A 1,153,433-nucleotide genomic window follows, 5' to 3' on the forward strand; every position below is an offset into this window, starting at 1 on the left:
TGGCTTGGCGTTAATGTAAATTGTCCCTAATGTGTGTAGGATAAGTGTTAAGTGTTAAGTGTTACTTGCTTTGGCAAGTAAGGTGAAAGTAAATCCAAAGGGTTTCTACAGCTATATTAATAGCAAAAGGATAACGAGCGATAAAATTGTCCATTAGAGAGTCAGAGTGGACAACTATCTGCAGAGCCAAAAGAGATGGGGGAGATATTGAACAATTTATTTTCTTCGGTATTCACCAAGGAGAAGGATATTGAATTATGTGAGGTAAGGGAAACAAGTAGAGTAGCTATGGAAACTATGAGATTCAAAGAAGAGGAAGTACTGACACTTTTGAGAAATATAAAAGTGGATAAGTCTCCAGGTCCGGACAGGATATTCCCTAGGACATTGAGGGAAGTTAGTGTAGAAATAGCAGGGGCTATGACAGAAATATTTCAAATGTCATTAGAAATGGGAATAGTGCCAGAGGATTGGCGTACTGCGCATGTTGTTCCATTGTTTAAAAAGGGGTCCAAGAGTAAACCTAGCAATATAGACCTGTTAGTTTGACGTCAGTGGTGAGCAAATTAATGGAAAGGATACTTAGAGATAATATATATAAGCATCTGGATAAACACGGTCTGATTAGGAACAGTCAATATGGATTTGCGCCGGGAAGGTCATGTTTGACTAATCTTCTTGAATTTTTTGAAGAGGTTATTCGGGAAATTGATGAGGATAAAGCAGTGGATGTTGTATATATGGACTTCAGTAAGGCCGTTGACCAGGTTCCTCATGGAAGGTTGGTTAAGAAGGTTCAATGGTTGGGTATTAATGGTGGAGTAGCAAGATGGATTCAACAGTGGCTGAATGGGAGATGCCAGAGAGTAATGGTGGATGGTTGTTTGTCAGGTTGGAGGCCAGTGACTAGTGGGGTGCCACAGGGATCTGTGTTGGGTCCACTGTTGTTTGTCATGTACATCAATGATCTGGATGATGGTGTGGTAAATTGGATTAGTAAGTATGCAGATGATACTAAGATAGGAGGGGTTGTGGATAATGAAGTAGATTTTCAAAGTCTACAGAGAGATTTATCCCAGTTGGAAGATTGGACTGAAAGATGGCAGATGGAATTTAATGCTGATAAGTGTGAGGTGCTACATCTTGGCAGGACAAATCAAAATAGGACGTAAATGGTAAATGGTAGGGAATTGAAGAATGCAGGTGAACAGATGGATCTGGGAATAACTGTGCACAGCTCCCTGAAAGCGGAATCTCATGTAGATAGGGTTGTAAAGAAAGCTTTGTGTGCTGGCCTTTATAAATCAGAGCATTGAGTATCGAAGTTGGGATGTAATGTTAAAATTGTACAAGGCATTGGTGAGGCCAATTCTGGAGTATGGGGTACAATTTTGGTCGCCTAATGATAGGAAGGATGTCAACAAAATAGAGAGAGTACAGAGGAGATTTACTAGAATGTTGCCTGGGATTCAGCAACTAAGTTACAGAGAAAGGTTGAACAAGTTAGGGCTTTATTCTTTGGAGCGCAGAAGGTTAAGGGGGGACTTGATAGAGGTCTTTAAAATGATGAGAGGGATAGACAGAGTTGACGTGGATAAGCTTTTCCCACTGGGAGGAGGAAAGGTGCAAACAAGGGGACATGACTTGAGAATTAAGGGACAGAAGTTTAGGGGTAACATGAGGGGGAACTTCTTTACTCAGAGAGTGGTGGCTGTGTGGAATGAGCTTCCAGTGAAGGTGGTGGTGGCAGTTTCGTTTTTATCATTTAAAAATACATTGGATAGTTATATGGACGAGAAAGGAATGGAGGGTTATGGTCTGAGCGCAGGTATATGGGACTAGGGGAGAATACATGTTCGGCACGGACTAGAAGGGTCGAGATGGCCTGTTTCCGTGCTGTAATTATTATATGGTTATATTTATATGGTTAATGTGCAAGGATCGCTGGTGGGCGCAGACTCGGTGGGCGCTGTGCGTGACCTGTTTTTGAGCTGTCTCTCTAAACTAAACTATGTGGTAATCTTTAACCCAAGACTCCACAGTCAAGTCAGAATGCCGATCACTTGGAGTACACAAATCTATGATCACCTAATCAGCATTTAGACTTGCTATTATGGAAGAAACAACACAAAGGAAAGGAGTCTGTAAAATATCAAATTAAATTTCGGCAATTATTGCAAAGTAAATAAACTCAAATTTGCACTGTTGGGAAATCCTTGCTGCAGGTATATTCTGAAACAGCTGTGATTCAGTGTTGAGTCTGCCTCTGGCTAGAATTCAGACATTTGAGCACAAAAATCTCAATGGTGCTTTAGTTCAGTGTTAAGTAAGTGACAAGACACTAAATCAAGATCCCATCTGTTTCAAGGTGGATGAAGAATGTTAACATGTATGACATTAAAGAAGGTCCAGGGTGTTGTCCCCATTTTCCTGCCCAAAACAATGTTTCCGACTGTTTCTTGATCTTTTCGTGGTGTATATAATCATGAAAGGAAAGAACGGAGAGATGCACAGTCTCTTGCCCAGAGTAGGTGAATCGAGGACCAGTGGACATAGGTTATAGGTGAAGGGGAAAAGATTTGATAGGACTCGGAGGGGTATTTTTTTAACACAAAGGGTGCTGGTTGTATGGACCAAGCTGCCAGAGGAGGTAGTTGAGGCTCGGACTATCCCAAAGTTTACGAAATAGTTAAACAGGTACATGGATAGGACAGGTATGGAGGGATATGGACCAAGCACAGGCAGGTGGGATGTGTAGTTATAGAGTCATAGAGTCAGAGAGTAATACAGTGTGGAAACAGGCACTTCGGCCCAACTCACCCACACAATGTCCCAGTTACCTTAGTCCCATTTGCCTGTGCTTGGTCCATAACCCTATGAACCTGTCCTATCCATGTACTAGCCCAACTGTTTCTTAAACAATGGGACAGTTTTGGCCACAACTACCTCCTCTGGCAACTTGTTCCATACACCCACCACCCTCTGTGTGAAAACGTTACCCCTCAGATTCCTATTCAATCATTTCCCTTCACCTTGCACCTTCGTCCTCTGGTCCTCGATTCCCCTACTCTGGGTAAAAGACTGTACATCTACCCAATCTATTTCTCTCATGATTTTGTATATGGCTATAAGATCTCCCCTCATCCTCCTGTGCTCCATGGAATAGACACCTAGCCTACTATACCTCTCCCTATAGCTCACACCCTGTAGTCCTGGCAACATCCTCGTAAATCTTTCCTGAACCCTTTCAAGCTTGACAATATATTTCCTATAACATGGTGCCTAGAAGAGAAACTATAAGAGACTGAACACAATATTCTAAATGCGGTCTCACCCACGTCTTATACAACTGCAACATGACCTCCCAACATCTATACTCAATACTCTGACTGATGAAGGCAAAAGTGCCAAAAGCCTTTTTGACCACCTTATGTTGGGGCATGTTGGTCGATGTGGGCAGTTTGGGGCGAAGGGCCTGTTTCCACAGTATTTCACTCTATTACTCTATGACATGACAATATTAAACCAATACCAATACCAATTTATTTTTGTGAAACAAAATATCTGGTGATTACTACATTGCTGTGGTGGGAATTTTCACAAATTCAACAGAGCAACAGAGCCAAGACTCCAAGATTACAAAGTGCTTTGAATTGTTCTGACAGGAACATAGATAGTGCAGTATAAATGCGAGTTTCTCTCTTTGTATGGAACATAAGAGTAGTCATGTTGTTCGACATCGTTCCGTCCTTGAATAGAATTGACCATGATGTGAGAAGCAGACAAGATGGCTAAATGTTATCAATTTAGCGTGGTGAAAATACCTTTTTTCAGCCAAAATGAGGTGAAAGGCATTTAAAGATACATAAAGGTCAAACTAATCTGGCAGCAAAAAAGGATTTAGAAAGAAACAAATTAAAGTGAACCATACAAACCTGGAAGGAAGCACATTGGAGCATGGATGAGAAAAATGAACAAAACGATGAAAGGAACAACTAAACTCAGAAGAGTTTAGTAAGGAAAGAGCATTAAATATGTATACCTGGCTAACAACAGAAGGATCAAGACAGAATGGGAGAGATAGCTGTGGGGCTGAGACACAGGGAGGCCTGAATGTGAACTGCAGAGATCAAAGTAATGGAGAATGTTACACATCAGGAAGAAGCCATTCAGTTCTTTGGTGAACATATCTATTCTTTTCCTCTCCTGTTCTTTCTTCCTAAAATTCAAAGCACTGTAATTGACCTCCCTTCATATAATTACCCAATTCTCATTTTATTACTTTTTTGGCCATTATTATTTCAGGCAGTGCATCGCAAGTGATCACAGTGCATCGCAAGTGATCGTAGTGATCACAATTTCCTGCACAAGAAAATTGTCATGTCATCCCACTATATTATCATCTTGAAACACTGGCTAAATAATCTTCCCATTGATATTTTGTCTGGTCAATAGAAGGAGTAATAGAGGGAGTCAGTTGAGGGAGTAAAGGGGATGTTCCACTTCGGCGACCTAATCCGTAGGTTCTGGCGAGTTTGCCCTCGACTCATACTCGCAGCATGGTTGACACGAGGTCGTAGGAGTTGTAACTCTTTGTAACTCTCCTTCATGCTTGAGAGGGGACTATGCTAGAGCATGAAGGAGAGTTACAACCTGCAGATTAGGTCACCCAAGTGGGACAGCCCCTTTACGACTCCCTCTATTACTCCCTCTATTGACCAGACAAAATATCAATCGAGGCCTCAGCTAGGTTGCGGCGCATTTTTCAACATGTTGAAAAATGCCCACGAGTAAAAAAAGGTCGCCATGGATAAAATCAATACTTTTTTTACTCGTAGGTTTAGTCGTAATAGGTTGTAGTAGGTCAAGTAGGTCGGCAGGTTAGTCGTAGGTAATCGATTGTAGTTGAAAGTAGTCGAAGGAAGTCGAAAGTAGTCATAGATAGTCTTCATCATAGCCGAAGGGAGGTCGAAGGGAGGTCGAAGGGAGGTCGAAGGAGATCGAAGGAGGTCGTCTTCACTCTCCATTATTCGGTGTCCAGTTTTCCCGAAGTTAGTCATAGCTAGTCGAAACTAGTCTGCAACATAAAGGAGGTTGAAGGATGTCTTCTACATAGTCGAAGGAGGTCTTCAACATGACATTTTTTCAAACTTTCCTGAACTCTTCTAAACTCGCCAATTAGGTCGCCCAAGTGGGACAGCCCCTTTATACATCAAATGGAAATACAATATTTGGACTAAACAAACCATTAGTTAACATGGAGAGAGCATTGGGATCCCAGACTATGATATTGTTTGATGTAAAAACGATCATCCAATAATACCTGAAATGGATCCTGAGTTCCTATGTCTAAATCTTTTAAGAGCTTTGTAAATGTAAGGAAACTCCCAAATGGTTCTCAACCATACCATTCCCTGCGGCCCAAAGAAAAGTTTTTAATTTCAATTATTTGGAGAGTAAAATTGGAGACTTGCTAATGAACCAAATGATTATTTTTCAAGGTCCGTCATGTGTGATATATGGAGGATATATATCTAATATATACCTACTAATATATGGAGGATCCATGTGCAATGTCTTCCAGCAATATGCAAAACATGTTTGGGACTCACTTTCATGATTTTCAATACATTTGCACGGTCTGTGGATCATGAAGATCTCACATGCAAAAGCAGGACTTCAGAATTTGTTACTGTTCACGGGATGGTGCTGTTGCTGGAAATGCCAGCACTTAGTGTTTATTGCTGAGTGGGGAGGCAGTTAAGTTTTTACTTTGTTGGTGGGCCAGGAGTACTTATGAACCAGTAATTACAGGGAATATTTGTGTAAAGGCTATGGAATCCAACACTAAATAAAATGTATTTGTTGGCTCTTTTTCAAGCCCTACAGTTTGTGGACAATTTTCCCCAGCCACTAATTTGCCCTCTGCTTGTCTTCTGGCCACTGACTTCACTGAATGATATTCCTCACAGTTTAAGAATAAGGGGTAAGCCATTTAGATCACTTTTTCACACAGAGAGTTGTGAGTCTGTGAAATTCTCTACCTCAGAGAGCGGTGGTTACTTTCAAGAGAGAGCTAGATACAGCTCTTAAAGATGGCGGAGTCAAGGGATATGGGGAGAAGGCACGAATGGGTACTGATTGTGGATGATCAGCCATGATCACATTGAATGGCGGTGCTGGCTCGAAAGGCCGAATGGCCTACTCCTGCACCTATTGTCTATTAATATTGTCTCTCTCCTAGCCAGTGATCCCCCGTCATCAATTCCTGGTTACCAATTCCTTATCAAGCTCTTGCTACTCTTCATCTTCTCTCAACCTTCACCGCCTATCTTCACCACTTACTGTATCTAGCTCTAATCGCTGACTGCTACCATCTCTGCAACCAATTCAATTCAATTCAATTCAAAGCACTTTATTCGTCCCCGAGGGGCAATTTAAAGGGCCAAGATGTTGACTCCTTCATCCTCAGGCTTCCCTCTCCTCAAAACCACAGAGCAACTGAGTTAACATTGCACTTTGAAGGCCCTGAGTTACAACACAATTTGTTGGTAAAAGAGTTTAGAGAAAGAGTTGAATTGAGAGTTGTGTTTAGAAGAAAGATCTTCAACCTGAAACTTTAATAGGAATCTGAGGGGTAACATTTTCACACAAAGGGTGGTGGGTGTATGGAACAAGCTGCCAGAGGAGGTAGTTGAGGCTGGGACTATCCCAACATTTAAGAAACAGTTAGACAAGTACATGGATAGGACAGGTTTGGAGGGATATGGACCAAGCTCAGGCAGCTGGGACTAGTGTAGCTGGGACATGTTGGCCAGTGTGGGCAAGTTGGGGTGAAGGGCCTGTTTCTATACTGTATTATTCTATGACTCTATGACTGAACCATTAACTCTGCTTGTTAATTAACTTTGCCTGCCCTGTTATGTGTTTCTGATTCTTGTTTCTTCACCATTATTGTATCTGTCCGTTATAAAAACTACCTCTTTGTCACCTTAAATAATATTTGTTAAGAGGCTCAGTGTCAGATTTATTCAATAGCTTTTTTGCGAAATGTCATGGGATTTTCTTCTTTGAGTAGTCAATGTGCTTTTCTGGGGAAAGCTGGAAATGATTATAGGAGAGTGATTATGCTGATGGGACAAGATAGTGTAGAGTGGAAGCAACTAGTGAGAGGAATAAAAATTGGAATAGTTCAGTCAGGTTGAATGACTTTTATCATTCCGGTAAATTCTATGCTGTGCAAGTATCATTCACTGCAGCTTAAGCTGTAAAGCTGTAATGCCTTTGTTTTTTTCCAGAGATGTTGCTTTTCTTATTATTATTGCTTGAGTTCTCCTACCAATTAAACCATTGCACAAAATCTCAAAAGCATTAAAAAAAATATCCCCATAGTAATGTATCAGACCACTTGAGGGGGGGGGGGGGGGGGGGAGGTTAATTTAAATATGGAAAGATACAACTGACTATTCTCCAGAAGACCTATTTTCTTTCATTTGTTTTCTGAATCATTCAAAATAAAAATATATATATATTCACACCCACATGCACAGAGACACACACACACACACAACAGTGGCAGGGTCAGGCTCCCCTGCCAGCCTTTGAATGTCGTTCACCATGAAGCTGTGACACTATAATCACTCCTTAGTTCAGCCCTAATAAACAAGGACCCTGTTGAGGCCTACTCAGGAGAGCATGAATAGACCTGACAGTGAAAGAAGTTCCCAGCAAGTACAATTCAACTGTACTAACATTATCATCAGATGGTCATCTGCTGATACTCTTTAGTCTCCTGCAGTTTATCACAGCTTATTAAAAGTACTGCAGCTGACAGGATGCATCTTGGTTGTATAAATTTGAAATTCGGGGTGTGATGATATTGTGATCCAATATGGCTTCCCTTATGAGTCCATTAATAAAGCTGGCAGCTGCTTCATTTATTATTGATATAACAGTATTCATTATATTGTCAGAAAACTTTGCAAGTCTGGAAGAGATAAGCTCAGGATCACAACAGTTTGCATCGTAACCGTTCCAATAATTGTCTTAAAACTTAAAGGACATGTCTTAGAATGCCAACAATTTGGTAATGTTCAGATAGCGATAACTTCAGAGAATTATGCAATTAATCATACTCAAGGAGATATACATTTTACTGCAAAACCTTAAATCAATTTGCAACACAAAGAAAATGTTCTTATCTACAAATATTGTGTCCACTGTTCCTAACAAATTCAGGGTAAATTCACATTCTCTTTTGCAGGGTACGGGAATCAAGAATGATAGGGCATAGGTCTAATTGGAGAGGAGAATGATTTAACAGGGATATAAGGGGCAACTATTCCCCAGAGAGTGTTTGGTATATAGAAGTGGTTGAGGCAGGGACAATAATGATATTAAGGACATTTTGAAAGGGATAGGACAAATATAGTGGAACATGGGTAATTCCCAAGAAATTGGCACTAGATAAATGGACATCTTGGACAATATGGATGATGTCGGTTGAAGGTCTGTTTCCGTAATGTATGACTCTCTCTCTCTCTATATATATATATGACCAGAGGGCTTGAACATTGGGCCGCCCATAGCGGCAACTATGGAGGGTCAAGGCCCTGACCAGGGGTGAACAAGGGAGGAGCAGGAGGAGGACTGTCTGAACTGTATTGCCTTCCACCACAGTGAAGAATGCTGTGGTGGATGTCTGTGTTGCATTATTTTGTGCATTGTGTCCATTTTTAATTGTAACGATGCATGGTAAATTACATTTCACTGCACCTTATGGTGCATGTGACAAATAAATTTGAACTTTGAACTTGAACTATATAAAAATGTTTGTTATTCATGCTGTAACACTGCTGTTACAGCTCACACATCTTTCCCCTTGTTGAGCATTGTTTCCAGGTGAAAACATTATGTTTCCATAGAAGTGTCAATAATATAAAACATGCACCTTTCAACTTAAACATTAATTAATATTAAATACTCAAATTCAACTCATTTATGTTTATTAAACATTTAATCGAATTTTAATGATCATTACTAAATTTAAATCCGTTTTGTATACGTTGGACTTAAGATAAAACATTTGAAATATTAATTAGCAAGATAACTTAATGGCAGGGTGATGATAAGTGTTCCTTTGCAATGCAATTATGGAAGGTGAAGAAATTTTGTGCAGTCGCATTAACAAGAATTTTGCCCTGCAACCAAACTAGTTTAATGCATTTTAATTCATGGACTTTCTGTAAAATATTTTATATGTTTGCATTAAGCAACAAGAAATACATGATTAACATTTAAATGTAGTAATGTTACCATCAAACGTGACATGCGTTTGCATCAAATGTTAGTACTTTTCTCACAGATGAAAATGAGGAGACTATTGACACCAAATGATGAGTACAGCAGCAAATACTTTACCAGTGGTTGAGGAAGATGGAGACCGACTAGGAGAAAGGGGGTCATCTGCTGTTAATTTAGCTAGTTTTTAGCTGCAAAGCCAGAGTTACTTAAGACAGAAGACAACTTGACGAGGTTCTAACCAGAAACATCACCCATCGTTTTCCTCCAGAGATGCTGCCTGACCCGCTGAGTTAATCAAACACCTTTGTCTCTTTTTAGTATAAACAAGCAACTGCAGTTCCACCATTCACATCATTGAATTTATACAGTATCATTTTCTTTGAATATCACAGACCAGCTAACAACCAGTTTGCTTCCCCCTTTGTTCACATTTTGCATCTTCTCCTACCATCTAATCACCACCCTACATGTTTCCACCTATCTCTTATGAGACTTTATTCTACCATCTCCCTCCATTGTTCAAACTGCCATGTTTCCTCTTCCCTCTCAGTCCTAATGCAGGGTCTTGACCAGAAATGTCAGCCCACACCCTTTCCCCCCACAGATGCTGAATGAACCAGTTGATTAAACTTATTTTAACCAGGCAAAGTTTAATTTATGGTTAAATAGTTTAAGTGGAAGGCAATAATATGAAATAAACAGGAGAAAATAGGGAGGTGAATGGAGGCACAACAACCAATGAAGAAACTTAAATGTATCTTGCATTTATGTTTCAATTTGAATACAATTTTTAATCCATTTGAAAATCACAATAAAAAATTAGGGCAAATTAACTTTCAATTATCAACCTCATACCAGAGAATCATATGATATATTGATGAAAGAACTAGAATGTTGACCAGCTTTAAGTTGCACATTCAAGAATTTGAGAGTTGTTGGCTGAAGGGTGTGTAACTATAGCAACACCAGAAGGACCCTAATCTGCATCTACCCATTCAGTAGTTGAACCGATAGTTCTGCTTGGATAATTGGAAAGTTTCTCATTCTCCTTAATGGAATGCAAATTCTTGAATGCAGAATCAGGAAAAATGAGTATATTCTATAGAATCATCAAAGATGATGGCCAATTCTAGGCTATTTTTAAATGTAAGTTCAGCCTTGCATGGGAAGATCCCTCTTCCATGAAAGTCAAAACGCATTTTTCACATGTAATTAAATTCAAATTTTCATAAGCGACTGTAATTATTTTTTAAATTTCTACTATTCTGATGTCAATGAATGTTAATAGCACTGTTGTCCTGTAATTTTCACAGATTTATTATTACACCTAGCAACCATTATTTAAAAATTCAAAATAGATTTTTTTTAATGTCCACACTTCATATTTAATAAATATTCATGGAAATCAACTATTATTCAAAAAACATGAAACAATACATTATGTAATGTTGTGCTGAGGAATAACTTCATACTTCTGTATTCAATCTTTTCAATAAACAGTTTTATAATCAACAAAGTATAAAAAGAACACTGAATAAGTACCGATTGTGTAAATGACATATATTTCAATATTTAGCAACATTTCTGTTGTTTAATTTTGTTTACACATTGTAACACTCCAAAAAAATTGCATAAATGGACACACTCCATTTTAGGACACAAACAGCAAGCAATCACATACTACTTGACTTTAGAGAACATTGAAATCAAGGCAAATATTGTGCTCGCCCGACATATGGATGGGCATACTTTGCAACAACTGGAAAATAAGAACAGATTGGGCTTTAGTTCTCAGCACACTCCCTACTATTTTTCCAAGGTCCAATCCAAGTAAATGACGATTGTATCTCTCAAATAATTGCTTTTGACAAAATGGGTCAATAAAAATTATTAATGATTTGAAGAACTGTACAATTAAGTTAGAGCCATACATCTGACCAAATTGCTACATCTGCATGGCAGTCCCACCTGCTCATTCCTATCATTATTTTGTCCACCTCCATAAAATCACCCCTCAGTCTCCTGCTTTCATTTTTTTAATTCTGCATATTTTCATTACCAGATGATGCAACTTTGGTCAGCTCCAGATGATGATACCTTTGGGGAATGGTGCACTGTGAATTCACATTTGAGAGATAAAAAGGAAAACATGCAGAGGTTTGTGGAGTGCACAGATAGCACCAGATACCATTTGAAAGATAGGTATCTTGAAGAAGGGTCCCGACCCGAAACGTTACCTATCCATGTTGTCCAAGGATGCTGCCTGACCCGCTGAGTTACTGCAGCACTTTGTGTCTCTTTTCCAAAGGATGAAAATTGGTGAAGGCACTGAGTATAATTTATCTTTTTTGAAATAAGTGTTTTGCATAATAGCCTGCCTCCTATGGACAGAATGGAAAGGTCTGTATTCAGTGGCATTTATGACAGGGGGCATCTTTCAATGCAGCCATAACTGTGCAATAAGGAACCATTGAGATGGTGAATTTTAAACATTTTCTCATTGCTCACCATAATTATGACGACTTTGGCATCAGATGAACTTTCATTCCCAATATTAGTTTTCACATTTTAAACTCAGTGCTCTTGGACTTTAAAAGTTTAAATTAAGCCGTGAAGGAATCCACAACACAACTTTATGACTTTATAAACACACGTGGGTGGGAGTAGTGTAGATATTGGTTAAGTTGGGCCAGAGGCTCCGTTTCCACACTGTATGACTCAATGACTCGTATGTACATTTGGCTCATATCATTATCATATCATATATTATGTCAGACCATATCAGATCATATCATACCATGTTATATCACATCACATCACTGAGGATTCTCACTATTAATGGACTGTACAAATCCCGTTCCTTCTCTCCGGAGATGCTGCCTGTCCCACTGAGTTACTCCAGCATTTTGTGTCTATCTTTGACTCAATTACATATCTATGACTGAACTGAAATAATCTACTCCATAGCATTAGCCCCTGTTGATAATCGTGACAAAATGACTTTCTTCATCTATGTCTATCTTTTAACAGTATTCTCATTGAAAGGACTCGAGCAGATACTAATAATCTGTTAACCATGCTCATATTAGCTGAATATTATTTATCTCTCCACATCCTCTATCTCACCAATCCTTCAACCAATATTCCTCTGCCTATCAAAACTGCCTCTGTTGTTGTTAGACACAAAATGCTAGAGTAACTCAGCGGGACAGGCAGCATCTCTGGATAGAAGGAATGGGTGACGTTTTGGGTCGAGACCCTTCTTCAGACCCGAAATGTCACCCATTCCTTCTATCCAGAGATGCTGCCTGGCCCGCTGAGTTACTCCAGCATTTTGTGTCTATCTTCAGTTTAAACTAGCATCTGCAGTTGCTTCCTACACATTGCCTCTATTGGTGTACCTCACATTACTATTTTGCTTTTATTTTTTCCATTCCATTGTTTGATTTCTCAGCCATTTTGGATGCCTTGCAGTGGTTTTCTGTGCATAGAAAGAGAACTAATATCACATAAGGACTGCATTAAGGCATTAGTTTTCATATGTGAACATCCAAGTATAGAGGTGAGAGAGGGAGGAGGGAGGGGAAGGAGGAGTGAGAAGGGGAGAGAGGGGGAAGAGTGGAGGGAGGGGGAGAGTGGTAGGGGATGGGGGAAGAGTGGAATGAGAGGGGTAGGGGAAGAGGGGAAATAGTGGCGAGGGAGAGGGGAGGGTAAGAGTGGTGGAAGAGGCAGAGATGGGTAGTGGGGAGAGAGGTGGGGAGAGGGGGGGGGGTTGGGGTGGGAGGGGAGGAGAGGAGAGGGGGGGGGGGAAGGGGGGAGGAGAGAGGGGTGCGGGAGGGGGTGAGAGAATGTGGAGGGTGGGGGGAAAGAGGGTGGGGGGGAGGGAGGGGAGGATGGAAGGGAGGGCGGAGGGAAAGGGGAAGAGTGGACGGGGAGGGGAGGGGGGGGGAAGAGGGAGGAGGGGGGGGAAGGGAGGAGTGAGAGAGAGGGGGGGGGAGGGAGATGGGTGGGGGGGGGGGGAGAAGGAGATAAGTGGAAGAATGAGGAGGGGGGAGGGGGGGGAGTGGGGAAGTGGGAGAGAGAGGAGGGGTAGAGGGAGTGGTGGAAGAGGGACACAGGGGAAGGTGTGGGGAGAGAGAGGGGAGCGAGTGGGAAGGGGGGGGGGAGAGGGGGAGGGGGAGGGGAGGTGTGGGGGGGGGGAGAGAGAGGCGGGGGAGGGAGGAGTAAGGGTGTGGAGGGGGGGGAGAGGGGGGGGGAGGGAGAGAGAGGGAAATAGTGGGGAGGGAGAATGGAAGGGGGAGGGGTAGGAACAATCCATCTGTTCCCCATTCCCTTTCACCTCCAATCCTCTTTCTCTATTCCCACACACGTGATGACGCGCTTCGACACACGCTGTGGCGGGGGGGGGGGGGGGGGGGCGGCGTCACACTAACCACCTGGGTCCATTAGGTCTGTTCCTCCAAAGCACGGTTGCAGGGTGGGAATCTGGCTGGAGCTGGGGCTGGTGCAAAGGCATATGTAAATGGATCCATTCCGATTGGACATCTGTGAGCATTGGGCATTGTGACATCACACGATGGAACGAATCAAAAGGCAGAAAGTCAGCCGGATGGACGGCAGGCGGCAGCCACAGAGTTTTAAAGATAGACTAGACCAAGGCCAGACCCGTTGGGTCTGCTCCCCCAATCGCAGCTGTTCCTACCCGTAGCCCCATGGGAGACGTGGAGGAACTCAAGCGGCTCGGAATCAGGAGTGGGGAGAGTTTTTGTAAACGCCGTCTTGAGGCGGATGAGGGAGGGCGAGGGGGGAATGGTCTCTGGCCAGCAGGAGGCGACAAAATGAGCGAGTTGTGGGGGGGGGGGAGAAGGATTTTATTAAAAATATGTACGACAAAAGATTAATGAAGAGGAGATGGGGTGGAATGATAAGTGAAATCTCTACCGAAAAGGAAAAAAAATCAGGGGGGAACGGGCATGGGTGAGAAGACAGTTTATTTTGAAAGGGGGGGGAGGGGAGAGGGATTGATTAAAAATGTGTAAATAAACATGACGAAATGGGGGGGGGAGTGGATACTTGAAAGAGGAGTGAAATCTCTACCAAAATGGAAAAATCTCTCGGCGATTCTGAGTCTGGATTCGGGGGAGGAGGGCAAGGGAAGGAAAAAGGCGGGAGCAGCCGTACATGTAAATGGATCCAGTCCGAGGAGACATCTGCGAGCATTGGGGCATTGTGACATCACAGATGGAACAAATCAAAAGAGGGGGAGGGCAGCCGGAAAGAGGAAGCCAGAGGGGGGGGATATAACTAGACCAAGTGCAGACCCGAGGGTCTGTTTCCCCAACAGAGAGGGGGGGGGGGGGTGGGGGGAGGGGGAGCACTCATAGGAACAGGGGAAGGGAAAGGAAGGGAAGGGGGAGGGGGAGGGGGGAAGGAGGAGGGAGGGGGGAGAGAAGAGGGGAGGGGAAGGGGGGGGAGGGAGGAGGGAAGAGGAGAGGGGGAAGGGGAGGGGAGGGAGAGAGGAGGAGGAAGAGGGGGGAGAAAAAGAGGGGGGAGATGGAGGGAGAGGGAGGAGGGGGAGAAAGGAGGAGGAAAGAGAGGGGGGGGGGAGAGAGGAGAGGGGGGAAGGAAAGAGAAAATGAGGAAAAGAGAAAGAGAGGAAGAAGGGAAAGGGGAAGGGAAGGGATAGGAGGCGAAGGGAGAAGGAAAAAAAAGAAGGGAGGGAGAGTGGGGAGAGAAAAGAAAATGAAATAGTGCTAAGGAGAAAGGGAGGGAGTGGAGGGGGGAAAAAAAGGGAAAAAGGGAAAAGAAGAGGGGAAAAAGGGAAGAGAAAAGGGAGGAGAAAGGGAGGGAAGAGAAAAAATCGAAAGAAAGGGGAAAAGGAATAAGAAGGAATAGAGGGAAAGGGGGGAGAAAAGAAAGAAGGTATGCAAGGGGAAAAATAAAAAAGAAAAAATGACAAAGAAGGGGTAGGGGGGGAAAAAAAAGGGGAAAAGAAAAAAGAAAGGAGAGGAAAATAAGGGGAAAAGAAGGGGGGAAACATGGGGAAGGGGGGGAGGGAAAAAGGTTTTCGTAAGGTAAAAAAAAGGGAGAAAAAGAAGGATAGAAGGGGAGGAAAATAAGGGAAGAAGAGAAAGAACAGAAAGAGGAAGAGGGGAGAGAGGAAGGGGGAAAGTGGAAAGGAGAAATGAAGAGGGGGGAGGGAGGAAGGGAAGGGGGAAAGGGGAAAAGAAAAAAAACGGGGGGAGAAAAGATACAAAAGGGGGAAGGGGAAATAAAGGAGGAAAAAAAAGGTGAAAGGGGTGGAGGGGGAAGGTGAGGGTGAAGAGGGGGGAAAAGAAAGGGGGGAAGGAATGGGGAAAAGAGAAAAAGGGAAAGGTGGGGGGAAAAAGAGAGGGGAAGATAATAGAGAAGAAAGAGAGAAGGGGGGGAGGAAAGGAGGGAAAGGAAGAAGGGAAAGTCATATGGAGAGGAAGAAGGAGAAAGGGGAAAAAAGGAGAAAGGAGATAAAAGGAAGAAGGGAGAAGGATAAAGAAAAGAAAAAGAAAGAGAAGAGAAAAAAGGGAAAAGGGGAGGGAAAGAGAAAAAGGGAAAAGGAAATATGAGGGTAGGAAAAAGTTAGAAGAGAGAAGAGGAGAGGGGGGGGAAGAGGGGGATAAGAGAGAAGAAAAAAAAGGAGGAGGGGGGAAGAGGAAAAAAGGAGAGAAAAGAAAGAAAGGAAGAGGTGAGGAAAGGGAGAAAAGAAAGGGGTGGAGAGAGGAAAGGATGAGGTAGGAAAAGAAGGGTTAGGGGGGGGAAGAGGAGAGCTGAAAGGAAAGGGAAAAAAATATGAAGGGAAAGGGAAAAAAGGGTGAAATAGGGAATAAAAAGGAAAGTGGAAGGGAGAGGGGAAAGGGGAAAGGTAAAAAGAGGAAAGAAAGGGCATGCAGAAAAAGAGCGGAAAAGAAAAAGGAAGGAAAGGAAGGAGAGGGGAGGAAGGAAGGAAAGGATAGGAGGGATAAAAAGGGAGAGAAGGGAAGAAGAGGGGAAGGGAAGGAGGTGGAAGAAAAGATGGGTAATAGATGGAAGAAGAGGGAGGGGAAAGGAAGAAGGGTAGGAAATAGGAGGGAAGGGGGGAGAAAAAAAGGAGAAAGGAAAAAGAGGGAAGGGGGGGAAAAAAAAAAGGGAAAGGGATAGAGGAGAGGGTAAAAGGGAGGGAAGAAGGGGGAAAGAGGGAAGAAGGAAAGAGGGGGAGGGAGAAGAAGGGAAAAAGAAAAAGAAAGGAGAAAAAAAAAAAGAAGAAAAAGAAGAAGGGAAGGGAAGAAGAAAAAAGGGAAAGAGGAGAAATGGGAAGGGAAAGGGAGAAAAGAGGGAGGGGGAGAAAAAGAAAAAAAAAAAAGAAAAAAAAGAAGGGAAAAGAAAGGAAAAGGGAAAGGGGATGGGAGAAGGGGAAATGGGAAAGTAAAAAAGAGGAAAAAAGGAAAGGTGGAAAGAAGAGGAAAGAGGAAAAGAGAAGAGGGAAAAGAAAGAAGTAGGAAAAATATAAGGAAAAGAAAGAAAAAGGGGGAGAATGGAGGGGGAAAAGGGGATAGAAAAAGATGGGGAGAGGAGAGGGGAAAGAAACAAAAAAAAGAAGGGAAAAGAGGGAGGGATCAAAAAGAAAAGAAGGAAGATAAAAGAAAAGGAAAAGAAAAAAACTAAGGATGAAATGAAAGGGGGAAGAAGGAAAGAAAAGGTAAAAAAAGGGGGGGATAGAGGGAAGAAGGAGAGAGAGGGAGGAAGGGGAAAGGGAAGAGAAAATGAGAGGAGGGGAAAGAGAAAATGAAGAAGGGTTGATGAAGGGGAGAAAGAAAAGGAAAGGAGAGTGGGAAGGAAAAGAGAGAAAGAAAAGAGGGAAAAAAAAAGAGGAGAAGGGGAAAAAAGGGAAAAGGAAGATAGGAAATGGGAAAAGATAGAGGAGAGGAGAGAAAATAAAGAAGAGTGAAGAAGAGAAAAGAAAAGAGGAAGAGGAGAGAAGAGGGGAGTGAAATAGAGAAGAAAGAAAAGGATGAAAAGAAAAAGAAAAAAGGGAGTAAAAGGGAGAGAAAAAAGAGGAAAGGAAAGAGAAGAGGGAGAAAGGAGGAAAAAGGAAGAAGGAAAGAGAGAATGGAGTAGAGGAAGGGAGACGGGAAGGGAGTGAAAAAGGAAAGGGGAGAGGTGGAAATTAAGAAATTAGGAGGGGGTAAAAGAAGAAAGGAAGGGAAGGGGAAGGAGAGACAATGAGGAGAGAAGGGGAAGAAGAAGAGAAAGAGAAGAGGATAAAAGGAGAGAGAAGGGAAGGAGGAAGGAGGTAAAAAGAGAAGAGGGGTAGAAAGGAAAGATGAAGAAGAAAAAAAGGATAAAGGGGGAAGGGCAGAAGAAAGAGAGTCAAGGTGGGAGAGGAAAGAATAAGGTAGGAAAACTGAAAGGGGAAAGAAAGGAGGGAAGGGAAAAGAAGAGAAAGAAGAGGAGAAAAAGAAGGATGAGATTGAAAGGGAAAGGAGAGGGGAAGAGAAAAGAGAATGAAAAAAAGAAAAATAAAAGAGGAGAGGAAAGTAAAGGAGAGGAAAAAGGAAGGAAAAAAGAAGGAGAGAAAGGAAAGAAAGTGAAGGGCGGAAAAGAAAAAGAGAAGAGGAAATGAAAAGAAAAAAAGAGAAGAAAAAAAGAGAAGGGAGGGGGAAGAAGAAAAAGGAAGGGGGAAAAGGAGAAGGGAAAGGAGAAAGTGAAGGAGGGAGAAGAAGAAAGGAAAGGGAAGAGATGATAGAGGAAAGGGGAGGGAAAAGAGAAAAGATGGAAGAAGAAGAGGAAAAAGAAAATGAGGAGAGAAGAAGTGGAAGGGAGAAAGGGGAGAGAGAAAACAGAGAGGAGCAAAAATAGGGAAGGAGAAGGGGGTTGAAAAAAAAGGACCAGAAGAAAAAGGAGAGGGGTGAAAAGAGGGGGGAAGAGGAAGGGGAGGGGAAAGGAGAACCATGCTAGAAAAGGGGGGGTGCATAAGGGAACTGGAGGAGCGGAGGAAGAGGAAGTGAAAAGATAGGGGGAGAGAAGATGAAGGTCAATGAGTGAGGTGAGAAAGAGGATGAGAGGAGGAAGGAAGGGGAAGGGGGGTGGAGGAGAAAAAGGGAGAAGGAAACCGAGGTGGGGGAGGGAAGTATGGGGAGGGATGCGGGGGGCAGGAATGGGGAGAGAGGATAGAGGGAAGGGGGTGGGGGAGAGTGGGATGGGTGGGAGAGGGAGAGGGAGAGGGGTGAGGATGAGGGAAACATAGAAAAAGTAAGTGCAGGAGTAGGCTATTCGGACCTTCGAGCCTTGCACCACCATTCAATATGATCATGGCTGATCATCCAACTCAGTACCCTGTGCCTGCCTTTCTGGCCATACCCCCTGATCCCTTTAGCCACAAGGGCCACATCTAACTCCCTCTTAAATCTAGCCAATGAACTGGCCTCAACTACCTTCTGTGGCGGAGAATTCCAGAGATTCGCCACTCTCTGTGTGAAACATGTTTTTCTCATCTCTGTCCTAAAGGATTTCCACCTTATCTTTAAACTGTGACCCCTTGTTATGGACTTCCCGAATATCTGGAACAATCTTCCTGCATCTAGCCTGTCCAACCCCTTAAGAATTTTCTACGTTTCTATAAGATCTGCCCTCAATCTTCTAAATTCTAGCGAGTACAAGCCGAGTCTATCTTGTCTTTCTTCATATGAAAGTCCTGACATCCCAGGAATAAGTCTGGTGAACCTTCTCTGTACTTCCTCTATGGCAAGAATGTCTTTGAGCATTGGACATTGTGACATCACACGATTGAACGGTCAGCGGCTGCTGGTGCTCCTGCAAAGGCATATGTAAATGATTCCATTCCGATTGAACATATGTGAACATTGGGCATTGTGACATCACACGATGGAACGTTCACCTGGGGCTGGGGCTGATTCTATGGGTGAGATGCCATTTTTTTTTTTTAATATTGGGAGGTAGGGGGAGAAGGATTTGATTAAAAATGTGTACATAAATACGACAAAATGTAATCTGGAGTTTCTATTAGATCCTCCCTCAATCTTCTAAAATCTAGCGAGTACAAGCCGAGTCTATCCAGTCTTTCTTCATATGAAAGTCCTGACATCCCAGGAATCAGTCTGGTGAACCTTAACCATATAACCATATAACAATTACAGCACGGAAACAGGCCATCTCGATCCTTCTAGTCCGTGCCGAACACGTATTCTCCCCTAGTCCCATCTACCTGCGCTCAGACCATAACCTTCCATTCCTTTCCCGTCCATATAACTATCCAATTTATTTTTAAATTATAAAAACGAACCTGCCTCCACCACCTTCACTGGAAGCTCATTCCACACAGCTACCACTCTCTGAGTAAAGAAGTTCCCCCTCATGTTACCCCTAAACTTCTGTCCCTTAATTCTCAAGTCATGTCCCCTTGTTTGCATCTTCCCTCCTCTCAGTGGGAAAAGCTTATCCACGTCAACTCTGTCTATCCCTCTCATCATTTTAAAGACCTCTATCAAGTCCCCCCTTAACCTTCTGCGCTCCAAAGAATAAAGACCTATCTTGTTCAACCTTTCTCTGTAACTTAGTTGATGAAACCCTGGCAACATTCTAGTAAATCTCCTCTGTACTCTGTCCATTGGTGAACCTTCTCTGTACTCCCTCTATGGCAACAATGCCTTTGAGCATTGGGCATTGTGACATCTGTTTCCCCAACGCCGTTTGCAAATAATGAAGGGGGTGGTGGTAGAGAGGGAAGGGGGTGGGGGAGAGAGAGATGGGTGGCAGAGGGAGAGGGGTGAGGAGAGGGACACATAGAAACATAGAAATTAAGTGCAGGAGTAGGCCATTCGGCCCTTCGAGCCTGCACCGCCATTCAATATAATCATGGCTGATCATCCAGCTCAATATCCTGTACCTGCCTTCTCTCCATACCCCCTGATCCCTTTAGCCACAAGGGCCACATCTAACTCCCTCTTAAATATAGCCAATGAACTGGCCTCAACTACCTTCTGTGGCGGAGAATTCCAGAGACTCACCACTATCTGTGTGAAAATGTTTTCCTCATCTCAGCACTAAAGGATTTCCCCTTTATCCTTAAACTGTGTCCCGCGTGTCCTGGACTTCCCCAACATCTGGAACAATCTTCCTGCATCAGACAAATGCAATTCAGGACTTTTCACTTCACAAGCAAACCAGAATGACAGTTAGTGAAGAATTTGAATAATCGCTGAGCGTTCTCTATGGCAACAATGTATTTGAGCATTGGGCATTATGACATCACACGATGGAACGTTCACCAGGGGCAGGGCTCCTGCAAAGGCATATGTAAATGAATCCAATCCGATTGGCCATCTGTGAGCATTGGGCATTGTGACATCACACGATGGAACATTCACCAGGGGGCTGGGGCTGCGGCTGGGGCTGTTTCTATGGGTTAGAATCCAGTTTCTTTTTGAAATATTGAGGTGGTGGGGGAAGGGGGGGGGGTGGGGGGGGGGGGTGTAGGATTTGATTTTAAAAAAAGTACTTAAACACGACGAAATGGAATGAGGAGCGGATACTTAGAAAGAAAAGCGAAATCTCTACCGAAATGGAAAAGACGTCGGCGATTCTGCGTCCGGTTTCGGAGTTGCGGAGAATCAAAGGAAGAAACGCGGCCGGGAGCCGTACATGCAAATGGATCCATTCCGATTGGACGTCCGCGAGCATCGGGCATTGTGACATCGCACGGCGGGAACGAATCGAAAGGCAGGAAGGGATCCGTACTGCAGGCGGTCGGATGGGGTTTGAGTTTTATATATTAATAGATAGATAGATAGATAGATAGATAGATAGATAGATAGATAGATAGATAGATAGATAGATAGATAGATAGATAGATAGATAGATAGATAGATAGACATTTCAAAGTAAGGCAATAATATATAAATCTTCTTTAATATTGTGAATATAGTTTAATTATAAATATATTTGCAATGATATACACACCATCAGAAAAACAATAATGTTTCTGTGTTTATAATGGTTGTCAGAAAGAGCATCATATCACTGAGGATTCTCAATATTAATGGACTGTACAAATTCAAGTTTCTGCTAAACATGAGCATAATTTTGTCAAGCATCACAATGTTTAAAAAAAATGTCAATCACAAGCAGAACACAGCGCCTTCCTCAACCCAGTAGTTTCTAGGCAACAATATTGCCACAAAATGGTTGATTTGAGACTACTGCAATTTTTTGTTACATCTTGATGGCATGGCAACCTTTTAAAGACTTTTCAAGGCTATTAAGCAGGCCATTGAATTCAGGGATGATTTTGCTTCAATTCTTGTTTTATGGATCTGATTTAGCCGATGCAACCAATGTGAGAACCACATACTCTTCCGTGGATAGGGCAGGGGGTAGCTGATGAGCCAGACAGCTGGGTGGCATGTAAGGTTTAGTTTAGTTTAGAGAAACAGCGAGGAAACAGGCCGACCAGCGATCCCCGCATATTACTACTGTCATACACCCACTAGGGACAATTTATACATACACCAAGCCAATTAAATCTCTCCCTGCACGGGAGACCCGACCTTTTCTCGTCAGGTTTCCGTTATCGTTGGGGCTGCAATGAGGAGCGGCCTCCAACAGGAAGAGACCGGGGACTCTGGTGCCGACGACTCACCATCGCCGTCGCGGGGCTGGCCGAGTCCGGAGCGGGTGGAGCGGTGGAGGAGCGCTGCTGCTGCTGCTGCTGCGGCTCGACCGGAGAGTCGGAGGCTTCAACTGCAGGTCTGTGGATGGCGGCACCGGGAGCCCGCGGGTCCCTGGAGGGAGACCGCTTTTCATGGCTCTCGCAACGGCGACTTCTCCCGCCCGAGTTGCGGGGTCGAAGAGCTCCTGGAGCGGGGCCTGACATCACCGCCCCGCACGTCTTGGAATGGCCGCAGGACTCTGCGAGCGCACGCCGGGGGCTCTAACACCAAGACCCGGTGTGCGACCTCGCACACACCCGGCGTGGCTTTAATGGCCGCGGGACAATCGCCATCGCCAGCCGGGGGCTTTGACTCTGACTCTGACATTGGGGGGGGGGGGGGGGGGAGTGCAGTGGAGAGATAAGTTTATTTGGCCTTCCATCACAGCAATGTGATGGATGTTTATGTAAATTATGTTGTGTCTTGGGTCTATTTGTTTGTAATGTATGGCTGCAGAAACGGCATTTCGTTTGGACCTCAAGGGGTCCAAATGACAATTAAATGTATCTTGTATCTTGTATCTTGTAGTGAGAAGCTTTTCCACTAAACTGTGTCATCTATAAATCAGAGAGCATAGTATCTAGAGCTATGGTCATGCATTGCACACGTGTTGATAGCAGTGTGGTGTAATACAATGCAATCAATACAATCCAATCAGTTTTATTCGTCACATTGCACATAAAGTGCAAGTGAAATGAATTTGCCAGCAGCGGTACAATGATAAAGAACACACAAACATAATAAAAATTTAACACAAACATCCACCACAGCATTAATCACTGTGGTGGAAGGCACAGAAATTGGCCAGTCCTCCTCCATTTTCGCCCATGGTCGGGACCTCAGCCCTCTGCAGCCATCGCTGCGGGCGTCCAGATGGTAAGAGGACAAGGTAAATGTCAAGGTAAGTTCAGGATCGGTTCATCCCCACCGGAGACCGCGGCTTCAGGCTGGTGTAGGCCGCAGGCCGGCGGCCGAAGATTTAAAGTTCGCGCCGCAGCCAGAAGCACCGCAGACTGCAGGGCCGACAGACGAAGCTCCCCTCCAGGGATCCCCGGCGATGGTAAGTCGCAACACGCCCGTGGTAGAAGTTGTCCGCGGGCCAGCTGTGGAAGCTTCTTCTATTCCCCGGGTCCCCAACGTGAGATCTCGGGCTGTAGACGACGCACCATCTGAAGCTGTGCAGACCGCGGCTTCAAGCTGCCGGCTGCCACGGGCCAGCGAAACCGAGCGCTCCCCTCCGACGAGCCCCAGCGAGGGCTCACCTGCTCTATGCCGAGAGTCCACGCTGCGCCCACCGCTGAAGCCCCGGGCGCGTCTCCGGGAAAGGCCGCACCGATCCTTGTTGTTAGGCCTCGGGGAGGCGACCTGGAAAAAGCTGCCTCTCCGTGGAGGAGGCTACCAAAGTGGTTTCCCCCACACCACCCCCCACACAAAACACACAGAGGAACATTAAAAACATACATTAAAACATACTAAAAAACAAAAAAAAGTAGAAAAAAACGGACACGCTGCTGACAGGGCACCGGCTAGCAGTGCCCCCACCGACCTGCTGTAATCTTCTGTGCACTGTACATAAGCAGGATTGTGCTACAATTTCCCAAAGGAAACTCATAATGCCAAGTTACTGAGCACAATGAGTAAAAAGCTCTTACATTTTACAAAACATAATACTTACAATTAACATACTGCACAACAAACTTCTGCTTCTCAATTACTACTGCACGGCTACTTCTGGCAGATCTTTCCATATACCCACCACACACTGTGCAAAAGGGTTGCCCTTCATATTAAATCTTTCTCCTCTCACTTTAAACCAATGCCTTGTTTTTCTTGCTTCCCCTACTTTGGGCAAAAGACACTGTGCATTCACCCCATATATCCCCCTCATAATTTGATGCACCTCCATGCAACCCCTCAGCCTGCGCTCGAAGGAAAAAGGTCTGCTCAATCTTCTCCTACAGTTCGGCTCCTTAAGTCCTGGCAACATCCTTGTAAATCTCTGCATTCTTACCACACAATATTTTAAGTGTGGCCTCGCCAACATCTTGTACAATTGTAACATAACACCCCAACGTCATTCCTCAATTCATTGACAGATGATGGCCAGTGTTTCAAAAGCGTTCTTCACCAACTTATCAATTTATGTCCTGTATATTCAAATCTAAATTGTTAACATGATTAAAATATTTTTTGCTCTAATTGCATGTCAGCTTCTACCTCTGAATCCAGAGCAAAACTCAATTTTGACCCTTGGGTGCATTGCCAAGAAGTGCAGGATTTTTTGATGTCAGCTTTTAGATGTTAAACATTCACAAGTTATTGTAATGGATCCCAGAGCACCACTTCAGAGGTGACTGGTGAAGTAAAATAAAATCCCACTTTTTGACACTGCATGAAATGCATTCATCTATTTCTCCCGAATGGCCGAGCTAAGATTTTAAGATGATGACATCTCATTTTGAGCCACCAGGCTAACTCATTTCTCCCTAATGATAATGTCTTTGTTCAAATCAGCCTTCGATCATACATATTCAATGAAATATAATCCAAGCTCGTGCAATCATCTTTTATGCCCCCATATGAATTTGATGAATCTTGTGCTCTCCAAGACCAGAATCTTGTCTTAGCTGTGACACTTGGAACTAAATTTAGCTCTTAAGCTAGAGTCTTGATATGTAAATTAAACCATCTGTGTTTTACCCTGTTTCCATTCCACTAGTTTTATGTGGTGATTTATATAAAAGCTATTTTTTATTGTTGGGTGGTGTTTAATCTTTATTTTCTTAATGTGACTTTGACATTCCTTGTTGGTTCATTCGACTTGCCATCGTGTCATACATCACTGAAACAGGCCCTTCAGCCCAACCTGCCTGTGCTGACCAAGATGCTGCATCAACACTTGTTCCAGTTAATTATTACCACAATTCCACATGCTCTAAAGGGCCTGTCCCACTTTCACAACCTAATTCACAAGCTTTTATACTCATGGACATTTTTTATCATGCTAGAAAAAGCGCCCCAATCTACTTGATGTCACGAGTACCTACGACTAGCCTCATGGCCTGTTACAACTTACCTATGACCTCCTACGACCTCCTACAGCCTCGTGACGACCATGCTGCGAGTATGAGTCAAGGGCAAACTCGGCAGAGGTTGTGAATTAGGGCGTGAAAGTGGGACAGGCCCTTAAGCATGTCAATCAACCTCCTCTGTGGGACCTTATCAAATGCTTTCTGAAAATTCAAATATACAACAGTCACATCGATTCTAATAATCACATTTTCAAAGAACTCCAGCAGATTTCATCAAATGTGTTTTTACTTTCAGAAATCTATACTGACTGCTTAATTATTTTGTTCTTTTCAAGGTGTTCTAATAATACATCTTTCATTTTAGATTCCAGCATTTTTCCTACCATTGATGTCAGGCTAACAAATCAGTAATTCAATTTAGTCGCTCTCTCTTCTTAAATAGTATGAGTATATTTGCTACCCTTCAATCCACAGAAAGAAGTCTTGATCTGTAGGATTTAGGAAGACAATAACCACAGCATCTATAATCTCTGCAGACACCTCTGTTATAACTCTGGGATGTAGATCATCGTGTTCATGGGATTTATCAGCTTTGAAGCTCACCAACTTCACTAGTATTTTTTTTTGTTACCTATGCTTGGTTCCTAATTTTCACTAGATCTTTGATTCTTTAAAATATCTGGCACAACCAACATAGAACCAAACATTGATTCATTCACTCCACTTCACTGCTAGCATTAGTAATGTTAAAAGCAACATGTGTTACACCTAACTACTTAATTTTCCACAGGGATTTTGATAATCATTGCGAGTGTCTTCAGAGCAAGTAGAGGTTCAGCTCCATCCTTTAATTCTATCTTGTTGGAATAGCTAAAAATCACATCTTATCAATGATGATGTGCATTCCCACCTACTTGCAATTATTTGTGGCTTGTGCTTGGAAGCTTCCAATCTTCTTTTTATCATATCTCCCGAGAATGTTCATTTGATGAATTAACCAAGGAGATCACAAAAGGTCATTCCCAGTTTAAATGCTTAGTTGTTCATTGTGTTCAAATGCAAACAATTTTCTTGGGGAAATCTTGAATAATATTGATGAATTTTTCTGACTCTTTAATTCAGTTTCATGAACTTGTAGAGAGATGTTAGAAAGTCTAGCATGGGCAGGACCTACACGGTGAATGGTAGGGCTCTAGGGAGTGTTGTGCAGCAGAAGGATCTAGGTGTGCAAGTGCATAGGTGGTGCCATGGGTAGATAGGGTGGTCAAAAAGGCTTTTGGAACATTGGCCTTCATCAGTCAGAGCATTTATAGAAATTGGGAGGTCATGTTGCAGACATTGGTGAGGCTGCATTTAGTATTGTGTTCAGTTCTGGGCACCATGATACAGGAAAGATGCTGTCAAGTTGGAAAGGGTCCAGAGAAGGTTTACGAGGATGTTGCCAGGGGAGCTATAGGGAGAGGTTGAGTAGGATGAGACTCTATTCCTTGAACCGTAGTAGCATGAGGGGTGATCTTATTGAGTTGTATAAAATCATGAGAGGAATAGATTGGGCACTTACCCAGACTCGGGGAATCGAGGATGAGAGGACATAGTTTTAATGTGAAGTGGGAAATATTTAATAGGAATCTGAGAGATACATTTTTCACACAAAGTGTGATGGATGTATGGAACGAGCTGCCAGAGGAGGTAGTTGAGGCAGGGACTAGTGAAACATTCAAGAAATAATTAGACAGGTACATGGATAGACAGGTTTAGAGGGATATGTGCCAAATGCAGAACTAGTGTACATGGGACATGTTGGTCACAGTGGGCAAGTTGAGCCAAAGGGTATGTTTCCATGTTGTATGATTCTATGTTTCAAGGATTCCATGATAAAGTGGGCAAGTGGACAGCGACACCTCTGAAACAATCACAAGGGAAATGTTCAATGTGAAGCTTCATTAACTCAGACTGCTCTAGAAACAATCACCCAGCAAAGACAATGGCACTGTTAGTAAAAAGTACAAGGCTAGTAATAGCAATGTTACAAAATTTTGAGATTAAAAAAATCAAGTCTGCAATTTATCCCATCAGATAAAGCATAAAAACAAGATTAATTTGACACCTAATTCACTTTCATTTCTTCAGTATTAAAAACGTTTCCATTGACTTAACTCAAAAGCTGTGATCGAGGATAATCAAAAGCCATAACTTTCTTAAAAATTAAGAGAACTGAATGAAATTTTCAGTTATTGTAGATTGAAGCATTCTGAAACAAATATGAAACAATCTTACTTGGATGACATGCAATTAAAGCATATAATTAGTTAGTTACCTAATTATAATTAGATCCGAGACTCGACTTGGCCCCAGAGCTGTAGCAGCAGCAGCAGCAGCGGCAGCAGCGGCAGCAGTAGCGGAGACCTGACTCATCCCCGGAGCTGTAGCAGCAGCGGCAGTGGCAGCGGAGACCCGACTCGGCCTCGGAGCTGCAGCAGCGGCAGCAGCGGAGACCCGACTCGGCCCCGGAGCTGTAGCAGCAGCAGCAGTGGAGACCCGACTCGACCCGACTCGGCCCCGGAGCTGTGGCTGAGGCAGCAGCAGCAGCGGAGACCCGACATGGCCCCGGAGCTGTGGCAGTGGCAGCGGCAGCGGAGACCCGACTTGGCAGCTGTGGCTGAGGCCCGACTTGGAGACCGGAGTTGGTGGCGGCGGCAGCAGCAGGGCAGCGGCCCGCACGCAGCTGTGCAGGAACCACACCCGACTCGGCCCACGAGCTGTGGCACCCAGTGGGGTAAAAACATCTGCAGCCTGGATCGCAGAACGGAGACCCGACTTTAAGATTTGCCTTCCAGAGCAGTGAGAAGGTGTTTGGTGAACTCACTGTGGTGGATGTTAAATTTGTGTTGATTGTGTGTTTTTGTCATTTTTTATTATATGTATGACTGCAGGGAAACAAAATTTCATTCAGACCGAAAGGTCTGAATGACAATATAGGAACCTAATCTAATCTAATCTAATCTAATTGGAACCATGGTAATTATTAGGTCTGGCATCTATCAAAGAAAAGGTTAGCGGTGTCCAAATAACCCACAAGAATTCACGGATTTTTAAATCTCGGAGCTGTGGCCAAATGGGAGGAATTTAAGCCCGTAAATTAATGGGGATTTACCCTTGCGAGTGAGTTTGAACCGGCCCGTTGCGCATTTTGAACCCCATATCGAGGAAAAACACGGTTGAGCCGGCCAAAATCACATTTTCGTTGATTAAATTTGGATTAAAGTCATCGTAAGACCATCACCGGTGGGGTCACAATCATCCCATTGTGGAGCCATGGATCGCCTCGGCGTAGATTTTTTAATTTCCAAGAACGGAAGTCGGAACAATTTTTCTGCAGCAGGTAGCAGCCCGAGAAAATATATCTCGGACAGGCAGGGGAAAAACGGCATTTTTAATCCTGCCCCCCCCCCCCCCCCCCCCCCCCCCCCCCCAAAAGCACCAAAGTCGTGCACACGGCCAGTGGCAGAGCTGCAGCGCCGCTGAAGGTGAGTTTTGTAACATGCCTACTAGTAATATATTCGCAGTTTCTGGTGTTTAATCATTTTGCTGCTTAAGTTCAAAATATAACAATGCATAACTGCACTTAAAATTTAATTTCATTGGTCTCAAATGGAATTACAGGAAGTAATATGCTAATGCCTCTCTGAAAGCAGCAGATATTTTACTAGGCAAGGCTTCTGGTATAAAACACACATTTGATTAGAATGCAGATCATGATGGCCTGCAATGATCTGACTGTTGGGTTCTTGGCATGCCTGATTCTAATTAAAATTACAATTAATCATTAGGTACTTGAGAGCACTGTGAATCGACATGCTGATCATTGCAAATGATTCTCTAATCCAACTTCCAATGAGCAAAGACGTGGACTAGGAAAATAATCTTACAATATATTCCTCCCAGCGTGGATGCTACTTCTGATTAAGAACCAGACTGAACACAATGTAATAGCCCGTTCCAAAAAGTACGTGCATCGGACTCCATGCTAGTACGCACATAGAATATTTCCACTTGAATATTATAATGTCAGCTCCAGTATAAATGAGCCACAAGCTTTGCTCAAAAAGAAGATTAACTGCTCATCGAATAAATGTAATGAGGCCCCTGTTCCTGAATGATTGTAGCATAGACTTCAAGGTTTATAGAATGTGAAGCTGGACAAGTGTTTGAGGACACAAAGTGATGGAATAACTCAGTGGGCCAGGCAGCATCTCTGGAGAACATGGATAGTTGATGTTTCAGGTTGGGACCCTTCTTCACACTGATTGTAGGGGTTGGAGGGAAGAAAGCAGAAAGTGAGAAGGGGCAGGATAAATCTTGGCAGGTAATAATCGGTTGATGGAGGTGAGGAGAGGTTTTAATAAGCAAATGGTGGACAAAGTCCGAAGGTGAAAAGACAGAGGATATGAGATAAAAAGATTGAACAGTTGCAAATTGTGAAACTGGAGGAAGGAATGTCAGAGGAAGGAGATGGGGAGGGGAGAAACAGGAGCAAATCCAAGAGGTTACAGGGAATAGAGGTGGGGAAAGAAAGGGGAGGAAGGAACAAATTAGTTGCAAGATATCATAGTCAGCCAAGAAACAGTCCATTTGCCTCACTGATCAAGCACTTGGCTACACTAAACTACACTGATCTAAATTATTGGTCCTATTAGATTCTAACTCTCACCTACACACAGTCGACAATCAGCATACCAATCTGCCTGCCATTGAGAAATGGGAAGAAACCAGAGGAACCAGAGGAAACCCACCGAGTCACAGACAGAACCTGCAAACTCTACACAGAAAGCACTGAGATCACAATCAATTCTGGGCCTCTGGAGCTCTACTAGCCATGCAATTCTACCACATGTGTTGAAAATATGACATGAAGTAAGATGGAAGGGGACTGTACTGGAGCGCAAATATGAAAATAAACTAGATGGGCTGAATGCCTTGTTACTGCATCAAACATTTATTATGATCACTGTAGAATACAGATCAAACTGAGCAATCTCGAGTGAGTGGAGTAGGAAATCCATGTCAAGATGATTACATAACAGATAATTTCTATAATTGTACTAGCTCAAGGGTGGCTCGGAAGTTAAATAGTCCAGGGATTTGGATTAACTATCCAAAATCTCCTGTTTCAATACAACTTTGAAGTAAATAAGGACAGACTGTGTACCAAGGCAAAGGATTGTTTACCAGATTATAGGATGATTGGTAAATGAAACAGAGATGATGATAAGAAGAGTTACTTTGTCCGAATCTGGAACATACTGCCTGTAAGAGTAGGGAAGTCGGTGTATTTGTAATGTCCAAAAGAGAAGTGGACAACTGGGTGGAAGGAATTTTCAAAGTAATGGGGAAAAGGCAGATCACTGGGATATAAATCAAAGACTTGTACAGCAATTATCACTGCAGTTCCACAAGACTCTGGCTCTGGATGTTTCTGTGTGGATTTTGCATTTCCCCCAGATAGAAACATAGAAATATAGAAAATAGGTGCAGGAGGAAGCCATTCGGCCCTTCGAGCCAGCACCGCCATTCATTGTGATCATGGCTGATCATCCCCAATCAATAACCCGTGCCTGCCTTCTCCCTATATTGAATTGAATTGAATTGAATTGAATTGAATTTCCTTTAATGTCATTCAGACCTTTCGGTCTGAACAAAATTTTGTGTCTGCAGTCATACATACAATAATACAATAATAAACAACAGTAAACATAAATTAACATCCACCACAGCGAGTCCACCAAGCACCTCCTCACTGTGATGGAGGCAAAAATCTTAGGGCTGCAGTCTCTTCCCTCCTCTTCTCCCTCTGCACTGAGGCGATACCCCACCGGGCGATGGTAAAATCAGTCCCGTGGCTCACCGAGCTCCGCGAATGGGCCGGCTCAAACACCGCGGCCCGGGGTGGTCGGAGCTGCCGCCCTCCAGTCCAGCGGATGCAGCCGCTGACGACATCGTCCACTGGCCCACAGCTGAAGCCCGGACTCAGGTCACCGCTGCCAGAACACCGTCTCAGCCACCGGAGCACCGTTCCAGCCCCGAGCCGGGTCGCCCTCACGTGAGTGCCGTTCCACCCTATGGCTGGGCCCGCCCCGACGGGAGCGTCACAGCCCCTCACGGGAGCGTCACAGCCCCTCACGGGAGCGCCGTTCCAGCCCCGAGCCGGACCGCCCTCACGGGAGCGAGCCCAGGGCGAGTCCTGACAGGCTCTGCCTCCGGAGCCTCGAGGTCGCCAGCTCCGCCATTATGCCTCAGCGAAGACGGAGGCAGAGAAGGGGGGATACGACAAAAAAATCGCATTCCCCCGAAGGGAGAGACAGCAAGCCCCGTTTCAATCCCCCACCCTCCCACCCCCCCTCAGAAACACAACCTAAAAACCAAAAACTTAACTAGACAAAACAAAAAAAACAACACAAAAAAGTAAAAACAAACGGACTGCAGGCGAGCCGCACCAGTTCACCAGCGCCGCCACTTCCACTATCCCTTGATTCCACTAGCCCCTAGAGCTCTATCTAACTCTCTCTTAAATCCATCCAGTGATTTGGCCCCCACTGCCCTCTGTGGCAGGGAATTACACAAATTCACAACTCTTAGGGTGAAAAAGTTTTTTCTCACCTCAGTCTTAAATGGCCTCCCCTTTATTCTAAAGCCCCTGTCTCATGGTGCGAGTCAACCCACAAGTGACCCCGAGTGAAAGAAAAAAATCAGACTCGTGTTTGTGTACGAGATTCCAAGTTTATGTTCAAGAGTTTAAACGAGTTCCCACAGGTGTGACTAAGTTTGCTGTTTACTTTTCATTTCTGCGATGTTCCAAGTTCCTCTCCTGAGTTACCAAGTTCCTCTCCCCCGAGTTACTCTTGAGCCAACAATGACTACCGACATGTGGAAAAATCATCACATGGTAAAAATGATGCCATCCAGTTTTTTTTTCACTATAAAAAGCCTCCCATGTTTAAATTTCTTAGGGTTACGGAATCAAGGGATATGGGGAGAATGCAGAAACTGGGTACTGATTTTGGATGATCAGCCATGATCATATTTAATGGCAATGCTGGCTCGAAGGGCCAAATGTGATCACTTCCATTATGTAGAGTCTCAAAATGTTAATAGGGATTCCATTCCGTTTACATTGTGCTTTGTGCAGGGATCAAATTTTAGCCCAAAGTGTACATTAGATTTCAAAACTTACAAATTATTTAAAACAGTGTTTCATCCGAACAACGAAATAGTCTTGGGAATTTTATTATCGATCCTAAATGCTCTATTTAAATTATAGGACATTTAGTTTGTTGTGAAGTAGCGCCGGATTTAACACCTCAGTCTATTAAAATTGAATTATCTCTCTGAACGAAAACATGCAATATGTTTCCAGGCAAATATCCAGTGGTTGAGAATTAAAGAGCAGTCATTTTAAATGGGTGGTTGTAGTCAATAATATGGTAACCAAATTATATTTATTCATTGCTAAACATAGTGAGGTTAGTGAGCAGCCTCTAACATTAATCGCTCCTCGTATTTAAAAATGTTCTGTATGTGGATAGGAAGGAACTGCAGAATGGGTAACTGGTTTACCTCCAAGACTATAGACAATCAAAACTGCTGGAGTAAGAAGGTCTTTTGAGACGGGTCAGACAGGGAACAAGATCTAATGGAGAGAAAATGGCCAAACGTTTTTATTACTTGGATATGACGTTTCTTCATCTGGGGATCGCGAACTCTACAGACCATCTCTGGAGAAGGAATTGCGTACCTGGACTCTACCTGGATTACCTGATTCCCAGTTGCCAAACACTTCCCATTCCCACACTGACCTTTCTGTCCGATGTCTCCTCCAGTCGGAGTGAGGCTAAATGCAAATTGGAGGAATAGCGTTTCATATTTCGCTTGGGCAGCTTACAGCCCAGTGGTATGAATATTGATTTCTCTCACTTCAAGTAACCCCGGCATTCACTCTCTGTCTATCCCTCCTCCACCAAGTCGCACCAGCTGCTCATTTTCACCCAACGAACAGCGAACAAAGGTCTGTTTCCTTTATCATCATAACTTTTTTGCATTCATTGTTCTTCTTTATCTCTCTACAATACATCATCATCTATATCTTCCGTTATCCTTACCAGTCTGTCGAAGAGTCTCGACCTGAAACATCACCCATTCCTTCTCTCCAGAGATGCTACCTGTCCCGCTGAGTTACTCGAACTTTTTGTGTCTATCGTCGCCCTTCTTCAGACTGTTCCGTTGTATTGACCGAAAATTAACGATGTGACAGTACCGGTGACTTAATGAATGAAATGGAGACACAGGGAATTAAATGTACTTGGAATAACTGGGGCGGTGGGGTTTGATGCTGGCATGTTCAGCGAAACACAAAGTTTTGGAGCAACTCGATGGGCCGAAAGGCCTAATTCTGCTCCTATGACATAAACTCATGAAGTGTAGAAGTAAGCCAGTGGGTCAGGCAGCATCTGTGGAGGGAATGGATAGGCAAGGTTTCGGATCGGGTCCCTTCTTTTCGAGCCGAATCAATGTCTGTCCATTCCCTCCGCTGATGCTGTCTGTCCCGCAGAGTTACTCCAGCGCTGTGTGAGTTCCTCCAACACTTTGTGTGTGTTTTATGATCATGATTCCAGCATCTGCAGTTTCTTGTCACTACATAAATTAGGCCTCAGCAACACTGAGTGTACTGACTGGGAGATTATCTTGCTGCTGCCAAAACAACAGTTGGCAATGTATTCACGGTGAAAGAAGGGTCTAAAGTTTGAACAAGGGTCCCGACCCAAAACGTCACCTATCCAAGCTCCGGAGATAACTAATCTTCAACATTTCACTTATGGCACTCAGGACGAACCCACGGTAGACTCAAGAGTCACTACGGTAAACTCACAGGCCACTACGTTCTTACAACGAGTTTAAATGTTTCAAATTTTAACTTCAAGAGTAAATTTGACTCGTGGAAATCTTTAAACATGCTTAAAGTTTTTCAAGAGTTAACAAGTTTCCAGGTACCTGCCGTTAGAGCCACGCGTCCACGAGTTCCGACGTTTCCACTACGTTAATTGTACGTGATTACCACGAGTTTAATTTGTTTTAAATTCGGGGTCACTCGTGGGTCGACTCGCACCGTGAGACAGGGGTTTAAGACTGTGGCCCCTGGTTCTGGACTCGCCCAACATTGGGAATATTTTTCCTGCATCTAGCTTGTCCAGTCCTTTCATAATTTTAAATGTTTCTATAAGATCCTTCTAAACTCCAGTGAATACAAGCTTAGTCTTTTCAATCTTTCCTCATATGACGGTCCCGCCATCCCAGGGATCAATCTCGTGAACCTACACTGCACTGCCTCAATCACAAGGATGTCCTAGATCATTCCCTTATGCCAAAAATATTTATCTTGTAAGTATAACAAAACACTGTTTAAGGGAGTTTGTGGTGTACAAATTGCCTGACAGATTTTGTACATTTCAGCTCAGCACTTCAAAAATCTTCATGCCGGCAGAGTCGATTAAGACATACTGCAGTCAAGAAAACTGCTCTACAGTCTACTCTCGTCATTGTGGACCTCTTTATAACGGATTATGTTTATAGCTGACAGAGCGGCCCCACAGTAATCAGACATCATGGTCTCCAAAAGAACACAGACTGATAGTCACACTGTGGGAGGTCAATGCTGATACTCTAATAAGCACCCTTTGGGATTTTTAGTTTGCAGCAACAAAAATACATTTTTAGCTGTTAAAAAGCACTTTGTGTTTGAAAACAACTTGTTTCATGGAGTGAATGGTAAATATATGGAATTAATCCCTCGCCCGGTTATGGTGGATAATTAGCAACAACAGACACCATTCCCCCCCCCCCCCCCCCCAACCCCCCCCCCCCCCCCCCCCCCCCCCCCCCCCCCATTGTTTGTAATAATGAGGGATATCTGTATAAATGCAAGCATTTCTCTTTCTTTTAAAATGCAAGAACTCTCAGAGAAACATGTTTAAAAATACAAATGTAGATACAGAAATATTTCAATTATTGTCTGCTTAGAGCTTAAAACCCCAGACAAGGTAGTAATTAGTTTACAATTATTAAATGTGAGACACTTCGAGCAAAATACCAACGGAAATCTCAGGAGATCACTAAGAACTCTGAATATTTATTTTGTGATTCAAGATTATTTTATATATACACACATACATATATATTTATATATATATACACACATATGTATATATGTGTATATATATATGTATATATATATATGTATATATATATATATATACACACACATATATACATATATATATATACACACATACATATATATATATATACACATATATATACATATATGTGTGTGTGTGTATATAATATATATATACACACATACATATATATATATATATATATATATATGTGTGTGTGTGTGTATATATATGTATATATATATATACACACACACACACACACATATATATATATATATATATATATATATAGAGATATATATATATATATATATATATGGTGTGTGTATATATCCACATATACATATAGGACTAGAAGTTAAATTCTAGTTCAGAAGTTAAGAAGGTTAGGGCGGCACAGTGGCGCCATGGTAGAGATGCTGCCTTGGTCAGGCCGGACTGTGTGCCGAAGGGTCAGTTTCTGTGCTGTCTAATTCTGAAATCCATGCATTGGAGCTTCTATTCCAAGTCATGTGTTTGCAGCAGAAATGAATATATACACAATACCAATAATTTTAATTTTGTGACACCTATTTTCTTGGCGCATCTTCAAACATTATGAAGTGTTATGAAATGTTCTTTAAACTCTTTTTCTCTTGCTTGGCTGAGTATTGCACTGTGCTTAAAGAATTTGTTAATAGATGCTGCCACTGTTTCTAAAGAGTAAATGGGCTGTAAATCTCAAACAGCCTCTCCCGTGAAGCTTCTCGCAAGCACAATCCTCCAAAATGTAAGATATTTTTGTGCTCCAATCTGCACATTGTGAACATTTGTCACATTCCTGATGAGGTCAACGCTTTACTAAATCTGTTGTCCTCTGACCAATTTTCCATAATGGATTTTGCTTTTTATGTAAGCTTTTCAAAACATTCTGAGACATAAGCTACCACAATATTTTCTCCTGGCACAAAGCCTTTCTTGATAGATGGGAGGCTGAATTGAAGAATTGGAACGTAAAACTTAGCAATTTGCAACACTTCCGATTTCACAGTCAATTGTGTTAATGTCAATGTAATGGGTTGAACATTTGGTACAGAGTTGCTCAGAATTTAGCACAAAAGTATTTTTAATTAACTTTTTTCCCCTCCTTATTTAGACTGGTGACCTACAATATAGAGCCTCACCAGTTAAGTTTATGTTAATTTTCATGATTTGGAAAGCTTTTCTAGGAAGCTTTTAAAAAGAGGTTACCACCTGTTAAAAATTATACATTAGGCTTTGAAAAAACATTAATATGCTTCATGGTGGATTATACAGTATTTATATTTATGAGTGAAACAACGCATTGAATTAGTCAATCAAGTAATCCTTGACTTTTTGATCCATAAACCACAATCAGTAAGGATAGGCCTCAAAGGTGTCAAAGGTATCAAAGGTCTTTTATTGGTCACATTCACATACACCCAGGTGTAGTGAAGTGAAATGCTTTTTGCCATTTTACAGCACACAAAAAGAGAATACAGACATAACACCAATGAGAGTCTTAAACACATAGAACATCCCCCCACAATGGCTCCCACCATGAGGGAAGGCACAAAGTCCAGTCCCCAAACCCAGTTCACCCATAGTCGGGCCTATTGAGGCCTCCACAGTTGCCTCTACGGAGGCCCGATGTTCCTGGCAGTTCTCGCCGGGTGATGTTGCTCCGGCGTCGGGAGAGTCCTCCCAGCGGCCTGGGAACCCTGGAACGGCCGCTTCCGCAACAAGGCCGCACCAGTTTGAGCTCCACAACTGGCGATCTCATCTAGAGATCCCAGGCTCCTGATGTTAAGTTCAGCGCAGCCGCCCGCAGCTGGTCGCTCCACAGACCCGCAGCTCCGCGATGTTTTACCCGGTGGTCTCAGCTCACCGGAGCTCCAGCGCGGCGATCCGGGCAAGGCATCGCCCGCTCCGCGATAGCGCTCCAGCGCTGTGCCGCCGCCGAAGCCGAGGTTCTGGGCGGTCTCTGACAGGAAACGCCGCTCCAGGCCCGCTGGTAGGCCGCAAGGATGGGTCGAAGCTGCAGCCCAGAGAAAAGCTGCCTCTCCGACCAGGTAGGGACCCTGAAAGGTAGTTTCCCCCTTCCCCCCCCCCTCCCCCCACATAAAAAAAAGTCTAGACCTCCAAACAAAACACTTAACCAACTAAAATAGAAAAATAAAAAGGTGAAGAGACAGACAGCTGCTGGCTGGGCAGCCATGCACAGGACAGCGCCCCCTGCTACAGATATGATAGTGATGCCGCCTCTTAAGCATCACTATCATATCTGCTTCCACCATCACAGCCACCCACACCTAGCAAAATGTTCCAAAATCTGTCACCAATTACAAAACCTCCCTCACAGATCTCTCCTCTTGCCTTAAATATATTCCCTCTGGTATTTGACATTTCCACCCTGGACAAAAAAGACTTTCTCTACCCTGTCTGTGCCTCTCATAATTTTTATAAACTATCAGGTTTCCTGTCAGCCTGATAGAAAACCATCAAAGTTTGTCCAAACTCTCTTTATAGCTAATCACCTCTAATTCAGGCAACTTTCTGAAAACACACTGTGACTCCCCTTCCCATTCCCATACTGACATTTCTGCCCTGGGCCTCCTCCATTGTCAGAGTGAGGCCAAATGCAAATTGGAGGAACAGCACCTCATATTTTGCTTGGGCAGCTTACAACCTTGTGATATGAAAATTGATTTATCTAACTTCAAGTAAACCTTGCATCCCTTCTCTCTCCATCCCTGCCTCATCCTAGTCACACTAGTTTTACTAACGTCCTGGTGAGTTTCATTGTCTGTATAACTAATTTTCTAGTCCACAGCTAACAATGGACTGTTTCCTAGATCATCGCTACCTTTTTGCATATCTTTCATTCATTTTTCTATATCTCTCTTTATCATCGTCTACATCTCTTATCCCTTTCCCTGACCCTCAGTCTGAAGAAGGGTCTCGACCTAAAAAGTCACCTATTCCTTTTCTCCAGCGTTGCTTTCTGACTCGTTGCTGAGTTTCTCCAGCTTTTTTGTGTAACCTTGCTGTCTGACTCGTTCAGTTACTTCAGCTTTTTGAGTCAACATTCCGATAAACCTCTTCTGCGCTTTCTCCAACGTCTCCACATACTTACTGCAGTGTGGTGTACAGAACTGCACACTTGTTTTACCATCAGTATCCTGTGTCTCGAGTGCTTACCATCTGCAAAATATACTGCAGCAAACCGTCCAAGCATTTGCAATAACATCTTTCAACCCACAGGTGAGCAATTGCAGCATATTATGTAAATGGTACAATCTGCAACTGCAGTGTCTGGTAGTGCAGGATAAAATACTTAATGTGTTGGATAGTGTTGTTTTGTTGTGGATTTCTTATGGATGTTTTCCAGTCCACTACATAAACCAGACCATCCGTCCCCAGCTACCACCCTCACCTCCACCCCACCCCCACTCTGTCTTTCGACTTCATGTGCAATTCACGCTGCCTCAAGAAAGCAACCAACATAATCAAGGACAACACACCCCAGTTATTCTCTTTTCTTTTATCTCCTGTTGGGAAGAGGATTTGATAGCTCATACCAGCAGATTCTGGAACAGCTTCTTCCCCACTGTTATCAGATAATGGAACAGACCTCACATAAGCTAAACGTGTAGTCCCAATGTCCTAACCCAACTTTGTACATTTTTTTTATCTGCTCTTTCTCTGTAGTTGTAACATTATAATGATGTAACACTACATTTTGCACACTGGTATTTTTTCTCTTTGCACTACCTGGTGTATTTGAATATGCTTGGGCATACTCACTTATAATGGGATTTGACAGTTTAACACGCAAACAACGTTTGTATCTCGGTACCTGACAATATTCAACTGATACCTAATCATCCTGACTGTTGTTGGAACTGAGGCAAGTGGGAAGTATTCTGTCATGCTCATGACTTGTGTGCTGTGGATGGTGGAAACTTTTTTGTGGTGTAATGAGATGAGCCACTTGCCACAGATTAATCAGACCTCGCATCCTCAAAGCCACAATACTTAGAGAGCTAGCCCAATTGATTTTCTTTTAATTAATGACAGCCCATCCAAGAATGTTTGGGGACTTGGTGATGGTAATGCCATTGAATGTCAAGGATAGGTAGTTAATCTCTCCCTTATGGGAGAGAGTCTTTGCCAACATGTTTGTGGTGCATGTTATTTTCTACTTTACCAACCTATCCCTATCTGGGTCAAGGTCTTGATACATGGGGGTATAGAGTGCTACATTTATAGAAAATTATTGATCTGAGGATTATATTTCTTAATCGAGCCAGCTTAGACTACTTTCTGTGGGAGAAAGTGCCATACTGCCTGAAAAAATGTGTTTTAATATTTTTGCTGTGCAGCCTGGTATTGACTTTAATAGTATGTTGCTCATTCAAGTTTCACTCACCTGGAGGATAGTTTATTTCTATCATTTCCAGTTTCTTTTGGATTCCTATTAATAATTTTCAAACTTTTAATAATATCAATTGTCAACCATTAATCTTATATTTCACAGGGAATGTGTTTCACTTATGCGAAAATGCAGCCCTTGGGAAACTGCATTACATCCATGGCAAATTTATCCTACCCAAAAAGACAATAGACAATAGGCGCAAGAGTTGGCCATTCGGCCCTTCGAGCCAGCAACGCCAGTCAATGTGATCATGACTGATCATCCACAATCAGTACCCCGTTCTTGCCTTCTCCCCATATCCTTTGACTCTGTTATCTTTAAGAGCCCTATCTAACTCTCTCTTGAAAGCATCCAGAGAACCGGCCTAGAGGCAGGAAACATATTCCCAATGTTGAGGGAGTCCAGAATCAGGGGCCACAGTTTAAGAATAAGGGGTTAGCCATTTAGAACGGAGATGAGGAAACACTTTTTCTCACAGAGAGTTGTGAGTCTGTGGGATTCTCTGCCTCAGAGGGCGGTGGAGGACGGTTCGCTGGAAACTTTCAAGAGAGAGCTAGATAGGGCTCTTAAAGATAGTGGAGTCAGGGGATATGGGGAAAAGGCGGGAACGGGGTACTGATTGGGGATGATCAGCCATGATCACATTGAATGGCGGTGCGGGCTCAAAGGGTTGAATGGCCTACCCCTGCACCTATTGTCTATTGTCTATTGTCTATAGCCATCCTTCCAAATTCCAGAGTATACAAGCCCAGCTGCTCCATTCTATCAATATATGACAGTCCCGCCATCCTGGGAATTAACCTTGTGAACCTACGCTGCAGTCACTCAATAGCAAGAATGTCCTTCGTCAAATTTGGAGACCAAAACTGCATGCAATACTCCAAGTGTAGCCTCACTAGGGCCCTGTACAACTGCAGAATTACCTCTTTGCTCCTATACTCAACTCCTCTTGTTCTGAAGGCCAACATGGCACTTTCTTCACTGCCTGCTGTACCTGCATGCTTACTTTCAGTGACTGATGAACAAGGACCCCCAGATCCCGTTGTACTTCACCTTTTCCCAACTTGAAACCATTTAGATAATAATTAGCCTTCCTGTTTTTGCTAGCAAAGTGGATAACCTCACATTTATCCACATTAAACTGCATCTGCCATGCATCCACCCACTCACCCAACCTGTCCAAGTCACCCTGTATCCTCATAGCATCCTCCTCACAGTTCACACAGCCACCCAGCTTTGTGTCATCTGCAAATTTACTAATGTTACTTGTAATCCCTTCATCAAAATCATTAATATATATTGTAAATTGCTGCGGTCCCAGCACCAAGCCTTGCGGTAGCCCACTAGTCACGGCCTGCCGTTCTGAAAGGGACCTGTTAATCCTGACTCTTTGTTTCTTGTCTGCCAACCAATTTTGTATTCATGTCAGGACCCTAGCCCCAATACCACGTGCTCTAATTTTGCCCACTAATCTCCTATGTGGGTCCTTATCAAATGCTTTCCGAAAGTCCAGGTACATTACATCCACTGGCTCTCCCTTGTCCATTTTCCTAGTTACATCCTCAAAAAATTCCAGAAGGTTAGTCAAGCATGATTTCCCCTTGTAAATACAAATATTGAAACAGTAAGCACAGGTCAAGGCCGGAGAGCCCGAAGGTACAATATTGTTATTTATTCATTGTGTACTGATGCTGGCTGGTGTTCATTGTCCTCACTGATTGCACAAGATAAGCTGCAGTGAGCCATTCTTTTGAATTGTAGTAGTAGCTTTAACATAGGGACCACACCAGTTCAACAACAGTATTTTAGGATCGGGACCCCAAAACAAACATAGCAACAGTGAATGAACAGCGATTGATTTTCCCGAGCCTAGATGGTATGCAACTTGGTGAGAAATCTCTTCATGCCTGGTGCTTTCGTCTTTCTTGACGATAGAAATAATGGGTTTGAGACATGCTCTCAGAAAAACAAAGCTATGGAACTCCAGTGCTTTTTGAAGACAGTGAAGTGATGCCTGCAGCTACAATGCACAAGCAAAATGAGGTGTTGGGGGTAAGAGCATATTAGTATAGAAGATAGCATGATGGTTGGCGTGACAGTCAGCTGCTTTGTCATGGATAGCCTGAATCTTTTGAGTGCTGAAAAATCTGCACTCATTCAGACAGCGATGCAGTCAGAAAAGCCTAGCTGTGGAGCCACAGAAGACAGCATTGCCTGCACTTGTTCAGCTGTAGTCCAATCATGAAATTAAATGGGCAGAGAAAATCTTTATATATAGCCCTCTTGTTGGAAACATTAAACCTATTTGCATTGTTTTGTGCTCACTACTGCATTTTAATGGTCAGTGTATATGAACTCTATCGGGTGCATCACAGTTTGGTATGGCAACTGCTCTGCTCAAGACCTGATAAAACCGCAGTGAGTTGCGGACGTAGCTACGTCCATCACGCAGCTACGTGTTGCCTACGCACCCCGCACCCCGCACCCCACCCCTCCTTGTAGACGATGGACTCCATCAATATTTCATGCTGCCTTAGGAAAACAGCCAACATAATTGAGGACCACTCACATCCCAGTCATTATCTCTTCTCCTCTCTCCCATCTGCCAGAAGATACAAATGTTTGAAAGCAAGTACCACCAGCTTCCTCCCTGCTGTTCTCAGATTCTTGAATAGATCTCCCCTGTGCTAAGGATAAATTTGCAATCTCCTAATCTACCTCATTGTGTCCCGAGTACTTTATTTTTTTTTATCAAGCTGGGAAGGGTGCAGAGAAGATTTATGAGGATGTTGTCAGCACTCAAGGGCCTGAGCTATAGGGAGCAATTGAGCTGGATAGGACTCTGCTCCTTGGAGCACAGGGGGATGAGGGGTGATCATATAGAAGTGTACAAAAACATGAGAGGAATAGATCGGATAATCTTTTGCCCAGAGTAGGGGAATCGAGAACTAGATGACATTGGTTTAAGGTGAGAGGGAATAAGATTTAATAGGAATATGGTGGGTAACTTTTTTTTTACAGAAAAGGTGGTAGATATATGGAATGTGCTGCCAGAGGAGGTAGCTGAGGCAGATACTAATGCAAAATTTAAGAGATATTTAGACAGGTACATGGATGGGATAGGTTTACATGGATATGGATCAAATGCAGGCAGGTTGGACCTGTCCGATGAAACATGTTAGTCAGTGTGAGCAAATTGGGCCGATGGGCCTGAATCCACATGTTATGGGGCTCATGTTGTCGACCTCCCCATGGTGAGCCTTGTCAACTGACCTCAGTCAGGCCGTCGACAACAAACAGAGACAGCAGCAGCAACGCAGCTTTGCGCCTTTTTAGGGCTGGCACCTACGGATGTCGAACCGGATAGCATCACCCTGCTGCAGGCTTCTTCTGCCTCAAATGCAACAAGAAGAAGAAGAAGAGGATGAAGATGACTATGACTTTCCTCTACAACAATCTATTCTGAAATAATTGTTTTCTCACTTTTGCACGACTTGATAACCTTGCTGAACAAAGAGTTTCATTGTATCTTGCTAAATGTAACAATAATAAACCAAATCCAACCAAACCAACCACTCTTCTGAATTCCTTTGTTCTTAGCTTTTCACGAACAGTCATAGAGTGATACAGTGTGTTAACAGGCCCTTTGGCTCAACTCACCCACACCGGCCAACAATGTCTCAGCTACACTGGTCCTATTTGCCTGTGCTTGGTCCATATCCCTCCAAACCTGTCCTATCCATCTACCTATCTAATTGTTTCTTAAACAATGGGATAGACCCAGTCTCAACTACCTCCTCTGGTAGCTTGTTCCATAAACCCACCAACCTGTGTGTGCAAAAAATGACCCCTCGGATTCCTATTAAATCTTTTCCCCTTCACTTTGAACCCACTGAGTTTCTCCAGCATTTTTGTCCACCTTCGATTTTCCAGCATCTGCAGTTCCTTCTTAAACAAAATGTTGATAACAGCCTGGTGGGTGGTGTTGAGGATTGTGCCCTTCCCCATGCGCTGAAGCCTTCTCCTCGGAGCCATGTCTCACACTGTCTGATCTACTGAAAGCAAAATTGCACAATGACCGTGCACTGGAATGACAGCGCATCATGTGCTGCTGTTTACATATCTTTTTTTTCTTAATGAGCCAATGAAAATGACCAGTCATCAAAGGCGATTAACTAAGACTACCTACAACTACCTACGACTAACTACGACCCCACTACGACTAAGCCTATGACTACAAAAGTATCGATTTTCTCCTTGGCAATTAATTTTTGGTTGCAGAAAAATGTTCAGCATGTTGAAAATTTTTCGGTGACCATACTGAGACCGCGACTAGTTCCCATAATGCGGGAACACCTCTCGACCAATTTTTACTGTTTCCTTTCAACCGAACAGGAACATAAAGATTCTGTAAAAGTCCTCTTTAAATGTCCTCCATTTCTCTTCTACATCCTTCCCATAAAACAAAATGTCCCAGTTCACTCCTTTTAAAATCATTTCGCATCTCATCAAAGTTAGCCTTTCCCCAATCAAAAATCTCAACCCTAGGTCCAGTTCTGACCCTCTCCATAATTATATTGAAACTAATGGTATTGTGATCACTGGACCCAAAGTGCTCCCCAACGCATACCTCCGCCACCTGTCCCGTCTCATTTCCTAAGAGGAGGTCCAGCACTGCCCCTCCTCTAGTAGGTACCTTTATGTATTGCTGCAAAAAACTATCCTGCACACATTTTACAAACTCCAAACCATCCAGCCCATTTACAGAATGTGTTTCCCAGTCTATGTGTGGAAAGTTGAAATCTCCCACAATCACTACCTTGTGCTTACTACTAATATCTGCTATCTCCTTACATATTTGCTCTTCCAATTCTCGATCCCCATTTGGCGGTCTATAATACACCCCTATAAGTGTTGCTACACCTTTCCCACTTCTCAGTTCCACCCAAATAGCCTCCCTAGATGAGCCCTCCAATCTATCCTGCCAAAGCACTGCTGTAATATCTTCCCTGACAAGCAATGCAACACCTCCACCTCTTGCCCCTCCAATTCTATCACGCCACCAAAAATATAAATCTACGAGTATTGATTACATAAATTTGGTCTTCAAAGCCAATATCAATATTGCTGACCATGAAACTATTGGACTGTTATAACATAATATCTAGCTACAATATTATTTTGTACATACAGCAATTTCGTTGACTTTGAACCACCTGCAGAAATATTCCCAGGATTAATTAAGAGTGGGAAATAAATTATGAGCATCGCCCACATCCGAAAAATTATATATTTTATAAAAATCCATTTCATTTAGCCATGATTCACACATACTAAATTTTCCAAGGACCTTTTCATATGATATGGCAATTTCAGTAGTCAAATATCATCTAGCATCTGTTGTTATTACTTGGCCTTGCTATGTTCCAGCTAATCATATATTTGATAGGCATGTTAGTAATATGGCTCATTTTTGAATTGCTAGCTAACATGCAAATTATAGCCATCTCAGACAGTCAGGAACAGTGGGTTGGGAATTCCCTAATGTCAGAGAGTCATGCAGCAGGAAAACAGGTTTTTCTGTCCACCAAGTCCACATCAACTATCAGACACTCATTTACAGCACTCCCATTTTATTCTCCCAATATTCTCATTAATTCTGCACAGATTCTAACACTCACTTGGAGCAAATCATTGAGACCAAATAACTTACCAACCTGCATGTCTGTGGAATGTAGGAGGAAAACAGAGCACCCGAAGAAAGCCCAAGTGGTCACAGGAAGAACATGCAAACTACACACAAATAGCACTATTATGGTTTGTTTTACTTCAAAAACATTTCTGTTATAGTGCTGTAGCCTTGCTAGTGTAATAGGAGAAAGGTTATGCATCAATTTTATTGCTTCTAAATCTACAGCTGAATCCATTTTGTAACTTTAAATGTTTTAAACTTTCTCAGCACCAGAAGTTGGGATAAAACATTTGGTTACTGGAACTGAGCCATCCTATCACCAACTAGGGAGCAGTCCTGACCTACCATCTACCTTTTTGGAACTCTCAAACTATAATTAGTCAGATTTTACTTGACTTTATCTTGCACTAAACATTAATTCCGTTATCCTGTATCTGTACACTGTTGACTGCTTGATAGCATGCATCAAAAAAGGCTTTTCATTGTACCTAAGTTCATGTGATAATAAACAAAACAAAACTAAACTAAACTAAACTCCATAACTGCGATTCTGTGCTGCCCATAGCTGACCTTTGATGACGCCGCTGAACAATGTTATTCACAGTCCCTCCCTCCAAGTACGGAGGGTTAAGTGAACTGCTGTCTCATGTGAAGGCACCGGCAATTAAACTAGAACATCAAATCCTGTTTTATTTCAATCTTATGGACAGGGATCACACCTGAATTAGCTCTATTGTAGGGAATATGAGAATAAAAACATACTGAGGTTACACAAGGCAAGAGATTATTTTAGGAAATGGCTCAATTGTAATCGTGTTGTGTCTTTCTGCTGACTGGTTAGCACGCAACAAAAGCTTTTCACATGTGACAATAACCTAAATTTGTAAACTGAATTCCATCAAATGATATCACAAAACAGGTGGCACAGTCGGCGCAGCGGTAAAGTTGAAGCCTTACAACACATGATACCCGGGTTCAATCCTGACTACAGATGCTGTCTGAACGGATTTTGTATGTTCTCCCTGTGACCTGCATGGGTTTTCTCCAGGGTCTCTGGTTTCCTCCAACACTAAAGATCTATAGGTTTGTAGGTTAATTGGCTTTGTATAATTGTAAATTGTCCCTAGTGTGAGTAGGATAGTGTTAGTGTGTGGGGGTCGCTGGTCGGCGCGGACTCGGTGGGCCGAAAGGCCTGTTCGGCTTTATGTCTCTAAACTCTAAAAATAGATTTGGGAATTATAGGAGACTATTAGAGCAGGAATAGACCACTTGCCCGTTATGACTGCTCCATATTTAACCAAATCATGGCCGATTTGATTATAACCTCAAATCCATATTCCTGCCTATCTGCAAAATGTCTTCACCTCTTTAATTTAGGTTTAAGTTTATTATTATTGTCATATGTACTGCGATACAGTGAAAAACATCATTTTGCACACTTTCCAAACAGGTCAGTTATACCATACATAGATACAATCTGTTCAAACTTGGAGTGTTTCCCAATCAGAAACCTTGGATGAACTTTGAGATCCGCACTCTCCTGAAGTCCAGACACAGGTCATTGAACTCCAATGATACAGTGGCCTACATGAAGACCAGATACGACCTTGGTAAGGCCATCAAAAAGGCCGGAAGGGACTTCTGCTCCAAACTGGAGGACGAGACAGATGTTTGGCAGCTGTGGCAGGGCCTGAATGCAATCACCTCCTACAAGGCAAAACCAGGAGGCAGCTCGAATGTTGGTGTAACATCACTCCCTGACGAGCTCAATGCATTTTACGCACGCTTTGACAGGGAGAATACTGATGTGCCTTCCCAATCCCCCATTCGCTGTGATGGCATTTCAGTCTCAGTCACAGAGGCCGATGTCAGGAAATCATTCAGAGGGGTGAACCTCCGAAAAAACACCTGGTCCTGATGGTATACCCGGTCGTGTTCTAAAAACCTGTGCAGACCAACTGGCGGGGGTTTTTACGGACATTTTCAACCTCTCACTTCTGATGTCTGAGGTCCCCACCTGCTTTAAAAGGGCATCAAATATACCGGTGCCCAAGAAGAGTAAGGTGACGTGCCTCAATGACCATCGACCAGTGGCACTAATGCCGGTGGTGATGAAGTGCTTTGAGAGGTTGATCATGGAGCAAATCAACTCCTACCTCGACAAAAACCTGGACCCACTGCAGTTCGCGTACCGCCACAACAGATCAACGGTGGATGCAATCTCGCTGGTCCTCCACTCCACACTGGACCACTTGGACAACAAAAACTCATACGTCAGGCTGTTATTCATTGATTACAGCTCGACATTTAACAGAATCATCCCCTCCAAACTGGTTACCAAACTCGCAGAACTGGGTCTCTGCGCATCCCTCTGCAACTGGATCTTTGACTTCCTCATTCATAGACCACAGTCTGTTCGTATTGGTAGAAATGTGTTAGCCTCGATAACAATCAGCACAGGAGCACCTCAAGGCTGTGTGCTCAGCCCCCTGCTGTACTCACTCTATACCCATGACTGCGTAGCGAACCACAGTGCGAACTCCATCATCAAGTTCGCTGACTACACCACTGTTGTGGGACGTATCACTGATGGGGATGAGTCAGAATACAGAAGAGAGATCGAGCAACTGTCCATATGGTGCCAGCGCAATAACCTGGCCCTCAACACCAGCAAAACCAAGGAACTGATTGTGGACTTTGGAAGGAGTAGGAGGGGGACCCACAGCCCCATTTATATCAACGGGTCGATGGTTGAAAGGGTCAAGAACTTCAAATTCCTGGGCGTGCACATCTCTGAAGATCTTTCCTGGTCCGAGAACACTAAGGCAATTATCAAAAAAACTCATCAGCGCCTCTACTTCCTGAGAAGATTACAGAGGGTCGGATTGTCAAGGAAGACTCTCTCTGACTTCTACAGGTGCACAGTCGAGAGCATACTGACCGGTTGCATCATGGCTTGGTTCGGCAATTTGAGCGCTCTGGAGAGGAAAAGACTACATAAAGTAGTAAACACTGCCCAGTCCATCATCGGCTCTGACCTTCCTTCCATCAAGGGGATTTATCGCAGTCGCTGCCTCAAAAAGGCTGGCAGTATCATCAAAGACCCACACCATCCTGGCCACACACTCATCTCCCTACTATCTTCCGGTAGAAGGTACAGGAGCCTGAAGACTTCAACAACCAGGTTCAGGAATAGCTATTTCCCCACAGCCATCAGGCTATTAAGCCTGGCTCGGACAAAACTCTCATTATTATTAACCACTTTCTATTATTTGCACTTTACCAGTTTATTTATTCATGTGTGTATATATTTATATCATGGTATATGGACACATTTATCTGTTTTGTAGTAAATGCCTACTATTTTCTGTGTGCTTAAGCAGAGCAAGAATTTCATTGTCCTATACAGGGACACATGACAATAAACTCACTTGAACTTGAACTTGAACTCAAGTACTATAGATAGAGGTGAATATCGATCTCTGCATTGTAGCACATTGATTCTTTAGTCAAAGTACAATGCCTCAATGAGGTAAAGCTGAATCAAACTGTTCTCTCACTTGTGGAAAGACTGTTCAGAAACCTGATAACAGAGGGGAAGAGGCTATTCCCGAGTCTGGTGGTGGTCGCGTTCAAGCTTCTGTATCTTCTGCTGGACGGGAGTAGGGAGATGAAGGAATGACTGGGATGGGACAAGTCTTTAATTATGTTGCCTGCTTTTCCGAGGCAGCATGAAGTGTGGTGGGAACTTGATGTGTGTGAAAGACTAGGCTACATCTACAACTGTCTGCAATTTCTTGCTGATCCCAAACCAAGCAGTGGTGCCTGTCAAAAATCGATCTACAGACTGTTTCCACTGCTCTTTGAGAAAGAGTTCTAAAGACTTGACAACTTCTGAAAATCAAAACTGTCTCTTCTCTGTCTTAAATGAACAACCCCATACTTGCATAGGAAGGAACTGCAGATGCTGGTTTACACTGAAGATAGACACAAAATACTGGAGTAACTCATCGTGTCAGGCAGCATCTTTGGAAACAAGGAATAGGTGACGTTTCAGGTTGAGCCCCTTCCTCAGACTTCAGTCTGAAGAAGGGTCTCGACCCGAAACGTTACCTGTTCCTTTTCTCCAGAGATGTTGCCTGAACTGCTGAACTCCAGTATTTTGTGTTAATTAGACCCCATATTTGCCACAGCTGCTGAACTGTTTTGTGAATCATGCACTGGAACACCCAGATCCCTCTGCATATCAGAGCTCAGCAACTTCTCACTAATTAGCTAATATGCTGCTTTTACTTTTCCTGCCAAAATGGATAATTTCAAATTTTCTAACTTTATGCCACGTTTGCCAAATTGTTCCCATTGATTCACCCTCTCCATACTTTCATATGCACTTCACAGCCTCGATGAATCAAGCCATTTGTACAAATTATAATTTTTTGACAACAAACACCAAGAAAAACACCCAGAAAGACACAAAGTGCTGGAGTAACTCAGTGGTTCAAGCAGCAATATTATTCAGATGAAAAAGCACCAAGTTTCCTCAGCATTTTGCATCTTTTTTGTAAACTAGATTCTGCAGTTTATTGTTCCTCCAAGTCTTATAAATCTTACAACCTTGTTGACATATTACCTCCTGTATTATGAGCTGTTATTTTCCAAAATAACCTTCAAAACAGCACCTTTCCAAATGCTTTCTTGAAATCAGAATACAGAATATAACCACACAAATTAGAAGCAGGAGTAGGCTATACAACGTCTTGAGTTTGAACCAGGATCATTGAAAGCAATCCTAGCCAATCTGATTATAACCTCCACTGTGCATTCTTGTTTAGCCCAGTAAACATTCAAGGTTTCAAGGTAAGTTTATTGTCACTTGTACCAATTAAGGTACAGTGAAATTCGAATTACCATACAGCCATACTTAAAAAATGCACCAAGACACACAACTACGTAAAAGTTAACATAAACATCCATCACAGCGGATTCCCCATGTTCCTCACTGTGACGGAAGGTAATAAAATCCAAACTTCTTCCTCTTTATTCTCCCACGGTCAGGGCAGTAGAGCCATCTGCAGCCGGGACGATTGAAGTGCCCGCAGCCAGCGATCAAAGTCTCCGTGTCGGGGCAATCAAAGCTCCCGCGTCGGGCCGGTCGAAGCTCCTGTGACTTGGAGTTCCTGAAGTCGGTCTCTGGCCAGAGACCGCGAGCTCCACAATGTTAAAGGCCACAGGCTTCCGCGGTAGAGCTCCGTGATGTTAAGTACGCAGGCACCTGCTGTGGAGCTCTTGAAGTCGGTCTCCAGCCAAGGCCGAACTGCTCGATGTTAGGCTGCAATGCGGACGGAGATACAATACAGAAATAATTGCATCTCCGTCGAGGTAAAAGATTAGAAAAAAATCCCCAACACCCAATCCTCCACATAAGACAAGCCAAAGAACACTGAAAACATACATTTAACACATACAAACAAACGACAAAGGAAGGAAGGGACAGCAGACTGTTGACGCTTACTTATCAAAGGTCCAGCCATCAATGCCTTAACAATATTCTTAGATTCTGGTTTGACAGCCCTTTTAGACTTCTGGGAGAAAGAATATTTACCCCATCTCTGTTAATATAGGCAATCCCCCTTTTTAAAATTGTCTAAGTATTTACTGCACAGGTAATCCAACAAACAACACCAAGGTCAATGCAATGGGGACACAAGATAGAGAGTGAATACATGCTCTCAGTCAATAAAATAACATTTCTTAATTTCATTATTAGTGGTGAGATGGTCTTTTATCTGGAGTGTCAGAGGTCGAAGGTAGACCTGGTAGAAGTTTATAAAATTAGGGGAGGCAATATTAGGGTTAGACAGTCAGAACCTTTTCCCCAGGGGGCAAACATCATATACAAATGGTCACAGCATTAAGGTCAAAAGGAGATAAGTTTAAAGTATGGTGAGTGGGGAGACAAGCTTTTACACAATGAGTGATGGGTGCCGTAATGTGCTGCCAGGGGTGGTGGTGGATTCAATAATGACAGTGGTGTGTAAGAGGCTTTTAGATAGGCACATGGATATACAGAGAATGGAGGGGCTTGGATTACGTGCAGGCAGAGGTGATTAATATAACTTGGAATCATGTTTGACTGAGACATTGTGGGCTAAAAGGTCTGTTCATGTGCTGTACTCTTCCACGTTCTATGTTTATTCGTGCAATTTTGGATTTCCTGAGCTGGCACACTTAGTTATCCTCTCATTATGTTCCCCATTCAAACAGATAGAATTATGAACATAGAAACATAGAAAATAAATGCAGGAATAGGCCATTAGGCCCTTCGAACCTGCACCGCCATTCAATATGATCATGGCTGATCACCCAACTCAGTATCCTGTACCTGCCTTCTCTCTCTATACCCCCTGATCCCTTTAGCCACAAGGGCCACATCTAACTATCTCTTAAATATATCCAATGAACTGGCCTCAACTACATTCAGTGGCAGAGAATTCCAGAGATTCACCACTGTCTGTGTAAAAAATGTTTTTCTCATCTCAGTCCTAAAAGATTTCCCTTTTATCCTAAAACTGTGACCCTTGTTCTGGACTTCCCCAACATTGGGAACAATCTTCCTGCATACAAGCTGAGTCTATCCAGTCTTTGATCCTGACATCCCAGGAATCAGTCTGGTGAACATTCTCTGCACTCCCTCTATGGCAAGAATGTCCTTCCTCAGATTAGGAGACCAAAACTGTACGCAATACTCCAGATGTGGTCTCACCAAGACCCTGTACAACTGCAGTAGAACCTCCCTGCTCCTATACTCAAATCCTTTTGCTATGAATGCTAAGGTACCATCACTGCCTGCTGCACCTGCATGCCTACTTTCAATGATTGGTGTACCATGACACCCAGGTCTCATTGCATCTCCCCCTTTCCTAATCGGCCACCATTCAGATAATAGTCTACTTTCCTGTTTTTGCCACCAAAGTAGATAACCTCACATTTATCCACATTATACTGCATCTGCCATGCACTTACCCACTCACCCAGCCTATCCAAGTCATCTTGCAGCCTCCTAGCATCCTCCTCACAGCTAACACTGCCCCCCAGCTTCGTGTCATCCGCAAACCTGGAGATGTTGCATTCAATTCCCTCGTCCAAATCATTAATATATATTGTTAATAGCTGGGGTCCCAGTACTGAGCCTTGTGGTACCCCACTAGTCACTGCCTGCCTTTCTGAAAAGGACCCGCTAACTCCTAATCTTTGCTTCGTGTCTGCCAGCTAGTTCTCTATCCACATCAATACTGAACCCCCAATACCGTGTGCTTTAAGTTTGTGTACTAATCTCTTATGTGGGACCTTGTCGAAAGCCTTCTGAAAGTCCATATATAACACATCCACTGGTTCTCCCTTATCCACTCTACTAGTTACATCCTCCAAAAATTCTATAAGGTTTGTCAGACATGATTTACCTTTCATAAATCCATGCTGACTTGTCCAATGATTTCACCACTTTCCAAATGTGCTGCTATCCCATTCTAATAACTGACTCTAGCAGTTTCCCCACTACCGATGTTAGACTAACTGGTCTGTAATTCCCCATTTTCTCTCTCCTTCACTTTTTAAAAAGTGGGGTTACATTAGCTACCCTCCAATCCTCAGGAACTACTCCAGAATCTAAAGAGTTTTTAAAAATTATCACTAATGCATCCACTATTTCTGGGGCTACTTCCCTAAGTATTCTGGGATGCAGCCTATCTGGCCCTGGTGATTTATTGGCCTGTAATCCATTCAATTTACCTAACACCACTTCCCGGCTAACCTGGATTTCACTCAGTTCCTCTATCTCATTTGACCCCCAGTTCCCTGATATTTCCGACAGATTATTTAAGTCTTCCTTAGTGAAGACAAAACCAAAGTAGTTATTTAATTGGTCTGCCATGTCCTTGTTCCCCATGATCAATTCAACTGTTTCTGACTGCAAGGGACCTACATTTGTTTTAACTAATCTTTTTCTCTTCACATATCTGTAAAAACTTCTGCAGTCAGTTTTTATGTTCCCTGCCAGTTTTCTTTCATAATCTATTCTCCCTTTCCTAATTAAGCCCTTTGTCCTCCTCTGCTGAATTTCTCCCAGTCCTCTGGTAGGGTGCTTTTTCTGACTAATTTGTATGCTTCATCTTTTGTTTTGATACTATCCCTGATTTCCATTGTTATCCACGGATGCACTACCTTCCCTGATTTATTCTTTTGCCAAACTGGGATGAACAATTGTTGTAGTTCATCCACGCAGTCTCTAAATGCCTTCCATTGCATATCCACCGTCAACCCATTATGAATCAATTGCCAGTCTATCTTGGCCAATTCACATCTCATACCCTCAAAGTTACCTTTCTTTAAGTTCAGAACCCTTGTTTCTGAATTAATTATGTCACTCTCTATCCTAATGAAGAACTCAACCATATTATGGTCACTCTTACCCAAGGAGCCACGCACAACAAGACTGCTAACTAACCCTTCCTCTTTACTCAATACCCAGTCTAGAATAGCCTGCTCTCTCGTTGGTTCCACTACGTGTTGGTTTGGAAAACTATGCCGCGTACATTCCAAGAAATCCTCTTCCTCAGCACCCCTGCCAATTTGATTCACCCAATCTATATGTAGATTGAAGTCATCCATTATAACTGGTTTTACCTTTGTCGCACGCATTTCTAATTTCCTGTTTGATGCCATCCCCAACTCCACTACTACTGTTACGTGGCCTGTACACAACACCCACTAGCGTTTTCTGCCCCTTAGTGTTTCGCAGCTCTACCCATATCGATTCCACATCCTCCAAGCTAATGTCCTTCCTTTCTATTACGTTAATCTCCTCTCTAACCAGCAACGCTACCCCACCTCCTTTTCCTTTCTGTCTATCCCTCCTGAATATTGAATATCCCTGGATGTTCAGCTCCCAGCCTTGGTCACCCTGGAGCCATGTCTCCGTGATCCCAACTATATCATAGTCATTAATAGCTATCTGCACATTCAACTAATCCACCTTACTACGAATGCTCCTTGCATTGAGACACAAAGCCTTCAGGCTTGTTTTTACAACACTCTTACCCCTTATAGAATTATGTTGAACATGCCATCATCCTTTGGCCACTAATTACTATTAGTCAGAGGAAACTAGCCTTAGGCTTCAAAGAACAGCATAACATTTACCTTTGTCATGGGAAGTGATTTGGGTATGAAAGTGCAAGAAAGCTGCTACAAAGGCCCAGTTTCTGCATTCATTCACATTTATTTGCAAAAGATGATGTTTTATTGTTAATTTTCCTATCATGTGAATTAACAAACCAGTCCTAGTTGTAAAGTTATCACCATGAAACTTGCAGTAGAGGTTGCAAATGAGATAGGCACCCAATTCCTTCTCAGACAATATTGATTTATTTATTAAAGTTCAACAAATTATGATGTGGTGCTGTGTTGATAAAATGATTTGTTTGAAATTACTTTTTTGTTTTTCTAAGACCTCAAGGTTTAATAACAGTCTGGGTCTCTTCATTAATTTTAAAATATTGACTTTTCTGCAAATTAAACTAAACATTAATTATTAAATCAACACATATGTACCTATCCCTGAACGTTCCAAGTCTGTTGGTTTGCAATAAACTTTTTGTTTAGCCACTTGACTTTCTGACCAAAAGAACTTTGATAATTTACAAGTCAAACTGCTCACAAGTCCTAATTTTTCAGGACTACTTTTTGATATGTTACATGTGTTCTTTTTGGTCTATACATCTGAATGCTAATATATATTCCTCCATTCAAAATTGTTCCTTCAAACTTTGATCCCTTCAGATTCAAGGGTATGTCTTCCAAATCTCACCCAGCCTGTTTACAAATAGATTGTCAGAAACAATCAGTGATATAGACCAGTGTCCAGGTTGCTACTGGGATTGAAATAACTAGTAAGTGTTAGATTCAATGCACAAGTAGGTCAATATTTGTAAACTAATGCAGTCATTTGTGGGAATTTTCTCATGCATCCTCTCTAGAAGAAGTATTAATGAAAGCCTAAAATGCTGGGGAAAGAACATGGCAGGCAGTATTGATGGAAAGAGAAACAGTTAAAAATTTATGAAAACTGATGAAATGTTAACTATTTCCTTTTCCACAGATGCTGTCTGACCCTTTGAGAATCTTCAGCATTCGAAGAGGTGATGAAGATGATTGATGAGGAAAGGACAGTGGATGTTGTCCACACAGATTTAGTAAAGCATTTTACAAGGCCCCGCATGGTAGAGAGATCCAGAAGATTAAAGCACATGAGATCTGTGGAGACTTGGTAAATTGATTCAAAGTTGGCTTGACTATCGAATACAGAAGGTAGCGGTGGAGGGGTCTTATTCTAACTGATCCTATTTTTGGATACCACTGATGCCTTTTGTGTCTAGAAATATCTCTCCTCCTTAAATGTTTCATTCTCTGCCCCCACAGCTTTCGGCGGCTGTTTCATCACCTATGAGTGGAGACATTTTTCCTCATCTCAGACTTAAATGTCTTACTCCATATACTAAGAGTGGAATCCATAGTTCCACAAGCCCACTATCCCCAGGCAGGAGAAACATCCTCCTTGCATCCAGCTCATGAAGCTCTGTCATAATTTTGTGCCATTTTCTCTTCTGCTGAAGCTCCAACCAGGTGATCACAGGTAACCTGTTACCCACGTGCACCTATCTATCTCCTTCTGATCTACCCAGATTCGCGCAAGCCCATATTTACCCCATCACCCAGTTTCATTCCCCTCCCCCACCTGGTTCCTGCTATACCTGCCCCCAACTGGTTTCATCTGTACATCATCTCTAAAGTCCAACTTATCAACTTCCTCGTTTATCAGATTCCAGTATTCATAGCTTCCATTTATAACCTTCCAGCCTCTGTCTTTACCACTGCCATCTCACTCTCCCCCTGGCTCCATCTGCCCTTTTTCTTCTCTCTCTTCTTCTGTTTCACACCTATTACCCACCAGCCCACTATCCTCATCCTCACCTGCTTCCACCTATCATCTCCCAGACCCAGCTTCAGCCTCCCTCTCACCTCGTTGTACTGGCAATCTATCCCCCACATTCTGAGTCTTGATTCAGGATTTTGACCTAAAGTGCAAATTACCCATTTACATCCACAGATGCTTCTTGATCCACTGAGTTCCTCCAGACATTTGATGTTTCGCTCCAGATTACAGCGTCTGCAGCGTTCAGTGACCCCAGTTGTTTTTACGGTTGAAGAAACTAATAGTCTACTCTAGAACAAGCCTGGCAAAAACAGGCATGCGTGAAATTATGAAATGGACAGAAAAGATTAAATGATCAACAGAGCATCATAGACCACCACAACAGATCCATGGCTGATGCTATCTTCCCGGCCCTACACTTATCCTGGAACACATAGATAAGAAGGAGACCTACGTCGGCCTTCTATTCAGACCTTATATCTCTGCTTTCAAAACCATTATCCCAAATAAAGTCATCTTCAAACGCATGGAACTTGGAAGATAGACACACAATCCTGGAGTAACTCAGCTGGTCAGGCAACATCTCTGAAGAAAAGGAAAAGGTGACGTTTCGGGTCGAGACCATTCTTCAGACTGCTATTCCGTCACCTATTCTGCCTGACCCACTGAGTTACTCCAGCATTGTGAGTCTATCTTCAGTGTATACCAACATCTGCAGTTCCCCCCCACCGCACCCCGCAACTGGATGATCAACCTCTTGACGAACAGACACATTCAGTGAGGATAGGTGACATATCATCCACTATGATAATCTTCAACACTAGTGCTCCACAAGGATGTGCCCACATCCCCTCTATACTCCATATTATCTCATGAATGTGCAGCCAAGTACAATCCAAAGCAATTTACAAGTTCGCAGACAACACTACTATAGTGGGCTAGATATCAAATAATGATGAGACAGAGTACAGAAATGAGATTGAGAACCTTGTAACCAAGACAACAACCTTTCCCTCAATGTCAGCAAGACAAAGGAGAGAGCAATTGACTTCAGGAAACAAAACAGTACACGCACCCCAGTCTGCATTGATGGTACCAAAAAAGAGATGTGATCGAAAGCTTCAAGTTCCTAGGAATCAATATTACCAGCAATTTATTATGGACCAGTCAGTTTGAAGCTATGGGCAAGAAAGCGCACCAACACCTCTACTTCCTTAGAAGGCTTAGTAAGTTTGGTATGTTTCCAACATCCCTCACCAATGTCTACAGATGTGCTGTAGAAAGTATTTTATCAGGATGCATCACAGCATGGTTTGGGAACAGCTCCATCCAAGATCACAAGAAATTGCAAAGAGTTGTGGATGTAGCCCAAACCATCACGCAAAACAACCTTTCTTCCAATGACTCCATCTATACTTCACGCTGCCTCGGCAAGGCCACAGGCATTATCAAGAACCATTATCCCCTCTTGATTCAGCCAAGATTACATAAATTTGAAGACACACAACAGGTTTAGGGACAGATTCTCCCAACTGTAATCAGACAATTGAACGGTCCTCTCTTCAGTGTGGTCCTGATCTCCTGTCTGCCTTGTTGCAGACCTTTCAACTATCTTTAGTAAAACATTATCGGACCTATCCTGCAATAGGTGTTGTAACCTTTATCTGTACACTGTGGATGGCTTGATTGTAACCATGTTTAGTCTTTTCTTTGACTGGATAGCATGCAAACAAAAGCTTTTCATTGTACGTTGGCACACATGACAATAATAAACTAAACTAAGCCAAAACTTATCTTCGGAACAAAATCATGAAAATGCCACCTATGAAAGCATCTGGATAATTTGTAACAATTAAGTTGTTCTTGAGTCAGCAAAGGTTTGCCCAAACATCTATGAAATAATATATGAACACATTTTTAAGGAATTCCATGCCAGAAGATGAAAAAATAAGGTTGACGTATGGTGAAGATGAAGAATATTTTCTTAAAGATCATTGATTCCCGGGGCCATCAAATAAAGAAGCGACAGAAGTTGGAAGCAATGGGCTTGACTCATGGCAATATCACCAGCACCAATATTAACTTCAAACATTAATGCAATCTAATTTTAATAAGTGTGATAATAGAAACATAGAAACATAGAAATTAGGTGCAGGAGTAGGCCATTCGGCCTTTCGAGCCTGCACCGCCATTCAATATGATCATGGCTGATCATCCCACTCAGTATCCCGTACCTGCCTTCTCTCCATACCCTCTGATCCCCTTAGCCACAAGGGCCACATCTAACTCCCTCTTAAATATAGCCAATGAACTGGCATCGACTACCCTCTGTGGCAGAGAGTTCCAGAGATTCACCACTCTCTGTGTGAAAAAAGTTCTTCTCATCTCGTTTTAAAGGATTTCCCCCTTATCCTTAAGCTGTGATCCCTTGTCCTGGACTTCCCCAACATCGGGAGCAATCTTCCTGCATCTAGCCTGTCCAACCCCTTAAGAATTTTGTAAGTTTCTATAAGATCCCCTCTCAATCTCCTAAATTCTAGAGAGTATAAACCAAGTCTATCCAGTCTTTCTTCATAAGACAGTCCTGACATCCCAGGAATCAGTCTGGTGAACCTTCTCTGCACTCCCTCTATGGCAATAATGTCCTTCCTCAGATTTGGAGACCAAAACTGTACGCAATACTCCAGGTGTAGTCTCAAAAAGACCCTGTACAACTGCAGTAGAACCTCCCTGCTCCTATACTCAAATCCTTTTGCTATGAAAGCTAACATACCATTCGCTTTCTTCACTGCCTGCTGCACCTGCATGCCTACTTTCAATGACTGGTGTACAATGACACCCAGGTCTCGCTGCATCTCCCCTTTTCCTAGTTGGCCACCATTTAGATAATAGTCTGCTTTCCTGTTTTTTGCCACCAAAATGGATAACCTCACATTTATCCACATTAACATGATAATGATAACAATAGAACATCAGACAGTAGAAAAAGAGGGGTCTCAACACAAAACCTCACCTATCCACGTTCTTCAGAGATACTGTCTGACCTGCTGTGTTACTCCAGTACTTTGAGTACTTTTGCACTATTGAACATCATCTTGTTATTAAATCAACATTCATTGTCCCATAAGCCATCCTCTGATGGGCCTGTCCCACAGGCAACTTTTTAGGCGATTGCAGGAGACTCTGCACTCGCCACATCTTTGCTGGTGGTCTCTGGTGAGTCTCCTTCATGGTCACGAGTAGTTCCCACATTCTGGGCACTAGTCGCAGCCTCAGTATGGTCAGTATACAGCAGGCAGTGAAGAATGCAAATGGCATGTTGGCCTTTATAACAAGAGGAGTCGAGTATAGGAGCAAAGAGGTCCTTCTGCAGTTGTACAGGGCCCTAGTGAGACCACACCTGGAGTATTGTGTGCAGTTTTGGTCCCCTAATTTGAGGAAGGACATTCTTGCAGCGTAGGTTTACAAGGTTAATTCCCAGGATGGCGGGACTGTCATATGCTGAGAGAATGGAGTGGCTGGGCTTGTACACTCTGGAGTTTAGAAGGATGAGACGGGATCTTATTGAAACATATAAGATTGTTAAGGGTTTGGACATGCCAGAGGCAGGAAACATATTCCCGATGTTGGGGGAGTCCAGAAACAGGGGCCACAGTTTGAGAATAACTGGTTAACCATTTAGAACGGAGACGAGGAAACACTTTTTCTCACAGAGAGTTGTGAGTCTGTGGAATTCTCTGAGGGTGGTGGAGGCAGGTTCTCTGGATGCTTTCAAGAGCTAGATAGGGCTCTTAAAGATAGGGGAGTCAGGGGATATGGGCAAAAGGCAGGAACGGGTACTGATCAGCCATGATCACATTGAATGGCGGTGCTGGCTCGAAGGGCCGAATGGCCTACTCCTGCACCTATTGTCCATTGTCTATTGCCACAAATTTTTCAACATGTTGAAAACTTCTCTGCTGCCAAAAATAGGTCGCCATGGAGATAATCGATAAATTTGTAGTCGAAAGTGCAGTTGTAGTGGGGTCGCAATGTAGTTGTAGATAGTTGAGATAGTTATAGGTAGTTTTAGTTAATCACCTTTACTGATCGGTCATTTTCATTGGCTCATTGGGAAAAAACGCAAGCAGGAGTTTTCAGAAACAAGGATAACCGACTGGTAATGTTAAATGGCCGTCGAACTTCACAGTTGTGTATCTCTGGCTTATTAAAAGTCATCTGGCTTCTTAAATGTTGTCTCCACTCCTTCTACCCCCTTCTGCCACCTTCACCCCCCCCCCTCTCCCCCCCCCCCCCCCCTCTCCCCCACACCCCCCTTTTAAAGGACTTACCGTATACTGTGCTAGCCATCTTAGTTACAGCGCCAACCTTCCTATTCATCGCGGTGTGTGTCTGTATCACTTTGGTTTTGCACCGTGTGAATTTCAGACAGCGCTCCCCCCACTTGCCTTGGTCCCCGCCTTTGCGGTGTGTGTGTGTGTGTGTGTGTGTGTGTGTGTGTGTGTGTGTGTGTGTGTGTGTGTGTGTGTGTGTGTGTGTGTGTGTGTGTGTGTGTGTGTGTGTGTGTGTGCGTGTGATGTGTGTGTGTGTGCGCGTGCGCACGCGTGCGTGTGTGTGTGTGTTTCACTCTGACGGTCGCCGTTCCAGTTCTCGGTTTTTCAGGCGACTGCCGGCAACTTGACTGTCGCCAGCAGTCCGCTGAAAAATCGCCTGTGGGACAGGCCCATTAGCCTCTGTTCTAAGAAACAGTGTGAGGAAAATTGGAAATACACATTAAAATAATGGCAGAACCTTCATTGACCAGCGTTACACTTATTTATGTCTTATGATTCTGGTGTTTTGTTGACCACTTACTCACACAAATATTATATATTACCTATGTGTATTATGTTTACAGACCTGTTTTGTTGATGCATGTAAGAATCTCATTGTTCCATTGTCAGTAAATATAGGAATTAAACACTCTTGACATCATTTCTATTTACATTTGTCAAATAACCAATTCACATCTTCAGGATGCAGAAGGAAATGGGAGCACCCAGGAGAAAGTTACATGTTCTCAGAGAGAACATGCAAACTCTGGGTCGAGCATTTGCAATCAGGATCAAATCCAGTTCCCTGAAGTTGTGTGGCAGCAATACTGAGTGCTGCACTACAGTGTACTATCAGATGGCTGAACACATTAACACCAAATGGCTTAGGAGAATAAAATAATTGCCTCAAGAGTTGTTATACACTGTTAAACAAAGTACAATGGGATGAAAGGTTTGTATATCAGAAGTGGATGCATTCGACAAGTTACCATCAACCCATCATTGGAAAAATAGTATTTGTAATCAGATAATGATGAGCTGACAAAGGAGAGAGTTGGACAGGTACATGGATAGAAAAGGCTTAGAGGCATTTGGACTAAATGTGGGTAGCAGGGGCAATCGTAGGTAGGATATCTTGGTCGACATGGCCAACGTGTCATACATGCTGTATGACTCTATGATCAGCCATGATCGCATTCAATGGCGGTGCTGGCTCAAAGGGCCAAATGGCCTATGCCTGCACCCAGTGTCTATTGTCTATGGCTCTCTATTTACGCTGGTGGTTTTATGGATTTCAGAGAAATATATATATATTTTTTTAAATGGTTATATTATAGTCCAACACAATTCATCTGACTGCTTGAATCTTGACCCGATTCTCATCAATCAGATATAAACATCACCTTGGTGTTGTTCATTCTTAAAGTATGACTCATGGTTAGATCAGATTTTTTGGCTCATTTGGTTTAGCCTTTGCCATGTTTGATTCATGAGTGTGAAGCATGCTGTTGGCAGTCAGAGGATATAAGATATTACATCAAGTCAATAGAAAAAAAAAATCCTCGAACTGAATGCATCATAGAATTTAATTTCACCCTTCTCAAATTCTAATTAGATTAATTAATTTTATGATTGAAAGAAAAAAGAGTTAGGGAATTATTTCTAAAATTATCATAAATAGAACTGAATATTTTTTTGAAAATATCATGTTCAAAAATAAAGAATTTACATGTTCTCCTTTAGACTTGTTTGTGTTTCAGTCCATGGAACTGGGTAATGCAAGTCTGAAGTTAAAGCATCGACCATCATTGGTAAGAGACTGCAATTACAAAGTGACAAATATGAACATCATGTCATGTCACATCAAAACTGACGATGTGAATAAAATGTTGGAAAAACTAAGTCTGTACACAGACTATGCATGATGTTAGAGGCTGAGGGGACAAAGATTTTCTTCTCTAATTGCATATGACTGCAACTGTTCCATTCACACATCTTGCTGACTTGGAAACCAGGCTGACTAATTTTCTATTAAAATAAATCTGTACTTAAAATGCGACTTAAATTTTCAAAATCAACTCCAAAATGTTTGACCACTAGATTCATTCCATTTTCACATAATTAGCAGTCCTAAGAACATTTTCTTTCTTCTGATCGTCCAGACTCATTGGGTTTGTCAGAATTTTTGAGAAATACCAGCAGAATCCTGGTTACCAAAGCCTTGACTGACGTATTTTCGACCTTACGAAGATTTTCTGATGAATTTGGAACACTTTTTTGAAACGTTAAGATTCCCAAATTTAGCACAGCTTCACAGGTGAGTCTGTGAGAGGAATCTGGCATTCATAATTTCTAGGAGAAGAATTAGGCCATTTGGCCTATCAAATTTAATCCACCATTCAATCATGGCTGATCTATCTTTCCCTCTCAACCCCATTCTCTCCATAACCCCTGACACCTGTACTAATCAAGAATCTTATCTATCTCTGCCTTAAAAATATCCATTGACATGGCCTCCACAGCCTTCTGTGGTAATTGATTTCACAGATTCACCACCTTCTGACTAAAGAAATTCATCCTCATATCCTTTTATTCTGAGGCTATGACCTCTGGTCCTAGACTGACACACTAGTGAAAACATCCTCTCCGCATCCATTCTATCCAGGCCATTCACTATTCAGTAAGTTTCAATGAGGTCTCCCCTCATCCTTATAAACTCCAGTGTGTAGGCTCAAGTGCCAGCACATCCTTCCACTGATATAGCCTCCAAAATTACTCACAATACTCCAATTGCAGACTGACCAGTGCCTTATAAAGCCTCACCATTACATCCCTGTTTTTGTATTCTTGTCCTCTCAAAATAAATGCCAGCAGTTAGCCAATGCAGTCATGCAGCTGCCTGCTGCCAAGGTGGTGGTGATATTTATGATCGGAATTAGAGGCTTGAGCCTCTGGGATAGTCTGTAAGGGGAAGGATTTGCCAACTATGGCGGACCTGCAGGCATAAGGTCATAAGACCATAAGGGAGAGGAGCCGTTCGGCCCATTAAGTCTACTCCGCCATTCAATCATGGCTGATCTATCTCTCCCTCCTAACCCATTCTCCTGCCTTCTCCCCATAACCTCTGACACCCGTATTAATCAAGAATCTATCCTTGCCTTAAAAATATCCACTGACTTGGCCTCCACAACCTTTTGTGGCAAGGAATTCCACAGATTCACCACCCTTGTCATCTTCTTCCATGGGAAGAGGGTAATATTTCTTGCCTTCTCTCCATACCCCTGCATCTTGAAGCCACCAGAATTGACAGCTGTGTGGAATAGAATAGAGATGGGAGCACTGAAGTAGATTCACTCGCTCACTCACTGAGGCCGGCAGCCTCTCTTCCCCGTGCCTGTTCACTCTCCCATCACAGCAGTTTCTGTAATCCTGTTCATTTCTGGCTTTAGAATAATTTGTTTACAAACACATCTCAGGAATTCAAAGCTTTCATAACTCTGCGACTGCCTGTAATTCCATTTCCTAACAGTTGTTTGCTAATCTTCAAAATGTACAAGTGAAGGGACATGAATAATAGTCATTAAAAAGCCGAATGAATAGCAGAAGAAATAGCTCTTAAAAATAGCAGAATCAGGGGATATGGGGAGAAGGCAGGAACGGGATACTGATTGGGGATGATCAGGCATGATCACATTGAATGGCGATGCTGGCTCGAAGGGCCAAATGGCCTACTCCTGCACCTATTGTCTATTGTCTATCGAAATATCATGATGAGATCTTCGTCCTTTGCCAACTTTACACCCAACATGCTCTATAGCTCTGTGTTACAGTTTTTTTCCAAAGTTCAGTAACAACACTTCAGTTTGAAAGATGCAGATTGAACTTTAATAATTCTTTAGTTCCCATCACAGAATGTAATTACAATTTATGCTGTGCCTTTCAGTGCTACTTATTATATCCTATAAATATTCATAGATCAGTAACAGAAATGAACAAGCATAGAGCCTAGGGTGCAAATAGATTGAAGGACTAAGTTCCAGGCCTGCAAATAATACTGAGTGGACTGGCTTACTTGAACAACAACAGCTTATTTTCCCATTACATCCTGCCAGGGGCCACAGTTTGTAAATTAATTTCTGAGCTTTGTTGTCATCTCCAACCAATGCAGATTGTCTAAAAACATTCCTGCCACTTTGTATGAAGATTGTTTCTGTTGCCTGCATCACCAAAATGCATCCAGTGTCTTCAGATACGGAGGAAACTCCTGTAGCTTTTCTTCACCCTGCTATCCAGAAAGAAAAGTTTCAATTGCCTCACTAACTATATCTGATCCGCCTTTTATTTAATGTAACCGGTACCTAGATGGGGTGTCGAAGGACGAGAAGCCGAAGCCAAGATACCGAATGGAAACGAGGCAGAACGGGCACTATGTCAAAAAGCCAAATAACCGAACGGACGCGACGCTGAAAAGACAAATAACCAAACGAGCATGATACCTAAAAGCCAAATAACCTGATGGAAGTGTCCATCATATCACTGGCCGGGGGAGACGGGAGGGTGGGGGGGGATTTTTAATTTTCCTTCACCGCTGTTGGACTGCCAAAGATCATAGAACAGATTATTTTTGTAAGCGTTGATCTACCACGGTGTTAGGGGTTAAGAGGCTGGAATCTCTCCCTCTCTCTCTCTCTCCCTCTCTCCCTCTCTCTCTCTCTCTCTCTCCCTCCTCTCTCTCTCTCTCTCTCTCCCTCTCTCTCTCTATCCATCTATCCATCTATCATTCTCTCACTCTCTCTAAGCATTCCCAGAATCATTTGCCGTTTTAAAAAGACAATTGCATCTGCAGTTCCTTCCTATTGAAGAAGAACCCTGGCCCGAAACAACTCCTAATCCATTCCCTCCACAGATGCCGCCTAGCCCGCTGAGTTCCTCCAGCACTCTGTGTTTTTTATTTAACTCTGTAATTGAAGACAGACAAAAAAAGCTTGAGTAACTCATTGGGACAGGCAGCATCTCTAGATAGAAGGAATGGGTGACGTTTCGGGTAGAGACCCTTCTTCAGACAAGCACAAGTACTCTCTACCCAAAACGGGGGGAGAGGGAGATTCCAGCCTCTTAACCCCAAGCACCGTGGCAGATCAACACTTACAAAAATAATCCGTTCTATGAACATTGGCAGTCCAAAAGCGACAAAGGAGGGAGAAATCCCCGCCAGAGTCTCCCCCGGCCAGTGAGGATGGAGAGAGAGGGAGAGGGAGAGGGAGAGAGAGAGAGAGAGGGAGAGAGAGAGGGAGAGAGGGGGAGGGGGGGGGGGAGGGAGAGGGGGGAGGGGGGGGAGAGGGTGAGAGGATTGTTTCGAGGTATGCTACAACAACGCAGGGGATAGGGAGGGGATGCGCGTGCCCAGGCTACGCCTATCCCCGCCAACCATGGCCCTAGCCCTGTAATTCTTTGTTCGAGGTGGGATGGGGGAGGGGGGGAGAGTCCACAAATCCAAATGCTACAACAAGGCAGGCATAGCTTGGGCCCATGCGCGTGCCCATAGCTACGCCTATCCCCGCCAACCATGGCCCTATCCCCGAAATTCTTGTTCGAGGCGTACCATGGCCCAACTCTGCCTCCGCTACATCAACGGCTGCATTGGTGCTACCTCCTGCATCCTTACGGAACTCATTGACTTCATCCATTTCACCACTAACTTCCATCCCGCAGTCAAATACACCTGGAATCACCGTTTCTAGACCTCACTATCTCCATCGCAGGGAACAGACTACTGACCAACATTTACTATAAACCCACTGACTCCCATAGCTATCTGGACTTCTTCCCACCCTACTTCCTGTAAGGACTCCATACCCTACTCACAATTCTTCCATCTACGCCGCATCAGCACCCAGGATGAGGTGTCCCAAACCAGGGCATCGGAGATGTTCTCATTCTTCAGGGAACGGGAGTTTCCCTCTTCTACTATAGATGAAGCTCTCAACAGGGTTTCTTCTATACCCCGTACTCTCACTACCCATCCCCCCACTCATAACAAGGGCGGAGTCCCCCTTGTCCTCACCTTCCACCCTACCAGCCGTCTCATACAACAAATAATCCTCTGACATTTTCGCCACCTCCAACAGGATCCGACCACCGGCCACATCTTCCCATCTCTTCCCCTTTCGGCTTTCCACACAGACTGCTCCCTCCGTAACTCCCTGGTCAATTAGTCCCTCCCCACCCAAACCATCCCCTCCCCTGGTACCTTCCCTTGCAACCGCAGGAAATGCTACATTTGTCCCTTTACCTCCCCCCTTGACTCCATTCAAGCACCCAAGCAGTCTTTCCAGGTGTGGCAGAGGTTCACCTGCACCTTCTCCAACCTAATCTATTGCGTCAGCTGCTCTAGGTGTCAGCTGCTCCACATCGGTGAGACCAAGCGTAGGCTTGGCGATCGCTTTGCCCAACATCTCTGCTCAGTTAGCAATAACCAACCTGATCTCCCGGTGACTCAGCAATTCAACTCCCACTCCCATTACCGAATCTGACCTTTCTGTCCTGGGCCTCCTCCATGGCCAGAGTGAGGCCCACCGTAATTGTAGGAACAGCACCTCATATTTTGCTTGGGTATTTTACACCCCAGTGGTATGAACATTGACCTCCAATTTCAGGTAGTCCCTGCTTTCTGCTTCTTTCCCCTCCCCTTCCCAGCTCTCCCACAGCCGGCTGTCTCCGCATCTTCCTTTCTTCTTCCCGCCCCCCTCCCCCCACATCAGCCTGAAGAAGGGTCTCGACCCGAAACGTCGCCTATTTCCTTCACTTCGTAGATGCTGCCTAAATTACTGGAATAATGTACACAAAAAAACATTTCTTGGTTTCATGATAAATCGAACATCCAGTGAGGAAGAAGGTGGTTTGTAATAAAGACAGATCTACTAAATCTGATGAACTATAAAACTTCTTAATGCCATTTGCATGTTGCTTTTTGTAAATCACCTCCAGAGTACATAGTGTATTGTTAGGCAGTGATAGAAATAAACACCTCATCATTGTTGTTGCTTTTCAGCGCATAGTTGATCCAGTTCGTATATTCGAGGTTTAACTGGGAATATAAGAAAATATACTGTGGAGAAATAAGTAGGGATTGCCGAGATAATATCCACACCACAATAGGAAATGGTCTCATTGAAGGTTACACAGGCTCCAACCAGAGATAACTGTGATAATGCTGCTGAAAATCCAATAACTACTACCAGCTTCTACAGATGCACCATGGAGGAATCATGCATGCTCATCCTGTGACAGTGTGAATTTACCCAAGAGAAAGCGCTCTTGATTTTCTCACATCCCAAGGACAAGTTGGTTGATGTTAAGTGGTGACTGTAAATTGCACCTAGTGTAGAGGCTTGGCACAGGTGGAGATGGGAAGATGATTTAGTCGGAATACAAGAAAGAACATGTGCCAGGGAAATAAGTGGGAATTGCTGGGATTTCACAGAGCAGGCAAGGGCTTAATGCTTTCCATCTATCACAACGGAACATGAGAAACAACATAAATCTGTTGTAAACATTTTGAGCACTATTTAAGTGCTTAATAACATTTAAATCAACTTACTTGTAAGTTTATAATTGCTCTTTCCTCCTTTAAAAAGCATTTTGGACACCAACATATCAGTGAATATGGCCCTAAGCCAGCCTTTGCATGATCATACTCCTTCAAAGCACCTTGAGATAATTTACTGTGACAAGATCAAATTGTTATTGTTGCTATTGTCCTATTATCCTTATTTTATCTTCCTTCAAATTTTTTCAATAACTTCATTTCTCTCCCACCTGAAATCGCCAGCAGCATTTCCGAGATTAATATCCAAAGCTTAAAAAAGGACAATACATTTCTGATTGATGTTACATCATGGATATTGACTGATGAAAAATTGTTCTGATAAACAGCAGAATAAAGGAACCAAATTATGACTAATAGCTCAAATTATGCGCTGAAAGCAAGAAACCATGCCTATTAATCTTCACTTTTAACTGCATTTTTTTAACTCAAGGTCTGAAAATCTTATGTTAATAATTAAGTATACAATTCAGCTTGAGTTTCACAAAGATATCACTCCGAAACCGGCATGCAAATAATTGTGTTTTAATCTGAATGAGACCAATTCCCTCTTTTGATGCTGTTTGATGCAACCACACTATCTTTCTGCTGAAAGAGGGAATGATTACCATCAAATTGAAGCCTGAAATCTCATAAGTGTGCATAATAAAAGGCAGTGACTGGAAGAATATCAATAACCTGTCTTTCTTTATCTGCAATGGTTGCGCAATGCTTATTGGTGATAATGCATGATGTTTTTCAGAGAGTGATGATACGAAGGATGGAAAACTAGAACTACCATCCTCAATGTTAATTAGAAGCCAACTTCTGCCAGGGACTGGGGATGATTGAATTGCAAAACTAAGAAGTCTACTCTGCAACCTAAAAACTTTGATTATAGCAAAATGAAGTAATTAATTTTGACTCTTGACAGAATGACCAATATCTCTCACAAATGCATACACATTTCATTACAGCAATGACTAAACGATAAAATGGATGCATGGTTGTCAAAATGTGGATGTTGCCACAGCTAAAATATATTCCACTAATTTTCATCAGAGAAAGTGACCCCCTGAAGACTCACCATCACAGAATGTACTCACACTATGAGGAAACGACTTCACCATTTATGTTTCCACATAATGATTCATACTCTTCCAGTGAACAACTGAACTCATGGAAACTATATAAAAAGTACATGGTGCTCAGCTCAGCAGGATGTGTATGCTGATTCACAAAGCCATTACTAATAAGGAGATTGCAATAAATCCACTTAACACAATCTGTGGGAAACCTAAAATTAATTTGGAAAATGCTGGAATACTCAAAAGTTCATTCTGGTTTTAATCTCTCTGTAGATGTTACCTGGTCCGCTGAGTATTTCCAGAAGTTTCTGTTTTTATATCCAATATCCATCATCTGGAGTGCTGTGCTTTTTGTGACATCCTGTAATCACAATTTCATCATGGTCCTCTTTTTATTCTTTTTTCTAAGTTTTGGTCAACTCTTTCTACTTAGATAAGCTCCAGACAGATGATTTGTCTTCATCACCTCTCAGCCAGCACTACCTGCACTTGCCTCATTCAAACTCTCTTTGTTGTTTCCAACCGATCAAAGGTAACCCGCCTGAAATATTAACTCTTTTTGTCTCTCTCTCCACAAATGCCACTAGGCTTGCTAAGTATTTCCAACATTCCCAATTTTTAGTGAGGAATAAGATAGCCCAAAGCTAGCTCACTCTGGAGCAACGTCCAACAAGTTGTACTACAACTTTCACAGATCCACTTGCAAAAGAAAGCTGATATGGCTAAACTCCAAATATTTGTTCATGGAACTCTACCCAACATCAAAAAGTATGAATGATTTCTAAAAAACTTTGTAGGTGGATGGGCACAGATACTGGAGTCCATCCTATCCAACAAGGTATGGTGGCCACCATCAAGAACACACTTGCGCACTCAAATTAGTTAAGTATCACATCTTCCGTTGTGTTTCTAGCATTGTGTTTTTAGTCGGCATCTTCTGATGATGAATTAACTTTCTGAGTTCGCCAAAGTTTCAAGGTTTGTTTATTGTCACACATACCAATTAAGGAAGAGTGAAATTCAAATTACCATACAGTCATACCAATAAAGAGCAACAAGACACCTAAATAAATTTTTAACATGAACATCCACCACAGTGACTCCCCCACATTCTTCACTGTGATGGAAGGCAAAAAAAAAGTTCAATCTTCTTACCTTCTATTTTCTCCTGCGGTCGGGGCACTTGAACCTTCCGTTGTCAGGGCGATCTTGACTCCCGCGCAGGTGGAGCCCTTTGCATTGGGGTGATCAAGCTCCCGCATCGGAGGGGATCTCAGCTGCCCGCACCAGGCGATCGGATTCCCGAGTTGGGGCTGATTGAACCTCCTGCAGCTTGGAGCTTCCCAACATCAGTCTCTATCTGAGACTGCGAGCTCTTCCATGTTGAAATCCGCAGGCTGCGGTTGGAGCATCGATCCCAGGTAAGAGATCGCAGGCTCCGATGGAAGGTTCACGGCCCCGCAATGGGGCTCAAAGTTCCATGATGTTAGGCTGCAGAGCGACCGGAGATATGACCCGGAAAATAAATCGCATCACTGGTTAGGTATGAGTTGCCCCCGACACATCGCCACCCTCACCCCCCCCCCCCATAAAAACAAACCAGAGAACATTAACACATCATTTTTAATACACACTGAAAATAAATAAAAAGTTGAAAAGACATACAGACTGTAGCTGAGGCTGCCATTGCTGACGGCTGACGGAAGTATGTCTGCTTCTACTCCATACCGTTGTGCAGTACATACACTAGAGGTGTGAAGAGTTGATGGACTGGCTCCCCAACTTGTTCCTGCCAGGCGTTGGATGAGTCCGCTATGTGCCATGACCTTGTCGCTGAGACCAGCCAGAAGTTGATGAAATGTAAGCGACCTGTGCAGCTTTACGCCAAGGTACGTGGGTATTTTTTGGAATTCTAAGCGCCTATTGTTAACGAAGACAGATAGCTCCTGCTTAGCTTCCTTGGTGTTTAGATGAAATGCTGTTGACACTGTTTTGCCTTCACTCAGCCTTAGATGCCACTGTCGTCAGTGTACTGCCAAAGTCCTCATGTCTTGACTCAGGGAGCTTTCGATTGTCTTCCACTCCTTGTGTCTCATCAAAGTCAAAGTCATAGTCAAAGTATCCTTTATTGTCATTTAGACGTTTCAGTCTGAACGAAATTGTGAACCTTGCAGTCATAACATAGAAGAAAATAATAAAACACGTGATGAACACAGTTTAACAAATCCACCACAGTTAGTCTACCAGGCACCTCCTCACTGCGATGGAAGGCAAAAGTCTTAAAGTCCTTGTCTCTTCGCTCCTTGTTCTCCCTCTGCGTTGAGGCGATCCAGGCTTTCGATTTTGGGACCCCACCGGAGATACTTGAAGTAACCCTTGCTTTCCATCTCTCCATCCCTCCCCATCCTAGTTCTCTGACCAGTCTGACTGTTTTCCTGATTAAATGTTATCTTTGTATGCTTCATTATCACCTTCCCCAGCTAACAATGATCTATTCTCCATTTAATCCTGGGCTTCGCCCCCTTTGATGTCTCATTTTCACACCTTACCCTTCCGTATCTCTGTCACCTGACTCTCAGTGTCTCGACCCGAAACATCGCCCATTCCTTCTATCCAGAGATGCTGTCTGTCCCGCTGAGTTACTCCAGCGTTTTGTGTCTATCTTCAGTGCAAATCAGCATCTGCAGTTCCTTCTCACACAAGCCAATACCAAGTTCCTGGCAATTTCATTAAACCAAGATTTTTTAGATTTGTTCTTGCAGTAAAATTAATTTAATATCTCCACATGAATTAAATATATACAGTCACAGAGATCACACTCTACATGTTTCCTAAAAATAATCGGATTAATATCTAGAAAATATTGCCTGCGAAATTGTGTATATTCCTCAAATATTACGTGCTGACACATCCGAATCTAAAGTGAAATTTCCCTCGACCAACTCATAACTGGGACTGAAGTTAATACACAATTACAAGTAGGAAAGTATCAATGTCAAGATTAATTGTGCAATGATCTGACCAAGCTGTTTATGTTAACTATAAATAAGCACTGTACCCTCAGGCAGGATGTTTAAACTGGACCCATGAAAATGCAGCTCATGGTATGAATATTTCATCTGTTCCTCAACAACTGCATCCTCATACCTGCATTAAACCAAAAGGTGACAAGCTGATTATTGCTTCTGAGGTCTGATGTTTATGATGAACTGCAGTAATTATGTTTTAATGTCTGCAAATAAACAACTGCTTTTCCATGCCAGATACAATTTGCTAAATCAAATGTCTTCTGTAAATCACAACTGGCTTAGGAATACATTTCCTTTGCAGGACTTGCATCTAAAAATAGCATTATTATTTCACTAGACAGTGAATAGCCCAGACGATTATTAGAATTACTGTTCAGTGCAATTGGAAGTATTTTATGCATTAATGGTCATATTATAAAGAACAATTGGGATACTGACAATATTTATTTTAATTTTTGCAAATTTTAAAGAATAGGTTAGAGTCATCAGGAGAAAAAAATAGGGTTGCAAAGAAGAACAATTTATTGGGGAGTAAACAAATGAACAGCATAAACTTGAATGTACAATATGTTATAGAGTCAGTCATAAAGTCATACACCACGGAAAGAAGCCCTTCGGCCCAACTTGCCATGCTGACCTAGATGTCCCATCTACACTTGTCCCACCTCCCCATGTTTGCCAGATATCCTACTAAACCTTTCCTACCCACATGCTTGTACAATGTTTTGTTTTAATAAATGCTGCTATAGTACCTCCTCTGGCAACTCGTTCCATATACGCACCACCCTCTGTGTGAAGAAATTGCCTCTCAGGTTTCGATTAAATTTTTTCTCTCCCATCTTAAACTTATGTCATCTGTTTTTCCATTTCCCCCTACTCTGGGTGAAAGGCTCTGTGCATTCACTCTATCTATTCCCCTCATGATTATATTAACGTGGTTGAGAACAATCAGACTGGTGCTCACTGGCAACAATCAGATGGGTCCTTGCAATCAGGTGGGTCTCAGTTATATCGTGTTAAACACATCGCAATTTTGTTTTCTTGCTCAAGATTGCAACATATTCAGTCTCTTATGCCCTCAGATATTAACATGTATACTGCTAAATATGCAAGTCATGGGTTCACTGACCTTCAGAGGACTGCCATTTAATCCCACATTCAATTTTATTTCGGAGTCACGTGAGGGACTTCGTGAAGAACCCCGTCAGTATGCATGCGTGTCATTATCGTCAAATGTATTGCGCAAGTCAGCACGGGAGAGAACGTCTCCCTTTAGCGGCAAAATCGCAAAAGCCGACTACAGCAGGTAAGTGACTCTGCAATTTTTCCAACTTACCTTGCAGGTAGGGAAATGCAGAGTGACCAGAAGAAGCTGCGGGAAAGCTGGAGGGGGAGAACCGCGGAGTAGCGGGCAGCCAGCAGCAACAGCAGCAGCCGACGGCACGCTAATCTTTGGGAGAGGAAACAGCTGTGCCCGACTTCGCTCCCGCACCGGCAAAATCCACTTCTCGGCCGGGCGGGAAGCGAAGCAAAAGACGTCCCGTATGTCAGACTCAGGCGAGTCTGGCTTGGAGCAGTCGCTAGCGGCCAGTGCTGTGAACACCGGGGCCGATTGAAGCGGCTGGAGGACAGGGAACAACCGCGAGGGACCAGTGCTGTGAGTACCGGGGTTGGTCCGAGGGGTTGGAGCCCTACGAGCAGCCGGGAGCGGCCAGTGCTGAGGGCATTGGAGCCGGGTTGACCGGCTGCGGAACAACCGCGAGGGACCAGTGCGGGAGCACCGGGGTCGGTCCGAGCGGTTCGAACCTAACAAGCAGCCGGGAGCGGCCAGTGCTGAGGGCATTGGAGCCGGTTTGACCAGCTGCAGAACGACCAGGGCCGGATTTAGACTTGATGATGCCCTAAGCGATTTGAGGTAATGGGATCCTTTATATGTCCAAATGTCCTATGTCGGTGACAAATTGTCTCTGTTTTTTGTGTTTAATATACTATATGATTTGGACCTAATAGATATCTGAAGCCATATGCTTGGCCGGCTGCAGAACAACCGCAAGGGACCAGTGCCATGAGCACCGGGGTCGGTCCGAGCGGTTGGAATTTAACGAGCATTGGAGCAGGTTTGACCGGCTGCAGAATAACCGCGAGCGACCAGTGCCCGTGAGCACCGGGGTCGGCGGTTGCTCAAGGAGATCCTCCGTGGCAGACTCCGGGAGATGGAGGCTGCCACAGTGGGCAACTAGTCAGCCCCACAGCGGTACCCCTCGGGGGCTGCACAGTGTATCTTCCTCATCAGAGGAGAACACGGAGGATCAGTTCTGGGCAGACCCTGAACGGGCCGCAGAACTACTCACCTCCAGTGAGCCTGGGGTGTAAGCCTGTTGGATGTTGGAACTCCCTGAGGGACGCTCAGGCCAACGGTGTACGGGCGGCTCAGTGCCCGTGAGCACTGCACCGCGCTGGAATTGCAGTTGCAGCGCCGCAGGGAAGTACCGACGGCACAGGGGCCGTGAACACTGCACCGCGTGGGCACTGCACCTACACCTGGGAGAACATACCGCGTTGGAGGGATGCAGGTCCAAGAAGAAAGCCTCTAGTGGGTAAGTCCTGTGGCAGCACCTTTTTACAGGGCTGTAGCTCACTTCTATTACTACAGGGAAGTGCTTGAGGGAAGGACAGATTCAGGAGATGGAAGCAGCACCTTCTATAGGGCTATATCATGCTTTCTCCCTCCCCAGTAGACTCTTCTGTCAGAAGAATGCTGGGGTCTAATCCTGGACAGGTAATAGATATATTGCTGTAACTATGAGGTGATGCCATTCTTAGTCACCAAATCATAGAGTGCATTATTGGTCTTTTCCTGATAGAAACACAGGAATTATATGTTGTGATTAAGGATTTAGCAGGCCAAACTTGATGGCATATTCCATCCTCATCTGGCAGTCACAAGGGAATGTCTGTTTTATGTTTCAGGGGAAATCAACAGGGATAAGTTAAAGCTAACTGGGAAAGATCTATTAACCAGATTAGAAGCTAGCATAGACTACATGGCTTGCTATGTTCCGGTAGGCGGCGCGACTCTGGGCAGCAGCGGCCTCTGCAGCCTGTCCGCGTTTTTATTATTTTTTGTCTGTGTTTTTATGTAGTTTTTGTTATTTTATGTTGGGGTGTGTGTGTGGGGGGGTTGGGGGGGGGTGGGGGGGAGGGGGGGGGGGAAAACGTTTGAATCTCTCCCAGCACTGGAGACCCGACCTTTTCTCGTCGGGTCTCGGTTGTCGTTGGGGCCGCAACGAGGAGCGGCCTCCAACAGGAAGAAGCCGGGGAGTCTGGTGCCGACTCACCATCAACGTCGCGGGGCTGGCCGAGTCCGGAGCGGGTAGAGCGGTGGAGGAGCGCTGCCGCTGCCGCTGCCGCTGCCGCTGCTGCTGCTGCCGCTGCTACCAGAGAGTCGGAGGCTGCTGCTGCGGGTCTGCGGACGGCGGCAACGGGAGCCCGCGGCTCCCTGGAGGGAGACCGCTTTTCGGGGCTCCTGCAATGGCGACTTCCCCCGCCCGAGTTGCGGGGTTGAAGAGCTCCCTGGAGCGGGGCCTACATCACTGCCCCGCGCGGCTGGAATGGCCGCGGGACTGTGCGAGCGTACACCGGGGTCTTTAACACCAAGACCCGGTGTGTGCGACCTCGCACCACCCGGCGTGGCTTTAATGGCCGCGGGACAATCGCCATCGCCAGCCGGGGGCTTTGACTTTGACTCTGACATCGGGGGGGGGGGGGGAGAGGGCAGTGGAGAGATAAGTTTTTTTGGCCTTCCATCACAGCTATGTGATGGATGTTTATGTAAAATGTAATTATGTTGTGTCTGGGGTCTATTTGTGTGTAATGTATGGCTGCAGAAACGGCATTTCATTTGGACCTCCAGGGGTCCAAATGACAATTAAATAGACTATTGACTATTGACTATCAACTGGTGGGGCAAACATTAGCCATAGCTGTCACTGGCCACCGAGGATTGTAAATCCCTGAATGTACTAACCATTTATTTATGCTTCTGGAACATCCAACCGGGATTGACGCGGGCCTGCGTAAACCCCAAACCTCCAAGCAAATCCCTTTATTTGGAGGTGACCCATCTAGAAGGTCAAGGAGTTGGACGATGAAGCCAAACTGGAGCTCACCTAGGCGTCTAAACATCGTCCTCAAAGGTATCGCCCTATGCTGGAAGATGTATACACCCACAACACACGGCCTCGGGGATCCAGAAGGAAACGGCAACCCACTGGTAACTAAGGAAGTCTGGTTTCTTTACTAAATTAAGGAAGGAAGGAGGTTGGTGCGAGAAAGACATCGGAGAATAATGACTCTCATATCTTAAACAGTAGCCAGGGATACACAATAATGGATGTTGCACTATGGTAATGGTTGATGGTACAACATGATATGGAACACCTGATGTCGATCTATTCGGATTCCAGACTTAATCACCAATTATGTTCATTCGGGAACATAGATCAGGTGTCGGCCTTTTGGCTAAGATCAAGTATAACATCTGTTCTTATCAGTTTAATATCTGACATGTCCCTTATCCAGGGACCATATATAAATATTTTATTCTATATACACATTTTAAGAACGGGACTCTTTGTTATTGTGAAGTTGTTGCTTTTATCGGTACTATATGGCAAGCATTGACTCAAATGATGCTTATTATTCAGTCCATAACAGGTGACCACGGATGCTTATTTGATCTAATTGGATGGCTCAGCTCTAACAGTATAGAACACCATCTAATGTGTTTACATTAGCACCTAGGTTATTTACAAAATATCAAACCAGCCACACAATGGCATAGCTTCTCTTGGATGACATACTAATCGTGGGAAACTTTAGAACTGGCTGAACAAACAGGCAGCCACTAAACAATTATCTGGAAACTAGGATTTATTATCCATCCAATTAAATCAAATAATTAAGCCTTCAACTAAGGGATATTTGGGGTTCACCATTAACTCAGTTCTCATGTCAGGTAATTTGCAAGAAGTTACAGCCTTAAATAGAGGCATACAGCAAATCATTGACATGGAGATAACCATCCATCAGACTGGTAGCTAGAATATTGGCAACGTTACGGCTGTGCCACCAGCCACACTATTCGGACCCTTAAATTATAATTTACACAGGGCCAAAATACCAACTCTTAAAAAATTTATGGTGGTCATTTCGATAGAATGATGAAGTCATACAGAAGCCATATTGGAACCATATGATGGGAAGATAACATTGATCAGTGTTCCAATCCAATCATTGTCAGCAACCAGTCTGTAGTCCTACAAATGGATGCTATACACAAGGATGCTGTGCTACTAATTCCATCGCCAGCTGTGGAGGAAGATGGAATGCACAGGAGGCATCATATTACTAACACTGGGCATAACTACCTGGGAATTGGGGGCTGTTCATGGTCCTTACTCATGTTGCTCTGGGGTATATTAATCAGTATTAGATTATTATTGGCAACACCATTGTGGTAGCACATATCTTTTATATTATATTATAGAGTCTGAAAGCGCCAGTATTACATCTGGGACTGATGACCAGAGCTATGGACATGATCTCAGCGGCCACAGACAATCAACCTAAGACTATACCCAGTATACATACTTATGGGAGATGTGTTGCAACTATTACACATCATCCAGCCTGTTGGAATCTCAGATTAGCCCTCATCATGAGAGTGGCACTTGTATGTGAATTCCCCAACGACCAGGTATTCCCAAATATGGGACATAAGCATCGCCCTACATTGTAAGAAACTGGGCTCCAGCTACAGTGCTGTCATTACAGCCTTTGATATATATATATTTTTTATAAACTGTTATGCTGATGGCTTTGGTCATGGAATAGGACTCAGTCCCTACTATTAAGGCTGGATACTTGACCAGTTCACCTGGGTACTTACATTTTTCTATATTCAGGAATTAAAAGACTAACAGACAGGGGTCAACAGGCCTTATAAGATCTTTTAGAGCCTACCCTACAGATGATTGACTCTGTGTTCTCAGAACTTTAGGCATATTCATGGAATATATTCCTGGACCATCAGTGGCTCAGAAGAGGAACTTCTCATCTGCCACAGACGGGTTCATGAAACAGTAACTGGCCAGACCATCTTTATGGATAAAATAGTATTGACTAAGCTGGTATAAGCACTAACTGGTTTAAGTTTCAATTCCACCAGGTTGCAGGAACGTCGGCAGCATTGATATTGGAGGTTCCTATGGATCAAATCCTCAGGGCAGGATGGCCATCGGGAAGAACATTCAAAAGATTATAACTAACCAGTAATGGAAACTGGAATTTGTTCAGGAACATTGTTAGTTTCTGTACCATAATTTACCCTAAATAACAGGGGCTATCAAGAGTTATTAACTTTGGTTATTTATATAGCATTTTGAAGTTTTATATGTTATCACGATTCTCCACATAACCAAGGCAGTAGTAAGCGTGGACTCGCTCCACGGCATGGAATCACAGGGCTTTAAATCCTTCACAAAGTCCCTCACGTGACTCCGAAATAAAATAGTAAGATTAAACGAGAACTTACCAGTTCGAAGTTTGATCATTATTTTATGAGGAGGAACGTTGAGGGAATACGTGCCCTCCGCTCCCACCCTTGACCATAGTCTGAACAGGTGTCTGTTGTCTAATCTTACTATGTTTAGTCATTATAGTTATCCTGTGATTCCACGCCGCTGCTTTGAAGAATGACACGCATGCGTCCTGATGGGGTTCTTCACGTATTCCCTCAACGTTCCTCCTCATAAAATAACGATCAAACTTCGAACTGGTAAGTTCTCGTTTAATCTTACTATTCATTGGCAGAGTACAATCTTGCAGTGAACCCCTAGCATTAAACAGGACCATTCTGATATCAATGGAAATATTTATAGTCATGTAAAAAGGAAGATGCCTTCTTCAAAACAATATTTGATGTTTGATTAATTTATGTATTTTACTTGACATTTTGAATAATATCTACATCCCTTTGTTATGACAAAATAAAAAAAACTAAAGGCAGTGTTTTTACAATTTACAAAATCCATACCCTGTCTTGCTAATGGTTAAAGATAGTTTTCAGAATAGGATCTCTACACTACCAAGGGCTATTCACCATTCAGTTCATAGAGTTGAATTCTGGGATGGATAGGACCATTCTAGGATTCCCAGCGTCAGGTATTCAAGAATTCGAGACAATAGGTCTAGGGTGAGAGAGGAATGATTTGATACAAACCTAAGGGGCAATGTTTTCACACAGAGGGTGGTATATACATGGAATGAACTGCCAGAGAGAGTAGTTAAGGCAAGACAGTAACAACATCTAGAAAATATTTGAACGGGCATATGGTTTCAAGAGATATCGGCGAACTGTGAGCAAATGGGACGAACTTAGATGGGCATTTTGGTTGGCATGTATGAATTGAGTTGAAGGGCCTGTTTTGTGTGCTGTATGACCTTATGACCAGAGCTCTACAACCAGCCCAGGGAATTATAGGCATTGTCAGAACATGGCCAGTAATTCTAGGCTAGGGACTGGCCTACAGCATAATCCAGCCCATTTAGGATTCAACTACATAATTGTTTGAGATTATGTGCATGGAATGGTACTGCCTGAGCAAAGCCCACATCAAAAAAAAGGAATTTGCATGGAGCACAAAATTAAAATAATGAATATTTGACAAGGTATTGTTTGGGTCCCAGTTTAAATACGAGCACAAAAGGTTTTTTTTTCCATAGAAATAAAGGGGGCCGTTGAACCATTTAGTAATTATATATCAAACAGGGAAATTTCAGTTGCTTCAATTTGATTTAGATAAACTCAGGTGTGGCCTCAATTTTGTTTGACCACAAAACAAAGAATAATCATAACACAAATTGAAACCACATAGATATTATCCAACCTACACAGGATTAGTGGAGACATTGGACATCAGAGCCTGAGTATTTATAATTTCTCTCAGAGTCAATTGCACTTTGTTAAATAAAAAGGCACATGGTGCTGGAGTAACTCAACAGGTCAGGCAGCCTGTCTGGAGAACACAGATAGGTGATGATTTGGCCCGAGATCCTTCTTCAACACATTGGTGCATATTTAGATTCAATTTCGATTTAGGGGTGCACAGTGGCATAGCAGTAGAATTGCTGCCTTGCAGCGCCAGAGCCCCAGTTCGATCCTGACTACGGGTGCTGTTTGTATGGAGTTTGTACGTTCTCCCTGTGACTGCGTGGGTTTTCTCCGGATGATCCGGTTTACTCCCACATTCCAAAAACGTATAGGTTTGTAGGCTATAGGAAGGAACTGCAGATGCTGGTTATGTGGAAGATAGACACAAAAAGCTGGAGTAATTCAGCGGGACAGGCAGCATTTCTGGAGAGATGGAATGTGTGACGTTTCGGTTTAAGACCCTTCTGTTGACTGAAAGTCATGGGAAAGGGATACAACAGGTATAGACAATGATGCAGAGAGATATAGAACAATGAATGAAAGATATGTAGGTTAACTGGCTTGGTATAATTGTAAATTGTCCCTAGTGTGTGTAGAATAATGTTAGTGTGCGGGAATCACTGGTCGGCGCAGACTCGGTGGGCCAAAGGGCCTGTTTCCTCACTATATCTCAAAACTAAACTCCGTAGCTAATGGGGTATTTGAAATCAAGAAACATGCATCTGATTAAAACTATTCCAGTCGCGGCTTGTCAGAGCTCATCTTGCTGAGGAAGAATTTGAAACATTAATCTGTGCAACCAATAAAAGTGGAGATCAAGTGTAAGGACAACCCAAGAGGATAAAATGCTCATTACTCAACCACTAAAATCACTGAACCAGCCAAGCATAAATGAACATTTAAATGTAAATTGGGAAGAATATTTTTCATTGGCATTTGTGTTTTCATACAGATGCTTAATGACACTACAATCAGGACACTTTAAGACCATATTTTCAATTGCATTTTATATTTACTTCATTAACATTCACATTGAGAAAAAGGCAAACTGTCATAAGTAAAGAAAATAGTGATAAAATTCCATCTTGTCTCATTTGAAAATGCATTATCCATTAATTGTGTCCATTAGTGCAAGGAAAGACCTAGGAGTTATGCCAGGTACATGTCCTTAGAAACCGAGATAACCAAGGCCTCTCTGTGTAAAGGCAGAGTATGCATGCTGTTTAGAGCAACCAAGAGGATGTATTTTATAGTTTTAGAGACTGCAAACTGTTGTGTTTTTATTTCTGCTTATTATTTTTCATTCCTCTGTCCCACATTTGCCCAGTGCGATACTAAAAGTTTCAGATGTTTTACTCCTGTTCGACACTAATCAGGATACCATGTGCACAGTTTCATCTCGGACCCTTGCTTCTTTAAGGTTTTAGTTCAAAGTTCGCTCTAGAGTTTGACGCATGAAAATTCAGGCTGACCACAACAGCACAGTACTGAAGAACGTCTGCACATGTATCATATTGAAGATTATGCTGATCTCTGAATAGAGAGCACACATTCACAAGAAGGATACAAGAACTAATAGGGTTAACTTATAAGGACAATTCGCGCTAACTAGGCTTGTGTTCCCATGCCTATAAAAGAATAATGAGTCATGTAATAGAAAACCCAAAGATGTTAAAATATTTGATCGGGTAGATTAAGAAAAACAAATTCCTCTATCGAGGGAGTCTGGAAATAACCATAAAAACAAAACAAGGGCATTTAAGGAAACTCAAACAAACGGTAATGGAAGTCTTAATCTCTCTCTCTCCACTGCTGTGAACTAGGTTAAATGAAATAGCAAAATTGCAATTGATGGAGTTTTATTTCAGGATTGGTGAGTTGAAGTACTTCGCAGCCATGCATTAAACTTCACTAAGGAAGACACAAACAATCTCCCAGATGTACTCGTGGCCAGAAGACCTAGGTTGACTGTGGAACTGAAGGAAATTCACATTAGGCAGGTAATGGTGTTAGGTAGACTGATTGGACTGAAGGCTGATAAATCCCCAGGGCCTAATGGTCTGCTTCACAAGGTACTTAAGGTGAAGGCTCTAGAAATTGTGGACGTATTGGTGATAATTTTCCAATGTTCTATAGATTCAGGATCAGTTCCTGTAGATTGGAGGGTAGCTAATGTTATCCCACATTTTAAGAAAGGAGGGAGAGAAAAAACAGGGAATTATAGACCAGTTGGCCTGACATCAGTGTTGGGAAAGATGCTGGAGTCAGTTATAAAAGATGAAAAAGCAGCTAATTTGAATAGCAGGATCGGTCCGAGCCAGCATGAATTACGAAGGGGAAATCATCCTTGACCAATGTTTGGAATTTATTGAGGATTTTACTCAGAAAATGTACAAGGGAAAGCCAGTGGATGTAGTGTACCTGGACTATCGGAAAGCCTTTGATAAGGTCCCACATAGGAGATTAGTGGGCAAAATTAGAGCACATGGTATTGGGTGTAGGGTACTGACATGGGTAGAAAATTGATTGGCAGACAGGATACAAAGAGTAGGGATTAACGGGTCCCTTTCAGAATGGCAGGCAGTGACAAGTGGGATGCTGCAAGGCTCGGTGCTGGGACCACAGCTATTTACAACATGCATCAATGATTTAGATGAAGGGATTCAAAGTAACATTTGCAAATTTGCAGAGGACACAAAGCTGGGTGGCAATATGAACTATGAGGAGGATGTGATGAGGATGCAGGGCGACTTGAACAGGTTGGGTGAGTCAGCAGATAAATGTGAGGTTATCCACTTTGGTGGCAGGAACAGGAAGGTAGATTATTATCTAAATGGCGTCAAGTTAGGAAAAGGGTTAGTACAACGAGATCTGTGGATCTTTGTACATCAATCACTGAAAGGAAGCATGCAGGTAGAGCAGGCAGTGAAGAAAGCTAATGGCATCTTGGCCTTCGTAATAAAAGGAGTTGAGTATAGGAGCAAAGTGGTCCAAAGTTGTACAGGGCACTGTTGATTCCAGACCTGGAGTATTATGTGCAGTTTTGGTCTCCACATTTGAGGAAGGACATTCTTGCTATTGAGGGAGTGCAGCATAGGTTCACAAGGTTAATTCCCGGGATGGCAGGACTGTCATATGTTGAAAGAATGGAGCGACTGGGCTTGAATACACTGGATTTTAGAAAAATTAGAGGGGATCTTATGGAAATATATGATTGTTATGGGATTGGACAGGCTGGAGGCCGGAAACATGCTCCCGATGTTGGGGGAGTCCAGAAGCAGCAGCCACCAGGGGCGCCGTATAAAGGCAGCCTCTGCCTACAGTCTGTCTGTTTTTTCTACTTTTTGTTATTTTTAATCTGTTTAAAAAGTATGTTTTTGGAGGTTTCTTAGTCTTTTTATGTGGGGGAGGGTTAGGGGAAAACTGTTTCTCTGTCACTTCCTGGCAAGGATGCAATTATTCTCCGAGTCGCATCTTCGCCCCAACTCCCCTCCCCCCCACGGCCTACCATCTGGATTGGCGCGGCCTTTCCTGCCGGAGACCGAACAGAGCTGCAGCAGCGGCGCAGCACTGATTTGCCATCGCGGAGCGGGCTATGCCTTACCGGGGTTTGCTGCTTTATCATGATGGAGCTGTGGTTGCTGAGCTTCTAGCCGCGGGCGACACTGACTTTAACATCACGGTTTCCTGGTATCCCTTTGCCGAGGGCTGCCAGTGTTGAATCTCCGTACAGCTCGGCCTGTGGACTTCAGGAGCCGCGGTCTCTGGTAAGAAGTGGCCGATTCGGAACTCCAAGCCGCTGAGAATATTCCTCTGTTCCGATTTCCCAGCGAGAGGGCCTGTACATCGGGCCGCCATAGTGGCGAATGCAGAGGGCTCGGGAAGCCTCGACCACGGGTGAACAACAAAGTGGAGGATGACTGAACTTTGTTGCCTTCCGGCACAATGGGAAATGTTGATTCCGCTGTGTGGGGTTGTTTATGTCAAATTCTATTGTGTGTTGTGTTCTTTTTTGTTCGTAAGGCTGTCAGGTTACTCAAATGTTACTGTACCTATTCGTGCATGTGACAACAAATGTAAAATTGAACTTGAAACTTGAACTTGAACAGAATAAAGAATAGGGGGTAGGCCATTTAGAACGGAGATAAGGAAAACATTTTCACCAAGAGAGTTGTGAATCTGTGGAATTCTCTGCCTCAGAAGGCAGTGGAGGCCGATTCTCTGGATTGTTTCAAGAGAGAGCTAGTAGAGCTCTTAAATATAGTTGAGTCAAGGGATATGGGGAGAAGGCAGGAACGGGGTACTGATTGTCGATGATCAGCCAGTAAATGGCGGTGCCGACTCGATTTCCTGGAAGAATTTGAGTATAGGAGCAGGGAGGTTCTACTGCAGTTGTACAGGGTCTTGGTGAGACCACACCTGGAGTATTGTGTACAGTTGTGGTCTCCAAATCTGAGGAAATACATTCTTGCCATAGAGGGAGTACAGAGAAGGTTCACCTGACTGATTCCTGGGATGTCAGGACTTTCATACGAAGAAAGACTGGATAGACTCGGCTTGTACTCGCTAGAATTTAGGAGATTGAGGGGGGATCTTATAGAAACTTACAAAATTCTTAAGGGGTTGGACAGGCTAGATGCAGGAAGATTGTTCCCGATGTTGGGGAATTCAAGGACAAGGGGTCACAGTTTGAGGATAGAGGGGAAATGCTTTAGGACCGAGATGAGAAAAACATTTTTCACACAGAGAGTGGTGAATCTCTGGAACTCTCTGCCACAGAAGGTAGTTGAGGCCAGTTATTTGGCTGTATTTAAGAGGGAGTTAGATGTGGCCCTTGTGGCTAAAGGGATCAGGGGGTATGGAGAGAAGGCAGGTACAGGATACTGAGTTGGATGATCAGCCATGATCATATTGAATGGCGGTGCAGACTCAAAGGGCCGAATGGCCTACTGCTGCACCTATTTTCTATATTTCTATGTTTTCTATGAAGGGCCGAATGGCATACTCCTGCACCTATTGTCTATTGTTTGCACTGAAATCTAATGGCAATTGTTGTTTTGATTCTCCAAAACAGACTTCACGATGTTACAACAAGCAATGGAAAATGATGAAGAGAAGCAGGCAATGGATGTGAAAAGAAATGAAGTCAAGTAAAATTTCTGCATGTCTTTTATTATTGACATGCATATCCTGTTGTACTGGCATCGCTTGTTAATTCCCCCTAATTAAAAACATCATGGGTATCAGTTTGACTGAGAAAAGAGGATCTGGGGAAATAATTGACCAAAAAAACCCCCTATAAATTTGAGTGATTGCAAGCAGTTGGATTTGATTTTTATGGCTAAAGATTTGAACTTAAAATTGGATTGAAAATAGTTTAAAAAAAAAACATTTTATACAAAGTAAACATCAAATTATTTTAATAATTGTTTTGAATTATATTTCTGTGGGGCAATGCTTTCTAATATTCTTCCAAGCATTATTCAGGCAAGTCAATAATATTTCTTATTCATCTGTGGCTCAGGATGATCATTGACTAGGTGAATATTTTTGACCATCAGTACCCTTGAGAATATGTTAGTGAGCTGCCATTTTGAATTGCTGCAGAAAGCATAATGATGCTTTCATGGTAATATCGCAACGTTTGAGAAACATTTAGACAAGTACATGTGTAGGATTGTTTTTGAGGGAAATGGGCCAAATGCAGGTAGGTGGTACCTGCAGGTAGGTAGATTGGACATGTTGGTCGGTGTTGGCAAGTTGGACCGAAGGGTCTGTTTCCACACTGTATGGCACTATGCTGAGTTCTGGTATTTTGGCTTAGTGATAATGAAGAAACAACAAAATATTTCAGTGAAATGTCAGGATGGTGTGTAACTTGGCAGGAACATTGCATGTGATGGTGTTCTCATGTTTCTGCTAATATTGAAGATGCTGTCAAAATAAAAGTTTTTGTGAGTTACTAGAAAATGTGGAAGGTTTGGGGGTGGAAAGAAGGTGAATTGAGTGCAATGTTATGAACTTTTTTAATGATGAGCTTTTTGAATGTTGTTGCAGTCAAGTATTCCATCACCTTCCTGTCTTGTGTATTGTAGATGGTGAACACTGTGGGGAGTGAGAAGGTAAGTCACGACTAAATCTAAAAGGTCAGGATTGCTAGCATTTTCTTCGCATCCAGAAAGCCCAGTTGGTTGCAGATTCTTTCCAATATATTCTTCTGAGTTTTACTTCATTCTCTATTTTAGAGCTTTTCTTGTCCAACTCCCTTCTGGACACAACTAATTGAATCTTTTGTCACCATTAGGCATGTTGGTACAGTACAGAATCCAACCACATGCTATGGGACAAAGATAGACATTTAGTGCAATTGCCAATCATCTTTATAATATGTTCCTCAATTTTTGACCCTTTCAAAAATGGGAAAACTTTCCATCTACACTCTAAATGCTGGACGACACCAGTTCCCCTTGAAACCATTTCAATTCCCAGAAGAAAACTTCCTATAACTAAAGTGTGTCATCACTGGAATTTGCTCAGATGTCCAGAAATGAACCAAATACTACAATTGGAGATATATCTATGTTTCATAAAGGTTTGTCAAGATATTTTTGCTTTGTATAAAGCCTGTGATCTTATCTGCTCTTTTGTTTTTGGCTCTTTTCATTCTTCCTTTCACAAGTTCACGTTATAGGAGTAGTATTAGGCCATTTTGCCCATCGAGTCCACACCACCATTCAATCATGGCTCATCTTTGCCTCCTAATCCCATTTTCCTACCTTCTCCCCATAACCCTTGACACCCGTTCTAATCAAGAATTTGACTACCCCTGCCTTAAAAGTATGCACGGCCTCCAAAGCCCTCTGCGGCAATAAGTTCCACAGATCAACTACCCTCTGACTAAAGAGTTCCTCCTCACTTTTTAAAAGAGTGTCCTTTAATTCTGAGGCTATGACCTCTGGTCCTGAACTCTCCCACCAGTGGAAACATCCTTTCCACATCCACTCGATCTATGCCTTTCATTAATCTGTAATTTTCAATGTCCCCCCTCAACCTTCTAAACTCCAGCGAGTAGAGGCCCAATGCAATCAAATGCTCATCATATGCTAACCCATTCATTCCTGGAATCATTCTTGTAAACCTCCTCTAGACCCTCTCCAGAGCCAGCACATCCTTGTGTTCAAGAAGGAACTGCAGATGCTGGAAAATCAAAGGTACACAAAAATGCTGGAGAAAACTCAGCGGGTGCAGCAGCATCTATGGAGCGAAGGAAATAGGTAACGTTTCGGGCTGAGACCCTTCTTCAGACTGATAGGGGGTGGCGGGGAGAAGGAAGGAAAAAGGAAGAGCCCGAGGGCTGGGGGATGGGAGGAGACAGCCCGAGGGCTGAGGAAGGGGAGGAGACAGCAAGGGCTAACAAAATTGGGAGAATTCAATGTTTATGCCCACAGGATGCAGACTCCCCAAGTGAAATATGAGGTGCTGTTCCTCGAATTTCCGGTGTTGCTCACTCTGGCAATGGAGGAGACCCAGGACACAGAGGTCGGATTGAGAATGGGAGGGGGTGTTGAAGTGCTGAGCCACCGGGAGTTCAGGTAGGTTATTGCGGACTGAGCGGAGGTGTTCGGCAAAGCGATCGCCCAACCTCCGCTTGGTCTCACCGATGTAGATCAGCTGACATCTAGAGCAGCGGATGCAGTAGATGCGGTTGGAGGAGATACAGGTGAACCTTTGTCACACCTGGAACGACTGCTTGGGTACTTGAATGGAGTCGACGGAGGAGGTAAAGGGACAGGTGTTGCATTTCTTACGGTTGCAACGGAAAGTGCCCGGGGAGGGGGTGGTACGGGAGGGAAGGGAAGAATTGACAAGAGAGTTGCGGAGGGAGCGGTCTTTGCGGAAGGCAGGCATTGGGAGGAGATGAGAAGATGTGGCGAGTGGTGGGGTCACGTTGGAGGTGGCGAAAATGACGGAGGATTATTTGTTGTATGTGACGGCTGGTGGGGTGAAAGGTGAAGACTAGGGGGACTCTGCCCTTGTTGCGAGTGCGGGGATGGGGGGAGAGAGCAGTGTTGCGGGGTATAGAAGAGACCCTGATGCGAGCCTCATCTATGGTGGAGGAGGGGAACCCCTGTTCCCTGAAGAATGAGGACATTTCAGATGCCCTGGTGTGGAACGTCTCATCCTGGGAGCAGATGTGACGTAGGCGGAGGAATTGGGAGTAGGGGATGGAGTCCTTACAGGAAGCAGGGTGGGAAGAAGTGTAGTCCAGATAGCCATGGGAGTCAGCACATTCTTCCTCAGATTTGCTCACAGTGGATTTCAAAATGGGCCTCTTTCCAATTATCCGCATTACATTTTATTTGCCACCTATTCCATCAGCCTGAATATAACCTCTTATTGCAATCCACAAATACTCACAAGGAGGCCATTGTATCCTTTGTGGTGCAAATGAAACAACCAAAGATCACTTGTTCTATCCTCATTGAAGTTTAAGTGTTTTGCCTCAATAGCAAATCTAATTCACTTTTGAAGCCAACAATTAATTTGCCACCTCTGTCAATGGATCACCTTAATAATGCTCTGCGGCGGTGCATTAAAGTATGTAATGGATTTGAAATGGATATGTAGTGCAAATGCGAGCTACAATTAGTTTCCTCCACATAGGACAAGAATGAAATTATTTTCTTTTCTTGAGGTGGTCTTGATTTGTTTTTAAAGCCATACATTTTTAATAAATAGTTCAGAGTAAAATATTGCATTTTGTTTTTTTTTGGTTTTATAAAACTTGCGGCTAGTATGAATGAATAACTAGAATGTTATTGCAAAAGTAATACCAGGAGCCTCAATTCTATTACATTTCAAACAATAGTGGCTGCATGGTAACAATCTTCAATAAGCTTGTTAAGCAGTTAAAAGCATTTCATTTCATGCAAACCATCAAACAGAGCACATTTACACACACATAAAGCCAGAAGGCATGCACTCTCTAATATGGTTCTTAAGTGTATCTGGAATTTAAAATTATCAAACAAACTTACTGATAATTGAGTGAATTATAGACAGCAATCGCTCATACTTAGCTGTAGGCTGCTGAACTCAAATGTTTTGGCTTATCAGTCTTCTTGGTAAGAATTTATTTATATGGGCATGATTAATACACTGCCAAGAAGTTCAACATCACATTAGATTTGAGTTCTACCTTCCCAAGATCTCAGGATTCTGTATGGACTCCTTATGGGGTTGGACAGGCTAGATGCAGGAAGATTGTTCCCGATGTTAGGGAAGTCCAGGACAAGGGGTCACAGCTTAAGGATAAGGGGGAAATCCTTTAAAAAACCGAGATGAGAAGAACCTTTTTTCACACAGAGAGTGGTGAATCTCTGGAACTCTCTGCCACAGAGGGTAGTTGAGACCAGTTCATTGGCTATATTTAAGAGGGAGTTAGATGTGGCCCTTGTGGCTAAGGGGATTAGGGGGTATGGAGAGAAGGCAGGTATGGGATACTGAGTTGGATGATCAGCCATGATCATATTGAATGGCGGTGCAGGCTCGAAGGGCCGAATGGCCTACTCCTGCACCTAATTTCTATGTTTCTATGTTTCTATGTTTACCATACAGCTGAGTGAGCCAATGGGATTTCAATTCCATGCCACAGTCAAAGGTCACCTGTGGTGCAGCATTCTCTTAAACACTTTAAATCACTTCCCTCTGGAAGGCGACTCCGGATTGTCAAATCTGCCACAGCCCGACGTAAAAACTGTTTTTTTCCACGAGTAGTAGCTCTACTCAATAACCAAAAATCTTCAGCCTCCTTTTGCTCTGGTATTTTATTTAATTCACATGTTTAATCAATAATGTTTTATTATTTTCAGAAGTGGCGGCGCTGCCATGCAGCTGCGGCTCACCTGCAGTCCGTCTGTCTTTTCTTTTTTGTTTTCTTTTCTTTTGTCTTGTCAGACGTATGTTTTAGTTTATTTTTAGTTGTGTATATGTGGGGGGTGGGGGAAACTTGTTTTAGTCTCTTCCTTCGGGGGGGGGAGTGCAACCTTTTCTTTGTCGTATATCTGTCTCCGTCTCCGTCTGCGCTGAGGCCTAATCGCGGAGCTAGCGGCCTCCAACTGGAACCGACCTCGAGGCTTCGGAGGCAGAGCCAGGACTCACCATCGCGAAGCTGGCCAACTTTAGGGCTGTGGTGGCGCTGTGGCGGCGGCCCGTCTTCGGAGCCTCGGAGGCTTCGGCCGCAGGCCCAGTGGACAATAACATCAGGAGCTCGCAGGGAGTTTGCAGGTCCCAGGTTGATGACTGATTCTCCAGAGCTCCCACAACAACTGCTTCGTCCACTGGACTGGAAGGTGGCAGCTTCATCCGCCCTGGGCCGCGGAGCTCAGATTCGGCCGCGGGACTTACCATCACCCGGCGGGGGGGCCACCATCGAAAGCCTGGATCGCCTCAATGCAGAGGGAGAACAAGGAAGGAAGAGATAAGACTTTAAGACTTTGCCTTCCATCACAGTGAGGAGGTGCCAGGGAGACTCACTGTGGTGGATGTTAAACTGTGTTAATTGTATGTTCTGTTATTTTATTTTCTGTCATGACTGCAAGGTACGCAATTTCGTTCAAATGAAAGTTTGAATGACAATAAAGGAAACGTTATACTTAACTTTATACTTTATTAATATTTAATGTTTTATGTATCAATCCCCAACCCAGGGCCCCGCATTGACCAGATTCTGTCAAGAGGAAGGTCAAATCAGTCAGATGAAACTCAGCGGCAGGAAGAAATCCACAGTCCGCAGACCATCAGCACCCTACGGGATGTGGCAGAAGTTTCAGGCAACAGTCCAAGATGCAACCAGGCACATCGTAAAGTGGAGAACATGCAAGGACGTAAGCCGTTGGTGAAATGGCCAAAGTCTAACAGCAAGGAGTGGGAAATCATCAATGCAGATGTGACCTTAATCTTAAGTGGAATCAAGGGATCAGCAGAAAATAAGTTTGAGAAGATGGGTGATCTGGTCTACAGCTATGGAAAGGAGAAATTTGGTGAGAAGGAACAACTCAGCAGGAAAAATAGGCCTCCTCCCCCCAAGTCCCGTCGTCTCCAGGAAATCCAAAGTCTTGTTAAAGAAAAAAGAGGCCAGAGGAAGATGTGGAAAAAAGAAACAGCAGAAGAAAGGGAGGGCATCAATCTCCTTCAAAAGGACCTAAAACAGAGGCTCTCGAAGCTATGCAGAGTGGAGAATTTAAGGAAACCATGCAAAAAGAAGGAAAAAGCAAGAACAGACTTCTACAAAGATCCCTTTAAGTTTGTGAAAGGCATTTTCACAAAATAAAAAAGCGGATCCCTGAAAGCGTCAAAAAGGTTGTTGAAGGACACATCAGAGCCATCCACACTGATGAGTTAAAAGATGAACCAATTTTTGTCCCCGCTGACATCCCACCAATCTCACCCCCACAACATCAATTTGACATCAGCTCTCCCAAGCTGAGTGAGGTAAAAGAAGTAGTGAGGAAGGCAAGAACAGTCTCTGCACCAGGCCCTAATGGTGTTCCGTATTGTGATTAGAAGAATGCCCTAGATATTCTGAAATTCCTCTGGAGGAACATGAGGGTTGAGTGGGGAAAGGAAGTCATCCCCAAAGCCTGTTGAAGAGCGGGAGGAGTGTGATCCCAAAAGAAAAAAATTCTTCCACCATCGAACAGTTTCGGCAAATAAACCTTCTTAACATAGAGGGCAAGATCTTTTTCAGTGTGGCGGCGAAAAGACTTACAAAGTATCTGAAACAAAACCATTTAATTGATACGTCAATCCAAAAGGCTGGCATAGCAGGCTTCTCGGGATGCCTTGAACATACCAGCATCATATGGCATCAAATCCAGACTGCTAAGAAAGAACAAAATAATCTGCATGTCTTGTTCCTCGATCTGGCCAACGCCTATGAATCAGTTCTCATTCACTACTGTGGACTACTTTTGAATTCTTACAGGTGCCTGCAATAATAACAAATCTGGTAAAAAATTACTTCCAGGATCTGCAATTTTGTCTCACAACATCAGACTTTATCACAGCGTGGCAACCACTGGAAGTAGGCAACATGGCAGGGTGCACCATCTCCCCATTGACCTTCACTATGGCAATGGAGCTCATTATCAGTGCATCAAAATGGGTTGTGGGAGGTAAACGGCTACAGTGTGGTCAGTGATTGCCATCAATACGAGCCTATATGGGCGATATAACAACACTAACAACAACAATCCCCTGCACCAAGAGACTTCTGGAAAAACTTCATCAAAACATCACATGGGCAAGAATGAAGATTAAACCCAGCAAGTGCAGAAGCATCTCCATTGTCAAAGGTCAAGATCAAAGATTTCATATTGATGGAATACCTGTTTCAACTGTTTCAGAAATGCCAGTGAAGAGTTTGGGCCGTTGGTATGATGCAAAGCTCAAGGACACCGAGCAGTTTGAACAACTGAAACAGGATACCATCATGTAGCAATGTTACAAAATTTTGAGATTTTAAAAATCAATTCCGTAATTTATCCCATCCGATAAAGCACAAAAATAAGTTTAATTTGACACCTAATTCACTTTCATATCATCAGTATTAAATTAGCTATGGCCATTGTCATACTCGGAAATTAGTATCTTGTTCCCTATTGCTTTTCCATTGACTTAACACAAAAGCTGTGATCGAGGACAGTCAAATTACCAAAACTTTCTTAAAAATTAAGAAAACTGAAATACATTTTCAGTTATTATAGATTGAAGCGTTCTGAAACAAATAAGAAACAATCTTACTTAGATGACTTGAAATTAAAGCATATAATTAGTTAGTTACCTAATTGCAGCTAATTACAAAATTCAATTGCTAGATCTAAACATCTATCAATTTCTTAAGAATAGATTAACTTTTTTAAATAGCCTAAGTGTCCAAATAACATTCACACAAGAATTCACAACATAACATAATTTGTAAATCTCATTGTCATGGATTTATAGGCCAAATGGAAGGAATTTAATGTTTAATACATGTAAATTAATGGCCATTTAAATCATCTTGCGAGTGGGTTTTTCTGGAACGCGATCATTTGGAACGTTGTGGTTTGCGGTGAATTTATACCCATATCGGCAGGAAAAACACTGCCGGTTCGTATGGGTCCTAAATCACAGTTTCGCAACTTAAAATGTGAATTAAAGGCATCTTAAGGAGCACTTTTATACATAAAATAAACGGCTTTCTTTTACCTGTCCCGTACCTTGAATCCATCCCCGTTGTCAGCGTTGACGGCTTTAGAAGCTGATTTTAAAATTACTCCAGCGCTGAACTAGTCAGGGGATTAAAAAATAAAATACACAGAACGCCCGTCGGAACGATTCTTCAGCAAAAGCTTGCACTCCAACCAAATATATTCCAGGACAAGGTAGGAAAAAAACGTGTTTTAACCCCCCCCCTCTCAAAGGCACCAAAATCACGCACATGGCCAGTGGCAGAATTGCAGCACCGCTGAAGGTATGTATTGTAGCATACCTACATCATGCGCATAGCTCGCATCAACAAGACCTTGCTACCAGGAGAACTCAAGCTGTGGTGCTTCCAATTTGGCATACTACCAAGAATCATGTGGCCTTTAACAATGTATGAAATCCTCATCAACAAAGTGGAAAAGCTGGAAAGAATGATCAGCACACATGTGAAACAGTGGCTTGGACTTCCACGATGCTTAAGTGCTGTCGGACTGTACGGGAGTGGCAAATTGGAATTGCCCATTGCAGGACTTGTGGAAGAGTTCAAATGCACTAAAGCAAGGTTGGTCATGACTCTCACTGAATCTGAAGATACTGTTATTCGAACAGCGGCCCCCAGTGTGGCAATGGGGAGGAAGTGGACCCCATCTGAAGCCGTTCAGAGTGCTAAGTCTGCTCTTCATTTCCGGAATGTGGTTGGCCAAGTCCAACACGGGAGGGCGGGTTTCGGGCTCATCCCAAAAGCTCCTCAATGGCACAAGGCAACATCAGTGCAGAAAAGACGGCTCGTGGTGGAGGAGGCAGAGCGACACGCCAAGGCCGTCTCAATGGACTAACTGGGAGAGCCTGGAAAAGAGGAAACTCAGCTGGCGTGACATCTGGCAAATGGAAGGATCTCGGCTAAGTTTTGTCATCAGAGCAACTTATGATGTTCTACCATCACCCCAGAACCTGAAGCAGTGGTTCGGAGAAGACCCCGCTTGCTCCCTTTGCCAAGCACCTGCATCACTAAGGCACATTTTAACAGGATGCACTACGAGCTTCGGCCAAGGGCGTTACACTTGGCGGCATAACCAAGTTCTCAGACAGCTGGCATCAATCCTTGAACAGAGGCGAACGATCACAAATGCTTCCCCACCAACATCGGCAGGAAATGTCCACTTCACAACATTTGTACCAGCAGGCCAACCTCCAGAGCACCAGATAACATCAATGGATGCAAGCATTCTGTAGGCTGCTCGGGATTGGGAAACGGACGTGGACTTAGAAAAAAGGCGTGTGTTTTCCTCAGACATTGTGGCTACAACACTCCGGCCAGACATGGTCGTGTGGTCCACAACAGCCAAGTTGGCATGCATTGTGGAATTGACAGTTCCATGGGAAGATGGTGTTGAAGAAGTCTATGAGAGGAAAAAGACCAAGAACTCTGAACTGGCAACTGAAGCTTCCTAGAATGGCTGTAAGACCAAGATTTGCCCTGTCGAAGTGGGATGCAGGGGATTTGTTGCTACATCTATGACCAGGCTATTAAAGAAAATGGGGGTGAGGGGTTGCTCCCTCCAACAAGCAATCAAGTCATTATCAAATTCTGCAGAAAAAAGCAATTGGATTTGGATCAAAAGGAGAGAAAACAATTGGGCTGCAAGATGAAGACAGGAGGGTATGGAATTGATGGGGTGTAACTGGGACGGCAGGTATCACCGTTGAGCCCTCTGGAGATGTTGTGGGCTTATCAATGAAACGTCAAAGAAGGAGGGTGCCCACATGATGACCCCGATGACGTACCTACCCTACCTTTCACCTCTCCAATCCCACTGCAAATAGCAAGTGCCGACTTATTACAGGGATTGAAACATCAAGTCCTATTAGCTCTACTATCACTGTGTGTCATGTTATCACCTGGGCGAAGCACCAAGGCAAATTCCTTGTATGTGAATACTTGGCCAATAAACTTTTTCATTCATATTGAATATCATCTTAGATTTTTGTGTTCAAGTCTCTGCTCCGAGATGTAATGGAGTCATAGAGTCCCAGAGTCATAGAGTGATGCAGTGTGAAAACAGGCCCTTCGGCCCAACTCGCGCACACCGGCCAACAATATCCCAGTTACATTAGTCCCACTTACTTGCCCTTGATCCATATCGATCCAAACCTGTCCTATCAATGTACTGTGTACCTGTTTCTTAAACTATGGGATAGTCCCAGCCTCAACTACCTCCTCTGGCAGCTTGTTCCATACACCCGCCACCCTTTGTGTGAAAAAGTTACCCCTCAGATTCCTATTAAATCTTTTCACATTGAACCTATGTCCTCTGGCCCTCGATTCCCGTACTCTGGGCAAAAGATTCAATGCATCTACCCGATCTATTCCTCTCATGATTATGGATACATCTATGAGATCCCCCCTCTTACTCCTGCGCTCCATGGAATAGAGACCCAGCCTATTCAACCTCTCCCTATAGCTCACACCCTCTAGTCCTGGCAACATCCTCATAAATCTTTTCTGAACCCTTTCAAGCTTGACAATATCTTTCCTATAACATCGTGCCCAGAACTGAACACAGTATTCTAAATGTGGTCTCACCAATGTCCTATACAACTGCAACATGACCTCCAAACTTCTATACTCAATGCTCTGACTGATGAAAGCCAAAGTGCCAAAAGCTTTTTTGACCACCGTATCTACCTGCGACTCGACCTTCAAGGAACCATGCACCTAGAATCCTGGATCCCACTGCTCTACAATGCTACCCAGATGTCCACTATTTGCTGTGTAGGTCCTTCCCCTTGTTTGACATCCCAGAATGCAACACCTTACACTTCTTTGTGTTAAATTCCATCAACCATTCCTCCGCCCACCTGGCCAATCGATCCAGATCCTGCTGCAATCGTTCACAACCAGCTTCACTCTCGGCTAAACCACTAACTTTTGTATCATCAGCAAACTTGCTAATCATGCCCTGTATGTTTTCATCCAAATCATTGATGTAGATGACAAACAGTAACGGGCCCAACATCAAACCCTGAGGCATACCACCAGTCACAGGCATCCAGTCTGAGAAGCAACCTTCCACCATTACCCTCTGCTTCCTTCCAATTTGCTATCCATTCAGCTATCTCTCCTTGGACCCCATGCAATGTAACCTTTCAGAGCAGCCGACCATGCGGAACTTGTCGAGTGCCTTACTGAAGTCCATGTACACAACATATTCAACTCCGCCTTCATCAACCTATTTGGTCACATCTTCAAAAAAAATCAATCAAATTTGTGAGACATGACCTCCCACGTACAAAACCATGCTGACTATCCCTAATCAGCCATTGCCCAGCCAAATGCCTGTATATCCTATCCCTCAGATTTACTCCAGTAACTTACCAACTACAGATGTTAAGCTCACCGGCCTATAGTTCCCAGCATTTTCCATGCAGCACTTCTTGAAAAGAGGTACAACATTTGCCGCCCTCCAATCATCCGGCACCTCTCCTGTATTCCAGGACAACTTGTAAATTTCAACCAGGGCCTCCGCAACTTCCTCTCTAGTTTCCCACAATGTCCTCGGATATACAGAATCAGATCATGCCCTGGAGATTTGTCTACCTTCAAACACAACAGTACCTTCAGTATTTATTCAATAACATAGTAACCCTGACTGCTCTCAAGACACTTCCCGTGACTGCTCCAATTTCCTCCATCCTACTGTCTTTCTCCTAAGTAAATACAGAGCAGAAATACTAATATAGGACCTTGCCCATCTCCTGTGGCTCCACACAGAAATTCCTGCGATGTCCCACTCTCTCTCTAGTTACCCTTTTCTCCCTTAGCATAGCAAAAGGATTTGAGTATAGGAGCAGGGAGGTTCTACTGCAGTTGTACAGAGTCTTGGTGTGACCACACCTGGAGTATTGTGTACAGTTTTGGTCTCCTAATCTGATGAAAGACATTCTTGCCATAGAGGGAGTACAGAGAAGGTTCACCAGACTGATTCCTGGGATGTCAGGACTTTCATATGAAGAAAGATTGGATAGACTCGGCTTGTACTCGCTAGAATTTAGAAGATTGAAGGGGGATCTTATAGAAACTTACAACATTCTTAAGTGGTTGGACAGGCTAGATGCAGGAAGATTGTTCCCGATGTTGGGGAAGTCCAGAACAAAGGGTCACAGTTTAAGGATAAGGTGAAAATCTTTTAGGACCGAGATGAGGAAAACATTTTTCACACAGAGAGTGGTGAATCTCTGGAATTCTCTGCCACAGAAGGTAGTCGAGGCCAGTTCATTGGCTATATTTAAGAGGGAGTTAGATGTGGCCCTTGTGGCTAAAGGGATCAGGGGGTATGGAGAGAAGGTAGGTACAGGATACTGAGTTGGATGATCAGCCATGATCATATTGAATGGCAGTGCAGGCTCGAAGGGCCGAATGGCCTACTCCTGCACCTATTTTCTATGTATAAAATCTTTTGTGATTATCCTTAATGCTACCCACCATCTTGTGGTTCAGAGCTGATTGTTCAACCCTGCTCCTATATCTCTATCCTTCATCCTCACGGTGGACCAATGGTTGCTTTTTATGGCAGAATATCCTTTGTTCACCTGGGTCCTGACACCAATTCAGGCCCTCAAAGGAAATGTTCTTGCAAAAAGATAAAATAATCAAGCTAAGTCTTGGCATGCCAAACCAATGGTTCCACTGCTTGGACCATTATGGATGTAAAACTACAGTACACTGCAGAGACGGTTTCCTAATATGTGGCAATTGTTGCATTTCCCACAATCTTGCATTTGTCCATGTTCAGCTATTACCAGGAGGAAGAGGACAAATGATGAAGGCAACTCATAAGTCCACTTTCATCAGGCAGTTTAGAAGGAACAGATGTCCTTGATTATAAGTGAGGAGAAAGCTCAAATGAATAAGCATCCAGATAATTCTTCTGGTCAGTATTATAGGTTCGGCCATTGCTGTTGCTTCTTTAGTAATTTCAATATGTTCACCCTATCATAACATCAGAAATGAAGATGTTTACTGATGAATACCATCAGTATGTTGCAGTACTTAGCCAGCTTGCTGCAAGACCGCGACAACATTCAGTTTGAGGTTCAGAAGTGACAAGTAAAACTTGTGCTGCCGCAGGTTTCAGGAAATAAACAAAATGTGGAGGACCTCATTGGATTGAGCAGTATCTGTGGAGGGAAAGGAATTATGAACTTATGCAGGATCCTGATTATGAATGTCAACAAATCCTTGTCCTCCATGGATGCTGGTCAATCTGTTGAGTTCCACTAGCAGTTTGCATTTGGCAACAAATTCCAGCATCTACGTTCCCTTGTGTCTCCAAGTTCCAGGTAATGATTATATACAGCAAAAGACAGCGTAACCTCCTCTGAACATTTAGTAGAAATCATTATTAATCCCTCCAGCAGAAAATACCCTGTGTGCCCTTACTCATGAGAACCAATGAGTTGGAGATAAAAAGAAAGCACATGCTTGATATTCTATATGCATTAAAGATGGACACAAAATGCTGGAGTAGTAACTCAGCAGAACAGGCAGCATCTTTGGATAAAAGATGCCTATATGGTGTGGTTTAAGGCTGATTTGTGGACATGAGTAGGTAGTCAGTGTTAATACCAGTATACAAATGTACGGCAACAAATTCAGTTTCATTTGCTTACAAATGGGATGTTAAGATGAGATCCCAAATGTTAGTCAAGAGGATGCAAAGATTACATGAAATGCACCATGTATTATTTGATGGACAATATTCAGTTGATAATTAACTGCAGCAAAAGTTTATTTTATTTTGTTTATTTTACTGTCACATGTATCGAAGTACAGTCAAAAGCTTTTTTGTTGCATGCTAACTAGTCAGCGAAAGGACAGTAAGACTGGTAGGTCAAGATTACAATTGAACAGTCCATAATGTGCAGATACGGGATAAAGGGAATAACGTATGGTTAAAGTCCAATAAGCTTGGAAATAAAACTGTAAACCATAGAAAGAAAGGTATTATCAGTGGAGAGAGGAACAGAGAGAACATTTCATATCAATAACCTTTCATCAGCACCATCAGAACACGGGCACGTGAAATGTGAGGTCTCTTTCTCTCTCCATTGTGCTATCTGACCAGCTTGACCAAGTGAGTGCGTCCAGTATGTTGTGGTTTATTTCAGTTTAGGAACATCTGCAACATTTTGCTTTCATTTCTGATTTGCTGGACCTGACCAGGATAAGATTAATTACTGTGTGTTCCATGCAATAAGAAAACCAGGAAAAAACTTCACTGGTCAAACTGACTGGTCAAACTTAATTGCATGCAAAATAAATATTAAGTTAACAATATGTAGCCAACTACTGTCTCTCTAGTTCCCCTTTTCCTTTTCTGAAAGCAATGGAAATCAAATCTGCTTTGAGTGTGAAATAAACACTTTGTAATTGTCTGATTTTTCCCCCAACAGACAGTTGATCTGATAATTTATTTACATCTACCCAAGATTTCAAATACAATTACTTTGTTGGGGAAAGCAGATACGATTATGGCATTTAAGAGGCTGTTGGATAGGCACATGGATATGAAGGGATATGGATAATGTGCAGGTAGATAAGAGTTAGTTTTGACATTATGTTTGCCATGGACATTGTGGGCCAAAAAGCCTATTCCTGTGTTGAATTGTTAATTTTTTAAGTGGCACTTCGATAGATGCATGGACAGCATGGACATGGTGGGTTAAAATGCTTGTTTCTGTGCCATATAACGGCATAACTGTCTCCATTCTCCTCACCTGTCCCAACTGAATAATACCTACTAAAGGTGTTTGAGGGCATGTTATGCTGACAAAACATAGCAAGGAAGTGCTGATTTCTTTGTAGACAGGGCATATTCACCTTATGTATAACTACAAATTATATTACAATTCATAGCATTTCACTTACATTGAAAAATAGGCAATGGAAGATCATCCAAGTATTCCACTCAACGTCTGCACGAATTATATTTATGTGTATATTTAATTTAAAAGAGCAGACGTTCCTTATTCAGGAGAGTGATAGTTTGTTTGATTCTGAAGTCAACTGACCAATTGCTGAGCACAGGAAGCTGGGTAGAGGTCAAACCCCAGCTTCCTGTCCAGCGAAAAGATGAAAAATAATATTCCAAGACAAATAGGGAAACTTCGAGAATAGGATATGGGGGAAAGATTTCAACTTTTATCTTCAGGGCTCACAAGTCAGAAAGCATTCTATGAAGAGCCTGCTTTGTTCACTAACATGGGTGGGGTGGTCCAATTTATCATCAGGTGACATAGAGTGTTGCAACATTAAGTTAAATGGTCTTTTGCCTTCTCTTATTGTTTCTAAAATAAGGCAATTTCCTGTCCTTGTCTCTTTATTGTATTCATGCATTCATCATTTTGTAGACTGAAAAAGTATTATGTTCAGGTGCCTCATTTTTACAGTATGTGATTTGATGTTTACAATATTTGGGATGCATAGAAAATATCAGACATATAAATAATTGGATATGCTAGAACTTAATTCCTTGGGGAAATGGTTAAGATAATGAAGGATGTACTAAGGAAGAATGCTTCCAATTACAGGCCGGGTGAGAATAACGGGCAAAAAATGGAACATAATCAACAGCAAATTCAACAGAGAAAACAGGATAAACCTCTACTGGTTTGAATCAAGAACTTGGTACCACAAAAGGCAATTGCACTAAATAGCACAACAACCAAAGGGGAGGTGAGATAAACTTGAGGGATTTAGGAATAAATTGGCGTTCTGGCGGCAGCGGCGACCCGACATCGGAGCTGTGGCATTCCGGCGGCAGCGGTGACCTGACCTCAGAGGATCGGCCACGTGGACGACAGCGTCGGGAGCTCACAGGTTGCCTCGGAGCAGAGGGAGAACAAGGAGGGGAGAGACAAGGACTTTAAGATTTTTGCCTTCCATCACAGTGAGGAGGTGCCTGGTGAACTCACTGTGGTGGATGTTAAATTTGTGTTTATTGTGTGTTTTTGGCATTTTTATTATATATATGACTGCAAGGCAACAAAATTTTGTTCAGACCGAATGGTCTGAATGACAATAAAGGCTACTTTACTTTACTTACTTTACTTTAATAAATTATATGGTGGTGCTCAATGGGGATTGATAAGACAAGGCTGTGTGGAGTGTAAACATCCAGTTTATTTTCTGACAATGCCTTGCAATTGTAAAGTTGCATAATTAGATATGTTATAGTGAAGATTAATCCATAGGGAACAGAACAGGAATTGCACAGAGAATCCAAACTTGGAAAAGGTTACTTGTGCAGTCTGATGAAAGGTTACTGACCTGAGATATTAATTCTGTTTCTCTCTCTTTAGATGCTACCTGAGTTGCTGAGTTTTCCAACAATCTCAGTTTTTGTGATTATACTTAGGTTATGATTGCCTTGGATTCCTCTGTAATATGCAATATGTTGTATTAATCATTGTAATCAAAATTGTACTGGCATGTTTAAGACTCATTTTGAAAATCCTTATGATTAATTAACGTCGGTTCCAAAATGTCTGCTTTACAAATGTTGCACGGCAAGTTACAGGAACACATCCCCTTAAAGATATTCTACACTTTGTCCTTATATAAGGCCAATTATATTGAAGAATTGTGATGAAAGGGAAAAATGGATCAGCCATGATTGAATGACGGAGCAGACTCGAGTGCAAGAGACCTTCTGCTGAGAGGTGACTTCATTAAGGTATATTAAACCATAAGGAGCACAGAGAAGATGAGCGGTCAGTCCTTTACCACTGGGAGTCTAAAACCAGAAGGTGTAGATTTAAAGCAATGGGGGTGGTGGAAACAAGGGCTTTTGCACTCAGCAATTTATAGATATATGGAACGAGCTGCCAAAGGGAGTGGTAAGGGTCATACAGCACAGACACTGGCCTTTTGGCCAAACTAGCCCATGCCAAACAAGCTACCCCATCTCTACTAGTCCCAACTGTCCACATTTGCTCCATTTACCTCTAAGACTTTCCTATCCATTAACCCGTCCAAATGTATTTTAAATGTTGTTATTGTAGCTACCACAACGACCTCCTCTGCCAGCTCATTCCATAAAGATCACCACCCTGTGTGAACAATTACAATGTTTAAAAGACATTTGAACAGGTACATGGACAGGAATAATTTATAAGGATATGGGCCAAATGCAAGCAAATAGGGATAGCAAAGGAAGGCAACTCCGAAGTCGGGTCCGCCGCTGGAATGCCAGAACGCTGCCACAGCTCCGAGTCGGTCCGTCGCCGGAACGCCAGAACGCCGCCACAGTTCCGAGTCGGGTCCGCCGCCGGAACACCAGAATACCGCCACAACTCCGAGTCAGGCCCGAGGCAGCAAGCTCCGCCATTAGGCCTCAGCGCAGACGGAGACGGAGACGGGGGACGCAACAAGAAAAAGTCGCCTCCCCCCGATGGAAGAGATTAAAACCCTGTTTCTCCCACCCCCCCCCCACACATACACAACCTAATAAACTAAATTTCACTAACTTTAACTAAATCAGACAAAAGAAAACAACAACAAAAATAGAAAAAACAGACGGACTGCAGGCGAGCCGCAGCTGCCAGGCAGCGCTGCCACTTCTGGATAGCTCACTGTCGTATCAAAAATTGCTTAGATATACACATACAATGCAACATTTTTTAAGTAGTATTGTTTGAAATGCACAGAATGATCGTATTAACCTGATTCTGCAATGAAAATTAAATACAATTACATTTCTTTGGAGAAGAAAAATACCATGGCAACAACATAAAAACGTCCAATTATTTTTGTCAGTGGAGTCTGAATTCTGCAACGAGCTCTGTGGTGGAGATTGAACAGACTGTAAACATATTGAAGGAAAATTGCAGATATTTGTTGGTCATTGTTTAAAGTGACAAGCTGAGTAGTTTTGTGGAATTGAACTGGGAGGTTTTGCAGTGTTTCTGCAATGAAAGCTGTATCTTAAACCGTCCAGAAGCTATGTCCATGTCGTTGCAGACATCGGCCTTTTTTTCTGGAGCTATTGCACCACTGAGAACTATACCCTTCACTCTGTATATTTTCCTTTGCTCTACCTATTGTACATGAGTTTGGCTTCATTCTATTAATGTATAGTATTATCTGATTTAATTGGACAGCAGGCAAAACAAAGCTTTTTGCTGTGCCACAGAAGATGTGATAATAATAAATCAAAACTTAAACCAAACAGTAATTGTTGCAAAACTGGAAGTGGGAAAATGTATACATTTATCATATGATGGGAAAAGTAAAAGGTGCAAAATAATAAGGAACATTCAATTCAATCCAACTGCAATCCACCTGACCTGTAACCATTTGAGAGCAACACTGGATTCTCAAAGCAGAAGATTGTTGATGCGTGCAAGAAAATCATCAAAACATTGATAAAAGATGAACAAGCTTCTCCAGTTTGTTCACTAATTCCCCAATTACAGAGACAACTGAAAACTGAGCAAAAAGTGTTGGACATTGATCTTCCACCTCTGGGACTGTAGTTTGAATTAAATTTAGAGTAACAGGATCAGTCTCCTGGAGATAAGGGTTATACAAGAAATACATTTCAGTCATCTCAGCTCCAAGCAGAAATGAGCTCGCAGCAAGTAGCAGAAGCAAATACATGCTAATTGGGACTTTACTGAAGAAAGTTAGTATGGGAATAAGCAGTGTATCTTCCCAAGTTTGGGGCTCAGTGCATTTTTGGGACAAGGCAGAATGGTTTTACTGCACAACCTGTCATGATTTTCTAAACTGGGAGCTTTTTTATTGATCTGATGTGGATACGGCAACTTTCCTCAGTGCTAACAAACTATTCGCTGATGAGCATTAAATTGAAGATAAGGATTAACGCAATAATCAACAGAGGAAAAAAAAAGTTATTTCAGTGGAGGGTTTAAATAGAAAATTATAGCCTGCTCTGTTAAAATGAAAATTAAACTATTGTACTGAGTTGGAGATCAGATACTGTTGCTGACAAATCTGAAAAAGCAAACCTAATAATAATTTCACTGCAGTGAGGAAATGCCAAACTCCTTATATTTATACTTATTTTTCTTCCATCAGTGCTTCTTTCATAATAATATGACTGTGTTCACATATTTGTCTCCTCCTCTACTATAGTATATTGTTGTATGATCATAGCATGGCATCCCATCCTACTGTCCTTCCTACTTAACAGAACTTATTGATCAACTAAATGTTGACTGTGGGTCTACATCTCACAAGCATGCATAGAATAGAATAGAATAGAATAGTTTCTTTATTGTCATTGTAACATGAACCATGTACAACTAAATTTAAAAATGTCAGCCAGTCAGTGCACCATTCAAACATTTCTAAAAGCTAACGATACATACAAGGTAAAATATTAAAAGATAAACAACTAAAATAAATATCACGAAAATATCACGCATAAACACCCAACCCTCCATCAGAAGGATTCCACTGTCGATTTCACAGTTACCACAGTCCCTTAGTATGTATCGCCCCTGCGTTCCTTGGCAGCTACATTTAGTGCTTTTATAGCAGTGGGGTAAAAACTGTTTTTTAGTCTGTTCGTCCTTGTCCTTGTAGATCTGTACCGTCTGCCTGACGGCAACAGTTCAAACAGGGAGTGTCCGGGGTGGGAAATGTCCTTTATGATACTCTGGGATTTTTTGGTGCAGCGGGAACTGTGTAAGTCCTCCAAGGTAAGGAGAGGGCAGCCGACAATCCTCTGGGCGTTGTCAATGGCCCTCTGGAGCGCTTTCCTCTGAGCCGCTGTGCAGCTGGTGTACCACACGCATACACAGTATGTTAGTATGCTCTCAATGGAGCACCGATAAAAGGACAGCAGCAGTCTCTGAGTGATGTTGTTCTTCCTGAGCACCCTCAGGAAGTGCAGTCTCTGCTGGACCTTTTTCAGCAGCGCAGTGGTGTTCACGCCCCACGTCAGGTCCTCCTCAATATGGATTCCCAGGAAGCGGAAATCCGCCACCCTCTCTACACAGTCCCCTCTGATAGTCAATGGTACCATGTCCGTTTTATTCTTCCTGAAGTCTATTATTACTTCCTTTGTCTTTAAGGTGTTGAGGAGCAGGTTATTTTCTTCACACCACACTGTCAGCTGCTCCACCTCATCCCGGTAGGCGTATTCATCCCCCCCGGAGATGAGTCCCACCACCGTAGTGTCATCCGCAAATTTGACAATGGTGTTGCTGTGGTGGGCGGGGGTGCAGTTATGTGTGTAGATGGTGTAGAGCAGGGGGCTCAGTACACAGCCCTGTGGAGAGCCGGTACTGAGGCTGAGGGCCGTGGATGTGTGATGGCCCACTCTAACTCTCTGGCTGCGACCCGACAGGAAGCTATTTATCCACGTACAGGTGGAGTGTGGAAGTCCCAAGTCCCCCAGTTTGTCCACCAGTTTGTGGGGAAGGATGGTATTAAAAGCAGAGCTGTAGTCCACAAAGAGCATCCGCACGTAGCTCCCCCGCTGCTCCAGGTGAGACAGTGCAGCATGGAGAGCTGTGGCTACAGCGTCCTCTGTAGATCTATTTGCTCTGTACGCAAACTGGTGGGGGTCAAAGCTTCGGGGCAGGAGTGATGTGATATGACCCCGGACCAGTTTTTCAAAACACTTCATCACCACTGGTGTGAGTGCGACTGGCCGGTAGTCGTTGAGGCTGGAGATGTTGGTTTTTTTGGGCAAGGGGACTATGGTGGAGGACTTCAGACAGGGTGGAACAGTGGACTGTGCCAGAGACTGGTTAAAAATCCTCGTCCAGACTCCAGCCAGCTGGTCTGCGCAGTCCTTCAACACGCGTCCAGAGACGCCGTCAGGACCAGTAGCCTTCCTTGGGTTGATGGCCCGCAGCGTGCGCCTCACCTCATGCCCCTCTATCTTGAGGGTTAGGCTGCTGTGGCCCAATTGCTGTGATGTGGCTGTCTCAGGTGGCTCCACTTCAAAGCGAGCAAAGAAGTGGTTCAGCTCCTCTGCCAGCGAGGCGTCACCTTCAACAGCTCCAAGGTTGGTCTTATAGTTGGTGAGATACTGGATCCCCTGCCACACCTGCCTGCTGTTATTACTGTCCAGGTGGTCCTGAGACACACTCAAAACAGAAAACAGAACATAGAACTGAACTCAAAACATATTCCTATTTTCCCCTCCACGGCTCGTCCACAAATGTATGGCCTTTTCACTATTGCAGATCACATATGCAATTCCAAACCCTTCAAGATGGTGATAGCGGCAGGAGGAAAATAAAGAACGGTGCCGGTGAGAGGGCTGAGGGTTTAACTCCCTTGCCTTTGGCATTGTTCAGAGGCACTCTGGATCATTTTGGGGGAGGCACCCAGGGACAAGTAGACTGGGCGATGACCTTCAGAGTTGAGGGATGGCGCATTCATGTCAAGGTGTCGGAATGGTTGAGTCATAAGGTCTTAATGGATAGGAGTAGAATTAGGCCATTCGGCCCATTGTCTACTCTGCCATTTAATCATGGCTGATCTCATCTTTACCATATTACCATTGAATAGTTTACATGATAAACATTTTTTTTGTCATTCAATAACTTTGTAGTGTAATGTATGAATGAACTGAGATATGATGTGCGTGGACTGAAACAATTTATTGGACCTTTACTCCTCAAGATCCCCAAGACTGAGAGATTTTCAAACATTAGACATGAGCCACCTTTCATTTCCCACACTAACCCAAATTCAAAGATAGACATAAAATGCTGGAGTAACTCAGCAGGACTGCCAGCATCTCTGGAGAGAAGGAATGGGTGACGTTTCGAGTCGAGACCCTTCTTCAGACTAGTTGGGGAAAGGGAAACAAGATATATCACAGTGATGTAGAGAGATATAGAACAAAGGAATGAAAGATATGCACATTCAATTAATATGATTGTCAAGTGCTATAGGTCTTGAAACCAAACCACCTAATTCCTAATGAGTCATCAAGGGGGCCTTCCACCACCATGTTCCATTGACTCCTTCAATAAACAGTGTACATCAGTATAAGTAATGAGGAAACAAAAGACTCAATAGACACAGTAAGATTAATGGCATTGAATGAAATAAATAGGAGAGAAATACGGACAACAACATTATTAGGAATTAATGGCCTGCAGGCTGCATATTGTGTAAAAAATAGTATTGTTTCCCATTACTTTTCTGTTGGGTAATTGTATTTATGCTATTAGATTATTAATAATTTATGATTTTTCATATTGCAAATGCTAAATTTAAATGTACATGCAAAATATTTGAAAGGGTTGTGTTTGTGATATGGATGTTACATAACTCCCAGATTTGTTACATTTTGGCATGTTCAAAATGAAAAATTATTCAAATTTAAAAAATGGAAACAACCCTATATTACTCAGTTCTGAGTTGGTATTATTGCTGGTGCTATTACACAAAGTAATGGAATTCCTTAACTACTCAATTCCTTAATTATAAGTTACAGGCCAAAATTTCTACCACTTAGATTTCATAAATAGGAAACAGTCATTACATAGATGTTACAGCAAAGATCTGGTTAGTATTTATGCTGCTCATGAACTTTAATCCAAGTTTATTTAACTTATCCTGTCAAAATATTTCATTCTCAGTCATGCACTTAATTATGATCCATTACATGTATCTATGTTATTTGCAATATTTTGTGTTATTTGCATATTTACATTCATTCCCACATTTTTCTCTTGATTTCCATTCTTGATGTTTTAGAAGCTTCCTTATACATTTGTACATTTAGAATCATGGAAATTCAAATTCAGAGGTAACAAAATGTGTGGTGAGGGGACAGACTTTAGTAAGTCCCTTGATAAGGTTGCATATAGGAAACTACTCCAAAAGTTTAAAGCACATTAGGTTGAAGTGTAGTTGGTAAATTGGATCTAAAGTTGGTTTGGGAATAGGATGGTGACAGTGGAGGGTTATTTTTAAGTTTGGAAGTCTCTGACCAGTTGTGTTCCACAGTGATCATTGTTGGAATCCTTACTATTGATTATACACATTGATGATTTGGATATGACTATGGGAAGCATGATTCGTAAAAATTAACATTGTTTCTGACAGTTAGGGGGTTTAATCTGCAATTGATCATTTGAGGAGATAAATGTGAGGATGCTTTTTGAAAGGACTAGTAAGGTTAAGGATGTGCTTCATGTATGGTAGGAATGCAGTATCTGCAGAAACAGGGAGTCCTGAGTGTTTTCGAGAACATAAGGATGTTGGTGTATCCATCCAAGGATCCCTAAAGATGGAAGTACAATTAGGTAGGTGGTGAAGAACGTATATGCAAGAGGGAGGTTATGGTACAATATAAAACATTGCATTAGGTCTCAGCTGGAAGACTGTGTCTGGTCACCACACGACAGGAAAGATATAATTCCATTGAAGACAGTGCAGAGTAGTTTACAAAATGTTGCCTGGGATGGAGCATTTCATTAATGTGGGGAGACCTGAGAGGCTGGATTTGTCTCCATTGGAGTGGAGGAAGTTGAGTGGGATTTTAAGAGCTGTATTAAATCATGAGACACACAGGTAGGTTAGACAGTCAAAACATTGTCCCATTAGCTGAGTCTAAAACCAATGCACATAGATTTAAGGTAGGGCTAAAATGTTGTGCCTTTTCAAGAAAGGCTGCAGGGAAAATGCTGGGAATTGTACACTGGTGAACTTAACATCTGTAGTTGGAAAGTTACCTGAGAGTGTTCTGAGGGTTAGGTTATGCAGGTATTTGGATGGGCAAGGGCTGATTAGGGATAGTCAGCACAGTTTTGTACGTGGGAGGTCGTGTCTCACAAATCTGATTTGGGTTTTTTTGAAGACATGACCAAAAAGATCAATGAGGGCAGTGCTGTAGATGTTCTGTACATGGATTTCAGTAAGGCATTCAACAAGGTTCCGCATGGTAGGCTGCTCTGAAAGGTTAGATTACATGGGATCCAAGGAGAGGTAGCTGAATGGATTGCAAATTGGCTCCATGGAAGAAAGCAGAGTGTGATAGACAATAGACAATAGACAATAGGTGTAGGAGTAGGCCATTCAACCCTTCAAGCCAGCACCACAATTCACTGTGATCATGGCTGATCATCCACAGTCAGTACCCTGTTCCTACCTTGTCCCAATATCCCTTGACTCTGCTATTTTTAAGAGCTATCTAACTCTATCTAACTCGCTCTTGCAAGCATCCAGAGAATCGGTCTCCACTGCCTTCTGAGGCAGAGAATTCCACAGATTCACAACTCTCTGGACGAAAACATTTTTCCTCATCTCCGTTCTAAATGGCTTGCCCCTTATTCTTAAACTGTGGTCCAAGGTTCTGGACTCCCCCAACATCGGGAACATGTTTTCTGCTTCCAGTGTGTCCAATCCGTTAATAATCTTATATGTTTCAATATTATCTCTTCTCATCCTTCTAAATTCCAGAGGATACAAGCCCAGTCACTCCATTCTTTCAAAATATGACAGTCCCGCCATCCCTGGATTAACGTTGCACTCCCTCAATAGCAATAATGTCCTTCCTGAAATTTGGAGACCAAAACTGCACACAATACTCCAGGTGTGGTCTCACCAGGGCTGTGTACAACTGCAGAAGGACCTCTTTGCTCCTATACTCAACTCCTCTTGTTATGAAGGCCACCATGTCATTAATTTTGTGGTGGTGGAAGGCTGCTTTTCAGACTGGAGACCTGTGACTAGCTGTGTGCCTCAGGGTTCAGTGCTGGGCCCGTTAATGTTTGTCATCTACATCAATGATTTGCATGGGAACATACAGGGCAAGATTAGCAGGTTTGCTGATGATAGAAAAGTGAGTGGTTTTGCAGGTAGTGAAGATGATTGTGAAAGATTGCAGCAGGATCTGGATCGATTGGCCAAGTGGGTGGAGGAATGGGTGATGGAATTTAATACAGAGAAGCATGAGGTATTCCATTTAGGAACGTCAAACATGAGCAGGACCTACACAGTAAATGGTAGGCCTCTAGGTAGTGTAGAGCAAAGGGATCTAGGAACACAGTTGCATGGTTCCTTGAAGGTCGAGTGGCAGGTAGATAAAGTGGTCAAAAAGGCTTTTGGCACTTTGGCCTTCATCAGTCAGAGTATTTAGTATTTAAGTTGGGAGGTCATGTTGTGGTTGTATAAGACGTTGGTGAGACCGCATTTGGAATATTGTGTTTACTTCTAGGCACCATGTTAGAGAAAAAACACTGTCAAGCTTGAAAGGGTTTAGAGAAGATTTATGAGGATGTTGTCAGGACTAGAGGGTGTGAGCTATAGGGAGAGGTTGATTAGTCTGGGTCTCTACTCCATGGAGCGCAGAAGGATGAGGGGGATTCTTATAGAGGCATAGATCGGATAGATGCACAGAGTCTCTTTGCCCAGATTATGAGAATCGAGGACCAGAGGACATAGTTTCAAGGTGATTTAATAGGGATCCGAGGGGTAACTTTTTCACACAAAGGGTGGCGGTGTATGGAACAAGCTGCCAGAGGAGGTAGTTGAGGCTGGGACTATCCTATGATTTAGGCAACAGTTAGACAGGTACATGGATAGGACAGGTTAGGAGGGATATGGACCAAGCGCAGGCAAGTGGGACCAGTGTGGCCGGGACATTGTTGGCTGGTGTGGGTAATTTGGCTGAAGGGTCTGTTTCCACACTGTATTTCTGTACAACTCTATGACTAAAAGGCTGAGAGTGGATCTTCGGAGGAATTTGGCAAGGACATGGTAGACTGAAAGTGCTGTTTCAATGTTGTATGAATCACTGACTTTATAGTTATCACATACTCAGGGTGACACAGAGGCGCAGCAGTAGAGTTGCTGCATTCCAACTCCAGAGATTGATCTCTGGATCTCTGATTGATCTCCAGAGTTTGATTTTGACCACGTGTGCTGTCTGTTACAGAGCTTCTACATTTTCCCTGTGATCGTGTGGGTTTTCTCTGCGTGCTCCAGTTTCTTCCCACATTCCAAAAACGTACATGTTTGTAGATTAATTGGCTTTTTTCTGTAATTGTAAATTTTCCCTTGTGTGTAGGATAGTGCGAGTTTACAGGTGATTACTGGTCAGCGCAGACTAATTAGTCTGAAGGGCCTATTCTCATGCTCTATCTCTAAAATAAACTAAATTAAAAAGGTAACTAAACTAAAATATCCTTTACGACTAACATGTCAAACACAATTGTAATTTTGAAAAACCTCTTAGATAATTTTATGAAGGAAAGGTTCAGTTCTGTTCAGTCTTCCATGATGATTGCACATTTTAGTTCTAATATCATCTGTTTAGATTTATTTTGCACTGTTCAGTGCTTTTATATTCTCTTTGAGACATAAAGTCCAACGAGTGCGTACAATGTACAAGTGGTCTAATCATAGTAACTTTAAATTAACTTCTCTGCAAATGAATTCTGTCCTATCAGAAGTGAACACCTTTTGTAATTTAGTTCCTTTTATAAACTGTGTTGCTACTTTTAACAATTTATTATGCTGCACACTCAGATTCTTTCAATACATTTATGCTGACAAATTCATCCCTGTAGTTTAAGTTTAATTTAGAGATACAGCCTGGAAACAGGCCCTTCGGCCCACCGAGTCTGTGCAAACCAACATTCACCCCATACACTAGTTCTATCCTACAGTCGAGGAATAATTTAAGAAGCCAATTAACCTCAAGACCTGCACATCCTTTGAATGTGGGAGGAGGGCCCATCTGCCTCTCCGCACTGACCAGTGATTATCCCGCATACTAACACTATCCTATGCACAAGGGAAAATTTACAATTACAGACAGAAGCCAATTAACCTATAAACCTGTACTTTTTTGGAGTGGGGAAGGAAACTGGAGCACCCAGAGAAAACCTACATGGTCACAGGGAGAACATGCAAACTCTATACCGACAGTACCCATAGTTAGGGTCGAACCCGGGTCTCTGGCGCTGTAAGGCAGCAACTCTACCATTGTGCCACTCTGTCGACACCACAGCACTTAAGCAGTACCATTGGTAAAGTCATACATTTATAAAGCATACAAACAGGATCTTCAGCCCAACTCATCCATGCTGCCTTTTTGGTCCCTTTCCCTGTAAATCTTGCTATCCATCTACTTCTCCAAATGTCTTTCTAACATTGTAATTGAACATATGTCCATCAGTTCCTCTGGCATCTTGTTCCATACCCATCACCCTCTGTGTGAAAAAACTTGCCCCTCAAGTCCTTTTAAATTTTCTACCCTCGCCATTCTAGGCAATCAACTAATTTGTCAAAAGGACCTGCCCACCTTCACATGCGTGCACACTCATGCTCAAACAAATGTGAAAATGTACAGGTAATTCTGCCGTAACTTGCATTTTCGTAATGCAAATTGGATGAAATGTAATTGATGCATTAGGGATCTCTATTTATATTATGTGGACTGAATTGGTTATTATACAAACCACTTGAAAGTTATTTTGGAAACTAACAAATAGTAAAAAACTGTCTTTGGGGAGAAAAAAAACTCCATGTAACCTCCCTGCAGTAATCAAATACCATTGTTCCATGAGAATACAGTCTGTCAGTTTTAACATGAAATTGACAAGCAATCTTTTCTATTGACACTTGTGTATTGATACTCCATTAACCAATGTAACATTGATCCTTTTACAAAATTAACTTTTGAAAATCCTGTGGGAAAAAAATAACATTGTTATTGCAAGTCTGAAAGTCTCAAGCCCCTAACCTCCCCTTTGCTCACTGATAACAGTTTTTATAACCCGATTTTCTATAACAAGGTTACTTAGGAACACACCAATAGCAGAAGTACCTGTAATACAGATCCACACACCCATTCATACCCACATACAGATAAACAACCACACGCATGAATGCATATACATACCACTCATCCACACATGGGCACAGTTACATATTTGTTTTGATTAGCTTTTTCTGTGGATTCAGACTTCTGTGGATTCAAAACCCTGTCTCACGGAAGGAGCTGACCCACGAGGTACCCCGAGTGAAAGACTCGCGGTTGTGTATGAGATCCCAAGTGTATGATCAAGAGTTTAACCGAGTTCCCACGGGTATGCCGTTTACTTGTTATTTCTGCGATGTTCCAAGTTCGTCTCCCGAGTTACTCTTGAGCCAATCCTGAATGAAGGTCTGTTTTAATAAGCAACAGGGTTAAGAAGACATCTCCATCCTGCGGCTTTGATTTAAAGTTAGAATTCAGCGCGGCCGCATCTATTGATGTGACCTACAAAGGGAAAATGCGTACCGTCCAGTGCCAGAGCAGTTATACTTTTGATTTGTTTGAAACACACAGGTTTGATATATTTTAATTATATTTACTGCCATGTCTACCTTTGAATGTGGACAGATGTGCACATCAGATTGTTGGGAGATGGAGCTCAGGGTTCGCCTCCTGAGCTGCTTCGGTGCCCAGGCGTGAGTTGAGGTGGAGAGAGGTTCGGGGGAGGGGATGCGCGGGCGTCATTAATCTGTCTGGGGTGACAAGGCTCTTGGGTTAGGCTGGGATCATTCTCTGCGGGATGATCTTAGTGTGGGAGACAAGTGTAGGAGAGGTGTACTGACTGTGTGGGCAGGCACAGTCATTGCCCACCAATCTCAAAAGCCGCTGTGTCTCCCTGTCCCTGGGATAGCAGGGGGCGATCAAACAGCACAATACCCCCCCTCCACGCCAACACGAAGGGCAACGATCCCAAGGCTTTAGCTTCCCGGCCATGTGTGTGACCCCTTCCCTCCCCTCTCCAGCTCCCCACCCATTGCACCGGGCGCGGGGGCTTTGCACTGTCTTCACGTCGGTGAAGCCAGCAGGTCAGTGCCAGTCGCCCCGGGGCAGGTGCTCAGGGGCTCTCTCCCAGAGTTGCCCCGGAATAGGGGGGGGGGTGGGGGGGGAGGTGTGGGAGTCAGCAGGCATGCCAGCTCTGCCACACCGTAATTCAACTTATGCCTTACCTTCACCAAACCACCATCCTGGAAACTTTCCAATCAGGTTTCAGGGCTCACCATAGCACAGAGTCTGCCTTGTTGAAGGTACACAATGACCTACTGCTCACCATTGACTCCGGCGACTGTGCAATCCTGCTCCTTCTTGACCTCAGTGCAGCATTTGACACTGACGACCACACCATCCTAATTGACCGTCTCCGGTACGGGGTTGGTATTGATGGCACTGCCCTGAGATGGTTCATCTCTTACCTCAAAGGTAGGAGTTTCTCGACTAACATAGGCAACTCTTTCTCCTCCCCAGCTAATCTCTGCTGTGGGGTTCCACAAGGTTCCATCCTTGGCCCCATTCTCTTCTCCCTGTATATGCTCCCCTTAGGCCAAGTCATTGAAAGGCACGGCATTTCCTTCCATTGCTATGCAGAAGATACACAACTCTATCTCCCCTGGAAGCCCAAAAAATAATCAAATCTACTTAACCTTACCCGCTGCCTCGAGGATATAAAGTGCTGGATGGCCCAGAACTTCCTCCAACTAAATGAGAGTAAACCTGAGGTCATCCTTCTCGGCCCCTCGGACTCAATCAAAATGATAGCAGGCAGCCTTGGAAGCCTTACCCCACTACTCAAACCTCACGTCAAAAACCTTGGCGTGATATTTGACTCAGCACTGAAATTTGACAAGCAAGTCAATGCCGTGATAAAAGCTAGCTTCTTTCAGCTTCGGACGATAGCTAAAATTAAACAATTCCTCAACTTTCATGACCTGGAAAAGATCATCCACACATTTTTCTCCTCCCGCCTAGATTACTGCAACTCCCTTTACATTGGCATCCGTCAATCTTCCCTGTCCCGCCTGCAACTGGCCCAAAACGCCGCAGCGAGACTCCTGATGGGCACCCGAAAAAGGGACCACATCAGCCCGATCCTGGCCTCTCTCCACTGGCTCCCTGTGCGGTTCCGTATACATTTCAAGTCCGTCCTCTATGTCTACAAAGCCCTCAATGGGTTTTCCCCCTCCTACATTAAAAGTCTTCTCATCCACCACTCCACCTACAGGTCCCTCAGATCGGCCGACTTGGGGCTGCTGAAGATCCTGCGGTCTAGGCATAAGCTTAGGGGCGACCGCGCCTTTGCGCTTGCAGCTCCTAGAGTGTGGAACAGCATCCCCCTTCCCATCAGAACTGCCCCCTCCATCGACTTCTTTAAGTAAAGACTAAAATCTTATCTATACTCCCAAGCCTTTCCTGATGTCCACTGAGCGAGGGTTATATGTATATATGTATGTAGTTTGTTTGTTTATACTATTCTTATAACAAATGTAAAGCACTTTGGCCAACGAGAGTTGTTTTTTAAATGTGCTATATAAATAAATGTGACTTGACTTGACACCATGGGCCGCCACCAACCAAGGCACCCGTCCACATCCCCCCCCAATCTTACCCTCCTAACTCCAGTCCCGTCCAGACCCCCTGGGAAACTGAAGGGAGCGACAATCAACTGGGGGGGGGGGTCAGGTTAAACAGCTGTGCATGGAGCCCGCCACCGGAGTCGTGTATGACTGCCTGGGCAGCCTAAGGGTGGCAGATGCACCCTGCCTGTGGAATGGCCGCGGAGAGACTGCGGGGGGAGTACCTCACTCTGACTGTGAGAGGCACACACACACAGTGTGGAGTTCCTCTGACTGACTGACTGTCTGTGTGTGGGTGTGGGGGGTGCGAGAGAGAGACAGAGGCAGACACACACACACAACGGGCAGTGTGTACCTCTGTCTGTGTGTGTATGTAGGGGAGAGAGAGACACAGAGACAGTGTGGACCTCTGACTGTGTAGGAAGGAGAGAGGGGGAGAGGGACAGAGAGAGAGGCACAGAGGCAGTGTGATGTACTCCTGGTGACTGGGGGAAGAGAAAGAACGCACAGGACCTAGGTCTATCTGTATGTGTGGAAGGGAAGAGAGACTACTAAGCAGAATACATCGGTCTTATTGTGTGTGGGGGGAGAAAGAGAGGGGTAGGGGGGGAGACATATATACACACACACAGCAGAGTTTTACTGTGTATGTGGGAGATACAGATGAACTGAGCACAGTACCTCGGTCTTACTGTGTGTGGGAGAGGGGGAGAAAGAGACGTACACTCACAGAGGCAGAGTCTCTAAGCCTGTGTGAGAGGGAGGGAGGGAGAGAGGGACACACACTCAAGGTGGATGTGAAATCTCACCTGCCTGTTTCAGTGACAGGCACCCCTTGCCAGTAAATGAAGACACACCCATCTGTCTCCCCCTCCTCTCTTTCGACTCCCCCACCTTTCCCTCCCAACACCAGTCCCGTCCTGACCCCCTGGGAAACTGAAAGGAGCGACAATCAACTGCTGCATGCCCGCTGAGTTAAAGCGTTCCCACGGTAGACTCACGATACACTAAGGTAAACGCACGGGCCACTACGTTCTTACAACGAGTTAAAATGTTTCAATTCTTAACCACAAGAGTAAATTTGACTCGTGGAAAACTTTAAACATGTTTGATTTTTTTCTAGAGTTGACAAGTTTCACGGGTACCTGCCGTTAGCGCCACAAGTCTCTAAGTTGCGTTCACAAGTTCCGACGTTACAGCTACTTTAATTGTACGTTATTACCACAGGTTTTAACTCGGAGTACCTCGTGTGTCAACTCGCGCCGTGAGACAGGGGTTTCAGCATCTTTATCTGTGACTGTTTTATTAATTTTCTTCCTAGTATACATTGTCAATATCTTATTTCATTCATTCTCTCCCCTAATGTCATCATGACTTGGTAGTTTCACTGGTAATAGTTGGAAAAAAAGTTCAAAAAATCTGATGTTTCACCGAGAGTTAATGCTGTGTAAACATTGTAGCTCTATACAATTGATATTTATAGTTTGCTTTAAATTGAAGTAGTAAAGGGCCTGTCCCACGAGCATGCGACTGCATGCGGCAAGCGTGACCAAACCGGAAGCGGGGGCCGCGCGGAGGTCGAGTGATTCCGTACGAGTTGACGTGAAGTTCGGGCAAAGTCCGCCGGAAGTTCGCACTAGGCGTACGCCGTCAAGACACTGTAAACCGCGTTGAGACGGTGCGTACGCCCGTCGAGTCCGTGCGTACGGCCTCAAAGCTGCTGCAGGCCGGCAGGCCATTGCCGCGCAGAATTTTTGAACAGTGTCAGTTTTTCGGAGCCCCGCGCGATGTCGGGACCAGCTCCGCACAACTCCATACGGCTCCCGCGATCGAAGTGGGACCATCCCCATGAGGCCGTACGGCTCAAGCAACCAAGTTAGGTCACGCTTGCCGCATGCAATCGCATGCTCGTGGGACAGGCCCTTAAAAATATTTCTGGATCCCCAGTGTGTTTTCAGCTATTCTTAGCTCTTGGTTATCATAAATTTAACGTGTATGCATTAAACAAAGGAAGGGTAGCCATTGATATGACATCAGAACTTTTGGGAGAGAAAGGATACAAAATCAGTTGAGGAAATTCAGAACCCATCAGCAAATTTTAATTTCTTCAGACTTTAAAGTTCAATGTAAACAGAGACCAGAAAAATGAATTTGGTTTCTCTTTCTACAGATGCTGTTTGATCTGCCAAGTGTTTCCAGCATTTTCTATTTCAGATTTCCAACATCTGATTATTTTTTAATTTGAGTCAGTTCACCATCTATAATAGTAAGATTAAACGAGAACTTACCAGTTTGAAGTTTGATCTTTATTTTATGAGGAGTAACGTTGAGGGAATACGTGAAGAACCCGGCCAGGACGCATGCGTGTCATTCTTCAAAGCAGCGGTGTGAAATCACAGATAACTGTAATGACTAAACATAGTAAGATTAGAGAAGATACCAGTTGAGTATATGATCAAGGGTGGGAGCGGAGGGCACGTATTCCCTCAACGTTACTCCTCATAAAATAATGATCAAACTTCAAACTGGTAAGCTCTCGTTTAATCTTACTATTTTACTTCGGAGTCACGTGAGTGACTACGTGAAGATTTTAAAGCTCTGTGATTTCATGCCGTGGAAACCAGTCCATGCATCACATCTGCCTTGATTATGGGGAGAATAGAGTTAACATCATTAGACATCAATACGATATTGAAACCCAACGATAAAAATATTAACACTAATTATTGCCCCTATTTATGGGGTAAATTATATTACAGAACTTAAATTTGTTTCTGCAAATATTCCAGGTTCAATGACTGGATTGTTATAAAGTCGTTGGAAAGTTTCCTCCGTTGACCATCCTGCTGTTTAGAGGATTTGGTCCATAGGAACGTCCAACTAAAGAGCTGCCGATGTAGCTGCAGCCCTGGTGGAGTGAGATTTAAAAATGCTAGTGTCTACTCTAGCCTTTATTAGGACCTGTTTTAGCCATCTAGAGATGGTCTGGACTGTCACTGTTTTGAGTGGCTGTTTGTAGCTGATTAAAGTGACATTTCTTCCCTCTGATGATCTTAGTATACTCCATATATAATAGTAAGTGTTTTACAATACAGAGACAACCATCTGTCGGGTAGGCCCTGAATTCTGTTTTTAGTCCTGCTGACCCCTGTCTGTTCTGTTTGACTATTTCATTAATGTGAAAAGTTAAATTTTCAGATGAAATAATCATGTTGGCCAACCTTTGTTTCTGTAGTGACTGGACCCTTTGTGCCGTGGCCAAGGCCATCAGCATGACTGTTTTCATAGTCAGTTTCTGTAGGGACAGAGCTGTAGCTGGAGACCAGTTTCTTAACATGGTCAGTACAATGCTCACATCCCATATTTGGGAGTACCTGGTTCTTGGGGATTAATATTAAAATGCCCCTCATGAGTTTGGTTATCAGGGTGTGTCCCAACAGAATGCCGCTCTGTTCCTTGCCACAGGTATGTTGACAGAGCACTTCTGGCGCAATTGATGGCACTATGACTGAGCCTCTCATCGTAATGGAGGCTTGCCAGGAATTCCAGAACAGACGGGATGTTCATAGATCTGTGGGTGATGTTTATTGTTATGACAGTACTTCCCATTTCTTCATGACACCGAGTACTGATTTTTTGGTGGACTGTCTGTGGCCCGCAGAAATAATTCCACTGTTCGGTCCGTCAGTCCCAGGTGTAGTAAAGGTGCTTTTAACTCTATAAATTAATAGGTTTATATAATGATGACATGGGTAACTCCCCTTGTTGCGGGAAGAACCAGTAAATTAGGTTATGATGGATGTTGATGCATGGTTCTAAAACCATGTTGATATCACCGGGACCCATGGTTGAGTAGGCCAATCGGGTACTATCAAAATACCAGACGCGGAGTCTACTGTTTATTCCTAAATACCCGACAGATGAGGCAGAAGGAGGGAATGCACAAATAATCCCCTAATGCAGCGAAAATGCATCTGTAGCCATTGCCCCAGGTTCTGGTTCCCAAGAACCTAATTCGATAACTGTGAGCATGGATGTGAATAAGTCGCTAACTGGTGTTCCATACCGTGCTGTAGTTCCAGCAATACTTTCCCCAACATCCATACAGTGTTTTCATAGACTTAGCGTGACCTGTTGTCTGCCACTAAATTCAGTTTACCTGGTAATTTGGTAGCTGATATCCAAATATCTTTCTGGATACATTATTGCCAAATTGTGTTGGCCTGATAGTCACATGATGTCGATATGTTTCCACCCATATAGTTGACATATGCTACCACGGTGGTGTAGTCAATTAGTAGTCTAACATACTGGTGATATAACCCAGAACAATATGACTTAAAGCCATGGAATGCACTCAACTTTCCCAGGTATTTATGCCCAGCGTTTGTAATGATGCCTCCTGTGCATTCCATCTCCCCCACAGCTGGAGATGGAATTGGTAGCATCCCATCCAAGTGCCCATCAGTATCAGTAAACCATTCTGATGGATGGTTTAGTTTACTGCAAGCCTCCATTAAGGCTGTAACCATTTCTTACGGCAAAGTCACTGACATGTGAGCTGAGTTAAGAGTGAAACCGCAGATGATCCATTGTGTGAAATACATCTGTGGTCACCTCTAATGGGTACTGTATAGCAAGCATTTTTTAATACGATGCTTGCCATGTAGTAACCTAGGATCAATACCTTTGCAGTAACAAAGGTTCCCATCTAGTAATGAATATAAAGTACGAAAGTATTCAAATTAGTCAAATCTATGATGATGTGGCAACCACCATCTATTTTATGATAAAGATTTTTGGACACGAATTCCTGTGATTCGTGTTGGATGTCCTCCATTAGTCCTTTTTTATTTGGTTACTGTAGTTCATTATCCGCTTATGATTATTTCTTTGCCTGTAAGCATGAGCATTCAGTTCGGTACATGCTGAACTGGAGGATTATGTTTTGAATAATTCTATGATATAACCCTATACTTCGACCTCCATGGTTACTATAAGTAGGTTTCTGTAGTTGGATCTCTGTTGAGGGGTAGCGCATTCCCCAGGAAGTAGTTTTTAGACGTTGCTTTAATGAGCCCCAGGGTTTCCCTCTATGTCAAGTTCTTTACCTGTTTAGATAAGTTGCCTCCAAATTTTAATATTGGTGGTATGGAGGTTCCAGGTTTGCATAGGCCTGCAAATTAGGGTCTAAAGCCGGTTGGATGGTAATTCTTCCTAATGCTGTTTACTCGTATTGGTAGTTTGCAAAATAAGGCCAGTGCATTCTGGTGATCTAGTGTCATGTCTTTTTTGTTTATTGTGCGGGCGAAACCCGTAACACCCGCTGTTAGGACTTTTGGAACTTTCTTTCAAGTCCCTGCCCTGCCATGTTTTCAAATACACTGGTTGATACTGGGAACATTCAGTGTTTTGCAGTTCCCTGATGATAAGTGTCTTCCAATAGGTTTTCTGCACCCTATGTGCACTAGGGGTATGTTCTGCACCCCTATTCAGGTTCAGCCCAGAATTGACCCCCTATACTCCCCTCTGATGAGGGAGAACACTGTGCAGCCTACAAGAGGTACTGCTGTAGAACTTACTAGCTGCCCCCTGTGACTAGTCTCCATTTACCGGAGCCTGCCACTTACCTGCTCCAACAGCCACTCCAGCTGGGTCCGATGCTCTCGGGCACCCAACCGACTCCAATGCACATGGTCACTGGCCGTCGCGGCTGCTCCTGAAGCCGCTCCTGCTCCAGCTCCTGCAGCCAGCCCAGGATTGACCCCCCTGGTTCCCCTCTGATGAGGGAGAAACACTGTGCAGCCCTACAAGAGGTACTGCTGTGGGGCTTACTACCTGCCCACTGTGGCTAGCCTCCATCTCCTGGAGCCTGTCACTTTGGAGTATTTCCTCCAGCAGCCGCTCCAACCGGCTCCAATGCTCACGGGCACTAGCCGTCGCGGCTGCTTGAAGCTTTGTTCCCCGCTCCCAGCCGCTTCAACCGAGCCCCAATGCGCACGGGCACTGACCGCTCATGGCTATTCAGAGTCGGAGTCAACAGCCCTGTTAGTTTTTGCTTCGCTCTCCCGCCCGGCTTGGCCGGTGTGGGAGCGAAGTCGGGAGCGAAGTCGGGCACAGCTGTTCCCATTACGGGAGATTGGCGTGCCTTTGGCTGCTGCCGCTGGCTGCCCGCAACTCCGCGGCTCTCCCCCGCCAGCTTTTCCGCAGCCTTCGTGGATCTGGTCCATGTCTCCACCTGAAAGGTAAGTGGAAGGAACGCAGAGTCTTCTTACCTGCTGTTCCCAACTTTCAAATTCTGGAACGCAGAGTCTCCTTACCTGCTGTTCCCGGCTTTCAAATTTTGCCACTAAGGGAACGTCGTTCCCCCTGCTGTGACTCGTTGCAATGTGTGTAGCGATATGACACGCATGCGTCCTGGTGGGGTTCTTCACGTAGTCACTCACGTGACTCTGAAGTAAAATTGATTGATTCATTTTGTTTATTTGACAGTGGTTAAGCAAAACACATTGGATGAGTGGCCAAGGAGAATTATTTAAGAGAAATCTCCAGACATGGAATAAATTGAGTGCCAGTAGTCATGAGGCAACATCAGAGGCTTTGCTGATGAATGAGATGATTAGGATAAAGGGAATAGATTCTGAACATGTGTCATTGGCTGCAGCACAGGATCAGTTCCTAGCAGTATACTTGGGGTAGCTCACACGACAATGAAAACTTACTATTTCTTGTAATGCTAAATATTTTAGGACAGGGTAAATATATATTTGCTGGAAACAGTTGATAATAACCAGCCAATTTCCGAGTGATGTCAGTGGTTTCAAATCATTTACTGGTGTACATTCTTTTGCCACTTTAAATTGGGGGGAAGTCAACATTTCAGCCAAAAATCAATCTTTTAAATGCAGAGAAATGTTTTTGAAAATCATATGATGGTATCACAGCACTAACTAGAAGTTATGAAACCAGCAGAAAAGGACAGAATCAGTTAAGAATAGGAGGATTGAGTTAAATCAGTAAACAATGATTTGATATTGCCAATAATGAAAATGATATTTTCATTTACATTGTTTTACCATATTGAGCTTTTTTGAAGTACTTTATTGTGTTTCGAAGTGCTTTGGCGTGCCACCTATGCTGCAGTTAAATTGATTTGGGGTGGATGGAAGGAGGTAATATAAATTGAGTACTGTGTCATATCATGAATTATAGAGCATATATTGAGAGAAGAGATTCAAAGAACCAATGCCCGTGTGCTTGCTGGAGATATTAGTTGAAAGAGATTTTGTAACAGATTATGTTCTACCGGCAGTAACATAATTCAGAACAGAATAAAAATCATTTCACATTGATGAATGGAGCAAGTGAAATCTAATTTAAAATTGTTTCATGTTTGATTATTCTTAAAGAAACTGTTGCTATATTAATATCTGCAAATGCTTTTGATAAGTTATCAGTTATTAGTGTAATGGAATCTCTGGTTAGCAGGCTTACTGATATAGACAATTATACTAAATTACACTTTACTAATAATGAATAACTTAATGTGCATTACACTAACATTATTCAATAAAATAATAATTGCATTAATTCTTTTCCTTCTTTTGCAATTCATTTCACTGCAAAAAAGGAGATTCGATCTTAAACGTTTTAGCAATAGGCAAATGTAATTTTCATTTTAATCATATTTTTTTAACCACTGTGGCATTTTGTCTGGTTCACAAGAGGCAAAAGCTTATGGTGCAAATCTGATGAGACTAGCTAGCTCCATTTAGTCCCATGAGAATCAATAGAATAGGAATGAGACAGGTGAATGATTGTGGAAAGGAGGAATGCAAAATTTGGGAATAGAAAAGGTTCCCTGGCATACGAGGAGATGCAATATTAATACACTAAAGTAAGCCAAAGCTATGAAGAAAATATTAGATCATTACAAGGATTTTGTAGTTGATGTACTGGAATAATGGTGGGTGAATACACACCTGTACCCGACCTTTTATGCCGCAACGAGGCAAAAGCGGGCCTCAACGGGAAGAAGGCCGGCGGAGACTTTGCTTGTGCCGACTTTTTATTTAGGGCCGTGCGGGGAGCGAGGCTGCCTTTGCGGTTGCGTGATGTGCGGCGTCTGCGGGACTTTGACGGCCACCGTATTTGGATCATGAGTAATCATATACTATAACCTAGCACCGAATCAAAACTATTAGAAGTACTGGGTCTTACAGAAGCTTGGTCAAACCTAGTTGAAACACATTCAGTGTTAACAAGGAAATATTACTAGTCAAAGGGTGCAATACAGATTCATGATAACTAAAGTGCATTCAGAAAGTATTCAGACCCCTTCACATTTTGCCACATTTTGTTACATTACAGCCTTATTTTAAAATTAATTATATTCATTTTTTTAATCATCAATTTACACACAATACTGCAGAAAGAGGAAGCAAAAACAGGTTTAGAAATGTTTGTAAACATTTGTTTTTTCCATAATTCCATAAGATTGCTGGCTGATCAATGAGGTAATTAAATTAAGAGGGTTTGTTTGATGCAGAGAAATGATTTCCTCAAATGGAAAAATCTAGAAGAAATCTTTGAAGGGAAGCAGAAACCTGGAATTATCTTCCCAATTATTTGTTTCATTAATTAAAATATTCAAGTTTAATAGATTCTATAGATTCTTGTTAGACAGCAATATCATGAGATGTGGAACGAGGGCAGCAAAATGGAATTATAGTGTCTATCTTCTTCTGGTTCTGAATACCCCACTCCCATTCCTATATACATTTTATATATTCATGAAACCACACAGATACAGATCTCTCTTGTGACACAACATTTGTATAAGCCCTTCAGCAAACTCTTTAGCTTGCTTTGCACCCTGTCCCAAACAGGTATAGCTGCAGCAAACATGACAACATTGATCAGTACATTTGCTATGCATTTATTCAATGAAGAAGAAAGAAAATAGGAAACAATAAGTCAATTAGTCTAACATCTATTCATGGAAAGTGCTGGCAAGCATTACCAAGAAAATTATAAATGATCATTTAGAAAATCCTAATGCTATCAAGCAGACCCAATGCAATTTTATAAAAGAGAAATTGTGTTTGTCTTAGAAACTTTGGAGGTGTAAAGATCAGGATAAATAAAGGTGAACCAGTATGTGTCATGTATTAGGATTTCAGAAGGAATTTAATAAGAAACTTAATATAAAACCTAAGAGCACAAGTTAAAACCTCTTTACATGCAGTAAAGTTTATCATGGACAGATGTTTGGCAAAACAGCGGAAAGTTTTGGACAAAGTGGAATTTTCTGTTTGGCAGGCTGTACCTTGTGGGATGAGTTCTCAAATCTAATTTCATTATAATCTATATTCATGATAAATAAAAATGTTTAAGGGTATTATAATCAAGTTTACAAATGATACAAAGGTCAGGGAAAAAACTGTTGATAAAATTACAAAGATCCTCATGGGTTATGGATAGGCTAAGCAAGTAGGCAAGCATTTGGCAAAATGGAGGGTCATGTTGGAAAAAGTATGATTATCCATTTGGGTAAGAAGAGTGGAAAAGAGGGATATTATTTAAATGGAGAGCAACCACAGAAAACAGCAGCTGAGAAGAATCTGGGTGTCTTCAGGCATGACTTTTATTGCATTGGAAATGGAATATAAAATAGAATAATGTTGTTATGCTCTGTAGTTATGCTGCCTCACAGTGCCAGACACCCAGGTTCGGTCCTGACCTCAGGTTCTATGTGGAGTTTGCATGTTCTCCCTGTGACTGCGTGGGTATCCTCCAGCTGCTCCGGTATCCTCCCATATCCAAAAAACGTGTGGATTGCAGGTTGATTGATTGATTACATTTTTGATAAACACTAATGTGCATGTGAGATAACATAGAATTAGTGTGAATGGGTGATCGATGGTCAGTGTGGAATTCGTAGGCCAAAAGGCCTGTTTCTGAGCTGTACCCCTAAACTAAACATTGGTGAGACTGTGTACAAACTACTCCATGTTATTTTGATCTCCTTATTTAAGGAGTTGTCCCATGAGAAAAGACTGAACAGATTGGACGTATGCTCACTGGAGTATTCGATCTTATAGAAACATATAAAATTCAGAAGGGACAGTTCCCTAGTGTTTTCCCAAACTACAGAGCATTGTGTCAGAGAAACAGATCACGAGGAGGAGTTTCTCTGAACAGTTTGTCATATACCGTAGAAATTCTCTATCGCAGAGATTTGTAGTAATCGAGTAAACATATTCAAGGTTTTTTGGCCTGCATGGCTATTGAAACGAAATAGGGATGAGAGGCCATGGGCCAAAACTATGACATTATTCATTGATGCAGCAAATTCATGGAATATATGATTAATTCTTATTCCTCCAGTGCACATTATACTCTTGAGCATCAGTATTCAAGGCAACCTGTAAACCTTAAGATTTACAATTGTAAGGCTTCCAGATATTGGTTTACCTTTTCATTTAAAAATTGGAAATATGGAGCATTTCCAGCAGAGGGCCCTGGTGCAACAAAGTTGCACTTCCATCAAGAATGCAGACTTGATTCTTCACTAAGATGTTTTCCTACCCTTGGCCGTGAGCAGAAGTCATTTTTCCACAAAGGTGTTTTTCCTACCCTTGGCCGTAGGAAGAAATCAAGTCATTTTACTGTTATGATGATTCATATGCAAGTAATGCAATTATCTATTTCAAAGTAATTAAAAATCATCACCATTTCTTCGATATCATTGGTGGTCACTTAAAAAGAGTATGACCAGGGCCGGCCTTAGGAGTTGCGGGGCCCAATTGGGAAAACATTTCGTAGAAATATATATAAATAATTATAATTGAGTCATGTGTCGTGAGTAACATGACAATTTGGGGGAGAGTTCCTTTCACAGCGTGTGGGGAATCTAGCCAGGGGTAAAGTTGCGAGGAGGGAAGGAGTGTTGAGAAGGAGAGGGTCGGGTTCATGCCAGTAACACTCACTCATCGCTGCCGCGGCGCTCCGGGCGCGGAGCTACCGTGTTGTGGCTGGGGAGGGAAGCAGCTCGCGTGGCTACGAGCGGTCTCCATCACCGGACAGCGGAATCGACTGCCATCTCAGCTCCTTCTGCCGGCCCGCTCACCTCTGGCAGTGCTCTCCATCTGAACAGTGAGGGGACCAGCTCAAGAGTAAAGATCATAGAGCGGAGTGTGTCAGCGGGTGATGGATAATATCTCTGCGGGCGGTGGAGCTCCTGTGTCCCGTGTCAGCGCGAACAAGGGATGTGAACTGAATTGGGGTGATTTAAGAACGCAGCGAATCTCCCCTGATCCCAGAAGCCCACAGAAAGGAGAGTCTTCAACTTCAGGTGGGTCCACTGAACTTCTCATCCAAAACACAAAACACAGAGTGAGAGTCACTTGTGATTGTCTGAATGAGGGTCTCGACCAGAACCAGCAACCCTCTCCCCTGCCCCCCCAGGAACCCACTGCAGCCACCGCAAAACAGAATGGGAGGGAGATGGTCAAGGTAAACACAAATGGGAGAGAAGAAACTCCACCTTCACTTCAGAGCCAAAAAAAAAAACAAACACGTAGAATGACTGGTTAGGAAGTTTCAGCGGGCAAGGTTCAGCACCCGCGGAGGGCAACATTCAAAGTGATCATCATCCAGGAAGCCGCCACGGGCCTGCCAGTTCTCCCCATATCCCTGGTGACTCCCCCCCCCCCCCTGCAAGGTTTTTGGAAATACATATGTGAAAAGAAAGAGATTAGTTAAACGCAGGTCCCTGCAGTCAGAAACAGGTGAGTCACCGGCAAAAAACTTTGGTGGCTTATCTCTGTTTCTAGGAAGACATGAATGAGCTGTAGTTCATGGTGACTAAGTGGAATCCACAGTGGATTCATCGAAGGTAGACAAAAAGTGGTGTTGGGTAAATTGAATGGATAAAAGGCCGATAAATCCCCAGGGCCAGATAGGCTGCATCCCAGGGTACTTAAGGAAGTGGCTCCAGAAATAGTGGATGCATTAGTAAAAATCTTTCAAAACTCTTTAGATTCCGGAGTAGTTCCTGAGGATTGGCGGGTAGCAAACGTAACCCCACTTTTTAAGAAGGGAGGGAGAGAGAAAACGGGGAATTACAGACCAGTTAGTCTAACATCGGTAGTGGGGAAACTGCTAGAGTAAGTTATTAAAGATGGGATAGCAGCACATTTGGAAACTTATAATGGTGAAATCATTGGACAAAGTCAGCATGGATTTAGGAAAGGTTTGTCTGACGAATCAAATAGAATTTTTCGAGGATGTAACTGCCTAGCGTGGATAGGAAAGAGAACCAGTGGATGTGGTGTATCTGGACTTCCAGAAGGCTTTCGACAAGGTCCCACATAAGAGATTAGTATACAAACTTAAAGCACACGGCATTGGGGGTTCAGTATTGATGTGGATAGAGAACTGGCTGGCAAACAGGAAGCAAAGAGTAGGAGTAAAACGGTCCTTTTCACAATGGCAGGCAGTGACTAGTGGGTACCCCAAGGCTCAGTGCTGGGACCCCATCTATTTACAATATATATTAATGATCTGGATGAGGGAATTGAAGGCAATATCTCCAAGTTTGTGGATGACACTAAGCTGGGGGGCAGTGTTAGCTGTGAGGAAGATGCTAGGAGACTGCAAGGTGACTTGGATAGGCTGGGTGAGTGGGCAAATGTTTGGCAGATACAGTATAATGTGGATAAATGTGAGGTTGTCCATTTTGGTGGTAAAAACAGGAAAGCAGACTATTATCTAAATGGTGGCTGATTAGGAAAAGGGGAGATGCAACGAGACGTGGGTGTCATGGTACACCAGTAATTGAAAGTAGGAATGCAGGTGCAGCAGGCAGTGAAGAAAGCGAATGGTATGTTAGCTTTCATAGCAAAAGGATTTGAGTATAGGAGCAGGGAGGTTCTACTGCAGTTGTACAGGGTCTTGGTGAGACCACACCTGGAATATTTGCGTAGGGATCTTATAGAAGCTTACAAAATTCTTAAGGGGTTGGACAGGCTAGGTGCAGGAAGATTGTTCCCAATGTTGGGGAAGTCCAGGACAAGGGGTCCCAGCTTAAGGATAAGGGGGAAATCCTTTAAAGCCGAGATGAGGAAAACATTTTTCACACAGAGAGTGGTGAATCTCTGGAACTCTCTGCCACAGAGGGTAGTTGAGGCCAGTTCATTGGCTATATTTAAGAGAAAGTTAGATGTGGCCCTTGTGGCTGAGGGGATCAGAGGGTACGGAGAGAAGGCAGGTACGGGATACTGAGTTTGGATGATCAGCCATGATCATATTGAATGGCGGTGCAGGCTCGAAGGGCCGAATGGCCTACTCCTGCACCTAATTTCTATGTTTCTATCTAAACTCAGCTCTCTCTTGAAAGCATCCAGAGAACCTGCCACCACCCTCTGAGGCAGAGAATTCCACAGACTCACCACTCTCTATGAGAAAAAGTGTTTCCTCATCTCCGTTCTAAATGGCTTTCCCCTTATTCTTAAACCGTGGCCCCTGGTTCTGGACTCCCCCAACATCTGGAACATGTTTCCTGCCTCTAGCATGTCCAAGCCCTTAACAAATCTTATATGTTTCAATGAGATATCCTCTCATCCTTCTAAACTCCAAAGTGTACAAGCCTAGCTGCTCCATTCTCTCAGCATATGACAGTCCCACCATCCCGGAAATTAACCTTGTAAACCTACGCTGCATTCCCTCAATAGCTAGAATGTCCTTCCTCAAATTAGGGGACAAAACTGCACACAATTCTCCAGGTGTGGTCTCACTAGAAACTCTGTACAACTGCAGAAGGACCTCTTTGCTACTAGCTTTGATTCCTCTTGTTATAAAGGCCAACATGCCAATTTTTAATGCTAACGGCAGGTACTCGGGAACTGCGGTAACTCCTGAAGATTTTTCAACATGTTGAAAAATGCCCCATGTAAAATATACTCAGGATGTAAAAATTTGATATTTTTAAACACATAGTCATACCGTAGTAGCTCGTGACTTTACGGTAGTAGGACCTGGTGTTCTATATCACTATGGTATGATCATGATGGAAATAAGAATACTCTGTATATTCATTACATTTGAATTGTAGTTTTATGTAATCCTCCCATAATTTCTGAGTTCCATTTCACAATATCTATCAGACATACAGAATGTTGCAAGGTAATATCTTGCCCAGTTGTATCTTTCTACCTCAATAAATATCACAAAACATGCCATGTTTCAGCCACATCATGACAACTAAAATAGAATGTAGGTTATTTGTTATCACTCACCCCCATCCCAGAAACATCAGCACTTAAAGAAGAACATTTGTTTTACTAATTAAGAAGCAGTACCACAGAGTCCGGAAATTAACCTTGTAATCCTACGCTATTCCCCAAGCAAAAATATCCTTCCTCAATTTAGAGGACAAAAAAGGTATTATGTCTAATCCCTAGTGCACCACTCTCGCCACCTTCACCCCCTTGTCTCAATTGAATCAGTGCCAAATTGTAATTAAACAAATACTCGGGAATTGTGGTAACTAGCCTGAAATATTTCAAATGTTGAAACCAATTTAAAATATACTCAGGATGTAAAAATTTGATTTTTACAAGTATCCAAGCATACGAACTAGCTCGTGGTTTACGGTATAATCCCTGCATAGGTGCACCACTCTATCGCCAAGTTGTCAATTCATGAGACAATAAGAATAATTCTGTATATTCATTAGATTGTGAAATGTCGTTTTATAGAAGATGAATCCTTTCATTCTGATCAGTCATATTGGCAAGACAAAGACAAGTATCAGACATAAAGAATTCTGCAACTCCCTAATATCCATTGTAATTTGGAGACGCAGGTATTCCCTAGCATGCTACTTATTTATATCCATGAATGGAAATTAGATTATTAATATATTACATTATTAATATGTGTTGTCACAAGGCTCATTTTCAATTGTTCGCCATACTTCTAACTTCTAAATGAGGTGCATAATCTGAATGATCCAAATATATGCGGTAAAATACGGACTTGAACGAATACGCCACAGTCGTTACAGACTTCATAAAGAAATGTGTGGAGTACTGCATCTCTACAAAAACTTCCGACTGTTTCCCAATCAGAAACCTTGGATGAACTTTGACATCTGCATTATCCTGAAGTCCAGACACAGGGCATTCACCTCCAATGATACAGTGGCCTACATGAAGACCAGATACGACCTTGGTAAGGCCATCAAAAAGGCCAAAAGGGACTTCTGCTCCAAACTGGAGGACGAGACAGATGTTCGGCAGCTGTGGCAGGGCTTGAATGCAATCACCTCCTACAAGGCAAAACCAGGAGGCAGCTCGAATGCCGGTAAAACATCACTCCCTGACGAGCTCAATGCGTTTTACGCACACTTTGACAGGGAGAATACTGATGTGCCTTCCCGATCCCCCATTCGCTGTGATGGCATTTCAGTCTCAGTCACAGAGGCCGATGTCAGGAAATCCTTCAGAGGGGTGAACCCCTGAAAAGCACCTGGTCCTGATGGTATACCCGGTCGTGTTCTAAAAACCTGTGCGGACCAACTGGCGGGAGTTTTTACGGACATTTTCAACCTCTCACTTCTGAGGGCTGAGGTCCCCACCTGCTTTAAAAGGGCATCAATTATACCGGTGCCCAAGAAGAGTAAGGTGACGTGCCTCAATGACTATCGACCAGTGGCACTAACGCCGGTGGTGATGAAGTGCTTTGAGAGGTTGATCATGGAGCAAATCAACTCATACCTCGACAAAAACCTGGACCCACTGCAGTTCGCGTACCGCCACAATAGATCAACGGTGGATGCGATCTCGCTGGCCCTCCACTCCGCACTGGACCACTTGGTCAACAAAAACTCATATGTCAGGCTGTTATTCATTGATTACAGCTCGGCATTTAACACAATCATCCCCTCCAAACTGGTTACCAAACTCGCAGAACTGGGTCTCTGCGCATCCCTCTGCAACTGGATCCTCGACTTTCTCATCCACAGACCACAGTCTGTTCGGATTGGTGGAAATGTGTCAGCCTCGATAACAATCAGCACGGGAGCACCTCAAGGCTGCGTGCTCAGCCCCCTGCTGTATTCACTCTATACCCATGACTGCGTAGCCGGTCATAGTGTGAACTCCATAATCAAGTTCGCTGATGACACCACTATTGTGGGGCGTATCACTGATGGGGATGAGTCAGAATACAGAAGAGAGATCGAGCAACTGTCCATATGGTGCCATCGCAATAACCTGGCCCTCAACACCAGCAAAACCAAGGAACTGATTGTGGACTTTGGAAGGAATAGGAGGGGGACCCACAGCCCCATTTATATCAACGGGTCGATGGTTGAAAGGGTCAAGAACTTTAAATTCCTGGGCATGCACATCTCTGAAGATCTTTCCTGGTCCGAGAACACTAACGCAATTATCAAAAAAGCTCATCAGCGCCTCTACTTCCTGAGAAGATTACGGAGGGTCGGATTGTCAAGGAAGACTCTCTCTAACTTCTACAGGTGCACAGTCGAGAGCATACTGACCGGTTGCATCGTGGCTTGGTTCGGCAATTTAAGCGCCCGGGAGAGGAAAAGACTACAAAAAGTAGTAAACACTGCCTAGTCCATCATCGGCTCTGACCTTCCTTCCATCGAGGGGATTTATCGCAGTCGCTGCCTCAAAAAGGCTGGCAGTATCATCAAAGACCCACACCATCCTGGCCACACACTCATCTCTCTGCTACCTTCAGGTAGAAGGTACAGGAGCCTGAAGACTGCAACAACCAGGTTCAGGAATAGCTACTTCCCCACAGCCATCAGGCTATTAAACCTGGCTCGGACAAAACTCTGATTATTAATAACCACTTTCTGTTATTTGCACTTTACCAGTTTATTTATTCATGTGTGTATATATGTATATCATGGTATATGGACACATTTATCTGTTTTGTAGTAAATGCCTACTATTTTTAAGCAAAGCAAGAATTTCATTGTCCTATACAGGGACACATGACAATAAACTCACTTGAACTTGAACTTGAAAAGGCAATTGCTTGAAAATAATTTGTTTAATTTCCATGAAACATCACATAATCAAACGTGCTGTAGATTCTTTCTCATTCCCTTTAAATTATAATCTGTCAGCCCATTAAATTCATTGAGGAACTCCTTCAATATTATCTATGACGTAAATAACAGAAGACAAATTCAATTTTGATGCAGTGAGATTATATTCAGATGCTTCATCATACTGTTAAGGTCATTTGGTTCTTCATTAGAGGTGATTAAACCATTATTTATTATTCAACAGAATCATGTTAATTTTGTTCAATTAGCAAGTATTTCTGCTCCTGGACATGAAAAGGCACTCTGCAGCGTTTTTTCACAATTTTTCACAATTAAATGTTTTGAACTGCTATGGTTGATAATTGTGATGTACTATTTGACTATTTACAAGGATATTGCCAAAAGGTTGAGTTGGCTAGGACATTATACCTTGGAGCGCAGGAGGATGAGGGGTGCATTTATAGAGGCGTATAAGATCATGAAGGGATGGGGGGGAAAGGGGATGGGTAGGGTGTTGGTGCAGTGGGTAGTGGATGATGATGATAGATCCAAAGGCAAGATATAAGGTATTGGAGTTGTTGAATATCTGAAGTGAGAAAGGAAAACATCAGTGATGCTCAGCAGGCCATCAATACCGGCAGAGAAAGAAACAACATTAACATTTCAGGGCACCATCAGAGCAGGGAAAAGTTACAAATTTAAAAAAAGTTTTAAGTTGCAAAGACAGAAGGAGCAGTCATCTGCTTTTATTTAAAGAAACATTGATACATTTTTTGTTCAAATATTGAATGTTGGAGGTCATTGGAAAAGTTATTCTACATGACTGGGGCAATAAACACATCCAGTGCTTCATAACATGAACAAATTTACTTTATATAATTCAAAAAGCAATATTTTGTGGAAGCTGGAAATCTGAATAAAAACAAAAATAAATGTGCTTTTATTCATAAATGAGTAGACATAAAAAACATTTGTTGAGAGGGAGATGGTGTTCATATGAAACCTCTACCATTTCCACCTAAACTCTTGCTTTATTCCAGTGAAGATCAATCTGCATCTGAGGAACAGTTGCTCATCTTTCAATCTGACACATTATCAAGGTTGTAATGTGTCCAGCTGAACTCATTATAGCCTGAATTCAACAATATTGATTCTGTTATTCCCATTTGTATCTCCCCTAGAATTTATTCTACTCTAACATATTATGTCTGGCATCATCCAATAGAGTCACAGCCATAGAGTGATAAAGTGTGAAAACAGGCCCATTGGACCAACTCGCCCACACCGCCAACAATGTCCCAGCTACACTGGTCTCACTTGCCTGCACTTGGTCCATATCCCTCCAAACCGGTCCAATCCATGTAACTGTCTAACTGTTTCTTAAACGATGGGATAGTCACAGCCTCAACCACCTCCTCTGGCAGCTTCTTCCATACACCCACCAGCCTTTGGGTGAAAAAGTTACCCCTCTGATTCCTATTAAATATTTTCCCCTTCACCTTGAACCTATGTCCGCTGGTCTTTAATTCCTCTGCTCTGGGCAAAAGACTCTGTGCATCTACCCAATCTATTCCTCTCATGATTTTGTACACCTCTATAAGATCTCCCCCAATCCACCTCCAGTTTAAATTCCATTTGGAATATTTTGGAGGACCAAGAAACCAAGAACCAAGAATCCTCCTGCGCTCCATGGAATAGAGACCCAGCCTACTCAACCTCTCCCTATAGCTCACACCCTCTAGTCCTGGCAACATCCTTGATATTCTTTTCTGAACCCGTTCAAGCTTGACTATATCTTTCCTATAATCTCTTCTCTCTATCATATACTTTGCAGTGTACCATCTTTTAAAGAATTATGCTATCACTTGTTTTTCCAATTTAGGTGGAAGTTCATTGACCTGAAAAGTTGATCAGGGATTTTCACTTCTATGACATGACATGACTGTGAACTGATTCTGTTTTTTATCAAGTTTTCTTTCCAAAGGATATTCACCAGCAGACATAAATTATCAAAAAGATAGAATGCAGTGTAGACTTGATGGGTCAAATGGCTTATTTCTGCTTCTATCACTTATGAACATGAAAAAGAAATGGAAGAATGATGGTGATAAAGAGAGGAAAATCAATGAAATGTTGGAAATGAGAAATGCTAAATTGCTGGAAATCTGAAATTAAAGAGAACACTGGAAATACTGTAGAGAGGGAAAATGGATTAATATCACAAAGGGATAACTTTACATCAAAAATGGTTAGATCAAACACAGACAGGATAGACTGCTTATCCGTAATTGTTGAGTTTAGTCTTGAGTCGCAAAGGGCTGAAAAGTGCTCAGATACAAGAAGAGATGTTGCTCCTCGATTTTATGTTAGACAACATTATGATCTTATGTATGACTGCATTGGAAAATGAAGGAGGTCAATGGCAGGGAGATCAGAGTGAGAGTGGGATGAAGAATTAAAGTAGCAGGAACAGGAAACTCAGGTTCATTTTTGCAGACTGAATCAAAGTGCTTTCCAAGCAAATAAAACCCAAACTGCTGGTGAAATTCAGCAGCTCTGGCAGCAGCAATGGAGGGAAATGGATAGTCCATGAGACCATAAGACACAGGAGCAGAATTGGGCCATTCAACCCATCAAATCTGTAGCTACAATGCAATATTCTCTTTTGCACTTCCTGGTGTACTTCTGCAGCATGATCTGCCTAGATAATAGGCAAAGCAAAGTTTTTCAATGTATCTTGGTACACATGACAATAATCAGCCAATAACGATATCCTTGACACATTCCCTTACAACCACAGAATGTACAATACTTATATATCCTCAGGGTAGGCAGTCAGTCGGCTTTAAAAAAAAATCTTAAATTGCGCGTATGCGCAGATTGTTCTCCTCTCTGTAAAAATATAGAATAAAAAGAAAGAATGTAACAATTCAAGTTGCCCAAGGCTTCCAAATCTCCTTCATTCTGAATTGATGAATGTGTGGGGGGGGGGGGGGGGGGGGGGGGGGGGGGGGGGGGGGGGGGGGGGGTGGGTGGATGGGTGGGTGGGGAGAGATGGTGAGAAAAACAGGAGCACACCGGGACAAGTTGAACCAGTTGTGATCCTATTGAATGACAATACTTGTTTAGGGACCAATTGGGGGGAGAGTTCCTTTCACAGTGTGTGGTGAGTCTGGCCAAGGGTAAAGTTGCGAGGTGGGCAGGAGCGTTGAGAAGGAGGGGGTTGGGGATCATGCCAGCAACTCACTCACTTACAACTTGTGCGCCATTCCGGGCGCGGAGCCACAGCATTGTGGCCGGGGAGGGAAGCAGCTCGGGTGGCTGCGAGCGGCCGCCGGACCTCAGCGCCTTCTGCCGGCCCGCTCACTTCTGGCAGTGCTCTCCGTCTGAACAGTGAGGTGGCCAGCTCAAGAGCAAAGTTCATAGAGCGAAGCGGGTCAGCAGGCGATGGATAACAGGACAGCAGGCAGTGGAGCTTACTCCTGCAACAGCGCGAACAAAGGACCAATTGAGGTTACTCGCACTGACACATGGAGCAAGCTTCACCGCCCGCTGTCCTGTTATCCATCGCCCGCTGACCCGCTCTTGAGCTGGTTGCTCTGGCATGATCCCCGACCCCCTCCTTCTAAACGCTCCTGTCCTCCCACAACTTTACCGCTGGCCAGACTCCCCACACACTCCCCCCCCCAGTGGCACTGTCCTTTTACAGCTGTTTCCCACTTTACAGCCGCTTGCGCTATGCATGCGCAGTACACAGTCCACGCTGCAAAGGCAGAATTTCAGCTGCCTTCAGCTCTGCTTGAAATTGATGGCTTGAAGCAGCGTCCACGGCACGTGGGCTGCACACACTTTCCCTTATTACATCTACTGAGATGAAAGGCACGGAGAATTATTCCTACCTAAGAGATCGATCTCTTAGGTAGGCATAAATATCCCGTGTCTTTACTATTTATATTTAATAATTATCATTTTATAATATTGGTCAGGGTAGGCAGTGCCTACCTTGCCAACCCTGATGGCACGTGTCTGATATCCTCCCTTTAGCAACCAGGGACTTATGCAATCCTTCTAATGGGCCTGTCCCACTTTCACAAATTCACTTTCAAGAATTCTCCCGAGTTTTCCCCTTGATTCAAACTTGCAGAATGTTCGTAACGAGTCCATTGGAGGTTGTAGGAGTTGGTTGATATATATATTAGCGCCACATTATGCCAGCCATAGATACTCGTGGCATCAGATAAGTTGCGATGTTTTTTCCAGCCCGATATAAAATGTCCACGAGTAAAAAAATGGTCGGGATGAAAGAAATTGCAACTTATTACTCATAACGAAGGCATCAAAATAGTTGTGGGAAACTCCTATGAGTATATCTACGAGTTAGTAGAAGTTCTTGAACATAGTCGTGGAAAGTCGTAGGAGTTTGTAGATTACCACGATCTTGATTTCTTTTTTTAGGTCCTTTAAACTCGGCAGAGGTTTTGAATTAAGTTGTGAAAGTGGGACAGGCCATTAAGTGAAGCAAAGAGTCACAAGCATACTGGGCACACATTTTGCAGGCCACCAATGCTCTGTCGGCTGAGAGTGAAGTGGGGAGATTGCCAGTAAAAAGTGGAGAGAGGGAGTGGTGAGACAGGAGCCAGAGGTGATTGGTGAATAGAAGAGGGATATGGATGAACTGTCCATCCTTTGCCTCCTCCAGTGACAGAGTGAGGACCAATGCAAACTATACTCCTTTCCCACCCCCTGCCTCTGGTTCCCCATCTACCATTTTGGTTCCATCCAGCCATGACACCCATTTCACCTGAAGAGGGAAGAGGGAGGAGGAGGAGGAGGAGGAGGGAAGAGGGAAGAGGGAAGAGGGAAGAGGGAAGAGGGAAGAGGGAAGAGGGAGGAGAGGGAGGGGGAGGGGGGGGAGAGGGAGGGGGAGAGGGGAGAGGGAGAGCAGGAGCAAATAACGTGGAACATACAAAGAGGAATTCCCATGGGAGCAGTAAAATGTTCATTTTGCAAGGTGTTAGGATGAGGCATTCTCCATGATATGGGGCCAGAACAGTTGAATGTCATTTGCTTGAACAAAATGCCTGTCTTGATCACGGATGTACAGAGTTTGGTTGCCAAGCTCCAACCTTGAACAGGGTGACAAATAACACATGCATCTTTTGGGAATTACAGGAAATAGAAAAATAATTAGGTGCAAAAGTGAAATCATGCAATGTGAGACTCCCAGATGTAAAAAGAGGCACCATGCAGAGAGACTATAGAACATGACCAAGACAGCGAAGATCCAAGAATATAGACACAAAAAGCTGATGTACACTCAGCGGGACAGGCAGCATCTCTGGAGAGAAGGAATGGGTGACACGTCGGGTCGGGACACTCCTTCAGGCTCCAAGAATATCAGGTTCTGGAAGAGAGCACGTTCAAACAAAGAGAGTTGCTGCCTGACAGAATAGCAAGTGGAAGACAGTTAATGACAAACAAAACAACACCCATAAAAAGGATGCAAATTGCTGGAATAACCCGGTACCACTGGATAGGTGACGTTTCAGGTCAGGACCCTTCTTCAGACTGGTCTTGACCATATTGAGAGTCAAGTGTCTAAAGTGTTTAATTGTCATATGTCATAAAAACGTAAGCCCGTTAGGAAATAGGCTGCATGGCAGAATTTAAAACATTAATTGTGTTCAGTGAAACTTGATTTTCTGCAGTTTTTATCCCAGTTTAAAAACATCACACCTGAGTTTGGCTTCATTCATACCACTTTGTTCCTGTCCCCTTGTTGCACTGACATCATTCTTGATTGTAATTAAGGATGCGTTGATGTAAAATGCTACTGTCTCACTTGCCTCTAACATGAGAACCAGAAGGATGAGGTTTAAGGGAAGTTATCTTGGGTTTCCTTGTTGATGTTGTTTACTTCCTATGGACTGATGAGATAAAAATTATTATTGACTGCCAAACATCTCCTACTTTTAATGACAAATAGGGGTGGGAGAATGCAACCTTCACGTGGTCCACCCTGTTTCGACTAATGCAATCAACCCGACATGCACAAACAAATAGATGCAGTGTTTTGGTGTCTACAACTTTAGGCTGTGCAACCCATATGAAAGAAGAAGAATGACAAATACATGTCTGATGAACTCGCTCATGTGCAACTGCGGTGTTGTCCAAAATTGAGTCTTGACCCGACCATGACAGAAAAGTTCCAAAATGTGAGAAACTGAAGGAAAACATGCCTAAACTAAAAGTGAGTGAAACCTATTGAGTTGCCACCTGACAGGATATATTTGTTTAGTTTAGTTTAGAGATACAGCATGGAAACAGGCCTTCGGCCCACTGTGTCCACACCGACCAGCGACCTCCACACATTAACAATATCCTACACACACACTAGAGACAATTTTTACATTTACCAAACCAATTAACCTATAAACCTTTACGTCTTTGGAGTGTGAGAGGAAACCGGAGCAGCACTCGTAATTTGGATCGAAACCCGGGTCTCTTGCGCTGTAAGGTAGCAACTCTACAGTTACGCTACGATACCACAGTAACTAACAGTAGTCCTTCAGACTCTGACATTTCCACCCTGTGAAAAAGATTCTGACTGTCTACCCTATCCATGCCTCTCATCATCTATATAATTAAAAGTCTCATCTTGACTACTTCCTGTTTGCGTGGTATATTGATTTTAGAAAAAAACGCTACCCTGTATCGCTGTGATTTTTTTGGCCATCTTACTCACAGTCCTCCTCCGCTGAGCCAGCCCTGAGGATTTTTCCCATCGATGAAAAATAAAAAAAGTTATGAGAGTTTAAAAAAACGATATCACCTGTTGGTCCTTTCGCCTGTCAATCACCGCAATGAAGGTAACGCCCTTTCTGGGAGGGGGAGCAGGACTATAAAACCCTGGATGCCTGGATGTGGGTCAGTCATTCTGCAAGATTGCGAGGAAGAGGCCATGACTGTCATTCTAAGCTGTGAATAAACTGAACTGTGAGTCTGCAATGTACTTGTAATAAATGATTTGTTAGCCCTTAATGACAATGCCATGAGTTGTTTGGCCTGCTGTCCTGCCTGTGCTTGAAAGTGCAATGCTTAATTGGCAATGAAATGAAATGAAATGATAATGCCATGAGTTGTTTGGCCTGCTGCCCTGCCTGTGCTTGAAACTGCAATGCTTTATTAGGTCCGAGTTTATTTGGAAGGAATAAATGCTTTATTAGGTCCGAGTGTGTTTAGAAGGAATAAATGCTTTATTAGGTCTGACTGTGTTTGGAAGGAATAAATGCTTTATTAGGTCCAACAGTGTTTAGTCCAAAAGTCCCGCTCATTTCATGACTTCCGCTTAGTGGACAGGTCATGTTGATTGCGTAATTTCTGTTGAGTTCAGAGGTCGCACTGATTGCGTAATTTCCAGTAAGTGCAGAGGTCACGCTGACTTCGGAAGTGCCGCTAACTGCGGAAGCCCCACAGTGGAGGGGCTGCGCTCAGCCGTGTGAGTAGATTCAAGAAAGTTTACTGTTACATATATGGTGTGTGAGTGTGTATGTGAGTGTATGTGAGTGTTTGAGTGTGTGATGTTTGAGTGTGTGTGTGTGTGTGTGTGTGTGTGTGTGCGTGTGTGTGTGAGTGTGTGTGTGTATGAGTGTGTGTGTGTGTGTGTGTGCGCGTGCGTGTGTGTGCGTGTGTCTGAGAGTGTGAGTGTGTGTGTGTGTGCGAGTGCGAGTGCGTGTTGGAATTGGTGGAGAAGTGAAATATTGCATTGGGGGCCCAGCCCTCTCGTGTCCCACTTAGTCTAGTTTTACATATTTCTATCAGTTCTCCTTCAACCTCTGGAAACAATTCAAGTTTGTCCAAACTCTGCTCATAGCTAATACAGATCCATGTGGCATCCTGATAAACCTCTTTGGCACCCTCTTCAAAGCATCCACACCCTTCCTGTAATGGAGTGAACAGCAATGCGTGTAATGCTCCAAATGCGGTCTAACCAAAGCTTTATAAAGCTGCAACATGAACTCCTGACCTTTATACTCAATGCCCCTATCTATGAAGTCAAGCATACCATTTATCTTCTTATATAATTTTTTTATTCTATATTTTAATAGTCAGGTTATGAGAAGCAAAACAACAATAAAAGTGATTAAGGTCTCGACCGAAACATCGCCTATTCCTTCTCTCCATAGATGCTGCGTTCCGCTGAGTTTCTCTAGTATTTTTGTCTACCGTTGTACTTACCACATACTTTTCACATTTTCAGATTAGGTCCATTTGTCACCATTTGAGCCATCTTACTTTGAAGACGTTGGAATTCCATAAGACAATTAATATTGGATAAGAATGCTTTAAATGCAAGTTATTTTAGATCTAAAATCCAGAACTTAAAGTTTAATCAAAACTTAGCCCCATATCGGAGGAAGTATGTGCTGGCATTGAAGAAGGTCCAGAGGAGATGTGAAAGAATGATCCCAGGGATGATCTGGTTAATGTATGAGTGTTTGATCTCTCTAAGTTTAGAGGAATGAGGGGAGATCTCACTGAAACCTACCGAATAACAGAAGGTCTAGATAGAATGCATGTAGAGAGGATGGTTCCAGTCATACGCGAGTCGAGAATGAGAAGACAGAGCCTCAGAATAAAAGGATGTGTCTTTAGAATGGAGATGGGGAGGAATTTCTTTCGACAGAGGGCTCAGTTCAGTTTAGTTTACTGTCACATGTACCGAGGTGCAGTGAAAAGATTTTGTTGTGTGCTAACTAGTCAGTAGAAAGACAATACATGATTACGATTGATCCATTTACAGTGTTTGGCGGTCTCAAGAACGACAACTGAAGTTTCAAATGGATCTTTAATCAAAAGTTCGGGTTTTCAATATACAGGTTCTCTAGACACGTCTGGCCACATCTGCAGTCAATGCTGAACAAATGCGCGAAAGCAAAACCGCGCAAAAAAAAGCAGCCTCTCCCGAGTCACATGACCGCGGTTTCAAGCGCCGAACGCCGGGTTCGATACTGGCAAAGTCTGACGTGCGCCAGCAAGCGCCGCCACAATGTGTACAGAAGAAAATACATGATAAAGCAACACTAACCTTTTGTTTAGTGCGAATGAAACAAGGAAAAGAGGGAGAATGGCAAAGTCTGATCAATGTGTGGAGGCAATAGAAGGGAGGTTGGTTTGCCATGGAGGGTCATCAAAGAGTTTTGCGGTAGATAGTAGTTCAGCACTTTTGCTCTGAATCTATGGTTGTGGTAGGACAGTGTTTGAAAGATTCATAATTGTTTCCTGCTAACAGTTTCCTGCAGTCAGACAAAAAAAACCCCAAGGGGGCCACAGTTAGATGTGGCCCTTTTTTTCTCACAGTGGCTAAAGGGATCAGGGGGTATGGAGAGAAGGCAGGTACAGGATACTGAGTTGGGGATGATCAGCCATGATCATATTGAATGGCGGTGCTGGCTCAAAGGGCTGAATGGCCTACTCCTGCACCTATTGTCTATTGTCTATCCATCACAGTGAATCTCCAACACTTCCTCACTGTGATGGAAGGCAAAAGTCTTATCTCATTCCTTTGTTCCTCTCCTGCGGTCCAGCAGTTCAACTGCAGCATCGAGGCGACTGGGGCTCACGATGTTAAAGCCCCCGGTGGGCGATAGTAAGTCCCGTGGCCGTTTAAGCTGCGCAGGGCGATGTTAGGCCCTGCTTCAAGTCATTTAAACCCTGCGATTCCAGCGGGAGAAGGTGCCATTGTGGGAGCTCCGAAAAGCGGTCTCCCACCAGGTCCTGCGAGCTCCCGATGTTCCTGTCCACCGGGCCTGTGGCCGGAGCCTCCAAAGCTCCAAAGTCGGGTTGCAGCCGCGCGCCACCACAGCTCTCCCCGCACCGAAGTCTGCCAGCTCCGCGATGGCGAGTCCGCAAGCTCCGCGACTAGAGCCCTCAGGTTGATTCCGGTTGGAGGCCGCCGCCGGCTCCACGATGTTAGGCCCAACGACACCGGAGACCCGACTGGGAAAAAGTCGGGTCCCCATACAGGTAGGAGATTAAACGGTTCCCCACCCCCCACATACACACAGCTAAAAAATAATAAAAATTAGAACCAAAAACATACATCTAACGGGACAAGATTTTTTAAAAAGACAGACGGACTGCAGTCGAGCCGCTGCCGTTAGGCGCCGCCACTTCGCCACCACTTCACATAATTGAAGCCTCTAAATTCCGTCTTTGAAGAGAAGAGTACATTGTCCAAAAAACAAGGAGCACAAACAGGGAGCAGCGCTATTACTTTTGAATTGCTCAAGCAAAAAGCTAGTACAATCAACATTACATTTACACGGGTCTTCTCTATCAATACACAGTGTTACATCTTGACGTTATACAATCCAAGCAGACTTTGGTACATAATTAGCCACCCATAGATGTCAACATGGATGGGTTTCTGGATTATAGGCACTATTTATGAGCAGTCTGTTCAAGTTAGCTCCTCTGTTTCTTAAGGTAATAGATTTGCTGAACCATCTGCTGTAAACATTGACATAAGTCTTGCCCTCTAATGTTGATTATCACTGCACAAAATGCTGGCTGGAATCAATCTGTTAAACTTTGTTGCACTTCCTTAATCACAAGTATCAACAGCTGAGGGAGGGAGACTTCTACACAGTAATACAGGTGCAATCTCATCAGACCCCTGTTATGGATTGTTAAGGATAAAGCAGTTATAATCAGGAGTTATGGGGTGGCAGTTGATAATACAAATGAGAACTCAAATTAGAATTGTAGAGTCATGGATTCATAGAATGATACAGTGTGGAAACAGGCCCTTTGGCACAACTCGCCCATACCGGCCAACAATGTCCCATCTACCCTAGGCCTCCTTGCCTATGCTTGGTCCATATTCCTCCAAACCTGTCCTACTGTTTCTTAAATGATGGGATAGTCCCAGCCTCAACTATCTCCCCTGGCAGCTTGTTCCATACTCCCACCACGCTCTGTGTGAAAAAGTTACCCCTCGGATTCTTATGAAATCTTTTCCCCTTCACCTTGAACCTGTGTCCTCTGGCCCTTGATTTCCCTGCTCTGGGTAAAAGACTGTGCACCTACCCGAGCTATTCCTTTCATGATTTTGTATACCACTATCAGATGTCCCCACAATCTCTCCTATGCTCCATGGAATAGAGACCCAGCCTACTCAACCTCTCCCTATAGCTCACACTCTCTAGTCCTGGCAACATCCTTGTAAATATTTTCTGAACCCTCTCAAGCTTGACAATATCTTTCCTATAACATGGTGCCCAAAACTGAACACGATATTCTAAATGTGGTCACATACAACGTCTTATACATGTACAACATGACCACCCAACTTCTGTACTGAATACTCTGTCTGATGAAGGCCAAAGTGCCAAAAGCCTTTTTGTCCACCTTATCTACCTGCGACTAAACCTTCATGGAACCTTGCACTTGTACTCCTAGATCCCTCTGCTATACAACAACACTACCCATAGGCCTACCATTGATTGTGTAGGTTCTGCCCTTGTTCGACATCCCAAAAAGCAACACCTCACACTTCTCTCTCTATTAAATTCCATCAACCATTCCTCCGCCCACCTGGCCAATCGATCCAGATCCTGCTGCAATCGTTCACATCCATCTTCACTATCTGCAAAATCACTCACTTTTGTATCATCAGCAAATTTACTAATCGTGAACTGTGTGTTCTCATCCAAATCATTGATGTAGATGACTAACAGTAATGGGCCCAGCACCGAACCCTGTGGCACACCAATCATCACAGGCCTCCATTCTGAGAAGCAACCTTTCACCATCACCCTCTGTCTCCTTCTATGGAGGAATTCAAACAATATCAACTGTAACCCATACAAGTAATAATCAGTTTTGAAATTATATGGAGAGCCCAATAACTACAATTGGCTAGGTAGAGAGTGTGATACCAGTTAACAGTAGGAAGCCATTGAAGAGTTTGGAAACTGATCTGTCTTTGAGATATTTTCATATATCTTGGCCAAATGCAAAAGGAAATGTGCGACGTGAATTGGTCCACATCACATTAGGGCAGCACAGCAGTGCAACTGGAAGAGCCGCTGCCTCACAACACTAGAGACCTGGGTTCAATCCTGACCTCGGGTGCTGTCTGTGTGGAGTCTGCACCTTCCACCTTCTAAAATAATCCAAATTCTGTGATGGCATGCATTTCCTCTGGATGCTCTGGTTTCCTCCTACATCCCAAATACCGTGTGCAAATGTGGCGTTGAAGGAAGAGATGCCGAAGCAAAAAAATGGAAGGCAAATATCCAAACGGAAACATTGCCAAAAAGCCAAATAACCAAAAGGGCGGATTGCCGAAAAGCCAACTAACTGAAAGGGCGGATTGCCAAAAAGCCAACTAACCGAATGGAAACGATGACGAAAAGCCAAATCACTAAAAGGACGGATCGCAGAAAAGCCAACTAACCGAATGATGTATAGCTAAAAACCCAAATAACAGACATGACGTCGCCGGGGGGCAGGACTTGTCAGCGATTGGTCCAGACCCCCATGTCCATCACATCACTGGCCGGGGGTGACGGGAGGGTGGGGGTCATTTTTAACTTTCCTTCGCCGCTTTTGGACTTTCCTGAATATAAAATAAAACCCCGTGTGTTTGGAACTTTGAGTTAATTTAACAAAATAATAATCCAAATTGGTTCCATAGATATATACTCCAACTGTAACAATTATATTTTGACTACCACAATACAATCACATACACTACCGTGCATCTTGAGGGCCAGTGGCCCTTTTGGGTGTGAATCGAGAAATCAGTCGGAAAAAAAAAGACTTTTTTTAAAGAATATCTTAGCTCCATGAGTCGGTTCAGTGATATGTGTCAGGGGCCGCGGAACATTTTTGAAAGTAGGGGGTGAGCGATCACTGATCACCGGCCTCGGGGGTACTCGGTGAGGGAGCGGAGCAACCGAACAGGGTGTGGCAGGGTGGCACAATTATTATTTGTTGTTGTTGCTCGACCTCCAAAAAACTGGGGGATAATACAGGCCATCCCTAACTCAAAAAGCGAGGGGATATATCCCCCATCCTCCCTCCCCTCCCCTCCCACGACTATATCAACGACCTCCTATGACCCCCCTCGACCTCAGTCTTCCACACCTAAGACCAACTACAACTAGCTATGAGTGAAAAATGATCACATGATAAAATGATGTCACGTTTACATGGTTATTCTCGGTCCAGTTACCGACCTACGACCTACTACGACCTACCTACGACCTACCTACGAGTAAAAAGTATCAATTTTTTCCATGCCGACCTTTTATTCACTCATGGACATTTTTTTATCAGGCTGGAAAAAACGCCGCAACCTACTTGAGGCCACGAGTACGCGGAGACTACTCACGAGCATGAGGAAGAGTTACAAAGACCTCCTATGACCTCCTACGACCTTGTGGCGACCATGCTGCATGTATGAGTCAAGGGCAAACTCGGCAGAGGTCACCAATTAGGTCATGAAAGTGGGACAGGGGCTTATGTTCTTATGTTTGGCGATGCGCCCTATCGGTAACTTGGCTTTTCGCCGTCGTTTCCGTTCGGTTATTTGGCTTCCACTTCTTCACTTCAGCATCTCGTCCTTCGATGCCACGTCTGGGTTCAACCAAATAAAGTGGGGTTTGTAGTTTAGTTGGCACGTAAATTGCCCCTAGTGTATAGGGAATGGACGTAATGGATAGAAAACGCTCCTTTCTATTATCATATGACAGTCCAGCCATCCCAGGAATAAACAGCTCCCTGTTTGTACATCCAGCGAATCATCCCTTATACTATAAAGGGAGAGTGCTTTAGATGTCCTGATTCACAACAAAGACTTTGGAATATTCAGAGCCAGAATTATCAGTTAAAATGTGCTTTCATAATAAATATATAATTCTCTGGAACCATTAGACTGTTTTCAAAACTATTGATGTAAACTGCAATTATAACTTTGAAACTGTATTCAATCACTGGTTGTTATCTTTATGCTAAGGAGTAAAAAAACTCCATAAACTATGATTTCGAAAAGGATCACCCAGGAGATTCTATCCAGATATTCTCGCAGGAGGTCTGCCAGCTTGCGTCTGTTTGTGCTGAATAAAGGCCTGTTTTATTTCATCCTCATATAGATCATTCAAAGCCACAGTTATTTGCAATGTTATCTTCAATATTTGTACTTCAATCTTCTTGCAATACACACCAACATATTAGTGCCTCCCTGACTGCTTGATATACTTTATATTAACTGACAGTGAAACAAGAATACCAGGTCATGGTAAACACCAATACCTTTCAATCTCTTAGCACTTTACAAAACATCCCCTGCACTTTTACTTAGTCATAGAATCATAGAGTAATACAGTGTGGAAACAGGCCCTTCAGCCCAATTCTTGTACTTCCGGTGGCGCTGGTGCCAGCAGCCTCCACCTACAGCCCGGTATCTTTTTGTTTTTTTGTTTATTTAGTTATGTTAAAAGTGTATTTTTTTGTGTTTTTTGGTGTTTTTATGTGGGGGAAGAGGGCACGGAGCGGGGGATACCGTACTTCAGCCGCTTCCTGGTGAGGACGCGACTATTATTCGAGTCGCGTCCTCCCCCCCCCCTCCCCCCCACAGCGGCCTACCTACCTGGATTGGCGCGGCCTTTCCTGCCGGGATCGACCGGAGCTCCAGCAGCGGCGGGACAGCGCTGGAACATCGCGGGGCTGGCGATGCCTTACCGGGGGTCGCCGTCTGGAGCCCGGAGTGCTGGACCTGCTGCACCAACATCATGGAGCTGCGGTTTGCAGAGCTCCCAACGCGGCCGGCGCTGACTACAACGCGGGGTCCTGCGACTCTGCCCGGCTCGGCCAGCGGACTCAGGAGCTGCAGACTCCGGCAGCGGGAGGCGGCTGATCAGAAGGTCCGGGCCGCTGAGGAGGGGATGCTCACCGTCGGGGTTCGGCGTCAGCGTTCCACCAGCCCGGCGTGAGGGCCTGAACATCAGGCCACCCGGGGCGGCGACTGCAGGTGCTCGGAAGGCCCCGACCACGGATGGACACGGAAGGGAGGCTGGCTGGACTATGGTGCCTTCCTCACCTGGGTGCCATTTATGTTATGTTGTGTTGTGGACTTTCTGTGTTTGTGCTTTTGTTAAATTTTTAATTCAATTTCAATTTTATTTTTAACATTTTATTATTTATTTATTATTTATTTTTATTATTTTTCTTGTGATTTTTTTTTAACGTACTGCCTGTACGGGAAATTCATTTCGTTGTCTCAAAGTGAGGCAATGACAATAAAATTTGAATACAAGAATACAATACAAGAATACAACTTGCCCACATCAGCCAGCATCCCCAGCTACACTAGTCCCACCTGCCGTGTTTGGTCCATATCCCTCCAAACCTGTCCTACCAATGAACCTGTCTAATTGTTTCTTAAATATTGGGATAGTCCCTGCCTCAACTAACTCCTCTTGTAGCTTGTTCCATACACCCACCACCCTTGTGTGAAAAGGTTACCCCTCAGATTCCTATTAAATCTTTTTCCCATCACCTTAACCCAACGTCCTCTAGTCCTCGATTCACCTACTCTGGGCAAGAGACGCTGTGCATCTACCCAATCTATTTCTCTCATGACTCCACACTTTCTCTACCAACATGGATTACTTCATATTTTTTCACATTATCTTCTATTTTTCATGTCCTTTCACATTCACTTGGACTGGCTGTATCCATGTGAAGCCTCTCTGGTTCTTTGTTACAACTGCCACATTTCTTCCTGGCTTTGTATCATCAGCAAATTTGGCTACAACACACATGTTGCATCATCATCATCATCATCGTTGAAAACATCAATGGCCACAGTGCTTTACAATGCTATGTACGACAGTGATCGGAACTTCTACCGAAGTGTGGATGGTTGTTGCCACACTAGGAGCTCATCTGCCCTTTGACAGGTCTTGTTTTTGGTCCTGATGGGGGTCGACGGCCCCCTCCTCATCTGGTAAGCCAGGTGGGGGAGACGGTTTAGTCGTCGATTATCCAACCATGGAGCAGGTAGCACGGGGTTACATGGTACCCGTGGCGGAGGGAAATCTCCCCGATCTGACTTTATGACCTTGCCCTTGTTATTGAAAAAGGTTGTGACTAAAGGGCCTGTCCCACTTGGGCGTCATTTGCATGTCACGCAGGAAAAGGGGAGGTGCAGCGAGACCTGGGTGTCATGGTACACCAGTCATTGAAAGTAGGCATGCAGGTGCAGCAGGCAGTGAAGAAAGCGAATGGTATGTTAGCTTTCATAGCAAAAGGATTTGAGTATAGGAGCAGGGAGGTTCTACTGCAGTTGCACAGGGTCTTGGTGAGACCACGCCTGGAGTATTGCGTACAGTTTTGTCTCCAAATCTGAGGAAGGACATTATTGCCATAGAGGGAGTGCAGAGAAGGTTCACCAGACTGATTCCTGGGATGTCAGGACTGTCTTATGAAGAAAGACTGGATAGACTTGGTTTATACTCTCTAGAATTTAGGAGATTGAGAGGGGATCTTATAGAAACTTACAAAATTCTTAAGGGTTGGACAGGCTAGATGCAGGAAGATTGCTCCCGATGTTGGGGAAGTCCAGGACAAGGAGTCACAGCTTAAGGATAAGGGGGAAATCCTTTAAAACCGAGATGAAAAGAACTTTTTTCACACAGAGAGTGGTGAATCTCTGGAACTCTCTGCCACAGAGGGTAGTTGAGGCCAGTTCATTGGCTATATTTAAGAGGGAGTTAGATGTGGCCCTTGTGGCTAGGGGGGTCAGAGGGTATGGAGAGAAGGCAGTTACGGGATACTGAGTTGGATGATCAGCCATGATCATATTGAATGGCGGTGCAGGCTCGAAGGGCCGAATGGCCTACTCCTGCACCTAATTTCTATGTTTCTATGTTTCTATGGTGCGCAAAGATTTTGTACATCCCAAAATCCTGGGGCACTGCGCGACCGCGCACCACTGCCTGCGTCACCATGCACCATGCACGTGTAATGCGCACCATACGTGTGCGTAATACACACCATGCGCGAGTTATGCGCACTATGCGCGCATCATGTGGAATAGATTACGCGCAAATGACGACCAAGTGGGACAGGCCCTTAACAGTAATCCCTGCACCATACTTTAGTTCCAATTTCCCATCATGCAGATTAGTTGCTTAACCATATTCTCTCTTTTCTAACAAATAATCATGTTCAAGTTCAAGTGAGTTTATTGGCATGTGTCCCTGTATAGGCCAATGAAATTCTTGCTTTGCTTAAGCACACAGAAAATAGTAGGCATTTACTACAAAACAGATAAATGTGTCCATATACCATGATATAAATATATACACACATGAATAAATAAACTGGTAAAATGCAAATAACAGAAAGTGGTTATTAATAATCAGAGTTTTGTCCGAGCCAGGTTTAATAACCTGATGGCTGTGGGGAAGTAGCTATTCCTGAACCTGGTTGTTGCAGTCTTCAGGCTCCTGTACCTTCTACCTGAAGGTAGCAGGGAGATGAGTGTGTGGCTAGGATGGTGTGGGTCTTTGATGATACTGCCAACCTTTTTGAGGCAGCGACTGCGATAAATCCCCTCGATGGAAGGAAGGTCAGAGCCGATGATGGACTGGGCAGTGTTTACTACTTTTTGTAATCTTTTCCTCTCCAGGGCGCTCAAATTGCCGAACCAAGCCACGATGCAACCGGTCAGTATGCTCTCGACTGTGCACCTGTAGAAGTTAGAGAGAGTCTTCCTTGACAATCCGACTCTCCGTAATCTTCTCAGGAAGTAGAGGCGCTGATGAGCTTTTTTGATAATTGCATTAGTGTTCTCGGACCAGGAAAGATCTTCAGAGATGTGCACGCCCAGGAATTTGAAGTTCTTGACCCTTTCAACCATCGACCCGTTGATATAAATGGGGCTGTGGGTCCCCCTCCTACTCCTTCCAAAGTCCACAATATTAATACATTCCCTAATCCCACATGCAAACATCCCCTGCTCTGTTTATACATTAGTTTATTGTGAGGAAGTTTTGGTTTGCTGCACCATTTGTTTCACCTGAAGAGATATGTTATTGGCGACTCTTATTCTGAAGTCAGACCTAGTTTGGTCACAGAGGGAATGTTAAAGGTCTCATTGCAACAAAGTTGGTATTTTATCCCCAAGTAGAGACTTAAATGTAATATTTAACGTGACTTCTGAAGAGAAAGAAAAACTGAAACACCGTATAGCTGTTTATAATCGCCCTGAGGCTGGTAACAAAAAAACAGAACAAAGTAAAGCATTTCTCCAAGGTGCACAGCTGCTAGAGGATGTAATCTATCAGCGTTACACAAATGCAGGTTTGACTGAATTCAGTGACTCGAGTGAGGTCCAGATATTTTGATTATAGCAATTATTTGAATTTGTTAAATACAAGTATTGGGATCCAATGATCGATGATGTAATACAATGATATAAGGATACAATTAGATTTTTTGTTCTTTAGCATTTTGTCTTCTCTTGTCAGTAATTTAACTGCTGTATTTGAACCAGAGGCCAGGCAAAATCAACGTCTTTGGTCATCTTTTTTAACAATTACTCCCAAACAAATGCGGTAGGAGGCTGGTGAATGGAGGAAATGTTTAGGTGTGAGAATTTGCCCTGGAAACCTAGAGGTTTCGGTTCCTCACATTGTGTGCCGTTATGTCATACAGTCATGGAACAATACAGAACGGATACAAGACTTTCAGCCAATGAGAAATTGACCGCTGCGCTTAAAACCAATACTACATTAGTCCCGTCGCATTCTCATCAACAGTCCCATCAAGCTCAGGTTCTACCACTCATCTGTACACAAAGGTCAATTTACAAGGCCAATTAACGTAGCGGTTTACATATCATTGGTATGTGAGAGGAACAAATGTATGTGGTCATAGGGAGGATGTATGAATTCCACAAAAACAACATGGAGGTCCGAATTGAAGATGGTGTTACTGAAGCCGTGAGTCAGGTGTTCTACTATGTTCCCTTGGCAGGTTCCTTAGCTTGAAGCCTGTTTGATTGATAGGCTTGACTTCCATCAGTTTGCTGATCCATGAACTGGCATATTTGGATTGAGATATAGATGGTATGGACGCTGGGAATTGGAGCATGGCTCAGCTGGTTCTAATCTCCTAATCAGTTCAACCACTGACCGTAGCAGATAATTCCCATCAGCCCATTCCCCCACTTATTTCCCTGCAACCTATTCTCTTCCACTTGGATTCTCCTGCCACCTGTTTACACCAGAGGGAACTTACAGTAAATAATCAATCAACATATTAGTATGCCCTGGGATGTGAAAGGAAACTAGAAAACCTGGGTAAGCCCATGCTTCCATGGGAGAACTATGCAGCAGCAGTAGCACTAAATAACTGTGCCTCTGTGCTGCCGAATGTAATCTTGACAGCTATTTGGTAGCCAATAAGTATATCATCAGTAGCATCATGTTTATACACATATTTGATAACAGCATCATCAAGGAGGTTAGGACCTCAGGATCATTTAGGAAAAGGAAAGCGTCATTATAGGAGTGATAGTGAAATGGTCACTTTGAATGTGCAGGTGTTAAGGTGGTATGGTATGGTACGTGGGATAGTAGACAATGAGGTTTAGGTTTATTATTGTCATATGTACCAAAGTAGAATGAAAATCTTTGTCCTGAATGCTATCCAATCATAGAAACATAGAAACATAGAAAATAGTTGCAGGAGTAGGCCATTCGGCCCTTCGAGCCAGCACCACCATTCAATGTGATCATGGCTGTTCATTCAAAAATCTGTAGCCCTTTCCGGCTTTTTCCTCATATCTCTTGATTCCCTTAGCCCTAAGAGCTAAATCTAACTCACTCTTGAAAACTGATCAGGTAATCAGATAACTACATATAAATACAATAACTTTAAACTCAAGTATAATAAATGGAGCAAAATGGAAGATACAGAGTGCAGAATATAGCTATCTGCGTTATGGCACACCAGTTCCATAGTCCAATCTCCAAAATGGAATAGATGTGAGTCAGTCAGTATCCTATCTTATGGTGGACCATTCAAAAGCTTGATAAGAAAGGAAGCTGTTCCTAAGTTTGGTGCTGCACGCTTCCAAGGTTCTGTATCTTCTGCCTGACGAGAGCAGAGAGAAAAAAGGAATGACCAGAGTGGGACAAGTTGGTTGGGATTACGTTGGGAGGATGGATATCTAAGTTCTAGATTAGTTTGAAAAATAAGCCAAGGTATGGTAAGTCGAATTTAATTCTGTTAAGTGTGAAGTGTTGCACTTTTGAATGTCGAACCAGGGCTGGATTTCCACAGTAAACAGTAGAGCACAGGAGAATGTTGTTGAACAAAGAGTGTTGTTGAACAGGGAATGCTCATGCATGGTTCTCTAAAAGTGGCGAGTCAGATGGACAATGTGGTGAACAAGGCCCTTAGCATGCTTGCCTTCATTGGGAAGGATGTTGAGTACATAAATTGGGACATCAAATGCATCTGTACAAATCATTGGTAAGACCACACTTGGAACATTCCATGTAGTTATGGTCATCCAGCTTTGGGTAGAATGTCATTAAGTTGGAAAGGATGCAGAAAAGACTCAGTGGGTGGTCTGTATCTGGAATGAGACAATAGACAATAGTTGCAGGAGTAGGCCATTCGGCCCTTCAGCTAGCACCGCCATTCAATGTGATCATGGTTTATCCTCCACAATCAGTACCCCGTATCTGCCTTCTCCTCATATCCCCTGACTGCTATCCTCAAGAGCCCTATATAGCTCTCTCTCCTGAAAGTATCCCGAGAACCGACCTCCACTGCCCTCTGAGGCAGTGAATTCCACAGACTCACAACTCTCTGTGTGAAAAAGTGTTTACTCATTGCCATTCTAAATGGCTTCCACCTTATTCTTACACTGTGGCCCCTGGTTCTGGACTCCCCCAACATGAGCTGCCAGAGGAGATATAGAACCAGACACAATTATGACTTTTAAAAGACATTTGAACAGATATATGGATAGGGTTTAGAGGTTTATTGGCCAAATGCAACCAAATGGGGCTAACCCAAGATGCAAAAATGATCAGCATGGACAAGGTGGTCTAAAATACCCGTTTCCTTGCTGTAGAGCTCTATGACTATGAGTTAAAAAGAAACAGCATACATGCAATGATAATGTCAAACTTTCATATAGCAGCAGTGCTCATTAATGTTTTTTCCTTCCCTCACATTTCCTGCAATATAGAGTAGACCAGCTCCCCACCATCACCCCCTCAGAAACAAATCCCTCCAAGGGTGCACCAATACGGCCTGTGTTCCAGCTCAATTATAGACACTTTGATGGAACCAGAAAACCAGTTAATGAGATTTCACCTGGTGAGTCACAGAAGAAAAATGAATCAGAAAAGATGGTAGAGAAAAGGGCATCAGGAGGGAGTCTGCCAAGGAGGTGCAAGAACAGTGCTTAGATGGATACGTGATCCAGGTTTCAATGATGAGTATATATCTGTAACAGCAGAAAATAAAATATTACAAACCAGCAGGAATAAAATGCACCATGAACTCTCGCAGCTTCTATCTGTAAGCTCAATTAACCACTTTGGGAAAAGCATGGATTTATCCGATACCAGGAGCTTCAGAAAAATACATGTCAAGATTTCAACTGCAATTTCAGGTATGGAACTGGAAGTTTTATGTTGCCTTCACAAAAAAAAAACAGACTGCTGAATGAACTTCATCAATCTGAGAATCCCTACTCCTAATGTTATCTGTCCATATCTCTCCCCAGATACTGCCTGACCCCATTGAGTTCCTCCAGCAGATGATTTTTGTTCAAGATTCCAACATCTGTAGTCCCTAATATTTTGGAAGGAACTGCAGGAGCTAGTTTACACTGAAGAAATAAAATGCTGGAATGACTCAGCGCTACAGGCAGGATCTCTGGATAGAAGAAATAGGTGACGTTTTGGGTCGAGACCCTTCTTCAGACTGTATCGGGAGAGGGAGACACAGAGATAAGGAAAGGTAAGGAGTGAAAACGAGATGTCAAAGGGGATGTGCTCGAGGAAAATGTTGCATGGATCATTGATAGCTAGGAGAAGGTGTCAATGAAGCATACAGAGATAAAATTTAATCAGTGGGATAGTCAGAATTGTCAGAGAACTAGAAAGGGGGAGGGATGGAGAGAGAAGAAAAGCAAGGGTCACTTGAAGTTAAAGTCGTCAATATTCATACCGCTGGGGTGTAAGCTGCCTAGGAGAAATACCCTGACTCCATGCAAGGACCCACGCAGTCTTTCCAGTTGAGGCAGAGGTTCACCTGCACCTCCTCCAACCTCATCTATTGCATCCGCTGCTCTAGGTGTCAGCTGCTCTACATTGGTGAGACCAAGCATAGGCTTGGCGATCGCTTCACCCAACACCTCCGCTCGGTTCGCAATAACCAACCTGATCTCCCGGTGGCTCAGCACTTCAACTCCCCCTCCCATTCCAATTCCGACCTTTCTGCACTGGGCCTCCTCCATGGCCCGAATGAGACCCACCGTAAATTGGAGGAGCAGCACCTCATATTTTGCTTGGGCAGTTTACACCCCAGCGGTATGAACATTGACTTCTCCAATATCAGGTAGTCCCTGCTTTCTCCTCCCCTTCCCAGCTCTCCCTCAGCCAACTGTCTCCGCCTCTTCTTTTCTTCTTCCCACCCCCGTCCCCCACACCCTCACATCTGAGGAAGAGTCTAAACCCGAAACGTCGCCTATTTCCTTCGCTCCATAGATGCTGCCTCACCCGCTGAGTTTCTCCAGCATTTTTGTCTACCTTAGGTGAAATATGAGGTGCTTTTTCTTCAATTTGCACTGGCCCTCACTCTGACAGTTGAGGAAACTCAGAATAGAAGGCGGAGGCTCCAACGGCAGGTCTGTGGACGGCGGCACCGGGAGCCCGCGGGTCCCTGGAGGGAGACCGCTTTTCAGGGCTCTCGCAACGGCGACTTCCCCTGACCGAGTTGCGGGGTCGAAGAGCTCCTGGAGCGGGGCCTGACATCACCGCCCCGCGCGGCTGGGAATGGCCGCGGGACTCTGCGAGCGCACACCGGGGTCTCTAACATCAAGACCCGGTGTGTGACCTCGCATCACCCGGCGTGGCTTTAATGGCCGCGGGACAATCGCCATCGCCAGCCGGGGGCTTTGACTTTGACTCTGACATGGGGGGGGGGGGGGGGGGAGAGTGCAGTGGAGAAATAAGTTTATTTGGCCTTCCATCACAGCGATGTGATGGATGTTTATGTAAATTATGTTGTGTCTTGGGTCTATTTGTTTGTATGTATGGCTGCAGAAACGGCATTTCGTTTGGACCTCAAGGGGTCCAAATGACAATAAATTTGTATCTTATCTTATCTTATCTTATCTTAGAAAGGTTTGTATGGGAATGGGAGGGGGAGTTAAAGTGTTTAGTAACCGGGAGGTCAGGTAGGTTTAGGCAAACTGAGCGTTCAGCGAAACGATCCTGTGCTTGGTCGCGCCAATATATATGGGAGTTCACAACTGGAACAGCAGATCCAGTAGGTGAGGTTAGAGGAGGTGCAAGTGAACCTCTGCCTCACATGAAATGACTCTTTTATATTTACTTGGTTTCAAGAAATGGATCTGAGGCTCTACTCCCTGCCTGACATTGGTTGATCAGGAACATTTCAGTCGAGCAAAACCACTACACCTTCTCCCCACAATCTTTGGTTGAATTAGCACACAGTTCATGCTGGACATATCCTGTAAATTGTGCCAACATGTACCACTCATAGACAGACTGAAAATGCTGGAGTAACTCAGTGGGACAGGCAGCAACTCTGGAGAGAAGGAGATGCTGCCTGTCCCGCTGAGTTACTCCAGCATTTTGTGTCTATCTTCCATTTAAACCAGCATCTGTAGATCTTTCGAACACATGTACCACCCATAGATACCATCTTATGAGCAGCAAAGGTTCCACTTGTAGTGTTTTTCCCCTGCCCATTAAGTTCTCTAGCCAACAAATGGCAAGTAAAATTAGCCCGTACAGTGTAAGAAGAATAGTCCATGTTCATAAGTGATAGGAGCAGTATCAGGCCATTGGGCCCATCAATCTCCACCATTCAATCATGGTTGATGTATCTTCCACCCTTGACCCCGTTCTCCTGCCTTCTAACCATCTATCTCTGCCTTAAAAATCTCCATTGACATGGCTTCCACAGCCTTCTGTGGCAATGAATTCCACAGATTCACCACCCTCTAAAGAAATACCTCTTCATCTCCTTCTTTTAATCTGAGGCTGTGACCTCTGGTCCTAGACTATCCCAGTAGAAGAAACATCCTCTGCACATCCAGGCCTTTCACTATTCTGTAACTTACCTCGGCGTAAAGCGGGGCAGGTCGCTTACACTTCGTCAACACCTGGATGGTTTCCGCGACGGGTCATGGCATGTAGACAATAGGTGCAGGAGTAGGCCATTTGGCCCTTCAAGCCAGCACCGCCATTCAATGGCTGATCATCTCCAATCAGTACCCCGTTCCTGCCTTCTCCCCATATCCCCTGACTCCACTATTTTTAAGAGCCCTATCTAGCTTTCTCTTGAAAGCATCCAGAGAACCCGCCTCCTCCGCCCTCTGAGGCAGAGAATTCCACAGACTCACCACTCTCTGTGCGAAAAAGTGTTTCCTCGTCTCCGTTCTAAATGGCTTACTCCTTATTCTTAAACTGTGGCCCCTGCTTCTGGACTCCCCCAACATCGGGAACATGTTTCCTGCCTCTACTGTGTCAAAGCCCTTAATAATCTTATATGTTTCAATGAGATCACCTCTCATCCTTCTAAACTCCAGAGTGTACAAGCCCAGCTGCTCCATTCTCTCAGCATATGACAGTCCCGCCATCCCGGGAATCCCGGGAATTAACCTTGTAACCATGTAGCGGCTTCATCCTACACCTGGCAGGAACAATTTGGGGAGCCAGTCCATCAACTCTTTTCACCTCTGCCTTAGCTCCTGTGTATGCCCCAGCTGAGTGCTGCGCACCCAAATGAAGTAGTAGTAGACATACTAGCCTGGTAGACACGAGCCTGAACAGCACCTTGCGAACCATCACTGGGTGCCTTCAACCTACTCCAGTCGAGCAGCTCCCTATACTTGCAGACAGGCAAGGCAAGCAGCAACTCTGGCACTATCTCATCTTGCCATAGATGCAGATCACCTCCTCCATCAGGCTATCAGCAGAGAGCAGTGGCCACCCCGACTGAAATCCCATCACCCCTTTGCTCCACATGGAAAACAACTCCTAGCACCCATCCAGCCAACTGAGACAAAAGAACACTGGATAGCCACCAAGTGGTCACAGGAGTGGAAGGCAACCTCATCTCCATTACACAGCTACATCTCTTCACCAGCCTCTTGTCCAGGGTCTGACCTCCCCAGAGGAGCATGGATGAAGCTCAACAGACTTTGTACTGGAGTTGGGCGTTTCAATGCCATCATGTGGAGATGGGGACTCCACCAGAGCCCAGTCTGTGAATGCGGAGCAGAACAACAGACAGCCAACCATGTCATCTCTGGGTGCCCGCTCTACCACCCACCAAATGGAGCTCAGGGCCTGGCAGACATTGACGCAGAGACAACAACCTGGCTGCTCAACACCCGGCTTGAGATCTAACTATTCCTTTGGTTTATGTTTCATTCGCAAGAAGAAGAACTATTCTGTAACTTTCAATGAGACATCCCCCTCATAATTCTGAACTCCAGCGAGTAGAAGCCCAATGCCATCAAATGTTCATTATAAGTTAATAGGGATCTTTTAAATTAAAAACACAAAATCCTGGCAAAAATCGACAGGTCAGACAGCATCTATGCAAAGAGAAATAGTTAATGGCAAAGATATTCAATGGAACATTATTCTTTTGTTGAGGCCATTTCTGTCTTTCCTCTGCAGTCAAGTGTAATACAGGTGCACAACCTTTTATCCGAAAGCCTTGGGACCAGACACTTGTCGGATTTCGGACATTTTCGGATTTCAGAATGGAAGATTTTTAGCGTAGATTAGGTAGGTAGCGCGGGCGGCTTGAAAAGTCTGGAGCAGCTGCCTCCTCCCTGGAGACCGGGAGAATCATTGCATAAATGTTAGTCAGTTAGTTTGGAGGGATTTTATGTGGTGGTGGTGGTGTAGGGTTGAAGGGGGAAACTTTAATTCTTAGTCCCCTACCTACCTGGTCAGCGACTCCCAACCTCGCGGAGCTGGGGGCTCCGTCCGGCCGCGGGCGGCGCCGGTTGTAGCTCTGACCCCGGCAACTCTACCCCTGGCTGCGAGGCGCTCCAAATCCAGCGCGGCCCGCGGCCGGACGTCCCAGCTCCGAGAATGTCGGGAGTCGGCGGCGTCGCAGCGCTGGGATACCAGCGGGGAGCGAGCAATGCCTTACCGGGTCGCCGTGCAGCAAGCTCCGGAGCGCTGTGGCCGCCGACTCCCAACATTCGCGGAGCGTCGCTGGATTTGGAGCCGCGGAGCTGGGGGCGCCGTCCGGCCGCGGGCGGCGCTGGTTGGAGCTCCGACCCCGGCAACTCTACCCCTGGCTGCGCGGCTCCAAATCCAGCGACGCTCCGCGATGTTGTGTGTCGGCGGCCACAGCGCTCCGGAGCTTGCCGCACGGCGACCCGGTAAGGCATTGCCCGCACCCCGCTGGTATCCCAGCGCTGCGATGCCACCGACTCCCGACATTCGTGGAGCTGGGGCGTCCGGCCGCGGGCCGCGCTGGATTTGGAGCGCCTCGCAGCCAGGGGTAGAGTTGCCGGGGTCGGAGCTACAACTGGCGCCGCCCGCGGCCCCACCGGCCACAGCGCTGCGGAGCTTACTGCACAGCGACCCGGTAAGGCATTGACCGCTCCCCGCCTCTCCGACCAGGTAGGGGACTAAGAATTAAAGTTTACCCCTTCACCCCCCTTCACATAAAAGCCCTCCAAACTAACTGACTAACATTTAAGCAATGATTTACAGATGTTTAAGCGTCTCCCGGTCTCCAGGGAGGAGGCAGCCGCTACAGTAGTACAGACCTGGGTTGACCGTGGGTCGTTTTGGGTCAGGTTTGGCGCCAAACGCGAGCTTTGGTGCGCAGACGACATCTGGAAAAAATTGCCGGTTTTCGGAGCTTTTCGGTTTCTGGAACACCGGATAAAAGGTTGTGCACCTGTATAAATAAAATGAAAATACAGCACTTGAAATTAAACTGTTCAAATGGTAGCATTGAAATATACAATGTATCGATATCAATTAAAACATTGCAGGAAAGATGTGCACAAATGTGTTCAGCTTTCATAAACCTGTCACTATCCATAATCACTCAGGGCAAATACTCAATTCCAACATACCAAAGAATTGCAATAAATGATTACATGTCAGCTCTTATAAAAGTTATTTATTTGCTAAGACTGTTTTCTGCTTTGCTGCAGTTTGACATAGACTTCCTTTCAAGCGTTCTTGCACATTCACATCTAGGGATGCCTGAAACTCCAGTTCATTTTTGTTTAACTGTGGGCTAAATTTCCCATCGTTCAACATCTTGCGATGTCATTAGTTATGCAGTCTATGACGGCTTCCTTATTTACTAAGCAGCTGAATGAATGCCCAAGATTGTTCAGCACATCAGCTAGATTGGAAAGAGTTGTTGAGGCCAATCAACTTATCAAGATGTCTTTAAGGCAAAACTTTGTTGTTGTTGTGAGTGAGACCTAATTTACAATCTGAATCACAACTGACGGCCACTTACTCGGGCACAGAGTTCAGAGCTTCCAAAAAAGCTTCTTGATCCTGTCATTCCTATTGTATTCTGAGGCTGGATTCTCCATGGAGACCAGCAGCAGAGGGCCACCTTTTTGCACTTTCCCAGCAGTAGCGCTGGGAAATCTGCTCACTAAACCTGTGCCAGGTTAAACAACATAATGAGAATGAACTGAATAAGAGAAATGCGATTAGGAATGTGATTCTGTGCTTTTATATCAAAAGCCTTAAAACGTAGGGCACAAGAAATGCTGTGATTGCTAAGAATCTCCAGTTTGATAATACTGAGAAAGAATGAGTGAGGGTGGAAGGATGTGCAATGATTTGTGATTTGAGTTTGTCATATTTCATCGATGATTTTAAGGGAAATCAACCTATCACTGCTATCTGATCTAGAACTGTGTGACTGTTCCAACATCAATAAACAGCTCAGTTTAATCACCAGTTCAAGGATAATAAGGTTTAGGTGATGAATGCCAATCATGACACAAATTGCCCATTTATGAGGCTATAGGATTTTCCTGTTGGTATCTGTAGCAAATAGCAAGGTAGCAAATTATCTCTTATTATTTCTAACTATATAATAAATGAATTTTGCAATTTTCATGATGCATTTATTCAATCTACATATAGAGCCAAAAACCTATAGTCGTACAGCAAAGAAACTTGCCCTTCAGTCCATTATGTCTATCAATCTTTTTATGCATTTACATTAATCCCATTTTCTGTAGATACATATTCTGTAGATCCTTCTGTATAGATCCATATTTTTTCCATGTATTGCCTATTAAAATAAGCTTAAATGTCTCATAGATGTAGAAAATGTATCTGACCACCACTTCCTCTGATAGAAATTTTCAGATTTCAACCACTCTCTGTGTAAAAAAACTCTCCCCCTCAAATCGCTTTTAAAACCTTCTCCACACCTTCTCCACACCTTTAACCTACTCATTCTGCCATGGGAGAGAAATTCTGAATATCTATCATTTCTATGCCTGTGTTTAGAAACTTCTATCAGATTACCATTCAGCCTCTTTACTCCAGGAAAATAAACTCAGTCTGCCCAATCTCTCCCCAAAACTAAAGTCCTCCAGTTCAGGTAGCATTCTGGTAAATCTCCTCTGCACTCTCTCCAGCACAACACATCCTTCATATACTCTAGACAGCAAAATGCTGGAGTAACTCAGCAGGACAGGCAGCATTTCTGGAGAAAAAATGATGGGCGATGTCTCGGGTCGCAATACTTTTCCAGACTGAAAGTTGAGGGGAGGGAACTATTATGGCCTTTTCTTACTTCAAATTCTCTCCCTTCTACTTTCAGTCTGAAGAAGGGTTCCTTTCTGAAACATCGCCCATCCTTTCTCTCCTGAGATGCTGCCTGATCCTCTAACTCCAGTACTTTGTGTCCATCTTCGGCATATACCAACATCTGCAGCTCCTTGCAACATATCCTTCCTATAGTTTGGCAACCTGAACTGCACACAGTACTCCAACTGCAGTCTAACCAGGGTTTTGCAGTCACAATGTAACATCCCAAGTTTTATATTCAACTAGACCAAGTGCAGACCCGTGGGTCTGTTCCCCCCAAAGTGCAGTTGTGGGGGGGGGGGGGGAGATGGGGGAGTGGAGGGGGGGGGAGGTTGGTGGGGGAGTGGAGGAGAGGGGGGGGGGAGAGGAGAGGGAGGAGAGGAGAGGGGGGGGGAGGGGGGGGGGGAGGGGGGGGAGAGGGGGGAGGGGGGGGGGGAGAGGGAGGAGAGGGGGGGGGGGAGAGGGGGGGAGAGGAGGGGGGGGGAGAGGGGGGGGAGAGAGGAGGAGAGAGGGGAGATGGGGGGGGAGAGGGGGGGGGAGAAGAGGAGGGGGGGAGAGAGATGAGAGGGGAGAGGGGGAGAGGGGGAGGAGAGGGGGGAGAGGAGGAGGAGGGGGAGGAGGGGAGGAGGAGGAGAGGAGGGAGGAGGGAGGGGGGGGAAGAGGGGGGAGGGGGGGGGAGGGGGGGAGGGGGGGGGAGGGGGGGGAGGGAGGGGGGAGGGGGGGGAGGGGGAGGGGGGAGGGGGGGGGGGAGGGAGGGGGGGAGGGGGGGAGGGGGGGGGGAGGGGGGGGGGGGGGGGAGGGAGGGAGGGGGCGGGGGGAGGGAGGAGAAAAGTGCCTTTTTACTTCAACCAAACCCCAAACAACCATTTGCAGGCAGTGCTTTTTTACCTCTAACCATATTTTCATTTTCAAACCAAATTAAGGGTACTCACAGTGCTGTAGACATTTGTCAGTGTCATTCAAAGCTCTGCTTGAGGCACACACCACTTGCAGAGACTGATTGAGGCACACCACTTCCTGGTTTTATAGTCCCTCCCCCCTGCTGCCAGAAGGGGCAGCAGAGAGAATGGAGAATTTTGTAAAATCATTAATATCTCTGTCATATTTCATCGACGGGAAAAATCCTCGGCAGACATACGGCGAAGGTGGGCTCTAAGCGAGGTGGCCAAAAATGATGGCCGTAGGTGGCGGTGTTCTCTCGGAAATAGCAGCACAGATCGCCAAAACCGGTAGGCGGCGCGGCTCTGGCCCGCAGCGGCCTCTGCAGCCTGTCCGCGTTTTTATTATTTTTTGTCTGTGTTTCTGTGTAGTTTTTGTTATTTTATGTTGGGGTGTGTGTGTGGGGGGATGGGGGTAGGGTGGGAGGGGGGGGGGAACGTTTTGAATCTCTCCCTGCACTGGAGACCCGACCTTTTCTCGTCGGGTCTCAGGTGTCGTTGAGGCCGCAACGAGGAGCGGCCTCCAACGGGAAGAGGCCGGGGACTCTGGTGCCGACTTACCGTTGCCGTCACGGAGCTGGCCAAGACCGGAGCGGGTGGAGCGGTGGAGGAGCGCTGCCGCTGCCGCTGCTGCTGCTGCCGATGCCGCTGCTGCTGCTGAATCGGAGGCTGCTACTGCGGGTCTGCGGACGGCTCGGACGACCCCGCGCGGCTCCCTGGAGGGAGACCGCTTTTCGGGGCTCCTGCAGCGGCGAATTCTCCCGCCCGTGTTGCGGGGTCAAAGAGCTCCTGGAGCGGGGCCTAACACCATTGCCCCGCGCGGCTGGAACGGCCGCGGGACTTTGCGAGCACACACCGGGGGCTCCAACACCAAGACCCGGTGTGCGACCTCGCACCACCCGGAGTGGCTTCAATGGCCGCGGGACAATCGCCATCGCCAGCCGGGGGCTTTGACTTTGACTCTGACATCGGGGGGGGGGGAGAGTGTAGTGGAGAGATAAGTTTTTTTGGCCTTCCATCACAGTTATGTGACGGATGTTTATGTTAAATGTAATTATGTTGTGTCCGGGGTCTATTTGTGTGTAATGTATGGCTGCAGAAACGGCATTTCGTTTGGACCTCCAGGGGTCCAAATGACAATTAAATTGACTCTTGACTCTTGACTCTTGAAAACCAGTCAAGAACAGAGTTTTAGTAATATAGATGCCACAACCTATGGAGGCATGCATACCATATATATGTTTTCACCACCCGGTCTTCCTGTGTTGTCAGTCTCACAAAACCACAAGGTCCCTCTATTCTTCTGTACAAAAGGGACGGATTGCACCTTAAGAGGTGGGGGACCGACATTCTGGCAGGCAGGTTTGCCACTGCCTCACAGGTGGTTTTAAACTAAATAAGGGGGTGGGGTGTTTCAAATGGGATAGTCAAGGACAGAGTTAAAGGGAAAGGGAGTAAAGGGATAGTTAATGACCCCAGAATTAATGGGAAAAAAGCTCACAAAGGGATAGGAGAGTATGGCCAAGTGTAATAGGGATCGATGTGAATGGTGAGATGCATAAGGAATTAAAAGTATTGTATATCAATGCGCGAAGTATAAGAAGTAAAGTAGATGAGCTTGAGGCTCAGTTAGAGGTTGGTAGATATGACATTGTGGGGATTACTGAGATGTGGCTGCAGGAGGATCGGGCCTGGGAACTTAATATTCAGGGTTATACATCTTAGAGAAAGTACAGGCAGGTGGGACGAGGAGGGGGGTAGCTCTGGCGGTGAGGGATGGCATTCAGCCCCTTGCGAGGGCAGACATAGGGACTGACGAGGTAGAGTCACTGTGGATTGAGTTGAGGAATTGCAAAGGCAAGAAGACACTAATTGGTGTTATCTACAGACCCCCAAATGGTAGCCCAGATGTAGGGTGTAAGTTGCAGCAGCAGTTAAAACTGGCATTAACAAAGTTAATGCCACTGTGGTGATGGGGAATTTCAAGATGCAGGTAGACTGGGAAAATCAGGTTGGTTCAGGACCCCAAGAAAGAGAGTTTCTAGAGTGCCTCCGAGATGGATTCTTAGAGCAACTTATAATGGAGCCGATCAGAGAAAAGGCAATTCTGGATTTAGTGTTGTCCAATGAACCAGATTTGATAAAGGGAACTAGAGGTAAAGGATCCGCTTGTAGTGATCATAATATGATTAGTTTTAATCTGCAATTTGAGAAGGAGAAAGTTAAATCGGAAGTGTCAGTGATGAAGTTGAACAAAGGGGACTATGAAGGAATGAGGGAGGAGCTGGCCAAGGTAGACTGGAAAGGAATCCAAGCAGGAATGATGGTGGAAAAACAATGGCAGGAATTTCTGGGCATAATCCGGAAGACGCAGAATCATTTAATTCCAAAAAGGAAGAAAGATTCTAATAATAATAATAATAATAATAATAATAATTTTATTTATAGAGCACTTTAAAAACAATCATAGTTGCAACAAAGTGCTGTACATCACTAATCATTGACAAAAAAGTTAATACACACCAAAAATAACAATCAAAAGAAATAGTAGGAAAAGATATGTAAAATAAAGGAACATTAAAAACACCAAAAACAGAAGCAAAGTCTCAGGCATGGTCAAAAGCCAGGGAGTACAAATGTACTTCTAAGGAGAGTAGGAGGCAAACGTGGCTGACAAGAGAAGTTAGGGATAGAATAAAACTAGAAGAAAATTTGTAAAACACAGCAAAGGATAGCCGGAAGCCAGAGGATTGGGAAACTTTCATAGGACAACAGAAGGAAACAAAACGGGCAATACGGGCTGAAAATATGAAGTACGATGGGTAGCTGGCCAGGAATATAAAGGACAGTAAAAGCTTCTTTAGATATGATAAGGGGAAAAGATTAGCAAAGTCAAATGTGGGTCCCTTGAAGGCAGACACGAGTGAAACTATTATGGGGAACAAGGAAATTGCAGAAGAGTTGAACAGGTACTTCAGATCTGTCTTCACTAAGGAAGACACAAACTATCTCCCAGAAGTACTGGAGGACAGAGGATCTAAGGGGGTAGAGGAACTGAAATAAATTTTCATTAGGTGAGAAATAGTATTGGGTAGGCTAATGGGACTGAAGGATGATGTCCCCTGGACCAGATGCTCTGCATCCCATGGTCCTCAGGGAGGTGGCTCTAGAAATCATGGGCGCATTGGTGATCATTTTCCAATGTTCAATAGATTCAGGATCAGTTCCTGTGGATTGGAGTGTTTAAGTAGGAACTGCAGATGCTGGAAAATCGAAGGTACACAAAAAAGCTGGAGAAACTCAACGGGTGCAGCAGCATCTATGGAGCGAAGGAAATAGGCAAAATGTTTTGGGAAAAATCCTGTCTAAAGAAGAAATCACAAGTTTGCAGATGACACAAAGCTGGGTGGCAGTGTGCGGATGTTAGGAGGTTGCAGGGTGGCCTGGACAGGTTGAGTGAGTGGGTAGATGCGTGGCAGATGCAGTATAATATAGATAAATTTGAGGTAATCCACTTTGGCGGCAAAAACAAGGGGACAGATTATTATGTCAATGTGGTTAGGTTAGGTAAGGGGGAGGTACAGCGAGACCTGGGTGTTCTTGTACACCAGTCACTGAAAGTTGGCGTGAAGGTACAACAGGCAGTGAAGAAAGCTAATGGAATGTTGGCCTTCATAACAAGAGGATTTCAGTATAGGAGTAAAGAGGTTTTTCTGCAGTTGTATAGGGCTCTGGTGAGACCACATCTGGAGTATTGTGTACAGTTTTGGTCTCCTAATTTGAGGAAGGACATCCTTGTGATTCAGGCAGTTCAGTGCAGCGTAGGTTCACGAGTTTGATCCCTGGGATGGCGGGACTGTCATATGAGGAAAGATTGAAAAGACTAGGCTTGTATTCACTGGAGTTTAAAAGGATGAGGGGGGAATTTTATAGAAACATATCAAATTATAAAAGGACTGGACAAGCTAGATGAAGTAAAAATGTTCCCAATGTTGGGCGAGTCCAGAACCAGGGACCATAGTCTTAGAATAAAGGGGAGGCCATTTAAGACTGAAGTGAGAAAAAAACATTTTCACCCAGATGGTTGTGAATTTGTGGAATTTTCTGCCACAGAGGGCATTGGAGGCCAAATCACTGGATGGATTTAAGAGAGAGTTAGACAGAGCTCTAGGGACTAGTGGAATCAAGGGATATGGTGAGAAGGCAGGCACGGGTTATTGATTGGGGACGATCAGCCATGATCACAACGAATGGCAGTGCTGGCTCGAAGGGCCAAATGGCCTCCTCCTGCACCTATTTTCTATGTTTCTATGTTTCTATGTTTCATCATTCTGAGTTACCTATCATCTACGGTTTATGTGCTAACCCTATTTAACTTCACATTTTAGTGAGAAGATCGAAAGCATAGCAATGAAAAAATGAAAAGTGTTATCTCATTTTATTAAATTACAAATCTTTTAAATAATGTTGGTTCAATAAGCATTTAGGCGTGGCTCAGTGGTGCAGCAGTAGAGTTGCTGCCTCACAGCAACAGAGGCCCAGGTTCGATCCTGACTCCAGATGTTGTCTGTGCAGAATTTGTACGTTCTCTCTATGACCATGTTGGGTTTTTTCCAGGTGTTCCAGTTACCTCCCACACTTAGATGCAGGTTTGTAGGTTAATTAGCTTCTGTAAATTGTCTTGTGTACAGGATAGAACTAGTTATGGGTGATCATTGGTCAGCGGGGCACAGTGGGCTGAAGGGCCTGTTTCCATGTCATATCGCTAAACTAAACCAAACAGCTGGGGTGATGTGTAAATTTCCAAATGAAACCATTATAACAGGGATCCTCACCACCATTATCTGGAGTAGACAAAGAAACAAGAATAATAAATCAATGAGAAAGATATTATTGACAAATAATAAAAATTATGGCCATCATTGTGGTGATGGAAATTACATTCTTGGTGATTGATCAGCTGTCAATGTGGATTTCAGCTCCAAGTCAGACAGGTTTCTAAGTTTTCAAATTAGGGTTAAGCTTCCATTATCTGCACATCTGTTAACTGTCACATTCATGATCTCCAGAATATTTCTGGACAAAAGCTCATGCAAACTATAGCTGCCTTTTGAAGCTGATGCTGCAATTAAATATTAGTCTCTCCCATAGTAAATAAGCCTATAGGATGTTTCTTCTGTACTGATTTTCTGTACTGATCTTCTTTCCCAAGTACTGCAAGATGATGTGAGCAAAATCTGGGGAACATCTCAATTATCTCCTGGTTTGAGTTATCTGAAACGAGAATTTGTCCCATGGTACAAGAAAGTGGCGATTCACATGTTCACACCAAACTCTTCCTAATTCAGCACTAATTGGCAATCTCAGTCAAAAAGATCACAGGACGACTTGCTGCAGAGATGAAATATATCATTCTGGTACAATAATGATAGCTGTTCTGATGTTGTTTCTGAGGTACACCGCAGAGACAGAGTAAACAGAACATTAGTTTGGGTATAAATATACTATGCCAGCCTTGGAAATGTGTTACCATGTGACTGAACTAGAAGCATTCTATCCCCCAGTTCTTAAATCACTCATCTCTTGATGATAAAAAAAAAACAAAGGAACTATATTGAAGAAAGGAGAACTGTGCTTACATGTCATGACACAATGATGAATGGAATGCATAAACACAAAATAGAGATGAATAAGAATAACAAGCTCCAGAACACAATATGTGCTGAATTAAATTTGATCAAAACCAAGCAATGTAACTCAAACTTTCAATTCAAAACTCTTTTATAGATCTGATACACTCATCAGTCAGTTCTCAACAAAGTTTTAACTGTTTCCTTCATTGCTCAGAAGGAATGTAATAAGTTTGCCTCTTTTTGGACAACTGTCACCGTGGTAATGGTCCCTTGGTGAATGAGAACGTTAATTTTGCATGTAATAGAAACATAGAAATATAGAAAATAGGTGTAGGAGTAGGCCATTCGGCCCTTCGAGCCTGCACCGCCATTCAATATGATCATGGCTGATCATCCAACTCAGTATCCTGTACCTGCCTTATCTCCATACCCCCTGATCCCTTTAGCCGCAAGGGCCACATCTAACTCCATCTTAAATATAGCCAATGAAGTGGCCTCAACTACCTTCTGTGGCAGAGAATTCCACAGATTCACCACTCTCTGTGTGAAAAATTTTTTTCTCATCTCGGTCCTAAAAGACTTCCCCCTTATCCTTAAACTGTGACCTCTTGTTCTGGACATCCCCAACATCGGGAACAATCTTCCTGCATCTAGCTTGTCCAACTCCTTAAGAATTTTGTAAGTTTCTATAAGGTCCCCCCTCAATCTTCTAAATTCTAGCGTGTACAAGCCGAGTCTATCCAGTCTTTCTTTATATGAAAGTCCTGCCATCCCAGCAATCAGTCTAGTGAACCTTCTCTGTACTCCCTCTATGGCAAGAATGTCTTTCCTCGGGTTAGGAGACCAAAACTGTACGCAATACTTCAGGTGTGGTCTCAACAAGCCCCTGTACAACTGCAGTAGAACCTCCCTGCTCCTATACTCAAATCTTTTTGCTATGAATGCCAACATACCATTTGCTTTCTTCACTGCCTCCTGCACCTGCATGCCCACTTTCAATGACTGGTGTACAATGACACTCAGGTCTCGTTGCATCTCCCCTTTTCCTAATCGGCCACCATTCAGATAATAGTCTACTTTCCTGTTGTTGCCACCAAAGTGGATAACCTCACATTTATCCACATTATACTGCATCTGCCATGCATTTGCCCATTCACCCAACCTATCCAAGTCACCTTGCCGCCTCCTAGCATCCTCCTCACAGCTAACACTGCCCCCCAGCTTCGTGTCATCTGCAAACTTGGAGATGTTGCATTCAATTCCCTCATCCAAATCATTAATATATATTGTAAATAGATGGGGTCCCAGCACTGAGCCTTGCAGTACCCCACTAGTCACTGCCTGCCATTCTGAAAAGGACCCGTTTACTCCTACACTTTTCCTCCTGTCTGCCAACCATTCTCTATCCACATCAATACTGAACCCACAATACCATGTGCTCTATGTTTGCATACTAATCTCTTATGTGGGACCTTGTCGAAAGCCTTCTGAAAGTCCAGATATAACACATACACTGGTTCTCCCTTATCCACTCTACTAGTTACATCCTCGAAAAATTATATAAGATTCGCCAGACATGATTTACCTTTCATAAATCCATGCTAACTTTGTCCAATGATTTCACCACTTTCCAAATGTGCTGCTATCCCATCTTTAATAACTGACAAGCATTTTCCCCACTACCGACGTTAGACTAACTGGTCTGTAATTCCCCGTTTTCTCTCTTCCTCCCTTTTTTAAAAGTGGGGTTACATTAGCTACCCCCCAATCCTCAGGAACTACACCAGAATCTAAAGAGTTTTGAAAAATTATCACTAATGCATCCATTATTTCTGGGACTACTTCCTTAAGCACTCTGGGATACAGGCTATCTGGCCCTGGGGATTTATCGGCCTATAATCCATTCAATTTGCCTAACAACACTTCCTGACTAAAGTGGATTTCACTCAGTTCCTCCATCTCATTTGACCCCCGGTCCCCTGCTATTTCCGGCAGATTATTTATGTCTTCCTTAGCGAAGACAGAACCAAAGTAGTTTTTCAATTGGTCTGCCATGTCCTTGTTCCCCATGATCAATTCACCTGTTTCTGACCGCAAGGGACCTACATTTGTTTAAACTAATCTTTTTCTCTTCACATATCTATAAAAGCTTTTGCAGTCAGTTTTTATGTTCCCTGCCACTTTTCTTTCATAATCAATTTTCCTTTTCCTAATTAAGCCCTTTGTCCTATGCTGGACTCTGAATATCTCCCAGTCCTCTGGTAGGCTGCTTTTTCTGGCTAATTTGTATGCTTCATATTTTGTTTTGATACTATCCCTGATTTCCCTTGTTATCCACGGATGAACTACCTTCCCTGATTTATTATTTTCCCAAACTGGGATGAAAAATTGTTGTAGTTGATCCATGCAGTCTTTAAATGCCTTCCATTGCATAACCACCGTCAACCCTTTAAGAATCAATTGCCAATCTATCTTGGTCAATTCACATCTCCTACCCTCGAAGTTACCTTTCTTTAAGTTCAGAACCCTTGTTTCTGAATTAACTATGTCACTCTCCATCCTAATAAAGAACTCAACCATATTATGGTCACTCTTGCCCAAGGGGCCACGCACAACAAGACTGCTAACTAACCCTTCCTCATTACTCAATACTCACTAGAATAGCCTGCTCTCTAATTGGTTCCTCTACATGTTGGTTTAGAAAACTATCCCGCATACATTCCAAGAAACCCCCTTCCTCAGCACCCCTGCCAATTTGATTCACCCAATCTATATGTAGATTGAAGTCATCCATTATAACTGTTTTACCGTTGTTGCCTGCATTTCTAATGCCCTGTTTGATACCATCCCCAACTCCACTACTACTGTTAGATGGCCTATACACAACTCCCACTAGCGTTTTCTGCCCCTTCGTGTTTCGCAGCTCTACCCATATCAATTCCACATCCTTCAAGCAAATGTCCTTCCTTTCTATTGTTTTAATCTCCTCTCTAACCAGCAGCGCTACCCCACCACCTTTTCCTTTCTGTCTATCCCTCGAGAATATTGAATATCCCTGGATGTTCAGCTTCCAGCCTTGGTCACCCTGGAGCCATGTCTCCGTGATCCCAACTATATCATATTCATTAATATCTATCTGCACATTCAACTCATCCACCTTATTTAGGTATGTTGCAAAACCTACCTTAAGCATCGCTGCAGATCTGTCCCAGCCCATGTTTGTGATTATGGCGCCATTTAGAGGGGGGCGGGTTTAAAACGCGATTTTCCCTAGGCTGTTTAAATCGAGCTTGTTCAGCCTACCTCAATTGCTGACGAAAAATCGCTTGAAGTTTCGCTCGCTGGAGCTATTTTTACATTTTACGAGTTTATTTAATTATTATAGTAAGTTAAAAATTAACCTCTAAACCCGCGACCGCCGAAAACGGGCCGGATCTCATACAGGGGACAACGGAAGGTAGGTTGTTTATTTTTACATTAAAAAGCGCTTCTTAAGATCCCTTTATACAAAACTTACTGTTGCAAGTAGCTAATTTGGGACCCCATTAAATCCTGCAGTATTTTTCTGGGCATTTGGGGCACAAATCTACCACAATGGGAACATTCTAAACCAGCGCGTTCCACAGGATCCCACTCGAAAGCTGATTTAAATGACCATTAATTTACCGCAATTGAACACTAAAATCCTTCCATTTGGCCTATAAATTAATGTAAATGAGATTTTAAAATCATGTTTTATCGTGAATTATTTGTGAATATTATTTGGACTCTTAGGCTATTAAAACATGTTAATCATTTCTTAAGAAATGGATAGATGTTTAGATCTAGTAATTGAAGTTTGGAATTAGCTACAATTGGGTAACTAACTAATTATATGCTTTAATTTCAGGTCATCCAAGTAAGATTGTTTTATCTTTGTTTCAGAATGCTTCAATCTATGATAACTGAAAATGTCATTCAGTTCTCTTAATTTTTAAGAAAGTTATGGGCTTTTGACTGTCCTTGATGGACAGTCAAATGGACAATGACAATAAATGTATCTTATCTTATCTTATCTTATCTTATCTTATCTTATCTTGATCACAGCTTTTGTGTCCATAGAAAATCAATAGGGAACAAGATGCTAATTTCCGAGTATGAAAATGGCCATAACGTTTTTAATACTTGAGATATGAAAGTGAATTAAGTGTCAATTTAACTTCTTTTTATGCTTTATCTGATGGGATAAATTGCAGACTTGATTTTTTAAATCTCAAAATGTTGTAACATTGCTACCTTATTACGAATGCTCCTTACATTGAGACACAAAAACTTCAGGCTTGTTTTTACAACACTCTTACCCCTTATACAATTATGTTGAAAAGTGGCCCTTTTTGATTTTTGCCCTGGATTTGTCTGCCTGCCACTTTTACTTTTCACCTTGCTACCTATTGCTTCTACCCTCATTTTACACCCCTCCGTCTATCCGCTCACACATTTAAGAAACCCTTTCCCTTTAACTCCATCCTCGACTATCCCATTTGACCCCCCATAGTTTAGGGATCAACAACAGTGTAGTAGGTTTGGCATCATACGTGGGCTAGGGAAGGTAAGAATTACTCTAATGGACTAATAATCCAGCGGTCTGGACTAACTATAATGAGACCTGAGTTCAAGTTGCGTGAGAAAGTTGCACTAAGGCATCTACAAAATATAAATGCATTGAATAACATTGAATTTCATTAGTGACCTGAAAACTTTGCCATGAAATCTCATTCGGTTCACTAATGCCCTTCAGAGTAGAAATACTTACCTTCCCTCGCCCACGGATGATGCCAAACCTACTACGCTGTTGTTGATCCCTAAACTTCTTCTGAAATGGTCAAACATTCTGTTGTCCTAACATGATGAATATTCTACCAATATAACTGATGGACTTGTCAGTGGTCTTAAAATTAAATCAAAGGAAGTTACCTAGCAGTAATCTTTAATCTTGGAGACTAAATGGAAATACATCTCTTGACGTTTGTATTCCATGAGTGTAAAAGATTGGTGATCAGCAATTGATTTCTGCTGAAAACCTGCAAACATTTCAGTTTATACACGGAAGGTTCAGGCCAACATATCAAAAGCACATCATGGACAGGATTTGTCAATCTGCAGCCTGCGCTTTTCTGTATCTGACTTGAATTGAGTATTGATTCAGAGGACTGATAATGCTGCAATGCAAGTAAGTTCAGAGGGGGTATATTTTAAGTCCTCGGGGATTCATTCAGTTCACATTTTTGCTGCACAGTAGGACTCATATTTTGGACAGGAATTTTTGGATCAATTTTATTTGCACAAAAGTAGGGCACCTGGTATTGAAAGGCTGCCTCAAAATGATGTCAAAATTATCAAAGACCTACATCAACCTGGCCAGGCTTTCATTTCTCTCTTACCATCATGAAGAAGCTAAAGGAGCATGAAAACTGTGACACTAGGTTCAAGAAAAGAGAAAAAAATGAACTGCAGATTCTGGAATCTAGAGCAATGCACAAATGCTGGAGTAACTCAGCAGATCTGGTGTCTGTGTCTGAAAAAGGGTCCATGCCTAAAGAAGAGTCCCAACCAAAATGTTGCCTATCCATGCCCTCCAGGGATGTTGTCTGATCTGCTGCCATTGAAAAGCCTTTGACATCGAAAAGCCTGCTGCCTTTGAAAAGCTTCTTCCCAACAACTATTAGGCTCTTGAATGCCGCACAACACTAACCTCCGCCACTATGAACTTATATGGACTGTCTTTGGTTGCGCTAATTTGGTTTGGGTGTTTTTTTGCACTAGCATTGCAGTTATTAAATTATTGAATATTTAAAATATTATGTATTGTCTATGTGTATTTTGTTTACGGGCTTATTAAGCTGGTGTAAGTAATAATTTCATTGATCCATTGTCGGTACAGATGATAATTAAACATCCTTGATTCTTGACTCTGATGTGGTGGTACAGATCCAATTACAATTTAAGAAGTGCAGTGGTTAAATACTACCGACTTTGGCAAACGTGTACATGTATGTGTATATGTGTAGGAAAGAGCTGCAGATGCTGGTTTAAATCGAAGCTAAACTCAAAATGCTGGAGTAACTCGGTGGGACAGTCTGGAGAGAAGGAATGGGTGAAGTTTCGGGTCGAGACCCTTCTTATATATCTGTATATGTCTGAAGGAGAGTCTCGACCAGAAATGACACCCATTCGTCAGTCCTACTGAGCTACTCCAGCATTTTGTGTCTGCCATATGTATATGTATGTATATATATGTATATGTATGTACAGTATATAGCTTTTAAGTTTTCTCCCCCATTACAATCAGTCTGAAAAAGGGTGCCAACCTGAAACATCATCTATTCATGTTTTCCAGAGATGCTGCCTGATCGGCTGAGTTTATCCAGCACTTTGAGTCTTTTTTTTGTCAACCAGTATCTGCAGTTCCTTGTATCTCCATTTACTAAAATGGTTGTCTGTTAACTGCAGATCAGTACCAGTTGGGAACGAACAACAAATGCTGACATTATCAGCAACATCCACATCCTGTGGCAAAAGACAAACCAATAGTACTACGGGATATTCCATTGCATTTTTGCAAGGATGAAACACATGACCAATTTTCCAATTTTTTAAATCTCATCAATGAAAATTAATTTCAAACACGTCACATTACATATTTAAAAAACATTTGGACAGGTACATGGAAAGGAATGGTTTAGAGAGATATGGGCCTAACATGGGTAGGTGGGACCAGTGTAGATGGGGCCTCTTGGTCGGCATGAGCAAGTTGGGCAGAAGGGCCTGTTTCCCTATGAATCGATGATCACATGGAACACCAGGAAGAGAAACATATTTCAATACACTTGCCACAAAAGGAAAATTCTAATCAACACGAAATATCTGTCAGATTGTGAAGCAAAATTACAGGTTTCTCTTGTGGTGTCAATTTAATTTCATCCTCTTCTCTGAAGGGAAAATATGGTTTCATGCATGGGAGGGGTTAATTGGCAGGGCACTCATTCTAGTTTGCTTTTCTGTTCTCCCATTGCATAAACGGCAGTACTGATAGTTGATGCCTACTCTCTTAGACTGGAACGAATGTGTGTAACCGACAGAATCTGTAAAGGTGAATAACTTCTGTATAATTAAGAAATAAATGAGAGAAATAAATAGAAGTCTAGTGCGAAAGACAATTACACATAAAATATTTGTATTCTTGCATGGCACGATTGAGATTAATTTAAGGAATATTTAAATCCACCATTTTCAATTTGTAAATTTTGAGTAGTGAAATCAGTCGAAAATTGTCAGATTTCTTATGACTATTTTCCAACTCTTCGGAGATACCAGGGATGTTATTTTAGGACTTTGGACTTGGTGGCTTGCAGGATTATAGATGCCATCACCAATATCAATGATTGCTCATTCACGTTTTGGTGGAATAGCATTCAATGTCAATCCCATAGTTATCCTTCTTCATTGGAAAGTATTCACATTTTCCAGAGTGGAGACTAAATATTTATCAAAATGCAATCAAATTATAAAATTATTAGGTGGTGCGTCAGTCAGGTAGCATTGGTTTGAAATTAATTCAAACAATTAAAAATAAATATCACAGATGCTTTTTACTCCCAGATATTAAATATTTTTACTAATCTGCCAAGTAAGGAAATTAATGAATCAGCCATGATCATATTGAATGGCGGTGCAGGCTCGAAGGGCCGAATGGCCTACTCCTGCACCTAATTTCTATGTTTCTATGTTTCTATGTTTCTATGAATCAAAATTCATGTTTCTTCAAAATAGTATTAAATACATACTGTAATAAAACTCATCAGATGATGAATTTCAAAGAGACAAATGCCTTTCTCCAGATCTAGCACTTTTTATGAACTCTGAAAACCTCCAAGAGTAAGTTGTGGGTTTAAATCCAGTTGAACAGATGTGAATATAAAAATATTGGTGGATTCTCTGTAGCAACACTGCACTCTGCAAGGTGCAATGTTTTAAATGAAACATCAAATCAAAATCCATTTACTTCCACACACAGACATAAAAGATCTTGGTGTTATCTCAGGTGCCTTAATCAATATTTATTCCTCATTCCCCACAGTAAAATAATTATCAGATTACCATTAGAGGGAGCTTTCTCAATGGAAATTGCTATTGCCTTCCACACACTTCAAAATGGCTTTAACATCTGTACTGTGTTCTTTAATATATTAAGATGGGAAATTACAGTTTTGGTGGGAGAGGGGGGGAGTGGGGGGGGGGGGGGGGGGGGGGGGTTATTACAGTATGGCTCTTAACAAGAAGCAAATAAAACATAACTGACAATCATTAAATCTTTTGGTTGTCATAATGATGTTATTTGACAGACTAGAATATCAATATTGCCAAATGATATTGGCTTAAGAAAATGCAATATTCCATGCAATTTTTCCAGTTTGCTCTTTAATTCAATATGATCATGGGTGTCCTTGTCCCGTACCCACTTTTCACCAGTCTCCATTTCATTTGATTCCAGCTTACACATAACAATACAATAGAAGGCCATTCAGCCCATCATGTCTCACTTCGCATCTCCTTATTGGCCTATGTCCCTGCAACCTACTCTCTCTCATGTACTCCTTCAATTCCTATTTGTATCAATTGCCAATTAACCTACAGGTACTATTTCGGGATCTGGAAGGAAACCAGCAGATCCAGATTTAAGTGCTTACATAGAAAGTGTGTAAACTCCACATGACCATCTCCAAGGTGAGGATCAAAGGCTGCTTCCTGGAGCTTTGAGACATGAACACCACTTTGTCACCTAGTTGAGGCAGGAACTATCCAAACATTTAAGAAAAAGTTAGACAGGTACATGGATAGGACAGGTTTGGAGGGATATGGACCAAATGTGTAGTAGTGCAGCTGGGACATGTTGGCTGGTGTGGGCAAGTTGGGCCAAAGGACCTGTTTCTACACTGTATCACCACACGACTCTATGAAATCTAGTCCAACAGTCCATTCAGCATCTGCAAACACCAATGATAATTAATTCCACAGAATAACAACACTCTGAAAGCAGAAATTTATTTTCAATCCAAAGATGGTGACCCCTTATTCTGAGATGAGACTCCTGGAGGGATAGCATTGAACTAGCGCAAACGGGTGATCAATAGTCAGCATGGACATGGTGATACAAAGGACCTTTTACCATGCTGTTTCTAAACAAAACCAAAAAAGAACCATCTGACTCATGGTTTATGCAGTTTAATAGTAAGATTAAACGAGAACATACCAGTTTGAAGTTTGATAGTAAGATTAAACGAGAACTTACCAGTTTGAAGTTTGATCTGTATTTTATGAGGAGTTACGATGAGGGATTACGTGAAGAAGCCCGCTAGGACGCATGCGTGAAATTCTTCAAAGCAGCGGTGTGAGATCACAGATAACTGTAATGGCTAAACATGGTAAGATTAGAGAAGAGGTACCAGTTAAGTATATGATCTGGGTGGGAGCGGAGGGCACGTAATCCCTCATTGTAACGCTTCATAAAAGACAGATCAAACTTCAAACTGGTAAGTTCTCATTTAATCTTACTATTTCACTTCGGAGTCACATGAGTGACTACGTGAAGATTTCAAAGCTCTGTGATTTCATGCCGTGGAAACATCCATGCACACGTCTGCCTTGACTGTGGGAGGAATAGTGTTAATATAATTGTACATGATTCGTTATTGAAATCAGAAAATTTATTAACACAAATATAACCCTATTTATGGGTTTTAATTAATTTACAGAATTTAAAATTCTTTCTGCAAATGTTCCAGTCTCCCTCACTGGTTTGTTATAAAATAACTGGAAAGTTCTTTCCCCTGACTATCCTGCTGCTTCGAGGACTTGGTCCATGGGCACATCCAGTCGTACTGCTGCTGATGTAGCTGCGGCCCTGGTGGAATGAGATTTGAACACATTAGTATCCACCCCAACCTGCGTCAGTACCTGTTTCAGCCATCTTGAGATTGTCTGGACCATCACTTTTTTGTAAGGTTTCTTATGGCTGATCAGCAGTCCCTTCTCATTGCCTCTCAGGTTTTTAATTTTCTCTATGTATAGTAATAGATGTTTTACTATACAGAGCCGGTCATCTGCAGGGTATGACCTGAATTGGATGTTGAGGCCTGCCGATCCCTGTCTGTTTTGTTTCACCAGCTCGAAAATATGAAACGTGATATCGACTGGCGAGGAGGTCATGTTGTCCAGTCTAAGTTTTTACAGTGACAGGACCCTCTGTGCCGTGACCAATGCCATCAACATGACTGTTTTTAACGTAAGTCTATGTAAGGACAGAGTAGCTGCTGATGACCAGTTCCTGAGTGCTTTCAGGACAATCGTTACATCCCATATATGGGAGTACCTGGTTTTAGGGGGGTTAGTGTTAAAAATTCCCCTCATGAGCTTGGTAACGAGGGCATGAGTCCCTACCGTGTAACACTCTGTCCCTTGCCATAAGTATGTCGACAGGGCACTTCTGGTGCTGTTGATGGCACTGTAGCTGAGCCCTTCATCATAGTGTAGGCCTGCCAGATATTCCAGAACAGATGGGATGTTCATATTCCTGTTGGTGATTTTGTTCTTTTGGCAGTATGTTTCCCACTTCCTTATGTAGACCAGATATTGTTTCTTTGTCGATTCTCTTTGGGCCGCCGAGATGATGTTTACTGTTCGGTCCGTGAGTCCCCGTTGTAGAAGTGGTATCTTTAAACTCTACAAATGAACAGGTTCAAGCTTTTATGTCTTGGATGGCTACCCCCTGTCACGGGATATAGAAGTAGATCTGGTCTGTGTGGGATTGTAATACATGGTTCTAATACCATGTTTAGCACCACTGGGAACCATGGTTGTGTAGGCCAATCGGGTACTATCAAAATACCAGTCTTGTCGTATTTTCCTTAATACCTGACTGATGAGGCAGAAGGGAGGGACTGCGTAGATAAACAATTTCCCCCAATGCAGTGAAAATGCATCTGTTGCCACTGCCCCAGGGTCTGGTTCCCATGAAACATAGTTAGATATCTGGTTGTTTAGCCTGGATGCGAAAAGATCGATATCCGGTTTTCCGTATTTTGCTGTGATTTCAGCAAACACTGTTTTGTTTAACATCCATTCAGTGTTTTCATTAAATTTGCGTGACCTGGTGTCTGCCACTAAATTTAGTCTCCCTGGTAGGTAAGTGGCTGATATCCAAATATTTCTCTGGATGCACCATTGCCAAATTGAATTAGCGAGATTGTCACATGATATCGATTTGTTGCCGCCCATGTGGTTGATGTATGCTACCACAGTGGTATTGTCTATTTGTAATCTAACATACTGGTGGTGTGTTTCTGTACAATATGACTTAAGTCCATGAAATGCTCCCAACATTTCCAAGTAATTTATACCCAGTGTCAGTAAGAAGGATGCCTCCTGCACTGTCCATCTACCTCCACAGCTGGTGATGGTATTGGTGGCTCCCCACCCTAGTGCACTGGCATCCGTTTGTAGTACCATCAAAGGGTTACTGACAATGATAGGGTTGGAACAAAGCCAGATGTTATCGATCCACCATTTTAGCTCCGTTTTGGCTTGGATTGGTAGTCTCATAGGTCTGTCAAAATGACCTGCATTGATTTTTAGAGCTTGAATTTTAGCTCTCTGTAAGTTTTGGTAATGTAAAGGTCCAAATTGTGTGGCTGGGAAAGCAGCCACCATTTTACCAATTACTTTGGCTACCAATCTGATGGATGGATTTGTGATGTCAATGAGGTTGCTACAAACCTCTATTATTTCTCTGGCCTTTCCCTTAGGTAGTGTCACCATCATGTGAACTGAATCAATGGTGAATCCCAAGTAGTCCATAGTAGTGGACGGTGTTAGTTTAGATTTAATTGGATAGATAATAAATCCCAGTTTTTCAAACAACTGTTTTGTGGCTGTTACAGTTAGTATGGCCAGTTCCAAAGTTATGCCCACAATGAGTATGTCATCCAAATATGCCATAACCATATGTTTGCGTTTGCGTAGAAATGCTAGGGCTGGTTTTAAAATTTTTGTGAACAGCCTGGGGATTGATGTTTAGCCCATTTGGCAGTGCTTCATATTGCCAAATTGTCCCATCCAGTTAAATGTTAAGTTACGTTTGTGGTCACCTCGTATGGGTACTGAATAGTATGCATCTTTTAAATCAATGCTAGCCATGAAGTACCCTTTGGAAATTAGTTGTTTAGCAGTAACAAAGTTTTCCATTTTGAAGTGAATATATTGTACAAATGTATTCAATTTTGTCAGATCTATGATGATGCGATAACCACCATCTTTTTTGGTTTTAGTAAATATATTGGACACGAATTCTAATGGTTCGTGTTGTGTTGTCTGAATTACGTAATTTTATGTAAAGTCGCTCCAGTTCAACTTGTGCTTCTGTTTTTTCCCTATCAGAGAGCACAAATTCTCGGTTTGGTTTGTGTTGAACTGGAGGGCTGTTTTGGTGTACAAACTCTATGGCATATCCCTGGATACAGCTTAAGACGTAAGTATCGGATGTTAGCATGCTCCATGCATTTAAAAACCAATACAGTCTTCCCCCAACCTCCATGCTTCCCATATTATTTGGGGAACCAGACCCACCTACTTCCATTGTTACCAGTGGCAGGACTACTTCTTCCTGAAGTTCTTTCATTGCTGTGCTGGTGGTTGGCTCTTTGGGTTGGTTCCTGGTGTTATTGGGGTTTCCCGCATCTTCCAGGAGGGTCGGCCTGGTCCATGGCCTAAAAAAGACTCATGTTTAGAGTGCCGAGCCCTCGAACTTTCACCAGTTCTGCCAGTGGGTGCGTAGGGGTGATGTCGTAGGCTATGGTGGGTTTTAGCAGGGTGGGGTGATCCTTTAATTAACCCCAAAGGTTTGGCTTATTCGTCCAGCTCCTTTACCTGCTTTGACAAGTTGCCTCCGAACAGGAGAATGGACGGTTTTGTGGCTCCAGACTTACACAGCCCCGCGAATTTTGGATTTAGCGTTGGCTGTATGGCACTTTTTCTAATGTTATTTAATTCGTGCTGTGTGTTGCATAGAAGTGCCAGCACATCCTGTTGGTCTTGGGACATGGCCGTGGTGTCCACCGTACGGGCAAATGCGGTTATTCCTGAAGTTAGTAACTTCAGGACTTTTTGAAGCTTCACATCTATGCTTCTGACCCCTGGCCCAATGTGCTTCCAGATGCAGCTGTTTGCAATTGGCACATTCAGGGAAATGCAGTTTCCTGGTGCTAAATGTCTCCCAGTTGTATCCAGCACAGCCTGTTCCTGTAGCTGGTTCAGTGACACGTAGTCAATGCTTGCTGCAAGCTTAGGCTCCAGGTTTGCCCCTGTTTGGTCTGGCTGCATGAAGCTTGCCACCATATCCAGCACATTTTCTTTCCCCTGCACCCCATGCACACTGGTGTTTTCTTCCGTGGTCCCCTCTTACAAGTCAGCCCAGAAATGACTCGAGGTGCTCCCCTCTGGTAAGGTGGAGATATTGTGCAGCCCTTAAAAAGGTGCTGCTGTGGGTTTGATATAGGGCCCACAGGGGTCTGACTCCAAATTGCGGAGCCGGTCTGGTTGGAGTAGATGCTCCAGACACCGTTCCATACAGGTCCAGCGCTCTTCATTGCTGGTCTCCCGCGGTGTATCACAGTCGGACTCCTCCGAGTCCACGACTCTGTTTGTCTTGTGTTTTGCCTTTCCACCCGGCCGCGTTGATTTGGCCGGTGCGGCTGCTACACAGGGCACAAGTGATCCCACTACGGGTGATCTAGGTGCCGACGGCTGCTTTGGCTGGCTGTCCGCTGCTCTGCGGTCCTCCCCAGCCAGCTTCGTTGCAGCCCTCTTTGATTTTCCCCCTTTCTCCATTCTCTGTCGAGGGAAAAAAGTTTGCAGAGTAAATTCTTACCTGCGATAGTGGCTTTTAAATTGCCTCCTTCCTTCGTCCTTCCACCGCGTCTGACGTTTGCAAATGCGTGTAGCGCAATGACACGCATGCGTCCTAGCGGGCTTCTTCACGTAGTCACTCACGTGACTCCAAAGTAAAATCTTCATTTTATGAGGAGTAACTTTGAGGGATTACGTAAAGAACCCGCCAGGTCGCAGGCGTGTCAATCTTCAAAGCAGCGGTGTGAAATCACAGATAACAGTAAATGAACTGAACATAGTAAGATTAGAGAAATAGGATACCAGTTGAACTTTATGATCGAGGGTGGGCGTGGAGGGCACGTAATCCCTCAACGTTACTCCTCATAAAATAAAGATCAAGCTTCAAACTGGTAAGTTCTCATTTAATCTTACTATTTTACTTCGGAGTCACGTGAGTGACTACATGAAGATTTTAAAGCTCTGTGATTTCATGCCGTGGAAACGAGTCCAGGCGTCATACACAGCATCAGTGGGCCAATGATGAATGAACATTAATATAGCATTCAGACATGACATAGATATAGACATGTTGATGCCATTAATAGTGAATCGTAACCTCCCTCAACGTGGAGGAAGTATGAACCATACCTAACATAGAGTTGGCAAATACCCCCGATCTGGCAATAGGTTTATTCTGAATATTTGTACAGATTAATAGTTTGACCATCCTGCAGTCGCTAGGATGTGGTCCATAAGCCTGCTGCTGAGGTATAGCGGTCCTGGTAGAGTGGGACTCAATTCAGGCACAGTAAATGGAATTTTAACTTGATGTTATAATCCCATAAAAATGAATTTCAATGTGTCAGTCATCCGTGCCGAGTTAAACGTGAAGAAGAATAAACAATACTTCCCATCTCCTATTCGGTTTGGTGCTATTTGGTGCTATTCCTGCAATCTGCAGTGAGCACTCCTAATGCTTATGGTTAGACAACCCGAGCCACAGGAAACGGCCTCTCAGAGTCTGTATGTCTATGAATTGATTATATCATGCAGAGGATGGTTTCAACAACTGAACCAACATATTTTTTATCCGGAAATAACCATGTGAGATGTTATGCTCATTCCCCACATCAGCGGGAATCATGGGTCTGTGGCAGGGACTATGAAACCTGGAAGCGGGAATTTTGCTGAATTTTGCAAGACCCGTCTATTGAAGCCAAATGGAGGAAGACATAAAGAACATTCCTCCCTTGTGTAATGAGAATGCACCCTTTTCCACTAATATGCCTTGTATCTTTTGCAACTGTTGATTGAACCTGGATGCAAGTATCTCAATCGTTAGTGTTCCATCGATCCACAATGTTATTAAACGCTTTGTGATCACACATTAATTCTGTGTTGTCATTGATTTTGCATGATAATACACCAGCGCTAAATGCGGTTAGGTAAAACTATCACCGGATACTTTGATTTGATTGTACCTTTGTGATTAACGTATACCACCACCAAAGTGTATCACCTTGGACGTGCATGCAGGTTATGCATATCCACATGCCCTTTAATACATAGAATGCACCTGGTGTCCATTGGCAGTTGATACCATAACTGAACACCTGATGACTCATGCTAATCCCATCTGCCTCCGTAACTAGAGATGGTATTAGTAAATTTCCCATCTTTGGGCAATAGCATCAGTTTGGAAATGACTGAAGATTTACATATGAGAGGTTTTTAGTGGAGCAACGCTGAATACTGTTCGTCTGTCCATCATTGTGACTTTGTTAGTTTCAGCTGAGAATAGCAGAGGTCTAATCTTTTGTCTCAGAGCTGATCCCAGACAAATAAATGGTTTGATTGTATCCCAATAATCAATAGTTTCAGTTGGTATCAACTTAATTTGAATTTAACTGGACGGGTGAGAACCTCAATTTCTCAAATATAGCTATGTGGCTGATAAGGCTAATTTAGTAAAATACAGTATGTTCAATATCATCCAGATTGGCCATGCCACTTATTTGTTAGCTCTGTGCAGTCGAAGCACTGATTGTAGTGATTTGGTAATAATCTGGAAACTGAAGTTGGCCCATTTTGTAACGCTACTGAGTGTATCGTTGCCTCATCCAGTTAAATTTCAAATATCTTCTGTGAAAGGAAATTATCACATGGAAGTTATTCAGAAATGTCTATACTGCACATGCGGGTTGAGGCTGTTGACATTGATCAGTCCACATCCCAGATTGTGAGCCTGCCTTGAAAGGCAAACCCCACCATACCTATTGTGCAGTATAAACTAATCTTATGTTATCCAAACCAGTGTAAATATTCAAACCAGTTTAAATATTACCAACTTGTATCCGTGACAGGAGACATAATCGATGTGCCTCCATACCTTTATCCGAATGGGAGGACTTATGCAACCCGACCCAGGAGCTGCCTCAACCATGTATGCATGATTTTGCACTTCTGCTCCTGAGAGGTAGAGGAGCTCGAGTATGGGATTGGCACATCTTCCAGGAAGGCCGTTCTGGGCTATGGCCTAAAAAATACCTTTTTTGTGGTTGTACGGCCTTCAAGCTTTCACCAGCCTCAGTGCATCATGGTTTGCTGGTGGGTGCGTAGGGGTGCTGCCGCCAGAGATGTGAGGTCTTGTGTGATGATGCGGCCTTCTTGAGCCCGATGGCCCTCATCGAGCTCCTGCTGCTGGTTCTGTTGTTCCTGCATCCCCTGCACACTTGTGGTATCTTCAGCCAAAAACCCCTGTCTTCAGAGTCAGCCCAGAAGTGACTCCTACTTCTCCCCTCTGTCGAGGGAGATGCATTATGCAGCCCTCAATAAGGTGCTGCCTTGGGCGTCCTAGGGCCATGGTGACTAGACTCCATATAACGGAGCATGTCACATTGGAGCATCTGTTCCATCAACCGCTCCATGCAGGATATGCGATCACAGTGCTCCTGCCGGCGGTGAGTCTTCACAGCCCGACTTGTCCAAGTCATCGGGCTTGTCCGACTTTGCTTGGCCTTCCCGTCGGTCTGAGGTGTCGATTCCGACTGTGCAGGTGCCAGGTCGGAAACTGATGATCGATTAGCGGTCCAAGTGTAGCCAACCGCTGCTGACTGCCCGCACTCCCGTGCTCCTCCGCAGTCAGTCTCCATTTGGACTTAGTCCATGGTTCCTTTCCTGTAACACATCCTCCTAGAAATAGAACTAAACAACCTGAGAGTAGAGAATTTACCTGCAGGTCCTGTTTTAAACCTTCTGCTGCGGGGGCAACGCTCCACCCCCCTTCGAGCTTGTTCTCGAGGTCATTGTATGCAGCCGGGGTTCCCTAGTAGTCGGGCCTTCCCCCCAGCCGTGCTGGGTATCCCCGCGGTTCCTACAGCAGGGATATCCCCGCAGTCCCTGTGAAAGGGATAGCCACGATATACATTGTCGGGTGGTATCCCCGCTATATAGGTGCCACTGGCACCAATATGCAGCCGCTGGCTCCAACGCCAATGACCCGAGAGGCAAATTCACCGCCGCCCGCTCCCGCATTCTTTAATGCGGCTATATGTCGGGTATGCCCGAGGTCGTGACCGGTATTCCCTTGACTGGGTCCTCCGGACTTCGCCCCGGGCTTTAACAGGACCTCTAAGTAGAGGTTCCTGTAGGAAGATAAAACCTGGAAAAAGTTTTAAAAACTTACCTTCAGGTCTGACTGTTGGCAGGAGAATCACGTTCAGCCTGCCAGTTGTAGGCAATGCTTTTAACGATATGGCACGCATGCGGCCTGGCAGGTTCTTCACGTAGTCACTCACGTGACTCCGAAGTAACATAAACCAACACATGTCATTCTCACCCTGGCACTCTTTATTCCATTTTAAACAAGTTAGTGATGTTTTGTCATCACCCTTCTGCGGGAGGTGACAACATATCATGCAATGCTGGACATTAGTCTCTTAGTTTTTGCATAACTGATGCAAAAGCAAGACAAAAACCTGACCATACTGCTTCTGTTCCTGAGGTGATGAACACTTTAGCAAGACTTATGACCTGAAGTCCTGACAGCAAAGTTCAAATTCCCCCGTGAGGATCCTCAAATGACGATCTCACCTATGTGTTTTACAAGCCGATGCCAGAGCTGTCCATGGCAACTTCCCCTCTTAAGTTTGAGTTACATTTGGCTCAAGGCCCCGGGTCAATAAAGAAATTGAAGCTTTTGCTGCAAACCAAAGGGTCATTGGATACTTGATCATCACTTAAATTGCATGCTCCTTTCTAAGAAATATGTAATGCTACTGAGAGGTTGTGGTTGTGGTTCTAGACTGGTGCTTCGATGATCTGTTTCTCCAGGGAACAGTCAAGTAGTCTTGGGTTGGCTCCAATCCAGCATTAATGTGATCTGTATCCACTCACTGTATATCACTATGCTCTCACAAGGAGAGTGATAAGAACAAAAATCTACTAGACTCCATTGCTTATTCAGATGTCTATGGGATATTTAGGTGGTTCATACTTGAACCACTACTTTCTCTTTCCTGCAAACAGAGGGATAGGGAATAAACGTGATGTTGCAAATATTAAGCAAACATTTATCAACATTTATAGATGGACATTTAAGAAAGACATTGCAAACAGCGGAAGACTTACTGGGGCATTCTATCAAAGCTTCCTCTGAGAATTCTCTCTGAACTACAAGCACCAAGGAATAACTCTAACTGAATTGCTGAGAAGATTCACAGGGAGTGAGAGATTAAAATCGCGCTTAAAGCAGAGGTGGAGATTGACATGAAGGTAAATAGGGCGGCAGTTGTTTCATCAAAAGAACAGGACTTGGGAGTGAGGAATGTTCATAGAGTATTGGTGGCAGATGGTCCAGTCCAGGTGAGCAAGTTGTGGAAGAGATATGGAACTCTACAAGCCTCCTCCATCATCTCCATCTGGATATACAGCAGCAGCAGCACCTCTAGGGGCCTATGAACCATTTAGCAAGGTATGTGATGCATCATGAGACCTACACCTTAATATCAGCCACTAAACACCTTCGGTAGCATTGTGGGTGTGGCATCTCCATGCACTGCTCTACCTTTATTAGAGCTGACAGCTGAATAGCAGTTCCATAAAGATATGCCAGCCAGCTGCAATATGCATGTCACCTTGATGCAGACTTCTGCACTTAAATACCATATCATAGAAGTCATGAACACTGTTAAGATATTTTAGGCGTGATCGTTCATCTTCTATCTACAGCTCTGTATCCATCTGTCAAAGACATTAGAAAAGAGTGGAAAAGTTGCAATAGAGCCCAATTTATGCCTGTGTCACATTTCATTTCACACTGTGATTGTGGTAGTGAATCCTAGCATTGATTTGGTTTAGTTTATGTTTAGATATGGAAACAGGCTCTTCAGCCCATCGACGCCACGCCAACCATTGGCTTTTCAAGTACTGGATTTTAATCTGGGGCAGCACGGTGGTGCAGCAGTAAAATTGCTGCCTTACAGCGCCAGAAACCCGGGTTCGGTTTTGACTATGGACACTGTCTGTAAGGAGGTTGTACGTTCTCCCGTGACACTGTGGGTTTTCCCCAGGTGCTCCGGTTTCCTCCCACTCTCCTCAGCCATAGGTTTGTTGGTTATTTGGCTTTGGTAAAGATTGTAAATCATCCCTAGTGTGAAGAATAGTGCTAGTGTTGGGAGATCGCTGGTCGGCGCGGACTCGGTGGGCTGAAGGGCTTGTTTCCATGCTGTATATCTAAACAAAACTAAAGAAGACTAAATCAACTCCTTCTACATCCTGTTTATGTGAGGAACAAAGGTAATGTGCACGTACAAATATTCTTCCAAAGAGGAGGAAAACAGGATTCAAAGCACAATTGTGGGGACTGAAAAAAACAATAAATTGCAATAGGAGTGAGAAGAGTTGATTACTCGTGGAATTTCAGGCAGAGAGATACCACAGTTTGATCAATAGTCAATAGTCTATTTAATTGTCATTTGGACCCCTGGAGGTCCAAATGAAATGCCGTTTCTGCAGCCATACATTACACACAAATAGACCCCAGTCACAACATAATTTACATTTTACATAAACATCCATCACATAGTTGTGATGGAAGGCCAAAAAAAACTTATCTCTCCACTGCACTCTCCCCACCCCGATGTCAAAGTCAAAGCCCCTGGCTGGCGATGGCGATTGTCCCGCGGCCATTAAAGCCACGCCAGGTGGTGCGAGGTCGCAGACCGGGTCTTGGTGTTGGAGCCCCCGGCGTGCGCTCGCAGAGTCCCGCGGCCATTCCGAGCCGCGCGGGGCAGTGATGTAGGCCCCGCTCCAGGAGCTCTTCGACCCCGCAACTCGGGCGGGAGAAGTCGCCGTTGCAGGAGCCCTGAAAAGCGATCTCCCTCCAGGGATCCGCGGGCTCCCGGTGCCGCCGTCCGCAGACCCGCAGTAGCAGCCTCCGCATCAGCAGCAGCAGCGGCAGCAGCAGCAGCGGCAGCGGCAGCGCTCCTCCACCGCTCCACCCGCTCCGGTCTCGGCCAGCTCCGCGACGGTGAGGTGAGTCGGCACCAGAGTCCCCGGCTTCTTCTGTTGGAGGCTGCTCCTCATTGCAGCCTCAACGACAACTGAGACCCGACGAAAAAAGGTCGGGTCTCCAGTGCAGGGAGAGATTTAAAAGTTTCCCCCTCCCTCCCACCCCACCCCCCCCACACACACACCCCAACATAAAATAACAAAAACTACATATAAACATAGACAAAAAATAATAAAAACGCGGACAGGCTGCAGAGGCCGCTGCTGACCAGAGTCGCGCCGCCTACCGGATATTGACCTCGATAATGGTCTGTGGAAAAGATCAGACCCAACCAATATTTACCATCAAACAGCATCATTAAAATAAAAGCATTATCTGTTCATTTGTTCCAGGTGCAGAGATCACCACATTCCACTTGGCTGTAAAATGCTTTGATACATTATTTGCTTGTTAAGAGAAAATCTTAAAACACAAGGTAGCCAACCTTTCTTTCCTTCAGTTTTATGAGGAAGCCAAATCTGAGGAAAAGAATTCTGTGTTAACCAAGGGCACAAGTAGAAGACGAGGCCAGAAGCAAGGTCTCCTGCCAAGGATGTTGAGGCATTTTAATATCCAGGCTATCATTTCCATTAAAGGGCACAAATTGCTGGAGTGTGAGTAGGAAGGAACTGCAGATGCAGGTCTCCCAGTTGCTAAATACTTTAACTCTCCCTTCCATTCCCACGCTGACCTTTCTGTCCTGGGCCTCCTCCACTGTCAGAATGAGGATTAGCACAAATTGGAGGAACAGCACCAATTGGGGGGTAGCTTACACCCCAGTGGTATGAATATTGACTTCACTAACTTCAATTAACCCTTGGTTTCCCTCTCTCTCCATCTCTCCCCCTTCTTAATTCTCCAACCAGTTTGACTGTACCCCTGATTAAATGTTATCGCTATATGCTTATTTGTCACCACCTAGCAAATAATTATCTATTCTACATTTTCCTTGATCTCATCACTTTTGATGTCTTGTATAACACCTTACCCTTCCTTATCTCTGTGTTTCCCCCTCCCTTTACGCTCAGTCTGACGAAGGGTCTTGGCTCGAAACGTCCCCCTTTCCTTCTATCCACTGATGCTGCCTGTCCCGCCGAGTTACTCCAGCATTTTGTGTCTAAATTGATGAAGTAAATCAGCGGATCAGGCAGCATCTTTGCAGAACATGAATAGGCAATGTTTCGGGTTGGAAGAATTCTTCAAACCCATCTTTCACTTCCATTTCTTACCTCCTGAACTGGGCAGGAAACAACAACAGCAATGACAGGTGGGAAAAAATGCTTTCTGAGATTTGATTAAAATGCTGGAGACCAGTGTGCATTTTTAAGGAGGACCAAAGATAGACGTAAAACGCTGGAGCAACTCAGACAGCATCTCTGGAGAGAATAATTGGTGACGTTTTGGGTTGAGACGCTGCCTATCCCACTGTTACGCCAGCATTTTGTGTCTATCTTTGGTGTAAACCTGCAGATCCTTCCTACAAATTAAATACAAGATACAAGATACATTTATTTGTCACATGTGCCAGTGAAATGTGATCACCATACAGCCATACACTAAAAATAAAGAACACAACACATGATAGATTTAAACATAAAACATCCCCACACAGCAGAATCAAAGGTTTCCCACTGTGAGGGAAGGCACCAAAGTCAGTTTCTTCCTCGATGTTCACCCGTGGTTGGGGCCTCCGGAGCCCTCAGCAATCGCCGCTACGGGCAGCCCGCCGCTCAGGCCCGCTCGCCGGGATGTTGGCTCTCCGAGGCCAGCGTCAGTGGCTTGGACCTCCCAAACAGCCGCTTCCCACCGGAGTCCGCAGCTCCTGACGTCCCCAGGCTGCGCCGGTCGGTGACTCCCGCTGGAGGCCCTCGACAAAGGGCCCCAGGGACTCCGCGATGTCGGTCAATGCCGTCCTCGCTGGCAGCTCCATGAACCACAGCCCTGTGATGTTGGAGCAGCGGGCCCAAAGCTCCGGAGCTCCAAACGGCGATCCAAGCAGTTATCGCCCGCTCCGCGGTGAAACCAGCCGCCGCCTTTGCTGAAGCTCTGGTCCGGTCCCCGTTCCCTGGTCGCCGGTAGGAAAGACCACTCCGATCCAGTGGTGGTTGGCCGCGAGGTGGGGGCGAGGACGCGACTCGGAGAAATAGTCGCATCCTCGCCAGGAAGCGACTGGGAAGCAGTTTCCCCCTTATACCTCCCCCCTCCCCCACATAGAAAAACTAAAGAATCCCCAAAACAAAACTGTTAGACAAACTAAAATTTAAAAAAAGATAAGAAAAAACGGACAGGTAGAGGCGCCTTCAATGTGGCGCCCCTAGTGGCATTAGTAGGACAGCACAAGTTTGGGACTCCTGTCCTTGCTTCTGTTATTCAACATTGCAGTCTGCCAGTTCGGTCTGCTCCATATGAGCTCCATGGGCATTGACACAGCTGATAGAGCCTCTGCCTCACAATGCAAGAGACCCAGGATCAATCCTGACCTCGAGTGCTTGATCTGTTTTGAGCTTGCTCATTCTGCCTGTGACCCTGTAGCGTGCTCCATATTTTTTTCCACATCCCAAAGATATGCAGGTTTGTAGGTTATTTGGCTTCTGTAAATTGCCCCAAATGTGTGGGGAGGGGATGAGAAAGAGGAATAAGTTAGAGCTAGTATGAACAGGTGATCGGTTGTCGGCATGGACTCAGTGGGCAGCATGGCCTATTTCAATGCTGTATCTTTAAAAAAAAAACCCAGAGCTTGTAATGTTGATGTCTTACTCACTATTTCAGCCCACTTCATCACAGAGGATTGCTGTAGTGGTGAAACCTTGAAGAAACTGTGAGACACAAGAGTAATGCACTTGGTGGAAAATAAAGAAAAGGGTATTAGTTTCACATGGATAGGTAGGATTGCAGAGTTAAGATTGCAGTCAGGTCAATCATGATCTTATTAAATGGAGGAGAAGGTTTGAGAGATTGAGTGGCCGACTCCTGTTCCTAATGCGGCATTTTTGTGTGTTCTACTGCCTAGTTTCCTCATGCAAGGAGAGTTAGAAGTGGGACCAATAACCCGTTAAATGTCTTCAATTTCCACAGCATGACTGTAAGAAATAAAAATATCTCATAAAAGCAGAGAGTTGCTCTGTTATTTTCACATCTTATTTAGTCGAGAGAGAGAGAGAGAGAGAGAGAGAGAGAGAGAGAGAGAGAGAGAGAGAGAGAGAGAGAGAGAGAGAGAGAGAGAGAGAGAGAGAGAGAGAGAGAGAGAGAGGAGAGAGGGAGAGAGGAGAGCGAGAGAGAGAGAGAGAGAGAGAGAGGGAGAAATGCCACAGAGAGGATATCGAGACAGACAGATAGGACACAGGAGGAGAGGATACGGAGAAGAGGAGAGAGAGAGAGAGGGGGGAGAGAGGAGAGGCGTGAGGAGAGCAAGGAGCAAGAGGAAAGAGGAGAGAGAGGAGAGAGGAGAGAGAGGGGGGGGGAGAGAGAGAGAGATCAGAGTGAGTGAGTGAGTGAGTGAGTGAGTGAGTGAGTGAGTGAGTGAGTGAGTGAGTGAGTGAGTGAGTGAGTGAGTTACTATGCAGAAATGGTACAAGACTAACACGGAGAAACCTCTGACTGTGAATATGGGATTTCTGCTTGTTAAGGTAATAAAGATCATCTTTGACAGAACTTAAGCATTCAGATTGATCTACAACACCTCAAGTGGCTGACTCGTTGCATATTTCATGACATATTATACAATACATGGAGGTGATGATGATATTGAAACTATTAACTTCTAACAATGGGGATTCTGTCTGTACTATAGTTAAAAGAACAGCAGTTGAATAGAGTGAATAAGAAATGTCAGATAGGATGATGTGAAGTGGAGAATAAAATTCATTTTAATAACCCACCTACAGATTGAACTTGTTGATGTGCTGGAGGAGTAAAATTCACAATGCTCTTCAGTTTCACCTCTGTGAGCTATTTAATCTGGTAAATGCATATGCATCAATGATGAACAAAGATGATTTAAAATATGCATTCATAAATACACCAGCTGTGTCAGGTTTTCTTTAATCATTTCAGAAGGTGTTCAGAACAGGTTTGTGTGCTTTTTTCACAGAGTAGTCGGAAGATCAATTGGCAAGTCACCTTGGGCTATCTTTCATAGACATCTTAATATTGAGATGCATTGCTGCTGCCTCACAGCCTCAGCGACCTGGGTTTGACTCTGATCCTCTGCTGTCCATGTGGAGTTTGAACATTCCGGTCCTCTTCTTTTTGTTTTCTCTACGTCCCAAAGACATTTAGGTTAGCAGATTAATTAGCTCCAGTAAATTATCCCTCGTTTAGATGTGAGAATCAGTCAGGATCTGACTGGCAGCTGAGCAAGAATGAGTTTCAGGGAAATAAGTGAGGAACGAAAATTGTTCTGACAGCCAGCATTGGCTCGATGGGTCAAATGGCCACTATGTTCTGAAAATATGATATGAATATAATGGAGAATGTAGTAAAAGATATACATCTAAAAAGGTGGTTCTCAGAAAAATCTCACTAAACCTTTTCTACTCATCTACAGTATGTTGAAGTGGGACATGAGTGTCAAGCAAAGAATTATTTAATCGTAATGCACTATACAGCTCCCAAAACCACAATGATAGGCACTGGCGTTCCCAACCTATATATATCTCCAGGGAAGCCCCGTGACCCACGCCCACTGCCAAACCAAGGCACGTGTCCCAGCCCCTAGAGCCAAGGTTTTGCACCACGCGTGGCTAACCATCAGGGACTGCCACAGGACCCTTCCCCCCCCCCTCCCCCGAACCGAACCGGAAGCGAACGGGAAGACGAACGAGGCGGTCGGATCTCGTGCATAAGTTCCCACGCTCAGGTGACATGCCCGGTAAGGACAAATTCGGGAGCAATCGGGATGGCAGACACCCCTGACGACGGGGCTGGGCTGGGCCACCTGTACTGGCTCGCTAAGGTCCAAATTGGCCGGCTTCAAACGAGCCACGGACACAGTCTTCCGTCGACCACCCATGTCCATGACAAAGGTAGTGCGCCAATGCCCTCATATGGGCGCTGCAAAGGTGACCTGTGGGCATCGCGGTGCAGAAAATCATACAAACAGTCCATGAGAGCCGGCGACACATGGGCTGGAGCCACACCATGGCGAGACGTCAGGACAGAAGACAGGGTGCTGAACTTCTCCCACAAACAGACCAACACAGATGACGGCGGCTCCCGGGATGCACCTGCGGCTGGAATAAATTCTCCGGGAACAGTGAGCGGGTCGCCATAGACTAATTCGGCTAAGGACAATGCCAAATCTTCCTTCAGGGCGGTCCGAATACCCAACAAATCCACGGCAACTCATCCATCTATTTAGGGCCCGTGTGGTGTGCCTTCAAAGCAACCTTGAGATGGCGGTGGAACCGCTCCACCAACCATTAGACTGGGGATGATACGCCATCGTGTGGTGAAGCTGTTTCGCCAACAAGCAAGCCATTGTGGATCACAGCTCAGATGTGAATAGGGCACCCTGATCCGAGGAAATGTCCAATGGCCAAAATGGGCAAACCAGTGGGCCACGAGGGCGTGACCACACAACATTGCAGAAGTGTCCACGAGCAGAATGTCCTCCGGCCACTGCATAAAACGGTCCACCACCATCAGAAGATGCGAGACACCCTGGGATGGAGGCAGCGGGCCCAAGATATCCACGTGGTCAACGCGTCAGCGAGACCCTGAGAACTCCTGCACTGGCGCTCGGACGTGTTGCTGCACCTTTGATGTTTGGCAGGGAATGCATGCCCGTGCCCAATTACCACAACTCATGCCACATGAAACACGCAGCCACCATCGTGAACATCGCACGGATAGACGGGTAGACGGGTGGGCCAACCCATGAATGACATCGAATATCTCGCGGTGTCAGGCAACCGAGCCAATGGGCCACGGCTGCCCCGTGGAAATGTCGCACAGGACAGTAACACCGGAGGAACCCAATGGCACGTTGTCCAGCACCAAACCAGAAATTGCAGTTCGCTATGCTGGTATCTCCTCGTCTGCTCCCTGCACCGGAGCCAAGGCTGAATAGTTTATGCCCGGGGCCACGTCGAGGGTGGCCTCAATAGCTGGGCGGGACAGGGCATCAGCGTCCAGGTTACATTTGCCTGCAATGTAGCGGATGTCGGTCGTGAATTCGGAGATCGACGTGAGGTGGCGCTGCTGCCGAGCGGACCAGGGATCCTAAACCGCAGCGAATGCAAAGGTGAGGGGCTTATGGTCAATGAAGGCAGTAGTCCCAGCCCTCCAGAAACTTTCTGCTGGGTTAAGCTGGTGACTGAAAAAGGCAAGAGGCCGCCAGTGACCGTCGAGCGACTGCTCCAGCACATTGCTGACAGCGGAGTCAGAGGCATCCACCGTTAGGGATGTAGGGGTGTCATCGCCCAAGCCAATGCTTCCTTCGCCCCATCAAAAGCAGCCACAAAATCGTTGTGCCACTTACTATACGTCCTGCCGCTTACTAGTTAGCAACTGAAAGAGCGGCCGCATTATCCTTGCCGCCGGCGGCACGAATCGGTGATAAAACATGACCATTCCTATGAACTCCTGAAGACCCCGCAATGTGAAAGGCCGCAGGATCTGCCAAATGGCCTCGACCTTGTCCGGGAGCAGAACAACACCGTGTTGCATCACTCTGTGGCCCTCGTTGTATGGGGTTGATGGCAAGAACCATGCTCGCTGAGGTGCTGGCACAACAAACGGAGGTAGGCACAATGTTCTTGCCAAGATCAACTAGCCATGAGGATATCGTCCATGTAAATGAATGGGAAATCGAGTCCCCCGACCCATGGTGTCCATCATACGTTGAAAGGCCTGTGCAGCATTATTGAGGCCGAAGGGCATACACAGGAAATCAAGCAACCTGAAGGGGGTGATTATACCTGTTTTTGACACATCCTCCGGCCGCACGGGAATCTGGTGGTAGCCCCACACTACGCACTAAGTCGACCTTCGAAGGAACTTAGCCCCAGCCAGATGGGCGGAGAAGTCCTGAATGTGTGGAATGGGGTAGAGATCCGCGATGGTGGCATCGTTCAGGCAGCGGTAGTCGCCACAAAGCCTCCAGCCCCTGAAGGCCTCCGGTACTATGTGCAGCATGGAAGCCCATGGACTATTTGTGCGCCGGACATTTCCCATAGTCTCCATTTTGTGAAACTCCAATTTGGCTATATGGAGCTTGTCGAGAGGCTGCCTGCGGGCGCGAGCATGGAGTGGTGGTCCCAAAGTAAGAATGTGGTGCACCACACCATGTTTCTGGCTGGCTGAGTGGAATTGCAGTCAAAATTTCAGGAAAGTCTGCCAAAATTTGGGAATAAATATTGTCCACTGCAGACACCGGGTTGCGGATTGGCATGGCGGATGCAGTAGTGCGCAATGAGATAGTTTCCAGCATGGACGAGGCGTTGCACCCCCACACGTCTATTAAAAGTAATTGCGCCCGCAGGAAATCGGCACCCAGCAACGGCTGGGACACGTCTGCAACGGTGAAAGGCCAGGTGAGATGGCAAGAGCCAAAGATAAGCAGAATGGTGCGGACGCCATAGGTTCGCGGCAGTTAATGGGGGGCCCCACTTCCCAGAACGTGTCCACCCCCGATGCGGGAGAGAGGGTGTGTGGGCGGGAAGCGTGTGGGCGAGCAGTGTGTGGGGGCAAGCGGAGTGTGTGGTGGAGGGTGTGTGCGGGAGGAGGGTGCATGTGGGGGGTCACTGGTCGTCACTGCTGGTCACTGCTGGTCACTGGTCGCTGGTCACTGGTTGCTGGACCACTGGACCGCTGGTTGCTGGTCGCTGGTCTGCTTGGTCACTGGACCACTGGACCACTGGACCGCTGGTTGCTGGTTGCTGGTTGCTGGTCACTGGTTGCTGGTCACTGGACGCTGGTCAATGGTCGCAGGTCAATCTCCTCTGCCAAGATCAGATTCTCCACTTTCCGTTTGGCAAAATTTCCCCGGTTGGGCCAGGCCGTTTCCAGTCCCTCAGAAAATTGTGTCCTGTTTGAGACCTCCGCCGGCCATCCGCCTCTCCAGTAAAGATGCAATGATGCAGGAAGGGGGCGACCGTCCCTCGGAGTGGCAGGAGAAAAGACCAATCCATGCCATGCTGAGCGGCAGGACTGGAGATCAATCTGTGCATGTGCGGTTTTTACGATTTTTAAACCTCGTTAAACTTTACATTAGACCACCGATTGGACCGAAACTTGATGCAATTGCAACACAGGAGAACGGTGAGTAAGCTGGCAAAAAATCGTAGCGCTATCGCATAACGTTTTTGCGTAGATAGAATGACCGTGCAACTGGAAGATAACAAGATCAGAGCTTTAGTTATGTATAGATAGTCTGTTTAACCCTTACATTACCATACCTCTTTAAGTTCACCCTACAGCCTCCTATGGTCCAGGGAGAGGTCCCAGTCTGTCTAGGTCCTCCTTTTAACTCAGGCCCTACTGTCCCAGCAACAACCATGTGAATCTTTTCTTCCTAAAACTGGTTGACCGGAAATGTGCGCAATATTCTTAAGTGTGGTCTCATCAATGGCTTGTTCAGTTGCAATCCGATACTCCCACTCATGTACTCTATGCTCTCACTGATGAAGGCAAGCATACCAACGACTTCTTCACCACCCTATCTATCTGTGTTGCCACTTTTAGGGAACTATGTACCTTTACCCTCTGCTCTTCCGGTTTTACAACACTCTCCAGGGCCCTACCATTTACTAATTGGGTCCTATGTAAGGCAACTAATGTGGGAAGGTAACAATTCACACTTCACCAATTTGTTACTTCATATACTTCTGGGAATTCGGACATGCACTCAGTCCAGCATCGATTGTCCTTGGTTTTGACCTTTGTTTAGGAGGAGAAATACGGATAACTAATGAGCCTGTCAAGTTGAAAAACCGGCAATTGGAATGGCGACTGTCAGAGTGGAACACACATGCACATCGCTTCCTTTACCAGCCCGTTATGCAGGAGGGGGACAGGGCAAGTGGGGTGAGCGCTGACTGAGTGAAATTCACACGGTGCAAAGCCAAGGTGATACAGACATACACTGTGATGAGCAGGAAGGTTGGCACTGTAATTAAGACAGCTAAAGCACAGTGTACGGTAAGTCCTTTAAAAGGGGGGGGGGGGGAGAGAGAGACGAGGGGCAGAGGGGGGAGAGGGGCAAGAGGGGGGGAGAGGGGCGAGAAGGAGGGAGAAGGAGTGGAGACAACTTTTAAGAAGCCAGAGATGCACGGCTGTGAAGCTCAGCGGCCATTTAACAATGCCTGTTGATTATCCTTAGTTCTGAAAACTACTGCTAATGTTTTTTTTTCACAATGAGCCAATTAAATTTACCAGTCAGCACCAGCTACAACCTACGAGAACCTATGAAAGCCTTCAACCTCCTGGCAACCTACTAGGAACTCCTGGAGACCCACCTATAGCACGAGAATTCTCGCTACTCGCCATGGCGGCGTCTTTCTGGTTGCCGCTAGTTTTTCAACTTGTTAAAAATTTTGTGGTGACTATAATATGGCCGCAACTAGTTCCCAGAATGTGGGAACTCCTCACGACCATGAAGGCGACTCCCCGGCAACCACCCACGAACATGTGGTGACCATGTGGCGACTGCATAGTCTCCTGCAATTGCCTAAAAAGTCACCTAAGTGGGACAGGCCCATTCGGAGATTATAGGCCAGTGAGCCTCACAAAAGTGGTAGGGAAGCTATTGAAGAGAATTCTTGAGGACAGGATGCACTCACATTTGGCAGAGAATAGGCTGATTAGGGACAGTCAACATGGCTTTGTGTGAGGCAGGTCATGTCTTAAAAACTTGATTTGTAGGCTGATCCTGTAGTTTAAGTTGCATTTCATCCACATTTGATAGTTTGGATTCGGAACTGGCATTTTGATCAGTTACAGATATGGGTAGAGAAATGGCAGATGGAGTTTAATCCAAGTAATTTTACGGCATTGCATTTTGGGAAGTCAACTGTAAGGAAAAAGTATTTAGGACCACTAACAGCATTAATGAACAGAGGGATCATGAGGTCCAAGTTCAATAGCAACAGAAATAGATAGAGTGGTAAAGAACTTATATGAAAAGAATATTGGGATGCTTCTGAGATTAGACGTTATTAGTTATAAGCACAGGTTGGAGAACCTTGGATGGTTCTTTCTGGAGCATCAGAGGTTGAGGGAATACCTGATAGAAGCTCATAAAATTATGTGAGGCATAAAAAGGGTTGACAGTCTGAACCTTTGTCCAAATTAGCAAATTACAAATACTACAGGCCATAGCTTTAAGAAGAGAGGGGGGAAATGTAATGGGGAGAATGTAGGGCGAGTTTGTTTACATAAAGAAAGGTAGGTGCATGGAACACATTGTCTCGATATGGATCGATATGGATCGCAGAAGCGATTCATTTAATTTGGCATTATGTTAGGCACTTTGTTCTATGTTCTTACCTATATTGTATGATTATGCCGGTAAATGTTGGTTTTGTCCTGATAGCTGCAGGGGAAATAATCATCTCAATGTTACATATACATTGTTGTGCCTGCATGAAACAATCTTTCACAATGGGGACATACTATTCCTATGAAGATACTGAGGAACAGTTGCCTTTCCTCTGTGCAAGTTCATGAGAGCCCTGTTCCTTGAGCCCCATCATTTATATTTCCTCTGTATCTCTTCATAATATTCAAAAAAATGTATCAATCCTATTCTTCAGAAAATAGAACATAGAACAGTACAGGAAAATCCCCTTCAGCCCACAATGTTTGTGCCAAACATGATGCCAAGACTGTAAATGACCCAGTCATTCTCACAAACATGGTACAACAGAATTTATTAAATGACACTTACAGTACACTATAGCATGTTGCTTCAGCTGTGTAGCGGCAATGAAACTGCACAAGCTGGGTTATGATAATATGAACAGTGTAGTAGGCAGAGCTTTTAATAATAAAGCACTACATTGGTTAGTGTGGAGCAACTAATCTACATCTTTCCTTGTAGAAATAAAAGTGAAGCACATCTAAATGCAGGTGGCCTATAGAAATAAATACTATTATGAAATGGTTGTGTAGTACAGTACCCGAAACGCTACTAGCACATACAGGGATATACAGATGGTTTAAACAAAATCCCCATACCCACAAACCCGTCCCAAGCACTTGCGGTATAGATCCGCGTCTCCTCCCTTCACCGCAGAAGTAACTGGGGACTCATGTGGGGATAGCACCGGAGACTCGGGGGGTGAACACGGCGAAGCCAGCAAGGTGAGCGCTGAAAGTTGGGGTGAGGGCGTGGGGGGCATGGCCAGTGGCTGATCTGCTGCAGCAGAGCATGAGGGAAGAGACAGTCCATCAGAAGAAGGGTATATCAGACGCGTGGCTTCTGGATACGAGACTGTAGGATGTGGTTCCTTCACTGGAAGGAGATGTTGACGGTTGCGTCTGTAAAGGCCTCCGTCGGCACTCACCAGGTATGAGCGCAGCTCCTTGGTAGAGCTGTTGATGTGATCCAAATGGCCATAGCCCATGTCAGTCTGAAGGCGAACAACTTGCCAACTAGGGAGAGGTGTAAGTGGTTTGCTGGACTTATCGAAAGATCGCTTCTGTGCATCGCGTTTCAGTTGGTGTTGTTTCTGGACTACAGAAGTTGAATGGACCTGTGGCTGCAGCAGCTGCTGGGGCACAGGCAGGGCAGCAAGGGTTTGTCGAGACATCAGGCATTGGCCTGGAGACCCCAGTATTTGGTCACGGGTGATGTTCCTTACGAAAAGCAGGTCCAAGAAAACTTCAGATTTAGCAAGGTGTGAGCGCTCCATTAATTGTTTGGTGCTACAGACCGCCCGTTCTGCAAGTCCGTTTTGACTGTGGAAATTCAGGACTGCTGGTGACATGGCGAAAATCCCACCATTGAGCAAAGTTTTCCAAACACTGACTGGTGAACTGATTGTCGTTATCAGACATGAGACATGCAGGGACGCCATACACGGAGGCGAGACAGCTTTTGGATGACTGTGGCTGATGTGATGTTTTGGAGTAGGTCAATTTCAAACCAGCCGGAATATGAATCAACGAGAACCAGATAGTGTTTTCCACGCCACTCAAATATGTCGGTAGCGGCCGTGGACCATGGCAGAAGAAGAACAGTGTTTTAGATCAAGGGTTGTTTGTGCTGTTGCGGCATTAGGCTTTTTCAGACAACGCAGGATTCAACTTTTTTGCTTATATACTCGGTCATACCGGGTTATTAAAAAATGCTCTTTGTTCGTTGTAAGGTCGCTTCCACGGCCCCTGTGGATGGTATCAGAGTACTTGTCCTGAAGAACTGCAGGGATGACTGCTTTGTGACCCTTGATTATGACCCCGTCCTGTAGCACCAGTGTCGCAAACCAGGTAGTTTGGGCGAATCGCAAGTGGGGTATTATGTTGTTTATCCTGCCAGCCACGCTGGATGATTGAGGACATTAGTTGTAGAGTATTATCTTTATTTGTTGCTGAGTGCTCTGCCAGGCTGCTTAGGCATTCACTAGGTACGTACCATCATTACTGTGAGTTGGTCTTGTTTTGAGGGCTGTTGTTTGCAGGTTTTGCATGGGGCTCTTGATAGCGTGTCAGCTAGATGCATGTCCTTGACCTTTTTGTAGACTATAGTGAAATCAAAACTCTGTAGCTGCATCATCATATGTTGCAGGCGAGCCGGAGCGGCGTGAACGGGTTTGTTCAAAATGGTGACCAGCGGCTGGTGGTCTGTTTTCACAATCACGGACTTGCCAAAAATTAAGTCTTTGAATTTCGTGCAGGCAAATACCACAGCAAGCAATTCCTTTTCAATCTGGGCATTACATTGTTCAGTCTCAGACAGGGTGTGGGAAGCGTAACCGTCTGCAGTCACCATTGGTGGAAGTCTGTAGGCTAGCAGCGCCAATTCCATATTGGGATGCATCACATGTGAACGTCACCGGCAACTCCAAAGCAAAGTAGGCGAGTGTTGGTGTTGTGGCTACCAGGTGTTGTGGCTCCCTGGTGTTGTGGCTACCAGGAACAGGCAGTGTCCTTGTGGGTCTGTTCCCGCAGGAAAGCAGACATATCACTGAGGTTGGGAAATAATTTCCCCAACCATTATCAGGAATCTCTATAAACACATAACATCAGTGGGAGCTGGCATCCCGTTGATGGCAGTGGTCTTGGAGTGATCTGATTTGAGGCCATCACTGGTGAATACGTATCTGACGTAGTTGACCTCTGTGACATGAAATCTGCATTTTTGAGGGTTGAGCTTGAGATGGATGTCTTTAGCATGGTCTAGTACTTTTTTCAAATTGGCATGATGTTCAGTCGTGTTGCGTCTGGCAACAAGAATATCATCGACAATGATGGCGCACGGGTACCCCGCAAATAATTGTTCCATTGTGCATTGGAAGACCTCACTAGCAGAGTTGATGCCAAAGGGTATCCGCAGAAACGTATAGCCACCAAAGGGGGTGCCGAACGTGGTGTGATTGGATGAGGTAGGATCCAGTGGGATCTGCCAAAATGAACATTTGGCATCCAGAACAGGGAACATAGATGCACTGCCTATCTGAGTAGCAACTTCCTCTACTGTACGCATCGGGTAGTGAAGGTGTCTGATCGCTGTGTTCAGATCTCTGGGGTTGATGCAGATTCGGATTTCTTCCTTGTTCTTCTTTGTTGCAACCACCATGGTAGAAACCCAGTCAGATGGGTTGGTGACCCTGGAAATGACACCAAGGGACACCATCCACTGCAGCTCATTGTACGCTCTGTTGCACATAGCATGCGGAATATGTTGTGGTGCTCGGACCACAGGTAGGACATTATTGGATCAGTGGTGATGTTGTACTTGATGGGCAGTTTTCCAAGCTTGTCATCAAATAGTTATTTGTATTGTGAAAGTACCTGCTGAGTGGAGCCCTCAGTGGGAAAAATTTGATGGACAGTAGGACCAAAGGTAGTCCTAGATCCTGGCTTGCGTTAATGCCTAGCAGAGATGCAGAATTTCCACGGACACTGAAAAGCTTCAGTTTGTGAGCTTGGGACTCCAGGCGGCAATTCAGTTCAGTTTCTCCAAGTGGGAGCAGTTCCCCACCCCTGTACGCTTGCAAAGTGACTGAAGTGTTTGCAATATGTTTGGCATTACAGATTTGTTTAAATTCAGATAAAGACATGACATTGCACTAGACACCAGTGTCAATCCTTGCAATGGTGATGTTGCTGCTAACGAGCAGAGAGACTTCAGGGTCAAGTTGCTTGTTATTGGAAGCAATCAGCGAGTTGATGTTAGGACTGTTATCTTCATGCTCTGGGAGCTGAACAGGAGTTGGCGCTTCCAGCTCCTGATATTCATCATCAGTAGGTTCATGTTTTAACAGATGCACAGACTGCCTTAGGAACAAACGAGCTATGTGTGAACGAAAACATTTTATGGTGATTTATCTTCTAACAGTAGTGGTGTGGCGGTCCCTGGGGGGTAGGCCACTCCTTGGATCATCCCCCTCGCCAATTGAGGGACAGGGGCGTTGGTCTGTCAGGGGTGCCATGGGGTTTCCCGACAACGCTGTCAGGGGTTCTCTCGAGGGTATTGTGGTGTGTACTCTGACAGTTGGAATAAAAAGCTTCTCTTGAATCCGCCTGGCGTCTGGCCTTTTCCTGACCTTGACCAGGCCACTACACTGGTGACCCCGTGTCGTTCATCACGCATCGTGATGGATAATAACGCTGTTGCGCTGAAGCTCCCAACTCTGTGGCCCGAAGAACCCGAAACCTGGTTCCAGCAGGCAGAGGCACAGTTTGCTGTGAGAGGTATCACGCAGGATGAGACTAAGTACTATTATGTGGTTGGCTCGCTTGACCAACTAACTGCGAGGCGATTTAAGCCTTTCCTCAGGGCCCCCCAGTAACAAATAAATATACTGGCCTTAAAGAATTTCTCATCAGGAGGTTTGGCCTGGGTGACGCCGAGCGGGCACCTCACATTTTCAGAATGGACGTCCTGCGCGACCGCCGGCCGTCTACCCTCCTGGAAGACATGCTCACCCTAATGGGGGACCATGAGCCGTGCTTTCTGTTTAAATATGCCTACCTGCAGCAGCAGCCTCCCGACATTCGCATGCAGCTCGCCAGGGATCCGTTTACTGACATGCAGGCGCTGGGTGAACATGCCGATGAGCTGTGGAATTCTCACCATCACAACCTGGAAGCAGTGGACGTCCTTCCTGAGGCGTTTGGAGACTCAGAGCAGGTCGGGACCGCTATCCACCGCGTCTCCGATGCTCCCGGTCGGCCCCCGCAGCAAAATCCGGTGGCCATTGTGCATTCCACAGCAGGCACATCCTTCCAGCATGGCCAGCCTGCAGTTCGAACCAATGCCAGCAGAGGTCGCTGATGCTCAAACCAGCCTAATTCGCCTGCAGTTCATACAGACGCCAGCAAAGCTGGTTGGTGTTATTACCATCGCCGCTGGGGAGCTGCAGCCAGGCTTTGTCACCCACCCTGTTCGTTCTCGGGAAACTAAAGGGCCGGTCGTCAGTGATTCCTTTGGCGGCCGACACAATTCATCGCGTTTTCGCTTGGGATCGCCGCAGTGGGGGACGTTTCCTCGTTGACGCTGGTGCAGAAGTGAGTGTTCTGCCTCCCTCCATCGCCGACATCCGTGCGGGCAAGCAAGGCCCCCTCCTCACCGCGGCGAACGGGAGTGCTATTCGCACCTACGGGTTTCACACCATCCCCCTCAACTTTGGCCGCAACTCGTTTTCGTGGAGGTTCGTCATTGCAGACGTTTCCCAGCCGCTGCTGGGCGCTGACTTCCTTCGAGCCCATTCACTGCTCATGGATGTCAAGCAGCGGTGCCTGATGCACTCTGTCACGCTAGAGCAGGTCCTCAGTACTGGTGATCCTGTAGCACGCCCTGATGGCCCCCTGTCATATGTGGATGCGACTTTCGCGCGCATCCTTTTCCCGGCATTCTCGAACCCCACTTCCGCTCCTCCACCCCCAAGCACAGGGTGGAACACCATATCCCCACTACTGGCCCGCCTGTGCACGCCCGGGCACGTCGTCTCGCCCCAGACAAGCTCCGTCTAGCTCGGGAGGAGTTCCGCCAGATGGAGACGATGGGCATCGTGCGTCCCTCCGATAGCCCATGGGCCTCACCGCTCTACATGGTCCCTAAGAAGAACGGGGGCTGGCGCCCGTGTGGGGATTACCGTCGCCTGATGGATGCGACCGTCGCCGACAGGTATCCGATCCCACACATTCAGGAATTCAATGCCCATCTGGCCGGAGCATCCGTATTCTCCAAGGTGGACCTCGTGCGAGGGTACAATTAAATTCCGGTCCGCCCCGACGATATCCCAAAGACGGCCATTATTACACCATTTGGTCTATTCGAATTTGTGCGGATGCCGTTTGGGTTGAAGAACGCCGCGCAGGCCTTTCAGCGGCTTATGGTCTGCGTGTGCCGCGGATTGGACTTAGTCTTTGTGTACCTGGACGACATTCTGGTGGCCAGTCGCTCACGACAGGAACACTGCATCCACCTCCGTCAACTGTGTCAGAGCCTCAGCAATTTTGGTTTGGCTATCAACGCGTCCAAGTGCCGTTTCGGGGTGACGGCTATCGACTTCCTCGGACACCGCGTGACGGCACAAGGGGTGGTGCCTCTGCCGACCAGGATGGATGGTATCCGCAGGTTCCCCCGTCCGACCACAGTTAGGGGCCTGCAGGAATTTGTGGGGATGGTCACCTTCTATCACCGCTTCCTGCCGTCAGCGGCTGCAATCATGCGTCCGCTTTTCCACATGATTGCTGGTCATCGCAGGGAGGTTGATTGGTCTGTGGAAGCAACAGCGGCATTCGAGAGGGCTAAGCAGGCACTGGCTGAGGCCACAATGCTCGTCCACCCACGAGAGGACGCCACGACCGCCTCAACCGTGGATGCTTCTGAGGTTGCGGTTGGGGGAGTTTTAGAGCAGCTCGTTGAGGGTTGCTGGCGGCCACTTGCCTTCTTCAGCAGGCATCTCAGTGGTCCTCAACGTCGTTACAGCGCCTTCGACCATGAGCTCCTTGCCCTGTATCTCGCCGTACGTCATTTCCGCTATTTTCTGGAGGGGAGACCATTTACTGCATTCACGGACCACAAACATAGAAATATAGAAATTAGGTGCAGGAGTAGGCCATTCGACCCTTCGAGCCTGCACCGCCATTCAATATGATCATGGCTGATCATCCAACTCAGTATCCCGTACCTGCCTTCTCTCCATACCCTCTGATCCCCTTAGCCACAAGGGCCACATCTAACTCCCTCTTAAATATAGCCAATGAACTGGCCTCAACTACCCTCTGTGGCAGAGAGTTCCAGAGATTCACCACTCTCTGTGTGAAAAAAGTTTTTCTCATTTAAAGGATTTCCCCCTTACCCTTAAGCTGTGACCCCTTGTCCTGGACTAGCTGCTAACCTTCGCGTTCGCCAAGGTATCAGACCCGTGGTCTGCCCGGCAGCAGAGGCAGTTGGCGTTATCGTGTGCCGTTTTTGGGCCTGCAGTTGAGACGTTTGTCTGTGGTCCCTGGGGTACCACTCTGCTGTGCGTGTCTCCTCTTGGAGTTACGCTCCCCTGGTCCCATGCCTGGCGGCGCAGGTTGTTTGAGGTGCTCCATGGACTTGCCTCCGTCAGGGCGACACGGCCCTGGTAGCCTCCCGCTTTATGAAGGCTCGGAAGGATGTTGGACACCTTCCATCCCATGCCAGACCGCCCAGCTGGCAACGACAACGTGCACACGCTCTTCGCAGGACGTTCCCCATTCCTCAGTGTCCTAGTACACCACCTCCATCCGGTTCGTTGAGGGCAAATTCAACAGGGTGGCCGATGCCTTATCGAGACCTGCATTCCACACGGTTCTCCAAGTCAGTGAGGGGATCAATTATTCCGCCCTGGCAGCCGCTCAGCTTGTCGACGAGGAGATGGCCGCCTATCGTACGGCGGTTTTGGGCCTGCAGTTGGAGGACGTTGTCTGTGGTCCTGGGGGTACCACGCTGCTGTGCGATGTCTCCTCTGGAGTTCCGCGACCCATCGTCCCCATCGCCTGGCGGCGCAGGGTGTTTGAGGTGCTCCATGGACTTGCGCATCCCTCCGTCAGGGCGACAACGGCCCTGGTAGCCTCCCGCTTTATGTGGCACGGGCTGCGGAAGGAGGTTGGACATTGGGCGCACACTTGCATCCCGTGCCAGACCGCCAAGGTGCAATGACACGTGCACGCGCCATTGCAGGAGTTCCCCATTCCTCATAAACGTTTCGACCACATTCACGTGGACATCGTGGGGCCACTGCCGTCATCCCAGGGCATGACGTATATATTTACCGTTGTGGACCGCTTCATGCGGTGGCCTGAAGCCATTCCGCTACAGAATTCTGCAGCAAACACCTGTGCTCGAGCATTGTTGGCACACTGGATCGCCCGGTTCGGTGTTCCACTGGACATAACTTCCGACCGGGGGCCTCAGTTCACGTCAGAGCTGTGGTCAGCCATGGCACGCCTCCTGGGTGTCTCCTCCCGCCTCCTGCACCACACGACTGCGTACCACCTGCAGTTGAACGGCCTAGTGGAGCGGTTTCACCGACAGCTTAAGGGTGTCCTGAGGGCGCTGCTCACTGACCCAGACTGGGTAGATGCTCTACCGTGGGTTTTGCTGGGGATACGCACCGCACCTAAGGAGGACTTGGCCTCCTCCTCTGCCGAGTTGGTGTATGGGTCTCCGTTAACGGTGCCTGGGGAGTTCATCCCGCTGGCACGTGGCCAGGTGGAGCAAACTTTGGACGCTCTTCAACGTCTTCGGCAGACGGTGGGCAAGCTGGCGCCGGTGCCCACGTCTCGTTATTGGTCCTTCCGTCTGCACGTTCCCTCTGCTCTGGAGGACTGCCAGTTTGTTTTTCTGCGCAGGGATGCACATCGAACACCTCTACAGCGGCCGTACGAAGGTCCCTTCCGGGACTTGAAACATGGCTTGTCGACTTTCATCCTGGACATGGGGGGTCGGTGTGAGACTGTTTCAGTTGCGCGGTTGTGGCCAGCACATATTGATATTGATCGGCCGGCGCTGGTAGCGCGGCCCCATAAGCGAGGGCGGCCTCTGTCTAGGGTACCTCCTCCTCTGGCTACTTCGTCCCCCGCACTTGTTGATCAGGCGCCTATTCCGGGGCCGAGCATTGTGTGTGCCTGGGCTGGCCGCCGTGTATGCCCTCCTGTCCGTTTCGTACCTCAGGTACTTGGGGGGGGGGGGTCCTGTGGCGGTCCCTGGGATGTACGCCGCTCCTTGGATCATCCCCCTCGCCGATTGAGGGACGGGGCGTTGGTCTGCCACGGGGTTTCCCGACGACGCTGTCAGGGGTGCTCTCTTCTGCTACGGGGTTTCCTGACGATGCCGTCAGGCGTTCTCTCGAGGGTGTTGTGGTGTGTACTCTGACAGTTGGAATAAAAAGCTTCTCTTGAATCCGCCTGGCGTCTGGCCTTTTCCTGACCTTGACCAGGCCACTACGGTGGCAAATGATTCTGAAAGCAATGCAGAATTTACGACGTGGAACGTGGGAGCCGTCACAGTTAGAGCACCGTTCGATAAATCTCTGAGGCTGTCAAGGTGGTTTGTGGGGTTGTGAACAATGGTTACGATAGGAGGTGTCAGTAGCATTGACGAGGAATGTACGAGGAATGTGGCCCAGAGCCCAAAGACTTTGTGTGAGAAACAGTTAGTTCAGAAATCCCGCAAGCATGATCAGCTCAGGCCAAGATCAGTTCAGTATCATGGAGCAGTTCGTCTCGTACCTTATCACTAAACAGACCTCCTACCAGTTTGTCGTGGATGAGATCCTCACACAGAACCCCAATACGGCAGCGTGCAGCCATGTGTTTCAGGCCACTAATGAGAATTTCAACATGTTCTCCTTGCTGTTGGTAGCGAGCAAAAAACGTTCAAGTATGGAGTTGGCACAAAGGTCACACAACTGGCTGAACTTAGTGAGTAGGACTGCAGGGTCATCAATAGTTTCAGCAGGTACCAAAATCTTGTTGTTTGATCCAGAACTGCAGGCGTGTAGTCGAAACGCTCAGCGCACTTCATTGCTTCAGGGTCAGCGACATTGAGTAGGATAGAGGCACGGACATCTGGTGCAGCATTGCGATGAGCAGCACGAATGTAATGGTTGAAGTCGCGCTCAAAAATGTCCCAACGTTCAGCGATGTCCGAGTCAAAGATCAGAGGGTCTGGATGGTGAAGTGAGCTGGCCATGGCAGCGATAGTGAAAAGACAAAACAAAATACAGAGGACAAAATAAAAACCGATATACGTAAACGAGTGGGTTACCAACCACTTCTTGGCACCATGTAAATGACCCAGTCATTCTCACAAACATGGTACAACATAATTTATTAAAATACACTTACAGTACACTACAGCATGTTGCTTCAGCTGTGTAGCGGCAATTAGACTGCACAAGCTGGTTATGATAATATGAACAGTGTGGTAGGTGGAGCTTCTAATAATAAAGCACTAATAATAAAGTGTGGAGTAACCAATCCACAAAGACCATCTCTTATCTGCCTGCATACAATCCATATCCCTCCATTCCCTGCACACCCATGTGCCTATTGAAAAGTCTCTTAAACGCCACTATCATATCTGCCTCAACCCCCATTCCCCCACAGCGCATTCCAGCCACTCACTTTCCTCTGTGTAAAAAGGCTTACCCACATATTTCCTTTAAACTTTGCCTCCCTCTAGTTATTGATTTTTCTATCCGAGGTAGATTTTACTTTGGAGTCACGTAAGTGACTACGTGAAGACCCCGCCAGCACGCTTGCATGACATAGCGTCTCACGCAGTGCACAGCGACCGGTGGGAGAATGAGCTCTCCCGCAGCAAGTTTAAAAATGTAACCTCCAGGTAAGTAAACTACTCTGATGGCGTATTTTGGAAATCCTTGTTCTGCTTCTCGTTACAGTGCAATGAACAAGGGAAGACAACCAAAAAAGGTCGTACCCCGTCCGACTGCGATGGACCAGGAGGGTCCCAGCAGTGGGGGGCGACTGGCAGCACCTGGACTGCACACGCTGCGGTCCTCAGTCACCGACAAAATTTATATACAGCCAAGCCCAGCGCCGCTAGCACCACAGCTCGAACAACCGCAGCGGGCTGGAGGCAAGGCTAAACGGAAGTCGGACCGGCCGGTTTACTGCGGAAGGCTCACCGCCCGAGAGCGGCAGAGGTGACCGTTTGGGCCGCATGGAGAGGCTCATGGAGCAAATACTCCAGCGAGACTTGCTCCGGGATATGGGGCAAGCTCGCCAAGGGAGCACAAGCACTCCTGCTCCAGTGCATTACCAAGCACTGGCCACCGCATCACCCTCAGCAGAGGGGAGCGCTGGCGACCAGGACTGGGCTGGTCAAGAACAGGGGTCACTGGCTGAAGAACACGGCAGTGTGCTGGGGTTACAGGATCAGGAAGAGCTGCTGGGAGTGGTGAACAGCTACGCGGCAACACCGCGAGTGGGAAGGCCGTTACAGCCCAAACTGGCAGCCAGTATTGACTACCTGTCCTTTAATCCACTCCAAGAACAGGTAGTCAATGAGGTGATGGATCTATACACGCCTCCCGAAAATTGCATATTGCTCAATGTACCAGCCGTTAACAGACAAATCTGGGGGTACATTGGGCAGGGTATCCGAACCCAAGAACTCAAATTACAAAAAATACTGAAGCTCCTGACATCGGCTATAACTTCATATGCTCATTCCCTGGATGGGGTTGACATGACAAACAATCAACAGGACACCCTGGCTCTGCTGTGCAACACACAGTATAATTCAATTCAATTCAAAGCACTTTACTCGTCCCCGAGGGGCAATTTAAAAAGGCGCATTACAGTAGCTTTTTAAAAAGGGACACAATCAACAAACATAAGCAGCACGCATACTGCACAATCAACTAGCACACGCATTTCACAGCACACACTGCCCAATCACACAACACACTGCACATCAACATTCAACACATAGCAATAGTTTTAAAGTGCTTCCTAAGTGCTTCAATTAAAAAGTGCATATAGAAGGTTATTTAATTTCATATGTTCATGAGTCAGTGATCAGCATTAAAAAGCTGGACAGCCCTGGGGATGAAGGTTGCCTTCCTCCTCTGTGTCCGGCAACCCGGACAGCGGAGTCTGCGTCCTGAGGGGAGCCACTCAAACTCAGGAAACAGGATGTGCGAGGGGTCCTGAAGAATCCTGCGTGTTAACTTTACAGACTGTTGGTCGCATAGGGCAGTGAGAGTTTGGACGGGCTGCTCAATGATTTTTGAGCAGACCTTGACCACATTCAACAGGCGGTTTCTGTTTTGCAAGGTGATGGAGTGGAACCAGCTAGTGAAAGAGAAAGTTATTACATTTTCAATGAATGCGTAGTAGAATGTAGTGAGAATGTCTTTGTTAATCCCAAATGACTTCAGCTTCCTGAGTAGGTACTGTCTCTGATGGCACTTTTTAAGGATTTCCTCTATGTTAGAGGAAAACCTTAGCAGGTTGTCGAAGGCTGTTCCCAGGTATTTGTATACCTCCACTATCTCCACTGGCTCCTGCTGGATGATAGTGGTGGCTGCCTCAGCCATCTGTCTCTGTTGGGGGGAAAAAGTCACAATCATGTCCTTGGTTTTGCTTATATTTAGCTCAAGACAAGACTTTTCACACAATACTATAAAGTTCTGCAGGGCTGAGCTGTGATGTCGTGTGTGGCTGGGAAGAAGAGACAGGAGAACTTTGTCATCAGCAAATTTTACAAAGTGGCAGTTTGGCTGGGTGGATCTGCAGTCATCAGTGTAGAGAATGAAGAGAAGTGGGGAGAGGACACAGCCTTGTGGAGAGCCAGTGAAGGTGAAGAGGGTGTCGGACAAGGTGTGGTTCACCAACACCCTCTGTGATCTGTTGGTGAGGAAGTCTATAATCCACAGAGTGAGTTGGTGGTTGAGGTATAAGATCAACAACTTCCGGAAGGAGGCCATAAGACCTGCCATCAACCCAAAATTCGCAGGACTGTGTAAAACGCCGACCTCAAAGCCACAGATCCTGCTATTTGGCAAAGACCTACCAAAGCAAGTGAAAGATCTGGATGAAGAGTCCAAGGCATTTGGACTCATGAGGCCCCGGAATGAGAAAAACACAGACGGAAGTACCCCTACGCATCCACCAGTAGGCGTCTACTTCATGGTACTGGTGAAAGAATGGGGCCCACATATCATCCCCGGAGGTGTTTTTTAGGACAGGGCCCAAAACGGACCCCATGGACGATGCGCCACCCTCACACAGCACCACCCCAACAGACAAAGAACCAGAAGCCCAAGAAGTGAACATTCTACCAATAACAATGGAGGTAGGTGGGTCTGCTTCCTACCAGTACATAAAAATTGGGGGCCTTTGCTAACAGGGGTAGGCTACACCTGTTTTTGGAAGCATGGAGGACTATCACACTTGACAATTATATACTAAAAAGAATTCAAGGATATAAAATTGAATTCATTTAAGAAAGTATGCCACCAGTTCAGCATGCACCCCAAACGGGATTTACCCTCTCACTAAAAGAAAAACACGAGGGACAAGCAGAACTGGTGAGGTTAAATACAAAGGGAATCATAGAGAAATCTAAACATGAACCTTTGGAATTCGTATCAAATATATTTACTAAAACCCAAAAAGATGGTGGATGTCACATCATCATTGACTTAACCATGTTAAATACTTTTGTTAGGTATATACACTTTAAAATGGAAACATTTGTAACTGCCAAACAATTGATTTCCAAAGGATACTTTATGGCAAGCATCGACTTAAAAGATGCATACTATTCAGTACCCATTCATAAGGATCATCGTAGATACCTAAAATTTAACTGGATGGGGCAACTATGGCAGTACAAATCGTTGCCTAATGGCCTAACATCAGCCCCAAGACTGTTTACCAAGATATTAAAACCGGCCCTGGCAATACTAAGAAAACAAAAACATATTGTCATGACATATCTTGATGATATTTTGATAATAGGTAAAACCATGGAATTAGCTAATTCAGCAGTATTAGCTACTAAACATTTATTTGAAACCTTGGGGTTTGTCATACATCCAGATAAATCTAAGTTGATGCCATCCACAACTATGGACTATCTGGGATTCACAATTAACTCAGTCCACATGTCTGTAAAGTTGCTAAAAGAAAAAGCAGCAGAATTGGCACAAGCCTGTAACAAATTAATGGTTAACAATCAACCAACCATTCGACAAGTGGCAAGAGTCATTGGGAAATTAGTAGCAGCATTTCCAGCTACCCAGTTTGGACCTTTGCATTATCAAAACTTACAAAGAGCAAAGGTGCAAGCGTTAAAACAACATGCAGGTCACTTTGACCGAACCATGAAATTACCAATCAAAGCAATATCAGAGTTACAATGGTGGAAAGAGAACATTTGGCATAGTTCCAGTCCCATCATTATCAATAATCCAACATTAACAATACAAACAGATGCTAGTGCTCAAGGCTGGGGAGCAACTAATACTATATCTAGTACAGGTGGTAGATGGAATAATCTAGAATCATCACTACTGCAGACACTGGGTATAAACTATTTGGAAATGTTGGGTGCGTTCTATGGGTTAAATGCTTATTGTTCAACTATGCACCATTTGCATTTCCGCTTACAGATTGATAATACCACAGTGGTGGCCTATATTAACCATATGGGCAGGATAAAATCGATATCATGTGATAATCTGGTAAATACAATCTGGCAATGGTGTGTCGACAAACATATTTGGCTATCAGCAACTTATCTACCAGGTAAGCTAAATACAGTGGCAGAAACCAGGTCACGCAAATTCAATGATAACACCGAATGGATGTTAAACCCCAAAGCATTTGCTGAAATTACAGAGCAATATGGAAAACCAGATATCGATCTCTTTGCATCCCGACTGAATCACCAGGTACAAACGACTTGTTTGAGAATCAGACCCTGAGGCAGCAGTGATGGATGCATTCTCGCTGAACTGGGGGAACTACTTTTTCTATGCCTTTCCCCCCTTCTGCCTCATCAGTTGGGTACTACGGAAAATACAGATGGACTCTGCTTCAGGTATTTTGGTAGTACCCGACTGGCCTACACAGCCATGGTTCCCAGTGGTCCTTGACAGGGTCATTGAACCACCCATGACCATTCCCAGTGGACCAGATCTACTGATCCACCCTGTCTCAGGCGAAAGTCACCCATGCCATGACAGAATAAACCTGTTGGGTTGCAGACTCTAAAAAGACCTTTACTGGACCTGGGATTGTCAAATAGGACAATCATGTCAAATGGACATGATGACAGCATCTCACCGACTTTCCACCAAGAAACAATATCTCTCCAGTATGAGAAAATGGGAAACATACTGCTCAAGAACAGGGACAACATACAGAACAACAACCATAACTAATGTACTGGAGTTCCTGTCCAGCCTTCACCACGATGAAGGTCTGAGCTATAGCACTATCAATTGTGCTAGAAGTGCACTGTCAGCCTATCTGGGGCAGGCACCAGTACAACAGGCCATAGGGTCTCATCCGCTGGTGGCCAAATTAATGAGAGGGATCTTTAATACAAACCCCCTTAGACCTAGGTACACCAAGATCTGGGATGTCAGTGTTTTCCTGACATACTTAAGGGGATGGCCACCAGCCAGATCCCTCACTCTGGAACAGCTAACCGTGAAAACGGCTATGCTGATGGCGTTAGTCTCAGCACAAAGGGTCCAGTCCCTTTACCTACTCAGACTGGACAATATGGTCATTACATCTGACCAAATAACGTTCACTATTCAGGAGCTGGTAAAACAGAGCAGACCAGGAACTTCAGGACTCATTATGGAATTCCGGGCATACCCACCTGACCCCCGTTTATGTGTCATGACACACCTACTACACTATGGGTCAGCTACAAACAGACACATGGTCGGGTGTCGTGTCAAACCATCTCTAGATGGCTCAAACAGGTATTGGGAGCTGCTGGAGTGGATACTGATATTTACACATCTCACTCCACCAGGGCAGCATCTACATCAGTGGCAATGGACGTGCCTTTAGACCACATCCTGGCAACAGTGGGGTGGTCTATGAAAATAACTTTCCAAACATTCTACAATAAGCCAATAGTAAAACCTGTTTCATTTGCAGAGAGAATTTCAGACTCTGCAAATATATAATTTAAGCCCAGGGGAACATTATTTTCTTTGTTATTGTTTCAAATAAATATCATTATTGTTTTATAAACAGATTAATGTTTGATTACGATAACATACTTCCTCCCTTGGATGACTTAGGCAGTGAGTGAAGCATGGATTGTTACACGGTTTGAAATCACAGAGCTTTATAATCTTCACGTAGTCACTCACGTGACTCCGAAGTAAAATAGTAAGATTAAACGAGAACTCACCAGTTTGAAGTTTGATCTTTATTTTATGAGGAGTTACGATGAGGGATTGCAAATTTCTGCTGCTTGTTTGTGGTACTACAGCATCCACGTGTTCACATTTTTGTATCCGTGGCAGTCAACCAGCATCTGCGTTTGGAGTTTGTGTAAAGGACATTATTTGGGGGGGGGGGGGGGGGGGGGGGGGGGGTAGTGATTACCCATGAGGTTCACTGTCGAGGACTTCTTAATGCAGAGAGCATTATAAACAGTGGAGCGATTAATCCTGGAAAGGGGGGAGACTTCTCTCTGAGTCGGACCAAGGAAACTGAAGCAGGAATTTTCTTGAGGTTATTAATGACAGATAAATGGATGGGAAGGGTTTAGAGGGCTATGGGCCACATGCAGGCAAATAGGACTACCCCAAGATGCCAACTTGGACGGCGTGGCCAAGCTGGGCCAAAGGACCTGTTTCCGTGTGTACAGCACCATGACTAAGGCCTATCCAGTGGGATTGACATATTTTGTATTTTTCTTTTCTACAAATGCAGTGTATTTTGGGGACTATTGCACACTGCCCAGAGAGAAGGGATGGGCGGGTTAGGTGAGCAGGAGAGTGGGGTTGTTTGCAGTTGCAGAGGGAGGGGGCAAGGGCGGTACAGTCCCCAGTCTCAGCTCCTGTTCTACCGAGCGTGTGGACATGGACGGGTGGCTTGGTTGGCGGCGGACCATGGTGTGGCAGAGTCGGCGTGCCTGCTGACTCCCACCCCCGGTCCAGGGCCACTCTGGGAGAGACCCCCCGAGCACCTGCCCCGGGGCGACTGGCACTGACCTGCTGGCGTCGCCGACGTGAAGACGGTGCGAAGCCCCTGCGCCCGGTGAAATGGGCGGGGAGCTGGGGAGGGGAGGAAAGGGGTCACATGCATGGCCAGGAAGCAGAGGGGTGGAGGTGGTGACAGGGCCAACAATGAGATGGAGAAAGACAGAAACACAGACGTGCAAAGGAGCCCTACAATAGTGCATTATCTCTCTCGCGTTATGGCAGATGATTGTCACCTGCCCGCTGCTTCTGATGCAAAAATGCTTGGGATTATTGCCCTTCATGTTGGCGTGGAGGGGGAGGGGGGTATTGTGCTGTTTGATCACCCCCTGCTATCCCTGGGACAGGGAGACACAGTGGCTTTTGAGACTGGTGGGCAAACACTACCAAAGTGTCTGCCCACACAGTCAGTACACCTCTCCTACACTTGACTCCTGTACTAAGTCACCCCAACCCCCCCCCCCCCCCCCCCACCTCCCCCCCACCACACCCACCCCCCCCCCCCCCCCCCACCTTTCCCTCCCAACTCCAGTCCCGTCCCGATCCCCTGGGAAACTGAAGGGAGCGACAATCAACTGCCACGGATACAAATAATGTAATACACAAGAAAGGGCAGATGCCGGTTGACAAAAAGTGAACACACAGTGCTGGAGTAACACAAAGACGCAGCAGAATTTTGGAAACATCCCGTCACATTCCTTCTCTCCAGAGATGCTGCCTGTCCCGCTGAGTGACCATACTGAGGGAATTCCCACGTATATGAAGCAGAGAGAAACGCTCTGGCACTGGACGGTGCACGTTTTCCCTTTGTAGGTCATATCAATAGATGCGGCCGCGCTGAATTCTATCTTTAACTCAAAGCCGCAGGATGGAGCTGTCTTCTTTAACAGTGTTGCTTCGCCGCCACCGCCTCCTTGCTGCACAATGGCAGCGAGAGCGGGGCCGAGATCCTGCCTAGTTTTTTTAAGTTCTGAAATTGAATAACTTTCAATACTGAATCAGAATAGACTTACTGTATGAGATGCTGTCCAGCTCCTCTATTTGATACTTAAAACAGGCCTTCATTCACGGTTGGCTCAAGAGTCTCGGGAGAGGAACTTGGTAACTCGGGAGAAGAACTTGGTACATCACAGAAATGAGAAGTAAACGGCAAACTTAGACATACACGTGGGAACTCGTTTAAACTCGTGAACATAAACTTGGAATCTCGTAGACAACCACGAGTGTGATTTTTTCTTTCACTTGGGATCACTAGTGGGTGGACTCGCACCGTGAGACAGGGACATTATGCATCAAATAACATGTATTACAAGATTGCATACTATGTACCAATGGCTGCACATCATTCTCCACTTTTTCATTTTATGTTTTGTAGAAGTCAAAAGGGCCGTGTAAAAACAAATATTTATTTGTTATTACTGTGCATCTCCAATACACAATACAATTGCACTGCATTAATTTGATATTGTGGCAATGTACTACTCAAGAAGCCAATTCCACGTATAATAGATGACTGTCCTTTATTCACGGTTAGATCTTTGAAAGGTTTTACACGTTGTTCAACTCTAAACTGAAGGGTAAATTGGTTAGATTGAAGAACATGGTATGTGACTTGATCCAGTATTTCCCCCCCAAAGTAATAGATTTGAAAGTGACAACATAGCGGCTCGGCACTTTAGTGTAATAGTGGTTCACTGAGTGGCAATCTGTCTGCACCTGCTCTTGTGAATTGAGTCACTTTTGCAGTATTACCTGGGGCTGTCAACAAACAACTGCTTTCAGAACTTATTGCCCTTGAGGCAGTGATGAAGTAGTCCCTGTAACAATTGCAGGCACAATCGAGCTTTAGATAATCTTGATCACAATCACAACACTGGCTGTGGCAGTGCATTTCATTAGCTGTGACTTAGGATCCTGAAATTCCAGTAACCACCAACAGGCCGTGGGTCTCAGTCAAAATATAAAAACTGTCGACTTGACCAACTGGAATAAGACAGTCATTATGTCAGGATACTGATGCCTGCCAGAACAATTCAACATCATAAAGGGCCTGTCCCATTTGACGATTTTCTCGGCGACTGTCGGCATCATTGACTGATGTATCAGGTCTCCTATAAAGTCGCGCCGTGATGCGGCGGTGACACAGCTGTCTGTCTGTCCATCTGTCTGTCTGTCTGTCCGTCTGTCCATCTGTCCGTCCGTCTTTCTATCTCTAAAACTCTGATCTTGTTATCTTCTGGTTTGCGGGGTCATTCTATTTGCACAAAAACGGTACGCGGAAGCGCAGCGACTTTTCACCAGCTTATTCAACGTTCTCTTCTGCTGCGATTGCACAAAGTATCATTCCGATTGGTGGTCTAATGTAATAGTTAGCGAGGTTTAAAAATTGCGCATGTGGAGATCCATCTACTCTCCTGCCAGTCGGCACGACGTGGATATGTGTTTCTCCTGTCACTCCGTGGGACTGTTCGCCCCTTCCTGCGCCATTGTGTCTTTACAGGATCTGAGGGAGGCTCACCATGGCTGTCGGAAGTCACGAATCTCACACAATTTTCAGAGGGACGGGAAGCGGCCTAACCCGGCACGGCGCGGAGGCGGAGATGGAGATGTCGCCAAACGGAAAATGGAGACTTATCCCAGCGGATAACATCCAGCGATCAGGGACCAGCGACTAGCACCTGCTATGAGTCCACATCGCCCGCTGTGAGTCCACCCAACACGCTGTGAGTCCTCAAGCCCCTTCCCCTCTGGTTCCCCTCGCTGGCTACTAACCCCCTCCCCGTGATACTGCCCCCCATAACCCCCATCTTTTTTTCTGAGCTCTCCCCGCCTCCACACCCCCCTCCACCCCACCTCTACAACCCCCCCCCCCCCATCTCCACACCCCCCTCTCCCCCCCCACACACACACCCCCTCTCTGGCTCCACAACGCTCGCTGCCCCCCCCCCCCCCCCTGCTCCATCCCCACTCCCCCACACCCTTCACCCCACACCCCTCCCCCACAATTCCCCTTGTCCCCAACTCCATCCCCTCCCCTTTCCCACACACCCCTCCCCCCCCCCCCACACACCCTTCTGCCGACCACACATCCCTCCCCGTGCCCATACATACCTCCCCCATGCACACACCCCCCCCCTCCTGCCACACAGCACTTTGCCCACAACCCCCTCCGCTCACACACGCCGCCCCACACCACTCCCCTCCCACAACCCTCCCTTGCCCCCATAACACCCCCACCCACTCAACTCTCCCCCCACAACCCCTCCAGCCCACACACCTACTCCTCCACACACACACACACACCCTCCCCCACACACCCCCCCCCTCCCTCACACACACCCCCCCTCCCCCACATTTTCCCCCCTCTCCCCCAACCCCCCAGCCCCCACACATCCCATCCCCCCCTCCCCCACACACCCCTCCCTCCCCCGACCACACAACCCCCCCCCTCAACCCCCCCCCCCCTCCCTGCCGGCTCCACAATACTTGCTGTCCCCCCACAAATGCCCCACCCACCCAACCCTCCCCTCCGCCCCCCCCACATCCCCTCCCTTCCACTACCCCCGCTTGTGTCCCATGTAACTCCTCATAAAATACAGATCAAACTTCATACTGGTAAATTCTCGTTTAATGTTACTATTTTACTTCGGAGTCACGTGAGTGACTACGTGAAGATTTTAAAGCTCTGTGATTTCATGCCGTGGAAACGAGTCCATGCATCACATCTGCCTTGATGACTGTTGGAGGAATTGTATTAACATAATTTGGACATGCATTCGACATTGAAATCATAAAATTTATTAACACAAATTTATAACCCCTTTTTATGGGTTTAAATTAATTTACAGAACTTAAATTTGTTTCTGCAAACGTTCCAGGTTTCATTACTGGTTTATTGTAAAATAATTGGAATGTTTTTTCCCCCAGACCATCCTGCTGCCTTGAGGATTTGTTCCATTGGTACATCCAATGGTATCGCTGCCGATGTAGCTGCAGCCCTGGTGGAAAGAGATTTAAAAATATTAGTATCCATCCCAGCCTGTGTTAGCACCTGTTTCAGCCATCTCGAGATGGTCTGGACCATCACTCTTTTGTGTGGTTGTTAGTGGCTGACCAAAAAGTGCCTTCTCATTGCCTCTTAGGATTTTCGTTTTCTCCATGTATAACGACAGATGTCTTATTATACAGAGACGGTCATCTGTTTGGGTATGACCTAAATTGTATATTGAGGCCTGCTGATCCCTGTCTGTTCTGCTTACTAACTCATAGATATGAAACGTAATATTTTCTGTTGAGGCAGTCATGTTTTCCAGTCTTAGTTTATGCAGTGACTGTACCCTCTGTGCCGTGCATGACTGTTTTTAATGTCAGTCTGTGTAGGGACAGAGCTGTTGCTGGAGACCAATTCCTGAGCATCTTCAGGATAATACTTACATCCCATATTTGGGAGTACCTGGTTCTTGGGGGATTAGTATTAAAAATTCCCCTCATAAGTTTTGTTACCAGTGGGTGAGTCCCAACAGAGTAACGCTCTGTCCCCTGCCATAGGTAAGTCGATAGGGCACTTCTGGCACAGTTGATGGCACTGTAACTGAGCCCCTCATCATAGTGGAGGCCTGCCAGATATTCCAGAACAGACGGGATGTTCATGTCTCTGTAGGTGATGTTGTTTTAATTTAAATCTTTTTATTTGAATTTTGAATTTAACAGCAATTTGCATACATACAATGATAACAGACAGTGATAGTCAGGACATAATTGTACAACAGTATGTAAACGACCCTCAAAACCCTTACCCTTACCCACCCTCGCCACCCGGGGACAAACAACACTCACATACGTACACATCCACACAAATACGATAAGATAAACAAAATGGGGAGGGAGGGGGGGAAGGGGTTGAGGGGATAGCAGCTGCAATAAGACAGAGCAGTGATAGAGGGCACTCAGTCCTCTTCCGAGTCCGGAAACAAGTTAAGAGAGTTAACAAGTTCCAGGAAAGGGTTCCATGTATCTAGGAATGTCTTGGTAGAGCCTTTGAGAGAGAACCTAAGTTTGTCAAGCTTTAAGTTGTAGAGCACCTCCTTGATCCAGCAGGCATGTGTCGGGGGACAGGTAAGCCTCCAGTAAAGCAAAATCAGTCTCCGGGCTAACAAGGTTGTAAAAGCCTGGACCCGCATCAACGCAATAGAGAGGTTGGTGTTGGGAGGAATACCAAAAATAGCTGACAGTGGGTATGGAGGAATAGTCTGGCCATAGGCTCTGCTTAACACGTCGAAAGCACTCCTCCAAAAGGTTGCTAGCTTAGGGCAAGACCTTGGAGCTAAGATGCTTGCGCAGAAGTTTAGTTTTTAGTGTAGTTTGGAGCGAGAAGGGAGAAGGTTAATCCTTCAACCATGTGAGCCATGCGAGGTCTAAAGGAGATCATGCGAGATGTACAGGAGATCATGCCAGTGTTATGGAGACACGAGGAGTTTTCTAATGTTTAAAGTAATAAAGTTCAATGAAGATTGCAGTAACGTCGGAAGAAATTTGGATGTATCTTACTGTTTTCTATCAACAATAAAGCATATATTCATCAAAATACTGTGTTTTTAAGCCATATCTGTGAAGAAGCTCTGAAGGTCTCTGTGAGCCAGCTCGCATGCATATCGAAGATATTCCCCTTAACCCTGCTCATCCATTTAGCGGATAGAGTTAATTTCTCGAAATATATGAAAATCTGCCGCTATACAAGCTGTTGGTGATATTTACTCCTCAGAACTTGAAGCTTTCAACCATCTCTACTTCAATGTATGTGTACCATTTCGCCTCCTGAAAGTCTGCTTGAAGGTATGCCTGAAGGTTTATTAAGGGTGTATGAATAGGTTATTTCATACTGCAACAGGAATCAACACCGTTATTGATCAAGTAGTAATATCCTAGTCTCTGACACATAGATCTACTATATGAAAAAGTTAATAATAATTACCCTGGATGGAACTTTCACAATGGACAGAGTGTAATAAATTATAAGCAAGCATCCACCCCACAGCGAATAATATACTTCGGCACCAAAGTGTACATTATGCAGCTAAATTTCACCACAGATCTTTGTAGTGTGAAGTGATATGATAATGTTATGATAGCTATCTGTATGAATTTTAGAGATATATGTTATCCAAAATGTACGCTCTTCAAATGTATTGTTGGAACAAGCTTCTTCTCCTCTGTTATATTAGCATTCAATTGATTGTGATTTATTTTGGTTGTAAAAGGTGCAACATAAATGTGTGTTTTTCTTTCTTTAATATTAACAAATGGCGGAACCACATGGCTCCAGTCAGAATTTGAAGAGTTCTCCCTTCACCAGGGAGAAGGATGTGGAGGATGAATAATTAAGGCCTGAGCACACTGATATTCTTGAGCATGAGTTGAGTGTGATCAAGGATGGCACAGTAGCGCAGTGGTTGTGTTGCTGCCTTACAGCGCCAAACACCCGGGTGCGATCCTGACTGTGGGTACTGCCTGTACGGAGTTTGTACATTTTCCTTGTGACCGCATGGGTTTTCTCCCACACTTCAAAGACTTGCATGTTTGTAGGTTAATTGACTGGCAACATTGTAAATTGTCCCTAGTGTGTAGGATAGTGTTAGTGTATGAGGTGATTGCTGGTCTGTGGGGACTCGGCGGGCTGTAGGGCCTATTACTGTGCTGTATCTCTAAAGTGTAAGATCTAGAAGACTGTAGGAGGATGGAGAAAGTGTTAGAAATATTGATGCACATCAGACTGGATAAAACTCCAGGACCTGATGGGATCTATCCCTGAATGCAAGTGGAAGCAAGGGAGGAGATTGTTGGGACTCAAAATTAGATTTTTTAAATCTTTATTAGGCATGGGCAAGAAATCAGAAAACTGAGAATAATTGGATTAATAGACATTCATCATTATTGGCGTTGACCAGGTGAGCTGAAAAGGCACTCTGCTGTACAATTCTATCATTCTATGATTTTAACTCCAAGCAATCCCGGGGTCAACGGGATAGATGAAACTTAAAAACTCCAAATGCTGGAAGTCTGAAATAAATACAGGATACATTGGAAGCACTAAGCGGGGTGGACGACATGTGTGGAAAGAGAAACAGAGCTGATGTTTCAATTCCAAGGCTCATTCATCTAACAGATCTGAGAAAGGTCCCTGCCCTGAAACATTGCAACTGTTCCTCTTTCCACACATGCTGTCTGAATTGCTGAACCTTTTTATTTATCCTCTTTATTTTTTCTCTTTATTTCAACAGTATAAGTGGCAGGTTGCCAGAGTATTGTGACTCCTGGGCTTAATTGCAATAAACCACTATGAAGCATCCATCTGATCTCAGCATGAATTAGGCAGCTTATAGGCCTCCTGTATTATTTCTATATATTTTTGTTAAATGTTGCTTAAATGAGGGAATGATCATTAAACTATATTGGTTTCTGGTTTATACTCTGCACTTCAATTTCATAGGGTCTGGAGTAAGGAGAGATGAATGAGAAGCAGGGCTGCCACACTGACCCAGTAGCGGCTAGGGCAGTAAGGGCAGCCTGTCTCTAGGTTTTAGCCAGTGGACCTCAAACTTTCATCACGTTTTATCAGTCACTAAGCCTGCACTTCATGTGATTATCAGAAATAGAAAACTTACATCAAGAAAAGCAGACGCAAGGAACTGCAGATGCTGATTTAGCATCCCTCTGCAATTGGATCCTTGACTTCTTCATCCATAGACCACAGTCTGTTTGAATTGGCAGAAATACTTCATCCTCATTAGCAATCAGTGCGGGAGCACCTCAAGGCTGTGTGCTCAGCCCCCTGCTCTATTCATTCTATACTCATGACTGTGTAGCCGGACAAAGTGCAAACTACATCTTCAAGTTCATTGACGACACCACCGTTGTTGGACGAATTACAGATGGTGATGAGTCAGAGTATAGAAGTGAGATCAACCGATTGACCAAATGGTGCCAGCACAACAACCTGGCTCAGTATCAGTAAAACCAAGGAACTGATTATGGACTTTGGCAAAGGAAGGATGAGGACCCACAATCATGTTTATATCAACGGGAAAATGGTGGAGAGTGAACACCCCTCCCCCGCACCCCCCCCCCCCCCATCCACTACACCCCACTCCCCACCACCCTCCCCCATACACCCCGCCCCCCACACAAACCCCCTCCCCTACACACACCCTCCCCCCTCCCCCACAAAACCCCTCCCCATACTCCCACCCCCCATACCTCCCTTCACCCACCCCCCCCAAAACCCCCCTCCCCCACACCCCCTTTCCCCACACCCACCCTTTCTCACATTCCCCTGCCCCACACTCTCCCTCCCACACAGCACCCCCCCCCCCACAACAATAAATAAACTATTGATCAAAAGAATGTGTTATGAAGATTTATCGTTCGAGAAGCTTTGAGCCTGAAGGTCGTGGAGAGCTCACATGCATTAAAAAATGACATTCTCCTAATATCATGTTTTCTCCAGAGTAGCTAGAGAGATAACAAAGCGATCTCTTGAACGATATAATAATCTGCCACTACAATATCTATATATATATATATATATATGTGTGTGTGTACTTGTGAGTATGTGTATATATATATATATACACACTAAACCTTTTTTCTTGCTTGTTTATCATATTGTTTACAGTGTACTATGTTTACATATTCTGTTGAACTATGTACACATAATTATGTTGTGCTGCAGCAAGTAAGAATTTCATTGATCTATCTGGGACATATGACAATAAAACCCTCTTAACTCTTGACAATGACAAAAAGACACAAAGTTCTGGAGTAACCCAGTAGGCCGGGCAGCATCAGTGGAGGACTTGAATAGGCGACGTTTTGGGTCGGATCCCTACGTGTTTTGATACTTAGATGACAATTAAAAAGATGGGAACGTAAAAAAATTGCAAAAGTTGGAAATAATTCTGAAAATTACCAAATTATTCAACATATCAGGCCGTCTCTATGGAGAGAAAAATAAAGCTTGTTGACCAAGTTGAAGGGTTTTCATGAAAACAAGTGTCTCTTTCTCACGGAATCTGATGACATATCATTAGCTTGAAAAATGAATACAGTTTCTCGCCCCACAAAATGCTGCTGAGTGTTTCTGGCAATTGCTGTTTCTCTTCTATGAAACGATCTCTTCAGAGATGAGATGTCTGTCTTTGAATATTTCAAACATGGATCCCACTTGCAGAAGCAATTCTGTTAAATTAATTCCCAATACTTGCACCTTGAATTCTTAATGAATTCTTGTTCTAGCCCAGAACATTCTGCAGTCATTGTTTGGTCAATGGAATTATTACATATAAGAATCAGAACAACTCTCACACAGCAGATGCCCTTAAGGTGTCGTAGCTTCCACAGAAACGAGATTGAGATAATTGAGGCAGCTTTGAAAAACTGTATCTCCAGTGTATTCTTCTAAAAAGAATCAGTAGGCAGGGCATTAATATCACTTTATTGAAAGCCACAACACAGAGGGAAGACACAACCACAATTCGAGATAAAACCAGTATTGAAAGTACAAGATAATTTCTTATTGAAGCAGCAAAAGTTTCATCTCACCCATTAAAATGGAGGATGGTAACAGCTCAGTTATAATTCATTCCTTAATTTGGTTTGGGAGCTGGCTGACCTATGAGCAACAGGTCAAATTCCTTGAGGAAGATCCAAAGATTTATTTCCGCATGAAGATCACCTCTGTTTGGGATGTTTAAATTATTACAAAATACATGTGTCATGGAAAGTAAAAATCTTCATTTAAATGTATAAACAGTGAAAAAACTATTGCCTTTCCCATTCTCTATCAAAACAAAATACTATAATTCACAATTATAAGATCCCCCTCCCCCTCTCTTATTCTAATGTCACTAATATTACATTAAAATCTACTTGTCTGGTTTACAGCTAAAGCCAGGAAGCATTAAACGGCTTTCTCTTGGGTCATTCTAAGCCTTGGTGTATTCTGCTGCTGGTGAGATGCCAACCTTGCTGAAAACCCAATTAAATTGTATGGGGGGTTCAAATTAGTCACCAGGCCTCAATGTTGCATTTTAATCAGGTCTTCACCAGCCTGGGACAAAGGGTTAGTCATGCTGACTCAAAACATGTAGTGAACAGTGTCGTCAGTGTAGATTAAAAAATCCACATTCTGGTGATTCTAGCCCACTGTGTATTCTTTTCTCACAAAGGACTATGGGGTGAATATGGTCCATTAGTGACAAGCTAACTTAGACGATAGTTATACTCACCATTAGCCATTTAATTTTAAACTGAAACCATTCTCTTAATTTTATGTCCTCATTTCTGAGTAGAGGAGCCACATTAAATCTGTTGAAACAGCTTAAGCCACGCACATTTGACTGTGAGAGATGCAATTTAGATGACCTTAGGGCAAATATTCATGTCCTCATATTTCTTAAATACTGCATCAATAATCATGGATATCTTTCCATTCATTTCATATTGTTTTAATAAAGTACTATCTTTAAAACCTTTTTTCTAATCACATAAGTATTAAGCCTTATTCGCCTACTACTTCCCTTTAAGGAATTGCTGCAATATCGACTTTCTCTCCCTAAATGTGTGACCTTACAGCAATTAGCAAATTTCATGGAAGGAGCTTGTACTCAATGTCTGATCAGGATTACTGTGGGAGATTTAAGGCTGGCTGTGTGTTAATGAGCAGTGCAAGTTAGCACAAAAATGTTCTCGTTTATATCTATGCACATTACAGAAACCCTACCCCAGAGTAGCCAAAAATACAGGGCCACAAACATCACCATATGTTGAAGCACATTATATTTGTTGCATTGTTTAGACATGGGATTCTTTTCACTTCATATAGTAAACATCAGCTGCCTTTATTTCTTGCAAACAAATCAATACCACAGCAACGAAAGACAAAGCAAATTTAAGCCAACAGAATGATAATCATTCAAAGAATGTATGCCCATTCCCTTCCATGACAATGACTACCCCATGCCATGCAGGCTGAGAAAATTAACGGCAAGAGTAAATATCCCTGTTTGTACACAATGAGACTTTATAAAATGAAGGCATATGGCTCCGTCAGCCAAAAGCAAATTCTACTTGATCATCATTGCTAGTTGAAGGCCTGCACAATTCAAAAGGTCATGACATGTCAAGGAGGAGGCTAATCCTCATCTGATGGATGTAATTTATTTAACTTATTGTTTTGAAAAAAGAGAGTGCAAATGCCATGTCTGATCTGGCATCGCAGGGCTATTTATAGCCAGCTTATTTATATCATCAAACAGAGACATTCAGTAGTTATTTTGCATGATGCACATTTCCCAATATTGAGAAGAGCAATGGCTTTTGAATTAACTGAATGAACATGCCTGCAGCACAGGAAGCATTTGTGATTCTGCAAACAGGGAAGATGATGGAAACAATACACTGAAAACCATTTGAAAACGCACATAGTACTTAGTAGTTTTTGAAGCCAGTAGATAATAAATGTTTTATGCCCCAATTTAGCAAACAAGTGATTTATTCAACTATGTTCTAAACACACTGCACAGTTTGAAGACGGGTCTCAACTCCAAATGCCACCTGTTCCTTTTCTCCAGAGATGCTGCCTGACCTGCTGAGTTACTCCAGTTTTTGGTGTCAATCCTGCACAATATTCCTTAAAGACTGACGGTTATCGTCAAATGCTGTAGAACTGTAATGATATGTTGCAGGGGCACCTCACTGTGCTGCTGATCAATTTAAGTTTACTATAGTCCAGAGATCACTTGAAACTGTCTGTGGTCCTGCATCAAACTGCAGCTACTGTATTTACCCTCATGCTGCTTCTTAAGGGGCTGCAAGCGTGGGACTCCCACACTAAAATGTAAGTCCCAAATATGCTGACTGTGATCTAAGCTGCATACCACCATTGTATACCACATGGAGTCTAGTAGCAGAGCATGACATTGTTGAATTATCTGGCTCTTTTCCTCTGGAAACAATCTGTTAAACTTGAACCTGGTCAGATCACTGATCTGGCAATATCTTGTGTCCGAAATAACTGCAGATGCTGGTTTAAATCAAAGGTAGACACAATATGCTGGAGTAACTTAGCAGGACAGGCAGCATCTCTGGAGAGAAGGAATGGGTAACATTTTGGGTTGAGACCCTTCTTCAGCCAATAATATCTTTCTGCCTAAGCAGTAACTTTGTCCACCACTGTGGATGCTCCATGTATTGTCATCTAAATGCACTGCAGTTACTCACCGAGGCTTCTTCATAGTCCTAGTGGAGTTGGAGGCCTCCTTGGACTGACTTTGAGCCCCACTGTGGGGCGTGGACTTAATATTGGAGCCGATCCCTTGCCTGGGCTCATTACAACCGCGGCCTGCGGACTTTACATCGAGAGCTCGCAGTCTCGGAGAGGTTGAGTGAGGAATGTGAGGAGTCACTGTGGTGGATGTTTATGTTAAGATGTATTTTGTGTGTTCCGTTGCTTTTTATTTGTATGACTGACTGGGTAAATGAAATTCCTCGTATGTAGCAAAACATACTTGGCTAATAAAGTATTATTGTATTGTATTGTACAATCACACAGCAGGAAAACAGATCCTTTATCTAGGTATGTTACAATACTTACCTTCAGTGACGCTGCAATTCTGCCACTGGCCGTGTGCGCGATTTTGGCGCCTTTGAGGGGGGGCGGGGTTAAAACGCGTTTTTATCCTACCTTGTCCTGGAATATATTTGGTTGGAGTGCAAGCTTTTGCTGAAGAATCGTTCCGACGGGCGTTCTGTGTATTTTTTTTTTATAATCGCCCGACATATTCAACGCTGGAGTAATTTTAAAATCAGCTTCTAAAGCTGTCAACGCCGACAACGGGGACGGATTTCAGGTACAGGACAGGTAAAAGAAAGCTGTTTATTTTATGTATAAAAGTGCTCCTTAAGATGCCTTTAATTCACATTTTAAGTTGCGAAAGAGTGATTTAGTCCCCATATTTTTCCTGCCAATATGGGGTATAAAATCACCGCAAACTGCAACGTTCCAAATGATCGCGTTCCAGAAAAACCCACTCGCAAGATGATTTAAATGGCCATTAATTTACAGGTATTAAACATTAAATTCCTTCCATTTGGCCTATAAATCCATGACAATGAGATTTAAAAATTATGTTATTTTGTGAATTCTTGTGTGAATGTTATTTGGACACTTAGGCTATTTAAAAATGTTAATCTATTCTTAAGAAATTGATAGATGTTTAGATCTAGTAATTGAATTTTGGAATTAGCTACAATTAGGTAACTAACTAATTATATGCTTTAATTTCAAGTAATCTAAGTAAGATTGTTTTATATTTGTTTCAGAATGCTTCAATCTATAATAACTGAAAATTTCTTTCAGTTCTCTTAATTTTTAAGAAAGTTATGGGCTTTTGACTGTCCTCGATCACAGCTTTTGTGTTAAGTCAATGGAAAAGCAATAGGGAACAAGATGCTAATTTCCGAGTATGAAAACAGCCATAACTTTTTTAATACTGAAGATATGAAAGTGAATTAGGTGTCAAATTAAAATTATTTTTATGCTTTATCTGATGGGATAAATTACAGACTGGATTTTTAAAATATCAAAATTTGTAACATTGCTACTTTATCCCTGCTGGCCAGGTTTTAATAACTGAAGAATGTAGAAACCATGAACTGCAGATGCTGATTTACAAAAAAAGACACAAAGCTCTGGTGTAATTCAGTGGGTCTGGCAGCATTCCTTTATGACTGAGCTAATCCCATTTACATGCATTTAACCTTCTAAATCATCCATGTACCTATCCAATTGAATTTTAAATGTCACCATGTATGAAGAAAATGTCACTATGTATGAAGAAATTGCTCTCTGTTCTTTTTTAAATCCTTCTGCTCTCACCTTAATTCTATGCCCTCATATGCTGGACTCATTTACCCTCAATAAAGACCATGCTCATCCACCTTCTTTATGCCTTTCATGATTTTGTATACCTCTAAATGGCCACTGCTCAGCCCCCAACACTCCAAGGAAAAATGGCCCAGCCTATCCAGCCACTATTTATAACCTTAAGCCCTCGAGTGTTGGTAACATTCTAGTAAATCTTTTCTGCACCATTTCCAGCTGAATGATATCTTTCCAAAAGCAAGGCGTCCAGAAATGCACACAGTTCTCAAAATGTGGTCTCTCCAATGTCTTATGCAACTGTAACATAATGTCTCAACTCCTGCACTTAGTACCCTTAACAATAAAGGCAAGGATGCCAAATGCTTGCTTCACCACCCTGTCAACCTGTTTCGAACACATTAACTATTGTACAGCACTCTCAATGATTACTGTGGAGGCCCTCTCCAGGTTTGATTTATCAAAATGCATCACTTTAAACTTGTCCATGTTAAATTCCATCTGCCATTTCTTGGCTGCAGTTGATCCAGATTAATTTGTAAATTTAAGAGTCTTCCACAATGTATTTTATACCACTGAATACTGTACCAAGAATGTTGGTGTCATTTCTAATTTTATTGACAACTGGACCAAGTGCAGCCCCGTTGGGTCTGCTCCCCCAATGCAGCCGTTCCCTACCCGTAGCCCCCACGGGAGACATGGTCCTCCAACTCAAGCGGCTCAGGAATAAGCAGTGTGGCTGTTTATAAATGGCGTCTTTGAGGCGAGATGCGGGCGCCAGCAGCCGTTATGGTCGCTGGCCAGCAGAAGGCGACAAAATGAGTGAGTGGAGGGGGGGAAGAAGGATTTTATTAAAAATGTGTACATAAACATGACAACATTTAATGAGGAGTGGATACTTGGAATGAAAAGTGAAATCTCTACCGAAATGGAAAAAAACTCGGCGTTTCTGGGTCTGACGTTGCCGTAGCAATGAATCAAAGGCTGGCAGTCACAAGTCAGAAACACACACAGCCAGCAATCCAGCCAGACACAGATTTTTTAATATTATATAGATAGATATAGATAGATAGACAGATATAGATAGATAGATGTTAACTATATTGTCATCCAAGTTGTTAATATAGAAGAAAAACAACACAAACAAATCCTGAGACACTATTGATCACATTTTTCCATCAGAAAAAAACTATTATTCAGGCCACTTTATAAGTTCATAAATTCATAATTTATGTTATAGGAGCAGAGTTAAGCCATTCGGCCCATCAAGTCCATTCCATCATTCAATCCAACCAGCAAGACAATTTTGAATCTAGTTGCCTAATTCACCTTGGTTCCTGTATGATCTAACCGTCCAAACTAGCCTGCCACGTGGGACCATATCAAAGGCCTTGCTCAAGTCAATATAGGTATTGCCCACAACTCTGTCCTCATCAATCCTCTTTGTTACCTTTTCAAAAATCTCAACTGAATTTCAAAGACATGATTTCCCAAGTATAAAACTTTGCTGATTATACCTAATGTCCTCCTGATTAAATATTACTGATTGTATGCCTCGTTGTCACCTTCCCTTCAGCTAACAATGTACCATTCTACATTTCCTGGATCATCGTCCCCTTTGATCTGTGCTTTCGCACTTTACCCTTCCATATCTCTATGTCTCCCTCTCCCCTGACTCTCAGTCTGAAGAAATGTCTCGACCCGAATCACCACCCATTCCTTCTCTCCAGAGATGCCGCTTATCCTGTTCGGTTACTCCAGCAGTTTATGTCTATATTTGGTGTAAACCAACATCTGCAGTTCTTTCCTACACATCCCTAATCAGTCCTTGGCTGTACAAATGATGGTAGTTCCTGTCCCCGGCCTGTACACCCTGGCCTGTCCTTGCAGCCCTTCTAAATTAATGGCACGGCAGTAGCCACCTGCCAGTCTTCCAGTACTTCTCCCATGGCTAAAGATAAAGCAATTTCTTCCCTAGCTTCCCATAATATCTGAGAATACAATTGGTAAGGCCATTTGGGAATTTTCCACCTTAATGTATTTCTTAAGACTGCCAGCATCTTGTACTTTGCGATTTGGATCTGGTCCAAGACATCATTACTCATTCTCCTCAATTCCTTTGCTTCAGCAGCACCTTTCAACCCATGATCTCAACCATTAAGGGGAAGACCAGCTGACCCATGGGAAATACCACAATCTGCAGGGATCCCTTATAAAGGTATCACTGTTTCTTCATCACCACTGGGTATAAATAGTGCAATTAACTACACAATGTAACAATAAGATCAGACGAGTGCAGTGATTCATGAAAGCTGCTTGCTGGTGCTACCAACCTAAGGGTGATAGGGTATGGGCATTAAATGCTGGGCTTATCAGTGATACCCTTAGCAGAAAAAATGATTAAAATATCTCAGCAAGCTTTACTATTCATAATTACTATTCTTTTTAAATGTGTTTATTTTATTGAAGGAAAGATACCGTACAGCTGACGTAATGCATTACATTTCCCTCCATTTAGTTTTTTATATATAGCAACAAAGTTACCCTCACCCACCCTCCCTGAACACCCCTTGGCAGCTGATGTGTTCACAATACAACATATCACAAATACAGATGCATATTTTGACAGCAATACCTTTTCCCTTTGAGAATAGGGAAGATTCAAACAAGAGGACATGACTTCAGAATTAAGGGACAGAAGTTTAGGGGTAATATGAGGGGGAACTTCTTTACGCAGAGAGTGGTGGCGGTGTGGAATGAGCTCCCAGTGGAAGTGGTGGAGGCAGGTTCATTGGTATCATTTAAAAATAAATTGGATAGGCATATGGATGAGAAGGGAATGGAGGGTTATGGTATGAGTGCAGGCAGGTGGGACTAAGGGGAAAAAAAAAATTGTTCGGCATGGACTTGTAGGGCCGAGATGGCCTGTTTCTGTGCTGTAATTGTTATATGGTTGTTATATTATATGTTATATGGTTACATTCTTCCAATGTGCAGGCCCATACATACCCACAACATGTCAGATGGTTCAGAATATACTCATTCATTATGCATCAACCGTCCTGTGAGGTAATCGACATTTGTGTAAACTAAAATAAGTAAATAAATAAAAGTAAAACATAAATAAAGGCAGATCCCCAACTACAATCAAGTGCCGTCAGTCAGTGGGTAGTTATTTTAATTATTAATAATTACTATTCTAGAAGTTCTCTAGGAAAGAACATGTGTGGACATTAGGCATGACGATCGGGTTTACCTTTTTTAGAAGGTAGGAGGTTGAGTCAATTATTAAAACTAATTATAGACAAGATTAGGAACAACTGAAGATGAGATAGTGACTAGAGCATTTATAGTCACACAGCATGGAAACCGGCCCCTTCGGCCCAACTTGCCCATGGTGAACAAGCTGCCCCGTCTGCACGTCCCACCTGCCCGTGTTTGGCCCACGTCTCTCAAGACCTTTCCTGTCTATGCACCTGTCCAAATGTATTTAAAATGTTGTTATAGTATATGCCTCAACTACATCCTCTGGCAGCTCTGTACATTTTTTCAAAGAAAGTCCTGGATAGAGTGGATGTGGAGAGGATGTTTCCACTAGTGGGAGAGTTTAGGACCAGAGGCCATATCTCAGAATAAAAGGACGTACCTTTCAAAAAGAGCTAAGGAATTTCTTTACTCCGAGGTTGGGAATCTGTGGAATTCATTGCATCAGAAAGCTGTGGAGGCCAAGTCAATGGATATATTTAAGGCAGACAGCTATATTTTTGATTAGTATGGGTGTCATGGGTTATGGGGAGAAGGCAGGAGATTGGATTTGAGAGGGAAAGATAGATTAGCCATGATTGAATGGTGGAGTAGACTTGATGGGCCGAGTGGCTTAATTCTGCTCCTATCACTTATGAACTCATTAAGAATCAAATGTAATTTTGAGAGCAATTACAATGACGATAGCACCAACGGCAATGCACCCTTAATAATTACTTCATAGAGAACACTGTCGACTTTTAGTACAAAACGGCAGACCCTAACCATCTATCTCATTTCATGATTCTCTGATTCTTTTTCCAAAAGGATTTGTAGGAAAACTGTTATATTTGAAGCTGGAAGCACTCATCCAGCACATCTCTGGAGTGGGCAAGCCACGTGGTGTCATTGGTATAGACTGTTGTTCATATCTGCTTTGAAGAACCGCCTTCCGGTTAATCACTGTCTTATTCTTTCAATCCGCTTTACCTCCAGCAGTTCAAATTTTACTTTTGGATTTCTGGCATCTGCTGCTTCTTTAATGAATTTTTTTTGTGTACATTTGGGCAATATATTAAATCCATACCGCAGGGATATTATTTTGTACTAGACCAAGTTGGGTCTGTTTCCCCCAACGCACCCATTCCCTACCGGTAGCTCCCATGGAAGGCGTGGTCCTCCAACTCAAGCCATTCCCGAAACCAACATTCCAGCACTCCCCTTGCCTCCCTCAGCAGTGCTCTTAAAAAAATCCAATTGCACTTGTACTGCATGTTGCAATAGCAAATTACATTTCCCCTTCTAGTCGAGCCATTGTGACATCATCAGTTGAAACTGGTCGGTTTGAAATTCAAGGTATTTTGATTTATTTTAAACTTTAATCAGTAATAAGTCAAGAAATCAAGCATAATATGTTCAGTGAAAGCGATCTCTGCCTAGAGGGGAAAATATTTAATCAGAATATGTAAAAATCTTGTGAAATTAGCATTTTAAAATCTTTAATCGCAAATAACGTGTCAAATATAGGATGAAATCGGCACTAAGGCTGATCACTGCTCGCAGAGCCATTGTGATGTCATCAATTGTAGCTGGTGGTTTTAATTTCAAAGTCTTTTGACTTTTTTAGACTTTTAATCAGTATTCAGATAAGATGATCCCGGCCTTAACGGGAAATATGTCAACCGGAATATGTAAAAATGTTATCGTTATCGCATAGTGTTTTTGCAAAGATATAAAGACAACCACATATACACACTTTTCTTGACAAATGTGCAGATGATACGGCTTCATTTTACAGATAATCAGGATACAAACCATTTTACAGGAATTCAACCTCCGTGACCCCATAATATGGGGGTAACCTGTACTCTTTTAAAGACTGTGACTGAATTTATATCCATTATCTTGTCAAAGACATTCCAAATCCCAATCATCAACTGAGTAAAAAAATTACCCCCATGTTCTAATAACAATTAAATTTGTTCTCATGGAAGCATCAACTGCAAATTTTTCTTTACTTACCTTAAGGGGCTAAAATCATAGGAAAGGATTGGCAGACCATAGGAGTAATGAAAAGACTGTGGGTTGATGATCAGACCCTTCTTCATCCTAATTCTAAGCTGGGTCAATCAACTGGCTATCAAGACACTATCTCCCCTGTGTGTGATTACTTCAGATCCAAAACATTGACGGAAATTATTCAGCTGAATTTACAGAATGGTTAAATTTTACGAAAATTGATTTTCAGACTCGTAGAACTGAAGAAATGCAGTAAACATTTGAATGTTTGGGGCAGACATTCCAGTTTTTTCAGAGAAACATGAAGGAACAACTCACGTGTGTGATTACCGACAGTCTTTGTGGGCAGGGCAGGGCATCATAGATAAATCTCTGCTTACATTCACATCATTAATCAGGGCATAATGATACTTGACTATTTCATTTGTTTCCTTCTTGTAAGAAACCATTAAAGGACCTTTATGCTTGGGAGACCTATGGAACTGATTTTTAAAAAAAAAAAATCATGTAAAGACCTCCTACTTCCTCGACTGGGGTCAATGAATGTTGAATTGACCCTATATGAAATGTGCTCCGATATAAATAAAAGACTGGCTTCGATTATATATTATTATTCAAGGGGTCTAAAAATCATAGGAATGAGGGTTGGCACCTCAGAGGAGTAATGAACAAGACCAGTGGAGTGTCTATGACTCAGACCCTTCTTGATAACCCTAATAACCATATAACAATTACAGCACGGAAAAGGCAATCTGGCTATCAAGAACACTTTTTTTCCCCTTAGTGTGTGCACTCAACCCTCCACCCTTCATCCATATGCCTATCCAATTTTATTTTAAATGATACCAATGAACCAATTCCACTGTTCCACACCGCTACCACTCTCTGAAAAGAAGTTCACGTTACCCCAAACTGAAAGTTTATTCAGAAAAGCTGGTTAAATATGTCTATTTCACATTTTAAAATCTATCAAGTTTAACAGACGATCCGTAGAACTGACCTTATCATTTTAGTCCCCCCCTTAACCTTCTGCGCTCCAGAGAATAAAAGACCTAAAACCTGCTGTAGTAAACTAGTAAATCTCCTCTGAACTCTATGGGGCAGACATGCTCCAGTTTTGGGTGACCAAAATTGTACACCATACTCCAGAGGTCTCAACTCACCTTGTACAATGTGACATACTGACAGACTCTGATGGGCAGGGCAAAAGGACCATCATAGATAAGATCTCTGCTTACATTGCACGGTCATTAGATCAGGGTTCAACTGTAATCTTCAATTCCTTGACTATTTACGTCCATTTTGTTTCCTTCTTGTAAGAAATCAGCATTAAAGGACCTGTCCCCCATTTTCAGACCTCCATCGCAACCTCTGGCAACCTTAAGCGACTAAAAAAAAATCAAGGTTGCGGTGACCTACGACCTCCTACGACCTTCCTCGACTGTGTGTACGACCTCCTACGACTATGTTGAAGACCTTCCTCGACTATGAAGAAGATCTCCGACCTCCTTCCACTATGTTGAAGACTGGCTTCGACCATATACGTTTTACTTGAGGATGGTCTCTGGCAAATTGGTCCATGAATGAGCACGACCCCCTTCCACCTCAGAGGACCACACTGAAAACCAACAATGACCAGTGATGAGTTTCTACAGCTCAAATTATCACCTGATAAAATGATGTCATGTCTGCATTTTTTTCTCACTAAAAAATACCTCCCAGGTTTTTATAAAAATCATTCTAAACCATGCAAGGAACTAGTTTGGAGGATGTCAGTAAAAATACAACTACTGCTGTTTGCACTAGCTCTTTTGCTTCAGCAGACTTTTAAGAAAGGCAGAAGGTGAAGAGCAAGGGTGAAGAGGAAGCACAAGAAGAGGTCTCAATGGGTGAATGGAGATGATGTGCTGGACTGTCCCAGTACACCAGATGACTGAGAGTGGCGCTGGGCTTTGACAAAAGATGGAACTTTAAGCACACATGTGGGGCAGTAGATGGCAAGCATGCCATGCTTGTCCCTATCCTTGTACCCCTCATTTTCCTTTTTGTACAGGATGGCATTCTGCTGGAACCATTCCTCAAGGTCCCCCTCCTGCTGCCTGGTGAAAGTGTGGGGCATAACCTTCCTCCAGCCCTCCCTCACCACCAAAGGGGCATCTGCCTCTGATGCTGCGTCCGACACAGGAGAAAGGTCTGCCTTGCTGGCTTCAATTTAGGCAGTGAAGGATGGGGTGGTGGTGGGGACATATACTACCACCCTGACCTCCTCTTCCAGGGGTCTCTCATGCAGGGCTACCTCCTCCTGCACTATCACCTCCTGTGGCATCACCTCCTGCCACTCCTCCTCCTGGGTGGGCAACACCTGCATGGCAGGTTTTTTTTAGGGTTGTGCCCACCCCCTGCGCTGCTGCCTTTTCGGTGCCATCTCTAAAACACAAGTCTCTTCTCCAGCTATGAATGAACATGCCTTGGAGTGAAAGAGGTGTAATTCTGCTGTTTAATTCTGCTATTTTTCTACTGACCTTTTTTTCACCCCGGAACGATTATCTTCGACTACCTTCAACCACCTTCGACTACCTAGACTAGCATCACGACCTACTATGCCGGCTTCGACTAGACCTATGACTAAAAAAATATCGATTTTCCCACGGCGACATTTTTTTAGTCGCAGTCAATTTTTAACAGCTTGAAAAATATGCCACAACCTAGCTGAAGCCTCGACTACGTGGAGACCACTCTCGACCATGAAGTAGAGTGATGAAGACCTCCTACCACCTCGTGGCGACCTTGCCGTGACTATGGGTCGCGGGCAAACTCGCCAGAGGTCGCGGTGGAGGGAGCCCAAGTGGGACAGGGGCTTCAGATTGCATATCAGTTTCTGTTGAAAATTGTTCAGTCAGCATCATAAAGTAATTGAAGCTGAAATATATCACTTCAGACAAAGGAGGGAGACCTTTTGGCCAATCATGTCTATGTAACTGATGGAACAATCCTATTCCTACCTAATTTCTCCTGTAATCTTTTTTCCCTTCAGTCCACCAATGCCCCTCGGAATCTACCATTCACCTGATAGTAAATGGCAATTTACTATGAGGGCAATTTACAATTAACAATTATTCCACCTGCCTGCACATATTTGGGATGTGGAAGGAAACTGCAGTACAAGCAGAAACAGTGTGCAAACTCCATGAACTCAACAAAATAGGTCAGGTTTGACCTTGAGTTGCTAGAATTGTGATGCAGCCAGTGTTAAACCACTGTTCCACTATGCTGCCCTCTGCCTCAAATCTTCATGTACAATTCCTGACATTCCAGTAAAAATTATGGCAAGAGCTTTTGACAATATATATGAAAGTAGCATTATTGGAAACACTCATTGCTTTCAGATATCAATTAATAACAAGGAAACAGGACTAGGTGAATCATTCTTTCAGAGAAGTTATAAAATGATGAGAGGCACAGATACGGTAGATGGTCAGAACCCTTTTCCCAGTGTGGAAATGGAGGGCATGGCTACATGGTGTGAGGGGGAAAGCTTAATGGAGTTGTGTGGGGCAGGTTGATTGCAGACAGAAATAGGGGCCTGAAATGCATTTACCAGGGGTGGTGTTGGAGGCAGATACAATAGTGGTGTTTAAGAAGCTTTTAGGTCGGCACATGGAAATGTAGGGTATAGAGGGAGATGGATCATGTACAGGCAGATGCAAACAGTTTAACTTGGTATTATGTTTGGCATAAATATTATGGACCAAAGGGCCCATTCCTTTGCTGTATGGTTCTATGTTTTATGTAACTGGCAAAAGTTTAATGGCCTGTGTTGTGAGATAATGTGGTAATCCAAATTCTTTTGGCAAATAATGATTCTTTAATCAATCATTTCTGAAAGCAATCACAACGTAAGTTTATCCTCTTACAGTTCTCATTTTCAGATTAGCTCATTTTTTTCCTGGCTCTTTGTAATGAGGTTTAATAAGTACACTGTTTATAGTTTACATTTTTATTAGAAAGGACACATTTATTTTGTGCTCTGAAAACTGTACAGAAAACTGACAAACATGGATATAGGAAACCAGAACCAGTTTAACCAACCATAAAAGTGGAATCTTGTATATCAACGATTATTAAACACATGGCATAACATTAGCTTTACTCTGTCATTGTACATAATACTGTTAAAGTTTGTCAGGAAAATTAAACACAGTAGAAAGATATTTAAGCTAAAAGTCGATAGGTGTAATAATTACATATTGTACAGCAGGGCAGACAAAGCCTTGTGCTTTCAATTTATATATCTAAAATCTTGACAGGTACATCACAGTTTTTAAGTATGTTCATTGTATTTACTGTTCGAAATTTCATTTTTTTTTATATAGTACACAATATGACAAGAAAATGCCATTAAATTCTGATGCAAAAAATGCTTGCATATCAAGCAATCAACACTAAACTGGTTACTTGTTTTTTAAATATATATATAGATATATATATATTTATATATATATCTATATATATAAATATATATATAAATATATATATATATATTTGCCCATTACTGTCTTTGATAAGAGTTTTTGGACTACGAGTGCAGTGTTTGCTTGTGTGTTTTCTCACTGCAGTGAGATGACACAACGCTGACTGCATCACAAGGTTTAAAACAATATCTCTCTGAGAACAAGATATCTGTACTGTATAAGGTTTCAAAAGAAACCAATCTGTTTTAAAATTTAAAAAAAGGTCGCTCCTCAGGTCAGACTTCAGTCTGAAGGTCAATGATGTCCTGTCCACCAAGTGGTATCGTGGCTCCTGTTTTCTCCCATTCCACTGTTCTCATTTCTAAGGGAGAATGTTGAGTGGGATCCAGTTCCTTTTTTATCCATGTGGGTGGAGACTGTATTTTTCGGATCCCTTCCCAAGGCCGCTTGATTGGAGTCTGCTTCTCTGGCTGCTATTGTAAGGAGAAGCTTATTAATTACAGTCAAGACCAGGGAACCTGAGTCCAGAATTGGAAATAATGGTCTGCCTATTGATTCTAATCCCATAAACGAAATGCACCCAAGGACTGAGATCAATACACAAAGCTTTGGAAGCATGCAGTATGTTAATCAACATCTGAAGCGGAAAGATTATACTTTCAGCTGGGAAGCTTCATCAGAACTCAATGCTATCTTTCTTTCTCAAGACGCTTTCACATTGCGTGAGAATGTGCTCATGGTGTCAATTCCTGCAACGGGTAAACAGAGATAATCAAATGCTCCTCAGAGCATAATGGCTGATGTGTGGCCATGACTAAGTAATTACCTTCCCAGCTGAGAGATGGAAGTGAGGTCAGTGCAACACAATCACTTGGACAGAAAGTTTATTGGACGACCATAACGAAAAAAAAGCGAGGAGAATTTGGTGCATTGTGGTTGTGACCTTACTTACAGACAAAATTCTGCCATTGTTCAAGTCATCTAATTGCTTTGCGCACAGTATATGTTAACATCTGACAGCAAGTGTAAAAAAAACCTTAAGGCTACCATTGCTGAAATTGCTCTTGGAGGGGAGGGGGAGTAGGGGGCCTTGATAGGCCCATAAAGAATAATTTCTCATGTAGTTTGTTCACCTTACAATCTTAGCGTAGCTCAATTTCTGACAACAGACATGATGTGACATAGAAATTGCGTTGAGAGTGTTGGCCTACCAGGAAGGTTCACAGACTTGGAGGGGAAGACATGGAGGACCCGGAATGGGGGGACTGCCATGAGGGAGGTGAGGAGAGAACAATTGACAATAGAAGGGGGTGTAGAACAAAGGACAATGGAAGACCTGGCGTGGAGGAACTGTTGGGGGAGAGGGTGGGGGGACAAAAGGGGGAACCGGCGTGCTTTGTAACTTTGTCAGTGGCGTAGGTGGCTGCTATTTGTATACATTGTGTATGCAAGCAAAGAATTTCACTGTGCCTAATCACATGTGACAATAAAGTATTCCTTCCTTCCTTCCTTCCTGTATTCTTCGGTATTTCATAAAAAGAAGGGAGATCTTACAGAGAAATAAGACCCTAAAAGAATATATCAAGGTGAACATTGGGAATTTCCACTTGAGGGAGAGTCTTTAATAATGTGAAGGGGATGGGAGAAACACAGTTACAAGATCAAGCCATAGTCATTTAAAACTGAACAGTGCACACATTTCTTCTTCCAGGATCACTGGAATTCCCCACCCTGAAGAGTGGAGAAGCTAGATCATTTTAGAAATGTAAACAGCCAAAATTAGTTTTTGAAAGATTGGGAACTTCATGTTTATGAGAGGCAACATAAAAGAGTAGTTGAGGAGTTTAGACCTAGGGCAGATCAGTTAAGGTTATATTGATCGGAAGGACAGGTTTGAGGGGCAGGTCTAACACCTACTTTATTGTCTTAAGTTTGAAACCAATATCAATAAATCTTCGGTGCAACTTTGCAAGCCATACCTGACTCTTATGAAAAATTTCATCGGAAGGACTTAATCTAACACCTACTTTATTAAGTTTGAAACAAAGCTTCCCAGGAGCCATTGACTCTTATGAAAAATGGCTTAATTAATTAAACAAAGCTTCCCAGGAGTTTAATAATGCCTGATGCAAACTACAATTCTTGATGTTCCTGCGTTTCATCAGTGGAAAGCAGTGTGAAGTAACATAATCTGTCCATTTGCACATTCTAACAGGATTTCACTTAATTACCTCTGCAGGTCATTGCTTAATGAAATTTCTCTCAGCAAGACAAAGTAATGTTTTTGAACAATTCACAAAGCATGCAGAAAAGAGACACAGACACTAAACTTGAGTAGTTACAAACAAGAGCGGAACTCGCTATCAAAACATGGAGGGGACGGGGGACACAATTTTTTGATTACAAAAACCCAGTGTCAATCACAAAGAGTGTCTCATGATAATTTTATGTTAAGCTTAACTTTCTATCATCATGTCTGTCAGACATCTTTTCACACAAGCTATTATATCTGCATTTATTTTATAAGCATACAAAATATATTGTAAAATTTTGGGTTTCAGGGTTTCCATTAAGAACTCTTATTTACCAGCCCATCCAGCTGAGCACAGGGTTAGGGGCAACCGAACAACATAGAACTGTAAAGATTTTAGTTAAAAAGGCACCATACTTACATTGACACTAGCTTTATCACTTCCTGCTGATGAAACACTCCATCGTTTCACTGCCTATTGAAAACAATTCAAAAATTAAAAGTGACGCACAACATTAGCAAGGACAATTAGCACCTGTATACAATATTCCGTAACAGCAGTAAAGGGTTGCAAAGTGGTTCAGTTGCTGGAGCTACTGCCAGAGGTTTTAATCCTGACCTCGGGTGCTATCTGTGTGGAGTTTGCACATACTTGCTGTGACCTCATAGGTTTCCTCAGATGCTCCAGTTCCCTCCCACATCCCAAAGACATGCAGGTAATTGGCATGGGTAAATTGCCCCTAAAGAGTTTTCCTTGGAGAACGTAGAATAGCTGAATTTCAGAGGTGGGGTGAGAGTCAGCAGCAACCGACATGGAGCCATGACTAGTTGTGCATCAACAAAATTGAGCTTCAGCAAAATTGAAGTCAATGAGGAATTGGCAAATAAACGTAACTGAATAGAGCCACGTTGAAGATAGAGACAGAAGCTAATGCCTGAGGATGCTAATCATCCCATCTACAGATTATCACCAAAGGGTGGGCCCAAGGCCAAAGATAGACACAAAAAGCTGGACTAACAGCTCCTGCAACCTGAAGAAGGGTCTCAACTTGAAACGTCATCTATTCCATTTCTCCAGAGATGCGCTCTGACCTGTTGAGTTATACCAGCTTTTTGTGTCTATCTTCAATTTAAACCTGCAGTTCCTTCCTACACGCTAATCATAGCCAGCTGCTTTATCAAAGACTATCCCTCCATCATGAGGTCAGAAGTCCAGGATGCTCATAAATGTTGAAAAATGCCATATAGTAAGGACTTTTCTTGGGATTGACAGCCACTATTTCTAAATCTAAGGGGCACACAAAACTTGGCAGTATCTCAAATTGCAAAAAGGATAGTGATAAATTAGAGCAGGATATAAACAGGCTGATGAAAAGGAAAAGTGGCAGGCACAATTTAATGCAGAGACGTGTGAGGTGATGCATTTTGGTAGGATAAATGGGGTTATTGTGGCATAATTGTTAAGGGTTTGGACACACTAGAGGCAGGAAACATGTTCCCGATGTTGGGGTAGTCCAGAACCATGGGCCACAGTTTACGAATAAGGGGTAAGCGATTTAGAATGGAGATGAGGAAACACTTTTTCTCACAGGGAGTTGTGAGTCTGTGGAATTCTCTGCCTGAGGAGGAGGTGGAGGCTGGTTCTCTGGATACTTTCAAGAGAGAGCTAGATAGGGCTCTTAAAGATAGAGGAGTCAGGGGATATGGGGAGCAGGCAGGAACGGGGTACCGATTGGGGATGATCAGCCATGATCGCATTGAATGGCGGTGCTGCCTCGAAGGGCCGAATGGCCTACTCCTGCACCTATTGCCTATTGTCTATTGCAACATAGTGGAATCTGGTCTAAAAAACTGTCGATGAACAAGGACACAATTCATTGATTGTAGCAGAGTAAGTTGCAAAGAACTGATGGGCTGAAAGGCCTTCTTCAATCCGAGAAGCATTCTCTCATTCTTGGTTCAAGTAAATTTGCAAATCATCAGAAAATGAGTGAGCTGCACACCAATCAGGCATGTGCTGAGACATGACAATTAACAGCTGGAGGTTCACTGATTCAAAACTTAACTGGACTAGCCATAAAAATGTGGTGGCTGTAAAAGACATGTCACACGGTAATTTGCGATGAATGGCCCACCTCCTGATTCCCCAGAGCCCTTCTACCATTTAGTAGGCATGTTAGGAAGGCATGAATAGTGAAAGGCTTGGATAGAGTGGATGTGGAGAGGATGTTTCCACTAGTGGGAGAGTCTAGGACTAAAGGCCATAGCCACAGAATTAAAGGAATTCTTTGCCACAGAAGGCAGTGGAGGCAAAGTCAGTGGATATTTTTAAGGCAGAGATAGATTCTTGATTAATACAAGTGTCAGAGGTAATGGGGAGAAGGCAGGAGAATGGGGTTAGGAGATAGATCAGCCATGATTGAATGGCGGAGTAGACTTGATTGGCCAAATGGCCTAATTCTACTCCTATTCCTTATGACCTTATGAATACCCTTCATGTTTCCGCACAAATGTGACTGCAACAACATTCAGGAAGCTCGTTACCAATAGAGACAGATCTGGTGGTTGAATCATATGCCATCCATTAGGCCGTCTCTCTCTGGATCAAGAGCGATGTGTTTCCACTCCAGTTCTATGAGTGATCTCTTCCCATGTGTGGTGGCTGTTGCACATCAACTATCCATCAGCCTTGGTCGGTAGGGGCGCTGCGAGATGGCTGCCCTGCCAGCAGCATGTTCGTAATTTCTACTTTTTTTGCCTTTTTTAATGTGTCCAAATGTGTGTTTTAATGTTTCTCGGTATGTCTTGTGTGGGGGGTAAGGGGGGGAACCGCTTTTGGTCGCCTCCTTCACGGAGAGGCGACTTTTTCCATGTTGCCCCCCTCGCGGCCTAGCACCATGGATTAGAGCGGCCTTTCCTGGAGTTGGGCCCGGAGTTTCAGCAGCGGGCACAGCGTGGGCTTTTCATTCCGGAGCGGGCGAGCCCTTGCTGGTCGACAGAGGGGAGTGCTCCGATTGCGGGCCCGCGGACTGTTACAGCCTGAAGCTGCAGGCTGTGGAGCTTCTTGCAGCGGGCGTGGCGTCCGGAGCCTGGGACCTATCGCTAGGGATCGCTGGAAAGGAGCTCCGACCAGCGGCCCGCGCCCGATAACACCCTGAAACTGCGGTCTGCGGAACGTCTAGCCGCAGGCTCGCCGTGGATTTACCATCTGGAGTGGGATCCCTCGCCAGGGACCCCCGGAGGAGCTCCGACCACCGGCCTGCAGCCTATAACATCTTGAAGTCGCAGTCTCCGGTCAAGAGGACCTGTACATCTGGCCACCCGCAGTGGCAACAGCGGAGGTTCATTTCACTGCACGTTATTGTGTATGTGATGAATAAATCTGATTGATTGATTGATTGATTGATTAACAGAGGATAGTATTGGCCCAATGGCAAGGCAGTTCAAAACAAATGGGCCCCAGCAGTTCTGTCCCCATCATTCCCTTCTATCTTTCTTCCTATCCATCTCGATTTCCACAACCTACCTACTATCTTTAATCAGACTTTACTGGACTTTATCTTGCATGAAACATTATGCACATTATCATGCATCTGTACACTGTGGAATGGCTTGAGTGTAATCATGCAGTCTTTGCACTGACTAGTTCGCCCACAACAAAATCTTTTCATTGTACCTTGGTACACATGACAATAAACTAAATTAGATCACGAATGATGGCCATAAAACCACCGCACTGTAAAAAACCATCAGTTTCACGAATATCCTTCAAGAAACAAAACCTCCTATCAGTACCTGGTCTGGTGTATATGGGACTCCAGCTCCACTAATGTGCTGAACTTTGCCTGTTCACTTGGGTCACAGTAGTTATGAATGGACAATAAATACTGGCCTTGCCAACAATTGCCTTATCCCTTGAATCAATCACTCCTACCAGCGCCTTCTTAAGACAAATTATGATTGAACATTAGATATGATCATTGCCAGAAATGCAGAGACTGCATAATTTAATGTTCAAGTGGTAGGACAGTCTCAGCGGGGATCAGGTGATTCACACAGCAGACGGCAATTTTGGGACAGAAAATTGGCAGAAACGATTCCTGTCTAAAGTGGAACCAGTCAACCTCTGTTAATGTTCTGATAATTCATTCATCATAATTGAAAACGTTAGCAACGCAGTGGTGCTAGTTTCCAATGAGAACGGTGATGGACGCACCACACATCTCTGTCCTTCAGTTTCTGCAGACTTCCGCCACTGGAAGTATAGGATTTTGGTGTGTGGGCTTTATCATCAATTCCTTACAATGCTATGTATGACAGTGATCGCAACTTTTACTTAAGTGTGGATGGCCCTTGGCTCACTAGAAGGTTATCCGCCCTTTGACAGGTCTTGTTTTTGGTCCTGCTGGGGGTCCACAGCCCCCTCCTCACCTGGCAAACCAGGTGGGGGAGATAGTTTAGTCGCTGACTATCCGACCATGGAGAAGATAGCACGGGGTTACATGGTACCCGTGGTGGGGGGGAACTCCCCCCGACCTGAACTGATTCCGATAATAAATAGGCCCAACCTGATATTATTGTTAATCCCAGATCAGGAGCAGTTTCCAAAGCCCGTACAAACATGCAGAAATGTTGATATGCTGAAGACAAAACACAGAAATGGGACATTACATTTGTAATCTAGCCTGTAAACCTGAGGCAATTTGACAAATTCAATCATATCCCTTGACTGCTTGTCGAAACACGACAGATTCGGGTTGGGAGGATATAAACAAAGATCTGAGTACAATGTGTATTTCTGCTCATTACACTGATGGGAAGGATATGATTACACAGAAGAAACTGCAGAGGATATTCACCAGGAGCGCTTCAGTTTGTTTTTAAAGTAGGCTGAGGGGAGAAGTAGCAATGTTACAAAATTTTGAGATTTAAAAAATCAAGTCTGCAATTTATCCCATCAGATAAAGCATAAAAATAAGTTTATCTCATTTCAAATCTCAAGTATTTAAAAAGTTATGGCCATTTTCATACTCGGAAATAAGCATCTTGTTCCCTATTGATTTTCTATGGACATAACAAAAAAGCTGTGAACGTGTGCAGTCAAAAGCCCATAACCTTCTTAAAAATTAAGAGACCTGAATGAAAATTTCAGTTATCGTAGATTGAACCATTCTGAAACAAATATAAAATAATCTTACTTGGATGACCTGAAATTAAAGCATATAATTAGTTAGTTACCCAAGTGTAGCTAATTTCAAACTTCAATTACTAGATCTAAACATCTATCCATTTCTTAATAAATGATTAACATTTTTAAATAGCCTGTGTCCAAATAATATTCATAAATAATTCACAATAAAACATGATTTTTAAATCTCATTTACATTAATTTATAGACGAAATGGAAGGAATTTAGTGTTCAATTGCTGTAAATTAAAGTCCATTTTAAATCAGCTTTCTAGTGGGATCCTGTGAACGCGCTGGTTTAGAACGTTCACATTGTGGTAGATTTGTGCCCCCAAATGCCCAGAAAAATACTGCGGGATATAATGGGCCCAAAATGAGCTACTCGCAATATTAAACTTTGTATAAAGGGATCTTAAGAAGCCCTTTTTAATGTAAAAATAAACAGCCTACCTTCTGTTGTCTGCTCTATGCGACCCTGACGGCTGCCGGTGGTCGCGGGTTTAGAGATTGATTTTTAAACTACTATAACTATTATACAAGGCCTTTAAAACTAATAATAGCTTTTGCGACGGGGTCTTCCAGCGATTTTTCATTAATAATTAACTAGGCTGAACATCTTCGATTGGAACAGCCTAGAGAAAATCGCGTTTTAAACCCGCCCCCCTCTAAACGGCGCCAAAATCGCGCACACGGGCTGGGACAGATTTTCAGCGACGCTTCAGGTAGGCTTTGCAAGGAGAAGGACATACCTAGGAGAAGGACATAGATGGGGTAGATATAGAGAACCCTTTCCCACAGTAAAGAGGTCAAATATTAGAGGCTACATGTTTAAGGTGAGGGGGTGGTGTGGTTTAGAGAGGATCCGAGGAAGAGTGTTTTTAACCAAAGGGATAATTGGAATATGGAATGCAATGCTTGAAAGGATGGTAGAGGCAGAGACACTCGCAACATTTAAGAAGTATCTCGATGAGCACTTGAATTACCAAGGTTTCTAAGGTTGTAGCATGTCTAGGTAAATAGGATTAGTATAGTTGTATACTTAATGGTTAGCATGGACATTGTGGGCTGATGGCCCTCTTTTAGTGCTGACTGGCAAAGAAGTTCTTTGATAGGGTGGTTATGGCACATATCAACTCCGACCTGAGCAAGAACATGGACCCACAATAATTTGCCTTCGGCCACAATAGATTTACAGGGGATAAGATCTTGCTGGCATTCCGCTCTGTTATGGACCATGTGCACAAAAGCATACATCAGATGTTGTTCGTTGACTACAGCTCACCATTCATCATCCATTCCTTCCAAAGTAATTATCAAGCTTAGGGAACTGGGTTTCTGTGCATCCCAATGCAACTGGATCCATGACTTCCTTAACAAACCACAATCAATACGAATTGGCAACAACACTTCCTCCTCATTAGCTCAAGGCTCTGTGTTAAGCCATTTGCTCTACTCACTCCACACCCACGACTGTGTAGCCAGTCACAGTTCACTTTAAATTTGCCGACAACACCGATGTTGGATGAATTATTGGTGCTGACGCGTCAGAGTATAGGAGGGAGATCAATCGTCTGAACATAAAACCATACACTCAATGTCAGCAAGACCAAGGAGCTGGTTGATGACATTAGAAGAGGGAGGTTGAAGATCCACAAACCTGCGTTCATCGAAGGAGTGGTGGTGGAACGAGTCAACAATTTCAAAATCCTAGGCATGCATATCTCTGAAGATCTGGCCCTAGCTCAACAATGCAATTATAAGGAAAGCAAATTAATGCCTTTACATCTTTAGAAGGTTGAGGAGATTCAGTATATTGACACACACCCTCTTAAACCTCTACAGGTCTTGGAACGAGTCAACAATTTCAAAATCCTAGGCATGCATATCTCTGAAGATCTGGCCCTAGCTCAACAATGCAATTATAAGGAAAGCAAATTAATGCCTTTACATCTTTAGAAGGTTGAGGAGATTCAGTATATTGACACACACTCTCTTAAACCTCTACAGGTCTACGGCAGACAGCGTATTGACTGGTTACATCACAGCCTGGCTCGGCAACTAGATCACACAAAAATGAAGGAGATTACAAAAAGTGTTGAACACTATCTGTTCCATCACAGGTATTGACCTTCTCACTATTAAAAGGATCTCTAGGAGGTGCTGCCTCAAAAAAGCAGCCAGCATCATCAATGACCCGTACCACCATGGCCACGCTCCCATTTCATTGATGCCTTCGGGGAGGTGTTATCAGACTCTGAAAACGATGACCTCCTGGTTCAAGAACAGCTTCTTCCTCACAGCCAATAGGCTCATGAATACTACAAATACTAATTAACTTGTATCACTCTATCTCCTCTCAGATTTTACCTGCTTGCAATTCCATGAATGCATTGCTCAATTTTATGCTGTTAAGTAAGTATCACTCGTCTCAAGTCAGCAACTTATGAGTTAATTTCCTACTCTTGGCCTCAGTCTAATTCATTCTGCATTATTGAGTGCTGTGCTAATAGGAGGAGTTGACTTTCAGATTAAATATTAAATGGAAGTCATGTAATTAATCCTAGGACTTGATAAGTAATCTAGGGAGATTTCCTCCTGTTCATCCCAATCTTTATCCTTCAGCCAATGGATCAAAATTATTAACATCATCTAATTTATTGTCCATAAGATAGTGCCTGTTCCAAACTGTTTGTAGGACCATCAATTGTCGCACTTCAAAAGTAATTAGTGACTAAAAGGTTGTTTGGGACATGTTATATGAATGCAAGTGATTTTTAAATTATTATCTATCATCGCTAAAACTGAGTTCAGGTGCATGTGTGGAATTTAGTGTTATTTTTTGAATTCTTTTTTTGTATCATGAAATTATTTTTGTATCATGAAATTTGGAGATGGCCTATGGATGAAAACTGCTTTTTGACGAATAAATGCCCAATTGAGACAATGGGAGGTCAAAGTCGGTCAAGAATCCTAAATTGGATAGGCTGGATTGTCCTTTGTCTCCCTACATTCGTTATAAACAAAGAGGTAAAAATTCCCCCCCAGTTAAAAGTCACATTTTTACACATATCTGAGATAGCAGACAGATTAATACATCACCAGAGCACTCCCCCAGCACAAGGCTGAAATGTAAATTTAGGTTATGTATGGAAGTCTCCGCAGTGAGCCTTAAACACATGACCTTTTAATTCAGAAGTGTGCATGCTGCTGTGACGTCAAGGCTGCCATCTCGAATTTCACACTCAGAAAATCCTCAGCAGGCAATTAATTAGTTGCTGTCAACATGACCGTATTATATTAAACATATTCTGATGGAAATGCACCACTAACAAGTGCATTAATTAAGTATACAGAAGACAACAGTGTTGGCAAGTTTGACTTCTCCCTTGGCTAAAGGGAGCTGACAATTTCCACAGTTACTCTTTTTCACAAGCAATCCATTTAACACCATCTCTGTGAGGCTGCTTCCACCCATAAAAATTTATGATTTGGAGGAGGGGACCGGATATAGTGTTTCTAAATTTGCTGATGGCACAAAACTGGGTGGGATTGTGAATTGTGAGGAGGATGAAAAGTGGTTCAAATCAATTTGGACAAGTTGACTGAATGGTCATAGAAATGTCTACAATAGCCATTGTATTTGACCATTGAATGGGGTTGTAATGGACATGTATTAGATACACATATGTCCAATGTAGCCAATATATTGGGTATACCTCTCTGGCGTACTGCTATATGAACACATAGAAACATAGAAATTAGGTGCAGGAGTAAGCCATTCGGCCCATCGAGCCTGCACCGCCATTCAATATGATCATGGCTGATCATCCAACTCATTATCCTGTACCTGCCTTCTCTCCATACCCCCTGATCCCTTTAGCCACAGGGGCCACATCTAACTCCCTCTTAAATATAGCCAATGGACTGGCCTCAACTACCTCTGTGGCAGACAATTTCAGAGATTCACCACTCTCTGTGTGAAAAATGTTTTTCTCATCTCGGTCCTAAAAGATTTCCCCCTTATCCTTAAATTGTGACCCCTTGTTCTGGACTTCCCCAACGTCGGGAACAATCTTCCTGCATCTAACCTGTCCAATCTCTTAAGAATTATGTAAGTTTCTATAAGATTCCCCCTCAATCTTCTAAATTCTAGCGAGTACAAGCCGAGACTATCCAGTCTTTCTTCATATGAAAGTCCTGACATCCCAGGAGTCAGTCTGGTGAACCTTCTCTGTACTCCCTCTATGGCAAGAATGTCTTTCCTCAGATTAGAAGACCAAAACTGTACGCAATACTCCAGGTGTGGTCTCACCAAGACCCTGTACAACTGCAGTAGAACCTCCCTGCTCCTATACTCAAATCCTTTTGCTATGAATGCCAACATACCATTCGCTTTCTGCACTGCCTGCTGCAACTGCATGCCTACTTACAATGACTAGTGTACCATGACACCCGGGTCTCGTTGCATCTCCCCTTTTTCTAATCGGCCACCTTTCAGATTAAAGTCTACTTTCCTGTTATTGCCACCAAAGTGGATAACCTCCATTTATCCACATTATACTGCATCTGCCATGCATTTACCCACTCACCCAGCCTATCCAAGTCACCTTGCAGCCTCCTAGCATCCTCCTCACAGCTAACACTGCCCCTCAGCTTTGTGTCATCCGCAAACTTGGAGATGTTGCATTCAATTCCCTCGGCCAAATCATTAATATATATTGTAAATAGCTGCGGTCCCAGCACTGAGCCTTGCGGTACCCCACTAGTCACTGCCTGCCATTCTGAAAAGGAACCGTTTACTCCTACTCTTTGCTTCCTGTCTGCCAGCCAGTTCTCTATCCACATCAATACTGAACCCCCAATACCGTGTGCCTTAAGTTTGTATACTAATCTCTTATTTGGGACCTTGTCGAAAGCCTTCTGAAAGTCCAGATACAACACATCCACTGGTTCTCCCTTATGTAGTCTACTAGTTACATCCTCGAAAAATTCTAAAGATTCGTCAGACATGATTTACCTTTCATAAATCCATGCTGACTTTGTCTAATGATTTCACCACTTTCCAAATGTGCTGCTATCCCATCTTTAATAACCTACTCTAGCAGTTTCCCCACTACTGATGTTAGACTAACAGGTCTGTAATTCCCCATTTTCTCTCTCCCTCCCTTTTTAAAAAGTGGGGTTACATTAGCTGCCCTCCAATCCTCAGGAACTACTCCAGAATCTAAAGAGTTTTGAAAAATTATCACTAATGCATCCGCTATTTCTGCGGCTACTTCCTTAAGCACTCTGGGATGCAGCCTATCTGGCCCTGAGGATTTATCGGTCTTTAATCCATTCAATTTACCTAACACCACTTCCCAGCTAACCTGGATTTCTCCATGCCTAACATTTATCCATGCATCGCATGGGAAACCTTTATCTAGTTCATAAGGAAAAAAACAGAAAGGCAGAATGTTATTTAAATACAAGAGATTGGGAAACCTGGATGTTCAAAGAAATCTGGGTGTTCTTGTACACCAGTCACTAAAAACAAACCTGCTGTTAAAGAATGCAAATGGTATATTGGCCCATTAAGCAAGAGGTTAGAGGCAGCAGCAGAATGTCTTGCCAGAATTGCACAGGTTCTTGAGCACACATCAGAAGAATTAAATACAGTTTTGAACTCCTTTCCCCAAGAAAGGATGTACCTGCTGGAGGTGAAGTTCAGTGCAGACTCACCAGATCAATTGTGCAAGGAGAGATTGGAATGAATTTGCCTATATAACCATATAACAATTACAGCACGGAAACAGGCCATCGTGGCCCTACAAGTCCATGCCAAACACTTATTTTCCCCTAGTCCCATCTACCTGCACTCAGACCATAACCCTCCATTCCTTCCCCATCCATATACCTATCCAATTTATTTTTAAATGATAAAATCGAACCTGCCTCCACCACTTCCACTGGAAGCTCATTCCACACAGCTACCACTCTCGGAGTAAAGAAGTTCCCCCTCATGTTACCCCTAAATTTCTGTCCCTTCATTCTGAAGTCATGTCCTCTTGTTTGAATCTTCCCTACTCTCAATGGGAAAAGCTTATCCACGTCAACTCTGTCTATCTCTCTCATCATTTAAATACCTCTATCAAGTCCCCCCTTAACCTTCTGCGCTCAAAAGAATAAAGACCTAACTTATTCAACCTTTCTCTGTAACTTAGTAGCTGAAACCCAGGCAACATTCTAATAAATCTCCTCTGTACTCTCTCTATTTTTTTGACATCCTTCCTATAATTGGGCGACCAAAATTGTACACCATACTCCAGAATTGGTCTCACCAATGCCTTGTACAATTTTAACATTACATATGATAAAAATCAGATGAGATTTCATTAAAATTAACAAGATTTTGATAGGGTTTGAAAGGCAGGATGTAGGAAATATGTTTTCCCTATTTTGTGGTCTAAAATCATGACAGTATGGTCCAAGGATAAAGCATGTGACGTTTGAACAGAGATGAGAAGAAATTTGGAAACATAAGAAACTGCAGATACTGGAATCTTGAACAAAATGAATTGCTGAAATAACTCAGTGGGTCACACAACATCCCTCCACAAATCTGAAGAAGGGTTTTGGCTCGAAACGTCGCCTATTTTCTTCGCTCCATAGATGCTGCTGCACCCGCTGAGTTTCTCCAGCTATTTTATGTACCTTCATCCCTCCACAAATGCTGCCTGACCCGTTAAGTTAATGCAGCACTTGGAGTGAAAACGCCTTCAGTCAAACATTGATGAACCAATGGAATTTTCTACCACATATGATGGTGGTGGCTTGGTAGCTGAATATGATAAATAAGTTAATGTGACAGACAAGATGTGAAGGGGTGTGAGAAGATGGGGTTCAGATAAAGGATCGGACACAATCATATTAAATAGTAGAACAGTCTCAAAGGGCCAAATGGGGCAAAAGGCCTATTTCTACTTTCGAGTTGTATCACTGGGGAATGAGACTGTGATCCTCAATCCATCCCTTGTTATTCAACATCATAAATCATCATTATGACTATTGCGTGCAGTTTGATTTGGATTTTAATGTTCAGTCTTGGTCACCCTGCTATACAGTAGGAAGGATGTTGTTAAGCTGGAAAGAGTGCAGAGAAGAATGATGATTCCAGGACTCAAGGGTCTGAGCTACAGGGAGAGGTTAGGATAAGGGGGAAATCCTTTAAAACCGAGATGAGAAGAACTTTTTTTCACACAGAGAGTGGTGAATCTCTGGAACTCTCTGCCACAGAGGGTAGTTGAGGCCAGTTCATTGGCTATATTTAAGAGGGAGTTAGATGTGGCCCTTGTGGCTAAGGGGATCAGGGGGTATGGAGAGAAGGCAGGTACGGGATACTGAGTTGGATGATCAGCCATGATCATATTGAATGGCGGTGATGGCTCGAAGGGCCGAATGGCCTACTCCTGCACCTAATTTCTATGTTTCTATGTTTCTAAGCTAGGACTTTATTAGGCACTAGCACATGTGGGGCATCTTGGTCGAGATGGGCAAGCTGGACCAAATGGCCTGTTTCCGTGCTAACTGAAAGCATGTCATTGGCTTGGAGGAAGCTGCAACAAAAAGGTAAGTCTATTGAACTACACCAATACGGTAGAAAGGGTTTTCGATTTATTTCATTTCGGCCATATTCTACATGACTGAGCCCTCTTGGATCCAAATACTTTTTCTTACTTTATTGTCTATGGTGGGAGATTCTCTGTCTTTCTCCGCATGTTGAAGTTTCCTGTTTAGATCCTGAAACATGTCTTGATGTCGTTTTCTTGTGTGCATTATTTTCTAGAGATAGACAGCAAAACATTTGTGTTAACGTAGCTGAGGGCATCTGGTACAGAAACAGAAACATAGAAATTAGGTGCAGGAGTAAGCCATTCGGCCCTTCGAGCCTGCACTGCCATTCAATATGATCATGGCTGATCATCCAACTCAGTATCCCGTACCTGCCTTCTCTCCATACCCTCTGATCCCCTTAGCCATAAGGGCCACATCTAACTCCCTCTTAAATATAGCCAATGAACTGGCCTCAACTACCCTCTGTGGCAGAGAGTTCCAGAGATTCACCACTCTCTGTGTGAAAAAAGTTCTTCTCGTCTCGGTTTTAAAGGATTTCCCCCTTATCCTTAAGCTGTGACCCCTTGTCCTGGACTTCCCCAACATCGGGAACAATCTTCCTGCATCTAGCCTGTCCAACCCCTCAAGAATTGTGTAAGTTTCTATAAGATCCCCTCTCAATCTCCTAAATTCTAGAGAGTATAAACCAAGTCTATCCAGTCTTTCTTCATAAGACAGTCCTGACATCCCAGGAATCAGTCTGGTGAACCTTCTCTGCACTCCCACTATGGCAATAATGTCCTTCCTCAGATTTGGAGACCCAAACTGTACGCAATACTCCAGGTGTGGTCTCACCAAGTCCCTGTACAACTGCAGTAGAACCTCCCTGCTCCTATACTCAAATCCTTTTGCTATGAAATCTAACATACCATTCGCTTTCTTCACTGTCTGCTGCACCTGCATGCCTACTTTCAATGACTGGTGTACCATGACACCCAGGTCTCGCTGCATCTCCCCTTTTCCTACTCGGCCACCATTGAGATAATAGTCTGCTTTCCTGTTTTTGCCACAAAAATGGATAACCTCACATTTATCCACATTATACTGCATCTGCCAAACATTTGCCCACTCACCCAGCCTATCCAAGTCACCTTGCAGTCTCCTAGCATCCTCCTCACAGCTAACACTGCCCCCCCAGCTTAGTGTCATCCACAAACTTGGAGATATTGCCTTCAATTCCCTCATCCAAATCATTAATATATATTGTAAATAGCTGGGGTCCCAGTACTGAGCCTTGCGGTACCCCACTAGTCACTGCCTGCCATTGTGAAAAGGACCCGTTTACTCCTACTCTTTGCTTCCTGTTTGCCAGCCAGTTTTCTATCCACATCAATACTGAACCCCCCAATGCCGTGTGCTTTAAGTTTGTATACTAATCTCTTGTGTGGGACCTTGTTGAAAGCCTTCTGGAAGTCCAGATACACCACATCCACTGGTTCTCCCCTATCCAGGCTACTAGTTACATCCTCGAAAAATTCTATAAGATTCGTCAGACATGATTTACCTTTCGTAAATCCATGCTGACTTTGTCCAATGATTTCACCACTTTCCAAATGTGCTGCTATCCCATCTTTAATAACTGACTCTAGCAGTTTCCCCACTACCGATGTTAGACTAACTGGTCTGTAATTCCCCGTTTTCTCTCTCCCTCCCTTCTTAAAAAGTGGGTTTACGTTTGCTTCGCGGCCAATCCTCAGGAACCACTCCAGAATCTAAAGAGTTTTGAAAGATTATTACTAATGCATCCACTATTTCTGGATCTACTTCCTTAAGTACTCTGGGATGCAGCCTATCTGGCCCTGGGGATTTATCGGCCTTTAATCCATTCAATTTACCCAACACCACTTCCCGGCTAACCTGGATTTCACTCAATTCCTCCAACTCCTTTGACCCCGCGATCCCCTTGTCTTTCCGGCAGATTAGTTATGTGAAGACGGAACCAAAGTAGTTATTCAATTGGTCCGCCATATCCTTGTTCCCCATGATCAACTCACCTGTTTCTGACTGCAAGGGGCCTACATTTGTTTTAACTAATCTCTTTCTTTTCACATATCTATAAATACTTTTGCAGTCAGTTTTTATGTTCCCTGCCAGTTTTCTTTCATAATCTATTTTTCCTTTCCTAATTAAGCCCTTTGTCCTCCTCTGCTGGTCTCTGAATTTCTCCCAGTCCTCCGGTATGCTGCTTTTTCTGGCTAATTTGTACGCTTCATCCTTCGCTTTGATACTATCCCTGATTTCCCTTGTTATCCACGGATGTACTACCTTCCCTGATTTATTCTTTTGCCAAACTGGGATGAACAATTTTTGTAGTTCATCCATGCAGTCTTTAAATGTCTTCCATTGCATATCCACCGTCAACCCTTTTAGAATTAATTGCCAGTCAATCTTGGCCAATTCACGTCTCATACCCTCAAACGTTACCTTTCTTTAAGTTCAGAACCATTGTTTCTGAATTAACAATGTCACTCTCCATCCTAATGAAGAACTCCACCATATTATGGTCACTCTTGCCCAAGGGGGCACGTACAACAAGACTGCTAACTAACCCTTCCTCATTACTCAATACCCAGTCTAAAATAGCCTGCTCTCTCTTTGGTTCCTCTACATGTTGATTTAGATAACTATCCCGCATACATTCCAAGAAATCCTCTTCCTCAGCACCCCTGCCAATTTGATTCACCCAATCTATATGTAGATTGAAGTCACCCATTATAACTGTTTTGCCTTTGTCGCACGCATTTCTAATTTCCTGTTTGATACCATCTCCAACTTCACTACTACTGTTAGGTGGCCTGTACACAACACCCACCAGCGTTTTTTGCCCCTTAGTGTTTCGCAGCTCTACCCATACCGATTCCACATCCTCCAAACTAATGTCCTTCCTTTCCATTGTGTTAATCTCCTCTCTAATCAGCAACGCTACCCCACCTCCTTTTCCTTTCTCTCTATCCCTCCTGAATATTGAATATCCCTGGATGTTCAGCTCCCAGCCTCGGTCACCCTGGAGCCATGTCTCCGTGATCCCAACTATTTCATAGTCATTAATAGCTATCTGCACATTCAACTCATCCACCTTATTACGAATGCTCCTTGCATTGAGACACAAAGCCTTCAGATGTTAATACACACTTAAACCCATGAATCCGTCAGAGAGGTCTCACCTCAAAGTCTAATTCGGCATATCTAGATTTTCTTCTCTGGAAAACAAATTAAACAATTAGTAGCGTCCATCCAGATAAAAGTACCGAATTATGACTGGATGGGGCAGCTAATATTTCACTCAATTAAATTATAGCAAACAAAACTTTACTTAATTGTTTACAATTTTATGTTTTTGAGTCTTCATCATTGGGTTTTACCATGTTGTGATGATCCAGGGAAGTTCTGGACTAAGTCATGGGAAAGATAATATTTTCTAAACCTGCAATCCCAAAAACATCTAGGCTGATTGATAAAAAAAAGACTTTTCAACTGGCTAATTGGTATGGCACTATGCTAAATCACTTTAGACAGTCTTAACTCAATTCCCTGAGTTGATGTGCGCAACAGTGCACACTAATTTGGCAGTCACTTTTAGACCTGCCACAGGAAAGGCGATGTGGGAAATTAAATAATATTACACTGCTGCAGTATGAGACGTTCTTATGAGGTTAAGCAGAGATGTTCTGTGGATAGAGAACTTCACTTTGCATCTAATGGCGTTATACCAGTCATGAGAATGCTTCCTGCTGACACTTTGAAATAGAAGGCACTGAATTTACTTTTTTGATAAACACAGCAAAAGAAAAACACGGATATGTTTTTTGAAGAAGCTTTTCTTAAAATGAGAAAACATACATTTCATTTGTTCAGTCACATGACACAAAGACATAAATCATTCTGAAATGCTGGTCGCATCAATTGAAGCAGATGTCACTTTCACTATAATCGGTACTCCATACGAAAAAAAATTATCAAGCACTTATTCAGGGAGATGGTAATTTGCAGTCATTTTAGGTCAAAGCACAATGATAGATGTGACGGGATTATATTATATAGAGCAGATCAGGGTTTGGATGGGGACGAATGAGCACTGTAAAGTAGCAGCTTCAAAATGATATTGAGATTGATGTATTGGAAGCCTCCATCGCTGCTCATTTCTACTTTACTGTGCATGAAATGACAAGTATATTTAACAATGTCTACAATTGTACAATGTTTCTTACTGGACAATAGACAATAGGTGCAGGAGTAGGCCATTTGGCCCTTCGAGCCAGCACCACCATTCAATGTGATCACGGCTGATCATTCCCAATCAGTACCCCGTTCCTGCTTTCTCCCCATATTCCCTGACTCCGCAATCTTTAAGAGCCTATCAAGCTCTCTCTTGAAAGTATCCAGAGAACCGGCCTCTGAGGCAGAGAATTCCAGACTCACAACTCTCAGTGAGAAAAAGTGTTTCCTCGTCTCCGTTCTAAATGGCTTACCCCTTATTCTTAAACTGTGGCCCCTGATTCTGGACACCCCCAACTGTTTCCTGCCTTGAGCGTGTCCAAACCCTTAACAATCTTATATGTTTCAATAAGATTCCCTCTCATCCTTCTAAACTCCAGAGTGTACAAGCTCAGCCGCTCCCTTCCCTCAGCATATGACAGTCCCGCCATCCCGGGAATTAACCTTGTAAACCTACGCTGCACTCCCTCAATAGCAAGAATATCCTTCCTCAAATTAGGGGACCAAAACTGCACACAATACTCCAGGTGTGGTCTCACTAGGGCTCTGTACAACTGCAGAAGGACCTCTTTGCTCCTATACTCAACTCCTCGTGTTATAAAGGCCAACATGCCATTCGCTTTCTTCACTGCCTGCTGTACCTGCATGCTTACTTTCATAGACAGATGAACAAGACCCCCATGATTGTATTTTCCCTTTTCCCAACTTTTTTAGAGGCCTTCCTGTTTTTTGATACCATGTGGATAGCCTATCCCTTCATATGCGCAAAAGTCCACCCTGATGCAACAAACTGCCACCAAATTTTGTGTCTTTGCGGAATGTTATTTTTTCATCCAAATTTCCCCAGGTAGGTCTGCATTCAACTTAAGGAAGTGAGTTGCATTGGAAATCCAATCTATAGACTCAGGATCAGTTCGGATTGGAGAGTAGCTAATGTTATCCCACTTTTAAGAAAGGCAGATTTTGACCATAAACATCGGTGGTGGGGAAGATCACAAACTAACAAAAAAACATTAACCACCCCCCTTGAAATATCAATTATTGCTGCTTTTATATCCCCGAGTATCCAAAGTGCCACCTCACAGATGGGGGCAATCACCATGGGACAGGGGAGGGAGATCTCGCCCCCTCCCTTTCACAATGCATTTTGCACCTGGCCCAACTGGCCCCGCCTGGCCCTGCCCCCCCCCCCCCCCCCCCCCAAGAGAAGGGCATGAGGGGGCAGCCGCCTGGGGAGTGTTGGTTCCCCCTCCTCGGCCCAGTCAGGGCCCGAGGAGTGACATTCGCAGCGTGAGCAAGAACACAGCGGGGTTTTTTAACGTCTGCGCTGGTCCAACGTGACTGGCCAGCTTGAACACCCCCCATCCCCCCCCAGCGGTTTTCAATTTCTGCCATTTTGTAGATTCCATTTTGGACTTTTCATTGAATTGTTTTTCGGAGCATTGATTATGCATGCACACACTATTTTTCACTTAACATCACTAATTCCTAACATTAACTTTTAATTTCAAAGTCAGTTATTTTGCAAAAAAAGATGCAAAAAACGCGGAGATTTTTTACTGTATTAATTGACCAGCTTAGATCGGACCAAAACATCAAAAAAAATGTGTGTGTGTGTGTGTGTGTAGTGGGAGAGGGGAGGTGGGGAGGAGAGGGGAAATTGAGAGGAGAGGGGCTTAGAGGGGGGGGGGTGGTGTAGTGTAGGGAGGGGGGGGTTTAGAGGGGTGGTTGTTAGTGTGTGTGTGACGTGGCAGGCTGCTCCCCTGAATTCCATAGAGCTGCCCACAGTTTTCGTGCATGAGACGCACACGCTTCATTTCCAGAGCATTCTGAACGCGTGACGCACGGTTTGCATTTCGCTCTCTGTCTCTCCCCCTCTCTCTCTCTCTCTCTCCCATCTCTCTCTCTCTCTCTCTCTCCCACTCTCTCTCTCCCCCCCTCTCTCTTTCTCCCCCCCTCTCTCTTTCTCCCCCTCTCTCTCTCCATCTTTTTTGACTCTCCCCCCATCCCCCCACAGCCCTCCCCCACCCTCCCTCCCCTAAACCCCCTTCCCCCTCCATCCCCTCTCCCCCCCCTCCCTCCCCCTCCCTGCCCCCCCCCCTCTTCCCCCCCCCTCCCCTTCCCTCCCCTCAGCCCCCCCTCTCTCCCTCCTCCACTCTCTCTGTCCTCCCATCTCTCTCACCCCCCTCCTCCCCCACCCTCCCCCCCCCCCCTCAGCCCCCCCCCCCCCCTCAGTCTCTTGCCCTTCTGTCGCTGCCCCTTTCTCTCTCTGTCTCTCCCAATTCTCTCTCTGCCCTCACTCTCTACCCCCCCCCCTTCCCTCTCTAGACGAACCTGCGAGTTGGGGGCTATGCATCAGTGGATAGGGCGGTTATGAGATAAAAGGAGCAAATTAATAATATTAATATAATATCAAGGGGGGTAGTTAGCTTATGTGCGGGGGGGGGTAGTTAGTGTTGTGTGATGCCGCATGCCCCCCCCCCCCCCCCGCAACCACACTTTGGGGGAACAGACCCAACGGGACTGCACTTGGTCTAGTATATTACTAAAACTCTCAACTTGACCACTTCCGGTCTGGATTGCAGTTAAAGGATAGTTAATCTATCCCCCATAGCGTTACGATTTTTCGCCACCTTACTCACCATTCTCCTCTGCTGCAAGTCAAAAAAGTTTTTTTCCGATCAGTGAAACAGTACAAAAGTTATGAAGGTTTTGAAGGTTCCCCCTCCCCCACACTGAAGAAGGGTCTCGACCCGAAACGTCACCTATTCCTTCTCTCCATAGATGCTGCCTCACCCGTTGAGTTTCTCCAGCATTTTTTGTCTACTTTGTCTACCTTCGTCTGTTCCAGCATCTGCAGAACTTTCTTAGATCATGGAGAGAGCTGTCTCCATAACTTGGCCACAAAAAGGATGTGCTTTACATTAGAATCATGGGGGGAGAATATACTTTCATGCAGTGATGACATTAGTTGTCATTCTCAGCTTCTCTTTCGGAATATGTTTCTGGTTTCACCAGAACTGCTCCCACATGAATATGTTCCCATGTCTGGTTGAATCTAACAGAAATGCAAATCTCCCACCAACACTTGGAATACAGCATTTAGGTGTTCCACCAATTATGCTTTTTCTTCAGGATTCTGGGCATTGGAGTGACAAAAACCTCTGTCGCAAGGAGTTAGATGTGGACTCATTCATAATTCATGTTTTTTCAAAAGCAGATTCTTCGATTCGTCACTGTTCATGTGGGGTGCCACAGTATAATGGTCATGTTATTGACCTAATGATAAAAAATATCCTGCTCTAATAAACCAGGGATATGTTCAAATCTCACCATATAATTTGAGGAACTTACATTCAATCAATCAAGACATTTGAGGCACAATATTAAAAAACAATATTTCTTTGACCATGTTAAATATTGCCATGAGATATCACCTGGTCACGAGGGAAGATATTCTACTGCCATTATATGCAACTCCAAATCCAAAGCAGCATGTTTTATAACTGACCTTATGAAATAGCCTCGCAGTCACCCATTCACTCCAAGGGCAGAGAGGACAGGGGCATGAATGATGGCCTTGCAATTGATGCCCATTTATTGCGAAGAAGAGTGACTGAGAAGTGATATTAAAGATGAATGTAAGACACTAAGTGGAATAGAAAATGTTACTATTTAAAATTAAACTCCAAGGGAAGCCTCGGTACCAAGCAGAGAAATGCACATTTAGAACTGATGACAGGAAACACTTCTCCAAAATACGTTAAAGTCTGAAACAGCCTTCGGAAAGAGGAACACAGGAAAAATCTTTGGAATCACTCAAAAGCCAGATAGATTCTTTGGCAGAAGTAAATGTTTAATGGAAAGTCAGCAACATGTGAGCTTAATGGATCAACAGCAGAAATTAGCTTATGTGTACCTACTCGAACATGTCTGTCACTTTGTCATCGTTGGAAGTAGCAAGAATGATTTTTGTTTTAAAAATCTACGAGAAGCCATAGGATATATTTTGTGCAACATATGCTTGTGTTAAAAACATTCAGGGCAAATGTTAGGCAAATATCAAGAAACAATGAACCATTAAATAAATGATTTGCCTTCAAATATGAAATTCACTATAAATTTTAGATTTGGACATTTTGATCTTTGAGTTCATATATATGTTGAAATCGATTTTCGGGATGAAAAAATAAATGGAATTTGGTTTCAGAATTCGGAATGCAATGAATGATATGAACACTTTGTGATCGCATCATATCTTTCCCTATTATTACAGCAAAGTATTAACCCACAAAAAGAACCTAGCATTTAGTTAAATTATTCGTAAATACAGCATTTTTGCCTCCAGCAAAACAGCAAAGTATGAGCAGCGTAACCACTGTTTGGGGTACTGATTTTGGATGATCAGCCATGATCATATTGAATGGCAATGCTGGCTCGAAGGGCCAAATGGCCTACTCCTGCACCAATTTTCTATGTTCTAACCTACCCGTCTTAAAATCTACAAAGTCTCCAGATCTAATGAGTTGGATCCTCAAAGCAATCACAGATTCATTTGAGGGAGCACTGGAAGTTTTGAAGATTCTTGCAAAGACTGGAGGGTGACAAAAGGGAAGATGGGAAAACCTTGGCCAGTTAGTATCATATGTGCCCTGGGTTTCCTCCCATGGTTCAAAAACGGGACTAAATTAGCACAGAATTACAATCACAATTGGGCTTCATGGAAGAACTTAATTGTTGAATTTTTAAATGAGATTCCAAATTATTATGATATTTAGAACTTGATTATGAGCAGCACTTTCAAAAGAAAACACTTTTCTATCAAAACTTCAGGCATGTGATATTAGTGCATTAGCATAAGAAAGATAGACACAGGGCAGAAGGATTAGAGGATGCCAATATGGTGTGCCTGTTTTTTATTTAAGTAAAGGATCAGGTGAAAAGTATAAGAGGAATTATACTGGTCTTAATTTTACATGCGTTTGCAATCTTCCTGCCAACACTGTTGTGTAGGGAAAGTTAGACTAAGTTGTCCCCATTGTGGACATTACTGAGGGCTTCACAATGGACCACAAGGTGTCCTTGGGCAAGGTGCGAGGCAGAAGGGCTGTTTACAAATCAACGCCTAGTGGTGCTCAGATGTGGTGGTCTTGGTGACATACAGCTCTCAGGATGTGGAATATCTAAACGTGAAGTGCCTTAAGTACTTACCAGGGCTCGAAATTAACGGTTGCCCGGTTGCCAATGACCATCTAAAGTCCCGCCGTGCAACCTAAAAGCCATGTCATTTTGCCCAGCTTGGCCCCCCTCTCTATCTCTCTCTCTTTCTGTCACTCTCCGTATCTGTCTGCCATCTGTGTCCAGGCTGCCGAGTCTCCGCTCTCCAGCCGCTCCTCATGACCGGCACGGCTGGCTGCCTTGCACATGCGCATCGCCACGGCCAGCACATCCTCGGCTGCCCTGCACATGCGCACTGCCACGGCCTGCACATCCTCCACCTGCACATGCGCACAACCACGGCCAGCACATCATCGGCCGCCCTGCACATGCGCACTGCCACGGCCGCTGGTCGGCACTGGGCACTTTCTCCCTCCCTTGCATTGTGGGAGATCTGGCCACCATTGCTGTCTGGTCACCGCCTCGCTGCGACCGCTGAAACCCAGAGCAGAATCACACCCTGGAGCTGGAGTAACTCCCTGGAGTAACTCTTGCTTCTTGGTTTCCTGGTCCTCCAAAAATATTCCAAATGGAATTTAAACTGGAGGTGGTGGAGGGTGGACTTAAGCAAAATAGGTTTCTTGGGAAATAAGAGCTACCTTAAATTTCCACCACTGGCTTCCAAACCAGGGCATCGGGGATGTCCTGATTCTTTAAGGAACAGGGGTTCCCCTCTTCCAACTATAGATGAGACTCTCACCAGGGTCTCTTCTATACCCTGTAACTCTGCTCTCACTCCCCATCCCCCCACTCGTAACAAGGGCAGAGTCCCCTTGTCTTCACCTTCCACCCTACCAGCCGTCACATACAACAGATAATCCTCCGACATTTTCGCCACCTCCAACAGGATCCCACCACTGGCCACATCTTCCCATCTCCTCCCCTTTCGGCTTTCTGCTGAGACCACTCCCTCCGTAACTCCCTGGTCAATTTGTCCCTTCCCACCAAAACCACCCCCTCTTCTGGCACTTTCCCTTGCAACTGCTACACTTGTCGCTTGACCTCCCCCCTTGACTCCCTCCAAGGACCCAAGCAGTCTTTCCAGGTGTGGCAGAGGTTCACCTGCATCTCCTCCAACCTCATCTATTGCATCCGCTGCTCTAGGTGTCAGTTGCTCTACATCGGTGAAACCAAGCATAGACTTGGCGACCGCATCGCACAACACCTCCGCTCAGTTCGCAATAACCAACCTGATCTCCCAGTGGCTCAGCACTTCAACTCCCCCTCCCATTCCGAATCCGACCTTTCTGTCCTGGGCCTCCTCCGTGGCCAGAGTGCGAACCACCGTAAATTGGAGGAGCAGCACCTCATATTTTGCTTGGGTAGTTTACCAGTATGAAAATTGACCTCCAATGTCAGGTAGTCCCTGCTTTCTCCTTCTTTCCCCTCCCTTTCCCAGCTCTCCCACAAGCCCACTGTCTCCGCCTCTTCCTTTCTTCTTCCCACCCCACCACCCCCACATCAGTTTGAAGAAGGGTCTCAACCTGAAATGTCGCCAATTTCCTTTGCTCCATAGATGCTGTCTCACCCGCTGTGTTTCACCAGCATTTTTGTCCCCCTTAAATTTAGTTGCGTCTGGTTGGGTAACAATGGTAGGGTGAAGACTATTCCATTCTTTAATTGTGCGGGGGAACTCCATGAAGCAGCCAGCATCTCTGGATAGAAGAAATTTGGTGATGTTTCGGGTAGAGACCATTCTTTAGACTCCATCTGGTTTTAGTGTTTTCAGTTTAATTTAATGATACAGCGCGGAAACGGACACTTCGGCCCACCGAGTCCACGCTGACCAACGATCACTAATGACCACCGATCACTAGATCACTAGTTCTACACTTAGTGACGCGAGTCATGTGCGTTTTATTCTCTCACGTTCCAGTTAGAACAATGAAATCCTTACTTGCAGCAGCACAACAGAATATGTAAACATAGTACTCTGTAAACAATGTTATAAACACGAAAACAAAAGTGTATATTTATATATGAATATATAACTGTATATTTATATGCGTGTGTGTGTGTGTATAATATATATATATATATACACACACACAATTTCCATCCGGGGATTAATAAAGTTCTATCGTATAATATTGTGTGTGCAGGAAGGAACTGCAGATGCTGGTTTAAACCGAAGATAAACATAAAAAGCTGGAGTAACTCAACAGATCAGACAGAATCTCTGGACAAAAGGAAAATCTTATGTTTTGGGTTGGGTCTGAAAAGGTTTCCTGCATACCTTTGGAATTTGGAAGGAAACAAGAGCACCCAGAGAAAACCCATGCGATCAAAGGGAAAAGGAGCAAACTCCATATAGACAGCATGCATATTCAGGATCAATTCCGGGTCTCTGGCACTTTTAGGTGGCAACTTTATGGCCAATGTACTGCCCCGTAGTCTTGAACTGAATTAAAACATACTGTAGCTGTAAAGGGGGACATAGCGTGACTTAGAAATTTAAGACTGAAAATGGATAGTTTTTTTTAGTAACCAAAGTTATCAAAGTATAATTTTTTGTGTGTTGGAAAACAAAATATAGTGGCACAGCTGGTAGACCTGCTGCCTCACACACCAGAGATCTGTGTTTGATCCTGTCCTCGGACACTGTCTGTGTTGAATTTGCACATTCTGCCTGCAAGTGTGTTGGTTTCGTCCAACATCCCAAAGACACATTAACTTTGTAGGTTAACTTGTCTCTGTAAAATTGCCCCTAATGTGTAGGGTGTGGGTGAGGAAAGTGGGACAACAGAACTTGTGTAAATGGGTGGTGTACAAAAAAGCTGGAGAAAATCAGCGGGAGAGACAGCATCTATGGAGCGAAGGAATAGGTGATGTTTCGGGTCAAGACCCTTCTTCAGACTGATATTGGGGGGGGGGGGAAGAAAAGAAGAGGTGGAGACAGTGGGCTGTGGAATAACTGGGAATGGGAGGGGATGGAGGGAGAAAGCAAGGACTAACTGAAATTAGAGAAGCCAATGTACAGACCGCTGGGGTGTAAACTACCCAAGCAAAACATGAGGTGCTGTTCCTCCAATTTGCGGTGGGCCTCACTCTGGCCATGGTGGAGGCCCAGGACAGAATGGTCGGATTCAGAATGGTAGGGGGAAGTTGAAGTGCTGAGCCACCCGGAGATCAGATTGGTTATTGCAAAGTGAGTGGAGATGTTGTGCGAAATGATCGCCAAGCTTGCGCTTGGTCTCACCGAGGATGATCATATGCTGAATAATCCAACCACATTTTGTTTTGGAAGTGGAAAGAAATAATAGAAATTGCATTCATTGCAACAGGTAAAAAGAGTTGAGATACTGTATTGTAATGTTGCTGCATGTCATTGTGGTATATATCATGTATTGATTGGTGAATATGTTTAGTTTATGACTTTATTTGAAGCAGAAATAATACGTGAATGCTTCATTGAGCATATTTCCGACTGGTAACTACACACTTCGTCCGAGCACATTATCGCATGCGTCATGCAAGCCTCCTTAAATGACCACCTAAACTGTAATTTGGCAACCTAAAAAGCTGCCTAGGTTTCCCGGCTGGCATCAGCGAAAAAAGTTGTGAGAGCCCTGCTTATCTGTTGCAGAATGCACTTCAGGTATCCTGACTGGATTACTGTACACAGCTACCAGTAGCCTTGCAACAGAGTAGCCTGAAGTTTTGTTCCTCAGAGCCAGGAGCTTTATCAGGCCAACCTAAATATCAAAATACAAACTACATGTCTTCTATCCTATCAGAAGCCCAAACACCATTTGGAATTCTGAAGGAAATTCTTCAGTCTGAGGGTGGTGAATCTATGGAATTCATGGCCACAAACAGCAGTGGATGCCAAGTCAATGCATAATTTTAAGGCACAGATTTTGACAAGTACATATGTCAAGGATGATGGGCGAAGGCAGGAGAATGTGGTTGAAAGGGATGGTAGATCAGCCATGATACAAAGCGGAAACAGATTCAGGAGAGAATTATAAGAGGAACCAAATCTGGTCCCCTTCATGCCGAGCAGTGATCCTTGGAACACTAACAGTATCCTACACACACTAGGGACAATTTTACCAAGCCCATTAACCGACAAACTTGTACGTCTTTGGAGTGTGGGGGGGGGGACCAGAGGGCCCGGAGAAAACCCACTCAAGTAATGGGGAGAATGTACAAACTCCGAACAGGCAGCACCCGTAGTCAGGATCAAACCCAGGTCTCTGGCACTGTAAGGCAGCAAATCAACCCCTGCGCTATCATGCCACCCATATCTGGTACAAAAAGCCATACTGTGCTAGTCAGATGCGATTAGTGGACTGATCCAGAAAAGTCACTGAAGAAGGGTCCTGCGCTGAAACGTCATCTATCTATTTTCTCCAGAGATGCTGCCAGACCTGTTGTGTTACTCCAGCAATTTGTGTCTATCATTGGTCCATGTCCAAGGGTTTAGCAGCCAACTGAAATGAGTATACCACTGCTGTCACAGAGTTCATCAGCAAAAAATGTACAGGACATTGTGCCAAATAAGTCAATCTGGCATTTCTCCAATCGCTAACCATGGATGAACCAAAAAATACATTCCCTAGTGCAGATTAAGTCTGAAATTCTCAACTTTCCAAAGTGGGGTCAGGAAAAGGCACAGTAGACATATTTATGATTGTGTCACAGTGGTCAAGGGTGCCTGGGCTTCTGATGGGACTGGACACACGCAGTTGGTATTTTGGAAGCAAATTCTTGAGGTTGACCTGTTGAAGTCCCCAGCTACGAGGAACATAGTCTAGACCTGTACAGGAAATGCATATACAACGTTTGCAAAGCTATCAGTTGCTCCAAGAAAGAGTTGCAGACCTAGTTGGAGTCCCAGTCTAACCACAAAGACACTCGTCAATTGTCACACAGCTTGTATGCTATAACAGGCCACAAAGCGAATTTGGGCAGAATTGCTCCTTGCTGATGAGCTCAATATTTGGTTGAATAGAAGATCAACAGTATGATGTCACCCACCCCGACTGCCTCTGATGTACTTGTACCCAGCTGTCATCATCATAGACATTGGATCAGATTTCTTGAGAGTGAACCTACAGAAAATAACTGGCCCAGATGGAGTGCCCAGACATGTTCTCAGGACCCGTGGGGACCATTTACGCTCTCAGGTCTCCAAACTGAGATCCCCACCTGCTTTGGAAAACCACCAAAGAAAAACACAGTAGCATGCCTTAGTGACTGCTCTGACATTCACCATCATGAAATGCTTCATAAGGCTAGTCACGGCACACTTCAATTTCAGACAGCCTTGATCAACTGAAATTCCCCTTCTGCTGCAAAAGATCCACAGCAGGCACCATGTCCCTGGCCTGCACTCATACCTGAATAACAAAAATGCCTTCATTGGATGCCCATTTATTGACTATAGCTACATCTTCAACTCTATAATTTCATCAAATTCATCTCCAAAATCCTGGACCTATGACTCAGTACTCCCGTCTGCAACTGGATCTTCTGATTTTCTGTCCCATAGACTGAAATTGATAATGAACGATAGGGTACAGGAAGGAGATAGAGAACTTAGTAGCATGGTGTCAAGACAACAACCTCTCCATCAATGTCAGAAAAAATAAGGGGCTAGTCATTTACTTCAGGAAGCAGGATAGAGGTATGCCCCAGATTTAATCAATGGTTACTGTGATGATGATCAAAACCTTCAGGCTCCCAGATTCAGATTCAGATTCACATTTATTGTCACATGTACCAATTAAGGTACAGTGATATATGAGTTATTATGCAGCCATAGAATTAAAATAACACAACACAATTAAAAAGAACGATAGAACTTTACGCAAACATCACAGTGATCACTGTGATAGAAGGCAATAAAGTTCAATCAGTCTTCCTCCAAAAGGATTGTAACATCAACAATAATTTGTCCAAACCCATCTATATAACTAAAAGCCTCATCTTGACCACTTCCTGTCTGCGCTGTATATTGATTTTAGAAAGTATCGCTACCATATATTGCTATGATTTGGCCATCTTACTCACAGTCCTCCTCCGCTGAGGCAGCCCTGAGGATTTTTCCAATCGATGAACAATAAAAAAGTTATGAATGTTTTAAAACTCTTGAGATCAGCTGATTGGTCCTCTCGCCCATCAATCACCATGATGAAGGTAACGCCCCTTCCGGGGTGGGGGGGGGGGGGGGCAGGCCTATAAAACCCAGGATGCCTGGACATGAGTTAGTCACTCCGAAAGATTGCGAGGGAGAGGTCACAACTGTGATTCTGCTGTGAGTCTACTGAACTGTGAGTCTATCCTTTATGTGCTGTATGTGATTATGTGCTTTAAGTGGTTAACCCTTTATGTGCATGCAATAAATGATTTGTTAGCCAGCAATGTGCTTGCAATGAATGATGATTTGTTAACCCTTAATGTGCTTTCAATAAATGATTTGTTAGCCAGCAATTTTATGAAATAAGTTGTTCGGCCTGCCCAGTGCTTGAAATTGAAATGGAATGGAAATGAAATGAGTTGTTTGGCCTGCCCTGTGCTTTTGTTTTTGCTTTGCCTTTGCTTTGCTTGAGCTCACCTGAAATGAAAGCAAATGGATTGTATTGTTAGCTGGCCCTGCCTGCCCTGTGCTTTTGCTTTGCTTGACCTCACCTGAAATGAAAGCAAATGGATTGTATTGTTGGCTGGACTTGAAATGGATTGACTTGACATGAAATGGATTGTTGGCCCTGCACTCACTGTGCTTGACTTGACCCACAACACCCATGCTAGTACTCCAGAACCCCCCCCCCCCGGCCATGCATATTGAAATTGGTGGAGGTGGAATATTGCATTGGGGGACCAGCCCTCCTGTGTGAACCTGGGACCCAACGGGTCCCACTTAGTCTAGTTAACACTATGGCTAAGAAAGCATTTGTACACTTGTACTTCCTAGAAGACAAATAAATTCAGCACATCTCCAAAGAGAAAATTTCGTCCATCTCAACATTGCAAAGACCATTAAATGATATGGAACAGTTGGTGAGGTTTTGAAGTCAAGAAGTAATGCTTCAAAAATCTACAAATATTGCTTGCAGAGTTATTAACAAATAAAACTTGAGTACAGTTTGGTTGAAGTAAATAATTTGCCTTATAAGAAGTTGATTGATAAAGTCCAATACCTGAAGAGTCTTTAAAGAATTAACCAACTTTACAAAACATAGGCTTGGAACTAGAGGGTAAAATGTATTAAAGGTCATAAACCCTGGCTAGCAGGCAATAACTTGTATAGTTTCAAGAGAAGTGTTCTTTGTCTCTTAACATTCTCAATATTCATAGATGAGTTGCAAGAAAAACTACGGGAATATAACATTTACAAAGCTACAGTATATAGATCATTATCAGAATGATTTGTAGCCTTCAAGACATTTGAATTAATTAAGTGAATGAATAAGGGATGAAACATAATTTTTAATTCAGTAACGGAATATGAAATTATACACACGTATGGGTCAACACACACAGAGTGGGGGGTACTGTTGTCACAGGACTTGCAAAACTCACGATTAAACACCACATTTAAGGGTAATTTTCTTAATTCTGCTCCCAGTATGAAATTTTGCCTGCTGGGAATGTGCGTCAACCACTGACATACTCCACAGTATTCTGCCCATCATATCAATTTTAGTGGGTGGAAATTCATAACTTCACAATGTGATCTTTCAGCAAAATCAAACCAGGAGCACAAGGTCATAAAATCAGCCCTTTAGACTTCCATGTACATTTTCCATTATCCTACCTTCAATGGTACACTGACACATTGGAGAGAGTTCAGGGAGGAGCGACTAGGATTATTCTGGGATTTAGGGCTCTATAGATTAAAAAAAAGACACCAAGATCTGAACTTACTTTTGCTGAATAACAGTCGATTAAGGGACATACAGACAGAAACAGATTATTCAAGTTAGATTTCAATTATGAAACTGGGGGACACAAATACAAAATTAGCCAGCTCGACCACAGTTGTGGGGATTCAAAGGTTTTCTCTGAGGCACATTTATTGTATATTTATTTGTTGTGTTATTATGTTGATGTGCCTGAGAAGTTACAGCAAGTAAACATTCCATTGTTCTGTTCCTGGTGCATATGGCTATTAAAGACTCTGGGCTTTCTCTCTCTTAGTTGAGTAAGACACAATCAACAGTAAAATAAAATCTGCAGGTTCTAGAGAGGAAATACACAAATTTGGCTTTCTGGATTCTCTGCTGTTAGAAATTAAGACTCCAAAATAACAATTTAAATTCTTATGTTGAACATTAGAAACCCTATAAAAAAGACTCAAAGTGCTGGATTAATTTAGCGGGACAGGCAGGATCTCTGGAGAACGACCCAAAATGTCCCCTACCTGTGTTCTCCAGAGATGCTGCCTGTTGCGCTATGTTACTCCAGCATTATGTGTCATATTTTGTAAACCAGCTTCTGCAGTTCCTTGTACTCACAACAGAAAGGCTAACATTGATTTCTATTTTTAAATAGATGCATAGGAAAATGGAGACTTAACAAAATAGTTCTCTTGCACGTTGCAGTTTCCAACAGTGAAAAGTCTCGTGCAAAGCAAAAGTTATCCAAATTCACTTCTTATAGTTGTACTGCCTATGTAATTTCCTGGAAAAAGCACTGCCAATATTGCTCTAACTATATATTCCAATTGTGACAAAGCCCAAGCCTGCAGCAAGACCTTCAAAAATGTTATATAAAAATGGTGCTTTTTACTTCTTACTTATTTTAAAGATAAGATGGCTTTAAAAACAATGCATTTCATCTGCTAAAAAAATTACACCTTGGGCTGCACATCATATAAGTTTGCAAAATTTGTATTTGTGTCCTTTATCTCAATTACATAAAACATATTTCTCAATAATTATTTTGGTTAACTTCTTATTCATACTAATCCTTGTGTGAAAATACAGAAAATAAGTTTCCAGGAAATTTAATTGCACCGGCAATGTAACCAATTGTTCCACTGCTTGTTCGACAAGCACATTTTTCATCAAGGGAAAGAATGAAAACCGTGCACCCTTGGTTCTTAGTTTCTCGATAGACTCTGAGCACTGGAGTCATTTGAAGTATTCCAAGTTCTACCATGATAAAATATCACTATTCCAGCTACTACAATGTCTGCAAAGGCCAGAGTAAATACTGCACTTTTGGTAATAATAATCAAAGCTTCACCCACAATTTTTAAAAGCAGCATCCTTGATGTGTTTTTTTCTGGATTTTTCTATTAATCTTCCAGCAAGGTTAAGGTGAGAGATTAGATAACTGTCATGAAAACCCAGCCCTGGGCTATTTTGTTCAGTGTGATTGAACACTTCTGGTGATTGCAGTCTTTACTAAAATTGGGAGGTTCTGCTGGTTCCTGTTAACATTGAACTCCTGTGGAAATTTAGCACCTGTAAATATAAGATAAACTAACTACTCTCTTTAGACACCATTAACAAGCAATGTATTCTCTCTCCCATGTTTCTTTCAAAGTAATGAAACCACCTCCATGTCAAATATATGGAAACATTTGTCCTTCAAGTGATTTAGATATTTTACTATTTCTAACAATGACAGTTTACTCAGTACTGTAACTACACATTAATATGGAAAAGGAAACAATATTGAATATCAAATATTTTTAATTGTTATAAAAATTCAATCACCTATATACTTATCTGTGATGCTCAAATATTCCATCTTAATTTATTTAATATTCAAAAACTGGATCCCAGAGACAAACAAGGGAGAACAATGTTACATCGATTTTACATAGGCATCAGTATACACATGGATTAAGTGTGTCCAGTATCCAGTGGTCAGCATTCACCAGTTTGGCTGTATGACCTGTTTCCATGCTGTATGATTCTATAACTCCAATCCTCCATTATTTTATTTGATATTCTGAAGCACTACTCTGCCCCTTTTACTCGCAAAAAAATATATTTCTGAGTTAAAATGGAAAATACTGGAAACAATTAGCAGATCAGGCATTAATGGAGAAACATTTACTTTGATGACCTTTCATCACAACCTAAACAAAATGTCATCAAATTGAATCTTTTATGTTTCTTTCCAGACTGAAGCTGAAGAGTATTTCCAGCATGCATGGTCTTATTTCAAATGTTCAGCATCTCAGTACTTTTAGATTTTCTGTACCATTTTAGTTCAATTTATAATGCGAACAGCAACTTGGCGTAGGCTTTATCTTAATTGTGGCCACAACTTGTGTTCTTAACCATTATGTTCTAGACTGACTCAGTACCTCAGCATTGCCCAGAAATACAATGTATGGATGCAACATTAGAAAAAGTAGTTTCTCATGCTGATCAGAGTTTCAGAGTAAGTGAAGGCATAGCGACACATCTGGAGACTGCAAGCTGTGCCTTGTACAGTTACAAATTTAGGGCCATAAAAATATCAATGAGGAAGTTTGAAAATGGAAAAATACATTAATGTGAAACATTTAAAAATGGAGGTCAAGCACCTAGGATGGGACCAATATTAAAAAATATATTGTTAAAATTGAAAACTTCCTCTTGATGTCTCAGATCACTATTCTATCTTTAAACTGGGACAAAGTTAGAACAGAGGATACCAAGATTCCAATAACGTGCTGTCAGTGAATTACAACACAAACGAGAAGAGACTACTGGAGGAATTCAGCAGGTTGAGCAGCATCTGTGGAGGGGAAGTTACTGTCAACGTTTTGGGCGAAGAGGGGAAAGGGGAGATCTTCTCTTAGCAATCAGCCAGATGAAGGTTTGTTACAGATATGAGCATCAACAAGTGTTTATAGGATCTTTTTTTGATGCAACCTTTTGCCAGTTTCCAGAGGACATGTTTGTTTCCCATTCATGGGTCTGCTGTAAAACTATATCAAGCAGGCTTTCGATGTTGGTGAGGAATCTGAAATGATTGCAACCACCCATTATAATTTTCAGCTATTTGTTGCTGATTTTACTGGCAAGAAATAGGCAGCCTACTGCTGAAAATCATCCTCTACAGAACCTTGCATTACATCTTCTGAAAACATGATCTTGAAAATATGCCATGGATAGTAATTTATACTTGGTTAACCTGTTTTACTAAAAATTCTTCTCTCAGCAGGTCTTAAATTTAAGAGCACCAACATTTCAGGACATTTCCCTTCACTGCATTTTAGAGGAAGTATTAAACGCCTTAAAATTAATAGGTTAACCCCTGTTAATATATGAGGGACATATGAGGAGGAGGTTGTTCATTCACACTGCTGAAGGTATGGATGGTGGAGAAATCACAGAATTGATGTACATCCTGCCACGGCCAATTACAGTGAGTGAGAGGAAAATTGTGTGTTCAGTATAATCACATTTGCTCTCAGAAATCAAGATGCATTTTGAAGAGGCTACAAGAGGGAGGAGGATTATGAATATTTCAACAGCTTGAAGCTGATGTTGCACATTCTATTTTAGTATAATTCTCCCAGCATAATCTGTACACTGAGGGAAAGAAAAATGAGTGGATTATTTTGCTGTTGTGGATAATTGATAGTCGAAAATGGCTAACAGTGAAATATGATACTTTTTCTTTACTCTTCAGAGAAACAGTGTAGAAACAGGCCCTTCAGCCCACCGAGTCCTAACCGACTAGTAATCACACCGTACGCTAGCAATGACCTACACATTAGGGCCAATTTACAATCACAGAAGCCTACACGTTTTTGGGATGTGGGAGGGAACCGGAGGCCCTAGAGAAAAACCACGAGGTCACAGTGAGAATGTACAAACTCCGTAGAGACAGCACCTATTGTCAGGATCAAACCTGGTTCTCTGACGTTGTAAGGTGGCACTTCTTGAGATGATTGGCAAAATAAGGAGGAGAAACATTAGAGTGAGGAAAAGACTGATACCACAGCAGATTTATGGTAGATCTGGGTTATACAAACAAATTTCTGTTCTTGATGGCTATTTTGCTTCACTCAAATTATTGCTTTTTCTTCCTAGCAGGCAACACCCAGCACCTCCCTCACATCACTCACCCACACCCACCCACCATAACCATCTGTTGCAATCCCCTTAACGTTGGTGAGCCAAGTGAACAGATTGTCAATGCTGAATGTTTTTATTTGGCACTTCTCGAGAACACGCCAGGAGAGTGAAAGCTTAGTCTGGGGTGACTCGCATTCTTCCTTCCTGCAAAGAATCAGAGTTTTTCTCTCACAAATATAAGACAGAAAGGAGAATGTTGGGAAGTTATGAAGGCAAACGTGTCCTTTTGCATTTATTCAAAGTGATGGGTGACACTTGCTTGGATTTTATATATGTCATGTAGGTATGTTACAAAACCTACCTGAATCGTGTCTGAGAATCTGCCCCACCCCGTGTGCGCGATTTTGGCGCTGTTTAGAGGGGGCGGGTTTAAAACGCGATTTTTACTAGGCTGTTGCAATCGAAAATGTTCAGCCTAGTAAATCATTAACAAAAAATCGCTGAAAGACCCCGTCGCAAAAGGTATTATTAGTTTTTATGGCCTTGTATAATAGTTATAGTAGTTTAAAAATCACTCTCTAAACCCGCGACCTCTCGCAGCCCCAGGGTTTTATAAAGCAAACAATTAAAGGTATGTACCTTATTTTTACATTAAAAGGGGCTTGTTAAGAACCTTGCATATAAAGTTTTCTATAGGGAGTAGCTAATTTTGGGCTCTTTATATCCCGCAGTATTTTTCTGGGCATTTGAGGGCACAAATCCAGCGCAATGTGAACGTTCTAAACCAGCGCGTTCACAGGAACTCACTAGAAAGACGATTTAAAATTGACTTTAATTTACAGCAATTGAACACTAAATTCCTTCCATTTGGCCTATAAATTAATGTAAATGAGATTCAAATCATGTTTTATTGTGAATTATTTATGAATATTATTTGGACACGGGCTATTTAAAAACGTTAATCATTTATTAAGAAATGGATAGATGTTTAGATCTAGTAATTGAAGTTTGAAATTTGCTACACTTGGGTAACTAACTAATTATATGTTTTAATTTCAGGTCATCCAAGTTAGATTATTTTATGTTTGTTTCAGAATGGTTCAATCTACGATAACTGAAAATTTCATTCAGTTCTCTTAATTTTTAAGAAGGTTATGGCCTTTTGACTGTCCATGATCACAGCTTTTTTGTTATGTCCATAGAAAATCAATAGGGAACAAGATGCTAATTTCCGAGTATGAAAATGGCCATAACTTTTTAAATACTTGAGATATGAAAGTGAATTAGGTGTCAAATTAAACTTATTTTTATGCTTTATCTGATGGGATAAATTGCAGACTTGATTTTTTAAATCTCAAAATTTTGTAACATTGCTATGTCATGCAGTATTTTCAGCAAATGGCAGTACATTTTGATAATGTATGAATTGGGTGGAAACTTTTAACTGGATGGCTTTGCCAGATATCTTTTACAGTTGCCCTTTTTGACATCCTCGTTGAAGAAGCCTTTCTGTGTTTGAGTAATAGAATTAATGGACAGTGGGCATTGCAGCCATGGTGTAAAGGTGAAGTGGGAAGGACATGTCCAGGATAGTTGGCAAGGTACACAATGTTGGTCTGGTTTGAAGAGTGTTGATCTGGTGATGATTTTTGGAAACTTGTAGCGAGTAGTGCTCCATTATGGTTCTAACTAGCGACCTATGCATAGTGGAAGACATTTGTGAAGACAGAAAACACCATCTATCCTTTTCCTTCACAGATGCTGCCTGACTCGCTGAGTTACTCCAACACTTTGTATCTATCTTTGGTATAAACCAGCACCTGCAGTTCTTTGTTTTTGCAACCACAGAATACCCAATGTCTGATCTACTCTTGTAGTCAAAGTGTCTATGTGGCTGGTCCAGATAAGTTTATTTATCTCTTGCGTATTTATTGTAGAGCATATGGTTACTTGAATGAATGAAAAACAGTGGTAGTTAAATTCTTGGCTTTTAGAGATGCTCAAAGGATGTATAGTGGTGCGATGAGCAGTGCCGTTGCTTTACAATCATTGTACTTCAGTGTTGTTGTGTGGAGTCTGCACGTTCTCTCGGTGACCGTGTGGGCTTTCCGAGATGCTCTAATTTCCTCCCATATCTCAAGGACGTGCTGGTTGGTAGACATATTGACTAAATCATGCTGATGATAGAATTAGGATATACCTGATGGGCATGTGAAAGGGAATAAGTCGCAAGGAGACAGCTAAGGGAATGGGATCAATAGCATTCCTCTGGTAGGCAGCGTACACTCATTGGAACAAATAAACTCCTTGCGTATCACAAGTAAAAAATGAGAAATGTCGTGGCAGATCTACTCGTTATGAACATTAATTGTGGCTCTGATGCGCCAATTATTGTAAGTTAGTGTCACTGAGTTTAGTTTAGTTTTGTTTAGAGACAGCGCGGAAACAGGCCCTACGGCCAGCGAATCCACGCCAATCAACAATCACTCATATACTACACTAGTTCTATCCCATACTCTTGAGACAATTTACAGAAGCCAATTAAGCTACAAACATACATGTCTTTGGAATGTGTGAGGAAACAGGAGCATCCAGAGAAAACACACGTAGTCACAGGGAGAACGTGCAAACTCATTATAGACAGCACCTGTAGTCAAAATCAAACCCAGATCTCGTGTGCTTTAAGGCAGTAACTCTACCGCTATGCCACCCATAAGTACTCCATAGTCTATACATCCGTATGTAGAAAGTGCCAGACACTATGTTAAGAACACGAATGAACTATACACATGTATGCTCAATATCCTTAATGGAACAGCATCAGAAAATATTTAATGGAAAACATATTGGTAATCTGAAATAATAAAATGGTGCTGCATTTGCATCACACTTTTTACCCAGATACCTTCTACATATTAAACTTTGTGCTCTCTCTGACAAAAACCTGATGCCAAATGTTCCCATTTGTATGTATATCTGCCCACTCTGCAATAGAGCTCAGGAGGAAGCAAGAACACAATGAGCAAACACAGTTTATAGTCATAGTCTGGTCCAACCCCGAGTGCTGTGCACATCTTGCTATTCAAGGTCACAGACTTTTTAACATCTCGACAGCTGTAAACAGAACTTGAACATTAATACTACATCTTAACACTGCCATGCATGAAACGCGGAAGCTACTGTAATATTTAACATGGACAAAATCACCAAATTTCAATAAAATTCAAGACAGAGGTCTGACATAGGTACTTCAATTGTCATTATTCCTTTGGGTGCTTCTGCCAATTATACACACAAAAGTTAAAACAATGTCTAAAAGTGGCTAAGTGAAAGACATTCTATTTTATTTCCTTACCTCCAATGAACTTGTTGATAGTGTAGAAACTGTCTCACTTTTGGACACCATCCCAGAGTTCCCTGAATCACCTGCATCGCACAGGTTATTGGGAGATTGGGCTTCATGTGCAGCACTCTGTGTCTGATGGCCAGGAGAAGCCCTTTCATTGCAAGAAATATTGATGCGATCCATTGGGGAGTTTTTTGCACAAAACCCACTGTCTGCATTGAGATGAATAAGTCTAGTCTGGGGCAACTGACTAATGCTAATATTATATTTGCTATCGTCTTTTGGTTTAGCCCTCAAAGTTGAGGTATTGGTGGGCAGAATAACATAGTTAGCATCTATCACTGGTTCCTGTGCTCGTGCTAGTTCTGAGTCTAATTGCTTGAAAATTTCTCCGTCACATATATATATTGATTTTGGCTGTTCACTTTTATTGATTTTCAAGGTGCGATCGCTAAACTCATTCATGTTTAATGATCCTGGATAGTTCATTGATCCCTGGAGATGCATTTTCGATACGTTTGCTGGAAGACTTGAGAAGCCAGATAACTTCTGATGGTTGAACTTCATTTTCATTTCCTCATCATGGACCATCGAGCGTTTCAACGTTCCTGTGAGTGTTCCTGTTCTGACCGCATTGATGTCCTTATTTAAAACTGTAACATTGAAAATAACAAGTGGTTTATATTTCTTCAATGGAATTGGCAAATGCTGCAAATCATTCAACACATCTTTCTGGCTGGGTCTGTTTCTGCTTAATGGCTAGCAACATGTGGCAAAGTGCTACATGAACAGGAAACCACCAACAGGACCACCAGATGTTCACAGCTGTTTTACTGAACCTCGTAAAGGGCTCTATTTACATAAATATGATTGCATTCTATGGTTTTACTGGATGAGTGGATTTGTTAATTTGTGCATAAAGCAATAATATTATAGCAATGAAGATATTCACACCAAGGAATAATTCCATTGCTATAAATTAACAAAAAGATCATCAAACTATATATTTAAGGATAATTATTTTATATACAACATAAAGTCGATTTGGCCTTGTTCTGTTTAATGATTTGTCATGACTCTCTCATTCTCAATTGTTTTAAGTGAATCTAGTAATTTACATACATCTTAAATTGAAAGAAACAATATGTGCAAATTAGTCTATTAGTACATGAATGGTGTATCTTTCTACAGCAGCTATTTTTAATCCTGCAATCACAAAATGGCATGGATTTTGCATCATACTTTTCACCCAGAATATCCTCCGTGTTGATAAAAATTGTACTATATCCCTTCCAATTAGCATTTAGTGCTTTTGAGATTATCTGCTTTTTTTTAAAAAGTTTTCTTTTCTTCTACAATTCAAGAGAAAACATTCTCTGAATTCTGATTTTTGTTTTGTTTAATTAAGTTTAATATGTAAATGTTCTCAACTCAATTTTTGTGACGATCCTACTATACAAGTCAACACTTAAATGGCAATTTCTCACAGAGGGTGGGTGTTATTAACACATTTTATGTTAGTATTGTTAGGGATGGTCTACTGTGACTGGGATTCAAGGCAATCTGTTGGTGCAGAGGGAGCTTTATTCAGAATCTAGCCCATGCTATTCCTAACCTGGGAGTGCTTGATCCTGACACTGTTTTCTCAAAGTAGAAAAGTGATCCACTCCCCAGCGCTGACATCCTTCACCTTGATAAACTAAAAAGAATATGAATTTAAAGAAAGAATAACTAAAACTGTGTCTCAAGTAGTGTTGCAATACAATCCATCAGCAGCCACACTCAGCTCACCTCGAGGAACGAGAAAAACAACTCAAGTGCGCAGTTTATAAAAACATTCCACAAGAACAGCCAGCTGTATGCTTAATTACAGCTGTTTCAGAGACAACTTATCAGATAATTGATAATCACTCTTCAGAGGATCTTGGAAATTAATTATTTACCATAGCAAACAAAAATACATCACACAATGTTACTTTCAATGATTTATTAGCTATATGTGCAAGCTTGATCAGCACTCCAAGTGGAGTGTCAACATGGACCATGAGCTTTTAACAAGTCCTCCAGATCAACATCTGATTGTAATATAGCAACAAAGATGAAGTGGGTGAGTTTTCTCTGAGTATTTCATGCTAATCATTGAAATATCACTGGAAACTCTTTAAAATGGGTAAACATTTTCAATTCTGCTGAATCAAGGAAATCTCAAAGAAAACTTAACCCCAAATCATCAGATTAACAATAATAGTTATTAAAATAGGGGAAAAAGATCACAACAAATATGCATCCCATTCAACATCAGCAGTAACACTTAAAGAACACTTGAGTTGAGCCATTGATTACCAAAGAAGGGAAAGGAAGGAAACATCAATTGCATCTCCTGATAGCATCCACAAACCACATACTTATAGTGTGCAAGGGCATCACTGGGGAATATGGTGGGGTTCAGGGGACCAATGCCACCAATGGCCACACAGCTTGGGGATAATCATTATTGTGTGCCCCTCGCATAAACGTGGGTTACTGTGTCAAAGCAGTAGATGGTTCCTGCAGAATAATTCCACAGTAAGAATTGGAAACGAAAATAAGAATTATTATATCACTTACCTGATCTACATGCCATATCTACATCCTTTTCAAAGTCAGTCTATAAAAGTTAGGAAAAATACTTTAGAAGGGATAACAAATATTGTTCCTGAATGTCTTTTCCTGACATTTCATGTCCTTTCTTGTTATAGCAATAAACGTGACATTGACTGCAATCTGCACCAATTTGGGTGGAAGTATGCTGAATTACTCTTCAGTCTCACCAGAGTATTGGAATCGATGCTCCTCAATACCTAAAATATGATTTGCTGAGTGCACACACCACTGGGAAGATTCAGCTGTGAGATACATTGGAGCAGATCACACAGAATACTTTGCAAGACAAGTCACTATTTGAAAACCTCATTGAAAAGGAACTTGACAACGAGACATGGTTTTAGTCACTGGACAATTGGAAACAGCGTCATTTGAGTATACTGACCTTTGTGCCCAATTCTCCGATCCTCCCTGTAGCCACACAGGGCATTGTTCTTTCCTGTTGTATCGGATTTAGTGGATCCCACAAAATATGACTCGTATTTCACTTGATCCCACAAAATATGACTCGTACATCTCTGGAGCCCACAAATATATGACTCGTACATCTCTGGAGCCCACAAATATATGACTCGTACATCTCTGGAGCCCACAAATATATGACTCGTACATCTCTGGAGCCCACAAATATATGACTCATATCTGCTGGGTCTATTCAGTTCCATCATTCGCTGAACATTCACCAGAGTGCAACCTGATGTTTTCCACCGATTCTAATTTAAAATATCTGTCAGGGGCTTATACGTGTTTAATAACTCGCATTTCCATGTTTAAAAAGTGTTTTAAACAGATGGGCAATTTTCACTGGTTCCAAAAGCAGTTAACCTGTTAATAAAATAACAGAACAGTATAGCACAGGAACAGGCCCTTCGACTCACAATGTCCATGCTGAACATGGTTAATATTATCTCCTCCACATGCCTGTGACCCATATTCCAAAACTCTCCCAACATCCATGTTCTTATCTAAAAGTGTTGTTAATGCCCCTATCATATCCGCCACCAACATCTGGCAGTGAGCTCCAGGCATCCACCATTTTCAGTGTAAAAAAACACACACTGCACGTTTCCTTTAAACTCATCTTAAAGCTGTGCTCTCTAGTCTTTGCCAATTCCACCCTAAACAAAGGTTCTAGCTGTCTACGCCTCTCATAATTTTATATACTTCTATTTGCTCCCAGCCGCCAACACTCCAAAGAAAACAATCCAAGTTTTCCCAACCTTTTCTTATAGTTAATACTCAATAATTTTGGTAACATTCTGATAAACATCTTCTGCGTCTTCTCCAAATCCTCCCTATAATTGGAAATGTAATTGCACTGCACGCAATACTTCAAAGGCGACACTATGATGATTTCAGATGTACATGTTTCCAATTCAATAGACTAGTTCCAGGAGCGGCAGATTTGGCATAAGAAGAAAGCTTAGGTTGAGAATTTCTATTCTTTCAGGATGAGGAGAAATTTGATTCAAAGTTAAGCACAGCAAGGAAACCAGAGGATGCTTCCCCCTGGCTGAGGGTTCCAGAACAAGGGATCAGAATCTCAAAGAAAGTGAGGAGTCTTTAGAATTGTCGCTTGGGGGCACTGCGAGTCAGCTGCCCCGCCAGCAGCGTGTTCGTTATTTCGACTTTTCTTGTTTTTTTTAGTATGTCCAAATGTTTGTTTGAGTGTCTCTCGGTGTGTGTTATGTGGGGATGGTGGGGGGGAAATGGGGGAAACCGTTTTTCAGTCACTTCCTCGACGGAGAGGCAACTTTTTCCACGTCGCTTCTTCGCCTCCCTTGCGGCCTAACAGCTTGGATTGGAGCGGCCTTTCCCAGAGTCGGGCTCAGAGCTTCAGCAGCGTGAACATTTCCATCGTGGAGCAGGGTGCTCCCTTACTGGGGGTCGCCAGAAAGGAGTGCTCCGATCGCTGGCCTGGTGACGTTGGCATCATGGTGTTGTGGTCTGCGGATCTTCTAGCCACGGGCGTGGCATAGACTTACCATCCGGAGCCTGGGATCCCTTGAAGAGCTCCAACCGCCGGCTTGCGGCCTGTACCATCCTGAAGCCGCGGTCTCTGGTAAGAAAGTTGCCGATTCGGGCACCAAGCCGCAGAGTGTGTTCGACCGTCCCGACGTCGGAGTTTCGATCATCCTGACGAGAGGGTCTGTACATCCGCCGTCTGTGGTGGCGACTACGGAGGGCTCAAGTCCCCGGCCACGGGTGAACAAAGGAGAAGGACTAACTGAACTTTATTGCCTTCCACCACAGTGAAGAATGCTGTGGTGGTAGTTTATGTTAAATTCTATTGTGTATTGTGTGTTCTCTTTTCAAATTCATTTCACTGTACCTTAGTTGGTTCATGTGCCAAATAAATTTGAACCTTGAACCTTGAATTCCTTACCCTGAAGTACTGCGGAAGCACAGTCATTGATATAATTAAAAACTATGATCAATAGATTTTGGTACAATGGAATAGGGAGATATAACAGGAAAATGGTATTTATGTAGAAAATCAGCCATGATCTAGTTGAATTGTGAAAGAGACTCGAGGGGATGAATGGTCTACACTCATTCAAATATCTTACGGTATTATGTCTGAAATTGGAGTAGTGACTGCATTTCTAAACTAGCTTATTGGTTGTTACTTATGCATGAGTGTGTGCTTTGAACTACCTAACACCTGGTCCATAGAAACATAGAAAATAGGTGCAGGAGTAGGCCATTCGGCCCTTTGAGCCTGCACCGCCATTCAATATGATCATGGCTGATCATCCAACTCAGTAACTTGTACCTGCTTTCTCTCCACATGATCTTTCTTTCAAGATTCTTAAAGGGATGGATCATGAGACGTTGGCTCAGATTGGTTCCCTTCGGATCAAGTGCAAAAGGAACTGAAGGGTGCTGGTATTGTTCTTATCCTAAATCTGGCAATCCTACTATGTTAAACAAAGTAAGCCGAGGTTGTAAAATTCCCTATTTAATTATGAGCTTTTCTGCCTCTCAGTTTCAGCGTGGCGGCATGCACCACATATTGTTCAGCTGCACATCTCTATTCATTTTTGACTCACTGCATGAGATCATTATGTTCAAGTCACCAGTTTGCACCCCACTCCACCCTCTCTTCCCTGTGCCCCACCTGGACTCACACCCACCCCACCACTCCCCATCCCCTTTTATCTACATACTTTCCTCTGGCTTCACAATTCGCAACTCTTCTATCCTTATCTCACACCATTTGTCTTTTTGTCTCTCGCCTTTGTCCAACCATCCAACACCTGTATCGCTCTATCACTTACCAGGATTTGTCTTGCCCCTTCTCACTTCCAGCTTTCTCCTCTCCCCTCTCCCCCCCCCCCCCCCCCCCCCCCATTCAGTTTAAAGAGAGATTCCAACCTGAAATGTCAACTATCCATGTTCTCCAGAGATTATGCCTGACCCGCTGAGTTACTCCAGCACTCTGTCTTTTTTTGTAAACTTGCATCTGTAATTCCTTGTTTCTCCACAAGATTAGCAGTCCAGCTATCTGGAGACATGAGTTCAAACTCCCATGAAATCTGAATTTCAGTCAATTAAATAAAATTTTCAAAAAAATTAACAACAAAGGTGGAATTAAGATACAGGATCCCTGCATAAACCTCTTGCATTCACAAGTAAATGGATAAGTGACTCTAAACCGACAACTGAGAGATTGAGTCGTTACCCTTCGAGTTGATAAACCACTTAGTTGGCAGGTCAAAGATTCTACCTTTACCAGTGACATCAATAGCCCATGAGATAATTTAAACATAACCAAGGAATAAGTTCACTGGAGCAATGAAATCTTGCCGACTGTTCTCCTCCTTTGCCTTATAGAACATTTTAGTTATGGACACGTGTTATGAAAATGAGAAAAGAGTTGAACATAAACCATCCAACACTCATCCTGCACAGGGGACATGAAGACAGAGGCATTATTTCTTTGGAGGAAATTACCTGACACACAGGACTGTCCCACTATCTTATGTGATTCCTCAATTTACACATGCTCAATTTACAAATGTTCATAGCATAAATCATCAGCTCTTTAGCGTTCTTGCCTTACAAAGACACTTTTTGGCACAGTGAATTGCCTGCAACTCTCCAGGTAACAGGAATGTATTGTTCTGAAAGTCTAATAATGCATTTCACCCAGACTTCTTGATTTCCAAAATTTCCCTTCATGAAATATTTTTCAGAAACTTTCTTAAACATAGAACAAGGAAAGACTGATTTTGTATGTAATTGTAAATCTCTAAAGGGCCCGTCCCACGAGCATGCGACTCCATGCGGCAAGCGCGACCTAACGTGATCGCTTGAGCCGTACAGCCTCGCGGGGCCGGTCCCACTTCGATCGCTGGAGCCGTATGGAGTTGTGCAGAGCTGGTCCCGACATCGCACAGGGCTCTGAAAAACTGACCTTGTTCAAAAATTCCGCGCGACAACGGCCTGCCAGCCCGCAGCCGCCTGGACGCCGTATGCACCGCCTCGACGGGCGTACGCAGCGACTTGACGCCGTACGTCACACGTGAACTGCCCGCGGACTTCGCTCGAACTTCACGTCACTCACGACCTCCGCGCGGCCCCTGTTTCCGGTTTGGTCGCGCTCGCCACATGTAGGCGCATGCTGGTGGGACCGGCCCTGTATGGGGATCACTCGACCTCCGCGCGGCCCCCACTTCTGGTTTGGTCGCGCTTGCCACATGCAGGTCGCATGCTCGTGGGACAGGCCCTTTACGCTGCAGCATTTCCTGGATCATATCATGCCCAACTGGCAACATTTTACATAAGTGTAATTACAACGTTAGTCAAATGCTTATTAACAATCCTTGGTAAGTTCAGTGTCATGATACAGTTAATACAGTCAGTTAAACTATTCTAATGGTATATTTGTATTGGGAATTACAGTACAGAGGACGCCAATGCCTCTTTAGTTGAAGCATAGAAATATTGAGGATATATTGCAGTTGACAGAAATCGACAATCAATGTGTGGATATCACAATATCTTCCCTGTCATCTCTTATTTTAAATGTCAAATATGGTTGACACCACAAAAAATTTTAAGCAGAGTAATATATTGTTTGGCACAACTGGTCAATGCTAGGTTTATTGTTCTGCTATTCTGCTACTCCCCACTTGAGCTTGATCCCGCCAAGCAGGTTACCAATGTCAAATCGGGATTGAATTCCAAACTTCAGGTAATAGCTGAAAGTTGATCAAGTACTAGGCTGACAAAATCAATACAAAATCAGTCCAATTTTCATTTCTCCTAGTTTTTCTCCTTTAGTTATGATCAGCCCATCGATATTTTAGGATTTCTCAAATTTTCATGAACCTTGAAAGAATCTAATTGTTTTTGTAGCAATTATTCACTTCCAATTTTACCTGCCACCCTCCCTTCAGCCCCCAAATCCAGGGCAAAACTGAAGCTGGAAACTTGGCCTTCATAATGAAGCACACGCCTTGAGGCACTGAAATCAACTAAAGAAATCAACTAGATTCAAACAACTATAATTTTGTTATTTTACACTTATTATACAAGTTCATCACATTGTTTGATTCTGAGCCATGTTGAAAATTCCCAGTTTCATTCTGTACTATTAACTGTGCATGCCAACCATATTTCTCACTACATTGAGAAATGGATTCACATAGGAATACACTGTACCAATGTAACCATAACACACATTACGAAGCCTTTCCAACTTAAATAATCTTGTTTAATTTTGTTTCCCAGAAATAGATCCCTTTCACAAATTATTACTGGCAATTTCTGCATGTGAATATAGACAAACAACTAGCAGAAAAAAACTGTCAGGTTGCATCAGTCCATTGCATACATGGCACTCAAGCAGCATAATCACAGACAGCCTGCACTAAATATCAATTACATTATCCACAAGCATAATAAAGACAAGTTTTAAAATTTCACAGCAGGCAGGCCAAAATGTTTTTATCTTCTTACCAGCACTCATTCAAAGAAAGCAGGAAATCATTCAAGGTATGGTATTTTTAATAAAGAAGTCCATACCATTAATTGCGCATGTCCATTTTGAAATGATCCCCCAGAGTCTCCATTCCCCTCTTCTTGACGATCTACAACTCTACACTTCACTGCATCCTGAACCTGTGAAGGGAAATGAGAACTGGTTACATTAACGTTAATATAAGCTTATAGGAAAAGAAGATCAAATAGGACAAGTTTGAAGTTTATTCACTTTTTTCTAATGAAAGATTCTTGGTGGGGAAAGAAAAAAAGTTGTTCCTCGACACAGCTAAGGTGAAGTACTTGGAATATAAACCACATCATCAGTATCCATCAATCTTAATGTCTAATTATATCCATATTTCCTGAACATTTTCATTAAGATTGCATGTTTCCCATGTCATGCTGGCCATCTAACAAAAGGGACATTTATGTTTACAAATTTTCATCCGTACTTTTATCTAAGTAGCAAGTGCTATTAATCATTGCCTGAAGATGTTACTGAGACAAACAATTACATTATTTTCAATAGTCAGTTTTTAATTCAGTGTGGTTCAGTCACTTTGACATTTGAACTCAAAGTAAGAAAATATTAAACTTTGCAAAGAATAGCGTAAATATAACATGCAACTGAAATTAAGAGAATACAGCAATGTTCTTAAGTAGAGAATGAAGTCTACATCAAAGTTGAGCTTGGAACATGATCTAACTGAACAGTGAAGTAGTGTTCAAGAGCTAAATAGCCAATCATGTTCCTGTGGTTCAGGCCTGAACTCCTCATTCAAATGGCCAACTTAGCAATTCAAACCCTTTCCAATATTTTCACTCAATTCCAGCTGAAGTCAGGTTAGAAGTGAAAATTGGCAGAATGCCATTACATCTTCTCAAAGTGCCAATTTTGACAATTTTAGATTCAGGGAGATTAAAGCTGAGATAAAATATCAACATGATAGGCATTGTAATATTATAAATCTGTACTCAGTTGCTGGTATGAATCACTGTTAAAGTAGTTTGTTTCTGCAGCACCATTCTGTTGACTTCTATGAATTTGAATTTCAGAAGTGTGTACAGCATGTAAAAGCTTCTCATCAGTGGTCCTTTCCGCCTTCCATTTTCTGCTATGTTCCTAAAATTTGAGTTTAAAGAGCATGACATTCATTTTAAATGAGAAGCAATGAAAAAAAATCTTAAAAACTGGTTTTGTAATACTGTAGGAAAAGTTAGTTTAAAGGGAATGCATGTCTCAGTGCAGTGATTGTTTTGCAAAAGAAAAAAAAAATTCTACAATTCCACCTATCAATGTGCCCAGTAGTTTCTTACACAAGATTTTTCAATGAAGGTTAACCAGCAGGGAAGCACAGCACAGCAAGGTGGCTGTGTGTGGTAACAGTACTCAAGACTTGTGTTGACAGTTGTTTATTGTCACAAGTACCAAGGTATAGAGAAAAGTATTGTTTTGCATGCTTGATAGGCAATTCATACAATACACTAGTAGATCAGGCAATATAATAGAGAAAATAAACAAGATGCAAAATATCATGTCAAAGCTGCAGAGAAAGTGCAAGGGTCGCAAGGAGGCAGATTGGCAAATCGTAATTTCATCCTTTGCATGTCTGTTCAAGAATCTGATAACAGCGGGGAAGAAACGTTTTTTGTATCTGGTGTTATATGCTTTCGGGTGGTATGTGTATTTTCTGCCCGACAAGAGAGCGGAGAAGAGGAAATGAGCATTGTTTCAGTGGTCCCTGATAATGTTGGACAGAAACAGAGTGAGGCTATTCAACCCATCAAGATGCTGTGCCATTCAATAATGTTGCAATTTCAAAAAGAACTCCACTGGTGCTGTTTCTCACAACCCTTAATTACCCTATTCTCCAAGAATCTATCTTTCTGCTGAAATGTAGTTGATGACTCAGCATGTATAGGCACCCTCCAAATATACAAATATTCACCTCAACTCTTTCCTTAGGTAGCTGAATCTTGAAATTCTCACTACTTCTCTAAACATAGAACTCAGCCCCAAGTTCTAAACATAGGTCCAGTTAATGAAATGAGATGTTGATAATGTTTGTTGAATACAGAAAGTTGCCCAAGATATTGAGGGAACACACAACCAATGTGAAAAAAATTGTCTTGCCAAATGTGCTGGACCACCTAGATAGCTGGATAGGGACATCCAGCGAGTCCAGTATACCAAATATAAAAGTATGAATGTCTCTCAAAGAACTTGACTCTTAAATCTCGATCCAATTGCCCCTTAAATATTTCTACATTATTAGGTTCAATCTCTCCCTGGTCAGTCTATTGCTCACAGACTCCTTTGTCTATATGTGGAGGAAAATTAGTCAATATTTCATCAAAGGAAAATGGGTTGGAGCATCACTAAAAGAACAAGGATCCCTTAAATTCAGTGAAGAGCAAAGGATTGTGTATATGACCAAAAAGGTAAAGAATTCAGAGTACAATATAGAGAAAATCTTGCAGACGAAAGGAAGACCCAGCGGAACACAGCCTGCAGATAGAAGTCGTCAAGTCAGCCCTGCACGTCCTCCAAAGACCGGAGTCCACAAAGATGGAGCCGGTGATGACGACGGGCAAGGGTGAGGTAGGAGAGGGAACCAGGGTCTGGACTAGTACACCCATAAGGTTAGCTGCAGGAGGCACCCCTGGGGCACAAAGGAGGCAAGGAGGTGAGATGTCGCAGGTAAGCATGCAGGTACAGCAGACAGTGAAGAAAGCGAATGGCATGTTGGCCTTTATAACAAGAGGAATTGAATATAGTTTTGGTCCCCTAATTTGAGGACAGACATTCTTGCTATTGAGGGAGTGCAGCGTAGGTTTACAAGGTTAATTCCCGGGATGGCAGGACTGTCATATGCTGAGAGAATGGAGCAGCTGGGCTTGTACACTCTGGAGCTTAGAAGGATGAGGGGGATCAGATTGAAACATATAAGATTGTTAAGGGCTTGGACATGCTAGAGGCAGGAAACATGTTCCCGATGTTGGGGGAGACCAGAACCAGGGGCCACAGTTTAAGAATAAGGAGTAAGCCATTTAGAACAGAGACGAGGAAACACTTTTTCTCACAGAGAGTGGTGAGTGTGGAATTCTCTGCATCAGAGGGCAGTGGAGGCAGGTTCTCTGGATGCTTTCAAGAGAGAGCTAGATAGGGCTCTTAAAAATAGCGGAATCAGGGGATATGGGGAGAAGGCAGGAACGGGGCACTGTTTGTGGATGATCAGCCATGATCACATTGAATGGCGGTGCTGGCTCGAAGGGCCAAATGGCCTACTCCTGCACCTATTGTCTATTGTCTATTATTGTCGCGTCCAAGGAAGGTGATGACTGGTGACCGCAGCAGCCTGGGACATGCCTGGATTGGGCACTGCTCATAAGAACTAAAGCGAGGACTGGACTTTGAAAATGGTGCCAAAACATTTTGTACACTAGCCAATCGAGGATGTGCTTGGGTATGGGAATTCTGTACCGGACTGTATGTAAGAATAAAAATGTAATTGTACATTTGCACAAGTGACAATAAAAGCACAATTGAACCATTGAAATTACAGATTTGGTTACTGGTGGCTGAGGTTGAATAGGCTACTTAGGAGGACAACAGACTGGCTCGGCCTAAGAAGGATACAGAATTTGTAATGGGAGCTGAATCTACTGGGTTCAGACATCCTGAACTCCAGAAAATATGCAAACACATGATTTGTTTTTCCTTCAAGAGAATTGAATAACTCTCTGAATATCAAAGACAACTCCCTGAATATCAAAGATTGCATTCAAAATAAAACAAAGCTTGCTATTAGATTTCAAGTAATTCATTTATTCATAGAAGATAGCCATACTATTCTTATTATTATTATGTAATATTCAGAATAGAAAAGGTACAGAACATCATTTCTATAATGCAATATGATGGAAAGAATCACGCATCAAAATCCATAGACTCTTAATATCCAGAAAATATTTCTATTTCAAATCTTTATGAAGTCCCTTACTTATATTCGCAACATTCTGCCGTACTGCCATTTTGATCAGAATGTTTGGTACTAGGAGTTGAATTACCAGTATTTAGATTGTAATTCAAATGTCACAAGTTCAATATGTAGTTAAACATCAAAATAACTAGGTTATAGTTTTGTGCTTTTTAATTTCAAACAAATGAGGAACAGAAGGAATGACACAAAATGTTGGAGTAATTCAGTGGGCAGGCAGCATCCCTGTCTGAAGTAGGGTTCTGATCCTATCCATATCCTCCAGGGATGCTGCCTGACCCGCTGAGTTACTCTTGCATTTTGAGACTTTTCTTCGTGAACCAGCATCCTCAGTTCCTTGTTTCCAAAAATGAGGAACATAATTTATGCAGATTTGCACACCCCTGCAATGATTCGATGCTCTGGGAATACAACATCGTAACTTTGTGAACATTGATACAAAACCGAGATTATCATCTAACAAGGAAGATCAATATATCGCTCACTCATTGGTCCCAGAATTACTTACTCCTAGCAATTACTCCGACGCCGGAGTTCCATCTTCACGGCAAGAGGGCCCTGAAAATTATCGGACTGGCTGCAAGGCCACAAATGGGCCCCGACCTTGGATGTTTCACAGAGGAAGAGGACTTAACTTTCTGGTGCCTTTCCCAACAGTGGACATTTTTGATTCTGCTGTGGGGGACGTTTGTGTTGAACTCTATAATGTGTTGTGTCCATTTTCTTTATTTTTTTAACCTTTTTCTATGGTTTGTATGGAAACTTATTATTTATTTTATGTAAAGCACTTTGGTGTCAATGCGAGTTGACTTAAAACGTGCTATATAAATAAAACTTACTCACTTAAAAAAAAAAATGATTTTCAACTTACTCCTAGCAATTATATTCAGTGTGAAATCTACCTCGGGTTTATACCAAGAGACGCTGCAATATGAGAGGAAGAGCAACTACTTAAAAAGTCTCATGACAAAACAGTCTTTCACAAATGGACATGACACCAGATTGCCTTCCCAGTTACAATAGCACTTTCACAAAATCTACAGCTAACACATCACATTTATTGATGCATTGTAGCAATATGTTGCACATAGTATATGTGGCATGGAGAATGGCCCGCATTTATGCTCCGCACAAACTTTCCTACTTATTTCATACTGCATTATCAGTATAGCCCCTCCTTACTTTACCCTCTCACAAACATATTTAGTTTCTCCTTAAAATGTGACAATACTATTCAGCCCAGCCACTCTATGTGGAAGGCAGTTCCAGGTTCTCATCTACAAAAACCAAACCAAGTTGTTCTTAAATTGCTTATTGTATTTTATATTGATATTCTTCTAACGTTGGCCAAAATTATGATATAGTATTGTTCTGGAGAATTCAGAGGTGGTATTAGTCAACGGACTGCCAACACTCCAAAAACATGTATTATTTAAGAATGTTTTCAATTTAGATACACATTCATGTATAAATAACATACACACACTCACCGACATACAATATATTATAAACTGTCTTTGACAAGTATAATTAACTTATTTTCATATCAAATTAATACAACTAAAATATATAAAATAATCTTATGCTTAGAAAACAATTCACATCTCATAATTTGACCCATTTAATATTTTGACTTTAACATAACTTTGTTGAATATTTCAATTAACTTCCTCCTTTCTAGCCCCAAGGAATGTTGTTTAATTTGTCTTTGGTGGCATCATTTAGTCAGGAAGTGGGATCAATTTATAAAACCCCACAAGAAATTCATTCTCAGATGCAAGCACTAAACAAGCTTCATAATCGTGATAGAACAACATGTGTGACACATGTGCATACACAATGGCGCTTTTATTGTCACATGTGCATACACATTGCTATAAATTTTGGAGGCAGAATACTATTCACTGATGCTACTATATAACACATTTAAGCTCTAGCCGATGAGAATTAATTTCTAGAAACTGCCTCAGAATAGTTCAGGCTATGAAAGTCATGCAGTAGATTTGTAGCAGCACTTAAGCAGCACTTAAGAGTTATTCAACTGAGAGTTCCCACAAGAACACTGTTATCAATACCCCACACACAATGGAATGAAATAACCTTTTCTGTGCTGAATAGATGTTTATTTTAATTCAAGTAACCCGTTTCCCTCAACTATTGAGTTTAAATGTTGTAAACCTCCTTAGTATTAAAAGCATAACATCAAAAGCTATGATTACCATTATAATTACTGGCAGGAATCTTTGATCTGTTTCGATATTTCTGAAGCACATAAAACAGATAACACAACCAGATTTAAGAGGAAATACATGCAAACTGAACACAGTTTTGCCATTAATCATTTTGCACCATTTTTATTCCCTTTCCCAGCCATTTTGTTTTAATGTGAATACAGATGTCTTCAGTTTCCCTCCTGTAAACTTCAATCCTCTAACCCAACAAATCATTTAATCCCTACCCCTTAATTTCACATGTATTTCCATGTGACATACCTCTCTTCTCAAAATGCAGTGGACCATTACAATGACAAAGCCTTCCAAAGAGTCAAAGACAGCAAAGAGGATTTGAAAGAGGGCTGATCTTCGATCTGTGATGGCCAAGACAGCAGACATCCAAGTCAGAGCTAAAAGTGGCAGAACAACACAAGAGCTCCAAAGAGATGCCCTGGTAAGAGAGAGAGAGAGAGAAATTGTGAGGGAGAAAATGTGAACTGTTCTCTGAATATCAGCTCAACATTATTCACTGAGGACTTAGTTTTACATGAAATCCAAATACAACAAAGAACTGCTAAACAATCCTTATTTACAATCAAAGTAAAATCCCCAATTTAGTGAGCTATTAACAAGGATCATGCAAGTATGTAAAATAGTGAAAAGGCCACTCTTGACTTTGAAGGTTTACATTTATCCCAATGACATTAACAATAAATAGTTTTCCTTGCACAAGGTTTGTACACAAATATTAATGATAATGGCCATTTCTCATTTGCAATATTACACAATTAAAATACATATTAATGGTTTGATTAAGCTAATTGGTCAAATGCCATCCACAGCTTCATAAAGCTGCATTCTCATTTTGCACGCAATTTTGAGAAGAAAATAATAATGTCATTACCAGCAATGAGATGTAATGCATATAATGAAAGGACATGGGAGGAGATGTGATCCATCAAATCTACCCCTTCCGCATGCAACATGCTCAGCTCCAAGCTTAATTTACCTGCTGAAAAATGGTCCTTACACCTACTGTACCTTATTAACCGTAAAAATATATGGTTTCTGTTCGACTGGAAAAAATGTTGAAATCTGCTCTATTAACTGCAAGTTCACAATAAAAGACAACTAACAAATTTCAGGTGCAACTTAATAAAACTGTGAATGTTGTATTAAGGAGCCACATATCCCAATTGGCATAAGCAAACATACAAATAGTTAGAATTTAGGTGATTGGTAACAAAGTAGCAGATTTGTAGTGCTCAACTTTTTGAATTCAAGCGGATTGTATGATCATAAAGCTAATTTGTCATTGATTAAGCTGCCATCTAACCATAGGTAACACTAAATTTTTGTTTCAATATTTTTAGAACATAGAATAGGCCCTTTGGTCCACCATGTCTGTGCCGAATATACCAGGTTAAACTAATCTCCTTTGCCTCCATGTGCTTCATAAGTTCAGAATTATAGGAGCAGAGTTAGGCCATTTGGCCCATCAAGTCTACTCTGTATTCAATTATGGCTGATCCATCTTCCCTCTCAATCCCATTCTTCTGCATTATCCCAATAACTCTTGGCACCCATACTAATCAAGAATATGTCAACCTCCGCCTTAAAAATATCTATTGACGGCCTCCACGGCCTTCTGTGGCAATGAATTCCACAGATTCACTACCCTCTGACTAAATAAACTCCTCCTCATCTCCTTTCTAAAGGTACGTTCTTTTATTCTGAGGCTATGGCCTCTGGTCCTAGTCTCTCACACCAGTGGAAACATCCTCTCCACATCCACTCTATCTAGGCATTTCACTGTTCGGAAACATTCAATGAGGTCCCCCTCATCTTTCTAAACTCATATTCATGTGCCTTTCTAAAAAAACTCATAAATGCCACTACCATATCTGCCTTCGTTGCTGCCTCTGGCAGCTCCATGTGATTCATAATGCATTCGCCATAGCGCACCTACCACTCTTTGTGTAAAAATAAAACTTGTCCCACACATCTCCTTTAAATGTTGTCCGTCTCACCTTAAAGCTATGTTCTCCAGTCTTTGACATTTCCAACCTGGGGAAAAGGTTTTGAATGTCTCCCATATCTATACCTTTCATAAATGTATATACTTCTATCGGGTCTCCCCGCTGTCTCTGCACTCCAGAAAAAAACAATTTAAGTTTGTCCATCTTCTTATTCTAGCTCAGATCCACTAGCACATTGGTAAACCTCTTCTACTCTCTCACCTTTATGTATTTTCCGTAATGCAGTGATCAGAGCTGCACACATACTACAAAGTCTGTAGATCAGCCATGATTGAATGGCGGAGTAGACTTGTTGGGCCAAATGGCCCAATTCTACTCCTATCACTTATGGCCTTATAACTTGAAGTCCTTTATAGCTGCAACATGACTTCTTGACTCTTATACTCAATGTATTCATATTTAAAGACACACATAGAATAGACAATAGACAATTGGTGCAGGAGTAGGCCATTCAGTTCAGTTCACTTTTATTTGTCATATGTAGGTTAGAAACATAGAAACATAGAAAATAGTGCAGGAGTAGGCCATTCGGCCCTTTGAGCCTGCACTGCCATTCAATGTGATCATGGCTGATCATCCAACTCAGTATCCTGTACCTGCCTTCTCTCCATACCCCCTGATCCCTTTAGCCACAAGGGCCACATCTAACTCCCTCTTAAATATAGCCAATGATCTAGCCTCAACTACCTTCTGTGGCAGAGAATTCCAGAGATTCACCACTCTCTGTGTGAAAAATGTTTTCCTCATCTTGGTCCTAAAAGATTTCCCCCTGATCCTTAAACTGTGACCCCTTGTTCTGGACTTCCACAACATCGGGAACAATCTTCCTGCATCTAGCCTGTCCAACACCTTAGGAATTTTGTAAGTTTCTATAAGATCCCCCCTCAATCTTCTAAATTTTAGCGAGTACAAACCGAGCCTATCCAGTCTTTCTTCATATGAAAGTCCTGACATCCCAGGAATCAGTCTGGTGAACCTTCTCTGTACTCCCTCTATGGCAAGAATGTCCTTCCTCAGATTGGGAGACTAAAACTGTATGCAATACTCCAGGTGTGGTCTCACCAAGGCCCTGTACAACTGGTTCTTGTTAACACAGGTCAGGTTAACACAGGTTCAACGGTACAATGAAATGTGTTTGACAAGACAACAGGTCATCTCAGCAATTACAAGGATAAAATTAAGGTAAAAAAAAGATAAGATAACAGTGACATTGGTAGGTAAAGGACAATAATAAATAAAATAATCAACATATATGATGTGTTTATGAGTTCAGAAGCCTGATGGCATGATGAAAAAAACTGTTCTCAAGTCTGGTGCTACGTGCAGCCATGCTCCTATATCGTCTGCCTGTCAGTAACAAGGAGAACAGTCTGTGGAAAATGTCCTGAATGGCTGGGAGACAGTTGTCAGTGATGTGCTGTGCCACGTTCACCACTCTCTGTAGTGATTTGCAGCTGTGGGCAGAACAGTTCCCGTACCAGACTGTGATGCAGCCCGTCAGCAGACTCTCGATGGTGCATCTGTAGAAGTTTGTGAGGATGCTGGCGTTCATTCCAAACTTCCTCAGTCTACTCAGGAAAAAGAGCCGCTGACGGGCTTTCTTAGTTATTGTGTCTGTGTGCAGTGTCCAAGAGAGGTCCTCAGTGATGTACACACCGAGGAACTTGAAGCTGCTGACACTTTCAAACTCAGCATCACCGATGTGGATGGGGAGGTGTCCACTCCCCTGCTGTCTCCTGTAGTCCATGAACATCTCTTTATTTTTGCTGACATTGAGAGGTTATTTTCCTGGCACCAGCTGTTTAGTGTCTTTATGTCCTCTCGATAGGCCATCTCATTATTGTCTGTGATGAGGCCCAGGATGGTCGTGTCATCAGCAAACTTTAGGATGATGTTGGAGCTGTGCTTAGCAGTACAGTCATGCATGAACAGGGAGTACAGGAGAGGACTGAGCACACAGCCCTGTGGTGCGCCTGTGTTGAGGATCAGTGACGAAGAGGTGAGGAAGAGGTGTGGCTGCCAATTCTCACCACCTGGGGCCTGCCCATCAGGAAGTCGAATATCGAGCCGCAGATGGAGGTCTCCAGTCCAAGATCAAGGAGCTTTGGGATGAGTTTTGAGGGAATGATAGTGTTGAATGCCGAGCTGTAGTCAATGAAGAGCATTCTCACATTTGTATTCCCTTTGTCCAGGTGGATGAGCACAGTGTGAGTTGCCATGGCGATGGCATCGTCTGTGGTCCTGTTTGGTCTATACGCAAACTGAAGAGGGTCCAAGGTGTCAGGGAGAGAGGAGCAGATGTGAGTTTTGACTAGTCGCTTGAAGCACTTCATGATGACTGATGTCAGTGTGACAGGACGGTAGTCATTTAAACAGGAAATTAATGGTTTCTTTGGAACAGGAACAATGATGGATGCTTTGAAGGGGGTGGGAACCACAGACTGATTCAGGAAGAGGTTGAAGATGTTGGTGAACACCTCTGCCCGCCCTGGAATACCATCCGGCCCTGGAGCTTTGCGGTCATTGACCTTTTTGAAGGACCGCCTCATGTCTGCCGTTTGAAAGGTCAGTGAGGAAGTCACCCTGCACACCTGTGGATTCATGGTGGGCGCTGTGTTGTCTGCATCGAACCGGGCATAGAAGGTGTTAAGCTCGTCCGGGAGCGAAGCGGTATGCTGGACAGTGCTCCCATTGTAATCCGTGATGCAACAAAATCTACTCCACATGCGTCTAGGGTCAGAGCTGTAAGCCCCTTTCCATTTACGTGTCCTTGGCATGCTAATTACGGTCCCTCGAAGGTCGCAAGCATCATCATGTGCCCGCTGGAGACGGGTGACGTTTCGGGTCGAGACCCTTCTTCAGTCTGAAAGAAGGGTCTTGACCCGAAACGTCATCCATTCCTTCTCCCCAGAGATGCTGCTGGTCCAGCTGAGTTACTCCAGCATTTTGTCTTTATCTTCAATGTTCTCGGCCCCGCTCTGGGAGTAGAAGTGGGGGCGGACCCGGATCCTCAACGGCCTTGAGTCCCAGGCCGAGTTCGACGATTGTTTGCCTGCTTCTGCTGCTGTTGGAGGTGAGACGCGCAAGGGTCTTGGGCCTGTCCCACTTTGGCCGTCAGTTACGCGACAGTCCGGTGGTGCGCGGAGATTTCATCGGTACAAAATCCAGGAGCGCCACGCGATACCGCGCACAACTCCATATCCCTCCGCGCTTCTCAGTGGGACCGGCCTCGCGCGGCCACACGATGGCCTTGTGCCTCAACGCGACGACGAGGTCACGTAATTTGCGTGCCAAGGACACGTAAGTGGGACAGGGCCTGTAGTAATTAGATTCCACTTTGTCCCTGTAGACTCTCTTGGCTTTCCTGATGGACTTCCGGAGGTCATTTCTAGCTGCTTTGTAGGCTTTGGCGTCCCCTGAGTTGAAGGCAGTGGTCCGTGCTTTGAGTTTGGCACGAATTCCCCCTCTGACCTAGGGTTTCTGATTTGGGTAAGTGCAGATGGTTGCTATTAGAACAACATCATCAATGCCAGTCAGTTTTGTCAAAGCAGTCCTGCAAGACCTCATCAGCCTTATTGTTCCATTTGTAAATGTCCCTGGAAACCGTTTTTTCCTGTTTTAGTTTCTGCCTGTTTGGAGGCAGCAGTAGAATGGAACCTTCCCTAAAGCAGGGAGGGGGATGAGCTTGTAGCAGTCTCTGAATGTGGTGGAACAATTGTCCAGGGTCTGCTCTCCCCTGGTGGGAAAAGAGATATGTTGGTAATATTTTGGGAGAACCTTCTGCATGTTGGCTCTGTTGAAGTCTCCCAGAACAATGACTGCAGACTCCGGGTGGGAGTTCTCCAGCTCATTTACAGTTTGTCCAGGGCTAGGGATTTATCAGCCTGTGGGGGGATGTAAACGGCTGTAAGGAGGACTGAGCTAAACTCTCTCGGGAGGTATCCAGAGAATCGGCCTCCACCACCTCTGAGGCAGAGAATTCCACAGACTTACAACTCTCTGCGTGAACAAGTGTTTCCTCATTCCGTTCTAAATGGTTCTTATTCTTAAACTGTGGCCCCTGGTTCTGGACTCCTCCAACATCGGGAACATGTTTCCTGCCTCCAGCATGTCCAAACCCTTAATAATCTTAATGTTTCAATAAGATCCCTCTCATCCTTCGAAATTCCAGTGTGTACAAGCCCAGCTGCTCCATTCTCTCAACATATGACAGTCCCGCCACCCCGGGAATTAACCTTGTGATACTATGCTGCACTCCATCAATAGCAAGAATGTCTTTCCTCAAACTTGGAGACCGAAACTGCACACAATACTCCAGGTGTAGTCTCACTAGGGCCCTGTACAACTGCAGAAAGACCTCTTTGCTCCTATACTCAACTACTCTTGTTATGAAGGCCAACATGTCATTTGCTTTCTTCACTGCCTGCCGTACCTACATGCTTATGGGCCTGCCCCACTTAAGCGATTTTTCAGCGGACTGCCGGCGACTATCTAAAAAATTAACACGGTGCAAAGCCAAGGTGAATCAGGCACACACTGCGCTGAACAGGAAGTTGGGGCTGCAAAAAGACGGCTAAAGCACAGTGTATGGGGTCCTTTAAAAGAGGGGGGAGAGAGGGACGAGAAGGAGGGAGGAGTGGAGACAACTTTTAAGAAGCCAGAGATACACGGCTGAGAAGCTCGGCGGGCATTTAACATTACCCGTCGGCTATCCTTGGTGCTGAAAACTACTGCTCACCTTTTTTTCCCCCAATGAGTCCGCGACTAGTTCCCAGAATGCGGGAACTCCTCACGACCATGAAGGCGACTCCCTGGCAACCACCCGCGAACATGTGGCGACCATGTGGTGACCGCATAGTCTCCTGCAGTCGCCTAAAAAGTCGCCTAAGTGGGACAGGCTCATTACTTTCATTGACTGATGAACAAGGACCCCCCAGATCCTGTTGTACTTCCCCTCTTCCCAACTTGACACCATTTAGATAATAATCTGCCTTCCTGTTTTTGCTAGCTAAGTGGGTAACCTCACATTTATCCACATTAAACTGCATCCGCCATGCATCTGCCCACTCACCCAACCTGTCCAAGTCACCCTGCATTCTCATAGCATCCTCCTCACAGTTCACACTGCCACCCAGCTTTGTGTCATCTGCAAATTTGCTAATGTCACTTTGAATCCATTCATCTAAATCATTGATGTATATTGTAAATAGCTGCGGACCCAGCACCGAGTCTTACGGTACCCCACTAGTAACCTTGCGGTACCCCACTGTTTCCTGTCAGCCAACCAATTTTCTATCCATGTCAGCACTCTACCCCCAATACCATGTGCCCTAATTTTGCCCACTAATCTCCTATGTGGAACCTTACCAAATGCTTTCTGAAAATCCAGGTACACTACATCCACTTAACACATTTCCAGATAACCATTTTGAAATATTACTTAAATGTGAAATTGAAAACATACAGCCACAATGTGTGTAGCAAACTTTCACAAGGAGAATGTGCTAACAAGCAGGTAACCTGCTTTTGTTAAGCACGTTACAGAACCTCAGAACCAAATTGAAAGCCCATACATTTCTTTAAAGAGTTGCATCTTTTACTTCCAGGCAAATGGATAAATATTTTTTCAGTTTAATAACACATATGAAGGACAGTGTCTCTGGCAGTGCAACACTCCTGTAAATACTATACTAAACTAACAACCTAAATACTTCTCCAGATGTGACTTCAATCCACAATCTTTAATCACAGAATGTAGGATCCATCAATTGATCCACGGTTATACATGTTTTTATAAGCTTTCTGACTTAACTCTAAGAGTCTATTAAAATGTTGAGTTAAAAGTTTGCAAATTCAAAACTTCATTCTCGACAGTTAGACAGGTACATGGATAGGACAGGTTTGGAGGGATATAAACCAAGCGCAGGCAAGTGGGACTAGTGTGGCTGGAACATTGTTGGCTGGTGTGGGTGAGTTGGGCCAAAGGGCCTGTTTCCACACTGTATCACTCTATGACTCTAGAACCTTCACCAGATAAAGCAGGCCAGTAAATTGTTTTACAACAAAAATATTGGACGTCTTTTCACTTGAATATCGTTTTAATTTAGGATCCTATTACCTCCCTCAGGTAGATGTGTAAAAAGGCACCACTTGAAGGTGGTTAGTATTTAATACTCTGTCAATATAACTAAACAAACCATCACCTCATCTACTGCATCCAGTGTTCCCGATGTGATCTTCTGTATATCGGCGAGTCCAAGCGTAGACTCGGCGACCATTTTGTCAAAATCTTGCACTTGGACCAGCGGAACTTATTTCTCTCCTCCCCTTCCTTTGGTGTTCCTTTCTGTGGCTTTACAATTTGACTCTTCAATTTGTCTGTTTCACACCTTCTGCATTAATCTTCGACCTTTGTTCCAACCATCTCAACAATCCCCTCCCTCACCTGTGTCCACCTATTTATTACCTGCCAGGCATCGTCCTACCTCTCCTCTCTTCCAGCTTCCTTCCCTCCCAACCCTCCCACACAATCAGTCTGAAGAAAGGTCCCGACCTGAAACATCACCTATCCATGTTCTCCAGCGATGTTGCCTGAGCCACTGAGTTGCTTCCAGCAATTAGTGACCTTTTGTTTAAACCAGTTCCTTGTTTCTACAGTTCTTGACATAATGTTTGTGACAGTTTGTGCGATTGTCCTTTCTCACACCTCCCTTTTAGAGTGAATACATATTGAGGAATATTTCTCCACCTGAGGAATTGTTAGAAGAAACCCTGCAAATACAGATTTATCTTCTTCTGAATTGGATGCAAATACTGAAGAAAGGTCTCAACTCGAAACATCACCTATTCCTTTCCTCCAGAGATGGTCTGATCCGCTATGTTACTCCAGCTTTTTGTGTCTATCCTGGGCAAATACTAACCAATCATGAACAGTACCCTCACATAATTTTTCTCTGACAAGAAGGTAACCCAAATAACCAGAAATCTATTACTTAAAAATTGCCAGGTCAAAACTTGGGAAAGCCAATAATCTCCACAGTATATTCACAGTATCAATTAAACATACTTTGTCCTTGCATGTAATCAACAAATTATCCAATATGATGGTTGAGAATTTATCTATTCAATATCCTGAGTTGATTACTAATCTCACACGACAGAATGTCCCTGATATCACTCATGTGAGGCATTTGTGTTGTCATTTAAGTTTGTTCTTGCACCTCCTGGTTTAATAATTATTAACTCACATATGTATTGGAAATGCAAACTTAAAATGTCAGAGCTTCTGAGGTTTAGAAGATCAAAGAAATCAAATGATTGAGAAACAGGCTATGAAATTGAGTTAAATACAATTAGTGGAGGGCTTGAGCTAGAGCAAGAGGTTGGGCAGGCGTGACTGAGGGTGTGGCCTTATAGAGGTGCATAGAATCATGAAGGGCATTGATAGGGTGCAGGCACATAGACTTTTTATCCAGGGTAAGGGATTTGAGAACTGGAGGGTATAGGTTTAAGCTGAGAGGATAAAGACTTAATAGGAATCTAAGGGGCCATGTTTTCAAACAGAGGGTGGTGAGTATGTGGAATGGGCTACCAGAGGAAGAAGTTAAGGCAGGAAAAATAACAACATTTAAAAGTCATTTCAACAGATACATAGATAGGAAAGATTTAGTAGGATAGGGGCCAAAGCAGCCAAATTTGACTAATTTAGATGGGGCATCTTGGTCTGAACAAGTGGGGTTCAGGGGCCATTTTTGTGTTGTACAACTCTGTCAACCATACCAAATCAGACACAGAAAGAGAGATAGAAAGAAAGACTACACTTAAAGAGAAGATGTCATAATGGGGAAACATTATTTATTTAAAATTTGAAAAATAAAACATGCAAGCGAATCACTTGTACATTTAATTGACTACCTGTATGAGAAAGGTTCATTGGTGGTCATTAATTATTATTACATGGATAAAAGCATGATTGTGGAGTTAATTACTAAACTTAACTTTAGTGGAACAGACAATTAATTCAAGTGTTATGAATATCCGGCAGGGTGACATGCCATTTCCAAATAATTAGTGAGCAACATGAAAATTCACAGTTCCTGAGACAGATTTCCCTTCCCACAAGTTAATGACCAATTTGTACATTTGTGACACTGTGTGACTTTTTGCCAGTCTCAAATACAAGTTTGTGATGATTGTCAAAGGGAAGCAAAAAAATTAAATGCCTGGATTAGCCAGAAGCCTGTCAGACTTCACTGATCCAACATTTTACTTATTAAGCTCATAAACTTTTTGAGGATCAAAAAACAAGCCATTTAATTTTAACACCAGGATGAGATCTTTATACAAGCCGAAGATTCCCGGAGGTTTTGGTCAGTCTCCCTACCTGCTTCCACTAGCTGCAACCTCCGGCAACCACCTGCAACCTCTGGGAACCGCACGGAAACCTTGGGTGGGGTGCAAAGTCTCCAGAGGTTTCTGTTCAGGTTTCCTAAGTGGGACAGGGGCATTACTTAGCGCATTTCAATAAGCTCAATTTTACTCAAGAGCGGTTCATTACAGAGGTCCAGGTAAAGCTTAGAAATCCCCAAATCCCTTAGAGATCCACAAGTGGCCTTCTTCTCCATCTTGCAGAGCAGTGTGCCCTTTGCTTATTTTCCCAGTAACACTACACTCGAATGGGAACATCACCCAATTCAGCCATGTCTCGATAAAAAAAAAACGTGGATTCAAGACAAAATCTTTCAGCCAAGTACACAATGCCCTCAACAGATGTTAAGCAGATCACAGTCAACAAACAGTTATCTCTAAAATAGTCCTCAAAAATAAAGAATTCCAAAATTGACATATGTATGAAACAAAAGCCTCTTCCTCTGTGTTCTGCTGCAGGTAACTCAAAGAAATATCAACACTATCATTTCCTTTCTGGATGATGGATTAACTTTACCAGCAGTGAATAGTAAGATTAAACCAGCTTACCAGTTTCAAGTTTGATCTTTATTTTATGAGGAGTAAAGTTGAGGGATTACTTGAAGACCCCGTCCAGTACGCATGCGTGGCAATCTTCAAAGCAGCGGTGTGAAATCACGGATAACAGTTATTGAACTGAACATAGTAAAATAAGAGAACCATCATACTAGTTGAACTTTATGATAGAGGGCTGGGAGCGGAGGGCACGTAATCCCTCAACGTTACTCCTCATAAAATAAAGATCAAACTTCAAACTGGTAAATTCTCGTTTAATCTTACTATTTTACTTCGGAGTCACGTGAGTGACTACGTGAAGATTTTAAAGCTCTGTGATTTCATGCCGTGGAACCGAGTCCAGGCATCATACACTGCATCAGTAGGCCAATAATGAGTGAACATTAAGAATGCATTCAGACATGACATAGATATAGACATGTTGATGCTATTAATGAATAATAGTGCAATAGTAACCTCCCTCAACCTGGAGGAAGTATGAACCATACCTAACATAGAGTTGGCAAATACCCCTGATCTGGCAATAGGTTTATTCTGAATATTTGGACAGATCAATAGTTTGACCATCCTGCAACCGCTAGGATATGGTCCATCCCTGCTGCTGAGGTATAGCTGTCCTTGTGGAGTGAGACTCAATGTCAATGTACACTCCTGTATATGCCAGACCCATATAACCATCTGGAGAAGGTTCGTAGTGATTCCTTTTAACAAGATTTTATGTAACTAATAATATTGCTGTCAGTCTATAAGGCTCTTAGGAACCTTGACATACTGGTGTAAATGCGTGATCACACGCAACCCAAGGTCCATGGGATATGCAACATCTAGTTTGGTGTTGTGTCCCTGTCTAATCTGCTTGATTAATCATAAACAAAACATGTTATTATAGCCCGCAGATATGATCATCCTATCCAGTGTTGCAATGACTGGACCCATAGCGCTGTACTCAGTGCCATGGCGTAATCACTAGTACGTGAGTATGACCATGGACAGGGATGTTGCTGGTGCCCATCAGTGAAGTGACGTAGTACAATGTTAACAACCCATATCTCTGCGTCCCTATGCCTGGGAGGTTTTAAGCTGACGATACCTTCATATTCTGGATATCAGAGGGTGAGACCGGACAGAGTGGTTTATGTACTCATCAGCCAAATGATGAGGTACTTCAGGCGCAGTAATGGAATATTAACTTAATGTTATAATCCCATAAAACTGAATTTCAATGTGTCAGACATCTGTGCCGAGTTAAACGTAAAGAAGCATAAACAATGCTTCTCATCTCCTATGCAGATTGCTGCTATTTGGTGCTATCCCTGCAATCTGTAGTGAGCACTCTTAACGCCTATGGTTTGACAACCCGAGCCGCAGAAATTATCTCTCAGAGTCTGTAAGTCTATGAATTGATTTTATCATGCAGAGGATGGTTTCAACATCACAACTGAACCAGCATCTTTTTATCCGGAATTAACCATGTAAGGTTTTATGTTCATTCTTCGCCTCAGCAGGAGCCATATGTACTGTATATAACCCAGGCAGGCACTATGAAACCCGGAAGCGGGAATCTTGCTGAATTTTGCAAGACCCGTCTATTGAGGCCAAATGGAGGAAGACATAAAAGAACATTCCTTCCTAGTGTAGCGAGAATGCACCCTTCGCCACTGTATGCCTCGTTCACTGTTGATTGAAACTGGATGCAAGCAACTCAATAGTTAGTGTTCTATCAATCCACATTGTCATTAAATACTTTGTGATCACACATTAATTCTGTGTTGTCATTGATTTGCATAATAATACACCAGTGTTAAATGCAGTTTGGTAAAACTATCACCGGATACTTTGATTGATTGTACCTTTGTGATTAACATATACCACCACCAAAGTGTATCACCTTGGACGTGCATGCAGTTTATGCATATCCACACACCCTTTAATGCACAGAATGCACCTGGTGTCCATTGGCAGTTGATACCATGACTGAACACTTGATAACTCATGCTAATCCCATCTGTCTCCGTAACTAGAGATGGTATTAGTAAATTACCCATCTTTGGGCAATAGCATCAGTTTGGAAATGACTGAAGATTTACGGATAAGAGGTTTTAGTGGAGCAAAGCTGTCCATCATTGTGACTTTGATTGTTTCAGCTAAAAATAGCAGAGGTCTAATTTTTGTCTCAAAGCTGATCCCAGACCAATAAATGGATGATTGTATCCCAATAATCAATAGCTTCAGTTGGTATCAACCTAATTTAAATTTAACTGAATGGGTGAGAACCAATTCCTCAAATATAGCTATGTGGCTGATAAGGCTAATTTAGTAAAATACAGTATGTTCAATATCATCCAGATTGGCCATGCTACTTATTTGTTAACTCAACTGGAAACTGGAGTTAGCCCATTTTGTAACGCCTCTGAGTGTATCGTTGCCTCATCCAGTTAAATTTCAAATATCTTCAACCCTGTGAGCGGAAATGATCACATGGAAGTTATTCAGAAAAGTCTATACTGCACATGCGGGTTGAGGCTGTTGACAATGATCAGTCCACATCCCATCTTGTGAGCCTTGTCTTGAAAGGCAACTCCAACCATACCTGTGTGCAGTATAAACTAATCTAGTGTTATCCCAAATCAGTGTAAATATTCAAACCAGTTTAATATTTCCAACTTGTATCCGTGACAGGAGACATCATCGGTGAGGTTCCATACCTTTATCCGAATGGGAGGACTTATGCAACCCGACCCAGGAGCTGCATCAAACATGTGTGCATGATTTTACATCTGCTCCTGGGAGGTAGAGGAGCTCGAGTACGGGGTTGGCGCATCTTCCAGGAAGGCCGTTCTGGGCTGTGGCCCAAAAAATACATTTGTCCTGGTTGTACAGCCTTCAAGCATTCACCAGCTTCAGTTCATCGTGGTTTGCTGGTGGATGCGTAGGGGTGCTGCTGTTGAAGATGTGAGGTCTTGCGTGATGTTGTGTCCTTCCTGAACCCGACGGCCACTCGTCGAGCTTCTGCTGCTGGTAATGTTGTTCCTGCACCCTCTGCACACTTGTGGTTTCTTCAGCCAAACCCCTGTCTTCAGAGTCAGCCCAGAAGTGACTCCTAATGCTCCCCTCTGTCGAGGGAGATGCACTATGCAGCCCTCAATAAGGTGCTGCCATGGGCGTCCCAGTACCCCCTGGTGACTAGACTCCATATACCGGAGCATGTCACATTGGAGCTTGTGATCTATCAACCGCTCCATGCGGGATATGCGATCACAGTTGCTTCCATCGGCGGTGAGTCTTCACAGCCTGACTCGTCCGAGTATTTCTCCCCCGAGCTTTTTCCCCGCGGTCCCTTATAACAGGGCTTCTCCACGGCGTTCTCCAGTCGGGGCTTTCTTCCCCCCCCCCCCGAGAGCTGGGTATCCCCGCAGTAACTGCAGCCGGGATATCACCGCCATCCCTATAAAAGGGATAGCCGTGATTTACTCCGGTGCGGGGGGGGGGGGGGGGGGGGGGGGGGGGTGTATATGAAGCCGTGGTTTAAATGCCAGCGGCACAGTATGTGACTTACTGCCTCCCGTTCCTCGCATCCCGCAGTCTACGAAGCGGGTTCTCAGATCGCTCCCCATATTTCACGGTCTCCAGAATGGCTGTCCAGGTGCCCCCAGCACCAATAATAAGCCGCTGGCACCACCACCTGCGGCTCGAAGGTGAATACACCGCAGTCCACTCCCCGCGGTCTCAGGTGCGGCTGTCCAGGTGCCCCCGGCACCAATATGAAGCCACTGGCACCACCACCAGTGGCTCGAAGGCGAATCCACCGCTGTCCGCTCCCCGCTTCCTGAGGTCTCCCGAGTGGGTTGTCCACCAATATGAAGCTGCTGATTTTACTGCCAGCGGCTCAAAGGTGAATCCACCGTCGCTCGCTACCCACATTCCGCGGTTCCGAGTGTCTAGGTCCGTGGACGGGATTCTCTGTGACCGGGGTTCCCTGAAGTTCGAGACTGGGGTTTCCCCTCCGACCTCTAAGTAGAGGTTCCTGCAAGAAGATCTAACCTGAAAGTTTTTTTAAAAAATTACCTCGGGTCTGTTGCTGAAAGGAGAATCATGTTCACCCTGCCAGTCATCACGCAATGCGATAGACGATATGCCATGCTTGCGTACTGGACGGGGTCTTCACGTAGTCATTCACGTGACTCCGACGTAAAATAGATATGATGGGATCACTTGCACACTCAGAAACATTAACACCAGAAGACAACAAATGAAGCTGTTTCCATTGGATTTAAGCAGCTGGAGGAGTCGACAATCTTTAAAGAAGAAATATTTAAGCATCTTATTACTAAGACTCCAGCTCTTTATTTTCCAGCTTCCAACTACTCAGCTTCAAAATGTGCTCAGAGGTCATACAGCTGCAACGCTAATAAGTTCCTGTATACAGATACTTACATTCACAGGGAAGGGCAGCTCTGACAGAATCTATTCAAGCAACTAACTTGGTTGTCAAATAACTCTGAAAATGACACCAGTTAAGCTGAACAATTCATGTAAGGTGTCGTGAAGCCCAATTTAATAAATTGTATAAATGAGCCAAGTGCAGGAAATGATTACATTTTATGTAATGCGAATAATTAGATCTCTTCCTCCACAATTTTAAAGGAAAGTTTCATTGGAACCTGTAAAAAGTGGAAATTTTAGACAAACTTGAATTGTTTTCTCTGGAGCATCAGACGTGAGACCTGATAGAAGTTTATAAAATTATGGGAGGGCAACCAGCATGATCAAGGACAATCCCGCCCCATATCTACCCCTCTTCTCTCCTCTCCCATCAGGCAAGAGGTCGGAAGTATGAAAACACACACCTCCAGATTAAGGGACAGTTTCGTCCCAGCTGTTATCAAGTTACTGAACCACCCTATCAGCAACTAGCTAGTGCTCTTAACCTACCATCTATCTCATTGGAGACCATCGGACTATTTTTAATCGTACTTTATCTTGCACTGAACGTTATTCCCTTCATCCTGTATCTGTAAATCGTGGACAGCTTGATTCTAATCATATATAGTCTTTCTGTTGACTGGATAGCATGCAACATAAAAGCTATTCACTTTACCACAAAACTAAAAAAAAGTGGACAGTCAGAATCTTTATCACAGGGAGGATATGTGGTCAAATTGAAATTCTTGCTCATTCTCCTGCATAGGGTGTTGTAAAACTTGCTGCCAATTCACCATCAAGTTTTAGGTTTAAGTTTAGTATTGTCATGTGTACCCAGGTACAGTGATAAATGTAAGCTATTTTTAAGTGTAAAAAAATTGTTGTCTTTCACTTAAAAATGTTAAAAGTACAGTCCAGCTGGTGCAATTCTCATTGAAACGGCTTATCTAATTAATCATGTCCAATCATGGAAAATTAGTTGTTGAGTTTCAACCGGTAGCCATTTTACTCCTCACTTCCTCTTGCACAGTCCTGTTCATAAGTTCGAGGAGCAGAATTAGTCCTTTAGGCCCATCAAGTCTAATCTGCCATTTAATCACGGCTGTTCTATCTCCCTCACAACTTATTATCTTGCTTTCTCCCCATATCCTCTGACACCCTTATCAATCAAGAATCTCAATCTTTACCTGCACAGCCATCTGTGGCAATAAATTCCAGATTCACCACCCTCTGACTAAGGAAATTCACCCTTGTCTCCTTTCTAAAGGAAGCTCATTTTATTCTGAGGCTATGTTCAACCTGTCAGATGGCACTGCTAGAGAACCATGGTATATAGACACACTGATCTGTTCTGTATTTGTGCCTACCATGTTCTGGTGTGCTAAAGCAAAGCAAGAATTTCATTGTCCTATCAGGGACACATGACAATAAACTCTCTTGAACAGGAAACTACTGACACCAACACATGTCACTTAACAGTCAAAACCTCAACAAAATGATCAGACTTCAGCTTAAAGTCTTTTTGATTGTGAGACCTCCCCTCTCTGTGAGAGAGGTCAAAGTCAGGTGATTATGTCAAAGCAACATACAGGAATAGGACCCAAGGACAGGGGTATTTTGTGAACAGATTGGACAAAATGCCCATCGTTCTTCTTAAAGATGGTTTGGGAGCCCAACACATGTGACTGTAATAGCAAGCCATTGTTCTATGTCCATTTGCATTAGTTATCCAGTCCTTCGCATTTTCAAAACATAATTACATAATAAAACATAGCTTCTCTACACAATCTTTAGCTTTGGACTCATTCATAAATTATAGGAGCAGAATTATGCCACTCAGCCTATCAAGTCTACTCTGCCATTCAATCATGGCTGATCAATCTTTCCCTCTCCAGCCCATTCCCCTGCCTCAATGTAACCTTTGGCACCCTTACTAATCAGAACCTGTCAACCTCCACTTTCAAAATATCTAAAGACTGGCCTTCACTGCTGTCTGTAGCAATGAATTCCACAGATATACTACCCTCTGGCTGAAGCCATTCCTCCGCAAACCTTCTAAAGGTTCATCCTTTTACTCTGAGGCTGTGCCCTTTGTCCCCTCCCATCCTTTCCACATCCACTCTATCCAGGCCTTTCATGATTCATTGTTACACAAGTCATAGACAGGTTTTGAATTATCCATGCTTTGTCTATCCTTAAAGTCACCTCCTTAGACCATACATCAATACAGCCTCCTCCTTCCTTTACCCTTTCTGAACCAAGTCTGGGAAGAGTAAAATAAGACATGTCCTTGAACTGGAGGGATATATGAATTTACCGTTCTCTGTTCACAGAGCCGGCCCAATGGAAAGGCTTATTAGCTGCCCTTTAAAAAGAACATGAACCTAGGTGTATGCTCAAGGCCTTTTGTTACCAGTATATATTTAGAATTTCCATGCACTTTGAGGTTTGGCCCTAAGGAGGTGATTCACGGTGAAATGTTACAGTCCTTTTTAATCATCTCCATAAAACTACTTGGGAAAGGGAAAGTGATAGATTTCTAGAGGCCACGAGTGATTATGGTGGATTAGTCCATATACGAGGAATTAATGGTTTCTTGCCATTTTTAACATAAAATTGAAAATTGACATTTTTGATTTAAAATTTAAAAGGTGCATGTAAAATATCTGCATTTATTCTTGTAAACATGGTGATAGTACAACACATCCACTGGCTGGTTATATCAAAGCAGAAATTATCCCGCACATTCCTTTATTCCCAGATTTGTTCAGTCATTATACTATCACCAATATTCGCTGTTCATCAACATTTTGTGAGATACATCACTTTCTATTTCTTCCTGCTCAAAGGATCAACATTCTTTCATCCAAAATGGGTCAAGATTATCAAAATTATCAAAGATACTTTTTTGTTATATTTTCCATTCCAAACTTTCTGCTGAGATATTGTTTTCTATTACGTAAAAAGTGAAAAGATTTTTTTTCAGGGATTAAGATTGCGGTGGAATAAGTAATTGTTTTGTTTTGAAGAATTGGGAATGCAGAAAATTATAGGATTATATATGGAGAAAAGTACAGGAATTATTGACTTGCGGCAATGGTGCTGCAGTATTGTAAAATCTAGAACATCGTTAAGTCACAATTATCTCAATTATCCCTGAAGGAGAGGAGGAAGAAAATAAAATTTAACAGAATGCACTTTCATATTTACAAATATTCCCAATTGAGAGTTACTCTTTTGACTTCAACCATTCTAAGATCTTCACAATATGTTCACAATATTAATGATCGTGCTGTAATAAAGAAATCACAATCTTTGGACAAGCCCACTGCTTGACACCACCAGCTGAAGCAATCGCAAGTTCAACAATACTTAATTTTGGTAATGATTTTGCTTCCGCATCACTCTTCTCAATGCCTCTACTCTACCTGTATTGTCAGATTGTTTAAACATTCTCAAGGCTAAACCCATTCTCTTAGGACTACCCCAAATTCTGTTCACACGCCACTGTTACTGTCATGGTCTGAGTTTGCACCAGTTTGTTTGCATTCTCCCCATCTTACAGGAACCTGAGCCCAGCTTGCACGATGGTACTTTTTAACAGAAGCCAATGATTTCTATCTCTGTATTATCACTAAACTATGTCCAAACCTTTGACCACCGGGTGGCACCTGCAATGCCCGCCGCACCAACAATCTGTCTCGTCCCTTCCTTCTTTGTTATTTTTTAGTATGTGTTAGCTGTATTTTTTAGTGTTCTTTAGCTTGTTGGGTGGGGGGGGGGGGGGGGGAAACTTTTTTTAATCTCTTACCTCGACAGAGATGCGATTTTTTTCCCTATCGTATCTCCGTCCGCACTGCGGCCTAACATCGATGAGCTGGCGGCCTCTGCTGGAGACCGACTTCAGGAGCTCCAACCGCGGGAGCCTGAAGACTTAACATCGTGGAGCTGGCGATCCCTGACGAGGATTGACCTTGGAGCCCCAACTGCCGAAGCCTGCGGATTTTAGCATCATGGAGCTCGCAGTCCCTGGTTAGAGATTGACTTCGAGAGCTCCAAGCAGCAGAGGCTTCGACAACCTCGACACGGGAGCTTCAATCGCCCCGCGTGGGAGCTTCGATCGCCCCTGACGTGGGAACTTCAAACACCTCGAAGTCGGGGTTACGATCACCAGCTGCGGGAGCTTCAATCACCCTGACTGCAGACGGTTCGACTGCCCTGACCGAAAAGGAAGAGGAGTAGACTGTATTGCCTTCCGTCACAATGAGGGTGTGGGAAATCCACTGTGATGGATGTTTATGTTAACTTTTATGTAGTTGTGTGTCTTGTTGCTTTTTTTTAGTGTGGCTATATGGTAATTCAAGTTAATTGGTACACGTGACAATAAACTGACCTTTGAACTTTTGAACCTTGCTAACTCATATTTTCCATGGTTTTATTGTCTTCAAACCTGATAATCTTTCCTGATGGAATTCTGATCTCCCATCCTCCATAAAGCTGATTTTGATTGTATTCTTCTGCACACATCCCAACTCTCCTCACAGGAAGTAGAAGTACAGTGCTGGAACAGGCTCTTCAGCCCACAATGTCTGTGCTAACCATAATGCAAAACTCAATGAATCACAACTGCCTTCACATGATCCATACCCCTCCATTCCCTGCCCCTGTCTAAATGTCTCTAAACTGCTTTATTATGCCTGTTTCAACTACTCAGCATGTTCCAGGCATCTACCACTTTCTGTGGTAAAAATAAATGTTCCTGCACAATTCCTTTAAACCTACCCCCTCTCACCATAAAGCTTAGCCCTCTACTATTCAACAGTTCCACCCAGAGAAAAATGGTCTATCTAATTTAAAAATAATTCTTAATATTCATATTGTTGCTGTTGAATGTCGTCAAGTTACACCCATGTACAGCACTATGATATCCTGCTACATTACAGGCGCAACATGAAATGAGAGCTGTGCATACCCAATTCATGCATTCAATGGTGGAAGCAAACATAATCAAAAACCAAAGGTATACAGACACCCTAGCCAAATCTGGAGGATTTAGGTTAAGAATGCAAGTAAGATGGGTTTAAGATGGAGATTCATTGATACAGAAATCTAACATAATGCAATGCTGTAACATGGAAATCCACAATGCGATGAAGCTGTTTGGATTAAAATAAGTTGATAGCACTGCGATGCTTGGGTTTGTCTTGAGAATTATTCTCTTTTTTGAAAAATTTGTATTGTGTGCGTATACATATGAGCAAAGTTAACATTTCACCACTGCATCATAGTTAGCTCATCAGATTTAGCCTCAATTCGTAGATTAGTGCCTGCCCCCACATTGGGAAGGGAAACGGATAGCAAGCTAGAGTGATGATATGTATGGCAGGCTGAAAACTGTTATGCTTTGATACACTTAAAGCAATCATGTGTGATGTCAGCAAATCCGAGGTCACACAACTGTTAAAATAAAATATAATTTCATTTTCTGCATAAGGTTAATTTTTTTTTTTTAATTTAAGACACAAACAACCCATGCATGCAATGTGCTCAGTAAACTGACAATTAACTGCTGGTATGTCCTTCAGTAGACAGAATTAAAATCAAGTATTGAAATTACAGGAACTAACATGGCATTACTGGTGACTGTAGCCGATACTTCAGCTGAAGATATAACTCCACACTTGGAACATTTGAGCGCCATACCGTAAAGGGGAACTGTCATCTGACTGGAATTAAAATTAAAAGACTGAAACAAAAATGGAACTTTAACACAAAAATCAGAGACAAATAATACGCATCCAGAAAATAAAGCTTCATAAGATTCTTCATTTTGTCAGTAACTTAAAAAAAATATACACACGCAAATACACAGAAATTTAAAATAACAAGCAATATTCCATATTTCCTTGATAGGAAGTGAAGCTTCATTGGCAGGCAATGAAGTTCTGAATTTGAACAATTCCCAAAAAATAGATTTTGGATACATTTCTCTTACAATTAATATGTTTTTTCCCCTCAAATTTTTAATTTAGCATGGTTTTTCATAAATAAATTCAACTTGTAATTGTATGAATATTCCTTTTAAGTTTGACTTTGAAAAACTTGTGTAAGCCAACATCCTTTTTATTTGCCACACTTTAAATCCAATTGTACTTTTAAACTATAGATTTGTTGGTTTAGGTTATTTTCCCTCAACAAGATAACATATGCACCAACGTGCATTGACTTTGTGCTTAGCCCTGAGTGACATTTAACTCAACATTGTTTCACCTGAAGGGTTCATACATCATTGCAGCAAATGTTAATGCTTCATTAAAAAGCTTTCATTATCCTTCTAGCTTTACCATGATGATGGTCTGACTGATGCTCAATATGTTACTGTATTTCCCATTCTTTGTTATATGGGACAAAACTCAAAAGGAAGAGTTGGTGCTGTTCTGTTGGACGTTACCTTAGAAGTATAAATTACCACTAGGTCAAGATCTGGTTTTCCATGATCCAGGCAAAATTGATCATTTTGATCCAGATCATAATCAAAATGATCAGCCATCTGGGTAAGCATCAACTAATTAAGGGTAAATTTGTTAAAGGGAAATCTAGAAAGCATGTGTAGAACAAAATAAGTATTTTTTAAGTCTACATAGTTATAATATAGAAAATACAACAAGAATGTATGTGGAATGCTTCAACAAACAGCAAGGTTTTGATGATTAAGTTATGGGTTTAAAAAATGCTGATTGACAAATAAATATTGGACAAACAATGGAATAACTTCCAATCATTGCCGCAGTGCTATAGGATCTTTTGCATCTACTCAAGAGAGTTGATAAGGTTATAGTTTAATATCTCATTGGCTCATGACACTTAGTTCAAAGGTTGCAAGTAACAAACACAATGTTTGGAAGTGGAGCGAATGTTGAGCAAGGCAGCAATAGACCAAGAGGGCACAAACAACCTGGCAAATTAACTTCAACACAAAGAGGAAGGCAGTATGATTTGATAGAAATAATTAAACTGGGGAAAACAAGTTACTAGTTTGAAGATGGTGACAAAATAGAGAAAGACAGGCAGCTATGCACGAATTTCATGGAAATAGTAGGACAGATTACCACTGTAAACAGAGAAAAAAAATCTGGGGCTTTAAAAGAGCTCAATGGTTTGTCTGACAAATATAGAACAAAGGATATAACATTTTTTTTGAAATGCACAAATTAGATTTGTGAGTGGAAGGAATTTCTTTTATGGAGTGACCACAGAAGTCGGGATTGTTCTCTTTACAGAAAGTTAGAAGGGAATTTGATAGAGAAGTTTAAATTTATGAAGGATTTCCAATAAATGCAGGGAAACTATTTACCTGGGTTGAAAGCTGGGTAGATGAAGGGCATTTATTGTAAATTCCTTCATAATTTTAAACTCCTCTTATCAAAAGAATCAGAAGCAAAATTTGGATAATTTTTTTGGAATTAGAATATCATGCCTGAAACGGAATTAGATGCAGAATTAATATCAATGTCCAAAGGGAATGCATTTCATAGTTGAATGATATAGGGGAATGGAAGGAGAGCAGAACTAACTAAAGTGCTCTTCGGAAAAGTTGGCCGAGACTCAATGAATGAAATGACCTTCCTTCTGCACAGCACTATTTTATAATTTAGTTCTTAACGTACCATTTTCTTTTGGGCTAATTTTACCTCTGTCATCCAGAGATTGGTGGGGAAGGGATTAAAAGGACGCATTTTTAATTTTAATGGTTGACAGTGTCTATAAAGATGTTTTTCACTTAACTGATTTCCTAAATTAATGGAAGTTGTCTTTTTTTTTTAAACTGCTAAAATATAGAAAAGATGAGGATGTAATGAATCAAGCTTAACATGGGTTTAAAAAAAAACAATCAGCTATAATACAGTGAGATTAGGAAGAATTAATTTCATTTTAAGATTAAAACATAAAATTACAGAGAAATTATGAAAACCTTTCCAAATTGGCAGCACGGTGGAGCAGCGGTAAAGTTGCTGCCTTGCAGCGCTAGACACCCGGATTTGATCCCGACTTGGTGCTGCCCAGTACAAAGTTTGCAAATACTCCCCGTGATCGCCTGGGTTTTTCATGGATCCTCCGGTTTACTTCCACACTCCAAAAACGTACAGGTCTGTAGGTTAATTGGCTTCGGAAAAAATTGTAAATTTTCCCTAGCGTGTAGTGTGTGATAGTGTAATGGGGATGTAGTGATGGCGCAGATTCGGTAGGATGAAGGGCCTGTTTCCATGCTGTATCTCTAAACTAAACCAATAGCTTCATAAACCTCCGTGGATCAACTGTGTAATCTGTGGTTTAGAAGAGGCAGGATAGAATTCTCTGACAGCTGCTACAGTCTTCAGTGAAACTGCAAGATTAGTTCCGGTGAGTGCCAAACTCTGTACTGCAAGATGCCATCCACGAGGGCTGCCCAAATTGATTGGCATTGGGAGAAAAGGAAACTGTATCCCCTTGTGTGATTTCTGCTAAATATTAGTCTCAATAATGCAGCCAGTTCACAAATTAAGTTTGTAAAATCCGTATTCATCCACGAACACGATACAAAATTTGAAACAAATAATATTTAATTATCTTTTTCTCAATAATTAATCAAGCCAAACAGTGGCGCAGCACTAGAGTTGCTGCATTACAGCGCCAGAGACCCGGGTTCAGTCCAGACTACGCGCACTGTCTGTACGGAGTTTTACGTTCTCTCCTTAACTATGTGGGTTTCCTCCCACACTCCAAAGACGTACAGGTTTGTAGCTTAATTGGCTTCTGTAAAATTGTAAATGCTTGCTAGTGTGTGTAGGATAGTGCGAGTGTAAGGGATGATCGCTGGTCGGCGTGGATGAGAGGACCAAAGGGCCTGTTTTCATGCTATTTCTCTATAGTAAAGTAATAATTTAGCATTATAACCAGGAGAAACAAGGAACTACAGATGCTGGTTTACACAGAAGAATGAACAGTGCTGGAACAACTCAGAGATCACATGGTCTCCCAGTAAGGGACTTTCATTGTTGTCTGATCTGCTGAGTTATTCCAGCACTTTGTGTCCATTATAAGTAGTCGAATGAAATATTGCAATTTCAGATAGTATTTTTAAGTTTTGAATTCTCTATAGCGTTTGATTAAGCTGGAATAAGAAATTGTTTATTTATCCTTGATAACCTGGAATGGCAGTCTGGTGCAGAGATCCACTAGAGTGCTCTCAAGTGATAATGCACTACCTCAAAAGAGCATAGATTTAAACACCAGTCCAGCAAGATGCAAGATATGCTGGGTTGTGAAGGTCAAAAATAGGGAGTGAAACAAACAAAAAACGCTGAAAGATGAGCAAAACCCAGTGCCAATTTGAAGTGTTCATGATCAGGTCATCTCCCAGTCAGGAACTTTCATTGTAGTCTGCTCACCGGAAAATAGTTTAGGCAGGATGCAGTTGAGGAGGAGAGGTGGGGTCCACCACAATACCAATACATTCCTGCCATTTGATCCTTTAACTTATTGGAAGAGTATCAAATGTAATAGGATTTCATCAAAGGCCATGGTCCCATACTTCACTCACACCACAAACAAGAACTAAAGAATACGGCGAAGATCAATGTCAAAAGCAGTAAATGATGGCAGGTCAGGAAGCATCTATGGGGAGGTTTTTTTTTTCGTTTTTAGGTGCCATCTAACCTTCTGAGGATCTCCAGTTTATTCTGTACTTATTTCAGATATCCAGCACAAGGCTTTGTTTTGCTAAAGTTTTAGTTTGAGATACAGCCTGGAAATAAGCCCTTTGTCCCACTGAGTCTGTGATAACCGACGATCACCCATGTACTACCAGTTCTATGTTCTATGTTTTAGTTTTGCATCCTATACATTAGGGGCAATTTACAGAAGCCGATTAATCTACTAACCTGCATGTCTTTGGAGTGTGAGAGGAAACTGGAGAACTCGGAGCAAACCCATGCAGTCAAAGTGAGAACATACAAACTCTGTAACACAGCATGCGTAGTCAGGGTCAAACCTGGGTCTCTGCCGTTGTAAGGCAGCAGCTCTACCGCTGATAATTTATTTTCCTAAATCCTTGTCTCCAAAAAGGAAGGAGCTCTGGGTTATCCAATTTACTTTGCTAACAAGAGTTTTCAACCAGTTGAGGTTCCAACCTAAGCCCTGAATCCGCCCAATGCACAGAGCATTTGATGCAATAGCCTGAACACAATTTTTCAGAGCAGTCTATCTGTTTTAAAAACCATAGTTACTGAAATATCCTACGTGAATACGCATTCAAAATGCCTATTTTTATTTCACAGTACTAGCTGCTTTAAAATGATGCCAAGACTGCCCATAATTTTAAGAGAGCCAAGAGTCACAGCTGACAATGAAGACAAAGTATACAGAGCTGAGGGGCAATGAGCTCAGTTTAATCAAAAATCCATTCTTTAATATTACATATTTTCATTAATTGTTAACTATCCTACTTTAGAATGTCCAAGAACTTTTGCTGCTAAAGCATTTGTCCATCTTACAATCCTATTCTAAAGGGTAACAAAAAATGTTACCGATAAATTGTTTCTGTACTCCGAGTTGGTCTCTATTCTGCTCCTACCCACTGTGAGAAAATGGGTTGCTAAGCTACTATTGTTGTTCTTTTACTATGAAGACCTTGAATTAAAATGCAAGGTTTAGTGCTTTCAAGGCCACAACTCTCATCACAAATGGTGCTCACACATTATGTAACAACTAATTTCAGCTTCTGCAGCATGAAAGAATGAATGTCAATCTGATACAGCTACTTAACAGTGTTCTGCTATCACTGTGGAAATCAAGTATTAAAGGCCAGTCACATGTTGTAGCCTGGCTTAGTTTAGTTTATACAGCATGAAAACAGGCCATTCGGTCGACTGAGTCCACGCCAACCATCAATCACCCGTATACTAATTCTATTCTACACTCTAGAGCCAATTTACAGAATCCAATTAACCTACAAACTGGAACGTCTTGAGGGTGTGGGATCGAAATCTGAGCACCAGGAGGAAACCCTCACAGTCCCAGAGAGAACGTGATAAATCCATACAGAGAGCACCCATAATCAGATTGAAACCCAGGTCTCTGGCGCTGTAAGGCAGCAACTCTACAGCTGCGCCTACGTGTACAGTCTTTCAGCAATTATAAATGAAATGATGCAGACTTTGAATAAGAATTTGTCTATAATTTCATCCATTTGCCAAATGGAACTGAACTTGAGATGCAATCAGTGTGAAAGACCAGGATTGACTTTCTATACTAAAGCAAATATGTGTGCATGTAAAATATTCATAATACTATTTGGTAGAAATACTGAAATATTGATGGCTTTCAGTTAAAAAAAAGATAAAATGCAATTTAAAATATGTCTGTATTTAGTTTCATTTAGTTTACAGATACAGCGCGGAAACAGGCACGTTGGCCCACCACGCCAACCAGTGATCCCCGCATATTAACTCCGCCCTTCACACACTAGGGACAATTTTTACATTTTATAAAAAGCCAATTAACTGCCAAACCTGTACGTCTTTGGAGTGTGGGAGGAAACATGGAAAATAGGTGCAGGAGTAGGCCATTCAGCCCTTTGAGCGAACACCGCCATTCAATATGATCAATATGCCTTCAATATGATCAATATGCCTTCTCCCAATATCCCTTGATTCTGCTAGCCCTCAGCACTCTACCTAACTCTCCTTTGAATGCATCCAGTGAATCGGCCTCCACTGCCTTCTGAGGCAGAGAATTCCACAAATTCACAACTGTCTGGGTGAAAAGGTTTTTCCTCACCTCAGTTCTAAATGGCCTACCCCTTATTCTTAAACTGTGGCCCCTAGTTCTGGATTCCCCCAACATCAGGAAGATGTTACCTGCATCTAACGAGTCCAATCCCTTAACAATTTTACATGTTTCTATAAGATACCCTCATTCCATTCTTTCATCATAAGACAGTCCCGCTATCTCGAGAATTAACCTCGTGAACCTACGCTGCGCTCCCTCAATTTCAAGAATGTCCTCAAATTAGAAGACCAAAATTGTACACAACATGCCATTAGCTTTCTTCACTGTCTGATGCACCTGCATGCTTACTTTCAGTGACAGAAGTATAGGACACTTAGGTCACTTTGCACTTCCCCTGTCCTTAACCTGACATCATTCAGATAATAATCTGCCTACCTGTTCTTGCCACCAGGGTGGATAACCTCACATTTATCCACATTATACTGCCTCTGCCATGCATCTGCCCACTCACCCAACCACCAAGAACCGAAGATCTCAGGGAAAACCCACGCGGTCATGGAGAGAATGTACAAACTTCGTACAGACAGGACCTGTAGTCGGGATCAATACCCTTTACACTGTTCGCATATTTGTATCCCTCTCATTAGCACATCTTCCTCAGCCAACAGTGGTCCGTTATGGACTCCACCCATCCTGAGGTCATCTGTTGCCGGCCCTAATTCGTTTTGGCCTTTTTTTGCCTTCAGTTTCAGACCTCTATCTTTCAGTCTGAAGAAGGGTTCTGACATAACGCCACCTAGTCTTCATGTCTTTCTCCACAGTAAAAACGAAGGAGAAATACTCATTGAGATAACTTCTGAAGTTGTAATGAGTTCCTATGGGTGGAATTTTGTAAGAAATCATCTTGCTGGGGTTATATCAAAGGACATCCCATAGCTAGCAGGAATTAGAGGAAGACATCTGTTCACAAATCATAAAAGGGTGCAAGAGCAATGGTGTTACAACTGTAGGGGATTTAAACGTTCCTAATATAGACTGGGATTGCCTTAGTGCAAGGGGCTAACATGGGGCAGTAAGAATGTTTTTTGAGACAATATATTGTGATTCCAACGAGAGACCGGGCATTACTCAACTTTATTTCAGGAAATGGAACTGGACATGAGAATGAACTGTCCATGTGGGTACACTTTGGTAAGGGTGCCCATAATTCTGCAAGTTTCAAGATGGTATGGAAAGGGATGTGGTTGATCCTCGTTAAGAAATCGATTTGGGAGAAGGATGAATTACCTTACCTTACCTTAAGAGAGGACATGGTGAGAGTAGATCGGGAGCAGATGCTGGTAGGTAAAATGACAGCTGACAAGTGGGAGTCCTTTAAAAGACAGAAAGAGTTCAGGGCCAGCATGTTCAAGTAAGGGTGAAAGACGTGGGTGGCAAGATTAAGGAATCGTGGAAGAACAAAGATTATTGGAAGTTTGATCATGAAAAAATGAAAACATTTGCCAGGTATTTGTAAATAGGATCGTGCGGAATATAGAGTATGCATATAGTGTGGTATATGGCAGATTATAGTGTGTGTTGGAGAAGTAGGAAATTATGTGGGAATAAATAGGCCATTCTATATCATTGACAAGTAAGATTAAGGAGAATCCCAAGTCATTTTATAATAGCATCATAAACTAGAGGGTAGTCAGGGAAAGTGTCTGTCCCCTTAGGGACTGACAAGGCTAATCTCTGTGTGGAACCAGATAAAACAAGACAAATCCAGAATTAATACCACACAATTTTCACCAATGAGAAGGACGTATAAGATAAAGGACATGCAGAGGATATTCTGTAGCAGGTCAGTATTAAGAAAGAGAAGTTGTTAGATGTCATGGGACGTATAGGAGTTGTCACATCTCCAGGGCTGTATTGGGTCTATCGCAGGTCCCTCCAGGAAGTGAGGAGACAACCATTGATGGAGTATTTATATCTTTGTGATCCACATGCGAGAAGACTGGAGGAAAGCTAATATTCTTTTGGTTAAGGGCAGCAGGGATAAATCAAGGAACAACAGCCTCATGAGCTTTGCACACACTTGGAAAGGAAGGGGCTAGTTAGAATTAATCAACATCACTTTTTGCATGGGAAAAAACTTCCTCGCTATCTTGAGTGAAAGGAAGGTGGTAGATGTCAATTTTGACTTCAGTGAGGCATTTTGCAAGGGACTGATTGGTACGGTGGTTTGGAAGATTAAGATTAATGGCATCCAAGGATCTTAAATTGGCTTGGTGATAGGAGGTCAAGAATGGTGGTAAAAGGATGCATAAGGCTTAGGACTTTATGCTGCAACTTTACCAAACACTGGTTAAATTATGAATATATGAATAGAGCCTTTGGGAATTAATGCAGCACAATTTTTCAATTAATTTAAATGTTGCTCGGCATTATTTTTTTTAATGTTTCAATTGTCGAAGTATGCGCTGTGAAGATTGATGTTCATGCCCTTATTAAAAAGTTGCAATTATGAATTTGATGTTCAAATACGTGAAGGTATGATTTTTCATTTAAAGCCAGCATTCTAGTATAGTCTTTCCAGAGCATTCACGGACTGGCAAGTCTGTAACTTATTGGCTAAGCAGATTATTAAAACTATTTATTGACCAACAAAAAGGATGCTGTTTCATTGAATTCAAGTACACTCTCAAGCATAACAAAACCATGACCCATTCAAAAGTAAATTTCAACACAAGCCAAGGATATGGAATTGTTATCAAATTAGAGTATACCAATGGCTTGCTAAATATGGTAAAATCATTATTTAACATTTTATGGTTACTCTTTGCAGGCAGCTTGTGGGTTAGTAAGCACTGGAGGAATAATCGACAATATTAATTATTTTTAAATCAAGGAAATATGGTGAGCATCTTTCAAAATATAATAAAATGCTAGATGATGTATTTATAATCATACCCTGCCCGTTCCTTCAGTTTCTTATCTGTTATTCCATCTTTCGATACAAGTTTGTTAAATACCAAAATGCCAATAACCATGTTCACCTGTTGAAATAAAAATGTACAAACATAAAATATATTTTTAAAGGCAACAATCAAAGCTCCAAAATATAACTTTCTCTCATTATTTTACGACCAAGATCAATGGTAAATGAAATGAGACTCAAAATGTGATACCAAAACAACAACGGCTGCAGGTCCAACAAAGGCATAGAGGAGACCACCTTCCAAGGAAAGCCAGCAACTGCAATATAAGAAAACAACACAAAGGCACAGGGTTAGATGTAGGACATGCTACCAATTTAAAAATACAGGATGCTTTATGGCTCATCTACCAAATGTTTGGACGGTCCTAAATGAATGGGACCGCCCAAACATTTCGACAACATTAAGCTGATATTAAAGATCAGTTTATTTAAAGAGCATTATTTATTTTATCATCCCCTTTTACTATAACGATTCATAATGTAAAGGTGGTCAATATCAGGGTCTCCAATTAACTTCAAAATAAATCATTACATCTCGATCCAATTTCCCACCCTCATTCTATTTTCAACTTAATCAAATTTTGAATTTGGCATATGTCGGCAAATCTTTAAAGAGAGCAAAATGTAGGCATCTTCTGAAGATGCACGTCCAAAGGTCAAAAGCATCATCCACACACCGACAGTTTCAAAAAAGGTTAACTTAGTTACCAAAACATGAGAAATCAAAGACAAAACAAACTTTAAGATCAAAACACCCAGCTATATGCATATCAATACTAATCCATTTTCTAAGTTACAATTTGATGGGGGGGGTTAAACTCAATATAAAGGAGAGATGAAATAACATGGGGTTTTCAGCAACTACTGTCACACCTCTAAAACTACTTGAATTATCACTCAACCTCCTCCAATCTATTTCGTCTCATGTTATCATTTGTCTTGTCTTTTAATACTACTGCATGCTGCCTGCAAATTCAACGATGACACCACTGTGGTTGGCCGAATGCCAGCATACAGGTGAGAGACAGAACACCTGGTTGAGCGGTGCCACAACAACAACTTCTCCCTCAACGTCAACAAGACCAAGGAACTCATCGCTGATTTCAGAAAAGGAAGTCCGGAGACCAGGTACCAATTTTCATCAGTGAGTTGTTGGTGGGGAGTTATCATCTTCAATTTTGTTGGGCTTTAACATCTTGGGTGACCTGGCCTTGGCCAAGCACATTGATGAAATCATGAAGTAGGTGAACATGTGCCTCTACTTTACAACTCTATTGTAATCACATATCGTCTCTCTGCTGACTGGATGGCAAAGAACATAAAGGTTTTTAGTGTACCTCGGTAGAGGTGGCTATAAACTAAACTAATTAACTAAACTAACTATTTTTGGTATGTCTTCAAACACCAAAACAAACTATTACAGATATACTGCAGCAAGTATCCTGACTGGTTGTATTGGGGCGTGGTATGGCAATTCCAATGTCCAGGAATGCAAACTCTGCAGAAGTGGTGGACTCAGCCAGTGCATCATGAGCATACCCTCCCCCCTTCAATCAAAATAATCTATGCGATGCAGCTCATCATCAAGGTTCACCATCATCCAGGCCATATCGTCTTCTCACTGCTACCATTGGGCAGGACGTACAGGAGCCTGAAACCCTACAGCACCATGAACAGCTACTTTCATACAACTATCAGATTCTTGAAACAACATGCACAACCCTAATCTTACGTAGACAATGGGACTCTACAGTCCACCTATTGCACTATTATGGTCTTAATTTTCTTTCTGATTATGTTTTTTTGCATGATGTCATGTTATTTTTTTGTGCAGTCTTCTTGGAAATTCTACATGCAATTTATGTTGTTGTGTGCCTGAGTCTATGTGCCTGTGATGCTGCTGCGAGCAAGATTTTCAGTGTACCTGTACGTTACCGTGCACATGACAATAAATTTATTCAACATGACTAATACTCAATTAGTCAGGCACATCTTCCGCTTTCCTTTCAATTCAACCTTTGACATGGAATTGTCCTTCCCCATTAACTACGTTACTCAACTCCGTTCCATGCCACCATTGGTCTTCCTGTGCTGTTCCTTTTCTGTTCTCGTCACCAATGTTCTTCTTTAATGCTGGAACTGCCCTGTTCCACCTTCATAGTGATTGTTTTTATGTCACGCACTCTTACCACTAGTAAATCAATAGGCTTTATTGTGCTTTCCTTTCAATGAATGCACCATTCTTTCTTGTGCTTGCGAAGCACTAGTTCTCATTTAATCGCAAGCATCCTATTTTTTTCCCTTTCCCTCTCTATGAACCTGATCGTTCTGTGCTGGCTTTGCTCCCTCCACCTTTTTTATCTTCACCCCTCTCTCATTCCCCCAGTCAATTATTTCCTAACCCTAAGACCAAGCCTACCCAAGCTGTATCTTCACGGAATGCTTTACTTGTAGAATCAAAAGGAGATAATACCTTAAACTAGAAGGGAAGTGAGTAGGAGAGAACATGTCATCCCATTCAATGAACACAAAATTATGGAACGATGCACAATTACAATGTGACCAAAATTTTCTTTCAAGCCTAAAGTAGGCAAATGTCGGCAGCACAAATGTCGGTAGCACCACCCTACTACCCCTTTTAAATGGAATTACTGGCTACTTGATTAACACTGCTACAAAACGTGACCAGAAGCTAAAAACCAAACTTCATTTTTTAAAGTCATATTTTCAGAGCGTTCCCGTAGGCAAGAAAACTGGCTGTTTGCCAGAATCCCTGGAAATAAATCCAAGGTCGGAAAGAAACAAGTGAAATTTGGAGGCAAAAATGTTAAATGTATCGCTTTATAATCTGAAGCAGCACAATGTTTAATGTACCAATTCTAATAAATTTAACATGACATTGTTTAAATGCATTACACTACATAAAGTTATGTCAAACTATGTTCTCCCTTGCACTGGTAACTGAATACACTTACCATTTCAAACAGTAGAACTATGATATTTTTAACAAAGATTAATGGAGAGCACCTTCCATGAATAATGTTTGTTTATTAATTAGGTATAGGCTGTAAAGCAACCGATGCCAAGTATGATCAAGAAACTCATTACTCAACTTCACGAGCAGTGAGCTGCGAGAAAAATGATGCATTATTCCCTCTTTGTCAATAAAGCTCAGAGATTTCAACCAGCCTTTAAAAAACCCTTGAATAATAAATATATTGCATGAGATTGAGAACAACGACCAGTTTCTGGTAAAAATATAAAGAATTAGTAAGTTAGCTGTATGGAAATCTATGACAATCTGTTAATATCTATGCTTGAAAAAAAATCTCAGTAGGGTCTCTTTACCCAACAAGCATCTGGGAGATGGAAGTAGTAAATTATATCTAACCTGTGTGTGTGGAAACTAATATATTTAAGCCATAATATATTTAAGCCATACAAAATGAATCACATTGGACACTTCATTTGTAATTGCAAAATTTAACATTATTTATGCAGATGACAAGTGGACTTAAAATCTCTTATCACGATGTTGAAATGATTCCCTTTCTCTCTTGTTTTCTGAACCATACATTACAGAGTTGTTGTGCAAAGCTGCACAGAAACATGCCCTTTGGCCTAACTTCTTCATGCCACCAAGGTGCCCAATTAAGCATCCCAATTGTTCATGTTTGCCCCTTATCTCACTAAAACACTCCTTTCCAGATATCCTTTAATTGTTGTTACTGCATTTCCCTCAACCATCTCATTTGGCAGCTTGTTCCATATATTTACCGCCCTCTATATGAAAAAGTTGCCTCTCATGGGCCTGTCCCACTTAAGTGATTTATCAGCGGGTTGCCAGCAGTCGCCTGAAAAACCGGGAACTGGAACGGCGACTGTCAGAGTGGAACACACACACCAACACAGTGCAAAGGCGGGGGCCAGGGCCAGGGCAAGCGGGGGAGCACTGTCTGAAATTCACATGGTACAAAGCCAAGGTGATACAGACACACACGATGAAAAGGAAGGTTGGCACTGTAATTAAGATGGCTTTAAGGTACGGTAAGTCCTTTAAAAGAGGTGAGAAGGGGGGGAGGGGGGGAGAAAGGGGAAAAAGGAGTGGAGACAACTTTTAAGAAGCCAGACAAATTTTAATAAGCCAGAGATACACAGCTGTGAAGTTCGGCGGACATTTAACATTACTGGTCAGTTATCCTTGGTTCTGAGAACTCCTGCTTATGTTTTTTTCCCCCAATGAGCCAATGAAAATGACCGGTCAGCAAAGGCGACCCCACTACAACTGCACCTGTGACTACAGGATTATTGATTTTCTCCATGGCGACCAATTTTTGGTCGCAGAAAACTTTTCAACATATTGAAATTTTGAAGCGACCATATTGAGGCCGTGACTAATTCCCAGAATGCGGGAACTCCTCGCGACCATGAAGGAGACTCACCAGAGACCATCAGCGAACATATGAAGTCGCCTAAGTAGGACAGGCCCATCAGGTTCCTATTAAATCTTTCCCCTTTCATCTTAAAACTAAGCCCTGTAGTTCTTGATTCCTCATGTCTGGGAAAAACAAGGTGCAAATTCACTCCATCTAAACCCCTTGTGATATTATACATCTGTATAAGATCACCTCTTCATCTCTTACGGTCCAAGGAATAAAATCCAATCCTTTCAATTAATCCCTATAACTCAATCACTTCAGCCCTGGCAATATAGTTGTAAATCATTTCTGCACTTTTACAGCTAAAAAGCATCTTCCAGTAGCAGGGTGACCAAAACTGAACACAATACTCCAGATGAGGCCTCACCAACGTCTTGTACAACTGTAACATCCCAACTTCTTTACTCAATGCCTTTATAAAGGCCAATGTGCCAAAAGCCTCCCCCCACCCCCCACCCCGTCCAACAAATGCCACTTTCAAGGAACTATGTAGTTGTTCAATTGAGCCCTTTTGTGCAACAACACTCCCCAGAGCTCAATCATTCCCAAATTGCAAAATACAGAATTTGCCATTCCTTGACCCATTTTTCTCAAGATCCCACTGTAATTCTTGATAACGTTCTTCATTTCTATGATACCATTTATTTTAGGGACATCTGCCAACTGTAAACCATGTCTTGTACATTTTAACCCAAATTGTTGATTCAGATGATAAAACAACAATGGGCTCACCACTGATCCCTATCGCACACCACGTCACAGGCCTCAAAGCAATCTTTCACCACAACTCTCTATTACCTACCATCAAGCAAATTATGGATACAATTAGCTAGCTCTCCCTGGATCCCATGTAATCGAACCTTCCAGAATAACCTACAATGCTGTACCTTAGTAAAGACTGCTGAAGTCCAGCTCGATTGTGTCTACTGCCCTCGTCTCAATTACTTCTTCAAATGATTCTCGTAATACTTATGCTACTCTGAGGCAAACATGTAGGTGAGTAATTTGGGAATTGGGCTGGAGCAGATAAATTGGCAAACATGCTGGGACTGACGATTAAAAAAATACTAGCCTCACAATCACGGGTTGTGGCTTTAAGCCTCACTCCAAGCAAAGGTTTAGCCTGTCATGAGGGATATGGTTCTGAGTTGTTACGTTAATGAACAAGAGTTCGAGCAAACAAGATAAATCAAAATTCCAGATCACTGGTTCAGAGACAAAAGTTGGGAGCTCAAGAAATTAATTTCAAATGATTATCTCTTAAATTAAAAGTTAAACTAGTCTCAGTAATGGTATCCAAGAAACTAAACAATTGGTGTAAAAGTTCTGTCTGGTCTAATAATTTCCTTCCAAATAAATCAGTGCACTTACCCTAGTCTGTTCTAGCAAAGATGGGACTCCAGACTCAAAAAATGTAATTGACTTAAAAGTGTAATTTACATTAAATGCTTCCTCAGTTTGGTGCAATAAACGTTGGCCAATAAATGCAAGCATTGCTAGCCATATTCACAAGCTGAATAAATAAAGCAATACTCCAGTGCAGAACTAAAGAAGTGCTGTATTTGGAGAATGATACCAAGTGATGTCTGTTCTCTCAGGGGGATACAAGATTTCATTACAGCACTGAATCAACTTCAGATGGTTTTCATTTGGGAACTGCTCTGGGATAAAACACAGTACATATGTGTACGTCTTTTGCTTTTTTAAATTCTTTATAATACCCCCTCATATTATTATACAGCCTTCCAGCAAGCAGTGTCTACAATTATTCATTGTGGATAATTTTGGTATGTGTCATGCAAATCCAGTTCCCATGGAAACAAGTCACCACTTTCCACAGATATGAGAATAGAAATCTTGACTATAAGATGATGATGCAAAAATCCAATAATTTTGTTCCTCCCAAAAACAAACAGAAGCAGAAAAGCTATTCCAATCTAATAAAATTGCACTGAATTAAAATACTGGTTCTTAAACTTCAAGATGCAACACTGAAGCTAGCAATGACAACAAAGTTCCATAGTTCTAAAAGAGGTGGAAATAATCAAGCACAAAGCCTGACACCACTGAGTCTGTCAGAATAAAAAGTACAAGAGACTGCAGATGCTGGAATCCAGAGCACAGAAACTCGACGGGTCAGGCAGCATCTGTAGAGGAAAATGTTCAAACAACATTTCTGAAGGAGAGTCCCAACGTTAAGCAATGTCTGTCCATTTCTCTCCATAGACGCTTCCTGACCTGCTGAAATTCCCAGCAGTTTGTTTTTTGATCATATGGAAAGTGTTGGTTTGGGACCAGGGAGCAAATGGGAATTAAGGTGTTTAAATTGATACAAGAGGGGTGAAAAAGATGATGAAAGGCAAAACATTGCTGGAGGATTAAACGCTATACATACCCTCCTTTATTTCCCTGCTCAGTACATTAAGATAAATTGCAAACCTTCTCTCATTGCTTCTATATGAAATATATGTTTATTCTGCAACTTCTCGGACACATCGATGAATAAATAATTACACTGCCAATGTACTAACATAATTTAATAGACACAAAATGCTGGAGTAACTTAGCGGGACAGGCAGCATCTCTGGAGAGAATTTCTGGGTGACGTTTTGGGTCGAGACCCTCCTTCAGACCCGATGACTCGACCCAAACTGTCACCCATTCCTTCTCTCCAGAGATGTTGCCTGTCCCGCTGAGTTACTCCAGCATTTTGTGTCCATCTTTGAATTAAACCAGCATCTGCTGTTTTTTTCCTACACAACATATATTTTTATCATGTTCATGATCTGATCTCAACATGGCTTTTTATTGGCTAGTCTGATATTGGGAGAAAAGATCAGGTACGAATGTGAGTGAGCCAAGAATATAAAGGAGGATAGTAAAAGGTTATTTAGGTATGTGAAGAGGAAAAGGTTAAGACCAAAGTTGGACTCTTGAAGACTGAAAAAGGTGAATTTATTATGGGGAACAAGGAAATGGCAGATCAGTTGAACAGGTACTTTGAATCCGTCTTCACTAAAAAGGAGGCAAACAATCTTCCTGATGTACAAGTGACCAGAGGATCTGGGGTGACGGACAAACTGAAGGAAGTCTACATTATGCAGGGAATGGTGTTTGGTAGACTGATGGGTAGACTGATTGGTAGGCTGATAAATCCCCAGGGCCTGATGGTCTGCATCCCAGGGTACTTAAGGAAGTGGCTCTAGAAATCATGGATGCATTGGTGATAATTTTCCAATGTTCTATATACACAGGATCAGTTCCTGTGGATTGGAGGGTAGCTAATGTTATCCCACTTTTTAAGAAAGGCGGGAGATAGAAAACAGGGAACTATAGACCAGTTAGCCTGAAATCAGTGGTGGGGAAGATGCTGGAGTCAATTATAAAAGATGAAAGAGGGAGTTAGATTGGCCCTTGTGGCTAAAGGGATCAGGGGGTATGGAGAGAAGGCAGGTACGGGATACTGAGTTGGATGATCAGCCATGATCATATTGAATGGCGGTGCATGCTTGACTAATCTTCTGGAATTTCTTGAGGATGTAACTAGAAAAATGGGCAAGGGAGAGACAGTGGATGTAGTGTACCTGGACTTTCAGAAAGCATTTGATAAGGTCCCACATAGGAGATTAGTGGGAAAAATTAGGGCACATGGTATTGGTGGTAGAGTGCTGACATGGATAGAAAATTGGTTGGCAGACAGGAAACAAAGAGTAGGAATTAACGGGTCCATTTCAGAATGGCAGGCAGTGACCAGTGGGGTACCGCAAGGCTCAGTGCTGGGACCGCAGCTATTTACAATATACATCAATGATTTAGATGAAGGGATTCAAAGTAACATTAGCAAATTTGCAGACGACACAAAGCTGGGTGGCAGTGTGAACTGTGAGGAGGATGCTATGAGAATGCAGGGTGACTAGGACAGGTTGGGTGATTGGGCAGATGCATGGCAGATGCAGTTTAATGTGAATTAATGTGAGGTAATCCACTTTGGTAGCAAAAACAGGAGGGCAGATTACTATCTAAATGGTATCGTTGGGAAAAGGGGAAGTACAACGGGATCTGGGGTTCCTTGTTCATCAGTCAATGAAAGGTACAGCAGGCAGTGAGAAAGCGAATGGCCTGTTGGCCTTTTTACAAGAGGAGTGAGTATAGGAGCAAAGAGGTCCTTCTGCAGTTCTATAAGGCCCTAGTGAGACCACACCAGGAGTATTGTGTGCAGTTTTGGTCCCCTAATTTAAGGAAGGACATTCTTGATTTTGAGGAGTGCAGTGAAGGTTTACAAGGTTAATTCCCGGGATGGCAGGATATCTTATTCTGAGAGAATGGAGCGGCAGGGCTTGTATACACTGGAGTTTAGAGGATGAGAGGATATCTTATTGAAACATATAAGATTATTAAGGGTTTGGACATGCTAGAGTCAGGAAACATGTTCCCAATGTTGGGGGAGTCCAGAACCAGGGGCCACAGTTTAAGAATAAGAGGTAAGCTATTTAGAACAGAGACGAGGAAACACTTTTTCAAACTGAGAGTTGTGATTCTGTGGAATTCTCTGCCTCAGAGGGTAGTGGAGGCCGGTTCTCTGGATACTTTCAAGAGAGAGTTGGATAGGGCTCTTAAAGATAGCGGAGTCAGGGTATATGGGGAGAAGGCAGGAACGGGGTACTGATTGGGGATGATCAGCCATGATCACATTGAATGGCGGTGCTGGCTCGAAGGGCCAAATGGCCTACTCCTGCACCCATTGTCTATTGGCTTTTATCTTTTGCTAACATGGTGAGATTGCATGTTGACAACAAAGCATATGGATGTGTACCAAATGTGATTCTACTGCAAAAATGCAGCTTACAAGAGCTCCAACTATGTTCTGTACAGTTATTCATGGCCAATTATTTCAATGGTTAATTCAAGGGTTAATTTAATGAGAAATGTACGCATAACAAAGTGAAAGGGGCATAGTTGATGAACACATTGGGAATGTTCCTTTGCAGGAGGCAAATAAAAGATTTTAAATTAATTTCTTAATGCAGCAACGATAAGATTTATCAAAGAATTCTGGAAGGTGACGGGAAGGTACAGTAGTTGCCGGTTAGGTTCTTTCAGATGATACCTTATATCAGTTTTATATCAGAGCTTTACACCACAGCCTCACATCAAAGCTGTTGTGACGTTGATAATTGATGACGCATGTATAACTGAATGTGCATAGTAGATAGCTGTTCTCCTCCAGTAGATAGAAGATGTCATAGTGCTTTTCCTCCAAGCCAGCAGAGGTCACTTCGTGCTTTTTCTGGGGGCTTATCTATGTGTCAATTCGGGCTTTTCTGGAAGGGCTAAATTCCTAAAAGTGTGTGCAAACTAGCAGGCTGCTTTAAATGCCAAGAAAAAAAATAAAACTGGTAGAGTTTCACTATCCTTAGAATTTTCAAGATCACCAAACAATGGTAAGACATTTCAAATTATCTCCAGGCAGACCCCAAAACATAGACATATGCTGCATATTTCCAGGCAGACCCAACATGTTTACTCCCTGGAGACTTGCGCATAAGAATATTAGACACGATGTGCTGGAGTAACCCAATGATCAGACAACAGCACTAGAGAACAAGGATATATGCAAATCTCCAAGGAGTAGGCTGCAGGGAAGACCGAGAGTAGTTCAACTATCTACTATTGAAACATCTAAGAAACTACCACTTGCAAAGAAGCTGGTCAGGCCGGCACATTCCTGATACAAGGAACAAGAAAGACATTTGTATTTTTATGACATTTTGTTCTATTCTCAGGAAGTCTGAAATAAACATTATCACTAATTATTTCTGAAATATGGCTGAATGGTGCATGTGCACTATATCACAGAAGGGAAAAAAAGGGGAAAAACGGTTAAGTGCAAACACATCTACATAGACAACCCAGCTCTTTTTAATCCTAAATTATTCCAGCAAGGACCTGACAAGAATAACGAAAAGCAATGAAAAAAGTGCAGAAGTGGTTTACCAGAATGCTCAAAAGAGAATACAATCCAGAAGTAACTCAACAGGACAAGCAGCATCTCTGGAGAATATAAATAGGTGACGTTTCAAGTCGAGACAATTTTTCAAACCCTTCTGAAAAAGGGTCTTGACACGAAACATCTCCTATCCATGTTTTTCCAGAGATGTTGCCTGACCTTCTGAGTTACTCAGCACGTGGTATCCTTTTGTGTATTAACCAGCAACTGCTGCCGTTTCATTTCACTGGAATGCTGCCTGGATAGCAGGGTATCAGCTATAAAGTGACATTGGACAGACTTGTACTGTTTTCACTGGAGCATCAGAGACTGAGGGAAGAACTGTTAAAGCTGAGTCTCACGTTGCGAGTTGACACAAGAGGTACCCCGAGTGAAAGACTCGTGGTTATCTACGAGATTGCAAGTGTATGATCAAGAGTTTAACCGAGTTCCCACGGGTATGACAAGTTTGCCGTTTACTTGTCATTTCTGCGATGTTCCAAGTTCGTCTCCCGAGTTACTCTTGAGCCAATCCTGATTGAAGGTTTGTTTTAATAAGCAACAGTGTTATGTTTTAATAAGCAACAGTGTTAAAGAAGACCTCTCCATCCTGTGGCTTTGTTTTAAAGATAGAATTCAGAGCGGCCGCATCTATTGATGTGACCTACAAAGGGAAAATACGCACCATCCAGTGCCAGAGCAGTTATACTTATGATTTGTTTGAAACACACAGGTTTGATATGTTTTAATTGAATTTACTGCCATGTCTACACACTGCGGGGAGACGGGAGATTAAATCTTTGAATGTGGACGGATGTGCACATCAGATTGTTGTGAGACGGAGCTCAGGGTTCGCCTCCTGAGCTGCTTTGGTGCCCAGGCGTGAGTTGAGGTGGAGAGAGGTTGGGGGGGGGGGGGGTCATTAATCTGTCTGGGGTGACATGGCTCTTGGGTTAGGCTGGGATCATTCTCTGCGGGATGATCTTAGTGCGGGAGACAAGTGTAGGAGAGGTGTACTGACTGTGTGGGCAGACACTTTGGAAGTGATTGCCCACCAGTCTCAACAGCTGCTGTGTCTCCCTGTCCCTGGGATAGCAGGGGGCGACCAAACAGCACAATACCCCCATCCCCCTCCACGCCAACACAAAGGGCAATGATCCCAAGGTTTTAGCGTCAGGAACAGCGGGCAGGTGACAATTACCTGCCATAACGCGAGAGAGATCATGCACTGTTGTAGGTCTCCTTTGCACATTGGTGTTTCTGTCTTTCTCCACTCATTGTTGGCCCTATCTGTCGCCACCCCCACCTACACCCCTCTGCTTCCTGGCCATGTGTGTGACCCATTCCCTCCCCTCTCCAGCTCCCTGCCCATTGCACCGGGCACAGGGGCTTTGCACTGTCTTCACGTCGGCGATGCCAGCAGGTCAATGGCAGTTGCTCCCTTCATCTTGGGCTGTGGGAAAACTGCCACTTGTCGCCGTAGCGAGTTCCTCTGGAGTTGGAGCGGGGCTGGGCTGGAGTTGCTGTTGGCTGTGAGTCTCTGGGTTCTCCGTGCTTGCAGTGGGCCTGGGGGTCGGTGTCCCGTTGGTCCTGACGTCTCCGGCCACCCCCCTGGACAGGAGCTGAGACTGGGAACTGTACCGCCCTTTCCCCCTCCCTCTGCAACTGCAAACAACCCCACTCTCCTGCTCAGCTAACCCCCCCCCCACCTTTTCCTCCCAACTCCAGTCCCGTCCCGACCCCCTGGGAAACTTAAGGGAGCAGAGGGGTGTAGGTGACAGATAGGGCCAACAATGAGTGGAGAAAGACAGAAACACCGACGTGCAAAGGAGACCTACAACAGTGCATGATCTCTCTCGCGTTATGGCAGGTGATTGTCGCTGGGAAACTGAAGGGAGCGACAATCTGCTGCTGCCTGCCCGCTGAGTTAAAGAGTTCCCACGGTAGACTCACGATACACTAAGGTAAACGCACGGGCCACTACGTTTTTACAACGAGTTAAAATGTTTCAATTCTTAACCACAAGAGTAAAATTGACGTGGAAAATTTTAAACATGTTTGATTTTTTGCAAGAGTTGGCAAGTTTCACGAGTACCTGCCGTTAGCGCCATGAGTCTCTAAGTTGCGTCCACGAGTTCCGTACGTTAATCGTACGTTATTACCTCGAGTTTTAACTCGGAGCACCTCTTGTGTCAACTCGCAACGTGAGACTCAGCTATTAGAGGTATGTAAAATTATGAGAGGCATAGATAGGTACAGTCAGAACCTTTTCCCCAGGATGGAAATGTCAAAGACTACAGGGCATAGTTTTAAGATGTGAGGGGAAAAGTTTAAAAGAGATGAGGTGGACAAGTTTTTTTTGTACACACAGAGTGGTCAGTGCCTGGAATATGCAACCACGGATGGTGGTGGAAGCAGGTACGATAGGGGCATTTAAGAGGCTTATAGATAGATATGCAGCGATATCAGGGATGAGGATCACGTGCAGGCAGAGAAGTTTAGTTTAACTTGTCATCATGTTCAACACAATCATTGTAGGCTGAATGGCCTGATCTGTGCAAGATATTTCTATGTTCTAAAACTCATGTCACTCCTTAAGGGCCTGTCCCACTATACGAGTTTACCCAAGAGCTCTCCCGAGTTAAAAAAAAATCAAACTCATGGTAAGTACGTAGTTCCAGTATGCGGCGCGTCTCGTCAGCAGCGGCCTCTGCAGCCCGTCCGCGTTTTTATTATTTTCTGTCTATGTTTTTATGTAGTTTTTGTTATTTTTTGTTGGGTGTGTGTGTGTGGGAGGGGTGGGGGTGGGGGTGGGAGGGAGGGGGAAACTTTTGAATCTCTCCCTGCACGGGAGACCCGACCTTTCTTGTCGGGTCTCCGTTATCGTTGGGGCTGCAACGAGGAGCGGCCTCCAACAGGAAGAGACCGGGGACTCTGGTGCTGACGACTCACCGTCACCATCACGGGGCTGGCCGAGTCCAGAGCGGGTGGAGCGGTGGAGGAGCGCTGCTGCTGCTGCTGCTGCGGCCCGACCTCTGGAGAGTCGGAGGCTTCAACTGCAGGTTTGGTGGACGGCGGCACTGGGAGCCCGCGGGTCCCTGGAGGGAGACCGCTTTTCAGGGCTCTCGCAACGGCGACTTCTCCCGCCTGAGTTGCGGGGTTGAAGAGCTCCTGGAGCGGGGCCTAACATCAACGCCCCGCACGGCTTGGAATGGCCGCGGGACTCTGCGAGCGCACGCCGGGGGCTCCAACACCAAGACCCGGTGTGCGACCTTGCATCACCCGGCGTGGATTTAATGGCCGCGGGACAATTGCCATCGCCAGCCGGGGGCTTTGACTTTGACTCTGACATCGGGGGGGGGGGGGGGAGAGTGCAGTGGAGAGATAAGTTTTTTTGGCCTTCCATCACAGCAATGTGATGGATGTTTATGTAAATTATGTTGTGTCTTGGGTCTATTTGTTTGTAATGTATGGCTGCAGAAACGGCATTTCGTTTGGACCTCAAGGGGTTCAAATGACAATTAAATTGTATCTTGTATCTATCTTGAATGTATGTCGCGGGTACGTCGGAGCTCGGGACATCTCTTAGCAGCGTGTAACGCTAACGGCAGGTACTCGGGAAACGCGGTAAGCTCGTGAAGTTTTTTCAACATTGAAAAATGTCCACGAGAGCCCCGAGTACCTACGAGAGGCTATTACCGTAATTCTCCGAGCTCGAATCAGGGGAAACTCGGGAGAACTTGAATTACCTCGTACAGTGGGACAGGCCCTTAACCCTGCAATTCTAATGCTCCAGGACACTCATTTTCATGGGGGAAACTCCTTCGACTGAAGACGGAGGACTTTTCTCAGTCCAGCAATTCCAAGTCTAACACTGTCGTCGCTGACAGCAGATGAGGGGAATGGCTCGCTGCCAAAATCCCTCTCAGTGGTAAATAGATGGCTGACACCTTGCCCTAGGCTGTCAACAGCAACAATTATCCAAGGCAAGAGTCAAACACTACCTGGGGTGGGACAGCTGCTTGGTAATTGTGCAAAGTATTTTGGACTTGCCAACTATCCAATGATTTGGCTTTTCTGTACGATTATGTAATGCCAATTTTTATGTATAAATAACAGACAGGCTGGAGGCAGGGCAGGAAACCTTATGCCTACTGTAAACACTTTAAAAGCAGTCCTTTAAATCTAGAAGCCCTAGGTCATATAGTGCTGAAGTTTGCTTTTATACAGCAAATTATGGCAACAGAACAGCGATAGCAAGACTCAGGTTTCTTCATTACCATTGTTATTTTCATCAAAGTCTATCCATAAGATAGGACCGGAATTAGGCCATTCAGCCCATCGAGTCTACTCTGCGATGCAATCATGACCATTATCTTGTTCCATCTCTACCCCATTCTCCTGCCTTCTTCCTTTAACCATTGATGACCTTCCTAATCTCGAACCTATCAATGACTGCCTTTAAAATACTCTATATCTTGGCATCCACAGCCGTCTGTGGCAATGAATTCCACAGCTTAAGGTGTCTACTTGACAGCAAACCTCTGCTCTTATTCTCCCAGCTCTGATACTCATCCTTATGTTTCACCATGGCTTGGTTTGTTCTCAGTCTCCCTCAGAAATCAGGGTCCAGCTGCCTCGAGTGGTGGAGCTTCTTTAACCAGGAGGTCTTGGAAAGGACTGCAGATTGGAAGGGCTGAAGATCTGGAGAGATTGGGGATGGATGGGAGATCAGGAGAGTGGCAGTAGGACTGGAAATTCAGAGGTAGATAGATCAGGAGAGAAACAGGCTCAGGAGAACTGAAATGACTAGCGATTAAGAGAGCAGAGAAGAGATTGGGTGGCTGGGCAGAGAAAGGAGAAAGTGAAAGCTGGTGAGAGCATCACGAGGGCCAGAAAATCTATTATTTCATGGAAATAGCAATACAATCAGGCAAACCATAACTGCAACAAGCAGTGGCCATAATCAGTTATTTCATCTTAGAATATAATGTTGGCAACCCTAATAGGAAGGTTGAGAGTTTGATATTTGACTTCCCACTCTTTACTAATCTGCATGAGGGAATTGGACAGGCAGTCCTCATGTCAGTGAAGACCTGACCAGTGAAAATAATAGATCTGCCAGCCACAGAAAAAATACATTTGGTTCCATATTTCACTCCTTAGATGCTGTCTGACCTGTTGAGTATTACCAACATTGTCTGCATTAATAATTACCTTTGGTTGAGTTTGCCCTATTTTATAAATCTCCTCGTAACCATTCGACTGTCATCCAACTGGTTTTCAGATCTTAGTTGAGAAATTCAATATAATGGCTGGATAATAAATATCAAACAGACAGGAAAATGTAACAAAAACAGATGAACATAAGGCCACAGAACATCATGCAACTTAGGAGAGTATGAAATAAAAATCATGGATCGAGGAAGGGAGAAAATAAGTATCCATTACTAGGGACTAGGGACATCAACTTCAGACACCAGAGATAGTCGTGATAAGAGAAAAGCTGATACAATTTGCCACTTCCAAGTGGTCTCATTGAGCAGACAGCAGAAAGCCCATTAACTTTGCAATTCGTTTCTGCTCTGTACTGACAGTTCTCATCCAAAAGGCTGATGGACACAAAAATGTCAGTGAAACAATCCAAAGAAAATCTAAAGACACACTGGCTTTAACTTCACTGTTTCAATCAGTACTTCTTTGAATCTACTGATGTAAAATGCACTGTAGCTCATTTGCAGATCATTATCAGAACAAGGGCTCCGAGCGGCACCAATATTTTATCAGCATGTTTTGGAACTTATCCTAACCTGTGCATTTGAAAACAGTAGTACTGACTCCTGCCCTATAAACTTTAGTCCTTGGAGATAACTGTTAAACAACCATTCTTCAGGCAGATTGCACCACTCTGTCGATAACACAGTCCAAAGCCTAAAGTAAATGAACAAATCTGGCTTCCAACTTTCAGCAACAAAACTTTGTTTTTGCATAATCTAAACAAACTAAATATTTGAGACACAAGGATAGTGTGAATCTTGAGCCATGCACACAGAGCTGGTGTAACTCAGTGACTCACAGAAGCCAGCATCTGTAGAGGCAAGACCATGTTTCAGACCAGAACCACAAGGTGCAGTTGCAGTCTGGCAGACTGACCTCTACTGTGCTGAGACCAAATGTTTTCCACATTATTATGGCTACAGAACAGTGACAGCAAGACTTACGTTTTGTAATTACCACTGTTATTTCCATTAAAGCTCATCAATGAGACCATAAGACATAGGAGCAGAATTAGGCCATTTCTATGTACCATTTCTATCACCTGCTCAAAGTCTATCAGGACTGTCCTGGCAGGCCTACTGGCTCTACCTGCTCCTGTCCCATTGAACTTTAATAGCTGCAGAAGGGTCCCAGCACAAAACACTGTCTGTCAATTCCTTCCATAGATGCTACCTGACCGACCTGCTGAGTTATTCCAACAAACTCAACTAAATCATTGGGTAAGCAAGGGCATGAATGGAACTTTGTAATATGAGAAAATAATATCCCAAATATGATTGGGACTTAGGCAGAGTTAATCAGCTTCAAATTTGTTCCTATGAAAGCTTTACTGCCAAGGGGCTGAAACCTAATTTTTTCATCCATAATTCTTGGATCTCAGAAAAAAGCTTGAGGGACCAATACACATTTATCTGAAAACACAAATACAGAGGGATGAAGTAATACAAAAATAAGGCCAACAGCTATTTGTGGAATTACAAAAGAGCACTCATGGCTTAAGAGTTAAAAATAATTATTTTATCAAAAGCCCATTCAGGTCATTTGAGTGAGCAGTTTTAGATACTTTATTATATAAACTTTATAGACCCAATGGTAAAAATAAAACATTGGTATAACTGGCTGGAGTCATACCTAGCACGATGGAAGATGACTGTGAATACTGTAAGCCAAAACATCTCAATTCCAGGACAGAGGAGCAGGGGTTCTTCAAGGCAGTATTCTAGACTGTCACCTTCATCAATAAACTTCTCTATAAAATGTGGGGATGTTTGCTAATAATTAGACATTGCTCATGTACTACTTAATGTAGCAGTACATAGCCACAAAACTTGGATGAAAATTAGGGAGACACAGTGGCGTAGCTGATAGACCTGCTGCCTCATCATATCAGAGACCCGGGTTTGATCCTGACCTTGGGTGTTGTCTATGTGCAGTTTGCACATTCTCCCTGTGACTGTGTCAGTTTCCTCCGGGTGCTTCAGCTTCCTCCCACATCCCACAGACATGCAGGTTTGCAGGTTAATTGGCCCTCGGTAAATTGCTCCAGTGGACGGAGTGGATGACGAAATGGGAAAATATAATTAATGTAAATGGGTGATGGATGGTCGGCATTGATTGGTGGACCAAAAAGCCTGTTTTAATGCTGTATCGTGAAATTAATCTAAGCATCTAGGCTTTGACCAATATATAGTAAATATATCACAAAGTAACAGATACTGTTTATCTCCAAAGAAAGAAAGTCTAACCAATGCTCCTTATTATTCAATAATGCTACAAGCATGTATCGCTCAACGTCAGTGTGACAGACATAATGTCTCCCTTCTGCACTATTACCTTCCATCAATCTATGCCTCACTCCACTGTTAATGATAAGAGACTTTCCTTTTAAAGAGTGCCAGTCATGTTATTGTAAAATCCTGCAGGCAGTTTGAAGTTAAAAGATCTCTCTACACATTTAAAATTTTGAGATCAATCAGTATTGAATTTCTCTTGCTAAATAAGTTTGGTGTTTGAAAGTTTATGTTTCTTTTGCATAAGTATTTGAAATAAATGAAAGCATAATAAAATTACACCCAGAAATTGAGTCATCATGTAATAAATATTTAATACATTTATATCCATAAACACATTAAATGCTTAATCCACCATTAATAACAGAACCCTGATACCAGAACAATCAGTTTGCTCCATCCCATCTGTTAGTCCATTTAACTATTTAAAGAAGTGCATATGCTTCAGATATGATCTCCATTCTAAGTTGAAACTAACAATTAAAGAGAGGTGTGGTCCACTGCATGGAAGAGAAAGGTAGCTTCCCAGCAATGTTGGAATGGGGATGACTATCTCTAAACCCAAGCAATATGATCTAATGTTATATGATCTGACACCAAGGACAAATGTTTCCATATTTGTTATCAGCAGTCATCCTCCTATATGATTATGAATAAATCCTCTGTAATTTATGCATAAATCTCATAATACCTGCAGTCAGCTCTATCTCAGATCTCTATAATTTTTCCCTAAAGATCATCAGTGTCGATTACAACTGCTTCTCGATCAGAAGTCTTAACTAAAAGGTTACGGGTAGCTGGTGCCAAACTCTACTTCCTCCCACATATATCACTTCAAGAAACATCAGGGTCCTTTCTTTAATTTTTGAAACTCAAACAGCAAATCCAGGGATTGGTCAGCATTCAATAAAAATGGGGGTAGTTAACACCCTATCTTTAAGCCATATGTAAAAATTATGTGCTGAGATATAATTCAACCTAGTTCTCTTCGTTGCATGCACACCTGCCAGATATCAGCAAGTTACTTTTGAAATACAAATCCCCACTCTTTATTAAAGTAAACAAAATAATAAATAACAGGCAATGATTTCAAAGATATCCTACCCAAATCTGAAATCTTAAACTACCATTCTCATTACTTAAGTTATCACCAAAACACTTATGTGAAGACGTGCATGTGGTTTCATCCACATTATCAATCTCCCCTGAATAATGTCAGGCAGGCAGAATTTTTTCCCCCAAAAAGATTGTTCTGATAGACTAAATTAGGGGTAAATATACTCCATTAAATTGACTGTCAGACCCCTCTCACCTGGAGCAAACCCACGCAGTCACAGGGAGAAGGGATACACTCCATACAAACAGCACCGGTAGTCAGGATCGAACCTGGATCTCTGGCGCTGTAAGGCAACAACTCTACCACTGCCGCCTCTAAACATATAGAAACATAGAATAGGTGCTGGAGTTGGCCATTCGGCTCTTCGAGCCAGCACCGCCATTCAATATGATCATGGCTGATCATCTAAAATCAGTACCCCATTCCCACTTTTTCCCCATATCCCTTGATGCCTTTAGCCTTAAGAGCTAAATTTAATTCTTGAAAACATCCAGTAAAGTGGCCTCCACTGTCTTCAATGACAGAGAATTCCACAGATTCACAACTCTCTGGGTGAAATTTTTTTTTCCTCATCTCAGTCCTAAATGGCCTACCCCTTATTCTTAAACTGTGACCCCTGGTTCTGGACTTCCCCCAACATTGGGAACATTTTCCCTGCATCTAGCCTGTCCAATCCCTTTTGAATGTTATATGTTTCTATAAGATCCTCTCTCATCCTACCATCCCGCGAATTAACCTGGTGAACCTACGCAGCATCAATACAGATGAGCCTTCATAATAAATATTGAAGAGTAACCAAAATGCAGCACAGACTGATGCCAGCTATTGAATAACTACCCAAAGACAAAGGCTCGCTGACTGCAAAAGGTAGGGAGAGGTAGCAGCAAGAGGTAAGAATCATGGTGAATTTAAAACACGAGAATGAATGACTATGTCTTCACTGAGAGGGACTAAGAGAAAGCAAAGCAAGGATGAACAGCCCTTCAGCCCAAAAGGACCACGTCAACCATCCAGCACACATCATGCACTTATCTAATTGTATTCTCCTCACATTCCCATCACCCTTCTATGTTCTACCACTCACCAACACATTGGGGACAATTTATAGTTGTCAATTAATCTGGCAACTCACACATCTTTAGGATGTAGAAAGAAGTCAGAGATATATAGATAGGCACTTAAGTAAGCAAAGCATAGAAGAATAATGGCATAATGCAGGCAAGTGGGAAACACACAGATGGGCAAACAGGTTGGCATTGGAATAGTGTGCTGTGACTTCTGTGCTGTACAACTCTATGGTCTATTGTACCTATCGGAAATTTATATAGTCTTTGGAAGAACGTTAAATTCCACACAAGTAACATCGGAGGTCAGGGTCAAACCAGGGTCACTGGGACTGTAAGGCAGTAACTTTACTTGCTGTGCCACAGCATCTTCCTTAAACATTGTTGAAAGATAGTCACACACCTATTAACAAAGTATTTATGGTGCCATTGCCAACTTACTAATTTACTGTGCCGTATCCCTTCGATTTGGTGAATCCAACAGATGTTGCTACAACAAGGGCTGGAAGTCCTAAAATGAAATAAAGGCAATATAAGTATGACGAGAATCATGGTGCTTTCAAAATGAGCCACTTACGTGACCACAATAACTCTCATAATTTCACTGGAATATATACCAAATATCAAAACGCATAATATTGTGAAGAATATCGAATGCTTCATAATTGCCAAGGACACGTAAGTGGGACTGAGGCTTTAAAGTGTTTTATCACAGTCTGTTGAATTTCAGGTGCGTTTCATCTAATGTATTATTTGGCTAGATTGTATTCATGTATATCTGATATGTTTGGATAGCATCTATATATTACAGAAACTCTGTTTCTTTATATGCATGATATTCCAAAACCCCGCCAAAACGGTACACGATAGTGCTCCAACTTTACTCACCATTGTCCTGTGATATAAAATAAACAAGTTTTGTTCAGATTGATGTTATATTTTACATGTTATTGACATTTTAAACTTTACAAAAAATATTTTTCAAACCACTTTGCCGCCAGCCGTGTTCGACGTCACAATGGGATCCCGAATCTCATTTACATTAAAAAATCAAAATAACTCCGTTTTAATCAAATTCATACATTTTTATTAACAGGTAACATTGTGTTTAGGGTATTTTAACAAAAAAATGCGAATTTCATTCAGAATTTCATTAAAAAAAACACAATTTTCACGGTGGGGGGGTGGGGTGTGATAGGCGGGAGGTTTCATTTTTAAAAAACGCGACTTTTATTGAGGGGGTTGAGATGGGGGGAGGTGAGGAGTGGGGGAGCAGTTTTCGAGGGAGAGGAGGGGGGTAGGGAGGGGAGAGGGAGGGGAAAGTGGGGGAGGTGAGGCGGGTGAATGGGGGAGGTAGGGAGTGGGGGATAGAGGGAGAAGAGGGCAGTGTGGGAGGTGAGGAGCGAGAGTGGTGGAGTGGGATAGGTAGGAAGATGAGGTGGGGAGCAGGGAGATAGAGGAAGAGGAGGGGGGTGGGGAGTTGAGAGGGGTTATGTAGGGAGAGAGGGAGTGACTGAGGGCAGGGGGAAGGAAAGGGAGGGAGACGTGAGGGTGGGAGGGGAGGAGGAGAGGGGAAAGGAAAGTGAAGAGGAGGAGGAGGGAGTACTGGGGGATGAGCGGGAATGGAGGAGGATAAGGGTAGGAAGAGAGATGGTGAGGCACAGTTGGGGAAGGGTTGGGTGACTCGGTTCACAACCTTGATCTCTGGCATCACAATGGGATCCCCTCAGCCGTGCATGCGCAGTTGTGGGCTATGGGTGAGTGGTGGAATATTGCTTTGGGGACATGGCCCAATGTGGCTGCACCTAGTCTAGTTTGAACTAAAGCTTTTGTGAACATGACAATAATAAATCTAAATTAAAATTCTCAGTGTCTAAATTAATTGATGCCAATGTCAGTGTTGGTACATCTATGAACAAGATAGTACAAGCTTCCATTAATCACAGCATAACTTACAAAGCTAAACAGCCAGCAAGCCCAGGTGCCCTGCGCCATTAACTCATTCGAAGTGCTTGGAGGCATTAAATTCAGCAGCAAATAAGCTGCGACTGTTTGTTAATTATCAACTCCCATATTACAACTTTGTGATCTATCGATTCACCTGATACACAAAGTTCTGGCTTTTGCGCTAACCCTCAATGTAGTCCAACTCCCACTCAGAGGTACTGACAAGTTGATGTCTCTCTTAATTCTCTCCAGGTCTCGTTGGAAAATTGGCCCCAGTACATTTTAAGAAGGATGCCGAAACCAGTTAGAAAATAGAGACAAGATTTAAAGCTACTGATTAGGGATAAGGCATTTCAGTTATATAGTTTGACTGAAGAAACCGTGATTCCTCTTCTTCAACCACAGATAATGAGGAGTTTGGTCAAGATATTTAAAAATCAATTTGGCGTTAAACCAAAGAGAGACACAAAAGACATGTTTTGTAAGTTTTGTTTCATTGCTCACCAGATTTCGATGGCACTGGCAAAGCTGACATTTACTGCCCATACCCACCCTGCAGTTCCGTCCGCCCTTGCTCCCCCTCCCTCTGGTCACAACAGAGACAGAGTCCCTGTAGTCCTTACCTTTCACTCCATCAGTCGTCGCATACAACACATAATCCTCCGACATTTTCGCCACCTCCAACGGGATCCCGTCTCTAGTCACATCTTCCCATCTCCACCCCTTTCCTCCTTCCGCAGAGACCATTCCTTCCGCAACTCCCTTCCCACACAAACCACCCCCTCCCCAGGTGCCTTCCCGTGCAACCACAGGAGATGCAACACCTGTCCCCATACCTTCTCCCTCAACTCTATCGGGGGGGACCCCGACAGTCCTTTCAGGTTAGGCAGAGGTTCACTTTCACCTCATCTACTGTATCAGTTGTTCAAGATGTGGACTCTTATACATCGGAGATATCAAACATAGACTGGGTGGCCGATTCCCTGAACACCTTCGCTCAGCCCGCCTGGACGTACTTGATCTCCCAGTTGTTAAACACTTTAATTCTCCTTCCCATTCTCACACTGACCTCTCTGTCCTAGGCCTCCTACATGACACAGTGAGGCTACACGCAAACTGGAACTACAGCATCTCATGTTTCGCTTGAGCAGCTGACAACCCAGTGGTAGGAGTATGGATTTCTCTAACTTCAAGTAGCCCCTGCATTCCCTCTCTCTCCATCCCTCCACAACCCAGTCGCATCAGCTTCTGGTTCTTACCCAACAAACAGCTAACAATGGCCTGTTTCCTTTATCATCATTTACTGTTTTGCATATCTTTCATTCATTGTTCTATATCTCTCCACATCATCATCTATATCTCTCAATTCCCTTTCCCATGATTTTCAGTCTGCAGAAGTGTCTCGATCCGAAACTTCATCCGTTGCTTCTATCTACAGATGCTGCCTGTCCCGCTTAGTTACTCCAGCTTTTTGTGTCTATCTAGTGATTTTTTATGACAGTCGAATAGCTTCCTACTTCCTGTTTTTTTTTAAATAAAAGAAATCCAGATTTAATGTTCATATTTCAATTCCCTACTTGGCGTGGTAGAATTATAACCGCTGCCCTAAATCAATGACCCAGGACTTGCTGCCAATCCAGCAACTAAACCACTACACAATGGTACCCCCTAGATTGTTATTCAATGGTTGAGGTGTCGAAACCAGGGAGCTCAAATGTAAGTAAATTGCAAAAGGTGGCAGGAGGATTTTTTTTCCTTCAATGGGTGGATTAGAGTGTATTTCCTACAAATGGATACAGGCACACATTCAAGAGTCATTCTTGGGGCAGCAAGGTGGCACAGCACTAGAGTTGTTGCCGTACAGAGCCAGGGACCCGGGTTTGATCCTGACTATGGGTCATGTCTGTCTGTAGTCTGCCTGTTCTCCCTGTGACCCGAGTGGGTTTTCTCCAGGAGCTCCGGTTTCCCCTGACACTCAAAGACGTACAGGTTTGTAGGCTAATTGGCTTAGTAAATTTGTAAATCGGCCCTAGTGTTTGTAGGATAGCGTTAGTTTGCAGTGATCGCTGTTCAGCGCAGTCGGTGACGGTGGGCTGAAGGGCCTGTTTCCGTGCTGTATCTCTAAACTAAATTAAACTAAGTGGGCTTCAAAGGAACTAGAATAAATACGGAGGTAAAATAATCACTGGGATATGAATATGCATGGAAGGCTGGTTCACTGGTTATATCTGCCAAAGGGCTGGCATAGACTCTGAATATACCCACTGGTTTCCTCCTGGTGTGAAATATTTCAAGATTTTATTATTTTCAAAGGTTATGCTATTTCAGCATTTGCCTTTTCCTTCAAATCAAATACTTTCAACTTTCTACTGGTCTCAAGGCTTTTTATTTTCCCTGTGTGCAAGAGAGATTATAAAATCACCACACAATCCCCATACACTCCACAGAGAGCATTAATCTAAGATTTTAGTGCTTGGTTAATTCTTGGTTAATCCTTAGGATGCAAATCAATTAGCAAGACAAATACATAGCAGGTTTGGTTTGTAACAGTATTTTATTTTAACCTGTGAACATGAGATCTGCTGTTAGAGAGGAGGGACGCTGAGAAAGTAGACACAAAATGCTGGAGTAACTTAGCAGGACAGGCAGCATCTCTGGAGAGAAGGAATGGGTGACGTTTCCGATTGAAACCCTTCTTCTCGACCCAAAACATCGCCCCTTCCTTCTCTCCCAAGATGCTGCCTGACTGCTGAGTTACTCCAGCATTTTGTGTCTATTTTTGGTGTAAACCATCATCTGCAGTACCTACCGGCACTAAGAAGCTATCATTGGTCCTGCAAGGGTTGGGACAAAGACTGGGAAGAGGCAGCAAAGTGAAAAGCAATGGGGTTTACCCAGTGTAACGATGGAACAAACTCAACTACATCATCGCTCTTTTAATGCACCATGTCGTCTATGCCTGTGTCCATTTCCTGAAAATACGTGATCAGTGATTTCTAATCCAAATTGCAATCTTTCGTCACATTTGGATCTATAAAACAGATAGCACTGGGCAGCAGGTAGTGCTGATGCCTCACAGCTCCAGCAACTTGCCTACAGTGCTGACTGTGGAGTGTGCACGCTCTCTGTGCAACTGCCTGCGTTTCCACCAAGCGTTGTAGTTTCCACCCACATCGCAAAGACATGTCAGCCAGAACATTAATTGGCTCAGGTCAATCACCCTTGGTCAGGTGGGTGGCAGGAGAACTAGGATGGAGTTGATGGGCATGTGAGGGGAATAGGATTGATGGGAATCTGCTGCGAGCTGTAAATGGCTTCCTTATGTGTTGTAAGAAAGCAGTAGATAATGTGAGGCATGACAGAAAGAAAGATCAACTTATTTCCTGCACTTCACACAATCTCTATTGGGTTATAGTCGCATAAGTATATAAATGAATAAAAAGAACATGTTTTCTGCAGAGAAGGATGGAGCCAAGCCTAGAATTTTAAAGAGACAAAGTCACACGACATAAGGTTGCATCTAAACAGAGCTGCCTAAAGTGAACATACACATTCACATTAGGGAAAAAGGAAGTGCTGGAGTGAATCAGCGGGTCAGGCAGCATCTCTGGAGGACATGGTTAAATGATGTTTTGGATCGGGACCCTTTTTCAGACTAATTGGTGTAGAGGGGGATAGTTGGAAAAGATGTGGAGGCGGGACAAAGTTTGTCAAGTCCATCCTGCTGTTCAATACAAGTCAAGTCAATCCAGCTATTTAAGGGGATTATCCAGAATAAGCAGAGCAGATCCAGTTCAATGAGAAAGACAAATCGTTTGTGGTTACTGACAGAGTTATAAATTGAGTCACAATAAAGAAAAAAATGTATAATTGTGCTGAGACTGGTGGCAAGCAACAGAATTGGATGGAATAACAGCAAAGAGTACCTAAGAAATCAATAAGGAACTAAAAAAACTGGTGAAGGACAGGACACGGCTGACTAGAAATGTAAAAAGACTTTATTACGAGGAAATTTAGACATCTCGGAAAAACAAGATGTGAAGAGATATGTATACAAAGGGAGATAAATCATTAGGCATACAAAAATCTGGCAAATGGAGAAACTGCACACATTGACAGGAAAAATTAAATGGTGAGCAAATGAAGAGCTCTGATCTGGGTGGCCAAATGCATGATACTCAAAAGGCTATCTTGCGGGTGAAGCAAGTAATTAGGAAATTTAAAAGAATGTGGTTGTCTATTGTAAGGGAATAGGATACAACAGTAGATAGGTTATGCATCAATTATATAGGGTACTGATGAAATAACAAAGTAAGTAATGTGTACAACAATGGTCGCTTATTTAAGGAAATAAATAAATACGTAGAAGGCAGCTGAGAGAAAGGTTACGAGACTCTCACATGGAACAAGTTGATTGTCTCACACAGAATAACTGGACACACGAGGTTAGAATGTGAGAGAATGAGAAATGAGAGAATGGATATCGACAGGTTAGACATGAAGAGAATGTTTTTCATGGGACCATCTACAACTAACAAATAATATTGCTCTTTTAAGATGGGAGTGTGGTGAGTACTGAGTCCTTAGAGAGTAATGATACCTTGGAACTCTCTTCCTCAAAACGTATTGAATCGTTGTCTTTGTATATTATTTTATGGCAGAGGCAGACAGTTTCCAGTGGAAAAAAGTGAAAGGTGAGCAGCTGTGGGAGGGATTGCTGAGGAGAGGATATTATTAATGAAGCCAGTTAAAGGGGCCGCATGGCCAACTCCACAAAATGCATATGTTCATATTTGTATGCCTTGCTTAACTTAAATTTGTTCAAAGGATAACACTGAAACCATGAACGCAGGTTTGTGTCAGCTACTTAATGCTTCCAAAAGCACAGCCTGAAATGAAAAAACCCTCCCAAAGAATAATAATAAAGTCTGGATGAGATACGTAATGTTTCAGCTGGTCGCAACAGGCAGTCCACTTACTTTGTTATTCTTGTCTCAAACAGTGCCTTAATCATACAAGCAAAAACATTAACAGGAGCTGACAGCACCACATGAACTTATAAATATTAAACAATAAAAGGATGCATCCAATTAGTTTAGTTTTGTTAGTTTACTTCAGAGATACAGAGTGGAAACCCTCACCGAGTCCATGCTGACCAGCAATTACCCATACACTAGTTCTATCCTACACACTAGGGATAATTTAAGAAGTCAATTAACCTGCAGTCCTGCACATCTTTGGAATTTGGGGGGAAACCGGAGCACCTGAAGAAAACCTCGTGGTTATAGGGAGAACATACAAACAGCAAACATGGTCAGGATCGAACCTGGGTCCCTGGTGCTGTTAGGCAGCAACTCTACCGTTGTGTCAGCCTTATCCTTTCAAGGTTCAGAAGAATATAAAATGTTCCTGTTGCTCTCCTCAAGATTCAGCTGAGATATGAAGTGAAACTTTGTTGTGTAGTGATTATCTTTGATCTGGATCGGACTGATCAAGACTGGTGTATATAGATTTAACTGCGGCTTTCAAAAAGCAGTGGGATAAGATCTTGAAAGAAAACTCAGGGCTACAGTAAAAGAGATTGACAATGGGGCTATTTGAATTATCCTTACGAAAGCCAGAAAGAATCAATGTCAAATGATCTTCTGAGGTGTGAATATTCAAGATTTATCTTAAGATAATCCCTGCTATCATAATTCGTCCACATCTGATAGATGTCCACGGCCAGAAAAACTAAAATTCATGCTCACACATAGGGAAGCACAGCGGTAGAGTTGCTGCCTTACAGCACTAGAGACCCGAGTTTGACCCTGACTACGAGTGCTGTATGTACAGAGTTTGCATGTTCTCAGTGTGGGCATGTGGGTTTTCTCTGGGTGCTCTGGTTTCCTGCGACATCTAAAGTCGTGCAGGTTTGTAGATTAATTGGCTTCTATAAATTGTCCCTGGCATGTAGGATATAACAAGTGAATGGGTCAGTCAGTGTGAAGGCAGTTGGTCAGTGTGAAGGCAGTGGACCGAAGGGCCTGTTTCCACACTGTATCGCAAACTAAAATGAACTAAACATACTTGCGCAATTTGAATGACTGCTTCCTGATGGAGCCAGAAGTCTTTGAATCACTTTGAAATTACTCAGGAACCCAGCTTCTTTCCCAAAAGATTAACTAAAATAGGGCACCATTCACAGTCTTCTTGGAAGTAACATCAGCTGTGAGAGGCAAGAGGCTCCTGGTCAATTAAACTGCAATCTGTGAACATTGAACATTAAAGCACCCTTTAGCAACAAGTAAATCTACTCAATGTTCGTTCCTCAGCCTCTCAGGACACTGAATGAGAGAGGGCCACCATGTAAAATGGCAATAGAAGACGAAAAAGGGTAGGACAAAGACTTGATCATATTTCCCACTTATACCAGGTAAAGGTGTGCTACTAACCCCATCCAAGACAAAGAAAGCGCTTCCGAATGATTCGGTTTCGTAATCTTCCTGTGACGGCCATGTACGACTGCCAGGCCTCTGTCAACACCCAGCAGAAAGATGACAGGAAGAAGAAATGCAGAAATGCGGCCACAAGGGTACAGACCACCTGTCAAGAAAAGCGAAGAAACAACGACTAGTAAACACACTAATCCAAACCCACAAAATCACTCTTCCATTGACAGAAACCCTTATTTTGCATTCTGGACATCATGTAATCAGCTGGGCAATTCTGACCTTCCTGGATATTCCTTAAGTTGAAGTGATGCGAACTAATCACCGCGCCCTTCCCAATAAAGCCATAAATATCAAAACAGAAAATGTCAGGAAGAGTAGACAGTTCAGGCACCATCTACAGGGAAAGAAACAGTTGATACCTCAGCAGTTCATATGAAAGGCTGACTCTGTTTCACTTTCCACAGATGCTGATCTGCAGAATGTTTCCAGCATTTATTTTTGTGCAAAATATTTTGGTGCATTGTTCAGTCTTTACTAAAAATCCCAGAACCCAGTTTCAATCTTCACTGAAATCCATTTGGGAAAATAATTACCAGTGGTTGAAATCCCATTAAGCTCTCCATTCAGGAATTTGCTGTGATTGTGCACTTCCTATGGAAATTCTCACGTGGAAAGGCATGCTCTTGGCCAAGGCAATATTTGTGACTGCTTGCAGAAAGATCAGTTGATTCATTCTCAACACATAGGTATCATTATGGAGCCCCTGCTCTCGTCGTAAAGTTAATGAGATCTATACGTTCTTGATTCCTTGTTAAATCTTCCAGGAAGATAGATCTGCCGCAGTGTCATCCCTACCAAAACGTTGACACAGGATAATTTTAATTCACTGTTCCTACCTAACCCAGGCATTTGAAGTGCCTATCCTTTGCAGAGTTCTGTTTGTTATTTTCCATAAAATTCAACTTAATTTCCATTAAATTCAACTTATTTTCCATAATATCCCAAGGTACACAAGCAGCATCGCCAAATCATCATGAACACTCCTGAGACATGGAAAGTACCATTCACATTCAATTCGCACCAAGGTGCCATGGGCAATTTTCATTTTGGCATATATCAACAAATATGGCAAGGACTAAAACTAAATTAATCAAAGAGATATTCTGAAATGGTATTGTCTTTGAACCCCTGAAACGTTCAGGGACAATTTACATGTCAATTAACTCACAAACCTACAGGTCTTTGGAATGTCGGAGGGAACCGGAGCACCCGGAGAAAAAAACACACGTGGTCTCAGGGAGAATGTGTATACTCCAAACAGTCAAGATAGAACCCCGGTGTATGGTGCTGTGAAGCAGCAATTCTACCTCTGCACCACTGTGCTACCCAATATGTATTTTGAAGGAAGTAATAGTTTGCCAGTGGGCCAATTTGACTTTTTCAATATAAATTGACAATAACTTTCAACATTTCACAACAATTGACCAGCTGACACAATAGACTGATGGAGCATGACAGCACAAATCTCTAGATGCTTTTGTTGGAACACCAGAGCCTTGGTCAGTAAGACAACTGAAACAGTGAAATAACAGCTTAAATACAGAGTGGAAGTGCCAAATCTGTCAGTGCACAATGCATTCAGGTCAATGTCATTTTGAAGCTATTCGATTGTAAGAGTTATTTTGAAAGAAACACATTGCACAGCAATCTCTGCTATTAGCAGGTGTCGAGTCTTAGGGCACGGAAGCAGAGAACAAGTCAAGAAACTGTCTGAAATTATTCAACTGAACAGGTTCAATCCTACAGGGTAAATTAGATTACGGGGGTTTTACTACATAAACGCTATTCAATAAGATCCTTGATTATAAAACATTTGTGAAGCAAAAGCGATACACTCCCAATTTGACGGTTGTGATTTTCTTAAAATTATTAAATTTGGTTCAACAGAAATCATTTTTTTAAGTACTACAGTCTGTGAGTCACTTTAAAAATATGATCATAACAATCTGCCTATTGTTCCAAGGAAGTGATAGATTTCATTCTTGAGTCAGTATTAACTTAAATAACAAGGAAAGTCAATGATGGCTTTGGATGGATAAGCTCCCTTCAGAGTAAAAAAGGTGGTGACTTGAGACTAGAAATAGAGCACATAAATGAAATCAAAGCTCCACAACTAGTCTGAGGGTGTGCCATTATTGTAAAATGCACTGTCCTCCGAAAATGAAGTCCTTAAGTTAGATTCTGTGGGATAAGGCAAATGTAAAACACTGAATTGTGTTTGTACAGAACCTTTTGTGAATTTAGGATTGTCCTACAGTTCTTTAATTGCAGTGTGTTTATTTGTTTAAGAGTTATATTGTAATTTTAAGGAAGTTCAGCAACATATTTGCTTAAAAATAATGAAGAAAATCATCTCTTCTTGATGTTGCCTGAGAGATACTTGTTTGAAGCAGGAGATTGCTCTGCTTTTCTTCATTGGACTACTTGCATTTATCCAAGAGACATGATCTCTATTTAACATCTCATTGGAAAGACAACATTTCCAAGAGTGCAATATTCCCTCAGGATTGCACTGTCCCTTCATTTCTAAAGGGGAGTTGAACCCATAATTTCACAAAGTAAACGATAGACACAAAATGCTGGATTAACTCAGCGGGACAGGCAGCAACTCTTGAGGGAAGGAATGGGTGGCGTTTTGGGTCGAGACCTTTCTTCAGACTGAAGGGTCTCAACCCGAGATCAGTTTGAAGAAAGGTCTCGACCCGAAACATCACCCATTCCTTCTCTCCAGAGATGCTGCCTGTCCCGTTGAGTTACTCCAGCATTTTGTGTCTATCTTTGATTTAAACCAGAATCTGCAATTCTTTCCTACACTTCTCCCAAAATAAGGCTGACACCTTCAAATATTAATGAACTACAACTATCTGTTTAGATTCCTGTTTCTGAACTTTTCCACTTCATCTTGAGTATCTGAAATGATCAAGATGGAACTTATATTTTTAAACATCAAAGATTTCCACTTATCAACACACACCATGGTTTTCTGTTAAAAATACAACACTTACTTTATTTCTTGTCTGAGTTTGTCCTATCAGGATGAGAGCATTTGATGAAATGATTGATAGGCAGAAGTTTATTAAAATTACTGACCGCTCTGACCGGATATACCTGCAATGTACATTAAAAACACAAGTTACAAGATAAGGCATTGTGAATGAAGGAAAGATAACTGGCCAGGCAGCCAACAGTTAGTTTTACGTCTCAACAAATTTTGCCAACAGACACTCTCTCTTCAGAATAAAGTCGAATAAAAATGAGTTCGAAACATAGAAAAATAGGGGCAGGTGTAGGCCATTCAGCCTTTCAAGCCAGCACCGCCATTCAATATGATCATGACTGACCATTCAAAATATGTACCCTGTTCCTGCTTTTTCCCCATATCGCTTGATTCCTTTAGCCTCCTTTAGCCTCAAGAGCTAAATCTAATTTTCTCTTGAAAACATCCAGTGAATTGGCCTTCTGTGGCAGAGAATTCCACAGATGCACAACTCTCTGGGTGAAAACGCTTTTTCTCATCTCAGTCCTAAATGGCCAACCCCTTATTCTTAAACTGTGATCCCTGGTTCTGGACTCCCCAGAATTCAGTAAAAGTGAAAGATCTTATATATTGGCTTCCTACTAAAATTATAAATTCTGAGCCAGGAAAAAATAAATAAACCAAAAGGTTTGGCTGAAAAGGCCTTTGTGAACAAGAAAAAAACTTGTCACTTTCCCAGGATAATCTAACTCTGTAATGGCTTCAATGGTGATAGATTTAACTTTAAATCAAATGAATGGATTGGTTATGATACAGAATAATCTCTGATCAATAATCTTGAAAGTAAAATACTCATCAACCAAAGAGTTTTCATCCAGGTGTAGATTGCCCTCTGTTATCCATAAGCATAAAGTCAGACAACCCTAAAACAGGACATTTGGCAATCGGTTGTTTGCACCAACCTTCACAAACACCCACTTGGACTAATCCTATTCTATTCTCTCAAAATTCCCATCAACTTTTCCTTGTCCCATCCAATCTGATTCTACACTCACCTGGACACTACGATCAATTTACAGCAGCCATTTATAGTTACCAATCCACTAATTTTTGATGATGTAGAAGGAAACCAAAGTCACAGGAAGAACAAGCAAACTCCAGCAAACTCCGCATTGGAAGTCAGCATCTCCAGTGACAGCTCCATTGTTGTGCCACATCTAACGTATAGACAAGATATTCTAATCAATGGACAGTTTGTGATACAATTAGTTTTTACACCCTGTCAGCAAGATGAAGGAGCAAGGTATTGACTTCAGGAAATGAGGTGATGTACACGACCCAATCAGCATCATTAGTGCCAAAGTGGAGATGGCTGAGATCTTCATGATCCAAGGCATAAATATCACCAACAATGTATCTGGACCAAACACACTGAAGCCAAGGTCATGACAACACATCAATTGCTCCACTTCCTCAGAAGATTAAGGAAGTTTGCCATGATTCCAATAACTCTCACCAATTTACTACTGAACAACGCAGAAAACACCCTATCGGGATGCACCGTGGCTTGGCTTGTTAACAACTCTGCCCAAGAGTACAATAAATTGCAGAGAGTTGTAGTCCAGTCCATCCTTCCCCCCCATCCCCCCCCCATTTCATCTACACTTCAAGTTACCTTGGAAAAATAGCCAACATAATCAGCACTATTTACCCTGATCATGCCCTCTTCTCCCCTCTCACGTTGGGCAGAAGATACAAAAGCTTGGAAGCACAGACCACTTGAGTCAGGTTACTGAACAGTCCTCTCATGTAAGGGTGTAGACCCAATCTCCTAATCTATCTCATTGCGGACCTTGCACTTTTTTATCTGAACAAGTTTTTCTATAATTGTAATGCTGTGACACTATATTCCGCAGCCTGGTGCTTTTCCCTTTGCACGACCTGGTGTACTTCTGCATGGATTGATCGTACTTGTGCATGGTACAATTTGACTGGAAAGCATGCAAACAAAGTATTTCACTGTATCTCGGTACATGTGCCTACAATAAACCAATGCCATTACCAATGAAGCATTACAGATATAAAAACAGCTAAACATTTCATTTGAATGAATTACTTAAAATATATTAAGAATATTTTGTTAGAGGTAGACCATAATGCAATGGATAAACAGCATTTGTTCACAAGATCATTTGAAAGTAGGAAAGCCAAATATATATTGATTGAATAATCCAGTCACTTAGAGACACCACCTTCACTAAATCAATGTTTACACCCCTGAAATAAATGGGTGGTTATGCGTGTTAGATGAGAAGTGAAAGCAGACAGAGTAAGACAGTGATGCCTCTTCCAATTTCTATTCTACCTGACCATTCTCACCATCAGATCGCAAAGTCTAGGGTCACACATGAAAAAGAGCCACTCTGGTATAGATTAAATTAGATACATTAGAACCAATCTAGAAATAAAAAGCACGGAGTGCGACAATAAAAATTAATTACCAAAGACTTAAAAATTAGATTAAAATGTTGCCTTAACAAAAATATTTTTAATGCATAATTTATTCATATTTGTATATTTATCTCAATGTCAATATTAAGGGGCTTAATTGTGCTTTGTTTCCTAGAAGAGTAATGGGGATCATAATTATGAAAGGTGCACGATTGATTATTCTAACTCAATATTTGAATAAATAGTCACAGCCAAGGAGCAATGGTGCTACAGTATAATTCCACAATACGTATCCATGGCGAACACAATACGTATTTATTTCTAATGTATTTATTGTAAGTAGGGATAATTTATTAATAGTCATGAGACCCAAACAATAGCCTTACATGAAATGCACATGCACACCTTGTTTAATTTACCAACTCTGGATGTTAATATTGCTGCAAAGATCAGTATTTAATGTTTAATCCTACTTGTCCTTGGACTGGGTATGATTTCTTCTGCGGTCAGTGACCACATGGGGTGGAAGATTGCAACCTTCACGTGGTCCGCCCTGTTTCGACTAATGCAATCAACTCAACGTGCACAAATGGAAGATCAAATAGAACAAGTTGTCCAACAACTTTAGGCTGTGCATGCCACACAAAAGAAGAAGGAGTGACCACATTACGCTGGTAGACACAGTGTTGGAATAACAGCGGATCAAGCAGAACTTCTGGAGAAATTCCAGAGATGCTTCCTGACTCGCTACTGCATTTCTCCAGAGATGCTGCCTGACTCGCAGAGTTACTCCAGCACTTTGTGGCAATCTTTGGTATGGACCAGCATCTGAAGTTCCTTCCAACACATTACTCTGGTTCTCAAATTAGAAATACGGCAGAGAGGAGAGACACTGCAGATTTTCTTTTTATAGAGCTTTATTAAATTAGTTTATTTGTATGTTAATCAGCAGCTTGTGGACACTATTAATTATATTAATTTTAATTCCAGATTTTACTGAGTTAGTTTAATTTAAGAACTTGTTGCAATGTATTTTGAACTCATGCTTCCTCTTTCATCAGAATAAACCTCTGGATCAATCACCCAGAAAGTTCACACTGTGCATAGAACAGTGGAATTTACACTACTTCGAGGCATCCCGTCTGGAGAATTGTTTACTGTCAGGTCTGTTTGTAGCTTACATTACTTCTCGGAATAAAAATGTATCATAGCATTATCTCTTCCTTGGCTTCTTTTCCTCAGAATATGAAACTGAAGCCCATGTTCCTCTTTAGTAGCTCAAGGACATATAGCTGCTTTCCACTGTTTCTGAATCCAAATCAATTTTCATCCTGTCTGGTCTAATTGTGGATTCCTAATCGCCATTCCTATGTGACTGCATGGATCAATAAAGTTGTGCAATTATTAAAATCAATACCAACTGGCCCTGGAGCCTCCTAACAATCTCCCTGATTAGTTATCTTCCCACCTGCTGGGATATCCATGAAGTGTCTAGACCAACAAGATGTTGATCTATCAAAACACATAACTGCTGTGCCAGATATATATTTGAAATCTGAATGACAACTACCTTTTGATTTGTGATAGAGGGGATGTTCCTTCTCTCTCTTCATTTCCTCGGATGCCTGCCTTGGACCGCAATTTATTTGCCTTTTATACAAGTTCAGTCAGCTGCTCACACCTCAACTGAGGTGAGTTAGAATGACAGGCATTATAGAAACCCAATCAATGTCCTAAAACCTGCTTGGAAGCTCAAGCCCACACACCACAGGTTTGTTTCCATTTAAAACAGGAGCACCGGATGCAGGCAGCAAAATGTCTTCCGAAGAAGAAAATTTAAAGAAAATGATTTATTAGTTATTCTCAGTAGTTGAATTACTAGAAATTAATTTATGAAGTATTCCATAAAATATTTTGGTTAATCATTAATTTAAAACTAGCATTGCTCAAATTCTTAATTAAAACTGAATAGATAGTGTTATGATTATTGCATCCATTTTCCATTCTAATTAAGATTTCCAGTTCAGCATTTCGTTTTCAAGCCTTTGCATGTGTTGTAACTTCCCATATTGTCAGCTGTGCAGACACTGATGATAATCCCACCCACGATGGGGACATCACACATAATTTAATTGATCACGCTTCATCAACCCACCCTGAACACTGGGACCATTTTTATCTATTCATTACAAAAAGGCCACAGACTTCCACTATCGGATTAATGGGCCTCTTCTTCTCACTTCCACCCATCCACCCCAAGTCATAGAGTCATACAGCATGGAAACAGGCCCTTCGGCTCAAATTTCCCATGCTGACCAGCATGCCCTATCTCCACTAGTCCCACCTGCCCATGTTTGCGCCGAATCCCTTTAATCCTTTCCTATCCACGTACTTGTATAAATGCCCTTTAAATGGATTAATACAAAGTTGAAACAGGCCCTTCGGCCCAACCTGCCCACACCAACAAAAGGATAGACATTGAGATTTAAACATTGAGATTTTCTTTTTGGCCTATCTAGCCAAAATGGAAAAATGGCCTGTCCCCCCTGACAGCCCTCGCCTCAAGCACAAATTAATCGCCGACAAGTGATTTACATCGAGATCCTTGGGAGGTGAGGAGGAAGTGTGGGGGGATTGAGGGAGAGGAGGGGGTAGGGAGGGAGAGGGAGGAGAAAGTGGTGGAGGGAGAGTGGGGGATGGAGAGAGTGGAGTGGGGGAGGTAGGGAGTGGGGGATAGAGGGAGAGGAGGGCAGTGAAGGAAGTGAGGAGGGATAGTGGGGGGGTGGGATGGGGTAGGTGATAAGTGGGTGAGGAGGGGGATAGGAGTGGGATAGAAGGAGAGGAGGGGTTAGAGAGGGGTGAGGGGTTAAGGAGGGAGAGAGGGAGTGACTGAGCGTAGGGGAGAGGGAGGGAGTGGGGGAGGGGAGGCAGAAAGGGGAATGTAGGAGGGTGAAGAGGAGGAGGTGGGAGGGATGAGGGATGAGGGATGAGGGGGAATAGAGGAGGATAGTGGTAGGAAGATAGATAGTCAGGTACTACAAGTACAAGCAGGTATATGCTTCCAAAAATGAGGAGATCAAACTGTGCTGAATGTATTAGGTTTACTGTCACCAAAGCTGAGGCATTCAAAGCAAACCATCCCACCTCCAATCCCCACCCCATAGTGAACATCATTGCTTTACTAATTACCTGCATAATCTGCAATTCATCTTTCTGTGACTCTTATGTGAAGACACCTACTGTACATTTTAAAGACTGTCCTCATTTTTTTCACCTCAAACTCAAATTTCAGTTATGCCAGCATTATAGACCATTTGCCATGTCCTGACTTATTCAGCTAAGCAATCTGTATCACATAGACATCCACTCACACAATTTTCCCACCAACTCTATCATCAGAAAAATATTACAACCTGTCATTAATATAGATTGTGAGCAGCTGAGTTTCAATCACCAATCTGCATGTCACCCCAATAACTACAGCTTGCCAATCTGAAAACTGTATATTTCTACTCTTCTTATTGTATGTAAACTAATCTATCTATCCATATCCAGGGGCCACAGTTTAAGAATAAGGGGTAGGTCATTTAGGACTGAGATGAGGAAAAACGTCTTCACCCAGAGAGTTGTGAATCTGTGGAATTCTCTGCCACAGAAGGCAGTGGAGGCCAATTCACTAGATGTTTTCAAGTGAGATTTAGCTCTTGGGCTAAAGGAATCAAAGGATATGGGGAAAAAGCACAAATGGGGTACTGATTTTGGATGATCAGCCATGATCATATTGAATAGCGGTGCTGGCTTGAACGGCTGAATGGCTTACACCTGCACCTATTTCCCTATGTTTCTATGTGTCTAGGAACCATTGCCCATGAACCCTTGGCTAATTATGGCCCTAGTAGCAGGCTGGGCATAAAGGAAGACACTAGGAACTGCAGATGCTGGAATCTTGAACAAAATACAAAGTGCTGGAATAACTCTGTGGATCAGTCTGAAGAAGGGTCCTGAGCCAAATTATTGCCAATCCATTTCTTCCACATATGCTGCTTGGCCTGTTGAGTTAATCCAGCACTTTATGTTTTGGTATAAAGGAATCTTAAAATAGAAATGTAAAAAAATCAATACTCCCTTCATCCCAATGTTCCATTGTAAGTAGGCAAACACACTATTCTCAGGCCTCTGCTTCCTCACTAGGTACATTGATCATTGTTTTCCTCTCAGTACTCCTCAATGTAGCAATCTAATGCATCATAAATGGACAATAGAGCCACATCTTGTGTTGTATTCCCGTCTCTAAATACTGTATGAAAGAATTGATCTTATTGAACCCAGGGTCACTAACTCTGTTGATCTTCGAGCTGTTCATAAAATTAGAGTCTCTTAGGCCAAGTAGCAGCCGTTAATAACGTTAACTTTAATACCGTTAAATGTAAAAAGGCCTATTTTGGTTCATTCAAAATAACGAAACAAATGAATAGAAAATTACCCCATTGTGTACCCTCCTCTTTGCTCTATCTATAGTGCTTCAGTTTAACATGATGGTACTTTTATGTATAGTATCTGATCAGCTTGGATAACATGCAAAACAAAGTTTTTCACGGTATCTTGAAATACATGATAATAATAATAAACCTAAACTTAATATTGAATTTTGTAGAAATGGAAAAGGTGACTTTTCAGGTCAAGAAGGGTCTCGACCCGAAACATCACCTATTTCTTTTCTCCAGAGGTACTGCCTGACCCACTGAGTTACTCCAGCCTTTTGTGCCTGACCTTGGTTTAAACCCACATCTGCAGTTCCTCCCAATACATCGATTTTTGTAAGTCACCTTTTCCACAACAGTACATAAAATGCAAACATATACCAACAGATTCTGGACTGAAATCAGGATCAAATTTCGTATGCAACACAACACAAACAGCTTCCCTGGATAAACTTTGTTTTATTAATATTTACCTGTGTTTGGCTCAAGACTGTTTTATCACTCGCTTTGTTTTTCTGCTCTCAAAATGCTGAAGACCTTTCCATTGTACAAAATTGACATTGGTGTCAAGCCAATCAGGATTAGATAGGTAAAATGCACAAGAAAATGTAGATACTGTTCCAACATAGTTTCTTGTTTGCATTAATGCAGTATATTAATGGTCTCCGACATGAGCTAACTGACTAAGATTATTAGACACAAAATGCTGGAGTAACTCAGCAGCACAGGCAGCATCTCTGGAGAGAAAGAATGGGTGATGTTTTGGGTCGAGACCCTTCAGGGTTTCCCTTCAGGGAAACAGATATACCTGCCTTGAAATTGTGTGGCATTAATTTGCTAACTTAAATCCTTGGCTATCCTACCAGGAAACCAGAGAAGACAGTTTACACAAACTGGTGTTTAGACAAGTGAGAGGTGATCTGATCAAAATTCTGAATGGGGCTGGTAGATGAGGTGTGGAGAGCCTGTTAAGGCTAGAGAATCAGAAAAAAGGAAAGATTAACTCAAGATAAAGGGTTTGGAGTTTATGATCAAAGGATGGAAAATGTATCTTCCAAAGGGGGTTGTGGATTATGCATACTCAAGACTGAAGTCGATATTTTTTGGACATTAGGAAATAGATTTCATATCAGGCAGAAAAGTGAAACACTATCAGTTATGCCAGAATATATGTGACAGATCGCACAATCTCCTCGTGCTTCAATTTCATCATTATACAAAATAAAATATTTTTTGAAATCGAAGAGGAGAAGCATTTAAAACAATATATATTAAAATAAATTAAAGAAAGACTTGAAAAGGTTGTTGGAATATTTATAAAACATTAATTTCCTTTACGTGATTTCTTGAGTCAATGTCCACAAAATCTATGCTGCACCCAGTAGATTATTTCCTAAGGACCGAATCAAAAGCTGGAAACAATTAACATCAGCCAATATATAACAAAATGTTTATATGTTGTAATTTCAGATAATAAAAAAAGCAAAAGTTGATATCATTACCTCCAGACAGATACATATATTATTATTAACAGCAGGAGAGTCAACGAGGAAACTCCACAACCAACGATCAGAGTGACTGAAGGTAGAATCACTTTATCCATGCTCTAGGAGAAAATCAGATAAAGCAAATTATTATGAATAACAATGAAGATGTATCACAATGATTAGCACTACGAGTTTTATACTTGGTTTTAGACTTATTCTTCCATTGTAACTTCAATGCTTTATTCGGGACAATCATTTCTGTTTCATATTTAACACAATGTCATAACATGTCCACCAAGATAGATGTTGCAAGGAATCATTAGAGTTATACTTTCCAATAACACGTACCCCAGAAATGGATCCATCAGCCCATCCTATCCATGCCTTACTTTTCCCATTTGCCTTCATTAGGTCCATATCTATATATTGCACATTTCAGTATATGTCTAAATACCTTTTAAATGTATTAGTTACATCAGATTTCACTATCACCTCTACATACCAGACATCGAAACCCTCTTGACACTCAGATCCCCTTTAAAACTCCTTTGTCTCACCTTAAATCAAAGTCCTCTTGTTTTTGATTCCCATACCATGAGAAGAAGATTTTGACAATGTATGCTTCTCATAATTTTAGATGTCTCTATCAGGTCAGTATCAGCTTCCTTCACGCAAGGGAAATCATAGCCTCGGCTATCCAATCTCTCCCCATTACTAAAGGCCAATCCAGTCATTATAGAATAGAATAGAATAGAATAGTTTCTTTATTGTCATTGTAACATGGACCATGTACAACGAAATTTAAAATGTCAGCCAGTCAGTGCAGCATTCAAACATTTCTAAAAGCTAACGATACATACACGGTAAAATAATAAAGATAAACAACTAAATAAATATCACAAACAAAGCACGCATACACACCCAACCCTCCATCCTTCTGTCGATTTCACAGTTACCACAGTCCCTTAGTCTGTATCGCCCCTGTGTTCCTTGGCGGCTACATTTAGTGCTTTTATAGCAGTGGGGTAAAAACTGTTTTTTAGTCTGTTCGTCCTTGTCCTTGTAGATCTGTACCGTCTGCCTGACGGCAACAGTTCAAACAGGGAGTGTCCGGGGTGGGAAATGTCCTTTATGATATTCTGGGTTTTTTTGGTGCAGCGGGAACTGTGTAAGTCCTCCAAGGTAAGGAGAGGGCAGCCGACAATCCTCTGGGCGTTGTCAATGGGCGTTATCCTGGCGAATCACCTGTGCCATCTCCCAATGACAACTACATCCTTGAAGACTTCTTTGAAGGCACAATTTTGCACTGTGTAGAGACTTGGGTTAGCTTTGGTTTCTGAAACATGGGAGGAGCATTGATATTCACTGACTATTGATGATCTTGATGGAACTTAGCCAGTATACTAAATTCTGTTGGGGATACCGAAGGGTCTCAACCCGAAACATCGCCCATTCCTTCTATCCAGAGATGCTGCTTGTCCCGCTGAGTTACCAAATTCTGTTCTTGTTTTTTTGCAGTTCAATGGCTTTGCCTCAAGGCAATGACTAATGCTCACAGCAACGCTGCCTTTTAGTCTAGTTAATGTCTTTGGGTTATTCAATTGTCAAATGTGTCACTACAAGGTCGGATTTACTTGCTTCCAATATCCACACAAGCGCATATTCCTTCCCCAGCTAAAACAGGTGTAGGGACCTCAGCTGACATTTTGTCCTCCCAGTCATTACTCTAGTTAACCCTAGCACCTCAAACATTTCTCCAGCTGAGGTCAAGCTGATCAACACCAATCCAGGAATCAAACTAAGCCTTTCTTTTTCCTCAGTGAAGCTTGATGTGTAACCGAGCCAAATACGGAGCCTTTTAAAATTAAAACTAGGATAAGACAAGATTCAAGATTCAAGCAAATTCAAGATTCAAGAGAGTTTATTGTCATGTGTCCCTGATAGTACAATGAAATTCTTGCTTTGCTTCAGCACAAGTGAACATAGTTTGCATGACTACAGAATAGATCAGTGTGGCCATATGCCATTGTATAAATATATACACATATGAATAAATAAAGTGATAAAGTGCAAATAACAGATGGGTTATTAATGTTCAGAGTTTTGTCCGAGCCAGGTTTAGTAACCTGATGGCTGTGGGGAAGTAGCTATTCCTGAACTTGGTTGTTGCAGTCTTCAGGCTCCCCTACCTTCTACCTGAAGGTAGCGGGGAGATGAGTGTGTGGCCAGAATGATGTGGGTCCTTGATGATACTGCCAGCCTTTTTGAGGCAGCGACTGCGATAAATCCCATAGATGGAAGGGAGGTCAGAGCCGATGATGGACTGGGCAGTGTTTACTACTTTTTTGTAGTCTTTCCCTTTCGAGGGCGCTCAAGTTGCTGAACCAAGCCACGATGCAACTGGTCAGCATGCTCTGCACCTGTAGAAATTAGAGAGAGTTCTCCTTGACAAACCGACTCTCCGTAATCTTCTCAGGAAGTAGAGGTGCTGATGTGCTTTCTTAATAATTGCATCAGTGTTCTCGAACCAGGAAAGATCTTCCGAGATGTGCACGCCCAGGAATTTGAAGCTATTGACCCTTTCAACCATCGACCTGTTGATATATAAGGGATTGTGTGTCCCCATCCTACTCCTTCCAGAGTCCACAATCAGTTCCTTGGTTTTGCTGGTGTTGAGGGCCAGGTTATTGTGCTGGCACCATATGGACAATCGCTCAGTCTCTCTTCTATACTCTGACAACGCAGATTGGTGGGATACAAGTGCCCAGCATACCAAAATCCTAATCACAAGTTGTGATCATTTAAATACATTGGTAGGGAAATTCTATTCTTCATGTGCAGGAAGGGAAAATCCAACCGAAATTTACAAATTCTCAATGGACATGTTCAGAGCATTAATATACAGGTTTGAAGTTTTACATATACCCTCGCTGTCATTACTAAATAAGGATTCACCAAAAAATGGAGTGACAGATTGAAAACAAATGAATGCCTGTATAACTGCCTACTGAGACACTGTAAATCTACATCCATTACCAAATATAACAAGAGCCTTATATTGCGAGACTCCTCCTGTCAATTTTAAAATTATAAATCCTTACATACAGTTTTATGAAAAACTTCAAACTGTATTTGTGCCTTCCCCACCACCTTAGTCCGATCAGCACCTTTGCCTTTAGTGGGGGTACTACAAGGCCAATGTTGAGAGTTGTACAATTATAGTGTAAAAATGATAAATTTGACAAAGGAAATTATAATTACAATGGAGAAATAAAAATAAGGACACAATGAGGACTTCATAATTGATACTGTATGTCACAGACATTCAGCACGGAAGCAAGCACTTTGGCCCATTCCACCATGCCGACTGAGATAACCCATCGAAGCTAGTCCCATTTGCCTATGTTTGGCCCAAATCCCACTACTCCTTTCCTATCCATCCACTTGTCCAAATGTCATCCCCTCCAAACTTGGCAACATCCTCTTAATTCTTCTCTGCATTCTATCATATGGCATCTTTCCAATTGCATAGTGACCAAAACTGAACACAATATTCCAAGTACTCCAAGTATTGAGTATAGAAGTTGGGACGCTATGTTGCACAAGGTGTTGGTGAAGCCATATTTGTACTGTATTCAGTTTTGGTCACCCTGCTACATGATGGGTGTCATTAATCTGGAAAAAATGCAAGAATTTTGGTGTGGATTTGGCGTGGATACGTGGATTTTGCCAGGAATTGAAGGGCTGAGCTATAAGAAGAAATTGGGAAGCCTAAGACTTAATTCCTTGGAGTGCAAGAAGATAAGGGGCGATCTTATAGAGGAAAATAAAATCATGAGGAGAATTTTACCCAGGACAGAGGAATCAAAAAACAGAGGATATAGGTTTAACACAAGAGGGGCAAGATTTAATAGGGATCTGAGGGGCAACCTTTTTACTCAGAGAGTCATGGGTATATGGAACGAACTGCAAGAGAAGGCAATTGAGACATTTTAAAAACATTTGGACAGATTGTTGGATAGGATAGGTTTCGAGGGATATGGGCCAAATGCGGGCAAATGTCATCCCCTCCAAACTTGGCAACATCTTCTTAAGGGCCTGTTTCTGTGCAGGACGACACTATGACTCCATTCATCAATGTCTTATACAACTGTAACATAACATTGCTACTTCTATACTCAATACTTGACTGATGAAGACCAGAGTGTCAAAAGCCTTCTTCACCAACCTATCCACCTATGATGGCAATTATTGTCTGAATCTCAATGCTTCACAACATTTCCCAGGACCCTAGCACTCACTGTGAAGGTCCTGCCCTAGTTTGACTTCCCAAAATGCAACACCTCATAGTTAATTGAATTAAACTCTATTTAATAATAATAATAATAATAATAATAATAATAATAATAATAATAATAATAATAATAAATGTTATTTTCGGGCGCCTTTCAAAGTCTCAAGGACACCTGACAAAAATTAACAGAAGAGAAAAAAACATATAGTCGGAGAAAAATAAATAATGATATCATCAATACACAAATTAAAGATAGAAATCGCTCCAAAGACACAAATTCAAAAAATCAAAAAACACAATGTGAAGAGAGAGCAGCGGCAGCTAAAGCGTGCCAGTGTCCACTCTCTCTTCCAACAGCCATCTTGGACACAGACTGACATAGTAACTTACACACAGAAAAATCATCCCCCCACAGTGGATACCACTGTGGGGGAAGGCACAAAGTCCAGTCCCCATCCCCAGTTCACCCAAAGTCAGGCCTATTGAGGCCACCGCTATTGCCTCTACGGAGGCCCGATGTTCCTGGCCGTTCTGGCCGGGTGGTGGTGCCCCAGCGTCGGGAGAGTCCTCACAGCGGCTGGGCCACCTGGAACGGCCGCTTCCTAGCAGGGGATTGTCGGCTTCCGAAGCCGACAAGGTCGCGCCGGGTTGGAGCTCCCAGGCTCCCGATGTTAAAGTCAGCGCCGCCCGCTCCGCTCCGCAGACCCGCAGCCCGGAGGTGTTGATCTCGGCGGTCACAGTTCACCAGAGCTCCAGCGCGTCGATCCAGCGCAGCGACCCAGGCAAGGCATCGCCCGCTCCGCTCTGCGATAGCGCTCCAGCGCTGTGCCGCCAACGAAGCCGAGGTGCTGGGCGGTCCCCGCCAGGAAACGGCGCTCCACGCCCGCTGGTAGGCCACGAGGACGAGTCGACGGGCAGCCCGGAGAAAAAAGCTGCCTCACTGACCAGGTAGGGACCTAGAAGTATAATTACCTCCTTCCCCCCACATTAAGAATTATTTGCCATTCCTTAGCCCAGTTGATCAAGATCCCACTTACTAATCATGCCTTGTACATTCTCGTCCAATTTCTATGCACCTTAATGCATGGAAATCTGTCCCTAAACCTCGCTTCATCTAGAAACCTTGCTTTATTTGGAGACTGCTCCGTCTAATTTCTAATTAATTTAATATAATATAAATAAACCTGATGTAAATATGTCATACACTCTGTTACATCGATAATCACATTAAGAAAAGAAGGCAAGATTTTAAAGCAGCTGAGTGAAATCAACAGGGTTGTGTGCATTTCTCGGATTTCAGGGGGTAACATTGAAAGATTTACAGCTAAACCTCTCATTATCCTGTTGATTGTGGACTACCTGCGGGAGGCTGCTGACTCATACAGCATACATCAAAAGCCAATCAATCTTTTCAAGACATGGTTTCTTCAATAATAATTAAACAGAGGAGGAAAGCCAAAGGTTAATTAAGAGACCAATGCCTGGTCAACAAGTTCTACACTGCATCTGCATTTCAGTTTTACTGCAGTCAAGTAGAACTGAATTCAGATGCAGAGTACAGCTCAGTACTAGCTGGTCCGTATGAACAGTGAGACTGGCAAGCTGCGTCTGTGCAAAGGAAAAGATGCTGGAGGAACTCAGTGGGTCAGGCAGCATCTGTGGAGGGAATGGACAGGCAATTTGTTGGGTTGACACCCTTTTTCAGACTGTTTCTGTATTGTAAGTCTCTAAGATCCAATAACTTGGAGAGCAGGAGCAGAATTCCAAGTCAACAAGTTGAACTATGCATCTCAAAGGTCAGTTTATTGTCACATGTCCCCTGAAATGAATTTTGAAGGAAAATCACAATGCACTGCCATGACTAGGCAGTTTTTTTGTGCTCCCAACGAAAAATATCTTTTTTTTTGAACAAGGAACTTGTGCTTTCATTGGATAGTAATGTTTTCCTTTATATTTCATAAGTTCATGTTCTTGCAGAAGAATGAGACCATTTGGTCCATCAAGTCCACTCTGCTATTCAATCATGGCTGATCTATCTTTCCCTCTCAATCCCATTCTCCTGCCTTCTCCTCATAACCCCTGACACCCATACAAATCAAGAATCTATCAATCTCCACTTTAAAAATATCCATTGACTTGGCCTCCACAGCAATCTGTGGCAATGAATTCCAGATTCACCACCCTCTGACTAATTCCTCCTCATCACCTTTCCAAAGGCAAGTTCTTTCATTCTGAGGCTATGGCCTCTGGTCCAAGACTCACTCACTAGTGGAAACATCCTCTCCAATTCAATCTATCCAGGCCTTTCACTATTTGACTTCACTATTTTCAATGGTAGACAAAAGTGCTGGAGAAACTCAGCGGGTGAGGCATAATCTATGGAGCAAAGGAAATAGGCAACGTTTCGGGCCGAAACCCTTCTTCAGACACTAACAGTAATATGGAAAATGATAGCTCCTTGTATGCATGTTGAAAGCAAGTGGCAAATCTCAATGCCCATTTTCAAATATCTTGCTGTGATTTGATTAGGTTAAGAAACCTGTCTGTCAGTTCTAGTTACACACTTTAAGATATCACTGCCATTTACTTCAACAGCCCACAAAAAGCAGTAGCTAGATAAATGGTACGTTTTCAACCAATTTGCTGAAGATAATTTCTGCTTCACATTTACTATTCACTACATCTTGAGACTGAAAGTGAAAGCAACAGTACAATTTCCACAGAAATAACGTATATTATAAACTTTTTTGTGATTATTATTCTGCGCAGAACAATTATGTACAAATATAATTTATCATTAATTGAAATGGGAAGATAAGCTGTAATGGTTTCAAAGTTAATATTTTCTAAATCGCATCCAATTATTCCAAAAATAAAATCAAGTTAGTCCCCCAGCAAAGATTAAATGTTTTTGATACCTATTTGCATAAATTATGAATAAAGTGAACACACGTTCCTTATAATAACACAAAATGCTCAAAAACATGTATTTTATTAATGTCTTGGTGTTGATTATACTTCACATGAACATCACCTCAAAATCTAATATGCATAATACAGCTGAGAGCTGTGCATAATATAAAAATTACAGTGGAGATCCAAAAAAAGTTATAAAGCTGTACTGACATAGAAATTGAGAAAACCTTCGGCCTTCTCCTGCACTACAGAAACAGGCCCTTCAGCCCACCACATCACTTCTGACCTACACTAATCCCAGTTGTTGGCATTAGTCTATCTATCAGTTTAAAGCTTGCTATTTAAGCATAATAAGGGCAAAGAGCCAAACGTATTGATTTGGAAGCCAATGTGAAAGGAAACTAATGTAATGTGTATGTAATAAATATATACTGATACAGTGATATTGAGATGCAGTGCAGAAACTGGCCCTTCAGCCCACAGGTCCTTGCCGCCCAGTGATCCCCGCTCACTAAGGGTATCCTGCACACATGAGGGACAATTTACAATTAAACCAAGACAATTAACATCCAAACCTGTACGTCTTTGGAGTGTGGGAGAAAGTGTTGTAGTGTGGGAAGAAGCAAGAAATCCCAAAGAAAACCCACGCAGGTCACAGAGAGAATGTACAAACTACACACAGATACATCCATAATCTGTCCCGACAGTGCTGACTTCCCTATGTTTCTCTGTGATTTTCCAAATAATATCGTTCCATATAATTGCCTCTAAAATATAATTTCTATATGATGTTAAGCTGATTGTCCTGCAGCCATAGGTTAATTGTCCTTTCATTATTTTAAATAGGGAGATATTTGTGCTCATGCATTTTTGGTCACCGTCCGCACATGTGAGAGGTTTGTGGATCCCACCACAGTGGCAATCTTTGCTTCCCTTTTAAACTAGGATTGGTCATACCTGACGAGAAGGCTTTGTCCCTGTGACTGTGTGGGTTTCTCCCTGTGACTGTGTGGGTTTCCTCCACATGCTGCAGTTTCTTCCCACATTCCAAAGATGTCCAGATTTACGGGTTAATTGGCCCGAATGTGTAGGATAGAACTAGTGTACGGGGTGATCGCTAGTTGGCGTGGACTCAGTGGGAAGAATGACCAATTTTCACACTGTATCTCTAAACTGAACTGAAACTAAACTAAACAATTTATTTTATCAGATAACTCAACAAAGTTGAGTTATCTGATAAAATAATGTAGATGGCTAATGAGGGCAGTGCAGTTGGTGTCACAGCATTAAAGATAGGAGACAAAGTCTGACAGTGGATTTCCCATCAAAAATGAACCAAACACAATGAGGAATAATTAAGAAGCTAAGAAAAAACTCAAATGTCTACAGCAGATGAGTGTTATGAATAGTCACACTGCAGACAAAAACTTTGTTTTGAAGAATGAGGAGAGTAACTAATATTAAATGAAGCCACAAGGAACTGCAGATGCTGGTTTACAAAAAAAGTCACAAAGTGCTGGAATAACTCAGCGATTTAGGCAGCACCTTTGGAGTACATGGATAGGCACCAATTCGGGTCAGGACCCTTCTTCAGACTGCTTGTAGTTGGGGGGGGGGGAGAACGCTGGAAAGAAGTGGGGGCAGGAACAAGATAGGCAAGTGATAAATGGGCACAGGAGAGGAGGATTTTTGATTGGCAGATGGGTGGACAAAGGCTCGAGATAAAAAGGAAACAAATGGCTGTCAGATAAGGAGAGACAAAGAACCTTGTGTTTCCTTTTCATCTCTAGTCTTAGTCCACCCGTGTGCCAATCATAACACTCATACTTGCAACTACCCTAACACTTGCCAGACTTGGTCCTGACCCCACGTCTTTACAGCTTTCTCCCCCCTCCCTACTAGAATCAGCTTAAAGAAAGGTTCTTCCTGAAATATTGCCTATCCATGTCCTCCAGAGATGCTGCCTCACCAGCCAGTTCTTTGTGTCTTTTTTTGTAAATCAGCATCTGCAGTTCCTTTAATCTTTATTTAGCATTTAGTTCCTGTCCTCAGATTTTAAAAACTTTTTTTTCTGCAGTGTGCCTACTCATAAAATGAGGCTGTCAAAGTCTTTACTCATCTTCAGTATTCCTCAAAATTGTGTAGCATCAAATTGGTATGAAGTCTATTGTGTCAGACTTTGTCACCTAACCTTGAATAGTGTAAAAAAAACTAATTTATATAATTTGAAATGGGGCAGAGAGATAGATGTGTAGAAAGGAAATGCAGATGCTGCTTTATATCGAAGGTAAACACAAAGTGCTAGAGTGACTCAGCGGGTCAGGCAGCATCTCTGGAGAAAATGGATGGATGACATCACCCATTCTTTTTCTTCAGAGATGCTGCCTGACCTGCAGAGTTACTCCAACATTTTGTGTCGATCTTCTACCCCCTTGCTCTTCGAAAATCGATGCATCTCTGCCTTAAAATATTTAAAGCATAAGTCTTCACTTTCCATTGAAGATGAACATAGAAACATAGAAAATAGGTGCAGGAGTAGGCCATTCGGCCCTTCGAGCCTGCACCGCCATTCGATATGATCATGGTTGATCATCCAACTCAGTATCCCATTCCTGCCTTCTCTCCATACCCCCTGATCCATTTAGCCACAAGGGCCACATCTAACTCCCTCTTAAATATATCCAATGAACTGGCCTCAACTCCCTTCTGTGGCAGAGAATTCTACAGATTCACCACTCATTGTGTAAAAAATGATTTTCTCATCTCGGTCCTAAAAGACTTCCCTCTTATCCTTAAACTGTGACCCCTAGTTCTGGACTTCCCCAACATCGGGAATAATCTTCCTGCATCTAGCCTGTCCAACCCCTTAAAAATTTTGTAAGTTTCTATAAGATCCCCCCTTAATCTTCTGAATTCCAGCATGTACAAGCCAAGTCTATCCAGTCTTTCTTCATATGAAAGTCCTGACATCCCAGGAATCAGTCTGGTGAACCTTCTCTGTACTCCCTCTATGGCAAGAATGTCTTTCCTCAGATTAGGAGACCAAAACTGTACGCAATACTCCAGGTGTGGTCTCACCAAGACCCTGTACAACTGCAGTAGAACCTCCCTGCTCTTATACTCAAATCCTTTTGCCATATAAAATGAGCAATCCATATACACATGATTGTGAGAAAAACAATTCTCCTCATTTCTTTTCTGTCTTAAATGGGTAACATCCTCTCCATATCAATCAGCAGGATTTTAATCTGGCCTTGACTTTAAACTCTTATGCCCCTGTCTCACTTAGGATACCTGAACGGAAACCTCTGGAGACTTTGCGTCCCACCCAAGGTTTGCATGCGGTTCCAGGAGGATCTCGGAGATTTTTGTCAGTCTCCCTACCTGGTTCCACTACCTGCAACCTCCGGCAACCACCTGCAACCTCCGGGAACCGCACGGAAACCTTGGGCGGGGCGCAAAGTCTCCAGAGGTTTCCATTCAGGTTTCCCAAGTAGGACAGGGGCAGAAGCAAAGCAAAGAGAGAAAACTTTGCAAGAGAAATTAATTAAAGGGCCCCTACTGTGGACCAGTCTACATCTTTGTATTTGTAATGCCCTAATGCACTATACATTACTTCTGGTTCTCAGAGTACTTACAGCAGAGTACTTGCTGAAAGAAATGCCAAAATCTCTGCAAAGTGATGAGCAGCCTCTGTATGTATTCTATTTAGCTTAAAAGGTTGAGAGGTGGAACTAGTCAACATTTCTGACATAAGGAATCAATTGGATAGAATAAATGGAGAAAGAAGAATCCATTCTTATGAGCAAATTCTGATGAAATTAACACAATCTCAAAATAGTTTTAAGAACTGAAATTGGGCTTCACCTGTTCATGTATATTTGCAATATGGAGATCTATTTGTGAAAGTCAATGGATGCTCAGATAGTGGAGCTAATGATGATTCGGAATGACTTATTTATATGAGCTCAAATCTCAATATTGGATCTCTTAGCTAGTTAAAGGGTGGTGTTATCAGATTGACATAAACTAACTGAATGACAAAGTTGGCTCAAAAATGTGCACTGTTTACACTTGTCTCATTGTACATTGTACAATGTACTTTGTACATTGGGGTTTTAAAGCTTTAAGGCAGGAGACTGAAGGGAGGAAATGGCAACAACTCAGTGACACAGACTCTTTGTTAATAATTCTTTGTCAGATTACTGTTTACTCAGTGATTATGTTGGGAATGTTTTTAAAGCCTTTATGGAGATTTAAAGGAAGCATAATTATTGTTTATTCTTCCGTAGACGATGTGAGTGACAACTAGGAAAAGTCCGGTTGACAGCTTGCAAAGCTGACGTGAGGGATTAGACCCCCACTGGAGCTGTTACGGGTTAGCACCTCATTGCAGCAGTGGCGTAGTGCAGGGAAATCGCATTGAGCAATACTTCTTGAAAAGTCAGTCAAATCAGTCGAGTGTGAAGTCCAAGGTACACAAAATGCTGGAGAAACTCAGAGGTGCAGCAGCATCTATGGAGCGAAGAAAATAGGCGACGTTTCGCGGGACTGATGGGGGGGGGGGGGGGGGGGGGGGGGGAAGAAGGAAGGAAAAAAGGAGGGAGGAGCCGAGGGGGGGGGGGGGGGGGGGGGGGGGGGGGGGGGGGGGGGGGGGGGGGGGTAGGAGGAGACAGCTAGGGGGGAGGAGACAGCAAAGTCCATGTGACAGCTTGGAAAGCTGACGGGAGGGATTAGACCCCCACTGGAGCTGTTACGGGTTAGCACCTCATTGCAGCAGTGGCGTAGTGCAGGGAAATCGCATTGAGCAGTACTTCTTGAAAAGTCAGTCAAATCAGTCGAGTGAAGTCCAAGGTACACAAAATTGCTGGAGAAACTCAGCGGTTGCAGCAGCATCTATGGAGCGAAGAAAATAGGCGTGTAATCCAGATAGCCATGTGAGTCAGTTGGTTTGTAGTGTATGTCGGTCAGAAGTCTGTCCCTGCGATGGAAATGGTGAGGTCAAGGAATGGTAGGGAAGTGTCGGAAATGGTCCAGGTGTATTGGAGTGCCGGATGGAAGTTGGTGGTGAAGTGGATGAAGTCAGGCAGTTGTGTGTAGGTGCAGGAGGTGGCCCAAAAGCAGTCGTCAATGTAATGGAGGTAAAGGTCGGGGATGGGGCCCTGGTACATATTGAACAAGGATTGTTCGACGTACCCGACAAAGAGGCAGGCGTAGCTGGGGCCCATGCGTGTGCCCATAGCTACGCCTTGTGTTTGGAGGAAGTGGGAGTAGTCAAATGTAAAGTTGTTGAGGGTGAGGACCAACTCTGCTAGGCATCGAGTGAAGTCCAACGATGGGTAGAAAACCACAGTTCGCAGGATATCATTACCCCTGTTACTGATGAGGAGGGAACAAGCGCTGTAGAGGGGGATGTAGGTGATGGTGAGGTTAATCTGCCAGTCAGCGAAAAGAACGGTGGGCTGCAACCGAGAGTATAATGGCCTAGGGCAAGTGAAAGGAAGGAATGGGAAACTGTTAATATAGATTTGGTAAATGCATTAGAGAGTCAGAAAGGGACAGTGGAAAACAAGTTAGATAAGAGGGGAGAGATTATTTATCAATATGGTGCGGGCAGGTTTGGTGTTATTGAGAAAAAGATGCAGGCCCAACAGGTGGTTAGATCTAGACAAGTGATAGAAATCAAGACATTAGTGAAGGATAGGAGACAGTTGAGAAAGCAGTGGAGAAAGCCTACATTTGATGAGAGAGAGAGAATTAATGTTTTGCAAGAGGAGTTAAGAAATCGGATAGCAATATTAAGCAGGGCAGAACACCTTAGTAGCAAGAGAAAGAAGAAGCAGCTTGTCAGGTCAACATTGTATAGGTATCCATTTAAATTTGTTAAAGAAATGTCTAGTCAGGAAAAAAGTGGAAAGCTCCAAGATTCAAACGAAGAGTTTAAAAAGGGCATATTCGGATCCAGATAAACCACTCTTGGGAGAGATAGAGCATGTTAGATGTTTTGCCATCAAAGTGGAAGAAATTGGAAGCAGCAATACAGCGTGCAAAGGCTTCTTCGGCCCTAGGCCGAATGGGGTCCCTTATTGGGTATATAAAAGTGCACCTGATGTGCTTAGATTCTTGCGGAGGCTATTGCATATAGTTGGGGAGGTCACACCAAGGGTTTGGCATAGAGCGAGGGAATTTTCATTCACAAGGAGAAAGATTCTTCAGAGTTAAGTCAGTTTAAGCCTATATATCTCCTAAATGTAGAAGGCAAGAATTTATTTAGCATAGTGGCACAGAGGCTGATGTTATTTAGAAAGGAACAGGTTAATAGATACCACAGGGTAGAAAGCAGGAATCCCAGGATTCACAGGTTGCTTCGAACACATTAGTGTAATAAGGCACCAGATTCAGACTGCCAAACTCGGGAGAAGAGATTTGCATATAGTATTTTTGGTCCTGGCAATTGCGTTTGGATCTGTGCCACATAGTCTTATTTAGAGTGCTTTTGATTTCTTTACAGTTCCAGGATCAACATTAAATTTAGTGAAAGCATATTTCCAAGATGTCCGATTGTGTTTTAGTACAGCTGACTTCACGACAGCATCGCAGACCAGAGATGGGCATTATAGCAGGGTGTACTATTTCCCCGTTAGCGTTTACAAAGGCGATGGAGCCAGTGATTAGAGCATCACATTGGGTGATCGGGAGGGAGAGTCGGTAGGACGGACTGTGCCTCCCTCCAATCAGGGCCTATATGGATCAAATGACCTTAGTGACTACGACAGTAACTTGTCCAAGGTGGTTGTTAGAGAAGTTAAATTATAATCGTAATTGGGCTAGACTGAAGATTGTTTCGTAGAGTATTTGATTTGTTTGGCAAGAGGAAAGGTGGTAGAAAAAGGTTCTGTGTAGGTGAAGAATAAATCCCGTCTATAATGGAGAAACCAACTAAAAGTTTGTTTAGGTGATTTAACAGGAAGTTAGATGACAATGAACAGGCTCAGGAAATTAGAAAGGATGTGACGGACGGGTTAGAAAGGATAGAGAAGTCAGGGCTTCCAGGCAACTTGAAGTTGTGGTGTTTGCAGTTTGGGCTACTCCCTAGGTTGATGTGGCCATTGACAGTATATGAGGTGCCAATTTCTAAGGTGTAAAGGTTAGAGAGATTGGTTAGTTCATTTTTTAGGAAATGGTTAGGGGTTACACGGTGTCTTTGTAATGTGGCTTTATATGGGAAAGGTATTCTCCATTTACCATTGTCTAACGTAACAGAGAAGTTTAAGTTTGCCAAGGTGAGATTAGAGTGGCAATTATCAGGGAGTAAGGATACCTTAGTTAGTAATCCGGTGCCAAGTGTAACGGAGAGGGAGGAAGTGGAACTTAACGCAGGCAGTTGAAGAAGCATAGCAGCTCTGAGGCATACAGACATAGTTGACCAACAATGTATGTATGCCTCAGAGCTGCTTGTGCTTCTTCAGTAGGGTGCAGCAAGGGAAAGGAGGCTTAGGGCTCAGCTCAAAGGGAAACCAGTGTGGAGTAAGGCAGGTCCAACAGAGAGGAAGAAATTGGTTGTAGAGCAGGTACATTGTCGGGAGGAAACAGTGTGTTTGAACACTAATGTGTATGGGCAATAGCTCAGGTTAAGCAGGGTCAGTGGATGAACTGGGATAGTGTAGAAAAGAGGAGATTTAGCTAGAGGGACCTGTGGTGCATGGAGGTGGGTCATGTAAGTTTCCTTATTAGGTTATGATGTGCTTGTGCTGCCATCACCGCAAAACCTCAAACAATGGGTAGGTGGCGACCCAGCATGTACCCTGTGTTCAGAGGTGGCAACATTGAAGCATATTTTATAAGGAGGTAGGACTAGTCTTTCTCAGGGTCGGTATACTTGGCAACATAACCAGGTATTGAAGTGCGTAGCTGCAGCAATTGAGAGAAGGGGAGTACAGGTGAATTCAGTAGACATCAGGACTGGGAGTGTAGCGATTCACCTTGCCCATTTGGGAGAGAAAGGTAGAGGAGGGAAGTTTGCAGATAGGTATGAGTCAGGCCAGTTACCGGGAGCCAATGACTGGGAGATGCAGGTAGATTTGGGAGGAAAGCTTGTAGTTCCGCAGGAAATAATTACTACCAGCTTGAGGCCTGATATGGTCAGTTAGTCAACAAAAGTGTATTTATAGAACTGACGGTACCTTGGGAGAACTTAGTGGATGAGGCTTATGAAAGGAAAAGGCTTAGATATGTAGAGTTGGCAGCAGACGTTGAGCAGCAAGGATGGAGAGCAAGAGTACGTCCTGTAGAGGTGGGTTGTAGAGGTTTCATAGCGAGATCGACCACATCGATATTTGGAGTGCTAGAAATTCACGGACAGTTTGCGTCAGGCAGTAAAGCAAATGTCAGAGGCAGCAGAGCAAGATAGTAGGCTAATGTGGTGGAGAAGAAATAGTGTCAGTTGGGGGCAGAAAGGAAACATATGACATGCAATATGTCATATGTAATTGTAGTCTGTGCAAGTGTATCCCGGTCTTGCAAGGCTGATATTTTTGGTTTTACTGGCTTAATGATGGGCTAGGATTAGTGGAAGATAGGATGCAGATGTTTCACAATGTAAATGTTTCACATTTGTCATTGGTATCATTTAAAAATAAATTGGATAGGCATATGGATGAGAAGGGAATGGAGGGTTATGGTATGAGTGCAGGCAGGTGGGACTAAGGGGAAAAAAAAATTGTTCGGCAAGGACTTGTAGGGCCGAGATGGCCTGTTTCCGTGCTGTCATTTGGTTATATGGTTATTAGAGTGAGCTAGTTGGCTACAGTTTCCTTTATTTAGTTGATACTGGTAGCATAGGTGGTGAGAGCAGATATTGAGGGGGTGTTGTTTTGGGATGCCAGAATCAACTGTGAGATGTTGTGGGCCTAACAATGAAACACCAGTGAAAAGGTGCCCACTTGATAACCCCAATGATATACTTGCATCTTCAGGATTCGTTTTTTTTTTTAAAGAGCTAATTAATATGTCGGTAGCTGGGTTTTTTTTTTTGCACATTGAGTCATTTATTGGAAGTTGGTGTATTTTGTTAGATAATGTTTTGGGCTTGGTTGAGTGCTTATCCTGGAGTTAAAGCATGTACTTTGTGTTTTACTTGTAATGTAATTTATACTGGACAGATTCAATTATGCTTTATTGTAACATGTACCTGTTAATATTGGCAAAAATAGAGATATATAAAATGGAGGATCATTGCATCTGCAGGGCTTGTTTGGTCAATTTCTGTGTAAGCTGCAAGTTGGTGCCAGGAAGTCTAGACCCTAGATTGAAATATCTGATAAGGTGAGGTCCAGATGTCCTCTCTATTGTTAAAATGTATGAGGACTTAGCAGAGAAACCCAAAGGTGTTCCAGATGCATTAGCATGATTGGCTGACTACAGAAGGGTTGCAAATACTGTTAATAATGTTGCAAGGTGTTTGTGCTACTGTTCGATGATTGGCTGAAGTGTGAAGCCCTGTTTGAATTGCTTATACTCCCCAGGAGAATGTTGTATTACTTGGGTCAACTGACTTCCTTCCAGAAGCTTCTGTAGAAACACTGTAATAGGGTGCTTTGTAATTGGGTTTGGGAACTGTCATTTACTGTATAATGTGATCGATATTTGTGATTGGTTTGTTGGGGTAACCATGTAGTTCTGCCCCACAGGGTTCAATGACCTATAAAATGTAACCCCCACAAGGTTTGTTGTCGATCTTCTGGAGGAGCGCTTAGGATTGTGTAACCTTTTGGAGGTGTCTGCTTGCACAAGGCTGAAGAGCTTGGATAAGCAGAGACAAGGATTATTCCCGCGGTAGTTAGGTATTGTATAGGGGATTTGTTATTGTTTCATAAAATAAAGGTTATTGGTCCAGTGCTTGACTCAGTATTTTACTGAACTAGACTAAGGGGGGTAAGCTCTAGGAGCATAATTACATTGGGGGCTCGCCCGGGATCTCAATGGACCCCCAGACACAAGTTTACGATCAAGGGTGTTGAGCTGTTCCCGATTGCGAGGTGAGAAATCAGCGCCACGGTGCGGTTTTCGCATCGGTTTTCCCACTTCGCTAGTCGGAGCAGATCGGTCATTCGCGAACTTGGTTGGGGTTCCCAAAAAGATTGTAGAACAGTAGTCCAGCAAGCACTGAGGGCATTCCTGCGGGAAACCTTTTTGGGGTTTGAGGCCCTCTCCTTCTCTGGGGTTCGAGGTCCCCAAAACTAAGTCGATAGCACTGTTGCAAAATCCAACCGTTAGGTACCATTGAGTTGGCCTGACATAAAAATAATTGAGTGGTTTGAGGCCCTGCCCAGCCTTGATTGGCTGGATATTTAAAACCAGGACTGGATTGAAACAGTACTAAGAGGCGAAATACTGTGTCGTTGCTGGGTGTGCAAATTGAAAAGGCATTCTAAAGATCGGCATCGACTGCCAGTGTGAAGCGACTATGTGCTGACACCCGGTACCAAGCAGGTGGCAAGGAAGAAGTCCGAAAGGGTGAGTCAATGAGGGTTTGAGTTCCCGCCTGTGTGGGAATATCTGGATCTCTGGAAAGACGGGGGAGGAGTCTCATAAAGGTACTGGGAATGCAGTGGTTAAAGTATCAATTGGCTGAAAATACTTTCAACCAATCCTGAGAATTTCATAATCCTAAAGACGTCTGCTTAAAAATTTGAATTTGAACTTGTGTACTAAAGATAATTGGACAAAGAAAAAAGCGAGCTGACTATTTTTCGATCCAAATTTACTAAATTGAGAACCTCATATTGAGGTGCTGGTTAATTCAACATGTACGTATTTTCTTCCAAGTTAACTTGTGTAATAAATACTTTGTTTAAATTGTTGATACTTAAGATTTATGAAGCTACATTCAAAGTGTGTTTAATACTTGTTGTTGTTTCATTGTATTTGTCGTGTATTGCTTTTGATTTAAATTTTGAATGTTAGATACACTGTTGTAATAGTGGTTCGAATCGACTGAATAAGAACATAGTTTGATTAAGACTGCTGTTATAATTGAAGTCTGACTCGTGGCTATTCAGCCTGGGGTTTGAATCCTTCCGATCGCTGTATCATAGAAACATAGAAACATATAAAATAGGTGCAGGAGTAGGCCATTCGGCCCTTCGAGCCTGCACCGCCATTCAATATGATCATGGCTGATCATCCAACTCGGTATCCTGTACCTGCCTTCTCTCCATACCCCCTGATCTCTTTAGCCACAAGGGCCACATCTCTCTTAAATATAGCCAATTAACTGGCCTCAACTACCTTCTGCGGCAGAGAATTCCAGAGATTCACCACTCTCTGTGTGAAAAATATTTTCCTCATCTCGGTCCTAAAAGATTTTCCCCTTATCAATAAACTGTGACCCCTTGTTCTTACACAACATCGGAACAATCTTTCTGCATTTAGCCTGACCAACCCCTTAAGAATTTTGTAAGTTTCTATAAGATCCCCCCTCAATCTTCTAAATTCTAGCGAGTACAAACCGAGTCTATCCAGTCTTTCTTCATATGAAAGTCCTGACATCCCAGGAATCAGTCTGATGAACCTTCTCTGTACTCCCTCTATGGCAAGAATGTCTTTCCTCAGATTAGGAGACCAAAACTGTACGCAATACTCCAGGTGTGGTCTCACCAGACCCTGTACAACTGCAGTAAAACCTCCCTGCTCCTATACTTAAATCCTTTTGCTATGAATGCTAACATACCATTCGCCTTCTTCACTGCCTGCTGCACCTGCATGCCTACTTTTAATGACTGGTGTACCATGACACCCAGGTCTCATTGCATCTCCCCCTTTCCTAATCGGCCACCATCGAGGGGATTGTTCCATTGGTTGAAAACACCACGAGGAGGGATTAAAATATATTGTGATTTGTTTTTGAAATTGTGTAGTTAACCAATGCTTGTAACTTATATTGGAGTGTGTTTCTGTATGATAGTAATAAGTAGTATAGTTTCTTGTTTAAGTACAATTTTGAATTTATATGTTTGTGTTAGATTTGAGTGTGGGAGATTGCTGCTGAACGGTGTATTCAATTGCTCACTGAAGCACCTTAATTTGGTCGACCAAAGATTGTTTTGGAATTGTTTGCAGGTTGTAAGTTGTACGAGTTCAGTGCAAATTGTGAGAGATTGTTAAAGAATTTGGGTACTTGATTGAAATGATTAATTGTGTGAATGTGTTGAGAGAAATGCGAGACTATTGACACGCTGTGGAACTTTTGGCCATTGTTCGGGAGCGAGTTTGATAAATCCAGAGATTGCTAGAGAAGTGTGAATTGTTAAGGAGGAGTGCATTATTTGGAAGTTTATTTCCTTTGTCTGCAAACATGGGGAATCAATTGGAGCGAGATATGACTGACAAATCTGAAAGCCCATTGCAATTAATATGCAATTAATTTCCACAGAAAGCTGAGATGTTGAGAAATTTTTCGGGAGCGTTATACAAGGAATTGAGGGACAAATTATGGCCAAAAGGAGGTATTAAAACATTGAAGGTAATAAGGTATATAGAACAAATTATTTGGCAATGTGGTAACAGTGAGGTAGCGAAGGAATTAATAGGATTGTGGAGAACATACTATACAATGCGAAAGGCAAATAGAGAAGTTGTAAGAATGACAAATTAGAAGAGAGCAACCTCATGGCTTGGGATAGAGCTGAAAGATGGTGAAGTCTATCAACCTCCAATTACTTTGGGAAAGGAACAAGAATATGTTAGAGGGCAGAGGCAGGGAAGAGGGAGATTGTGTAAAACTGAAAGCTGTAAATCTGTGCCAGGAAGTCTAGGTCCTAGATTGAAATATCAGATAAGGTGAGGTCCAGATGTCCTCTCTATTGTTATAACGTATGAGGGCTTTGCAGAGAAACCCAAAGGTGTTGCAGATGCATTAGCAGAATTGGCTGACTGCAGGAGGGTTGTAGATCCTGTTATTAACGTTGCAAAGTGTTTGTGTTACTGTTTGATGATTGGCTGAAGTGTGAAGCCCTGTTTTAATTGTTTATATTCCCCAGGAGAATGTTGTATTACTTGGGCAACTGACTTGTTTCCAGAAACTTCTGTAGAAACATTGTAATAGGGTGCTTTTTGGAGGTGTCTGCTTGCACGAGGCTGAAGGGCTTGGACAAGCAGAGACAAGGATCGATCCCGTGGTGGTTAGGTATTGTATGGGGGATTTGTTATTGTTTCATAAAATAAAGATTATTGGTCCAGTGCTTGACTCTGTGTTTTACTGAACTAGACTAAGGGGGGTTATCTCTAGGAGCATAATTACATGCCCAGGTAGTGAAATGATTTGTGTTGCATGCAACCTGATAAAATCATACAGAAGACCTCACTTAGGCAGTACATGTGTTGCTACAAATTGACACCAACAAAGTTACAAAAGTACAGATATCTGTATGCACTTGTGTTTAAGAAGGAACTGCAGATGCTGGAGAATCGACGGTACACAAAAAAGCTGGAGAAACTCAGCGGGTGCAGCAGCATCTATGGAGCGAAGGAAATAGGCCAAATTCTGTATGCACTTCCCACTTGACACAATTAGTTACTGCAAAGCTCAAAGCACCACCACATGGCATGAGACTCCAATAATATGTCAAATATAATCAACTTCAAGGACAACTTCTGTCTCAAAAGAAAAGGAAGAAGCCTAATTACTTAGATTACAACATTTGAGCACGATAGATCAATATGAATAACTAGATGATTACAATGCAAGTTCCCACTTTTTTTTACTTTATTAGTCACAGAAATGCACTGCACACATTATGAACTTAAAGATCTCTCAATGTTGAAAGAGACACTGCTCCATTGTTTTTTAATGCAATAGAATAGCATGCGCATGTGTGGCCTGAAAGAGTTGTCAAATGTATCTCAAGCTGTCTGAAAATACATGTATGTTGGACTTATTTCAGAGATACATCTCATTTTTATGAATCATCAGACTTGTTCAGTATCAAATAGTCAATGAAAATGCCACAATTATTCTTCCTCATGTTTGCAAGGTAAGGACAACCAAATGTTCTATGAAGTAAGTGATGCCATTTCAATAGCTCTAATTACAAAGGTAACTAAAATGCATATTAGGCAAGGATGTTAACACTTGAAAATGGAATGCCAATTCCAGCATGTCACAGTAAAGCGTTGTCAGGGTGGCTATGGTGAAAGACAAAAGCTTCTGTTTCTATACTGTCTTAACAATTAGTCTTACTCCATCATTGGAAAAATAGCTCTAATCTGGTATTACTTTCCCCATTCCCTGCAGCGGCCTACTTTCAGTCTCACTGTGCACCCTTGCCAATCCGAGTTACTCTGAAAGCCTGAACATATTTCTGCAATACCAGTGGGATAAGCCTTCACATCACTGTAGGCTTGCTTTGATACCAGGCCAAGTCCGTTGACAAAAATGACTTGATTAGCAGCACCAGCTGGTATTGTACAAATACAGAGCAGTACATTACAGAATGATACATTTAGCCCATCATCCCTGTGCCAGATCTTTGAAAGAGCTATTAAATTAGCCCCAATTGCCTGTACATTCCCAACAGTTGAGAAATTTCCCCTGCTTCAGGTAATCACACAAATGACTTCTGAAAGTTATTAGTCAATCTTCTGTTGGCAGGGCATTCCAGATTATAAGCAAAACACAAAGTAATGGGGGAACTCAGCAGGACAGGCAGCATCTGGGGAGGGAATGAACAGATAACATTGCAGGTCAGGACCCTTCTTTGGGGTCTGAAGATGGGACTCGATCCAAAAGATCTGCTGTCCATTCCCTCCCCAGCTGCTGCCTGGCCCGCTGAGTTCCTCCAGCCTTTTGAGTTTTGGCCCAAATTCTAGCATCTGTCTCTTGTGATTCTAGATTATGACATGTTCTGTTAAAAAAATATCTATTTTATCTTGTCACTGTTTCCTTTGTCAGTTACCTTAAAATTGTTGCATCTACTTCCTGGCACTGCTATCTTGAAATCTCTTCATTATTCTGAATATTATAATTAATTCTACCTTTAACTTTTTGTTTCTCTACTGGAATACACTTTTCCCAGATTCTACAAGTAAATGAAATTCTACATACCAAATATTATTCCAGAAAATCTCTTATGCACATTCACCAGGTAGTGATAGCAAGCAAGTGATTGATCAAGCTCTGTTAAATCCTCAATGCCTTTCTACCTTACATACCCACGGATATAGCACACTTTAATAACGACCTTCTTAATTTATATCTATTTGCATAAGACAAAAGTTCATAAGTAATAGGAGCAGAATTAGGCTATTCGGTCCATCGAGTCTACTCTGCCTTTCAATCGTGGCTGATCTATCTTTCCTTTCCTCTCAGCATTCTCCTGCCTTCTTCCCCCCCCCCCCCCCCCCCCCCCCAAATCCCTGACACCCATACTTAGATCTCTCTGTTCCATTAAAACTGAACCGTATAGATTCTATTACATACTATAACTTCTTCCAACGAATTAGCAATCACTTCACACCTTCTACCTTCAATTTCATTTGCCATGCATCTGTCTTTCTAAATAACTACCTATAATGTAACATTTGGGAAATCTAGCAAAGAGCTAATTCCTTATCGTGCAATTAATATGCTTGTCTTATTACACCTGTAACACAATAACAATTCCTGAAATAAATAAGGGGCAAACTAATACATATGTACTGTCAAAGCACCAAGCAGATTTCATCTCTGCAGATCAATAGCTGTGTATCTACACATGATCTTGATGGAATATAAATATAAATAGACCTCATGGAAATAGGCACTTTGCACTCTCCTATGCTGGTCATTAACTGCCCATTTACTCTAATCTTATAAATATTCCATTTTATTCTGCTCCCGGGATTCTACCAATTCATGCACCATCGGTGCAATTTACAGCAGTTAAATAATCTCCCAATCTGAACATTTTTGGAATGTGGGATGACCACCTCCTGGATGGGACCCACTGTGTAACAAAGAGAACATGCAAGCTCCACATAAACAGTAGCAGAGCCCCTGAACGAAACCCACAAAATCCCAAGAACATGCAGACTCTACACAAACAATACCCAAATTCAGAATTGAATTAAATCCAATCAAACCAATCGAAATTGAACCCAGGTGGCTGGAACTGTTAGACAGTAGTTTTACCAACTGCACCATTCTGCCACCACAAATGAATGTTGTGCATTAATTTTTGTCCTCATATTTTAAAAGGGTGCTCTCCATAACCAGAAAAGATGCTGGGATCATTCCTGATGGCAGTGAGAGCCTAGTCTATGAATGCAATAAAAACAGCATTGATGGAGATGAGACAGGAGCATAGTGTTGAGGAAAGGGTCAGCCATGATCTTGTTGAACAGCAGAGCTGACTCGGAGAGGCCTAAATATTACTAGTACACTTATTTCTTCTATGCTTACCAACTCTACCTTCTTGGCTCATAACCTCAGAAACCTGTACCAACTGCAGTAAAGTGGCACTGTGTGTGGCCTCACCAAGTGTCATTTCTGGAGAGTTTAAAGAATAAACTGTGTTGCTCTCTCCACATATGCTGTCTGACCAGCTGAGAATTTACAGCTTTTCATGTTTTGCAATAATTACTAGCAGTTTGTGCAGCTCCTTACCTTCATTAATTGGGGGTGTTCTGTCTCAGATTCTTATCATTCGGGTATTTTTCATGTACCTACAATGATTGACCCCTCTCCTTTCACAATTAATAAGAGCCAAAAACATTATAGTTTTTTTAGTGTTTTAAAGACACAGCACGGAAACAGGCCCTTTGGCCTATTGAATCCACATTGAACATTGATCACACATGCACTTATTCCGCTTTCACATCCTAAAACTAAGGGCAATTTACAAAAGCCAATTAACCTGCACATCTTTGTAGTGTGGGAGGAAACTGGAGCACCTGGAGGAAACACACATATTCACAAGGAGAACATGCACATTCTGCACAGACAGTATCCTGTAGTCAGGACCAAACTGGGGACTCTGGTGCTCCAACACAGCAGCTCTGCTGCTGCACCACTGTGTTGTATTTTTTTGAAATCATAGTCTGCTCCACAGTTACGGGTCACTTGAGGAAGAGATAATTAATCAAATCACACATACATTTGCTATTAAAATGAATGCCCACTGCTGCCCAATACACAGTAACACATTAAAAGGAATACGTCAGAGACTGGATGTCTGGAAATACACAGCAGATTAGTTGTGGGTTAAATTTCACCCATTATTCTGAGTGAGTTGACCTTAAAATGATTTCTGACATGCAGACTTGATTTTCAGTGTTATAAGCCTGACCTGAGCTACATGTTCAGTCAATATTTGCATTGTTCTCCATTTTCCATGCACAAAGATGTTTACTAAATACATAAGTTACCTTTAACAGCAGCATCACATTTTACAGCATACCATAAGAACATATACTAAGTGGCAGCTTCCACATAAGGAAACCATTGTAGCAGATTCAATATTTAACCTTATCTCAGTCAATGATAAAAGGTTTTCTTTCCCCGTACAACTTAGTAAGGATTTTATAGAATTGAGTATAAACAAACTATTGGTATCAATTTGGCATGTGACCTTAATTTGGCATTGTATAACATCCAAGTCCCTACACACTCATAATTTGGGTACCTAGTGTAAATTACACAAAATATTAGAACACAGTAATAAACTAAAGTATTAATTGCACAAGAATGTCCCTAAATATACTGATACTGAATAGTATTAGCAATATACATACCAACATTGTATAAAGTGTGACATTTGAATGTTTATCAAGCCAAATCATTATTATCTTTGTTCATGAACTAACATCATTAAATAGATTTACATATCTATATATTTTAATTCAGAAATATTTGTGTGTTTAACTTGTATTTCAAATATTGTGTGAACAAAATAGATTTGATTGCATGACTGACATGCAGTGTGTTCTTAATGAAAATGACATCCGTTAACATAAAAGGTTAAAAGATTCTGAAGTGAGCACCAAAGAAGAATTGCTGTATATTGACATTCACAATAATTGAATTGAGAATAAGTCTGTACTTTTACCATACACAACTGACCACAAAAGTTTTATTTCACCCAGCCATTCCACTGCACACAGCTTGAAAAAGTGAACAAGCTTTCTGCCTACCACATGGTGCCAAACTCCCAATTCATTTCTTCAATGTTAATTTAAAATCATCGTAAAAGGGAAAGGAAAAAAAAGCATATAGTGCAATATTTAATGAATGTTTATAACTATACCACTTGTTTACCATGTTGGCAAAAATGATACTTTAATATCAATAAACAAATTGTATTTATTATATCTGGTCAATTTAGATTGATTACTGATTTGGAATAGACCCCATAACAGCATTAAAGTATGAACACCCAGAATAACATTACAGAACATTCTGCTGAGAATATTGTGCAGCCAAGTAACAATTTCATTTTGACAATCAGTTTATATCCAGCACAGAAATATAGTGGTAGGTTTGTGCAAAATTTGTGTGCTCACACAAGACATGTAATATTCTAGCAGGCTAGAATCATAAATCATTCCCTCATATTCACTGTATGTAGAAAACATATTTGCACCTGAAACATTGGTGTCTGGTCATTATATTTATAGCAACTGATCACATAAAATATTAATTCAGCTTAATGGGACAGCGTTCGGACAGAATATGTTAACGACTGAAATGTATTCCAACGCTGGGAACCAAGATAAATGCAGGCTTCCTAATAGATGCGTCAGTTAGATATACATGCACACCTAAACAGATGAAACATCAGCCTTCATTTGCAGCTGGAACGTCGCTTCTTCATTGCATCCTGTGCAAAAGGGGGTTGCCCTGCCCATTTTGCACCGTTTTCATAGAGAATTGTGGAATATTATTTTGGGGTTATAAAAAAAATTGAAAGGACTTACCGAATCTGGCGAGAGCTGAGCCAAAATGGCGAACCTGGAGAGTCGGTCACACTTGCATTTCGTACGTGACGAGTCGATAGGAAACGTCTTGCAGCCGCGGCTCGACCAGACCCCGTGTACGCCAAGGCTGGCGATTCCCAAGAGAGAGGAAAGCAAAACACACACAACACACAGCGCTAAGTGCGGGGCATACAACAAAATATATAACACATCCGATCCATACACAAAGATAAAATCCACCCAGTGCGATGCATCGCAAAGATTTATCTATTATGGTTATTATTGTTATTCTCTACGGCAGGGAATAATTACAACTACTTCGCTGAAATTTCATCCCCCACCCCCTCCCCTCCACCACCCACCCCACGTCAATAGCAACAACAACAATCCCTTCCCTGACCAAATTAAAAGTCAATATAAAATCCCCACATCCCACACAGGATAGGAAGGAAGTACCGCTCTGATGCAAAATATCAGCGGTGCTGGAAACCTCTCACAGCTCCGGCTGTTTACGGAAAGAAATTGCAACGATATAACACTGCGTGCAATATCAAAAGCAGATCTCAATCCACAGCACGTTAAAAAAAAGATTATTCAAAGAGTACACGATCCATCCCCAACAAAGGGAAACTAGCCCAGAATAAAATAAAAGGCAGCAGCAGATTGATACCCGGGAGGCGAGCGTTCAGTTTACCTTGCCCCTCACATGTTTCCTGGGCAATACCAATATATTTGTCCTTTGGGAGATTATTAAACATCTCGTCGCATCAACGAAATGACAATTTACATTTTGTTTTCAAGAACGGTCTCCTGACAAGCACGCCATACAATGTAAGTCATCGGTGCAACAAACAAATAATTGAAACACAAAACAAAAAGTGCGCAGCAAACCTGCTTCCAAAGCAAAATAAACTACAGGTCCATTCCCAGTAGCACAGACTTAAAAGCAGAAACGCACTCACACACTGAAACAAGTGTTGAAAGGATTTAGGAGGAAATCACAAGCAATGAAAGCAGGGGAGCAGAAAATGCTCTGGTAAAAAAAACAAGTCTCCCACCATAAAAGTGATGAGTCAAAGAGCTGGTGGTAGATTTGGCATCAACCCACAGCAAAGGAGCTTCTGAGCATAACTTTATCGCCTGAACGTGATTTCTTTATATGAGGTATTAACTTAACGAATAGCGCTTAAGTATCAAAGCACAGTGGCAATGTAAAACTAAACATCTACAAACGTCACTTTGCACTTGAGGGATGATCACAGATAAACGAATGCTGCCGCACTTTCTCAGATCCAAATTGTTCCTGCTAGAACAACTTTTATGCTTAATGGCACCTGTCTCTCCTGAAATAGATGTGTGAATTGTCTTTGAGACACATTGTTCCTTTGCGCCAGGTGCAATTATCATATTGAATGTGCTCGAACCCATACCACCAAAGATTGCTCTTCAAATAAAAAGTTATATTTTAACTTCTTGCTTTCAAAATTTGAGTAATGGGACAAGTCAAATAATAATTATTGACTAATAATTGTGCGTATGCACCTGCATGCTTTGATTTTTGGTGAAAGGCACACGCATAGTTTTCTGCATGTCTCACCAGAGGATTCTAACCAAATGTGCAAGACTCTATGCAAGTCCTCTAAACAGTCTTCAAAAGATTTATTTGCAATTGTAACCTTCAGTAAAATCTAAATAGATATAGCATAGAGACAGCAGAGTTGCATGGCACAGAAATGGCATGGCACCACCTTTTCACCCATCACATCCATGTCATTTTGTTTTGCCGATCTACAGTAGACTGATCCCAGTTGCCCACATTAGGTTTTTATTCATTTATGCTCTGCAGATGTCTGTCTAAATATCTCTAAAATGTAATGGTTGTATTTGGCTCATCACCTCATCTGGCAGTTAGTTCCAGATATCAACTATCTCTGTTCAAAAAAATATTTCCCTCAAATCCCTTTTAAAACTCCGCTCTCTCACCTTAAAATTCTGCACTCTTAATTTTGATACCGAGCATCGGAAACAAAGGCTATCTGCCCTCCCAATGCCACACATAATCGTATATACTTCTAACAGGTATTTGTTAAGGGAAAAAAACAAAGAAAGCCAGCTGTCTAATCTCTCCCCATAACTAAAGTCCTCCAATCTAAGTGGTTCTTCTCTGCACTGCCTACAGTGCAACCACATCCTCCTATAATGTTTTGACCTTAGAGATACAGAGGCCCACCCAGTCCGCACCAGCCAGCGATCACACTATATACTAACACTATCCTACACACAAGGAAAGCCAATTAACCTACAAACCTGTACGTCAGGAGGAAACCAGGGTACCCGGAGAAAACCGTGGTTTTCAGGGAGAATGTACAAACTCTGTACAGCCACCACCCGTAGTCAGGATTGAACCAGGGTCTCTGGTGCTGTAAGGCAGCAGCTCTACTGTGGCACTACTGTGCCGTTATTCAAAACTGGACATGTTGGATAACACGCATCACACAAAGTAATTCCATTTTTGAACCATCATAGAAATCTTAGACTGAATGTTTTTTTTCCGTGGTGTAAATAGTATAACAGTTGTAAGAGAAAGTAGAATTATGTCAATATTAAATATTCAATGAAACATTATTTGTCTTATATGTGTGGTGGCCCCATGCCGTCAGAAAATAACCTGCATTTTTCCCCACCTCTAGTGAGAGTCATTGAGCTATACAGCATGGAAACAGGCCCTTCAACCCGACTTGTTAATGCTGACATTTTGTAAAGTTGGCGTTCTGGGCTGGAGCTATATTGGGAAGGATAAGGGGGAGGGGGGTTCTCATTGAAACTTACTTAATAGTGAATGGCCTGGATATAGTTTCCACTAGTGGGAGAGTCTTGAAACAGAGGCCATAGCCTCAGAATAAAAGGATGTACCTGTAAAAAGGAGGTGGAATTTCTTTAGTCAGTGAGTGGCAAATCTGTGGAATTCTGCCACAGGAGGCTGTGGAAACTGTCAATTGATATTTTTAAGGTGGAGATTGACAGATTATTGATTAGTATGAGTGTTGGGGGTTACGGGGAGAAGGTAAAGAATGTTGAGAGGGTAAGAAAGATCAGCCATGATTAAATGCTGGAGTAGACGATCAATCAATTCTAATTCTGCTCCTATAACCTATGATTTGATATGAGTGCATTTGGCCCTTATCACTTATCATCAGGTGCCAATCTGTGGCTCAGGACCTGGCTGCAATGGGCCTTCCCATGATGTTCTGATTTATAAGTAAGTCTCAGAGAATGCAAACAGTCAGCTCACACATCAATGCTCTAATGGGCTTCTGATACCGCAGTGCTGCCAAAAATTCCTAATCACTGGTTTAAAATGTCTCTCATAATTATGGCAATTTAAAAACAGATCAGCTAGATTTAAATAAGTAAATATAAATAAGACTATAATAGCCAAAATAAATTAAAAAATCACGTTAATTGAAGGGAAAAGAGTTGCAGGCCACAGGTGTACATGTATAAGCCCACTATCTGTTGCATGCTGTTGAGATTAATAGACTGATTACAAGCAAAGCACTTTACAAATGGAAAACTGACAACTACAATGCGAAAAGCTCGAAAACAAATCACAAAGATTTATCTCTGCATCATAACAATATAAATGCAAGGCTAAAAATTCATATTTAATCGCTTGTCCGAACTAGTTGCTATAAGTTCCATTGACTGGATATATTATCTTAGGGGAATACAATAGTAAGTAAATTTTGAACCATCATAGTCAAGATAGGAATTCATTGCCACAGGAGGCTGTGGAGGCCAAGTCAATGGATATTTTAAAGGTGAAGATTGATAGATCCTTGATTAGTATGGGTGAGGATATGGGGAGAAGGCAGGAGAATGGGGATGAAAGGGAGGAATGATTGAATGGCGGAGTAGACTTAATGGGCTGAATAGCCTAATTCTGCTCCTATAACTTATGAATTTTTGAACATATAAGCACTACTGCCGAATTAGGTGTCAAAGACAAATTATATATTTCATATAAATTCTAGATATCAATTATTAACAGTGTTAGTGATCTAAGGCCAGACTGGTAACTTGAATAAAAATAATATGACCCATTTTCATGGTGACGTAAGTTCAGTTGCCAGACTGACTCCCTCTGGCAACTTTGCATCAAAAATGTTCAGCTGGTATTCTTAACATCCACCTTTTTGCTTAATTCTGGAACAAGCATTTTGTAACATTAAAATATCTTTCTGGCTGATGTGATGTATAACATAATGGCACTGCTACACCATTAAATGAGTCACTGCCTGTTTTCTTCACTGTGATCTTTCTGTGGTCACAAGATATTGATTTATATCATGTTCATTGCCGCACATTTTGTGGAATGATATATATAGTGCATTGTAGAAATAAGTGAACTTAAAGCGCATGAGGCTAAGATTACCCTGAGAGAGCTGTTTCAATGTGTTGTCAGTGGCGATTCATTGCATTGATCTTTGCGATTGTTTCAGTTACCATATGAAGGGAGTCAAGAGAAAAAGGTTTTCACGTGTGACTTTAATGGGGGTTGATGTACTAGAATTGGGATTCAATCTTACATTTAAATGTGAAGAACGGTCAATAACTTTTACCATCTTAGGTGTCTTACACCTTTTCATAATTTTTGCCATTTCGTACGAAAATAATTTTATATTTTTAAACAATGTCTAGCAACATTTTTGGGTTTCTATTGATGAAATAGAAAACTTTAAATTGGAAAAGTACTGGTAAATTTACTTTCTATTTTATTAAATTCCATGGTCTGGATCCAACAGATCACACCTCCTAACACTTCTTGCTCAGACATGCTAACAGGTTCACAGGTTATAGGAGTAGAATTAGGCCATTCAGCCCATCGAGTCTACTCTCTTTCAATCATGGCTGATCTCTGCCTCCCAATCTAATTTTCCTGCCTTCTCCCCATAACACCCTGTTCTAATCAAAAAATTATCTATCTCTGCCTTAAAAATATCCAATGACTTAGCCTCCACAGCCCTCAGTGGCAAGGAGTTCCACAGATTAATTACTCTCTGACTAAAGATGTTTTTCCTCACCTCCTTTCTAAAGGAGCACCCTTTAATTCTGAGGGAATGACCTCTGGTCCTAGACTCTCACACCAGTGGAAACATCCTTTCCACATCCATTCTAACTATGCCTTTCATTATTCTGTAAGTTTAAATGAAGTCCCCCCTCAACCTTCTAAATTCTAGCGAGCAGAGACCCAGTGCTGTCAAACACTCATCTTATGCTAACCCACTCATTCCCGGAATCATTCTTGTAAACCTCCACTGGACCCTCTCCAGAGCCAGCACATCTTTCCTCAGATATGGGGCCCAAATCTGCTCACAGCACTCCAAATGTGGCCTGACCAGCACCTTAGAGCGTCAGCATTACATCCCTGTTTTTGTATTCCATTCCTCTTGATATAAATGATAGCACTGAATATCAAGATCCTAGATTTTCCACTCCATGCTATATGAAAATCTAAATCTGACAGCTGATGAGTGAAAATGTAAAATAGTAGTCTGATCAGAACACCCACATGCAAAATGGTAGAGCTGGTGGGATAGAAGTCTAAATCTGTTGGAGATGAGGAGAAATGGCTTTAGCCACAGGGTGGTGAACCTGTGGAATTCATTGTCACAGACAGCTTGGAGGACAGGTCATTGGATATTTTTAAAACAGAGATTGATGGGTTATTGATTAATAAAGGCCTCAAAGGTTATGGGAAGAATGGAGAAGGATAGGGTTATGAGGAAATAAATAGATCGGCCATGATCCTCTGTTCTATAGATACATTTTTTAAAGTTGATTTTTCATTTGTAACATTATTGGCGAGAACATTGCTGCATTACTCTGTATCTACCAAAATCATGACCATTGTAACATGTATCTAATTCAACACTTTACTGCAGTAGATAACAATCACAGGTTATCATTTTTTTACTTAGATAATTCAGTGAGAATCATGACATGAGAATAGGGTAGATGTTGGTCTATCGGTCCAATGGGTTAATACACAATGTGACTAAATTCAGTAAGTGATGGTTAGTGTTTGATTGCTGAAAAAAAAAAACGCTTGAATTTGTAGAATGATATATTTTGTTAAAACAACTCGGGTAAACATTTTTTTACACCACAGGCCAATATATTTGGCCGCGCAGGATCAAAACTAATTTGAACTTTCACGGACCTATTCCAGTCCCACATTATCGAGCTATCAATCATTCAATAAAATTTCACGTGAAGAAATGAAACTTGGCTGTGATAAATTTATCCCTAACAGGTAACTTTGCTTCTCTGTTATTTAAGAGAAAGGTTACAACAATATTGATTTATGTTCAGTGAATATCCCACAGCAAGACATCAAATTGAGAATGAGCACCTGAGATTTCCGGGGTAAGGAAAAAACTGAGCCCATCACCTGAAGAGTTTTTTTTTTAAATCTGTTATAAAATATTGATTGATTGATTGATTGCTTGAACAATACAATATGGAAACAGGACCTTCAACCCACTGACTCCATGTTGAGCATCGATTACCTGTTCCCAATAGTTCTAAGTTATCCCACTTTCACATTTACTCCTTAAAGAGGGGCAATTTGCAGAGAACAATTTACTTACAAATCCACATATCTTTGGGATGTGGGAGGAAACCTTAGCCCCTGGGGAAAACTTACATGGTCATTTGGATAAATGGACAATCTCCTTACAGACTGCACCCAACATCAGGCTTGAACTTGGGGGCTTAGGTTCCAAATCGCAGTCGTAATGTTGAGAGCACATTAAGCAGTGAACTTTTCAAAATTAAAAATCTTACAAAGATATAGCACAGTTAACAAATGTTACCATATGTCAAAAGAAACCTCTCTCTCAGTTGGTTCCCATTGTCTTTTCCCCTAATTGTGTGAAGCTAAGGGTATTTGGGTAAATGAAGGATGTAATTAAATGTTGCCTGCAAAAGAATGCAACAATGATTTACAGGTATGTTTTACCAGTACTGGGAGGAGTTTGAGTTTCCCAAAGTAGGGAAGATTCAGATGGGACTGGATTAAGGGATAGAAGTTGGGAGGGGGAACTCTTTACTTTGGCTGTGTGGAATGAGCTTCCTGGAGTGTAGAAAGTTGACCTAAATGGATAGGTAAATGGACGGGACAGAGGTATATATAAAATAATGAGGGGGCACGGACTATTGATAAGATATCTGGTTACAGCCCCAAGATAGAGGAGTCTAAAATTAGCATTAAATTATAATTACAGCATTTAAATTCATTTAGACAGGTACATGGATAGGAAAATGAGTTTTAGGATGTGGGCCAAAATTTAAGCAAATGGAAAGTTTTAGGATGTGGGCCAAATTTAAGCTACTTGGGACCTGGGATAATACGTGTTCGGCACGGACTAAGGGTTGGCCTGTTTCCGTGCTATAATTGTTATATGGTTATATGGTTATTTGGGTAAATGAAGGATGTAATTAACCTGCAAAGAATGCAACAATGATTCACAGGTATGTTACCAGTACTGGAGGGTTTGAGTTATAAACAGATGCTGGATGGGTTGGGTCTTTCTTCCCTGGAGTGTAGAAAGTTGACCTGACAGATAACTTGGTTGGCAAGAACACGTTGGTCTGAAAGATTTATCTCCATGCTGTATGAGTCTATACCTTTATAAATTTAAAAAAAGTGTGGCAAAATGAGTTACATCAATGAAAGAAATATATAATTGGATGAAATAACAAAATCAAAATCAGATATTATTTGTTGTACATAGTTTGATGAAAGTGGCATCAGAGGTAAATAGGATGGTCAAAAAGGCTTTTGCCACATTGACCTTCATCGGTCAGAGTATTGAGTGTAGAGGTTGGGAGGTCATGTTGCAGTTGTATAAGACGTCGGAAAGACTGCATTTATAGTATTGTTTAAAGAAGAACTGCAGATGCAGGAAAAATCAAAGGTAGACAAAAATGCTGGAGAAACTCAGCGGGTGAGCCAGCATCTATGAAGAGAAGGAATAGGCGACGTTTCGGGTCGAGACCCTTCTTCAGGCATAGTGTTGTGTTCAGTTATGGGCACCATGTCATAGGAAAGATGTTGTCAAGCTGAAAAAGGTGCAGAGAAGGTGCAGAGAAGAGAAGATTTACGGGGATGTTGCCAGGGCTCGAGGGTTTGCCCAGAATATGGGAATCGAGAACCAGACAACTTAGGTTTAAGGTGAGGGGGGAAAGATTTAACAGGAACCTGAGGGGTAACTTTTTCACACAAAGGGTGGTGAGTGTATGGAATACGTTGTCGGAGGAGATAGTTGAGGTAGGAGGAGGTACTACCACAACGTTTAAGAAACGCGGCTTTGGTCAGCCTGTATATATTTTTGTCTATGACAGGTTAAGTGGGATATGGGCCAAACACAGGCAGGTGGTCGTTGACTAGTGTAGATGGGACGACTCACCGTTGTTCAATGTAGGGAAGTTTCCATGCTGTATAACTCTAACTTCCAAATGCTCTGTGGTTTGATGCTAGCTTATCCCATGCATGGCTGGTCCCAGGTCCCATCGCCATATCAGCTTTGTATCAAGGCAAAATAATGGTAATTATGCTGTGTCTGGGGTCTATTTGTGTTCCACAGACTCTTGACTCTCTTATAGATAGGACAGGTTAAGTGGGATATGGGCCAAACACAGTCAGGTGGGACTAGTGTAGATAGGACGTTGTTCAATGTAGGGAAGTTTTCCATGCCATTATTTATTTCAACGGCGTGGGCTGTCCCAGGAACCATTGTTGCATTTAAATAATTCTTGATGAGAATGTGGGTGTATGGTTGCTAGGAGAAGACAAGATGAAGGTTAATCCACATGCCTTCTGTGACTGACTAGACTTCTGACATTAATTAGCTGAGATCAAAGATCAGAAGTGATCACTTGAGCAAGACTTGGTAAAGCTAGCACCTCTAAGTGAAGGAGGAGACGAGTGTAAACTGCTCTGGGCTGTAGTTGGTTCATGACGATTATCCACAAAATGAGAGGAAAGGTAGAAAGGAATATGGGCCAAACATGGGCAAATGTGGGGGATCTTGGTTGGCATGGGTGATTTGGGCCGAAGGGCTTGTTTCTGTACTATACAATTCTATGATTCTAACTAAACAGCATGTCTTATGATAAATACATTTCCACAATAATTAAAACATTTCCAAATATGTTTTTAATGATAAATGGCATAAATAAGATGAATGCACGCAGTCTTTTCCCAGGGGAGGGGGTCATAAACTGGAGGGCAAATGTTTAAGGTTAGAGGGGAAGGATTTAATAGGAACCTGAGGCGCAATTTCATCATGCAAGGTAGTGCATATATGAACAAGTTGATGGATAAAGTGGCTGAGGCAGGTACAATAACAATATTTAAAATATATTTGAGCAGGTACGTGGATTAGAAAGGTTTGGAGAGATTTGAGCCAATCACAGCACAAATGGAACAAACAGGTGGGGTATCTTGGGCGGCATGGATGAGTTTGGGTGAAGAGCCTGTACCAGTGTTATTTTAGTCTATAACTATATTTAGCACATGCTGTTGAAAGACACTTCAGTCTGCCCCATGCTGAATATGGTCAGCAAACTAATGCAATGTGACATTACAAATGAAGAAATCCCACTTCAAATAACCTAACAGCCAAATGATGCAAAACTCTGAAATAACAATGAGGCTGTTCCCGACTGTGCAACCTGCCATTCATTTTGTGCATAATCAATCAAAGAGAAAATTTACATAAAATACCAATAAATTCATGAGATAAGTCAATTAGAATTCTCAAAACAAAATCACCATGATAATTTTAGCAATTCATTTTAATCTAAATGTCAATTAATTACTCTTTAATATTCACACATTCTTCCATGCACACATTATATAAGCAAAAATTGCACAAGGTCCGACAAGAAAATGCGATATAGAATGTTCTCCAGAATGAATGTGCACTATTAGTAGAAAACTTGCATGCTTCATTTCAAATGAACCATAAAATGACTTTATTTTATGCTACTGCATGAAACAGGATTTGCAAATGTATGGAGAATAAAAGGCATTGGAGCGTACTCTGTACTTGACAACACTTAAGAAGCATCATAGGAAAATCTCTCTACTGGCCCACGTTTATCAAGTTCGCCATCAGTACAAACTGGCTGCTGTGTGTATCTATACATAACTAAAGCTCTGATCTTGTGCTCTTCCGGTTTGTGTGTTTTTTCTATTTGCGCAAATACGGCACGCATTAGCGCTACAATTTTTTTGCCAGCTAACTCACCGTTCTCCTGTGCAGCGAGTGCAAGAAGTTTCATTCTGATCGGTGGTATATTGTAAAAGTTAGCGAGGTTTAAAATTTGTACAAACCGCGCTGGTGCAGATTAGTCTCACTCCCTGGGACGGTTCGCCATATTGCCTCTTTTCTGGAGCTGAGGATTGCCAGCTGAGGTCTCCAACTGGACACAATTTTCAGAGAGACTGGAAATGGCGCGGTGCGGCGATGTCGCAACGGAAAGCGGTGAAACTGACCCCGGCGGAGGAGAACGTCCAGCGTCCGCTGTGAGTCCCAAATGCACCGCCATCGCAACGCCCCGCGGCCGTCACTGCTGGTGCTTCCGGGCCGATCCGATCCGAGGCCTGGCTCCGAGGGCACCGACAGCTGATGCTCCTGCGAGGCACGCAAGAAGGGGGAGGAGTGGCAACCTCAAGTTCCTGGGAAGGGAGAGTGGGGGAGAAGGGATAGAGGGAGAGGCGTAGGAAGGGGAGAAGAGTTATGGAGGGAGGGAGGGAGTGACTGAGGGTAGGGGAAAGGAGAGGTGAGGGAGGGATTGGCAGAGAGTAGGAAAATAAGTGAGGAGGAGGAATAGAGGGGAGGGGTGGTAGAAGAGGGGGAGTGGGGGTGGTGGTAGAGGGGGGAGTGGGGGAGATAGGAAGTGAGGAATAGAGGGAGAGGAGGGAAACCGGGGAGGTGAGGAGGGATAGTGGGGGGATAGGGGGAGGTGAGGAGTCGGGGAGGTGGGGGATAGAGGGATAAGAGGGGGGTAGGGAGAGGAGTTATTGAGAGAGGGAGGGAGTGACTGAGGGTAGGGGAAAGGAGAGGGAGAGAGAGGTGAGGGAGGGAATGGGGAGGGGAGTAGGAGAGGGGAAAGAAGTGGGAGGGTGAAGAGGAGGGGTGAGAGTGCTAGGGATGAGGGGAAATGAGCTGTGCCTGTGCAGTTGGGGGCTATGGGTGAGTGGTGGACTATTGCATTGCGGGACCAAGCCTCCTGTGTGACAGGGACACAATGGGTCCCACTTAGTCTAGTTATCTATAAAATGGAATTCTGGCTTGGAAACATATTACTGCCTCCAATCATAGATACATAGACAATAGGTGCAGGAGTTTGACATTTGGCCCTTCGAGCCAGCACCACCATTCAAAGTGATCATGGCTGATCATCCACCATCAGTACCCAGTTTCTGCCCTCCCCATACCCCATGATTCCGCCTACCCTAAGAGCTCTATCTAACTCTCTTTTGAATGTATCCAGTGAATCGGCCTCCACTGCCTTCTGAGGCGGAAAATTCCACAAATTCACAACTCTCTGTGTGAAAAAGGTTTTCTTCGTCTCAGTTCTAAATGGCCTACTCATATACTTAATTGTGGCCCCTGGTTCTGGACTCCCCCAATATCAGGAATATGTTTCCTGCATCTAACGTGTCCAATCCCTTAATAATTTTAGATGTTTCTATAAGATACCCTCTCATCCTTCTAAATTCCAGTGAATACAAGCCCAGCTGCTCCATTCTTTCATCATATGACAGTCCTGCCGTCCCGGGAATTAACTTTCCGAACCTACGTGGCACTCCCTAAGATTATTATCTAAATGGCATCAAGTTGGGTAAAGGGGAAGTACAATGGCATCTGGGGGTCCTTGTACATCAGTCTAAGAAAGTAAGCAGTTTGTTTAAGACACAAAAAAGCTGGAGACTCAGCGGGTGCAGCAGCATCTATGGAGCGAATGAAAAAGGCAACGTTTCGGGTCTGAAGAAGGGTTTCGGCCCGAAACGTTGCCTTTTTCCTTCGCTCCATAGATGTTGCTGCACCCGTTGAGTTTCTCCAGCTTTTTTGTGTATCTATGAAAGTAAGCATGCAGGTTCAGCAGGCAGTGAATGGCATGTTAGCCTTTATAACAAGAGGAATCGAATATAGGAGCAAAGAGGTCCTTCTGCAGTTGTACAGAGCCCTAGTGAGACCACACCTGGAGTATTGTGTGAAGTTTTGGTCCCCTAATTTGATGAAGGACATTCTTGCTATTGAGGGAGTGCAGCATAGGTTTACATGGTTAATTCCCGGGATGGCGGAATTGTCATATGCTGAGAGAATGGAGCAGCTGGGTTTGTACACTCTGGAGTTTAGAAGGACGAGAGGAGATCTCATTAAAACATGTAAGATTGTTAAGGGCTTGAACACGCTAGAGGCAGGAAACACGTTCCTGATATTGGGGGAGTCCAGAACCAGGGGCCACAGTTTAAGAAAAAGGAGTAAGCCATTTAGAACGGGGATGAGGAAACACTTTTTCTCACAGAGGGGTGAGTCTGTGGAATTCTCTGCCTCAGAGGGCAGTGGAGGCAGGTTATCTGGATGCTTTCAAGAGAGAGCTAGATAGGGCTCTTAAAAATAGCAGAGTCAGGGGATATGGGGAGAAGGCAGGAATGGGATACTGATTGGGGATGATCAGCCATTGAATGGCGGTGCTGGCTCGAAGGGCCAAATGACCTACCCCTGCACCCATTGTCTAATAGCACGAATGTCCTTCCACAAGTTAGGAGACCAAAACTGCACACAATACTCTGGGTGTGGTCTCACCGGAGCCCTGTACATTTACCTTTACCATGCATAATATAGTGTATCTAGATGGCAGCTCTCACCAACCCAAATTGTATTTGAGGATTCACAATAAATATCCCAAGAAAGAATTTTGTAATTGTACTAGCCAAATCCAACACCATGAATTGACCTGTTACGCTAATGAGGATTTCTTCCCCGCCATAATAATCTCTGTTATATACAATTGGGAATAAATACATTTTAAATGACTAAATTCAACTTTACTCAGCTATATGTTCCATGCCTAGTACAAACTATTTACTCTTTTTAAATGATAGGGCAATTGGGAATAAAATACTATTTTACATTAGAAACATAGAAACATAGAAAATAGGTGCAGGAGTAGGCCATTCGGCCCTTCGAGCCTGCACCACCATTCAATATGATCATGGCTGATCATCCAACTCAGTATCCCGTACCTGCCTTCTCTCCATACCCTCTGATCCCCTTAGCCACCAGGGCCACATCTAACTCCCTCTTAAATATAGCCAATGAACTGAAAGGGCAAGATTGAATTCACCACTAAAAAAGTATCTCGGTTTTTAGGATTTCCCCCTTCAAACAGTGACCCCTTGTCCTGGACTTCCCTAACATCGGGACAATCTTCCTGCATCTAGCCTGTCCAACCCCTTAAGAATTTTGTAAGTTTCTATAAGATCCCCTCTCAATCTTCTAAATAGAGATTAGTTTTTATCTCTTTTATCCAAAAGTAGATATTTGCCTTCCAGTAACAGGATAGTTGGTAGCTGGGAGTTTCAGACATAATACCAGAGATACTTTACACTGTGATAATTGGTGGCTTCAATAATCATCAATAGTCCACTTTTTGAAAAGAAAATAATGATGGCTCCTGTGATTCACAGTGTGCAATAAACTATAAAGCAAATCACAGCAGAAATACACAGGTTGCTTTCTTTGTAAAATGCATCATCTGAACACAAATTTTTGGTTGAGGAATATAGGATGTAATTTTGGCCTTGAAGGTTTCAAAAAGGCTGTACTTCCTTACAGGTGGTTCACTGAACCTGCAAATGTCAATCAGCATTGTTATACCAGCATTGCTATACTTTGTTTTGTTCACCTCGTTTGTTCACTGCCCTCCACTGATTAAATTGATTTCAAATCAGTATAAAATCTTTGTGGTTACCCATTAGTTTTCATTACATTTCCCCACAGAACAGGAAGCGTAAGCATTGACAGATGGCTTCAGTGTTGCGTTTGATTCAGTTATTGCTTTGCATCGATGCATTTTCTGACTGGCATCATTACGTGGCTGGAAAAAGAGCTGTGGCTATTTTTCCCCTTCTTCAAACAAGCTCTGCTGAGTTAACAGTTGCCCATCAAGACACTTGCATTGGACTGGTAGCATCACAATCAAATTACTAGACTGATACCAAAAAGCTTGGATTATTGAATGGGAAAAGGGAGTTTGAATTATACTATGGCAACTGGGGAGTTTAAATACAAATTTTAAAGAGCCAACGCCAGTGAGAATGATCATACATTCCCTGGACTACTGTAAAATTCTCACTAGCTCACCAATGTCCTTCAAAATATTTGCTGGCCTGGTCTAGCCAGAAGTGATTTTATACTAGGGACTAATGTAGTTGATTCTTAGCTGCCTTCAGAAATGGTCTCGCGAACTGCTCAATTAAGAAGCAATTATGAATAGGCAGTAAATGCTGGCCATATTCTGTGAGTCAATAAATCAAGGGACAACACATGTTTGTTAAACAAGTATAATCTGAAGTATACAAAAAAGCTGGAGAAACTCAGCGGGTGCAGCAGCATCTATGGAAGTATAATCTGAGACTTGTTGGATAAAATGGTTAAGTTCCCAAACAAAGAGTGAATTTAAAATTAGGACATTGGGAGAGGATTTTTTTTTCTCACAGCGTAATCAATATATTTCAGTCATAGTCGTACAGCTGAGATTGATCTATTTTGCCCAACTAGCATTGATGCCAACTCTACTTATCTATGCTAATTTGCCCACATTAGATCCTCTTCCCATTACTCCTTCCCGATAGAAGCACCTGTGTAAATGCCTTTTAAATGCTGTAACTCTTTCTTAAAGTCCCACATTGAATAGCAGAGCTCCATACGATATGCAAAAAGGCATTTCTCAGATTGCCGTCACATTTGTTCCTTCTTTCCTTAAACCTATGCCATCTAGTTTTAACTCTCCTATCTGAGGATAAAAAATCAGTCTACCCTATCCATACCACACTTATTTTTATAAATCTCCATAAAGTCACCTCATATCGGCCTCCTTTGTTCCAGTGCGAATAAACCAAGCCTATCCAACCACTTACAGTATTATAAACCCTACATTCCAGGCAACATACTGGTGAATCTCTTCTGCGCTCTTTTCAATGCTACCACACGCTTCCTGTAATCTATGAATTTCACTGTATCTCAGTGTATGTGACAAATGAAGTGCCATTGAGAACTGTACATAAAAATTCAAGTACACCCTGATCAATGTTTTGTGCAGCTGCAACATGACAGGAGGAGCTGAGAGATAGAAGTAACTGACCTTAGTCTTGCAACTTTGTGTTGTTATCGACTCTGGATCAATGGAGCTTGTAGTCTGGTTGATTTTTCGTTTCTACTTATTTTTATTGCATTTGAGGAAGAGTTCGTTCTTAAGCAAGGAAACCTATTTTGTGCATTTGGCCCCATCCTGTCTGTAATGTTTTCTGACTTGTTGAGAGCCAAGCCAAGTTTCCAATCAGGTTTACCCAATGGGAACTCAATGCGTAACTGTGTTGCGCACATGCATGTTATCCAATGGATCACATTTAAGATGACCTCTTTGGCATTAGTACTTTGGCAATACTTTAGCAAAGATTAGTCCTTTGGCAATAATGCAATATTAGCAAGTAGTAAAAATTATTTCAACTTGTGCAAAATATATTTACAACTTATAATTGAATGGTTCTAGTAACACAGAATATAATTCTATAATATCCAGGCAGTTTCCAAGTTATACAAGGATTCTGTTCCTGATAATTGTCCATAAACTAATTTCACCATGTCAAACATGTCTGTTTCCTATAAGAAGGTTCGGTATAAGCGAGTTCAGTATTCCGACTCTGCAGGCCCAGGTCATAGGTCACTCACGATAAACATTCTCGGCAGTTGTGCTGCTGCATGTGTGCAGGCCTGCGTTTCGTCCGTGGTCATGGTTGGGCCCGGGTTGCTGGCATTGTGGGCACTGTTGTGTTGCTGCTGGGCCATCCTTGTCCACTCCTGGGTGTCCCGTCCCTGTCCAGGGGCCGCCGGAGGTGTCTGGTGTGCCCCTGGGCCGGTGGGGACAGCAGTTCGGCAGCACTTAAGATGTCGGGGACTCGGGTTCGATCCTGGCTGTGGATGAGGCGGGAGTCTGTGTGCGCGCAGCTGCCGAGAATGTACTCCGCCGGTCCAGTTTCTCCCTGTCTCCCACTCACATCTGCACCCTCTCTCTCGCTGTTACACCACGCTCTCCCACTACCTGGCACCCCTGTTTCTTTATGAATAAAGATAAGAATTTATACACTTAAAACAGCCAACGCTTTGTTCGCTTTTTCTTTATCGGGAATGACGTTTGACAAATCCCATGATTTCTTGCGCATTTCCGATACCCCACTCGCTTATTGCGACTGCACATGCCCAGGTCATAGGTCACTCGCTATAAACATTGTTGGGAGTTGAGCAGCTGTGTGTATACAGACCTTCGTTTCATCTGTATTTCGAGCTTTGATTCTTCTAGGTAAATACAGCTTTCAAACTATGAATTTGTTGTATTTATTGTTCCTTTGTACAATGCTTCTTCTCCGCACTGGCTGTGAGCCTGGGGCCGCTGCTGCTCCGGGCCGGTGCCCCATCAGTCAGGGACTGTCAGTTGGCCTGGTGGGGCAGGCTTAGTTGAGCTGTGGTTGGTGCTTCTTCTCCGCGCTGGCTGTGGGAACGCTGGTGTCCTGACGGTCCAGGGTCACTCTGGACGTCTCCGACTTCCCCCTGGGCAGGGATAGGACACTTGGGAGAGGGGGGTGAGACGTTCCAGTGGTGGTTTGGACCCGGGTTCTATCCTGCCTGTGAAGTTGCCGAGAATGTCTCTCCGCCGGTCCAGTCTCTCCCCTGTCTCCACTCGCAACTGCCCTCTCTCTCTCTCTCTCTCTCTCTCTCTCTCTCTCTCGTTGTTTTTACACCTCTGCTCTCCCGCTAACTGGCACCCCCGTTCCTCAGATTAAATATATGTTAACACATAAATTTTGATTACAGATAATAATTTATACACAATTTATACAATTTATACTTTATTCGCTTTTTCTTTATCGCAAATGATGTTTGACAAATCCCATGATTCCTTGCTTTTTTCGGAATACCGAACTCGCTTATTGCTAACCATATGGTATCACTCCACATAGACTTGCAATAACTTGCAACATAATTAAACTAATAGAGGATATCCTACATCCTCATTAATAACCAGCATGAAACATGTTATTATTATTATTACTAGCTTGAAAATGCTTTAAAATGCGATGGATAATTTACGTAAAGTCAGACTTCTGTAAATCAGGTCATTTGTAATCCAGTAGAGATCCCTGTAAATGGAGATAAAATGATAATGGGACTGGAAAAAACAAATTTGATTACCAAGATCAAGTTGGTAAATGGATGGAGGATTTTAATTTAACATCGATGCACCAATGATAGTTTTAATATTGACCAATTCAAATAAGGAAATGTCTATAAAGCAAAATCTCCATACATTAGGAGTAAAGATTTTCAAAGGATTAGGTTAATCCAATCTCATAGTAATTGGTGAATAAATCTGCTGCAGTCTATGTTATAACTAAATCTGTAGATTGGATTAGTGTATCATAATCCACTGCTAGTTTTCCTCAAAAACTCATACATTATTTATTGATTTGAGTTATCTTCCACATTAAATAGCTGATTTTATTACATTCGTCTTCCAGTAAATCTTCTAAAATCATGAAATCATTTAAATGCAAAAGCATTTTCAAGCAATGGTAGCACATGCCTTGAGAGTCAAATAAAGGAGCTTTACAGTACAGGTGCACAACCTTTTATCCGAAGATCCAAATAACGAAAACCTCCGAATAGCGACATTTTTTCGGTCCTTGAAGAAAGGTCCTTGAAAACGTTCACCGAGGGCGGCCTGCAGAGGTGACAGCGGAACCTCCGGTCGGTCCTCGAAGAAAGGGGAACTAAATCCCCATTCATAAAAGAGAAGGTGAGGGTATATTGCGCGGGAGGGTTAATAATTGACAATATGCTGCTACCTGCCAGCTGAGTTAAAAAGTTCCTACGGTAGACTTACGATACACAGTGTATCGTGAGTCTTGCGTTGGAACTTTTTAACTCAGCGTGCAGGCAGCAGTAGATTGTCGCTCCCTTCAGTTTCACCCCACCTACACCCCTCTGCTTCCCGGCCATGTGTGTGACCCCTTCCCTCCCCTCTCCAGCTCCCCGCTCATTGCACCGGCGCGGGGGCTTTGTACTGTCTTCACGTCGCGATGCTAGCAGCACAGTGCCAGTCACCGGAGACGTCAGGACCAATGGAACACCGACCCCCAGGCCCAATGCAAGTACGGAGATCCCAGATCAACAACTCCAGCCCAGCTTGTTTGATCGCCCCCTACTATTCCAGGGACAGGGAGACAGGACGTTCTCCGAGGGCGGCCCGCAGAGGTGACAGCGGAACCTCCGGTCGGTCCTCGAAGAAAGGGGAACTAAATCCCCATCCATAAAAGAGAAGGTGAGGGTATATTGCGCGGGAGGGTTAATAATTGACAATATGCTGCTACCTGCCAGCTGAGTTAAAAAGTTCCTACGGTAGACTTACGATACACAGTGTATCGTGAGTCTTGCGTTGGAACTTTTTAACTCAGCGTGCAGGCAGCAGTAGATTGTCGCTCCCTTCAGTTTCACCCCACCTACACCCCTCTGCTTCCCGGCCATGTGTGTGACCCCTTCCCTCCCCTCTCCAGCTCCCCGCTCATTGCACCGGCGCGGGGGCTTTGTACTGTCTTCACGTCGCGATGCTAGCAGCACAGTGCCAGTCACCGGAGACGTCAGGACCAATGGAACACCGACCCCCAGGCCCAATGCAAGTACGGAGATCCCAGATCAACAACTCCAGCCCAGCTTGTTTGATCGCCCCCTACTATTCCAGGGACAGGGAGACAGGACGTTCACCGAGGGCGGCCCGCAGAGGTGACAGCGGAACCTCCGGTCGGTCCTCGAAGAAAGGGGAACTAAATCCCCATCCATAAAAGAGAAGGTGAGGGTATATTGCGCGGGAGGGTTAATAATTGACAATATGCTGCTACCTGCCCGCTGAGTTAAAAAGTTCCCATGGTAGACACGATACACAGTTTATCGTGAGTCTAGCGTGGGAACTTTTTAACATTGCACCGGCGCGGGGGCTTTGTACTGTCTTCAAGTCGGCGATGGCTGCAGGTCAGTGCAGTCACCGGAGACGTCAGGACCAATTGGACGTCGACCACCAGGCCCACCACAAGCACGGCCAACAGCAGCCCAGCCCAGCCCCGCTCCAACTACAGAGGAACCTGGGTTGCGGATGACGGGGCGCAGCTCGGGGCGTCGTAGGGGCCCATCGGGGAGCGGGTTCCTGTTGGTCCTGATGTCTCTGGCCACCTGCTATCCTCCGGGAACTGTACCGCCCTTGCAGGAGAGTGGGGTTGTTTGCAGTTGCAGAGGGAGGGGACAAGGGCGGTACAGTTCCCAGTCTCAGCTCCAGTCCAGGGGGGGTGGCCGGAGACGTCAGGACCAACGGGACAGCGACAACCAGGCCCACTGCAAGCACGGAGATCCCAGAGACCCACAGCCAGCAGCAACTCCAGCCCAGCCCCGCTCCAACTCCAGAGGAACACGTAGGGGCAGAAGCTGATGGTGTGCAAGGTGTTCTTGGGGTGGCGCAGCTCGGCCTGTGGGCAAACTGCCACTTGTCGCCGTAGCGGCCCATCGGGGAGCGGATTCCTCTGGAGTTGGAGGGGGAGGGGGGTATTGTGCTGTTTGATCGCCCCCTGCTATCCCAGGGACAGGGAGACACAGCGGCTTTTTAGACTGGTGGGCAATCACTTCCAAAGTTCTGCCCACACAGTCAGTACACCTCTCCTACACTGCATTTCATACAAACATTTATTCTGCAAGAAAAAACGACATTGAAGACTCAAACTCGCGACCGAGTAACTGCCTGGGTCAAGGCGCAAACTCGCGACCTTGCGGATATGAGCCGAACACTCTACCACTGAGCCAGCCATTAAAATCTACGCTAAAAAATTTCCATTCCGAAGACCGATAAATTTAGAATTACGAAAAGTGTCTGGTCCCAAGGCTTTCGGATAAAAGGTTGTGCACCTGTATTGACAAGGTAATAGATATCTGTACTTCGAAAGGAGAAAGTTCTACAAGACATTGGTGAGGCCACAATTGAAGTACTGTATTCAGTTTTGGTCACCCTACTATAGGAAGGATGTTATTATTCCGCACAGACTTGTAGGGCCGAGATGGCCTGTTTCCGTGCTGTAATTGTTATATTGTTATTAAACTGGAAAGAGCACAGAGAATATTTATGAGGATGTTGCCAGAACTTGTGGGACTGAGCTTTAGGGGAAGGTTGGGCAGGCTAGGACCTTATTTCTTGGAGCACAGGAGGCCGAGATATGATCTTATTCATGTGTATAAAATCATAATGGTGAATGCACAGTTTTTTATCCAGGGCGATTGAATGAAAAATCAGAGGATCCAGGTTTCAAGTACGAGGGACAAGATTTAATATAAACCTGAGTGGCAATTTCTCACTCAGAATGGTGGCTATAAGGAACGAGCTACCCGTGGCAATAAATGGTGCTATAACATAATTTGAAAAACATTTGGACAGCTACATGGAGAGGAAACATTAGAGGGATATGGGCCAAACACAGGCGAATAGAATTAGCTTGGATGAATTATTGTAGTCAGCATGGACCAGTCAGGCCGAAGGAATTGTTTCCGTGTTGTACAACTCTATGACGTAGACTGTAAACTATTGATGATTAATGATGTGAACCTACTGCTTTGAAATCATTACGTTATCTTTCATTCTTTCCATCATCTAAACTTTTAATCAATATTATGTTCTGTAATTTTCCTCCTACATATGCACTCTCCTTCAGGGACCTTGGTTAAATTCCACAGGGCTCAAGACAGACCTCATTTTAGGTACTGTGAGCAGCTTTCACCTCTGTAAAGGATGATATACCTGCCTTGGAACAGTGCAGGGTAGATTTATTAGCTTGATCCCTGAGATAAAGCGAGTGTCCTTTGAACAGGGATTGGGTAAGACAGGGCTATATTCACTAGAGTTGAAAGGAATGAGCCAGGATCACATTGAGGCATATGAATTCCTGAATTAGGTCTACAGGACATAAACTGAGAGGTTATTCCTTTTCCCTGCCAAATATGAATTTAGGTTGCAAATGTGTTGGCCATATTAGGAAAATAAATTCTAAATCCTGAAGAATGGAATTCTCTACCTTAAGATATTGTTGATACTCATCAGCCGAGCATTTCCAAATGGTTAAAGGTTTGGAATACCGAGGGAATAAGAGGATAGGAATTTCAAGAGAGAGTTAGACTAGTTCTTAGGGCTGAAGGAATCAAGGGATATGGGGAAAATGCAGGAACGGGGTACTGATTTTAGATGATCAGCCATGATCATATTGAATGGCGGTGCTGACTCGAACAGCTGAATGGTCTACTCCTGCACCTATTTTTCTATGTTATGCTTCTAGGATTTGGTAATCAATTCATTCAATTGAAATCAATCAATAACCAAGGAAACACACCAACGTCGCCACTTCAGAAAACTTGAGGACATTTGGCATGTTTCCAATATCTGGAAGGCGACCTCCCTCTGGAAGGCGAGTCCGGACTGGCAAAGCCGCCACAGCCAGATATAAAAACACATTTTTTTCCATGGGCAGTAGCTCTACTCAATAACCAAAAGTCCGGAGCCTCCTTTTGCTCTGGTATTTTATTTTTAATGTTTAATGGGTCATTCTCAATTGTTACTGCATGTCATGTTGTTACTTGCGAGTGGAGCACCAAGGCAAATTCCGTGTATGTGTAAACATTTGGCCAATAAATGTATTAATTCATTCTCTGACCATTTTCTACAGATGCACCATACAAAGCACCCTCATGGAATACATTTCAACTTTGGCAACTGCTCTGCCCAACACTGCAAGAAATTATCGATGCAGCCCAGTCCGTTGCCCACAGCAGTCTCCCGCCCCCTATCATCTCCGTCTACAGTTCACGCTGTTTCACGTATGCATCCAACATAACCAAGGACCACTGACACCCTGGTCATTTCCTCTTCTTCCCTCTCCTATAGAGCAGAAGAAGCAGAAGCAAGAATTCACGCACAAACAGATTCAGGAATAACTTCTTCCCCGCTGTTAGCAGAATATTGAAGGAACTCTAAAAAGCTAAAGGTATAGTCCTGATCTCCCAATTTATTTTGTTACATCACTTACTATTTATCTGCAGATTTCCTGTAGCTGTAACACCACATTCTGCACTTTGTTTCATTGTCTCTTTGCACTATCTGTTCTACGCATGTACAGTTTGATTATGCTTATGCATAATTATGCAATGATTTGACAGAATATCCTACATAAATATATATGTTTTCAATGCATTTCAGAAAATGTTACAATAATAAACCAATACTAATGCACATAGTGATTGATTGTTGTTGAGATGGTGGTCTTGGGGAGGTGGGGTTGTTGAGTAGGAAGGCAGGGAAGGGGGATTTTGGTTATCCACCAATGAGAACATTTAGATCGATTGGACTAAACTTGCAAAAATTTTAGAAGAACCTCAGTGACTTATACAAAATTCTAATTGGCCTGTCCCACTTAGACGCCTTTTTAGGTGAGCGTAGGAGACTCTGCACCCGCCACATGATCACCACATGTTCGCTGGTGGTCTCTGATGAGTCTCCTTCATGGTCGTGAGGAGTTCCCGCATTCTGGGAACTAGTCGCGGCCTCAGTATGGTCGCTGCAAATTTTTCAACATGTTGAAACATTTTTTGTGACCAAAAATTGGTCGCCATGGAGAAACTTGATAATCCGGTAGTCGTAGGTGCAATTGTAGTGGGGTCGCCATGTAGTTATGGGTAGTCGAGGTAGTCGGAGGTAGGTTTAGTTAATCACCTTTGCTGACTGGTCATTTTCATTGGCTCATTGGGGGAAAAAAAATAAGCACGAGTTTTCAGAACCAAGGATAACCGGCCGGTAATGTTAAATGTCCGCCGAACTTCACAGCTGTGTATCTCTGGCTTATTAAAAAGTTGTCTGGCTTCTTAAAACTGTCTTCATTCCTTCTCCCCCCTTCTCCCCTACCCCCTCCCCCCTCTTTTAAAGGACTTACCGTAAACTGTGCTAGCCGTCTTAATTGTGTCTATATCACCTTGGCTTTGCACTGTGTGAATTTCAGACAGTGCTCCCCCCGTTTGCCCTGGTCCCCGCGTGTGTGTGTGTGTGTGTGTGTGTGTGTGTGTGTGTGTGTGTGTGTGTGTGTGTGTGTGTGTGTGTGTGTGTGTGTGTGTGTGTGTGTGTGTGTGTGTGTGTGTGTGTGTGTGTGTGTGTGTGTGTGTGTGTGTGTGTGTGTGTGTGTGTGTGTGTGCTCCACTCTGACAGTCACCATTCCAGTTCCTGGCAGTCTGCTGAAAAATCGCCTAAGTGGGACAGGCCCCTAAGAACGTGAAAGCAGACTTCCGGTGGCGCCATGCTGGACTAGCAGTCGCAACTTTTAGCTCCGCTGCTGTAAAATCGCGATTTTTCGCGTTAAAATCGGGTCTGGAGGTCGGGACCAATTCAAAAAACTTACCGGAGCCCCGGGACGTCGCGCTGATGACATCATCAGTAAGCGCTGTGATTTAAACGGAGGATAAAGGATTTTAAATGAAAAAAACGTCTTCAGCTCAGAGCCCTCAGAGAACAATCTCAAAACTGCTGAAAGCACAGAAAACTGAAGAATAGACCTCTGAAGTGGATTCTGGAATGGCTACAAGAGCCAAGACTGAGATGGCTACTAAGGAGAAAAATGAAATGGAGGAGATAAAGAACTCGGTAAGAGAACTGAGAAAGGATATTGAGGCTGGAAACTCAAAAATGATGGAAAATATTATTGTTGAATTGATGGAAAATATGTTGAACATCAATGCTGGTAATCAAAAAGTTAATGACTGCATTGGCATTATACAAAAACTAATTGGGGATGTGCATGAAGAGTTAATGGGGAGAATTAATAAAGGGGAAGAAGAATCTAAGAAGAAGTTTGAGGCTGTGCATGTAATTGTTTTTTCACATGTAACTGAAATGAAAGACATGGAAACTATTGTTGATCAAATGGTTGAAGATATGCAGGAAATGAAGCTAGAACTAGACAGCCTCAAGAGTCAACTGGCGAAAGTCTCAGATAAATGTCTTGATCTCGAAGCTCGCTCACAACGCCAAAATTTATGAATACTGGGAGTAACAGAAGGGGCAGAGGGAAATAACGCCCGTTAGTTCACTGCCAACTTAATCAAACATGTACTCAATTTACCTGTGGATCCGGAAATTGAAGTGGCACATCGAATACCTAGATTTAAGCCAAGATCACAAGCAGATCCAGCCCACCCACGACAGATCATAGTCAAACTTCGGGACATTTCAGCACTTGAAGAGCTGATGAAAAAATCAAATACGGAGTGAAGATGATGTTTGGAAACAACTCTATCAAACTCCTCCGGGATTATCCCTATGAGATCGTGCAAAAGAGAAGAAAGTTCTCACAGACAAGACAGATTCTCCATGGCGTTAAAGATGTCAGATGTGGCGTTTTTTTATCCGGCCAGGATGCGCATTACTTTCAAGGGAAAAGAGAAAACTTTCACTAATTCGGACGCATTTTATAAATATGCCCAAGAGATTGTGGCAGAAACAAGATTATAATCAAGGCAGCGGGACGATATGGACAAATTCTTTCCTTTTATTACTTCACAGAGAACACCTGAAGATACGGGAAGAAACACCATTCTCTAAAAGTTTAAAATGGAAGAGCATTTCCACGTGCGCTGGTCTAGACACCTTATCTCCTTTGGACGCTTTGGAATTCAACTCAAGGGCATTCTTTGTTCAAAATGAAGGAAAGACTGATAAACAACGCAGAGACGAACAGCAGAGCTGAAGGTGGAAAACATCACAAGGACAAATGGCGGTTTAAGATCTTAAAACAGCTTTACAAAATATAGAGAATTAACAATAATTAACAATAATAATATAGAAATATAAATGGAAACTACCCTGAACTATATAATGGGCAAAATGTAATAATGTGCTAAAAAGACTGACTAGCTCGTATATAGAGATAACAAATTTTAGAATTAAAGTAGATAATACTGAAAGTTTAAGTGTTATGCAGTTCATGTGGGGAAGGGAGGAGACTCAGGCACCTGGCATAATTCCAGGAGCCTGTTTCTGGTTAACCCTTACAGCTAACAGCTTACTATTATCAAAGGTATAAATAATTATAAATAATTAGTAGATGAAAGTGTTAGATAAATACATTTCACAATAGCTGAACACAGATCTGATAAGTCTGAATGAAATATATATATATGTAATTGGGTGAAATATAATTGATTTTGAAATGGTACAGTCCTCCTAGGTTTAGAGTATTAAAATGAACGGAGCTAATTGTACAACATTAACTTCGGAAGTCGAATAGATGTCGAATCCCACAGATGCGTGGGACACGCACTACAGTGTCGAATACTTCAGACACTGTAATTTTACTTGTTCAATTTTTTTTTTAATCACAATATGTCACTACTATGTGTTTTTTTTTTCAAGGACAATCGCAAAAGGGATCTACCTAGGAAGTTAGTAATATAAACGCCCCCCAAATATCCAGAGTCCTGAGGTATGGATGCACCGTAATAAATAAAGGTATTAAAATCAGAGAAAATGCAAGATGATAAACAAAAGAAAATGGGAGGAATCACACTGTGTAGCTGGAATATAAGGGGTATTAATGAACCAATTAAAAGAGGCAAAGTACTTGCTCAGTTGAAATCATATAACACGGACATTACTTTTCTACAAGAAACGCTCCTTAAACATCAAGATCAGATGAGATTGAGGGCGAATTGGATAGGCCAAATATTTCACTCCTCATATACTTTGAAATCCAGAGGCACCGCTCAAATCAAAGAACATTATATCAGATAAGGAAGGGAGATATCTTATAATTACAGGAGAGATCCATGCTATGCCAATCACTTTGGTAAACATATATGCGCCCAATTTTGATAATCCTCAATTTTTTAATAAAATCCTGATTACAATCGCAGAATTTAACTACCAAAATGTTATAATTGGAGGAGACTTCAACTGTGTTTTAGATCCGTAATTAGATAAATCGATGCAAGGACAAAGAGGTAATATGAAATCTAAAACTAGTGAACTCATAAATACAGATATAAAAAATACAAATATAGCAGTCGTCTGGAGGATCGCGAATCCGACTGGAATGGAAATATTTGTTTTGTTCAATGGTACACAAAACATACTCATGTATAGACTACTTCCTAGTGGATACAAAACTAACCCTTATACTATGAACCCTAAATATCACACCAATACGATTTCAGATCACTCCCCGCTAACTTTCGTATTAAAATTAGAAGGAATGTCTACGAACAAATATTTCTGGAGGTTTAACTTGCAAATTCTGAAAGACCCACAAGGGAGTATATAACTAAAAAAACAGATGGACCTATTTTTTGAGACAATCGATACACCAGATATATCGCCCACTTTATTATGGGAATCCTTCAAAGCATTTATTAGAGGAGTCATTATCTCGTATCAAGCTTTTCAAAACAAAAATAATAAGAATGAACAAAGACAATTAGAAGAACAAATCAGACAACTAGATATAGATAATGCTAAAGATCCAACTATGGATAAAATGTTAATACTGAAATTTAAGCTAAATAAATGATTATCAGAGAAGGTTATAAGATTATTCCAAATTACAAAACAAGAACATTTTGTATTTGGGGATAAACCTCATAAACTTTTGGCACGCCAAGTGACAAAACGGGAAAAAGATCATGCAATTTTAAAGATTAAATCAGATAGAGGGAAATTGTTAACACTACCTAATGATATCAATAAAAGATTTGCTCAATTTTACAAGAATTTATACACATCAAAAACGCTAATAGACAATAATAAAGTTTCAGAATTTTTGGACAATTGTAACCTTCCAAAACTAGAACTGAAGGAACAAGAGGAACTGGGAGCTCAAATTACATCTAAGGAAATAGAAGACACAATAAACACACTTAAGAATGGAAAAACACCAGGACCAGACGGATTCAGCAACAAATTTTATAAATGTTTTTACGACATAGTTACACCACGTCTACAGAAAATGTATACATACGCTTTTAAAGAACAAATCTTACCTGAAACACTAGCAGAATCAACGACCACATTAATACTTTAAAAAGATAAAGATATAGAAGAACCAGGCTCATATAGAGCTATTGCTTTGTTAAATATGGATCAAAAAATATTAGCGAAAACACTAGCTAGAAGACTAAGTCAATATGTTAGTAAATTAATAAATGAGGATCAAACGGGATTTATACCTAAGAGACATTCATTTAATAACCTGAGACGTCTGCTTAACATAATGCACTCTCACAAACCTCAAGAACAAGAGTTATCTATCATTTCATTGGATGCAGAAAAAGCGTTTGATCAAGTAGAATGGGATTATATGTTTAAAGTATTGCAAAAATTTCAAATGGGAGAGAACTTCATCGCATGGATAAAATTATTATATAACAAACCCACGGCTAGAATATTAACTAATAATATACTATCTACGAAATACCAATTAACAAGGGGCAATAGACAAGGATGTTCATTATCACCGCTGTTATTTGCTCTGGTAATTGAACCTTTAGCTGAAAAAATTAGAACACACCCGGATATTTACGGTTCAAATAACAAAATATCCTTATACGCAGCCGATGTATTACTGTATACCACAAAACCCCAAATCAGTATACCAAACATATTAAATCTAATTGAAGACTTTGGATCTTTCTCAGGATACAGAATAAACTGGAACAAAAATGAAATTATGTCGATAAAACCGAAAGTCTCAACACATCTGTTGAAATTCCCCATTAAAATAGCCACAGAAAAATTTAATCACTAGAAACTATCACGCTATGTTTAATGCCAATTATAGCCCCTTACTTAAGAAACTAAATAATCTAATCAAATTCTGGAAAACGCTCCCGATGTCTTTAATAGGTCGAATAAATGCTATTAAAATGATCTTTTTACCATAAATCCTATATTTATTTCAATCAATTCCAATATATCTTCCAAAAAAGTTTTTCAAAAAAGTACTCAGATATTACAAATTTTATATGGGATTATAAATCCCACAGAATACAAAGAGCACACCTTAATAAACCAAAAGAGATGGGTGGTTTAGCGCTCCCTAACTTTATGTACTATGATTGGGTAGTAAATATTAAAAATATGATTCACCTGCTGGACAACTCTGCCCAGCAGGTGGAATGGATTGTAATGGAATGAGAGGACTGCTCTCCGTGTAATACAGGAGCGACTCTCCTCTCACCAATGAATCTGAATAACAAAAATTATAATAAAAATCCAATGATACATACCACAATTAGAACTTGGAAACAAATAAAACAGAATCTAAAACTAAGAAATCTATCTCTTTTAATGCCATTAGTCAATAACCTGTCGTTTAAACCTTCAATTATAGATAAATCATTTACACAATGGGAAAGAATGGGAATCAAAACGCTCGGAGACTTGTATGAATTAGGAAAAATTATTATCATTTCAACAATTACACTGAAATATAATTTGAAAAATAATCAATATTTTAAATATCTTCAAATCCGTGACTATCTGAAAAAATACACAAAATTCTATCATAACATGCCCCCAGACGTATTGGATGAAGCCATGAAGACAAAGGCTGAATCAGCAATCTAATATCATACTTATACAACATTATTTTAAATATAGAAATACCTACAACCGATGGTATTAGAAGAGACTGGGAACAAGAACTAGCTATAAAAATTTCAAAAGAGAGCTGGGTAAACACTTACTATATGTGCATAAATGCTCGATCAATGTACGACATACTCACCCATATTGCGTGCTGATATTATCCCTTTGGAATCATTTTGTTACCAATGTAATATCTCTTCCAAAATGGTCTTAGATGCAATCAGTTTCCAAAGGGATATTATCAGCACGCAATATGGATGAACTAAGGTCTCGACCCGAAATGTCACCCATTCCTTCTCTCCAGAGATGCTGCCTGCTCCATTGAATTGCTCCAGCATTTTGAGTCTATGGATGAATTAAATATAGTCTTGGAAGAGACTATTAATAGAATTGCAGTATTATCACATTTGAATTGTGAATGTTCTGAATAAGGTATGACATTTTAGTGATGAGGTGATACAAAAGAAGCTTGTTGATTAAAATATACCCCATATGACTGAAGCAGGAGGATAGATAAGAAACATAGAAAATGAGCAATTCATATTTTTCTAGTTGGTGGGATGTTATCGGTGGTGGATCCAACTTAAGGCATAACAGGTCATTCATGACACAAGGATACAATGGAGCAGGCATGGGGTGGAGGGGGGGGGGGGCACTTGACCTCCATGACAATGTAGGAACTTGTGGTTAAAGTGCTGGATTAAATCATATCCATAAACCTATGCTGATGATCTGCAGATGTGAGTTCAAGTCCCACCGTTGGGAACAAGAAATATATATCTGATTCAATAATGTTCTTCAGGAAATAATTCTGCCATCCTTACTCTTTTAGTGACCTCAGACCTACCAATGATGACCAAGTGGTGATTTTTAATAGTCCTTTGAAAGTATCTTACAAGATATACAGTTCAGGAAACAATCCGAGAAAGACAATCAATGCTGTCCTTGTCAAAGTTATTCATATCTGTGAAAGGATGTGAAAAATGAAGATCATCAGACAACAAAAAAATAACTTTTAATCTTCAGTGGGCGCATGATTTCATTTATTGGGGAGATGTAGCGTCTGGAATCAGATGAAAATTAAGGTTGATCTACGCAGTAATTTCTTGATAGTGAAGAGAAAAATTAATGAGAAGACACAAAGTGCTGGAGTAAATGCTGCCTGACCTGCTGTGTTACTCCAGCACTTTGTGTCTTTTGTAAATCAGCATCTGCAGTTCCTGGTTTCTTAATGAAAAGGTTCTTGCAAAATCATTTGTTATTCTCTCCAGAATTCTTTTTTTTTATTTCAGTAAAGGTATTTGGTCCAGTAAACATTTTAAAATAAAAATTCCATCACAAGATGTAGATACTGCACTGTATTGCTTAAATGTCAACATTTGTTTTCTGTTCTGGATTTCTATTGAGCTGAAGAATCAGTTAAGATTCAGCTACATAGGTGGGACTATGTATCTGAATAGTCTCTATCTCTAGATAGAGTCCAGTCTCTCTTTCTCTGGCAATCTCCATCTCTCTGGCAGTTACCCGATAATAGCATCGTTGGCTAATCCTGACATTAATCTCTGTCAATTTAGTCTCCCGAAGACCCAGTAATAATATGATGAAAACGCTGGTGCCAAAAAGCAATGGGAACAGTAAAATGCAAAGTACCAATTTTCTCCCAAGTAGACTATACTTGTCACATGTCATGCCTCAAATTGCTCATGCAGAACAAATAAATGGTTCAAAAATATACTTTAAAGTGGGAGGACAATATAATTAACATTGTAAAAGAGAGAGAACATGAATTCAATGTATTATAAATAGGCACAATGAGCATAAAAGCAAATAAATAATTTGTGAGGCAGCATGAAGAAAATGGTCAGGTTATGGATGACTTATTTTAAGGAAGATATTACAGCCAAGGCAAGACTGCAGAAGATTAGAACAAGCCTTTGAGGTTTTATCTCTGAAAAAACTGAAATAATTAATATTATTCATTAGAGCAAAAAAAGAAGTAAATCTGATGTGTTACAATTATAAAACTATTTGATCTGCAGATGAAATTTGTGTTATTTTCATAATGTTTAGGTTTATTATTGTAATGTGCACCAAGGTACAGTGAAAAACTTTGTTTTGCAGGCTATTCAGTCAGCTCAGACCAGAATATACTATAGGATCATAGTGGCATACAACATAGAAACAGGCCATTCAGCCCAACTTGCCAATGCTGATCAACATGCCCCATCTGCACTAGTCCCACTTGTCTGCGTTTGGCCCAGAGAGATAGATTTTTACATTTTTAGTTTAATTTATTATTGTCACATGTACTGAGATACAGTGAAAAGCATTTTTGTTGCATGCTATCCGACCATCGAAAAGATTATAACCATATAACCATATAACAATTACAGCACGGAAACAGGCCATCTCAACCCTTCTAGTCCGTGCCGAACACATAATCTCCCCTAGTCCCATATACCTGCACTCAGACCATAACCCTCCATTCCCTTCCCATCCATATAACTATCCAATTTATTTTTAAATGATAAAAATGAACCTGCCTCCACCGCCTTCACTGGAAGCTCATTCCACACAGCTACCACTCTCTGAGTAAAGAAGTTCCCCCTCATGTTACCCCTAAACTTCAGTCCCTTAATTCTCAAGTCATGTCCCCTTGTTTGAATCTTCCCTACTCTCAGTGGGAAAAGCTTTTCCACGTCAACTCTGTCTATCCCTCTCATCATTTTAAAAACCTCTATCAAGTCCCCCCTTAACCTTCTGCGCTCCAAAGAATAAAGCCCTAACTTGTTCAACCTTTCTCTGTAACTTAGTTGCTGAAACCCAGGCAACATTCTAGTAAATCTCCTCTGTACTCTCTCTATTTTGTTGACATCCTTCCTATAATTAGGCGACCAAAATTGTACACCATACTCCAGAATTGACCTCACCAATGCCTTGTACAATTTTAACATTACATCCCAACTTCTATTCTCAATGCTCTGATTTATAAAGGCCAGCACACCAAAAGCTTTCTTTACCACCCTATCTACATGAGATTCCACTTTCAGGGAACTGTGCACAGTTATTCCCAGATCCCTCTGTTCACCTACATTCTTCAATTCCCTACCATTTACCATGTACGTCCTATTTTGATTTGTCCTGCCAAGATGTAGCGCCTCACACTTATCAGCATTAAACTCCATCTGCCATCTTTCAGCCCATTTTTCCAACTGGCATAAATCTCTCTGTAGACTTTGAAACTCTACTTCATTACCCGCAACCCCACCTATCTTAGTATCATCTGCATACTTACTAATCCAATTTACCACACCATCATCCAGATCATTGATGTACATGACAAACAACAGTGGACCCAACACAGATCCCTGTGGCACCCCACTCGTCACTGGCCTCCAACCTGACAAACAACCATCCACCATTACTCTCTGGCATCTCCCATTCAGCCACTGTTGAATCCATCTTGCTACTCCACCATTAATACCCAACCATTGAACCTTCTTAACCAACCTTCCATGAGGAACCTTGTCAAAGGCCTTACTGAAGTCCGTATACACAACATCCATTGCTTTACCCTCATCAATTTCCCGAGTAACATCTTCAAAAAATTCAAGAAGATTAGTTAAACATGACCTTCCAGGCACAAATCCATGTTGACTGTTCCTAATCAGACCCTGTTTATCCAGATGCTTATCTATATTATCTCTAAGTATTCTTTCCATTAATTTTCCCACCACTGACGTCAAACTAACAGGTCTATAATTGCTAGGTTTACTCTTAGACCCCTTTTTAAACAATGGAACAACATGCGCAGTACGCCAATCCTCCGGCACTATTCCCGTTTCTAATGACATTTGAAATATTTCTGCCATAGCCCCTGCTATTTCTACACTAACTTCCCTCAATGTCCTAGGGAATATCCTGTCCGGACCTGGAGACTTATCCACTTTTATATTTCTCAAAAGTGTCAGTACTTCCTCTTCTTTGATCCTCATAGTTTCCATAGCTACTCTATTTGTTTCCCTTACCTCACATAATTCAATATCCTTCTCCTTGGTGAATACCGAAGAAAAGAAACTGTTCAATATCTCCCCCATCTCTTTTGGCTCTGCAGACAGTTGTCCACTATGGCTCTCTAATGGACCAATTTTATCCCTCGTTATCCTTTTGCTATTAATATAGCGGTAGAAACCCTTTTTTTTTTTACTTTTACCTTACTTGCCAAAGCAACCTCATATCTTCTTTTAGCTTTTCTAATTTCTTTCTTATGATTCTTTTTACATTATTTATGCTCCTCAAGCACCTCATTTACTCCATGCTGCCTATAATTATTGTAGATCTCCCTCTTTTTCTGAACCAAGTGTCCAATTTCCCTTGAAAACCAGGGCTCTTTACAATTTTTACGATTTCCTTTCAACCGAACAGGGACATAAAGATTCTGTACTTAAAATTTCACCTTTAAATGTACTCCATTTCTCTTCCACATCATTCCCATAAAACAAACTGTCCCAATTTACTCATTTTAAATCCTTTCGCATCTCCCCAAAGTTAGCCTTTCTCCAATCAAAAATCTCAACCCTAGGTCCAGTTTTGTCCCTCTTCATAATTATATTGAAACTAATGGTATTGTGATCACTGGACCCGAACTGTTCCCCAACGCATACCTCTACCACCTGACCCATCTCATTTCCTAACAGGAGGTCCAGTACCGCATGATTACAATCATGGAGTCCATAGTGTAAAGACACAAGATAAAGTGTATAATATTTACTGCAAGATAAAGTCCAACAAAGTCTGATTATAGGTAGTTCGAAGGTCTCCACATAGGTGGATGGAATGTGTAGGAAGGAACTGCAGATGCTGGTTTAAACCAAAGAAAGACACAAAAAACTGGAGTAACTCAATGGCACCTATTTTTTTATGTTTCTGTGTTTCAGACTGGTTAGGGATGAGGGAAACGAGAGATATAGAAAATGATATGGTGAGATAAAGAACAATGAATGAAAGATATCCCAAAAATAAACTATGATAAAGGAAACAGCCGATGTTAGTTGTTTGTAAAGTGAAAATGAGAAACTAGTGTGATTTGGATGGGAGAGGGATAGAGAGAGAGGAAGTGCCGGTGTCCCCCCCCCTCCCATTGGTATGGAGCTTTTGCATTTTTCAGCTTGAAATTGTGCAATCTGGTGCATACTGTAGCGAGTCTTTTAACTTACACTTGAATGCAATATTCATGCTTTGAATTGGATTAGCTATGAATAGCTAAATTACATTCCTAATTACATTCCACAGTAGAGCCAGGCTCTGATCAACAGGTGCAGCACATGAATGATCTTAGTGTATTCATGTATGGAAATCTGATTATATCTGTTGACCAACCTGGGTCTCACTGCACAGCTGGTACTACTTCTGACCCTGACTCTAGCTGCATACCTTCTCTCATGCCTGACCCCGAGTCCAGCCTTACACCTGGCCCCCTTTTCTACCTTGATCATAGCTGCTTACCAGCTTAGGTTCCCAGTGCTGTACACTTCCATAGTCCCTGCTTTGACTGCACATCTAGCACTATTGCAGACCTTGACTCTGGATGCACACTTGGTCTTGCTCCTAGCCCCTCTGCACTGACAATATATCTGGCCCACACATATCATGCCATGATCACAATGAATGGTGGTGCTGGCTCGAAGGGCCGAATGGCCTCCTCCTGCACCTATTTTCTATGCTTCTATGTTTCTATAAAGCCTCATTTCTGATCCCCTGGACTTAACCTATTATGTTCAAGTCCACACGTGCTTATCTAATGAGGTGATCTTTTATGGGGCACTTTGCGGACCAAATTTGATATAACAACATTTGCTACATTGGCTTCCTTGTTATCTAACATATGATATCAATGTTTTTTGTTTGAAGTATTTTTAAGAGGTAACTTTTTAAGGGGTACATTTTCCACACAAAGTGTGGTGGGTGTATGGAACAAGCTGCCAGAGGAGATTATTGAGGCAGGGACTATCCCACCATTTGAGAAACAGTTAGACTGATACATGGACCAAAAGCAGGTAGTGTAGCTGGGACATGTTGGTGGGTGTAGGCAAGTTGGGCCGAAGGGCCTGTTTTCACAATATATCACTCTATGACTACATTATACCTCCACCATGCATGAGTGCTTCAAAATCAAGTGGTCGAGTTTTATTACCATATACTGAAGCATAGAAACGTAGAAAATAGGTGCAGGAATAGGCCATTTGGCCCTTCAAGCCAGCACTGCCATTCAATATGATCATGGCTGTTCATTTAAAATCAGTACCTCTTTCCTGTTTTTTCCCCATATCCCTTGATTTCACTAGCCCCAAGAGCTCTCTCTTGAAAACATCCAGTGAATTAGCCTCCACAGCCTTCTGTGACAGAGACCACAAATTCACAACTTTTTGGGTGAAGAAAGTGTGTCCTCATCTCAGTCCTAAATGGCCTACCCCTTATTCTTAAACAGTGTGACCCCTGGTTCTGAAACTCCCCAACATTGGGAACATTTTCCTGCAGTTACAGTAAGTGGAAATCCAGCAGGCAAGCAGGGTGCTTTCTCCAACCACCCCCATTTGAAGGCCACTATCTTCCACCGCTCCACTTGCAGCAGTCACTGGTTGTCCTCCAGGATGCACCGAGCCACAACCTGGTCGATGCCAGTCACCAGTGCGAATTCGGCAAAGAGACTCTCTTGGCAGCGGCGCAACGCTTCTGACGAACGCCCGGGACTCTTGCACTGAGGCTGCTCCTTGGCTGGAGTTGCAGTGAGCGACTCGCCAGCCCCGCAAACACTCGCCAGCCCCGGCTCCCTGTCCGCATCTGCTCCAGCCACACCATCCCTCCCTCCGCCCCAACTCTCCGACACCAGCGGCCCATGCAGTTGATATTAGTTTTGAGATTCTCGTTTATCACAGAATTTCTCATGACAGAGCAGGAGAAATTTTGTGATCAGCGTGAGAGCGTGAGAATTTGTCCAAATGCGTGATTCTCACGCTCAATGCATGTGAGTTGGCAGTTCTGCAGTCCAATGTCTGCAATGGTGTAGAGGTGAATCAGACAGTACCCTAGCTAATGGACGGGTCACCCAGAAGCGGAAGAAGTTCAAAAAATATATATAATGGTCAGTTAATTTGTAATTAGCAGTCAATATTTAAGATCATCACAAGGAGTGGAAAAGTATTGATGTTTAAGGAGGTTTTTTTTTCTTATCAAAGGTAGCACACGGAACACCCAGCAGAATGTAAAGCTAAATCTAAACTGCTAAAATAACTCGATGGGTTGAACAGCACCTGTGAAGGCATAGGTATTGGTTCACGTTTTGAGTCAAGACCTTGCATCTGTGCTATGTGGAAACCAACCAAGTTTAGCACTATATGCTACGAATCGCAGTTGTGGAGACACTGGTATTGCTGTCTCATTGTAGGACACTGATCTTTCTTTTTTATTCCGGATTTTAAATCATGTATTGTGTTTTTTTTTAATATATAATTTATGATGCTTTCATAAGTGATATACTAAGATTTTATATGTATTTTATGGTGTTTTTATATGCAATGTATTTTTATGTAATGGTGTCCCTTGTCTGGACCTTGAGTCTGAAATAAAGTTTATTATTATTATTACAGATGTTGTAATCTGGAACAGGTATTGGAATCAGAATCATTAATTACTGTAAGAACTCAACAGGATGAGCTCAATCTGTGGAGACTAAGCGATGATGCAGGTTTTTGATCCAAAATGTTGACTAACCCCATACCCACACAGATCCACTCCACTCACTTCATCCAGCAGTTTATGTTTTGCTCCAAAACAAATAACTTTGAATAATGGTGTGAATTAAGTTGTGAAAAATAAAAATATGTTCACCAAGTTAGGGGAAATGGCTGGAACTTTATCGGAAAGGACTTTCAATCCACCGGAACAGCAACAATGGATTGATCTGTGGTATAAAATATAATAAATATCTAAACTATTCAAATGAAATTTGCCCCCTTTGTGATCTTCTGTGATGTTCTCGCAATCAGTTTTAGTAATAATACAATATATTAAATCATCTATTTCTGTCACAAAAGGAGTATTACCACTGATACCTTAGAATTGACAGCTATATAACCAATCCCATTAAAATTACATCAATAGTCATGAAATATTTCAAAATAATTTAATTTCTGCCAATAGGTTATCTCACAAAATTTAAACAGAAAATATAAATCAGTATATTATTTTGAATGGGCTGGAAGTATTCTAGCCAGTAATTTTGAAATATTCAGATTTCTAGTAATTAACCAGAAAATAACCTTCACATTTATATAAAAGAACCTGACTTTCCATCTTCAGCACAAAGCGACAACTCTTCTGGGATCTTTCGACTCACAGCCTTAAGGGTTTTTATGCTTCAAAGTGGATTTTAGTAGAACTGTCAAATTGAGGTCATTACTTAAAGACAAGACCATTGCAATTTCTAGACAAAAAAAGATAATGTTTATCAAATTCATCTCCTGCTGTCTTCTTAGTTACACAATGCAATTAATCTAGGGTTATTGACTAATCACAGTAACTAATCTCCATCAGTCTGAAGAAAGGTCCCGACCCGAAACATCACCTATTCCTTCGCTTCATAGATGCTGCCTCACCCACTGAGTTTCACCAGCATTTTTGTCTACTAATCTCCATGAATTAATCTCCAACACAAAATGATATAATTAAAAAGGACAGCACAGTGGGGTAGCGGTAGAGCTACTGCCTCACAGTGCCTGGGTTCGATCCTGACTACAAGTGCTGTAGTTTGCTGCGGAGTTTATACGTTCTCCCTGTGACCGCGTGGAATTTCTTTGGTTGCTCCAGACATGCAGGTTTGTACGTAATTTGGCATCTATAAATTTCCCCTTGTGTGTTGGACACAGAACTCGTGTATGGGTGATCGACAGTCAATTTGAACTCAGTGGCCCAAAGCACCTATTTCCACATTGAATCTCTAAACTAAAACTCGTGATGGGTACCTTTGGGAACCATAGGTCCAAAATCAACTATTTCCTCCCAACCATACAACAATTACCACACAATGCCTTAAATTGTTCACCACATATGTCTGAAATGTTTTATTTGTCCTTGAATAAACCAATAACATTAGTTTTGTTTTCCTCTGGGGATCCTATGACAAAGGCTTATCAGTTTCTCACCAATACATTGCTTCCAGTTTTATTTTGAACTTACCATCCACATATCAGAATTAACAGATGGGGAAACAAATGTGAAGGGGACCAAAAGGGGGGGGGGGGGATAAGGCATCAGAGGATAAGGCATCAGAGAAAGGTATAATGGATGTATTATAACATAAAGGTATTAAGGTATTACAGTGGGACAAAGAAGTGGAGAGGAACAGTACTTTTGGGTGGCATAAAACACTAGATTTGGAGGAAAATAGGGTGCTTAGGGACGTGGAGGAAGTATAGTTTTGTTTTGTTTACAGATACAGCATGGAAACAGCACGGCCCACCAAGTCAACGACAACCAGCTATTCCTCCGTACATTAGCACTACCCTACATACTAGGGACAATTTAGAAAGATCAATTTACAACCAAGTGATTCTTGTTTGAGTCATGCATTAGAAGGACTAATAGAAAATGTGGAATCTTAAAAATGATTAACATCTGGCCCTTTATTTTTTTCATCGTTAGATGCTGGAGTTGACAACATGAACCAAGAATTTAACATCTTTCGCTCCCTTGAATTGCTACTTTTCCAAGGGGACCTTCTACAGGAACAGTAATTAACACCCAACGTTTTCTTTTTTGCACATATATTGCAAGCTTTAGCCCAGAACATTTTGAAATTTTCTAACTGTGCAGCAACATAAGATGAGAGGTTAAAGTTCACTTTCTGCCTCCTCACTTGAAATTCTAATCAGAAATAAGTCACCATAGTTTTACACCTTTTTCAAATGTGCTATAATGTGGCATAAATGTACAATCTAGGACACACTGAAATAGGATGATTGACACACAAATGACAAAGTGGTTTGGTTAAGGACTTGAGAAAGTGGTCAAGTGCACTGTCAGAGAGAAAATTTAGGAAGTTTAGTATTAACACAGGCTGTTCAATATCCTTATTTTTTGCCAGAGTGAAATGGTTGAAAAAATAAATTAAAAAAGTCACGACATTGAAATTAAAAAATAGTTTACGATATTGTTGGACCTCTTTACAGAATAGGATTAAGCTTTTAGTGAGCAATTTGGAATAACTTTCAGCCAATTCTATGGAGAGAAAGTCATTATCTTATTTTTGACACCAAAAGTGCCATATTTTTGAAAAAAACAAAAGTGTAAGTAAATTTGTCTCATGTTCATTCATGCAAGAACAAGTTATGAATTGTAAGTGGAAATCTCTTTCATGGATGTGTTATTGGAGGCATTTCATGGTGGATTTAATTGGAAGATACGGAGTGATATTGTGGAAGATGGAACACTGCAGTCACATCCACAAATCCTTCTCGGTACTAGTTTAGGTTTTGTAACCCCATCCACTTGCAGGGAGGTTCCGATCATATGGTAATTCTGACTAAACTATCGGAATGGTTAGGTAGGAAAATGGGGTTAGCAGGGAGAGATAGATCAGCCATGATTGAATGGCGTAGACTTGATGGGCCGAATGGCCAAATTCTACTCCTATAATTCATGAACTTATGGAATAATATATGGAAGAAAGCATATCCACCTCTGTGCTTTTCTTAAAATTTAAAGGGCTATGTTCCTGGTGAGGGTCAGGAGAGACATTGTATTGAATGGACAGAGGGCAGAATAAATCAGCAAAGACTCACCACAGAGTATTGTGCTTGAATCTTATGATATGGTAGATTTTTGACCAAGTGAATGCTTTGTCCAGAAAGAGCAATAAGGAATTGTGTGATAATGCTTGATTTTTGTTCGGAGTCATAGGAAAAACTCTAATCTAAGAGCAGAGGAGTTCCACAAGGTTCACTACTTGGGCTCTTCCTTTTTGTCATGAAGACTTAGGATTTAGATCATCAAGTCAGCATGGAGACCACATTAAATTGCAGAGAGTAGTGTACGCAAACCAGACCATCACGCAAATCAACCTTCCTTCAATAGACTCCATTCTCACTTCACACTGCCTTGGCAAGGCCATCAGCATAATCAAGGACCAGTCACTCCCTCTTCTCCCCTCTCCTATCAAGCAAGAGGTATAGACATTTAAAAACACATACCTCCAGATTCATGGACCTTTTCTTCACATCTGTTATCAGGCAACTGAACTATCCTCTCACCAGCTAGAAACATAGAAAATAGGTGCAGGAGTAGGCCATTCGGCCCTTCGAGCCTGCACGACCATTCAATATGATCATGGCTGATCATCCAACAGTATCCCTGTACCTGCCTTCTCTCCATACCCCCTGATCCCTTTAGCCACACGGGCCACATCTAACTCCCTCTTAAATATAGCCAATGAACTGGCCTCAACTACCTTCTGTGGCAGAGAATTCCAGAGATTCACCACTCTCTGTGTGAAAAATGTTTTTCTCATCTCGGTCCTAAATGATTTCCCCCTTATCCTTAAACTGTGACCTCTTGTTCTGGACTTCCCCAATATCGGGAACAATCTTCCTGCATCTAGCCTGTCCAACCCCTTAAGAATTTTGTAAGTTTCTATAAGATCCCCCCTCAATCTTCTAAATTCTAGCGAGTACAAGCCGAGTCAATCCAGTCTTTCCTCATATTAAAGTCCTGCCATCCCAGGAATCAGTCTGGTGAACCTTCTCTGCACTCCCTCTATGGCAAGAATATCTTTGAGGATAGGGTTGAAATTGGCATCAAAAGTAAAGATTTTTTTTTAGATTTCTGCATGACGTCACAGGAATCAGTCTGGTGAACCTTCTCTGTACTCCCTCCCAGATTGCAGTCCTGGCCTATCTACCTCATTTGATCTTTGAAGTATCTTTAATCAGACTTTATCTTGCACTAAATGACATACACGTTATCCTGTATCTGTGGACAGCTTGATTGTAATCATGTATAGTCTTACCATTTAATGGATAGCATGTAACAAAAAAGTTTACCACTGTACCTTGGCACATGTGACAATAATAAACTAAACTAAATGTAGGAAAATATGATACAAAAGTATGAAAATTATTGCATGGCTGATGGGGAAGAGAAAAGCCAAAGAGTACAGAAAGATCTAGATGATCTGGTGAGTTTGGCAGAAAAGTGGCAAATGCAATTTAATGCAGTTGTTAATCCTGGCTAAAATAGAGCAGCCATAGCATCAACATTTAGTAAGGAGTCATGTATTGTTAGGCCATATTGGTCAAGTCTGATATGCTCTGCAGAAATAAGACAAGCTTCTGAATGGTGCCAGTAAGTCTAGGGCCCAGATCAGTGTTCCATATACAATTGACAGAATAAATGGGATTTCTGTAGAGGACTTCCAAGGAATGCATGAAGTTGATTGGATTAATGCAAACTAAGTGTACAGATTGTAAATAATATTGCTAGACAATTACCCTGCTGCTTGTTGATTGATTAAAGTGTTGAGCCCCTGGAAGGTTTGTTTGGATTCCAGGGTAAATGTTGCATTATTCAAGTTAAGTTAGCTTCTTCTGGAAGCTTATCCTGCAACAATGTAAGGGTGATTCTGTTATTGGTCTGTGTAACTGTCAATAATGTATTGTTGTAATTAATATGTTTGATGGGATTGTAAATAGACCACCCCTCTGTAGTTCGGCTCCTCAAGGTTCGGGGACCTATAAAAGGCAGCCCCCACGAGGTCCTTTGTCGATCTTCTGGAAGAGAGCTTGGGAATGCATGACCTTTAGGAGTGCTTCTGCTTGCACGAGGCTAAAGGGCTTGGCCAGGCATAGGATCGAACCCGCGATGGTTTAGGAATCATATAGGGGAATTTGTTGTTCTATCCAAATATAAAGATTAGTTGTTCCAGTGCTTGAATCAGTATTTTATTTACTGAACTGGACGGGGGGGGGGGGGGGGGGGGGGGGGGGGGACTCCAAAACACAAGCTTGCAATTAAGGCTGGTGAGCTGTTCATGATCGCGAGTGCAGAAATCTGCGCCATGGTGCAGTTTTCGCATAGATTTTCGTCATCTCACTAGTCGGAGCAGACCGATCATTTGCGGGCTTGGGAAATGGTCCCAACGAGATCGTAGAACAGAGTCTAGCAAGCACTGGGAGGCAAAAGTGTCTTTGGGTTAGAGGCCCTACTAGAACTGGGTTAAAGGCCCATAACACTAGGGTTGGGTTAAAGGCCCTCTCCTCTGGGTTTAAGGGCCGTAAAACATGGTCGTAGATGGTAGCTGCAGCTGCTGGCAAAAACCAAAAAACTATTCCGAAAAAATAAAACTAGAGGTTCGAGGCCATATCCAGACCGGGTATCCAATTGAACGTATATTTCAAGACGGTTTTGGTGTAACAGTGCTAAGCGGCTAAGCACTGCTTCGTTGCTGGGGGTGCAGATTGGAAGTGCGCTCCAAAAATCAGCATCGACTGCCAGCGTGAAGAGGTTACGCGCTGACACCCGGTGCCAAACAGGTGGAAAGGAAGAAGCCTTTTTGACAGGGTGAGCCTATGTTGGTTAAAGTCCCCGTCTGTTTGAGATATCCGGATCTCTGAAAATACCGGGAGGACTCTCGTAAAGGCATCGGGCACTCGGTGGTTACAGTATAAATTGGTTGAGAATACTCTAATCATTCGAGAATTCTATCCGAACTAAATGTGAATTTGCATTTGCGTACGTCGATTTACGCATGAAAAAGCTAATTGGTCCGATTAGAGCAAACCAATGAAAGTATCTAAATTCAGAATCTCATATTGAGGATCTGGACAATTTAAAGTGTGCACATATTTGTCAGAATTATGTGTATTATAAGAACTTTGAAGTGTGTATAGAGTGTTTTATTTCTATTCCGAATTGTGGCTGATCAACCAAGAGTTCATACCCACTTTGATTGATTGTTGATTACTAGCTGATAGCGAAGAGTGATTGAGAGAGGGAAACTAATTTTTTAGTGAAGTGATTGGATGGGAAAAAGTACCTCTAATTCTGAGAACTTAGAGTGAAGGGATATCTCCCCCAAAAGAAGTCTAAAAACTTAGTGTGAGGAAAAAAATCTGAAGTTAAAGAGTAGCTAATTAAGAAGTAGTACCCCTCAGCAAAGAGCTCCCTAGGAAGGGGAAAGTCTTTTTTATTGGACGGAGAGGTTCACTGGTTGATAGCAGCGTGACGCGGGATTGAAATATTATACTTTGCTTTTGAAACTGTGTATTAAAGATTACTGTTAGAGTGTTGTGTTTAGAGTGTTTGCATTGATTGTGATATATTGGTGAATCTCAAGTGTATATATTTCTTTTGGATGCAGATTGTGTATAAATAATTTGTTGTATGTAAGACACTTTGGTAAGTGTTAAGATTGTGAATTGTTATATTGTACCGATTGTGTATTGTTTAAGAATTTGAGCTTGGAAAACTGGGGTGATAGTGGGATAAAGTGAATATATAAAAATTTGGTTTAGTAGGGATTGTATTAGTCTGATCTGTGGTTGTTCGATCAGGGGTTCGTATCCTTCTGATCGAATGCTTCGAGGGAGGGATTGTTCCATTGATTGAGCACACCAAAAGGAGGAATTAAAATAGCGTGTGATTTAATTGTCATAAGATGTGAATGCTTGTAGTTTATATTGGAGTGTGTTTCTGTTTACTTATAATAGGTGGTATAGTTTCTTGCTTGGGTATAGTTTTGCTTGCGTGGTTTGGATTTATTTATCTCTGATAAATTGAAGTATTTTGAGTGGGAGAGGCTGTTGCTAATTGAATATTAAGTACCTTAATCTGGGAGAATGAGAATTCTTCCAGAATTGTTTGCAGGCTGGAAGTTGAATGGGCAATTGAGAATGAAACAGGATTGAACAGAGCAATTGAATAGTGATTGATTAGAGCGATTGAACAGAGCGATTGAATAGTGATTGAATAGTAGATTGAGAAGATCTGTGTGATTGTTTGAGAAGGGTTGAGTCTATTAAGACTTTGGAGACATTAGCTAATGTTCAAGAGTGATCTGGGTGGCATTAGAGACTGAAAGGGAGGAGCAAATTATTGAAGAAGTGTGAGGTGTTAGTGAGTCAGAAATGTATCTGTATCTGTATTGTGTTGGTGAGTCAGAAAATTATCTGTAGCTGTATTGTTTCTATTGTACAAAAACATGGTTAATGATCTGGAGAAGGATTTAACAACCAATTCTGAAAGTCCATTACAAATAATGTGTGATGAATTTCCTCTAAAAGTTGACAGGTTACGAAAATTTTCGGGAAAATTTAATAAGGAGTTTGGAAGTGAATTATGCCGATGGGTGTCCTGAAGTCAGTGATGGGGATAACGCATATCGAGAAAATTATCCGGCAGTATGGGAATAGTGAGAAAGGAAATTAACTTTTAAGAGTTAAGGAAAATGTATTTTACTAAAAGGAAAGTGAATAAAGAAATTGTTAGGTTAACAAATTGGAGGACGGCAGCTTCACAGATGGGAATCGAGCTAAAAGAAGTGGGAGCTGGTCCTTCTCTGGATATTTCTGAAAGGAAAGAGGAAGATATCAAAGATCGAGAGCAGGAGCAGAGAAGAGCGGAGTCTCTTAAAGGGGAGTTGACTCCAGTAACTCTTAAAGTGGAAGTGGCCCTGACAAAAATTAAATTTAGCAAGAGCGCAGCGGTTAATGTGGACCTTGAAGGGAAGGAAGGCCAGTATTTAAATGGATGGGCAGACCTTTTTGGTATAAAATCGCAGCATTCCTCTCAGCCCTCTCACGTTCTTAATCCTAAGGTACCTTGTGCAGCTTGTGAACAGGGCACTCGAGTGGAGTCAACGGCATATTTGACTCCACCCTCTATATTTAAACCTGTGATGGATACATTGGGAAAGATTCTCTGGCACCGATTGTTTCATTGGCAAAGGATAGCATAATGAGTCGGGGAGCAAGGAGTATGGTTCCTTATGAGCTGGTGCCAGAACTAATTAACAGCAGAAGTAAAGGAATTATTCCTAAAATATAGAGATTCCTTTAACGGAGGAAGCAGTATTTCCGAGGTGAGATAATAGCGGGCTATGAGATAGCTAATCCGGAGGTGCAGACCATTCCCGGGCTACAGTGAAACCCAGTTCGACAACAACTATGAATGAAGACACAGATGGAAAGGATTTATCTACCTCATTTGTGGAATATCTGAAACTTAATTTGTATGGACAGTACCCTGACTCTCAAAGCTTATGGCAGGCAGTGCAGCGATTGATTACCCCAAAGGAATGGTCTACATTTTTGATGATTCTGGGATACCCTACTCTTGAAGCCTTAGTGGAGGTGGTAACAAGAGAAAGTGACAGAGAAGAGGCTATCTTTGCTGATCTAATAAATCATTCCAGGGACCAGTGAAATTAGTACAGAAACTGGAAATTAGATCAAAAGATCAATGGGAAAGGGTACAAAACTGTTGGGCCAAAACAGTGTTATGTCTGTGGAGAGATGGGGCATTGGAGCAGAGCTTGCCCCAAAAGAGATCAAGGAGGAGGAAGGGGTTGAAGGAAAGGGTCACGAGGTCCAAGAAGTCGGTGGATCCATAGGGGATATAGGAATACTTGGGACCCTGAAGATCAAAGGAGAGGACGCTGGCCAGAGGATCAGGGGGCAGGAGGCCAATCACCTTTCTCACAGCCAAACCAATTTTTATAATCCTGATCTGCCAGCTAGTCCAGAGTGTGGATGGAGTAACCTGACCCCTTGCCTCAGGAAAACAGAAATGAAATCTGAGAATATAGAATATACCCATCTCGTAACACTGGGATGGTCTAAGGAAAATAGTAACAATAACTATTCAGAATTAGAACGAGAGAAACCCTTTGCAAGTACTTGGAAGGAAGTCGTAAAGAGAAGGTGGCAATTCTAAGGAACTTACTTAATTGTGTCAAATCGAGATCAAGAACAGCCCACTGATAGAAAGGAGCAAAATATTAATAAAGAAACCAAGAAAGAGACAAAGTAGCTGGTGTCAGAAGACAAAGAAAAATTTCAAAGGAACTTAGATTGGCACTAGGGAAACAAAGGAAATAGTCTATTGTTCAGGAGGTGTAGGAGAGAGGAATAGGAGCAATTGTTATCTTGTTTAATAACTTTTTGTTGAGTTGTTGTATCTTCAGGATAGTACTACCTATTACACGCCGTTATCTGGGGAGTGAGGTAAAAAGAGTATGTGGACCCTCAAGAACGGGCAAAAGACACAGCCCAGGTAGGATGTGTAACCATCATTTCCATCCAGATAGCTCTCCGGAGACAAACAGAAAGGAAGAAGTGATAGTGTCCTGTCCCTTTAACGTCTACTATCTGGGAAAGGCCAACAGACAAAAAAAGGCTGTTCCTTGGTATTCCTACTCTTACAAATTTAAAAGAAGATCTCACACATACCCTAGTGCCCAACTGTACCAACGTAACATCATATTTGACACCAATGTAAAGGAAGAACAAAGTCTCAAGAATTTGAAGACATATAGACAGCCTCCAGAGACCATTGAGCAAGCTCCAACTTAAAAGAATTAAAGGAGAAAACCTGGGAACGAATACTCCTCTGTGGTTTGGGAACACCTACTTTGCACCTAAATTTTAGCTGTTAGGAATAAATTAACAAATTCTAAATTAGATCTTTAAAATTGTGTGGTGATGTATTGGAAAGACTTTGTAATTTGAAATTTGGAAATGGTTTATGGGATATGGCTTAAAAGTATTTGAAATTTGAGAATTAACCTGGTATCTTTTATTGTCTCACCCCCAGACAGACAGCCAGAGATGGGAAAGATTGGTAACAGTCATGAAGGGAGGAACAGAACTTGGCAAAGGTCCAGTATTGAAGAACATGAATGAATATTGAGATAACGTGAGAGATGGCGTAAAAAGAATAGGGAATGAGGAGGTGCAAAGGACAAAGCTTCCCTTCAGGAAGTCAAGGCTAACCGCCTAGAGAAGAGTTACTGGAGAAGAAAGAGTTGAGTGGATTATATGAAGTACCAGGGTACTTGTTGGCAGAGTCGATGTATTTGACTGGTGGATCGAAATTTATCCAACCCTTGATAATAAAGCGGCTACTATTATCAAGGTGTAAAGAAAATTGTCCCTAGATTTGGCATTCTTAATTGGCTTGATTTAAAATAATGGTCCACAAAATATGGAAATAAATTGATTAAATTAAACAGCTGGAATTTCACAGCAATTGAATTGTGTTTATCGTCCGCAAGCTGTGGATTAGAAAAGGGTAAGAGAGACCCTGAAACTTAAATAGTAAATTATAGGCTGAATTGAATTTGGCTGAATTGAAGCCTTCCCCGTGGTTGTTTTGAATAAGAGTCACGCCTGTAGGAAATTTGGACTAAACCCAGTTGAAATTATATGAGGAACCTTCATTAGAATTTCATTGGAGATCACCATGTGACTGCGGAGATAACTGACTACATTTTAGTGTTGATCATAGTATGGGAAAGATTGTATCTCAGAATAGTAATAGTATACAGAAAGAACCTTTTGGTTGACAGCAGATGACAGGAATGCATGCGAAAGCATCAGTGAAAGTATGGAGCGTAATTTACTTCATCCCAAACTCTCTTAGGAATTATAGATTCAACTATGGATCAAGTACAGAGGGATTGGCAACACAGATGGAGGGGATTTGTGCCCATGAAAACTCGGGAGGTGAAGATTCACCAGACGGGAATCAGGAAGCTACGCCCACGAAAACTCGGAAGCTTGATGAGAGTCTGAGAAGATACATCATCATCTTGTTAACAACATGTTTGATAATGTAACAGTCACCAATGTACCTTTGGTTATCATAAATGATGGTTATCATATATATGATAAAAGGAAGGAATGTTATCCTGGATAAAACAGAGCAGCCATAGCACCAAAATTTTGTACGGACTCATGTATTGTTAGGCCATTTTGGTCCAGTCTGATGTGTTCTGTAGAAATAAGACAAGCTCCTGAATGTTGCCAGTTAGTCTAGGGCCCAGATCAGTGTTGCATGTTCAATTGACAGAATGAATGGGATTTCTGCAGAGGACCTCCAAGGAAGTGTAGAATTCATGGTTGATTGGCTTAATGCAAACTAAGTGTATATATTGTAAACAATGTTGATAGACAGTTACCCTGCTGTTTGTTGATTGGTTAAAGTGTTGAGCCCCTGGCAGGTTTGCTTGGATTTCAGTGTAAATGTTGCATTATTCAATTTAAGTTAGCATCTTCTGGAAGCTTCTCCTGCAACAATGTAAGGGAGATTCTGTTATTGGTCTGTGTAACTGTCAATAATGTATTGTTGTAATTAATATGTTTGAATGGATTGTAAATGGACTACCCCTCTGTAGTTCAGCCCCTCAAGATTTGGGGACTGTAAATGGCAGCCCCCACGAGGTCCTTTGTTGATCTTCTGGAAGAGCGCTTGGGATTGCGTGACCTTTTGGAGTGTTTCTGCTTGCATGAGGCTGAAGGGCTCGGCCAGGCAGATACAAGGATTGAACCCGCGGTGGTTTAGTTATCGTATAGGGGAATTTGTTGTTCTATCCAAAAATAAAGATTAGTTGTGCTAGTGCTTGAATCAGTGTTTTATTGACTGAACTAGACTGGGGGGAAGCTTAGAAGAGTTTATTTATACGTATGCTGAAATACTTCAAAAAAAATGGTACATATCACTGATGTAACTCACAGGCTGGTACAATAACATTTTAAAGACCTTTGGACAGATACATTAATGGATAGGTTCAGAGCGATATGGGAAAAACACAGGCGGGTGATACCGTTGTAGCTTAGATGGGTCATCATGGTTGGCTTGGTCAAGTGGACTTCTCCAGAGATGCTGCCTCACCCGATGAGTTACTCCTGCACTTTGTGTCTATCTTTGGAATGAAGAGGCTGGTTCTGTGCTGTAGGACTTACATGTCAAGCTGAGGATATTTAATTTCCTACATGCTCACCGACAAAATCGCAAAAAACATCTACAATTCCAGGAAGAATTTTTTTCTAATTTTAGTACTGACATCTTTAGGAAGATTAACATATTACTGTAATACCTGGTCAATAAACATAATTTGCAATGCATTGTGGTTACATTTACAAAATTTTATCAACATGTTAAGGAAACTGTAATGTGTGTAAATGTGTGTAAATACTGTATGCAGAGGGTGTCCCTCAGGTCCCTATTAAATTTCTCCCCTCTCACTTGCATTTGGCCATATTTCATTAAGAGGGACTAACTGATTCTGGAAGTTATCACCTGCAATAATTTTCTGTGCAGAGATGTTTAATACGAGGACTTTAGACGGTGATGCGATTTGGGAAGAGAGAAAATGTCATTCGTATTACAAGCTTGTCACTTGATGGTGCCAAGAATCCTTTCCAAACCACAATTATATCATTTTTCTGGCTAAATTAGCAGAGCCTGTTCGAATATCTGAGCACAAAAAATAGCAACCAGATCATTGTGATGAGACCAAAGCTAAAATAGTTTCATATTTTCATCATGTTAGCATCAGTGAAGAAGTGATCATTGTGAATTAACAATTGAAACAATCCCAGATTTTGCTTCTATAATTTATTTTATGGACACGTTAACACACTTTTGCAAAATAGTGCGATGAGGAGTTTTCTTTGTTAACCAAGTGACCATTGTTATAGGCAACAGATTTCTTGCATTGTTGCTTAATTTAATTAATATCCAATGAAGTACATTTTGGTGAATCATGTAGCATGACTCAATTCATTAAAATGAAAAAGGACAACCAAATATACCATACAAAGATATATTACATAATACATGTGTTCCTCTTTCTTCATTCCCCTAACGATTGAGAGCTAGGTACATATTTGACTAACAGAAACCAGGTCAGTTAATTGTTTCCAACATTTACATGTTTCAAATTTCCTAAATCCACTTTCTTTTGTTTTCCATTCATATTCTGAAAATTTGTGTATAGAATTGAAGAGTCCATTGACAAGAAAGAACAGTATCCTTAAAATTAGACTGGAAATATTAGCAGTTGCATCCTTGGGACATGTTTTTGCTTAACTCAGTTACTTTAGCATAGGCATTGGGTCATTTATGATAAACAGGGGAAAAGGCACTGTTATAATTAGAATGATGGGGTGACATGCACAGTTGTGTTGCTTTTACTTCATAGTTATTTGTGTATTTCCACTTAGCCAGATTTTCCAGATTTGGAGAGCAAGGTGTGCAGGCATAATTAAAACACAAAGTGCTGGAGGAATACAGTGGATCAGGGAGCATTTGTGGAGGGAATTAGAAGATGATGTTTCGAGTCAGGTCAGAAGACATCTCCCTGCTCAAATCATCTGTCCATGTCCACAGATGCCACCAAGGGCGGTGTGTACGATTAGCAGCCTCGCCAACAGTCTGTTTGTTTTTTTTTGGTGGTGTTAGTTTTAGTGCGTTTTAATAGTTTGTGTAAATGTTCTCTGGTTTGTTTTACGTGGGGGCTGGGGGAATTTTTATTTCAGTCTCTTACCTTGCTGGAGATGCGATTGTTTTTCGTGTTATATCTCCGGTAGCTCTGCAGCCTAACATCATGGAGCTGGAGGCCTCGCTCAGGACTGACTTTGAGCCTCACCGCGGGGGGGGGGAAACTTATCATCGAGGCCAATTCCTTGCCTGCGATCGCTCCAACTGCGGCCTACGGATTTTACCATCAAGGGCTCGCAGTCTCAGGAGAGACCAAGTCGGGAGCTCCTGAAGCCATACGACCAGTCAGATAAGTTCGAGCAGTCAGATCGCCCGGCACGGGGGAGCTGAGATTCTCCCCCCCCCCCCCCCCCCCCCCCCCCCCCCCCCCCCCCCCCCCCCCCCCCCCCCCCCCCCCCCCCCGGTGCATACGGCCTCAAAGCGGCTGCTGGCCAGCAGGCCGTTGCCGCGCGGAAAAATTTGGACAGTGTCAGTTTTTCGGAGCCCCGCGCGATGTCGGGACTAGCTCCGCACAACTCCATACGGCTCCGGCAATCGAAGTGGGACTGGCCCCGCGAGGCCGTATGGCTCAAGTGACCACGTTAGGTTGCGCTTGCCGCATGCAGTCGCATGCTTGTGGGACAGGCCTTTAAGCTCCATATGAGGTGAGGGGGGAAATATTTTAGTTTAGTTTAGTTCAGAGATACAGCGCGGAAACAGGCCCTTCAGCCCACAGAGTCCGCACCGACCAGCGATCCCTGCACACGAACACTATCCTGCACACACTAGGAAAATTTTACATTTATACCAAGCCAATGTAATCTATAAATCCTGTACATCTTTGGAGTGTGGAAGGAAACCGAAGATCTCAGAGCAAACCCACATGGTCACAGGGAGATCATACAAACTCTGTACAGACAGCATCCGTAGTTGGGATCAAACCCGGGTCTCTGGTGCAGTAAGCATCAACTCTGCCACTGCACCGTGTCTCAGAGGAACCTGAGGGGTAACTTTTTTTACACAAAGGGTTGTGGTTTATGGAACAAGCTGCCCGAGGAGGATGTTTAGATTTGAAGTTTAAGAAACATTTGGACATGCAAGCAGGTGGGACTAGTGTAGATGGGACATGTTGGTCAGTGTGGGCAGGTTGGGTCAAAGCGCCTGTTTCCATACTGTATAACTCTATGACTCCAAGTATGCATAGTTGATTCATTCATTGAAAGAAAATCAATGAGACAATTAGGATTTTGCAACAACCAGGAGGCTTAATAGACAGAAAAAATGCCAACTCCGAAGTAATCAGAATTACAAAAATACTGAAAAGTAATAGGCCACATCACCCCTTTGACCTGTTCATCTAATATTTAATCCAGCTTATCAAGATAGAATTGCAAACTCACTAACTTTGTGTTTCTTGTTCATTACACTGGATTCAACATTCAGGCAGAATTGTTGAATTCCATATCTTCAAGATTGATTTTGGAATGTAACATTACAATGGAAGATTGCAGAGAAGGAACATTATAAATATAGATTAGAGTCCAATTTAATAAATAAAGCACATCACAGTGTTATCAAAATTCAATGAGGCATAAAAATGGTTTGAAAGCTATTTTCTTTGAAAAGAAAATGTACCGAAATAACAAGAGATCGAAAAATAGGACCAGCGACTGAATCAAATTAGAGGAATTAACAGCATCTTAGAACAGCCAGCTTCTTTGGTTGGAGATGTGCTGCACAAATCATTATCACCTCCTCACTAAGCTCATAATTGTTGTAACTGTCAGTCTTCAGAAAAACGGTGTAAAGAGCTCTCAGCACTTCTGGAGGCGAGTAAATCAAGGAACATATATTATGATGTATCTACATCTTAGAAATGAACATAATATGACTCAGAAATGAAGAGGGGGTGATAATAGGTTCCATGATCTTATTCAAAACCGCTAGTGATATTTTATAATGATCAGAGAAGAATTGGGTGTAAATCTCATTACAATGTAAAGGAAAGTGAAGATGTCGCAATGCAGTTAATTAATTTATGACAGGATAAGAAACTGTTTAAAAAAATAATTAAGTATTTTATTCCAGAAGACTGGTTGGCCAATTGCTCACCAAAAGTTTTCCCCTCAAGCAAAGAAGCTTCAATCACCATGAACAAACCTTCCATTCTGCTGCTTCAAATGTGATACAATGGAAGCAGCAGAGATTTTACATGTTTCAAGAATATAGACTTTGTAAAAAGTTTGAAGAAGCTAAAACTTATTTCTTAAGGGAAGAAACTTAAAGGTGATTGAAACAGAGTTCTTCAAATTTGAGCTATCTTTTTTTAAAACAATAAAGATGACAAACTCATATTAAAAAAATGACAAGTTATGAAAAAGGTTTTTTTTACACAAAAAAAAATATTTTGTTCTGTGTTCTATAAATAAGTAAAGACATGAAGGTAAGTAGTATCAGCAGACAATTTAATTCATAAAGTCATATAACATGGAAACAAACCCTCCAGCCCAACTTGTCCTTACCAATCAAGATGCCCCATCTATGCTCATCCTACCTGCCTGTGTGGTCAATATCACTCTAAATCTTTCTTATCCATGTATCTGTGCAAATGCCTTAAATATTGTTATAATACCTGCCTCAACTACTTCCTTTGGCAGCTCGTTCCATACACCACCATCGTCTGTCTGAGAAGCTTACCCCCTAAGGTTCATACTAAATCTATCCCCTCTCACCTTAAACTTATGTCCTCTGGTTTTTGTTTCCCCTACCCTCAGTAAAAGACAGCACCTGCTCAAACTCTCCCCATAGCTTAGATCCCTGAATCCTTGCACCATCCTCATAAATCATCTCTGCGCTCTTTCCAGCTTGACAATGTATATATCACACACCATTTTTGAAAGAAGAACATGAACGATACAGTAAGAGAGATAGCAGATGGAGTTGGAAGCAGTCAATAGTTTAGTTTAGTTTAGAGATACAGCACGGAAACAGGCCTTTCGGCCCACTGAGTCTGCTCCAACCAACGAACCCTGCACACGAACACTATCCTACACACACTAGGGACAATGTACATTTTTACCAAACTCAATTAACCTATCAATCTGTACATCTTTGGAATAGGGGTACAACTTTTTTTGAGCTCCAGTTATTCAAAAAAATCTTGTATAGTAATCAACTGAATTAACTTCCCGTTGTTATTGCTAGGACTATGACATCACATACACCTGAAAAAAAATCACATTATCACTGCTCTTTCTCAACTTTCATTATTGATGGTACAATACAATGAGTTAAATAAAGGCATTTGAATGTTTATTTCTATTAGATTTGCAAATTTGTAATTTATTTTTAGCCATGCACAGAATTTACGGCTTCTAATATAAAGAGTATCACATCAAATAATAGTTAATGCACATGTGCTGGCCAACCTTACAAAGACTGATATATTATTCCTAAAACCATACAGTATGTTTTGTGCTGCCAAGTCCTGAAGCACAGGAAATAGAACATTTTCCATTTTTGGCATTTAATCGCAGATCACACATTACTAGTTAGAGTCCAAACCCAGAGAAATAGTTTCTATATTCAAATATAAATAGCACATTTTTCTACCCAAATAGAACTAGCACCTTTAGTGTCATAAAATACAATTGCAAAACAAAAAAGCAAGACAAGCAAATTCATACTTATGATTTGTTTCTGGTTCACACAAAAAAGGAACCAGGCCAAAACCTGCAGTTTAATCTTAATTCTTCTCTCTCTCTCATTTTCCCATTTCTTCCCATTTTTTCCCATTTCTCCATTTCACAATTTGGGGCGGCACGGTTGTGTAGCGGTAGAGCTATTGCCTTACAGCGCCATAGACCCAGGCTCAATCCTGAATACGGGTGCTAGTCTGTCTGGAGTTTGAACGTTCTCCCCGTGACCTGCTTGGGATTTCTCAAAGATCTTCGGTTTCCTCCCACACCTTTGCAGGTTAATTAGCTTCGTGCAAATGTGACAATTTTCCCTAGTGTGTGCAGGGTAGTGTTAATGTGCAGGGATCATTTGTCGGACTCGGTGGGCCGAAGGGCCTGTTTCCGCGCTGTATCTCTAAATTAAACAGACATAACAAAAAGAGAGCATTTCAGATAATTTCAAACTGCATCAAATAGATTAACTAATATTGTATGTGACTGAAATCGTTGTAGAGAGATGGTAGTCATGCTTTCCCAAAGGATATTCAGTAATCAGTTGGGTTTTCAGAACAATCCAACAATTTTCATCATCCCTGGATTACTATCCCAACAGCACGTCATGACAAGAACAGACGGTATTTTTTTGATGAAAAATCATTACAAATAATACTAATGTGTAACCATAGTTAAAGCAATAACCAAATTTCAGTATTCGGGGAATAAACCTATGGACTCTAAGAATTCCCTACTCTGATTTGTGACGTTATTTGAGATAGCTAATTAGATTATTGTCCAATGATTCACAGCTAACATCTTTGAGACAGTGAATCCCTCAAGGCCTGAGTGCCCTTTCAATATGCCACAATTATAAAAAAGCATAACCATATAAAACTTTGATTGCTTTACTGGAAGCAGTAAAAACCTGCAATCTTCAAAACCTGTAACCATCAAGGGCTGAAACAGTAAAATCATTATCAAACTGCAAGGGAACATAACTGATTTATTTTCTGCTATTTTGTCTTCATCTTCCTCTCCTGAAGATGTTCACTCAAGTTGCACTGAAATATTGAATAGAGGACAACAATCCTCCCTTCAGGCCGAGTCTGCCACTGTGAGCAATTCATATTTCTGTCCTTTCCTTATAACCATTTAAAATATTTTTATATTTGCAGAATTGTGTACGCTGATCACAGTACCCTAGCCAAAATGACTATTCTCCATCAAGAATAAATGTCAGGATAATGCTTGCACAGGCAAATATAGACTTTTTCAGAAGGTGGTTGTTGCTGGCAAGTTGAACATTTATTAACTCTCCCTAATTGTCCTTAAGAAGATGGCAGAGAAGCACATTTTTTTTAACTCCTCCGGTATTTCTGGTAAATAGTATCTATGATGATATTGACTATTAAGACATGTGTGATGAAAGAATGTCAATACATGTCAGGATCATGTGCATTTGGAGAGAAACATGCAGATGGAACCTCCTGTCCTTGGCTTTATTGACTGTGGGATCAACTCTGGCTCCCTGCCCCCCCAAGCCATCAACTCCAGCTCCCTGCCCTCCCAAGCCTCCAACCTCATCGTTCCCCAGCCCCGCACGGCCCGATTTTACCTTCTCCCCAAAATCCACAAACCTGACTGTCCTAGTAGACCCATTATCTCTGCCTATTCATGCCCTGCCAAACTTATTTCCACATACCTCGACTCCATCCTATCCCCCCCTGGTTAAATCCCTTCTGACCTATGTTCAAGACACCTCAGACACTCTCCGTCGTCTCCGGGCATTCCATTCTCTAGACCCCCATTCCCTCATCTTCACCATGGACGTCCAGTCACTCTACACCTCTATCCCCCACCAGGATGGTGTCAAAGCCCTCCAGTTCTTCCTCGACCAGAGAACCAACCAATGCACATCCACTGATACTCTCCTCCGCCTAGCAGAGTTGGTCCTTAGCCTTAATAACTTTTCGTTTGATTCCTCCCATTTCCTCCAAACACAATGGTTAGGGTTATGGGCACGCGCATGGGCCCCAGCTATGCCTGCCTCTTTGTAGGGTACGTCGAACAATCCTCGTTTGAGACGTACCAGGGCCAGATCCCCGACCTCTACCTCCACTACATCAATGATTGCATTGGTGCTACCTCCTGCACCCACACCCAACTCATTAACTTCATCAATTTCGCCACTAACTTCCATCTGGCACTCAAATACACCTGGACCATTCCGATACTTCCCTACCATTTCTTGACCTCACTACCTCCATCGCAGGTGATAGACTTTTGACCGGCGTCCACTATAAACCCACTGACTCCCATGGCTATCTAGACTACACTTCTTCCTAACCTGCTTCTTGTAAGGACTCCATCCCACACTCCCAATTCCTCCGTCTAAGCCGCATCTGCTCCCAGGATGAGGTGTTCCACACCAGGGCATCTGAAATGTCCTAATTCTTCAGGGAATGGGGGATCCCCTCCCCTACCAGAGATGAGGCTCTCACCAGGGTCTCTTCAATACCCCGCAACACTGCTCTCTCTCCCCATCCCCCCACTCGGAACAAGGGCAGAGTCCCCCTAGTCCTCACCCTCCACCCCACTAGCCATCACATACAACAAAGACCGCTCCCTCCATAACTCCCTAGTCAATTCTTCCCTTCCCACCCGCACCACCCCCTCCCCGGCCACTTTCCCTTGCAACCACAAGAGATGCTACACGTGTCGCTTTACCTCCCCCCTCGACTCAATTCAAGGACCGAAGCAGTTGTTCCAGGTGCGACAGAGGTTCACCTGCATCTCCTCCAAACACATTTATTGCATCCGCTGCTCTAGATGTCAGCCGATCTACATCGGTGAGATCAAGCGTAGGCTTGGCGATCGTTTCGCCGAACACCTCCGCTCGGTCCACATTAACCAACCTGATCTCCCCGTGGCTCAGCACTTCAACTCCCGCTGTCATTCCGAATCCGCCTTTCTATCCTGGGCCTCCCCCATTGCCAGAGTGAGCATCACCGGAAATTGGAGGAGCAGCACCTCATATTGGGCAGCCTGCACCTCAGTGGCCTGAACATTGACTTCTCCAATTTCCAGTAGCCCTTGCTGTCTCCTCCCCTTCTCAGCTCTCCCTCAGCCCTCTGGGTCCTCCTCTTCCTTTCTTCTTCACCCCTCCCCACCCTGCATCAGTCTGAAGAAGGGTTTCGTCCCGAAACATTGCCTATTTCCTTCACTCCATAGATGCAGCCGCACCCTTTGAGTTTCTCCAGATTTATTGTCTACCTTTTATTGACTGTGGGTTTGGAAGGAGCAATCAAGATAGCTTAGGTAAGTCACTGCAGTGCCTATTGTATATGCACCACAGTCACTGAAATAATTCTCAATCACTCAATCACAATCACAATAATACGTTATTAGCCAAGTAAGTTTTGCAACATATGTAGAATTTCATTTGCCAAGTCAGTCATGCAAATAAAAAGCAACGAAACACACAAAATACACTTTAACATAAATATCCACCACAGTGATGCCTCCACATTCCTCACTGTGATGGAGGGCGTAATAAAGTACAAATCTCTTCCCTTAGCTCTCCCACGGTTGGGAGCCTCGAGCCCTCCATTGACGGAACAAACTTGACTCCCGTAGCCAGCGACATTTGGGCCCTCCGCATCGGGGCGATGTCAACACCCCCGCTTCAGGCGATCGTACCTCGACTCGGCCTCTCCCGAGTTTGCAAGCTCTTGATGGTAAGTCTGCAGGCTGGAATGATCCCAGGCAAGTCAGTCCAAAGAGGCCCCCAGCTCCATCGATGGCAGGCCACAGAGGGACCAGAGATGCAACCCGAAGATTAATCGGATCTCCGGCAAGGTGAGAAACTGAAAAAAAGTTTCTTCCGACCCCCTCCCCCTCTCCCCACATAAAACAAACCGGAGAACATTTACACAAACTTTTAACACACACTAAAAATAAAATAAAGATGAATAAACAGACAGACCATTGGCGGGGCTGCCAATCGTGTGGCGCCACTGGCGGTGGATGGGCTATCAATTGATATGTTACTTAATCTTTGTAGTGTTGGGTGTTTACGTGCCTTTGGAGTTGCACTTATCAAAGCAAATCTGGAGTATTCCATCACACTTTTACACCGTTTATATAAATGGTTTCAATGATTTGAGGATGTAGGGAGTGCGTGAAAAGCATCAGATACTCAGCCCCTGACATGTTTTTATGTGCCACAATCATCACATGGTTGGTCCAAGCAGGATCATTGATGCCTATCAGGATGTACATGGCGGGAAACTCAACAATGTCAATGCTACTGAATGTCAAGTACAAGAGGTCAGATTCTCTCCTGTTGGAGGCATTCATGGTCTGAAACACTTTTGAAATCATTAATCCATTCCTGAATATTGTCCAGGTCTTTCTGCACTGGCTACAGAATTACAATTGGAATTGAACATTGTGTATCAGTGAACATCTCCACTTTGATCTCATGATCACCAGGGGACCTATGCAAGTATACTGTTTGTTGATTTTAGCTCTGCATTCAACACCATTGTGCCAGAGCTACTACACTCCAAACCTTCCGAGTTGACTGTACCTGAACCCCTCTGTCAGTGGATCACCCACTTCCCCGACAGACAGGAAGCAGCACGTGAGGCTGGGAAAGCACATCTTGGACCCGCAAACGCTCAACCTAGGAGCACCGCAAGGCTGCGTGCTCTCCTCTCTCCTCTACTCTCTCTACACCAACGACTGCACCTCCACAGACACCTCTGTCAAGCTTCTCAAGTTTACAGATGACACATCCCTGGTTGGACTGATCCAGGATGGGGAGCAATCTGCCTACAGACAGAAAGTGTCACAGCTGGCGTCCTGGTGCCGTAGCAACAACCTAGAGCTCAATGCTCTTAAGACAGTAGAATTGATTGTAGACTTTAGGAGAGTTCCCCCTCCCCTCACCATCAACAACACCACAGTCACATCTGTGGAGTTTTTTAAGTTCCTGGGAACCATCATCGCCAATGACCTTAAGTGGGGGGCTACCATCGACTCCAAGTCAAAAAGGCACAACAGAGGATGTACTTCCTGCGGCAGCTGAGGAAGCACAATCTGCCATAGGCAATGATGGTCCAATTCTACACGGCCATCGTAGAGTCTGTTCTCACCTTCTCCATCTTGGTTTGGTTTGGCTCAGCCACCAAGCACGATACCTGGAGGCTGCAGCGAATCGACCAATCAGCAGAGAAGATTATTGGCTGCAACCTTCCCTCCATTGATGAACTGTACACTGCAAGGGCCAGGAAGCGAGCGGGCAAGATCATCTCTAACCCCTGTCACCCTGGCCACATACTCTTTGAATCACTTTCCTCTGGAAAGCGACTCCAGATTGTCAAAGCTGCCACAGCCAAACATAAAAACAGTTTTTATCCACGAGTAGTTGCTCTACTCAACAGCCAAAAAACTGTAGCCTCCCTTTGATCTGGTATTTTGTTGGTTCACATGCTTGATCAATGGTGTTTTATCATTAATGTCTTATTATTATTATTATTATTATTAATGTTTAGTGTTTTCTGAGTCATTTGTAACTATCAGTGTATGTTACTTGTGGGCAGAGCACCAAGGCAAATTCCTTGTATGTGAATACTTGGCCAATAAACTTACTTACTTGCTTACTTTTAATGGAGACAAAGTCAATAATAAAACAGCCCAAAATGTTGAACCTTGGACAATGGACTGGGAAGCTCATACGTTGAAGGCTTGGAGATTTAAAAAAAAAGTATTTGCTTATGGGATCTGAGCATTCCTTTGATTATCCATCTCTAATCGCCCAAGAGAATTGCAGCCAATAATATTCTCTGCTGATTGCTAAGCACCTTTGTTGAGCAATGTCAATTCATCTGGTCATGGAATCTCTATGGTGCTGCTTGGGAGAGAGTTCTCGGATTTAGATCCAGTTCTATTGAAGGATTGATGATATTCTCTCGTCAGAATAATGCATGACTTTGTGGAGAATATGCTTGGTGTGATGTTCCAGTGTGCCTGCTGCCTTTGTCCTCCTTGGCCCAGAGGACATAGGTTTGGGAGGTGCTGTCAGAAGGCTCCCACTGTTCTGCAGTACCCAGCACCAGCTGTCATTGTTTGATGTCAAGTGGGCTGAATCAAAATGACTGAAGCCTGGCTTCCTTGATGGTGGGGATCTCAGTAGGGAACTGAGATGGATTATCCAACTCGGCATTTCTAACTTCCATGCTGCATCCAACCACCATTAAGGATCAGAAGGCTCTTGGAGTTTACTCCTTTCAATGTCCTTTAAAGTTTCAATCGCTTTTCACAACACGACCTGGTATAAATGTCCTGTCTACAATTTGACCAGATAGGCATTTATTTTTTAGGCAAACCTGTAGCCCTCCTATCATGGCCTTCTGCACTCATTAACTCAGGTGGGGGGTCCCTTGACTTGACTGTAAAGACAAGAAAATCATAAAATGTGGCAATGTCTATTTTTGCCATTGTTGATTCTCCATAGAGCTTTAAGCTATCAGAGTTGTCTAAAGTCTATCCCATTTGATGAAATAATATTATTATACCATTATATCAACCAGCTCATGTCCTGCTCGTATTTCTCTTGGGCAGCATGCAACCCAGTGGTATGAATTTTGCTAATTTCAAGTAACACCTGCATTCCCTCTCTCACCCACTCAAGTTATCCTATTTGTTCCACTGTTCACATCCTTGTATCACTTTATTATCATCTCTTGCCCAGCCAACAATGGGCCATTAGGGGGTCTACCCTTCCTTGGTCATCTGATGTCGGCCATAATTTATTCTTGCCTTTCCCAACCTCCAGTCCCCCCTCCCCTTTTATTTGTGTGAAGAAGGGTTTCGACCCTTCTATCTTCAGTCTGTTTCCTATCTAGTCTGTGGACAGCTCTACTAAATGAGACACCAATCCGTCATGGTTATGAGTATCTTGTGTATCAGAATTCAGTGTATGGTCGGCTTGTGTGGTCTGGCTAATTTTCTTCTCTCTGTGTTTTAACATTCAGTTTTCTACAATGGAATGTTTATGAAGCCACTTCAGAGTCAATCCTATAATCCTATCATTGTGGGCAGGACTCACATATAGGCCAAACCTTGTAAGGGTGATTCAAGTTTCCCATAAAGGTATTTAAAAAAAAATCAAATGTATTTTTATGGCAATTCGATAGTCGTTATTGTGAAGACTAGTTGTTTTATTTTTAATTGGGAATACCATCTAAATTTAATTTGCATAGCAACCAATTTACAAAAGCCAATTAACCTACAAACCTCTATTTTTTTGTAGTGTGGTAGGAAACTGGAGCACCTGGATAAACCCACACAGTCACAGGCAGAATGTACAAACTGTGTACAGAGAGCACCCATAGTCAGGATTGTATCTAGGTCTCGTGCGCTGTAAGGCAGTAACTCTAACGCTGCTCCCACTATGCCGCACGATCATAAGTTCATAAGTTCTAGGAGCAGAATTAGGCCATTTGGCCCATCAAGTCTACTCCGCCATTCAATCATGACTGCTCTATCTTTCCCTCTCAACTCCATACCCCTGTCTTCTTCTCATAACCCCTGACCATTCCTTAATCATCAAGAATCTGTCAATCTCCACCTTGAACTATATCCAGTGAATTGGCCTCCATTGTGGCAATGAATTCCACAGTTTCACCACCCTCTGAATAAAGTAATTCCTCCTCATCTCCTTTCTAAAGTACGTCCTTCTAATCTGAGACTATGGTCTCTGGTCCGAGACTCTCTCACTAGTGGAAACATCCTCTCCACATTCCCTCTATCCAGGCCTTTCACTATTCGACCACTGGATCACTCTGACAGTATGATCACTTCATCGATTTCATATTTCATTCTTCTCATTATCATTGTTTATCAGTTTGCAGAGTTTTGCGCACACCAGTTTCAAACACTACACTGCCTGATAGAATGTGAGCTCACAGCCATTGAGTGATGGTGGCCAATCTCCCGACTATTGATTCTGTAACACAACTATTATGTTACAAACATAAATATCACAGAGAATCATTGCAAAAATTGTTTGTATCCAACATTAATTACTTCCAGAAAGAGTCACGTAAGAGGGCTGGCTCGTTTTGCATCATTAAATTCATCGGCAATGTGTCAAATTGTAGCATCTCATATAATAGTCCAATTGAAATCAAGATGCAGGGAACCATGCTTATGATGTCCTGATCAGTATAGTCTATGGCACATAGACTTCATTAACAGAGAGAGTCAAACAATTGAAAATACGTGTACTGGATGGTGTTGATTATCACTGCCATTTGGCTGCTGAAGTTAAATAAGTTCTAGACTTCAGCACATCTACCTGGAATTAAAACAATCCAGCCTATATCGATAAACTAGGTTGCCATTTTTTTTTAGCTTAGTTTAGTTTAGAGATACAACATGGAAACAGGCCCTTTGGTCCACTGAATCCGCACCGACCAGTAATCCTCGCACACTAACTATATCCAACGCACACTAGGGACATGTCAAATTCATACGAAGCCAATTAACTGACAACCCTGTACGTCTTTGGTGTGTAGGAAGAAACTGAAGATCTCTGAAAAATTCCATGCAGGTCTCAGGAGAATGTACAAACTCCATACAGACAAGCACCTGTAGTGAGGATCAAACCTGGGTCTCTGGCACTGTAAGGCAGTAACTCTACTGTTGCGCCACTGTGCCATCGGTTTTATTGAAACTGGGTCTAAACTCTGAAACTTCCTCCCCTAACCGAGGATCCAGTGGTTCAAGAAGGTGGGTCACCATCAGGTTCTCAAAATTAATTGAGAAAAAAAAGATGTTCTCTCGACTCAGGGTCAGATCCTGTGGACTGCAGGGAAGCCAATGTAACTCCACTTTTTAAGAAAGGAGGGAGAGAGAAAACAAGGAATTAAAGACCAGTTTGCCTTACATTGGTAGTGGGGAATATGCTGGTTGATTATTAACGATGTTATAGCAGCGTATTTGGAAAGCAGAAATGGGATCGTTCAAAGTCAGCATTGATTTATGAAGGGGAAATCATGCTTGACTAATCTTTTGGAATTTTTTGAGGATGTAACAAGTGGAATAGATAAGGGAGAGCCAGTGGATGTGGTGTGTCTGGACTTTCAAAAAGCCTTTGACAAGGTCCTGCACAAGAGAGTGTCTGCAAAATTAGAGCACATGGTATTGGGGTTAGGGTATTGACATGGATGGAGAACTGGTTGGCAGACAGAAAGCAAAGAGTAGGAATTTTGAGTATAGAAGCTGGGATGTAATGTTAAAATTTTACAAGGCATTGGTGAGACCAAATCTGGAGTATGGTGTACAATTTTGGTCGCCAAATTATAGGAAGGATGTCAACAAAATAGAGAGAGTACAGAGGAGATTTACTAGAATGTTGCCTGGGTTTCAACAACTAAGTTACAGAGATAGGTTGAATAAGTTAGGTCTTTATTCTCTGGAGCGCGGGAGGTTAAGGGGGGACCTGATAGACGTCTTTAAAATGATGGGAGGGATAGACAGAGTTGATGTGGACAAGCTTTTCCCTTTGAGAATAGGGAAGATTCAAACAAGAGGACATGACTTCAGAATTAAGGGACAGAAGTTTAGGGGTAACATGAGGGGGAACTTCTTTATGCAGAGAGTGGCGGCGGTGTGGAATGAGCTCCCAGTGGAAGTGGTGGAGGCAGGTTCATTGGTATCATTTAAAAATAAATTGGATAGGCATATGGATGAGAAGGGAATGGAGGGTTATGGTACGAGTGCAGGCAGGTGGGACTAAGGGGAAAAAAAATTATTCGGCATGGACTTGTAGGGCCGAGATGGCCTGTTTCCGTGCTGTAATTGTTATATGGCTATATGGTTATATGAATTAACAGGTCCTTTTCAGAATGGCAGGCAATGATTAGTGGGATGCCGCAATGCTCGGTGCTGGGATCCCAGTTGTTTACAATATATATAATAATGATATAGATGAGGGAATTAAATGTAACATCTCTAAATATGCAGATGACAAGAACGGGAAGGCAGATTATTATCTGAATGGTGTCAGATTAGGAGAAGTTTAGGTGCAACGAGGCATGGGTGCCCTTGTACATCAGTCACTGAAAGTAAACATGCAGGTAGAGCAGGCAGTGAAGAAATCCAATTGGCCTTCATTGCGAGAGGACTTGAGTTTAGGAGCAAGGAGGTCATACTGCAGTTGTACAGGGCCCTGATAAGACCGTACCTCAAGATTCAAGATTCAAGAGAGTTTATTGTCATGTGTCCCTGATAGGACAATTAAATTCTTGCTTTGCTTCAGCACAACAGAACATAGTAGGCATGACTACAGAACAGATCAATCTGTCCACATACCATTATATAAATATATGCACACATGAATAAATAAACTGATAAAGTGGCACTATGGCAGCTTAGGGCACACGCTAATCAACACCGCACCGTCTAACGCCAAAAACCTATTGAAAATTTAAACCGGACAGACCTAAAAATACTCACCAGCAGACGTTCAGCAGTCGCGTAAGTGACATCAGAACGTGACCCCGGTACTTTTAAAATGCCCGGTAAGCGTTTGCCTAAACACCCGCGGAAACATCAACCAGAAATTACAGAAGTTACTGAAGGCCATGAAGAAGCCTTGACCTCGATTATGGCACACCCCCGAGGGGAAGCAGCAAGGCAACCTCTGGGTTTGGTGGAGGAGATCCGTTCAACGCTGTCTCATGAACTTTCGGCTGTGACAGCAGAAATCTGTGGGAAGATTGACAAGATTGATGCCCATACAGAGGAGGTGAATTACGATCTGAAAGGGCTAATCGACAGATCAGCCGTAAGTTGGAAACTATCCTTGCTACTTCACAAAAACAAAGCGAGGCTATTCGGGAATTGGAAACTACTGCTGCTTTAAATGTTGAGACAACACACAGGCTGACGGCCGAGGTGGAACGTATCTCCGGGTTACTAGCTAAAGTAACAGAAAAATGTCTAGATTTGGAAGGGCGCTCTAAACGTCCGAACCTATTGATTGTTGGAGTGAAAGAAGGCAAAGAACTTGGTCAAAATCTTCAAGATTTTATGGCTCAACTACTTCAAGACGTACTCTCTTTGGATGAAAAAAATAAACTTGATCGGGCTCACAGAGCTCTGAGAGCCCGGTCAGACACCACAGCCCCACCAAGACATTTGATCCTGAGGGTGCACCACTGCCATGTTGTAGAGGATATTCTGCAGAAAGTTGCCAGCAACAGAAACCAAACATACGAATCTTCCGAGACTTTCCTGCCAAAGTCGTGAAGAAAAGAGCACTCTTCTCCAAGTCAAGAGCTATTCTGAGGGACATACCTGATCTCCGATTTGACCTATTATATCCTGCCAAATTGCGAGTTATTTATAAAGGGGTTGAATACTTCTTTACTGATCCCGATAAAGTATTCCAGTTTGTCCAGGACAGTGTGAGATCCGTCAAGGGATAAGCAATACTCTACTGAGTTTATACTGTGATGATAATTAATAAGTTTATACTGTGTTTATAATCAATGTTGTTATAAATCTACAGACTTAGTCGGTTAATATGTCAAAGTATTAATAGAAAGATAAATAATAGGGGAAAATAATTGTTCGGCACGGACTTGTAGGGCCGAGATGGCCTGTTTTCGTGCTGTAATTGTTATATGGTTATATGGTTATAATAAGTGCCACATGTTAGTTAAATTTCTCAATATTCAACTACTTAATTGGATCCCACTAAGATACTTAACTTCTTGGGAATGTTGATTCCCTGACGGATTTAAATATTTAAAAATAGTTTTCAGGTTTGTTCCGTTTAGTTTTTATTAACTCCTTAAGGTGCAAAGTTATTTAATATTATCTATCTTACGGAAGCTTTCATTAACTTAACCACCATTGGGTGGTATTCACTAGCAGCTTTCTTATATGCTGAATTTTTTGTTGTTTCTCTTTTTCACTTTCTAATTTCTTTACTAAATATCTCATCTATCTTTACTAATGCACATTTTTCTTGGAGATATCTTTGGGGGAAAGGGGAAATGGGAATAGGGCTCACTCACCCAGCATTTAAATGAAATTGTTCAAATAATGTGTTGGACCATTTAAATCAAAAGAGACTTTCAAAAGCTTTAAAATGCAAGATGATGTAGCTAGGAATATAGGAGGAATCACATTTTGTAGTCGGAATGTTAGGGGCATTAATGAGCCAATTAAAAGGGGTAAAATATTAGCCTATTTAAAATCTATTAATACTGATGTAATATTTCTTCAGGAGACGCATCTCAAAAATGGAGCTCAGAACAGGCTGAATGGTAGGTGGATTGGACAATTACATCACTCTACGTTTTCTTCCAAAGCACGAGGAACAGGAATTCTAATTCATAAAGGTATACCATTCAAACATAAATCCTCTATAGCTGATAAGGAAGGCAGGTACATTATAATATCAGGAGAATTGTATTCAACTCCATTGACCATGGTGAATATTTATGCTCCTAACTTCGATAATCCCCAATTTTTTAATAAATTATTTAATACAGTTTCAGACTCTGGTCAGCAATCTGATAATTGGGGGAGATTTAAATTGTGTATTAGATCAGTACTTGGATAACTCTTCACTTCAAAGAAAAAGTACATCAAAACCGAGTGACTTTTAAACACCTATATAAATAACACAAACATAAGAGACGTATGGAGGATTGCCAATCCGTCTGGAAGAGAATTCTCTTTTTATTCAGGTGGTCATAAAGTGTATACACAAATTGATTATTTCTTGGTTGACGCCAAACTTATCCCTTTTACCTACAACCCAAAATATCACAACATTATTATTTCTGATCACTGTCCTCGTACATTTTCAGTAAAATTGGAAGGAATGTATTATAACCAAATATTTTGGAGATTTAATCCACAAATACTAGCTGAGGCAAGTTGCTGTGACTATCTAAAGCTACAGATGAAAACATTTTTTGAGACAAACGACACCCCTGGTATTTCTCCAGCTTTGCTGTGGGAAACTTTTAAAGCCTATGTTAGAGGCTATATTATCGCATACCAAGCTTTTCAAAAGAAGAAAAATAAGACTGAACAATTGGAATTAGAAAAACAGATAAAACAGTTAGATCTAGAAAATGCGGCTGACCCAACCATTGCAAAACATAATAAGATAGCTGCACTAACATATAAATTAAACCAGGTTCTCTCAGCAAAAATGATTAGGGTATTTCAATAAACTAAACAAAAAAAAAATGAATTTGGTGATAAACCACACAAGCTACTAGCACGCCAACTTCGCAAATTAGAGAATGACTACTATACACAAAATTACATCAGAAAAAAGGAGATTTGCTGACATTGCCTAAAGATATCAATGAAAGATTCTTACATTTCTACCAAACACTATATTCATCAAAAACAGTCGATCCTGGAAAGATGAAAAGCTTTCTTGAGAATTGCAATCTCCCCTCTCTCAATGAGGGGGAACCGGATGAATTAGGCGCAGAGATACCAACAAAAGACACTGTAGAGACTATTAAATCATTGAAAAGTGGAAAAACTCCTGGCCCGGATGGGCTTAATAACGAATGTTATAAAAAATGTAATAATTTGATTTCTCCACGCTTACAAGCCCTTTACATTCAAATATTTAAAGAACAGACTTTACCACAAACTCTTGCTGAATCAATTATTACATTAATTCCAAAAAAAGATAAAAATCTCAAGGAGCCTGGATCGTATAGGGCAATAGCCCTTTTAAATACGGATCAGAAGATACAAGCTAACACTTTGGCTCGTAGATTAAGCCTAGTTATCGATAAATTGATACATCCAGATCAAACTGGGTTTATACCTAAACAACACTCGTTTTATAATTTGAGATGTTTGTTTAACATAATATTTTCACAGAGAATGCCAAACGAAGAACTAACAATTATTTCTCTAGATGCAGAAAAGGCTTTCGACCAAGTCTTATATTTTCACAGTGTTGGAAAAATTCCAATTGTGAGAAAACTTTCCTTTATGGGTGAAGCTTTTAAACACTAATCCAACAGCTCATCCCCATCAGTGATATGTCCCAGAACAAGGGTGGTGTTAGCGAACTTGATGATAGAGTTCGCACTATGGCCGGCTACGCAGTCATGAGTATAGAGTGAGTACAGCAGGGGGCTGAGCATGCAGCCTTGAGGTGCCCCATGCTGATTGTCATTGAGGCTGACACATTTCCACCAATATGAACAGACTGTGGTCTGTGAATGAGGAAGTCGAGGATCCAATTGCAGAGGGATGTGCAGAGACCCAGTTCTGCGAGTTTGGTAACCAGCTTGGAGGGGATGATTGTATTAAATGCCGAGCTGTAATCAATGAATAACAGTCTGACATACGAGTTTTTGTTGTCCAAGTGGTCCAGAGCAGAGTGGAGGGTCAGCGAGATCGCATCCACCGTTGATCTGTTGTGGCGGTAAGCGAACTGCAGTGGGTCCAGGATTTTGTCGAGGTAGGAGTTGATTTGTGCCATAATCAACCTCTAAAAGCATTTCATCACCACAGACATTCGTGCCGCTGGTCGATAGTCATTGAGGCACGTCACCTTGCTCTTCTTGGGCACCGGTATAATTGATGCCCTTTTAAAGCAGGTGGAAACCTCAGACCTCAGAAGTGAGAGATTGAAAATGTCCGTAAAAACTCCAGCCAGTTGGTCCGCACAGATTTTTAGAACACGACCGGGTATACCATCAGGTCCAGGTGCTTTTCGAGGGTCACCCCTCTGAAGGATTTCCTGGCCGGCCTTTGTGACTGTGACTGAAATACCATCCCACAAATGGGGGCTCGGGAACGCACATCAGTATTCTCCCTATCAAAGCATTCGTAAAACGCATTGAGCTCGTCAGGGAGTGATGTTTCGCCGACATTCGAGCTGCCTTCTGATTTCGCCTTGTAGGAGATGATTGCATTCAGGTCCCACCACAGCAGCCGAACATCTATCTCATCGTCCAGTTTGGAGCAGACCTCCCTTTTGGCCTTTTTGATGGCCTTACCAAGGTCATATCTGGACTTCTTGTAGACCACTGTATCATCAGTATTGTGTGCAATTTTGGTCTCCTAATTTGAGGAAAGACATTATTGCTATTGAGGGAGTGCAGCATAGGTTCACGAGGTTAATTCCTGGGATGGTGGAACTGACATATGATGAAAGAATGGGTCAACTGGGCTTGTATTCGCTGGAACTTTTAAGGATGAGAGGCTATCTTAAAGAAACATAAAATTCATAGACATGGCAAGATTTGGAAAAATGTTCCTGATGTTTGGCGGAGTCCAGAACCAGCGATCACAGTTTAAGAATAAAGGGTAGGCCATTTAGGACTAAGATGAGGAAGACATTTTTCACCCAGAGAATTGTGAATCTGTGGAATTCACTTGGATGATTTTAAGAGTAAGTTAGATTTAGCTTTGAGGGCTAAGGGAATCAAGGGATATGGAGAAAAAACCGGAACGGGGTACTGATTTTGGATGATTATATTGAATGGTGGTGCTGGCTTGAAGAGCTGAATGGCCTACTTCTGCACCTATGTTTCTATGTTTCTATAAAGACTGCCAGTACAATTGGGGACCACATGCTGGAAAATGGAAAGTGAAACAAAAGTGAATGAATTTTTCAATTGAAAACTGTGGAGTCTGCAGGTAATTGCTGAAGCACAGCTTGTTGGAAACTGCTTGACAAGAACATTCTAGGGACTGCTTGATAAGAACAGTCTAGGGACTTGATCGCATAGACAATGAACAGATTGTAATCTCAAGGTTACAGCTGATAAGAACCTAGACTGAACTGTGAACAACAAACCCTTCATGGTACAAAGGTAATGAGATAGTGCCAACCAGCCCTCAGGGACACAAGTAAGGAAGAGACACAGAAGGGTTTTGGCCCGAAACGTTGCCTGTTTCCTTCGCTCCATAGATGCTGCTGCACCCGCTGAGTTTCTCCAGCTTTTTTGTGTAACCCAGGAAGAGACACAACATGGGTGATTGGTTTTGAGCCAGTATGAGGAACCACAATGATTGATAGTCTTATATACATCCTAATTGTCCGATACAGATTAGAAAGCCTATATTTCAGTTCTTTGTCCTGTAAATTCTGTGTGTTTGGTGCCATAGCTTTGCTCAGTACTTTTTTTTACATTTGTTCTGAAACTGTAACAACTGTAAATTGTTAATAAAGAAGTTGTGTAACCTATCATCAGACCCTATACATTGTTTAAAATAGCATGCTACAATGAAAACCAAGCTATGTACAATAAGTTGACAGGAGTATTGCAAACATCTATAAGACTAGGACAGACAGACAGAATAGTTGATAACTCGTGAACTTTCTACCAGCATGTAAACAGTATACAAATGGTATAAAATGCATGTTTATGTGTCATAAGAATAGAATAAGACGATTTAGCTGAACAGGTCTACATTGCCATGGCTGATCTATGGCTGATCTATCTTTCCCTCTCAACCCCTTCTTGCCTTCTCCACCTACATGGAACCTTTAGTAATCAAGAAGACCACAACAGCTGGACAAGGCTCTAATACAATTACAAAGATGACACTATTTTTAAGAAACCTGTAATGGTATTGAAATAATTGCAATAATTGATTAGTTCATCAACAATGGTCTACACCACAGAAACTGGCCCTTCGGCCCAACTCACCCATGCCGAAAATACTCATCGAAGCAAATCCCATTCGTCCGTGCTTGGTCCATATATCCCTCTAAATCTTTCCTTTCCATTTACCTGTCCAAGTAGCTTTTAAAAGCTGTTTCGTACCTACCTCAACTAGCTCCTCTGGCTGTTCATTCCATATACCTACCACCCTTCGAGTGAAAATAGTGCTCCTCAGGTTCCTATTAAATCTTGTCTCTCTCTTGGCCTCCAGTTATTGATTCCCTACACTGAGTTAAATACTCTGGTGGGTGAGGTTTGAGGAACACCAATAAGGAAAAAAAAGTAGCAGACATTTCAAGACATTTTGTTAATTAAAGATATTTGTAAAAAGGTGAATCGTGTTTGACTCTCCATATTAATTTTACTTCGGAGTCACGTGAGTGACTACGTGAAGAACCCGCTCAGTGCGCAGGAGCGGCATTATGCCAACAGTGCAACAGCGGCGGCAGCTGGAGTTAGGCTCACCAGCTGCAGTTTAAAAAACGGACCATTAGGTAAGTATACTGAGTAGTGGAAGAAATCTAACGGAGAAGGAGAGTCGTGTGTGTGTTCTATTACAGAAATGAGTACACGCAGGAAAATACTCTCGAAGAGATCTGCCCCCGCTCAAACTCCACCAGAGGAGCGTTCAATCTCAGGGGGGCAGCAACAGGCATCAGGATCGCTCATAGAGCGCTCCGCTATCCCCGACACCGAGCCAAGCCCAGTCCCACTAATGCCTGAACAGCGGACTGGGAAAAAATCCACCAGGAAACCTAACCGCCAGTAATTTCCGATTCGTCGGAGGGGGACATGTCTCCACCTAAATGGAAGAGAGACAGCCGCCTGAGCTGCATACAACAGCTCTTGGAGCAGATGCTCCAGCGGGATACGCAGAAAGAGCGTTCTCGCGGAGGAAGGTCAGGCACCTCCTCCACAGTGTCTTGTGCACTGCCTTCTGCTCCCTCATCACTGGAGGCTACCATTGGTGGCCAGGGCTGGTCTGGAACAGGGGCTGGCGGACGTGTTCGGGAGTATGCAAGGGGTGCAGGAGCAGGAAGAGCTGCTGGGTGTGGTGGACCGCTATGTAGCAACCCCACGTGCTGGAAGACCGCTGGAATCAAAAATGGCGGCCAGCATCAATCATCTTTCAAATAAGCCCTTGCAGGAGAAGGTGCTTTCTGAGGCGCTAGAACCCTACACAGCACCAGAGAACTGTGAGGCTCTCAGAGTGCAGAGTGTGAATAGTCAAATCTGGGGGCACGTGGGGTCACACATTCGTAACCATGAACTAAAGCTACAGCGGATCCTAAGGCTCCTGACGTCGGCCATCGCACCTTTTGCTCGTTCTGTGGAAAGCACGGAGATGGATACCTGCCAGCAGGATGTGCTGGCATTGATGTGCAACACTCAGTTTGAGATCAATAATCTCCGGCGGGAAATCATAAGACCTGCCCTCAATCCCAAATTTGCTGGGTTGTGCAGAGCCCCAGCTGCAGAGACGGATGCTCTGTTATTTGGGAAGGACCTCAACAAGAAACTGAGGGACATGGAGGAAGCAGCGAAAATTTTCGGCCTCATGAGGGCAGGCCCCGGGATGAGCAAACCAAGACCTACAATACCCAAGCGGCAGCACCCCACGGCATCCACCAGTCGAAGTCTTCAATATGGGACTGGTGAAAGCTCAGGGACCGCATTTTATCCCCAAAGATCTTTTTTAGATCAGGGCCCAGAGCGGACCCCATGGGAAATGCGCCACCCTCCAACATCGCCAGCACGTCACACAAGCAAAGCCTACAAGACCATGAGGAAACAGAAGAAACGCAAATAACCATGGAAGTAGGTGGGTCTGGTTCCTGCCAGCATATAGAGAATAAGGGTGCTTTACTAACAGGGGGGAGATTACACTTGTTTAAAGAAGCATGGGGTACTGTCACGAGTGACAAGTATAAACTCAACAGCATTAGTGGATACAAAATACAGTTCATGTCAGAAAAATCGCCGCCAGTTCAACATTGGCCCCAAAGGGTATTTTCTCCCTCCGTCAAAGAGAAATGTGAGGGACAAGCTGAACTGGTGAGACTTATCACAAAGGGGGTCATCGAAAAGACCAAACATGAACCTTTGGAATTTGTATCAAATATATTCGCTAAAACCAAAAAAGATAGTGGATGTTGCATCATCATTGACTTAACATCACTAAATAAGTTTGTTAAGTATATACATTTCAAAATGGAGACATTTGTTACTGCCAAACAGCTGATTTCCAAAGGATACTTCATGACAAGCATTGATCTTAAAGATGCTTACTATCTAATACCCATACACAAGGATCATTGCAGATACCTAAAATTTATCTGGTTGGGGCAGCAGTGGCAGTACAAAGCATTGCCCAATGGGCTAAATTCAGCCCCAAGATTATTCACCAAAATATTAAAACCAGCCATGGCAATACTAAGAAAACAAAAACATATTGTCATGGCATATCTGGATGATATTCTAACAGTAGGGAAAATGATGGAATTGGCTGTGGCAGCAGTATCAGCTACAAAACAGCTCCTCGAAACTCTGGGGTTCGTCCTACATCCAGATAAATCTAAGTTGAAGCCATCCACTACCATGGACTACCTGGGCTTCACAATTAACTCAGTCCATATGACTGTTACCTTGCCAAAGGCAAAAATGGTTGCATTAGCACAATCATGCAACAATTTAATGGTCAACAAGCGACCAACTATTCGACAAGTAGCAAGAGTGATTGGGAAAATGGTAGCAGCATTTCCAGCTACACAATTCGGACCATTGCACTATCAAAATTTACAAAGAGCAAAGGTACAGGCATTAAAACGACATACAGGTCACTATGATCGTGTCATGGAATTACCCACTGAAGCAATATCAGAGCTACAGTGGTGGGCAAAAAAATGTTTGGCATAGTTTCAGCCCTATCATCATCACTAACCCTACTTTAGTTCTTCAAACAGATGCCAGTGCTCAAGGCTGGGGAGCAACTAACTCCATATCCAGCACAGGTGGTAGATGGACTAACCTAGAGTCATCATTACTACTTACACTGGGCATTAACTATCTAGAGATGTTGGGTGCCTTTTATGGTTTAAAAGCATATGTATCTAATATGCAGCACTTGCATGTTCGGTTACAAATTGATAATACTACGGTGGTGGCTTATATTAACCATATGGGCGGCATAAAATCATTATCATGCGAAAAATTGGTCAACATGATTTGGCAATGGTGTGTCGAAAGACATATTTGGCTATCAGCTAGTTATCTACTAGGTAAGCTAAACACAGTGGCAGACACCAGGTCATGCAAATTCAATGATAACATCGAATGGATGTTAAACCCTAAAGTATTTGCTAAAGTTATTAAGCAATATGGGACGCCAGATATCGATTTATTTGCATCAAGACTAAATCACCAGTTACCTATGTATGTCGCTTGGGAACCAGACCCAGATGCAGCAGCAGTAGATGCCTTCACGTTGGATTGGGGGAAATTTCTTCTTCTATGCTTTCCCTCCCTTCTGCCTCATCAGTCGGGTACTTCGCAAAATACAGATGGACCATGCTTCTGGAATTTTGATGGTGCCCGACTGGCCTACACAGCCATGGTTCCCAGTTCTGCATGACATGGTGGTTGAGTCACCAATGGTCTTTCCCAGTGGTCCAGGATTATTAACTCACCCAGTATCAGGCATAAGCCACCCATGCCATGAGAAAATTAAACTCCTGGGTTGCAGGTTTTGAACAGACCTTACCTGGAACTGGGATTGTCCGAACGAACAATCACCACCATGTCGGCATCCCTACGAACACCCACCAAGAGGCAGTACTTAACCAGCATTAAAAAAATGGGAGAAGTACTGCCAGGAAACAGGGACAACATATGCAACAGCCACAGCCACTGATGTACTGGAGTTCCTGGCCCATCTACACCATGATGAAGGAATCAGCTACAGTGCCATCAACATAGCGCGGAGTGCCCTTTCTGCTCATCTCAAACCAGCGTCAGGACAATGGGCGATGGGATCCCATCCACTGGTGGTAAAACTGATGAAGTGCATTTATAATATCAAGCCCCCTAAACCCAGGTATACCCATATTTGGGATATCAGTGTGGTCCTGACACACCTCAGGGAATGGCCACCAGCCAGATCCCTCGGCCTCGAACAAGCTACACTAAAGACGCTCATGTTGATGGCACTCGTATCCGCTCAATGGGTCCAGTCACTACACAATTTGAGGCTGGACAACATGGTGACCAGCCCAGATCAGATCACATTCATCATACAGGGTCTGGTGAAACAAAGCAGGCCAGGAACAGCTAATCCAGTAGTGGTATTCCGGGCCTACCCACCAGAGCCACGGTTGTGTGTCGTGACCCATCTACAACATTACATAGACACAACCCACAATATCAGAGGGAGTGAAAAAGCCTTATGGGTCAGCCACAAGAAACCTCATGGCCGGGTAACGAGCCAAACCATTTCAAGATTGCTCAAACAGGTACTGGAGGCTGCCGGAATAGATACTAATACATTAAAATCTCATTCCACTAGGGCAGCATCTACATCAACGGCCGAGAGAATGGACGTACCGGTTGACCATATTCTGAATACAGCAGGATGGTCGAGGGAAACGACATTCAGAACTTTTTATAATAAGCCGTTGATGAAACCTGATTTATTTGCAGAAAAAATATTACAAGCTGCAAATATTTAATTTAAGCCCGGGGGAGCAAATTATTTTTTGTTATTGTTAATAAATACCTTTTTGTTTCTTGAAAAACAGATTCATTGGTTGATTACGATAACACTTCCTCCCTCAAGAACTTTGGCAGTGAGTGAAATAAAACTGTTACCCGGTTTGAAATCACAGCAGCTTTGAAGTCTTCACGTAGTCACTCACGTGACTCAGAAGTAAAATAGTAAGATTAAACGAGCTTACCAGTTTGAAGTTTGATCTGTATTTTATGAGGAGTTACAGTGAGGGATTACGTGCCCTCCGCTCCCACCCTCATTATATGGATCAAACTAATAATTGATGTCTCCTTTTCTTTACTATATTTACTTCAAATAACTATGTCTATCTGTGATTCCACACCACTGCTTGGAAGTATGCCGCGCCTGCGCTTTAAGCGGGTTCTTCACGTAATCCCTCATCGTAACTCCTCATAAAATACAGATCAAACTTCAAACTGGTAAGTTCTCGTTTAATCTTACTATTTTCTTTGATTAAGTATCAAAAAAGGTTGATGAAGGGAAGCTGTAGATGCTGCCAATGTTGATTTAAAGAAAACATTTGACAAAGTGTCACGCAAAGGGATGAGTGAGCTGGATCATACTGGCATTCAGCTAATGGAATGAAAAGTCAGCTCAAATTAAATATCAACTTAAACATGGGAAACAAGTTGTGACAATTTCAAATAGAATCTGGGAGAGCTTATGGGAACCTTGGGAGAATAAAATGGGATTCATGTCGGGTGAGTGCAAATGGGTGCTTGATATTTGGTGCAGACTCAGTGGGCTGAAGGGCCTGCCTGATTCTATTCTGGATGATTCTCTTAGTCTGTGAGATTAGAGGGTCAGTGCAAGGGAAATTATATATATTTGAAATACACAATAGACATGGATATTGAAAGAGAGTAACTTTTCAAAATGTGTCAAATTATACTGAATTTAGAGTTGTGACGAACTAAAGATAAAAACAATGATAGTCAAGAGTCAAGTCAAGTCAAGAGAGTTTATTGTCATGTGTCCTAGATAGGACAATGAAACTCTTACATTGTTGCAGCACAACAGGATATTGTAGTCATAAATACAGATCAGATCAGTGTGTTAATATACTATAGAATATAGATACACACACATCAATATACAGATAGTGCAAGTAGCTGTCCCTGAACCTGGATGTTGCAGATTTCAGGCTCCTGTACCTTCTACCTAATGGCAGCAGAGAGATGAGTGTGTGGCCAGGATGTTGTGGGTCCTTGATGATGCTGGCAGCCTTATTGAGGCAGCGACTGTGATAGATCCCCTCGATGGTAGGGAGGTCAGAGCCGATGATGGACCGGGCCGTGGTTACAACGTTTTGCAGCCTTTTCTGATCCTGGAAGCTCAGGTTGCCGTTCCAAGGCACGATGCAACCAGTCAGCATGCTCTCTACTGTGCACCTGTAGAAGTTCGAGAGAGTCCTCCTTGACAAACCGACTCTCCGTAATCTTCTCAGGAAGTAGTGGCGCTGGTGTGCTATCTATCATATTTCTATCTATATAATAAGAATGCCATTAGCAAAGCATTTAGAATCGTGGGCTCTATAAATATAGAAATACTGAGTTTGAAAATAGGGAAGTCATGTTCTGTTAATATCATAGTTAGAGTATTGTCCAAATTTAGCCACTGTCTTTCAGGGCAGATATGAAGGTTGTTGAAGATTACTTTATCTTTGATGAGATTAGATTAACTTGACATCATGTTCGGCACAAGCACTGTGGGCTAAAGGACCTATTCCTGTGCCACTGCTGTTCTATGTTGAAAGGGTGGAGAGAAGAAAATTCAAGCATGAAAGATTTCAGCTACAAGAGTAGGCAAGAGAAAATTCCATGTAACAAGTGTGGCTGGAAAGAGTATTAATAGAAGATTGCAAGGTTGAATTGGCTTTATATAAGGTGGGCAAAAAATGCTGTTCACATTAGCTGATGGTACAAAAACATGCCGATTTTTCGGCAAGAGAAGTAGAGGAAGGCAAACGCACATTTTCAAACACAGCAAGTAATAAAAACTCACTGCCCATTAAGTTCACGGAAGAAGAAACAAACAAAGGAAAATAGAATCAATATTGAATGAAATGAACTTGCAGGACTATATAAACATAACAAAATATTCAGATTCTCAGCCTCCACAATTCTCTTGAGCATACAATTCTGAAGACTTATTATCCTCTGGGCGAAGACATTTCTTTGCATTTCAGTTCTGATAGCTCAACCTTTTAGTTTGAGTCTTGGACCCAACTTCATCACACCCCAAACAAAGAGAATATGATCTCTGCATCTACCTTGCATAATAATTGCAAAATTGTCCCACGATAGTGGTAAAGTAGAAAATAAGGCATATGATTTCACAGGTCGGGGCATATAAGAGTTAAGATGTCATGATGCAGCTTTGCAGGACTTTGGTTAGGCCACATTTGGAGTATTTTGTGCAGTTGTGTTTGGCTCATTGCGTTTAAAAAAGCCTGTAGAGGCGGTTTACCAGAATTATACTTGAATTAGGGGGTATTAGCTACAGGGAGAGGTTGGACAGACCTGGTTTGTTTTCTCTGGAATGCCGGAGGTTGCGAGGAGACATGATAGAAGTACAGTATATAAAATTATGAGAGGTATAGATAGGATAGCCAGGCAGAATCTTTTTCCTCAGGATGAAAAAATCATATACAAGAGGGAATAACTACAAGTTGAGAGGGTCAAAGTTTAAAGGAGATGGGCGGGTCAAGTTTTGTTTTACACTGAGTGGGGAGTGCCCAGATTGTGCTGCAGGGGTGGTGGTTGAAGCAGATATGTTTATGATATTTAGAAGACTTTGGATAGAAATGTGGATATGCAAGAATTATGTGTAAGTAGATAATTATGCAATTGATTATGTGTACGTAGATAAGAGTTGGTCTTGGCATCATGTTCAGCACAGACATTCCATCCTGTATAATATATCCTCAAAAAACCTCATGATTTTGTACACCTCTGTAAGATCACCCGTCATTCTCCTGCGCTCCAAGGAATAGAGATCAAGCCTACTCAACCTCTCCCTACAGCACACACCCTCTAGTCCTGGCAACAATTTCGGAAATCTTCTCTGAACCCTTTCAAGTTTGATAATATCTTTCCTATAACACGGTGCTCAGAACTAACAATATTCTAATGCGGACTCACCAACATCTTACACGACTGCAACATGCCCTCCCAACTTCTATACTCAATACTCTGGCTGAAGGCCAATGCGCCAAAAGTCTTTTTGACCACCTTATTTACCTGTGACTCGACCTTCAATGAACCGTGCACCCGCACTCCTAGATCCATCTGGTCTACAACACTCCCCAAATGCCTACCATTCACTGTGTAGGTCCTGCCCTTGTTCGACATCCCAAAATGCAACACCTCACAGTTCTGTTTTAAATTCCATCAACCATTTCTCAGCCCTACTAGTCAATCGATCCAGATCCTGCTGCCTACTTATGTATTGTGGTGACTTTACACTTGGTAATGCGGTTACAAGTATTGGGGATGGCTACTCAAGGCAATGCCCATTGTGTAGGAAGGAACTGCAGATGCTGGTTTAAACTGACGATAGATATATAAAGCTGGAGTAACTCAGCGGCATGGGCAGCATCTCTGGAGAGAAGGAATGGGTGATGTTTTGGGTCAAGACCCTTCTTCAGTAGTCCAGCTTTTTGTGTCTAGCAATGATCATTGTGACTGTAATTAGCCATCCACCAACAGAGGAAATAGGAAGGCTAACCAGTGAGATGGAAGACATCATGATTTCAGGTTGGGTTCAGTGACAGTAAGAACGTGCGGCTATTTAAGTTGCACTAGATCAACAGCCCACTCTTCAGTGATGGCCAGTTGCTGCTTTTAAAGCTTAGACAATTTTAAAGGGCTCATTCACGCTAAAATATGACGATGATGTCACTGCCATCTACCCATATGGTCTATGCATAAATAAGTCACTCACACGGAGTACCATCAATTATTTATCACATCACGCAATGCCAGCACAGAGGCACTGACCTCTTCAAACAGTTGATAATATGCTCCAAATTTATTGCAAAGCATATAAAAGCATTGTACCACAATAAAATTCTTGGTAAGTGTTATTGCCTCACACAGCTGTTTTGGGATAGAGACTTAAAGTAATAACAATACAAAGCATAGAATTTAAATTACAATTTTTGCAGGACATAATTTAGGAGAAAAACGGTAATGATAATAAAATGGTAGAGGCTCAGAAAGTGAAGGTTACAGAACTCTACTTCAAATTATAAACACTCTGCAATTATAAAATGACTGACAGACAAAAAAATAACACAAGGCAAGATCATTTCATATGCATGCCAATGATCAGCTAAAGCATACCATTACTTCAAACAAATCCATAAAGTAACATGACCTAGATAATTCATCTGCGATAAATTTAAATGAAGCTGATTTGAAATGTAATATGTTGTAGAGCACAGAAATGATGACTTGCTGACCTTTTCTGGTATGGTTCTGATCTTTGATGTGCAATCCTCTGATTTGGCTAATAAGAAATTTCACATTAACGCTGCTTTATGCTTTATAAAGCAGTCATCGACTGTGAAAATTGAAAGCATCTTCATGCTGTGCAGCGACAGGAAGGGGTCACATGACTGCACTAAAGACAATCAATGATTTAATCCTTGCCTGCGTTAACTTAAAGGAACAGGATCACATTTCTATTAAAAAACATGGCAAGATTTGTATGCATTGTAACATCTAATACAGTTCAAATGCCATCCTGTGTAAATCTCCACAGTTGACCTTTCAGTAAACATATGATAATATTGATTGCAGTAATATTTATTCATAGCTCTCTGCAGAGTATCAGAGACTCAACCACGCATGAGGAAATAAATTCCTTATGACCACAAATTTATAAAAAAATTAAAAGAGTCAAGAATCACGTCAAGATTGTCATATGTCCTGAAACAGAACAATGAAATTCTCACTTGCAAAACAAAATGAATTATAATGCAAAGACAATGATAATGCCAAGTATATGTAGTTCAGGGCATATTTGGTGATTGTACATATAGAAATGGAAAAACAAGAGAGAATAACGTATGACAATTTCATCCATAATGTTTCTTTCTTTGATAAATGCCACTTCAGCAACAAAATTGACAACTCTGTAAAATGGTATGGAAAAGGTCAGTTTGTGTTATTAAAACATTGAAGGGCAATGTTGGCAAAGTAAGCCAAAATCACACAGCCAAGGTAATTTAGTTGAAAGCAGCTTATGCTTAAAACACATGGACATCCGAATGATAGTTGCACAAGTTTTTGACCCTACTTCATTGTCAGTGAAGCACAGCAACAATTACTACATTTTCAAGGTTCTACATTGTGTCTAAAATAATACAACCACCAAAGGCCAAGAAAAGCAAAGGATAAATTTGAATCTTCATTATTTTAATAAGATGCCTTTTGAAAGGACATACTTTATTCTTAAGTAAAACACAAAGTGCTGGAGTAACTCAGAGGGTCAGGCAGCATCTCTGAAGAACATGGATAAGCACCTTTTCAGGTCAAACCCTTCTTCAGACCCACATTTATTCTTAAGCATATTCTTAGAATATAATGAAATAAAGGAACAATAAAGAAAGTGCAGACAATTTATTTTGTCCCAAATCTCATTCCTCTGAATTCTGCCTTCCCAAAATTGCCTATAGTCATCACGTTGTACTGTGACTTTTAACAGGTTTTTCCTACATGTTCAATAACTTGCTGTGAAAATATGGCTGTGTTCTTTTTGATTCCAAGGTCAGCTGGTTTTGACCTTGTCCTTTTAAAAAAGAACAAGCTAGAGGAGTAAACCAACATGTAACCATTTGTGAGTATAGCGTTTAGGGGAGAGGGGCAATGTTTAAAGGCAATTTTTTTGCACATGAAGTTGTGGGTGCTTGGAATGTGGGGGTGAAAGCGGAAATGAGTAGTATTTAAAAAACATTAGGCTAGGCACATGAATATGCAGGGAATGGAGAGAATGGAGAGATTTTGATCAGAAATTCATTCCTCCTTTGGTAGCCAGACCAGAAAGACACTTAGTCTGCTTTCAAATTCATTCCAGGCGATAGATTTCTAGGGAATGGAGCGATATGGATATCCGATGGATGTTAGGTAGAGATATTGTGGGCCAAAGGGCCAGCGCCTGTACTGTACTATTCCACATGTTAATGTCCCTAAATGCCACATAAATGAGCCTGTACATGATCACTGTGTATGGACACTGGGAAAGTACAGCTAATGCAAATTACAGACACAAGAATAGTTAAGAATATAGAAACATAGAAATTAGGTGCAGGAGTAGGCCATTCGGCCCTTCGAGCCTGCACCGCCATTCAATGTGATCATGGCTGATCATCCAACTCAGTATCCCGTACCTGCCTTCTCTCCATACCCTCTGATCCCCTTAGCCACAAGGGCCACATCTAACTCCCTCTTAAATATAGCCAATGAACTGGCCTCGACTACCCTCTGCGGCAAGAGAGTTCCAGAGATTCACCACTCTCTGTGTGAAAAAAAGTGCTCCTCATCTCGGTTTTAAAGGATTTCCCCCTTATCCTAAAGCTGTGACCCCTTGTCCGGGACTTCCCCAACATCGGGAGCAATCTTCCTGCATCTAGCCTGTCCAACCCCTTAAGAATTTTGTAAGTTTCTATAAGATCCCCTCTCGATCTCCTAAATTCTAGAGAGTATAAACCAAGTCTATCCATTCTTTCTTCATAAGACAGTCCTGACATCCCAGGAATCAGTCTGGTGAACCTTCTCTGCACTCCCTCTATGGCAATAATGTCCTTCCTCAGATATGGAGACTAAAACTGTACGCAATACTCCAGGTGTGGTCTCACCAAGACCCTGTACAACTGTAGAACCTCCCTGCTCCTATACTCAAAACCTTTTGCTATGAAAGCTAACATATCATTTGCTTTCTTCATTGCCTGCTGCACCTGCATGCCTACTTTCAATGACTGGTGTACCATGACACCCAGGTCTCGCTGCATCTTCCCTTTTCCTAGTCGGCCACCATTGAGATAATAGTCTGCTTCCGTGTTTTTGCCACCAAAATGGATAACCTCACATTTATCCACATTATACTGCATCTGCCAAACATTTGCCCACTCACCCAGCCTATCCAAGTCACCTTGCAGTCTCCTAGCATCCTCCTCACAGCTAACACTACCGCCCAGCTTAGCGTCATCCGCAAACTTGCCTTCAATTCCCTCATCCAGATCATGAATATATATTGTAAATAGCTGGGGTCCCAGCACTGAGCCTTGCGGTACCCCACTAGTCACTGCCTGCCATTGTGAAAAGGACCCGTTTACTCCTACTCTTTGCTTCCTGTTTGCCAGCCAGTTCTCTATCCCCATCAATACTGAACCCCCAATACTGTGTGCTTTAAGTTTGTATACTAATCTCTTATGTGGGACCTTGTCGAAAGCCTTTTGGAAGTCCAGATATAACACATCCACTGGTTCTCCCCTATCCACGCTACTAGTTACATCCTCGAAAAATTCTATAAGATTCATCAGACATGATTTACCTTTCGTAAATCCATGCTGACTTTGTCCAATGATTTCACCACTTTCCAAATGTGCTGCTATCCCATCTTTAATAACTGACTCTAGCAGTTTCCCCATTACCGATGTTAGACTAACTGGTCTGTAATTCCCCGTTTTCTCTCTCCCTCCCTTCTTAAAAAGTGGGGTTACGTTTGCTACCCACCAATCCTCAGGAACTACTCCAGAATCTAAAGAGTTTTGAAAGATTATTACTAATGCATCCACTATTTCTGGAGCTACTTCCTTAAGTACTCTGGTATGCAGCCTATCTGGCCCTGGGGATTTGTCGGCCTTTAATCCATTCAATTTACCCAACACCACTTCCCGGCTAACCTGGATTTCACTCAATTCCTCCAACTCCTTTGACCCGCGGTCCCCTGCTATTTCCGGCAAATTATTTATGTCTTCCCTAGTGAAGACGGAACCAAAGTAGTTATTCAATTGGTCCGCCATATCCTTGTTCCCCATGATCAACTCACCTGTTTCTGACTGCAAGGGACCTACATTTGTTTTAACTAATCACTTTCTTTTCACATATCTATAAAAACATTTGCAGTCAGTTTTTATGTTCCCTGCCAGTTTTCTTTCATAATCTATTTTCCTTTCCTAATTAAGCCCTTTGTCCTCCTCTGCTGGTCTCTGAATTTCTCCCAGTCCTCCATTATGCTGCTTTTTCTGGCTAATTTGTACGCATCATCCTTCGCTTTGATACTATCCCTGATTTCCCTTGTTATCCACGGATGTACTACCTTCCCTGATTTATTCTTTTGCCAAACTGGGATGAACAATTTTTGTAGTTCACCATAGTGGGATATACCACTAGGATGGCAAGATCGAACAAACCCTTTACCTATTAAAATCTCTCGGGCCATGCAGCCCATCTAGTTTATTCTGCCATTCAATCATGGCTGTTCTATTTTTCCCTCCTGCCTTCTTCCAATAATCCTTGATGCCCTTCCTAATCAAGAACCAATCTATCTCCACTTTAAAAATATCCAATGTTAGTCTCCACAATCATTTGCGGCAGTGAATTTCATAGGTTCACCACCGTCTGTCTAAAGAAATCCCTCCTCACCTCCATTTTAAAGGTATGTCCTTTCAATCTGAGGCTGTGCCATCTGGTTCTAAACTCACCCTTTTTTGGAAACGTAATTTCTCTATCCAGGCCTTTCATTATCCGTATGTTTCAATGTGATTCTCTGTTGACCTGATTATTTATTTCACTGTAAATGCTGAATACTCTGTGTCATTTATTCTGTGGTGGCACTATTGCACTCTCACTGCATGCCATTCTCAACTTGAAATAGAAGGGTTGTGAAGATTCAGACGGGACTATTCCTTCTTGCAATACTGCCTCTTCATTATCATGAAGAACTATTTGCATAGTTCCATTGTTAGTTGCTTGAATTTGTTTTCCATAATATTCTCTTAATATTTACGTCAGGATGTGCTTTGTGTATTTGAGCACTCTAATTTTCAAACTCAGTGTCCATTGTAAAAAAAAAATCCAATGCAGACATCTCTGTGTAAAAAACTGTTCAATAATATTCAGTTTTTAATTTGTTGCCTCTCGAAAATCATGTGTTATTTTCCACATTCTACCTGATTTCCTTTAGCCTTGGATACCATGTTCACCACCTGGATGATAAACTCCCACTCATGGCTCATTATCTGCTGATTTAAGACTGCTCCTCGCCCACCAATGTGTCACTGCCATTCTTCTCTGCAGCTTACATTAAAAATATTCCACCGTTTTTTTTGTTTCTCTCTGCTACTGTTCAAACATTTTCCGTGTCCCCTATGCTCTCCACATCTACTTTGATGAATCTTGGGAGATTTAAACTGGCTTGTTCAGTGCTTCAGAAGTATTTCAAGAGTTGATTACAGGTGCAAACTGGTTTCACGTGATACTGTATAAATCTACTTTTTTGGCAATTCATATTATTTGGGTTGATGGAGTTTAGTTTGGAGATACAGTGTGGAAACAGGCCCATCGAGTCAGCAACAACCATTGATCCTCGTGCACTACCATGATCCTACACACTAGGGATAATTTACAATTTTTACCAAAGCCAATTAATCTATAAACCTGTGTGTCTCTGGAGTGTGGGAAGAAAGTGGAGCACCTGGAAAATCCCCCATGTTCACAGGGAGAATGTACAAACCTCATACAGACCTCACCCTGGTCATGATCGAACCCTGGTCTCTGGCGCTGTACGGTAGCAACTCTACCATAGCACCACCATGCCTCCCTCAAAATTCACAGATGTAAATTTTATGTGTCAAATTTATAAGATAGACATCGAAAATAGCAGGTGATGGTCATTTGTCACTTTGAGTCTTCTCCGTTATTCACATGACCATGGTTGAGCATTCAAATTCATACCCTGCACCAACATTCTCCCCATATGCATTGATTGCTCAAGCCCCAAGGACAACATCCAACTCTCTTTGAATATTTTTAATGATTTGTGGTGGAACAGTACACTAATCTCAATCAAAATGGCTCACCCCATATCCTTATCTATATCCGAAAGGGTCTCTTTGCTTATAACCAAGTATCCTTGGCTTGAGAGTTCTAAGAAAAGGTTGCATATGCTTGGCAATGTGCCTGTGATCCAAAGGGTTAGGATACAATATAATCAAGCATTGAAAATGACAGGAAACTATTTCTCTATTCAAAGTTTGCAGATCAAGAGTTTACAGCTCAGTTGAAAGCACTCTTACTTCCTAATTCATGAAGTTCAAAGTACAAATCCTGTTTCAGAACTAGGCTGACTTGACAGTGCAGTAGAGAGGGAATTTTAGACTCTTGCAAGTCTCATCGATTAGATAAGATGAGAAACAAGGCCCTGTGTGCTCTTTCAGATGGAAGTAAAAGATTCCATAGCAGTTTGTTGAAAAACAGCACAGAATTAATCCCTCGTCCCTCAATGCTTACTCATCAAACAAGTACTTACACTTCTGTAATGACCATCCACTACTTTTGAAGCCAAGCCATTACAAAAGCATACATTCATGTTTAGGTGTTTTCTTATGAGGGGCGGCACAGTGGCGCAGCGGTAAGGGTCCTGCTTGGCAGGGTCAGAGAGCAGGCTTCAATCCTTACTATGGGTGCTGTCTGTATGGAGTATGTATGTTTTCCCTGTGACCTGGATTTTCTCAGGGTGCCTTGTTTCCTCACATACTTTAAAGATGTACAGGTTTGTAAGTTAATTGGCTATGGTAAAAAATGTAAATTGTCCCTAGTATAGAAACATTGAAACAAAGAAAATAGGTGCTGGAGTAGGCCATTCAGCCCTTCGAGCCAGCACTGTCATTTATTATGATTATGGCTGATCATCCAAAATCAGTACCCCATTCCTGCTTTCTTCCCATATACCTTGGTGCCGCTAGCCCCAAGAGCTAAATCTAACTCTCTCTTGAATATATCTAGTGAAATGGCCTCCAGTGCCTTCTATGGCACAGAATTCCACAGATTTACAACTCTCTGGGTGAAGGGCCTGTTTCTGCATCTCTAAAGTCCAAAGACTTATAGTTAGATCCAGCTCATTCAGTATTTAACTCAGTAACTACTTTTACTAAGGATACTTGTAACGTGGAACTCTTCCCATAAGACTATGTATTCCAGGTGAATTGAAAGATGGAGATCAAAATATTGTCATTGGTTAAGAATATCAAATAATATGGTGGAAGGAGAGGTTGGTCGACATTGAATAACACCACTCTCAGGGATATGAATGATTCCAGGTTCTAATGACAATTCTATGTTAAAACGTTTCTTAAACCAAGAACTGCAATTGTGACTGTGTTATACCTAAGCCTGGAAAATCTATTAAAAATCTTAACTGCCATGCAAACTTCTTCAAATTAAAGTTGGCATTGAATAACTACAGATTAATCATAAGATTGTTATAGAGTTATAGAATTATTGAGCCATTGTGAATTATCGAGCCATTGAGTATGGAAACAGGCTCTTTGGCCCACTTAACTCATATCAACTAAGTTGCCATTTTGAGCAAGTTCCATACGCCTGCATTTGGCCTATATCCTTATAAACGCTTCCTAGATCTCTCTGTTCTACAACATTTTCCAAGACCCTATCATTTACTGTGTACATCCTGCCCTACCAAAGTGCAATACCTCACACTTATTAGAGTTATATTACATTTGCCATTCTTTGTGCCATCTCAATTGACCTAGATTCTATAAAATAAACTTATATATCCTTACTCACTGTCCACTCCACCATTAATTTTGGTGTCATCTTTTAATTTACTAACATTGTTAACTACATTGTCATCACAATCATTAATATAGACCCAGCACCGATCTCTAAGGCACTCCACTGGTTACAGGGCTACAGTCAAAATAATAACGCTCCACATGTACCCTTTGACTCCTTCCTCCAAAACAATGTTGAATCCAAAGCCAATGAAGAAAGTCAATACCTTATGCTATGAATAGTTAAATCATTAATACGAATTCTACCCATTTCTTACATTCACTAAAATCCCTTTTGTACTGATTTTTATTTTTAAATCAGTGTGTTACGTGTAACAGCCAGTATTTTGCAACTTAAAGTTATGTAACCCCATATTATTCTGAGCACATGTAGGCAGAAGGAACCTGTCTTGCCAGAAAATACACCCACCAAAATGATTACGTATGCTGCCAGTGGGCGAATTCAACTGCACATATTCAGAAAAAAATGTACTTTTAATTTCAAAAAGCAGTTTAATTGTCAGTGTACAGATTATTTTAAACCAGCAGCACATCTATTATTTCAACTTAATTGCCTTGTCCTGTAAGTAAGTCATAATAAAGCGCTCCTGCACTGAAATGTAATCAACACTGATTGCTGTAACAAGGGTTCACTCACAATCTATGCTGAGTTAACTTTTCTCTGCAGGGTCATCATGCGGAGTGGTCCCATAAATAGTAATGTCATGATGGCCAGATAATGAGTTTTGCTATGTCGTGATGTCGAATAAGGGATAAACATCTGTCAGAGAGAACTACCCTGCTCTTCATTAAAATAGTGCCAGGGGATATTTAAACTTTTCCCATTGAGGCAGTTGTGTTGTAACATTTAACACAGAATGGTTAGTGGCATTGCTGCATTCTTTCAGTGTTGGTCGGCATAGAATTTGCTCTGAGCCCTGAACCCACCATCTCCTGACTCCATGCAAAGACGGCAACAGTTTAATTCAAACATTTCTTCAAAACCAATGGAAGTAATTAACACCAAATAAAGATGAATCCTTTGGACATTTGTGTAAACCAATCTGATCAATTGTATGGAAACAGATTATTTTTAGATTCAGGATATAACGTAAATAACGCAGGATATAACGCACACTTCAGCATGCCTTGACATTAGAATCCCTGTGTCTTTCTTGGATGTAACTTCTCTTTGTACTTAAAATAAATGTATTTGCTTCCTTCTGACAGACAAGTACAAATTATTTCCAAGAAGGAACAAAATCAACGTGAGCTGCTGCATTAAAAGCAATGCAAAATGTTGTTCATACTGGAAATCTGAGAAAGAAACATAAATCCTGTCATCCTGACAATTCTTTCTGCCTGATCTGTTGTGCATTCCTTGTATCTTTTTTATTTGCGTTGCTCAATAACGTTAATGTAGGTTTGTTAAGCAAGTGGCCCACTCAGCAACCGATGGGAAACTTAACTGCTTTGAACTCAAGTTCAATCAAGACAATGCAAGATGATTCATTCTCTACAATTCTTTCTCCACTATACCTAAACCTGGGTAGAAAACTTTAAACAAAACTTGGAGTGAAATTAAGAATACATCTAATTCTTATCTATGTGAAGGTTGAAAACCTAGCAGTTTTGCACTATCCAAAGATAAATATGCTGTGCAGATGATGAGGATAAATGATTTCTGCATCAAAGAAGGAAGGGTATTTTTTTCCTCATCTGAATCAGATGACCTTGCCTCACTGAAGTCCACAAAAAATATCAAAGCCGAATACCAAGCTGCGGATCTCATCTGAACCCGAGAGAGGAGACCTTTAATTGGGTTGAGGGTGGACTCATACTTCAATTGGTGCATCTTAGATGCCCATTATCCTCATGGTGTCAGGAATCACCATCCCATACTCCCATTATTAAGGCTGTGACAACCTTTATTGGCCTTTTGGAACTAAATAGACTCAATGGACTATCTGACATGGCATACTGACTTTGTCAGAGTGGCAGAGGATTGGAAATACTTATAAAAGGGGATAATTTGGAATGGATTGATTCAATTACTCTTTCTGAATGATCATTATTCCCTATCACTTCCTTTTACTTCATTTCTTTAACAATGCTAACAAAAGGTGATGTAAATGAAAATAAATCAATAACCCGTCTCATTTTCTCTTGCACATTCTTGGTGATCTCTAAGCATTTCCAGCATACTTAGTTTTCAACCCCTATATCGGTGATTTACTAATTTCCAATTGTGTTTTATATCAGATTGCTATATATTGCTTGATATTAATCAAACTAAATTGTTTAAAATTCAGAAGTGGTAAAAATAACAGAAATACCAATCCAAATGCCAAAAATATTAAATTAATAAAAAGGCCTGCGGGGGATTACGGGTGAGGTACATTCAGATCAAAAGATTATTTGCAAAAACAAGACAAAACAGCTAACAATACAGAATTTGTCCTGAATTTGCTCTTTATGTTAGTTCTAAGACAATTATAAAGGCCTGGATAGAGTGGATCTGGAAAGGATTTTTCCACTAATGGGAGAGTCTAGGACCAGAGGTCATAGCCTCAGAATTAAAGGATGTTTCATTAGGAATTTATTTAATCAGAGGGTGATGAATCTGTGGAATTATTTGCCATAGAAGGCTGTGGAGGCCAAGTCAATGGGTATTTTTAAGGCAGCGATAGATATATTCTTGATTAGTATGGGTGTCACGGGGTATGGGGAGAAGGCTGGAAAATTGGGTGAGGAGGGAGTGGTAGATGAGAGCCATGATTGAATGGCAGAGTAGACTTGTGGGCCAAATGGCTTAATTCTGCTCCTTTCATTTATGAACATAATTATACCCAACTTATCCTGCAATCTTGCAACTTTACACAAAATAGAAATAAGCATTAAGCATATTGAACTGCTGGTCAGAGCAGTACGCTCTGAGGGATAGAATACTGGTGGATCACTAGCAAAGAGACAGCCTAAATTTTACCACAAGCCAAAATCAGATTTTGCTAAAAGAAAATAACCAGTTCAATTAAGATTACAGGAAGACATAATTTCAATTGAAGAATGGTCACAAATTCAAAATTGGAGTGCGAGTCAACATTTTAATCAGTCCATGGACTTGAGATTCCATCTTGCCGAACTGAGATCAAAATCTCTCTTTCCCAAGTGTGTTTGCTCCATAGTCTTTTAAAGACTAACACTACACTTATCTAATATTTATCACTATGGAACAAAACAGATCCTGACAAATCTTATTCATGGGCATCTGTTTCGTTCAGAGTGAAAGAATGACTCAATAATTGTTCACAACCTTTGGCCACCTTATGATGAGATTATTACCCATTCATTTTGTAAAAATTATCCACTTAATCACATGAAAATAAACCATTCTGCAGAATAAATGAATGGTGAAGCCATTAAATTGGACATGTAAGCAAGTTCATCATAGTGTGAGACCTGCTTATTGGTCTCCAGCTTCCATCAATGACTAACTACTGCAAAAGTGATTTAAACCTTAATATTATATAGCAAGGAAGGAAAGCAGCCATTTGTTTCTCAAAACACAAAATGTTGGAGGAACAGTCTGCCTATCCCTTCCTTGCTGTTGTTTTTTTTAAAGTATGTGTTAAATGTATGTTTTAAAGTTCTTTAGTTTGTTTTATGTGGGGGGTGGTGGGAAATTTAAAAAAATCTCTTACCTCGATGGAGATGGGATTTGTTTTCCGTATCGTATCTCCATCGGTACTGCGGCATAACATCGAGGAGCCTTTGCTGGAGACCGACTTTAGGAACTCCAGCCGCTGGAGTCTGAAGGACTCTAGCCTCTTGTGAGTGAATTTATGAACCTGGTGAGTCCTTCAAATCTGACTCTACTCACCACTGGACCCACACACAAGCTTGGCCGTACACTAGACCTAATGCTTTTGTCTTGTCTCCCAATTTCTAATGCAGAAATTATTGATGCCTGTCTGGCTGATCATAGTGCAATTATATCTCTGCCTTTCTCCCCCTCAAAATCCTATCTTCTTGCTCGCTATTCCCACTACGTAATCTCTTCGACTGCCAGTAAGTTCTCAGAGGCTCTCATAGCCGCCCCCCGACATTTGCGCTATTGAGGCGTTTCCCCTCCATCTCAGCACCGATGACCTCATTTCTTTATTCAGAAATGGGACCACATCACCCCGATTCTGGCCTCTCTGCACAGGCTCCATATGCGGTTCTGAATAAATTTCAAGATCCTTATTTATGTTTACAAAGCCCTTAACGGACTTGTCCCCACCTACATCAAAAGTCTGCTTGCGCACCACACCACCTCCAGGTCCCTCAGATCGGCCGACTGGGGGTTACTGAACATCTCATGGCTCAGGGGCGACTGCGCCTTTGCAGTTGCAGCTCCTAGACTGTGGAACAGCATCCCTCTCCCCATGAGAACTGTCCCCTCCATTGACTCTTTTAAGTTGAGACTTAAAACTCATCTTTACTGTCAAGCCTTTCTTGACGTCCTCTGAGGGAGGGCTATATGTATGTATTTATGTATGTACTTAATCTATGAACCACTGTTGTATAACGTTAGTACCTCCACCAATGTAAAGCACTTTGGTCAACGAGAGTTGTTTTTTAAATGTGCTGTAGCAATAAAAGTGACTTGACTTGACTTGACCTACCATCGTGGAGCTCACAATCCCCGTCGGGGATTGACCTCGGAACTCCAAACACGAGAGCCTGCGTACTTTAACATTGTGGAGCTTGCGATCTCTGGTTAGAGACCGACTTCAAGAGCTCCAAGCTGCAGCATCTTTGACCGTCTCTATGTGGCAACTTAGTTCGCCCCGACGTGAGAGTTTCGACCGCCAGCTGCAGGAGCTTTGATCGCCCCAATGGCGGATGGTTCGACTGCCCCGACCGGGGGAGAATAAGGAGGCAGAAGATTAAAAATAAGGAAAGAAAATATTTGAGGAAGAAAATATTAAAAAAAAAACAAAAAACGAGACTTTATTGCTTTCCATCACAGTGAAGAATGTGGGGAATCAGCAGCGGTGGGTGTTTATGTTAACTTTTATGTAGTTTTGTGTCTTGTTGCTTTTTTTTTTAGTATGACTGTATGGTAATTCTAGCTTCACCGTACCTTCATTGGTACACGTGACAAAAAACTGACCTTTGAACCTTTGAAGTAGGCCTCCGGGAAGAAAAGCACTAAACCTCCCCAAATGATAAAATTAATGGGCTTAATAGAACTGAGATGGAATATGAGGAAGTTAATAACAAACCCATAAGATCATGTTATTTCTCAGAGCAGTGAAGATGACCAGAAAGGTAATTTGTGAACCAGATTATTCTGCCCAAAGTGTTATTGAGTCGGGGAAACAGCATGGTAGGAAGTGAAAAGGCGGCTATTGAGTTCACTCTCCAGTAAGAAAGAGAAATCAATTAAAGTAAAACACTATTAATCTGGTACACAAAAAAGCTGGAGAAACTCAGCGGGTGCAGCTGCATCTATGGAGGAAAAAGGCAATGTTTCGGGCCAAAACCCTTCTTCAGGCTGATCGGGGGGTGGGGGGGAAGGAGGAGCCCGAAGGCTGGGGGATGGGAGGAGACAGCAGGAGGGCTGAGGAAGTGGAGGAGACAGCAAGTACTAACAAAATTGGGAGGATTCAATGTTCATACCCCCAGGATGCAGACTCCCCAAGCGGAATATGAGGTGCTGTTCCTCCAACTTTCGGTGTTGCTCACTCTGGCCATGGAGGAGACCCAGGAACAAAGAGGTCGGATACGGAGTGGGAGGGGGAGTTGAAGTGCTGAGCCACCGGGAGGTCAGGTTGGTTCCTGCGGACCGAGTGGGGGTGTTCAACGAAACGATCGCCCAACCTCCGCTTGGTCTCACTGATATAGATCTGCTGACATCTGGAGCAGCGGATGCAATAGATGAGGTCGGAGAAGATGCAGGTGAATCTCTGTCGCACCTGGAACGATTGCTTGGGTCCTTGAATGGAGTCGAGGGGGGAGGTAAAGGGACAAGTGTTGCATTTCTTGCGGTTGCAAGGAAAAGTGCCCGAGGACGGGGTGGTACGGGAAGGAAGGGAAGAATGGACAAGGGAGTTATGGAGGGAGCGGTCTTTGCGGAAGGCAGATATGGGGGGAGATGGGAAGATGTGGCGAGTGGTGAGGTCATGTTGGAGGTGGCGAAACTGTCGGAGGATTACTTGTTGTATGTGATGGCTGGTGGGGTGAAAGGTGAGAACTAGGGGGACTCTGCCCTTGTTGCGAGTGGGGGGGATGGGGAGAGAGAGCAGTGTTGCGGGGTATGGAAGAGACCCTGGTGCGAGCCTCATCTATGGTGGAGGAGGAAAACGCCCGTTCCCTGAATAATGAGGACATTTCAGATGCCCTGGTGTGGAACGCCTCATCCTCATCATCAGATGCGGCGTAGACGGAGGAATTGGGAGTGGGGGATGGAGTCCTTACAGGAAGCAGGGTGGGAAGAAGTGTAGTCTAGATAGCCATGAGAGTCGGTAGGTTTATAAAAACTATTAATCTGGTGTCTGGTTGGTCAGAAATCCTTCTTATTTGGTATTTGCCTCATTTGTTAGTATCAGACGAGAGTAAAGGGCCTGTCCCACTTAGGCGATTTTTCAGGCGACTGTCAATTTGTTGCAGGCCGCTGAAAAACCGGCGACTGGAATGGCAACTGTCAGAGTGCAACACACACACACACACACATCGTTTCCTGCACCAGCCATTTATGCAGGCAGGGGACAGGGCAAGCCAGGTGAGTGCTGTCAGAGTGTCTGAGTGAAACACAGTGCAAAACCAAAGTGATACAGACACACACCACGATAAACAGGAAGGTTGGCGCTGTAATTAAGGCGGTGAAAGCACAGTGTACAGGAAGGGACACTTAAGTCCTTTAAAAGGGGGGAGGGGTGATAGGGGGATGGGGAGAAGGAGTGGAGACAACTTTTAAGAAACCAGAGATACATGGCTGTGAAGCTTGGCGGACTTTAACATTATCGGTTGGTTATCCTTGGTTCTGAAAACTACTGTTTATGATTTTTTTCTCCCAATGAGCTAATGAAATTCACTAGTCAGCACAGGCGACAACCTACGAGAACCTGGCGACCCACTACCACTGCACCTACGGCAATCTCGTTAAGGGCCTGTCCCACTTGGACGACCTAATCCACGAGTTTAGAAGACCCTAGACGAGATGGAAAAAAATGTCAAATTCGTGTTGACTCACCGAAGCAAAACACCTCCTACGACCTTCTACGACTATGTCTATGACCTCCTATGACTAGTCTATGACCTCCTACGACTATGTCTATGACCTCCCACGAACTCAGTCTTCCACACCTAAGACCAATGACAACTAGCTACGAGTGGAAAATGATCACATGATCACTCGCAATGATGTCATGTTTGCATTTTTTGCACAGGAGATTGTTGAGTGAGCTGGTGAAAAATCGTGGCGCTATTGCGTACCATTTATGCGCAAGTAGAAAAAGCGCGCAAACTGGAAGAGTACAAGATCAGAGTTTTAGTTATGTATGTATAGATATATTTGTTGGTCCATTTCTGAATTACAAAAGATGATGTGTTAGCTGTCTTAAAAGACTTATAGAGTCAAAAGCGACAAGAACAGACCCTTCATCCCATCTTACGTATGCTGACCAAGATGCCCCGTCAACATTGCTCCTGTCTGCCCGTATTTGGCCCATAAACATTTCCTATCCACATACCTGTCCAAATGTCTTTCAAATGTTGTTATAGTACCTGCCTCAAGTACCTCCACTGGCAACTCATTACCATATACCCACTGTGTGAAGAAGTTGCCACTCGGATTTCTATTAAATCTTTCCCCTCTCACTAATGCGTATAATTGGTCAGAGAGACCGTGATTCAAAAACAAGGCAGTGTTGGAACAAGTTATTTAGATATTTAAGTCAATGGATCAATAAATGTTGTTACAATGATAATGGCAAAGGAAGCAGAAGAAAATACGCGTTGCATGGAGAGCAGCAGCCAATATGATTATATTTTGGAATGCCCTCAAGGACCAGAGGGATTATTGGACAAGTGTGACAAACTTTACCTACCTCTGCCAATAGTCTCCAAATGAATAATATTTATTTTTTACCAGCATTTAATCTGCTCTTAACTTGATCGCCACTGATGTCATAATTTGGATTAGTTTCAATATTATTTCAATAAATATTCATGTGCAGTTTGATTTATAGGCCATGAAATTTATGGGAGAAATTAAATAAGCAGAATGGAGCACATGGCTCTAAAGTAGTTGTGAACTATGCCGGTGTTCTTGGTCTCATTATTCCACCTTCATTTACTTTGTTTCACCTCAAGGTTAAATTGACTTTGACAGCCGAAGACCATATTTGGCATCAATTTTCTGTGTGCAATGCCTTGGAAGATCCAGAAGTTCATATTTACGTATAATATTCAACAATGTTGGATTCAAGCATAAATATGGATTGATGCAGAGCAAAGATAATAATCATACATGTCAGGTTTATATTTGGCAGCAAAGTTTCACTGTCCCAAGTTCATTATGCGGAAAAGAGTAGGCATAGGTTGCGTCACCTGAACTGAATCTAATGCCAAACTGTCAGCAAACACCAATTATGCAGAACATTGCCTTCAGTTCTTCCACAGAGTATCCACCCACATCGTTACTTTGTTGTCTAGCATCAGTGGTTGGAGACTGATGGTGTGATGCACACCTGCTGTGAACTTCCTCCAACAATTTCCATTCTGTTGCTTCAGCTTTTTTGCCTCCTTGTCATTACCTACCTAATCACTCCAATTAAGTACCTGCTTTTGTTGAATTCCATAAGAGCTGTGTTATTTTTTTACAGCAACAGTTCATATGTTTTAGTTCGTCTTTTATTATTTTTATTTTAATCATAAAATAAACGTATTTAAAAGAAGATTCAACAAAATAATCCTCCCCGACTGATGGCCACAATTAAAACATTAGTAAGTCATGAGGGCTATTTTAACAAAATAATGTAATTTGATGTATATCTAATTGAAGTTTCTTGGATGCCTTATTAAATTACAGCTAACTTAATGCGGCATTCCAAAATGAAACGGTTCCCCACCACTGGACTGGACTGTCTTGGACTGGAAGCCTGGGACTGGTGGTGTGCCTCAGGGTTCGGTGCTGAACCATTGCTGTTTGTCATCTATATATCAATGATTTTGATGAGAACCTACCAGGCATGATTAGTGAGTTTGCAGATGACACTAAAGTGGGTGGTATTGTAGATAGTGAAGGCGGTTGTCAAAAATTGCAGTGGTATTTTGATTGGTTGGGCAGAAGGGCTGAGGAATGGTTGTTGGAGTTTAACACAGAGAAGTGTGGGATGTTGCATTTTGGGAAGTCAAACCAGGGCAGGATCTACACAGTGAATGGCAGGGCTCCAGGAAGTGTTGTAGAGCAAAGGGATGTAGCAGTGCAGGTACATATTTGAAAATAGTGTCACAGGTAGATAGGGTGGTCAAGAAGGCTTTCGGCACATTGGCCTTCCACGGCCAGAGTATTCAGTATAGAAGTTAGGAGGTCATGTTACAGTTGTATAGGACATTGTTATGGCGACATTTAGAGTTTTGTGTTCAGTTCTGGGCACCATTTTATCGGAAAGATGTTGTCAAGCTGGAAAATGTGCAGAGAAGATTTACGAGGATATTTAAGGACTCAAGGGCCTGAGCTATAGAGAGAGATTGAGCAGGCTAGGACTCTATTTCTCATAGCACAGGTGGATGAAGGATGATATTACTGAGATATATAAGATCATGATAGGATTAAAAAGGGTAAATAAAGTTATTTACATTATAGCCTGTGGACAATAACTAATGGCTCCAGGGCTCTGGTACATATTTATTCCTCGTACAAAATCACTCACATATCTCATCATTTCACTATCACTGAGCCTAATTATCTTGTGGTGGGCATCTGGTTTAGTCTAACTGAGACTGTAGTCATTATTATATGGCTTTTTTTTGGGTCGAGGGGTTGTGGTGTCCAGGTTGGTTGCTGAACTTCCTGTAATCCAACTATAATAATTGCATTTAAGAGTCATAGAGCACGGAAACAGGGCCTTTAGCCCAACTTGTCCATGCCAACCATCTAAGCTAGTCCCATCTGCCCATGTTTGGCCCATATCCCTTTCCTATCCATGTATCTGTCCAGGTGTGTTTTAAATGTTGTTACAAGAGTTTCCTCAACTACCTCCTCTGGCAGCTTGTTCCAGAAACCCACCAGCCTCTGAGTGAAAAAGTTGCCCCCCAGGTTCCTAAATCTTGCCCCTCACACCTTAAAACTATATCCTTTGGTTTTTAATTTCCCTACCATGGGTAAAAGATTCATTGGGTGCATTCATCCAATCTATTCCCCTCATGATTATATATACACTTCTATAAGATCACTCCTCAGCCTCCCGCACTCCAAAGAATAAAGTACTAGCTTGCCCAACCTCTCCCTATAGCTCAGCTGCTCAGATCCTAAACATCTTCGTAAATCTGGACTCCTTGCAGCTTAATGACAGTACTTGAAAGTACTTTCTTGGTTAAAAAGCCATTTGGGTCATCACAAGGTTAATAACAATTATGCAAGATTTCCTTTTAATACAGTTTTATGATTTCAAACTAGAGATGGGGACAATGTCTGTTTTAATGAATGTACAGTTAGTGCCGGGAACTATCTTATTCTTCCCCGAGGTGCATCTCAAATACCATCACGAAAATTATTTTAAGTATTGCCCTTTCTCCATTCCCATTCTAAATCATCATCATGCACTGGGGCCAGACTAGGAATTATTCCTCCTATCTACAAAGGCAGGCTGATGCAGAATGTGCTGGTAATGAGGTTATGTTCATTATTAATGCTGCCAAAAGGCACAGTTCATCGCTGGAAATTCAGAAATGGCCTACAAGTTAAATTATACCTACCTTAATGATGGGGAAAAAGTGCTTAATATATTTGTTGCTTAATCTCACATTATATGATGGTAATATACAAACCTTTAAAATATGGCAATGTAGTTTAAAGCACCTCAACATTTCTTTAAATTAAGGTTAATTGGACCAATTTCCCATAAAGTTTATGTCTCATTTTTAAAGGTCAAAGGAACCCAGGGTGCCAAAGAAATGGTACAAAGACTGTATCAAGGACCACAAGCATGCAGGCCTATCCCCAAAAGAACTGAAAACCAGCACCAGTGACAGGACTGGCTAGCGTACAACTACTAGGAAGATAATCGCCGAGGTTGGCTTGTTAGTGTCAGAGACCGAAGGAAAGCTGCAGCCCTAACACCTCCCACAGTGGCTGTCATGTGCCCCCACTGTTCCTGCGTGTGCGGCACGCTCATCGAACTCGTGAGCCACACTCAATCCCACACGACACGAGTCTGCACAACCATGTATCGTCAACCACGACGGGCCATCACCAGTCAGTTGCACTCTTCTATCTAAGGAGCAATGTGGTGGGTTCAGATTCAGAGATTTAAACCACAATAATCCAGGCTGAAACTTATGAAGTGCATTGCTGAACGTTTTGGATGGAACATTACACCAGGGCACCTTATGCATTCTTGCACGTGGAATGTAAAGAAAATATGAAAAATGTATCCTGTATCCTCCAAATTCTGTATAACCAAATTAGATTATTGGGTTGGTATCATAATGGTACAGTGGCAGGTAGAGTGGTGCAACAGTAGAGTTGCTGCCTTACAGCACCAGTGACCCAGGTTCGATCTTGACTACGGGTGCTTGTCTGTACAGACTTTGTATGTTCTCCCTGTGACCGCGTGGGTTTTCTCCGGGTGCACTGGGTTCCACGCACATTCCAAAGACATACAGATTTGTAGATTAATTAACTTCTGTAAATTGTAAAAATGTCCCTAGTGTGTGTAGGTTAATGTACAGGGTGATCACTGGTCAGCGAGGCTCAGTGGGCTGAAGGGCCGGTTTCCACGCTGTATCTCTAACAGCTAAAGTAAAGTCGAAATCATATAGCTGTTCCCTAGACCTTATTTGAAACTTTGCCTGAATAATATTGATCACACTTCAATGACTTCAAATCGAGTATTTGGGACGGCTTGGGTTGTTACATTTACTCTATAAATGTAAATCAGTCAACCCCTCACTTGTTTCAATATCTTTCCCAATGTAAATGGTTCACAATTTCTAAGGTGAAATTAAGATGATGATTAAAGAAAGCAAACATTTTCTTGGGCTTTTCAGTAATGAGCCAATGGAATAATCATAAAATATTTTTGTATAGGTTTGTGCCAGACTTCTAAAAAAACAAATACCCAAGGTTGCTTTAACTCAAAAACATTACAAGTATCTAAGAGATCTAAGAAGTAATATGCAGGGTATTGCAGGAAGGTGATCAAATTAACGGAGCTGTTCAGCACTGGAAACCAGGGTGAGCTCGAGATAGAGTGGATTTGGAAAGGATGTTTCTACTGGTGGGAGTCTAAGACCAGAGGTCATGGCCTCAGAATTAAAGGGCGCTCTTTTAGAAAGGATGTGAGGAGGAAATTCTTTAGTCAAAAGGTGCCCTCCTCTCCTTCATTATACGTATGAGGGGGGGGGGGAGAGGGGGGAGAGAAGGAGGGGGGAGGGAGAGGGGGAGAGGGGGAGAGGGGGAGAGGGGAGAGGGGGAGAGGGGGAGAGGGGGAGAGGGGGGAGAGGGGGAGGGGAGGGGGAGAGGGGGAGAGGGGGAGAGAGGGGGGGGAGGGGGGAGAGGGGGGGGGGGGAGGGGGGGAGGGGGAGAGGGGGAGGGGGGGGGGAGGGGGAGAGGACTTTTTAACTCAACCCAAACAACCATTTGCAGGCAGTGCTTTTTGACTTCAAACTAACTATATTTTCATTTTCAAACCAAATTAAGGGTACTCACAGTGCTGTAGACATTTGTTCAGTGTCATTCAGAGCTCAGAGTGGCAGAGACTAATTGACAGAGCTCCAGCTTGCAGAGACTAATTGAGGCACACCACTTCCTGGTTTTATAGTCCCTTCCCCTGCCTCCAGCGGGGGCAGCAGAGAGAATGGGGAATTTAGTAAAAACATTAATATCTCGACAGGATAAATCCTCAGCACACATACGGCGGAGGGGGGCTCTGAGCGAGGTGGCCAAAAATGACGGCCGTAGGTGGCGGCGTTCTTTCAGAAATCGCAGCACAGATGGCCAAAACCGGTCAAGAACAGAGTTCTAGTAATATAGATAATAAAGTTTAGCGGGCATTTAACCTACCGTTCGGTTTTCCTTGGTCCTGAAAACTCCAATGAGCCAATTAAAAAGCCCGGTCAGTGAAGGAGATTGCCTACGGCTGCCCTTGAATGCCTGTAACTACATAGGGACCCCACTCCATTGTACAGTTCCCTATTCAGGGAACGGGGGTTCCCCTCCTCCACCATAAATGAGGCTCGCACCAGGGTCTCTTCCATACCCCGCAACACTGCTCTCTCTCCCCATCCCCGCACTCGCAACAAGGGCCGAGTCCCCCTAGTCCTCACCTTTCACCCCACCAGCCATCACATACAAAAAATAATCCTCCGTCAGTTTCGCCACCTCCAACGTGACCCCACTACTGGCCACATCTTCCCATCTCCCCCCATATCTGCCTTCCGCAAAGACCGCTCCCTCCATAACTCCCTTGTCAATTCTTCACTTCCCTCTCGGTCTCCCCCCTCCCCGGGCACTTTCCCTTTGCGGCCAGCAGCAGATGCAACAACACTTGTCCCTTTACCTCCCCCTAAAAACATTTCAGGGACCCAAGCAATCGTTCCAGGTGCGACAGAGGTTTACCTGCATCTCTTCCAACCTCATCTATTGCGTCCGCTGCTCTAGATGTCAGCAGATCTATATCGGTGAGACCAAGCGGAGGTTGGGCGATCGTTTCGCCGAACACCTCCGCTCGGTCCGCAATAATGACCTCCCGGCTCAGCACTTCAACTCCCCCTCCCACTCCGTCTCCGACCTCTCTGTCCTCTCCTCCATGGCCACAGCGAGCAGCACCGGAAATTGGAGGAACAGCACCTCATATTCCGTTTGGGGAGTCTGCACCCCGGGGGCATGAACATCGACTTCTCCCAATTCTGTTAGTCCTTGCTGTCTCCTCCCCTTCCTCAGCTCCCCTGCTGTTCCTCCCACCCTCCAGCCGTCCGGCTTTCCTCCTTTTCCCTTTCTTGTCCCCACCCACCCCCACCCCTGATCAGTCTGAAGAAGGGTTTCGGCCCGAAACGTTGCCTATTTCCTTCGCTCCATAGATGCTGCTGCACCCGCTGAGTTTCTCCAGCTTTTCTGTGTAACCCCCCACTCCATTGTACGATGAGTTAGAAAGAACCATGCCGACCAATTTTTACTCGTGGAAACATTTTCAACATGCTGAAAAATGTTCTGCGACCAAACTGATGCCGCGAGTAAGCGGGAAATTCCCTCGAGCATGAAGGAGAGTTCCAGTAACCTCATAGGACCTCCTAGGACCACGTGTAGACCATGCTGCAAGTTTGAGTCGAGGGCAAACTCTTCTAAACTCGCAGATTAGGTCGCTGCAGTGGAACAGCCCCTTGAAGACGACCACCTTCGACTATACTAATACTATCTACGACTACCTTTGACTCCGATAACCTTCGACTACTTTGATTACCTTTGATTACCTATGAGTAACATGCCGACCTATACGACCTACTTCGACTAAACCTACGAGTAAAAAAAATATTGATATTTACCATGCCAACCAATTTTTTCTTGCGGACAATTTCAGCATGCTAAAAAATACTCCTCGACCAAACTGAGGCCTCGAGTATGCGGGAACTTCTCTCGAGCATGAAGGAGAGTTATATAGACCTCCTAGGACCACATGTCGACCATGCTTCGAGTTTGAGTGGAGCACAAACTCTTCTAATGAATTAGTTCAATCTAATGAGGATTAGATTGTTGGGCAACTGCCTGCTTGAAGCTGGAATTGAATACAGTGAGATTTATAATCTTCATACATAGTACTCCATCCCTAATGTAACTTCCAAGCTCACAGACAATTCCAAAGGTACATCCATATTACAAATAAACTGAAAATGTACTTTTATCTGAAGTACTTAGAAATATAACATTACACTTTCTTTCTGTTATGTGTTTGATACTTAAATAAATGGCACTGCATCTGTGGCAGCTGGTTCTCTATTATCCTTCCAGTGTAATATCTCTAAGAGTCTCGACAAGGACCACTTTGAAAGATCTGCTCTAATACTCTGAAGAGCAATAATTGGGCATAAACACAATTCTACAATGATGGACAACACTCAACATCTAGATAAACAGCCCGAATGGTGCTCTGTATTCATAGTTCTCTCAGCTCAAGTATCAGCCATGCTACAGATATCTTAATAAGTACCAAAGTTTATAGTGATAGTGCAACATGATGATTAATTTACTGGAATGAATCATCGATCCATGAGCTGGAGTTGAAATCCTACCACAGCAGCTAGGAACATTTAAACTCAAGTAATTTACTGAATAATATCAGTATTGATGATAATGAATGCATCTACTGTATTGCTGTATATATATATATATATATATATACACGTATATATACACATATATATACACACACACACACAAACCATTTTTTTTTTAAATCCCAAAACGATACTAATATACATTTACATACATATATGATATATATATATATATATATATATATATATATATATATATATATAGTTTGTTATAAGCCCAATATTCTGGTTTAAGATTAGGGGGCTAAACGCTTCATTGATTCTATGTTGTATTACTTGATTCAGTGTTGAATCCAATTAAAGTAATTCAGATGCCTGAACATATGACCTTTGGCTTGTCTTTATAGTGTCAGAATCATAGACTCATACACTGTGGCAACAGGCCCCTCGACCGATCTTGCCCACACTGACAAACATGTCCCATTTACACCTGTCTAAATGTTTCTTAAATGTTGCAATTGTACCTGCCTCAACTACTTTCTCCGGCAGCTCAATAAATACATGTTACCCCTCAGATTCTTGGGCAGATGGGGCTCGTCAGCCTGGGAAGGCAGTCCATCTAGGAGAGGGAAAACTCTGATTTAAAACCTCCACTGCCTTGTGGCCATATCCAGCCATGGAAAAGGCTCCAGGAGTAAACCTCAAGAAAATCCGGAGTCGGCAGTTCGTCGTTGTCTACAATTTTGCTCTGGCAGCACCTGCGACGGCGCTGGTGCCAAACTGTAACGGCCCTGCTGTTCCTTTGCATCAATCAGCGACATGGAGAGGGGGGACGTGCTGCATGGGACATGATCCATATGACATCGCCCAGGCTTGCATCCGACCAGGATGCATCACCCATGTTCAGTCATGACCGAGGGAGCCTACTATTACCCCTCAGATTCCCATTAAATCTTTTCCCCCTTATCTTAAACCTATGCTTCTCAGTTCTTTCTTCTCAGCTTCAGCAGATTGTCACAGTAGATGAACTACATAAATGGAAAATGTTATTATATTTATATCTACCTTCTTGCTTAGCTAAGCTATTCTTTAAAATAAAAGAACATTTCAGTATTCTGATCATCGTTTTGATTATCTGATTCTAGAGCTTTGAATGGATTAGGTAAGTATAGTTTTCAAAGGCAGTTTGCAGTCATGAAAATCCCTTTCCTTAATAAGCGAGTTTGGTATTCTGAAAAACGCAAGGAATCATGGGATTTGTCCAAGGTCATTCACTCTAAAGAAAAAGCGAACAAAACGCTGGCTGAAGATACTGTATATAAATTCTTATCTTTATTCATAATTTATGTGTAAAGATATATTTAATCTGAGGAACGGAGGTGGTGTGTGGTCACCTTATAGGAAAATTAATGTATTCCAGACAGGAAGTCAACGATTATATTTTCTGAGTCAAACTATTCTGCTAATTTCAAAGCAATGGAATTCTTCAGCCTCATCTATGAATACGAATGAGCAATTAAATTCTTAATTCCAGAGAGACTCCCATAAATGGTCAACTCCTCATCACCCCAAATGTACAGGTAGCGGGAGAGCGGTGTGCAACAGCGAAAGAGAGGAGGCAGATGCAAGTGGGAGACAGGGCAAAGCGAGCACACAGACCCACCCCTCATCCGCGGCCGGGATTGAGCCTGGGTCCCCGGCGCTTCCGAGCCACCGCTGGGCCTTCCCGACCCCCCGTCTCCGGCCACCATGGGGTGGCCGAAGACGTCCCAGCGGCCCCAGGCCCACTGCCAGTGGGGAGAAAAAGCGCCAACCCCAGCTCAAATCCGTCGGGCCAACCGACAGCTCCGGACTGACGACACCAGCGGCCCCAGGACCACAGCCAGCGCGGAGAAGAAGCGCCAACTCCAGCAACCTCTGATCCAACTCCCGAGGAACCCGCTCCCCAATGGGCCAGGGACGGCCAGCAGCCGCCGGTCAAACACCTGGCACCAGCGAAAGCTGAGCACCAGCCATCAACGGGGATCCACACAAAACGCTGCAGCAACTCAGCTGCCTCCTTCCCGCGCCATCTGCAAGCCCGGCCGGACACTTCCGGTCACCCACGGACAGGGATGAGACATACGGGAGGGGACGGGGACGGCTCAGCAGCAACTCAACAGTGCCTGGAGTGCCGGAGATCCGGGCCCGACTACGAACGAGCACGATCTCTCTCACTGACCAAAGCATAAAGCAATAAAAACTAAATAATCTTACCTTTTAACAAAGTAACAATAAATACAACTAATTCGTAGTTTGAAAGCAGTATTTTCTTACCCAGAAGAATCAAACCTGGAAAAAACGGAGGAAATGAAGGTGTATATGTACACAACTCCATTGTTTTCCAGCAATGTTTATGCATAGTGACCTTTGACCTGGGCATGCGTAGTCGGAATACCGAACTCGCTAATTCAAAATTGGTTCATAGACGTAATGATTAGTATTATGGAAACTGAGAGCAACATTGCACAGTCCTTTAAGATAAAGGGTTGGGCAGCACTGCGGTTTCACTATTCACACATAATCCTCTTTCCATAATGATTTTCACAGAGATTCAGAACTGCCTCACCTGTAAAAAAGTGGATAGATTGTATAATACCAGAACAGGGGAACATTACCAGCTTAAATAATACTGATTTGACAATAATGCTGAAAACCACCAAGGTCACTTATCATGAATTAAATTAAAAGCTATCAACCTTCTGTTGCCAGGTGCACACTGAATTTCAAGCACTTTTATATTTGAGAATAATTTACAGTTTGTGATAATTAAATTCATTTTCATGCACACATAATTATGTTTCTTTCAAAGCTGTTGAAACCCTAATTTTTACAGTAGGTACCAGGAAAATTGAAAGCGTGGGAATTGCAAGCAAAGTTAATGAAATGTTTGCTTCCTTTATAAATGCAGAACCAAAACAGTTATTGACGTACAGAGAAAGAATTGGGGAGGCTTAAGGCAAGGTCTGATCCATGCATCCATAAAAGGATAGGTGTAACATAACCCATATATGTTCCTCTCCGCCACAATTTTGATGAGATGATGAGCTCATTTTGATGAGATGAGCTCATTAGGAACAGGAAGCTGGAAACTGGCAAAGTTTCAGAGGACATCGGAAGTTTCATGGATGCAATTAGAGAGTCTGTACCGAGATAAACTACACCTTGTCGTATGTTTGCACACATTGGAGGCTTAAGGACTCAATACAGCATTCCACACTTTTGGATAACTTGCTTTATTGTTTCATACCATTGCGACCAATCCATAAAATGATCTCAATTTTTCTTTTTCCTCGGGTGCTGCCTGATCTGCTTGGAATTTCAGGTTCAGCAACAACATTGATCTGCATTTTACACTTTCTGTCTAACTACCCTCATTAATGTAGCGATGTTACAAAACCTACCTTCAGCGGCGCTGCAGTTCTGCCACTGGGCGTGTGTGCAACTCTGGCACCTTTGAGGGTGGGTGGGGGAGGGGGGGGTCGGGATTAAAATGCAGTTTTGTACTGCCTGTCGGAGGCGAATTTCCTCGGACTGCTAGCTGATGAAGAAAAATCGATCGGACTTCCATTCCCGGTTTATTTTAAAAACATTTGCTGGACAATTTAATAATTGGATTAAAATAAAAAGCGACTTCTAACGCCCTCAACAACTACAACGTGACTGATCGCAAGAACGGAACAAAACAAAGGGTAAGTCGTATATTTTACATATAATCTTACTTCTTGGGATGGCTTTAATCTAATTTTACGTTGTGAAAATGTTATTTGGGCCCCATACGAACCAGCAGTGTCTTTCCTGCCGATATAGGGTTCAAATTCACCGCAAATGCAATACTCCAATCGATCGCGTTCCAGAATCACCCACTCGCAAGATGGGCAATAGACAATAGGTGCAGGAGTAGGCCATTCGGCCTCTCGAGCCAGCACCGCTTGATTAAAATTCTCTTTTCTTTTGGACAATCATGTCTTAAGCCGTCTAAACTGTCTATATTTTGTGTTATTCTCTCTCCATGATCATTATTTTTAAACTAAATATTCACAACAGTTTGAGTCACATGTATTGTGCAAAAAAACAATAATTTTGATTATATTTTGAGTGGATGTTTCTGGATTAATTTATGGGAATTAAACATTAAATTCCTTCCATTTGGCCTATACGTTCATAACAGTGAGATTTTAAAATCGTTATATTGTGAATTATTGTGTGAATGTTATTTGGACATTTAGGCTTTTTAACATGTTAACCTTTTCTTAAGAAATGGATAGATATTCAGATCTAGTAATTGAATTTAGATGAATTTAATTAATTAAATTGATTTGATGAAACTACCCAACAAGAATATTAATTTCTTGTTGGGTATTTACTATTTGTTTTAGCATTTAAATTTTTCTATAATAACTGAAAATTTCTTTCAGTTCTCTTAATTTTTAAGAAAGTTATGGGCTTTTGACTGTCCTCGATCAAGCTTTAGAGTTAAGTCAATGGAAAAGCAATAGGGAACAAGATGCGAATTTCCGAGTATGAAAATGGCCATAACTTTTTAAATACTGAAGATATAAAAGTGAATTAGGTATCAAATTAAACTTATTTTTAAGCTTTAACTGATGGGATAAATTGCAGACGTTTTACATCTCAAAATTTTGTAACATTGCTAATTAGATCAGATGGTACTTTTAATTAATTGTAGTTCATTTTTTAATAATTTTATTTCATTTAATTTTTATTTTATATTTTAAAATAAATTATATAAAATAAATAAAAATATTTTATTTTATACTTTAAAAATTATATAAAATAAATAAAATTATCACCCACAGTGATATCTTCTTTGTCCCATCCATTTCTCCCACACCCGCTATACAACTTTAACTAACTTGTTTTCTCACTTCCTCTGCTAATGAAGACAGTATCATAGCACTCATCAAGAAACAGACCATTTGGCCCACTGAGTCGACATCCACCATCAAGCACCATTTACATAAATCCCTTTTTATTCCCGTCAACTTCATATCCTAACCACCACCCCTCCCCCAACCTCCAATACTACCACCCTCCAGCACATTAGGGGCTCGTCAAGTAGGTTTTACACCTTTGACCTGAAAACTAAACTTTGTTTTCCTTCACAAAGATGTTGCCTGACCTGCAGAGGGTTTCCAGTATTTTCTGCCTTTATTAAAAATATTTTTTGTATGTGTTCATCACTACCCTCTGTGCTGTTTGTCAGAAGCTCAGACACCTAGTTGCAATAGAGTTTTGAAAATTAATGGCTTGTGAAAGAACAGTAATGACCGCCTCTGAAATTTATTATTGCTTCACATGAGTTTTCCTCTCAAATAGCTTGGCAGTTGTTTAAAATTGGAAAAGATAACCTGGAATAAAATGTCCCTGATCTCTCCCATGAAGGGTACATATGGATGGTGGGTCTGTTCAAGACAGTACCGTTCAAGATCAAACAGCAGAACTCATCCGTGAATAAGAAATGCAAGGGTGAAATTCCTTTGGACAACCAGCAGCTCATGTACTGGGTCATTGGAAAGAAAGAGAAAAATAAAAAGGATTAAAATAAACTTAAGGAATCAGGAAAGACATGCTAATCTGCAGTAAAAAAAACACAATGGTCTTTTTTCTTTGTCTCTTGAATTGGATTTGAAAGCAAATTGAATATCTACTGCCAGGTCTTCAGAGTTCATTAACCCCGATCTATTAGCTCCATTAGCGTTTCAAATGGATGCAATTTCAGACTTTAATTTTTGCAAGCAATGTTTTAGCCAAAGCAAAGTAATTTATGGTTCAATGCATTTCCCTTAAATTGATAGACATTGGATTATCTAATCTCAACTTTACGGCTTCATCTATCTACACTCACATTCCCAGGGTATTGTGCATTTCAGTTTCGATGATAGATAAAACCATTGGCTGAGTCAAACTACTGAACTTAGGCCAGCTCACCCATCACCAGTAAAGATGACAGAGGCTACAATGAGTGAACAATAGAGGGTGATGAGCCTTGACAGTCACAATCGTCTAGCATCTGTGCTTCTTCGTCTGCATATTATGTATGAGTAACACGACTGAGAAGCACTGGACACATTAAATTCTCAAAATTTCCATCACAATTTCTTTTCTTTTTCTCTTTGCTTAAGAATAACATAATCACACAGTACACTGACTTAGGTGCAATACCAAAGCACAATCCTTTTCATAAAAATACACCGCAAAATGAGAAAAGTGCCCGATGTGTCCGAATGTACGGCCTTCTGTGGGACTGAGCTATTCGCACCAGAAGCATTTCAAGTTCAATAGCTGCTAAGTGCTGATCTCACAGGCAGCATCTGGGGTTGTAATTAGTCACAGCATTGCATGCCAAGCAAGAATTCTCAAGTGTGACCATGCGATGGAGGGTACAATTGCGCCTTGTGATGAATGGACATCCGTCGAGGCTAACAAGGGAAAAATTGACATTTAGATACCTCCCTAGTGCACAATCAAATAGTTAATGGGAGGTTCCAAGAACATTTCAATCCCCAACAATGATGGGGCCACCGTGAGGGTGCTAAAAAAAAACCAGAACTACTTTTAGCCTGAAATGCTGGCGGGATGACTTTTCTCAGCTTCATCCTGAGAGCCCTAATAGCACAGAAGCATACCTTCAATCACTTTGAATCATTGCATGTGATATCACAAAAAGCTGGATAAAACAAATGCAATGAACCAGACAACATCATGGTTGTTGTATCGGCGACATCAGTTCTAAAACTAGTTGGCTCTATAGCAGAAATGTTCATGTAAATTACAATACTGGAATCTATGCACTATTGGGGTAAATTGCCCATTTATGTTGCAAGGACAAATCTAACTGGCTAATCACTGACTATTCAATCTACTCTCAAGCATGAGCATGGTGAGGGGAGCCATCATCGACAGTGGTAGCCAGCAGTACTCATTCGCCAATAACTTCCTCATGCTCATTGACTGTGGTAGCAAGCAGTACTCATGCGGCAATAACTTCCTCACTAATGTCAAGTTTGGATTTTGCCACTACCATTCTAGTGCAAATATTAAACAGTTGAATTGCAAGAGTGAATGCTGTTAATATCAATTAATGAGGACCAAAAGGGAAACACTTTAATGGTTGGAGTCTAAGGGCACATAAAGGAAGGTGGCTATGTCTGCTGGATATCAATTATCCCATCTGCAGTGTTCCTCCCAAGGTAATATCCTGGACCCAACTCTAACAATTCCATTTGGACTCCCTCAATAAATGAAGCAGTCCATGTTTGGATCTAACAAGCCAACTTTCAGGCATAGGGTGAGAATTGACAAGCAGCATTTCCACCATTAAAATGCTGGACAATTACCTTTTTTGACATTACAGATACTAACCATCTATCACTGACACACAATGGTGTTCTTATCAATATGTATCATTGGGGTGGGGGGTCATCACTGACCAGAAATTCATCTGGACCAGCGCATAAATACTATGATGACACGAGCAAAGCAGATACAAGATACTTTGATTGAAAAAAGTCTTGATAGTCCATAAATGTCCACCATCTGCAATTTAGAAGGAGCATTGTGGAGTACTATCCAGTTGTCTGGATGTCAACAGCTCCAAGAAGCTTTATACCTTGCGAGATAAAGCAGCCAGTTTGACTGGAACCCCATTCATCACCATTAAACAATCATTTCTCCAACACCAATGCATTGGGACTTCAGTGAATATCATTCAAAAATGCACTGCAGTTCCTCTCTTAGACCATCCAACAGAAATTCCCAAAGTGGATAACTCTACCACCAAGAAGGTCTAGAATTGCATTGGAACCACCCCCCCTGCATGTTCACCATCCCGACATGGTAATATATTGAAGTTCATCTATACTGAACTCCGTACCTAATTGTATAGTCAGAGTACCTTCATTAGATTCAAATGACAGCAAATTACAACCCCTTAACAGCAATTAGTGATGGTCAACAAATGTTGTCCATAACAGTGATGATCATATTTCAAAAAAAAAAATGTAGATAAGGTATACCTTTCCCAGTGCACCAATTACTGCCACAAGACAGGTGCAGTGAATGGCTAAAATAAAAAGGAAACTCTGGCATTGAATGTTAATAATTTCATTAAAATGTTAATCAAATCCCTGACAATGAAGCAAGAAAACATATTTTGGAGTGTTAATCAATTTTGGATTTCAACCTCACCACAGACAGCATTTAACACAATACTTTTCTAATTGGGACTGTTATTAAATCAGAGACTGGATTTTATATATTTAAAAACTTACGTGTCTGTCTCATCCCATGCAATGCATGACTGGTTTGTCGTGCCCTGTAAAACAAAAGAAAAACACTAAAAATAAATGTGTAGGAAAAATTACTGCAGATGCTGGTTTAAATCGAAGGAAGACACAAAATGCTGGAGTAACTCAGCGGGACACGCAACATCTCTGGAGAGAAGGAATGGGTGACATTTTGGGTCTGAAGAAGGGTCTCGACCTAAAACGTCACCCATTCCGTCTCTCCAGATGCTGCCTGTCCCACTGAGTTACTCCAGCATTTTGTATCTACACAGCTAATTCTACGGGTACAAATTAAACATTTTACAATCTTCTTCTTGCGAAAGAAAACATAAATAAACCAAAGGAATACAATTATGCTGCCTATATCTAAGTTGCAGTCAGGTAAATTAATATTTTTCCAACACAGTCTATGCACATCACCAGATTACATTTTGCATAATTCTATTGTGGATATAAATGCCTTGCTCTACAGCAATATAAGAGAGAGAATGAAGGAATAGGTCAAATGATATGGTCAGATACTGTTATCACTCATGTCAATCAGCAAGAAACTAAGAACTCCTAGATCAGGTGCATTGCCCCTCACCTGACCACTTTCTAAGTGAATCTACCATCAACAATCCCTAAATATTCTGAAGACAATTGGGAATTTGTTCCAGTAAAGGTTACCATAAGCAGATAAACCCTCAATGGATTTATAGTTATGGCATTTCATCAGATTTTAACAACTGAATAGGTTCTTGCTCACTTCAGATGCCAGTTAAAGGTGAGCCATGTTCTTGTGAGACTGTAGACCAAAGGCTAAAAGGGCATCAGCTCACATTTCCTAGTGGATATTATTGTAGCAGTTGAGTTTTCATCAGAGTGCAAGAGCTTCAAGCTCGCTGCGTTTGACAGCAACATTTTATTCTTAACTTATTTAGTTAAGTTTGATAGATAAGTTTTAGTTAGTTTGATAAAAGTATCGAAAATAAATCTACAAAACCACATCATGTTGCTAGGTCACTGGAGTCCCGTCTGGTAGCAGAACAATAATGCTTCTATCCTAATTTATCCTTTAAGAAATGCATCTAACATATTGACTGATCAATTTGCCTTTGAGGTGTGGAAGGGTTGGTGATGTGAAACATGAAAAATAGTTCAAAAACACGATAAAACAAAATGTTTAAATCAATCATAAAGCTGTTTCCTTTAAGACCTCCTTCATGCATGGCAATGTTGATTATATGAACAGAATTCACAATGCAATCTGCTAAACTAATAGGAGATCAAATTAAGGATATTTACCTGACTCATAAATTTCGGTAATTAACATTACTGAAAAAAAAAACATTGTAATTGTGGTCCAGGAGATTTCAGTGTTACAATAAAGACATTGTAACACTACAACATTTTCAAAACTCTTTAGATTCTGGAGTAGTTCCTGAGGATTGGACGGTAGCTAATGTAACACCACTTTTTAAAAAGCGAGGGAGAGAGAAAACGGGGAATTACAGACCAGTTAGTCTAACATCAGTAGTGGGGAAACTGTTAGAGACAGTTATTAAAGATGGGATAGCAGCACATTTGGAAAGTGGTGAAATCATTGGACAAAGTCAGCATGGATTTACGAAAGGTAAATCATGTCTGACGAATCTTATAGAATTTTTCGAGGATGTAACTAGTAGAGTGGATAAGGGAGAACCAGTGGATGTGTTATATCTGGACTTCCAAAAGGCTTTCGACAAGGTCCCACATAAGAGAATTAGTATACAAGCTTAAAGCACACAGTATTGGGGGTTCAGTATTGATGTGGATAGAGAATTGGCTAGTAAACAGGAAGCAAAGAGTAGGAGTAAACGGGTCCTTTTCACAATGGCAGGAGTGACTAGTGGGGTACCGCAAGGCTCAGTGCTGGGACCCCAGCTATTTACAATATATATTAATGATTTGGACGAGGGAATTGAATGCAACATCTCCAAGTTTGCGGATGACACGAAGCTGGGGGGCAGTGTTAGCTGTGAGGAGGATGCTAGGAGGCTGCAAGGTGACTTGGATAGGCTAGGTGAGTGGGCAAATGCATGGCAGATGCAGTATAATGTGGATAAATGTGAGGTTATCCACTTTGGTGGCAAAAACAGGAAAGTAGACTATTATCTAAATGGTGGCCGATTAGGAAAAGGGGAGATGCAACGAGACCTGGGTGTCATGGTACACCTGTCATTGAAAGTAGGCATGCAGGTGCAGCAGGCAGTGAGGAAAGCGAATGGTATGTTAGCATTCATAGCAAAAGGATTTGAGTATAGGAGCAGGGAGGTTCTACTGCATTTGTACATGGTATTGGTGAGACCACACCTGGAGTATTGTGTACAGTTTTGGTCTCCAAGTCTGAGGAAAGACATTCTTGCCAAAGAGGGAGTACAGAGAAGGTTCACCAGACTGATTCCTGGGATGTCAGGACTTTCATATGAAGAAAGACTGGATAGACTTGGCTTGTACTCGCTAGAATTTAGAAGATTGAGGGGGGATCTTATAGAAACATACAAAATTCTCAAGTGGTTGGACAGGCTAGATGCAGGAAGATTGTTCCCGATGTTGGGGAAGTCCAGGACAAGGGGTCATTGTTTAAGGATAAAGGGGAAATCCTTTAGGACTGAGATAAGAAAAACATTTGTCGTCCAGGAGATTGCCTGGGTTTCAGCAACTAAGTTACAGAGAAAGGTTGAACAAGTTAGGGCTTTATTCTTTGGAGCGCAGAAGGTTAAGGGGGGACTTGATAGAGGTCTTTAAAATGATGAGAGGGATAGACAGAGTTGACGTGGATAAGCTTTTCCCACTGAGAGTAGGGAAGATTTAAACAAGGGGACATGACTTGAGAATTAAGGGACAGAAGTTTAGGGGTAACATGAGGGGGAACTTCTGTACTCAGAGAGTGGTGGCTGTGTGGAATGAGCTTCCAGTGAAGGTGGTGGAGGCAGGTTCGTTTTTATCATTTAAAAATAAATTGGATAGTTATATGGATGGGGAAAGGTATGGAGGGTTATGGTCTGAATGCAGGTGTATGGGACTAGGGGAGAATACGTGTTCGGCACGGACTAGAAGGGTCGAGATGGCCTGTTTCCGTGCTGTAATTGTTATATGGTTATATGGTTATTATATGGTTATTTTTCACACAGAGAGTGGTGAATCTCTGGAACTCTCTGCCACAGAAGGTAGTTGAGGCCAGTTCATTGGCTCTATTTAAGAGGTAGTTATATGTGGCCCTTGTGGCTAAAGGGATCAGGGGGTATGGAGAGAAGGCAGGTACAGGATATTGAGTTGGATGATCAGCCATGATCATATTGAATGGCGGTGCAGGCTCGATGGGCCGAATGGCCTACTCCTGCACCTATATTCTATGTTTCTATGTTTCTATGTTTCTATGAAAGGGGATCTAGTTAAAAGACATGGCCATTCATGTAATTACAAAGAAGGTGCGGCAGTGTCGCTACTTTCTTGGAAATTTAAGGGGAATTGGCATGTTATCAAATATTCCAACAAACCTCTACAGATACAATGTAGAAACATTCGGACCGGGTGCATCACAGCCTGGCACCACAGTTCCAATTCACAGGTATACAAGAGGCTGGAGAGAGTGATAGTCTCAGCCCCTCCATCAGAAGCATTTACATGAGGCGCTGCCTCAAGAAGGTAGCACCTATCATCAAGAAACCCCACCATGCTACTGTGGGGAAGAAGATATGGAATCTTTAAGTTCCACACACCTGATTCAGGAACAGCTACTTTCCTACAGCTATTCAGTTCTTGAATCAACCATAATCTTAGTTTGGGTATGGCACTACTTCTTGAACGACCAAGGGCTTGTTTTGCATAATGTCTTATTTTATTGTGCAGTCGATTTCTTTTCGCTGTCTTGTAGAATTTATGTATATTTTGTTTTTATGGATTCGCCTCAATCTATGTGCCTGTGAATCTTCTTTAAGTAGATATAATCTTACCTGTATCTCACATATCTGTGCACATGACAATAAACTTGGCTTGGCTGACTTGACACATCACCCCTTGTGAACTACAGAAGTTTAAATGGTAATTGATACCAAAATGCAGAAAGCTAAGCATATGTTTGACTGCAATATTGCAAAATTCCTCAGTTTCTTCATTAGGAGATAATTTGTACCATTTCTACACTGAAACTGTGACCGTTGTCAGTTAAAGCTCCTAACAATTAATCAAAAGCCATTCTTCAACAGTGATTGCATTGATGAGGTAACAATATTTTCATTTCAGTGTCAGTGCAACAGTTTTCAATTGTGAATAAAATATAGAGATATGGAGCAGAACCAAATAAACCTCATCTGAAATGTGGTGTTTCATACAATTCGATTGCAGTGTACATGACTTGAATGCACAACTTACATTGTATAGATGAGAAAATTCAATTTCCAAAGGGTTGGATAAAGATTTTGGCGAAGGCTTTACAATAACAGAGATTATCTTTGAATTCAGCACTGTGGCATTTCTGAAATTGAAATCAAAAGAGAGGAAATATGTTAGTGATTAAAATTATAATGTTTCTTTTAAATCATAGGTAAAATAATTGGGTCTCACCACCAGGCCTGTGTCACTGACAGCTTCTTTGTCAGTTGCTGCCTTAAATTAATAGTGCTTGTGTCAATAGTTAGTTGTTTTGAGCATGTTATTGGCTAACTGTAATATTGTGGCTTTGAAGCAAAAACAAACTGATGAAGGAATTCAGCGAGTCACACAGCATCTATGAAGGGAAATGGACAGATGATGACTCGACAGAGGACCCATCTTCAGACTCTCAGGATGGCCAGAAGTGTACAGAGGACCCATCTTCAGACTCTCAGGATGGCCAGAAGTGTATTCAGTTGTAATGTAGTTACAATTTTAATAAAGCGATTTCACCTCTCACCTTATAGCTAAGCCTAAGGTGTTAGACATTTCATTTCCACCCTGGGAAAAAGGTTCTGACTGACTACCTCATCTATGCCTCTCATCATTTTATATACAATATTCATGAATATACATTAATTCCATCTCAAAAACAGATAGACAGAGGAGTTGCTGACAGAGGAGTTGCTGAACACGAGCAGTCTATGTCAATTATTATCCCTGCAGTTATCCGATGTTTCCATATTCCTTTATCTTCTTCTACCAATCCAAATTAGGTTGAATATTAATAAAGTTATGCTTGACCACTAATCCCAGAACTGAGTTTCACCATACCTCAACTCTTTGTGAAGGAGTTTCTCTATTTTGTCAAAACGTTTCACCTTCACAAAAGTGTCCTGTTCCCTTCCACTGCATTCAGTGGCATTTACAACCCTATGTTTTAATTGGTTTCCTTTTGTTTCATCTACCCCATAATCTGAGTTTTTGTGATGAAAAATACCCAGTTTTCAAGTCGTTCTCTGTCTCTCAACTTCCTTATATGGCAGCATCCTTGTAAATCAGTTATAAATCCTTTAACTTTTTCATTGCGATAAGTGCGTGGTAGGCCATCAAAGGAGATAGCAACCTCCAGCCATGTGTGGATCCTCAATAACCTTCTGATTTAAGTCACCAAGATGAATCATGTTCCCCTGTTTATACTCCATACTCTTTAAATTTTATTTTACAAATACCTATACAATGAGTCACGGTCAATATCATTTATGCAACGGGCTTCTAAATTGTAACCCCAGTAGGAATTTTAATGATTGAACCATTTCCTGTAAAACGTTATGTCCCAATTCTCAATTCCTTTTGTGAAACTGTCAATGGTTTGCACTCTTAGTGAAGGCTTCCCAATCAAAGATCCCCAATAGTGCTGAATTAACAAGACAATTTCGATCGTGACCTCAACTGGCTTTGGGAATTGATGTTTCATAAATCAAATTAATCATTATTCTTCCATACAATTTTTCAAAAAACACACCAAAGTACTGCAATGCCGTGAAAGGAAGGAGTTGTTTGCTAGAAAATCGAATCAATTCACAGAAAAGGTTTCATTGAGAAATTCTGTAATTCATAGAAAAATGTGTTTATATATATTATTTCCCCCCCCCCCCCACAAAAGGCCTTCTTTTTATCTATCAATCTGGCTTCTCTGCATTTATTTGTCACTAGTGGCATATCTCAGCACTTGTTTCAAGGAAGAGAAGATGCAGCTGAGAATCATGGGGACAGTGCCAGATATAAGGAAATGTAAAATAACTTGAATATGCTGAAAAAAATCCATTATTCCTGTGCAGTTCTTCCTGAAACCTGGCGCATTGTTTACCCAAACTGTTGTGCTTTCTCCTTTGGTCTTTGTAGACAAGTTCAGTACAGTATTGCACTCTCAATCATATTATCATAAGGTCATCAGATCATGTGATAGGAGTAAAATTAGGCCATTCGGCCCATCAAGTCTACTCCGCGATTCAATCATGGCTGATCTATCTCTCCCTCCTAACTCCATTCTCCTGCCTTCTCCTCATAACCTCTGACACCAGTACTAATAAAGAATCTATTTATCTCTGCCTTAACAATATCCACTGATTCGGCCTCCACAGCATTCTGTGGCAAATAATTCCACAGATTCACCACATCCTGAATAAAGAAATGTGTCCTCAGCTCCTTCCTAAAAGAATGTCCTTTAATTCTGAGGCTAAGACCGTTAGTCCTGAACACTCGCACTAGTGGAAACATCCTCTCCACATCTACTCTATCCAAGCCTTTCACCATTCTGTATGTTCAATGAGGTCCCCCCTCATTCTTCTAAACAGCGAGGACAGGCCCAGTGCCGACAAAGAATCTTCAATCAAAAACTGTGATTCACATTTACGTCCAATGATAACCTCTCTGCAAATCTATTCTTCTGGAATTGAGTAAAAATGACCATCTGCTCAAAGCCATTTGCTGCTGCTGCAGCGAATTGGGGGAAATGACCACAAATATTAACAATTTCAATGCTGTCATTTGGCTGTATCAACGTTCAACATTCCTGAAATTTATTTTTTAATTTGTGATCTACAAATTAAATATTACTTAATCTACAAATGATAACACTTGTACACAAAGTCAAGTAACAAAAAATGATTTCCATGACTTAAGTTAGCCATTAAAAAGGATGTAGTGTTCAAGAAGGAACTGCAGATGCTAGAAAATCGAAGGTAGACAAAAATGCTGGAGAAATCAGTGGGTGCGGCAGCGTCAATGGAGCAAAGGAAGTGGACAACGCTTCGGGCCGAAACCCTTCTTCAGAATGATGCAGGGTGGGGGGTGGGGGGGCAGGAAGAAGAAAGGAAGAGGAGGAGCCAGAGGGCTGAGGGAGAGCTGAGATCTGTATCTCCTCCAACCTCATCTATTGCATCCGCTGGTCTAGATGCCAGCTGATCTACATTGGTGAGACCAAGCGTAGGCTTGGCGATCGTTTTGCCGAACACCTCCGCTCGGTCCACATTAACCAACCTGATCTCCCTGTGGCTCAGCACTTCAACTCCCCCTCCCATTCTGAATCCGACCTTTCTGCCCTGGGCCTCCTCCATGGCCAGAGTGAGGACCACCGGAAATTGGAGGAGCAGCACCTCATATTACACTTGGGCAGTCTGCACCCCAGGGGCTTGAACATTGACTTCTCCAATTTCCGGTAGCCCTTGCTGCCTTCTCCCCTTCTCAGCTCTCCCTCAGCCCTCTGTTCCTCCTCTTCCTTTCTTCATCCCCCCCCCCCACAACCTGCAGCATTCTGAAGAAGGGTTTCGGCCCGAAGCGTTGCCCATTTCCTTCGCTTCAGTGATGCTACCGCACCCGCTGATTTCTCCAGCATTTTTGTCTAAAAAGGATGTAGTAACAGTTAGGTTGGGTAAAACAACATTTTCCAGCAAGATTAATGGTGGAATTAAATGGCAGTTGAGACCATTGAACCAGACGATATAAATAGGTCCACAGGAAATAATTCACTTCTAGAGTAATGTTGCATTGTGACTGCTTCTTGGATAGATGGTATAGTTATAGGTGGAAACATAACACCATTGCCTCAATTCTTCAATCTTGTTGAGAAAACAATGCCTCTCACTAAATTTAGATGGATTAGGTTGATTTATCAGATTGGTTATATGCTGAGCATATTGGTTTTGTCCTTTACTTTAAAGTTATTCTTGTGGTACTGCCTGACTTGAAACATCTCAGCTATGTAGGGATGCTTTGATAAATGCAGCTGTGATCAATGGTATCAATGTTCCCACTGTTACAATTTTGAAAACTATTAATAAGCAACCTGTTGATATATTAGTGCTGCATAAACAGCAAAACCTGAAGAGAAGATCACTATTTTACACTATTTTAAACTTTTTTCCTCTGATGCCAGCCAGGCAACCTCGGCAGCTTTTTAGGTTGCCAAATGACAGTTTAGGTGATCATTTAAGATGGCTTGCATGACCGGTAGCTCAGCACTTCAACCAGTGATGGAAATGGATTTCAGGAACTAGGGGTACTCTATGGTCCGTGAGGCTGAGGTTAGGAAGGAAGGGGGGGGGACATTTTTTTTTATGTGGTCATACCCATGTAAGAGTACAAGAATGCATCACTTGTTTAATGTGTATTTATAATATAGTTTATTGTGTATTATATGTCATAGTTGCTTTCTTGCATATCTCTCTCTCTCTCTCTCTCTGTCTGTGTTGGCTGCAGCCATCGTCTGCTTCGGTGAGGGAACCAGGCCGGTGATTGATCAAACGGCCCCTAGGAGACTGTGTCTGATTGACCACCGAGTGACCAGCGCATTATGTGATTGGACACAATGCCCTTGGAGACAGCGGCTGATTGGACGGGAGGAGACTGATTTGTTGATTGGATGGGAATTTTAAGGGAAGCTGATCGGTGATTGGACTCAACCCCCTTAGAGACAGCGGTTGAATGGCCGCCAAATAATCGGGCACAAAAAATTGAGGAAAACAATAAAATTGGAATTACAATTTAAATTGGAAGAATATCATGCCTGATCTGCAGCAAAGATACTACTATCCACTCTAGTATCTTTGATCTGCAGTTTCTTCCTATTGAAGAAGAACCCTGGCCCGAAACGACTCGTAATCCATTCCCTCCACAGATGCCGCCTAGCCCGCTGAGTTCCTCCAGCACTCTGTGTTTTTTATTTAACTCTTGAAATTGAAGTTAGACATAAAGCTGGAGCAACTCAGCGGTGGTACAATTATAAAGAACACACACAAAAACACAATAAAAATTTAACATAAACATCCACCACAACATTCATCACTGTGGTGGAAGGCACACAATTTGGCCATTCCTCCTCCATTTTCCCCCATGGTCGGGACCTCAACTCTCCGCAGCTGTTGCTGTGGGCGTCCAGATGGTAAAAGGAGAAGGTACAAGTCCAGAGTCGGCTCTTCCCCACCGGAGACCGCGGCTTTAAGTTGGTGTAGGCCGCAGGCCGGCAGTCGAAGATTTAAAGTTTAAAGTTCCCGCCGTGCCGCAGCCAGAAGCACCGCAGACCACAGGGCCGGCGGTTGAAGCTCCCCTCCATGGGTGATGGCAAGTCGCCACCGCGCCTGCGGTAGAAGTTGGCCGCAGGCCGGCAGTGATGGCTTCTTCTTCCCCCAGGTTCCCCACGAGGGATCCAGGGCTGTAGACGCCGCGTCAGCTTGAGCTGTGCAGACCGCGGCTTCAGGCTGCTGGCTGCCCCGGGCCAGCGAAACGGAGCGCTACCCTCCGGTGAACCCCAGCGAGGGCTCGCCCGCTCCATGCCGAGAGTCCACGCTGCACCCGTCGCTGAAGCCCCGGGCGCGTCTCCGGGAAAGGCCGTGCCGATCCTTGCTATTAGGCCACGGGATAGGCGACCAGGAAAAAGTCGCCTCTCCATGGAGCAGGCGGCCAAAATGGTTTCCCCCTCACCACACAAAACACACAAAGAAACATTAAAAACATACTTTAAAACATACTAAAAAAATAAAAAAAGTTGAAAAAACTAACTCATTGGTGATAGGGCTGCCGCCATTGCAGCGCCCCCACCAAAGACCCTATAGTGGAGCAAGATAGTCCACTCGACGAAAAAGCCGTGGTAGGGTCATGGGTAATCTTCAGCACCAATTCAGTAACCGGCTTCCATCTCCGCTCTAGTACCTTTGCTTTGGTCACGGTTTCTTCATGCACAAATCATCTTTATTTTTCTCAGCTGCAGGTGATCATTTTGATATTCCTGCCTAGTCCTCCTTTTTAAGTTTGAACATAACCCCCCCCCCCCCCCCCCCCATAGATTAATAGAAATACAAATAAAGGCTATTATAGACTTTATATCTCTATGGTAGAAAGTAATCAAAATGTGCGCTTAAAAAGTGCCTGCGAGTTAATGGACCAAACAGATCTAAGCTACATTTTAATATAAAATTGCACACATGTAAGCCTACAAGTAACAAACAAAATGTGTACATCACCTCTGAAAAGCACATAGTTACAATACCACTTGTTTTAGTGACTGTGAAATGAAAAAAAAGTAACAATTTAACTAGATCCTGGAAAACCAATAACTATTAGCGAAAAACCAGTCCAGGCATTAAATTTTGGGCTTCAGCCCTATCCTACCCTTTGGGCTTCTACCCCATCCTAACTTAGTTGTGTGTGTGTGTGTGTTAGTTGTCCGTGCGGGTTGGGTGCGTGTTAGTTGTCTGTGCGTTATGTGTGTGTGTGTGTGCGTGTGTGTGTGGGAGAAAAGGAGAGAAGGGAGGACGGAGAGAATGAAGTGAGGGATGTGGAGAAAGAAGGGTGGGAGGGAAGGAGTGGAGGGAAAAGAGAGAGGAAGGAGAGAAAGAAGTGAGGGAGGGAGGGAGGGAGGGAGGGAGGGAGGGAGAGAAGGGAAAAGAGAGAGAGGAAGGAGGGAGGGAAGGAGTGAAGGGAAGGAGGGAAGAAGGGAAGGGAGGGATAGAAGTGGAGGAGAGAAGGGAAGGAGAGGGCCGGCGGACGGTTAACGTTGACGCGCCGACCAGTTGCTGTGGTGGTGCGCAAGTGCAGGGGGAGGTTGTGCGCATGTGGAGGGAGAGGACGTGCAGGCTGCAGCAGTGCATATGTGCAAGGCGGTCGGCCGTGTCGGCGGATGAGGAGTGAGCAGAGAGCGCAGACCCGGTGGCCCGGATACAGATGGCGGGCGGAGACAAAGAGTGACAGGGAGAGAGATAGATAGGAGTGCCCGCTCAGCATTATACGATAGGTGTCCCGGGTACTTGCCAAGCCAGGCAAAATGGCATAGATTTTAGGTTGTCTGATGGGACTGTAGGTCGCAATTGGCACCCGGGCAACAGCTAATTTCGAGCCCCGTTTTACATATAACCATTATGACGTCGGTGAGGCCGTATTTAGAGTATTGTGTTGAGTTCTGGGCACCATGTTATAGGAAAGATGCTGTCAAACTGGAAAGTTCACAAGTTCACAAGTTATAGGAATAGAATTAGGCCATTCAGCCCATCGAGTCTACTTCGCCATTCAATCTTGGCTGATCTCTGCCTCCAAATCCCATTTTCCTGCCTTCCTTCTCCCCAATAACCCTTGACACCCATTCTAATCAAGAAGAGGACAGAGATTTACTAGGATGTTGCCAGGGCAATAGGGTCTGGGTTCTAGGGAGAGGTTGAGTAGCTGGGGATTCTATTACTTGAGGCGCAGGAGGATGAGGGGTTATCTTATTGAGGTGTATAAAATCATGAGAGGAATAGATCGGGAAGATGCATAGTCTCTTGCCCAGAGTAGATGAATCGAGGACCAGAAGACATAGGTTTAAGATGGAGCGGAAAAGACAACAGGAATATGAAGGGTAACGTTTTCACACAAAGGGTAGGTGTGTGGAACAAGATGCCAGAGGAGGTAGCTGTGGCAGGGACTATTTCACACAAATAGTCCCTTCTGCCTGCAGGTAATTCGTTTTCCTCCATTCCCTGCATATTTATGTGCCTCTCTAATAACATCCTGATTGCCACTGTCAGGTCAGTGGTATTTATGCTAAATTTAAAGATAATTCATAAATTATAGATTAACTTTTACTTCTCAGATGTGGCTGATTTTTCTTACAACACATGAAGCATACCAGAAAATGGGTTGTAAAATTAGATAAAATTATTTGGCAGCATTTCCTGAAAAATTCAATTTAAAAAAAAATTAATCAATAACAGATAATATTTGTCATCCAAGAATATTTGTTGAAAGTGGAAGTCATGCAGATTTGTTTAGGATGAGTAACTGATGCATTCACAAATGCTTTGAATATCAATTACTTATCAAGGATACTGTTATACATTATCCCACCTTTATTCCCCAATCTACTTCATTACAATGTTCTAAATTCATTAAGCATTACCCGAGAAGGGACTAGATTTAACCAGTTAAGTAAAACTCAGTCATGTTGAATGATTTACCTTTGAAGATCCAGAAATGTTCCGAGGTTTCTATAGAGGGTGGTTCCTATCACATACACTGAAGAATCGTCTGGCTCTGGAAATATAAGTGCAGATGTGTTGGAAAGTATAGAAACATAGAACCATAGACACATAGAAAAATAGGTGCAGGAGTAGGCCATTCGGCCCTTCGAGCCTGCACCGCCATTCAATATGATCATGGCTGATTATCCAACTCAGTATCGTGTACCTGCTTTCTCTCCATACCCCTGATCCCTTTAGCCACAAGGGCCACATCTAACTCCCTCGTAAATATAGCCAATGAACTGGCCTCAACTATCTTCTGTGGCAGAGAATTCCAGAGATTCACCACTCTCTGTGTGAAAAATGTTTTTCTCATCTCGGTCCTAAAAGATTTCCCCCTTATCCTTAAACTGTGACCCCTTGTTCTGGACTTCCCCAACACCGGGAACAATATTCCTGCATCTAGCCTGTCCAACCTCTTAAGAATTTTGTAAGTTTCTATAAGATCCCCCCTCAATCTTCTAAATTCTAGCGAGTACAAGCCGAGTCTATCCAGTCTTTCCTCATATGAAAGTCCTGACATCCCAGGAATCAGTCTGGTAAACCTTCTCTGCACTCCCTCTATGGCAAGAATGTCCTTCCTCAGATTAGGAGATCAAAACTGTACGCAATACTCCAGGTGTGGTCTCACCAAGACCCTGTACAACTGCAGTAGAACCTCCCTCCTCCTATACTCAAATCCTCTTGCTATGTATAGTAAATTTGTTAATTAAAAATTGGTAAAACCATTTTTTTTAAACATATCCTTTAAAGGGTTAATTTCTCCTTAATATACATTTTTTATGTGGGTTGGTTGTAGTGTACAGGTTAATAATGAAACTGCATATCCCCTTCATCTGTACCCTCAATAAATTACCCTAAAATACCCTAAATTACATATCCCCCCTCATCTTCTCCATGGATGTCCAGTAACTCTACACCTCCATCCCCCACCAGGATGGCCTCAAAGCCCTCCGGTTCTTCCTCGACCAGAGGAGCAACCTATACCCAGCCACTGACACCCTCCTCCGCCTAGCAGAGTTGGTCCTCACCCTCAACAACTTTACGTTTGACTCCTCCCATTTCCTCCAAACACAAGGCGTAGCTATGGGCACACGCATGGGCCCCAGCTACGCCTGCCTCTTTGTCGGGTCAGTTGAACAATCGTCTACCCCCATTACATTGACAACTGCTTTGGGGCCACCTCCTGCACCCGCACACAACTGACTGACTTCATCCACTACACCACCAACTTCCATCCGGCACTCCAATACACCTGGACCATTTCCGACACTTCCCTACCACTTGACCTCACCATCTCCATCGCAGGGGACAGACTTCTGACCGACATACACTACAAACCAACTGACTCACATGGCTATCTGGACTACACGTCTTCCCACCCTTCCCCCTGTAAAGACTCCATCCCCTACTCCCAATTCCTCCGCCTACGCCGCATCTGCTCCCAGGATGAGACGTTCCACACCAGGGCATTGGAAATTTCCTCATTCTTCAGGGAACGGGGATTCCCCTCCACCACCATAGATGAGGCTCGCACCAGGGTCTCATCCATACCCTGCAACACTGCTCTCTCTCCCCATCCCCGCACTCGCCACAAAGGCAGAGTCCCCCTAGTCCTCAACTTTCACCCCACCAGCCGGCAAATACAACAAATAATCATCCGCAACTTTCCGCCACCTCCAACGTGACCCCACCACTCACCACATCTTCCCATCTCCCCCTATGTCTGCCTTCCACAAAGACCGCTCCCTCCGCAACTCCCTTGTCAATTCTTCCCTTCCCTCCCGTACCACCCCCACTTTCCGTTGCAACCACAAGAAATGCAACACCTGTCCCTTCACCTCCCCCCTCGACTCCATTCAAGGACTCAAGCAGTCATTCCAGGTGCGACAAAGGTTCACCTGTATCTCCTCCAACTTAATCTACTGCATCCGCTGCTCTAGATGTCAGCTGATTTACATCGGGATTGGGCGATCGTTTTGCCGAACACCTCCGCTCAGTCGGCAATAACCTACCTGAACTCCCGGTGGCTCAGCACTTCAACTCCCCCTCCCATTCCCAATCCGACCTCTCTGTCCTGGATCTCCTCCATTGCTAGAGTGAGCAACACCGGAAATTGGAGGAACAGCACCTCATATTCCGCCTGGGTTGCTTGCGTCCGGATGGCATGAACATTGAATTCTCCCAGTTTTGCTAGCCCTTGCTGTCTCCTCCCCTTCCTCAACCCTCGAGCTGTCTCCCATCCCCCCGCCCTCGGGCTCCTCCTCCTCCCTTTTTCCTTCCTTCTCCTCCCCACCCCCCATCAGTCTGAAGAAGGGTTTCGGCCCGAAACGTCGTCCTATTTCCTTCGCTCCATAGATGCTGCTGCACCCGCTGAGTTTCTCCAGCATTTTTGTGTACCTTCGATCTTCCAGCATCTGCAGTTCCTTCTTAAACCATCAATAAATATGTTCACTTCACTTCTCATAAATATGGTCACGCTACCAATCCCAGCTGTGGCAACATTGGTATAGTTGTCTCCTTGTAGGACACTGATTTTTTTTAATTCTTTGTCTTAAACCATGTGTTGCGCTTTTGTATGTAATTTATTGTGCTTTTGTAAGTAATTTACTGTGCTTTTGTATGTAATTTATTGTGCTTTTGTATGCAATTTATTCTATGTAACGTCTTGTCTTTTATCTTTTATTAGTCTGTAATTAAAAAGTAAGTTAGTTAATTCTCTCGATGATTTTCACCTTTATCTTGTCATTAAATTACAATTTTGAACAGCATTGTGAAGCTGCCCTGTATTCCCTGCATAATGATAGCAAACTAGTTGCTGTGAATTTCTCCTCCCACATCCGATTAATGTATGAACTGGGTGATGTGGATCAGAATGCCTTTCAAGTTCCATTCAACCAAGCACAGGGAATATTGTTTTCATCCAAGTATCTCAGTTCACACAATTCTGGTTCTTGAAAGCATTGTTTTTCAAGATTGACTTTCACAACCTCTCTACGTCCCACATCATTTAGGGCCAACAAATGCCGAGAAAATCGTTCCTCCTTTGATGCCCCTATAAACAATATATCGCTGCTTCACTGTGTTGTGGTCTGCTTCCAAATTCATTCCACTGTGCAATTAATTTTGGGTGCCGAGCACAACAATTCTGTTCTGCTTTAGAGAAGGTCCAGCACAAATGGCAGGCGATGAATATCTCAGCAGTCATTGGATGTGAAGGATTTTTCAATGTCAATGTCGAGAGAGAGTTGAGGGAGATTATGAGACAAAAAACACATAAAACCAATTTTTTCTTTAGTTCAAGATCCCAAATTGCATGGACTGAGGTCCTTTGATGGTATTCCTAACACACAAATAAAGCAAATGATCAATTCATATTACAAAATATTACAGTTCCACGCTACTCTGTTACAATGGCTATTTTTGAAATGATACTAGGTTATTTCCTTCCACTCAGAAGTCAATTCAATGCACTGGTCACCCTATCAATGATGCACAGTCTCTTGAGATTAATCCAGATGGCATGATGGTGCAGCTGTTAGTGCTGCTGCCTTCAGACCCAGCGTTGATCCAGAACATAGTTTGTGCAAGTTTCTGTGTGCCGTTTTCATGTTCTCTTTATAAACATGTGAACTTTGTCATGTGCTTCCTCCCTCCTCCAAATATATGCTGGCAGATTCTTGGGTCTTCTAAATTTACTTTGGGTGTTGATAAGTGGCAAAAACAATCATATGGCATATAAGAAAGAACAAGTTCTCCACAGGGAGAATATGCACACTCCATGCAGATCTGCATTAAAGGAGCTGATTTGTTAAGGTTTTTTTTCCTGTCATTTATTTTGGCTTCTGCAAAGATTACTCCTCATATCAATTGAAACATATAGTAACAGCCCAAAGATGTCCAATTGGAAAATATCTTTGGCGTACACTTCAAGCTTTCTATCTACCTTGTGCATCTTTAGAGGTTTTGTGGGACTAAACAATACTAGCGGAGATCCTTTGATTTGTACTGTTTATTGCCTGTTACTTTTTTGGTGTGGGCTCTTGTGCTTATTGTCAGTGGCTTAAATTATTACAAGCCTGCAGTTACAATCCAATGGAGAAATTGAAATTCAATAAAAATAATTAGCAGGAATGACAGCGCAGACTGTCCTTTTTATGTTGAGTTCAAATCTAATCTAAACTGAAAGTCCAATCATTCTAAAATCTATAATGATTCTTTAATACACTCAAGTTGTTAGTTTCTATATTATATTATTTTATAGCACAAATTTCCACCAGATTGGCATAATTTGGTTTTCATACTGATAACCTCAAATGATAAACTAAATGTAAGTCATTCTTCTTACACAAACAAAGTTTACAATAAAACAAGGGCTAAGAGATCTGGCAGCACTCAATACTGCCACAAAAGCTTTAGTTTTAGCCCTAGGAATTCAAGAAGGGTGCACCTTCTGGATGCTGATGTGCATACTACGCATGTTTACAATCCATTAGCTTCATGGCAAATAACCCTGAGTATATTTTGTCTAAATTATGAATGACAGGGAGACACAAGAGAATGTAGATGCTGGAATCTGTAGTATCAAACAAAATGCTGGAGGAATTCAATGGGTCAAGCGACATCTACAGGAAAAAGGTAATGGTCGACCTTCCCTGATGCAGTCTTGATCTGAAATGTCGATCCTTCCTCTCCCCGTCAGATGCAGCTCGACTCGTTGAGTTTCTCTAGCAGATTGTTTGTTGTTTCCTTATGACATATAAGGAGTAATGTCCTTTGAGTTTGGTATGTCCTTCTCATCTCCCAGAACTATCTCCTCAATCCCATTCTCCAATTATTTTGCTGCTACCTATTCTCTCATGCAGGCCCATTGATACCCCCCTGCAAACTACCCAGGGTAATCAAACGTCATCTCTACGATCTGTTAGGAAACTGAAGCTCCCCGAGGTAAGCCCAAGCAATCATCGGTAGAATATGCACACTCCATGCAGACCTGGGTCACAGAAGCTGAGGGACCATGGCTTTACCTGCCTCACCACTGATGCCAAAGACACAAGGAACTGCAATCTTGAATGAATCACAAAGTGCTGGAGTAACTCAACAGGTCAGGCAGCATCTTTGATTCTTAATCAGACTGAAGAAGGATTCAGACCCTAAACCTTGCCTGTCCTATCCTTCAGAGATGCAGCCTGATCTGGTGAGTTACTTCAGCATGCGTTTCACCCGTCATTCTGCTGCCTGCGTTAAATCTGCCCTATTCCACAAAATTGGGGCTGTTAAAACATTAATAAAAAGCTAACTTGCATCAAAAACATACTGAAGTGTTCAGCTCTCCCAAAATTAAATGACAAATGAAGATCATATGAAAATTACCATTTGCCATGGAAACTTCACTATGAAGGAATCTAGACCTTGACAACCAAAACAGTTGAATTTCAGGTTAGATATGTAGATTTTAAATGGTTTATCATGAAAGAGTCACGTTAGCTGTCCTTGAAAATGTTTGACATGACTCTCCACATTGTGCTTCAGAAATGTGTAATTCATGTCGGTAACAGGTACAAAGCTCTCAAACAAATTTGATAATGTGAACTAACACAACTAATGCATAGGCAGCCAGGAGTTTGTAACTAGAATCAAATACCAATTTAGATCTCACTACACAGTGCCCTATCACTGCATTTATTTTTAGAGATACAGCATGGAAAAAAAGCCCTTCAGCCCACCGAGTCCGTGATGACCAGTGTTCGCCCCGTACACTAGCACTATCCTACACACTTGGGTCAATTTACAATTTTTACTGAAGCCAATTAACCTCCAAACCTGTACAACTTTGTAATGTAGGAGGTAACCGGAGCACTCGGGGAACCTAAGCGGTCACAGGGATAATGTCCAAACTCCATACAGACAGCACCCATAATCAGAATCGAACCCAGGCCTCTGGCGTTGTAAGGCAGGAATTCTGCCGCTGTGCTGCCCCAGTTAATAGGCAAAGGGGAAGCAGGAAGATTCCAGAACGGATACCTCAAAACTATTGGCAGTCAATCACTTCAGCCTTCAATTCACAATGTCCACCATCAAACAAAATGTTAGGAAACATAACATGTGCTGGAGGAACTTAGTAGGTTTGGCTATATATGTGGAACAAAATGGATGGTTGACATTTTGGGTCAGGAACCCTCTTCACACCAAAGGAGGGACCAGAATGAAAACATGATTTATCAATGTAATTAATGAAGGATCCCAACCAAAAATGTAATCAGTCCATAATCTAAGCACAAAAAGCTGGAGTAATTCAGCGGGTCAGACAGCATCTCTGCAGAAAAGGAATAGACGATTTTTCGGGCCGAAACCCATCTTCAGACTGAGAGTTAGGAGAGAGCGAAACTAGAGGTATGGAAAGAAATAGAACAGATCAAATCTGGCACCAATGACAAAAGAGCCCATGATGGTCCATTGTTGGCTGTAAAGGAGGTAATAATGAAGGGATACAACAGTAAAACTAGCAGGACAACTAGGGCGGGGAGAGACGGAGAGAGAGGGAATGCAAGGGTTACTTGAAATGAGGGAAATTCAACTGTTCTCATTTTTCTCATTCCTAAATGATGGGACCAGAAATAGGCCATTCAGCCCATCAAGTCTTCTCCACCATTCAATCTATCTCTCCCTCCTAACCCCAATCTCCTGCCTTCTCCCCATAACGCCTGATACATACTAATCACAAAAACATTGGGTTGTAAGCTGCTCAAGCCAAACCTTGAGGAGCTATTCCTCCAATTTGCCTTGGGCTTCACTCTGACAGTGGAGGAAGCCTAGGACAGAAAAGTCAGTATGGGAATGGGAAAGGGAATTAAAGTATTTAACAACTGCGAGATTGCGAAGGCCAAGGCAAACTGAGTGTAGGTGTTCAGTGAAACAATTGCCAGTCTGTGCTTGGTCTCACTGATATCTAGGAGTCCACAATGAGAACAATGGATGCAGTCGATGAATTTGGAGGAGGTGCAAATGAACCTCCGCTCACCTGAAATGAATGTCAGGGTTCCTGGATGGAATCGAAGGAGGAAATATAGGGACAGGTGTTACATCTCCTGCGGTTGCCTGGGGATGGGGTGGTTTGGGTGGGAAGGGATGAGTGAACCAGGGAGTTGCAGAGGGAACTGTCCCTATGAAAGCGGAATGGGGTGGAGATGCGAAGACGTTACTGGTGGTTGGATCCAGTTGGAGGTGGCGAAAATGCTGGAGGATTATGTGCTGTATTCGATGGCTGATGGGGTGAAAGGTGAGGACAAGGGGATGTCTGTCCCTGTTGTGACTGTGGGGTGGGGAAACAAGAGCAGAGTTACGGGATACCAAGGAGACAGTGTGAGGGCATCATCTATGAGAGACAAGGAGAACCCTCATTTCATAAACAATGAGGACATCTCGGATGGCCTGGGATGGAAGACCTTATCGTGGGCACAGGTGCTGCCGAGACAGAGGAATTGGGAGTAGGGCATGGAGTCTTTGCAGGAGGTAGGGTGGGAAGAAGTGTAAATAGACACAAAATGCTGGAGTAACTCTGCGGAACAGGCAGCATCTCTGGATAGAAGGAATCAATGCCATTTTGGGTTGAGACCTTTCTTTAGATTGAGAGTGAGGAGAGAGGGAGACACAGAGATAAGGAAGTGTAAGATGTAGACGAGGTATCAAAGGGGATAAAGGTCAAGGAAAATGTAGAATAAATCATTGTTAGCTACGAGAAGATGACAACGAAACATACAGAGATAACATTTAATCAAGGGGACAGTCAGACTGGTCTGAGAACTAGGAAGAGGGAGGGATGGAGAGAAAGGGAAAGCAATGGTTACTTGAAGTTAGAGAAGTCAATACTCATACCGCTGGGGGGTAAGCTGCCCAAGCGACAGGAGATTAGTGGGCAAAATTAGGCTACATGGTATTGGGGGTAGAGTGCTGACATGGAAAGAAGATTGCTTGGCCGACAGGAAACAAATAGGAGGGATTAACGGGTCCCTTTCAAAATGGCAGGCAGTGACTAGTGGGGTGCTGCAAGGCTTGGTGCTGGGACTGCAGCTATTTACAATAAACATCAATTCAGATGAACTGGGAGGCAGTGTGAACTGTGAGGAAGAAGCTAAGATAATGCAGGTTGACTTGGACAGGTTGGGTGAGTGGGCAGATGCATGGCAGATGCAATTTAATGTGGATAAATGTGAGGTTATCCACTTTGGTAGCAAAAACACGAAGTCAGATTACTATCTAAATGGTGTCAAGTTGGGAAAAGGGGAAGTACAATGGGTTGCAGGGGGTGCCGTCCTGTGCACGGCTGCCCAGCCAGCAGCTGTCTGTCTCTTCATCTTTTTATTTTTTATTTTAGTTAGTTAAAGTGTTTTGTTTGGAGGTCTACACTTTTTTATGTGGGGGGGTGGGAAGGGGGGAAAACTACCTTTCAGGGTCCCTACCTGGTCGGAGAGGCAGCCTTTCTCCGGGCCGCAGCTTCGACCCGTCCTTGCGGCCTAACACTGGGCCTGGAGCGGCGTTTCCTGTCGGGGACTGCCCAGAACCTCGGCTTCGGCGGCGGCACAGCGCTGCAGCGCTATCGCGGAGCGGGCGATGCCTTGCCTGGGTCGCCGTACTGGAGCTCCGGTGAGCTGAGGCCGCCGGGTAAAACATCACGGAGCTGCGGGACTGTGGAACGACCAGCTGCGGGCGGCGGCGCTGAACTTAACATCAGGAGCCTGGGATCTCTAGATGAGATCGCCAGTAGTGGAGCTCCAGCCGGCGCGGCCTTGTCAGCTTCGGAAGCCGCGGCCTCCAGTGCAGAAGCGGCCGTTCCAGGGTTCCCATGCTGCTGTGAGGACTCTCCCGACGCCGGAGCACCACCACCCGATAATGGCCAGGAACATCGGGCCTCCTTAGAGGCAACTGTGGAGGCCTCAATAGGCCCGACTATGGGTGAACTGGGGTTGGGGACTGGGCTTTGTGCCTTCCCTCATGGTGGGAGCCATTGTGGGGGGATGTTCTATGTGTTTAAGATTCTCATTGGTGTTATGTCTGTATTCTTTTTTTTGTGTGCTGCAAAATGGCAAAAAGCATTTCACTTCGCTACACCTGGGTGTATGTGAATGTGACTAATAAAATACCTTTGATACATTTGATACCTTTGATCTGGGGGGTCCTTGTTCATCAGTCAAAGAAAGTAAGCATGCAGGTGCAGCCAGCAGTGAAGAAAGCGAATGGCATGTTGGCCTTTATAGCAAGAGGAGTTGAGTATATGTGCAAAGAGGTCCTTCTGCAGTTGTATAGGGCCCTTGTGAGACCACATCTGGAGTATTGTGTGCAGTTTTGATCCCCTAATTTGAGGAAGGACATTCTTGCTCTTCAGGGAGTGCAGTGTAGGTTTACAAGGCTAATTGCCAGGGTGGCAGGACTGTCATATGCTGAGAGAATGGAGCAGCTGGGTGTGTACACTCTGGAATTTAGAAGGATGAGAGGGTATCTTATTGAAACATATAAGATTATTAAGGGTTTGGACACGCTAGAGGCAGGAAACATGTTCCCGATGTTGGGGGAGTCCAGAACCAGGGGCCACAGTTTCTGAATAATGGGTAAGCCATTTTGAACGGAGACGAGGAAACACTTATTCTCACAGAGAGTTGTGAGTGTGCAATTCTCTGCCTCAGAGGGCGGCGGAGGCCAGTTCTCTGGATACTTTCAAGAGAGAGCTAGATAGCGATTCAGGGGATATGAGGAGAAGGCAGGAATGGGTTACTGATTGGGGACGATCAGCCATGATCACATTGAATGGCGGTGCTGGCTCGAAGAGCCGAATGGCCTACTCCTGCACCTATTGTCTATTGAAATATGAGATGCTGTTCTTCCAATTTGCACTGGACCTCACTCTGACAGTGGAGCAGGCCCAGGACAGAAAGGTCAGTATGGGAATGGAAGGGGAAGGTTAGTTTAGCACCCAGGAGATCAGGTAGGTTTAGGCAAACTGAACAGAGGTGTTCAGCAAAACGATCGCTGAGCCTGCGCTTGGTCTTGCCGAAATATATGGGAGTGCACACGTGGAACAGCAGATACGGTAGATGAAGTTGGAGGAAGTGTAAGTGAACCTTTGCCTCACCTGAAAAGACTGTTGGAGTCATTGGACGGAGTTGAGGAAGGAGGTATGGGGACAGTTGTTGCATCTGCTGCGGTTGCAGGGGAAGTTACCTGGAGAGGGGGTGGTTTGGGAGGGATGGGAAGAGTTTACTAGGGAGTTGCAAAGGGAACAGGTCAAGCATAAAGGGGTGGAGATGGGAAGATGTGGATAGTGGTGGGATCCCATTGGAGGTGGTGAAAATGTCGGAGGATTATGTGCTGCGTACGAAGGCTGATGGGGTGAAAGGTTCGGGGGACTCTGTCCCTGTTGCAACTGGGGGAGAGGGGTAACCCCTTCCTTAAATAATGACAGTATCTCAGATAATGTAGTCTAGTTAGCTGTGGGAGTCAGTAGATTTGTTATATACATCATTTGGTAGTCCATATCCTGTTATGGAGGCAAAGAGATCAAGAAAGGGGAGGGAGGTGTCAGAAATGGTCCAAGTGAATTTGAGTGCAGGAATTCCTACATCTCCTCCGCTCTGCCCTCGAAATTCTCCAACAAGGGATGGTAGAACGTATCCTGGCTTTTGCATTATGGCCTGGCAAGGCAATGTCACCGCACATGAACACAAGAACTTGCAAAGGGTGGGGGACTCAGCTTGGTTTATCACGGGCATTACCCTCCCCTCCATTGATAGCATCTATATGAGGCACTGCCTCAAAGTGGCAAAGTCTATCACCAAGAATTCCCACCATTCTGCTCATGATCTCTTCTCATTGCTACCATCAGGCAGGAGATACAGAGCCTGATACCCACACCACGAGGTTCAGCAACAACTACTATGGACTTGATTTTTTTATCATGTAATGTTTTTGTAGTAATGTCTGCTTTCTTTTAGAATGTATGCATAATATCTGTATCATTTGTTTTTGTGTGTTTATCTAAGTCTATGTGTCTGTAATGCTGGTGCAAGACTTTTCATTGTACCCGTGCACCTCGCCCTACTCATGTATATAACAGTAAACTTGAATTAAATGATGAAGTGGCCAAATTGCAATAAATTCCTCATGACCCCAGAATGAGTTTATTTTAAATGTTCAATCCATGTTGAAACTTCCCATTGGTACCTGAACAGCTCCAATAATAAAACCAAATGAGCACAATATCAACATACCTATTGATCTCCCGGTGGAAAAGATGCTTTTTGAAATAGTGACTTTATCTTCAGAATTCCTTGCCCAGTTAACCATCCCTCTCCATCCCTTCATGGGGAAATTGATATCTGTAGCTCCATTGGCTGGCCGCTTATAAATGCATATCACTGAAAAAGAAAACACATGTAATTGGTCTCTTACTTGGTAACAGATGCTGCTGGTAAATTCTGATTTGTTATCATCACACAAATATATTCAACACCATTTTCAGAATAATCCAAAATGAAAAATAGTAATTAATTGACACTGCAACTCTGAATTTCCCTCTCTTGTCAACGCAAACCTTCAACATGGATGGTCAGTTTCCATTGTGTCAAACTATTTCCTTTTTACAGCAAAACTGTAATTGTCTCACCTCTCCCAGAAATGTCAACAAAGTACTACACCTCACCATAGTGCACAGCTCATGAAGCGGGAATTTAAATGCCAGCTCTTTCATGCTGGGGTGAAAGTTTTGCCCCATGAAAAGAAGGAAAGAGAGAACTCAGACAAGAGGGAAAGAAAAAATTTAAATAATCTCCTCAAGCAAATATCTTCTGCAAAACTCAATTATGGAGGATGCATTTGTTGCATGCATTCATGTGAATGCAAGTGTGGCATTTTATTTATGTAGATTCTATTTCCCAACTATCTTCAATGTATTCTGTTCACCATTTTATAGTTCTTTGGAAGCACTTGGTTCTAAAATGTCACATAAATATATTGAACACAATACACTTACGGGTGACAAGCATGGCTGTTTGCAATAAATGAAAACAATTTAGCATTATTTGCATAAATAATTAAGACAATTAAGGCAGACACCTCAGAAATGATGTATCTGCTGTGCCATTCATATTTTCCATTATATTTTTCAATTAAGTCATTTAAGTATTTGTTGAATCATGGCCTCAGAGAGTTATGCAAAATAAATCAGTTCTTGCACAAACATCTTATTGCACACAATTTATTGAACAGGAAACACCAGTTCATGAAATTAAAATCTCTACGAACAGACAAATTTAGCACACATTGACACTGCTGGCACTATCATTGTATGTGCATCCGTGCAATCCAATTATTCAGAGTACCATTTCCTCTGGAGACACTTGCCTTGACAAACATGCCGAAATTTCCTTTGTGCACAACTTAAATATGTTAATGGATGTATTCAAGCAGTTCTACAGCTGTACTCAGCAAGAGAACAGAACATCATCTAATTGAGGGAATGAGGGAAGCAATAAAAACTGGAGAGTATGATTCTCAAAAAGATTCAGGAATTGAGAAAGTGCCACAGACCTGTCAGAATATGAGACGTACACAAAATGCTGCAGTAACAGCAAGCCAGGCAGCATCTCTGCAGAAAATGGATAGGTGGTGTTTCAAGTCAGGACCCTTATGCCTGACCCGCTAAGCTACTCCAGCATTTTGTGTCTATCCTTGGTATAAACTAGCATCTGCAGTTCTTTGTTGTTATCTTTCAGGTTTAGACATGATTCAAATTCAGACGTGTACTGGGTTCAGGACAGATGCAAGACAGGATGTCTGAAGAAGGGTCTCGATCCAAAACATCACCTATTCCTTTTCTCCAGAGATGCTGCCTGACCTGCTGAGTTACTCCAGCATTTTGTGTTTATCTTCTGGACAGATTATATCTGTAATAGATGTAATCACAAAGGTACACCTACAAGTTCCTCTACTTTCTTAGATGTTTAAGGAGATTCAATGTGTCATCAAATACTCTGACAAAACTTCTACAGGTGCATTGTAGAGAGCATCCTGATTGTTTGCAACATGACCAGGAATGGTAATTCCAGCACACAGGAATGCAAAAGGCTGTAGAGAGAAGTGGGTTCAGTGGTTTATCATGTGCACATCATGGGCATCATTGAATGAATCTATATGAGATATTGTCTCCAGGAGGGGGATCTATTATCAAGGTTTTGCATCATCCAAATAAGGCCCTCCTCTCAATGCTACTTTTAGGCAAGAGAAGCCTCAAGCAATACACCACTGGTTTCTGGAACAGTTATTTTCTGACAATGTGGATTGGTTTTTCTAATTGTGCTTTCACACGCTCTTGTTTTTATTTTGCACACTTTTCATAAGTTGATAAATTCATAAGCTATCGGAAGCAGATTTAGGCCATGGGGCCCCATCAAGTCTACTCAGCCATTCAATCATGGCTGATCTATCTTTCTCTCTGAACCTAATTTTCCTGCCTTCTCCATATAATGCCTGACACCCGTACTAATTAAGAACCTATCAATCTCCACCTTAAAAATATCAATTGACCTGACCTCCACAGCCTTCTGTGACAATGAATTCCACAGATTCACCACCCTCTGGCTAAAGAAATTCCTCCTCATTTCCTTCCTAAAGGTATGTCCTTTTATTCTGAGGCTATCACCTCTGGCCTGAGACTCTCTCACTAGTGGAAACATCCATTTATTTTACTGACATGCAGAATGAATGTGCAATTTATGCTTTTGTGTGTTGTCTTTCACTAGGTACCTGTGATGTTGTTGCAAGTAAGATTTTCATTGTACCTGTATCTCATAGTTCGTGGGCATGTGACAATAAACGCAACTTGAGTTGACTTGATTTTACATACATTTATAAGGTCACCATTAGTTTCCTTTGCTCTGTCAAAACTGTCCTAGCCTATCCTTATAACTCAAGCCTTCCAGTCCCAGCAACATCCTTGTGAATCTGTTCTGTGCCTTATCTGGTTGACAGGGAAGAAAACAACTCTTTCCTGTACCTTGGCGACCAAAACTTTAATTGCATTAGCAAATCTGGTGCTAAATAATAACACATATTCTACTAAGATTAATGGCAGAGTTTAATGAACACAAATTGGCCAATTAACTTTAATTATTTTAGATTTTAGATTAAAATAGAAAAGTTGAACCCCAAAACTTTTTGATTTTAGTCAGTTTTATGCAGAAACAAAAAAGGTAGAACCTCAAAGAGGAACCAAAAACAAACTACAGAAAGTATAGATGGAAGGAAAAGGAGGGCACTGGAACTCTGTACAGATCTGGAAGTCCAACAATCCTTCCTGATGTTGCATTTATCAGCCGTTATCTTTAACATGAACACAATGCCAAGGCAGAAAACAAAAAAATCAATCTCATGGCATATACCTTGTAAACATTTTAGAAATAAAAAATACAGCACACCTAGATTTTCAGTGACGAGATAGGAGTCCCTGAAATCATTCATTCGAAAGCCAATGACATCAATGAAATTCTCAACAGTCTGCATCACTACTTTTGAGTTTGGCCCAGTCTGCAAGATGAAAACACAATAATATTTGTATTACAGCAGTCATAAACGTAATATATAATTGCCTAGAAAATGTTGTTAAGTCAAACCATATAGCAATGGCAGCATATTACAATGCTTTCAAAATTCAGTTCCAATGGAAGACATGGATTTGGCACATTGGGCACCACCATTAGGCTTTCTAGGCAAATATTTCAAGAGAGAGCATTCTTCTAATAGTTCTATTGGGTGATAACCAGCATCCAGTTCAGAAGCAATCCCAAATGTCTTATTTAGTTTATTTTATTGTCATGTGAACTGGTACATTGAAAAGCTTTTTGTCATATACTAACAAGTCAGCAGGAAGACTATAATGATCACAATCAATCCATCCACAATATTAAGATGCAGGATAAAGGAAATAACATTTAGTGCAAGATAAAGGCTACAAAAGTCCGATTATAGATAGTCCGAGGGACTCCAATGAGGTCGATGGTAGGTCAGGACCACTCTCTAGTTGGTGATTGGATGGTTCTGTTGCCTTGCAACAGTTGGGAAGAAACTGTCCCTGAATCTGGAGATTCTTGAGCCCATCAGCTTATGGCATTCTGCAGAAGGTCACATTTGCAATTTCATTTAACATTTTATAGCAATACATATACAGAGTAATGAATTCGCCGAGAAAATGCCTTCATGTGCTACGATATAATTTCCATGAAAACTAAAATATCGATTATGAATCCTGTGCTGTTTGGGTTCTGCTGTGCATTGGACACATTGTGGATATAGGAGACCAGCAATGTGCACCTGCATTAAAAGTCATGCAAAGTCATTGAGAATACATTAAATGCCTTTATTTCCAGTTGGAGTGACCCCTGGGAAGACAGGTCATATCTTCAGAAGGTGGCTTCCATTGCAATTGGCCCAATGCAATGTCCTGACACCTTCTAAAATAAGAATTGGTTTGGCTTAGGACTTTCAACTCAGGTAAATTCTTAAAGTTATCTAGATGGCAGATCTCCTTCAGCAAACAATCATCACAATACCAACTCCAACTAACTCATGAAAAGAAAAGACACAAAGTGCTGGAGTGACTCAGCAGGTCAGGCTGTCAAAATTTAATAGGAAGGAACTGCAGATGCTGGTTTATGCCAAAGGTAGACACAAAATGCTGGAAAAACGCAGCGGGGCAGGCAGCATATCTTCAGAGACATTTTAGGTGGGACCCTTATTGCAATAGTTGGGGGGGGGGGGGGGAGAACTGGCAAAGAAAAGGCCAGACAATCAGGGCTGGCAACAGATCTTCAAACAGGATGGTTGCCTAAGAAACATGGTTTGGCTTAGGACTTTCAAGAGGGATCATTGTTGCAATTGGTTAAATGACGAGGGGGAGGAAAGAGCAGCAGGGGGGAGTGGGGAGGGGAAAACTAGTAGAAATTACTCAAAAGTACAGAAGTCAATGTTCCTACCGATGGGTAATGAGCTGCCCAAGTGAAATATGAGGTGCTGTTCCTCCAATTTGTATGTGGCCTCATTCTGGAAATGGAGGCTCCCAGGACTGAAAGGTCACTACGAGATTGACTAAGTGCTGGAGTAACTCTGCAGGTCAGGCTGATTTCTACATGTTCCAACTAACTCATGTTTGTGACATTGCCCAACCTGAACCTCGTCTACTGAGCCATCCCCAATAAGTGATCAAAGTCACCCAAATCTAGCCTATTCTGACCCCTGACCTGCTATTATTGGTCACCTCCAGGTTTATGGCCAGGAACTAACTTGCACCCTGACTAGTTTTTCAAATCCACAACTCTCCCCTTCACTCTCGGCCTCTCTTTCCTGTAATCTCCTGGGACATGGAAGTATGTGATATTCTTTGCAGCTTCCGCACTAGAGCAGCCTGTAATGGGTCTGTTTCTTCATGTGCAGAATTTCTTATCATCTAAGTTCTTGGGCGTCAAACGCTAATTATCCATGACCAAAACGATCAATGGCCTAATATGCAGTGCCCATTTATCGTGCTTCTTCAGATGCTGAAGTACTTCCAGGCCATAATATTCTTCTCATCCCATAATTTCCCTCTGTCCCTCTCATGACCAATTAATTCCATTACCTTCCGTCCATCTGCGCACGAGACTGTTGATCTATACAGGGGCATCAGTTGGTGGCCATCAGCTTTGTTTAATATGGAGGTACAACGCAGAAACAGGCCTTTTGGCGCACCGAGTCGGTGCCAACCAGCGATCACCCCATACACTAGAACTACAGTACACACTTGGGGCAATTGCCGAATTACCAAAGCCAATCAACCTACAAAACCTGTACATCTTTTAATGTGGGAGGAATCCAGTGTATCCACAGAAAACACATGTGCTCACAGGCAGAATGTACAAACTCCGTATAGTCAGGATCAACCCCGGGTCTCTGCTGCTATAAAGAAGTAACTCTACTTCTGCACCACCGTGCAGCCCTAATGCTGCTCAGAATATTATCGAACTGGCCATTATTCATGAATTAGTCTGTTCAATGCATGGTGAAAATGGATTCAGCTGCTGGGGCAATATAGCCCCAATCATTGCCTCGCCCTCACCCCTAACTGCCCACATACATACTCACTCCTCCTTCCTCTGTTTTCTCCTTCCCTCGAAAGGACAGAAATCAAGCAAAATCTCAGCCCAATGAATGCATAGATCCAACTTTTTTGTGAACTAAAGTCCAAAAACAGGTGGTGTTTGCAAAGTGCCTTGGAGTTGGTTTGCACATAGTCACTGTCCAGACTCAAATATGAGGAACGGTGACAAACAGTTTGTTGAAGGGCAAAGCTTCTGCAAGAGTTACAACCTCAGGAAAGACTGGGGCATAAAAATATATGTGAGAAAACAAATGTAAATACTTCCAATAAAATTAGAAATTAAATGTCTTCTTTATCTAAAGAACAAATAAAAGAGCAGCGTCACTGTGCATTTCTGCATTATTTCTGCTTTCTGAAATGACCACAGTGGCTCAGACAGTCTGCTCAATAATGTTTGTCTGCCGATGCATTAGATAAAGTTGTTTTTGTTACTCGATGCGCTAACTTGATTCATTATCAGGCACCACACATTGAACGGTGACTAAAGAACATAGACAGTAAAAAATCTCATTGTCATCCATTCTCTCTCGGTGCCACTTCTTCCATGATAGTTGCCATAGCAGCAGAACACTTGGCTGAATACACTCAAATCTGTGGGAACCGGTAACAAATATTTTATTTTCTGTGTCTTTACCCAACAGAGTGGAATCTGATAAGTGTGAGCACATCAATCAGTTTATTCCCACAAAAATGAACTTGTGCATTCTAACTATGCAAAAGCATTTGCCAGACAAGCATCATTCAGGATTAAATATTAAATTTAACTTTCATTTTTAAGCATGTCATAATCAGTATCTCATTAAAATCTCTGCTAGAATTCATGCTATTTTCTTTCTGACCACATAAAATCTTCAGAATCCATTTGCTTCTGCACCTCGAGTTACTTTGCTCAATATAGTCTCCAATCAAATATCTGGGATCACTTTGGTATTATTTATTTAACACATTTTCATTGTGTCATCCATGGCAACATGCATGCATCTTGGGACATGATGACTTAAGACTTTAGAGAAATTTAGACTTTAAAGATAGAGTAAAAACAGGCTCTTTGGTCTGTGTTGTCCAGCAATCACCCAGTACACTAGCGCTATCCTACACACTAGGGACAATTTACCATTTACAGAAGCCAATTAACCAACAAATGTCTTTGGAATGTGGGAGGAAACCAGAGCAGCCAGAGAAAATCCACGTGCTCAAGAGAAGAATGCATAAACTCAGTACAGGCAGCACCCGGTATCCACTCAGGATCGAACACAGGTCTCTGGTGCTTTCTCTGGTGTTGACTCCTGGGATTGCAGGACTTTCATATGAAGAAAGACTGGATAGACTTGGCTTGTACGCGCTAGAATTGAGAAGATTGTATTTATTTATTATTTATTTATTTATTATTTATTTATTTTATATTAAAGATACCTACAAAATTCTTAAGGGGTTGGACAGGCTAGATGCAGGAAGATTATTCCCGATGGTGGAGGAAGTCCAGAAAAAGGGGTCACCGCTTAAGGATAAGAGGGAAGTCTTTTAGGACTGAGATGAGAAAATCATTTTTTACACAGAGAGTGGTGAATCTGTGGAATTCTCTGCCACCGAAGGTAGTTGAGGTCAGTTCATTGGCTATATTTAAGAGGGAGTTAGATGTGGCCCTTGTGGCTAAAGGCATCAGGGGGTATGGAGAGAAGGCAGGTTCAGGATACTGAGTTGGATGATCATCCATGATCATATTGAAAGGTGGTGCAGGCTCGAAGGGCCGAATGCCCTACTCCTGCACCTATTTTTTATGTTTCTATGGCAACTCTTGGTAAAAATGCATAAACAACTACAGATACTTGTCAGGTTACAGCAGAGTACTGTGACTGAGATGTTCATAATCTAGCAGATCCATCCTGCCAACCACAGCAACTACCTTCGCACCACTGTGCCACCCCTTGATGATGTCAAATAGGGTGAAAAGAGCATTCAGCTCCAGACCACATTACAAACTTAATCCAATCATGTTCAAAAAAATTGCAAAGGGAGCATTCAGCCACATGTGGCATCAAGAAGCCTAAACATTATGTCAATGGGGTATGGGCAGGAAGAAAACTCTAATGAGCTGAAGTCCTACCTTATACAAAGGAATATAATAAAAAAGAAACTGCAGATACTGGTTTGTCCCAAAGATAGACACAAATGCTGGAGTAACTCAGCGGGTCAGGCAGCATCTCTGGTGAAAATTGAATGGTGTTGTTTCAGGTCAGGTTACCTTCTTCGGACTGATTGTAGTTTGGTGGGGGGTGGGGGGGGGTGGGGGTGGGGGGGTGAAGTTGAAGTAAGACCTCAGGCAGGGAGGTTTCCTGAAATGCCGATTGTTGGTTATCGACTTTCGCTTAGTTAATCAACTTATAGTGGAGGAATTGGGGGGAAGAGAGAAGGGAGGGGGTGGTGGTGGTGGGAGGGGGGGGGGGGGGGGGGGGGGGGGGGGGGGGGGGGAGAGATGGGAACAGGAGTGTTTGTAGAAGTTACCTAAAATTGGGCAATTCAATGTTCATACCGCGGGGCCATAATGCCTCTGTCCCACTTAGGAAACCTGAACGGAAACCTCTGGAGAGTTTGCGCAGCACCCAAGGTTTCTGTGTGGTTCCCAGAGGTTTTTTTCAGTCTTCCTAATGGTCGACAGTGGTTTCCGCTTCTTCTATGTTCTGGTGATTATTTCAAAAATTTCAAAACAGGCCGCGACTAAAAATAGGTTGCCGTTTTACAAATTGGTAATTTTTTAGTCGAAGCCGGTTGCGATGCTAGTTGAAGGTGGTTGCTGGAGGTTGCAGTTAGTGGAAGGTCTTGGTAAAAATGCATAAATGATTACAGATACTTGTCAGGTTATAGCAGTCTTGTAGGCCTTGGTAGACAGCGTAATGGGCCTGTCACACGTAGGCGATTTTTTAGGCGACTACAGGCGACTGCCGCAAAATTTTCAACATGTGGTGCCAATTTTTCTGTCGTAGGCTGTCATAGGTTGACTTAGTGTTGCTTAGGTTGTCGTAGGTGCTGTCATAAGATGTCGCCGGGTGTCATACATGAATTCCATTAAAACTAGTCCCTGGCAGTCACCTAAAGCGTCGCCTAAGTGGGACAGGCCCTTTAGTGTTAACCATTGTTTAAGTATTAATCTCGTCTGTCAATTATTTACTGGCAATGATTCATCCTGGTCTTTTCTTGCCTCCAGTTCTACCCCTGCCCAATTTGTCTGAAGGAGGATCCCAACTCGAATATCCCTTTTCTCCAGAGTTGCTTCCTGACCCGCTGAATTACTTCAACATTTTGTGTCTATCTCTCAGACTGAGGAAGTTGATTTTTGTTATTGGAAGCTAATTATCTAAGTTTGAGATCAACACTCCAGGATTTTCTATATCTCTGATACCAAATGCAGAATCTATATGTCCGAGCTCAAATGCAGAATCCAAAAGCAAATTATTTTTTGTACATAACCTTTATATGTCTGTTCAACAGCTTTGTACGAACCAGGAAAATCAATTTCTGTTTTCAACTTTAACTCTATAACTGTAAATTTAATAACCCAATCACAACACAGTTGTTAACCAAATAAACTGTATGCAGTCAATTCAGTGAATAAATATGATTATTCAACAGTTTATTTGATTCAACATTTGACTTTCTGCATTTAATTCTTACCAGCTGGGCTTCTTTCCACTTTGGTTTATTTTCTTCTGATAATAAATTGCTCACTATTTGAACAAAATTCTGTAAAACAAGTAACAAATGTTAATAGAATGAAGAATGTAACATTAATGATAACATGTGCAAAATAGACATTTGCTGGCAAATGCAGTCAGTTCTACACCATTGAAATTATTTGTGAGTACGAGCCATCAATTTCTTATGTCCAATCTCAGTTAGCATTCAAATGTCAAGCTGAATTTAGCTTAAAGGTCTCTCAATAATTCCCCCACAATGTATCTCAAACACGAGTAAGAGGAGTACAATAATGGATTTAAGTTTCAAGCACAATAGCCACCCTTGTGGAATTTAATAGATTATAAATATCAATAGAAAGTTCAACAGTCCAAACTAAAGGAGCATTTGTATCATAAACCCACAAATAACTGGGCCCAAACTCATTTGCAAAACACATTTTATATCAAATGGTTTTGGAATTATTAGAGACAACAATGAATCGAAGCACCATCATCTCAACTCGCAGGGCAGAGTCCTTTAGTCCACTGGCTGTTGAACAACAATAGTTACAAATAGATAAGGCTCACAAATCTCATTGGATTGCTCACCTTCCAACTGTGTCACTTCTGCTGGAAGTAACCCTTTTGGCTTAGGACTGCTTTGTAAACCGGTATTCAAGATATATATATATATTTTAACATATAAGGGGAAGATGAATTGATACTGAACCTCTCCACCATTCAATAAGGTTACGATTGATACTATGCTTTACGTCCATTTACCGATCTGAACACCATATAAGATTCATCCGGTCATCTCTGAGTGCACTAAGAGACTGAGTATCCATAGTTCTCGGAGGTAGTAAATTATAAAGATTTATCACCTCCACATAAAAAATTAGAGCTGGATTATGTACTTGATAGGCTGAAGATCAGAATATGTGAACAAACTTCTATTCCATGCCTTTTCCATCAATCAACTCTGACATTTTACGAACCTGGATATCTCCAGAGACGGGAGTGTAATAAGTCCGACGGAAGATTTCTGTCATGTTCTTCAAGATGTCAATTAAGGCTAAGATGTCTCCACTGTAGCTGGTTCCTCCATCGGAAGTGTCTGCCAGTTTTCTTATAATTCCTGATATCCCATCTCCTATTAACCCTCGCTGGGCCTTAGACAAGTGTTCCCTGGTCTGCCAATCAAAGAAACATTTTGAGCAATGCATAAGATTTGAGCAGATTTTTAGATATATGACAGCTTCTTAGATATATCACTTTTTTGTAACCAACATACACTTTTATTTTAAATTCATTAATAAACTCTGCAGGTAATATCTATGATAATGTCAAGGAGGAATATTGAACAACAACAGGAAACAATTGAATTAAATTGCAGTTCAGTGTTATGGATATTTTTCTTATTTACTACATTTTTTAAATCACTTAATTGGACCAAATTCACACATATTAATCTTTTTTTCAATTTCATCAAATGCAAACACAGTTATCCTATGTTATAAAAATAGAATATCAGTGGGATGTGTGTGAAATTTGTGGGCTGCCCTTGCCAAAGAAACAGATCATAGACAAGCATCTCACACCGTTGAAGTATCTCACAGTGAGGCACCAAACCTCATTACATTTAGCAATAATCCAATTAATTAGTCATTTTATTTAAATAAAGTGTTTATATCGAAGAATACAAGGTGGTTTCAAATTTAGTTGTCATCTAAACCACTGCACGTTAATGTGTTTTTCATTCTTTCCCTGTTCTTTGGAATTCTTGTGCCAAACATCTTTGCCTTGCCCCCTTTCCCCATTCCTTGGTTATATGTTCAGTAAAATCATCCTTATTTGTTGAAACAGTCTTACCAATGATTAGCTCTTCCTTTGTAAAATGTACTGCAAAATTCCCTCCTTGAAGTGAACTATTTAATTTCAAATTATTGTGGTTTGTTGGGGATAGGTTTGGGGATGAACCTCATGAAGGTAAAACTGCAAAAGTAATCTGTACAAGCAGACATTTTGGCCAAGTTTGGTTTCTGATAATTTATAGTCAGAAAACCATACAGAATGGAGACAGGTCCATGCTGAACAAGGTGCTCATCTACACTCATTTCATTTTCCTGCATTTGATCCATACCCCTTCAAATCGTTCCTACTGATGTGTCTATCCAAATATTTTTTTTTTAAATTCCTGTTACAGTCCCTGCCTCACCAACCTCCTCTGGCATTGTTCTATATGCATACCACCTTCTGCGTGAAAAAGTCATCCCTCAAGTTCCTGTTAATGATATCCTCATTCACTTTTAATCTGTGGCTTCTGGTTCTCCCCATAACCTACATGGGTTTTCTCCAGGTGCTCCGGTTTCCTCTCACACTCCAAAGATGTACACGTTTGTGGGCAAATTGGATTGGTAAAAATAGTAAATTTCCCCTGTTGTGTGTAGGATTGTGTTAGTGTGCAAAGATTGCTCGTCAGTGCAGTCTCAGTAGGATGAAGGGCCTGTTTCTTCATTGCATCTCTACCTGATGGTTTAATTGTATTTGCTGATGCACCTTATGTCGCAACTTCTCATATTTGTGGGGCAGGACTACTGAGGTGCAGTGAACTTGTATTATAACATTTTTTAATTATTACACATCATATGGCTCAGTCTATGTTTACTACATTTCTGCTAAGAAATCTGGATACCTGATGTTGTTGTTTTCAGTGCCATCCACATCAAAATTGATGCTTCCCCGAGTGAAACATGATTACACAGAACTATCAGTCATTTTCAGTGTTGGCCATGCATGTTATTCACAGACCAATCCCTATGGAACAAGGTTTTTATATCGCTATATTTGCCACTGACGATGGTGGATAGCTAGAAAATATTTCCCAGGTGGAGGTAGAGCAGATATAATGACTAAATTAAAAAGGCATTGGGACAAGTATAGAAGGATACAGGTCCAATGCAGGCAAATGGGATCAGCGTAGATGCACATCAAGATCAGAATGGACAAAGTGGGCCATGGGGCTTGTTACTGTGTGGTGCAATTCTATGATTCAACAATTCTATGATACCATTCCATAATAATGCAGTATAAGGTGACTATCACGAAAGGATCACAGCCCACTGGGAATAAAGCTCAAGCAGGATCTAATGACTGATTCTCCACAGCAAGTACATGAATAAAATGCCTTTACAAGTGTAAGGCCATCTCAGGAGTTCCGAGTCTTGAATGCTATTGAGTTTCTTTATAGTGGGCCCACAATCAGAGTGGATATTTCTGCAGTGCACATTGAGTGAGTAATACACGAGTTAGTCTTTTTTTCTAGTTCCCATCTAAAACTATACACATTGGACCCTCCATAGCCTATTCAGTATTAGTTTCTGGGTTTACGTTGGTTGCTAAAACAAAATTTGATTTGAAATCCTGTTATTTTCCTTATTCTCTTTCATCCTCATTATGTCCTATTCTTTTGCCTACAGGCAAACACTGACTGATTTCAAACATTGACTTGAGCCTCCGCTTCCCAACGTGCCCAGTAATTGTTGCCCTGCTGACGCGTGCTCTTAAATTCTTCTGGCTCCTGTCCATCCTTTTTCTTATCCCTGACCAATTAATTTTTATTTCCACCATCCCAATGTGTTGTCCAGGCATCAAGTAAGATGCCATTGGAGATGCAAACAGTGACAAATGCTGTCAAAGTATACAGTGGAATAAAGATCAGCTGTAGAAATGGGCAGATGGAGTTTAATCCAAGTAAGTGTGAGGTGTTGCACTGTGAGATTGAAGGAAAGGGGAAAGTATACAGTAGTGCCAAGATGTTGGAACAGAATTGATGTACACAGGGATCTGATTTTGGTTAGCTCCGTGAATGTGGCAATGCTAATAAATATATTGATAAAGGCAGCGTATATATGCTTGATGTATTCAAGAGAGAGTTGGATAGATGTATTCAATAGAGAGCTGGATATAACTGTTAGGGCTAACGGAATCATTGAATATGGGAGAAATCAGGAATGGGGTACTGATTCTGGATGTTCAGCCATGATCATATTGAATGGTGGTGCTTGCTCGAAGGGTCGAATGGCCTACTTGTGCACCTATTTTCTATGTTTCTGTGGATGGTATGCTTGCCTTCATATGTTAGGGCATTGAGTAATTGAAACAAGACATCATGTTGCAGTTCATAGCACTTTTGGAGTATTGTTACATTTCTGCTCAGCCCATTACAGGAGGGATGTAGAGGCTTTGGAGAGGGTGCAGAGTGGTTTAACGAAATGTTGTCTGGATTAGTGGGTAATAGCTATAAAGAGAGTTGGGACAAATTTGGATTGGATTGATTTCTCTGGAACGCTGGAGGCTGAGGAGACACCTGAGAGATATAATTGAGAGGCAGGTAAGATAGAACCTTTTTCCTTGGGGGGAAATTTCAAAGACTAGAGGGCCGAGCTTTAAGGTGAGAGGGAGGGACAAAGTTTAAAGATGTTCAGAGCAAGTTTTTTACTCAGATAAGTGGGTGCTTGGAAAGTGCTGCAGGGGTAGTGGTGAAGGCAGACATGATGCTAAGCATTTAACAGGCTTTGAGATAAGCACGTGGATGAAAGGGAAGGAATAAGGATCACATGTAGGCAGAAGAGATTAAATTAACTTGGTATCAAGTTTGGCATGGACATTGCCGGCCGTAGAGCCTGTTCCTGTGCTGTACTGTTCCATCTTATCTGATTTTCAATTGATCTGACAATGCATCTGAGGGTAACAGTTCAAGGGAATAAAGTCCTGAGTTTATAAGAAGGAAAGAGATGGGGAAAAAAAAATAAAGGAGACTGAGGGAATTGGGTCACATGTAAAGGGAGAAAACAATGGAAAAGTTATTGAGCAAAGATCCAGTGAGAGCAATGTGAATATAAGAGGGATGTGATAGAATGGGGGAATTGCAAAAAGATAAGGAACAAAACGGGTAGAAGAAATATTAATGCCAAAGGGAAGTGAAAGATGTGTATTGCAGATTGGGGGAAAGATGGTCAGAAATAAATATTGGAAAGAGCAGTGAAAAAAACACAATGAAGATAAAGGTGGTGGGCCGTTGGAGGGAGAAGAGCCGATAAATCAAGAGGAAGAAATAAACCCGAGAGAAAATGTTGCATTCAAACTGCCCATTCCCCAATGCAGACATCCCGTGGGCTTTCTCACATAACAGAAAACTAAATGAAGATCTGTAATGTTGGCAGCAGTAGCTTTGGTCAAATATTTACTACTTGATATAGATATGTAAACCAAAATTTATTTACGTGAGTGTCGATTAATATTTGTGAAAAAAAAAAAAATATATATATATTTGTGATCCCTCTCTGACTGAATCGATACAAAACTGATTTTCAAAAAGAATGCAAAACATAATTAATTCCTGAAATTAATTTAGGGTTTAAAGTTAAATTAGTTAGGCAATTATTTACTGTCCAAAAACATTTAAAATTTGATTTTAGGATTACGTTTTTTTCCCAATCAACCCTTGAAGGAGATACAAATTAAGTTAATGCCTCGGGTACTTTTAATAATAGTACACAAAAAATGCTGGAGAAACTCAGTGGGCGAGGCAGCATCTATGGAGAAAAGGAGAAGGCAATGTTTCGGGTCTAGCCCCTTCTAAATTTAATAGAGTATTTCCAAAATGGTTGTATTTTAAGTGGCATGTTTAGGGATCTTGAGAAATATTTTACAATTTCAAGCAGACAGAATTCTACAAGAATGTTCCCTGTTTTATTCTAATTAATTGAACACAATGATCCATTTCTGAGACCATAAATATGGGAGGCAATATAGTCCATGTTCTATTTGCCACTTCAACCAATACATTGTAGCAATGTTATCTAATTTCCCTCAAGCTTGCAACCTGATTTAACAAATGCATCAGCTACAACTGTACTTTCACACTATCTAGTTCAGAAAATTAGCCAAATAGGTTGTGACGGAATATATTACATTGGAGACGTTTGAATAGAATCACAGAAAGGGTGCAATATTTGTCCCATCATTCATGCTGGTTCTGTATAAAGGCATTTTAGCTTTCACCCTTCCTCCTCCCTCCGCCCAGTGGACCTGTAAATGTTTTTTTTTGTAATCACAATAATTCAAACATAGAACTTAGAACAGTACATCAGAGGAACAAGCCCTTTGGCACACAATATCCATGCCAAACATAATGCCAACTTAAACTCACATTTCCCTGTATGTTATCCATAACCCTCCATTCCCTGTATATCCATGTGCCTACCTTAAAAGCTACTATATCTGCCCCCACCAACAACCCTGGCTGCTTGTTCCAGACACCAACCACCCTTTGCATAAAAAACTTGGGTTGCACAATTCCGTTAAACTTTGCCTCTATTATCTTAAAGCTATGCCCTCTGGTGTTTGATACATCCATCCTGAGAAAAAGGTTCTGATGGTCTACCCTATCTATGCCTCACATAATTTTATAAACTTCTATTGGGTCTCCCCGCAGTCTGTGGAGCTCCAGAGAAAACAATTCAAGTTTGCCCAACTCCTCCTCACTTTGATAAACCTCTTCTGTACCTTCTCCAAAGCCTATACATCATTTCCGTAATGGAGCGACCAGAACCGCACATTGAATTGACCTTTAATACTCACCCATAGTGTACAGCAGATTAGTGGGCAGATGTAAAATCTAGAAACAAGGAACTGCTGATGCTGGTTTCTAGACAATAGACAATAGGTGCAGGAGTAGGCCATTTTGACCTTCAAACCAGCAATGCCATTCAAACCAGCACTGATCATCCCCAATCAGTACCTTGTTCCTGCCTTCTCCCCATAACCCCTGACTCTGCTCTTTTTAAGAGCCCTATCTTAAGGTGTAAGGTGTGTACAAGCCCTTAACAATATTATATGTTTCAATGAGATACCCTCTCATCCTTCTAAACTCCAGAGTGTACAAGCCCAGCTGCTCCATTCTCTCAGCATATGATAGTCCCGCCATCCCGGGAATTAACCTTGTAAACCTACGCTGCACTCCCTCAATAGCAAGAATGTATTTTCGCAAATTAGGGGACCAAAACTGCACACAATACTCCAGGTACCCAAGGAAAGACACAAAATGCTGGAGTAACTCAACAGGTCAGGCAGCATCACATGGATAGGTGATGTTTCGGGTCAGGACCCTTCTTCAGACTGATAAAATCTGATTTAGCCTGGGCTGGAACCTACTGTGGCCAATCAGAACCATAGCCGGGCCCAAGTATTTATTTTTTCTATCCTCGACTGCTATGAATACCATCCACATTATACCCATTAACCTCACTACTAATTTCCATCTTGCACTTAAATTCACTTGGACTATTTCTGACCTCCCCTTTCTTGATCTCAGTCTCCATCACAGGATATAGACTATCGACAGGCATCTATTATAAACCCATTGATTCCCACAACCATCTCGACTATGCTTCTTCCCACCCTGCTTCCTGCAAAGACTCTATTCCCGACTCCCAATTCCTCTGTCTACACCACATCTGCGCCCAAGCTGGGGTGTTCCATACCAGGACATCTGAAATGTCCTCATTCTTTAGGGAATGGGGGCTCCCCTCTCCCATCACAGATGAGGCCTTCCTGGGTCTCTCAGTACCCCTTGCTCCGCCCTTGCTACCTCTCCCCCTAGTCACAACAGAGACATAGTCCTAGTCCTTACCTTTTACCATATCAGCTTTCGCATACAACGCATAATCCTCTGACATTTTTGCCACCTACAACGGGATCCCAACACTAGTCACATCTTCCCATCTCCACCCCTTTCTGCCTTCCGCAGAGACCATTCCCTACACAACTCCCTGGTTAACTCATCCCTTCCCAACCAAACCACCTGCTCCACATGTAGACTGGGCAATTGTTTTGCTGAACACTTTCGCTCAAGTCTGCCTGGACCTCCCAGTTGGTAAATACTTTAATTCTCATTCTCATTCCCACACTGGCCATTCTGGTATGTCTCATTTTACTCAACAAACAGCTAACAATAGCCGGATTCCTTTATCATTGTTACTTTTTTGCATTATCGTTCATTCATTGTTCTTTATCTCTCCACATCAGCATTTATATTTCGTGTTTCCCTTTCCCAAGACCAGTCTGAAGGGTCTTGACCCAAAACGTAACCCATTCCTTCCCTGTAGAGATGTTGCCTGTCCCGCTGAGTTACTTCAGCTCTGTGTGTCTATCTTCGGTTTAAACCAGCATCTGCAGTTCATTCAAACACATGAATACCTATCCTCTCTCTCTTGGGTCTGACCATGCTTTACAAGTGAATAATGAGATTCGGAGGGTGGCAGGTACAATGATGCATCTCCTTTGGAGATTCTCCCCTGGGTCTCATTTTTTATTTGCAAGGCGCAGTCAGAGCCTAAACCAAATGGTTCAGGAGCATGAATGCCCATCTTGATCCAAACCTGACACATATAGAGGAAAAGAGTCTGAAGAAGGGTTTCAGCCCGAAACGTCGCCTATTTCCTTCGCTCCATAGATGCTGCTGCACCCGCTGAGTTTCTCCAGAAATTTTGTGTACCCTGACACATATAGGTCTGGTCAGGCTTACATCATGTAGCTGAACCTGACCCTCACTATCTATTCTGTCTAGGTCATTCATGCTTTTAAATACCCCATTGCAATTCCCTCACAACTCCCCCTGTTCCAAGGAGTACCTTCAGCTTCCCCAGTCTCTCCAGATAACTAAAGTTCCTCATGCCTGGAGTTATTTTAAAACCTCTTCTACATCCTATTTTTTCCCCCCAAAAGCATACAGCGCATAGTGGACATAATCTTCCAATTGTGGCTGAATAAGGTTGTCATGACTTCCTCCCTCTTGTACTGTAAGCTTCTGTTCAGAAAACACTTTAACCTTCGCTGCAATCCAATAAACAATGGTTCACAACTATTCTGCTTCCTGTCACATTTAATTTTCTTACTATTCTTATCCTGCACTTTTACTTCATGGGCATCAACCTTGTTGTCAAATCCATTTTTGGCATGGCATGAAACATCTTTTGAGATTCAATCTACACTACATCAATCACTTTCTCTTCATCAATCCCCCAATATTGCATCAACATAAAAGTATATCAAATTCATTAAACATGGTTTGCCTTCAACAGATCCATGTTGGCTATCTTTAAACCATTATGCTGTTTCAAGGGACTGCTTATTCTGTTCCTGTTTCAAAAAGATTAAAATCAGTCACGGCACTTTCCAGCACAGAAACAAGCCGTTCGCCCAACTCATTCATGCTAACAGGTTGCTTATCCCAAGCAAATATCCCTTGCCTATGCCTGGCCCATATGACCCCAACACTTTCTAATCCATGCACGTGTCCAAGTGTCTTTTAATATCATAAATGTATCTATCTCTACCACTCTTCTGGCAGCTTATTCCAGGTACACCCTGTACATGAAAAACGTGACCCTCTAGTATCTTTTAAATCTGTTTCCTCTTTCTGCAAACCCATATCCTCTAAAGTTAGGCACTCCTACCCAGGGCAAAAAAGTATGGCTATTGTGGTTTTGTCTCTTTCCAGTCACACCTGCACTCTCTCCTTAGCCTCCACATTTCCAGTTATACAGTGATCAAATTTGCACAAATACTACAAAAAGTGGCCTAACCAAGGTTTGATATAGCTGCATATGACCTCTCAAATTTATTTTAGCACTTTGACTGATAAGGGAAAGCATGCCATACACCTTCTTTATTATCCTGTCTACTTTAGACTCTAGATATACTGCACGGAAACAGGCCCTTCGGCCCAGTGAGTCGGTGCAGACCAGTGATTACCCAGTGCACTAGTACTGTCCTACACACTAGGGACAATTTACAAATTTACCAAAGCCAATAAACCTACAAACCTGTACGTCTTTGGACTGTGGGAGGAAACCAGAGAATCCAGAGAAAACCCACATGGTCACAGGGAGAACGTACAAACTCCGTACAGGCAGCACCTATAGTCAGGATTGAACTCGGGTCTCTGTCACTGTAGGCAGCAACTCTACCGCTGTGCCACTCTGCTGCCCCACGTATACTGCCACTGTTATCAATTTGTTTAAGTCATTTGCACATCATCAAGAAGCCATGAAGAACTGAATACATTATGCCTTTATTTCTGAATAAATCCATTCTGCCTTTTATACTCATCTTAGTCAAAAATATATGACAAATTATAAACTTCTGGTAAACAACAGTTTTATTTTCTGTCTAGTTTGATAGTAATCAAGCCTTTTTACACTCTGCTTTGTTAATTTATCAATTACATTTCAACGTTTCTTTATTCTATCCAGTTTATACCCACTAAAAATATTGGTATCTTGGTAATATAAGCAAAATACTAGATTGACTAGATCAAAATACATGATTTGATTGAAATTCAATTACATTGATATTGTACACTGTAAACTAATTTCCTCCTGGTTTCACATAGTTAATTTGTTTTTAATTGTCAAGTTGTGGCTGATGCTGAATGATTGCTTGTTGCCTTGGTGATAAGCCTTTCCCTCGCATCAGTCAATGTTTTTTATTTAACATTTCGACCTCGTAAATTGTGAGCTGCCTTGATTTGAAATTGTCGGGAGATATCATTAAAGCTCTTATGTAGGAGAAATTTAGAAAAACAACACAGAAAGAAAAATAGCAAAAAATAATAATCCTATTGAAGCACCAACAGCATTTTCCCTTCACAGGTAGACTGTGGTACAGGTAGACATTATTACAGGTGGACAGTAGTATAGGTAGACAGTGGTACAGGTAGACAGTAAGAACTCTGTAACAGAGATTTGAACATAAATTCTCTAACTGGTTACACAATGCAGTATAATATACCTCAGCTCAGAGTTACATGCAGTACACATACCTCTGACTGCAACATCTTGTAGTCATTGGAAACACATTTGATAAAGCTTGGAGGCTCCCAAAAAGCGATTCCCTCATCATCTAGGAGACAATTTCTCAGGATTATTCCTGAGAACATCAATACAGTTAGCTGTGGCATTCAACGTCATCATGTGGAAAAAATAACGAGTGGCAATTGATATTACACAATTCATTCAATGCATATTCAAAACTCCTATGCAATTATATGCAAGATTTGGTCCATTCGTTAATAAATTGAACCTACATTTTAACAGCACAGTTAAAAGTTAGTATGGTCATGTCAAATGTCTGTATAATACACTGCAGGTTAGTATTTCTGTTTTACATTGTCAAAATAATAGACTCTTAATTACTAAATTAAAACCCAATACTTCTCCTAACCTGCTAATGATAAGGAAAATTCAGCTCTTTAAATTGACATGGATAGTTGTTTCCCACAGTTGTGAAGAAACATGAGTGACTATAAAACAATCACAGTGCAATTACAGTGCAAACTTTGTACTGCAATCCGAACACCCCATGATTTCTGCACCCCAACTGAGGACCTTTATCTTCCCTTTTCCTTTCCCACTCATAATTGAATGTCCTAGGTTCTTGTTTCCCAACCTTCATCCCAAAGCTTAATTGTTTCATTTATATTTACACACACATGCACACGCACACGCACGCATTATTCTGGTGCTCTTTTAGTGGACATGGCAGGGTCATTTGGTGCTCTCACAATATTTTCTGTGAATGGTGCTCTGCTTTGATTATAACCTCAGATTTAATTAAAGTTTATTTGTTTTTCCACTTAAAACATTGTTGATAATAAAACCTTGGTTATACACGCCTGACTCCTGAAGGGCAACACACCCATGTGATTTCATTAGGTCATTAGTGATAGGAGCAGAATTAGGCCATTCAGCCCATCAAGTCCACGCCACAATTCAATCATGGCTGATCTATCTCTCCTTCAGAACCCCATTTTCCTGCCTTCTCCCCATGATCCCTGACACCCGTACTAATCAAGAATCTATCTATCTCTGCTCACTGCTGGGGCTTTCCTTGACTAGGATTAATGTTTTAATCCCCTCCCAATACATAAATACATGCATCAAAACTTATTCATGACAAATGTTTTGAAAAACCCAAATGTTTACAAAAAAAAATTGAATTGGGGCAACTAGAGTCCAAACTATAACAGTTCTGATATTGTTAGGGAAGGGTAGACAGTGCAATGTAACAGTGTTTGGGGAGACTTGGAGAGGTCATGGATGTTAAAACCTCACACCCTACCAAATCCAACAACTGGATTTAAATCAAAACTTTGCCTTCCTGAAAAACAGCTTGCCAGGCTAACTAGTTGCTAAAGTAAGGGCAGAAAACACCCTGGTTACAGACAGTTAGGATATGGACTGAGATATATTGGGCTTGGTGGGTATGTTCATCTTGGCCAAATTGGAGCAGCCAGGACATTAAAATTGAGTAACGGCTTGTGTGCTGCTAGGACATTTTGGTCACGTTAAATGTGCCTTTTGCAGAACTGGGGCAAGCTGCTAAATGGTGCCAGTTTGTCTGTGGCCTAGATAATAGCTGCAGGGAAAGAATAGGACATCTGCAGATTCTTACAATAAGGTGTAAATTGCATGGAACTGATCGGGTGAATGCAAACCAGATATACATAGTGTAAATAATGTTGCAAAGTCTTATTTGGATAGTTACTGATTGATTGAAATGTTGAGCCTTGGAGGAACTGTCTGAATCCCAGAGCACATGTTGCTTGTTTGCTTCCTTCTAGAAGCTTCTTTCAAATGTATATAAGATTATATTATTGGGTTGGGAAACGATCAATTATGCACTGTTATAATTAATATGTGTGATTGGTTTGTAGGGGTTGGCTCCCCCAAGTAATGTCACACCCTTAGTTTGGAACGGTATGAGAGGGTGTGTCGGTTGAATGTGACTTCTGTTCTGTTTGCACTGGATGTTGTTGTCTGGATCAGCAACCGTCCCTGCAGTTTGTTCTTTAATAAAGTAAGGTTTTGGAACCAGAGTTTGACTTAGTGTTTGACTAAACCAGACTAAGGGGGTAAGTCTAGAACTGGAATTTACAGGTATATAGGACTTTTGCAAAGGTGAGAGAGTGATTGATCCTTGAATGGGAGGGTGGGAGAATAAGAGGGCCCAAACTGGTGATCCAATCATGGGGAGAAGATTTAATCCAAGATTAATGTGGCAGTTCTTTTGAGGTGAGGTTGACAAAAGAAAAGCATTCTAGTCAACAGGAAGTGCCAGTAACTGTCAGATTCAGATTCAATTTTAATTGTCATTGTCAGTGTACAGTACAGAGACAACGAAATGCATTTAGCTGTCATGACCCTGCTACAGTTGGCAGCTCCACTTTTCCATTTTCAATGCAATTGTCTGAGCTCTAGCAATCCATTCTTTTACTTTTAACGTTAAATATGTTTTGCTATGTGGCCTGATTTTAATATGATACTGATGTTAGTGAAAATTTGCAATTATCAGGATTAAATTCACAGCATGAATATTTTCAGTTCAATTTTAAAATCCTTCTTCCCCACCCCACTCCCCAACCAAAGTGGGAAGATTTATATTCAGGCAATTGCATTCCAGGATAAGCGACAATAGGTGCTGGAGTAGGTCATTTGGCCCTTCTCTCTCCCGCCTTTCTTAAAAAGTGGGATAACATTAGCTTCCCTCTAATCCACAAGGAACTGATCCTGAATCTATAGAACATTGGAGAATGATCACCAATGCTTCCACGATTTCTAGAGCCACTTCCTTAAGTACCCTGGGGATGCAGACCATCAGGCCATGGGGATTTATCAACCTTCAATCCCAATATACTACCCAACACCATTTCCTGCCTAATGTAAATGTCCCTCAGTTCCTCTGTCACCCTAGATCCTCTGGCCACTAGTACATCAGGAACATTGTTTGTGTCCTCCTCAGCGAAGACAGATATAAAGTACCTGTTCAACTTGTCTGCCATTTCCTTGTTCCCCATGATAAATTCACCTGTTTCTGTCTTCACGGGACCTACATTTGTCTAAACCAATCTTTTCCTCTTCACATATCTAAATAAGCTTTTACTATCCTCCTTTATATTCTTCATGTTATACTTCTTCTCATTTATTTTTACACTGTCCTTGACTTCCCTTGTCAGTCACGGCTGCTTCTTTCTCCCCTTAGAATCTTTCTTCCACTTTGGAATGAACTGATCCTGCACCTTCTGTAATGTTCCCAGAAATACCTGCCATTGTTGTCTTCCATGCTAGGGTCACTTTCCAGTCAACTTTGGCCAGCTCCTCCCTCATGCCTCCATAATCCCCTTTGCTCAACTGTAATACTGAGATTTCTGATTTTCCTCTCTCCCTCTCAAATTGTAGATTAAAACTTATCATATTATGGTCACTACCTCCTAATGGTGCCTTAACCTCAAGTTCCCTTAACAAATCCAGTTCATTACACAACACTAAATCCAGAATTGCCTTCTCCCTGGTAGGCTCCAGTACAAACTGCTTGAATAATTTATCACAGAGGCACTCCACAAACCCCCTTCCTTGTAGTCCAGTACCAACCTCTTTTCCCATTCTGCCTGCATGTTAAAATCTCCCATAACAACCATAGCATTGCCTTTGCTACATGCCAATTTTAACTCTTGATTCAACTTGCACCCAAAATCCAGGCTACTGTTTGGAGGTTTGTAGATAACTCCCATTGGGATCTTTTTACCCTTACAATTCCTAAGTTCTATCCATACTGACTCTACATCTCCTGATTCTATCACCCCTAGCAAAGGATTGAATTTCATTCCTCACCAACAGAGCTGCACCATCCCCTCAGCCCACCTGTCTTTTTGATAGGACATATACCCCTGAATATTCAGTTCCCAGCCCTTGTCCTCTTGCTGCATTGTCTCTGTAATTCCCACAACATCAAACTTGCCAATTTCTAACATCCACTTTATGTTTTATACTTCGCGCATCCATATACAATACTTTAACTTTGGTATTCACCCCCCCCCCCCCCCTATTCATTGTCCTATCAGGGACACATGACAATAAACTCAACTTGAACCTTCTCGAACTTTCCTTCCCTTTAATTTGTGAGTCTTTTGTAACTTTTCTTGTGCTCACTTCCCCTTTAACTCCATCTTTATACTCCCAATTTGTCAACTCACCCCCCCCCCCCCGCTATTTAGTTTAAACTGAAAGTATGATACTGTCAATTAGTTTAAACTGAAAATATGTCTGAAAATAGTTCTCTTCCATAAAGTTACGAAGTGTGGAAACAGTCCCTTCTGCCCAACTTGCCGACACCGACCAACATGCCCTATCAATACTCATCCCACCTGCCTCTGTTTGGCCCATATTCCTAATGTTTCGTAAACTTTGCAATAGCACCTGCCTCAACTACCATCTCTGGCAGCTTGTTCCATACTCCTAAACCACTTTGTTTAAAAGAGTTACCCCTAAGGTTCTTACCAAATCGTTCCCCCCTCACATTAAACCGGTGTCCTCTTGTTCACATTTCTCCTACTCTGGGCAAAAGACTCTGTGCTTTTACTCTATCTGCTCACAATTTTGTACACTGTAAGGTCACGCCATATCCAAGGAATAGCCTGCTCAACATAGGCCTTTGCATAGCATAGCATATGCAATATGCCCCTTAGAATATGCAATATGCCCCATAGCACAGGCAGTTGAGTCCTGACAACATCCTCGTAAATCTTCTCTGCAGCCTTTCCAGCTGACTAACATGATTTTGTACAACTCTATCAGATCACCTCATTCCCCTAGTCTCAGTAAAATACTTCTAATGTGCAATCGGAGGTTAGATCAACATTAATGAGGAGAATGCAGCAGTTTTTTCCAGCAATAATTACCTGCAGCACTTGGTGGGCAGCTGACGGCCGCAGAGTCACCTGCAGCTGTTTTTGTCCAGACCACTGAATTGTAATTTTCTTCCTGGCAGTATTCATGAGGTTCTGCAGCAAAAAAATATGTCGCGGTTAATGTGAAAACATTCTGTTCAGCTCCAGTATTAATACATATCGTGCAGCAAAAGACAAAGAAGAAGATTACATTTTTTGTTTAAGAATAAACCCTTGACTTTGAAATGTAATGAATTTCAGCTTCATCAAAACATTATTGCATGAATATAAAATAAATATTCCAGCTACTGAAACTCTGAAATATAAAAAAACGAGAAAATGTTGAAATTACTCCACAGGCTAAGAATGAAGGGAAATAACACTTAATGTACCAACCGAGTGGCCTTACATGATAATTGTTAATAGTTAGAAATAAAGCAGAACAAGAGGGAAAGGAGAGGATAAATAAAAGAGACAGAGTTGTGGGCGAGTAAAAGACAACATAATGCTGGGAATAGAAAATCAATAATAGTATAGAACATGGGTATGGTAGAAACATTATAGGTAATTGTATTTTTATACAATTTGTATAAATATAATTTACAATAAAATATGTTGAAATTGTACAGAGTTTGTATGTTCTCCCCTATTGACAATAGGCAATAGGTGTAGGAGTAGGCCATTCAGCCCCTCGAGCCAGCACCGCCTATAAATGTAATCATGGCTGATCATCCACAGTCAGTACCCATTCCTGCCTTCTCCCCATATCCCTTGACTCCACTATCTTTAAGAGCTCTATCTAGCTCTCTCGTGAAAGCATCCAGAGAACTAACCTCCACGGCGCTCTGAGGCAGAGAATTCCACATACTCACAACTCTGTGTGAAAAGGTTTTTCCTCCTCTCTATTCTAAATGGCTTACCCTTTATTCCTAAACTGTGACCCCTTGTCTGGACTCTCCCAACATCGGGAACATGCTTCCTGCCTCGAGCATGTCCAAACCCTTATTAATCTTATATGTATCAATAAGGTTCCATCTCATCCTTCTAAATGCCCAGCTGCTCCATTCCATCAACATATGACAGTCCCGCCATCCCGGGAATTAACCTGGTGAACCTACGTTGCACAAATTCTTCCTCAAATTGAGAGACCAAAACTGCATACAATACTCCAGGTGTGGTCTCACTAGGGCCCTGTACAACTGCAGAAGGACCTCTTTGCTCCTATATTCAACTCCTCTTGTTATGAAGGCCAACATGCCATTTGCTTTCTTCACTGCCTGCTGTACCTGCATGCTTACTTTCATTGACTGATGAACAAGGATCCCCAGATCCTGTTGTTCTTCCCCTTTTCCAAACTCAACTCCATTTAGATAATAATTTTAATAAACTGCAAACCCTTCTACTCTCCAAGGGAATTTAACTCCTTTATTCTCGCTGGAGTTTTCATCCCCCCCCCACGCCTGCGTACGTGAGGCAAAAATGCAACTCGCTGACCAGGTAATGAGGGTAGAGAGTGACTTCCCGGACTCTATGGTCATGGTTTTGGGGGACTTTAACAAAGCTAACCACAGCTGTGACCTTCCAAAATACAGACTTCATGTTACCTGCCCCACCAGAGGGGAGAGAACACCCGATCACTGTTATACGGCAATCAAGAACACATATCGCTCTGTTCCCCGGGCGGGTCTGGGTCTCTCTGATCATTGCATAGTTCACCTTATTCCGACCTACAGGCAGAAACTAAAATCTGCTAAGCCTGTGGTCAGAACAAGGAAAAGGTGGACAAGTGAGGGCATTGAGAACCTACAATCCTGCTTTGACTGCACGGATTGGAATGTGTTAAGGGAAGCAACCACAAGCCTCGATGAGTATACGGACACTGTATCATCATATGTCAGCTTTTGCGAGGACAGTTGCATTCCAACTAAGACCCGGACATGGTTCAACAACAACAAGCCCTGGTTCACTGCAGAACTCAGACAGCTCCGACAGTCTAAAGAGGAGGCCTACAGGAGCGGGAATGCAGACCTCTACAGGCAGGCCAAATACAAGCTGAGAAGAGGAATCAGAGCTCCCAAGGAAAGGTATTCTGAGAAGTTGAGGAGTAAGTTCTCAGCTCGTGACTCTTCTTCAGATTCGAAAGGCTTGCAAGAAATTACCAGCTACAAGAGGAAAGCCGCCCGCTCTTTGGACAATCTTCAGCCGACCAACGAACAGAATGAGTTTTACTGCAGGTTTGAAAATCAGAAACGTAACCCTGGTACCCCCTCCCCAGCCAACACAGCAAGACCCCAGTCTATCCAATCCAATCCAATCCAACTTTATTTGTTAAGCACTTTAAAACAGCCAATGTTGACCAAAGTGCTGTACAGACGAATAAACAAGACATCATAAACAGACACCAGTCTACAATGAATGGACCCTGCACCCTCTCCTTCCCATTCACCACTTCACATCTACTTAAGGCAAGACTCCAGTATGAAAAGTCTGGACCATTTCCCACCCCAACCAACAGTTCACACCCACTCATAGCCTGACCTCAGTCTGCAAAGACTGGGCCTTTCTACACCCACCCCCCTCCAATCACCACTTCACACCCAATCACCCACACCCTCTGTGCTGCACAACATAACTTATCCAATATCAACAATAAAAATAGAGGTGGAGAGGCTTTTCAGAAAACAAAAGAGCCAGAAATCTCCAGGACCTGACAATGTTTCCTCTACTTTTAAGCTCTGTGCCAAGCAGCTGGCACTGGTCTATACAGACATTATTAATCAGTCCCTGCAAACATGTATTGTCCCTGCCTGCTTCAAAGTCTCCACTATTGTCCCTGTACCGAGAAAGGCAATGATTACTTGTCCATCAGTCTGAAGAAGGGTTTCAGCCCGAAACGTCACCTATTTCCTTCGCTCCATAGATGCTGCTGCACCCGCTGAGTTTCTCCAGCAATTTTGTGTACCTTCGATCTTCCAGCATCTGCAGTTCCTTCTTGATTACTTGTCTTAATGACTACAGGCCTGTCGCACTGACCTCTGTAGTCATGAAGACACTTGGAAGGCTTGTGCTGGCCAAGCTGAAAAATATCACAAACTCCCTGCTGGACCCTCTGCAGTTTGCATATCGGGCCAATAGATCTGTGGGTGATGCAGTCAACCTGGGCCTGCACTTCATCCTACAGCACCTAAACAGCCAGGGGACCTATGCCAGGATCCTGTTTGTTGATTTTAGCTCTGCATTCAACACCATTGTGCCAGAGCTACTACACTCCAAACTTTCCGAGTTGACTGTGCCTGAACCCTTCTGTCACTGGATCACCAACTTCCTGACAGACAGGAAGCAGCATGTGAGGATTGGAAAGCACATCTTGGACCCGCAAATGCTCAACATAGGGCTGCGTCCTCTCCCTCTCCCCTACTTTCTCTATACCAATGACTGCACCCCCACAGAAACCTCTGTCAAGCTTCTCAAGTTTGCGAATGACACAACCCTGATTGGACTAATCCAGGATGGGGAGGAATCTGCCTAAAGACAGGAAGTGTCACAGCTGGCGTCCTGGTGCCATAGCAACAACCTAGAGCTCATGCTTGTAAGAGAGTGGAATTGATTGTAGACTTTAGGAGAGCTCCCCCTCCCCTCATCCCACTTATCATCAACAACACCACAGTCACATCTGTGGAGTATTTTAAGTTCCTGGGAACCATCATCTCCAAGGACCTTAAGTGGGGGGCTACCATCGACTCCACAGTCAAAAAGGTACAACAGAGGATGTACTTCCTGTGGCAGCTGAGGAAGCACAATCTGCCACAGGCAATGATGGTCCAATTCTACACGGCCATCGTAGAGTCTGTTCTCACCTTCTCCATCATGGTCTGGTTTGGCTCAGCCACCAAGCACGCCACTTGGAGGCTGCAGCGAATCGTCCGATCAGCTAAGAAGATTATTGGCTGCAACCTTCCCTCCATTGATGAACGGTACACTGCAAGGGCCAGGAAGCGAGCGGGCAAGATCATCTCTGACCCCTCTCACCCTGGCCACAAACTCTTTGAATCACTTCCCTCTGGAAGGTGACTCCAGATTGTCAAAGCTGCCACAACCAGACATAAAAAACATTTTGTATCCACGAATAGTTGCCCTACTCAATTGCCAAAAATCTGTAGCCTCCCTTTGATCTGGTATTTTGTTGGTTCACATGCTTGATCATAGGTGTTTTATCATTAATGTCTTATTATTATTAATATTTATTGTTTTCTGAGTCATTCTTAACTGTCACTGTATGTCATGTTGTTACTTGTGGGCGGAGCACCAAGGAAAATTCCTTGTATGTGAATACTTGGCCAATAAACTTACTTACTTACTTACTGTTTTTGCCACTTACGTGGATAACCTCACATTTATCCACATTAAACTGTATTTGCCATGTATCTCCCCACTAACTCAACCTGTCGAAGTCACCCTGCATCCTCATAGCATCCTCATCACAGTTCACATTGCCACCCAGCTTTGTGTCATTTGCAAATTTACTAATGGTACTTTTAAGTGATTAAAAAGATTAGAAACCATGTTGGAATATTTTGTGGGATTCTTAGCTATAAATATAATTTTGGACGGGTGTTAATCAGGTAATTGGAAGCACAAAAACAAGAGAAACTTAACACGTTGAAAAGACGTTAAACATCCTATGGACTGGGCAAGGAAAGTTGTGCAATGAAACAGGATTATTAAGGTATCTGCAGCAAAGGGTCCTCAAAGGAAGAAATGTATGACATGATAACATTTCAGAAGAAACTGCAGATCCTGAATTACAAAAAAGGTCACAAAATGCGATGTTTCAGGTCGGGACCCTTTTTCAGACCCTATCCAAAGACCCAAACCTTCGGCTATCCATGTTCTCCAGAGATGCAGCCTGGCCCATTGAGTTACTCCAGCATTTTATCCTTATTTATGTTAAATTTCATATTACTTTTGAAAACGATGGGAACTAGTTAAGATGGTGAATTCTCAGTTTAACAAAGCCAAACTTGGAGACCAGAGAGGGATATGGACTGAAATAGATTGTGAAGGTAAATGAGCAATGACAAATATGTAAAAGAATAATTTGTAATTTATATTTCTTGGTGCACATGAAGATGATCTGATAGAGGTGTATAATGTCACGAGAGGAATATATAGGGTAAATGCACAGTCTTTTACTCAGAGTAGGTGAACTAAGAACCAAAAGTTTAAGGTGAGGGGGGAAGATTTAATAGGAACCTGAGGGGCAACTTTATTACACAAAAGGTGGTGGGTATATGGAACGAGCTGCCAGAGGAGATAGTTGAGGCAGGTACTATCACAACTTTGAAAATACATTTAGACATGGATTGTATATATTCAGAAGGATATGGGCCAAACATAGGCAGGTAGGGCTAGCATAGGTGGGGCATGTTGGTTGGCATAGGCAAGTTGGCCAAAGGGCTGTTTCCACACTGCATGACACTACAATTCTATAACTGTAGGCCAATTAGTGAAAATACTAGAATTTGTTATCTCTTACATCTGACATTTTAACATGTCACTTGGAAATGCACAAAACTATGCTGGGTCAATACAGTTTTCTGAAAAATTCTTAAAATACTCAGATGGACAGACAGCATCTGTGGGAAAGAATCAAACTTAACTGGTCAGGTCAGCTATCTTCCAGTTCTGTCAAACACATCTTGAAGTAAGAGATGTGGATTTAGTTTAAATGTTGGGCTACTTAGGATAGGAAGTAATTATATCACTCAGAAAGCTACAAAATGTGACTATTCTCCACTCCTGAGGACAAAGATGCATGGCCAAAATTGATGAGCTGTTCTGCACTGAGGCTGTCCAGAGTTCTAGAAATAGCAGGACAAAGAGGCATTGATGTAAAAGTTCAGCCTTGATCTTGCTGGATGGCAGAGCTGTCTCGAGAGTTCAGGTAGCCTGCTGCTTCTCATATATTTCTTAGTTTCTTGTTCTTTGATGACAGAATGTTATTTCACTCTCCTTTCTTGGTTCATGGTGAAAAGTCATCTGTCACTGTTTAAAGCCATGGCTAAGAAAATAGTTTGAACAGGTAGCAATGATGGGCTCAAATGGGGACTCATCAAGGGCATTGAGATTAACACAAAGCAAATTATGAATAACAGCCACACACATGAATATTTAAATCTATCATTGAATTCCCGAGCGAGCACATTAAAATCATCAAATACTTGTATGCAACATATACTTTCAATTAGCTCATAACAGCAATACAATACAATCAGTTTTATTCGTCACTTGCACATAAAGTGCAAGTGAAATGAATTTGCCAGCAGCAGTACAATGAAAAAGAACACACAAAAACACAATAAAAATGTAACACAAACATCCACCACAGCATTCATCACTTTGATGGAAGGCACAAAATTTGGCCAGTCCTCCTCCATTTTCCCCCGTGGTCGGGACTTCAACCCTCCACAGCCGCCGCTGCAGGAGCCCAGATAAGTAGAAGTCAAGGTAAGTCCTAAATCGGTGCTGCCCCACCTGAGACTGCGGCTTCAGGTTGGTGTAGGCCGCAGGCCGGCGGTCGGAGATTTAAAGTTCCCGCCGCGCCGCAGCCGGAAGCAGGGAAGACCACAGGGCCGGTGGTCGAAGATCCCCTCCAGGGGTCCCCGACGAGGGACCCCGCTCCTGATGGTAAGTCGCCACTGCGCCCGCGGTAGAAGTAGGCTGCGGGCCAGCGATGGTAGCTTCTTCTTCTCCCGGGTCCTGCGGATGCCGCGCCAGCTGGAGCTCTGCAGACCACGGCTTCAGGCTGCTGCGGGCCAGCGAAACGGAGCGCTCCCCTCCGGCGAGCCCCAGCGAGGGCTCGCCCGCTCCGTGCCGAGAGTCCACGCTGCGCCCGCTGCTGAAGCCCCAGGCGCGTCTCCGGGAAAGGCCGCACCGATCATCAATGTTAGGCCATGGGGGAGGCGACATGGAAAAAGTCGCCTCTCCCTGGAGGAGGCGACCTAAGCGGTTTTCCCCTTATCCCCCCCCACCCCACCCACCACACAAAACACTCAAAGAATCATTAAAAACATACATTAAAAAAACATACTTGAAAAACAAACAAAGTAGATAAAAACGGACACGCTGCTGACAGGGGTGCCGGCTTGCAGCGCCCCCACCGACCGAAGCGCCCCCCCAAATGACCACATACTAATTCACAACAAATACTTCAAAACATTTTGCAAATAGAATCACAGAGTCATACAGCATAAAAACAGGAATTTCAGCCCAACTTGTTCATGCCGACAAAGATGTATTCTTTGCATGCATGCACAGCCTAAAGTTGTAGGACAAATTGTCCTATTTGATCTTATTTGATTGTGCACGCCAGGTTGATTGCATTCGTCGAAACAGGGCGGACCACGTGAAGGTTGCAATCTCCCACCCCAACAAAGATGTCCTATCTATACGAGGCCCACCTGCCCAGATTTAGCCCATTTCGCTCTAAACATTTTCTATCCTTGTACCTGTCCAAATGTCTTTTGAATGTTGTTGTAGTAACTGCCTCAACTACCTCCTCTGGCAGCATGTTCCATACACCCACCATCCGCTGTGTATAAAAAGTTGCCCCTCTTTCCCCTCTTGCCTTCAATGACTTTAAGCAAATCCTAAGAGTTATGCATGTGTGTATGGATGCATATGCATATATATCCTGTAACATGTTCAATGTGATACTTTGTAGAAGAAATTCTATTCAAATCTGTATTTATGAGAAAATGCAAACATTAGAATATCGAAAGGGCTCTACCACTATCTGGGTATTGAGAAGAGAAAGGGATGGAGGTATGACAGTTCACTTTGTTTTAAGAAAAAGCGTGGGCCTTGAGGACCCAACCTTAATACACTCAGAATGATACAGATGCTCCTTGACTTACGATATTTCGACAGTGCAAAAGCGATACATATTCAGTAGAAACCGTTCTTCAAATTTAGAATTTTGATCTTTTCCCAGGTTAGCGATATGCGGTGCAATACTCTTTTGTGATGCTGGACAATGGCAGCGAGCCGCAGCGTGTGGAGGAAGCATTTGTGCAGGCTGTTGAAGCGATTGCACAAACTTTTGCACAGGCTGTTGAAGCGACTGGCTGAACATTTTTGACTTACGATATTTTCGATTTACGATAGGTTTATCAGAACGTAACCCCATTGTAAATTGAGGAGCACCTGTACTGTCCATTTTGCTTTGTGTGTGTGTATTTCTGTGCAAATTAACATTAGCCAGAATGTAATATTTCCCACAAATCAGTGCAGGCAAACCGTGTAATAAAATCATTACCAGAACAGACCTCAGTGTGCTAGGGTGAAATATGATTAAAGAGAAGAGTGAGAAATGCTTTAGAGCGAAGATCACAAGGTAAACAACACCTCACTCTCTGCCCAGCACACTATTACAGTATTTATTAAAGTTGCTCCATGTAGAATCTGATGCATTTTTAACTTGTCCCTCTCCAAAAGGGAGACCCAAAAATGATCAATTTGACAGCTGCATATAAAGACCTGCGATTTATTCAACAGTAAGGCAAGCCGAAGACCTAAGGTTGATCAATCACTGAGCACTGACTCAACGTGAACGTGAATACCTTTAAGCTCAAGAATCTAAGGGCAATGGAATTAACCTCTAGAACAGTGGTTCTTAACCTGGGGGTCGTAACCCCCTATGGGGGTCGTTTGGGGCTTTGGGCTGGGGGTCATGAAGAGGACACAAATAACATATCAATTTGTTGAGCCCATGTTTAGGAACCTAACAAAGGTACATGCCACATACAGTATTTTGTTCACGTATGCACGTACTGGTGCCAAAAAGGTTAAGAACCACTGCTCTAGAATGAGGACATGTGGAGAAAATTATTGGCATTTCGTAGCAGTGACATACAAATCTTTAAATATTTTCACATCAAAGGCCTATTCACAAGTCAGGCTCAATCCGGATTAATTTTTGAATGTCTGGTAATCAGCATTAATTTTGTGTAGGATATATTTTATTCTGGAGGCATAACCAATTTCTTAGTCAGGGACTGGCATGGGTGAATGGTTTAATGGACAGATTAAAAGATTGCAAATATTTGGCCATTTTGTGGTTACGATCGGAATTCATTCACAATGAAGATTTGGCTTGGTTTTACCTGGATTAATTGACAGTCTGGTTGAAATTCATCCAGAAGCACATGGCCATGGCAGATAAAGATTTCATGGAAGTTTATACACGTGTATTTTTGTTTTGGTACTTCTAACAATAAAAGCTCATTCACCAGTCTGGCTCAGAATGGTTGAGGAAGGGCTAGTTAAATATCTTGCTTTAAATGCACTCTAATTTGCATTAATTTTATTCAGGATATATTTGCATTGCATTTTTAAATAATATGCACAAATAATATTAGGAATTGTAAAATAGATGACCTATACCTGTGATGAGATAGCCTGTTTTCTGACAGTCTGGTTATTTGCACATTGTAATGCGTGTCTGGTTTGGCAAAGACATCTCGCTAAAGAATAAATATTGTTTCCACATTCAGCTAATCCCATGCATGAGTGCGGTTGAGAAAGAATTAATCCATTGGAAAAGGAACAGAATCAAAAGCAGAAAAGCAAAGTGGTGTATCCATTGGAACTAACCAAACTCTTAATGGAATGTTATGAAGTTTGATTATGCCTGAATCAGAGCATGATCCTATGTCACACAAACTGAATGTGCCTGACGAGACTGACAAAATAGTGAATTTGTTCCATACAAGCACTAAGTGATGACCTTCTTCAAGAGGTGCCATGTAAATGCACATTGCTTTAGTTATTGTTGTTAGTTAGTTTAGTTTATTGTCACATGTAACAAGGTACAGTGAAAAGCTTTATTTGTTGCATGTTCTCCAGCCAGCAGAAAGACTACATCCTTTTCCCATTTGTTGCTGTTCTACGTAGCTCTTTCGAACATGCCTCTGCATATTCACTGCAGAATGTAACCACTGAGGACACATGAAATATAATGATTCTAAAGTGGGAGACTGCGTGAAATTTAGGGGAAGGAATCTAAGTATCGAGCAGAGAAAGGTGGCATTTCATCCTATTTATTTGCCACATACGCAAATAGGGAGAATACCATCTCACTCAAGACTAATTGGTGGCAATGCCTTTCTGGGAATTCAAGAGATGCAACCTTTTTCTGGGACCCAGAGCCTGTTGACTCAAGAAACTGCAAATGCTGGAATCTTGAGCAACAAGCAAATGCTGCAGGAACTCAATAGGTGAAGAGAAATGGACAAGCGCCATTTTCAAAACATTGTCTGTCGCCACAACAGATTCCGCATGACCCACTGAGCCCTTCGGACAGTTTGTTTTTGCTCATATATATGCTTGCTCAAGTTGTGAATACTCTGGTTTCATTCCTTTATTCTTGACCTTTCAAGGCTAAACTCACATCCTTGATACAGTAGGGATGTGGCCTTGAAACTCCTTATGTATTTAACAGACGACAAATGTGCTGCGCAGCTGAAGCCATTCCAAATTCATAGCCTTCTAAACTTGCATGGCTTAATTTACTTAATCAAAAAATGTAATTCTTTCTTCATGCCTTTGATATATATTTTTTAAAGTGTAATTATCCTAATACAATTTTCCAAGGGTTTCATTAAAAAAACAAAATCCTTGACAACCATTCACTGCTGCAATGGTCATGGAGACACTATCTACTGGTTGCTAAGTAACAGGGCCTGCGGTTAATTTGGGTGCAAGTGTCAGCAACTTGATAATTGTATCTCACAGCAGCAACTGTCAGCAACGATTAGAAGAGCATGATGAGCTGAAAATCATCAGTCTATTGAATGTGTCAATATTGTGTTCCATTCACAGCTCTCTATTAATGATGCAGAGTTCTCCAGCTTCATTCGAGTCACGTCTCCTTCAAACACAAATCTCATAAATGAAAGACGTTTACTGTACACTGCTCTCAAATATTCTCCACTGCCAGATTCAATATTAAAATAACTTAAGACAAACCATGCAAGTTGCTCCCTTTTTCCTCAGTGCTTCCTTTTAAAAAAAATCATAATTACAGAATAGATGAAGAATCGCAGGATAAATACAACACAGGTCTCTCGTGCCTGTGCATTTATGTCAGTCCTTTGCAAAAAACATTCAAAACTAATCCTCCTGACCTCAAATAAACTTAAAATGCTGTTTATTCCTCTGCTTCAATTCTTAACTACATACTTGAAGTGTTGGTTTTCACCTCAATCAATCCATGTGGCAAAATATTTTAACAACTAACCCTACTCTCATTCTAAAGAATGTTGCATAGAATCATCAGTGAAGAAGCAGGTCATTAAATCCTTGCTGGTAATTATGCTCCATGGTTGATAATTGTGCTCCACAAGCATGCTCCTCCTGCAGGATGTTGAAAGTCTGGAGGGTTTCCAGTACACTTGAAGACTACACCTGCTGTAAGTGCGTTCAGCTGTAGCTCCTTACGGACCGTTACAGAACTCGAGCTGCAGCTGGACGACCTCAGGATTATCCAGAGATGTGAGATTGTTATAGATTGGAGTTACAGAGAGGTAGTCCCATCTAAGGAACAGGCAGAAAAGAGATGGGTGACCACACGGAAAAGGAGTATGCGGAGAGTGCAGGGAAATCCTGGGGCTATTCCTCTCGACAGCAAGTATTGTCCATTAGATACTGTTGTAGAGCATGACTGGTCAGGGGAGAGCAGCAGCAGGGGTCTTGTCTGTGGTGTCGGGCCTGGCTCTGAGGCACAGCAGGGAAGGGAAAAGTCAGACAGAGCCGTCATGTTTGGAGACACGTTACTGAGAGGCACAGACAGGAGATTCTGTGGCGGCAAACGAGACTTCAGGATGAAAAGTTGCCTCCCTGGTGCCAGGGTCCAGGATGTCTTGGAATAGCTGCAGAGCATTCTCAAATCGACACAAATGACTTTGGTAAGAAAACGGATGTGGTCCTGAGAAGTAAATATGACTAAGGCAAAAGATTAAAAAACAGGATCCTGAGAGTTGTAATCTCCAGATTACTCCTGGTGCCACATGCTCGTGATGGGATGAATAGGACAGATGTATGTGTGGCTCAATTGTTGGTGCAAGGGGCAGGGATTCAGATTTTTAAACCATTGGGAGCACTTCAGGGGCAGAGGTGACCCGTTGAAGATGGATGGATTGCATCGGAACTGGAGGAAGACCAATATCCTTGCAGGGAGTTTTGAAAGTTCTACTTGAGAGGTTTTAAACTAGAGAGACAGGGATGTTCTCTACTTGTAGAAATTAGTTCTGTATCCCATTCTTCTGAAAGCTATTACTTTTCATCCCAGCACCATCTTGCTAAATCTATGCTTTATTCTCTCAGTAGCTCCCATTACTTGTTTTATTGTATATAAGTATTTGCCCACATTGACAACTCTCATTTGTTCTGTATTTGATCATCAATTCTGCATTAGGACATATCCATATTTACCTGGACATTTTTTGTCATTGCACAATCTGTACTCCTCTTGAGGTCCATCACACTGAAGTCCTCCGTAAAATGGTCCAGAGCAGATCCTCACCCGAAGCTGTGTTCCACCATCACAGCTCTTGGTGCATGGTTCCCAGCTAGTCCATGTTTGCCATTTTCCATCCACTATCAGACAAGAAATGAATATTTTCAATTGATTTCAGTTAACCAGCTACACCTAAAGTAATCAGTAATGTATGAGGCTTGGAGATCTAATGTCCTCTGCATTCCTGTATCACGTGCCATTTACAGACAATAACAATGGATAATATATGTGGCGCAGTCAGCGATGGCAGCCTAGTGTGTTTTAAAAGTATGTGTTAACGTTCTCTGGTTTGTTAAACGTGCTGGTTGGGGGAGGGGGCTGGGGGAAACTTTTTCCAATCTCTTATCTTGCTGGAGATGCGATTGTCTTCCGGATCGTACCTCCGGTCACTCTGCGGCCGAACATCATGGAGCTGGAGGCCTTGCTCGAGACTGACTTTGAGCTCCACTGCAGGGCCATGGACTTACCATCAGAGGCTGCGATCCCTTGCCTGGGATCGATGCTCCAACTGCAGCCTCCGAATTTCACAATCGAGGAGCTCGCAGTCTCGGGTAGAGGCTGATGATGGAAAGCTCCAAGTCGGCGAAGGTTCGACTAGCGGGGGCTGATCGCCCGGTGCGGGGGAGCTGAGATCCCGCCGATACGGGAGCTTGATCGCCCCGACAACAGAAGGTTTGAGTGCCCCGACTGCGGGAGTACAAAGCAGGGAAGAAGATTGAACTTTTTTTGCCTTCTATCACAGTGAAGAATGTGAAGGAGTTTATTTGGGTGTCTTATTGTTCTTTATTGGTATGACTGTATGGCAAATCAAATTCCTCGTATGTTGCAAAACATACTTGGCTAAGAAAGTACTATTATGATTATGATCATAGTTGTGCTTATTTTAGGCTTTTAATTAACCTACAAACCCACATGTCTTTGGTGCATTGGAGGAATCTGGAGCACCCAGAGGAAATCCACGTGGTCACAGGGAGAACGCGCAAAATGCACTGAGACAGCGCACAAGGTCAGGATCGATCCAGGTCTCTTGTGCTGTGAGACCAAAACTGTTCCAGATGAGAAGCAAGTTTGGCATTAACTGAGAAAGCAATACATTTCTAACAAAATTATTAGAGGTACTAGCACAATAGGATAATTTAGTAAGCCACTTAAAGTTTTCTTTTAATTAAAAGGGTGAATCAGATTAACAGACAATTGCATATAGATCATGTAAGGATTGGAGATTTCTTCTCTTGAAAGACACCAGATGGGGTCTTACAATAAACCAATAGTTTTCTGGCTAGCATTGCTAATGGCAGATTATTAACTGCATTTTAACTCTGCAGCTGCAGAATTGATTAGATTTGAACATGATTCCCTGGATTGCTATTTAGAAATGAAAAATTGCAGATGCTGAACTATACTCACAAGTCTCACAGCATCTGATGAACCTCATCAACCTGAAATGAGAACTTTGCTTTTTCCTCCAAACAGATTTTGTTGGACTATTTTCTGTTTCTTTAAATCAATTGGATTGCTAGTCAAGGTTGTTGGATGACTAGTCTGGTAATTTAACCTCTGCATCACCCTGTATCACCCTAAATAAAAGTTTTAAATAGCAGATGCTGGAAATGTGAAGTAAACACAGAAAATACAGGAAATACTCAGTCATTAAGGCAGTATCTGTGGAATGAGAAACGGTTATACGATACGATACGATACAACTTTATCTATCCCAGGAGGGAAATTGATCTGCCAACAGTCATAAAAACACAAAATACATGAAACATTAAATTAAAATGATGAGTGGAAAGGATTGGGGATGTGCAAAAATTGGGGAGGGGTGAGGGGAGTCAGTCTCAGTCTACCCCAAAACAGAATGGGGAGGATTTGTACAGTATGATAGCCAGAGGGAAGAAGTTATGTTTTGAGTCTGGGACAACTTGTCAGTTCAATTCCTGCAGAATTCGGAAGGATCCCAGACCTAAGTTGTTAACTGTTACCTATTTTCCACAGATGCCTACTGATCTACTGATTGCTTCCAGCAATATTGATTTTAGCACCATGCCATTGTGCTGCCCTTATGTTATCTATTTAAAAAAATACACAAAATACACGTCAACAAATGAAACCCACCTGGACACTGTCTTGGAAAGCACGGCCTATTTTCAGACCAGTAGCCCTGGCATTCAGCTCCTCCAAAGGAAGGTCCATTACACTCCCTTGTCCGCTGTTGTGTTCCATTTGAACAGGTGGTTGAACACTGACTCCAGCTAGACCAATCATTCCAGTTCCCATCCACTTATCAAACGAAAAACAAAGGAAGATAACAACATTACATGTTTTAGAATTACAATGTGACTCCACAAAGCTAACTCAAGCAAGATTTGGGTTACAGTGAAGAACTGTAATAAGAGAAAGTGCAGGTGAAGTTATAGTGCTAGGGACATGAAAGTAATGTATAACGTGTAGGAAGGAACTGCAGATGCTGGTTTACACCAAAGATAGAAGCTGGAATAACTCAGCACGTCAGGCAGCATCTCTGGAAAAAAGGATCAGATGAAGAAGGGTCTTGAACTGAAACATCATCTATTCATTTTCTCCAGAGTTGCTACCTGGCCCGCTGAGTTACTCCTGCATTTTGTGTCCATCTTCAACATGAAAGCAATAATTGGTGACGTTCTACACAAGGATTTGTAATAAAACAGCATGAAGAAGGGTCTTGAACTGAAAAATCATCTATTCATTTTTTGTACTCCCCCAGAGATGCTACATGTTTCTTTGGCCCAGCTGAGTGCAGTATAATCCATTTTGGTGGCAAAAAAACGGGAAAGCAGACTATTATCTAAATGCATTTTGTGGGTCCACCAGTCATTCAGGTGCAGCATGAAAGCAATAATTGGGATGACGTTCTACACCACACCTGGATTTGTAAGTAAAAATCAGCAAGCTGATCTGCAACACAGAGCTAATGCAGCTTGCTCATTACTTCTAAAGGCCTCTCACTGCCCTTAAAATGTTACATTTCATTAGTTAACGCATTCTATTTGTACTTGCCCCCAGTGAATAATCGAGTATGTCAGGATCACATGTTTCTATGACTTTTACTCAGCTTTAAGTAATCTATTCTAAAGAAGGGTCTCAACCTGAAACATCACCCATTCCTTCGCTCCAGGGATGCTACCTGTCCTGCTGAGTTATTCCAGCTTTTTGTATCAATCTTCGGTTTAAGCCAGCATCTGCAGTTCCTTCTTACACACTAAAGTAGTGTTTGTTGGCCCAAGTCCCTTTTCTCGTGATTATCTTCCTGCAAAGTCGCTTGAGACATTGAATTGTGTTAAAGATGTAATTTAGACTTGAGAGATACAGCGCAGAAACTGGCCCTTCGGCCCACCGAGTCCGCGCCGACCAACCATCATCCCGTACACTAACACTATCCTTCATACCAGGGATAATTTACAGTTTTACCGAAGACAATTAATCTACAAACCTGGCCGTTTTTTTGAGTGTGGAAAGAAACAGGATAACTCGGAGAAAATTCACGGGGTCACAGGGAGAATGTACAAACTCCATACAGATAGCATTTGTAGTCAGGATCTAACTGGGGCCTCATGTGTTGTAAGGCAGCAGGTCTACCGCTGTGCCACTGATTAGCTCAATGTTAAATGCAATTTATTGAGTCCGCTGTTTTTGGATTTGCGATGAACGACCAACTGTGGGAAACTCAGGTGAGTTTCTCTCTCCCAATCAACAGATTGTATTTCTTCATTGCTATCCTTGTTAGAATTAGATAACCTCATTAAGAATGAGAATCAAAATTGCTGTGTATTTGATTTATAAATCACCACATGTTTAATCAAGAAACCATTTGATTCTATGTTTAATCATGAAACCATTTAGAATTCTTGAGTCTTGTTTTAGATTAATAATTACAGAAATCAAATGTTTTTTTTTGCAAATTTCTATTCCTTAACAATATAACCATATAAAAATTACAGAATGGAAACAGACCATCTCGGCCCTTCAAGTCCACACTTTTTTTTCCCCTAGTCCCATCTACCTACACTCAGACCATAACCCTCCATTCCTTTCCCATCCATATACCTATCCAATTTATTTTTAAATTATAAAATCGAACCTGCCTCCACCACTTCCTCTGGAAGCTCATTCCACACAGCTACCACTCTCTGAGTAAAGAAGTTCCCCCTAATGTTACCCCTAAACTTCTGTCCCTTAATTCTCAAGTCATGTCCTCTTGTTTGAATCTTCCCTACTCTCAATGGGAAAAGCTTATCCACATCAACTCTGTCTATCACTCTCATCATTTTAAAGACTTCTATCAAGTCCCCCCTTAACCTTCTGCGGCCAAAGAATAAAGACCTAGCTTGTTCAACCCTTCTCTGTAACAGTTGCTGAAACCCAGGCAACATTCAACATATTGGTTATATGTTATATGGTTATTCTAGTAAATCTCCTCTGTACTCTCTCTATTTTGTTGATATCCTTCCTATAATTAGGCGACCAAAATTGTACAACATACTCCAGAATTGGCCTCACCAATTCCTTGTACAATTTTAACATTACATCTCAACTTCTATACTCAATGCTCTGATAAATAAAGGCAAGGACTCCGAAAGATTTCTTTAACACAATATCTACATGAGATTCCACCTTCAGGGAACCCAGTTATTCCTAGATCCCTCTGTTCAACTGCATTCCTCAAATTGCTACCATTTACCATGTACGTCCTATTTTGATTTGTCCTGCCAAGATGTTGCACCTCACACTTATCAGCATTAAACTCCATCTGCCATCTTTCAGCCCACTCTTCCAAATAGCCTAAATCTCTCTGTAGACTTTGAAAATCTACTTCATTATCCACACCACCACCTATCTTAGTATCATCTGCATACTTACTAATCCAATTTTCCACTCCATCATCCAGATCATTGATGTACATGACAAACAACAGTGGACCCAACACAGACCCCTGAGGCACCCCACTAATCACCAGCCTCCAACCTGACAAACAGCCATCCACCATTACTCTCTGGCATCTCCCATTTAGCCACTGTTGAATCCATCTTGCTACTCCACCATTAATACCCAACAATTGAACCTTCTTAATCAACCTTCCATGAGGAACCTTGTCAAAGGCCTTACTGAAGTCCATACAGACAATATCCACTGCCTCACCCTCATCAATTTCCCTAGTAACCTCTTCGAAAAATTCAAGAAGATTAGTCAAACATGACCTTCCAGTTGACTGTTCCTAATCAGACCCTGTTTATCCAGATGCTTATATATATTATCTCTAAGTATCCTTTCCATTAATTTTCCCACCACTGACGTCAAACTAACAGGTCTATAATCGCTAGGTTTACTCTTAGAACCCTTTTTAAACAATGGAACAACGTGCAGTACGCCAATCCTCCGGCACCATTCCCGTTTCTAATGACATTTGAAATATTTCTGTCATAGCCCCTGCTATTTCCACACTAACTTCCCTCAATGTCCCAGGGAATATCCCGTCAGGACATGGAGACTTATCCGTTTTCATATTTTTCAAAAGTGTCCGTACTTCCTCTTCTTTGAATCTCATAGTTTCTATTGCTACCCTACTTGTTTCCCTTACCTCACATAATTCAATATCCTTCTCCTTGGTGAATACCGAAGAAAATAAATTGTTCAATATCTCCTTATTGCTGGCTTCATACAGAGTTTATCATCCACTATTGTTAAAGATCAGAAAATCTGAATGGCTTCATAATTTCTAACTCTTCAGTCCATCTGCCTCATGCCTTGTGCTTTAACCTCTGGCCTTTGTCCCTACTATCTATCTACTCCCCAACCCCTTGCCTCAGTCCACCTATTACTTGCCACACTTCGTCCTATCTCTCCTCTCCCAGTTTTCTCCCTTCCACCACTCTTACAATCAGCCAGAAGAAATGGAGGGATATGGACCAAACGTGGACAGATGGGACTAGTGTAGCTGGGACAATGTTGGCCAGTGTGGGCAAGTTGGGTCGAAGGGCCTGTTTCCACACTGTGTCACTCTATGACTCTCTGAGTTACTCCAGCACTTTGTGTACTTTTGTGTAAACCAACATCTACAGTTCCTTGTTTCTACATCAATGTCCCAGCCTACAGTCTGTGCCAGAGTCACTTTGCCAGACTCCACTATTATCCACAAACGTTACTCCCCAGGATCACAATATCGCTACATATGAACCCCGGTATGAGATATTACCATCACTGACCCCTTAGTTAGTCTGAAACGCTCAGTGACCTGGATTCATTCATGGGATGGAGGACCATTGGGTCAGACCATCACGTGGGTGTGCAGCAGAGCACCTGACTTTTCTCCTCGCCTCCATAGCAGCCTATTATGTCGCAGCAATGTTTCTACTTATGGACAATTAAACTTGTTTCACTCTCTTCCCAGTAATGATACAGGCAGCTGTCATTGGCAAAAACACAAGTGAAAATGTAGGCGAGTGATTCAGGCTTAACACAAACCTCATGATTTTTTAATTAGTTTGGGGTTTTTTTAACCAATTCCCCAGTTTTTCTTTGTGGATTACCTAATTTGGTACTAGTGCTACAAAAAAAGAACATTTCCAGGCAAATGTTAGAAGGTAGGCTGAGTGAGGCATGGCATGTAAAACATATTCAACTTCAAGTCCATGTTCAAGTTTACATTTATTGTCAATGTACCAATTGGTACAGCAAGATTTGGGTTGCCATACAGCCATACTGATAAAAATAACACAACACACAATGGAATTTAATATGACCATCCCCACACAGCGGATTCAGCGTATCCCACTGTGAGGGAAGGCAATAAAAAGTTTAGTCCACTCCTCCATGTTCAGCCGTAGTCAGGGCCTATAGAGGCCTCTGCAGTCGCCGCAACGGTGGCCCGATGTTCAGGCCCTCTCGCTGGATGGTGGAACTCCGGCTTCAGAAGAACACTTTCAGTGGCCTGGAATTCCGAATTGGCCGCTTCCTACCGGAGACCGTGGCTCCCGAAGTCCACAGGCTGAGCTGGGTGGAGCTCCAACATGGCGATCCTTGGTGAAAGATCACAGGGTCCCGCGTTGTTAAAATCAGCGCTGCCCGTGGCTGGAAGCTCCGCAGACCACAGCTCCATGGCGTTAAAGTCATCAGTCCCAGCGCTCCGGAGCTCCACATGGCGACCCCAGTAAGGCATCGTCCGCTCCGCGACGGTACCTCAGTGCTGCACCGCTGCTGAAGCTGAATCTCTGGCCGGTCTCCGGCAGGAAAGACTGCGCCAATCCATATGGTAGGCCGCGAGGAGGGGGTGAGGATGCGACTCGGAGTATAGGCGCAACCTCGACCAGGAAATTACTGAGAAAACGGTCTCCAGCTCCCCCCCCCCTCCCCCATCCCCCACATAAAAAGACTAAAATAACTTAAAAACAAAACATTTTGACATACTAATAATTAAAAAAAGGATGAAAGGCCGAACAGCTGCAGGCTAGGCAGCCATACTCGACAGCGCCACCCTCCGATTTAAGCACATCAAATTATGGAGCAAAGACGTAAGATAAATAGCATATGTGATAATAAAATAATGACTCATAATGCGATTCCAGGACAACTTTCAGGATAGCTGTAAGATTTTGCTCTGCTCAGTGATGGTGACATTTGGGAGATTCACCCAGCTAATTATTTTTGTTCAAATTAAAATTCTGCTTTATGGAGCATTTTCCCAGTAGCAGGCAGCTTAGCTCATCTCATTATTAAAATAAGCTTCATGTAATGTTGCTGATGAGAGGAACACGCAATATTGAGAGAAGGTTTTTCCCCAGTTATATTTGAAAAGCGTTAGTTAACCAACAGCTCAGAGTTTGTTGACGAATTCAAAATGCATCTGAATGTATATGACATCTATTAAGTAATTTTAATCTGAGATAATAGGTAGCAAACTCATGGGATTGGATGGAATATTCCCCTCAGACCTCTCCCCACCACCCGACAATATTGTTCTCCAATTACTTCAGTGAGAAGAAAAATACAGCATGGAAACAGGCCCACCAGGTCTCCGCCACCCATCCACTAGTCCTACACTACACATTAGGGGCAACGTTTACAGAAGCCAAAACTACAAATCTGCAAGTCATTAGAATGTGGAAGGAAACTGGAGCACCCGGTAAAAATCTGTGTGGTAACAGGGAGAATTTACAAACTCCATACAACAAACAGCACCCATAGACAGGATCAGAACCGGATCACTGGCGCTGTGAGGCAGCAACTCTACTGCTGTGCCACCCAAGTTAGAGTCGTAGAGTGATACAGTGTGGAAACAGGACCTTTGGCCCAACTTGCCCACACCCGCCAACATGTCCCAGCTACACTAGTCCCACCGTTTGGTCCATATCCCTCCAAACCTGTCCTACCTATGTACCTGTCCAACTGCTTCTTAAATGTTGGAATTGTCCCAGCCTCAACTACCTCCTCTGGCAGCTTGTTCCATACTCCCACCACCCTTTGTGTGATACCGTTACCACTCAGATTTCCATTAAATCTTTTCCCCTCCACCTTAAACCGATGTCCCCTCGTCCTCAATTCACCCACTTTGGGCAAGAGACTCTGTGCATCTACCCGATCAATTCCTCTCAGGATTTGATATGCCTCTATAAGATCACCCCTCATCCTCCTGCGCTCGAGGGTATAGAGTCCCAGCCTACTCAGCTTCTCCCTATGGCTCAGACAATCTAGACTTGGCAACATCCTTATAAATCTTCTCTGTGACCTTTTCAGCTTGACAACATATTTCCTATAACATGGTGCCCAGAACTGAACACAATACTCTAAATGCAGTCTCACCAACATCACATACAACAGCAACATGACCTCCCAACTTATGAGTTGATTAAAGATTACGCCAAAGCCTGAAATTGTAACAAAATGAAGATACATACCGGGACAGAGTGCAATGTTGCAGAACTTTGTTTGCTTCTCCGGTCCTTCACAAGGGTTCCCTCCAAATTGAGGCTGTAAACAGGAACGGGTGCGATCTCGGTGGCCCCTACCACATGTGGAGGAGCACAAACTCCATGGTGACCATTCCTCCCAGACACCGTGGACTGAAAACAGAACAAAAAGGTTGTGATTTCTTGTTATGGTTTGGTTATCTGGTCAATGTGTGGAAGATAGTTAATTAAGGCAAATTGGATAGACCTGAAAAATTGACATAACAAAAGCTGGCTAAAGAGCAACACTTCATTAATTACTCCTGAAGGGAAAATACTCATTGAGTTTTAAAACTAATTGTACCATCTCTCCCATATAACCAAAACAAATTTTAATTTGCATTTAATAGACTTCCCTATAGCACAAGTATTCTGCTGCATGCAACTAAGTCATAAATGTCCAACTTAGCCATATCGAGAGGTCCAGAGGGAAGATCTCTACCCAAGATGTTGGCTGTCCTTTTACTCTTTGCAGATGCTGCCTAACCCACTGAGTTCCTCCAGCAATTTGTTTTTTACTCAATATTCCAGTATCTGCAGTCTTTCATCTCCATATGTAAAGGTTATGAATTTAAACTATAACCTGCTTTATGGTAGTTGAGAGTTATTCCTGACTCAGTTATTATTCCAACTTCCAATCATCTGATGGTTAACCATTAATTCACATCTATGTACCTATTTAATCACCGTGGTCAAAGAAACTTATAACAAGTTATTTGTGAGGTCGGTATTCCTGACTGAGATTAAGTCATTATTCCAATTTCTGATCTTTGGATTATCAACCACTAATCCACATGCTAAGTACGTATTTAAATCACCATATTAAAATAAAACAATAACAATCTTCACTTGGCCTCATGTAGGAGGATTGAAGAAACTTTCAGTTGGATAGCTAACAACACAGCTCCATAACACTGTAAAGCATTTCATGACTTCCGATTTTCTCCCGAAGTGAAATCACTGATGTAGATGTGGCAACATGAAAGCTCTCACAAACAAGCTGACAACTCAATTTTGATGAATTGGGTGAAGATCACCAAGAAAATGCAAGGACTTACCAGAGAATGGAAAGGAAGAAAGGATTGGTATTTATAAAGTGGTTTCAGTTCTTCAATAAGGACTTTATTTATGTGCAATTTTTTTGCCAATGCTGATATGATTTAATGCCTCACCCAAAGTCTAGACATTTGAGAGTGTTCCAACACCCTCAAAACAGCATTGAACTGCCACCAAGTCTGATTTACTCATGATTTGGTGTGGACTGTAAACTCCAGAAGGAGAGGAAAATTGAACCAAGGCTGATATATTTCAGAAATAATAAAATGAGCTTGAGTTCAGAGTGTGCTTCAATTAGTTAATTTAAGTACAAGGTTGAACTTAAACAAACCGCAAATAGATTCTAAATATATTCACCAATAGATAGAGGTTGCATCAGTATCTGACTGCATCTAGGAACAAAAGCTGTATATACCTCTTTTTATGAAAGATTGGTGGATTGTTCCGAAACCTAAGGTTTGGGTTTGGACAACAAAGCCAGTGAAATAAAGAATTTTTGCAAAGGTTTGATCGATCTGAATGTGGAAAGGATCTTTGATAGCATTTCAGTCAATTACGTGGTATGGCTTGAAAGAAAGCCTGTCACTAGCCAGTCTAGCTGTGACTGAAACAGTAACTGTCTACGAGCCATGTCTTAACTATTTTTACAGTTTTCACATCCAAATGCAGAGCTGCACAAGGCAAATGCAGAGCTCTCTCAACTGCTGGAAGAGCACCAAATGCTGTAACAAAGAGATCACAATTGCAATATTTATCCCTGGCTCCATGAGTGCTTCCATGCTGTTTTTTTTTTAATCATGTTGCAATGCAGATCTCCATATGCTCCCTAGAGTGAAGGCATGCAATACAATTTATTTTTCTCAGCAGTTAACCATGGGTTAAATATTGGCAGCTCTAAGTCTCCAGGCTTTGTTTCAGGATTGAAATTTCAGGATGTTTTTATTTATATTTTAATTCCTGAATCTACTTTTTCTACTACTCATCATTATCAGAAAAATACTTTTCATAGGTTATAGACCTATACCACAACTATACGGTCCAACTCAATAATGTCAACTGAGTAACTTAACTGAGCTAGTCCCATTTGCGTTCTACTGGCCCACTTCTCTCCAAACCGCTCCTATTCATATACCTGTCCAACTGTCTTTTAAATGTGATAATTGTGCCTCCTTTTTCGACTTCCCCTGGCACTTCGTTCCATATATGGACACCCTCTAAATGAAAAGCTTGCCCCTCAGATCTCTTTAAAAAAATGTCCAATCTCAACTTAAATCTATGCCTTCTAGTTTTAGATTCCCCTACATTGGCAATAAGCTATGCCTATTCATTTTATCTGTGATCAGTGTGATTTTATTGATCTCTATAAGACAATAGACAATAGGTGCAACAGTAGGCCATACGGCCCTTTGAGCCAGCACCACCATTCAATGTGATCATGGCTGAACATCCCCAATCAGTACCCTGTTCCTGCTTTTTCCCCATTAACCTTGACTCCGCTATCTTTAAGAGCCCGATCTAGCTCTCACTTGAAAGCATCCAGACAGCCAGCCCCCACCACCCTCTGAGGCAGAGAATTCCATAGACAAACAAGTCTATGCATGAAAAGGTTTTTCCTCATCTGCATTCTAAATGGCTTACCCCTTATTCTTAAACTGTGACCCCTGCTTCTGGCTCCCCCAACATCGGAACATGTTTCCTGCCTCTAGCGTGTCCATACCCTTAATAATCTTATTTGTTTCAATAAGGTCTCCTCTCATCCTTCTAAATTTCAGAGTATACAAGCCCAGCCGGTCTATTCTATCACATATGACACTCCCGCCATCTCGGGAATTAACCTGGTGAACCTACGCTGCACTCCCTCAATAGCAAGAATGTCCTTCCTCAAATAGGGAGACGAAAACTGCACACAATACTCCAGGTGTGGCCTCACTAGGGTCCTGTACAACTGCAGAAGGACCTATTTGCTCCTATACTCAACTCCCGTTGTGCTCCCTTTCAAGTTTAATGAAATGCTTCCTGGAGCAGGGTGACCAGACTTTTGCACAGTATTCCAAATGTGGCCTTATCAACCTTTTATACAGCTGCAACATGATGTCCCAAAGCCTGTACTCAATGACCTGGTAAGCATGCCAAATGCCTTCCTCACCGTGCTGACTACCTTTGTCGCCCGTTTCAAAGAACTATGGACCTGCAATCACAGGGCCCTAAAATTTAATGTGTAATCCAATCCTGCCCTGGTTTGTCTTACCAAAATGCACCACCTTACATTTATCTGACCATTACTTGGCCAAAAAAGTCAAATGTCAAAATGTCAGGTCAAAATGCCTTTGGGGTGTTATCAAATGTTTCAAGAGAATTCAATCATGTGCTTTTTGTGGATCATCGTCCTTTGCGATATTACCATTCTTCAAAGATCAAGGCAATGCAGAAAACATACGCAGCTCATACGGTTATAAGTTATAATGAATTGACTGCAGGAAAAAATGCTTACTAATCAGAGGAACTTCATAACAGTAAAGGTTTACAATCACCAACTTTATTTAATGTTAATTGTCAACCAGTGTTCTCTAGTAGTTTACGCACAGGCTACAGCACGCAATCTGTGTTTATAAGAGCCATAAGACTTCTTCTGAAATCTCATGGCTCAGAAGAAGGGCACTTCATCTGTGCTGTATCAAAAATGTGATTGTATTCCTTAAGCTTAAACTTCAGAACACAATCTGTGAATGAGCATCCATCAGCTTTGTGCCTTTGTAAAATTAGAAGCTGTTTCATTCTTTAATATTGCAAGACTTGTATAAGGAAAATATACAAATCCATGACATTTAAAGTAATCCAACCCTAATCCAAACCAAAAGTTCAGTTCAACCTATCTTTTCTTGGCTCGGCTCTTTTTGTACTAAACAGATTGTGTAGTGTAGAAAAACCAAAACCAAACAAATACTTTTGGAGCAAATGGAGGCCCTAAGTTATCCTCATGATTTGAATGCATGATTTCAATCCTTTCAACTTGGGTCTTGGTTCAAAGGGCTTAGGCAAAGTACTTGGGCTAAGGCCCAGGCTGTTTTGTTCAACTGCTACAAAATAACAATTTACGGGTTCATTTTTATTCTGCAACAGGAAGTGAGGCCCTTTGTCCCTCATTGGAAAAGCACATCATCCTTAAGGGCTTATTTAACAAATAAAGTCAGGTGGCCAAGTCCAATGGTATTACTCAAATTAACTCAAAACAAGAGCTGACTGTGCTGGCCAGTCACCTCTCCATTTGCCCTCTATTTATGCTTTGTTAGCTCTTTAAAGATTCAGTAGTTTCCTGTGGGATTATCAGGAGGAGAGCATTTATTCTCCAATTCCCATACCAAATGGCAATTGCTTGGCCAGCACTGGACTGTTGCCACCTTTACTGCTCAGACATTATCAAATCAGAGAGTATGTCCTTGCAAACCATATTAGACACAATGTATTTAGCCTGGCAACGAGGAACTGCAGTTTGCAGTGCCTTGACTGATATATAAATTATGCAGTGAAAGATGTTTTAAATCAGGCCTGCTGATAGTCCACCGTTTCTATTCAAAGATACCTCTTCCAACCCTAATGAAATTGCAGTTGTCCAGTGGAACCATATTATTTTGATACAGGAGGTATCAAAGACTAAGCTTTGTACATTGATCATCTTTGATTCTACAGAAGAGATCTTTCTTTAAAAGTTGACTAAGCTACACATAATTTTAAAGTACATATAAGATGCAAGGAAAAATAATGACATTTAAAGATATTCAGCCCTACAATTTGGTCCTGAAGAGACCCATATGCGACTTACTCTTGACTAAAAGATATTTGTTTCAATATGCTGATTCCTCTGAAGTAATCAAACAATCTAGTCTATCAATACACCTTTACTATTCAAGGTGGATTTTACATAGCTCCATGAATAAAATAGCCCTTGCCGATATCTCTTCAAAACTTAAGCAAAGGAACCATCATACCCCATTGAGCTCATGTCAGTCTGTAGTAATTCCAGTTCCTATCAATCTGCTTTTCAAAGAGATAACTTTTCAGCTTCAATTTGTGCTCATAGCATTAAATACAAAAGTTCACCCATGTATTTAGCTTAGTCTTGATTTCAGCATTGGAGATTGGGGGAGACAATTCTTGAGTAGTGCTACATGATTAATTAAAGTACTACCATTAGCAGGCTAGAAGAAGAAAAGGAATCTTTACGAATGAACCTCCTTCCTAATTCAATGATTATATCACCACATTGTACAGGGCTGTAAATTTCTTCCAAACACTTCCCTCATCTGATGCTCTGTATGAATCTGTGCCCTCTAGCTGTGTCCTGCACAATCCACATCAACCTGTTCAAATCTCCATAAAATATTCCTGTTCTGAAGGAGAGCACATTATCCACATTTGAATGAGCTAACAATTAGTCTTGCTCTCCTTTCTCTTTAACTCTGCAAACATTTCCCTTTCAAGGGAATATCCAATTCTCATTTAGAATTCACATTACAATCTAAATCCACATCTCCTTCAGGTGGAGAATTTCAGAAAATATTTCACCTTCTGTAACAATTATCTTAATTTCTTTGTTAAATTATATAAATCTCTGGTCTTTATTGACTACCCCAATACTGGAAGTTGGTTCACTTACTTTTCTTAATCAAAAAGCCGAGAATCAAAAACAAGTTGTATATATTTCTAACTTCCACACATTTCTATTCAAACTAAAATACAATAATAGTGTGGAACTGTAAGTCCTGTGACTCAAGTATAATTTCATTTAAAATGTTAGATATATGACTTTAATGTAAATCGATTCACCACAAATTAAGATAGGAATAATTTAATTCTATTAGATTTGTGTTCAATTAAATAGACCATAAAACATAGGAGCAGAGATAGGCCATTTGGCCCATCGAGTCTGCTCCACCATTCAATCATGGCTAATCTATTTTTCTCTCTCAATCCGATTCTCCAGTCTTCTTCCCACAACCTTTGACATCCCTACTAATCAAGAACCTATCAATCTCCATTTTAAAGTTACCCAATGACTTGACCTCCACCGCTGGGTCTAGCAATGAATTTCACAGATTCACTACAGTCTGTCTAAAAAATTTCCTCCTCATCTCCATTCTAAATGATATTTTATTCTCAATACACATTACATTATTTCATGCACGTGAACATTTATTCCTTACAATATATCGGGTGAATTTATAGAATTAATTCATTGGGTGGCACCGTGCGTGGCAGTTTCTGTCCTTTCACCCTTTTTGTTATTTTTAGTCTGTCTAAAAGTATATTTTTGAAGGACTCATAGTCTTTTTTATCTGGGGGGGTGGGGAGGGGAAGAGGGGAAACCGTCACTTCCTGGTCGAGGTGCGTCTTTTCTCTGAGTCGCATCACAAAGATGCAGCAGAATTTTGGAAATGTCATCCCGTCTCCCATTCCTTCTCTCCAGAGATGCTGCCTGTCCCGCTGAGTTAAAGAGTGCCCACGGTAGACTCACGAGTCACTACGGTAAACTCACGGGCTACTACGTTCTTACAACGAGTTTAAAAGTTTAAAATTTTTACTTCAAGAGTAAATTTGACTTGTGGAAATCTTTCATCATGTTGAAAGATTTTCACGAGTTAGCAAGTTTCCCGAGTACCTGCCGTTAGCGTTACGAGTTCCGACGTTCCCGCTATGTTAATTCTATGTGATTTCCACGACTTTGATTTGTTTTAAACTCGGGATCACTCGTGGGTGGACTCGCACCGTGAAACAGGGCAATTATATTGCTCAAGCAACTGATGAGTATCTCAGTTGATTGATAAGTATGACAATGCTATAATTCTAATATATATTACTTATAGATGTGCAGAAAAGGTAACAGCAGGTCATTTTTTTTGTTGATTAAAGCTCATTGTCTTTAGTGAGCATTGTCATTCAGCTAAATTGATCCCTGCAAATACTTCTGATCGTTAAGACCTGCACTTTACAATCGCTGGTTCTGCTTCCCACAGAACATCTGAAAAGTAGTCTATAATCATTGTCCAATATGTGTTAGTGCCAGATGGTTTATTCAACACCATGTGGAGAGTGGAGTCACAAATAAGAATACGAATAATCCAATCTTGAAAAATCCTTTATGGCTCACCAAGCCCATTCCACCCTGCAGGCTTGATTTAATAAGAATTATCCCACCTTTCCCTTAACCTTTCACTTATTTCACTGTTCAATGTAGAATCCAAACCAATGACCTTCACTGGGATTATGAGGTGACTCCACCTAGAAATCATAGATAAGTATTAACACTTAACACTGCTGTTATTTGGACTTGTTTTAAGACTTTTGCAAGAGATATAGTGCCGAAACAGGCTCTTCGGCCTAATAAGTCCGCACCGGCCAGCAATCATCCCGTACACTAACACTATCCTACACACTAGAAACAATTTTACCTAAGCCAATTAACCTACACATCCGTTCATCTTTGGAGTGTGGGAGGAAACTATAATAGAACCAAAATATGGTAATCCATTAAGTATGTATGTACTGTCTTTAGATATCGATTCTGTAAGATAACAAAGTAGAAACAAAATCAAACTGGCAGCTGCCCTTCTAATGATTTGAATGTCAAGAAAAATCAACAGAGATATAAACTGGGTGATAGCATGTGGAATAGCCAAGTGTTCTTCTTGCAGTCCATTCTCAATCCCAAGAACTGGTTAAAAATAATGGCTCAAGTGTTTTTCTGCCGTTGTACACTCGTCACTGGTACATTTCAAAGTCTGTTACACAAAAACATTCTCCAATACTACTATCATTGGACATTGGTTAAAGGAAATATTTGTGTAATTGAAAGACCATTCTGCTGTTAAAAGGTGTTTTAATACGTGCAGTCTTCTAAACTTGCTTCTCACATAATAGAATCAAACTACTGTTTTTAGTTGACGATGGACAACCTTCATCACATTCGGTTAAAGAATGTAAGTGGATTTTACATAATTCTGTCATCTACAACATCATTGAACAGAATATGTACCGTTCTCTTCTACCATTATATAATCTGAGGTGCATAAAAGTCATATTACCTTTAAAGAACACCACATAAATAAGGAAGGTGATTCATTATTCCTTAAATGATGGGTGACATTGCTTCAGAACAAAATGAAATATGTACCATGAATGCTGATCAGGAACTATGATCATGCTAAATCACGTAAAATCCGGGAATTTATGAGAATACTTTCCTTTGAAGTCTGGATCCAGAATGAAGTCCAACCCTAAAGGAGTGAAAATCTCTTCTGACATCTGTTAAAAGTTGTAAACAAAGCAATCCTGTTTCAATCCTGTATTCATAGTAGCAAGAAGGATGTAGCACATGGAATTGTCATACCGTTACCTTGTTGTTGATCTTGGGATTGGTACACACTGCTGGGGCAGTTATAATGGATATAAACATTGCATCAAACCAATGTCATTCTTGACTTTGGTTCTTTGATACAACGCAGTACGATTTCCCAATGCTATCAAGGTCAAATACTTTGATAGATCACAGGTACTGGATAAAATTGAGAAGATCAATTGGTGAAGGCGATGCACAGCAACAACAAGTGTCTCCATTAGTTTAAGCAAACCTGGACACACTGCTGAATTGTTGCATAGTCTCATTTCTCGCAGAGGTCCACTGCACGAGGTGCCATATGGAGATGATACACAGGATCTCATCCGGGTCTGTGTACCCTGTCCACAAGTCGAAGAACAGACAGTCCAGGCGGACCATTCCTCTGCTGCAGGGTCGCCTGAAAAAGAAGATTCATTTGATGGTTACTCAGTTATGGCTTTGTTGCTGTGCAGCCTTCTTGTTATTATTTGCCGGTCATAATGAATGATATTAAACAGTTTATTATAAAAAGCCGATCAAGTGATTTTAAAAGAACTGCACACAAAGCTAAAGGGCAAAGCAAATGAGGATTAAGGGGAATTGAGCAAGAATGATGGAAAGCAAAGTAAGAGAACTGCAGGATTGCAGCAAACAGATAAGAGAAGGCAAAATGAAATGCGCTGCTGGTCACATGCTGGTCAGAGTAGGACAATTCTTCTAGTGTGGGGATTATTTACACAAAGTTGCAGGTCGATATGGAATTCCAGTTGAAAGAATGTCGATCATTTGCTCAAAAGAAGAATGTCTTTGAAAAGTGTGTTTTAAAATTTGCCTTAGTTTGTCTGAACTATTACAGACTGAAAGTGGAACTCTAAAGATGTTTATGCAGCCACATTTCAAATGTCTAACGTTTCAGTCAAAGTAGAAATAAATAAATAGGTGTGACAGTGATGTTTATATCTTTTCAATTTTTTGATGTACAAAGATCATTAGATGGTAAAATGCCAATGGTGCTCTAATCTCTCTCCAAGTAATATAACAGTGGCAAGCTGTTTAATTTAAATGATTCAGATTCATTCTAGTCATGTGCAATTCAAATGTTATATTAAAATCAAATGTTTAGTTGAGTTCTATTGCTGGTGACTCAGCTTGGTTGTAAAATCTTATCCTTTGAGCTGTGTATAGAAGACTGCCTAGAATAAGGCATGGTACTTGGATTCTAAAACTAGCATCTTGAGTTCAAGCAAGTCTTGAGACATTCGGCAGGATGGCAATTGCCATCAATGAATAATAATGGAATATGTAGGAATAGCTTAACAGTGCAGCAGCACACAGCTCCAGTTTATGGGTCAACCTTTGAATTATGCAATTTGATGTCCAGTGCATAGAACAGATGCTGCTCAGCGCTGAGCTAATTTGTGGTTTATTTGAAATGCTCATCTTGACATATATTTCATGTGATTTCAAGTGAGGATTTTTTTAAATATCAGTAAATCATTCCTGATTCCATAGAAAAACAGAAAAATCAGTTCTATCATCTGTGGCTTGTGGTAATCATGAGAATAAATGCATTTGATTCAACTGTCATGATAGAAAGCTGGGTCAAGGAATATTTATGATCTATTTCCTCCTTTAAATATTAATAAAACTTTTAATTTCTATCTTCTGGCCTAATGCACAACTGCCTTTACCCACTTCTGTTTCAGATTGAGGGAAATACATTGTTCCTTCTTCTATTAAATGAACCCTCTACCAGAAATCTCTCCCAGCATTCAGATGCATCTTTCGTGTATGTTGAGCATTTTCCAGTTTTATTTTCAGAGATTCAGCATTTGCAGTATTTGACTTCTTCTGTAGAAAATGCCAACAGTCAGTACCGACGAGTTACAATCTGCCCTGCTTCTTTACTCCATGTCTGTTTGGTCTCTGCAATGTATGATTTTAATACATTGTTTCCCCGAGAATAACTCTGGTGTTCTTGAAAGACTCAGATCTCTATCACGACAGAAATAGTCTTTGTTGCAAATGAAGTCAATCCTGATCACAGGTGACGCGAGCATGGGCTTTACACCTTCTCCCTGTGATAGTATCGGTTTCCGCCAACAACATTGGTTTTGTTCCACATTCCAAAGATGTGCTGATAGGTACATTGCCGCTGCAAATTTTCCCTTTGAGTGGGAACAAATAGGGGATGAATAGCTTATGGGAGAGAACAAGTTGAATCATGTGCGGACGTGGCGCCGACGGATGAGAGGCCGAAGCAAAGAAGTCGAAGCCAAAGAACAGAAACGAGTGTGAAAACAAAACACTTACTTACCGAAAGGATGGGATGCCTAAATGCAAATTAACCAAAAGGGCGGGACGCCTAAAAGCCAATGAACCAAAAAGCTCCGTCACCTAAAATTAAAGTTACCGAATGGCCGCTCTGTCGAAACGCCACCTACCCAAAAGGCGGTGTCGCCTACAAGTCAAAGGACTGACTGCCGCTCAACAGAAAAGTCTAATAACAGACATGACGTTGCCAGGGAGCGGGACGTCCAGCAATTGGTCCAGACCCCCGCGTCCATCACATCACTGTGAAGGGATGAACATTGTCCCAACAACTCCACTCCACCCGACCCGCAGCTCGTGGAGGGTAGCCGTGGGAGAGTGGGGGCTGTCCCGAGGGATGCGCACCTTCAGCCGCTTTCAACTTAGTGCTCTCTCCCTCCCTTCTTTCACTCCACCTCTCTCCCTCCCTTCTCTCTCCCTCCCTTCTCTCTCTCCTCCCTCCTCTCTCTCCTCTTCTCTCTCTCCTCCTCTCTCTCTCTCCCCTCATCTCTCTCCCCCCTCTCTCTCTCCCTTCTCTCTCCCTCCCTTCACTCTCCCTCCCTTCTCTCTCTCCTCTTCTCTCTCTCCTCCTCTCTCTTCCCCTCCTCTCCCCCCCCCCCCCCTCTCCCTCCTCTCTCTCTCCCCTTCTCTCTCTCTCTCTTCCTCCCCCCCTCTTTCTCCTCCATCTCCACTGGAGGGAGCGTTCCACAGTCACTGACCGCGATGCACCGCCATCGGACCCCAACCCCCACACCAGGGTGATCCCCCTCCAACTTCAAACAAGTGCGCTCAAATTGAAATCTCACATCTTTGCAAGGTAGGGATGGAATGGATGTAATCACCGACTAAAGCAAAGGCCGTTAGGACAGGGAAATAATGCCACCAGTTAATTAACCAAAAACTGGCAGAGGTCCGTGTGAAAATACAGCACCGACCAACAATGAAGGCACTGTGAAACCAGCGGCCACAAGCCCTTTCCACAGGACGGGGTTTTATATCGGCATTAAAAATCAAAACAGAGCTACATTCATTTAAAAACAAAAATGTTACATGTATGAATCGTTCTTACATTCGGGGAAATGATTAATTAACGGGCATTATCTCCCTGTCCAAACGGCCTTTGCTTTAGCTGGTGATTCCATCCATTCCATCCCTCCCTGGCAAAATGTGAGATTTCAATTTGGCCGCACTTGTTTGAAGTCGGGGGGGTGGGAATCACCCTGGTGTGGGGTTGGGGTCCGATGGCGATGCATCGCGGTCAGTGACTGTGGGACGCTCCCGCTGGTGGAGACGGAGGAGAGAGAGAAGGGGGAGAGAAAGAGAGAAGGGGAGAGAGAAGGGGGGGGGGGGAGAGGGGAAGAGAGAGGAGAAGAGAGAGGAGAAGAGGGAGAAGGGAGAGAAGAGAGAAGAGAGAGGAGAGGGGAGAAAGGGAGGGGGAGAGAAGGGAGGGGAGAGAAGAGGAGAGAGAGGAGGGGAAGAGAGAAGAGAGAAGAGGAGAGAGAGAAGAGGAGAGAGAGAAGGGGGGAGAGAGAGAGAGGGGAGGGAGAGAGGGGAAGGGAGAGAGGGGAAGGGAGAGAGAGGGAGGGAGAGAGAGAGAGAGAGAGAGGAGGAGAGAGAGAAGAGGAGAGAACGAAGGGAGAGAGGAGTGTGGGGATCCTTTACCCATACAAGCCATAGGTGACTGGGCAATCTGAACCCAAGCACCAAGTTGAAAGCGGACGAAGGTGCACATCCCTCAGGACAGCCCTCACTCTCTCACAGCCACCCTCCGCGGGCTGCGAGTCTGGTGGAGCAGAGGTGTGGGACAATGTTCATCCCTTCACAGTGATGTAATGGACGTGGGGGTCTGGACCAATCGCTGACATGTCCCGCCCCTCCGGCAACATCATGTCCGTCATTGGACTTTTCTGTTGAGCGGCAGTCGGGTTTTAGGCGACACTGCCAGTTGGGTAGGTGGCATTTCAACAGAGCGGCCATTCAGTAAGTTTGCTTTTAGGCAACGCAGCTTTTCGGTTCATTGGCTTTTAGGCGTCCCGCCCTTTCGGTTAGTTTGTATTTAGGCAGCCCATCCTTTCGGTTAGTAGGCGTTTCGTCTTAGTACTCTTTCGGTTTATTGGCGTTTCGTCCTCGTTTTCATTTGGTTTTTTGGCTTCGACTTCTTTGCTTCGGCTTCTCGTCCGTCGGCGCCACGTCCGGGTACCAGTTGACCGTCTATCGGGAACCAAAGAGAGAGTGTTGACATTGAGAGACCATGCTCTGTTGGGAGTTAACATGGACTCAATGGGAAAGATAGCCAATGTTTGCATTGTAATAAGCATTTAAGTAAGTAACATCATTTGTGTGTTAACCTCAGGCTAATTAAAGAAAATAATTCACCACATTTTCCAAAAGAATACTACAAGCAAGTTTCAAATGTTAAAACAAAGTCCGCAATAGTAATGAAGTAAAGCCTGGAGTGGATTATAACATTATTAACTATAAACAGACATCTATAAAAAACATTTCTTCGAATTTGGGCCATGTTTACAAAATGCTGCAATCCAAACATTACAAACAATATATCCACCAAGATTTGACAGTTTGGGACTTGACAGTAGGAACTGCGCAAGTCTTTCTTGGTAAATGAAGAATTTGCTTTGTTTGTGAACATAATTTGTCCCAAGGAGAGAAAAATATGAAAAATAGGATGTTATCTTTGCCGAGACAATTAGTATGATGAGTGAAGACCTGGGGCAATTCTCTATAAAAGCATCTTCACACAACACAAAGCTGATCTTGTTACACTTCCAACTTAAAACAAATAACTGCTGCTTTTTCTCTAACTTCCAAATGTTATCAATACATTTTCTAGTTATCAATCAAGTTATCAATAAAGACACTTAAAGACATAACAGGATAAGAGTTCCCGGAATGTAATCAATACCTTTGATGAGCATCTCAGTTTCTCTTCCATTATCTTACCATTGAACTGCACCAAAAATTCCACAAAGCTCGAAGCAATGAAGCATGCAATATAATTTCAGTTTGAGACCCTTTCATTCACACTATCTTCACATGTAGTTCCATCACCTGCACACAGAGGTTTCAATGGAGCCAAAACCATTACTTTCTGATCATGTCGTATTGATATTTTTCCACTGATATCTGAGGATAAGATTTTCATAATTCATTGTCGTTCTAATGGCACCAATGACTTGGTATTACAGTTTCAAAATAATCTCAGCCATTAAATATAAGAATATACAAAACTGAACATATTGCCTCTTAAGCCTGCTCTGCCAGTCATAAAAGCATGGCTTATATTGTGCATCAAATCCATATCCCAATCTAATTCTCATTTCCCTCTATTCCCTTGTTGAAATTGGACCAGGTATTTCCTATGAAAATTCATCCCAATGTTGATTTCATTTTCCCATCTTATTTTGCACATGTGATGATGCCATCCATGTGTATGGCACCCATTAATTATTTACTGAGATATATCGGATTAAAACGTTATGACATGAACTTGACAATTAATTAATGTTTCCACAAACTAGTAAATTACACCAAGATTAGAGAAACCTACTGAATTTCACATGACGACATAGACATGATTTTTGTGTGTTAAAAATCATCCCGTAGAGTTTTTGATCTGCACAGAAATCAGCTTCTGTGAGCTGCTAAATTGCAGTTCATTTATCTCTTGATCTGTAACATAACACTGCCTTTGATCAAGGTGTTCTGGGCCATTCTGCACTATGAACGGGGGACTGTGTGATCGCCTTCAAGAGATCCACCCAATACATCCTCATTCTCCATATGCTGACTTTTCCAAATCAATGCCTTGGAGGAATAATTTTTAACAGTTCTGACCTACAGTATCTCCATAGGTCAGTAAGTGATTGTCATTCCTGCTCTCTTCCCAGCAGGTGGCAGTGTGTGTCACATGTACTTTGGATTTTAATGGGAGTAAAAAATGTAAACAATATCTTAAAGCAAATATTTAAACATTTTCCAATGTTGTTTCTGGTAACTTTTGATTTGAGTGAACACAGCATGAAGCACTTATTTAATGTACCAAAAATGGAAGCAATCAAAATTCTGGGTTTAAAGATTTTTAACTTTTTGAGTAAATTAATTTCATTTAAAAGATAAAAGATGAACTTTTATATTCTAAGGTAGACAAAAATGCTGGAGAAACTCAGCGGGTGAGGCAGCATCTATGGAGCGAAGGAATAGGTGACGTTTCGGGTCGAGACCCTTCTTCAGACTGATGTGGAGGTGGGGGGGGGGAGCGGGAAGAAGAAAGGAAGAGGCGGAGACAGCAGGCTGTGGGAGAGCTAGGAAGGGGAGGGGATGGAGGGAGAAAACAAGGACTACCTGAAATTGGAGAAGTCAATGTTCATACCGCTGGGGTGTAAACTGCCCAAGTGAAATATGAAGTGCTGCTCCTCCAATTTGAGGTGGGACTCACTCTGGCCATGGAGGAGGCCCAGGACAGAAAGGTCGGATTTGGAATGGGAGGGGGAGTTGAAGTGCTGAGCCACCGGGAGATAAGGTTGGTTAGTGCAAACCAAGCGGAGTTGTTGGGAGAAGCGATCGCCAAGCCTACGCTTGGTCTCACCGACGTAGAGCAACTGACACCTAGAGCAGCGGATGCAATAGATGAGGTTGGCGGAGGTGCAGGTGAACTTCTGCCTCACCTCAAAAGACTGCTGGGTCCTTGAATGGAGTCAAGGGGGGAGGTAAAGCGACAAGTGTAACATTTTCTGCGGTTGCAAGGGAAAGTACCAGAGATGGGGATGGTTTGTGTGGGAAGGGACAAATTGACCGGGAGTTATGGAGGGAGTGGTCTCTGCGAAAAGCCGAAAGGGGAGGAGATGGAAAGAAGTGGCCAGTGGTGGGATCCCATTGGAGGTGGCAAAATTGTAGGAGGATTATATGTTGTATGTGACGACTGGTGTGTTGGAATGTGAGGACAAGGGGGACTGTCCTTGTTATGAGTGGAGAGATGGGGTGTGAGAGCGGAGCTATGAGATACAGAGGAGACCCTGGTGAGAGCCTCATCTATAGTCAAAGAGGGGACCCCAGTTCCTTAACGAGGACAACTCCGATGCCATGGTTTGGAACACTACATCCTGGGTGCAGATGTGGTGTAGACGGAGGAATTGGAAGTAGGGGATAGAGTCCTTACAGGAAGCAAGGTGGGAAGAAGTGTAGTCCAGATAGCTATGGGAGTCAGTGGGTTTGTAGAAGATGTCAGTCAGTAGTCTCTTACCTGCGATGAGCATAGTGAGGTCTAGAAATGGCAGGGAGATGTCGGAAATGGTCCAGGTGAATTTGAGTGCTGGGTGGAAGTTAGTGGTGAAATGGATGAACTTTTATATTCTAATTTTTTCCAATTAGTGAGCATGTCTTGTATGCGCACAGCCAATCTTTTTTTTTGTTTCAGCCGTAGTCATTCTTTCTACAGAGGTTTGCCAGATTAATCAAGAAAACCAGAGAAAGATCCTTACTTGACAATTTATTTCACCAATAAACAAGTTTCATTAACATTGATCACCTCAACAACAAAGTAAACAAAATGAAAGATCAACCCGACTGTAAATTATGCCAGATTATTTCATCATTTAAAGAGAACATCTGCAAAAAAAAAAAAAAAAGTTTAAGATTAAGATACAAGGAGCTGCAGATGCTGGAATCTTACTTAGAACACAACGTACTGGAGTAACTCAGCGGGTCAGCCAGCTTCTCTGGAGGATGTGGATAGACGACAATTTTGATTGGGACCCAAAGAATGCCCACTTCATTTTAGATCATAGATCTGGAAGACTTGACTTTGTTTATTGTGTCCGAGCAGAAAAATGATGCAAGGTCCAATATCAGCCATGATCTGTGTCAATGGTGGAATAGGCAATGATCTTATGAGAAATAGCCCGGCCCTGCTCCTATTTTTTATGTTCTATGGACTAATTGCTTTCACTAATAAATTTTGATAATCTCAAAACATTAAGAAGCATCATTCCAATGCATTCAGTGATCTTTCTACTGTTTTTTAAGTCATGAATAAGATATTCACAAAGAAACCTTGACGTTGGAGTTAGCTATCAGAGTTTCACATGTAAGTAAACAGTAGATGTTAGACAAATGATAAGCACTCAGGGATGAGTCACAGTCTGTGGACCTGAAGGAACATTTATAAACCACTTGAGATTCACTTTCATAAATGCCATAAATGTCAGAGCGGACATTTGGGATTGAATGAGAATCCTCACGCTGTCAATATAGCACTGTGGGTCATTTTCTGCAGAGGTGGTTGGCGTTGGATACAAGCCTGCAGACATTTGAAAAATTTCACTGCTCCCTGATTTTATGATGCTGAATAAATTAACGAATAAAAACACAAATGACCTTAATCTCTGCTTTGTAAATTATATTTTCTAAATTGAGTGTGAGCAAATGCATGATGGAAAACATTCTGTTTCTTGAGTAACCCATTTGTAATTGTTCATTGGACACTGAGAACAGGAATTTCAGGAAAATAATTCACAAAGCCGATTTTTGACAGCTTTGCAATCCATAAGTAACTAAGGGGCAGGGAGAGGGATGTTTGGAGTCCACAATGCAACTTCTGTAACATTGTCAGAGCCTATGTGAGACCACCATTTTTTCTAGGTTTCAGCAGCACTGCTGCTCAGGCTATAATAAATATTTCCATCCTCACACACAGCAATCATTTCCATTGTTGTTCTCTCCTGCAATAACTTGGCAAAGTTTGTATAAACGTTAGCATGGCAGGGATTACGGTATCTTGCAGTATTTTACCACCTTTCAAATAAGTTTTTTCATCCAATCATTCCATAAAATTATATTTGCACAGACTGTGATGTGTGCACTAAGGCATTTATTGACCATTATTGCAATCAAACTGTAATATTGGCATATTTTGCTCATGGTAAATTCAATGGTTTTGGGAAGCTGAGGAAGCCAGGATCTTTCTCACACAAACCTATACAAATGCATGATTCCTTATAACTTCAGTAAGTGCAATGCTCAAATGAAAACAATGTCTTTATAAAACACCTATTATTCATTCAAAATTCATATAAATAACCCAAGGAATATGTGCTAGTAATTTAGGTCAGTGCAACTTGCAAACAAAGCTTACCTAGAAATATGTAAAAATCGACAATATTTCAATTGTGTTTAAATACCAATCTGGAGGTCAGTGTATTTAATTCAGTCATATATATCTATTACCTGTTATATTATAATGTAACATCTTCAGATACATCACAAATTAATTATTTCTCTGTGTTTAATTTTCACATATGGCACTATTTGGTTATGAATATGGAGCACAATGATTCGGGTGAGTAATCCTAGTGTTGAATAAAACTTGCAATGAATGCAAAATGTCATAATCAGTTCATTGTAGCTCGGGGTTTCCATTGTACATAGAACATTGGACAAAGAATAGAACTGCTCAGGACAGGCTCTTTGGTCCACAACATCTGTGCCGGACATGATGCCAGGTAAACTATCCACCTCTGCCTGCACATGCAATCCTTCCATTCCCTGCATATCCATGTGTCTATCTAAAAGCCTCTTAAACACCACTACCATATCTGGCTCCACCACCACCTATGGCAGCGTATTCCAGGCACCCAGCACCCTCTGCATAAAAAACTTGCCTCACATATTTCCCCTAATTTTGTCCATCTTACCTTAGACTTTAGATATACAGCGCGGAAACAGGCTCAATGGAGCACCGAGTCTGCACTGACCATTGATCATCTAGTGCACTAACATTATCTTACACACTAGAAACAATTTACAATTTTACCACAGCCAATTAACCTACAATCATGTGTTTAAGAAGGAACTGCAGTAGCTGGAGAATCGAAGGTACACAAAAAAGCTGGAGAAACTCAGCGGGTGCAACAGCATCTATGGAGCGAAGGGTTTCGGCCCGAAACGTTGCCTATTTCCTTCGCTCCATAGATGCTGTTGCACCCGCTGAGTTTCTCCAGCTTTTTTGTGAACCTACAATCATGTATGTCTTTGGAGTGTGGGAGGAAACTGGAGCACCCATAGAAAACCCACGTGGTCACAGGGAGAGTGTACAAGCTTTATACAGACTGCACCCATTGTCAGGATCAAACCCAGGTCACTGACGCTATATGGCAGCAACTCTACCACTGCGCCACTGTGCTGCCCTGGTATAGTTATACCTTCCGGTCTTTGACATTTCCATGCTGGAAAGTAGGTTCTCTATAGTTCACCAAGAGTAAATTCTTTAACAATTCTGTACATTAAAAGGATGGAAAATTAATGCACAATGATGCATTGTTAGGAATTCATGGGAGGGGGTGGGGGGCGGGTTAAAACAATATGGCACGACACTGTAACCTTGTAATGCTAATTAACTCTGATACTGTAAGGCATTCTTCGATATTTTGCTCATAAATTGAGGGCTTGTTATCTTCCACCTCACTGATTTGGGACTGTGGCATCTTAAGTAACAAATCGAGAATTATTTCTCTCCTCAAAATGAAAACACCATAACTCCATGGAACTGATTGTGAATGATCAGCCATGATCACATTGAATGGTGGTGTTGGCTCGAAGGGCCGAATGGCCTACTGCTGCACCTATTGTCTATTGCTATCGGGCCACTGAGAGAAAAGCAGATAAATGAACACTGCAAATCTTTCTAAATGAAGTTGCTATCAATCATTGGAAACAGCACTGGCTTAACATTTGGAGATGAAAAGTCAGTAGGCAATAATCCTTCAAAGGCTTTGGTAACACTACAATTTTCCAACAATATTTCTCACATTATTCAAAGCTTCTGAATTTTTCTGAAGGAGATTCATGTATTCATTTTTTTTAAATTGGGTTCAATTGGCAGTTGTGAGCTAGGAAACAGAAGAGGAATAAGAGAATTGCCAATAAACTATAATTTGTTTCCCCACTGGCCCCACTTATTCACACTGCTATTCACCTCCTTTACAGAGCTCAGCTGCATGGGGTCATTTATTAAGAGAATGATGATGGTTTTGATTGTGAAATAACACAGGGTGAAGCACAGAAAACAAGGAAGCCCGCTTCATGCTGATAGGGATCCAAAGTCTCAAACAATTGTCAACATCTGTCCACAGAATAGGCGGATGAAGATCTCAGAGCCCTTCCAAAAATAAATAATACTGCTCCCCCACAGACCCTCTGTCCACCCACCCAGATCCTCGCACTCCTCCTCCACCCATCAATGCATCCCTCCCACCTGGATCCATTTATCATGTGCCAAATCTTGTCCCGTCCCCTCACTTCTTTATACTGACTGTCACGCTTTGACCCCTAAGGAAGAATCGCAACCCAAAATGTCAAATGTTCATTTCCCTCCACAGATGCAGCCTGACCCAATGAGCTCCTCCAGCAGTTTGTTTTTTGCTCTTGATCTCCACTGCTATCTCATATGGGGTCCAGAAGCAGAGAAAACTGACAGATTCAGTCTTCCAAACATTTCAAAAGGTCTCCCGCTTACTTGTTTGATAGCATATATGAAAGTCTGGGACCTGAACTTGAAGAAAGCAGACTTTGAAGGTATGAGGCTGGAATTGGCTCGACCAGCCCTGAATGGACAAAGAGATGAAAATTCATCATGCCAACCAGAGATATGATAGCAAAATGATTAAGTTCAGAGTGTCATCGGCAAAACTAGCATTTGTAGTTCATTGTTAATGGCACTTAAGTGGAAGAGGCAGTTAAGAGTTAATCACATTGATGGGAGAAAATATGGATCCGTGGTCATATATAGATCATCCGGTCAATCACAGGATAGTTCTGCTCTGAAGAATATTCATGATCATATTAGTTTTTATAACAATCTGGTAGATTAATGATTACCATTGCTGCGACAAGCACTTTAATGCCTGATTTAATTAATTAGTTAAATTCCCCAGCTGCCATGTTGAGATAATACATTAGCATGGCTAAAGGATTGAATGAAAAGCTGAAAACACAGTTGGGATACATGGGCCATTTTCTGTTGGGAAAGCTGCAATTCATGGATGCCACAGAGTTCAACAGTGGAATCTCAGCTATCTACAGCTCATAGCATTGTCTTATATGAGGGACTGGGGGTATTGCAGTTGAATTTGGTGGATAGATCTGAAAACAAATTGTGAGAACCAAACAAAGAAGACTGCAGAGGGATATAGATAAATGAGGAACAAACATTTGTTCAATCAAGTATTTATTATGTGCTTCCTCTTCACCCTTGCTCTTCCCCTTCTGCCTTTCTTAAAAGGCTGCTGAAGCAAAAGGGCTACTGCAAACAGCAGTAAAACGTACATGGTCAAAGCCAGTCTTCAACAGTCGAAGGAAGTCGAAGGAGGTCTTCTTCATAGTCTTGGGAGGTCTTCAACATCGTCATGGGAGGTCTTCAACATAGTCATGGGAGGTCTTCAACATAGTTGTGGGAGATTGTAGACATAGTCGTGGAAGGTCGTAAGAGGTCGTACACATAGTCGTGGAAGCTCATAGGCGGTAGTAGATTACAGCGACATTTATTTTTTTAGGTCGTTTAAGGTTGTCAGGTCGCAAATTAGGTTGTGAAAGTGGGACAGGGGCTTAAATCGTTCAGTTTTGTTTTCTCCACAATCCCTATATATTAGTGCAAAGACACAAAATATCGCGGAAGAGACAACTTCAGGGCTTGAGGCAATATCATCACTATAAAGTTGCATGCAGGACACTTCACTGTCAATAGGTGGTATTGGAGCATGCCTTATTAGGTCAAAGTCCGCCCATTAACAGATATACCAACAGCCACCTCACAGCTTGGAATGGATGCAGTAGCCTGCTTCATCTCATCCAAGACTTTAATCATGGTGAATACCCATTGTAGGTCTTTGGGCACTGGATACCCTTCAGACTTCCAAACATTTCAAAGTTTAGGTGTTATGAATATTTTAATGAGAACATATCTCAGACATTACTCTCTTTCTTAAGCGTCAACATAATTTAAGCTACTAATCATTTTCAATGAGACATAATCAAACAGTTTTCCATCTTGCTTTTCATTCCTTTTCTAACTTGTGTATCTCCTGATTGAGCATGGATAACCTTGCTCAATCAGGAGATAAACGTTAGAAATTGAAGTTATATCCTAACTGGGAAGCAATTTAAATTTCAGTGGTGCACTAACAGTCTGCAAAGGATATGACTTGGGTTAAAGAATGGCACTTAAAGTTCACACTTTGTACGATCAGTCAATCACAGTAGAGTTATGTGATGTATCTCTGAACAGCAATCCTAGAATGTTCCATGCTTCACTCACTTTTTGACAACATTTACACTTCATGTTGACATATTGCTTGCATTTCAAAATAAAGACCACAAGACAATTGAAGCGTTTTGGAGCCTGTGATATTAACATTCCATACATAAATAATTCCAAGATTAATTTTAATACAAACACGTTTCTTGAACAATTTATTTGTTCCTCTCCTTCTTTATGACAAATTGTTTAAATATCTAACCTAACTAATATGGCATTTGATTACTCAAAAAATTAATATGTGCATTTTAGATATGTGAGGGATGTTAAGACAAAATCTGATTGGCTGAAAGTCTACGAAAATGACGGCAAGCTTAGGTCTTGTGTTCTTTAATGCTTATTTTAAAAAAAAACGTTCTCTGGCTGTGTTTAGTCACTGCTTTGACATAAAATGCTGGAGTAACTCAGTGGGATAGGCAGCAACTCTGGAGAGAAGGAATGAGTGACATTTCAGGTCAAGATCCTTCTTCAGACCAGAAAAGGGCATCAACACAAAACGTCAGCCATTCCTTCTATCCAGAGATGCTGCCTGTCCAGTTGAGTTTCTCCAGCATTTTGTGTCTATCTTTGGTGTAAACCAGCATCTGCAGTTTCTTCCTACACATTTAGTCATTGCTTGTCACTTGCAGCGGTAATTCGTGAAAGTGGTTTGAAAGTGGAAAAGAAATAGACTGGCAATTATCAAACTGTTCATCATTGAAAGAAGTACATCATCGGGCATTGTGTTCTGAAGCTTTAAGTGAGGGTGAAAGCATGTTTAATTTTTAACTGGCCCAGGAAAAGTGTTAACATTTTCCAACATTGTGGTCCCAAATGCAGTAAATACTGTTCTAGCCGTGTAAAACCAGAGGTGATTCTTTCCTGAGCTTCATAATTAGAATATTACCAATTTTTGCAGAGATGAGCAACCAGGTGCTGCTGGAAAACATCTCAATTCATAATTAGCTCATTAAAAGCATTTCTAGTCAGTAAGCGAGAGCTGAGACCAGACATAATGCCCTACCACACACCATTCCCAACTACATTACCATGAAAAAAAATGAACATATGTGCTGGGACTTCAAACTCTTTGAATATTGAATTCATGTATAAATTGAACTTCTGAGGTGGTTTCTCAATTTTAACTCATCTACTGGCCGATGTTGCCAAATGGATAACTCACTTTGCCTACTCTGGCCTAAGTGCAATTTGCTTAATACATTCTATTAACATCTGGCAGATAAGTACCAGAATCTACGGACTCTTCCAGCTGAAGATCTTGGACTTCAACAGAACCTCGTCAGCCTCGATAACAATCAGCACGGGAGCACCTCAAGGCTGCGTGCTCAGCCCCCTGCTGTACTCACTCTATACTCAGGACTGCGTAGCCGGTCATAGTGCAAACTCCATCATCAAGTTAGCTGATGACACCTCTGTTGTGGGACGAATCACTGATGGGGATGAGTCAGAGTATAGAAGAGAGATCGAGCGATTGTCCAAATGGTGCCAGCGCAATAACCTGGCCCTCAACACCAGCAAAACCAAGGAACTGATTGTGGACTTTGGAAGGAGTAGGATGGGGACCCACAGTCCTGTTTATATCAATGGGTCAATGGTTGAAAGGGTCAAGAACTTCAAATTCCTGGGCGTGCACACCTCTGAAGATCTTTCCTGGTCCGAGAACACTACTGCAATCATCAAGAAAGCTCATCAGCGCCTCTACTTCCTGAGAAGATTACGGAGAGTCGGTTTGTCAAGGAGGACTCTCTCTAACTTCTACAGGTGCACAGTAGAGAGCATGCTGACCGGTTGCATTGTGGCTTGGTTTGGCAACTTGAGCGCCCTGGAGAGGAAGAGACTACAAAAAGTAGTAAACACTGCCCAGTCGGCTCTGACCTTCTTTCCATCGAGGGGATTTATTGCAGTCGCTGCCTCAAAAAGGCTGGCAGTATCATCAAAGACCCACACCATCCTGGCCACACACTCATCTCCCTGCTACCTTCAGGTAGAAGGTACAGGAGCCTGAAGACTGCCACAGCCATCAGGCTATTAAACCTGGCTTGCACAAAACATTAATAACCCATTATTTGTTATTTGCACTTTATCAGTTTATTTATTCATGTGTTTTGTAGTCAATGCCTTTTATGTTCTGTTGTGCTGAATTTCATTGTCCTATCAGGGACACATGACAATAAACTCTCTTGAACTTGATCTTGAACTTGAACCAAAAATAAAAAGGTTCCTTTCTTCTTCCTGGTCATTCATGCCAAATCAGGCTGCTTAAAGATGACCTTTAAACACAAGCAGTCCATGCTTTAATAAGTTTCTTGGTGCAGAGGCTCAATTGCTCAGAAAATAAACATTAATCTAAAGACCTTGTGAGACATCTTTCAGTCTGACTGTAATTCACGAGGAGCACATTCCACCCAGCCTGTTTTTATCTTCTTGCACTTGCAAAAAATGGAGGCACTACCTTTATGAAGTGCGTTTTAAGCTTAGATGTTTCCATGGAGACCAGAAGAAAAGCCCTCCTCTTCGTTCACATAACCTGTTTCAAACTATAGCAACACAAAGTATACAGGACTCAACATCCAAACCAAATACATAAAGGCAGGCATTCGACATCACTGAAAGCATCACATTGGGTTAATACTTGCGTCAAACACAGAAAAGCATTTTAAATGTTTGTACAAGAAGTTCAGTAAATGGAGGCCTTGCCCTAAAATAACAGTTACTAGACAAACACAACCTTTCCCAATGGCACTTCATGAATATTTAAATCGACCATTGCTTTCTCCCTGTTGCGCTAACCTCGTGATTCTGTTACCTGGCATAGTACTCGAAACAGAAAACTTACATGGTCAATGACATGCAGAAAGATGTACAGAATCTGCATCCTAATACACCATGCCAATTTGCACTCAGATATGCACCCTGTCATCTCAAGCTTTGTCGCAACATCGCAAAGGCAATTAATCAATGATGTCCTTCTGTGGCATGACATGGCATCACTTTTTTAATCAATAGATCTAGATTTCTTTAAAAAGGTCTTAACATTTTTCACAGCTATTTGATTCACAGCCTTGAGTTGTCCTTCAAGAATTCATGAGATGAATCATGATGGGGAGCTTTGCTAGTCGCTGCCTGATCATATTGATAATCTAAATCATCTACAGGAGGAATTTTCAGTTTGAGTGCATTTGGAAAATTCTGACTGCAATTGCTTTTCTTGACTCAGTTTAATTTCTGTTGAAAAAATATTAGAATGAAGAAATATAAGTACGTGTATGAACTGCTCAGAGACTATTATCATTGAAAAATTCAGATGAGTTTCGAGAAACAGCGCAGAAACAGGCCCTTCAGCCCACCAAGTCCGTGCCGACCAGCGATCCCCATACACCAGCAGTATCCTACACACTTGGGACAATTTACAATCTTTACCAAAGCTAATTAGCCTACAATCCTGTACTTTGAAGTGTGGGAAGAAACCGAAACACCCGGAAAAACCCCACAGAATGTACTCTGTACAGACAGCACCCGTAGTCAGGATCAAACACGGGTGTCTGGTGCTGTAAATGGGGGTGGCACGGTGAAATAGGGGTGGCACGGTGAAATAGGGGTGGCACGGTGCAACTCTACAGCTACGGCATTGTGTCACCCCTATTTCTTATTGGAAAATATTCCTTAAAAACTTTAAGAGCAGCAACCTGTTTTTGCAGATTGATTAAAATAATTGTTTAGTAGCAATAATACATATTATTGCCATGATCATATTGAATGGCGGTGCTGGCTCGAAAGGCCGAATGGCCTACTCCTGCACCTTTTTTCTATGTTTCTTACAAATGTTTAACTAAATCTCTGGGTACCCTTTTATGAAATTATGAAGACACAGGAAACTGCAGATGCTCGAATCTTGAGCAAAGAAATGCTGGAGAAACTAAACAGGTCAAGCAGTGTATATGGAATAAATGGAGGGAATGGACAATGTTTGGTTCGAGATCCTTCTCAGCCTGATGGGAGCAGAGATGAGAAGAGGTGGGAATGGAACAAATCCTGGCAAAGCTGGATGCAGATGATGGGGATTTTGATTGGCAGATGGGTTGAGTAAGTGACAAAAGTTTGAGTGAAAAGGAGACAATAAGGGTTTCAGAAATGTTGAGAAGAAAAGGAATAATATGCAAAGCTGGTGGAAGGGCATGGAGGGATGGTAAAGAGGGGGAAAAGAGGATGGAAGAAGGAAAGGAGCAGGGTGATGGGGGGCTGGGAGATGGTAGGAGAGATGGGTGGGCACTGTGGTAATAGGTGGTTTAAAGATAGTTCAGCATGGAAACAGGCCTTTTGGTCCATCAAGCCCGCGCCGATCAGCGATTCCTGTACACTAACCCAATCCTACACACTAGGGATAATTTACAATTTACAGAAGCCAAATTAGCCTACAAACCTGAACATCTTTGGATTGTGGGAGGAAACTGGAGCATCCGGAGAAAATCCACATGGTCACAGGGAGAACATACAAACTCCATACCGACAGTACTAATAGCCGGGATCGAACCCGGGTCTCTGGCGCTGTAAGGCAGCAACTCTACCGCCGTGCCACCATGCCTTTTCTGTCTTAAAAATACTACTTTCATTGGTTGTTGAGGAAGTGAATTCCAAAGGAATACAACTCGCTCAGGTTTTAACCCTTTCTTGCCTCCATAAGTTTGAATGGCTTTTGGGCCATTGTTTCGGCCGAGTATGTTGGTCTCCCAAATGGGCTTTTATTGCACCTGTTTTAAACCTGCGAAGCCAGTGCCACCGTTTTCAAGCACTTTGTTTTGTAGCAACTCAAATCAAGTGTCTGAAATACATGTTTCATGGAAATGCAAATACCAGCTTAAACTAATGCTGAGAAATATTGATTAAAAGTTAAGGCAATTACAGCAATTTCCTTCTCCAGCCATCTCCTTAAGCACCTATTACCATTATGGGGAGACTGCAAAAGGTGATCTGTAATTATGGGTTGAAGTGGTTATTGCTCCATTTTTAATGTGATAATAAAGCTGTGACCTTTCTGGGCAGCAGAAATGTAATGTTAAGAGATAAATTGATAAATGTTCATGTAATAAAAGTACCTTGCATTTGGGCAGACTAAGAGGCATTAATTCAGAATTTGAGTTCCTCTCCTGCAGCTGTGTAATTTTACTCAGATAATTTTTATAAATGAGCAAATTTCCCTTGGTATTGCACAGAAAATGTAATTGGTTTAAGAACAAGCAATGTTTTAATCAAAATTAAGAAGATGTGGGAGTGGAGCAAAGGAGAAGGTGGAGAGGAGGGGAGGCAAAAGTGTATGAAATGAAACAGGGTAAATAGGGAGGGTGATGGTTGGAATTAAGTAAATAAAGAAAGGCAGATGAGCAATGGAACGGGAGATACGAGGAGAGGAGATGGTGAGAAAAGGCCAGGCGAGGATGTGAGGAGGAGAATCTTAACTCTGCGATTAGTATAGTTTAGTTTAGCGATACTGTTTGGTAACAAGCTCTCGACCCACCGGGTCTGCACCGACCAGCGATCCCCGCGCATTAACGCTATCCTACACACTAGGGACAATTTCATATTTATAACAAGCCAATTAACCTATTACCCTCACGTCTTTGGAGTGTTGGAGGAAACTGAAGACCTCATAGAAAATCTACGCAGGTCATGGGGAGAATGTACAAATCCGTACATGCAGCACCCGTAGTCTGGATCGAAATCGGGATCCTATCGCTGTAAGGCAGCAACTTTAGTGCTGCACCACTGTTCTTTGAGAAAAGTGTGCATAATCAGAACGGCCAATTGTGGCAGAGCAGCCTTGAGGGGCTGAGTGGCCTATTCCTGTTCCTGTGTTGTATTTTGTCATGTGTAATGTGTTCTCCAAAGTCACCCAAATAATGTAGCTATGCCCAGACATCCAGTTTAGCGACTGTCTCCCTGTAACTGGGGGTTTTGTGCTCAAAAAGGCACCATTTCCAGGTCACGGCCAAGTTCTTTAATGCCTACTCAGTGAATAATTATGGTTAGACTTCATAACTATTTATCCACAGCCATAATTTCACTTCCATTTTACACGGGCAATTTCTTTTATGAGAGATATAGGCACTAATACACAATGTTCATCATGATCAATTCTTAATTTTCTTGCCAAAATAATCAGTGGTGTTTTTATCACTTTACAGACGTCATTTTTGGTTTTACATTCAACTTCTGAACATAAATTAAATAGGATCACTCTACATTTTCTTATTAATTATCTAAAGAATGAAAACACAATTGGTCACCTGTGAACTGATCGGAGTGGGGCCGCATAGAAAAGTGTATGTCACGAATAAGTAAACTCATTTCAGTTTGCGGACAAGTCACAAACAGTGTAGGTACAGCACATTATTTAAGTGGACTACCATTGGATCAGTTTAATGTTTCAGTTTAATGTAAAATATTGTAAACAAAAACGCAACCAAATGGAGCTGTTATGAATGAGTTAAGGTGGGTTGAGAATTAGTCAGGAGATAAGAAATAGAGTTGAGAAAATAGGAGGACACAACACGTGGTGGTCCAAAACAAGCTGTACCAGGACCCCAACAACGTTGGTGTTATCTGCAAGCCTGGTAACTCCACCCATCTATGTACCAGGACCACATTGCCATGATCACATTGAATGGCGGTGCTGGTTCAAAGGGCCGAATGGCCTACTCCTGCACCTATTGTCTATTGTCTATTGACCACAAAGAGCGGAGGTCCCAACAGAGATTCCTGCAGAACTCCACTGGTTACAGACCTCCTGACTGAATATTGTCCTTCCACCACAACCATCAGTCACCACCATTAACGTTCCCAAGGTCCCTAGTCTTCATATTTTTCTCAGTGGTAAAAACAGAGGTGAAATATTAATTGAAGATCTTGTCCATCTCCTTCGGTTTCACACACAGATAACCACATTGGTTTATGACTGGCCCTATTCTCTGCCCAGTTACCCATTTCTTTTAATATGTTTTAAAAATATTTTTGGTTTCTCCTTAATCTTATCTTCCTGAGCTACCTTATGCTTCTTTTTTGCCCTTCAGATTTCCAACTTAAGTATGCTCCTCAATTCCCAATACTCCTCCAGCAATGCACTTGATCCCAGCTGCCTAGTCTTGACCCATGCCTCCTTCTTTTTAATTGTTCTTTCATTATCCTGAGACCGTGACACCAAATTCTGGACTCTCCATCTGGAGAAATAATTCTGTCAAGCCCTTAAGGAATATCAGTGCATAGAAATTCGATATTTCTCTTAATATAGTATCCTAAATAATTGCTGTAGAAAGCTTTGACATCTAATCAACTCTGCTGTTATAAACTGAGATATTGCCTAAATATACACCATAGACATAAATAAATCCCAATCACCAGACCTTTTCCATTCTGCTAACTGGGAAGGGTGTTGAACCTTAAAGGAACAGCCTCCATAGCAAATGCAGAACAGTTGCGCAAAATGTTGGCATAGAGATGAGGGAACTGTAGGGGAGGCGAAGATGGTAATCATGAACGTGTGGGGAAACACCAAGCAATTGCTTGCCCTAGTGTTTAAGAACGAACTGCAGATGCTGGAAAATCGAAGGTACACAAAAGAGTTTGTGTACCAATTGCTTGCCCTAACTGCGTCCTATGTGCTAAGGTCAACACACCACTGTGATGAGCGTTATGGTCAGTGGAGCAAAGATTGTAGAATATATTTTTGATACACACAATATAAAAGGGTCACAGCAATAATCAAGGGACCAGTAAGAGGGCTTTGAATACTTTGAGCCTTTAACTTGAGGGTTGCTGATGCTGTATGCAAGATAGTAACGTCAAAATAGAGATCCTTTTATTATTTTCCCACTTGCAATCTCAGTGCAACGTGCCCCTGTTTTTCTTTTGTGTTTGTCTTAAAATAAAGGTGATAGATTGTCACCTGAAAAAAATATCAGTGTACATCTGGAAGGAAGGAAATGCGTGGTGTTTGACTATTGATACTCACTAGCTACATGACAGGCGCTGGAAAAATCATCCACGCTTGAATGCGCTTGCACCAACTTCCCAATGGGTGTGAAGATAGACACAAAATGCTGGAGTAATTCATCGGGTCAGGTAGCATCTCTGGAGAAAAGGAATAGGTTATGTTTCAGGTTGAGACCCTTCTTCAGACTGTATGGGCATATCCCAATGGTTGTGATATCATTCAGAAATATTTGACTAATTACCCAAAATATTTGAAAGTAAATAAATCTCTGGGGCCTGGACAGGTATATCCAAGGACACTTTAGGAAGCTAGAGGAGAAATTGCAGGAACCCAAGCTAAGATATAGAATCCTTGTTAGACACGGGTGAGGTGATGAAAGACCGGCAAGTGGCTAATGTTAAGACTTTTCAGCGTAATTCACAAATGAAAGGTAGATGCTAAAATATCAAATTTTAAGGATTTTCTGCTCCAATAAGATCGCCTCTCAGTTGTAAATTCGAGGCCAATTCTATTTGATTATATGCTGTCATACAGAACACCAACATTCTAAAACGTTTACAGAGAGAACTCTAAAAAGAGACAATGTGATAATAGCCAGTATAGGGAGTACCAATGGCTCGGGTCTAGGTGTTTGCTAGACTTAGAAGTAGGAAGAGGGAAGTTGCAATCCTCAAGAAAGTGAACTTAGAAACACAGAAACATAGAAAATAGGTGCAGGAGTAGGCCATTCGGCCCTTCGAGCCTGCACCGCCATTCAATATGATCATGGCTGATCATCCAACTCAGTATCCCGTACCTGCCTTCTCTCCATATCCCCTGATCCCTTTAGCCACAAGGGCCACATCTAACTCCCTCTTAAAGGCTGATAGTGCCCTCTGATTTTACAGTTAGGCCTAGACAAAGTCTTCTCTTCCTCCCATCTCTAATTATAACAAGTATGGCGAACAAAACTACTTTGGAAGCAGCCTGTTGCTGCCTCTTTCATGCATAAGTTAGTTGGCCCAGCCAATACTGGCTGCCACAAGAGAAACCAATATTAAGAAGGGCCCTCATGCAGATATTAAACACTTGTACCAAATGCACAATGCTGAACAACCACTCTAGCCCATACAAAGATAAGATAATGGGCTGCCCCTGTAAGACTGAATTGAGTAAGAATTTCTTCTCCCCAAGGATTTGGAATATTTTATATTGGTGACCCTCGGACTACCCTTGATCAGACTTTGTTGGCTTTACCTTGTACAAAACGTTATGTATCTATACGCTAAATGGCTCAACTGTAATCATGTATTGTCTTTCTGCTGACTGGATGGCATGCAATAAAGATTTTTTCTGTACTTGGAACACGTGACAATAAACTAAACTAAATTACTCCTTCAGAGGGCCTATTCTTTTCAGATGCCAACTGCCTGCACCTGACACTTATTTCCTTTTTTCTCTGACTAGGGATACAATGATTATTATTGGTGATCTTATGTACAAAAGTAGAGCATCCAAACAATGCACCTGGTAGAGTACACAGGAAGAAGATTAGTATCATAGTGGAGACCCTTTGATACATGTCTTGGGACCCCTTGCTGATGTACTCTGTGGGTTGACTCTTGTTTTTCTGGAGAGATTCAATTCAATTCAATTCAACTTTAATGTCATTGCACAAATAGAAGTATGGGTACAAAGATATGCAGTTTAGCGTCAGTCCGTAGTATAGTGCAATATAGAAATAAAAATACAGAATAATCAAACAATAATCAAACAATGTGGACGGAGAGACTGGAGAAGTCTATCGGCGGGACTCCGAGTTCAGCAATGTGATGGTATTATTGTAGAAGCTGTTCCTCATCCTACTGGTACGAGACCTGAGGCTCCTGTACTACCTCCCTGATGGGAGGAGGGCAAACAGTCCATGGTTGGGGTGGGAGGGGTCTTTAATGATCTTCCCGGCCCGTCTCAGACACCGTTTTCGGTGGAGGGCATCCATGGCAGGGAGCGGGGCACCGATGATGTACTGCGCGGTTTTCACCACCCGTTGTAGTGCATTCCTGTCCGCTACGGTGCAACTGCTGTACCATACCATGAAGCAGGTGGTCAGGATGCTTTCGATGGTACAGCAGTAAAAGTTGGTCAGGATCTGGGGGGACAGGTGAGCTTTCTTGAGCCTCCTCAGGAAGTAAAGGCGCTGCTGCGCCTTTTTGATCAGCTTGGAGGTGTTGAGGGACCAGGACAGATCCTCCGAGATGTGTACCCCGAGGAATTTGTAGTTGCAGACGCGCTCCACCTCAGTCCTGTTTATATGGAGGGGGGTATATCATAACACAGGTCGTCCATCACATCTTGACACAGAAATCAACATCAATTTCCCAGTTACAATAGCTCTGTGTTACTGGGAAATCGCTTCATACTGAGGGCAATTTGCAGAGGCCATTTAAGTTACAAGCCCATACGCCTTCGCGATGTAGGAAGAAACACCCAGATGCACCCCCCGTGGTGAAACTCCACGCAGCTAACAGCTGAGGTCAGGGTGAACTCAGATCTCTGGCACCAAGAAGCAGCTCTACCAGCTACACCATTGTGTTGGGATATACACACAGGATTATATCATTAGATGCATCTCTGACAGTGGCCAAATCAGCCAAACATCAGATACTTCCAAAGTGCGCAGACCAATTTACCCATAAATCAAAAGAGACACGATGGCTACTAGGTTTTATCTACACATGCATGCAAATGGGACTACCTTCTAAGTTTAAATTTCTATTATTTACAACCTTGTTTGTATGTTCTCTCCAGCTGGAAAGCCTACTGCTGCCAAGGTTTTTATTTTAAAGATTACATTTTTGAACATATTCCTTCATCCAAAATTAACCAAAGGACAATTCATTCAGATTGCAGGCTGCATTTTGACAGCAAGCAGCGTGTACCAGGCCAATTTTAGTTTCAGGTGACTGAGCTGAAAGGACAAAAAGTCCTTGATATCAAAACATTTCAACCACCTGCCATTTTAATTAGATATTAATTCAGTTACTTGTTCAAACACCACCAACTCACTGAGATTAATGAACAAGATTCCACATTTTCAAAGATATGCATGAAATGCAACTTAATGCAGCTGTGGCACTTTTACTCGTCTACTTGCCTTATCAGGCACAGGAGTAGTTGCACACTCAGTACAAGCTGGATTGTGCTTTTGATACAATTTTCTAGTTGCTACCTAAGGGATGTTCACCTCAGCAGATCACCTTTCCTGCTTACTGCCCAAAATATTGTTCCATTTCACTCCCCACCTTTTCAGAAGGAACAATGCTGCATTTGAGAGTTGCCTTTTTTGTTGGCCACGTACCCTTTGAATTCTCACAAGTTCTACAGTAGCTCTTTTGCAGTTCTTTACACATTCCTTCGCCACACCAACCCTATGTCACACACTGGAAGCTCAGAATGCAGTACATCTATTAGTGCTCATGTCACTAAAAACTATCAAATTTTACACAAATTATAAAGAGGCTTTACAGTTTAAAAAAAAAAGAATTTTTGCAAAGTTGCCCATAACACTGGTGCACAGAGAGCTACTGAATTATGAGCAAGAACCTATGATTTAATTTCCAGCTTCAAATACTCTTAATGATTTCCAGTTGAACCAGTATGTGCATTTTTATGCTTAGGAACAAATCACCTATTCTCTGACATTCCCATCACCTCGAGCACAATTCTCTGATATTTCTGTCACCTCCAACACAGTCACCTTTACACTACCACTCACATTTTCCCATCCCCACCCCTTTCTGCCTTCCATGAAGACTGCTCCTACTGCAATTTCTTGGTTCACTCGTCCCTTCCAACCCAAACTACCCCCTCCCCAAGTAATTTCCTTAACCCCCAGTGACCCTAGCAGTCTTTCCAGATAAGAGAGAGGTCCATGTTCCCTTTTTTTAACCTACTACTGTACCCGGTGTTCCCAAAGTGCCCTTCTAGACATCAGCAAGACCTAGCATAGACCCTGCGACCATTTCACCAAACAGTTGCAGTCAGACCACCAAGGTCCATTGCATCTCCCAGTTGCTAACCGTTAACTCCTCTGCCCATTCCCATACTGACCTTTCTTTCCTGGGGCCTCACCCTTTGCTAGAGTGAAGCTACATGCAAACTGGAGAAACAGCAGTTCATATTCCGCTTGGGTAGATTAAAACCCAACCTCGAACCCGCTCCCCTGTGCCCCACCTGGGCTCGCACCTATTTGATCCCTCCCATCTCCACCTACATTAACCTCTAGCTCACAATTCACACCTCTTGAATCTTTTTGTCCCACACTTCTGTCTTTTCATCACTGGTATTTGTCCAACCATCTACCTATCAATGACCCCCGCTCACCTGTATTCACCTATTACTTGCCAAGCATTGTCCTGCCCCTCTTCTCTTCCATGTCCCCCACCACCACTCCCACCAGCTCAATCAGTCTGAAGGGTCCTGACCTGAAACGTCCACATCATCCAGAGACACTACCTGACCCGCTGAGTTACTCCAGCACTTTTTTAGGTCACCTCACTCATGCTGTCTCCCTTTCAAATCTCTATTTACACCTTTCTTTTTCTGCCATTTTTAAAGTTAATGTTGTACAAAGGGTGTATTGCAATTTCTATCCCTAACTTAATGATTTAGCAACTTGCATGTTCAAAATGTATTACTGATTCTAGCTATATTCTGCTCAAAACCTTACCTGACATTATTTTTTGTAAGTGCTTGCTTTTTATCCTGATTTTTCATTTTTACATTTGCACTCTAAATTTTGACTTACTTTTAAATGCGGTTGACATTTTATTACTTAGATTTCCTTCTTTAAAAAAAAAATTGGCACCTTTCCACTCAGAATCAGTGACTCCTTGCTGGGATATAGATCCAGGGACATTGAATTCCTTTCAACGTCTCATTTATTTGCTTGATCTGTATTTGAACAACTTTGACGGGTTATTTAATCATTGTTAAGGAATTCATCGAAGATCAATAGCATTAAATGCATTATACTGCAACAGTTGCTTGTTTTCTCATCTTCTAAAAGTCAACTCAAAGGAACCAGATTCTGAAAGTGGTGAAGTACAAGCAGTCATAAGGTGACACTTCGGGTCGAGACCCTTCTTCTCGACCTGTCACGTCACCCATTCCTTTTGTCCAGAGATTCTGTCTAACCCGCTGAGTTACTCCAGATTTTTGTGTCTATCTTCAGTTTAAACCAGCATCTGCAGTTCCTTCCTACACAGCCATTACTATAGACTTCTTCTTCTTCTTCTTGCGTATGGCGTGCACAGCCTAAAGTTGTAGTACAACTTGTTCTATTTGATCTTAATTGATTGAGCTCGCCGGGTTGATTGCATTCGTCGAAACAGGGCAGACCACGCGAAGGTTGCAATCTTCCACCCCACTATTGACTTTATTTAGTTCTACTTACTGGGGATGAATTTCTAGCCATTCTTTTTCAACAAAAAAAAAATCCCACCTTGTTTATCCTTTCTTGATAAGATATCTTTTCTGTCTTTGTGGAAGAAAAAACATGCAAACTTGGTTCCTTCAAATGTAGAGCCACTAGGTACATTGAAGTACCTATTATGATGATTAGCCCAATGAAACAAGGCTCAGACATAATCTCCATCTTCTCTGCATTGTCTGGTTTAGCACTGCCATAATCAGTTGAACCCCATCTCATTCCCTAAGAACCCTTCTGCTATTTACTATTACCTTGCCGTGCAATCCTTTGTAAATATTATTTTTGCACATAAAGTGGAAAAAGAGCATCTTGACCAATGTACAATCAGGTGAAGAACCCCAGTGGGTAAGTGTGGATAGCTGAAGCCAGCCTTCTGTTTACCATGGTTACCTGGCGCTCATCAATGGGACCGTGGAGAGAAACAAGATTTCAAGCTCTTAGGCATCTGAGACACATCACAAACATGTTTCTAATCCCCAACCTGATCACTCCACATACAATCCAACTCCCTCAACCCTGTAGGGAGGAATGCTGGTTTAAACCAAAGACAGACACAAAAAGCTTTTTGTATCTGTCCTGCCCACCATTTAGCTGATTGCATCCTATTAGGAATTGGTGGACATGCACTTTGTTATTCTAAGTTACCTGATATCATGTATTATGTACTCCTTTTCTTTATTTGCTATCCCAGTTGCATCAGATCTATTTGCCACATTAGCACCCACCGACCAAGATTATTGATGTCTTCCTGCAGTCTACAAGTTTCATCCTTGCCATTAACCAGGCAATTTTGCTACTATCTTTTAATCATGATCTTACATTATAGTTCAAATTAATGTTATATACCACTTTAGGCTTTACCAGACTTTAGAGAAACAGCACGGTAACAGGCCCTTCAGCCCAAGTCCACGATCACCTCGTACACTAGCACCACCCTACACACAAGGGACAATTTACAATTTTACCAGAGACAATTAATCTACAAACCTGTATGTCTTTGGAATGTGGGAGGAAACCGGAGCACCAGTCACAGGGAGAATGTACAAACTCCATACAGACAGCACCCACAGTCAGGATCGAATCCGGGACTCTGGCACTATAAGGCACCAACACTACCGCCGTGATGCTGTTCTGCCAATAAAAGCATGGGATCTGATATTAAGCCCTTCAAACTGCATTGTGCACAGCACTCCAGTCACCAACGTTTCTACCAACCATCACTCTTTGCTTTCTCTTACTAGTCATTTTTCAATGCTCCCTTTGAGATCCTTCATCAATCTGCTGCGAGAAACTTAATCAAATGCTTACCACTACCAAGTCAGAGATTTATATTGTGCAAGCTAAAGAAAGTTGAAATATGCGACCTATGAAAAATCTTTGGCTGTATTAGTAAAGCTAGGCCAGGGAGCACATCCATTTGATGATATAAAAAAGTCAATATCTCAATCAAACAGGCAATTCGACCTATCCAACTTAGTCCATTTTACAATGAATATAGGAGATCGCGTGAGGACGTGGCGTCGAAGGACGAGAAGCCGAAGTGAATAAGTGGAAGCCAAATAGTCGAACGGAAACGACACTGAACCGCCAAATAACCGAAAGGACGGGATGCCGAAAATACAACTAACCGAAAGGACGGGATGCCGAAAAGCCAACTAACCGAAAGGGCGCAATGCTAAAAAGCCAAATAACGGACACGACGTTGCCTGGGGGCGGGACTTATCAGTGATTGGTCCAGACTCCCACGTCCATCACATCACTGGCCGGGAGAGATGGGAGGGTGGGGGTCATTTTGCCCACACAAGACTGCCTGGGGCTGGAGGGTGACTGGGCGCTCTGAACCGGAGCACCAAGGTGTAAGTGGCCGAAGGAGCGCATCCCTCAGGACAGCCCCCACTCTCCTTCCCGGGATCAGCACTGTCCAGCCACGGCCGCCCTCTGCTTCGTCTCCCCCGTGTGGCCTCATTGTGATGGGCTGTGGGGGTCAACCTCCAGCCCCGGGCGGTCTTGCGTGAGGAAAATGTCCCCCACACTCGTCTCCCCTGGCCAGCAATGTGATGGACGTGGGGGTCTGGACCAATCGCTAACAAGTCCCGGCCCCCGGCAACGTCATGTCCATTATTTGGCTTTTCAGCATTGCGCCCTTTCGGTTAGTTGGTTATTAGGCATCCCGCCCTTTCGGTTAGTTGGCTTTTCGGCATCCGGCCCATTCGGTTATTTGGCTTTTCGGCATTTCGCGCTTTTGGTTTGTAGGCTTTTCAGCATCCCGCCCTTTCGATTATTTGGCTTTTCGGTGTTGCGTCCATTCAGTTTTTTGGCTTTTCGGCTTTGCATCCGTAAGGTTAATTGGCTTCTCGCCGTTGTTTCCGTTCGGTTACTTGGCTTCCACTTCTTCGTTTCGGCTTCTTGTTCTTCGATGCCACGTCCGGGTACCACAGGAGACAACAAACTAAAGAATATTGAGGTGTTGACATGGGGAAAGTTTGACAGCAGTTATTTTTGTTAAAGCTTTGCAGGGAATGTTAAAAATGAAAATATTGACATTATGTCAACAAATCCCAAATGTAGAGTTTGAAGATCTGACTTCCCATTGAACTGTGCCTCAAAGATAACAAGTACTGGCATTTCACTGGCACTTTTCTCAATTTTAGGAAATCCCAAAGTGGTGAACAGCTAATAGAGAAGGTCAGAACTGCACCAAGGGTTGAGATTTTTGATTGGAGAAAGGTTAACTTTGAGGAGATGCGAAAGGATTTAAAAGGAGTGAATTGGGACATTTTGTTTTATGGGAAGGATGTAGAAGAGAAATGGAGGACATTTAAAAGTGAAATTTTCAGAGTACAGAATCTTTATGTCCCTATTCGGTTGAAGGGAATTAATAATAATTGGAAAGAGCCATGAATTTCAAGGGAAATCGGACATATAACCATATATAACCATATAACAATTACAGCACGGAAACAGGCCATCTCGGCCCTACAAGTCCGTGCCGAACAACTTTTTTCCCTTAGTCCCACCTGCCTGCACTCATACCATAACCCTCCATTCCCTTCTCATCCATATGCCTATGCAATTTATTTTTAAATGATACCAATGAACCTGCCGACACCACTTCCACTGGAAGCTCATTCCACACCGCCACCACTCTCTGAGTAAAGAAGTTCCCCCTCACGTTACCCCTAAACTTCTGTCCCTTAATTCTGAAGTCATGTCCTCTTGTTTGAATCTTCCCTATTCTCAAAGGGAAAAGCTTGTCCACATCAGCTCTGTCTATCCCTCTCATCATTTTAAAGACCTCTATCAAGTCCCCCCTTAACCTTCTGCGCTCCAGAGAATAAAGACCCAACTTATTTAACCTATCTCTGTAACTTAGTTGTTGAAACCCAGGCAACATTCTAGTGAATCTCCTCTGTACTCTTTCTATTTTGTTGACATCCTTCCTATAATTGGGCGACCAAAATTGTACACCATACTCCCGATTTGGTCTCACCAATGCCTTGTACAATTTTAACATTACATCCCAGCTTCTATACTCAATGCTCTGATTTATAAAGGCTAGCATACCAAAAGCTTTCTTTACCACCCTATCTATATGAGATTCCACCTTCAAGGAACTATGCACGGTTATTCCCAGATCCCTCTGTTCAACTGTATTCTTCAATTCCCTACCATTTACTATGTACGTCCTATTTTGATTTGTCCTGCCAAGGTGTAGCACCTCACATTTATCAGCATTAAACTCCATCTGCCATCTTTCAGCCCATTTTTCCAAATGGCCTAAATCACTCTGTAGACTTTGGAAATCCTCTTCATTATCCACAACACCCCCTATCTTGATATCATCTGCATACTTACTAATCCAATTTACCACCCCTTCATCCAGATCATTGATGTACATGACCCAACACAGATCCCACAGATCCCTGAGGCACACCACTAGTCACCTGCCTCCAACCCGACAAACAGCCATCCACTATTACCCTCTGGCTTCTCCCATTCAGCCACTGTTGAATCCATCTTGCTATTCCTGCATTTATACCCAACAGTTTAACCTTCTTAACCAACCTTCCATGAGGAACCTTGTCAAAGGCCTTACTAAAGTCCATATAGACAACATCCACTGCTTTACCCTCGTCAATTTCCCTAGTAACCTCTTCAAAAAATTCAAGAAGATTAGTCAAACATGACCTTCCAGGAACAAATCCATGTTGTCTGTCCTAATCAGACCCTGTTTATCCAGATGCTTATATATATTATCTCTAAGTATCTTTTCCATTAATTTGCCCACCACTGAAGTCAAACTAACAGGTCTATAATTGCTAGGTTTACTCTTAGAACACTTTTTAAACAATGGAACAACATGCGCAGTACGCCAATCATCGGGGACTATTCCCGTTTCTAATGACATTTGAAATATTTCTGTCATAGCCCCGGCTATTTCTACACTAACTTCCCTCAATGTCCTAGGGAATATCCTGTCAGGACCTGGAGACTTATCCACTTTTATATTTTTCAAAAGTGTCAGTACTTCTTTTACTTTGAAACTCATAGTATCCATAGCTACTCTACTCGTTTCCCTTACCTCACATAATTCAATATCCTTCTCCTTGGTGAATACCGAAGAAAATAAATTGTTCAATATCTCCCCCATCTCTTTTGGCTCTGCAGATAGCTTCCCACTCTGTCTCTCCAATGGACCAATTTTATCCCTCGTTATCCTTCTGCTATTAATATAACTGTAAAAACCCTTTGGATTTACTTTCACCTTACTTGCCAAAGCAACCTCATATCTTCTTTTAGCTTTTCTAATTTCTTTCTTAAGATTCGTTTTACATTCCTTATACTCCTCAAGCACCTCATTTACTTCATGCTGCCTATAATTATTATAGATCTCTCTCTTTTTTCCGAACCATGTCCGTAACGTTCCACACTCCATAGGGAGAGTTCTGGTGGAAGCCGCTGATTGGCGGATGCAGACTAGAGGAAGCAGCTGATTGGGTGCAACCTCGGGTTAGCATTTCTGCTTTCTGGTTAAAGGTACAGTGAGCTACAGTTCATCTGGATAAACATGGTCTGATTAGGAACAGTCAACATGGATTTGCGCCTGGAAGGTCATGTTTGACTAATCTTCTTGAATTCTTTGAAGAGGTTACTAGGGAAATTGATGAGGGTAAAGCGGTGGATGTTGTCTATATGGACTTCAGTAAGGCCTTTGACAAGGTTCCACATGGAAGGTTGGTTAAGAAGGTTCAATTGCTGGGTATTAATGGGGAGTAGCAAGATGGATTCAACAGTGGCTGAATGGGAGATGCCAGAGAGTAATGGTGGATGGCTGTTTGTCAGGTTGGAGGCCGGTGACTAGTGGGGTGCCTCAGGGATCTGTGTTGGGTCCACTGTTGTTTGTCATATACATCAATGATCTGGATGATGGTGTGGTAAATTGGATTAGTAAGTGTGCAGATGATACTAAGATAGGTGGTGTTGTGGATAATGAAGTAGAATTTCAAAGTCTACAGAGAGATTTAGGCCATTTGGAAGAGTGGGCTGAAAGATGGCAAATGGAGTTTAATGCTGATAAGTGTGAGGTGCTACATCTTGGCAGGACAAATCAAAATAGGACGTACATGGTAAATGGTAGCGAATTGAGGAATGCAGTTGAACAGAGGGATCGAGGAATAACTGTGCATAGTTCCCTGAAGGTGGAATCTCATGTAGATAGGGTGGTAAAGAAAGCTTTTGGTGTGCTGGCCTTTATAAATCAGAGCATTGAGTATAGAATTTGGGATGTAATGTTAAAATTTTACAAGGCATTGGTGAGGCAAATTCTGGAGTATGGTGTACAATTTTGGTCGTCAAATTATAGGAAAGATGTCAACAAAATAGAGAGAGTACAGAGGAGATTTACTAGAATGTTGCCTGGGTTTCAGCAACTAAGTTACAGAGAAAAGTCAAACAAGTTAGGTCTTTATTCTTTGGAGTGCAGAAGGTTAAGGGGGGACTTGATAGAGGTTTTTAAAATGATGAGAGGGGTAGACAGAGTTGACGTGGATAAGCTTTTTCCATTGAGAGTAGGGAAGATTCAAACAAGAGGACATGATTTGAGAATTAAGGTGACAGAAGTTTAGGGGAAACATGAGGGGGTACTTCTTTACTCAGAGAGTGGTAGCTTTGTGGAATGAGCTTCCAGTGGAAGTGGTGGAGGCAGGTTCGATTTTATCATTTAAAAATAAATTGGATAGGTATATGGATGGGAAAGGAATGGAGGGTTATGGTATGAGTGCAGGTAGATGGGACTAGGAGAGAATAAGTGTTCGGCATGGACTAGAAGGGCTGAGATGGCCTGTTTCCATGCTGTAATTGTTATATGGTTATATGGTTATATAGAAAGCACTATTAAAACAATGTTTCTTGTAATGCATTAACCAATTGGTGCACTACAAAATGTCAAGATAACTTTATTTCAGGTGATGGGCAGGTTGCAACAGGCCAGAGAGAATAATATAGCACATAAGGAAGCCTTTCAGCCAATCATGCCTATGTTGGCTCTTCAAAGCAAGAATGTCATTGTCCTATACAGGGACACATGACAATAAACTCACTTGCACTCAATTTTGTTCCATTCCTCCCTCTTTTTCCCACATCACAATGGCAGAGTTGCTATCTCACAGTAATAGTGACCTGGGTTCACTTCTGACCTTGGGTGCTGCCTGTGTGGAGTTTGCATGTTCTCACTGTGACAGAATGGGATTCCTCTGGGTGCCTCCAGCAGCATCTTCCAGATCACAACTTGCTTTATAAATAAATTATCCTTATCTTGCCTCTGGCTCCTTTACCAATTACCTTAAATCTGCATTCGCAGGTTATTGATCCTTCTGTTACTGGACCCAGACTGTTCTAATTTATGCTTTCTGAATAATTTATGCATTTGAGCCCCAATATCAACTCAATTTTTATCTATCTTGAGGATAACAATATCTGCCGCTCACGCCAAAATTTCAAAGAACGAGAAAATTGAAAACATTCCTTTAATTCATCATAAATTGCCTGGCGTTTAATACACATTACTGGTACTTAGCACGTGGTCCTAGTTTTTTACACCTCAAGATTGCAATAGTTTCAGGAAAGAACTCTGGTCTTGTGTTGACTAATTGGAGCCATAGAAATGTCAGCTGAGTTAGCTGTTGAATACTGAAGTCATAACTAGCATCCAGTGTGGGATGCTTTGGATGTGGTCTGCGGAATGAGATATGGTTATTTATTAGTCATGTTACTTAGAGTCATACAGCACAGGTAATTGACCATGTTCACTATCATGACCCCAATAACACAATATTAATCCCATTTACGAGCAATGGATATTTTGCGTTCCATAACATGGTGACGCAAGTACTCATTCATATACTTCTTAAATGTTCCCACCTTTTCTTCAGACAGCATCCCAGATTTCAACCATATTCTGGTGAAAAACATTATTCCTAATCCCTTATCCCTTACGCTTAACCTAAATCTATGCCCTTTTGATTTAGACACTGGTACAATATTATTCTCTATTGTACACCATGTATAATATGGCCTCTCGTAATTTTGCATATCTCTATCAGGCTCCTCCACAGCCTCAGCAGCTCCTTATAGAATCTCAATCCAGAGGTCTGCACAGTGATCAGTGAACATGAGGGGAAGTCAAACCATGTAGGAACAGAAATATTGTGCTTTTAGTAATGGTTACTATGAAACTATTGGATGTTTTGGAAATCCATTTGGTTCATTAATATCATCAATAGAAGGAAATCTTCCACCCATGCCTCACCTAGACTGTAGCTGTTCCAAAGACACGTGGTTAACTATTAATTCCCTCTCAAATGACCGAACTAACTCTGCAGTTTAAATCAGGAGGAGGAATAAATGCTGACTTATGTAATGCTGACTTTGTAATGCCTCCATCCTTTGAATTAATACACACAGCGTCTGTACATTAGATTCATAGAGCCAGAGTCATACAGCACAGAAACTGGCCCTTCAACCCAACTTGCCCACACTGACCAAAATGCCCCATCTACACCAGTCCAAACTTCCTACATTTGGTCCATATCCCTCTAAACCATTCCTATTCTTGTACCTATCCAAAAATATTTTAAAAGTCTACAGCACCTGGTATTCACAGGCGGTTTATCATCCAAGTACTAACTGGGCCTGAGTCTGCATGGGATTGGATGTTTTCTGGCTAGTTTGTCCATTGGCTTTCTACATTATATGCACACTGCCATTACCTTATTTGTTCAACTTTGTTGGCACTTGCGTCATACCATGGAATGTTTTAATGCATTTGGGAATGTAGATAGATACTTGGGTCATCCAAATGATGGCACCACTGAGACTGCCACCACCAGGTACTGAAATAGCACATAGAACAAAGAAAACTACAACACAGCAACATGCCCTGCACCCACATTTTGGCAAACATTATGCCATGTTGAATGATCACATTTGCATGCACATGATCCATTCCCTGCACATCCATGTGCCTATCTAAAAACCTCAAATGTCGCTATCACACATGCCTCCACTAATACGCCAGGTCACAAGGTCCAGGCACCCACCACTCTCACTGTAAAATACTTGTCACCCCCCACATCTCCTTTAAACTTTGCCCCTCTCGGACAATAGCTTAAATGTTCCCGAGAAAGGATGAAAGTGTTAACCCCGATTATTTGTTGATACCTTGATTTTCAATAATTTTTGAAATCCCTTGGGAAATCGGTTAAGCAAAATGATTATGAAATTTGGATTGCACAAGGTATCCAAATGACTTAAAAACTTGCACTGCTTAAGAACTCACAAGTTCAGTTATAGTCAAATTCTAATTGATATGAAGTACTTAGCCCTTTTATGCCTATTTAGTCTTGTTGTCTAGTTTTCTATTTTGCTGTTATCCTATTGTGTTTGCACAAATATGTGGCTGTTTTTGTATAGAGTGAAATTCTAATCCAAAACTATGTGAAGAAGAAATACCACCATCATTATACCTAAAATGATTTCTGAATTTACAGTGCAAATGTTGACTAAACACACATTTATTGTTCAAGATCTAATGTATAATATTATTCCAAAGGATGTTGTTGGGCAAACAAACCTACAAAATGAAATATGAAGACTGCTCCTCTGATATCATATGTGTTGAAGGGAACTTATTGTATCCTAAACTGAAAGAATGGGTGAAAAAACAAGTTGACTCAGGCAAACCAACTGGATAAATGCTACCACACTTACTGCAACCAAGCTTCTTTAAAGGAGCGGAAGACAAAACAAAGCACATGCAGGCTTAGAGGTGATAAACATATTTTCATGAAAATGTAAGCACAGTTTCATAGTGATAGATTTGGCAGCAAACACACAATGGGCTGGAGAAAGGGTTAGTATTGAACAGCAGGTTTGCATTTTAACACTTACCAGTCTGAGATAAGGAGTATCCATAGCGATGGAAACCGTCAACATCCTGATGTTTCCTGTAGTCTATTGACCTCAGTGACTGGCTTCTGGAACTATAGCGTCCAAATGCTATGGCAAGGCAATGGCTTGTGTAAATAACCTTTGCTTTCATTTCAAGCATATTCAGGATTACAGTTTTACAATGCAAATCACACAGAGAAGGTGCATTGATGGCTGAGTAGATTTTCCACCAACTTAAAGCTACAGAATTTAAAATAAAAACAACTTATCCCTAGTTGAAACAGTCTCTAAAATTGTACATGGAAGTGCTTTCATTTTTTTAATCTTGAAAAAATCCACCCATCCCCTCCCATGGATCCTCATTATTTTGGCAGGATTTATCCACAGCTGAAGGTTTATGTCTTAAAAGTAGTAGGGACAGTTGTTGCCAGAAATGAAAACAATGGAGGAAAACCCAGTTTTGCCTTTAGCCAAATTAATTGTTTGGCATCCAGCAATTCAGTCTTGTGCAAACTCCCCAAGTCTGCAATATTTGTTTTACCTTAACTGATGGCATAGTCAGTCCCAGTAGAAACTGGTGGGACATCCAATAGGAAAATAATGGTTTCTGTCTTCTTGGCTTTTTGAAAGACAGTCACAGTCGGCAAGAATCATATTCTTTCTCCAATGGGGAAATCCCTCACATGTCCTCCAAATTTTCTCTCCGTCTCATTATTGTTGCTGATTCATCAATATTACTCCCCAACATTATTTTCTTCCTTCTTTTAAGATCAACGCATGCCATTGTGATGGAAAGAAGTGTCTAACATCAAAGGTCAAGGTTACCTTCAATTAAATTCCAGTGTTTAATCATTACAAAGTATGTAATAAAATTGCATATGGTAGCTTGGATTACTTCAAGTATAATTGGGCACCAGATTGCAGCAGTGCCAGTATTTGGCATAAGCAGGTCCTATCAGGGGGGGGGGGGGGGGGGGGGCACAAGTGCAATTTGGCATGGGCCTCATGCCTGTCTGCTTCAAAGGGATCTTGATTTGGGGTCTCTAAAATTGAAATTGGCCTAGGCCTCAGTTCATCTATGAGAGGGCCTGGGCATAAGCACTGAGAAATACAAGGAGAAGTGGGGATAAACATATTTCAGACATGATGTCATTGAATGGCAGATCAGACTCTAGGCATTTAAGGAGAATGAATTACCATGAAGATGGCTGACATTGAATAAATTCGCAGGATAACTGGAGTGTGCCTGGGGGGGGCCAGGGGGGAAGAGGGCATATAATGAATAGGGCCATCTCAGTTGAATATCTGTAATTAAGAAACCAAGAACAGGGACTGGCCACAGAGCCCCTATTGCCTTTTTTGGCTTTCAATTAGGTCATGATCAATCGTTATCTATCCATCTGTTGCCATAATTCTTCTTATTGGGATTTGCAAAAATCAGATTTAAAATCAACATTTTTTTTGTGGGTTAAAAGCCTTCATATTGACCTTTTCCTTGAACTTGAAAATACATTTCCATATCTCTCTCCTGAATAATCTAGCTTGCATTTTTATGTTCTGTCCCCTTGTTCTCAATCCCCACATCAGCCAAAATAGATCTCCTAATCCATCTGATCAAAATCTTAAAGGAATCAATCAAATCATGTTTAACCTTTTATATATATATTTGAATGCCAAGGACTAGAGTTACTTTGGACCTACTCAAACCAAGGTTTTAATTTAATGCAGAAAGACCTTTTTTACATTGTAAAATTCTAATTATAAAGGCTAACACTATTAGTCTTTTTGATTAATTTTTTCCTGTGACTCTTAAATGTTGCTGCTCTGTGTACATGGACCTCAGATTCTCTTTTAGCTTCCACTTATTAGTCCAGGGTCGATCAGTAAGTATCCTGTCAAAATGTCAACTTGTTAACTAAATGTTAACTAACATGCCCGGGTGATTTCCAGAACTAAATTAGGAAAATTTCTGAACTGAGAAATTTTGACCTACCATCTGCAATTTCTTTCATCATTTTATAAAATATATCAATAGAAACCATCATGTGCCAGGGATTCACTACTGCTTTGCACCATTATTTTTCTAATACTGCTCTATTTTTAATTTACTGACTGCCATTCTACAGTTCATTTTTAATTTCTCTTGGGTGTCAAATATATTACCAGTTCCTCCTCTGTGAAAACTGACACTAAAGTAATGATCAAACAATCGTCTCATGTCTTTATTATCCTTTGCAATATTATTAGTGTTTGTTTTTAAAGGGTCCACATTACCCTGGGCGACTATTTCACTTGTTGAATTATTTTTGTATTAATCATGATATTGCTGGCAGATTTTTCTCTTTCGTCATTTGCAGATTATACTTTTATTTTTGATTTCTTCATTATTCTTTATATAACAGCCCAAGACTCACCTTTGCACTTTTATTTCAATTTCTTTACATCCTCTCACCTGTCAACCACAATGTTCACACTTAAAATCACAATTAAATCCCAATGGCACTGGATGTTTTTTGATCTTCATCTGTAATTTTAGCAAATTACAATGTTGATAAATTTGCTGATATTAAGATGTTTCCCCTCCAAATAATGCTCACAACAAGAACCTAAAATGTCTTGAGTCTCTCTTTATCAAAATTAATCTTAAATTTAATCTCCATGTGATCACTGTTAATTAATGTTTGGCTCATTATTCATTACCAAGTCAATTATGGTACAGCTGCATATCAGTTCTTAAAAAATAATACCCAGGACATTTTCTGGAGTGCATTCAGGAAATTCACTGAACTTGCTCTCTTGAACTTGTCTGCTTTTCTCAAATTATCGGAAAACTAACCCTTTCCATTAAAAACATTTCTGATTTTGCTACCAGCTTCTCTACACCTGAATGAATACCATCGACCACTTTATTCTTACTATCAGGAGACCATGGGACAACAATCATTATGGTTTAAGTCCACAACCTTCCTCCAAGTAAGGCTACAATATCTTTCCACTGCACTACTGTATACACTATTTACAATCATATACATCATGAGGAAACCAATGCAGAGTGAGTGACTGCAGAGTGTACAACTGAGACCCTGAGTCACTGATTACTTGTTGGTTTAATTTTTTTACCGCACTCCCACTCTTTCTCCCTTACACCATTCCATTGAAACACAACTGAGGACTGAGAAAGGCACCTCCTAGTTTGCTTAACATCCCTAAATTTTTAGACCTAACACTGATTTCAGCAATTTTAGATCAAAATCAGCGCTTCAATTTTCTTGGACATCAGTTTCTGGCAATGATTCTCCTGACATTTTGAGCTCATCTTGATGTATATTTTGCTACCTTTATTGACAAATTACCATTCCTGATTGGCTGGCATCATCATACCTTTTCGTTCAATGGGTTTGCCTTGCACACATTACACAATCACATTATTTTTTCATGTTATATCCTCCCATCTCCTTTTCCCTGCACACACCAAGTAAAATCTAAAGTATTTTCTAAAATTTCATTGACCAAGGAATTAACTATTTCCACTAATGTTGCCTGAATTGTGAAGAATTTCTATAATTTTCTGTCTTGATGACAAAATTAAATTTCTTATTCAGCAATGTCAACCATAATCTTTTGGTAATTATTTTCCCTTGCCTCTCTCCTATCTTCCAACAATTGCATGTAAGATTTTTTCCCCATTGGTAAAATGACCTCTTTGTTTCTTTCACTTTGCCTATGCATGCTTTAGACCTAAAATATTTAAGATCCAATTGTGAACACTTTCCAGCCTTGTTCTCTTGTGATCATGATGTTATATTTTGCTTTGGATCCCGACAAGATTTTGGACTTAACACATGATTTCAGCAATTTCAGATCATAATCACTGCTATAATTTTCTTGAGCTGCAGTTTCTGGCAATGGTTCTCCTTGTCATTTTGAACTCATTTGAACCATATTTTATCACCTTTATTGACTAATGGTTGCCTGGCACCATCACCCCATTTGTTTTGGAAAGAGCCCCTGATCTGTCCTTCCGCATTGATGTTATTTTTCGCACATTGTTTAATTTAACTTATTGTGTGTTACTTCTACTTTATCTTCTTTATTTATTTAAAATTTGTTTTCACCTGGTGTTTGGACATTAAAGTTTGTGACCAAAATTCTGCTTATTTTTTTTATTTTAATCACCAAGTTCTTATTTTTATCATTGTTTCTCACTGAGATACTGCATCCATTCTGCTGGGAACATGTTATGAACCTAGTTCAAGTGCAGTCTATCTCTAAAGATTCAGCTCCCTCCTATTCCAATACCAGTGCCTCAAAAATTCAGCTTCAAAACTTCTACTTTTAATTTGCCTGCTAACTGGCCTTTCAGACAGTTCTCTTTGCTACCATGAAAATGAATGCATGATTTTATTTTCCATTTTCCTATCCAAAAGTCTCAAGTAAACCCTTAAACTGTTGCTAAGTAGGAACTCACCCTTGAAGATTCTTGGTCATCAGTGCAAAGGAAGCTATAAAAACCTCTTTTGTATTCTAATTACTTAACTTCCAAACTGTTCCTCCACACTTCATTCAGTAGTCAATTGTGCATACATTCTCAAGTGTCCTTTGCTGTCCACTATCCCCTTCTGGCAGCTATATATTCCCCCAAATGTAAGACTAAACAAGCCAGGGGTTCCTACCGAGTTGGAAATTCCCAAAGTGGAGAAATTTTCTGTTGATGTGGCAATCCAGGACATTCCTTATGCTTCAAAACCCCCATATAATACTGTCCCAACGGGTTGCCAGGGTTAAACTCAAAGCAGCTTTAATAATACTGGCCCTGTGATAAATGCTGATCAAGAAATTGAAACTTCTGGTCAACTTCTCCGTTTGGCCTTGGGTACTACCATGAAATCCTTTGCATTTACTTGGGAAATTGGAGCAGAGCATAATGTCTCATTAATAAAATGGCACTTTTAACTGCAGCATTTCCTCACTACTGCATCAATTACATGGCCAAGTGTCCAATTTTCAGATAACCCCTACTTTTGAACAGATCAAGATACTACCAAGCACAAACTGCTGGCCTGTTTTAATGATTAGCGGTCAATACATGCATCAAATGTTTCAAAGAATATTGTACAAAAATATTAAGCAATCAACTGCTAATATTTCCGTTAATAAAAGTCCAATTGTAAATATAATGGAAAATTGCATGATATTGAGCTTCAAAACAATTTTCAATGTTTCATTATTACAAGGAATTGTGTTTAGTATCTGTATGTTTGAATGGCACTTTAGTCATCTTCATATGTATAGACGTCCCAAGAAAATAAATATTGACTTAATTACATTATGATCTTCAAGACATTAAAAAAAAAGACGAAGTTCAGCTTTGCTAAAGTAATTATTTCAGCTGTGTTTGCTCAGGATCCAAGGTAAGCAAAACTCGTGGCAATTTGCATGAGTTGCACAGCGGCTGAGAACTTAACTCTCTCCAGCTAGTACCAAGCCATCTGCCAGTGGATGAACTGGAATTGTATCTCTGACTAATAATTCACTCTCCTCTTGATGCTGGTCAGAAATGCTTTGATCGTGATTGAGGGTGGGGCAGCATCACTTTAGTAGAATGGATGGACCAGCCTATCAGGCTGATTCCCAGTATAACAGGTCATTGGGTCTGAACACTGATAGCTTAAGTGTGTAATACTTTAGGTTCCGATGAACTTTGATAGGAGGGGAGGAGTGAAATGTAATGTTCTGCTATTAACTAACATTGTGGAATAACATCTAGGATCATTTTGTTGATCAGGTTTACTTATTTCATCCAAAGTAAATACCATACTGATGCATTGGAAAATGAATCTTGCATCAGGTTAGTCATTGGGATTGATGTGTAGTGATGGGAGTTTGCTCTCATGTACTTCTGCATTAATTCCTCTGACTAGCAAATAGTTATGTGCCTTCCCAAAAACAATTCGAATATGTCCTTGGGTGGGCTAGGAATGTTTATTTATTTGGTGTTTTCTCTAGGCCCTGGAACTTTATTGACTTGGGGAGAAATTATATGACAACGTATTTATAGTTGATTGGCATAATTTCCTAAGACACGTTCTTTCTCCTAATATGATTTTATAAACTCCCTATTCTGCAATAACAGCTCCTTCCCTTTAAATGTCGCATAAAATATTTACTGGGTGAACAGTCTAAAGCAGGGATTGAAATCATGCTGTGTCATTATAGCTACTGCTCTTGTAAAACATTCTGCAGCCTGCTCTTTTGATGGTAGCATTAGTTTGTAAAAGTAGGTTAACACTTGTTAAGACAGCAGATAATAAAAAATCATAAGAATGTGTCACATTCACCACCATTATTTCATCCAGTAACTTCAACTTAAAAGTCTCACCATCAAGATCCCTTATTAATATATCATTAATTTACAATAAACTCAGATAATTCTGGCAGGTCCCTTTTCTTTCCACTGATTTGGGAAATTATTTGTGGTGATGGCTTCAGAGTGAGAAGACTTTTACCAACCACACTCGTGTAATATGAATCACAGAAAAGTTACACTGCAAATGAAAGTTTGTAAATTAACCCTTGGCAGTGATTCTAAAGGAACCTCACTAATCTTGATATTCACTTGATTTCAGTCAGAAGAAAGACGTAAACACTTTTGCAGTGAAACAGTGAACATAATTTCCCTCGATCTAATCATTAACATTCATTGCACTTTATATTACTAGAATTACGTGCCAATTTGGAGGATACTTTCGTTGTTTAGTTTCTGTGTCAGATTTTGCAAGTAAAATGGATTCCTGCACACACTCCAATCTTTCAGGCATGCTGAACATTTGATTCTATTACTTATGGTAATTTAGTTGCATAAAATTGTGCTCTACCAATCTATCCAGACAGTTGAATGAACATGTATAAGAACTTATCATTTCAATAACTTTTAAAATTCTGCAGGCATGCAAAATGTTTAGCAAAAGAGTAAACTACATAAAGGTCTCATCACAAAAGACTCCTCGCATTACTTTTGTACGTCATATCTCACCTTAAAATTTAATAACTCACAGCTTGCTTCCCAATAATCTTCCCACCATTTCAACTCAATTTGAAAAACAATTACTTCAGATCTGTTTGTAAATGCCCTTAACTACACGATTGCTTTTATTGACATTGTCAAGAATGAAATTCCCTCTTTTCATTGCATCATGCACAACATTTCCTTGGCCATCCTACAGCAGAAATTTAGAGAAATAAAATCCAATCCTTCCATTATTTCTTTCTCCAGTCTTATCCCTCTGGAAAATGATTTTAAATTATGAGATAATTTCCTTACATGTGACTTTTCACCTTGAAATCTTTCTTCTTCAATCAGAAACTGAACGTCTTTAAGAGGGCAAGGCTAGCTTCACCACAATCATAACAGTGATAATATTCACAGATTTACAAAAGTGGAGGATATGACAAGAGATTTATCTTTTTCCTCATGTCTTTCTCCTGGTGGGGCAGATTCATTGTTTGGGATGATACCTCAAAAGTTGAAATCCCTGAAACAAAGGTGTATGGCGATTGTTTATGTGAGTCACGTGCCATAGGATTTTTTTTTTCACAATGTAATATTATAGCTAATCTTAATCTTGTCCTCAGCCAATAAATGCCTGGAGTGGCCTTGGATGGCCTTGGATGGCCATTGAAATGGGCCATTGAAATGGGCCATTGATACCTAGCATTTAACACTCTCTGAGCTATATCCAATTATTTCTGTGAAGATGAGATAAATCAACATACAAAGGGATTGAACCTCCAATATCTTCATCATATGGCTCAGCTACTTACTGGGTAAACCCGTTACATTATTACAATATAATAGTAAGAAATATACTTTGCAGGATAAAAACACATTGTTCAAAGAAACAATCCTAGATAAGGTCATTATTCAATTACAGTGAAACATTTTAGACCAATTTACTCATAATTGCATTTTGGCAGATTATTATTGGCAGGGATATTGATGGCAAGACAATTTAAATCAGCATTATTAAATACATCAGAAACATCACAGAAATCACATGGTAATATCACACACATTGAAATTAGTACACTTTGCTTTCAAAAATCTTTTCACTTTTAGACTATAAGAAAAAGTAAGATGAGAACAGTAATATTTAGAAGAATGGAGTCAACTATGGCATGAGCTTCAGAGTGAAATAAAGGGAGCGAGTGATGAGTGTGAAGAACAAATAAGAAACAGTGATAAATCTCAACAGAAAGAAAGTAAACAATAGAATGAGGACAGTTCCATACCTTGAAGTCAGATCTGGACAGTGATCAGACCAGGCAAAACAAGCAAGGACTGAGCTGACAGCCTAGTGGAAGGATCTTTCGCAAGACCATTATGCCAGCTAACACAAGGTCAACTAGAACTATTCTCGCAGTTGTCAGTGGGGATTTTTGAACAAAGTCACAGGCAGCCCATTGGAAGATGGTTATTGTCCAAGGAACTTATGTCGGCTGTAGGGCTCTTTCACAGGTGTGTCTGTCTCCATGACAGGCCGTGGATAGGGATCAAGGGGATAATACTGGATTTCAAATGAAAAAAATACTGCATTGTATTCTGTTGAGCAGATTTACATTGGGTTGGGATACTAGGTAGGAAGGACATTTGGAATTAAACTACATAGAGTGTGCATCATGCAAATGATGTGAAGATAGGAAAGTAAAACTAGGTTTTATCTGGCGTGTGGGATGTGTGAAAGTGTGTGGGTGGAAAGCAAAGATTGGAAAGGAAAGCTAGAAGGAGAATCTGGGAAAACAGCTAATCAAGAGTCGAAACTATACAGTGTTCATTTTCCTATAAAAGAGTTGAAACTTACTATTACAAGGCTGTTTATTGCATAATCTTCCTTCTTCTGAAATTCCTTCACAAACAAACCCTTCCTCTAAATGGGAATGGCAGGTCCTGCTTCGGGTTTGCAATCCACCCCCACACGACTTGGTACAGACACCCCAAGACGACCAGGCTTTCCAGCCACCTAGTCAAGAACCAGAGCAGTATGAGATAAAGGACTTTTGTTTTAATATTCCGGCGCTTCTAAGCTGCATTCACTAACTACAGTCAAGCCCACAAGAGAAAATAACAATGAATGCACCATGCACTGTGCTGTGCCAACCATGTCAATGAAGCTCTCTGCTTCTAGAATCCCCTTTCCTCCCTCCTCTCCTCTGCTCCTTAGCCTATAGTCAGTGGTTTTCCTGTGGAGGAGGACCTGCTGGCTGAGATAAAGGCACATGCAGAAGAAGAACATCTCTGTGGCACTTCGGATCAGTTTGGCATCAATACGAGGAGTATCACGCCACAAACTCCAGTTATTCAATCATCCTTTTTGAACTCCGACAGCCTGAGATGAATTACCTTCAGACACTGACCAAAAATAGTCGAGGTCAACCAAAGGAATATTATGCTGTCATGTTTCACTGAATCGCAAGGTTGGGAGAAAAACAAAATAAAAGGAATGGAAGGGTTGTTTAAAAAAAAAATCTAACTGAGAAAATTAAATATGGGAATGCAAAAAATAAAATCATTACCATGTGTTCTGAAGGCATAATGAATTTTATGAACCATCTATGCAGCAAATAACAATAGTCAGCAGAACTTAGGGTTTGGTGCTTTAATTGCTCAGCCAATCAGTGTGCCAAGACAGTACACAGCAACATCTATCATTGTTTGCATCAAGGGTCTGGCAACTGCATAAACAGGCACATTAAATGAACAATACAGTACAATGTCATTATGTTTTTCTGCTTTGTTGCAACATTACTTAAAATCAAGAACATCGCCGCCAGCTACACAATGAATCGTGGAGAGATTACTGCAGTGGGAAGATGTGCAGCAAATCTTTGGACAGCACATCGCACAGCAAAGCAGTTGGGGAGTTGTGCAGTCTGCCAATATAGCAGTAGATTTCTGCTGCCAAATACTTGCTGCAGAACTAGTAGGATCATTCCAACCCAGAAAGATTAATATATATATATATATTTGTGATAAATGTTTTGTTTTATTTCATTCAAATTGAATGAATGCAGGAGGAAATTGTTAAATTCTTCTATTTTCACCAACCCAAGCCTGCCTTAGTTCGGAAAAAAATAATCTCTAGAAGGAGGGGAGGGGGAAGGGGAGACAAATAGACAAGAGGCGAGAAGCTGAAAGCAAGAGTTCAAGGAAAAGCTGAAAAATTTAGAGTATTTAAGAGACCGAGGAGTTAAAAGGGAAAATTGAGCCCAGTGGAAGGAAGGAATGGAGGAAAAAATGGACAAACATAAGAGAACTGGACAAATGAAGGAGAGGAAGAGAAATAGCCAGATAATAGAACGATTAAGAGTCCAGAGGTGGGAACAGGAAAAGTAATTGAGACACAGAGAAGCAGAGCACACGAGACACAAAACTTCAACAGCATTTAAAGGAACAGCAACACTTTGGAAAACCATAAGGTGGTGAGGTCAGACGTCAAGATCAACAAAGGAAAGGAAAAGCAGGGGTAAAATCTCAATCAGGAAAATCAGCAGGATAATCAGAGGGAGGCTGAGAGTGATACAGAGGGAAAGCAAATTATCATAGAGGATTAATGCCTTTGGGAGGACAGATGACAAGGATAGATGTAAAGAGAAATAGGATACTAGCAGGTAAAGGTAAAGCACTAAGAAAAACATTCAGTTACTAGGGCACCACTGCTACTAAACAAAAAATAAGTAAATAATGGCATAACATATGGTGTCCCTCCCTATAGGATATCACCATTTGCAAGCTGTGCTTGTGGAGATTACCAGGATACCCACTTCTGCAGATTGGATGCATTTTCACTTGTTTTTAATTAACCAATGGTACTTTAATGAAGAAAGCAAAAAATCTGAATTGAATGCTGCAAATATATACTGAATACAATGTTAGTATAATGACTGCCAATTAAACAACAATCGTCAGCACATAACCATATGAAATAAAATATAGTGGAGACAGCACTGATATGGCTTTAACTTTTAAGAATTAGTTCGACAAACCTGGAAGAATAATTTTGCAAATGCATATATTTTACTAAACTCATAAGTGAAAATCAAAATACAATCTTGCTTTCACCTTAATTTCATCTCATAGCAAACCAAGTAAAAGATTCAATTTTCTGAATTTTATTTTGGACAGTAAAGGTATACATGTACATCCATTAAACATTTCATAATTAATTCAACTTTAAGATAGAGCAAAAGTTTAAATCAGTCTTTGAATAAAGTGCAAAAGGAGCAATGGTAAAGTAATAGCCATTTTTCTCCACAGATGTATAGGAACGGTTTATAGGGATATGTGCCAAATGTGGGCAGGTGGGACCAGTGTAGATGGAGCATCTTGGTTGGCATGGGCAAATTGGGACAAAGGGCCTGTTTCCATGCTGTATAACTCTATACCCATGTTGAATTCCAAATATGTGGTACATTGTTGCTGGTTTCACACTTTCACCAATTGCCAATGACATCCCTGGCAGCTCTGCGACAATCCAAATTTACCAAGCCATTAAGATAAAAAAGCTTCCTTAATATGGATGAAATTTCATTGCAAATCTTAACTAGGAATAAAATTATTCATATGAAAATTATGCAACATATAATTAAAAAATGAACAAATATCATAGAAATATCCAGATACCCAATTCACAGAGTAAACTGCTTAATCTAAGATCTAAAAATAACTGCTGGGGGGACACAACAGGTCAAGTGGCATCTGTGGAGAGAAATGGACAACCCATGTTTTAGGTCACCATCCTTCCTCGACTGAAAGAATTGAAGGGAAATAACCAGTACTTAGAAGAGGAGAAATGGAGCAAGAGGTTAAAAGGTGGAATCAGGTGATGAGGGGTACATCAGTGGATGGAATCAAGTGGTGGAGAGAGGGGTGAGGAGAGCAGAGGCTGGAAAATTGTTTTACATGATCATTGAATTATCTAATTTCTGTTAAACTGCCACCTCTATCTGCTCCAATCCTCTCTCACAAACCCTTACTTTCCACAACACCATGACCCCTCTCACCAGACCATCACCCACACACTCCTCTTATCAGACCCCCTTTCCCCATCCTCCTTATTTTCAGCTTCCCACCCTACCTTCCTTATATGGTTCAGTACTCCACCAACCTTTCACATCTGATTACATCTGCAGCCCCTGGCCATCTCCATCTATCTTGTCCCAGCCTCCGTTGTTATTCCCACCCCACTCTCACCCATCTAATTCCATCCACCTCTCCATCCCTCATCACCTGGATCCACTGAACATGTGCCAGGTCTCCTACCCTCTATTGATGGTCATCACCCCTCCGCTCTTTCAGTCCTGATGAAGGGATGTGATTGAAATTTTGACCATCCATTTCCTTCCATGGATCCAGCCTGATCTGTCTCCAGCAGTTTGCTTTGTGGTTTCCTTGAAATGTTTTGCTATCTTACAAATGTGCTAAACGTGCAAATTATTTGTACTGTGAAATATCAAATGCATTGGTTTGCATTTCCAGCATTCTGAAGATTTTCTTAAATATTCAAAAATCTATATTTCTCTTTTTCTAAGCACCTGTGTGCAGGACCTGCTCCTGTTGCTTAGAAACAGTAAAATACAGCATCAGAAAAAGCAATGATGCCAGATAATCAGGGGATTACACCACACTATCAGCAAAACCTGGGCTTTCTTCCCAATGTGGTTTTAGAATGCCACCTATGGATATTGTCAGTCACGATGCTCAGAATGGGTAAATATTTGTTCAAACGTAGCCCTGATGTGGGTGAGAGACGGAAATGCAGGCTGCAGAATGGATGCAGTTATGCAGCGTACTTTTGACTGAAACAGCATCAAAGGTAGGTAACACTCTGCAACCCAGCATCCATGCCAACAATTTTATGCTCACCTATTGGCTTGTGAGCACCCCCTGCTGACTGATCTTGATGTTACATCCAAACAAGAAGCAATGCATTCCAATCATCTTCAATTCCTACTCTCAGCTCACTCATTTCACAAGCATTTCAGGATCTCTCTGTCAACATCATATGGGAATGTACAGTAATGGGCCTGTCCCACTTAGGCGATTTTTCAGTGGACTGCCGCCTGAAAAACCGGCAACTGGAACGGCGACTGTCAGAGTGGAACACACACACACACACACAAACACATTGCTTCCTTCACCAGCCCGTTATGCAGGCGGGGGACAGGGCAAGCAGGGGGGTCGCTGTCTAAAACATTCACACGTGCAAAGCCAAGATGATATAGACACACCACGATGAACAGGAAGGTTGGCACTGTAATTAAGACGGCGAGTACAGCGTACGGTAAGTCCTTTAAAAGAGGGGAGGGGGGGAGAAGGGGGGAGAAGGGGGGAGAAGGAGTGAAGACAACTTTTAATAAGCCTGAGATACACGGCTGTGAAGCTCAACGGACATTTAACGTTAGCGGTCGGTTATCCTTGGTTCTGAAAACTCCTGCTTATCTTTTTTTCCCAATGAACCAATGTAATTCACCGGTCAACACCGGCTACAACCTACGAGAATCTCCGAGAACCTTAGAACTCCTGGAAACCCACTAGGACCTCCTGGAGACCCACCTACGGCACGAGAATTCTCGCTACTATCCATGGCGGCTTCATTCGAGTCTAATTTTTCAACGTTTAAAAATTTGCGGCGACCATAACGAGGCCGCGACTAGTTGCCAGAATTCAGGAACTCCTCGCGACCATGAAGGCCACTCCCCGGCATCCACCCGCGAACATGTGGCAACCATATGGCAACTGCATATCTCCTGCAGTCACCTAAAAAGTTGCCTAAGTGGGACAGGCCCATAATTGCTCTTTCAGTTATTAAAGACAAAACCCAAAAAATTAATTACATACAAAACAGCAGCACTAAAATAGACCATTCATGCCTACTGGCCTATGCCATTATTAATATTTTACAAGGACTTCACAGTGGCGCAGCGGTAGAGTTGCTGCCTTACAGTGAATGCAGCACCGGAGACCCGGTTTCGATCCCGACTACGAGTGCTATCTGTATGGAATTTGTACGTTCTCCCCTTGACCTGTGTGAGTTTTCTCAGAGAACTTTGGTTTCTTCCCACATTCCAAAGACGTACAGGTTTGTAGGTTAATTGGCTTGGTAAATGTAAAAATAGTCCCTAGTGGGTGTAGGATAGTGTTAATGTGCGTGGATCGCTGGTCGGCACGGACCTGGTGGGCCAAAGGGTCTGTTTCCGTGCTGTATCTCTAAAGTAAACTAAACTTCTGTTCTGCAACTAGTCCTTTTGCCTTCATAAAATATCTAGGTTCGCCTTAAGTACGTCTCAGCTGGTTGCCTGAACTGCACCTAATGTCATCATGTACTGCATTTCAACTATTGGTGGTGATCCTTTCCATAAAATTATAGCCTCTGAAGTTGAATGTTTCAAATATGAATGATCTTTTGTGGCCCATTTAAAGCAAAGGAATAAATAAATCTTCCTACATCTTCTCAAAAAGAATTCTCGAACCTAACAGACTGAAACACTCAAGAACTGCAACATGGAAAAAAATGTCAAACAATGTCTTGCAATATACATGTTTCATTTCTTTAGCTGCTATGTTGAGTGATCAATGCAGGTTACATCTGGCATATCTGTTCAAATGAAGAAGCCTCCTAAAGATGATCAAATGCTCCTTGGTCCATTGAATGGTTTCTGTAGTTGGCAGCATGTAAAGCAATGGATTCAAAAGTGATTGAATGTTCTAACAGTAAGTGCAATTTATATTTTGCAGTCTTCCAATTTATTTTCTCCCCATGCTGCTGACAATTATTACAAAGAAAAACCTTCTTCGGACTGGGCTCTGGGATTCTATCAAAGCAGCTTTTATGTGAACGGAATGCACCTCAGGTAAAGTTCCCTGCGTTTCTTTTCTTTTATTCATACACCAGTTCATGACTTACTACAGGGACTGTCTGTGCCTGGAAGTCTAGGATTGAGCCTAGCAGCCCACCTCACTGGAATTCCACTTCAATAACACATTTTTTGTATTGAAGTTAAACATCCAGGGACAACAGCTGAATATTTTATGTGCAGATAAACATTGTTCTGCATGTTTTAACATGAAAGTGTCCATTTCCAATAAAAAAAACTGCCCTTTGAAAAATTGGACATCCACCCATCTCCTGAAGGTGGCTAATACCTTTTCAGCATTACTTATACACATCATGATAGTTCAACTAGATTAACAGTCGTCTCTGCCTTCTCCACAATCTTGTGCAATCGTGAACTTCATTTTTAACTACCAGTAAAATAAGCAGTGAATCCCACAGCATGTTGGCTTGCTATCAAAGGGTCCCAACTTGGACATCGATGTGTTGCTGCCTGCCTTTGCTAGCTGAATTTCCGGCATTGTGTAAACTAGCTTCCTCGTTGCTGGGTCTCACAGTGCCTCGTACAAGCTTTTAACAGCATGCACAGCACAGACATGCTGCGATCTCTGCCCGAATAATGAGCCCATGCATTCCAGTGGCATGGGACCATTTCCGGCATAGGGCTCATCCTGTGAACACTCTTGCAGGGCGTAATGGCCACAGGCTTTGAAAATCATATCTCCAACTCCCCACATTTTCCCCTTTCTCTTTGCCAACCTTTTGAATTGCTATACTATTGCTGCTATGGATAGAAATTGTTAAGGCTCAGAGATTCAGACTTACTTCCCAAACTTCCTAGCAGAAAAGTCACAGCAGTTGTGATCTCTGCAGGAAGTTTCCATCAGGAACTGCACAAGTCCTGCGTTTTAACACAGTAAACAGGTTGAAAAGCATCCGAATAGCTCTTTCCAGAAAGTTCATTCGCACCCAGCATAGTTGATTAATCTACATAAAGAATGGTGGCTTTTAGGTTTTAGTTTAATTTTTCAAGCTTTAACTTCTTGGAAAGCCTTTATTGTTGTATACTTTAATCAATATCAAAAGGAATATATCAAGATATGACTGCAATGAGCTGTTCATTAAGCTTTTGAAAAGTGTTTAAAAGATCTATTTACATAATAATCCGTTTTTACTTCAAAAACATTGGTCTTAAATAAAATTTCCTCACAGAGCTGCTCTTGAACCCCATAAAGACAAGGCTTTAATTATTATTTTCCTGATTGATTAATTATGAATAAAACCATTTTAGGTTAGCATACTGGCCAAAGTTCCCTCACTCAGTGTTGATTTCATTGTGATCACGTATTTTCTTGGACAAGCACGTTTTTCTTATTACACTCAGCCATTTACTTTAATGAATAAGCTTTTTTCTCAAGGCACGTCAAACACATATTGAATTATACCTGTCCCATTGATTTTTGCAGTTTTTGGTACTATTTCAGGACCAGCTTTTTGGAAAACAAGGCCAACATTTATTGCTCATCCCTATTTTTCTTCAAGAAGATAGTCCTGAGCCAGCTTCTTCCATAACTACAAACCTACAAGGTTGTAGCGATGAAGTTCCAAGATTCAGATTCATCCACAATAAAAAAATAACTAGATAATTCCAAGTCAAGATAGTGTGCAACTTTGAGGGGAACATGGAGGTAACAGTGTTTCCATGCATCTGAAAACCTTTAGTTTAATTTGGAGCTACAGCAGAGAAATACAACCTTCTTCCCACAGTGACCCTGCCACCCATCGCTCACCCATTCACACTAAATCAGTTTTCCAACTTACACATCCACATTAAGGGCAACTTTGCAGAGGTCAATTAACCTACAAACCCGCACATCTCTGTGATGTGGGAGGAAACCAATACAGTCATTGGGAGAACATGCATACTCCAAACAGACAGCACCCAAGTTCAGGATCAAACCCTGGTCTCTGGCGCCGTGAGGCAGCAGCTCTACCAGCTGCACAACTGTGCCACAACTCTCATGCAGCACCAGAGGACGAAACACCCTCGACCATTGCTACACGACCATCAAGGATGCCTATTGCTCTATCCCTCACCCTCACTTCGGTAAATCCAACCATACTGCGGTGCTGCTTCTTCCTGCCTACAGGCAGCAATTGAAGAACGCACCTCCAGAGGCGAGGACTGTTCAGAGCTGGTCGAGGGGGGGCGAGAGGACTTGGCAACGGACCTGAATTAATATACGCCACAGTCGCTACAGACTTCATAAAGAAATGGTTGGTGGACAGCATCCCAACAAAAACCTTCCGAGTGTTTCCTAACCAAAAGTCTTAGATAAACCATGAGATCTGCATTCTTCTGAAGACCAGATCCCAGGCATTCATGTCTGGAGATACAGAGGTCTACAAGAAGTCCAGATACGACCTTGGTAAGGCCATCAAAAAGGCCAAGGGATGTGCTCCAAGCAGGAGGATGAGACGGATGGTTGACAACTGTGGCGAAGCTTGAATGCAATCACCTCCTACAAGGCGAAATCAGGAGGCAGCTCAAATATCATTGAAGCATCACTCCCTGACGAGCTCAATGCGTTTTACTCACGCTTTGATAGGGAGAACACAGTTGTGCCTTCCTGAGCCCCCATTCGCCGTAATGGTATTTCGGTCACAGTCACAGAGGCTGAAGTCAGAAGATCCTTCAGAGGGGTGAACCCTTGGAAAGCGCCTGGACCTGATGGTATACCCGTGCGTGTTTTAAAAACATATGCGGACCAACTGGCTGGAGTTTTTACAGACATTTTCAACCTCTCACTTCTGAGGTCTGAGGTTCCCACCTGCTTTAAAAGGGCATCGATAATACCGGTGCCCAAGAAGAGTAAGGTGACGTGCCTCAATGACCATCGACCAGTGGCACTAACGCCGGTGGTGATGAAATACTTTGAGAGGTTGATCATGGTGCAAATCATCTCCTACCTCGACAAAAACCTGGACCCACTGCAGTTCGCTTACCGCCACAACAGATCAACGGTGGATGCGATCTCGTTGACCCTCCACTCCGCTCTGGACCACTTGGCCAACAAAAACTCATATGTCAGGCTGTTATTCATTGATTACAGCTCAGCATTTAATACCATCATCCTCTTCAAGCTGGTTACCAAGTTCTCAGATCTGGGTCTCTGCGCATCCCTCTGTAATTGGATCCTCAACCTCCTCATTCACAGACCACAGTCTGTCCGTATTGGTGGAAATGTGTCATCCTCCATAACAATCAGCACTGGAGCACCTCAAGACTGCGTACTCAGCCCCCTGCTGTACTCACTCTATACTCATGGCTGCGTAGCCGGGCATAGTGCGAACTCCATCATCAAGTTCGCAGACGACACCACTGTTATGGGACGTATCACTGATGGGGCGAGTCAGAGTATAGAAGTGAGATCAACAAATTGACCAAATGGTGCCAGCGCAATAATCTGGCTCTCAACACCAGCAAAACCAAGGAACTGATTGTGGACTTCGGAAGGGGTAGGATGGGAACCCACAGTCCCGTTTATATCAATGGGTCGATGGTGGAAAGGGTCAAGACTTCAAATTCCTGGGTGTGCATATTTCTGAAGATCTCTCCTGGTCCCAGAACACTACTGCAATCATAAAGAAAGCACATCAGCGCCTCTACTTCCTGAGAAGATTACGGAGAGTCGGTATGTCAAGGAGGACTCTCTCGAACTTCTACAGGTGCACAGTAGAGCATGCTGACCGGTTGCATCGTGGCTTGGTATAGCAACCTGAGCTTCCAGGAGTTGAAAAGGCTGCAAAAAGTAGTAAACACTGCCCAGTCCATCATCGGCTCTGACCTCCCTTCCATCGAGGGGATCTATTGCAGTCGCTGCCTCAAAAAGGCTGTCAGCATCATCAAGGACCCCACACCATCCTGGCCACACACTCACTTCTCCGCTGCCATCAGGTAGAAGGTACAGGAGCCTGAAATCTGCAACATCCATGTTCAGGAACAGCTGCTTCCCCACAGCCATCAGACTATTAAACACAACTTCAAACAAACTGAACTTTAACAGCATATTGCACTTTATCTGTTGATTTATGTGGGTTTTCTATATATATTCTATGGTATATGGACACACTGATCTGATCTGTATTTATGCCTACAATATTCTGTTGTGCTGCAGCAAGCACATGACAATAAACTCTCTTGACTTGACTTGACTTGTCCTTCGCAAAGGGAGAGGTTCAGCCCCTTTTTGTAAAGGCCTAGGTGGACAATTGTGGTGCATTTTGTAGATGATATGATGATGATTGATGACAAATGGAGTACAGGGTACCAATTAAATGGTCAATATACTAGACCATGATAAGCTTCAGGTTTTGTTGGAGCTGAAATGAGTTAGGGTAGTGTAGAGTATTCCATCAGTCATGACTGGTGCATTACAGATGATGGAAAGATTTAGCTATCACGGATAAGCCACTAGCCATACAGCTTCTGACTCGTTCTCATAGCCATTATATTTATGTGACTAGTACAAATAAGCCAGTGGTTAATGGTGATCTCAGGATATTGATGGTGGGGCCAAAGTCACAGTAATGCCAATGAATATCAAAGGTAGGTGGTTCGATACCGTTTTTTTTGTTCGAGGTGTGAAAATATTACTGAACACTTATCATTCCTTATACTCAATGATGCAGCTAAGTTTGACTATTAACTCTCTAAGGATGCCCGGTGCACAACTTTTTAAGCCACACACACTGTTGCTAACCACTTTCATTCTCCTTCCCATTCCCACACAGGCCATTCTGTTCTAGGTCTCCTCCATTGTCAGAGTGAGGCTAAATTGGAGGAACACATCTCATATTACACATTGGCCGCTTACAGCCCAGTGGTATGAATATTGATTTCTCTAACTTCAGGTAGCCCTGGCATTCCCTCTCTCTCTATCCCTCCCACATCCAAGTTGCACTAGCTTCTCGTTTTCACCTAACAGCTAACACTGGGCTGTTTCCATCATCATTACTTTTTTGCATATCTTTCATTCATTGTACTTTATCTCTCTACATCATCTTCTACATCTCTCATCTCCCTATTCCCTAACAAGTCTGAAGATGGGTCTCGACTTGAAACTACACCCATTTCTTCTCTGTCTGTCATGCTGCCAGATGCTCCAGCTTTTTGTGTCTATCTTCAGTTTAAACAAGCATCTGCAGTTCCCTTTTTACACACACAAGATGTGTTCACATTTGGCAATGGGATTCCTGAGAGCAGTCAAACCGTGGCTGCCTTCAGCTGGTCTGTTTTTTCATGATTTTCTAATTTTTCAACATGATCTGATCACATCATGAAATTAACCCAATTTCTCTCCTTCTCGAAGATTCTTGTGCACAAGTAAGCCAGAAGAAGACAAATAAGTCCAGTGACTTGATATTGCCCACTAAATAAAGTGAACTTCCTCAATACCCATACAAACACTTCTTTTTCTTTCTTAGTCTTTTCAATCAACAGAAAGTTTTGAATCCGACAATATCTTTCTGTCTGATAGTAAAGATTCCAATGAGCACAAATATTTGGAAGGAAATGGAGAATTACCCATTAAAGTTTCATTAAAAATCAAAATTACTTCAGTCTGTTTTGTTTACTTTAAAGAGGAAAGCGTTTTTTTGCTTTATAGGCAATTCACTAAGTACAAATTGATATTTAAATATTTAAAGCATTTAATTTTCTATGTTACTGAATTCAATGGCATAGTTTGTTTAATAAATTGTTTCATACGATTTCATAAATGTTTAAGCTTTCTTTGGTTGGACACTGGATGCATTCAAAAGGGAGTTAGATAAAGCTCTAAGGGTTAACGGAATCAAGGAGTATGAGGAGAAGGCAGGAATGGGGCACTGATTGTGGATGATCAGCCAAGATCACATTGAATGAGAGTGCTGGCTCGAAGGGCCGTACGGCCTACTCCTGCACCTATTGTCTATGTATCTATGCATTAAGCAAAACTATAAAGTGTAACACTTCATCTTGGCAATAAGTTACCTCCAATTTGGTTCAAATGACTAAACTTGGTAATTAAACCTGGAGATAAATGCAACTGTGTCATCTAAAATATAGAGTACATAACAGTAGAATACAGTAACAGGCCCTTTGGCGCAAAATGTTTGTGCTGAATACGATGCCAAAATGAACTAATCCCATCTGTCTGCACATGATCTATATCCGTTTATTCCCTTTGTGTACATGTGCCTATCCAAAAGATTCTACAGTAAAATGTCACTATCATATGTGCCTATACCACCACCCCTGGCAATATGCTCCAGGCACGCACCACCTTCTGTGTAAAGAAACAACTTGCTCCAGGCATTTCCTTTAAATTTTGCCTTTCTTACTTAAAGCTATGTCATCCTGTCTTTGGCATTTCCAACCCAGGATAACTATTCTGATTGGCTTTTCTATCAATGCCTCTCATAATTTTATATACTTCCATCTGGTGAGCTATTTTTCAGTTACATTCACATGAAGCAGTTGATTGTACAGGGGCCAAATGGTTAGGTATAACCACTATTAGTTTGCAATTCCTTAGATAGCTGAAATGACACAAATTACCATGTGCAAAAGTTTGATTTACTTGCGCATGATCCTGTTGCAGATTAAATGATTTAATTTTTCTTTGTGGCACCGCAAATATTTGTTTCCTTTTTCCAAGTAATGTTGAGCTCTACTTAGAGATGGGTGGAAGGAAGGGAAGCAATGGGTGTGAGAAGTTTGGATGGTAAGTGCAAGACCTCATACCACCAAAAATAAGCAGTATGGTAATTTTGACATTTGGGTGTTGGCTGAATGTCATAGAAAATAGGTGCAGGAGGAGGCCATTCGGCCCTTCGTGCCTGCACCGCCATTCAATATGATCATGGCTGAGTACAGGCAAGTCTACTCCAATTTCATCTGCAAGAGTCCTACTGTTTCATGCCAGCATCACCAACATGGACTTCAATTTACTATCAGTTTTTCACTGTACCTTGGTGCACGTGGCAATAAACTAAATTAAACAAGAACAGCACAAGCAGCTAAAATTAAACAGCTTAAACTCAAACTGGAGGAACAGCACGTAAATTTCCTCTTGGTTAGCTACTACCCAACATTGGATTCTACAATTTCTAATAATGCTGTACACTATTTCTCTCACCATCTCCCAACCTACACCATTATCCTACGCCTTTCCCCTCTTTTGTGCACTAATCTCCCATCTCTGAGTCCTCACATCTCTTTCACATTCCCTCTTTCCCCTCCCCTATCCTAATAAACCAATATGTCTCAATCAACTTTTTATTTCACTCCTCCACTTCTCCCCATATCTGATATTCTTTTGTCTCCTCTTCACTCTAGCCTTTGTCACCTACTCCATCCATCCACCAATCAACCCCTTACTCACATGAATTCACCTATAACTTACCAGGCCTTTCTCCCAGACCTTTCTTTTTTAGCTTTCTCCCCCTTGCTCCTATCAGTCTGAAGTAGAGACCAGACCTGAAATGTAGTCTGTCCATTCCCTCCACAAATGCTGTTTAACCAATTGATTTCCTCCAAAACATCATGAATTTTGCACCTTGACTTTGACCATGGCTGAAAACAAAACCTTGGCTATGCTATTCTACATGGCTCAATATTACCAAAGAATCTAATTACGGACTTACAGAAGCCTCAGCAGTAAGATAACCAGAGATGCTATGGCAGCACAGTCGTTATACTGACGTAGAAATCAAAGTGCTGGAGTAATGCAACAGGTCAGGCAGCAACTCTGGATGACATGGATGTGTGATGTTTCGGGTAGTAACCCTTCTTCAATCATGACACCATTTCAGTGGTAATCCTGTATCTGGAAGTTTTAAATCACACAAGATTGTGAAATGAAAGCGATAAGAGAAGGGAAAACCAAAAGTAAAATTGTAGATGCTGGAAATCTAAAACAAAAACAGAAAATGCTGATACACTGGTTGGAAAGATTTGGAAGGATATTGGCCAAACGCAGGCATTGGGTTGAGTGTAGATTAGACATCTTGGTTGGCATGCTCAAGGGCCGAAAGGCCTGTTTCCATGCTGCAATGATATGATATAATGAGGGCATTTGAAAAGCAGTCATATGCATGGTAATGTCAGGTTTTATTTGTGGTAATTTTTAACTGTCTTTCAACCCAGTTTCAACTGATTGCATTGTTAACTGCAAAATAAAAATCTTTATGAAATTATTATTCAAATATGCAAGTAGTATGGCAATAGCTTTTTTTTAAAATAAAATGGCAAGCAACTATATATTTGTCAGAAGCAAGATGAGAAATGGGGAAAAGGATGGATTGGCTCCAAGTGGTTGACTTACAGAAAGCCTTTATGAGCTTCAATGGCCTTGAGGGTTTAATTGCAGAAAATTTTGTGCAACATTATTATAACAAGTAGTTTCCAGATTCAAGATGCCCCATTTGCAGGGAAATAATAAATAAAACTGATTTGTTTTGCCAGCTGTTCTATCTCACAGAGCTCCCTCTGTCCAATGATGAAATGTCATTGACCAACCATGTGAGACAGCTGACAGTCTGAAATCCTCTGCCTTTACAGAGCTGGAAGCAAATGAACAAATAGATATTCAGGTCCACACTGGGAATGAGCACAAGGAACATTATAAATGGAGCCCAGTATTTATATCACATGGTTGTCACAACATAGCAGCGCAGCTTTGAATCAAGGGTTGAGAGTATTCATACCAGTACGTGGGACTCGGGCATTAATATTGAATTAAACTATTTCAGATAACTACTTTCCTGACTCTGTCAAACCTGGTCTATTCCGATGGAAGATCATCAACCTGTAATATTAATTCTGATTTTGCCTCGCCACAGATGAGGACTGATCTGTTGAATATTTCCACCATTTACTGTTTTATATGTGTGTTTCACAGTTCCACAATTATATTTTATTGCTGTCCTGTTTTCATTTTTTAACCGTCTGATTACATCTCCTCCAGTCAGATCAGAAGTGATTAACAAGCTCTCATCCCTTCTTTCCACCCAGCACCAAAGACCCTTACGTAATTTAGCCTCTGTGGGGCCCCACATTTTTGCAGTTATTCCTATTGGTCTTGCTACCCCCTCCATTCTCTGAAATGTAAAGCCTGTTCAGTTTCTAATGTTTTATGATTCTGATAAAAAGGTTATTAACCTGAAATGTTAGCTCTTTCCACAGTTGTTGCCTAACCTGATGAATATTTCCTTCATGTTATTTTGGATTTTCAACATCTGCAACCTTTGACATTTTTTCAAAAGGCCTGTTTAAGCGTTTCGCTACTGGATTGCCACTTCTTAAAAGTGAAAAAGGAGGGAAACAGAAGTAGGGACTGGGAATAGATAGAAAAGAGATGAGAAAGAATACAGATGCTGCCATTATATGCCTGGCACAAGAGTGAACAATCACAAATATCCAACCTGAAGCATGCTACTTACTAATCCAAGGAGTCTATGAAAACGTTTTGCAGTATATTGGTGCTTGATAAGGCAATGAAACTTGATGGGTATGAATAGCCTGTCAACACATCTATCCCCAAACTTTCTATTTCGGAAATCAACTTAACCATTTAAAACCCAAAACTTGTATTCATGATTAAATTGGTTATCATCAATTCCTCTTTAAATTATATAACCGAGCCTGATCCACTCCACTAGGTGGCAGTGGGTTTGCAATAAAACATTACATGTTGAGCCAAATTAGGTGGATCTTGAGTTTTCCTTGGCTTCAACAATACTTCCCAAACCCACTACCTCAACCTCCAAAAAGCCAATGGCAATAGGTGCTAGGAAGGGTCACCATACTAACTAGAATATACGAGGACCTGCAGATACTGGTTACTCCAAAAAGTAGACACATTGCTGTAGTAACTCAGCGGATTAGGCAGCATCTCTGGATGAAGACATTTCAGGTCGGGACCCTTCTTCAGACTGTAGGGGCGGAGAGGGGTGGAAGAAAGCTGGAAGAGGGGAGGAGCAGGATAAAGCCTGTAATGGATTAATACAGGGGATGGGGGTTTATCGGCAGATGATGGACAAGGGCTAGAGATTTAAAGACAGAAGTGTGAGACAAAAAAAATAGCAAATTACAAAGTTACAGGAAGGAATGTATGTAGAAGGGGAGGGGGAGAAGAGATATAGGTGCAAGTCCAGGTGAGGCACAGGAGAGGAGGAAGGGTGTTAGGGGAAGAAGAGATAGGGAAGATTTTGTAGTTACCTAAAACTGGAGAATAACCAAAATATATGTTCATTTTCATGGGCTGAAATTCAGAAACCTACTCCTAACAGCACTACTGTAGTATCTTCATCACACGGCTCAATAAGCCAATGACTAATATCCAGAAGACAGCCAGGGTTGTGCAATAAATGCTGGTTTGATCAGGGAGACCAGCATCTCAAAAAACAATTCTGCCTTCATCTGATCCTAATCTTTAACATGAGTTGTATTGAAACACTTATGTTCCTTCTTCACTCTTCCAAAATGCAAATTAATTGTGCCTTAAGAAATCATCTTAATTGTTCATCGGGTTCCATTTCATCAGTCTATTTTTTTTCTGTAAATATAGTAACAACATGTCTCCATAAAAAAAATGAGGCTTCTTGAAAGTCTGGTCAATTTTGTTCAGGGATCACTTCTTTAATAGCGTCATTAGCCAAAGCTGATAACCAGCTACACTGTCTGAAAAAAAAATCCGGGTTTTAAAAAGAGTACTTACCAAAGATATTAATTTTTGTGAAAGACAATCTATTAAAAATGAAACAATCTTTTGACAGCCTGAAAATGTATGGAGAACCCTTTTTTACAGAACTTTAAGCACGTATTAAGATTGTGCCAGAGTAGTATATCATCGTCGGTGCAAATGAGGTGAAAGGAATTAAGCTTATTCATTGTGAAAGAGCCCAGAGAGTCAATGAAAAGTCCATTTAATGAAGAATGATTTTCCTTTCCTCAGAAAATTGGTGTTGGCTATAGATGGATATCATGACTAATTGAAAACCCAGCAATAATCCTCTTTAGCTTCTGACATCAGTTCTCCCTATGGCTAATGGTAGCCACAAACCTAACAAATGCACTCTCTATATATTGTCCAGCAAAACAGTGGCTGAAATATTGTCTGACAAGGGCATCAGAAACTATTAGTTTAAAGCCTCCAAAGTAACGATAGCATTTAATTCGATTGGCATGATCACCAATTAGTCTTTGCTTAACAATGGCACAGGAAATGCTGGAAAATATTGGGTCTGAAGAAGGGTCTTGACCCGAAACATCACCTATTCCTTTTCTCCAGAGATGCTATCTGATCCCATGAGTTACTCCAGCTTTTTGTGTCCATCACTGGAAACACTTAGCAGGTCAAGTAATATCTGTGGAATGAGAAATACCTTCATCAAAATCCCTCATCAGAACTTTTCTGGCAAATAGTTACTGACTTGTATGTCTTTCCACAGTTGGTGCCTGACCTGTTGAGTATTTCCAACATTTTCTGTTTTTTTTTATTTCCGATTCTGGCCTCTGGAGATTTTTTTTAATTTATTTTAGTTTCCTGCAATGCTTGTGGTGTCTTTTGGCAAACGATTTGGAAGGTCCCTCTCATGGGAGATTTATTTATCATCATTAGTTCATAGGGACCTTAGAGCAAGTTGCTATGATGCTTTATTACTCATGGAAGGTTGGTTAAGAAGGTTCAATGGTTGGGTATTAATGGTGGAGTAGCAAGATGGATTCAACAGTGGCTGAATGGGAGATGCCAGAGAGTAATGGTGGATGGTTGTTTGTCAGGTTGGAGACCAGTGACTAGTGGGGTGCCACAGGGATCTGTGTTGGGTCCACTGTTGTTTGTCATGTACATCAATGATCTGGATGATGGTGTGGTAAATTGGATTAGTAAGTATGCAGATGATACTAAGATAGGTGGGGTTGTGGATAATGAAGTAGATTTTCAAAGTCTACAGAGAGATTTATGCCAGTTGGAAGAGTGGACTGAAAGATGGCAGATGGAGTTTAATGCTGATAAGTTTGAGGTGCTACATCTTGGCAGGACAAATCAAAATAGGACGTACATGGTAAATGGTAGGGAATTGAAGAATGCAGGTGAACAGAGGGATCTGGGAATAACTGTGCACAGTTCCCTGAAAGTGGAATCTCATGTAGATAGGGTGGTAAAGAAAGCTTTTGGTGTGCTGGCCTTTATAAATCAGAGCATTGAGTATAGAAGTTGGGATGCAATGTTAAAATTGTACAAGGCATTGGTGAGGCCAATTCTGGAGTATGGGGTACAATTTTGGTCGCCTAATTATAGGAAGGATGTCAACAAAATAGAGAGTACAGAGGAGATTTACCAGAATGTTGCCTGGGTTTCAGCAGCTAAGTTACAGAGAAAGGTTGAACAAGTTAGGGCTTTATTCTTTGGAGCGCAGAAGGTTAAGGGGGGACTTGATAGAGGTCTTTAAAATGATGAGAGTGATAGACAGAGTTGACGTGGATAAGCTTTTCCCACTGAGAGGAGGGAAGATGCAAACAAGGGGACATGACTTGAGAATGAAGGGACAGAAGTTTAGGGGTAACATGAGGGGGAACTTCTTTACTCAGAGAGTGGTGGCTGTGTGGAATGAGCTTCCAGTGAAGGTGGTGGAGGCAGGTTTGTTCTATCATTTAAAAATAAATTGGATAGTTATATGGACGAGAAAGGAATGGAGGGTTATGGTCTGAGCGCAGGTATATGGGACTAGGGGAGAATACGTGTTCGGCACGGACTAGTGCACACTTTTGATCTCCCGACCAAAGGAAGTCTCTGGACTCCTCTGGACTCCAGAAGAATGAGAGGTGATCTATTCGCAATGTACAACATTCTTAAAGGCTCAACAACACAAATGCAGGAATGATGTTTCCTATGGTTCAGGTGGGCTGTCGAGAAAATGGGGTCACCATCCAAAAATAAGCAGTTGGACATTTAGGACCATTGAGAAACAATTTATTCACCCAAAATGGAGTGAATCTGTGGAATTATCTAAACAAAAAAGCTTTAAAAGATCAAAAGCCGTGTCAAAATGTTAAAACAATCAAGCGATAAGGAGTCAGCGCACAAAAGTGGTATTGAAGTAGAAGGTGCACCATGACTTTATTGAATGGTGGAGCAGGTATAGTATTGAAGGGCCTATTCCTACATCTTTTTCCAATATATACTCTTACATTATGTTCACATAGCATCTGCTGACTTATCCAAAATTTGTAATTTTAACTCATTCCTTCCCTTCGCCAAGCTCCTAAATTCTCTTCCAAGTGAATTACCGTATATTGTGCTTGTAACTCATTTACTTTCGGAGGTAGTTTTCACTGCTCATGATGTGGTCTCCATTGCTCTGGAAAGACCAACAGCTGATTGGGAGAAGGCTTTATCGAACACTTCCTTTTAGTCCACAAGAGCAACCCCGGGCTCCTCCCCGACCCCGGGCTCCTCCCCAGCTCACAAATGTCTGACATGTATAGCCAGGACACATGGGCATTTGAAAAATGGCATACATTTGTTGGCTGCCATGTGGGAACATAAGAAACTGCTGCACTTCTCACTCACTTTACAAACTGTTAATGCGTTAGGATCCATGTCATAATCTGCAGAAGATCTGTACTTTAATTCAACAGCTATTTCTGGACAATCGTTTTTTCTCAACTCCAGATAATGACACAGTTTTTTTCTATTTACACTCAGTTCTGAAGAATGATCAACAACATGAAATGTTCAACTTCTTTTTCCACCTTGTTTCTTGACCTGCTAAGTATTATTGAGCATTTTTAGTTTATGCCAATGTGGACTAATTTATGACTGTAAAAAATAATCTCTAATCGCTCATATACACGTTCCCATGATTTGTGCTGAACTGTACTGCTTGTGCCAAGTGATAAATTGTGAAAACAGAAGCAGGGATATTGATGGGCCTAGTGAGTATGTTCAGCATTTTTAGTTTTTATTTCAGATTTTCAGCAACTGTAATTTTTTTTTGTTTTCTTCTTAACCAATCTTTTGTTTTTATTATTTGTCTTCTCACATGCATCATGTGCCATGCATCCCCATCTTTCTTCACACTTAAACTTCTAATCTCTCTTCCATTCAAATTACACTCAATAAATCCAACACTATCTTTGATAAAATAATCCACTCCTCTGCACCATACACTCCTCACCCTCACTGTTCATTCCTTCCATCAAAGTTACAAACTTGTGGTCCTGCATTTTCCATGCTGTTCTCTCCACTACTGTGGCTTAAAGGAATGTTGCAGTGTTTTTTTTGTTGAGAGATATTTAGCTTCAAAACAGGCCCTTCACCTCACCAAGTACACGCCGACCATTGATCAGTTCTAAGTTATCCCACTTTCTTATCCACTCCCTGCATACGATGGAGCAATTTACAGAAGCAAATTAACCTTCAAACAGTTGCAGTGCTTTGCCAGGTCCTCTTCAGCAGAATCTCCTAAACAAATGGCTTCACCTTTTGGCAGGACAAGGCTGCAGGTATGTGGAGCACAACCACCTTGAGGTCACACACCATCTTGACTGGCAAACATTTCACAGCTCTTCCTTCATCACTCGGACAAAACCCTGGGCTACTTTAATTAAAGGCACTGACACATCACCAAACAGACTTCAAATTCCATTCACAGGGGCAGTTATAGCAGGGTTACTAATGCTGGTCAGCCTGTATTGTTAAATGGATTTCATGAACTTACTAGGCAGAGGCCATCTATACTGAAAATAGACACAAAATGCTGGAGGAAACTCCATATCTCTGTTTCTCTTTCTACCCTGACTCTCAGTCTGAAGAAGGGACTCACCCTCAAATGTCACACATTCCTTCTACCCAGAGATGCTGTCTGTCCCGCTGAGTTACTCCAGCATTTAATGCCAACTGTATCTTCAGTGTAAACCAACATCTGCAGTTCCCTCCTTCACAGAGATCATTTATACTAGCTTTTAACTTTAATGATCAGAATGCCTGTTCCTACCAAATGCACTGTCCTTTTATTGGAAAGTTGGTAGCTGGTAGGTTCATTATGTCCCTGAAGCTCATTAAATTGCCCCGGCCAGCCAGGCACAGTTGACAATGCATATGTGTTGCATTCATTATTTTTCCATTGGCAAAATTAAAACTGAACCCAATTTATAGGATTTACTGAAGCTTCGATTCAAGTTCATGCTTGTTACTTTTCCTTCATCTCCATTTTACTCGTGCAATACGTATATTAAAAAATAATCTTCCGACAAAATTCAAAGAAAAATACAATTATCCTATGTGGTATGCACTAAAAAATTATGCAAATGCACAAGAGGAACTTTTACCCTCAATTTTATCTCACTTATTTTAAAGAAATAATTCAGTTGGAAAATTTAATTGATCTAAACAGGCCTTAACATTCATGTTACAGATAAAGCACAGCACATGCAAGTCACATCTATGGCTATTCATCCATTGTGCCTAAGGAGACAAGCTCATTATTTTGCCTTGCAAATATGTCCTCCGCGGTTGAGCACATTTGAATTTCAGAGCAAAGCACGACAACTTAAAAAATAGTGATCCTCAGAAGCATTTGCCTAGCTCCTGTCTGGGTGGTGCCAGCAATGACTGCCTCACCAACAGTCTGTCTGTCCTTTCCTTGTTTGTGTTTTAATTGTATGTGTTAAATTTATGTTTTTAGTGTACTCTAGCTTGTTTTATGTGGAGGGGGATGGGGTAGGGGGGGTGTGTTGGCGGAAACTTTTTCTAATCTCTTACCTCGATGGAGATGCAATTTTTTCCGTATCTTATCTCCATCTGCACTGGGGCCTAACATTGGCGGCCATTGCTGGAGACCGATTTTGAGAGCTCCACTACGGTCACCTGCGGACTTTACCATCGCAGAGCCCACAATCTCTTTGTTAGGGGTCGACCTCCGAGCTCCAACCGTGGGTGCTTGCGGACTTAACACATTCAGTCCGCGGTCTCTGGTCTGCAGGAGTATCTCCGAGGGAGTATCGAATGCCCCGACGCGGGAGTTTCGATCTCCCAGACACGGGGGCTTCGACTGCCGGATGCGAGGGCTTCGATCGCCCTGATGGATCGTTCGACTGCTGCGACTGCGGTAGAATAAAGAGGAAGAATGGACTTTTTTGCCTTCCATCACAGTGAGGATTGTAGAGAATCTGCTGTGGTGGATGTTTGCATTAACCTTTATGTGGCTGTGTGTCTTGTTGATTTTTTTTGTCATATGGCCGTATGGTAATTTGCATATCACTGTACCTTAATTGGTGCATGCGACTATAAAAAACCTTTGAAAACTTTGAATGTAAAGGAACAAGTTAAATACAGGACCAGATTTAGATGAAGAGAGGCCCTAGGCTATTCCACTTGTGAGGCCCCTACCAAACCCCCACCCCCATGATGAGAGGACGATGGAAGAGTCCACCAGATTGGTACCGATGTGCAGCCGAGCGTGGCCAATGAGATAAGGGCTGGAAAGCTGCAAATTTTATTTATTGGCAGTGCTGGTGTCGAGTTATCGGCTTAAAACACTATTATTCTGAAATGGAGGGCAAGGAAAATTACTGAAGTGTTGTTTAGAGACTACAGTGTGTTGTGACAGCATGTAAGAAAGGTCTATGACAGTGTCAAAAATATTATACACCAGGCCCGTACAAAGCTTTTCAAAAATGGGGGTGGCATGGCAGGATTACAAAATTTTAATGTGAAATAAGTGCACGCAGTGCATATCACAAGCGCAAAGCTCAAATACCTTAGCGGCTCTGGGGTTTTAGATGCTCTCTGGTGCATTCTGAGCCTTATTTTGGAGCCTTTTTGCACCAAATTTATGACCAATCTTTCAGAAATAATTTTGGTTGAGTCAAGAGTAATGAGTGGTTGGAATGGGATGATTGGGGTCATTGTTGTAAACATTTTATAAAATCAAGAATTGAAGCTGTCCATGTTTTAATAATCAAGTTGTAATTTCGAGCTTGGTTTGATTGTATTTGTGTACTTTAAAATTATACGATTTGATTAGATAACATGCAAAACAATTATTTTCACTGTACCTCGGTACACATGACAATATTAAACCTAAACTTAAATCTAAATATCATCCAAAAACAGTTTTCCAACTCCACATGGACTGGAAAGATAGAAATGTCCTCCAATTAAAACTGGGAAGATTTAAGACAAACCCTCTAGTCCCTGCCACTTCTCTACCAAAATCCATCTTTGCCCTTACAACTGAGCGAGTCTGAACCAGATTTATTTTGCAAACTGGTGGCATATTTGACATCAATAAGATCTTCTTACAACGTATAGAGATCTAATCATAAAATGATCTAAGATCAATGGAACTGAATAGGGATGTACTGCAATAGCCAGAGTCATTGAAAGATACAGCATGGAAACAAGGCCTTCAGCCAATGGAGTTGGCAATGACCAGGAACCATCCATTGATACTAAATTGGTCCCATATTGAATTTGTTTTTATTTTTTCATATTTCAAACAAATAATATTTTTACAATTTTGCCAATTTGATTCTTGCAACTAAAGTCTCTACGCTCCTCAGACTTCCCCCACCTTGCTCATCTATCAATCTGCCAATCCTCACCTGGATACACCTACCACTCACTCTTTCCCCACCCCTTCTTCTCACCACTTTCGTACAGCTTTCTCCCCTGTACTCTATCAGTCTGAAGAAGGGTCCTGACTCGAAACACTGTCTGTCCTATTTCTCCCTCAAATGTTGCCTGGCCCGCTGAGTTCCTCCAGCAGATTTTCTTTTGCACAAGTTTCCATGCAATTGTTTTTTGTTTTGGGGTTTGGGTACTTATTAAGGGTCCTTAGATTTACAATGTAAGAAAATTACTTTTTGGAGAAAGAGATTGAGTGTGTGATTGTTGTGTGGATTGTTACCTACTTGGCTCTGATATTGATGAGGCGCACTGAAACTACACATAAAGATTTAAAGGACAAAGGACATTTATTGTCACATACGCCAATTGATGCAGTGAAATTTGAGTTGCCATTGCAGCACACAAATAAAATAAACACCACATTATAGAATTTAACATCTGTCTATATTACTAAATCTCTGTTCTTGACCGGTTTTGGCCATCTGTGCTGCGATTTCCGAGAGAACGCCGCCACCTACGGCCGTCATTTTTGTCCACCTCGCTCAGAGCCCCCCCTCCACCGCATGTGTGCCGAGGATTTATCCCGTCGATGAAAAATGACAGAGATATTAATGATTTTACAAAATTCCCCATTCTCTCTGCTGCCCCCGCTGGAGGGAGGGGGAGTGACTATAAAACCAGGAAGTGGTGTGTCTCAATCAGTCTCTGCAAGTGGTGTGCCTCAATCAGTCTCTGCAAGTGGTGTGCCTCAATCAGAGCTCTGAATGACACTGAACAAATGTCTCCACAGCTGTGAGTACCCATAATGTGGTTTGAAAATGAAAATATGGTTAGTTTGAGGGAAAAAAGCACTGCCTGCAAATGGTTGTTTGGGGGGTTTGGGTTGAGTAAAAAGGCACCCTCTCTCTCCCCTCCTCTCTCTCCCCACTTCTCTCTCTATCCCTCTCTCTTTCTCCCTTCCCCCTGTCTATCTCCCTTCTCTCTCTCTCTCCCCTCCTCTCTCTTCCTTTCCTCTCTTCCCCCACCTATGGCCCCATCCGCCTAACCTCTCTCCCCACCCCTCTCCCACCCCCCCCCTCTCTCCCCCCCCCTCTCTCCCCCCCCCCCCCCCCCCCCCCCCCCCTCTGCCCCCCCCCCCTCTCCCCCCCCCCCCTCTCCCCCCCTCTCCCTTCTCTCTCTCCCCCTCCCTTCCCTGCTCCCCACCCCTCTCCCCCACCCCTTACCCCTCACCTCACCTCCCCCCCTCTCAGCACACTCTACCCCCCTCTCTCCCCCCTCTCTCCCCCCCTCTCTCCTCGGCTCTCCCCTCCTCCCCTCCATCCCCTCCCCCCCCTGAGGCCCCTAAAACCCCTCCCCTTGACACCCCCCTACCCTCTTCCCTCCATTCTCAGACCCCCTCTCACACCCCCTCTCTCCCCCCTCACTCTCACCCTGATGTCCCCTCCTCCCCCACCTTCCCCCCCTCACCCACCCTCCCTCTTCTCCTGGAACCCCCCATCCCTCTTGCCCCTCTTTATCTCTGGCTCTCTCTCTGTCTCTCTGCCCCTCTCTCTCTCTTATCGGCTCTAACCCTGCGCCCCCCCACCTCCCTTCTAGATGTGACTGCAAGTTGGGGGCTATGCGTCAGTGGATAGGGTGGTTATGGAGTAAAAGGAGCAAATCAATAATATTAACATAATATCAAGGGGGGTAATTAGCATGAGTGCGGGGGGGGGGGTAGTTAGTGTGTGTGACGCTGCATGCCGCCTCCCTCCCCCCACAACCGCACGTTGGGGGAACAGACCCAACGGGTCTGCACTTGGTCTAGTATATTACTAAAAGTCTGATCTTGACCGCTTTTGGCTTACTGTGCTGTGATTTCCGAGAGAACGGTGCCACCTACGGCCGTGATTTTTGGCCACCTTGCTCAGAGTCCCCCACCGCCTTCTTGGACCAGAGGATTTTTTCCATTGATGAAAATTCAGAGAGATATTAATGTTTTTTTTTTAATTTGCCATTCTCTCTGCTGCCCCTGCTGGAGGGAGGGGAAAGGACTATAAAACCAGGAAGTGGTGTGCCTCACTCAGTCTCTGCAAGATGGAGGAAGCCAGAGGGTCACGTCTCTCTGAGCTCTGAATAACACTGAATACATGTCTACTCAACTGTGAGTGCCCTTAATGTGGTTTGAAAATGAAAATATGGTTGGTTTGAAGTAAAAAGGCACTGCCTGTAAATGGTTGTTTGCGGGGTTTGGGTTGCAGTAAAAATACACTGTCTGCAAATGGTTGTTTGGGGGGTTTGGGTTGAAGTAAAAAGGCACTGCCTGCAAATGGTTGTTTGGGGGGGGTTTGGCACTGTGCAAATGGTTGTTTGGGGGGTTTGGGTTGAAGTGAAAAGGCACTGCCTGCAAATGGTTGTTTGTCTAAACTTGATTGATTTTGCATAAAACATTACCACTTACGGCTGTGATTTTTGGCCATCTTACTCAATCCCCCTCCGCTCATCAGGTGCAGAGGATTCTTCCCATCAATGAAAAACAAAAGTGCTATTAGTTTTTAAAAAATGTTGAGAATCTCTCTCCTGTCAATCATGTGTGGGTGTGGTTCAGTCTCTGCATGATGGGGGAGGGAGAGATCATGACTTTGTCTCAGCTGTGAATCAACTGAACAACTGAACACACCAAATGTCTACTAAACTGTGAGTGTGGTGTTTTGTGTGGTTTTATGGTGGTTTTTATGGTGGTTTCACCCTGCTTGAAATAGTATGAAACTGCATTTGAATGTGGTGGCCTTGCACCCTGCATGAAATGGTATGAAACTGCATTTGAATGTGGTGTCATTGCTCCCGGCATGAAATGGTATGAAACTGCTCTTGAGTTTGGTGGCCTTGCACCCTGCTTGAAGTGGTAGGAAACTGAACTTGAATTTGGTGGCCTTGCACCCTGCTTGAAGTGGTATGAAACTGCACTTGAATTATGTGGCCTTACACCCTGTTCGAAGAGGTAAGAAACCACACTTGAATTTGGTGGCCTTGATGGCCTTGCACTCTGCTTGAAATGGAATTTCAAGGAATAGCCGTCAGTCAACTGCCAGCCCACCAGCCATGAGTGAGCTGCCAGCACATCAGGCTTGAGGGACTGAGCTGCCACCCCAAGAATCCATTTGGCCCACAATGTCCATACTAGCCCTATGGAGACCAGTAGTCCCTGCAGCCAACAGCACCCATACCAGCGCTCCAGAAACCCCCCTCCCCCACTGGCCACCAATATTGGAATTGGTGGAGAGGTGGAATATTGCGTCGAGGGACCAGCCCTCCTGTGTGAACATAGGACCCAATGGGTCCCACTTAGTCTAGTTAAATATAAAAAACAGTTTGGGTTTTTGTTATAGTTTACCTCCAAAAGATGGAAATCTTTGCACACAATCATGATTCTGCTTTATCCTTCAATGGTGCAGCTCACTCAAGGGCAATGTTTAAAAACCAGCACACTCTCAAAATAGAAAAAAAAATCAACCCATTTGAACATGTATTCTGTGGAACAAATTGATTTGAATATCATACTGTAATCCAGTAATTCGAGTGGTTATTTTGCTATTTTGTGGAACCCGTTTTTCTCACATATTAATAATTTTAAAGAGAGGAGAATAAAAACGGCATATTAATATCAACTGATTACAGTGATTAATTTGACACTCCCATCACCTTAGTTAGGTGAGTCAATTGTCCCAAAGGACCGAAGAAAGTGCTTGGGAGAAGTAATAAAACAGTTAAAAAGAAACATTTATTCAGAAGTTATTTGACTGAATGTTCAATGAATGTGGATTTTTAAATTTTCATGCAGAATATTAAATATTTACCGAAATAATGCTTTTGGAGCATTATATAAAACAAGCACAATGACGTATAAAAATATCCAACCAAATTCAATGCTCGGAAGATTGTTTTTATCTCAGAAATATTTGGATATAAAATCTGTCGAGCCATTCTATCCTCAATGGATTCTCAAGTCTCAGTGGCAATATTGTTTTCACTGCCAAGAGTGTGGAGCCAGTGATCTTGCACATCAGTGATTTATTGATCAGTGCTCATCCTTGAGATGCTACAAAAAAAATGTACCAAACTCAAATCCAGGTTTCCAGTCACAGTCTTTCAGTAATCATCCTCGGACTAATACTTGCCTGCAGCTAACATTAGACTGAAATTTAATATTGGTTGCAGACTGGAAGTTTTTACTCTGTGTAATCCCTAAACTCGTCTAGGGGAGCATGGGATATTTATGCACTACTTCCCTTTGGCATTCCAAATACTTGTAAAGAAATTCATCACAGGTAAACTGCTACAACAATTGTTCATCCCAGTTTAGCAAAAGAATAAATCATGGAAGGTAGTTCATCCGTGGATATCAAGGGAAATCAGGGATAGTATCAAAACAAAAGATGAAGCATACAAATTAGAAAGAAAAAGCAGACTACCAGAGGACTGGGAGAAATTCAGTCAAAGGGCTTAATTAAAGGGAAAATGTGTAAGCTTGAGAAGCATCGATGGTGTTAAGCTGAAACGGGGATAGAGAAGATGTTATTGGCAGGACTTAAGGGCCTGAGCAGACAAGCACATTACTCCTTGGAACGCAGGAGGATAAGGGGTGACCTTATAGAGGAGTATAAGATCATGAGAGGAATAGATAGGGTAAATGCACAGTCTCTGACCTCGAGTAGGGGAATCATGAATCAGAGGACATAGTTTAATGCGAGGGAGGATAGATTTAATAAGAACCTTTTAAAATGTTTTTACAAAAAGGATGGTGGATATGTGGAACGAGCTGTCAGAGAAGGTATTTAAGACTACCACAACATTTAAGGAACATTTGAACAGGTAGATGGATAGGTTGAGAGGGATATGTGCTGAACACAGCCAGATGAGACAAGTGCCGATGGAGCATGTTGGTCAGTATGAGCAAGTTGGATCAAAGGGCCGGTTTCCATGCTGTATGACTCTATGAACTGGATGGATAGCTCTTATTCAGTCAGAGTGGTAACATTAATTGGAAATATAACATTGGCACTGTTATGCTTGCTGTAAGACCTTGTTGTGGCTAGCACAATTAATACACGTCCGACATTGACGACATCTTGTAAGAAGCGTTTATTTCACTTGAGGTCAAGGTCACTTGACCTCAGTCACGAGGCACAGGCACACTCGCCAGCTTCTACTCCTGGCCTCAAGGGGCGCTGACATTTACATTACATTACAGGCACTTTACGAGTTGCATCTCAAAGGGATGATCTTGTCAGTACAATAAACTTAAAATTCTCTGACTTAAATTTATCCACTGGTTTGCTTTGGAATCTTTCCCGGTTCTGTGTTCTACCCAGGATATTTGGAATTTAATTTCATGCTTTTTGTGCATCTCCTCTCTCTTCTGCCCAACAATGGTGGGAAAAAATGAAGTGCATAAGGCTCTGTTCTTTTTATTACTTTAATCTTCATATTCAGGATCGCTTTCCCATAAAATCAATCGTGTGCTTTATCTGATCTTTCATTCTCAGAGTTGGCATCCTGGTTCATTTTTCACTACTGTTTTTCCTTATTTTTCTTCAATGTCTTTGGATATTGACTGTGCTATCAATAGATACCTTATGAACTGATGTCCATGCACAATCTTGCCCAAAAACAACAAGGTAGGGCAAGGGCAAAAGAAAATACATTGTACAAAGTTAAACTGATAAAATGATACAGGAGGGATGCATAAAAAGGAACTTCAGATGCTGGTTTATACCGAGGATAGACACAATATGTTGGAGTAACTCAGCGGGTCAAGCCGCATCTCTAGAGAAAAGGAATAGGTGGCGTTTTGGGTCGGAACCTTCTCAGACTCAAAACAGTCTGAAAAAGGGGTTCCCACCTGAAACCTTACCTATTCCTTTTCTTCAAAGATGCCCGACCCGCTGAGTTATTTCAGCATTTTTTGTCTATCTTTGATGCAGGAGGTACATGTATAAGTGGTGGTGGTCATAGGAACAATCACAACTTTTGAGAGGCTTCCAGACAGATACTTAAATGAGCTACAAACAGAAGGATATGGAATTAATTCGGATCAGTAGGATTAGTATAGATAGGCATGTTATTCAGCATAGATGCAGCGGGCCAATGGATCCATTTCTACGCTGAAGAACTCTATCTATATTACTAAAACTCTGTTCTTGACCGGTTTTGGCGATCTGTGCTGCGATTTCCGAGAGAATGCCGCCACCTACGGCCGTCATTTTTGGCCACCTCGCTCAGAGCCCCCCTCTGCCATATGTGTGCTGAGGATTTTTCCCGTCGATGAAATATGACAGAGATATTAATGATTTTACAAAATTCTCCATTCTCCCTGCTGTCCCCGCTGGCAGCAGGGGGGAGGGACTATAAAACCAGGAAGTGGTGTGCCTCAATCAGTCTCTGCAAGTGGTATGCCTCAATCAGTCTCTGCAAGTGGTGTGCCTCAATCAGAGATCTGAATGACACTGACAAATGTCTACAGCACTTGTTTGAAAATGAAAATATGGTTAGAGGTAAAAAAAAAGCACTGCCTGCAAATGTTTGTTTGGGTTTGGGTTGAAGTAAAAAGGCACTCTCTCTCTCTCCCCCCCCCCCCCCCCCCCCCCCCCACCCCCCCCTCCCCTCCCCCTCCTCCCCCCCCCCCCCCCCTCTCCCCCCCCCCCTCCCCCCTCTACCCCCTACCTCCCTCTCCCCCCCCCCTCCCCCCCCCCCCCCCCCCTCCCCCCCCCCCCCCCCCCCTCTCCCCCCCTCCCTCTCCCCCTCCCCCCCCCCCCCCCCCCCCCCTCTCTCCCCCCCCCCTCCCCCCCCCCCCCCCTCTCCCCCCCTCCACCCCCCCCCCCCCCCCCCCCCCCCCTCCCCCCCCCCCCCCCCCCCCCCCCCCCCCCCCCACTCTCTCCCCCCCCCCCCCCCTCCCTCTCCTCTTACCCCACCCCTCTCCCTCCCCCCTCTCCCTCTCCTCCCCTCCCCCTCTCCTCCCTCTCCTCTCCCCCCCCTCCTCCTCTTCCCTCCTCTCCACCTCTCCCCCCCTCTCTTCCTCTCCCCCCTCTCTCCACATTCCTCTCCCCCCCCTCCTCTCCCCTCCCCCTCCCTCCCCCCCTTCCACCCTTCTCTCTCCTCTCTTTTTCTCCCCCTCCTCCCATCTTTCCCCTCCCCTAAACCCCCCCTTGCTTTGCCCTTTAAATGTTCAATTATTTCCATTTCTTACAAACAAATGCATTATTGACCTTGAAGTATGTCATTGCTTTTGGAGCCGAAATAAGCATGTCCAAAATTTGTCCACAGTCTTCTTTTGTGAATATAGCGTGAATGCATTTTTAGAAGATATTGGCGTGGCACACGACAAAGAGGGATATGACAAATAAACAATATACGTTCTGAGAAGAGACCTTTATTGGCTGCACTGTCTCAAAGGACTGAATGTGCCCTTCTCACATCTTCAAATCTAATCTGAACTGTACCACCTGCCGCATGGATGAACTACAACAATTGTTCATCCCAGTTTGGCAAAATAATAAATCATTGAAGGTAGTTCATCCGTGGATATCAAGGGAAATCAGGGATAGTATCAAAACAAAAGATGAAGCATACAAATTAGAAAGAAAAAGCAGACTACCAGAGGACTGGGAGAAATTCAGTCAAAGGGCTTAATTAGGAAAGGGAAAAGAGATTGAGAAAGAAAACTGGCAGGGAACATAAAAACTGACTGCAAAAGCTTTTATAGATATGTGAAGAGAAAAAGATTAGTTAAAACAAAGGTAGGTCCCATGCAGTCAGAAGCAGGTGAATTGATCATGGGGAACGAGGACATGGCAGACCAATTGAATAACTACTTTGGGTCTGTCTTCACTGAGGAAGACATTAATAATCTGCCGAAAATAGCAGGGGGCCAGGGGTCAAATGATATGGAAGAACTGAGTGAAATCCAGGTTAGTCGGGTTGTGGTGTTAGGTAAATTGAATGGATTAAAGGCCGATAAATCCCCAGGGCCAGATAGGCTGCATCCCAGAGTGCTTAAGGAAGTAGCCCCAGAAATAGTGGAAGCATTAGTGATAATTTTTCAAAACTCTTTAGATTCTGAGTAGTCCCTGAGGATTGGATGGTAGCTAATGTAACCTCACTTTTTAAAAAGGGAGGGAGAGAGAAAACGGGGAATTACAGACCAGTTAGTCTAACATTGGTAGTGGGGAAAATGCTAGAGTCAGTTATTAAAGATGGGATAGCAGCACATTTGGAAAGTGGTGAAATCATTGGACAAAATCAGCATGGATTCATGAAAGGTAAATCATGTGTGACGAATCTTACAGAAGTTTTCGAGGATGTAACTAATAGAGTGGATTATGGAGAACCAGTGGATATCTGGACTTTCAGAAGGTTTTCAACAAGGTCCCACACAAGAGATTAGTATGCAACCTTAAAGAACACGGTATTGGGGGTTCAGTATTGATGTGGATACAGAACTGGCTGGCAGACAGGAAGCAAAGAGAAGGAGTAAACGGGTCCTTTTCAGAATGGCAGGCAGTGACTAGTGGGGTACCGCAAGGCTCAGTGCTGGGACCCCAGCTATTTACAATATATATTAATGATCCGGATTAGGGAATTGAATGCAACATTTCCAAATTTGCGGATGACTGGGGGGCAGTGTTAGCTGTGAGGAGGAAGCTAGGAGTCTGCAAGATGACTTGGATAGGTTGGGTGAGTGGGCACATGCATGGCAGATGCAGTATAATGTGGATAAATGTGAGGTTATCTACTTTCGTGGTAAGAACAGGCGGCCGATTAGGAAAACAAGAGATGCAGCGAGACCTGGGTGTCATGGTACACCAGTCATTGAAAGTAGGCATGCAGGTGCAGCAGGCAGTGAAGAAAACGAATGGTATGTTAGCATTCATAGCAAAAGGATTTGATTATAGGAGCAGGGAGGTTCTACTGCAGTTGTACTGCAGTTGTACAAGTACAGTGTACTTGGTGAGACCACACCTGGAGTATTGCGTACAGTTTTGGTCTCCTAATCTGAGGAAAGACATTCTTGCCATAGAGGGAGTACAGAGAAGGTTCACCAGACTGATTCCTGGGATGGCAGGACTTTCATACGAAGAAAGACTGGATAGACTTGGCTTGTACTCGCTAGAATTTAGAAGATTGAGGGGAGATCTTATAAAACTTACAAAATTCTTAAGGGGTTGGACAGGCTAGATGCAGGAAGATTGTTCCTGATGTTGGGGAAGTCCAGAACAAGGGGGCACAGTTTAAGGATAAGGGGGAAGTCTTTTATGACCGAGATGAGAAAGTAAAAATTCACCGAGAGAGTGGTGAATCTGTGGAATTGGCTGCCACAGAAATAGTGAGTCTGAAGAAGTGTTTTGGCTCAAAACGTTGCCTATTTCCTTCGCTGCATAGATGCTGCTGCACCCGCTGAGTTTCTTCAGCATTTTTGTGTACCTTCAATTTTCCAGCATCTGCAGTTCCTTTTTAAACAAGTAGTTGAGGCCAGTTCATTGGCTATATTTAAGAGGGAGTTAAATGTGGTCCTTGTGGCTAAAGGGATCAGGGAGTATGGAGAGAAGGCAGGTACAAGATACTGAGTTGGATAATCAGCAATGATCATATTGAATGGTGGTGCAGGCTCGAAGGGCCGAATGGCCTACTTCTGCACCTATTTTCTATGTTTCTATGTGAATGTTACCAAATGTATCCTAAGCACATTATGCTCTCTTATCTGAATAAGCTAGAAATAGGGATTGGATTTGAATAAATAGCCTCACTGCAAAAGTCTAAGAGGGAATTTTGCCATCTCCTTTTTATTCCTAAATCAATAGTTCATTCAGCAAAATAAAATCAAGATCTAAGAATGCAGAACACATGGTGTCATGTTGTAAAAAAACCTAACTTAGGACATGGCAATTTTCCATTAAAAGCCCCATTACTTCTCGACGCAAAGCATTTTGGAGACAATGGTATCATTATGTTCCCAAACGTACAGTTGAACAAGGTTTATAATACATAAATCCTAAGAGAGCTTTGGGAAATAGTTTGATACAAAAGAAGAAAGAAGAATCTGATTATTGTAAATAAGTTTAAGTGGTGGTAATAACATGATTTTTTCCAGAATACATCACATAAAACCAAAACTATGGCTTGAAGGCAATGCCCTTTTTTTTACATCCGTTCTTTAATGAAATAAAACATGTATATATGCATATTTATTAAGGAACGGTGCTAAAGCAGTCTGACATTTCCCTCTATGATAAACCATGTTGTATGATTTATGTAGATGGTGTTCTTTTAAAGTAAATGTGTTAAAATTTATAGATAACTAGACTAAGTGGGACCTGTTGGGTCCCAGCATCACACGGGATGGCTGGTCCCATAACGCAATATTCCACCTCTCCACCAATTCCAATATTGGTGGCCAGTGGGGTGGCGGGGACAATTTCTGGAACGCTAGTATGGGTGTTGTGGGCTGAAGGAACTGGTTTCCAGAGGGCTAGTATGGACAATTGTGGGCCGAATGGATACTTGGGCTGGCGGCTCAGTCACTCAAGCCTGTTGTGCTGGCAGCTCACTCACTCACGGCTGGTGGGCTGGCAGTTGACTCACGGCTATTCCTTGAAATTCCATTTCAAGCAGGGTCCAAGGCCACCAAATTCAAGTGCAGTTTAATACCATTTCAAGCAGGGTGCAAGGCCACTAAAGATAGCGAGACATGACCTCTCTATCCTCCATCTTGCAGAGACTGAACCACGCCCACACTTCTGGGTTTTATAGTCCCTCCCACCTCACACCAGAAGGGGTGTGGCCTTCATTGCATGATTGACAGGAGAGAGAATCTCAACATTTTTAAAACACTAATAACTCTTTTATTTTTCATTGATGGGAAAATTCCTCGGCACCTGATGAGCAGAGCGGGCCTCTGAGTAAGATGGCCAAAAATCACAGCCGTACATGGTAGCGTTTTTTCTAAATTCAAAAAATAATGCGCAAACAGGAAGTGGTCAAAATTAGACTTTTAATTATATTGAAGGCAAGGCAACTTTAATTAGGCAACTTTAATTAGGCAAGGCAAATTTAATTGGACAAGGCAAATTTAATTGGGCAAGGCAACTTTAATTAGGCTAGGCAACTTTAATTAGGCAAGGCAACTTTAATTGGGCAAGGCAACTTTAATTGGGCAAGGCAACTTTAATTGGGCAAGGCAACTTTAATTAGGCAAGGCAACTTTAATTAGGCAAGGCAACTTTAGAATTAGGCAAGGCAACTTTATTTAGGCAAGGCAACTTTAGAATTTCCAAACCTTAGGCCAGCAAATTTAGCATTTCCAAACCAAAGGCAACACAGCTATAGCATTTCCAAACCAAAGGCAACACAGCTTTAGCATTTCCAAACCAAAGGCAACACAGCTTTAGCATTTCCAAACCAAAGGCAACACAGCATTAGCATTTCCAAACTATATTTTCAAACCACATTAAGGGTACTGACATGGCAGTTTAAAACAACTCACAGTTTAGTAGACATGTGTTCAGTGTTATTCACAGCTCAGACTGAGAGACGTGACCCTCTCGCTACCCCATCTTGCTGAGACTGACTGAGGCACTCAACACTTCCGTGTTTTATAGTCCTTCCAGAAGGGGCGTGGCCTTCAGGAGAGAGAATCTCAACATTTTTTAAACACTATTAACTCTTTTATCTTTCATCAATGGGAAAAATCCTCGTTCTGCACAGCGGAGGGGGACTCTGAGTAAGATGGCCAAAAATCACAGCCGTAAGTGGCAGCATGTCTTCTAAAGTCAATATACAGAACAACAGGAAGTGGTCAAGATCAGACTTTTAGTAATATAGATTGCACAAATGCAGAAAGAAAAATACCAAATACTTATATTTTCTAGTCCTTGGAAATATTCTTACATGGTTTCAAGAATAGTACTAAATGTAATGGAGACCAGTTAGCTCAAAATGTTATTAAAAAAATTGATATAGCCCAACATAAAGTAAAATTTCCCCGGGTCTTTTATTTTGCCTTCAAAGAAATGGATGAAGTTTACTGAAGTTATATATTTTTACTTTTCGTCAGAACTTGTTTGTTTGAATTGAACAGGCAATCATTTTTATGTTTCATTTTCCTTTCCAACATAGAAAAGGCCACATAGCCCATTAAATCCATGCCAACTCGCAGATCTCCATATTACCATCTATGTTCCCACTCAAACGACATTAGGGACAATTTACAGCCGCTAATTAATCCATCAACCAGCATGTTTTGGTGATGTGGGAAACAACAGAGAACCCATGCAGTGACTGAAAGAATGCCCATATTCTACACTAAACAGCAATGGCGGTCAGGATTAAACACAGTTCATTGAAGTTGTGAATTAGCAGCTCATTACATGTGGACAACAATGACATAGTTATATACATGGTGCTCAATGTTTGGTGTGTCTTTCTCTCAGGTAGAACAACATCAGTGATGATGCTGCTGTCAGGTAAAACATTCCAGGAATCTGACCATAGATTTTTTTTTTCAGGTTCATACCTTTCCGGAGATGTGATCAATTTTCGGATCACATTCTCCGGGCTCTGGGAGCTGGGAGCTGTCTCGGATTGTCGTGAGCCCCACCGTGGGTCACAGACTTACCATCGGAGCAGATCCCTTGCCTGGGATCGCTCCCACCGCGGACTGCGGACTTACCATCAAGGGCTCACACTCGGGAGACGCTAGTCGGGAGCTCCAACGCCGCAGAAGATTCGTCCAGCCCCGACGCGAGGTTCGATCGCCCATCCTGTGGGAGCTGACAACCCCCCGATGCGGGAGCTGAACGCCTCGACGCGGAGGGCCCGAACGCCGCCGGCTACGGGAGTCAAGACCATCCCGTCAATGGGAGGCTCGAGGCCCACGACCGAGGAAGAACAACAAGGGAAGGACTTGGAACTATACTTTCGCCTTCCATCACAGTGAGGAATGTATGGCAGTCACTGTGATGGATGTTTATGTTAAAACGTGTTTTTTTTTAGTCTGTTGCTTTTCAAAGTGTATGACTGACCTGGCCAGTGAATTTCACTACACCAATTGGTGTATGTAACAATAAATGAACTTATGAACTTAAGAACCCGAGCACCAAGTTGGAAGCGGCTGAAGGAGCGCATCCCTCGGTAAAGCCCCCACTCTCCCACGGCCACAGCCATCCTCCAGCTCATCTCCCCTGTGTGGCCGCACTGTGATGGACTGTGTGTCGGCAGCACCAGGTGGAGCAGAGGTGAAAGATTAGCACCTACCAACAATGAAGGCACTATGAAACCAGCTGCCGCAAGCCCTTCCCACAGGACAGGGTTGGCATTAAAACTCAAAAAAGAGTTACTGATATAAAAACAAAAATGTTACATGTATAAATAGTTCTTGCATTCAGGAACCTGGTTAATTAAGTGGGGGGTACACAAAAATGCTGGAGAAACTCAGCGGGTGCAGCAGCATCTATGGAGCGAAGGAAATAAGTGGGGGGATGGATAGCGGGGGTGGCGATGGCAATGCCGCCCAGTGGTGGAGGGGGGGATAGCGGGGTCGATGCCACCAAGGGAGGGGGGGAATATCGGGGGTTGCGGTGGTGATGCCGGCCAGAGAAGGGGGGAGTAGCAGGGGCGATGCTGCCCAGCAGCAGTGCGCCACACTCACCCACTGTACGAACTCTTCACCAACTTGATCTACCGCGGGCGTTACTACTGCAAGTTGGTCAGAGGCAGCAAGTGACGGCCGTCGCCTTCGCTCTTTGACAGCGGGAATATCCAGCTCATTGCTGAAGGTGATTCGGGGGCGACCCTGGCTCAGCAGCCGATCCAGAGCATTAATCCAGACCGTGGGCCATCTGGGGGTCCAACTACCGGCAGCACAGTCGACCGTCACCATCATCCGACTGACTCACAGCCCGTCACAGTGCGGCCACATGCGGGAGACAAGGCGGAGGGTTGCCGTGGCCATGGGAGAGTGGGGGCTGGCCCGAGAGATGCGCTCCACCTGCTATGCCATGGCATCATGGAGATTTTTCTGAGATTTTGCATTGCTGTGCAATGCAGCAAATGCAGCAATAACTCAGAACCAACTTCTAAATGAGGCCCGTGTGCTAAATTAATATTAAGTTGAAATGATTTTGCTAATTTTTAGTGGGTTTGTTAGAGACTTTAGAGATACAGTGCATTAATAGGCTCTTCAGCCCACCGAGTTTGCACCAACCAGCGATCACAAATAATTTACAATTTTACCAAAGCGAAGTAACCAACAAATCTGTACATCTTTGGAATGTGGGAGGAAACCGGTGCACCCCAAGATAACCCACACAGTCACAGGGAGAAAGTACAAACTCCGTACAGACAGTACTTGTAATCAGAATCCAACCCTGGTGTCTGGTGCTGTTAGGCAGCAGCTTTGTCGATATGCCACTGCATGGCACCCCTATGCCACTTTGCACCCCGAGTATATTCAAAAGGTATGATATCCAAATGTAATTACAATGAAATGCAAAGCTGGTTTATACCAAGGAGAGATACAAAATTCTGGAGCAACTTAACAGGCCAGGATGCATCTCTGGAGAAAATGGAAAGGTGAAGATTTGGGTCAGGACCCCTCTTCAGACTGATTGCAGAAGGTGAGCGGGGAAAAAAATAATGGAAGTGAGAAGGTGCCTCTGGATATATGGTCACAGAACACCAATTGGTCTCTTAAATAACAGTACACACCTGAAGGTCTAAACATCCTGCTGTTCCTACCTTTCAATTAGAAGATAAATATCCTAGTTGAACTGTCTCAGATTAGGCTCACTGATGTGATTTCAGCTGTTCCTCAGCAATGGTCAATTTATCTCTCAGATAGATGGATGCCAGATTGTAGCCCCATTCAAAGACTTGTAAATGTGATCTAACATTGAAATGTCAAGTTGAAACAGTGGCACTGTTTTTCTCTCCCTGCTATCGATATCTGCATTGCTGAGCCTCGTCTATTTTTATTTCAGGTTCAGATTAAAAGTACCTGCTATATTTTGCTATTGAATAAACCAGTCTGACGTTCCACACCAGTTTAATGTTGCTTTTATGAGACCAGCAGTCCTTTAGTCTTTCACTTCCCTTAACCTCTCAAGTGGACCTGAGTTATCTTTATTCAGAATGCAAGGAAATGACCCTTGGCAATGTTATGAATGCCAATCCTTAAACAAATGCAAAAAGTAAAATAGATGCAGAAACAAAGAACTGCAGATGCTGGTTTATCTCAAAGTTAGACGCAATGTGCTGGAATAGCTCGGCTGGTCAGGCATCATCTCTCAAGAAAAAATAATGGCTGACGTTTCAAGTCGGGACCTTTCCCAAGACCTGACCCGAAACTTCACCCATCCTTTTTCTGGAGAAATGCTGCCTGACCCGCTGAGTTACTCCAACACTTTGTATCTATCTTCTTAAAAGAAAATAGATTCCTGCCTGCTCTCTCCTTCCTTTTTGAGGGACTACATTGTAGGAAATTGGTTGATGCAATCCAACACCCAATCGTCAATTTGCAATTAGAAATTTTGGTGCAGTCAGAGATTAAAAATTGTGTAATTTAAATTCAAGTACATGTGTAGAATTTCAGACATCACAATAAAATCTCAAAGGTTCAATGGTGCTTTATTGTCGCATGTACGGCAAAATTCTTTTTTGGCATACTGTTCAGTAAAAATCTTAAACACAAGAGTGTAAGAATTTTAGATTTCACCAAGACATTATACACCATGTTTCCAGGACCATCTTATATTCTTCCACCCTCTTCTACCTCCTCTGGCAGTTAGTTCCATACACCTACCATTTCATATCTGAAAGCATGCCCTTTTGGGCTCCTTTAAATCTTTCCCCTTTCACCTTAATTCTATGTGTGTGGACACAGTAGTGCAACTAGTAGACCCGCTGCTTCACTGTGCCAAGAATCCAGGTTCAAACCGAACCTCTGGGTAGTAACAAGGAACTGGAGATTCTGGTTTACAAAAAAAGACACAAAATACTGGAGTTACTAAACAGGTCAGGCAGCATCCCTGGAGAACATGGATAAATGATGTTTTAGGTTGGGACCCTTCCTCACATTCTTCTGCATCACAGCGGGCCTCGAACTCAGTGAAGTGTGTGCGTAGGTCTAAGTAATGGCAGGTCAAGAAATCGTTGAGGTGTGAGCATAGGTCTACAGAAACATGGGTCTGGAATTATTCATTGAGCTCTAGGTACATCCCTGGCTAAATACCTATCCCAGAGCACCAACACCCAAACTTCACCCCACACCCGACTTTCCCCCCACCCCAGACACCAGTATCATAGTGTCTGTCACCTCCTCGATCTCAGGACATGCTAGCACTTACTCTACCCTGTCCATTGAGACGATGTGCACACTTCACATTTGGCTTCCATCTCCAAGCATATCGAAGACTTTAATCACTGTGCAACAATGCGGCCTTCTATTACTGGACACACCTCACAGACCACAAACTCTGAACACCTCCCTCTGGGCCAACCACACAATGCCCCATTATTTTTTTGTGCACGTTTTCTTCCAGGCTTTAGTCTGCAACATCTCCAAGGCACCATGGATTTGACACAAATATGACACCGTTAAACTGGTACAGAATTCTGAAGCTAAGTCTGTTGAACGTTGTTAATACAGAATCATTGGAATGGTAACGACTGGAATGATGGATTCAAGGATAATGTTGGAGATTAACAATGGAAAACCCCATTGTTTAACATGTTTCTCCCTTCATGTTAGACCTTACCTATCCAATAGGAACTTTAAGCAAAGTTGATGAGATTTCTTCTATTTTTCATTGTTTGTATTATTTGAAGAATTTGGATGACAAACACTTCAATTATGAATCAAAGCCAAAATATCTTGGCATGAAAATATTATGTTTTCAAAAGAAGCAAAGATAAAACCACTGTTTCCAACAAAAGATGGCTTGGCTAATCTGATCGAATGCTTCATCACATGCTTTATTGCTACATCCATGGGAGTTTGTGTTGACACAGCGTGTTTTATTGACATAAACAAAAGACTAGACAGCAATATGACAATTAAACAGCGGGAAGACTAGAGAAGCCCAATTAATGGGAGCGAAGAATGGCAATGTTTAATTCTTTTTAGTTTAGACATACAGCGTGGAAACAGTCCCTTCGAGTCTGCACTGAGCAGCGATACCCATACACATTAGTTCGATCTTACACACTATGGACTATTTACAAAAGCCAATTAACCTACAAGCTTGTACATCTTTGGAATGTGGGAAGAATCCAGTGTAGCAGGAAGGAACCCATGCAGTAACAGGGAGATTGTACAGTAACAAACTCTGTGCAGACAACACCCGCAGTTTGGATTGAACACAGGTCTCTGCTTCTGTAAGGCAGCAATTCTACCACTGCGCTGTTGTGCTGCCTTAAATGTATGCAAATGCAGTACTGCTTGTGAGGATACACATATGGAAACCAAGGATTTTTAGAGCAAGGGTACAGACAAAAAAACAACTGAAAACAAGTGGGTAGACAAAAATGCTGGAGAAACTCAACGGGTGAGGCAGCATCTATGGAGCGAAGGAAAAAGGCAACGTTTCAGGTCAAGACCCTTCCTCAGACTGATGTGGTTGGTGGGGGAGGGGTCGGGGGCGCGGGACGAGGAAAGGAAGAGGCGGAGACAGTGGGCTGATGGAGAGCTGGGAAGGAGAGGAAGAAGCAGGGACTATCTGAAATTGGAGAAATCAAATTCATACTGCTGGGGTGTAAACTGCCCAATCGAAATATGAGGTGCTGCTCCTCCAATTTACAGTGGGCCTCACTCGGGCCATGGAGGAGGCCCAAGACAGAAAAGTCGGATTTGGAATGGGAGGGGGAGTTGAAGTGCTGAGCCACCGGGAGATCAGGTTGATTATTGCAAACTGAGCAGAGGTGTTGGGCGAAGCAATCGCCTAGCCTACGCTTGGTCTCACCGATGTAGAGCAGCTGACACCTAGAGCAGCGGATGCAATAGATGAGATTGGAGGAGGTGCAGGTGAACCTCTGCCGCACCTGGAAAGACAGCTTGGGTCCTTGAATGGAGTCGAGGGGGAAGGTGACAACAAGTGATCAGAGGCTTATGATTGGTGAGCTGGAAAAGTCCTTGAATCTAATCGTTATTCAGCCTTTTGTCTAACATCAAAATGGTGGTATTGTATTACTTATAAAATTATCTGCTCCTTGAACAGTAATTTAAAAAAATTTGATCTGAATTTTAACATAATAAAATTACTGTGACAGGATTGATATGAAATTGAATTGTTTAGTGCTAATAACCTGTATGAATTGGCAGCAGCACTTCCTCTTGAATAACCATCAGCCCAGGAGGACATCAAGGCTGCATGCTCAGCCCCCTGTTCTACCTACTCTATACTCATGACTATATAGCTGGACACCATCTTCATGCTCGACAACGACATTACCATTGTTGAAAAAATTACAGATGATGATGAGTCGGAGTATAGGAGGGAGAGTGATTGACTGATCAAATGGTGCCAGAACAAGAACCTTGCTCTCAACATCAGACCAAGGAACTGGACTTTGGAAGTATAGCTTTTTTAAAGTAAAAATAGTGTAACTGTTACAGTAAAAGTGCAGATACAAAAATGTGCACTGTTGCAACAAGGTAGAATTTTAGATTGGGAATGCAGCCTGTGGATTTGAGAGGTCTTTTCAAGACTGTGATAACGGTGGGGAAGAAGTTGTTCTTGAATCTAATGGAATGTGCTTTCAAGCTTTTGTATCTCCACCCCAATGGGAGAGGGGACAAGAGAGAATAAGCAGGGTGTATGTGATTCTTGATTTCATCATCAGTGTGAAGTATAGATGGAGTTGATTGGTGGGGGAGGGGGGGTGGGGGTGGAGTGGCAGAGGCTTAAATGCTATGTGGCAGTTGCAATATCCCTCTACTGAAGGGAATCAATACAAGGCTAACTATAATCTGAATGTTACCTGCTGCCATTTATTGAGTTAGTCAGTTAGTCAAGTGGTTCTGGAGGGTAATATAAAATAAAAAGCAATGGAAGAAAGCAAATTGGGATCAGAACTTTGGTTACACAGCCCGTTAAAGCAGCCCTTTTCAGTGGAATAGAAAAGATAAAGAGAGAATCACAAAAGACGCTCATTTTCTTAAGACACGTAGAAAGATAATATACCCACCAACCACTGAATCAGTAACCTGAAGGGCCAAATTGAAATCAAGATGTGTTTATTTCTCATATGCTTCTGACTGGTGCTGACGATGGCTGCCACGGTGTACTGCTCCTTGCTGTTTTGAAAGTGTTTGTTCGTTTGTGTCGACTGTGAAAATCCCACAAAGATCACTTTTATGAGAGAGGTTCTCATTAATATCAGACATACGGTACATCCAAACATCATTCCGGATTTCTCTCATTCGCTGGATTATTTGGACATACTCGGCGGCAGGGCTATGGCTGTGTGCAAGGTCTTGAGATGGAGGAAGACCCGTGGGAAGCGTTCTGAAGCATTTACCCGACTCCGGCGACGAGGATTATGCACACTGCTCCCGAATATATTCCTTGCAAATGTACGTTCTCTCAGCAACAAAGTGGATAAACTGCAACTCCTGCGCCAAACAAACAAGGAGTTCTCTCGTGCCGCTGCCCTGTGGTTCACCAAGACCTGGTTGTGTGAGTTGACCCTGGACAATGCGCTGCAATTGGCTGGCTTTCAACTACATAGAGCGGACCACTAAGCAGAGGCAGTGGGAAAATCAAGAGCCTGACTCCAGTCTGCAAAGACTGGGCCTTTTCCCACCCACCTCTCTCCAATCACCACTTAACACCTACATTCAGCCTGACTCTAATCTGCATCAACTGGGCCCTTGTTAACTACCCACCCCCTCCTTGCTGCCCAACATTAGTCTGGCCACTTCTCCATCACCACCAATAGAAATTGAGGAGGTGGAGTGGACCGGACAATGTCCGGGACCGGACAATGTCCCCCCCCCCACCCTCAAGCTTTGTGCCGTACAACTGGCATCAGTCTACACAGACATTTTCAACCCTGCAAACCTGTACTTTACCTGCCTGCTTCAAAGTCTCCACTATTGTCCCTGTACCCAAAAAGACAAGGATTACTGGTCTTAATGAATACAGGCCTGTCGCACTGACCTCTGTAGTCTTGGAGACCTTTAAAAGACATGCTGGCCCAGCTGAAATATATCACAAACCCCCTGCTGGACCCTCTATAGTTTGCATACCAGGCCAATAGATCAGTAGATGACTCAGTCAACCTAAGCCTGCACTTCATCCTCCAGCACCTAGATCGCCAGGGGACATATGCAAGGATTTTGTTTGTGGATTTTAACTCAGCATTCAACACCATTGTGCCAGAGCTATTACACTCCAAACTATCCCAGTTGACTGTGCCTGAACCCCTCTGTCAGTAGATCACCAACTTCCTGACAGACAGGAAGCAGCATGTGAGGCTGGGAAAGCACATCTCGGGCCCACAGACCCTCAGCATAGGTGCACCACAAGGCTGTGTACTCTCCCCTCTACTTTACTCTCTCTACACCAACGACTGCACCTCCACAGACTCCTCTATCAAGCTTCTCAAGTTTGTGGATGACACAACCCTGATTGAACAGATCCAGAATGGGGAAGAATATGCCTACAGACAGGAAATGACACAGCTGGTGTCATGGTGCCTTCGTAACAACCTGGAGCTCAATGCTCTTATAACCGTGGAATTGATAATAGACTTTAGGACAGCTCCCCTCCCCATCAACAACACCACAGTCACATCTGCAGAGTCTTTTAAGTTACTTGGAACCATCATCCCCAAGGACCTTAAATGGGGGGCCACCATCGACTCCACAGCCCAACAGAGGATGTACTGCCTGCGGAAGCTGAGGAAACACAATCTGACACAGGCAATGATGGTCCAATTCAATACTGCCATCGTAGAGTCTATCCTAACCTTCTCCAACCTGGTCTTGTTTGGCTTGGGCACCAAACACGACATCTGAAGGCTGCAGCGAATCTTTCAATCAGCTGAGAAGGTTGTTGGCTGCAACCTTCCCCCCATTGACAAGCTGTACACTGCAAGGGCCAGGAAGCGAGCGGGTAAGATAATTTCTGACCCCTCTCACTCTGGCCACAAATTTTTGAAGCATTTCCCTCTGGAAGGGGAATCCGGATTGTCAAAGCCACCACAGCCAGACATAAACACAGCTTTTTTTTCTACGAGCAGTAGCTCTACTCAATAACCCAAAGTCTGTAGCCTCTTTTTGCTCTGGTATTTAATTTCATTCACATGTTTAAACTATAATGTTTTATTCTTAATTGTTTACTGTATGTCATATTGTTACTTGCGAGCGGAGCACCAAGGCAAATTCCTTGTATATGTACATATTTGGCCAATAAACTTAAACTTATTACATATAAACTGCAACAATGAAAATCTTACTGCAGCTTTACAAGGACCATTGATGCAACAAGAATAAAATACAACCAATTGTCAGTTAGTTCTAAGTAAACTAGACCTTGCAACTTTTAGTTTTTTCAGCAACATTAGTAGTGCAAAATTCATAGCGGTTCGGTAGGGTTGAGGTGGTTGACACAAGGTTTTGATTAGGGTTGGGCGAGGTGGTTCAAGAATCTGATGGTTTAATGGGAAGAAGTTGTTCTTGAACCTGGAGGCAACAGTTCTCAAGCTCAAGAAAGTAATTAATACTTTAATTTTGATCCTTCTGCTAGTTTATCAGAAATACTGATGGAAACAATACCATCCATAGCTTTGAAGATGAGTGGGTACAAGTATTGGAGAGGAAAGAGGTTTTAGAATTGATGGGGAGGTGGAATGAACTGAATCGTGTTTGCAGAGCATCGTCCCAAATATAATGAGCCAGTGTTTTCCATCTGCGCTGCAAACTTTCATGATTCAAAATCGAAAGTCTTGCCAAATAAATACACTGTGCTCAGCGAAGCCTATTCAGAATGCAATCTGCCTCTGTACTTTGGGAATGCTTTATCCCCTTTCTTTTCCTTAAAAGATGTGTTGAGTTTTGGTTGAATGCAAGCATTCTCTTGCACAATCACTTTCTTTTAGTCTTTCAGCATGCCTTACCGATTGAAGGTCACCTTTCATTGTTTTCTGCGGTAGACTGCACTATTAATCACTCATTATTGGCTCATAGCAATGTAACAGAATCATTGGAACGTGATAAAGCCCTGTTCTTCAGGGATGGAAATTGTCACAACATCACGCAATCGTGGAACTCTTCCTGAATCTCTCTGTCTCTATTTGAGGGACAAACTATAGGCAGACATTTATTGAAAATGCATCAACTTTCACAGTTACCTTAACTGCACTCCTCCTACTGTTTCCTGTAAAGACACACCATCTCCCTCACCTGAATCTATCTATCACTTGCCTGGCTTTTGCCTACCCATACCTCTCTTCCACCTCCCCCCCCCCCCCCCCCCCCCCCCCCCCCCCCCCCCCCCCCCCCACCACAATTAGTCTGTAAAAAGGTCCCGAGCCAAAACATCACTATTCATGTCCTGCAGTCTCTTGTGTGGCCACCATCCCTATCCCTCAGTTTCTCCATCTCCACGGCTTTTGTTCTCAGGATGAGGTTTTTTATTCCAGGACGTTTAAAATGTCTTCCTTTTTCAGGAAACGTGACTCCCCTGTGCCATAGTTGATGGAACCTTCACACACTTCTGCCATTTCCAAGACTTCTGCTCTTGGCCCCCACCTCCCCCCAGATAGAACAGAAACAGAGTTCCTTGATACTTACCTTCACCCTACCAGCTTCCACATCCAACATATCATCATTCCATTAGCTTCCAGCAGGTTTTTTATTTTTAACCTTGTAATGGTTTACGGTTAAAACAAAGACATTCGGTCGTTTGTGTCTGTACCAGCTCTCTGCAAGGACAATCCAGCTGATGTCATCCCACCCACTCTCCCCTCACCCTCTCCCCAATTTATTTTCTCTCATCCAGTCAAGAGTCAAGAGAGTTTTATTGTCATGTGTCCCAGATAGGACAATTAATTTCTTGCTTGCTGCTGCAGTGATCCAGCATCCTTCTGAATCTGTCTCCACTACTACCTCAGGTGGCACAGTCACACTGTGTACAAAAGTATTTTTTCCCATGTCTCTTTTGGCTCTGTTGCAAATCATCTCCTTTCTGTATGCCATAGCTCTGGGCCCTCTATGTTTATAGGAACAGTTTCTCTCTGTCTATCCCATTTATAATTTTCATCAATTTTCTGGATTTCCTTGCAACCTTCTACTTTCTGAAAATAATGTCCCAGCTTCTTTTGTCCAGCTATCGACGCAGTTTTTTTTCGTTCCTGGAATAATTTAGCTAAATATTTTCTGCACCCTCCCCAAACTCTTCAAATCTTTTCCTGGATGGTGATGCCCAGAATTAGGCAGTCGTGTTTGAATCAGTGTTTTCTAAGTTTCTCCCATCTCCCCTCATTTTTGGTCTCCAAACTAATTTCATCACATTTGAGCTTTTTCTCAAAGTGTTCTGCCATGTTCACTGAATCTTGCATATATATCCCAAGATTTCTCTTTTCTTGTATCCCATTTTGAATGCTCTGTTCCAGGGAGATCAAACCCAATAATTCTCACCTTATAACTTGGGCGGCATGGTGGCGCAGCTGTAGAGTTACTGCCTTATAGCACCAGAGACCCGGCTTCGATCCTGACTATGGGTGCTGTCTGTATGGAATTTGGACGTTCTCCGTGACCTCGTGGGTTTACTCTGGGTGATCCGGTTTCCTCCCACATTCCAAAGATGTACAGGTGTGTAGGTTAATTGGCTTTGGTAAAAATTGTAAAATTGTTCCTAGTGTGTAGGATAGTGCTAGTGTACGTGCATCATTGGTTGGCGTGGATTCAGTGGGGCGAACCGCCTGCTTCTGCACTGTATCTCTCAACTATAAACAGAAAGCCCCATCCCAGGCTACAAACTAGTAAATGTCCTCACTAGCGCGACTGGGTAGAGGCAGTAAAGAACATGATGAACTAGAGACGTTTTATGGCAATCTAGTAATTTCATAGTTGCAGAAAACTAGAGTGTAGATGTGTATGGCCAGATCCATGCTGACCATATAAGAATCATCCAAGGTAATCATCCACGTTACATGATCATCAACTCTCACTGGTCAGTACTTAATTAAGAATAAAACATTTTAGATGGGAGAAATTACCAGAAATTCAAAAGAGAATTATTGCTGTAATTGAATGATGATGAAGAACTAGTGTTTGAGTTATAACTTCCTCTTTCAGAAGTTAATTGCAATACTGTATATCTCTAGTCAGCAATTTCCACTGTGTATTATGTCAGATTTGACATTTTAAGGACAAAATAGTTGCTCATGCAATTGTGAAATTGTTTCTACAGAAGCATTGAAAATGTGATGGCAAGACAAATTAATGTTAATGAGAGCCCAGTTAAGACCTGACGGTAATTGTTCTGCAGCAAAGCAGCTGATGGATTACCTTCTGTTAAAAATGTGTGACTGTCAATTCTCATGGGCTGTACATAGCATGCAGTCAGCTGTGATTATGTTTCATGAAACAAAGCAGCAATGATTGACATTAAGTAACCATTTTTTGTTTGCTCAGCAGATAACCCTGAAATTTATGTTTTATAGGAGTATTTCTGCTGTGTGAGCAAGCCCAATGAGTGAATTGTTGGTGTCCTTACAGCAAGCTTCAGAGAATTGTAGTTATGACATTTTGGAGACAGTAATTAGAATATTGAAGACAGTGCTATTTCCCTCCACAGGAAATATCAATCCAAGGCATCATCTGGTATAAGACATCTAGTGATAACGTGGATGCTTTTCCGAGCTAGTTTGGAATCTTTATGTACGATTACGACATTATATTAAGTGACTATAATAATGGATCAATAATCCAGAAATTAATAACCTGGACACGTGTTTAAATTGTTCAATTGTAGCAGGGGGATGTACAAGACGGAAACTAAACTGGCATTAAAATGTCAAGTTAAGTAATGGTGGCAATGAGTCCAACTCATCTGTTTCATCAATATTCTATTGTTGTTAAAGCTTGTATATGACTCCGGAACACAGCAATATGGTTGACACCTGCCCTCTGAAATAGCTCAGCAAGCTGCAGCAAGGAAAGCTTGCCAAGACATTCTCAAAAACAATTGTGAAGAGACAATAACGTTTCAACAACGTTTAAATCTAGTGAACAATTGAAAATGCCATTGAATCGCATTGTTGTTTTTCATCATTGTGCCACATTTAGAATCCCCCTGCTACAATTGAACAATTTGAACATGTGGCTGGGTTATCAGTTTAAGTTTCTGGATTATTGATCCATTATTATTATTATTATAGTCACTAAATATCATGTCATAATCGCACATACGGAAACCAAGCTGACTAACTAACAAGGAAAACAACATACACATTCTCAGTAGATGGCTTATACCAGATGATGCCTTGGTGTCATGGGTTATGGGGAGAAGGCAGGATAATGGGGTTAGGAGGGAGAGATAGATCAGCCATCATTGAACGGCATGAACTTGATGAGCCAAATAGCCTAATTCTGCTCGGGTCATTCCCAATATTGATAAAAAATACTTGGCTGTGAACAGATTAAATCTCTGGTTTACAATCCCACCTTCTGACTGTGAAGCATTGTGTTTTAAATTAGGTTTATAAAATTTGTCAGGAAGGAAAATTCTCCATTCATTAATGTATAGAATGGCAAGAATCCTGGACTCGCTACCAGGCTGGTTGGAATCTAAGTGTCATGCTCCACGTGTGTAGAAAGGAACTGTAGATGCTGGTTTAAACTGAAGATAGTCATAAAAAGCTGAAATAAATCAGTGGGTCAGACAGCATCTCTGGAGAAATGGAATAGGTGATGTTTACCAGAATTACCAGAATCTGCAATCTTCCAATCAATTAGTGTTAGGCAAAGAATCTTTCTTCATGTTGGATTGCTTCTGCAATTCCTCAAAATGTATTTCAAATATTTTTTTTAAAGAAACATGTAGTAGAAATTACACTAGTTATTGTGTGAATCTTTAGCATCTATATTATTTCCTCTCCAACATTTAACAGATAAATTAAAATGAATTAAATCACTCATCTTCAGAATAATAAAGAGAATTTGCTATGACCACATTTAAAGATGGCGCAATAATAATCACCCATATTAATTTTCAGTTTAGTAAATCCTAAAATCTATTTTCAATTTAAACCTCCAGTTCCAGTCTCTCATACACAACAAATCATCATGAGAGAACTCAGACTGAAGAAGGGTCTTGACCGAAATGTCGCCCATTCCTTCTCTCCAGAGATGCTGCCTCACCGCTGAGTTACTCCAGCATTTTGTGTCTACCTTCGATTTAAACCAGCGTTTGCAGTTCTTTCCTGCACAGATCATAGAAACATAGAAACATAGAAAATAGGTGCAGGAGTAGGTCATTCGGCCCTTCAAGCCTGCACCGCCATTCAATATGATCATGGCTGATCATCCAACTCAGTATCCTGTACCTGCCTTCTCTCCATACCCCCAGATCCCTTTAGCCACAAGGGCCACATCTAACTCCCACTTAAATATAGCCAATGAACTGGCCTCAAATACCTTCTGCGGGAGAGAATTCCAGAGATTCACCACTCTCTGTGTGAAAAAAGTTTTCTCATCTCGGTCCTAAAAGATTTCCCCCTTATCCTTAAACCGTGACCCCTTGTTCTGGACTTCCCCATCGGGAACAATCTTCCTGCATCTAGCCTGTCCAACCCCTTAAGAATTTTGTAAGTTTCTATAAGATTCCCCCTCAATCTTCTAAATTCTAGCGAGTACAAACCGAGTCTATCCAGTCTTTCTTCATATGAAAATCCTGACATCCCAGGAATCAGTCTGGTGAACCTTCTCTGTACTCCCTCTATGGCAAGAATGTCTTTCCTCAGATCAGGAGACCAAAACTGTACGCAATACTCCAGGTGTGGTCTCACCAAGACCCTGTACAACTGCAGTAGAACCTCCCTGCTCCCATACTCAAATCCTTTTGCTATGAATGCTAACATACCATTCACCTTCTTCACTGCCTGCTGCACCTGCATGCCTACTTTTAATGACTGGTGTACCATGACACCCAGGTCTCGTTGCATCTCCCCCTTTCCTAATCGGCCACCATTCAGATAATAATCTACTTTCCTGTTTTTACCACCAAAGTGGATAACCTCACATTTCTCCACATTATATTACACCTGCCATGTATTTGCCCACTCACCCAGCCTATCCAAGACACCTTGCAGCCTCCTAGCATCCTCCTCAGAGCTAACACTGCCCCCCAGCTTCGTGTCATCTGCAAACTTGGAGATGTTGCATTCAATTCCCTCATCCAAATCATTAATATATATCATAAATAGCTGGGGTCCCAGAACTGAGCCTTGCGGTACCCCACTAGTCACTGCCTGCCATTGTGAAAAGGACCAGTTTACTCCTACTCTTTGCTTCCTGTTTGCCATCCAGTTCTCTATCCACATCCATACTGAACCCCCAATACCGTGTGCTTTAAGTTTGTATACTAATCTCTTATGTGGGACCATGTCGAAAACCTTCTGAAAGTCCAGATATAACACATCCACTGGTTCTCCCTTATCCACGCTACTAGTTACATCCTCGAAAAATTCTATAAGATTCGTCAGACATCATCATGAGGTATGTGGTAGATTTAAGATATGTGACAAGACAGAATAATCATTCTGGCTTATATCTCACTTCTACAATTATTAGGTAGATACATCATAATGGCCCATAAAACCTTATTCAATTGTTTTTCAAATATAATGATTTTCTTTTAAATCAGTAAAAAATTGTAAATTTCCCCATTGTTAATTAAATGTTTTAATTAGATTTTACCGAACGCACAAATAATATAAGCATGAGCCTTTCCCTCTCTGCTGTTCATCAAAACATTGAAAAAGATCAAAATTTTCAGTCAATAGCAGTATTTTCTATTCTTCCCTCAATTTTGTTCCACGTTACAGATTATTTGAGGTTAGAGCTGAGTAAATAACCATATTTAAAAGGGAACCAAACAGTAAAGTTGATGGGGAAAGAATGTAGCTAGTGTGGAAGTGGCTCAGTAATTGACAGGAAGAGGTTACTTCACAACAGATTAGTTTAATGAATACTAATACAGGTGCACAACCTTTTATCCGAAGTTCCAAATAACGAAAACCTCCGAATACCGGCATTTTTTCGGTCCTTGAAGAAAGGTCCTTGAAAACGTTCACCGAGGGCGGCCCGCAGAGGTGACAGCGGAACCTCCGGTCGGTCCTCGAAGAAAGGGAAACTAAATCCCCATTCATAAAAGAGAAGGTGAGGGTATATTGCGCGGGAGGGTTAATAATTGACAATCTGCTGCTGCCTGCCTGCTGAGTTAAAAAAGTTCCCACGGTAGACTCACGATACACAGTGTAGCGTGAGTCTTGCATGAGAACTTTTTAACTCAGCGGGCAGGCAGCAGCAAATTGTCGCTCCCTTAAGTTTCACCCCACCTACACCCCTCTGCTTCCCGGCCATGTGTGTGACCCCTTCCCTCCCCTCTCCAGCTCCCCGCCCATTTCACCGGCGCGGGGGGTTTGCACTGCCTTCACGTCGGAGCTAGTGCCAAACACCGGAGACGTCAGGACCAACGGGACACCGGCCCCCAGGCCCACTGCAAGCACGGAGATCCCAGAGACCCACAGCCAGCAGCAGCCCAGCCCCGTTCCAACTACAGAGGAACACGCTCCCCGTAGGGACAGAAGCTGATGGTGTGCAAGGTGCGTCTTGGTCTTGAGGTTGCGGATGAGGGGGCGCAGCTCGGGCTGTGACGTCTCCGGCCACCCCCTGCACAGGAGCTGAGACTGGGAACTGTGGGGTTGTTTGCAGTTGCAGAGGGAGGGGGCAAGGGTGGCACAGTTCCCAGTCTCAGCTCCAGTCCAGAGGGGTGACCGGAGACGTCAGGACCAACGGGACACCGACTGCAAGCACGGAGATCCCAGAGACTCACAGCCAGCAGCAACTCTAGCCCAGCCCCGCTCCAACTCCAGAGGAACCCGGGTTGCGGATGAGGGGGCGCAGCTCGGGCTGTGGGCGAACTGCCACTTGTCGCTGTAGCGGCAAATCGGGGAGCGGGTTCTTGTTGGTCCTGACGTCTCCGGCTCCCCCCTGGACAGGAGCTGAGAGACGTCAGGACCACCAGAAGCCGCTCCCCGATGCGCCGCTACAGCGACAAGTGGCTTTTGCCCACAGCCCGAGCTGTGCCCCCTCATCGGGACACCGACCCCCAGGCCCATTGCAAGCACGGAGATCCCAGAGACTCACAGCCAGCAGCAACTCTAGCCCAGCCCCGCTCCAACTCCAGAGGAACCCGGGTTGCGGATGAGGGGGCGCAGCTCGGGCTGTGGGCGAACTGCCACTTGTCGCTGTAGCGGCCCATCGGGCAGCGGATTCCTCTGGAGTTGGAGGGACAGGGAGACACAGCGGCTTTTGAGAATGGTGGGCAATCACTTCCAAAGTTCTGCCCACACAGTCAGTACACCTCTCCTACACTTGTCTCCCGCACTAAGATCATCTCACAGAGAATGATCCCAGCCTAACCCTTCCTATTCTCTCCTATTCTGCAAGAAAAAACTACATTGAAGACTCAAACTCGCGATCGAGCAACTGCCGGGATCGAGGCGCAAACTCGCGACCTTGCGGATATGAGCTGAGCACTCTACCACTGAGCCAGCCGTTAAAATCTACGCTAAAAATCTTCCATTCCGAAAGCCGAAAAATTCTGAATTACGAAAAGTGTCTGGTCCCAAGGCTTTCGGATAAAAGGTTGTGCACCTGTAGTAGAATTAACGTCGCCTGGGTGAAAATCATGGAACATACTCCTGCAGAGTACAGGAAAAGACACTTTGACTCACAATTTCTATGCTGAACATTATGCCTACTTAAAGTAATCCCCTTTTCCTGTATGTGCTCCCTAATCCTTCAAACCTGCATATTCATGTTTCCATCTAAACGCCTCTTAAACTCCACTATCGTATCTGTTTCCACCACCAACTCTGGCAGCGAGTTCCACGCACCTACCACTCTCTGTGTAAAATAAAGCCCAATATTTTTCCCTCAACCAGCACAATGTAAACAGATTCATAAGTCATGACCACACAGGATCTTTCTTAAGGCTCGGGATCTGAAGAAGGGACCAGACCTAAAGTCATCTGTCAAGTCTAAAGAAGGGTTCCAACTCAAAGTGTCGCCTATCCATGCCCTTCAGAGATACTGACTGAATGGCTGAGTTACTCAGGCACTTTATGTTTTACTCAAAATTTCAGCATCTGCAGTTCCTTGTGTCTCCTCTGATCTTTGAACCCAAGTACATGAAGCATTATGGGTCGTGAGATCATGAACCTTTATATTTGTTTGTCATCAGCGATGTGACATATGCATGTTCTTCAGGAGAATTCTTACCCTTAATGATTTAATTTGATTCCTTCACAGAATATTCAGCTGTGACACATCAATTTAAACCAAGCGGAGGTTCACTGGTCACAAATGTCCCACCACTCTGTTGGATGATGGATCCTTAGGATTAGGATCTTAGCTTTAATTTTAAAAATGATTAAAAATAGAACAGGAGCAGGACAGATTCAACCTGCTTCATGCAGAGTGGCTCCCTACAAGCTGTACTTTACCCAAGAACTGATGTCAAGGTATCTCAGCAGGTGCTTTCACGACCAGCTGCTCCAAGCATCATGTCTGCACAACAATTTCCTAATTAAGGACCCTCTAAATAATCCAGACAAAATAATTATGTTCAGTTTCCAGTAGATTGAGCTTCATTCCCAACCCCATGGAATTCATAATGTTTTGCTATTTTTCTCAATTTCTCTCGGTGATAAACGCTGCTCAAATTCAAACCCAATCTTCTCAAAAGAATTGACAAAGCCATTTATACAAAATAACACAATGCATTATTAATTTTAATAATAGATTTTTCAGACAAAGCACAGGTTTCCTGACTTGCAGAAATTATTTAATCATCATTCGTTGACCAATGCACAGTAATTACTGTTGTATTCTGCCTGTTCTCCATGATTACCTTGAGAGAATATATTATTTGTCAAACAGATATTCAGTTGGAACTGATAAATAAATTACATATGTGCTAACAATTTTGTTAAAGGTCACGTACTAGGCACATAATCATCGCAAACTCGTCAAAGAGAGCCATTTCACCAAGAGTAACATGACAAGATTTTCTGCTGCGAGTAAGACTGGAGACATGTGAAAGAAAGTGCCGTCAAAAAGCTAAAGAGCTGCAGATGCTGGAAACCTGAAATAAATTCAGAAAGGCTGGAGATGCAATACCGCTCGGGCAGAATTTCAGATGGCGATGCAAGAGATTGCACATGCAGCAATCTGAAGCAAAACAAACAATTGCTGGCCTCCAAAACAAAGAAGGCCGTCCCCCCTGCCAGGGTGAGGCTAAATGCAAATCTGGAACAACACCTCACATTCCTCCTGGGTCACCTCCAACCCAATAGTCTGAAATAGGAATTGTCCATCTTCACTTAACACTCCCTGGGTTCCTTTCTCTGCCATTTGTTCCATCCACGATTTTTCATTCTGCTTGTTCCAACACTACTTCCCCCATCACCTTTCCTGATCTGGTTCCATCTGTCAATTATTCTTACCGTATCCAGTTCCACAAATCACCTTTCCTACAGATCAGATTCCAGTATCTGCAGCATTTTGTCTTCTCTTCTCACCTTCCAGCCTCTGCCACTGCCATGACCTCCATCCTCCCTTTCCCCATCTGACTCTATCTGTCCCTGTTGTTTTCTCTCCTTATCTGAATCTATCTAACAGCTGTTGTCTCCCCACTTCTCCACCTGGCTCCATCTGACCATCATCCTCCTTGTCATCTGGATTCACCAAGCACCAGCCAGTCCTTGCCTCACCCCTCCCTCCCATCTCTTTGTACTAGCTACAGCTCAGCTCTGCTTTAGTGTCTCAATGTGAAACATCCATCATCGCTTTGCTTCCACAGATGCTGCTGACCCACTGAGTTCCTGCAGCACTTTGTTGGGTTTTTTTTTCCGTTCACATTTCGAAACATTGACAATCAGAATTATCAGCTCTAAGGATGGGGCATCAACCTGACAAATTGCCTTTATCTCGACAGATCCCACCTGACCTGCTGAGTATCTCCAGCGTTTTAGTAATTACCAGACCAAGTGGTACCCGTTGGGTACCGTCCCATCAACGCATGGTTGCGGGAGGGCAGAGAGAGGGGGCCAGAGAGAGGGCAGAGAGGGAGAGACAGAGAGAGAGAGAGAGAGAGAGAGAGAGAGATGGCAGAGAGAGGGCAGAGAGAGAGGGGCAGAGGGAGAGGGTAGAGAGAGAGAGTTAAACGTAAAATTGTAAAGATCGCAAAGACTAAAGAACAAAAGTAAAGCAATGTTACAAAAAGTGGGAAGTATTTTAAGAAAAATAAAACCAACATCAATATATATTTTTTCAATAAATGTCTTAAAGTCCCAGAAGTATTATTGTAAGAAAATAGCTATGTCTTTGAAAATAAATGTAATTTCAAGTGAAAAACTGAGAATCTTTAAAAGAGAGGGATTCCCCTGTACATCTAACTGACTGAATACTAGCAGAGGATAAAATAATCTGTCATGAACATTTTATTCTAACCAGCAGTTGGATTTAGCAGAAGATGGATGACTTATGGGTGAAACTGGATTCATAGAGCTTTAATCAGTATGCAATGCAAGGCTAACAGTACAATTCAGGTCGGTCAGCTCAATGGATAGTTCTCATGGCAATAACACTTGCACCGTATCTTCTAAAAACAAACCAACGAGAGAATGTAAAAATGTGTAAAATGTAAAAATGTGTTCCTTTTGCTCGATAAACAGAAACCCATCTTCCTCCACATTTGGAGCCCAAAGGCCCCACCATATTATATGAATTGATGGACCTACTAAACAGGAATAACTGGAATAGACCTTCAAAAACCTGGCTTACAGATACAGGGAGCACAATGGCGCAGTGGTAGAGTTGCTGCCTTACAGCACCAGGAACCCAGGTTCAATCCTGACTACGGGTGTTGTCTGTATAGAGTTCGCACATTCACCCTGTGACTGCGTCGGCTTTAGAACATAGAAACATAGAAAAATAGGTGCAGGAGTAGGCCATTTGGCCCTTCGAGCCTGCACCGCCATTCAATATGATCATGACTGTTCATCCAACTCAGTATCCTGTACCTGACTTCTCTCCATACCCCCTGATCCCTTTAGCCACAAGGGCCACATCTCCTAAATATAGCCAATGAACTGGCCTCAACTACCTTCTGTGGCAGAGAATTCCAGAGATTCACCACTCTCTCTGTGAAAAATGTTTTCCTCATCTCGGTCCTAAAAGATTTCCCCCTTACATACTAACATACCATACGCTTTCTTCACTGCCTGCTGCACCTGCATGCCTACTTTTAATGACTGGTGTACCATGACACCCAGGTCTCGTTGCATCTCCCCCTTTCCTAAACGGCCACCATTCAGATAATAGTCTACTTTCCTGTTTTTGCCACCAAAGTGGATAACCTCACATTTATTCACATTATACTGCATCTACCATGCATTTGCCCACTCACCTAGCCTATCCAAGTCACCTTGCAGCCTCCTAGCATCCTCCTCACAGCAAACACTGCCCCCCAGCTTCGGGTCATCCGCAAACTTGGAGATGTTGCATTCAATTCCCTCGTCCAAATCATTAATATATATTGTAAATATCTGGGGTCCCAGCACTGAACCTTGCGGTACCCCACTAGTCACTGCCTGCCATTGTGAAAAGGACCCATTTACTTCCTACTCTTTGCTTCCTGTCTGCCAGCCAGTTCTCTATCCACATCAATACTGAACCCACAATACCGTGTGCTTTAAGTTTGTATACTAATCTCTTATGTGGGACCTTGTCGAAAACCTCTGAGTGCTCCAATTTTCTCTGGGTGCTCCAATTTCCTTCCACATCCCAGACATGCAAGTTTTTAGATTAATTGGCTGCTGTAAATTGTCCCTAGTGTGTAGGACAGTGTGGGTGATCGTTGGTCAGCGTGGACCAATGGGCTGAAGGGCCTGAATCTCTAAACAAAACACTTTGCACTGTTTATTAAACAGGCGATACAAGAATTTTCTACAATGACCAACACTATGGACACAGCCCTAAATCTACTGTTAAATGTTTGGTATCCTGTTCCACCAGTAGATGTGCAATGACAGAGTAGAAAATGATTTACAGATTTTTACATTGTATGGCTACACCATCTAATGGAACAAAACCTTAAGGGCCTGTCCCACGAGCATGCGACCTGCATGTGGCAAGCGCGACCAAACCGGAAGCGGGGGGCGCGCGGAGGTCGCGTGAGTGACGTGAAGTTCGAGCAAAGTCCGCGGGAAGTTCGCGCGTGACGTACGGCATCAAGACGCTGCGCCGCCCCTCGAGGCGGTGCGTACGGCGTCGAGGCGGCTGCCGGCCGGGAGGCCGTTGCCGCGCAGAATCTTTGAACACGGTCATTTTTTCGGAGCCCGCACAACTAACGGCTCCGACGATCGAAGTGGGACCCGCCCCGCGGGGCCGTACGGCTCAAGCGACCACGTTAGGTCGCGTTTGCCGCATGGAGTCGCATGCTCATGGGACAGGCCCTTTACTGACTCCCATTACAAACTATCGCTGATAGTTTTGAAACTAGAGTTGGGACCTCCATTAAACATGAATGGTTTGTTCTATATTTGTAACGGTACAGTCAGTGTAGCACTAAGTTTGCTTCCTGAACTTCCCCAAGACATCGGCGGTAGAGTTGCTGCCTTACAGCCTGAGGGACCCAGGTTCGATCCTAACTACTGGTGCTGTTTGTAGAGAGTTCATTTACGTTCTCCCCATGACCTGCGTAAGTTTTCTCTGGTGTACTCCGGTTTCCTCCCACACTCCAAAGCCATACAGGTTTATAAGCTAATTGGCTTGGTAAAATTGTACATTGCCCCTAGCGTGTGTAAGATAGTGGTAGCGCATGGGAATGGTTGGTCGGCACAGACTCGGTGGGCCGAAGACATTGTTCCCACTCTGCATCTCTGAACATAACTAAACATCAGATATACACAAAAAGCTGGAATAACTCAGCTGGTCAGACAGCGTCGCGGAAGAAAAGGAATAGGTGACGTTTTCGGTAGAGAGCCTTCTTCAGACTAAACTAAACATCCCTTGACTTGTGTAGTAGCCATTTAGCTTAACTCAGTATGTTATAACTATAACCAATTACCATTATATTTTATCTGCCTGTAATTATGTGGGTGGGATTTATTAGTCGGAAGCGTGTTGGCGGTTGGGATTCTCGTGCAGACACGCTAGTAATTAGTTTTTTAGTTTTAGTTGGAAGAAGCTTGGGGGAGAGGTCACAGCTTTGCACCATGCACAGGTTCCACCATGCACGAGTTCCACCATGCACGAGTTTAGTTTGAACATGCACGGGTTCCAACACGTACGAGTTTGACTACGAGTAAGATCAAAATGTACTTAAACAAGAAGAAGTTTGGATGAATATCTTATTGTTTTTACTACGACAATAAATAAACTATTAATTAAGAGTGTGTTTGGAAGACTTATCTTTCAACGGCATTGAATGTCTCATTTCCACTTCTTTTGCTTCACTTGCAATCCAGTTGCCAACAAGTAAAATACCTACAGTCCATCCTTAAAATGTCAGCATTGCTTTATTTTTTGTGTATAGAACCAAACTTGAAATAATTATAGAAGGTAAGACACAAAATGCTGGAGTAACTCAGCAGGACAGGCAGCATCTCTGGAGAGAAGGAATGTGTGACGTTTCGGGTTGTGACCCTTCTTCAGACTGAAAAGCTTTGAAATAAACATACATTTCTTTGGATGTAATGGAAACTCCTTATGTTTTTAGTGATTGCTTCTATCATTTCTTTTGATCGCCAGTTACTTCCCCAAAGCTTTCCTGCTGATTGTTCATAGCATTAAACAACTTAACTTTTGATTATCGGTTGATTTTTATTACGTACAATCATTTCCCAACAAATGTAGCGGCAGGTCTGCACAATGCAAACATGAAGCAATATTGAAAAACACATTTCATCTCCTAGAATCTCTTAAAGTCAGTTACATTTCTAAAAATATACAGATCTCCCATGTACTCTTTTCTCTTTTCTTTAACCAGTGTTTAAATCTGATTTGACTGTCTCTCTAATTCTATACCCCTTATTCTCATGCTCCATCTAGCATAGATCATACATTTTCCAAAGCCTTTTGTAAGGGTCCATGAAGAACATTTCCACTTTTTTACCATGTCTGACACCTGTTCAAAATATTGTGAGCTTAATCAAGCACAAATCTCCCTCTTATAAACCAGGTTGGCGACTGATATTATTCATTTTATTCTCCATATATGGTAATGTTATTCTGAAAGAATGAAAAATTCACTGGAAAATTGCTCAAATATATACACAGCTACATAGAAACAGCTTAAAATTAAAGGAGTCCCTTCTTTTCAAATGATCATGGCTGATCATCACCTTGAACCGTACGCCTTCTCTCCATGTCCATCATCACAGTTCTCTAACTTCCCTCTTAATGATCTGAAATACCCTAATTTCAGAGATCACCACTCTCAATTTTCCCCTTTTAAAGGATTTCATCCTCTGTGACCCCTTTAAAAACCATCGGGAACATATATGCATTTGTCCAACCCCTTAGACTCTGGAGATTTATAGATTTCAATCTTCTAAATTTTAGTTTAACTAGCTTTTATGATAATTTCCTTTGGTGCAGAATAGTTTTGGTCACTCCCCTCTATGGCAATAATGTCCTTCCTCAGATTTGGAGACCAAAACTGTACGCAATACTCCAGGTGTGGTCTCACCAAGACCCTGTACAACTGCAGTAGAACCTCCCTGCTCCTATACTCAAATCCTTTTGCAATGAAAGCTAACATACCATTCGCTTTCTTTACTGCCTGCTGCACCTGCATGCCTACCTTCAATGACTGGTGTACCATGACACCCAGGTCTCTCTAAAATGGCAAAATGTGTTATCACCTTGAACACGCTGCTGTCCATCATCACAGTTCTCCATTCAGTAATGATCTGAAATATAATTTCCACTCACTGCAATTTTCCCCTTCATCTCCATTAAAATCCAATGATATATATTTTCAGACTCTGGAGATTTATAGTTTTAATTTTAGTTTAACTAGCTTTTATGAAAATTTCCTTTGGTGCAGAATAGTTTTGCTCATTTTTATTCTCATCATTTCAAAATTTTTTTCAGCCCTATGGCAAAATGTGATCCCACGCCATCCACCAAAATGCCAGAAATCTTCAGCCCAACGTGCCCACGTTCCAAAATGTTCTACACCCATATGACTCCCCCTCAAATTATCCTATACATGTACCTATCTAAATGCTTCTTAAATGTTGCAATAGTACCTCCCTCAACTACATCCGTCAGCAACCTATCCATACAACCACCACCCTTCGTATAAAAAAATTACCCCCCTCACCATAGATCTGTAGACATTTCTCTTACCATGGTCTCCAAAAGTTGATATCGTGCAAAGGTCTTCACCTCAACTTTAACTCCCAACACCCTCACATTCAGTTATGATATGAAATATAATTTCCATATCCATCAAGATTCAATGAAATACACTTTCGGACGTGAAACTACATGGAGTGACTGAGTGGGCAGATAAAAGTAAGGTAAAACTGCAATGAATTATTCATTGTGTCATCAATCCCATTGGATACCAATGTTAACTAATATTATCAGGACGTGACTGTAACTTCTGTTCAAGGCTTCAGTGGTAAAACAATGACAACTTTGCCATGGGTTCAAATCATCAGGAACTGTATTGTCAGATGGAAGGGGCACACACAAGCACGTTTAAACATTTTTTACAGAATGAAGGCAATTTTGGGTCTTCCTGCTCTGTTCTCGGCCTTGCATTTTGCTCCTCACTCCCACTGCCAATTATTCACAGTTTGATGACAGTTCATTAGGATATACAATTTATTCCTTAATCAATGAATAAGCCCTCACCACCTACTCAAATATTCCAGTCGAGCAACTTAAATATTGGTAATACGTTAAGACATGTTGACCTTGAACTTGAAAGATGCAACATTATATTCTTTATTGCGGGGAATCACAAAATATGTTTTATTTTTATGGAATTAAAGATGAATATATATATTTCTTTGGAGATCATGCCACTTTTGAAATTAATCAGGGCAGTTCCAGCAAGGAACCATCTCTGCACAATTCATGACCACGGGTTAACACTCTTGAAACAACCCATTCATTGCTCCTCTTTGCTTCCATCATTCAACATTTTCAAAGAGAACCATAATCTTCATCTGTATCTTTCTCAGCTGTCTGTTTTAATAAAGGCTTCTTGAGGGAATGTACAAACCCCATACATGAACCCCGTCTCCTCTTTAAAGGTCTTCTACTGTTCTGTTACAATGGTTATTGCAGATCCCTGATTCCACTGCATCTTGGCCAGATGTTTTTATTGCAAGTGTGCTTAATGCTCCAATGCACTAGAAATGGAACAATGATATCCTTTCTATCTACTGAAGTAAGCCATCCACCAGTTAAGAAGCTCTTTGTCCTCCTTCATTACCCATCTTAACCATTTACTATAATGAAACTGGTTCTTCAAGTGTTATGTTTCATTTGATAACTTATCCACCTTATTTCCAAGAACCAGATCCAGCAATGCATCCGTGCTCAATTCCCTGAAATCACAGTGATCATGCAAGATCTTCCAAAAAATTGTTGTAAACTATCCCCTTCTTGGACCCCTAATCAGCTACTCATTGAATTAATAATGGAGTGGATGAAGTTCTAATATCCCATTGCTTTCAGGAATTGTTTCCGATTTCCCAGTTTATTTCCTGTACTCAGAATTTTTCAGTGGGTAACTAAACCATACTAATCACTAAGATCACAGATGGCATTCTCTGTAATCAATATGAAAACACGAGTGGCACCTCCACTGGACATTACAATTAACTTCAATACCTCGGAACGGGGATTCTAAATATCTATCAACAATCCCACTTCCAATTGTGTTTTCTGACCTTTACCTGAAAATGTGTCCATTTTTACAACAAGTCAAGTCAAGTCAAGTTTATTCGTCACATACACATACGAGATGTGCAGTGAAATGAAGTGGCAATGCTCGCGGACTTTGTGCAAAAAGACAAACAAACAAACAACTAAACAAACTACAAACAGAATCACATATACTTTTACATATTAAATATTGTGGGCGGAAGGAAAACGGTTCAATAAAGTTAGTCCCTGGTGAGATAGGAGTTTACAGTCCGAATGGCCTCTGGGAAGAAACTCCTTCTCAACCTCTCCGTTCTCACAGCATGGCAACGGAGGCGTTTTCCTGACCGTAGCAGCTGTAACAGTCCGTTGCAGGGGTGGAAGGGGTCTCCCATGATTTTCAGTTCAGTTCAGCCTTCAGTGCCTGAAATCTTGTTTTATATGTGCAATACATGCATTTTAGTGAGGAGTCACAAGATGGTATTAGAATTGATTGATTGAAAGACACAGCATGGAAACTTGCCTTCCAAACTTCAGGGTCAACCTTTTCACACAGATGATAGTGTGCCAGAGGAATTTGTAAAAGCAGGAACGATTACGACAAGTTAAAGATATTTGGATGGGTACATGGTTTTAGAGGGATAGGCATGGGTTTGGAGGGATGGATGGGCTCAGGTCGGTAGTTTGATAGACAATGAAAAAATTGGAACAAACTTCCTGTTTCTGTGGTAAATAACTAAGATTCAATGAAGTCATGAAGAAGGGTAAATTTATGTGGAAACATAAATTAACAAAGTATTGCAAATAAGTTAAGAACACAAATCTCCTTCAGATCAATAAATTGTAAAAATATTTTCATTAACAAGGGTACAAAAATTACTTCAAAATCTTGAGTAATTTTAATTTTGAGTATCAGGTCTGCAGACTTTGCTGCAATTAAGTGGTCAATGGTGTGTTAAATGTACCAATGTTAAATTAGTTGTAAATTATTGTTTTACACCTATTTGTTTACATTTTGACTGCCTGTACTACCACATTGTTTTCACTTATCTATTACTGCCTTCACCTTCCCAGCACACTTTGGTAATCATGCACAAATGCACGGTTACACAGAAAAGCTGGAGAAACTCAGCGGGTGCAGCAGCATCTATGGAGCGAAGGAAATAGGCAACGTTTCGGGCCGAAACCCTTCTTCAGACACAAATGCATGCCTTATCAGGAAATGCCTGCAAACATTTTAAAATATGGGCATTCAAGGAAGTCAAATTGAACTGTTAACATGTTTAACAGGGCAACAAATATGACAATAAAAAAATGTCACAAACAAAATTTAATCCATCCAGAAAATAAAACATAAAAACCAAGTACATTGCACCAAACTTATAGTAGAACACAAGATATAAAAGCAACTGTGGACATGCAACCTGGCTTAGACATAAAATGCTGGAGTAACTCAGTGGGACAGGCAACATCTCAGAAATTCCTTCCATCCAGAGATGCTGCCTGTCCTGCTGAGTTACTCCTGCATTTTGTGTCCATCTTCCTGTGTAAACCAGCATCTTCAGTTCCTTCCTACACAAACAACGAGCTATTTGCTTCCTATTCGATTATATCTTAGCCCTTCAGAAACAACTGTACTCTTCTTCCTACCACCCCCAAACCTCCCAATTTCCTTAGAATCTTACAATTTAACAAGAGTATAAAACATATAATCGAAGTAAAATAAATAATAAAGACATCACCAATACACAAATTCAAGACAGAATTCGATCCAAAGACAAAAAAAAATCAAAAACACAATGTGAAGAGGGAGCAGCAGCAGCTAAACCGCGCCAGCGTACACTCTCCCTTCCGACAGCCATCTTGGACACAAACTAAAATAATCACTTACACACAAAAGTCATCCCCCCACAATGGTTACCACTGTGGGAGAAGGCACATTGTCCAGTCCCCATCCCCAGTTCTCCCAAAGTCAGGCCTATTGAGGCCTCCGCTATTGCCTCTACGGAGGCCCGATGTTCCTGGCCGTTCTCGCCGGGTGCTGTTGCCCCGGCGTCGGGAGAGTCCTCTCAGCGGCTGGGCCACCTGGAACGGCCGCTTCCTTACCGGAGACCTTAAAAGTACTCGCAGGCTGCCCACCTTAACCTTTTAGGTTTGAGAATATTCTCAATAGTCAGTAAATACATTTCTCCTCCACTCACTTCATTATCCTAAGACCATGCCTTTTAATTTGTGTCTCTCCATCCAGGAACTATACAACCGTAGAATCTACCCTTCTAAATCCATTTAGAATCTCGTAAACTTTGATGATAATCTTCAGCATCCATCTCAAGTCTCCCCATTAGAACATCCCAAATTTTAATCCCTCAATTTCTACCTTTTCTTATGCAGAGACACCAAATTGCACATTTTACTATTTGTGAACTCACTAAACCTCTGGAATAAACCAGAGACTAGTTGTACATCTATTTTAGTCAACAGGAACTTCGCTCAAACCTCTGCTCATCTTGCAAAACAGCATTTGCACTGGAGGATGCAGGAGATCAAATACAACTTGCCACAAGCATGCTCTCACATACGTGATGGCAATTGGAATTGCTTGATGTTGGTGCATGTAACTTCTTAGCAAGACTTTAACGATGAGGTTGATAGAAAGAATGAGGCCGATGGGGAAAGGAAATAATGACACTAAAAAAGGATTCAGGGTCATTTAGTAGATATGATTAATATTCTGTGATAGGACAAACATGGAGATGAAATGTGTCTGCTTTGATTCGGGCTGTGCATTCACCAGGGATTTGAATTTATTAATGAGAGTTTCCTTGCAAAGGCAAAACATGTATTTGAAAGAGAACCTTTGATAAACGTTAATGACCCAACCTGAAATTCTAAGTGACAAACTAGGTTGTTATTCAGTGGCCAAATTTTAATCAATAGAGGAAACATTTTTTTTACTTCATTATGGCATCACTAATGGCTTTGAAATCATCACTATAAGAAGAGGCAAATGCTCTTTAATATCTCTCAATTTAATAAGACTAATATCAAACAGTTATTAATTTATGAGAAATTAGGAATGTTTATGGAGTTCACAGTAAAACACATCAAAAATATAAATCTGTATGAAAACACGACTGATCATTAAATATCAGTCTTTTGCTTTGTTGATAAAACAGAGGTCATAAGTTAATATGTTTAGAAATGCAATCCAGACCAGAGGAAAAAAAAAATATGTTCCAGAGAAAAGCATTCGAGTCAATCAAAAGAAAAAAGAAAAATTGCTGCAAAAAATCTAACTGGTCAGAAAATATCTCTCCGAACGACTGCCTTTCATCAGACAAAAAATCCTCATCTAGAAACATTGACCGTTTCCTCTCTCTTCCAATGTTGCCATACCTAATGGTCTAACGCTGCTGCAAGTAAGAAATTCATTGTTCTATCTCGGACATATGACAATAAAACAGTCTTGACACTTGACCTATTTAGTTTGCCAACGTTTTCTGCTTTTAATTCAAAATTCAAGATGTTTGCTCATTAATCTTAACCTGATTGGAAACATTCAGGCAAACTAGGCATCCTAGAAGAGCCACCTGTACTTTTTGAGAAGGTTCTGCTCCTTCAATGTCTGCAATAAGATGCTGCAGATGTTCTACCAATCGTTAGTAGCCAGTGTCACCTTCTTCACTGCTGTGTGCTGCGGCAGCAGGGTGAAGGACGCGGACACCAATAGGACTAACAAACTCATCAGGAAGGCTGGCTCCGTCCTGGGGGTGGAGTTGGATTCATGGGGGCGGTCTCAAGGAGGTGGTCTTTGAGGTGAGGATGCTCCTCAAACTGCGGTGCATCTGGATAATACAGCTCACCCCGTCCATGACATACTGGTCAACCTGAGGCTTAACTTCAGCAACAGACTGGCTCCACCAAGGTGCAGGACAGAATACCACATGAGATCCTTCCTCCCTATGGCTATCAAACTGTACAACTCCTCCCCCTTCTATCGTGGGGTAGACCGAGACTGACCCCAATAAAATGGGGTTAGTCACAATAAAATGCGACAAAGAATATGATTTGCGTCATGTTTTTGTGGTAAGTGCTTTTTTGAAAGCATTGCCAAAAACTATGAAAAATATCTACGATGCTGCTCAAATATATGTTTATTAGATTTCCTTCTTGTTATCAATAACTTACTGACAAACACAATCCGTACTATTGATCCTTGTGTGAATGGATCCAAGGATCTTTACTTTTCATCTTGACACCTTACATCAAACCTTCTCAAATGATCTGCAAGAACAAAACTAAAACAGCAGATGCTGCAAATTTAAAATAAAAAGAGGAAGCACCTGCCAACACCTGTTGGAGAACCATAGTTCACTCTGTTTTTCTTTCTGTTATTGCAAGCATTTTCTTTTCTTTTCATTCTGAAGTGTGTGGCTCAGTCTAGCTACTTTTATCTATTAGTTACCACATTTACTAATACATATGCACAAAATGCATAATACTAATACATAATACATTTAATACAAATACAGTTTCTAAGATGAATGCATGCAGAAATTGATAGGTACTGGAAAAGACATCATAAATCGGAGGTGCAAAGGGACTTTTTGACCTTTTTTGACCTTTTGACTTGGCAGTGCTGGTGCAGGATTGCAAAATAGGTGCAAAACAATTATTTACAAATAATGTTTAAAATCATGGTACATTTAACACTCCATGGCCTACTTAATTATGACAAAGTCTGTGGACATGATACTCAAGATAAAATCCATGATAACCAAAAGGTTAATTTGAATCGGTAATAAGCAAGGCAAATGTAATTTGGCATTTACTTCCAGATGACTAGAATTTAAAAACATGATGTACCGATGAGGATTTAAAAGGTCAAACTACCTGCAAAATATTGCGAGCAGTTTTGGGCCCCATATCTGAGGAGGGATGCGTTGGCATTGGAAAAGACCAGGGGAGGTTTACGAGAATTGGAATAATTGGGTTAACATATAATGAGCATTTGATGGTTCGGGGCCTATGCTCACTGGAATTTAGAAGGATTAGGGGGACCTTATTGGGAAACTGACTGAATAGAGAAAGACCCGGATAGAATGGATGTGGAGAGGATGTTTCCACAAGTGGAAGAGTCTAGGATCAGAGGGCACAGCCTCAGAATAAAAGGACATGCATTCAGAAAGGAGATGAGGAGGAATTCTATGCTAGTAGAAAAACTGTGCCATAGCATATTGACCCTTCAGAATAACACCTGAAACATTTCATTTCACTCCACAGATGGTGCCTGATCCTTTCAGTTCCTCCAGTAATTTGTTCTTTGAACAAAATTATTCCTAGATTCTTGTTTGTGAGATGCAAGTGATTTTATTCCTCAAATCATGAGCTTCCATAGAAAGGACTAATAGAGAGAGAAAAAATCAAACATGTTTAGTTCTTCAGAGAACTCATTTGGTATTGTTAATTAATTTGGTGGATGTTTTTAAGGGTCAGCCAAACGTGAGTTCACACATTTTTCTGGCTGTAGCCAAAAATGGGTTCACAATCCAATTTTCATTCCATTGTCATTTTCAAAGCCCACTTTTCCCTTAAAACCTCTCCAACTATCATTCTTCCTTGAATATATTCCCAAGTGTTTTTCCCAAGTTCCAGATCAGCTGTCCTATTACCTCCCTACCCATCTCAGCGTTTGAAATGTACTTATCTATAAATCTAAAATAACATTGAAACATTGTATTATCTTCCATCTTATTTCGTATATGTGATTGGTGCTGTTAATCAGAATAGAAATTAGGGCTAAACTGGAGTAAAATAAAGGCACAATGTAGAAATAAAGAATTGCAAATGCTGGTTTACCAAAAAAGACACAGAGTGCTGGAGTAACAGTCGATCTGGCAGCATCTCTGGAGTACATGGATAGGTGATATTTTAGGTTGTGAACCTTCTTCAGGCTAAGACACAAAGTGCTGAAGCAACTCAGTGGATCAGACAGCAACTTTCAAGAACAGGGATAGGTGACATTTCGGGTTGGGATCCTGAAGACTCGTAAATGAGCACTTTGCCTCCTTTGTTATCACATTCAGTTCGAAGTTGGACAATCATTTGGCTCTATGGTGACGTGTTATATGTCGGAATAAATTAACATACTTAAAAATATCAAATGTACATTAAAGATTTTAACAAATAAGACAAAGCTGTTTTAACATTATGAGAATTAGGGTATGCAACAACACCAATTATAATGCTTGCTCTGAATACGTCGGGTTTCGGCCCGAAACGTTGCCTATTTCCTTCGCTCCATAGATGCTGCTGCACCCGCTGAGTTTCTCCAGCTTTTTTGTGTACCTACGTTTATTTACCTGTTGTATTGCTAATTTCTAATACCTCAGTGCTTTTAACAAATGGTATCAGGTAACATTTCAAAGATCACAAGATTCAATTACAAGTATAATCAATGAACCCAAGGGATCTATGGATTAGATAGTTGCTACAAAGATTATGGGCCACTATCACTGGTAGACTGCAAATAAAAGATCACTTATCCTTACACAAAACGTGGTTTGCTTATTCAATTTTAGTTTTTTTAAACACATAAATGTAACATTATAGGATAAATTTAATGCATGTATTACTGTAAAGAACACTACAATGCCAGTTGATGCAGCAATTACTCTTCTTTAAAAAAACAGAAATTTATTGCTGATCTGAGTTATGAGTTGAGTGAGAGCTGCATAAACAAAAAAAACACTGGCCCAAGCCATGGTCATTTACCGTTCATGGAAAGTCAAAAATAACCATTTATAAGATGACATGATTTTAATAACACATGATTTTATTTCAGTTTTCAAACGAAAAAAATGATTAACAGGTTATTATCACAATTCCATTTGTGCAACCTTGCTATCTGTATATTACCTGCCGCATCAACATACAATGGAAAGCAACTGATTTAAAAACTACTCTGCTGGCTGCAAAACTGTTCAGGCTGTCCTAGGGCCAAGAAAGGTGCTATGTAGACCTTTGTTTCTTTCCATATTTATTTCTTGTGGAGCAGAAAATGTGTGGCTTAAATAGCATTTCATGATCCAGCTTGAAACTAGAGTGGAAAATTGAAAGTGACTTGGCAGTTCGACTGGTAATGGGAAATTTTAATCGCTCGTGAAGAACTTGCTAGCTGACTGATCACTGATGCCTGATTAGTACAGAAACAGATTTGGTAACAGCTAAGGGAACAGACAATTAATTTGAGACTTCACAAGCTAAGTCAGAGGAAGTGGTACAGAATACTAAATAGCCCAATATCTAAATGCCTTTTTCTTCATATCAGAGCTGACTAGATTTAAACCCAAAATTCAATTAGCCATCTCTGCCTTCTCCATTCCCAAACATTCCCTCTCACCCCTCTACCAAACAACAACTCACTGCCACAATCCCTTTTACCATATTTTTTGCGACTGAAGACTTTGATTTTAAACGGAATATGGCTCCATATGAAAAAAAATTATGACATATATGAGATTATATTTATCACTTACGCTTAAATTTCCCTGCAAAGAAGATGGTTAGATACCTTCCAGTGCCACCTTGCAAATGTTTTTATAGTAGCTCTTTCAAGAGGAATGATTTAAAGGGAATACGAGGGGCAAGTTTGTCATAAGGGATATGGAACAAGCTACCACATTCGGTGGAAGAGGTGGGAACAACTACTACAATTAAAGACAATAGACAATAGGTGCAGGAGTAGGCCATTCAGCCCCTCGAGCATTCAATATGGTCACGGATCATCATCCACAATCAGTACCCCGTTCCGGCCTTCTCCCCATATCATTTGACTCCACTATCTTTAAGAGCTCTGTCAAGCTCTCTCTTGAAAGCATCCAGAGAACCAGCCACCACCACCCTGGCAGAGAATGCCACAGACTCACAACTGTGTGAAAATGTTTTTCCTCATCTCTGTTCCTCATGGCTTACCCCTTGTTCTGAAACTGTGGTCCCTGGTTCTGGACTCCCCCGGGAACATGTTTTCTGTCTCTTGCATGTCCAAACCCTTAATAATCTTATGTGTTTCAATAAGATCCCCTCTCAGCATTCTAAATTCCAGAGTATACAAGCCCAACCGCTTCATTCTATCCCACCATCCCGGGAAATATCCTGCGCTGCACTCCCTCAATATTTGGACAGGTTCATAGATAGGAAAGTTTTAGAGGGCTTAGGGCTAAATGGAGGTAAATGGGTTGAGCGGAGGAACGTACGTTGTTTGACATGGATGAATTAGGCTGAAAAGCTTGTTTCCATGCTGCATAACTCCACGACTCTTTGACAGTGTTTCTCCCATAAAATTAGATAGAGAATTACTGGATGCTGAATTACTGGACTTTGTCATCTTTGAGTGAAAGTTTAATTTTACCTGATAATATTTCTTAAAAGTACCAAGGCACGAGAAAGAGCAAAGGAGTAGGTAAATTAAGTGTATTCAGAGCAGACGTTATTCTTGTTGGAGTTGCATACCCTAATTCACAATGTCAAAACAGCTTTATTTAATTTGTTAAAATCTTTGATATTTTGAAATATGTTCATTCAATCATTCAATCAAAATATGTTCAACAATATCATGAGAGACCCCTTCCACCCCTGCAACGGACTGTTCCAGCTGCTACGGTCAGGCAAACGCCCCCGTTGCCATGCGGTGAGAACGTAGAGGTTGAGAAGGAGTTTCTTCCCAGAGGCCATTCGGACTGTAAACGCCTATTTCACCAGGGACTAACTCTACTGAACGTTTTTCCTTCCATTATTTATTATGTAAAAGAATATGTGTGTTATGATTGTGTTTATAGTTTGTTTGGTTGTTTGGTTGTTTGTCTTTTGCACAAATGTCCACGAGCATTGTCACTTTCATTTCATTGCACATCTCGTATGTGTATGTGACAAATAAACTTGACTTGACTTGACTTACATATAACACATCACCATATAGCCAAATGATTGTCCAACTTTAAATACAGCAATCTACAGTACATCAAAACAATCTGAATTGTAAGGTGGAACAGGTTTGGGAAAGAGGGGCAAGGCCATGATGGAAGAACAAGGAATAGTCCTTCATGACAGTGCATTCCTGTTTTTTTTTAAATGTTTAGGTTAGAGATGCAGCGTGGAAACAGGCCATTCAGCCCACCGAGTCCGCACCAACCAGCAATCCCCGCACATTAACACTACCCTATACACACAAGGGACAATGTACACAATATACAAACCTGTGCGTCTTTGGAGTGTGGGAGCAAACCCACACAGTTGAGGAGAATATGTACAAACTCCATATTGACTACACCCGTAGTCAGGATCAAACCCGGGTCTCTGGTGCTGCAAACACTGTAGGGCAGCATATACCACTGTGCCACTGTGCTGCCCCAGGATTAGGACACAAGAAAAAGGAGTGATGGCAAGGAAACCTGAATGAATTGTTGCAGAATATCCAAAACATGCAGAGGCTCCAGTCCTTGGCCAAAGAGATAATTTTCTGTTTAGCTTTACTGCAGGAGTGACAATCAATAAGACAGCAGATCCTGAAAATCTACCATAAACATATTAAATCCTAGAAATACACAGCAGATCAGGCTACATCTGTGGGAAGACAGAGTTAACATTTCAGGTAAAAAAAACCTCCAAAAACTCAGATGCAATTGTGCATGTGCTTTGAGCTTTGCTTCTGAAATTTGATTTTATTAAAGTTGATGGTGTTGAACTTCCGAGGTAAAGTCAAAATTGCATATGAGACTGCATTCAGTGCAAGCATCCAAAAACAAATTCTATCATGATGTTCCAAGAATCAAATTGACTGTAAAAGATCTTGGAACCAAAACCATTTCACCCAGTGTGCATTCACATTCATTACCAGCTTCAACAAATGTATTTGGTTCGAACCAAAATCATTTGCTTCTGTTAGAAACCTTACTAATTGTGACTGTGCCCTTGAGGTGAACACCCTTGGATGGAATTCATAGCAACCTACTGAGCCCAACATTGCCACATCTGACTGTGGAGGCCAAGTGATTTGGGTATTTTTAATGCGGAGATTGATAAGTTCTTGATTAGTAAGGGTGTCAAAGATTAAGGGAAGAAGGCAGCAGAATGAGGTTCAGAGGGAAAAATAGATCAGCTATGATCAAATGGTGGAGCAGGCTCAATGGGCTGAATGGCCAAATTCTGCTCTATGTCTTATGATCTAATATCAGTGATGGATGATGGTTGTGGGGAGTAATCAAGTTCCTTGGAATTATAACATTCAATATTAAGTCCAGAGGCCCAGATGAAAGATGTTCCTTTAACTTACATTGGGCCTCATTGTATCAGTACAAGAGGCCACAGACCAATGAGGCAACCAAGAGCAAGCAAAGGGTCAAGGGGAGTGGACCAGAATAGATAGATATCAAAAATATTCTACATTTAAATTAATCTTTCCAGTTGCATCGCATATCTGTCACAACTGATTGGACAGAGAAACGTAGATTGATTAAAAAAAATAGGGACAAGAACAAGCTAATTGGCCCTCTGAGCATGTCCCACCATTCTGCACAAGAATGACTGATCCTCCATATCAATACCCTGCTCCCACATTTTCCCTCCTATCCCTACATTGAAAGTTGGGCATTGAAAGATATGTTCGTTTGCTTTACAAATACATTTAATGATATGGCCTCTGCTGTATCCTCTGATAGAGAATTTTATGAATGAGGAAACATGTCATGATCTCAGTTCTAAATGGCATATCCTATACCTTGCCACCGTGACCAATAGTTTTGGACTCTCCAGCCACTGGGATCATCCTCTCTATTCACACTCTTGTCTGACTTTTGCAGGATTCTTGAAAAGCAATCAATGAGACAAGGTTGACACAAAAGTTTCAAGTTCTCTCTAGGATCTCATGAATATTAACCCAATGCTCTATTCCCTAAGTCAATGAAAGAACCGAATAGAAAAACAAAATGCAGTAAATTTAAATCAAACAGCAAGGAAACAGGCCCTTTGGCCTAACTTGCCCATGTTGACCAAAGTCCCCCATCTGCGCTCATCCCACCTGCCTGTATTTGGCCCATGTTCCTCTAAACATATCCTCTCCTGTACCTGGCCATATGTTGTTGTAGTACCTGTCTCAATTATTTTCGCTGGCTGCTCTTTGCATATACCCACCATCTTCTGTATGAACTAGGGATGGAAAGAGGAAATAAGGTAGACAGAAACGTGGCATTAGAAATAGAAATCAAAACCAAATGTACAAAGAAATAAACAAACAGAGTAAAGGATAGTGTGACCTTGCATCTGTAATTTATTGTATTAGTATTAGCCCTCAAAAACATATGTAAATGGCCCTGTAGCTGTACAGAATGTACAAACAGTCCTAAACCCTCAAGTATTGAAGCAGAATGCTCATCATGTTTAGACACACTGGAACTGCTCTCATATAAACATATGAAATGAAAGATGGAAAACAACAGCTTGCATTTACGCAATGTCCCCAAGCACTTCACAGTAGTGATTACCAAATGAAAATTGACACTCAGCTATACGAAGAAATATTAAGATGGGCGACTAAAAGCTTGTTCACTGGCATTAAAGTGGATGCTAAGAATGGTGCAGGAATAATACTGAGATAGAATTTAAAAAGAAAATCTAGTTTCATCCTTTTACTATTTACATGGTACTTTTTTATCAATTTCAGTCTCGAGAATATTACCTCCATTATGCATTAAGGACCTATCCCATGGACTTGATTCTTTCGGCAACTGCCGGCACCCGTCATGGTCACAAGCAGGTCGCCGAGAATTCACGATCATACAGGCGTCACCCAGGATCATACATGTCGCCTGTATGGTCATGAGTAGTCACCCAAAGAGTCGTACCATTTTCTGGTCGCCACTGTACTTTCAACATGTTTAAAAATGTTGGTGATTTGCTGCGACTATGATGGGTACCAGCAGTCGCCGATAAAAATTGCGTAAGTGGGGCAGGCCCTTAAGCCTGCTATTCCCAGCCCCTTCTTATCAGACCCTTTACACCTGCTTCACTGCTCCACGTCTGATCCTCAAACTCCATCATTTTCCCACCCAATCATCATCTTCCTTAGTTTATTGAAAGCACAAATACCAACCTCCATATGATTACACTGATCAATACAGAAGTTGGCAGGTGCAACAAATAGTGGTGGAGTTGATGACAGCATGGAGGGCAGTCTAAGTCGACAGGGTGAGATTGATGTGTTTGTGAGATGGGTTGAGAAATGGTAGATAAAGGTTAATCCATATAAATGAGGGGATGCATTTTGGCAGTAGCATTGAGTTTAGGGCATACACCACGAATAGGTGGCACAGTGGTGCAGCGGTAGAATTGCTTGGGAAGCATAATCACTAGAGCCAGGATGTTTAGGCACTAAAAAATTCTGAAATAGGCAGGCAAAAAGGCATAATAAAACTACAAAACTCAGATTTGCGACTGGAGCCAGCAGTAAATGTAGTGAGGAGAGAAGCGTGGATATTTTGCTCGGGTAATCTACACCCCAACGGTATCAACATTGACTTCTCTAATTTTAGATAGCCCTTGTCTTCTCTCTCCTCCCCCTCACCCTTCCCAGCTCTCCTTCTAGTCCTACTGTCTCCGCCTCTTCCTTTCCGAAACGTCGCCTATTCCTTCTCTCCATAGATGCTGCCTCACCCACTGAGTTTCTCCAGCATTTCTTGTCTACCTTTAATTTTTCCAGCATCTGCAGTTCTTTCTTAAATAGATCTTGGAGAAAACTGAACCAGCGGGCAATGGCACAAATGAATGAACAACCGACAGTGGTGCCCCGGGTTTTGCCCCGTGTTTCGCCCCAGTGGTGGAAGTTTTCTTGTAAGTTATACAATGTTAACACGTTAATAATAACGTATTAATATTAACGTGTTAACATAGAAAACGTCATTGTAATCGTGGGACAACTAAAGGTCGGGACACGACCTTTTAGCAAAACGTCAAAAAAAGGCTGATTTAGGCACTAGATCGCACTTATGGCAAAATCCTGGCTCTAATCATCACTGTACCCATTATTTTCATAAATAAATCTATCTAAGTTGCTTAACTAAGATTTGAAAAAGATACAAGATATGTCATGAAATTGTTGCCAGTTAAGTGAATTAATCTTGCCGTTGTCACTTCAAGTGGGTGATTTAAATCATAAGGACTCCACACTGATTTACTTTCTGGCCCTGAAATTAGGGAATGAGAAAGCCAACTATAAAATAGCAGAAAATCACTTCCATGGAGATTAAATTCTCTATAGAGGTCATATTTAAATCTTTTGGTCTACGTTTGCAGTATTACTGCACCAATCCTGCTGTCCAGATCGCTGTCAGAAAGAAATTATTTACAAATGCAAAAGTGCCATTACAAACTTCTGCTAAGCAAATTAGATTGATTTATTTAAGAAAATAATGGGTATAGTGATGAATCTTTCCCAGGCTGAGCAGTCTGGAACCAATTCTTATTCTCAGAATAAGAGGTCGGCTATTTAGGACTGAATAATAGCAAGTTTCTTCACTCAGAAAGAAGTTAATCTTTTTTATCCTCAAAGATACATTCAAAACGGTGATAGATTTCAGGATGTTACAAAATCCAAGAGTCACAGACGAGAGAGCAGGGAAACAGGTCCTTCGGCCCAACTTGTCAATGCCATCCTAGATGCCCCATCTAAGCTAGTCCCATTTGTCTGCATTTGACTCATATCCCTCTAAATCAAGTCTGTTACTGACACATTGCATAAAGCTCTTTGTTATTTCTTCTGTTTAAAAGTTTTCTCAAGCATGGAGAAGTACTTAACCTACACAAATGACATTAATTTATTCTTACTAAAAAAAACAAAGAAAGACTTGCTTTTAGTTTACTCTTTGCATTTTCATGACCCGAGTACATCAGCAGTTTACAAACAACGAGAAACACTTGAAATGCAAGAAACATGGTAGCTAATTTATGCACAGCAAAACTGTACAATTAACGACAAATTAAGGGACCAAGACTAATTATTTCATGCCATTCTTGCATTGTCCCTCAGTGGATGTTGGGGGTTATGGGGAGAAGGCAGGAGAATGGGATTAGGAAGGAGAGACAGATTAGCCATGATGGAATGGCAGAGTAGACTTGATGGGCCAAATGGCCTAATTCTGCTCCTATCACTAATGACCTTATGATAACTAATTGATATCAAAACAGACCAGCTCTAGCATAAGATCACCATCTTAAAATGTTGCCTGTTCTCTCTATTCAATATTTTCTGTTATAAATTATCTAATTAGCTTGAAAAAAATGACAGGTGAGCAGAAAATTACAAGATCTTTGAGAAAATTGGGATGTCTCGTCTTGTGTGTTTTGGGAAATCTCCCAGAAATATGATGGTTCAGAACAAAACTGGATATATGCCAAGTCTTCCACTCAGAGCAGAAAGCAAGTTCCTTGGTTTTAGTTATGCAGATCAGTTTTTTTTTAATCTTTCCAGTAATAGACAGATAAAAGAATTTGGGGCACAAATTTGTTAACATGCCTCAGACATTTACACCACAACAATAGAACTGAAAGTGTTATTCACCCCAATCATTCACTACCCTAATTCTGTTGAAACCGTATGAGTAGGGATGTGTTCTTGGTTGTTGGCACCAGATGAGTGTTTTTGCATTGGCTGTCTGTTCTCCGTTCCAAACATTGAGATCAGTGGAATGTAGTTGGACCCTCCACATTAAAAGCACACACAAGAGCTATCATGGGAGAAGGAAAAAAACCCCTGCAATAATTGATTACTAAAATCAATTAAGCAGGTAGAAAAACACCATGTAGAAGACAATTAATCATATACATGGGTAGGAAGGTTTAGATGGATATGGGCCAAATGTGAGCAAATGGAACTAGCTTAGATGGAACATCAAGGTCAGCATGGACGAGTTGGGCCAAAGGATCTTTGTCCACACTGTATGAGATTATGATTCTAATTAGCTTTAATTTCAAAGTAAATATCAACAAAAATTATGGCAGCAATGCCTTGGCTTGCAGAGTGGAATCCACTGATAATTAAACTTAAAAAAATACACTCAAACTAAAAGAGAACTATTGGACTGGAACTTGGGATTATTCTCTTTGGTGTCAATTAAAGGACAATTTACAATTCACAAGTATACAGTTGATTGATAAACCTATCAATCCAAGTCAACCTCTTCACATTTGAACCTGGTAGACAAGCTTCCACGTAATCAAGAATCCATGACGCAAATAGCTAGTTAGAAATGAAACCACAGGATAGGTGACCAGTCAGGACACAATCTGGAACTAATCTTGGAGATGATTATGAGGCTTCACCAGTGCACAATGAAGATAAGCAGCAGAAGGTATGAATGTTGATACTGCTGTTAAGGAAGGAATTGACTGACACTGTCGAGTTCAAGAAAATACAGTCCATCCTAACTGTCTCTTTGTGGAGCATTTGGTCGCAGAATATATCAGTAATGCTGTGGAGTATATAAATAATACTTAATAAAATACTTTAATTAATTTGTAATAGTGGTAAAAGTAGTGGTGATATTTGCAAATGGTGAGAATTGCAAGGGAAAACTTTAAGGGACAGAGGAATTGATAAGACTGCAGTCATAAGGTCACAAGTGATAGGAGCAGAATTAGGCCATTAGGCCCATCGTCTACACCATTCAATCATGGCTGATCTATCTCTCCCTCATAACGCCATTCTCCTGCTTTCTCCCCATAACCCCAGACACCTGAACTGATCAAGAATCTATCTATCTGCCTTAAAAATATCCATTCCCTTGGCCTCCGCAGCCTTCTGTGGCAAAGAATTCCACAGATTCACCATCCTCTGACTAAAGAAATTCCATCCCATCTCTTTCTTAAAGGACAATCCTTTAATTCTGAGGCTATGATCTCTAGTCCTAGACTCTCCCACTAGTGGAGACACCCTCTCCACATCCACTCTATCCAAGCCTTTCACTATCCGATAAGATTCATTGTGTCCTATGTACATTATCTGTTGACATTCAAAGCACATTTATTTCCTGAATGCATCATGTCAGGCCAAAATATTTAAATGCTGTCACAGTCATTGCACCTGTTAAGTATTTATTACACACGTCTAAAATTATTATGACAAATTTATTGTTGTCAGATCATAATTTTATTGAAATACATCCCTTGAATTTCAAAACCCCACAGAATAAATTTAGCCTTTTGGAGATCTTAGTTCCAGAGTAACGTTCTCTCCTTGCATCAGCCTCTTGGCTAAACACTGTCTTAGCTCATAACTGTATAATGCCCTACTGCTAGTTGTTTCATTAGCAAAATAACCCAGATTGCCTCCTTTATCTTAGCTCATTACTAAATTATGGTCCCACTATTGATATCTGTTTTAGGATTTTACCTAAATAATTCCTGCATTACACTTCAGTAATCCTCTCTTGTTCTGACATTCAGATGCATTCTGCTACTTTTTTTTCAGCATTATCCATTTGATGCATTGGATTGTAATTACAACCATTACCAGGCCAACTTGGACTATTTCAGAAATTTAATAAGGCATTTCTGGTTGGGAATGACCACTGTACTTTTAAATGAATTCATGCATAAGCTACTCATTGACAAATATCAATTCCAATGGAATGCCCAGTGGCAGCATTGCCAGGGATAACTGTCCATTCTGTCCAAGGAGAGTTTGGGTACGCACATAGTAACTAAGTTTTAATACCAGTATTTAGTCTTGGATGCCACCTCATTACAAGCCTCCTCTCAATCAATGACATCCCACTTCCTGATTACACAGTGCTGCTCCTCACCCCAACTCAGTACTTCAACCAATCCTCTATCAGCCAAACCCTTCAAAATGTCCAGGATCTGAACAATTAAACATAAACAACCCTCTGGTCCATAAGATTGACCCAGATCCTAATGACTAAACACCTGAGCCCCAACCTCCCACAATCCAACTTGCACAGTTGTGCAGTTCTGCTGCCTTACAGAGCCAGAGACCCAGGTTGGATCCTGAGCTCGGGAGCTGTCTTGGTGGAGTTAGTACATTCTCCATGTGAACACATAGATTTTCTCCGGGTCCCCTTCCACATTTCAAAGTTATGCAGATTTGTAGGTTAATTGGCTTGTGTAAATTGCCCTTGGACTAGTGTCAATGGGTGATCGATGATCGGCATAGACTTGATGAGCCAAAGGGCCTGTTTCCATGCTTCCATCTCGAAACTAAATTAATCTCCCAACCCTCGTCAGCCCAATTCCTCAATTATTGTTGGCCTAATCTTTCTCCCAACTACAAGGCATTGAGCTCAAGCCAACCATTATCCTCCATTTTCCAAGCCAATAGGACCCCAACCAGCTGCCCATTCTCACCCCCTCCTCTGCATACCTACCCAAATCCACCTTCATTTTATTTGTCCAGTGTGCAGCACATAAAGGAAAATATGCCACTGGGAAATGGACAATTGCATTTCTTAATGGCGAGCCCTCATTTAAAATAGTCCTCTGAGCCTCAATCATCTAGCGCATTTATAATTTGATGTAACAATTGAGGCCTCTGTCTCAGTTTCCCTTGAACTGAGCACTGATCTTTGACTTTCTGTGTCAAGTCATGATGACAGATCATCACCCCTCAAGTTTCACCTTTCATCTTTGCACATTGCTAAATTACTTTAACCATACTAATTGGTATTGTACCATTGGTATTTGTCTTAGTTTACCATAAAATGCAAGCCCCACTCACTTCCACACACATAATTATTCACTGTTTTACCTCACACCTAAATTACTCTCCGTAACACACTGTTGGAAACCATTGCTAAAGGGCAAACTTGTATTTCATCTTCTGCATGATGCAATTATGAATTCATGCCTTTCTTCTCTGTCATTACTCTTTGTCTTAAATCATTGCTAAATAATCGTCTCCACACAGAGTTACATCCTCCCTCTTAGTTCATCACGAAACGAACACCCCGTCATTAGCCTTTATGTCAAATCATTATTAACGCTCATTCCCAATTACACATCCAGTTTTAACCCGTTCATTATCAAACATTTCATGACATTTCCTTGGTGGATTTCTGCTCCATTCATTTCTTTGATCATGTTGAACTTTGAAGCTACATGCCCACAGGTACCCAAACAAACCAATCTTGACATCTGAGAGAAAACAAAATACCTGGCTTTTCTCAAGAAGGAAAATTAAATCAAAAATGAGACCATAAATGAGAAAATAAATATTTGTTTCCTCTGCATGTGAAAATGTTAAGAAAACTTTTGAATATGTATAATTGTAAGAAACATGAGCCACTGAATCATGGGACCATGGCAGATTCCAGGGAAATGAAATGTACTTGAGTGAACCGGTTAGCATTTGTTTTTGTTAACAAAACTGGTAAGAATATTTAAAACATAGAACGGTACAGCGCAGGAACAGGCCCTTGAGCCCACAATGCTTTCACCGAACATGATGCCAAGTTAAACTGACCTCATCTGCCTGTACATGATCCATATCACTCTACTCCCTGCACTTCTCTGTGCCTACCTAAAAAACACAAACACCACTATCACATCTGCCTCTACTACCACCTCAGGCAATGTGTTCCAGGCCCCCACCCTTCCCTGTGTAAAAAAATACTTGCTCCGCACATCTCCATTAAACATTTTCTCTCTCATCATATAGCTATACCCTCGAGTGTTGAAAAAGACATACAAAGAAGTCCAAAGAAGGATCTCGACCCGAAACGTCACCCATTCCTTCTCTCCAGAGATGCTGTCTGTTCTGCTGAGTTACTCCACCATTTTGTGTCTATCTTCAATTTAAACCAGCATATGCAGTTCCTACCTACACAGTTCCTCAATAACATCACATACTTTCTGCTGCTCAGAACCCTTTTTCCTTCATAAAGCCATTCCTTGAATATTGAAGTAACATGATAAATGGTAACTGTTGCTTTTATTGGGGGCTACTTTTGATGTTCTGAGAGGCAAGCTCAGGTGAAGATATTTAAAGATTTAAGCTATGTGGTTTCAGAAGAAATGTTAAGTGAGCAACATATGTGTTACGGATATATTATGATTGTGGTGAGCAAGGAGAATGTCACAGGTGGATGAGACTGAAGGCAAAAATCCTGGCTGCAAAAGGACCAAAGGGCAAATCAAGGCTTAAATAGTGGGACTAATTATGGGAGGGGAAACAATTGGCATTGCCCGAAGTTAATGGACTATTTCAATGATCAGACAACTATTGAGGCAGGATTATAGAGAGCACAATGGTGACATCTTGTGGTGCGTATGACCAAGCTTGATATGGTAATTAAATGAATGCATAAAATATCAGATGTAATGGTGACCTGGGCAAATTCCATGATATGGAGAGAGATTATGCATCATATGGAAGTGCTATTTACAGAATTTGTGTAATAATTGGGTCTCCAACCAAAAATCTGGACAAATGAAGAAACATTCAAGAAGAGAATAGTATCAAAGATATTACAAATATCACAAAAATATCAATAGACTAAGTAGTTTGGAATCTTTTGGGAAAACTCACAACAACGTCACAGCAGGAACAAGCTCACAAAGAAATGAGACTTTTTCCAAATAAAGATTACAAAAACTCATCATTTCAGAGATGCTGCCTGACATGCTGAGTTACTCCAGTACTTTATGTCCTATTGTGTACATCAAAACCCAACTGTCTTAAAGTTAAATACTGAGAAAACGAGAACACAGGTAGAAATAACATTGAAACTGTCAATATAAATAAAATATGCAGCAAAGAATTTGCTGATATTTCTTTTCTTCTTCCTATTAACTGATAACTTGTTTGCCGAATAACCTTGCCTTTGTTCTCAGAGATCATGTAAAAATGAGACAAATTTTCAGAAGTTCAGAACTACAGTGCCTCTACTGAGCGGCATGGCGGTAGAGTTGCTGCCTTGCAGCACCGGAGACCCGGGTTCAATCCCGACTACGGGTGCTGTCTGTATGGAGTTTGTAAGTCTCCCAGTGATCTGCATGGGTTATCTCCGAGATCTTTGGTTTCCTCCCACACTCCAAAGACTTACAGGTCTGCAGGTAAATTGGCTTGGTAAATGTAAAAATTGTCCCTCGTGTGTCGGAGGATAGTGTAAATATGCAGGGATCGCTGGTCGGTGTGGACCCGGTGGGCCGAATGGCCTGTTACTGCTCTGTATCTCTAAACTAAAAATAAAACTAAACTAAAGCAATCATTCAATCGCTTCAACTCAAAAGAAAATAGTTAACAAAACCTGATACTTTCCTCTCAGCCGATTAGCCATTAAACTTGTCAATGCTGCCTTTGGATAAAATTTAACAGTCCTTTGACTTCAGTTTCCGCGCTTGACAATAAACTGCAATCATTGGGAAATTTCATGCTTGGATCACACCCTCATATTTAATGGCTGAACATGGATTGAGAATTGCATGGAAAATGAATTAATAAGAATCAGCATGATTTATTACAAATGGATGCATGGGCTGATATTAAAAAAAAAACATTAAATTAGAATACCAATGAATGGTGAATGGAAGAATGACATTCTTAATATCCTAACCCTGCTTCAATTTTTGATATCAATTGAACCATTGTAATGTTTTTCTGAATAGAGGCTAGTCAACCTTGAAAGGATAAACACAAACGCTGGTAGACAAAAATGCTGGAGAAACTCAGCAAGTGAGGCAGCATCTATGAAGCCAATAAAATAGGCGAAGTTTTGGGTCGAAACCCTTCTTCAGAAGAAGGGTCTCGACTCGAAACGTCATCTATTCCCTTCGCTCCAAAGATGCTGCCTCACCCGCTAAGTTTCTCCAGCATTTTTGTCTACCTTCGATTTTCCAGCATATGCAGTTCCATCTTAAACACAAAGCATTGGAGTAACTTGGTGTGTCAGGCAGCATCTTTGGAGAAAGCAATAGGTGACGTTTTGGGTCGGAACCCTTCTTTAGAACATTTACATCGAGATTGTTGCAAAGTGATCGGAGGGCAAGAGGTTCAGAGGGAATGAGGTTAGAGTAGGTAAGGGGAGTTGAAAACAGGGTTGTGGTGCCGATACCCAAAACACCTGAATCCAACTGGCTCTGACCCCTTGATTTCTTGAGTATCCGACTCCAACTCCAACTCCGACTCTGACCCCAAGGTATAATCATTCTAAATCTGCTATCATGACATTACACAAGAAGCACAAGATGGCATTTCATAAGAACCACATGAATCGTCAGGCTACCTTTTAAACCCATGTCCTTAAAGATTTTAGTCAAATGTTTGCAGCTATGCTATTGTGGCATTTTTATTGTTTATTCTTGAAAAAATAAAAAACATAATTCATTATGCTAAAAGAAAAAAAAAATTACAGAGAGGTCTATAACAAAATTAAAATTCCATTGAATTAAATAATTAAATAAACATTATAAAAGCATTACTAAAATATATTAAACTAAAAGGCCACAGGTATGAGCTAAATGGCTAAATTATGACAAAAAGATTCTCAAGTGCAATAGAAATTAAAAGGGCCTGTCCCACTAAGGCAACCTTATTGGTGAGTTTAGGAGACTCTGCCCCCAAGCTTGAAGGTCACAGACAGTTTGCTGAAAAGTCGCGTAAGTGGGACAGGCCCTTAAATGCATAGGTAGTTAAGTTTGCTACATACCTAAAGTGCATACCTAAATTTTATTAATAACGCCTTAGGAACAGAATTGCTTTTGTCCAGATCCTCTTTCATTGAAGCCCTTAAATCTGATTTGATTATTTTCAGTGCGGAGAACAATCTCCCCACGCTGACCTGGGTGGCATGGCTGTTACTATCATAGCCGCAAATGTTACTATTTCTAGATAAGCAGGGATAACGGGGAATTATAGACCAGTTAGCCTGACACTGGTGGTGGGGAAGATGTTGGAGTTAATTATTAATGAAATAATAACGGCGCATTTGGATAGCAGTAAAAGGATTGGTCCAAGTCAGCATGGACTTATGTAGGCGAAATCCTGCTTGACTAATCTTATGGAATTTTTTGAGGATGTTACAAGTAAAATAGATGAAGGAGAGCCAGTGGATGTAGTGTTTCTGGACTTTCAGAAAGCCTTTGATAAGGTCCCACACAGGAGATTAGCAGGCAAAATTAGAGCACATGGTATTGGGGGTAGGGTATTGACATGGATAGAGAATTGGTTGACAGACAAGAAACAAAGAGTAAGAAGAAAGGGGTCCCTGTCAGAATGACAGGCAGTGGCGAGTGGAGTGCTGCAAGGCTCGGTGCTGGGGCCACAACTATTGCAATATATATTAATGATTTAGATGATAGAATTAAAAACAACACTAGCAAATTTGCAGATGACACAAAACAGGGTGGCAGTGTGAACCGCGAAGAGGATGCTAGGAGGTTGCAGGGTGACTTGGACTGGTTGAGTGAGTGGGCAGATGCATGACATGCAGTACAATGTAGGCTTATGTGAGGTTATCCACTTTGGCGGCAAGAACAAGGAGGCAGATTATTATCTCAATGGTGTCAGATTAGGAAAAAGAGAAGTTCAACAAGACCTAGGTGTCCTTGTACAACAGTCACTGAAAGTAAACATGCAGGTACAGCAGGCAGTGAAGAAAGCTAATGGAATGTTGGCCTTCATAATGAGTGGATTTGAGTATAGGAGTAAAGAGGCAGTTGCACATCTTCTGCAGTTGCACATCTGGAGTATTGTGTGCAGTTTTGGTCTCCTAATTTGAGAAATGACATCCTTGCTATTGAGGTAGGTTCACAAGGTTATTCCCTGGGATGGCGGGACTGTCATATGAGGAAAGATTGGAAAGACTGGGTTTGTATTCACTGGAATTTAGGATGAGGGGAATCTTATAGAAACACATAAAATTATAAAAGAACTGGACAAGCTAGATGCAGGAAAAATGTTCCCAATGTTGGGGGAGTCCAGAACCAGGGGCCACAGTCTAAGAATAAAGGGGAGGCTATTTAAAACTGAGATGAGAAAAAAACCTTTTCACCCAGAGAGTTGTGAATTTGTGGAACTCTCTGCCACAGAAGGCAGTGAAAGCCAATTCACTGGATGAATATGAAAGAGAGTTAGATAGAGCACTTGGGGTTAGCTGAATCAAGGGGTATGGGGAGAAGGCAGAAATGGGTAACTGATTGTGGACGATCAGCCATGATCACAATGAATGGTGGAGCTGGTTTGAAGGGCCAAATGACCTCCTCCTGCACCTATTTTCTATGTTTCTAAGGGCGTTATTAAGAAATTTTAGGTATGTACTTTAGGTATGTAGCAAACTTAACTACCTATGCATTTAAGGGCCTGTCCCACTTACGCAACTTTTCAGCAAACTGTCTGTGACCTTCAAGCTTGGGGGCAGAGTCTCCTAAACTCACCAATAAGGTTGCCTTAGCGGGACAGGCCCTTTTAATTTCTATTGCACTTGAGAATCTTTTTGTCGTAATTTAGCCATTTAGCTCATACCTGTGGCCTTTTAGTTTAATATATTTTAGTAATGCTTTTATAATGTTTATTTAATTATTTAATTCAATGGAATTTTAATTTTGTTATAGACCTTTCTGTAATTTTTTTTCTTTTAGCATAATGAAATTTTTTTTTTTTTCAAGAATAAACAATAAAAATGCCACAATAGCATAACGAAGGAGGGGGGGAGTCACTTTTAAGAAGCCAGACAACTTTTAATAAGCCAGAGATACACAGCTGTGACGTTTGGCGGGGATTTAACATTACTGGCCGGTTATCCTTGGTTCTGAAAACTCGTGCTTACGTTTTGTTTCCCCAATGAGCCAATGAAAATGCCCGGTCAGCAAAGGCGATTAACTACGACTACCTCGACTACCTCGACTACCTCGACTACTCATATACAAGGCGACCCCACTACAACTGCACCTATGACTACAGGATTATCGATTTTCTCCATGACGACCAATTTTTCAACATGTTGGAAATTTTGCGGTGACCATACTGAGGCCGCGACTAGTTCCCAGAATGCGGGAACTCCTCGCGACCATAAAGGAGACTCACCAGAGACCACCAGCGAATATGTGGCGAGCGCAGTCTTCTACACTCACCTAAAAAGTCGCCTAAGCGGGACAGGCCCCTAATTATTTAATTTGTTTATTTTTGTCACAAAGTATATTTTATTAAATAATGGTGTGATTAAAAGTAAACAATTAATTTTAGGTTTCTTTGATTTAAATCAAGGTCTGCATTAGAATAATTAGGTTCCAACTTCCCTCAAGAAAGCCTCGCAATTTTACCATGCAGTTTAAAAGCTAAATATATGTTGCATATCATAGTGCATAAGACTGCCAAGTGATAGGAGGCTGGATCTTCGCAACAGTATTGCTAATGGTCTATTACTGTTATTGGTTTATAACTGCCACAAACACCAAGATACAGTGAACTCAGGAATACCACCAAGATATGAACCAGAGAGAGCAGAGATCTCCAAGGGTACCAGGACAGGGATTTGCAAAATGATAACAAGACTTGAACTCAAGGGTGACAAGTTGGATCTGAGCACAAGGATGAGTGGTGAGAAATGAAAAGGATGGTGCAATTGGGAAGACGTCAATATTGTTTTGACAACCAGGGGTCATAGTTTACAAATTTAGCGGTAGGCCATTTTGGACTGTGATGAGGAAAAACCTCTCCCAGAGAGTTGTGAATGTGTGGAATTCTCTGCCACAGAGGGCAGTGGAGGCCAATTCACTGGATGTTTTCAAGAGGGAGTTAGATTTAGCTCTGGGCTAAATGAATCATGGGATAATGGTGAAAAGAGGAGGAACAGGGTATTGATTTTAGATGATCACTCATGATCATATTGAATGGCGGTGCTGGCTCGAAGGCCGAATGGCCTACTTTTGCACCTATTTTTTTTATGTGTCTATGCTTTAAATGAGCTAACACCCTTGAGGAAATATTATGGTAAATGGTGAAGATGGTAAATATTGTACTTTGGAAAACATACTCAACAATAGCCACAACAAAATAAAAAATAATTTTAGGACTGAACAATATTATAGTTGTAAATTTGGTGTTTAAATTTCATACGAATTCTTAATCACATTCTGATCAATGTATGAAATTGACGCATTGTGAATGCTTCGTTGCACAACTGAGAAAGCAAGAACGAATAGAAGCTAAACTAAAGTTTCTAATTCGTGATAAATATTCACATGAACAAATTGAAGTTGCAAACCAGAGGCAATATTTTAAGCTTAAGTAAAGTTAATTAAAAACTGAATATTTAATTGCCTTGGTAAGTTGCCAGGAATATTAATATCAGATTCTTTTTTTCAATTTGCCAATGGGAGGAGATACGTATTTTCAAACTGTTGAATTATTTAATTGATTTGAGTTTATTTTCTTCTGAATGGCATTAGCTTCCACAGCTCTTTGATAAATCAAATGATCTAAACTAAACAAGTTTTGCTTCCAGTTAAAGAAATTATGTTAATGTATTAGCATATTTATTCCTCATACAAATTTTATTCTGAAGACTCAACCTCTTCTGAAGCTGAATAATCACAACCTGTGGTTATGTAAAAAACCAATAAACCTGCGAAAAAGACAATAAACTTGTGGGAATGCCAAGACCTGCGGTTTGAAAAGCAACAAAAATAAACAACAGATACTGAAAATGGGAAATACAGTTAATGCTGGAAATACTGAGCAAGTCAGGCATTGTCAGCAGAGAAAAGGAATGAATACTTCACAACCAATATCCTTTAGGCTTATTATTATCACATTTTTAGAGGTAGAGTGAAAAGCTTTGTTTTGCATGTTATCCAAACAGATCAGATAATTCACAAATACATTGAAGTCAAACCTCAAGTATAATAGATAGAGTAAAGGGGAGAGGTAGCGTGCAGAATATAGTTTTCTGCATTGTAGAGCATCAGTTCCATGAAAAAAGACAAATAGCCTGCAATTAGGTACAGGTAAAGTGGACAGTCCCCAAGCTTAAGGAAGTACTGTCCAGATAGCCAGATAACAGAAGTGAAGACGCTGTTCCTGACTGATGTTGTGCCCTTTCAAGAATAAATTATTGCGATGGATCTTTTATTATACCTAGGAAATGTTCTGAGGGGAAAGGTTTGTGGAGAACAAAGCGAATGTTTGTAATGGACAGACCCAAGGGAGACAGAATTACAGAAGTGGTGGTGGTACTGACAGAGAAAGTGCAGGGTAGACCCACTAATCACAGTTGACCTGACTGGAGAAATTGCAAATAACAGGGGGTGAATGAAAATAGGAGAGAGAAAAATATAAATAACAAATAATACTGGAATTGTGAGATATAAAACACGTTTTCCTGGAAATCTGATATAAATGGAGAATGCTGGAAATACTCAGCAGCTCAGAAAATATCAGTGGTTCTTAGTTGATAGCTTCTCATCAGAACTGGCCAGGTCTGATACGCTGGAAAGGCTGGTTAATTAAAATGGATGAATTCAAGTTCCTTTGGGACTTCAGGATTCATTATTCCATCTCCATCATCCACCTTCCGTTTAGCAACATTGTTCCACAAGAGATGCAATACCTATCTTTTTATTTCTTACAGTTCAGGGGCACAAATGCTCCTTCTGGAAGAGGAGAATCGCTTGCATTTCTTCCAATTTAAGGAAGGAGCAGTGGCACAGTGGTAAAGCTGCTGCCTTACAACACCAGAGACCCGGGTTGATCCTGACTATTTGATCCAGACTTGCTGTCTGTATGAAATTTGTGCGTTCACACAGTGACCACGCGGGTTTTCTCCAGGTGCTCTGGTTTCCTCCCACTTTCCAAATGATGTGCAGGTTTGTAGATTAATTTGTTTCTGTAAATTGTCCCTGGTGTGTAGGATAGAACTAGTGTACGGGTGATGGCAGGTCAGCGTGGACTGGGTGGGGCAAAGGGCCTGTTTCTGTACTGTATCTCTAAATTAAACCAGATAATTTTCAATGTTCTAATGTGGACACCCCTTACATGGAGAGACCAAATGCAGATTGAGTTACTGGGTAAAAAAAAATCAGATATGCCAAGACAAATTGTACCTCCAGCACCAGTTCCGAATCTGCTAGCCCATTGCAAATGGCATGTTTACTTGACTTCAGATCCATATGATTCAGTTTCAAGCAGCACAATTTCATTTGCCCCTGTGGAATGCCAGGGGTTTATCCTCAAATGAATTCCAATGGTAACACTACAACAAAAGAGAGTATAGCAATAAAATGGGACCCAGCTGTGTTTCCCATGGAAACAGAATGTGACAACACAACACTCCAAATGTATGCCATTGCAGTGTGCTCTGTAGCCATAAACATTTGCAGCACCACATCTGACATTCAGCAGCTGATACCAAAGGATTTTTGGATGCATAGCATGGACTTGTGACACAGGATGTCCCGTTTTCTTTCAACGGAGAAGCACGCTTGAGGAAGCAAATTATCTCCTTCCACTCCTACTCCCCATGTTTAGGTCAACTCCAGAGTGCTTACTAAAACAACTCCCATGGCTTCTAATCGTGGATTGCCATTCTGCTCTTTTAGCTGGAACTTTAGTTTCTCAGTCGGAAGATGGCTGAATCAACAGAGTTGCTTATCAATCGGCAACCACACCATCATAAGATCATAACCACATGATCATAAGATAATTCCATCCTCGAAATCATTGCTTAATTGTGAAGCTGGCCTCTAGCCAAGCTTTTGGAAGTGAGGAAACTCTCCCACATTTTTTCCGAAAAAATGTACTTCACAGATGGAAGTGTGCACTACAGGACATTGCTTTGACTTCATTCCCCTTAACCACCCACTGCCTAGACAGATAGCCTCCACCACTCTATTCCGAACTCCACTGGATTGTTGGCACACCTGGATCACGATCTGGGAGAGACCTCTGATAAGGGGAGACCCCAGAATATAATTGTATCTTTTAGATACAAGTTCTGAATAGATATTTTAGATATGTCAGTTATCTGTGGAGCATCCTGGACAATACAGGTCACCCCCTCCATGACACACTGGTCAACCTGAGGAGTATCTTCAGCAACAGACTCCACTAAGATGCAGGACAGAATGCATCTTGGGATAAATAAAGTTCTATTGTATCATATCTCCATGTTTTACTTTCTGATTTCTGCTATGTTTACATATGATTCGAGACAGAAAATAAAAATTAATGCAAATGACCAGCGGGGTTTTAGAAACAACAAGGCCATTCAGCCCTTCTAGTGTGCTTCAGATCCAACATCAATAGCTTTTCACTTTAAATGGTTATCTGGGAGTTAGGCATTTGTTTGGAAGGTAGTCAGGTTGTTTGGCTGTTTGGAAGGTAGGCAGGCATGCAGGTCCACAGCTTCATATGGAAAAACAGGAGTAGAAGCAGAACTGGATCAGACCTAAATTAAAATAAAGCTGTAGTCCTTCTGATGAAACCATCCCCACAATCAGGAAGTAAACTTGTGCCTACGTGCCTTGCAATAGGATCATAATGTTTTTTTTAACCTAGGTATCACTTTCATGCATGAGCCTCACATCCTCAGATTTCCCTAAATATCTGAATATCTATCAGTGTCTGTTGTTTATATATTCGGGTGACTTGGCTTCCAAAGCCCCCTCTCTTCAGCCTCTGGGTGAAATAATTTTCTTTCAACCTTATTGTCAATGATTTTCAACTGTGACTCCTGGTTCAAGACACCGCAGCTAACAAAAACAACACTAATGTATCTATATTGTCAAGAACGTTGTGAGATCAACTCTAATCCTCTCAAGCAGCTGCCAGGGGAGGTGCTAGGAGCAGATGTGATGGCAATGTTTAAGAGGCATTTAGGCAGACACATGAACAGGCGGGGAATTAAGAGATACAGACCATGTGTAACAGATATGCAGTTTAAATTGGCAGTATGTTTGGCACAGACATCTTGAGTTCATTTAGTTTAGTTTATTGTCATGTGCTGAGGTACAGTGAAAAGCTTTTTGTTACGTGCTCTCCAGTCAGGGGAAAGACTATAAATGAGTACAATCGAGCCGTCCACATTGTACAGTTACAGGATAAAGGGAATAACGTTCAGTGCAATATAACGTCCAGTGAAGTTTGATTAAAGATAGTCCAAGGGCCTCTTCTATGCTATCCCTTTCAATGTTGTTGTATACACTCACTGGCAGATTAATGAGGATTTGTGTCTCTTGCATTGAAGAGTTACTTAACATTGTCAAATACAGGCAGTAGCAGGTTACAAAAAAGATTATTTTCCAAAGAACTGTCAGTAAGCCTTTCTTCTTAAGTCAGAAATGTCCATTATTTACGGTATCCTATATATCACTCTACATGCACTCGCCATAATCATTTAATTGCATGAAAAATCACCCTAACACCACTCATAATTAAACAAATGGATTATATACGTTATTTTATCGTCATTCTTGAACAGAGTGAAACATTTTAATATTTTTACTACTCGCTTGAAAAATGACTTAAAAAATATGGGAGAATTTGCATAAAGCCAAATTTCAGTTATTTGTAACAAAGGGGTCCCTGTATCTATCAATATCCTAAATATTAGCAGGCGGTACTAATGAACAACTGACTTGATGACAAATGGAGGGCCAGGTTTAATTGTCAGAACATTGAACAGCATGGACAATCTAATGGCCCTGTCTCACAGTGCGAGTTTAAAACAAATCAAACTCGTGGTAATCACGTAGAATTAACGTAGCGGGAATGTCGGAACTCGTAACGCTAACGGCAGGTACTCGGGAAACTTGTTAACTCGTGAAAATTTTTCAACATGATGAAAGATTTCCACAAGTCAAATTTACTCTTGAAGTAAAAATTTTAAACTTTTAAACTCATTGCAAGAACGTAGTAGCCCGTGAGTTTACTGTAAAGACCGTGGGCACTCTTTAACTCAGCGGGACAGGCAGTATCTCTGGAGAGAAGGAATGGGTGACGGGATGACGTTTCCAAAATTCTGCTGCGTCTTTGTGTTACTCCAGCACTGTGTGTTCACTTTTTGTCAACCAGCATCTGCCCTTTCTTGTGTATTACATTATTTGTATCCGTGGTAGTTGATTGTCGCTCCCTTCAGTTTCCCAGGGGGTCGGGACGGGGAGGGGGGGAGATGCTGCCTAGTGACAATCTCATTTATCCATCGAGTTACGCTCACTTTAAGGATTAATTTCTAAATAACCCGCCAATTTCTCTTCATTCGCTGCTATATCCGAGAACTGCTCTAGATGAACTCCTTGATTTGATTTTTTTCCCTCCCGGGGGTAAAAGAAAAAACAAATGCACTTAAAGCACCAGGGGTGGGGTAGAGGCATATGACCAATGAACGGGGCGATATTATCCAGAATTAGTAAAATATAATAAAAATTGGAGTACTGAATAATGGCACAGATTTGAGAGGTGCAGGAAGGAACGGCATATGCTGGTTTAAACCGAAGATAGGCTCAAAAAGCTGGGGTAACTCAGCGGGACAGGCAGCATCTCTGGAGAAAAGGAATGGGCGAGATTTCAGGTCGAGACCCTTCTTCAGACTGCAGTCTGCAGTCGCCTAGTCCATTTCTCCAGAGATGCTGTCTGACCCGCTGAGGTACTCCAGCTTTTTGTGTCTCTCTGCGGATTGGAAAGAGTGAGATTCACTGCCAGACATCGTCGGTATATTAAAAGTACAAGAGTCGTTTGACATGACTGTAGTCAAGGAAACAGCAGCGTACCAATAGTCCAATTATTGGAGCGGTATAGCAAAGACATCACTGCTGTCTGTTTTTGGGGATTCATATATTTGTTGTTCCCCCCGCTCCCCCACCCCCACCTTTCCCTCCCAACTCAAGTCCCGTCCCGACCCCATGGGAAACTGAAGGGAGCGACAATCAACTGCCACAGATACAAATAATGTCATGCACAAGAAAGATCATGTTAATTCTACGTGATTACCACGTGTTTGATTTGTTTTAAACTCGCGATCACTCGTGGGTGGACTCGCACCGTGAGACAGGGGTTTAAGGCTTTATATAAATCCCCATGCAATGACACAAAGCAAGCAATCATGTGATGCTATCTCAAGCAGCAACCAGTGAATGCCTTTTTCTCACAGAGAGTGGTGAGTCTGTGGAATTCTCTGCCTCAGAGGGCAGTGGAGGCAGGTTCTCTAGATGCTTTGAAGAGAGAGCTAGATAGGGCTCTTAAAAATAGTGGAGTCAGGGGATATGGGGAAAAGGTAGGAATGGGGTACTGATGGGGGATGAACAGCCATGATCACATTGAATGGCGGTGTTGGCTCAAAGGGCCAAATGGCCTACTCCTGCACCCATTGTCTATTGTATATTGTCTATTTTCTATTTCACTTCCTATATCTTATTCTTAGCTCAGGTCAAGACCTGCCTGCATGAGGACTGAATGACAGGCTTTTCTTTTTATTTAATGTATTACGATCCCAGTGGAAATGCTCCAGACTTATATGGCAGCCACTCCTACAGAAATCAAATGAATCAGGTTTCCTGAACAAGCGTAGGTGTATATAATCAGTGCAATGTCCAAATGGAGGAATGAAGAGCCTGTCTCTGTATTGTCAGGCTCCCATTTGATTAGGTTTGCATTGATACCTACAGGCAGAGTGTCCTACATTAACAGAACCGTGCGTTTATTCGATCAATAAGAGAAAATTTGTTACCCCCGTATCCCAGAAATTGATCAACCTTCCCAGAGAAAAACATGATTCTTCATGTCATGAACCTTAGAAACCCCAATGGTCAAAAATTACTGAGTCTGTTAAAAGAGTGCTGAAACATGGTTGTTCACATAAGGTATTTCACCTCAATATGCAGTTGTATTAGCTTGAAGACACAGTAAGTACTGGGAGTTTTTTTTCCCTCGTCTGACGTAATCCCTGTGGTGTACTGAAGAAGGGTCACGACCAAAAATCTCAACTATCTATGTTCAGTTCAGTTTAGTTTATTGTCACGTGTACTGAAATACAGAGAAAAGCTTTTTATTGCGTGCTAACCATGTTGTCCAAAGATGCTCCCTGACCTGCAGAGTTACTCATGAGATGCATTTTCACACTTTTGTACCTCTTGCCTAATGGGAGAAGGAAGTGACCGGGATGAGACTCATCCTTGATTATGCTGATCGCCTTGCTGAGGCAGTGTGAAGGGTAGATGGACTCAATGAAAGGGAGGTTGGTTTGTGTTGTGGTCTGGGCTACATCCACAATTCTCAGCGATTTCTTATGGTCTTGGATGGAGCTGTTCCCAAACTATGCTGTGATGCACCCCGATAAAATGCATTCTACAACGCATCTGTAGACGTTGGTGACTACTCAGTATGGTGACCACTCCACATCACCGTTAAACTTTATCCCTCTGACCTTAAAACTATGCCCTCTTGTATTTGCCATTTCCACTTTAGGTAAAAGGATTACTGTCTACCCTATCTATTTTAATTGAATAGGTTTCTATCAGGTCTCCTGTCAGCCTGCAATGCACCAGAGAAACCAATCTGTTAATCCAAATAAACCTGCTACCCACTACCTCTCTGTCCATCCAGATAGCAGCACAAGATAGACACAAAAAGCTGGAATAACTCAACGGAAAAGGCAGCATCTCTGGAGAGAAGGAATGGGTGACATTTCGAGTCAAGACCCTTCTTCAGATAGCATTCTGGTAAACCTCTTCTGCACCCTCTCCAAAGCCTTCCTTTAATGGGGTGACCTGCTAGAAACTAAGCGGAAAAGGCAGAATCTCTGGAGAGAAGGAATGGGTGACATTTCGGGTCAAGACCCTTCTTCAGATAGCATTCTGGTAAACCTCTTCTGTACCCTCTCCAAAGCCTTCCTTTAATGGGGTGACCAGAACTGCACACAATAGAAGTAGAGAAGTGTGAACTAACCAAATTTTATAAAGCTGCAACATGATTTCCAGACATTTATACTAATTGCCTCTGGAACAGGAACATTGAGTCGATAAATTTCAATGGGAAGTATTTTTTTTTAATTAGTTGAGTTAATTTAAATGTCTTTAATTGAGTATTGAAGTTTCCTTCTGTTTTTCATTGTATCTTTTTTAATTGTTTCATTTATTTTATGGTCTTTGATTGTCTTGAAATATCAGGGGCACAGGCTTTTACATGGACTGGACTTTTCTATTTTTCTACTCGGAAGAGCCCTGGAGTCAAGATGACCAGTTTCCACTCAATTTGAATGGGTGACATGACTAATGAGGTCAGTGTAGGACCCACAGACTACAGACAGAACAGGAGGCATCTATTGCGAAGGATGGATACACTCTTTCCGCAGATTAGGCTGAGTTTCCATGTAGTATCATCATATGTACTTTAGAGTTTCCAGTGCTACCCTGAAGATTCCTGCACTCTCTGCAGTCATGGACCAGAACTTGCCAGTGGTCAGTGGGCACCTTGTATTTTTTCCAAGGAGATACTTGAGAACATTCTTTAATCTTTTCATCTGTTAATCTGCTCCTGAGCCAAAACACCATCTATCCTTGTTTTCTAGAGATGCTGACTGACCCATTGAGTTATTCCAGCACTTTGTCTCATTTTTGTCAACCAGCATCTGCAGTTCCTTGTATCTCAAAAGAGAGTAGGCATGGACTGGTGGCGAAATGTTGGGATCATTTTGCATGCAGTTCCATAACAAAAATAGAGATGAAAGTTGAATCCACTGTACCTGTAAAAACCCCATGATACATTTTTTTTTAAATGAAATTTATAAAGATATGGGGAATGAGCAGAGAATAGGGACTAAATTAATAACTATTTTAGCAAACTTGTGACAGCATAATGGGATCAAATGGCCTGCTGTTGTGCTATAAAATGTTGATACAATTCAGCACTAATATGTATCTCTTCGTTCATAAATAATGAGCTTGATGTGATAACAATGGAGAAAAATGACAATGAGACATTTCAGAACTACCATTGCTTCACTTAACAAAATTAACAATCTGCTGGTACATAGCCCCTGCTGTGATTTGCTTTTTATTTTTGTTACAAATTTGGCAATTAGCACAGTAAAGAGCCATGTTTCAGAATTAACATTAGAGATTTCCTTGAATGTTGATAAATTAATGCAGGAACATTCAGGCTTCTTTTAGGTTTTGTGGACTGCTTAGGTGTATATAATGATGACTCACTGGCCACATATAAAGCTTAATTCTGTGCCATGATTGACATGCATTTTTCATGCTAAACAAACGAACAGGACTTAGTGTCAGGATTTACGTCTGATCTTCTAATGAGGCTAAAATCAAACAAATAAAGAACAATCATTTCCGAGTCTTTGGAGTCATGAAATTAAACAGGATAAACTAATTAATAATTTAGAATCAGAATACTGAAGGCTTTGTAGTAGAGTAGATGGTTAAGGAATCATAGATTGCTTACTCTCATACTGCCATTATTTAGGCACCCAAGAATTAGATGACAGCCCAATGTTGAAAATGCTGGCCGGCACGGTGGTGCAACGGTAGAGTTGCTGCCTTACAGCGCCGCAGACCCGGGTTCGATACTGCCTGTGGGTACTTGTTCATACGGACATTGTTCATTGACCTGCTTGGGTTTCCCCCAGGAGCTCGGGTTTCCTACCACACTCCAAAGATGTGCAGGTGTGTTGGTTAATTGGCTTGGCAAAAGCCTGTGTGTAGGATAGCATTAAAGTGCGGGGATCGCTGGCCGGCGCAGACTCGGTGGGCTGAGGGGCCTCTTTCCACGCTGTATCTCTAAAATTAAATACTAAAACAAATTGTACCATTTACATCAGTTACGGTTTACATCAGTGATGACTCATTGACGGATAATACGGCTATAGACCTAGGAATGGAAAAGACCATGAGCAATACATGCACTCAACAAGAACCAATGCGCACAATCAGCATCCGAGAAGAGGCTTCAGGTCTGTTCCTGTGGCTGGATGAAAATAACATCTTGAATGGGCTTGAAAATACATCAAGGAAAGAAAGGGTGCTTGAGAGAGGGAAAACAGGGACCTCGCATTGATAAGTACTTCCTGAGAAGTCAAATCAAGTCAGTCGAATGAAGTTCAGCGACTGGAGTCTCACCAAAGTTCGCAGGGCATCAGCCCCCCTGATGAAGGAAACTCAAGCAGTGTTACGCAGGCAGAGGAAGATATGGAGCCCATCCAGCCACGAAAACCAGCAATGGAGTAAAAGATCAGCGGAAGAAAAACTCGCGTGAAATGGCCTGGAGCCTCGGAGACGAAAAATTGGGAGACCATAAATGCAGACCTGACCAGTATCAGTAATGGGTACAGTTGAAAGAAATCTTGATAAGATGGGGGACGTCATCTATGGCTATGGAGCAGAACCATATGGAATAAGGGAGAAAAAGGAAAAGGCACCAGCTTTGGAAAGCAAGTCCAGATGGCAAAAGGAGATGGAATGCCTAATCTGGGAGAGAAGGCAGCTCAAGAAGCAGTGGAGGAAGGCATCTGATAGTGAGAAGGAGGGCATCAACATTCTCCAGGGAAACTTCAAAAACCGTTTAGCAACCCTGAGATGAGCAGAGTACCTGCGGAAATCATCACTTTTTCACTCATAAAATCACACTTTTCATCAAAGAAGAGAGGAAACCTGAAAACATCAAGGCATGAGCTGGACAAGCATCTGGAAAGCATGCATGGGGATGACAAGAGATACCAGAAGACAGCTATTCCATCGGACATTCCACCAATTGAACAACCAGAGCACCAGATGGACATTAGTCCTCCAAAGTGGAGGGAAGTGGAACAGACAGTAAAGTGGGCAAGAGCATCTTCAGCCCCAGGGCCAAATGGGGTTCTGTATCAACTCTACAAGGGTGCTCCTGATGTTCTTTGCTTCCTGTGGAGGCTAATGAGAGTGGCTTGAGAGAAGAGAGTCATACCCAAAGCATGGCGCAGGGCAGGAGGAATCCTGATTCCAAAAGAGAAAGAAATCCACAGATATCAGCCAATTCCGCCCTATCAATTCCGCCCTCTGTTTCACCACGCCTGACTTCACGACCACATGGCACTGCATGGAGATTGGCATTATGGCGGGGTGTACCATCTCCCCATTGATTTTTACAATGGCTATGGAAGTCATCATAAGGGCTTCCTAGTGGGTAGTGGGTGGCGAGCGGCTGAAGTCTGGAGTCCGTCTACCACCCATCAGGGTCTACATGGATGACATGACAATCATAACAACAACAGCACCTTGTGCCAGGCACCTTTTAGGGAAACTTCAAGAGAACAACACTGGGGTCAGAATGAAATTCATGCCATCCAAATCAAGAAGCATTTCTATAATCAAAGGCAAACTGACAGATTGATCAAGTACCTATTCCAACTGTGTCAGAAAAGCCAATCAAAAGTCTGGGAAGATGGTATAATAAACTGAAGGACACTGATAAGGCTAACGAGTTTAGGCAAGAAGTCATCAAAGGTCTGGTGAACATCGACCGATCCAGGCTGCCTGAAAAGCTGAAAATCTGGTGGCTGCAATTTGGGTTACTACCTTGCCTTATGTGGCCACTAACCATGTATGACATCACCCTCACAGGAGTCGAGAAGATGGAAAGAACAATCAGCTCTTCAGTGAGAGAGTGGTTAGGTGTTCCTCGGTGCCTGAGCAGCGTAGGCCTGTACGGTCACGGGGGTACTCCAGCTGCCTCTCTCTAGTCTCACAGAGGTGTTCAAGTGCACTAAAGTCAGACTAGAGATGACCCTGGCAGAATGAAGGGACACTGTCATCCGAGCTGCTGCTCCAACCCTGGCAACAGGAAAGAAGTGGACAGCTAAGAATGTGACACAGCAGGCAAAATCTGCTCTCCACCAGGGCAACATGGTCGGGCAAATCCAACACGGAAGAAGTGGCTTGGGGCTTGGTGGAAAGTGACCTTGCTGGAACAAGGCATCATCACTGGAGCGCCGGAAGTTGGTCGCGGCCGAAGTCCGCCAACAGGAGGAGTTGAGTAGGTGTGCCAAGGCTGAAAAGAGGAAGATCAGCGGGAAGGACATGTGGGAGATGGAGGCGAGCAGGATAAGTTTCCTCATTCGGGCAACCTATGATGTCCTTCCTAGCCCAAAAAATCTCAACCAATGGCTGGGCGAAGATCCATCATGCCCCCTGTGTTCAACACCAGCCACACTTAGGCACTTCCTCACTGGGTGTAAAGTAAGCCTCTCCCAAGGACGGTACACTTGGAGACATAATCAAGTGCTCAAATGCCTGGCAGCGACTCTGGAATGCAGGAGAACAGCCAACCCAGTTAAGACAAATGGAAAATTCTACCAAGGACCAGGTTTGGACAGCTGGAGGCAGCCCGGGATTGGCAGATGCTGATGGATGTGGACCAACGGCTTACAGTTCCATCAGGGATAGCCATCACCATCTTGAGGCCTGATCTTGTGCTCTGGTCGAACTCTCAGTGCATGGTGTATTTTGTGGAGCTCACAGTCCCTTGGGAGGATGCTGTGCAGGAAGCCTTCGAAAGAAAGAAACTGCGATATACAGAGCTTGCAGCGGAGGCAGAACAGCGGGGCTGGAGAGCTAAGATCTGCCCGGTAGAAGTTGGATGTCGAGGATTCGTGGCAACATCCACCTTTAGACTGTTGAAGGACCAGGGGATCAGCAGCCAAGCCCTATGCCAGGCCATCAAAGAAACATCACGGGTGGCAGAGCAGAGTAGCCAATGGCTCTGGCTGAAGAGGAAAGACCCAATTTGGTCTCCCAAATAACCGACTAGACAGATGCAGAGGGGGGTGGTTCTGGGATGCCAGAATGCACCGCTGAGCTTACTGGAGACGTCGTGGGTTCAATCAGCGAAACATCAATGAAAGTAGGTGCCCGTTTGATAACTCCAATGACGTGTCTCAACATTGGAGGAGCATAGGCGAGTGCAGAAGGCTCCTATCACCATCGGGAGTAAGTTGATATTTGGCACTTTGGACTTTTAACATCTAATCTTGTGTATGTGTAAACATAATTGATGCTGATCATGGATTGAAAGGTAAAGATTAATATTACTTTTATATATTTCATCATGAAATTGTGTTTTCCTTGAAGAATGAGAAGACTGCAATTGAAGGATTTTTAAGCGTAGTTAGTATCCATCAGGTGTAACAATTACTTAAAAATGGGAAACAATCAGGAATACAGTTTCTTGCATGTTGCACTGTGTGCTTAAATCATCTCCAAAGATAACCATACATCTCCAAAGATCACCAGTGCATTTCCAATACCAATCATAGATTTATAGTGCTTCTAGTTAATATTTCTAATTTAGTGTCAATTTTCAGATGTTTAGTTTCAGATTCATAGTTGATCGCCAATGTCAACATAGTCAAGCTTTCACATTTTTCTTCAACGTAAGAATTAATAAAGGCAAGCTTTACCACATGTTGCAAATCAGCATAGTCCTATTCGCAGAGTAATATTTTTTACATGGTGTGCAATAATGGGGAACTTAATGACAAGATTGGCCCATCAATGACTGGGCAAAGTCATATACAATCAGCTCTAATTGGAATTCTCTATATTGACTCCCAGAAGCATCATGGAACAGGTTGGATAATATCAAGCAAGCCACCTGCTGATCATTAGCAGGTGCAAATCCATCCCACCCACTATTTAATTCACAAAATCAGTGCTTTTTCATATTAAGTCAATTGCACAAAAGCAGCTCGAAGGGAAACACAGATGTTAATTTGAATGTGGAACTTCAATGCATCGCATCAGCAGTGGTTCAATTATACCGTGTGGACTGAATTGCCTAAATTCTGAGGAACAAACTAACCAGACTACAACTGCTTTCAATGGCATTAGAATCTATTTGATCTTGCCTTCAACAATCCGTCATTGGCACTTCTCTTCACAATGCGAAGGTATAAGTGATGTTTGCACAGCAGCAATTGTGTGTCTTTTTTGCAAGAAGCTCAATTGGTGACAGATTAAGCCCTTACACTCTCTACCAGGCTCATGTTTAGTTTCAATACAATACCCTGCACTTTCCTGAACAATTGTGATACATGGACTACCTCCATCTCAAACCATTGGAAAGATACCATCAACATTGTCTCTGCAAAAGCCTCCAAATCCACTGGAAGGATAAGAGAACCAATATCAGCATCTTCTCCCAGACCAAAAACCCCAGAATTTCGGCCCCAGTTTCAGTCAGTCAGCTAATATTGTAATTCATAAAAGCTTTATTGCCATTCATGGACCATATTTCCATAGTGGACATTTTACTCCAAGCTCTGATATGAGAAATGATTACCAGATAGCAAGAGGAAAGATTCGAAGAATGTTCTCAAAGTCTTCCAGATTTTAAAAAAAGGATCTTCCCTACTGACTACTGGGAATTACTGGCCTAAATGCTGGAGAAAGAACATTTGGGATGGCAATGTGAACATCAATCCTTGCAATAAATGTCCATCTTAAGTAGCAGAAGTGCCCCACACCCCACAAATTATCCACCCAACCTTCTCATCTGACCCTTCATTTGCCACATGCGAAGAAGTCTGCAGATTGTCCATGGGTCTCATCAATTACCCGATAACCCTCTTAATGCATATGGAGGCAAGTCATAATGCTTAAGATCAATTTCAAATAACCATCTGAATGAGTGCAATGATAATGACATAAAAAGTCCTTCAGCATTAAAACAAGACAGAACTGGTTACTTATTCAGATAACTGATATCCAATTCCATTGCATTCAATATCCAATTTATCCATTACTGCCATAACGCCGTTCCAATATTAATGATTCATAGGTTAAACTGCAGCAAATCATGAGGATACTTTACAGAATCACACTTCCCTTTGACCTCTACTACTGACATGAGCAAAGCTGCGGGTGCATCAATTCCAAGTCATTACCTTTCTCATTTGGACTTTATTACTCAAATCCACGGGGTCAATACCTTTGAATTCCCAATGGCATAACAATATCAGATACCTATTTGGAACACAAGTAATTTTAAGGTCATCTACTGAATTTGATCCTGGATTAATAACCAGGAATTCAATGCATTTCAAAATTATCAGCAGTCACCAGGTTATGGCAGGATTCTCAGCGGGTGAGGCAGCATCTATGGAGCGAAGGGATAGGTGGCGTTTCAGGTCGAGATCCTTCTTCAGACTGATGTGGGGGTGGGGGGGGAGGCGGGTCAAAGTTTCTTCCCGCCCAGAGCCGCCAAACACTCATCATTAGAGCCAGGATTTTACCATAAATGCCATGTGCATCACGCCTTTTTTTATGATTTCACCAAGTTAACTGCCTTTTTTCACCAACGGGGTCGAATGCCCAATTATCAGCCTGTTGGTTCAGTCTTTTTTGCGTTTTGAAAGAACTGCAAAAAAATCGAAGGTAAACAAAAAATGCTATTTTAATCTAGTTTTCAACAAAACCAGTACTGTGATTGATTAACCAATGACGTTTTCTATGTTCAACACACAGCAGAATTATTGAGGGAAGGCACCATGTTTCCCCCTTAGTCCATTTATATGTGTTAACCCGGTATAGTAAGCTAACTTACAAGAAATCTTCCACCCGAACGGGGTGCAAACGACCAAAGTTCACAGGCGGCGCTACCGACACTGGCGGTCGTGCTGTCGACGGTCAATTAGTTTACGTGCCGCTGCCTGTTGTAGTTCAGTCTTCTCCCCGCAAGAAACGCCGCTCTATTTGACTAGGCCGCACAGAAGGACGAACTGCAGATGCTGGAAAAAGTTCGAAGGTAAAAGAAGTCCTCAAAAAATGCTGGAGAAAAATAAAAATCAGTGGGTGAGGACAGCATCTGCGGAGAGGAGGAATAGGCAATGTTTCGGGTCGAGACCCTTCTTCAGACTGATGTGGGCGGGGGCGGGGAAAAGAAAGGAAGATGCGGAGACAGTAGGACTAGAAGGAGAGCTTGGAAGGAGGAGGGGAGGAGGGAGAAGACAAGGGCTATCTAAAATTAGATAAGTCAATATTGATACTGCTGGGGTGTAGACTACCCAAGCAAAATACCCAAGCTTCTCACTACATTTACAGCTGGCTCCAGTTGCAAATCTGAGTTTTCAAGTGATCCGTGTAAGGTATTCATTGATGCTAGAATTCTATGGTGGAAATTAGAAAACAAATCTCTGAGGATTTTAAGAGAAATACATAGAGGAACATATACCAAGCAAGTCATCATTACAGAAAAATTATGTTGACTGCAACTTCAACATTGTTGTGCAGAAAATTAGAGATGAAGTTGCATGCAACAAAATATGGATCTCAATAGACGAGACAACCGATGCTGTGGGGAGATATGTTCCTAATGTGGTCAGTGGTACACTGGAGGCAGGTCACCCATCAAAGGAGTATTTGTTGCAGTGGAGAAGTCAAACAGCTCAACTATTGCTCAGTTGTTTACATCTTCACTTGCTGTATTTTGGCCAGAAAGTATAAAACATGAGAATGTTCTTCTGTTTGTGACTGATGCAGCTCCGTACGTGAAAAATGCTGCTCATGCTCTTAAAGTTTTATTCCTCACAATGTTGCATTTGACATGCTTAAGGACTTCATAGAATTGCCAAGCACATACGTAGCTTGTTTCTAAATGTCAATCGCCTAGTTTGCAATGTCAAGAAAATCTTACTCAAAGCACCGTCACGTGTGCAGTTGTTCAAAGAAATGGTACCTGAGATTCTGCCATCTCCTCAACCTGTTTTGACTAGGTGGATACATGGCTCTCTGATGTACTCTACTATGCTGCAAATTTTGAAAAGATAAAATAAATTATCAACTGTTTTGAAGAAGAACAATCTGCTGCAATCAGGATCGTCAGTGAAATCATGCAGAAAAAGTCCTCCACTGTGATCTTATGTTTATTGTTTCCAATTTTGAAAACTTCCCACAACCTATCACTTCCCTTGAGAAACGTGGCAAAACATTAATGAATAACTTGCAGATTTTCAACAAAGTAACTGACGATATTCGTAAAGTTCCTGGCGATGTAGGTAAAGACATACAAGGAAAATGTGCGAGAGTGATTTTAGCTAACAAAGATCTTGAAGATATACAAAATATAGCTCAAATTCTCAAAGTCAGTTGTAATGCACAAGATATCGACATTAATATAGAGTCTGTAGCTTTTTCTGGGTATGCACCAGTGCCTCAGCTGAGGCAGAAATAGGTTTTTCACAACTGAAGCATATTCTGTCTGACAGACTGCATAATTTAACACCAGATAATTTGAAAAAAAATGCTAGTAATTATGTGCAACCAGGCAACTTTGTTCGTTTAATGTAGTATACCTTTATATTATCATTTTTAACCATATTTCGGTGGTGGAAATAAATGCCTTTTTTGTTGATAAATGCCTTTTTGAGCCATTTTTGTAATTTTATTATGCCTTTTTGCCTGTCTATTTCAGAGTTTTTTAGTGCCTAAACACCCTGGCTCTACTCATCATACATTAATCCAATCATTCCCAGGATCATCCCATTAACCTTCTTAGGAACCTCTCCAATGCCAGCACATTACACCACAGATATGGGGGCCAAAACTGGTCATAATTTTGGCGTTTACAAACAGTTCTAGGACTTGGCCATAAAATGTCAGATAGTTTACAAGTGGTTGCTATACATCATCCAGCGCACCTGTGAATGGAAAATAGATGGGACCTTACCAGCATTCACTAGAAGGGAAGCAATTTACACATTGTTCCATCTTGATTTTGCAAAGGTACTGTTAGATATTTTTATTCATTAATTATCTTTAGACAGTCCCTTTTCAGAAGTAGAGTCAGATAAAGAACATGATGCAGCATCTCAAATAACCACAGGATGGAAGAAACCATGCGTGTCCTCTCAATAACTTGCCGGCTCCAAGCATTGGCCAGCGATCGAAATAGTACATTTTCACATCACCATCAATCCTGATAGGATTGAAATCATAAGGAAATCTAAAGAAGGGTTTTGACCTGAAAAATCACCCATTCCTTCTCTCCAGAGATGCAGCCTGTCCCACTGAGTTACACCAGCATTTTGTGTCTACATTTGATTTAAACTAGCATCTGCAGTTCTTTCTTACACAGGGAATCCAAGGTCCATGTTAACAAGAAAGGGAGTGTCAGTGGTGCATGTAGGGCAGCTCACATCAAAGGAAATCCAATTATGTTTTCCGCAGCTGAGCTCTCAGCTACACATGATATGGAGCATAGTTCAATCTGATGTCATTTTACAGAAAGGGGCACTAAATTTATGGGAACTGTTTTGCAAATAAATTAAAACTTCTGTCAAATGCTGACACCATGGTACAATTTGCATCAAACTATGCTGCTGGTGTACAAATATATCACTTCATTGATTGTTGCTTACAAAATCTTTCAACATGGGTTTTTAAATGCACTGCAATTTTGCATTGCCCTGGGGATAGTGTCGTATTTTGACCAAGTTATGGACCACTGATTCAGATAGATTTGTTTAAAACCTATGATGCAGGTGGGGCAATTCAAATTTGAGACACAATCGACTGCAAATACTGGATTCTGGAGTATAAAAAACAAACTGTGAGAGGAACTCAACGGGCTGGACAGCATTGGCAGGAACAAAGGGATAGTTTAGAGTCAAGGCCCTGCATCAAAATGGGAATCCAAATTTACTTGACTAAGTAAGTTCTGAGAATTTTCTGTACGGATAAAATGGTGCATACAAAATGTCAGAAAAGTCATAATATCATGTTCTAACGTCCTTTAGGGATGAAAAGCTGCTGTCCTACTTGTTTCATGTGAGACTCAGGACCCACAGCTATGTAATTATTTCTCATCTATCCTCTAAAATCTCCTCGTAAGACATTCAAATCAAGTGAAATTAAAGATGAGCAATAAATGCTCATCTTTGCCTGTGACCTTAGATCACATAAATAAATAAAATCCCCTCTCAAACCAGCGAGTCCTGATAATAGCGTAAAGGAACAGGATTAACTTTAATAGACTGTAATTGACTCAAGGAAGTTCAATGAGTGATTCAGTTCAGTTCTCAATGTTACAGCAATTTACCAGAGTCCAAGCATGGTTATGGGCCATTGACTATGATTGGAACTATTTAAAGAAGTAGATTTGCTTTATAGCTGCAAGGGTGAGTTGTTTTGTTTTGACAATTGCATATGTTCTTTTCATGGGAAATAGCATCAAACAGAAATATAAACAGATGACCTGTACCACGACTCCAGTGTAGTACCGACCTTTCATAATCTGACTGACAAAAAAAAGTAAGCTAATGTTTATCAAAAAATTTGTGCCTCCGAAAATACTGTTTCTTATATCCATAGTGTCTTTCTATGTCAGCTCTCCCACTGGTTACATTCTTTCATAGGGAGATTCACTGACAAGGTTCCACTAAAGCTAACTCGGCAAAATCTTCCAATTCCTCTGCCAGGAGAAGGAAGTTCATACCAGCCTCCTTTCTCGGGTCTGACTCTCTAACATCACGGCAGTAATTACACTCGATAAGTCCAAACTGAAGACAATGCTGATCACATGCCCAACATGGAGGTGCAAAGGGACCTGGGAGTAATGGTACAGGCTTCCCAAAAAATTAATTTGCAATTTGAATCGGTAGTAACAAAGGCAAACGCAAAACTATCATTTATTTCAAGGTTATTAGAATATATAAACAGAGTTGTAATGCTGAGGTTTTATAAGGCACTGATCAGACTGCATTTGGAGTATTGAGAGTAGATTTGGTCCCCATATCTGAGGAAGGATGTGCTGGCATGGAGAGGGTTTACGAGAATGATCCCAGGAATGATTGGGTTAACATATGATGAGCGTTTGGCGGCACTGGGCCTCTACTCACTGGAGTTTAGAAGGATGAAGGGGTAACCTCATCAGAACTTATCAACTAGTGAAAGGCTTGGATAGAGTGGTTGTGGAGAGGATGTTTCCGCTGGTTAGAGAGTCGAGGACCAGAGGCCATAGCCTCAGAACAAAAGGATGTACCTTTAGAAATGAGATGAGGAGGAATTTCTTCAGTCAGAGGGTGGTGAATCTGTGGAATTCATGGCCACAGAAGGCTGTGGAGGCCAAATCAATGGATATTTTTTTATGGCAGAAATTGATAAATTCATGATTAGTACATATGTCAGGGGTTATTGGGAAGAGAATGGAGTTGGGAGGGAAAAATGGATTAAATGACACAGTAGACTTGATGGGCCAAATGGCCTAATACTGCTCCTATAAATTATGAATTTATGAACACCAAACTCCTCTACCGGTTACTTTGTCACAGCATGGGATTACCATGAAGAAATTTCAAAGATGTTTTCAAACAAAACTCCAAGGAATCCCTGCTCCGGTTTCCTTCTACAAGTTGTACAAGTTTGCAGGTTAATTGGCTTGCATAATTTTAAATTATCTCTAGTGTGAGTAGGAAGGATATTGTTAGTGTGCAGGGATCGCTGGTCGGCACAGACTCGGTGGGCCGAAGGGCCTGTTTCCGCACTGTTTTCTCCAAACTAAATTAAAACTAAACATTGCCATCAGTTTCTCCAGATTTGATTACTCACCAACAATTTACATAGTAGACAATTAACCCACCAACTAGCACATCTTTAATATGTGGGAGGAAACCAGATTATCCAAAATAAATTAATGTGGTCACAGGGGGAATGTCCAAAGTCTACACAGACACCACCCAAGGTCAGGATTGAACCTGGATCTCTGGCGCTATGAGGCAGCAGCTCAACTAGCTCTTTGTTACTGACTATTTATTAAATAATCCTCTGGGAACATTTCAATAAATATAGAGTGTCTACATGATAATAGAGTAACCAGTATGGGAGCTGACATGAAAATAGCGAGTCCATACACAGCCTCCATGGTTTTGTTAATCGTAAGACTTCATGTTTTATTGAATTAACATTTTTATTTCCCCAGTGGCTTTCTGCGTGGATCTTAATTATTGCCTCTGCTGGGATTATCCTAGACTTATTTTCAGAACAGTCCAGTACGTGGAGATAATACGGAATGACAAAGTTGTGTTTATGGAGAATCACTGCATCTCCATTTCCATTACAATGCCTGGCACTTCATTAGAATCTAATCTCATCTCATTACAGTGTAACTGGTTGTTCATTGGGAATGGCAGCACAGTCTTACAATTACAATTAAATTAAATTAAAGTACCACATACAACATCAAAGGCAAAGGAGTATTGTACATTTTGTTTGGTGGAATAGTTTGAAGAAAATTACGGCCTCCACGCGAAAGGTCAAGAAGTTAATTAGTAAAAGAACCAGAAGTGATTGTATATTTCGTAACGAATTGTGCCATCTGGAATGCGCTACCTGAAAGGGCAGTGGAAACAAGGTCAAGAATAATTTCCAAAATAGATAAATACTTGAAGCAAATAATATTTTAAGAATTATAGGAAAAAGAGCAGGGGGAGAGGGTATGATTTAATAGCGCATTTTAAAAGTCTGCACAGGTACAAAGGGCTAAAAGGGTTGTGTCTGCTCTAAGATGCCTTCAACTCCACATTATCTGGTGCTTGAATGCCTAGGAGGAGCAGATCAGAGAGAAATCTGTAAGAATAAACTTGACTGAATATGATTTAATTTTATTCAACTTTGCAGCAGATGCTCTGGGGAGGATCAATTTGAGGTTTCCCAAGTCAAAATCAAAAGCATTTTTTTGGAAATGTCTATATTCAGTGATAGCAACATATTTGCAGCTGTGCTCAGACCTTCTCAGTAGGTGCACACTGAATATTTCAAAAGAAGAATTTGCCCTTTCACAAGACCTTACACCAATCAATGAAAGCCAGAGGCTGCTTCATAACATTGAACAATTCAAGTGCAGACAGCTCAAATATGGTTTGCTCTTACATTGGACCCACTTCAGAACCTTCTTGTAACCTTCAGCCATTTCTCTCTCTCATTACAAGTGTATTACAGAAGTGATAGTTATCAGGATAAAATTCTGTAGAACTAAGCCAACAGGTAATTCATTTCATTATTGGGGCTTTTCATCTCAGTTTCAAGCAGCTGAGACATGCAGGAACAGCTTGCTCTAACACATGCATATAAATGTCCCTCTATATCGTCTTCAATCATTTGCTTTCCACATCCTAAACAAAATGTCAAATGACAAGGGCTGATGAGTGGTTTCGAACCGAAACGTTGCCTATTTCCTTCGCTCCATAGATGCTGCCTCACACGCTGAGTTTCTCCAGCATTTTTGTCTACCTTCGATTGTCCAGCATCTGCAGTTCCTTCTTAAACAACTTGATGAAATGAATATCAGGTGGATACATCAACTTGAACAAATTGGGTAGGTTAACAAATAAATTGAGCCCAAGTGGAGGTTGTGCCAAACTCAGGAACATAAAGTTTCAGCCTATTGATTTTCTACCAGAAATGTTGATGTGGACATTAAATGTTTTATCCATTGCTTTTCTGGCTGAATACAGGGAATACAGGGAATGAGGCCTCCAATCTGATCTCTGCCCATCTCTAACTTGGCAGTTACAGCCATAGTATTAATTACTTGGGAAACATCAGAGGGTGGTAAGTATTTGGAATGAGTTGGAAGAGGTGGTAGAGGCAGGTACGATTTGAACATTTAAAAAGGTATTTGGACAGGGACATGAAATAAATTATTTAGTGGGATAGGAGCTAACTGTGAGCAAATGGGATCTGCTCAGATAAACATCTTGGCCAACATGGATGAGTTAGCCAAGGGACCCGTTTCATTGCCATATGACTCCATAACATCAAGTTTGGGAAGCACTTATTGCTCATTAATATTGGCATTTGTTCATTATTGTTATGTGTACTGACATACAGTAAAATACATTGTCCACATGCTATTTGCCATATATGAGCTCATCATAGTGCAAAAGAGACTGGATATAGTGTACAGTTACAGAGAAAGTGCAGATAAAAAAAAGTGTGCAGGGGCTGCAAACTAGCGAGTTTGAAATATTGTCAATTCACCCTTGGCATATGAGAGGCGCATTCAAGAGTCTGATAGCAATGGGGAAGAAACTGTTTTTCAATCTGGTGGTGCATGCTTTCAAACATTTGTATCTTCACCCAGCAGGAGAATGACCATGGTGTGAGGGTTCCTTGATTATGCAGCTGCTTTCCTGGGGCAGTGTGAGATGTAGATGGGGGCCAATGGCAGGGAGGGAGGCGAGGGATGCCTGGCTTACATTGTGAACTGGGTTGCATTTGCAACTCTCAGCAATTTCCTGCCGCCTTGTGCAGAGCAGTTGTTAAACCAGGTTCTAACCAAACCATCCTGATAGATTGCCCTCTATGGTGCATCTGTAGAAAATGGTAAAAGTCACTGGAGATATATATAATTTCTATAGTCTTCTGAGGGAAACAAAACAGAAGCATCTTTGTTTTTGCTTTGCCATAGCTTCAATGTGCTTGGAGCAGGACAAATTGTCAGTGATGTTGATACGAAGGAACCTGAAGCCTTTGACCATCTGCACTTCAGTACGATTGATTCAGACTAAGGGGTGTACTCTGCCTCACTTTCTGAAATCGATGGCCAAGTTTGCTGACATTGAGGAAGAGCTCATTTCTTGACACCATGTTACTAAGCTCTTGGTCTCCTTCCCGTAAGCCATTTAGTCATTGTTTGAAGATAGACACAAAATGCTGGAGTGACTCAGCGGGACAGGCAGCATCTCTGGAGAGAAGAAATGGATGACGTTTCGGGTTGTGACCCTTCTTCGGTTTCAGATAGTACGTGGGGAAGGTTGCATTAACAACCTTTGCACTGACATTACTTCTTTTAATGTGTAGGAAGGAACTGCAGATGCTGGTTTAAATTGAAGAGAAACACAAAATGCTGGAGTAACTCTGTGGGACAGGCAGCATCTCTAGAGAGAAGGAACGGGTGACGTTTGGGGTCGAGATCCTATTACTTCCTTTCCCTTCAGAATGACATGGAAGCCATTGATTATATCTCTCAACTGGGTCCTTTTTTTAGGGTGATTACACGAGCCACCCTTAAACAGAACAGAGCTGAGAAACATCCTCTGTTTCCATGTCAATCATCTGAAAAGAAGAGTTAGAAAAATGGCTTAAATATTTAATCAATGATTACAGCCAGGTTATCTCTTTGTTTCATTGTTTGCCCAAAATACCTGACTGGTTTATTAAGCAAGTTCTTACACAACGTGTACAGAATTCACTTATCACCTCCCCCCATGGCCAAGTTCCTATATGAATCAGGGTCCCCAGTGATGTCTGGGGCCTTCTACAATTGGAGACATCTGGACTCTTAATGACTCCACAAAGTCCCATTAGAGTTGAATCTCTGAATAGTTCCTCCGCTCAGTTCGTACTAACCAACCCTCCGCTCAGTTCGTACTAACCAACCTGATCTCCCAGTTGCTCAGCACTTCAACTCCCCCTCCCATTCCCAACCTGAAGTTTTTGTCCTGGGCCTCCTCCATTGTCATAACGAGGCCCAGTGCAAATTGGAGGAACAGCATCTCATATTTTGCTTGGGTAGTTTACACCCCAGCGGTATGAACATTACTTTTCTAATTTTAGATAGCCCTTGCTTTCTCCCTCCTTCCCCTCTCCCTTCTCAGCTCTCCCACAAAGCCTACTGTCTCCGTCTCTTCATTTCTTTTTCCTGCCCTCATTATTAGTCTGAAGGGTGTCGACCCATAACATCGCCTAGTCCTTCTCTCCATAGATGCTGCCTCGCCCGCTGAGTTTCTCCAGCATTTTTTGTCTACCTTTGAATTTAATCTCTGAATAAATTACTCTGACAAAAGATTCAGATATTCAAGCTCCCAACATTGTGACAAAGGCACTGTCAATGTACAGCACATTAAATTTGGCCAGCTGAGTGATCTGTAAACCACCATGCCAATCTGGACACTTTCCAACCAGAGACAAAGTCAAGTGCAGTAGACAATACTTTAAAGATGTCAAATGTACATTTGACTCACAATGGAGTCTCCAGAGCTCATCTTCAAAGGAGAGTTTAACATATTGCTGCTACTCTTAGCTCATTTAGCATTTATTACCAAGAATAAACTCAAGCCAGAAGTTTATTAGGTACAATTCAGGATGAAGAGAGCAGGAAATTACATCTATAATTAGTAACAACATACATATCAGACACCCACCAAGATTAAAGGACCTGGAATTTTGCTGTAAGCAGCTCACTGTTTCAATGATGGCAGCAGCTTCCAAAGAACTCAGATGTTCAATCAGATGTTGAAATCAGGAAGATATAGCCAAATACTTCTACTTCTGCTGAGCGGTTGAACAGGATTCCGGACCATGGAATTAGAACCAGACAATTCTGCAGTAAGGTTATCCATCTCTAAAATTAACTCAGTATTCCCTCTTTCCAGACCAGGCCTGCTGACGATCATTAGTAATACTGTCCTTTTGGTGTCAAGTTTCTACAACAGCTATGACATCATTTCACAGCTTTAATATGTCTCTTTGTTTTATCTCTTCCTCTAACTGTTCTCTCTAAACTATCAACCAGTAGACTCCATGTACAATGGCATTACCACAGAAGCCCCAGTTTCACCCAATCAGGGATGTGCTCTTTCTCCTATCTCTTCCTTCCTCAGCCTGCCTGCACCTCAGTGCTAACTTGTTTTATTTCTTCCCTTGTCCTGATAAAGGGCCTTCAATCTGAATCATCGGCTCTGGTTCCGTTTCCATTTGGTGCCTCTAGAATGTTCTGTGTTTATCTCCTTGTGCCATGATAATTAGCCTCTTTCTCCAGTATGAATATGGAGAAATCAATGAACTGGAAAGAGAAAGGTATTTACAAAAATAACCTCAAAATGTTTTACATTTTCTTGTACAAGATGCATCTGAGATTTTAATTAAATGCCAATCCATCAATATCGCTTACAAAATATGCAGACTTAAAAAAAAAACTTGTGTGGTCAAGTCCCGCAGCTATTTTCTTTTCAAAATTTCATAACTCATTTACATGAAGATAAATGGCATTTTACTTGAGTATTAAAAGTTTATAATATTAAACATCTGTCTGAATGCTACGTGTATTATGCACCTAATTCCATGTATTCTTGATTAGTACAGGTGTCAGAGGTTATGGAGAGAAGGCAGGAGAATGGTGTTTGGAGGGAGAGATAGATCAGCCATGATTGAATGACGGAGTAGAATTGATGGGCCGAATGGTCTAATCTACTCCTATTCCTAATGACCGTATTATGAAATGTTTCTAAACAGTTTTGTTTTTTGCTTGTTTCTCTTTGGTGAGTGATTTTGTCCACTGTGATTGCCTTCTTTGATGGCATCAGTTTTTCTGGCTACCAGACAACCCTGGAGCTGACACGTGGCAGTTATTGACATTGGAAGAGGAGAAATCCACACCATGGGGATGGCTATGCACTTGCGGAAAGTTCCACGAGATCAGTGACAATGCAAAACAAATAAAACGCTAGATACTGAAATCTGAAGTAAAAATAGAAATGCTCCAAGAAAACAGCCAGTCAGATTTGCTGAGTTCTGCTTTGTTTCAGTGGCAATGTCATGACTGGCATGGCCCTGGGGAGTGTTGTAGAACAGAGAGACCTCAGGATGTAGGTACAGTTCCCTGAAAGTCGAGACGCAGGGTGACAAAGAAGGCTTTTAGCTCGCTAGGCCTTCATCGGTCAAGGCTAAGAGCACAAGAGTTGGCACATCATCTACAGTACAGCTTTACAGATATTGCTAACATTGCATTAGGATTACTGGCCACCAAGCTACAGGAAGGATGATCTTACACTGGAAAGGGTGCAGAAAACATGCCGTGGCAGTAACGGTGAAGCCTCGGCTATGGTGGCAGAGCCTTGTGGCGATACGGCCTTGGCGGTGGTGAAGCCTCATGGCGGCAGCTATGCCTCGCAGGTCGGCCCACGGTCGGCGGTCGATGAGAGCGTGGGGGGGGAGAATAATGGACAATGGGGAGGGAGGGGGACGAGAACGATGAACAATGGGGACCAGGCATGGCAATATAATTATGGAGAGGTTCAGAACTGGACCTAGGGTTGAGATTTTTGATTGGAGAAAGGCTAACTTTGAGGAGATGCGAAAGGATTTAAAAGGAGTAAATTTTGACAGTTTGTTTTATGGGAAAGATGTGGAAGAGAAATTGAGGACATTTAAAGGTGAAATTTTAAGAGTACAGAATCTTTATGTCTCTGTTCGGTTGAAAGGAAATGGTAAAAATTGGAAAGAGCCATGGTTTTCAAGGGAAATTGGACACTTGGTTCGGAAAAAGAGAGAGATCTACAATAATTATAGGCAGCATGGAGGAAATGAGGTGCTTGAGGAATATAAAGAATGTAAAAAGAATCTTAAGCAAGAAATTAGAAAAGCTAAAAGAAGATATGAGGTTGCTTTGGCAAGTCAGGTGAAGGTAAATCCAAAGGGTTTCTACAGCTATATTAATAGCAAAAGGATAACGAGGGATAAAGTTGGCCCATTAGAGAGTCAGAGTGGACAGCTATCTGCAGAGCCAAAAGAGATGGGGGAGATATTGAACAATTTATTTTCTTCGGTATTCACCAAGGAGAAGGATATTGAATTATGTGAGGTAAGGGAAGCAAGTAGAGTAGCTATGGAAACTATGAGGATCAAAGAAGAGGAAGTACTGACACTTTTGAGAAATATAAAAGTGGATAAGGCTCCAGGTCCGGACAGGATATTCCCTAGGACATTGAGGGAAGTTAGTGTAGAAATAGCAGGGGCTATGACAGAAATATTTCAAATGTCAATAGAAACGGGAATAGTGCCGGAGGATTGGCGTACTGTGCATGTTGTCCATTGTTTAAAAAGGGGTCTAAGAGTAAACCTAGCAATTATAGACCTGTTAGTTTGACGTCAGTGGTGGGCAAATTAATGGAAAGGATACTTAGAGATAATATATATAAGCATCTGGATAAACAGGGTCTGATTAGGAACAGTCAACATGGATTTGTGCCTGGAAGGTCATGTTTGACTAATCGTCTTGAATTTTTTGAAGAGGTTACTCGCGAAATTGATGAGGGTAAAGCAGTGGATGTTGTATATATGGACTTCAGTACGGCCTTTGACAAGGTTCCTCATGGAAGGTTGGTTAAGAAGGTTCAATGGTTGGGTATTAATGGTGGAGTAGAAAAAATGGATTCAACAGTGGCTGAATGGGAGATGCCAGAGAGTAATGGTGGATGGTTGTTTGTCACACTGTCAGGTTGGAGGCCAGTGACTAGTGGGGTGCCACAGGGATTACTGACACAGAATACGTGTTCGGCATGGACTAGAAGGGTCGAGATGGCCTGTTTCCGTGCTGTAATTGTTATATGGTTATATGGTTAAATGGGGGAACCAATGTGGGGGGGGGGGGGGGGGGGGGGGGTAACGGGGAACAAAGGAGGAGCCGGCGTACTTTGTAACTTTGTCCGCGCCGTGGGTGACCGCAATTTGTATACCTTGGGGATGCAAGCAAAAAATGTCACTGTGCCTTGTCACATGTGATAATAAAGTATTCTATCCATCCAAAAGATTCACAAGAATGCTACAGGAGTGACAGGCTTGAGTTTTAAGGAGAGACTGAATAAACTGCGATTTTTCTGAGGCTGAGGGATGACCTGGAAAGGAGCTATGAAAAATTATGATGAGCATAAATAAGGTGGATGGTTGTCTTTGTCCACAGGCAGAAGTGTCTAAAACTAGAGGGCATAGATTTAAGGTGAGAGGTGAAAGATTTAAAGGGGACCTGAGGGGAAACTGTTTCGCACAGAGGGTAGTAGGTATGTGGACCAAGCTGTCAGAGAAAGCTGTAGAGGTATGTACAATTACAACTTAAAAATATATATATATTTGGACAGGTATAAGGATAGAAAAGATTTGAGGAATACGATCTAAAGAGGCAAATGGAACTAACTCAATCAACTTGGTCCTCATGGACAATTTCTGTGTAGGAAGGAACTGCAGGTGCTGATTTATATTGAACATAGATACAAAGTGTTGGAGCAACTCAGAGGGTCAGGCTGCATCACTGCTGAAAAGGAATATTAGCAATCTTACAACATTTTGAGATTTAAAAAATCAAGTCTGTAATTTATCCCATCAGATAAAGCATAAAAAGAAGTTTAATTTGACACCTAATTCACTTTCATATCTCAAGTATTTAAAAAGTTATGGCCATTTTCATACTCGGAAATTAGCATCTTGTTCCCTATTGATTTTCTGTGGACATAACAAAAACGCTGTGATCGTGTGCAGTCAAAAGCCCATAACCTTCTTAAAAATTAGGAGAACTGAATGAATTTTTCAGTTATCATAGATTGAACCATTCTGAAACAAATATAAAATAATCTTACTTGGATGACCTGAAATTAAAGCATATAATTAGTTAGCTACCCAAGTGTAGCTAATTTCAAACTTCAATTACTAGATCTAAACTCTATCCATTTCTTAATAAATGATTAACATTTTTAAATAGCCTAAGTGTCCAAATAATATTCATAAATAATTCACAATAAAACATGATTTTTAAATCTCATTTACATTAATTTATAGGCCAAATGAAAGGAATTTAGTGTTCAATTGCTGTAAATTAAAGTCCATTTTAAATCAGCTTTCTAGTGGGTTCCTGTGAACGCGCTGGTTTAGAATGTTCACATTGCAGTAGATTTGTGCCTCAAATGCCCAGAAAAATACTGTGGGATATAATGGACCCAAAATGAGCTACTCGCAATAATAAACTTTGTATAAAGGGATCGTAAGAAGCCCTTTTTAATGTAAAAATAAGCAGCCTACCTTCTGTTATTTGCTCTATGCTACCCTGACAGCTGCCGGTGGTCGCGGGTTTAGAGATTGATTTTTAAACTACTATAACTATTATACGAGGCCTTTAAAACTAATAATAGCTTTTGCGACGTGGTCTTCCAGCGATTTTTTGTTAATAATTAACTAGGCTGAACATCTTCGATTTGAACAGCCTAGAGAAAATCGCGTTTTAAACCCACCCCCCTCTAAACGGTGCCAAAATCGTGCACACCCGCAGCGACAGATTTTCAGCGACGCTTCAGGTAGGCTTTGCAACATACCTAGGAATATGTGATATTTTGGGTCGGAACCCTTCTGAAGAGTCTGAAGACTGAGTCAGAAAAAAGCCTGTTTCTGCATTGTGCAATTCCCGTGTCCCACTTAGGAAACCTGAACGGAAACCTCTGGAGACTTTGTGCCCCACCCAAGGTTTCTGTGCGATTCCCGGAGGTTTTTGTCAGTCTACCTACCTGCATCCACTACCTGCAACCTCTGGCAACCATCTGCAACCTCCGGGAACCGCACGGAAACCTTGGGTGGGGCGCAAAGTCTCCAGAGGTTTCCCAAGTGGGACAGGGGCATAACACTATGACTTTCATCAAAGACTAAAGAGTGACCATGGGAGGTGATTTTTAATGGGACTTCATTATATCTGACACTAAATGTTGCCCCCTTTATCCGTGCACTATGGATGGCTTGATTGTAATCATATATCGTTTTTTCTTTGACTGCATAGCACATAAACAAAAGATTTTCACTGTATCTCGGTACACGTGACAGTAATAAACTGAACTGAAATTGGAGACCTGAATATGTTCAACACCAGATTTTCACATCATTCCTGCTTAATTCATTTCAACACAGTTTTGATAAATTGTCAAAGTTATGGATGAATAAAGTCAGTTTTTAAAGTAAGTTCTCCCAGGTGCATTACTGTGCATTGTATTCTGGTCATCACCTGCAAAATCACAGTCAACAATTATGGTCGGATGGAGGATATGGATAGAGTGGGGGGAAATGAACAAAGAAAATTCAGCACTTTAATGACTTCCTGTTGTTTTCCATCAGCTATTATTTCAATGGTGAAAAAAAAGTAATTTTATCCATTTAAGATGGGATTCAAATGCTGAACTAGTCATTGATTTAAGATATATTTCTCATCTCAGAGCATGTCAAATGCATCTTGATGCAATTTGAATGTTCCTTGAAAAATCATTAGTTCCCATTGGATATAAATCAAAGTTGTCAACTGTGTGTTTGACATCCAAATTAGGTCAGTGAGCACCAGCACACATCTGATAGGCAGCCTAACAGCAGGGAAATAATTGTTTCATTTCAGTCTACTTAGGGGGAAAATCAGACAGTCAAAGCAATTAGATCGTTGAAAAGATGTTCGAGATTACTTTTTTTAAACCATATGAAAGATTTCAACACTGGGCAGAATATCTACATATTTTGATGTCCCGTGCCTGCACTTAATGCCATCATTTCAAAATGGTACGTGGTTAGCTGCAGAATGAACCTTCTTATATGCTGACCATGTCTACTCTTTGGAACCCCAACATAATGCAGTTATAATCTATTCTTAATCTTTAAGTGTTTATTTTCCCAATTGACCAAATTTAATGCCAATAACTGTCAAATTATGACAGTTACACTCTACGGCTTTTCTCCAAATTAATTCATTATAATAAAATAACATATTTACATAATTAGTATAAGTGATTATATGTCTGTCTTCATCAACAACCATTGTAGAAAGTAAGTTTAGTTTAGAGATACAGCGCGGAAACAGGCCCTTCAGCCCACCATGTCCACGCCAATCAGCGATCCATGTGCACTAGCATGATCTTACACACCAAGGACAATTTACAATTTTTACCAAATAACCTACAAACCTGTACATCTTTGAAGTGTGGGAGAAAACTGGAGCACCTTGAGAAAACTCATGTGGTGACAGGGAAAACATACAAACGCCATACAGACAACACCCTTGGTCAGGATCAAACCCGGTTCTCCGGCGCTGTTATGCAGCAACTCTACATTGCACCACCAATCATAAATTAATCCATAGAATTAAAAATCAATTTGAATGTTTGAAAGAAAGACTTGCATTTGTATAGAATTTGTGTAAATTCTAAACAATTTACAACCACAGAACCAAGTTCTGTCCCCTCACTATTAATATTTTATTTTACTTTTGCATAAGATTTTCCCATTTCCAGTGAGGCAATTTTATTGACTCATTTGTATACAAACTATCGGAAAAGTCAACAAATTGCAAGATGATGGAACTATAATTTCCATGTAAACGTTACCAAGTTCATCACTTTCCAAAATCAGTATTACTTAAGACCATTCGTGAAGACAAACAAGTTACAAGTATCTATTACATAAATGTAACAAGTATATTGTACATGCTAGTTCCATTCCATCTAATAGAAACAAAGTCGACAACTGTCCATTCATACATAACACATTTATTCTTTTCAGTGACAAAATTCTATTAGTGCCCAAAGATCCCTCAGACTTTCATCCTCATAACAATTTATAACCATTTACAAGCTTACATCGATATTCTTGATTTGGTTCCACGCCCCTTTGCTATCGTTTGCTTCCCATTATATTGATTGAAAAGCTCTGGACACCAATTGACTAGTGACATTAGAATTCTGGATGGGAAGATGAAAGAGAGGTGGAATAAACCATTTTGGGATGCACATGCCAGTTAATTTTCATTTTAATGAAGTACTCAAAGATTACCTTGAAAAAAAGCAAAAATAGTATTTTCTTTTTTGAACATTATTACCGCTACCCAGGTACCCCTTGTTGGATATCATTAAGGACATCATAAAGGAGAAGGGGAGGAATGAAGAAACAAGAATCACTATGCGCCAGAAATTGAAATAGTAAGTACAAGCGAGTCAAAGTTATCTTGCAAAGTTACACCACCCTCTAGAAAGCACAGATGTGATGAATATTTTGGGATATTCTCTGCTCTGCTGGATTCATAATCATCAAAGGAAAATTAAAGTTCCATATAATCCCTCTGACTGGTGTTAGAAAACACATTTTCTATTTCCATCATTGACAAGACATAGAACAAAAATGTTTTTATATTAAAATCTATTCATCGATCTGAGCAATGGATTTCACTGCACTCACTAATCAGGTTAATTTGCAAAATGAAGAACAAATATAATTCATTTTATGACACAGTCTGGTCTTTCCAGACATTCATAGAAACATAAAAACATGTTTCTTCGAGCCAGCACCGCCATTCATTGTGATCATGGCTGATCGTTTGAAAATGCCCATTCTTTGGGCATTTTCAGTTTAAATCCTGCCACAGAGAGACTGACAAAAGTGTAAATTAGGAGGCCAAACCAAAAATGATTCCTTGACTAAAGAATCGCTAAATAACCTCTTCCAGGATATTTTATTTGGTTTCATACTTTTATCAAGCCCTTATGACAGTCCAGAATGAAAACATTCTTCATACTGGATCTCTACTAAATTAATGTTTTCCATGAATTGGGCCATTCACAAAATGATAAAGATATCAACAAAGTGTGAAAATCTCACTACATTTTGTGTTGGCATGTTAGCAGCTTTGAAACATCTTTGTGATTACTTCTCTCATTATTTATGAGGTCTGATTTTTGTCGGAGTTACCATTAATCTTCTTGCTGCAACAGCAGTAAAACAGAAAGCTCTGAGCATACACCATTAAATTCTAATTCACAAGAAATTTGCATTTTCAGATGTGATTTACTTTTTCATTCATCTCTATCTTCCTGTCCCTTAGGACTGAAAGTAGGTCTGTGATAATGGACACAGATGTATGTAAAGTTGCAGGGGAAAATCCCAAACTAAATATCCTCTTGCTGCAAGGGCAAAATGTTGATAATCCATATCAACATAAGCCCTTTTATCCACAAGTTTCCAAAAGCATCTTGAGCAGTGCATGCAAACATGACTTAACACTTTTTTTTGCCCTTTTTGTTTAACCACAAATAAATCTTCCGAAATGTGAGTGGTATTGGCTAGACCCTGATATAGTACCCATTCCCAATAGTGTTACGCTGGAAAAGGTGCAGAAAAGATTTACGAGGATGTTGCCAGGACTTGAGGACCTAAGCTACAAGAAGTGTTTGACCAGGACAGAACTTTATTCTTTTGAGTATAGGAGGTTGACGGGTGATCTTATAGAGGTGTGCAAAATCATGGGAGGAATAGATAGGGTAAATGCATAGAATTGTTTACTCAGAGTAGGGGAATCGATGACCAGAGGATAAGGTTTAAGGTGAGGGGGGAAGATTTAATAGGAACCCGAGGGGCGATTTTCTTTTACACAAAGGGTGGAATGAACTGCCAGAGGAGGTTGTTGAGGCAGGTACTATCACAATGTTTAGAAACATTTAGGCACGTACATGGAGAGGATAGGTTTAGAGGGATACGAGCCAAATGCAGGCAGGACTGGTGTAAATGGGGCAAGTTGGTTGGCATGGGCAAGTCAGGCTAAAGGACCTGTTTCCACACTGTATATGACTCTATATCTCTTATCTAAGCAGCCGTTCAGAGAGTGGTTACAAATCAACCACACCAACAGGATGGAAGATTGCAACGTTCAAACGGTCCGCCCTGTTTCGACATATGCAACGAACTCGACATGCACAAATGGAAGATCAAATAGAACAAGTTGTCCAACAACTTTAGGCTGTGCACGCCACATGAAAGAAGAAGAAGAACCACACCAACAATGGTCATTATATCTCCTTCCCTAAAAGATCAATAATGCTTTTTTATATACATTTACAAACCAATAATTTGATGGTCACCTAAATTTTCAACTAACTTCTCAATTCTGGGCTTATTTGATTCCTTGAATTTAATTCTCCCAGCTTCTGAGGTGGGATTAACATTTTCTGCAAGACCCTCCCGGCTGTCCTTCTTGTCTCTTCCTTCCTGTAAATGAATTACCTCCCTAAAGCACAATGCAACCAAAATATACTTTTTACAGCTGCTATCTAGTGCACTATACTACGAGAAATTGCAAGCTGCTTTTGTGATGTTCCTCAAGGGATAATTAGTGGCCAGGACAGCAAAGATATCTCCTCTTCTCCTCGAAAATAATGTCACCCCGAAACAAGAGCAACTCACTGACAATGAAGAATGTTTTACTACTAACAGATTCAGTGACTAAGACAGGATGCTACATAAATGTGTCCAAGGATTAACAGTTCACATCAATCTTTTTTTTTACACAGAGAGGAGTTTGACTGTAATACACACTGGGACAAGGAAGAGCTGAAATTATGATGAGCCATTCAAAGTTATAATTGCCAAAGGTGACGAGTTTGGGTCTAAAGCGTGAAGCAGCTAATAGGAACAAGAGTCTACAATTAATTAAAAATATATATCTTATGAATGTATTGATGGCATAGACATTGCTTTGCCAAATGATTACCAATTGTTACCTCTCTTTCTCTTTCCACAGGTTGTATCTGACCAACAGTTCCTGTTTTTATTTCTGATTTCAGCAGCTGCAGATTTTTTTCAAAAGCACTGCAATTATCCAATAACTTGTATTTGCTGTTTGGTTTCCATATTGCTTAACAATTTTCTCCCATCTCCCCAATTCTTAATTTATCCTGGCTCATTCCAACATATGTCAATGACGTATAAAATAACATTAAAAAAAGATCAGTAGATGGTGGCAACCTGAAATAAAAGTAGAAAATACTGAAAAATGTCAGGCAGCATGAGTGTAGAGAAGTAACAGTTCACCTCAGACCTTATTCCTAGTCGGATCTCTGCACACCATTCTGAACATTTAAAGCTTACTTCATATTCTGTCCCTTTCTCACAAACCCAAACACTCTGGAGCAACCAAAGCAGTGCCCATTATTTTCAGGCTGAACCTTTTCTTCATGGATAACATGGGTGTGCAAAACATATGCCTCCCTGTGCACTATGGACTTCCATGGGGACCAAAAAACAAGAATAATACAGCATACAGAACCCAACATCTGATCTACTCGGGCTTCACAGTCCTATTGTCCTCCCATTATCAGACTAACAATAAACATGTGGACTATATTTCCACACTTGCATCTGTGACGATATAAAATAATCAAATCCAAGTAGATACCAGTGCTTATATTGCATTCACAACTAAACTCCTAGTAACCTCTCTCTCAGATTTCTATGAGATTTATTATGCACAGGCTGTTCTTATAAGCAGCTTATAAGAACAGCCTCACATGCTGAAAGACATCTTTTTATGTTTTCTTTTTGTCTTGTTCTGTTGGATGGATGGATGGATGGATGTTTTAGTCTATTTTTAATTGTGTATATGTGGGGGAAGGGGGAAACTTTTTCTTAATCTCTTCCTTCAACGGGGATGCGACCTTTTCCTTGTGGTATCTCTGTCTGCGCTGAGGCCTAATATCGTGGAGCTGGTGGCCTCCAACTGGAATCGACCCTGGGGGCTCTGGTGGCAGAGCCTGTGGACTCACCATCGCGCTGGGCTGACTTCAGAGGCTGTGGTGGCACTGCAGCTGCGACCCGACTGGAGCTTCAGAGGCTTTGGCCGCGGGCCACGTGGACGGAAACATCAGGAGCTCGCAGGTCCCTGGTCGGTGACCGATTTTCGGGAGCTCTCACGGTCGCAGTTTCGTCCGCCCCGAGTCGTGGAGTTTGAATCGGCACGTTTGCGGAGCTTAAAATTGACCCGTTTGCGGAGCTTAAAATCGGCCGCAGGATTTACCATCGCCCAGCGGGGGCTTCAACATCGAGAGCCTCGATCGCCTCGACGCAGCGGGAGAACAAGCAAGGAAGAGATAAGACTTTTTGCCTTCCATCACAGTGAGGAGGTGCCTGGAGATTCACTGTGATGGATGTGCGTCACCATGACCACCCTATCATACTCATCATTAAGTAGACTTGATAATTGCAATGCAAATGTTTGCTGTGAACATCAGCCGAATGCATCTTTTGGCAAACATTGATGCCAGGATATGCTTGAGATATGTTTGAGAATATAATTTGCTGCTAGTATCCGAACCCCACCAAGCTCATACTGGAGGAGGAACAAGATAGGCCATTCCTGCCCAACAAATTTACTGTGGATAAATGTGAGGTTATCCATTTTGGTGTGGATAAATGTGAGGTTATCCATTTTGGTGGCAAAAACGGGAAAGCAGACTATTATCTAAATGGTGGCCGATTGGGAAAGGGGGAGATGCAGCGAGACCTGGGTGTCATGGTACACCAGTCATTGAAGGTAGGCATGCAGGTGCAGCAGGCAGTAAAGAAAGCGAATGGTATGTTGGCTTTCATATCAAGAGAATTTGAGTATAGGAGCAGGGAGGTTCTACTGCATTTATACAGGGTCTTGGTGAGACCACACCTGGAGTATTGCGTGCAGTTTTGGTCTCCAAATCTGAGGAAGGACATTATTGCCATAGAGGGAGTGCAGAGAAGGTTCACCAGACTGATTCCTGGGATGTCAGGACTGTCGACTGTCTTATGAAGAAAGACTGGGTAGACTTGGTTTATTCTCTCTAGAATTTCGGAGATTGAGAGAGGATCTTATAGAAACTTACAAAATTCTTAAGTGGTTGGACAGGCTAGATGCAGGAAGATTGTTCCCGATGTTGGGGAAGTCCAGGACAAGGGGTCACAGCTTAAGGATAAGGGGGAAATCCTTTAAAACCGAGATGAGGAGAACTTTCACACAGAGAGTGGTGAATCTCTGGAACTCTCTGCCACAGAGGGTAGTTGAGGCCAGTTCATTGGCTATATTTAAGAGGGAGTTAGATGTGGCCCTTGTGGCCAAGGGGATCAGAGGGTATGGAGAGAAGGCAGGTACGGGATACTGAGTTGGATGATCAGCCATGATCATATTGAATGGCGGTGCAGGCTCGAAGGGCCGAATGGCCTACTCCTGCACCTAATTTCTATGTTTCTATGTTTCTATGTAAAAGGAATATTTTTTTAATGAAGCTAGACACCAAATGGTAGAGTTACTCAGCGGGTGAGGCAGCATCTCTGGACAGAAGGAATGGGCGACGTACCCTGTTGAGACTATTCTTCAGACTGATGTCAGGGGAGGGGGTGGGACAAAGATGGAATGAAGGCAGAGACAGTAAGAATAGTGGAAGAACTGGGAAGGGGAATGAGATGGAGAAATAAAGCAAGGGCTATCTGAAGTTAGAGAAGTAAATGGTCATACTGCTGGAGTGTAAACTACCCAAGCGAAATATGAGGTGCTGTTCCTCCAATTTGCGATGGGCCTCACTCAGACAATGGAGGAGGCCCAGGACAGAAAGATCAGATTGGGAATGGGAGTTGAAATGCTGAGCCACTGGGAGATCAGGAAGGTTAAGACAGAGTGAGCAAAGATGTTCAACAAAACGATCGCCAAACCTGCGCTTGGTCTCGCCGATGTAGAAAAGTTGATACCTGGAACAGCAGATACAGTAGATGAGGTTGGAGGAGGTGCAAGTGAACCTCTGCCTCACCTGGAAAGACTGTTTGGGTCCTTGTATGGAGTCGAGGGGGGAGGTAAAGGGACAGGAGTGGCCTAAGTGACCCATGACTACCTAAGATTCGGAGCGCTGACCATTTGTTTCATCCACAGATCGATGCTGCTGCTATAATAAGAGTTCTCAAAGTGTAGGAGAATCTGCTTCTCATGCAAGGCATGCTGCAACCATCTTTTACCACGGCTCCCTTATATTTGTCTGGGAATGGGTAGGCAGATATCATTATATTTTAAAAATTGTATTGGATAGTATACATGTATATTATAAAAATATTTTTATTATGAAGTTTTTGAGTCAGTATATGGCTGAGGGATATGGCAATGTCACTTGATATAATCTGCTGCAATGTGAGGATTTATTTAACAATGGATATATTCCAAACCATAAACCTTTTCGGCTTCTGGGGTATTTGAATGTTGAAACATACCCCGGTCTTGTGTGTGCTATAGGCCATTGATATCACCAGCCTATTGTCCTATAATATCCACCTGATAGGTGAAGAGCCCAGTAATTGAGAATGTTGAAAGTGTATGCCCTTGGCTATTCTTCAGGTAAAGACATCTGTACCGATGAATCGAGTTGTGCTTGGATGCGAAGAAATTATATCTGGCAAATCTCAGACAAGCCCCATTACTCCTGGTGCCTCGGTTCATTTTTCCCAGTGCACATCAGGGCCAGCACTAGTAAAGAGCCAAATTATTGTACTGAGGTGACCCTCATCACTCTGAAATACCATCTGCCTATTCTTGCAAAATTTTGGCTGTAATAGAAACATTAGCAAAAGGTGGTTGAGTGGGAAGCCCACTCTGGCCTTTTCAATGGTTCAACAGTCCTTTATTGTCACGTGCACCATTTAAGGCACAGTGAAATTTGATTTACCATACAGTCATACCAGAAAAAAGCATCAAGACACCCAAATTTGCAATAAAAGTTAACTGTAAACATCCACCACAGCAGGATTACCCACATTCCTCACTGGGATAGAAGGCTATAAAGTCTAATCATCTTCCCTCTTTATTCTGCCGCCGTCAGGGCAGTCGAACCATCCGCAGGAAGGGCAATCTAAGCTCCGGCAGCCGGCGATCAAAGCCACCATGTCGGGGTGGTCGAAGCTCCCGTGATCAGGGCGTTCCAAGCTCCTGAGGCTTGGAGCTCCCAAAGTCGGTCCCGAAGTTGGACCGCGAGCTCCACGATGTTAAATTCCGCAGGCTCCCTGCTATAAGTGGTCGCCAGCGCCTCGATGTTAGGCCACAGTGTGGACGGAGATACGATATGGAAATAAATTGCTTCTCCGTCAAGGAAAGAGATTAAAAAAAACATTTTCCCCAACCCCCCCCCCCCCCACATAATAAAAAGCAAAAGAACTCAACAACATACATTTAACACATATTATAAAACATCAAAGAAAAAAAAGAACGAAACACACTCTTGGCGAGGCAGCATTATGGTGCCACCCAGCCTTTTCTAAATGATTGTGTGGAATAGTTATGGGAATGAATGCAGCAGCGTTGGTGTGGCATTAATGGAATATAGGAAAAAAGTGGGCAAAGTGTAGTGGGAGTGAATGAGTCATGGTGGATATATGCTTTGTAACTAGAATATGATTAGTGCAGGTATTGGTGGGGCAGAAAGAGCTTATGGAAACATAATTGGAGTACAAGTGGGATGTTCTGGCCATCAAGCCAACTCCACGTGATCATGGCTGAATTCATTACCCTGTATATGATTTCTCCCCATGTCCCTTAACATTTATTCTCCTGTATTTAGTTACCTGACCTCAACTCCCTACTTTGGTGGAGATGTCCACAGATCACAGGTCAAGCATTCTCCTCCTCATCCCTACAAGGCCTTCCCCACTTATGGTGTAACATCTTTTCCACACCAACTCTGCTTGGTCCTTTGTCATTCTTCTAAATTCCAGCAAATGCAAGTGTGAGAAGAAAGGTCCTGACTCAAAACACTGCCAATGCCAACCAAGATGCTCCATCTACACTAGTCCCACCTGCATGCATTTGGTTTTTTTCAATAGACAATAGACAATAGGTGCAGAAGTGAGCCATTAAGCCCTTCGAGCCAGCACCACCATTTAATATGATCATGGCTGATCAACCCCAATCAGTACCCCGTTCCAGCCTTCTCCCCATATCCCCTGACTCCGCTAATTTTTAAGAGAGCTATCTAGGTCTCTCTTGAAAGCATCCAGAGAACCTGCCTCCACTGCCCTCTGAGGCAGAGAAATCCATGGACTCACAACTCTCTGTGAGAAAAAGTGTTTCCTCGTCTCCGTTCTAAATGGCTTACTCATTATTCTTAAACTGTGGCCCCTGGTTCTGGACTCCCCCAACATCGGGAACATGTTTCCTGCCTCTAGCGGGTCCAAACCCTTAACAATCTCATATGTTTCAATGAGAACCCCTCTCATCCTTCTAAACTCCAGAGTGTACAAGCCCAGCCGCTCCATTCTCTCAACATATGACAGTCCCGCCATCCCGAGAATTAACCTTGTAAACCTACGCTTGACTCCCTCAATAGCAAGAATGTCCTTCCTCAAATTAGGGGATCAAAACTGCACACAATACACCAGGTGTGGTCTCACTAGGGCTCTGTACAACTGCAGAAGGACCTCTTTGCTCCTATATTCAACACCCCTTGTTATAAAGGCCAACATGCCATTCGCTTTTACCTGCATGCTTACTTTCATAGACTGATGAACAAGGACCTCCAGATCCCGTTGTACTTCCCCTTTTCCCAACGACGCCATTTAGATAGTAATCTGCCTTCCTGTTTTTTCTAACAAAGTGGATAACCTCACATTTATCTGCATTAAACTTCATCTGCCATGCATCTGGCCACTCCCCCAACCTGTCCAAGTCACCCTGCATTCTCATAGCATCCTCCTCACAGTTCACACTGCCACCCAGCTTTGTGTCATCTGCAAATTTGCTAATGTTACTTTGAATACCTTCATCCAAATCATTGATGTATATTATAAATAGCTGCAGTCCCAGCACCAAGCCTTGCGGTACACCACTAGTCACTGCCTGCCATTCTGAAAGGGACCCATTAATCCCTACTCTTTGTCTGCCAACCAATTTTCTATCCATGTCAGCACTCTACCCCCAATACCATGTGCCCTAATTTTGCCCACTAATCTCCTATGTGGGCCTTATCAAATGCTTTCTGAAAGTCCAGGTATACATCCACTGGCGCTCCCTTGTCCATTTTCCTAGTTACATCTTCAAAAAAGATATCCATGTCCTGTCCAATTCATATCCATTTGCCTGCCCAAATGTATTTTAAGCTTTGTTATAGTACCCGCCTCAATTACCTATTATGGTAGCTTATTCCATATACCCACCTGTGTGAAAAAGTTGCCCCTCAGCTTCCTATTGAATCTTTCCCCTCTCACCTTAAACCCCCTATATTTACTGGTTCTTGATTCCCCTGCCCTGGATAAAAGACTGTGCATCAACCCTAACTATTCTCCTCATGATCTATTACCACCTCTATAAGATCACCCCTCATCCTCTTGCGCTCTAAATAATAAAGTCCTAGCCTTCCCAACCTCTCCCTATAGAAAGCACCTCAGTCCCTGGCAACATTCTCATAAATCAATACTGTAATTCTCCTTGCCAATGCGTGGAGAGTTCCTCTGGATGTACATATTACTTTACACATGTTTGGTAGGTTGACTAACCATTGCATATTGCCATAATGCAGTTGGGAGATGAATTAACAGAAATGTGGAAAAGAATGCATTGCCAGAAAAATTAGTGGGGGCAATGAGATTACTCTGTAAACTGTCAAAGATTTGATTGGCTCTGTCACAAGGAAATGTACTGGCAGCTATAAAGCTGTTGCAAAATATTCAACCAGCGATTTCACATAATGCCTACAGTCTCTGAAGCAGCGTGACATTACACAAAGGAGTTCAATGATGTTGTTATTTGAAAAATACAGGGCCGTAGAATCTTTAGTTTTTTAGAGCTTATTCCCAAACAATATTAAGAACACACACTACACAGTTTTAACAATGAAGATGTAGGGCTGATGAATTTTTAACCCTGAATCTCAGCCTATGTAAGGAAGGAAAGCCCGTGTGTCTTTGCCCCTACTTCCATCCATTCTCCCCCCACCTGCTAACATTCAAAATAAGATCACAATTCATGAAAAGTGGAAGTCAGAAAGCAGGAAACGACGGGCCAATTAGCTCGGAATTTATCACTGGAAATATTTAGCTCAGGTTTTTAGTTTAGAAATACAACACGCAAACAGGTCCTTCAGCCCACCGATTCTGTGCCAACCAGCGATCCCCATACACTAAAACTATTCTACAATTTACAATTTTTTCCGAAGCCAATTAACCTACGTCCTTGGAGTGTGGGAGGAAACTCGAGCACCCAAAGAAAACCCATGCGGTCACAGTGAGAACGTACAAACTCTGTACAGACAGCACCCATGGTCAGGATTGAACTCAGGTCTGGTGCTGTACGGTATCAACTCCACTGCCACCATGCCACCCCTTATTCTGGAATCATTGGTAGTGAATGTAGTAGTTAGAGCAAAATGCACCATTTTCCCTTGCAATATATTTCAGTGCCATACTTATCAGTTTACTCACCCATTGAAGTGCAGAAGGATTTTAAACTCAAAGCACTATTCAGGCTTTTCAAATACAGAGAGATTTAGATTAAATGAATTTCACTCTCTCTGTCACTGACATTCCATCTATCATTCTGCTGGAAAACTAACTCCACCTGCAACCGACTGATTTGATGCCAGGCATCCAGGGATTTACCACCATCAAGTGCCCCGATTAATATTCCCACTAGTATAATGCAATTTCCTTCTCCTCAACAATTGACTGCCTGCAATAAAATCCTTTGCTGAAAGGAATTTACTGAAGACCACCCAATGTTCTTAGATTGCTGCACAGCAGTGACATTTTATCAACAGCGCTAAAAAGTAAAATATGGCAAAGCAGACTTAAATATAGGTTAATGCTGACCTGCGGGCAGTTTGCTCAAATATAGTCATAGAAAGCTATTAAAAAAAGGACCCTTCACAGCCAACAGTGCTATTTAAAGAAAGGAGGCATGCAATCAGAATTTTCCTCACTTTATTATGATTTCAATATTTAGCAACAACCTCTATCATACTTTTTGCAGCTCAATATTAGCAAGCATAAAATTCTTATTTTACCCCAGCAAACATCATTTTATGAGGCCACCTGTCCAGCAGAACAAGTGGGACTAGACAATTACAATTATAGCTGGTTCTCACGTTGCGAGCTTACCCATGAGTAACCCTACATTCAGTTCTTCATTGACGCCTCTTACCTCAGTCTTCATGTCTTCAGTACATGGCCTGTCTACAAATCAATATCACTCAAGTAAGAGTTCCTCCAAATCTCTTGATTTCATACTTATTTCTAAACAGTCTTCTGAGTGTTACATAACCAATTTCATCTTATCCAGGACTCTTCAACCTTTACCCAAAATCCATCTCATCTCGCCAGTCTTTGAAAACCTGCTCTAATTCCTCCTTTCTTGATTCAAACTGCACTTAACATTTTCTTCAACTTTTCACTTCTCTACATTCCACAACATCTTGATTCCTATAAAATCAGGCCATTGTCCAGTCTTTCCCCAGCACACATCCTTATTTAGATGTCTATGCGTGGAGAAACAGGAGATGGGTGTGGTATTAAATGAACATTTCACATCTGCATCGACCTTGGAGAAAAACATGGATGCTCGGGAACTCAATGAAGTTAATAGTGTTATCTAGAAGAGAGTCACATTACCGAAGATGAGATGCTGGAGATCTTGAAAGGCATAAAGGTAGATAGATCCCTGGGACATGGTCAAATGAATCCAACAGCATTGTAGGAAGCTTGGGAACAAATTCTGGGGCATCTGGCAGGAATATTTGTAACTGATGGCCATAAGTGAGGTGCCAGAACATTAGAGGACAGCTAATGCTGTGCCGCTGTCTCAGAAAAGTCGCAAGGACCGACACGCTGGTGAGCCTTACATCATTGGTGGGTAAGTTATTGGAGGGCATTCTGAGAGATAGGATTTAGAGGCATTTGGAAAGGCAAAGGTTGATTAGGAATAGTCAGCATGGCTTTGTGCATGGGAAAACATGCTCACAAATTTGATAGAGTTTTTTGAAGAAGTGACCAAGAAGATTGATGAGATTTCTGGTGAATTTGTCCCTTCCCACCCAAACCACCCTCTCTGGTACTTTCCCCTGCAACTACAGGAAATGCTACACTTGTCGCTTCACCTCCCCCCCTCGACTCCATCCAAGGTCCTAAGCAGTCTTTCCAGGTGAGACAGAGATTCACCTGCACCTCCTCCAATCTCATCTATTGCATCCGCTGCTCTACATCGGTGAAACCCAGTGCAGGCTTGGCGATTTTTTCACCCAACACCTCCGTACAGTTCGCATTAACAAACCCGATCTCCCGGTGGCTCAGCACTTCAACTCCCCCTCCCGTTCTGAATCCAACCTTTCTGTCCTGGGCCTCCTCCATGGCCAGAGTGAGTCCCACCGTAAATTGGAGGAGCAGCAGCACCTCCCTCATATTTCGCTTGGGTACTTTACACCCCAGCGGTATGAACATTGATTTCTCCAACTTCAGGAAGTCCTTGTTTTTTCCCTCCTTTCCCGCCCTTTCCCAGCTCTCCCACAGCCCACTGTCTTTGCCTCTTCCTTTCTTCCACCCCCTCCCCCCCAACCACACATCAGTCTGAAGAAGGGTCTCAACCTGAAACGTCACCTATTCATTCGCTCCATAGATGATGCTGCACCCACTGAGTTCCTGCAGCATTTTTGTCTACCTAAGAAGATTGAAGATGACAGTGCAGTAGCCCTTTTGTACATAGGCTTAAAAAAGTATTTGACAAGGTACAACATGGCAGGCTGGGCTGGGAAATTGGATTAGATGGAATCCAGGGAGAGCTAGCCAATTGGAATAAAAATTGGCTTGAAGGTAGGACACAAGGATGTTGGTAGAGAGTTGTTTTTCATAGTGCAGACCTGTTATGAATGGTGTGCCACAGAGATTGGTACCAAGTCCATTGTGGTTCATTATTTATATTAATAATTGGAAATTAATGTATGTGACAATAGTTAGCAAGTTTGTGGATGACACTAAAATTGGTGGTATAGTGGATTGTGAAGGTGAACTAAGATTGCAATGGGATCTTGATCAATTAGGTCAATTGACCAAAGAGTGGTACATGGCGTTAAATTCAGATAACTGCGAGGTGTTGCAGTTTGGTAAGACAAACCACAGCAGGTCTTATACAGTAAATGGTACGGACCTGCACAGTGTTACAGAACAGATAAAACCTAGGGATATACACAAAATGCTGAGTAACTCAGCGGGTTAGGCAGCATAACTGGAGAAAAAGGATAGGTGCATTTTGGGTTGGGACCTTTTTTTAGACTTATGAGGATGTTATTGTGTCTGGAAGATTTGACATAAGGAAAGGCTGGATGAGTTGGGACTTCCCCCCCGAGAGCATTGGAGATTTGTTTGCGTGATGAATTGGGCTTAAAATCGGCCATGGGATCTTCCATTACCCGATGGGGGCTTCAATATCGAGAGCCTCGATCGCCTCTAAGCGGCAGTTTGACTACTTGACCACGGGAGAAGAAGCAGGGAAGAGATAAGACTTTTTTTTGCCTTCCATCATAATGAGGAGGTGCCTGGAAGAGTCACTGTGATGGATGTTTGTGTTAAATTGTGTTAATTGTGTGTTTTATTGCTTTTTTTTTACTGTCATGACTGCATGGTCACAAAATTTCATTCAAACTTACTACTTCCTACTTCCTCAGCAGGCTAAGGAACTTCCTTCTTCCTCAGAAGGCTAAGGAAATTTGGCATGTTTTCAATGAGTCTTACCAACGTCTACAAATGTGTCATTGAATGGCTTTTGACATGATACACAAGTGCTCCCTTTTTCCGAGCTTTTCGATGAGAACTATTCATTTTACCAATTCTTTTTTTTAATTCTGCAGATGACCGAGACAACATCATTCCCAAATTGCCAGTGGTCATTTGGCAGCACAGCATAGAGTAGCTCAACCACCTCCACCAACTGACTGGGTGCCAGGGTCTTGTAACATGCTGGGATAACCAAAACAGGATGGGATTTATAATACACAAGCCACCAGGCCTATTGCCATTGGGTTTCTCCAGAATGCATAAAGCATGGAAGGGAAACGTGTTGCAGGAAACTAGGTCAGAGTGAAAAGAAATAACACCTTGCAAGTATTACAGAATTTGTTTCTTTCACTAATCGTGCACAGAACAAGTATTTTAACAAGTATCTATTAGGACAGCAGCCAGAGATTATTTTTTCATTAAAGCAGCACTTCCTCCTCACTTATCCAAATGTCACACAAACAATAAATACAACATAATTCCCCAGTTACTAGGTTCTGCAAAACAAGTTCTAAACTGCTCAGCTTTTTCTCTTGCTGTTTACCAATTAGTAAACCTATTTACGGTAACGCAACCCAATTCAATCTAATTCAGGAAACTGTTTCCTTAAGCATTTCCCTGCCTGCTAGAATCAGAAACAAAGGTTTATTTGAAACATATGGTAATTTTAACCTAACTCTGCAGAATGCTGACAAAAAAAATCTATCCAAATCCTTTGCTCTTTCTCCATAGTTTGAACCATGCTTCCTTTTCATGTATTTGTCCAATTCCCATTTGAAAGGAACTATTGAGTTTGCTTCCACCATCCTTTCAGTGAATGCATTCCAGATCACAATCAAGGATTAGGTTAAAATGACCTCCAGTCTGCACTGTGCCAGCGGCAAGCTGAACATGACAACGCCAAGTAAGCTCCTGACATACAGTATTCAAAGATTTGAATGGAAAAATGTTTAATGGGTTGTTTTTTTTAAGTTTTGTTTAAATATATTGCATCAACGTAATTACAAACTGTAGACACAAGAGACAGCAGATGCTGCAATTTTGAGCAAAAACAAACTGCTGGGGGAACAGATGCTACCTGACCCACTGAGTTCCTCCAGCAGTTTATATGTTGCCAGATGCAGAGACAAGGCAATGAATTGTCCTTGGGCATTGCATGCAAATCACTGCAATGGCATGGTGTAAATCAGAGCACAAATACTTCCACAAAAACATCACTGACATGTTGAGAAAAACAGTAAAGCTCAACTTTTATGGAGACGGAGGTTAAGAGTAGAACAAACTTGATTGACTTTGGAGTGATAATAAGAAGGTTTAATGTGGAAAGTGCATTTGATGTAACATACAGCTGTTTGAAAACATCTACAAAGCAATCCAGATCAGAAAAGTGGATCCATGTTGGGTTCAAAATTGGCTCAATATAATAAAGCAAATGGCAAGGGTCGAAAGAAATGTTGGTGATTGGTTAATTGGGTGTCATTTTACAACATACATTTGACTGCATCATTCACCCATTTTAAAATCCATACAGAACATAAAGCAAGAGCCATTTGTATAGAGCAGGTGTAGGTTTAAATTGCTTCTGCAACATTCATGTACATACAATATTGGCCAAGATGCCAATTCAACAATCATGCACACATTTTAAAACCTTACTAATCAAAAGTTTCACTTTAATACTGTAAAGGTTGGACATTTTTTAAAACAAGCAATCCAAGATATTTTAAAGTCATACATGTGGAAACAGGCCATTTGGTCCAACCTACCCACTTCAACCAACATGTCCCATCCACACTAGTCCCACTTTCCTTTGTTTGGCCCATATCCCTCTAAACCTGTCCTATCCATGTACCCGTCTAATTTATTCTTAAACAATGTGATGGTCACTGCCTCAATGACCTCCTCCGGCAGCTCATTCCATACACCCGCCGTCCTTTGCATGAACTCTTTTCTCCTAGGATAATATTTTGTTGCTTATCTTTGTACAGATAATATTTTGTTGCTTATCTTTGTCACCTTAGCCTAGCTCCTTGCCCTTTATATTCCCACATATTTAACAAGACATGAATTTTGACCTCTAAATAATGCAAAATTATTTGCTTTTCTGTCCCAAACTACAAAACATGTTATCAGATCATCGAATCTGTTCATTAATTGGATTTCTTCACCCGGACTGTTCTTTTTTCCCCTCTTCTGCCATGTAATTATGTACTGACTGCTTCTATCCGTCCTCAAGAAAATCAGCATTACCTGCCTGACAATCTTGATTCTAAGAGTAAGCTTGAAACATTTGCTTAAATTTGATATTTCAGATAGATTAGTTTATCTAACACATACCATATGGTTTGTAATGATGCATAACACAGATTTTAAAAAATGCAGCCTTCAGTATTACCTTGTGGATTCAAATAGAGCAGATGCATTAGCGACATTATTAAAATCAGGATTTTGTAATTTAGAGACAAGAGATATTTGCAAATTGACTCATAAACACCTCATCAGCTCATTCTTATTACATTGGGTTTGCGTCATCTAAAGGAGATGTGTCAAATTTGGGCAAAGAAACTCAATAAACTTTGTGTAAATTATGATGTTGTGCACTAATGCAAAGATCTATCACATGATATTGTCTTTTTTTTTTTTAAATAGACATGGTTTCCATATAATACGTACCAAAACATGTTTGCCAATGGATCCTTGCAGGTCATTGTATCCCAGATCTCTACACATGTACATTGCAATACATGGGTCCAGGATAAGTGAAGGTCAGGTGGCAACTTCTGTCCTCCCCACTCCTCCAGTGGCCTCAGTATTAAGTCCACATATGCATTCAAAATATAGTGAGCTGATGGACTGGATTCACTTCACATCTGGTACCTCTGGCTATCAAGCGTTACCCCATTCATCCTCGTGGTCAATCACAGTATGTGGTTTATTCTCAGTATTTTAATTAATAATGTTTTTAATTCATTTCCGACAGATATGTTTGTGTTTCATGCAGCTTTAAGCATTTAACTCTATTTCAATCTTTCTTAAATGCCTCTGATCATCAGTGACAACCTGAAGCTGTTGAAAAGCCTTTAATATGCGAGAGGTGTGAAAAGTCCAACAGTGTGGTCATCTCAACGGCACAGCTATTAGAATCACAGCCTTGCAGTTCCAGTAGTCTGAAATTAATCCAGACATCCAGTGCTTAGTGTGTTTGCATGTTCTTCCTGTGACCATGTGGGTTGCCACATTTTGGATGTAGGAATAGTTTCTTCTCAGGTTGGTAGGTTAAATGCGCACTCTAAATTACCCCAAGTATGTAGGCAAGAGATAGAATCTGGGTAGGAGCTGATAGGGATGTGGAAAGAAAGGGTGGCACAGTGGCGTAGCAGTAGAGCTACTGCCTTGCAGCACCAGAGACCTGGGTTCAATCCTGACTATGTGTGCTTGTCTGTACGGAGTTTGTATGTTCTCCCTTTGATGCATGGGTTTTTCCGAGGTTTTCCTCCAACACTCCAAAGACGTACAAGTTTGTAGGTTGATTGGCTCGGTATAAATGTAAAGTGAACCTGGTTTGTGCAGGATAGTATTAATGAGCGGGAATTGCTGGTTGGTGTGGATTCAATGGGCCGACGGGCATGTTTTCTCGCTGTAACCCTAAACTAAACTAATGTAAATAAAATGGATTAACATAAGACTAGATTAGAGATGGCCACCGTGGTTGCAGTGGGCCGAAGTACCCGTTTTCTTGCTGTATCTCTCTGAATCTAACACAGCAGTCCAAGAGTGGGGCCTCAGGATCCACTGCTTACCTGGTTGTCCACTTTGCACTTAGAGGATGGTGACGGCAATGAATTTGTGTTTGAATAGACCAGCAGTGTTGCAAAAGGTCAGTGTGACCGCGGGTACTGTGTACAGTTCGTGCGGAACACTGCGGTCATATTGTGGCCATCATGAGTGCACCTTCTGATCGCTGCCAGGCTGTCTTTGTACTTTGAGTCAGATGTCTGGGATATACACTCAGGCAAATGCACGCACTTTTGACCTTCTGCAAAAACTAGGTTCTCTGTAAATACAATTAATGCCTGAGCAAGCAAATATTATTATACACTATTTCTTTTGGTTTTTCTACAATTTTTACATTGACTCTCTCCTTTTTGTACACATTGGTAACTTTGGATTGCATTATTCAAGCAGCTCCAATTTAAATGTTTGGCCAGACAGCTTTGGCAGCTTAGCAACAACACAGACCATTAAAATCTAGAATAAGATATTCTCACATTCCCCAAGGCTGAGACAGAATGGCTAGACACATTATTTTCCCTCGGAGCAGAAAGATCAATTGAAACGCTGGTTCATAACTGGTAAATTATTATATACAAATGTACGGTAATGGAACCTAAGTCTGTGTAATTCAGGACAACAGCCGACAGTGAATATATCCAATGAACCAGCATAGGAACTAATAATGTATTCATATTACAAGCTTGAATGAAAATGCAGGTCTTTGTCAACTAATAGCTCCTGAATTAATTATTCTGTGTTACAGTTGCCTGAAAAAGTGGAGAGATCCCCCTTGTTTTCTTTTTATCGTTTGGCTTTGTTATGTACAATATGTGGATTACCCAAAACAGACAATATTTTGCAATATTAAACTTAAAAATGTTAAATTAACTGCACAAATTATTTCCCACTTGCTGCCACGTGAATAAGAATGCAAGCCATCCGCAGATTACAAATGCCTGACTTACTTTGGAGGGAGTACCTATCCTCTTCTTCTATACTATTACTAAAACTCTCCGCTTGACCACTTCCGGTCTGTGTTGTAATTAAATTTGTGCAAAAACGGTACCCTGTATCGCTAGGATTTTTTTGCCATCTTACTCACCGTTCTCTGCTCCAAGCGGACCAAGTTTTGTTCCGATCAGTGGAATATTACAAAAGTTATGAAGGTTTAAAAAAATCGTGAGATGAGCAGATTGGTCTTCTCGCCTGTCTGTCACCATGAAGCTAACGCCCCTTCCAACACCTGCTGTCTGGCGGGAAGAATAAAGCTGAAGTGGACTGCGAGCGGGGACTGTGTTCTGCGAGCGGCGGGCTGTGCTCTGTGAGCGATGGGCTGTGCTCCCTCTCCCCCCACACCACCCCCCCCCCCCCCCACCCTGCTCTCCCCACCACACCCTCCCCCCACACCACCGCCTCCCTCCCCCCACACACCCCACACCCCCCACCCCACCCAACCCCTCCCCCCACCACCCCCCCACCCTACCCCCATTCACCCCCACCAACCCCCACCCACCCCCCCCTCACCCCCCCCCACACCATCCCCTTCCCCCACACCACCCCCTCACCCCACCCACCCCATCCCACCACACCCCCCCCATCCCACCCCCCCCCACACCACTCACCATCCCACACACCCCCTCCATCCCCCTTACCCTCTCCACATACCACACACACTGCTCCACCCTCCCGTAAACACCCCTCCCCAAGACACAACCTTCCCCTACACCCACAACCCCCTACTCCCACACACCCCCCCCCTCTTCCCCTTCCCGTACACCCCCACTCCCCTACACCCTCCTCCCCTGCACCTCCCTCCCCTGCACCTCACTCCCTTGCACCCACCCCTACACTCCCGACTCCCATTCACCATGAGTGACTGAACTGTGAGTCCACAGTCGTGGCTGACTGATCTGTGAGTCTGCAAGCCGTGGCTGAATGAACAGTGAGTCCACAAGCCATGGCTGAGTGAACTGTGAGTCCGCAAGCTGTGAGGGAGTGAACCGCGAGTCCGCAAGCCATGAGTGAGTGAAATGCGAGATTGCAAGCCATGAGTGATTTAACTGTGAGTCCACAAGCCATGAGTGAGAGAACTGCGAGTCCGCAAACTGTGAGTGAGTGAACCGCGAGTCGCAAGCCGTTAGTGAACTGCAAGTCAGCAAGCTGTGGCTGAGTGAACTGCCAGTCCGCAAGCCATGGCTGAGTGAACAATGAGTCCGCAAGCCATGGCTGAATTAACTGTGAGACCGCAAACCGTGGCTGAGTGAACTGGGAGACCGCAAATCGTGGATAAGTTAACAGGGAGTTTGCAAGCCATGAGTGAGTGAACTGTAAGTCTGCAAGCCTTGAGTGAGTGAACTGGGAGTCCGCAAGCCATGAGTGAATTGGGAGTCCGCAAGCCGCGAGTGAGTGAACTGTGAGTTCGCAAGCTAGGAGTGAGTGAACTGCGAGACTGCAAGCCGTTAGTGAGTGAAATGTGAGTCCGCAAGCTGTGAGTGACTGAACTGTGAGTCCGCAAACTGTGAGTGAGTGAACTGTGTGTTGGCAAGCCATGAGTAAGTTAATTGTGTCCGCAAGTCGTGGCTGACAGAACTGTGAGTCCATAAGCCGTGGCTGACTGAACTGTGAGTCCGCAAGCTGTGGTTAACTGAACTGTGAGTCCACAAGCCATGGCTGACTGAACTGTGAGTCCACAAGCCATGGCTGACTGAACTGTGAGTCCACAACCCGTGGCTGAGTGAACTGTGAGCCCACAAGCTGTGAGTGAGTGAACCAAGCTCAGAAGGCTCACCACCTCTGCCCACACACCCCCAACCCCCTCCCCTCGCACACACCAAACCCCCCTCCCAGCGGCCAGCCACGGCAGCGGTAGGCCAAGGCAGCGCTTCCCCCCCCCCCCCCCCCCCCCCCCCCCCATACTGGCCCCAGCCAAAAGCCATCTCCCCCTCCCCACTACAGAATGCTCCTGCCGGCCCTCACCTGGAGCCTCCCCGTCCCCAGCTGCAGGACTACACCAATAATCCATTTGGCCCACAATGCCAATATTAGCCCTCTGGATACCAGTCCCCTCAGTCCACTATATCCATACTAGCCCTCTATAACGCCACACCCACTCACCACCGCCTGAAGCTGTCCTCCTCCCCCGGCTGCAGGACACTCCCCACAGTCTCCCAATAGCCCGCATGAAGCTGTGCCCATGCCAGGCTGCAGGACGCTCCCCACACCAGCCCCCGACAGCCCCCGCCTGAAGCCGACCCCCTCCCCAGCTGCAGAACGCAACAAAAGATGCAACAAGAAAGAATGGACTGAATAAATCTCCTCTAACATTTAAATTGTTGTAATATTTTAGGAGTTATTCACATTTTAAGCTTTAATAAATCCCTTTTCCACTTGCCGTGCCCATCATCTGCATGTTCTACGTCACAATGAGAACTCAATGGGAGGGAATGGCTAAGAGTGGATGTGGGGGGGGGGGGGGGGAGGGGGGGGTTGAGGGGTGGTTTGAGGGGGGGAGGGGGGAGGGGGGGATCAAAGGCGTCACAACGGGAACCCGTCAGCCGCGCCTGTGCAGTTGGGGGCTATGCGTGAGTGATGGATTATTGGAATTGGTGGAGATGTGGAATATAGTGTTGCGGGAACCAGGCCTCCCTTGTGAGAATGGGATGCAACGGGTCCCATTTAGTCTAGTAATATCATTAAATTTAAAAGTTCAATGTACATACTATGTTAATTCTGATGAACACAGAACACTCTCTTTCCACTGAAAGTAGTTTAGTTCAGTTTAGAGTATAGCACGTAAACAGGCCCTTCAGCCCACCGAGTCCACACCAACATGTAATCCCCGCACACTTACACAATCCTACACACAGGGGACAATTTACTATTTTTACCAAAGCCAATTAACTGACAAACCTGTACGTTTTGGGATTGTGGGAAGAAACCAGTGCACTAGAAGAAAACCCATGCGGTCATGGAGAGAACATACAATCTCCGTACAGACAGTACCCATAGTTAGAATCGAACCCGAGTTTCTGGCACCAACTCCACCGCTGCAACAACCTGGCACCTTTGTTCTTTCTTAATCTGATTCACTTTATAACAATACCGTGGAGGTATGGTGACCATACTGATTGTTTTTTTGTGTTTTTTCAGACAAAATTAACTTATCGACATCCATAAAAACGAAACCCCTTCATTGTCCTGTATTATATATTACTCTTACTAATCTGAAACTAATTTCCTCAGAAAAAATAACCAACCAGGGAGTACAATTCTGCTGAGTGCCACACCATACTTCATCATGTACCAATGTCCCCACACAACTAATTTTAAGTATTAGAAGACCCAAGGAAAGTATTTTTTTAATATTACAAAACACTATACGAAGTGGAAGACATTTGCAGGATATGCAGAGGGCAATTGAAAATACTGTTCTGAAACCCCCAGAGCAAAATCGAAGTGAACAGGACATAGCCAATGAAAGTCATCTGTCAGAGTATGTTAATATTGGCCAAAATACAGCCATTATAAAATGAAGGATCATTGCATTTACAGGGCCAGCTTGGCCTCTTTCTGTGAACGTCGCAAGCTGAGTCATGGCTCCAAGGAGTCTGGACCCCAGATGAAGGTTGATGATAAGGAGAGGTCCCGATGTCCTTACTTTGCTAAAATGTATGAGGGTTTGCAGAAAGAGATAAGAAGGTCTGCAAATGCATAGTGGGGATTGGTTATAGAAGGGGGCGTGTAAAGGTATTGTTAATAATGTTGCAAGGTGGTTGTACTGCTGCTTGATGATTGGCTGAAGTCTGAAGCCTTGTTCGAATTGTTTATACTACCTGGAAAAATGTTGCATTACTTAGTCCTTCCAAAAGCTTCTGTAGAACCATTGTAATGGGATGATTTGTAATTGGGGTAGGGAACTGTCAATAACTGTATAATGTGATCGATATGTGTGATTGGTTTGTAGGGGTTGCCTCCTCCAAGTAATGTCACGCCCTTAGTTTGGAAGGGTATGAGAGAGTGGGTAATTCTTTGGGGTGTGTCAGTTGATTGTGACTTCGCACAAAATATTCGCACAAAATATTATTGTCTTGCGTGAGTGGATCAACAACCGTCCCAGCAGTTTGTTCTTCAATAAAGTAAGGTTTTGGAACCATAGATTGACTTGGTGTTTGACTAAACCAGACTAAGGAGGTAAGTCTAGAACCGGAATTTACATGTACATATCTGATAATGTTTAGCACTGCGCGAGACTGATAGATCAGATGTGTACAAGACTCAGGGCAGCACAGTGGCGCAGCAGTAGAGTTGCTGCCTAACTGCAGATGGTGGTTTACACCGAAGGTAGATACAAAATGCTGGAGTAACTCAGCGGGACAGGCAGCATCTCTGGAGAGAAGGAATGAGTGACTTTTTGTCACGACATCTCTCCAGATATGCTGCCTGTCCCGTTGAACATTGCCAGAAGCCCAGGTTCCATCCTGACCAGTGCTGTCTGTGCAGAATTTGTATGTTTTTCCTGGGAGCACGTGGATTATCTCCAGGTGCTCCGGCCTCCTCCCACATTCCAAAGACGTATAGATTTGTCGGTTAATTGCAAATTGTCCCATGTGTGTAGGATAGAACTAGTGTATGGGTGATTGGCAATAGACAATAGGTGCAGGAGTAGGCCATTCGGACCTTCGAGCCAGCACCGCCATTCAATGTGATCATGGCTGATCATCCCCAATCAGTACCCCGTTCCTGCCTTCTTCCCATATCCTCCGACTCTGCTATCTTTAAGAGCCCTACATAGCTCTCTCTTGAAAGTATCCAGAAAACCGGCCTCCGCCGCCCTCTGAGGCAGAGAATTCCACACTCACAACTCTGTGTGAAAAAGTGTTTCCTCGTCTCCATTTTGTAAAAGGCTTATCCCTTATTCTTAAACAGTGCCCCCTGGTTCTGGACTCCCCCAACATCAGGAAAATGTTTCCTGCCTCTAGCGTGTCCAAACCCTAAATAATCTTATATATTTCAATAAGATCCCCCTCACCCTTCTAAACTCCAGAATATACAAGATTAGTGGTCGGCGCGGATTCAGTGAGCCGAAGGGCCTGTTTACCATGCTGAATTTCTAAAATAAACTAAAGACTAGCTTTCTGGTTTAATTTTTATTTAATTCAAGATATGAAAGAATATTTTTATATCACTGCAATCTATGGACGTTAAAATGGAAGAAGTGTTTAGCTCGAGGTAGCACAGTATCCTACGTCTTTTATCCTGATGTCTGACTACATTTTGATTATCCCCAGTACCTGAAAGACTATTCTAAATGTTTAGTGCATTCAAAATAAAAGAGATGCCTTTTGATGTTCGTTTTCAAATATACTTTTGCAATTGTATATGCTCTTTTCACTACTCTCTCAATGTCTGGGCTTATCTTATAAATAACTTGAGAACCACGGGGAATTTTAAAGCTTTTGACTTGGCAGTGTTATAGTATTTTGCTACAAAATTAAAGTCTTCTCTTCTTGTTTGCTAGTTTTAACAGGTCGATGTAAAAGAAATTCAGGGCTGTCAACTCAAGCTTTTTATCAATGCTGATAGCAATAAGGTTTGTCTAAAACGTCAATAATATTAAAATGAAATGATACGATATGTTCTTTAAAAGCATAGCAGTATAGACTTGAGCAGAAAATGTATCCTTAATTTGAGAGTCAATGGACCGAATTAAGATATAAATCGTTAAAGTAGATATTGGAAAAATTTGTTGAAGCAAGGGATAATTAAACTTGGAATGTTTTACCAAAATGACAAATCAATGGAAATGCTTAATTTATATTAGAACCTAGAACCTATCACCTCTTAGAATCACACAGCACAGAAACAGGTCCTTTGGCTCAGCCTACCCATGCTGACCAGGATGCCCCATCTACACTATTCCCACTTGCATTTGGTCCATTTCCCTCTAAACCTTTCCCATCCATGTATCTGCCTAAATATCTTTTAAATGTTGTTATCATATCTGCCTCAACTACCTCTTCTGGTAGCTCGCTTCATATACTCACCACCGTGTGTGGAAAAAGTAACCCCTCAAATTCCTATCAAATGTTTCTCCTATGTCTTGGTTCTTGGTCCTCCAAAATATTCCAAATGGAATTTAAACTGGAGGTGGTGAAGGGAGGGCTTAAGCCAGAAAGGGTTATTGGGAAAATGTCCTCTGGTTAATGAATCTCCTGTGCTGAGCAAAGACTCTGAGCATTCACGCTATCTATTGCCCTCCTTATACACCACAAAATGATCACCCCTCATCCTCCTGCACTGCAGGAAATATAGTTCTAGCCTGCCCAACCTTTCCCCACAGCTCATTCTCTGGTAACAACCTCGTAAATCTTCTCTACACTCTTTTTCAGCTTAAAAACACCTCAGAGTTCTACATTATGATCACTAAGTTAATAGCATTCTCACCCTAGAGTTAGCAGTTTGTAAAAATACTGAAGACAAACAAAAAAATAAAATCAGGAGTTGGTCATTTGGCCCGACTTCACTTATCAGTATGATCATTGTTGATCCTTTCTCTCGGTAACATATTCCCACTCTTTCCCCATTTCCGTTGATTCCTTTTGTTTCTGAAAATCAGTCTATCTTCTGCTTAAATATACTTGGAGATTTGACCTCCACAGCCTTGCGTAGTAGAACATTCCATAGGTTCAACACCCTGTGTGAAGTGATTTATTCTCATCTTAGTTCTAAATGTCTTACCCCCACATCCTGAGATGGTAACTTCAACCAGATAGCACAATCTCCCACTCTCAACCCCAACCCCCTCTCCAAGAGAAACCACCCCCTGCATTTAATCTCTCGCATTGCAACAGAATGTTTCAATGAGATATCATCTAATACTTCTCAAACTCTAGTGAATAAGACCTAGTCAAACCAATGCCTCCTCAGCAAATGGTCTCCTCCTTAGTTCTAAATGATCCTCCTTCCATTGGATCAAGCTTGTCAATAAGCAAAAAACAACCTGCTGCCACAACTCATTCAGTCAGCGTCTATGGAGAGAAATGCTCTGATGGCGTTTCGGGTTGCGACTCTTCTTCAAGGCTAGAGTAGAGAGGAGATAGCAGGTAGAAAAAGTTGAGGGGAAGGGGTAGTGCAAGCGTTGGTAAGTGATTGGAGGTGAAACAAGCAACTGCAGATGCAAATTTACAAAAAGAAAAAAAGTCAAAGTGCTGGAGTAACCCCACAGTCAGGCAGCATCTCTGGAGAATATGGATAGGTGAAGTTTGACTTTTTTCAGACTCTGAAGAGCTAACGAGTGATAAGTGGTTCCAGGGAAGAAGCGCCTGATTGGCAAATGAAACATGTGGGAGAGAGGTGAAGATAGTTTTAAAGACTAGACATAAAAAGTGGAGAAGATGAAGGGCTGCTGATGGCAGAATTAGATAAGCAAGGATGGCAAGGGGAGGAATGCAGAACAAAAGGGAGGGATGATGGGATCTGAGAGGAGGGGAAGAGGGAGGAGTGCAGGACAAGGAGTAGAGGGGGACCCAGAGGGGATAGGGTTATAGACAATAGGCAATAGGTGCAGGAGGCCATTCGGCCCTTCGAGCCAGCAATGCCATTCACTGTGATCTTGGCTGATCATCCACATCAGTACCCTGTTCCTGCCTTCTTGCCATATCCTCTGACTCCGCTATCTTTAAGAGCTCTATCTAATTCTCTCTTGAAAGCATCCAGAGAACTGGCCTCCACCATCTTCTGAGGCAGAGAATTCCACAGACTCACAACTTTCTGTGTGAAAATGTTTTTCCTCATCTCTGTTCTAAATGGCTTACCCATTATTCTTACACTGCGGCCCCTGGTTCTGTACTCCCCAACATCACGAACACCTTTTCTGCCTCTAGCTTATCCAAACCCTTAGTCATCTTATATGTTTCAATAACATTCCCTCTCACCCCCCTAGATTCCAGAGTGTACAAGCCCAGCCACTCCATTCTATCAACATATGACAGTCCCGGCATCCTGAGAATTAGCCTCATGAACCTCATGAGGCTGCACTCCCTCAATAGCAATAATTGGTTGGTAATGAGGAGGTGGAAGAGGGGTACAAGGGGAGGAAGGGGGACAAAGAGGACAAAAGGAAGCTAGCTGATAGATCAAATGACAAGAGGATGGGGTGCAGGGGTACCTGAAATTGGAAAAGTAAATGTTCATGCCATTGGGTTACAGGATACCCCAGCAGAACAAGTGATATTGTTCTTCCAGTTTGCCTGAATCTCAGTGGTCCCTGGCATTTTTTATAAATTGCATTTGTTCTCTGGGAAGCATTTGATGTTAATTTAATTCCCTCTCAGCACATAATCTAGTCTAATGATCCAATGGACTAGTGAGGGAGTGCTGTACCATCAGAGATGCATTTTCAGATGACACGTTCACCAAAACACTATCTGCTTTATCATGTGAATGTAATCAGAGTGCTTCATCATGATTTCTTAGCCAATATTCACTTCTGAAAGGGATTAGCTGCTCATTATCACAATTGCTGTTTGTGAGAGTTTATCTTGTGCAAATTGAATGCAGCATGATAAACTCTGATATTGCTTCTTAAATATTTTATTGGCTGTTCTTTCACATATCTTTACAGAGATCTGAAAGGCGTCATTTCATTTCCAGATGCTTCTTTCTTTCTTTGAGGTAATAAAACCAAGTCAACCTTTACACTCCAGCCACAGGTGAACCAAATTGAATGAGAATAGGTGATGTTAACCTGAAGTTAGCATTGAATGAGACAAAATTGGTTGTAAAATTGTAGTTGTTGGCACTGGTTAGGTGTTTCATTCAAGGCGACACTAATCATGGTTTACTGGGAATTGGAAATATCATTGTGGTGAAGGAGGTATATTTCTGACAGCGAAGTTAAGGTAATTTGTTAACACTGAATAGAAAATGCATTCAGCAGAATTTTTGAATGGTTTTCCTGAAGAGTCACCCTTGTTTCAACTGAATATTAGCAACTGAATATCAACTGAAAACCCCAATTTATACAATTTGTATGATTCTGACCTCACAATGCTGCAGAATTTATCTGAAAAATGCCCAGAGAAAATCCTCAGAAATGATTCGGCATCCAACAAATAATTTTGCAAGCATTTAATACAAAATGTAAGTTACAAAATGTTTTAAAAATTGATTGGCCAGCCATTCCTTAAGGATGAATGAGATTGTGTGCAATCTTAATCATTTCTGACACGAGTTAAATCCCACATTTAATTATTCACCAGGACCACTCATCATCTCGCAACTTTGCCTCCATTGTCTGTAGAGCAGGAATACTTATGTTTGACTTTCTTACTCAGATACGTGATAGCTCAAAGGTTGTTGTTGCCAGAATGTGTCCCATTCATCCCCTACCATATCTACCCACAACTTTGCTGCATAGATCAATCATGTGCATCTGTTCAGGCAACATTGCCATTCTTTATGTTTTAAAGATGGTTCTTGCCCCTTGTGTATCATATTTAATATACTCACAATTATCCAAAAGTAAATCCCAAGCCTTGCCTCAGCTACTTTCTACAGTCCCATTCCATTCTTATAGCCTCAATCTCTAATTGCCTTCCATCTTTGCCTTCCATTTTTTAAACTGTCAAGACCCAGTAATCTGAACAAACTTTAAATGGCCTCTCCTCGATTCTTCTTTCCAACATTTGCTTTTATTTTCCATCACTGTCATGAAAAACTTTTGGGGCGTTTCAGATGAATGCATTGTTTTTATTGTTACTTTCATTCGTTTCAACTGGGGGCACAAGTGCTTGATTGGTGTGTCCAACTCCATAATAATTATTATTCATCCTGGTTTTGGATACCCAAAAAGGGAAACTCTTTGGGCTTCATGTAAAAGATAAGATAGAGTTTTATCTTATTAAAACTTTGATTTTGTTAGTGTGTATATGTGTGTGTATATATGGTTGTCTTTACATCTTCGCGAAAACACTACGTGGTAACGATTACATTTTTACATATTCCAGTTGACATTTTTCCCGTTGAGGCCGAGATCACCTTATCTGAACATTTCATGCTTTATTTCTCAACTTATTCTCCACTCATTACTGATTAGGTCAAAAGACTTTGAAATTAAAACCATCAGCTTGAAATGACGACATCACAATGGCTCATTTACCAGAGACAAGCCTCAATGAAGATTTCATCTTATGTTTGACACGTTATTCGAGATTAAATGTTTAAAATGCCAACATTCACAAGATTTTTACATATTCTGATTCACATTTTCCTCTCGAGGCAGAGATCATCAATGTCACTCAACATTTTATGCTGTATTTCTCAAATTATTACTGATTAATTCCCTTGAATTTCAAATCGACTAGCTTCAAATTATGACGTCACAATGGCAGCTTAAACTGATGATGTCACAATGGATAGACAAGAAGGGGGAGGGCAAATTGTTATCGCAGCACACGCAGGGCAAGTGCAATTGGATTTTTTTTTTAAATAGCACTGCTGAGGGTGCCTAGGTGAGTGCTAGAATCTTACGTTCGGGAACGGCTTGAGTTGAAGGACAGCACCTCCCGTGGGGGCTAGGGGTAGGGAACGGGTGCACTTGGTCTAATTTATTTTAAAAAGACAGTCTCATGCTTATCTATTGTACAGGAACATACTGCAAACATCTAGTAAGACGGCATTTAGATCACTGGGCACTAAAAAAAGACAGTCTCTCTGCTTGTCGATCTTATGTATACCCCAGCCAACATACGTGGGAAAAACAAAGATCTAGTATAGACGGAAATATTCAAGATGAAAACACTAGATCACTGGCAGCACCATAAACTGTATCACAGCAGACGTTTTACTCTGCTTGTAAAAGCTAGGAATGTGTTTTTGTAAAAAGTTACCCCACGCCAATGGTGTCGCAAAATGGGATTTTCAAAGCACAAAGCATTACTGTAGCCTTATGATGTATTTTCCCTTTTCAGAAATATTGTCAGCTGCTATAGGAATCTTGCACCTGCATCAAAATTACTGGCCAAAACAATGAGAAAAGTTGGCAAACAGCAACCATAACTTTACTCTAATTTTTTGATTAAAAAAAATTAGACAGATAGCCCCCCCAATTCTTTCATTTATAAAAGCTAGGAAAATGTGTTTTAAAAAAAAAAACTATCCATGAACTTGACCAATCTTGAAATATGGTAGATATTGCAAAATTGCATGGATTTTCAAAGCAGTGCAAGAATGCATTCACTGTAGCCTTAAACAATTCTGCCATTTCATTAAAGTTATGTAAAATATTGATGTTCATAATAAGTCTGTAATTGTGTGATGAATTTTGCAGCACGAGCAGAACACTTAAACAACACAAGCAGAATAGGACATCACCTACATCTACTGAATTTCCACATTCAACCGTCTGTGTAGATGGCAAAAGTTGTTGGCAACTGTAAAACATGAGAGTCCCACTATAATTATATACCCTGAACCATATTTTGCCATTGGGAATAATAGTAGATAAATGGGTTAACATTGAATTATCACAAACAATAACGGGGATATCAGCTACCAATGCCTTGATTCTTAGTTAGCTAATGGAGTATTTCAGTAAGATCCTTCTAATGAATTCACAATCAATATATTTAGTTGCATGAATATCAAGTAGAACATAATGACATGACCAAAGTTATTCAAAGGTATCACAAAACAAAAAGTTTAATTCATCAAATGGGGATGATCAAAAGGATAATCAAGAAGGTAGACTTTAAGGAGCACTGCCAAATGAGCAAAATGGATTTAAAATAGGAATTCCAGATTTTGTGGAGACAATTCTCAAATAAACTGGAAAAAACAATGCTAAAACATTGGGGTTTTGTTTTTAATCACTATTGCTACATTTCTGCAGTATTAAAACATAAGAATTTAAGAGGGAGCAGGAGTAGGATATTTGAGCCTTTGAGCCTGCTCGTACATGATTTTCCATTCCTGTCTTTCCCCATCTTCAAGTCCCTTGACTCTGTTAATGTCTAAAAGAATGATTATGAATCCCACATTTAAGAAAGACCCACAGTAATGCATGGGCAGAAAATCTCTATTCATTAAATTTGTATGACTTTGTTTATGAGATCTATAAATAAAGACAGTTGTTGCTATTTCCTATGTAAGCCTTGCACTGCATGTAACCAACTCTGAGCCAGAATTTTATTGCAGAATGTTTCATATAAAATGAATATTCACTGAGCATTTATTCCACAGATCAACAGCATAAAAGCCTATCCTCAAAATCTCTCCTTTTGTACTTTTTTTGCCACTCTTCTATACTCAGCACATCACACAATATCTTTCTTGCTTTTCAAGTGATTGGACTTCAACATCTGTAAAAAGCCATGAACTTGTACATTAGTTGGCTGACCAGTTGCAACAGATGATGGACTCCAGGTGTCAAGGGTTATGGGGACAAGGCAGGAGAATGAGGTTAGTAGAGATAGATCAGCCTGAAGAATGATCTCGACCATCATCCATTCCTTCTAACCAGAGATGCTAACTGTCCTGCTGAGTTACTCCAGCATTTTGTCCATAATCATTTTGTCTATCTTTGGTTTAAACTAACATCTGCAATTCCTTCCTACACGATAGATCAGCCATGATTGAATAGCGGAGTAGGCTTGATGGGCTGAATGGCCTAATTCTGCTCCTGACACTTCTGACCTTATGACTATCACAAAGATTGACCTAAGTATTTCAATTGACACTCCACCCCATAATAGAATTAAAATCATTTATAAAAGCACTTTACTTAAACAAGAGGGTGACACAGTGACGCATCAGTCAAGCTGCTGCCTCGCAGCACCAGAGAACCGTGTTTGATCACGACTAGTGGTGCTGTCTGTGCAGAAATTGTACATTCTCCCTGTGACCACGTGAGTTTTCTCCGGGTGCTGCGGTCTCCTCCCATATTCCATAGACATGTGGGTTTGTAGGATAGTTGGCTCTGTAAATTGCCCCTAGTGTGCAGGATGCGATACTGGCCTAACATAGAGCAAGTGAACAGGTGGATTGTTGGTCAGCATGGATTTGATGGGCCGAAGGGCTTGTTTCCATGCAGTCACTCTAAAACAAAAGAGAATCTATTCATTCAATTGTGATTACTTCTCTTAGGTCAACAATCACTCACAATTGATGGACATCCACAGTTATTGTTTTGATAAGGTCTTAGAAGGATTCAGTTGTGTGACCCTGCAAAGGTAACTGAGTAAAAGCTCCAAGATTAAATCCTAACTGGAGCAATTTCACAAATTGCAGTCCCTTAAACCAAAATGGACACGACCCATATGCCCTACAACTGCTAAAGGGAAACAGAATGCAAACATCTCCCTACACATTTTCTCTCCTGTTGGCTTCATATCAAAGATTCTTCATGCAGTAATGACAGATGAAAAAAAGGCACTGCCACTCAACATTCCCTGGCCAACTGTTCTCTCATAGCACTGACGAGATCAAACTAGAATCGTGCTCATCAATCTGAGCCTAAGTGCTATATTTGCATTATTTCCATGACAACAGGTATTTCACCTTTTAGCATTATTTTCCCACAGCTCTCCAAATACATATGCAAAGAGTGCTATAATACAATGCATTGAATTATTACAACGTCTCATTTAATTAGCACATCCATCATTATTTCATGCCTTATCTTCCTTATTCCCTGTCAATATTATGCATTTATTTCAATTTCTACAAGGTGAATGGTTATCAAAAGCTCAAAGGAACATGAATATATTGTGTAGTGATGCACTCGCTGCTGTCTCTATGTGCTGTTCCCAAATACCCAGTCATAACTTTTTGCCACATGGCTTCCTTTCATTTTGAAAAGGGGTACCTTCATAAAAGTACTTCACAGCAACTGCAAGTACTTACTACTGTAGAACAAGGCACAGCCAGTTGATGATTCAGATGGCAATAGTTTCACACAACCACGGCCTAAGTTCAATTCCCTGAACAGAGGGGAGCGCAGTGATTCAGTAGTTACAGATGCTCTCTCACAGTTCCAGCAGCTCCGCTTCAATTCTGACCTTGGTGCTATCTGTGTGGTGTTTACATATTCTCCCTATGACTCCTGGGTGCTCCAGCTTCCTCCCACATTCCAAAAGTTGGGAATGTAGGGTGATTAGCCCCAAGTCTAATGAAGTGTTTCAAAATATATCAAAGGGGAGTTAGTGGGTAAAAAAATAATTGCAAGGTCATAGGAAAATAATAGGAAGCATGTAACTTCTGGGATTGCTCTTTTGGGGGCTGGCATGAGACTGATGGGCCAAATGGACTCCTTTCATGGTTTAGTAGTAAATAAGTTTTATTCGCTTTGTATGTACCTGTCATCTCAATTGCACGTTACAATGTCTACCCATTGAATATTCACAACATTTACATTCCTTTGAATATTCACAACATTTACATTCCTAAACCAAATGCTAGCTGGCATTAATTCTGAAATGCGTCATTCATGGTCTCTGTTCTATTGTGATTATCCACATGCAACCATCACAGAGCAGTCACCTAACCATAACATGCTTTGTTTAAAGTGACATAAATTGCGAGTTAATGCCTCCATCATCTTCAGATCGGAAGATGTTATGGTACAGTTGAAGTGAAGGGCTGTCTTTATTTCAGAAAAGTCATTTTCCAGTGAATGAAGTCCCCCTTGCACTGGAAGTCTCTCTGTTGCAAGGTGACAACTCTAAACAGTCATCTTGTGGGCCATTAAATAAGTGAGCCTTATCTATTCCCCAACAAAAATTACTGTTTTGAAGGTGCTGAAAAATCTGATGACCATTGATGGCAAGAGCTATGGAAGCCAAATATTAAAACGTGTTGGTGCTATTGAAAAGTAGATAGCAATCTCATTGCAACTAAAGATAATCATTTTCATATTTGTAGTTTATAACATTATCCACACCAGTATTGAGATATTAAAAAAACATTATTAACCTACTATTGTTCTGATATGTTACAACTCATTGGGTCTCTCAACAAATAACAGCATCGTGTAGATATGGTAGAAGGCAACATCTAAACTGAAGAGCTTGAACAAATACATATTTATCTTTCCCATATGATCTTAGTCACTGTTTTATTGTGCCTTAATGCAAGCAGAACGTGTAATGCTCACTTTAAAAGAATAAAACATATTGTGCATTATTTCTGTCCGGCTCTTTGTTCTATAGCTACTGTGAATATAATGGCAATTACTCCCTGGTGGCAGTTAGCAAATAAACGGGATGTTGACAACATCAACATCACAACGTTCTTAAAATGTATACATTGCAGAATAATTATTCCAGCTAAATCGTTGTGCGAAAGGCCCAATATAGTGCGTCACACCGTCTTACAGCGACCATTGTTCATTCAAGGCATTTAACGGGGTGGTTCAATTTCTGTCCAATTGTCTATGTGGATGTATGCATTCCTTCTCCGTTCTTCTGATATTTATTGTAACTTCCAATCTGAGGCAGGGTCCATGTCTACACTATTATTCTACTCCACAGGATAGATAACCACTGCGCCGGGTGTTTCAAGCTAGATGCTATGCATTGTCAGAATCCACGGTATTTTGCACTTCATGGTACATATTTATCACGCACAGTTGGACACATCACATACTTCCAGACACCACAGGTCAATGGCGAAAATCAAATTAGCCTTTCAGTGACTCTGAATGAATCGTTACCAGGGAATGTGCGATATAAAGGAGCCGATAGTGGGAAAGTTTCAATGCTTGAAATAATCGTATTTTATAACTTAGGGAAATTAACTTTATTAAGGTAAAACACGCAATATTGTTTATTTCCATTGAACGCTGTTCTGCATTGTGTTTGTACGCCACCCCTGGGTAGGAATTGGATGCGAGCAAACGTAATTTCTAAATCCAGTTTTACATTTTTTTAATAATGTACAGGTATTTACAAGACAACTCATTATATTTCGAATCCCGAGGGCTTTAAGCGCCCACTCCGGCTGAAAAGTGCGTAGAAGCTAAACCGAAATAATAACTGCATGTTTTTTTTTAAACTCACATTTGGTTTCAAATGATTACGACGCTACCAACTAAAGAACGGATGATAATTGTTACAGTAACAAAAATACACGGATGCGAAGGTAGCAACAAGTCCATTCTAACGCTCGGAAAGTTTAACTTAAAAACTAGTTATAAGAAATACCATACTCGAGTGAGATCATCACACGGATTGCATCCAGGTGGTTTTACGCCTTTAGTGAGAATGTAAAATGGAAAGAAGGTTTAGTTTAATTGTTGGAGTAATTGATTTTTTTAACTGCTGGATCATAAACGCTAGATCATAAATCAGCGAGAAATCTACTGGTAACGCTCAATAGAAGCTTGTATTCCCACCTCTCTCGGTTTTCCTGGCCGATCGCTGGTCAATTACACATCAATTTCTTCACTTCCAAACCAATTGACCAGGCGGGTCTCTATACAGTTCAGAATCAGGGCCACCCATTAAATTACATAACCACTGCAAATCAAGCCAATAGATAAAGATCCTTTTGTTAATATATGTTATTTTTAAACCGGCAGCAGGTAAATTTAAGAACAGGTCGCGACAATTCGGGTTAAACATCGATCTAGGAGACCCCTTTCGTTGCCTTTGATGTTAAGAGAGGTACCGAGGAGCTTGCGGCCGTTACGTTCACTTACCGGGAGAATCTGCATCGATGCTGTCCTTGGGGTTCTTGATGCAATGCTCCAAGTAGACGCCGTCTTTCAAGCAACTGTCTCCTTTTTTATTCAAGCCCAACATTTCAGTGGACTGACCCATGCTCTCAGCCCTGGAACAGTGGCAAGGGGTTTGCATGATCCCGCAGGGTCTGGCGCTGGTACTGATGGTCAGGCAGGTCTCCAACCACTTGCACAGCATCTGGCAAGCCCCTTTGCTTGGATTTCTGTTGCCTACCACCAAGTATTCGGCCGAAAACTCTTTGTCCTTGACCCTGCCGCCTCTGTTCTTTGCCCGGCCACCGACTCCCGCAGACATCTGCTTCATCTGCAGGTACTGTTTGCTGGACTGCAAGAAGGCATAACGGACCGTGGAGTCGCAGAGCCTCAGCACTTCGTCGAAGCTCTCCATCCCCAAGTAGGTGCGGGTGCTGGTCAGAAATGAATCGTACTGGTAGGTGCGTATTTGGTGTCTCTCGCAGATATTGCTGGTCTTGGCTACCTTCATGTAGAGCGTGTATCTTCTCGGGTCGGGGTTTTGAATAATCCAAGAACAGGCTGAGTTGTTGGAAGGAAAGACCATTGAAGAGGCGAAGTAGCCGAATAGTTTCCCCTGGACCAGCGTGGTACAAGGGGCTTGTCCGGCGTCAAACCCGCTGACGGTCCACAGCGCGGCGGCTAAAATCACAATCACCGCGGAATCAGTGATCCTCATCCTAAATCGGTTATCCCAAGAAACGCCAAAGAAATAGCAGCAGGAGCCCAGACTATGCACATAACAGGTCCGACTTTTACAGAAAGACATCGGCAGATGATTTCATTGCAATCTTTGTAGTTTTGTCTTAGGTCTCCCCCTTGTGGTACATTCCTTAAAGTCGTATATTTTCTTTTTAATAATACCTCCAGTCCCGAAAGGAGTAAAGCTGTTACCCCTCCCCAACGCTGTGCGAGGCCGCAGTTTATTCAGTGTGTTCTCCAATTAGTTTACAAGTAACGCATAAACATTGTGCGCTTCAGCCAGACAGAACTGAATCTGAAATTATAAAAAAAAAACAGGTATCACTTTCTTTTAACATTCTGGTTGAAGCGAAAGCCTGCAACCTAATTTCCAGGCATTATTGGCATGGCTTGTTTACATACTTTGTTCTATTTCTCACAATGCGTATGAACAATTCTGCTTACAGAGTTTTTACATCAGTTTAAGCCGACCCGAACGCTCAACCCCCCACGGGTTTAATGGTGACCACTTGAAAATACGCCTCCTTCAATAAACTTATTCTTCTGCAGATTATTCTGCATACCCGGCCTTAGCCATGTTCCACCGCGTTTCAAACACGTTCTCGCATATTCTCAAACATGTTGGCAATTAACGCTAATTAAGGCGCTGTTATTTTTCTGATAATTATCGAATAAATAACTCCAAAACTAAATACCCATTTAATGAATAACACATTGCAGCTGAAAACTATGAAAAGGGCATTTAGTGCCCCACTCAAAGCATTCTAATAAACAAGTATTTTCCCGTGTTATTCAAATATAACAACTTAACAAATTTAAGACCACCAGTTGTATTAATTAATTTACAACTACCCGATTTAGCAAATTGCATTTTTAAAGATCAGATTATAATCATTTTCTGATTATCGAGATAAATCTCTCCCACTGTAAATTCTATAGGATAGAATTCACGATTTTAAACAAAGTGCTGTATGTTGTAATGTGCCGAGCTACAACACCATACCATCAGCAGTCATGGACTCAGCCTTCTATGGATTACATTCTGACTGAGCACGTTAATCTGTTTATACTTAAAAAATGGAAATGTCTAGTAGATTAATTATTCTGCCATTGACGAATTTCCAACTTGCCTCAAGGATAGATACAGGTTGTCATATCAAATAGTTCATTGGGGGTTTGCCCCCCATTTTAAGGAGCGTTTAATAAGAGATACTCTGACAATAATAATGTCGACTAACAACACTCACTCTTACAATTACTTCCACGTTTTTTTTTTTAACAGGGACTGATTTGGTGTTAAATGCACTGACTTTGTTTGCTGGTCCATCGCAGTACGCTCATTCAATACCTGCTGGGTTGTGACATGGACAGAAACCTGTGGTCTCCTTAGCTTCCCCTGCTTGTGGCTGTGTCTTCCTTCCCCTAATCTAAGACGAAATATGCATTAAGGTAGCTCTTAACCCATGAACGGTAATATTACTAACCTTATCCCTCCACCTCCTTGCTATAAACGCCACCATCACAAAGACGACACGGGCGAGAGAGGATAAAACGTTGTGACAAGTACCTGCGTGAGAGAGAGTGGTCTACCGTTTCTTCGGTTATCCATTTTAACCTATGCATCGACAGCACATTATTCTTATCGCTGGCGGGCTCATATCAAGATTCGTTTCTCTTCCCCCCTCTGGGAACCGCACGTTACGAGTCCGCCAGGCGTTCAGCGTGCAACTGATTACATTTCATCACTCGTAATCCCGAGATATGCCTGTGCAATGTTTAAGCAGATTTCCGTTCAACTGCGCTCTGCAAACTGGCGTGGGGCGTGTGGGTGGCGGAGGTTACCAGACAACTGGTATGTGGTGGGGGATTGGGAGCTTTAGGTGGATTGACGGTTGTTCAAGCTGAACAACGCAAAACACAAGGGTGTGAAACACGGAATGTGTAGAGCGAAGTGTGGAGACAGATCGCATACTGACTCATAATGCATCAACATATTGTTAAAAGTTACTGTGTTATAACAAAGCCATCTGCGCGAATCGGGAGAGAGAGGAGGCAGTGTGAGTCGGCAGCGTTGGCGCTGGAGTGGCATGGTGGGCTGCCGAGTGGCTTCCTGAGAACGTGTTCTTCCGTTTTTGATTGTACTTTAATTGGAATGCAGTGCGTTTATTCGCGATAGCAACCATTATATATTTTGTTATGGCTGATTAAAACCAATACCACGCAGATTCTGGCGGCATGTAGTGACGATTAATCCAGTTGCAGAGTCCGGATCGTCACTCTGCCCACACTTAGTGATAAATTGTGTAGGAAGGAACTGCAGATGTTGGTTTAAACCGAAGATCAACACAAAAAGCTGGAGTGATTCAGCGGCTCAGCAGTAAGTCACTCCAGCTTTTTGTGTCTACCTACACTTGGTGATAGCTGTTTGCAGGAAAATCGTGTGTTGGGTGCGGAGATCCAGCGTTGGTTGGGGGAAGACCTGATGCCCAGGCGCTCGCTCGCTTTAATTTATTCCATTGCTGGAGCGAACTCCTTCCCAATCGAGGGCAGACCGTCAACCCTGAGCAATGCACTGGTCCGAATGTGCACATCCCCCCTGCCATTCGCCCCCAGTATCTTTTGGATACCCAAGTGATACCGGTCGTTCCCATTCGAGTGGCAGCTAATGCAAGGCGAATGAGTTAACAGAAATGAGGTGACTCAAACTCGGCGAATATTTTTTTTTCCAGCGTCACGTTCCGCCTTGGTGACTGCTAATGACTGTGTAATTATCTCCAATTATTTTATTCCAGTGCAAACCAACGTTAAATAGTTGGTCCTCTCTGTTACTAAGGAACGACTGCGTTGTTAGAGGTAGGTGGGGGATCCCTCGCGCCTGCTGCATCACAACTAATGTCTAACAGGTTTACACCCTGAGCCACAGTTTTCTCCCTGTAGTAAGAATTACAGAATCAGCTTTTTGATCTAAAGATATGCGACAGATTAATTGCCTGTCAGTGAGTTGGGGATTATTAAAACGGGTGTATTATAAACGTGTTTTTTTTTTAAATAAAAAGAGGATTCATTTCATCTACTAGGTCGCTGGAGTTGGAAGGAGTGAAACAGATTAGATCTTGCTACCAGCTATGTGATTAACCCCTGACTGTTGAATTCATCTTGGAGTAGTCTTTTAATAGGCTGTCGAGTAAATAATGCGAGGTGACACCATGACCAAATAAGATCAGGTAAGGATTATAAATGAGAGGGACAACATAAAGAATCTTAAATTTAATGATGGGTATTTTAAAAAATGGCAATTCAATAAGAAAATAAGAATGTCCAGCCTAGATGGAATATTAAGAGAACCCTTTCCAGTCACCCCGGTTCCGAGTTACTGCAGCCTGGCAAACGAGTTGACTTCAGTAAACGGTTCGGTGCCGAGCTGCTGGATAGCCCACGCTTCTATAGAATACGGGCCTGCATCCATCCGCTGTTTGAATCCAGCATTCCCCACTGAACGCTGCACTCCCTCCTGCGCCTCTCCATGTTCGCTCACAGCCCGGAGGGGCACGCTGATCCAAGCAAAGACTTGCAGCGTACAGCGAACCTAGGGGTCACACTGTAAGCCAAGGCGGACATGGCACCCTCAAACCGCTCGGGCTCGCAAGGTTCAGGAACATGTAATAATAATTTAAACAAAAGAAGTAAATCGTACGTATTTATCTTTGCTCTCCAAAAGCACCATTCGACTATCCTGCAACGATTAGGAGGGAGTCTGCCTACATCCCGCAGTAGCGGGTACTTTCAAAAGCACGCTTTAAGGTTTGCTGCACCGATTCTACCAGTATACCGTGCCATCTGCAGCCAATTCCCATTAAAAGGTGTACATGTTGTCACATAGCCTCTTTGACTCCCCTCAGAATAGCCCTGCGCGCCGTATAAAGTGGATTTACAAAGCCCCTTTTTGGAGGAGTGGGGGAGAGAGAAAAACACACAAACATGCATAACTTGTAAGCATTTCCTTACCTCAAAGTTTCTGAGCAAATATTTACACTCCCGGCGCAGTCACCAGTAAGCTCCGCGTACATAGCAAGATGACGACCACCATAGTTTGCGACTGGGATACCCACAGGCACACGTCGGCTGGAGCGAAAGGAAGTTTTTTTTTTTGTGGAGAAAAGAAAGAGGGTGGATATCAGCGAAGCAGTGAGGAGAATTAATTTAAAAAAAACGTCCCTTCGATTAATCCGAAAGATGCAACAGATCAAGTGGCTGGGAGTTTAGATCCAAAGATGAAACGACTCCTCGCTGGTTCCCCGACTACAGAGATACTGCCTCTCGGTTCATCCTTGTGGTAAAGTGATGTTGGGAGAGGAGGCTGGAGTAGGAGGAGGAATTGGCGGTGAGGTTGCAAAAGATCTGACAAAAGCGTCCTGGTCTCTTTCTGATTTCCCCACCTACTGAAGGCAGAGCGTTGTAGCGAGGAGCGAGGAGCGAGGAGCGCATTAATTACGTCAGGCTCCCACCGCTTTCCTAGTCGCGCGTTGGAGGGGGAAAACTACCACACAAGAAAAACACACAAGCGAATCGTGCATAGTGCCGATCTAGGCTCCCAGAACGAAGGACGAGCCCCTTGCCATCAGTCCGCACTGCATTACCCGCGCATCGCGACCCCGGGTTTCTTTTAAACTATCAATCCGCCTATCGTCACCTCTAGAAACCTTAGCTCTCTCCCCCAAATGGAAATGTATGTGAAACCCATACGAGCAAATGCCTGAGATCATTTATATTCCAATTCCAGCGCAGTTCAAGACAATCATTGCCATTCACCGTCGCGTTTGCGATTTGCATTTAATATTTGGTCTGTTTCAGACACTTGGCTGATTGGCTTCCACCACTGGACTAAAATGAAGATGCTCTAAATCTTCTTCTAGTGATAGTTTTTTTTTAAATTCATGTACAGTCAAAGGAAGATATGCAAAGGCAGCCTTGATGTCACTGCACAGTACAGTTCTCTTCAAAGCATCTTTATTAAAAAAGCAAAGATACGCCGCAGCAGGAATTTCCAAAGTGTCCGCAGTTGTCGACTCTGGGAATCCTCCATGTCATCTAACATGGCAACCAGCCGCTTATGGACACATCATCTATCCTTCAGGTAATTGTATGAAGCTAATAATTGTGTCAGGTGAAAGAAAATCTGCCCCTCACCCCTCCTACTCTCCCTTTGCCACCCCCTCCCCCTCCCCCTCCCCCTCCCCGCCGCCACCCCCCAAGTCAGAGCTATTTCTGCGGATATCACTATTTAAACACCCACTCAGCGGGAGCGGGGAATTTCCACTGAAACTGGCCACCAGTTTACCTGCACCGCAGCAAAACAATCCTGGGCGTTCAACTCCATCAACCACTCGCATATGCACCGCTTCTATAAAGGGAAATTATAGTCGCACTGCCTAATCTCAAGTGGAATACGAACACCAAGTTACTATGTTAGTCCGAATATCATTTTGGAACACTATAACTGCATCAGCGAACGGGCTACCGTCCGCGAGCCAGCCCAGCAGACAACAAATATGACTCAAACCAACCTTATTGAGTTGGATTATTTGGAGGACTTGGTTGCTTTACACACCAGAGGTGGTTCCGAATGACGTGTAGAGATGTGGACGCGTCTCTTCCTTAAACACACAGCTGCTTCTCCGTCTTAATCTGAGGGTTCTAAATGAAAGCAAGAATACAATAGATAGTTCCATTCAGATGCTCACAAAATCTCAACATGGTTTAGACTGAAGGAGTTCAGCAAAGAAACTGGCCCTTTTGGCCCATCATCCCTATGCCGACCTTCATGTCCATCTATATTAATCCCACGCCTGCTCTAAGTGTGCATCCTATGCTATACCTACTTAAATACAGTCTCAATGTCTCTTGAATGTAGCAAATGTATCCACCATGTCCTCTGGCAGCGAATTCGAGATACCGGGTATTCTCTGTACAAAATAGCTTTCCCCTTAAATCCTCTTTAAAATTATTTCCCCTGTGGCTTCTTATATTTTTGGATACACCTCCGATGGAAAAATAGTTCTATCTCCCCTTATCTATGCCTCTTATAATTACATATACCTCTATCAGTTCACCCATTCACTTCAGGAAAAAAACCCCATCCTGTCCAGTCCCTACCCATTACTTAGATCCTACCGTCCGAGCAACATCCTGGTGGATCTCCTCTGCACTCTCTGCAGCATAACTCCATCCTACAACGTGTAGACTAGAACCGTATGCAATATTCCAAGTGAGGTCCAACCAGCGTTTTGTAAATTTCCAACATAACGTCTCAACTTCTGTATTCCTTTCCCGATTTATCTGTGTGCCACTTTCAGGAAACTAGGGACTTGAACGCCAAAGTCTCCCTGTTCATCAACATACATGTCCCACCTCTATTTGACTTTCCAAAATGCATCACCTTTCACTGCATTTGCCAGGTTTATATTTCATCTGACAATACTTCGTCCAACTTTCCATTTGATCTAAATCGTGCTTTATCCCAAAATACCTTCCACGCAATCCACATCATCATCAATTTACGTGTAGTCGCAAAAGTACTAGTGAAAACTCCCACAGTCGCATCCAAGTCCTTAATGCCCCAAACAATAGTGGTCCCAGCAATGATCCTAGCGCTGCACCGCTGCTCACAGACGTTCAATCACAAACACATCCATTTACCACCATCCTCTGCGTCTATCACCCAGAACAATTGTTTTCATCGAGAATTGGATAGTTCTGCACAATAAACAAAAACATCTTGGAAACTGACAAAATGTTTCCCAACCAGGAACCTTAACTTGCTTGTTCCACCCCAGGGACTTCAGCTCTTTAGTACCTCCAAAACTTGCAGATTCATTTAGAAGGTCCAGCCACCAGAGTATTTTGCGTTTGTATATTTTACAAAGAGGAGGAGCCGATGCAACCAATGCGCATTTAACATTTTTTTAGTATCATGACCAGATATCTGCTTACGTTATATTCAGAAATGAATGTCAGCCAAGATGTCAGCAAGAGGGTGGATCGTGAAGTTTTCTTAAAGAGGCAACAATATGGTATAAACTATATCAGTCGAGTACAGTCGATTAATCCCCCCCAACATGTCAAGTTTATTATTTAAACCCTAAACTATCTTTCTCGGGGGGTCAATTGCGTAATTCCAGTCTCCCATTTAGATTCTTCCATTTCACTCACCTCACAGAAGGTTCTCTGTTCCGTATTATACCAAATCGTGCCGTTTAAACACAATGCCAGTACTTCTCATGTCCCCTCTCGCATGGGTACGGGTTGCCCTCGCGCTTCTTACAATGCTTTTAAAAGCCACTCTTTCTCGTCCAGACCAAGATCCAGACTGCTATTCAAAAGTCACCCCGCCAAGCGCTTGGAGCTTCCAATACAGACGGATACTTTTTTTTAGAAGAATCTGGTTATTTAGTTATGTCCATTACAGTATGTTTTAAAAAAAAATGTAGCGAATGCTCCTAACTTTTCCCTACAGAGTTAGGACGTCTCTTGGATTGTTGGATCAATACATTCTGCAGAAGTTATTACCGAGGAAGGGCCTGAAATTGAAATCCTTCTGTAGCTCGCTGCTGAAAGGTCTCGAGAAAGTTGCGTCAATATTGTGTTGTTTTCACCCTTAAAATGAAACCGTGAGTTCGGTGGAACGACATTTCTGCCGTCTCGTGTTCTTTTACTCTTAGAAATGAATTCCTCGCCTGTTTTGTCCCGTCTCTTTGGGCGGCTAGCATTTAACCTTGCAAGAGAACGCAATTGAATCTTTCTAGTTTGTGACTCATTTACTCCTCGCGGAACAAGGCGAAGAATTCAAAGGAAGGAATTAATTAAAAAAAACGTGCCAAAATATTTATCTTCAGTTCCTCCCAGGGTTTCTGCTCGGCGTGGAAACATGCCAGTTATATCACGATTGATACAATGAGACGCTGCTCTTAGTTCTTTGAACGCTTAGACTTAAAGCATAATAACACAGCTTTAAGATATTAACCGCTGGCTGTTCTAATCATTATTATACATTTCCTCAGATCATCAATCCACTAAACATGCAATCTCGGGAAAGTTCCTCAATTATCCCTTTGTAGTTAATCCTAACTTCTTTCCAGAAGGTGTAAATATGGTTTCGATTGTTTGTTTGTTGTCACGTGTACCAGGTACAGTGAAATACATGTTTTGCATGCAGATCAGCAAAACTATCCCTGTTTATAACCGCAATCACCCAGGTGAGTACAGTATGCACAGGATAGCCCACTGAGTCCATATGCAAGAGGCGCAATGTTGATACCATTTTACAAAGGCCCATCACAGCCGATGCCTCCATTTGGGTCTGGTCCCTCTCCATGCCTGGCCCTCTTCAGCCCTCGTTCCCCCCTTTGGCTGAAATTAGCATGTTCCAGTAATAACAAATGTATTTCCCCATTCAGTTTCTATTCTACCCCGTGGCCCAGTTTCTGTCCATACTCTTCCTTTCCTTAATACCTTCTAATGCGATTTTGGGTTCTCACTCTCTAATTGTGTAGAATATTTTACTCCAGTCTCTGTCAGACAGTTATCTAACCATCTCCCATCCCTTGTTGGCTCAGCCTTTTCTAATACTGGCACTGAACACTGCTGATGTTGGAAACATAATTATAAGTACCGAATGCTGAAAATATTCAGCTGGCCAGTCAAATTCTGTAGAGAGAGCAACAATCTCACTATTTTTACTCACTAAGGTAAACTTTTGTATGACTCTGCCCACTGAAATTTTCTCCATGATTGGTGTATCGACTGTTTCTTTTACTCTCTGAGTATTTAACTTTTATTGATTGAAAGATACAGCATAGAAACAGACCCTTCAGCCCACTGGGTCCACGTCAACCGTTCACACAAGTTCTGTTATTCCATTTTCACATCCACTCCCTACACACAAGGGGCAATTTTCAGAAGCCAATTAATCTACAGACCCATACGTTATTGGAATATAGAACCCGGAGGAAATCCATGCAGTCACAGGGAGCAAGTGCAAACTTCACATACACTGCACCCAAGGTCAGATTCAAACCCATGTCTTGGGCAATGTGAGGCAGCAGCTCTACCAGCTGTGCCACCCTTTATGATATTTATTCATTCATTGTTAATGATTAAAGGTATCCACTTGAACTGTAACCCATCTTTACTCCCTGGAGCCATGCTAAATGTCAAAGCTTGCTGTTAAAAACACAATTATTTATGAATATTGGAAATACTAAAAACACAAGTTAGAAGCTCTTAACCAACGGCAAAAACAAAATTAACTAATACCTTCCTTGCAAAAATTCCCATTCTTTGAAATTGATGTAGAAATTATACCTGCATCCAATACAACCTGGTGCAGGTTCTTTGAATGAACACCTCATGGTAAATGTTGGAGAATAATGGCATCTTCAAACTCTCATAAAACCTCTTAAGGAGTCCATGATGAAGAAGAATTCTGCGAAAAATTCTGCAACCAGCCTAATATAACTTTGAAACCTGTTCGCTTAGAGATCCAAAGTTGCTTCTAGTTATGTGGGAAATGTTGGCAGTTGCTCAAAGAACTGCTGACATTTTCTTAAAACATCCAGGCAATTAAATTCCAGAGTGATATTTCACAGGGGAGTTATCCCTGGCGTCCTGGCAATATGCATTCCTCAATCAACATCATTTACAAATAAGTTATCTGATCATTATCACATTGCTGTTTGTGAGAGCATGCTGTGGGCAATATGATGACTGGGTTTCCTACATTGTGGCAGTGATGACATTTGCACAGTACATTTTTGGTTGTAAAAAGCTTGGGTTGTCAAGAGAGTGACATGAAAGGTGCCATATGGAGGGAAAACAGTTTAAAAATCAAACCCCGTGACCAGACAAGTAATTATTTATCTGTTGTCTTTCTTCATCTTCCAAAGTTTTGCATATTTGTTTATCTCTGTATCATTTGTCTCATGTCAGGTAGCTAATTAATATAGGATCAAAGTCTTTTGCTCTTGTGAATTTCTTTTTAAAATATTGATGCATAAGACTCCCTACTAAACTTGTTACAAAAATGTTACTAAACTTGTTATAAAAATGACAACATAAGATCCTTACTTGCTAGAAAGTAGCAATGTGATATATCTCACTGGAGGTTTGTCTACACCACTGGCCTCATACTGTTTGGTGTAGCTGAAAGGAAATTAGGTTTCTCCACAAAAAAAAACTAAGTTCTGCTGGATTTCATGCTTATACATTTCCTACAATGTCTTATTAATGTTCTGAAAGAGTGGATCTTGTCACCTGAAGTCTTAAATATCAGTAATGCATCATTGAGATGCACTCTGCTTTGCACATCTATTATAATGCATTGCTTTCCTCTTCAGCAGAATATGATTCCTTGGTAGACCATGCAGCAGAGGACTTGCCAGTTGCAATGTTCACAGCACACATCTTGGCTCCAGGCTTTTAATGTGTCATTAGAAGTGAAAACAAAAAAAACAAGCTGGAAACTCTCAGCAGTCAGGCAGAATCAGTGGAGAGACAAGCAAAGAGGATTAATGTTTCAGGACTGAACTGAGACATTAACTACATTTATCTTTCCATAAGGTACTGCCTGACTTTCTAAGTATTACGTTATTTCTTACCATCCAGCATCTGCCGTATTTTGCATTTGAATTACTCCATTATTAAACCATCAATAAAATAAAGACGCCTATTTTGCTATAGTATCTTAGATTGTTTCTTTGGCGGCAGTAATCTACGTAAAACTCAACACCCTGCAGTGTGACCAACTCATTTTTCACTACGTCTGAACTGGCTCAGCAAGTTATTTCAATTGGATAAGAAATTATCTTAAACAAATACATGCATCAACCTTGGTCCCAAACACCACAAAGTTAATTTGACTTTGTAAAATCTCCGTCATCATTCTCAGGGAACTAACTCCAAAAACCTGACTTAATCATACGGTATCGTACTTTTTTGCCTACAACTCAGTCTCCTCCATATTCTTGCCATGTCCTGCTCCATCTGAAGAATTGGTCCACCCTTCACGTTGTCGCAGAAAAGCAGCCAACATAATCAAAGACTTGTCCCACCCTGGTCATTCTTTCTTCTCCCTGCTCCCATCCAAGAAGGTACAGAAGCTTGAAAACGCACATCACCAAACTTAGGAAGAGTTTCTCCCCCTCTATCATCAGGCAACTTTATGGTCCTTCAATAAGTTAGTACTGTCCGATTCACCTCTACCAAACAAAGGACATTGGACTTTATGTGCTACAATACTGAGAATTATGTTCTGCACTCTGTAATTTCACCTATGTCTATGTATTGTACTTGAGCTTAGCTTGATTGCATTTATGTACGGAATTTCTGAACTGATTGGATACCATGCCAAAGAAAGCTTTTTACTGTACCTCGGTGCACATGACAATAATAAACCTAAACCTATATTCAGGAGGCATAGCTTTAAAAAATCCTCAACGAATTAATATCAAATATGGATAAAAAGACTTCTTGCTGATTACAACCAACTGATTTCCCTCAGATGATAAATAAATTCTCCTCTAATTTGAATACAGGTTGGAGAAAGTAATGAAAGCAGCAAATGCATGAAAAGTACTTTGGTTGTGGAATTTTAAGGTCACAATCTGAAATAGGTCAGTGGCATCAATGTCGACCAAGATGGATTAGCTCTGGAAACCATAGCTACGAAACTGGAAAAACAATTGGTACTGAGAGATCCAACACAAGGAAAAATCTACTTGGCTTTATCCTTACCAAAGACAAGGATAAATATCTAGTAGAGGTACAACTATACAAGTAACTATACCTACTTGTATAGTTGCACCTCTACTAGACTGCACACAAGGCATGCAGTCCTTGAGGAAATAAAATTCCACTCCAGGGAATCCAGATAAAATTGGACGAGAATCAGAACAGATCATGAAATTTAGTTTAATTTTGATGTTTACTTCCATCAGTGTGGAAACATGTCCTTCGGACCACTGAGTCCGCACTGACCAGCGATCACCAGTACATTAGTTCTATCCTACACACGAGAGATAATTTACAGAAGCTAATTGACTTATACCCCTGTCCCACGGTATGAGCTCATTCCAAGAGTTCTCCCGAGTTTGCCCTGATTCGACCTCGGAGATTTATGGTAATGGCCACTCGTCGGTACTCTGAGCTCTCATGGACATTTTTCATCATGTTGAAAAATCTTCACGAGTATTCCCATGCATATCTGCCGTTAGCGAGTCTTCCCCAGTACCTGCCGTTAGCGAGTCTTCCCGAATACCTGCCATTAGCGCTAAGAGACGTCCCCGAGCTCTGACGTACCCGCTACGTTCATTCTCCGTGCTTACCATGAGTTTGATTTTTATTCAACTCGGGAGAGCTCTTGGAATGAACTCGCACCGTGGGACAGGGCTATTACCTCTTTGGAATTCGTGAGTAAACCAGAGCACGCTGAGAAAGCCTAAGCAGTAACAGGGAGATTGTACCAACTCTGTACAGACAGCAACCTTGGTCAGGATCAAGCCCAGGTCTCTGGCGCTATAAGGCTGCAACTCCACCACTGTGCTGCCCCTAAACTCAAAACTGAGTATGCATGATTTACTGCCTGCAAGCAAAAAAAGTTGTACACCACTGCAATTTAACCTAATTTCCCAGCACATCCCTTTTATAATTTCCATCAAACCAAATGATCATGTTGTGGAGAAACGTGGATGAGAATGCCAGGAGCATTGGTCACACGTTAAAGTGAAATGCCAACATGTTGATTTTACAACTACATGCATGCTAATCAGATGCAGCAGATGGCATAAACAGAGCAAAGCAATCTCACAAGTGAAAGATCAGATTCAAGATCAAGATTCAAGATTCAATTTAATTGTCATTTGGACCCCTTGAGGTCCAAACGAAATGCCGTTTCTGCAGCCATACATTACAAACAAATAGACCCAAGACACAACATAATTTACATAAAGATCCATCACATCACTGTGATGGAAGGCCAAAAAAAACTTACCTCTCCACTCCGCTCTCCCCCCCCCCCCCCGATGTCAGCGACAAAGTCAAAGCCCCTGGCTGGCGATGGCGATTGTCCCGCGGCCATTAAAGCCACGCCGGGTGGTGCGAGGTCGCACACCGGGTCTTGGTGTTGGAGCCCCCGGCGTGCGCTCGCAGAGTCCCACAGCCATTCCAAGCCGCACGGGGCGATGATGTAAGGCCCCGTTCCAGGAGCTCTTCGACCCCGCAACTCGGGCGGGAGAAGTCGCCATTGCGATAGCCCCGAAAAGCGATCTCCCACCAGGGACCCGCGGGCTCCCGGTGCTGCCGTCCACCAGACCCGCAGTTGCAGCCTCCGAATCTCTGGAGTTCGGGCCGCAGCAGCAGCAGCAGCGCTTCCACCACCACTCCACCCACTCTGGACTCGGCCAGCTCTGCGACGGTGAGGTGAGTCATCGGTACCAGAGTCGCCGGTCTTCTCCTGTTGGAGGCCACTCCTCGTTGCAGCCCCAACGACAACTGAGACCCGACAAAGAAAAGGTTTGGTCTCCCGTGCGAGGAGAGATTTAAAAGTTATCACCTCCCTCCCCCCACCCCACCCCCACCCCCCCACACCCCCCCCCCCCCCCCCCCACACACACACACCCAACAAAAAATAACAAAAACTACATAGAAACATAGACAAAAAATGATAAAAAAACGCAGACGGGCTGCAGAGGCCGCTGCTGACGAGAGTTGCGCCGCCTCCCGATGTGTGTGTGTGTAATTCAACAATTAACAGGAAGAAGACTTATCCCACTTTCAGCCAGAAATGTAAAAGCGATAATCCATTTTATCATTTAACGAAGAACCAATTTCCCATAAGGCGGTATGCAGTTAACTCAGTGGGCTTGATATGAGAAGCCAATTCAGTTCCATTCACCCCCTTCCCTTTGCCTCTTTCTGCCAGCCATCCTTTTTCTACTCCATCAGTCCAAACCCAAAATGTTATCTGTCCTTTTCCTTCCACAGATGTTGCCTGACCTGCTGAGTTCACCCAGAACTTTGGTGTTTCTAAAAATTTAATTCCGTCTTCTGATAATCAAGTCTACATAACTCACAATTCCACAGGCCAAGAGTTGATAAGCAAGATTGAAACTGATAGGGTCATTTTGCTCAGTGGAAACACAATGGATCGACTGACCTTGCTCTATGTCATCCGTTTCTGGGATTCTATTCTCAGAAAATTAGGCCGAATGCAATCGATGCAGCCATGGTTAGGGTCGTGACGACTTACCAGTCATGGTGCTGAATAATTTCAAGGGCTGCTGAGGCCTTAAGCTAAGCTTTTCCAGGGAGTTCTAGGACCTTTATCTTCCTTACATTTCAGAAAATCTCCCCTTCAAAGTAGACCAAATGCAATGCAAACAACAATGGTCCTTTACCACCTGGTGGCACTTCAATGGCAGCCTCGCCCACAGTTTGTCTGTCCTTTTCGTCTTTTTGTTATTTATAGTGTGTTTAAAAAGTTTGTGTTACTGTTCTCTGGTTTGTTTTATGTAGGGGGAAACGTTTTTTCAATTTCTTACCTTGCCGGATATGCGATTGTTTTCCAGGTTGTATCTCCGGTCACTCTGCAGCCTAACATCGTGGAGCTAAAGCCTTGCTTGGGACGGACTTTGAGTCCCACCGCAGAGTGTGGACTTACCATCGGAGCCGATTCCTTGCCTGGGATCAATGCTCCAACCGCAGCCTGCGGACTTTAACATCGCGGAGCTCGCAGTCTCGGATTGAGACCAAGTCGGAAGGCTCTAATGACGCAGAAGTTGCGACTAGCCCCGACCCGGGGTCAGATCACCCGGCGCCGTGGAGCCGAGATTCTCCCCCCCCCCCCGATGCAGAAGCTTGATCGCCCAACGAGGAGGCTTGCCACCGGCTACGGGAATAAGATCATCCCATCAATGGAAGGTTAGAGACCCCCATCTGCTGGAGGACAAAGAGGGGAAGAGATTGAACTTTTTTTCGCCTTCCATCATAGTGAGGAATGTGGAGGAGACAATGTGGTGGATGTTTATGTTAAAATGTATTTTGTGTGCATTGTTGCTTTTTATTAGTATGACTGTATGGCAAATCAAATTATCTGTATGTTGTAAAACATACTTGGCTAATGAAGTTAGTATGAGGAATATACACTCAATCACCAGCAAAGAGAAAGCATGTGGCATCAACTGTGTTAATAATTATCACTTGCTAATTCTTTATCTAGCTTTCTACTGGACTCATCAGCAGCTGATCATTTCACAGCCTTGATCCAAACATGGCAAAAGAACTTCATTCCAGAGGGAATTCTGCTGCGAGTGAATGGCCTTGGAATTAAAGGGGAATTTGACAGACTGTGGTTTGAAGGAACCCTCGTCGGCCAAAAGTAATTGAAAAATAGAAGGAAAACATTTTGCTGGGTTTAGCCTACACAGTACAGAAAATAATGCAAATGGGATTAGACTGCACAATTGTGAGACATAATTTGAGCAACATTGATTATATTCTGTAGATCTGAGGTCCACATTCTTTCTAATGTACTTGTTTAACAACAAATCTCTGTCCAAGACATTGCAGTAGAAATTCCTCAACAGCAAATATCTCTAGTTGCTTCATCAGTGACCTTTCTCCCAATTTAAACTCAGAAATGGAGAGGGTTATAGGGGTTGAGTATGTAGGGGTCTTAGAATAGTCATACAATACAGAAACAGGCCATGCACTGCAACTCGACCATGGTGACCAAGATGCCTCATCTAGTAGCAGGGCGTGGTGGTGATGAATTGTATTATTTCCATTTTTAAATCTTCAGAAAATGGAACAGTAACACACAAATACCTTTGTTAAGGCATAGACTAGTGAGTTCCAAGTAATATTTAATCTGCAGAACTGCCAGACCAATATATTTCTTCCCTAACAATTCAACCATGTCCAGTTAGCTTTCAAGGGCATTGCAGTCATTGAATCTCTCACCATCAGCATTCCAGGTTCTCCACATGACTAAAAAGCTCAGGTGGTCAAGATGCATAAACACCATGACTATAAGGGCAAATTAGAGGCTGCTTACCAGCATCTGCAGTTTCTTCCTACACGTTTTGTCTGCATAGACCATGCTCATTGATTCATCCGATTCCTAAAGCCACCTTACTATCCAAAAATAACATCTTAAAAGTGGGATGGAGTACTCCACACTTGCTTAGATGACACAGCGCTAACAATTATTTAAAAAGCTCAACAAAATAAAGCAACTGTATGATAGGTATCTCTTTTGCCTCAAACAGTTACTTACTCTGGCATTGGCATTCTCTAGATGCACTCTACCTTCTGCAAAATACATTGTAATCAGTGAATCAGTATCATCCCAATCACTCCCTTTTCCCTCGCCCATCAGACAAGAGGTACAGAGATATGAAAATGCACAAATTCAGATTCAAGGATAGTTTTTTCCCCAGCTGTTTATCAACCATGACATCAATAACTGGAGGGCGGTTCTGAGTTACTATCTACCACATTGGAAATCCTCGGATTGTCTCTAATCGGACCTTACTGGATTATATCTAGCCCTTAAATGTTATTCCCATTATTGTGTATCTGTACACTGTAGATGGTATGATTGTAACCATGTATTGCCTGTCTGCTGACTGGTTAGAATGCAACAAAAGCTTGTCACAGTGCCTCGGTGTAGATTGATTATGCATGTTAACCAATCACATATAGTTAGCATCGCTAACCCCACCCCCACTATAACGCTTATATTAACACTTGCTTCTGGCACCACTTAGTTCGAGCAGCAGTTGGCATGTTATGACATCTAACCATCCTTTATGCTGTTAAATTTTAAGTGCTGATTAAAGATGATTTTGGATCACATAGCATGTCTGGAGTTTGTCTACATGGTGTCAGAAGTGGGATGCGAACCCATGCCTCCAATGGGAAACCAGCGCATGATGATGCAGCTGCAGCGCTTCGACTTCTCTATTTCTTACAAAAAGGGTAAGGACATGCACGTTGCGGACACTCTCTCTCATGCACCCTGAGCATCTTGCGAACAACATCCCTACGAGCAGGAAAAATTTAAGGTCCTCGGCGTCGACTTCGTCTCTACTAAGTGACTGCGCAGCTTGGTCGCACATACTGCCACCTACGCCACTCTCCAGATTCATCAGTCATCAAAATAGGCTGGCCAGATAAACAATCCAGCACACCTATGGAGGCACAGTCATTCTCCCTAGTCCGCGATGAATTGGTGCTTCAAAATGGTGTCATCATTAAGGGCCACAAGTTAGTGATCCCCTCATCACTACATGACGAATAGTTCAAAGAGGCACACTGCAGTCACCAAGGAGCCGATGCCATACTGGCATGTTCTCGGAGTTTGTTCTACTGGCCGTGGATGGCCACATACATTCGGGACCGCACAGCCTCCTGCCCAACCTGCAACAGGCTCACCCCTCACCAGCAGAGACAGCACCTCCTGCAACAACTCCTCAGCCCTGTCCTGGACGTTGGTAGCGGCGGACATTTTTGAATGGTGCGGAAAGCACTACCTCGTTCTAGTCGACTTCTTTTCACACTGGTTTGAACTGGACCCGCTGACCTCCCTCACGTCTGAGGTGGTCATCCAGAAACTGAAGAGACACTTCTCTACTTTCAGCTCACCCGTTTGCCTGCAAACCGACAACGGTAGACAGTTCACCAGCCACGTGTTCAAGCTGTTCGCAGACAGATGGAACTTCCAACACATCACGAGCAGCCCCGAGTATCCACAGAGTAATGGACTCGCTGAGCACGCCATCAGAAGCGTTAAGCAACTGTTAGAGAAAGCACATTAATCAAACTCTGATGTATATCTCGACCTCCTGAATCTCAGAAATATTGCCAGAGACGGAACCCTGGGATTGCCAGCCCAGCGACTTATGTCCAGATCGACAAGACCTCCAGTCCCAATCGTACAACAACAGCTGATCCCTCGGGTGTTGAAGACTGCTACTGTCCAGAAACGTATCCAGGAGAAACATGACATCCAGAAACGATCATACGACAGATACAGCAAACCTCTTATGCCTCTTCTGCTGGGCCAGGTCGTCTGTTTACAAACCTCAACTGGACATTCCCGTCTGGGCACCAATGTTAACCTGGCTGACGAACCATGATCCTATCTTGTGGACTGTGAGGGAGCGGTATACCGGAGAAGTCGACAACACCTGCTTGCTGTGCGGGAGCCTCGTCCACTGCCAGCTGGTCCTTATGCTCCACTGCTCCAGTTCCAGCCACCTGCTGCCATGTCTCCGACCCATCCCTGCATGCCTTGCACCCCTCCACGTCCCGCGGTCATGACTAACCAAGGGGCCTCCCCTCCTGCACGCTCTCCCTTTCGGTCACCACAAGCTCCTCCTGCGCCATTCTCGCATCCGGGTTCTCCGCCCCATCTTTCAGGAGAGGGAGGATAGGATTTGGTCCGCACGCACTCGGGCCGTGTCAGTAGATATAGCGAGTATGTTGAACTCCATGGCATGGGTGCCCTTTTACACTTAGTCTTTAGGGGAAAGGATGTAGATTGATTATGCATGTTAACCAATCACATATAGTTAGCATCACTAACCCCACCCCACTATAACATTTATATTAACACTTGCTTCTGGCACTACTCAGTTCGAGCATCAGTTGGCATGTTCTGACATCTAACCATCCTTTATGCTGTTAAAGTTTAAGTGCTGATTAAAGAGACTCAAAGATTGCAACTGCATAAATAACTATTTTATTATTTTCAAAGGCTATTGGGATAATAAATGCCGACATTGCCTGCAAACACCCATGTACTAAAATACATAATGTATAACTTAAAGTCATGTTAACTAATAGTGGAGGAAAAAAACAATTGCAAACTTATTCAGAGAATCTTTATGATATGCTGTTTCAAATCCATTTACTAATGGCATTGTGAATGTACCCACACTTCAAGGATTATAACGGATCTCAAGAAGGCAGTTCACCACACCTTGTCAAGGGAAATTAAGAATGGGAAATCTGTTGTTTAGTTTAGTTTCGAGATAGAGCGTGGAAACGGGCTCTTCATTCCACCGAGTCCGCTCCGACCAGCAATGCCTGTACATTAGCACTATCCTACATACTCTAGGAACAATTTACAAATTTAACAAGTCAATTAGCCTACAAACCTGTACGTATTTGGAATGTGGGAGGAAGCCTGAGCTCCTGAAGAAAAACCCACTCAGGTCACGGAGAAGGTACAAATGCCATATAGACTGCACCTGTAGTCAGGATCGAACCTGGGTCTCTGGCTCTATAAGGCAGCAACTCTACCACAGCACCACCATGCTCCACTAAATGGCGGATCAGCCTGTGAAGCCCACACCCCTTGAATGAATAACCAGAAAACACATTTGTTGGCCTGTAGACACATGTAGGATAGACTACCATGTTTGGCACAAACATTGTGGGCTGAAGGGCCTGGTCTTGTGCTGTACTCTTCTTCATTCTATAACTCGAGCTGTTGGCTGAACAACGTAAGCATTCAGCCACAAGAGGGATCTAAAATAGTTATACCTATTTTGAAATTAATATTTAATCAGAATTTGGCAGTTGCTGAGTATAGCTCTGTAACTCGTTTATGCCTAACTAGTTTAATATAGAGCTAGAAGTTGTCAATGTCAAACCAACAACTGCATTGTCATGGCATAGATAATGTGGATTTTGATGGAGAAAACAATTTTGTACATTGTTGCATTAAAGGTTATTAAAACATTTTAAAGACCTTAAAATTGCACTATGCATTATCAATCTACAGATATTTAACATTTTTATATGAAATTATTTTGTCTGCCAGTAACCCTTTATAAAAAAATTAGGTTTGTTCTTACTTTAAAATAGCAAAGGAAACCCAAATATTCATGTAAAGCATTCAAGCACAATATTATGCTAATTTCAAGACCGACAGGTTCATAAAAAAATTATTTTGCCCAATTTTGGGAGTTCACAATAGCAGCCAAAAGGAACCACCTCTGACATATTTTATCTTTAGGATGTATGCAATGACATACCATCTATCTAATGCATCATGGGATCAGTAAATAATTGGGTCTTTATATTGACGGTGTCTAATATGGATGTCTTTAGTTAATTCTATAATATCAAATATCCCTATGCTAATTGCCATTTGGTAACTGGAGACTTTGATAACTCTAATAATAGATGTAACCTACCTTTGTAGAGAACTTTCTTTTTTGAAATGGATATAGGTTAACATTGCTGTGTGCTGCTTAATTAGAAATGATTCCTCATGTAATATTAATAAAATGTTAATACACCATTGCTATCTTGTGCTTTCTGACCAACTGCTCAATTACGGAATTTTCTAAACAATAAAGATTTTTGAAATATAACTTTCTACTCCTTTCATCTATGTTTCAGGATTAGAACATGCATATTATAACAGGCAGATGTCCTGCTTAGAGACAACAAAATGCATTAGAGACAACGAAATGCTTATGTTCAAGATGATGGATGGCCATTCAAAAGGAATTTAACGGATTAAGAAACGATCTCTCTTCAGCTGCTAGGAGTGTGAAGTAATAAAGTCTGGTGCAATACAGTGCCAATGTAAAGCATTAGAGAATTCCTGGTGAAAGTGTACCTCAATCTGTCGATGTCTTCAATGAAGCAAAAGGGTGTTTGCTTGAAATTGAATAATTTCATCCACCAAGCCCATGTCGAGCATTGATCGCCTGTTCACAAACGTTCTATGTAATCCCACTTTCTCATCCACTCCCAATACACTAGGGGCAATTTACAGAGGCCAATTAACCTACTAACCAGCACATCTTTGGGAGTGGGATGAAACCGGAGCAAACACACGCTCACAGGAAGGTGCAAACTCCACACAACCAACACCCAACATCAGGGTTGAACCAGGGACTATAGTACTATGAGACAATAGGTCTACCTAGCTGTGTCATTACTATATTGATCTCCCAAAATTGGGCATAAAAATATTATATTCCTGTAAGCCTTAAAACTTGGGGGGGGGGGGGGGGTTTTTGAAGTAAATTGGTCAAGAATTACATGGATAGTAAGTTTTAAATGTCTTTGACTTAATTATTTTTACTCATTAAAAGTGTGCAGCTATCATTGGCAAGACCAACATTTTTGTCATTGTCTAAAATCCCTCGAAGAGCTGGAGGTGAGCTCTTGAACTCCTATCCTGATGAAGGTAATCCCACAGTTGTTAAATTGTTGTCAAGGATTTAGTTTGCACATTGCCTCTGTGATCGCTTGGGTTTCCTCTGTATGTTCTGCTTTCCTCCCCCATCACATAGATGTGCAAGTTGATGGATTAATTGGCCACTGTAAATTACTCATGGCATGGAGCATAGTGTCAGAATCTGGGGTGTGGGAGTAATGGTAATGTGGGGAGAATAAAATGGGAGCGTAAATGTGTGTTTGATGCTCAGCACAGACTCATTCAGCCGAAGGGCCTGTTTGATTCAGACTCTTTGACTAGCCCAATAACATATTTCCCTTCAAGTCCTTTTGATTAGTTTTATCAGAACTCCTTAATGGTCCTTACAAGTTAAACTGCATTTTGTTGCCTCTGTACTGTACACTGCACAATGACAATAAAGCTGAATCTGAATTTGAAATGCTATCATGACATCAAGGACAACCAATCTCACCTTGAAAGCCCTGTCAACTATACTTTCCATCTTTTGTTAATGATTGAGACTCAGTGGGACATGGCTGCCACAGTACCAGGTAGATATCAGTGTTATAATTGTTTTTAAGCAACTTGAAGAGCTTGTTTTTAAGCAGCTTGAAGAGCAGCTAGTTGTAGAATCAAAGAGTCATAGAGTAATACAGCATGGAAACAGGCCCTTCAGCAAGCCTCGTCCATGCCAACCAAGATGTCCATCTAAGCTAAAGCCCATATCTCTATAAACTTGTCCAATCCAGTCCTGGACACAAAGCCTTCAGTACTAAAGCTTATAGAGTGTGGTGCTTTGCGATTTCACATGAAATGAAATGAAACCAAAACTAGCTTCTGTGACGGTGGTATCAGAAAAGAAAGCCGAGTTCGATCATCCTTCCTGCAATTCTGGCTGAAATTATTGAACATTCTTTGATCTTCTTTTTGCCACTCATTTGCTGGCACCCCCCAAACTAGACTCCAAACTTGGGATTCTGAGCTTCTCTTAAAGGAAGGATTGTTTTGTATTTTCCCTCTTAGCCACCCTTTGCAACTGTTCACTTCCAGTCTCAGAATCTGAAGAGGGACCATGGCCAGAAGCATCATCTATCTATGTTTTCCAAAGATGCTGCTTGACCTGACGAGTTACGCAAGCACTTTGTGTTTTTCACTCAAGATTCCAGCATTTGCAGTTCCTTGTGGCTCCAGTGCTGCAAAAACTGTAAGGCAACAACTCTACCACTTCGCCACCATGCCACCACAAAATGGGGAAACATTTGTTTGACTCACTCATAACAATTATTCACAACATTGGACATTCATTTCATACCCTGTGTTCTCTATGGCAAATGCCGTTCCTCACTTCAGAAGTTTTCTCAGTTCCCCAAAAATCCTTCCTCAAGATTCATGATTCAAGAGAGTTTATTGTCTTGTGGCCCAGATAGGACAATGAAATTCTTGCTTTGCTTCAGCACAACAGAATATTCTAGGCATAAATAAATACAGAACAGATCAGTGTGTCCATATACCATTGAATACACATCTACACACATAAATAACCAGATAAGTGCAATAGGCTATTAAAGTTCAGATTTTTGTTTGAGTTGAGTTTAATAGTCTGATGGCTGTGGGGAAGTAGCTGTTCCTGAACCTGGATGTTGCAGATTTCAGGCTCCTGTACCTTTTACCTGAAGGCAGCGGAGAGATAAGAGTGTGGCCAGGATGATGTGGGTCCATGATGATGCTGCCTGCCTATTTGAGGCATCGACTGCGACTGCCACTGAAATAATGAAATCTGCAATTACATCAATGCTTGCTGACCTTCCATGAAATCTAATTTTTAATAAAACTCTGTTCTACATTGTCTTACATTTGGCATCGAATTGATTCTTAAAGCCCTGTCCCACGGTATGAGTTCATTCCAAGAGCTCTCCCGAGTTTGCCCTGATTCAAACTCGGAGATTTACAGTAATGGCCACTCGTCGGTACTTGGGGCTCTCATGGACATTTTTCAACATGTTGAAAAATCTTCACAAGTCTTCTCGTGCTTACCTGCCATTAGCGAGTCTTCTTAAGTACCTGCCGTTAACGTTACGAGCTGCTAAGAGACGTCCCCGAGCTCCAACGTACCGCTACGTTCATTCTCTGTGCTTACCACGAGTTTGATTTTTTTTAAGCTCGGGAGAGCTCTTGGAATGAACTCGTACCGTGGGACAGCGTACTGTGGGACTGTCCTACATCGACTAATCAATCCTCATTGCAGCCTTTAAAATCACAACATGGCACTGCTTTATCTCTGGCAATCTGTGCCAGTCCAACATTCTCCCTCAATGTTTCCCCTTTGTCCCTAAATATTTGAATCCTAATCAACCCCCTGCTCTACCCACCGCATGGACCCTTTTGCTTTGGCATTCTGGCACCGTCTGCATACATTCTCTCAAAGAGTCTTTGAGTCCATCATACACCTCATCCCACATTCTTCCCAATGCACACCCTCTTCCCAATGCACACATTTGTCATTTCGAACGCATCTTAAATGTCAACATTTATCCCAAATCTATAATCACCTCTTCTGATATATCCCTCTTTCTGCTTGGAGTCTATTTGCATACAGATCTAAAAAGTACATTGGGACATTTAAGCACCACACAAAAAAATATTTGTGCAAACTAGGGAAATGTAAAAACTTGGCCTGAAGGCAAACAGCGGGAGCCACACCAAATATGTAATCCAAGTTTGGGAACAGCTATAATATGGAGATAGACACAAAAAGCTGGAATAACTCATGGGACAGGCAGCATCTCGGGAGAGAAGGAATGGGTGACGTTTTAGGTCGAGACCCTTCTTCAGACTGGTTCAGGTTAAAGGAAACGAGAGATATAGACGATGATGCTGAGAGATAAATAATAAAAGGTATGCAAAAATGTAACAATGATAAAGGAAATGGGCCATTGTTAGCTGTTTGTAGGGTGAAAATGGGAAGCTAGTGTGACTTGGGTGGGGAAGAATAGCGAGAGAGTGAATGCCGGGGCTACCTGAATTGAGAGAAATCAATATTCATACCACTGGGCTGTAAGCAGCCGAAGCAAAATATGAGATGTTGTTCCTCCAATTTGCGTTTAGCCTCACTCTGACAATGGAAGAGACCTAGGACAGAAAGGTCTGTGTTGGAATGGGAAGGAGAATTAAAGTGTGGGAGATCAGGTAGGTTCAGGCGGGCTTAGCGAAGCTGTTCCGTGAAACGATCGCCCAGTCTACGTTTGGTCTTGCCGATGTATAAGAGTCCACATCTTGAACAATAGATACAGTAGATGAGGTTGGAGGAGGTGCAAGTGAACCTCTGCCAAGCCTGAAAGGACTGTCGGAATAGAACTGGGAAAGCAAGAACCTTCAGTACTTTATTCAATGATTTAATAAACATGTATGAAGACTGAATAGACAAGTTATCTTTCAATATACAAAATAACTTGGAAAGGCCTCAATACATTTTTCCTCATCAGTACATCTAAATCATAGAACTCCTCTATCTCATCTCTACAGGAGCACCTTCACCAGAAGGACTGTTGCAGTTCAGGAAGGTGATTCACATGACCTTCCCGAGGGCAAACAATGATTCACAATTAAGTGTTGTGCTGAAGATTATACCATCTGCAGTTCCTTGTGTCTCCCTTCACAAGTAAAGCTGGCCTTGACACCCTTACATACCATAAATGGATAAGTATTATAAAGCTCAAGTGAAAAAATAAATAAAAGTAGCAAGCACGACATTAAGACAGACAAAACCTATGGAGATTTGCCAAGAGTCTTGCAGTTTGCAAGAAATTTAAATGAAAAAAGCAAGCTTAACACAATTATGTTTGTTATTATAGCAAAAATAAGTTAAAAGTCTATGGTTTAAAACAACCTATTTAGGGAATTTGTGTTTAAAGGCAGGGGTAATACATGGTGGCATTACATTGAATTAGGTAGCTAGTGGAATAGAGACAGATACAGTCTATAGATAGGTTTGGTACAGTAAGAAAAGTCCTTCGGCCCTATGAGTTTGCACTATTAACCATTAATTTGTACCAATTCCATATTAATCCCATGTCTGTATTCTCCCCATTTGCTCATCATCTCTCTCCAGATTCCACCACTCACCTCCACACTTGGGGTTATTTTCCTGTGGCCATTTAACCTGCCAACTATCATGTCTTTGGAACGTAAGAGAAAATTTGGTGCATCCTGAGGAAACCAGTAGGTACCAGAGAAATGTTCAAACAGCACTCAGACAACAACCAAGAACAGGATTGAACCCAGGTTTCTGGCGCTGTGAGGCAGTGACTCTACTTGCTGCACCACTGTGCTGTTTTGCATAGATTTTGGATTATTTGTAATCTAATTTGTGAGAATTGCGTGATTAATTAAATGACAAGACCTCAAGGATATTGGGCAGAAGATGCAGATTTTCCTTAACTGCTACACAGGAGTCATAGCCTAATGGTTTGTTGTCAAGTTGGTTGTTGTTTTAATGCACTAAAAATAGACACAAAAAGCTGGAGTAAATCAGCGGGACAGGCAACATCTCTGGAGAGAAGGAATGGGTGATATTTAGGGATGAGATCCTTCTTCAGATTCTGAGTTACTCCAGCATTTTGTGTCTATCTTCGATGCAAACCAGTATTTGCTGTTCCTTCCTGAACAATTGCACCAGTTGAGTTGTGTAATTGCTTCAGTGTATAAAATAGTTTGTGCAGAAAACAATGCTTAGAAAGAAAATTCTCAAAATATTCAATGAGAATGAAACAGGTTAAAAATTCAGGTTGTATGATAAAGCTCACCAGTTACCAAAAGCCATTCACCAATTAATACAATCAAATAGATTTTTAATTAGCTATTTTTAAAAGAGCAAGATAGCACGATATAGATGTCAGGAGGAGAATGGCTGGCAATCGAGCATTATATCATTGAAATATTCATAATTTAAATTTATCGTTAATATTTGAGATACAGAATGGAAACAGGATGATCAGCCCAACTTGTCCATGCCGACCTGGATGTCACATCTACACTAGTCCCATTTCCCTGCATTTGGCCCATCTCCCACTAAACATTTCCTATCCATGTACTTGTCCATGTGTCTATTAAATGCTATTATAATCGCTACTTCGACTACCTCCTCTGGCAGCTCATGTGAAAATGTTGCCCCTCGGGTTTGTATTGAATCTTGTCCCTCTCACCTTAAACATATATCCTTTTTTGATTTCCTACTCTGGATAAAAGACTGCATTTACCCTATCTATTCCCCTCATGATCTTATACACTTATTTTTAGATCGCCCCTCAGTCTCATGCACTCCAAGGAATAAAGTATGAGCCTGCCCAACCTCACCCTATAGCTCAGCCCCTCCAGAATTGGCAACATCCTCCTAAGTCTTTTCTGCAGTCTTTCCAGCTTAATGACACCTTTCCTACAGCAGGATGACCAAAACTGAACCTAGTACTCCAGGTGTGGTCTTACCAACATCTTGTACAACTACAACATTATGTTTCAACTTCAGCCCATCCCTTACTCCAACATTCAATCATGGCTAATCTATCTCTCCCTCTCATTCCCATTCCCCTGCTTTCTCCCCATAACCACTGACACCCATGCCAATCAAGAATCCATCTATCTCTGCCTTAAAAATATCCATTGACTTGGCCTCTACAGCCTTCTGTGCCAAAGAATTCCACATGTTCACCACCGTCTGACTAAATAAATTCCTCCTCATCTCCTTCCTTAAGGAGCATCCTTTTATTCTGAGGCTATGACCTCTGGTCCTAGACTCTCCCATTAGGTGAAACATCCTCTCCACATAGATTCTATCCAAGCCTTCCAGTATTTGGTAAGTTTCAATGAAGCTCCTCATCATCCTTTTAAACTACAGTGTGTGGAGGCCCAGTGCTGTCAAACGCTCATCATATGTTAACTCACTCATTCCTGGGATAATTCTCGTAAAATATGTCTAGACCCTCTCCAGTGCCAACACATCCTTCCTCAGATATGGGGCCCACAATTGCTCACAATACTCCAAATGTGGTCTGACCAGCGCCTGATAGAGCCTCAGCATTACATCCCCTGATTTTCTATTCAAGTCCTCTCTAATTAAATGACAGCATTGCGTTTGCCTTCCTTACTACCGATTCGACTTGCAAATTAACTTTTTGGAAATCCTGCACCAGCACTCCAAAGTCCCTTTGCACCCTCAATTTCTGAATTCTCTCCCCATTTAAAAAATAGTCTACGCCTTTATTCCTACTACCAAAGTGCATGACCCCATACTGCTACACTGTATTCCATCTGTTACTTCTCTGTCACTCTCCCAACCTGTCCTAGTCCTTCTGCTGAGTCCCTGCTTTCTCTACACTACCTGCTCCTCCAATCTATACTCATTACCCCGACTGCTCATGTCCAATGTACCAAAAGCATTTTTGACCACCATAGCTGGTTGTGAAGCAATTTTCAGGGTACTTTGTTCCTGTACTCCTGGATCCATCTGCTCTATAAAACTTCAGAGGTCTGTACCATTCACTGTGAAGGTCCTGCCCTGGTTTGACTTCCCAAAATGCAACACCTTGCACCTATCTGCATTAAAGACCTTTAGCCATTGCCTAACTCATTTGCCCAGCAGAATACGAGCCTGCTGTCAATTTTGATAAATACTTTCACTATCTGCAATACCTTCTACATTAGTGTCACCTGCAAATTTACTAATCATGCCTTTTACATTCTCATCCAAATCATTGATATAAAACACAAACAGCAACAGGCCTGCCCTACATTGTCTTTGTATTGTATTTTATCATTCCTTCATCAAACAGAAATAATTTTGTCAGTTGCCGAAAGGTCTGTGGAACCACTAACATGAAAACTACGCAGATAAAATTAATTGTCATTCTATTCAGCAGCAAAGTGATAATAGACAAGACTAGTGCACACAGGAAGAACTGGGAAATGAACCCCTTATGCACCTGCCTTCCTGTCTGAGCTAATGTACTGAAGGTGGCTGCTGAAAATCATCAGCCTCCTAATGTATATGATTATTTATGCATGTTTATCATCTTGTTATGTTTGACTAAAATTGCTTGTGAAGAAATTACATGGCAGATTTAAGTGCTGTGCCAATTAAAAATTGTGCATGCACTCAGAAAGAGAATTGTGTGTTAAATTGCCTCAACATGATTGAGCATAATGAATGGTTGAAAAGTGAGCACAAGATATCAGAGATCTTTAAAAATAAAGGAAAAGACTTTGTGTGGTTAAAGATAAGAGAAGGAAGAAAAACAACTGTGCAGTCGCGGGTTATGAATGTTTGCAAAGAAACAGGTAATGTGGCACAATAGCACAGCAGATAACTGTTGCTTCACAGACCTGCGTTCGAACCCAATCTCAAGTGGTGTGATGTTTTGCATGTTCTCACTGTGACTGCGTGCATTTTCTCCCAGTCCTCTACTTTCCTCACACATGGGAGGTCAAGGACACCGCTGGTGCCTCTGGCTGCTACAAATGCGAAAAATGCATCCAGGTAGAGCTCCTGAAGGGCCGTGTTGGGGAACTGGAGAAGCAAGTGGATGACCTCCGGTTCGTACGAGAAACTGAGTCGTTCCTCGACAAGTCCTACAGTACGATTGTTACACCTAAGGTACTGGAAGAGAGAAGGTGGGAGACAGTGAGAAAGGGAGGGAAGCATGGAATGCCAACATCCCCGGGTGGTGTATGTCTTGTAAACAGGTTCATCCGCTTAGAAGCTGTTGGGACAGAAGATGTGAGCGGCGGACTGGCTTGCGATGCGAATAGGGCTGTTGAGCCAAAACCAAAAAGGCCTAAGGCAGGCAAGGCCATTGTAGTGGGAGACTCCATCGTGAGAGGTACGGACAGGGGTTTCTGCGGCAACAGACGGGATGCGAGGATGGTGTGCTGCCTTCCCGGTGCCAGGATCCAGGATGTCACGGACAGAGTGCAGAAAATCCTCAAGGGCGAAGGTGAACATCCGAAAGTGGTAGTGCATGTCGGCACAAACGATGTCGGAAAAAAGGGGATGAATATTCTGCAGCGTGACTTTAGAGAGCTCGGAAAAATGTTGAAAAGCAGGACCTCCAGGGTTGTTATCTCCGGTTTGCTTCCAGTTCCCCGTGCTAGCGAGAGCAGGAACAGGGAGATACGGGACCTGAACGTGTGGCTGAGGAACTGGTGCACGGGGCAGGGATTTAGATTCTTAGATCACTGGGATCTGTTTTGGGGTAAGGGGGAACTGTACAAAAGGGACGGATTGCATCTTAACAGGTGTGGGACCAGCATTCTGGCAGGTAGGTTTGCCACTGCTACACGGGTGGCTTTAAACTGAATAAGGGGGGTGGGGTGTTGAATGGGATAGTGGAGGATGGAGTTAAAGGGAAAGGGTTTCTTAAATGTGTGAGCGTAGAGACGGAGGGGTGTAAAATGAGGGCAGAAGAAATAGGTAGGAAGGTGAAAAGTAAAAGTGGCAGGCAGACCAAACCAGGGCAAAAATCAAAAAGGGTCGCCTTTCAACATAATTGTATAAGGGGTAAGAGTGTTGTAAAAACAAGCCTGAAGGCTTTGTGTCTCAATGCAAGGAGCATTCGTAGTAAGGTGGATGAGTTGAATGTGCAGATAGCTATTAATGACTATGATATAGTTGGGATCACGGAGGCATGGCTCCAGGGTGACCAAGGCTAGGAGCTGAACATCCAGGGATATTCAATATTCAGGAGGGATAGACAGAAAGGAAAAGGAGGTGGGGTAGCGTTACTGATTAGGGAGGGGATTAATGCAATGGAAAGGAAGGACATTAGTTTGGAGGATGTGGAATCGGTATGGGTAGAGCTGCGAAACACTAAGGGGCAGAAAACGTTGGTGGGTATTGTGTACAGGCCACCTAACAGTAGTAGTGAAGTTCGAAATGGTATCAAACAGGAAATTACAAATGCGTGCGACAAAGGCAAAACAGTTATAATGGGTGACTTCAATCTACATATAGATTGGGTGAATCAAATTGGCAGGGGTGCTGAGGAAGAGGATTTCTTGGAATGTATGCGGGATAGTTATCTAAATCAACATGTAGAGGAACCAACGAGAGAGCAGGCTATTTTAGACTGGGTATTGAGTAATGAGGAAGGGTTAGTTAGCAATCTTGTTGTACGTGCCCCCTTGGGCAAGAGTGACCATAATATGGTTGAGCTCTTCATTAGGATGGAGAGTGACATTGTTAATTCAGAAACAATGGTTCTGAACTTAAAGAAAGGTAACTTTGAGGGAATGAGACGTGAATTGGCCAAGATTGACTGGCAATTAATTCTAAAAGGGTTGATGGTGGATATGCAATGGAAGACATTTAAAGGCTGCATGGATGAACTACAAAAAATGTTCATACCAGTTTGGCAAAAGAATAAATCAGGGAAGGTAGTACATCCATGGATAACAAGGGAAATCAGGGATAGTATCAAAGCGAAGGATGATGCGTACAAATTAGCCAGAAAAAGCAGCATACCGGAGGACTGGGAGAAATTCAAAGACCAGCAGAGGAGGACAAAGGGCTTAGTTAGGAAAGGGAAAATAGATTATGAAAGAAAACTGGCAGGGAACATAAAAACTGACTGCAAAAGTTTTTATAGATATGTGAAAAGAAAGAGATTAGTTAAAACAAATGTAGGTCCCTTGCAGTCAGAAACAGGTGAGTTGATCATGGGGAACAAGGATATGGCGGACCAATTGAATAACTACTTTGGTTCCGTCTTCACTAAGGAAGACATAAATAATTTGCCGGAAATAGCAGGGGACCGCGGGTCAAAGGAGTTGGAGGAATTGAGTGAAATCCAGGTTAGCCGGGAAGTGGTGTTGGGTAAATTGAATGGATTAAAGGCCGATAAATCCCCAGGGCCAGATAGGCTGCATCCCAAAGTACTTAAGGAAGTAGCTCCAGAAATAGTGGATGCATTAGTAATAATCTTTCAAAACTCTTTAGATTCTGGAGTAGTTCCTGAAGATTAGCGGGTAGCAAACGTAACCCCACTTTTTAAGAAGGGAGGGAGAGAGAAAACGGGGAATTACAGACCAGTTAGTCTAACATCGGTAGTGGGGAAACTGCTAGAGTCAGTTATTAAAGATGGGATAGCAGCACATTTGGAAAGTGGTGAAATCATTGGACAAAGTCAGCATGGATTTACGAAAGGTAAATCATGTCTGACGAATCTTATAGAATTTTTCGAGGATGTAACTAGTAGCGTGGATAGGGGAGAACCAGTGGATGTGGTGTATATGGACTTCCAGAAGGCTTTCGACAAGGTCCCACATAAGAGATTAGTATACAAACTTAAAGCACACCGCATTGGGGGTTCAGTATTGATGTGGATAGAGAACCGGCTGGCAAACAGGAAACAAAGAGTAGGAGTAAACGGGTCCTTTTCACAATGGCAGGCAGTGACTAGTGGGGTACCGCAAGGCTCATTGCTGGGACCCCAGCTATTTACAATATATATTAATGATCTGGATGAGGGAATTGAAGGCAATATCTCCAAGTTTGCGGATGACACTAAGCTGGGGGGCAGTGTTAGCTGTGAGGAGGATGCTAGGAAACTGCAAGGTGACTTGAATAGGCTGGGTGAGTGGGCAAATGTTTGGCAGATGCAGTATAATGTGGATACATGTTAGGTTATCCATTTTGGTGGCAAAAACGGGAAAGCAGACTATTATCTAAATGGTGGCCGATTGGGAAAGGGGGAGATGCAGCGAGACCTGGGTGTCATGGTACACCAGTCATTGAAGGTAGGCATGCAGGTGCAGCAGGCAGTAAAGTAAGCGAATGGTATGTTAGCTTTCATTGCAAAAGGATTTGAGTATAGGAGCAGGGAGGTTCTACAGCAGTTGTACAGGGTCTTGGTGAGACCACACCTGGAGTATTGCGTACAGTTTTGGTCTCCAAATCTGAGGAAGGACATTATTGCCATAGAGGGAGTGCAGAGACGGTTCACCAGACTGATCCCTGGGATGTCAGGACTGTCTTATGAAGGAAGACTGGATAGACTTGGTTTATACTCTCTAGAATTTAGGAGATTGAGAGGGGATCTTATAGAAACTTACAAAATTCTTAAGGGGTTGGACAGGCTAGATGCAGGAAGATTGTTCCCGATGTTAGGGAAGTCGAGGACAAGGGGTCACAGCTTAAGGATAAGGGGGAAATCCTTTAAAACCGAGATGAGAAGAACTTTTTTCACACAGAGAGTGGTGAATCTCTGGAACTCTCTGCCACAGAGGGTAGTTGAGGCCAGTTCATTGGCTATATATTTAAGAGGGAGTTAGATGTGGCCCTTGTGGCTAAAGGGATCAGGGGGTATGGAGAGAAGGCAGGTACAGGATACTGAGTTGGATGATCAGCCATGATCATGTTGAATGGCCGTGCAGGCTCGAAGGGCCGAATGGCCTACTCATGCACCTAATTTCTATGTTTCTATGTTTCTATCCCAGAAATGTGCAGGTTTGTAGGTTAATTAGCCTCTGTAAATTGCCCCGAGAGTATAGGGAGTGGATGCGAAAGTGCGATAACATAGAACTGGTGCATTGACAGGTGATTAGTAGTCAGTGAGGACATGATAGGCCGAAGGCCCTGTTGCCAGTGTACCACACTGTACTAAACTAAACCAAGATAAAAAGAGTCTATGAAAGGCCAAGTGAAGGAAAGATAGACAAATGAAATGGTTGGAGGGAGTTTCACATTTTCTCAGGACAAACCAAGCAGAAAACCATAGATATGCTAGGATGAAATGTTAAATGCTATAACAATTCCTAAAAGACACTCTGTGACTTTTTTGTCCAACAGTAACCACGGTTCACCCAGCACAGAAATGGGGACGTGCCCAGAGAGGGAAGCCCGGCAAGGCACGGCCATATCCCAACATCAGGCTTGGCTCGCCCACCATGGAACTGGGAACAACGTACCTCGGTGACTGCCAATCACCACCCGCCCCCGGACACTTATTATTATTTATTCAAATCATTTGCTATGTCGCTCTTCCTGGGAGATGCTAAATGCATTTCGTTGTCTCTGTACTGTACACTGACAATGACAATTAAAATTGAATCTGAATCTGAATCTGAATCTGAATCCTCCTGCAGGGGGAAGCCCTGCTCGGCCCTGATGACTGAGACTCAGAGAGGAGGATGGAGGGAGTAGGCGGCCACAGCAAAACGAGGAAAAGAGCTCAGAACTATTTGTCCAGGCCAAAAGGAAAGGGGCAATTGTTGAAACTTTATCTTACATCATTGAGGAACGTCAAGTTATGGCAAAAAGGATTTGCTTTAAAAACATTGATAGATGCTCCAATGACACGAAGACTGCAGTTAGGGAAGGTGGCCTGGCCTGTCACTAGCAGTCAGGTCCAATTGATTAGTCAGCGGATTGATGCCCAGGATGGCTGTGAGTATTTGCAGTGCTCAACTCAGGCACAGAAGGGTAGAGAGAAAGTGAAGAGTTTTCTATTGGCAGCCATTATATTAAGGCCATTGTACCCTTCTCAAACTCAAGTAAAGATATAATGATTGTTTTTGGGATAATTTGCTGAAAATCCTTCATCAGGACAAATTACAGCTGGTGGTAATTGAATTATTGGCATTAGGCAGGAGGTGATACTAGTCCAATGATGATGGGAATGTTCTTGAATCATATGGAAACTGTGCAGGGGAATATAGTCATCAAGTGAAAGTCATAACAGCTATTCATGCCCATCATGTCCATGCCAAGCAATGTGACGTTCTGGGCTAGTCCGAATTGCCTGCATTTGGCCCATAACTCTTTAAATCCTTCCGACATCAACCCAAATGTTTCTTGAAAGTAATAACGTTGATGCTTTCTTCTGGCAGCTCATACCAGATAGGAACAACACTCTAAATGAAAAACATACCCCAGAGATCCCTCTCAAATATCTCCTCTCTTATCTTTAAGGTTATGCCTTCTAGTATGGAATCCTCTGCTTTAGGGAGAAAGATAGATGCCTGACATGATTCTGTACGCTTTATCCACACTCCACATGATTTTATACGTATTAATAAGGTCACCACCATGATGCTGTACTCCAAAGAAAAAATGTCTCTGCCTATCCATTCTCTCCCTAGACCTCATAGAAACATAGAAACATAGAAAATAGGTGCAGGAGGAGGCCATTCGGCCCTTCGAGCCATTCATTGTGATCATGGCTGATTGTCCCCCATCAATAACCCGTGCCTGCCTTCTCCCCATATCCCTTTACTCCACCAGGCCCTAGAACTCTATCTAACTATCTCTTAAATCTATCCAGTGATTTAGCCTCCACTGCCCACTGTGGCAGGGAATTCCATAAATTCACAACTCTTTGGGTGAAAAAATTCTCACCTCAGTCTTAAATGACCTCCCCTTTAATCTAAGACTGTGGCCCCTGGTTCTGGACTCGCCCAACATTGGGAACATTTTTCCTGCATCTAGCTTGTCCAGTCCTTTTATAAATTTATATGTTTCTATATGATCCCCCTCATCCTTCTAAACTCCAGTGAATACAAGCCAAGTCTTTTAAATCATTCCTCATGACAGTCCCGCCATCCCAGGGATCAATCTCGTGAACCTACGCTGCACTGCCTCAATCACAAGGATGTCCTTCCTCAAATTAGGAGACCAAAACTGTACACAATACTCCAGATTTGGTCTCACCAGAGTCCTATACAACTGCAGAAGAACCTCTTTACTCCTATACTGAAATCCTCTTGTATTGTAACATAGAAACATAGAAAATAGGTGCAGGAGTAGAGGCCATTCGGCACTTGCGAGCTTGCACCGCCATTCAATATGATAATGGCTGATCATCCAACTCAGTATCCTGTTCCTGCCTTCTCGCCATACTCCCTGATCCCTTTAGCCACAAGGGCCATATCCAATTCCCTCTTAAATATAGCCAATGAACTGGCCTCAACTACCTTCTGCGGCAGAGAATTCCAGAGATTCACCACTCTCTGTGTTGAAGGCCAAAATTAATTATCTTTCTTCACTGCCTGCTGTACCTGTAAGCCAACTTTCAGTGACCGGTATACAAGGACGCCCAGGTCTCGCTGTACCTCCCCCTGACCTAACCTAACCCCGTTGAGATAATAATCTGCCCCCTTGTTTTTGCCACCAAAGTGGATAGCCTCACATTTATCTATATTATACTGCATCTGCCAGGCATCTTCCCACTCACTCAATCTGTCCAGGTCACCCTGCAACCTCCTAACACCCTCTTCACAGTTCACACTGCCACCCAGCTTTGTGTCATCCATCTGCAAACTTGCTCCTAATTCCATCTTCCAAATCATTAATATATATGGTAAAGTTGTGGCCCCAACACCGAGCCTTGCGGCACTCCACTCACCTCTGCCCGCCATTCTGAAAAGGACCCGTTCACTCCTACTCTTTGCTTCCGATCTGCCAACCAATTTTCTATCCATGTCAACACCCTACCCCCAATACCATGTGCTCTAATTTTAGTAACCAGTCTCCCGTGCGGGACCTTATCAAAGGCTTTCTGAAAGTCTAGATACACTACATCCACTGGCACCCCTTCATACATTTTACTTGTCACATCCTCAAAAAATTCCAGAAGATTAGTCAAGCATGATTTCCCTTTCATAAATCCATGGTGACTTGGACTAATCCTTTTACTGCTATCCAAATGCCCCATTAAATGCCTCTTTAATAATTGACCAGCATTTTTCATACCACTGAAGTCAGGCTAACTGGTCTCTAATTCCTCGTTTTCTCTGTCGCTCCTTTCTTGAAAAGTGGGATAACATTAGCTATCTTCCAATCCACAGGAACTGATCCTGAATCTATTGAACATTGGAAAATGATCTTCCTGAGGACCCAGGGATGCAGACCATCAGGCCCAGGGGATTTATCATCCTTCAGTCCCATTAGCCTACCCAATACTATTTCTCGCCTAATGAAAATTTCTTTCAGTTCCTCTACCCCCTTAGATCCTCTGTCCTCCAGTACATCTGGGAGATTGTTTGTGTCTTCCTTAGTGAAGACAGATCCGAACTACCTATTCAACTCTTCTGCCATTTCCTTGTTGCCCATAATAATTTCACCCGTGTCTGCCTTCAAGGGATCCACATTTGACTTTGCTACTCTTTTTCCCTCAATATATCTAAAGAAGCTTTTACTGTCCTTCTTTATATTCCTGGCCAGCTTCCCTTCGTACTTCATCTTTTCAGCCCTTATTGCCCGTTTTGTTTGCTTCTGTTGTCCTATAAAAGTTTCCCAATCCTCTGGCTTCCGGCTACTCTTTGTTGTGTTATACATCTTTTCTTTTAGTTTTATTATATCCCTAACTTCTCTTGTCAGCCACGGTTGCCTCCTACTCCACTTAGAATCTTTCTTCTTCTTTTTTGGAATGAAATGATCCTGCGTCTTCCGGATTATGCCCAGAAATTCCTGCCATCGCTGTTCCACCGTCATTCCTGCTAGGATCCCTTTCCAGTCTACCTTGGCCAGCTCCCCTCTCATGCCTTCATAGTCCCCTTTGTTCAACTGCATCACTGCCACTTCCGATTTAACTTTCTCCTTCTCAAATTGCAGATTAAAACTAATCATATTATGACCACTACCTCCAAGCGGTTCCTTTACCTCGAGTTCTCTTATCATATCTGGTTCATTGGACAACACTAAATCCAGAATTGCCTTTTCTCTGGTCGGTTCCATTACAAGCTGCTCTAAGAATCTGTCTTGGAGGCATTCTAGAAACTCTCTTTCTTGGGGTTCTGAACCAACCTGGTTTTCCCAGTCTACCTGCATATTAACCATATCACATATATAACCATATAACAATTACAGCACGGAAACAGGCCATCTCGGCCTTTCTAGTCCGTGCCGAACACTTAATCTCACCTAGTCCCATCTACCTGCACTTAGACCATAACCCTCCATTCCTTCCCCGTCCATATACCTATCCAATTTATTTTTAAATGATATAATCAAACCTGCCTCCACCACTTCCACTGGAAGCTCAACCTCTGGCTCATCATAGCATTAGTTGCTTCCAAGTCATTTTACAATTTATAGTTTAATTTGAAAGTGTAGTTATAGTTTTAGGCTTATTATTGCCACGTGTACCGAGGCACTGAGAAAAGCTTTGTTTTGCATGCTATCTAATCAGATCGATAAAATAATGCATTAATACAACCAAATCAAACTCAATTATAATAGATGAGCAAAGTGCAAATTACATCATGCAGAATATAAGTTCTCAGCAGTTTGGCACATCAGTTCTATAGAAAAAGTCCCCAATGGGGTTGAGGTGAATCAGGCAGTATCCTAGCTAATGGAAGGACCATTCAGAAGCCTGATAAAAAAACTATTCCCGAGTCTGGTGGTGCATGCTTTCAGATTTCTATACCTTCCACCAGATGGGAACAGGGAGAAGGAGGAATGACCAAGGTGGGACATCTTTATGATTATGCTAACTGCTTTTCCAAGTCTGCATGAAATGTAGTGGGAGTCAATAACTGAGCTACATCTAAACTCTGCAATTTCTTGCAGTCTTGGCCAGAGCTGTTCCTAAACCAAGCTGTATTGCAAACTGACTGTGTGATTTCTGTGGTGCAACTGTAGAAGTTGGTAAATTATTGGAGAGATGCCAAATTTCCTTAGTCCCCCAAGGAAGTAGAGACTTTGGTATGCCTTCTTGGCAGTCGCATCAATGTGGTTGGTCCACAATAATCATTGTTAATATTAATGCTGAGCATCTTGACACTTTCAACCCTTTCCAATTTGGCTTCACTGGTATTGATTGGGACATATATTCCACCACGCTTCCTGAAATCGAGAACTCTTTTCATCTTGCTGACAAGGAGAGGTTATTGTTCAGAAATAACTGCAATAGCCAACTAACACACGTTACTTAAGAGGCAACTGAACAAAAAGTAGGTTATCTGGACTTTTATTATGTGGGATATTTACCACAATACAAAGGAGATTTCCAGTTTCTTTTCCACCAGCTTTCCAGGATATACTTGGGAACTGTTTGGGGAATTGAGATCTTGAGGTATTTGAGAAGTCAGGCATAAGAAGAGAGGCCACTGTGAGCAAAGGGTTGGCACAACATTAGCTTAAGGAGTCATGCGGTGAGGAGCAATCTTGCATAAGGAATGCAGAAATGTCATACATTTAACAAAGTCAAAATGTAGCTTTAGTGCAGATCGAATTGTGTCAGATTCCATGACATGGTACAAGTTTTCTTGATTCCTTCCTCTTCTCTGACATCTTAATTCCTGAAATGGAGACAGTAAAGATTTGCAGATGTTGGAGTCTGGAGCAAAAAAAAAACTGCTGAAGGAACTCGGCAGCTCAGGCAGCATCTATGGAGGGAAATAGACTGTCAACATTTCAGGTGGAGACACTTCCCCTGGACTAGAGAACTGATCCTTCCACCATAAAGATGTTTTGCAGTGGAGTCGTAATATAGAGACAGGAAATATTGTTGATGCAAGAATCTAGAGTGCCAGACACCAGAGTTCTATCCTGAATACGGTGGCTGTCTATGCGAAGCTTATGCATTGTACCCAGTCACCATGTGGTTTTTCTCCAGGTGGTCCAGTTTCCTCCCACACACCATTCAAAGATGTACAGGATTGTAGGCCAATTGGCTTCTGTAAATTGTAAATTGTCCCTCGTGTATAGGATAGTGACAGTGTCCAGGGTAATCGCTGGTTGGCGAGGACATAGTGGGCCAGAATCAGAATCAGAATTGTTTATTGTCATTTGAACATAAGTTCAAACGCAATTACGTTTCTGGAGTCATAACACAAACAAAAAAAACAAAACACACAATTACACAATTACACACAAACATCCATCACAGTGAATCCCCAAACACCTCCTCACCGTGATGGAAGGCAAAAGTCTTATCTCTTGCCCGTTCTCAAAGGGCCAGTTTCCATGCTGCATCTCTAAAGTCTAATAAACTGTTGGAAAAGCTCAGTGGGTCGCTCAGCATATGTGGAGGGAAGTGCAGTCGACGTTTCATTTTCTTCCAAAGATGCTGCCTGACACAGCTCATTCTTGCTAATTTCCTGCATTTATTGTGTCACAATCAACTAAAATGAAAAATAAAGTTGTCAACTTCATCCAGCAGTTCATATACTCTTTGAAAATGAAGTAAAACAGAAATAAAGCAAAGTTGAAAAAGTAGAAGTGCTATTAAATGACTCGTCAATATATTGTCACCTCCAACTGGGGTCATTTGTACAGAGAGAGTAAACAGTTCAGCCAAAGCACATTTTTCCCATGGCATTAGTGCATGATTGAACTGGGGGGCAATCACCATTTATATTTACAGTCAATTTAATTGGTATATTTAGGCATGTCTATCATTCAACTCTGTCCACTACAATCCCAGGGCTGAGTGAGAGTTGAAATGTGAGAAATCTGGATCCACCCTACGACAATGCCTATGACAAGCTACCACCTAGTCGATGTCATTCTGCGACAAGCTACGTTGACCAGTGACACAATTCCTCGTGAATTGGGATGTCCACCTACGACCACACCTACGACAACCAACGACAACCTACAACCACACGGGCGACAACCTACGAAAACTGAAGTCAACTTATGTCTACCTGGGATACGACAAGCTACGACCCTGTCGGCGACAACTGAAGATGTCAAATTCTGTGATCAGCTTGAGAGCGTGAGAATGCGGGAAATGCGTGAGAGTTGGCAGTGCTGCAATCCCATTTTTGAAGGGCCATTGTCATTTATGTAGCAGTTAGAGGAATAAAAACGGTTGAAACTTGTGCAATATATTTTGTTTTCTCTTACCTTCCCTGCCGACTTCAAGATGAATGAGGGTAGACAGAAGAATATAGTGAAGTTGCCACATCACTGATCAAATCATTACTCACTCCTCCATCTGTACCACGCTGCTGGAATACACAGCAGTAACCCTTCCATATTCCTCCCACTTAAGATATTATTTTATTCATTCATGAAATGTGGGCATTAGTGGCAAAGTCTGCATTTGAAGCTTATCTCTAATTGCCCTTGAGATGTTGTTGACGAACCACTGCAGCCTATATGCATCTGCTACAGTTCAGTTAGGTGGGAGTTCCAAGATGCTGTTCCCATGACGTTGAAGGTATATTTCCAAGTCTGGATGGAGTGTCATCTGGGAGGGAAAGGTCCACGTAACGGCATCCCTACACATCTGTTTCCTAATACAATCTACTCATCCCGATTAGGAAGTCGGCTGCAGGGAATAATAAACTTTTGGGAATAATAAACTTACGGAATTTTCTGCACAAATTCTGTCTAATTACCAACTAGAAATATGAATCGTGACAGAAATGAAAGGTTAACATCCCACATGGTTGTCATATTAGGACAAATATGTATGACTGTGTGGGAATATTTGTCCCTCTCAACACTCTGGTGACACAGCTGTTTTTTTTAAATCTGGAATTTACATTCACCCATCTGAGCTTTCCATGACACATCACCAAACCACATAATTAAACATAATTTATTGCACAAAATGATATATAAATTACAGCAGCAATATAAAAACCTGTGGTGGAAAACTGTAAAAAGACTAATATCATAAGAGTCATGGGGATAAAATTGCGGCTTTGGATTTTTATATAATAGGTTGTCTCTGAATTGGAAATACATGCACTTTTTCAATAGCCCAGGATTATTCTAAATCTTCAGAGTGCACTTTCTAATCTGCGAATGTATAATTGACATAAAACAAACCTTTTTTTTGCAACCTTATTCGTTTAACGAGCAGATTTGCTTTCAGTTCATGTTTCCATGGTTACAGAAGTAGCCTGTTTACAATATCTGGTGCAACAAGAAAGAGTATTTATTCCTTGGATGTGAATAATGAAAGTTGATGCACAGCTGATTTGCTGATTATTTGCAGAAAAATTAAATGGAAGCTACAAACTGAATAGAATCAAATTACTCAGAGTAAACCACCACAAGGTAGGAGGATGCATGACCCAAAAGTGACTAAAATATCCAGATGGTGCAAATGCTTTGTGTTTATCTTTGCATCAATCTTTAGCTGTCTGTTTTGCTTTTCTGCTGCTTGACATCAACATTAAAGTATTGGTTTGTGTGCCAATCTCAGACTTCTACTCTTGCAGCACAAGTTGCATTAATCTAATTAACATCATGAAAAGTGGTGGGTGGCAAATTCTCTGCCTCACTATTATCCTGGAGAACCTTATTAATGGCTTCTCTTTCTCTTGTCATAACAACCTGCCTGTTATCCAGCAATTCATTTTTTTTAATCTTCGTCCACATGGTGGTTTCATCCACTGACCTTTTCCAGATAGGTCTAAGCTATAGCATCAATGCAGAGCTCTTGCCTTGTGCTAGAATATTGAGGGTTCAAGTACCAATTCAAGGTCTCGGGTATCAAATCTAGGTTGGCATATAACCATATAACCATATAACAATTACAGCACGGAAACAGGCCATCTTTGGCCCTTCTAGTCCGTGCCGAACACTTACTCTCACCTAGTCCCATCTACCTGCACTCAGACCATAACCCTTCATTCCTTTCCCGTCCATATTCCTATCCAATTTATTTTTAAATGATAAAATCGAACCTGCCTCCACCACTTCCACTGGAAGCTCATTCCACACAGCTACCACTCTCTGAGTAAAGAAGTTCCCCCTCATGTTACCCCTAAACCTTTGTCCCTTAATTCTCAAATCATGTCCTCTTGTTTGAATCTTCCCTACTCTCAATGGAAAAAGTTTATCCACATCAACTCTGTCTATCCCTCTCATCATTTTAAAGACCTCTATCAAGTCCCCCTTTAACCTTCTGCACTCCAAACAATAAAGACCTATCTTGTTCAACCTTTCTCTGTAACTTAGGTGTTGAAACCCAGGCAACATTCCAGTAAATCTCCTCTGTACTACTCTTCCGGTAGGCGGCACGACTCTCGTCAGCAGCGGCCGCTGCAGCCTGTCCGCGTTTTTATTATTTTTTGTCTATGTTTATATGTAGTTTTTGTTATTTTTTGTTGGTGTGTGTGTGTGGGAGGGAGGTGGTAACTTTTAAATCTCTCCCTGCACTGGAGACCCGACCTTTTCTTGTCGGGTCTCAGTTGTCGTTGGGGCTGCAACGAGGAGCGGCCTCCAACAGAAGAAGCCGGGGACTCTGGTGCCGACTCACCTCACCGTCGCGGAGCTGGCTGAGTCCAGAGCGGGAGGAGCGGTGGTGGAGCGCTGCTGCTGCTGCTGCTGCTGCTGCTGCTGCTGCTGCTGCTGCTGCTGCTGCTGCTGCTGCTGCTGATGCTGATGCGGAGGCTGCAACTGCGGGTCTGCGGACGGCGGCACCGGGAGCCCGCGGGTCCCTGGAGGGAGACCGCTTTTCAGGGCTCCTGCAACGGCGACTTCTCCCGCCCGAGTTGCGGGGTCGAAGAGCTCCTGGAGCGGGGCCTACATCACTGCCCCGCACGGCTTGGAATGGCCGCGGGACTCTGCGAGCGCACGCCGGGGGCTCCAACATCAAGACCCGGTGTGCGACCTCGCACCACCCGGCGTGGCTTTAATGGCCGCGGGACAATCGCCATCGCCAGCCGGGTGCTTTGACTTTGACTCTGACATCGGGGGGGGGGGGGGGGGGGGGGGAGTGCAGTGGAGAGATAAGTTTTTTTTGGCCTTCCATCACAGCAATGTGATGGATGTTTATGTAAAATGTAAATTATGTTGTGTCTGGGGTCTATTTGTTTGTAATGTATGGCTGCAGAAACGGCATTTCGTTTGGACCTCCAGGGGTCCAAATGACAATTAAATTGACTATTGACTATTTATTTTGTTGACATCTTTCCTATAATTTGGTGACCAAAATTGTAGACCATACTCCAGAATTGGCCTCACCAATGTCTTGTACAATTTTAACATTACATCCCAACTTCTATACTCAATGCTCTGATTTAAAAAGGCCAGCACACCAAAAGCTTTCTTTACCACCCTATCTACATGAGATTCCACCTTCAGGGAACTATGCACAGTTATTCCTAAATCCCTCTGTTCAACTGCATTCCTCAATTCGCTACCATTTACTGTGTACATCCTATTTTGATTTGTCCTACCAAGATGTAGCACCTCACACTTATCAGCATTAAACTCCATCTGCCATCTTTCAGCCCACTCTTCCAAATGGCCTAAATCTCTCTGTAGACTTTGAAAATCTACTTCATTATCCACAACACCACCTATCTTAGTATCATCTGCATACTTACTAACTAGTCGTGCATAGTTCTGATGTTGAGAGATGGAACTCTATCCATATCATACAGTTGAAGGTGCAAAGATAAGGCAGAGGAAATAGAGGTGCATAAATGTTCAATAGTGAACGCAACTATGTCTTTGGAAGATTGTATAATTGGAACATTTACATAAAGAGAGAAGGGCCAAGCAATGGAGAAATTTGAGAATTCTTGAGAATAATATTTTTAACTGGACTGTGAAACATTGTAGGACAGCAAGTTCAGAGGGAATGGGTCAGGAAACTTTAGTTTATAATCTTTGAAACTAAAGTTTCAAACTTTACAACCCCTCCCCTTCTGTCCTGGGGATGGATTCCACTCCCCCACACCCCCTCCCCTATCTTTGCACATCCCCCAAGCCTTTACACTCATCACTTTAATTTCATGTTTCATGTATTTTATGTTTTTATGACTGTAGGCAAATCAATTTCCCTCCTGGGATAAATAAAGGTCTATCCTATCGTATCATATCATATCGAAACCTTGGTGTAGGATAGGCAGGAAAGTTTGGATGAACGGAAACTTATGGAGTTCAGAAGATGTAAAGAGCTCAAACTCACACAGGTTGAAACACAAGCATCTTTATTATTCATCATAATCTTGTAAGCAGGTCATGAATGTTATAATTAGGTGGAGTTATAATTACTAAGCATTCCAATTGGCTAACATGCAATAGCCAATCTACATCTCTTCTTGTATAAATGAAAAGCTGAAGAGATGGTTGGCAGAAAGTCAATTTCAAACCAGTTAGAGTACGAGTCCACTAGCACGAGGTAGTGCTTCCCATGCCAGTCAAAGATATCGGCAGCCACTGATGACCATGGTAGAGAGGGAGCTGGTTGAGACAGCAGGGGTTGTTTTTGCTGGTGCGGTACCCGTCTGTTACATGATTCTGTTTTCTCCCGATTTGACTTGGTTATTCCGGGTCAGTAAATAATTTAATTCACACACTGTAGGGTAGCCTCCACGCCCGGGTGACCACCATGGATTTCCTCATAGTACTCATTTCGAAGGGATGAGGGGATGACTTTCTTGTGACCTTTGACAATCACTCCATCCTGTAGTACTAGTTCGTCATGTACCAGGAAGTAAGGTCGTAATTCAGCAGGGGTGTTAGACTGTTTGTTTGACCACCCGCCTTTGATGATGGAAGTAAGCAGTTGGGAGGTTTTATCTGCAGCGGTGTGTTCGGTGAGGCGGCGGTGCAAGCGGTTGGTGGGAACAAACGAGACTTTCAGGACGGAGAATTTGTCCTGTTCGAATGGGTGTTGTTTGCTGGTGGTGCGTGGAGCTCTAGATAGAGTGTCTATCCTTTTTTGTCAACTATGCAAAAATCAAACCGTTGTAGCTGCATCATCATACGTTGGAGCCTGGCTGGGGCAGCATGGATCGGTTTGCTCAGGATGGTGACAAGTGGTTGATGATCATTCTCTACCATGAAGGTTTTGCCAAAAATAAAGTCTCTGAATTTAGAACAGGTGAAAACCACAGCAAGCAGTTCCTTCTCTATCTGTGCGTACCGTTGTTCAGTATCAGTTAGGGTGCGCGATGCATACGACATGGGCATCACGTCGCCGTTGAAGGAAGTTTGCAGACATGCAGCGTCTAGTGCATATTGGGATGCATCGCAGGTGATTGTGACTGGCAGGTTGATGTTGAAGCAATCCAGGGTTGGTGCACTAGCGAGCTGTAACTTTAAAGTCTTGAAAGCTTGTTGATGTTGCGGGTACCAGGACCAGTCGTTGTCCTTGTGGGTCAATTGTTGTAGTGGGGCTGATAATTTGCTGAGATTGGGGATGTATTTGCCCAAGTAGTTGACCATACCTAAAAATTGTTGAAGGCTGGTGACGACAGATGGTACTGGCAGCTTGTTGATCGCTGCAGCCTTCAATGAGCCAGGTTTCAACCCATTGCTGGTGAATAGTGACCGACATAGGTGACTTCTGGAACTCTGAACTTGCACTTCAGAGGGTTCAGATTTAAAATAATGTCTCTGGCACGGTCCAACACCTGTCGTAGGTTGGCATCGTGTTTGGTTGCGTCTCGGCCGTATACTAGGATGTCGTCAACAATGATGGCACAAGGGTATTCTGCGCACAGCTGTTTCATTGCACACTGAAAGACTTTGCTAGCAGAGTTGATACTGAAAGGCATTCTTAGAAATTGGTAGCAGCCAAATGGAGTGGCGAAAGTTGTTAGTGCAGATGAGGCACGGTCTAACGGGATTTCAAGAGAGAGCTAGATAGGGCCCTTAAAAATAGAGGAGTCAGGGGATATGGGGAGAAGGCAGGAACAGGGTACTGATTGGGGATGATCAACCATGATCACATTGAATGGCGGTGCTGGCTCGAGGGGCCAAATGGCCTACTCCTGCACCTATTGTCTCTTTGCCAAAAGGAACTTTTGGCATCGAGGACTGAGAACACAGTTGTGTTACCGATCTGTGCCGCTACATCTTCAGTGGTTCTCATGGGTAGTGTTGCCGTTTAATTGCTGTGTTCAAATCTTTAGGATTGATGCAGATGCGTAATTCCTTCTTGTCTTTCTTGGTGGTGATGACCATCGTGGAGGCCCAGTCTGAGGGTTTGCTGACCTCGGCAATAACTCCGATAGAGACCAAAAGTTTGAGTTCATCATGTATTCTCTCTCGCATGCCGTGGGGGACACAGTGAGGTGTACATACAATCGGGGTGCCAGTATGGTCAACAGTGATCTTATATATTGTTGGTAGCTTGCCGAGTTTGTCGTCAAACAAGTCCTTATAGTTGGATAGCATCTGTTGTGTTGGTTCCTCCGTCAAACAGAGTTTGTGGACAGCACACCCGAAATAAACCAGACCCAAGTCATGGCATGCATTAATGCCAAGCAGGGTTTCTGAACTTGGTTGAACAATGTAAAAGAGTAAGTTCTTTGTCTGCTGGTTGATGGTACATTTCATATCAGCTTTACCCAATGGGTGAAGAATTTCACTTCGTAAGCATGTAAAGTGGAGGAGTATTTTTTCATCTCAGTGGTTCTTATCTTGTTGAACGCTTTGAGTGACATGAAGTTTATTCTGGCGCCGTATCAACTTTAGCGATCAGAGGTTTGTTATTGATTATCATGGTCACCACAGGATCAGTCACTTTGCCTGGGGTGCACAGGTTTAGGGAAAGTAGACTCAGCATCTGAGTTGTCAGAGTCATTCCCGTGGGAAGATTCGTCCTATTCATTGGAATCTGAATCGGATGTGTCTTGTTGACACAGGTGCAGCTTCGTCGTTGAAGCTGTACTCCCACTAGATCGACAACAATTAGCAAAGTGGTTGAGTTTCTTGCAATTATGACGTACTTTCCCATGGGCTACGCAAAATTGGCTCCCCCTGGAGTGGAAATAGTTGCAGTTAGAGCACCTCGTTCGTGGCAGGCACATTTTGATCTATGCGGGACGTATTGAGAAATCTTTGTGGAGAATAGCTAGCCAGATTCACATTAAGTTGTTGATTAGGTTACCACTATCAAAGTCAGCAAGTGGTGCTACAGTCTCAGCCATCCGACAAGCGTGAATCGCTTGCTCCAAAGTCAGTTCAGCGTTCCGCAGCAGCTTGGCTCTTAACTTGTGGTCGCACATTCCTCCCACAATTTTACTTCGGAGTCACGTGAGTGATTCCGTGAAGAACCCGCTCAGCACGCATGCGCGGCATTAACGCCAGCAGTGCAACAGCGGCACATCGGGAGTCAGGCACTCCCGCTACGAGCCTGAAGGAAAGGAACGTTAGGTAAGTACTTACCTTCAGAGTAAAGTCGGTCTTTGCGTTTGTTTTTGCTCCAGGGGGAGCAAAGCAGCAGAGGGAAGCGGCCCCCGTTCAACTCCAGGGAAGGAGCCGACAGTGGAGGGGGGAAGAGGCGGCAACGGGGCCGCACACGCTGCGGTCCACAGACACGGGTGCTGCGTTGATGCCCAGTCTGCTAAAACAGCTGTCTGACCAACAGCAGCGGACTGGAGGGAAATTTAAAAACTGGCCGGCAACCCTGCAGACTCCCGACAAGGAGGCTTGCCGCCCGAGAACCACTGAAATGCGCCCGAAAATGGCAGACAGCCTCTAATAGCAAGGTCAGGACCAACCTCATGCTGGAGACAGACACGGAAGATGGGATCAGCACTTCAAACAAGAAACAAGAGTGTCTGCTTCTCCAAGCCAGAGGAAGGTCATGGAGCTAAAAACTCCAGCGAGACTGCCTCAGGAGCAGGGGCAAGTCCGCCAAGGGAGTTAACACTCCCACTCCAGTGCCTAACAGCACTGGCCATCTCCCTTGTCGAGGGATTGATGGGAACCAGAGTTGGGCTGGTCAAGAAGAGGGGTCACTGGCTGAACAACATCGGGAGTATGCTTGAGGTACAGAATCAGGAAGAGCTGCTGGGTGTGGCCGCTATGTGGCTCCACCACTAGTGAGATGGCTTTCAGTCTCAACAGACGGCCAGCTTACTACCTGTTCTTTTCAAAAAACCTCTCCAAGACAGGTAGTCATGAGGTGTTGGATTCATCACGCCTCCCCTAAATTGCATTTACTCAAAGTGCCCACCGTTATTGGGGGGTAGATTGAGCATCGTTTTTAAAAACCCAAATATCTTAAAATGAATTTGATATCCCTGACGTCGGTTATCATTTTCGCATGCTCTTTCCAGAGGGTCAGGGTAGTATGGAAAAACACCTGACCCTACTGTTCGCACTGCAACTTCTCAGGAAGTTATAAAACCTGCCCTCAACTCAAACATTTTTTACAGGACTGTGAGAACGCCGACCTCACAACCACAGATCCTGCTGTCTGGCTAAGTTACCAAACCAAGCCTAAAAAACTAGACAAAGTGTCCAAAATATCGGCGCAAGAGGGCATGGTCTGGAATGAGCACCACACGTAAACCAGTCAGCAGTACCTCTAACGCGTCCACCAGGAGGGTCTACCTCATGGTACTGGTGAAAGCTCGGGGCCTGCATGCCAATCCCATAAGCCTTTCAGGCCAGGGCCCAGAGCCCCATGGAAAATGCGCCACCCACCAACATATCACCGCCACGTCAGACAACGTGCAAGAATGGTTGGACCGGCAGGAAACAGAAGAATACCCATAACCATGGAGGTAGGTGGGTCTGGTTCCTACCAACGTATAGAAAATAGGGACTTAATACTAACAGGGGGGAGATTACACCTGTTTTAAGAAGCATGGGGGTCTATCACGAGTGATAGATAGATAGCCTTTTATTGTCATTCAGACTTAGTCTGAACGAAATTGCAGCAGTCAACATATAATACAATACAATAAAACAACAATAAACACACATTAACATCCACCACAGTGAGTCCACCCAGCATCTCCTCACTGTGATGGAGGCAAAAGTCTTAGGTCGCAGTCTCTTCCCTCCTCTTCTCCCTCTGCGCTGGGGCGATCAGTATATACTCAATGGCTTTAGTGGATACAAAATACAATTCATACTAGAAAAATTGCCACCAATTCAACATTTACCCCAGAGGGTATTTTCCCTCTCTGTTAAAGAAACGAGAGGGACAAGCTGAACTGGTGAGACTAATTACAAAGGGTATCATGGGAAAACATGAACCCTTGGAATTCGGATCAAATACTCGTCACTAAACCCAAAAAGATGGTGGATGTTGCATCATCATTGACTTAACTTCACTAAATATGTTTGTTAAGTATATACATTTCAAAATGGAAACGGTTGTTACTGCCAAACAACTAATTTCCAAAGGATACATCATGGCAAGCATTGATCTTAAAGATGTTTACTATTTAGTACCATTCACAAGGATCATCGCAGATACCTGAAATTTACCTGGATGGGGCAGCTATGGCAATTTAAAGCGTTACCCAATGGGTCACATCAGCCCAAGATTATACACCAAGATACTAAAACCAGCTCTGGCAATATTCACAAGACAAAAACATATTGTCATGGCATATCTTGATGATACTTTAAAAAAAAAATAGGCAAGACTATGAAATTAACTATGTTAGCTGTATCAGCTACCAAACAGCTATTTGAAACCCTGGGATTGTCTTACATCCAGATAAATCTAAGTTGAAGCCATCCACAATCATGGACTACTTGGGCTTCACAATTAATTCAGTCTACATGACTGTAACGTGGCCAAGAGACAAAACAGTTAAATTGGCACAATCATGCAACAATTTAATGGTCCACGTACTCCCAAGTATTCGACAAGTAACAGAGTAATTGGGAAAATGGTAACAGCATTTCCGGCTACACAATTCGGACCTTTGCACTGTCAACACGTACAAAGAGCAAAGGTACAGGCACCACAACGACATACAGGTCATTATGATCGTATCATGAAGTTACCCACTGAAGCATTATCATAACTACAGTGGTGGGCAAAAAATGTTTGGCATAATTTCAACCTATTATCATCACTAACAAGTAGTAGATGGACTAACCCAGAGTCATCGTTACACTGGGCATTAATTATCTACAGATGTTGGGTGACTTTTATGGTTTAAAAGCATAGGCACAAATATGCATCACTTGCATGTACGGTTACAAATAGATAATACTACGGTGGTGGCCTAGATTAACCATATGGGCGGCATAAAATCGGTAATATGCGACAAGTTGGTCAACACAATTTGGCAATGGTGTGTCGAAAGACATATTTGGCTATCAGTAACTTACCTGCCAGGTAAGCTAAATACAGTGGCAGACACCAGGTCACGTAAATTTAATGACAACATCAAATGGATGTTAAACCCCAAAAAGTTTGCAAAAGTTATCAAGCAATATGGCACGCCAGATATTGATTTATTTGCATCAAGGGTAAATCACCAGGTACCTATGTATGTCGCTTGGGAACCAGACCCTGAGGCAGCAGCGGTAGATGCGTTCGCGCTGGATTGGGGAAATTCTTCTTCTATGCATTTCCTCCCTTCTGCCTCATCATTTGGGGACTACGCACAATACAAATGGACTCTGCTTCAGGTATTTTGATAGTACCCGACTGGCCTACGCAGCCATGGTTCCCAAAACTCCATGACATGGTTGTTGAAACTCCAATGGTATTCCCCAGTGACCCAGAGTTATTAACACCCAGTGTCGGGCACAAGCCACCCGTGCCATGAAAAAATCAAACTCCTGGATTGCAGATTCTGCACAAACCACTTCTGGGACGGGGATTATCAGAACAAACCGTCGACACCATGTCAGCATCCCTCCGAACATCCACTAAAAAACAGCACTTGTCCAGCATCAAGAAATGGGAGAAGTACTGCTTGGATACAGGGACCACCTACTCAACCGCTACAGTTACCAACGTACTGGAATACCTGGCGAGCCTTCACCACGATGAAGGACTCAGCTACAGAGCCATCAACACAGCTAGAAGTGCCCTGTCTGTCTATTTAAAGCCAGCTCCAGGACAACAGGCCATGGGGTCCCACCCGCTTGTGGTCAAACTAATTAAGGGTATTTACAACTCTAACCCCCTAGACCAAGGTACACCCATACATGAGATGTCAGTGTGGTCCTGACATACCTCAGGGGATGGCCACCAGCCAGATCCCTCAATTTGGAACAATCTATGTTCAAAACACTCATGTTGATGGCACTTGTATCTGCACAGAGGGTCCAGTCACTACACCTATTGTGACTGGACAGCATGCTCACAGCTCCAGACCAGATCTCTGTCGTTATCCAGGGACTGATCAAATAGAGCAGACCAGGAACACCTAATCCAGTCGTGGCTTACCCGCCAGAACCACGGTTATGTGCCATGACCCACCTACTATCCTACATAGACACAACCAAAATATTCGAGGGAGATGAAAAGCCTTGTGGGTCAGTCACAAAAAACCTTATGGTCGGGTGACTAGGCAAACCATTGCGAGATGGCTCAAGCAGATGCTAAAAACTGCTGGGATAAACACTAACATGTACAAATTTTATTCCACCAAGGCAGCATCCATGTCGATGGCTAAAAGAATGGACGTGCCTATAGACCACATCCTGGCTACAGCAGGATGGTCGGGGGAAAGATCGTTCAGAAATTTTATAATAAGCCGTTGGCAAAACCTGTTTTATTTGCAGGAAAGATTTTACGGACTGCAAATATTTAATTTAATGCCCAGGGGAGCAATATAATTTCTTTGTTGTTATTGTTAAAAAAATACCATTGTGTTTTTCTACAAACAGATACATTGGTTGATTACGATAACACACTTCCTCCCTCAAAGAGTTCGGCAGTGCGTGAAGTAATAATTGTTACACGGTTTGAAATCACAGAGCTTTGAAGTCTTCACGGAATCACTCACGTGACTCCGAAGTAAAATAGTAAGATTAAATGAGAACTTACCAGTTTGAAGTTTGATCTGTATTTTATGAGGAGTTATGATGAGGGATTACGTGCCCTCCGCTCCCACCCTCAATAATATGGGTCAAACTGATAAACTGATGTCTCTTTGTCTTTACTATGTTTACTACAATAACTGTGTCTATCTGTGATTCCACACTGCTGCTTTGAAGTATGTCGCGCATGCGAGCTGAGCGGGTTCTTCACGTAATCCCTCATCGTAACTCCTCATAAAATACAGATCAAACTTCAAACTGGTAAGTTCTCGTTTAATCTTACTATTTTATCACGTACTAGCTCATTTGTCAACTCACTAAATCTGCATCGAGAGCTGATATATCTCAGGTCATTGATAAATCATTCCACAGGCTCATCAGCCTGTTGCATTCTGGCAAAGAATCTTGTCCTCTCAAGGATCCTGTTAGATGGCAGGTCACACAGTTCTCTGAACATCCTCAGCAGAACCTTCGAGTTGACAATAGTTTCAGCCACTACAACTACCAGACCATTCTCATCGAGTTGCGCTGGTGCAAATTCAAAAGAGTCAGCACGGATCATAGCCTCTGGACCCGCTAAGTTCAACAATAGCGACGCTTTCAAATCGTTGGGATCGTTTCGGTGAACGATGCAGATATAATGAGAGTAATCCTTCGCAAACATTCACCATCACTCGGCAATATTAGAATCAAACACGAGCGGGCTAGGCTTTCTACAAGAGTTAGCCATGTCAGCGAAATCACTCAAAAATAAAAACTGATAAACAAAATAAATCGCGGTAAACAGACACGGGGTAGACCCGATTTTCTGACACCAAGTAAAGAGCTCAAACTCACACAGGTCGAAACACAAGCATCTTTATTATTTAGGTCGTAATCTTGTAAGCATGTCATTACATGTTCACACTGCTACAGCTACTGGCAGGCAGTGGGCGAGTCCTTACACTATGAATGTTATAATTAGGTGGAGTTATAATTTCTAAGCATTCTAATTGGCTAACATGCAATAGCCAATCTATAGAAGACAAACTGGTTAAACAAGAGAAACAGAAATGGTAGAAGCTAGCATAAATTCATACATGGATGAGACTTTCAGAATTTGAAATGTTGATGCAGGAACAGTATATGATGGAGTGGTAGCAAAAATGTGAAGAGAGAATATGGAGTCAGAGGCTCTCTTGCATGCCATAAATGAAAAGAATCAGAGACCATGAGCAAAGAAGAGGGCAACATTCCTGATATGTCTGGTGTAGATGAATGTTATCTATCTATCTATCTATCTATCTATCTATCTATCTATCTATCTATCTATCTATCTATCTATCTATCTATCTATCTATCTATCTATCTATCTATCTATCTATCTATCTCTGTCTGTCTGTCTGTCTTTCTGTCTGTCTGTCTGTCTGTCTGTCTGTCTGTCTGTCTGTCTGTCCTATTACTAAAACTCTCATCTTGACAACTTCTGGTCTGCGTTTAATTAAATTTGCACAAAAACACTACCCTATTTCGCTAGTATTTTTTCTCCACCGTACTCACCGTTCTCTTCTACTCCAAGACACCAAGTTCTCTTCTACTCCAAGGCACCCCACCTCCCCTGCATCACCACCCCCACACCACCACCACCCCCCCCCCCACACCACACCCCTCACACCACCCCCCCCCCCCCCACATCACCGCCCCCCCCCCCTCCCCCACCACATCACCCCCTCTCCCACACCATGGTAGAATAATTCATTGGGGAATGGGTAGCATTGGGGGACCAGGCCTCCCGTGTGACTGGAACGCAACAGGTTCCACTTAGTCTAGTATGAATATAAAAATGTAGGCAGATGCTTGCACGGCATGTGAAATAACAAATGGCTCAAAAAAGGCTGAGTGAAAGAAATGTTCAGATTTAAGGAAAGTCAAGGGTTATTGATATTATGCACAAAGTGTTACTAAGGCTCAGATTGAAAGGGTGAGCAGGTTCAAGAAGTCATATGGTTTACTCCTGTTGCCTATTTCTTGATTTTTATATATAAAAAAATAGCAGGGAATTATATTTCAAATACCAATAAAAAATGAGAAAAATGGCAACCAAAATCCATATTTGGCACCAAGTATTCAGAAAATCACTAACGTCCTTCTCAAAGCTTTCATGGTGAGCAAAAAAGCAAAATTCTGTAGGAACTAAATGGATTAGACAGCATCTATGGAGGGAATAGGCAGATTCAGGTCAGGCCCCTTCTTCAATCTGTGGAAGGGTCCCAACCCAAAATATTGTCTGCCCATTCCCTCCACAGGCACTGCCAGAACTGCTGAATTTCTCCAATGTTTAGTTTTTGCTCAAGATGCCAGTATCTGCCGTCCATTTAGTCTAATGGTAATCTAGACACGTTACAACATGCAACTGTATCCTAGTCTATCAATCTTCAGTTTGAAACAAATGTTTTATTAACCCATAAAATAACTTGCAATGTTATCCATCAATGATCTCGGTTTGGGTTGATTTTGCTGATATTTATTATGACCAGTACTTTTGCAGAATATATTTGACAAAGTCCTGGTGGAACAAATGGCCTCCATCTATGCCATGAAAAATAGGAGAATATGAGAACGTGAAGTGTGTCAGTAACCATGGGCGTACATATTTTAAATTAAAACTGGACTTTCAAGGGAAAATAGGATTTGTGTGCGTCGGAGCAAAATGGATAGTCCAAGCGGAGTTGGTGCTTGAAGTAACGGGCGATTTATTAAGTCGGGTGCGTGCACACCAGGAGGCTTCAAACACCAACTCTGAGTGGCCTTTCCATTTTTGCCCCCACAGTGTGGATGGGCAAAAAAGACAGTCACAGGTGGTGGTCCAAAGTGTGTAGGAAAGAATTGCAGATGCTGGTCTAAATCGAAGATAGACATAAAATGCTGGAGTAACTCAGCGGGCCAGGTAGAACTTCTGGAGAGATGGAATGGGTGACATTTCGGCTGAGACCCTTCTTCAGACTGAAATCAGAGGAGTGGGCAGTAAAGAGATAAAATGTAGTCGTAGACAGTAAGGCTGGTAGAAGAACTGGGTGTTGCAGAGGGAACGGACTCCTCGGAAAGCAGAGCCTCTTCGATATCCCACAGCTCATCTCTTGCTCTCCCACCCTCCATTTGTACCAAGGACAGTGTCCCCCTTGTTCTCACCTTCCACCTCATCAGCCGTTGCATACAGTACATAATCCTCCGACATTTTCGCAACCTCCAACGGGATCCCACTACTAGCCACATCTTCGCATCTCCGCCCCTTTCTGCTGTCCGCAGAGACCTTTCCCTCCACAACTCCCTGGTCAACTTGTCCCTTCCCACACAAACCACCCCATCCCCAGGTCCTTTCCCCTGTACCACAGGAGATGCAACACCTGTCCCTATATCTCCACCTCAACTCTATCCATGGGCCTAGACAGTCTTTTCATGTGAGGCAGAGGTTCACTTGCACCTTCTCCAACCTCATCTACTGTATCCACTATTCACGGGGTGGACTCCTGTATATCATCGAGACCAAGTGCAGGCTCAGTGATCGTTTTGCTGACACCTCCGCTCAGTCCGCCTAAAACTACCTGATCTCTCAATTGCTCAACACTTTAACTCCCCCTTCCATTCCCACACTGACCTTTCTGTACTGGCCCCCTCCATTGTCAGAGTGAGACCCAGCGCAAATTGGAGGAACAACACCTCATATTTTGATTGGGTAGCTTACAACTCAGTGATACCAACAATGACTTCTCTAACTTCAAGTAGCCCTTGCGTTCCCTCTCTCTTCCCTTCCCTCCCCCTTCCCAATTCTCCTACCAGTCTTACTGAGTCCGACTACATTTTATCTCTGTACCGCCCACTCCCCTAACATTAGTCTGAAGAAGGGTCACGACCCGAAACGTCACCCATTGCTTCTCTCCAGAGATGCTGCCTGTCCCACTTCTTCTTCTTGCGTTTGAGGCAGCAGACGTCTGCAGCAGGGTGATGCCATCCGGTTCGACATCTGTAGGCGCCCGCCCAAAAAGGCGACATCTGTAGGCGCCTGCCCTAAAAAGGCGACATCTGTAGGCGCCCGCCCGGACCTAATCCGAGGAAAGACATTCTTGCCATAGAGGAAGTACAGAGAAGGTTCACCAGACTGATTCCTGGGATGGCAGGACTTTCATATGAAGAAAGACTGGATAGACTCGGCTTGTACACGCTAGAATTTGGAAGATTGAGGGGGGATCTTATAGAAACTTACAACATTCTTAAGGGGTTGGACAGGCTAGATGCAGGGGTCACAGTTTAAGGATAAGAGGGAAGTCTTTTAGGACCGAGATGAGAAAATCATTTTTTACACAGAGAGTGGTGAATCTGTGGAATTCTCTGCCACAGAAGGTAGTTGGGGCCAGTTCATTGGCTATATTTAAGAGGGAGTTAGATGTGGCCCTTGTGGCTAAAGGGATCAGGGGGTATGGAGAGAAGGCAGGGATGGGATACTGAGTTGGATAATCAGCCATGATCATATCGAATGGCGGTGCTGGCTCGAAGGGCCGAATGGCCTACTCCTGCACCTATTTTCTATGTTTCTTTCTTTCTATGAATGCTCCAGGATGACGCCAAGCTGCGGCGCTGCTGCTGTCTGTTTGTTGTCGTTTGTCTGACTGAGGTCAGTTGATAGGGTTCACCACAGGGAGGTCGACAACGTGAGCCCCCTGTCCCGCTGAATTACTCCAGCATTTTGTGTCTATCTTGGTGGTCCAAAGTGTCTGTTTCTGTGCTATACAATTCTATGATACTATTTACTTTGATAATTCCACCCCGTGTGTTCTCATTTCCTTTACAAAATAGAATTTGGGTGGAAAAAACTGAGAAACAGTACAGTTAACAAAATAGCAGAGATTCAGTGAATAAGGAGATAAAAAGTTAAAATATATATAACCAAAAGGAGATAAAGGTCAACAGAGAGACTGCTGGAAACAAAAGCAGCGGCCCAAAATGTAGATTAAAATAGAGCAAGCAGAAAAAAGGAAAGCTAGAAGATAATATTTGATAGTGCTTCAGATGCCTTAACTTAATTTGAAGAACAATGTCTGCAGTAAAGCAGGGAAATTCAATATCTGTTTTGCACAAAGTAATGCTCTCCAACAAGCAATGAAATTAATGGCAAATTATTGATGGTTCTGGTCTGCATTGTCCCTGGAGAAAGTTCAGGAAAGATTTACTGGAACAATACCAGAACCAAGAGGTTATATCTAGAAGTAAAGATTCTCAGGTTTAATATATTTTCTTTGGAAAAAAAAAGAAAGTGAGGGAGCTGTTCAATGTCTTTCTGTAATGGAAGGCTCTTGTAGCTAAACATTTTCATTTGTTTCTTGTTGTTGAACTGACTGGAATAAAAGTTCATAACTATAAAGTCGCAACACAGTTCCAGGCATGACCATAAAGAAGGAATGTCAGCATCTCTACTATTTTGGCAATTTAAGGAGATTTGGCATATCACCGAATATTCCAACAAACTTTGACAGACGCTGTGAAAAGTATCCTGTCATTACCTGGCATGGCAATTCCAATCACAGGTCTGAAAGAGGCTGCAGAGAGTGGCGAGCTCAGCCCTGATCATTTTGCGCACAGTTCTCCTCATCATCAAAAGCATCTACATAAGGCATTGCCTCAAGAAGGCAGAATCTATCATTAAGGATGCTCACCATCTGACCCATACCCTCTTCTCGCTGCAATGATCAGAGAAAGGTATAGAAACCTGGTCATATACCACCAGATTCAGGATTAGTATTCCATTACGATCATTAATCTCAATTTGGCAACAGAATATGAAAGACAACCTCTTGTACTATCGTGGACTTGTTTTTCTAATTGTTGTCTGCACTAATATCTTAATTTTACTTCGGAGTCACGTGAGTGACTTCGTGAAGAACCCCGCTTCCACGCATGCGTGTCATATATCGCTACACGCATTGCAACGAGTCACACAGGGGGAACGGCGTTCCCCAAGCGGGAGAATTTGAAAGTCGGGAACAGCAGGTAAGCGACTCTGCGTTTCCCTTTTTTACTACTTACTTTTAGGTGGCTGCGGAAAGCCGGCGGGGAGACCCGTGGAGGGCGAGCAGCCGGCAGCAGCAACGGCACGAGTTTCCCTGGAGGGGAACAACCTGTGCCCGACTTTGCTCCCGCACCGACAAAATTCACCTCTCGGCCGGGCGGGAAGCAAAGTAAAGAGGTCCGTATGCCAGTCTCAAACGAGACTGGCTTGGGACCAGTCGGTAGCAGCCAGCGCAGAGGCTGCGGGACAGACAGCACGGACCAGCGGTACCGGGGCTCGAAACGCTCAGCGAGTGCAGCGGCACTTATGGAGTCGGAACGGGACGTTGGGGACGAAAACGTTCTTCAAAAGGTAGGCACCGGGATAGGAACAGCCGGGGTTTACCGGCTGCGGAACTGCCGTGAAGGACCAGGCCCGTGAACACCGGGGTTTGGTCCGAGCGGCTCGAACCCGCAACGGAGGGAACGACGGTCACCAGCGGGAGAAGGGAAGGCGGGAACAGCAGGTAAGAGACCCTGCGTTTCCTTCAACTTACCTTCTAGGTGCAGACATGGACCGGGTCCATGTAAGCTGTAGAAGGCCGGCGGATGAACCGCGGAGGAGTGGCAGCAGCAGCAGCAGCAGCAGCGGCAGTCGGCAGCGGCAGCAGCAGCAGCAGTGGTAGCCGGCAGCTGCAGGAGTACGGGCAGCTGCAGGAGTACGGGCAGCAGCAGTGGCAGCCGGCAGCTGCAGGAGCACTGACAGCTGCAGGAGCGCAGGTTGCGGCAGGAGCGCAGGTTGGGAGCTGGTAACGGCAGGAGCTGACAACGGCAGGAGCTGGCAATGGCAGGAGCTGGCAACGGCAGGAGCAGCATGGGCACATCGATTCCCGGAGGAGGAAAACACCTGTGCCCAACTTCGCTCCAGCACGGTGAGAAAATTCATTTTTCAGCAGCAAAGGACTTGGCAGTTGACTGGCTGCAATCTACTACAAGGGACCAGTATGTGAGTACCAGGGTCGGTCCCAGCAGGGGTTTTAGTTACAATGATCGCTTCTAGGCCTTTTGGCTAAGACCAAGTGTAGTATCTGTTCTTATCAGTTTAATATCTGATACGTCCCTTATCTAGGGACCATATATTAAATAAAATCTATAATAGCTGTTATCATCAGTTTTAATGTCTTATATGTTCCTTGGCTAAGGACCATATAAGTAGGAGTGCCCAGAATTGAGGGCATTAGAGTGGGGTTGACCGGCTGCAACGACCGCAAGGGACCAGTACCGTCAGTACGGGGGTGGGTCCCACGGGTCTAAGATAAAGGAGCAGCCAGGAGCGCTGAGAGCGTTGGAGCCGGGTTAAAGGAATAGATGGAATCAGCTGTGCCAGTTATCCTCCACACCGGCCATATCCACTCCACGGAAGGAAGGACAAAGCTGGAGAAGGAGGACCGTGGAACAGGGGGCAGCCAGCAGCAGCCAGCGGCACTTGGATCAACCGTAGTGGGATCAGCGGTGCCCGATGTCGGCCCCGCACCGGCCAGCTCCATGCGGCCGAGCGGTAGGCTAGACACAAATCAAACAAGGTAGTGGACTGAGAAGGGTCCGACTTTGCATAAAACCGCCGGCAACCAGCGCCCGAGAGGGCTGGAGCGGGAAGAAGCGGTGTATGGAGCCTTGCTCCAACGTGATAACCCACAGCAGTACCTCTTTGAGGGCTGCACAATGCTTCTACCCCATCAGAGGGGAGCACTGTGGGTCAGTTCTGGGTTGACTTGCAAGAGGGGTCCGCAGAACAAAAGACAAGTGGGCAGCAGTTAAGCCCCACATGGGTACCCCGTGCGGGACCCTAGAGATCTCTAACTCTATAAAAAAGAGTAGGCAGGACCCTGATGGGCCAGAGCCTGGTAATACAGCATCCCATGATCCTAACACAGCAGGGACTCTGCTGGACATGGTGGCTGATTACTTTAACCAAGTCAAACATGGGTAGACTTGGATCCAGGATGGCAATAGTATTACTATATGTCTGGCCACAAACGCCAACAGGGAAAAAAATTTACAGACACTGGCCAGACATCTGCCACCTGGCAACGGTGAGGCATTACGGGTGCCCAGTGTAAACCAATGCATTTGGCAGCATATGGGGACGAACATCAGGAACCAGGACCTCAAGATCCAGAGAACCTTAAAGGGATTGACGGAAGGCATCATAGAATACACTCGCACCCTGGACTAAATGTAGGTAACCAAAGACCATCTAGACGCACTAGCTCTGTTTAGTAATATGCAATATGATCTGAACTACACATGGAAGGCGGCCATTCAGCCAGCACTGGGACCCCAAAAAATGCTACCATTTGCAAACAAAGAACCGTGAGTGGACAAAGCCAAGACACTGGGGCTCATCAAGGCCAGCGCAAGGGCCTATTTTGGAGCATGATACCGGCCACAGGCAACGCCATAAATAATGTGGCTCATACCAGTGGCAGTGCTAGAAATCAATAACCCGCAGGATCCTTTTTTAGGGTATGGCCAGGGCGGCCACCCTGGAAGATGCGGGAACCTCAACCTCCCACACAACCCCGAACAAGAGATATCAAACCAGAACCTCCTTTGTCAAAAAACCAAGGAAATAACACAACCACCGGTAACCATGGAGGTAGGTGGGTGGGGTTTTCTTCTGTTTAAATAGGGACCTATGATGGTAGGGGAGGTTACAACACTACAGTTATGTATGGTATATAATCACTACAGATTCATATAATCTCAGCAGTATTCAGGGTTATCTGATAAGATTTACTCATTCCAATAACCACAGTACAACATACACCAGAAGGGCATTTTGTCCTTACATAAACCAAACAATCTAAAACCCACATGGTCTACAAAAATTGTACACAAAAGATGTGATTGAGCATACTTTTCATGGAACATTAGAATTGTATCAAACATATTTATTAAAAATAAATAGAGTAGGGTTGCAGGATTATCATTGATTTTAACCCTAAACACATTTGTTCTAGATATTCATTTTAAGATGGATACTCTTTTTTCTTGATAAGACTTGGTGTCAGCTGCGGGTTTTCTATATGGCAGGCATTGACTCAAAAGAGGAACTTTGGCAATAGAGCTTACAATAGGGGCAATCATTAGCTCCAATATTATTTACTAAAATTCTAAAACCAGCTTGGCATTGTTATGTAACAAAGCCATAGGGTGATGTTTTTCCCCCGTTCGGCCCCATCAATGGGGTACTAGGGATAATTCAACTACACTCGGCATCTGGAATTCTCAGAGTTCCGACTGACCTTCTAAATCATGGTATTTCAGTCATACAGGGGATGGTTTAGAACCATGTTTCCTATTGAACATAGCCAAAAAATTATTAATTTTCCAGTGACTGGAGGCTGTCATCCATGCCATAAGACTATGGATTATGGATTTATAGAGTCTAAAGACCCACTGCACGGCATTGGGCTGTCAGACAGGACGATGAATCTCATCTCATCTCATCTGCACTAAGACTGTCAACACGGAAGCAGTACCTTTGGACATCAAGAAATGGGGCATATACTGCTTGGACAACAACCTCGACCAAAAGGCCAAGAACATTCTGGCCGTATTGGAATTTTTACAAGCCTCCATTATGATAATCGATGGAGCTACAGTGCCATCAATAGTGCCACAAGTGCACTCTCAAATTACCTATCACAAGGAACGGAGCGGCACGCGGTGGGAACGCACCCCTGGTAAGAAAACCAGGTACTCCGAAATCTGGGACGTGGGTGTCGTTTCTCAACATGCTAAGGAGCTTGTAGCTCATAACAGCGTTGTCACTTCAGTAACAGACCAGGAAGATGGTTATGCTCATGGTGTTATTTACCGCACAACAAGTCCAGCCATTAAGCAAACTGAGCCTGGACTCCCTGATCATCTCACCGAGAAACTGGTGTTGTCATACAGGATTTAATAAAAGAAAACAGATCGGGTTTCCTCAGGTCAAGTGTTTGAATTTATGGTACACCCATATGGCAAACGACGGTGTATAGCAAGACACATCTAACAATATATGGAATATACTAAGAACATTCGAGGTCAGAAAATGGAGTTGTTTATCTCTTAAAAGAAACCGCATGAAAGGGTCACGACTCAAACTATATTAGGTGGCTCAAATAGGTCCTAAAAATGACACTAATGTTTTAACTCTCATTCCACCAGGGCTGCAGCAACATCCGCAGCAAAAATTTGTACAGGTACCCACAGACCAAATCCTCAGAATGGCAGGATGGTCATTCAAAAAGGGTTTTTCCACAGGTTTTTATAATAAACCAGTTAAATTTTGGAGCCATCATTTGTATTAAGAAGACATTTTATGTCCAACAAAATAATTGCCCGAAAGGTTACAGGGCTATGATTCTCAAATTAAAAAAAAAAAAAAAAAAAAAAATGTTATATAATTTTTTCATTATACCACACAACTCTTTGTATAATTGTGTTTTAAAATTACTAATGATGCTCTCTCCCAATACCCAAGGCAGTTGTGAAGCATGGACTCGTTCCACGGCATGAGGTCACAGAGCTTTGAAATCTTCACGAAGTCACTCACGTGACTCCGAAGTAAAATAGTAAGATTAAACGAGAACTTACCAGTTTGAAGTTTGATCTGTATTTTATGAGGAGTTACGATGAGGGACTTCGTGCCCTCCGCTCCCACCCTCTTATGATCATATCAAAAACTGGTATCTCTTTGATAATCTTACTATGTTAGATCATTGTAGGTTCCTGTGACCTCACACCACTGCTTTGAAGAATGACACGCATGCGTGGAAGCGAAATCCCTCATCGTAACTCCTCATAAAATACAGATCAAACTTCAAACTGGTAAGTTTTCGTTTAATCTTACTATTTTTGCACACTTGTTTTCTTCCAATGTCTTTCTGAATGTATGTATAATTTATGTTTTTGCATGTTGTCTATGTGCTGGTGACGCTGTTGCAAGCAAGATTTCCATTGTACCTATAGCTCATCACATACGTGCATATGAAAATAATCTAGACTTAACTTGTCATTGCTAAATGCATTATTAATGGAAACTGCAATCCACCCAGAGAATGGTTTGAAACTTAGTACCACAAACAGGGGGAAATCATACGCACAATTAAATGAAAGTTAGATAAACACATCAGTGAGGGAAAAGAAAATAGAGAAAAAGGAGAAGTTGAATGGGAATTCAATGTTGAATAAGAAGAATCTCACGTGGATTCTAAATGTAGCAGTCAGTCCATCAGTTGAAGGGCCTATTACTATGTTGAAAATACTTTACAGGTTTGTGAATGTCTCAGTTTAAACTTGAGCAAAAAAAGATGTCAGCAGGTCAACGGAATATTGATTTCACATCTCATTTGAAGGATAGCACCTTCAGCAGCACTTCTTTAACACTGTACTGAGAATCCAGCTGGTATTACATGCTCAAGCCCTGCAAAGGCAACTGTCTCTGACTCAGCAGCTGGAATGCAACCAGCTCAAGCCATGCTGGTCAAGACAGTATATGGAACAGCTTGGAAGTGGCAAAGATAAATAGCTAAAAAGGTAGGCAGACTAATGGAAACAAAGGGGAAACAGACCCAGATAAAAAAAATAAAAGGAAAAGAAAAAGAGAGAGGCCAGAAGGGTAGCAAAGGAATAAACATAGAGCACAGAATAATACTGAATGTCTGAAGAAGGGTCTCGACCGGAAAAGTCACCTATTCCTTTTCTCCAGAGATGCTGCTGTGTTATTCCAGCATTTTATGTCTATCTTCAGTGTAAACCAGCATCAGCAGTTCCTTCCAACACGGAACAGTACAGCACAGGAACAGGCTCTTCGGCGCACAATGTCCATGCTAAACACGATGCAAAATGAAACTAATCTCATATGCCTTCATTTAATCCATATCTCTCCATTCGTAGAAACATTGAAACATATAAAATAGGTGCAGGAGTAGGCCATTCGGCCCTTCGAGCCAGCACCGTCAATATGATCATGGCTGATCATCCTAAATTCAATTGAATATCCAATTCCAGCTTTTTCCCCATATTCCTCGATTCCCTTGGCCCTAGGAGCTAAATCCAACTCTCTTTTGAACACATCCAGCAAATTGCCTGCTGTGGCAGAGAATTCCACAGGTTCACAACTCTCAAGGTGAAAACGTTTTCCTTATCTCAGTCCTAAATGGCCTACCCCTTATTCTTAAACTGTGACCTCGGTTCTGGACCACCAACATTGGGAAAAAAATGTCTGCATCTACTCTGTCCAATCCTCTAAGAATGTTCTGTGTTTCGATAAGATCCCCTCTCATTCTTCTAAATTCCAGAGAATACAAGTCCAGTCGACCCATTCTTTGATCATACGTCAGTGTCGCCATCCTGGGAATTAACCTGGTGAACCTATGCTGCACTCCCTGAATAGCAATGTCCTTCTTCAAATTAGGAGACCAAAATTGCACACAATACACCAGGTGCGGTCTCGCTAGGGCCCTGTACAACTGCAGGAGGACATCTTTGCCCCTATACTCAATTCCTCTTGCAATGAAGGTCAATATGCCATTGGCTTTCTTCACTGCCTACTGTACCTATTTGCTACCTATCTCCTGTAAATGTTGCCCCTCCCACTTTAAAAAGAACAACTAGCAGGGTGCCTGAAAAACACAAAAACATACTTTTGGACATACTAAAAATACCAAAAAAAAGTCGAAACAACGAACCCGCTGCAGGCGAGGCAGCCAACTCACCGCGCCATCGGAACGGAATACATACCAATAACATTTTCAGAGGGACTTTCAACCTGTGGTGGAGGAGGATTTGTGGTGGAGGGGGGATTTGTGGTGGAGGGGGATGTGTGGGAGGGGTGTGTGTGGTGGCGACAGGGGTGTAGGAGGGGGGGGGGGGTGGGGAGGGGATGTGGGAGGGGGGGGTGTGTGGGAGGGTGAGGTCTGGGAGGGGGGGGGAGGGGAGGGTGTGGGCAGGGGCAGAGGGGGGAGGTGTGTGGGGGAAGTGTGGGGGGTGCGGGCTCAGCTGCAATTTTCCTGTTGCGCTAGTATGGGTATTGTGGGCCAAAGGTACTGGTTTCCAGAGGGCTAGTATAGACATTGTGGGCCGAATGGATTCTTGGGCTGGCATCTCAGTCACTGAGGCCTGGCAGTACAGTCACTCAGACCTGGCAGGCTGGCAGCTGAGAAAATGCGGGAAACTCTGCCCAAAACAGGTGACAGACTGTGAGAGAGAAGGGGGAGATGATGGACTGAATGACTCATTCACACACACACACAGACAGACTCATTCACACACACACACAGACACACACAGACTCATTCACAGACACACACACAGACACATTCACACACACACACACACAAACTCACACACTCACATTCACACACACACACACATACACACACTCACACACACACATACACACACATACTCACACACACACACATACACACACACACACTCACACACGCACACACACACACACAGACATTCACACACACACACACACACACACACACACTAATTTACACACACACACACACACACACACACACACACACACACACACACACACACACACACACACACACACAAACACACATGCACACACACACACACACAACACACACACACACACACACACACACACACACACACACACACACACACACACACAGACACACACACACAGCCACACACACACACAGACAAACATACACACACACAGACACACACACACACACACTCATTCACTCACACACACACAGACTCATTCACTCACACACACTCACCCAATACTAAAATGCCAAGTAACTTCAGAATGTGTTGAATATACAGTGTGTAAAACACATGTTTAAAGCCTCTTGTAGAGGCTGCTGCTGCTGAAGCAAAAACGTGCTTTAAATAACATCCAACAAACACACTCACCATAGACAGAGCAGTCAGCTCTCTTGAATTATTCAACGGCGGCTGCACTCGGCGCCATCTTGACATCACCCTCTCGCTTCTTGCCACGAACTGGAAATGACACACTCAGTGTCAGCATGCCACTAACCGAATATGATGTAATCGGCACCATCTTGCAACTAACCAAAAATCACAGAATGAGCGCCAATTTTGAAATTAAACACAGTCCTGATCAAATAAAATGTTTATTCAGACTTTATCCATCCGAAAACTGTTGCAAGCAAGCCCTTTAAAAGCCAAGCCAATTGGACAAATACACTTTGCAAACAACAAACACATTTGCTGAAAACCACATCCCGGGACTCACCGTGTAGTGGACGTGCATTCAGTTATTCACAGCTCAGAGAGTGGTGACCCTGTCGCTTCTTCCGTCTGGCAGAGACTGAGTGAACCACGACACTTCCGGGTTTTATAGTCCCTCCCCCCGCCGCCAGCAGAGAGAATGGCGAATTTAAAAAAAACCATTAATATCTCTCTTATTTTATATCAATGGGAAAAATCCTCCAGTCCAGTCCGGCGGAGGGGGGCTCTGAGCGAGGTGGCAAAAAATGACGGCGGTAAGTGGCGACGTTCTCTTGGAAATCACATCGTAGCGAGCCAAAAGCGATCAACATCTTACTTTTAGTAATATATAGATAGATTGGATCTACTGAAAAAGAAAACACTTGCAATGCTATGAAGAAAGAGCAGTGGTCAAGCTAATTGCCAAGGCAGCAATAGAGACAGGGTTGGCATTGGCAGACACAATTACATCCTCCTGTGTTATATGTAATCTTATAAAATATTATGCAGCAATAAAGCAATAAAGTGGGGGCAAAGAGCAAATTAAATCATCAACCTCTTGTGTGTTTCCATTAAGAAATGTCATCTTAAAAGTTGTGCCATGATTATGAATTTGCAGTCAGCCGCTAAAAGTCACAAACGATTTGTTGAATATGGAAGGTATCAGGTGATTGTGGAAGAAATCAGATTGAAGAATGCTGACTGAAACACAAGAAAGAAGTCTTGGCCTTGGTCATTATTACTAAAAGTGTGCGAGAACATCAGACACCTTCACATCCAATGAAGTCAATGGAATCAATTCTGCAGAGGCAAGTAAATGTAAACCAATACCTGGTGTCAGTGTTTGTGACCAAAGATAAACTTCTCCCTCCTGCACACCAGGTCTAATTCAGAAAGTGAACATTAGAATGCTTAAACTCAATGTCAAATTATATTTAGAAAACAAAATATCCATCTACATTTTGTGCTGCTCTGGAAAGCAGCCAACATAATCAACCCAGGTCACTTCCACCCTGGTCATTGCTTCTCTGTCCTCCCATCAGGCAGAAGATCCAAAGGTTTGAAAGCATGTACCAGGAGATTCAAGAATGGTTACTTTCCCATTGTCAGCAGACCATTAAATCAACTCCTCATCAGCTAACGGGGTAATCGCCACCTCCCAACATCCGGCAAGTGGGAAGCTTTTAAATGTAAGATAAAGTATTCATGGTATGCATATTCCTGTCAGAGAGAAGGACAAGATTGGCAAGAGTAGAGAAGAACGGATAACAAGAGATATGGAGGTTCTGGTCAGAAAACAAAATGAGGCATGGGTGAAAAACTGGCAGCTGGGTTCATGTGAATCCTTGGAGTATAGGGGATGCAGGAGTATAATTAAGATGGAAATGAGGACAAAAGGAGAGGATGAGATAGCTTTGGCAGATAAGACAAAATAAGTTGAATACATATTATGGGGAAGATAATAGAGAGTGTTCAGGTCATCATAGACCAAAGTGAACATTTATGTGTGAAACCGAAGGAGGTGGGCAAGATCTTCAATAAATATTTTTCTACCCTAACTTGGGAAAGCTATTGGAGATGTCTTAGGGTCAGTCAGGATTGTGATAGAGGAGATGATGGATGTCTTAAAATGTATGAAGATAGATCAATCTCCAAGGCCTGATGAGTTATTTCCAAGAACACAGTAGGAAGCTGGAACAGAAATTGTGAGAGCCCTGGCTGATATATATCCATCATTGTTAGTTATGGTTGAGATGCTGGGAGACTGAATGATCGCTTTTGTTGTGCCTTTTGTGCCTTGGAGCCACTGCTACAAAGAAAATCTTGGCAACAATTGGAAAGTAGCATTAACATCTATGATAGGCAAGTTATACATGCATTTTGAAAGACGAGGATTATTAGGGATCGTCAGTAAGGTTTTGTCCGGGGCAGATCATGTCTCGCTAATTTGGTTGACGGCAGGAAGGTAAATGAGGGCAAGGTGGTAGGCCGAGTCCACACATACTTGAGTAAGATATTTGGTAAGGTTCCAGATGATAGTCTGCTGTGGACGGTTAGATTGCATGGAGAGCGAGCTAACCAGATGTGTAATTGGCTTGAAAGTAGGAAGTAGAAAGTGATGGTGCAGGGTTGTTTTTTTTTTAACTGACCAGTGGTATGCCTCAGTGGTCAATGCAGGGTCCATTGTTGCCTGTCATCTCTGACAACAATTTGGATTACAATGTACAAGCTATAGTTAGCAATTTTACAGTTGACAGGACACAAAAATAGGTAGTATCACAGACAGTGAAGAAGGTTAGCAGTGAAACTTACTGAGTAATGAAAGGCTTGGATAGAGTGCATGTTGAGAGGATGTATCCATTAATGGGATGGTCTAGGACCAGACGTCATATCCTCAGAATTAAAGGATGTTCCTTTTGGAAGAAGATGAGGAGGAATTTCTTTAGTGATGGTGGTGGTGAATCTCTGGAATTCTCTGCCACAGAAGATAGTTGAGGCCAGTTCATTAGCTATATTTAAGTTAGATGTGGCCCTTGTGGCTAAAGGGATTAGGGGGTATGGAGAGAAGGCAGGTACGGGATGCTGAGTTGGATGATCGGCCATGATCATATTGAATGGTGGTGCAGGCTCAAAGGGCTGAATGGCCTACTCCTGCACCTAATTTCTATGTTTCTAGTCAGAGGGCTGTGAATGCCAATGGATATTTTTAAGGCAGAGATAGATAGATTCTTGATTAGTACTGGTGTTGGTGGTAATTGGGAGAAGGCAGGAGAATGGGATTAGGACATGATCTCAAGGCTAGGACATTTTACTAGTTTATTGTATTAATGTATATTGCGTTTACAACCCTGCAGTTAAGAATTTCAATATTCTGTTGTTGGTACATAAGACAATTAAACACTTGTGATTTTTGAAATCAAACTATGTCCTATCCTAAACTATTGCAGATGTATTTGATGGATAATCAGAATTTGATAGATGAAGATTAGGAAGAAGCTCATGTGGATTATAGATGCTGCAATTGGCGCATTGAGTTGAATACATAACATTGACTTGCAAATACTTTATAAATTTGTAAACGATTGAACAACAAAAAGATGTCAGGTCAACCAATTGTCATTTTAACCTGTAAGGACTCCATCCCCTACTCCCAATTCCTCCGTCTACGCCGCATCTGCTCCACGGATGAGGCATTCCACACCAGGACATCTGAAATGTCCTCACTATTCAGGGAACGGGGGTTCCCCTCCTCCACCATAAATGAGGCTCGCACCAGGGTCTCTTCCATACCCCGCAACACTGCTCTCTCTCCCCATCCCCGCACTCACAACAAGGGCCGAGTCCCCCTAGTCCTCACCTTTCACCCCACCAGCCGTCACATACAAAAAATAATCCTCCGTCAGTTTCGCCACCTCCAACGTGACCCCACTACTCACCACATCTTCCCATCTCCCCCCATATCTGCCTTCCGCAAAGACCGCTCCCTCCATAACTCCTTTGTCAATTCTTCCCTTCCCTCTCGGTCCACCCCCTCCCCGGGCACTTTCCCTTGCAACCGCAAGAGATGCAACACTTGTCCCTTTACCTCCCCCCTCGACTCCGTTCAAGGACCCAAGCAATCGTTCCTGGTGCGACAGAGGTTTACCTGCATCTCTTCCAACCTCATCTATTGCGTCCGCTGCTCTAGATGTCAGCAGATCTATATCGGTGAGACCAAGCGGAGGTTGGGCGATCGTTTCGCCGAACACCTCCGCTCGGTCCGCAATAACCAAGCTGACCTCCCGGTGGCTCAGCACTTCAACCCCCCCTCCCACTCCGCCTCCGACCTCTCTGTCCTGGGTCTCCTCCATGGCCACAGCGAGCAGCACCGGAAATTGGAGGAACAGCACCTCATATTCCGTTTGGGGAGTCTCCACCCCGGGGGCATGAACATCGAATTCTCCCAATTCTGTTAGTCCTTGCTGTCTCCTCCCCTTCCTCAGCTCCCCTGCTGTCTCCTCCCACCCTCCAGCCTTCTGGCTACTCCTCCTTTTCTCTTTCTTGTCCCCACCCACCCCCACCCCCGATCAGTCTGAAGAAGGGTTTCGGCCCGAAACGTTGCCTATTTCCTTCGCTCCATAGATGCTGCTGCACCCGCTGAGTTTCTCCAGCTTTTCTGTGTAACCTGTCATTTTAACAACTCACTTGAAGGGTACCTGTAACTGCACTGTGTTAGCATTGCACCGAAGAAGAAAATAGTATTGCATGCTCAAGTCCCTCAGCCAACAACACTTTCTGACAGCAGTTGGAACACAACCAGCCATGCCATGCTGGTGGATACTCTACATACAAGGGCATGGAAGTGTGTGCGATAGCCATTCATGCCATTGAATGACAAGGCACCACTATGACAATACTCCTGGATAAAGAGAGAAATCCAGACAAAAAAGTATTTGTAAGTGGCTCTGCAGTTTATTCTTTAATTAAACCGATTAATTCAAAATCTTGGGAAATGGAGTATTAAAACCACCACTCAATGTATGCATTAAAATAAATGCTGTAATAAAGGAAAGTCAGGTAAGTTTGCTTGGCAGAGCCTTAACTAAAAAAAATAATTATATTCAAATTTATTATTGGTCCATCATGTGCTTTGTAAATAGAGAAAATGATGAAATCTATAAGATCACTTACCTGACTTTCCTTTATTACAGCATTTATTAAACTGCTGAAAGGATGCAGTCGCGGGAGTGCAGAATTCCCTTTCAGTAACATGATGAATAGTAATTAAAGCAAAGTACAAAACATTGGTGAGGCAACATTTAGAGTATTGTGTTCAGTGTTGGCCACCCTATCCTGGGAAAGATGTCGATAAGCTGTAAAGGATGCAGAAAAGATGATAGACACAAAATGCTGGAGTAACTCAGTGGGACAGGCAGCATCTCTGGATAGAAGGAATAGGTGACATTTTTTGTCTATCTTCGGTGTAAACCAACATCTGCAGTTCCTTCCAACACTCTACGTGGGTGTTGCTCAGTCTCAATGGCCTGGGCTAGAGGGATAGAAACATAGAAACATAGAAAATAGGTGCAGGAGGACGCCATTTGGCCCTTCAAGCCAGCACCACCATTCATCGTGATCATGGCTGATCGTCCCCTAACAATAACCCGTGCCTGCCTTCTCCCCATATCCCTTGACTCCACTAGCCCCTAGAGCTCTATCTAACTCTCTCTTAAATCCATCCAGTGACTTGGCCTCCACTGCCCTTTATGGCAGGGAATTCCATAAATTCACAACTCTCTGGGTGAAAACATTTTTTCTCACCTCAGTCATAAATGACCTCCCCTTTATTCTAAGACTATGGCCCCTGGTTCTGAACTCGCCCCATATTGGGGACATTTTACCTGCATCTAGCTTGTCCAGTCCTTTTATAATTTTATATGTTTCTATAAGATGCCCCCTCATCCTTCTAAACTCCAGTGAATACAAGCCTAGTCTTTTCAATCTTTCCTCATATGACAGTCCCGCCATCCCAAGGATCAATCTCGTGAACTTAGGCTGCACTGCCTCAATCACAAGGATGTCCTTCCTCAAATTAGGAGACCAAAACTGTACACAATACTCCAGATGTGGTCTCACCAGAGCCCTATACAACTGCAGAAGAACCTCTTTACTCCTATACTGAAATCCTCTTGTTATGAAGGCCAGCATTCCATTAGCTTTCTTCACTGCCTGCTGCAACTGCACGCCAACTTTTAGTGACCGGTGTACAAGAACGCTCAGGTCTTGCTGCACCTCCCCCTTACCTAACCTAACCCCACTGAGATAATAATCTGCCCCTTGTTTATGTCACTTAAGTGGATAACCTCACATTTATCTATATTATACTGCATCTGCCAGGCATCTTCCCACTCACTCAACCTGTCCAGGTCACCCTGCAACCCCCTAACATCCTCTTCACTGTTCACACAGCCACCCAGCTTTGTGTCATCTGCAAACTTGGTAGTGTTGCTCCTAATTCCCTCTTCCAAATCATTAATATATATGGTAAACAGTTGCGGCCCCAACACCGAGCCCTGCGGCACTCCACTCGCCACTGCCTGCCATTCTGAAAAGGACCCGTTCATTCCTACTCTTTGCTTCCGGTCTGCCAACCAATTGTCTATCCATGTCAACACCCTACCCCCAAAACCAGGTGCTCTAATTTTTGTCACCAGTCTCCCATGCGGGACCTTATCAAAGGCTTTTTGAAAGTCTAGATACACTACATCCACTGGCACCCCTTCATGCATTTTACTTGTCACATCCTCAAAAAACTCCAGAAAATTAGTCAAGCTTGATTTTTATTTCATAAATCCTTTTACTGCTATCCAAATGCCCCATTAAATGCCTCTTTAATAATTGACTCCAGCATCTTTCATACCACTGAAGTCAGGCTAACTGGTCTGTAATTCTCTGTTTTCTCTCTCACTCCTTTCTTGAAAAGTGGGATAACATTAGCTATCTTCCAATCCACAGGAACTGATCCTGAATCTATTGAACATTGGGAAAATGATGACCAATGCATCTACTATTTCTAGAGCCACCTCCCTGAGGACCCTGGGATGCAGACCATCAGGCTCAGGGGATTTATCATCCTTCAGTCCCATTAGCCTACCCAATACTATTTCTCGCCTAATTAAAATTTATTTCAGTTTCTCCACCCCCTTAGACCCTTTGTCCTCCAATACACCTGGGAGATTGTTTGTGTCTTCCTTAATGAAGACAGATCCAAAGTTCCTATTCAACTCTTCTGCCATTTCCTTGTTGCCCATAATAATTTCACCCGTGTCTGCCTTCAAGGGACCCACATTTGACTTTGCTACTCTTTTTCCCTTAACATATCTTTATATTCCTGGCCAGCTTTCCTTCGCACTTCATCTTTTCAGCCCATATTGCCCATTTTGTTTCCTTCCGTTGTCCTATGAAAGTTTCCCAATCCTCTGGCTCCTGGCTACTCTTTGCTGTGCTATACATCTTTTCTTTTAGTTTTATTATATCCCTAACTTCTCTTGTCAGTCATGGTTGCCTCCTACTCCCCTTAGAATCTTTCTTCCTTTTTGGAATGAAATGATCCTGCTTCTTCCGGATTACGCCCAGAAATTCCTGCAATTGCTGTTCCACCGTCATTCCTGCTAGGATCTCTTTCCAGTCTACTTTGGCCAGCTTTCCTCTCACGCCTTCATAGTCCCCTGTGTTCAAATGCATCACTGACACTTCTGATTTAACCCTCTCCTTCTCAAATTGCAGATTAAAACTCCAAGTGGTTCCTTTACCTCGAGTTCTCTTATCATATCTGGTTCATTGGACAACACTAAATCCAGGATTGCCTTTTCTCTGGTCGGCTCCATTACAAGCTGTTCTAAGAATCCATCTCGGAAGCATTCTACAAACTCTCTTTCTTGAGGTCCTGAACCAACCTGATTTTCCCAGTCTACCTGCATATTGAAATCCCCCATCACCATAGTGGCATTACCTTTGTTACATGCCAGTTTAAATTCCTGCTGCAACTTACACCCTACATCCAGGCTACTATTTGGGGGTCTGTAGAAAACACCAATTAGTGTCTTCTTGCCTTTACAATTCCTCAACTCAATCCACAGTGACTCCCCCTCATCAGTCCCTATGTCTTCCCTTGCAAGGGACTGAATTCTATCCCTCACCAGCAGAGCTACCCCCCTCCTCTGCCCACCTGCCTGGTCCTTTCTATAGGATGTATAACCCTGAATATTGAGTTCCCAGGCCCGATCCTCCTGCAGCCACGTCTCAGTTATCCCCACAATGTTATATCTACCAACCTCTAACTGAGCCTCAAGCTCATCTACTTTACTTCTTATACTTCGTGCATTCATATACAATACTTTTAATTCCTTATGCATCTCACCTTTCACATCGATCTCTATTACACTTGGCCATACTCTCCTATCCCTTTGTGAGCTTTCTTTCCCGTTAATTCTGGGGTCATTAACTATCCCTTAAATCTCTTTCCCTTTAACTCCATCCTCGACTATCCCATTTGACACCCCTCCCCCCTTATTCAGTTTAAAACCACCCGTGTAGCAGTGGCAAACCTGCCTGCCAGAATGCTGGTCCCCCACCTGTTAAGATGCAATCCGTCCCTGTTGGACAGTTCCCCCTTACTCCAAAACAGATCCCAGTGATATAAGAATCAAAATCCCTGCTCCCTGCACCAGTTCCTCAGCCACACATTCAGGTCCCGTATCTCCCTGTTCCTGCTCTCGCCAGCACTGGAAGCAAACTGGAGATAACAACCCTGGAGGTCCTGCTTGCAAAAGAGTTAATTAACAGAAATAGAGAGGCTACACTGCAAGATACAAACCACTGGTTAGCTTCAAAAATAGGATGGCCATGTTACAGTTTGCCAAGAAGTACTTAGACGAGCAACCACTGTGCTGGAAAAAGGTTTTGTGGACAGATGAGGCGAAGATTAACTTATATCAGAGTGATGGCAAGAGCAAAGTATGGAGGAGAGAATCTGTGAAACACGGTGATGGGGGTGTTATGGCCTGGGCATGTATGGCTGCTGAAAGTACTGACTCGCTTATCATCATTGATGATATAACTGCTGATGGTAGTAGCATAATGAATTCTGAAGCGTATAGACACATCCTATCTGCTCAAGTTCAAACAAATGCCTCAAAACATTGGCCAGCAGTTAATTGTTCAGCAAGACAATGAACCCAAACATACTGCTAAAATAACAAATGACTTTTTCAAAGCTAAAAAATGGCTAATTGTTGAGTAGCCAAGTCAATCACTCGATAGCTTGACCCTGAAGTAACTATGATTGTGAATAACAAGCCTGTGATCGGTAAGATTGGTACGGGAGCAAAATGTAATGTCATCTCATTACCTGAATTTTAAAAAATCCGTAATGATGAACATGTTGAAAAGGCTTCGGCCACACTATGGGCCTACGGGAGTGATGGTCTACACCCGCTTGGAGAAACTGATTTAAATTGCATCAATGACTCGCAGTCTCATACCCTTAAGTTTTATATCATCAAGGGGGATTCTGAAACTCTGCTTGGTATCAATGCATGCCATGATCTAGGCCTCGTCTACTTTGGCCATGCTGTCCATCAACTCTTTCTCACTGCGGGGCCCACTCAGCAGATACTCTCTCAATATAGAGTACCATTTAACAATGAGCTTTGTAAGCTGCCCCCTCAAGTACAACATCGCCTTTGATCCCAAAGTCACTTCTGTGGTTCGAGGACGACATCGTGTTCCGCATGCCATGTGCGACAGAGTACACCATGAGCTCAAGCGGATGGTCTCCCTGGGTGTCATTACTGAAGTTACTGACCCATCTGACTGGATTTCCACCATGGTGGTTACAACGAAGAATAACATGGAAAAAATCCGTATCTGCATCAACCCCAGGGACCTCAACACAGCTATCAAATGCCCACACTACCCTATGCGAACGGTAGAGGAATGTGCTGCTCAAATAGACAACGGCAGTCAGTTCACCAGCCAGCTTTTCAAAAACTTCGCACAACGATGGGACTTTCAACATATCACCATCAGCTCTGAGTTTCCTCAGTCCAGACTTGCCAAACGGGCCGGCCGAAGCGCAAAACAACTAATGGAGCGCTCATCTTGCTATATCTGACATCTACCTGGACCTGCTCAATACAAGGAACATTGCCAGGGATCCCATACTGGGTTCTCCTGCTCAACGACTGATGTCTCGTCAAACCTGTGCTGCCCTGCCTGTACCACACCAGCTTTTGCAGCCACAGGTCCGCTCTCCACCCTTGGTCAAGAAACAACTGTAAACAACTACAATTCAAGCGTGATGCCCTGTGATAGAACTGCGCTTCTACCTGATTAGCGTGGACGGGGCCATTTACAGACGTAACCGCCAACATCTCCTTCCTGTGGAGGAACGACGTCCTGTGACTCCATATCCAGAGGTCTCGCGTTTTGTACACCCTCCCACTACCGGGCCGACTGCTTCACAGCCAGAGACTGTCCCCCGCAGCCCCTCCACGGCGTTCAGCGCCCAGCTCACCTAGTTCAACACCTCCAACCGGCGGGACTCTGGTGCCATCCCCGATCACATCTCCGGTCCTCTCCCCAGTCACTTCATTAGATACAGCAATTTTGTGTAACCATCTATACTTCCCCATATGCGTCATTAGCGTTTTGCCTACTGTATCATTTAGCCACCATGTATCCACGTATCTATGTAATATTTTGTTTCTACAAGGAAAGATATAGATTGGTTATTTCCTACTGACCAATTGTAGTATTTGTTAGTAGTAGCTCCGCCTAATATGCAATTTGTATTACCAGGAGTTTGCTTATGAAAGGCAGTCTGAGTAGCTTCTAGTTTCTGTAATGTCCTGCAGACCAATGCTGTAAGTGTACTTTAATAAATATGTGTTGTACCTTGACATGTGTATGACTCGGCTCATTACATGAACCCAACTGAGCATGCCTTTTATATAATGAAGAGAAAACTGAAGGGGACTAACCCCCAAAACAAGCATCAGCTAGAGATGGCTGCAATACAGGCCTGGCAGGGCATCAACAGAGAAAACACCCAGCAACTGGTGATGTCCATGAATTGCAGACTTCAAGCTGTCATTTCATGCAAAGGATATGCAACAAAATACTGAACATGACTACTTTCATTTACATGACATTACTGTGTCACAAGCATTACGGTGCCCTGAAATGGGAGGACCATGTATAAACACTGGTGTCATTTCTACATGGTGAAACCAAAATGTATAAAAACGGCCTTTATTAAAATCTGACAATGTGCACTTTAACCACATGTGTTTTTTTCTATTACAAATCTCAAATTGTGGAGTACAGAGGCAAATAAATAAATGATGGGTCTTTGTCCCAAACATTATGGAGGGCTCTGTAGGATAGGTTTAAATGCAGGCAGGTGGGACTAGTGTAGATGGGGCATTTTGGTCGGCATTGGTTAGTTGGGCCAAAGGGCCCATTTTATGACACACATTATGACTTATAGCCCAATGTGGAAGTATTGTCACCAGGTCATGAGAGCGCAAGATTTTTTTAAGAACCTCGTATCCTTTTCATGGTCACTCTCAACCCTTTCTCATATTACAGCCAGAAGCATATTGGCTGAAGTCCCATTGCAGTGTTTTTGACTGTGAAAGGACAAAAAACATAGAAAAAGTACAGCACAGGAACAGGCTGTGCTGAACATAATGTCAAGGTAGACTAACCTCATCTGACTGCACATAGCCCATACTCCCCCATTGATTGCCTATCTAGAAGCCTCTTAAAGGTTTGGGTGGATGGTTTGAGGTGATTAGCCTTTGCTCATAGTTTTTTTACTGCATTGTTTCTGATGCTATCTTTCCGCGAAGTTCACCTGACCCCTTGTCTTTCTTTTGAGCTGAATGGGAAAAATGAGTATGCAAATTTTGAAGTCCAGCAAGATGGCCCTGCCAAACTCTCCAATATTTATTCCTTAATCAACATCACAATCACAATAATACTTTATTAGCCAAGTATGTTTTGCAACATGCGAGGAATTTAATTGGCCAAGTGAAGATACAAGATACAAGATACAAGATAAATTTAATTGTCACGTGTGCCAGATGGCACAGTGAAATGAATTCCAATACAGCCATACAATAAAAATAAACAGGACTCAACACACTATAGAATTTAACACAAAACATCCCCACACAGCAGAATCAAAGCTTCCCACTGTGTGGGAAGGCACCAAAGTCAGTCTCTTTCCTCCACTGTTCCCCGTGGTCAGGGTCTCCCCAAGCCCTCCGCAGTTGCAGCTACGGGCGGCCCGATGTCCAGGACCGCACGCCGAGATGATACCAGTCCGACGTCGGGGCTGCGGGACGTCCTCAGCGGCGTGGACACCAGAGTCGGCGCCCTCCTACTGGAGTCGGCGGCTTCCAAGGTCCGTAGGCCGCACCGGGTGGAGACTGCTGCTGGAGACCGTCTACAAGGCACCCCAGGACTCCTCGGTGTTGTTCAGCGCCGCCCGCGTTGGAAGCTCTCCGCACCAGAGCTTCACGATGTTGGAGCAACGGCCCAACGCTCCGGAGGTCCAAACGGCGACCCAGGTAGGCATCGCCTGCTCCGCGGTGACTCCAACGCTGCGCCGCCGCTGTAGCAGCCCTGGTCCGGTTCCCGGTCCCCGGCAGGAAAGGCCGCTCCGATCCAGCTGGTAGGCCGCGAGGTGGGGGGCGAGGACGCGACTCGGAGAAATAGTCGCGTCCCCGCCAGGAAGAGGCTGAGAAACGGTTTCCCCCTTACCCTGTCCCCCTCCCCCACATAGAAAAGTTAAAGTTTCCCCCTGAAACAGACTTAAGACTAACTAAAAATAATAAAAAAAGATAGAAATTACATACAGGCTGTAGGTAGAGGCTGCTGCCAGGGCAGCGCCCCTAGTGGACATATTTGGATTTTATGAGTCATCCAAATAAAAAGCAACAGAACACAGAAAATGCATTTTAACATAAACATCCAGCACAGTTTCTCCTCCACATTCCTCACTGTGATGGAAGGCGAAAAAAAGTTCAATCTCTTCCCTTTGCTCGGAGACCTCGAGCCCTCCGTTGATGGGACGATCTTGACTTCCGTAGCCGGCGGCGTTTCATTCCCACCGCGTCGGGGCGACCCAGCTCCTGCATCAGAGCGATGTCAGCTCCCCTGCGCCAGCGAGATGAACAAATCATCTCTATTCATGATCATATGACTGTTTTTAAGACATTTCTGTGTACAAATCGACTATATGATACACCACACAAGTAAAGCACTTTATTTGCTGTGAAGTGCTATGGGGCAGTCCGATTGTAGAAAATGCAATATTCCTACCTTTCAACCCTTGTCGCTTGAAGTTCAATGAATTATTTCCAAACACTTCTGTATTGTTTGCCCCAATGACCTTTATTACTAACATGTTGTGCATTGAAATTTCCAACTGATTTTCATCTCTATTAATAGACTTAAATTACATCAGGTGCATGCTGATTTAATCTTTCATTTGTTAGTTATTGAATGTTTCACCATAGGGGAAGATTCACTTTAATCAGCTTTAACAATTCCTTTTATAACCTTCAGCAAAATACCATGTACCATCTTTTTTTTCGGCCTGTATGAAAAGCTCAGTAGTTTATCACCTTTCACCATAACTTGTCACTAAACAAAGTCTCAGGTGCTTCTACTGAGAAAAAGCCAATTGTACCTGCAATTCCCAGGTCATAATCATAGAGGGATACAGCATGGAAACAGGCCCTTCGGCCCAACTTGCCCACTCCGGTCAAAATGTCCCGGCTACACTAGTCCCACCTGCCCATGTTTGGTCCACATCCCTCCAAACCTGTCCTATCTATTTACCTGTGGTCAAGAAGGAACTGCAGATGCTGGAAGATCGAAGGTACACAAAAATGCTGGAGCAACTCAGCGGGTGCAGCAGCATCTATGGAGCGAAGGAAATAGGCGGCATTTCGGGCCGAAACCCTTCTTCAGACTGATGGGGGGTGGGGGGGGGAGGAGGAAGGAAAAAGGGAGGAGGAGGAGGAGCCCGAGGGCGGGGGGATGGGAGGAGACAGCTCAAGGGTTAAGGAAGGGGAGGAGACAGCAAGGGCTAGTAAAATTGGGAGAATTCAGTGTTCATGCCACCCGGACGCAAGCAACCCAGGCGGAATATGAGGTGCTGTTCCTCCAATTTCCGGTGTTGCTCACTATGGCAATGGAGGAGACCCAGGACAGAGAGGTCGGATTGGGAATGGGAGGGGGAGTTGAAGTTCTGAGCCACCGGGAGTTCAGGTAGGTTATTGCGGACTGAGCGGAGGTGTTCGGCGAAAAGATCGCCCAACCTCCGCTTAGTCTCACCGATGTAAATCAGCTGACATCTACAGCAGCGGATGCAGTAGATGAGGTTGGAGGAGATACAGATGAACCTTTGTTGCACCTGGAACGACTGCTTGGGTCCTTGAATGGAGTCGAGGGCGGAGGTGAACGGACAGGTGTTGCATTTCTTGCGGCTGCAACGGAAACGGGAAGGGGGTGGTACGGGAGGGAGGGGGGGAGTTCCTTACCCTCGAGCTGTCTCCTCCCATCCCCCCGCCCTCGGGCTCCTCCTCCTCCCTCTTTCCTTCCTTCTCCCCCCCCCCCCTACCCCATATCAGTCTGAAGAAGGGTTTCGGCCCGAAACGTCGCCTATTTCCTTCGCTCCATAGATGCTGCTGCACCCGCTGAGTTTCTTTCTATTTTCCTGTCTGTTTCTTAAATGTAGGCATAGTCCCAGCCTCAGCTACCTCCTCTGGCAACTTGTTCCATACACCCACCACCCTTTGTTTGAAAACGTTAGCTCACAGATCCCTATTAAATCTTTTCCCCTTCACCTTAAACCTATGTCTTCTGGTCCTTGATTCACCTACTCTGGGCAAGAGACTGTATGCATCTACTCGATCTAATCTCCTCATGATTTTATGCACCTCTATAAGATCATACACCTCTATAAGAACATGCCATCCAAGAAATAACCAGGCATGAGTGCATAGTTTCCGAGATCGGACAACATTGGGTAATTTCAGGTTGGTGTGGCCTCTGCTAACCCTTTGCCAATCTGATGTCCTCACCCAGTCAATTTCACATACAGGTATATACTCTCAGCTATAAACATTTTAAAAAAGTGCAAGTATAACCCTTGGCAATGTCAGTGTCTTCTTGTATTCATCTCCTACACTCATGACCCTGTGAAACAATCTACTTCCCATGTAGCATTCATGAACCTCCTGTAACATGATAGTATTATCTCCTCATTTTCTGGCCCATTTTCTTTACAAATCTGCCTTCAACACCTTCACTGAAAAAAAAATATTGATTCTTCTGTCCTTGCAAACTGCTCTTCCATATCCAATCTCCCTTTGAAGTACTTTGTATTCACTTCTCCCAAAGCTATATCTAACTATTTTGGAACTCTTTATTTGGATATTGGTCATTAAGGTGGGGTGGTTAATATTTCAAGGGGTGCAGGATGGATTAGAGGTGAAAGGGATAAAGGGAGGATATACTCACTTTAAGGCCCTGATTAAAATCACAAATAATGTAACCACTGACTACAATTTATTTCCTCTTTGACCACCACGTCCTCTTCTAATAAATATTTTTGTTGTACAGCTTAATAAATTTAATTGTATTTTACTTATGGCTTCCCTAAAGGGCCTGTCTCACGAGCATGCGACTGCATGCGGCAAGCGCGACCAAACCGGAAGTGGGGGCCACGCAGAGGTCGAGTGATCCCCATACAGGGTCTGTCCCACCAGCATGCGACTGCATGTGGCGAGCGCGACCAAACCGGAAGCGGGGGCCGCCCGGAGGTCGAGTGACCCCGTACGAGTTGACGTGAAGTTTGAGCGAAGTTCACGGGAAGTTCGCGCTAGGCGTAAGCCGTCAAGACGCTGCGTACGGCGTCAAGATGCTGCGTATGACATCGAGATGCTGCGCACGCCCGTCGAGGTGGTGCGTACGGCCACAGTGCGGCTGCGGGCCGGCAGGCCGTTGCCGCGCAGAATTTTTGGGCACTATCAGTTTTTCGGGAGCCCCGCGCGATGTCGGGACCAGCTCCGCACAACTCCATACTGCTCCGGCGATCGAAGTGGGACCAGCCCCGCGATGCCGTACGGCTCAAGCGCCACGTTAGGTCGCGCTTGCCGCATGCAGTCGCATGCTCGTGGGACAGGCCCTTAAGAGTATCCTACAATGTCTTCTCCATCCATGGCACATACAAGATACAAGATATATTTATTTGTCACATGTACCAGTTGGTACAGTGAATTGTGTGGTCACCATACAGCCATACAAATAAAAAAAGAACACAACGGACGATAGACTCCAACATAAAACATCCCCATACCGCAGAATCAAAATTTCCCACTGTGAGGGAAGGCACCAAAGTCAGTACTCTTCCTCTGACTCCCGAGCCCTCTGTATTCACCGCTATGGGCGGCCAGCTGCTCAGGCCCGCTCGCTGGGATGATGAAACTCCGACGCCGGAACGGGAGGAGAGCCTCAGTGGCATGGACCTCCGAATCGGCCACTTCCTACCGGAGTCCGTGGCTCCCGATGTCCACAAGATGCGCTGGGCAGAGTTTCAGGCTGGCGGCCCTCGGCTAAGGGATGCCAAGACTCCGCGATGTTGAAGTCAGCACCGCCCACGCTGGGAGCTCTATGAACCACAGCTCCGTGATGTTGATGCTGCAGGCCCAATGCTCCGGAGCTTCAAACGGCGATCCAGGTAGGCATCGCTGCACTCCGCGGTGAATCCAGCGCTGCACCACCGCTGGTGAAGCTCTGGTCTGGTCCCCGGCAGGAAAGGCCGCACCAATCCAGTTGGTTGGCCGCGAGGAGGGGGGCGAGGATGCGACTCGGAGAATAGTCGCATCCTCGTCAGGAAGTGACTGGGAAACGGTTTCTCCCTTACCCTACCCCCTCCCCCACATAGAAAAACTAAAGGACCCTCCAAAACATACTTTTAAGACAAACTAACATTTTAAAAAGTTAGAAATAAACGGACAGACTGTAGGCAGAGGCTGCCACCAATGCAGCGCTCCCTAGTGGAAAGCTACATTATCCTAGAACTTCTCTTCATTATCTACATGCTTCTTTCCTGGTGACATTATCAAAGGTCATAGACTTAGCTTTCAAATGATGCAACTCAGTTCTACCTCAGCAGCATCTCTTATGAGCCGTTCTTTGCTCGAAGTTGTACAAGCAGTGCCACTTGGAGTTACAATTGTCTCTGATTAGAATGACTGAAACTATTGATATTACTCATTTCCCAAGCCTGCTATCACTAAATGTGAGGCCTTGGATCCACCTCATCATGTATTCCACTATTCCCTCAGGCTGAACTAAATCTCTTTGTCGTTTTGACTTAGATCCCAAATCCTTCAGAACAGGAAATAAATTCTCATAACTTCCCCCAAACACTGTTCACCAATGAGCTCTGATCAACTGATTGCCAAACAATTTTCTATGCCTTTCTGTTATATCTAGGAAACTTTTCCAATATATTATTCTTGCTCACCTTCAGCTTATTCAGAATTTCACTTCTCACATTCTATTCTGTCCATAGCTTCCTGAAAGTGCCAACGCAAGTGGATAGGGTGATAAAAGAAGGTATGCTTTATCAATAGGCGCATTGAGTGTAAAAGTTGGTAGGTTATGCTGCAGTTGTATAAAACCATGGTTTGGGCACATTTGATGTATTGTGTACAGTTCTGGTTGCCGCATTACAGGAAAGTTGTGGAGGCTTTAAAGAGGGCGCTAAAGTGGTTCACTGGGATGTTGCATGGGATCGGCCCCATGACACAATGCTAGAGTTGCTGACTTAGATCTCCAGAGACCAGGGTTCGATCCTGACTATGGGTGCTGTCTGTACGGAGTTTGTACGTTCTCCCTGTGACTGCAAGGGTTTCTCCAGGTGTTCCGGTTTCCTCCCACATTCTGAAGATGTGCAGGTTAATTAGCTACTGTAAATTGTGGGATAGAACTAGTGTACAGGTGATTGCTGGTAGGAGTCGACTCAGCGGGTCAAAGGACCCGTATCCACGCTCTATCTCTAACCTAAACTAGAGTATTAGCATTAGCAAAAGATGGATACACTTGGATTGTTTTCTCTGGACTATCAGACACTGAGGAGAGACACACCATTAAAAAATATGAGGCATAGATAGGGTACATTTAAACCATATAACCGTATAACAATTACAGCACGGAAACAGGCCATCTCGGCCCTACAAGTCCATGCCGAACAATTTTTTTTTTTTTTTTCCCCTTAGTCCCACCTGCCTGCACTCATACCATAACCCTCCATTCCCTTCTCATCCATATGCCTATCCAATTTATTTTTAAACGATACCAATGAACCTGCCTCCACCACTTCCACTGGGAGCTCATTCCACACCGCCACCACTCTCTGCGTAAAGAAGTTCCCCCTCATATTACCCCTAAACTTCTGTCCCTTAATTCTGAAGTCATGTCCTCTTGTTTGAATCTTCCCTATTCTCAAAGGGAAAAGCTTGTCCACATCAACTCTGTCTATCCCTCTCATCATTTTAAAGACCTCTATCAGGTCCCCCCTTAACCTTCTGCGCTCCAGAGAATAAAGACCTAACTTATTCAACCTATCTCTGTAACTTAGTTTTCCGAGTGGTTTTCTCCAGGATGGAAATGACAAATCATAAGAGCCAGAGCTTTAATGTGAGAAGGGGAATGTTACAATGAGAGTCATGAGGCAAGGATTCTTTCTTTATTTTAACATACAATGAGTGGTAGGTGCCTGCAGCGTTCTGCCAGTGAAGACCGATTGATAGCAACATTTAAGAGGCATTTAGACAGACACACAAATAGGCAGGCAATAGAGGAATATCGACCATCTGCATGTTAATGTGCTGAATTGGCATCATAGTCAACACAGACTTTGCGTATTGAAAGACTATACTGTTCTATCCTTCTTAGCCAATGCCAGTTGCTCCGGATGGACTTTCACTCCAGCCTTTCACTCTTGTACCTCTTGAATCATTTATCATCTACCCCATCCACCAATTTTCACCGGTCCAGCTGCACCATGTCATAATCTGTTCCAATCAGCATGCTTTTCAGCATTTAAGTCCTTTGCTACAAATACATTTTCAATGAAACTTCCCATCTCTTCTTGCAATTATAAGACCCACACTTGGACATTGGCCATGCTAAAACACCCCACTTCTTCCTTACTTATGACCCTACTTTAAACTAACTTTCCAGTACAGGCTTCGGGACACCTTTCTAATTTATATGTGTGACATCCATATTTGTCCATTTATCTTGTTGTGATAAGCATTGGAAAATTCTCAAGATAGTGATCAGTAGTAAAGAAAGTAAACACAATGCTGGCATTTATTTCGAGAGGGCTTGTATACAAAAACCAGGATGTAATGGTAAGGCTCTTTAAGGCGCTGGCCAGGCCACATTTGGAATATTGTGAACAATTTTGGGCACCATATCTGAGGAAGGATGTGCTGCCTCTAGAGAGGGTCCAGAGGAGGTTTACAAAAATGATCCCAGGAGTGGGTAGGTTAACATACGATGAGCGTTTGACGGCACTGGGCCTGTGCTCGCTGGAGTTTAGTCAGAAAGTGGTGAATCTGTGTAATTCACAGATACACCTGGAGTATTGCGTACAGTTTTGGTCCCCAAATCTGAGAAAGGACATTATTGCCATAGAGGGAGTGCAGAGAAGGTTCACCAGACTGATTCCTGGGATGTCAGGACTTTCATATGAAGAAAGACTGGATAGACTCGGCCTATACTCGCTAGAATTTAGGAGATTGAGGGGGGATCTTATAGAAACTTACAAAATTCTTAAGGGGTTGGACAGGCTAGATGCAGGAAGATTGTTCCCGATGTTGGGGAAGTCCAGGACAAGGGGTCACAGCTTAGGATAAGGGGGAAATCCTTTAAGACCGAGATGAGAAAAACATTTTTCACACAGAGAGTGGTGAATCTTTGGAACTCTCTGCCACAGGGGGTAGTTGAGGCCAGTTCATTGGCTATATTTAAGAGGGAGTTAGATGTGGCCCTTGTGGCTAAAGGGATCAGGGGGTATGGAGAGAAGATAGGTACGGGACACTGAGTTGGATGATCAGCCATGATCAGATTGAATGGCGGTGCAGGCTCGAAGGGCCGAATGGCCTACTCCTGCACCTATTTTCTATGTATCTATGTATCTAATTCATTGCCACAGAAGGCTGAGATAGATAGATTCTAGATTTGTACAGGTGTCGAGGGTTATGGGGAGAAGGCAGGAGAATGGGGTTACGTGGGAGAAATAGATCAGCCATGATTGAATGGCGGAGACTTGATTGGCCTACTGTCTTAATTCTGCTCCTATCTCATGATCTTATGATACAAATACAGTAAATGCTGTGTGCTTTACATACACTTTTACAGAATCATACTGTGTAGCCCAGACCCTCTGGATTAAAGGGGTTCTATATACAGAATCAGTTCAAGAGACTTCACAACTCTGTAGGGAAGACCAGCATCTCTGCTTGAAGCCCTCAATGGGCTGGTTTCTAATCTGACATCCAGAGCTGTTTTACAAAGTACTTGAAATTCTGCAGCAATTTTCATCTGTGGATCTCAGTTATTATCAACTTTCGAGTAGCAATGAATTAATTTACCATCAGCCTTTTCACTTTATAGCTTAGACCAGTTTTTCTGTGCCGTTTAAATTTTCAGGATCTGGGAATTGTTCACAAGGCCAGCATTTATTGCTCATCCCAACTTGAGCATTTATTGCTCATTCCAACTCGCATCTACAGCTGATGCTGAAAGAATATGCACATGTCAACATTTGTCCTTGAATTGAATAACTTGATTGGCCATTTAACATAGAAACATAGAAAATAGGTGCAGGAGTAGGCCATTCGGCCCTTCGAGCCTGCACCGCCAGTCAATATGATCATGGCTGATCATCCAACTCAGTATCCATGGCTGATCATCCAACTCAGTATCATGTAACAATCAACTGGGATTGCATTGGCTCTGGGATTGCAAACTAAGTACGAATGGCACATTTCTTCCCCGGAACGTCATTTATGAATCAATGTTTTAGAAAAAAATTAACAAACTAGTAGTTTAAGCACAAAGTGCTGGAGGATCAGGCAGCATCTGTGGAAGGAACGAACAGACAACATTTCAGGCCGGGACACTTCTTCAGACTCCATTTTCTCTGCAGGTGCTACTTGACCCACTGAATTCCTCCAGCGCCTTATGTTTTGTTCTAGATGCAAGAATCTGCAGTTCCTTATCAACCCAGTCGTTTTGCAGTTAACATTAATAAGGATTAGTGTTTTTCTAATTTGAAAATATTAAAGGAATTGTAAAGGAATTTAATTTTCACAACTGTTGTGATGGATTGAAATCTATTCTTTGAATTGTTAGTCAAGATTGATATTTTATTAATCTAGTAAATTGACCTCAGTCGCTATCATATGCACCTCTATTACTTGTACCCAAACCAACTGCAACTTTAGATCACTTTTCAAATTAACACCAATCTGATTTGGCTTTATCTCATAGGGCAGCACAGTGGCACAGCATTAGAGCTACTTCCTCACAGCAACAGAGACCCTGGTTCGATCCTGACCTCAGACACTGTCTGTACGGAGTTTATACATTCTCTCTGTGACCGCATGGGTTTTCTCTGGGTGCTCTGGTTTAACCACACATCCCAAAGATGTGCAGGATTGTAGGTTAATTAGCTTCCCCTAGTGTGCAGGATACGAAAGTGGGATAACATGGAACCAGTGCGTGGGTTATCTATGGTTTGCATGGACTGAGTGGCCCGACAGACCCATTTTACGCTGTAATTTTCAAAAGATATTTCACTCTCTCAATTCTTTGAGAAACCAATTTATTATTCAATTGCCTTCACCAATGCAGCATGCCCTCAGTGCTACATTGGAGTATCAGTCTAGGTTTTTTTTTGTCCAGTCTTTGGAGTGTGATATGAACCCACAATGTTCATAATTCCTAGAAATAGACCATATAACATAATGCAGTGCCGCAAAGGAACAGGCATTTTGTCTCACCATGACCGTGTTGAACATGAGGGCAAATTAAAACAATCTCCTCTGCCTGATGTGATCTCTATTCCTTCCGTACCCTGCCTATCCACCTACCTATCTAAAAATCTCCTCAACATCACATATCTACCCTTACCACTACCTCTGGAGCCCATTCCAGACACCAGATACTAAAAAAAAAATCTGCCACGCACATCTCCTGTAAACTTCGCCCCTCACACCTTAAAGCTACGCCCTGTCGTCCTTGAGATTTCAATCCTGGGAAAAGGTTCTGATTGTCTACGCTGTCCATGCCTCTCACAATTTTATATACTTCCATCAGGTCTCCCCTGTCATCCATAAATAAGAAACCATGCATCTTATTGTTGTGTGATTAAACATGAATGTAGAGCAACAATGCAATATCCTCTGTAACTAAGATGCTTTCAATGGGAAGGACTCGGCCTGTAGTGATTTGTGGACAAACTACAGGTTTCTTGTTAATGATTCTACAGAAGACTTACATGTCATTAATCATTTGGAGTATGAAGCACAGTGGTTGGCATTCAAATTAATATTGAAAGGTCCAAGATAATTTGTATTGGATAACATCAGCAGTTAATACTTAAAACAGATTTACACATCAATATTTTGGCAGCAAATCTAAAATGAACGACATCTCTGAATTCAAATTTTAGAAACCACTGAAGACAATGACTGCAGTGATGAAAGGATAAACACTTGCACTCATTTTGTGTTTTTCAATCCCTGTGGAAACTCCAAAGCGCTTACAACAGTGTTCACACTTCAAAAGCACTTCATTTATTATATTTTAGGAAATATAGCAGCAAATTGAGATACAGTAAGCTTATGCATGTAGACATGTGATAATAATCAGGTTAGTGCATTTTACAACACCGGTTGAAAGTTAATTATTGGACATTATAGTTAACTTCCTCCTCCTCCTCTTTGAAATAGCATCCTAGCAAATTTTACACCTAGCTGCATTAGCAACTCATTTAAAAATCTGTACTTTTAACAATGCTGGACCCTCCCAGGACTGGACAGGAATAGTAGCTTAAGTATCAAAGTTCAAGTCTTCAGAATGGGACTTGAATCTAGATTCATCACAACTTAAAGATAAAAACTCCATCAATAGAGCTGTAGCTGAAATGCTTGATCAATGATTGGCTGTGAAGATCCATAGAATTATCAGTTTGTAAAGTAGTGAACATATTCCTTCTTCAAATTTTTATTACCGGAGATTCTCAGTGCATGTGTTCACTCTGTTGCCATCATTTTAGGCAGAAAATGTAATTCTAGAAATAGGCCCAAAGTTAGACCTGGTTATTTTAAATTTACACCCAAACCTCTCAGAGGGTCAACTTATGACATCGCAAATTATTAAATAGAGACATAATAATGTGATTCAAATTAAGATGCCGGTGGTTAATAAGATTGGATATTCCTTACTGCAGGACAGAATATTATGACTGGCTGTGTCGTCCATATAACCATATAACCATATAACAATTACAGCACGGAAACAGGCCATCTCTGCCCTACAAGTCCGTGCCGAACAACTTTTTTCCCCTTATTCTATATTCCATGGTTTACTTGTTCTCATTCTTGCCTCTCAGTTACAACGATTCAAGTTTGTTGCACTCCAGGAATACAAGGACAAAAGTGCTTGTATTTGTATTTGGTTGACATTCTCGAGCAGATCATCCAAGATAAGATATTCTCTCACATTATAGAAAAGAACCAAATGCACCTTGTAAAAGACTATCAGCCAACATTTAATTCTCACTCCACTTTATTTGATCTTGATCCCATTGTTCATGGGAGTTTCTCAATTTTTCCAGCCTCCCAGCCAGCCTTAATCCACTGCGGTTTGCTGACCATTGCAAATGGTCCACAGCCCACACCATCTCCCATAGACTCATCTCTGAAACATCCAGATGACAAAACCTCCAATGTTAGGCTCCTATTTATGGACTATAGCTGCCATCAACACCAGAATCCAATCCAAGCGCATCTACAAACTCCTGGACCTGGAAATCAGCAACTGGAAACATCACTTTCTGACTCACAGACCTCAAACAATAAAGATATGTGACAGCACCTTCTCACAATAATTCTTAACACCAGTGCACTGCAAGGTTACATTTTCAGTCATTGTGGCCAAATTCAGCTATAATTCCATCTAAAAGTTTGCAGACGACACCACTGTAGTGGGCCGAACCATTAAGGATCGGAGAACTTAGTGACATCTTATCAGGACAATAACCTCTTCCTCAATGTCAAGAGTCAAGTCAAGAGTCAAGAGTATTTTATTGTCATATGTCCCGTATGGGACAATTAAATTCTTACTTGCTGCAGCACAACAGAATATATGAATATGTAAACATTGTATATAAAGGGGGGAAAAAAGAAAAAGTTCAATAAATAACAAATATAGTGCAAATAACAAATAATAAAATAGTCTTTTGCAGTTCAGAGCTCATAGCCTATTTGTTCTGTTTAATAGCCTGATGGCTGAGGGGAAGAGGCTGTTCCTGAACCTGAATGTTACAGTCTTCAGGCTCCTCTACCTTCTTCCTGATGGCAGTGGAGAGATAAGTGTGTGGCCAGGATGGTGTGGGTCCTTGATGATTTTGGTTTCCTCCCTTCGATGGTGAGGAAGTCAAAGCCGGTGATGGACTGGGCAGTGGTCACAACTTTTTGTAATCTTTTTCGCTCCTAGACATTCAAGTTGCCGAACCAGGCCACTATGCAACCAGTCAGAATACTCTCTACCGTGCCCCTGTAGAAGTTTAGGAAAATCCTCTTCGACATGCCGAATCTCCGTAATCTTCTCAGGAAGTAGAGTTGCTGATGTGCTTCTTTACAATTGCATCGGTGTGCTGGGTCCAGAAAAGATCTTCTGATGTATGCACGCCCAGGAATTTGAAGTTATTAACCCTCTCCACCATCGTCCCGTTGATATAAACAGGATGTGGTTCCTCATCCTTCCCCTACTAAAGTCCACAATCAGTTCCTTGGTCTAACTGATGTTGAGAGCCAGGTTGTTGTGCTGGCACCATTTGGTCAATAGGTCGATCTCACTTCTATACTCTGACTCGTCCCCATCTCTAATTCGTCCAACCACAGTGGTGTCATCGGCAAACTTGATGATGAACTTCGCATTTGGACCGGCTACGCAATCAGGGGTATAGAGTGAGTAAAGCAGGAGGCTGAGCACGCAGCCTTGAGGTGCTCCCATACTAATTGTTACTGAGGATGAAGTGGTTCCTCCAAACAGACTGGTCTGTTGATGAGGAAGTCGAGGATCCAATTGCAGAGGGATGCGCAGAGGGATGCACAGAGGGAAGGAGCGAGCTATAGACTAGAGGAACCATTGTGAATACATGTCCCAACCAGTCAATGGTGTGGAGGTGGAAGTGGTTGAGAACATATGTTTAAGGCGAGGGCAAAAGATTTAATAGCAACCTGAAGGGTGACTTTTTCACACAAAGGGTGGTGCATGCATGGAACGAGCTGCCAGAGGGGGTAGTTGAGTCAGGTAGTATTGCAACATTTAAGAAACATTTGGACAGGGACATGGATAGGACAGGTTTAGAGGTATATGAGCCAAATGCGGACAGGTGGGAATGGGCAGGTTCGGCCAAAGTGCCTGTATCCATGCTGGATGACTTCATGACACTCAAAAATACAACTGCACTTCACAGGAAGAAGTAAATCATCTTACTGTGCTTCTGCTAAATCAGTAGTTGGGTTAGCCATCTAAAACCACTCCCACAGCCTTGTAATTACTTCACCTCCAGGTATAAACAAAATATTATTTTAGACGTTATGAACAAATTTGCACCTAATAACCTTTCAATCTATCCAAACAACTTAATGCATAATGTTCTCATGCTGCTCCTTGTTCTTCTAAAAACTGTACCATTTGTTGTAATCACAAAGTCCATCAATTGATCTTCTCAGAAATGTGAGGCAATTCCACTTATCGCTGAATATTCTATCAAAACTTTGGCAGGTGTACAATGGAGCATAATAACCGTTGCTTCAAGGCCTAATTCAGTAACTCAAACACCAAAGAACTGAGGGAGGTTGTAGAAAGTGGTGGACTTTGCCTGGTCCACCATGGGTATTGGGCTCCCGACCAAAAGGATGTACAGGATGCGATGCTTCAAGAACAGAGCTATCAAAGGTCCACATCATCTTGGCCATGTACTCATCTCACTTTTACCGTGGAAGAAAGTACAGAAGCCTGCGAACCATTACCTCTAGGTTCAAGAACAGCTTCTTCCCATCAACCACCTTCCTTGAACCACCTTACACAATCTTAAACACAAGCCTACCTTACCAATGATCTCCAATGAACCTAATAGAAGGGTACATTATGTAATTTGACTTGCACTATTCTGATCCAGGTACCAAGTATAACTGATAATTTATTGTAGTACTGAGTATTGTATAATCTGTAGCTCTGATCAAGATCATTAAGTATCTAAATCCAGATCATTGGCTGAGGCTCTATAAGGTGCTGGTTCGGCTGCATTTACAAGATGGCACAGTGAAATGTAATCACCATACAGCCATATAATAAAAATAAAGAACACAACACATGACAGAATTCAACATAAAAAATCCCCACACAGCAGAATCAAAGTTTCCCACTGCGAGGGAAGGCACCAAAGTCAGTCTCTTCCTTTAACGTTCCCCAATGTTCACCCGTGGTCGGGGCCTCCCCGAGCCCTCCGCAGTCGCCGCTACAGGCGGCCCGATGTTCAGGCCCACTCGCAGGGAATGATGTAAGTCCGAAGTCGGGGCTGGGAGACCTCAGCGGCCTGGACATAAGAGTTGGCCACATCCTACCGGAGTCCGCGGCTCCCAAAGTCCGCATGCCGTGCTGGGCAGAGATGCAGCGCTGGTGGCCCTCAACACAGGGCCCCAGGACTCCGCGATGATGGTCAGCGCCGCCCGCGTTGGGAGCTCTCTCAAACTGCAGCTCCACGATGTTGGTGCAGCGGCCCAACGCTCCGGAGCTCCAAACAGCAATCCAGGTAGGCATCGCCCGCTCCGCTGTGGATTCAGAGCTGTTGCAGCTGTTGCAGCTCTTGGCCGGTTCCCGGTCCCCGGCAGGAAAGGCCACTCCGATCCAGGTGGTAGGCCGCGAGGAGGGGGAGCGAGGATGCGACTCGGAGAAATAGTCACGTCCCTGCCAGGAAGCGACTGGGATACAGTTTCACCCTTACCCTGCCCCCCTCCCCCACATAGAAAAGTTTAAGTTTCCCCCCAAAACAAACTTTAAACTGACTAAAAATGTTTTAAAAAAGATTGAAAGACAAACAGGCTGTAGGCAGAGGCTGCCGTCAATGCGGTGCCCTTAGTGACAGTTTGGAGTATAATGAACACTTTTGGGCACGATATCTGAGGAAGAATGTGCTGACCCTGGACAGGGGCCAGAGGAGATCTACAAGAATGGTCACAGGAATGAGTGGGTTAACATGATGAGCATTTGACAACTCTAGGCCTATACTCGCTAGGCTTTAGAAGAATGAAGAGGGACTCTGGAATAGAGTGAATGTAGAGAGGATGTTTCCATTAGTTGGAGAGTCTGGGACTGGAGGACATTGCCACAGAATTAAAGGACGTTCCTTTAGGAAGAGTAGATGAGAAGGAATTTCTTTAGTCAGAGTGTGGTGAATTTGAGGAATTTTACTTCAGAGTCACGTGAGTGACTACGTGAAGAAGGTCCGTCCATCAGCGTGCGCATCATTATGTCTGAACGCAACGCGCACGACGGACTGGCAGAGGCACTGCGTCCTCCCAGCCATCGGGATTGGCAGGTAAGGAAAGTTGAACTACTTACCCGCTTTTTCTTTCGGGCTTGAAGCTTTTTGTAGTTTCAGAGCCCAGATGTCGAGGAGACGGTCCGCGGGGAAGTTGGCTGCCGAATACCGCTGCATTCCCAGTGGCGGGCGACGGTCTTGTTCCCAACATTTCCACCGGCAGGAGAAGACTTGGTGCAGGAGGAGGAGCTCCGTGGTGGTCCTGCGGGACGTAAAAACCACCCGAAAGTCTGACACACCCGTTGACTCAGATGAGTCCGGGGAAGAGGGATACTCTCCCTCAACGGAGAGCGTCTGAGGACGACTCTCCCACATGGAGCAACTTATGGAGAAGTTGCTCCAACAATGATCAGCTCCGAAGGAGGGAGTTGTATCAGCACGGGCCTCTACAGCAGGCCGTGCCAGCAGGACGTGCCAGCAGCCTCACACTTGGGGCAGCCCAATGTCTTCCCCATTGGAGGGGGAAGTACATATGGAAGAAACCACTCTGAATCAGAGTACAAAAGCACAGGGGGGGAAATCTTCCCAGGGACAAGCAGAAGTAAGTTAGTAAGTAAGTTTTACTTATATAGCACTATTTAAGTCAACTCGCATTGACACCAGTGTTTTACATAAAATGAATAATAAGCTTCCATACAAACAAAAGAAAAGAAGTACTTCTGCAATCATCCAGGTTCCACTGGGTGCTTCCCTGGATGAAGATCTAGCTAATAATATCAATTACCTGGCATCCCATCAACTTTAAGACCTGGCCATGAAAGGAAACATGAACAGGTACCCCCCCCCGCCACCAGCTACTGTGCTTCCCTGAAGTAAAATTCCAGAAGATATTAAACCTACTGGGGTCTGAGATCGAACAGGACACAGTGACACTATTATATTATGCTCACTTTGAGATAAATTGTATTCAAAAGAATGCAATCAAACCATCAATTAACTTGAAGTTCGCTGTCCTGTGTAAAGCCAGCAATGTCCAGCCCGCAAACTACCTGTTCGGGGAAGACCTGCCAAGGCAGGTACGGGATCTGGATGACGAGGCAAAAACAATCCGCCTCAATACCCAGAGGTCAGGTTACCCAAAAGGGTCCATCGCCAAGGATGCATCCTTACAGCTCTCGGCGTTTTATGCCTAGAGGGCCAGGCACTGGAGGAAGGCCCACACCGTGTCAAGGTCTTTTAGAGGCAAGGCCCAGCTGGCCCACAGCGAGGATAAGGAGCGAACAACCACCAGTTCAACCTCCGAAACCTCGCGAATGAAAACCTGCGCCATACCGCCAGTAACGTCAGAGGTAAGCCAAACCAGTTCCTTAGGGAACACCCCAGACAAGCCTCACATACTGGTGGGAGGAAGGTTAAAATATATTTTGAAAGAATGGTGTGGGATCACAATGGATCTGTTTGTACTGCACAGTATAGAAGGGTTCAAAATTGAGTTCATTCTGAATTTATCACCACTCACAAAATTTTGCACATAGGTGTTCTCTCAACAAGAAACTATGGACACAGGAGGAAATTGGAACTTTATCTGACAAAAATGTCATTGAGAGGTCACATACAGAACCTCACCAATTTATATCCAATATATTTCTCAAAAGAGAGAAAAGATGGAGGGTCTGCATCATTCTGGACCTTACGGAACTCAAAAAACATATGTGCAATATAAACAATTCAAAATGGACAATATTGGAACAGCAACTCAGTTGGTTTCCAAAAATGGTCACATGGCATGCATCGACCTCAAAGATGCATACTATTCGGTGTCTATTCACTAAGAGCAGGAGATATTTGAAGTTTAACTGGATGGCATGGCTCTGCCAAATGGGTTGACATCAGTCCTAGACTATTGACTAAACTACTGAAACCAATTCTGGGTCTACAAAGGTCTCAGAACCACATAATAATGGCAAATTTGGAGGACATTTTCATTTTGGTGTCACCAAGAATTGGCAGAAGCATCAGTCAAAGCAAACCAAAACCCAGTTTGAAAGACTTGGTTACCTCATCCATCCAGTTAAATCAAAATTGACACCTACAAGGTTAAATGATTACCTAGGATTTACTATCAAACACAGTAAATATGTAGGTGACTTTGCCTAGGGGCAAACAACAAGATTTGAGTAAGCCTGCTATGACCTGATAGTCAAATACTAGCCATCTATCAGGCAAACAGCGAGTGTAATTGCCAAATAGTCACTGCATTTCCAGCAGTATGTCACGGGCCTTTGCATTACCAGAATTTACAGCGAGCAAAGGAACGAACACTCAGATTCCATGCAGGCCAAATTGGCAAAACTATGGATTGCCAGTAGAGGCCATTGTTGAATAACTATGGTGGATAACGAACGTGAGACAGCTCAAGGGAAATCTTGCTCGAAAGCCATCGGTGGTTCTTCAGACCAATGCAAGCGGCTAAGGATGGGGAGCCACAAACACAGTCTAGAGCTGTGGGGGCAGATGGAATGAGCAGGAGTCTGTAATTCCCCAACACATGGAATAAATTACCTAGAATTGTTGGGGGCACAATATGGACTCAAGGTTTTCTGTAGCACATGCAACCTGTGCTTGTTCAAATTCAGATTGATAGCACCACAGCGGTGGCATATATCAATCACAAGGGTGGTGTAGATGATAGGTGGTGGTAGATAGACCGCTGTAACCCAAATATTCCTCTCGATACATCAGTGCCAAATGAGGTTCGACAATCTGTAGCAAGATACAGCTTTTACACCACCTGTAATACCTCCAAGGCCAAGGTACACGGACACATGGGATGTGAGCGTGGTACTAACCCTTCTTTGACAGTGGGGACTGCCTATAACTAACCCTGAAGGTGGTATGCTGATGGCACTACTAACAGCACAAAGAGTCCAGACACTGCAAAGCTACGGTTGGACTACATGTCCACCAATATGAACAACATAACATTCATAATCAGGAACCTGATAAAACAGAGCAGGCCAGGAATGCCAGGGATGAAGATCCAGTTCCTGGCATTCCATATGACCAATGGTTGGGTGTGTGGTAACATACTAACACCACTATCTGAGAGTTACGGAGAACCTCAGAGGCTCAGAACAATTGGTCCTCATCAGCCATAAAAAACCACACCAGAAGGTGTCAACTCAAACCATCTCCAGATGGTTAAAGGAGGTAAAGGCGGTAGCAGGCGTGAACATTTATATCGTTAAATCTCACTCCACCAGGGCTGCATCTACGTCGGCAGCAAGAGCGATGGACGTGCCCCTTGACAACATCCTAGTGGCTGCAGGATGGGCGAATGAAATAACGGTCCACCGGTTTTATAACAAACCCATAACCGGACCGGAGTAAAATCACAGAGCTTTAAAATATTCACGTAGTCACTCACGTGACTCCGAAGTAAAATAGTAAGAGTCACATTTCAGCCATTCAGCAAATACCCGCCTTTGGTAAACGACATCTCTTTTTGGTTTCCGAATACAAGAACTTACCAGTTTGAAGTTTGATCTTGATTTTATGAGGAGTTACGATGAGTGATTACGTGCCCACCGCTCCCACCCTCATACTATCAAGGTCATATGGGAGTTTCTAGTTTCATCTCAATCTTACTATTCTCAGGTCTTCTTTTTATCTGTGATTTAACACCACTGCTTTGAAGATTGACGCACATTGACGGACGGCCCTTCTTCACGTAATCGCTCATCGTAACTCCTCATAAAATCAAGATCAAACTTCAAACTGGTAAGTTCTCGTTTAATCTTATTATTAGGTGCCACAGAAGGCTGTGGAAGCTGTCAATAGATACTTTTAAAGTAGAGATAATTAAATTCTTAATTAGGATGGGTGTCAGGGGTTTTGGGGAGAAGGCAGGAGAACGGGGTAGAGAGGGACAGATAAATCAGCATGATTGAATAGCGGAGTAGACTTGATGCCTAATTTCTGTCTTATTACTTCCTTTAATTAGAGTTATATACATAAGAAAGGTATGATCTCAACAACAACCCATAAGATATCAATGAACATTTCCTTACAGTCCCGAAAACATTCTTTCATAGAGCGCTTACAAATGAAATCTACCTCACCTTAAACTTTCTGAAGCACGATGGCTGCAAATTGTGTAATCAATATCTCCAAGCAGAAAGGAATGGTTGGATAATACTCCTTAAGAATAAGGTGCAGGCCATTTAGGGCTGGGATGAGGAAAACATTTCACCCAGAGAGTTGTGAATCTGTGGAATTTTCTGCCACAGAAGGCAGTGGAGGCCAATTCTCTGGATGTTTTCAAGAGAGTGTTTTAGATTTAGTCCTTCGGGCTAAAGGAAACAAGGGATAAGGGGAAAAATCTGGAATGGAGTACTGATTTTAGATGATCAACCATGATCATATTGAATGGCAGCGCTGGCTCTATTCGATCGGCAGGGTCGAATGGCCTACTCCTGCACCTATCTTTTCTATGTTCTGCCAATCCCACTGATGTCCACACTGCTGAAGGAGTCTCGATTGATTTTTGATCATCACATGTAATGATCCAAGGCCTATACTCGCTCGAATTTAGGAGATTGAGGGGGGATCTTATAGAAACTTACAAAATTCTTAAGGGGTTGGACAGGCTAGATGCAGGAAGATTGTTCCCGATGTCGGGGAAGTCCAGAACTAGGGGTCAGAGTTTAAGGATAAGGGGGAAATCCTTTAAGACCGAGATGAGAAAAACATTTTTCACACAGAGAGTGGTGAATCTTTGGAACTCTCTGTCACAGGGGGTAGTTGAGGCCAGTTCATTGGCTATATTTAAGAGGGAGTTAGATCCCTTGTGGCTAAAGGGATCAGGGGGTATGGAGAGAAGATTGGTCACTGAGTTGGATGATCAGCCATGATCAGATTGATGGCGGTGCAGGCTCGAAGGGCCGAATGGCCTACTCCTGCACCTATTTTCTATGTATCTATGTATCTAATTCATTGTGAGATAGATAGATTCAGATTTGTACAGGGTCGGGGTTATGGGGAGAAGGCAGGAGAATGGGGTTACGTGGGAGAAATAGATCAGCCATGATTGAATGGCGGAGACTTGATTGGCCTACTGTCTTAATTCTGCCCTATCTCATGATCTTATGATACAAATACAGTAAATGCTGTGTGCTTTACATACACTTTTACAGAATCATACTGTGTAGCCCAGACCCTCTGGATTAAAGGGGTTCTATATACAGAATCAGTTCAAGAGACTTCACAACTCTGTAGGGAAGACCAGCATCTCTGCTTGAAGCCCTCAATGGGCTGGTTTCTAATCTGACATCCAGAGCTGTTTTACAGTACTTGAAATTCTGCAGCAATTTTCATCTGTGGATCTCAGTTATTATCAACTTTCGAGTAGACTCGCATCAGCCTTTTCACTTTATAGCTTAGACCAGTTTTTCTGTGCCGTTTAAATTTTCAGGATCTGGGAATTGTTCACAAGGCCAGCATTTATTGCTCATCCCAACTTGAGCATTTATTGCTCATTCCAACTCGCATCTACAGCTGATGCTGAAAGAATATGCACATGTCAACATTTGTCCTTGAATTGAATAACTTGATTGGCCATTTAACATAGAAACATAGAAAATAGGTGCAGGAGTAGGCCATTCGGCCCTTCGAGCCTGCACCGCCAGTCAATATGATCATGGCTGATCATCCAACTCAATGGATTCTTGGACTCACAGTTCAGTCACTCACGGCTGGTGCTCACAGTTCAGTCAGGCATGGCTGGTGGACTCGCAGTTCACTCACAGCTGGTGGGCTCCCACACACCCTCCATCACACACACACCCTCCCACACAGACATAGACATTCCCCCATCACACAGACATAGACACACCCTCCATCTCACACACACTCTCCATCTCTCTCACACACACACCCTCCAGCTCACACACACACTCGCACACCCTCCATCTCACACTCACACACACCCTCCCTCACACACACACCCTCCAACACACACACCATCCATCTCACACCCACCCTACATCTCTCACACGCACACACTCACACACACACTCCATCACTAGATAGACAGACAGACAGACAGACAGACAGACAGACAGATAGATAGACAGATAGATAGATAGATAGATAGATAGATAGATAGATAGATAGATAGATAGATAGATAGATAGATAGATAGATAGATAGATAGATAGATAGATAGATAGATAGATAGATAGATAGATAGATAGATGATCAATAGGTATTATGTATCAAATCCTGCACTCTTTGTGGCCTGCTGGGAGAATAATCAATTTGTATTATATAACCACTCTACACATTGCATCTTGATGGAGAAATCGCTTTGCTTTTACAGGGAAATGTTGGGTCAATTTCAGTCAGGAGTTTAGCTTTGAAACTCTGCAGACTGCTTGCTAAACTGCATTGTAACATAGACATTTTTGCTAAGCAAATAAACTTCTCTTAATGTAAAATATTGTTTGTTGCAAGCCCTGTTCCATCTCAAGCTCGCTAATAATCACAGTGTAACTCACTGGCTGATAGAAAGGGAAGTCAACAGTTTGTAATTTTATCGTTAAGGTAAGGAATGTTAATACTTCAGAATGAAATGATTCTCCTGTTATTTTGTTCATGATCTACACATCGTACATGCCTCAGGCAGAAATAACAGAGCCAAGCAGAGAGTCAAATTTATATTCCTCACCAATGTAAAATCTGTCATATCCAGAACAACACCTCCTGCTAAGTGGCATTTTTATTAGCCATATCACCTGACATTGGGGCTTCTGCAAAAATTGTTAAATTGTAGGCTGTTTGGGAAAGATGAGAGTATCTTTTGTACTACGGTTATTTCCAGTAAAGACAATATTGGGACTATAACATATGTTCACTTTAAGTGCCTTTGAGATGGCATATCAGTCCTGATCAAAGCCAACTCTGCAAGTTTAGTTTGTTATTGTCGCATGTACCGAGGTACAGTGAGAAGTTTGTTTTGTTGGGATCAGCGAAAAGACTATACATGATTACAATCCAGCGGCCCACAGTGTACAGATACAGGATAAATGGAATAGTGTTTAGTGCAAGATAAAGTCCAGTAAAGTCTGATTTCTTTTGGGGAGACATGGTGGCACAGAGGTAGAGTTGATGTCTTACAGCCCAGAGACATGGGTTTGATCCTGACTACGGGTACCATCTGTACGGAGTTAGTACATTCTCATGTGGGTTTTCCCTGGGTGCTCCGCTTTCCTTCCACATTCCAAAAATGTACAGGTTTGTGGTTTAATTTGGCTGCAGCAAAAATTGTAAATCGCCCCTAAAGTGTTAGTGTATGGGGTTCGCTGATCAGCACGCACTTGGTGGGTCAAAGGGTCTATTTCCATGCTGAATCACTCAACTAAACAACGATAGTCCGAGGGTCTGCAATGAGGTACACAGTACGTGCATGGTAAATTAGGATCAGTTGGTGATAGAATTGTTCCGTTGCCTGACAACAGCTGTGAAGAAATTGTCTCTAAACCTGGAGGTATGTGTTTTCACACTTCTGTACCTCTTGCCTGATGGGAGAGGGGAGAAGAGGGAGTGACATGGGCAAGACTCGTTCTTGATTATGACATTCATTTTACTTCAGCTTTAGCACTTCTATTCTAATTGCCTATGTAACTCAAGGTGCCAAAAACATGCATCTCACCTTAGAAGACCTCATATCAGTGCCTGGGCATTTGAGTCAAACTTTGCCCCTCTCTTTACTTTCTCATTACTTTCCTTACAATTAACTGTTGCCTTCAAACCAAACCACTTTTTAAAGGTAAAAACTTATTTACATTTCACGAGATGGGCAATATTTGGAACCACCTGGAAGGAAACCCGACAATGCTACATTAGGTTCCCGGTATCTAAATCGGAATGCTTTTGGAAAATTAATGCATGAAAACATTTGAAATGTTTTATCTTACACTTTGCTTGAAAAAGCATAACACAGATAACTGTCAGGCTGGAATAGTCAAAGTTAATTGGATTCCAATTTCTTTAAATGTAAATGTAAATGTAAATCTCAGAGTGGTGATATTTTGACAGCTTTCACAAAGTTCGAGGAGTCTGTAAGTGTGAAAAGTTGTTATTGAATAGCACAGCTGCCCAGTTTTATTTTATTTGCTGTGATAAAGATGGTGAGATTATTTGCATTATCATCAAGACTGTCACAGCTGAGATGACACCAAAGGCCCAGAGCAGCCAAGAAGTAAGAGAGTGAGAGAGTGTCATTGAATAGGAACCTGCTACATTTAAAGGCAGACTGTCACTCACCAATGTAAACGGATGCAGGAGGATTTAGAAAGAAACATTAGGGGCATTGTGTATGTAATGATGGCAACCAACATTCTTAGACCTCCTTCGGTCATGGCTGACCATGGGCGTCTCCAGTGTGCTATTCCCTAGATGGAGGACGCCTGTGCGTGACTTTTTTACGTGGGGAGAATGGTGCATAGACAGCCACCTCACCTTCCTTGACAGATCAGGATCCAGTGTCATGGAGTCCAAGATGACCAGAGACCCTTTTCTGCTGCAGCCTTCATCTGCCTTCCCAGCCGTTGTGACACTCCACTAAGGTCAGCCAACGTCCTCCATCTGTTCCACCATTGAAGTCTTGGTTGGATTGCTCTTTGTCAGAGACTTCCCCCTCGACCTTACCGCCATGGGTGGCCCTACCAGGAACATAGCTCCAGAAGGCATCGCTCTCAGGTCCACACAAGCTTCTCAACCACTACAAGGTGATAATCCACTCAACATAAAATGCAGATTAAAATGTACTCTGAAGCCCTACTGAGCAAGGATCAGTTTAAAATAAAAGATAACCCATCATGATATTAATTTACAACAAAAACAAAGTACTACGGTTAAAACATTTTGGGTGACAAAATCTTGAAACGTAGTGAGAAACGTCGATGTAAAGGTGGCCACATCGCGATTTCTGAATGCATTAATTCTCTGAACGCCATAATTCTCTCCCTCAACTGAAGGGGCTATTTAGGTCAGGATGGTGAGGGAGGAGATATAGGGAGAGTGTTGTACTTCCAACAATGGTAGTGAAAATTGCCAGACCTTCCTCTACTTTGTCTTTTGCAGTCGATGCTTGCAATTTGCCTCCTTCTACATTGGTGAAACCAAGCGGAGACTAGGTAGCAATGTTACAAAATTTTGAGATTTAAAAAATCAAGTCTGCAATTTATCCCAACAGATAAAGCATAACAATAAGTTTAATTTGACACCTAATTCACTTTCATATCTCAAGTAATAAAAAAGATATGGCCATTTTCATACTCGGAAATTAGCATCTTGTTCCCTATTGATTTTCTATGGACATAACAAAAAAGCTGTGATCATGGACAGTCAAAAGCCCATAACCTTCTTAAAAATTAAGAGAACTGAATGAAATTTTCAGTTATCATAGATTGAACCATTCTGAAACAAATATAAAATAATCTTACTTGGATGACCTGAAATTAAAGCATATAATTAGTTAGTTACCCAATTGTAGCTAATTTCAAACTTCAATTACTAGATCTAAACATCTATCCATTTCTTAATAAATGATTAACATTTTTAAATAGCCTAAGTGTCCAAATAATATTCACAAATAATTCACAATAAAACATGATTTTTAAATCTCATTTACATCAATTTATAGGCCAAATGGAAGGAATTTAGTGTTCAATTGCTATAAATTAAAGTCAATTTAAATTGGCTTTCTAGTGGGTTCCTGTGAACGCGCTGGTTTAGAACGTTCACATTGCAGTGGATTTGTGCCCTCAAATGCCCAGGAAAATACTGCGGGATATAAAGAGCCCAAAATGAACTACTCTCTATAGAAAATTTTATATACAGGGTTCTTAAGAAGCCCCTTTTAATGTAAAAATAAGGTACATACCTTTAATTGTTTGCTTTATAAAACCCTGGGGCTGCGAGAGGTTGCGGGTTGAGAGAGTCATTTTTAAACTACTGTAACTATTATACAAGGCCATAAAAACTAATAATACCTTTTGCGACGGGGTCTTTCAGCGATTTTCCGTTAATGATTTACTAGGCTGAACATTTTCGATTGCAACAGCCTAGTAAAAATCGCGTTTTAAACCCGCCCGCCCCCTCTAAACAGCGCCAAAATCACACACACGGGGCTGGGACAGATTCTCAAACAACGCTCAGGTAGGTTTTGTAACATACCTAGACTAGGAGGTCATATTGTCAAGCAGCTGTGCTTGAATGCAATGGCCATATTGAGTTCCTGGCTGCAAGCCATTTCAACTCCCCTTCCATTCCCTCATTGATCTGTCCATGCTCGATCCATGCTGAGGCCAAACACAAGCTAGCAACAAAAACAATTAAAAATGTTTTAATTAAAAATTATTTCTTGCAAATGTCTTGTAAAGTCCCAATTTAGGTTTATTATTGTCACATGTACTAAGGTACAAAGAAAACCTTTATTTTGATCAAATATACCATGCATAAATGCAATCGTCAAACAGAAAGAGCAAAGTGCAAAATCCAGAGTGCAGAATACAGTTATCAGCATTGTAGTGCATCAGTTCCACAGACAAAGTTCAATGTCCACAATGGGGTAGAGGTGAATCAGAGAGTACTCTAGCTTATGGAAGGACTGTTCAGAAGCCTGGAAACAGAGGGGAAGAAGCTGTTGCTAAGTCTGGTGGTATACACTTTCAAGCTTCTATACCTTTTGCATGACAGGAGCTGGGAGGAAGAGGAATTGCTGTGTTAGAGCAAGTCTTTCTCTATGTTGGCTGCTTTTTCCAAGGCAGAGTGAAGTGTAGATGGAGTTAATGGTGAGAAGTTTAGTCTGTGAATGAATGAATGAATTAATTAATTAGTTGATTGATATGTTGTCACGTGTGACACATCACAGTGAAATTCTTTGCTTGCATACCCAAAGAATGCAATAAAGGGTGCTGACAGGTTACAAAGTATCCCGCACCAGATCCATCTTTGTTCTCCCGCCCTCACTCCCCCTCGTCTCAGCAGTCCCTCCATGCCGGGTCCTCCATTGCTCTTCCCCCTCCCTCACAGCGGTGATGGGCTAGGCTACATCTACAACTCTGCAATTTCTTGCAGTCTTGGAAGAGTTGTTCCCAAACCAAGCTGCAATGCAACTTAACAGTATGCTTTCTAATGTGCACATGTAGAAGTTTGTAAGAGTAATTGGAGACTTGCCAAGCTTCCTCAGTTTCCTAACGAAGTAGAGCCGTTGCTGTCATATCGATGTAGTTGTTCCACGATAGATCATTGGTAATATTAATGCTAAGGAACTTGAAGCATAAAGTTGATACCATTTCCACTTTGGCACCATTGATGCTGATATAGGGGATGTCCTCCAACATGTATCCAGAATTGATAGCTAGCTCCTTCATCTTGCTGACATTGAGAGTCTTAACACCATGTCACCAAGGCAGTTCCGTCTGACACATCACTAATCTCCGTATCTCCTTTCTGAACTCCATCTGGTCATTGTAAGAGATGTGGCCCATTCTGATGGTGCCATCAGCAAACTTGTAAGAAAAAGTTAAAATCAGTGGCAAGCAGTGCCCATCTACCGATTGAAAGCAACGAAACAACACTAAGCAGTCTGACTCTCCTTCTTCAGTTGTCTTTCTTTGTACTTTATCCCACATCACACACAAAATAAGATAATAAAGACGTTTAACGTGCTGTTTTTTTCTACTTTCGTTTTACGGTGTTTATTATCCCTTCCAAGTACACCTGCGTGGTCATATACCGCGCCTGTAGTAGGATGCAGTTGGCTGGAGTATAAAGGCGTTATTGACAATCAGATGGCGATGCAAGAATTTGAATTAAAAAAAGATCTTCCCCTAATTCGAAATCATCAATGTGTTAAATATATCAGTTTAGATGCACAATTGACACTCACCTTCCCAAGGTAGAACGGTGTGATATATTTTCGAGAGGTGGGAACAACAGTTTTTAAATGTGCTGTTCAGTGCAGATTGTGCATTTTCACTGCTCAAGAAACAAACGGAGAAAATTCTTTACTTGCGATCGCTCTCACCAGAAAGAGGCGCTGCACCGTCTTCAACCCACTGCGTACACACGAACGGTTGCAAATGTAAATATATTTGATTTAATCAAGGCACTGATCAATTCCCGAATCTGCAAAGTATAGCCTGTTGTAGTGTATATTGATGTTGCAGTGTATATTGACTCGTGCACATTTAATTTATACAATTAATTCCGCCTATTTGCCTTGTCTTGAGAAAGAATTGTCGTGGATTGAAATGAATGATGAAGAGAGTTGTGCAGAATTCCAGCCATAAAGGTCATTGGGTGGAGTAAACACATCAGTGTTCTTGTAATTACTCACCTATTCGAACACCACGGTGCCGTTTTCCGTGAATTATAATTACATTGATCCAAATTTAGTTATCCCTGTTTAAATTCTGCATGTCAACCGTACGAGCAGTTTCTGCCACATTCAAAACTGCCAGAGTATGAGCGGTTAAAATAAGCTCTCAATTGTTTAGGTTGCAACTGCTGAAAATAATAAAACATTAATATATTCATTATTAATCATTCAAGATTGAATCATAATTCTCAGAAATTGGAAAAAAAGCAACTGATTCTTTTCAAAACGGCTCAGTATTTAAAAAAATGATCATTTATAACATAAAAATTAAACATTGCTCAGAGAATCATGCAGTTCAAGGTTCCAAAGATCAACTTGGTCTTGGAATCAACAAACGTTTCTGAAAATGGGTAATCTGATACAACTGTAACAAGTTGGCAAGTAAATGAATCAATGCCAAGATATTCAATTCTTACAGGCATAAGCACCTACTGTCACAGGAGGATAAAAACGTTCTGGAGTAACTCAGCAGGTCAGTCAGTGTCCCTGGAGGACATAGATAGACGACACTTTTTGTCAGGACACCTCCAAGAAAAGATGGAAGTAAAGATTGTGCATGTAAAGATTAATAAGAACATGTTCTTCGTCTGTACCTACCTTGTGCACTAACCAACTTGTTCATAAGATCATGTGATAGGGGCAGAATTAGGCTATTTGACACATCAAGTCTATTCTGCCATATGATCATGGCTGATTTATCTCTCCCTCCTAACCCCATTCTCCTGCCTTCTCCCCATTATCTCTGACACCCATACTAATCAAGAATCTATCTATCTCTGCATTAAATATATTTACTGACTTTTGCCTCCACAGCCTTCTGTGGCAAATAATTCCACAGATTTACCACCCTCTGCCTAAATAAATTCCTCCTTATCTCCTTCCTAAAAGAATGTCCTTTAATTCTAAGGCTATGTGATATGAAATGCAATCAATTGCGATGAATTTTGTAATGTGAAAGTCAGGCTGATGAAGTTGTGAAATTTGTTCGAATGTGGACACACAATGCACTTTATTTCCTTAGTTTGCAATTAGAAACCTCTTCATCGTTTTATATCCTTGCATTGCTAATTGAGGAATTGACTCCTCAAGAGTCAATGGAGTTAAGAGGATTTAATTGTCATATATACCGGCAACATTCATGGTGTAGCATCATGGACATGTAACACAATACACACAGAAAATATATAACAAACACAAATAAATCAATAAATTAATAACAATATTAGTGCAAAAAAAAACCATAGTCCTTAATTCTACCACCTCAGCATCTTGCCTTTCCCACCTGTTGAGTGGAGTTGTCCTTTTCTCTTACATTGCTGCTATTGATGTTCATTTACTGCTACAATCCCATATATATTTTCCTTGGCTGATCTGAATTTAAGTTTTGAAAAGTAACTTGAAAACAAGATTGTAATGGGATATGATAATGTTGCCATTAAGTTAAATGACTGATATACAGAGATCTCAAATATTGATCTAGAAATATGAATTCGGATTGCACAAAGACAGCCAGGGAATTTAAGTTCAAGTATTGAAATATTTTGGAATAAATTTCTGAAATGAATCAAGGTCAGTAGACGACTGAATTGGAGTTATGCTCCTCAAGGAAATGGATCTGTCAGCTTTACCATGTATGACTGAAATGCAGGTCCAGATTCACCAACTCTGGTTTACTCCCAACTGCCCTCCATCAATACATTCAGTGCATGGGGCAATTTGGGATGGATGGAAATCCAAGGAATATGACAAAATTAAAACAAATGGTATTGCTGGATGTAGTTGCAATATAACAGAAGTCTTACTGGGCAGCACTGTGATGCAGTGGTAGACTTGCTAGCTTACAATGCCAGAGTCCTGGGTTCGATCCTGACTATGTCCTGTCTGTAGAGAGTTTGTACATTCACCATGTGACCACATGGGTATTTTCCAGATCATCCTGTTTCCTCCCACATTCCAAAGATGTGCAGGTTTGTAGGTTAATTAGCTTCTGTAAATTGTTCCTAGTATGCAAGACTGAAACTAACGTATGGGTGATTGTTGGTCAGCGCAGACCTGTTGGGCCATCAGGCCTGTTTCCACATTGTATCTCTAAACTAAACTATTCCTTATCCTTATAATTATAAAACTCTGATCTTGGATGTGTGCGTGTGTATTTATTTTTTTGTGCATAATCACATCTTCACGAAAACATTCCAGTAGAGATTTTCCTCCTGGAGTCCAAAGCATCTTATCTGAAATATTCATGCTTTATTTCTCGTGTTATTTATGAAAATGTTCACAAATCTGATAAAACTTAAAACGACATGGTCACGCTGATGACGTCACAATGGGTCTGCAGCGCACAGCCTGCGCTGTGTTCCATGTGCTGCGAGTGACGTCACCCACCTCTGCCTAACTTGCAGTCCTTTGGTTGATGCCCGCTCCCCCCCTGCTCCCCGCTGCCCGCTGCTCCTGCCGGCTCCTCCCACTCCTCCCTGCCCCCCGTTCCACTGCTCCGCGCTCCTCGCTCCTCGCCGCTGCTCCATTCTCCTCCCCGCAGTCCGCTGCTCCCCACTGTCAGCAGCTCCCCGCTCCCTACTCCTCTCCTCCTCTCCCCCTTACTCGCCCACCACTCCTTCACTCCCCCTCCTACTACTCACCACCCCTCTCTGCTCTCCCCCCATCGCCTCTCCCCCCAGCTCCCTCCCCTCATCCTCCTCTCTCAAGCCCCTCCTCTCCCCCTCCCCCTCTCGCTCTTCTCCTTATCCTCCAACACCCTCCCCCCCCCCTCCCCCGCCCCCACACTTCCTCCCCCCCCCCCTCTCCCCCCCCCCTCTCTCCCTCCTCTCTCTCCCTCTCCCCCTCTCCCCCTCCATCTCCATCTCCCCCTCTCCACCCCTATACTCTCTCCCCACCCTCACCCCTAACCCTCCCCCCCCCTCCCCCTCACCCCTCCCCCCCTCCCTCCCCTCCCCCTCCCCCTCCTCCCCCCTCTCCTCATCTATCCCCTTCTCTCTCTCCACCTCTCTCCTCCCCACCCCTCTCTCTCTCTCCCCCCTCTCTCCTCTCTCCTCTCTGTCTCCTCCTCACTTTCTCCCCCTCTCCTTTTCTTTTTCCTGGGGGCCTATCCATGAGTGTATAGGGCAGCGAGTGAATAATAATCCCCCTCCCCCCCCCCCCTTCCCCCTCCCTCCCTTCTCCCCCTCCCCCCCCCCCCCTCCCCCTCCCCCCCCCCCCCCCCCCCTCCCCCCACCCCCCCCCTCCTCTCCCACCCCCCCCCCCCCTCCCCCCCCCCCCCCCCCTCTTTCCCCCTCTACGCACAGTTCAAGTATTGGCAGAAAATTTTCCAATCAGCAGGTTTGGCTTGCAGACATGACCTGCACATGTATGGTAAAATGCCTCATGCCCCTCATCCGGAGCGTGAGGGAATTCCGGCAGGCTGATCCGGGTAAGGACGTGGATGTGCCGGTTCATTACCCGGGAGGAGGTGTTGGTGGGTTCGCCGATAGATGCCGTTGTCAATACATACATGTACGAGCGTGGCTCTGCGGATGACCCCTGAATGACTCAGAGTCGGTCGTAACCTTTGAGTGACCGTAAGCAGACACCCTGTCCCTTGTTGAGCAGTTGAAGCGGAGAAGTGGTTTTATCGTAGTAATCTTTGTATGTCGCGGCGGCGTTGGAGCTGCGATTGGATCACTGACGGTGCACGAATTTTTGGTTCGAGTAGTTGCTTGGCCATAGGCAGGATGGAGCGGGTTCGCCGTGTCATGAGCTGTTCAGCTGAAGATCCCAGGAGAGGGTCGTGGCCGATGTTCCGTAGGTTGAGTAAGTCGAGATAGACATCAGAGCCACCCCTGTGTGAGCGTTCCATTGGTTGTTTTGCACTTCTTACCGTGCTCCTGGCCAGGCCATTGGACTGCGGGTACTCGGGGCTGCTGGTGATGTGGTGAAAGTCCCAGTGTTTCGCAAAATCCCTGAAGAGCTGACTGGGGAATTGAGTTCCATTGTCTGAGAGTAGCTCGAGAGGTGCTCTGTGGACAGACAAATGGTTAGTGAGTTTTTGAATGAAAATGGCTGAGGTCGGGCTATTGAGCAGGTCGATTTCATACCATCCTGAGTACGAATCGACTAGAACCAGGTATTGTTTGGTGTGTCGGCAGATGTCGGCTGCTACTGTGACCAGGGTAAGTCCGGTGTGGGGTGCGGGAGAAGTGGTTGTTTCTGGTGGTGCGGGGTCAGGCTATTGCAAATCGGGCAGGCAGCAACTTCCTCGAGAATGTAGCCAGCCATGTCAGGCAAGAAAAGCAGACCTTTTGCATGTTGGAGGGTTATTTCTGCTGCTGGATGGCCCCCATGGTCAATATCGAAGTACTTGCTGTGAAAAGATGTCAGGATGACTGCCTTATGTCCTTTCATTATAATGCCATCTTAAATCACCAGTTCATTGCGGATAGGGTAGAATGGGCGAACAGCCTGCGGCAGGTGGTGCTGTTTGTCTGGCCAGCATGGCGGATGGCAGTGGCCAGCAATTCCAGCGTTTCGTCTGCAACTGTTTGTGCCACTAGGATATCTAAGCCCACGGATGGAAGGCAGGAGACCATTATAACCGTGTACCCCTCATGCTCACCATCAGACAGGTGTTTATCACAGGTTGACGAGGTGCTCGTGAGAGGGTGTCAGCAAAATGCATGTACTTACCGCTTTTGTGGGTTAGTCTGATGTTATATCTCTGTAGTCCCATTATCATGGTTTGTAAACGTGCTGGTGCCGTGTGGATCGGTTTACTGAGGATACTGACCAAAGGCTGGTGATCGATTTCAACCGTGATCGGGTTGCCAAACATAAAGTCCTTGAATTTCTGGCAGGCAAAAGTTACTGCAAGTAGCTCCTTCTCGATTTGAGCGTAGTGCTGTTCAGTGACGGTCATGATGCAGGAGGCATAGGCAACTGGTCTGGGACCCTTCCCGTTGTCTTGTAGGCAAGCAGCACCCAGTCCATACTGGGAGGCATCATAGGTGAGTGACGGGTAACCTGGCATCGAAGTATGTGAGGGTTGGAGCGCAAGACATTAGTTGTTTGAGGGTTTCAAATCCCCTCTGCTGGTGCTGGTGCTGGTGCTGGTGCTGGTGCTGGTGCTGGTGCTGGTGCTGGTGCTGGTGCTGCTGCCAGGACCAGTGTATCTCCTTGTGGGTCAGATTGTCGCAGCAGGGCTGACAGCTCGCTAAAGTTTGGGATGGATTTTCCCAGGTAGTTTACCATGCCTAGAAATCATTGTAGAGCTGTCTCATCCGTGGGTGCTTGCATTTCGTTGATGGCAATGGTTTTGGACGGGTCTGGCTTGAGTCCGTTGTTAGTAAACACGTGGCCCACATAAGTCACTTTGTCGACCCGAAACCTGCACTTGAGAGGATTGAGTTTGAGGTTTACCTCTCTGGCATGATCCAGGGCCTGCTTCAGGTTTGAGTCATGTTCTTGTGCGTTGCGCCCGGCGATCAAGATGTCATCCACAATTGTGTTGCATGGGTAGCCAGTAAAGAGTTGTCCATATTACGTTGGAAAACTTCACTGACTGAATTGATGCCAAGTGGCAGTCGTAAGAATCGGTAACGACCGAAAGGCGTCGCGAATGTGGTTTACATGGAGAATGCATGGTCCAGCAGTATTTGCCAAAATGAGTTATTTACATCTAGGACAGAGAAGACTGTGGCTCTACCCAGGTTGGTTGTGACCTCTTCCACCATCCCCATTGGGTGGTGTGGTCGTTTGATGGCAGTGTTTAAATCTTTAGGGTTAATGCAAATCCTATTTCATCTTTGTTCTTCTCGAAGCGACCATGGTGGAGACCCAGGAGAGGGGTCGTTGACAGGGGCTTTCACACCCAGTGTTTCCATTCTGTCAAGTTCAGTTTTGACGAGATCCTTCATTGCGTGCATGATTCGGTGAGGAGAACGAACGACAGGTATGACTTCCTTGTCGGTTGCAATACTGTATTCTGTGGGAAGCTTGCCCAGCTGGTTATCAAAAAGTTATTTGTATTGTTTGAGTAGTTGTTGGGTGGGACTTTGAGAGATAGACAACTGGTACACAGTTTTGCCGAAGGAGACTATGTTCATATCGTGACATGCACCAATGCGCAGAAGGAGGAGCACTTCCACTCTAATGATGAAAAACTCCAGATTGTAATCTTGAGACGTTAGATGGCATTGTAATGTGACCTTACCAACCGGTTGCAACTCCCCCCCACCAAATGGATGTAACTTTGAGTTTGTTTTCATGACAGTTTCGTTGATGTGAATTATTTGTGAAGTCTGATAAAGACAGGACATTGCATCTATCTTTGCAGCGACTTTGATATTGTTGATACTGAGTGTTGTCATGGGATCACTGGTTGTGGACAGTGAGTCGGGTATACAGGAATGTATGTTTTGACTGGCTTCTTGCAGGTGCTGTGGTTCTGTTGGAACTGCTGTTTCAGTCAGTGCCTCGTGTGAAAGTGTGGGCTCGAGCGCATAGAGAGATTGATGTGGCTAGGCCCTGTTGCCACAAGCGCGGCAGCACCAGATAAAGTGGCCTTTCTTTTTTACAGTAGTGGCAAGTTTTGCAATAAGCGAGGCATTGCTCACGGAATTTTGTGTGTGAGCCACCACAATTACCACAGTTATGGACCAGAGGGTCGGTTACTCTCTGTGGGGCTGTAGGTGGTTGTCGAGAGGTTGTTAATATTTGTCACGGTTACCTATAGAAGGCTTGGACATCGTAGCCAGAGTGTGGTCCCGGTTCCAGGGCTTTGGTATGGGTGTCAGTGTATTCTGCAACCCGGCAGGCATGTTCAACCTTATCTAGTGTAAGCTCCTCATCCCGGAGCAGTTCATTTCTCACCTTGTCATTCAGGATGCCATGGATGAATATGTCTCCGTTTTGGAAGTGGCATCTTGCAGCAATGCTCTTCAGGACGGCAATGTAGGATTCAATCGTCTCGCCCTCTTGTTGGCTATGGGGAAAAAACCTGTGCTCCATGATAATGTTAATGCGAAGTTGAAACAGTCTCTGAACTTTCGGAGAAGGCAGGTGGGGTCTCTGATGGACTCTGCCAGGGTCACAACATGTGTTGCCGCATCAGTATGTTCTGGGGAGCAGTAGAAATCCTGTGCCTGCAGGACAGCCTCTGTGCCCGCTACGTTGAGGAGAATTGAGAGTTCACTGTCGAACACCAAAGGATCTGGTTTTCAAAAAGATCCTGCCATGATAACAGAGCGATGATTCATTGTAAAAAAATAAACTAAAATAAATTCAGGCAAAAGAGTTGGAGTAGTGGCTCCTAATTCTGACACCATGTTTATGATTGATCCACAACAACACACATAGTGGAAGATTAATCACTGTTCCATAAGCAAACAGGAACATTTAAACTGCCAGCCATTTTCATCCAGCTCAGCGTGGCTTATGTGCGAGCCGGCTAACCTGGCTTGTGTAATGTGGTGTAGTACCGTAATACCATATAAAGGGTGGCATGCGCCTGTGTAGTGGAGATTATAAATGGTATGGATTAATAAGGGTTAATCTACAGTGTGGAGAAAGATTTGCTCACAGATGGCTGTGAATCTTCAGAATTTCCTTATCCGGGGGGGGCTGTATCATTGTACCATTGTATCGATTGTATCACGTGTGCCCGTGTGTGCATCTTTGAATCTGATGGGACAAATTGAGATAATTGAGAAACCTTATGGGGTCCTTGGCTTTATTAATATGCATTCAAGTAGAAATAGGAAACTATGGGAAGGAAGCAAAACAAATAGTCATGGCAGATTCCATATCTTCTGGGTCGCATACTTTAAAAGGATATAAATAACTTAAGAACGTCCAGTAACTGGATTAGGACCAGATCTAAGGAGAAAAACTGTATCAAAGGGTTGCTACATAAAACCTGAATTTATACCTGAAATTTACACCTTGCACCTGAATGCTGAATTTACACAATGGATCGGGTGTCAGGCTGTGGATGGGGGAAGAGGAGTTAAAAGAGAGACATTTCCTCCCAGTATGGACACATTAAATCAAAGGCAACAGCCTCTGTCCTTGCTATTTCATTTTGTGAATGATTCCGTGAATCTTTCCTGCCAATTGAAATATTTCTTAGAAAGTAAACTGCAAACAGTGAAATAAAACAAAAATACAATGTGAAAATGGTTGAAATGTTCATACTGTAATTTTGAGCCAAACCTCTAAGTTTGGTAAGATGCGCTTTAATACAAAAATTATCTTTTGTTGTATTTGAATTGACATTGAATGTTGCATAATGTGGTGATGTAGATTCAATCGTCTCAGTGGACTGCACAGCTGATGGAGTATGTTGGTACAACACAGCAACAGCTGTTGAAGTAGATGCACTGAAATTACAGAACTTAAAATTAAATCGGTCATTTGTAAGACTTATATAGCCAAATTCTAATATAACTCATCTGATTAATTAGAATCACGGAGTCGTACAGCATGGAAGTTGGCCATTCGGCCCAGTGTGTATATGTCCATACTGACCAGTGAACGCCCATTCACAAATGCCATCTTCCACCACAGCCTTGTCCATAAAGGGCCTGTCCCACTTCGGCGACATTTTAGGCGACGGCAGGAGACTCTGCGCTCACCACGTGGTCATCACATGTTCGCTGGTAGTCTCTGGTGAGTCTCCTTCATGGTCGCGAGGAGTTCCCACATTCTGGGAACTAGTCGCAGCCTGAGTAAGGTCGCCGCAAGTTTTTCAACAATGGTCGCAATGGAGAAAATCGATAATCCTGTAGTCGTAGGTGCAGTTATAGTGGGGTCGCCATGTAGTTATGGGTAGTCGAGGTAGTCATAGATAGTTCTAATTAATCGCCTTTGCTGACCGAGCATTTTCATTGGCTTATTGGGGGAAAAAAACATAAGCATGAGTTTTCAGAACCAAGGATAACCGACTGATAATGTTAAATGCCCGCCAAACTTCACACCTGAGTATCTCTGGCTTATTAAAAGTTGTCTGGCTTCTTAAAAGTGTCTCCTCCTCTCCTTCTCCCCCCCCCCCCCCCCTTCTCCCCCCCTTCTCCCACCTTCTCCCCTCCCCCCCTCGCCCCTCTTTTAAAGGACTTGCAAGCGGCAGGACTACAGAACTCTGAAATCTGCACCACCAGGATTAGGAACAGCTACTTTCCCGCAACCATCAGCTCTTGAACTGATCTGTGCAACGTTAATCCTATCTGAGTTATGGAACTCATCAGTCCACCTCTTGTGTTACTGTGGACTTATTTTAATTGCGTTTTTGCAACAATTACTTGTTTTTGCTGTCTTTTCCATTTTCACTCTCATATAATTTATGTATAATCTGTTTGTGTGTTGTTCTATGGGTCTATATGCCCATGGTGCTGCTGCAAGGTCAGATTTTTATTGTACCTGTCCTTCACCATATTGTGCATATACAGTATCAATAAACTCAAATTAACTATGTCTAGACAATTCAAGTTCACCTCGAGAAGCTTAAATATTGTCAGCAACTCTGCTTACACTATTCTCGCTGGCAATGCATTCCAGGTACTCACTAATCTCTGGGAGAAACGCAATCCCCTCGGTTCTCTTCTACATCTAGTGAAGGTGGGTAGTTGAGGCCAGTTCATTGGCTATATTTAAGAGGGAGTTAGATGTGGCCCTTGTGGCCAAGGGGATCAGAGGGTATGGAGAGAAAGCAGGTACGGGATACTGAGTTGGATGATCAGCCATGATCATATTAAATGGCGGTGCAGGCTCGAAGGGCCGAATGGCCTACTCCTGCACCTAATTTCTATGTTTCTATGTTTCTATCTCTAACCCCTTACCATAACTTTATGTCCTCTAATTGTGTTTACTTCTTACAAAGGGAATATGTTTGTGCAGGTCATTAGTTCATAAGTGATAGGAGTAGAATTAGGGTATTTGGCCCATCAAGTTTACTCATGGCTGATTCATCTCTCCCTCCTAAGTGCTGACATGGGTAGAGTGCTGAGATGGATAGAAAATTGGTTGGAAGACAGGAAACAAAGAGTATGGATTAACGGGTGACTAGTGGGGTACCGCAAGGCTCGGTGCTGACACCGCTGCTATTTACAATATACATCAATGATTTAGATGAAGGGATTCAAAGTAACATTGGTAAATTTGCAGATAACACAAAGCTGGGTGAACTGTGAGGAGGATGCTATGAGAATGCAGGGTGACTTGGACAGGTTGGGTGAGTGGGCAGATGCATGGCAGATGCAGTTTAATGTGGATAAATGTGAGGTTATCCACTTTGGTAGCAAAAACAGGAAGGCAGATTATTATCTAAATAGTGTCAATTTGCGAAAAGGGGAAATACAATGCGATCTCGGGGTCCTTGTTCATCAGTCAATGAAAGTAAGCATGCGGGTGCAGCAGGCAGTGAAGAAACCGAATGGCATGTTGGCCTTCATAACAAGAGGAGCAAAGTATAGGAGCAAAGAGGTCTTACTGCAGTTGTGAGATCACACCTGGAGTATTGTGTGCAGTTTTGGTCCCCTAATTTGAGGAAGGACATTCTCGCTATTGAGGGAGTGCAGTGTACATTTACAAGGTTAATTCCCGGGATGGCTGGGCTGTCATATGCTGAGAGAATTGAGTGGCTGGGCTTGTATATGCTGGAGTTTAGAAGGGTGAAAGGGGTTCTTATTGAAACATATAAGATTATTAAGGGTTTGGACACGCTAGAGGTAGGAAACATGTTCCCGATGTTGGGAGAGTCCAGAACCAGGGGCCACAGTTTAAGAATATGGGGTAAGCCATTTAGAACGGAGATGAGGAAACACTTTTTCACTTTTTCAGAGAGTTGTGGGTCTGTGGAATTCTCTGCCAGAGAGCGGTGGAGGCTGGTTCTCTGGATACTTTCAAGAGAGAGCTAGATAGGGCTCTTAAAGATAGCAGAGTCAGGGGATATGGGGAGAAGGCAGGAACGGGGTACTGATTGGGGATGATCACCCATGATCACATTGAATGGCGGTGCAGGCTCGAGGGCCGAACGGCCTACTCCTGCACCTATTGTCTATTGTCTCACGCCCATTCTCCTGCTTTCTCCCCCAAAACCTCTGACGCTTGAACTAATCAAGAATCTATCTATGTCTGACTTTTAAAAATATCCACTGACTTGACCTCCACAGTTCTGGGAATTGTGGGAACTGAGATGTTCATCCATCTTGTCACGAACATGGGCAGCAATTCATACAGTGGGAACTGAACTTTAAGTCAGCAAAGCTTCCCATCGGTGCTAGAATAAAGAGGGAAGAAGATTTGACTTTATTGCCTTCCATCACAGTGTGGATTGTGGGGAATCCCCTGTGGTGGATGTTCATGTTAACTTTTAGGTAGTTGTGTGTCTTGTTGCTTTTTTTAGTCTGGCTGTATGGTAATCGAGTTTCACTATGCCTTAATTGGTACACGTGACAATAAACAGACCTTGAAACCCTTGAAATACGTCTGGTAACAGGTAACCCACAAAGTCAACAACTTGAACATCTACATGTCTTGTGTCTTGGTGATAAGGCTGTGTAGGCTATCGGTAAGGGCAGAATATTGGATCATAATACCCAACAGAGTAAACAAATCTCCATGTCCCTGTCAAATCTGGTATAAATAGGCTGCATGCTTTGAGTCTGTAGAGCAGTCTCTTGCTTGACTGTTCTCGTCACCTGGTGAGTTCTTGCAAACTAATTGTGAATAAAGAAACAGTTAACTGTCAACCTCGTTTCATGTAAATGATTCAGACACAGTCTCGTCTTTCTGTACCTGTCTTTATTTTGTATAAGTCAATGATGTACCCTTTTAATGTCCTCCACTCCTGGGAAAACATTCCTAGCCTCTCTGGTGTCTTCTCATAACTGAAACACTCCATCCCAGGCAACGTCCTGGTGAACCTTCTCTGCACCCCTTCAAGCACCTTGCACCCGGAACCATTTCGCCTTTTTCCTTTTCCCTTGTTCTGTTCCTCCCTTTCTGTCTTTGTTGGTGTTTAGAATCATGGCACAATGGTGCAGAGGTAGAGTTGCTGCCTTACAGCGCCAAGGACATGTGTTCAACCCTGACAATGAGTGCTGTATGTAGGGAGTTTGCATGTTCTCCTTGTCCCTATGTGGGTTGTCTCCAGGTGCTCCGGGTACCTCCCACACGCCAAATATGTACAGGTTTATAGGTTAATTGAAAATTGTAAATTTGCCCTAATGTGCAGGATTTGGTGAATGGTGGTCAGCGTGGGCTTGGTGGGCCGAAAGTCTGTTTCTGTGCTGTATCTCTGAAGTCTAAAGTTCAAGTTCAAGTTCAAGTTAGTCATGTGTCCCTGATAGGACAATGAAATTCTTGCTTTGCTTCAGCACAACAGAACATAGTAGGCATTGACTACAAAACAGATCAATGTGTCCCTATACCATTACATAAATATATACGCACATGAATAAATGACTGATGAAGTGCAAATAACATATAATGGGTTATTAATGATCAGAGTTTTGTCCGAGCCAGGTTTAATAGCCTGATGGCTGTGGGAAAGTAGCTATTCCTGAACCTGGTCGTTGCAGTCTTCAGGCTCCTGTACCTTCTACCTGAAGGTAGCAGGGAGATGAGTGTGTGGTCAGGATGGTGTGGGTCTTTGATGATACTGCCAGCCTTTTTGAGGCATCGACTGCGATAAATCCCCTCAATGGAAGGAAGGTTAGAGCCGATGATGGACTGGGCAGTGTTTACTACTTTTTGTAGTCTTTTCCTCTCCAGGGCGCTCAAGTTGCCGAACCAAGCCATGATGCAACCGGTCAGCATGCTCTCTACTGTTCACCTGTAGAAGTAAGAGACAAACCGACTCTCCGTAATCTTCTCAGGAAGTAGAGGCACTGATGTGCTTTCTTGATAATTGCATCAGTGTTCTCGGACCAGGAAAGATCTTCAGAGATGTGCACGCCCAGGAATTTGAAGCTCTTGACCCTTTGAACCATCGACCCATTGATATAAACAGGACTGTGGGTCCCCCTCCTACTCCTTCCAAATTTCACAATCAGTTCCTTGGTTTTGCTGGTGTTGAGGGCCAGGTTATTGTGCTGAAACCATATGGACAGTTGCTCGATCTCTCTTCTATACTCTGACTCATCGCCATCAGTGAAATGTCCCACACCAGCGAACTTGATGATGCAGTTCGCACTATGACCAGTTATGCAGTCATGAGTATAGAGTGAGTACAGCAGGGGCTGAGCACGCAGCCTTGAGGTGCTCCCGTGCTGATTGTTATGGAGTCTGACACATTTCCACCAATACGAACAGACTGTGGTCTGTGAATGAGGAAGTCAAAGATCCAATTGCAGAGGGATGCGCAGAGACCCAGTTCTGCGAGTTTGGCAACCAGCTTGGAGGGGATGATAGTATTAAATGCCGAGCTGTAATAAATGAATAACAGCCTGACATATGAGTTTTTGTTGTCCAAGTGGTCCAGAGCGGAGTGGAGGGCCAGCGAGATCGCATCCACCGTTGATCTGTTGTGGCGGTAAGCGAACTGCAGTGGATCCAGGTTTTTGTCGAGGTAGGAGTTGATTTGCGCCATGATCAACTCTCAAAGCACTTCATCACCACAGGCGTTAGTGCCACAGGTCGATAGTCATTGAGGCACGTCACCTTACTCTTCTTGGGCACCCCAGATTCCCAGATCAGGTTTTTCAAGCAAACACTGTCAAAGAAGAAAAAGCCACTAAATTAGAATTAGGTGTTAGATACTTCGGAAATTTTAAGAAGGAAAATTCAAGGAGTAAAATGAATGTTGAGGTACAAAGACAGACCAAAATGGAGTCATTATTCAATTTTTACATTCTCCTTGTTGAGTAACAAGGTTGTATCTTCAGAAGAAACATTAAACTGAGACCTCTCTATCCTTTCAGATGGACAAAATAATAGTTTGGGAATAGAATACAATATGTAGTCTAGAATGTGATACTGAGCGCAAATGTCTACCCCATAATACTGTAAAGTAAAAGATCCCCAATATATTTAACTATTTATGTAACTTGACACCATTCTATGCAAACAAATCGATGACACACACCTTTTTAAATGAAAGAATAAATTCACCAAACAAAAATCTGGATATCCAGTAGAATCTGTTTGTCTCATTGCAACTACATCATGGTCATATGTTCATAAGTAATAGGGGCAAAATGAGGCCATTCAGCCCATCAAGTCTACTCCGCCATTCAAGCATGGCTGATCTATCTTACCCCTTAACCCCATTCTCCTGCCTCCTCTCCAGAACCCCTTACACCCCCACGAATCAATAATCTATCTATCTCTGCCTTAAAAAATATCGATTGACTTGGCCTCCACAGCCTTCTTTGGCAAAGAATTTCACAGATTCACCATCTTCTGACTAAAGACATTCTTCCTCATCTCCTCCTTCAGAATAAAAGACCTCTGTTCCTAGACTCTCTCACTAGCGGAAACATCCTCTCGACATCTGCTCTATCAAGGCCTTTCAATGCAGTCCCAGCTCATCCTTTTAAACTCCAGTGAATAGAGGCCCAGCACCTTCAAATGCTCATCATATGTTAATCCGCTCATTCTTGGGATCATTCTCGTAAACCTCCTCTGGATAGACACAAAATGCTGGAGTAACAACAGGACAGGCAGCATCTCTGATTCCACCCATCAGCAGTTCCTGCCTATACAACCTCCTCTGGACCCTCTCCAGCACCAGCACATCCTTCCTCAGATATGGAGTGCAAAATTGCTCTCCAAATGCAGTCTGATAAAGTCTCAGCATTACATTCATTACATCATAAGAAACACCAGAACTTATATATAGAAGAAAAGATTCTGGTCTGAATAACACCAAAGGTGTCACAAGTTTTCAATCTACTTGTGACGTGTTTAACATCTTTGTAATCTTGACACATAAGTGCAATACAACACAACCGTTTTTTGGGGTATTTATTACTCAATCCAAGTCTTCAAGCAGAAGAAATAAAAAGAGTAAGCCATTCAATTTTTTATTCTGGAAAACTCCCAAACTCACCTATGCTATCAAGAGACCAAGCAAAATAATAATATTCCCTTACAGCATTGCTGCATTGCATTTGACCCATGTTAATTTTTTTACCTCTTCAATCAACCTAATGCAATATTGCTGGAATATGTGCAGAAAATATAACTTAAAAGTTAGCAGAAGCACCCGTTATTGGGTTGATAAGGAAGGGGCAGGGTGGGAGGAGGGGGTGGGGGCATTAGGTGATCACGTAAACATAATTTTCTTCAATGTCTAAATTTGGAAATCTTTAATGCTCATGGGTTTTTTTTCCTTTATGATCAATAATTGAGTGGCCAACAATAAACAAAATAAATTAACATTGAAGACAAGGTTTCTGGGAAGTGAATTAAACAATGTTTTAAAATCATTGATGATATGATGTGTGGATAGGATATAATTGAAAATAGCGTAGAAGAGATTCACCAGGATGTTACCTAAACTAGCATGATTGAGTTACAGGGAGAGATTGGATGGGCTGACACCTTTTTATTCTAAGCGTGGGATGCTGAGCGGTAACCTTATTGATGTATATAAAATCATGAGAGGCATGGATAAAACACTCAAGGTCTTCTTCCCAGAGTAGAGGATTCTAAAATTAGAAGGCATAGGTCTAAGGTGGGAGGAAAGGGAGACTTAAGAGGGGCAACCTTTTTAATCAGCGTGTTGTCCATATCTGGAATGAGCTGCCATCGAAGCTATAGGTGGATACAATTCCGACTTTCAAATGACATTTGGATGCATTTATGGATCGGAACGGTTTAGAGCCATATGGGCCAAATGCAGACAAATGGGATTGACTCAAAATGCCAACTTGGCCAGCATGGATAAGTTGTGCCGAAGGGCCCTTTTCTATGCTGTTGATGCTCCATGGCCCTAGAAAGATATGGACTGCTAATGCGTGTCATTTGCTGATGAAGCCAAATGTGATTTCATCAGATTATGCTATCAAACACATGAAACATCATTAAGCTTTGCTTTTAAATTGCTCACTTCATTGACTTTGTTCTTGTAGGGTGGGAATTTGAATGGAATAAGACTTCTAATACATTTAAGCACTAAGAATATCACCACCTTGTCATGAGTGGTTAAAATAATACTTGTTTTACTTAGTAAAAACAAGGAACTGCAGATGCTGGTTTACACAAAAGGACATAAAGTACTGGAGTGACTCAATGGGTCAGGCAGCATCTCTGGAGACTCTGTATCAGTGTTGTTTCAGTCTGAAGAAGGACCCTGACACAAACATCACATATCCATGTTCTCCAGAGATGCTGCCTGACCCACTGAGTCACTACAGCACTTTCTGTCCAATTGTTTAACTTATATGGCCTTCAGAATTGAATGGATTGCCAATCGGGCTTTCTCAACGACAAAGGGTGTGTACCATAATCTAAAAGAAAAAAGAGAAAATTGCAATGAATTAACACTTGGATTAACACAAGATCAGAACATGTGCAAGAGCCGACTCAGACATCTTATTTAAACAGGAACTCTCCCAAGGAATTAAAAATTACAGAGAAACAGAAAGTAACTCCAAAGGCGAATAGATTATTTCAAAGGAATCCATGCAAAACACAGCCAGTAGCTATTTTGGCACCGTTCAAATATTGATATGACTTATGAGGACCAAAGCAAAGACTGTATTTCATTATTCATGAGATTATATCCATTGATCGGATTTATCTCTATTTCATTCAGCTGACTGTCATGTGAGAAGCATAATGCTCCGTAACTTTGTTTTTGAACTTTGCCTTGGTACATTTATGCAAAACAGAATTACAATAAATATGGTGATTGGATCAGTGTATTGGGGCTGCATTTTTTTAACAAATGTAAATTGAATGTGCATCAGTAAATTTTCATCTGGTCTAAATACCTTCTGTCACTGATTGATGCTAGTAAGAAGAAAGGAACAAAGTATAAAATGAATAATGATAATGGACCAAACAAGATTGTCCATTAACCCGGAGAAAGACACAAAGTGCTGGAGTAACTCAGTAGGTCAGGCAACATCTCTGGAAAACATGGATAAGTATTTTTTTTGGTAAACCAGCATCTGCAGTTCCTTGGTGCTAATACCTAACTGTATTCTATTGACATCCTGCCTGACCCACTGAGTTACTCTGTGTCTTCTTTTGTAAACCAGCATCTTCAGTTCCTTGATTTTACATTAACCCAGAGACAGAGAGCGGCATGGTGGCGTAGTGGTAGAATTGCAGCCTTACAGTGCCAAAGACCCAGATTCGATCTTGACTACGAGTGCTGGCTGTACAGAGTTTGTACATTCTCGCTGTGACCTGCATGGGTTTTCTCCAGGTGTTCCGATTTCTTCCCATACTCCAAACATGGGCATGTTTATAAGTTAATTGGCTGTGGTAAAATTGTAAATTGTTCCTAGTGTGTAGGATAGCGTTAGTGTGCGGGTATTGCTGGTTGGCACCGACTCGGTGGGCCGAAGGGCCTGTTTCCGCACTGTATCTCTAAACTAAACTAAACTAAACTAAACTAAACTAAACTAAACTAAAGAAAACATTAACTCTTTATTTTCCAAGCTCCCCTGTGATTTATTGATAAAGTAACGTTATCCTCTGACTTGCTTGATGCTAATCTAATTCCTTTTGTAACTATATTCATTAACTCAGAATCATGACTCCAAAGTTTCCGGCAGCAGAACTGTGGACACTGCCACTGTTTATTAAACTTGTCTTTTCCCATTTCATACTGAGGATGTTTTTCACAGCACATTACTGCCATTGCAATGTGAAAACGTTACAAATCTCTGCAGAACATTTAGGATCTGACGGAGCAAACAAGAAATATCTATCTCCTTAACTAATCAGGTTAAATCATTATTAACTTACCAACACAAAAACAAAAAATAACATTTAAGTTAGGATGTGTAATGTGTGGGATGCCTCTGCCCTCTACTTTCAGTCTGAAGAAGGGTTCCGACCCAAAATGTCACCCATCCCTTTTCTCTAGAGATGATGCATGACCCGCTGAGTTACTCCAGCACTTTGTGTCTATCTTTGGTATAAGCCAGCATCTGCAATCCCTTCCTGAACATTGTGTAAATTCAGTATCAGAAGTGGGGATAAACGAAGATTCGAATTGGAGGGAGAAAGTAAAAAAGTATTATTTGAATTAAAAATATATTTCACACAACAATTTAAATCTAAAGGATTAAGCATTCACTCTTGTGTAGCCTCATTATATACACTGCGAGAGAGATTGACTGGAAGTAATTAGCACTTTCCAACTTGCAAATGGATTGTGAGGCTGAAACTATATTTTCTTCTTCATCTGGGCCTTGAATTTTATATACGGCATTAATAGTATTTTGTCACAGGAGACGGCAGATGTAGTAATCTGGAGCAATAAATAAACTGCTGGAAGAGTTTTGCAGGTTGAGTTGAGACGGGTGGGGTTTTATGGGGGGGTGAAATAATTGATGACATTGTGGGTTGTGACCCTGTCTCAATGTAGGGTTTCCCCTGAAATAATAACAAGTCCTCACCCCAACAACCATCCCAGCAGATGCCATTCAACATGGTGAGTTCTCTCAGCCATTTTTAATTAATACATTGACAGCTTGGTTTTAGTTAAATTAGAGTTTAGCTCGGAATGTTCAGATATTCATTTCAGGAAAATACTAATTATCTAATCTAATCCAAATGGTCAAGATATTAGTTTTGGAAAAAAATCCCTTCAGTTCAGCCTGGCGATCAAGTATCACTTACCCCATGTCCCATTTTATTCACCCCACATTCCTATCAATTCCCCCCAAAACTTTACCACTCACCGACACATTTGGAGCAACTTATATTAGCCAATTAAATTACCAATCAACACATCAACTAATTTCCAGCCTTCCTGATTCTGCCTGAAATTGTCATTCCTCCAGAACCATCCTGAAATGGAAAGTTAATCCCAAGTTATTTTCTTTGTTCAAACCATCTTCTTAAGCTCTTCTTCTGCCTTCTTAACTTTACTATCGCGAGTGGATGAGGAACTCATGGATTTTTTTTAATTCTTTTAGAACTTTAGCTCTGTTTGCTCTACTCCTTCCCTCCCTTTCTCTTGTCAACTGGACCAAACTTTCTTAGCAATTTAACAGTCCACTAACCCTGAATTCACACATCTAGATTATTTCATCTATGATTCTTTCCAATCTCTCTGACCTCCAGACTGTCCTTGACATCTACCTCCTATTTCATAGAACCTGTCTATCTATCTTTCTATTCTATTCTATTCTATTCTATTCTATTCTATTCTATTCTTTCTATTCCATTCTATTTTCATCTATCTATCTATCTATCTATCTATCTATCTATCTATCTATCTATCTATCTATCTATCTATCTATCTATCTATCTATCTATCTATCTATCTAACTAAAAGCCTCAGCTTGACCACCTTGTCTGCGCTGTATATTGATTTTAGAAAAAACACTACCCTACATCGCTGATTTTTGGCCATCTTACTCACAGTCCTCCTCCGCTGAGGCAGCCCCGAGGATTTTTCCATGAGTGTTTAAAAAATCTTGACATCAGCTGATTGGTCCTCTCGCTTGTCAATCACCATGACGAAGGTAACACCCCTTCTGGGGGGAGGGCAGGTCTATAAAACCCCGGATGCCGGGACGTGAGTCAGTCACTCTGAAAGATCGTGAGGGACAGGCCACAACTCTGATTCTGCTGTGAGTCTACTGAAGTGTGAGTCTACCCTTTATGTGCTTTATGTGGTTATAGGGTTTATGTGGTTATGTGCTTTATGTGGTTAACCCTTTATGTGCTTGCAATAAATGATTTGTTAGCCAGCACTGTGCTGGCAATGAATTATGATTTGTTAACCCTTAATGGGCTTGCAATAAATGATTTGGTAGCCCTTAATGAAATTAGTTGTTTGGCCTGCCCTGTGCTTGAAATTGAAATGGAAATTGAGATGAAATGAAATGAGTTGTTTGGCCTGCCCTGTGCTTTCGCATTTGCTTTGGATTTGCTTTGCTTGAGCTCATCTGAAATGAAATCAAATGGATTGTATTGTTGGCTGGCCCCGCCTGCCCTGTGCTTTTGTTTTAGATTTTGCTTTTGCTTTGCCTTTGCCTTTGCTTTGCTTCAGCTCACTTGAAATGAAAGCAAATTAATTGTATTGTTGGATGGCCCTGCCTGCCCTGTGCTTGACTTGACTTGAAATGGATTGACTTGACATGAAATAGATTGAAATGGATTGTTGGCCCTGCACTCACTGTGCTTGACTTGACTTGATCCACAACACCCATGCTTGTGCTCCAGAACCCACCCTTGCCCTCCCTCTGGCCACCAATATTGGAATTGGTGGAGAAGTGAAATATTGTGTTGGGGGACCAGCCGTCCCGTGTGAACCTGGGACCCAATGGGTCCCACTTAGTATAGTAATTAAATAAAACTCTCATATTGTCCTCTTCAGGTTTGCGTTGTTTTTATATTTGCGCAAAAAGGTACTGGATAGCACCATGATATTTCGCCAACTTACGCACCATTCTCCTGTGCTGCAATCACACCAAGTTTTGTTCCGATCAGTGGAATATTACAAGAGTTATGAAGGTTTAAAAATTATAAGATCAGCAGATTGGTCTTCTCTCCTGTCAATTCCCCCCACCCCCACCATTGGCCCCTGACAGCCCCTGACTGAAGCCATCCCCGTCCTCCTGCTATAGGATGGTCCAACCCCTCACCCTCCCCCCCATCCCCCACTGACAGCCCCTGCCTGAAGCCATCCCTCTCCCTCTGTTGCAGGATGACCCCCTCCCCTGGCTAAAGATCGCTCACCCCGCCTCCCCCCACCCCCACCAGTCCCTGACAGCCCCACCTGAAACCATCCCCCTCGCCATCTGTAGGACGCTCCCATCCCCTCCAGACTCCGACAGTCCCCCTCCTGAATCCGCCCCCTCCCCCACTGCAGTATGCTCCCCCCCCCATCGGCCCATGACAGCCCCCATCTGAAACTGTCTCCATCCCCCTCCCCAGCTGCCGGACGCTCGCCCCCCACCCGCACCCCCCCTCACCGACCCCAACAACCCAGCCTGAAGCCGTCCCCGTCCCCCTGTTGCAAGCCATTGCCACCTGCCCCCCCCGGCTCTGACAGACCCTGTCTGGAGCCGTCCCTCTCCCTGGCTGCAGGTCGTTCACCCCCCCCAACAGCCCCCGCCTGATGCCGTCCCACTTTCCGGCTGCAGGACCCTCCTCCACTAGCCCCCGACAGCCCTCGCCTAAAGCCATCCCCACCCCCGGCGCAGGATGCTACCCCCCTCCACCACAGCTCCGAAACCCCCCGCCTGAAACAGTCCCCCTCCCCCCAGCTCCAGGACGCTCGCACCCTCCCCCCCCCCCCCCCCCCCCCCCAGTGGCCCCCGACCAGCACCCGCCTGAAGCTGTCCCCAGCTGCAGGACGTTTTCCCCCCACATGCCCCCACCTGAAGCCATCCCGTCCCGTTCCAGCTACAGGATGCTCCCCACCATTCCCGGCCTGAAGCCGGTGGGGAGTGGCAGTGGTAGGCCATGCCAGCGACAGGCCACAGCCACTGCAGCGGTAGGCAACGACAGCGGCAGCGATAGGCAGAGGCAGCGTTAGGCCACAACAGCGATAGGCCAGAGCAGCAGCAGGAGTAGGCAGCAGTAGGCAGTGGCAGCGGCAGGTCACGACAGCGAGAGGCCACAACAGCAGTAGGCCACGACAGCGGCAGGCCGCGGCAGGGGAGGGCAGCGGTGGGTCAGGGCAGCAGTAGGCCACGGCAGTGGTCCCCCCCCAAACTGGCCCCCGACAGGCCCCGGCTGAAGCCGTCCCCCTCCCCTGGCTGCAGATTATTCGGCCCACAACACCCGTACTAGCCCAGGAAAAGTCCCTTTAGCCCATAATATCCGTCCTAGACCTCTGGAAACAAGTCCCTTTGCACCACAACAACTGTACTAGCCCTCAAGAAAGCCCCCAACCGGCCGCCGCCTGAATCCCTAACCCTCCCTCAGCTGCAGCATGCTCCCCACTCCACTGGCCCTCGACAGCCCCTGCCTGAAGCCGTTCCCCTCCCCCAGCTTCAGGACACTCACCCGCCACCCGAAACCCCCTTCCTGAAGCCGTCCCCCTGCCCTGTCTGCAGGTTGTTCTCCCCTCCACCACCGGTCCCCGACAGCCCCCGTCTGAAGCCGTCCCCCTCCCCGGCTGCAGGATGCTCCCCCCACCGGCCTCCGACAGCCCGCGCCTGAAGCCGTCTCCCTCCTCCAGCTGCAGAACGCAACAAGAGACGCAACACATACATCTCCCCTCCCACCCCACACACTCCGCCACTGACACCCCTCCCCCACATCCCCCTCTCCCCCATCATCACGCTCTCCCCCTCCTACACACAACTGCCCACACACACCCCCACTCCCCTCCTCCCCCACACCCCCCTTCCCTTCCCTCCTCCCACACATGAAGAGGAGGGGCGAGGGAATGCTGGGAGATGTGGGGAAATGAGCCACACCTGCGCAGTTTGGGGCTATGGGTGAGTGGTGGAAAATTGCGTTGTGGGGACGGGTTGCATTGGCGGAACAGGTGAGTGGTGGAATATTGCATTGGGGAATGGGTTGCGTTGTGGGACCAGGACTCCCCTGTGACTAGAACCCAACGGGTCCCACTTAGTCTAGTTCCTACTAAACTGCTACCGCGCACATTTCCTTTTGGGCTCAGTTATCTGCTGACATTGGCAATGTTCTTGCTGTTCTGGGAGTGACTCCAACCATTTGAATTTCTGTCATTAGTTCTTTCCTCCTGCTAACCACCTGCTAACTTATCTTGTCGTTACCACCTGCTAACTTATCTTGAGCATAAAACTTCATGTTCTGTCCTACAGATAAACTGAATTGCCATATCATCATCTCTGTTATAGGATCATATGGGCCTAAAGCATGAAAACCGACCGTGCGGCCCAACCAAAGTTCCCCATTTTAATCAGTTCCATTTTCTCACGTTTAACTCCAATCCTTCAAATCCTTTCCTGCCCTGTATCTTTCCAAACGCATTTTAAATATTGTTATTGGGCTTTTCTCAACCACTTTCTCTGACAGTTCGTTCCATATATTTAACACCCGCTTGTTTTGTAATCAAACCATTACAAAGTATTAAGGCCTGTCCCACTTGGGCGACCTAATCAGCGAGTTTAGAAGTGTGTGTTCGACCTTCAAACTCACAGCATGGTCGACACGAGGTCCTAGGAGGTCCTAGGTGGTCCTATGAGGTCACTGGAACTCTCCTTCATGCTCGAGGGAAGTTCCCGAATACTCGCGGCCTCAGCGAGTAAAATTTGGTCGGCATGGGTCTTTTTAACTCATAGTGCAGTGGAGTGCGGTCACTATTTAGTTACAAGCAGTCGAGGGCAGCCGTAGATGATCTCCTTCGCTGACTGGGCATTTTGATTGGCTCATTGGAGTTTCTGGACCAAGGAAGACCTACCGGGAGGGCAGGTAGAATGCCCACTACTACTTTATTATTATACTTCTTAAAAGTGTATCTATTCCTTCTCCCCCTCCCCCCTTCTCTATTCCCCCCCCTTCTCCCCCTTTCTCTCCCTCCCCCTTCTCTCCCTCCCCAACCTGCCCCCTTCTCACCCCCCTTCTCCCTCCCTCCCCCTTCCCCCCCCCCGTTTCTCTACCCCCATTTCTCTCCCCCCCCAGCCTTCTCTCCCCCTTCTCTCCCCCCCTTCTCTCCCCCCCCTTCTCCCCCTTTCTCTCCTCTTCCACCCCCTTTCTCCCCCTCCCCCTTCTCTCCCTCCCCCCGACAGCCCCGCCTGAAGCCCCCCCCCTTCTCTCCCCCCTTCTCTCCCTCCCCCTTCCCCCCCCATTTCTCTACCCCCCATTTCTCTCCCCCCTTCTCTCCCCCCTCTCTTCCCCCCTTCCTCTCCCCCCCCCCTACACCAACTGCCCACACTCGCCCCCTCCCCTTCTCTCCCTCCCCCTCCCCCCTTCTCTCCCTCCCCCTTCTCTCCCTCCCCCTTCTCTCCCCTCCCCCTTCTCTTGTCCCCCTTCTCTCCCTCCCCCATTCTCTCCCTCCCCCCTGTTCTCTCCCTCCCCCTTCTCTCCTACTAAACTGCCCCACTTTCCCCTTCTCCCTCCCCCATTCTCTCCCTCCCCATTTTTCTGTCTCCCTCCCCCTGCTCTTATCTTGTCCTTCCTCTCCTTCCCCCTTCTCCTACAGATCCTTCCCCCTATCTCATCCTTCCCCCATATGGGCTCATCCCTCCCCAACCAAAGTTCTCTCCCTCCCCCTCACGTTTAACTCCAATCCTCCCCCCTGCTCTCCCCCCCCATTTTAAATATTGTTATTGGGCTCTCAACCCCCTGCTTCTCTCCCCCCCCTCTCTCCCCCCTTCTCTCCCCCCCTTCTCTCCCCCCTTCTCTCCCCCCCTTCTCTCCCCCCTTCTCTCCCCCCTTCTCTCCCTCCTTCCATCTCTACTCCGGCCTCCGAGTAAATATGGCCGGCAATAGGTCTTTTTAACTCATAGTCCCCCTTCTCTCCCTCCCCCCTTCTCTCCCCCAGTCTCTTCCCCCCGTATATGATCTCTCTCCCTCCCCCTTTTCTTGGCTCATCCCCCTTCTCTCCCCCCCTCCCCCTCCTCCCTCCCCCTTCTTCTCCCTCCCCCTTCTCTCCCTCCCCCCTTCTCTCTCCCCCCCCCCCCCCCCCCTCTCCCTCCCCCTTCTCTCCCCCCCCTCTCCCTCCCTCCCCCCCCCCTCCCCTCTCTCTCTCCCCCTCTCTCTCGCTCTCTCTCGCTCCCTCTCTCCCCCTCTCCCTCCCCTTCTCTCCCTCCCCTTCTCTCTCTCCCCCCCCTTCTCCCTCCCCCTTCCTCCTCCCCCCCCTCCCCCTCCTCCCCCTCTCCCCCCCCTCTCTCCCTCCCCCTTCTCTCTCCCTCCCCCTTCTCTCCCTCCCCCTTCTCTCCCCCCCCCCTTCTCTCCCTCCCCCTTCTCTCCCTCCCCCTTCCCCCCCGTTTCTCTAACCCCCATTTCTCTCCCCCCCTTCTCTCCCCCCCCTTCTCTCCCCCCCTTCTCTCCCCCCCTTCTCTCCTCCCCCCCCTTCTCTCCCCCCCTTCTCTCCCCCCCCCCCCCCCTCCGCGCGCTCTGAAGCACTTACCGTTACTGTGCAGCCGTTTTACCTTCCTCTTCATCGCACAGACAGCGCTCCTCCGCTTTCCCTGGTCCACGCCTTCACGATGTGTTTGTGTGTGTGTGTGTGTGTGTGTGTGTGTGCAGTCGGTCGATCCAATGCGGACGGGTCGATCCAGTTTGCGGTTTCAACGCGGACGGTCGATCCAGCTCGAGACTTTCCAGGCGAGTGCCCTCGAGCTGGAAGGTCGAAGATACTCTTTTTAACGCACCGATTAAGTCGCCCAAGTGGGACAGGCCCTTTAGGTGAACCACAAAGCATTTATTAAAACCCATGCAGAGAATACAATACATACTGTTACACTCATCACATCTACATTCAGAGTACCAAACTAAGGGATGAGCAGGCTGTTATCAATGTCTGCAGTCCTACTCAAATTCCAGACTGGATTACTGGGTGGAATGTGTATCATGCATAATATATGTGTTGAAGGCTATATTGACGGAGATTAATATGGTTGATCTACACCGTTCTGTGATAAAGATGCCTCTCCGGTTTCTATTAGGTCTTTCCCCTTTAACCTTAAACCAATGCCCTCTAGACTTGGTAAAAATAAAACAGTTACTCTCACGGTCAACTGTCTGAGGCATCATTTGTGACCTCAACTGAGTTCCCAGCACATATTCTATGTAAACAATAATGTGGTCTTATGCCAAATTATAGTTGAAACAGACCCCTTGGCCCACTGAGTCTATGTCAACCACCGATCACCTGCACACAAGTTATCCCACTTGCACATCCTATGCATTAGGGGAAATTTACAGAAGCTAATCAACCAACAAACTAGAACGTCTTTGGAATGTGGAAAGAAACTGGAGTACCTGGAGGACAGGGAGAAAGTACAAACCCTTCCCAGACAGCACCCGCAGTCTGGATTGAAGCTGGGTCTCTGGTACTGTGCCACCTTGAGTATTGAGTCAACACTAGTATAGAATGTCTTGGGGATGACATCATTGAAATTGGTGTTGTTTGGTTTGTAAAATCTGATCATACATTCTGTACAAGAAGACTCCATTGACTGTCCACCACTATCTCCACCAACAGTCTTCTAACAATTTAATTATCTCCATATGATGTTAAGAAATATTTGATCAGAGCAACCGCAATATTTGTGCTGCATTGCTAACTAAATTGTCCCATAATGTTTATAATCTAACAAAAAGGAAAAATAACTTGGTATTTCCCACAGCAAAAGACAAGAAAAATAAAATCATGCCAGTTACTGTCCCTTCAATTTGCAATCAATCATAAGCAAAATAATAGGTATTAGGAATAATTTTATTAAACAGTATTTTCTCAAAAACAATCTGAACTTTGAAGATGGCAAGATCACTCATCACTGGAAATTTTAGTCAACAGTGATTTATTGCAATATGTCCAAGATAGAACAAAGAAATTCTTACTTGCTGCAGCACAACAGTATACATAGGACACTGTAAACAATAGGACACTGTAAAAAAGAAGTTCAATGTGTGTGCATGTATAATAAACGAGAAAATAGAAGTGTATATGCAGTATGTATGTGTGTGCATGTATATATATATACACACACATATATATATATATATACACATATATACATATATATATATATATACATACATATATGCATATATATATATATATATATATATGTATATGCATGTATGTATGTATGTATGTATATACATAAACACACACATGCATACACATAAAAACAAATAGTGCAAAATGACAAAACCAATGCCCCAAAATCCAATCCAGCTTATTTGGAGGATGTAGTGTTTAATAGCTTGATGGCTGTAGGGAAGAAGCTGTTCCTGAACCTGGATGTTACAATTTTCAGGCTCCCGTATCTTCTTCCCAATTGTAGGAAATTAGTGTGAAATGAAATGAGTGTTTTTCAGAATCCATGGGAAGTGGGCAAGACCAACATTCATTACCCGTCCCTATACTGCCCCTGAGCCACCACCTTGAACTGCAGCAGTCCTGTTGAATGTACCCACACAGTCTTGTTTAGAAGGGAATTTTAGGATTTAGACCCAGTGATGAAAAGAGTGGCAATATATTTCCAAGTCAGGTTGATTGGCAATTTGGAGGTGGACCTGCAGATGGTGTTGTTTCTTACTGCCCTTGTCCTATCTGTGGTATAAGTTACAGATTGCTGGAATAGCCTTGCCAAGTAGCTACTGTACATTTTGAAACTGCAGCCAATGTGTGCCAGTGGAGGAAGGAATGATCTCATGCTGGGGCCTCTACTCTTCACTTTGTATATTAATGATATGGACGAGGGGATTGAAGGTTTTGTGGCCAAGTTTGCGGATTATACAAAAATAGGTGGAAGGGCAGGTAGTGTAGAGAAAGCAGGGACTCTGCAGGCCAATAGGATCTTATCCCATGGATGTATAAGAAGATGACATGGATCCCATGAATGCATAAGCAGGTTTCTTTGTCCTGCGTGACATCAAAGCATTATGTTGGAGACAATCATGCAGTCAAGATCAATATATTCCATGACACCTCTGACTTGTTGTGCCTTTTGTAAGGTAGATAGGATATCAGGAGGTGAATAATTAATTGCAGGAAACTTGCCTTCTGAGGTTTTCCCATGGTTTAAATCTTTATTTGGTTTGTACAGATACGTTTCTGGTTAATAGTGACTCCTCCAGTATGTTGGAAGAGGAAGACTCAGCAATAGTCTTGCCATTGTATGTCATTCAGCCATAGAGTATACAACATGGAAACAAGCCCTTTAGCCCAACTCATCTATGTCAACCAAGGTGCCTGCCTGAGCTAATCACATTTGTCTGTATTTAGGCCATATCTTTCTAAATCTGTCCTATCCATGTACCCATCCAACTGTCTTTTAAACAATGTAATTGTACCCATCTCTACTACTTCCAATGGCGACTCTTTCCATATACCCACCACCTTCTGTATGATAAAGGTCACCCTTAATGTCCTCATTGAGGAACATACATAAGAAGAAAATTAGGAGAGCAAAAATGGCACAACATAGTGGCATATAAGATTAAGTGGCATTTGATTAAGGGGAAAACAGTAATGAGAGAGAATAACATGCATTCAAAACTAAAGTGTGTGTGGAGCCGCAGTAAATGGGCAAGTTCCTCATTGAATATTTCTGCTTTGATTTTACTGCAGGTGTAGACATGAGACTAGGAAACTTGTGAAGGTTAACAGCAATGTCTTGAGGACAATCCCTATTATAGTCGAGGAGTTAGTGAATGTCCTAAGATGCATGAAGGTAGATAAATCTCCCAGGCCTGATCAGATATATCCAAGGGCACTGTGGAAAGCTAAAGAAAAAATTGCAGGTGTGCCTGCTGAGTTATATGAATAATCGTTAGACACGGGTGAGATGCTGGAAGATTGAAGGGTGGCTAATATTGTGCTTCTATTTGACAAGGGATGCGAGGAAAAACTTGGAACTATGGATTAGTAAACCTAATATCTGTGATAGCAAAATTATTAGAGAAGATTCTGAGGAATAAGATATACATGCATTTTGAGAGATAGAGGTTGTTCAGGGATACTCGGCAGAGTTTTGTGCATGTGGCATCATGCCTCACGAATTTGATTGATTTTTTCCAAGAAATAACCAAGAACATTGATAAAGATAGGGGTGTAGATATAGATCATATGTACTTCAAAAATACTTTCATAGTTCTGCAGGGAAGGCTGCTCAAACAGGTTAGATTACATGGGATCCAGGGAGAGCACGCTGACTTGAAACAAGAAAGACACAAAGTGCTGGAGCAACTCAATTGGTCAGGCAGCAACTCTTGAGAAATTGGATAATTAATGTTTCAGGTAAGGACACTTCTTCAGGCTGATTGTGGTGGGGGTGGGGGGGGAGAAACTGGAAGCAAGAAAAATAACAGGACAAACCAGGGCCGGCAACAGATGACTTCAGGCATGGAAGTTCCTGCCGACAGCAGATGACCTCAGGCAAAGAGGTTCCCTGACTAAATACAGAATTGGCTCCAAGTCAAGTTGAGTCAAGTCAAGTCAAGTTTATTCGTCACATACACATACGAGATGTGCAGTGAAATGAAAAGTGGCAATGCTCGCAGACTTTGTGCAAAAAACAAACAAATTGTAAAATGTTTAAATTGCAATTTTGTTAAAAAACAGTAGAATGGTACAGTAAAGTTACTCCCTGGTGAGATAGGAGTTTACAGTCCTAATGGCCTCTGGGAAGAAATTCCTTCTCAACCTCTCCGTTCTCAAGGCATGGCAATGGAGGCGTTTGCCTGACCGTAGCAGCTGGAACAGTCCGTTGCAGGGGTGGAAGGGGTCTTATTGGCTCTTGAATTGCACCTCATGATGTATAGTTCCTGCATATTACCATCTGGTTTGGGAATTGCTCTGCCAAGGACAAGAAGGCTCTGAAGAGAGTAGTGCGTTCGGCCGAACGCACTATGGGAACTTCACTCGCCCCCCTGTGGGAACTATACAACAGGAGGTGCAACTCCAGAGCAAATAAAATCATGGGAGACCCCTTCGGACTGTAAACGCCTATCTCACCAGGGACTAACTCTACAGAACATTTTTCCTTCCATTATTTATTATGTAAAAGAATATATGTGTTATGATTGTGTTTATAATTTGTTTGGTTGGTTTGTTGTTTGTCTTTTGCACAAAAGTCCGCGAGCATTGCCACTTTCATTTCACTGCACATCTCGTATGTGTATGTGACAAATAAACTTGACTTGACTACCTGGGGCCTGGCGGTGAGAAAGTCCAGGGCCCAGGCACACAGGGAGGTGTTGAGCCCTCATTTCAATAGCTTCTCAGCCAATCTGGTGGGGACTATGGTGTTGAAGGCTGAACTGAAGTCTATGAACAGCATCCTCACGTTGCCCCCCTTCTGGCTGTCAAGATGAGAGAGCAGTATGCAAAACCAGGGAGACCGCATAGTTTGTGGATCTGTTCAGACGATATGCGAATTGTAGCGGGTCCATGTTGCGAGGGAAGAAGGCGCAGATGTGTTTCTTCACCAGCCTCTCAAAGCATTTCATGCCTACCGAGGTGAGGGCACCGGACGGTAGTCATTCAGACAGGCTGGGGAGGCATTTTTAGGTACCAGTACAATTAGATCCATGGTAGGAAGCAGAGGGTGGTGATGGATTGGAGGCCAATGGCTAGTGATGTGCTTCAAGGATTGGTACAGGACGCATTGCTGTTTGTTCTCAATATCAACAATTTGGATGAGAATGTATTGATTTAGTTTAGTTTTTATTGTCTCATATACTGAGGAACAGTGAAAAGCTTTTGTATGCATGCTGTCCAGTTAAGGAAATGACTACAAATGAATTCAATCAAGCCGTCCTCAGTGCACAGGTAAAGGATAAAGGGTACATAATTTTGTGCAAAGATATATCATTGAAGTCCAATAAAGTCTGATTAAAGATAGTTCAAAAGTCTCAATTGGGGTTGATGGGAGGTCAAAATTGCACTCCAGTTGATGAGAGGACTATTTAGTTGCCTGATATTAGTTGGGAAGCAACTTCCTAATGTTTCACCAATCTGTGATAAACTGCCTGTGTCAAGAATGCTACCATAGCGCACCATCTTTTTCTTTTTTGGATGGACCTATTCAGGCTGTGACAAAAGGCTGTGATCCAAAAAGATTACGGCACATCTGTAGACGTTGATGAGGGTTGTTTGGAGACATATTTGCCATTTTTCCCAATCAAAAACACATTCCAAGTCCTTGTGAAATGCTCTTCTAAGCTTCCCCCAGTAAATAAAGCACTGAGTACCAAAACCATTTTTAGATGGATTATCTTTATAACAATTACAGGAATATCGGCCCTAAAGGTAACCCCCCCTAACTCCCAAACGTACCATAACCCTCCATTCAGATCCATATGATCCAATTTATTTTTAATGATACGGAACCTACCATAATGGGGAAAAAAAGAAGCTTATACCCCTAAATTCTGGAAAAAAGCGCCCACACCAACAATAAAAAAAGCTGTGGATATCAAATTGTTTGAAACATTACATCTGGAAGAGATGAGATTCCTCTTAGCAGGTAAAGGAGACCAATTCCAAAAGCCGTGGTTTATGTTTCTGGAACTATTACAAGTATGAGGTGCAATAGTAATTTAAATAAATAAAAGATAAAACGCTAAAGAAATAAACCTGGTATCAGGTCCCCACCTGGTAACGGGAGGTAAAATCAACAAAATTATAACAATGACTTGGTTGGTAGTCCCCTTTACTGCGGAGTTTAGATGTTATAATAGAGCGATTGTTCCTATTTTCTTTTTCTTTCTTTTCTAGGGTCTATTTTCTCACTTTACTTCCTTCTCGAACTTCTTTTCTATGGGCTTTCTTTTCCCAACACTCTTGCACTTCACGACTCTTGCGCACTTTCTTTACTTGCCATTACTTCTATCTTTTTCTTAAAGCTCAAAAAAAATGAAGCGGTACAAAAAATGTATTAAGATATATGGGTTGTGTAGTATTGTAAAATCCTGGCCTGATTTGACCGTACTTGAATGAATAAAAATTGCCCAGCTGATAAAAATTTGTCGACAACAAAAACATAGTGTCAAAAAATCTAATGCCTTCTTCCTATCTCCAGGGACTTCGTAGTGTCCTACAACAGGGAAATCTACTGTCATACAGTCATACAGCATGGAAACAGACCCTTTGGCCCAACATGTCCTTGTCGACCATGATGTCCATCTACGCGCGTCTAACTTGTCCGCGTTGGTTCATATCTATCTAAACATTTCCTATCCATGAAATAAGACTTCCTAGAAATGATACTTACAACTACACAGTGCCTTCCACAATCTCTGCATGCCTCAAAATGATTTACAGGTAACTCAGTATTTTGTAAATAATGTAAAGCACTCTGTCACGAGATCTGCAATCTCACTGATATTATTTTGTGTATGAGGTATCTGCAAATAATTATAACACCCTTAATATTAAGATCAGCTAAAACATGAAAGATAAGCAAATTCACGTAAGACAGTGGAAATCATACATCTGAAATAAAAAATATAATCATCCTGAAATATTCAGCAGAGAGAAACAGAATTAATATTTTAGATTGATATACTAGCTCAATGAAAGGGCTGAATGTGAATTGTTAACGTTTTCTCTTTTCTTAGATGAAGCTTGATCTGCTGTGTTGGACTAGATTATGCAGGAACACGAGTGTAGGAGCAGAGGTTGGCCACCTGGCCTCACAAGCCTCCCCTGCTATTTTAATATGATCATGCCTGATCTGCCCCAGGTTTTATTTCCTCTTCTGTGCTAAATCTATATAGCCTTTAATTCCCTGAACATTCAAACATTTATCTTCTCCACTTTAAATACATTTAAAGCTTTCAAGGGAGAGCTAGATAGGGCTTAAAATAGCGGAGTCAGGGGATATGGGGAGAAGGCAGGAACGGGGTACTGATTGGGGATGATCAGCCATGATCACATTGAATGGCGGTGCCGGCTCGAAGGGCCAAATGGCCTACTCCTGCACATATTGTCTATTGTCTATTAATCATACTGGCATTAGACATTAGATATACAGCATGGAAACAGGCCCTTCGGCCCACTGAGTCCACGCCGATCAGTGATTACTCCATACATTTGCACTATCCTACACACCAAGGTCAATTTACAATTTTGCCAAAGCTAATTAACCTACAAACCTGTACACTTTTGGAGAGTGGGAGGAAACCAAGCACCCAGAGAAAACCAACAGTCGAAGGGAGAATTTGCAAACTCTGGACAGGCAGCCCGAGTAGTCAGGATCAAACCTGGATCTCTGGCGTTGTAAGTCAGCAGCTCGACCACTGCGCCACTGTGCTGCCCCTAAAAATACATTGCATTTGAATCAATTGAACTTTTCACTTTTGCATTTTGACTCTATATTGATTAATTTATTCACCAACTAAAGGTATTAAGATAATGGACAGAAAGCTGGTTGAAAATCCAAAAAAACTGCAGGTCTTGGAAATCTGAAATAAAAACAGAAAATTCTGTTAACATTCAGCTAATCAGGTAATATATGTGAAAAGAGAAACACTGAATATTTCCATTAGAATTCTTTCATCAGATCATTTCTACCTCAAAAAGCAAAGTGATCTATTTTTCTTGAATGCATATTTATTGTACAATTACATAACACATTATCAACGAATTATGCAGGTGACAAGGATTAAGTAAATACCTTTCTCACAGCGTATATTTTCACACACAATATGTTCACTTAAAAAAATGATGATTTTGAGTTGTTTTAGATAAGACAGCGATTCTTTCCGTTGACATTTGGGCAAAGTTACAAAAGCACAAAGGTTTATTGTTTGTGGTAGGCGTCTTATACGGATACATGTCTGATTCACACTGCGATGTTAAATATATCGTAAAATGTGACCTTCTCAAGCAAGATCAATGCCAGTTTTAACAATGTAACCTGAGAATCTTTATTCATGGCAGGTGAAGTTTCATAAAAGGACAAGAACACGAGAATTATAATGATGACCTGTCAGTAATTAGACATTTCATTGTCAAAATCCTGTCAATGTCAAAAGCTTGCAAAGATTATGCAGAAGAATTCTCCACATTTACTGAAGGTAGCCAGATACTGTATATACAAAGCCTCAATGACTCAATATCAAAGATGAACTAATTAATTTAAGGATTTTGAGTAAAAGGTAAAGGCAATTAAGTCAACAGGATCAACTGTCTTAGATAGATTATATTTACATATTTTCGCTCCACTGTCCCCAAACTTATTTCTATTTGTCGAACTTCAAAGTAAGCCAAAAGTGAGGTGTCTTTTGAGACTTTATATCTAGTTTAATCCTCTTCAGAGCTGATTGTCTTGTCAACTTGGCCATGGGTGTCAATAAGCGTGGAATGGATGTTTGTCGCATACCCACCACTCGAGGGGAAATAGAAGGACAAGGAAAGATATCAAGTGATAGAAACATAGAAACACAGAAAATAGGTGCAGGATCATATACCCTGATCCCTTTAACCACAAGGGCCACATCTAACTCCCTCTTAAATATAGCCACTGAACTGGCCTCAACTTCCTTCTGTGGCAGAGAATTCCACAGATTCACCACTCTCTATGTAAAAAATGATTTTCTCATCTCGGTCCTAACCCTTATGGCTAAAGGGATCAGGGGGTATGGACAGAAGGCAGGTACAGTATACTAAGTTGGATGATCAGCCTTGATCATATTGAATGGAGGTGCAGGCTCGAAGGGCCGAGTGACCTACTCCTGCACCTAATTTTTATGTTTCTATGTTTCTATCACTTGATATCTTTCCTTGTCCTTCTATATCCCCTCGAGTGGTGGGCATGTGACAAACATCCATTCCACGCTTATTGACACCCACGGCCAAGTTGACAAGACAATCAGCTCTGAAGAGGATTAAACTAGATATAAAGTCTCAAAAGACACCTCGCTTTTGGCTTACTTTGAAGTTCGACAAATATAAATAAGTTTGGGGACAGTGGAGCGAAAATATGTAAATATCTAAGTTGATCCTGTTGACTTAATTGCCTTTACCTTTTACTCAAAATCCTTAAATTAATTAGTTCATCTTTGATATTGAGTCATTGAGGCTTTGTATATACAGTATCTGGCTACCTTCAGTAAATGTGGAGAATTCTTCTGCATAATCTTTGCAAGCTTTTGACATTGACAGGATTTTGACAATGAAATGTCTAATTACTGACAAGTCATCATTATAATTCTCGTGTTCTTGTCCTTTTATGAAACTTCACCTGCCATGAATAAAGATTCTCGGTCCTAAAATACTTCCCCCTTATCCTTAAACTCTGACCCCTTGTTCTGGACTTCCCCAACATCGGGAATAATCTTCCTGCATCTAGCCTGTCGAACCCCTTAAGAATTTTGTAAGTTTCTATAAGATCCCCCCTCAATCTTCTAAATTCTAGCGAGTACAAGCCGAGTCAATGCAGTCTTTCCTCGTATGAAAGTCCTGCCACTCAGGAATCAGTCTGGTGAACCTTCTCTGTACTCCCTCTATGGCAAGAATGTCTTTGAGGATAGGGTTGAAATTGGCATCAAAAGTAAAGTTTTTTTTTAGATTTCTGCATGATGGAAGGAATCAACACCAGTCCAGTCATTCTGAGAAAGAGGTGAGGGAAAGCAGTTCTGAGGAAGGGTCTTCAACCTGAAACAGTAACTGATTTCTCTTTCCACAAGATGCTGCCTGTCTCGCTGAGTTCTTTCAGCATTTCTGTTTTTGTTCATGAAGGACTTCAAGGAAGATTTGAAGGAGAAAATGTTCCATGTTCAGCTTGACAAATGAATGTGCTGATGGAAAGGAACTGGTAGGGACCCTGGTCAGGGGATAATGCCATCCCATATTATTTTTTTCAAATCAATTCAGAAGTGCTACCTCGCTCCCTGCCATTCTCCTGTCTGCTCTGCCCACTGAGCTTTCTTTTATCACCACCCATACCAACTTCCAGCCTCTCGCCTAGCTCACTCCTGCATTGCATCCTACTCCCCTGCCAATCTAGTTTAAACACCATGTTCTCGAATATGGGCAAGCCCTCCAACCTAGAGCAGTCATGTGGGAGCTTGTCTGTTTTCTCAGGCCAGCAATGTACAACTTCTGTACCACACCTTCATGCTCAGTGTCCGCATGTCAGCAGGGAATAGGAGTGCACTCAAGTGGTCAGATTTTCCAAAATATGGGCAGAGAATGGAGTCAGTGGTGTCTTTGATTGTTGTGTAGCAGTGGTTGTAATTGTTGGGCCTCTGGTGAGACAGGTGACATGGTGATACTATTTTGGTTGTACATTCTTGAAGTTGACCGTGTTGAAGTTTGCGTCTTGATGAACAAGGCTTCAGGGTACTTCATTTCAAGGCTATTGTAAGAACATTATTACAAGTTAAATAAAGTGGATTCAATCATATTGAATATACAATACAGTACATACTCTCTCAATATTTCAACGGGAACGATTAGCAATCTACGTTGGACAGCTGTATAAATACACTATTAACTCAATCATTGCATCTGTTCATTGAGCTGTCAGCAAGAATCGTCATTGTGATAGGTGTTCCTTGTACGCTTGACAATAAAAATGAAGAAATCAAATATAAATTATTGCAATAGATTACCGGTGTACCACCTCCTTCCCATGTAATAGCCATTTCATTGCATGTTGAGCCTCTGGGCAGTCGAAACACAGAGCAGGGCCAAGTTAAATCAATATAAACAATACTCAAAAGCTCAAATGCAGACCATAAATCAATTCTCCATTTGAATGTATTATTACTTTGTATGACACACCATAATAACAGCTCCAAGTGCTGTGATAATCATATCCACCCAATTTATTTTCACCCTTTAGCCAAGATTACATTGTTCTGTTTCAGAATAAATGACAAGTAAATACTCTTGTCTCTTGATTCTCTTGACTCTTGAGGAGATTGAATTTAGGATGGAATGTTCAATTAATGAAAACAATGAACAGTTATATGTGTTCAAATTAAGTCAAATTATCATTAACATGTGTTAAGAATGTTGACAAAAAAATAATATTAACGTGATGAAGATCTTTGCAACTTCTCTTGCCAGGGGAAAGGTCCCAGAGTACCGGAGAGCAGCCAATGTTGTTCCTTTGTTCAAGAGGCAAAGTAGGGCAAGTTGAGATAATCCAGGAAATCATAGGCCCGTGCGCGCCCTTCTGCAAAAATCACTCCCTCCACAGCTCTTTAGTTCAGTCATCCCTTCCCAACCAAATCACCCCCTCCCCAGGCACTTTCCCCTGCAACTGCAGAAGATGTAATGCCTGTCCTATTGCTTCCTCGCTGACATCTATCCAAGGACCCCAGCAGTTGTTCCAAGAGAGAAAGATGTTCATATGCACATCCTCTAACCTCATCTACTGCATCAGGTGTTCCCAATGTGGCCTCCTTTACATCAGCGAGACCCAGCTTAGACTCGCTTACTGTTTCAAAGAACACTTGTGCTCGGTCCGCCTCCCCTTCCCATTCCCATGCTGACTTTTCTGTCTTGGGCCTCCTCCAGTTTCAGAGTGAGTGCACACGCAAACATAGAAACAGCACTTTAGGTTCTGTGCTTACAACCCACTGGATGAACATTGAATTCGCCAATTTTAGGTAACTAATCTAAACCCCCCCGTATTCCCCCTCCTCCCCCCCCCTTCCTACTGCCCCCCTCCCCCACTTTCTTCCCTGTGCCCCACCTGGACTTGCACTTATCTTTGCTCTCCTCTTCTCCTTCCGCCTGCAATTCTTCTTCTGATTGACAATTCGAAACTCTTCTATCCTTATCTCACCCTTTGTCTTTTCATCTTTGACCTTTGTCCAATCAACTGCCTATGAAAAACAAATCCCTTACCTGTTTCCATCTAACAGGGCTTTGTTCTTCCCTCCTCTCTTCCATCTTTCTCCCCTTCCCCCACTTCCTGCCAACACGATCTGTCTGAAGATGGGTCCCGACTGAAATGTCAGCTCACTATGTTCTCTAGAGATACTACCTGACCTTTTGAGTTATTCCAGCACTTTGTGTCTTTCTTAGTGAAACACCTGTCCATTACTCCTCCTAGTTACAATTTGCTCTCAGCTCGCTTCCTATCTTGATCTTTCTATGAGCCTAACCTCATATAGACATCTGTTGTCTATATACCATCAGGTGCCTATTCGCACATCACACTTTGATCGGGAAGTGTTCACTGGCTAGACGTTCAGCAATACTTTATCTTTGAAACTATTCTCATTGTCAAATTCATGGCATTACCTCTCTCTTTCCCCATAATATCTGTCATCACTGGACACGTAGCGGTAGAGTTGCTGCCTTTCTGCGCCAGAGATCCGGATTCGATCCTGACTGCATGTACTGTCTGTATGGAGTTTGTAGGTTCTCTCCATGATCTGTGTGGGTTTTCTTTGGGAGCTCCGGTTTTCAGTCCACACTCCAAAGACCTACAGGTTGGTAGGTTAATTGTCCCTAATGTGTGTAGAATAGTGTTAATATGTGGGGCTTGTTGGTCGGTGCAGACTCGGTGGACCATAGGGCCAGTTTCCATGTTAGTTCCTCTAAACTAAACTGAACTAAACAACACTCCTGGAATCTCACCACATCCCTGTTTCTCTTCAATACATCATTACGGGCCACAGCTTCAGTTGCCTGTAATCCCGAGCTCCAGAATTTGTTTAATACCTTTCTATTTCTTTCTCTCACTCAAAATATTCATTAAGCCTACTTCTTTGACCAGGTTTATGGTTATCCAAATATTGTTGTACCTTCGTTTGATGAATTTTCCTTTGAAGCACAATTGCATTATTAATGTTGACATATAAATGTGTCTCATGAAAAGTTCTTGCCCTTGGATGTTATCTTTGTTTCCCATTCCACCAATGCTGCTTGATCTACTGAACGTTTCCAGTATTTTCTCATTTTTAAGTAAAATGAAAATAAAGTGATGAAAATATGCAGCAGGTCAGGAAGTTAATAAGCATCTGTGGAGAGCGAAACAGAGTTAACATATTGAATCAATTATTTTTTGTCAACATATTTTTACATTTTTATTTCCTATGAAAGTTCACCATCCACAGACGCTGCCCGCCCAGTGTTCCAACCATTTTTTTCTGTGATTTCATAACCTGCAGCATTTACAGTATGTATTGTTTCTTGCTTTTATTTCAGATTTTTCTGCATCTGCAATGTTTTATCTTTGTTTTTAAGTGCAAGTTTTTGTTGTTATTGAAACAACCTACCATTTTACTTTCCAAAATAACTTTGAAAAGCACTACACAAATCTGCAGATTCTTTATTATTCTCTCCAAAGAAAGAAAGGGCATGGTCTCTTGAACTCGATTTTCAATGCCTTTGTGCAAACCACTCAAATATTTTCTGTCACTGAAAATTGTCTTTCTCCAGATCTTTTTCACCAAAGAAAAATCTCAGATTACCATGGTTACTGTGACGATGTTAGTTTCTAAGCTTATACCCAATTCCCATCCATCTATAGATATTGTCTGGTTAGGCTCTGCATGATATGTAATTTGACTTGGAACAGCAACCGTTGTTAAGAAAAGAGGTCTCTCACCTCACCAATGAGAGATAAGCATTTCATGTTATCTCTGGATAAAGTTGCCACGAGAGCTTTCAACCATCATTCATTTTATTCTGTCCTTCAGCAGGGTCACTCCCCTGTAAACTTCCTAAAATGAGCGATGGATTTTAATTCATGGTGGGGACAGAGTAGATGAGGGTTGATTTGGCAAAAATACCATGAAGGTATTGCCAATATGAGATCCACGTTGTACTACTCTGATCTGAAGGATTTATGCAACCGTGATTGCCGACAAATTGGGAAAGCCTACCTTTCTACCTCACACAATTTCTGATGAATCCTAAGGCCACTCAAACCAAGAATGTCATGTTTCTGCTTCTGATTGAATATCATCAAAGTCTTGCTGCCTGCAGAAATGGGATGCCCTGTTTCGTCAGTATCTACCTGAAGATGTTAGTTTTGAAAAAGGTTAAAAGAAAATTCAATGATCTCACACGTCCAGCAAAGATCGCCAAAGATGAATGCATATTTTTCATTACTTTCATACCATTCTCTTCCTAACCAGCCTTCCAGGTTCAATTATTCTTCTCAATAAATCTCTTCAATATTTGTTCATCAATGCACATTTAAAAACTTATCTTGTTAATTCTAAACATTCACCAAAGTTCAGATAGCACCACTCTGAATCATCCAAACGTTTACATTCTTCACTCTCCGTTCAACTTATTTCCCCCATCACACACAACAGGTGCACAGTTGTCAGTTACTCTCATCATTCATCTCTAAATCTCCATCAGAGTTTCCTGGCAGGCTTGCCAAGGCACTCAAATTTTCCAATTGTCTATCCTATCAGTCTTCTTTTGCCTGTCTCCTTGAAGTCTTCTTGAGTTCCCTCTAAAGCAGAGCTTGCTCCCTAACCTGGCTCTTGGTCTCTTTAAGTCTTGTAGCTTACCAAGTACAGATTGCACTGCCAAATTGCAAGTTGCGAAAATGACTTTGTGCCATTATGTTATGGTTCATTTTTAACAATGGCGCCTTCTTGTTCCACCACTGTCTAACCAAGTTGTACTCATCTGATATCTGAAGAGATCAAATCATAATTATGAAATTGTGGGGAATGGTGGGGGATGGTAGAAAATGGAATGGTGAATGTTACACTATCTACAACTTGTGATTCAGAAAGTTTTATTGGAAGTGACAAGGAGGAAGATTAATATTCATATTACATTTTTATTGATTTTATCAAACCCCAAATCATGGACTCAGCAACAACTATTCCAGTAGTGAACTGTGGAATCTGTTTATGTCTCTTATATTAATGGTTATATGAAAATTACAAAAATATGAGTAAGGGTGATGTACCAGTGCCATTTGTTTGAAGATGTGGAGAAAAATCTGAATTGTCTGAGTTTGTTGAAGGGTAGTTGTGGTGTGTGGTAACCAGTTCCTGAGGTTTGTGGTGCAGATGAAAGCCCATGGGATCCGAAAATGAATTCAGTCTTGTTGGCCATGAACTTCTTACTACTTTGAAGAACTGGGGTAATGATTCAGTTGCACTGTTTTTTTCCTCCCTTATACACAACCCAGTCAATGGTTTACTTTGTCAAGGTCTTGTGGAGGATATATTTATCTGGCCAAGTTGTTTTGTGCTTTGTGCCATTCAGTAACTCAGCTGGAAATTGCATATCAATCTTAGGAAGTATAGCCAGAAAACAAGCCAGACAAAACAAAGGAGATGGTTGTCGACTTCAGGAGGGCGCAGCCAAAGCACACACCCCTCAACATCAGTGGCACCACAGTGGAGAGAGTGGAGAGCATAAAGTTCCTCGGTGTGCAAATTACAGACAGCCTCACCTGGTCCAGGAACACCACTGGGACTGTTAAACGAGCCCATCAGCGACTGAACTTCCTGAGGAAACTAAAACAGGCCTCACTCCCCACCAACATCCTCAGGACTTTCTACAGGGGTATGGTGGAGTCTGTACTCACATACTGCATAAATACGTGGTACTCCACCTGCAACTGCTCGGACAGGAAGGCTCTGCAGAGGGTAGTGAGGGGAGCAGAGAGGATCATTGGCGTCTCCCTACCCTGGGTACAAGAAATGTTCCAGAGCCGCTGTCTGGAAAAAGCTCAGAGAATTGCCAAGGACAAACTGCACCCCCTCCACATACACCTGGATCTCCTGCCATCAGGCAAGATATATCGCAGCATCAAAGCCCAGACTACAAGACTGCTAAACAGCTTCCTGCCACAGGCTGTGAGGCTGCTAAACAGTCACTCTGTACTCACAGTCACCTGATTCTGAGGCTTGGCACGGACACTTTAATAACTGGCACTGGCCACTGTAATAACTGGCAATGGCCACTCAAATCAGCTGCCCCGGACATTTTTATGATTGGTTTTAGTATATTTTAACGTTGTTGTTTTACCTGCTTTTAACTATTTATACTGTCCCATCAGGGACTGGATTGTTTTTAGTGTTATTATGTGTGAAATGTTTTAAATTTCATGTGCGATGCTCCGGAATTCCCTGGGAAACATCTTTTCATTTTGCACTGTACAACTGTTGCTTGCAAGATGACAATAAAGGTTGATTGATTCATTGATTGAAATGATAGCAACATAGCTTTGTGTGTTCCTTTGTCTCCTTGCCTTATCTGATTAATAGTACCTTATCCTTTTGGCCATGAATTTTCATTTCCTTACAGACTGGGTGGGGATGAGGTCATATGTTTGAATCTGGATTGCTCAGCAACCCTTGATATTCTCTCGAGGTGAATTGGGTACCATTGTCAGATAATTGTCCTTTTCCCCGTGACCAGGGAATCTCTCATTATTTAAATTGAATTGACTTGAATAGTTCCAGTGATCATTATGAATCTCAGATCTTTCATTCTTTTGATGAATAGGAATCTAGAAGAATAGTTGTCAGGTATTAAATACCATTCATGGGTCTGTTGTGAATAAATCAGCTTAAATGTGTTTCTTTGCAGCAAACATCCCCCCTTTGTGTTATTTTTTTTAACTCTGCATGACAACACTATTCTCTCTATATCTTTGACAAATCCAATCAAATATACAGGTGATTGCATGGCCAGCTGGCATCTCCCTGTACCAGTTCTGCATCCATGTACCTACTCTGCATTTTTGCAGGGTGTGATCATTTTGGATCTAGCCACTTGATCTTTCATTGGCCAAACACATCATACTGCTGGAGAAACAAGGAACTGCAGATGCTGGAATCTTGAGGTCCCCCAACACTTTGTGTTTTGCGCATCATAGTGCTGGCTGTATTTCCTGTTTTCAGGCTACCTCTGAGTCACTTGCTGAGGAAATGAATGTAACTTCCTGTGCTTCTTTAAGTTCTCTTTTCTTGTTCAACTTAGCTGGTATCATATTTCCCCAGCAGCGCATCTTCACACTTAGATCTCTCACCTTTTACTTTCTCTGTTATGACAGGTGAGATGGTGCACCTTATCTTTTCTTGTTTTAAAATAATCCACAAGACTAATGCTTGTAGATTTTCTGGAGCTTTCATGGATTTTTTTCTTGCAGATTTATTCCAGGGACCAATGATTGCATTATTCTATAAATTCCCTTCAGTAGCAATAGGTGTGGAACTTCTCATATTCATATATAATTGATAAGGTTCCTCCAATGTTGACGTGTCTTGCTTCTGCCAGCATGAATCTTTAAAACCCAATGTCCTTGACGGGAGGCATCAGCCTGTCAAATAATTACTTTATTTACTGTGTTGTAGTAGATCAGGCTCATATTGCTTCACATCATCCCTTATTTATTTTTTTTGCAACTCCACCAGAGGCAATCATCAATTTCTTTCATTTGTTCTTTCAGGTTTGCCTTGCATGCTGACATGTGAGCAAATAATTATAATTTGGATTGGCCCTAGAGAGCTTCTCAGTTCCTTCTTGTCATTGTTTTACTTACAAATCAGTGATAGCTGCGACCTTTCCTGAGGTTTGGCTTTTTTTGTCTGCCATGTATAGCATTCAGAGGAACTGACAACAATGCCCCTGTCCCACTTAGGAAACCTGAACAGAAACCTCTGGAGACTTTGCGCCCTACCCAAGGTTTCCGTGCAGTTCCCGGAGGTTACCGGAGGTTTTTGTCAGTCTCCCTACCTGCTTCCGCTAACTGCAACCTCCGGCAACCAGCTGCAACCTCCGGGAACCGCACGGAAACCTTGGGTGGGGCGCAAAGTCTCCAGAGGTTTCCGTTCAGGTTTCCTAAGTGGGACAGGGGCATAACTCAGGTTATCAGCCAACCAAGTCATCCTACCACAACCAGAGAGCAGTGCTGAACTACTATCTACCTCTTTGATGTCCCGCAGACTATACCTTGACCGGACTTTGCTGGCTTTACCTTGCACTAAACGTTATTCGAGCACATACCGGGGCGTGTGCTCAGAGACTGTGCTGACCAACTCACAGAGGTTCTCACGGATATTTACAACACCTCTCTGAGCCAAGCCATCATACCAGCATGCTTCAAAGCCACAACCATCATACCGCTACCCAAGAAATCCCCAGCCTCAACACTGAACGATTACCGGCCCATAGCACTCACGTCCATCATGATGAAGTGCTTTGAAAGGTTGGTTAAGGTCCATATAACATCCAGTCTCCCCTCTACACTCGACCCATACCAGTTTGCTTACCGTCCCAACCGTTCCACTGATGATGCCATAGCAACAGTACTCCACCTAAGCCTGGCTCATCTGGAAACCAAAAACAGTTACGTGCGGATGCTGTTTATCGACTTCAGCTCCGCCTTCAATACAGTCATCCCCCAACATCTGGTGAATAAACTCGGCGAAATAGGCATCAGCACCCCACTATGCAACTGGTTACTGGACTTCCTCACTGACAGACCACAGACAGTAAGAGTTGGCAAGAACTCATCAGAGACCACCATCATGAACACCGGGGTCGCACAGGGATGTGTGCTGAACCCTCTGTTGTTCACGCTGATGACTCCAAGCACAATTCGAACCACATCATCAAGTTCGCAGATGACACTACAGTGGTGGGCCTCATCAGCCACAATGACGATTCAGCTTACAGAGAGGAGGTTCAACAACTCATCAACTGGTGTGACATCAATAACCTTCAACTCAATGTCAACAAAACAAAATAAATAACTGTGGACTTCAGGAAGAAACAGACAACACACACCCCACTTACCATCAATGGCAGTGCAGTGGAGTCTGTGAAAAGCACCAAGTTCCTGGGAGTGCACATCACAGATGATCAGACATGGTCCACCAACACCATCTCCCTAGTTAGGAAGGCACAGCAACGCCTCCACTTCCTTCGACGGATGAGGAGAGCTGACCTCCCCCCCCTCTGCCCTCACGACCTTTTACAGGGGTGCCATTGAGAGCATTCTTACCAGCAGTCTCTCAGTCTGGTATGGCAGTTGCTCTGCTGCTGACCAGAAGGCCCTACAGAGAGTGGTGAGAAGATCACCAGATCACCCCAACCAGCAATCCAGGACCTATACCCTCCTCGCTGTCGCAAGAGAGCAAGCAATATTATCAAAGACACCACTCACCCAGCACACAAACTGTTCACCCTCCTACCTTCCGGTAAGCGCTACAGCAGCATGCGGAGCAAAACCACCAGATTCAAAAACAGCTTTTTCGCTCAGGCCATCAGACTACTCAACACACTTAAGTAAATTCCATGAACAGTACCCAAACAAAGACAACAAACTGTGAAAATAACTTTGGCTCAATGTCTCCAGTACGGAATTTGCACTTTTTCTATATTGCACCTTTCATTGTTGCACCCTGTGTAAAATACCTCAAAGGTTTTGCTACATTTTGGCATACTGTGAATATTTTAATATTTTAAATAATGTATGTCTATTGTCTATTTTTATTGATATGTTGTCTGTCTGTGTTTTTAATATTACTTGCACATTTGGAGTATGAGGAAACGTAATTTCGATCCTATGTGTAACTACTGTTGCATAATTGAATTGACAATAAAGTTACTTTGACTTTGACTTTGACTTTGACTATTCCCTTATCATGTATCTATACACTGTAAATTGATTGATTGTAATCATGTATAGCCTATCGGCTAACTGGTTATCATGCAACAAAAAGCTTTTCACTGTACCTCGGTACACGTGATAATAAACTAAACTGAACTGGTATTCTTACTTTTTTATGATGAATTTGTCAACATTGAAATTTAATTCAGACTGCCTGTTTTTTTTAACCATTGGCTTGTGGATATGACAATGATGAGCTTTCATCCTTGATAATTCATGGACCAAAATGTAGACATTGGAACTAGTTTCACCAAAAATGGCATGTCTATCATTATTGACTAATGCTCCTTAAGCTTCAAATCCCAGTGTCAGCATCTGGCATCATATTGTAGAAACAAGGAACCGCTGGAGCTGGTTTACATAAAATGACACAAAGTGCAGGAGTGACTCAGTAGGTCAGGCAGAATCTCCATAGACCACGGACAGGTGACATTTCAGCTCGGGACATTTCTTCAGACTGATTGGTTTCACATGAGTTGACACAATTGTCCTCTGTCATATCTGGCAAAGATTTCTTCCAGAACCAAACTTGGACAGTGTTCATACTTGATCATCTGATGAAAGTCTTTAAACATTCTGTCTTGTCACAATGATGTGCATCCAGCGATAGTTTTAGCAACTTTGGCTTTTTACCCATTTCTTGGGAGTAAATAGTGATATGATATTTACAATCCTCAAAGCATTCCACATTTTCATTAAAATATACTACATATGCTTGTATTTGGTCTGCCCATGTGCTCTCAGTTCTCTATCTTGTGGTTTACTGTGATCACCTCCCGTTCCTCAAAGGTTTACAAAGGAGAATAGCAGGCCCTTCTGTTTCTGCATTAGCAAGCACGCAGTTTACCTTATTTCACTCTGAGACCCTCCGGTTTGCAGTTTATGGAATTTTATCTTTCGTTTGAGCCATTTTTCTTTGGACACCCATCTATGATCATACTCTGAGAGAGATTTTGTTGGTTTAATTTGAATGGTGTGATGTTACTTTCCACTCTAATTTTAAACTTCAACTTTGTGTTTGAGGTTGAAGGTTGTGGGGTTTGTTTCTCAGCATTTCTCTGATCAAGCGACTGGGTAAGGTCATTTCTGGTCACTGGTCACATATTCTTTGAATCACTTCCCTCTGGAAGGCAACTCCAGACTGTCAAAGCTGCCACAGCCAGGCATAAAAACAGCTTTTTTTCCACGAGTAGTAGCTTTACTCAATAACCAAAAATCTGTAGCCTCCTTTTGCTCTGGTATTTTATTTAATTCACATGTTTAATCGTTAATGTTTTATTATTAATGTTTTATGTGTCATTCCTAACTGTCACTGTATGTCATGTGAATATACTTGGCCAGTAAACTTATTCATTCATTCATTCAAAATAGACAAGTGGGTTTGATCTCCCTAGGAACTTCTACATTCAGTCATGGCATGCAGATGGATAGTTCCGGTATCCAGAGCGATGGAGCGTAAAACATAGAACAGTATAGCACAGGAACAGGCCCTTCGGCCCATAATGTTTGTGCTGAACATAATGCCAAGTTAAATGGATCTTATCTACCAGTACATGAGCCAAATTCCTCAATTCTTTGCACTCACATCTGCCTATTTAAAAGCCTCTGAAACACCACTATTGCCTCTCTACTACCACCCCAGGCAATGCGTTCAAGGCCCCACCACTATCTGTGTAAAGAACTTGCCGTATACATCTCCATTAAACTTTGCTCATTCACCTTATAGCTATGCCCTTCGTTGTTGGACATTTCCGCTCTGGGAAAATGGTTCTGACTGCCTACGCTATTTATACTTCTCATAGTTTGATATCTTCTATCAAGTCTCCCCTTAGCCTTTGACGTTCCAGAGAAAACAATCCAAGTTTATCCAACCTCTCCTTGTAGCTGAAATCATCTAATCCAGGCAGCATTCTGGTAAACCTCCTCTGCACCCTCCCCAAAACCTCTACATCCTTCCTGTAATGGGGCAACCAGAAGTGCATGCATTACTCCAAATGCAGCCAAATCAGATTCTTACAGAGCTGCATCTTGTATCTCTGTCATCTATGGATCCTGAGTTTCCCTGAAGAAAAATGCTCCCGATGTTGAGGGAATCTAGAACCAGGGGTCACAGTTAACGAATAAGACCTTAAGATTTAGGTCATTTAGGACTGAGATGAGGAAAAGCATTTTTACTCTGCTACAGAAGCAGCGGAGGCCAATTCACTGCATTTTTTCAAGAGAGAGTTAGATTTAGCTCGAGGCTAAAAGAATAAAGGGATATGGGGGGGAAAGCCGGAACGGGGTACTGATTTTAGATGATCAGCCATGATCATATTGAATAATAATGTTGGCTCGAAGGGCTGAATGGCCTACTCCTGCACCTATTTGTCTATATTTCTATGTTTCTGAGCATCCCGACCCGAAACGTCACCTATTCATGTTATTCAGAGATGCTTCCTTATGGCATGGAGTTTCTCCAGCACATTGTATCTCCTTTTTTGTAAACCAGCATCTGCAGCTCCATGTGTCTGCATTTTCTCTATGTGCTTTAATGTTCAGTTTGCATATCTTTTCCCTGGGCTCAATGCATGATCTGTGTTCTGTTCTATAAGCTTGGCATTCTTTTTTTCTGTAAAATCATGTGCTTGACCATACTTCCGGCATGACTTTCTTTCAGCCTATCTTCCAGTCATTTGTTCATGTTATCTCATTGTATCAATCTTTCTTTTTCCAGTAATGATCTGGAGACTGTCACCGTCTTGCAGTTCTCTGACTGCATCTGTAGCCCGTGTGCTCCTTTTCCCCAATCACAGCTTTCTGTAAGGTTAATGTCATAAATGTTAGGAGCAGAATTAGGCCACTTAGCCCATCAGGTCTATTCCACCATTCAATCATGGCTGATCTATCTCTCCCTCCTAACCCCATTCTCCTGCCTTCTTCCCATTACCACTGACACCTGTACTAATCAAGAATCTATCTATCTCAGCCTTAAAAATATCCATTCATGGCCTCCACAGCCTTCTGTGGCAAAGAATTCCACAGATTCGCCACCCTCTGACTAAATAGATTTCTCCTCATCTCCTTCCTAAAGGATCGTCCTTTAATTCTGAAGCTATGACCTCCAGTCCTAGACTCTCCCATAGGTGCAAATATCCTTTCCACATTCACTCTACTCAAACATAACTATTCGGTAAGTTTCAATGAAGTCGTAGAAACATAGAAACATAGAAATTAGGTGCAGGAGTAGGCCATTTGGCCCTTCGAGCCTGCACCGCCATTCAATATGATCATGGCTGATCATCCAACTCAGTATCCCGTACCTGCCTTCTCTCCATACCCCCTGATCCCCTTAGCCACAAGGGCCACATCTAACTACCTCTTAAATATAGCCAATGAACTGGCCTCAACTACCCTCTGTGGCAGAGAGTTCCAGAGATTCACCACTCTCTGTGTGAAAAAAGTTATTCTCATCTCGGTTTTAAAGGATTTCCCCCTTATTCTTAAGCTGTGACCCCTTGTCCTGAACTTCCCTAACATCGGGAACAATCTTCCTGCATCTAGCCTGTCCAACCCCTTAAGAATTTTGTAAGTCCCTCCCTCAATCTTCTAGACTCCAGCGAGTACAAGGTTAGGTATGCCAAACACTGAAGAAAGCGTCCACCTCCCTTTCATCCATTTTTTTGAAGTGGCATTTTACTAATGCTAATGTTTTCCTCTAAACATGAGGAAATTGTGAACAAGCTCACCTAGTTCCCATCTTAGGCTTTGGTGCTCATATCTGTGCTTCTGTGATTTGATTTTGTCTTAAAGTCATTGCGTAATTCTTGGAAATCTTATTGAGATTTGTACCATCTGACACACTTATTTCAATGTCTCATCTGCCCACAGACGGATATAGCTGCCCTTCTCTGTCACTTGTAGCTTTCAGCAAACTGTAAAACACTATTGGCTCACATTTTTGCATAATTTACTGAACATCTCCACAAGATTGTCAGCTTCTCAATTCAGCATGTGCTGGAGTATTGTAGTCATCACAGCCATCTATCACATGCACAGTACAAGTTTCAATTAGAGTATAGCATGGAAACAGGCCATTTACCTCACCGTGTCTATGCTGACTATCGATCACCTGTTCACATGTTCTATATCATCCCACCTTCACATCCACTCCCTACACTAGGGGTAATTTTAAAGATGGCAATTAATCTACAAATTAGCACATCTTTAGGATGTGGTAAAAACATGGAGCACCCAAATGAAATCCACACATTCACAGTGATGAATGTGGAAACTCCATGCAGACAGCAGCTGTAGTCAGGATTGAACCTGTGTTTCTGGTGCTGTGAAACAGCTGCACTAAACTGTGACACTGTGCTGCCCTTGGGTGTTTGGCAATTTGCTTTTCGAACCAGATTAATTATTTGCTTAATTTACATGGTATGGACTTTTATTCATTAAACCACTGCCAACAAGTTGCTTTGTGTTCTCCGAGCTTTATCTCTAAATCCCAGTGTAAGAGCACATCTGTAGCTTACATTGTGTTGGTTTTAAAACTACAGACAATGTGTGCTATAACTTGTAATTTCTATAAAAAATATTCTGCATTTGTAATAGGCCTTTCTCACGGGGCGACTTGACGCAAGATGTAACCAGAGTGAAGTGGTCGTGGTCTAGCACGATATCACACGATATAACGGGGGGGTAGACAAAGAGTTCCCACGGTACTCGGCATTTCTGTTATTTGTGCAGGTGACTTGTCCGTCTCCCGAGCTTTCCCGTTAAATCTTGAATGAACGTTGTAAACTGTCAAGTGTAATTAAAACATCACGTGGCACAAATGATGTCACTTTTTTTTTCACACACTATAAATATCCTCCCTTGGTTGAATGGGCTCATTTGGAGACATGCCTATACTAATGCCATGACTTTACTGCAGGAAGATGCCACATTACTTAGGAGAGAGGGGGAGAGAGACAAAGAGAGAGGCACAGAGGCAGTGTGATGTACTTCGGGGTGACTGGCGGAAGAGAAAGAGCACACATGACCTTGGTCTATCTGTGTGTGTGGGAGCGAAGAGAGACTAAGCAGAATACATCGGTCTTATTGTGTGTGGGGGGAGAAAGAGAGAGGTGGGGGAGGGGGAGAAATGAGGGGAGACGTATATACACACACAAAGAGTTTTACTGTGTATGTGGGAGACACTGATGGACTGAGCACAGTACCTCGGTCTTACTGTGTGTGGGAGAGGGGGAGAAAGAGAGAGGGGGGGGGGGGGAGAAAGAGAGAGGGTGGGGGGGGAGAGGGGGAGAGAGAGGGGAGGGAGAGAGAGATATATAGGGGAGACGTATATACACACACAAAGCAGAGTTTTACTGTGTATGTGGGAGACACAGATAGTCTGAGCACAGTACCTCGGTCTTACTGTGTGTGGGAGAGGGGGAGAAAGAGACGCACACTCACAGAGGCAGAGTCTCTCAGCCTGTGTGAGAGGGAGGGAGGGAGAAAGAGAGAGGCACACACAAGGTGGATGTGAAATCTCACCTGCCTGTTTCAGTGACAGACACCCTACGCCAGTAAACGAAGACACCCCCATCTGTCTCCCCCTCCTCTCCCTCGACTCCCCCACCTTTCCCTCCCAACTCCTAGTCCCGTCCCGACCCCCTGGGAAACTGAAGGGAGCAACAATTAACTGCTCCCTGCCCGCTGAATTAAAGAGTTCCCACGGTAGTAAGACGATGTTAGTTGCGCCCAAGTTTAAATTTCCAACGTGTGTTTCAGAGTAAAGAGTCAGCGCAGAATCCTTGATAATCAAAAACTGTCTGAATCAGCAAGTTAGACACAAAATGCTAGAGTAACTCAGCGGGCCAAGCAGCATCTCTGGAGAAAAGGAATAGATTCCATTTTTGGTCGGGAACCTTCTTCGGGATGAGTGTAGGGGGTAACTGGAAGCAAGAAAAGACCGGGACAAATCAGGGCCAACAACAGATGACCTCAGCAGGGTATTTTGAAGAGGGGTCCCGACCCGAAATGTCGCCTAACCCTTTCCTCCAGAGATGCTGCCTGACCCACTGAGTCACTCCAGCACTTTATGTCTATATTTGGTTCCCTGATAGGCCAATTGTTGGCTAGGGATAGTGTGATCCCAAGAGGGAACCATCGATGCAAACCTTGGACTGGTTAACCAACATTTACTGCATGGGGGAGAGGGGGCAGGAGGGGATGGGCGAGGGAGAGAGAGAGAGTGTAAGTTACCTAAAATTAAATAATTCAATGTTCATAGTGAACACAGACACAAAATGTTGGAGTAACTCAATTGGTCAGGCAACATCTCTGGAGAAAATGAACAGGTGGCGTTTGTGTCTATCTTCGGTAAAAACCAGCATCCGCAGTTCCTTCCTGCACAATGGATCTCAGTGTCAAGTCTCTGACTCCCGTTGGCAGGCCATTCGGCCCACAGCCCGCCCAGCGATGACTAACCCATGTCACAGGGGGATGGTGTGAAGGCGGAGTTAGACAGAGCTTGATTAATGTTACGGTTGGGGAATGGGCCATAATATGGCCAGGGAAACGCTGTTATTCGTGACGCCCCCTCCGCCCTTTCCCAGCTGTTCTCAATCGCACCCCTGGCCACACAAAAAATTATACTTTAAGAAGGAATACACGGAACATTTAAACTCAGAACGCTTCTAACAGAGTGAGCCATGTGAGCACTTTGATTATTCTCCCTGTATTTGCATTTGATAAACTGGTCGGAAAAAAATGTTTAAAAGTGTTCATACCTTTTGCTATGCATAATTGGCCCTTACCTCTGCGAAAATAGTCTGATATTCGTAGGTGAAATGCCACCAACAATAATTAATTATATTATTAATTGACTAATAATTGACTTTATTAGCGGAAAGATGCAATTCTGATCTAATATTATAAGTGCCTCTTTGGAAGCAACACCAGCAATTTATTAAATCTGACTACATGCGGCACAGTGGTAGAGTTGCTGCCTCACAGCACCAGAGACCGGGGTTCGATCCTGACCATGGGTGCACCGGTTTTCTCTCACACTCCAGAGATTACAGGTTTGTAAGTTAATCGGCTTTGGTAAAATTGTAAAATTGTCCCTGGAGTGTATAAGAATAGGTGGTCGGCGCGGACTCGGTGGGCCGAAGGGCCTGTTTCCGCACTATATCTCTAAAATCTGAAGTTAGGTAATGTTTAAAGGAACTGCAGATGCTGGTTAATACGCACAAAAGGACAGAAAATGTTGGTGTAACTCAGCAGGTAAGTCAGATCTGGGAAGAAAAACATAAAAAGCTGGAGTAAGTCAGCGTGTCAGACAGCATCTCTGGAGAAAAAGAATAGGTGGCGATTCGAATCGGAACCCTTCTTCAGACATCCTAATCGGAATTGAGTCTGAAGATGGGTCTCATCCCGAAACATCATCTATTTTTCTCCAGAGATGCTGCTTGACTCGCTGAGTTACTCCAGCTTTTTGTGTCTGTCTTCGTTTTAAACCAGCATGTGCAGTTCACTCCTTTACACGGGTCTCGGGAGAACATTGATTGGTAGCGTTCCGGACCCTGCTTCGGAAAGGCATCAATCGCTGGTCGGCGAGGACTCCGAGCTGTATCTCTCAAAGAAGTACATGTGAAAAATTTCTCACGGACCATAAAAATGCGGGACCTTTCAGTAAAGTCCCTTTTAAAGATTATAGTTATTTTCTTGAATCTCATTAACATAACTCATGAATAAGTTGATGTCCATATGCGGATGCAAATCTTTATTTTTTAAATTCAATCCCACAGAAGACAATTTTTACTCACCTTCTGTCCCCTCTGTCGAGCTTCCGGGTTCACCGTTCGCAGGAGTTCCCACGGTACACGCAAGAGTCAGTACGGATATCGCACTGGCCACTACGTGCATATAATGTTGCAATGTTCAACCACAAGTGTACAAGTCACTCTTGGAGAAATTCAAGCTTGTTTGAATTTTCTCCCGAGTCACCAAGTTACACGAGTACCTGCCGTTAGCGCCACTGTGGTCCACGGTGGTCCACGAATGCCGTACGGTTATCGCAAGAGGTTCCCACGATGTTCAACTCTGGTTAACTCTTGCGTCAAGTCGCCCCGTGAGAAAGGGGTTTTAGTTAGGTGGTATGAGTACAAAATTATACTTGCACCCATAACAATAGAGTTCCCCATTATTTCCTCTCACAATACAACTGTATTGTATTTGCTTATGCGCCATTCAAGGCCGAGTTCTGCCTTGTGTATGCAGATCATTTCTCTCTGCAATATGGCCTCCATATATCAAGGTGTAGCTTTGCATTTTTATATTGCTATATTGCTCCTTGATTTTTTAATTCAATTGTCTTTCCACCTGACCTACAGAAACTATACTCATTAGTACAACATTTCCATAAGAGCAATAATTTAATATAAACATTAGATGATATAAGAAAAGAGTCTCCAGATTTATTTAGGGTGCAGAAATGGATTGAGAAAAGCATTTCACTTCAAGATATCTGCTAATATGCCCATCCTTCCTGTGTTTTTCATTGTGAGCTTCCAGTTGTGACGTATTGCTGGGACACTGTAATTGTATATGAAAGTTAAACAAGGTGAAAAATATAAACAGTTGAAAGTTACATCCATTAAGTACATCAGTTCCATGGGTATATGATGTAGATTATAGGAAACAAGGAAGGAAAAACATTTCAAAGCTAAAATGGATAACACAGACATATAATAAGACATGCAAGAAACCTTGTAAATAATGCTGAGCAACATTGCAGTGAATCTTAGGTAGACAAAAAAGCTGGAGAAACTCAGCGGGTGAGGCAGCATCTATTGGGTGTAGGAATAGGCAACGTTTCGGGTTGAGGCCGTTCTTCAGACCCTTCTGCATTGAATCTTTATCCTTTTTTAAATATACCCAGGTAAAATTGGTGTGGCACAGTGGTGCACCAGTAGTTACAGCATGTAGATCAGTGACTGATGTTATGAGTCATACTTTGTAGCTATGCCCACTAGTTTAACAGAAAGCCTCCTTACCCTTAGAGGGAGAAAGTGGGGGAGGTGAGGATGGAGCTTGGGGGAGGAGGGTGAATAGAGGGAGTGGAGGGAGAGTGGGTAAGTTAGGTAGTGGGGAATACCTGGGGAGGTGAGGAGAGTGGGTGGATTGAGGGTGAGGAGGGGGTAAGGAGGGAGGGGGGGGGTGGAAGGGGGGGGGGTGAGGAGGGAGATGGGGGGAGGTGGGAGATTTGAGGAAGAGGAGAGGGAAGTGGGGGAGGTATGGAGTGGGGATTAGAGGGTGAGGAGGGAAGTGGGGGTGGTCAGGAGGGATAGGGGGGATATTGGGAGGTGAAGAGTGGGGAACGTGGGGGGTAGATTCAAGATTCAAGATTCAAGATAGATTTAATTGTCACATGTGCCTGATGGCACAGTGAAATGAATTACTATACAGCCATACAATAAAAATCAACAGGACACAACACACTATAGGGTTTAACATAAAACATCCCCACACAGCAGAATCAATGTTTCCCACTGTGTGGGAAGGCACCAAAGTCAGTCTTCTTCCTCCACTGTTCCCCGTGGTCAGGGCCTCCCCAAGCCCTCCGCAGTTGCCGCTACGGGCGGCCCGATGTTCAGGACCGCACGCCGGGGTGTTAAAAGTCCGACGTCGGGGCTGCGGGACGTCCTCAGCGGTGTGGACACAGAGTCGGCCCCCTGCTACCGGAGTCGGCGGCTTCCAAAGTCCGCAGGCCGCGCCGGGTGGAGACCGCTGCTGGAGACCCTCTGCAAGGCGCTCCAGGACTCCACGATGTTGTTCAGCGCTGCCCGCGTTGGAAGCTCTCCGCACCAGAGCTCCTCGATGTTGGAGCAACGGCTCAACGCTCCGGAGCTCCAACGGCGACCCAGGTAGGTATCGCCCGCTCCGCGGTGACTCCAGCGCTGCGCCGCCGCTGTAGCAACCCAGGTCCGGTTCCCGGTCCCCGGCAGGAAAGGCCGCTCCGATCCAGCTGGTAGGCCGCGAGGTGGGGGGGCGAGGACGCGACTCGGAGAAATAGTCGCGTCCCCACCAGGAAGAGGCTGAGAAACGGTTTCCCCCTTACCCTGCCCCCCTCCCCCACATAAAAAAGTTAAAGTTTCCCCCAATACAACACTATGGACTAACTAAAAATAATAAAAAAGACAGAAATAACAGACAGGCTGTAGGCAGAGGCTGCTGCCAGTGCAGCGCCCCTAGTGGCTGGAGCGCCCCTAGAGGGATAGGAGGGAGTAGGGAGTGGAGATGAGTTATGGAGGGAGGGAGGGAGGGAGTGACTGAGGGTAGGGAAAAGGAGAGAGAGGGAGATGTGAGGGAGGGATTGGGGGAGGGAAGGAGGAGAGGGGAATGAAGAGGGAGGGCGGATAGGAGGGAGTGCTGGTTAGGAGGGGGAATAGAGGGAGAGGAGAGGGGGAGTGGGGTAAGTAGGGAGTGGGAATAGGACAGGAGGTCAGGAGGAATAGTGGAGGGGGATAGAGGGAGGTGGGGAATGGGGGAGGTGGGTGATAGGGGGATATGAGGAAGTATGGAGGGTAGAGGAGGGATGGACAGAGTGATTGAGGGTTGGGGAAAGGAGAGGGAGGGAGAGGTGAAGGAGGGATTGGGTTGGGGAGGAGGAGAGGGGAAAGAAGATGGAGGATTAAGAGGAAGAGGAAGGAGTGCTGGGAGATGAGGGGAAATGAGCCATGCCTGTACACTTGGGGGGCTATGGGCGAGTGGTGGAATATTGCTTTGGGGGAATGTGTTGCTTGGGACCAAGCCTCCAGTGTGACGGACCCAACAGGTCCCACTTAGTCTAGTACTTGTTAAAAAATATCCAAAAGTCAAAGTGCATCCAAAGATAGTCCATAGTTCAAAGTTGAGGTTAGCGCTGCATTGTGTTCAAGTGCCCGATGTTTAGTGGGAAGAAACTACTCTTGAACCTGGTGGTCATGGTTTTTAGTCTCCTATGCCTTCTTCCTGATGGTCGGAGTGAAATAATAGTGTGGTCAAGGTCATGGGGGGTCTGATGCTACTTGCTGCCATTCTTACTGGCCTAAGTATTCTGTGAACCACTTTCATCTCATCACATTACTGAATTCTTTATATCATTTGTTTTTGGCACTCCTTAAAACTTGTGCAAAGTACGGCAGTCCCTTTCAAATAAATGGTGGTGCTGCAGTTTGTGCTGCTGCCTCACGGCTCCAAGGACCTGATTCTGGATGCTGCCTGTATGGAGCTTTCATGTTCTCTTGACGACTACATGGATATCCTCATGTGCTCCAAATCGCCTCCTTATCCCAATGAATAGCTGGTAGAGTAATTGGGTTAAAGGTCAATTGTCCATTTGTGGCGAAAACAGTTTCAAGGAAAGGTAATGGGCATTGTGTGTGGGAGTAAGTGGCAGGCCTAGATTAAAATGTCATTGGATTGGTGGATGTCGGCATGTAGCCAAGGGGCCAAATGGCCTCCATCTGCATCGTAATAAATTAGTATATGAATAAATACATATTTGGAAAACCTTAGTTGAGGTTTATTCTTAGTTGGTAGAAAGTAGTTGGTAGATTCTGTTATAGACGGTGCTGTTAGAGTACCTACAATGAACAAGTGGCTATAGCACTGCCACTGTACACTAATTTGGACGAAATGAATGGTTAGGGTGGTCAATTGGGCGCCTATCAAACAGGCTGCTTTGTGTGAATGCTGTCAAGCTTGAGTATTATTGGAACTGCTGTCCATCAGACAAGTGGAGAATATTTCATCACATATGTACCTTGATGGAAAGGCTTTGAAGAGTCAGGATGTGACATTGACACAGGATAGCCAGCCACTGACCCAAGGGCATTTATGTGGCTGGTTAGTTGTGTTTCTGGTCATTGGTAACCTGCAGGATGTTAATAATAGGTTATCGAACATTGTAACTGCCATTGACCATCAAGCATGTGAGGTTAGAATTTAACATCTTGGAGATAGGCAAATTGTTGCAAATTGTCTAAAACCTTTGCAGCATGATAGTTGTTGCTGCTTGCTAATTGAACTTCTGACTTCCAGTGAAACGAAAGACATAGATGAAGGAGTTGAATATGTTTAGACCTGGGACAGGGATATCCAGGGATCGGGATTATTACTTTCCAATAACCACAGATCTTCTATAGCGGTGATAGGATTATGACATTTGAATTGTATCCCTTAGAAATTCTTTATCTATTAACAGCACTCCAAAAGATATTTAAGAGCCTGCTATATCCTTTATCACTTTCAGATAATATTAGATGTAAAGTGATTCGAGGATATGGGATAACACAGGAAAGTGGAGAGAGAAAAATAGCCATATTTTACTGAATGATGGAATAGATTGAAGAAGTTAAATAGCTTATTCCTGCTACTAATACTTATCTTCTACTTTCCTTATATGGGATAGAATTAGCCACATGTAAAACAAGAATCGTCTTTCTAGATATGCTTGTCCTTTGACAGCTCGTTGAATGGAGCAGGAGGCTGGAGTGAAAGGAAAAAAAAGTGATTGTAAGTTCATCGATTCAATGTAAACTGAAATTGGCTACAATAGGAGACACCATAGACCAGAACAGACATTAAACTGTGGCCTATCTGTCTGGTTCAGTTTGATGTTAAAGATATCAGACTATTTGAAAAAAATCAGAGAGCTCTCATGAACTTTCAAATGGTAAGTCATGTTTAACAAATTCAATAAGAGCTTCTTTTAAGAAATTACTGATTGCCCAGATAAAAAAAAAGTGGTGCAGATAATAGTGCACATAAATTCTGAGTGGGCGTTTGAAAAGACATATTGCAAGCGGTTTGCAGCAAAAATTCACGAGCATGGATTTTTTTTTAAATGCATCTGCAGAGAAAGATATCTGATTGACTACCAGAACAAAGAGGCAAATGCATTTTGCTCCAACATGTGTTGTGGTGATATTTTCATAAAATGCGGCTTTTTTTGGCTGAATCAATTTGTGGCACAGGCTTAAGGCGGATTCAGATTTATGTGGGAGATTGAGTGGTGATCTCAGAGAGGTAATAAGATCATGAGGGGAATTAATCGGGAAACTGTGCAGTCTTTTACCCCGAGTAGGAGAATCAAGGAATAGGAGAACCAGAGGACATAAGTTTAAAATGAGAGGGGAAAGATTTAACAGGAACCTGAGAAGCAACTTTTTCACAGAGGGTGGTGGGTATTATATGGAATGCGCTGTCCAAAGAGGTAGTTAAGGCAGGTACTATAACAACATTTAAAAGACATTTGGACAGGTACATGGATAAGAAAGGTTAGAGGGATGTGGGCTTAACACAGGCGGCTGGGACTAGTGCAGATGGGGCATCTTGGTTGGCATTGGCAAATTGTGCTGGAGGGCCTGTTTCTATGCTGTTTGACCCTGTAACTCTGGTGTAATTTGTTTGTCAGTAAGGCACAGTGTGCATTGGAAACACCAAAATGGGACTTCTTAAAGGAATAAGTCATCAAGCAATTTCATTATACAAAGAAAGTCTGATGATCAGTTGGTAAACATATTAATAAATCTTGTGTTTGGATAATCTTGGGGACAGGGCACAAGGAGAAAATTTGTGAAAAACATGGAATAATCTCCAGTTTGTGCTGATTGGTGTTTTAAGTGTCCATAAGAGAAGGGGGATTAAAGCCATGGCAAGTGTACAGTGTAGAACGACAACATAGCTGTGAAACCACAATGAAAAGGAGAGAAGAATGAAAGGGAAATACAATTATAGCAGAAACTAAAAATCTACTAAAAATTTACAGCCGATCAATTACAAGCAGATATCACATCCTAAATGTGTTATCCTTCATCAGACTGTTGTAAGGAATACTCTTGAAATGTCAAAACCTGTCTTCTCTCATTTAAAGGAGAGACGTGTAAATAGGACTAGTACTGGGGATAATAGGAAATTTAACAGCATGTTCCTTGTTGGTAATTCAATAAAAATAGTTTCAATGCATCTTTATAAGGCATGTTAGGGAATATTTCTTAAGCAGAAAACAATGTATATTTCATGTGCAGAGCAGAACCTGAAATGTACAAGGCAACTGAAAAAAGGATGACAATAGGATTTCTTCAGGGAAGAACAAGCATAAACTTGAAAAGGTAAAAGGCCCAGTTTTGTGCTGCCATCCTGACCTACTCATCATCCTGGTCAATAATGCCTTCTGATCAATATAACCAGAAACAGATTAATTTGTTTGCTATGTATTTACTCATTACTTATCCTGCATAATATATCCTGCATCGAACAGAGCCCACGGTTGGAGACGGCGTTGAACGGAGCCGAAGATTGCGTCACCGGAAACAAGGAGGACCTGGCGAGGGGGGACCACCGAGAGTGGTGGGGGGGAGAAAAAAGGGGACCTGACGTGGGGATGGGGGGCGGAGAACAAAGGTGGACCCGGAGTGAGGGGACCGCTGTGAGGGTGGGGGGAGGGGGATGGGGTGCGAAGAAAGGAGGAACTGGCATGGAATACTTTGTAACTTTGTCAGTGCCCTTTACATGGCGACTATTTGCATAGCTAAGAATTTCACTGTGTCTTGTCACATGTGACAATAAAACATTCAATTCAATTCATATTCGTTTATCATGAAAATAATTTCATCCTTAATATACCATAATGTTCCTCATCTTTGCCCATATCTCTCATATCTCTAATCCTATATTTATACCCATTGCTGTGTATAATATTTAGTCCCAACTTACTTGCATCACAACTCAATAAGGGCCATCATATTATCGCTTCTCATTTTGTTCTTAAAATGTTTTGGATTTGCATACAGAGTTCTTATTTAGGCCACATATCACATCCCATCCTATCCTATGGTTGTTAATTCCCAAATATTGCTCATATATTTTAAAAAAGTTTTACATTTTATGTAGCATAAACAAAATGTTCCTGTGTGAAACAGTTTCAAAGCAATTAATGTGTTTGCTTATGGTTAATTATGATTGACTATTCAAATTAAATCTAAGATTATGCACCTAGAATGCAAAAAAAAAGGAAATATCTTGAAGATCAATGTTGATCTGAAGGTTATTTTGATTAATGCTTAATATTGTCATCTACAAGTAGACCCCTATTGAATTCTTCAAGTACTTTGTGTTCATTGTGCCACTGAGAAAGCAACAAAAAATGTATATGTTGTAAAAATGCATGAATTCATATTAAATCAATGTTGAACTTCATTCTATTAAAATCCATGGCTCTCCACTGTGACAATGACTGCTTGCATTTTTGAAGTTTTTAATCAGCAGGAAAAACAGACATTGTAAATCAAATAGTAAGAAATACACGACAATGGAAAATGAAATAAAGGAAGAATGGAAAATAAAATCCATCTTTTTCCTATTTTTCATCTGTGGTTGGCGTTCCATTGCTTTCATGTATATGTCTCTTTCAAAAGCTTGTGTGACTGTTTCAAAATCTCCAAGCTATGGGAACTCCATCCATGGCACTTTTTGACCATTGGTCTCAATATATTGGAGTGTGAGGTCAGAAGTAAAGCATGACTTCAATGTATTTAGATACATTGCATCAAGTAAAAATAACATCAAGTAAAAGCATCAAGTGCCAGGTGGCACAGTGGTGCAGCTGGTAGAGTTGCTGCCTTATAGCATCAGATCCCGATCCTGATCTCGGGTGTTGTCTGTGTGGGGTTTGCACATTCTACCTATGAAGGTGTGGGGCTCCTGTGGCTGCTCCGATTTCCTCCCGCATTCCAAAGACATGCAGGTTTATAGATTAAGTGGCCTCTGTAAAATTGGGATAATTGAAAAAGTGGGATTCTCTGCCACAGAAGGAAGTGGAGGCCAGTTCAGTGGCTATATATAAGAGGGAGTTAGATGTGGCCCTTGTGGCTAAAGGGATCAGGGGGTATGGAGAGAAGGCAGGTACAGAATACTGAGTTGGATGATCAGCTATTATCATATTTAATGGTGGTGCAAGCTCAAAGGGCCGAATGGCCTACTCCTGCACCTAATTTCTATGTTTCTATGATAACATAGAAATAGTGTGAACAGGTGATCAGAAAGGGTCTGTTTCCATGCTGTATCACAAAAATAAACTAAATTGTAATGGTTTACTGTGTCTTCAACTTAATATTTTAACGAAGCATATGTTGGAAGTCTGATTAAAAGAACAGAGTGGCTGGGATCTTTCGGTCGGGCAGGAACGATAGTAACATTTCAGATCCAAAACTGGAAAAGAGAGATATCAACTTAGTGTCACAGAAAATGTTGGAGAGGTATGGGTATCACAAAGCGAATATCTTCGATAGGATTAGACCAAATGAAAAAAAAAATTCCCCTACGACATCCCGGCCAGGAACAAAATGCCACCTATCCATGTTCTCCAGAGATGCTGCCTGCTGATTTACTCCACCACTGACATAGCACCATCATATCAGATGTTGCTGATTTATTAGTATTTATTAGTAAAGTTTAAAGGATAAAGCTTTGTGTTTTTTAATATTTAATATAGTTAAATTGGGAGTAAGATATGTCAGTGGAGATTGGCCCTGTGGTTTGCTCAGCCTGCAACATGTGGGAGATCAGGGATATGGTCGGTGTCCCTGGTGACTACGTTTGCAGGAAGTGTGTCCAGCTGCAGCTCCTGGCAGACCGCATTGAACGATTGGAACTGCGGCTGGATTCATACTGGAGCATCCACGATGCTGAGAAAGTCGTGGATAACACGTACAGCGAGTTGGCCACACCGCAGGTAAAAGGCAAGAGGACAGAAAGGGAACGGGTGGCCAATAGCCAGCGTAGCAGTAGGCAGGTAGTGCAGGAGTCCCCTGCGGTCATCTCCCTCCTAAACAGGTATACCATTTTGGATACTGTTGAGGGAGATTGCTCATCAGGGGAATGCAGCAGCAGCCAAGTTCATGGCACCATGGGTGGCTCTGTGGCACATGAAGGGGGAAAAAAGAGTGGAAGGGCAATAGTAATAGGGGATTCAATTGTCAGGGGAATAGATAGGCGTTTCTGCGGCCGCAAACGAGGCTCCAGGATGGTATGTTGCCTCCCTGGTGCAAGGGTCAGGGATGTCACTGAACAGCTGCAGAACATTCTGGAGGGGGAGGGTGAACAGCCAGTTGTCGTGGTGCATATTGGCACCAACGATATAGGTAAAAAAAGGGATACTGGCAAAAGAATAAATCGGGGAAGGTAGTGCATCCGTGGATAACAAGGGAAATCAGGGATAGTATCAAAGCGAAGGATGATGCGTACAAATTAGCCAGAAAAAGCAGCATACCGGAGGACTGGGAGAAATTCAGAGACCAGCAGAGGAGGACAAAGGGCTTAATTAGGAAAGGAAATGTATTATGAAAGAAAACTGTCAGGGAACATAAAAACTGACTGCAAAAGTTTTTATAGATATGTGAAAAGAAAGAGATTAGTTAAAACAAATGCAGGTCCCTTGCAGTCAGAAACAGGTGAGTTGATCATGGGGAACAAGGATATGGCAGACCAATTGAATAACTACTTTGGTTCCGTCTTCTCAAAGGAAGACATAAATAATCTGACAGAAATAGCAGGGGACCGCGGGTCAAAGGAGTTGGAGGAATTAAGTGAAATCCAGGTTAGTCGGGAAGTGGTGTTGGGTAAATTGAATGGATTAAAGGCCGATAAATCCCCAGGGCCAGATAGGCTGCATCACAGAGTACTTAAGGAAATAGCTCCAGAAATAGTGGATGCATTAGTAATAATCTTTCAAAACTCTTTAGATTCTGGAGTAGATCCAGAGGATTGGTGGGTAGCAAACATAACCCCGCTTTTTAAGAAGGGAGGGAGAGAGAAAACGGGGAATTACAGACCAGTTAGTCTAACATCAGTAGTGGGGAAACTGCTAGAGTCACTTATTAAAGATGGGATAGCAGCACATTTGGAAAGTTGTGAAATCATTGGACAAAGTCAGCATGGATTTACGAAAGGTAAATCATGTCTGACGAATCTTATAGAATTTTTCGAGGATGTAACTAGTAGCGTGGATAGGGGAGAACCAGTGGATGTGGTGTATCTGGACTTCTAGAAGGTTTTCGACAAGGTCCCACATAAGAGATTAGTATACAAACTTAAAGCACACGGCATTGGGGGTTCAGTATTGGTGTGGATAGAGAACTGTCTGGCAAACAGGAAGCAAAGAGTAGGAGTAAACGGGTCCTTTTCACAATGGCAGGCAGTGACTAGTGAGGTACCGCAAGGCTCAGTGCTGGGACCCCAGCTATTTACAATATATATTAATGATCTGGATGAGGGAATTGAAGGCAATATCTCCAAGTTTGCGGATGACACTAAGCTGGGGGGGGGGGCAGTGTTAGCTGTGAGGAGGATGCTAGGAGACTGCAAGGTGACTTGGATAGGCTGGGTGAGTGGGCAAATGTTTGGCAGATGCAGTATAATGTGGATACATGTGACGTTATCCATTTTGGTGGCAAAAACGGGAAAGCAGACTATTATCTAAATGGTGGCCGATTGGGAAAGGGGGAGATGCAGCGAGACCTGGGTGTCATGGTACACCAGTCATTGAAGGTAGGCATGCAGGTGCAGCAGGCAGTAAAGAAAGCGAATGGTATGTTGGCTTTCATAGCAAAACGATTTGAGTATAGGAGCAGGGAGGTTCTACTGCAGTTGTACAGGGTCTTGGTGAGACCACACCTGGAGTATTGCGTACAGTTTTGGTCTCCAATTCTGAGGAAGGACATTATTGCCATAGAGGGAGTGCAGAGAAGGTTCACCAGACTGATTCCTGGGATGTCAGGACTGTCTTATGAAGAAAGACTGGATAGACTTGGTCTATACTCTCTAGAATTTAGGAGATTGAGAGGGGATCTTATAGAAACTTACAAAATTCTTAAGGGATTGGACAGGCTAGATGCAGGAAGATTGTTCCCGATGTTGGGGAAGTCCAGGACAAGGGGTCACAGCTTAAGGATAAGGGGGAAATCCTTTAAAACCGAGATGAAAATAACTTTTTTCACACAGAGAGTGGTGAATCTCTGGAACTCTCTGCCACAGAGGGTAGTTGAGGCCAGTTCATTGGCTATATTTAAGAGGGAGTTAGATGTGGCCCCTTGTGGCTAAGGAGATCAGAGGGTATGGAGAGAAGGCAGGTACGGGATACTGAGTTGGATGATCAACCATGATCATATTGAATGGCGGTGCAGGCCTGAAGGGCCGAATGGCCTACTCCTGCACCTAATTTCTATGTTTCTATGTTTCTACTCCACCACTTCTGAGAGACAAATGTGGCAGTTAAGGACTGATAATGTTCCTTCATCTATATAATTAAAAGTCTGATCTTGACCACTTCCTGTCTGCGCTGTATATTGATTTTAGAAAACACGCTACCCTGTATCGGTGTGATTTTTGGCCATCTTACTCACAGTCCTCCGCTGAGCCAGCCCTGAGAATTTTTCCCATCGATGAAAAAAAAAAGTGTTTAAAAAACCTTGAGATCAGCTGATTGGTCCTCTCACCTGTCAATCACTGCGATGAAGGTAACACCAATCCGGGGGGGGGGGGGGTGCAGGACTATAAAACCCTGGATGCCTGGACGTGAGTCAGTCACTCTGCAAGATCGTGAGGGAGAGGCCACAATTGTCATTCTAAGCTGTGAATCAACTGAACTGCGAGTCTGCAAAGTACTGGCAATAAATTATTTGTTAGCCCTTAATGACAATGCCATGAGTTGTTTGGCCCGCTGCCCTGCCTGTACCTGAAAGTGCAATGCTTAATTGGAAATGAATTGAAATGAAATGACAATGCCATAAGTTGTTTGGCCTGCTGCCTGCCTGTGCTTGAAACTGCAATGCTATATTAGGTCCGACTGTGTTTGGAAGGAATACATGCTTTATTAGGTCCGACTGTGTTTGGAAGGAATAAATGCTTTATTAGGTCCAACTGTGTTTGGAAGGAATAAGTGCTTTATTAGGTCCGACTGTGTTTAGTCCAAAAGTCCCGATCATTTTGTGACTTCCGCTTAGTGGACAGGTCGCGCTGATTGCGCAATTTCCAGTGAGTGCAGAGGTCACGCTGATTGCATAATTTCTGGTAAGTGCAGAGGTCACGCTGATTGCGGAAGTGCCGCTGACTGCGGAAACCCCACACTGGAGAGGCCGCACTCAGCCGTGTGAGTAGATTCAAGAAAGTTTACTGTCCTATATATGGTGAGTGAGTCAGTGTGTGCGTGTGTGTGTGCGTGTGTGTGTGTGAGTGTGTGTGTGTGTGTGTGTGTGCTTGTGTGTGTGTGTGTGTGTGTGTGTTTGAGTGTGTGTGTGTGTGTGTGTGTGTGTGTGTATGTGTGTGAGTGTTTGTATGTGTGTGAGAGTGAGTGAGTATGTGTGTATGTGTGCTTGTGTGAGTGTATGTGTGTGTGTGAGTGTATGTGTATGTGTGAGTGTATGGTATGTGCATGTGTGAGTGTATGTATGTGTGAGTGTATGTGTGTGTGTGAGTGCATGTGTGAGTCTGTGTGTGTGTGTGTGTGAGTGTATGCGTGTATGTGAGTGTATGCGTGTGTGTGTGTGTGTGTATGCGTGCGTGTGTGTATGTGTGTGTGTGTGAGTGTATGTGTCTGTGTGTGCATGTGTGTGTGCATGTGCGTGTGTGTGTATATTGAAATTTGTGGAGAGGTGGAATATTGCGTTGGGGGACCAGCCCTCCCGTGTGAAGCTGGGACCCAACGGGTCCCACTTAGTCTAGTCTGTATTATGAATGGCTTCCAGAAGGGCTGCAGATCATGCCCAGCAGGCTGTGCTGTACTAGTAGAGCAAGAAAAGCTGAGTCAAAATCATAGGTGAGTGACGAGCAATATGTTTAATTAATAAAGTATTGATTTTAATTAAGTTGAGGATAATTACACTAATGCATTGTGAAACTGGATTTTCATTGTGATCACAAAGCAGTTTAGGTTTGGTTTTAAATTGTGGTATTGTGCTTAATTCCTGGAATAAGGCAATTGCACATATAATGATTGTTTCTGAATTTTTGACATACTAAAAATAAATTAATTTCTTCTGGGTGTTTCATTGCTGCAATGTGACCAGAAAAGTGGATACAACTATTGTTTCTGCACAGTGTTCATTGAACAATCAGAGTGTCTTTGTAGAGTCATAAATATATAGAAATTAGGAGCAGGAGTAAGATATTTGGTCCTTGGACCCTGGTCCACCGTTCAATATGATCTTAGTTAATCATAGAGAATCAGTAATTTGTTCCTGATTTCTCCTTGTTTCCCTTGATCTCCCTAGCTGTCTAAATCCTTCCTCAATACCTTTAATGAATTGGCGACAACTGTCTTCTGTGGTAAATATTTCCACAGATCCAGGTCTAGGTGAAGACATTTTGCCTTTTTCCTAAATAGTTTACCCAATATCCTTAGGCTCATAACCTCTGTTCTGGGCCACCACCATTGGGAGCATCTTTCTTGCATCTAGTCTTTCCAGTCCTTTCAGGATCATAACTTATTCCAGTTCAGCCGTACACTTATTACATGTTTTCCATTGTTGATTCACCATGAACTACCTAAGTAACATTCTCTCATTTATCACAACCACCTACTATCTCATATTATCTTAGATTCCTTTATTTAGAATCAGGACCCAACATGTGGAAGAATTCTATCCTTTTATGGTTGTTTGTATGACATTTTACAACAAAATGCTTATTAATGTATATGTTGTAGTTTGAAATCAATGTAGAATTGTTCACAGTGAGTTATGGAAAGTGATGGTGTAGATGATATTGCAGATGAAGGGGAATCTCATTCAAACCTACCGAATAATGAAAGGCCTTGATTGAGTGAATGTGGAGAGGATATTTCCAGTCGTGGGAGAGCCTAGGAGCAGAGTGTACAGCTTCAGAATAAAAGGACAGACCTTTAGTATGAAGATGAAGAGGAATTTCTTTAGCCAAATGGTGGTGAATCTGTGTAATTCATTACCATAATCAGCTGTGGAAGTCAAGTCATGGGGTATTTTTAAAGTGGAGATTGATAGGTTCTTAATTAGTAAGGTGACAAAGGTTACAGGGAGAAGGCAGAAGAATGGGGTTGAGGGACAAATAGATTGATCAGACATTAGTCGAATTACAGTGCAGACTCAACAGACTGAATGGCCGAACTCTGCTCCTATATCTTGTGATTTTTACTGTTTTTATTTTCTTTTTCAGGATCTGTAGTTCATTGATAAGTCCAGCCTTTAATGTCCATTTCTAAGTGCCCTTGAGGAAATGGTATTAAGCTTCTTTCTTGAACCACAGCAGTTCTTCGGGTGAAAGAACTCCTGCAGTGTCGTTGTGTGTGATTTCAGGATTTAGAGTTTGATGATATGTGATTCCAAACCTCTTAAACAGCCTGGTGAACTATTCATTTCCAGAGGCAGTAAAGAATGAACAAAAAATGCTTGTGACATGAATGAATAAAGGCAACTATGAGACTTGGAGAAATTTACAATAATTTGAAAAATATGATTGATGGCAATTATAACCTATATAATTAAAACCTCATGTGTATATAAATTATTAAGAAACACAACACGAACAAGTACAAAATCAAAATAATTCACATTGCAAAGAAAATAATAGGTTTCCTGTTATAACCAAAGATGTGCAAAATCGAAATGAAACAAATATACAGTAAACATTTAATTACATCCGTTTTCTTTTTTCATTTATAGGATGTAGGCATCCCTGCCTATCACTCGAGAAGATTCTGTTGAGCTGCCTTCCTGAGTTGGTGTAATCTTTCTGGTAAAGATACACCACAATACTGGTGGGAGGAATGTTTCAGGATTTTGACCCAGCACCAAAGAAATGCCAGTGATATTTTCAAACCAGGATAGCACATGCTTTTTAGGAGAACGTACAATTGATGGTGTTCCCTGGCACCTGCTGCCTTTATCCTCCTTGATAATGGAAGCCATGGTTTTGGGACATGCTGTCAGAGTACTCTGGACAAGCAAATGCCATGAATTTTCAATGTGGTGCATACTGAAGCTATTCTGCAAAATGGTGAAGGAAGTCAATGTTTGAGATGACTGATACGGTACCAATCAAGCAGGTTGCTATGTCCTTAATAGTGTTGAGTTTCATCCAGGCAAGTGAATAGTATTATATCTACGTATCTGATGTGATATTTGCAGATTGTACAAAGGGCTCACTCAGAGTGTCATGAGGTCTGCCAAAGGATACCCAGCCTCTGAATTGCTCTTGCAGCCAGGGTGTTAATGTGGGTTATCTAGTTGAGTTTCTGGTCAATGGAGACCTGAAGGATACCAAGGGGACCCAGCGAATACAATGTTAAAATAGGTTCTTCTTCAGAGAAGCACAGATATTTGCAATAATGTTATGTTTGCTTTTTGATGACTTGAAAGCCACAGTCCTAACCAATGGGGTTACAAGAGATTCAATTTTATTGCGGTGGTGGCAATAACAGCTGCGTTACAACCTTAATTTTATGGACCTGTCCCACTTACGCAATCTTTTCGGCGACTGCCGGCACCCGTCATTGGTCGCCGAAAATGTTCAACATGTTGAAAATTCAGCGGCGACCAGAAAGATGCTACAACTCTTTGGGTGACTGAGGAGATTAATCATGACCATACAGGCGACACACTGGCAACATGTCGCAGGGTGAAGCCTGTATGGTCTTGAGTAGTCGCCCAAAGAGTCATACCTTGTTCTGGTCGCCACTGGATTTTCAACACGTTATAAATTTTCGGAGATCTGCTGCGACTATGACGGTTGTTGGCAAGTCGCCGAAAAAAGTCACATGTGGGACAGGCCCATTAGAGCCATACAGCGTGAAAATAGGCCCTTTGGCCGAATTTGGCCTTGCTGAAATGTCCTGTTTTTAAAAAAAACTGGGCTGGTCCTATCCTGTGCTTGACCAAGTCCCTCTAAATCTTTCCTATTCACATACCAATCAAAATAGGTTTCACAGGGGACTTCTCTACGGGCCTCACGGGAGATTTTACCATCAGCATTGGCCTCTCTTGCGGTTCTTTCTCAGGTGTAGAGACAGAGTCCTGATCTCAGAACCGCTCACGGTCTACTGTCATATGTTCATCGTTTAAACAATCGTATCCATCCTCTGCCCATAGCACACCACCAGGGTCATCGGCAACTAATTCCAATTCCTGATTCTACACAACGTATTCTTACGGATTTGCAGGATCTTTTTACTGAGGAGCTGGGCAAGCTACCAATAACTTACTCTATGACTACAGACCCAGAGGTACGACACGTGGTTCTTCCTGCTCACCATGTACCCATTGCCATGTGAGATCGGGTCAAAACGGACTGGACAGAATGGTGACATTGGGAGTTATCACGTCTGTTTCAAAACCCACCGATTGGGTGTCCTCGATGGTGGCTGCTACAAAGAAGAATAAAAAGGAGATTTGCAAATGTATTAATCCGAAGGACCTAAACGACGCACTCAAAAGGCCCGTCACCCCATATGTACCTTGGAGGAAGTAGCTGCCCACATGGGTAAGGCAGCAGTGTTCTCTGTGAAATCGTAAAATCCGTGGTTTTATAGCAAGTCTTCCACTCAAAATGGTCTGCAGTAATCAAAGCATGAAAGGGTAGAATGGGGCTGAAGCCCAAAATGTAATGCCTGGACTGGTTTTTCGCCAATCATTATTGTTTTTCCAGGATCTAATTAAATTACTTTTTTGTTCATTTCACAGTCACTAAAACAAGTGATATTGTAACTGTGTACTTTTCAGAGGTGATCTCCACATTTTGTTTGTTACTTGTAGGCTTACATGTATGCAATTTTATATTAAATTGTAGTTTAGATCTGATTGGTCTATAAACTCGCATGCACTTTTTAAGCGCACATTTTGATTACTTTCCATTCTACCATAGAGATATAAAGTCTATAATAGAATTTATTTATATTTATATGATTCTACTGACCCTGGCTGGGAACCTGGGGCTCACCAAAATTGTTCCCAATTGGGCCCTGCATCTCCTAAGGCCAACCCTGGCAATGGTAAGTCCGCGCCGCGCCAATGGCAAGAAGCTCAGAACTCCGCTGCAGGCAGCAGGCCACCGCGGTCGGAGCTCCAACACTGGTGACGCTCGGCAAAGGATCCCAGACTCTGCAATGGTAAATTCACGTCGTGCCTCCTGCTGAAGCTCTGCGCCGGTCTCCGGGCTGAAAAGGCTGCACCAAACCAGTTGTTAGGCCGCGAGAGGGGGCAAAGATGCAACAAGGAGAAAAGTCGCATCTCCGTCAAGGTAAGTGACTGAAAACGGTTTCTCCCTATTCCCTCCCCCCCCACCACCCCACACATAAAACATACCAAGAAACATTAAATCATACATTTAGACGCACTAAAAATAAAAATAACTCTATCTAACTCTCTCTTGAAAGTATCCAGAGAATTGGCCTCCGTTGCCTTCTGAGGCACAGAATCCCACATATTCACAACTCTCCGGGTGAAAACGTTTTTCCTCATCTTCGTTCTAAATGGCCTACCCCTTATTGTTAAACTGTGGTCCCTGGTTCTGGACTCCTCCAACATCGGGAATGTTTCCTGTTTCGCCACAAAACATTGCCTATCTCCTTCACTCCATAGATGCTGCTGCACCCGCTGAGTTTCTCCAGCATTTTTGTGTACCTTTGCTGCCTCTAGTATGTTCAATCCCTTAATAATCTTATATGTTTCAATAAGGTGCCCTCTCATCATTCTAAATTCCAGTGTATACAAGCCCAGTCGCTTCATTCTATCAACATATGACATTCCCGCCATCCCGGAATTAACCTCGTGAATTTACGCTGCACTCCCTCAATAGCAAGAATGTTCTTCCTCAAATTTGGAGACTGATACTCCACACAATACTCCAGGTGTGGTCTTACTAGGTTTTTAAGAGGGAACTGCAGATGCTGGAGAATCGAAGGTTACACAAAAAAGCTGGAGAAACTCAGCGGGTGCAGCAGCATCTATGGAGCGAAGGAAATAGGCAACATTTCGGGCCGAAACCCTTCTTCAGACAGAAGGGTTTCGGCCCGAAACGTTGCCTATTTCCTTCGCTCCATAGATGCTGCTGCACCCGCTGAGTTTCTCCAGCTTTTTTGTGTAACCTTCGTGGTCTCACTAGGGCCCTGTACAACTGCAGAAGGTCCTCTTTGCTCCTATACCCAACTCCTCTCGTTATGAAAGCCAACATGCTAGCAGCTTTCTTCACTGCCTGCTATACCTGCATGCTTACTTTCAGTGACTGATGAACAAAGATCCCCAGATCCCATTGTACTACCCATTTTCCCAACTTGACACCATTCAGATAATAATCTACCATCCTGTTTTTGCCATGAAAGTGGATAACCTCACATTTATCCACATTAAACTGCATCTGCCATACATCCGCCCACTCACTCAACCTGTCCAAGTCACCCTGCATCCTCATAGTATCCTCCTCACAGTTCACACTGCCACCCAGCTTTGTGTCATCTGCAAATTTGTTAATGTTAGTTTTAACCACTTCATCTAAATCAGGGGTCGGCAACCTACGGTCCCCGGGCCGAATGCGGCCCATAACACGAAATCATCCGGCCCGCAGGCATACTTTTTTTCCATAGTCATCTGCCCCACAGACTTCCTTCATCTCCAGTACCTCCTGGGCCCGAGGCGTCCAGGCACAGTGACGCAAGGACGCAAGGAGGCCTGCGCTGGCAGCCACAATTGCAGAGCCACCGAGCACCTGAGCGGGGCCGAGCACCTGTGCGGGGCCGAGCACTGAGCTCTGGCTGTACCGCATCCTGCGCAATGCTGCCGGCGCGGCCGCGTGCCTTCTGTGTCTGAGCGTCACTATTGGGGTTGTCAATAGGCCAGGGATGTGTGAGTGTGAATATTTGAGCCACGCGTTCAGGACAGAGCCAAGGCAATGGTCCGTAGGTTAGCCATGTTCGTGAGCGCCCGTAGCTAGAGGCCAGTCCTCGAAGGGGCGGGATCCATGTGAACATGTGATTTTGTGCCTGCCATCCGGGGCGGGATGGGGGCAGGATCTATGTGAACACGTGATAGATGTGGCCTGCCATCCGCTCATCCGCTCAGACATGCGTCCTGGCCCCTACGCAGAACAAGGTTGACGACCCCTGATCTAACTCATTAATGCACATTGTAAATAGTTGCGGTCCCAACACCGAGCCTTGCGGTACCTCATTGCCTGCTATTCTGAAAGAGACCCGTTATTCCCTAATCTTTGCTTCCTGTCTGTCAACCAATTTTCAGTACCCAACTCTCGATACCATGTGCTCTAATTTTGCCACTAATCTCCTATGTGGGACCTTATCAAAGGCTTTCTGGAAGTCCAGGTACACTACATCAACTGGCTCTCCCTTGTCCATTTTCCTAGTTACACCCTTAGAAAATTCCAGAAGATAAGTCAATCATTCATATTGGATATTCTTGGACAGAATAAAAAGCAGAATGAGGGATGAGAATGGGGCATGAATTACAGGGAGCAAGCCACAGATTCTTAATAGTAATAAATTTCAGGCAACCTTTGGAAGTGATTGAAGAGCAGAGCCATGAGATCACCAGCAGTTCCAGACACCTTGAAGGTACTCTGATTAGTCAAAAATAAATTAATCTTCCTGATCTGGGCCTGGAATCGTCGCCTGTAGCCCCTGTGCACTCACCTACACTGCCCGAGTTAGATCTGGAAAATTTCCAGATTAGATCGCACTGATTTCCTCTGCTGGGAGTCTGGCAACATAACATGGTGAAGTCCCAGTAGTGAGTCACCCTCAGCAGCCCAAATCTAAGGTTCTTTAGTGGAACACACCAGCAAGTTCTGACTGGAGTTATAGCTGCATTTATCCTTGCCTCACATCAAAACACACAGAGCAATAATGAAAACATGCAACTGAGTTTGTCTGCAACTAGTCAGAAGAAGGTTCTTGAACCAAAATGGTGCCCATCCTTTCCCTCCATTTATGGTGCCTGACCAACTGAGTCATTCCAACACTTTGTGTTTTATGAATAACTTTTATACTAGCTTGAGAATCCTCATTCAAATGATTGGGATATTCACTTTTGATGGAAATGTCAGAAAGATCAGCCATTCCTGCTGGACTTGCCTAGGAATCCAGGGACAGTACAGTGTATTTATAATTCTCTACCTATTAACAAAATGTTGGTAAACATTGAAAATACTTCAGTGATTCAATAATTGAATCCATCCCCAAACAATCAGATGAACCGAGGATGCATAATAAATGCAGTCTTTCCAATGTGTAGGAAGGAACTGCATAAGCTGGTTTAAACCGAAGATAGACACAACAAGCTTGAGTAACTTAGTGGAACAGGCAACATCTCTGGAGAAAAGGAATGGGTGACGTTTCAGACTTCTGCAGTCTTTCCAATATTGCCCACAGGTTAAGAACCAATAAAATGTTTGTGAATTACTACAAATAAACTGAGAACTGAGTTTTAAAATGTTTACAGAGCTAATTTTAGCCCATAAAGCTTGATTTTGATTTGATGAATACCATGGACATTTCAGTAGTTGGAGGTGGCAAAGAGAAACAGGTCAGTTTATAATTTCAAAAGCTAATGGAAGTTACATTAATCCTCAATAATAATCACTATTAATACTCCTCTCTGTTTCTTATGTTGTTATGGTCTTTGCTTACAGTATTCTGTTTAAGAAAGGAAACAAATAATTAGCATTTCTGAGTAGCTGACACTTTGGATTGCAACGTCTAAACCACTGATTAGAGCAGAATTTGGGAAAAAAACAAGTTCAGAAAATAATTTGAAATGCTTCAGAAAATATTGGAAATAAACATGCTAAGTCAGCAAATCTGTTTAAAACAAGGTAGTTAAATCCAAATGTCTAGCTTCAGGAAAAAAAATAAAGTTATGTTTAAAGTCTAGTACATCATGAGATGAATTAGGTGAAAACAGAAGATTCTGTTGTTTCAAATAGTTCCTCACAGAATTAAATCCCATGGCCTATCGCTGAGAAAACAGGAGCATATTGATTCTGCAAATACAAGAGGAGTTGACTTATATTGATTTGTTCAGTTCTAACTTCCAACACCATTGCATTAATGCAACAGAAATTATTGTAAACATGAATGAATGAATGAATCTCTTTTTATTGTCATTGCACATGGTACAACAAAATTTAAAAGTCAATCCCACGGTGCGATTCACAAGAGCAATTTTAAATATATAAGAAAAGGTAAAAATATATACATATTAAAAAAATTACAGATAAATAACAATAGCAGCTGAGGTAGAACCATTCAGTTGAATGTGAGTGTTAATTCTTATTTTGCATTGTTAAGTTCACGTATGGCTATGGGGTAGAAGCTGTCTCTGAGTCTGTTTGTGCGAGTTTTGAAAGACCTGTACCGTCTGCCAGAGGGCAGCAGGTGGAACAGGTTGTGTCCAGGGTGGGAAGGGTCCTTCAGGATGTTGGCTGCCCTGCCAAGGCAGTGAGAGCTAAAGATGTCCTTCAGGGAGGGCATTGTGCAGCCAGGGATTTTTTGTACGGTGTTGATGACCCTTTGAAGGGCTCTCCTGTCAGCTGGCATACGATGTGGTTATACAGTACGCCAGCACACTCTCGATGGAGCAGCGGTAGAAGGACACCAGCAGCTTCTCCTCCAGGTTGTTTTTCCTGAGGATCCTCAGAAAGTAGAGTCGCTGCTGGGCCTTCTTGACTGCTGTGGTGGTGTTTGTAGTCCAGGAGAGATCCTCCGTAATTTGTGTGCCCAGGAATCTGAAGTCTGAGACCCTTTCCACACAGTTCCCATTGATGAATAGGGGTTTGGGGGCTGCACTGTTCTTACGGAAGTCTATGATAATATCCTTTGTTTTTGTGGTGTTTAGGATGAGGTTGTTGTCTGAAAACCACGCAGTTAGTCTTTGGACTTCTCCCTGTAGGCTGTCTCATCTCCTCCTGAGATACGTCCAACCACAGTCATGTCGTCCGCAAACTTGACGATGGTGTTGGTGGAGTGGGCGGGGGCACAATCATGGGTGTAGAGGGCATAGAGGAGGGGGCTCAACACACAGCCAAGTGGGGAGCCGGTGCTGAGTGTGATGGGGGTGATGGGGGTGGAGAGGAGATGGCCCAGTCATAAACATTCATTGGCAATGATATACTCCTTAACATAAGCAAACAACACAAAATATTAAGAAACTTACTTGAATGACATTTAAATTAGTTTTAAACTATTTCCTTTAGTACATCCCTGTCCATTTTTTCAGATTATTGAAAAACAAAAGAGTATAGAGCAATCAGAAACAAAAACAGATCATTCTGTAAATACTTAGCAGGTCAGACAGCATCTATGGAGAAAGAAGACCTGATACGTATTGTTCACTTATTTGTATTGTTGATGACTTCCAGCATAATTCAGACTGGGATAAAGTAAGAATGGGTATGGTTATGGCAAAACAAAATTAATAACATCACTAAATATACTCCTAAACAAATGAATTAATCAAAGAAAATGTATACAATTTGTTTTAATTTGCTGTATTTAAAAATAAATCATGGTTGTTTAAAAGGGACAATAAAACTGTGAGTAGAAATGCATGAATAGGTTTAGGTTTTGATTAATACTGGGATTTGGTTGTTTCATGTCTGTTCTCCTCCACTATTAGTACACATTAACTGGCTGCTCATTATTTTCATTTGGAAAATTCTTTCTTTGCCCCACATTTACCACATGATAGTACAACTTGGACTGTTTTTTCCCATTACCAAAGTCAAAAACAAAGTATTGGAAGTTTTATTAGAACCCACCTAAAAAAGTAATCCTTTTCACTACAATTTTTTTGAAGAAGACCTTCTGCAAAACTCATGAATCAGTAGATTCCAGGCTTCCTGATGTGAATTTTCCCAGAGTCTGAGACAACAGCTTGAGGTTCTTTCAACAGATGCTTCATATTCTGAGATTCTCTGCATTATACATGTTCCACTTAATATCTGCAGGCTCCCCCTCAAGACAACCCAAGCCTTGCTTCACTGAACCATGTCTTCTCATTAGAATATTCACCAGTTTCAAAAAAATGTCTCTCATTTTCTTTAGCACTCACTTCCATGCCTTTTTTTTAGTGCATCTGATATTTCACAGTTTGAATATCAGGGCCTTGTAGAAGAACAGTAGTTCAGCTAAAATAAAAATAAGTCCAAATAAAACATGTACTCAGCTCCATGGGCCAACAGAAACTGTTCTTTACAAAGTCACTGCAAGTTTCAGCGGCAGATTGCTAAGCAGCCTGCAGCACATCCATCCAATGGTATTTTTGCCAATTGAGAGATAGATTCAGCACTTCTGTGCTCTCAACCCAGAACTGTGCTTGAAGCAAGCATATTAGCAGCAATGAGGCCACATCCTAGTGCCCTATCTCATATCTACCCATTCCAGTCTTTGTATGCTATTTCTCCAATAACGGTGGTCATAAAGGAATTTCAGATTTTTGACCCTCTGTGGATAATTGAATTGTTACCTGCATCCAAATTCGCTTGGTGCTTGATGCTCGGATAACTTGAAGCGAATGGTTTGCCAAAGATATTGTTGATCTTCTCTTCAGGGTTGTTGAGGCCATGCAATTGTTTGCAGAAAGCATCATAGAAACATGGAACATAGGTGCAGGAGGAGGCCATTCGAGCCAGCACCGCCATTCATTGTGATCATGAGATAAACTACAGGAATAGGAATCCAGTAAACGTTACATCCTCAGCAACTAGTTGAGGGCACAGTGTTATATAACTTGAGATCTCCTAATTCAGTTTGCCTAGAAAATAAATGTAAGACTTGTTTGCCTCAGTCCACACTTACACTTTAAAAATATTTTATTTAATACTTAAAAAATGGCAAAAGTAATGAAATTATCAAACATCAAGCTAGAACTTTAGTCAACAGTATTTTCTAACATTCCAATTCTAGTGGTGTTTGAACTTCCCTTTGTGGCTATGTTGAAATATGCGTCGCTTATTTGAGAAAATCAAATTGAACATTCCAAACGTTTACCTTCAGCCACCCCTCAGTCATCTGCTTGCAAGAAAAATCTAAATTGGCACTATAGTACTGAGGGTTCCCTCTTTCAGATGAGATGTTAAAGTAAGCTCCTATTTATTCTTTCATTTGGAAGAACTTCACCACTTTATTTTGAAGAAGGAGGAGTTATCGCCATTATTCACCAAGATATTTATTCCTCAAGCCCAGTCTCCAAAATTGATGAATTGATTGTTAATACATGGTTGTTTAGGGATCTGTGTACGTAGCTGTTGTGTAAAATACAATACTTTTTATTTTATAGCAATAATCATACTTAATTGTCAATGCAAAGAATTTCAAATGGATTTTGGATGCCTGAATGTGTGACACAACTTTTCTATTCACTTGGCTGTACTCCTTCTATGTACACCCATTTCACGTTTTAAAAAACAAATGAATCTATTCTCTCTCCTGAACTAACACTCATTAACCAAATTATCTCATCTCCATCTCATCCTTGGCCTAATTCAATCAGAGTTCTTCCCTTTATTCCATCCATCACTCTCTCTCCTCCTTGTGATTAGATAACTGATCTATTTTCTTTTTGGGGAACAAGGAAATGGCAGACGAGTTAAACAGGTACTTTGGTTCTGTCTTCACTAAGGAAAACACAAACTAATCACCCAGAATTACTATGGGACAAAGGATCTAGGGTGATGGAGGAACTGACGGAAATTCACATTAGTCAGGAAATGGTGTTGGGTAGACTGATGGGACTGAAGGCTGATAAATCCCCAGGGCCTGATGGTCTGCATCCGTGGTTACTCAAGGAGGTGGCTCTAGAAATCGTAGATGCATTGGTGATCATTGTCCAATGTTCTATAGATTCTGGATCAGTTCCTGTGGATTGGAGGGTAGCTAATGTTATCCAACTTTTTAAGAAAGTATGGGGAGAGAAAACAGGGAATTATAGCGGCATATTTGGATAGGAGTAACAGGATCGGTCCAAGTCAGCATGGATTTATGTAGAGGAAATCTTACTTGACTGATCTTCTGGAATTTTTTGAGGGTGTAACAAGTAAAATGGACAGGGGAGAGCCAGTGGATGTAGTGTATCTGGACTTTCAGAAAGCCTTTGATGGGGTCGCACACAGGAGATTCGTGGGCAAAGTTAGAGCACATGGTATTGGGGGTAGGATATTGACATGGATAGAAAATTGGTTGGGAGATAGGAAACAAACACTAGGAATTAACAGGTCCCTTTCAGAATGGCAGGCATTGACTTGTGGGGGTGTCATAAGGCTTGGTGCTGGGACTGCAGCAATTTATTATATTTATGAATGATTTAGATGAAATAATTAAAAGTAACATGAGTAAAGCTGGGTTGTAGTGTGAGCTGGTGAGCTTGGATAGGTTGGGTGAGTGGGCCGATGCATGGCAGATGCTTGGCAGATGCAGTATAATGTGGAAAAATGTGAGGTTATCCACTTTTGTGGCAAGAACAAGAAGGCAGATTATTATCTGAATGGTGTCAGATTAGGAAAAGGGGAAGTGCAACGAGATCAGGGTGCCCTTGTACATTAGTTACTGAAAGTAAATATGCAGATACAGCAGGCGAAGAAGAAAGCTAATGCCATGTTGGCCTTCATAACAAGAGAATTTGAGTATAGGAGCAAAGAGGTCCTTCTGCAGTTGCGCAGCGCCCTGTTGAGACCACACCTGGAGTATTGTGTGCAGTTTTGGTCTCCTAATTTGAGGAAGGAACCTCAAACAGAAGGAAAAAAAAGTTCCACAGAAGGAAACAAAACGGGCAATATGGGCTTAAAAGATGAAATATGAGGGAAAGCTGGCCAGGAATGTAAAGAAGGACAGTAAAAGCTTCTTTAGATATGTTGGTGGAAAAAGAATAGTAAAGTCAAATGTGGGTTCCTTTGAAGGCAGACACGGGTGAAATTATTATGGGGAACAAGGAAATGGCAAAAGAGTTGAACAGGTATTTCGGATCTGTCTTCACTAAGGAAGACAACAATCTCCCAGATGTACTGGAGGACAAAGGATCTAAGGGGGTGGAGGAACTGAAATAAACTTTCATTAGGCGAGAAATAGTATTGGGTAGGCTAATGGGACTGAAGGATGATAAATCCCCTGAGCCTGATGGTCTGCATCCCAGGGTCCTCAGGGAGGTGGCTCTAGAAATAATGGACGCATTTGTGATCATTTTCCAATGCTCAATAGATTCCGGATCAATTCCTGTGGATTGGAGGTAAGCTAATATTATCCCGCTTTTCAAGAAAGAAGCGAGAGAGAAAATGAGGAATTACAGACCAGTTAGCCTGACTTTGGTGATGGGAAAGATGCTGGAGTCAATTATTAAAGAGGTAATAATGGGGCATTTGGATAGTAGTAAAATGATTAGTCAAGTCAGCATGGATTTATGAAAGGAAAATCATGCTTGACTAATCTTCTGGAATTTTTTGAGGATGTGACAAGTAAAATGGATGAAGGGGAGCCAGTGGATGTAGTGTATCTATACTTTCAGAAAGCCTTTGATAAGGTCCCGCACGGGAGGCTGGTGACTAAAATGTGAGCACATGGTATTGGGGGTAGGGTGGTGACATGGATAGAAAATTGGTTGGCAGACCGGAAGCAAAGAGTAGGAGTGAATGGGTCCTTTTCAGAATGGCAGGCAATGGTGAGTGGAGTGCCGCAAGGCTCGGTGTTGGGGCCGCAACTGTTTACCATATATATTAATGATTTGGAAGAGGGAATTAGGAGCAACACGAGCAAGTTGTGGATGACACAAGCTGGGTGGCAGTGTGAACTGTGAAGATGATGTTAGGAGGTTGCAGAGTGACCTGGACAGGTTGAGTGAGTGGGCAGATGCGTGGCAGATGCAGTACAATATAGATAAATGTGAGGTTATCCACTTTGGTGGCAAAAACTAGGGGGCAGATTATTATCTCAACGGGGTTAGGTTAGGTAAGGGGGAGGTATAGTGAGACCTGGGTGTCCTTGTACACCAGTCATTGAAAGTTGACGTGCAGGCTGTGAAGAAAGCTATTGGAATGTTGGCCTTCATAACAAGTGGATTTCAGTATAGGAGTAAAGAGGTTCTTCTGCAGTTGTATAGGGCTCTGGTAAGACCACATCTTGAGTATTGTGTACAGTTTTAGTCTCCTAATTTGGGGAAGGACATCCTTGCGATTGAGGCAGGTAGGTTCACGAGATTGATCCTGGAATGGCGGGACTGTCATATGAGGAAAGGTTGAAAAGACTGGACTTGCATTCACTGGAGTTTAGAAGGATGAGGGGGGATCTTATAGAAACATGTAAAATTATAAAAGGACTGGACAAGCTAGATGCAGGAAAAATGTTCCCAATGTTGGTCGTCCAGATCCAGGGGCCACAGTCTTAGAATAAAGGGGAGGCCATTTAAGAATGAGGTGAGAAAAAACGTTTTCACCCAGAGTTGTGAATTTGTGGAATTCCCTGCCACAGAGGGCAGTGGAGGCCAAATCACTGGATGGATTTAAGAGAGAGTTAGATAGAGCTCTAGGGGCTACTGGAATCAAGGGATATGGGCAGAAGGCAGGCACGGGTTATTGATTGGGGAAGATCAGCCATGATTACGATGTATGGCGGTGCTGGCTCGAAGGGCCGAATGGCTTCCTCCCCCACCTATTCTCTACGTTTCTATGTAAGGACATTCTTGCCATTGAGGGAGTGCAGCGTAGGTTCACAAGGTTAATTCCCGGGATGGCGGGACAGTCATATGAAGAAAGAATGGAACGACTGGGCTTGTATTCACTGGAATTTAGAAGGATGAGAGGGTATCTTATAGAAACATATAAAATTATTAAGGGATTGGAGAAGCTAGATGCAGGAAACATGTTCCCGATGTTGGGAGTCCAGAACCAGGGGCCCAAGTTTAAGAATAATGGGTAAGCCATTTTGAACTAAGATGAGAAAAAATATTTTCACCCAGAGTTGTGAATTTGTAGAATTCTGTGCCTCAGAAGGCAGTGGAGGCCGATTCACTTGATGCATTCAAAATACAGTTAAATAGAGTTCTTCGGGCTAGCGGAATCAATGGATATGGTGAGAAGGCAGGAACGGGGTACTGATAGGGGATGATCAGCCATGATCACATTGAATGGTGGTGCTGGCTCAAAGGGCCGAATGGCCTACTCCTACCATTATTTTCTATTCCTTCCCCATTGTTAATAATTTTTAACCTGAAAAGGCAACCCTGTTTTCTTTCTGCAGTTCCCTTTTAACTTCTTGTGCATTTCCAACGTTTCCTGCATTTGTAGTTTTTTTTTAATTTCATGTTGCAGTTTTTTAACAGGAGGGAGGAATATTTCCCATTTAAAACCAGCTTGTTTACTCCTAGATCTTGTAAATCATGGCTGAAGGCTGCATGAATCAATGAATACAGTTTGGCGTGCTGCATTATGTCCAGTGAGCATGCTTACTTAACGTCATTTAGCACGTCACTTGTCTGGAAACAAGATTTCCTGGAATAATATCTCAATTGTCAAGAATACACACGGTGGAATTGGCCTAAAAAATGTACAAAAGCTGAAGCATACTTCTGATTTCTTAAGGCAAGTCATGCACATGTCCAATGAGGAACAAACAATACACAAACGTAGTCATTTCCTTGCATCTCAACCACCCACAGAATACATGCAGAGCAACTCAATTGTTGGCTGCGCTCTGCATGTTGGGGATGGTAGTTCGCATGGTGCGCATCCTCCGTTTCGATTAAGCTGCCCTCTGCACCGGATGAACTACAATTCCCAATAGGCGCCGCGTCACGCCGTTCGTGGTGGTTGAGCACGTGACGCGGCTGGGGTTTGCAGCTGGTTGTTTCTGCGTACTGACAACATTCCAGTCACTGCAGGGGTAGGCAATTGTTTTATATTATACATTTGATAAAGCAGAAATGTGTCTGTGATATGTTTGTAAATATTTATTGTACAATTGCATTGTCTAGGTTTGTTGTGGAAGTAATAAGACCCTTGATTTAAATCCCCCTTTTAAAAAATAAATAAATAAATAAATAAATATTGCTGGCATATATATATATATATATATCTATAGCATCTTTTTTTAGACCTTTGTCTATCTTGGGGGGAAGTCAGATCATGCAATCTGATGCCTGTTATTAATATGCTCAGGTTTCAGCCATTATAGTTTAGATTGTCCCAGGTGTGCTTTCTGTGGGTAAAGGGGTGGGGATCGCAAACTGAAACGAAAACTGATCTGCAGCGATACTTTGTACATAAAGTTGCTATTAACAGCAATATTCCAGCTAGATTGGAAATGTTTTGGAGCATGTTTTTGGAGCACAGTGCACTGGAAATGATTGATGTGAACTCAGTTTGGTGACGGGTTATCGCAGTTGCGAGGTTAAATAACTGAAACTAAGCATTGATTTTAGAATCCGGTAACGTTTACAGAATATTGAATCTGTTCAGTCTTTTTTTTTAAGTGATCATGAAGAGTTGGTTAACACTTCAAGGATTTTTGTTTCCAATTTACTTCGCATGACAATGATCCTGAATAAGGAATTCTAAAACTTTCAACACTGGCTTGTCAGATCCCACATGTGATAGTCCTATGATCCAGCCAAGATTTAATTATTGTGAATGACTACCATTTATCAAATCTTGTGTTCAGTTCTCAATTTTAACTCAAAACTCTTTTAATTTAAGCAGAGTTCATTTGTTTTAATTACTTTTGGATATGTGTATTTTCACTTATCTTTTGTTTTTAAATGCATCCATAAAAGTAATGAAAAACACAACTTGGATTCTAAAATAAAAATAATACATTTTACCTTGTTTGCAAGTGACTTTAGAACAAAATCATAGAACTTAGAAAAGTGCAGGAACAGGCCCTTTGGCCCACAATATCTGTGCCGAACATGATACCGAAACCAACTCTCACCTGTCTGCACATAATCCATCTCCCTCTATTTCTTGCATCCATGTGCCTATCCAAAAATCTCAAATGCCACGATCGGAACTTTCTCCACCACCAGCATTTCAGGCACTCGCCACTCTCTGTGTGAAAAATAAAACTCGCCCGTCTTTCAACTTTGCCCCTCTCACATTAAAGCTATGCCCTGTAGTCTTTGATATTTTAATTCTGGGAAAAGTCCTATCTATGCTTCTCATAATTTTATGCACTTCTACCAGGTCTCCCTGCAACCTCTGTTGTTTCACATTAAAACAAACCAAGTCTGTTCAACCTCTCCCTGTAGCTAATACTCCCTAATCCAGGCTACATTCTGGTAAATGTCCTCTGTATCCTTTCCAAAGTCTTCACATCTTTCCTGTAATGAATGGTCTGACCAGAACTGCGTGCAATACTCCAAATGTAGCTGAACCAAATTCCTATAATACTACGTCATAATTTTTGGACTCGTATACTCTAGGCCTTGACCAATGTCGGAGTATACATATGCCTTCTCTACCTTTCTATCTACTTGTATTGCCACTTTCATGGAGTTATGGACTTGGTCCCCACAGTCCCTCTGTAAAGCAAGGAGGATAACTGATCATTTGAAAGTGGGCTATTAAATTTGGTGAGAAATGTCCACCTTTCTGCTGAAGTTAACATGTTTTCCAATCAATCATGCTTTGTGGTCTTAAGGGAGAAAGCTTCAGTTTAGTACATTGCATACCACTCCAGTACCTCCAAAGCAATACGACTCAGAAAATAATGTCTGTGAGATTTGCTATCAACATAATGGAAAAATGCTGATTGCACACATATCCCAAAGTCACTTATTGTCCATTTAGAGTTTTCAAATTGCACTTAAGAAGTCGGTTAGCTCATCTAATTGTTGTGAGGAGAAGACACAGAAAATACTTAATTGATGTAAAAAGCCTTGATTGCTACACAAAGTCTTTTACTGATAGTTTATTATAAGCACTACATACATACTATGCACTAGCTGTCCGTGGTCATCACTGGAGCTAGAGAGCGAGCTGGAGGTGGGGACACTACAATTATACGAGAGACAATGGGGAGTGGTTAGTAGTGGTGAGGTCACTATGTTAAAGGAACATGCACTGATCTACATCCCTCCTCTTGGAAACAAAAGCATGGCAATACACAGAGCGACCACGGCTCATACGCTAGGATTACAAACCGCACCGGGAATAGTTAATCGTGTCATAATACAGCTAAGCGAGCTCCCCGTAACGGACAGGCGGCTTGACCAACCGCCCAGAGCGGGTGCGCAACCCGCATTCCCCCTCAACCGCAGGAGCAGCAGGGACAGAGGCAGGGACAGAGGCGGGAGAGCCGGGCGAGGAACGCACCAGAGATGGAGGAGAAGAGCGAGGTGAAACGGGCACACTGGCAGGCGAGGCACGGGAAAGAGGCTTGTGAGTGCGGGGCATAGAGAGCTGGGAGGGCAGTTTCCGCGGCATGCGAGGAGTGACAGGGGCTGGAGGAGCTTCGGGCAAAGTGGAAGGGATAGGCGGCTGAAACGGGTCCGCGGGAGGCGGAGGAGGCTCATTGACGAGCAGGAGGTGCTGGCGAGACCGACGGTAGATAGCGCCCTCGTAGTCGACGAGGTACGACCGGGGAGAGCCGGCATTACCAACTACAACAGCCAGCCTGTAGTGTCCGGAGAGGGACTGCATCCGCACCACCTGGCCCGGGAACAGGCGAGGAAGCGGCCGGGCCAACTTGTCAAAGGAGCGCTTCTGGATGGCCTGCTTCTCGATGATGTGCTCCGTGACAGCGGCAGGGTTCTGGACCAAGGGTTTGAGGGACTGTTGTGAGACAGGGAGAGGTGGTCTAGTGGTGCGGGACATGAGGCGCTGGGCAGGCGAAACGAGTCACAGGAAATGTTGCGTAGGATGAGGAGGGCAAGGTAGAAGTCAGAATGGGAAAGGCAGCAGTGTTTCAGCAGCTCCTTGGCGCTGCGGACAGCGCGTTCCGCAAGGCTGTTGCTCTGCGGATATTCAGGGCTGCTAGTGATGTGGCGAAAGTTCCAATGGGCAGCGAAGGCACGGAACTCGGCGCTGGAGAACTGGCTGCCGTTGTCCGATTGGAGTGTCACCTGGGATCCGAAGGTCGAAAAGTGGCGGCGAAGCTTCCCGATGACGGTGGCAGAGGTGATGGAAGGCAGCTGGTCCACCTCGAGCCAACTGGAGTATGAGTCCACCAGGACCAGGAAGTGTTTGCCACGCCATTCGAAAATGTCAGTGGCAACAGACATCCACGGTAACTCGGGGGCCGGCTGCTGCAGGAGAGGCTGGCGCCGCTGATGAGGCAGGAGACTGTTGCAGGCAGCGCAAGCGGAGACCCTGTCCCGGATGTCTTGAGCCATACCCGGCCAGTAAAACTGGCTCTGGGCCTGGGACAAAGTGGCCTCCACCCCGGGGTGGCCGTTGTGGGCAGATTGAAAGTAGTGATCCCACAGAGCGGCCGGCACCACGACCTTGTGATCCTTCACCACCACGCCGTCGTGCAGCACCAGTTCATCCCAAACCAGGAAGTAGGGTACGGCACCAGCCGGCAGGGAAGAGCGTCGGTCAGGCCAACCACGGCGGATAACGTCCACAAGTTGTTGCAGGGCAGCGTCATCAGTAGTGTGTTTGACCAGGGACTGCATCTGCTGGGAGGGAACAATGTTAACGTTCAGTACCATCAGGTCAGACGATTCGTACGGGTGGCAGGCAACGGAAGGGAGCGGCGCAAGGGATAATGTGTCGAACACAAACATATCTTTGCCCTTGCGGTACACAATCTGGAACGTGAAACGCTGGAGCTGCAGCATCATCCGCTGCAAACGGGAAGAGGCGACATGGATAGGCTTGTTCAAGATAGTGACCAGCGGCTGGTGGTCAGTCTCAATGGTGAAAGTGTTGCCCAGAATGTAGTCCTTGAATTTGGAGCAGGCGAACACCACGGCAAGGAGCTCCTTCTCGATCTGAGCATAACGCTGCTCGGCAGGGATCATGGTGCCAGCAGGTGGAAGGTGAGGGGCCGAGAGGTCTCAAGGACTGTGCAGATAAGCATGGCCTTCCCCACAGGAATCACAACACCTCCCCCATAGGCATGAAGGCGGGTGTCGCCGGGAGTAACCCTCTCACCAGATTTTATCTGCTTGAAAAGGCGGACCGACATAACATTGGCAAAGGCACCAGTGTCACCTTCGCAGAAAAGGATTGGCCATTCACAGTAACATATCAGAGTCAGGGAGCTTATCCGACTGGTACTGGGAACCAAGTGCGCTATCAGAGTCTGCAAGGTTGTTTAAATTCCTCCTTGGAGCAGGGACCGACATGCCGCTGAAAAGTGGTTCAGCTTTCCACAGTAATTACAAGTCTTACCCTGCGCGGGGCAAACGTTGAATTGGTGGGAAGAGAAATTGCAATTTGGGCAACGATGAGGGGTGACCTTAGTGGGCGTAGCAGCGGTGTTCCGGCGTGGCGGACCAATGTTCCGCTGGCATTAACAAAAGTTAATGTCCTGGGACACCGGTTGAGACGCGGAGCCAACAGCAGAGGCCATGCGAGCGGCATGCATAGCATCCCTTAACGTTAAGTCAGGTTTCATTAGGAGCTCGTCACGCAGCCTAGCGTTCAGGAGACCGTTGACCAGGACATCCCTGATCAATTTGTCCGTGGTGATCGTTTCAAGGCGACAGGGCCGAGCCATGTGACGCAAAGAGGCAATAAAAGCGTCAATATGCTCCCCGGGAATCTGCCGCCTCTGGAAGAATTTAAAGCGCTCAATAATGTTATTGGTAGGGATATCGCAGAGGGCAGTGAATTTAGTCATGAGACATACTGGGTCCCGACGGTCTTCACCAGGGCCGAAGTCGAATGAAGCATAGTGATCCATGGCCTCCGGGCCAGCGAGGTTGAGCAGCAGGTGAGCCTGCACAGCAGGAGTGACATCAGGATGAGCAATAGCAATATAATGTTCATAGTCGCGCTGGAACACAGTCCAGCGGTGGACAATGTCCGTGTCAAAAACCAATGTGTCGGGGCGACGACAGGAGTTGGACATGATGAAAACAGAGGGATAGGGAAGCAACTGGGAGAAAACAAAGAATAAAAAGAAAACCGATAAACAGGAGACGCGAGTCTACCGCTGTGACACCATGTAAAAAGCCTTGATTGCTACACAAAGTCTTTTACTGATAGTTTATTATAAGCACTACATACATACTATGCACTAGCTGTCCATGGTCATCACTGGAGCTAGAGAGCGAGCTGGAGGTGGGAACACTACAATTATACGAGAGACAATAGGGAATGGTTAGTAGTGGTGAGGTCACTATGTTAAAGGAACATGCACTGATCTACAATTGACTTAAGTTATTTTTTAAGTTGTATATTTCATGTTGTACCTTAAATTTCTGCAATGCATCTGATGCTCATAATGTCATCTCAGTATGTGTTATAATGTGCAAGTGGGCAAGTGCAATATGAGGGCAAGATCATTGAAGCAGAGGAAATTGAAAGAGTGGAACTATTGGGGTCTGATGAGATTGTTAATGATTGTATGGTCAAAAGAAAACAAAACACACATTCAAGGGTTGAGTATGAAATAATTAAATTCCTCTGCATGTCCATGCTGCAAACAAACCTTTCCTTGGATACAGAGAACAAAGCTTCAAGTGTGGTACTACCAAAGCCCCAAACCATGTCAGTAAGATTTCCTTAATTTTGTACTTGGGCAAATAAATGATTGGTTACTCCGCCAAATATCTCAACATACATTAAAATATATTGGACGAGAAATACTGTGCACTTTGTGATTGGATTTTATCTGAAACCGAGTCATGAAGTGTGGTCATTTAAGATGGCTTGCATGACGCGTGCTCGGACGAAGTGCGTAGTTACCAGTCGGAATTATGCTCAATGAAGCATTCACATATTATTTCTGCATCAAATAAAGTCACAAACTAACATATTCACCAATCAAGACATCATATATATACCACAATGACATGCAGCAAAATTATAATACAGCATCTCAACTCTTTTTACACATTGCAATTAAGCAATTTTTATTATTTCTTTCCACTTCCAAACAAAAATGTGGGTGGATTATTCAGCGTATGATCAATCTGTGTCAATAAATCCTGGATCTTGATAACATATATGCTTAACCATGCACACTACAGATTGATGCAAGCATGTTTTCTGTGAAGGACCGAAAACTATCATGACATGGCCATAGCGTGGGTTGTTATTGCTATTGGTACAGAAACACTCCCGCTTCCCACATAATTTAACCACAACAAAATATACAGGTTGCAAGGAAATTTCTAAAGGCATTTTATGATAATAGCTGTTAAAATGGACTATACCCATCTGACAGGTTAAACATTACACTAACTAACAAGAGATGGCCAAAGGACATAAATGCAGCAAATGTTCTTTTGGTAATATATTTAAAGGTGTCAAGACGCCACATTACCGGACAGCAGTTCCTTCTTGAACATTCAGATTCGATGTATGTGTTGTGAACAGCAATGAAGATACCCAGTTTGTAAACAACAATTAAAAAAAAAATTGTTGATAAACGCTTTTTCCATCATTCCCACTTCAGAATTAACGTTAAAATTTCAACTGAAATATCTCTTGACCAAATTTGTGATGTATATGACTGACTGTAGAAGTAAAACCTGGATAAATGTAACGTATAGTTGTGAATGTTGCTCAATAAATAACTACATTACTGATACTCCATATTAAGAGCATTGATTTGCCATTAAAATGAATTCTGTAATAATGTGTCAACGGTAGCAGTGACAATCGAACACTGCAGTTTTAATCTGAAGAAGGGTTTCGGCCCGAAACGTCGCCTATTTCCTTCGCTCCATAGATGCTGCTGCACCCGCTGAGTTTCTCCACAATTTTGTGTGTCACTGCGGTTTTAATGTTTCACGTGTTCACAATTTAATTAATCCATCTTTATGGATTAAAACAAATAATAACATTGGGAATTAAAACATATTTGATTGCATTCCGTTATCAAACATAGTCAATGTTAGCTCTGAAGTCATTTCCAGCACAATAGGGTCGGGATGGGGGGGGGGGTGTGTGTGAATCATTCAGAGCGGATTGGATGGATTGAGGCAGGGGAAATAGTGCGAGTTGGTTTGAGTAGGTAAAATTGTGAGGAGAGAGCGTGGGGGATGGCAGTGGGGTTGAATGAGGGGGGAATCTGTGCTGGATGGATGGGGGGAGCAGTGAAGGACGAAGGGGAGGAGCAGTGCAGAATGGATGGGAAGGGAGGTCAGTACAGGATGAATTGGGGGACCAGTGTAGGATTGATGGGGAGTGGGTGGGGGGGGCGGGGGGAGTGGATGAGGAGGGGAGCACAGGAAATGTCAGTGAAGACTGAATAGAGGCAGGAATGGGGATCAGTGCAGGATGGAGAGGAGGGGTCTCAGGATAAGGGGAGTAGAGGTGGGCGTACAAGAGAGAGAGAGAGAGAGAGAGAGAAAGGGGCAGAGGAGGTGGGAAGGAAGGCCAGCGCTCCTCGGACAACGCTGGCATCATCGCTGCCTTGGCCATCCCTGTCAGGCACGGAAATTGCTATCAAAATATGGAGGGGACCGGGGGACAAAATATCTTGGTGGCCGCGCGCGCATGCACACACTCACACACGCGCGAGGCTTCGGAGGCCTTGTGAACGGTAATTTCAGCTCAATCCAGCGCTAAATGCAGCTCAACTCTGCCTGTGGGTGGGGGGCACTCGGGTGGGGACGGGGATGTTCCAGTGGCGGTTCGTCAGCGATTGCAGCGCCAGAGACCGGGATCGATCTTGGCTGCGGTGAAGGTCTGCTGAGAGTGTTTTGGCACGTCTCCCTCCTCCAATCACCGCACTCTATCCTCAGTCCCCCCCCCTTCTTCCGCCACTGACCGACACCTTCCTCCTCCAAGGGTTTGTTTTGAAAGCGCCGTTGGCAAGCAGCGGCCGTTGGCAAGCAGCGGCCGTTATCAGGCCGGGCGGGGTGCGGGAGAAGGAGGAGATGGAGCCGCTGCTGCTGTGCGGGGCCCGTCATTCGCTCCGACCCTCCGTCACTCCACACTTAGCATCTTTCCCACAACCGTCGCCGACACAAAACGTCACGTACTTTTTCTCCAGAGATGCTGCCGGACCCGCGGAGATACTGCAGTTTTTTGTGTCTATCTTTGGTATGATCAAACTAATAGAATATATACCAGTTTCTGTCATAACTGAATACCATGAAACATGTTTTATTATTACTTGCTAAGAAAATTGTTTAAAATGTATGAGCAAATTTGCATACATACAATGATAACTGACAGTGACAGTCAAGGCATAATTGTGCAACAGTATGTAAGCGACCCTCAAAGCCCTTACCCTTACCCACCTTCAACCCACCCGAATCAGGTCGGAACCAAACGGGGACAAACAACACTCACATACATACACATCCACACAAATATGGTAAGATAAACGAAACAAAAAGTACTAAAAAAAAAAGGGGTCACTAATAACAGTAAATAAGTAAGCAATTAAATAAATAAGTGTGGGGGGGTTAAGGGGAGAGCAGCTGCAGTAGAGCAGAACAACGGTGGAGAGCACTCAGTCCTCTTCCGAGTCCGGGGACAAGTTGAGAGAGTTAACAATTTCCAAGACAGGGTTCCATGTATCTAGGAATGTCTTGGTAGAGCCTTTGAGAGAGAACCTACGTTTTTCAAGCTTTAAATTGTAAAGCATCTCCTTAATCCAGCGGGTGTGTGTCGGGGGACTGGTGAGCCTCCAGTTAAGCAAGACCAGTCTCCGGGCTAACAAGGTTGTAAAAGCTAGAACCCGTTTCACCGCAACAGAGAGGTTGGTGTTGGGAGGGGTACCGAAAATGGCTGACAGTGGGGTTGGAGGAATAGTCTGGCCGTAGGCTCTGCTTATCAAGTCGAAAGCACTCCTCTAAAAGGCTGCTAGCTTACGGCAAGACCAAAACATATGGCTATGGTTGGCAGGAGATTGATTACATCTGTTGCAGGTGTCCCTAACAGCGGGGTAAATTCTAGATAATCTTGCATTTGTGTAGTGGACTTTGTGAAGGACTTTGCATTGGATTAGGCCATGATGGGCACATATGGAGGAAGAATGGATCAAATCCAAGCCAGAGTCCCATTGCTGGTCTGTTAGTTTCGTATTCAGCTCGCCCTCCCACACAGCTTTTAATGAGGTATGTGGTTTCAATATAACCAACCCTAACAAGTTATACAAAACAGAGATGCATTTGTTCCGGTTAGGATCTGGAGCTAAGATGGTATCGGTCAGGGTTTCGGGGGGCGATTTGGGAAATGGGGGAATGTCTTCTTCACAAAATCCCTAATCTGGAAAAAAAGAAAAAGGTGGGAGTTTGGGAGGCTATAGTTGGACAAGAGCTCCGCAAAAGACGAAAATATGCCATCCTCGTATAGGTTTTTAATACTACTGATACCGTTGCTATGCCAGGTTTTGAATGCGTGGTCTGTACTTGAAGGTTTAAAGATGTGGTTTTTAAGCAGTGGAGTCAAGATGGAAGGGCCTTGTAAACCAAAGTTTTTCCTGAGTTGACTCCATATCTTGAGCGAGAGGGACACAATTGGGCCTGCACCCACAGATGTTATAGGAACGGGGAGTTGGGAACATAGGACAGACCGCAACGGGAGATGTGAACTCGCCTTTTCCATGTGTACCCAGGTCGGTAGGTGGTCGCAATCATCATTTATCCAATACCGTTTTTGCAAGTTAGCTGCCCAATAGTATCGCCTAAAGTCAGGAAGTGCCAAACCGCCGTCACTCTTAGGAAACTGTTGTACCGTCTTTCGAATTCTGGCCGGTTTGCTACCCCATAAAAATTTAGATATAGTCCTTTCTAATTTATCAAAAAAAGATTTAGTGATAAGTATAGGGACGTGCTGGAAAAGATACAGGAATTTGGGTAGGACGATCATCTTGACCAGATTTATCCAGCCCATGAGGGATAGCGGTAAAACTGACCAGCGGTCAAAATCTCTTTCAGCTTTCTCAATCAGAAGCAGAAAATTTGTGCGGAACATATCAGATATAGGTGTTGTGATAAAGACGCCGAGGTAGCGAAACCCGTCCTCTGCCCATTTGAATGAGGTTAAAGAGCGAGGGAGCTGCTTAGCCAATGTTAATCGGTAATAGCTCACTCTTTTGCTAGTTAAGTTTATGACCAGAATACGCGCCAAACCGTTCTAAAATATTCGTAATCACAGGGAGAGAGCTGACTGGGTTCGAGATGTACAGGAGCAGGTCATCTGCATACAATGAGACATTATGAGTTGTGTCGAACCGAGTAATACCTTTAAAGCCCTTCTCTGAGCGTAACCAGACCGCCAAGGGTTCTATCGCGACAGCAAACAGAAGTGGTGATAACGGGCAACCCTGCCTGGTACCTCTCTGAAGGGGGAAGTGGGGCGACAGTGTGTCGTTTGTTTGTACTGAGGCCACCGGGGACGAGTATAATAGACTAACCCAAAGAATAAAACTGTTACCGAGGCCAAACCTGTCCATCGCCTCATATAGGTACCTCCACTCGACCCTGTCGAAAGCTTTTTCGGTGTCGAGGGAGACCACTATCTCCGGGGTCTCACTACTCGGTGAATGGATGATGTTAAGGAGACGCCTAGTATTGTGGGAAGACTGTCGGCCTGGTATGAACCCTGTTTGGTCTAACAAGATAATAGAGGGCATCACTCGTTGAAGACGGAGCGCAAGGGCTTTAGAGAGGTTTTTGAGGTCCACGTTCAGGAGTGAGATTGGTCTATAGCTACCACAAAGCAGGGGATCTTTCTCCTTTTTAAGAATTAGGGAGATAGTAGCCCACGACAAGGTGGGCGGTAGGCGACGATGTAAAAACGCCTCATTGTACATATCTCTCAGGACTGGTGCGAGGAGAGCAGAGAAAGCTTTGTAATATTCTACAGTGAAGCCGTCAGGGCCGGGCGACTTTCCGCTTTGCAGCGATGTGATGGCTGCTTGGACCTCAGCAACAGTTATGGGACCACCCAAGTCTCTCGTGGCTTCATCGTCAATTCGGGGAAACGTCATACTACTGAGCATGTCATCTGCAGTGGGAGGACAATCGGAAACGTATAGTTCAGCGTAGAATTTAGCAAATGCTTCATTAATTCTAAGAGGATCAGTATGAATCTCCCCTAAGCTGGATCTAATGGCTGGAATTAGCCGTGAAGTCGCCTCGGTTCTGGCCTGATGGGCCAAAAGCTTCCCAGCTTTATCCCCAGATTCAAAAAAGTGTTGCCTAGATTTAAGCAGTCGTAGCTTAGCTTTATTAGTAGACGTGAGGTCAAAGTCTGTTTGTAACCTAAGGCGTTCTCTATAAAGGTTAGGGTCTGGGTCAGATGCATATTTGTCATCAATGTCCTTTATTTTTTGTAACAGGTCTGCCGTTTGGGACGTCTCGGTTCTTTTCAGGTTGGAGACAAAAGAGATAAGTTGGCCCCTAATATAGGCTTTTGAAGCATCCCAGAGTATACCTCTTTCTATGTCGGCAAGTCATTCAGCTCAAAATATAAGGTGATTTGGGAGTGCAAGAATTGCATGTAGTGAGCCTCTGCTAATAATGAGGAGTTGAACCTCCACTGTTTAAAGGGGTTAGTTCATTTACGAAAGTGGAGATTGAGGGAGGTTGCAGCGTGATCTGATATTACGATGCTATGATACTCACTGGATTTGATTTTGGAGAGCAGTTTGTTATCTAAGAGAAAGAAGTCTATACGGGTATAGGTACGGTGCATGTGGGAAAAAAATGAGAATAATTTAGTCGTGGGGAATGTAAATCTCCATGGGTCTGTGAGCCCAAGTTGTTTGGCGAAAGCATGCAGAGTCTTACCTGATTTTTGTTAAAGTAGAGGCTTTGTTCGAAGATCTGTCCAGTATAATATATTAGGAGGGGTCATAGAGTCATACAGCATGGAAACAGGCCCTTAGGCCCAACCTGCCCACACCAATCAACGTGTCCCATCTACACTAGTCCCACCTGTCTGCATCTACACTCTAAACCTGTCCTATCCATGTACTTGCCTAATTGTTTCTTAAACATTGCAATAGTACCTGCCACAACTACTTCCTCTGTCAGCTTGTTCCTTACACACACCACCCTTTGTGTGAAAAAAGACCCCTCTGATTCCAATTAAATCTTTCCCTCTTCACCTTAACCCTATGTCCTCTGGTTGTCGGTTCCCCTACGCTGGGCAAGACAGGGCTCTCGCTTAACTTTTTTTCCCTGTTGCCAGCCGGGCAACCATGGCAGCTTTTTACGTTGCCAAATGAAAGTTTAGGTGGTCATTTAAGGCGGTTTGCATGAAGTGTGTGATAATGTGCTTGGACGAAGTGCATAGTTACCAGTTGGAATTATGCTCAATGAAGATACAAGATACATTTAATTGTCATTTGGACCCCTTGAGGTCCAAACGAAATGCCGTTTCTGCAGCCATACATTACAAACACATAGACCCAAGACACAACATAATTTACATAAACATCCATCACATCGCTGTGATGGAAGGCCAAATAAACTTATCTCTCCACTGCACTCCCCCCCTCCCATGTCAGAGTCAAAGTCAAAGCCCCCGGCTGGCGATGGCGATTGTCCCGCGGTCATTAAAGCCACGCCGGGTGGTGCGAAGTCGCACACCGGGTCTTGGTGTTAGAGCCCCCGGTGTGCGCTCGCAGAGTCCTGCGGCCATTCCAAGCCGCGCGGGGCAGTGATGTAGGCCCCGCTCCAGGAGCTCTTCGACCTCGCAACTCGGGCGGGAGAAGTCGCCGTTGCGAGAGCCCTGAAAAGCGGTCTCCCACCAGGAGCATTCACATATTATGTTCAAGAAGGAACTGCAGATGCTGGAAAATCGAAGGTAGACAAAAGTGCTGGAGAAACTCAGCAGGTGCAGCAGCATCTATGGAGCGAAGGAAATAGGCAACGTTTCAGGCCGAAACCCAGCAGTCTGAAGAAGGGTTTCGGCCTGAAACGTTGCCCATTTCCTTCGCTCCATAGATGCTGCCGCATCCGCTGAGTTTCTCCAGCACTTTTGTCTACATTCACATATTATTTCTGCTTCAAATAAAGTCACAAACTAAACATATTCATCAATCAAGATATTATATATACCGCAATGACATGCAGCAAAATTACAATACAATATCTCAACTCTTTTTATACATTGCAATTGATGAAGCATGTTTTCTGTGAAGGACTGAAAATTACCATGACATGGCCACAGCATGGGTCATTATTGCTATTGGCACAGAAACACTCTGGCTTCCCCCATAATTTATCCATAACGAAATATACAGGTTGCAAGGAAATTTCTAAAGGCATTTTATGATAATAGCTGTTAAAACCGTCAATACCTATCTGACAGGTTAAACATTACACTAACTGACAAGAGATGGCCAAAGGACATAACTGCAGTAAATGTTCTTTTGGTAATATGTTTAAAGGTGTCAAAACAAATAATAACATTGGGAATTAAAACACATTTGATTGCATTCCGTTATCAAACATAGCCAATGTTCGCTCTGAAGACCATGAAGCACAATAGGATCAGGGCGTGTGTGAATTAGTGCGGGGTGGATAGATGGCAGTGAGAGGTTTGAGAAGGCAATCGGTGCGGAATGGAAGGATTGAGGCAGGTGAATTAGTACGTGTTGGTTGGAGTATGTAAAATTGTGAGGGGAGATGTCTGGTGTTGAATTGTAGGTCAGTACGGAAGGATGGGGGGACCGCTGCCTACAAATCCGCCAACGGCGCTTTCACAACCCCTCTCGCACGCCGAGGCCGGGAGAAGGGAGAGAGGGAGGTTCCTTCCGCCGGGCAGGGTGTGGGAGGAGGAGGCGATGGAGCCATTGGCGCGGCCGCTGTTGCCGATGTTCGGTGCCCATCATTCGCAGCGATCCTTCGCCACCACGCACCTGGTATCTTTGCCCCACAATCAAAGACAGCCGTCGCCGCCGACACGAAACGTCATGTTCCTATTCTTCAGAGATGCTGCCTGACCCGCGGAGTTACTCCAGTTTTTTTGTGTCTATCGGTATAAACCAGTATTTGATTGCTAAGCCGGGCAAAATGAGTCAGCATTTAGGTTGCCCGGCTGCACTTTGAGTGGTCAATGGCACCCGGGCAACCGCTAATTTCGAACCCTGCGAGAGACTTTGAATGCCTACACGACCTCTTCCTCTCATAATTTTATGCACTTCTATAAGATCACCCCTCATCCTCCTGCTCTCCAAGGAATAGAGTCCTTGTCTACTCAACCTCTCCCTACAGCTCATACCCTCGAGTCCTGGCAAAATCCTTGTAAATCTTTACCCTTTCCAACTTGACAACATCTTTTCTGTAACATGGTGCCCAGAACTGAACACAATATTCTAAATGCAGCCTCACCAACATCTTATATAACTGTAACATGACCTCACAACTTTTATACTCAAAAGGTGAAGAAACAGTAGAAACAATTTGGTTATATATACTGAACAACAAAGAATGCAATACTCTTGTGGAATTGTATTTGTGAATAATGACAATAGCAATGCATAGCGATGTACATAAATAGAAAGGTCAATAGAAAAATGTTGCAAAAGCAAAATGATAGATTTACGAAAGGTAGTCAACTTTCAAAGAATTTTCAAAGGGATTATGGGATGGTTTCTTGGAACATAATATCTAAAACCGTGAGAAAAAAATCCGACTTTATTATATAGGGAGAAGTAGTTAATGATCTGGGTTTTGATCTGGGCAAATGAAAGGTAACTTGTGGTGGACCAAAGAACAGAAGTGAATTATGAAGTTTAGAAGGCTGAAAAGCAACAATGAGAAGTCCATGGAGATTTGGAACAGTCCATGGTCATATATTGTTGAAATAGTTTTACTAAGTGGAGAAAATAACCAACAGGTTTTCTGGAATACTGGACTTGATATCTCAAGGACTAGAATATAAAGGGCTGGAAATATTCTCCAACTAGGTGATGCCTCGGTTATCCCAAATTTTGGAATAGTGTGAGTAGATATACGAACCGAGACTAACAAGGATGTTTTGCCTCGACCAAGTTTACCAGCAGCTGGCAGTTTCGTGAAGAATACTGACATTCTGCAGTCCATGTTCCAACTGTTCATTCTTTACAAATGATAAGGTCCGAGAGGATTAGAGGTGAGATGCTGGTGCATGTGAACTCTTTAACCAATTTGATGAACCAGACCAGAGTACATTTGTCCCCTCGGCCTTATCCATGAATGTCTATGACTCTACTGTGAGGAAAGCTAAGGAAAAATAACTGGTTTAATTAATTATGTACATTAAAGCAGACACAAGGAACTGCAAATGCTGGAAACATAATTAAATTAATTATTATGAAGACAGGTCCCGACCGGACCAGAAATGCCACTTATCCATTTCCTCCACAGACACTGCTGACCCGCTGACTTACTCTAACACTTTGTGGTTTAATTAAAATAAAGTAAGTTATCTGCTATAATTTCAAGGTATCTTAAGTTGTTAAAATCTTCAGCTAATTTTTATTAAAGATTATGTCCACTGGACCAGTTTCTGAACATTTAAAACAATACCAAAGGCCTAAGGCAGCCGTGAGCTGTGAGACTTATTTGAACACATTAGGCTGCATTATGATCAGATATTGGCAAATAGGCTATGCTCTCTTGGAATTAGATGATTAAGGACTAATCTGACAAGTTTTCAGAGAACTTTAACATTGCTGGATCGAGGATGGTGTCTAAAGGTGAAGGAAATTTAGTCTGGGAGACTAAGTGTGACAATTGCAGCCAAGTCTTTTATAGAAGGAATTCCAGTAGTAATTCTATTCTGTAAATGCCTTCAACATTAGGTCACTGCATCGTTTTAAAATCTGAGTTCAGGATATTTCTGTGAAACATAAAAACATCCCCCCACAACGGTTCCCAATTCCCGCTCCACGATGGTGTTTCAGTGCTGTGCCACCGCTGAAGCTGGGGTTCCCGCTGGTCCCGACAGGAAACGCCGCTCTAGTCCGATGGTAGGCCGCGAGGAGGGGGCGAAGAAGCAGCTCGGAGGGAAGCCACCTCCGACCAGGTAGGGACTAGGAAATAAAGTTTCCCCCTTCCACTCCCCCCATCCACCACATAAAAAAACTATAAGACCTCCAAAACAAACACTTTTAACTCACTAAAAATTTAAAAAGGGTGAAAGGTCTAACAGCTGCTGGCAGGGCAGCCATACTCGACGGCGCATGGATAGAACTGTGGAATCGTAAGGGTAAAAAGAGCCTAATGGGAGTTATCTGCAGGCCCCCAAACAGTAGCCTGGATATAGGGTGCATGTTGAATCAAGAGTTAAAATTGACATGTAGCAAAGGTAATGCTACGGTGGTTATGGAAGATTTGAACATGCAGGTAGATTGGGAAAGTCACGTTGGTACTGGACCCCAAGAAAGGGAGTTGTGAAGTGAGATGGATTCTTAGAGTAGCTGCACTGGATCCTACCAGGGAGAAGGCAATTCTGGATTTAGTGTTGTATAATGAACTGGATTTGATAAGGGAACACAAGGTAAAGGAGCCATTAGGAGGTAGTGACCATAATAATGAGGAGGAGGAGCCATCTTGGGGAACGGCTGCTAATCAGCAGCCGTCCATTTAATTCTTTTTTTTTGCAGTTTTAGTGAGTCCTGTGCATTGTTTGTGGGAGAAATAGACTTTTTAAGGTGAGGGGTAGGGGGTAACAATATTTCTAGGTCCCTACCTGGTCGGTGAGGCAGCTTTTTCTCCGGGCTGCCCCGTCGACCCGTCCTCGTGGCCTACCAGCGGGCGTGGAACGCCGTTTCCTGTCGGGGACCGCCCAGCACCTCGGCTTCTGTGGCGGCACAGCGCTGGACCGCTATCGCGGAGCGGAGCCGGCGATGCCTTGCCTGGGTCGCCGCGCTGGAGCTCTGGTGAGCTGTGACCGCTGACATCAACACCTCCGGGCTGCGGGCCTGCGGAGCAGAGCGGGCGGCGCCGACTCTAACATCGGGAGCCTGGGAGCTCCAAACCGGCGCGGCTTTGTCGGCTTCGGAAGCCGCGGTCCCCAGTTAGGAAGCAGCCGTTCCAGGTGGCCCAGCTGCTGAAAGGACTCTCCCGACGCTGGGGCAACAGCACCCGGCCAGAACGGCCAGGAACATCGGGCCTCCGTAGAGGCAATAGCGGAGGCCTCAATAGGCCTGACTTTTGGAGAACTGGGGATGGGGACTGGACATTGTGCCTTCCCCCACAGTGGTAACCATTGTGGGGGGATGATTTATTCTGTGTAAGTGAATATGTTAGTCTGTGTCCAAGATGGCTGTCGGAAGGGAGAGTGTACGTTGGCGCTGTTTAGTTGCCGCTGCTCTCTCTTCACATTGTGTTTTTGATTTTTTGCCTTTGGAGCGATTTATGTCTTTAATTTGTGTATTGGTGATGTCCTTATTATTTATTTTATATGTTTTTTCTCTCTTGTTAATTTCTGTAAGGTGTCCTTGAGACTTTGAAAGGCGCCCGCAAATAAAATGTATTATTATTATTATTATTATTATTATTATTATTATTATTATTATTATTATATTATTATTATATATGATAAGTTTTAATAGACAATTTGAGAGGGAGAAGGGACAAGTGTCAGTATTACAGTTGAGCAAAGGGGACAATGGAGGTATGAGGGAGGAGCTGGCCAAAGTAGACTGGAAAGAGACCATAGCAGGGATAACAGTTGAAAACAATGGCAGGTATTTCTGGGAATAATACAGAAGGAAGGTGCAGGATCAGTTCATTCCAAAGAGGAAGAAAGATTCTAAGGGGAGTAAGAGGCGATTGTGCTGACAAGGGAAGTCGGGGACAGTATAAAAATAAAAGAGAAGTACATTATAACATAGCAAAGATGAGCGTGGAGCCAGAGGATTCGGAATCTTTTGAAGAGCAACAGAAGATTGTTAAAAAGGCAATACGGGGAGAAAAGATGAGGTACGAAGGTAAGCTAGCCAAGAATAAAAAGGATAGTAAAAGCTTCTATATGTATGTGAAGAGGAAAAAAAGGAGGGTGAGAGAAAACAGGGAATTATAGGCCAGTTAGCCTGACATCAGTGGTGGGGAAGGTGCTGGAGTCAATTATAAAAGATGAAATAGCAGCACAATTGGATAGCATTAACAGAATCGGTCCAAGTCAGCATGGATTTACGAAAGGGAAATCATGCTTGACTAATCTTCTGGAAATATTTGAGGATGTAACTAGGACAGAGGCGAGCCAGTGGATGCAGTGTACCTGGACTTTCAGAAAGCCTTTGATAAGGTCCCACATAGGAGATTAGTGGGCCAAATTAGTGCAAATAATATTGGGGTAGGTTACTGACATGGACAGAAAATTGGTTGGCAGACAGGAAACAAAGGGTAGGGATTAACAAGTCCCTTTTAGAATGGCAGGCAGTGACGAGTGGGGTATCGAAGGCTCGGTGTTATTTATAATATACTGCAGCTATTTACAATATACATTAATGATTTAGATGAAGGGATTAAAAGTAACATTAGCAAATTTACTGATGACACGAAGCTGGGTGGCAGTGTGAATTGTGAGGAGAATGCTATGAGTATGCAGGGTGACTTGGACAGGTTGGGTGAGTGGGCAGATGCATTGCAATGTGGATAAGTGTGAGGTTATACACTTTGGTGGCAAGAACAGGAAGACAGATTATTATCTGAATGGTGTTCAGTTAGGAAAAGAGAAAGTACATAAAATAAACTCCGAGTCTGCCCAATCTTTCATTAAAGCTCAAGTGCTGAGTCCTGGCAACATCCTCATAAATCTTCTTTGCATTCTTTCCAGCTTAAAGACATATTTTCTGCAGCAGGATGACCAAAACTGGGCACAATACCCCAAGTGTGACCTCACCAATGTCTTGTACAACTGTAACCAGCCTGGACATCAATTCCCAGAATAATGAATACCACCATGCCAAACTCCACCTGATCTCCCCGCAGTGCCTGATTCAGGGAATTATGTACTTGTTCTCCTAAATCCCTCTGCTCCTCAACTCTCCCAGGGACGACCATTCACATGGCCTGATTTGATTTCCCAAAATGCAACACCTCACACCTATCTGCATTAAACTCCATTAGCCATTCCTCAGCCCACATAACTAGCTGATCAAGACCCTGCTGTAATTCTTGTTAACCATCTTCTCTGTTTATGATTTCACCTATTTTAGTGTGACATCTTCAAAGTTACTAATCATGCTTTGTACATTCTCATGTATAAGATGGATGACAGCATATCTCCAAAGATGCGTAAGTTTGTAGGTTAATTGGCTTGATAAAAATGTAAATTGTCCCATGTGTGTTTAAAATAGTGTTAATGTGCAAGGATCGCTGGTCGGCAAAGACTCGGTGGACCGAAGGGCCTGTTTCCACGCTGCATCTCTAAATTAAAAATCAATAATAGTCATGAGAGATGAATGCTATATGTGTGAAGATGGGAATTGTTGAGTGCTAATATTTATAATGATAGCAGTTGAATGTGGCTAAAGGTCAAAGTGCACAATACTCGGCCTTTACCAGTGCTTAATTTTCCTGTACTCTTAACGTCCAAGTGTACTATTGAAATTGAAGAGGCATTGCATTTGAATGTTAGCCACAAGAGTAGAGAAATTATTAAATATTAGAAGTCAAGATGAATGTGTCTTGTTGAGAATTGCATGATGTGTGGCCTGTCATTCTGGCTTCATTATCCATTTTAATCAATGATATTGTCGTGGATGTAAGAATAATGATTTCAAAATATGCTGATGATACTAAATCAAGGGGCATGGCGAATCTGGTGAAATTTGTAGAATGTTATAAATTGGGATAGTACAGAAGCAAGAGGAACTTTCTCACATTTCATAGCTGATATGTGCTTGCGATGTTGAAGGAGGTTGCTATTGGGTGTGCTGCCTTTCAGAGAATCCCATCAGTTCCATTTCCCCCTTTCATTTCCCTGCAATCTATTCTGTCTCGCATGCTCATTAATTCTCCTCTGATTCCTCCACCACCCACCTACATTTTGAACCTACCATTTATACATACTAGCACTGAAGTCTGAAGAAGGGGCCCAACCTGAAACTTCGTCTGTCCATTTCCCTCCACAGATGCTACCTGACCTGCTGAGCTTTGTTTTTTGATCAAGAAGTTGATCAAGATTCCAACATCTGCAGTCTCTTGTTTCTCCAACACATTGACACATCTTCATTCTGAGGGAGGACATTGGAGGACCCGAAGGAAAACTGCACAATAAGAGGGAGAACAAGCAAGCTCCACCCAGACAGCACTTGACATCTGATTCGAACCAGGATTGCTGCAGCTATATGGCAACAACACTAATAGCCCTAGGGTTGTGCCAGCTAAAGTGATGAATGTTATCAAGAAGCACATATTGAGAGATGGAGCTGGCAATGGGAAGGAATGGACAGTAAGGAATTCAAGAGCGCTTGCATAAAATAAAATATTGTCAGGGAAAATTGTTTTAGTTTTGTTCAAAATATATTTACTTATCATTAAAATTGCATCATACGAAGAAAAAATTAGGGAGTTAGTGTGAGTTGAATTAAGTCTGCACTTTTATATTATCATAGCTGGTTTTCCGTATATTTCATGTTTTACTGCACAAAGAAGCCAGGGAACATAGAGTACCGCACAATGTGCGCAATGCATACCTGCACATATCTTCTCAGGTGTTAATCCATGTGTCTGTGGTCCTTAAACATTGTAGGTCACATGTCAGAGCAAGCCTTAACCCCACTAGTAGGACTGCTTCTATGCTAATTATTTGGAAACTGCAGAATGTCCTATAGTCTGGTACAAAGAAAGTCCTTCCAGTGTCCCCACTCAGATAATCTACATACCGAGATCCTCCCTCACCCTCACCCTCACCCTCTAAGCAGGACTCTCTTTGTCTGTTGCTAGCCGGGCAACCTAGGCAGCCTTTTAGGTTGCCAAATAACAGTTTAGGTGGTCATTTAAGACGGCTTGCATGACGCATGCGATAATGTGCTCGAACGAAGTGCGTAGTTACCAGCCGGAATTATGTTCAATGAAGCATTCACATATTATTTCTGCATCAAATAAAGTCACAAACTAAACATATTCACCAATCAAGACATGATATATATCACAATGACATGCAGCAAATTTACAATACAGTATCTCAACTCTTTTTACACGTTGCAATGATTGCAATTTCTATTATTTCTTTAAACTTCCAAACAAAAATGTGGTTGAATTATTCAGCGTATGATCAACCTCAGTGAGACCAAGCACAGGCTTGGCGATCGCTTTGCACAACATCTCCAATTAGTTCGCAATAACCAACCTGATCTCCCGGTGGCTCAGCACTTCAACTCCACCCTCCCATTCCGAATCCGACCTTTCTGTCCAGGGCCTCCTCCATGGCCAGAGTGAGGCCCACCGTAAATTGGAGGAACAGCACCTCATATTTCGCTTGAGTAGTTTACACCCCGGCGGTATGAATATGGCTTCTACAATTTCAGGTAGTCCTTGCTTTCTCCCTCCTTCCCCTCCCATTCCCAGCTCTCCCACAGCCTACTGGCTCCACGTCTTCCTTTCTTTTTCCCACCCCTCCCTGACATCAGTCTGAAGAAGGGTCTCGACCCGAAACGTCGCCTATCCCTTTGCCCCATAGATGCTGCCTCACCCCCTGATTTTCTCCAGCTTTTTTGTCTACCATCCATTCACACAAGTTCTGTTATCCCACTTTTCTCACCCACTCCCTGCACATTAGGGGCAATTTTACAGAGACAAGTTAACCTACAAAGCCAATGCGTCTTTGGGATGTGGGAGGAAACCCACAAGCTTGCAGGGAGAATGTGCAAATTTAACACAGACAGTGCCCGAAGACAGGATCGAACACATATCTCTGACGTGTGAGGCAGCAAGTCTACCAGCTGTGCCACGATATTTTGTTTTCTAACATACAAAAAATTATACGTTGATAACTTTAGTTACTAAAAAAAATAAACTCCATTTTCAGTCTTAAATCTCTAAGCCAAGCTATGTCCACCTTTACAGCTACTGTATGTTTTAATTCAGTTCAAGACGATGAGCAGTACATTGGACATAAAGTTGCTGCCTAAAAGTGCTAGAGACCAGGCATTGATCCTGAATATGGGTGCTGTCTGTATGGGGTTTGCTCCTTTTCCTTTTGATCACATGGGTTTTCTCCAGGTGCTCTTGTTTCCTTCCACATTCCAAAGGTGTACAGGAACCAACCCAACCCAAAAAGTTTTCCTTTTGTCCAGAGATTCTGTCTGACCTGTTATGTTACTCCAGCTTTTTGTGTCTATGTTCAGTTTAAACCAGCAGTTCCTTCCTACACGCACAATACTATACAATAGAACTTTATTGATCCCAGGAGGGAAATTGTGTGTGTGTGTGGGTCTATATATTTTATACACACTTACACTCTCACATTTATATAATTATATATTCATATATAAATATACACTGTTTTGTTTTCTCATTTATAACATTGTTTACCGAGTACTATGTTTACATATTCTGTTGTGCTGCTGCAAGTAAGGATTTCATTGTTCTAACTGGGACGTGAGAGAATAAACACTCTTGACTTACGTCGCTAATGTGTGGGATAATGTTTGGTCGGTGGTCGGCGTGGACTCAGTGGGCCGAAAGGCCTGTTTCCGCTCTGTATCTTTAAATTAAACTAAAAACACGAAAACCAGAGTGAATCTAAAGAAGGATCTCTACCCAAAACGTCACCCAATTTCTTCTATCCAGTGATGCTGGCTGCTCTATGGAGTTCCCCCGCACAATTAAAGCATGGAATAGTCTTCACCCCTACCATAGTTACCCAACCAGACGCAACTAAATTTAGGATAGCTGTTTTTACCCCGAGAAACCCTTTTTGCTTAAGTCCACCCCCCACCACCTCCAGTTTAAATTCCATTTGGAATATTTTTGGAGGGCCAGGAATCCAATAAGCAAGAGTTACTCCAGGGAGTTATGCCAGCTCCAGGGAGTGATTCTGTGTTGGGTTTCAGCGGTCGCGGCGAGGTGGCGACCGGACAGCAATGGCGGCCAGATCTCCCACAATGCAAAGGGAGGGAGAAAGCGCTCGGTGCCTACCAGTGGTCGTGGCAGTGCGCATGTGCAGGGCGGCCGATGATGTGCTGGCCGTGGCAGTGCGCATGTGCAAGGCGGCTGGCCGTGCTGGCTGATGAGTAGTGGCCGGAGAGCGGAGACTCGGCTGCCCGGACACGGATGGCGGGCGGAGACGGAGAGTGACACGGAGAGAGATAGAGAGGCGGACCAAGCCGGGAAAAATGACACAGCTTTTAGGTTACCCGGCAGGACTTTAGGTGGCCATTGGCAACCAGGCAATCGTTAATTTCGAGCCCTGCTTTGAGCCTGTGACCTTTGCCTGATTTGCAACCCCATGAACCCCATTATTCAATCTCATGACATTTAATTCCACGTGTAGGAAGGAACTGCAGATGCTGGTTTACACCAAAGATAGACCCAAAATGCTGGATTAACTGAGCGGGACATGCAGCATCTGTGGATAGAAGGTTTTCAGAAGAATGGTCTCAACCCGAAACGTTACCCATTCCTTCCATCCAGAGATGCTGCCTGTCCCGCTGGGTTACTCCAGCATTTTGTGTTACACCCCTTTCCATGTCTGGTTCACTCAATTCAGCCTATTTTCCCATCTTCCCACTCTCTGTCACACTAGAAATTATCCTTCCTCTATTGAATATTAATACCATATCTCCATGACATGAGTAAAGCTGACCCTCAGCCCAACCCTTCGCTTCCATGATTGACTAATCTTCCATTTTGCAGGGACTATACCTTTACAATCTTTGATTTCTGGCCTAGCCCAACTCAAACTTTAAATTTTTTAGTAGGGAAAAAAATCATAGCTAGTTATGGATTATAAAATTGTCGATGATTTTGTACTTGATTAGATTTATTCCATTTCGAAAGGAATGTCACAGAGCAGCTCATTTAAGGACGATGGACAGATTCATTGTGAGGAAGGAATGGATTGCATCACGGGAAGTATTTTACCTCCTTTCCTACGTTTAAAAACGATGGTTATCTGCACCACGATTGTGCAATACTGTTATGATATTTGATGAAATGTCACTCTGCGTGTTCCTATGCCAGAATTGCCGACCTGTTGCTATTTACAAATTGTGTCTGTGAAGTTCGCTTTATTGAAAGCAAGTGGAACTACATGCAGCCATTGAAAATAACAGAAAGTTCTCAAAACCACTTTTCCCTATCTCTTGTCATCATTCGTTGCGACACACACTTCAAAAGTCACATGATGATCACAAAGGATGCTTTGGTTGTTATTGCAATTACCAAGACCACCACAGATGAAGATACAACTGCTTCCAAAGTGGAGACGGAAGCAAGAAACAAGCTGGATGATGATATTGGACCTGACTTACTGCACATCGCTGCAAACAATGCTCAGAAATATTTTGAATATTTGTGAGTTGTGGGACAAATTGCCAGAAAATTACTGAGGGTGTCACAGAAGATTTATTAATTACATATCTCAACCAGGCATCTTTGCAGCCTTAGGGAACAATTCGACAGAATATCAAAGTTTAGAACAGGCTTTTTCCCAATGAGCAACATCTTTGAGCTGGCAGGCAATCATCTTTGCTCATTTAGATCTAATGTTGAAGATCTTTGTTTCCATCATGGCAGAATAGACTATTGTTTTTGATTTTGAAACTTGCAGTTGCCCTACTTTGATGATTGCGATTTGCTTTTGTTACTTATTTTATTGTTGAAGTTACATTACCTAAAATACCCAGCTTAGAGACCAGTTTAACATTTTCAAACACTAAAATTCAGAGTATAAATAGGTATTCAAATCTCTAATCTGCCATGGCCTCAAATTTAAGTAAGTATATCAAACACTTAGATTTTTGCCCTGCTTGTTGTCCTTCCACCATAGGTTGCATTGAACTTCAAAAACATGTTTTCTTTTAGAGGTTGGAAAATAGCTTATTGATTCGATATATTTTCTTTCATCTCTGAGTACCTACTGCTCACGTTTTTAGAACATTAATTCTTTTTGAGATGCCAGTAGGTCACTTATGTGGTAATTCTTTGAAAAATAATCAAAAAATATCTTGCTGAAAAATATTATTGGGTGTGTTAAAGCCCTGTCCCACTTTACGAGTTCATTCAAGAGGTCTCCCGAGTTTGCCCTGATTCGAACTCGGAGATTTACGGTAATGGCCGCTCGTAGGTACACGGGGCTCTCGTGGACGTTTTTCAACATGTTACGAGCCGCTACGATGTCCCCGAGCTCCGACGTACCCGCTTCATACATTCAGCGTGCTTACCACGAGTTTGATTTTTTTTAAACTTGGGAGAGCTCTTGAATGAACTCGTACAGTAGGATAGGGTTATAAGTAAACCATTCCAAATGGCTAGAAAGTATCTTGAAAATAATTTCCCACAGGCTTGTATTATTTTGCTGTAGATAAATTGGAACTTATCATTATCGTAATTTGTTAAGCTATCTTGAAATGTTAACAGGCTGTTTTGAATGATTTTGTTAGCCTTAAGCAGAGCTTCAGTTCTTCTATCATTTTTGCCTCCGTAACATCAGTTGAACCTTCCACAAACCATTTAATATAGGGAATTTCTTTCACAACTTATCGCTCATCCTCATTATTCTAGTCCCTGTCCCTGCTAACTTCTGTGAAGAACAGCCCATTCAAACTTTGCAACACAAATCCCTTTTCAGAGTTATCCAAAACACTGCAATGGTTTTGAATATATATCTAGTATCCTGTAGAAAGCACATTTGAGTTTGTAACACCACCTTATCAGTCAGTGCATTACAACATCTCCTACACCAAAGGGAAGGACCTTGCATGGCAATTAATAAACTAGGACATCGAAGCAGATGGTATCTTTGTTGAAGTTCTAAAACTTGGTGGAGATGAACTCAGAATATATAAACTAGCTGACAGAATAAGCAGGTAAAATATTCAAAACACTGAAATAAGAGGTGATCTATTTTGTTGTTTTAATAAAAGAGAAATGAAGCATGTTGGTGCAATTTTAAAAGGTGTGCGAGAAGAAAAAACATTTTGTGCATAATTGTTTTAATTTGACAAACAATTACATTTGGTTAACAAAGCAATTTGACGAAACATAACTAAACTCTGAATAAAATGTTGGAGCAGATGTAAGGATGGAAAATCTGTTTTCACTGATGGAAGATTTGATAACATGATACAATTAAAAATGAATGATAAAAAAATTAGTGTCAACATGATGGAATTTCATATTTATGCAATGTGATTTTGCTTTGGAGCTCTTTACCTGATTTAAAAACAACCTTTGAAAAGGAATTGCATAAATAAAAGGTAATAGTGATACTGGGGTCGAGGGAAGAGAGTGAGGATAGTGTGAAAGAGACTATTGTTCAAAGAAGGCCTAAAGTGTTGGAGTCATTTTGTGGGTCAGGCCTGAAGAGGAGTCCCGACCCAAAATGTCACCTATTCATGTTCTCCAGAGATGCTGCCTGACCCGCTGAGTTACACCAGCACAGTGCCTTTTCTTTTGTAAACCAGCATTTTCAATTCTTTGTCTCTCCATTGTTCAAAGAAAGCCTCAGGAACAGTCAGTAACACTGCTAAACTTTTAAAACTGGGTGGTGAGAAATTTTGATCACAAGTTTGCAACCTCGCCATTGACATGTGGGAGGAGAAGGTTATGAGGGTGGACCTCATACTGTAATTGTGACCAGCTTCCCGAAAGGAGACCAATTTGACATGTAGTACTACTGATCTATCACAGGTGTGGCCGTCACCAATCTTCCTTGACTGCCTGTGGTTAAAGAGCTCCTTTCACCCAGATCCAAATTATCCATTTTATTGCCCATTAAAAAAAACAATTCTCTCAGTATAATGTTGCATCTCATCACCAAGGAGCTTCCTGCTGGAGTGGAGCATATCTACAGGACTAAGTGCGAATTATTCAACTTGTGCATGGTGTGTGTATGGAATGAGCTACCAATGGAAATGTGGTGGGACATTTAAAAGTCACTTGTGGAAAGGAAAGTTATGGATGCAAACGGCCCAGGCACAGGTGGACGTCAGCCATCCTTTTTCGCCAGAGATGCTGCCTGACCCACTGAGTTAATCCAGCACTTTGTGTCTAACACCGGTAAATGTGACTTGGTCTTCATGGATGAGTTGCGCTGAAGGGCCTGTTTCTTTGCTGTATAGCTCTGACCCAATACCTAAATCACCTGGAATCCAGAACCACAGTTGCCCCAGCCGCACCAGTCCAGCTGCAGAATGGAAACAATGTATATGCTTGCACAGATTTGGAGGCTGAGCTTTAAGTTGCTATTGACCCATTTACAGAAGTATATGAGATGTCAGATTTTGTAGTCAACATTTCTAAAACAAACGTCCACCACCAGCTGACCCCTTTTGTATAGTGACTCCGTCCCTCAGTCAAGGTTATTGGCAATAGCTTTGAAAACATGACCACTTTTCAAAATCTGGGAGCCATGGCTTGTAAAGAGCGGATATTTGATGAGGAAAATCACCACCACCCCACAGTGCACCTGATCAGTTGAGTCGGGGAGAGATACCAGACAGAAACAGGGCCATTGGCTCACTCAGTCAGCATGAACAAATCATCCACCTGTTTACACTAATCCCCCATTAATAACATTTTTGCGTTCACATCTTTTCCACAATGCCCACCACATTCTACCACTCACCCACACACTGGGCCAATTTACTGTGTCCAATTAACCAACCAACCCACGTATCTTTAGGATGTGGGAGGAAACCAGAGCAACTTTTGTTCGGTCTGCATCTTGCTGCATTGCATTTCTGAGTCTAAAAATCATAACCACCGGGTTCAAGAATACCTTCTTTCCAACCACCTTCAGTGTCTTAATCATTACACAACATTAACCTCAACTATGAACTTTCATGGACTCTTTTTGGTTGCACAATGGACTAAAGATTGTTTGCACTAGTATTGTCATAGATCATACAGCATGGAAACAGGCCCTTTGACTTAAACCGTCAATGCCGACCAACAACTCCCATCCAAGCTAATCCCATTTGCTTACATTTGTTCCATATACCTCTAAACCTTTCCTCTCCATATACTTTCCCAGCGTCTTTTAAATGTTACTGTACCAGCTCAACTTCCTCCTGTTATTGCTCATTCCACCTACCTGAGTGAAAAATCTGCTCTTGTTGTTTCCAATAAATCTTGCTTCTCTTACCTTAACCCTTTGTCTTCTGATTCCCCAACCTGGGTAAAAGTGTGTATTTACCCTATCAATTCCCCTCATGATTTTGTGGTTATTACTTTTTTTTGTTTATCACATATTATTAGTGTATTTTGCATTTACAGGCCTGCAATGCAGCTGCTAGTAAGCATTATATTATTTTGTTGTCGAGACATATGCCAATGAAACACTCTTGACTTGCCACTTCCCTCTGCATGTTGTTTCTGTGGAACTTGTAATTCTGGCCACATCAGTTTAATTTGCCCTCAGACTGATTTCAGTGGAGTGGCATCAGAAGCCACTATGATGATTAAAATAAAGTACCACTGAACCACTGAAGCAGGTTTCCAGCAACATAATTTAGCAATCTGAACCAAATAGTATTTAAGAGAGTATCTGTGGAAAATAATGTTTGTTTGCGAAGAAACACGATGGTAGTGGCATAAAAGTTGCATTTTCTTGTAAGTACTTCAGATATTGGATTTATTTGGAAAAAAATTGGAGCTGATCAATTCATGTGTATTTTACTTGTTTGGGTGGTTTGCAGCAGTGTCGCACATCCCTGTGCTTTTAGATGGAATGATTGAGCAGGTGATGAGGAAATTTTTATTAGTCCATAAATATCCAGTTAAGTTTATCTGTCATTGATGATCCTGAACCTTGAAGGGAATTTCTCTGACAATTGAGACTATGGTTTGTGATCAAATACATTCATTTCTGCCTATTATGTTATATGCAATTGCTTTTTTGAAGTGTCAAGACAACACCATGGAAGAATACTATATGGTACATTTTTATTGATGCACAATCTTGAGCACTTCTATTGATGTAATAAAAGTGCTGAAAGACGGTGAGCCATTCTATAACTCTTAAACTGGATCCGCAGATATGGAAGGAACATTTTCAGTCAGGAGACCTGGAATTGCTTCCCCGAACCTCTCCCTTTCTCTCTTCCATTATAAGTAATTCAATTAAACACATCTTTCTGACAAAATTACTTTTTGCCTGCCCTGGTACCGCTTTATTGTGTCTCCATCTCACAATGCTTGGCTTTGGATGTGTTCTGAATTCACCTGTGAAATACCTTGGATATTTCTATGTTAAAAACTATACAAAAGCTCTAGATGCATCAATTATTATGGCCAAAGATAGACACAAAAAGCTGGAGTAACTAAGCTGGACAGGCTGCATCTCTGGAGAGAAGGAATTTTGGATCTCTTTTGATGTCTCGTTTTCATGCCTTATCTCTGTGTCATCCTCTCCCCTGACTCTCTGTCTCAACCCAAAAAGTCACCCGTTCCTTCTCTCCAGAGATTCTGCCTGTACTGCTGAGTTACTCAAAGTTTATGTGTCTATCTTCGGTTAAAACCAGCTGCAGTTCCTTCCTACAATTATTATGGCCACTTTGGTCATGAATTCCAGTGTGACATGTAAAAAATCCCACTAACTTCTTTGTCCTTCTCTCAGCATTGTAATCTCCCATTGGGGCAGCAGGTAATGTATTTCATCATGAACCAAGGTCTTGTAAATTTTTTAGGGATCTTTCATGAGTATCGTTGACATTCAAGATACAACAGACGATGCTGCCTCACCAACTGCGTTACACCAGCACTTTGTTTTTTTTTTGTAAACTAGCATCTGCAGTTCCTTGTGTCTCCATATAATGGCTCAGTTGTCTTCCTGTCACGTTCATGTTTTCCTGCTACTTGGTACAACAACAGAAGAATAAACCACTCCAGAATCCAGTTGTCTGGCAGCATAAGAAGAGGTGGTGTCTGGAAGGTGGAAGATGAAAAACTTCTGCATTTGAGCATTTGACAAGGTTCCTTGTGGTAGATTAATCCAGTAGATTAAGATGCATAGGACCATAGTGACTCAGTACTTTTGATTCAGAAGAGGCTTTTCCATAGAAGATAGAGGGTACTGGTGGGAGGGTGTTATTCTGGCTGGAGGTCTGAGCCCAGTGTTCTACATGGATCTGTGCAAACAACTTGTAGACGGGTTGGCTAGTAAATTTGCAGGTGTCAACAAAATTATTGAAGATGCATTGAGGAAGGCAGTCAAAGGATACAGTGGGTTATAGGTCAGTTACAGATATGGCATTATGTTTGGCGTAGACATTGTGGGCTGAAGGGCCTGTTTCTGTGCTGTAGTTTTCCATGGTCTCTGTTTTCTATATATAAAAATCCCCTAATTTGTAACACAGCATTTGCAGCCTCAGCGATTACGGATCATCGTAATACGCCTTCGCAAGGGCTGAGCACAAGTCCCGCTCAGTGCTTCATGAATCGTTGCAAGCGTACACTTCTACTGACGACAGCGAGACAACTTGAACAGAGTTGTGTACGAGCATGCACACATGAACGCATGCGCATTCAGCAGCAAGCTGACAATTACAATAAGTCAGCTAAAGACCTTTCCACATTTTATGAGGCAACACAGTGCGAATGCAACCCCTCGTACAAGGAAAGAAGAGTTTGGAGAAAGCCATTGTTTCTCGCCAGCTTGACGAGCGTTCATATGTGGTTCAGAGCTCATCTGGCTTATACCGTCGCAATCGCATACATCTCCGCAAGACCTGCAAAAATCCACCAGACGAGCTAGTCGCACGTCAACACCCGAAACTCGGCCAGACCTTCAAAGACGGGTGAATCTACTACACCGACCACAACTAACGTGACACAGGCGTTGAAACAGCAGCCAGCGCCTACTGAAAAGCAAACAGCTGCTGAACGAACTGACAAAAAGAAGGACATTGACATAAATGAAACAGTGAGAACCCACTCAGGTCAAGCTGTGAGACCGCCTAAGTATTTCGGAGACTATGTGACCCATTGGTTTAGTTCTTATCAAGTGTTATGTCTGTGTAGGGTTGCAAGTATGATAACCAAGTTTATGTAAATAAGATAACAAGAAGCAAAGGAAAAGTTACTTTCGAAAAAGTGTTCTTTTCTCACTTGGACTGATATATACATTGTACAGTGTTTAAGAAGGGACTGCCATTACTGGAAAATCAAAGGTACACAAAGTCAAAAAGTAAAAAAGTCACAATGGCTCTGCTGGCAGTAATCAGCCTCACTGAAGATTTCATCCTATATCTGACACGTTATTCACGATTACAGCTTTAAAAATGCCAACTTTCTCAAGATTTTTACATATTTTTATTCACATTTTTCCCCTCGAGGCAGAGATCGCCTTCACTGAAAATTTTATGCTTTATGTCTTGATTTATTGCTGATTAAAGTTTAAAAAAATCAAAAGACTGAGTTTAAAACATTTTGGGCCGAAACCCTTCTTTTCGGCCTGAAATGTTGCCTATTTCCTTAGCTCCATAGATGCTGCTGCACCTGCTGAGTTTCTCCAGCATTTTTGTGTACCCTATATACATTGTACAGCTGTACGTTTTTCTCTTTTGGAAAAAAGAGGGGATGTTATGATATGTGTAATGTGCCTTTAACGACTTAATAAATTCCACGCATGTGCGGGGGTTGCAGGCATGCGTAGGAGTTTTACTTACTGGAAAAGCTTGTCCTTGAACACATGCGTCATCAGTTGAAGCTGGTCGTTTTTAATTCGATTTTTTTTTTACTTTAACCAGCAACAAATCAAGACATAAAGCATAAAATGTTCATTGAAGGCAATCTCTGCCTCGAGGGGAAAAATGTGAGTCGGAATATGTAAAAATCTTGTGAAAGTTGGCATTTTTAAAGCTGTAATTGTGAATAACGTGTCAGATATAGGATGAAATCTTCAGTGAGGCTGATCACTGCCAGCAGAGCCATTGTGACGTCATCAGTTGAAACTGGTCATTTTAATTTCGGTCTTTTGACTTTTTTAGACTTTTAATTGGTAATGAATTGAGAATGTCGAGAAATAAAGCATAAAATCTTCAGTGAAGGTGATCTTGGCCTCGAGGGGAAAAATGTAAATCGGAATATGTTAAAATGTATTTGTTACCACGTAATGTTTTTGCGAAGCTGTTAAGACAACCACATATACTCACACCTACATACGTACAAGATCAGACATTTAACAAATATATATGATATGATATGATGATATGCTGATGATTTGTTACATGCCCTTCAACAACGCCAAGAGCATTTATTTCAATTGTACAATCTTGATCCGGAGCCTACCCCAGACATTCCCTTCCTTCTCCCCATCCTTTCCCTGTTAGTAGCTTAAAACTCGCTCATTTTCTTTCTATTCCAGTTCTGATGAAACACGGTCAACCTGAAATGTTATCTTTATTTCTCTACTTCTGAACCTACTGAGTATTTCCAGAATTTTCAGTTTTTACCTAAAAGATTCCCGGGACATAAGGAAATGTTATGCCTCAACCAAACTTTAAAAACAGATAATCTGATTTTCATTCTTTTTATCCAGGTACATTATACTGACCTGCTTTGAGTCCTAATAGGGAAGTACCGAAAAATATTCTAATAGTTTACTTTAGAGATCAGAGGAAAGGAAACAGGCCTTTCGACCTATCGAAACCATGTCGACCAACGATCACCCATCATCGTCCTCATCGGCGGTCACTCGAAATGAGTATGACTGTCCTCTTTTGGGAGGAGGCCGGTGCGTGACTTTATTTAACGTGGGGAGACTAGTGCACAGACAGCCACCTTGACAGATCTGGGTCAGGATCCAGTGGCATGGAGTCCAAGATGACCGGGGGCCCTTTTCTGCTGCAGCCTTCATCTGCCTTCCCAGCCGTTGTGACGCTCCACTAAAGTCAGCCATCATCCTCCGCCTGTTCCCACCGATTTTTTCACACATCTTTGGAATGTGGAAGGAAACTGGAAACACCTGGAGGAATCCCATACAGTCACAGGAAGAATGTACAAACACCGTACAGACAGCACCTGAGGTCACGATCGAACCCGGGTCGCTTGCGCTGTAAGGGAGCAGCATTACCGCTGCGGCACTGTGCCATCCACTACTACCATTAATACTAGCTGTAGCTGTAAGGCAGGAACTTTGCATTGATTTAGCTGATTTTGCTGTCAAACAACAGCACCTCCATCAGTGCAGTGTGTTCTCATAGAAAAGTAAAAAATAGGTGCAGGAGGAGGCCATTCGGCCTTTCAAGCCAGCACCGCCATTCATTGTGATCATGGCTGATCATCCCCTATCAATAACCCATGCCAGCCTTCTCCCCGTATCCCTTGACTGCACTAGCCCCTAGAGCTCTATCCAACTCTCTCTTAAATCCATCCAGTGACTTGGCCTCCACTGCCCTCTGTGGCAGAGAATTCCATAAATTCACAACTCTCTGGGTGAAAAAGTTTTTCTCACCTCAGTCTTAAATGACCTCCCCTTTATTCTAAGACTGTGGCCCCGGTTCTGGACTCACCCAACATTGGGGACATTTTTCCTGCATCTTGTCCAGTCCTTTTATAATTTTATATGTTTTTATAAGATATCCCCTCATCCTTCTAAACTCCAGTGAATACAAGCCTAATCTGTTCAATTCCTATATAGGGAATATCAAGCTGTTTCATGCAGTTCACATGAACCAAATCTTCTGATTGACTGACTCTTGGTCCCAGAGGCAAAAGTGATACCAAGTAAGGCACAGTGGTAGAGACTGAAGGCTAGAATGTTGAATGTTATATTAGTGCATAGAGTCAAATACTCCTTTTGACAGTAAAGTTGATTATTCAAACAGCATGCCAGAAATTGATGTATCTCCGCCCCACAACCTCAATCGCATGCAGTGATTAAATGGAACTGGGTTTCGGCATTCTCATGCCCTTTCACTCATTCTTATTGAGAGTTTTTTCTAGTCATAGCGTGGAAACAGGCCCCTCGGTCCACACAGTCTGCAATCCACACTGACCAACAACCACCTGCATACCAGTTCTATTTTATCCCACTTAAGCATCCTACACACAAGGGGCAATTTTTTACAGAAGCCAGTTAATCTACGAACCTGCACATCTTTGGAATGTGGGAGGAAATAGCGCACCCAGAGAAATCCCACGCAGTTACAGTGAGAACGTACTAACTCTGTTCAGACAGCACCCATCAAACTTGGGTCTCTGGCGTTGTAAGGCAGTAACTTTACCACTTTGCCACTGTACCACCTGAGTTTAACCTAACCCCAGAAATCTGCTTTCCAGAAATCCCTATTGTTATAAAAAAAATTATAATTCTCTGATATAAAGTAAACAATGCTGAAATAATTAATAATTGGAATATTGGCAGAGTTGTAGTTCCTACAATTTCTTTTGAATGGGAAAATAAGATCGTGAAATAAATTCAAGTGCTTTTTGTACCTTTTTTCGGTCACAATTTAGTTTATAATGATTTGTGTTGCTGCTTTCAATCATCTTTTGACTTCAGGGCTGCATAAAAAGTTTTGTTTTTTTGCAAGTTTCAAAGGAAACGTGGACATATTTTTCCACAGTGAGTGATTGATGCCAGAAACTCAACGTCAGAGGAAGTGATAGAATCAGATCCCACTATACCTTAGTATGAATGATATCTTTATTTCAAACGATTAAAAAAAAAGAAGAAAAGAAAAGATGAAAATGAATAAATAAAAGGAAAATTATATATATACATATATATATACATAAATACATACATACATATACATGTACATATATACATACATACATATACACAGATACACATATACATAACATATATGTACATACATAAATTAAAAAATCTAAAGCCAATTTCAACATAATACACATTAGGACTTTTTCGAAAAGGGATAGGAAGAAGCCTATGCTTGACAAGTCCTACCCCCATTCTTCACCATTAACAAATGCAAAATTCAATACAATAAACTAAACAGACAATTCAAATAAAACTACTCCAATCAAGCTATTAAGAAAAAAAGAACAAAAAAAGAAAAGAACAAAAAGAACAAGCACCAGTAACATCTGTGAGATTTACATTTTCCTTCCTCATTACTGTACTTTTCAAAGATATATCTTTTGTACATTTTTTTAAATTGCATTATATTCATACTTTGTTTAATCGTTTCGTCAAGACCATTCCACAAAACCACTCCACAAATGGAAATACACATACTTTTTAAATTGGTCCGAGCATAATGCTGTTTCAAGTTTAGTTTTCCTCTAAAGTTATAACCCCCCTCGCTGTCTTTGAACAGTTTTTGTATGTTTACAGATAGCAGTTTATTTTTTGCTTTATAAATTATTTGTGCAGTCTTAAATTCTACCAGATCCTTAATCTTTAAGGTGTGTAATTTTAAATACAGTATATTGGTGTGTTCATGATATCCTACATTGTTTACTATACGAATAGCTCTTTTTTGTAGTGTGCTTAGTGATTGTAAGGTGGTTTTGTAGGTGTTGCCCCATACTTCCACACAGTAATTTAAATACGGTAACACAAGTGAGCTGTACAGAATATACAGTGCTCTCTCATTCAAAACATGCCTTGCTATCCCCATCACTCCAATACTCCGTGCTACCTTTGCTCTCACATGTTTTATATGGGGTTTCCAGCAGATTTTGTGATCAAGAATCACACCCAGAAATTTATTTTCATACACTCTTTCTATTTCAACATTATTTATCATTACTTTTACTTGTGTATTTATTTTGCGTTTTCCAAACAGCATAAGTTTGGCTTTGTTTAAATTTAATGATAATTTAGTACATGCGACAATAATAAACTAAGCTAAACTAAACAATCACTATATTAAAGCGACATTTAGACGGGCATTTCAGTAGACAAAGCATAGCATACAGGTCTAAAGTGAGCAAACAAAATTAATTTAGATGGGCAAAAGGTTGCCATGGACACTGTAGGCCAAAGAGCTAATTTCTGTGCTGCACAACACTGACCATAAATAGAAGCTTTAAATGGATAAAATAATTGGTATTTATGATTTTTGCAGTTCTTTTTAATACGAAAGCAAACATTGAGCTTTGCAGCTCTTTTTAATTTGAAGGCAAAATAATATAGATGCTGGAAATCTAAAATAAAACTTAGAACGTTGGAAATGCACAGCAGTTCAGGCCGCATCTGTGGAGAGAAAAGCACAGAAGAAGCTGCCTAACCTATTGAAAAGGCAGAGTGGCAGTATTGCATCCACTGGAAGGAATACTGCAATGAATGCTTCAACTATAATGCTGCTCTTGATGTGAACACACTAGATTGCATTCCACAGAAGGCTATATATTGTCCAGCCTTACTTCCATAGCTGACTAGTTGAGCTGATAAGACAATGTGCAACTGTCCAAGTTTTGTGAGCGAGCAATATCCCTTCTGAAGTACTAAAACTAGATGGTGAAGAAGCTCAGTCACAAATCCCCAAGCTCACATTTCAGATCTAGGAAAATATAAGCACCTCAGAGATGCCTTTATTAAGATCCATCTTGAAGGAAGGAGTCAAATTGAACAGCAATAAAGAGAGAGAGCTCCCTGTTGCTTACTATAGAAAAAAATTATCGCAAGCCTCTTCCTCAGCTGCCTCCTCCCTGTGGCTGAAGAACCATTCGCTTAAAACCATATGGATTCAGTCGATCTATAAGGATAATGGAAAGGATTTTCACTGCTCAACAACTCCCAGGTGTAGGTACTGGCATCAACCACTGTGCATTGCTCTCTTAGAAATGGCTTTGATCCTGTCATTTGAGAGGAACTGTGGAGCATCCTGCTCAAATCTGGCTGAATTTAGAAATTCAGTTTAATCTTGTAAGTATTTCTGATGACCTGCAAGCATATCTTAACTAGTGGATATGGAACCGACCGATTCCATTTGTGTCCGTTCAGATTGGGCAATTCAGCGATGTAGCTGGTACAGCTGTGTTGATCTGCAATCAATTCTGGTATCGCACGGTCTACCCATGATTACAAGAGTTTCCCCTGTCTCCTCTGATTTATTTCCCACATTCCAAAGACATGCGAGTTGGGAGGCTAATTGTCCACGAATGCATAGATAATGGTCGAGCTTTGGGGGGGCTGATGGGAACGCAGGGAGAATAAAATGGGCTTAATGCAGGTGGCTGTTGATGTTGACTGAAATGTCTATACAGGTGCACAACCTTTTCTCCGAAAGTCTTTGGACCAGACGCTTCTTGGATTTCGGGATTTTCGGTTTTCCGAATGGAAGGTTTTTAGCGTAGATTTTAACATGTGGCTCAGTGGTAGAGTGCTCGGCTCGTGGCCTCAAGGTCGCGAGTTTGCGCCTCGATCCCGGAAGTTACCCGGTCAGGGCCGGCCTTTAGCCGATAGGACCTATTTCTCCCAATTGGGCACCGTGCCTAAGGGGGCCCCGCGCTAGAGTAATCAAATCAATTGGAGCAAAGATCTTATAGCGCGCAAGATGGTCCACTCCTGCGAAATACAATGAACTGGCGCGTAATCCGCACCGGAGCGTAACCTCCGTCATTTCAGTAACCCCGACCCGACTTAAGTTATGCCTCTCGCAGTGTTGCGGGGGAACAGTTTAGGTGTTGTTAAATGTTTTAAATGTTTTTTATCACTTCCTTTTTAAACGGCACATGCCTTGTACTTTTTAAACGGCACATACTGCAGATGCTGATTAAACCGAAGACAGACACAAAAGGCTGGAATAAATCAGCGGATCAGGCTGCATCTCTGATGAGGAATACGTGATAATAGGAGGAAATAGGTGATATTTCAGGTTGACTTTTTCAATAGCTGCCATGAGGGGAGAAGCGCCGGCACCAAGAGCGAGCGTAAGCGTGGACAGACGGACGAATGCAACGTTCATAGAGCGGCGTTGGTAGACATTTCTGGTCGAGACCCTTCTTCAGACTGATTGTCAAGGGAAAGGGAAACGGGAGATATCGGCATACCTTCCATTCACTTGTCCTTAGTACCGTCCATAGCTCTTGCTCCGCTTTCCCCTGAGTCAGTCAGAAGAGGGACTCGACCCGAAATGTCACCTAGAAAGATCCTTGGTCACTTATTCCGACCTATGATCGTTGCTTTTGTCCGTTCTGTCCGCGCGTTCGCTCACTCTTAGTGCCGGCGTTTCTCCCCTCAGACTCCGCCAAACAAACACACACACACACACACACAGCATGTCCGGCAGATCGGTGCGGGCCGAGACCAGGAGCAGGGCGAAGGATGACATCAAACGGGTCATGGGAGCTATGAACAAACACACACACACACACACACAGCATGTCCGGCAGATCGCTGCGGGCCGAGAGAGAGTAGAGAGGTAGAGGGGGATGAAAGGGGTGGATGGGGAGGGGGGTGTGAGGGGGAATGGAGAAGGGGGAGGTGCCCTCATGCTCCTGGGGCAGCACTCCCGTCCATCTAGTCGCCGTGCTTCACGCACACAGTCCCGGCTCCCGCCCTCCCCCCTCTCTCCAGGAAGACGCGGTGAACAATACACGGAGGGCCGGGCCGGGGGTTGCAGCAACGTTTACAAACCTCGGACTCAGCTCACGCCCGGACCCAGGCATCCGTTCCCGCCGCTGGACCTCTCCCTCCCTTCCCTTCCCTCCCTTCTCTCCCTTCCTCCCTTCTCTCCTTCTCCCCTCAGACTCCGCCAAACAAACACACACACACACACACATACAGCATGTCCGGCAGATTCTTCCCCTCTTTTTTCCCTTCTCTCCCCTCCCTTTGCCGAAACCCTTCCTCAGACTGATAGGGGGGACTGATAGGGCAGTCTGAGGAAGGGTTTCGGCCCGAAGCGTTACCTATTTCCTTCGCTCCATAGATGCTGCTGCACCCGCGGAGTTTCTCCAGCATTTTTGTGAATCCCTAGACCTAGTTCGGTGAGCGTCCACCAAGGGTCACCCGGAGAGGTGACCGCGGAATCTCTCCGGGCGACCCTTGGTGGACGCTCACTGTACTAGGTCTAGGGATTCCTACTCTCCCGGGCAATATACCCTCCCTTTTTTCCAGGACCGAAAATGTCCGATTTTCGGTGCTTTTCGGTTTCCGGAATTTCGGATAAAAGGTTATGCACCTGTACTGTGATCTTTGACTGTGTCGCATGCAAGTGTGCATTATCACCCCACAGCTTTCCTCTGTGTCATTGCAAGGCTGTGCCTTACCTCCACCATGTTTCTTGCTGGGGTGGAGCTAATCTATAAAATGAAAGGGAACTGATTAACCCATGCTTCTACACTCTAGAAGCAAGGTCACACACACTTCAATCTTTAAGCTGCAGAATGAAGTTGACTGGGGTGTGAATGGGGATATGTCTGTTTTGTGTGCGGCTCCAAGATATCTCTAAACCCATTATTGGAGCATACAAAAGAAGAGTCATAATGATATATCGCATGGAAATAGGCCCTTCAGCCCAACTTGCCCACAATGATCAACATGTCCGACCCACACCAGTCCCACCTGCCAGTGTTGAACGTACAAAGTCCAATCTCTAAAGTAATTTGCTACAATATCCTTGTCATCTGTCAAGCCAACACTGAGTCCCAGGTTATACTCAAGTTAATTCCCGGGATGGTGGGACTGTCATATGTTGAATGGAGCATCTGGGCTTGTATACTCTGGAATTTAGAAGGATGAGAGGATATTTTACTGAAACATATAAGATTATTAAGGATTTGGACACACTAGAGGCAGGAAACATATTCCCGATGTTGGTTGAGTCCACAGAATTTAGAACGGAGATGAGGAAAAACTTTTTCACACAGAGGGTTGTGAATCTGTGGAATTCTCTGCTTCAGAAGGCAGTGAAGGCCAATTCTCTGGATGCTGTCAAGAGAGAGTTAGATAGCGGAGTCAGGGGATATGGGGAGAAGGCAGGAACGGGGTACTGATTGTGGATGATCAGCCATGATCGCAGCTGGCTCGAGGGCCGAATGGCCTAGTCCTGCACCTATTGTTATTGTCTATTGTCTATTGTCTATTAGCTTTATTGGGCATGCCATATTGTTAACTTGCCTTGCACCATTGGGTCATAATGCACATTCTGCCCTGCCCTGGCACCACTGGGTCATAATGCACATGCTGCCTGCCCTCATGGCAAGAGATTACCAGGTGGAGAGAAGAAAACCTCCTGACGGATAGAGGAGATGTTCAGGTGGAGAGAGGAAATGTTCTGAAAGATCCCAAGAAAAATGGCACAAAGGTGATGTTTCGGATCGGGACCCTTCTTCAGACTGTCTGTTACTACGGCATTTTATGGTGTTTTTTTTTAAACCAGCATCTGATGCTCCTTGTTTCTACCATCTGCATGTTTCATCAAGCAGCTCCTTCCCATCCTGTGGCCTCATTAGCCAACTCAAAATACACAGAAATAGTGGAAGCAGATCATTGCCAATGCTAATTGACTATCCCAGCTGTTATCTGGCAGCTGAACCATCCTATCAACAACTAGAGAGTGGTCATGAGCTACTATCTAATTGAAGGCCCTCGGACTATCTTTAATCAGACTTTACTGTACTTGATCTTGCATTAAACGTTATTCCTCTTGTCATGCATCTGTGCACTGTGGGTGGCTTGTTGCATTCATGTATGGTATTTCTACTGACTGGTTAGCATGCAACAAAAGCTTTTGATTGTACCTAGGTACACACAACACAACACTAAACTATATTAGGATGAAGATTTTCAATTATTTCTTTTTTTTTTAATTCTGATTTTGTATCATTTCTCAAAATTGCTAATATCTTATAACAACAGATCATTGTCTCTGGTTCTTTCACGTTATTTCCATCCTTGCCCTTCTTGAGTCAGCCCCAAGGACACAACCAAATTTTGTTTGTCCAAAACAGGGCTGTCGCTTAACTTTTTTTCTCTTTTGCCAGCCGGGCAACCTTAGCAGCTTTTTAGGTTGCCAAATGACAGTTTAGGTGGTCATTTATGAAGGCTTGCATGACGCGTGCGATAATGTGCTCGGACGAAGTGCATAGTTACCAGTCGGAATTATGCTCAATGAAGCATTCACATATTATTTCTGCTTCAAATAAAGTCACAAACTAAACATATTCACCAATCAAGACATGATATATACCACAATGACATGCAGCAAAATTATAATACAGTATCTCAACTCTTTTTACACATTGCAATTAATCCAATTTTTATTATTTCTTTCCACTTCCAAACAAAAATGTGGTTGGTTTATTCAGCGTATGATCAACGTGTCAATAAATCCTGGACCATGATAACATAAATGCTTAACCATGCACACTACAGATTGATGCAAGTATGTTTTCTGATGAAGGGGAGGAGCAGTGCAGGATGGATGGGAAGGGGGGTCAGTACAAGATGAATTGGGGGACCAATGTAGGATTGATGGGGAGTGGCAGGAGAATCAATGCGAGGTGGATAGGGAGATCAGTGCACGAAGAATAGATGGAGGGGGGGAGGGGTTGATGAGAAGGGGAGCACACGGGATGTCAGTGAGGACTGAATAGACGAAGGAATGGGGATCAGTGCGGGATGGAGAGGAGGGGTCTCGGGATAAGGGGGGTGGAGAGGGGGCATACAAGAGAGAGGGAGAGAGAGAGGAGGTGGGAAGGAAGGTCAGCGTTCCTCGGACAACACGGACATCATTGCTGCCTTGGCCGTCCCTGTCAGGCACGGAAATCGTTATCAAAATATGGGGGGGAACGGGGGACAGGGGGGGCCACAATATCTTGGCGGCCGCGCGCACACTCACAAACACGCGCGAGCATTCGGAGGCTCTGTGAACGGTAATTTCAGCTCAATCCAGTGCTAAATGCAGCTCAAATGCCTGTATCGCCTGGTCATGCCTGGACTGAGGTCATATTTCCCATAAATCCAGGCAGGGGTAAACTGGCGGGCCAGGCAAAGTTGAGCTGCGTTTAGCGCTGCTTCTCTGCGCTGGCTGTGGGCCTGGGGGCACCGCGCCCACTGTCCCCCGATGTCTCTGGCCACCCTGGGGCATGGGGGGGCTCTCAGGTGGGGACCTCTCAAAACAGGGTGGGCGTGTCCCCCCTGCTCCCCCCCCCCCCCGGGATTTCCGCCGCTGGTCCCTGTCCATTGCCAAGTGTCGCCGTCAAAGGGGGACGCAGTTGGGATCTCCTCGCCACTGCCTCCCCTCCTCCGCCAACCAACAGGAAGGTGCGGGACTGAGCGGTGCAGATGCTTCAGACGGTGGAAGGGGGCCTCCCGCTTCCTCCGTCCCTCCCTCCTCCCGGCCTCGGCGTGCGAGACAGTTTGTTTGGAAAGAGCCGCTGGCATAGTGGCAAGCAGCGGCCCATATCAGGGCGAGTGGGGGACGGGAGGAGATGGAGCCGTCGCTGCTGCTGCTGTTGTTCGGGGCCCGTCATTCGCTCTGACCCTCCGTCACGCTGCAGCTAGTATTTTTCCCACGCATTACAGCCGTTGCCGACACAAAACGTCACGTTCCTTTTCTCCAGAGATGCTGCCTGACCCGCTGAGTTACTCCAGTTTTTTGTGTCTATCTTCGGTACAAACCAGTATCTGTGTGCCAAGCCGGGGAAAATGACTCGGCGTTTAGGTTGCCCAGCGGCACTTTGGGTGGTCAGTGGCACCCGGGCAACCGCTAATTTTGAGCCCTGCAAAATATATTTCACACTGATGTTTCTGAAACTGAATATGTCACATCTGCCCACTCCCTTAACCTATCTCTTCCTGCAATTTTATGCTTGCAGTCTCCTAGGAATGTCCATCAATATGTCTTGCTTTGTTTGTTCACTTGTCTCCATGCCTGCTGAGTTTATTTTTACACTGTGTCACAGCAAGACAGTGTACTGAGTGATCCAGAGTTAGAAGACTAGAGATTTCAGGGATTGTGCAGGAACCCAGTTATTGGAGTGGCATTATGATTTGCTTCAATATATATGAATAACAGTATTTCACACTGTTCCGTTTTAATCCTTGCCTCTTTTTTTATTAAGGTTGTACACAGATAAAGTTTATATTGATATATGAGTAGTCTGCCATTTAAACTGAAGTGAGAAAGGTGATATTTGTGAGTGTTTATCACTTCAATGCATTGACAACCACCTCCAATTATGAGTCTTCTAAATTTTGTTATGGACACCATTGATTTGGTGATTACCAACTGCAACTATATAATTATGCTCTTGGTTTATTGTAGGGTATGCCTTTTAAGAAGGATGCCAGTGAGTTTCAGTAGCCTGATTGTGATATAGTTTGGATACTCTCGTTCACTAATGAATGGTGTCAGAGTATAAATCTGTTGCAGTTATAGGCACATTGCCCATTAGGCAAGATATTGACAACTTGACTGTTGTGAATGTTTAGATTACACTTGCTACCTTTCCTTGACAGACAACTCTAACTGCTGTTCCCAATCATTTATAAACATTATTTGTGGTATCAAAAAATGTAAGAATGTTCATCCAGTGTAAATATGTACATGCTGGTGGGGGTATGTTAATCAGCTGGACTTCCTTATCGAATTGTGACCTCAGCATTTTATCATGCCTCTTCCTGCATGCCTGATTTGCCCTTTCCCAGGGTCCCACAATAACTCCCTGGATGGGATAGCCAATTAAATGCAAATTGAATATAAAACCTGCTCTTTGTGTCTAAAAGCCAGCCATTTCATTGCATTTATTCTCAGAATTATCAAGGGGGGTTTATTTTGAGGTTCCTGACTTTGCTTATCAGCCACCCGAAATATCAATTAAATATTTTCCCCAGTGATGGTCTTGCTGAAGAACTCAACAGTGAGTTATATCAAATGGATCAAATTGTCCAAAGAAATTTCTGACATCTGCAGTCTGTGCTCAAGTCCCTAATGTCTGTTTCTGGACTTGAGCACAGAGTTATGATATGTGCTGCGCTGGATGCTGCTACATATTGATCACCTGCTCTCCTGTAGGAGCCTGTACCAAGACCAGGAGTGGGTACAATATTTAGTGCAAGATATAATAATGAAGTCTGGTTAAAGATAGTTCAGAGGTCAGGACTGCACTCTGGCTGGTGAGAGGTTGGTTCAGTTGCCTGATATCAGCTGGGAGGAAACTGTCCCATAATCTGGAGGTATTCTGGAGTGACTCAGCAGGTCAGCCACCATCTCTGGAGAATGTGGATGGGCGACGTTTCGGGTCGGGACCCTTCTTCAGAGGTTTATTTGTACCCAAGCAAACATTTCAGTGTCTGGTTGTCATCTCACTGCTAGTTCATAAGTAATATGCAAATTGGCTTCAACATCTCCTTGCAGTTGACCTCCAAATTGAAATTTCCGGGATGTTCAGCTGTAAATGGAATTGTGTATGTTTTTTTTTCATTATTTTGTGTCAACCACTTTATGAGTTTGCAGGCTCATGTCAGCAAAGTGTGGGTGGCAGGTTTCCTTCCCTGAAGGAAATTGCTGAACTATTTCTGTCTTTATGGCAAGAAGAGAACTAGTCAGAAATCATTAGATTTATTAAATCCAGTTTCATGGTTCTTGGGTTGCAGGGTGAGTAACACAAGGGCCAGGCCACTGTACGTCAAGCTTATTTTAAAAAAAAATCTTTCGCCTCCTATGGACATGTTTTCTAAATCATTCTGTGCTATGCACAGTCCCCATTTTAAGAAGATGGACAGATACCTTACCCAGCATATTCGAATGCAGAAACTGGAATTATCAAATTTAAACCAAAATAAAAAATCTTGAAGTATTTGGGGCGCTGAGACACTGGTGCGGCATGGTAGAGCATTGGTAGAGTTGCTCTCTTATGGACCTGTCCCACTTATGCAAGTTTTTTAAGCGGCTACAGGAGACTATGAGGTCGCCACATGTTCGCTGGTGTCGCCTGCATGGTGGTGAGTAGTTCCCGCATTCTCGTAACTAGTTGCAGCTTCATTCTGGTTGCCGCTAACTTTTCAACATGTTGAAAAATTAGAGGCAGCCAGAATTTTAACGCCATGGAGAATAGCGAGAATTCTCGTGATGTAGGTGCAGCGGTAGTGGGTTGTCAGGAGGTCGTAGGTTATCACCGGTGTTGACTGGTGAATTTCATTGGCTCATTGGGAAAAAAAGACGTAAACAGTCGTTTTCAGAACCAAGGATAACCGACTGGTAATGTTAAGATCTGCCGAGTTTCACAACCGTGTATCTCTGGCTCCTCACAAGTTGTCTCCACTCCTTCCCCCCACCCATCTCCCCCTTCTCCCCCCTTCTTCCCGTACACTGTGCTTTCACCGTCTTAATTACAGCGCCAACCGTCCAGTTCATCGTGGTGTGTGTCTGTATCACATTGGCTTTGCACCGTGTGAATTTCACTCAGACAGCGTCCCCCCTGCCTGCATAACTGGCTGGTGAAAGGAAGCGATGTGTGTATGTGTTTGTGTGTACCACTCTGACAGTCGCCGTTCCAGTCGTCGGTTTTTCAGTGACCTGCTATGACTTGACAGTCGCCGGCAGTCGCCTGAACAATCGTCTAATTGGGACAGGCCCATTACGGTTCCAGAGACTGGGCTTGATCTTGACTATGGGTGCTGTCTGAATGGAGTTTGTACATTCTCCCCGTGATTGTGTGGGTTTTCTCCAGGAGCTCCAGTTTCCTCCAACACTCTAAAGACGTACAGGTGTGTAGGTTAATTGGCTTTGGTAGCAAAACATTGTAAATTGTCCATTGTGCTTTGGATAATGCTGGTGTACGGGGATCGCTGGGTGATCAGAGCGGACTCAGTAGATGAAAGGCCTGTTTCCACGCTGTATCTCTAAACTAAACTAAACTAAACTATTCAGTATAATAAGAAGCATGCGTGTTCAGATTAAAAATTGCTGATTCTCTTCTGAAACTGTATTAGACCAAGCAGGTAAATATCCCCTCTGATTTGATTTATTTTTCCCCATTCAATCCTAACACCCTTATTGGTAAAAACTTGCCACAAACAGAATCTTCCTGCCTAATCTCAAGGATGTGATCGGGAATTTGCTTAGGAAGGTGCGATCTAAAATTGCAAATGATGTCAACTTGCTAGAGTGACCCTGAGCTACCTCTGCCTGTCCATAACGTCCTGACAGTGGCAACACAAGTAAATAAAATGGTAAAGAATGCATATGGTATGCTTGCTTGGAGTATGCTTGCTTGGAAGGACACAAAATGCTAAGTATCGGACAGTCAGCAGGACAGCAGCATCTCTGGTGACAATAGCTAGGTGAAGTTTCTGGCCAGACTGATAGCACAGTGGGACTGGAAAGAGAGCTATAAAATAAAACCTGCAACTAAGGCCTAAACAGCCAGCAACGCAAATAAAACATATCACGTGAGTTCACCCTACTGACAGTGTTGGTGTGGTCACTGCCGAACCTGGCATCTTCCTCGATGAGCTACAGGAGGACGTTGGGCAGACTTGGACTGCTTTCCCTGGAACGCTCTTGGAGGCAGGGATACCTAATAAAAGTATATAAAATTATAGGAGGCATTGGTAGGATGGACAGTTGGATCCTATTTTCCAAGATGGAAATATCAAATGCTAGAGGGCATAGCTTTAAGGTAAGTGGAGCAAAGTTTGAAGGAGATGTGAGGGCAGATTTTCAACGCAGCGGGTGGTGAGTGCCTGGAACATGTTGCTGATGTGGTGGTGGAGGCAGACATGATAGTGGCATCTTAGAGACTTCTGGATGGGGACATGGATGTGCAGCAAATGGAGGGATATGGATTAATTGCAGACGGGTAAGAGCTGGTCTTGGCACCACGTTCAGCAGAGACATTGTGGGCCGAAGGGCCTATGCCTGTGTTGTATTGTTCCATGTTCTAACTCCATTCTTTTGTCTATGTTCGATTGCCTACTTCCTCACTTTCCTACTGCTTCCACTCACTCATGGACTGGATAATGTTGTTTCCATGGTCATCCAATTTTACCCTTTCAGATACATTACTTCCTTCCCCTCCTCCCTGCAGTTTTTTTTCCCTCCTTCTCAGTCCTGACAAAGGATCTTCGAACTGAAACATTAACTCGGTTCCTCTGCCCACACTTGCAGCAGATGCTCCTGACTATTTCCACCATTTTCTGTTTAGAAAATAGGTGCAGGAGGAGGCCATTTGGCCCTTTGAGCCAGCACTGCCATTCATTGTGATCATGGCTGATCATCCACATTATTATTATTATTATTGTTAAGCTTACCACTGGCTTTTTTGTACCATGAGAGTTAATACAATGGGAATGTAACACAGAGGCCTACACAAGTACACGTAACATGGCTGATATATTTTAGTACAAACTTTGTTCACATTAAGCAAATGTTCTTTTAAGGCATTCCTTAAGCATGAAGGTGTCTCAATGTACTTTGTTGTTGAAAGAAGCCATAAAACATTTCAGTTCACAATGTACTTAGTTGTTTTTGAAGACAGTAAAAGTTTTCTTCAACAGTCACGACCTTGCCTCCTCTCCCTCCCCCTCCAGGAAATCATTGCAGGATTTCTTTTTTTCCCTGCTTACTTTCAGAAGAGTTGGCATTGGAAAAGTTTGTCTTTTGCAAATCCTTTGGGCTGTGCACTAATGATACCAGTGCTCTAGTTCTGTGGGTGGATAAGGTGTATTATCTTGCTGAGCAACGTGCTCTGAACAAAAATTGGCAGTCAGGTAGACTCAGATCACTTGAGCCCACCTCCTGGCAATCATTTCTGAGTCACCATTAGCAGCCTGCCGCTGTAGAACTGCACTGGAACTTGATAGCCTGAGGGGAAGAGGTGAAAAGAGAGACCAACTAAAGGACAAAAGCAAAACCCAGAAGTGCAGAACTGACCCAAGGTTGAATAGTGCAAAGTGTAATTGATAATATTGCAGGTTTTTACTTCATCTCTACTTATCCCCAGGTAGGTGAACACTGAGCAGTTATACATCAGAACTATCCGAAAGACGTTGTTAAACTGAATTCTTCTTAAAAGCTGCTCTCCCATCAGGAACAGAGTGCGATCCATGTGGTCACATATATGCACTAACTCTGGTGTGTACTCGCCTTTCTGGGACTATTTGGGGGTGATCTGTGAACATGAAACTCATAGCTGGAAGAGTTATTACTGTTACCCTGCAGTGTTTCTAAATTATATTTTTAAACTATATATTACATTGTAAGTTGTTTGAGCATACTTGGATTTTTTGAGCATAATAGATGGACAACATCTGAGAATTATATGACTCGCATCGCTTTAATCTTTCTCAGTTTTCTTTCTCTTTCAAAAATGATATCTGATTTATTTCCACCTCTTTCAGGCAATGTGTTTACTGTATATTCCTTTGCAGACTCCTTTTCATTTCCCAGTGATCTTCAATCTCGTCTGGTGAAATGTTGTCTTTTTGTGTAGTTTGAGGTCTTCCCACTGCTCTGACAGGGATATCATTTATGTACCATCTTTTAGCGTGGAAATTTCTTCTCTGTTTATTTGTTGTCATTTGAACCTCATTGAGGTTCAAACGAAATTTGGTTTCTGCAGTCACAAGTAGAAGAACCAAGACACAACACAATTTACACAAACATTCATCACAGCAAACATCCTCCTCATTGTGATGGAAGGCAAAGTCTTATCTCTCCCCTGCACTACCCATTCTCCTCCCGATGTCAAAGTCAAAGCCCCCTGGCGGGAGATGGTAAGTAAGTCCCGTGGCCATTGAAGCCGCACCGGGCGATATAAGGCCCAGCTCCAGGTCATCCTCAACCCCGCAACTCGGGCGGGAGAAGTTGCCGTTGCGGAAGCCCCGAAAAGCGGTCTCCCACCAGGGACCCACGAGCTCCCGGTGTTACCGTCCACCGGGCCTGCAGCTGGAGCCTCCGAATCTCCGGGGTGGGGCCGCAGCAGCGCGCCACCACAGCTCTCCCGTTCAGAACTCGGCCAGCTCCACAATTGAGAGTCCGCAGGCTCCACGACTGGGGCCCCAGGTTGTTCCGGTTGGAAGCCGTTCCACGGTGCTAGGCCCCAACAACAAAGGAGACCCGACAGAGAAAATGTTGGGTCCTCCGTACAGGGAAAAGATTTTAAAAGTTCTGTCACAAAGGAACTGCAGATACTGGTTCATATCAGAGATAGACACAAAGTGCTGCAGAAACTCAGCAGGTCGGGCAACAACTCTGAAGAAATGGATTGGTGAAGTTTCGGGTCAGGCTCTGCTTGAGGCTGATTGTGTGGGGGGAGGGAGATACTGGAAGCAGGAAAATACCAGCGCAAATCAGGGCCGGCAACACATGACCTCAGGCAGGATGGCTCTCTGATCGGCCAATTGTTGGGGGAAGGGGAATGTTTGTAGAAATTATTTAAAATTGAAGAATTCAATATTCATACCGCTGGGTTGTCAGCTACCCAAGCGAAAGTTGAGGTGCTGTTCCACCATTTTGGGTGTGGTCTCACTCAATGGAGGAGGCCCAGGACAGAAAGGTCTTTATGGGAAGGGGAGTTAAAATCCTCCTACAATCAGTCTGAAGAAGGTTCCCGATCCAAAACGCACCTATCCATTTTCTTCAGAGATGATGCCTGACCTGCTGAGTTACAACAGAATTTTGTGTGTATCTTTGATCTATTTATGGATGTGTATAATTTAATTGTCTATTGATGATTGCACATTTGCTTTAAGTTTAGACTATCTCGAGTCTAAACTTTAGTGATACAGCACGGAAGCAGGTCCTCCACAGAGTCTGTGCCGACTAACAATTTTATGTTATCCCTGTTTTGCATCCTACACACCTAGGGTACTTTACAGAAGCATTTAGCCAAAAATGCACGCTTTACTGTACACTGCAATGTTGGAGTAAACCGGACAACCCGGACAAAATTCATGCAGTCAAAGAGGAAACACACAAATTCCGTGCAGACAACACCCATAGTCAGAATTGAACCCCGGTCTTTGGCGTTGTAAGGTAGCAACTCTGCCACTGTGCCGCCCCGAGCTTGACGTTATGCTGGAGCAATCTTCTGAACACTTCCGTGAGCATTTGATCTTCCTCCACCCCATCTTCCCCACCTCCCCTCTCCCCACTTTGACTGCTGCAATTGGAATACCACAATGAATGCATGAAAGTGCTGGTTCGCCAGCAACATCGTTGGTGCAGCATTTCTGCTAATACTTCTCCACACACTGGTGTTGATGCAATTCCGTGAGGGTATTGTCCAGAAAAGCTGGCTTTGCTCAACTCCATTAAATTTGAGCAAAGCTATGTGAAAAGTTTTTTTTCATAAAAACTTATGCTTGCTATCTCTGCAAACAAATCTCGGGATGGAGGCAGAGAGCATTTCTTGTCATCTACTGCTATACTAAACATGCCTTTGAAAACTTCACAGAGGCAATGGTTTGATCTGACTTGAGGATCAGTATGATGGGTATCACCCACTCACTTCGTGTCATACTGCAATACCACCCATGTGTGCAGCACACCTTTTCCGTTTTCAGTGCATAAAGCATAGGGTTGAGGTTTATAATAGATTTATCTACTGATGCCCCATATCTACGGACATTCCCCGACTTACCCACGTAAATAATTCTGTGGTCAGTCCCTGGTGCAATCAAGGCTGTTTGTAATTTCCATAGCACTCTGCAATCACTCAAGTTTACATTGAAAACAAGCTGGCAATGGTTGCGGTGCTTACCCAGAAGGTTGCAAGCCGCAGAAAGTGCCCTAATCACGAGACGGAACATTATAGTGCCCTCCATAATGTTTGCGACAAACACCCATCATTTATTTATTTGCCTCTGTACTCCACAATTTGAGATTTGCAATATAACAAATCACATATGGGTAAAGTGCACATTATCAGATTGTTATACATTTTGGTTTCACCATGTAGAAATTTCAGCAGTGTTTATACATAGTCCCCCCATTTCAGGGCACCATAATGTTTGTGATACAGCAATGTCATGTAAATGAAAGTAGTCATGTTTAGTATTTTGTCGCATATCCTTTGCATGCAATGACTGCTTGAAGTCTGTGAGTCATGAACATCACCAATTGTTGGATATCTTCTCTGGTGATGCTCTGCCAGGCCTGAATTTCAGCCATCTTTAGCTTATGCTTGTTTTGGGAGCTGGTACTCATTAGTTTTCTCTTCAGCATATGAAAGACATGCTCAATTGAGTTCAGATCGGGTGATTGACGGCCACTCAAGAATTGACCATTTTTTAGCTTTGAAAAATTCCTTTGTTGCTTTAGCAGTATGTTTGGGATCATTGTCTTGCTGTAGAATGAACCGCCGGCCAATGAGTTTTGAGGCATTTGTTTGAACTTGAACAGATAGGATGTGACTATACACTTCAGAATTCATTATGCTACTACCATCAGCAGTTGTATTATCAATGAAGAAAAGTGAGCCAGTACCTTCAGCATACATGCCCAGGCCATAACACCCCCACCACCATGTTTCACAGATGAAGTGGTATGCTTTAGATCTTGGGCAGTTCCTTCTCTCCTCTATACTTTGCTCCTGCCATCACTCTGATAGAAGTTAATCTTCATCTCATCTGCCCACAAGACCTTTTTACAGAACTGTGGTTGCTCTGTTAAGTACTTCTTGGCAAACTGTAACCTGGTCATCCAATTTATGTGGCGAACCAGTGGTTTGCATCTTGCAGTGTATCCTCTGTATTTCTGTTCATTAAGTCTTCTGCGGACAGTGGTCATTGACAAATCCACACCTGACTCATGAAGAGTTTTTCAGATCTGTCGGACAGGTGTTTGGGGATTTTCCTTTATTATAGAGATAATTCTTCTGTCATCAGCTGTGGAGGTCTTCCTTGGTCTGCCAGTCCCTTTGCGATTAGTAAGCTCAACAATGCTCTCTTCCTTTTTAATAATGTTCCAAACAGTTCATTTTGGTAAGCCTAAGGTTTGGCAGATGTCTCTAACAGTTTTATTCTTGTTTCTCTGTCTTATAATGGGTTATTTCACTTTCATTGGCACAACTTTGGTCCTCATGTTGATAAACAGCAATAAAAGTTTCCAAAGGTGATGAAAAGACTGGAGGAAAGACTTGGTGCTGAGAGCGCTCTTATACCTGCATTAAGGAGGCAATCAAACACATCGGAGCAATTACAAACATCTGTGAAGCCATGTGTCTCAAACATTATGATACCCTGAAGTGGGGGGGACCATGTTTAGGCACAGCTGTAATTTCTACATGGTGAAACCAAAATGTATAAAAAAAACCTTTAATAAAATCTGACAATGTGCACTTGAACCACATGTGATTTTTTTCTATTACAAATCTCAAACTATGGAGTACAGAGGCAAATAAATAAATGATGGGTCTTTACAAACAATAGACAATAGGTGCAGGAGGAGGCCATTCGGCCCATCGAGCCAGCACTGCCATTCATTGTGATCATGGCTGATCATCCCCAATCAGTACCCCGTTCCTGCCTTCTCCCCATACCCCCTGACTCCGCTATCTTTGTCCCAAACATTATTGAGGACACTGTAAGCTGGCAATGGCCGTGGTGCTTACTCAGAAGGCGGCATGTCGCAGAAAGTGCCCCAATGGCGAGACAGAACTCAAGTTGGCAGTGGCGACGTTGCTTTCCCAGAAGGCCGTGCAGTGTGGAATGCACAGTTAAAACTCTCAGTGAATTCTTTTGGGCAGGGCTTGTACAATATGTGATTCGAGTATGGATTCACAGAGAGTTATCCTTATGTAAGTTGGGGAATAGCTGTGTACAAGATTTATGTCCTTTGATCTTCATGCAGGACTCCGTAAATATGTCTTCCTGTTCATGTGTATATCTGCAGCTAGTTTGTCAATTCATCCTCAACACTTGCAGTTTTTTCTCTTGGCAAGATCAGTTTGGTTAATGTAATCACCCGTATAGCTTTGAGCTTTGACTCCTTGCCATTATAAAGAACCACGCGTTCCATTTGTACGAAGGCTTTCAGAGACTTACCAGACTACATTGTCAATTTTGAAGAGGTTCTCACCACTGAGACAATGCCTGATTTAAAAAAAAATGTTCCTTCCTATGACAAAAATAATCTGCAGCTCTGTTAATATTCACAATCAATGTCCTTAATTTTTTATTTTTGTCGCTACCAGCAAATAGTGCCAGCCTGTGTTCCTTCTGTTCATCCGTCTCAATGTTATGTAAACTACTCTGCTGCAGTTTCCATTGCAGTTATTTCCCTTGCATTGGGCCATTGCATGGTTGCCTTTAATTTGATTCTGTCTAGACTTGCACACAATGCTTTGTTTCCTTGCTTGTGGCTATTAAAACATTTTGCAGCTTTAAGAGTTGAATGTCTGCATGGCAATTGGAATAGTTTCTCGCAATAGTTATTTTTCCTAGATTCAATGTACACTGCCTTTATACTAACATGCTGCATTTGTCAGCACACTTTTACTTTTTTTCGAGAAATTTCCATAGATGTGACTATCCTGTATGTCTGTTTGCATGTTTAATAATTTAGATTTTTCATAAAATAGACCTAAATTATTAAACATGCAAACAGGGTGGATGTGTCCAACCACAGGTCTACACACAAATCTATGTGAAATCTGAAAATGCATAGAGATTCAATGCCATGACCAGTTTTTAGAATAACTATAGCCACTGTACCTTTTATATCCTGAACTTGCAATTGTCCATGTTTTTGATTGCTTGGCATTGAAATTGTTTTACAGTGTCTCTGCTACAATAGAGTGTCAAAAATCTGATGTGCTTAGAACTTTGGTCCCAGACTGGCAGGTTTCTCAGGGTGCTATGCCTATGAATATCCTAACACTTTTAATTCACTTATTTTTATTAGAAGTTACATCGGATTATAATAATAAATGTTCCAGAAAATTCATTGAGTTAAAAGGGAGCAAGGGAAACAAGACCTCAGTGAGTTTAAAGGGAATGGGGCAAGCATCAGTATTTCCTTTGGATTTTCTCCCACGTCCCAGAGATGTGTCGATTTTATTACATTAATTGGTTGTGATCAATTGCCATTGGTGGTAGAACTAGGAAGACATGAATGGATATTTGGGGAGAATAAAATGGGATAAGGCTAAATGCATATGTCATGGTCCAAATATTCCTAAACAGACAGAAACGCAAATAAAATCAGTGTGAGCAGTAAAATCTTTATTTCGACAGGCGGTTGTGGTAAAAACTCTTTACAGTATGCTGCTAACACAAAGGTCCACACAAAGGTGCAGTGATCTAATTACAAATATATACTCCCAACAACCAACAATTCAGCAATACCTTATCTTACAGATCATAGTGCAGCCTCTTGCTTCTTAAGATTGACAGCTTCTTACGATTGACAGCTTCTTCTGACAAGGGAAGGGTTAGCCATATATGGTGATATGAGAAGGCTATATTTCTGCAGAACATGCATGGCTCGATTTTATTCTACTTATAAAGCACATTATAATCTTATAGATCAAGGGTTAGTCTGAATTCTCTCCTATGTTTATGTTATAGAGACATTCATGAAGCTGTGCTTGTTTTCTCGCTTATGTTATTGGAAAGGGGAACATCGACAGTCTACTGACCTTGTTCATGTACTGAAAGCAAGGGTTAGTGCTTTTTTGCTAGCCTTACAATTTAATAGAAGACGGTGAAAGCCTGTCGTAGTTTCAGTGGAATCAATTTTGTATCTTTAAATCATTATTAACTTCCACACATATTTGACGTGAGCTACCATATTTCTAAGGTACCAATATGTCAGGCTACAAAACTGTGTCTTGGACATGGTAGTGAGCAACACAGGGGACCCTCAGGGGACAGTCCTCTCTCCCTTCCTGTTAACCATCTACACCTCGGACTTAGAAACATAGAAATTAGGTGCAGGAGTAGGCCATTCGGCCCTTCGAGCCTGCACCGCCATTCAATATGATCATGGCTGATCATCCAACTCAGTATCCCATACCTGCCTTCTCTCCATACCCCTGATTCCCTTAGCCACAAGGGCCACATCTAACTCCCTCTTAAATATAGCCAATGAACTGGCCTCAACTTCAGCTATAACTTGGACTCTTCCCACCTGCAGAAGTTTTCAGATGACTCTGCAATTGTGACCTGCATCAGTGAGGGGAGGAAAGCTGAATACAGAGGTGTAGTCAACGACTTTGTTGAGTGGTGTGGGCTGAATCACCTGCAGCTCAACAGCGACAAGACTAAGAAGTGGTGGATTTTAGCAGGAGAGAAACACCCCTGTCCCCTGTCACCATCAATGGTGTGGATGTGCAGTTTACCAGGGAGTACGAATACCTTGGAGTATACCTGGACAGTAAACTGGACTGGTCCAGGAACGCTGAGACCGTGTACAAGAAGGGACAGAGCCGGCTGTACTTTTTGAGAAGGCTCCGCTCCTTCAATGTCTGCAATAAGATGCTGCAGATGTTCGACCAATCGGTGGTAGCCAGTACCATCTTCTTCACTGCCATTTGCTGGGGCAGCAGGGCGAAAGCCGCGGATGCCAATAAAATTAACAAACTCATCAGGAAGGCTGACTCCATCCTGGCCGGTGGAGTTGGATTAATGGAGGTGGTCTTGGAGGGGAGGATGCTCCTCAAACTGCGGAGCATGTGGGAAGATACAGCACACCCCCTCCATGACACACTGGTCAATCTGAGGAGTCCCTTCAGCAACAGACTGGTTCCACCAAGATGCAGGACAGAATGGCACACGAGATCCTTCTTCCCGGTGGCTATCAAACTATACATCTCCTCCACCTTTTGTCATGGGGTAGACTGAGACTGACTCCCCCACTCCCCTTCCCAATCTTTGCACATCCCCAATCCTTTCCACTTTTCACTTTAATTTCATGTTTCATGTATTTTGTATTTTTATGACTGATGGCAGATCAATTTTCCTACTGGGATGAATAAAGTTCTATTGTATCGTATATCAAGGACAGTCTCACCCCAGGTCACTCCCTCTTCTCCCCTCTCCCCTCAGGCAAGAGGTGTAGAAGTGCAAGAACGCACACCTCCAGATTCAGAGACAATTTCTTCCCAACTGTTTTGAGGTAACTGAACCACTTGACCAACAACTAGGAAGCAGTCCTGAGAAACCATTGGACTATCTTTAATTGGACTTTACTGGACTTTATCTTGCACTGAACATTATTCCCTTCATCATGTATCTGTACACTGTGGATGGCTGATTGTAAACATGTATTGTCTTTCCGCCGACTGGTTAGCACTGAACAAAGCTTTTTAATGCACCACGATACAGGTGACAATAAACTAAAGTTCAACTTCAACTTCATGGACTGAGTGGACCGAGAGATCTGTTTGCCTGTGCATGTCTTGACAACTTCTACGAGCTATAAACAAGGTGTACCCTTTTCCTCAAGTTTCCCCTCAGAGCACCTCTCTGTAACTTTCTGTTAATATTGTTGTAGACTGGTTGTCACATGATCGAACTTTTAATTAATAAATATTGCCACAATTATTGTTCATTTGCAAAATTACCACTGAATGAAAAATGGGAGTGAAGGAGATGATGGAAATTAGGAGAACACATGTTAAGCACCTAATCCTTTCACCAGAATATTAAAATAATCAATTGAGAATAACACAGTAATTGTGGGCATAATTTTCCAAATTTTCGAAGATTAAAGGTGGGTTTTTATATGGAAAACATATAAAAATCACTGATACATGAAGGGAAGGTGGAGCTAAAATCAAGGTAACCACAGACAATAATCCAAATTAATAGTAAGATTAAATGAGAATTTACCAGTTTGAAGTTTGATCTTTATTTTATGAAGAGTAACGTTGAGGGATTACGTGAAGACCCCACCAGCACGCATGCGCGTCAATCTTCAAAGCAGCGGTGTGAAATCACAGACAACAGTAGTTGAACTAAATATAGTAAGATAAGAGAACTAGTATACCAGTTGACCTTTATGATAGAGGGTGGACGTTACTCCTCATAAAATAAAGATCAAACTTCAAACTGATAAGTTCTCGTTTAATCTTACTATTTTACTTCGGAGTCACGTGAGTGACTACGTGAAGATTTTAAAGCTCTGTGATTTCATGCTGTGGAACGAGTCCATGCCTCACAAACTGCTGTAGTTGATCAACGGAGGAAGTATGTTAACGTATTCAGACATGAATCAATTATTCAAAAAAACAATGATAAATTTATTAACAAAACAATAATAATAATAACCCTTTTCATTTGGGGTAAATTATAATACAGAATTTAAAATTGAGTCTGCATACACCGCAGGTTTGGCAATAGGTTTTTTATAAAATTGCTGAAAGGTCCTCTCTCCAGACCATCCTGCTGTACCCAGGATGTGGTCCATGGGAACTTCCAACTCCCTTGCTGCCGATGTTGCTGTAGCCCTGGTGGAATGAGATTTAAAAACATCAGTATCCACCCCTGCAGCCCCCAAAACCCGTCCAAGCCACCTTGATATGGTTTGCACTGATACCCTTTTATGAGGCTGTTTATGGCTGAGCAACAACGCCATTTCCTTGCCTCTTAAGATATTTTGTGACTTCTATATAATGTAATAGATGCGTCATAATGCATAGGCGAACATCTATCGGGTATGCTCGGAACTCCAATTTGAGGCCTGATGATCCAGGCCTATTTTGTTTCACTAATTCATAGATGTAGTAAGTTATTTATGCAGTGACTGGACCCGTTGTGCCGAGACTGTTGCCATCAGCATGACTATTTTATGTGTTAGTTTTTCCAGGGACAGGGACGTTGCTGGTGACCAACCCCGGATTGGGTAAACGCAGAACCTCTTGCTCAGAGTAGGGAAATCGAGAATCAGAGGACATAGGTTTAAGGTGAAGGGGGAAAGATTTAATTGGAACCCGAGGGGTAACTTGCTTGCACAAAGGGGGTGGATGTATGGCAAATTGCTACCAGAAGAGGTACTTGAAGCAGGTAGTATCACAACATTTAAGAAACATTTTGAAAGGCACTTGGATAGGACAGGTTTAGAGGGTTATGCGCCAAATGCAGGCAGGTGTAGTGTAGATGGGACATGTTGGTCGGTGTGGGCAGTTTGGGCCAGAGGGCCTGTTTCCACACTGAATGGCCGTGTGATCTTCGTTAGAGAGAGTACAGCACTGAACATTTTGTATTTGCAATGCAAAAATAGTCATACATCCCAACAGGCGGTGCTGGTGATTACTGTTGTCAGTGGAGGTTGAGGAATGGAAGGTTTATATCCGTATTGCACCATTGTGGTTCCCCAAAGTACTTTTCAGCTAACTAAGTGTACTTTTGACCTGTAATTACTATTGTAATTTGGGGAATGCGGCAGACAATTTGCACATCACAAATTCTTTGCAAAACCAAATGACACTGGCCAAATTATCTCTTTTAAGTATGTTAATTGAGAGATATATTTTCCTTCCACTCAGTTTATTGCTCAATTCATAGGTTTGTTGCACAGCATTTTTAACCAAAGTCTTGGATGACAGCTTTAGGAATAGGATCTAAACTTGCAAGCTTCTGCCCACAAGAGCAGACATGCTAACTGAACCATGGCTGACTTTACGACTTTATTTTAGACTTTAGACATACAGCGGACTGACCAGCAATCACCCCGTACTCTAGCACTATCCTACACACTAGAGACAATGTACAATTTTACAAAAGCCAATTAACCTACAAACCTGTATGTCTTTGTAGTGTGGAAGGAAACTGGGGCATCCGGAGAAAACTCATGTGGTCACAGGGAGAATGTACAAACTCCGCACAGACAGTACCCGTGGTCCGGATTGAACCACTTATGTAAGAATGCTTGTACAATTAATCGCAAGGAGAACCGGACTGTCTGAGAAGATAACTTAGAAGATCTAATTGAAAAGACGGGGACAAAATTGGTTGTAAATATATTTGTTATTACTTTTTGACCAAAAGTCAAATGGTGATAAATTAATTGCATTTTCTTGAAATGTTTGCTGCAGCTTGGATGTGAGGAAGAAATAATGAATTTTGTCTTTTTGATTAACATGCAGAATATTTTGATGCTGACAGTGTATGATAGTCTTTCAATCATTCGTTTTAGCTGAAGCACAATGCAGACTTTTTGTAGGTATCCCTGGCAGAAGACTGGCAGTTGAGTCAATAATGTGGATATATTCTGTACATGGTTGATGGAATGCACTGTACTACTGCTGCACATAATTTGTAAGAGAAATAGAGCAACGCTATTTAATGGCCTGTTTGATAATCTAGACATATATGGTTTTGGATATAAGGAACTGCAGATGCTGGTTTACAAAAAATAAGACACAGTCCTGGAGTAACTCAGTGGGTCAGGCAGCATGTTGTTTAAGAAGGAACTGCAGATGCTGGAAAATCGAAGGTAGACAAAAGTGTTGGAGAAACTCAGCGGGTGCAGCAGCATCTATGGAGCGAAGGAAATAGGCAACGTTTCTGGCTGAAACCCTTCTTCAGACTGGTGGGGGGTGGGGGAGAAGAAAGGAGAAAGGAAGAGGTGGAGCCTGAGTGCTGAGGGAGAGCTGAGAAGGGGAGGAGACAGCAAGGGCTACCGAAAATAGGAGGTCAATATTTAAGCTGCTAGGGTGCAAACTGCCCAAGCGGAATATGAAATGCTGCTCTTCCAATTTCCGGTGGTGCTCACTCTGGCCATGGAGGAGGCCCAGGACAGAAAGGTCGGATTCGGAATGGGAGGGGGAGTTGAAGTGCTGAGCCACAGGGAGATCAGGTTGGTTAATGCGGACCGAGCGGAGGTGTTTGGCGAAACGATGAACTACGCTTGGTCTCACCAATGTATATCAGCTGACATCTAGAGCAGCGGATGCATCTCTGGAGAGCATGAAGAGGTGAGATTTTGGTTCAGCACCCTTCTTCAGACAGCTTTTGGACGTCTTTAACCTCTTTCTTTCTCATTAAGGAAAATAATGTTTAAAATGAAATCACGCACTATGAAATAGTAAATCGCTACCCATTATCTCATTCAAATTAAGTTTTGCAGGTATCATGTTGGATTAAGTGAACTATCTCTGTCCCAATTACTGTATGCTAAATGCCATGTAGAAATGGAAATGCAGTGGATTGAGTTTCCTGCTATTATCTCTTCTGCAGGCAGAATTTGCTTTGTCAGCCTATTTCCATACACCTTGCTGCCTGAAATCATTTTGACAACTGAATTGGCTGCAGCACAAAAGGCATAATTTGAACTGCACAATATTCTGGATCTATTCCATTTAGCAGAATGTGTACAGGAGCCTTCTTGCTGCATTGGTTTAATGCAGTTATGACAAAGAAATCTGGATTCTACTGGCTGACAACTGTGTCGTGTCCGCAGATTTTCCGTATAATGTTCCCCCCACAAATCTTGCGGATTTGGAATAACCTTTATCTCTTTATCTGCAAATGAGCAGGGTGAAATTATAATTGCTTTTTCCTTCCCTTTTTCCGTCAGAAGGTGATGAGGGGAAAGGTCTATATCCTGCTGCATTCTTTTGACAGCCTTCTTCACTGTCCACAACCCCAGCAATTGTGATGTTGGCTGCAAACTTACTAAATGACCTCCCATCTATACTTATGTCTGAGTCATTTATATCTTGTTTATATACTTCTAAAACTCTGTGTGTGTGTGGATGTGTGTGTGTCATTTTGCATGTGAAACACATTTCCTCGAAAACCAGAAACAAAAATGCGGAGAATTTTACAATTTCGGTAGGGATTTAATTTATGAGTTCAGAAATCCACTCCTTGGTTAATTATTTCCCCAGATTTTGAATAAAATTGTTCACAAAACTCAATTTTTAAAATATAAACGCCGCTTACCTGCTGCTGACGTCACAATGCCTACATGCCCACCAATCCAGGCCCACCTGCGTCCTGGCTCCACCCTCCGCCGCTGTGGATTAAAGGCGCAGAGAGATCGAGAAAGTTCTGCAAAACTAAGATTCTACAGTTCCGTTCCGCTGTAGCTTCTTTGTTCTACAGATCTCGGGGCAGCGACTCCTCACGTGCTGAACTTGTCCTCATAAGTTCTGCAGCTCTGTTTTGCTACCGCTGAACTTTCTCCTCACAGCTGGTGCAGCTCAGGAAGCCCCGCCTGCCTGTGCGCCCCTCCCATCCTCTGCGCGCTCATTCCAGCTGTGGAATTGGAATATATGGTCTATATGGTTTCCAGCACAATAACCTGGCCATCAATACCAGCAAAATCAAGGAACTGATTGTGGACTTTGGAATGAGTAGGATGGGGACCCACAGTCCTGCTTATATCAACGAGTCGATGGTAGAAATGGTCAAGAACTTCAAATTCCTGGGCGTGCACATCTCGGAAGATCTTTCCTGGTCCGAGAACACTGATGCAATTATTGAGAAAGCTCATCAGCACCTCTACTTCCTGAGAAGATTACGGAGAGGCGGTTTGTCAAGGAGGACTGTCTTTAACAGGTGCACAGTACAGAGCATGCTGACCGGTTGCATCGTGGCTTGGTTCGGCAACTTGAGCGCCCTGGAGAGGAAAAGATTACAAAAAGTAGTAAACACTGCCCAGTCCATCATCGGTTCTGACCTCTCTTTCACCGAGGGGATCTATTGCAGTCGCTGCCTCAAAAAGGCTGGCAGCATCATCAAGGACCCACACCATCCTGGCCACACACTCATCTCCCTGCTACCTTCAGGTAGAAGGTACAGGAGCCTGAAGACTGCAACGGCCAGGTTCAGGAATAGCTACTTCCCCACAGCCATCAGGTTATTAAACTTGGCTTGGACAAATCTCTGAACATTAATACCCCTTTATCTGTTATTTGCACTTTATCAATTTATTTATTCATGTGTGTATTTACGTATATAATGGTATATGGACACTGATCTGTTTTGTAGTCAATGCCTACTATGTTCTGTTGTGCTGAAGCAAAGCAAGAATTTCATTGTCCTGTCAGGGACACATGACAATAAACTATTTTGACTCTTTTGACTTGACTTTGACTTTGACAAGCCAGATGCAGGAAAAATATTCCCAATGTTGGGGTAGTCCATAACCAGGGACCACAGTCTAAGAATAAAGGGGAGGCCATTTAAAAGTGAGATGAGAAAAAATGTTTTTTGAATTTAGAATATGTGGAATTCTCTGCTACAGAAGGCATGAGAGGCCAATTTACTGGATGAATTTAAAAGAGAGTTAGATAGAGCTCTAGGGGCAAGCGGAATCAAGGGAGTATGTAAAATGTGTGCAGGATAGTTTTTTGCAGCAATACATAGAAGTACCTACTAGATAAGGGGCGGTGCTGGACCTCCTGTTAGGAAATGAGACGGGTCAGGTGGCAGAGGTATGCGTTGGGGAACAGTTCGGGACCAGTGATCACAATACCATTAGTTTCAATATAATTATGGAGAGGGGCAGAACTGGATCTAGGGTTGAGATTTTTGATTGGAGAAAGGCTAACTTTGAGGAGATGCGAAAGGATTTAAAAGGAGTAAATTGGGACATTTTGTTTTATGGGAAAGATGTGGAAGAGAAATGGAGTACATTTAAAGGTGAAATTTTAAGAGTACAGAATCTTTATGTCCCTGTTCGGTTGAAAGGAAATAGTAAAAATAGGAAAGAGCCATGGTTTTCAAGGGAAATTGGACAGTTGGTTCGGAAAAAAAAAGGGAGATCTACAATAACTATAGGCAGCATGGAGTAAATGAGGTGCTTGAGGAGTATAAAGAATGTAAAAAGAATCTCAAGAAAGAAATTAGAAAAGCTAAAAGAAGATATGAGGTTGCTTTGGCAAGTAAGGTGAAAGTAAATCCAAAGGGTTTCTACAGCTATATTAATAGCAAAAGGATAACGAGGGATAAAATTGGTCCATTAAAGAGTCAGAGTGGACAGCTATCTGCAGAGCCAAAAGAGATGGGGGAGATATTGAACAATTTATTTTCTTCGGTATTCACCAAGGAGAAGGATATTGAATTATATGAGGTAAGGGAAACAAGTAGAGTAGCTATGGAAACTATGAGATTCAAAGAAGAGGAAGTACTGACACTTTTGAGAAATATAAAAGTGGATAAGTCTCCAGGTCCGGACAGGATATTCCCTAGGACATTGAGGGAAGTTAGTGTAGAAATAGCAGGGGCTATTACAGAAATATTTCAAATGTCATTAGAAATGGGAATAGTGCCAGAGGATTGGCGTACTGTGCATGTGGTTCCATCGTTTATAAAGCGGTCCAAGAGTAAACCTAGCAATTATAGACCTGTTAGTTTGACGTCAGTGGTGGGCAAATTAATGGAAAGGATACTTAGAGATAATATATATAAGCATCTGGATAAACAGGGTCTGATTAGGAACAGTCAACATGGATTTGTGCCTGGAAGGTCATGTTTGACTAATCTTCTTGAATTTCTTGAAGAGGTTACTCGGGAAATTGATGAGGGTAAAGCAGTGGATGTTATATATATGGACTTCAGTAAGGCCTTTGACAAGGTTCCTCATGGAAGGTTGGTTAAGAAGGTTCAATTGTTGGGTATTAATGGTGGAGTAGCAAGATGGATTCAACAGTGGCTGAATGGGAGATGCCAGAGAGTAATGGTGGATGGATGTTTGTCAGGTTGGAGGTCAGTGACTAGTGGGGTGCCACAGGGATCTGTGTTGGGTCCACTGTTGTTTGTCATGTACATCAATGATCTGGATGATGGTGTGGTAAATTGGATTAGTAAGTATGCAGATGATACTAAGATAGGAGGGGTTGTGGATAATGAAGTAGATTTTCAAAGTCTACAGGGAGATTTATGCCAGTTGGAAGAGTGGACTGAAAGATGGCAGATGGAGTTTAATGCTGATAAGTGTGAGGTGCTACATCTTGGCAGGACAAATCAAAATAGGACGTACATGGTAAATGGTAGGGAATTGAAGAATGCAGGTTGAACAGAGGGATCTGGGAATAACTGTGCACAGTTCCCTGAAAGTGGAATCTCATGTAGATAGGGTGGTAAAGAAAGCTTTTGGTGTGCTGGCCTTTATAAATCAGAGCATTGAGTATAGAAGTTGGGATGTAGTGACTCATAGTTTTAATTGCAGTTGTTCATTTTTATATGACAGTTTTGTTTTGTTTTTCTAAACCATTATTGTATCTGCAGAATAAATTATTTGCAGCATGTTGTTTTTGGATCAATAATGTGCGTTTAGGACTTTACACCGGGGCACTGGATACTTTATATAAACAATTGATACCAGATCACCAGTGTAAAATAAATCTTCAAACGTTTTTACAGAATAACTAAATATCATTGCATTTATCTTTAAGCACGTGAGTGAGCACCAATGGTCCATTTTGGATGGCTGAAAAAATATCTGACCCAAGTGAAAGATACCTTGTGACAGAAGAACATGGAATATCACTTATATTTCTTAAGATTAGGCAACCATCACCATTTTCATACTCTCAATGATAATGGACTCCATTATACATGTCCTTATGGCCTATTAATGTTGAGGTTACTTGTTTCACCATGAATATAAATTTTCATTCAGAACAGCTACCATTAATGAATTTTGAACTACTTTAATGATAGAAAATAAAGACTAGAAATCAAACTGCACCATGAGTGCATAATAATACACCACTGATGTGGGCAAGGAATTAAACAATAGGGCAGAACAGATCTACGAGCAGATTGAAACTTAGTAAAATAAAACAAGTCTGCAGTTGGAATTATTTTTAGTCTGCAACACAATTGAACTAAATGTAATTAGAATAAAAAGTGACAATGTAATTGGAGCAAAAATCCAAGACAAAGCAGGAATATGTTGGAAGAACTCAGCAAGTGCTTTTTTCATTGCAGTGAGTGGGAGATGTTGGGGAAAGAGGGGAGAATGCTTCTTTCATGGAAATGAAAAATACAATTCTAAGATGTGCAATTATAATTTCCAGCGAATAATAATAACTTTGCTGAACTAGAAAGATTGATTTTCAAGATTGGTGGATCAAAACCTTGGTTGATGGACACAAAATCCAGAGTAACTCAGCAGGTCAAGTAGCATCCCTGGAGAAAAGATCTAGATGATGTTTTGTGTTGGAACCTCTCTTCAGACTTCCAACCCAAAAACCTTTTCCTTTTCTCCAGAGGGCAGAGTTACTCCAGCATTTTGTGTATCCATGGTATAAACCAGCATCTCCAGTTCCTTCCTACACATCTTGGTTGACAGAGTTCATTTGCGGAGTGTGACCCGTACATTTGTTGGAAAACTATAACTCAAAAGATGTGATTATATTTTTCTGAAAAGAGACAAATATTCTGTCTGAAGTCACCTTGCAATCCAAAGAGACAAAATTGAAATTGTACCCTTGTTTGCTGTTTGGATTTTGTTTGTCTGCCATCAAGCCATACACTCTGCTAAAATTCTATGCAAAGATTTGGAGGCTTTCCTAGATTGGAATCAACAAGGAAAATTATAAGAAAGCCAAACCTACCATTTCATTTGATCCCACAGCACACTAGAATGTTGATGGGTTAGTCGGGTTGAGGGTGGTGCCATATCTTGTGACTGTCACTACATCATTAGAAATTGAAAGCTGATAGATGGAAACGTCTTTACCCCTGATTGTAAGCATGAATTCTCAGTAGACTCTCAACAAATGCAGAGTACTTCAAGTGTGTATACTCTTAAGAACAAAGATAACAATGGGTGAATCAATACAATTTCAGTGACTGCAATGACATTTCAACATTTTGAGTCTGAAAAATAGTTATTTTAGAACTACATGTGGGAGCAAACTGTAACTGAGAAGACACCACAGGATGTTCAAATACCTTTGCTGGGACAAAGTACATCACATGGATGATCTAAATGTTTCAGAACAGAGAACTCAGACACCCAAGATTCTGGATAAACACAGATCCCAATTTTCACTAGAGCAAATAGACTTTTGGTGTGCTCAGTGACAAAATATGTCTAGTGTGTAGCTTCCTTGATCTCAGCCACAGCGGTGCAAAATAATTTGTCTGAAGGTGTTTACTGCTTGGCTTGATATTGGCAGATTAACATAGCCCATTGTCTTGGATTTGACAGGAGAATGTCTCGTGGTCATAGTTTGAAAACCATATATCATGAGCAACCTTCATCCAATTGTCAGCAGTAGCATGTGCTCTGTGGACACTTATTTATTTATGGAACTGTCCTTTGAATTTTGAAACTGATTGCTGAGAGAATGGTAGACAAAAATGCTGGAGGGTGAATAGTCAGCGGGTGAGGCAGCATCTATGGAGCGAAGGGAATAGGTGACGTTTCGGGTCGAGACCCTTCTTCAGACTGATGTGGAGGTGGGGTGCGAAGAAGAAAGGAAGAGGCGGAGACAGTGGGCTGTGGGAGACTGGGAAGGGGAGGGGATGGAGGGAGAAAGCAAGGACTACCTAAAATTGGAGAAGTCAATGCTCATACCGCTGGGGTGTAAACTACCCAAGAGAAATATGAGGTGCTGCTCCTCCAATTTACGGTGGGCCTCACTCTGGCCATGGAGGAGGCCTAGGACAGAAAGGTTGGATTCAGAATGGGAGGGGGAGTTGAAGTGCTGAGCCACCGGAAGATCAGGTTGGTTATTGCGAACTGAGCAGAGGTGTTGGGTGAAGCAATCGCCAAGCCTACGCTTGGTCTCACCGATGTAGAGCAGCTGACACCTAGAGCAGCGGATGTAATAGATGAGGTTGGAGGAGGTGCAGGTGAACCTCTGCCAGACCTGGAAAGACTGCTTGGGTCCTTGGATGGAGTCAAGGGGGAAGGTAAAGAGACAAGTGTAGCATTTCCTGCTGTTGCAAGGGAAAGTGCTAGGAGAGGGGGTGGTTTGGGTGGGAAGGGATGAATTGACCTAGGAGTTACGGAGGCAGCGGTCTCTGCGGAAAGCCGAAAAGGGAGGAGATGGGAAGATGTGGCCAGTGGTGGGATCCCGTTGGACGTGGCGAAAATGTCAGAGGATTATTTGTTGTATGTGACGGCTGGTAGGGTGGAAGGTGAGGACAAGGGGGACTCTGCCCTTGTTACGAGTTGGGGGATGGGGAGTGAGAGCAGAGTTACGGGGTGTAGAAGAGACCTTGGTGAGAGCCTCATCTATAGTAGAAGAGGGGAACCCCCATTTCCTAAAGAATTAGGACATATCCGATGCCCATGTTTGGAACACCTCATCCTGGGTGCAGATGCGGTGTAGACGGAGGAATTGGGTATAGGGGATGGAGTCCTTACAGGAAGCAGGGTGGGAAGAAGTGTAGTCCAGATAGCCATGGGAGTCAGTCGGTTTATAGTAGATGTCAGTCAATAGTCTGTCACCTTCGATGAAGATAGTGAGGTCTAGAAATGTTGCCTATTTCCTTTGCTCCATGGATGCTGCCTCACCCGCTGAGTTTCTCCAGCATTTTTGTCTACCTTCGATTATCCAGCTTCTGCAGTCCCTTCTTAAACAGTGAGATGTCGGAAATTGTCCAGGTGTATTTGAGTGCCGGATGGAAGTTAGTGGTGAAATGTTACCACCTCTATGGTGTCTTGCTTTGGAACCAGTATTAAATGAAATTAAGCTCCAACATTAGAGACTATCTTTGAGATAGGTTTTGCTCGCATTTGGAAAAGAAAGGGGTAATTAGGGGAAGTTAGCTTGGCTTCAGTCACAACAAGTCCTGTCTTACTTGCTTGATTTTATTTTGATGAGTTGACAAAGGTGATTAAGGACGGAAGAGTGGATGGTATCCACATGCATTTTAGTAAGGCATTTGATGATCCTTCATAGTCAGCTGATTTAGAGGGTTATGAGTCATGGGAACCATGGTGCTTTGTTGGTTTGGATTCAGAACTCGTTTATCCATGGATGAGTCAAGAGTCACATCAAGAATGCTTAATTGACATATGTACTGGAACAGGATGGTGTGGGTCTTTGATGATGCTGGTTACCTTTTTGATGCAGTGCCTTCTATAGATCCCTTTGATGGTGCAGTACCCATGATGAACCAGGCAGTATCCATCACTTTTTATAATCACCTTCTTTCTTGGGTGTTCAAGTTGCCAGACCAGGCTGTGATGCAACTAGCCAATATGCTATCTCCTGTGGAAGTTCAAAAGAGTATTAATTGAAATTCCGAATCCCATCTTCAAAGGAACTAGAGGCGTTGATTGAAGCAGGATCGTGATGGAAAGATGTTTACCATATCAAATTCTAGTTGGGAAAAAAAAATTCATCATCAGTGTTTGAAGGAAGGTCAGCCTAAACCAAATGGGTTGTGTCCTGACCTTCCCAGGAGAGGACAATTTTGATTATAGAACAAGAAAGGAGACAAAGTGTTGGAGTAATTGAGCAGGTCAGCATCTCTGGAGAACATGAATGTGACATTTTGGGTCCAGGCCCTTCCTTAGCTAGAATTAGATATATGCTTAAAATCACAGTGCTACTCCACCTGAAGCAAAGATGGGGGAAGAATGCAGAGTGGAACTGTTAGAGATTGGTGTTTTTTGAAGGGAAACTAAGTCCTTATTTTCATGTCCAGTTGAGGAAGTTTAAAAGATTTATACTATTACAAAACGGAGTCAGCTGTAGAATTAGAAGCAGAAAGGCTTTTCACCATTCTCCCATTACACTAGCACTATAACACTTGATATTTTTGCTCTATAATATAAACAATCAGAGGAATGTCCAGACAACGGTTCTTTCCCTCTGTTCTACAGGTTGCAATGTACTTAAACAATAGATCCACAAGGTCAAATAACAAGAGTGCTTGAATCTGCAAAAAATAGCTTTCTCGGAAGACCCTGTCAATCTTACCAGGCCAGAGGCTGTACAATTCTCTGTGAGATAAAGTATTACTGAATCGCTGATTATTGGTGTATAAATATATCTGATTAAACATTACCCCTTTATGTGGGGATAGAGTTGCTCTGTATAGTCTATATCTATATGCTGTAAGAGTTACTACCACACTCTTCTGGCGAAATAAAGATTTTACTACTTGATTATTCGTTTAATTGCATTTTCGTCTGTTTGAAGTAAAACAAACCACAACATTGGTGTAGTCGAGAAGGATCTTGCTGGAAACTATCTCTGAAGACTTAGTAAGAGGCTACAGTTTGGCTGGGATCTCGAAGGGAGTAGACAGTGCACTATCGACCCCTTGAGTCTCCTGAGAGTGCCCACTAACACTGTGGTCCTTCGTCGGATGTGATCTGGTTCCCTGACAAGATCTTTCAGAACAGACAATGCAAGGTAGACAATTTTTGGGATTGTTGTCTCAGACTGAGTTAGCTGTCAGAGGTATTAAGCCGATATGAGCCAGTAATGGGATAGGCTCGGGATAAGAGTAGTGTGGGAGTTCCGATACACATGGGAGCTTCAGTACAGCATATGTGTTATGCATATAAAAGTGATGTGGGAGCTTCGATACAGCATATGTGTTATTTGGATCCAGGAAAACGGAAAGATTACATAATGAATAGATTAAAAAAAAAGAGAGAGTATGGTTGTCCAACATAATATTAAACAAGTGGTATGTAAAAATGGAAACCTAAGCAAAATATCACCGGGGACCCCTTGTCTGGCTTAGCGACCCTGTTTACAGAGAGAGGGGGGATGAGGAACAAATTCGGGGAGAGAAACAAAATTGGAAATAGTGTAGACTACTTCCCCCATGCCTGGCCACCAGTCACTAACAGCAGGCGCTATGACACTAAGATCCTGTGAAGAGGAAGGGGCTCCAGTACTCGTACAGGGAGATTGGAGACATCTCGGAGTCACACTTAATCGTAGCTACTAGACCTCCAGCAACAGTGAAATAAATAGGAAAACTGATAAAATGACTGAAGGACATACAAACAATTCATGTTTTAAATTTGCCAATGACACAGAAAGAAAGATCACATGGGTCAGAAAGGAATGGGACACTATGAAAAGCAACAGCTGCCTACTGAGGATCTGCGAACTGTGGCTCTGATCCAAGTACCCTACGAACTATGGGCAAAGCATAATAATCATGTGGGATGAGTGTATTCAGCCCCTGAACATAAAATGACTATAAAAAAGAGAGCTGCTTTGCCATGAATTAAAACAATATTGACTGGCCCCAGATGCTGAAAACGGGATAGCTATGGTCTTTATGATTGCCATGATCTTGCAAGCACAAAAAAAGATGACATCTGCATTAAAATTGCACTATTTAGCTGTGTACCTGAGACCTGTGACATGTGACTTTTAATGCTACTGTGACTTCAAGGAAAAAATGCTGTGGCCATGCAAACTAATGCAACTGTTACACTCCATGAATATCTATGTCTCTTGATACTATTACACAGTTGTTAGTTTCTGACAACATTGAAATTAAGGACACAAGCTTGAATTAGATATTACCTCTCATGTTAATTGCAATTGCAATTGCTTCATTGTCACTGAAGTGCTTGAGGATGTAGTCATTGTAATAAGTAAATACAGCTGTTAATCATATTCATCAGTAAGATAAATTAGAAAATAATCTCTTACAATGTTGTTTATTGAAGGAACAATGGTGATTTGGAATGCAAGATGTTACCATTTGGATTACCAATTGGTGCCAAATTACTATTTTGATTGTTCACTCAATTTGTGATGACATTCTCGTCACTCCTTTGAACAACATTGGAGTGTCCAAATCACTTAAACACTTAACTTCCCTTCCCATTCCCATACAGACCTTGTCTGCAAGAAAGGACTGCAGATGCTGGTTTAAACCGAAGATAGATTGGAGCAACTCAGTGGGTCAGGCAGCATCTCTGAAGAAAAGGGGTGGATGATGTTTCAGGTTGAGACCCTTCTTCAGACTGAGAGTATGGGAAAAGGGGAACAAAAGATTATAGATGGTGATATAACGAGACATAGAACAAATGAATGAAAGATATGAAAAAAAGTAACAATGATCAAGAAAATGATCTGTGGCGAGGTGGTAACGTATCATACAGACAATGAAACTCCCAGGACGTTGGTGAAACCAGTATAATGTGGGGGAGGGACGGAGAAAGAGGGCATGCAAGGGTTGCATGCACTTAGAGAGTTATATTCATATTGCTGGGTTGTACCCTCCTCTATTGTCAGAGTAAGGTCAAGCACAAATTGGAGGAACAGCACCTCATATTTTGCTTGGGCAGCTCACAATCAATAGTCAGTGTGGACTCAGTGGGCCCAAGGGCTTGTTTCTATACTGTATCTCTTAAGAAATTTAGCTAATGCATTACAGCTCTTTTATTTTTCATGGCAAATTATACATTTACATATTAAACATTTACACATTTCCCATATTAAATCCATTTCCCAAGTATTTTCCATTCAAACCTATTCCACATTCCAATGAAGCTTCGTATTTCCCTACCGATCATAGTATCACCAGCAAGCTTAGTAGCATTTGGTGTTGAGTCTCTTGAATTTTGCTGCGGTAATGTATTTGATATTAGCATCATGCATTTTTCCATAATAGATGTTAAGCTAATTGTGGGATCATGTTTTTGTCCTTCCTTTTTGAATAAAGAAGTTGCATTGGTGATTCTTTTTTTCCCAAGACGAATGAAACCTTCCTTGAATCTTAGCAGTTTTGAAAGACTAAAACTAAGGCATTGGCAAGCTCACTAACATGGAGTATTGGCGGATCAGAACTCGCAACTTATTTAGTACCACACAGTTTAGTTTAGGGCATGGAAATAGGCCCTTTGGCCCACAGATTCGACGTTGAACGTTGATCTCCCGTTCACACTAATTCTCTGATATCCCAAATTTGCATCAACTGCCAACACATTTGGGCCACTTAATCTACAAACCCACGCGTCTTTGGAAGATGGGGGGAAGAAACCAGAGCACCTGGAGGAAACCCAGCTGGTCACATCAGCTAATGTGCAAATTCCATGCAGACAGCATCCGAGGTCAGGTTAGAATCCAGGTCTCCAACGCTGCACTGCCCATTACTTCCACAACATTTACTATTTTCATGAGTTCCTCCCTCCATCTTGAAAAGGGGAATCATTTAGTTATGATAAAGAGTCTTGTTTCCACACTCAGAACTGTTCACGCTGGATGGAGTATTGTTTTCAAGAGTCAAGAGAGTCAGTCAAGAGTGTTTTAGACAATAGACAATAGGTGCAAGAGTAGGCCATTCGGCCCTTTGACCCGGCAAACACTCACCAACCACGGCTCCCCATCCGCATCTGTCCCCGCCGCTGCTTCTGCTTCCATCCCTCCCTCAGCCCTGGCTCTCCCAACACCCGCGGCCCATGCAGTTGATATGAGTTTTGAAATTCTCGTTGATCACCCGCTGAGTTTCTCTAGCATTTTTATCTACCTTAAATGCCACTATTATATCTTTGCCTTAACCACCACCTCTGGTAGCGGGTATCATGCATGCGCCACACTTTGTGTAAATAAAGCCTGCTCTGCACATCTCCTTTAAACCCTGTCACCTTAAATCTATGCCCTCTAGTATTTGATGTTTTCTGTTGTGGGAAAACATTCTGACTGTTTATCTTACCTATACCTCTCATAATTTTATCAGGTCTCCCCGCAACCTCCAGCATTCCAGATACAATAATTCAGGTCTGTTCAACCTCTCCCTGTAGCTAATGCCGCCTAGTCCAGGCATCATTCTGGTAAACCATCTCTGCACCCTTTCCAATGCTTCCACATCCTTCCTGCTATGGGGCGATCAGAACTGCATGCAACACTCCAAATACATCCTTTCCAAAGTCCGATGAAGCTACATCGTGACTTCTAGACCATTTTTATCACTGCCCCAACCTATGAAACATAGAAACATAGAAAATAGGTGCAGGTGTAGGCCATTCGGCCCTTCGAGCCTGCACCGCCATTCAATATGATCATGGCTGATCATCCAACTCAGTATCCTGTACCTGCCTTCTCTCCATACCCCCTGATCCCTTTAGCACAAGAGCTACATCTAACTCCCTCTTAAATATAGCCAATGAACTGGCCTCAACTACCTTACGTGGCAGAGAAAGCAAGCATTCCATATGCCTTCTGTACCTCTACTATCTACAGTACACTTTCAGGGAGTTATGGACATTGTCCCAAGATCCCTCTGTACATAAATGCTGCTAAGGGTCATGGCAATAATTACAACGTCTTGCTGCCCAGTACTAATTTCTCAATTTGTGAAATTATAACAGAGGTAGCAAACAATTAGATCAAAATGTAGGTCTTTTTTCTGGAAGATTCTTATATGGATTTTTGTTTCTTGAACTACTGTTCAATTTTTAATTCTTCTTGATTCAGTTGTGACACAGTTCATACATTAACCATATAACCATATAACAATTACAGCACGGAAACAGGCCATCTCGGCCCTACAAGTCCGTGCCGAACAACTTTTTTTCCCCCTTAGTCCCACCTGCCTGCACTCATACCATAACCCTCCATTCCCTTCTCATCCATATGCCTATCCAATTTATTTTTAAATGATACCAATGAACCGGCCTCCACCACTTCCACTGGAAGCTCATTCCACACCGCTACCACTCTCTCAGTAAAGAAGTTCCCCCTCATATTACCCCTAAACTTCTGTCCCTTAATTCTGAAGTCATGTCCTCTTCATACATTGTTGACCTGCTATTAAAATAAATGTAATCCAACACTGTTAAATATCATTGTGTAAATGCGAGTGCAATATGGAATGATAATTGATTGCTTGCGTCATTTAATTTCCCCCCAGAAAGTGTTTTACCTTTATCTTTGCCTGTGCCACCCACTCACTTTTACCTTTTCATTCATTCAGTCCAACTTAAAAAAAATATTATGGTTATCAGAAATGAGATAAGACAATACTTGAGTTATAAAATAATGTGTGCGTTTATGCAGAAGAAATGACATGATCTCAGTGGACAGGAGCTATATTATACCAGAATGAAAGAGCATTTGTATTCTCTTAAGTGACCTATTGGTTTGTAGCAATTCAACTGAATATCCCATTGAATGATGCAGAGATGGGTTTGTTTTATGAAATAGTTGCCCAAGGGCTTTTGATCGCTCGGAATTATGAGCAGAATGCAACGACAATAGAGTGCCCTTTTCAGTCCAAATTACATGAAGAACAAGACACATTTTTATTGCAATAAGTGCATCTTCATAGAGTAGCAAAAGTAATTTTGTTACCTTGTCGATATTGTGGCAACTTGCTCCGAAAACACAAATTGCACATCTGTAACTCCAAGATTGGAAGTGGTGAGCAGTTTTTATTACGCACTGTGGCTGTTGCCTGGTTGAGATTCTGACAGCTTCATGGATGGCAGATGTTTGTGCGAGTTTGAAAAATTAAAATGTTCTTGCTTCTAATGTTTTTCAAAAACTATAATTTCTGAAAGTATTGTCTGTTCCCGAACAGTCTGGAGCATTGAAACTCCACTGGTACAATTGGTCTTTTTCAGAAACATGATGCTGCCTCCTATTATTTGGCAATACTCAACTCAAATACCTCTCATGGGAAAATAGATATTGCATTGGTTAGTTTCCACCGTTATTCACTGGATGCACATTGTGTCTAGCTCAGAAACCCTGCCAATGTTTTTTTATTGACCCTAATACCACTTTCAATTCAGCAGGATAACTTGGCATAGATCGGATCATGTCAGAATGCCTTTGGAATAATACTTGCAGAAGCACGTTTCCATCAGACACTTTGGCATGGGTGGAGCTGAGGTTGTGGGGTGAAGTCTGATATTTCCCATCTGCGATATTTTACATGTTGGCAATGTGAGGGCTCAGCATCTGAATACTTGGGCAAAGATAGTGGGGTGAGATACATTCTGGTCTGATACTGTTCAGACTATGAGAATCAAACAATTCCAAAATGGAGGTAAAACTACCAACAACAAAGGAGCATTCAGGGTCTGCCACAAAGATTACTCAAAAGGCCTTAACCTTGACGTGAATACCCTCGACCCCATCAAACAATCACTATTGAGTCCATCCTTGCCACCACTGCTGACTGCCGTTGAAAAACGTATGTCAATTGAAAAACAACACGTTTTGGAAATGGGCACTACTGTCAAAGTTCTAAATTACGGTGGGGGGTTTGATCTCCTCCTTATTTCCGATATCTGGGAAGAACAGAACATTCCACTGGACCTCAGAGGCAGAGGAATTATGGTTATATTCAAAAAGAAAGACAAGTTGACTTGTAATAACAGCCTGTGGGCTTCCCTCTTGTTGGAGAAAGGGGTCATCATGGTTCTTCTCAACCATCAGTGGTTCTCAACCCTGTGGCTTAAGAGCTACTTGCCAAACCATATGTGGATTCAGCATTTTTGCAGAGCTATATTGGACACATCATCATCAACCATTGTACATACTCTTATTTGGACCTCACTAAAGACTTCAATACCAACTCCATTGATCTCCTGTACCTCAGTGATCCCTGTCTTATTTTACACTTCTGAGCCTTGAACAGTGAAAAGTGCCACCACTGTTGTCTACAAAATCCTCAAATCAACTGACTGGATAAGAGTTCTTTCCCAGGCCCACATTCCCAGTGGCAAAGCTCTAATTGAACTCTGGGAGCTTATATGTTTATCTCCCATGAATGCTGACCTCAAACATTCCACACTAGATCATATCTAGATCATGGCAAGAGCTTACCAGAATGGACAGAGGAAGTGATTTAAATACGTTCTCTAAATTTCCATGCAAAATCAATGTAACATTCCCACCAATTTCTGGGAACTCCAGCCAGGACAGCTTCAAGTGGGGAAGGAGCATTTGAAATGTGCATGGGAACATGGATTCCATGGATCAGGAAATTGGAGGAGCAGCACCTCATATTTCGCTTGGGCAGTCTGCACCCAGTCTGCGGCTTGAACATTGACTTCTCCAACTTCCACTAGCCCTTGCTGTCTCCTCCCCTTCCCAGCTCTCCCTCAGCCCTCAGGCTCCATAGATGCTGCCGCACCCGCTGAGTTTCTCCAGCACTTTTGTCTATCATGGATCAGGAGCACATTGAAACTCGAAAGAAACAGCAGAAGGAGTTTGCCGACTCACTATCCTCATGCCTGGTCGACACCCGTTGTTTTATCTGTAGGACAGTCTGAATCTTGCATTGACCCCATCAACTTCAAAGCAACAGAACTGGTTTGAATATCGAGTAATCCACGCGCCTGAGGCATAACCAAAGAAGAAAAAACCTAAAGAATGCTCAGTGCAGCCAAGCAGTCATGAATTATCAGGTAGTTTCCATGGAAGTAGCTGTGTAGCTATAGTTGGATCAGTTATCATTAACAGTTATATATTGTCTCTTTAATATTTAAAATTGGGGTATTTCTCAACTATAGAATGGACGATGGGGATCGCCTTAGGAAGGTGCATGACTAATAGAATGTTAAGAGTTTGGCTTGCTTGATCCGCTGAATTGATGGTAAATATACTCAAATATCACTCGTGCCATCCATCATCTGCAGTATTCACTGTGGCAGTTCTCTCTCACCCCTCTTTCTACCTCCTTGCCATACTGAGATTATGACTTGGATGGAGATAGACTCTCTTTCATTATTTCTGGGCCAATCTACTGTATTATGTAAAAGCTTTCATCATTAAAACTACAATAATTGATTTCCAAGCAGGAAATAAAAAACTGTTTTATGATTATAAAAACAGTTTCCCCAGGGAAAACTACCTTAGATAATAATGTGTTGAATAATTCCTGTATTTGTGAATGATTGATACAGCATGGAAACAAGCCGTTCGGCCCACTGAGTCCATACCAACCATTGATCAATCGTTTGCTCGATTTGTATGATATCCCATTCTCTCATCCACTTCCTGCATACTGGGGACAATTTACAGAGGCCAATTAACCTACAGAACTGCATGTCTTTGGGATATGGGAGGAAATAGTGCACCCAGAAGCAGTCAAGAGTCAAGAGAGTTTTATTGTCATGTGTCCCAGATAGGACAATGAAATCTTGCTTGCTACAACACAACAGAATATGTAAACATAATACAGAACTGGAGATAAAAGTTCAGTGTGTCCATATACCATAGACCATATATATACACAATAAATAAACAGATAATATGTAATGGGCTGTTATTGTTCAGAGTTTGTTTGATGGCGAGTTTATAACATGATGGCTGTGGGGAAGAAGTTGTTCCTGAACCTGGATGTTCCAGATTTCAAGCTCCTGTACCGGTCTTCCCAATGGCAATGGAGAGATGAGTGTGTGGCCAGGATGGTGTGGGTCTTTGATGATGTTGGCAGCCTTTTTGAGGCAGCGACTGAGATAGATCCCTTCGATGGTGGGAAGGTCAGAGCCGATAATGGACTGGGCAGTGGTCACAACTTTCTACAATCTTTTCCGCTCCTGCAATCCATGCGGTCACAGGGAAAACATGCAAACTCTGCACAGACAACACCCAAGGACAGGATCAAACTTGGGTATCTTGTGCTGTGATGCAGCAGCTCTGCCAGCTGCACTGTACGTACCACCCAATGTTCTGATGAAAGGTCAATGACATGAAACATTTACTCTATTTTTATCTCCACAGGTGATACCTCACCCCCATAGAACATTTCCAACATTTTATTTTCAGATTTCTCAGCGATTGTAGCATTTTGCTTTTGGATAAAATAAGCCGTCTGCAGAAGGACTCTGACCTAACACATTCTCTGTCATTTTCCACCACAGAATGCCTGGCCTGCTGAGTTCCTCCAGCACTTTGTGTTTTTGGTCACTTTTGAGGCATACCCTACAATTGCCGGGATTTGAAGATGCTGGAGTAGCTCAGCGGGATAGGCAGCATCTCTGGTTCAAAGTAATGGGTGACATTTTGGGTCGAGACCCTTCTTCAGACACATCTGGACCCGATATTATCACCCATTCCTTCTGTCCAGAGATTCTGCCTGTCCTGTTGAGTTACTCCAGCATTTTGTGTCTATTTTCGGTGTAAACCAGCCTCTGCAGTTCCTTGCAACAAATTGTAGGGATTCACTAGATTCTCACATTTTGAACCGTTCATCCAAATATCTTTTGAGGATCCAGGAAGAATTAAATATGATGCCCTTTTCCATACATTGCTTTGAATGAGGAAACCAGAAAAATATATGAATGCCTTGTTAAATAACGGGACTGCAGTTCAAATATCTTTGTCAAAAAAACAAACTGCTTGAGGAACTCAACAGGTCAAGCAACATCTGAGGAGGCAAAGGAATGGTTGATATTTTAAGTTGATACCCTCCATCAGGACTGATGCCCCCACTGATACTGCATGCCTCGTTGAGTTTTTGCAGCAATTCTTTGTTTGCTCCTGATTACAGCAGCTGCAGTCTCTTGTGTCTCAATTATCTTTGAATTTGAACCAGTTGGCCCCCACTAAATACAATGATGCATGGATCGACTGTTAAAATGTAAATGATTCCTGTATCTGAAATGAATGGATGAAGGCAATTTACAAAAGTAGAACCTGTCTCTTGTAATTTGAACCAAACTCATTCTGTTAACAAGAACAAAAGCTGTGATGTGAACGAATGGAGTCGGATGTTTTTGTTTCAGCACATTAAAAATAAATCAGTACGAACTTTTTAATGAGGCAGATTCTTCCCCTGATGATCTTTTGGCTTGGTGTGGTCTAATTATGCCTTCCTGTTCATTTAAAGGTTCAGTTCTTGGCTCCTGTTCCAACACTACTTCACAGGTCTTAGAACTATCACTATCACCTCTGTTTATTAACAGAAAACTACCAATTATTGTGTGGGCACCGTGCAGTCAGTATAAGGCTCAGATAATGACCATCATATTCCATAAATTGCATCTTTCTCCATAAAGATTTGATCAATGGAATTTTTCTAAGCAAGAATCTAATGCAAGAAATATAGATGGCAGTAATTTGAGGGCAGCAATTAAATTGACAGTCATTGAACTATTGACCTTGTTCCTTTGCAGTAGGTGACTCAGCCTGTAGACACGGATTATTAAGGGGCTGTTCCACTTGGCGATTTTTTCAGCGACTGCTAGCGTCATATTAGTGTCGCCAAAAGATTTTGAACATTTTTAAATCCAGTGGCGACAAAATAGTTTTTGCGACACTTGAAAAATGCGTCATACGTCATCATGCTGCGTCCCGCCCCAAATTGTTCTGTGACCTAATACATAATTAATGATGCCAGCGGTCGCCGAAAAAATCGCCAAGTTGAACAGGCCCTTAAGAGTTCTTCTGTGTACTGGAAGGTGAGGATCTTTCTTCTCTTACCACACATCTCATTACAAGCTGAAACAATATTGGGGCTAAATGTTGCCTCCTCTATGTCAGCATTGTAAATTCATGAACCAATCATATTTGAATTGATTATAAAAGCTAAAAGCTCTAACGTTAATTATAAGCCAATTTTGATTTGATAACCGGATTTCAGTCATAATAGTTCATGAAGATTTGCCAGCCATGAACACCTATGCAGAGTTTGCATGTCCTACGTGGACCTTTCTTCCTGTGACCATGTTGGCTACCTCCCACATCTCAAAAGGTGTGCCAGTAGATTAATTAGTTATTGTAAATTGCCCTCATTGTAGGTGGGTGGCAGAAGAATCGAGGGAGAGTTGATGCCCATATGCGAAGGAGCAGATTACAGCAAAATAAGCAAGGGAGTAGAATTGATGGAAATGCTCTAAATAACAACATTAATTTGATGTGAATGATCTCCTATGCCATAATTAAATATAAAATGATATGAATGTACAATGTGAGGATAAACGATATACCTGCTCCATGAACCTTTATCACAATACCTTCCAAACACGAGCCATCATGTATTCTTTTGGAAGAGTTGCACAAACCAGATTAAGTTTCATACAAGAGCATGCTGAGATGAATCTGAAGAAGGTCCCGACCCAAAATATCACCTGTCCACGGGATGCTGCCTGTCCCACTAGGTTACTGCAGCAGTTTTTTTGCTTTGTAAATATTTGTGAAACCCAATTCAAGGAAAATCTGGAATATTTCTTCTTGGGCTAAGGAAGTTGCCCTTGAATTAGACTAATTAATACTCCACCAACCTTCCTATTGATGAGAATTCGCCCAGCAGTTAGACAAGCTTTCTCTTAAACCAGAAAATACTCCAAGTAATGAGCTGATCAGGTAGCATTGGTGGAAAGAGAGATGCAGTCAATGGCCTGGGACAGATTTACACTTGGCTAACAATTCTGCGAGGAGTGCTGCTGGTCAGCTGCATGGTTGTCCACTCATCCACGTCTGCACGCTGAAATGTGAAGTCGGAGATGAGCTGACGATCAGATGCTGGTCCATCTGGAACTGAACCCAGCAATGAACCCAAACTGAAGAGAGGGGGCCAGTGCTGGCTGATGTAAGAGGAACAACTCCAGTCATTTGAATGGGGCTGCAAACCATAGAGGGGAAATGTAGGTACATCATTTCCATATCTTAACATTTTTAATTAGTGTTTAGTATTTTAAGATTCTTTAATTGTTTTTACATTAAAATTGATTTTTAAATCATTATTGTCTTCATAGTTTTTAAATGCAATTGATTTAGAAAGACCTTTGAGAATGCTCAGTTGGCCTTTTGGATTGAGTTAGTGCTGGTGGGCACAAACTTGGTATAGCTTGGACAATCCAGCACAATATTTTTACCTTTCTGACCTCTTTTTTTTAAGTGTTTGGTGAATACATCAGCCAGAAACTTGTTTCATAGTTCTGCCCCCAGGAAAATAAAAATATAATTGTTGTCTTTGCTTCAGAAATTAACTCTTCTTGCTTTCACATAAACTCATTAGATCATCAACTACTTCCACAACCTTCTTTTACACACCTAAATCAAGTAACTTTCCATCCTCCTGGTCTGAATGTGTAAGCTAATGTTGGAAGGTAACATTGATTTCAACAGAATGGAGTTATAGCAGCAGCCATGGCTCCAGATAATCAGGAGAATATCTTCAGTACAGTTCGCTGCAAGCTCCCTGTTTCTATGCTACTTCGGACTTGCTCTCCTCTCTTGTGAATTTAAGCTTGAAAATAGGAATTGGAGTTGTAGAGTTTTTCTTAAATCTATGCAACAATATCTTTCCATCATGGCATAACCAGTGATTACAAAGTCTAAGGTAGACAAAAATGCTGAAGAAACTCAGTGGGTGAGGCAGCATCTATAGAGCGAAGGAAATAGGCAACGTTTGGGGCTGAAAACCTTCGTCTGAAGAACCCACTGAGTTTCTCCAGCATTTTTGTCTACCTTCAATTTTCCAGCATCTGTAGTTCCTTCTTAAACATTGCAAAGTCCAACGGTGATTCATTTCCAAATTCAAATGAGGCATATTGAGTTTTGGTCTGCTCAAAAAAGCCAGAAAAAACCCAGATGAGACTGAGATATTAAAAGCCAGAATAAACCCAGATGAGACTGAGAATGGGCACCATGTACTTGCCTTTCCAGAGACACCATGGTCCTGAATAATGAATTAACAAGTATGCAGTCTTTTTGGCTGCTGCTAAATTCAAGACCTAAATTGATTCAGTTAAGGAAAATATGCCTAAGAATTGGATTGTGTGTATTGATTTCAGCATGGATATTTAAAATGGGATCGTACATTTTGTACAAGTAATTATATATTGCTTTTCTGATCAGTTCCAGGTTGATTTTCATCAGTTGTGAATTTTGATTCTGCATCAGGGCTGCTTGGTACAATTTCACTTTATTCAATACTGGTTTTGGAATTATGGGGAGATTTGGACCTCATGGTCAATAGTTTATTTTGTCACATGTACCAGGTACAATGAAATGCACTTTTTTTGCATACAGCACAGCAATACTATCCCCACACATAAGCACCATCTCCCAGTCAGTACAGCACAGCCCATAGAGTTGATATGCAAAAGGCACCATTTTCTTTCTCAGCCATGATCCTGGTCAGTCCAGCACTAATCTTGTGCAGTCCTGCAAGATGAATCCAGCTCTGTGGTGCTATTGCTGTCGTGTGTAGCAGTGCTCTAGTGGGGAGATACAGCCTCAAGAGGCTGTACCGGCAGATCTTCCCAAAGGCCTACGACAGCAAAGAACAGTACAGCACAGGAACATGCTCTTCGCTCCACAATGTTTGTACCAAACATGATGCCTAGTTAAACTGGTCTTATCTGCCTGCACACAATGCATATCCCTCCATTCCTTGCACTTCCATGTGTTTATCTAAAAGCTTCTTAAACACCACTATCGTATCTGCCTCCACCACTAACTCTGGCAATGTGATCTAGGTCCCTACCACTCTCTGTGTAAAAAAAACTTGGCCCGTACATCTGTAGATTAGTGTAACTCATATTGTGGCTCCGCCCACAGGCTTATTAGAGAGCTCTCTCTCTGGTAGACTGGTAGTAAGCATGCTGAGACAAAAGCATCTTGTGTTTCCTCTGCAGAGTTACTAATAAAAGACTGGATTCTAATCACTATGTGTGAGTTTGATCATTCTTCCAACATGGTGTCAGAAGTGGGATATTCCTCCAAGTTAACTACCTTCAGCACACCCTTTGGCTATGCCACCTCCACATGTGCCAAAGTCTCCTGTTTCATCCCCGGGAATGCCGTTTCACTCTCCAGCACCTATTTCACCACGGATTGTGTCCCCGGTGACAAATGGACTATACCTTACATGTGCTGGTCGAGTTTGTAAGCCCACCGTAAAGTACCCGGGCTATGTTTGAACATCCTCCAGTTTATTGCCATATACTATGTATGATTTATATAGTCAGCAGTATACATTTGTATTTAATTCTGGGTACTCAGTAGTTTTGCATTTGCTTTTAATTCTTTAAGAGGGAGGATGTAGATTAGTGTCACTCATACTGTGGCTCCGCCCACAGGCTTATTAGAGAGCTCTCTCTCTCTCTCTCTCTCTCTCTCTGGTAGGCTGGTAGTAAAGGGCCTGTCCCACTGTACGAGGTAATTCAAGAGTTTTCCCCTGATTCGAATTCGGAGAATGTCCGTAGCGGGTCCGTAGGAGTTTGTGGATGTCTCACAGAGTGTACAAGCCCAGCTGCTCCATTCTCTCAGCGTATGACAATCCCGCCATCCCAGGAATTAACCTTGTAAACCTACTCCCTCAATAGCAAGAATGTCCTTCCTCAAATTAGGGGACCAAAACTGCACACAATACTCCAGGTGTGGTCTCACTAGGGCTCTGTAGTCTGCAGAAGGACCTCTTTGCTCATATATTCGATTCCTTGTGTTATAAAGGCCAACATGCCATTCGCTTTCTTCACTGCCTGCTGTACCTGCATGCTAACTTTCATAGACTGATGTACAAGGACCCCTAGATCCCATTGTACTTAGCCTTTTCCCAACTTGACGGCATTTAGATATCCTTCAAACATTTTCCTGCAAGTGAGTTGTGTGGAGGGAGGAAAAAGGTAGCATTGTTACACAACAATATTTGGTGTTCATTGGTTCAACGTCCTGTACTGCTTAGCTTTATTGTTGCAATCTTTCCTGAATTTTGCATTTCACTAGCATTTGGATCCAACAGGTTTTTGAAGAAGCGAATCTTGAATAGACTCTTGTCTCTTGACTCTTGATTACAAGGACATTTTTGTTCTTGATGCTCACCACAGCTTTTTATTCTTCTTTCTCCTGAAATGTATTGAACATTCTGTTGAAATCCGTTTGTTCTCTTCGTATAGTGCTTATCTCTGTTTTTCCGGTTTCCCTGGATCTAAGAGATTTGGAATTTTTCATGCCTGCCACTATTCCTGATGCAAGACTTGGAGATTTAGCCAGCTGTTCTAACCTTTACCCTGTATTTGCACACTGTGGAACGCACAGTCTTTTTGCTGAGCTGGTATCACAGCACAACAGCACAAACACTCTGCAACATAATTAACAATGACTTTATACACCCCTCTCTATAACCAATCCTAATCATGCATTTGCAACCCTTCTTATCTCTTTCTGCAAAACTCTCATACATACTTACAATAAATACTTAAACTGCAGTATAATGTGGATAAATGTGAGGTTATCCATTTTGGTGGCAAAAACGGGAAAGCAGATTATTATCTAAATGGTGGCCGATTGGGAAAGGGGGAGATGCAGCGAGACCTGGGTGTCATGGTACACCAGTCATTGAAGGTAGGCATGCAGGTGCAGCAGGCAGTAAAGAAAGCGAATGGTATGTTGGCTTTCATAGCAAGAGGATTTGAGTATAGGAGCAGGGAGGTTCTACTGCAGTTGTACAGGGTCTTGGTGAGACCACACCTGGAGTATTGCGTGCAGTTTTGGTCTCCATAACTGAGCAAGGACATTATTGCCATAGAGGGAGTGCAGAGAAGGTTCACCAGACTGATACCTGGGATGTCAGGACTGTCATATGAAGAAAGACTGGATAGACTTGGTTTATACTCTCTAGAATTTAGGAGATTGAGAGGGGATCTTATAGAAACTTACAAAATTCTTAAGGGGTTGGACAGGCTAGATGCAGGAAGATTGTTCCCGATGTTGGGGAAGTCCAGGACAAGGGGGTCACAGCTTAAGGATAAGGGGGAAATCCTTTAAAACCGAGATGAGGAGAACTTTTTTCACACAGAGAGTGGTGAATCTCTGGAACCCTCTGCCACAGAGGGTAGTTGAGGCCAGTTCATTGGCTATATTTAAGAGGGAGTTAGATGTGGCCCTTGTGGCCAAGGGGATCAGAGGGTATGGAGAGAAGGCAGGTACGGGATACTGAGTTGGATGATCAGCCATGATCATATTGAATGGCGGTGCAGGCTCGAAGGGCCGAATGGCCTACTCCTGCACCTAATTTCTATGTTTCTATGTAAAGAGGACATCTGGCCATTACTAACATCCAGGGTCCAGACTCTCTGGAGCCACCTCTAGCCCTAAAGCTTTCACAGAAAGAGGACAAGCAGGCCTTGCAAATGCAGAGAATCTCCATTTTGTGAACACATTTATCTGGCCATCATTAGCAGTGTGACAGTAATAAACTAAACATTAATAGTTGATTGCTGGTTGATTTTCTTTCCAAAATTTCACAGCCTTTTGAGTGTAGAAATGTATTTTCATCTCCACGGAGTTACTGACCTACTGAGTGTGGAGATTTTGGCTTGGATATCCCAGCCAGGGGATGCATCTTTCCTGCACCCAATCAACAAGCCCACAACGAATTATGTTTCAGTACGACCATCTTTTATTATTTGAACACCTTATGAGTGTGGGCCGAGCCTGCTTAACCTTTCCTCACAGAGCATCCCCCCCCCCCTCTTCTGAGTAATCAATCCGGTAAATGTTAGAAAGAGTTGCTGGGAACCAGGTTCAATCCTGATCCCTGCTGCTATTTACTTTCAGATGCTTGTAATGCGGGTGTGCTTTGAGGTCTTCTCTGCTTTACCTACTTAACTCAAAAATGGTCAGATGGGTGGAGCCTAAAAATAGAAAGATGCCGATCAAAAGAAGAGATGCAAAAGTAATAGTGTTATATAGTAGCATGGGGATTCAGAGTGCTGAAAATTAACTGGGTTGTCTTTTAAATTGTGTCTGAGAGAGCGATTTGAACCAGTACACAGTTAATCTCACCATAGAAGGGCAGTGCTGAAACTAATCATTGAGAATATTATTGGAACTGGTACAGCAATATTACTGGGGAGCAATTTGGAGATAGTGACCACAAATCCATGTTTTAAGGTAGCTGTGGAGATTGGCAAGGACAGAGAGGAAATTAATGTTGTGAATTTGGGTGAGGCTGTTTTTGACATGATAATACAGCAGCTGGCAAACTACTGGGAACAGCTACTTGCAAATAGGTCTCTGGAACTGGCGAGTTACCATGCTAAGAACTACATTCTGCACTCTGTATCTTTCCCTTTGCTTCCCTGTACCCATTGTACCTACATTTGGCTTTGATTGTATTTATTTTAGTATTATTTGATTTGATTGGATACTGTGCAAAATAAAAGTTTTCACTGTACCCCAGTTCACATGACAATAATAAACCTAAATAAGTGTATTTGGAGCCATTCAGAAACAAAATAAGGAGAATTTAGGGCCTATGTGTTCCTGCAATGTTGAAAGGTAAGACCCGTATATTCAAAGAATACTCAATAGCATGACATATCAAGAGTCATAGTCATACAATGCGGAATCAGGCCTTTCAGCCCAACTTGCTCACACTGACCAATATGTCCCATTTACTCTCGTCCAACCTGCTCATTTCCCCCTAAACCTGTCCTATCTATGTATCCGACTAAATGTTCCTTAAACTAGCATTCTGGAGCTGGCTTCTCTTGCTGGGATCGACCTTGGGAGCTGCAACCACGGGAGCCTGCGGATTTAACATCGTGGAGCTTGCGTTCCCTTTTCAGGGATCGACTTCGGAAGATCCAACTGCGGGAGCCTGTGGACTTTAACGTCGTGGAGCTCATGGTCCCTGGTTAGGGACCAGCTTCGGGGTCTCCAAGCCGCAGGTACTTTGACTGCCATGATTGCGGAAGCTTCGATTGCCCCGATGCGGGAGCTTCGATTTGCCGGTTGCGGGAGCTTTAATCGCCCCGACTGCGGATGGTTCGACTCCCCCTACCGCGGGAGAAAAAAGGAGGAAAGAGGATAAGATTTTATATTTCCTTCCATCACAGCGAGGAATGTGGAGGAGCCGCTGTGATGGACATTTATGTTACATTTTTATGCGGTTGCGTGTTTTGGTGCTTTTTTGGTATGACTGTATGGGAAATCAAATTGCTTGTATGATTTACATACTTGTTTTGTTTTCATACTTGGCTAATAAAATCAATTACAATTACAATTAAACATTGCGATAGTACCTGACTCAAATACCTCCTCTGGCAGCTCGTTCCATACACCCACCACCTTTGTGTGAAAAGGTTGCCTCTCAGGTTCCTATTAAATCTTTCCCCCTCTCACCTTAAACCTGTCCTCTGATTCTCATTTCCCTTACTCTGGGCAAGAGACTCTGTACCTGATATATATCTTCTCATGGTTTTGTGTACCTCTATAAGATCACCCTCATCCTCCAGCACTCCAATGGAATAGAATCCTAGCCTGCTCAACCTCTCCCGATAGCTCAGCCCCTCGTGTCCTGGCAACATCCTTGTAAATCTTCTCTACAGCCTATCCAGCTTGACAATATCTTTCCTATAATATGGTGCCCAGAGCTGGACACAATCCCCAAAATGCGGCCTCACCTATGTCTGATTGATTAGTAGGACTGGGTGTTACAATCCCTAAGATTTCACTACAATTGACATTCTTGGGCATGACCACTAGGTGAATTTGCTAACAATCAGACACATCTTCAGTTGTGTACCTCAACGTCACTGGGTGTTTTGGCCTTTTATCACAAGACACCCTCAGTCGAGGCAGGCCCACCGCAGGTTGATCAGACCTGGGTGTGTGTCTTATTGTTAGCCTCTAGATGGTCACGTGGCAGCCCAGACAGCATCTTTCCTCTACAGCCACAGCCAGTGACTGTTCCGTTTGGCGGCATTGGCAAGTTCTTTTATTGCCCTCCTGTGTGCCTGCCCTTTGACTCCTACTTCCCTCAGGAGCCTTGCGGTGGAACTGGCTACAAAGCCCCTGCACCCCACCTCCACTGGACACACCCTTACCCTCCAACCTCTCTCCTCTGCCTCTGCTGCAAGGTTTGAATATCAAAGCTTTTTCCTTTCATAAGCCTCATCCACAGCCTCCTCCCATGGGACCGTAAGCTCAATGATGAAAACACGCCAACAGGAGTTGGACCAGAGAACGAGGTCTGGTCGCAGGTTGGTAACTGTGATTTCAACTGGGAACGAAAGCCTCTGGCCTAGGCCAACACGCATTTCCCAGTCCCTGGCTGCGTTCAATGGGCATGAGTTGAGAGGCGATGGGTTAGTCCTCCGTTTCTCCACTTCCCGGATGAAGGATGGTATTTGCGGGAATGTTATCAGGGCATTGATATGCATGGCGTTGGTGGGAACTCTCTTGCACTCGAGTTCAGCTGCCAAACACCTCAGCACCTGGTTGTGTCGCCTTGTGTTAGGCTGGTCTTACAACCGACCAGGATGTGCTTGAGGTTTGCTGGAACTGCACACAGGGGGCAGGCTGGATCCTCTCCCAGCCAAAGATTTAGGTTTGTGGGAGAGGGAAGGACGTCATATGTGGCTCTGATAATGAAGCTCAACTTATTTGACTCCATGATCCACAGCTCTCTCCATGTGATCTTCCTCTTCTCAACGCCAACCCACATCATCCAGCGGCCTTGTTTGACTTGGGATATGGCTTTGGCACACCTGGCTGCTTCTTCCTGGTGGCGCACCTCCTCCACCACCAGGTGCCGATGTTCAGCTGGAGTTGCCTTTTGCCAGGTAGGTTTCATTGCCCCCAGGCCAAAGCCCCCTCGGCCTTTTTGGACATGGCCCACTATGTCCCAGTGTTGGAGGGCGGATTTTGCGTCCAGTACCACTGCTGCTGGAGTCCATTTCTTCCCTGTTGCTAGGGTTGGAGCGCCACCTCTTATTATTGGGTCCCAGGATTCTGTTAGTGTCATGTCCAGCCTCATTTTGGCACATTTGTACTCCTCCACCAGGCTTGAGACTGGCAGTGAGAGGGCTCCATTCCCATAGAGCCCTATGCTGCTGAGGCATCTCGGTAGCCCAAGCCACTTCCTCACTTGTGAGTTCACCCGTCTCTCCAGCTGATTGCCATGGGATAAAGTGACCTCGTAGATGGTAATTGGCCACATGAGTCGGGGCAGTAGACCGAATTGAAGGCACCAAAGCTTCAGCTTCCCTGGGAGAGCAGTGTTGTTGATTTGCTTGAGGCCACTGATTGTATCCTGCCCGAGGTGTTCCACCTGCTCTGCATCCTTGAGGTATGCGGTGTACCATCACCCAAGGTTTTTGACAGGCTTCTCCAGGACAGTTGGTATTGTCTCGTTATTGATGCAGAACCTTTCGTCAGTGAGCCGGCCATTGACGATGGAAATACTGCAGGATTTGCTGGGTTTAATCTCCATTCGTGCCCATTTGATGTTTTTCTGGAGTTTATCCAGCAGGCGTTTGGTGCATACTTTTGTTGTTGTTATTGTGGTCATGTCATCCATGTACGCCCTGATTGCATGAAGACGCAGCCCACTCTTCAAGCGTTCCCCTCCGACCACCCATCGTGATGCTCGAATGATGAGCTCCATTGCCATGGTGAAAACCAGAAGAGAAATGGTACAGACTGCCATCATGCCTACCTCATGGTGCTGCCAGGCGGTGGTGTTGTTCTGTGTTGTGACGCAGAACTGGAGGTCCTGAAAGTAAACTTTTACCAGCTTTGTGATGACCTCTGAGACCTGAAAGAAATTAAAAGCTGCCCAAAGAGTCTCATGGGGCACCGATACAAAGGCATTGGCAAGATCTAAGAAAACCACATTGAGATCTCTCTTTTCTTTCTTGGCAGTTTGTATCTGGTGCCAGATGACGTTTGCATGTTCCAGACATCCTGAGAAACCACGTACCCCTGCTTTCTGCACTGACGTGTCAATGAAGTTGTTGCTCTGAAAAAATGCTGAGAGTCTTTGGGCCACAACACCAAAGAAGATCTTTCCTTCCACGTTCAGAAGGCTGATCTGGTGGAATTGACTAATGGTTGAGGAGTTCTTTTCTTTTGGAATTAAGATCCCTCCTGCCCTTCGCCATGCCTTAGGTATGATTCCTTTCCCCCATGCCACTTTCATTAACTTCCAAAGGTATTTCAGGGCACCAGGGGTGTTCTTATAGAGCCTGTATGGAATGCCATTGGGCCCTGGGGCTGATGCTGTTCTTGCCCGTTTGACTGTGTTCTCCACCTCCTTCCATGTAGGAGGCCTTATGTCCATCTGGTGCTCAGGTGGGTGGATAGGTGGCATGTCATCTGGAATGGTGACTGGGTCATGCCTCCGGTTGTCAGAGTATGTCTTCCTCAGGTGCTCCTACAGTTCCCTTCCAGGTACTCTCAGGATCCCGCCCGCTCTTCTTGACAAAGAGGCTTTTGACAAACTTATACGGATCTCTGTAGAAACTTGTCCTCGACCGTTCTTTCTTCTTGTGTTGCTTTCTCGGGCATTCTGCTCTTCGCATGATTGCCAGGCACTGCTTTATTTCTGCCTACAGTGCCTCAAGTCCTTTCCTTCCTTCCTCCACTGTTTTCTCAGCTCTTTTCTTTCACCAGTCTTTTGATCTCCTGCTGCCTTCTGGACTTGTACTGAGTGTGGTTCCTTCTTTGTCCTCTGTTTCATGACCTTCACCCCAAATCTCTCACACATCCCTTCAATCCTTCCAGAAGATGGACGAGGTCAGTGTTAATGGTCTCCCACTCTTTCCTCTGGCAGGATTTAGTCCACAAGATTTGAGGCTTTTTCCCTTCCATTTTCTTCTCTACCGCTGACTGTGGCTGGTTGGGCTCTGGACTCGTGTCCGTTGGTGGTACTGTACCTGGTTGAACTTCGCCTGGGGTGCTGACACCCTGTATACTGTGGTGGTTATCCTGCCACTGGGCTTCACTCGACTGATTTGGCCTACCACTTGTAAAATAATGGTCAATGCGAGGCCCCACACCAAGCTCTCTCACGCACTTTATCCTGCCCTGGTAGATCTTGAGACCCTTCTCTGATGTTATCTTTTCCCAACCACAGACACAGCTTCATAGCTTATGTCCTCCCGTGTTGCTGCTCTGTCAATTGCTGTGCTATTTGTAATACTCATAGTCAATTCCGTTCCTAGGTCTGTTGCCGTGTGGTCTGTCGATGAGTCATCTTGCGTCCCCGCTCTCGCAGACTCAAGGGGTATTCTTCGTCATGTCTTTTTCGTAGCAATATATGGGTGAATCCAAAACGCTCATTAGTGATGGATCCTGCTGGCATGAGGAGCTAGCCCATACCAGTCCCGGTGGGGTCTATTCCCTCCGGTCAGCAGTCTCTCCAGGCCGTCACTAGGTCTTTCCCTGGTTGTCAGCTGCCCTTTCGCAGCGGTCACTGGTTTGATCCAGATGTTCAGATTGATTAGTAGGACTAGGTGTTACAATCCCTAAGATTTCACTTCAATTTACATTCTTGGGTATGATCACTGGGTGAATTTGCTAACAATCAGACACATCTTCAGTTGTGTACCTTATATAACTGCAATATGATCTCCCAACTTCTATACTCAAGTTGAATCAAAAAAACATTTGCTTCTGGCAGATCGGAATAGCTGAAAGCAGGAGTCTGGAAAGCATAAGAGGCATGAAGTAGCATTGATCGTCAAGATTTAAGGAAAATCCAAAAGCATTTTTGGAAGTATATTCAGCACTAGAAGTTAATCAGGAAAATTGTAGAGATTAAAATGGTAATCTATGTGAGGATCTGGAGAACAGGAGTGAAGTTGCCACTCAGGTTCTTATTAAATCTTTCCCCACTCACCTTAAACATATGTCCTCTGATTCTTGATTCCCTTATTCTGGGCAAGAGACTTCGTACCTGATCAATTTCTTCTCATGATTTTGTGCACCTCAAAAAGAACTTTCACACAAAAGTGTGGGTGTATGGAACAAGCTGCCAAAGGAAGTAGTTGGGTCAGAGACTACCCCAATGTTTAAGAAGGTTAGGTACATGAATATGACAGGTTTGGGGAGATTATGGACCAAATGCGGGCAGGTAGGACTAGTGTAGATCGGACATGTTGGCCGGTGTGGGCAAGTTGGGCCGAAAGGGGAATGCTGTGGCTCTGATAGTAATTTTCAAATCTTTAACCTCATAAGTGTCAGGTGATTGAAGAGCAACAAATCTATTCATTTATTTCAAGAAGGGCTGCAAGGATGAGGCAGGCAATTTTACGCTGGTAAATTGAACTTTTTAGTATTTTAGAAACGATTATAAAAAAACTGAGTGACAGGATTAATCTGAATTTTAAGAGACTGGGATTAATCAAACCTAGTCATCATGGACGACACGGTGATGCAGCGGTGGAGCTGCTGCTTTACAGCTTTTACGGTACCAGGGACCCGTGTTTGATCCTGATTACTGGTGCTGTCTGTGCGGAGTTTGTACATTCTCCCTGTGACCGCGTAAGTTTTCTCTAAGATCTTCGGTTTTCTCACGCACTCCGAAGAAGTATAGGTTTGTAGGTTAATTGGCATTGTATAAATGTAAGTTGTCCCTAGTGTGTGTAGGATAGTGTTAATGTGCGGCGTTCGCTTTTCGGCGCGGACTCGGTGGGTCGAAGGGCCTATTTCCACGCTGTACCTCTAAACTAAACTAAACTAACTTTGTTAAGGAAGCTTACTATGTATATCAATGGGAGTAGGACAATTGAGGCAAATGTATTTGTAGAAGATAGATGTCGTCTACAAAGATTTCAATAAGAACTTTGACAAAGTCCTTGGATCTCGAATTTTGATGTGATTCAAAATCTGTGACATTGTTGGAAGGATGTGATTGCAATGGAGAGAGTTCGATGGACCATTTTGGCTATGGGAGAGATTGGGTAGGTTGAGTTTGATTTCCTTGGTGTGACAAGGATGAAGAGGCCCACAAAATTATACGGGATAAAGCTAAGGTAGATAGTGAGAAATTTATAAGACCTAAGGGCAAAGGGCAAATGTTTCAGGTAATGTTTAGGAGATTTAGAGGAAAATTTATAGACAATAATTGACTTCTGGGATGCACTTCCTTCGAGAGTGGAGGAGTTTGGGGCCTGTTTCCGCTCCATGTCACTTGTGCTGCCAGTGTGATTTTGTTTCTTGAGTCCACACTAATTATTCATTAAAGAACTTAGCAAGAATACCATCAGTGAACAATGTTCTTCTTCAGGAACAGTGCACAGTGGCACAGCTGGTACAGCCGCTGCTACACAGCACCCGAGACCCGGGTTCGACCCTGACCTCGGGTGGTGTCTGCATGGAGTTTGCACGATCTCCCTGTGACTGCTTGAGTTTCCCCCGGGTGTTCTGGTTTCCTCCCACATCCCAAAGACGTGCGGGTTTGTTTGTTAATTGGCCTCTGTAAAAATTGCCCCGAGTATGTAGGGAATGCATGAGGAAGTAGAATAACATGGAACTAGTGTGAATGGGTGATCGATGGTTGGCGTGAACTCGGTGAGACGAAGGATAAGTGAGAAGACGAGTGGGTTTTAAGTTGCGGGGGGGGGGGGGGGGGGGAGGGGGGGGGGGGGGGGGGGAGAACTCCCGCAATACATATCTGTAGTTTCTGCTTTGTTGATATGAGAAACTGCAGATACTGGAATCTTGAGCAAAAGACTAAAGCAGTTTGTTGTCTTTGCTTTATTGCCTTTTTGTGCTCTCTCACTCTCTTGCAACAGCAGATCTCCCATTTCTTTGAAGTGTGATTCTGTTCTCGCTCGGTGGTCTATATTGATGTTGCCTTTTAGAGTAATTTGTTTCATTGGTCTTATCACTGGCTGATACTGCTATTATCCACCTGATTTTCTGATGACAGTAATAAATTGAGAACGTTGGCAGTGTATCTCCACAAAATGTGACCTGACAGGCCGAGTGTTTCCAGCACCGTCTGTTTTTATTTCCATTTTCCAGCATTTGGAGATTTTTTGATTTCCAATTACCAGCCGTTATTCATTGCGTTCTGTTTCTTTGTATTTGTTTTCATGTGCTCTTCAGGTGTGTGATATCACCACATTGAGTCTCAAAGCCATTAGCTCACAAAGTTGATCTCTTTCAGTCTCTACGGATGCACTGTCGTCAGTTTGGTCGCAGGCAAAATAGCAAACATAACACATTGTTCATTTTGGAGTTTGCAGATTTGAGGTCAATATGATTTGATTAACTGGAATGCGGCAGTTCATGATGCCAAAATGCTCATAGTAAATGGCCAGTTCAGAGAGTGTGTACATAATGTTATTCAAATTAAAATCTCTGTTGTCAGATGTCAGCGTTAAGTTTAAAATCATTCTAATTCAAAGTAATGTCCTGAAATGATTCTCCTCATGGTCACTAACTAGAAAATGCATATAGGCAAATATATAAAAGCAGACTTTTTTTTGTGAGGACTGTTGTTTTGGAGAAAATTCGGTACAAATCGCATTGTACAAATCAGTTACACAGAACAAAATAACAAATGACGTTGCAAAGAATAAATATTTTTGAAGAAATGTCAAAGTTTAGAGAATAGTGGCCTATTGATCGTCAGTTTGTACAAAGCTGAACTCTTTGCAACGAGAACATTTAACATTTTTTAATGACTTTTCCATATTGTGCCTTGAGCTGCTTGCAGTCATGTGAAATTATATTACTTCATTCCTCATGTGTCTTTTCATCTGCATTAATCACATCTCTCAAGACTGGCTTATCTTGATTACAAAATTGTAAGAGTTACCCATGTCAAAAATGTGACAATAGCTTATTATCTCAGAAACGCTCTCTTATTGCATTAGTCTTGCTGTCGAACCAGCCATGGGTTAAGTTAGAAGTTAGTGCTAATGGGAAACCCCCAAATTACATGTTTTTCAATATAATTATGTAATATATTACAAAAGGTATATTGTGCTTGTAAAAACACATCATAACGTTCATATTGTTCTTGATTTTGGTGTTTAAACTGTAAATATCCGTTTTTCTCCTTGAATTGGGCGCCAGGGTTGTACAAAGCTTGACAGATGGCATGTAGAATCATAACTGGAGTCCTTGTGCTCATTTTGCTTATGCTGAAAACTCATCATATGATAAACAACTCAATGCTTCACATCACGAGACATGGAAGTAAGAGAGGAAATTGATTTTATTTATTTAATTTAATGAAAAGACAGTTTAATTCCATGGACATTTTAATTGTGCTACAGCAAATAAGACTCTTGGGTTCTAGTCTGGTTTGGATACTGTCCAAGATAAGATCGAAAGATATAGGAATTAGGTCATATGAACCATTGTGTCTACTCCATCATTCGATAATTGCTGATCTATTTTTTTCCTCTCAACCCCCATTTCCCTGCTTTCTTCCCACAACCTTTGATTACTCCCCTAATAGCCCTCTCTCATGGTGCGAGCTGACCCACGAGGCACTCCGAGTGAAAGACTCGTGGTTGTGTACGAGATTCCAAGTGTATGATCAAGAGTTTAACTGAGTTCCCACGGGTATGACAAGTTTGCCATTTACTTGTCATTTCTGCGATGTTCCAAGTCCGTCTCCCGAGTTACTCTTGAGCCAACCCTGAATGAAGGTCTGTTTTAATAAGCAACAGTGTTAAAGAAGACATCTCCATCCTGCGGCTTTGATTTAAAGATAAAATTCAGCGTGCCCGCATCTATTGGTGTGACCTACAAAGGGAAAATGCGCAACGTCCATTGCTAGAGCAGTTATACTTATGATTTGTTTGAAACACACAGGTTTGATACATTTTAATTGAATTTACTGTCTTGTCTACACACTGCGGGGAGACGGGAGATTAAATCTTTGAATGTGGAAGGACGTGCACATCAGATTGTTGTGAGACGGAGCTCAAGGTTCGCCTCCTGAGCTGCTTTGGTGCCCAGGCGTGAGTTGAGGTGGAGGGAAGTTGGGGGGGAGGGGGATGCGCGTGCATCATTAATCTGTCTGGGGTGACAACGCTCTTGGGTTAGGCTAGGATCATTCTCTGCGGGATGATCTTAGTGCGGGAGACAAGTGTAGGAGAGGTGTACTGACTGTGATTGCCCATCAGTCTCAAAAGCCACTGTGTCTCCCTGTCCCTGGGATAGCAGGGGATGATCAAACAGCACAATACCCCCCTCCCCCTCCACGCCAACACAAAGGGCAACGATCCCAAGGCTTTAGCGTCAGAAACAGCGGGCAGGCGATAATCACCTGCCATAATGCGAGAGAGATCATGCACTGTTGTAGGTCTCCTTCGCACGTCGGTATTTCTGTCTTTCTCCACTCATTGTTGGCCCTGTCTGTCGCCACCCCTTCCCTCCCCTCTCCAGCTCCCCGCCCATTGCACCGGGCGCGGGGGCTTTGCACTGTCTTCACGTCGGCGATGCCAGCAGGCCAGTGCCAGTGCCAGTGCCAGTGCCAGTGCCAGTTGCCCCAGGGCAGATGCTCGGGGGCCCTCTCCCAGCGTGGCCCCGGACCCGGGGTGGGGGGGGAATGGACAGAGAGAGAGACACACACCCACACACACACAGGCAGCGTGGAGTACCTTTAACTGTGTGTGTGGGAGAGAGAGACAGAGGCAGACACACACACACAACGGGCAGTGTGTACCTCAGTCTGTGTGTGTGTGTGTAGGGGAGAGAGAGACACAGAGATAGTGGGGAACTCTAGGAAGGAGAGAGGGGGAGAGAGACAGAGAGAGAGAGAGAGAGAGAGAGAGAGAGAGAGAGAGAGAGAGAGAGAGAGGCAGAGGCAGTGTGGTCTATTTCGGCGAGACTGGGGGAGAGAAAGAGCGCACAGGACCTTGGTCTATCTGTGTGTGTGGGAGGGAAGAGAGACTAAGCAGACTACATTGATCTTATTGTGTGTGGGAGGAGAAAGAGAGAGGTGGGGGGAGAAAGAGAGAAATGAGGGGAGACGTATATACACACACAAAGTATAGTTTTACTGTGTATGTGGGAGTCACAGATGGACTGAGCACAGTACCTCGGTCACTATATGTGGGAGACGGGGAGAAAGAGACGTACACACACAGAGGCAGAGTCTCTCAGCCTGTGTGAGAGGAAGGAGGGAGAGAGAGACACACACACACAAGGTGGATGTGAAATCTCACCTGCCTGTTTCAGTGACAGGCACCCACCGCCAGGGTGTGTGTGTGTTTGTTTGGCCGAGTCTGAGGGGAGAAACGCCGGCACTAAGAGCGAGCAAATGCGCGGACAGAACGGACAAAAGCAACGATCATAGGTCGGAATAGGTGACCAAAGATCTTTGTAGGTGACATTTCGGGTCGAAACCCCTCTTCTGACTTACTCAGGGGAAAGAGGAGCAAGAGCTATGGACGGTACGAAGGACAAGTGAATGGATGATATGCCGATATCTCCCGTTTCCCTTTCCCTTTCCCTTGACTACCAGTCTGAAGAAGGGTCTCAACGCCGCTCTATGAACGTTGCTTTCGTCCGTCTGTCCACGCTTTCGCTCGCTCTTGGCGCTGGCGCTTCTGCCCTCATGGCAGCTATTGAAAAAGTCAACCCGAAATATCACCTATTTCCTCCTATTATCACGTATTCCTCATCAGAGATGCAGCCTGATCCGCTGATTTACTCCAGCCTTTTGTGTCTGCCTTCGGTTTAATCAGCATCTGCAGTATGTGCCGTTTAAAAAGTACAAGGCATGTGCCGTTTAAAAAGAAAGTGATAAAAAACATTTAAAACATTTAACAACACCTAAACTGTTCCCCCGCAACGCTGCGAGAGGCATAACTGAAGTCGGGTCGGGGTTACTGAAATGACGGAGGTTACGCTCCGGTGCGGACTACGCGTCAGTTCATTGTATTTCGCAGGCGTGCTATTGTAGGAGTACCTTGCGCACTATAAGATCTTTGCTCCAATTGATTTAATTACTCTAGCGCGGGGCCCCCTTAGGCGCGGGGCCCAATTGGGAGAAATAGGTCCTATCGGCTAAAGGCCGGCCCTGACCGGGTAACTGCCGGGATCAAGGCGCAAACTCGCGACCTTGCGGCCATGAGCCGAGCACTCAACCACTGAGCCACATGTTAAAATCTACGCTAAAAACCTTCCGTTCGGAAAACCGAAAAATCCCGAAATCCGAGAAGTGGCTGGTCCCAAGGCTTTCGGATAAAAGGTTGTGCACCTGTATTTCTATATTTAAAATAGTGTTATATAAGTATGATACTAGGTTTGCTGATTCGGCCTTTGTCTTCATTGCTTTGTCCAGTAAGTCTGGAGGCATGTTATGATAGTCTTTTGTATATTTTTTCAGATAGTCACACATTTGAAGATATTTAAAATATTGATTCTTTCTCAAATTATATTTCAGTTGTAATTGTTGAAATTATAGTAATTTTCCAAATTCATACAAGTCTCCGAGCGTTTTGATTCCTATTCTTTCCCATTGTGTGAATGATTTAACTGTAGTAGAGGGTTTAAACGATGGATTATTGATTATTGCCGATAAAAGAGATAGATTTCTTAATTTTAGATTCTGTTTTATATCTTTCCAAGTTCTAATTGTGCTATGTATAATAGGATTTTTATTGTAATTTTTGTTATTGAGATTCAATGGTGAGAGGAGAGTCGCTCCTATATTGCACGGAGAGCAGTCCTCTCTCTCCATTACAATCCAGTCCACCTGCTGGGCAGAGTTGTCCAGCAGGTGAATCATATTTTTAATATTTACTGCCCAATTATAGTACATAAAGTTAGGGAGTGCTAGACCACCCAGCTCTTTGGGTTTGCTCACATGTGTTCTTTGTATTCTGTGGGATTTATAGTCCCATATAAAATTTGTATTGTCTGAGTCCAGTTTTTTGGAAGGTATATAGGGATTGATTGAAATAGATATAGGATTTGTGGTAGAAAGATCATTTTTATAGCAATTATTCGACCTATTAAAGACATCGGGAGCGTTTTCCAGAATTTGATTAGAGTATTTAGTTTCTTAAGTAAGGGACTATAATTGGCATTAAACATAGCATGATAATTTCTAGTAATTTCAACTCCCAAATATTTAAATTTTTCTGTGGCTATTTTAAAGGGGAATTTTAAGAGATGTGTTGAGTCTTTCGGTTTTATCGACATAATTTCACTTTTGTTCCAATTTATTCTGTATCCTGAGAAAGATCCAAAGTCCTTAATTAGATTTAGTATGTTTGGTATACTAATTTGGGGTTTTGTGATGTACAGTAGTACATTGTCTGCATATAAAGATATTATGTTATTTGAATATTTTGTATTATAACCGTAAATATCCGGGTGTGTTCTAATTTTTTCAGCTAAAAGTTCAATTACCAGAGCAAATAACAGCGGTGATAATGAACATCCTTGTCTATTGCCCCTTAATAATTGGAATTTCGTAGATAATATATTATTAGTTAATATTCTAGCCGTAGGTTTGTTATATAATAATTTTATTCATGCAATGAAGTTCTCTCCCATTTGAAATTTTTGCAATACTTTAATCATATAATTCCATTCTACTTGATCAAATGCTTTTTCTGCATCCAATGAAATGATTGATAGCTCTTGTTCTTGAGGTTTGTGTGAATGCATTATATTAAGCAGACGTCTCAGGTTATTAAATGAGTGTCACTTGGGTATAAATCCCGTTTGATCCGCGTTTATTAATTTACTAACATATTTACTTATTCTTCTAGCTAGTGTTTTCGCTAATATTTTTTGATCCGTATTTAACAATGCAATAGCTCTGTATGAACCTGATTCTTCTATGTCTTTCTCTTTTTTAAGTATGAATGTAATCGTTGATTCTGCTAGTGTTTCAGGTAGGATTTGTACTTTAAAAGCATATGTATATATTTTCTGTAAACGTGGTGTAACTATGTCGTAAAAACTTTTATAAAATTCATTACTGGATCCATCTGGTCCTGGTGTTTTTCCATTCTTTAGTGTGTTTATTGTGTCTTCTATTTCCTTAGATGTAATTTGTGCTCCCAGTTCCTCTTGTTCCTTCAATTCTAGTTTTGGAAGGTTACAGTTGTCCAAAAATTCTGAAACTTTATTATTGTCTGTTAGCGTTTTGGATGTGTATAAATTCTGGTAAAATTGAGCAAATCTTTTATTGATATCATTGGGTAATGTTAATAATTCCCCTTTATCTAATTTAATCTTTAAAATTGCGTGGCCTTTTTCCCGATTTTTCAGTTGGAGTGCCAGACGTTTGTGGGGTTTATCCTCGAATTCAAAGTGTTCCTGTTTTGTAATTTGGAATAGTCTTATAACTTTATCTGATAATAACTTATTTAGTTTAAATTTCAATATTAATATTTTATTATGTTTATCCATAGTTGGATCTTTAGCATTATCTATATTTAGTTGTCTGATTAGTTCTTCTAATTGTCTTTGTTCGTTCTTATTCTTTTTGTTTTGAAAAGCTTGGTATGAGATAATGACTCCTGTAATAAATGCTTTGAAGGATTCCCACAGTAAAGTGGGTGATATGTCTGGTGTATCGTTTACCTCAAAAAATAGGTCCATCTGTTTTTTTAGATATATACTCCCTTGTGGGTCTTTTAAAATTTGCGAGTTAAACCTCCAAAACGATTTATTCGTAAACATTCCTTCCAGTTTTAAAAAGAAAGTTAGCGGGGTGTGATCTGAAATCGTATTGGTGTGATATTTAGGGTTCATAGTATAAGGGATTAGTTTTGTATCCACTAGGAAAGAATCTATACGTGAGTATGTTTTGTGTACCATTGAATAAAACGAGTATTCCCTTCCAGTCGGGTTCGCAATCCTCCAAACGTCTGTTATGTTTGTATTTTTTGTGTATGTATTTAAGAGTTCACTAGTTTTAGATTTCATAATACCTCTCTGTTTTTGCATCGATTTATCTAAGTATGGGTCTAAAACACAATTAAAGTCTCCTCCAATTATAACATTTTGGTAGTTGAACTCTGCGATTGTATTCAAGATTTTATTAAAGAATTGAGGATTATCAAAATTGGGCGCATATATATTTACCAAGGTGATTGGCGTAGCATGGATCTCTCCTGTAACTGTAAGATATCTCCCTTCCTTATCTGATATAATGTTCTTTGATTTAAATGGTATTCTTTTGCGAATAATAATTGCGGTACCTCTGGATTTCGAGGTGTGTGAAGAGTGATATGTTTGGCCTATCCAATTCGCCCTCAATCTCATCTGATCTTGGTGTTTAAGATGCGTTTCTTGTAAAAAAGTAATGTCCGTGTTGTATGATTTCAACTGAGCTAGTATCTTGCCGCTTTTGATTGGTTCATTAATACCCCTAATGTTCCAGCTACAGAATGTGATTCCTCGCATTTTATTTTGTGTATCGTCTTGCATTTTCGCTGATTTTAATACCCTTCATTCTTATGGTGCATCCATAGCTCAGGTCTCTGGATATTTGGGGAACGTTTACGCTACTAAATTAGTTTGGTAGATCCCTTTTGCGATTGTCCTTAAAAAAAACCTCACATGGTTGTGACATTTTGTGATAAAAAAAAAATTGAACAAGTGAAATTACAGTGTCCAGAGTGATCGACACTGTAGTAAGTATCCCACACGACCGTGGGATTTGACATCAATTCGACTTCCAATGTTGATGTTATACAATTAGCTCCGCTCCCTTTATTACTTTTAGCATATTAGGGCGGGACCCTCCTACATCAGTTGTATTTCACCCGATTACTCTATTTCTATATTTCAACAAGGCTTATCAAACGTATGTTCAGCTACTGTGAAACTAATATATCCTTTGACTTATATATCTAACACTTTTATCTGCTAACTATTTATAGTTATAGTTCCCCTCTACCTCTCTACTTGCTCTCGGCTGAAGGGGTTAACCAGAATCACGCTCTTGGAACTAAGCCAGGTGCCTGATTCTCCTCCCTTCCCAACCCGAAGTACATAGCACTAAAACTTATGAGATTATCTATGTTAGTTCTAAAATTTGTTATTTGTTATTTCTTTATCCCGTCTCTTGGAAAAATTCAAACGCCGAGAGCAAGTAGAGAGGTAGAGGGGAAAGAAAGGGGTAGATGGGGATGGGGGTGTGAGGTGGAATGGAGAAGGGGGAGGTGCCCTCATGCTCCCGGGGCAGCTCTCCCATCCCTCTAGTCGCCATGCTTCACGCACACAGTCCCGGCTCCCGCCCTCCCCCCTCTCTCCAGGAAGATGTGGTGAACAATACACGGAGGGCCGGGCCGGGGGTTGCAGCAACGTTTACAAACCTCGGACTCAGCTCACGCCCGGACCCAGGCATCCGTTCCCGCCGCTGGACCTCTCCCTCCCTTCTCTCCTCTCCCTTCTCTCCTTCTCCCCTCAGACTCCGCCAAACAAACACACACACACACACAGCATGTCCGGCAGATCCTTCCTCTCTCTTTTCCCTTCTCTCCCCTCCCTTTGCCGAAACCCTTCCTCAGACTGATAGGGGGGACTGATAGGGCAGTCTGAGGAAGGGTTTCGGCCCAATGCGTTACCTATTTCCTTCGCTCCATAGATGCTGCTGCACCTGCGGAGTTTCTCCAGCATTTTTGTGAATCCCTAGACCTAGTTCAGTGAGCGTCCACCAAGGGTCACCCGGAGTGGTGACCGCGGAACCTCTCTGAGCGACCCTTGGTGGACGCTCACTGTACTAGGTCTAGGGATTCCTACTCTCCCGGGCAATATACCCTCCCTTTTTTCCAGGACCGAAAATGTCCGATTTTTGGAGTTTTTCGGTTTCCGGAATTTCGGATAAAAGGTTGTGCACCTGTACCTACAACTGACGGTATTAGAAGAGACTGGGAACAAGAACTAGCTATAAAAATGTCAAAAGAGAGCTGGGATAAACACTTACTATATGTGCATAAATGCTTGATCAACGTAAGACACACACTGTTTCAATGACAGGCACCCGCCGCCAGTGAATGAAGACACCCCCATCTGTCTCACCCTCCTCTCCCTCCACTCTCCACCCTCTCTCCTCCACCCCTCCCCCCCACCTCCAGTCCCGCCCCGACCGCCTGAAACCCCACCTTTCCCTCCCAACTCCAGTCCCGTCCCGACCGCCTGGGAAACTGAAGGGAGCAACAATCAACTGCCACGGATACAAATAATATAATACACAAGAAAGGGCAGATGCTGGTTGACAATAAGTGAACACACAGTGCTGTAGTTACACAAAGACGCAGCAGTAATTTGGAAATGTCATCCCGTCACCCATTCCTTCTCTCCAGAGCTGCTGCCTGCCCGCTGAGTTAAAGAGTTCTCACGGTCCCCCCTTAGACTCGCGAGACACTAAGGTAAACGCACGGGCCACTACGTTCTTAAAACAAGTTTAAATGGTTCAATTTTTAACTTCAGCAGTACATTTTACTCGAGGAAAACTTTAAACATGTTTGAATTTTTCCAAGAGTTAACAAGTTTCACGGGTACCTGCCGTTAGCGCCACGAGTATTTAAGTTGTGTCCACGAGTTCCGACGTTCCCGCTATATTAATTGTACGTAGTTACCACAAGTTAAATTTGTTTTAAACTCGGGGTACCTCGTGGGTCAACTCGCACCGTGAGACAGGGGTTTAATGCTGTTATGGCAGACCTATATCCATATTCCTAAACATATCTTTTGTTTAAGTAACCAAAATGAGGAATTGATTTGGGGATAGAAAGAATTGCACAACTTGTGCTGTGTATGTTTTGTGCTGCTATGTGACACCACAGAACTGGCTGGCCCTGAGCATTGAGCATAGAAATTATGTTGCAGTTGTCCAATATGTTGATGAGGCTGCATTTGTTCAGTTCTGATAACCCACTTCAAGAATCCAGACTTGAATCCAATTACGCATACATCAATGGTGCCAAGCCTGGGCAAATAGGATGTGCTTTGATGGGCACCTTGGGTGGCAAGGACGAGTTGGGCCGAAAATACTGTTTTAATGCTGTAAGCCTTTGACTGGTGCTTTATACTTGCCAGTGGTTTACATTGCAGGTGAAGCATTTTGCTATAAACAGTTACTGGGCATTAGATCGTGATTTGTGTTTGAGATTTGAAACTTTTTATCCAGAAAATGAAAGTTGTAATTTGTGTATTTTAAACATCTCTGCAAAGCAAATTGGGAATTATGATAATTTGATAGGCCAATATTGTTGGGTGGAAATGTGATTATACATACTCTCATTGTTTCTATACAGCAGGTATCACTTCAAATACTTTTGTTGTTTTTCTTCCCCTGCTACAGATGAACTTGTGAAAGATGTACTCTCTTTATATGTGCGGGCAGTTTTCAATATTCTGCAGTAGATGTGGAATCTTAAAGTAGCTTGCATGATGTGAGCTATTATATGTGGATCTTTTTACTATACTTCAAGTTCATGCCCAATTTATAGTTGGTCAAGAAACAGAGAGAAGCAGTGACAGCTGGGGGAAAGGTTAGGATTACGATTGTGTGTTGATGCAGTGAGGTGAGCTGAGACTTTCCTTTCACTGGCTGGAAAATCCACTAACTGGCCCAAAGACGCAATCAAATGTTAGTGTATTGATAAAATTGTTGGTGATATTTATGCCAAGGAACTTGAAGCTTCCATCCATCTCTATACCAGCACCATTGTTGTTGATTGGGGGCAAGTACTCAACCAAGTTTCTGGAAGACAATACTACAAATTGTGATGAAGATATACACAAAATGCTGGAGAAACTCAGCGAGACAGGCAGCATCCCTGGAGAGACAGAATGGGCGACGTTTTGGGCCGAGACCCTTCTCCAGAGATGCAGCCTATCCCACTAAGTTACTCCAATATTTTGTGCCTATCTTTGGTGTAAACCAGCATCTGCAGTTGCTTCTTACTACAAATTGTGATATAAGGCAGCAGCATGGATTTGAGTAACAAGATCAGCCACATTCTTATGGAATTGCATCCTAATAGATGACTTCTATTTCTTTGCCATGAATTTCTTTCTTGCCTGCTGAAAAGGGCTCAAATGGTTGCTTCCATATTATCTTGCAATCAGCTGGTTACATAGAAACATAGAAACATAGAAATTAGGTGCAGGAGCAGGCCATTTGGCCCTTTGAGCCTGCACCACCATTCAATATGATCATGGCTGATCATCCAACTCAGTATCCCGTACCTGCCTTCTTCCATACCCTCTGATCCCCTTAGCCACAAGGGCCACATCTAACTCCCTCTTAAATATAGCCAATGAACTGGCCTCGACTATACCTCTGCGGCAGAGAGTTCCAGAGATTCACCACTCTGTGTGAAAAAGGTTCTTCTCATCTCGGTTTTAAAGGATTTCCCCCTTATCTTTAGCTGTGACCCCTTGTCCTGGACTTCCCCAACATCGAGAACAATCTTCCTGCATCTAGCCTATCCAACCCCTTAAGAATTTTGTAAGTTTCTATAAGATCCCCTCTCAATCTCCTAAATTCTATAGAGTATAAACCAAGTCTATCCAGTCTTTCTTCATAAGACAGTCCTGACATCCCAGGAATCAGTCTGGTGAACCGTCTCTGCACTCCCTCTATGGCAATAATGTCCTTCCTCAGATTTGGAGACCAAAACTGTACTGTACGCAATACTCCAGGTGTGGTCTCACCAAGACCCTGTACAACTGCAGTAGAACCTCCCTGCTCCTATACTCAAATCCTTTTGCTATGAAAGCTAACATACCATTCGCTTTCTTCACTGCCTGCTGCACCTGCATGCCTACTTTCAATGACTGGTGGACCATGACACCCAGGTCTCGCTGCATCTCCCTTTTTCCTAGTCGGCCACCATTTAGATAATAGTCTGCTTTCCTGTTTTTGCCACCAAAATGGATAACCTCACATTTATCCACATTATACTGCATCTGCCAAACATCCCCACTCACCCAGCCTATCCAAGTCACCTTGCAGTCTCTTAGCATCCTCCTCACAGCTAACACTGCCCCCCCAGCTTAGTGTCATCCGCAAACTTGGAGATATTGCCTTCGATTCCCTCATCCAGATCATTAATATATATTGTAAATAGCTGGGGTCCCAGCACTGAGCCTTGTGGTACCCCACTAGTCACTGCCTGCCATTGTGAAAAGGACCCGTTTACTCCTAATCTTTGCTTCCTGTTTGCCAGCCAGTTCTCTATCCACATCAATACTGAACCCCCAATGCCGTGTACTTTAAGTACGTTACTGCATGCCAGTGTGGTTTGGGCTCTGTACTGGTTGCAATGGAAAGAAGAAGGAAATGGGCAATCTAGCTGCCATGGACTGTGAATATAACCTGATCAACGGTGAGAATTTGTTGACCATTATTTTAACAAAATAACTGCTCATAATTCTCTGGATCCCCCTTGTCAGATTTTTCTGCATTCCAATCTGAGCAATCATAAATTTCACAATTGAGCAGATTTCCAAAGATTTTGTTGACAATTTACCTGCTGCCTACTATTACACTGGGCAGCAATTTAAAATGCCTCTGCAGATGTGCGAGGAACTCATCAGTTTTTAAAATGTAACTCCTGGATTTTATTTTTGATTTTCAATGTGATATTGTTCCTCCGTCTATCAACGTTGGTTATTGTGAAGCAACTTTGAATGTTGCACTCCTAAGTATTTTTCGCAACTGTTGAATTATGCAAGGAGCAGCCGTATATTGTAGTGTTCCACTGAGAAGATTGGAATTTAATTTTGATGCAAGGAGAAAGATGAGAGCTTGATCAGGGGTATAATAGAACAGACAATTTTTGAGATAACAGGTGTGTGGTTGAGCAATTCTGCTGAATTTGACAGATATTTTCACATGGAATTGATTTGGTTTAGAAAGCACGATACCCCACCCTTGTTATGACTTATCCATATGAACTTTATCCTTAAACTAAACTTCGAAGCCAGCAAATCAGTGGATATTGAAGGATGCCTTCCAGTAACTTTTGAAGAGGAGTCTGCACAGATTTTTCAAGGGTATGTATAAACCAACCAGTTTTCTTCATCTTTTGCATCCTTGATTTAGAGGACTCTGGCCTCGGGCACAGGAGAATAGAAATTCCTTACTTTCAGGCAGAACAGTATAAGTTGCAATACTAGGAGGTAAAGTGAAGTATGCAGTAAAATGTCTTAGAAATTCCTGATGACTCCCGGCTTTAATTGTTTCGATCAACTTTGCAGTGCGACACCTATTTTAACAACAGCAATCTTTCTCCAATGTCATTTTCCGTTTATAACAAAGTTAATGGATGCATTGTAGAAGCATTGTTATTTAAAATTGACAGGATAGTCATAGTCGTACAGCTTGGAAACAAGCCCATCGGCCCACCTTGTCCACACCGACCAACATGCCCCATCTACACTAGTCCCACCTGCCTGCGTTTGGCTCATATTCCTCTAAACCTATCTTACCAATATATCCGTCTACAGTGGCTTGCAAAAGTTTTCATACCCCTTGAACTTTTCCACATTTTGTCACGTTACAACCACAAATGTAAATGTATTTTATTGGGATTTTATGTGATAGATTATGTGATATAATTGTGAAGTGGAAGGAAAATGATACATAGTTTTCAAATTTTTTACATATAAAAAACTGAAAAGTGTGGCGTGCAAAAGTATTCAGCCCCCCTGAGTCAATACTTTGTAGAACCACCTTTCGCTGCAATTACAGTTGCAAGTCTTTTGGGGTATGTTTCTACCAGCTTTGCACATCTGACTGAAATTTTTGCCCATTCTTCTTTGCAAAATAGCCCAAGCTCAGTCAGATTGGATGAAGAGCGTCTGTGAACAGCAATTTTCAAGTCTTGCCAGAGATTCTCAATTGCATTTAGGTCTGGACTTTGATTGGGCCATTCTAACACATGAATATGCTTTGATCTAAACCATTCCATTGTAGCTCTGGCTGTATGTTTAGGGTCGTTGTCCTGCTGGAAGGTGAACCTCCGCCCCAGTCTCAATTCTTTTGCAGACTCTAACAGGTTTTCTTCCAAGATTGCCCTGTATTTGGCTCCATCCATCTTCCCATCAACTCTGACCAGATTCCCTGTCCCTGCTGAAGAAAAGCGTCCCCACAGCATGATGCTGCCACCACCATGTTTCACAGTGGGGATGGTGTATTCAGGGTGATGTGCAGTGTTAGTTTTCCGCCACACATAGCGTTTTGCATTTAGGCCAAAAACTTCAATTTTGGTCTCATCTGACCAGAGCACCTTCCTCCACATGTTTGCTGTGTCCCCCACATGGCTTGTGGCAAAATGCAAACGGAACTTCTTGCCACTCTTCCATAAAGGCCCGATTTGTGGAGTGCACAACTAATAGTTGTCCTGTGGACAGATTCTCCCACCTGAGCTGTGGATCTCTGCAGCTCTTCCAGAGTTACCATGGGCCTCTTGGCTGCTTCTCTGATCAATGCTTTCCTTGCCCGGCCTGTCAGTTTAGGTGGACGACCATGTCTTGGTAGGTTTGCAGTTGTGCCATACTCTGTCCATTTTCGGATGATGGTTTGAACAGTGCTCCGTGAGATGTTCAAAGCTTGGGATATTTTTTTTATAACCTAACCCTGCTTTAAACTTCTCCACAACTTTATCCCTGACCTGTCTGATGTGTTCCTTGGGCTTCATGATGCTGTTTGTTCACTAATGTTCTCTAACAAGCCTCTGAGGCCTTCACTGAACAGCTGGATTTATACTGAGATTAGATTACACACAAGTGGACTCTATTTACTAATTAGGTGACTTCTGAAGGCACTGGATTTTATTTAGGGGTATCAGAGTAAAGGGGGCTGAATACTTTTGCACGCCACACTTTTCAGTTTTTTATTTGTAAAAAAAATTGAAAACCATATATCATTTTCCTTCCACTTCACAATTAAGCGCCACTTTGTGTTGGTCTATCACATAAAATCCCAATAAAATACATTTATGTTTGTGGTTGTAACGTGACAAAATGTGGAAAAGTTCAAGGGGTATGAATACTTTTGCAAGTATCTTAAACGTTGGTTCTTAAACGTTGCAATAGCACCTGCCTCAACTACCTCCTCTGGCAGCTGATTCCATATATGTCATAAGGCCATAAGTGATAGGAGCAGAATGAGGCCATTCGGTCCATCGTCTACTCCGCCATTCAATCATGGCTAATCTATCTCTCCCTCCTAACCTCATTCTCCTGCCTTCTCTCCATAACCCCTGACACCTGTACTTATCAATAATCTGTCTATCTCTGCCTTAAACATATCCTTAAACTTGGCCTCCACAGCCATTTGTGGCAAAGAATTCCACAGATTCTCCACCCTCTGACTAAAGAAATTCCTCCTCATCTCCTTTCTAAAGGAATGCCCTTTAATTCTGAGGTCATGACCTCTAGTCCTAGACTCTCCCATTCGTGGTAACATCCTCTCCACATCCAATCTATCCAAGCCTTTCACTATTCCAGGGCTCTCACTTAACTTTTTTTCGCTGTTGCCAGCTGGGCAATCTCGGCAGCCTTTTAGGTTGCTGAAGGACAGCTTAGGTGGTCATTTAAGACGGTTTGCATGAGGCGTGCGATAACATGCTCGGACGAAGTGCGTAGTCACCAATCGGAATTTTATTCAATGAAACATTCACATAATATTTTTGCTTCAAATAAAGTCACAAACTAAACATATTCACCAATCAGGACATGATATATACCACAACGACATGCAGCAAAATTATAATACAGTAGATCAACTCTTTTTACACGTTGCAATTAGTGTAGTTTCTATTATTTCTTTCCACTGCCAAACAAAAATGTGGTTGGATTATTCAGCGTATGATCATCCTCGGTGAGACCGATCGCTTTGCACAACACCTCCACTCAGTTCGCAAAAACCAACCTGATCTCCCGGTGGCTCTGCACTTCAACTCCCCCTACCATTCCGAATCCGACCTTTCTGTCCTGGGCCTCCTCCATGGCCAGAGTGAGGCCCACCGCAAATTGGAGTAACAGCACCTCCTATTTTGCTTGGGCAGTTTACATTGGTACAGCGCTATGAACATTGGCTTCTCCAATTTCAGGTAGTCCTTGCTTTCTCCCTGCTTCCCCTCCGCTTCCCAGCTCTCCTTCAGCCCACTGTCTCCGCCTCTTCCTTTCTTCTTCCCACTCCCCCTCCCCTCGCTCTCACATCAGTCTGAAGAAGGGTATCAACCTGAAATGTCACCTATTTCCTTCGCTCCATAAATGCTGCCTCAGCCGCTGAGTTTCTCCAGCATTTTTGTCTACTCGTTCACACAGGTTCTGTTATCCCACTTTCCTCAATAGTCAATAGTCAATAGTCTATTTAATTATCATTTGGACCCCTGGAGGTCCAAACGAAATGCCGTTTCTGCAGCCATACATTACACACAAATAGACCCCAGACACAACATAATTACATTTTACATAAACATCCATCACATAGCTGTGATGGAAGGCCAAAAAAACTTATCTCTCCACTGCACTCTCCCCCCCCCCCCGATGTCAGAGTCAAAGTCAAAGCCCCCGGCTGGCGATGGCGATTGTCCCGCGGCCATTAAAGCCACGCCGGTGTGTGCGAGGTCGCACACCGGGTCTTGGTGTTAAAGACCCCGGTGTGCGCTCGCAGAGTCCTGCGGCCATTCCAAGCCGCGCGGGGCGGTGCTGTAAGGCCCCGCTCCAGGAGCTCTTCGACCCCACAACTCGGGCGGGGGAAGTCGCGTTGTGGGAGCCCCGAAAAGCGGTCTTCCTCCAGTGACCCGCGGGCTCCCGGTGCCGCCGTTCGCAGACCCACAGTAGCAGCCTCAGCAGCAGCAGCGGCAGCAGCAGCAGCAGCAGCAGCAGCAGCAGCAGCGGCAGCGCTCCTCCACCGCTCCACCCGCTCCGGTCTCGGCCAGCTCCGCGACGGCGACGGTGAGTCGTAGCACCAGAGTCCCTGGCTTCTTCCTGTTGGAGGCCGCTCCTCGTTGCGGCCCCAACGACAACTGAGACCCGACGAGAAAAGGTCGGGTCTCCAGTGCAGGGAGAGATTCAAAAGTTTCTCCCACCCCACCCCCGCCCCCCCACACACACACCCCAACATAAAATAACAAAAACTACATAAAAACACAGACAAAAAATAATAAAAACGCGGACAGGCTGCAGAGGCCGCTGCTGACCAGAGTCGCGCCGCCTACCGGATCACCCACTCACCTACACATTAGGGGCAATTTTATAGAGATAACTTAACTTACAAAGCCAATGCGTCTTTGGGATGTGGGAGGAAACCCACAGGCTTGCAGGGAGAATGTGCAAATTCAACACAGTGCCCGAGGACAGGATCGAACACAGATCTCTGGCGTGTGAGGCAGCAAGCCCACCAGCTGTACCACTATATATTGTTGTAACACACAAAAAATACGTTGATAACTTTGATTACTAAAAAAAAAAACTATCCATTTTCAGTCTTAAATCTCGAAGTGACGCCATGTCCCTCTTTACAGCTACTGTATGTTTTAATTCAGTTCATGACTATGGGGCAGTACATTGGACATAAAGTTGCTGCCTAAAAGTGCCAGATACCCAGAATTGATCCTGAATATGGGTGCTGCCTGTATGGAGTTTGCTCCTTTTCCCTATGATCGCATAGGTTTTCTCCGGGTGCCCTTGTTTCCTTCCACATTCTAAAGGTGTGAAGGAACCCTTTTCAGACCCAACACAAAACTTAATATTTTCCTTTTGTCCAGAGATTCTGTCTGACCTGTTAAGTTACTCCAGCTTTTTGTGTCTATCTTCAGTTTAAACCAGCATCTGCAGTTCCTTCCTACACACAAGATACTAGATGATAGAACTTTATTAATCACAGGAGGGAAATTGTGTGTGTGTGTGTGTGTGTAGGTATATATATATATTACTAGACTAAGTGGGACCCATTGAGTCCCAGCATCACACGGGAGGGCTGGTCACCAACGCAATATTCCACCTCTCCACCAATTCCAATATTGCTCGCCAGTAGGGGGGGGGTTCTGTTGCGCTACTATGGGTGTTGCGGGCCGAAGGTACTGGTTTCCAGAGGGCTAGTATAGACATTGTGGGCCGAATGGATTCTTGGGCTGGCAGCCAACTGTTGCAACGATTTAAAAAGCCAAGCCAAGGCAAACAATTTGGCTGCAGCCACCCGACAACCAAAATTCATTTTGTGAACACAAACTTTTTAAAAAGGCGAGGCAAACAATTGGGCAACAGCCACTTTACAGCCGCATCGAGGGGACTCACCGTGAAGTAGACGTGCGTTCAGTGTTATTCGCAGCTCAAAGAGCCATGACCCTCTCGCTTCCTGGGTCTGGCAGAGACTGAGTGAGGGACTACACTTCCGGGTTTTATAGTCCCTCCGATCTCCTCTGCCGCCAGTGGGAGCAGCAGAGAGAATGGGGAATATTTAACAAACATTAATATCTCTCTGATTTTTCATCGATGGGAAAAATCCTCCAGTCCCGAAAGGCGGAGGGGGGCTCTGAGCGATGTGGCCAAAAATGACGGCCGTAGGTGGCGGTGTTCACTCAGAAATCGCAGCACAGTGGGCCAAAAGCGGTCAAGATCAGACTTTTAGTAATATAGAAGATACACACACACATACACACACACACACACACACAGACACACACACACACACACACACACACACACACACACCACACACACACACACACACACACACACACACACACCACACACACACACACACACACACACAACACACACACACACACACACACACACACACACACATATCTATATAGTTATATATTTATCTATAATTAAACACAGTTTTTTTCTCGTTAATCGCATTGTTTACAGAGTACTATGTTTACATATTCTGTTGTGCTGCTGCAAGTAAGGATTTCATTGTTCTAACTGGGACGTGAGAGAATAAAACACTCTTGACTCTTGACTTACGTCATAGAAAAATAGAAACATAGAAAATAGGTGCAGGAGGAGGCCATTAGGCCCTTCAAGCCAACATCGTCATTCATTGTGATCATGGCTGATCGTCTCTGATCAATAATCCATGCCTGCCTTCTCCCCATATCCCTTGATTCCACTAGCCCCTAGAGCTCTATCTAACTCTCTCTTAAATCCATCCAGTGATTTGGCCTCCACTGCCCTCTGTGGCAGGGAATTCCACAAATTCACAACTCTCTGGGTGAAAACGTTTTTTCTCACCTCAGTCTTAAATGGACTCCCCTTTATTCTAAGACTGTGGCCCCTGGTTCTGGACTAGCCCACCATTGGGAACATTTTTCCTGCATCTAGCTTGTCCAGACCTTCTATAATTTTATATGTTTCTATAAGATACCTGCTCATCCTTCTAAACACCACTGAATACAAGCCTATGTGTGGGATAGAACTAGTGTACGGGTGATCGGTGGTCGGCATGGACTCGGTGGGCCAAAGGGCCTGTTTCCACGCAGTATCTTTAAATTAAACTAAAAACACTATAACCAGAGGAAATCTAAAAAAGGGTCTCTACCCGAAACATTACCCAATTTCTTCTATCCAGGGATGCTGGCTGCTCCATGGAGTCCCCCCTCACAATTAAAGCATGGAATAGTCTTCACCCTACCAGAGTTACCCAACCAGACACTACTAAATTTAAGGTTGCTCTTTTAGTACCTATATAAATGCCATGAGTTTGTATCAAAGCCACTAATTCTTTGGACCTGCCCCAGAGCTGAAAGTGTTGGAAGGTTCAGCGACTAGTCTCAGCGCTGAATATAGGATCGATTTCAACAGCTACAAGCGTTTGAGTCAAGTTTTCTTGACTTTAGATTGATAAAAGAACTCAGTTTAACATAACCTTCTATCGCTAATGCTGCATCTTCACGATGGTTTTTGAATTTCCATTGGCCACTACTCAGAAGAGCAGCCATTGGAAACAGTAAAAAGATATGTTCCGGATTGTCCATGATCGCAGATGCATCAACATTAATGACTGGGAGAAATTAGCTGTTAACAGCTTGACATGGCACCTCTGCTCCATCAATGTACATGGTCATTCAACGTGCATGCTTTCAGGTGCATGTGGAATGGCATCACTGGCAGAGATGGAAGAAGGGGACCAACCTGGGGCACAAATCCCACTCCACGAGCAATATTGTGCTCCCAATGCTGAAGAGTATATACATCAAGATTTTGATTCCCAGAGACTGAAATATATGGAAGAGCACAAATAGGCCAGAGGTCGAAAGATCACCAATAAAAGATGACAGGAGGCCATAGTGAGATTCATAGATAATGAGAATTTTGAAATGAAATTGTTGCTCAGCAGGGAATTAATGCATGTTTATAAATGCAGATGTTGGATGAACTCAAGTTTGGGCAGCAGCGATTAGGAAGAATTTAGTTCCGTTTTGGAAGATTGGAGTCTGGCCAGATGAACACTGAAGTTGTCAATTATGAGATAACTAAAATATGGATGAGCTTTCAATAGTTTTTATCGATGTTTTAATTGTTAATATTTGCAACCATTCTTTGTTTGTTGAAATAAGAGAATCCATCTTTTTATTCTCTTTTAAACCAACTGAACCTGTTTCATGGGGTGGGAGATTGCAACCTTCACGTGGTCCGCCCTGTTTCAATGAATGCAATCAACCTGACGTGCACAATCAAAGAAGATCAAATAGAACAAGTTGTCTTCCAACTTTAGGCTGTGCATGCCATACGCAAGAAGAAGAACCTGTTTAATTTAAGTCAATAAAAAACATGCAATTTATGTCATATGTTGTAATACCCTTCATACATTTCAATTTAACCGCTGTGTGCAATACTTGTAACCTATTTTGTTCACTGCAATAGTTCTGTGCTTTTTTTCTTGAAGAGTTTAGTTATTGCAGTAAACAAGACCAAAACTCGAATGTCAGCCAACAACCCTGTGCAGCAGGATGACATTTGAGTTGATTGCCAAGATGACCAGTCAGAACACAGGAGGTAGATCGATAATCTAGTTGAGTGTTGCCCCAACATCAATCTTGCTCTCAACATTAGCAAGACCAAGGAGCTGATTGTTGACTTCATGAGGGGAAAGCAGAGGGGGCATGCACTTGTCTCCATTGGAAGGACGGTGGTGGAGAGAGTAAATAGCTTAAATTTTCTGGACGTACATACCTGTTTGATGCAATTGCAAAGAAAGCTCACAGCTGCCTCTATTTCTTCAGAAGTATGAGGAGATTTGGCATGTTGCGAAAACTGTGTTGTACTTCTGCAGATGTATGGTGGTTGTGGTGGTCCGTTCTGACTCGTTGCAGCATGGCCTGGTTCGGTAAGTCAAATGCGTAAGAACAAAGGAGGCTGCAGAACGTGGTGGACATTGCCCAGTCCATCATGAGTACATACCTCCCCACCATCAAAGGAATCCCCAGGAAGCGTTGCCTCAAGAAGGCAACTGATATTATCAAAGCCCCTCACTACAATGACCATGCTCTCATTTCACTGTTTCTATCGGGAAGAAGGCACTGGAGATTAGAATCATTATCTCCCAGGTTCAAGACCAGCTGCTTTTCACTATCAGGGACTTGAGTCACCTTGCACAATCCTAACCACAACCTTGCCTCAATCACCTCAAATCTATTGAACCACTGTAGATTTTACTTTATTATGGTTGCTGTAAGTTCTTTTCACTGTACCTCGGTTTATGTGACAATAAACTGAACTAAAACTTGTGTTTTGCACTATCGCGGTCTAGTTTACTTAGAATAATTGCAAATTTATTTATTGTTGTTATTGTTGCATCTAATGTGCTGTAAAGTTACTGCAAGTAAAGGGCCTGTCGCACTTAGGCGTCATTTGCGCGACATCATTTGTGCGTCACGACATCATTTACGCATGTGATGCGCGTGATGGCTTGGTCGCGCGCGGGGCCCCAGGATTTTGGGGTTCACAAAATCTTTGCGCGCCACCTGTGTGACGCACAAATGACGCCCACGTGGGACAGACCCTTCAGAATTTAATTGTTCGGGTTCATAACCAGTGCATATAAAGTCAGAGTCATACAGCAAGGAAACAGTCCCTTCAGCCCACCTTGTCCATGCTAACCAAATTGCTATAAGGGACAAGTCCAATTGTCCTCCAAACCTATCCTATCCATATATATGTTCAAAGTCTTTAAAATGTCATAATTGTATTCACTTCTATAGGTTCCCGTGGCAACTCATTCCAGATACAGGTTACCTATTATGTGAAAACGTTGCCCATGAGATCCTTATTACATCTCTCTCCTCTCACTTTAAGTCTATGAATGCATGGCACTATCAAGGAAAGGATGAATCAGTCCCTCAACACAGAGTGCACTTTAGTCACCAGAGTGGCAGTGTGTGTCGGTATGGTGACCAAAGTATAGTCTTGATGGGTTTTTTTGGAGCGAAACCAGGACTTAATTTTACTTTTTAATACCTGTATAGCTGGAAAATGATTCAAAAGTCAGATGGTCCTTTTTGGGTTGTGTTTGTAACTTATGTTGACTTTTGCTTTTGCCTATATCTCCATAGTAAAGCTTGTCACATTGGTGTAGAGATTTATGCGTTCTTAATTTTTTTTTAAATATGATGTTGCAAAGATTTGGTGCAAGGTCCACTTCTCCCAAGAAAGATAACATTGTAAGATTTGAACCAGTATTAATTCGGAGAATGATTTTTAGGAAAACATATGTAAGATGCTTCCCATTATTCCCAAGGACTACTCAGGGCTATCCTGTTCAGTGTTCAATGGGTGAGTATTTATGCAGAACATAGTCAAATAACAGGCAGGAAAACCTCAGCCAAATGAAAATAGTCAAGCCTTGACTATACTCAGAGAAATATAACAGATCTTAACTACTCACCCCTAGCCCTCACTCCTCCCTTCTCACCCCAAGTTGAAATGTAATGTTCTTGGAGGGGCAAAACTGTAGGATTGATCATGTTTAAAATGTTTCTCTCCTCAGACAATCAAGTCAGTCCTACATCAATGCAACTACAGAGGCACAAACCTCTAACCAAGTTCCAGCTTCTTTATGAATTATTTCGAAAGGCAAAATATTCTTCTGGGAAAGAAGACCAATGTTTAACACATTTCCTCTTCCTGGTTTTTCATAGATTCAACACAATCTCCCTGGCCTTCTTCAATCTGTCAAACTGAAATGAAGTATTGCAAGGCAAGAATTGTATTGATTTTGATGATTCATTGTACTATGGACAACCCTCTGGATCACACTGCTCTGCCATAGGTTTGATGGTCGGGGAAGCACAACTCGCGGTTATTCAAGCTAAAACAATTCAATCTAGTTTGCAATTATGGTCAGATACTTTAATTTTACTGATAATCTTTGCAAATCAGGATCACTAGCAAAAATTGTATCACACACAGTCATAACATGCAGTATCTAAAGCCATTGACAATAACAATGTGTTTTCTCATATTCACTTAATGCAAGATGACGACCTGATACAGTGGAGCAAATAACCTGCACTTCCATCTGTTGCCTTGCATTTACCATGACTCTAAATTTTTACCAGTTAAAATAACTTTATTTTTTTTGTGTCAGTGCCAAACAATCTTGCTACCTGCCAGATTAAAATGGGGGTCGAAGTATGTTTTCGTTCTCTGAAACACAGATACAGTACTTGGTGCAAATTTTACTTTCCTTCTGAAATTTGTCAGTCTTGAAAGGAATTTAATTCTGCAAGCAGTCTACAAAAATCAAACAGTCATAAAACTAAAGAAAGAGGACATATTGAATGGAAAGTCTCATCTTGTAGGCAGCTGTAGTGGAGATGGAGGAATTGAGAGTAAGGGATTGCATCTTTGCAGGAGGCAGGGTGGGAGGAACAGAAGTCTGGATAACTGGGAGTCAGTAGGTTTGTAGTAGATAGACATCAGTCGATAGGCTGTCTCCTGTGGTGGAGACAGAGAGATCAAGAAAGGGGAAAGACGTGTCAGAGATACTCCAGCTGAATTTCACGACAGGGTGGAAGTTGGTGGTGAAGTTCATGTAATCAATGATTTCTGCATGGGTGAAGGAGGCAGCACCGATGCAATCGTCGATATAGCAGAGAAAGGTGAGAATTTTAAGAACTGAGTCAAGAATCTGGTCATGACACCATTTTGGCTGAAAGATGACTGCACGAATGAGGTCTTTAAGTTGCACATTAGGTTGTAAGAAATACATTTGATGTACCATCAAAGAGCTATTATTTTTGAGAAAGAGAAAGCCATATGTGACTTTGTAAACTTTGTGAAAATGGTGTTAACAATAAACCACGATGCTAACAAAAATTGGCCAGTGTTTTTGAGAAGTCGTACATTTTAAATGCTGAGGTTTGAAGGGTGAGTTGCTTGTAAACCCCCCACTGCTTACCACGCCCTCCATTGAATAGACCAGCCAAGTTACGTGGCATTGACAGGGGTTCTTCTTCCCGAGATTTGAGCCGAATAGAGAATGTAAATTGACATCATGAGAAATGCCTGCACATAAGAATCAACTCTGTTTCAGATGTTGAATGTGTGCTCATGGGACAGTTTAGGAAGAAAAAACAGCATTTCAGTGAAGCTGAACATGGTGTATTATGCCAGGAACTTGGAGGTTTGACAGTATGATTAATGGCACTATTCTTTCCGACGGTATTTGTTGTCTGGTTGATAGCTATTATTCACAGGTTTGGGCACCCTGTCTGTGTTTTTATGCTGTCTTTCTCCAGTGCTTGATTTAAACATAAGGCACATGATAGATAAAACCATCCAGTGGTCATTGAACTATTTTATGATAGTTTCAGCTATTTTTATTCAGGAAGTTTGTCTGCCCAGTTCTGTGTGGCTGGATTTTAAGCAAATACTCCTCTCTTTTAAGGTCACTTTGTTAGACAAACTTGCCTTCCTTCATAAAATAAAAGACGCAAAGTACTGGAGCAACTCCGGTAGCATCTGTGGGGAACATAGATAGGTGACGCTTTGGGTCTGGACCCTTCAGAAATAGGAAAGAGAGAGTCTAAAGAAGGGTCACAACCCAAAACATCACCTATCCATGTTCCCCAGAGATGCTGCCTGACCTACTGAGTTGCTCCAGGGCTTAGCGTCTTTTGTTTTAAGAGAGAACAAATGTTTGTTTTAGGTGGTAGGGAAAGTGTAGGAAGGTGACGGATTGGACAATGGAGTTATCTCTGATATGATGAGACAAGTTTAATCGCTACTTCACCTGAAAAGACTGTTGTATGGTAGTGGCACCATGGTAGTGGCAGTGGAAGAAGTGCAAGGACGGCAGGGCTCGAAATTAGCGGTTGCCCGGTTGCCAATGGCAACCGAAAGTGCCGTCGGGCAACCTAACAGCTGTCCCATTTTGCCCGGCTTGGCAAGCAATTCTGAGCGGTCCCCCTCTCTATCTCTCTATGTCATTCTCTGTCTCCGCCCTGCATTCGTATCCGTGTCTGGGCCGCCGGTTCTCCGCTTAACCCACCACCACCTAACTTCAAACTCTGAAAAATAAAAGCTTATTTATTGTGTATATCTATCTATATTACTAAAACTCTGTTCTTGACCGGTTTTGGTGATCTGTGCTGCGATATCCGAGAGAACAGCGCCACCTACGGCCGTCATTTTTGGCCACCTCGCTCAGAGCCCCCCTCTGCCGTATGTGTGGTGAGGATTTTTCCCGTCGATTAAATATGACAGAGATATTAATGTTTTTACAAAATTCACCATTCTCTCTGCTGCCCCTGCTGGAGACAGGGGAAGGGACTATAAAACCAGGAAGTGGTGTGCCTCAATTAGTCTCTGCAAGCTGGAGCTCTGTCAATTAGTCTCTGTCACTCTCCCCCCTCCCCTCTACCCCCCCCTCTCCCCCCCCCCCCCCCCCCCCCCCCCCCCCCCTCCCCCCCCCCCCCCATCCATCCCCCCCCCCCCCCATCCCCCCCTCCCCCACCATCCCCTCCCCCACCATCCCTCCCCCACAACCGCACGTTGGGGGAACAGACCCGATGGGTCTGCACTTGGTCTAGTATATATATAAATATATATATATGGTCTATGGTATATAGACACACTGAACTTTTTTTCTCCTGTTCTATATTATGTTTACATATTCTGTTGTGCTGCAGCAAGCAAGAATTTAATTGTCCTATCTGGGACACATGACAATAAACTCTCTTGACTCTTGACTTGGACAAGCAAAAAAGGGTTCTTGGGAAAAAAGAGCTACCATAAATTTAGTTGTGTCTGGTTGGGTAACTATGGTAGGGTGAAGACTATTCCATGCTTTAATTGTGTGAAGTAACTCCATGGAGCAGCCAGCATCTCTGGAGAGAAGAAATTGGTGATGTTTCAGGTAGAGACCCTTCTACATATCCTCTGGTTTTAGTGTTTTTTAGTTTAAAGATACAGTGTGGAAACAGGCCCTTCGGCCCACCGGGTCCACGCCGACCACCGATAACCCGTACATTAGTTCTATCCCACACCTTAGCGACGTAAGTCAGGAGTCAAGAGTGTTTTATTCTCTCACGTCCCAGTTGGAACAATGAAATCCTTACTTGCAACAGCACAACAGAATATGTAAACATAGTACTCTGTAAACAATGTTATAGACGAGAAAACAAAACAGTGTATATGTATATATGAATATATAAGTATATAAATATAGAATTTACCTCCTGGGATTAATAAAGTTCAATCGTATAGTATCGTGTGTGTAGGAAGGAACTGCAGATGCTGGTTTAAACTGAAGATAGACACTCAAAAGCTGGAGTAACTCAACAGGTCAGACAGAATCTCTGGACAAAAGGAAAATATTACGTTATGGGTTGGGTCTGAAAAAAGTTCCTGCACAACTTTGGTATGTGGAAGGAAATGAGCACCCGGACCCGGAGAAAACCCACGCGATCAAAGGGAAAAGGAGAAAACTCCATCATTCAAGATCAATTCCAGGTCTCTGGCAATTTTAGGCAGCAACTTTATGGCCAATGTGCTGCCCCACAGTCTTGAACTGAATTAAAACTTACAGTAGCTGTAAAGTGGGACATAGTGTCACTTATTGATTTAAGACTGAAAATGGATAGTTTTTTTTTTGTAACAAAAGTTATCAACGTATAATTTTTTGTGTGTTGGAAAATAAAATATAGTGGCACAGCTGGTAGACTTGCTGCCTCACACACCAGAGATCTGTGTCCGATCCTGTCCTCGGGCACTGTCTGGGTTGAATTTGCACATTCTCCCTGCAAGCGTGGGGGTTTCCTCCCACATCCCAAAGACGGAATGGCTTTTTAGGTTAACTTGTCTCTGTAAAATTGCTCCTACTGTGTAGGGAGTGGGTGAGGAAAGTGGGATAACAGAACTTGTGTGAATGGGTAGACATAAATGCTGGAGAAACTCAGCGGGTGAGGCAGCATCTATGGAGCAAAGGAAATAGGCGACATTTCGGGTCAAGACCCTTCTTCAGACTGATGTCGGCGGGAGGGGGGGCGAGAAAAAGAAAGAAGAGGCAGAGGCAGTGGGCTGTGGGAGAGCTGGGAATGGGAGGGGAAGGATGGAGAAAGCAAGGACTACCTGAAATTGGAGAAGCCAATGTTCATACCACTGAGGTGAAAACTACCCAAGCGAAATATGAGGTGCTCTTCCTTCAATTTGCGGTGAGCCTCACTCTGGCCATGGAGGAGGCCCAGGACAAAAAGGTTGGATTCGGAATGGGAGGGGGAGTTGAAGTGCTGATCCACCGGGATATGAGGTTGGTTATTTTGAACTGATTGTAGGTGTTGTACGAAGCGATCACCACGCCTGTGCTTGTTCTCACCGAGGTTGATCATACACTGAATAATCCAACCAGATTTTTGTTTTGAAGTGGAAAGAAATAATAGAAATTGCATTTATTGCAACGTGTAAAAAGAGATGAGATACTGTATTATAATGTTGCTGCATGTCATTGTGGTATATATATATCATGTCTTGATTGGTAAATATGTTTAGTTTGTGACTTTATTTGAAGCAGAAATAATATTTGAATGCTTCATTGACCATAATTCCGACTGGTAACTACGCACTTCGTCCGAGCACATTATCACACGCGTCATGCAAGCCATCTTAAATTACCACCTAAATTGTCATTTGGCAACCTAAAGAGCTGTGATCCCTTAGAAATGCTGAAAGGTAAGGGGAAGGGTACGGGTATTTATTTTAGAGATACCGCGTGGAAACAGGCCCTACTGCCCACTGGGTCCGCGCCGACCAGTGATCCTCGAACATTAACGCTATCCTACACCCACTAGGGACAATTTTTACATTTACCAAGCCAAATAACCTACAAACCTGTACGTCTTTGGAGTGTGGGAGGTAACCAAAGGTCTCGGAGTAAACCCACGCAGATCACGGGGAGAACGTACAAACTCCGTACCGACAGCACCCCTAGTCAGGATCGAACCCGAGTTTCTGGCGCTGAACCCGAGTCTCTGACCGTCCTTGGAATCTTGGAATCTTTCCTCCTCACCTATTGTTGTGCACTTCTTCCAATGTAGCCTAATGCTTGCAGTACTCAGAAAGTGATTTTCTCTTCACTGGAGAAATCAGACACAGGTTGGGTGATTGCCCAATGCAAACTTGAGGAACAACACCTCATCCTCAGTCTGGACATGTTGCAGCCTGCAGAACCCAATATAGAATTTTACAACTTTAGATTACTCGCTCTTTCCTTCTGTTTGTATCAGAACTGACGTTTATTGTTTGCCATCTTTTTGGTTTAGTTTCTCTTTGTAATCTTTTTGTACATTCTGGTACACAGGGTATGCTCTATAGCCTTAACATTAGGAATATATTATACAGACAAAGAAGCTTTATCCTATCGTAATTGCTCCTTGACTAGCATATTAGGTCATCTGAACTCATCTTCTCAAAGATATTCCCCTCTGTTACACTCTGTTGAATCCTCCAAGATTCAAAGTTCCAAAATTCAATATTGAGTTCTGCAGCCTTTCTTCGTACCTAAAACAAATAACGTTTCACTCTTTCAAGCTCCGACAAAGAGTCCCAGACCCAAGGGGGTACCTTTATTTTTCTCCAGATGTTGCCTAACTTGCTGAAGGCTTCCAGCACTTCTGCTATATTGCAGATATGTAGCATCTACAGTTGTGTTTTAAATTGATTGCCATTGCAGTTATGGGAGGGGCACAATGGCATTTTGCCTATCATGACCATGAAATTTCATGGACAGAGGGAGGTCAGCTTAATGTCCCATTTACAGTGTATCCTTCCTCTTTGTTCAAGGTAAAAGTTCAACACTGATAAAAAAAAAAACTAATAAACATTTATCTGTTCTCACTGAACATTAAATTTGGGAGATTTGGGAGATAATTTGGCCATCTTTTTTTTAATGTGCCTTTACTTTGCAACAAATTTCAAGGAGTTTTACTCTTTTTGAGTACTTAAAAATTATCATGGTTTAGTGGTCTGAGAAACGACTGCTGGAGTTTTTAACAGATCTTTATTCACAAGTTCGATTTCCAGTGTACAGGTTCTTCAGACACGTCTGCCCACAACGGTGGTCAGTGCGCAAGTGAAAACCGCGCAAAATAAGCGGCCCCTCCTGAGACATGTGACCGCGGCTTCCGAACGTCGGGTTTGATCTCTGCGTACGCCAGCAGGCGCTGCTACATGCCCCCCCCCCAGAATCCGCGGTACGGAAAAGCACGGGTAAACGGAAGATTCGACCGGAACGCGTAGTCCAAGGTCGTGGGGTGAGCGTAACAGCAGGGACCGGTAAAGCAGGACCGGAGGGGTGCGAAAAATGCGAACGAGAGATGGGCAATACAAAGGGGACCGGAGAAACGGGACCGGCGGTAACAGGTGCAGAGGGTGGTAAAACGGCTGGTGGACGTCCTCTACGCCGTGCAGTAACCATTGTCACTGGGCTATCCTCGTCAACGTGTGCTGGCTTAAGGCGGCTCACGGAGACAAACTCCTCTTTGCCACCCATGTCCAACGTGAACGTCGAGACACTAGTGCTGAGCACCTTGTACGGACCCTCGTACACCTGCTGCGTACACCGGCGAGCGATGAGCGTCTCTATGGATAAAAACATAAGCACAATCCCGTAACATAGTAGTCACATGCACCGAAGACGAACCATGCCGGGAAGTGGGAACCGGGACCAAAGCGCGCGCCCGCTCGCTGAAACCGGGATCTATTGGTCCTGGGGGACAGACAAGAAATCCCCGGGAACTCTCAAAACCGAGCCATAAACCAACACGGCCGAGGAGGCTTTGAGGTCCTCCTTAGGCGTTGTTCTGATGCCTAGGAGGACCCAAGGTAACTGGTCGACAAAATCAGGGCCAGTGAGTTGAGCTTTTAACGCCGACTTGAGGTGCTTGTGGAAACGCTCAATGCCCGTTGGTCTCCGGGTGATAGCGGTAGTCTGATGCAGCTTCAAGCCATACAGCTGCGCCATACCACACCACAGGGAGGACGTGAACTGGGCCCCACGATCGGTAGTAATATCTGAGGGGACCCTGAAACGAGCGATCCAATTGGAGACAATGGCCCTCGCGCATGCTTCAGCGGAGGTATCCGTTAACGGAATTGCCTCTGCTCACCTGGTAAACCTGTCCACGATAATCAGTAAGTGAGTAGCCCCGCGCGAACACGGCAAGGGACCTACCAGATCGACATGGATGTGCAGGAACCTGCCATCCGGGACGACAAAATCCGGGACCGGTGGTTGCACATGTCTCTGCACTTTGGAGGTCTGGCATGGGATGCAGGAACGAGCCCATGCAGCGACTTGCTTCCTTAACCCATGCCAGATGAACTTCGCCGCGACCAAGGCAGTGGTTGCGCGAATGGACGGGTGCGCTAGGCTGTGGATGGTGTTGAACATTCGCCGCCGCCAAACAACCGGGACAATGGGACGGGCTTTGCCTGTGGAGATATTGCAAAGGACTTGCACTCCGGAGGCTCCACACGGCATTTTAACCAGCTTTAGTCCTGATTCAGCATTGCGGTAAACCTCCATACCGGCATCTGCCTGTTGGGCAGCGGCCAGCTCCCCATAATCAATGCCTCGGCTAAGCGCTGAGACATCGGGCAGCGCTGGACGGGACAACGCGTCAGCCACAACGTTCAACTTCCCTGCCACAATATCAGACGTGAATTCGGAAATGTAGGCGAGGTGCCGTTACTGTCTGGCAGACCAAGGATCAGACACATTGGTCAAAGCGAACGTTCGCGGTTTGTGGTCGGTGAATGCGGTGAAAGCGCGCCCCTCCAGGAAATAACGAAAATGGCGGAGCGCTAGGTAAAGTGCTAGGAGCTCCCTGCCGAAAGCGCTGTATTTAACTTCGGGGGCTCGCAGTTGCCTGCTGAAAAATGCCAGCGGCACGCAGCGACTACCTACACGCTGCTCGAGGACGGCGTATACCACAATGTCAGAAACGTCCATGGTGAGGGCTGTTTGGGCTGACGCCCTGGGGTGTTCCAGCATAGTGGCGTTGGCCAATGCGGTCTTAGCCCCCTCGAACGCCTTCTGTGCTTCTTTGGACCAGACCAGGTCCTTGGGCTTACCGGCCAGGCATTGGAGCAACGACAAGATGGCAGCAGCTTAAGGATAAGGGGGAAATCCTTGATAAAACTGCGAGATGAGAAGCGAACTTTTTCTCACACAGAGAGTGGGAGAATCTCCTGGAAAGAAATCTCTGGAACACTGCCACAGCGGAGGGTAGTTGAGGCCAGTTCATTGGCTATATTTAAGAGGGAGTTAGATGTGGCCCTTGTGGCTAAGGGGATATCAGAGGGTAAATGAAGAACGGCAAGGCAGGTTAGCGGGATACTGAGCAGGATGACGCCAAAAGCCATGATCATATTGAAAGGGTAATGGTGCAGGCTCGAAGGGCCGACTGATGGCCTCTACTCCTGCACCTAATTTCTATGTTTCTGTGTTTCTATGAACGCCTTCTGTGCTTCTTTGGACCAGACCAGGTCCTTGGGCTTACCGGCCAGGCATTGGAGCAACGGCTGCATGATGGCAGCTGCAGACGGGACTAATCGGTGGTAGAAGTTAACCATCCTGATAAACTCTGCGAACCCTTGACCGATAGAAGCCTCGGGAAGCGACAGATAGCGTTGACTTTCTCGGACAGTGGCTGCGCACCGTGGGAGGTGATGCTATGACCTAAGAAAGAAATGGAGCGCAATCTGAATTGGCACTTCACAGGATTGATCACCAACCCGTTTGCGCAGCCGTTCGAAAAGTAAGCGGAGGTGCTTGACGTGCTACGCCTGCGAGCTGCTGGCTGCCAGAATATCATCCAGGTAAATGAAAATGAACGGCAAACTCCGACCAACCTGATTCATTAGCCTTTGGAACGCCTGAGCAGCGTTCTTCACGCCAAAAGGCATTCTGAGCCATTCGAAAAGGCCGAAAGGGGTAATGGTGGCCGTTTTAGGGACGTCGTTGGGGTGGACCGGGATTTGATTATACCCGCGAATAAGGTCGACCTTCGAGAAGATAGACGCACCCTCCAGATGGGCCGAGAAATCCTGGATGTTCGGAACTGGGTACCGATCAGCTGTGGTTACTGCGTTCAAACGCCTGTAATCACCGCAAGGTCTCCAACCCCCAGACAGTTTGGGCCCCATGTTTAACGGGGAAGCCCAGGGGCTATCCGACCACCGGACGATCCCTAGGTCCTCCATAAGTTGGAACTCGTCTCGTCCGATGCGCAGTTTATCGGGCGGGAGATGGCGCGCGCGGGCATGTACCGGTGGTCCCTCGGTGGGAATGTGGTGGACCACGCCATGACGGGGCGCAGCCCCATTGAACCAGGGCGTGAGCATCTCTGGAAAATCGGCGAGCAGGGCTACGAAAGGTTGCTGGATCTCAGCTACCTCATCGAGTTGCTGTAGGGGCGTTGATGGGCTGTGTGGCTTGGCAGGGCATGGGTCCGACACAGGGACCATGCGTCCACCTCGCACATCGACAAACAGGGAGAACGCACACAAGAAATCGGCCCCCAGGATCGGTTGGGCGACGTCAGCAACGATAAACTTCCACCTGTACTGGCGGGAGTCAAAATCTAGATTCCGTTAACAGCGAGAGGACGGATCCTACCTTACCAGCACAAATGTCTCGAGCACTTGGGGGCAGGATACTGGCATGGGCACCGGAGTCCACCAGGAAATGGTGGGCGGAATGGCGATTACGGACGACGAGGCGTTCATTGGGGCCGATCGCGTTCGCCTCTATGCATGATCGGTCGGGGCATTTCCCGGAAACGAACAGGGGCTCCGACATCTTCGAGCTTCGGGTCCGTATCGTTGGTGGTAGTAGCACCATCTGCGTTGACTGTAGACCACTGGCCGCGGCGATTCCTCTTCAGCGCTGGGTTGGGCTTCCTCTTCTTCACCTCGATGTCGGTTCGGCTGCAACCGCGCCGTGACCAGGAGGCGGGCGAAAGCAAACACGTCCCGCCGTCTGTGTGCCCACAATTCGTCAGCTCTCTCCGCGAGTTGTTGGGGGTCGCTGAAATCGGCTCCGGCGAGCATCAGTTGGACTTTGTCAGGCATCTGCTCCAGGAACGCCTGTTCGAAAAGCAGACTTGGGCGGTGCCCGTCCATCAGGGCTAACATCTTCGCCATGATGGTGGATGCCCGCCGATCACCGGCACAGTCCGTGTGCAGCAGCTTTGCTGCCCTGTCTCTGCGGCTGAGACTGTAAGCACGGAGCAGCAGGGCCTTCAGCCCTTCGTATTTGTTGATGGTCGGCGGGTCCCTGATGTAGGGCAACAACCTCAAGGCACAGTCCTGCCGCAAAGCCCCCACCACATGGAAATATTTTGTGTCGTCCGCTACGATGCGATTGAGGTGGAACTGTGCCTCAACATGGGCGAACCACACCTGAGGTTGATCAGACCAAAACGCTGGCAACTTGAAGGCTGCCGAGCCCTGCCTCGTGCTGGCTGATTCTACGGGAACGCTGTCTTCCTGCATAATTCATCTGTCTAACGACGGCTAGACAGGTCCGGGTCACCAATTTAGCGGCCTGAGAAACGACTGCTGGAATTTTTAACAGATCTTTATTCACAAGTTCGATTTCCAGTATACAGGTTTTTCAGACACGTCTACCCACAACGGTGGTCAGCGCTGAACTAACGCGCGCAAGTGAAAACCACGCGAAACAAGCGACTCCTCCCGAGTCTCGTGACCACGGCTTCCGAACGCCGGGTTCGATCTCTGCGTACGCCAGCAGGAGCCGCTACAATGGCTTCTCCTTAAAAGGCTAAGACTGAAGTTTGGATGTGGTTTAGATTATTTGGTGTTACTGATCTGATTTAAATTCATTGGCTATTTTCTCTGGAATATATAATCCATTCCTGTCTCTCTGAGTGTGAATGCCTTAAGCATGGTTTTTAATTTAAAAAAAAAAGATTTTGCTTGTTCTCATATGAGAACAGTGTAGATGTTACCAGTTGGTACAATGTGCAGCAAAACATGGTGATAGCTGAATAATGAGGAGAATGAGCGATGGAAGGGCAGAAAAGTCATGACCGGACATTCATCTCAGAACTTTGGTACATTCGTCAGATCATCTAGTTTCTTGCAGTGTAGGACAGTCATACGCACTCGGGACAGCGTAATGACACTCGGTTTCTCTGAAGAGTTTCAAACGAATCATCACCCATTCCTTGTCTCCAGAGTTGCTGTCTGTCCTGCTGAGTTACTCCAGCTTTTTGTGTCAATCCTCAGTCTCTTTCCAGTCTCCATCCTGATGATTTGAGCATCTGAGTCAATTGATTAATTGTTGTCCTCCTTGGATGTTAAATCCCATGGTATACCTTTAATGCTGCACACTTAGAAACTAGGCTAGGTACCATCTTCTTGCTTCTCAACACCATTGATTCATGTATTTCAGCACAGTCAGTTCCCACCATTTAGGGAAGGTTAGCAGATTTCATCCTCTTTGCCTTGCCAGTAGTAGACAAATTGGCCAATCTTGGACTTCTGCCCAGTGCAGGTAAACCAGCACCTGCGGTTCCTGGAGATTCCATCATAATTTATCATTCACTACCGTCCCGCTGTACTTGGAATTGGATTGTTACTTGCTTATTATAACATAGAAAGAGGCCATTCAGCCTGTTGGTCACAAAGAGGTAATGTAACCTTTTAGTCAGGATACTAGATGCAAGTAATTTATGTTGTTCTTGTTACAGACATTTACCTGAAATTTGACTTGATATACCCAAGTCCTCACAGGTGAATGTAAAATATGTCATATTATCGTCACAGAGCATGAGGATTGCCTTGATATTCTCATGACTATTTCATCTCTAAAATTAATTAAACAAATAATCTCATCATTTTTACATTGCTATTTCTGGGAATTGTATGCCATAAACTTTCTGTTGTTGTTTCTTGCGTTTCAACAATACCCCAGTGGGTGAAAATGTATTTGTGGGATCCAGAAAGGGATGTGAAGGACATCTCACTTTGCTACCCATCTGAAGAACGACCCCGATCCTAAATGTTACCAATCCATGTATTCCAGAGTCTGACGCGTTGAGTTATTCCAGCACTTTGTTTCTCTTTTTTTGTAAACCAGCATCTGCAGCTCCTTGTATCTACATCTTACTTTTTTTTCATCTTCTCCACCGAAAAAAGAACAAATCTCACAGACTATTTATCAGCCTGTCTGCCATCTCACTGATTTGAAAGCCGCAGTTGTTAAACTGTGACCTCACCACATCAATAATGGTGTTGTGGTAAGTAGACAGTCTGTGTGAGAAGAGGTGGGAGATACGTCAAGATAGTTTTCAAGCAGCTTCATTACTCTTGATTTCCATCGAAGCTAAGGATCAATAGGCTTGATGGAGGAAATGTACTGGCCGGAGTCATTCCTGTCAAAGATTTTGATAGTTAACTGTTAATTATTGCGTCTCCAGGACATCATTATCTGTCCACAGGGAATCATCCTTTGCTCAACTGTCTAAATTTGCTACATCATAGCATCATTGTAGAAACAAGGAACTGCAGATGCTGGTTTAGCAAAGAAAGATAAAAATGCTGGAGTAACTCAGCGGGTCAGGCAGCATCACTGAAGGACATGATTAGCAATTTTCTGCCACAGAAGGCAGTGGAGGCCAATTCAGTGGATGCATTCAAGGGAGAGACGGAGAGAGCTCTTTGGGCTAACGGAATCAAGGGATATGGGAGAAAGCAGGAATAGGGTACTGATTCTACATGATCAGCTGTGATCATGTTGAATGGCGATGCTGGCTCGAAGGGTCGAATGGCCTACTGCATCTATTTTCTATGTTTCTATGTAGCCCAGTCAATAGACAATATAGACAATAGAAAATCGATGCAATAGTAGGCCATTCGGCCCTTTGAGCCAGCATCGCCTTTCATTGTGATAATGGCTGATCATCCACAATCATTCCTTCCTTTTCCCCATATGCCCTGACTCTGCAATATTTAAGAGCTCTATCCAACTCTCTCTTGAAAGTATACAGAGAATTGGCCTTCACTGCCTTCTGAGGCAGAGAATTCCACAGATTCACAACCCTCTGAGTGAAAAGGTTTTTCCCCATCTCCGTTCTAAATTGCTCACCCCTTATTCGTAAACTGTGACCCCTGGTTCTGGACTCCTCTAACATCGGGAACATGTTTCCTGCATCTACCGTGTCCAAACCCTGAATAACCTTATATGTTTCAATAAGATACCCTCTCATCCTTCTAAATTCATACAAGCCCAGCCGCTCCATTATAACATATGACAGTCACGCCATCCCGGGAATTAACTTTGTGAACCTTCGCTGCACTCCCTCAATAGCAAGAATGTCCTTCCTCAATTTTGGAGACCAAAACTGCACACAATACTCTAGGTATGGTCTCACTAGAGCCCTGTACAACTGCAGAAGGACCTCTTTGCTCTTACACTCAACTCATCTTTTTATGAAGGCCAACATGGCATTCGCTTTCTTTACTACCTGCTGTATCTGCATGCTACCTTTCCGTGACTGATGAACAAGGACCCCCAGATCCAGTTGTACTTCCCCTTTTCCCAACTTGACACCATTCAGATAACAATCTGCCTTCCTTGTTTTTGCCTCCAAAATAGATAACCGTACATTTATCCACATTAAACTGCATCTGCCATGCATCTGCCCACTCACCCAACATGTCTAAGTCGCCTTGCACTCCAGTTCTGTAATTGGACTATGTCCTCAACTACTCAACTACTCTCGGGTTGTGTGATGAGGTGCGTTAACCTCAGGGTAATGCTGAAGTCCAGGGTGGGATGGGCCTTGGTTATAAAGCTTTGAGCTTTAAATTTTGAGCTCTATCAATGCTCTCACTTAACTTTTTTCTCTGTTGCCAGCCGGACATGCAAGGCAGCTTTTTAGGTTGCCAAATGACAGTTTAGGTGGTCATTTATGACGGCTTGCATGACGCGTGCGATAATGTGCTCGGACGAAGTGCATAGTTACCAGTCCGAATTATGCTCGAAGCATTCACATATTATTTCTGCTTCAAATAAAGTCACAAACTAAACATATTCACCAATCAAGACATGATATATACCACAATGACATATAGCAAAATTACAATACAGTATCACAACTCTTTTTTCACGTTGCAATGAATGCAATTTCTATTATGTCTTTCCACTACCAAATGAAAATGTGGTTGGATTATTCAGCATATGATCAATCTCGGTGAGACCAAGCGCAGGCTTGGCGATCGCTTTGCACAACACCTCCACTCAGTTCGCAATAACCAACCTGATCTCCCGGTGGCCCAGCACTTCAACTCCCCCTCCCATTCCGAATCCGACCTTTCTGTCCAAGGCCTCCTCCATGGCCAGAGTGAAGCCCACCGCAAATTGGAGGAACAGCACCTCATATTTCGTTTGAGTAGCTTACACCCCAGTGGTATGAACATTGACCTCCAATTTCAGGTAGTCCTTGCTTTCTCACTCCTTCCCCTCCATTCTCAGCTCTCCCGCAGCCTACTGTCTCCGCCTCTTCCTTTATTTTTCTCGCCCCCCCCGCCGACATCAGTCTGAAGAAGGGTCTCGACCCGAAACATTGCCTACCCTTCTCTCCATAGATGATGCCTCACCCGCTGATTTTCTCCAGCTTTTTTGTCTACCACCCATTCACACAAGTTCTGTTATCCCACTTTCCTCACCCACTCCCTGCACATTAGGGGCAATTTTACAGAGACAAGTTAACCAACAAAGCCAATGCATCTTTGGGATGTGGGAGGAAACCCACACGCTTGCATGGAGAATGTGCAAATTCAACACAGACAGTGCCGGAGGACAGGATCGAACACAGATCTCTGGCGTGTGAGGCAGCAAGTCTACCACTTGTGCCACTATATATTATTTTCCAACACATGAAAAATTATATGTTGATAACTTTGGTTACTAAAAAAAAGAAACTATCCATTTTCAGTCTTAAATCTCTAAGTCACGCTATGTCCGCCTTTACAGCTACTGTATGTTTTAATTCAGTTCAAGACTAGGGGGCAGTACATTAGGCATAAAGATGCTGCCTAATAGTGCCAGAGACTGGGAATTGATCCTGAATATGCATGCTGACTGGATGGAGTTTGCTCCTTTTCCCTTTGATCACATGGGTTTTCTCCGGGAGACATCATTGATGTGGTGAGGTCATAGTTTAACATGGGTTTTCTCCGGGAGACATCAGTTATCAGTTTGACCCATATTATTGAGGGTTGGAGCGGAGGGCACGTAATCCCTCATCATAACTCCTCATAAAATACAGATCAAACTTTAAACTGGTAAGTTCTCGTTTAATGTTACTATTTTACTTCGGAGTCACGTGAGTGACTACGTGAAGACTTCAAAGCTCTGTGATTTCAAACCGTGTAACAGTTATTACTTCACTCACTGCCGAAGTCCTTGAGGGAGGAAGTGTGTTATCGTAATCAACCAATGAATCTGTTTGTAGAAAAACACAATGCTATTTTTTAACAATAACAACAAAGAAATTAAATTGCTCCCCTGGGCTTAAATTAAATATTTGCAGTCTGAAAACAAAATTCTGCTAATAAAGCAGGTTTTGCCAATGGCTTATTATAAAATTTCTGAACGATCTTTCCCCTGACCATCCTGTTGTAGTCAGGATGTGGTCTACAGGCACGTCCATTCTTTTGGCCGTTGACGTGGATGCTGCCCTGGTGGAGTGAGATTTGTACATGTTAGTGTTTATCCCAGCAGCTTTTAGCACCTACTTGAGCCATCTCGAAATGGTTTGGCTCATCACCCGACCATAAGGTTTTTTATGACTGACCCACAAGGCTTTTCATCTCCCTCGAATATTTTTGGTTGTGTCTATGTAGGACAGTAGGTGGGTCATGGCACATAACCGTGGTTCTGGCGGGTAAGCCCGGAATTCCACGACTGGATTAGGTGTTCCTGGTCTGCTCTGTTTGATCAGTCCCTGGATAACGACAGAGATCTGGCCTGGAGCTGTGAGCATGCTGTCCAGTCGCAATAGGTGTAGTGACTGGACCCTCTGTGCGGATACAAGTGCCAGCAACATGGGTGTTTTGAGCATAGATTGTTCCAGGTTGAGGGATCTGGTTGGTGGCCATCCTCTGAGGTATGTCAGGACCACACTGACATCCCATATATGGGTGTACCTTGGTCTAGGGGGTTAGAGTTGTAAATACCCTTCATTAGTTTGACCACCTACGGGTGGGACCCCATGGCCTGTTGTCCTGGAGCTTGTTTTAAATAGACAGACAGGGCACTTCTAGCTGTGTTGATGGCTCTGTAGCTGAGTCCTTCATCGTTATGAAGGTTCGCCAGGAATTCCAGTACGTTGGTAACTGTAGCGGTTGAGTAGGTGATCCCTGTATCCAAGCAGTACTTCTCCCATTTCTTGATGCTGGACAAGTGCTGTTTTTTAGTGGATGTTCAGAGGGATGCTGACATGGTGTCGACGGTTTGTTCTGATAATCCCAGTCCCAGAAGTGGTTTGTGCAGAATCTGCAACCCAGGAGTTTGATTTTTACATGGCACTTATTAACACCCGACACTGGGTGTTAATAACTCTGGGTCACTGGGGAATACCATCGGAGTTTCAACAACCATGTCATGGAGTATTGGGAACCATGGCTGCGTAGGCCAGTCGGGTACTATCAAATACCTGAAGCAGAGTCCATTTGTATTGTGCGTAGTACCCTACTGTTGAGGCAGAAGGGAGGAAATGCATAGAAGAAGAATCTCCCCAATCCAGCGCATCTACCGCTGCTGCCTCAGGGTCTGGTTCCCACGCGACATACATAGGTACCTGGTGATTTAGCCTTGATGCAAATAAATCGATATCTGGCGTGCCATATTGCTTGATAACTTTTGCAAATTTTTTGGGGTTTAACATCTATTCGATGTTGTCATTAAATTTACGTGACCTGGTGTCTGCCACTGTATTTAGCTTACCTGGCAGGTAAGTTGCTGATAGCCAAATATGTCTTTTGACACACTATTGCCAAATTGTGTTGACCAACTTGTCGCATGATAGCGATTGTATGCCGCCCATATGGTTAATGTAGGCCACCACCGTAGTATTATCTATTTGTAACCGTACATGCAAGTGATGCATATTTGATGCATATGCTTTTAAACCATAAAAGTCAGATTAATTGACATTTTGCCTGGAAACTGTTTTTTCTGTTCAAATTAAAACACTTGAATGCTTCAGACAGTTACCAGACAGTCTCATCTGCCAAGAATGTGCTATTTAATAACATAGACCGAACTAATCTTCTGAACTGAAAGCACATATGAAAGCTCAAGGTTGCAAGCACGTCAACAAACTCTGAAGCACGGATAACTATGAGATTGTCGCCTTTTGAAATGGCCACGATAAGAGGCATCTGTTTCACACTATATGACCTATTATTTACACATATAACTAACTAACTAATTAACCAATTACGCACAATATACTCAACCAACGTTAAAGGCGTAATGTCCTATACTAACACGATTAACTATATAGCAGGAAGGGTGGGGGAGGTTAGACATATATTTTAATTACTAAATACTAATAATGAATTAACTAACATACAGGTAAATGAAAAGTGTAATTTTTGATGAGGTATTTTAACCCATAATTATTTTTATTTTTATCCAAATTTTCTACCTTCCCTTTTATTTTATTCTATTTTAAACTGTTCAGCGATGACCTGATATGATAATTTTGGTAACAATTAGAGGGAACCGACTAACGTTGGGTCAAATTCTAACAGGGGGATAGGGCCCAGTGCATAATTTCATTGACGGAGGTCAAATTTAAAACAAATCTAGCTACCTTAGGTGGCTTTTTTGTAATTTATCGCTTTTTTGATAAATTACATTCACTTTTTTTGTTTATTCACAATTATGTGTTGCATGACTTAATCATTTTTATGTACACTTTATTTTATGTTTTTCTCTTCCCCTCAATTATGTTTAATAATGTCAGGAGATGTAGAACTACTGTAGAAATTATGAAGGACAACTCTGGATTCGGGATTCTGAGGTACTTGGCTGCATCACATGAAGCATACAGTCTGGTAATAATAGCCAATGCAAGATAATAGTCGAATAAATACCGGAGGTCTCACCTTCTGTAGTTGGAACATCAGAGGTGCGAATGAGCCAATTAAAAGAGGTAAAATTCTGGCACAATTAAAATCATTAAATATGGATATTGCGTTCCTACAAGAGACACATTTGAAACAACAAACTCAGATCAGATTAAGGGCAAATTGGATAGGTCAAACCTATTACTCCTCATTCACCTCTAAAGCAAGAGGCACGGCCATTATAATTCGGAAGGGCATACCTTTTAAATTGAAGAATTCCATATCTGATAAAGAGGGAAGATATGTTATAGTCACAGGAGAAATTTACAATACACCATTAACTATGATAAATATTTACGCGCCTAATTTTGATAACCCACAATTTTTTAGGAAAATAATAGATTTAATCGCAGAGCATAATTTTCAAAATATAATAATGGGGGGAGATTTCAATTGTGTTATAGATCCATATTTAGATAAATCAATAAAGCTAGGGAAGCGTCTTGTTAAAACCAAGACCTGTGAATTTTTAAATACTTATATAAAAAATAATAACATAGCTGATGTTTGGAGAATAGCAAATCCAAGTGGTAGGGAATACTCATTTTATTCATCAGTTCACAAAACTTATTCGCGAATTGACTATTTCTTACTGGACACAAAATTGATCCCGTATACGAATAAACCATCATATCATAATAGTATTATTTCTGATCACTCACCATTGACTTTTATACTTAAAATTGAGGGAATGCCGAGTATAAAGCCTTTTTGGAGGTTCAATGCACACGTATTAAATAACCCGCAGGGTTATGAGTATATAAAAGAACAAACAAAACTTTTTTTCGAAATAAATGACACACCGGGTATTTCTGCACCGCTATTATGGGAAACCTTCAAGGCATATATTCGCGGTGTCATAATCTCTTACCAAAGTTTTCAAAATAAGGAAAATAAAAGAGAACTTCAGCGGATAGAACAGAAGATAAAATTACTAGAACTGGACAATGCAACTGACCCAACCATAAATAAACATAATAAGATAACTTTACTGAAATATAAAGTCAATAGAATATTATCGGCTAGTGTAATAAGACTATTCCAAATTACAAAACAAGCACACTTTGAATTTGGGGATAAGCCACATAAACTGCTTGCGAGGCAACTGAAGCAACGAGAAAAGGAAAAAAACTATTACAAAAATAAAATCGGACAATGGTGAGTTTTTCTAACATTGCCTAAGGATATTAATAAGAGGTTTGCCCAATTTTATCATAATTTATACACATCCAAAATAAAGACAGATGTAAGTAAAATTACAAATTTTTTAGATAATTGCAAGCTCCCAAAATTGGATAGTTTAGAACAAGAGCAATTAGGAGCACGGATTACTAGTGAAGAAATAAAACAAATAATAAACTCATTGAAAAATGGGAAGACCCCAGGACCAGATGGCTTTAGTAATGAATTTTATAAAAGATTTCAGGAGTCAATTGTACCAAGATTATTTAATTTATACACGCAGGCTTATACTGAAAATAAACTACCAGAAACCCTAGCAGAAGCAACAATAACGCTTATACCAAAAAAAGATAAAGATTTAGATGAGCCTGGTTCTTATAGAGCTATATCACTTCTAAATACGGATCAGAAAATTTTAGCAAAGATTCTAGCTAGAAGGCTAAATAATTATATTAACAATTTAATAAATACGGATCAAACGGGATTTATACCCAAAAGACAATCATTTAATAATTTGAGAAGGCTTTTTAATATAATGTACTCTCATAAGAAGGACAATGAAGATATCTCAGTGGTCACGTTGGATGCAGAGAAGGCATTTGATCAAGTAGAATGGCAGTATTTATACAAGGTACTCCAAAAATTTAATACGGGAGAGAATGTTATTAGATGGATTAAACTACTTTACGATAGACCTACGGCAAGAATATTAACTAACAATACACTATCTCCAAAATTTTACTTATCAAGGGGTAATAGGCAAGGGTGTGCCTTATCACCATTGCTATTTGCCCTTATGATAGAACCGCTGGCCGAAAGGATTAGAAATCACCCGAATATTCACAGATATAACAGCAAGGACTCAAAGAATAAAATTTCATTATACGCTGATGATATCCTTTTATATATTACTAATACACAAACGAGTATACCCACCTTATTAACACTAATTGAGGAATTCGGCTCTTTTTCAGGATATAGAATAAATTGGAATAAAAGCGAAATTATGTCTTTAAAACCACAGGATTCGAGACACTTACTAAAATTCCCCTTCAAAATTGCAACAGAAAAATTCAAGTACCTGGGTATTCAAATTACGAGAAGACACAAATCATTATTTAGTGCCAATTTTATACCACTATTAAATAAACTGAATGATACGATTAAATTTTGGAAAACGCTTCCACTCTCATTGATAGGTAGAATTAACGCTATAAAAATGACTTTCTTACCACAATTAATATATTTGTTTCAAGCGATCCCAATATATATTCCAAAATATTTTTTCAAAAAATTAGATTCCACTATCACTAATTTTATATGGGACTACAGAACACATAGAATTCAACGAAAGCATTTGTGCAAATCTAAAGAAGTTGGGGGTTTATCATTACCTAACTTTATATATTACTACTGGGCAGTGCATATTAAGAACATAATATACTGGCTGGATAGTTCCACTCAGCAGTTGGAGTGGATAAGAATGGAGAAAGAGGAGTGCTATCCGCACGATATAGGAACGATCCTGCTCTCACCGATAAAATTGAATAGTATAATATATAAGAAGAACCCAATTATTCACAATATAATAAGAATTTGGAAACAAATAAAAGTATCCTTGAAATTAAATAATTTATCAGTACTAACCCCACTATGGAACAATCCCGCATTCAAACCTTCTCTCATCGACAACACATATCAACAATGGGATAGACTGGGGATTAGGAAAGTAGGGGACATGTATGAAGTGGGCAAACTGTTATCATTTCAACAATTAAAATTAAAATTTAAATTGAAGGATAATCAATATTTTAAATATATACAGGTATGTGACTTTATGAAGAAATATACACATAGATTTCAAACTATATTTTTAGATCCTTTAGAAGAAGCAATGAATATTAAGGCTGATTCACAAAAATTAATATCATACTTTTATAATAATATATTAAATAGAGAATCACCCTCAACAGAAGCATTAAGGGAAGATTGGGAACAAGAGCTAATGATAAAGATCTCGAAGGATAGATGGGAAAAGTATTTGATGAATACACATAACTGTTCTATTAATGCAAGACATAATTTAATTCAATTCAAATTATTACATAGACTATATTATTCAAAAACGAGGTTGAATAAATTTTATCCAAACGTCTCTCCCAGATGCGATAAATGTTTGTTTCAAAACGCTAATATAACACACTCATTTGTTGGATGTACAAAGTTGAATACATTTTGGAGTGATATATTTGATATATTTACAAAGATTTTCAAGTCAAGAATAGAACCCAAAACGGAATGGATTATATTTGGAATAATAGGAGAAGATACCAATTTAAATAAAGATCAAAATGTTTTTTTTAATTATGGGTTAATAATTGGAAAGAAATTGATACTTAAATTTTGGAAAAATACAACCACACCAACTGTTAAAATGTGGATTAGGAATATGATGGACATAGCACGCCTTGAAGAAATGAGACTCCGACTAATAGATAAATATGACCAATTCTTAAAGAGTTGGTCTCCTTTCATCGGCTTTTTGGAATTATGTGATGCAGCGGTGCTGTAAGGATTGCGGATTTCAGTTCATGACGCGGATAGAGCTACATCTCCGAATACAGATTTGAAAAATTCTCTTTTAAGGGGCCTTCTCTTCTATTTCTACTTTCCACTTTCTCTCTTCCTTTTTTTATTTTTTATATACACACTTCACGTTTTTCTACTCTCTACCATCTATTTTTCCACTTTTTCCCCTTTCTATTGTTTTCTTTTTCTTGTTCTGCTTACTTCCTTCTTATAACATAAAACTAGAGGTTGTACATAGAATGGATTACGGTATTACATAGTTGGCACCTAAAATTAGGTGCCACTGTACTGTTTTGTGCTGTATTAACTTCTAATAAAATAAACAAAATAAAAAAATAAAAATAAATAAATAAATAAAAAACCATAAAAGTCACCCAACATCTCTAGATAATTAATGCCCAGTGTAAGTGGTAATGATGACTCTGGGTTAGTCCATCTACCACCTGTGCTGGATATGGAGTTAGTTGTTCCCCAGCCTTGAGCACTGGCATCTGTTTGGATAACTAACGTAGGGTTAGTGATGATAATAGGGCTGAAACTATGCCAAACGTTTTTTACCCACCACTGTAGTTCAGTGGGTAACTTCCTGACACGATCATAATGACCTGTATGTTGTTTTGGTGCCTGTACCTTTGCTCTTTGTAAGTTTTGATGTTGGAATGGTCCGAATTGTGTAGCCGGAAATGCTGCTACCATTTTCCCGATTACTCTGCTACTTGTCGAATAGTTGGTCGTTCGTTGACCATTAAATTGTTGCATGATTGTGCCAATTCAACTGTTTTGTCTCTTGGCAATGTTACAGTCACGTAGACTGAATTAATTGTGAAGCCCAATTAGTCCATGATTGTGGATGGCTTCAACTTAGATTTATCTGGATGTAAGACAATCCCAGGGTTTCCAACAACTGTTTGGTAGCTGATACAGCTGACATAGTCAATTCCATGGTCTTGCCTACTATTAAGATATCTTCAAGATATGCCATGACAATATGTTTTTGTTCTTAATATTGCCAGAGCTGGTTTTGGTATCTTGGTGAATAATCTTGGGCTGATGTTAACTCATTGGGTAACGCTTTAAACTGCCATAGCTGCCCCATCCAGGCAAATTTCAGGTATCTGCGATGATCCTTGTGAATGGTACTGAATAGTAAACATCTTTAAGATCAATGCTTGCCATGAAGTATCCTTTGGAAAATAGTTGTTTGGCAGTAACAAACGTTTCCATTTTGAAATGTATATACTTAACAAACATACTTAGTGAAGTTAAGTCAATGATGATGCGACATCCACCATCTTTTTTTGGGTTTAGTGAATATATTTGATACGAATTCCAAGGGTTCATGTTTTGTTTTTCCCAATGATACCCTTTGTAATTAGTCTCACCAGTTCAGCTTGTCCCTCTTGTTTCTCTTTAACTGAGAGGGAAAATACCCTCTGGGGTGAATGTTGAACTGGTGGCAATTTTCCTAGTATGAATTGTATTTTGTATCCACTAATGCCATTGAGTATATACTGATCACTCGTGATAGACTCCCGTGCTTCTTTAAACAGGTGTAATCTCCCCCCTGTTAGTATTAAGCCCCTATTTTCTATACGCTGGTAGGAACCAGACCCACCTACCTCCATGGTTATAGGTATTTCTTCTGTTTCCTGCCGGTCCAACGAGTCTTGCACGTTGTCTGACGTGGCGGTGATGTTGGGGGGTGGCGCAATTTCCCTGGGGTCTGCTCTGGGCCCTAATCTAAAGAAGTCTTCCAGTGATAGAAGTGGACCCCGACCTTTCACCAGTCCCATATGGTAGACGTCGACTGGTGGACGCGATGGGGTGCTGCTGCTTGGGAATTATTGTTTTTGGTTTGCTTGTCCCTCATGAGACCGAAAGTTTTTTAAGGCCTCTTCCATATCCTTCATATGCTTTGTGAGGTTTTTGCCAAAGAGCAGTGGGTCTGGTTCAGTGGCTGGGGTTTTGCACAACCCTGCAAATTTAGGATTTTATGGCAGGTCTTATGATTTGTTTACGAAGGTTGTGGTCATCTCCGTATTTGTCCATGGAACGAGCAAACGATGTGATGGCTGGCGTCAGGAGCCTGAGGATCCGCTGCAGTTTTAGCTACTGGTTCCGAATATTTGCCCCAACGTGCCCCCAGTTTTAGCTGTTTACAGCCGGCACTTTAAGGGACTCACAGTTCTCTGGAGCTGTATACGTTTCTAAGGCCTCATTGACCACCTGCTCCTGTAGGGGCCTGTTGGAGAGGTGGTTAATGCTGGCCACTAGTTTGGCCTTTAACTGCCTCCTGCACGTGGGGCTGCCACGTAGCGGTCCACCACACCCAGCAGCTCTTCCTGTTCCTGCACCCCTTGCATACTCCCGACATCTTCAGCCAGCGTCCCCTCTTCTTGACTAGCCCAGTCCTGGTCACCAAAGCTACCCTCGGGTAAGGAGGAAGCAATGGACAGTGCACAAGACACTGTGGAGGGAGTGCCTGAACTCCCCCTGCGAGAGTACCCCTCACGAAGCGCGTCTCGCTGGAGCTCCTGCTCCAGGAGCCGCTCCATGCGGCTCAGGCGGCTGTCTCTCCTCCCCGTGCGGGTGGAGAGACGTCCCCGTCTGACAAGTCGGAAGCCACCGGCCGGACGCTTCTTCGGTAGCTTTACTTCCAGCCCGCTGCTCAGGCGCTAGCGGGGCTGGGCTCGGCACGGTGTCGGGGATAGCGGAGCGCCCGGTAAGCGGTCCTACCGCCTTGTTGCTGCCCCCCCCCCTAGATGGAACGCTCCTCCGTGGAGTCGAGCGGGGGACAGGTTTGTCCAAGAGCCTTTCTTCTCTGACTGAAATAAAGCAGAAGGCTCCCTGTGAAAGAAAACCCGACCTCAGGGTACTTACCTGACAGTCCGTTCTTTCACCTGTAGCGGGAGCGCCTGACTCCCGATGCGGCCGCTGTTGCACTGCTGAACGCAATGCTGCGCATGCGTGCTGAGCGGGCTCTTCACGTAGTCACTCACGTGACTCCGAAGTAAAATACTGATATCATTAAGGACTAATAGCATTCTGCAACACTGGATGAGTGGTGCCAGGTGGAGCAAATGCTCATATTGTCAAACTCCTGATCACAGAATCCATTCTTCACCTCCACTGATTTTGCAATCGTCAAAGGAATTTTCTCAATCACTTTGCCTATTGCGTTGAATTTCTCAACGCTTAACATTGGAAATTTTCTTGAAAATCTTTATTCAGTAAGAAAATAATTTCTCTCAAAATCCGATGATGGACAACACTATACAACACTTGAATTTGAATCTCGGTCGGAGGCCAGTAATAATAAGGTACACTCCATGTTAATATTCCCAGAGCAATGTATGACAATTGTTTTGACAGCACCATTTGTGCAGCAATAGCTAGATTGATTTGTTGAACTTCGGTTAAGTTGTGTTGATTAGAATTTGCAGACACACACAACCTTCCCAGCACATGATGTGTCAGATTATATATTGGGTGCCTGAATTACTGTTTATTGCCTCTGTTAATTTTTAATACGTGTGTTTCAATTATTTGTTTGGTCATTACTGTCACTTCTCTTTAAAAAAGATGCTGCTCCATTGCTGACCTGCATTGGGCCAGTAGAAATATTAGAAAGCAAATTCTGCTGCCAGATAATACTGTTTTGTTTTGTTCAGAGAAACAGTATGGAAACACACCCTTCCGTCCACCGGTCCATGCCGACCAGCGATCACCAGTACACAAGTTCTATTTTAAGCATGAGGGACAATTCACAGATGCCAATTAACATACAAACCTGCATGTCTTTGGAACCTAGAAGAGTGGTGGAGCAGGGCAAAGCATAGCAGTCCTAGTTGAACACAGATGAATGGGGTTTTTGATGGGTGGATGGTTGGACAAAGGCCAGAGATGAACACACACAAGATGTGAGACAAAAGCATTGGACAGTTGTGAATTGTGTAGCGAGAAGATTGACAACTTAGAAATTGTTTAGGAATGTAGGTAAATAGCATTCTACATTGGACGATCATATTGTTAAATTCCTGATCACAGAATCCATTATTCACCTCCACTGATTTTGCAATCAAGTCAAATTGATTTTGGAATTGAATCAAAAGAAATTTCTGAATCACTTTGCCTAAAATGTTTAATGTTAGGCGTTGAGAAATTCAACGCACTAGGCAGGGAAAGGAGAGCTGCAAGTTCAGCCAGGGCTCAGGGGAAGAGGTTCATGCCATTAGGTTATAAGCTGCCCAAATGAAATATGAGGTGCTGTTCCTTCAGATTGTGTGCAGCCTCACTCTGGCAATGGAGGAGGCCCAGCACAGAAAGGTCAGTATAGAAGTGGAAAGGGGAGTTAAAATGGTGAGCAACCAGGAGTTCCCTCAGCCCATGGCAAGTGTTTGGCAAAATGGCCGTGGAGTCTATGCTTAGCCTCACTGATGTACAGGAGACTACATCGGGAACACTGGATGTAACAGATGAGGTTGGAGAAGGTGCCTGAGCCTCTGACTCATTTGGAAGGATTGTTGGGCTCCCTGGATGGATGTGAGGGAGGAGGTATAGTGGGCAGGTGTTCCATCTCCTACAGTTGCAGGGGGAAGTATTGGGGAGGAGGGGATTTGTGTGTGAAGGGAACAGTGAACCAAGGATGGAATGGTTTCTGCAGAAGGCGGAAAGGGGTGAGGGTGGGAAAATGTGACTGGTTGTGGGTTCACTTTGGAGGTGACGGAAATGATGAAAGATGATGTGGAGGGTGGTGGGGCGAAAACATGTTCTGTCTGAGAGGAGGGGAAGCGAGAGCAGAACTACGGGATTCCAGGGTGGAAATGCCAAAGACTATAGTGCAGAGCTTTAAGGTGAGTGGAGGTAAGTTCAAAGGACGTGCAGGGCAAGTATGTTTCATATTAATCAGGCCTGGAATGTGTTGCAAATGGGGGTGGTGGAAGTAGATACATAAGTTGCCTTTTAAAAGGTTGCATGGAGGGATATGGATATGCAGGAAGAGAAAATTAACTTTGGATTGTGTTCGGCACGGATATTGAGGGTTGAAAGGCCTGCTCCTGTTCTGTGCTGTTTTATGCTGCATGAGGCAAAAGCCCTTGTTGCATTTGAAAAGTACTTTGGTATGTAGTTGAAAAGTTGTTATTCTCTGGGTTATCAACCAAATTCTGGAAAATGAGATGAGCCTGGGGAGCTGTATTTTGACCAACAGGAAAACAAAGGGCTGAAACAAATGTTTGTTTATTCCAGTAGCTCCTTTAGACTTACAGAAGGGGTTCCACAACCTGTGACCAGTGGGATCCCACAAGGATCAGTGCTGTTTGGTGGCATTGTTTACATATTAGCAACTTGGAGAAAGGAAATGAATACATGCCAATCAAATTTGTGGACGACACCAACATTTGTGGGAAGGCAAATTGTTCACAGGTATAGGAGCAGAATTAGACCATTTGGTGCATCACGTCCACTCTGCCATTCAATCTTACTCTCTCTAATCCGTTCTCCAGCCTTCTTCCCATAACCCCTGGCACCCGTGTTTACATAAATTGTGAGAAGGGTGCAGAGGTCATGTAGGTCGTGTAAATGGGCAAATGATTGCCGAAGAGAGTATAATGCGGGAAAATGCAACGTTATCCATTTTGGGAGGAACTCCTCGTGGCTTTCATTTAAATTAGGATTATGCAGTGTATCCATCTGGGATTGCTGCATAGGTGTACGACCTTCGATTTGGATGCTGGTGCGCGCAGGTAATCCTTCACGGAAAGAGATCTGACAAGAACCTAAGGATTATGTGAACAAATGTTGTTATAAAAAAATTGAAAATATTTTTGCTTTGCGTGAGGTGTATGTGAATTTTAATGCTGCTTCAAGTCATAATTACTTTTCAGACATCAAATTGTAGCTTCAAATTCACTCAAAATTTACATGCTTTGTTTTGACATTGCCTCTAAAAAAATGTTTTGATATTCAGTGGATTTTGAAATATCTTTGTTTTTATCAATCTTAAAAACGTTGATATTTCAATTCTGATCACATGTCTCTGTTTCAATTATAATTTTGTGCTTCATAGAACAATAATTCAAATTGTACTCTTGATAGCCCAGGCATCACTCCCACTGTTGCATGTACATTTTGTGGTTGCATATCTCATCAACTTCTGTATCGTCAAGGACGTGATGAGGTGGAGTTGTCTGTATGTGACTGCTTGGCCTCCTCGTGGATATGTGACAAATTGTGTCTGGCCGTCCAGCTCAGAATGTTGTAGAACTAGCCCCAAGCTTTGGAGTGAATCAAGCCACAGAGGGAGAGATCAAACGCACAGGCATCTTAACTCCTTCACATTCAATACAGTTTAGTTGAGAAATGCAGCGTGGAAACAGGCCCTTTGGTGCACCAGAGATCCCCGTACACTATTATTATGCACACTGGGGATGATTTACAATCGTCACCAAAGCCAATTACCCTACAAAACATTGAAACGGGAACACCTGGGTAAAACACATGCGGTCATGGGGAGAACGTACAGACAGCACCTGTGGTCAGGATCGAACCAGGATTGGTTGCTGTTAATCAGCAACTCTACCGTTGCACTGCTGTGCTGAACCATCTGCATACCTGCAAGAAACATCGCGTGCAGTTTTGTTTTAAACCTGCTGGCCAAGTACAAGTCTGATCCTATCCATAAATTAAAAGTTGTACTTTTTAACTTGCTGATGCTCTTGCGCAAAATTTTCAGTGTACCTGATGTGCTATCAGCTTCATCTTCACTGCATGCCAAATGTTAGTTGGAATTGATATCTGGCAGCAGCCAAAATCGGAAAAGGGGATTTCTATCCACAATGTCACCATATCTTTGTGAATGGCTTTTCCCGGGCTCGGCAATGAGTATCATTGGTTTGCAATTGTCACAAAATTTGGGTCCTCACCTATAGTAGGAAGTAATTCTCTGTTGCAAGTTGGAAGGCCATATCCTTAACAAATAATTGCCATGATCATTTACCTTTCGAAAAATATCCAACCCTCTTCTGATTTTCTGCATGTGCTGTGATATTTTCCAGGTGACTGCTTAGTGCCACTAATCCCTGCTTCACGTGAAGGTGAAAGAGATGCGTCTTCTGCACGCTCCATTGTCAGCTGGGGTGATTCCTCGCCAAAGTCTCTTGAGTTAAGAGTGTGATTTGCATCCTTTCTGAATGTATTTATGTATATGAATGGCTTCTTTTTCAGATTGATTGGAATCATAGAGCTGAGGTGCTACAGTCATGAACTAAAGTGAAGAAGAGCTCATTCATGTCATTTCCAACAACCACAACTCTGGGCTTTTCTTCCCGCTTTTGCTTTTCTAATTCCACTCCCCGTGGACATTTTTTTTTTCCATTGTACCCTCGGAAATCGGTGCAGAGGTTTTGAGGTCAAATCTCTGTTCATCTCATCAGATTTATAAACGTTTCTGCACTTGTTGACCTGACTTGCAGGTTATTTCTGGGTTGATGTATACCGATCTTTTTTTTTGTTTCACGGAACACCTTTTCCTTTCAATATCAGACACTGTTGAAGGTTAGTCCTGGGGCCCCTGGGATCAGGTCAATGCCTTATATTCCAGTTGAGAGCATATCACCAGGAAAAGGTGGAGTGTAACATATTCAAGATGTATAAGGGGTAAAACTATGTGGAATGATTGAAAATAAAACAATTTATAGGCGAATGCAGTTCTAAAAGATAAATAGTGAAACATACTTTTTAGTATATGTGTAAATGGAAGTAAAGGATAGGATTTGTACATTAATTGTGGAATGTAGAATCGATTATTTTGTAGAATTTGTTATTGTATGGTGTGCAGCAGGGAATGGTTTATGTCACAAGTCAATAGTCAATAGTCAATATTTATTACATGTCATTTGAACCTCAGTGAGGCTCAAATGAAACTCCGTTCCACAGCCATACAAACAAAGACAATTTCCTACAGATATACAAACAATTCAATTTACAGAAACATCCATCACAGTGAACCCACTGTGATGGAAGGCAAAGTCTTTTCTCTCCCCTGCACCATTTTTCTCCCGATGTTGAGGCTCCAGGCGGGCGATAATAAGTTCCACGGCCATTTTAGGCCATGCCGGGCGATGTACGGCCCCGCTCCCGGTCTAAATGTCACAAAGTTGGAGCCCCCGGCGGGCGCTGGAATGTCCCGTGGCCATTAAGCCGCGCCGGGCGATGTACGGCCCCGCTCCGGGTCATTCCAACCCCGCAACACGGGCTGGAGAAGTCGCGTTGCAGGAGCTCCGGAAAGCGGTCTCCATCCGGACCCGCGAGCTCCCGATGTTCCAGTCCACCGGACCTGCGGCTGCAGCTGGAGCCTCCGAGCTACGTGGTCGGGCCGCAGCAGCGAGCCACCACCGCTCCCCACGTTCCAAAGCCGGCCAGCCCCACGATGGAGAGTCCACAGCTCTGCGACTGGAGCCCCCAGGTCATTCCAGCTGGAGGTCGCTCCACGGTGCTAGGCCCCAACGACAACGGAGACCTGACCGGGAAAAGGTCGGGTCTCCCAGTGCAGGGAAGAGATTTTTTTTAAGTTTCCCCCTTCCCCTGCCACCCACATATACACAGTTAAAAACACTATTAACAAACACAAACAACTACATTTAACTAGACAAAAAATAAAAAAAAGACAGACAGGATGTAGGGGCCGCTGCAACAGGTGAGTCGCGCCACCACCAATCTTGTCTGACATTAAAATTGTTTGCCATGCAAACTGTTGAACAAAAATATACTGCGGAAAGAGCTGGGCATAGGGAATCAGGGGAGATTGCTTGTGCGGGCAATGCGGATTAACACAGATATCTTAATTGTTTTCCGTTCTGAAATCTCCTAGCAGAGGTTGTTCCGGAATTGTTACCATATTTCCGTGAGGTTCAGCCGTTTCATGCTTGCAGGATACATGTGTACAGGTTTATTTCCCATTCGTCAGAGCTGCAAATTCTGTGTCCTTTAAGTGATGCAGTCAGACGCAAAGGTCCACCTTCTGCAACAGCCGCCGCCAATTGTAAAAACATTGATAAGTTCTGATAGTAAAAGTGCAATGTATCATCATTTTGTTGAGCTCCAGGTGGCATTTATCAGCGATATGTTTGAATCCTTCCACCCTGAGAATCCCTGTGCTTTTTTCTGTTTGACTGCGTAAATTATCGTTATTTTCATTCATGTCATGTTCTAAAATGCCCTGTTTATGAATAAAAAAAATTATGTTTCTTTATATTAGAATAACACTGAGAGTTGTGAGGTTCAAAGCAAGTACAAGCGCAGTTTTTAAGAGTTTTGTTTTGCACTGACAATGTGTTGTTCCATTGGATTATTTTTAAAAGCATTTGGTTTCATCAGCGTTCCTTAGTAAAAAAATATATTTTCCAGTCTAGCTAAATATAATTCCAGACTGAAAAATATCTTATCCTCTCTGTTAAGTGGCAAATAGGAATGATCAATATACAACATCAATATCTTTTGAATAAATACATTTTTGAGGAGGCAATAATGTGTTTTTGTTTGCTTTGATCTGTGTTGTTAGCAGCAGAATGGTGTGCTGCTTGAGGAGCTGCAGAGGAATGAATGCACTTCAACAAGTTTCAGTCAAATTGTGTGTAATGCAAAGACAAATGTCTCAAGGCACTTCATAGGAGCGAATATTAACCTACAGAATTTGACACTAAGCCACAGAATGAAATATTGAGACCGGTAATCAAAAGCTTTGTCAGAGAGGTATTAAGGAGCGACTTAGAGAATGAGAGGCAGATGACAGGAAAGGTTTCGCCAGAGAAATCCAGAGCTGAGGACCTTGGCAGCTGAATGGGGAGCTGCCAGTGATGGAGTGAAGAAAACTGAGGCCGTTCCATACTTGACACCTGAACATTATCTTTTGTCACCAGATTTTCATTCCCATCTCAGTGGATTTAGCTCTTCACTGTAATTTGTCATTTTAAAATAATCTTGAAAATGCTTTTTTCACTCTACTCGCTTCGCCATGAGATTGAATCGATGGGATGCAGAGTAAGTGTTGTACTTGTGACCTGCTGTTCAGAGTCTGATGCAAATTATTATGAAGTGTGGTCCCTTCACAGAATTTGATACGTTGCAGTTTGTTCAGGCCCACGCACACAGCATGCGCTTAATGCAGTGCTGTGCTTAGTTGCTTTGTTCACCTGGATATGCATCTTTCATATAATTCACAGTAGGTCATTCCAATTCACTGCTGCAGAACTAACCTTGTTGGCACTGCTTGCCATCTGTTCCTTTAAAGGGCCTGTCCCACTTGGGCAGCCTAATCCGCGAGTTCTGGCGAGTTTGCCCTTGACTCATACTCGCAGCATGGTCGACACGAGGTCGTAGGAGGTCTCCATAACTCTCCTTCATGCTCGAGAGTGGTCTCTGTGTACTCGAGGCCTCAGCTAGGTCGCGGCGTTTTTAAAAATGCCCGCGAGTAAAAATAGATCGCCATGGAAAAAATCGATACTTTTTTTTACTCGTAGGTTTAGTCGTAGTAGATCATAGTAGGTTGGCATGTTAGTCGTAGGTAATCGAGGGTAGTCAAAGGTAGTCGTAGATAGTCTTCATCATAGTCGAAGGGAGGTCGAAGGAGATCGTCTTCTCTCTTCACTATTCGGTGTCCAATTTTCCCGAAGTTAGTTGTAGCTAGTCGTAGCTAGTCGAAGCTGGTCTTCAACATAGACGAAGGAGGTCTTCTACATGGTTGAAGGAGGTCTTCAACAAGTCATTTTTTCAAACTCTTCTAAACTTTCCAATTAGGTTGCCCAAGTGGGACAGCCCCTTAACAGTGAATGGTGACCCATCCCCAGAGATTTGAAGCAACATTATTCTGTATCCATACAATTCCAGCCTCTTACTTTTGAGATAACAAATTTGCCAAAATCAACTACTATGATAATTTACAGTAAGTAAAACTGACAAGTACCTGTAATTATTTTTTGGTAAACCTGGTAATACCACACCTCCTTTTACTGCTCTGGAGAACATTGTGCTACAGCTATCCTGGTGAAATTAATTGAACATTACCTGTGATTTTTAAGCATGGGAAATCCATATTTTAATTCCTTGTTGCATCATCATCCATCCAACGCAGAAGGGACTAAATCAACTAGATATCAAATATCTAGATTTAATATTGGACACAATCTTTTAGACAATAGATAATAGACAATGTGCAGAAGTAGGCCATTCGGCCCTTCGAGCCAGCACCGCCATTCAATGTGATCATGGCTGATCAATCCCAATCAGTACCCTGTACCTGCCTTCACCCCATATCCCCTGACTCCGCTATTTTTAAGAGCCCTATCTAGCTCTCTCTTGAAAGCATCCAGAGAACCCGCCTCCACCCGAGGCAGAGAATTCCACAGACTCTGTGAGAAAAAATGTTTCCTCATCTCCGTTCTAAATGGCTTACTCCTTATTCTTAAACTGTGGCCCCTAGTTCTGGATTCACCCAACATCGAGAACATGTTTCCTGCCTCGAGCGTGTCCAAACCCTTAATAATCTTATATGTTTCAACGAGATCCCTCTCATCCTTCTAAACTCCAGAGTGTACACGCCCAGCTACTCCATTCTCTCAGCATATGACAGCCCCGCCATCCCGGGAATTAACCTTGTAAACCTCCGCTGCCACTCCCTCAATAGCAAGAATGTCCTTCCTCAAATTAGGAGACCAAAACTGCACACAATACTCCAGGTGTGGTCTCACTAGGGCTCTATACAACTGCAGAACAACCTCTTTGGTCCTATATTCGATTCCTCTTGTTATAAAGGCCAACATGCCATTCACTTTCTTCACTGCCCGCTGTACCTGCATGCTTACTTTCATAGACTGATGTACAAGGACCCCCAGATCCCATTGTACTTCCCCTTTTCTCAACTTGACGCCATTTAGATATTAATCTGCCTTCCTGTTTTTCCTACCAAAGTGGATAACCTCACATTTAACTGCATTAAACTTCATCTGCCATGCATCTGCCCACTCCCCAACCTGTCCAAGTCACCCTGCATTCTCATAGCATCCTCCTCACAGTTCACACTGCCACCCAGCTTTGTGTCATCTGCAAATTTGCTAATGTTGCTTTGAATCTTTCATCCAAATCATTGATGTCTATTGTAAATAGCTGTGTCGCAGCACCAAGCCTTGCGGTACCCCACTAGTCACTGCCTGCCATTCTGAAAGGGACCCGTTAATCCCATCTCTTTGTTTCCTGGCTGTCAACCACTTCTCTACCCATTTCAGCACTCTACCCCCAATACCATGTGGCCTAATTTTGCCCACTAATCTCCTTTGTGGGACCTTATCAAATGCTTTCTGAAAGTCCAGGTACAGTACATCCACTGGCTCTCCCTTGTCCATTTTCCTAGTTACATCTTCAAAAAATTCCAGAAGATTAGTTAAGCATGATTTCCCCTTTGTAAATCCATGCTGACCCACCGTTGTCAGGCTAACTGGTTTATAATTCCCTGTTTTCTCTCTCCCGCCTTTCTTTAAAATGTTCTCAGTTAATGGGCAGGGTGTCCCGAGTGAATTGTCCTCTTAAAAGAAACAGTTGAAAAGCATCAGATTATGGAATAATCAAGATAGGATAATTGTTCAAAAAAGTCACTAATGCTTAGAAATTGGGGTCTGCCTTGTTTGGAGTATTTAGTTTAGTTTATTGTCATGTGTGCGGAGGTACAATGAAAAATGTGTTGTGTGCTAACCAGTTAGCAGAAAGACAAAACATGACTACAATCGAGCCATGCACAATGTACAGATGCATGATAAAGGGAATAAAGTAAGAAATGCTGCTTTTGGAGTAGAGTTTTAAAGGAGTGCAGTGATAGTAATGCGTGATTGCAGATCCATTTCTGTGACTAGCACACAAAGAGTCGTCTGGTTTGGGCGCCATCTTGGAGGTCATTTGCTGTTAAACAGGTCTTCCTGTTTAATTGGCTTTTCCTTACCAAAAATGTGAAATTGGGAAATTTACCTTCAATATTCTTTGATGTGCTCATCACTACAGTAAAACATAATGGTTTCTTACGCCAGCTGCCTGCAGAGATGACAATTGACATATCTTTACCAAATGGACACGTAGAAATTTTAAACATCTCACCGTACAGCACCATTAAATGTTACCATGGATTTGAGAGAAAACAAGATGAGGGGGGCATAAATCTTCATTGTGCTTGGCCACCACCCTCTCCATCCCCATCTGTTGTTTGTTAGCACAGTACAAACCCATGCAGAAGTTGGTCAAAGTCACAGTGCAGCCTGGGCTCATCACTCTGCAGTAATCGAATCGGGTATCTCTGCTGTACATGGATGCAATGTAGATGAGTAGACAAAAGCTAATGCTGGCATATGCGGAAAACTACTCACCAATGCTCCAAGGAGGACCCTTTAATTCACACCTCTTGGTTAAATTGCTGTAAGGTTTGCTTTTCATTTGCACAACAAAAGTTTTAATTTGTATTTTGTTCCTTCAATTTGTGCTAGTAAGACCGACATGGGGGTGGCTCACATTGGTTATGTCATCCACTGAAAGTATTAGATGCAGGAAAATATCAACCATGCTTGTCCAAACTGTGATGAGCCTGATTTCAACCGGAAATGACCATTCTTTTGTTAAAATACAACTTTTAGGCACAATTTCATTGGGAAAGTCTGAGCACAATCGAAAAATGGGCTCACATTTTTGTTAAATGTGACTTTACATTGTGTACTCAGTTGCTTCCCTGTGTAAACACACTGACAAGGACAATTACACCAGCTACAATTTATGTCCAAACCCGTAACAGTTGTCCAATCATTTGCCAAAATGCCGATTTTCCTTTGTTATCTAATGACATTGTCTGCAAAGTACAATTCTCTGAGAAGATTAATATCCCCATACAAGGGTACAAAGTGCTGTAATACCTCAGCAGGTCAGGCAGCAACTCTGGAGAACATGGATAGCTGATGTTTCAGATCGGGATCCTTCTTCAGACAGTCTGAGTTACTCAATTCAATTCAATTCAACTTTAATGTCATCGCACAAATACAAGTATGAGTACAACGAAATGCAGTTTTGCGTCAGTCCGTAGTAGTTGTGCATAAAGAAATTTAAAAAAAATAGAAAGAGAGAAGATACAGAATAATCAAAAAATACAGAATAATTAAACAATGGGGACGGAGGGACCAGAGAAATCTATCGGTGGGACTCCGAGTTCAGCAATGTGATTGTGTTGTTGTAGAAGCTGTTCCTCATCCTACTAGTACGTGACCTGAGGCTCCTGTACCGTCTCCCTGATGGGAGGAGGGCAAACAGTCCATGGTTGGGGTGTGAGGGGTCTTTGATGATCTTCCCAGCCCGTCTCAGACACCGTTTTCGGTGGAGGGCATCCATGGCAGGGAGCGGGGCACCGATGATGTGCTGCGCGGTTTTCACCACCCGTTGCAGTGCCTTCCTGTCCGCAGCAGTGCAGCTGCTGTACCATACCGTGAAGCAGGTGGTCAGGATACTCTCTATGGTACAGCGGTACTCCCGCACTTTGTGTCCTTTTGTGTATTAATCAGTATCTGCAGTTCCTTGTTTCTACAGTAATTTCCCCGATTTCGTAAAGTGAACTGAGGGGAAAATGCCACTTCCAGAAGCTAAGGGCAAATTACCTTGTTGATTCCGGATCTAATATTCTCTCCCTAGTCTGGGTTAGTAAACCACTGAGACTCGAACACAGGACTCCAAACCCTTCTTTTCTTGTATACCTCACCACCTCAAATCCACTCACTTGAGCCCTCAGCAGCCTCGCGTAAACAGAACAGAAGGAAAAACAACCGACACGTCCTAATGAAACGATCACCCTTATATATCCCTATACGGTAGCGAGAAAAATAACAACACAAAAGTACAGGGGGGCGAGAACCCCTACAATCCAAACACTGCACCTATTCATTACACAGAAACAAGGTAAAAACATTCAGTAAGGTAACCCCTCATAGACCAATTACAAATACCAGCGGGAAGACACAGAAACAATTAGAAACAGAAAACTCCCCTAATCAATCACAAACACGGAACAAGCGTCAGTGTATTGAAACATACCAAAAACCACTTTAGGGACGCAGACGTGGTGGCAACGGGTGGGTCACATGGGCAGAAACTTCTTGGGGATTCTTCAGAGGTCCAGACTTACTGGCACTAGCCAGGTCACATGGGTCTCCAGCACCTTGGAATGTATGGTCACTATCAGTGAAGTCCAGTCTTTCATAGACACCTGTCATTTCCCAAAGTACCCAAAGCCCTGCATATTCACAACCTGACCTCCCAATCTTCAGTTTCCACTAATGGGGTGAGGGGGAGGAGAAAGATTCTATTATTTTGCTTCGCTTGTCCCTTTCCGACAGTAAAAAAAAAATTAAATACTGAGTTTCTGACAGGGTTATTGCCCATTAGTTTTCCTACAGGACAATTGGTCTTCCTATGAAGTTTGCACAAATCCTGATAGATTGAGAATCCAGGTAAATTACTGAAGGCTTTTCAGAAAGGAATGCATCTACCTGATATTGCAATAGGTAGAGTGGTGTGTAGCTTTGATTATTTAATCAGTATGGTCAACCCATGTTCTCCTTTCGTGTCATCCCCATTGTAATGCTCAATGACTGCATTTATCTGTGAACTAGAACCTCACATTCCTTTTAAGGTCATAAGGAATAGGAATAGAATTAGGAAATTTGGTCCATCAAGTCTATTCCACCATTCAATCATGGCTGATCTATCTCCCTCCTAACCCCATTATCCTGCCTTCTCCCCATAATCAGAGTCACACTTTATTCGCCAAGTATGTTTTGCAACATACAAGGAATTTCTATGGCCAGGTCAGTCATACAATTAAAAGCAACAGATCACTCAAAAACACATTTTAACATGAACATCCACTACAGTGACACCTACACATTCCTCACTGTGATGGAAGGTGAAATAAAGTTCAAGTCCTTCCCTTAATTCTTCCTCGGTCGTGGGCCCTGAGCCTTGGTTGACGGCATGGTCTTGACTCCCGTAGCCGGCGGCGTTTGGGCCCTCTGCGTCGAGGCGATCAGCTCCCGCATCGGGGGGGGGGGGTTGTCAGCTGCCCCGCGCCAGGTGATCGAACCTCGTGTCGTGGCTGGTCAAACTTTCCGCGATGTTGGACTTTCTCGACTAGCCTCTCCCGACTGCGAGCTTGATGGTAAAGTCTGCGGTGGCCAAGGTTGGAGTGATCCCAGGCATGGGATCAGCTCCGATGTTAAGTCCGCACCCCACGATAGGGCTCAAAGTCAGTCCGAGGAGGCTTCCAGCTCCATTGATGGAAGGCCGCAAAGCGCCCGGAGAAAGTGATCCGAAAATTAATCACATCTCTGGCAATGTAAGAACTTGAGAAAAAGTTCCCCCCGATCTCCTCCCCCCTCCCCCCACATAAAATAAACCGAAGAACATTAAAACAAACTTTTAACACACTAAAAAATAACAAAACGAATGAAAAAACGAACCGCTGCCGGCAGAGCAGCCATCGCCCCAGCGCTCCTGGTGGTATATCTAGTATAACCCCTGACACCTGTACTAATAAAGAATCTATCTATTTCTGCCTTAAAAATATCCACTGACTTGGCCTCCACAGCCTTCTGTGGCAGAGAGTTCCACAGATTCACGACCCTCTGACTAAAGAAATATCTCCTCATCTACTTCCTAAAAGAACGCCCTTTAATTCTGAGGCTATGACCTCTAGTCCTAGACTCTCCCACTAGTGGAAACTTAGTTTGCTCCTCATGGTGCCTTTGCTTCCTTATGGCTACAATTCCGTCATGCTTCATGGACCTTGGCGGAGACACGAGTTTTTAAATTCTTGTCTTCCCATTTAAGTTGTTCCTTTTATCATCTTGTTGTATTTATGGGTTAGCACTGTTGGGTCGTGTGATTACAACTTCAAAGTAAAGTGAAATGACAGCTTGTGTCAAATGTGTTCTGAATCCCTTGTGCAAGTACATCAAATTTATAAGAGTTCACTTTATAATATCAAGGATTATGCTTGCAATACTCTAAGCTTTAAAGTGAATCAAAGGCTTTAAAAGTAATGTATGCTGTTCCGAGGTAAATCAGAAAACATTGGATGGACTCAGCAGGTCGGATAGCATCAGGAGAGGAAAACAAAGTTGACATTTCAGGCAGTGTCTTTTGCTCTTTTAAAGCCTGTTACATGCGATTTGTTTTTAAGTACTTTTCTGTGACGACTTTGATTGCACTGTTGTTGAACTAGTTATCATATGGAAGGTTGCTGAGCCAAGTGACACATCTCACCGCACCAGGTTTTCAAGGATGAAGTAGTATAATTGATCCTCTTGGTTCCTCCAAGCTTTCTTCTTACAACCTGTTCATACTTCAGGGTGAGCAGCAATGTTCGTCATGTTTTAAGAATAACGAAAGCTGTATGATGTTGGCACTGGAGAAAGGGTTGTTCTCTGAAGAAATGTTGTTGTCTGATATCGCCATTAAGAACTCCAAGGTCACTCATGATGTGGTGACCTTTAGATGTACAACTGTGGCTTATCATGTACATTATAAGACATAGATCATAGCACAGTAGAGCATAAGCAAGCACCTTGACTCTATCCTATCCCCCTTGGTTAAATCCCTCCCTACCTATGTTCAAGACACTTCAGACACTCTCCGTCGTCTCCGCGCATTCCATTCTATAGGCCCCCATCCTCTCATCTTTACCATGGATGTCCAGTCACTCTACACCTCCATCCCCCACCAGGATGGTCTCAAAGCCCTCCGGTTCTTCCTCGACCGGAGAACAACCTATACCCGTCCGCTGATACACTCCTCCGCCTAGCGGAGTTGGTCCTTACCCTCAATAACTTCTCGTTTGACTCCTCCCATTTCCTCCAAATACAAGGCGTAGCTATGGGCACACGCATGGGCCCCAGCTACGCCTGCCTCTTTGTAGGGTACGTCGAACAATCCTTGTTCGAGATGTACCAGGGCCCCATCCCTGCCTCTATGTCCGTTACATCGACGATTGCTTTGGTGCCACCTCCTGCACTCACACACAACTGACTGACTTCATCCACTTCACCACTAACTTCCATCCAGCACTCAAATACACCTGGACCATTTCTGACACTTCCCTAACCTCACTATCTCCATCGCAGGTGATAGACTTCTGACCGACATCCACTATAAACCTACTGACTCCCATGGCTATCTAGACTACTCTTCTTCCCACCCTGCTTCCTATAAGGACTCCATCCCCTACTCCCATTCCTCCGTCTACACCGCATCTGCTCCCAGGGTGAGGTGTTCCACACCAGGGCATCAGAAATTTCCTCATTCTTTGGGGAACGGGGGTTCCCCGCCCCTACTCTAGATGAGGCTCGCACCAGGGTTTCTTCAATACCCCGTAACACTGCTCTCTCTCCCCATCCCCCCACTAGCAACAAGGGTAGAATCCCCCTAGTCCTCACCTCTCACCCCACTAGCCGTCATATACAACAAATAGTCCTCCATCAGTTTCGCCACCTCCAACGTGACCCCACCACTAGCCACATCTTCTCATCTCCCCCCCTGTCTGCTTTCCGCAAAGACCACTCCCTCCATAACTCCCTTGTCAATTCTTCCCTTCCCTCCCGCACCATCCCTCCCTGGGCACTTTCCCTTGCAATCGCAAGAGATGCTACACTTGTCGCTTCACCACCCCCCTCGACTCCATTCAAGGACCCAAGCAGCCATTCCAGGTGCGACAGTGGTTCACCTGCATCTCCTCCAACCTCATCTATTGCATCCACTGCTCTTGATGTCAGCAGATCTATATCGGTGAGACCAAGCGTAGGTTTGGCAATCGTTTCGCCGAACACCTCCGCTCGGTCTGCATTAACTAACCTGACCTCCCGGTGGCTCAGCACTTCAACTCCCCCTCCCATTCCGTATCCGACCTCTCTCTCCTGGGCCTCCTCCATGGCCGGAGTGAGCACCACCGGAAATTGGAGGAACAGCACCTCATATTCTGCTTGGGTAGTCTGCATCCTAGTGGCATAAACATTGAATTCTCCCAATTCCGTTAGCCCTTGCTGTCTCCTCCCCTTCCTAGCTCTCCCTTAGCCCTCGGGCTCCTCCTCCTTTTTCCTTTCTTCTCCCCACCCCCACCCCCTATCAGTCTGAAGAAGGGTTTTGGCCCGAAACGTTGCCTATTTCCTTTGCTCCATAGATGCTGCTGCACCCGCTGAGTTTCTCCTGCACTTTTGTCTACCTTCGATTTTGCAGCATCTGCAGTTCCTTCTTAAACACAGCCTCCTTTGCTATCTGTGCCAAAAAACGCCGGTAGGAAGCTGCTCTTGAATCTGGCTCTTAAAGATAGTGTAGTCAGGGGATATGGGGAGAAGGCAGGAACGGGGTACTGATTGGGGATGATCAGCCATGATCACATTGAATGGCGGTGCTGGCTCGAAGGGCCGAATGGCCTACTCCTGCACCTATTGTCTATTGGTACTTTCAAGCTTTTGTATCTTCTGCCTGAGGGGAGAAGAGAGAATGACCGGGGTGAGAGTGGTCCTAGATAATGCTAGGTACTTCTCTGTGACAAGTGTATCTGGCTAGATTGGAGAATCTGGGGCTATTTTTGGAGCAGGGAACTTGCTCCCATTGGCAGATGGTTCAAGATTTAAGGTAATGAACAATAGCTAGAAGAGAAGCAATATTTTACACAAAAGAACACAAAATGCTGGAGTAACTCAGCAGGTTGGGCAGCACCTCTGGAGAACATGCATCTGTGATGTTTTCGGTAGAGACCCTTCTTCACACCCTAACTGAAATCTGGGTTCCGTCGGAACTGGGAACGATATGGACCCGAAATATCACCTATATTTTTCAAAGATGCTATCTGACCTGCTGGGTTACTCCAGCACTTTGTCTCCTTTTGTGTATTAACCAGCATCTGCAGTTCTTTGTTTCAGCGCTATATTCGGCTTGGGGATGACTGGGAATTTGATATTTAAAAATATGAAAGCGCAGTTAGTTAGTCGGAAATAATTTGCACAAAGAAAGAGCGGGGCCATGGACAAAATAGGTTGTTGGACAGGGAGCGGGCACAGAATCGGGCTGAATGGCTTCCTTCATCTTCTTAATAACTGCTTCGAAGAAGGATGTTTTGAATGAATCTAATGTGTCTGTTGACCTATTCTTTTTTTCCAGCTGTTCACGGAAGCTTCCCATTGAGGCAAACGATTAAACAGCAAAAATGTCATATGGGGCTGTTGATGGAAGCAGCTTCAGTGGACGGAATCCATTTGGAGGGTCTTCCAGACAAGGATATCAACCTTTAGGTAAAGCTTACTTCTTTATAATCTTCTTGGAATGTTTGATAGATCCTTTTCCAGATAATAATCAGACCACGTTTCTTACACATTGATTGCTTGTGCACAAATACTGGCAAGGTGTGTCATTTCATCTGCAGTAGAATACTCTAACCATTAAACCTTGAAGTAAGATCAAAGCTGATTTACCCAACGTCTGACACACTGACTTTGTGAGGGAGCTTTGCATCATGGAAATATCACTGCTTTTCTCACAATAATTGTTCATGCCTCAGGTTACATTCTTATATTTAAAAGAGTTATTCTCTCACAATTCCTATTTGAAACTCGGCTCCAGATCTGGTTCATAACATGCAACTGAGAGTTTATTGTGTGTGTTTTCAGTATTATGCAAAATCAACCTTCTTTCCATCATTGGTCTGTTCTGCTGGGAAAGAGCCAACACTGCAAGAGTTATTATCTTCAGTTCAGCCAGGGATAGCGAAGTGGAGGTGGTGAATGTGAACATGAAGACATAGCCAGAACGTCTTGGAGCATTGCTTAATTTAGACACGCAATTTCTGCTTGCTGATATAAAGTGCCACGTTTGGATGCCTGGTACACTGTGTAACTAGAAATTAAATTATCAATTTACAAAACATTCTCTCATTTCGTGAGTTGATCTCTGAAAGAGATTTGACCATAAAATGGTGGAAGCATATTTGCGTTGAATCCTTTGAATCAAAATTAGGTAGGTTTCAGAAATAATTTATCTATATATTACTAAAATTCTCATCATGTTTGTGTGTGTTGCATGTGTGTGCTTGAGATCCCAAAACTTTGCCAAAACGGTACACGATAGTGCTACAATTTTTGGCCCACCTTACTCACCATTGTTGTGTGATGTAAATGAAACACAGTTTCATGTAAATGAAAAACGTTTTGTTCAGATTTATGTTATACTAGACTAAGTGGGACCCGTTGGGTCCCATGTTCATACGGGAGGGCTGGTCCCCCAACACAATATTCCACCTCTCCACCAATTCCAATATTGGTGGCCAGTGGAGGGGGGGCTTTCTGGAGCACTAGTATGGGTCTTGTGGACTGAAGGGACTGGTTTCCAGAGGGCTAGTATGGACATTGTGGTCCGAATGGATTCTTGGGCTGGCAGCTCAGTCACTCAAACCTGGTGTGCTGGCAGCTCACTCACTCACAGTTGGTGAGCTGGCAGTTGAATCATGGCCATTCCTTGAAATTCCATTTCTAGCCAGGTGCAAGGCCACCAAATCCAAGTGCAGTTTCCTACCACTTCAAGCAGGGTGCAAGGCCACCAAATTCAAGTGCACTGTCATACCACTTCAAGCAGGGTGGAAGGCCACCAAATTCAAGTGCAATTTCCTACCACTTCAAGCAGGGTGCAATGACACCAAGTTCAAATGCAGTTTCATACCATTTCAAGCAGGGTGCAAGGCCACCAAATTCAAATGCAGTTTCATGCCATTTCAAGCAGCGTGCAAGGCCACCAAATTAAAAGCAGTTTCCTACCATTTCAAGCAGGGTGCAAGGCCTCCAAATTCGTGCAATTTCCTACCACTTCAAGCAGGGTGCAAATTCAAATGCAATTTCATACCATTTCAAGCAGGGCGCAAGGCCACTAAATTCAAGTGCAGTTTCATATAGTTTCAAGCAGGGTGCAAGGCCACTAAATTCAAGTGCAGTTTCATACCGTTTCAAGCAGGGTGCAAGGCCACCAAAGACAGAGAGTCGTGACCTCTCCCTCTCCCTCTCCCTCTCCCTCTCCCATCTTGCAGAGTCTGAAGCACGGCCACACTTCGGGTATTTTTATAGTCCCGCCCACCTCCCACCGGAAAGGGCGTGGCCTTCCTGGCATGATTGACAGGAGAGAGTATCTCCAACCCCATTTTCAAACCAACCACATTTTAATTTTCAAACTTCATTTTCAAATCACATTTTCATTTTTAAACCACATTAAGGGCACTCACAGGTCAGTAAAACCACACTCACAATTTAGTAGACATGCGTTCAGAGTTCAGTGTTATTCACAGATGTTTTGGACAAAGACCCATCATTTATTTAATTGCCTCTGTACTCCACAATTTGAGATTTGCAATAGAAAAAAAATCACATGTGGTTAAACGGCACATTGTCAGATTTTAATAAAGGCCATTTATATACATTTTGGTTTCACCATGTATAAATTCAGTAATGTTTATACATAGAAACTAAATTCCAGAGCACAAGAGAGACATTGAAATAGGATGGAATAAAATGACAACTAGAGTTACAGACCACACTACCATCAGTTACTGAAGTTGACATCCCTGACCCCCTGAGCACTGGTGCTGCCAACCTCCCTGTCCGTAAAGCTTACTGCTTGATAGCTTATGTTTCTAGTACCACGAATAAAATAGGAGCAGTGCTTAATGTCTAAAGGGCCTGTCCCACTGCTGCGACCTAATTTGCGAGTTTAGAAGAGTTTGCCATCGCGTTATACTTGCAGCATGGTCGACACGAGGTCCTAGGAGGTCTTTGTAAATCTCTTTTCATGCTCGAGAGTAGTCCCCGCGTACTCGAGGGCTCAGTTAGGTTGGGGTGTTTTTTTCAACATGCTGATAAATGCCCGCGAGTTAAAAAAGGTCGCCATGGAAAAAAAAAATCAATATTATTTTAGTCGAGGTAGGTCGTAGTAGGTCGTAATGGTATCGTAGGTAATCGAAGGCAATCAAAGATAATCGAAGGCAGTTGAAGGTAAAGCTCGTTGAGAAAAAAAAGGTAAGTAAACCGACCGGTAATGTTAAATGCCCGCTAAACTTTATTAAAAGTTGTCTGCTTCTTAAAAGTGTCTCCACTCCTTCTCCCCCCCTCTATCCTCCCTTCTCTCCCCCCACACCCCCCGCTCCGCACTCTCTAAAAGACTTACCGTAACTGTGCCAGCCGTCTTTTACCTTCCTGTTCATCGCGGGTGTGAATTTCAGACAGCACTCCCCCGCTTTCCCTGGCCCCCGCCTTTGCGATGTGTTTGTGCGTGTGTGTGTATGTGCAGATGGTCGATCTGGCTCGCGGTTTCATCGTTGACGGTCGATCCAGCTCAAGGTTTTTTCAGACGAGTGCCCTCGAGCTTGAAGGTCAAAGACACTCGCTGAAAAGTTGCGTTAATAAAAATTATAATAAAAATCCAATTATACATAACACAATAAGAACATGGAAACAAATAAAACAGAATTTAAAATTAAGAAACCTATATCTTTTAATACCAATAGTCAATAATCCATCGTTTAAACCATCAATCATAGACAAATCATTTATACAATGGGAAAGAATGGGAATTAAAACGCTCGAAGATCTGTATGAATTGGGAAATTTACTATCATTTCAACAACTACAACTGAAATATAATTTGAAAAATAACCAATATTTTAAATATCTTCAAATTTGTGATTATCTGAAAAAACACACAAAAGACTATCATAATATGCCTTCCGACTTATTGGATGAAGCAATGAAGACCAAGGCGGAATCAGCTAATTTAATATCGTACCTATATAATATCATTTTAAACATAGAAATACCCACAACAGATGGAATTAGAAAAGATTGGGAACAAGAATTAGCTATAAAAATCTCAAAAGAGACCTGGGATAATCATTTACTACAGGTGCATAAATGTTCGATCAACGTACGACATACGCTCATCCAATTTAAAACATTACATAGATTATATTATTCAAAAACTAAATTAAATAAAATCTTCCCTAATGTTTCACCAATCTGTGATAAATGCCTGTGTCAAGAAGCTACCATAGCGCACTCTTTTGTTTTTTGTACAAAAATCCAAAAATTCTGGTATGAAATATTTGATATTTTTTCAAAATTGATCAAAATAAAACTGGTACCAAAACCAGAATGGATTATCTTCGGAATATCGGAAGGTAACCCTGAATTAAACGTGTTTCAGAAGAATGTATTTAATTACGGGCTAATAATGGGAAAAAACCTTATACTTAAATTCTGGAAAAATGTGCCCACACCAACAATAAAAATGTGGATATCAAATATGTTTGAAACATTACATCTGGAAGAGATGAGATTCCTCTTAGCAGGTAAAGCAGACCAATTACAAAAGACGTGGTCTATGTTTCTGGACCTATTACAAGTATGAGGTGCAATAGTAATTTAAAAAAACAAATATATAAATAAGTGGTATCAGGACCTGGTAACGGGAGGTAAAACAACAAAAACAGACTTGGTTGGTAGTCCCCTTTCTGCGGAGTTTAATGTTATAATAGAGCGATTGTTTCTATTTTCTCTTTCTTTCTTTTCTAGGGTCTATTTTCTCACTTTACTTCCTTCTCTAACTTCTTTTCTAAGGGGCTTTCTTTTCCCAACACTCTTGCACTTCACGACTCTCGCGCACTTTCTTTACTTTCCTTACTTCTACCTCAAAAAAAATGAAGCGGTACAAAAAATGTATTAAGATATATGTGTTGAGTAGTATTGTAATTTACTGTACTTCTAATAAAAAAAATAAAATAAAAAAAAAAATGAAAAGTTGCGTTAGTGGGACAGGCCCTTAAAGCTGTTCAAGTTAGTGCTTTGGCCAAAGGGCACCCGAGTGCTTAATGAAGTGATAAGGGACTGATCTTTGTGCTTTCATTGAAATTCATGGGAACTGGTAGAAGGCCCTTGAATTTACCTGGACTTCAACTAAAATCTATGGGCGTTTTGTATCTTGACAAGTTTTACAAGTTCAGGTAAGAATTCTGTTTCGATATCTGTTTCTGGGCCAACCAACTTGGCAATAATGGCGTGGAGGATGGATTCATCCTCAGAGCTGTAGCTGCTCTGAACCGGCCCTGCTGAGTGCCCCCACCCCCATGAACTGTCTCCCTCGGATGGTCACTTCACACATCGACCCGGCACAGACACATTTGCACTTTAGACTGTTTTGACTGTTTTACTGTTCGTTTTATAAATCATGTTTGTCGGGGTATCTAAATCTTAATTTTATTAGTTGTTTAAGTTATGATATCGGATGGAAGCTGCATAACAAATCTCGTTGCTCATATGCGCAATGACAATAAAATATATTATCATTATTATTATATATCACTGGTGGTTTGAAAAATTAATACGATTAATATAATAGTCAGGGAACAGGCTATATCAGAACAAATATTAAATCATGAAAAAGGGTTTGTTGATATCCTCACTGAAGTGACTTTAAGGAATGTTGAACATGACATAATAACATATTATATAAAATCTGAGTAATTGAATCTTTACTGTCTAAGTCAGGAAAACCTATGTTACGAAGTAAGGAAATAGAGGGGGAATTAAACATATATGCTCTATATTTTCACCGAAGGCACAGAAAAAACCCCAAGGAAATTGGAATGATTGATGACTGCAAATAAATTAGCATTGTTTACAAAAGAAGGCATTAGAGAAAGGAATGAGTCTGAAAGGCAATAAATCCCCTGGACCTGATGACCTTTATGCTTGGCAGCGATGATGGAGATGGTGGATGTACCAGTTGATATCAGTCAGAATTCCATATATTCTCACAGATTTGAAGATATCAGATGTAACAAAATGTGAAGTCGGAAGGATAATAACACTGAGCAGAGTTAACATGAAATTGTGAAACACAAATCATGATTTAAAAATTTGATTTTTGGAGATATTTTAAGTGGTCATGAGCAATCGATTTGCAGAAAGACTTTGATATAGTGCCACACAAAAGATTTTTACGCAAAATTAAAACACATAGTGTGATGAGTAATATTCTGGAGTGGATTGCTAATTGTTTAACAGACAGAAAACAGTAAAAATGGGTCATTTTCAAAATTGGAGATCTGGCACAAGAGATGCTATGAAATCAGTGCTGAGGTCAGTAATGTTCACAAATGGAATCAATGCATTGGATAACAGCATCTGAAGTAATATATCTATGTTTAAATCTTAACTTGATGGTTCCTACACTCAAGTGGATTGGCATTCTGCTTCCGGACCACCGACACAGATGCACACAAAAATAATCAACCCTTTGGACTTTTTGATGATCTTCTCAAAGCAAATTTTATTTTTTCCTTTTCAAACAATTTTTTATTTCCACTCTCTTGACCTTTCTGAAAGTGGAGATTCATTGGACCTTGCAACGTCCCAAAGTTGATTGGAAAACTGATTCCAAAATCAGGGATGTCAATGGAAAAAATCTTATTTTTGAGTCCCTATTAATTGCTTAGCTTGGGTATTTTCCTTAGATTAGAAATGATTCACCTTGTTTCACCCCTTTTAATCTTGGTTATAATGTTTGGATATGCTTGAAGGATTCTTAGTAATCAAGAAAAGTTCAAAGGCTGGCTGAAGTATCAATATGAAGTGTTTCAATTTTTGTTTTGAAGTAGCAATGATTTGAATAGATTTTCATCTTGAAAACCCTTTCAGCATCTAATATTGTGTTTCCTAGGCAAGCAAGTACTTCAATGTATCTGCATTGATGAAATAATCAGTTCCAGATTTGAGTACAATCTGCTGAGAACCAGATGGTCAGCTTCAGCTTGGAGGCGTCTTGCAAATAATATAAATTACCATATATTATTGTTGTTTCACAAATTCTTACATAATTACTCTTAATTTCCTTGTTTATAATACAAAGTAAAAACACGGAATAGTGGAAAAACTGAATAGGTCATACAACATCGGTGGAGAGAATTAACTGCATTTACATTTCTGATTAAGGATCTTTAAGCTTTCTCCTGCTCGGATAATCATTGTTTATTCAGCTCTCCTGCTCCAAGCGGACGATTCATTGTTGGACATTTGTTGGAAGGACCCACATTTAAGCTTATGAGGGTTTTGGTAATCAAAATTTTCAAAAAATTGCAGATTCTAAAATTCTGAAATCAAATGGAAACTGCTGGGAATACTCAGCAAGTTAGCCAGCATCTATCGTAATCTGGTAACCAGTTTGGGTGCCCATTCCAAATTGTTATATCCAGAGTTGCAATGATCTTTAGTGAGGGTACCACCATGCTGGGTTGTGTACTTTTCCACATCCACTAGACGGTGGCCCAATGGTACAGCAGTAGAACTGCTGCCACACAACTAGAATAACCTAGGTTCAATTCTGGTCGTGTTTACTTAGACTTTGTTAACATAAGATAAACCTAGGCCCTTCCAGCAAATGCCAAGGCATAGTCCTCTTGGACAGGAGAACTGAACCAATGAATCTGATCAGCAACAGAACGTTGAAAGATCATTAACAAGGCGTGTGGATTTTGCACAATTTCCTTGGGACCGTGTGGATTTCCTCCAGGGGCTCTGATTTCCATCCCATCCCAAAGATGTAGGAGGTTAGTGAGCCACTCTAAATTGCACCTAATGTGATATAGGAATGTGTAGGAAAGAACTGCAGACGCTGGTTTAAATCAAAGGTAAACAAAATGCTGGAGTAACACAGCGGGACAGGCAGCATCTCTGGAGGGAAGGAATGGGTGGTGTTTCGTGTCGAGATCCTTCTTCAGACTGATGATATAGGAATGTCAGGTGAATAGATTGAAGAGAAAATTAATGGAAATTACAATTGCTGTGTGAGCCTGCAGCGTCTGAATGGGCCAAAGTGGCCTCCTTTTCCTTTATAAGAAGAAATGGAAATATGGTGTGGTCTTGGCTTGTACCTGAAGAATGGATAATTTATTGATGTCGCAAATCAAGGGCTTCATGGTGACACAGCGATAGAGTTGCTGCCTTACAGCGCCAGAGATCGGGGTTCGATCTTGACTACATATTGACTGCTGTCTGTATGGAGTTTGTACGTTTTTCCTCTGATCGCATGTGTTTCTCCTGGGTGTTCTGGTTTCCTCCCACATTCCAAAAACATATAGATTTATAGATTATTTAACTACAGTATAGATGATAAATTGTCTCTAGTGTGTAGGATAATGCTAGTGTACGGGGATCGCTGTTCGGCGTGGACTCAGTGGACCGAAGGGCATGTTTCTGCGCTTTATCTCTAAACTAAACTAAATTAACTAAAGTAAAATTGCAAACAATGGTCTCAGAATCATTCTTTAGCTTAAATCAATGTATTTGGAGGTGGGGGAGAAGGGGACATTTGAACAGACTGTTGTTCATATACATTTATTTTCATTGGACCCTTTAAAAAGAATTGATTTATTTGGTCTGTACCAAATCGACTTTCCTGACAGAGCGACTTAATTCTGTGCAGTCATGTTATTTCCGTTCCTTGCTGATTCAAAGTCAAGGTCATGTGTTTGGATTTCACAGCCCTTTACAAAAAGGGATATAAAATGTTCTAATACACTTGTTCACTCGTTGAGCCTGTAAGATGATCTCTCCGAAGAGACTGCTAATGTGAAACTCAGCGACTTTCCATCAATGTTGCAAGCGGCACCAAGGTTCAAACTTAACCACTTCTTCCCTGGCCCAGATACGCTCAACTTGTTGCCTGTTTTTTTTCTTTCAATTATCAATCATGTACCCTAGGACATTCATAATTTTCAATCTCAACTTTTGAAAAATTTGGAAACATATTTTATGTTTTGAATTTCAGTTGGGGATTTGCTTACATTCAAAAGTGTAGATTCACCTTAATTCAGTAGAGCAAGGAGCTATTGGTACCACGGTGTCTTTAATGACCGATCACAAAACAATTCCCACAGGCAGCTTCTCCTTCAGCTTCAATTGGTTACTTATCTTCCCCATAAAAGATACAGTGGATTTAACCACAACTGTTGTTTTGTGAGTTCACCTCAAAATGTCATCCATCAATCAAAAGCTGAATAGTTATAGCATTGTAAAAGATCACCTGGGGTTTATTTCCACAATCGCAGTAAAATTGGTTGTTGACCAGTTGTGCCCTTTAATGCAACATGTTTAACCTATGGCAGAGAATTATTCACTAAGCTTCATTCACAATGTTCACAATTATTCACAGAATTATTCACAATCATTTTGCTTGGACAATCATTTACAATCATACACCCCAGCAGAACATTGACTTCTCAAACTTCAAGTAACCCTTGTTTTCCCTCTCTCTCCATCCCCCCCCCCCCCCCCCCACCTTCCCAGTTCACCGACCAATCTTACTGTCTCCGACGACATTTTATTTCTGTTTGCTTTGTTGTTACCTTCTCCCAATTAACAATGATCTATTCTACATTTTCCTTGATCCCTACCCCCTTTGATGTCTTGTTTAAACACCTTACACTTCCTTATCTATGCATCTCCTTATCTATGTACCTCCCACTACCCTGACATCAGTCAGAAGAAGGGTCTCGACCTGAAACATCACCCATTCCTTCTCTCCAGAGATTCTGCCTGTCCCACTGATTTACTCCAGTGTTTTTGTGTCTGTTTTTTATTTAAACCAGTTCCTTATTATGCAGAGACTTATTTGGTCTTTGTTTATTCTGGTGTCGTGAATCAACTTCTATGCAACATATGTTTGCCTAGACAAATAAGTTAAAGATTGGATTCCGGTAATAACAAGATTATAAATTCTCTCTCTGTCATGGCCCCTGCTGTAAATTTTGATTGCAATTTCACAAAAGTAATCTTATTCCCCAGGAATATGATTTGTGTTAGAATTTTGCTGGATTGAGAAGATGATGGGTACCAATAGCCTACTGTGGTCAGGGTTGGGTTATTAAGACAAGTTGAGGAGCAGGGGGGAGAAGGAATAGGACTATGCTGTGGTCAGGATTGAGGATGACATATGCGCATCCAGATCTGGATGGAGGAATGAGAATGGCAGGGGGATAATTATGGCCTCAAAAATGAAAGGATTATGAGATTAAATAGTTTGGGGATCAGCGGCAAGATCAGGAATTGTGATTGACACAATTTTGTTGGGTTGGCGAGAATGATACAGGGATCATGGCATACCAACACAATGTTTTGTTGAAAATACTTTGTTTTGCTGGGAGTGCTCGACATTGATCGATTCCAGGGCAATATAATGTTCTCCTGAATTGCTTCAAAAGATTGTGCATAGGAAATCATGTATTTCCTTCTGCCATTGGTGAGGATCACACCAGTGACACAAGGGTGAGGATCCCAGTGAAGCCTGGTTTTTATTCAGTTCCACTTAGATGAAGACAATCTTTATTTTCAATAGCATAATGCGAAATAAAAATCTCTACATACTATAAGAATATCGTGTTGAGCTGGAATCTTGTACCACATTTGCTGAAGATATTTGAATAAGGTTGTTGGGAAGGGAGTTTCAGGATTTGATCTCACTAAGTTGCTGGAACAGATATGTTTCCAATTCCAATCCAGATTACAGTTAGTGTCGGAAGGAACTGCAGATATTGGTTTACACCAAAGATGGATGTAAAAATGTTGGAGAAAAGGAATAGGTGTAATTAGTGTAGTTCCCCCGTTTTGCTTGTTTTGCCAGTTTGTGCAGGTTCCCTTGGTGGTATCTTGGTGAATAACTGTAGCTCATTTTGTAGATGTTAGACACAGCAGCCACATTGCACACACTTAAAATAAGCAGAAATAAACTGCATTTATATAACACTTTAAAATGCTCCAGAGCACTTTACAATCAATTATACTTTTGAGGAATAGTGACACTCTGATGCAAGGAAATACAGCAGTCAATTATAATCAGCACTGTCTGACAAACAATGATGAGAACTTAATTGGATAATTAAATTCAGCGTTGTTGGTTGGGGGATAAATATTGATAAAGACTTTGAAAGACTTTCCGTGCTCTGTAAATATTACTTTGGGACTTTTAAGTTGATATTGGAAGGCATATGGGACTTTATTTTGTTATTTCAACTGAAGAATTGCACTTCTCCAACAGTGTAGATTCCATCAGTATGGCTCTGAAATATCAGAGATATCAACAGAGATAACAACATAGATTGTGTTCAGAGATCTTTAGAATTTGATCTTAAATAAAAATACCCAAAGTTCAAGGCATTCAAGTGCTAGTAGATCGGACACATGGAAAACTCTTTTAATAGATAATAGACAAAAGGTGCAGGAGTAGGCCATACGGCCCTTCAAGCCAGCACCGCCATTTAATGTGATCATGGCTGATCATCCACAATCAGTACCCTGTTCCTGCCTTCTCCCCATATCCCCTGACACCATTACCTTCAAGAGCCTTATCTAGCTCTCTCTTGAAAGTATCCAGAGAACCGGCTTCCACCTCTCTCTGAGGCAGAGAATTCCACACTCACAACTCTCTGCGTGAAAAAGTGTTTCCTCATCTCTTTTCTAAATGGCTTACCCCTTATTCTTAAACTACGGCCCCTGGTTCCTTCAAATGCTTTGACATTGCCCACCATGTGAAGGAAATGTGTTCAACCTGGATTTGGGGTTGTGTTGTGGAAAGGAGGGAAGCTATGTTCAATGGAGGTTAAGTTCTGCAGTTGTAGGAAAGAGCTGCAGTTGATGGTTTAATTCGAAAGTAGGTACAAAATGCTGAAGTAACTCCGCGGGACAGGCAGCATCACTGGTGAGAAGGAATGGGTGAGGTTTCAGCTCGAGACCCTTCTTCAGACTGATGCCAGGGGAGTGGGCAGTTTAGAGATAGAATGTAGTCGGAGACTGCAAGACTGGAAGACTGGAAGACTGGTAGCAGAATTGGGAAGGGGGAGGAGATGGACAGAGAGTGAATGAAAGGGCTACTTGAAGTTAGAGAAGTCAATGTTCATACCACTGGTGTGCAAGCTTACCCAAGCAAAATATGAGGTGCTTTTCCTCCAATTTGTGCAGGGCCTCACTCTGACAATGAAGGAGGCCTAGGAGAGAAAGGTCAGTGAGGGAATGGTAGGGGGAGTTCCAATATTGATGGCCAGTGGGGCGGGTTCTGGAGTGATAACATGGGTGTTGTGGGTTATGTTAAGTCAAGCACAGTGAGTGCAGGGCCAACAATCCATTTCAATCCATTTAATGTCATGTCAATCCATTTCAAGTCAAGCACAGGGCAGGTGGGGCCAGCCAACAATACAATCCATTTGCTTTCATTTCAGGTGAGGTTAAGCAAAACAAAGGCAAAGCAAAAGCACAGGGCAGGCAGAGCCAGCCAACAATACAATCCATTTGCTTTCATTTCAGGTGAGCTCAATCAAAGCAAAAGCAAAGGAAAACCAAGAGCACAGGGCAGGCCAAACAACTAATTTCATTTAATTGGAGCTAACAAATCATTTATTGCAAGCACATTCAGGGTTGACAAGTCATCATTCATTGCAAGCACATTGCTGGCTAACAAATCAATTATTGCAAGCACATAAAGAGTTAACCACAAAAAGCACATAACCACATAAAGCACATAACAAAATAACCACATAAAGACTCACAGTTCAGTAGACATACAGCCGAATCAGAGTTTTGGCCTCTCCCCACAATCTTTCAGAGTGACTGACTCACATCCAGGCATCCGGGGTTTTATAGTCCTGCCCTGGCCCCGGAAGGGACGTTGCCTTCATCATGGTGATTGACAGGTGAGTGGGCCAATTGGCTGATCTCAAGATTTTTTAAACACTCTTAACTTTTTTAAATTTTCATCGATCAGAATAATCCTCAGGGCTGCCTCAGCGGAGGAGGACTGCGAGTAAGATGGCCAAAAATCATAGCGATATAGGGTAGCATTTTTTCTAACATCAATCTACAGCGTAGACAGGAAGTGGTCAAGATGAGACTTTTAATTAAAGATATATAATCAATCAATCCCCTGCCAACCATAGTCATATGTTTTGGTCTTGCCCTAAGCTAGCAACCTTTTGGAGGAGTGCTTTCGACGTGCTAAGCAGAGCCTATGGCCAGACTATTCCTCCAAACCCACTGTCAGCTATTTTTGGTATTCCTCCCAACACCAACCTCTCTGTTACGTTGAAGCGAGTCCTGGCTTTTACAACCTTGTTAGCCCGGAGACTGATTTTGCTTAACTGGAGGCTTACCTGTCCCCCGACACACGCCCGCTGGACCAAGGAGGTGCTCTACAACTTAAAGCTTGAAAAACTTAGGTTCTCTCTGAAAGGCTCTACCAAGACATTCCTAGATACATGGAACCCTTTCCTGGAACTTGTTAACTCTCTTAACTTGTTTCCGGACTCGGAAGCGGACTGAGTGCCCTCTATCACTGCTCTGTCTTATTGCAGCTGCTATCCCCTCAGGATAGGAACAGTGGATGATTGGTAGGGGCCAGGGGGAGGGAGGTGTAGACCCATTAGTGTTCCTGCATAGGGGACAGCTGGAGAGGCAGGTATTAGAATGGATAATCATTGGCTTGATGGATTTGGGACATCAGTTAGTTTACTGGGAGAGGGTGAGTGGGGCTGGAGACAGGGGAGCAGCAGCTGAGCTGTGAGGATGATCTGTTGGAGGGGCAAGAGAGCAATAGATGGTTGAAGTCAAGCACGCAAAAGGAAAGATTGATTGGGGGTTTTAGTTTAGTTTAGAGATACTGTACGGAAACAGGCCCTTCAATAAACAGGCCCTTCAGCCCACCAAGTGCACACCAACAATTGTTCACCCATCCATGCTAGTTCTGTGTTATCCCACTTCCTCATCCATTCTCTACATATTAGGGCAATTCAAAGAGAAGCCAATTAATGTACAAACCCTCATGTCTTTGGAATGTTGGCGGAAACTGGAGCAACTGGAGGAAACCCCACGGTCACAGGGAAAATGTCTCCATGCAGACAGCAGTCGAGTTCAGGATCGCACCCGAGTCTCTACGCTGTGAGGCAGCTTTGCCATGGTTACCCAAATGTGTTGGGATTGTGCTGGAGATACGTGGAATGACGGAGATCTGGTATTCATGTGGTTTATCCTTGGGTGTGTTCAGGGGGGGGAGATATGTTTGGGCGGATGGCAGGTTCTTGGTATGTTTTGTGTGTGATGGCTGTGTGCCTGCATGGCGGATCAAAATTCCCAGACGTGTTCGTCAGGGCACGATAGTGGATGAGGGAGGAATCTGGAAAAACCAATGCAGGCTTTTGAAATGAGCAAAGGGTACGCATAGCCTTTTCAGTTTGACTTTTGCATTGAAATGGAATTGAGTTGCACAGGATGCCCATCGTGGAACTTTTAAGTACTGATGGCAGGTTGAGTACCAAACTGAGCTGGAAGAATTAGTACAAGTACCCTGACGGCTTTAGATCTATGTTAATGAGTTGGATGCGGAAAAGCAGCCATAAATTTGCCGCGGGTACAAAGATATGGATAGCACTGAGAATAATGGTGCAGCTCAAACTGAAAAAGGATATGGAATAGTTAAACAATTGGCAAAAGCTAGTCAAATGAATTATAGCATTAATAAATTTTAAGCTATACGAAATTGAAAAACTGTAGGACATAAATATATAATGAATAGAACTAAATTAGCGCGAAGATACTTTAAAAAAAGACAGTACTTACACCGTATGGCTGCTTGATTTAGGACCATAATAGAACGCTCAGTTATATTGGCAGAATAGTAGGATAAAGCTAACAAAACTATTACCACGGGTTAACAAACCTCTGCTGTGTTTGTTTTCTTCAGTTTTGGTCAAAATATGGCAAAGAAGATATGTTTACCTTGGTCAGCGCATTAATCCAATGAAGCAAAAAAATGTCAGTGCACTATCGAAATACAATTGGATGAGATAATGGGAATATTAGACTGGAGAATTAGACCATTTGTCTCAGTGTCTCTGTGCCTGTCCTCGAATCCTATTAAACCAATCTGTTCTAATATTTATGTCAGTATGGCACAGTTGGCAGCAGTGATTTGAGTTGGAAGATTGTAGTGGAGCGTTCTATGCTGGCTTCAGCACATTCCCAGAACCCATTGTTTTTAGCCTCTTCCATAAATCTATTGCTTAGACATTGATTCTAACAGCTATTTTGTCCAATATGTGAGCCAGAACCAAATCATTTGCAACCTTAGTTTTGAGCTTTAGGCTTGGGTTTCTGGATCAAAAAAAAACTCGGGGCCTTCAATGAAATACTATGGCTCAACTTTGACCATACCTCCATCCCTCACCCTACTACTGATGACCATAACTTCCTTGTTTAAGAATTAATGAATTAATAAGTTTATTAGCCAACTATTTGCCTTGGTGCTCCGACCACAAGTGACAACATGACATACAGTGACAGTTAAGAATGATACATAAAACATTAAACATTAATAATAAAACATTATTGATTAAACATGTGAATTAAATTAAAGCTGGGATGTAATGTTAAAATTGTACAAGGCATTGGTGAGACCAAATCTGGAGTATGGTGTACAATTTTGGTCGTCCAATTATAGGAAGGATGTCAACAAAATAGAGAGAGTACAGAGGAGATTTACTAGAATGTTGCCTGGGTTTCAACAACTAAGTTACAGAGATAGGTTGAATAAGTTAGGTCTTTATTCTCTGGAGCGCAGAAGGTTGGATAGGCATATGGATGAGAAGGGAATGGAGGGTTATGGTATGAGTGCAGGCAGGTGGGACTAAGGGGAAAAAAAAGTTGTTCGGCACGGACTTGTAGGGCCGAGATGGCCTGTTTCCGTGCTGTAATTGTTATATGGTTATATGGTTAAGGGGGGACTTGATAGAGGTCTTTAAAATGATGAGAGGGATGGACAGAGTTGATGTGGACAAGCTTTTCCCTTTGAGAATAGGGAAGATTCAAACAAGAGGACATGACTTCAGAATTAAGGGACAGAAGTTTAGGGGTAACATGAGGGGGAACTTCTTTACTCAGAGAGTGGTAGCAGTGTGGAATGAGCTTCCAGTGGAAGTGGTGGAGGCAGGTTCGTTGGTATCATTTAAAAATAAATTGGTTAGGCATATGGATGAGAAGGGAATGGAGGGTTATGGTATGAGTGCAGGCAGGTGGGACTAAGGGAAAAAAAGTTGTTCGGCACGGACTTGTAGGGCCGAGATGGCCTGTTTCCGTGCTGTAATTGTTATATGGTTATATATGGTTATATGGTTAAATTAAATACCAGAGCAAAAGGAGGCTACAGATTTTTGGTTATTGAGGTAGAGCTACTACTCATGGGAAAAAGCTGTTTTTATGTCTGGCTGTGTCATCCAGTCGCCTTCCAGAGGGAAGTGATTCAAAGAGTTTGTGGCCAGGGTGAGAGGGGTCAGAGATGATCTTACCCGCTCGCTTCCTGGCTCATGCAGTGTACAGTTCATCAATGGAGGGAAGGTTGCAGCCAATAACCTTCTCAGCTGATCGCACGATTCGCTGCAGCCTCCAGGTGTCGTGCTTGGTGGCTGAGCCAAACCAGACCATGATGGAGAAGGTGAGAACAGACTCTATGATGGCCATATAGAATTGAACCATCATTGCCTGTGGCAGACTGTGCTTCCGTAGCTGCTGCAGGAAGTACATCCTCTGTTGTGCCTTTTTGACTGTGGAGGTGATGGTAGCCCCCCACTTAAAATCCTTGGAGATGATGGTTCCCAGGAACTTAAAAGCCTCCACATATGTGACTGTGGTGTTGTTGATGGTGAGTGGGGTGAGGGGAGGGGGAGCACTCCTAAAGTCTACAATCAATTCCACTGTCTTAAGAGCATTGAGTTCCAGGTTGTTGCAATGGCACCAGGACACCAGCTGTGACACTTCCTGTCTGTAGACAGATTCCTCCCCATCCTGGATCAGTCCAAACAGGGTTGTGCCATCCGCAAACTTGAGAAAGCTTGACAGAGGAGTCTGTGGAGGTGCAGTCATTGCTGGAGAGAGAGTAGAGGAGAGGGTAGAGTACACAGCCTTGCGGTGCTCCTATGCTGAGGGTTTGTGGGTCCGAGATGTGCTTTTCCAGCCTCACATGCTGCTTCCTGTCTGTCAGGAAGCTGGTGATCCACCGACAGAGGGGTTCAGGCACAGTCAAATCGGAATGTTTGGAGTGTAGTAGCTCTGGCACAATGGTGTTGAATGCAGAGCTAAAATCAACAAACAAAATCCGTGCATAGGTCCCCTGGCAGTCTAGGTGCTGGAGAATGAAGTGCAGGCCCAGGTTGATTGCTTCATCCACTGATCTATTGGCCCGGTATGGAAATTGCAACGGGTCCAGCAGGGGGTTTATGATAGTTTTCAGCTTGGCCAGCACAAACCTTTCAAGGGTCTTCATGACTACAGAGGTCAGTGCGACAGGCTAGTAGTCATTAAGACCAGTAATCCTTGTCTTTTTGGGTACAGGAACAATAGTGGAGACTTGGAAGCAGGCAGGGACAGTACAGATTTGCAGGGACTGGTTGAAAATGTCTGTGTAGTTGTTCGGCACAGAGCTTGGGAGTAGAGGGAGAAACATTGCCTGGTCGTGGAGATTACCGGCTTTTCTGTTTTCAGAAAAGCCTCTCCCCCTCCTCTATAAGAACTGCAGATGCTGGAAAAATCGAAGGTAGACAACAATGCTTCATCAATCCTTGCCTAAAGAATTCAAAAGCTTAATGACTGCATTAAAAAAAAAAGTTCTCATTTATACTGAGGAATATTTTTTTAAGAAGTGCCATTATCTAAATGATGCATATTGGTATTAACATGCAAAATAGTCAGGCAACTCGCAGTAAGGAAAATATGACATCAACATTAGTTGGACAATAATCACTTTTCCATCAGATTTACACAAATATATTTTCATATTTAATGTACCCCCTAACCACCCTGCATTTCTCATTGTTGGTGAATTTTGTTAATTGCCTTTTAGTTTATTTTACTATTTTCGTGTGCACCGAGATGCAGTGAAAGCTTTGGGTTGGGGGCTATTCTGTCAAGAAAAAGACTATACTTGATTCCAATCATGCCATCCACAATACAAAGATAAAGAATAAAGAGTACACCATTTAGCGCAAAGATATAACACTGAAGTCCAAAAAAAGTAAATTCAAAGATCTCCAATGGGGTAGATGGGAAGTCAGAACTGGACTCTAGCTGCTGAGAGGACCTTTCAGTTGCCGGATAATAGCTGGGAATAATCAATTCCTTAATCTGGAGGTTTATGCTTTCAAACTTTTGTATCTCCTGTCCGATGGGAGAGGGAAGAGGGAGTGACCATGGTGAGATGGGTTCTTGATTATGTTGGCGGTCTTGCCAAGGCAACATGAAGTGTAGATGAAGTAGATTGAAGGGAAGCTGGTTTATGTGATGGTCTGGGCTATAGAAACATAGACAATAGGTGCAGGAATGGCCTGCACTGCCATTCAATATGATCATGGCTGATCATCCAACTCAGTATCCTGTACCTGCCTTCTCTCTATACCCCCTGATCCCTTTAGCCACAAGGGCACATCCCTCTTAAATATAGCCAATGAACTGGCCCCAACTACCTTCTGTGGCAGCGAATTCCAGAGAATGTCCTCAACTTTTGCAATTTCTTGCAATCTGGATGGAGCTGTTCCCAAACCAAGCTGCGGTGCATCCTGATAAAATGCTTTCTACGGTGTATCTTACAAATTTGCTGAGGCTTGTTGGAGACATGCCAAACTTCCTAAGCCTTGTAAGGAAGTAGAGGCATTGGCATATTTTCTTGACTATTGATGCGGCTGGTCCGGGACAAATTGCTGGTGATATTTATTCCTAGCAACTTGGAAGCTTTCGACCATCTCCACACCTGCGCCATCAATGAAGACTGGGATGTGTGCACTGCTTTGCTTCCTGAAGTCGATCACTATCTTCTTTGCCTTGCTGACGTTGGGGGAGAGGTTGTTGCCCTGTGACCAAGTTACAATGTTTTCCATCTCCTTTCTGTACTCGATCTCGTCATTATTTGACATCGGGCCCACTACAATGGTGTCATCTGCAAACTTGTAGATTGAGGTGGATTTGTATTTGGCTGCATAGTGGTGAGTGCATAAGGAACACAGTAAGGGGCCAAGAATGTATCCTTGCAGAGCACCAATGTTGAGAATTATCGTGGAGGATGATATGACACCTCTCCTCTGATTCTGCTGTGTGGGTCAGGAAGTCAAGGATCTACTTTCAAATGGGAGTGCTGACTCCAAGTTCCATGCATTTGGAGATGAGTTTGAGTGGGATAATGGCATTAAATTTGTCATTAAAGGTAGTTTTGTGGCGTCAGCTGATACACAGACCACTTATGGTCGAACCCTCGTCAGTAGCTACGAAGGCTGGCACGTGACGTCATGGACTAGGGGGAGTGTCCTGCTACATATGCTTATCTCACCATGAGATCAGGGGAGTCAACGGGTAGCTGAGCTCGAGAGAACATCCACGCTCAGCTACAGCAGCAATGACAATTACGTTAGCGGATCAAACTTGCATGTAAAACCTGAATGTTTGAACCTGCCCGACGTCTGGCATTTCCTGACCAGGTTTGGTGCCACTACATTGGTGACCATAACTATCCAAATTGGAAATTTGGATTTCTCCCGACGCACGCAGCCTCGGGAGACCTGATGTCTGCAGCCAACTACCCAGCCCTGCAGAACAACACTGCCGCCAACCCGGCCCTCCCCTAAGATATGCCGCAGGCCGCCCGGGTCAAGGGGCGCGGTCCAGTGACCCCTTGTGTGACGGCCGCCAAGCTCTCCCGCATGACCAGCCCGGAGCCAACCACCGGAGCTGAGAGGCTGCGGCTGCCGTCGCTTCCACACCAGCCGTCGCTCTTCCACCAGCCCCCGCTGCCCCACCAGCTGCTGCATGACCTGTGAGTGTAGCAGCCCCCGCCCCCAGCATCACCGACGCACGCTCGATGGCCCCGGGAGCGGGGAGTGAGTGGGCCGCCCATTTCCCCGCCGGCCGCTGCCCAGGGCATAGCCACCCGATAGGGCGGGTTTATCTGGGGCGACCACCTGAAGACGCCCTTCTGCTCCTCACCGGCACGGACCCCAAAGATCCCTGGGTGCTGGCTGCCTGTCCGGCCCAGCAGCGGGGTCTTGAATCGCTGGTTAAAGCCGCTTCAGCCAGCCGGCAAAATGGCCGCCGCGGCCTACTGAAACAAGCGGCCCCCCAACTACAAAAATGGCTGCCGCGGCCGGTCGGAAGAGAAGCTTGACCTTCCCAGACTGCCGTCACATAACACCTAACGTACATGTAACACCTAAATAAAAACTACTGTTTCAACCTGCCCGATGTCTGGCCTTTTCCTGACCACGTTTGATGCCGCTACAGTCTCAAAATTATCAGCAGAGGTGCTACTGTGATAACTATTAATGACTTTTAAACCATCTGCCAATCGGCAGCATGAAGAAGGGTCACGACCCAAAAAACGTCACCTATCCATGTTGTCCAGAAATCAAAAATGACACGCTAAAATACTCCAGCATTTTGTGTCTTTTCTTGTACACCAACATCTGCACTTCCTTGTTTTTACATTTATAATTGTGCAGTACCATTCAAAAACCAGAATGTGATAAATATGGTAAAAGTTAACTGACAACCAGTGAAGACACATAGATTGAATTCTCAGTAACATTAGCCTTAACCAGTCCTGGATACTATGCTGATGGTACCATCTCCTTCCCTTGTGAATCTATATTATTCCTGTGAAATTACACATATCCACCTAAAGATGTTAAATATATTTAATGAGCTTGACACTATGAAGCTATTAAATGCTTTGACTGACCAACATTTTGTTCCTTAATTATTCCAACTGTGGGAAGAAATGGCTTCTTGCTTTAAAAATAACTATTGTTCAAATGGGGCAAATAGCTGACTTTTCTGATTGTGGGTCGAGCTGTATTAATCTTTCATTTTTAGTATTGCCAAAATCATCAGTGTTAAGTGGTTTCTGTTATTAAGGAAAACTTTGACTTTGCCACCACATAGCATTTGGAAAGCATTCAGCACAATATTTCGCTCTCCTCTTCACTGAATCCAGACAATGAATACTTTCCATACGATTAATAGCAAACCACAAAGAGTAACCACATGGAGACAAAGTACTACAGGCAAGGCAATATATATACTCAATGTCGCCCTTGTTTAGATTTATTTTGATTATGGGCTTAACAAGTTATAGAATAATACTGAATTAAAGATAGACGCAAAATGCTGGAGAAACTCAGCGGGACAGGCAGCATCTCTGGAGAGAAGGAATTGGTGACGTTTCAGGTCGAGAACCTTCTTCAGACTTCAATCTCAACCCGATCTAACCCTACAATGTATATGTGCTGCTCCATGCCACGTTCTGAGAATCTCCTAGACAGTCATAGAGTTAAACAGAATGGAAACAGCCCCTTTAGCCCAACTTGACCAAGCTGACCAAGATGCCCCATCTACACTACTCCCAATCTCCCGGCCTTTGCCCCATATTCCTCTACACATTTCCCATCCATTTACATGTTCAAATGTCTTTCAAATGTTGTTATAGTTGAATGAAATCCATTTGCAGTCACTCTTGTAATGTAGAACAACAAGAGTAAATTATCATAGCCATGTTTGGTAACACTGAGGAGGAAATGATAGGCAAAACATTGAATTCTATTGAAAATGAACAATTCAGTATTTATTTATATTGCTGATATATATGGTGCATTTAATGATTAATTTCAAATATAATTTGAGACTAATGTCCATTAAGATATATAGCACATAGAACAGTACAGCATAGGAACAGGCCCTTCAGCCCATTATTACTGTGCCGAACATGATGCTCAATTCACTTCCTTCAATAGGGATTACAGGTGCAGGACCTGTGTACTACATGGTTGAGGCCTTCACAACATTACCCCCTGGCCACAGGGTGCAGATGCTGTGGTAGGTGTAGGAATATGGGAGCCTTGAACCAGTCTTGTACATGGATGCATCATTCCTTTATAGCACAGCTGCCGCACAGTCCCACTTACCCGGGGTTTGATCTTGAACTCGGGTGCTGCC

At 42.7% G+C, this 1,153,433-nt stretch overlaps 2 protein-coding genes, 1 non-coding gene and 1 pseudogene across 11 annotated transcripts in view; 3 read left to right on the top strand and 1 right to left on the bottom strand.

Moving 5' to 3' along the window:
* Positions 1–76,943: 76,943 nt before the first annotated feature.
* On the top strand, positions 76,944–77,130 carry LOC129696815 (U2 spliceosomal RNA). Its single transcript, XR_008723411.1, has one exon. It is a non-coding gene; the product is annotated as a U2 spliceosomal RNA (small nuclear RNA).
* Positions 77,131–239,732: 162,602 nt separating this feature from the next.
* Positions 239,733–788,927, bottom strand: adgrb1a (adhesion G protein-coupled receptor B1a). Of its 8 annotated transcripts, none has more exons than XM_055633869.1 (35): positions 787,805–788,927; positions 783,044–784,094; positions 627,304–627,462; positions 618,446–618,553; positions 582,162–582,326; positions 573,430–573,594; positions 566,618–566,782; positions 564,418–564,582; positions 551,938–552,039; positions 547,024–547,130; positions 537,134–537,328; positions 536,134–536,202; positions 529,751–529,859; positions 526,547–526,693; positions 515,223–515,298; positions 507,235–507,337; positions 502,825–502,868; positions 391,412–391,538; positions 365,266–365,369; positions 356,860–356,962; positions 353,795–353,945; positions 345,855–345,924; positions 325,430–325,496; positions 325,212–325,297; positions 316,115–316,213; positions 295,324–295,495; positions 288,873–288,968; positions 282,804–282,843; positions 281,812–281,895; positions 280,206–280,849; positions 272,638–272,709; positions 258,608–258,643; positions 255,507–255,611; positions 243,025–243,078; positions 239,734–240,825 (listed from the first exon to the last, which is right to left on the bottom strand). In XM_055633869.1, exons 2-35 carry the CDS (start codon positions 783,864–783,866, stop codon positions 240,628–240,630), a joined length of 5,010 nt encoding a protein of 1,669 aa, XP_055489844.1. In that variant the 5' UTR covers positions 783,867–784,094; positions 787,805–788,927; the 3' UTR covers positions 239,734–240,627. The 8 variants fall into 8 exon arrangements, with proteins under 8 accessions (XP_055489848.1, XP_055489844.1, XP_055489845.1 ...); XM_055633870.1 differs by lacking the exon at positions 787,805–788,927 and adding an exon at positions 785,367–785,788; XM_055633873.1 differs by lacking the exon at positions 281,812–281,895 and having other exon boundaries at positions 239,733–240,825.
* A 53,856-nt stretch (positions 788,928–842,783) lies between these two features.
* Positions 842,784–842,905, top strand: LOC129696791 (U2 spliceosomal RNA; annotated as a pseudogene).
* A 129,132-nt stretch (positions 842,906–972,037) lies between these two features.
* Positions 972,038–1,153,433, top strand: part of tsnare1 (T-SNARE Domain Containing 1) — a 776,868-nt gene continuing 595,472 nt past the window's right edge. Inside the window, exons 1-3 of one of the 2 annotated variants that reach the window (XM_055633879.1) lie at positions 972,062–972,158; positions 992,427–992,746; positions 1,131,499–1,131,629. In XM_055633879.1, coding sequence (XP_055489854.1) covers positions 1,131,545–1,131,629 — 85 coding nt within the window. In that variant the 5' untranslated portion in view covers positions 972,062–972,158; positions 992,427–992,746; positions 1,131,499–1,131,544. Of the gene's footprint in view, positions 972,159–992,426; positions 992,747–1,131,498; positions 1,131,630–1,153,433 lie in introns of both variants that reach the window. The other variant, XM_055633878.1, reaches the window with a different exon arrangement.

This window comes from Leucoraja erinacea, chromosome 4 (assembly GCF_028641065.1).
Source record: "Leucoraja erinacea ecotype New England chromosome 4, Leri_hhj_1, whole genome shotgun sequence".
In the NCBI taxonomy this organism is placed as follows: Eukaryota; Metazoa; Chordata; class Chondrichthyes; order Rajiformes; family Rajidae; genus Leucoraja; species Leucoraja erinaceus.

Coding starts and splice junctions, on each gene's coding strand:
- adgrb1a (XM_055633869.1), bottom strand. CDS start 783,866: ATGTCTTTCTGTAAAAGTCGGACCTGTTATGTGCATAGTCTGGGCTCC. Junction 529,860..536,133: donor AGTGGAAAGAAGCCCAGCTG/GTAAGAATTAAA, acceptor TTCATCTTGCAG/ACTGGGCCAAACTCAAAAGT. Junction 515,299..526,546: donor TTCCACCGGGAGATCAATAG/GTATGTTGATAT, acceptor TTATATTTCCAG/AGCCAGACGATTCTTCAGTG.